The sequence below is a fragment of the Rhinopithecus roxellana genome, chromosome 3, assembly GCF_007565055.1.
Source record: "Rhinopithecus roxellana isolate Shanxi Qingling chromosome 3, ASM756505v1, whole genome shotgun sequence".
NCBI lineage: Eukaryota > Metazoa > Chordata > Mammalia > Primates > Cercopithecidae > Rhinopithecus > Rhinopithecus roxellana.
Genome location: NC_044551.1, coordinates 26,290,352 through 27,443,784, shown reverse-complemented (window position 1 = coordinate 27,443,784; position 1,153,433 = coordinate 26,290,352). Strand labels below are relative to the sequence as shown.

General features: G+C 37.6%; 2 protein-coding genes and 1 pseudogene across 6 annotated transcripts; 1 reads left to right on the top strand and 2 right to left on the bottom strand.

The window, feature by feature from the left end:
- Positions 1 to 99,783: 99,783 nt before the first annotated feature.
- EFNA5 (ephrin A5) lies at positions 99,784 to 394,268 on the bottom strand. 2 transcript variants are annotated; one of them, XM_010353558.2, is made up of 5 exons: positions 393,830 to 394,268; positions 148,210 to 148,502; positions 110,903 to 110,968; positions 110,433 to 110,513; positions 99,784 to 104,270 (listed from the first exon to the last, which is right to left on the bottom strand). In XM_010353558.2, the coding sequence occupies exons 1-5, from the start codon at positions 393,952 to 393,954 to the stop codon at positions 104,149 to 104,151; spliced, it is 687 nt and encodes a 228-aa protein (XP_010351860.1). In that variant the 5' UTR covers positions 393,955 to 394,268; the 3' UTR covers positions 99,784 to 104,148. The 2 variants fall into 2 exon arrangements, with proteins under 2 accessions (XP_010351860.1, XP_030783676.1); XM_030927816.1 differs by lacking the exon at positions 110,433 to 110,513 and having other exon boundaries at positions 393,830 to 394,216.
- Positions 394,269 to 448,797: 54,529 nt separating this feature from the next.
- On the top strand, positions 448,798 to 452,007 carry LOC104654384 (annotated as a pseudogene).
- A 139,952-nt stretch (positions 452,008 to 591,959) lies between these two features.
- On the bottom strand, positions 591,960 to 1,147,312 carry FBXL17 (F-box and leucine rich repeat protein 17). 4 transcript variants are annotated; one of them, XM_030927140.1, is made up of 10 exons: positions 1,145,912 to 1,146,992; positions 1,132,774 to 1,132,896; positions 1,129,662 to 1,129,919; positions 1,112,416 to 1,112,547; positions 967,683 to 967,790; positions 959,930 to 960,055; positions 929,620 to 929,750; positions 755,934 to 756,010; positions 614,688 to 614,830; positions 591,960 to 594,815 (listed from the first exon to the last, which is right to left on the bottom strand). In XM_030927140.1, exons 1-10 carry the CDS (start codon positions 1,146,896 to 1,146,898, stop codon positions 594,675 to 594,677), a joined length of 2,226 nt encoding a protein of 741 aa, XP_030783000.1. In that variant the 5' UTR covers positions 1,146,899 to 1,146,992; the 3' UTR covers positions 591,960 to 594,674. The 4 variants fall into 4 exon arrangements, with proteins under 4 accessions (XP_030783000.1, XP_030783002.1, XP_030783001.1 ...); XM_030927142.1 differs by lacking the exon at positions 959,930 to 960,055 and having other exon boundaries at positions 1,145,912 to 1,147,312; XM_030927141.1 differs by lacking the exons at positions 591,960 to 594,815; positions 959,930 to 960,055 and having other exon boundaries at positions 611,902 to 614,830.
- Between the last annotated feature and the right edge of the window lie 6,121 nt (positions 1,147,313 to 1,153,433).

The window sequence follows — 1,153,433 nt, the reverse complement described above, 5'->3', positions numbered from 1 at the left end:
CAGAATGTGTTTGGAGATCAGGTCTTTAAGAAGCAGTGAACGTTAAAATGAGGACATTTAGTTGGTCCTAACCCAATATAACTGGTGTTCCTACAAGAAGAGGAGATTAGGACACAGATACACACTCACAGAAGGAAGACCATGTAAAAACACTTGAAGAAGATGGCCATTTACAAGCCAAGGAGAGAGATCTTTAGAAGACCTCCAACCCTGCCAATACCTTGATCTTGAACTTCCAGCCTCCACAACTGTAAGGAAATAAATCTCTGTTGTTCAAGCCACCCAGTCTGTGGTACTTTGTCACAACAGCCTTAGCAAATTAATACAATGCCTATAGAGGCAGAAAGATGTAAAGCAGCCTCACTGTCAGGCCCTGAGTCAAACTGCCCCTTAGTCAGTCACTTAAACATGTACTAGTCCTAACATTGCCATGGAACCAGAGCCCCAAGGTGAAAATCTAAGATGAGGTTCTTAGCTGGACTAAAGGTTTTCCTAGGAAGCTCGTTGGATACAACCAGAAAATTACAAAACAGGAATAGGAATGTCCAGGGAGAAAAGGGAGAAGAGGGGAATTACACTCCAGATGAGTCTGCATACCAAAATTGCAAAACACATAACAAAAGCTAATGCCAAAAAAGGAAGCCAATCAAATCACCAAATGGATGAGGAATTCACTCAATATCAAACTAAAATAATAGGGCAATCTGAAAATAATCTTAAGAATATTTTAGAATCTTCAGAGAGATGAAGGAACACTCCTCACAATAAAAGAATAAGAAATTATGAAAAAGGACAAATGGATATTTAAAAAACAAAAGTTCCTGGAAATGAAAATTTATATTTATAAGAAATTCAATAGACTAGGTATATTCTAGAAAGGATATTGCCAAAAACCAAGTGAATTCCAAAAGAGTGCTGAGGAATTCACCCAGAATGTAGCAAAACAAGAAAAAGAGCAGTTAAGAGCTATGGAGAAAAAGTTGAGAATCTAAAAATCATCTGATGCAAGTTCCATAGGGTAAGAAGAAAGAGCATGATGAAAAAGCAGCATTCAAAAATAGAATAACTAAAAATTTTCCTTATTTAAATCAATCTGGAGCCCATTAAAAGCATCAGTTTTTAAAATATGAATTATGAAAATTTCTTTCCAAGGACAAAAAGCAGAACTGCTTGCTTTTTAACTGTGAATCTTAATAAAGAAGTTACACTCTATAGAAAGCGCAGACTTTAGAAAACACACTAACATCAAACAATCATACCTCCGCTGATGGGAGATTTCCCTTAAGCAAATGGAAACACCTACCCTGGCAACCATCCTAAGATAATAATTAATCCTAGGGCAGAATATAGAGCAGGTCATGAGGCTGCGGGAAAAGAGACTTCTTCCTGTCTTGGGATCTAGATGCTAAGTAATACAAGTCTAACAGTACTAGTGATAGCAGTAGCAAAGAGCCATTTTGTGAATTAAGCCTCCAAATAAGTTAAAATACTATTGGTATCCTGAACATAAGTGAATCTGTGTTTCCACCCTAAGAACCAAGGGCATGTCAGGAGCAGACACAACTGATGTCTAGTGCTAAAAGTCCTCTTAAGTACCTTGTAAACTGTATCTACCTGGATGAAGTGAAATGGCTGGCAGTAAAACCATAACACTCAGGGCCTAGTGTTTTCTACCCAAGGACAACATAGTACACCTCTTTATTCCTGCAGGTGCCACCAAAGCCTTGGTGAATTGGCCCACATTGGCATCCAAGCTAATAGAGCATAAAGATACCAGATGTATTCATTTGGTAGGACTGCCATAACAAAGTACCATAGACTGGGGAGCTTAAACACTACAAATGTATTGCCTTACAACTCTCAGGGATAGAAGTCAAAGATCCAGTCTCATAGGGTTGGTTTCATTCTGAGGTCTCTCTTCTCGGCTTGCAGATGGCCGTCTTCTCCCTTTGTCTTTACATGATCTTCCTTTGTGTAAGTCTGTGTCCTAATCCTCCCTTCTCATAAAAACACAAGTCATTTGGGGTTAGAGCCCACCCACGTGATCTCATTTTACTTTATTTACCTCTTTAAAGGCCCTGTCTCCAAATATAGTCGCATTCTCGGGGTTAGAAGAGTAATGGGAGTTAGAGCTTCAACATATGAATTTGGGGAAACACAATTCAGCCCATAAGACCAGGTTTACCTTTCACTGTCAGATCTACCCAAGACCAAGCCCCGGCAATCACAACAGGACTTTCTTCTAGTGACAGCAGCAAGGAGGTTCTGCAGGAGACAGGCAAGAGTGGAGAATGGGCTGTCCTACATTCAGCAGCTGCAGAAAACTGACCCTACTCATGGAGCCCTTATTCATGGACTTATTTAAGCTGCTCCTGAGAAAAATTTTGGAAGAGGATTACAAGAGAAAGTATGGATTTTGGAAGAGGATTACAAGAGAAAGTTAGAACAAATGGAAGCTCAAAGTGAATACCAAAGAAAACCACACTTTTTACCACAAGAGGGGAAAGTGAGGCATGCCAATCATCATCTCCGAATGTGAGTGAAGCCTCTGTTGCTAGAGGAGGAAAAACAGTGAGAATGAGAGGTGGAGAATCTGAAAGGCCAAGAATAATGGGGTTTAAGCAATGTGGGTCTGCTGCTTACTGGACACTGCTTAGCAACTTTGTGCTATAGATTCTACTTACGTCTGAAGGTAACCTACTAAATTCGGTACATGAGAGGAATGTTAAAAACAAGTATTTGTTTTAATGCAGTAGCCATATTATAGTTTTTAAATTCCATATATTTAAGAATTTAAAAATGAATCTAAGCAAAAAGAGCATGGAAAAGTTCTACTTATGACCTTACTTCTGAGATAAATTTAACCACGGGGAGACTGGCATCACTCACAGAGTGGCTCCCCTGATAACTAATCAGTACTCTAAGTCAAGTGTTCAAATGCAGCCAGTGAAGAAGTTTCAAACATGTATTTTTCTGTTCATTCAGCAAATACCAATAAAAATAATAGGGAATGACAGAGATGAGGTCCCTACTCTCATACTATTTCCATTTATACCAAATAAGAATAACCTAAAGATGGTTTAATAAAGGACTACTTAAAAAATCACAGTCCCAGTGAAAATAAGCTACAATATACAGTGCAACACAAGGACTGTTTCCATCATAAGCCTGAAGGAGGAAGAAAAGGGGCAGTTACAGGAACCAGGAAGGAGACTCATGTGGAGAGGACCATCTTAACAGAAGCTACAATTTAGTCAAGAACAGCTAGCCAAAGTGGACTGTTAGGAAGAAAACTAGAAGAATTCGAACCCCAATTCTCTCACCTCCCTCCCTGTGTCTCCTGCGAGGGTATACCATGGACCAAATTCAACCTGAGGCTGGAAGACGAGGGAGCCCTCGACTATAGCCCATGTAGGTCAGCTGCCAGGGCTGAGAGCAAGGTGACCAAGAGTGACAGCCTGTTCCAGATGGGAGAAAGGAAGACGCCTGGCCTGTATCCCTATCACTTCATTCCATCTCCCTGAGTCCAGTGCACAGAAGAGCTTGCACTCTTTCACAAACACCATGTTGGACCCGCCTCAATAAATGGCCTTTCCAAATATTTGATGTTTTATAGTAATGGCAAAGAACTTCACCCTCAAAGAATTTGGACTCTCATAAATGAGATCAACACTTACAAATTTCAAAGCATTTGCTTAAAACATTCCCAAAGGGTTGGTGATGGAGCATGAAAGGCTGGGAGTTCTTTCTGGCAAGGGTTGGTGATAATAGCAGCTTAGTCGGGGTGGCTCCCACAGCCTGTGCCTGGGTAAGAAGATTTCAAAAACCTATATTCTGAGTTGAAATGTGGCTCCCACTAGAAGAGAGAGTCCTTAAAAAGTATCAGAGGCAGTAAAATGAACTAATATAAACTGGTTTTGTGTTGTTTCTCCAAGCATCTATAGAAAACATGTCAACATCATCATCCCCCTGACCACCACCTCCTTTCTTCTTGATTGTCTCAATATTGTCTCACCTTGTTTTTAGCCAACTACTGAAATTTTTTAAAGAATATCCATCCTTTCCCTTCATGTACTTTAAATGTTTTGAATACCCTTTTATCCATAGGTCTCAAATCATTTTATAAATATTAATTTTTCCCAACAAATATCTGAGGTCAAAACATAAATATCCCTTTCTTCCCATTTGTTTAAATACAAGAAACACAGAAATGGTAAGAAATCGTATCCCTGGTCTCAGAACAAGTCCATTGCAGACTAGAATTCAACTCTTTAGTTCCTAGAAATCTTCTCAGCACTTATATCACTAGAAAAAAAAATTCAGTCTTTTAGTTTTTATTATCCTATTCCAATACTTGAGGAGCCTCCTAAGGAAATTAATGATTGTTGAGCACCTAATATGTGTCAGACACTGTGCTTTTTTTCTAACTTCTATTTTAGGCACAGGAGGTACATGTGAAAGTTTGTTTCATGGGTACATTGCGTGTTGTGGGGGATTGGTATACAGATTATTTTGTTACCCAGGTCATAAGTATAGTACCCAATAGATAATCTTTTGATCCTCATCCTCTTCCCACCCTCCACCCTCAAGTAGTCCCCACTGTCTATTGTTCCTTTTTTCAGGTTCATAGGTAGACAATGTTTAGCTCCCACTTATGAATGAAAATATGAGATATTTGGTTTTCTGTTCCTGCATTATTTGCTTAGGATAATGGCCTTCAGCTCCATTCACATTGCTGCAAAGACATGATTTCATTCTTTTATGGCTGTGTAGTATTCCATGGTGTATATGTACCACATTTTCTATATTCTAGTCCACTATCAGTGGGCATTTAAGTTGATTCCCTGTCTTTGCTATTGTGAATAGTACTGTAATGAACATACGGGTGCATGTATCTTTATGGTAGAATGATTTATATTCCTTTGGGAATATACCCAGTAATGAGATTGCTGGGCCAAATGGTAATTCAAAGTTCTTTGAGAAATCTCCAAACTGTTTTCCACAGTTGCTGAAATAATTTACATTCCCACCAGCACCATATAAGCAATCCCTTTTCTCTACAACCTCTCCAGCATGTTATTTTTTGATTTTGTAAGGATAGCTATTCTGGCTGTTGCGAGATGGTATCTTATAGTGGTTTAGATTTGCATTTCTCCAATTATTAGTGATGTTGAGCATTTTTTCATATGCTTGTTAGCTGCGTATATGTCTTCTTTTGAGAGGCGTCTGTCTGTGTCCTTTGCCCATTTTTTAATGGGGTTGGTTGATTTTGCTTGTTTTTTTTTTTTTTTTTGAAGTTCCTTATAGATTCTGGATATTAGACTTTTGTTGGTTCAATGCATAGTTTGCAAACATTTTCTCCCATTCTGTAGGTTGTTTATTTACTCTGTTGATAGTTTCTTTGGCTGAGACACTAGGCTTTAAATGAGTGCTTCTCAAACTTCACAGCACATTCAAAGTATCTGGAAAACTTAAAAAAATCATCATAACCAGGATGTACCCCATACCAATTAAATCAGGAGCCTGGACATGGGGCACAGGAATCAGTATTTTTTTTAAACTCCCCGGGTAATTTCAATGTGTGGTCATATTTTAGAACCATTGTTTGAAATTCTTGCCATTCAAGTGTGATATACAGACCAATAGCATGAACATCATCTGGGATTTTCTGGAACATGCAAAATTTCATACACCACACCAGACCCACTGAGACAATGTTCATTTTAACAAGCTCCCAAGTGATTAATATGAACATTGAAGTTTGAGAAACTGCTTTAAATAATCCAATGATGCCAGTGGCGCTATCCCCACTTTAAAAATGAAGAAACATGTTCAGAAAAGTAATACTCAGAGATTCTAAAATACAGCTGATTGACTTAAAAGTTCATGCTCTTTTGATCACTTCAGTTATAAAATTGAAGGAAGAGATTCACAGATTCTTTTGGAAAGCTGAAGAAGCCTTTAACATCTCATTCAATAATCAGTGCAAATATGCCCCAAATTTTGAATGTACTTTGAAGGATGTATTATCCCAGAAGCCTTCCATACAAACTTCCAGGCCCAAAGACCTCAGGTTGTAGATTCTCCAACCCCCTTTTTCCCCTAACTACTCCACAACCTGTATATGAAGATTTAATCTTTTTATTATAAAATGAGATATATTAAGAAAATAAACAGGCTGGGCACGATGGCTCATGCCTGTAATCCCAACACTTTGGGAGGCCGAGGCGAGCAAATCACATAAGGCCAGGAATTTGAGACCAGCCTGATCAACATGGTGAAACTCTGTCTCTACTAAAAACACAAAAATTGGCCAGGCGTGGTGGCGTGTGCCTGTAATCCCAGCTACTCAGGAGGTTGAGGCAGGAGAATCACTTGAACCCGGGAGGCGGAGGTTGCAGTGAGCCAAGATTGTGCCATTGCACTCCAGCCTAGGCAACACAGTGAGACCCTGTCTCAAAAAAACAAACAAGAAAATAAACTTTACCAAAGATGGATATACTTTGTGTGGATAGACATATGTATAGGTATAGGGGTGCACACGCGCGCGCGCACACACACACACACAGACCATTTCCTCCAAATACTACAAATGCCTTGGGAATTTTACAACCAAAAGTCCTTTCAGAAGGCACTTTGACAAAAGGTAATATTGTATGTGGGCTCTTCTCCACACCTGTTAGCAATTGAACCTAATTGTTCAGCAGCTGGGATTGATTTGGGATTCTTTCACTATACCTCATTATTCCTTTTTCATAATTTTTTTTTCTGGTTTGGTGCTGCTGCTGCTGCTTCTGCACGATGTATATATTTTCAAAACTAAAAAGACATACTTTGAAATGTCTCTGGAGAGAGACATGAAAGTAATTTTTTTATATACCGTTTTGCAGTTGAATTTATTTAAACCGACGGTGGTGATTATTAGGTGTGGAAAATCTAAGGGTAAGAAAAGATTTAACTAGTTGGCCATCCTTCATTGTCTTAGATCTCTTTCTGGTCTTTAGGTAGTTTGGCTAAACCCAAAGGATTGTGATTTGCACATATTTGTGAACTGCAATGCCAAGAAATATTGTCATTTACGGGTAGAGAAAGTTGGAAAACATCTGGAGCAGAAGAACACATTAGCTGAATTGCATCATGGAACCAAGGTGCCCTTGATGGAACATTGGATGGAATAAACCATTTTCAGAAGAAACATGAGGAAGATAATAAAGGCAAGGATTTAAGATATATAGAAAAAAAGAGTAATAGTTGCACACACATACATACATATACACACATGAAAATACAAAAACACATATAAGATTATCACATATCAAGTGAATGTTTTAGAGTGTTTATTTGCAAATCCAGTGTGTCCTTCCCTGAATGTGCTTATCCAGCATCCGGAACAACAGCTACCTAGATAATATAGAACTTCCCCGTTTTTATTCTGATTCGGAAAAAAAAAAATAATTCTTTGAGGTCAGATAGTGCAATAGAATGTGTATTTGAAATCAACACCTCAGGCCAGGATGCTCACACCTGTAATCCCAGGAGTTTGGGAGGCCGAGATGGGTGGATTGCTTGAGCCCAGGAGTTCAAGACCACCTGGGCAACATAATGAGACTGTCTCTACAAATTTTGTTTTTAAATTAGCTGGGCCTGGTGGCATGTACCTGTTGTCCCAGCTACTCAAGAGGCTGAGGCAGGAGGATTGGTTTAGCATGGGATGTTGAGACTGCAGTAAGCCATGATCACGCCACAACCCTCTAGCCTGGGAGGCAGAATGAAACCTTGTCTCTAAAAAAAAATAAAAATATAAAACTAAATAAACACCTCAAAGCCTGATTGTGGCATTGGAATTAAGTAAAAATCAGACGTGTATTCATCTCCATCTAAATTAATTTTGATATTTAAGGACCACAGAGACCTAATAATGAGGCAATCTTATTTATCAAGCAGGGTCTCCAAGGAGAGCTATAAAGTAAAGGCGTTAGTGGAAAAAAAAATACTTTGTAATGATTTAGATTCCTTAAATCATTGAATGGCAAAGTTCACTAAGATCACATACTTTCATTGCATTGACTCATATTCACCTCCACGTACATAGAATTCCTTCTCCCTGCAGACCCATACAGAATGTTAATTAATTATGCTGCCATGATACATTTTTCCAGTTTCTCCAAGCCTGATCTGTTCTCCAGTATTAAGTTTTAATCTCCTTCACTCTTCAGCAAATTACTGGTGTTCCTCGGAACCCACCAGATGGTCTTACAAGTACTACTCAGGCTGATGAAGAAGACTATGGGTCAATGGCATTGAAAGTTGATGGAAAATATTTAAACCCTCTGTCCTTAAATCTCTAGTTGGTAGTACACATTTCTTCTTCAACAATGAGAGCAGATGTGTTGCTAGAGTTTATATGTTTAACTGAAATCAGAATACTCACTCTGTTGATAGTTTGCTTTCTGTCATGATGTCAACGTATACATCATGTTCTTTTGTATTTAGGATGGCAAAGTCTGTATTCATTGTAATAGACAATTTGCATGAATATTTATAACCCTGAGTTGAATAGTTAGAATTACACTAATTTGCATCACTATTGATGGAGTTAGGTTTGGATTTACCTATTAGTGTTCTTATAAATCTCATTAATAGATGTAATAGAGGTCCTCTTACCAATGTGCCCTCAGTAATTCTGCAACCACAGCAATAGAAACCATTAATGTGTCTTGAGACAATTTTCTTTAAAATAGTGTCTCTGTGGCTTGCCAGATATTTATTGCAGCACAGTGTTTTATGTCTTTATCTTTCTTAATGCAGAATTAGCATTGATATTGGCTTGAGAAGGGAGTTATTGTACAGAAAGCGTGCCTAAATAATGAAGAAAGAACATATTTACTCACTCTTATGAAGGTAAGTAGTACATTTGTAATGACTTCACAGAATAAATACATGCTGACTTAAAGATTATGATCTTCAGTGAAATTAGGTAAACACTAACAACAAGTTTACAAAATTGTATTTTTGATGGACTCTTAAGCTGTTGCTAGTTTGGAGGAGCAAGTATTTTCAAAGATTGGATGAAAAGAAAAGATCAATGGCATAAACTGTAAATTCAAATTAATACTTCCTTAATTCATCAGTTACAGCACTTTCTCCTCTCAGATCAAATATTAGAATGATGATGAACTTGACCCCAAAAACAAGTTAGTGAAGTGTAGTGGAAACAGTTTGGCTGGGCATGATGGGTCACACCTGTAATCCCAGCACTTTGGGAGGATGAGGCAGGAGGATTACCTGAGGTCAGGAGTTCGAGACCAGCCTGGTAAACACAGTGAAACCCTGTCTCTACTAAAAATACAAAAACTAGCCAGGCATGGTAGCACATGCCTGTAATCCCAGCTACTCAGGAGACTGAGGCAGGAGAATCACTTGAACCTGGGAGGTGGAGGTTGCAGTGAGCCAAGATTGCGCCATTGCATTCCAGCCTGGGTGACAAAAGTGAAACTCCATCACACACACACACACACACACACACACACACACACAAAGAAAGAAAAGAAACAGCTTGAGTTAGACTAGATTTGGGGGTTCTGGTCCTGTCTCTGCCACAATCTAGTTGGATAACCTTGGATAAGAACCTTAGCATTTGGGGAATTCTGTTTCCTTAGAGGAAATAAGGCTTGCAGGACAAGATGATCTCTTCAGTCCCTTCTAGCTCTATCCTTCAAGACATCAGCAGCTTTGGAAAGTCTTAAGATAAAAGAACCAGGCAATAGCCATTCTGCGCTGCTTCTCACCTCATGGGTTATTGAATAGTTCGTATGAGGCAAGATACGTCAAAATTCTTGGAAATGAAAGAGCATGAAGGAAAACAATGGGAGATGAAGGTAGAGGTGGCATTCCATAGCTAATGATCTCTAACCTATCACAGTTAAGTCTTTGTGCCCTGCTCCTTTTAATTTGCATTTTTTCCTATATCTTACTTATCTTCGCTGCATTGACCCGCACTCAAAGCCTCAACCTCAACCCAAAGGTTTTAACTTCTAGTTGTATAAAAGTTACATCCTTTTTAAATTTACAAAATTTCAAGGGATAGAACATTATATTTGTAATCTCTGAATCTGTTGATTGAGAATACAGACTTAATCAGCATTTAAGAAACCTTCTTCTAGTATCCACTGACCTAATGGAATAAAAACAGATTCGTAGAACCTACACTCTAGTGGGGAAAAATATATAATAAAATAATTACACAGGCCAAAGTAAAATGCGAAATGGTAAAGAGACACAATGAATTTAGTAACTTTCATTAGATTTGTATTTTAGTAATCACAGCAGATCCTATATGCATTAAAACTAATAGCATATCCTTTGTTTGGACTATGCTTCATGTATTCTTGTAGGCCCTTTACAATAAAACTTCCATACTGTAAATCCATACCCAACATGTTAGGAATTTCTACATTGTGTGACCATTGTGCCCTTAGCTAGAATTTATGTTAATTGAAGGCAAAGATCTTGCTTATTAATTAAACAGTCATTAAATAAATATATTAATATAAATAACTGCTAGCTCCTGCCTCAGACAAACCCCAAATTTATTTCTCACTTCTGTTACTTTCACAATGCAGAATGCTGATAAAAGGCAGGATAAAGAAGGAATGAAAATGTGTTCCACAGACATCAAACTAACAGAATCTCTACCATCTTACCATTGCACTTTCTAGAACACATACCTTCTGAGGTTGCCAGATAAGGAGACCACAGATCTGAAGGAAGTATTCCAGCTTTACCTATTTCAACCCAGAACTTACCACCACAGTATGATGTAATTACTCAATGACACAACTCCCAACCACTTAGGCCTGTGTCACTAATGCCTTGTATGGTGTCCACTCAATGAGAGCTTATTGCACGAAATAATGGAATGTAAAATAAAATGTTCTCTACAATCAAGCAAAAGGATTTTTCTTTTTTTTTACTCCTTTCTACCATGACACAACAGAACCTACAGTGCTGGCACAAAAGAAAAAGAAATATTTGGTATCAGCCGTCACCTGGAAACATTGCAAACATGACTCAGAACCTCACATCGGTTGTCTGTGAAGTGTTCCCATGACTGCGGGAATGGGAGATTACTGGGAGTGATCCGGTGACTGCTGCCTCATTGTGTCCATCACACTGAGCCTCTCTAATAAAATTCAGTCCCGTTCTTGCTTCTTTGAAGGGATAAGAGAGGCTAGCTACTTCCCACCAGCCCTGAGCCTATCTCCTGCCAGTTTCAAAGCAAGGGGAACAGAAGTGCTTTCCACAGGGTAAAATATGCACATGGACTCCCAACACCCACCAAAGAAACACTAATCTCTGTAAGGTAAATATTTCTGTTACTGGTCAAAATTCTAGGTTTTAAAAAACAAAAACTGCCTTGTATTCCCAGATGTCTTTGAGTTCTGAAAGCAGCTTTGCATTAGTAATCTCATTTGATCCTCAAAATAACGTCATGCCATAGGTAGGGCAGGAGATTTTACCTCTATTTTAAGGGTGAGGAAAAATTATCCATAGGATTAGGTGGCCTGCCAGGAGGTCACACGAGGGAAGAAAAGCTAGCACTAGGCACAGGCCCAGGCCCTCTGACTCGGCACTCTTTGAACATCACATCACGACTCCTATCTCCAAATGGATGACGATCCTTTTGACCATGGGTTGTGGTTTTGGCAGTCATGCCCACCTTTGTGATTACTGCCAAACTTGGCTGTCTCAGATGCTTGCTATTCAAAATGACCACAGAAGGCTAAATCCAAAGGTAGTAATTGATAAAGAAACTGCTGAGACATCTCTCTCTTTCTAGGTTGCCTCCAGTGAAGTCAAAAGTAATGTCAGACAGTGCCCAGATGTCCAGTCCTTTCAAGATGTAATAATAAGCCACCTGTAAAACAAACAACCTGATCACAGTTTTCAGGGAGAACAATTTCTTTCCACATTATGCTTTGTTTTTGTTTTTGTTTTTTTTGAGACAGACTCTCACTCTGTTGCCCAGGCTGGAGTGCAGTGGCGCCATCTAGGCTCACTGCAACCTCTGCCTGCTGAGTTCAAGGGATTCTCTTGCCTTAGCCTCCCCAGTAGCTGGAATTACAGGCACCTGCCACCACGCCTGGCTAATTTTTGTACTTTTAGTAAAGACAGGGTTTCACCATCTTGGCCAGGCTGGTCTCAAACTCCTGATCTCAAGAGATCTGCCCTCCTCACGCTCCCACAGTGCTGGGATTACAGGCGTGAGCCACCACGCCTGGCCTCTACATTGCATTTTCTAAACTTTTTATCCACCATGTGGCTATTCTGAAGATGGTCTTAATTTCCAGTGTTTATTTTACAAAAACTTAAGCTTGCTTACCCCGCCTCTTTTCATACCAAAACATTTACATAAAACTCAAGAAATCCATAACTCAGCATAATTAGTACATGGCATTCTCCCTGTTCTTCCTAAAATAACTCTCTGTACACGATAGAACCATAATATATTTTGGTTTTATTTTTTCAGTTCCTAGGAAAAGAACTTACAATTATAAATGATTAACAGAAATTAATTGTATTTGGCTTGTATTTAAATCAAGCTGCTTATGTATACTCGTTATGTACCAGCACATCTCTTTGCTTATATAGGTGTTCAATAAATATTTGTTAAATGATTGATGGAATGAATGATGCAATGCCCTGTGAGCACACAATGTCTTTGTCCTGCTGTATGACTTTCGGTAGAAAATTAGAGAATTACAAAGAATAGAAACTTAGGCCTTTGAAGACAAAGATTCTAGTCATTAATACTAAATAACTCAATGACTTAGGACAAACTACTTGATTCACCAGGCCTTTAGGTTTCTTAACAATAGAATAAGAGTATGGATAAGAATCGAGATGGTCTCTAAGGTGACTTTCAGCCGCAACTATTTTGTAATTCTAGATTGTAAAATATCAGCCAGAGAAAAATACCACTCTCACCAGAAAATAAGTATGAATGAAGCGTGATCCCAGACCAAGGTCTAGCTTTTTAAGTTTAAATGTGCCTGGGGGGTTTTAAGAATCTTAAAGAGTCTAATTGAAGACAATGAGGACTTCCCAGAGTCTAATAGAGATTGCTTTTAGCACATTATCATCTATTACAAGCCCTATAAAGGGACTGTAGTAGAGGGAGTTTGAAGTAGGCTCTGAGGAAAAAGGAGCGGCACTGAAGAAAGCTAAAGTTTCTTCTCCTATTATTTTTTCTTTAACAAAGCAGATGAGGGAAAGAAAATACCCGTCATGAACTGTTCCGAAGTCCCCAAACTTGAAGAATGACTATTAAAAGTCTCTTGGAGTACAAAAGGAAAGAAACCTAGAGGAAATAGAATTTATGGAAAGAGAACCCGGAACAAAACTCCTAATTTCTGAAGAAATTGGCAGCTCAGACAAGAGTTTCAACCAGACACCAAAAAGGGATCAATCTGGGATCCAAATAGTAAAGGACTGTGCTCTGCCAATGGCCACAAAGGAGCTGAAGAAAAGTACCTCAGCCTCTGAGGAGAGGAGAGGAACCACGTGAAAAGATTGCTGAAAGGTTAGGAAGGGCTCAGAAGAGTAAGCAGTGACCACCTCAGAGGAACGAAACCTATAGTCGGCACCAGGTGAGGCTTCATCTGCCTCAGTCAATGATCCTGATACTCCAGAAGTTTCTCCTACTGTCATACAACCCTTGAAACAACTAGGCAACTGTGCGTGTGAGAGAATTCTGTCGGCAGCGCTGCAGCAGGAGAATACGAAGCAGGGAAGAGTGTGACTCCAAACTAAGACCTTTAAAGGAGAAATTCCTTTCTTCCCCTTCCTCCCACCACAACCATTCTCCTTCCTTTGTTTCCTCGGGGATAGCAGAGCAAATTTCACCTAATACAACCTAACGTTTAGGCTTAAGACCACTCAGGCCTGCCAGCAAATCCCTCAGTTTTGCCTCTGGATGGGGGTTTCACATCAACCAATAAAGTTGCCCATAAAGAAAAGCATAGACCCAACCAGAACACATGACTATGCACCCTTTATATGTAAAGCCAGGATTTTTAGAAAATAAAAAGGTAGGCAAGACATTGCAGCTGCTGTAAGAGGCTTCCAATCCAGTGGGGGAAATAAAATATTGAATAAGCAAGACAAAGTAAACAATGTGCCAAATGTGAAGCTGAAACAAAAACCTAGTGCAGGAAGAGTCAAGATCACTTCCTGTGTGGCTCACAGGGTTGGTTTGCAAGAAAAAGCATCAGAGACAAACGTGGAAGGACCATCTGTTTCTCTCCATCCTCTTCTACCACCCTCTTCTAAGTATACTCTTCTCTTGCCTAGAATACTAAAAATGCCCCACATTTATTTCTACCTCCTCTTATCTATTCTCTAATCAGAGGCAGAGTGACTTTTAAAAAGCAAACCTCATGCCACTCCACTGTTTTCAAATCCTTTAATTGAACTTAGAATACAGTTTAAGGTTAAAGGTTTCACCTAATTTGGCCTCTCTCTACATCTGTAGCCTCATCTTAAGCCTCCCTTTCCCACTGTGGTCTCTGTCCACCTTGGTGGTCTTCATTCATTTCTTTCCATATACTTGTTTGAAGCATTTACATTGGCTATTTCCTCTGCCCTGAATGCTTCTCTCTCCCCTCCCCTTTGCTTAGTTAATTCTTGCACTATCCCTCATCCCTCCCCATATCCCTCTTGCCTGTTCCCACTAGTTTAGCATCTCTGTTGCCTGTTCCTGTGGCCCCCTGTGCTTCTCTTTCACAGCATTTATAATGGTTGATAAGTGTGTTATTTGTGGAATTCTTCAATGACAGTTGACACTCCCACATATTATAAGCTCCGGGCAGAGACCGTGTCTATATTCTCACCCTTACACAACATCTAGCTCAGAGCCACAAAAAGTAGGCACTCATTAGCTACTTCTTCAATGAATAATGAATATTACAGATCAATCATCAGCTCTTTTTCAAAAGAGGGAACTGAGGCTCAGAAAGCAAACAGACTTACTCAAAACCCCAGGTTGCTGAACCAGAAAAAAAAAAATGCTCTTGTCTCCAGACTTTTAATCCCATAGTTCTCATCCAGTTCTACCACATGGCCTGAAAGCTTGTTCATGGGCCAAGTCACAGGTTCTAACTCTATTGCTGGGACAAAAGGTGATTGAGAGGCGAGACAAAAGGAATTATTCATTGGGTCATATGAGCAGTTGAACATAAGTGAGAAACTGAGAAATGAAAGACTGAAACTCAAATGAAAAGTTGATGAGTGGGTGGTGTGGTTAAAGTATTGACACACAGATGAGAGATTGATCTGGTTGACTGATCTGAGATGTACACACATACAGCATGGGAGATGAGACTCCACAAAGATAGCACATATACCTAGCCAGAACCTAATTAAGAGAAAAGAATTCAGTGGAACAAGTGAGTGTTCTGGAAAGTACAACAGGATCAAGTTTTGTTCAATTGATTTTGGATTATAAATTCCTCCTGGGGGGTGGAGGGGTGGGGATGGGGGTAAAGGTAGAAAATAGGCAATCTATTGATGTTTTTATATTTGAGGAATTATACTTATTAAGCAACATGTATACTATTGAGTCTAAAAATGCCAAGTTCAAAAAAAATAATAATGGAAGTATTGGAAGCCAAATAAATGGTCTGATGAAGTGATAGGGGTTAGACATGAGAGAGGGGCTCCATGCTGGCACCACACCCTTCTGTTCAGCTAGATCACATCTTGGCCATGATCCTTCCTTTCAACCAGTGCCAGTCACAAGGAGGAGGTGTGAATCCAGGCCCAAGGCTGAAGCACAAGGTTGATGAGCCGCAAAGGGTAGGGCCGCCTCAGCCTAGGCAGAGAAGGCAAGGGCTCTTTTATATTTCCTCTGAAAGCAGCATCACGTTTTAACTCAAAAGTGCAGGGCTATTAGTTTTCTGACTCCCCCCCAAAAAAAGGTCTCAAATGTGGGATTCCACATAACAGAGCTGCTTTTGAACTCCCCCGCCCTCAACATCTGCAGCCATTTTCATCCTCCGAGTGTTGCCAATTTCTGCTTTCAGGACTGATATCTCCACACACACACATGGGTTCTGGCAGCCTTTGTTCCGAACAACGGACTGCGGGAAGCTGAGTCAGCAAGGAAAAGGGCAAGGGATTCTCTGCACATGGCTCTAACTTTAGTTTGTCGCTAAATCTCTGCCTATAGAAAAACTTTAGAATATACAAAGTGCGTTGAGGCGCTTGTGTGAAAAGGCCTCCAGGCTTATATAAGGGTAATTAAATATATATACATACACTCTCAGAGTAGTCTGGGTAATATTACTTTCAGACTTTAGAAGAATGATAACACATTTTTAAATTAATTTTTACACAGAGAAGACTCCTCAGTGTGGCATAGTGGAAAGAGTGCAGGCTTTGGACTCACACCAGGTTTTGAATCCTGACTGGGTAAGTATGAAAAAGTTGCTAACCCTCTCTGTGGCTCAGTTTTTCTACTTTTCCTACTATAAAAGAATTGCAGCAACCACTTTGGAGATGTGGGAAAGAATTGGAGATAATATCTGAAAGCACATATGCAAAGCCTAGAATGTAACAGACACTCATTAAATGGCAGCTACATTCACACATAATGATGAGAGAAAACAAGGCAATATTTTTCTTTGTCTGTGTTTTTAACAATCATTAATAAGATTGTAAAACTTGAGTTGGTAAAAATCAACTCAGCCCCAGTACACTGAGTAAGTCACTGACAAGCCATTCTTCATCAGGTTCCTGATTCTAATTATTAACTATTTCCTCAATATGCTTTCATTCACACGGGGCAGTGAGGAGGGGCTTCCTATCCTTAAAAAAAAATGTAGGAGGTTGTCTATGGTACGATCTTAGTCACAGCATAGGTAAGCACTCCTTAAAGTTCTTGCATCATCACTTGACTTCCTTAGCCTACCTGCTTGCATTTACAGTTACTTAAAAATCTAGTTCAGAAAAGGAATGTATTAATAGTTTAAGCCTTCCGATCTAGTCTGAGTACCAACAGTTGCATATCATTAGCTATCATTTCTCTGAAAATGAGTCCCCAAACTGCATCTCCCTTCAAAGTGGTGCCACATAGCTTCAGCTTCCCAAGAGACAACCCTTTCAGCCCACTTGTAGGCTCTTTAAGCCTTATGCAACTAATGGAAAACTACAAAGTACTTAGAAACTATACAATTCCATGAATAGTCTACAGTGCCTGAGCTATTCAATCTTTTGGCTTCCCTGAGTCACATTGGAAGAGGAAGAATTGTCTTGGACCACACATAAAATACACTAACAGTAATGATAGCTGATGAGCTTAAAAAAAAAAAAATTGCAAAAAACAACTCATAATGTTTTTAGAGAGTTTACAAATAGAAAGTCTCAGAATGTTTTAAGAAAGTTTACAAATTTGTGTTGGGCTGCATTCAAAGCCATCCTGGGCTGCGTGAAGCCCATGGGCTGCAGGTTGGACAAGCTTGAGCTATACATTGCAGTGATTTCATTAAAGAGTTGCCAGTCCCCCACTTCAGTCACAGATTTACTCATTTTTTGTGAATACATGGTGATCATCCCTCCTTGTAACTCTCCCCATGGTCTTCCAATTCGAATGCCTTTTTTTATCCTTTCTCTACATCAATCCCTAAACCTGAATTGACTCCCAAGAGTCTGCTCCATTAACAACAGCCTCCAAGACTCTGCTGCCACTCCAACCTTCCTGTGAACTCATTCAAAAGTATTTCTTGAATACCTCCAACATGCCAGGCCAGACCCACAGCATTCACTGTCTGCCACTCTTGCTTGACATTTAATTATCTACTGCTTTGGAACACTTCTTCTGTCATTATTTAACTCCAGTTATCTAAAGGGTCATTGTGTCTCTTGTCAATTTGTTAAATTTTAAATATACGTCCATTTCCCATAATCCCAAAATAGTTCAATATCAAAAAGAAGATCCTATTAAGATTTTGAATTTTAAAAAATGAACTTACCAGCAGATACTACTGCAGTAAATAATTGTTTATTCTTTTGCACAAATAAATTTTGCATACTTTATTCATTATGGTTTTCACCAGGCAGGGTAAAAGATTCAGAACTAGCATGGTTGTGATGGATTGGATAATAAAAATGTGGTACATACACACCATGGACTACTACTCAGCCATAAAAAAGAACAAGATCATATCTTTTGCAGCAACATGGATGCAACTGGAGGCTATAATCCTAAATGAATTAATGCAAAAACAGAAAACCAAATACCACATGTTCTCAGTTATAAGTACGAACTAAACATTGGGTTCTTATAGACATAAAGATGAGAACAGTAGACACTGTGGACTACTAGATGGGTGAGTGAGGTGGGGTGTGGGTTTAAAAACTGTCAAAATTACCTACAGGGTACTATGCTCACTGTCTAGGTGGTGGGATCCATACCCTAAACCTCAGCACCACACAATATAGCCATGTAACAAACCTGCACATGTACCCTTTGTATCTAAAATAAAAGTTAAAATTGTTTTAAAAAGCAAAAATTTAAATTGTGTGTTTTTTTGAGACAGACTCTCTCTCTAACACCCAGGCTGGAGTGCAGTGGCGCCATCTCGGCTCACTGCAACCTACGCCTCCCAGGTTCAAGCGATTCTCCTGCCTCAGCCTCCTAAGTGGCTAGGACTACAGGCACCCGCCACCACACCCGGCTAATTTTTTGTATTTTCAGTAGAGACGGGGTGTCACCATGTTAGCCAGGATGGTCTCAATCTCCTGACCTCCAGGTCCGCCCGCATCAGCTTCCCAAAGTGCTGGGATTACAGGAGTGAGCCACCACTCCAGGCCTTAAAATTTGTTTAAAAGAAAAAAGAATGAGAGTGGTTGGAAGCTGAGTTCTTCTATTTGCCTAGCCTCACTCTGACTCATGTCGATGCTGGCTCCACATCTTCTCATCCCCTCAGCCAGGAGAGCCTCACATTTGTCATGTATGTCAAGTTCCTTTCACTTGAGGAATTTCTACAATCTGTTCTCCACTCTTGCAAATGTTTAAAGTAAAGCATTTTAGAGTAAAGTATTTATGCTCTCCATTTATTCTGACTTAACAGAGGTTTTGTATTAAAATTAGAGATATGATTTGAGACTCTCTATAAATAAAATTGGAAGCTTTCCACATAGACAAAGGGGAAACAAAGAATGTCTATGGAGTGAATAACAAATCTATGAGCAAAGAGGTTGGAGTCTCACAAACAGGAACAGAACTGTGAAGGAGCTTCATATAAACATCTTCACATGCTTACGAAGGTGAACCAAGAGGCAACTTGGCTTCTCTTCTTTTCAAAAAAAAAAAAGTTTATAAAAAATGGAGTTGTTTATAGTCACTCAAAACTCCATATCCATAAAACAGGATAAGGAATGTCTCAACACTGTAGATAAAAGTCATTTGGAGAGAGAACACTCCCTTTAATCCAAGGAATGCATGCTGATTAGATGAGGAGGGTGAACGAGGGTGATACAACACCTATTATTAATAATAATAAAATGACTTTGAACTTCTCCAGCCCCTTTCATCTAGGAATTTCAATTTGTTATTAAACCTCACTTTTACTTTATCACCCCTTGTAAGGAAATAAAACTGTAATACTTAGAATTTCTACATTCTCTTGTAGTTTTAAATACTTTATAATCATTCATTTGTTGTTCAAGGCTATAACTTACTGAGTAAGCTAGGGTAATTACCCCCTTTTATACAGATAGGGAAACTGAGATATAACAACCTCTTGCCAAGACCACACAGTGAGGCCACTGCAGAGCCAGAATCAAGGCTAATACTTGAATTTGTGCAGGGCTTCTTGGTGGGAAACTAAATCAGTTCCCACACTTCCTCCTGAACAGCCATCTTAACGCACAGATAGCCTTAGAAGAAGGAACTTCAGAATTTTTAAAAATCAACTCAGAAGAAGTAGAATAATGTTAAATATTCTGCACACTTCAAACGTAGAAGGACTAGAGAAAGGCTAACTGACAACTCATAATAGAACAGGAAGAGAAGAAGAGGAAGTGGGCAACATTCACTGCTTTTCAAAAGATTCACCCAAACTTTCACAATGGGTAACTGAAGACACTAAATAACAACATATAACTTGTTCTGTATATATACATTGATATTATTTGATTGCAGCTCAAATTGCCTTTTAACCCATTCTTCTCTCCCCACCCACCAGGCACTGGGGAAGAGGCTGGCAATATCTTAAACATAATACATTTCAAATCCTCCCTTAAGTCACAATGACAGCAACATCAGTGGCAACTCTTGGACAATATGAAGCATTTTTAGCCCTTAGAACCTACTCATTTGAAGTTAGTGAACTTCTGAAGAATAATTGCCTTAAATATCATATTTTAAAATTCAAATGTTATATCGAAAAAAAGCAAATACTTTATCAGGCATTTGTGGTCACTTGACCTTTTCCAAACCTAGAATGTTAGCCTTATTAAAATCCACAGCTTTTCTGCCTCTTTCCATTGGGAAAGGGAGGAGGGAAAGACCTAACCCTTAGACAAGTATTTTATTTAACTTCAGAGGCCACCGAAGTATTTTATTTCCTTTGTGAACTTTCCAAGTGACTTCTGCCCTAGGCAACAAGCAAAGGGTGAATGTAAGGAGTGGTGAAACCAAAAGTGGCTTGGCTGCTCCTGTCAAAAAATAAAAATCAACAACATGTTCAACAGTGGAGATAAATACCCTCCAAACTTACATCTTGTACATGAAACAGGGTCAGATCAGTCCAGGCCAAGTCACTGCCACCAGTGGTAGTTATCGATGGATAACAACATCACAGGCAAAGAACCCCGGACCAGAGCGATCCCCCTACCTCTCATATCCCCATACCCTAAAGACAGATCATGCACTTTGGCCATGTACAGAAAAGCAAAAATAAATAAACCACCTCTTGATTACTAATCTCAAACTTCAGGCAATGTGTGAATGAGATGGCCAAGAGTACGTGCCGAACTCCACAGAAACCTAGCACCATGTGTATTTCTATCAATTTAATACGTTAGATTACATTTAATACAGAAGCCAGACTCTGATTTTCTGTAGAGTAGAATTGCTACATTTCTACTCTTCCATTAGCCCACCCTGTAAAACAGCAACAACAATTAAAAAAAAAAAAAAAAAATGCTCCTGTAGACCTTTCATTTTGTTTTCCAGAAATATTGCCAATTTTGCCAAGTTAAAGCCAAGGTTCACCACCGCCCATTCCAACCCCCAACCCTGCCAAAAATCTGAGAAAACAATAGTTTCAGACATGACAAACACATTGCAAAAAGAGTCAGAACAAGCAAGTTATGGAAATAGGAAATTATTTAAAACCTTGAATAAAATATCCTTGAAGCACTTAAAACACACACACATACACACACACACACACACACACACACATTTCCAAGTCAAAGGATACATAGGAAGTCCTCTTAAGGAAATATAATTTGGCAAGTGACTGCCTAGTAGAAATTTATACCGCTGGTAAAAGTTGTTCACTAGATGCAGAACAGCTAAACTGCAAGTTCATGGAAGAAACCACCTCTTCAAATCTCAATAAAAGATTAGAAGGCAGTTGCCTGTAAGCTTGGCTTTAAATCTGCCAAGCTGGCTTGGGGGCAGCTCATTTTTTTTATACAAGTGTTCATTCAAAAACAAAATTAGACCCAACTGTCCCTTACAATTACATTTCAGTGGCTTGAGCTGGGTGTTTGTGTTTTTTCTAGGTGATTAATAGCGCTCACATTTAAATGGTCTCAGTCAGCCTCTGCAGTCATTAACACCCCATTAAGATGGATGAGAAGAACTTCGCACCTTTTGTTTCAGTCTGCTGCACCCTAGACTTAACAAAACAGCAAGGCACTGATTTAGGAAGGGAAGATTATCTGCACAACCAGACAAGCTAAAACTTCCTTTAAAAACAAACGAATTTTCAAAATCCCTTATAAAACCTTATTTTTGGAAACACTCTTCAAATATCATCTTAAGAACATTAAGCCCGAAGTTTTCCCGTACCTGAATTTATGCATATATTTGGCATGGTTCTTCAGTAATGTTTACAGAGCTCTGGGTTTCTTCACTACTGTTGCCTTTGCTCAAAGCCTGTAATTATGATCGGGAGACTTCTGTTTCTAAGGAAAAGCAGTAGTAACATGAATATCTAGTTGCCTTTGAGGAAAAATACATTAGTGAAAGTCTATGTGTGACAATGAAAACACTGGCTCCATTCCCCCAAAATGGTAGTGAAACCTCATGTATTTGGAAATTTCAAGTAAGAATTAATTGGTTCTATTTAACGGAAAAAAAAAAAAAATGAAGAAGCTAAAAGTCTACAGCAGTATGCTGCCCGAGATTTTGTTTAACCACCAGAGTGGTCATTGACACTTGGTATTTTTAATTTTTCCTCAAGCAGCATTCCCCCAAGCACATCCTGTGTGGTGTCAGTGGTGATTTTGTAGCAAAACCACTTGTTCACAAACTTGCAAAACAGAGTACTTCACCTTTTTGTGTTGAAGTACTCACAGAGAAAAGTAGGACATACCCTCCTTTTAGAACAAAAACCTACATTTAATTGATAGGTTTGTTCAGTGTACAGGTGGTTCGTGAATCAACATGGCATTGCCATTGTTACCATTTTGACTTATCAATTAAGAAAGTGAATTTATTGGATGAAAATTATTTATGCTATTGCCTCTTAATTGTTATCTTCCATTGAAGCAGATATCTTTCAAATCATACAGAAAAGTATAAGATTTTTAAAGCAATGACAACATGCATATCTTAGCCCAGTCACATAAAAGTTCAGAATCCATGTGCATCTCACATCCTTTACCTGAGTACCCATACACACACACGCCTGATATTCCTTATTATACTTTTATATATTATATGAAAAGCTTTTCCAAAGCAGCAAATATAGCAATGCACCTTCAACATTTTAACAAGTTATTTACACCCAATTTCTACAGAAGGCAAAAGTTCTTCCTTCTGGCTATTTGATGATCCCAATAGTTTTTTTGTTTTTTGTTTTTTGTTTTTTGTTTTTTTTTGAGACGGAGTCTTGCTCTGTCACCCAGCCTGGAGTGCAGTGGCCAGATCTCAGCTCACTGCAAGCTCCGCCTGCCGGGTTTACGCCATTCTCCTGCCTCAGCCTCTCGAGTAGCTGGGACTACAGGTGCTCCCCACCTCGCCCGGCTAGTTTTTTGTATTTTTTAGTAGAGACGGGGTTTCACCGTGTTAGCCAGGATGGTCTTGATCTCCTGACCTCGTGATCCGCCCGTCTCAGCCTCCCAAAGTGCTGGGATTACAGGCTTGAGCCACCGCGCCCGGCCTCCAATAGTTTTAAAAATTATTAAATTCCAATTCATCTCAACTTCTAAAATTATACAGTTAACCATTTTCTCTCTTCTCTCCTATTACATTTGAAGGACTGTCCTGCTCCTATCAAGGACCAATCCCCCTACTAGTGTTACAAAATTCATCCTCCTCATCCTCTCTAGGATTTCATACCCTCTTTACCCATCATCAATTTCCTTCTCTCTATTGGATCTTTCCCATCAGTACACAAGCATGCTGTAGCAAGAATGGCCTCACCAGACACCAGGTCTGCTGACACCTGGGACTTCCCAGCCTCCAAAACTGTAAGAAATAAATGTATGTTGCCTAAACCAGCTTATGGTATTCTGTTCTGGCATTCTGAACTAAGACAGATCCTATATCTCCTTCCAACTGTCACTCCATTTCTCTGCTCCAATTCACAATACAAATTTTCTAAAGAAATTCTCTCATTCTTATCTCCCATTTTCATTTCTCCCTGCTCCAACCCCATTTGTTTTCTGTCCCCACCACTGCACTGATATTGTTGTTGTCACAACCATGACCAGCAAGCTCCATTTTATTAGTTCTCTGATTTATTCTGTGACCTCATCCTAATTGGGTTCTCAGTAGTGTTTAATATGTTGTCTAATTTTCCTGTTCCTGGAACACACTCCTGACTCTCTACCCCGTGGTGATTTTCCTTCTACCTCCCTGGCCAGTACTTCTCAGACTCCTTTATTGGTTCTTCAGCATCCAGCTAACATCTGATTTTATAAAGTTCCAAGTCTTGGTTCTGTATTTTTATGACCTTTAAGGTTGAATGATAGGTAATAATATTTGAGGTGAACCTGGAAAGTCATCCTTAAGAAAGAAACCATTCTGCTCATTCTCCATCTTCTTTACCTGGGGAACCAACCATGGAGGCCAAGGTGGCTTAGTGTGGCAGGAAGAAAATCTGTAGGGTATGGTATTTAGAAAGTAGACATGACCAGCTGTGCTAAAAGGAACCAGAAATGAAGTCAAACGAGGACTGAGTTGTGTCCACTGGATTTTTTTCAACACGGAGATTATTAATGATCTTAGAGAGAACAATTATTTGGGGCAATGGGGACAGAAGGCACCTGAGAGTGAATAGAGCTGCAAGTGAGAACAGAGCAGAAATAAGGATAAGTGACAATTGTTCAATGACTAAGTAGTCACATGCTTTAAAATTCTTCAGAATAAGCAGTATGATTCATATGTGTATGTAAGTTAACTTTAATCAGACCTCAGTAGGAGGTTAGTTAGCTCTTAGAGGAATGTCATTAGGAATCCAGACTTACAGAGGCACTAAGACAAGTGCTTCAAATACTATCTCAATCTGCCCCAGATAGTTAATTACCTTAATGGATGTTGGAAATAAATTTTCTTTTGTGAAATGAGTGGGGTTCATGATATTTGGAGAACAAAAGAGACTGTGTGGGTTCTATCTTCTCCATCTGAAAGAAATTAAAGAATCTAGCAAACCTAATAGCCTAACACCTCCTAACTAGAGCCTAGGTTTCCAACTTCTGTGTCCTCTACACATAAAGGGCTCTGATGCCCAATCCAACTAGAAATCCCACAGTGTGTCAGGTGTCACTTTAGAGGAATTATTTCATGCAAATGCCAAAAGATAGCAATGGTCTCAGTTGATTTTATAGGAACTGGTTTTATACATTTTGTGCCTATTTTATAACAAATACTGGTATAAATAGCAGATTTCAAACCGAGACTTGCATCCATTATAACACACGACCTGGAAGTAAAATGACAAGGAGGAGTCATAAATCCTTCTCTGCCTCTAAGGATCAGAACCTACTGATGTTTACCAAAATACCTTATTTTTGACCTGCAAATTTAGCTTGAGGCCACTTGGTAGCAACTCTTTAGAGAAGTGTAGCTATAAAAGGAAGAAGAAAGGTAGCCAATAGATGGATGGAGGGAAAGCTAACTAGAATCAAGAAAGTGGTTTTGGAGGACCAGTGGCTCACGACTGTAATCTCAGCACTTTGGTAGGCCGAGGTGGGAGGATCACTTGAGCCCAGGAGTTTGAGGGTTTGAGGCCAGCCTGGGCAACAAAGTGAGACCCTCCTCTACAAAAAAAAAAAAAAAAAAAAAAAGAAGAAGAAGAAGAGAAAGAAAATCATGGTCCCAGCTACCCAGTAGGTGGGAGGATCCCTTGTGCCCAGAAGTTCAAGGCTGCAGTGAGCCACTACACTCCAGCCTGTGCAACAGGGCAAGACTCTGTCTCAAAACAAAACAAAACAAAACAAAAAAACAAGAAGAAAAAATGAGGTTTAAATATTTGTTTTTGTTTATTTGTTGTGTTTCTAAATGGAAGAAAAAGAGAAGATCAGAGACTTAAGACACAGAAATAAAATGAGAAAGAATAGTGAGTGGTAGCCAGGGAGCAGAAGAAGAAGGGACTTAAACATGGGGAATGATAGGCCTTGAAATATCAGGCTCCCTCTCATAATAAACAGAGGGAAGGAAATGAGGACGAGGTAGTGGTGGGTAGTTTTGCAGATTTTATAGCAGAGATTTCAAGATCTTACCTATTTCTCCCTGAGATGAAATCATTCTTCGAGGATAAGTAGAGTGGTAGATAATTCATAGATTTTAAATTCTCCAAATACAGAATTGATCACTGGAACTCAAGTTTAATATCTAGAGTTTATGATTTGGTTATTCTGAAGCTATCAAGATTATGCTTGTATAAAAATACAAAGGCCAGAAAATCTGTGAATTCACAGTGAAAATTTATTTTGCTTTTTCCTACAGTTTCCTTATTTCCAAAGCTCAAAATGGAGAAGGTGATTTAATCAGTTCGTTTGAGAACTGGATCACTGCCTAGTAAAAGGGGGTATGATGTCCATTACCACATAAATACCTCGGTAAAAGGGTATAGTCACTCCTGCAGCCACATCCAAATTTCAAGGGAGTTGGGGGAAAGAAGGTTGATATAAAGAATATTAAATTAAATTTCTTTCTTTTTGCTTTGCTTTCCTTATTTTATTTCTTAAGTAAAGTAATTTGGGAACAGGGACCTGCTTTCATTTACCTGGTTTTGAATTTGTTTCAAACCAGCTTTCGGGTTATTGTTTATTTTGCAGCTGTCATTCTAGCTTCTATTATATTCCATTTCAAAACCAACATTTTAAGTCATTATCTTTTAGATGCCTGTCATATGGGAAAGTACCTGCTATAAATCACCAGAAAGCAAAATTTTGGTTTTCTATATTTACTACTATTTTTTATATTAAATGGAAATAGTGGTTAGGGCACCAAAAAAAATTCTTTTTCTGTTTTCTTATTAACTTTTTGTTATATATGAAGCTCCAGAAAACCAGTGTTTGACAAAGAGTTTATATACAAAATGCAAAGGTTAGAAAGTATGTGAATTATCCATACATATGGTCTGGGGTCTGGGTATTAGTGAGACTTAGAAATCTGGAGTATTTCGTCTTGATCCTAAAGCCCCGTGGAATGCTTCGGGTGTCTCACCACAAGGTGAAAGAGATGGGAGAAAACTGGCAGAGACTCTCCCTTCCCACCCAGTTTAACTGATTGAGACAGGGCAATTTTGCTGGAAGAGTCTGTTGGCAATCTGTAGGTCTCAGCTTGCTCCTCTTTGCCTTGCTGCGAGAAAGAGCTGTTGGAAAAGAATCAAGGCATGAAACTTTTGCTGCTCTCGTTTAAAGCTTATGAAAGCAAATGATCTCCAGGGCACTAATCCTTTCACCTTAGTAAACATGCAACAGATCTACACAAAAGAAAAGCTGAAAGACATCCCATTTCTCCTCCTGCAGCAACTCAGGCTCCACACTGACTAATAGGTGTCTCATGAGTCTCTGCAGGAGAAAAGTCGTAAGAAAACAAAAAAGACAGAAGTTGGAGGGTTAAAAAAAAAAATCATGAATTCCCATAAAGCCTAAAGTTGCTCTGACTAGAAGCCATGTGTTATTCCTCCTTGTCCTTACCATGCGATAAAGATAGTTTGACAGAAATCAACATGGGTTGCTAAGAGTCATTTTGCTTTATTTTTAAACTCACAACAGGATGTCAGGTTTTGTGTTGTTTTACTTTTTAATCAACCCCATTCTTTCCTATTTACTGGCACAAACTCCCTCGGCAACTTGCTGTGTCAGGGAATGACTTTGAGAGGCAATCTATTAAACTCAAGCTGAAGGATTTTTTTTTCCCCTGTAGATCTGTTTATCAGTTTTAATTATTGATTGAAAATTGTTTGCAATAGATAAAAATACACACTGAAGGTAGAGGAAGAAAACAAAAACACACACCCAAACCCAAAGATATTTTTTTCCCCGTAGTCATACATTTCTTTTAAAATATTGGGATGGATTGTCACTGTATTTGAGGACATTTGGCAATCCATACCAGGGCTTTCATCTCCGGAAATTGAATATCAGGTCAAACTAGTGGTTTTATCAGGCCCTTATCAGCAAACAAGAGCATGAAACATAGCATTTGATATATAGTCCCTAGAGAAAGCGGTGAGGCAACCTGGCACCAAATTACAGGAAAACTCCAATTATGAATGTTATACCAAGATTTTAATCAATAAAGCTATGACTTTTTCCCACTAGGGACACATTACTTGGTGAAATATCTGAGATTGCTTTAAAAACCCATTCTCTGGGCAATGTGGGAGGTGAGGGTAGGAAAGAAGGGGATCACACTACATCTAATCCAAATGCCTTTAAAGAGAAGAGAAATCCATGTTGGAATAAAGCTAGGCAACCATCAAATGAAGATGTACTTCCTGAATAATAGAAAGGAAAGTCCCCCTACCCCAGCATGGGGATTTTGCTAAAGAGCAAAGCACGATTTATGTTCCCCTTTCAGTCTCTTCCCTCCAGTATAATGATGGGAAATTCTCTGAAAATTTCAGCTATCACCCATTGTAAACCATTAACAGAGGTCTCATAGTGATTTTGGATTTTCTGCCATCTACAAATATGACAAATGCAGCTGGAGGACTGAAATTTTCCCCAGGCTGCCCCAGAGATAGACTGGGACACTGAGGGCCCCAGATTGAAAACATCAGAAAGTCTTTAGAGGTCATCATTTCAAAGTCATGGGAATGGGTCTTTATATTACAGAAGGGAAGGGAGGGGGGATAGGGAGAAAGATGGAATCTTAGATCAGACCAAACTTTATAGCTACAGGGTGGGATTCCCTGAAGCTGATGGGGAGACCCAGGGTGGATGTATAACGCACCTGACTTCACCAAAAGCCTGAAAGAAAGGTGAGATTACAAACTGAGTGCATCAATATGACAATCTCCATGAGGGACCACGGGAAATATTAAACATTAGCTGCAAATTTTCTCCTACTGTGTCATCACTGCCATAAGTTAACCCAGTCCATGTTACTATCAGTCATATCTACTCCTTGAGTGGCAGTGGTGAAAGAACAAATGGACAGGGTAGTTAAGGGACCTGTAGCCTTCCCATAGCCAGGCTCTGTTGGCAAAGAGTAGAATGCACAGTCGTCTCCCATTAGCCACAGTTTCACTTTCATGGTTTCAGTTACCTGCAATCAACCATGCTCCAAGTACAGTAAGTGAAAAAGCAGACAATCCCCACTTCAGAAGGTCTATTGACCTAATGCTCCGTCACAATGCCTACATCATTCATCTCATCACACAGGAGTTTTCTCATCTCACGTGATCACAAGAAGGGTGCATACGGTACAAAAAAATATTTTAAGAAATGGGCCACACTCACATAACTTTTATGACAATATATTGTTATAATTATTCTAATATCTGCTTTTGTTGCTAATTGTTTACTTGACTCATTTATAAAGAAGACTTTATCATACTATGTAAGTATACAAAAACCAGTATATACTGGTTTAGGGCTGCCAGAGATTTCAGGACTTCACTAGGGTTCTTAGAATGTGTCTTCCATTCATGTCACCTTTGGGCCTAGTTGCAGAAGTTCAAGAGGGCGACTATAGCAAAGGAAGGGTTGGCCCACAGGAAAGAGGAGTGACAAAGAGCTGCCTATGGCGTTGAGGAGAACAGAGAGCTATAAGGCAAAACCATGCTTTTCCCCATTATATGTAAATATGTGATTCTTGAAAGGGAGTGTAGGGAGGCAGGTGCTTGGGTTGCCTGCACTATATTTTTTGTCGTCCGGTTACCTAAAAATCAGAGATGTCTTCGCTACAGACTTTTGATAGAATCTTCCAAGTTATTCAGTTTCTAACCAAAACATTCAGCCCTGAAGATTTTCTAAAACAGTGATTGTCAGCCAGTGCTGTAAGTGCCACCAGTGGAAACCCCCCAAAAAGCCTAGAGCTGAAAATTACTTCCCTTACCAAAACCTGGGCATTCTCTCCCATTCCTTCTCAATGCTCATCCATTTAACAAATATTTATAACAAGACTGGAATGTAGCAAGATCATTATTTTAAATATTTGTGTTTTCCTTTCTGAACTTCCTGTGACATCCCCTCTAGTCAGCCAGAGGCAAGCACATAGCCTTGAGGAGAAGTCAATTTGGAATATTTGTTTTTAATTTCTAAAACAGTCTCTAGAGAATCAAAAGAGAAGGCCTGAGGGGAGCAAATGATCAAGATCAGGTCATGAAAATAGAGCAGGTAAAAAAACAGAGGAACAGAGAAATGTTCAGGGAAAGGCTGCGGGGCGGTCAGGCCTGGGAGCCTCAGAAAGGAGAGGTCACAGTGGACTGTGGAGAGTAGGACCTCAGGGCGAAGCTGGAGACCACCTCTCAGGATCCCAGGAGTACAGCCCAGAGTGGGGAAGAAAAGCCTCAGGAAACATTTTCTGTGATTCTGAGAGTGAGGTCTTCTATTCCAGAGGTGTATACATAGCCCTGAATCCTCTGCAGAAAGACTTCCCATCCCAGCACAGGCCCTGGAACTTTCTAAGCTCATCTGAGATGATTTGAATGAATTACTTTCTTCCCTCTTTACCAAAACCCCTAATAAGCATAAGTCTTCAAAACAGGAAGCAGGGCATCAACACACAGGTGGCACTGGTGGCTTCAAAGTCTTGTCATAAGGACAACCGCAGAGGGACACAGAGATGGAGGCGCTACAACTTCATGAAGCCTATGAGCCAGGCCCTTTGCTACCTAGGACTCAAATAACATAGGACAGAGTCACAGCTCTAGGGCAGAATGCAAGAGGTTTGAAAAAGGAGGAGAGAGAAGAGACAGGAGAGAGGGAGAGAGAAAATAGATATCCATAGTAAAATAGAAGGAATATTGAGTTCACCGTAGGAACATAGAAGAGAATCTCTTAAACCAGAATCGTTGCTTCAGCTGAGTGTTAAATGATTAATAGCATTTAGCCACAGAGAAGGTGTGTTAGTTTCCTATTGCTGCTATACAAAATTACCAAATATTTAGTGGCTTAACACGGGAGACATTCATTATTTTACAGTTCTGGAGGTTAGAAATCTGAAATGGGTTTTACCAGACTAAAATCAAGGTGCCAGCTGAGCTGCATTCCTTCTGGAGGTGCTAAGGGAGAAGCTGTGGCATTGCATTCCTTGGTTTATGGACCACTTCTAGCAGTGACATCACACTGAACATCACTTCTAGCAGTGACATCACTCTGAACATCACTTCTAGCAGTGACATCACACTGAACATCACTTCTAGCAGTGACATCACTCTGAACATCACTTCTAGCAGTGACATCACATCACCTTCTCTGACTCTGACCCTTCCTCCTATAAGGACCCTGTGGTTACACTGGGCCCATCTAGATAATCCAGGATAATCTCTCCATCTCGAGACCCTTAGCTTAATCAAATCTGTAAAGTCACTTTTGCCATTTAAGGTAACATATTCACATGTTTCAGGAATTAGCACACAGACTTCTTGGGAGAAGGGAAGAGCATTGTCCTGCCTACCACAAGAAAGTTTCAAGCAAAGGCCACAACCAACGTATAGACCAAAAGGCAGAGACAGTAGTACATGTGAATGAAACACCGGGTTCATAAGGCTTCAAAAAAAAGGTTGGGGCCCAGGCAGGAGTGATAAGAGAGTGTTCAGTGGGACAGGCAGGGACTGGGTCAGGAAAAGGTCTGTATTCCAGTTTAAGGGACTGGATTTTATGAGGAGAGCAATAAATAGCCATTCGTAAATTCTAAACAGGGGCCTAATGTCATCAGATTTACACTCTAGAAAAATCATTCTGGCTCAAGTTTAGTACAGTGTACAAAAGCCCAAAGAAGCTGTGAGTTGGAAGGGAGGGAAACAAAGTGAGAGGCTGTTTTTATGATGCAGGTAAAAAGTGCGTAGAGCCTGAACTAAGGCAACAGATATGAAGAGGAGTGCAGAATTCAAGAGAAAGCACAGAGTGACCATCTGCAGGATGCGAGGACGGACTCTAACATGAAAACAAGAGAAGAGTCATGGATGATAACCAGGCTTTTATGTCAGGTGACTGCATACATGGTGATGCCTCTTCTTAGTACCTTTCACTGAGTTCACAAATAAGGGGGCATGGATCAGGTTTCAGACAGACATGGATGTGATAATACATTTCATTTCAGTTCCAACACTCTGCTCCTTCATTCCTGCATTCAAATCTCAACAACTACTCATAAGATGCCCAATTATTGAGATTATCAGAATGCTCAATCCCCCAAATTCAAAATGCTACTTGTATGTATATTATATTGGCTTCAACTAATCCAGTTTTGTGTGTGTGGGTGTGTGTCTTATTTTTTCAGATGGTGAATTTTCCTGGGAAAATTTACATGATTTGGAGTTAGTGTAATGGATCTTCGGTGTGCCAGGACCCAGCACTCAAGACTTAGGCACTAGCTCCCCTAGCTACATGGGAGGTTGCCTACCAAACTCACAGCTTAGCTCCACGTAGGAATTGCCCTGAACGTGAGGAAACTGCCTCACCCAAGGTTACCTCCACTCCCCAGAGGCATCCCACACCCAGTGACTGGACTGGTCCAGTCAGGAATACAGAGGCCCAGCCCTCTGACTTCATTTTGAGACATCTCTAAAGATCCATACTAGCTACATAGCTCCCTATGGGGTGTGCCGAAGGCTCTGTTACAACTAAATCACATTTCAAGTGCTCCCTCTACCCAACCCTGTCTTCCCTACCTCCTTAGAGATCATCTACTACTGTTGCACCAGCCCTATGGCTGCATGGAGGATGGAGTGTACCCTTATGACCCACTGATGAAGGAGAAAATCATGGATGGTTTAGACTGATATGAAAATGCAAAACAAAAATGAGCTACTGCCACACTCTTAGGGTAGCTCTGAAAAACATCAGTGACGAAATCCTCCCAAAGGAGCTTCAGGTGGTGCTCCTAGTCATCCACTCAAAGTAGAAAAATAATTGGCCAGCCGGGTGCGGTGGCTCACGCCTGTAATCCCAGCACTTTGGGAGGCCGAGTCGGGTGGATCACAAGGTCAGGAGATCGAGACCATCCTGGCTAACACGGTGAAACCACGTCTCTACTAAAAATACAAAAAATTAGCCGGACGTGGTGGCGGACACCTGTACTCAGGAGGCTGAGACAGGAGAATGGCGTGAACCTGGGAGGTAGAGCTTGCAGTGAGCTGAGATCACACCACTGTACTCCAGCCTGGGTGACAGAGTGAGACTCTATCTCAAAAAAACAAAAAAAAAAAGAAAAATAATTGGCCTGAGCCCTATTATAGGCAGTGAAAAATGACTTAGTTTGTTGGTCAGGAGCTTGGAAGGAGAAAGATTGAAAGATCAGGGATAATAAGGCAAAGAGATGTGTGAATATGGGACTGGGCACAAAGTCTGAAGATCTTTGTATCATCTATTAATGCCCACTAGAGATCATCCACCACCCAAGAATAGGTACTAATTAACAAAGTAGACCAGATGACTCGGACAGAGGACATTACACAGCCTAAGTCATCAGTCACCCCAATGCTGGAATAATATGTGCATGAAAAGAGTAGCCACATTGGCAGGGATGGAGGGAGGATATGTTGGGCCAAACAGGACAGCTCTTCACTCACTGAAGCTTAGATAGCTATTCTGCTCATGAATGGACAATCTGGCAGCAACAATGACCAAAACCAAGTCCCCTGTGGCATATCTCTTATGCACATAAAACATCACAAGGTGACATGTCAATTCCACTGGACCCCTTCCATACTGGAAGAGGTAACATAATAGAGTTGACTCCGGGATATTAGAAGTCCAGTCTAATAGACTTGCCACTAAAGAATATTTTGTCTTCTCAAGGGATGGTGCCATACCAGGAACTCAGTGTTGGTCTCTGTTGCTGGTAGCAATTCATCTTGCCTGCAACTAACTAAAGTAGAATGTGTCCATGAAGGGAGATAGAAAGAGTCAAACTACTGCACAATCACTTTGGGCTCATTGAGCCAAGTGACCAGCTTGTAAGGAAAAGCATCATTTTCCTTAAGTAGACCTTCATTTGAAAATAAATGGACAAGTGTACCAGCTAGGACCTAAGAAGAGCATGGTGATCCCTTAGGGGTAGGCTGTGAGTGACCCTACCAGGTAAGCCTCCTAGACCAACAGAGGTGCCAGTTGAGGTTAAGGGGAATCTAGAAGGGATAGTAGAGGAGGGAAATAATGAGTTACCAGTTGCAGCGCTGAGAACAAGAGCCATAGTGGGGGCCGTAGTTCCTCCTACAAACCTTGCTGTAGTAGTTGGGATCCTGAAGGAATCATCTTCAGATCGAATGAAGCTATTATACAAGGCAGTAGATCTGAGCAACACCCCCTCTCGGGACTAAGGCACTCGCTTACCAGCTGGTAGGTGTGTTTTCTGATGACAGCCTAAGGATGGCCCTCAGCTGCAAGAAACTATTTTGCCCAAAATTATACCCACATTAAATCACTAGTCAGAGATGGCTTACAAAATCCCAGACCCCTTACCTCAATTCAAGACATCTCAAAAAGGCCATCCCAGCTTGAGAGCTCCACAAGGGATTGGCTGAGGGCTCTGTTGCAACTACATTGGAGCTTAACATTTGCTCTATGAAATCTGGCTTCCTTCCCTCTTCCCATTAAAAATGTCATTCTGTAAGTCCACTCCCAATAAACCACCTGAACACAAATCTCAACTGCAAACTCTGCTTTCCATGGAACCCAAATGATTACAACTGGCTCCTTTCGTAATTTTGCACACTTGAATCTATTACACAGCTTGCTTTATCTTGTTTCTATCACTACTGAGATCTCTGTTTAAATGTGTCATAGGATTTTCTCAAAGCTATCACAGTGAAAACAGAAGTCTTGACTTCTCTTGCCCTCTGCCAACAAAGTGATTCTTCCCCAATCTCAGAAAAGTAGCATCACCATTCATTCGCCTTGATGATGAAGTCAAAACTCCGTTCGATAATTTCTCTTTTCCCCACTCCAAAAACAATCCATCAGCAAGTTCTGGCACCTTTTTCTCCAAATAAAAGTGCATAAATAAAAGCCCTATTTGCATAATTTGAATACTTCATACTTTTGGTATTGTTAACAAGATTGGATTACTGAGCCTTGTGATTATTATTTCTAAGTACGTCTAAATCTACTTACATACAAACAAATACAATACACTTACATAAGCTCAAAAGAATATGGTATATTCTTCTGCCTGATATGTTTTAGAAATAACTTATGTGCATCATGTACTCTTGCAAATATTTGCCAATGTAGAATCTATTTAAATTTGTGTCCATCATTCTTCAGCTATCTTGGATTCAGTGCTTGGAATACCCTTTGGTCTGCAGACAGCACAGTAGTTCAAATGCTATTATTACAGAAAGAAATCTTTTTCTCTGTAAGTTCCTACTGGTATGTTATAAAAATTTCTTAAAATCTATCTTTAAAATGTGTCTTACTATATAATGCTCTATCAATGGAGAACGATATTCCTGAATGAACTATTATTAAAGATAAGAATTGAAAGACCTGATATGGCAGTTTTCCAGAATCCACTTGCTAGGTAATTCTGAGTCTCAATAAACCTGTTTCTTCATTTTAAATATCTCATATTCTCAAAAGTGACCTAAAACTAAAATAAATTTTCATGTTATCAGCTTGCCTTATCTTGTTTCTATCACTACTGAGATCTCTGTTTAAATGTGTCATAGGATTTTCTCAAAGCTATCACAGTGAAAACAGAAGTCTTGACTTCTCTTCCCCTCCGCCAACAAAGTGATTCTTCCCCAATCTCAGAAAGTAGCATCACCATTTGCCTTGTTGATGAAGTCAAAACTCTGTTTGATCATTTCTCTTTTCCCCACTCCAAAAACAATCCATCGGCAAGTTCTGGCACCTCTTTCTCCAAAATATAACCTAAATCTCCCCACTGCCCATCATCACTGCTCTCACCATGGCAAGCCACCCTTGGCAAGTCCTTCTATCCTGCAATAACCTCCTAACTGGTCTTCCTACCACCATTCCTGCCGCCTTCAGGACACACACGTAACAATCAGAAAAAAAATTATTCAATGTAAAGCAAAATGCATTATGATCCTGCTTAGCCTCGAATGCTTCCCATTGATCACAGAATAAAATAAAAACTCCTTACCATAACCTAGAAGGCCCTTACAATCTCCCCTTCCTCCCCTATTGAGCTCATGGCATGCCACCTCTTCTTCACTCTCTACCTCCAGACACTTTGGCTTTAGTTGTTATTGCAGTTATTGTGCAAATAAGCCAATTTTGTTTCTACTTAGGGACTCCTGCTCTGTTTGTTCCCTCTTTTTATTATTATTTTTTTTATTTGTTATTTTAGACAGAATCTCGCTGTCACTCAGGCTGGGGTGCAATGCTGCAATCATAGCTCATTGCAGTCTTGACCTCATGGCCTCAGGCTATCCTCCCACATCAGCCTCCTGAGAAGTTGGGAGTTCAGGCATGCACTACCACACTGGAGTTTTTATTTTTCATTTTATTTTATTTTATTTATTTATTTATTTATTTATTTATTTATTTATAGAGATAGGGTCTCACTACATTGCTCATGCTGATTTCAAATTCCTGGGCTCAAGTGATTCTCCTGCCTCAGCCTCCCAAAATGCTGAGATTACAGGCATAAGCCATAGTGCCATGCTTCTCTGTTCCCCTTTCCTGGAACATTCTGCTCCCATGGTTTCATGTTGCTTGCTGCATCTCATCACCAGAGTCTTAGCTCAACTGTAGACTTCTCAGAAGCCTTCCTGACCAACTCGAAGACAGACTACTCATCTTCTGAGGCCTTCATGAACAGATTGCCCTGTTCTATTTTTGTGACCTTTATCACTATCATTTATTTTAATTTTATATTTCCTGTTTCTCCCTTACTGGTACATGAAAATGAGGACCTTATCTGACTTCTTGCTGCTGAATATTTTTACCACACCTAGACAGTACTTGGTGCTCAGTAGATACTTGTTGAATGAATATATAAATGATATAAATAAATAATATAAATATATATCTCATGTAGTAAATATATAAACATATTAGTAAAAATGCAATAAAAATATAAATACATAAATGAATAATATTTCAGTACATGAAGCAATTTAGTCTCATACAAATCTAATAAAATATGTATTAAATTGAAAGTAAAAATATGCTTAATATCACCAATCACCAAGGAAATGCAAATCAAAATCACATTCTAACCTCACACCTGCCAGAATGACTATTATCAAAAAGACAAAAGATAACAAGTGTTGGTGAGGATAGAAATGTGTACAGCCATTATGGAAAACTGTATGAAGCTTCCTCAAAAAATTAAAAATAAACTACTGTATCATTCAGCAAACTCAATTCTGGATTTATATCCAGGGAAAATGAGATCAGTATTCCCAAGAGACATCTGCACTCCCATACTCATTGCAACGTTATTCACAATAGCTGAGATACAAAATCCACCAAAGTGTTTATTGACACATAAAAAAGGTGTGGTGTACACACACTCACACGTGGACATGCATGCATAATGGAATATTATTTAGTCTTTAAAAAAAGGAAGTCCTATCATTTGCCACAGCATGGATGAACCTGGGGGACATTATGCTAAGTGAAAAAAGCCAGGCTGCAAAATACAAATACTGCATGATTTCACTAGCATGTGAAACCTGAAAAATCCACACTCAGGTAGGCAGCACCTGGTCATCGTGGCCAGAGTCGGGGGCATGGGGGAAATAGAAAGATAAGGACAAAGGGTACTACCTTACAGTTACACAGGATAAATTCTGGAGACCTAATGTACAGTGTGCTGACTATAGTTAATAATACTGTATTGTATATTTGAAACTTGCTGAGAGTAGATCTTAATATTCTCACCTTATAAAAATAGGTGTGGTAATGGATATGTTGAATAGTTTGATTTAATCATTTTACAATATGCACATTTATCAAAACATCACTTTGTATATCTTAAATATATACAATTTTCATTTGTCAATGATGTCTCAATAAAGCTTAAAAAGATGTCAACATCAAAGATACAAAATAATGTTTCTGAGTTGTTTATTTATAGTGGTATTATGCTACAAACCATATGTTCCAAATTCTAAGACAAACACATTTTTCACATATTTTTTTCATACATTTTCAAGTTTGTATACATATTATAATCCATGGGTTTCTTAATTCATAATGTTTATTCTATTCCTAATATTGGAGTGATGGTGCCTCCTATCATCAATGATGTCTTAGAGTCAAGAAATAATAGTAATAGAAGTTTAATAAATACTGTTGAATAGAATGCAAGACTCAATCCCCTACCTTGTAAACAAGTGAACATGAGTATGGGACAGAAAACTAGGGCCACAATAGAGTCAGGTATTGCAGGAGAGTCTTCTCTGCATTTATCTGACTGTGACAGTAAGACAAGGGACTGAACCCCTAACTACAATCTCATTAATGCCAAGTTCCAACCAACCAATTTCAATGATACCTGGATCAAAAACAGAAAAATAGAGGTGACTGCAACTTCAACATTAAAAATGAAAAAATCTCACTCAACTGTAAAGAGCATTAAGATTTTCAAATAATTAAAGCTTTCTCCTGTGAATGTTTTTGATAATCCTCTCAGTGTCTCTGAAATTTGCCATATATACATCATTTATTTTGTTATATTTTTAAAAAAATAAAAGAAACCACTAGTGCTTAATTTTCGTATTTACATAATGTTAACACCTCAGGAGTTTAAAGTGAATGCAAGTTCACACCTCTCTGCTGCTATTAGTCAGGTGAAGAATATTTAATTAAAGCAGTAAGATTTAATAATTTCTCATAGTCTTCTTATCTGTGCTCTGAACAAACCTTACCCCCCTAAAAGATAAAACTAAGACCCATGGTATCAGAAGAAATCAGAAAAACATTTCTTGTTTCCGCCATCTTCCTCACTTCTGAGTGGTCAGTAGAAAGTAGGAACAGATAAGTCTCCAGATGAACACAGAAAAGAAAGAAATTTTATACATTCATCTGAGAACCAGTACATTCCCTGGATCTTAGAAGAGTGACGGGTTTTTCCTTGCATGCATACCCTGATTGGTGTTATCATCCTGCAACACTGGTTGAGAAGGATTTCTAAGATCCAGCCAGGTTTAGGAAGAAAGAGCATTGTGATCAATCAACAAATAGAACCAATTGACTTGGACTGTGGTGATCAGAACTGGAAAATTCCAGGCATAATTAAACTCAATATTTAACCATGATGTTATGTGCTTAACAATGTGGGGGGAATAATAAAGTAGAAAAGTCGACTAATTTCTGTCATTCATATAATTTTTTTAAAGAACCTCACTTTCAACATTTTAATCAATATTAGTTTTCACATTCCAAAAATGAGCCCAATACAGTTCCAGGTACTAAGGAATGGTCGGTAAATAAAACAGTGAAATGCTGCCCTCTTGGAGCTTATATTCTAAAGAAAAAATAGAAATCCAAATACCAAATATTTATGTAGTGCTTCTCATGTGCCAGCCTATTCTATGTGAATTTTATACGTGTTAGCTCATTTGCTATTCACAAGACCCCCTACGACATGGACGTTGTGGTTTCCCCAGGTCATGCAGGTGGCAGGACAGAGAAACCAGGTTGTTGAGCTCTGGACGCTGCTCCTCTCCAGTGCCTCTGCTACAATGTGCTGCTTCTCCTGCTTCTCCTTTTAAGCACTGAGCTACAACAGTAATAAGCCAGAAAATGTTCCTTGCTCACCTAACTCACATTTTGGAGGAAAGAGACTGACTATAAACAAATAATAAAATAATTTGGGGTAGTGCCTAGTGCACTATGGATCACCCAGAGTGCCTGCAGGGAGGGCACTATTATATAGAACAATCAGGAAATGTCTCTCTAAGGCAATAAGAACTGAATGACAGAAGAAACCAGGGAGAAGTTATTTGGAACAGTCAGAACAGCAAGTGCAAAAGGCCTTGAGGTAAGGAATCAGCTCAGACTATCTATGGAAGGCCAGTGTGCTGGAAGCAGAGAGAAAGGGGAAGGACAGCATGATATCAGATCAGAGAGGACACTGGCCTGTTCTCTGATGTGACCCGTGGCCAGATTATGGAGAACAATGCAGATCCTAACAAGAGATGCCTATTTCATTCTCAGAGCAATAAGAAGGCACTAGAGAATTTTCTATCACTAGAGACACAACTTTTTCCAAAGATTCTAGGTGAAAAAAAAAAAAAAAAGGAAATTTGTAACCCAGGATATTTAGCATTTTCCTTAATTTGCTCATTAATTGATTTTCATTTTCTCATGTTTACATCTTCTAAAATAAGCTTAAAAGTGGGTGGGTTATCATTGTACCCACACATTTCCTGAATATGCTCATTAGCAGAAATGCTCCACCATGGAACTTTAGAGCAATTACTATAAATCCTATGAAGGAATATAAACAGAACCAGTTCCAAAAGTGGAGGAGGGAAGAAATGAGGAAGGATAAACTGCATCACGTTCGACACCGAAACTGTTCTTAAGGAAGCATGGGGATCTGAAGGCCACCTGGTTTCATGCGGGGAGCGGGGGAGGAGGGACGGAGGTCCCTTTTATCTGTTTTGACTGCTGTCATTGTCCTGAGGATTTGGGGTTTTGGTCTTCAACTAATGTGCTGAAATGACATTTCACTAGCTCTTTGTCAGGGTGATATTCAAAAACCTCCAGAACCAGAAGCACACAGCCACGGGCCAATCAGAACAGATGCTATCTATGGTCCAGGAGCAAAGACTTGAGTCTCTGCCAGGAATGACCCCTTGAGTTGCTGACCTTAGAGAGGGTTAGAGGTCAGGGAAGGAGCCGCAATGGCCAGGGGCTGTTGGTGGGGAAGGTTACTCAGGACTCTGGCTATTTATCAACTGGTACAGAAGTAACTCTGTAATTTAACAACACTTAGAGCCATACTGATATTCCTGTCTGCATTGCCCTTTCTCCCAAACCCTCTATAATTTAGCCAGCAGCATTCTGAACTGGGTGAGTTCAGCAGAAACAGGGAGGAGCTAGTTTCATATAAAGTTATGTCAGTTCTCCCCTTCTAATACTTGGGCCGTTTACACGAGAACAATAAACTGTATTGGCTAGAAAATTCCCCTCACTGTGAGAGAACAGACTGATTCCCATAATATAATTTTGTTGGAGTAGCTGCCTGGGCCAAACCAGCTCTGTTAGGAAAACACCACCCACCTCAGTCTGGTCTGGTCTGGTCAGCCCTGAACCAGACTGTTGTCCTCATGCAGACACCAGGTTATAGTACAATAGAGGGTAGTTTGCCAGTGAATGTTAGTTTGTTGGCCAACAATTTAGTAATAAGGGCATTGTATTAGGCATACTCATGATTATTATTCTTGAACATTGAGCAGCACAGCATCCACCTTGCAAAGCCCATAAAAAAACATTTCTTTCTCTCAAGGAGTTTTTATAAATATCCACACCCCCATTGAAAATAATCAGTAACAAAATTTTTGATAAAAGTCAAAGACAACTCTTGATTTGTGAAATCCTTAAACCTTACAACTTTACAACTGGCCTTCAGTGGTTATCTTATAACTCATATAAACAAACATGTAAAAATACAGGGAAACATTGAGATCCATTGGAACAGAAAGTAAATTGTTGTATTATTAACTCATTCTCATGGTGTATTTGAACACGTTTGCTGGAAGCGTTCCATACGTCAATGCAATATTTAGCTCTGTGGTTTCTTCAAATAATTTTTTTGTTCCCAAATATTGCTGTGGTTTTTTTTTCCTTGCAAAGGAAGAACTGGGAAAAGCCATTTACATTAACCTAATTTTAAGAATTTTTAAGACAGTTTATCTGCTATCTAATACTTTTACATTAAGGATATTTTTATCTCTAAGGAAAAGGAATAGAGTAAAACCCAATTTGTTTTTGAATAGTGTAGAAAATTTGGCACCATATACGCTTTCTTTGCATTCATTATATTTTATGTAAATGTGGTGTACTTTTAAAATTATAATTTAAAAAGTCTATAGTCACTAAAGTCAGTTTCCATAAGGATTGCAGCCATAAAAATATGTCTACAGTTTTTGTTTTTATTTAAATCACAATTATTCCTTTTTCAGCAGTCAAGCCCAGTTTTTAATTCAATTTAAATATCTGCCTCTTATTACCTTAACACTATAGCACAACTTTTAAAATAAAAACATGGTAAAAGATCAAAGCCAATTTTAATGTCTAAATGACTTGAAAAATGATTTTAAATGTTTCAATATATTTAAATGAAAATTACAATTAGCAAACCGGTTGCTTTTTAGACAAGAAGCATTCATAGAAGCTCATCTAAATTAGCCTTTCCATTTTGTGACTAACTTGAATCAAAATTTTGAAACAAAAAAGAATAAAGGTGGCCATATCATAATCATTGCCTCATCCAAACATAAAGCCATCTATCTCAAGCTTAAACACCTGAAAATTAAGAAAGAATATAGTTGTCCTAAGTCAAGGCATATCATTTCCTAGCGCCTGCCAAGAATAAAATTTATCCTTCCATTCCATACAACTTCCTTGTAATTAGCTCAACATAGAATCACGGCAAAGGTTCATTTTAGGCAATTGTACAAGATGCGTTAACTTTGCATAGCTTTTTGGTATTTGTCTTGCCAACATCCAGCCTTCCCTCTTCAAGCAACCATTCTCAAATTTCATTTGGACTTGTACCCCTCCCTCAATCTCTAAACCACTTTAAGCCAATCAGCCCATCATCATTCCCTGGCCACAAGGATTGGTTCAAGGGTGGGATGTAGGCAAAAGTGCTAAATCAGTAAATTTTAGATCTGATGTGGGAGGTACTTGATAGAGCTCACAATTTCTTATTGCCTTTATCCTCAGAGGCTTGAGACCCTGGAGTCAGTGCAGTCCTTTGCCACCACCAGGACTGAAAAAGGAGGCAGCATTGAAGAGGCAGAGCTGGGAGATGGAGAGAAACTGCTGGCACGATTTGAGCTCAAGTCAGTCATTTTTCCCTTCTTAAACTGGTTCCAGTTGGTTCTGTCCCACTTGCAATAAAAAGTGTCCTACTGACGCAGTCTGTTTAAATCACTCTATATTTCTGGCCAATCAGAAACTAATAAGATTCACAAACTAAGTGTAAATCTTCAAAAAATGTCTCTTAAAACCCTAAAATTGTCTTTAAAGCTGAAGGCCTTGGGATCACAATCACCATGTGACCAGCTGGTTATTCCTTCTCCCATTGTACTCTCCAGTTAACCTAAGCCTCAATTTCCTAATTTGTAAAAATGCCAAGAGTAGTGCTTGAAGCCAATTAGTGGGTTTCAGCACAAAATGACTGGTTCTCTAATAAACTAGGGGCTTTCCATCTCAGCCCACAATATTCCTGCAATTTTTAAAGCAATCATTTATTTGTGCTTTAACCCCTTAATCCCTTACCACAGTGATTATATTAAACATTTTTGGGCTTTTCTCAGGCTCCTACTCATCACTATCATGCTCATCCTGATCTAACCCTATATGAACCTCTTCAGGTTCCTTCTTCCATGCCCCTTACCTACAAATCTACAAACTTGTACATCTACCTATATGTACTCTGTGTGCGTGTGTGTGTGTGTGTGTGTGTGTGTGTATAACTATAGTTATGCTGCATATATAAATTCACATCCTGTATGTCTGGAACTAATTTCATCCTTTTCTAAATATTATATATTTCAAACATTCATTGGGGTGACCTAGATGGCAGACTTTATGATAATCATCATAACAACCTCAGTTTACATTTATTGAGTGTTTACTATGTGCCAGGCACTATCCCAATTGCTTCATATTTATTAACTCTTATAATTCTCTTAACAGCATAGGAAGTAAATACTATTATCCTTACTTTACAGGTAAGGAAACAGAAGCATGCAGAGGTCAAGGTCACATCTTAGTAGGTGGTAGAGCTACGATTTCAGCTGAGATTCAAGAATCAGTCTGACTCTGAACCCATGCCAATAACTGCTATGCTGTAGTGTCTCTTAAAGGCTCCAGGAAGATATTGTCCAGAAATAAATTATTATATTTGTGTATATAACATCACAGTGTACAAATGGCTTTCATATTAAAAATGCCCTATTAAATTATGGTTAAGTTACTCTTATTTGTATTTTACAAATGCAGAAAAATTCAAAGATTAATGGGCTTATTTATCCAAGGTCATTAAACTAATGAATGGTGAATCCACATCTCCTTCCACGCAAAGGAAATTTAGATCAGAAAATTGCTTTCCCATGGGCTATTTCTATAGGGATAAATGTTTGAAACTTTGATAAAAATAGCTGGTCAAACTCATCCTCTGTAACTTCATAACACTAAATGGCAGCCTCTGGGCTATCTGGGGGACATCAGTATTAATGATCTATTAATATTATAATTTATTGTATTTTCACTCCTTAAATTGATACCATTGCCTCTGTGGAAATTGTTTCCTTCTTCTTTAAATGTACTTTGACTTTCAATATTATTGCTCCTGAGTCTGACTCTACAATCAAGTGAGAATAGGAGAAGTTTACAGCACAATGAAAAGGTCAAGATGGAAAGTGCATCCCACAATTCCTCAACTAACCTCTACATTTCCTTTTCAAACAACAAGTAATAGAGAAATAAAGCTAGTCTTGACTGTTTTTATCTGGGAAAACAAAAGTCTGGCTTAACTTGACTCTTGATTCTATAAAGATTGATATCCTCTCCCAAAATAAACAAATAAACAAAACAAAATACCTCCCTGTTATGGGTTTCATTGTGTCTCCCCAAAAGATGTATGGAAGTCCTAATCCCCAGTATCTCAGAATGTTACTGTATCTGGAAGACAGAACAGTCGCAGATGCAACTAGTTAGATTAAGATGAGGTCAGACTGGAGTAGCAAGGGTCCTTAATCTAATCTAACTCCTGTCCTTATAAAGAGGAGGAGAGACACAAAGAAAGAAGATGACCATGTGATGACTGAGGCAGAGACTGGATTATGCTGCCACAAACCCAGGAGCACTTGGGGCTTACAAGAAGCTGAAAGACGCAAGGAAGCATCTTCCCCTAAAAGCTTCAAAATGAGCATGGGGCTGAGTGTAGTGACTCACACCTCACATCTGTAATCCTAGCGCTCTGGGAGGCCAAGTTGGGAGGATTGCTTGAGCCCAGGAATTTGAGACCAACCTGAGCAACATAGTGACACCCCATCTCTACAAAAAATAAAAAAAAATAAGAATTAGCCAGGTGTGGTGGTATGTGCTTATGGTCTTAGCTAATCAGGAGGCTGAGGTGGGAGGATCACTTGAGCGCAGGAAGTCAAGGCTACAGTGAGCTGTGATGGCAACACTGCACTCCAGCCTGAGTGATAGAGTGAGACCCTGTAAGAAAGAAAAAGAGAAAAGAAAAGGAAGGCAGAAAGAGAAGGGAAGGGAAGGGAAGGGAAGGGAAGGGAAGGGAAGGGAAGGGAAGGGAAGGGAAGGGGGAGGAAGGAGGGGAGGAAGGGAGGGAGGGGAGGAAGGGAGGAAGGAGCATGGCTCTGCCATTACCTTGATTTCGAACTTCCAGCCTCCAGAACTGTGAAAGAATAAATTTCTACTGTTTAAAGCCATCCACCTTGAAGTACTTTGTTATGGCAGCTCTAAGAAACTAACACATTCCTCTTTTCTTCTCTTTCCTTCTCTCATTTCCACATTCAAAATTTTTTCAGTATATTGTATATCAATATATAAAATAAATATAAATGTTTATATAATACATAAATTTCATGTTTTATAAAAACATATATAATAAGATTTCAGCGAGAATCTTTGAAATCAGGCACAGAGAAAACAATAAAGATAGGGAGACATGGTTATTTATAACTTGACTTTTGACAGAATTAATAGAAGCATAAATCTTTATTTAAATTTAAAGCATAAATCTTTATTTAAATTCACACAACTGTCTCTATATTTTGTACAATTGATGGACCTCCCCAGATGGAAGCCAATGACAGTATCCAAGACAAAGGACTTGATAAATTCCTAAAGGGCTCCACTTCTGTCCCCAAACTATTCTCAGTTCTTTCTTCTCTTTTTTTTTTTTTTTTTTCTTGTTGTTGTTGTTGTTGTTGAGACAGAGTTTTGCTCTGTCACCCAGGCTGGCGTGCAATGGCACGATCCACTGCAACCTCCACCTCCCGGGTTCAAGCAATTCTCCTGCCTCGGCCTCCCAAGTTGCTGGGCACATGCCACCACACCCTAAAAATACAGCTAATTTTTGTATTTTTAGTAGAGATGGGTTTTTGCCATGTTGGCCAGGCTGGCCTCAAACTCCTGACCTCAGGTGATCCACCTGCCTCAGCCTTCCAAATTGCTGGGATTACAGGCGTGAGCCCACCCTCTCGGCCTCTCATTCTATTCTTACTCTGTTCTTATCCTGCCAAGTTGAAAATCGAAGTCCTTCAGAATTACCAACTTTTACAAATGGATGCTTCTTATATTCTGAATTTCAACTTCTTGACTTCTTAGACATGCTTTATAAACTCTAAGCTGCAAGTTGATTTCCAGCACTATTATTCAGTTTTCAACTTGCAATGTCTTAACGCAGCCTCCCTATTGATCACCCATCCCCCTTCAGACTGTAGAACACGTATCAAACCAACCCACAACTACAACATATGGTACAGCTATTCGAGAAACAACCATCCCTCTTGGTATAGCAAACAGATATCCTTCTTTACAGTGGCCAAACTGTTGAATATTCTCTGACAATAAAACAAATAAGGGTCTTAAGCACTGGACTCATCAGTTCGTAAATTCAAAGAGGTCACTTGATCTCATTTCCATCAAAATTGGTAACATCTGGTAGTCTTCCGCTAACATTTAAATGGACTTTTTAAAATAATACTATTCAACAGATTTAGGTATGGCATGTGTATTTTGCAACTAACACTTCCTGGCAGGGTTATCAAAATGCATTTTTATTTTCCACAGGTAGCATAAACATTTCTCTGGCTAATTCAAAACTAGCATGCTCTGTGGTTGCAATAGCTAGACAATAGGAAGATGTGGAGAAAAGACTGGTCCTCTCTCCAAGCATTACAGCTGCCCGTGACTCTGCTAAAAGGTAATACTTTCTGGATGATGAGAATACAAGTTAAGCTTTCATAATAGAACAATTATGCCTCATTCCCATCTATCAGTTTCTAGTTCAGAATAGTATCCCGAAGTTGACAATAATCCAGGCCTGCTTAAAGCATCTAGAATTTGAGAGAGACTGTCCAGGAATATTGAAAGCATTTCCTTCTTCTGGATTCTCCCAGTTCTATCCCTGTATTAAGCCATATCTTCAACAAGTAGAATACTTACACTTTATTATCCAAGCACCCCTAGGGCTGCCTTCACTGAGTTATGGTTTAATATCATATCCTCAACCTTCAAAGAGGACTATTCAAAAAGGGTCCATTTGAACAATCTTTCTATAAAACAAAGCTGGTATTGAAGACACTGTCTACTTTATTATTAAAAGTCCCTTGTTCAAGAATCCACATAAAAAAATTTCTCTTTGAATTTACATCCTGAAATAAGTTTTTCTCCACTAACACATATAATTGCTTTCAGGTTAGACAATGAAGATTGTGTAACCAACATATTTCCCGTTTGCTGTAGATGCCAAAAATTTCAAGTCAATCCAGTTCAGTGGCCAACTAAATAGTTTGCTTATCTACTGTACCCAGTGACATAATATCTTTGTTCCTTTTGATATGTGTTTTATACAGCTGTTTATATTTGCTTTATCACATGTTATGATTCCATTTCACTCATATTATGGGTCCATTTTAGGGACTTCAAACATTTTGGATGTGGAATAGTAATTACTCCTAAAAACTAAAATGCTTCTATATAATTTTTTTTTTTTTTTCCTTAAAAAGGAGTTCAAAAAACCCTTCAAGGGACACAAGTAATAGTCTTCCTTTGAAGTACAATGACAATGGAAGAACAAAAATTGTAACACTATTGTATTATACTAGCAAAGTAACAATGATCAGACCTAGTATTCCACCTTTTTTAAAACATTTACTCTTTTGGTTTTGTTGATTCCCAGAAGTATACAAAAGTCAAAAGAAAAACTGAAGATAAATGCATGCTTTTGCTCTCTTCCACAGAGTATTAATAGCTTTTAGAATTGAAATTGTTTTATTAATTTGATTAGGCTGAAGGAAAAATCCAAGACTCTTATGAATAATTCAGGTTTCTGTCAGATCCTGGAAAGCCTTATGGAAAGTACTGTTATACCTCAAAATGCCCTCACAGTAGATCAGACATTTAATTTCCAATAACAGTGATTTATAGTTTTATAAAGAAAAATAATAAATATAATGAATTACCCCCATATTTCCTGATCTCAGTCACTATAAAATAACTGCTGTAGTTTTACATTTCCAGTGTGAAATATTAAATGCATAAATCAACACAAAATTATTTTTCATCTAGAGAGAGAGAGACAGGTTCCTGAGACTGACAAATTCATTTTATTTTAAAATTAATGTTTTAAGAAAAAAAAATCATTGAATCCCTATCAGCTTTAAAAAGAAAAAAAAAGAACTTGCATTTTAGGATTTTGCCTGTAATGCCTACTAAACAGGTTCTGTGTGTAAAATTATTAAGGTCCCTATGACTCCAAACGTATTGGGAGCCAAATTATAATTCCTGACATGAATCATTTTCCTTTCCCACTTCCTTTCTCATGGCATTTCCTTTTTTCATAATTGTTTTACCTTAAGTTGCCACCCAGAGATAAGCTTCACCCACAGTATATTTCTCTAATGCCACCAGACTGGCATTTTTGTAATTCAAATATTCTCTTACAGCTACAACTAAGTAATCATGTAATGAGAACATTATCAAATAAGAACAATTCAAGAGAGATACAGATTTTCAAATAGGCAGAAACAGATGCATTTACTTTTATATTTTCTCAACTTCATCTCCTAAATTTCATTGAGAACAAGAAATAGTATTCTGCATCCTTGATTAAAAAGAGTAAATCTAATTATAATAAATCATTTTCACATTTAAATACCTCTCAGCTTTTGTGAGTGTTCAACATTCAACCACAAGAAACTTTCCGAAGGAGTGATGAAGGCTGAATGCTAAAAAGTGTCAAACCCTTGAACAAATGGGTTACTCTGAGTTAACAGACGAAGAAAAAAAATTAAATCACCTAACAACCATGATATTGGAAACCTGGAAACGACCATGGGTTCAATATTGTCTCTAAGACTCAGTTACATGCTAAAAACAGATGGATTTAAAGTAGCTTTTTTTTTTAAGTTTAAGGGCTCACATGATTCCTAAAATTATCATATGCATTTTTGTCAATTATAAATACATTAATTCATAAATTATTATGAATCATTAATTATAAAACCAAAGAAGCTTATAGGCAAATCTTTTAATAAAAAAGTTCTGTTTGTTACCTGGCTAAATACAAACTAACTTCTATTAGAAAAGATTTAATGTGAATAAGACAAGGAATCAATACCTTGATTTTAATATTTACAATAACTCGGTATAGTTTTAAGGTGGTGTGTTTTCTGGAGGAGTTTCATAAAGAAAAGGAAGAATCTCTGGAGCCCTGAAATAACCGTCTGGTAAAGATCTGCACAGGCCTCTCTAAAAATAACAATGGACTGTAGACTTCAGAAACATTTTTAGAAATTAAATAGCTGCTAACTTGTTCCATATGGAAGCAAATTCACAGAGTCCAACATGTTGTTCATTGAGATCATCATAACACATATACCAAAGAAGGAGGCAAAGTCATCCACAAAGTCATTCACGAGAACCCAGAGGAAACAGATGATCTTGAAACCTCCTAAAAAAATAAAACATGAAAAGCGAAGAGCTCTGAAAACCACATGATACTCTTGCCCTAATATTCCCTGGGGCTCCTTAGGTCAAGCAACATTTGAAGATCCCCAGATAGTAATAATTACTTATTAAATAAGGGCAATAACAAAATTGCTAAACATTTTGAACAATTGTTATAAAGGTCAAATTATAAATAAATTTAAATTTTTTATTTTGTCCAAAATGACAGTATTTCATAAATCTACCTTTATAATACACTTAAAACATGAAGAAGCACAGAGATTTTCAAATTTTAGAAATGCTGACTTATTGATTGTGCGCTTACAGAGACAGTCAGTTATTCAAAATGGCTCAAGTGCCCTTTCACTCAGAATTCTAAGTAGTCCCAAGTAATCTTCCCAACCTCTGTTTTTTTTGTTGTTGTTGTTGTTTTTGTTTTTGTATTCTCCTCATATAATAAAAGAGAATGAGAAGGCAGACGACTCACAACACACTCTCCCATCTCTTAGTCTGTTTACAAACGTTTCAGTGTCAGCTCATTCACTCCGCAGGGTTATGCAGCCCAACTTTATGTTAGTAAATTGGGGAAATTGGTTTCCTCTGGTAAAAAACACTTCTACTTCAAAGTATTTTCCCTATATTCATACTTCTGATTTTCCCTTTTTGATCTTTACATCTGCTGTTGAATAGATTCAAAAGCCCTGAGATTCGTACCTCCCCTCTGAGAATCCCAAACACATGGTTACTATTTGACATCCAGAACTTCATTTTTTAATACTTATAATTTTGAATGAAACTGTCACAAGAAATGAACTTTAAAGAAAAGATAATATCAAATACATCTCTAAGACTAAATGTATTCAGGGTTTTATAATTCAAATCAAATTGATTTTTCTAAATAAAAGAGGGGGGAGCTAAAATTTTGGGGGCTGTTGCCATAGAGAAAAGTAAGAGCAAAATCTATAGGAAAGAAGCTGAGCAAGTCTGGTGCAGCTGCTTGCATTCACACTGGTGAAACACAGCAGGGCTGTGGTATTATTACCTATGTAATCACGGTTGTGTGTTTGTTCTTATATACCAGCAAAAGGATAGGAAATTTGAGAAGGGCTAAGATAAATGTGTAAACCTTTGTTACAAAGATTTAATCTCTCTGAATTAAAATCTGATATGAGTTAATAGTTACATGTTTCTCTCAGCAACTAAGAGTTTTACAATAACCTATTTTCGTCTGATAGTATGGATATCAAATGATTGCTCTTTGGTTGGGGAGTGCAGGATTGCAATGGTTTCTCAATGTTTATTTCTAAATTTCAGGACCATTTTATAAATAGTTGTTGAAATAGATGGCCATTTATAGTCTGTCACTTGAAGAAAATATTCTCTGTCTTAAAATTTTATTTCCCTATCAGCTGTTGGTGCTTGAAATTTAATCATTAAAGATTACATTTACATAAGATCCTAGTAAAAGTGGTTACATGGAGGAGGTAAAGGAGGTGATACAGAATGTAAACAAATTCTCCTCAGTATGTATTATTTTTATTTGAACCATGTGACTCTATTACCCTGTATTGCTTATTAAAAATAAAAATTTTGAGGCTAAAAAAGATTTTCTTGAAATTTTAGAGATCCTCTGGAAGTTCCCATTGAAATGCAAATGAAATATAAACGCTTCTGGAAAAAGAAGCATATTTTTGCAAGAATTAGCTGTTAGCCAGCTGGGAATGAGAGCAACCCTTGACCCAGAATGATCTTTCCCTATTTGTGAATTCTGCCCTTTTTGCAGAGCTTGCCTAGCCAGCCTAATTCATAAGTGCAACCCTGGCTATCCTTAGAATTATGGATACACAAATAGCTCAACTTTCAATGTGAAACAAGAAAGGATCAGTAGCAGCAGAAAGGAAGGAGAAGAAGGGGTCACTGCAAGGAGAGCTGTACAGTAGGAGGCTGCCTGCTGCACTGCACCATGTAGGGCCGGCACCACCTGTGTCCTCCTCATGTATAGACACTGTGGGTACACCTACATGCACACACATCCTCAGATAGCTTATATAGTACTATAGAATCCAGTTGAGAACCAAGATTCACTTCCAGGCAGAAAAGTATGGCCTCTTTTCAGCACTCTCTGGTTCCTTTCAGAAGCAATGCCACCCCCTTGCTAATGCTCACTGATGCCCATCATGATCTAGCTCCACCCATCAAAAGATGGTCTAAGCAGGCCCTTGATATAATGGAATAATATATTAACACATATGTTTCTATGCATCTTCATGAGTTATGCTAGCTTCTATAACAAGCAATTCCAAAATGTCAGCAGCTTAAAAAATTAAAGGTTTATTTGTTGCTCACACCACAGTACAAAAAGGTAGGGGATCTTCCCCTGGCAGATCTCCTCCAAGTAGTGGCTCAGAAATAATAGTTACTTTCATCTTTGTTATGCCACCCTCTTCCACAGATGGCATCCATTTTCACCAAGGTAAGGGAAGAGAAGACATGGATGATAATACAGGAGATTCTATGGCCAGGGTTAGGAGTTACCGACATCATTCGTGTCCACATTTGACGGCCCCTTAATAACTGCAAGGAAGGTTTCAAATGTATTTTTCTTCTGAGCACAGGAGAATGAAACATGATGAATGACCATACAGTCTTTTATACAATTCCCCCTTCTGATCATCAATTATTCATTTTAATGTTCCTCCCACAGTCTCTTCTGGTCACTGCATCAAGTTCAGAATCCTGTATTTCTGGGAAAAGCACAGTCCTATCCCCCCATGCTGAATATGACTAACCTAGTTCCTCCCATAAATGTACTGAAAAGACAAGTTTTCTGTCCCCACATGCATGTTCCCTATACAGTGGTGTAATAGAGGCAGGATAACTGCAATAAACACTCCCATTTGGAAAGAGGAAGAATATGAGTCACACAATAGGCAATGGTCTGTTTCAATTCTGAAGTTCTGCTAGATACATGGAGGCAATTCTTTGCCTGGCTTTTATTCTACTCTCTGGGAGAAATTCCCTGTCACTTGTTCTCCATGGCCCCTGGCTATACTTCTGTATGGCCTTTTTGCCCATTATCCTCATGAGTCACATCTGATGGGGATGTTTCAGAACATGGCCTCCTTGGAGGCTACAGAGCATTTGAAGCCCTACTTGCTGTTCATGGAAAGTAGTGACCTGTCTTGGTATGTGTTCCCTAAAAATCAGACTCTTGTACAAAGACTCAGGTACAGGAACTTTATCTGGGAATTGATCTCAAGAAGCACTATGAACAGCAGAGAAGTAATACATGTGAAGAAAGAAAGCCAGTAAGGGGAGCCTTCGTGACTAGGTTATCACTTAGATAAGCTAGAGTTCAAAACCTCTGGAGATGCTCCAGAAGACTATATGAAAAATGATTTCCCTGAGAGATGCAGAAGCCAAGGTATTAATATATCCCAAATCTCCTGTCCCTTGCTGGTTTAAAGTTACTCCTGGGACACTAACTCCAAGTAGTCCTGTAGCCAGCAAAGTCTACCAGAGCAGAGACATAGACACATGTCTGTTGTATCCTAGAATAAGCAGCAGGACATAGATGGTGCAATGACAACATCTGCTACAGGCCCAAAAGTTACTTAAGACAAAAAGTCAAAGACTGCTTTAGTCTGGATTTACTGTTTCTTTGGCAATACAATTCCCTCAATGACTTAATAGATTTCCAATATATTTGCTATGAGCTGCTAAATGCTTCCAACTTTCTTTCTGAGATATATTTCTTAAATCAGCTTTATTACTTTGCTTTCTCACCTCATACCTCTCTGGCAATTTAACACAGAGAATGGGGTAATCTTCCATATCAACAAACAATCAGGATAAATTAGGTAACGGTCAGCTAAGGAAAGGTGACACTTAATCTAATCTTTTCCCTGAGCTACTGTACTTCACTCAACTAACAATTTTTTGAACCCAACTTTTCCTCTTTAGGATTATAAAACAGCTTACCAAATAAACATTTCTGTAGTCCATCGATTCCCTTTCATTTATGCTTACAAATCAGCCAATTCTTTCCTGAACCCAACTCTTTGGGTAGTACCTTGAAAAATACAGCCTATAATAGCAAGCCAACACTAATGCTCTGATTCATTTCAACCATCTCTTCTTAGAGCTGCAGGCTGAGGAGGGACCAGTTCTGACTTCCAATTTATTTGCAGGGGGACAGTTTTACTCAATATTTTGCCACTGCATTACATGGACAGCCATCTTTGAAGACTCTAATGTCAGTCTTCTCACTACTTACCTTGCAACAGTTAAGTCAACACCACCCAATTTAGATTTTTAATAGCAGTGCTCCCCTTCTGATATAAATGTCTGCATTAGGACAGATAACCTTAGCTACTCAAACAACTGCAAAATCCCAAATGTTTAACACTAAAAAAGGTATGTTTGTCATTTATACACAGTCTATTTTGAATGGGCAGCTCTCCTTGGAGGCTCTACTTTCAGTGAGGACTCAAAGATTCAGAGCCCTTCCCTTGTGTAATGGTGCCATCTCTAATATAACTTTTTGAATCACTAAGGTTAAAAAAAAAACAGAGCTAGGAAGATCAAGCAGGAGATTTTAAGTCCAGGCCTGGAAGTGGTAGGCATCCTTCCACTGACATTTCCTTAGCCTCACTCTAATGGAACAGAGGTTGCTAATGTAATTTGACACGTACCCAGAAAGAAGAAACAAGGGTTCATCCAGTTTGACTCCAGCATTATGACTGTTGATTCTAATTTGTTACCACTCCCAAGGAGGACCAAATATGAAATAAAGAAATTAATGTCTTGCAATAAAATTCCATATTGAATAAGACTAGATATGGAAGGCGAGGGGTTCCTTCATATTGTCTGAATCACACTACCATCACATGGCTTCTCACTCAATATTTAAGACTGTTCCTATATTAACTATATTCTCCCTGGGAAGTAAACAACCAAGAATGGAGCAGAGATGCTCACTCATTTTGGTGATCTGTCTTGAAGTGATGGCACATACTGCTTTGTTTCACTAATCTCCTAATGTGAAAACCTTGCCAATCCCCTTAGTAATAGACATATATACAAAAATGTCTTTTTTTACTTTCCTATAGACACCTTCGTTACAACTGATACTCAACAGTATATAATATTGAAAACCTTGGAGAACAAAGTATCCACCTCTGATGTCACCTTTTACCAAATACCTTTCTCCTGAAAAAAAAAAAAAAAAAGTTAGTCTTTATGTGTCAATATGCATGAGAAAGTATGTGGGCTAAGGAAAAATGGTAGAACATGCACCCCAGAGAGTAAGAGTTAGCCCAGGACCCAATTAGGATTTTAAGAAAGACATAATAGATGCATTTAACTTAAGTGAATTTAACTATTCACGTTCAAGATTCAGTTTAGATTACAAAATGCTGTAAAATTATACTTTGCATATGTACTATTTTAATATGCTCTTTAATGTTTTTTATATGGTCCTGTATATACAAAACCATCTATATTATACTTCCTGAGGAATAAAAGATTGTTTAAGCATAATTTTGATGATGCAATTTTTGCCAGTGCTGTCTTGTGAATCGAATGCCCTAGGAAGATATTAATAAAACCTTGTAGTAATCTCATTTCTGCACATTACCCACCATCTGACTCAGCCTCCCTGTATTCTCAGCATATTTCCTCTTTGCTGGTTCATCTTCTGTCATGATCCTTGTGCCCCTTGGTAACAAGCATCACTTTTTGGATAATCCTTCTGTTTGATAGCCTGATTTTGACTTTCTGTAAAACAATGTACTAGCAGACACTTGTACTCTGCCAAATGTTTTCTAAGACAGCCATTTCCTATGAAATAAGATCTCATTTATGCAGAGATCTTGATTTGCACATCAGACGCAGTTCCAGAATTCACAAGCAATCATGACAATCAGCTTAGGCGAGTACTGATAGAAGAACAACCACTCCTTTGCTACTGCTGCATAGTTCTCCTCAGCCACTCAATTCTTGTCCATTTTGGTCTCTACCGCAATTGTTTATGTCCCCAATATATCTTAACACAAACTTCTTTTGCTAGAAGCAGCCTGTTTCCTCAGCAAGAATGCATTTGACCAAAGAGTTTCCGCTCCAGTTATAGCTTCACTGGGGAGTATGAAGACTTTGTCCCTTTTGAATCAAGAAAAACTCACAATCGTTATAACAACAATAGCCACCACTAGAGTGTTTACTATGTGCCAGACACTATGCTGAGTTCCTTGTATATTAACTCAATCATCACAACAATCGCATGAGGTAAGTATTATCATCTCTATTTTATGAATGCTGACATCAAAGAAGTTCAATAATTTGCCCAAGGACATGATCCCTATAGTAGTGAAGCTGGGATTTGAACCCAGACAGTGTGGCTCCAGAGTCTGTGCTCTTACACTTTTCCTCTCTTATAGAAGATTCTAGTTTTATCTGTCAGTAAATAATGTCCAGTTTGTAGTAGCCATAGGATTGCTGTCAGCAATGACAAAAATAGAAGGAAATTAGCATTTTACCTGGAAAAAAAAAAAACTTTCTTTCAAGATTGATACTTTCTGGATTTTTAGACCTGAATAAGTCCTAGGATGTTTTCACATTGATTAACTGAGGATGATCACTTAGTCCAGCATTATTATTTCAAAAATTACTTACAGCTATTTACTCTGGCAGAAAATCAGTAGGAGTTGTCATTACTTAAATCTTGTTGCCAGAGCACTACACTCATGGAGCTATTGCCTGAGTGGGTGCTCAATGAGGGAAGACAGCTATTCAATCACCTGGACCCCAGAAAACAGAAGTGAAAAATGCAACGCTGTGTAAGACTAGGTCACAATAGATATGCAATTAACCTTGGACATCTATCCCTTGAATTGAGTTGTGTCTGTACAATGCCAGAAAAAAAATCTGTTAATTTTCTTATTCAAATCAGTCAAAAACTCAAAGTATAAAATTACTGACAAGTAGCTTATTTAGTAGCATATAAATATGTGTATATATATACATATACTCAACAAAAAAGTTTATTAACAAGACTTTGCAACCATTTATTGTGATGTTTAATGAATTAAAGAAACCTGGCATAAATTGCAATAGGCAGCTTCATGTGTCATTGTTACATGTCTGGGTCCCTTCATCACATCATTTGTTGGTAGAGGGAAACACCTCACAAACCAGAAGTTTTATAACAAGAAGTGCCCAATTATGGAGAAAGTAAAGTAAAAACAAAAAAAGACTGTGACCTGACTTTAAGTCCTTACTATTTAGGAGGCAATTATGAGGGTATACTGTATTTAGGCTTCTGGTCTCCTCTTCCTGAAACCTGCCCTTGGGAGAGTACTAGAACTCCCACCAGCAGGGTTCAAAGACAGGGAACAGTAGGCGGTTGACTGTGTAATAGAACCTGAAGGATATGACAGGTGTGTTTGCCCCAAGATATCTGCCCTACTTTTCACCCTTACCCTCCCTCATCATGTAATTTCCACTTCTTGCCTTTTTTCTTTTCTTAGTCAAAGTCATGCCTGCAGATGGACTCTATTAAAATAAATCTGTTACTTATAAGACATTATATTTTAACTCAGTAATGGTCACTTACGCAGTGACCCACTATTTACTTAGCAGACCAGCTAACATGTTTCCTGGCATAACTCAGGGTTCTGAGGGAATGCAACACTAGGCAGGCATATTTTACTAGGGAGAGGAGGGGAGAAAGAACAGAGGAAGTCATAGGGGTCATCCTGAATGTACAGTGCTGAGCATGCGCATTGCTGCGGAAAGAAGGCAGTCAGGATGCAGAAGACAGCTCCAAACAGAGCCACTGGAAGTGACTCAGCTAATTTGGTAGGGGTGAGGGAGGATCCTGCTCCTCTCTGCTAGATCACAGAGGAAGAAAGAAGAAAACATGAACCAATATATAATTTGCGAAACTAATTAAAAAGTTTTATTGGGAAAGAGATCAGAATATGAAAACCAAAAATGGTCAAAATTCATTATCTTCAGATCATCTATTATTTTCATCTTCATGAACGTATTCGTTTCCTAGGGCTGCCATAAAAAATTACCACAAATTGAGTGCCTTAAAACAACAGGAATTTATTCTCACAGTCCTGGAGGACAGAAGTCCAAAATCAAGATGTCAGGAGAGTTATACTTCCTCTGAGGCTCTGGGAAACAATCTGTTCCATGCCTCTCTCTTATCTTTTGGTGTTGCAATCCTTGGCATTCCTCAGCTTGCAGACAAATTAAGTACTCCAATCTCCGTCTCCATCATCAGGTGACATTCTTCTTGTGTGTTCCTCTCTCTGTCTCTTCTCTTCTTATGAAGACACCTGTTGTTAGAATAGGGCCCACTCTAATCCAGTATGACAACATCTTCACTTGATTACATCTTTACAGATGCCATTTTCCTATAAGGTCACATTCACAGGTACTGAGGGTTAGGACATCCACACATCTTTTTGGAAGACACAACTCAACCCACAACAACAGTCTCTTTCCAAAGAGAAACAAGACTTCAAACTTAGTGCTCATTCTTCCCAGGGCCTTCCCACAATTCAGACGGGATCATTCACTGAAGGAATGGTGATCACTCAACTGAAGGAGGCAGTTGAGGAAATTTCTATCACTGTGATTAGGAGACTGAACAGCTCCTAGAAATTTAAGATCATATTCTTATTGTGTTCTTCCACTTGGAGCTTTACTAGCATCAGCATTTCCATAAAGTTTTCAGAGTTTTGTCCTTGGCTATAATCCAATACATAAGCACAACACTAAAGCATTGGCAATAGAGCATAAAGGACCTACTGTTGCAATGAGGAGTGGCAGCTCAGGAATAAGGAGGAAAGAGAGGAGCTAATCTCAGGGGCAAAGTAAATTGCACACTAAATCAGTGATACCCATAATACTAAACAAAGGGAGGCTTAAAAGACAGGTTATTGACTTTTGTTTTTCTTTTAAAAAAGGTAGGTTCTGAACAGGACCACAACCTGGGATAGCAACTAGATATAATTAACATGTAAACTATAGTTTTGATTCTATAATTTTTTCTGTCTCCAGCCTTTCCTATACACACACCCAAATTCCAAGCAAGGCAAGGAAACTAATTAATAGATCCATCACTGAATAAGTGAAACTGAAGCTATCCATGGCATCCATTGAAAATGGGCCAGCATGTATACACCTACATATCCGTGCCAACCATAATCAGCTGAAATGAATCAGAGTCTACCATCCCTCAACATTTAGGATGTCAGCCATTAATAATGGAAGTTTCAGGATAATGCTCTTAAATGAAATTGGGACACTATTAAAATCAAGATTGGCTGTTAACAGTGCAGTTTCATCACACCCAAATTAGAATCCTTGAGAAACTTCAGAGGTCTTAGGAGTAAGAATAATTGCTCAACTCTTTAAAATTGAATAGAAAATGACTTGGGGCTTTAATATCTGAAACTATATTAAATGATAATACTGCATAAATTTGGACTGTCCCCTCACTTTCAATAAAGCTGACCTTGAAACTTTTTATTTACAAACTCATCTAAGCTAAGACCATGGCAATTAAGCCTTGAACTGTTTTTTATGGTTGCATTGTCAAAAAGACAGCAAAAATGTATTGAATACCTACTACAGGCCACACAGTGTTCTAGAAGCTGGTGATTCAAAAGTAAATAAGGCAATGTCCTTACTCCATGAAGATTACAAAGTAGCAGGGTGAGATAGATGAGCATGCCTTGGTTCAGAAACAGGCGTCCTACTGGGTATAAAGAGATTTTTGGGTTTGGGCTTTTTTCCTACTACATAAGTATTTTAATATGACAGCTACTTGTAGTAACTAGACTTTTTTCTGGATCTAAACATCCTTTTTAAAATTATCTTTTATTATACTTTTAAGTTCTGGGATACATGTGCAGAACATGCAGTTTTGTTACATAGGTATACACGAGCCATGGTGGTTTGCTGCACCCATCAACCCATCATCTACATTAGGTATTTCTCCTAATGCTATCCCTCCCCTAGCTCCCCACTCCCTGAGAGGCCCCAGTGTGTGATGTTCCCTTCCCTGTGCCCATGTGTTCTCATTGTTCAACTCCCACTTATGAGTGAGAACATGCGGTGTTTGGTTTTCTGTTCCTGTGTTAGTTTGCTCAGAATGATGGGAATGCTTTTACGCTATTGGTGGGAGTGTAAATCAGTTCAACCATTGTGGAAGACAGTGTGGTGATTCCTCAAGGATCTAGAACCAGAAATATCATTTGACCCAGCAATCCCATTACTGAGTAGATACCCAAAGGATTATAAATCATTCTATTATAAAGACACAAGCACACATATGTTTACTGCAGCACTATTTACAGTGGCAAAGGCTTGGAACCAACCCAAATATCCATCAATGATAGACTGGATAAAGAAAATGTGGCACATATATACCATGGAATACTATGCAGCCATAAAAAAGGATGAGTTCATGTCCTTTGCAGGGACATGGATGAAGCTGGAAACATCCTTTTATAGACACCATAGAAATAAGTATAAAGAGGTTACAATGTATTTTACGAACTATACTGGAAGGCCTGAAAACTTCTGCGTTATAAGGTAAAAAATTCTGAAATGTATTTTCCAAAATTTATTATTTACTTTATTTGATAATAAGAAAAAAATTAGCAGTATGCAAAATGAGGAGAGTCATAAGCTACAATAAAAGCAGACCTGTGGACTAGTCCTTCCCAAGTTCCATCACTTGGCTTTATTTTCATAATCTGCGACATTGGGGGTTAATTTTATCTACCATTTTTAATGCATTATTCAGATATTACTGAATTATTCTGAGTAGCTTTGTATCTTCCAAAAGCTTAGTTGAAATTTTAATTTTTCAAATAATTTTAGAACTATTTTTAAAATATAGTAAAGCAAAAGGCACAGTAAAATGATATAGCCCATTGGAAACTACTAACAGAAAATTTATGCCTGTAGGTTAACATATACTTGCACGAGCCTCTTAATGATCTCTGGGCATATATTTGAAGTTCTCGAAATTGGATTATTGATGAGGAAAGTTGTAGCTCTGACCTGTCCTTTCAATAAATTTGTTCCTGCCTATATGCACTTTGTGAAGAATGATTTGAAGAAGTTAGTTACTTCAACTTTGCAGTTTGAGCAACTACTTTAACACAAACCTGCTGGGCTCTATTAACGGCAGCTTAGACTCAACTAGATCCATTTGGGGTAGATTCTATTCAGAATCAGTATAACAGCTGTGCAGTAACAAGTACGCCTAACATATTTTATAATACCATAATATAGGTAGTTTTAACATTTTCTCTAACTTTTGTAAGTTTATTGTCTTCCTTGTATGTCCATGATGAAGAATGCAGATATGTTAGATATTGATAAGAATTCCAATTTATAAAGAAAATTAACCATTGTTCCACTTTCAAGTTCCAGGTCAGTTTATTTGAAGAAAATCCTGAGGTTTCAAGATGAGCTGTTCAAATCATTTACCATTTGCACTTATTTACTAGTGTGAATTAGAATTTTTTCAATATCATGCAAGCAATGCAAAACACAAAAATAAAATTGAAGATTGAGACTGCATTTATATCATCTACAACCCAGAGTTCACATTTTTGTACTCATTAAAACAGTGTCATTTTTCTCATTAATTCAGCTTTATACAAAATAAATGTTACAAATATGAACTTCTAAAATGTTAGAAATATGAACTTCTAAAACAGTTACACTGTTCTCATCTCTTTTATACATAGAGTTTTTACATGATACAGATTTAGAAAGAAGTTGGTCATTTTATGAAAATGTTTTACAATTCTTCTTGTCAGGGGTTGTTTCTTTTCAAGAAACAGAAACCTACTCAAGCTAGCTCAAAGTAAATTTTCACAATTTTCAGACTAATATTATTGGAAAAAAAAGCAATTCAATTCACTTGCTCAAAATATCCTTAGCATGACCTTCAAGGCCCTACATAATAAACCCACTACATCTCTCTCTGATCTGAAGTTCCACTAAGCTCCTCCTGGCTTCTTGTGCACTAGCCCCAGTGATCTTCTTGCTGTCCCATGGCACCACCCTCGTTTAAGTCTTGGCATTTCCTGTTATCTCTACTTGGAAGTCTCCTTCTCCAGCTATCACAGTAGCCCATCTCCTCACTGCCTTCATCTGACAAGTATCAACTTAGAGACACACTTTGGCCAGCCAATAAGAACACTATCACTCTCACATCCATTCCTTGATCACTCTCTAACTTTTTAGTCTTCTGTAGTTTTCTTCAAAGCACTTCTAATATTCTCTATCTCTTTCTCTCCATATATTACTTTATTTTTTCTTACTTTTTCCTTCTTTTCCTTTCTTCTTTATTTCATTTTCCTCTTCTAAAGTATAAGCTCCATGACAAAGGCAGGAACTTTATCTTATTTACCACAGTATCTGTAGAACCTAGAATAGTATTGACACAGAGTAGTAGCTCAGTGATTATTTGTTGAATGAACAAATAAATGAATGAATGGAGAGCCAGGACACTCAGCCAAGTTACAGAAGGAGTGAAAACAGAAATTCAGAAACTTACATGACTTCTTTCATCTGTTGTAAGGTCTAAGCCTCTCTCCCACTCCCTCTCCTCACTTCTCACCTCTCTCTTTCTCTCTCTTTTAGTTGGTCAATTGAAATTTCTGTTTCCTTCTCCAGGCTTGCCTTTTTTGTTTATTAGTCAATGTGCACACAGCTGAAAATTACCACTAGACTCAACATGACCTGCAGTTCAATTGATCATCTTTCTCTCGCTATAATTTTGTCTTCTAGTTCAAATTCCCAAATGAGATAAAGCATTTGGCTCAGCTCAACCCCGAGATTGACTGAATCTTTGGTCACCAAATGAGGTTGCAGGGACTCAATATCACATGGAACCAACATAGCCTTCTAGGCCCACCACTTCAGCAGGTGCTGTCAAAGATATTGACAACAACTCAAAAGGAATGGAGGAGGTTTCTGCTAGACTCAAACAGTGTCTCCTTAGAAAACCAAAACAAAACACTGAGTAAAGTGAAAAATGATTTCAGATAGTCCTGTCTCACTTTAGTATCTTAATATCATGATAGAGAAGTTAAATATACTTTAACAAGTTTATCATATTGTTTCCTTTTTACTTTTTATTCTTAGGATTCTTTGAATTGCAAGTCACTGAAACCCCAATCCAAATATGCTTTAAGAAAAATAAAATCTACTGACTCACACAAAGAAGACAGAGATATTCTAGATTCAATGAAGGATTGATCTAGAGCTTGAATAATTTTACCCAAGAGTTTCTGGTTTTCTTTTTGATTTTGTCCTTACCATTTCTCAACTTGATGTCCTTAGTGTTTTCACGGTTTCAGACCGGCTGCCAGAATCCAAGTAGTCCTCAAAAGTACTAATGGATTGACTTGGCTCACACTGAATTATCTACAGGTGTTAAAGGAACGTGATATGTTGATTGGTGCAGGCTTTGGTCACATGTTCTACCCCTAGAATTAGGAATACAATCAACTGAATGAGGTCCACATGAGCTTAGACTGGGGCGCGGAGATTCCACCACCAGAAAACCTGGATGCTAAACACCACAGCCAGTTCCTACCATCCTTGATGTGGCATTCAACTTAGTGAGACTGAAAGTAATTTCATACCAGGTGAAAGCTTCTAATCTATAATTTTAATTTAATTTCAATTTTTGCTCTGCCAACTTTATGAAAATATTGACTATTAAAACCAAACTATTTTTTTCAATAGTCTATAGATAAAACATCATTACACTTCATATTTATGCTATATGCTTTACTTTTGGCTGAACGGCCAATTCTACCAATCTACCCTCAGTAAAGTGCCCACAAGACCCTATTCTCTAGACACGTACATCAGGAGGGGAAGTGAACATTTAATCAATTAATATTTGCTGGCTAATGCTTTGACATTTACAAAGTCTGGGGCACATCTGCATGAAACTCTAAAATAAAATTGAGAAAGTGATTAAGAATAAGGCAATGAAAAGAAGCCAACTGGATTTAAGAAACAGATGCATTTCTTAGCCATTATGAGATCTGAAATGATGTTCATTGTCTCCGCAGTTTGTGAAAACCTTTTGTCAGATCATTCTACCCACCATGAACAAAACAGAGAGCTGCACTTCATGGATTCAAGTGACTGGTGAAATAGTTCAACGTTCAATAGATGGTCTAGGCATTTTGTGCAACTATGCCTAAACAAATAGAAAATTCAAACCCCAACTTATTTTATGTTATGCTGATTTTTAAAATTAACTTACTCTTTTCCAAGAGCAGTCAGCAATTGTTATGTAGAAGAGAAATATGCCATAAAAGTTGAAAACTTGCGTTCTGATGTCAGACTGCCCGGGTTCAAGTCTTAAATCTGTACTTAATATTATCCCTCCATTTCTTTCTCAGAAAAAAAATCAAAATACTACTATTAGCTAATAAGAGTTTTCATAAGGATTAATGAGTCAATCCAAGGAAGCTCTTAGAAGTTTCTGGAAAGCAGAGTCCAAGGAGTGTTAGTTACAATTGCTGTTCTCCACTTTTTCCCTCTCTCTCTTCTCTCTCCCTTCACACTTTTATTTCTTCATTACATTAAGAAATGCTATTAAATTGTTTTATGGATACCTCATTTTTCTATAATGCAGATCACAAACTGGCCCAGTCATGACTGAGATATAATCACCAAAGAAATGCCTTTGACAGAGATGGAGTAGCTGACAAGTTGCTAAACACAATGTTAAACTGTTTGTTATTGTTGAGGAGTGGGAAGCTTCTCTTTTAAAAGACTCCCAAGTTTAAAGCCAACATGATTAATATTCAGAGAAGACAGACTAGTTTATATAGCCAGAGACACTGAGGTCAGCCTGGATAATGGAAGAGCATGCTCATTCCTGAGCCTGTAGTGACACATACTTACATCCCTACCGAGTCCAGGCATCTCAGGCTTGTCAAAAAGAGGTGTGTCCACAAAGTTGTAAAGATTTGAACCTTACAAATGAGCATCATGTAGTCATAAGCATTTGGATGAGTCACCGCTTATTTTATGGGTGTAGCTCATCTTCAAAGAAAGATTGAACTGACCATAAACATCAGATCATGGAACATAAGCTTTTCCAAAGACTCCTCATAAAAAATACAATAAAAATAAATACAGCTATTGCCTAAAATTCAAAGTCTCACAGAGATTTATTGTGAATCGAACGCATCATTGCTCATCTTCTTTTTTTTTTTTTTTTTTTTTTTTTTTTGGATGATATCTACGCCACTGAACTGAGTTTCTTTCTAAAATGTTGATAAAGCTATTTTTGTTAATGTACATAATCAGTTATAGAGGACAACCTCAATACAGCATGGAATAGGAGAACATTTTAAAACATCTGCATTTTTACCGTTTTCCAATTTTCATCAGGAATCTTACTGGCCACTCAACATGTAATCTGACATGACCTAAATAATACCCACATTTGGAGTGGCCAAAATGCCAAAAGATTTCAAGATATTACAAAAACAAAAAAAATCCAAAGTTCAAACACATTTTTACATGTGTGGTCCACCACCCTAAATTTTCTGAAACTAAACATGAAGATCATTTTCGTGAAAATAATAAATTATGTTTTTGCTAGCTTCCATTTATGTGAAATCATTTAACACATACTATTTTAGCATACCTATTACTTTTCCAGCACAATCCAGATTCTGCAGGCAATTTAGAACAAACACAAGAGCCAGTTTCTGCACTTTAGGAGCTTATATTTCAGCAGGAAGAGTATATTGTGTGCACACAATATCAAACATCATAAGGCAGGCAACAATTACTGCTGTCTTTTGGTAGAAATTAACCATTGTTGAAGGTTAGAGAAGAGGAAGAGCAAGGGCATAAATCTGGCAAAACTGCATGAAAAAAAGCCTTGAACTGAAACTGAATGTATTAATAAAACCCAGAGGAAAGTTGAACAATGAATGAAGTCAAATAACAATAACATCATCAAAAGATGAGTAAAGAATAACAAGTCAGTTCTTAGACAAAATCCAGGTTTCATCAGTAAAACAGATGTATGAGTCACAGGTAGCTCCAGCATTTCAAACCTGGGTAACCTAGAGAAGATCTTTATCAAATACAGGAAAATTAAAAAGCAGAGCTCAAAGGCAAGAGAAATTTTATTTAAGAGATATTACAGTTGAGGTGACAGTACGATTTCTCATTATTGATGTCTAGTACAAAAGGGGAGGTGATAACGGAGAGTAGAGTTTTAGAGAGAGATCTGGGGTTGTAGCGTAAAAATTATAATATCACTTAAATTCTCCCTAGGCAGTTTATTCAATAGTGTCTAATGTCTTGTTCCCCCAGCACAAAATTAGAGTGCCCCTTTATTATGAGAGTCATCCTACCCTGGAATCATTACCCTATTGTCTACATCAAAAATTATTCAACTCTTATGGGTCATGGTCAGTTGAGCCATATTTTCTAAATGTTCCTTCATCCCAGTACCCATGGAGTTAACCAGTATCATGCAGATATGCCAGATTTTATTTTTTTCAGTAATGTCAGGGATACTGCTAGGTCAGGCTGACCTAGTGTGAGTTTAAAAGCATTAACATTTTACATATACTATTATTACATATAAATGCATTAAGGCATAAGAAAATCCCAATGTTTGTAGATTTTTTGTTTTGCTTTATCTGAGTCTTAGTAGTTATGCTATGCCGTTTTATAACAATCCTGTTATGAAACTCTTGAATGTATTTTGTATTTTCCAATGCTGGCCAAATTATTTTGATCTCTCATTAACTGTCCACAAGAATAAGAGATGGATGCTCTAGGTGAATAAATGCAAGAGTTGGAGATGTAATGGATGAGCAGCAAGGAATGAGAGGAAGAATGTTATATATGTGAACTGTAAGTTAAGCATTTCGGTAAATAGCAGCTCCCCACATGCTTTATGGTGGAATCTCAGACCTCTGGGTTGAAAGGTACCTTAGAGCTCCTCTAGGCTCACATTTCTTTGGAAAGATTAGGGCTGTGGCAGATGCAGAAGGATTTTGAGTGGACTCTCTTTCTTGCACTGTTCTGCTCCCACTTGGGGCAGAAATTTGGGTTTTGTATTTGAGTATTTGTAAAAGATAACATTTAAAAATGACCACAAGACCCTGGTTACTAAGCTTGATCCCTCATTTCCCTAAAGAAACTCTGAGGGATTTTTTTTTAATCACAAAAAGAACAACAGAATTCTAAGATCATTTTTACCTTTTATACTAATGCTGCTAGATGGTCTTTGAAGGTCTCTAGTTACAAATGGATAAATGGAGGCCATCTCCATCTCTAACGACTTACCAGATTAACTTCACTAGGCCTGTCTCCCTTTCTGTTGAGTTAGATGCCCTTAAATTCATTTCCAGCCCTATCATTCTATAATCCCACACATATTCTGAGATAGTCTCATGAAGTCTATCCAAAGGCTCCATGATGGCAGATTCCTAATTCAACTTACAACCAAGATTACAATTTGGTGATTCTACTGGAATGTGAGTTATTGTTAATGGCTTGATGATAACTCTCCTTAAACTTAGAGAAGTTACTATGCAAAGTGTTTATTTAACATTCAGTTAATTTCTGTGGATAACACAACAATCCATGAAGACAATGTGACCACTAATTTTTCAGAGTGAAAAAAATAGATAGCAAAGAGTTAAGTGTACTCATTAACCTACAGATGGCAATTTTGATCAATAATTAGACCTAGAAGAAACTTTTTAAAAATATTTTTTAATTTAACCCCAGATGAAGCAGTTTTGCTTCAATATGCATGACTAGGTTACTTACTATAGCTTCCAGGTTTCCAGGCTATTTGTTTGCATTTACAAAAGAAAGAAAACTGGGAATATATGCAATATACAATTTCTAAGATTTTTTTCAGAGCTAAAATCATGTTGTAATAATTAAATCCCTTTCTCCCTTGATCTATACAATATTTATATATTGTTGGAAAATTATAGACATGATTTTTAATATGTCTTTATACACATTCATATGCCTTTAGACATGTTAAATAATCTTTAGGGGTTTTGCTTACTTTATTACTTAGGAAACCAGGTTGCCAAATTAGAGCATGGAAATGTATTCCTACCTGTGTCAGAACAAATCAAACTTTGAAAATGAGACTGTATTTCCCTCTCATCGATGGTCCCTAATGGCAAAGGTCCCATCTCCAGCTTTTGATCATTTTTCATTTCAACGGAGCATGCTGGGCGGAGGCTAAGCCTGTGGAAATGGCCATGAGTCAGGGGAGTAAGGGAAGCCCTGTGTCAGCACACGCTGAAAGCAGCAGCTGAAGTCCTGTCCACACTGGTAAAAAGACTGTGCTGGAAACGTGTTTTGCCACACCCTGACGGTTGCCCTGCTTCTACCTGATATGGTCAGTTTCTGCCTGTTTATTCTCTAACCCACAAGCTGCATCCAAGTTGCTGTTTCCTTCTTGATGAATCTCCCTTGGATTCTGAAGGAATCCTTGGATTTTGCAGCACATCTTCACCGGATAGTCAAAAAAAAAAAGCTGCAAGTACCATCGTTCCAAATCAGATTTTAGTTAAGTTCAGGGAGTCACTTTCTACATTCCCAGGACTGGTTTCTTTTCACTTAATGAGGTTTTTAAATTATTAAGATTCTTTATCTATCCACATCCAAGTCATGGCAGGGAGGGTTTAAATGATGAGCATTTCCCCAACAAAATCATCATTTAATGTTGAACAAGAACTTAAATAGTAGAGGGCACATTCAGGCTCGGAACCAATGTCTGACAAGGACAAGCTTTCTCCAGCTTGGCCTGAATGATGATAAACTTGGGCTTCAACATTTCAGACTCTAGAATCTGGGAAACAACTCAGTGGAAATTTATATACAGTACGTAATGTGAGGCTTGGCTAAAAGCAAAGCTGCCCTTGGAAAAAGATAGATGGTTTTAAACAAGGCTAATTTAAAAACCTGAATCAAAGATAAATCAGCTTTCTGAACTTAGAGGGGCAGCCTCCACAGCAGAGGTTCCACACAGCCCACCCAGCGGAGGAGTCTCCCTCCTGCCCTGCCAAGAACAGAGGCCTGGGGCTGCTGGAAGAATCCCTCTGTGAGCCCTCTCTGGATGGGGAAAGGCAGGCTGGGGCCCTTGAGAAAGGCATTAATCACATTTGGTTCCTTGTACCTGAGAAAAAATAGCTATCTATGGGATCTGATTTTTTTGTGTTTCAGACTGGAGAAAGCTTTTATGATGTCTCTTGATGAAATATAACCACCCTCTCATTCTAAGCAGCCTTTAAATTCTCAAATGTGTGTAAATGGAAAACATGCTGTGGGTCTTTCTTCCACTGAGCAGCAAGAAATAAATCAGAACTCTCCCTCCGCACCCCCCATTCTGTCTCTCCCCTGATACCTCACAGATGTGCAGCGTTAGAGGGAAGAGCAGAAATGCTTTATAAAATTAATATGTGGAAGCTGCTTTATTTACCATAAATGCCTAGCCCGGGGCTTCCTCTACTGTGCTCCGTCAAGATACTAAGCTGAGTTCTTGCCTTTTGCCTACCAAAAAGTCCTTTTTCATTTCTGTCGGACGGGAGGGTCTCCGTTTTCTGCATAGGAGAGGCAGTTGGTGGTGGTGTGGTATTTACTGTCAAAAGTGAGATGGCTCAAGTTAGTGGTAAACAAAACATTTCATCCATAATGTATAAAATGTGTAAATCACTTTAAGATCCTGCTGGGTTAAAGTCCTATATTAATATCCTTCATTAGTATAATTGATATTAAACTGGATGCTAGAGACCCCAATAGATGAATACAAATGCTAGAACTCGCCTCCGAAGCTCATTCATATCTAAAAATATGTAGAAGATATACCACAGAGCTCATGAAAGACTTTTAACTGATTTTAATAGCAGTCATTTCATTAGAAAATGAGACTTCCTCTTGTAACAGAGATGAACTGGGAAGAAACAAAGGAGGAGAGGTAACTAGTGCAGCGCCCCAGTGCCCTGCCAGAATTACTGCTCATCATTCTTGCTTTCAGCAGTTAGCCGGCTCCTTTTGTCAAAGACTACCACCATCTAATGAAACAATTAGGGCTTGACAGTTTAAATATGCTATTTTGTTCTTTTCAAGCGTAAGTGCCAGCCACGAAGACAAACTATACCCACTACCTTCCTATCAGCAGAGCCATTGTTATCCCAGATAGAATGCCCTAAAAATAAAATCCATTTTGTATGTGAAACTTCATCAAGTCAGGTCATGTCTGCTCCTCAGGGCAGACTGCAGTGTACTAATTTCATTATGCTATTTTTAAATGTGGCCTCCTTGGATCTTTTAGTATGTCCTACATAGCTCAACAAGGCCCTGAGTTAATGTTCAGGGTTCTCTTGCTAATCACCTCTGTCCACCCTGCCCTCCACCCTAACCTCCACAACCTCTCCAGGCCTAGATGGTTAACAGGAAATAGGCACACTAACAATGGATGTGTTCACACGAAGATGGACATCACCTACTGGGCATTGGCCAACACATGAGCTGTTAGAAGACCAAATTGGCATCAGTTTCTTGAATTCATTATTGAAGTTACACCAGTTTTAAAACTAGAAATCCCCAAAAAGAGAGAATGGCTTTTTAAGATATCATCTTGAGTTATTTTTTAGTCTTTGTACCTATTTCTGTTTTGTCTCTTATAGAAAGTTTTTTTTTAATTTTTATTTTATTTTATTTTTAGTCGTAAAATGAACACAGACTCAAGTAATTGAAAAGTGTAGAAGAAAATATCATTATTCATTACTCTTTTACTTGTGATCAATAGTAACCCAACTCAAACTTGATACGCAAAAAAAGACATATTGTTCATTTAATCAAAATTGGAGTGGCATTGGTCACAGAGAGATTATGGGCTCAAATAATGCCACGAGGACAAGGTTTCTGTCTCTTGGTCTCTCCATTCTATTTTTTCCTGTGTTAGCCTACATTTCAGGGGGCCCGCTCCTCCTGGTAGCCCATGACACCCTCAGCATTATATCTTACCGGCTGAGTAACCCTCATGAATGTCATCTCCTGGGGGTAGGGAGAATGAGATGATGGCCAATGGGCAGAAAATCTCAGAGAGGAGAAATAATATTTTTTATTTTGAAGATCTATCACACAGTGTTGTGACTATAGTTAATAATAATGTATTGTACATTTCAAAAATGCTAAGAGAGTAAATTTCACATGTTCTTACCACAAAAAGAGTATTTGAGGTTATGGATAGATTAATTAGCTTGATTTAATTATTTCATATTGTATTTATAAATCATAACATCACTTTGTACCCCATAAACACATATCACTATAAATTTTCCATTTATAATATTTTTTCTTAAAAAAAGAAATGTTTTCTTCTTCAAAATTATTCTAACCACACTCCCCAAATTGAGTCTCATCAGTATGACATGGGTTATGTGTTCATCTCTGAACCTGTAAGTATGGACAGAGTAATGAAAATCTCTGATTGAGTCCATTTCTGTCATATGCTCACATAGAGCCAGAAGTTTAGATCAGTCGCAGATAAGCCACATGGACTGAGAAGACGGAAGGCATGGTTCCCCAAAATGTCACCAAGGTGTACCATCTTAAGAAAAAGGAAGAGATGCAGAGAAAGTAAAAACAGCAGATGTCCAACAGAGACATTTATTCTCTCAAGCTAAAAGCAAGATAATATTCTTTGAAAACTTTTATCTTCTTTATTTAGATAAGAATCAAAGATACATCCTTAATCCTAGAGGAGGTGGAAGGTCCAAAACTATTTTTGAAACTTTGATGAATCTGTTCTGAAGAACAAAATATTTTCTTCTCCAAGATTCAGAAACTGTCAGGAGATACCAATGTGGGGAATAATGAAGAAATTGTACAGAATAAAGAGAGAAAAACAAATAAATGGCATAAAGTAATCGGGGAATCATGTTCACAAAGTCCAGACCCCAGTTGCACACTCACATTTTCAATATACTGTCCTGCTGATTTCTTACCTCCATTGTTTCTGATGAGAAGTTAATTGTTTATCTTACTGGGGTTCCCTTGTGCATGATGAATCTTTTTTTGTTACTGCTTTCAAGCTTTTCTATTTATTTTTGGCTTTCAACCTTTTGATTATGACATGTCTGTAGATTTGTGTGTGTTTGTCCCACTTGGAGTTGGTTGAGCTTGCTGGGTGTATAGATTAGTGGCTCTCATTAAATTTGGAAGTTTTCAGCCATTCCTTCTTTCTTTTTTTTTTTTTTTTTTTTTTTCTTTTTTTGAGTCACAGTCTTGCTCTGTCACCCAGGCTGGAGCAAAGTGGTGCCATCTCGGCTCACTGCAACCTCCTCCTCACAGGTTCAAGTGATTCTCCTGCTTCAGCCTCCCAAGTAACTGAGACTACAGGTGCTCACCACCACACCTGGCTAATTTTTGTATTTTTAGTATTTTTTAGTGGAGATGAGGTTTCACCATTTTTGCCAGGCTGTTCTCAAACGCCTGACCTCAAGTGATCCTTGGCCTCCCGAAGTGCTGGGATTACAGGCATGAGCCACCACACCTGGACAATTTCCTCAAATACTTTTATCACTTCTTTTTTTCTCTATTCCCTTTTGGTACTCCCACTATACACATGTTCCTTGGTTAATGGTGTACCAGGTTTCTCTGAGATACTGGTGTTTGTTTTTTGTTTTTTGTTTTTCCTCCATTCTTTTTTCTCTCTGTTCTTAATTCTAAAGGAGGTGGAAGGTCCTCTCTACTGAACTAAGTTTGCGTTTGCTTATTCTTCTCCCCTCATTTTGAGCACCTCTAGTGAATTTTTCATTTTAGTTATAGTACTTTTCAACTTCAGAATTTCCATTTGGTTTTTCTTTTTAAGCCTTTCTATCTCTTCATTGATAGTCTCTATTTGATAAAACATTGTCATCAGGTTTCCTTTGATCCTTTAGATATGATTTTCTTTAGTTCTTTGAACATAATTTTAATAAATGTTTTGAAGTCTCTGTCTACTAAATCCGACATCTTGGTCCCTTAAAGACAGTTTCTATTGCCTAGTATGTTTCCTGTTTATCTGTCATTCTTTTCTGCTTCTGTGCATGTCTCATAATTTTTTGTTGAAAACTGGACATTTTGGAGAATATCTTGAAGCAAATTTGGATATGAATATCCCCTGGGGTGCTGATGTTTGCTTGATCATTTGTTTGTTTGGTGATTTGGCTGAACTAATTCTGTGAGGCCTGTTTTCCATGTAATGTGTAGCCTCTCATGTTTCAGCTCAGATTATTTTCCCCTTGTTTTTTTACCTTTTAGCCTGGTTTCCTAGGGGTTGCCCCTGAGTCACCATAAGCTACTTATTGGTCAAAAGAAGATACTAATTAGTCAAAATAAAGCTCTGTTAGACTTTTATCCCTTATTATTGGATGTATGTGTGTGTGACTTGGGGGCTGCTATTGCAATTCAAGAGGGTGGTAGTTTTGCCCACAATCAGCCCAGGGACTAGTAGCTTTGAAGTTCTTGTCTCTAATTGCCTCTAAGAGGGCACCACTTTGAGTATGCACACTATCTTCCAAACTGCCAGGGACGCATGTGCTTTTGTTTTTAACCCTGAATTCCTAGGAATTATTTTTGGGTCAGGGTAGCTTATCATTCAGCCAGTGTTCAGGAAGAGGTGTGCTTAAAACCCTTGTGCCAGTGAATCTTCTGCCCGATGTTGATGATAGATATGTTTGCAGTTTTGGGAGTGATTTCAAGTCTGTCCAAGTCCTCTTCTGATTGCTCTTGAGTAGGTCCCTAACACGTACGCACAGCCCTTTCTGATCCACAGAGTCGGCTGTGAATCCAGAGGAGTATTCTTAGCTGTTTCTTTCTGTTGTTCTGTCTATTAGACTTCTGGCTGTTTTGCTTTTTCACTTGTTGCTCTCAGTATCATGGAGCTACCAACACCCTCATAATTGCTTTCCACCAATATTTCCATTGTTTTCAACTCCCTTAGACCTGGAATTCCCATATTCTGTTTCAAACAAACTCAGTTCCCTCCAACTGAGCTGTTTACAGCGTGCCTCTCCCACTGAGCACAATCTCCCAGCATAGGAGCTGCGAGCAGGAATGGTGGCTCACCTCTCCTGGATTCACACCCTTGCTCTACCGGTGGGTGCTGGAATAGGAGGTGGTAGCCCCTGATCTCAGCTTACCCATCTAAGCACAGAACTTCCACATTGCTAGGGCATGAGTGATAGGGGCACATATATTCTCAGTCTGCCATACCTGGGTTAGCACTTCTGCCCTGGGAGTAGGGGCTGGTGGTGGATGGGAGTCTTAGTCCTTTCAGCCACTCCTGTCCTATATAGAGCTTTTGCAACAAAGGGCCCAAAGGGTGGGCAGGGTGAAAAGATAGCGCTGGACTGGGAGCCTAGGGATGAGGGAGCCCTTCTCCTCTCTACTCTCACTTCTTCATCTTCTTGGCTGCACCTGCACAGAGTGGGACACCCAGAAAATAGTTTCCTAAACACAGAGCTGGGCTAGAGGCAAAGGTTATGACTCAAATGTCACAGACTCTTGGTGTTCTTACTGCTCAATGGATTTTCTTGAATGAGTATTTCTCCATTTGCTGTGTGACCTTATGACAATGTCCAGAGACGTTTAAATGACTTTTTATAATTTTTATCAATTAAATAGTTATTTTACTGAGAAGAGAGTCCTCTGGCTCCTCACTCACCATTCTGGAAGTCCCTCTACACTCACATTTAACTTTCATTCTGTAAGTTACAAATCCATCAGTCCTAAGCCATTCAAGAGCTTAAAGAATTATCTACCCGATTCCATCTGCCTTTGGATAGGATAATACCTTACCCAGCCCAGATAGATGAAAATCTATACTGGTTTTGAAAACCTTCGGAGAAAAAAATTTCACAGCCTTTCTTAATAACCTAAATCAATGCTTAACAACTCTCACTGCCAGGAATTCTTCTTTGCTCATAACCTAAAACCCACATGCTACAGTTTAAAGCCTTTCTTCTTCATCTGTCCTGGAGAAGATAAAGAACAGCTGGTCACCATACAACATACTTCCTCTCTGTGAGGAACCATCTCTAACATCTTTTTTAAAAAATCCTCTTTTGACCCTGTCATTAGAATAATCTTAATATTTCCTCATTCTAGTTTTAATTTTAATTTTTGTGGAGGGATACATAACATATTTTGATACAGGCATACAAGGTGTAACAATCACATCAGAGTAAATGCAGTATCCATCACCACAAGCATTTATCCTTTCTTTGTGTTACAAACAGTCCAATTATATTCTTTTAGTTATTTTAAAAGGTGCAGTAAATTATTGTTGACTGTAGAAACCCTGTTGTGCTATCAAATACTAGATCTTATTCATTCTGTCTATATTTTTGTACTTTTTTTTTTTTTTTTTTTTTTTTGAGACGGAGTCTCGCTCTGCCGCCCAGGCTGGAGTGCAGTGGCCGGATCTCAGCTCACTGCAAGCTCCGCCTCCCGGGTTCCCGCCATTCTCCTGCCTCAGCCTCCCGAGTAGCTGGGACTACAGGCGCCCGCCAGGTCGCCCGGCTAGTTTTTTGTATTTTTAGTAGAGATGGGGTTTCACCATGTTAGCCAGGATGGTCTCGATCTCCTGACCTCGTGATCCGCCCGTCTCGGCCTCCCAAAGTGCTGGGATTACAGGCTTGAGCCACCGCGCCCGGCCTATTTTTGTACTTATTAACCAATCCCCCTTCCCCTTAACCCCACTACCTTTCCCAGCCTCTGGTAACTATCATTCTACTCTCTATCTCAACAAATAAGTGAAAAGAGATGAAGTTTATCTCTATGTGCCTAGGTTAGTTTCACTTGACATAATCACCTCCAGTTCTATCCATGTTGCTATAAATGACAGTATCTCATTCATTCTGATGGCTGAATAGTACTCCATTGTGTGTGTGTGTGTGTATATGTATATATATAATCATACTTTTTGTATCCATTCTTCTGTTGATGGACACTTAGGCTGTTTCCAAATCTTGGCTATTGTGAATAGTGCTGGAATAAACATGAAAGTGCAGCTATCTCTTCAACATGCTGAGATTTCCTTGCTTCTGGGCTGTATACCTAGCCATGGAATTGCTGGATCACCTGATTGTTCTTTTTCTGTTTTTTTGAGTAACCTCGAAACTGTTTTCCATGGTGGTTGCGCTAATTTACATTCCTACCAGCAATGTATATGAAGGTTCCCTTTACTCCACATCCTTGCCAGCATTTGTTGTTGCCTCTCTTTTGGATACAAGTCATTTTAAATGGGGTAAGAAGATAGCTCATTGGAGTTTTAATTTGCATTTCTCTGATTATCGGTGATGTTGAGCACATTTTCATATACCTGTTTGCCATTTGTATGTCTTCTTTTAAGAAATGTATACTCAGATCTTTTGCCCATTTTTAAATCGGATTAGTACATGTTTTTCCTATTGAATTGTTTGAGCATGTTTAATATTCAGGTTATGAATTGCTTGGCAAATGGATAGTGTGCAAATATTTTCTCCCATTCTGTGTGTTGTCTTCTCACTTTGTTGGTTGCTTCTATTGCTGTACAAAAGCTTTTTAACTTTATGTGATCCTACTTTTCTATTTTTCCTTTGGTTGCCTGTGCTTATGGGATATTATTCAAGAAATCTTTGCCCAGTCCAATGTCCTAGAAAGTTTCCCCAATGCTTTCTCTTAGTTTCATAGTTTGAAGTCTTAGATTTAAGCCTTTAATCCATTTTTATTTGATTTTTGTATCTAGTGAGAGCTAGAGATCTAGTTTCATTCTTCTGCACATGAATATCCAGTTTTCCCAGTACAATTTATTAAAGACACTATTCTTTCCCAAATATATGTTCCTGGATCTTTGTCAAAAATGAGTTCACTGTGGATATATGGATCTATTTCTGGGTTATCTATTCTGTTTCATTGTTCTATGTGTCTGTTTTTATGGCAGTACATATTGTTTTGGTTACTATTTCTCTGTGGTGTAATTTGAATTCCAATAATGTGATTCCTCCAGTTTTGTTCTTTTTGTTCAGGACAGCTTTGGCTATTCTAGGTCTTTTGTGGTTCCATATAAGTTTTTGGATTTTTTTCTTCTATTGCTATAAAGAATATCATTGATATTTTGAGGGAGATTGCATTGAATCTGTAGGTTGCTCTGGGTAGTATGCACGTTTTAACAATATTGAGTCTTCCAATCCATGAACATGGAATATCTTTCCATTTGTTTTGTGTCCTCTTCAATTTCTTGTATCAAAGTTTTATAGTTCTCATTGTAGAGGTCTTTAACTTCTTTGGTTAAGATTATTCCTAGGTGTTTTATTTTTTTTGTAGCTATTGTAAATAGCGTTGCTTTCTGAATTTCCTTTTAAGGCAATTTTGCAGATGTTGTAAGCATGTTTTACTCTTTTCTATTCTTTTTTCTTTTGTTCCCTCTGACTGGGTATTTTCAAATAGCCTGTCTTCGAGTTCACTAATTCTTTCTTCTGCTTCATCAATTCTGCTGTTAGGAGATTGTGATGCATTCTTCCATATGTCAATTACATTTTTCAGCTCCAAAATTTCTGCTTGATTCTTTTAAATTATTTCAATTTCTTTGTTAAGTGTATCTGATAGGATTCTGAATTCCTGCTCCATGGTACCTTGAATTTCATTGAGCTTCCTCTAAACAACTATTTAGAATTCTCTGTCTGAAAGTTCACAAATCTCTGCTTCTCCAGGATTGGTTACTGGTACATTATTTAGTTTCTTTGGTGAGGTAATGTTTTCCTGGATGGTGTTGATACTTGTGGATGTTCCTCAGTTTCTGGGCATTGAAGAATTAGATATTTATTATAGACTTTGCAGTCTAACCTTGTTTGTACCCAACCTTCTTAGGAGGGCTTTCCAGGTATTCCTGGAATTCTAAGTTTTTGGTCTCTATAGCCCTATCTGCTTTAGAGTGTACCCTATGCCCAGTAATGCTTTGGCTCTTGGAGATTCATAGAGGTATCACCTTGGTGATCTTAGGCAAGTTCCAGGAGAATTTTCTGGATTACCTGGCAGAGACTCTTGTTCTCTTCCCTTACATTCACTGTTGGTGGGATTGTAAACTAGTTCAACCATTATGGAAAACAGTATGGCAATTCCTCAAGGATCTAGAACTAGATGTACCATATGACCCAGCCATCCCACTACTGGGTATATACCCAAAGGATTATAAATTATTCTACTACAAAGACACATGCACACGTATGTTTATTGCGGCACTATTCACAATAGCAAAGACTTGGAATCAACCCAAATGTCCCTCTGTGACAGACTGGATTAAGAAAATGTGGCACATATATACCATGGAATACTATGCAGCCATAAAAAAGGATGAGTTTGCGTCCTTTGTAGGGACATGGATGCAGCTGGAAACCATCATTCTTAGCAAACTATCACAAGAAGAGAAAACCAAACACCGCATGTTCTCACTCATAGGTGGGAACTGAACAATGAGATCACTTGGACTCGGGAAGGGGAACATCACACACTGGGGCCTATCATGGGGAGGGGGGAGGAGGGAGGGATTGCATTGGGGAGTTATACATGATATAAATGATGAATTGATGGGTGCTGACGAGTTGATGGGTGCAGCACACCAACATGGCATAAGTATACATATGTAACAAACCTGCACGTTATGCACATGTACCCGAGAACTTAAAGTATAATAAAAAAAAATAATTAAAAAAAATTAAAAAATTAAAAAATTAAAAAATTAAAAAAAAAGAATTGTGAGCGATCATCTGAGATAAACATTTTTATTTATGATTTATGTATATATTATATAAATGCTATATTATTATATATTATATAATATAATATATAAATATATATTACATAATATATATTTAATAATATAAATATGTACTTATTATTTATATGTGTTTATATTTGTGCATGTATATATATTCTTTTATATATATATTTTAGAAAGAAGAAATGCCTAACAAAACAATTTCAGGATATGCAAAATTTTTTCTCTTTTTTTTCTTATTCGGAAAATTATAATCTTAAAATGTTAGGTAAGAAGGAGTCCCCCACTAGATTAGGCACTTAAATGACTAGGACTGAATCTGTGCAATCGTATCAGCTAGCAAGGTGCTTCCCTTAGTTCACACTTCCTACATGTCTGCCGAGCAAGTAAATAAATAGGTTGAGTGATTATTTTTTGGTTTTTCACCTTCAAGGCCATTCCATTAAGTACCCATGGAAAAGAGTGGAAAGAGTTTGAGTCAGAAGTGTGCACAAAAGCAGCCAGTGATGGCACCAACCTCAATTTACTGTTTCCAAGAGTTTGGGATCCATGTTCCTACTACCATTAGAGAGGATTCTAAGTGCTAGAGAGCCCTGACATGAAATAACTTTGAATTCCATATGAAGAATGTATTTCCTTTCAAACGTCTTTCAAGCTTTAGAAAATCTCAGATGGTGCTTAAATGTCTTCACCAAACTTCTCTCTCTGTCTCTCTCTTTCTCTTTTTATCAAAGAGCAAGGCTAGGGTTCAGAGCATTTGACAAGCCAAACTGCCTAGCTAGAATTTACTAAGATTGGTTTATTTTCATTATGTTTATTTTTATAGTTATTTCAGGGCAAGTGCAGTGACCTGTCCCTTTATAACAGTAACACATTTTCTTTATTTAAAAAAATGTATTTAAGTTATTTTTTGAAAACGAGCTGTTTCAAAAAGGAAAAATATAAGCAAATCATACAGGGAGTATACAAATTTTTTAAATAAAACTGTGAAATTCTAGGACTGAAGTTTGAGAATTATTATCTAGGCTTCCGCAAAGCACATGAGATCTCTTTTTCTCTGGCCTACAAAATTAGTGAATGTAGTCTTTCTTGTTTTGTATGGGTACTTAAAATTTTAATACTGTATAACAGTAATAGAAGAAAAGCCTAGTTTTTTAGCATTCACTGATAAAGTTATATTTTCTCCTGAAATCATTCCTATAGGGCTTTCAGCTAGAGCTGCCTCTTCATGGGGTATTACTGTTAAGAAGAAAAACTACTGATCAATGCTCATTAGAGAAAATTCAGAATAGAAATTCAGCTAGCATTCTAAGCTTAATTGAAGGAGAACCTCAGTGATTTTTTTACATATAATATTGTATTTATAATACATGCACCTAAATTCATATTCTTTGTTCTTTCTGCACAGTATGTTTAGTTGCACTCTGAAGGTTTATATATGGAGGCCTGGAGAGGCTAATATGAAGTAATCTTCAAGAGAAAGTTTTGCAAACTGCAAAGCTGATTACAGAAAAATGTGTCAGAGATAGATTAATTCAAATAAATATATTTTCCAGACCACTAGTGAAATAGCTATGTGCAAGACTCACATATAAAATAAAAATTTATGTTCTAAACCATGTATACATTTTTATTACCTTATCTCCTTTTTTTCTCTGTGACTTGAAATCTATATTAACTACTTATTTGTTATGTGTTTCTATCTGCTCATTTAAATGTGCCAGATGCCTTTAAATAAACCAGAATACATGGAAATAAAGCTTTCACATAGCAAATAATTGTACTAACAGATTCTTATAGAGTGTAGAATTTATCGGGACCAAACAATTTTTTATCGATAAATCCCTTAGACAAATCCATGAATGACGCAGTTTGGTCCATGTTAACTAACCTCACTCAGAGAGGGCAAGATTGAAGGATAGGCTGATTATTTGGAAAACTAAAGTGTACCATTGAAGTACTTATCTAAGAGTTGAGACAAAACAAAATAATAGAAAAACTGCTGATAAAACCAGATGGAAGTGGTGTGGAAATGAGATTCGGGTCCAATTATTGTGATCAGTTGTTCACATTGATCCACCACTTTTCAGGTACAGATATAATCACAAGTTCTCAAAGAAACTGTGAGTAAGAAAGGAGATAGAAATGTACATTGAAACAAGATTGACTTGGATGCTACTACAAATGGTTTCCACAATCCCCTTTACTGTACACATTGTGAGATTAGCATTCTGAGTTAAATGATTCTACTTGATATCCCATAAGGCCTTTATTTGAAATTATGAAACTATGCTGGGGGGGAACCTAGGAAGTAGTCCTTTTGTTTAGCTAAATCACATTTATACCAACCTGGAGAGTCAGAATAAGAACCGCCACGAGCCTATGGATCACCCTTGTGCTAAGTGGAAAAAACACTTCGTCTTTTGGGCTTATGCAGCTCCAGGTTGGCAAGTGAAGGGCAGGCTGAACTTCAGTTCCCATTTCATCCTTCCCTTAGCCAGTAACCTGCACTGCTGTAGGGAGAAGCTCTGAACAGGATGAAGGATTTCTGAAGTACCACCAAGAATATGTCTTTTTATAGTTTTTCTTAACAATTCATGTTTAACAACCAATAATGTCAGAAAGTCTTTTTAATAGTTAACTAACTACCTTGACAAACTAAGTCACTTACCCCTATGTACTAATAACCCTTCTAATATGTTTACAAGTGAACTACTGTTGGTCTCATTTGTGAAGAAGCGATGTCCTGTTATAACAATGATCACTAAAATTTTCCTCAAGGAAAGCATTGATTCAGGACTTGCAATGATTTCATCATTGACCCAGTGGCCCTGAGAGCACAAAGCTCAGATAAGAGTAGAGCTTATGTGGCAATTCAGTTTCTATCAGGTGGAATTATACTATAAATCCAAAAGACAATAATGGTTAGATCCATTGAATTAACATCTGTGACCATACATACAATAAAAATACCTTTTAATGCAATTTGCTCCACCAGCTCAGAATCCAAATGTGATTGATTTTAAACTTGAAATCTGATTTTTAAAATGTTTTGGGGATTAAATTCCATAGTTCCTTGAAAACAAAATGGGGAAAGGTACATTTAAAATACTTTAAGCTGCTTTAGATATCATCAGGTATATAATGGGTATAATTTTCTTTGCTCCAAGTCATTAGGAGTCTCAAAAACTGTTTTCCTTAAACAAGGGGAAAAAGCCAGAATCAGGAAAGGAGGTGACCTTTAATTTAAGAAGGCTAGAATTATCATATCATGTGGTATATTAAACTTGCAAAAAATGCAATGTCTTTATCTGGCTTGCTCTGAGAACCTAGTAATCTATAAATTTGACATTATTTGTATAAGATACATTAAAACAAAAAATGTAAGCTGAATTATTATTAAATTTGTGCAAATGTAGTCACTAAATTATAACAGTAAAGCATTATTATGCAAATTGGAGCTAATTTTATAATATCCCTATCTAATTGTTTACAGTACAGTAGAATTATGGCACTGTTAAGCAGGACAGGATGTTGTGTGAAAGAGAGTGTTTTTAATTTGAACCATTTTTACTTCCTGTGATTTTTTTAGTTATAGTAAGCATGGAAAAGGGATTTAGTATGGAGAAAACAAGGGCAGATGTCTTCTGCATTGTGTACTCAAGGACTTAACTAATTAATAGCTTCCATGTGCTTCAGACGCAGAGATGAAGATGGGCACTCTTTGGAGATACACAGAGCTTCCTCTTTTCAGTCTTTATGAGATGTCACAAATAGAGCAGTCTACAAAGATGCGCTCCAAGGAATATTTTTAAGAGATTTGTTTTGAGATGAAGGGCTGCTTGAGTGTGAGGCTTCCTAAGCGGTCCTGAGCCTGCAGCTGTGTTCTTTAGCGGAGGGGTTAGAGAAAGCAGCTCACAACACCACTGTAGAGAATTATGTTTGAAATGGCACTTACAGAAAGGTTTGGGGAAGAAGACAAGACCATTCTCCATCCAGTGGAGAAATCACATTGAATAAACAGTTTTAGCAAGAGGTCAATGAAGGTTGCTTCAAAAGAAAGGCCCTTCATCTTCTTAGATAAGCAAAATCAGTCTCTGGGATTCATTTAAGGAGGGCATTGCACTTCCTTTTCCCTTTAGAATCCTTATTTGATCCTTCCTATTACTCAGCAATTTCATATAAGCTAAACTGTCAGCATACGAGAAAACTCCCTGCCAGTGAGATGACTTTTTTTCTAGAAAGCCTTGCCAAGTTTATGAGCCAAGAAATAGCTGAATTATAATGGCTGAAACTTCAAAGAGAAAGAAGAGTGAAAGGTATTAAAATATTTTTGGAAAAATCCCTGACTCTTAAAACCAGCAGGGGCTGATCGATAAAAGAATAACATAGTAAAATTTAAGGATGTGACAGGGAGGGGCTGAATATCTGGTGATAAGGAGGTGCCCCCACGTGGAGCCTTCTTGCCTAGTTATTCTCCGTTGCTGGGGGGAAAAATATGACTCTAAAATTCAAGGAAGACACATGTCAGATGAATAGGACCTATTGCTTTCCTCTTGACTTAGCACAGGTTGCCCCTGCCAAGGTGAAACACTTTTTTTTTTTTTCCAGTCGCTTTGGAATTTTCTGAAAATCTCAATGTAAAGTCTCTTTATCACTCCACCGTTTATACTAAAATAAGCTGATATTTAATTATCTTTTTAGTTGCTTATGGGATGCGCCCTCCCTGCCCGCTCTGAAACCTTTTTCTTCACTCTGAAGTGTTCTGTTTCTACCTTTGCACTTTTTTTGCAAAACCTGCTCTACAGAAATGACCTTAAACTCAATATGTTATTTCTCCCAGGGGATTCTGCACTTCACCGAAGATCAAAGCTTAAGACCAACAAGACCCATTGCTTTTTAAATTTAGACAGTGTTGAGTATTTTACTCCAAGTATCCATTAGGAATTTGTGTGTGCTAGTAACAGAGACTTGAAATAAGAATGACTTAAATAAGTGGGTTTCTCACACATTAACGGAAGTCTAGTGATAAGCAATCCAGGGTTTTAGGAACTCTGTGGTCATCAGGGATACAATCTCCTTCCATTTTTCTACCTCTCTATCCTTAAAGCACAACTTTCATCCTCAAGTTTGCTCCATGGTCTAACATGAGTGCTGTCATCATGTCCACAACCAGGTAGGAAAGAAAGTGCGTGTGAAAAGGTCCTAGCTGACTATTACCCTTTTATGGTATTTCCTAAGCTCTGTAAACAATTTTTGTTTACCTCTTATTTAACACAACATCTGGCTTAGGAATTATCTCTGCCCTAGATAAATTCAAGCATTTTGATTTTTTTTTTTTTTTTTTTTTTTTTTTTTTTTTTTTTTGAGACAGAGTCTGGTTCTGTTGCCCAGGCTGGAGTGCAGTGGTGCAGTCTCAGCTCACTACAACCTCTGCCTCCTGGGCTCAAGCGATTCTCCTGCCTCAGCCTCCTGAGTAGCTGGCGTTACAGGTGTGAACCACCACACTTGGCTAATTTTTGTGTTTTTAGTAGAGACAGGGTTTCACCATGTTGACCAGGCTGCTCTCAAACTCCTGACCTCAGATGATCTGCCCACCTTGGCCTCCCAAAGTGTTGCTATTACAGGCGTGAGCCACCATGCCTAGCCAGGGATTTCGATACTATTTTAAAATTGAAAATGTTTATCATATAGGTAACTAAGCATTGTGTTTTTTTTCCCTCATAAACTCAACCAAGTGTTGATGACTAGAAGTTCCTGCTTCACCTCCTAAAATGCAAACTTCCTCGCAGTTACCTACTTACTTCAGTTATGTCCAAGCCCTGTCATCTTTGTTAGCCTATTTTATCACTTTTTAAGAAGATAAATATATGGTCATTTCGAGGGCCTGAATTGTAAATAATATATGGAAAGAAACACATGTCCTATAATCAATAATGTCATTCATTCATTCTTTATTCTCAGCTATATTGAGAATGATCAATTAATCATGTGTATTATTACTCATTAGTCTTTTGTGATGAGGCAACCCTTAATTTTTCATTGTAATGGGACACTAGATTATTAGGGATGATAACAAACAGAGGAAGCTGGCAAGATTCTCAAATTAAACACCAATTTTCAGAGTTTAAAAAAATCCCCACTTAAATTGTCAGTTGAGTCTCACACATGTGAAAGTAAATGAAGAAACCAAGTACTTTTCCAAATAATCTCAAATTCTTTGCTTGTTGACAAACCTACACACAGAAGAACATTATAGTTCGTATAAGTGAAAAAGACAGAAGGAATTCTTCTCATTGTTTAAAGGAAGTTGTCAAGTAAAATGTCGCAATATTTTAGTGTGTTAGTGTGAATTATATAGCATTTGAGAATAAACATTTGAGGTAATATCTTTTTAGGTTTGTTATTTTGCCTTTCCCTGCTTACCCTAATAGAGTAGGTTAATGATGTCAACTCTGAAGAAAGCCGGAGTTAAGGCTGCCCGAAAGCACATGGATAATGCAACCTGCAGGGGCGAGGAAAGGAATTTTGAGTCCACAAAATGCGTCACTAACAGTCACGAAATTTACCAATTGGTTATGTAATACTGAAGCTTCTTCCTCTTGTTCTGTAACCTTTTCAGAGTTCAGTTCACGACTGTTGCTCAACCCAGTTTGAGTTACTAGGGCCTTTTGGTAAAGTCTTGATTTGTATTCACACCCCGCTGACTTTAAGTCCTTGCCCTATTGCTTAGGTGGCAGGAGGCTTTAGGCAAAGGGTTCACACTTTCTGGAGCTCAGTTTCTTCACCTCTAAAGTGTTGTTATAAAGATGTGCGACATCTTATGTGTTTCACATAAGGAACACGCCTACCACATCGTAGTGGCTCAGAAATTGGTTAGGGGATGGGAAAGAAGGGGAGAACTATATGCCAACTGGAGACTTTGAGATAATGTTCTTGGTCCTTTATGGTTGCCTGGTGGGATGGAATGGTTCATGAAACATGTGCCATGATAATAATTTGCTGGACATACTGTGCATGAATCTAACATGAATTAGTGATTTTGAAAGAATATAATTATAATAAAAAATATTCAACCACACAACTTTAAAGAACGTCATTTTGGCCAGGTGTGGTGGTCTATACCTGGAATCCCAACCCTTTGAAAGGCAGAGGTGAGCAGATCACTTGAGGTCAGCAGTTTGAGAGCAGCCTGGCATATGGAGAAATTGGCTTACTAAAAATACAAAAATTAGCCGGGTGTGGTGGTGGGTGCCTGTAATCACAGCTACTCAGGAGACTGAGACAGGGGAATTGCTTGAACTCAAGAAGCAGTGGTTGCAGTGACCTGAGATGGCAACACTGCACTTCAGTCTGGATGACAGAATGAGACTCCGTCTCAAAAAACAAAACAAAACAAAATGAAAACACTTTTTGTTTCTTTTGATGGTTCATAAAGTATTTTACTATCCTGTACAACCTTGTGGTCAATGTAATTGTAGGAGTTTTTCATTGCACTACCAGAAAATTTAGATTAACAGAGGTTTCTCTTAATAGGATACCCAGGAACAGAAGTTTGCTGTACTCAACACCATCTACCTTCACATGTCTTGCAAGCATTGTTAACCAGTTTTATGACCAAAAAGTTTCCATAAGGCCATAAGTACTTTCTCACACAACATATAAAATGCACATCTCGGGCTGATGAAAATAAGAAGTTTGATCCACTCCATAGCAAACATTTATAATTGCTAAATTTTTCACACATTTTTTATTACTTTGTATATTACAGATGTGAGAAATGTCACCATCTCTGGGTCTATTAGGAGTGACATAAAGTGATGAATGCTGACTCTGTGTGTGTATATTTTTTAACCAGACACAAAGGGATTTGAACAGCCAAAATAGATGTCCTTCAGAGGAGTAATTTTAGAAACCAGTATCGACTCTAGAAATACTGAATTTATTTGAAATATCACTGGATTTTCCCTCTGAAATGTTTAAAACCCATGCAAGAAAATCGTATTGATGTTTTACAAATTACATCTCATTTTTGCATAAAAACAGTGCTACCCAAATAGCTCACACTCCATACTGATTAGTTGTGCTTTCATGGACTTTTGGCTACTTCTCAAAATTCAATGCACCTTCACAACACAAAAATGTATCATCATTGGACACTGAAAATATTCTGAAAGCAATTACAAAAGGGGAATGTTTTTAAAAAGTTATAACAAAGGTAACAACATTGGGAATACGTGTACGGCCCTCCCAGAGGACTGTTCTAAAGCAAGACTCTCATTTGGAGGATACGTCGGATGGGTTTCTTTTTATAAAGAGGTCATCTCAAGTATACCATCTGTTGAGCCTTCCTTATTTGTTAGACAAAAACACTTTCATCATTTCATCATTTCCTCCATTTTAGGAAGTATGACAAGCACTAGAGGCTAGGATAGAAGTCTCGAGAACTTGAGAAAGCTACACATTTGTATCTCAAGTTAAGAGAAAAGAAAGGTAAGAAAGAGAAAACAGGAAAAGACAAGCACTAATAGCAAAGTAGGCCAAACGACTTCCTATGTTCAAAATTCCCTAGGTATTGTTTCAAATGTTCTTGTTGGTAACAATTATTATTGGGCATTTACTCTGAGCCAATCACTGTGCTTGTTGCTTGATATGCTGTATGTCATATAATCCTTCTAATGCCAGTGCTCTCTCAAACCATACCAAGAAGCTAACATAAACCAGCACCTCATGCAATTTTTAAGAAGACAGAAAGTTCAGATACAACTCAGACACTTCCACAGGGGATTTGGACAATATGCTTGTCACTCTGAGGCTGTGTTATATGATTTCTGTTGATTCCATCAGGTGACTGTTTTTTTCTTGTAAGCCTTGGCCCATCTCTTGAGATCTCAAAGAATATGCCTGAGAGCAAATGAACCACCAACTCAATTAGGTTGAAAACAGTCAGCCATTGTAGTACTACTTAGTGCTGTCTTATTTAATTGATTAACTTCCCTTTTAAAATGTGTGTGTATTTTCTACATAGGTTTTTGGTTCACATTTGTTTTTCCCATGACCTTAATACTTCCTATGCTATGATGGCCACCATTAGAAATTAATTGCATGCCTGATGGTGGAAATAGTCAACATAGATGACCACTGATGTGTCTCTACACGTCATGTTTGCCTTAGGTTTTCAATTCCTGTATTTTTTCCCCTCTCATCCCATACATCCCTTCCCACACTTCCTTTGTGAATTAAGATAAAAGGAATAAGAAACCAGGAAGTCTTTCTTCCACCTGACTTCTGACTACACATAACCACACAAACAGCCTATTTTGATCAGTTTCCTCCAGTCTCCATCATAGATGTTTGATCTATAGTTTAGACACCAAGTCCTAGATAGTAGAACTCATGTTTAGCTGAGCGTTACACATAGCTCTTGATGCAATGCAAGGATTTCCAACTGACCAAGTCTAACCATGACACACTGGTCAGAAGCAAGTCAGACTCAGGTTCCAACTCTTGGTCCTAACATTGTGATGATTCTTTTCATTCTGTTAGCTATTACTGGATATGCGCATAAATATATTGTTGGAGGAGCTGGGAATATTGGAGTTAGAATGTACCTACATGATCTCAGCTTTGGGTGGTATTAAAGCTTTTTGCTTTTTACTGATAAACAATAGGATGCTGCTTATTTCCTCTAGGAGACTTTTTTGAGGTTTTTCTGACAGTAAGGTGGCACAGGCAGGGAACTTCCTTCCAAAGCCACTTCTCATCCTCTATTCTATGAGTTTTCTTCCTCTTCATTCCTCTCTTCTGCCTCCTTTCCTTCTGGCTCTCCCTCCTCTAGCTCTGTTTCCAATTCCCTGGGGAGGCACTCCAGGGTCTATCCTGTGGGAATCCAATTTGCAATGACTCTTTTTGCTCTATGAAACACCTATTATCGGTTCCTCAGATTTGAACACCTAGACAGATGTATGTGCTCCCTTAAGGGAGAAGTACTGTGGCATGAGGAGTGTGGTGCGCCAAGCCTAGTCTTCTATTCTGTGGATGTTGGTGCTCAGTTGCTAGTCTTGGTTGACTGGGCAGTTCCCATGTAGCTTTTGCTTAATGTCTGAATAATTGGAAGGAGAAGGACTTTGGTCTGTCGTTCTCCTTTTGTAACTTCCTCTTTTTGCACTTTATCTGAGATTACCAGTGAGTGTGATTTCAGATGAGAAACACTTAACAGTGAGTCAGGGAGATGAAATTTCACTGAGACGCGGAACACAGGAAGAGAAAATGTGTGAAAAATCACGTTGACGGGGTTGTCTTGGTAGCTAGTAAAGCAGAGAAAGGAAATTCCCGCACAGCAGGCTTTAATAAAATTGGCAGGCAGGAATGTCACACTGTGTGAGAATATTGGTGAGGAATCTAGGGATGGAGAGCAAGTAAAGGATCATAAGGGCCTTCTTATATTGGACATTCTTTCTCTGCACCTAATTTACTCTAAATGAGTTTGCAGATGAGAATTGTTTTCCCATGAATTTGCATCAATAGATTTAAGAGCATGGATGTGCACATCCCAACACAAGGTGTCAACCAAATATTAGGCAATATTATGGCTTATTAAAGATTTTCAACCCAAGGATGGTTTACGAAGAATGGACATTTATGTCTGTGTATAACAAGCAGTATATGGAAATTCAGATTCCCAGTGGAGATAAAACAAGACATGGTCATTATTTAACAAAAGGATTCACCGTATAATTCTATATAAGACAAACACACTCACACATTCTTTAAGGGCTTTAAAAATATCCTTTGATTTTCATGCAACTTTTCTGGACTTTTTATATCTACCACATAAAGCGAGCCTGTTACCAAGATAAATGTGGAAGTTCTATGTCCTTATTGCCTGGGTCACTTTACCAATGATCCACCACTTACGTATTCATTTTATTATATAAATTCTGTCTTAAATCTATTGATACAAATTCATGGGAAAACAATTCTTATCTGGAAACTCATTTAGGGTAAATTAGGTGCAGAGAAAGCATGTCTAGCAGCAGAAGGCCCTTATGATCCCTTTACTTACTCTCCATCGCTAGATTCCTCACCAACATTCTCACACAGTCCGACATCCCTGCCTGCCAATTTCATTAAAACCTGCTGTGCAGGAAACCTACCAGTGTGTAAGATTCTTGAGAGCAGACCATTGTCTGTTTTGTTCATGTATGTATCACAAACGTTTAGAACACTATGGCACATAGTAGGTGCTTCATAAATATTTATTGAATAAATGAATGAATGATCTTGGGAGGTCAGGGAATGTTCATCTCACTTGATGAGTAAACCACCTAAGCCAAAGGTGGCAGCTAACCCAGAACTCCTCCACTTAACCCCCTTTATGTCAATGGCTCTCTTTGGAGTCACTGCCAGGTTTTGTGTGTAAGGAGGCATAATGCTCCCAGGGCAGGCCGCTGGGGACCAGGCCCTGGGACATACAGAGCATCCTGAAACACCAGAGACTGGCAGGGTCACACTGGGAATCACTTGTCTTCAATACATAAAATATTGGTGGGGATAGCAATTTTAACATTTGCCTTTTAGAAAATTCTGATGAAGGCCCTCCCCAAGTTGACGTTGGTGGCCTGGGAGATAGTCAGCAGCTTCCAGAGAGAGGGTGCAGCAACTTTTTCCTCCACCAAGTGTTTTTTAATTAGTAGTTGGCTCAGAAAAGGCAAAGCAGCAACTTCTGCTGGAGAGCCAAGGCTGAAATAAATACTGCTGTTAGAAGTGGAAGGTCACTTTACAATAGGGTTGTCTATCACTCTGAACTTTCTGCACCTCCAGGGAAGGCCATGAGCTTAGGCACAAAGTGTGGATAAACGCCTACGTTAGCTGATGATGTAGATTAAGAGAGGGGGAGAAAAGAGCCTACACCCTGTGCCCCCTTTTGCACTTGGTTGTGGTGGACAGGACAGGGAGGTGGTCAGCTCCTGCTGTTCTCAGTGGGCTCCCTCCAAGAGCAGTCCTTGTATTACCCACTTCACTGTTTTGTCCCCATCTCATTATCTGTTCTTGTTAAAATCTTTATTATTCATGGATGCAAAAAATCCCATCATTAAACCATCATAAATATTCATAACACTTTGCAATTGTGTGCATTTCATTTAGCCACTTGGCAAAACTTCTCTGAAGTACCAGAGTTTTAAGAAGATCTGGCTAATGAGAACAGAGCCCAGGAAATGCAGGACAGCTTTTCCACTTTATTTTACTTTAACCTGAAAACAAATGCAAAATATAAATAATAATTAAAAGAGAAAAACAGGGAAGGCATTCACTTGCAATGAAGAGCCACACATTCTTTGGCTTTGTCTTGATTGTGCTTTTGTGTCAAGCAGAAGATAAGGGTAAACACTGTGCTACAAGAGGGGGAGTCCTGAGGCTGCAATGCTAATGGATTTATCCAGGAGCCTACAAAGGCCAGATAAACCCCCTGCTTTGGTTAACAGGGACCTCTCTTCTTATGTTCTGTATAATTACTGGCATCAGGTTGGAGTTGAGATAAGCATGGTCCTTTTCTTGGACTTATTATAGCAGGCAGCCATGCCATTTTTAGTGTCTAAGAAAGAATTATATCCATCTCTTTCTCTTCTTCTAATCCAGTTTATCTAAACTGTGCACTCTCCCATCAGTGCTGAGAGCTTTTTCTCGGAGTAAAAGAGAACCCGGCAAACTTCCGCGGCAACCAAGTGGAATTGGAATAATGTGCCTTCCCACTACCACCCCCTCCCATCCAGGGCGCACAGATTTAAACCACCGAGACGTCTTTTGTTTTGCACCACAAATTATTGCATTGAAACATTTTTTTTTTTTTCCTGCCTTAAAGATTATCCATACTGAAAAGGAATTTGTAAACGGTATGAACTTGTGGAAGGAAATATTTATACCAATAGGAGTTGTTGCCTCCGGCCTGCACTCGTTTAGGACTCCTCCCTGCCATTACTGACAGCATTTATGCTTGATAATGAGTTACCTTCCCTGCATAAGAGCTAACAGGTGCTGGAAAATACTGGTAACAGTCAAGACTGCTTAGCAAGTTCTGATTTCCCTGAGGGTTTATGCCAAGTAGAAACAAGTTACCACCAATCCAAGCATTAGACTGGCTGATGTGTATATCACTTCGTTAGGAAATGTCACATGTTAATGGGAGAGCACGCTAGGTTCCCAAGCAGAGGACCAATTAAGGAAAGTTCTCCTTGGTCTGTTCCTGTGGACTTAGGACTTAGAAAGCGTCCTTTTTTTCTTTTCCACTGTTGATCCTTGAGCTCATTTGTGGCAGTGTTTGGCATTCATCTTACCATTTGTTAGCCCTTTTCATTGACTCTCTAATCAGAATCTTACTTTTGTAACTCCTCCCTGTGCCAACTGAAATGAGATATCAGTAGGGATATTTATTTTATTTTGTATTCGATCCCATCAAACTAAAAAAAAAAAAAAAGTCTGAATCTTCAAGAAAATCAGGTGAACCATTTTATATAATTATTTTGTCAATTTAGATGTGACCTTTGAAATATGGCAAATGTCTCCAGTACAGTAATATATTGAAATACAAAATCAGGTTCTGAAATTCTAGTAGTATTAATTACTCCCTCTGTGCTTTCATCACATTTTCTTCCCAGCCCTCTTATCCTGTCATATTTGTTTAATAGACTATTGTGCTTGCAAAGAACTGTGATTCACACGGGGTAGCTCAAATAATGAGGGCTTATTTTAAGGACGCCTTTGCTAATAATGGAGTCAGAATATTATGAAACTCAAAATACAAGTCAAATAATGACCAGGCATTACAGTAACCAGAACTAGGTTGTTCTGGGCTTAAGGACACAGCTCTATGGAACTGCACAATCGAAGTTAGGGCTTTGCTAGAAGAAATGATACTAGATACATTCTGCGTATCTGCTCTCTTTTGTTTCTCTCCCTTTCTTCTGACTTATTCTGTTTCTATTACCTTTCAAGCAGGATATACTAACTGTCCTGGGTAATTACTATGTAACAAGTAATGGCAGAAATATTTCTTTCCTTGACAGAATACATAAAGGACATTGACTAGCCTGAGTACTGGTTGCCTCTGGGTCAGGTGCCCACTCTCTGTCCAATCAGTCATCAGTATGATGACTTGGCATATTACATGGCAGCCCAGTGAATGTTTCCTTTCTTTCTTAGAAGGGACTATGGCCTCACAAGCTTCCTCACTGATATGTGCAGCCCCATAATGACTGGGAGCTTTACCCGGGTGGAGCCAAGTCTCCTTTTAAAAATATCCATAGTTTTGAGCATGAGTTCTGGCATATAGTAGATGCTCCATAAATTGTGACTAAATGAATAAGCAAATGTTTATGTTCTCTTTCCTGGGGCTAGTTTTGGGTGAAGTGAAGTAACCTGCAGTATGCTTGTGATTTGATGTCACTTACTTGTCAACAGCAGGAAATTGAAGAGGGTACTGGATTCTAAGACATGATGTATTTCACTTTCCCTCTGCCCTTTTCAGAAAAAAAATTTTACCTTGATCTATGAGAATCAAGCCATTGTAGTAAAGTCAGCAAGTCAATGTGATATGACATGAAGGCCAAACCATATTTTAAGATGAGAAACTTGCTATAACTCCAGTCATTCTCTCTCATACCCTGGAGTCACTCTTCCCAAGAAACTCGAATAAAACCCTGCTAGTTACTACAGAAACAAGCAGTTCTGAGGACTATAAATTTGTATTCTGGTTTCAAGAGTGGGGTCAGAGTTTATTTCTTTAGAGAGAAGTCTGGAGAACCTCCCTCTGAATGAGAACTTCCTCTAAACTGTGAACTTCTCAAAGCCATGGACAGAATCAGGGATGATGGGGTCTATGGGAAGGCATAGGTCAGCATTGCCTGCCCCCCACCACAGGAATTGTAGGCACACAGTGTCACTATGCTTCAGTCCCTTACATAAATTTCCCAGTGGGATTGTCCCCAAATGAAAACTGCACCAAGACTCTGTGACCACAGTGAGCAGTGTAGACACGCCGCACCAAGAACAGATTTGTGTTGGACAAAGGCCTATCCCTACCAGGACTGGCTCCCATTACATAGTCATCATTTTCACTTGTTGTTCCTGCCTGTCCATTCACAAACTTGATCAGGGCAGAGGATGGGTTTAGAAGCAGGGGAAATGTTGTAGTGATTACAAAATCAATCTTCCTTTTTGCAAATCTCCCACTAAAAATTAAATCTCAATTCCTTCGGTGTAGGGTCTTTCCACATTTCTGGAAAGAAAAACTCTCTTGTGTTTGGGTGGCTGCTTCTGGAAGATTGTGTATACCTGTTGTGTACAATAATGAGGGGTCCTGATGACAATTACTTTGCTTCCTTCTATGCAATCTTTTTGGCTTCTCAGAGCATCCTGGGGAGTCAATATCTGTGGAACCCACTTTTTCTCTCTCCTCTCAATGGAGTTGTGAAAGTTTGGATCAGAGCACTAGGGTGTGTTTTTGTCTGCTGTGAACAGCTTAGCAAAGGAACCTGGCATCCTCAGTAGATAGAGTAGGTAATAAGTCTTGTGGGCAGAATCAATGATAAAAGGAAGGGGGAAAAAGCAGGACTAAGCGATGAGGACAGCCAAACTGATTTCAGCTAAAACTGATTCGGCTTGCTAATGAATCCATCAGCTAGTACTGAATTCTTGATACTCTCCTCACTTCTCAAATCAAGTTAAAAAAAATTGATTCCATGCCAGTTACAAGAGGCAGAGCTGTCACTTACGAGGGAGATTAACTTGCTTTGTTGAATACTGACAGGGACCAGAGACGGACAGGACCCACAGAGAATGCAGAGCACTCTAATTTGTGGTAACCTCAAAACCTGAACTAGTAGTAAATTGAGGGTTTGTAATTTGTGCTAACATCCAGTCCAGACTAAGGTAAGCCTAGAGAGTGAATTTAAGGAAGCCCTAAACCTACAGGATTTTGTGTCATCTTTGTGAATCCAAGTGCCCAGACTGGGGTTAGAGCTTTAAAGGTACAGATCCTAGTCCTTTTTTTTTTTCCTGATACATAATAACAACAATAATTGTATATGTTTATGGGGGTATATCCTAGTTCTCCTGCTCAGAGTCTGCACACTCTCATATTTAACCAGCTAGACCCATTAAGAAAGTTTGGGGCTCAAGTATTGCACAATGATGGCTGCCCTGCCTCCGAATACTGGAGAATCCTGTAGGTGCAAAAGTCAGCTGAGTCAAGGAGAAAACACCGAGGATCCAAAATGCCAAGTGATGTTCCCTGCCAGAGTAGATGGTTTTCTGTTTCCTGCTGGGGCTCTGGGAAATTCTCAGTGTGGTCAGATATGTGAATACCACAGTACCCGGCTGGCCACCCCTGGTGTGATTTCTTTTAACCACCACACTTTTGCCCTATGGCTTCAAGTATTATCACACTGGTGTTTAAATGTGCCTAAAGTGACCCTCAGTGTCCTTTCAAATACCACACTGCTTAGCACAGACAATGCCAAGGGAAAAAGGCTGTGGATTCATCAAATTAGAGAAAATACTAAAAAGTGTGTGACTGTATGTATGTGAAGTAGGGGAAACTGCTCTTAAAAAGTAACAGTGTGGCCGGGTGTGGTGTCTCACGCCTGTAATCCCAGCACTTTGGGAGGCCAAGGTGAGTGGATCGCCTGAGGTCAGGAGTTCGAGGCCAGCCTGGCCAACATGGGGAAACCCCATCTCTACCAAAAATATAAAAACTACCCAGGCGCGGTGGCAGGCGCCTGTAATCCCAGCTACTTGGGAGGCTGAGGCAGGAGAATTGCTTGAACCCAGGAGACGGAGGTTGCAGTGAGCTGACACGGTGCCACTGCACTCCAGACTTGGTGACAGAGTGAGACTCTGTCTCAAAAAAAAAAAAAAAGGTAACAATACGAATTATTGTTCTTTTCAATTCTTCCTAATTTTTACAGATTAAGTTTGACTATGCACAGAAGGAGGAAGATACCTTAGGAAATTATAGAAGACCGTTACATTTGAAAAGTTCACTTTTATGATAAAGCCACAAGACTCACAAGAAACATTTGGAAGTTGCCTAGTGCCCCTCTCCCAATTACATTGCATTTGAAACTTCCTAAAGGGATAACATGTCATTTGTTTTTCCTTCAACTGGAGCTCTTAACTTCTTAGGAAATAAGAGTAACAAACCAGGGGCCTCTGTTCAAATCCTGGATCAACTTGGCTCTCGTTCTTTCCCTGGGCTACCTGAGTTAAGTTGCTTTCTTCTCCCTGTTTCTCCAGGAAAAAATGATGACAATCCTCCTTTCCAGTTAATTCTTCCCAAGCTTGTTGGAAAGAGCCATTAGTTTATGTTTTATTCTTTATGCCTGTAAGATCTTGGGATGAAATACTCTTGATAAACCACAAAGCCTATTACTATTTTAAGTACCTGCATCTTCCAAGAGAAGGAACATGCTGGCTCCCTGCAGGAGAAATAAATGGAGTCAGCTTTCTGGCTGGCACACTGTCTTTAAGAAAAAAATAAAAAAGACACAGATCGTCTTGTTCTGTCTACTGAAGAAAATGTGTTCAGATTTAGTAAAGCCGAGCACACATTTCAGAGGAGTTACTCGTTCCATACGCTCTGCTACACAAATCATGGTGCGGAGCAGGGGTTGTTTTGTTTCAGTTTGGTTATTTTTTGGTCCAGAAGAACAAGCTCTGAACACAAAATGGAGAGGATACCAGGGTGGTGATAAAATGCGCCTTTTAGGATGTATGTGGGAGGAAACATGTTCTTTCTCTTATTTTAGTCTTGTTTCATGGGTATGAAGGAAAGAAAATGGCTTTGGCTACCTGCATTTCAAATCGTATGTGTGGTCTGAGGGAGCACCTGGCTTCCTAATTTTTACAGATTAAGTTTGACTATGCACAGAAGGAGGAAGGCTTGTAAGAAAACAGCATGCAAAAATATTTTGTTCTATTTTCCCATTGTAATCTCTCTTCAAGACTTTTTTTGTCCCTCCTTTTGTTTTCTTGTCAAGATTTACAAGCATCCATGTGTTACCAAGTGACATAAAGTTCTTGCTTGAATAATCATGACTAAAATCCAGGGTATTTTAAAGCGCGTTATTGACTTGGAGAGCCACCCACTAGATTGAATTCTTCTGAATTAACAAAGACTGACAGCCTCAGCGAGGTACGTTTACCCTAAACGGTCAGGGCCTCCCAGGTTCCTACCGTAGCCTTGGTGCTGGCCTCTTCTTCCCAGGGCTGTCATGATGAGGGTTATGGAGCTAGAAAGGGTTTTCTCATTAATATTACAGAAAACTACATGTTTAGGAATTAAACCCTGGATCAGAAAAGCAGATGACAAGAAGAGGAACTGAAACTTATTTTTATTTAAAGTGGGTAGCACTGCCTTGTTGACCTGCCATCAGCATGAACACCAACTAATGCCATCCTGGGAATGAGATGGCAGAACTCATGGGACACTTAGAGAGAAAGACAGGGCCATTTTTAATGAAAAGTAGTGAAATCATGTTTTACTCTCAGCATGTACTGAGGTTCTTGGGAAGGGAGTGTGACAATCTCTGAAGAAAATTGTTGAAAGGGTCATTATGTTGGAATATGCTGAACATGAGGCCTTTACTCCTTTTCCTTTCTCCAGTGCTAGGAGTGGCTCCAGAAACTCTGTATAAAAGGGCTTAGAAACTGCATTCTGTTTGGAAAGGAGGAGGGGGAAAGGGAATTTACCTGGAAGCTGTATTTCTCAGCAAGCCCACTGTTTTTAATTAGATACTATTTGTTTAAAGAGTGGCTTGGCTAATCACCTCCCTCAAACCAAATGAACCCTTGGTGAAGCCCTTGACTAATTCCTTGGGCAATACAATTTCCTTTTTTTTTTTTTTAATCTTGCACATTTATCATCTGTATAAAACAAAGACGTGCAATTGATACAAATGTACTGCTCACAGAGTCCAGCAGTTACAACTCCATTTTAAAAATAGACCCTCATATGTATTTAACCACTGAATGACTTAATATAGCAGAATGTATCAAAATAAAAACTGATGGAGAATATTGGCCAGATTAATTATTTCTAATGATTTTCAGAAATACTTGTTTTCCAAAGGGAATGTGCAAAAATCATAACGCTTTTCATAGCATTTTTTGCCACTGCTTTCCTGAAGGATAGTTATCAGCAGAATACAAAACTAATCTTTGCAAACAATCTCTAAGAAATGGTTTTGCAAACAATTCTCAAGAAACTGTTAGAATGGTCAGTGAGCAATTCATCAGGATTATACTGAACTTTTAAAATGACACCTAGATTATACACATTCCTATAAGACATTCAGGTACATACATGTGTGTTTTAGTCACCACATGCATGGACATCTAGATTCCAACATTTTCCCTGTGATTCTTTTTATGTAACACCTTAGATTACTTGAGCATTCCAAATGCTTTGTTACCAGATTAGGTGTGTTCGTGCAGCCCTGCTCATTGTCCCATCTCTGGTCCAGTCAGCTTTCCATTAGAGTGTGCAACAGTTTGCATCTTCTGGATTTTATCCCATTTCCCTCATCTGTGTGTGGGTGTGTGTCCAGCCTTCCCGCTCGATGAGGTTCTAGACATCTCACAATTAGGTGTAGATACAGTCTCAGTTTCAGGAGCAGCTACCTGATTATTCTATAAAGCAGAATCTGAAATTGTCATCTACTCCTCACTTCCCCTACTTCCTTAGGGGAAGAAATGCGTGATTTCTATGGACCAACACACCCATAATTTGCTTCAGTGACATTCAAATGGTGCTATGGGTTTTCACATTTTTACAGTAGCCTCTGTGGCTAACATGAAAATTTACGCCATGCATTTCTCCACTCTCTTAAAGCCTACAATGCTTTTAACTCAAGTGCTCTATTTTCTAAGAAGTCCCTAACCCCATCTTGACTATTTTAAATGTAATTTCCTTTAACTCAATTTTACTAATCTATAATCCCAAACTTTTTCCCATTCACATATGTTTTTTAAAAAAAGTATTTACCTCTCCTATTATATGTATAATATAAATGCTTGAATTTTATTTCTTCTCTACAAATCACTATCATGTCATGCTTACACGTAATGTCTGCCTTATGTTGTAAGCTTTGGAAGTACAGACTGTAAACATTATTTTGCACAGCACTGAGCACAATGTCATGATCACTTAAATGCTTTTGATGATGATGGTGAAGATGATAATGATAACGTAATGCTGTTCTGGTTTGAAAATGTCATATAAGTAGTCCAGTACATATTTTTTAATGTGAGTTGTTTCTCATTCTATAAAGCTGTCATTCTTCATTAACGAAAAAAGGTTACAGTAAGTTATAATTAGTGTTTAGTGCCCTATCAAATAATTAAGTATAATAAAAAGCTTTCAATGAGTTTAATGTTAACATGGGGTAATTAAAGCCAAGTCTTGAAATGCATTAGGTGTCTATTATGTCAGATATTTGATGCTTTTTTCTTTTACAGATGAAACTGTCAAGTTGTGCTTATAGCAATGTCATCATCAAAGACAAAAACACTCACATCACATAGATGTAAAATGGGCTTTGCAGTGCCCCAAAAGGGTAGAATTGAGAAAATCAAACAAATCTCTTATACAACCTTGTTATTTACAGATAAGGAAACTGAGTCCCAAAGATATTGTGTGACTTGCCTAAGGTCACACGGTAGTAAGTTAATTCTTCCTTGATTGTGAGAATTGAGGCTTTGGGCAGTACTGAAGTGATTATTATTACTCTTATTGTTTCTTTTCTTCTTCCAGTATTTGCTGGGAAAATGCTTATTTGGTCTTTTTCTTGACGGGGTGAAAAAACTACGTGCAAAGTAACAGAATATAATTTGTATTTAGCTCCTGTTGTATTTAACAGTCGTTTTAGGATGCAGGGCTTGTCATAGTGCCTATTTTAAGGCTCAAATACAGAGACTAGGCTGAAATCTCACTATTCTCTCATCAGAATAACTGGAATGCGCCCAGATACTCGGCCATTTCTAACTCTGCATTCTTTGAGCTTCCCAGGCCTTCTCTTGTGCATGTTGTATTATCTTTTCTGTCCACAAAGATTTTGAAAAATCAGCAGAGTACAAGTAGCCCCTGAAATAAAGGCGTCATTCAAGGAACAAAGAAGTAGAAGGAGGGATCCAATTAAAATGATGAAAATCTTTAATTTTTATTTAGGTATACTTGTACGGACACGTGTATATACAAATACAGATCGTATGGGTTTGTTTGTGTGTGAGTATTTTTTTTTTTTTTTTTACATTTTCTTTAACGTTTATATAATGTCAGCATTTCAAAACAGCACTCGATGAGTAAGTGCAAAGGAACTGCAAAGCAGGGCAGTACAAGCACAGGACCACACGGAGCTGGACTTCACACTCAGACGCACACACAATGAGTGGCTTCAATGGGGTGTCAAGAGTAAGCATGGAAAGCGGATTTTGACTCATGGGTAACCTCCGACATGCCAGCATCTATTAAACTGTACAGACAATGGGAGCAAGCCCATTGTAGGGAGATTTGTCTCACATCCTAGCAGCCCTGGGGCCAATGCATGGGAAAAACTCAGTGATGCCAAACCAGACACAGACCTGACCATTCACAGCTCTGAAGGGAAATAAAATGTGGGAGGAAGGCAAGAGACAAAAAAAAAAAAATAAACATATAAAGTAAAAGGGGGGTGGTGTAGGCAAACGGGGGTGTTGGTGGAGGTGGTTTTCAAAAGAAAAGTCAGTGACCACAACTCTGAGAGCAATGAATGGAAAGGAGGAGTTGAAAACTGTTTTTCTAATTATTTGAAACTAATACAAATGGCTGTTGCCGTTGCTAAGGCACCAGAGAAAAACAGAGTCCCTGAAAATCCACAGGTACTGTGTGACTCTTCCTTTCACAACGACACGGAGAGGGAAACAGCCCCATTGAACCTTCCTACACTGATTGGTTTGCAACCATTTCCATGAGCGAGCCGCACATGATATTGATAAAGACTCTTCCTGGGAAAAAATAAAACAGTCCATGAAAACAATCACAAACAGAAAACCAAACCAAACCAAAGTACAGAACCGTTTCTAAATTCCCTATCCTTTTCAAACCAACATGCTGGTGGAGAAGGGAGGGTGGGCCACAGGGCTCCAACATCAGACCTTGACAACACTGAGGACAAAATATTGATCAAAAAAGTCATGTTGTTCCAGGTCCCAAGATGATGGAGTCATAAGATTGGGTGGGCAATGACCACACGCGAGTCCTGTATGGAGCAGTGTCTCAGCCACTTGTGACTCTTGTTTTCAGCCACGGTACACATTGGATGTTTCAAAGCCTCAATGCATGTTTTGTATCCTGAAAGTCTATTGTTCTCACTTACAAAAGACATAAGAATCAAATTAATACTTTATTATCAAACACTATATACAACAGAGGTTGCTAATAATACAGAATTTAAAGAACGCAGTTTTTTTTTTTTTTTTTTTTTTTTAATGTTTTACTTTTCTTTCCTCTGCCACCCAAGAAAGTACAGTACAAAACAATAGTCTAAACTAACACGAACTGTTACCTGGTCTATTAAAGGATACACGGTATCCACTAAACAGACAGATCCTTATTTCCCTGCTTCATGTTGCAAAGCCCTTGGCAACCAGGGGCAAAGGTCACTGGGGTTTGACTAACTGGGGCTGAGTGGCAGCTATGACTGCCCTTCAGACTTTTGAGTTGTTTTTGAAATTAAAAGCATCTACAAAGTTGCATCAACATCCTCCTAAGCCCCCAGAGGATTGTAACAACACCACAAAAGGCCACCAACACTTTTTAAACAAAATGAAAACTGTCTGACACCAATCATCTTGAAAACTCCATGGCAAGTGCATTAGCTATGATTACATCACTTATAAGTAGAGAAGCATACTGTCTACTGGTGTGGATAGTCTTGCTACTCTCTTTATACTTAATTTGCAGTGGCAGAATGGTGAAATAAAGGGGTCGAATTTCACTGTGAAAAAATGAAAGACAATGGCAGAGAGGGCCATGAGTAATTATTTCACCATTTGTTAGAGACAAATGCTAGGAAAACCACAGAAGTCACCATTTCTAAAATGATTTTAGCACTGCTAATGTAGTTATGACTAACTGGAATCATTACAGGATCATTTGATTTCCTTGTGGTTAGAGAACATGCAGTATTATTTTGGTTGTATTGATGCATTTAGAAGGTATCTTTCTCCCCCTACCCAAATCCCACTGGACCAACAAGCCTGTAACTATTAATTTTAAAAAAAAGTATTTCTGGATATTACTGAGAGTACTGAGTATATAAATAAAGGAAAAAGGAATTGAATGTCATGAACTTTTGTTTCGGTGAAATGGTGGCTGCCTTCTGTGATAAGACTCTGCCACTCCAGAGGAGTTCCTGATGTCAGGGGGGAATAGGATTGATTGTATCTGTGAGGCTGGCAACCCCACGCACATGGTTCCATGTGAGAACAGATTCGGCAGTGACATCCACTCCAAATGGATCAGGTAAGCCCAGATTACATTTCAACATGTGTACAACTCTCCAGGGTGCAATACGTTTACAGCTGCCTTTCATTCACATACTTTTCTAATTCAGAACTACTCACAATTCTAAGCAAATTCCCATTCACGAAGTCTGTCCATAACGTGACCTTCTCTTTTTTTTTTTACATATGCATCTTAAAAAACAAAGATATAAAAAATTCTTATTTTGCTGGAATGCTTTCAATTTTTCACATTTAACATGATCATCACATTTCTTACTTTGAAAGGCATGGTTTCTGTTGACATGTCGTGCAATAGCAAAAAAAAAAAAAAAAAAAAAAAAAAAAAAAGGTTGGATTGCTTTTCCATTGGTCTAACACTTTTCCCTGTCTAGGCTTTGGATTTTAAAGTTCATGACAGCCCCACCACCAGTAGAAACCCCAAGGTTTGCATTTCCCGGTAATTGACTAGAAATGTCCCCTGTTGGCCATGCTAAGATTCCTTCAACAGGGTCATCCTGCATTTATTCTCCTTCTGCCCCACCCCGACAATGAAACAAGATAGCCCCCATATTTCTAAATGTATCAAGGGATACCAGTTTTTCTCACAAGTTTAAATAGGACAAGCATATATACTCACTCTCAGCATAAAGTATATCTAAATAATGTATTTTCTATTCTAGTGGATTTTTAAAAAAATATTTTGTTAAAGTCTTTGGGACTCCATCTTGTTTATCTCCCACAGATAAACACATGTTCCCCCTATGCTTTAGGCTGTGCCAGAAAGGGAAAGAATGTAAAATCAACACTTGAATATTTTTACTCCAAACTTTGGAATTTTATTTCCAAATTTCCCTTTAGCCCTCCCAAGTCATGCTGACTGACTCTCCTGGTGACAGGGGTTTGTGTCCGAGCCCCTGCGGTCATGGAGTGTGGAGCAAAACGTGGGTACTAGGGTGGGAGGCGGGGAAAGGCCACAGCACACTGGCGCTCCAGCAAAGCCAAATCATGTCTCCTCTGGCCACTGCGGTCCTCTCCTTGGTATACGTCATCCCCCAGAGGAGCATCCAAAGCTATTCCACTATGCACTCATCAACCCTGGCTTGTCAGCCTTGGGGAAGGTCACTTTATTCATAAAAATGCCTCTTTGAGTTTCTTAAAAAAAAAAAAAAAGTTGTAGCACCATGGTGATCTGTATTCAAAGAAAAAATATCTGGTGTGCACTGCCCAGTCACCAAAATAATTAGAGGCACCCACACATACACACCCCCAGCAAACCTGTAGTTTTCTCTGTTTTCACACCTGCTCTGTATTAGCATTCCACACCCAACCTGCCTCCTAGAAAAAAAAAAAAGGCTTCTTTTAGAGAGCACAAGTTTTGCTGTCAAGAATGCTTTAAGACAGTCATATTAAAAAAAAAAAAAACCCAGTGTCTCAACCTTTTAGAAGCCTGTTCATTTATACACTCCTACAGGAAATGGTGTAATATTATATCTATTCTTAATACCTCCCCTCTGGACCTGACATGGTGACATGATGCCCTGCGCGATCATCTTACAGTTCTGAATGAGAAGGCATAAATATTGTATAGGAGAGCAAAATCCTCCCGGGCCTAGCCAGCGCTGGCTGCATCTGCCACTACTCTTCCTTGTCCATAGACCGCTGACACAGTGCGCTAACGGAGGTGAGTTCTTAGAGGAGAATGCACAGGAGCTGACGAACCACTGGTGTCACTATGACAATTTGGCATTTTCATCTGGAGTCCATTTAATTTGGGAGGGGCGAGAGAAGTCAGGGGCCAGGGCTGGGGGTGGGGTGGGGTGAGGGAGGCAGGAACAAGTTTAGGCCCCCAGCCCCAAGTTGTTGCTTAGAATTCAGGCTGAAAGAAAGAAAACAAAAATCTGACATCTGCCAAAACCCAATAACAAGTCCCTTCTTAGGATGAGCAGTTAGGTGGATCTCTGGTGTTCCAAGACCCTGATGTTTTCTGTGACAAGTGACGGGAGGAGACTGTGCTATAATGTCAAAAGCATCGCCAGGAGGAACAGTAGGATTGCCAAAAGGCGGCTGGGTATCCTTGGTGTCTGTGCCGCGTTCTCGCCGCGGGATGGCTCGGCTGACTCATGTACGGTGTCATCTGTTCAAATAGAAAGCACACATTCCAATGAGATTTCACATCCTTAATAACTCTTTTGCAGCAGCCTGCTGTTAACAGACCTCGCCACCCTCTGCAAAGTAGGGTAATGAACCTTGTGCCACCATTGACTTTCATGTCTGCATAATCACTCATTATTTACAGCAAACAAAGAAGCAGCAAAGAAAATTGGACTTTCTCAGCAATATTAATACTTTCCTTAAAAATTGAAGGGAAAAATTATGCATACACTGTAACCTTTGGCACATGAGCTGCTTTGGTTAGCCAGCAGTCAGATACGCCTTGCACAAATTTCAGATATCTGAATGTACCTTTGAAACCTAAGATGTCACAAGCAGGCAACTGACATGTTGGTGGGGGTGGGGCAGAATGCACTGCCCATTTCCCTTCTTTTAGCTGTTTCATAGGATTAGTGTTGATTGCCTGGTTGTTGGATGCCTAGACGAATTTTCAAACATGAGAAACTAAATGCCAAAACAACAGCTTTTTGGATAAACTATACATCATGCCTAGTAAACTTCAATAAATCTATGCCCACTAGTTTGCCTACAATTAGGTGTCAATTATGGTGCTATTTCTTTTTCTTTTTTCTTTTTTTTTTTTTTTTTTGAGACGGAGTCTCGCTCTGTCGCTCGGACTGGAGTGCAGTGGCCGGATCTCAGCTCACTGCAAGCTCCGCTTCCCGGGTTTACGCCATTCTCCTGCCTCAGCCTCCCGAGTAGCTGGGACCACAGGCGCCCGCCACCTCGCCCGGCTGGTTTTTTTTGTGTTTTTTAGTAGAGACGGGGTTTCACCGTTAGCCAGGATGGTCTCAAACTCCTGACCTCGTGATCCGCCCGTCTCGGCCTCCCAAAGTGCTGGGATTACAGGCTTGAGCCACCGCGCCCGGCCTATGGTGCTATTTCTATTACAAACCCTGTATTTCTAAGATTAAATTACTTGAACTTGACTATTTTTATCGGGTTGAAGCTTGGCACATAAATTATCAGCGTGGATGCAAATTTTCCTCTAAATAAAATGGATTAAGTGAGTTAAGCTTCTTTTATTTAGCTATAAAGTGTTCTACTGAGGCTGCCTCTGACTTTGGATAGCCTTCCTGATCTGCATGATTAACAGGCTTAACTTCAAAATGGGAACTGTGCAGCAATTAGTACCAAAGAGAGGTTGGAGGCTTGCCTAGGAGCCATGCTCTGCTCCAGGGCTGCCTGTCTTCTTCTTTCCACCTGGTCTAACTTATGCTTTTCTTAACTGTTAATTAAATTAAATTAATCAATGTTTTTGAGAGGTAAGGTCTTGCTCTGTTGCTCAGACTGGAGTGCAGTGGCCCAATCACAGCTCACTGTAGTCTTGACCTCCTGGGCTCAAGCAATCCTTCTGCCTCAACCTCCCGAGCAGCTGGGACTCCAGGTGTGAACCACCATGCCTGGCTAATTTAAAAAATTTTTAGAGAGACAGGGTTTTGCTTTGCTTCCCAGGCTGGTCTCAAACTCTTAGCCTCAACCAACCTCCTCCCTTGGCCTCCCAAAGGATTGGGATTTTAGGCAGGAGTCACCATACCTGGCCACTTGTGCTTTTAGACTAAGGATCTCTGAATAACACATTTTGGGGGCCAATAGTGAGTCCCTGTGCAAATTTTATCTCAGCATCAGGGTAACTTCCTGTAGGTGTTCAGCAGTTGCCATCTGGGAATTGCTCAAGGGTCAGAGAGAATGGTAACAAGGCTCTAGTGGTTGTTTACAATTATATTGACCTCAAAGGATAATCCCTAAATACCCTGGATGGGGCCACCTCAAACCCCTTAATGGGTTAACTAACCATTATTTTAAACTCATTTATATTTTCCTACCACATGTGTCACAATAAGGGTGCTTTTAGTTCACTGGGTAGAATCACACTCCTTAACATTTGTGCTAAAGTAACCACTTTTCAGGTTCACAGGCTGACTTCTGCTTCAGATATGCTCGTTTGGGATGTTTCTGTCCATCACATCCATTCCCAATGAGAAAGGTCTTCTCAGTGTTGAGTCTCCTGCCCTGGAGTGCTCTTATCATTTTAGCCTCCCCTCGAATAAAAGCTGTTGCATCCCCTTGTCAAATTTGCTCCCCTTTCCTGGACCTTAGCGAATCTACATGGAGTGATTTTAGCCTAGGAGACTAGAAAAGGTTAGGAAGCAAGATGGGAAGATAAATGGATGCAGAAAAAAAATATATAAAGTCCTCCACAATGTGGCCAAATACCTTCAGACTCTCCTCTATTCTCTGCTCTTTTTCAGCCTTGCAAGTGTATTAATTAAATCTGTAGTTAACAGGAAGTAGAAGTAAAGGCCCTTAATAGCCCTGAAATTAAAATCCAAATCACTTTCTTAAGAGCACCAATATGTTGTCAATCAAAACAATGGAGCACTTCAGGCTTAATTGTGAAATAACCATAAACCCTGAGGATTCCAGAGTTCATTTCACAATATCACATATTTAAATACCTGAAATTGCATCATCTATTGGATTCCTCTCTATCTTATTTTTACTAGAATATTACCCAATCCTTCTCCTTGTATAGTTTACAAGTGTACTGTTAAAGGTACCCAGCTAGCACTTAGATCTTCGGTGTGAACCCCTTCATCACCACCCTAGTCCCTTCTAGGTACACAGTGAGGGCTATCCATTATTCCAGGTCCACTCAGCACAAGACACAGGGAATAGGTCTTACAGGGTAATGGAGAGAAAGGCTTTTGTTTTTCATCTAAGTGAAGTATGAGGCTAAGTGGGCCTTTCAGTCCTTTAATCATACACAATCTTTGGAATTAACCTTTTATAAGCACCCAACGAATATATATCTTCCTGCCCCACAAAAGGAAAATCAGTCCCATTAGGGCATCAGGATTCTTCTCTTCTTCCTGCAACATGCTGTTCCTCATTCGGGATTCCACAAAGCATCCTTTGATTAAAACAGGTTCCCAATGTTGGGAAATTCTACAGCCCCCAAAAGTGAAATGAGAAACTGGCTGTCATTTGGGCAAATCTGAGCAATTTCAGAATTCTAAGAAGGAATTCATAGGCAAAATCTATCCCAATGAAAACTACACCTAAATATGAGAGAATTTCTAACACTTGTAACACGGGCTTGGAAGAAGAAAATGTTCCTCTTCAGAAGCTAAATCAAGTTTTGCCTCCTGGCTACAGGATTCCACAACATGGGGGTTTCAATGGTTAATGGAGAGAACACTAGCGATATTTTGGAGCATGTTATGTGGCATATGTCTGCCCTGAGATCATCCTGCATCCCTGATGATAGGAAACTGGCAGGCAGAGTGTGCAAGCAAACAAAAAAGACAAATACATTCCAAAGACAGGTGAATTAGTACACATCGCTGAGATCATGCAGTGGAATCCTTTCAGACTTGCTGGGTTCATAAAGACTGGGTCTACACCCGGAGCTGGGGGAAGGCAAATACTCTTTCATTCAGTGGTTTGACACAGTGGGGAAGAATTGCAAATCTGACGAGACTTCCTCTCTCTTCTTAGAGACAGAATCTTGCTCTGTCACCCAGGATGGAGTACAGTGGCATGATCATAGCTCACTGTAGCCTCAAACTCCTGGGCTTAAGCAGTCCTCCCACCTCAGTCTCCCAAGTAGCTGAGACTACAGGCACACACACCACTTCTTTTTTTTTTTTTTTTTTGGAAAGACAAGGTCTCACAGTGTTGTCCAGGTTGGCCTCAAATTCTTAGCCTCAAGCAATCCACCCATCTCAGCCTCTCAAATTGCTGGGATTATAGGTGTGAGGCACAGTGTCTCACTCCTTATTGTTTTCTTATTGCCAGGAATTGTGGCTCAACCTTGTCTCACTTTGTTAGTGAAGATGCTCACCAGCAAGCCCTTAAAACATAGCTCTGACTGACTCAAGGAGCTTTTCCTGCATGTACATCTACGCTCTACTCCCCAGCGCACGTATGCACACACTGAACTACATTCTGCCAAACTTTTGCAAACTTCCAGCAGTTATATGTCCATCAATTTGGGGCCATTGTGCATTTTAACTGTTCAGTGAAAAAAAAAAAACGTTGTTTCCCCAAAGACAGTGACATATGTTCATGCACGAAGGCATCTTAATATCTTGCATTGTATCGTTAGTGGAATTCAAAGGTAATTTTCCTAATGGCAGGATGGTCCTCCATGTGCCTTTTCATTACCAGAGAAAAATATGCAATCTGTTAGGTATCTAAGCAGCCTTCTATGCTGTAGACAGGCAGTGGAGATTCTCTGGAAAAAAAAAAAAAAAAAAAAAACCATGGGAAAGATATGCCTACATTATGTACAATGTGTATCAATAGATCATAATCCTGGGTAATTTTTGTTTAGAACACGCTGCTCATTCTTCTTGTGGCTTCTTAACAAAGCCAAGAGACTTAAGTCCTCTTTGTGAACATACCTCTAGCAATGGTAAAAGACTACTACTTTGATACTAATATTGGAATAGGAGTCAGAAGATCTGAGTATTAAAGCTGGATGTATCTAATCAGCAATGTGGCACGGGTGAGTCTCCTCAGTCACAGAAGGAAGAGTGTAGACTCTGGGGTTGTTGAGGGAGATACTGAGTAACTTGTAGATCCTCTGATGGCCCAAGTCCCTAAGCTTGTGAGGACTCTGGTACCTTAAGAAGCCAAAGTCATGGCTCCAGATTTCCAGGACACAATTAAAATGTCTTCATATCAGCATTCATTCCTTAAAACTTTCTAAAGCAGCTAACTGATCCCTGGGGAGCCACTAAGACCTCGGAGAACTCATTGTACACACCTCTCATTTGCGCTCTGGGTGAGATGCCTGCCTTAGAAAAACAAGAATGCTTCAGGGAAAAAGCTCTAACTCTTTCTGTCAGTTATAACGGGAAAGCTATTGTATGTCCTGAGGCACAGCATTTACTCAGGGTAAGTTTCCCTAAGGCTCATTGACTGTGCAGTCCTGGTTACAACATTGGAGGAAAAAGTGGACCTCAATGCCCGTTAGTTTCTAGGACCATAAGGAAGAGAAATTCTACTAAAAAAAGACAAAAAAAAAAAAAAAAAAAAAAAAATCCCCATTTACATAAGGGGGCTCAAATCTCTCCATGAAGAGGAAAAAAATTTATTTCCCTTAAGCTTTGAGATGATCAAGGGAGATGGGTAAGGAAACCAGTGAAGATCTGGAGCAGGTAGGGGAGAAGAGGACACCACAGAGGAAGGGAACACACAGCACCTCCAGGCACACTTCTCCATAAGCAATTGGCAGAGGGCAACCACTCCTCCCAGTTAATCTAGTTTCATTAAATGGCCAGACTGAATTGATAACCAAATGAATAGTTTACATGTTCTCATTATCCATAGTATGCGACAGACTAAATGCCTCAATGAGTGCTTTGGTGGATTTTTTTTTTTTTTCTTTAGTTATGGGAAACGTTAGGAGTGTGGAAGTCAATAGTAGAAAAATTTTATTTATCCTTAAAACTTATTTTGCCTCGGTAATCAAGGATCACATTTGGCTCAACAGGCTACTGGTACATTTGTGGCAGCAAGAGATGTGTGAATTTGTGGTGGCAATGTGATTATACTTCTCTAGACCAATTACTATTGACAATAGCTGAAATAATATTTAAATAAAATAAAGTTCCTTAGGTCAGTTCAATGATGCATGTAAATTTTTAGAGAAAACTAAGTATGTTGAATTAGTTTCTATTTTGTGCAATAGTCTTATTACTTTTATCTATAGATTTGGACATAAAAAATAAAATTTTACGAACATATACAATAGAAATGTTTTGTGTCTCATATGAAAACAGAACCTTTAATATTCACAGTGATTCACTAGCATGCTCTGAGGATATGGTAAAAGGCAGTGAGATTTTAGCATTCTGATGGGGCTTCTATATTAAGATACTGCATTAGCTCAAACCCATTCCAAAAAGAAAAGTTTTATTTTATCTAACATGCATTACACAAAGATACTGGAGGAATGAGGTAGAATATAAGTCATATTAGCATCGCTAGCAATGAGCAAAAGCAGAACAACAACTATACCATGCAAACATGCAGAGAGGAAGAAAGGAAAAAAATACTGAAGCACCAGAGAAATAGATGCATTTGTTAAAAGAGATTCTCTAAGCATACTAACCTGCTGGTTCTAATGAATTTTCTACTTTGTCGTTAACATCGAAAACACGATCATGAACACCTATAGTTTTCATACAGCTATCTATAACAAAAATAGAGATAACAGCCAAATATGTTAGTGAAGACACCCTTAAACTCCCATTTCTTTCTTTTTTCTCTCTCCTTTTTTTCTTTTTTTATGTAAAGATTGTTTTGCAATCAATGGCATGTTCTAAATGCCAATATTGTTCCCATTTGCTCTGCATGTACAACAGTCTAAGAAACAACAAGTTAGCAACTGCTGTGTACTTAAGTAAAAGCATCATGAAGAATGAGAAAAAATATGATGAAAACTAAAATATGAATGTTGATATACAAAACAGATACCACACAAGATTTAACAGTAAAAAAAGTTTCACCGCTGTGAACCAGACCACACAATAAAGCATGCGCAGTGAAGCCACCCTCTGAAGCTCATTCTAGTGAACTTACTTGTCGGTCTCACAAAGACTTTGAGCTTTAGACAGGACCTTCTTCCATTATCTGGGATTGCAGAGGCTGTGGATAACACAGAGAGAGAGCAGGAGAGAAAGAAGAGAACAACAACATATTACTCTTCATTTTCACATACACATGATGGACAATAAATTCTTTCCTGATTTGAACAACAGGAACTTTCTCTAATTCTTCCCCCAAATTAAAACAAACAGTACTTTTCAGGTCTCACTGCTACAGAAAGGCTACTTTCATATCCTGATCTTCTCTTTTCAATACAATAAAAGAATCATGCAAGAATCTGAGTAATCTGTGAAGAAATACTTTGGATTTTTATTTCAAAGGCTCTTCCATTTAACTTGATCTGTTATCAATTTTCTCTAAATCGAGAGGATAATGTGTGAGCCCTCTGGCTTTCACAGAGCTGCTCTTCCTCTGCTGCAGGAAAAGGGGCCCAACAGAGGCACGAGCTGAAAGTGCCGGCAAAAACCAATAACAGAGAGTTACAAGGCAGACTTAAACGTGACCTATTTCTGCTCGGGAAAGCAGAGCTTTGTCCGTCCTGAAAGCTTGTCTGTCAGTGCTTTTGCAGGTAATTCAATTAGAAGTTTTACTCAGAACTTGGCTCTGCATTCTATATGACTAACCCAAGCCCGTAACTTCCATCATGCTATTATAAGTACAATGTGCTATTGAGAAAGTACTGTGTTGCAATGGTACATGTATTTTTTTTTTTTAATTTGCCACAGAGAAGGATGGAATTAATAAAGTGGGCTTACCAAAACATGACAGCATGTTTCAGGTTATAAATCACTTGAGGAAGAAACTTTCTTCTCCTCTTCAAGATAATAAGACTGTAAACTTTCCCCACGGTTGAAAGATTATCTCCCCTCTGTACACACAGCAAAATGTCAAAGGAATTTCCAAGGGCAGTAAGGCCCTTCACAACCACATGTATTTACTAATGCATTCTAGAAATGAAAAAAATTACAGAAACAAGCGTCGCATACTTTCCTCCCTATGTGTTTGCTTCAAGTGGTTTCTTTGTTCAGAAAAAGCAGATGACATCCATCAAATCACACATGGCTTACAATTAGTTTGGCAATACCCAAAGTGACAAAGCGAGGGATTGGCATTTGGTGTGTCTTCTCTCTCCTTTATTTTTAAATTATTCCTCATGGGGAGCCCAGAACACAAAAATGCTTCTTTTGCAGGTGACAGGATTCAATATACAAACTTGCAAACACATTTTATACAATCTCCTTATGTAATTCTAGATCCAAGTAACCCTCCTGGAGGAGAACTAAATTCACCAACTAAATAATGTCAAGTAGTATAGAGCCTCCAGTGTCCCTATTCAACACCTGTTGAAAACTACTTTAATTTTAAAACAAAAGTATAGAGAAAAAGTGTTTTTGGTCCTCCCTATCTCCCCTGATTGCTCTGACAAGCAGTTAAGAAGTGCTAACAGCTGGCTTTGCTGTAGGCTTTCATTAAATCAAAGTCAGAAAAACTCCCTCTACTGACATTTACAGTAACTAGTGTGTTATTTAGGGCACAATATTTGCACTCTGCGGTTTGATCCAGGAAACGGTGTCCTTCCTGTGGACCTCAACTGCAAATGTGCATGTCGCAAATACAGTACACATAGGTGACTCCAATTCATTAGGAAAACCACGGGTTCTTGAGGGAGTATATGTCTTATTCATGAGAGTTAGTGTGAAAAAAGTGACACATGGATGTTCACACTGCTGTTCTATGAATTTCTGAGCTGAGATGAACTCACTTCAAGCCTCGTGAACTTGATTTGCTACATGCAAATAACTGACTTTACAGATGATACTGCTAGATAAACAGGGTGAAGACAAAATCAAATGCTTAATTGGTTTAGGGAGGAGCTTCTTGGATTGAGTACAGGTCTTTCAGATTTGTATTTAGGAGAAATAAATCCAGGACATGAAAATTATTGTAGGGCACATGGGAATAACTAAACAGCAAATGATAAGCCATCCAGGAAAAAACTGGAGAGTTCTCTCATGAGCTCTCAAGGAGGGACATAGTCTTAGCTAGTGGATGTGCTACATACTTCTGTGAATTAAAAATATCGAATGTATTTGTATTTATATGACACATAAAATAAAAACCTCTTCCCTAACAACCTGCCCCATTACTTCCTCATTTTCTATCACCAGAAAATGTGACTGATGCCTTGTGATACTGTTTGACTATTATACTCTAATCCTTAGAAAAATTTATGAACAAGGAATATTAGCATACAATGTGATATGTGAGTACACAACACAGATTGCACGCCATGGATTGACTCTATCATCACTGCATCACTGGCCTGAGCTCAAGGAGTAAACTCCTAACCCTTCAAGACAACCTGAGAAGTGTGCCTTACTAGCTCAGTATAACTTGGGTTTCTTATTTAACACCTTGAAAAACAAACAAAAAATCCAAGAAGATGAAAACTTTTCCCATATACTATCAAAACTCTATTTTTTTAATGTAAGGTTTAATAAAGTGAGAGTATGGTTTTCCTCTATGTTATGCTCAAGGTTCTTTCACCACACACTTCCTGGCTGACAAAGGATGACCTTATACCAACTTAAATATACAGATGATTAATTATTAGTACTATTTGAAGATATAAGTGCATTACGAATCACAATAAGCAAAAGGCAGAGGACTGAGCACTAAAAACAAAACATAACAGAGGAATTGAAACATATAATATTCCCACTACTAAACTTATAAAGAAAATCTCAGGATCAATTTATGAGCAATAGATAGAGCAGAGGATGGAAATGAGGGAGTAAAATCTTAAAACATGCCTTGTTTTTGTCAGGAGGCAGGTAGTATTAATCCTTATGGCTCTAGAGATACATCACTTTGTCTTAGTTAAAAGTCAACTTTATCTTAGTTAAAAGCAAATATGTAAGCATTTCATACATAAATTATATACATAAATATATATAAATTTATACACATAAATTATATTCACTATATATAACTTCTTGTGCTGCTTTCCTTAGAAAATGAATAGTTGATGTTGAAAGTTGATAGTGAATAATTATAAAAATCCATTACATATTACTGCAGCTTCATCTACCATTTCAAATGCTTTTAAAATGCCTGCTATGGGCTGGGTGCAGTGGTTCACGCCTACAATCCTAACACTGTAGGAGGCCAAGGTGGATGGATCACTTAAGGCCAGGAGATTGAGACCAGCCTGGCCAACTTGGCAAAACTCTGTCTCTACTAAAAATGCAAAAATTAGCCGGGCATGGTGGCACACACTTATAATCCCAGCTACTCGGGAGGCTGAGGCATGAGAATTGCTTGAGTCCAGGAGGCGGAGGTTGCAGTGAGCCGAGATTGAGCTACTGTACTCCAGCCCAGCAACAGAGCTAGACTCTGTATCAAAAATAAATAAATAAAATAAAATGCCTACTATGTATCAGCTTCTTTATTAGGTGCTGTGTATGTGAAGAGATATAAGATTTCAAACTGTCCCTGCCCTTGTGTTGTGCTTCTTCAAGCTGGGACATAAATATGAACCACAGTTTAGGGTACCTGGAGGGATCCACGTGACAACTGAGGTTTACATGAAGAGCCAGTGCAGCTCTGGGCAGGGAGCAAGAGTGTGTACCAGACATGTTTATCAGAGGCTTCACAGGTCCTCCAGAAGCTAACCAGCAGCAACTGGGACAGAAGACATTTTATCCCTAAATTTCCAAATTGGAGCTTTGGCAACCAAAAAGAGGCAGTGACTTGCAAACAGGTGAAAAAAATCTAGATCTGAAATCTTCCTCTAAAGATACATGGATTTTCTAATAGGATTTTTCAACTTAAAATGAGAAATGTCTTAAACAGCCGCCACATAATCCAAATTCACATCCATTTACTCAGTTTACTGCTTAAAGTGTATATTGGAGTCAGGAGGTTGGGAGTAGGGATATGGGGACAATTAAAACAAGCATAACCATTCCATTCCATTATCTTAATAGCAACTTTATAAATCAATCCATAGAGTCCCTTCCCCCGAATGAGCTGCAAAGTACCAATCAAAACCTTATAACACATAATGAAATACAAGCTGGAGACTCTCTGGTTCTCTGTGTTTAGAGTACCTCGCTAATAAGGCCGTGAGGGCCCCTTACTTTTACTCTGTTCCATGACCTCAGACAGGGGCTCTAACTTTAGCCTTCCCAAAAATCTTGGTCTCCTGGGGCTCAGGTGAGCGTGACTCAGCACTTAGCCAATTTGGTATAGAAAAGTGACCATATTCAGTGCCCCAAATCAGCATTTCTAAAAGTCATAATTAGCAATGCAAATATAGGTAACATTCACACCACAATTCATCATAGGTCTATCCTTCAGAGAGAGTAGAGAACACATCCCTTCAGGTACTGCCATGATGCTTGTGGCATGCAGCTTCTGACATGGCTCCCAGTGATCCCCAACTTCCTGTAGGCAGGCCTTTGTATAATCCCCTCCCCTTGAGAGGGGGCTGAACCTATTAACTTGCTTCTAATGAGCAGAACACTGCAAAAGTGATGGGTTGTCACTCTGATTATGTTACAAAAGACTGTGCCTTACTTCTAGCGAACACTCTGTCTTTTGCTCATGAAGCAAGGTACCATATTGTGAGATTTCCAATGGAGAGGACCATGTAGCAAGAAACTAAGGGAGACTTCCAGCCAAGAGGTGCAAGGAACTGATGTCATAGTTCAACAATCCACAAGGAACTGAATCGGCTAACAATCGGGTGAGTGAGCTGGAAAGTGAATCCTTCTCGCTGAGCCTTGAGATGACTGTTGCCTTGGGAGAAACCCAAAGGATCCAGCTACGCTGCTCCTGGATTCCTGGTCCACGGAAACTGGAATAATAAATGCTTCAGCCACAAAATGTGGGGGTAATTTTTTAATCAAGAGCTGATACAATGCTGTACACTAACAAATCTGTGTAATTAAAGGCTTAAAGCCAACTTCTGACTGAAGGACTAAGACACTCCGGCATGCTCTGCTAATGGCCAGCATGCCCTTGCTCCCACAGAGCTGCACACTCCTGATTCTGCCGCCATGCCTCAACAACTGTATCTCTTACTAGTTTACATTTCAAGCTACTGTTACGAGTCCACTTAAAATATGCCTTGAAGAAAGGTAATTATAAGCTGCTGTTGAAGAAATACGACAAGAGGTATCAATTTAAATGTTCTCACTCCAGCATTTAAAAAGTGTTTTTCATTTTCCTTCCTATGCAACTTAGTTTGCTTTTGCTAAGGCAGCCAACCTGTGCTGTTCTTTGCAATTACATGATGTCTCATTTTAACTCCAAATTGCTGGGGAAACCGAAATGAGTGGATACAAAATGTGAACACAAATCTTAAGGAGAATGCCTTTCTTCAAATAGGAGAAATAGAGTGCAAAGGCAGTCTTTAAAAATACCTGAAAGGATTTTAAAATAAGTTAAAACTTCTCTTACTATAAAAAAAAACTCCTATTAGTTATCTTCTACACAGGCCATCAAGTTAAATACAAAGATTATGAGACTTCAAACAACTCAAAAGTTCCCTGATCATCAAGGTAACAACCATTCGTCTTTACGAAGTACCAAACTTTTAGCAGAAAAGGAGGGAAATATTGTATTTCTTTCACATTTTCAGGCCCAACACTGGACTCATTAGTCAACCTTAACATCTCTGCCTAACCTTATTCAGCTTCCAATCTTAATTCTGAAAGCCAAAATCCTCCTTTTCTGTGTCCCATGTCAATCTGGGTACTTTGGGAAGTTTTATTTTTAAGAATATTCAGCCGCTTTCTTCTTTTTAAAGAAATGAGTGTGTGTGGGGGCATTAAAAATGCAGTTTTCCATTATGTTTGCCACAGGCAATATTTCTCAATTTGTGCAAGTCAAAAGAAAAGATAGGCTATTAGCTGTTAGCACGGCCCAGTTTTTTCCCCTGTAGGTTTTTCATGCAGTTCAACATACAACACAAATATATGCAAATTAGGCAGGTGAAGGTGGAATTAAGCATTAATATTCCATTCACAATAAATGCTGAAAAAGTAAAGCCCATTTAAATACATGGTACTACTGGAAATATCTCCTAAAATTTGACGAATCAATAAAATCCAGTTTGTGTATATGAGTGGAGCGGGGAAACAGAAGAAGTGGTGGGAACAGAATAGAGATTAACCAAAGCCATATGGGCTTGGAAAATGGTTACCAGATCCACAGAAAACTTCTTAAAACAAAAGTTAGGCCTCTGCTAAGGGAAGAATACTAGAGCAACAATTTGCAAATGGCTATGTGCCCTCTTTAAAAAGCGCCATAGGATACTTAATTTTCATATAAAGAACAAAATCATGTGTTATGATGAAATACTTCTCACCCATTCTAACTTTTGGGATTTAAAAGTCACGTGTTTTAATGACTTGCTCATGGCCCTGGTTTACCAAGCTTGCATCCATGGCGCAACCCCAGGAGCTGCTAAATTTGCCAACACATTTCTTCTCTTGCAGTCCACTGTGTCTCAAGACTTAAATCATGGGCAGGTTAAGGTCAGAGCCCAAAACGTAAAATTTGGAAAGGAGGTCACTAAGTAAAGATAGAGGCCTTGGAGAAATTAAGAATATCATGTAAATATTAGAAACTTTGATATGACTCTGGGGATGTTTCTTTTAAAAATTAGAATAAGAAAAGGAACGTGTTTCCCACCACATAACAAGAGGGATAGAAAAACATATTCTGCAAGTTAAAACTTGGTTTTAACACCAGGGAACTGTAACAGGGAACAAATAATTAGAATAAACTTCGGGACAAGGGAGGTAAAATAAGTTCCAGCTGTGCAGCCACACACAAAAGAGAAATGGGAAGCACCACCCATTCTACCCACTGTTTCCCTCCCCTCCCATCTCTCTGCCCCCTTAAGGCAAAGTTCTCATTGCTAATAACTAACCTGAGTATTATTTAAATTCCAGCAGGTGAGTCTCAGTAGATCAATTACTTTTTCTTAGCGACCTCAAGTAAATGGCTGAGGACAAGTTTCCACTCATTTCTAGGAATACTCAAATAGGACATTAACATGCTTTTTGTATATATTTATCTGAAGTATGAACAAACTTTTACTTGCGTTTAAAAGCTCAGTGACAACAAACTTTGTTTCTGCTGCTTACTCTAGAAGGGGATGATTTGTCTCACACAGTTTGATATCTATTCAGGTATGAGACAAAAACGTGGATTTTGGAGAATGATTTTAAAATGTCCCCTTATATGAAGCATTTCTAGTTCTTTTTTTTTCTTTCTTTTTTTTTTTTTTTTTTGAGACAGAGTCTCATTCCATCGCCCAGGCTGGAGTACAGTGGTGCGATCTCAGCTCACTGCAACTTCCACCTACCACATTCAAGCGATTCTTCTGTCTCAGCCTCCCGAGTAGCTGGGATTACAAGTGTGCCAGCAGGCCCAGCTAATTTCTGTACTTTTAGTAGAAACAGAGTTTCACCGTGTTGACCAGGTTGGTCTCGAACTCCTGACCTCAAGTGATCCCCCTGCCTCAGCCTCTCAAAGTGCTGAGATTACTGGTGTGAGCCACCATGCCCGGCCCATTTCTAGTTCTAAGGAAATTTTAAGACAGCTTTAAATAAATCTCACATTCTGAATGTAAATTTCACCTCCGTCAGTCATGTGAATGGGGAAATCTAGTCCACACAGGCACAGAAAGCAAGATAATATTTAGATATCACTTTAATTGTCTAAGAAACTCCTTCACATGAAGAAATATATTTCAGTTTCTTATATATTTTACTATTTTTAAAAATCACTGAACATCTTTGAACAGTTAAGAAAAAGTAAGTTTTCGATTATCAATGAGTGTTCTAACTATTCTCTGAGACCTGGCCTTGCCTAAGGCCACACAATATTTAAGCGACTTTCTCAAGCTTTAAGGTCAGCCAGTTCTTTCTTTCTTGTTTGAGGTTACTCTGGTGAACCTATTGTACTAGAGAGGTATTATCTGACAAAACAAAACAAGACAAAACAGCAACATACCAGATAGGCAGAATTATTCACTTAGAAAACCTTCTTCAGATGGAAGCCCCATAATAACCATAACAACAACAAAAACAAAAACTCCAACAAAGGCAGAATTCCTAGAATCCCACAAGAGGAACTATTTATATTATTGCTTCTCCACAGGCTCCTTTTGCCCCTCTGTGTGATACCCTATGAGGGTGGCTGTTAGCTGTTAGGCAACGAAAGCAAAGCCACAAATCTCATTCCTCATTCGTACGATATTAACAGAAACAATGTCGTTATCAGACAGCACTAATGTAGCATGACAGTAAATTACTAATAAATCATCAAGTTAATACAATTCAAAGAAGCTCCTAGAAAAAAGTTAATATTTCTGTGAGCCTTTCAAAACCCCTTTCATTATTATTCTCCTTGGTGAGGGTTCTTTTAAGAAACATGGCTTAGCAGTTTGAGTGTATGCATAATGTTTCTCTTTCTCCCTGGTTCATTCTTTTTGACTTATTTTGTGGTTTTGAGCCAGCTACTTAACCTGCCTATGCCTCAGTTTCCTCATTAGCTTCATCTTCTCTAAAACAAATTTTAAGTATGACCTGTTTTAGAGGGGCAGTACAATTTTATAGGGCACTTAGAAACTCAGGTGATCCCTACAGATCTAGAATATTGTTTCACTACTCTACAGATTGATAGCATCAGCTCTGCGCTTACTGGGGCCTCTGCATGGGGATATCCCTAAGCAGGGGGCACCCAGCTGAAGGCTTCTGAGGTTGTGAGTTCTAAGTACAAATGTGGAGGGGGAAGGGCTCAGGTGTGGATAGTGGTGATTAAAAGTTACTTAGGAGTCATAAGAAAAACAAGGGAAATTAACTGTGATCCTTTCTAACCTAAATTTTAAAAACCAGATTCTACCATAGTTTGATTTGCTATTTTGTGTGTGTTGGAGGGTGGTGGTGGTGATGAAGACATTTATGTAAGGATGTGCACTGAGGCTGAGAGAATTTAGAGAATTAGGGTGCTGGAAGATCTTGATCCTTTTGAAAATATGTTAAGATCTCAGGTCTTTTTTCAATCCATGTTAAGAGCATGAGCATGCTATTAAGCTAGAGGGACAGTAGGACAAGGATGTAAATCCTGCAGAGAGGAAGCTAGACTGGGTGTTGAGACTGCTTTTGCAACATGACAGTGATGACACTAAAGAAAACCAGCCCAGAGGTGGCTATAGACCCTGCACCATGGCTATACCAGTCCATGGATATTGTGCTGCTATATATAAACGCTCTCATTACGCTCTTTAATTTTTGTTTTGTATACTATTTGGGTTAGCCTGGTGTCTAACTATAGTCCCAGCTACTAAGGAGGCTGAGGCAGGAGGATCACCTGATATTCCAGGACTGAGACTGCAGTGAGCTATGACTGTGCCAGTGCACTCCAGCCCAGGCGACAGGGTGAGACCCTGTCTCTAATTAAAACAAAACAAAACAAAACAGGCTGGTCGTGGTGGCTCACACCTGTAATCCCAACACTTTGGGAGGCCAAGGCAGGTGGATCATTACGTCAGAGTTCAAGACCAGACTGTCCAAGATGGTGAAACTCCATGTCTACTAAAAATACCAAAATTAGTCGGGCATGGGGGCAGGCCCTGTAATCCCAGCTACTTGGGAGGCTGAAGCAGAGAACTGTTTGAACCTGGGAGGCGGAGGTTGCAGTGAGCCAAGATCACACCACTGCACTCTAGCCTGGATGACAGAGTGAGACTCCACCTAAAAGAAAAGTGGGGGGAGGGGTAATTATCTGTTTACACAAATCAATGATTTCTTTGGTTACATTTCTTAACCAGTAAGCCATGTTCTCCCCAGTGCCTATCATTTCTAGTGGTATTACAATTATCTAGACAGAAATATCCATTCATTTAGCCTGCAGGCTCCACATGGAATCCTAGAGGCCTGAACAAATTAACGTTCTCTCTGTAGAAGACGAAATTTTACCAAGGAGGGAGTCGTTAGGTACCAGGAATGTACATTTTGTTTCACACTCAAAATGCTTTCCTTGATAACGCTTTTACGTAGATAGAGTGGATAAAAGGAAAGCCAATCTCATGGACTAAATTCTAGCTTCCTCTGATTGTCTCTGAGACGGATTATCTCCAGAAAAGTTAATGGCTGTGCATTCCCATTCGTCATAGCACAGAACAGCAGCCAGGGTTTCCTCTTCCATAATCCGGTCCCAACCTTATTCTTCTTCATTTTGTTTGTTGTTTGTTTGTTTTTTGAGACAGGAGTCTCTGTGGCCCAGGCCGGAATGCAGGGGTGCAATCAGGGCTCACTGCGGCCTCCACTTCCCGGGCTCCCTCTTTATCCCTCCCACTGTTTTCCCTTCTTTGGCATACATTCATAGCTGGTTCCAACAATATTCCCTCCTAGAATCTCCTGGAAAGTCCACTTTTTCTCATGTGACTTTTCCTTTGCCTCTCAAAATTCCTGCTCCCTCTGGCCACTTGAGGTATGTCTCCATTTCTCTAACACAATAACCCTCTTCCAGGTTCCCACAGAGATCTGTTTCTGTCTCCTTATTAGCGCTTAACCCATTCTATTTTGTTTTAGAACTGGTTAATACATCTTGTTTCTGCCACTAGAGTTGCAAATTCCCCCAAAGGCAGGAGCCATGCCAAGTTGTTGTGTTCTTGGGTTCTTGGTTCTGGGGAGTCTATCGCTTTGTTCCTAACAGGTATTCAATAAAGATTTGAAGAATTATTGTAGAGATTTTAAAAAAATCTGTCAAGACCAGGCACAGTGGCTCACATCTATAATCCCAGCATTTTGGGAAGCTGAGGCAGGAGGATTGCTTGAGCTCGAGAGTTTGAGAACAGCCTGGGCAATGTGGCGAGACCCTATCTCTATATAAAAAAAAAATTTTTTTTTAATTGTCCAGGTGTGGTGGTGTGTACCTGTGTTCCCAGCAACTCGGGAGGCTGAGGCAGGAGGGTGGCTTCAGCCCAGGAGGTCAAAGCTGCAGTGAGCCGAGCCGTGTCTGTAAAACTGCACTCCAGCCTGGGTGACAGAGTGAGACACTGCCTCGAAAAAAAAAAAAAAAATCTAGCTGCAAGGTGATTTGTTGACCAAATATGAACTAAAATTTAGGATTAGGACACAAAAGTGAAGAGAGGGGTAGCGGTAAATGTCAAAGGAATTAAGAAAACAAAAGAGGGCCTTGTCCTAGAACTAGAAGTCTCCCCTGCCCACACTGCTGGCTCCTTCTTGTAGAATGATCTTGGAAACTGATCTAATAATCAGGCAAAGCCAGGAATATATAAAATTCAAGTAGGTAGCATTTCAATATCTGTAAAAGTGTGGGGTCCCAAGAAGTAAGAAATAAGTGAAAGGAGGCCAGGCGCGGTGGCTCACTCCTGTAATCCCAGCAGTTTAGGAGGCCAAGGCAGGCGGGTCACCTAAGGGTCAGGAGTTTGAGACCAGCCTGGCCAACATGGCAAAACCCCATTTCTGCTCAAAAAAAGAAAGAAAGGAAGAAAGGAAGAAAGAAAGAAAGAGAGAGACAGAGAGAAAGGGAAGGAGGGAGGGAGGGAAGGAGGGAAGGAAGGAAGGAAGGAAGGAGAGAGAGAGAGAGAGAGAGAGAGAGAAAGGAATGTGGGCATCTTTAGATCCAAAGATATGTAGAATGTAATCAAATGATAGTTTGGGTACAGGTTGCAGGCCCCTCCCAGTGAACAGAGAATAAAAGCAAAGTGAGGTTAGAATCCAGGTGACCTTGGGCTTCTTTAAGTAATGATAAAAGGTGGCTCTGGACAATCATGATCACAGGTAACGGTGACATTGTCCTTGCTGAATTCCTCTAATCATGAAGATTAGAGAAACAATCTTAAAGTTAAAACAACTCAGACGTTACATGAGAACATAACCCCCCAAACTGTGCTGAGGGATACAACTACCTTTCAACCACAGCAGAGCTTAAAAGAGGCATTTTTTAGAGTCAAAACCATAGCGAGTATTTCTTGTGCATTAAAAAATGCCATCTGTGAATGTCGTACTTTAATAATTTTAAACTGTGGGATAACTTTGGCCAATTTGAGTAACAGGTCAGACAAGTAATTCTAATTTAAAATATATAATGGAAAAATTGACTTAGATTTGTGACTAAGTGAAATTTTAGCAGTGACTAAACCTATAATTTACGTGTACAGTTTTAGAACATTTAAGAGAACTAAAGGTTCATCATACTTTAAAATTTAATTTGTTATAATAAGAATTACTGAAATAAGAAGTTTTTACAGTCAGACAACTAAAATATTTTTAAACGATAGAGAATAACTAAATCTAAGTTCAGCTTAAAATGTTTTAAAGTCTATTTAATTCACCAAGGTTTTAAATGAAACCAAATATTTACATTTGCTAGTTTTATATATAGAATAAGATGTATAAGCTAATCTGAATAGGCTAAATTTGAAATTTTTAGAAAGATTTAAAAAAATTTATAACTTCAATAAGTCAAATTTTAAATGTAAAATTTAAATGAACTTATTTTACAGATAAAACCCACCCTTCTGTGTATCAAAAATTCATCCTGACACTTCCTTTCAGGTCCTGGATCTCATGCTGCCTCCTCAGAGAAGCTTCCTATGACCACCTAATCGAAAGCTATCTCCATGTTTCTGTAGCACTGCATCTAGCTCCCTACTAGTATAACTGGCAGTTATAGATTTGTTTGTTTCCTGGTTTATTGTCTACTTCCTGATGAAACTGTAAGCTTCAGAAGCAGGAACCATTTTTTAATATATCACAGTGTTTCTAAAATCTAACATGCTGCTTGGCACAAAGGAGGTACCCAAGAAACATTTTGGTAGGAGTGAATAAGTGAATGAACTGAAAACTGAATTAGCCAGAAAATATTCAGGGCCATATATTACAAAAAATAACCAAAGGCAACAAGGTGTTCCAGAAACTTGAGATCTTCACAGACTGATTTGCTATGTTTTCAACTCTCTGTGAATATTACCTTTTATATTTCCTCTTGCTAATGTACAGAGCAATCTCATAGCTAGCTAGATGAAAACTTTGCCTACTTTATTGCTGGTGCAAACTTATTGAGAGATTTGTTTACTATCTGATTGGCCAGAAACCTTAGTTTAGCAATCAGATAATGCACAGATGGATAATAAAAGATTGATAAATTACAATTATAACTTTAACACGAAGTATAGTAAATAAATCAATGATGCATTTTTAGGAGCTTCTAGTATATGAAAAGCCTGAAGAATGGAAAAAAGGATAACTATCCTTTAACATTTTGTTTCTATTTCTTAAGAAATTGCTGCAGCTAACATATAAAAACAAGTATTCTACCCATTAACCGTGACAGTGACACCAATGTGCCCCTTCAGTTTTAAGCAATCATTCCTATTGCTATGCTGACTCCACATGTCATACAAATAGGAAGATTTCTTGTATTACTTGGCATTTTGAGGAGAAATGCATTCGATTTTGCCACTGCTTAGTGGAAGAAAACTCTTGGGTCAACTTATCTTTTTAATCTAAGAGGTCTCAATTGAAATTGGCTTTGAAGTTTGCTAATTACAAAACTCAACAGGGGTTTTCCCTTATTTGGTGTAACTCATATTTCTATTCATTAACCCCAGTTTTAAAAAGATTAAAAAGTCTGAATAGAAACAACTTAAAAGTTTGAAGAACAGCCTCTCCCCTGTGATACCTTTATAGACACTTCAAGTGCAAACTTCCCCCATACTATCAAACTCTATTTAATTACAAATCTTCTGTGGTTGCAGGAGGGGAAGGTAAAACACATGCATTTTGAACTTTCCAACCACACAGGGCTGTAGGAAGATGAGATATCAGTAAATTCTTTTCACTCTATATATTGGGGAAATTTATGTCAACCTGAGTTACAAGGAAATCAAGATTCTGAAGGGCAATCCTGCTAGCTGCTTTTGCAGGGCCAAGCCACTGGGTTCAGATGCTTTCATTCGGGTGAAAAGATCATTACCAGGCGGCTCCGGGGAAGCTGGCCCTCCTGTAAGTGTGCTCCTTTGTTATGAATATGGAACAGATGGAGCCAAATCTATCTGCTCTGTAGGAACAAAAACACTTACAACCCAGCTCTCTCTATTAAAGACTCTACTTAGCTCCTTTATACCATCGGCTTTCTGTGCACTGCTGTGAGGTTTTGACTTTATAGAAAAAGGCACTTCATAAAAGCAACAGTTCTTACTCTTAAACCAAAGTGGCCTAAGAACTAAAGAAGATGAATACATGGTTTCACCCACAGGACTCCTTGGAGATATGTAGATATTCAATTAGGTGTGTGCGTGTGTGTGTGTGTGTGTGTGTGTGTGTGTGTGTAGGAGGAGAAGGAAGACTATATTCAATTCTGGTAAATGTCTGCATTAAAACAACATGAAAATATAGAAGAGAGCGATGAAGATGTCATGTTTCTCATTACAAGGATGGCATCTAATTGCTCTAGCATAATAAAATGGCAAGATTTAATTTTGTATATATGTCTGTAAGGCTAGCAAGGGCTGTCTTGAACAAAAAATATGACTATGCACAACAAAATCATGCGGGTAAATATGATTAGCAATTAGGACCATACCGCAAAACAAAGGCTATATGACACTACTTCACTATGAAAAATAATATTAATTTCTTTCAGCATCATTACGCCAATTTGCTTTTACAGTCTGAATGATGTAAACACTGCAGGTAAAACCAATGCATGCACTTATTTATCATGCCACAAGAAATCTAAGGCCATCCCTACAATGTGCTGTTGCCGAGATATATGTGCTGACAGTTAGCAAGGTAAGTTTCACAGGCCTCCAGGTGTGGATACACTACTGTATATGCACCTTCCATTGATAGTAACAGAGGGAAAGGAGCGTCTGCCTTATTTCATTACATTTATTATACTGATACATTTAAAGTCTGGCTGCCTCTTCGGAGATAATTGAAAAAAGAAATTCTGTGGCAGGATGCTTTGATTCTGACTAAATCAAGTCTTCGGGCAAATTTCCTCCTGCCAGTGGAAGCACAGCTTGCCTGAAGTCGTAACCTTTGTGGGAGGAAAGGAACTGGCCTTGAAGCAGATCATGAAGCAGATGTTTTATGCCAAATCAGAGTCTGGGGATACGTAGGCTACTGCAAATAAAACTCTTCTTCTGTCTGTTCAATCATTTCAATTCCCTGCAGTGTGAAATATGAACTTGCCAACAAATGGCCAGCGTGCTGTGCCTCGCAGCAGGGGGGGAAGTGCCACAGCTGTGCCAGAGACTGGAAAACTCAAGATGCGCATGACAAGTTCATTAGTTCCCCTGTATAGCCAGGGCCTGAACCAGGCCAGTCTCCAGAACCATCCACAGGGAAGCAGAAGGAGTGTTTACTATACCCAAAAGAGTTAAAGACACGATTTCCACCAAAAGGAGTTGCACAACTTGTAGTGATCCCTTTGATGACCCAAGAAGGTTAGTCTTTAAAACAAGAACACATCTCTGGACAGGAATAGGCAGAAAACATTATGTCTGCCAATGATTATAGCTTTTTCTGATTTTATTAGCAGCCTGCTCTGTGAGCAATCAAAAATGAAATAATGAATAATACTTTCAGTCTTGAAGCATCTATGAGACATTGAAAGAATTTAGATGTCTCTTCCCTTTATCAGAAAGAGAGATTTGTGGAAAATGCCTGGCTCACCTGTTGCAGGCAAACATAACACTAGTTCTTCCTGGTGTACTAGCCTTCTACTACATTCTACATTACATTTTCACAATAATAAAACAGTTATTTGACTAAATTAACAAAAAGTAACATTAGACTAACAAATTTCAATTTGATGTCCTTTACGGCATATTGAACATACATATTCACACATAGCTTTATAGCTGTAATCCTAGATTATATATATATCCCATATTCAGTTCTATTGTGAGATTTTTCAAAGGTTATTCACATGCTTTCTAGTGCCACATTCTTTCAAATTTTAATCATGAGCTCCCTAAATAGAAGTCATTTGCATCTGTAAACATTCCCTTGCAGTAGTATTTAGCAGTGTATTCTCTTTGTGCAGAGCTATTTTAAAAGGAAAATAAACCTTAATATGGAACAACAATCAAGCATGAGCATAAAGAGGTAAATTAGAGGCTTGAGAAACCCTGTAAACTCTTTATGTAATTTCTGAAAAATGTCTGAAGTTTCTCAATCTTAAAATAGCCCAGAATCATATAGCTTATTTCAGACAGTGGATTATAGGGATACTATTCATATAATCCAACTTATGACCTAAATCATAAGAATATATTCAAGAAATGAAGTGAGTTTAAGATAATTTATTATTCTGAAATGAGGCCAAATCAGTACACATGGTTCAAACTCGAAATGATAAACCATTATCACAAGTGATGGCGAGTTCTCATTAGTTTGGCATTTCTAAATCAATGTTGTAGTCAATAAATCTGTTGCAGAATGGTTACACATGATTGTTTTTAGGAATTAATAACAAGACATATATTTTTTGTTTTAGGATTCTTTTGGCACCAATTACTCTAGAATATTATTTCTTCATAATGTTTATTTTTCTCTATTTAACTTGACCACATACAAATTAGAAACATGAAATTATTTCTTAATTGACATGGAGCTTGGTGGAAGCGAACATCATCTCAGGATGCACAATACTATTAATATTTTTATAACAGCTATCAATTATCTACTATTTCTATGCACCAGGAACTGTGCCAGGTTTATTAAGTTTAATCCTCAGCACATTTCTTCGAGGCAGGTATTATTATCCTCATTTTAGAGACGAGGAAACCGAGGCTTAGGGAGGATAAGCAGTTAGGCGATGTCATACATAGCTAGTGTAGGGTGGAACGGATATTCAATTCCAAGTCTTCCTGATGCCAGAACTATACAACCTCAGTTTACAGTATAAATCATACTTTTCTTCCTGACTGCCCTACTTCAAATATTAGTTTCATAATTTCCCAGAAGCTCTTAAAAGTCCTTCCAAAAAAGTCTAGGGGAGGTTGAAACTTGGTAGAACTTGACTGTGTAATGTTAAGCATGTGCAATAGATTTCAATTAAAAAGCTGCATGGGGATTTAGCCCGCAGAGACATGCCCTACGCATATTTTCTAATCAGATGCATGTCAAGAAAAAGCCTTTTAATACTATATTACTGTAACTGTTGTGCTCCTTTTTTAAAATTTTCATTGTTCAAGCCATGGTAGGACTTTATGATGTACTCCTAAGTACCCACAGGCGCTATGGCAGGAGGAAACAGGAAACAAACATAGTAACCTAATGTTCCAAAAAGAAAACTGGAAGAACTGACAGTGACCTTAGTATACACTTGCCGTGAAAGAAGAGATTTCCCAGCCTGGCCTTTCCATCTCTGACCTCACAGCATGTCCCTTGAGATTTGGGCAGCCCTTGCCTGCTCCCACTCCTGTGCTGCCTCAGCCCTGGCCGGAAGGAGAAGCAAACTAGCTGATGAGGTTGTGGCACAAGAACTCAAAGTAACATATAAATCAGAAACGTCTCTTATCCAAACCCAACTGAGAAGGCTCTGTCTCGAGAACGGGCCTGCCCATTTACATACAGACATTCCAGGGCCTTTCTGGATGCCTCCGAAAAGTAACAGATGCAGCAGATTCACTCATTTTTACCTTAAAGTCAGTAAGGATATGGTTATTCATAAGGTACACCAAAGTGACTTTGTATCTATTTTTTTCCTTCTGTAATGCAGGTATTTAATCAATCAATATCCTATTTAATGGCATGTGTAACATTTTTCTATACCATCTGTTGGCCAAAAATTATTTACTTTAACAGACCAAATTCACAGAATCTCAGCCTGAGAAGCAAAAAGGATTCTGCTATACTTGGGGCAAATGGGCAACAGTCCAGAGTGATCCTTGTGGAAACTAAGTCAGATCATGTTACTTCTGTGTTCTAAACTCTCCAATGGCTCTGATCTGACTGAAAGTGAAATCCCAGATCCTTACATGGTCTATGATGAATGGCCCCCCATACTCTATAGCACCAATTAATATTTGTATACATTTTCTATGTATATAAATACATAGAATATGTATACAAATACATATAATATTTGCATATATAGAATGTATACAAATATTAAATAGAATGTATACAAATATTAATTTTGGTTTTTGTCATTACTTTTAAATGGCAAAAAAATGCAATTATATTTGCACCAACTTAATACATACTCTGTACATGTCTACAGTCCTTTCTCCCTGTTCAACCTACTTGAGTCATGTGAGCCTTCTTGGTTCTCCTCCAGGCCCATGATCCCTGCAGCCTCTGGATATTTTCCTGTTCTCTCCACCTGGAAAACTCTCTTGCCAGACAGACACACAGATTGCTTCCTCACTTTCTTTAGGTCCCTCCTCCAATGTTAACTATTAGAAAGGCCTTTCCTGACCATTTCATACATGCACACACACACGTATACACATACAATATGTGTGTTTATATATATATATATATATATCATAATTTCCCCACCTTCACATTCTCTATTCTTCTTTACTTTTCCATCATAGTACTTACCACCTACTTGACATATTTTATATTTATTTATTTGTTTATTTAGTCCCTTCTCAGCCTCCTGTCCCCAGTAGAGTGCAGCTTCTATTAAAGCAGGACCATTGCCTATTTTTTTCTCTGTTGTATTCACAAAGTCTAAAATACTCTCTGGCCAGCAGAATGTACTCAATAAATACCTGTTGAATGAAGTAAGGGAGGAAGGAATCAGTGAATGAAAGACAGCATCGCCTCAAGAAAAACACTGTTTTCTCACTGATCTACTCTAACTGCCCATAAAATCACAAGTTTAAAGTAGAAAAAAGTGAAATAAAAAGTCTAATCACTGCGTAGGCATATGAGTTTCATGCAATTTAAGTAGGTTCTTAAGTCGGCTATAAAGATGAATAAGTAGCTTATTTTTCAAGATATAGCAGGTTTTTCTTCACATTTGTACAAAGCAAAATTAGTTTAAAAGTACCTTTGAAAAAACTTCTACTAACAACTTGGTAGTTATTTTCAAAGCATTCCTGCAAAAGGTGGAGGCAGATGATGGCAAACTATCAACCAAGCATTGAGTCTAACACAGGCCCTAGGTTTTTTGCAGTAATGTCGAGTAGCAGCAGCAGCCCTGATTAACCGGAAAACGTCTCAGGAGTGACATAGACCCGAAAGACAATCTCATTACCAACATCATCAATGACGACTTTCGCATCCTCAGACCAAGCAGAAAGCTAAAATCACGGAATCACAAAACTCGTTTGTGGGGGATCATCTAATTTAATCTCTTCGTTTTACAAATTTAAGAAACTGAGCTTCAGCATTTCAAAGAGATCAAGTGGCTCACCGAAGTTCACTTTACTTGGGAGAAGAATATTGAACAAGATGACCTGGGCCAGGGACACTTATCAAAAGAAAGTGTTCACTCAAACTACCTAGGACAGAACTAGAGTAAAGAAATTGTCCCCAAAGCTCCTCTTAAATACTAAGAACCCAATTATTAGGAATTAAATGTTTAATGAATTTACATTATAGCTAGTTCTGCTAAAATTCATGAAATAGTTTAGTTGAACTTTTTATTTGCTGAACATATTCTTTAGAGTGCATGTAAAATCAATGTGTATAATACATTTATGTCCCCTTTATAGAAAAGAGTATAATTTTACTATTTTAAATAACTATGAAAGGTTATGGCTACTGCATCTTTGCCTCTGACATAGCGTTGGTCATAGTTATGATTTATTGTTTCTCGAATATATGGTCAGAGACACAGTCTCAATTAAGATATTACTCCTGAAGGAAAATGGGAGGCATTTTACAACTCTCTGCTTTATGATTCTATTTCCAGAAAGCAAAGGGGTGAAAAGTGGGAGCTGTCTGTGATACTAATTTGAAAAACTAATGAAGTAATAGAACTTATTTCTCCTAAGTGGCTACCAGGCCCTATTCTCTGCACAGTGTAATACTGTATCTACACATGTATGACTTAGGCCACAGCTACTACCACAATGTGCCCTCAGCAAAACAACACACACACACGCACACACAAAACCATCACTTTCACCATCACTGCTGCCACCACATCTTACTAAGGAAGAGGTTTATAAACTTTTTATCTCAATTCCCAGGGGCCAAGAATTTTACCTCAATCTCAAAGAAATGTTCTTTACACTCCTTCACAGCTATCTTTTCAAAATTTTCAACTACTTTTGCTTACAACCAATTTGATCCTGAAAAGTATATGTAAATTGAATTTTTAGAAATCAGACCATTTTTAAAAATGCTCTAGGGCTATTGAAAATAACTCCATTTTTGTAAATGAAATAATCACTCTGCAATTTATCTTTTGTAAAATCCTTATTTTCTTATGTCATACTTGTTTAAAACGATATAGACCTGTTCAGAATTCCTCAAGGGGATAAAACCAACATAATTATTTCTTTCTACTCCATTTCAGTTGAAAACTTTCTCTAGAATAAAAAACAGAATTTTACTAATACTTGGCATCATCTGCCTTGTCATTCTCTTTATATCGGCACAGATCCATTCATTCTAGAAAGCAAGACTTCTCCTGGTAAGGCCTTGGTGAGCTCCGACCCTTACGCAAATGTTCAGTGAGAGAGCCCTGGCCTCCCACGCAGACAGACCCAACCATCTTTTATCAATTCCTCCTTCCCTTCCTTGTGCCCCTATGTCTACAGTAAGAAAGAAGATATGCAGTTCTGCTCTCAGGGCCTTACACTTTAAAGAGTAAAATACAAAATTTGAAAATGTCATTGTTCTGAAGAAAGAAGCAAAAGGTTTGAAGGTTCTGTATGGGATGGAGTGGTAACACCAACTATTGAACCAAGGGGCACAGTCCAAAGTGATAAACTCCACATCAAGCTTGAACACAAAGACATTAGAATCTTCCAAGGGGTCAGGTTCAATTAGAGCCCTTTGGCAATCTGGATACACTTGCTACTCTGAAGGGAGTACTAGATGCAAGACAGTTCAAAAAGCTCTGACTGAATATTTACACCACTCTAGGAAGTGAACTCATAAAGACAGAAGTATGCCTCATCTTTTGTCTTTGGATCACCAGTGCTAGAAGCACCTACATTTCCACGTCCAGAGTAGTTTCAGAAGACATCGAAGTTTGGGGAACCTTTTGGATTCAGCAGTCAGAACCCAACCATTAAAAGCACCAAGGGCATCCCCAAACATCAGGCCTGTGAGAGATTGGAAGGGTGTATGGGATGCAGCGGGAACAATGCCCTGGTGTAACTATGTAGGTAGCATGATGTCTTTTGCAGGACAATGAGATATCAGATGAAAAACCACTGTGTACTGCTAGGGATTCCAAAACTGACTAGCTATTTATTGCAAAAATAGGATTCTCAAATGTTCAGAACCAACTTGGAAGGCATATGTGTTAGTGAGTGCCTATCCTTCTCTAGCCCCTAGCTTAGTCATAATCGAGGTATTACTTAATATTTTCATCAAAGAATGTAAGACGGACTTACAAATAGGTTTATAAGTAAAATTATTTGGGTGTGGTAACTAGTTATTGAAGCCAACTAGTTAAATTGTTCATTAAAGTGGAATGAAGTTCAATAAAGACAGTTAAGGGCATGCTATAAGTCAGAAGCACAGAGCCTATCACATGAACAGAAGAGCCACTTACTAGGTACAAGTATATCTCAGGTAAAACGAAACCTATAGCAGACTGCAAATTGAATGTGAATTATACTGGTCTACTCGTCAAATCTAATCATAAGTTTTGTTCTCACATTTTGGATCTGCATTCAAAATGTGACTCCAGAAAGATGACAAAAGTTACTTAAAAGATTTAAAACTGGTCTTGTAGGAACAGCCAGAGGAATTTAAGTGACATGATGATGATGATGATGATGATGATGATGATGATGATTATTATTATTATTTTGAGATGGAGTCTCACTCTGTCGCTCAGGCTGGAGTGCAGTGGCAGGATCTTGGCTCACTGCAAGCTCCGCCTCCCTGGTTTACACCATTCTCCTGCCTCAGCCTCACAAGTAGCTGGGACTACAGGCGTCCGCCACCACGCCCGGCTGATTTCTTTTTGTATTTTTAGTAGAGACGGGGTTTCATCATGTTAGCCAGGATGCTCTCAATCTCCTGACCTCGTGATCCACCCACCTCAGCCTCTCAGTAAGTGACATGATTCTTAACAAAGGCATGAGTCTTTGAAGGAAGAGAACACTTGTCTGTATCTGTTGCTCATCTGAAAAGAAGACTAGAGACAAGGATGTGTTTTTAAGTATACAGAAAGTCTGGTTGCACTGACCAGATAGAAAGGACTAGATGATGAATGGTATTAAAATGGATTTTTTTGACCAGGAGAACTATATACTTAGTATACTTTAAATGTGAATGGGATTTTGTAAATAATCTAACCTAATCCATGGAAGTCAGTCCCCTCAAAATTCTCCATAAAAAAGGGTTCCTAGGTCTAATAAATTTGGTGATCACTGTATATGGTATCACTCACTTTGAAGAATCAACAATACACAGTATCATATTTAAGGCACCAGAAAGTTTTTCAGGAAAAAAAATAACTTTAATAAAATTTAGCAAACTTAAACAGAAATTATAACATCTTAATAATTTTCTTGTTCCTTGAAATTATCTTTGGATCCTCAATCAGCCTAACCGCCTCTCTTACATTTGAGAAAACAGACTCACTTATATGACTGGCCCTAGATCTGATTACAGTTGGGCAGTGGCAGAAATGAGACTTAACCCAGTCTATTGCATGTCTTATATTCTGTTGATGCCAATGAAATAAAGCTGGAAATTAAGAAACAGGATGTTTTCCATTCTTTGTCTTGGAGTTGTTGATTTTTCGTATTACATCCATTAAAAGAAAGAAAAGTAATTAAATGTGAGAGAAATCTTAACTGAAAAATATAAACCACATTCTTTGATTTGCTGACCACAGTTAAACCTGCAAAAGCACCAGAAAAATATAAGAGTACTAGATAAAGATAAAATAATACTGTACAACACCAGAAATATAAATGGTAAATTGACCTCTGCCCCTGTTGCACTTAAAGGACTGACTGCATAAATTTTCTCTTTGTTTTGAACTATTCCACATATTCTACAGTACTGTTCATCAATGAAATACACCCTGGTTTTGGCCAGTGGTTGCTTCTGCCTATTTTACATCACTACCTAACTTCCTTAGGCTAAAAAACCACCACCACCACCACCAGTAACAACAACAAACTCTGAAGAACTCCTCTTTCCTTATCTCATGCAGTCTTGGAGCTGTTGGTCAAAGTACTCTCTATTCTTTCCAAAGCACAGGCACATAAGCCAATCAAATTCCTTCTCCCAGGAACTTGCATCCTGAGCAGGGTGACACAAGGAATTGAAAAATGTTAGAGCTAAGAAAATCGAATGGCTGAGTCTTGATGAAACTATCTATGTGTTTCTATATTTAAGATCCCCATGGTTCCTGTCCATCCTGAGGTCTTCAGTTAAAATAACCAAACTCTGGGAGGAAAAAGTCCGTCTCTTTTTGTTTGTTGGTATTTGACACAGGGTCTCACTCGTTGCCCAGGCTGGAGTGCAGTGGTGCAATCATGGCTCGCACCAACGTATAGGCATGGCCAACATGCCTGGCTATTTTTAAACTTTTCTCACAGATGGGGTCTTACATTGCTGCCCAGGCTGGGCTCAAGTGACTCTCCTCTCCCGCCTTGGCTTCCTAAAGCACTGGGATTACAAGGTGTGAGCCAACACGATTGGCTCTTTTTGTTTAAGTTAGCTGAAGTTGATAAAAATGTTGTTTATAAATGGAGAACCTTAATGAACATAATACTCATCTGTGGTGTACTTTGCAAATGGATGGGGTATTATCAAATGTTCATAATTATTACAGGGGTCATACATTTGGCAATGAATTATTCCAGAGTGTAGACAGAGAAATGAAAAGTAATATTAATTTAGGTGTGATGGGTTTAAAAAAAAAAAGCTCTTAAAATCATCTACAAACAAGGCTTGCCAAAATTTTAAAAATATAGATGGGGTGATACTAACTTTGGGCAACTTATTGATTAACCTGTTTCTGATGACAGAATTATTCTATCTTGTGTCTCCGTGGTATAATTTTATCAGTGAAGTGACAAACCACGCTTTCCAGTGATGCCTTGAAGTGACTTGGAATGTACAGTAAAATACAGATTTCCTCAAATGAATCGCCAAAACCATTAATCTTTATCTAAGGACCCATAATAGTGTGTTCTCAGTAGCAGGTGGGGGAGAGAGAGAAAATGTCTTCCAGAAAGCACTTTGGCAGTCAATCTGGTTGATAATAAAACTTGATGAAACATCTGTGATTAATATTAATTCTGATTCTCTCTTTAATGGATAATTGTGAAAAAGATAATTTATCCCATTTCATTTAGACTACAGCTAGGTTTTTCAATTTAGAAAAAGAACATTTCTCCATGTTTCTCAGGTATGAGACTACAGGGGAAAAAAACCAGGTGCACAAAACCTGCCAACAGACAGGCAATTTTCTAGTTAACCCTCAAAAATATTTTGTACACATTCAACTGACCACTACAGATTTGGATGTGACTCCAAAATGAGTCTCTGAGTAGACTGATCATTTCTTCATCTTCACCACTGTAGAACACTCTAAATGAACCTCAGTGAACTGAATTAATACTTTTTGAACTCAATTAATATATTTGGCCATATTTGATTCTGCAAAGATAGTAAGAAAAATGCCCTTGTGAGTAAATGACAGTGAGCTATTTCTGACCACCAGTGTATTTCAAACTAGTTGATGATAGAAACTATTTTTGACACATGCAAATGTATAATTCAAAATACCCATAAAAATTTGTCATGGAAGCTACCATTAATTTTGACAGAAACTAGGAAAGTAACTAATTGCCTTTCAAATATCAATATTAAGAAAACCATTTATTAAACTAGCACTTCAACTCATTTACACATGGAAAACTTGAAGCATGGGTTGAAGTCTCCTGCTCAACTCTCCACACCTAATGAATGGTGGAGCCAAAACCCAGGCCTCCTCATTCCCATCTCATCTATCTTTTTAAACTTAATAATACTTTTAAAAGGAACCTATGAAATGACTTATTTTCTAAGAATCAGGGCATATTATACGGGTAAAACAAATGACTGTTGTCTAACCCAATACAGAAGTGGAAAAAAGTGATTAAGTACAGATCACTGTTGACCTTTAACATAACCAAATCATTGCTCCATTTAAATTGATTCCGTTTTCATCAGACTCTAACTGACATCAGGGAGAGCAAAACAAACTGACAAGCACAAAAGGTCACAGACAATAGGCACTGACTTCTTCAGTGTACCTTCCAAAAACCTCATGTTACATAAATAGAGTATTACAGGAACTATTCATTATTCTTTTCTTTCTCTCCAGGTACACATTTTCCTTCTAAACTGTTGGTCCAAAATGAATATTTCTTATCACTTGATACCTTGCCTGTTTTCTATTTTTATGTGGCCTTGTGATTCTTATCCTAACACAGCTTACCACTTTGAAAAAGAAATCTATTTTATGATAAAAAAATTTTAATTGTACAAAAAATACAAAAACTCTAAAGGGTTCTATGGTTTTTGTTTGAATCTGCAAGGTCAAATTGTGTCTAATTTATGGGTAAAGCAATGAGAGACAATTTACTTGGTCAGGCAGAAGGAAGGATTTGTTATGACCACTGTGAATTAGAAGACTCCCAGAATCTTAGTCTATTTTAGTCTTTATCTTAGACTTAGTCTCTCCTTAACCAGAGCTCCCTGGATTATACCAACCTTCACATCACAAAGACTGTCGTTTCTCAAGGCTGATGGTACTGTTGACATGACCCTTCCACTTAATCAAATCCTCTAGTACCCACTTCTTTCAAGTCTTGAATTCAGACCATCCATTCCTACTTTACGCCAGTGTTCCCGAACTGTGGTACAACTTGCAGGAAAAACAGCTGGAGGGCTTATTAAAAATAAATTCCTACATTGCAACCTCGTAAAATTGAATGAATCAAACTTTATGGAAGTAGGTTCCAAGAATTTGCCTTTTTACCTAACCTCTGCAGGCAGATCACTAAATTTGGGATAGCGTCTTAAGCCCTGAGATTTAAATTCCACCTTGTCCCTCAAATCAGCATGATTTTTAACTGATCCCTTCCTCAGTTAAAATCTTTAACTGATCCCTTCCTCCTGAAATAGTCTTCTCTCTCTCTCTTTTATGGAAAGTGCTAATCTGGTAATTCACTTTATTTCTCTTTTTGCTGTTATTTTCATGAATATATTTTTCCCACACTGGATTGTGAGCTCCTAGAGGACAAAAATCATATCAAATACTTTCTCCATAGTGTCCCCTACATTGGCCCTCTAGGTAAACATAACTCAGTAAGCATGATGAACTGCTTAACTAATGAGAAAATAATATGTAATACTGAAGTGTGTCCTTCTATAGCCACTGCAAATTTTCTACAAATATAACGATGCACAAGTACAACAGCCCAAGTAGAGTTTAATAAAGGGCTTTTATAGCATTTTGAATACAAATATTTCACAAAATTGCCACAATAAATCTTCTAAAATGTACTTTAATAATAAACTAACACATTGTATCTAAAGGTCAGAAATTCTGTTATTTGATTAAACTAATAATCTAGCAAATGTTATTGATTTAGGAATTCCACTTAATATAAATATAAAAACTTATGCAAAAATCTCTACACCTATTGCAAAGGAACTAAAGGCAATCAAAAAAAAAAAAAAGAGAAACTCAAGTAAAGGATATTAATCTCTCTGAGATTAGAATCATTTCTGCATAAGTACCAGTACTATTTATAGAATAAGCTTTTGAACATTGCTTTTCACACGTGGATAAGAGCTAAGGGCACGAACTTTGAAGTCAGAATGGCTTTGCTCAAATCTGGACTCAACTGTACATGAACAGTGTGATTCTAAACAAGTGATTTGACCTGTTTGCATTTCAGTTTTTCTCATCTGTAAAATCGGAAAAATAACAGTGCCTAACACATACCTGTGATAAAGTATGGATGAGATAATATATATATAAACATATGGAATGGATAAGTGCTTACTACATGCTAGCTATTAATATATACCCAGCAAGCACCTAGTCATAAAACACATGATTTCAATGTATTTGTATGATAAGCCTCAAATCAGTTTCCTCTTTAAGAATATACTACTTCTCCCTATTGCTTGTTACATATGTTCGAAACTCTTCAGACCAGAATTAATGGCCCTTCATAACCTGACACAATCTATGCAGTTTTTATTTTCCAAATACTCTCCATTCTATTCAGACCTGTCTTTTCATTGATTCCTGAGTTTATGCTGTTCTGATTCCTTATCAGGAGAGGGGAGGCCGGTAAGAGAAGAAATCCATGTAAGCGGTGTGAAGCTTGTTTTTTGGAGGGCTGCTGGGTGGGCTCCCTAACTCTGGTAATCACCCTCATGAACCAGTGCCAAGACCCCTTCTGTGTAAAATCTGGGTGCTGTACATGGCTGCTACAATTCCTGAACTTCATTCAAAAGGATTTCAAATGTTATACATTCTCAAAGTGTCTTTCCCCTTATGGGAGCTTTATTCATCTTTCTTGTGCAAAGATGTATAGTAACTGCAAGTCTGTGAAAAACTGGTGGATTTTAAATAACAATAGCAACAGCAAGTGTAACTAATTACAATAAGTGAAACAATAATTTGCAGCTGCTGTGCTGCTTAAGGCTAGATAAGGTAAGGAATCCCCGGCATGGCGCACCATGTTAACAAGCTGCAATGTTGAGACAGTCGTTCACTAGGCTTTGCAATATATCCACCAATGCCTACACTGTGCTATTGATTCTGTTAATGAAATTTAACCTCTGAAAAATGACTCAGGGTACTGAAGAGACATACACTTTCAATACTCTTGCTAATCATTAAAAGCCTTCATCACAATTGAAACAGGAATGGTGAATGACACATTTCATTATGTCATCATGTCTGACCCCACAAACCATTCAATAGTACTCTGCTTTGTTCTATAAACCCATTTACTTCCTAGTATGTGAATTTCAGGAATAAGTTGACATGAAATTCCCCTATACATTTCACATTAGCTGTCTTGAGAACAGGGTCTACCTAAGTTCCAAGGTGAAGGTAGAACTTAGATAACGACTTGCCACTGATGCTTGAAATCTGTCTCCTTTTAACTTCTTTTAAAATATTTATTATGAAATAAGTGAATAAAGACTCTAGGCTTGGGGTCAAACTGCATGGGTTCAAATCCTGACCCTAGTACTAACTACATGGTCTCAGGCAAGTCACTTAACCTCTCTGAGCCTCAGTTTCCTCATCTACATGATAGATAATGACAGTACCGGCCTCCCAGATGAGGATTCAACAATTTAAAACAGATACAGGGCTAGGTACAGTGCCTGCCACATAGTACCTGCAATACATGCTAAATCACTCTAATTACAACTATCAGAACAAGTGTTATGGGAGGAGTTATTAGTCAAAGCATGAGTAAACTTTTAGCAAAAGGCTGAACTAAACTTCATTTAAATCATTGCAGTATTCATCATATTGCTTCAAAACTGACTGAACTGAACTGCCCCCACTGTACATAGTAAGACCTCTAAGCAATATATTAAAAGTAAAACATTTCCCTGTTCACATTTTTAGCCTCTAATTTATTCTCCTTGCTTACTTAGATTTGCCCGTTAAAAATTCCACCTAAAATGAAGCAAGTATTTCTGAAATCAAGGTTGAGGACCAATAGAAACTGTTAAAGCAAAACATACAGTAAAACTTAATTCAGATTTTAGTCAGAATTTGTAACAATTTACCGTAGGAGAAAATGAACTTTTAAAAATGTCTTTAAAAAAAATTCAGGCAAAGCAAATTTACATTAGAAGCCTGATATTAGAGGTACTAAAAATTGGGCAAGTTAAAAATAATATACATTCTTCTTAAAAATGATTCAGAGCACGTTATTTGTTTTTATGGGTTTACATGCAAAAGGGAATGCTAACTAAAAACTAAAACTTAGTTAACATTAATATGGATAAAGCTAGTTGGAAATACTGTATGTCTCTAAAAATAGTAAAATGAAAAGATATTATCATTCCAATTTCCAACAATAATAGACTGGCTGTTCTCCAATTCATGATATTTTACTTTTGAAGCTCAGAATGAATTAATTTTTTTGTGAAGCTTTAAACTTTAAAACCAAACCCATACATAGCATATATATTAAAGTTCTGTTCCTAATGTGGATTTTATACAATCTGACTTAAAATATTCAATGGAAAAAAAGTCTGTTGCCAAAGTCCACATATTTCCCCTATTAAACAGAGGTAAGCCATATCCCCAGAAACCATATTTCAAGCCCACAGGATACTCATGAACTAAAATAATGAATGATAATGCCTCATTCTCTGCATTAATATTAAAGAAACGAGAAAATAGAAAACTTTATAGCCACTATCAGCTCTCTGGACCATAAATCTCAAGTTTTGAGAATTGCTTCCCAAAAGGGTAGGGAGCAAGGATGAGTTGTGAGGGCTTCGGAGCCTAGAGATATTTTTTAGCAAGCCAGCAAAGCACTGACACAAATTTCTACATATCTCTGGCTGTGAAAAGTCTCATTTGTGGTGATTTATATTTCCTCATAAAGAACTCTGCAGATAATATAAGCCTGCTGTGAGGCTGTATGACAACTTTCAAACCAAGAGTTACACGACCATTCGGTGAAAACAGACCAAGAACAGATGAGTGGGAAAGTCTGTAGAAATAGTATTTCTTCTGATGAAAGGCCCAAATGCTGTTCTTCCAGCATGCACGAGGTTCAGAGTAACCTTTCACTCTGTGTGTATATCTTGCGGATAATATTTTGGTCGTCTATTCTAGAAAGTATTATTTTTTTCCCAAAGATTGACTATGCATTTGGTGTGTGCATGCTTGTGTAATTTACAAGAAATGACACTCAGACATCATCACACTGAAATTCAGTTGCCTTAATAAGTTACTAAGGGAAACACAGAGAATAGCATGCTGACAACCCAAAGTCAATGAAGTATAAACACTGCTATTCCAAGTGTCACTGGTGTGTTATTTCCTTTTTTCCTGGCATCTGCTCTATGTAACACTGTACATACACGTGATACAGCAGTTCATTAAACTGTTTCAGTTAACTCTGAAACCAAATTAGTACATTACATGTTTATAAGGCTGAGAATTACTGCTTCCCTGTGAAATTACACAATTAATCAGGTGCATTATTTCTTTAGGAGATGCAGCCACGTTTGACATTTAGGGATAAAAAGAACAATCCTTTAATTTGTTTCCATTTCACCATTTAGTCTCAGTGGGGTAAAGGAAGCAAAAGGTGACATAATTCCTCACTTTTCCTTAGGAGGTCAGAACTCTACATGCTTCCTCTGTCTTATAATAGCATTCTGAATTCTTAAAAGGAGTACAAATAAAAATTATTTTGGTTTTGAACTTCTTATCTGAGTGTCACAGTCTTTGAAAAATTCAGACAATGGGAAGGGTACTTAGGAGTCTTCAGTTTCTTATGGCTTTATACCATGAATTTCCATCAAGTCCCGATTATTCAGTAAGTTTTAAGACTCCCTTTGCAAACTTTCAAGATGGTCCCAATGTCAAAATCTGTTAAGCAGTGATATGTGCTCCACTTTCCTTTTTCACAGACCTGGCACTAATTTCTCTGATTCTTTTAAAGAGTAGTTAAACTAGACTCAACCTTTAGTCACTTAACAGGGCATGCATTTCCTTTTAAAATCCATGCTACTTCATCAAATAATATTGCCAACAAATTTAAAAATACTTTTCAATACCCTGTGTTCCTATGAATTGCCTCCTCCACCTTTGATTTCACTCAAACTATGTGAAGCGTGCTGGGCGAAGCCATTACCAGAAGGCAGAGGGACAGGTCTAGCTCCAGCAGCACCTGAGCTGATGTTGTGCATGCTTGCTCAGAAGGTTAAGAGGGCACCTGGCAGTAAACAACTGTTTTCGTAAGAGGAAATTACAATTAACAGAATAATTTCCACAAGTCCCTAAATATCCTCTTTCATGTTCTTTATTTAACCTTCATTTAAGGGCCCTTGAAATTCATTCATGCTTTCCTAAATAATGACTAGGGACAACTTGAAACAGACACAATTCCCTAAACTCATTCTTTAAATAAAAAGGTGCATTATTGAAGCTTCACTAAAGACCTGTGGGAGTATATACAAAGCGAATAGAAGGACTATTTTCAAATAGAGACCCGATATAATCCTTAAAAAATATGCTAGCTTTCCAGTGGAGAAAAATTGCTCCATTCTATTTTCAAAATAAAACTTAAAAAGAAAAAATAAATAGTTTTTGGTGACTAAGATGTACTCTGCATCTATATCTGGGTACTTACTATTTGACTTTTGTGCCATCTTTATTCTTCTTTAAATTTTTTAATTATACTTTAAGTTCTAGGTTACATGTGCACAATATGTAGGCTTGTTACATATGTATACATGTGCCATGTTGGTGTGCTGCACCCATTAACTCGTCATTTACATTAGGTATATCTCCTAATGCTATCCCTCCCCCTCCCCACACCCTACTTTTCCACTTTAGAAAACGTTAAAATTTGTCAGTTTCCCAACACTGCCCTTCCACTTTTCTGTATTAATACAAGTGTGTCTTAAAATACCATGTGCTAGTACACATAGTTGAAAAACTAGAGGTGCACTAGTATTTGACCACAGTTCTGCAGAACATTTCAGTTATAAACCTCTTCAATCTTAGCGAAGTTGATGCTACAGTAAATAATGCTAAAATAAGACTTCAGTACTCAAAAACATTTTTCAATAACGAAAGTAACATGCACACACACACTGAAGCAAATATTGAGTTTTTCATTGTAAGAAAGTACATTGTACTTACAAGTCATTTCCCCTGCAAGAATAAAAGACAGTGACTAGTGGAAAAGATTTCCTCCTGCTTTGATAATTGTGCCACTTTGACACTCTTCTATTTCAATAAGAAAAACTATGTAAAAAAGGTGATTGGTGTGAACTGTCCAGAGCAAAACAATTCTTAATGTAGACGACTAAAGAAAGGCACTGAAAAACCAGACATCAAAAGGAATGAAGAATTCCTTAGGCATAATAATCCTAGCATAATGCTCCTTAAGAATATAGGAAATAGTCTTAAAACTTAATCTTTATGCATTTATGAAATTTTTTACTGAACTAAAATATCAATCTGGGATATTTAAGTTGCCTTAACTTTTCAAAAAATGCAAAACTTTTTGGGTTTGGATTACTGAAGTTACTATTTTGGCAGTCAACTGGTTCCTTAAACAATATTTCATCAATTGAGACTCAAAAATCAGAAAAGAGCTGTGATTATTATACCCATTTTACAGAGGAAGGAAGTGAAGCTCAATGAGGTTAAGTACATTGCCCAAGGTCACACAGCTAGTAAGAGCACAGAAAGAGGATTCAGACCCAAAGCTACACTTACCAGAGTCTGTGTTTTCTTTAAAAAAAAAAAACAAAAAACCAAAAACAACAACAACCATGTTCCACTCTCTGCTTTGATGTTATGTATTCCTAGCATATTATTTTTTAAAGTACTAAAATACTAGGGAACTGCTGCAGAGAGTGCAGTAAAACTTGTGCCCTGTAATTTATCTGATTTTCTAAAAAAAAAATTAGAAATTTAAAAAATTGTTTTTTTGACATATGTGGCTTATTATAGCTTTTATCCATGCAATAAATATTTACTGAGTAACTCTTATAGATGCTGTTTTCTACAATTTTTCATTGAAACATACAGCTTTTCATCAAGATTATGGCTAAGCAGATTCTCCATATTATGGAAAACTTGCACTTCTATAAAAAAACTGTATTCTAAATTCTAAACAACTCACATGCAAATAAGGTTTTGAAACACATCGAATTGTTAAATGAGGACTTTATTCAAATTAGTTCTGTTTTACTAGTTTTACTGAAGATACTCTTAAAAGGTTAGTCAATAACTGTATTGTACAATCAAATGATTTCTGAAGCTGATCTTGATGATTTTAATAAGATAGTTCTTAGGAAGTTAGGTTACTTTCTTTTAAAAATTATACAGTACATATTAAAATTGCCTAATGGCTTAAGATAAGACTGCAAACTTTCAATCTAAAGACGTAAAGCTGAGAATTAGCAGTTAACCACATACATTTAAGCATCTACATACTATAGATTTTAAAATGATGCCCATAGTAACACAGAATGTCCCAGTAATAACTCAGATATAACAAATGCTGGAAAAATTATCTGTCTTTTAGTATCATTTTCAGAAAATGACGACTGTCTTCTTTATTATAGATCTCTCATTAAAACATACTAATTCCTGAATCAAACAATCCTCCTACCTCAGCCTCCCCAACAGCTGGGACTACAGGCATGTGCTATCATATCCAGCTAAAATGTGAATTTTTGAATTTTTTTAAAATTACTGTTTCCTTTAGGAAGTCTATATAAACAACTATTACCTTAATCAATTGACTGGCAGTTCTGCAAATCTATCATTGATATAAATACCACCAACTTTCTGTAATTACTTTAGTATGCCAATCTCTTACCAAAATAACTCCTGTAGATTAGAAACAGTATTTATCAGATTCAGAGATGGCCCCAGTCTACCTTAGCAATAATCAGCAATTATAACAACTTAATATACTATCTGTTCCCAAGGAAAGGAGAATATAGCATAGAGTTATTCTTGGGAGTTAAAATAAAGGGACTAGAACTGCAAAGGATGTTTTATTTTTAAAGTAAATTGGAAGCTTCGTTTAGGATATTTTCAACTACCACATTTTCTTAATTTTATAAAACTCAAAGACATTAAGAAAGAAAGAAATCTGGTTGAGGATAAGGCAAATGTTGATAAGAATCCTCTGACTCGTGTTCTCTCTGAGTAACGAGGTGAATAGCTTGTTATGAAATCCTTTTCTCCCCTTCCTCCAAATCTGTGTTTGTATCTGAATTTTGGCACTCCACAGTTTCCACTATACTTAAGTCTTAAGTCTACTCCTAGTACCATAGAGCAGGATGTTAGTTTTCTTTTTTCTTTCCATTTTTTTTTTAAATTTTTATTTTTTGAGACAGAGTCTCACTCTGTTGCCTAGGCTGAAGTGCAGTGGCTCAATCTTGCTCACTGCAACCTCTGCCACCCTGGTTCTAATGATTCTCCTGCCTCAGCCTCCCAAGTAGCTGGGATTACAGGCTCTTGCCACTGTGCCCAGCTAATTTTTTTTTTTTTTTTTTTTTTTTTTTTTTAGTAGAGATAGGATTTCACCATCTTGGCCGGCTGCTCTTGAACTCCTGACCTCGTGATCTACCCATCTGGGCCTCCCAAAGTGCTGGGATTACAGGTGTGAACCACCGTACCCAGCCAGCTTTCTTTTAACTAGGAAAAGTTAGAAGAGATTTTAAGGCTATGAGGAGCTAAGCTGTACTCCTGTCCTAGCAAGAACATTCTGTGAAATTGACTGGTGGGCAGTGAAGCTTGTTTCTGAGATCAGCAATAGAGTTTCTTGTAACGTAGTAAGTGTGAAAATAGCTATTTCCCAATCATCTTGTTCATTCCATGCACATTAGGGAAGAGGAAAATTCAACTGAGGGCCAATTCTCCCCTAAGAATCCTTTAGTTTAATTATGACCACAGTACATTAAACGTCTGTAAGACAACCATGTTAGCTCTGCTGCTCCTGACTGCAGTGGTGGAAGAGAGGAAACCCTTTCATTACTAAAAAGACAGGGAAGGATGCCTCTGCGGGTAGAAAACATGGCTGAAAATTCAATTTAACTGAACACTAGGTCACTGTGCTTCTTGTAAATGAACATCTTTTTGCTGCTAATTTTGTGCTATTTTACCTTTCATTAAAAAAAGTAATTCAAGTTAAACTCAGCTGAACAGCAAAAAGCTCTTCATATTTTGAAGCATTTTGGAACAATTACTTTGACGGAAGCCCTTGACAGTTAAATGACTCCGTTAAATGAATGTTATAGAAGTCACATAATGATTGTTAGTGAAATATTGAATTTAACCACAAATGAGGAAAAACCAGTCATAAGCGCTATGGGTATATTTGAATAATAACATCTTGCTTATGAAGCTGAATTCTATAATTTTTAATAATCAGGCAATCAACGAGTTAGCTGGTGGGTATGTTCCCCATTTTGGTGCTCTCTATTCATTTTTTATTTTTGCTTTTGTTGTTGTTTTTTTAATCTGAGAAGCCATTAAGAAAATTTCAAAACTAGCAAGAATTTTCTCTTAAGTTGGTACAGTATTTTACAGTTAGACAATTAATGAGTTGCTGTCCCACAAGTGAAGTCCTCCTCTTTCTTTTTTTCTCATTTGCTGAATGAGATTCTTTCACAAAGTAAAAAAGCAACAAAAGTCAAGAACATGCTGCCTGAGAAGTGTGAATTCAGTGTATGCCAGTGCTTCCTGCATCTGTGGGACTCAATATTCCTTTTCCTATTTTATGGATCAAATGTGAGATAGTATCAAGGCTTTTTGCATGTTTTCTCATGACTAATAACTGAAATATGTATTGAAATAATAAAACTGGTACTGTTCAATTTCCTTTTTAAATTCAATTCCAATATAAGTGAGAGTTATCATTGTGATGGTGAAATCTGACTTATAAAATTCTGTTTTCTGGAGAAAGAGAGGAGCTAGAAATCCCTGTAGACTCAAACCGTGTGAGTTGTGAGTGGGTAGGCACATTTGGACTGAAAAAATGAGTCAGAAAAAAAGAATGTTCTTGTTTGTCTGGCAAGCTGGGGTGAAAGTCAATGCTAAACATACTGAGTGGTATAACTTGGATCTCTACCCACTGCGTGCGGTTGCATTTCCTGATTCTTCCAAGCAGGTGAGGCACAACTGTCTCCATGTTCTCACTACTCCCTGCATTTATCTTCATCATCAGCAATTGTCGATTTATACTTTAATTGCCTATTTACATGTCTGCTCCCCAGTAAAAGGTCACTCCCTAAGAACAGGGAATATCTTTTCATCTTGCATCCCCCAACATTTCTCAGTTCAGATTAAGCTGTCCAATAAATGTATTTTTTAACTAGTAAACTTTTAACCTCTTTGGTTGACAGTGAAAATACATGGAAAAGGCCAGATAGTTTAAATATAAATACTAAAGTCCAGATACACAACAAGCTGCTTAAAGTAGCTATTACCTATAATCTTGCTACTCAAAGTGTGGTCCACAGTTCAGTAGCAGCAGCAGCATCTGGGAGCTTCATATATCCAGAATTTCAGGCCCTGCCTTAGACCCCCTGAGTCAGAATGCATTACAAGATCCCCAGATAACGCCATGCACAGTGAAGTTTGAGAAGCATTTACCTATAACATATGATAGTAGGATGTCTGAAGAAGTGATGGGTATATAATGTAGAATAAATAAGGCCAGGGATTCTGATTAATACAGAAGCCTACTGAGAAAGTTTTAGAGCTCCCAGGACAGTCACTCAATGCTCACAGGTGGGAAACTCGCTCATACCAGTTCCCTTGGAACCCCTTCCAGACACTTCTTCACAACTCTTTCCTGTTTAAAGACAGAGCTGCTCTTAAAAATTATCTTTTCTCCTTGGTGCAAAGAGAGCATTTATCGTCAGCATGCTGACATTTCCAGGAGTTTTGGCTTCCTCCACTAAAAATGTGGATGATTGAAAGGATATTGCTGACACCTGAATAAGAAATCCAGTGACTCCAAGCTTTGTAAATTTAATTATTTCCTTTAATTTTTTTTTCAGGAATCTTTTTTTCTTTTCCTGAGCCTTGGAGAAGTCCTGGCAATTTTCATTTAAAAGAAATACAAGTCAGCAGTGGTTCACTGAACAGGCTGACACGTAATTTCATAGGGGGAGAGGCGCTCTGTCTTTAATCTAATTTGTGCTCTCAATTCCCAGCTAATGTATCTAGGGATCCTGATGTATGCATTTACAAGGAGACATCTGTAATGCAGAGTCCAGCTCTCTGCAATTCTCTGAAACATGGGTAAAAAATTAGTCTGGGCTCTTGCAGCTGCCCGACAACATGATAAATCTCTATATACTCACAGATGTAGAAATATTCTCGGCCTGGCCTGAATTCAAATCCTAGAGAAAAGGGAGTGAAGAGCTGGAATTTTTCAGAGAACTTCAGCGGTCCATTTGGAGAGTGAGGCCGGTTACATTCCCATCTCTTGAACCCTTTGGAAGTGTGGTCGCAGGCACTGTAGCCATCAAAGTTCACCATGTAGAGGACATAGCGCTCAGTCTTATCTTCTGGGACGGAGTCCTCATAGTGAGGGCAGAAAACATCCAGGTAGTCATTGATACAGACATCAATGTGGTAGTCACCCCTCTGGAATCTGTTAGAAAAAGAAGAAACATGTGATAATTCATAGAGAAGGGGCTTTCTGCTTGGAATCAGTGGTTAAGCTATTCAATAATTCTGGAGCTAAAGCATCTAGTATAGTAAGTTCTTACTGAATGCCATTATGATTTGGGGCATGGTTTGAAATGTTGCAGTTCCCAATCCAAGCCACAAAAAGCCATTTTACAGAGGGATTCCATTATATTTGTTTCAAAATATCCTACAAACTAAGTGCTTTGCTTTCATTTTAAATATTATATTAAATGTCACCCTTTCAAACTGTGGAACTCTATAGAGGTACTAATGTGTTGTTTTCCATGTTTCATTATTAAAAATCATATATTAAAACAAAGTTCTTCTATTTTTATAATAGTGTTTCACTTAATAACTGTTTTTGAATAAATGAATGAGGAAATTAAAGAACAAATAAATGACTGAATTGTTTTTTGTTATAGTTGAGGCCATTTTCCACTTTCTATGCAAATGAGAATTACAGCCATAAAATTGGGAGAATTAGAATCATAACATTTTACAGTTAGAAAGAAAATTCCTAAAACACTTCCATTTTAGAGAAAAATAAAAAGACATAAAGATGAAGCAGTGAGTGATGGAGCGAAACCTAATGTGGAGACTTCGGATCCCAGTTCAGTGCTTTTCTTAGATCTGCTACGTCAGAAACTTATTTTAGTGCATCTCGCTTTCGATGCAGCATCTTTTCCATATTGAGAAAACGACCCATCTAAATCAAATGACTTTTCCCCTCATTTCTTTTAATTCTACAGGTCATGTTCTAGAGCTGAGCTGGTGAGTAATGAAAAGTAACAAGGCCAATGAAAATAGCCAAAGCCATGGCAAATTCATCCTAGTTAAAAATGTACACATGTGAATACACACCCTCCCCACCACAAACACCACACTATCTGCTTCAATTCTCATCTCACAAAAGTTTTGCTTATCTGCTTTAACTAATGTGTCTTTCCCCAGCAGCTGAACAGTATTTCCCAAAACACAACGATGTGTGAAACAGGAACTGTTATGCATACAACTTTCTTAGTCTAAAATCACGGTGGAAAAGCATACAAAACTCCTTTGTTTTTAGCTGATGAGGAAATGCTTCTCTGAGCCCTTAGAAGTTTCATCATAAAACTGTTACTGCTGAAAAACAATGCTCATAAAGTCATATAATCTCTGAGCTGGACAGTCTGAGCGTGAACACTTCCCAGTGGCAGTGAGACAGTCTATTCCATTTTTGGACATCTCTAAATGTTGGAAAGTTTCTTCTTATATTCAGCATAAATCCACTTTTGTGTAATTTCTACCCAATGGTCCTACTTCTGCTGCCTGGAATTACAAAGAACAAATCAAATTCCTCTTCTGCAAGGGAGTCCATAAAACATTTGAAGATGTCAGCTATATCTCTCTGTATCTTCCTTTCTGTAGACATTTGAAAATCTTGATTCCTTTGGTTCTTTCTAGTATAGTTCCCAGGCTCCTCATCATTCTAGATTCTTGCCCCTTCTCATAGTCTCCAGTTTCCCAGTATATTCCCCATAAAATGCTGCACCCGAACACTGACATAAAAACGACCTCTCACAGCTTTGACCAAAGTCTACCCCCGTAGAAATATACCACCTTCTAGCCGGGTATGGTGGCTCACGCCTGTAATCCCAGCACTTTGGGAGGTCGAGGCAGGCAGATCACTTGAGTCCAGGAGTTTGAGACCAGCCTGGCCAACATGGCGAAACCCTGTCTCTACTAAAAATACAAAACATATTACCCAGGCGTGGTGGCACATGCCTGTAATCCCAGCTACTTGGAAGGCTGAGGCACAAGAATCGCACAAACCTGGAAGGCGGAGGTTGCAGTGAGCTGAGATCACACCACTGCACTCTAGCCTGGGTGACAGAGTAAGACTCAATCTCAAAAAAGTAAAAAGAAAGAAATATACCACTTTCACTCTGGATGCTAAATATTCATTGATAAGCCAAGATACTCTTCTGAGAGACAACATTGTGAAAAAGTGGTGACACCATTCGTTTTGACCGAGTAGACCTAGATTTAAGAACTGGATCTGCTGTTGGTTGAGTGGGAGATTCATAAATCACTCTGAGCCTCAGTTTCCTCATATGTAAGTTGGACTAATCATGAGAACCTGCCTTCCTGACCTCCTGTGGCTGCTTCAAGCCTTAGAATAAGGAAATGTATGGAAAGAACTGTGTAGATGTAAACCACTGCTACCATCATCAGGATATACCAAAGCATATGAAAATAAGTAAATAAAATATTGATTTAAAAATAATAGCAGTAAGAACATACAACAGAGATAAAAATAATATCTATATTTCCCCTTTTAAAAATCCAAAAGGAAAATCATATAGAAATGTTAAATTCTGTCCTTAAATGTCAAATGATCCATAGAAACTCCACTTGACTCTTGCTCTTGAAAAGCAACATGCTGATTTACACAAGAGAAATAAGGAAAAATTCTCAGAATATTCACTTTTCAGCTAGAGGATCCCAAAATACATAACCATTTTTTAAAAAAAAAACGAAAACACTCGGATGTATTTATATTTGCAGTGATCACGGGTTTACTTTTTCTTCATTACTAGCAGACAACGATTTGTCAAGATGCAAGGAAAGCCTGTGTTGCTTTTAAAAGAGTTTTGAACATCAAGGTAACATCACTACTGAAGTACAGAGAAAAGACACTGCAAGGTTCAGATAAAAGGGTGCTGGGATATGAAGCATCAGCACTCAGAGTAGCCTGACAGTTTTGGATAACAGCCAGACAAGAACTGCAGCAGAAGGCAATGCCCAGATGCACTTTATATTATTATATTATTATTATAGATTTTAAAGAGATTCAAGGGGGAAGTTTTTTCTTTCCCTAAGTGTCACTCATTTTAGCTTCTACTAGCATTTGGCACTGCTCAAAGTGAAAGTAAAAATTAAAACTGCCATTGTCTGGACCCATTCTGCTACTCCTTTATTCTACAATTCCATTATTCCACAACTGAAAACAAAAAAGGCAGTTTCTTGATGCCTAAAACTTTTCTCTCCTTTCCTAACTTTTATCCCTGTTAATGTGCTAAACTTTTACTGAAGCAAACTGTGAGGTTGAAGACACATTCTACTTTGTGTTGACCAGCTATCCCTTCTGGTGACATTTTACTTCGCATGGAGTGTTAAGTGAATTACTGTGGTACCTATTTTAAACATGCGATTGCCCCAGAAATTACAATTTCTTTTCTTTTTTTTTTTTTTTGAGAGGAGTCTCACTCTGTCACCAGGCTGGAGTGCAGTGGTGCGATCTCGGCTCACTGCAACCTCCACCTCCATAGTTCAAGCAATTCCCCTGCCTCAGCCTCTTGAGTAGGAGGGATATAGGCACGCGCCACCACACCCAGCTAATTTTTGTATTTTTAGTAGAGACGGGGTTTCACCATGTTGGCCAGAACGGCCTCGATCTCCTGACCTCGTGATCCGCCCAGCTCGGGCTCTCAAAGTGCTAGGATTACAGGTGTAAGCCACTGTGCCCGGCCACAATTACTATTTCTATCCTTTTAGCCGTATGACAAAGAAAAGATGATGATTCACTATAGAATCAATTTACACTTTTGTTTCAGATCTTAAATTCGTATAGTTTACTAATGTAAATTTCAAAGGGTGGACAATATAAATATTTTAAAAATACCAAATTGGAACTCATAAAATGTATCTACATAACGTACTCAAGTATAATCCAAAGAAAAGTTTAGGATCAGATATGCTAATGCTATTAGGTTGGTGCAAAAGTAATTGCGGTTTTTGCTTTAATATATCAAATCATGCTCCCTGGGTATAAAGTCGAATGGGAAAGTTCTTTTCTGGCCATACTGTGAAGGAGCACATAAGTTGGCTAATATTAGAGTGCTTATTATGTTACATTCATTATCTCAACTTAATCTCTATTACAATGCCACAGAATAGCCACTATTATTACTACACCCATTTAAAGATGAGGAAATTCAGATTAAGAAGTCAAGTAACATGCCCAATATTACACAAGTAGTAAAGAAAAAGGGGAGGCAGAATTCAAACCCAGTCTGACCTCAGAACCAAAGCTCTTCACTTTTTCATTTTGTGAGAGATGAAATTGCTAGAGCCAAGTCCTTAGGTCAGCTCTGTATTCCTCCAGAGGGACCCATTTTCATTCTTGATGAGGTTTCAGTTCTTTCCTTCATTCACTGATGCAACAAACGTTTGCTGCATCCAGGATCTGCTATGTGTTTTACATATGTTATCGTATGAAATCTTCCAAACCACCCTATTGTGTAGTTTTAATTAGTTTCACTTTACCAATGAGGAGAGGACATTCAGAGAGGGCATTGTCCAACTTTTTATAGCTAATAAATAGCAGAGTTAGGATCTGAACTCAAGTCTTACATGGTTCTGAAGCATATTCTTGTCCTCCTAACCACAATGGTTCCAAAGCTTCACCAGCTACAGTAACGACCCTCTTAAGAGTTTGGGTTACCTTTATATTTACACTGATCTTCTAGCAGAGCATTGCAGCAAGGTGTCCCAGCCCTACTGTCTCCTCCACGAGGTCTGTCCCAAACTCCTAAACTGAAAAGCTAAGGGGTGTGTCAACATTTAGAATAAGCCTCAGATTGCAGGGTTAGCTCCTGACTCATCCTTTCACAGAATAACATGTCAGCAGCCATTCACATAAAGGGATCTTTTTTCCATCAGGAAATAGCTTTCATGAGCTCTAGCTCATATTAAAGAGGAAACTGACATCTACGAAGACTGATTCTGCATGCCAATATTTACAAATGCCATGGGTAACACAGCCATTGCTTTAACACATTTGTAAATTTCTTGGAAATTTTCTTGTAAATGTCTTCTCTTTGTGTCTTATTCTTAATTCCATCCCTTGTATCAGCAGTTCCATACCTCTCTCTGAGATCACCACATAATTTTAACTATAAGAATATCTGGCTCCATACCAAGCCAGCAATAATTACAATACAATCTCTACTAAATTATCACAGTGCTTCACAATGTAAAAGCACGCTCAGTTACCATAGTTAGAAAAGCAATTGTGTTTGAGTAAAACAATTACTGCACTGCCTGTTTTCACAGTGCAAAAGTCTCAAGAGTCAAGAAACATCTCATATGCACAAAAAGATCATCCCTGCTCCCCACCAGACTGCATGGCCACTTAGGTCAATGTTCTGTGAAAATAAATAGTTGACCCTTGAGCAACACGGGTTTGAACTGCATGGATCCACTTACATGTGGACTTGCTTCTACCTGTGCCACCCCTGAGACAGCAAGGCCAATCCCTCTTCATCCTCAGTCTACTCAATGTGAAGACAAGGATGAAGACCTTTAGGATGATCCACTTCCACTTAAAAAGACTAAATATATTTTCTCTTCCTTATGATTTTATTAATAACATTTTCTTTTCTCTAGCTTACTTGATTATAAGAATATAGTATATAATATGTTTAACATACAAAATATGTGTTAATTAACTGTTATATTAATGGCAAGGCTTCCAAGCAAATGTAGGCTATTAGTAGCTAAGGTTTTCAGGAGTCAAAAGTTATACCTGGATTTTCAACTACATGCAGGGTCAGTGACCTTAACCTCCCACATTGTTCAAGGATAAACTTCATATTATATGTACTCTATTATGGCAAGAATACATTGTAAACATTTATCAAAATTTGGCAGTAGACTGGTTCAGAATCAATGTCATATATATTATGAAAGCGTAATTTTAGTTAATTTAGGAAAATAAAATTCAGCATGGCAACTAGTCCTTTGCAATCATCTCAAATACCAAAAATGAATTATGTACTTTACGGTAGTTCTTGCTGAACCAGAGGCCACCTGGAGCATTGGATAAAAAGCACATTTCCAGGGCTATTGACAGCAAAAGTAACAACTGAAGCTGGGATTAGAGCTGAAAAGTGTGCTTCTGGAAAGTGTGTTTGTTTCTCAGTGTTTACCTACGACATTCCATTGTATGCTGAATAAATTTTAATTTTCAATTTAAAGCCACTGTTAATATCTATCCCTTGCTGAGCATGGTGGCTGATACCTGTAATCCTAGGACTTTGGGAAGCTGAAGTGGGAGGATCACTTGAGCCCAGGAGCTTGAGACCAGCCTGGGCAATACAGTGAGACTTCATCTCTATAAAACATTTAAAAAAAAAAAATTAACCAGGCATAGTGGTGTATGCTTATAGTCCCAGCTACTCAGGAGGCTGAGGCAGGAAGATCGCATGAGCCTCAGAGACAGAGGTTGTAGTGAACCGAGATTGTGCCACTGCACTCCAGCCTGGGCAACAGAGCAAGACCCTGTCTCAAAAAAAAAAAAAAAAAAAAATTGCTCCCTGTACTGAACCTGTCTGCAAGAAGTAAGTCATGACTTCAGTCTCAGAATTCGGATGAAATAAAGACAAGAGAAGTGAGGTAACAGTTGATAACTACCTTTTCATTTAGATCTCACCAGTGTGCCCTCACCTTTCTACTGAGTGAGGAAGCAAAGCACTGTTTGATGACATTAGGTAGCCTAAGCCATAAGAGCTTTGTCCTCCAGGGTACTTCATTTTCAAACTTGGGTGACTGCAAAAGGTACATCTACTACTTAAATAGTCTAGGTCCTTTACTAGTCTCAAGTGTAAGTTCTCAATGTACTCTGACCCTGTCTCCTGGTTCCTCTTTACTAAGGTAAGTAGATATCACCTCGCTTTTCCTCCTTATGATTTTCATGGTGCTGACCTGACTTCCTCCTCGACACCACAATCTAGTGTTGTGGATATTGACAGCTGGGGAGGCCACACTGAAAGGACACTCAGGCAGTGCCCTGGGTTTCAGGCTGCAGAGGAGCAGCACCATAATCCTCCTTCTCTGAGTTCATCTTCAGCCACTTTGCCCTGCAGTGTTCCTCCTTTTATTCCATCCTCATTTGCTAAAGCCAAAATGCATTTCATTTTAGTAGCTGGAAAAGGAAGGGTATGGTGCATATTTAAAATGTTCTAAATTGGCCTTTAGCATATGTTGCTGGCACAGCAGAGAGCCTGCTTCCAGGGAAATATGTATGGAGGTATTTTATCAAGTAGCTCCTGAGTGAAGTTTCTTCACTCCATAAATATAGAAACAGCATTACTGAAAGGAGACAGTGTTATTAGAGGTTAGGAAGCTGTGAGATACTTTCATCCCCCTTCACATTATGTTTTAAAGAATTCAATAATGAAAATGTTATTTCTCATGAACTGGATAGTTGATTATTACATTTTAAATGTATTTTCATCTGTCAAAGAGGTGATTGTTTTAATATTCCTACTTGAACAGAAATCCAATGTCACTTCTTTAATTACAAGGCAACCTAATGTATTACATTCTGAAATTGAAATGTAAAAGGAGGATATGATTTATGGTCAAAGATTCAGCAAATTTATCAGCTTAGGGTTCCTCCAAAATTTTAAACTAATTCTAGAGTGAATGTATCTTGGGAGCACTGTCTTCAAATTCTACTATTACTGATTTAAAGACTAATTTCAGAATAAGATGTCTGTTTTTAACTAGTATAATTTTTCATTTGTCCCAAAAGGGGCTAATGGGTCCTGCAACAGATATGGGTTTGGTTTATAAATATGTTTTTGTGAGGAGATGGGCAGGACAGCAGTCTCTGTTGTATAACATGCTGCTTCTTGCCTCCTTCTGTTAGTCCTTTCAGCACAGAATGCAAGCCTTATGGCTTTCCTATTCTAAATCTGAAGATGCTCTTTTTTTTTTTTTTTTTTTTGCTTTTTTTTTTTTTTTTTTTTTGCTTTTCTGCAGAGGTTAAAGCATGGAATACAAACAGCAAATCAAACTCAGGGTAGATAAATAATACCAGTATCACTGAGGGCTGAACAAATATTTGTTTTGTTAATTTTCAATTTCTCTTCTCTCTCATGGACTGAAACATGTCTGTCTTTCAGATGTATTGGTAATCAGCCTCCATGTTCAGCTCTGAGACAATAGGAGTCATGGATAGTTTCACTGTTACCACGCCAGGTGGGAAGGCTGAATGAGATATTATATGATGACCAAAACACATAATTTCAGACCAATCCAGCTCTTCCAGGCTTTAGAACATGCTAAAAACAATGAATATTCCTAGAGAAGTGAAGGTTTACAAGTTAAAAAAAATATTCAAGGATAAATTTCAAAGATGTTTCCTACTCATTTTGCAGCAGAAATGCAGTATGCTACAATATATACTGATGCAGTATGCTACAATATATACTGATGCAGTATGCTACAATATATACTGATGCAGTATGCTACAATATATACTGACAAAATGTTTGGAACCTTGAGTTGGTGCTGTGTTTATCCATTAATGAAAGTTCCAACAGAGTTCTTGTACATGCATGTTTTGATAATTATAAATTCTGCAGCATAAGAGTTTTACCTTGAGTTCAGTAACTGTTGATGATGATAAGAAGACATCATTTTCTTGGCCAAATATTTAGAATTCATCAGCAGTTTATTATACTACCCTGTCACTTTTTTTCTTGTATGTATGTGTGTGCACTTTAAAAGCAAAACATTTAAAAATCCCACAATACTAATTACTTATATCAGATAGATGGATAAAACTCACATAGCTTTTGCCTGTTGCTTTTCTACTACAAGTCATGTCAATCTGAATGACTTTTTACAACTGGTATCTCCCAGGAATTGCACCTGTTTCATATACAGGGACCACAAAATGTTCTCTCTTCCAGTGTTTTAGCTCATTTGGAGTTTGTTTTATTAGCTTGATGGAGGAGCTTCAAAGGAAAGAAAGCATTAAATTGGCAGAGCCTAAATAAGACTTTCCCTCAGGAAGGGGCTGGAAGCTTTGGGTGACAGTCTAATTGCTTCTAAGCCCCCAAAGAGGCCTCAGGCATGGAGTAAGAGTGTGTCAACGTCAACAGGCCAAGGCAGCCAAAGCATTAACCAGGCAGAGTTCTAAAGACCTAACACATCACAGATCACTTCAAATGGTTTTCAAACGGAGATTTTAAAGAAATAGTTAATGTCTGGCAATCAGTATAGTCCTAACAGAGGTCACTCCCACAGTGCAAAACAAGCTCCTCCTCCACTCTTGCTGGCTGGGAGCTTCCTATCAAAGCTGTACTTCAGGTCTTAAGCCAGTAGAGTTTTATATCTCCCACCCCCAACTTCAAGCACATGGAGCAGAACACCTGCCACATACATACAGACCCAGCAAAAGGACACACAGGAAACCATCAAATAGGCTATCTAGCCACTGTCCAAGGAGAACAGAATTAAACAAACTGGTTCTGTTCAGGGGATGTGGGAGTCAATCAAATAAGCTACCTGTCAAAGTGCTTACTTCCATGTAGCCCTTTTGTATCTTCCAGATACAAAAAAAGAGAATTACCCAGCAGAATTTCAGGCTATTCACAGTTTGAAAATAATAATAATAACCAAAGGGTAATAGTAAATCTCCTTTTTATTGACCAACTCAAGGAGAGATTTTTGGAAAACAGTGATTTCATAGTTCTTAAGTTCTTGGTGTGCAAAGAGTGAACTAAATATTTGTATTATGGGTTGATGATAACTTACTGGAATCATTACAATCTAAATCTGAAATTTAGCCCAGACTTTTAAAAAATTGAGATATCTGATAATTAATCTGTTAATTTATTAAGCAAACAAAAAACAATAAATCGAAAGAAAGAAAATACATGTGTTTTATGACTTTCTTTTATGTTTGATCTTCATCAGACAAGGGGAAGCATATATTTAGTAATGCTAGGGCATTATAATAATAATAATGTTTTCCTACAAAACTGTAGACAATAAAGCAGAAATTGTGGCTGTTTCTATGGAAATTGGCATGTGCAAGGTAATTACTTCTATTTGGCCGGTTAGGACCTCATGAGTAGTTGGATACAAATCTGGGACTGGGAATGAGGCTAATACAAAGAAAAGAGCTCCGCAGTCATTAGAAACGAGGTGGTGGTCATAGTCATGAAAAGTACTGAATTCATCCAAAGTCAGTGTATAGATTTAGATGAAAACCAGGACTCTGCTGAATGCAAATTGTTGTAATTATTACTACACTATTTTTATATAGACTTTTTTTTAATGTATAGATGTCCTTGAAGATAGTGATGATGTTTACTTGTCTCTGTATCCCCAACACTTAGCACAATGTTTGCACATAGTAGTGACTCCATAGATGTTCGATGAAGAGGAATTGTAGCTGAAGGGTAGTGATGCTTAGAAACAGAAGAACTGTGTAAAACATCCAATAATCTCTTCCTGTGTTCTGGGTCCCAGTATAAAATTTTGAGAGAAGTTAAATATTATAAACAAAGGTCAAGATCAGGAAACAAAATAATGGCAGGCTGCAAAAAGGAAAATGATAATCAGGACTGTTGTTAAAGCAATGCTAGAAAATTATGCCTAGCGAAGTAGATAACTTAAGCACCTAAGGCAGAATGAAAGTTTCTCTCTTGTCATTAAGTCCTCTATTCAATTACCATTTATCGGGGTAATTAAACACTGGAAAGTGATGCCAGGCTAATTGTTAGATTATGATAATTACACGTCTTTGCTATGCTACAGCTGATCAAAATAAGATGTGGTCCCGTGCACTTAGCCAAAGCTGCTCTGTAATCGTCAGACTTTTGTACAGAGCTAGGACATTTATTACTAATTCATTACAAATCAGGTGGAGAAGCTTATTATTTGTAATGCTTCTACCCACCCCCACCCCCCACAGCCTCCTGAAACAAGACTCGCAAAAGGTTAAGCACAAACTTCTGCCTCTCATTGGCCCATTTCCATCCCAATTACACAGTTGAGCAGCATTAGGTGCCTCTATTTGAGAGGGTTCATCAGGCTGCTTCACAAACATCCTGCAACCGCCTATCACATTGGCAGAAACATCCAAGACTCCTTTTCAGCCCCTGCCAACCACTGTTTCGCTCTCAGTTGTGTCCCAGCAACCATGAGTTGGAAATACAGAGGCTCCTTTGGTTTTGGGGCTCCCTCCTGCTCAGGTCAGGCCTCAGCCAGGCTGAGATACGCCCAGGGGTTTGCTCCAGTTAGCAGGAGTCATGGGGAATACAGACTGTTCTCCACCTACCTGACATCCAGTCTCTGTTTTTCAAGCCAGGGTCAGGAGAGGAAACCAACATTCTCAGGATCCCACCAGAGTCACCTCAAAGCTACCAAATAGACTCGAATCTTTGGAGGAAAAGACTAGAACCAATGCATTGTCCTTGGGCTTTACAAGGCCAGAGTCCCTGGCATATCTGGGAGTTAGAAATCTCTCCTTCCATCCCTGTACTAACTGCTCCAGGTCACTGTTGGAAGGTGGGAAGGCACACAGGTATTTTATATTCTTCATTTGGCTTTATCCTAGGACTTTTGGGGTCCTCCCTGCAACCATCATCAGAATGTGTTACCATGAGCCACTGTGAGGTGGAGAAAGCATAGAGCATAAGGTTGAAAGTTTAGTAACTGCTAAAACATTTATGTCATGGTATGGCTCTCTATTTTAGGACTTTTTTTTTTTTCTCATTATTTTAGCAGTGTTACAGACTGAATGTTTGTCTCCCCCACCCCAATTCATATTTAAGCCCAACCCACAATGTGATTGCATTTGGAGACAGGTCTTTTTTGGAAGTAATTAAGGTTAAATGAGGTCACAAGGGTGGTGCCCTAATCCAACAGGATTAGTGTCCTTATATGAATAGATAGCACAGAGCTCACTCTCCTTCTGGCATGTGAGGACTCAGTGAGAAGATGGCTGCCCCAAGAGAGCCCACACCAGAAACTAACTCCTGCTGGACCTTGGTCTGGGACTTCTAGACTCCAGAACAGTGAGAAAATAAATCTCTGTTGTTTAAGCCACAGAGTCTATGGTAGTTTGTTATGGAAGTCTGAGTAGACTAACATGAGCAGTTTAACATTAAATTAGGGATGCAGTGGGGGATAGGGTGGTTTTGAATTACACTGCTGTCAGTGACTTCAGATGTATATAAACATCAATAAAAAACAGCTAAGTAAAAATGGCCAGAAAGGAAGGGAGCAAGGGGGAAGGAAGATGGCAGAGTTATGCCACTACCAGCACTTCTCATGATATCCTGCACATGGGAGAGACTCAATATCCACCTGCTGCTCTGAGCAAATGCCTGCTCTGAGGTGAGAAGGCATGCTATTTTTCTAAGTAAGCATAGTTTCACCTCTGAAATTAACTCATGGCACTACAAAAACGACTGTATTATCACCTGGCAACTGTGTTATCTCACTGTTTCAGCAAGGCTTTTGCCCAGAGATAGAATGAAGGGTGCTACAGAAAAGTCACATATTCCATTTTACCCTTCCTTGACCCTGGAAATTAAAACAGAATATGCCACCACCCTTCAACAATTGTATTAAGTGCATTCTAGGGGCAAAAGAAACCATGAGGTACTTTGTTAACACCAGAATACATGAAACTGTCATTTCATGTACACATTTATTGGTGGCCTGTGGTTTAGACTGGGGAGCTGGGGAACAAAGGTACTTCAGTTCATCACATAAAAATGGTTTTGCACTACTTAGTATTATTATTTCCTCCCCACACTCATTAAAAGGATATCCATTCATACAGCTGGATCCTCTATTTACTTTTATAGCCTGGACCACAGAAAGATATATGCAAGAATAATGCAATCATAAAAAATAAGAAACTAATTGCTCCATCCCAAGGAAACATAAGGGGGAGAAAGAAATAAACAATTCACCATTTATTTCTCAGAAATAAATCTAAGCACTTTAGAGGATTCTCAAGCACTACAATATTTCTACCTACTTAAATGCTTGTCTATCTCAATGACAGAGAATATAGTTGTTTTTCTTTTTCCACCTTTCATCTTAATAAACTCTTACTTTCAAAATGTCTACCTTGGAAAAGAACTATAGTTCAAAGCAAGTGCACATGATCCTCCAATTGAACTTGCAGAATTTTTGGTATTGCTAGAAGCTCTGAATGAGCCACTTGTGTGGACGGCAAGGTTTCAGAGGGAAGGTTAACGCCAAGACACAAAGAGGATGAAATAAGCAGATGATAATGGGCACTCCATGCCCATGACAACTCAGCACTGTGAGCTTTGAGAAGACAGGGTCGCAACTTACTTTCTTCAGTACTCAGTAGTGCAATCCCAGATCCCAAAGTTTCACGATGTACACATTAACATTTTATTGCTGCTCACATTGTTCAAGGCAGACAGAAAGAGAGGATGTGAGCTATTTTTGGCCACAAACTCAGTGTTGATGAGCTGGGTCAAAAAACAACACAGGATTTACAAAACCTATGGGAGATATTAAATGAGATTGGGACTAAGCACAGAATCTGTATGCAATGTGAAGGTAAATGTTACTCTAATATAGCGCATCAATTGATTTATTTACAGAATAGGGTAATTTTACTTGCTGATGTTTTAATTCAACATCTGGGTATCTACCTTGTATACGTCAAATATTTATCAAAATCATACCCCATTTTGCATGCTAAAAAAAACTTGAATTTTTTTTTTCAGTTCTACAAATATAAAGTATTCCTTTCAACCCTCTCTCTGAGAAGTAAAAGCATAGGGCAAACAGGGATTTCACCTTGGCATATCTCAGATTTCTGGCTCAGGACACTCTGTATCTGAGAGAGATTCACAACAGCCAAAACCCACTCAAAGATGTTTTAAAATCCAGTCATTAGTTAAAAACCCGAAGTCACGGTCTCTAAAAGTACTGGTTACTATGGTTCTATAAACATGACTAGGGAAAATAACATGATATATGCTGGCCAGGTGAGCAGATCAGAAGCACAATCTACCAGGCTAATATAAAGAGTATACCCACTCTTGGTGCTGTTAAACCTGCCCTGAAGCATGCACTAATATTCAGGGCTGGAGCAAGGGAGGATAGCGTCCTCTCTGCAGAAACACCTCTTCTTTCCTTGTATAGGCAGTGAAGCTGTGCTGGAATTGCATTTCCCACCATATGACTGGGACGTGATCTGAAGCTTACATACACTTCAATTTAGGGTTCTGAATCCTAAAAAGTTACAAATTATTTTAAGTCACTAGAGGAAATGAAAATTAGGAGCTGTGGGAGGTGCCTATTGTTTTTTTGTTTTAGTTTAAATATGAATTTCTGGCATAAAAGCTGAATAAATATACTTACATATGCATAGCACTTTCTGGTACAGCATTAAACTTAGTTTATTTTTTAAATAAGGGTGGTGCCTTCTGGATATAATTCATATCTCTAAAGATGTCAGAGATGTTTACAAGTATATGGAAACATGAAATACTGCATTTCTTTGGCAATTGGGACATTTAAAAATTCATATCACATATGGGAAAATTGAGTTGATTCTAATGATGAAAAAAACTTACTGGACAACTCAAAATTAGACATATCACTCCTGATTTTCTTTGAATCTATGAACTCCTCCCACATAAAACTTTTGATAAAGGTTTTGACTCAACAACAGCTACAACCATCTTAGTAGAGTTGAGAGCAACAAAATCCTAACTCGCCACTGCTTGAAAACACCAGGTTATTTGCCTTCGTATTCTAGACCAATAACCTGGCTTTGTATCCTAGACACTACTGATGTTCACTAGTCTTAACCTACAGTAATTATATAAATATAAATAGCATGCATGACATCAGCTTGTAAAAAGATGGCCTTTTTTTTTTCCATTGATACTTGGGTCTTAATAATTTCGTAAGGACCTTACTTCAGAATCAAGACTATAGAGAGATATACTAGTAAAATAAAGTTTGAGCCATCATCTTATCCGGCTGTTTCCTTTTAGAACGCTTAACTATCTAGTTTCTTTTTTGAAAATATCCAGGAGAGAATTTCATTCTAAAATAGTAGCTCTTTTCCAGGACCTATAGATGTCATTCAAAATCCAGTGCATAAAGAAATTCTCTTTTCAAGGGCATACAGCTTTCCAGTGTAGTTCAGAGCAATCCCCTCAACCCTGGCCTATAGGAAGATCTGAGAGAAATGTATAGGAAATTTAGCTTATGTTTTCCTAGGAAAGTTGAGCTGATTGTATTATCGACTGTCTATTGCATTAGCAATTTCCAACTGAATTACAAACTGTTTCCCCGCATTATATTGCTATTGTTCAATATCATTTTCATTGCCCTAATGAAACAAAGCTATATAATATAACCATAAAGTACTGATTACAGTTAACCATAATGGAAGCGAGCTAAGGAAAGCTCCATTTTTAAAATAAGCAAACAAAAAGAAGAAATGCTGATACTCAGAAGATTTTTTTTCCCTCGTTTTGGTTTTCTGGATTGGGGTCAAAACAACACTGACAAATTAATTCTTCTTTCTCTTCCAACAATACAGATGGTATTTCCCCCAAGATAGAATTTCTAGAAAACTTCCCAAGGAGCAAAAGTTCCCCAGGTACCAAAACAAAACAAAACAAAACAAAAACTGTGAATTATATATGTCTTAAAAAGTGCCTACCTCAAACCAGAGTATTTTCTTCATATCATGGAAGAAGATATCCAAATTTTCCCTGGGGTACAGGTTTCTCCCTGTCTGTAGATGAGCTCTTTGGAGAAGTACCATTATGAAACCATTAGGGTCATTGCTTATTGGCCTATATTAAATCGACCAGCAACACAAATGATTAGGATGCTGTGCTGGGCAGGAGGCTGCCCAAATAAGATGGCAAATGCATAGCTGAGGTTTCTGCCTTTTAGTAAAGGCAATGAAGATGACTTGGCAGTTCCTTATATACCCAGCTCCTTTTCCATAGATAGAAGCAGTAAACAAAGAATTGAAAGGAACAGGCAAAAGATAAAATTCTTCGGTGTTGCTAATTATATGATGACTATAAACTGCAGTGCCAGGCACTTGCTGTCCTCTGACTTGCATGCCATACCCATGATACCCCCTCAAGAACAGCATAATTAGAGTAGGGGGAACAGAGTATCATTCCCCAAGCATTTCTTGAGTTGAACTGGAGACAGTTAATGAAACTACTGTACAGTGCTATAGTGGCAGATGATCTGTGACTGCCCTTGTTCTAGGCGCTTAAACATTCAACATCTGAAAAATTCTTACCATTTCTTTGGTAGATATGGTGTAAATGCCACATGTTCTTACTCATAAGTAGGAGTTGAACAATGAGAACACGTGGACACAGGGAGGGGAACACTACACACTGGGGCCTGCCGGGGGTTGGGGGAAAGGGGAGGGACAGCATTAGGACAAACACCTAATGCATGCAGGGCTTAAAATCTAGATGTCGGGTTGATAGGTGCAGCAAACTACCATGGCACATACCTATGTAACAAACCTGCACGTTCAGCACATGTATCCCAGAACTTAAAGTAAAATATAATAAAATAAATTTTAAAAAGATACGGTGTAAATGTAAAGTACACTGGAAATGCCGGCATGTCAAGATCAGAGACTAGCTCTTCCAAGACAAACTCCGGTAATGGAACAATCCTTCCTCTAGAGATCTTTGGTGAGTATTCACGTATCTCTGAGGAACATGGATGATAACATCCATGGATAACATCATCCATGTGGACGCAACATGCTGAGTGCTACATACTATATTTGATGCATTGATCTGATGTCAGTGGCTCAGAACAGTTTCCTCAATGCTCAATTTACTTGCATTTTCTCATGTCTGCACCCCTGAAAAAAACTAAAAGTAAATCAGGGTGGTATCTGTTAGACCTCTTTCAATAGTGTGTATTGCTTGAAAGATGAAAGAGAACATGCATTTATCTTTTCGTATTAGTGTGCTAATTTATGCAAGTTCATTTGCCTTTTGCGTCTATTGATTGGATTCCTGTTGTCTCATCCCCTGCACTCCATTAGAATCCTCGCTGACTTAACAATAATGCAAAGGCAGAGAAAATTTGTACAGATTTTTACATGCTCTTGCATCTATAGCCTATTTAAAAGTTTGCATAAGCAAGATAGTGTAAGTAGAAATTATGGGCAACATGAAAAAGTATTTCACATCGTTGCATCAGAAAGAAAATCTCAGAGAAGATGAGAATACTTAATGGTTGAACTTCTCTTTTCAATTTTAAATAGTCATGGCTGAACATTTGAAAAGAATCTTGTGCTTCAGGCATGCTGAAATTAAAATAGAAGCGCAATTTGAGATTACAGTTTATAAAACCACTAAGCACAGCTGCTACATGCAGGACAGGAATGGTCCTCCTTTTCGAAATCCATTTGTGTAAGTCAAACTTAGAAGTAAAATTTTCTTTACTATGAAAACTGGCAAAAGGACACAGACCTAGGAGAACAATTTTCAGACATGGTTTCCTATTTATTTGCTCCCAGACTCAAAGAATGCTTGATTTCCTGCTTCATTGGGAATATATATGCATATTAATTAGTTTAAATGCTTACTGCTTATGAGGTTAAGCAAACAAATCTGATTTTAGCTTCAGGAATAATGATAAAATAACTTGTTTAAATATTAAGTGACATAAAAGCTGTTAATCATAAGACAGGAGCATAAAGAATGCCATTTAAAAAGAACTTTTTGGAGATAGAGTCTCACTCTGTCAACCAGGCTGCAGTGCAGCGGTGTGATTTCGGCTCACTGCAACCTCCACCTCCTGAGTTCAAGTGATTTTTGTGCCTCAGCCTCCCAAGTAGCTGGGATTACAGGCACCTACCATCACAGTCGGCTAATTTTTGTAATTTTAGTAGACACAGGGTTTTACCATGTTAGCCAGGTTGGTCTCAAACTCCTGACCACAAATGATCTGCCTGGCTGGGCCTTCCAAAGTGCTGGGATTACAGGCATGAGCCACCACACCTAGCCTCAAAGATTGCCATTTGAGATATAACTTTAAACCCCAAAGAGTATTTTAATCCACTTTGTACAGAGCACACATGTGCTCTATTGAAAGGTTGATAACTATTCCTTCTGGTTTTCACTTGACTAACATATCTGTGTCCAAAAAGGAAGAGGGAAAATGTAAAAGTCCACTGAGAATCTATTCTCATCCTCCAGGTGATTACTGGCCTCAGAGATTTGACAATGGAGAAATCTCAAGATGCTCACGAGTCCACGAAAAGGGAGGCTTCTCAGCTTATTGAGAATTCTAGAGTTGTTCAGGCAGGGATGTTCGACAGAGGCAGAGGGATACCTGGCAGGTGCGGAGTTCAGCCACCCAGACCTCTCTAAGGATGGCTGCAAATAGCACAAGATGTCCACGAACACTAATAGGCGTCCTCTGAACCACTTGGGAGATGTCACTAATAAAAAGTGGAAATCAAAATGGAAAGAAAATTTCACCTCTAATCCTTCTTGTGGCACCTGGCTTTTTCAGCACGTATGGTACATAAAGTTTGCTAATGTCTGGTGGTTATCAAGTAAATCAGAGTTGATTAGAGATGTTTCAACTTTATCTTCATTTTTCAGACTTTATAGATATCCATCTGATAACTGAGAATAAACAACTATCTTATTGGTTGTGGCAGGCAGTGCAGGAAAGAGGTTAAGAGAAAGGAATATGCAGTTGTCTGCCTATCTTCGAATCTGGGCTCTGCTGCTACTAACTGTGTAACTTTGGCACATTCCATGACCTCTCCACATCTCAGATTCTTCACCTGTAACATCAGAACATAACACCTCACTCCTAGGACATGTTCGGATTAAATGTATAAACTAAATGAACAAATAAATGAGGACTAAAAGTACAGTGCTTAGTAGAGTGCCTGACAAATGGTAAGTGCTCAGTATGTATTAAAACTAAGTATGTATTAAAACTAAGAGGAACTAAGTAAGAGGAATTCAATTATATTATGTATGGAACTAAAAAGGGTATTTTTTTAATCACTAAAAGAAATTTTAATTATTTGAAAAGCATCTTGAGAATCTCAAAGATTCTGCAAAATAAAAATTTCAACAGTCAATTATAACATATCTTGAGTAGGTAGAGTGTAATTTTTGTTTATGAAGTAAGGAAATGTGATTTCTAAAACTTTAGACAGACAGGACACGGTGGCTTACACCTGTAATCCAAGCACTTTGGGAGGCCGAGGTGGGCAGATTACAAGGTCAGGAGATCGAGACCATCCTGGCTAATATGGTGAAACCCCATCTCTACTAAAAATACAAAAAATTAGCCGGGCATGGTGGCACACGCCCTGTAGTCCCAGCTACTCAGGAGGCTGGGGCAGGAGAATTGCTTGAACCCCGGAGGCAGAGGTTGCAGTGAGCCAAGATCACACCACTGTACTCCAGCCTGGGTGACAAAAAACTTTAGAAATTAAAAACTTGAAAAAAAAAAAAAAAAACCTTCAGAAAATGGGGGAAAAGACACTGACTTTCTCAAGGGGACTGTCTATGCACTCACAAAGAAATCTGTCACCTTCTAGAAGCATGCAGGATATATAAATACACAGAGGAAGGGTGGGCAGTTGCCTCTGTGAGGTAATTCTGGGACACAAAGGCCATCTTTAAACAAAACTGCCTTCCCAAAAGTGAATGTCAATCCTTAAATATGTGTAAAATGTTACTTTGCTTGGGAGGAAAATCTTACTTGCCAGCTAATGCATTAACATATTTTCATCTCTCTGACCCATAATACGTCACCCAGCAGAGTTAAGACCCCTGAGAGACTGGTGAACACAGTGGGTAAGTTTTTATGAGAAAGGGGCCTCAGGAAAGGGGAATCAGACTGAATGACAGAGGTACAGGGTGACAACAGAGGAACACCGAGATTTTGCAATTCTGCTGAGGTCAGCTCAACAGACTAAGTGTCTTCACACTGCATTAGACTAAATAATGTTTCTCTACAGGAAGGCCTGTTTTAACTTAAACTTTAAAATTACACTGCATTTGAGCAATAGGATATTTGATTGACCTTCCATCCTTTCCTAATATGATTGGCTTTTCACATATTTATGTCCTGTCTCCCTTGTTAATTAATTCATTCATTCAAGACAAGTATATTGATTGCCTCCTGTGGCTCAGGCTTTTTACTTAAAGGTGGAGAAACAGAAATGAACCAAGACATAGTCCTGCCCTGGAGAAACTGACAATCTAGTGGGGAAGGCAGTCATCCAAATACATCACTCCAATAAAGTGCTATAAATGTAAGAGTGTACCAAATGCTGTAGAAAACAGTAAACAGCAAAATACTTTAAAAGAGTTCAGAAAGACCATACAGAAGAGCCAGCACTTGCAGGATGGACGAAGGGGAGGGGGGCTTTTCAGGCAAGGCAAAAATGTACAAACCCAAAGAAATGTGAAAGCAAGGGCTGTGTTGAGAGCAAATGAGACCACCAAAGGAGGTTAGAACCCTATTTTGAAAAAGGAGTTTGACAGGCAATTAAGAACAAGGGATTTTTTTTTTTTTTCCTCTGAGATGGAGTCTGGTTCTGTCGCCCAGGCTGGAGTGCAGTGGCACAATCACAGTTCACTGCAACCTCTGCCTCCTAGGTTCAAGCGATTCTCTGCCTCAGCCTCCCGAGTAGCTGGGATTACAGGCGCCCGCCACCTCACCCACCTAATTTTTGACTCCTGACCTCATGATCTACCCACCTCGGCCTCCCAAAGTGTTGGGATTACAGGCATGAGCCACTGCGCCTGGTCAAGAACAAGGAAAAAATTTTAAGAAGGTGCAGAACATGACTGGATTTGTATGTTAAAGTGATCATTATGTTAGTCTGGGAGAAGACTGGATGGAGAGAAAGCTTGGAGTAGTAAGATCATTACGGAGTCTACTGCATTAGACCAGGCAAACAAACACATAGACCTTGCCAGCTTCAGCTGAGAATTCCTTACTCCCTGGCACCTGCCAATAAACTATTCACTTATTCATCCATTAAATGACTATTTGTAGAGGCCCTATTGTATGCCAGATACTGGCACTGTGGAAAGCTACAAAATAATACACATAAGGCTTCACTTCAGCCTCTTATGACTGCATAGACATGATAAGAGCCTGAAGTAGGTCATTTGTGGGCTTAAGGAAAAGGAGATGGACAAGAGAAAGGTTACAGAGAGGGAAGAACATTAGAAGGTTAAAAATAATCCCCAGGGCTGGGAGTGGTGGCTCACGCCTGTAATCCCAGCATTTTGGAAGGCTGAGGCAGGTGGATCATGAGGTTAGGAGTTTGAGACCAGCCTGGCCAACATAATGAAACCCCATTTCTACTAAAAATACAAAAAATTAGCTGGGTGTAGTGGCGCATGCCTGTAATCCCAGCTACTTGGGAAGCTGAGGCAGGAGAATTGCTTGAACCCAGGAAACGGAGGTTGCAGTGAGACAAGATCATGCCAGCCTGAGCGACAGTGTGAAACTCCGTCTCACAATCAATCAATCAATCAATCAATACAAAAATAATCCCCAACATTTGCTCATTATTTTGCAGCTCTTACATATCACCATGAAAGGCAATGTGGGGTGGGTTGGGGTGGGGGTGAAGGTCTGAAAGAGTAGTGCATGTGAGGTTAAAGACCTGGGTTTAAATACTTGCCCTGTATTTCAGTTTTTAAATAAATAAATGAAAAATTAGGTGTCCTAAAGGTTCTATAATACTTTCAGTTTTGCACACAGAACATGCAGAATAGTCAGCATATTTGGTGACTGAATTATTTCAGAAGCCAAATGATACGATTTAGTGGAACACTGAGACTTCAGCTAATTCTGCTCCTGGATTTACATTCATCACATCAATTTCCACAAGTGAAGAGCAGCTATAACCAAATGGCAAAAGCTGTCAGAATGTCTAATGCCTGCAGGCACAAGGAGGTCACAGTGATTGTCTAGTGACTGGTATGGAAGGGTGGAAGCCAAAAATGTGGCTAAAACCATAAAAAAAAAAAAAAAGGATTCTACTCTTTCCTGATGGAAAGTGGCAGAACTAGGGACATTTTAGGTGGTGAATACTAATAGAAATGTCACCATTGATGAAAAGATACAAGAGAAGATGTGGCTTATCACATCATCCCTCCCTGCCCCCCGCACCTACACCTGCTCTGAACCCTTCCAACAGCCAAAGCAGCACAATAAGAAATGACAACTATAATGATGAGAAAAACCAGTGAGGTCACCATTTAATCATTTTCCCCAAGTATTTTCTGCACTGTTTCATGGAATATTGTCACATCCAAAGTCCTTAAGAAGCTCTCTAGGTTCCAACATTCCTGACAGAGGAATATAAATAAATAACGCACACTTAATCAAAATCGTTTTACACCTGCTCCCTCCTACTAAAAATGATAGAAAAGAAAACATCTGCATTACCGTCTCTGGACAAGTAAACTTCTCCTCTTCCAAAGTCTTTTGAAGGGTAATGAGATGCCTTAAGTGCAGGGAAAATGTAAGATTTTGTCCATGTCTGAAATTGTTGACAATATGTTAAGCAGATGGAGGTCATTTCTTTTGTTTCTCCAACTTTCCCTTTTGGCTCTGATGGAGGAGATGCTGACATACATGTTTTCGTTGTTTTGCAGGGCAGATAGACTTGCAGATCTCAAAGGTGAAGCAAATCATCTCCTTGAAAATGATGGGTTATTTTTGCAAAAAAAAAAAAATTGTATTAACGATGGCAGAAAGTCGTGAAATACTTATATGCCTTGACTTCCACATGAGAAGGAAGGAGCGGAGTTGTGAGAGAGGGAATGGGATATGCCACACAAAAATTTTTTGGTCATTTTGATTCATAGAAACAAAATGACTTTTTAAGAACCCTGGGACCTCCATGTGTTTGTTTAGGATTCCAAAGGCAAAGTTCTTCCCTCCTCTAGATGACAGCAAAATCTTCACTTCCTTGAAAACTGGTGCTATCAGCCTCATTGTGAACAAGATTTAAGTAAAGCTGCAGAACTGGAATTGTGAAATGCCTCCTGCCATGCTCCCTCTCTTGTCTTCTTTCTAAACTAGTTTTGTTGACTAATGTTTTCTCCTCCTGGTGTCCTTAAGCATGCGCAAAGCATTAATTCACACATAACATTCAAGAGCGCCTAATGCCTCAAAGTATTGCTCAGTAACTGCAGTGTTTTTTCTGCTTTTGCTCCTAAAATTTTGCCTATAATTGATAAAAGCATGAAACACTGTGCAATTACAGGGCTAAGGGTGAAAGCCAGGGCGCTGGATGTATGTGGTTCATCTACTAAATATGCCAACAAAGTGTCCATTATTTCACATGAACCAGACTCTGTTTTGTAAGAGACACTGGGGTGTTTAGAATTCTAAAATTATATGGTATTGTTGAGGTCAATCAGAAACCACTCAAACCAATGAGGATGTGAGAGTTATGCTTATATGTGGCAATTCAAATGTAATAATAAAAAGTCACAATGCTTTATCATTTATTCCATTTCTTAAGAGAACAAAGGTAATGATTCTGGAGGCTTTCCATTGTCTTTAGACAACTGCAAGAAATTGAGAGCTATGTGGTCTTGGCATTTGATCTTGAAGGTTAATCCCTTGGGAAGTCAGAAAGCTTTCTTTGCAATGTCTAGAGGACTACACTATTCTATAGCATAAAAGCTGGAGGTCTTACCAAGATGGAAAATGTTAAATATAGTTTATTAGACTATTAAAAGTTTATGACATCACTTCCCTATTCTCTGGTATCCATCAGTAAGCCCCCATTGATCTCTACAGGAATCTGAATGTAGCTTCTTGTACAGTAATACCTATGTACTCAAGCTTCAAAGCTTCATTTACTTCACATGTGTAATTTGCCCACTTATTCCTGCTGAGATAATACCCTTGATTTAATTGCCCATAGAGCAACAGGATAAATCAACTATGTTGGTTTGTATTAGCTGTCTATGCATATGTGTAAAACAAAAATAAATAAATAAATAAAAAGCAAGATTGTTCAAGTCATTAACTGCAAAAATTAGAATAAAATTTCTTTTTCCTATGAGCCACAACTGGACTCAACCAGCATTTCTAAATTTTATAAAATGAAAAGTCCTTCAAAAATAAACTTGGAGATACCAACTACTTCATTGTTTCGGAGGCAGAGAATAAATAATCCCAATATACATTTACATAGGTAGACAGATTTATCTATAAAGAGAAAATGATGGTGAATAGATGAATGAATGAATGAATGAATGAATGGATGGATGGATGAACAAATAAGTGAAAACCTAAATGAATGAATGACCAAATGCATAGAAAAAAGCATATAAATTATACAAGCCTGGACCCACTTAAGAAATGTCAGACTTATCAGGAAACAATAGGTACTGGAGTGGCTGTGGAGAAATAGGAATGCTTTTACACTATTGGTGGGAGGGTAACTTAGTTCAACCATTGTGGAAGACAGTATGGCGATTCCTCAGGGACCTGGAACCAGAAGTACCATTTTGCTCAGCAATCTCATTACTGGGTATGTACACAAAGGAATATAAATCATTCTACTATAAAGACACATGCACACATATGTTTATTGTAGTACTATTTACAATAGCAAAGACATGGAACCAATCCAAATGTCCATCAATGATAGATAGGATAAAGAAAATGTGGTACATATATACCATGGAATACTAGGCAGCCATAAAAAGGAATGAGATCATGTCCTTGATGAAGCTGGAAGCCATCATCCTCAGCAAACTAACACAGGAACAGAAAACTAAACACCACATGTTCTCACTCCTAAGTAGGAGTTCAACATTGAGAACACATGGACACAGGGAGGGGAACAACACACACCAGGGCCTTTTGGGGGAGTAGGGGGTGAGGGGAGGGAACTTAGAGGATGGGTTTATAGGTGCAGCAAATTACTATGGCATGTATACCTATGTGACAAACCTGCACGTTCTGCACATGTATCCTGTTTTTTTCTTTTGAAAAAAAAGTCAGACTTATACAGCTGACATTAATTTATAGAAATTCAAGCCTATTTTCACTTAATAGCATTATGATGAAAGAAAAAATCTCTTCATAGACTGGGCACAATGGCTCATGCCTGTAATCTCATCATTTTAGGAGGCTGAGATGGGAGGATCACTTGAGCCCAGAAGTTTGAGACCAACCTGAGCAACATAGTGAAACCCCACCTCTCCAAAAAAAAAAAAAAAAAAAAAAACATTTAAAAGTTAGCCGGGCGTGGTGGTATGCATCTGTAGTCCCTGTAGTCCCAGTTACTTGGGAGGGCTGAGGTGGGAGGACTGCTTGAGTCCAGGAGGTCAAGGCTGCAGTGAATCGTGATCGAGCCTCTGTACTTACTCCAGTCTGGGCTCAGAATGATTTTTGAAAACTCTTGTATACAACAAATTATTATCTCTTATGTTTTAAACCTTTAAAGAGTCATTTTCTAATTGAGCATCTGGTTATTACATTACATTGCTAGGAAAACTGATATATGTACAGACATGTATACACACAAAGGCTTAACTCTAAAACATAAAATATTTCAGTTAAACGCCTTAATCCTTCAAATAAGTGAAAAGAAAAGCTGGCCTGGCCTGATTTCTTCCTTTCTTCTTTTTAAAAAAGCTTATATGAATGTTGTATTCATATAAGAATAAGCCCTGCATTGTTTTAAATAAATCTCTATTTGATCTTCTGGCTTCTTTCTAAAGACACGTTACTTCTCAATAACAATATGCTATTTAACTGGATATTGAAATACATAAATATATATTTGATTACAGAACCCTAGAACATAGTCACATTCTAGATGGAGTTCTAAAACTGACAGAATGTTCAGATAGAAAGATGTGAAGGCTATTTAGACATATTAGATATTAAAAGAATTGATAAAAATCATTGCTTTTTTATTTAAAAACTTTCAATAGCTGGTAAAGTCAGACAATGACCACCAGAATAATATAATAAATAAATCTTATATTCAGAACAAAATGCATTTCATCTGAAAAATATAAAAATGTATTATTACCAACTGGGTCTTTCTTATGTCATTCTGATTTAAGTATAGCTTAAAATATGCTGAGCCTATTACGTATGGGACTCTTTCTTATGCACTGTATGTATATTCATTTTACATGGGAATTAGACTCTATAAATTGAGTTGTATAAGTGCATAAGTACAGAAACAAATAGAAACCTATTTATAGGTAATTGATTTCATGATTTTTGGAGTTGACTAGGTGATTTTTAAGTGGCACTAGCAATGAAGTCTGCCAAGTTTCTACATTCTGAACATTTCTATACCTTGTGGTCTCAATTTAAAATAAATGAGAAATCACAAATTCAAGCAATGCCAGAGATGAAAGGCAGACCTTAGTAGCAGCAGGTGGAGCGGAGGAGGTATTATTGAAATACTTGTTGATATGATTCAAGAGTGCTCAAGGCCATTTGATGCTAAGGGCCACAAGCAAAATCAGCAGAGGCCTAACCTGACTAATTGTCTCCCCTGATTGTGACGGTTTTGATTAGAAGAATAATCAGCTCTCAGCAGCCTGTAGGCAAAAATGCCAACTGAAAGTGTGTGTGTGTGTGTATACGTGAGACGGATGAATAGCAGAATTAATGACAGATCAATACTAACCCACTCTTAAAACATTAAAGGGGTTCCAATATGAACAAAAGCCAATAATTCCCTTCATAACTAACTAGCATGAACATTTTTCCTTCTGTCACTTTATAATTACTTTTATACAATCTAAAGCAAATGCTGATATTCAGGCTTTCCAAAAGTCCAAATGCATTCATATTTTGTCACTGAAAATTGGAGTCATACAAATTCTACAAGTCATTTTTGAGTAGTAACTTTAAAATACTTTATGTTAAATTCAACAAGACATTGTTTTAAGATAAATAAGTAAAATTTTTTCTTAAAGCCTTTTCTACTATTTCATCAATGTTAATGAAAATGTATAAAAATTATACCTTTGTTTTTAAAATTAAGATTAAGAATATATATTTAATCATCCAAAGGACTACATTGAAACCAGCTGTAGTCATCATTGGAAGCTTTACTTTGTGATTGTCTGCTTTTATTTCAGATGACCAGTCTCTCAGTTTTGTGCAAAGAATCTTAAACATAGAATAAATGGTAATTTACTTAAATTACTATTCCTATGTTAGAAAATTTTAAATCTCGATTTAGAAATATTAAACTTCCTAAAGTTATTAAGCTCTTAAAGGTGAAAATTTGGGGAAATCTTATAGAATGCAAATACTAACATTTTTTAGTGCCCATAAAAAAGCTAAGGTCATTTGGTTCGTGTGAGAATGTAAAATGTATACTTTATTTGCTTACAAATTTATCATGTTTAGTATATTTAGATATAGGCAGGGAGGGAATGAGGAAGAATGCATTTCGGAAAAAAATGTATAAATCTTTTGTAAATTTTAGTTTTACTTCTTAAACTTTCTTTCCACTGTGGCTATGAGACAGTGAGCGGGAACAAGAGCAAGAGCAAGTAGACAGGGAGGGAAGCTTTTAGGTCTGAAGAGCTGAAACTGGGCTATTTGAAGCTCCATTCCGTGAACAGAGGTGGTTTTATCTTCGGCTAAGTGTGTAAAGGCATGGGATAACACTAAATGCAGATTTCCATCTACCTGCTGGACTCAACAAAATCTCAAACCCTCAACTGGTGCCTCCAAATGTAGCTGTCAGTCAGCTGATGTCAAAACCTAATGTCTTTTCCATGGCCTTACACATCTGGTCCCTGTCAGTGTCAACGAGGTTTGTTGGATGTGGTGTCATGGCAGGCAAATTATTTATATATACAGACCCAAAGATCTCAGAGCTCCTTCAGAGGATGCATTTCATCTGGTGTACTTGCCATCAACAAATGATTGACTGAAATTAAACAAAACCTTACATCCTGAAACGTGAGCATTCTCTACTCCCCCTCTTCACTCGGATCATGAATATATTTAGTTAGCCAGGGAGTTCACAAAAGATCCATGTCAACAGTCTATTAGTGAGATAGAAAAAAATGCACATGAAACACCTCCATGCTTTAGCCTCTGACCTCCTTAAGCTGGCACATTTTTAAAATTCTTTGTGGGATAAGGAATTACTAACCAGCCACACTGGAAATTTACGAGTAGCTGGTGATCAAGTCCACCCAGCATTTTCCTTTGCAAATCTTCAATTGAGGGAAGAAGACCTTCAAAAATGAGTGTTGCCTTTAACAAATAAATTACCTAAAATACTGTATCAGATTAGAACAACAACAAAAAATTCCTCACTCTTGTCTTTAACCTCTCTTATTTCATCTCCTTAGGACAATATGAGGCACCCAAAATGTCTCTTTCTTTGCTCTTAAAGTTTATTGTTGCAATCTGGTTATGGATAATTCTTTCCACTTTACTCAGTGTGAATTATTCTTTTTCACAAGCCTCATAATGAACTATAAAACTAACACTTCGGTCCAGTTAGCATTAGCGTATGTTGAGAACAACTTTAATGCACAGCTGCCCTGACTGGGTACAGCCAAACTTCTGATTTTGAGTGCTTCCTGCAAGAAAATGCCATCCACTGCCTAGAAATGCTTCATACTCTGCTGTTGTTTGATTAACACAATTTTAGCTTTGACAGACATTAATACAATGTTAAAGACATTAATTGTCTCTTAACTTAGAATTCTTAATTGAAAAAGAATTAGGAACCTGGTGAATGGTTACAGGTCCATATTCCACATGGAGAGGGCTAATTAAGAGCTCTGGGGTGATGGGGTGGTGGTTTAGCTCCTAAAAGGAGGTGTCCATATATATCAATCTAAAGTTAATTTAACCTAAGCTAACTAGGGTGTGATTTATATTTTTATCCCAGAGCTCTAGGCCATTTCCCATAGCTCTCTCTTCTAACATGCTGAAACTTGCTTAAGCACTGAAGGAAGAAAAAAAGTAAGTAATGATTGTTTAGGTAATGTCAGGGTGGTACAGATCAGCTCTTGAAGAAGCCAGCTGTTCATGCACTGTCATCTATCCACATAGGCTTGTTTAAACATGCAAAACAGTGGGTTACAGTGCTTTCCATCTATCTAGGTAAAGGTGTAAAGCTGGCATGTGTAGCAGCCAGCAAACAGGAGCAAAATCTTTTCAGATCTTGCTAAGCCTCTAGAGACCTTAAAAACATTCCATTTTAAGAGAGATGTTTTGAAACCAAGTGCTGTTGCAACTGTGCCAGTGGTTGGAGCCTGTGTCTACATTAGTTGAACAAACCACGCTTGTCCCAGCAAATCAATCTGGCTTTGCTGCTGCATTGGATGGGGTTGATCTATACCCTTCTGCATCTCTCAATGCTCACCTCCTGTCCAGATGAGCTCTCTGGTCTAGCTTGCACTCTTGTTCAATATGGCCATGGAAGAAATTTGGGGGAGGAAATCTGATGTTTGCGGTCTGTAAGACCCTTTCCTTTATAAATGCTATGCTGCTTATCTAGTCAAAAAGCATCCCAAGAATCCACACAACCCTGAATGTTCATTCTGACCCTTAGCACAGTTGTTCCACTAGTGTACACTGCTTCCCTTCATGCTTAGTGTTGTGTTCTTGGTAGGGAGTCTACCTGCAGGTCAAACTTTCTGTACCTCTTTCCTCTTTGCCCGAGATTAGCTGGGCCCACAGGGTCACAGGCTCTCCAGTCAACCTACCAATGAACAGCCTCAGTGGCCCGCTCAACTCTGATTGAAAGGTCCCCTTTGTCATTTTTAACAGATTTAAAGTGTGTGAATTTAAAATTCCAAATGCTGTTAATATACAACTCACACAACGTTTTGTGCTTTAATGTTCATTGCTGACCTGTTACAATCTAACGTTCTCCAAAAGAAAGTTCGTTTTAATACTGTACTCCATAGAGGTGATAGGAATAGTCTCTAACCTGAGGAAGGCACTCTAGATCCTTGACTCAGCGTCTGAAGTTCGAGGACCTCCCACAGATACCAATATCCATGGATGCCTAAGTCCCTGATATAAAAAGGCATCGTGTTTGCATATAACCTATGCACATTCTCCTGTATGCTTTAAATTGTCTCCAGATTTCTTATGATATCTAATACAATGTAAAAAATATGTAAATCATCGTTATACTGTATTGTTTAGAGAATAATGGCAAGAAAAAAAAGTCTGTACGTGCTCAGTACAGACACTTTTTATTTCAAATATTTTCAATCCAAGGTTGGTTGAGTCCATGGATGTGGCAACCATTTAGTATAAGGAGGGCTGACTGTATTTATTTTACCATGTTATTTGAATAAGTTACCTAGTTTAAAAAAAAAACCACAGCTAATAATAAGGCAAAGTTTGAGCAGGAGAGAGAATATGGGAATGTTCCGTACTATCTGCTCAATTTCTATAAATGCACAACTGTTCTACTAATTTAAAACAAAACAACAACAACAATAAAAACATTGTGATCCTCCGCATTGCTTCACATAGGAGCAGCAACTACCTTCATTTCACATAGATTAATTCATTTGCTCCTTAAAACAACTCTAAGAAATGGGTGTTGTTATTCTCATTTTGCAGATGTAGTAACAGATAAAGAGAGATTTTAGAACGTGTTCAAAGTTACTAGTCAGTAGTGGCACCAAGATTCAAGTCCTCTTATCTCCTCTTCCAAACCCCATGCTGTTCCCTCTAAACCACACTATTTTCTACTATATGTTGATCATATATTTATTGTTGGGCTTGGCTAGCAGTCAGAGTTAAATGTAATGCTCAATAAGAGTAAGGTACTACTTTTGATATATTTGTTTTCCCTCACCTCTTTACAGTTTTTACAGTTGTTATAATTATTTGAACAGTTTCATCTGATATGCCTTCAATCAGTCATTCAAACACCTTCCCTGAGCTTTAACTATGTGCTATGCATCACATTGGACTGTGGGGTACAAGGATGAATAGAAAATAATTCCTTTGCTCAAAGAACTCAGCCTAGTCAGGGGACAGACCCATAAACTTGTAATTACATTTTGAGATGTAAAGGTGGGATCCCAAATATAGCCTTGGAGATAAGAAAAGGCTTACCCAAGTCAAAGTTTGAGCAGGAGTTATCTACAGTTAGCAGAGGCACTCTAGATAGGATGGGCAGCATGAGGAAACCAAAAAGTACAAAGGTGAGAAACAAGGTGCCTGGAACCTGGAGTGCTAAAGCCTTTTTGGAGGTGGTGAGACAATAAACCACAGTTACAAAGTAGTACATCATTATAAAAAAATTTGTGATACAGAAAACAGAGTGCTGAAAACATCAGTATGGGAATCTTGAATTATTTGCTAAAATCATGAGGGAAACTAGGCATTGAACTGCCATCTATCTCACAACACCATTTAAAACAATTGTTACAGTGACCAAATCACTTCAGTGGTTTTTAAGAAGTATTTCCTTATCATGTGCAAGAGAAACTTTAATCATCCATTGTACATCAGGGGAAGAGACAGAATAATTTTAGTCTTTTTTTAATTGAAAACTTCAGGATATTGCTGATATTAAATACAGTCTAGATCTTATTTGTTTGATTCTCTATAAAGGATTTCTAGGCACAAATTTTGATTTTTGTACCTTGACACCAAAACATACTTTTTTATAAATATATACCTGACAATTCTTTGTTATTTGACTTAAGGAGCATTTCTTCCTTCAAATTAAATTTAAATTAACAGTGTTTTATTTTAGGACCTCAAAATATCAATTGGAGGCTGGATGCAGTGGCTCACGCCTGGGCTGGATGCAGTGGCTCACGCCTGTAATCCCAACACTTTGAGAGGCTGAGGCAAGTGGATCACCTGAGGTCTGAAGTTTAAGACCAGCCTGGCCAACATGGCAAAACACCATCTCTACCAAAAATACAAAAAAATTAGGCAGGAGGAATTGAGAATCGCTTGAACCTGGGAGGCGAAGGTTGCAGTGAGTTGAGATCACGTCACCACACTCCAGCCTGGGTGACACAGCAAAACTCCATCTAAAAAAAAGAAAATCAATTGGAAAACATTTAAAAAAAAAAAAAAAAAAAGAAACAGAAAAGAAAAAGAAATGTAGAACAACAAAGCAGAACAAAGGCTAGAACTACAGACAAATAGATGGTTAAAGTGAAGTGGGCCTGAGGATCATTTATCCTATGTTCATGTTTTATAGTTGAGTGACACCCAGAGAGGTGAAGTCACTTGGCTAACATTGCCAAGTTCATTAACAGCAAAGCTTAGAGTAGAGTGAATTCCTGAATTCCAGGACAGTGCTGCAAAAATTATCTCCTGGAGTTCTGTAAATGTAGAAAAATTGAAGACCCTGTGAGAGTTGAGATTTTCTTCCTTTGCTCCACAAGAGTGGAAGGAAAGTGGTCAGAATTGAGTTGTCAAGCAATGGCACAGCAGAAGAAAATTCCTAGCTTCAAGCATGATCGGTGAGTTTACACTGTCTCAGTGGGGCAGCACCACCTGGAATCTCATATGAGGAAACATCAGATGATAAGGGCGGCTTGACTGGAGTCAGTTTTAATAGCCTTAACTTTGTCTCCAGTTGCCAACAAACAGCAGGGCCAGCTAGACAGCAGCAGCTACAGGTGGCCATCACCACTTCATATCTCTTGCCCTCTGCACACCTCAAACGCTTAGCCTTAGGAACTGTTTAACCACTGCAGAGGTAACATTTTTAGGGCAATTTTGGCTTTTCTGGTTTTAAATCAGGAAAGGTTACTGTGTTATACGGAAGACTACCGTAGCCAATAAGGAATTCCATGCAGGAATGGCCTACTCTGCTAATCAAGAGGTAGAGACCTTTTCTGTGCCCTCATTTAACAATCTGTATTGGAATAAAAGCAGAACATATGTAAAGGCTTGGAAAGTATCTGCTTTTTGATTTTGCTGATGCCATCCTCATATTGATGAGACGAGAATTTTTTTTTAAGACACTAAAAATGAATTTAAGACATGGATCTAGCACCATGGAGCAAAGGATTATGGGCCCTAACCATTTCTGCTCCATGTCTTCTATTATTGCTTGCTGACTATTTCTGCTCATAAGGGACCGTGAACTATCCATGAGTGCAAAATGGATACAGCACAAATTGATTCAGTAACATCACACAGACATGTATGAATAATGAGGCTCAGTTGCAGTCTGTCACACAGCAAGTATATCAGTGTAGCTGATTTATTGAAAATTTGAGTGAGTAAAGCCTCCTTCTTAAGAGAAGGTATCAGCTGTTACTTTACTCTTTTGGTAAAAAAATAAATTTGAGCAAACTAAGGTATTTTGCAATTTAAAATGTGAAAAAAACAAAAACAAAAAACCCTGAAAGTAGCTTTCAGTGTAACTGACTTACTTCTGATATCTTAATCAAAAAACAGAAAAGAGGGAGAAGATAAATGGCACCAATGTTATCATAAACCTTAAAGGTTCATCAGAGATGCTAATCAATTTCAAATTCCCTAAGGAAAGCTGTGTCTTCGCATGGGCATCTATGACTGCTAGAGGAATATGCCTACGTCATTAAAACAAGCGAAAATAGGCTTGTTATTAGCACCCTTCCCCTTTAGAAAATATCCTAGGGGCCGGGCGCGGTGGCTCAAGCCTGTAATCCCAGCACTTTGGGAGGCCGAGACGGGCGGATCACGAGGTCAGGAGATCGAGACCATCCTGGCTAACATGGTGAAACCCCGTCTCTACTAAAAAAATACAAAAAACTAGCCGGGCGAGGTGGCGGGCGCCTGTAGTCCCAGCTACTTGGGAGGCTGAGGCAGGAGAATGGCGTAAACCCGGGAGGCGGAGCTTGCAGTGAGCTGAGATCCGGCCACTGCACTCCAGCCCGGGCGACAGAGCGAGACTCCGTCTCAAAAAAAAAAAAAAAAAAAAAAAAAAAAGAAAAATATCCTAGAATATTCAATGAGAAAAACAAAAGGACACGGTCTTCATTCCACATCTGTCATGCAAATACAGTGGGTGTAGCTATCAAAACCAAAGAGAACAATCACAATCTCAGGCACAACAGTCCAGCATCTCTGAAACTTGCCCTGTATTTCTTTGTGTTTTCAGAGTAGGGAAATTTCAAATTCTGACCCCCTGCGTATTTAAGTAAAAGAAGTAGGAATCAGACTAGGTGATGACCCCTCCTATCTCTTCTAATTCCCAGGCTCCAGGAGACCTTGAAATTTAAAAACGAAAAAGCAAAAGAACAAAGATTAATATTTTCCTAAAAAAGAGAGACTACAGTAAAAGCATGTGTTAAAATATCTATAATCACAACATCTAAGCAGTTTTCAGATGAAGCAAGGACAGAGAATATACACGTAGAGACAGAACTTGCCAACAGTAGAGAGAAAGCTGTTCAGTAGAATTCTTTAAGGGTAGCAAGGTACCACTTAGTAAGTCACTGAGTTCAAGCCCCAAACAACATCTTTGGGAATCCAGCCGATATACCCCTAAAGAGAGGCACAATATGTCAGACATTAAATATAGAGGTGGAAAAAAAGACCTTTTCTATAGGTTGTAATTGAGGCAAGAAAGGACAGGGGAGAAAGACTGTTTTCTAAGCAAGAGAGAACAGGGGAAAACCAGCACTAGTGAACCTAGATCAGCTTATAGATGCAGCATTGCTTCTGTAGGTCAAAAGTGTTTAATTTTATGTGAGAATAACGAAAGATCCTGTTATTACCTCTTTAAACAAGGCATTATTTTTTTAAAGTGGGGAAAATTAAGCAAATCCAGCAATAACTTGATTAACCTATTTAGTTATGTTGGTTCATAAATAATCAATTATTTAATATAGGCATTGAGTAATTTAAAAAAAAAAAAAAAAGCATCTGTAATTTATTCACTGGCCCTAAGGATATCTTTGGAATCAAAGACAGCTTAACTGAGTTCTGAAGTTCTCACCAAATACTTGTACATGTTTTCAAAGGGCCCTGAAAGCAGCCAGGCACTTTCTGCTTCAGGCTACACATTAACTAAATTCCAGTGTGCCCTGCACAGAGCAACCTCTTCATCAATTATTTCCTGCAACTCTTCAGAATGTTCTTTTTGTGGCATGTGTGGTTAGACCCTGGGATCACTGTAGAAATCCAGAAAATGCCAGGATGCAGATGGACAGATACACATGCACCCCACACAAACATGCTGAGGTCCTAAAACTGCATGAAGTTGTCATCTTCACTGCAAAGAGTAAAGAACTGAGAAAGATCAGAAGAGCTAAGGAGGATAGAGTGTGCTGGGGAGGAGGTTTGCAGAAAAAAAGAATCAGCAAGAAAGAAAGGAAAGAAAGGGGAAGAGATGAGCAAAAAAGAGAAAATCAAAGATCGTCTTTTGTTTATGTAAATAGCTTCTGGATTGTGACTTTTATTTGATGTCGACATCAAATGAACAAACAGGACAAATGCTGTATTGCTGAACTGACAGCCTCATGTTAAATAGAAATGTTGCTCCAGAATAAACACCACAGTGCAGAAAGTTCCATGGTAAACAGCTATGGATCCACACTATGAGTTAGACCTAAAGCATCACACAGGGCATGGCCCTTGTAGAGCTAATATGTTCTTTCATTCCCAGAATTAAGTCACTAGTTCAATGGAAACACTAACCCTACCAATCTCCCAGAGACTTTGCGATGATAAAAACATAAGATTAGAGATGAAAACACCTGGCAAAATGTAACGCTGCACCCTGCTCTGTGGGACAGTGCTACCCAGAATGCCTGCTCCCTAAGATGGAAAAGCATCACATCTGTCTAATAAGCAACTCAGTGGCCTCAGCTAAACCAAGTTTGGTTCTCTTCTTCCTGACACTCCCAAATCCATTATATGAATGGTTCACACCTTCTCTTTGAGCTAAGATTCAAAGGTTCGGGAATCTGAAGTTCATTAATAGGAATAAGGAGAAATATCACACAATGATTTGTACTGGAAAGAAAATACAGCTTGCTAGGAGGCAGGAGACATGGGTTCTAGTCCCTATTCAGTCACTGGCGTCCATCGTGATGCTGAGTATGTCATATACTCTCCAGGGTTCAGTTTCCTCATCTATGAAGCGGGGAGTGGGGTGGCTGAGATTAGATGGAGAGGGAAGGGCAACTCCAGTTCTATAGTCTTTAATTCAAAGTCTTTAATTTTATTTTTGCTCTAAAATCTAACCACAACCATTCTCCAAAGATTTTGAGGCAATTCAGTTTGATCATTTTTCCAGTTAAATAAACATCATATCACTAAATAAAAAAGCAGTATACAATAAAATATATAGAATAATTTTAATCATGTTAACACATTCAAACATATATATCTCAGACTTTATATATAATATATTCTGGATGGTAGCATTATGAATAAAGCTCACTTTCATCAGTGTACTTTAAAATATATGTATTTCTAATTTTCCTCAATAATACATTTATTTTATAATCAGAAAAATAACATTAGAATTAAAGAGCTAAACTACTACACCTAGTATTTTCAGGATTGTCTTCCAATATTTTTCCAATAAAAACTAGAGACATAGGTACATATTTGTGTATGTGTATATATAATTTATAAAACATTCAGATTCAGTAAGGAATTGTGATACTTGGTAAAAACAATTGATCTAAACAATTTAGAGAGTAAATAAAGAGGAATTATAAGAATTCTGATAGTCAATGTAAATTCAGGGCACAAAATAATTAAAACTTGCTTGAATTAACTCAGGGATGCTAGAGCTATAAGAATTTTCTTATAATCAATTTAAAATTCACTAAGAGTGAGTGAGCTTTTCTATATTTTTCCATATGCTTCCATATCCTCTTTTTCCATCAAATACAACATGCACTTTGGTTCCTTGTGAGTGAGGACGATTTGAAGTTTCTAATGTTGACTCCAAAGGCAAGAAGTCACAGTCACCGAGCTGCATAAGCACCTACCTGGGAGAATGTTCATGTGGCATCCAGTACTTCATCTTAGATCACGGTTTACTCTGTATGACAGCAGCATGGGAAGTGGGTTAAAAGCATTAAGAAAATAATTTCAAAGCCCAGGAGAGCTTTTGGGCAGTTTTACTATGAATCTTTAAACCAGAAGCAATGACTACAGTGAGGAGACAATAGGAATTTTATGGGATTCAAAAAGAAGCAGGGAAATAATTGAGGCACAACCTGCCCCTAACCTCCTAACCTCTGGAGTCTGGGCTGGTTAGAATTCAGCCCCGGGGCCAGCAGCACTTCAGCAATTTAGCACCAAAAGGAAGCTTTGGTCCACTCTGCTGTCCTCCAGGGGTATGTGTCTCAGAATATCCCTCCAATCTTCATTACGCCTGTCACAACCCAGGCCCCGGGAAACCTTCTGGTGAAGATGACAAGCATCACACCTGCCCCTGCCCCAGCCCCAGAATAAATGAAAGACAGCAAGACTGTACTTTAGCAAAGGTGGAGCAAGACATGGAGGAGATGCTGCTGCTTCAAAATCGATTGTGTGTACATCCTCGGGGAGCAAAGGGGAGAAATTCTGCATTTAATTTTCCAGAGAAACAAAGCATCACAGAGGATTCTGAGCCCAGACCTTCTCCTTCTCTGCTGCACTGCTCCTTCTCTAAGGTGAACAGTTTCATTGCCTGCCTAAGCTTCCTACAATGAAGTCCAATAACTCAGCTCTCTGCCGTCCTGACAGTTTAGTTAAACCTACAGAGCAAAATGTTACAAATACAATCCCAGGCAAGAGGGGAGTTGCCCACAGGCTCAAATTAACTACCAGTCCCCAAGTAGCTAACCCTCACTTATCACACAGAAAGAATTCTGAAGCAAAACCAAATCCATAAGCAAAATTCATCATGCCAGGAAAGAGGAGAGGGGAAAATAAACACCTCAAGTCCACAACTACTGTTTCCAACTCTCCCTCCTCACTCTGTGTCCTGACAGAGACTGTGTTCACAGCCGTTCCTCTGCCTGGAGAGGTAAATCTGTTTTTAATGCAAAACTCCTTTTTTCTCTCTCTTTTTTGTCCTTGAGACCAGCACTGAGCTCACTGAGGAAGCACGGCCTAAGGGTTTACACCTGTGACCCAAACTTTCCATTCTGTGTGAGGTTTTCTGTTTTTCGTTTTTTTTTTTTTTTTTTTTTTTTAAGAAAAACAATTCAAGGGAAGTTTCTGAACCACTGCTTTTCCTTAGGCCAATGGTTACCAACAGCGACAGCAAAGCTTTTCATTTTCAAGTGTAACCCAAATTATGACTTACATTACACCAGATTTCACCTTCACTTCTTTCCAAGGCCCTGCGAAGGCCATCTTTTCTTGCATACCAGAAAGAGTGAACATCAACATTTTAAGCCTCTAAAGATGATGGTTGACGGTTACCTAACATGACAACCCAAAGTCATTTCTCCCTGTTTCTTAGATCTTGTTCTGTCACAATTTATGTAGAACATTAGAAGAATTAATATGGACAGGTGAGTCCTAAAAATGAGTCTTGCACAGCTCATAATATGGCAGAACACCAAGGTTTTACCACTTTACTCCAAAGACGCCACCTAAATGTGGCTTTGCCTCATAAAGCGTGAGCCAAAATGACAGCAAAGCCGACATGGCGATCATGAAGTGATGACAGTTAGCTTCTGAGAACTTAAGTGCAACATAATTGAAAATCAAATAAATAGCTAGTTTAATAACTACCAGAGGTTTTATTCTCATGCAAATCCATCACAGCAGCATAAGAAATGTAGGGATACAATCATGGTGATAGTCTTTGTTCAATCTCTGCCTAGTCCAGATTGCTTGCAGAGATGTTCCCTCATTTTAAATGTACTGCCATGGTGTCTTAGCATATCACAGGGGAAGAAAAAGGCCCCTTAAAAAGATGCACACACAATCCAAGCAGGATAGAGCCTGAGATCCTCACTGAAAAACAAAGAAAAAGGGAATGAACTCAGGTTCACGAATACTGGTACCAGACATGTGCAGCGTGCTCTGCAACCACCTGCCTTGCGCACTACACCCAGCCACGCTGTGAAATCAAGACTGGGTATTTCATTTTCAGCTTTCACTCATAGGAGAAAGTCGGGAGCAGGAGGAGGCAGACTAACTCACATCAAGTCACCTTGCTCATAAGTACAGAGCTAGGACCCAACCCCAGATATTTGTGACTCCAAAGCACTTTTCATTACACCTTGATTCCAAAGATGGTGCTCGAGTTATTTAGAGATGCAGCCCATTGCTGAAATAGTCTGCCCCTGCACTGCCAAAGCTTCTGTCATGATACCAAAGTTCCACTGTGGATTTAGAGACAATAGACAGCTCATAAGTCGTGTTAAGCCATAATGTGTCAAAGGTACAGGTATTAAATGCTGAGTCACTGCTATGCTTTGCAGAGATAATACTTCATCCTCCCTGTTCAGCCAGCTAGGCTTGGAGAAAGATAGCTCAAGCAGAGCCCCGCACCAGAGCTGAAATGCTGGAAAAGGTTTCTCTCTCCCAGATTCCCTTCTCCACTGCCACACCTCAGCAAGCCCCAATGTCTGCCTGTTTTAATGATTCATGCACAGGAGAACAAGGCTGATGTCCCAGGGCCAAATCTGGGTGAATGGAATGCTACCCTTCCCAGCTGTGTTGCACGAGGAATGTTTTCATGAGATCGGCTTAAAGAAGCTTGCTTTGAGACACCTGCCTTTCTCACTTTCTGTCACAGTTAATGAAGTCAGATCTCCTGTTTGTACACCACTCACTCAGTGTCTACAAGAGATGAGGCAAGCTCACAAATCCCTAGTCTGTAAGTTAGTGTGGTGAGTCTGGTAGGTGAGATGCACAAAGGCTTCAGCGTTTGGGGTGGGCCATCAGGGAAGGGCTCCAGAAGCATTGGCATTTGACTCCAATGTTGTGGAAAGTGTGATAGCTGGAACTGGGGCAAATGGAAGGTGCTATACTAGGCTAAGAGAAATACTGAAGAAGAGACAATCCTAAATTAATTGGGAAGAGTGTTAGGTTTGTCTTAAGTATTTATTTTATTCTTCCACAGCCCAGATTTCAAGCCTATCTTCACTGATGGAGCCTTAGGCTCAATAATAAGGAAAACCAATCTTTAGAAGATTACTAAGAGGTTACAGAGTAATTTACATTTAAATAGGTAATTACTGAACAAAATCGAAATATAAATCTAAAGGAATGATTGTAGTGGTGGAATTTTAGACAACATGACAAGTGGAGGCACCCTCTCAGCCTCTATCAGATCTCATCACTTAGGACAGTACTTCCAAAGTGAATACCTAGACCTTTAGCAGTGTGAGGAGAACTACAGGGGATATGTGGATATGGCATTAACAAACAATGAATGATGTAATGAGAAAAGTATGAATCTTCTCTCAAGCAGTCAAGAAAAAAAAGTCTCAGTATAGTGCTAATAGGTCTTTAACACCTCTCTAGCACTGGCTAATCTTTCCTTTCAATAGAGAGAAAGAGCAGGCTTCTGGATCTGAGGCTTGTTGGCTTATGACAATAATATGTACATTCATAGCAAAAGGACATTTAGAAAAAAGCTATAAAGTTTCCATGAAAAAAATTAGGTAAAAAGATTAGTGTCTAATTGAAAGAAAAATATTAAGTAAATTCTGACATAGGTGATATGTGCACATGGCAAAATTTGTGAAGCTGGCACATGGATAACCAAAGTGTGAGAAATCCGGTCTCAGAGCCTGTTCATCAGGCAGCTTTACCTTTGGGCTTTATTGACCTAGAAGTAAAATATAAGAGTGAGAGTCAGCAGGAAAAGCCAGCTCTGAGTGCTAATGGCAGCAGACTCAGAGGCAGGGCATGGAAATGTTACCATGCTGTCTTTCCCAGGCAGAAGCAGGAAAGAGACCAGTGACCCACTGTCCAAGGTCCTTTCCTTTGCACAGAAAATGAAAAATCATCAGAAAGAGGTAACAAACACAGGCTACATACATGTGGACATCAAAACCAGGCTTAGGGTTGTTCATAGGAAATTCATAATCATATTATAGCTATAGTGGTGAAGCACTTAAAGCCAAACTTTCAACTATAACATAGCATTTTGTTCTATTTTCATGATCACACTTCGCTTAATGCTCAATACCACTGACATCTTTGTAGAACTGACAACATACAAAGCCATATACCATTCTTTTTAAAAGCAGAGTTATGCAAAATGTGCTTTAAAACATGTGTGAAGAAATGCAAAAATCACAATTTTTAAAATGGGAAGAAATCTTGACTCTCCTTTGTTTTGTCAGAAGGAAAGTTTATCACCCAATAAAAAAGAAATTATACTCGTAGCTTTAAATAGGCAAGACTCACATTGTCAAAATGCACATATTTTCTTGAAAATAGTCACCCTTAGGCAGGAAAAACAAAATTGCTTTTAATGACAGAACTTTTTAGATTGTGCTTGGAAGGGAAGGGTGTTTATGAGAAATAAAGCTAATGAGTCACAGAGCGAAATAAAATGAATGGTGCAGTTCCTCACTTGTCAGTGCATAACTTGATAAGAAATCAAGCTCTGCTAGCAGGAATCATTGAAAGGTCCATTCCGAACTGAATGGTACCAGGTGACCGTCCTTAGAAGAAGTCACTCCTAGTCTGGAGGTGCTTTTGAAATCTACCAGCACTAAAGAATCACACCCTCAGAAATTAAGGAATGTGCTCCTGGGTGTGCAAGTGTTAAAACCTCACCAGTGTTGGCACTCTACCAGCTTTCACAGTTCTTTTGGTTGAAAGCACACATTAAAACTCACGAAACTAAACTCATTAATTAATTCTTTGTATTTTCTTAACAAGGAATCATCAGCTACATGTGATGTAGAAATAAAACAATTGAAAAGGAAAAAAAAATAGGCCATACAGGTTATTTGGCATGATGTAAGCATTAAGGAAATATAGCTGCTTCACTAAATGATATTTGTACAAAAGAATAAGTCTGAAATGTTGTTGTCAAACCAGTTTATGTGTTGATAGGAGCACAGAATTTAATTACTTACGGGTGATGGAGGAGAATATAGATTCTAGCACACCTGGTAAAATTTAAACCACATTCTGCTGCAACCACCAATGAATGCTTAGCAGGACCAGCTAAGTGCTTACTTAGCATTCTGAATTTGCAGGATCCAGTGCAAAATAAAAATGTGGGGCCCCTTGTTAAAACATTATTAAGAATTTCAAGACAGTAGCAGCACAACATTAAACCAAACACCAGGCCCTTTCGAACACTGGGTCCCATGTGACTGCCCGGGCCCAGCATCCATGAAGCTAAGCTGTTCTCCGCGTTCCTCAACTGCAATTACACTTTCAGGCCCCTCAGAAAGTTCCAAATCAGTGGTACAGACTTGCCCATCCTACACTCAAAAGAAAATAGATCCTCAAATGCCCTAAACAATATTCCCCTTAACAGATTCAAAGATTGATATAATTTTGGTATTTCCTCTTTCTTTCTTTCTTTCTTTTTTGTAAGCCTGAATAAAGACTTCTCAAAATATTTCAGTTTCCTGCTGCAGAGCTAAGCCAAGGAATGGCTTGGTTGCTAACAGGCAGTTCAGTATATTGTAAAGGAAGAAGTTAACAATCATCTGAAAGTCAAGGCCTGTAGCCCACCACCTTCTGGCTGACCTTGCCACAGTGGTGTCTTTCTTTTCTTGTTAATGTGTCTTTCAACACTCAAACAATATGTCAGCTATGAGAGAAAGTTACTGCCCTTTTTTTTTTCTTTTTTCTACCATGCACCCAAGAGCTGTTTCCACACCACAAGAATCCCTGTTACTTTCCAGTGAAGGACTATGCATTGTGGCTTAACCTCAAAAGGAAGTAGACGTATAATACCTTAAAAGAAAACAAACATGCACACACAAATACCAGAAAGAGAAATCATCCCACAAATTCCGCCTCTGTATTCTAGCATCATTTCTTGTTTCTCCATTTGGAAGCTTCAAATTATTCTCTTTAACAACTCTTTCTAGCAATGAAATATGAAGAGGTGATGATTTCCTCCAAATTAGGAGGACATTAACAATTAAGTGTTAATGCGAACACCGTTAACAGTAATGCAATTATAACTGTATTCCACAAAGGGCAATAGGAAATAATTACTCTGATTCTCAAGTGATAGTTCCAGGAGAATGAGATTTTCAGTCTAAAATTCATTAGGAGGGGCTCTGAAACTCACATGCAAATCTACAGTTGGAGAGCCGCTCCTTTGCTGTAATGATAACCCTGTAAGTGCCAAATCTGGCACTCTCTTGCCGTCTGCTTTGAGTTCTGAAAAATGGCTACAGTGAGGGTCCTGGGAACACTAACTTTCTGTTTCGGGGGCTACCATACAGCACTCAGATCCTGATAGGGCTTATCTGAATAGCCAGAGATGCTACTCTAAGCCTCCAAGCTGGACCCAAAGCAAATGACACCCAATTGTCATTGTACGGCTTCTGAGGATGATGAAGTACATCCAAGGAAATGACTAATCTCCAATTATCATATGCATGTCAGCATTGAGACTTGACCAGAAAGAATGGTATAACAGCAGTGAAACCATTAATGCCTGTGTCAGTCTTATTTGATTAAAATTGGAGGACTAAACAGAGAAGCTGATAGAATCAGTCAATTGCTAAAAGTTTTCTCCTAATGATGCATAGATGGGAGTTTAAAAATGTGCGTCTAAATTCTATATCAATTCTCAATTTCAGCAGTCCTTCAACAATCCATAAATTCTTCCCCCCTTTAATATTTTAAATATTAACATGGCTGATAATGGATAAACTAAACTTTTTGAAATTTCACTTCTCTATTCTGTACTCTGTGGTGGACATGTCCACAAGAATGATGGAATGAAATCAGGACAAGGCAGAGGCGGGAGAATCACTTGAGCCCAGGAGTTCGAGACCAGCCTAGGCAACATAGCAAGACCTTATCTCTAAAAAAAATTAAAAATAAAAATATATGAAATTAGGAGAAAGATTTTTTTAATCTCTTTTCTTCAAGAAAAACCCATCTACTAACATGTTCTGATGATTTCTTTCTTGATATCCTTCTCAGATCTCTCAGAATCCATTTTAATACCACAGGCTCATGCAAGACTATTGTCACTCATGCAATTAGTATAATTACCTTCTAGCTGGTCTCACTTGTCGCCTTTATTGCCTCCCAATTCATCAGGCTTTCCCAGGTTAGGAACCCGAGTGACTCCCTATTCTGTAAAATCAATTCTAATTTGTGCTTGGTCCTTCGCACCCCCCATAGTTTGGTACCATGGAACCTAAGCAGCCTCAATTCCCAGGACTCTTCTGTAACCTGGTCTTCTCACCTGCTGTGCAAACTCCTACCTCAGGGCTCTATTGAACCCCCCCTTTGCCTCCAATTCCCTCATTCCTCCGCTGGGCTTTCTTCAGTGGTTAAGTTCTGTTAAGCTTTCGTTACCTTCATAGCCCACCCAGATCTCTTCCCTTTCTGAGACTGCACAGGACTGAGGATATTATTACACTTGAAGTGTGCAGTTATAGAGATTATCTTTTCTATATCTGAGACATGGTCCCAGTAACATTTTATATTCCTTGGCATTGATAAGGATCATGTCACTATCTTGTCTTAATCCTTCATTTTGGGGCACATGGTCTACAAATTCATGCTAGTCAGTTGATGATAGAAACATTAATCCTCCAACTGAATAATGTAGCCTGGATGACTGATAATGAACTACTTCTACTAAGAGGTGAATCCACTTGCAAATTATGGGTAGGGCAAGGCCATGTTGCTTAGTGATGCTAGACCATGGATTGTGATTATTTACAACAGCTGAAAAGATGTATTTGGTGATCCATACACATGTGAATGGTAACAAACGAAAAAAGAATTTAAACATCAAAAAACACAGTATTCTCCTTCATAGCTTGGTGTTGTAGCTATAGGGGATAATAAAGGCAGTGATATTACATATGTAGTGGTTCTTACATGTAGTTGAAGATTTATCTATTGCTTCTTTTAACATTTAATAAGTTATATCCACGTCCATATGTTTTAGAAATAACTGCTATATTATTTCAAAGAGTGCAAATAAATAGCCTTAAGTCTGCAGTGATATACACAATTTCTGAAAAGCTATAGATATTTATAGAAAACACATGCACAAAACCATACACACAAAATATAAAGTTTGATTGAATAATTTATTATTCCAGAAAAACAAGAGTAAATGTGGATATTAAAGGAAGTAAAAACAAATCCATTCTTTACAATGCTTGGGGGCTAACTTAACCTACATTAATTAGACATCTGGAAGATCTCACAACTAGTCAAACCAGTACTTCCAAACACTTCTTTTATTACATGTTTTGTCACTAGATTACGATGGAGTCATCAAATATTTTTGATCGTAAGCATCTACACTTGCAGTGAGTCAAGACCATGTTTCTCTCAGTTACTGCAAATAATAATAGTATTAGTGATGATAAAAATTGTAACACTTTGAATGTTAAAAACACTAGAAGTTGTTAGTAAAAGTCTCTGGAGATTTCTACTCAGAATTTAAATGAGAACTTGAGATAATTCTTATACTCCTGGCTGCAAATTAGCAACTATCACTCCACAGCTTTCATATTAAAACTATGTGCACTTGAAGACTTTAGTCATTAATAAACTTTGCCCAAAGGACGTTAGCAAAAGGCATGCATCGGGTGATGGGATAGGGCCTCCCAGGACAGTGGGACTTGTCACACTGTGCAACAGGATCCCATGGACCTGTCTCAATCAAGTTAATTAGAGACATCTGCAGCACAGAGATCAAGCCAAGCCAGCTCTGGCAGTTTATTTGCACCAAAAAGGTACAACTCATGTGGGAGGTAAGAGAGCTAGAATGACAAACAGATAGAGATCAGTAACGTGAGCTGGCTCAGTCATCTGAGCGTACTCACTGCTGAAATAAAGCTGGTAGGACCAAGGGATGCAAATGTCGAGCTGATGAAAAGGCTGAAGGATATTTGAACAAACCTTTGATATTCTTAGCCCCTGCAGGAATCTCAACACCGTAAATGGAGCCCCCAGTCTCCCTCCCCCCAGCACCTGCTTGAACTCTTCATTCACCTATACCTTACCTCCGGGGGTTGCTCTCACTCATTCCAGGGACCCCAGCCACCGTTTTTCTGCAAACAATTCTGCCCTCTTCCAAGATGTTGTTACTGATGGAGATCTGATGTTGGAAGTTGTAGCCTTTGTACAGCTGACATTGTTTGAAACTTTGTCTCTGAAACTTACACTCTATTCAACCCAAATCTTGACTCTAAAAAGCACATCATTCCCCATTGCTTCCAGGCCTGATTTTTTTTTTTTTTTTTTTTTTTTTTTTTTTTCCAGTCTGGGTCTACTAATCTTAGTGGAGTTTGGGTCTTTAAATATTTCTTTTATTCATTCTCCTTGTTGATATCATTCTTGAATTCCCTAAACATGATAGTAGCCAGCTTCTAATGAATTCTACTTACTCTACTATACACACACCAAGAAGAGCCAGGTGTCTGCTCACTGCAAAGTCAGAATGTGACTACGACAGATTCAATTCTCAAAGCAGAAGGAATCTGAAAATACAGGTAGCATAACACTCTACAATTTGGTGTGGAACATATACCAAACCATGACACATTCTTCCAGCTCAAGAACGTGTTATGATCTGACATTCTAATTCATTAACAATTGGATTTTCATCTGACTTTAACATCCACATAGCAAATACATGACTATCATGCTTTTGACATAGATCTCCATAAAAGACAGATTGTAAATTGATGGCCTGTGAATCAATTTCAGCCCTGTACACTTGAGTTTTAGTCAGTACAATGTTTCAGAGTCATCTGAACCAACATTTAGAAATCCAGAGATTTCAAATAAAGTACATATTTCTACCTTCTCTTGAAAAATTGGAAGATCAGACGCCACTGGCTCCATATTCTTCTTATACAGAAATATTCTGCTGAAGTGGATGACCAAGCATCCCTTTCAGCAAGGTCATTATTCACCCGGTTTTTACACCAGGCCTGATTTTTTCACTTAGGTTCCTGACTGGCTGCATTGGCCATGGAAGTTTGTGTCCCTTGCCAAAGCACCCATGTCTTTGTCACTTTTCAGTTTACCAAGTAATCAATAATATTTTACAGATTGCTTTCCACTTTAAGAAATAGTCATCAGCACTGAACAGCCACAATGGAGTTTTCAAGGATTTCAGACAGTGTGAATTCAAATCTAGTATGTAAAAATTTCCCAGAGGATCAGAAATCCTTGTTGAGTTTTCCTCCAAGCATGACTAATACAATACAGGGAGGTGTTGTCATGCAACCACACATCTCTGCATTACCAACAAGGAATGGTTTAATTGCAATTCGCCTACCTATAGCATTCTGGGATGGCTTTATCCTGTTGAAGGGTGTATCTTTAGGCCACTAACTTTGTTAAAATATGTCAGGCCTCTTGGTATCAAATATTGACTAATACAGGAAACACCACCTCAATCTTGTTAAATCCTTTTAGGAATAGGCCACCATGTTCCAGAATGATGCTGGCTGACCTGCCAGAGGCAAGAAGAAGCCCTGAAGATCTAAGACAATGTAAATGAATGACTAATTAAGGGCCATTCTAAGGAAAGGGACGAATTATATTGACTCATAACTGTCTAGGTTCCTATCATTTAAGGCCTATACAATTTATATAAAGATCACTGTCATTAGAAAAGTTTCTGTCCCACTGTTAAGATAGTGTTTGTGCAATGTGAGGTTACTTCCTGCTTCCACAATATGATTGTGCCTTACTAAATAAACTTCTGGGCTAAGATGTTTACTTGACTGGGAAATGACTACTAATAAGCTGTTAAAGGATGTATCCTCAAGTTATTACTTGTGGCATTTGTAACACGCTCCCCGTTGAACAAAGGTGTCACAGTAGCACACTGAATAAATAATCCTTTTTTCTCCTTGTAAGTTATACGGTATTAAATGTTAATAATTAATTTGTCTTTGTGGATTAACATACAAGAGCTTTTTAAACAGGTACTGGTGCAACCCCACCCTTGTGAGACGGCTAATCATTTCATATACTTCACACTTACCCAGCTATCAGTATCACTGACCTCAGCTAGCTAAGTGTGAAATGGCAGATGGTTTGTAGTGTTCAGTAATATTCTATGAAAATGTAGTACAGAAAACTGCAAAAGGTTTTGGAAGAGAAAGGTGGTTTATATGAACTTTCCAAGAAACTCAAGAGAAACAAAATGCCACCACGGTCCAGTCAAAGGATCTGGTGAGGATCCTGGGAGAAAAATGTCAAGAGATTTTAAGGCTTTCAGTAGCACAATATTTTCAAAGTCCTTCAGACGTTATTTCAATCTGCTGCATTGCTAAAGGGGAACAGAGCCTGAAAAGCCAGTATAATTTTGAAGGCAGTTCATGGACTATGTCAGCAACATTCTTACCCTGATGCATAAGACTTATATATCTTAAGAGAGAAGATTTGTCTAGGGTATCCACAATCTGATTACATATTTCTCATGAGAACCACCCCAAAGTGCAAGCCCTTTGGGTTGTTCTACCTGAGATGACACAACTTCAGTCTCAAAATACCCAGGCTGAACTGTTTCTGGAGCAATGAGATGTTGTTAATTAATATCAACATTTCCCAGATCCTTTAAAAATGCCTAATGTCAAAATATTTTACAACAGTGAATTTCAAACTGTGTTTATGTTTTTCACAGCATGGCACCTGTTTGAAATGGTACAGTTTGACCATCTATAATACATGAGATGGAAGATACCAAGGTGGCTTGAGAGTTTTTAAAGAAATATATCTATATATATCTATATCTATATATATATAGATATAGATATAGATATATTTTTTTTTGAGACAGAGTCTCGCTCTTGTTGCTCAAGCTAGAGTACAATGGCGTGATCTCAGCGCACTGCAACCTCTGCCTCCCAATTTCAAGCAATTCTCCTGCCTCAGCCTCCTGAGTAGCTGGGATTACAGGCACCTGCCACCACGCCCAGCTAATTTTTTGTATTTTTTTTAGAGATGGGGTTTCACAAGTTGGCCAGGCTGGTCTCGAACTCCTGATCTCAGGTGATCCACCCACCTCAACCTCCCAAAGTGCTGGGATTACAGGAGTGAGCCACCAGGCCCAGTCAATAACTATATTCTTTTTTTTTTTTTTGTCTTTTAATACTTTTTAAAAAATTATTATTATTATACTTTAAGTTCTAGGGTACATGTGCATAACGTGCAGGTTTGTTACATATGTATACTTGTGCCATGTTGGTGTGCTGCACCCATCAACTCGTCAGCACCCATCAACTCGTCATTTACATCAGGTATAACTCCCAGTGCAATCCCTCCCCCCTCCCCCCTCCCCATGATAGGCCCCAGTGTGTGATGTTCCCCTTCCCGAGTCCAAGTGATCTCATTGTTCAGTTCCCACCTATGAGTGAGAACATGCAGTGTTTGGTTTGCTGTTCTTGTGATAGTTTGCTAAGAATGATGGTTTCCAGCTGCATCCATGTCCCTACAAAGGACACAAACTCATCCTTTTTTATGGCTGCATAGTATTCCATGGTGTATATGTGCCACATTTTCTTAATCCAGTCTGTCACTGATGGACATTTGGGTTGATTCCAAGTCTTTGCTATTGTGAATAGTGCCGCAATAAACATACGTGTGCATGTGTCTTTAGAGCAGCATGATTTATAATCCTTTGGGTATATACCCAGTAATGGGATGGCTGGGTCATATGGTACATCCAGTTCTAGATCCTTGAGGAATCACCATACTGTTTTCCATAATGGTTGAACTAGTTTACAATCCCACCAACAGTGTAAAAGTGTTCCTATTTCTCCACATCCTCTCCAGCACCTGTTGTTTCCTGACTTTTTTATGATTGCCATTCTAACTGGTGTGAGATGGTATCTCATTGTGGTTTTGATTTGCATTTCTCTGATGGCCAGTGATGATGAGCATTTTGACAAATGGGATCTAATTAAACTAAAGAGCTTCTGCACAGCAAAAGAAACTACCATCAGAGTGAACAGGCAACCTACAGAATGGGAGAAAATTTTTGCAATCTACTCATCTGACAAAGGGCTAATATCCAGAACCTACAAAGAACTCAAACAAATATACAAGAAAAAAACAAACAACCACATCCAAAAGTGGGCAAAGGATATGAACAGACATTTCTCAAAAGAAGACATTCATACAGCCAACAGACACATGAAGAACTATATTCTCGAGAGCAAAATGAGCACATTATACTTAGAATGGAAATATGTAAACTTTTATGCATCTGTATTTTCAAAACAAGAACCCAGAGCTGTTCAAGTGATAAACAAAGTCATCAGGTGACTTGTTTAGAGTTTCAAAACAGACCCTTCTATTTCTGCTGTTTCTCCCTCTGGTTTCATTAAACATAAAACAAATGAAAATGATCAGTTCAATAGGGATATCTGACAGAACTTGGGGAGAAACATTTCATTAGCTTTCTATGAAGTCCAATTTTGTAATTTTACATTTCAGGACTCTTTGATTTGAAGTTCCTATAGAAATGCTTTATTCTTAGTCCATTTAGCTACCTTTAAAATGTTTTTTTTAAATTTTATTTATTTATTTTTTTTGAGACAGAGTCTCGCTCTGTCACCCAGGTTGGAGTGCAGTGGCGCGATCTCTGCTCACTGCAAGCTCTGCCGCCTCCCGGGTTCATGCCATTCTCCTGCCTCAGCCTCCCTAGAAGCTGGGACTACAGGCACCGGTCACCGCGCCCGGCTAATTTTTTTGTATTTTTAGTAGAGACGGGGTTTCACCGTGTTCGCCAGGATGGTCTCGATCTCCTGACCTCGTGATCCGCCCGCCTCAGCCTCCCAAAGTGCTAGGATTACAGGCGTGAGACACCGCGTCCGGCCCTAAAATGTTTATTTTTTCCCTTTCTCTCTCTCTCACACACAGAAACATCCAAACTGTGTTGTCACAGTATATAAAACAGAGGCATATTCCTTTCAGGTTATACTATACCCTGACTCCTTGATGAAATGATTTGATGTGGTTCACAAATCAGAATCAGACAGAATGAAATCATTACACCTTATACAGCTTAAAAACAAAAAAGCCAGACATGAAGTGGACAGGAAATCAGTTATAATGAAAAACTAGTTCATGTCACACATTTGCTGATTTAGGGTCTATTTGCTGAGCATTTGTATTACTATGTGCTAGGTGCTGCTGGGTCTGTGACAATGAACAGGAAAGGCTGTGTGGCAACTCAACACGAAAGCCAGCTGAGCCTCCTAGTAACCAAAACAAAAAGAGAAACATCACACAGTTTCAAAAGGGAGGTTACTGGCTTATCGAGAGAGAGAAAAAAATTCTTGGTAAGAAGCTACGGAGAAACATAAGGAATAGGTCAATGTATAGATAAGAGATATTAAGCATAATATTAACATATAGATATTTATGTACCTATTTAAGACTTTCTCTTTCACTAAAACAGATGAAGCAATTTATAATCTTTTGAATTAAGCAATCAATAGAGTAGTATCTGCAGAAATTCTTATCTTTCTGCACTGTTTAAAGGTACAAGTCTAGACCTAAAGTCGCATAAGTGATTTAAAATAAGCAGAAAATACATATTGGAAAAGGGCTTTCTTATATGAGGTATTACTGCTTAGAAAATTGTCTACATTGTATTTGTAACTGTAAAAGGATCTCTGGCAATTACATTTATCCTATTCCCTTATTTTTCAAGTGTCTTTTGAGGATACATGTTATAAATCTTTTTTATTTCTCGATATAGCCCTTCTTCCTTTTGGGTAACGATGATAGTAATAACTAAGCCACAGGTGAAAGGTTTCTTAAGGTGTGGCTATTGTGTTCTCTTGACTAATTTCTACCTGCACTGTTTCCTTTTTACAGGGTGGCTCTTATGTGACTAATCTAGGCCACAATATATGATTTTTTTTTAAGTTAGGTAAAAGTAAATGTCTCCAGACCTTTAACTATATAGTACTTTATTTGCTAAATTATGCAAATCAATATACCCTAAATCAAATACATACCTCCTCTAAAGAGAGTTCCCCTTGGTTTTGAAACTCACTTTAACAAGCTATCAATCAGAGGCTGATATTTAAAGGTAGCATAACTGATTGGTAGCAGTGGGATTTCTGGCCATTTTTCAGTGATAACCACTGAAATACATGAGCAGGGTTTATTAAACCCTAGGAAGGAAAAAGCCTGACCAAAAACCCTGACAGATATATAATGCCATGATAGAAATACTACTCATTATGTCATACCTAATAATCCACATGTGCCTCATTACACAGCTGTTTGTGTTACACCCTGTTGCCAAAGGAAGCTCCCTGCTTCTCCTCCTGATCCAGCAATTAATATGCATATCAAGCATAGTGGCCAGACATCTACGGAGAATGAGGAGGCAGGCAAGAGATCCACAGTCATAAAGGCCTAGGCGAGTAATATTCTCAGCATTATTCGGGAATGTTTAGTTGCTTGCTCAAATTTATCATTAACAAAGGGCCTATTTCCCAAAGGTTTCCACTGTGTAATTAGCAGCAACAAACACTGCCCCTACTCTGGTTAACCTATGGGATTAGTTACAAAGGTTTTGTAAATTTCAGAAGCTATCTACGCAGATGTCAGGAGAGCACACACACAAACACACAGTGCAGCATAATGGATGCAGCCATCGCCTTTAAGTAGTTTAGGATTTGTGAGACTCAGACAACGAATACATTTTATGGGGGAAGTCATAAAAGTCAGATAGGAAAAAATATATAGCATGAAAGTTGCAAACTTCTAGACTGCATGTAAAAAATACGGAGAAGTAGCAGGGGCAAAGGAAGAAACATACCAAGCAGAGCTCATCGGTCTTAATAAAGAGGACAAGGTCACCTGAGTTTACTTCTGGAACCAATAGAAACCCTGTACTATCTAATTATTTTTGTAAAATGATTATTTTCATGCTTCTATTTACCATTGTCATTAGATTGGTTCACACTTCATTAGTCTGCTTTCCAAAATGAAACTTTCCGTTTTATTTATGGAAGTTTTTATACTTCTCTAAGCCTGCTCCAAAAACATACAATTAAGCACTGCTAACCCATTGATCAGGAAAGTATACTATACCGAAAGAGATACAAAGACATGTTGACCATTCATACTGATTGAAAGGGCTCAATTTAAGAAAGTAATTTTAATTTAGATTAAAAAATAATTTGTAAATGACAGAGTGTGGAATGACATTATGAATAAAAATTAAGGCTAATGACCTCATCTTAACCGTAAATTACTCTAGTTTGTAGAGATTTGTTCACACTTGGTAAACAGCACTGTTCATTTCTTATGATGGTTATTCGTGTTTAAACACGTTGGCAATTTTCAATTCAGAAGTCAAAATACTGTCTTAGTTGCCAACAAAAATAATTAATAAAACACTTCTAACCCCAGGGTAAATATGTAAGCAAGTGCATGGTAATGGATAATAAAAATAGCACTTCCTTTTACATCTGGTGCTAATTAAAATCTGATCAGAGTAATAATTGAGCAGTGCCCAGGCTACCCTTGATTTTTCTTGTCAGGTTTCAATTGTTCGACACAAATGCACTGACCTCAATAAATGAAAACACATTAAAAAAAAAAAAAAAAAACCCTAAATTATAGCTATCCTTATTCAGGCCAACAAGTGATTTCCTGTCGCTATGGGTTTTGAGGTTACTTGAGACACAGAAGTTTTCCAGGGAGCCACTCACTGCCACTGGTGTTCATGAACAAGAAGGCACCAAAAAGTCCATGAGACTTTCATTCAGAGGCTTCCCCCACCGAATACAGAACTCCCTACCTATACAAATCCCAATTAAAACAAAAGAATAATATATTACCTAAATAGGGGTTGAATGAGTGTGTGACAGGCACTTTGCTAAGAGCTTTTCAGGTATTATCTCAAGTCTTCACAACATCCTGATAAAGAAGAATCATTACTGGCCCTATCATACTGACACAGAAACTGAGTCTCAGACTCTGGCTCCAGAGCTCATGGTCTCAATTTGCTAAACTATCTTAAAGTAATGGAAAAAATGCATACCAGTATATATACACACACACATATATACACATGTATACACATATATACACATACACATATACACAAGTATATATACATATATATACACACACACACATATGTATGTGTATATATATGTGTGTGTGTGTGTGTGTGTATATATATATATATATTTTTTTTTTTTTTTTGAGATGGAGTCTCACTCTGTCACCCAGGCCGGAGTGCAGTGGCGCGATCTCAGCTCACTGCAACCTCCGCCTCCCGGGTTCACGCCATTCTCCTGCCTCAGCCTCCTGAGTAGCTGGGACTACAGGCGCCGCCACCGCGCCCAGCTAATTTTTTTTTTTTTTTTTTTTTTTGTATTTTTAGTAGAGACGGGGTTTCACCATGCTAGCCAGGATGGTCTTGATCTCCTGACCCCATGATCCACCCGCCTTGGCCTCTGAAAGTGCTGGGATTACAGGCGTGAGCCACCGTGCCTGGCCTACCAGTATATTTTTAAAAACAAGAAAAAGGAAAGAAGATTCTGAGTACAATACCTGTACTCTCCGAAATTACCCTTTTTCAAAAAGAAAGATTAAATACCAAACTTCAATTGAAATTGTACTGATTTAATTCTACAATGTGATGTCTAAAACCTCTAAGTACCTGCTTATACAAGTAAAACCAAGTCATGAGAAAATAAGAATAATACATATTTCCACATCCCAAGTGCCCACAGATACGCTTCATATTCACAAAGCTCTAGCTAAAAATGGGAAAAGCCAATATATTACTAGTTTAGAATGAATGCTTAATGAAATATATACTAATACTGAAATTTAATTTTTCCATAAATCAATGTATTGCTAAAATGTCATACATTTTTATCCACTCAACAGTCATTATTTTTATTTAAAGTTAAATTCAACTGTATTTTGTATCTACCTACAACTTCTTGCCCTGTGAAGGGGTACAAAGATGTATCAAAGATGCTCTCTGCTTCTAAGAAATTGTTGATTAACTGGCACAAGAAATAGCATCAACTATAATATCTAGTAGAGTGTAAAAAAGGGTAGAGTTCAAGTTCCTAAAAATGTAATGCACCAGGCTATATGTAAAGTGCTGGCCTAGGCACTATATGGATCAAGACTAAAGACATAGGCACTACCCTCAGGAGCATTCTAGTGGGAGAGGGGAGGTATCCAATACATCAATTACATGAATACCTGGTTCCCATTCTTAAGTGCATAACAAGCAAACAAAGCCTTAAAGGACTGCTTCACAGAGCTCTCCATAAGCAGGGCTGGGGATACACAGAAGTCAGCGAAAGCAGATACAAGAATCTTGGAGTAAGCAGTCCCAGAAACACAAAATGAGGGCTTGTCCAAAGGCCTTGTACTGGGAGTGAAGGCAAGTGAAAGGAATGAGCAATGGGGACAAGCAGGCCTCAAAGGGTGGGCGACTGCTTAGAAGTGAGCAAGAGAAGTTGGAAATCACAGAAGTCTGAACAAAGAGACAGCTTTAAATGACAGAATAAATAAGAAGTAGGTTAGGTAGACAAGAGAAATAGGTGTGGTCACTGACTTGTGGAGCCTCAGGAGCTGGCAGGGGACATTCAGCAAAGATTTACTGAGCTCCTACTACATGGCAGGCACTGTTCTAGGATCCAGAGGTACAAGAATGAACAAAACAAACTAAGAGGCATGCAGTAAGCAACAGGGAGTTAGACTCTCCTGCTGACAGACAAAAGCCAGAAATACAGACTAAGAAGTGTCAACTGCAAATGAGAAAAACCCTCCGTTCTCCTGTGTTCAGGAGAGTTTCAAGAAGAGAGAAGAGAGGCTACAACACTGAATACAGGAGTGGGTTGGGGAAACAATCTGGCTGGATGAGAACTGAACTCAATCGATTTGATATTTCTGTGACTGCTGAGATGGTCTTCTCCATCAGACTAGGCCAGGATCCAGCAGGAGGAGATCATAGCAAGTGTGCCTTTGAGAAGTTTGTTATTAAAATGAAATAAAGGATGACATTTTGATACATAGTTCTCTGAGAATACAGAGAAAGTAGTGATTCATTCTGACCAGGAGATCTGGGAATGCTGATGGTTGGGAGTGAGGATGTCCTCTGTTTTTGAACAATAAATGCAGGAAAAGAAACTGAAAAGAACGTCAGGTACGGTGGCTCATGTCTGTAATCCCAGCACTTTTGGAGGCCAAGGTGGGCGGATCACAAGGTCAGGAGTTCAAGACCAGCCTGGCCAACACGGTGAAACCCCGTCTCTACTAAAAATACAAAAATTAGCTGGGCATTGTGGCAGGCACCTGTAATCCCTGCTACTCAGGAGGCTGAGGTAGGAGAATCACTTGAACCCGGGAGGCAGAGGTTGCAGTGAGGTGAGATCACCCCATTGCACTGCAGTCTGGGCAGCAGAGCGAGACTCCATCTCAAAAAAAAAAAAGAAAAGAAAGAAAAAAATGGAAAAAGGGATGATAGTCAGGGTTACAATAAGGTCTCATTACAGTACAGCTCTAAACATTAGAAAACAAACACTGCCCTGTGTAATCATACACTTCTAAGTTAGACATATTTCTGAACAAGATAAAATGTGCTACATAAAAATAAATGCTGGGTGGGCGCTGTGGCTCGTGCCTATAATCCCAGCACTTTGGGATGCTGAGGCAGGTGGATTGCTTGAGGTCAGGAGTTCAAGACCAGCCTGGGCAACACGGGGAAACCCTATCTCTACTAAAAATACAAAAAATTAGCCAGGTGTGGTAGTGCGCGCCTGTGGTCCCAGTTATTGGAGAGGTTGAGGTGGGAAGATCACTTAAGCCTCGGAGACAGAGGTTGCAGTGAGCCAAGATCGTGCCACTGCACTCCAGCCTGGGTGACAAAATGAGTTGACCCTATTAAAAAAAAAAAAAAAAATCCTATTTTTGTTTAAATTAGGCAAATATACTTATCTGTTATTTTAAGACTAAAAACCTAATTGGTTGGTCCTCCACCTAGAAAATAGTCTGTTTTAAGACAAGGAAACAGTTCTTGTTTAAACTAGAGAATGAGAAGTCTGTCAGGCACATGGCCCCACTCTTGCTCCAAGTCCTTCTTGCCTATTCTCAGATAAGACCCAGATCTTGGGAAACAAATTAAGGGCGCATCTGCTGGATTGGGCCTAGCTGCACTGGGAGTTGCCAGAGTGCTCTGAACAGCATCGGGAATTCCTCTGGGCCTTGTCATGACATCATTTGCACAATGTAGCCTGTGATGGCAGAAAAGGAAGCTGGTATTTATAACGGGTATTAGAGAAGGACCCTCCCCATGCCAGGCTTAAAATGACAAAATGTCAGCCTCAGTCATCCCACAGGCTTTGGTCTTCCTCTGTAACCTCTTTCTTTTTGGCCTCTCTCTCTCTCTCTCTCTATATATATATATATGCACACACATACATATGACACTAACAGAAAAATAAATTGAAAAGAGCACTGAGGCAGAGTGTATTTCACGCACTGGTGCCAATGTTTCATCTCTCATGAACCTCGGGAAAACAATTCATAGAACTAATTAGTTTACAGTGTTTAAGCAGCTTGTTCCTCGTCTTTAATCTTCTTTACGTAATACTGTGAACAAAGCCATATTATCTTCTGATTTTTTTATACAGTTTAACAAATATAATCTCCCTTTTCTTTCCAGAGATTACTTCATTTAGACATCAAACTATGTTGTTGTTGTTTTTTATCCCCTGGGGAGAGGGGATATAAATAAATTGACATCTATTCACATAGGTCTCAATGGTCTACCAGATCCACCCAGGCCCTAATCCTCTTTGTTGTCATGGAATCCACCTGGCTTAATTATATTTACAGTTTTCAATGACACCACATGGCATGCAGGTTTTCCCTGAACCCTGCACATCTTCCTGAATCCTAGCTGTAAGTCACACTCCAGCTGCTGTCTCTGTCTCGGATTCTGGACGATGACAAGGCACTCTTGCCTGAAACTCAGCATCAGGTCGTCAAAGAATAGAGCCTGGATAACTCTCCCCTCCGGTATTTTTATAGCCTACTAAAAGAACATGATTTAAGAGCACTTGGGACCTAAACCCAGGTGATTGGAAATAGATACATAGGTGTACAAATTAGTTGGGCAGTCAGGGGAGCAAAGAAGAATAAGATACTTAACTTACAAAAGTTTTATCTTAAAATACTGCTCACAAGTATGACTTTTAAGAGAAATAGAACTCTTTGTGCTTTCTGATTCTAGATAAATATTTAGTTGCTAAGCTGCTAGGATGCTATGAGATACATTTTGGGTAGAGTCAAAACTGAAATCCAAGAACTGGGTAAGTCTAGTGTTGAAGTAATTATTATTCATCTGGTGGGTGATGCTGCACACACATAACTACTTGCACTAAGGATTTGGAGCAGAGCTACTCCCTGAGAGAGACACTTTTCAGTGGCAGAAACCTACCTCAGACTTTTATTTATACACTTGAATCCACATTATCAAAGAAATTTTATAGTCTTGCTAAAACACAGGACTTGGTGCAAACTTTCATTTTGCTTGCTTGAGAACTGTTTACTGTCCCATGGTACCAATCTGCCTTAAAGTTCACTCTGTCCTTAATTGTCAAACAGATTCATGGTAACTCCTAATTAGTGCAAAACAGGTAACACAGCTACGACTCTGCAACTGCTGAACACCTTTAGCATCTATATCAAGTTGAGCTCAGGAGCCCTCTCTGCTGTCTCCCAAGGTTAATGGTTTCAAGTCTTCTGAGAATTACGGAGTAGGTGTCCACAGTGAGAGAGGGCGCCTGGTTCTCCAAACTGCTGTTCCTACTACTAACGGAGTCAGCATAAGAAGCAGCCAGTTTCCAGCAACGGTAACAATGGAGAAATTTCTTTCTTACTGCACAGCTGCCAGATAACTTTGAGGATCTGATTCAGAACTAACATGGAAGATTTAAATGGATCCATTGCAACAGACGTTTTGCATGTTGGCACATGGGAATTAGAGGAACTAATCAGAGCCAGAGTGGCAGCAGATGGTCTCTTGAGAATTCTTCTGAGTTTAAGATATGTGAGCCAGTAAGACAAACTGTATACTTGCCCAAGATTTTACTTTAAGAGCACTGGCACTGGGAGTAAGACCACTAGGAAACTCAGCTCTGCCACTTTCCAGCTGTAGGACCTCAAGCAAATTAATTAAATAGGATGGTGTTGAATAATTAAATGAGATACTGTATCTAACACCCAAGGTATCTAGGTAGGGCCCAAGGAAGATGAGGAGCTGTTAATTGTGATAGTTATGATTTTGTTTTTTTTTTAGATTTCTGAGTTGAGGAATATTTGCAAGCAGGTACAGTAATGACCCAATTGAGGTGTTTATAGAAAAAGAAATACATCTTAAAAATAAAGGTACCACAAAAAACAAGAAGTGGAAAATTGGAAGATGGGAGAGATGAAAGAAAAATAAAGAAATTTCAGAGAAAAACGAAAAAACAAAGCAGATTTAAAAAAAAGAAAAAGAGCCAGGCGCGGAGGCTCAAGCCTGTAATCCCAGCACTTTGGGAGGCCGAGACGGGCGGATCACGAGGTCAGGAGATCGAGACCATCCTGGCTAACACGGTGAAACCCCGTCTCTACTAAAAAATAAAAAAAACTAGCCGGGCGAGGTGGCGGGCGCCTATACTCCCAGCTACTCGGGAGGCTGAGGCAGGAGAATGGCATAAACCCGGGAGGCGGAGCTCGCGGTGAGCTGAGATCCGCCCACTGCACTCCAGCCCGGGTGACAGAGCAAGACTCCGTCTCAAAAAAAAAAAAAAAAAAAGAAAAGAAAAAGAGAAAAAAAGGCAGGAAATACAAATCTAAGAGGGTTTGAATCCTAATCCTGTTCTTTTTCCTTGCGCTTCTATTCAAATCCCTTTTCTGCATCTCAACTTTTGTCTGTACTATATCGTCCAATTTTAGCAGGACTTCAACTTGCAGCAGTCCCAAGGTAGAAATGACTGGAAAAAAGAAAGTTCCCTCTGAGCTATGAAGAATGAAAAACGTTAAAATACAAATTCAATGTAAAAAAAGAAAGCAAGACTATACACACATTTCAGAATAGCAAATTCTTAGGCAGAAGTGGAAGCCAGCAAGTAACCCCCTGAGGTGTGCTAGTGTAAGTGTTTCAAGTTTGGGGGATGACAGATAAACAGCAAGTCCTGTTACTACTGAATGAATCTCTCAATCTCAATCTCTCTCTCTCTCTCTCTCTCTCTGGAAAGAAAATGTTTGCGGTAGAATTGGTCCTTGAGAAAGACTGAATTGATCTGTTAGCTTTCTGTGCTGGACCAGAAATAATTACTGTCATACCTACTTCCTATGGATTATGTTCAAAAGCTATCGGGAACGCCCTGCTCCTATCGGGAACGCCCTGCTTCGTTTGCAAGAGCAGGACTTATCGGGAACGTCTCGTTTGCGAGCACGTAGTCCTCTACAGATACTCACTTATTCTGTCTTTATACTATGGGGAACTAATCGGAAGTGGGGTTTGCTTCACTGACTCTCACTTATTTTAAAAGTCAAGCTTGGCCGGGCGCGGTGGCTCAAGCCTGTAATCCCAGCACTTTGGGAGGCCGAGACGGGCGGATCACGAGGTCAGGAGATCGAGACCATCCTGGCTAACATGGTGAAACCCCGTCTCTACTAAAAAAATACAAAAAACTAGCCGGGCGAGGTGGCGGGCGCCTGTAGTCCCAGCTACTCGGGAGGCTGAGGCAGGAGAATGGCGTGAACCCGGGAGGCGGAGCTTGCAGTGAGCTGAGATTCGGCCACTGCACTCCAGCCTGGGCGGCAGAGCGAGACTCCGTCTCAAAAAAAAAAAAAAAAAAAAAAAAAAAAAAAAAAAAAAAAAAGTCAAGCTTAGTAAGAAAGAAAAAGTCAAAGAAATTGACCAAGAAGAGATGAAAAGTTCAGTCTAGGTAAACAAACACTGTCTCAGATAAAGTTCTCCACGGGTCTCAACCTCACCTTCTACTGCGTGTGAATTCATTTTGTAATGTTCGTTTTTTAAGCTAGATCTTTGTGTGCTTATTTTCAACAGGGGATGACAATTGATTTGTTTTCTATTGAACCTCGCCAACTGGATACTGAAGCGAGCATGGCATACTTAGATGCCCTTAAACTTTCAGGTTCACCTTTAAAATGTGCCAAGACAATGTCATGTTGAGGGTAAATGTGCAATTTTCACTAGGCTGAGACGAGAAATGAGGGTCTCACAGGTGAAATGACATTAAAGGTGTTACAGTAAAACAGAGACCAATCCTTATTGATTCATTTTAACTCAAATAAAATTCCAATCACTTGATGGACATGAAATAGCAAACAAAAGAAAAAAACAAATCAGATGATTCCTGAGTGTGTGTGAAAGAGCAACCGGGCCCTGCTAGAAAAAAGCCACACTGCCAAATTCAACGCTATGTATATTCACAGGCACTTATTTAGCCTACTGGCTTCTCCTTTGGGATTAGGACTGTTAAGGGACTTTAAAAGCTAAAAGATATGGAAGATACAACCCAATCAGGTTCAGGTAGCTAGAGAAACAAGACACACCCATAAGACAGAACTTATGATGATAATTCTAAAAAAATGCATAACTAAATAGTAGAGAGGGGTTCAGGTAATTTATGGAAATCCTGAGGCTTTAAAACAAAAAAGAAAGACATCAGTTTATGAAATGGTAGGATTTCTAGAGTTCACCCATATCTAACTTTCTTCTCCTTCTGGGCATATGAGAGTATTATGCCTCTCTACTACCTTAGAGTTAGGCAGAGTTGTGGGCAGAAGGAACATGAGTCACCTATGGGGTGAAGCAAGACTCTTCAGTGTTCTCTTATGTGGTGGTTTGTGCTGAGATGACAAAACCACAAGACTAAGAGGCATCTATCATTGAGTCACACACAGATAATAGTTACCTGCCTTAATAAACTCTGTCAAACCCCTGAGATCCTGGGGTTGTTTGCTACTGCAGCACAATATATTCTGTCCTGACAAATATCGATACCAAGGCAGGGAGGAGCTAGAGAAAGTTACTATGAAAAGAATTTTAGGATCTCCTCAATGTATTTATACTTTAGTTTCCTTCTCCCTTTGGCTGAGAATATTCCAACACTCTGACCTGTCTACCTCCAATATCTCTCAATCAAATACTCCGCATTACTGCTAGAGCATTCTAAGACCTACATCTGTTCATATCTCTGTTTGAACTTCAAATGGATTCCCCTGGCACAAAAGATAAAGAACAACCTCCTTAGCACAGGGTCAAGGCCCATGGTATCCGGCTCTGTTTCCCAATGTTATTATTAACCACTAGCTCCCATCCTGTATTCCTGCCGTTGGCACTCTGATTGAGCCACACTCTGCTCTGCCTCCATGAACTGGGACACGCTGCTCTGTCTGTAATGGTCCCCACTCCCTCTTCTCCCGGGTGAAAACCTAATCAACTTCTGGCAGGATTCACTTCCTCTGCGAGGCCTTCAGCTCCTCTCTCCTCCCTCAGCACTTTGTTCATTCTGTTACAAAACACTGTTCCTTAAATCTTTGTTTATCCCCTTCCAATGGACAGTGAGTTGCTCAAGGCAGTAAGTGATTCACTTTTGTTTCCCCCAGAGTACCTAGCACAGTATCTGACAGGCAGTTAGTATTTGCAGAAATAATGAATGAATAAAGGAAAGAAGGAATATGTGGATGAAATGTGTTCATGAGAGTATTAGGCAGATGACAGGAGCAGAGTAGAGGTTTGTCGGACAGAAGTAAAGTAAAATGTAAATGTAAACAGCTAGCAGGTGTCAAATTACAAAGAATGAGAATTTTTCATTTGATCCAAAAGGTAACAGGGAATCATGATAACTTCATGAGCAGCAAAATGATAATTTTGTTCAGCCCTGTAGCACCTTGTGCCTTGAATGTCAGCTATGTTTATGCCAATCTTATTCCCTCTTGGACTATAAAGCTCCTTGAAAACAGGGGATGTGTCCTAATCACATTTGTATCCCCTATAGCAACAAGCCCAGTGTTTGTATAACAGGTGCCAACAAATATTTGCTGAATTTAATTTTACGAAGATTACTCCCTATGTGATGAGGCTGGGTAGACCAGCTAGCAGACTACTGTATTATATCCAACATTACATGGGAAATGGACTTAAAGGGGTATTGCCTATGGAAATGTGGAAATAGAAATCTAAGATGTCTAATAGTCCACTCAGCAGCCTTTAGGGTCTCTAATATCAATTAATGTTTTGAGCCTGGGGACCTAATGGTGGTCTATTTAAAACACAAATGTTGGGAGGAAGATTTGCTTTTCTCAGGGAGTAGATGAGTCCTGTGTGGGAGATAACAAAAGAAAATATACTAGAGCTACAAGCAGCTAGAAAGACTAACTGCTGTATACAAATTTTATCCCCCATCCTGTGGCTTACTTCAATTTTTTATTGATTGATTGATTCATTCACTCACTCATTCATTTTATTTTTGTAAATTTCTTACATTGTACAAAGCAATGTTTGGTCCAAAGTTTATTCAAGTCTATTTAGATTATTGTCTGTTTCACATTAATCCCCAAAGTCAAAGATGGTGAGCGAAGTAATGATGTGCTAGACTCTTCTGCTTTGGGTTTCCCAGATATCTCTAGTAATTCTCTATCAGAAAGGGTTTGCAGGGCTTCCTCTTGTTGAAGTGCCCTTTTTAAAACTCCAGCTGTCAGCATGGAATCCTATACGCATCAAATTATTTTACAAATCCCAAGTTAAAAGAGCACTGCATTCAGAAGCTATACCTGGTTTTATCACGACTCACTTCTTGAGAAGACACACACACACACACTAGTGAGCCCTTAAAAGAAACATTAAGAATGAAAAACAAAAAAACTCTTTTTTTTTTTTTTCAAGACAGTCTTGCTCTGTCACCCAGACTGGAGTGCAAAGGCGCGATCTCAAATCACTGCAACCTCTGCCTCCTGGGTTGAAGCAATTCTCCTGCCTCAACCTCCCGAGTAGCTGGGATTACAGGCGAGTGCCACCACACCTGGTTAATTTTTTGTATTTTTAGTAGAGATGGGGCTTCACCATGTTGGCCAGGCTGGTCTTGAACTCCTGACCTCGTGATCCACCCGCCTCTGTCTCCCAAAGTGCTGGGATTAGAGGCGTGAGCCACTGCTCCCGGCCACAAAAAAAAAATCTCTTTTAAGATACTGTCCAAAGCCTGTACCTGAGGGATTCAGTGTTATACCTCCCAAAATAAAATATGGATTTAAAATTCAAGATAAATATAATAGGTTATCAATAAGTTAACTATTACCATCATTACAATATGTCATTTAATCTATTTCTAACTCATGTATTGGACCAGACAAAATGTATTTGTTTATTTAGACAGAGTCTTGTTCTGTCACCCAGGCTGGCATGCAGTGGGGCAATCTTGGCTCACTGCAACCTCTGCCTTCTGGGTTCAAGCATTTCTCCTGCCTCAGCCTCTCTAGTAGCTGGGATTACAGGCACGTGCCACCACCCTGGCTAATTTTTGTATTTTTAGTAGAGACGGGGTTTCACCAAGGCCAGGTTGGTCTCAAAATCCTGACCTCAGGTGATCCACCCACCCTGGCCTCCCAAAGTTCTGGGATTACAGGAGTGAGCCACCACGCTTGTCCTGGACCAGAAAAAATTTAAACCAAACTTAACAGATTTAAATTTTCTGTGGGTTAATGTTAAAATCATACCTAAAAACGTTTTATTCCAATGTGAACCTAAGTTCACATTCTAAAAGGTACCTAGAACCTCAGGTGCCTTCATTGGACCCTAAAGCTTCTGAGCATTTTATGGTTGATTTGACCCCACCTACCCCCCGCCCCCACCAAGATCTAACACTAATGTTTCATTCCTGTAACTGAATATTATCAGTTTTTCATATCATTTATTTATGGCAAAATGAGAAGAACATATCCATAGTAAGGACTATGTACAGGAAAATTCTCTAGGTGGCCTTGCACTGACTCAGTTATGCTCTTTCTTGCTTGTTGCTCTCAAGAATAACTGTACCGGTGTGTTAGGAATGCAACATCCTGAGATAAGAGGGGATCTGGCTGGAACAGCTGGACTTAGTTCCAGTGTCCCCAGAACAGGATGTTCTTCAACACTTTAGCCCAGCAGATCTCATGACTCAGGGTATAAAACCCAGGGTGGGTGGATCTCCAGGGTCCCTCAGCTGGGGTACAAGTAGGGCATGCAGGGACAAGATTGCATCCTCCCTGGGCAGCTTCCTTGAACCATGGGGACCAGTTAGCTAGCAATTAATTCTAGGATTATGTTATTCCTTGATGCCTATCTACAGATAATAAATCTGCTTTGTGTAGCTTGTGTGCTTGGGTGTTCTGTCTCACTAGATTCAGACAAGTTGGTAACCAGTGCCTAGTGAACTTGCTTCACAGCATGCGATTTATTTGTTTATCTATTTATGCATTTTAGGGACCTGATCTTCCTCTGGTGCCCAGGTTAGACTCCAACTCCCTAGCTCAAGGGATCCTCCTGCCCCTGCCTCCCAAGTAGCCGAGACTACAGGTGCATGTTACCATGCCCAGCTATTGCTTTTAGCCCACCCCACCCATGCTTTCAGTTAAACAATTATTCTATCTCCCTGAATTATGTGACATTTTCCAAAAAATAATCATTAAATGAATCCTTTCAAAAGAAGTCAAGTATCTCTTGCATCCTTACCCTGCAGCACTTAAGAGTCAGGTCTACCAGCGAGGGGGTGAAATCTTCACCCTCACCTTTCAGGGCAGTGCAGGGCAGGCTACCATCTGCACTGCAAAGTTTATCCAAAATGAGAGTTCCTTTGGCAGGGAACACAAACTGCTGACTTATGCTTGCCACTGCATAGGTAAAGGACACTGATATAGGTAAAGAAGTCTGCACATGCAGCGTCATGACCAATGCCTTACAGTGGCTACTCAGATTCCTCTTTACTTGCTGTGTCACCATCCAGTGGGGAAAAGCACCTCAATATTAATCCTAGTTACACAAACTCTAACAGGACATGATCCTAACCATTAGGGCAGTATTAATTAAGGTATCTTGCAGAAATGCTGTTCATTATACATTTAAAAACACGATGAGGTTTCATTAACTCTTAACTTTCAATAATCTTCACACTTAGCTCCCAGACAGCAAACTGGGTTCCATACTTGCTTAAGGCTTAAGAACACATTTTACATTTATTCTCATTCAAGCCACATTGTGACATGAAGTGATTTACAAATTAGAGAGCACATGTATTATCAGAATTCTGTAATAAAATGTTCAGAGACTCTTGGCTTTGTCACCATTAGGGACACAGGCTGGTTTTCCCATGGTCTGTCCAAACGGCCTTTAAGGTAATGGTTAAAGGACAAGTCTCCACCTCCGTGCATATTAAAAATTGTAACATGGTGTATGCTTCAGGCAGAAGAACTCTTAATTCTAGCATTTTCTCAATGGCAATACAGAAGCTTCGCCCCTCCCTCCCTTCCTTCCTTCCTTCCATGGAGTTTTGCTCTTATTGCCCAGGCTAAAGTGCAATGGCACGATCTCGGCTCACCACAACCTCCGTCTCCCGGGTTCAAGTGATTCTCCTGCCTCAGCATCCTGAGTAGCTGGGATTACAGATGCCCGCCACCATGCCCAGCTACTTTTTGTATTTTTAGTAGATGGGTTTCACCATGTTGGTCTCAAACTCCTAACCTCAGGTGATCCACCTGCCTTGGCCTCCCAAAGTGCTGGGATTACAGGCATGAGCCACCACACCTGGACTGTTCTTTCCTTTTTCTTGGTGACTGGAATAAGGGAAGTCTGCTATTTTTACGACTTTATATGTGTACCCACAAAATCTATGTGCAAAGATTACCTCTTGAGAGGAGAACTGAATAGTTGGAAATAGGAGTGGGAAGAAGACATGTTTTTTACTGTATACTCTTTTATAGCTTTTGAGTTTTGTATCATGTACATGTATTATACACTCAAATACTAAAAATTAAATTAATTAATTAATTTTTTGAGACAGAGTCTCACCCTGTCACCCAGGCTAGAGCGCAGTGGCGCAATCTCAGCTCACTGCAACCTCTGCCTCCAGGGATCAAGTGATCCTCATGTCTTAGCCTCCCGAGTAGCTGGGATTACAGGTGCGCACCACTATGCCAGGCTAATTTTTGTATTTTTATTCAAGACAGGGTTTCGCCATATTGGCCAGACTGCTCTCAAACTCCTGGCCTCAAGCAATCTGATTGCCTCCACCTCCCAAAGTGCTGGAATTACAGGCACGAGCCACCACCCCGGCCTAAAAATGTAATTTTAAAAGAACAAATAAAAGCAAAACACCTACAAACTTTTCTAAACCATGTTTAAAAAATTATTCAGTCTTATAAAGTTACAAAAACTTTAAAAAAATCTAACCCTTAAAAAAAATATTTGAAACAAATTTTAGAAAAAATGCTTCAAAGATTTTATACCTAAAACACTGCACCTGGACACTGTTAAGAAACAGTTATATGTCATCGAAAGATCATTACCTACTTTGACATTATAAAAGTTAATGTGTTTAAAAAATAGATAATGTGTTTTTAAAGGAAAGCATGCTATTTTTCCCTCTAAGGTATACTTGACAAATGTTCAGCATTTCAAGTAAATACACATTATTTCATTTATCAGCTGTGATCATCTCATTCTCTTCAGTATGACTTAAGAAGCTTCAGGAATGTGTTTTTTCTCACCTCAAGTCACTCTCACAGGCAAGCCTTCCATTAGAGAAAGAAGCCACCAGACGCCACCAGAAACTTAACAAAATTAAGGATACCTTAGGCCTCTCAATTTCATTCTGAAAGAAAATCATCCTTGGCCGAGCACGGTGGCTCACGCCTGTAATCCCAGCACTTTGGGAGGCCGAGGCGGGCGGATCATCTGAGGTCAGGAGTTTGAGACCAGCTTGGCCAACGTGCTGAAACCTCATCTCTGCTAAAAATACAAAAATTAGCTGAGTGGTGGCAGGCACCTGTAATCCCAACTATTCAGGAGGCTGAGGTAGGAGGATCACTTGAACCTGGGAGGCAGAGGTTGCAGTGAGCAGAGATCAGATTGAGTCACTGCACTCTAGCCTAGGAGACAGAGCAAGACTCGTCTCCAAAAAAATATTAAAAATCATCCTTAAGGTCTATTCTTGTAAGAATTTTTTTTCAACAGGAAAGCCAAAAAATGCTTAAAAACATATATTATTTTAGATTTGAAGCCACCACCTAGGGAAAAGGAAATATATCCCATGGGTTATATAATGCCCCTCTGGAATAATTACTGTTATTTGTTCACTTTCTAAAGCAAACATCATAGTTTTTTTGTTTGTTTGTTTTATCTTTTACAACCAAATACTCCTAGGAAATAGGAGATAAAGACCAATAAAACCTTTGTTCTCTCTCCCTTCAGCCAATCCCTAAGGCATATTTTACCTCCAGAGTTGTTATCTGAAGTGAATGACTGATCAAAAAAAAAAAGTTAAAGGACCCAGACTGCTGAATGTGTGAGGTAATTGCAGTGTTTCCCACACCTTGTTTCTCTTTGGCTAGGCCCTACGAATAGTCACTGTTCCTACCAGCCTGCTTTTGCAGAAAAGAAAAAGTTGCCTAAGTATCATGGCTCCAATGCCTAAATTCCTTTATCAAGAAAAAAAAGAAAGAAAGAAAAAAAAAGTACATGACAAGACTCTGGAAAACCAAAGTCCTACATTTACAATGTACTTATTCAGATTTGTAAACTCCTAAATGGCAGGAGAATATTAACATGTACTTCTAAGGAACTTTCACAGGCAAACAGGTTAACTTCAGTAACTACCTGCACAAGGTTTATAATGAGCTGTAGGCCCTTTTTTCTAACTCTCTTGGCCACAACTGGTATAATTTGCCTTCAGAGTATTATCAGAGGGTATATGCATTGAACATTGGCACAGTCTATCATTTAATATTCATAACAACCCTATAAGGTTTATACAATTATTACCCACATGTCACAGATGAGGAAACAGGCACAGGCACTTACCCAAGTCTACACTGCTTGTTAGTGTTAGTGTGGAGGCTGAAACGGAGGCAGACTGGCTCCAGAGTCTGCATCCTAAACCCTATTTTGCAATGAGTTTAATTCTCCTAAAATGAGCAGAAATGAAATGTAAAACATTTTTTACTCCAACACTTTTTTATGATGTCACTGACTCAGGCAGCAAGCATCCATGAATTCTTAAACTTTTAACATTATTCATTTTCCGTAAATATCTATTGACTCCACAGAATATGCAAAGTCTTGTGTAAGATATTTGAGGGGAACATGAGGAAGTATGACAAATAACGCCATGTTCCCAAGCAGTTTGAAACTCCTTGGCACCTCCTCTCCACCAAAAATGGAGAAGAAAAACAAATTAAACATTTAAAAATACATTTCCAAGCATCCCTGGAAGTCAGGATCTTCTAGTACCCATGGCCTATGATATAAAATGGTTATAGGCCTGGTATTGACTGGGTTGCTGGGTTCAGTTTGCCTGGAAGTGGATTCCAGAACAGCCTGTCAGGAATAGGTAGTTTCTGTAGTCAAAGGCCAGAGGCAAGCTTTAACTACCTCCTGTACTGGCTTGAGATGAAATCAAGAAATCCACCTCCTCACTGCTTGTCCAGGCCTCTTTTTTCTGTCCTTCCTCTAATGTCAATCCAATTTCCCCAAATTACTTAGAGCAGGACAGTGCGGTGGCTCATGCCTGTAATCCCAGCACTTTGGGAGGCCAAAGTGGGTGGATCACCTGAGGTCAGGAGTTCGAGACCAGCTTGGCCAACATGGTTAAACCCCTGTCTCTACTTTAAAAAGTACATTAATTAGCTGGGCGTGGGGGCAGGCACCTGTAATCCTAGCTACTCAGGAGGCTGAGGCAGGAGAATCGTTTGAACCTGGGAAGCAGAGATTGCAGTGAGCCAAAATCACACCATTGTACTCCAGCCTGGGCAACAAAAGCAAAACTCCATCTCAAAACAAAACAAAACAAAAACAACAAAAAAAGCAAAACAAAACAACTACCCAGCATCTCTTTGCTGCAGACAAGATCAGAGAGTCTCATTCATCCCATGTTTCTGAGAGGTAATATCAAGTTATTCCAGTTTAGCTGCTTGTGTTTCCATAGAGGATGAGCATTTGACCTTTAGGAGGGATTGCAAAGTACCTTATCACAACGCTACCTACATGTTTGGTAGGTCTTACCCCTCTCCTCCTTCCTGCTCTCACTGACACAGATTTGTAGCAGAATACACAAAGATGCCTTTTGTGGGAAAATGTTGCCAACTCTACCCCAGACAATAGCTGATGCTGTCTGTTGGGGCTTGCTAAGCAATAAAGTGCACTTAAAGAATAACTGCAACTTCCGTTAGTGGATGACCCATCCCTAGGAAGGAACATGCTGGAGAAGAAACGTGGGTCAGCAAACCTAGGACTAAACCCAGATGCAGCAGGGCTTTTGGCTTCTCCTCCTTCAGACTAGGCCAAAATCTCCCTGAATGAGACAAAGTGGTTTTCAGAAAGTACCAAGTAGACAGTTCATAGGAGCAAGTCATATCCCATTTACAGTCTTGGCTTTATGCTAATGGGGACAATGTCTCCTGGACTCCTTTGGCATGGCTCACCACCTGCCCTCCTCCTGACAAGCATTCTCATTGTCCCAAAGTAGGCACCTGTAGTTTCAGAACCAGCTACCTGAGCTTGCTTCCATTTATTAAGACAATTTGGGCCTAGAAGCTGGTTGGAAAGTTGCCATGGTATCATGAGCAAAGCATTAGTCGGCTTTGCTTTGCTATCTGTAGTAGTAGGTGACCTTTTATTAAAAATTGTTGATGTTCATGAGGACAAATAAATCAACACACTTACATCTCCTAACTCATTTGTAGGAACAGGTTCATATTCTGCTAAAAACAAAAAATCAGGAGATGGTCGGAGGCTGAGGCCTGGGCAGGGAGGCTATTTTATGTAACTGTATTGGTATAAAATTACTCCTTTTGCTAACCACATCTAGAAGGTAAAAGGACCCTTATATGGAGAAATAATACTGGAGAAATAATAGTCATGAAAAGATAGGCTGCCTAAGACATAAAGGCTGGGAAAGGTTTTCTGAACAGGTAGAAACTTTGAAACGTGGGGGGATCTGATTAGATGGGAACCTGTCCAGTTTGCATGAGCTAAAGCTCTAAAGAAGGCATAAGATGCTTATTTGGTGTCTGCATCTCACGGTACCTAGGGAGCACTGGAAAATCTTAGCAACCTCTTCAGTTTGCTCCAGTTAAATCTGAGTCTATAGACCACTTATGTGGGACCCGTTACATAACATGCAGGGCACAGTGCAAAACGAAAATGCAGGACTCCTTGCTCAAAAAGCAAGAGAAAAATAGTGCCATTAAGAACACTGACATATAAAGCTTTTTCCTTGCTTCCACAAACTCTCAATTTCTCATGATGTTTTTGATTTGCTATTTAAAGTCATTCTGAACAAAGAAAAAGAAAAACTAAAACATTTAATTATGAGCATGAAGTTTACCATTTATCTTTATTTTTATCATTGTTGTTATTTTTTGAGATGGAGTCTCAATCTGTCCCCCAGGCTGGAAAGCAGTGGCGTGATCTCGGCTCACTGCACCCTCTGCCTCCCGAGTTCAAGTGATTCTCCTGCCTCAGCCTCCCAAGTAGCTGGGATTATAGGCATGTGCCACCACACTCAGCTAATTTTTGTATTTTTAGTAGAGACAGGGTTTCATCATGTTGGCCAGACTGGTCTTGAACTCCTGACCTCAAGTGATCTGCCTTTCTCAGCCTCCCAAAGTGCTGGGATTACAGGCGTGAGCCAAGAAGCCCAGCCTACAATTTATCTTCATATGGTACAATGACAGTTTAAATGCAATTATAAGAGCATTTAACTTATATGTGGAATAATATGATACAACCTTTTTTCATAGCTCATACATGTATATTTATTTCATTCTTACTAGGGCAGTGGAAACACTGTACACAACTAACTCAACTGAAACTAACTCAACTTACAAATTACTTGATTCATGCATATTATACCAACACACTATAGGAACAGACAGTTTCCCTAATGCACTTACTTTCTACTCCCCTGGAGCCTCCCTGGACCCCCACAAATCATAGTCTGCCAGAATTCTGTATTTGTGAAACATTGCGAATGTGATATGCAGATAGTGCCACAATGGACAGACAAACATATCACGTGTCGCCTCTGCTCATGCAGATGCTCCATTTATGAAACACTAGTTCAAAGATAAAATTCAGAATTTTGAGACATTGACAGCAGAGTCTTAAGCCACATATGGGGCCCTTCTGAACTCAGGGCCCTGTGTGACAGCACAGGTTGAATGCCACAAAGCTAGACCTGCACCTCAGACCTCTGGTCAATATTCTTAGAGGGACTATTCCTGAGTACTAATAATGAGGCCTTCCAAGGAGGTAAGTTTGATGCCAATGTACACACTGTGATAAGGCTGCAGGGGATAGACTACATATGGTGATTACCCTATAAATTACCTGTTCATATAGCTTCCCCAGGTTGTGTTGTTGGGGCTTATGGTTTTATTTATATGTATGTATGTATGTATCTATATCAGCCAAAGGAGTCTTTGATTTCTTTTACTGTGAGATTTCCATTGGAAACGGACACCTGCTTTGCTCTCTTCTCCTTTTTCATTATACCATAACCAAATAGCAAGCACATAGATTTTGGTTAGTTATTCTAAATCAAAAGACACAAATATATATAGGAAGATGTCAAAAAAACAGAAGAAAGATGAAATTTTTTTAAATCAAGGGAAAGTAAAAATACCCTCATTTCTTAAATCTCCCACAATGCACAACAATAAACCTTCCCTGATAAGGGCACTGCCAGGGATATACTCCTCTCCCTTTCTGTCTCTGAATAACAACAGGTTGCAACTAGTTTGAATTAAAGAGCCTGCATCTGCAGCCAACAGCTGGAATTCAGCAACTGCTGTTAATCCACCTTAATTGCTTATTATTCTATGAGTTCTTGTTGGTGCTTTTGTTATTCAAAGTAATTTTCCCCACATGCACATACTACCAAGCATGGTTTTAGCAAGCAGTCGCCAAAGAATTCTTGTGTTTCCATCCTAGGGTTGTTATTGTTTTGTTTTGAAACAAAAACACATCGACACTGGATTTTTTTTAAAGGGTTAGCAAGTTAGCAGTGATGACCACAGATGGACTAGCATTGGCCTATATGTGCAAGAGATACAGGTATTAGCCAACGTCTAAATAAGAACAAGTCTTCTTTTGGTGTTTTAGTTAGAGCCGCAGTTAGCAGGGTTGCTATTTTCCCTAAACAATTCTTCCCCTCCTTGCGTTAGGGAGGGATTTTTACTCCACCACTTTATTACACTAGTGAATAAATGAGATCCCAGGGTTCCAGGGAGAAAAAAAAATTACCAATATAAATGCATCAGGTGCAAATTACCACGGTAAATAGGCCCATGGAGATTGTAAAGCTAGCAACACCAACTGGAATATCTGAGAGGGCCAGCAGGAGAAAGCCCATGGGTCACAGTCTCAGTTCTGCAGTGTACTTTGTGTGTTTCAACCCGGATCATTCATCCTGCAGCCTGCAGAAAGGAATCCACAGCACAAAGCAGTTGTGATTTGGCATTGACAGTGTTCTAACTAATGCTTCAGTTGTAGCTTTTCTTTTCCCCTCTCTCTTTTTATTCACCCAAATGCCACTCTTGGGTAGTGTCTCTCAAAGCAGATCCTCCATCGTGAGAGACCACTGCGATATAATATCTCCAACTATAAGTTGATCATTAGTAATTATTTGTTTTCTGGAACATTTATAATCTGCAATAAGGAAAAACTGCCACAAACATCAATATTAACTGTGGTCTGTAGGGCATGAAGGCTGTTCTTTTGTTTTCCCTACAATGTCTACGTATATCTGCTAAAGAAGGTATTCGTAGCTCTGCATTTCTTCTTTCCATTGCTCTTTATTGCAAAGTCTTTCTTGTTCTGTAATAATTTTGCCAAGGTAAGCCTAGTCCCACTGTAAGCTTCACATAAAGCAAAGACCTGTCATATACTTGTCTCTCCCACAGTGCAGCACTATTTACTGACCTGAGTTCCATTTTTTTTTTTTTTCTAGAAGAGAGTAGGCAAGGCTTACCATTAGCCTGGCCTTGTTTCCACCCAACACTATCCTCATATGGTGTGGCTGTCTCACCTCTTACCTTCTTATAAATGTAGCCTGAATGCACACTTGTTAGTCTTATTAATTACCCTATTTGTGTACGGAAACACATGTCCCTTAAAAATTAGCCTGCTCTGCCCTGACTGGAACATGAAATTCTGCAGGCAACTGAGCATACATTCAAATATAATAAAAGGGCTATATCATAACAAAGGTCTTTAAGGGATATTTGCCTGGCCCTTAAATCACCTTGATTTTGTTTCTTCAAATAGCAAGTACCTAAAAAATATTCCAAAAAAAAAAAAAAAGTTTCCTGTGAACGTTTCAGCCAGGATTGTTCATCCTGAAGCCTGCAGGAAGAAACTTGTGAACCAGTGAGTGGGAGAATTCACAGTGGAGTCAGCTCCAGCTCCTAACTCTTACTATTTATTCATACCTGGTGCCATCTTGGTTTTATGCTTCCTGTTTTAGAGCATGCCATCAGGCTAGATAAGGATATACTGTGTGCATAGTATAAACTAACATGAGGACAACTTCTACAAGCCTTCTACAGCGTATAGATCAAGTGTCATTCTTAATGCCACAGGGCCTCATTAAAACAATTTATTTGCATGGATTAAGCCTCACTTATAGATATTGAATCAACTATATGATTTTTAAAATATTTTTTAAAAACATTCTGTTTCTTACTTAGGATATTTCTTACCTCCTGTACAACACAACATCAACCATACAATCAATAAAATGTAGTCTCTAGCTACAAATTAAGCTTCTTATTCTATCTGTGTAACAATCATTATGTGGTTGAATGATGATCTGCAGTCTTAATACATTATATCCTGTTATATCAGAGATGACATAAAAGTGCAAATATTAGAGCTTATTAAATCAGCCCCTCCTTAATCAGTTTGGTAGCAATAAACCCACCTGCCCTGACTTAGCAAAGAAATTCCCAGAAACTATTTTTCTCGTTCAACATTTGTGATTTTAATTCTTTAAAAAATATTTCAGTGTCTCATTTTGCACAACCATTCACTGTTTCTTTGAAAAACTTAAAATTATAATATCATTTTAATATAGTCATTATAAACTAAAACTTAAGATACATACTACAGGCTACATTTCTATTGTGGTATTTTAAGCCTTACTTTGTTGAAGCAGCAATTATTTTCATAACCTGAATTAATGAATGCTGATTTTGTATGTCAAAGGATAGAGGGAAATGTCATACTTTAATTCATGCCATTAAACAAACAAAAAATGGCCATAAAGTCAAAATAATAGAACTAGATAAAAAAAAGTAGTGGATCGAGAACCTGTGAAATTTTCTCTTATTTAAACTGTTTCTTGCCTTAAAGAAAAGTACTGCAGCTGTGATACAATTATGAGCCCTCCTCCCTTTAAAAGCTGATGTCAATGAGGAATACCCTATCTGATGGGTTTCTAAGATGTACACCGGGCATTTCCTACGGAAGTTAGTTAATTACACCAACCTGCGGCTGTTAGCACTGAGGACTGCTCCTCTTCACCCAACATAAGGCAGAAACCAATCCTCTCAGTTTACTGATCTAATTCCAGTTTTCAGGCACGCTGGCCATCCACTGCCTCCTTCCCTTCCCTCTCCAACTCTTAGAAAACAAGGAGTTAATTTATGTTCATTTTATCCATTTCCTCTCATGCCTCACTGCAACAGGAAACTGCCGTCTCTGTTGGGTTTAGATCAGTCTCGTCTTAGCAACGAGCTAACAATATCATCATTTAGAAAGATCCCTCATCATGCCACAGTCAACATCAAACTGTTCCGCGACATTCCAAATTTATCTGGCACATCTCCCCATCTGATGCAAATGAACCAGCAATCATTCTAGGAAGCAGTGCCTTAAAGAATTGTGATCCTGACACTGGCGGTTTACTCATTACATTACGACGCACAGCTGTATCCTGTTGTTTCATCTGTGGGGCTTTTGACAGCACATAACTATAACTGCTGAAAAGCATGTACATGGGGTTGATATATATACACACACATACATACATACTCAGGACGTGCAGAGGAGAATGTGGCCGTGGTCTAAGTGTATCAAACTATGACTTCTAAATTCCTTTCTATCAAATGCCAGTAGAAGCACTTGATAAATGGGCCCTAGGAGAGCACTTCTCATTGCCTCAGGATGGAACGACTCGCAGGCATACGACACTCCATCAATACAGAGAGCTGGCAGATTGAAAGGCGGGAAGGACTATCTCTGATACGGTGCATCTGCTTACTAATAGCAGCAGCACTCCAGCCCTCTTCCCATTCATCGCCTACAGAAACCACTCCTCAGAGAGGCACGCCAGTCAACAGATGGTCTCTGGCTAAGGTGTAATCAGGAGCAGCTTGCTAAATTTACCCAAAACAAATAGAATTACAGGCTTTTGCCCGAGTCTGAAATTGAATTGAGAACTTGGGTGGTGGATAATGGAAGCTAAAATGGAAGAGCTCAAAATGTATCACAGCATGTTGGCAAAGGGCCGGCACAGGGTGCAGTCTCAGTTGTGAACTCCACTGTTTACTACCAGGTCATCTATTGCCAATAAACTTGTCTACTATGCAGGATCGTTTCCCCTCAAGATCAAAGCTTCCCGAATTGGTAAAATTGTCACCAGTTAATGAAGTCATCTGCCTTCGGTACATAGTGAACAAAATACTACCTGATGTTTTGAATATGTTTTGCCCAGTTGCAATGCCTTCATGTAAAATGTCAACAGTTTTAACCATCCTACTTTCATTAGTAGTTTTTATGTTCACTAAAATCTGTCCTTCAAAAGGTAAGAATCACTAAGGATTCTGAATAATGTCATCTTCTAAGAACAGATGTTCTGATGTCTATCTCCAGAATTCCTCACTGTTTTGAATCATGCATTGCTCAGAATACAGGCAACATAAAGCCTCCAAAACTGCCTGAAAAAGTCAGCATAAAATTAAGAGTAAATCATTTAACCTATGGCTTTGTTTCACTACTTACATAGTAAGAACTGTGCCACCCACACAAACCGCTGTATCAGGAAGCTGTAAAAGTAAATGAGGCAAGATATGTAAAAGCACTTAAGTTATAAACAGATAAGGTCTTAAGGATAAGGCTATTTGTAACCCAAGCTATCAGCAACCACTTTAAAATTATTATCTTCATAACCTTTAATATGCTTTTATTACTAGAGAAAATTGTTTACCCATCAAAAAGGCCACTAAAAATTAAAAATTTCAGTTTCTAATATTTTACTGTTTTCTAATCTTCTTTGGAAATAAAAAGATGTGTATTTTGTGAGTATTTTACATCATTCAGTATTTGCAATGCAGAGCTTTTAAAAAGTATTACAGCATGCATTGAATTAGCTACCTTTAAACTAATAATCAGGCAATTCTCCTCATTCTTCATGACTTAACATCCCATTATAGAAAATTTCATTTTTATACATCAGTCAGTCTAACATTTTCAAATATCGGTTATATGAGAAGTATCTGAAGTACCTTCTATTTTCTTCAAGCATTTTGTTGTAAGGAACTCTGCCATGCAGAGAAAGAATCCCAAAAGAAAGGTCTTTTTTGTTCAGGATGAAAGTATTTAGAGAGAGGATATTTTTTAAATTAACTAAAAAAAGAGCTTCATTCTTAAGGTTTGAATTATAGACAAGGGCTAAAATATCTTTTCACATAATTATTTTTTAAAGTAACTGACTTGAAACTAGCATTTTTCCTAAGTGGATGCTGTTAATTAAGTAAAACAAAATGTGTCCCTACACTCAAAGAGGACACATTTTTAGTGATATGTTATATATACATAAAAGAACTAGATGCTAAAGTTACCTTACTAAAATATGTATCTTCTCTATATGGAGCTTTATCTGCTATTCTCTCTTCTTATATAGAAATAGAAAATTCATTATTAATGTACAAATAATATGCACGCTTATAGGAACAAACATTTTGAGCTGCAGAATAAACTAATGAAAACAGCACAGATAGATACAGATATCTAATTACTACATTACCCTGGGCAAATCATTCAACTGCTCTGTGATTCAGTCTGCCCATCTGTAAAATCAGTGGAACAGCTTCCCTACCTATCCCCAAGATATTTGGTAAGAGTACATGAAAAAGCGTTGTTGAAGCCTATTTAGGCACCAAGCTTAAAAGGTCTGGCACATATTTGTGAAAGTACAATTATAATGATTTTCATTACTATTCTAGTTGACTCTGAATTTTAATCTTTAGGAATAACCCTCATTATTTTATTTTAAAATGCTTTGAAAATACAGCTATAACAGAAAAACCTATCATATAACTAGTAGTAAAATTTTGGCCTTATAATATCGTCATATTTATTATTCAACTATTGCTTCAATAAACCACTGTATGTATAAAAGGTAGACTTTGTTTTTCGATATCTTTAATACAATTTGTTCTGAAAAACTACTGTGACATTAATAATAAAGGACAAGCTCTGTAAAGACAAAGCGCCTAACAAGAACTTGGCAATGATCTCCATTCAAAGCAAAAATGCTATGAATTTTAAGATAAGGGACCTGTTATATGTTAAGTAAAAATATTCATAGTTTATTATTTGTGAAGCAGTAGGCATTGCACAACTCTGAGAAAAAATGCTGCTCATTATATGAATGGCAATTTCAAATAATATCAAATGATTTAAGTTCAAAGGACGTAGGAAAGCTTCATGGCATCCTATGTTATTAATTTCACAAAAATTTCATTAGAAAAAAAACTGAATCCTACATGAAAAATGTTAAACTACAAGGTGCACTGTGTACTGATTCTCCATGCAACAAATCTGCAAACATTGCTTAGGGCATGCTGTATGGGAAATCCGGACAGCTGGAAATCATAGCAGACAAGGAGATTTAGGTCACTGATCTCAGAATTGGAAAATTTCCCCTACTGAGCCAATATGAATCTGGCACATATCATTGATACACACACATACACCACTCCTATATCCTCAAAAAAGTAACATATCACTGAGAGATATCATTAGAAAATGTATGCAGTAATAGCAAAGGGTGTAAATATGTAACTGATTGAGTAGTGAAAATCTTCAATATTCAGTAAATATTCATTGGGTACCTCCTATGTACACAACACTGTGAGAATCAGTAGTAAGAGATGTAATTAACGTTTATTAAGTACTTGCTATTCTAAATTCTTTATCTAACTCATTTAATCCCCCTTTCCTATCTCTCTATTTTTCTCTCCCCTCTTCTCTTGGAGATAAATAATAATTATGATCATCAACAGTCAGCCTCATCCCCATCTTACATTTGAGAAAACTGAAGCCTAACTGAAGTAGCTTGCCCAAGATGATAGAGCTAGTGAGCAACAGAGCCAAGATCTGAACCCTGGCAGTCTCATCCAGTCTACACATTCAACCACTATGCTATATTGCTCTAAAGCAGAACCACAGGGAGCCACAGGAAACACTTCAAGATCCTTAGCTTTTACGCTTTGTGTAGCTCTCACTGCCTGAAATGACTCCTAGTTTAGGACTCACCAGTTCCATGAACCCTTCCCAGATTTCCCTCAGGAACAGTTGTCTACTCCCTTCTCTGGTCCATCAAGATATCCTGTACTTATTCCAAATTCTGTACTTATCGGAACTATAACTATTTGTCTGCATGTTTGCTCTTTTTGTGTTAGGCTTGGCCAAGAATCCAGCACACAGTAAACATCCAATAGAGTAAATGATTAACCTGTCGTTGGAACATTACAATTTAGTTGAAGAAGTAGTCTGAATTCTATTGGTATAAGTATTTGTGTTTGATAATGGCAAATAAGAATAAAGATTACCTTAGCAAAGGTTGCTAAATTATGGACTGGGGTGAAGATAAGACTCAAACCTGACTCTGACGGACCTTAAAGGATGGGAATGAATCAGATGACTGGAGAAGAGGAGAGACAATTTGGGGCCAGATGAGCAGGAGCAGGGGCTTCGAGAAATGAGTGCCTGAGGCAGGTGTGGAGGGTGGGCAGCCCGTTTAACGGCAAGCTAAGGAGCCTCAAATGTATTCTTAGGGCACTGAGAGTCTTGAGCATGGAAACAACATGATCAGAAAAGCAAGGCAAGAAAAATAGTTTTGGCTGCAGCAAAGACAAAGGTGAATAACAAAAAGTATATAATATCTAGATTTTGAGGGTGAAACCTACTCAGAATCCTTTTTTAGTAAGGAAAAGGGCAGCTGAAACATTCACCACCTGCTGAAAAAGCCTTACGTCTCCAACAAGCAAAATATTACTAATAGTTTTTAATGTACATAAAAATTCATTAAACATTTATTGCTGCTTTATCATCCTATGGGCTAAGAATACAGAATTCTTATCTCTTCAGGGATAAGAATCTAAATTTTTGAAAATGAAATACAGAATATGGATTAGAGAAGAAACATAAAATGATCAAAAGTTTGTATGTGAAGGTCAGAATGAGAGAGCTATTATTCTTATATAATACGATCTGTCAAAATAAAAAAAAAACTTTTGCTCAAAAATAAATGATACAGTTTTCTGATTGTATCAGAAAATGAGAAAGGGCATTAGAAATAATCTAATCCCATAGCATTTTAGAGATGAGAAGAATGGGAGGACCAGAGAAGTTAAATGATCAGCGCCAGGTCACACAGAAAGTTGTCAGTAAAATATGGATTACAAATCTCATCTTCTAACTATGGTTGACTGCTTTGCCTCTGCTGCTTTTCATAAAGCTATAAATATGACTACACTAGAAAAATAATTCTGGTATATTTTAGCATAAAACAAATTATAAGTCTTTAATAACATCTATGTAAACTAAAAGATTAAAACAATAGAGCCAATGAAAATGGATCATTCATTCATTTAGCAGCCTATATTAACTAAGAACCTAGCCAGGGAATGCAGGAATAGATGAAGGGTTTGGATATAAATAATGGAAAATGGCAAGGCATGGTGGCTCACACCTGTAATCCCAGCACTTTGGGAGGCTGAGGCAGGAGGATCGCTTGAGCTCAGGAGTTTGAGACCAGCCTGGGCAACATGACAAAAGCTCATCTCTTAAAAAAAAAAAAAAAATAGCTGGGCATGGTAGTGCACCTGTAGTTCCAGCTACTCAGGAAGCTGAGATGGGAGAATCACTTGAACCCAGGAGGTTGTATTTTGGATATGCTGAATTAAATATAAAATTAATGTCACCAGAATTTTTAATTTCTTTGTAAAAATGTAGCATTAGAAAACTGAAAATTACATACATGGCTCACATATTTCTATTGGACAATGCCACTCTGGAGAATGAGCAAAGATTAACCTGCTGTGGGCTAGTGTATGCCTAGGAAGGCCAGGAAAGAGGACAAGGTGGGATCTAACCATTAAAGGATAAGAATCTGAAGTTTTTTTTTTTTTTATTATTAAAGATGAATTTTCAGGGAATCATGAGGAAGAAAGTCTCACAGAAAAAAATATGGGTAGTTACCCATTAAAAACGTTTCTCCCATCATCTTTGGAACTTTGGGCAAATCAGGTGATGCCTTGGGCAAATCAGGTCTCCTTCCTCCTGCCACTGAACTAAACTTGCAGTTCATCATTCTGTTTGTTCTCTGTGGAACTGTGAGCCAAGTGAAGTGCAGATGGATGGCTTCTTAGAATAGAACTGAAAGCATGCCAGTACTTAAGTTAGAATAGCATCCACCTTCAGTGACCACAGTTATTATGTGAACACCGTAGGTCCTCACACGTGAGGTCACTATATTATAGAAGCAGCTCTCTGGATAATTATTCACACACACACAAACAAATACACACAGACGAATGTCATCAGAGTTTTTTAGTGTAAAACACTATTTCCATGCATATCTTCTGCTGCATAGTTTCTTTAATTCCTGTATATGTCTTTTAAATAAAAATGTGGGCCTCATCTATATTACAACAACCTCGAAGACCTGAATTGCAGAAAAATTTTCAGAATAACTTCACGGCTATCAAACTGGCTAGAATTGAAATATCAAGGTCAACCCGCCGGGCGTGGTGGCTCAAGCCTGTAGTCCCAGCACTTTGGGAGGCCGAGACGGGCGGATCACGAGGTCAGGAGATCGAGACCATCCTGGCTAACACGGTGAAACCCCGTCTCTACTAAAAAATACAAAAAACTAGCCGGGCGAGGTGGCAGCGCCTGTAGTCCCAGCTACTCGGGAGACTGAGGCAGGAGAATGGCGTAAACCTGGGAGGCGGAGCTTGCAGTGAGCTGAGATCGGCCACCGCACTCCAGCCCAGGCGACAGAGTGAGACTCCGTCTCAAAAAAAAAAAAAAAAAAAAAAAGGGTCAACTCTGGCATTTTCAAATTATCTTCAGCCATGGTGATATAACAATAATCTTAATTAAATAGACTTCTAAAAACTAAGTAGTAAGTCAAGCTTGAACCATCACTGTTTTCAGAGTATACTAAACAGCTAGTAATAGAAGTATAAGCAATAAATTATCCCTGTTTTTTATAATAATGAGAAAAAAGTTCTAGAAGTTAATTCCACTTAAAGGTGTTTCAATAATTAATAATTTAGTTTTTCTCACGTCCAATGTCATTAAGGAATTAGGTATATTCATTACTTTCTAGGTATATACATTTCAATGTTTCATTACTTGAAACGTTTCATTTAATCATTCACTTATTTACTTATTGCAGTGTTCCTTTATTGTATTGCAGTTATTTGTCCTGACGGTTTATAGTTCCTCAATTAAATGGATATTTTAGGTATTCTTGTTTTAATTACCTAGGAGCAAACTTCAGGTTTTAAAATTGCATTTGGACAGAGTGTTATTCCTATAAATTTATTTATAGGCTGCTTTTGCTTTTGAGTTAATCAGAATTTGTGTCACTTACATAACAATGGCGACTAGTGTGACATTCTCTAATGCAATTTTGCTAAAAATTTTCTTAAAACCCATTAATACATAAGAGCAGATGTCTTTACATACCCCTTTACAGACTCTTTAAGATGACTATTTGTTCTTTTCACCTGAAAGAACCAACACAAAAGAGCAAAAATGAGTGTCAACTCTTTCTTTATCTCTTTCTCTCTTTCCTTTTTTTGAGAAGGAGTCTCACCCTGTCACCCAGGCTGGAGTGCAATGGTGCGATCTCAGCTCACTGCAACCTCCGCCTCCAGGATTCAAGTGAATCTCCTCCCTCAGCCTCCCGAGTAGCTGGGATTACAGGCGTGTGCCACCATGCTCGGCTAATTTTTTTTTTTTTTTTTTTTTTATCTTTAGTAGAGATGGAGTTTCACTACGTTGGCCAAGCTGGTCTTGAACTCCTGACCTCGTGATCTGCCGGCCTCGGCCTCCCAAAGTGCTGGGGTTACAGGCATGAGCCACCACACCCGGCCTGAGTGCCAACTCTTTTTACACCCCTTAAAAATATACTCATATACAGATAAATGGTTATAAATGATTAAAAAACGTAGATGAGGAACACTGGAATCGGCCTTCATGAGGGCAGAAATTTTTGCCTATTACATTCATTAGTATAATCCTAGAACTCAGAAGAGTCCTTGATTCTAGCAGATGCTCAATAAATATCTGTGTATTGAATGGCACATAATGGGCACTCAGAATATAAATGTTTAATGACTGAATAATTCATGGAAATGATTAGGCCATTAGTTAATAACAATATGCTACATAATCATCATTTCACTGTATGCTACTGTCAAAGGCATTTGAATCACAGCAACTCCATCTTGAATAGGGGCTGGGTAAAATGAGCCTGAGAGCTACTAGGCTGCATTCCCAGGAGGGTAAGCGATTCTTAGCCACAGGATGAGATAGGAGGTCAACACAAGGTACAGATCATAAAGACCTTGCTGATAAAGCAGCATGTGGTAAAGAAGCCAACCAAAATCCACCAAAACCAAGATGGTAATGAAAGTAACCTCTGGTCATCCTTGCTGTTCATTATATGCTAATTGCAATGCATTAGCATGCTAAAAGACACTCCCACCAGTGTCATGACACTTACAAATGCCATGGCAATGTCAGGAAGTTACCCTATATGGTCTGAAAAGGGGAGTAACCCGCAGTTCCAGGAATTGTTCACCCCTTTCCCGCAAAACTCATAAATAATCCACTCCCTGTTTAGCCTACGATCAAGAAATAACTATAAGTATCCTTAGTCTAGCACCTCAAGCTGCTGCTCTGCCTATGGAGTAGCCATTCTTTTATTCCTTTACTTTCCTTTCACTTCACTCTAGGGACTTGCACCAAATTCTTTCTTGCAAGATCCAAGAACCCTCTCTTAGGGTCTGGATCTGGACCCCTTTCTGGTAATAGTACAATATGAATACTTTAAATGGTGCTTACCAGGAAGTCTTAAATGTTTATGACAAGTAGGTGCTTAGTAAGTTTTCTTGAATATATGAGTGAAGAAATAAACTAGAAAGACTGAGTCACAATTTAGAAAGTAAGTCATGAGGTGCTGAAGGCCAGAACTGCCCAATCTTCTTCTTTATAAACCTCCCGGATGCAAGTTTTAACACAGTCTCAAAAAAATTGTGATCCGTTTCTCCAAAGTTACATACTGAGACTAGGATACCAATGACCTACCCACTCAGGATTCTGCAAGGACCAGAAATCTTTTCTTACTCTACAATACTTTCAAATACAAAATATTTTAAACTACATGGTTAATTCAACCTTGTGGACTAGATGGTCATCAAAATGAATATATAATTATTCCAACATACTTGCATTTCTTTTTTTTTTTTTTTTTTTTTTTGAGACGGAGAGTTTCGCTCTTGTTGCCCAGGCTGGAGTGCAATGGCACAATCTCAGCTCACTGCAAACTCCACCTCCTGGGTTCAAGTGATTCTCCTGTCTCAGTCTCCCTAGTAGCTGGGATAACAGGCATGCACCACCATGCCTAGCTAATTTTGTATTTTTGGTAGAGACGGGGTTTCACCATGTTGGTCAGCCTGGTCTCGAACTCCTGACCTCAGGTGATCAGCCCACCTTGGCCTCCCAAAGTGCTGGGATTACAGGCATGAGCCACTGCGCCCAGCCCCACAGTTGCATTTCTAAATATAAAATCCACACAAAGTTTGAAAAGATGATGAGATCAGGGACATTTGAACACATTTTTTAAAGTAAATGGATGTATGGAATATTATGATGGAATACAGTAGTAGTGGTAGTCAAGCACGAAACCAGTAGATAAACAAAAATATACATGTAAAATAAACTCAGTATTTTAATAATAAAATAATGGTATCCTAAACAATATACTGATTTTTTAATACTATATTTTGCTGTTGTTGACTTTCTATGCATATCCATTCATAAACTGTTACATTCCAACCTGAGACTTTTTTAAAAGTACAACAATCTTTTTAGTTTCAACTTTAATCTGTAAATTAAGTGCCCTCAATCATCTAATAGCATAGCTCTAAATTCATCCTTACCACCACTGCCTATTTAACACCAAAACTATCCATTAAAAAAAAATAGTTCTTATCTATCAATGCATACATATACTACTTTTCTTAAAAAACAAAACTGACTAATAATGTGGCATCATGAACATGTTATATGCAGACATGGGTTGTTCAAAGGGCTAAGAAACAATTATAGCCCTGCTTACTCACAATGCATTCCCCCAAATTTTCATTAGCTTACATCACAGTAAGACTTCACAAAATTTTCATTTGAAAAGACCTACTTTCCTTATGATCTTGCTCACAAAACACCCAAAAGGTGCATTTTGAGAAAATGAAGAAAATGCCATGATGCTATCTATGGCTCCTGCAACACTTGTTTTACTTCCTTTGGAAAGAAATAGAAAGTCAAAGGAGACTTCAAATGGTGGGCAGATGTAAATGGCATTTGCCTGAAAAGACATAAAGCAGCATTCAACAGGGAAGTCCCACCCCACTGAGTCTGTATAAGCGCTCACTCCATCTCTGTTGTAGTTGAAGACAGTGGCTGTCAATCAATCCTGGCTCAGTGGTTAAAGAACCCCACATAGGCTCCTCAGTAGGGTGTAAATGGCTCCAATCGCCCGGGTATAAGCAACTGATTTGCAAGCTGAGGGGCAAAACAAAACAAAACAAACAAACAAACAAACAAAACACCAAAAAAAAAAACCCCACCTTGTTTCTTCCTCACACAATCTGAAATCAATACTCTAGCCTGTTGTTTTACCTTCTAAGAGGTTTACAGTTCTTGTAGGCCATCATTCCAAAGAGTCACAGAAGGCACAAAACTGAAGCATGTCACCCAGGTTAAGAAGCTGAAGACTTTGTGCTGATTTTCAGTGATTATTGCCATTAAAATAGAGCAATGAGATAAAGTTTTGCCAGAGCCAAACACACACCATGGTGTTTTTGTAAAAGCATATACAAGAACTGAACTCCAAGATGACAGCTCCATCAAGCAGCAGTCACCAAGAATGCTGTTCTGAATTCAAAGGCAACCCTGCTAACCACTCTTTCTGAGTAAATCACTTAACCTCTTTTACACCTCAGGTAGTTCATTGTGCACTACCTCACCATGGGTTGCTTACCAAGAAAATGTAATAAAAATAATTGGGGAGCTCTTTGAAGACATAAAATTGCTGTGGAGAAAATCAACTGTAAATTTAAGTCTGTGCTCTTGGTGAAGAAGTCTCCAAGTGAGCTAGTCTTGATGAGGTCTTCTTTGATGATGTGGACTGTATTGCTCTTACTAGAAAGAGGCTCTGTCCCTTCCTGATGGGTACTTACGTACCCAGTGGCCAGGAGGAATGGACTCAGGGATGGGGCTGGGGGCCTTGCCCACCAGGCATGAGAGGTAATTTGTGCTTCCTTGGCTGCCTTGGCACCATGTCTCTGTAGCTTTGCTTCAGGGATGACATGCTTCAGCTCAGGCTGCCGTGCTTAAGTCTTACTATAGTCAGAGACTTGGGGCTGGGAAAAGAGGGCCAGCTTTACACACTCCTGGGCCAAGAAGAGAGGAGGAAGGGAAGGAGGGAGGGAGAGAGAGAGAGAGAGAGACAGAGAGAGAGAGAGAGAAACTCTATCAAATAAAATGCCTGTGGGGATTTACAAGGAATCATCACTTGGGAGCTCAATTAATAAAAAAATGTGATGAGCATGTTGATTCTGTAGGTTTTGTTTCCAACACGTTTTCATATCATTTGCTACCTGCCCCATTTCAGAGCATGTCAGGAATGGGTACTCTCCCATTGCAAAGATGGGGAAATGAGTCAAAGTGTCTCACTCGTGTAGCAAGTAGAAGCCAGATGTCAGAAGATGTATGCTGGGCAGATGTTAGAATTTTAAAGTGAGAACTACCTGAATGGTCCCAGCTGAAGACATGGTATTCTAAAAATAGGATGCTAACACCCCACTGAAATCAACTGTTCATTTATTTATTCTACATGACGGGTGCTGTGGGGCACCAGCTTCTTGCAAGACTGCAAAACTGCTTGTGATTCATAAGACGTTTCTGAACAGAAAGAGGCTGGTGGTACTCGTCCATTAAAAACAGGCTAATCACTGAGATACTGGGCTCTATGTTGTTTTTTCTTTAATTCCAAGAACTCAGAGGGAGGGACAGAAATGTTCAGTGGATAGCTATGGATGGATGAGCAGAGGGGAGAAGAAATAAGTGTGACATGTAAGCTGATCTGTGTGATATAGTAAGAGAGGAGGATGTTGCCAGGTAGGCCTGGGTCAGCGTCGCACAGGTGTTGGTGCTGTAATCTGTTTCCTGAACATCTGTGCTGAACACAAAAAAAGCCAGGACCATGGGGGGAGAAATAACAAGTCTCACATTGCTTTAACAAAAACAACAAAATAAAGCACTATTCCTGTTTTCTGCTGTTTCTGTCATGCTAAATGACATCCCTGTCCCCAGGTTTAGCTATGTATTTTGGCACCTCATAAAACCCCAATCAATCTTCCCTTCTCTCCTGGCACCAAGTTATGAAGCATCCCTGATCTTCCAGACCTAAAGAAAACAGCAGAGACACGGGGCCCCTCATCAGGTAGAGGTTTTCTTTTTTGTCAGAATTTGAGACTAAATACAGATTGGAGTATTCACTTGGGAATTCAACAGAGATCCATCTTAAGGAACATTCCAAATACACAATCAGAAAGAAAGCATTTGTGTGATTTTCTGCTCCTAGGAAAATGTAGAGAGAAAGAAAAGGTTACTGTTTCACGTGAACTGATTTCTCCTTTCTCTGTGGTAGGCAGAGAACACATTATTCCACCTGGAACGTGAGTCATTTGTGAAATGCTTGTTTTTAATTCAAACTTCTCCACAACCTGACGAGTGTGTGGGAGACCCAAGGAAGCTGACATACAAGGGCAGATTTATTTTTCTATCAGAAGGGAACCATCAACACAAAGGCCAATGGTAACCCTAAAAATGGAAATGTGCTAACCCTTTTTATTGTCAAGCAAATAAAAAAAAAGTATTCCTCAAAGGAGGAGAAACAAATGCTCAGACCCTCCAATGGCTTCCCGCCTCATTTCAGAGTAAAAGCCCAAGTCTACAATGATTCTGTAAGGTCCTACTTGACCTACTTCCTGTCTCCTCTTTCCTTACTTCGCTGACTTAGTCTCTTACCTCTCCTTATGATATAGGAATAAAGAAGAAGTTAGGCAGATAGCAAGGGCATGGGAGTCCTAGGTAAGGCTTTTCTTTTTAATGAAAAACAGAAAAACAGCCCGAAATCATTTTCTAACAAAGAGCAGCCCACAAGCTAGAAGCCTGCATATATGAATACCCGCAGGAACTAAGAACTAGACGTGTTCAAGATGGCGGCTCCATCTTCCTTTCTCTGTCAGCCACGTGTACTGTAAAGGAGCAGACAATATGGTCCCAATCAACTAGAAAGTCCACTTGCACTGCAACGTCCACCTTCTGGGTTCAAGCGATTCTCCTGCCTCAGCCTCCTACGTAGCTGGGATTACAGGCAACTGCGCCACCACACCTGGCTAATTTTTGTATTTTTAGTAGAGATGGGGTTTCACCACGTTGGCCAGGCTGGTCTCAACTCTTGACGTCAAGTGATCCGCCCGCCTGGGCCTCCCAAAGTGCTGGGAATACAGGCGTGAGCCACCATGCCCAGCATCAAGACATGGCTTTTATTTTATGTTATTATTATTATTAATTTTTTTTTTTTTTTGAGGTGGAGTCTCGCTGCGTCACCGGGCCGAAGTGCAGTGGCACAATCTCGGCTCACTGCAACCTCTGCCTGCCGAATTCAAGCAATTCTCCTGCCTCAGCCTCCCAAATAGCTGGAACTACAGGCATGCGCCACCACACCCGGCTAATTTTGTATTTTTCGTAGAGATGGGGTTTCTCCATGTTGGTCAGGCTGGTCTGGAACTCGCGAACTCAAGTTATATGCCCACCTTGGCCTCCGGAAGTGTTGGAATAACAGGAGTGAGCCACCACACCCAGCAGACATGGCTTTTAAAGTGCTCTGTTTTATCTATTTAAGGCCTGGACTCCACAAATCAAATCTATGTGTTATAGAACTCTGGGTATTTCCTAATCTCATAACCTCTTCCTACTCATGCTCACGCCCGGAAGGTTATCTATCTATGAGATATGTTGTACACAGGAGAATTCAAGCCCAAGAAACTGAAAATCATCCGAAAGCATTTTTTTTTTTTTTTTTTTTTTTTTTTTTTTGAGACGGAGTCTCGCTCTGTCGCCCAGGCTGGAGTGCAGTGGCCGGATCTCAGCTCACTGCAAGCTCCACCTCCCGGGTTCCTGCCATTCTCCTGCCTCAGCCTCCCGAGTAGCTGGGACTACAGGCGCCCGCCACCACGCCCAGCTAGTTTTTTTTGTATTTTTAGTAGAGACGGGGTTTCACCATGTTAGCCAGGATGGTCTCGATTTCCTGACCTCGTGATCCGCCCGTCTCGGCCTCCCAAAGTGCTGGGATTACAGGCTTGAGCCACCGCGCCCGGCCCCAAAGCATTTTAAAAATGCATAGAGTTGATTTTACTGTAGAGCTTGTTACATCATCCATTTGCTGAATTACCTTTTATGTTGGGTTACTTATCCTTACAATTCAAATGACCTACAGACGTAGACTAGAATTTTATTTCACTTTTGAGACACAGTCTCATTCTGTCGCCCACACTGAAGCACAGTGGTATAATCATGGCTCACTGCAGCCTCAAGTAACCAGGCTCAAGTGATCCTCCTGCCTCAGCCTCCTAAGTAGCTGGGACCAAAAATGGGCACCACAATGCCTGGCTAGTTGTGTGTGTGTGTATGTGTGTGTGTTAATTTTTGGAAAGATGGGTTTTCGCTATGTTGCCTAAGCTGGTGGCAAAGCCTTGCTTCAAGCAATCCTCCTGCCTCGGCCTCCTAAAGTGCTGGGATTATGGGCCTGAGCCACCATGCCTTGTTGAGTTTTGTTTTGTTTTGTTTTTTGTTTTTCTTTAAGCAGCCAGGATATACAGGAATCAAGATAATTTAGTCCTCAAAAGTAAAAAAGAAAAACCTCTATGAAAGGAAATGACTTGGGCTTGTGTCTATATAGGGCCCCAAACAACCTGTTGGTCTGCTAATCTGTTAATCAAACAACTGTTTTAACTATATTATGAGAAATAACCACTTCAAGTTATTTTTCTTTTTAGAGAACTGACAACTCCTGTTCCTCCCAAACTGCTTCTTTGACACACTACACATATGGCTGTAAAAGAAAGAGTGCTTTAAATACCATGAAGCCCACATCTAAGTACTTAATTATCTGGGAAGCTTATGATGATGGTGATGATGTTTTTTTCCCTCAATGGTAAATCTAAAACGTGTGTGACAGCTGCAAAACACAGCATTTGTTTAGTAAAGCCAGGACTCCCTTGCTTCTCTGTAGGCTTAGGAAACATTTCAGTGATGTCTGAAAAATAATAAAATCTTTTACATAAAAGTCCAATATCTAGAACCTCCAAAATATTATTTTCAGTGAAAGAAGTCAGACATAAAAGAACAAATATTGTATGATTCCATTTGTATGAAATGTCCCAAAAAGGCAAGTATATAGAGACAGAAAGTAGATTACAGACTATCAAAGGCTGGGGTAGGCATAGGGGATGACTGTAAATGGGTATAAACCTTTCTAGAATACACGTCATAAAATTATATTGTGATGATTGGATGGCTCTGTAAATATACTAAAATTCATTGATTATACATTTACACCTCATGAATTTTATAGTATGTAAATTACATCTCAATAACAGTTACTAAAAAAAAAATAAATAAAAGTAAAAGATGGAAAAAAGTCCAGTATCTATAAAAGCTTACAGTTTATAGGGTGCAGAGAGGAGAAGCTAGAAGACAATGATGTATTCATCATGCAAATTATGGTTTCTGTTCTTTTCTCCACTCCTATACAATCATGGTGACTCAGGAGAGGGTTACAGGTGTGTCAAAGCACAGTGATAAAAGTACTGAACTCCAGGTCAGACTGCCTAGGTCGGCCACTTACTGGCTCTGTGACCTCAGGACAAGTCACTTGGTGCTTCTTGTACTTTAGTTTCCTCATCTGTAAACACTAGTAATAGTACCTACCTCATAGGGTTGTTGTGAATATTAAAGTCAGTATATGAGAAATGTTTAAAAGTGTTTGCTATCACTATTATCCCTTTAGCCTCTTGTGTGCCCAATAAAGATCGTGGTTTTTTGTATATGCCAAGATATGAAAATCACTGGGAAACATTGTCAAACAAATTGCACTGCATTATGTCTGAATCGTGTTCTGTGACAAGTCATATTATAAGTGGTACTATTATATTATGCAATGTATGTGATAATGTGTGAGAAAAAACTAAGCAGACTACATAAAAGACTTTTTCAAAAATAAGGTTGTACACCACTTAGAAACACATTCTTAAGGATCTATTAAACTCATATTTTCATTATAATCTGCTAAGTATGAACACTATAAAAGTCTTTTGTCTACTCAATTGTCAGGGTCAAAGTAGAATTGGGTTGGGTTGATTGGTATATCTGTTAAAAATACTGTATTTTTCTTATGCAATGGAGTGTACTCAGCAGCGATCCAAAGTATATATGCAGCAACAAAACACGATTAAAAGCTTTTTAATGAAGGCACTGTAAACAGTGTTTTCCTTCTGCTTTAGAATATTTCAAATACAAAATTAGCAAGCCCCAGAGACTGGAATTTCTGCTACAGGAGAGATGAAAGGTTAACTGTCTAAAAAGGAAAGACTATGTTTGACATATTCTATTTAGAAAATAAAAGGGTTTCCTAATAAAAGCAGAGGCCCACTTGATGCGCCTAATGCTCCTTCAGTGTTTGCATACACAACTGAGTAATTAGAAAGCCCCACTTAGGAAAAAAAAAGAAAGAAAAAAAGTGAATAAAAAGCCATTGCAGACATCAGTCCCTTGTTTACTAGGCTTGCTGGAGGCCCCGGAGGTCACTGTGATTGACAGGATTTTGGTGTTCGTAGGAGAGTTGATAATGCACACACATCTCTGGAGAGGAGAGCTCTGGAGTCCTGATCATGCTTAATAGAAGGGCAGCCACTGTGGAGAACAATGGAACAGGCAAAGCCTGAGGGACTGGTGGGTGGAAGGATGTTCAAGGATTGCAAATGACATCCCAGTCAATTAGTACCCATTGGGAAGCCGAGGTACACCATGTCAAAATAATAATAATAATAACCTAAAAATTCTCAGGGTAAGAATCTTCCTTTGCCAAAGACAAGGTATCCCTGTAGCCATTTCCATTAGGTGTACTTCAGTAACCTCAGCTCCCCCAAAGCACCCTTATGAGCTACTGAAGATCAAGTCATTTTAGAAAAGCAACACTAGTTCCTACAACGTATGGCAGTGTTTTCATTAGGCATAGCTGAAAGGCAAAAACCACAGCTTTGAATCACAAAGCCACCTGTACTTTACCTTTTTTTATACTGAATTCCTAGAAACTCAATAGAAAGTATTTTCTGTATTTCCAGCCATTGAGAGGAACCATGTTAATTATTCCCAAGGTTCCTCCCCTTGAAGATCCGTGTGACCCAAATTAAAAAACAAGATCCAACCTGTTTCATTTGATGTAATATTTGAGATGTGTGGTCACAGAGAATAAATCTATTTCTATAATATGTTATTACATTAGCTTAATGAATATGCCTTCAACCAACAAAGATATTCCTCTTCCAGAAACACAAAGGTAGTTGCCACAGAACTTGAATTACCCTGTCGTTGTTCTTCATTTCCACTTATTAATGAGATCACATATCAGCTGCTGCCCATGCAAAGTTTTAACCATCAAAACATCCTAATCCTAAAAGTCGGAACCTAGTGAGCAGAGTCATGGTCCAGTTGTTGATTCTGCTTATACAACATCAGTTAAAACTGTAGGAGTACATATGCTGAAATGTAGATTTTTACAAAATGGGCTGTTTACCTTTTCATAAGTCCTTTGCTCAAAAACGCAGGACCATTTATTGAGGCAAGGGAATAAAAACAATCTTGTCTTGACAAGGTCACACCAGGTTTTCCCAGTTTAATCCTTTTGGAAAACTTTTTCTCACTTAATCCATTTCATCCTGCAGAAAGCCCTGTTCAGAATTTCTATATGATACTGAAACAATAAACAGACATGTAGAGTGTCAAAGTTCTAAGGGAAAAATATACAGAGGTCTTTAAAAGAGTGTCTTCCAAAATAAAACACTGAGAAAACGATTGTTGTTTCTTTGGGGCACAGAGTGAAGCGATCCCTTTGGAAAGCACACACTGCAGAAAATGTAAAATTAGACAGCTACTTGAACACCATGACTTAGTCTAAAAAAAAAAAAAAGATGCAACTATGCTTAAGTGAATTTATTTGAATATTTTTACTTTAAAAATAAAGTAATTTTAAGAAAAGGAGAGCAGTTAGTGCATTTTCATTCTGAGAGCTTCAAATCACATCAGAATCTTCACAGAAAGTTTCCTTTCCTCTTTGAACTGTAAGCACCATTCTGGCTTGGCCAGGTGGGATGAAGTGGAGCAACAGTGACAAAGCACAATAACTTACTTTCCCATTCCATCCTGATTTCTCATTCATGCTTTGTTTCATTTCTTTAAAGGGGGGAAACAGCCCTCCATTCACTTGCTACAAGGTCCACAGAACCATCTCAGGGCTTATGGGGACAGTGTGTCACCAGGGCAACTGAAATAAACACGAAAGACAGATGTGAAGGCTGGAATTCTTCAAAGGCAAGAGGGTTTGACACTTCATAAATCACTGTGTCACTCTGCTATAACAAAAACTGGTCTCATGTACTGTACCCGAGGCTTTCTCTCGCTGTACTTGCTTGTGGAGTCTGTTTGCATACCACATCTGGTTTGTCACTAAAAGCTTTATAAAGGCAGTGAATCAGTAAGAGTGAGAAAAGGGTGGGGCCCTTCGCTCTCAACACAATAAAGTTCTCTTAAGAAAGAATTCAAGAAACCAGTTACTAAGAAAATAAAAAACTAAAAAGGTCTTAGGTAAGAAATGAAAATGCTTTCAATTTGAACACATAAAAAAGCATGATCTTGGTTATCTGGCTACTTTCATTTTGCTATGTTGTTCTCAAGATCACAGGCACAAAATATTGAGCATCTATTTGTATCTGTGTCTAGGTTAGTCCAAATTAACTATTCTGTCTTTCGTCTGGTAGGCAAGGGGGAACTCCCAGTGGAGTTCAGTTTATTTAAAAACATAATAAATGTTTGTTATGTTGAACCGAGTAAGTCTGCCATCTTATGATTTTCTTCTGAAGAGGCTACAAGAAGAGCTGGCCTTCAAACTATAATAAGCAAGTTTTCCAGGATGTGTGAGAGTGTTTCTGACTGCTTGGTACCAATCAGATCTGCCTTAAACAGAGTGAATGGATAGTAATCACTGTGGATCAAGATGTATTTGCTGTTTCTTTTACTAAATTATCTTAACAGTGATAGCTCAGGGTACGTAGCGGTCATTCATACCCTGGTCATGTAGTCAAACACAATATTTAAATGTATCATATTAAAGAAAACACCATTTGTGTCTATTTTGAAGCTTCCATTCTCTTACATTTAGTCCATTTAATAACCAGATAAATGTAATATGATTTGAAATCTAACTTGAAAATAAGTATGTGTCATTTCACCATTAGACCTATACAGATGCTCCTGACTTATGATTGGCTTATTTCCTGATAAACAAACTCACTGTGAGTTGAAAATTATTGTATGTAGAAAGTGCATTTAATACATGTAACCTAACAAACATCATAGCTAAGCCTAGCCTACCTTAAATGTGCTCAGAATGCTTACATTAGCCTATGGTTGGGCAAAATCATCTGGCAACACAATAAACTTTAGAGTATGTATGCATGTATGCATATATTTACTTATTTATTTATTTGAGACAGGGTTTCATCTCACTCTGTGGCCCAGGCTGGAGTACAGTGGCATGATCATGGCTCACTGCAGCTTTGACCTCCTGGGACTCAAGTGATCCTCCTATGTCTCAGCCTCTTTAGTAGCTGGGACCACAGGCATGTGCCACCACACCTGGCAATTTTTTTTTTTTTTGTAGAGACAGGGTTTCCATACATTGCCCAGGCTGGTCTTAAACTCCTAGGCTCAAACAATCCTCTCACCTCAGCCTCCCAAAATGCTGGGATTCCAGGTATAAGCCACCAAGTACTAATTGTTTACCCTAGTGATTGCATGGCTTACTGCGAGCTGCAACTCACTGTCGCTGCCCAGCTTCATGACAGAGTACTGTACTGCATATCGCCAGCCTGGGAAAAGATCAAAATGCAATATTCAAAGTATAGTTTTGACTGAATGTGTGTCCCTTTCATACCATTGTAAAGTGCATAAATTGTAAGTTGAAGACCATCTGTATATTACTGTATGCCTTTTTTTCTTTCTTAGTCAGGGTCCCGCTATGTTTTCCAGGCTGGAGTGGGCACTGACTATTCACGGGATCAGTGATTATTGCACACTACAGTCTCCAACTCCTGGCCTCAGGCAATCTGCCTCAGCCTCTGGATTAGTTAGGACTACAGGTACACCATCTTGCCAGGCATTTTATGCTTTCTTATTCTGTTACAAGAGTGGACAAATCATCCTCATGCACCTAACAATATTATATAGCAGTAGTCCATAGTATTTTCAAGAATGAAAACCCCTCCATGAAGCAGCTGTATTTCTCTTATCTGAACACTAAAAAGTACAACATGACAAAAAGTACTCTATTGCAGTAACCTTTTATATGAATTTGTACTCACTAGCATGTATATTATTGGGGGGAAAATAATGCTACAGGTATTCTAAGGCACATCTGCACATGTTTTATTAGTTACCCATCAAATTTTGTGATACAAGGAAATGGGAAGACCTCTTTGAAATATCCATGGGGACACCCGGGACTTTATGCCTCACAGAGCCACTAAAATCTATGTCTCCTGGTTCTTTCTTGCTCTCTTTTTTCTTTGTCTTTTTTTAAAGACACAGGGTCTCCTTCTGTTGCTCAGGCTGGAGTGCAGTAGTGTAATTATAGCTCACTGCATCCTGGAACTCCTGAGTTCAAGTGGTCCTCACATTTCAGCCTCTCAAGTAGCTAGGATTATAGGCACATGCCACCACATGCAGCTAATTTTAAAAATAATTTCTTTATTTTTTTTAGATAGGATCTCACTTGAGGTCGACCGACCTCAAGTGATCCACTTTGGCCTCCCAAAGTATTGGGATTATATGCATGAGTTGCTATGCCTGACCTCTTTCTAATTTTTCTGGCTTCAGTCCAAATACTACAGCACGTTGGAGTCAACTTCATTGACTACCCAAGCCACTTGGGTAACTTTCTTCCAGCCACTATGCTCTATCACATTTCTGGCTTTTATGAGCTATATTTTTTATTCAAACTCATCATACTCTCCAATTCTTTTGTTTATTCATTCTTGAATAAAGGCTGTCTATATCCCCCATTCACTAAATCATGGGACCTTGCCTTGTTAACAAATGGATGGGTATTTCCAACACCTAACCAGGCTTCATCAGATTTAAAGACTATTTAATTTCCACTGATACTCAAGATTCCATAAGAGACAAACTGGCTTAATTTACCAAGTTAATATCAATAAGCTCAATTACTTCTTTTGTTTGTTTGTTTGTTTATTTTAACCAACCATGATCAATCCTCACATAGACCAGACCATATTGCTCCTCTTTTAGCGTGTTCTTACCTTTGCTTTTGAAAGATTTTACATATGCCAGACACCTCTGGAAGGGCCGCTATCTTAGTATTATCCAGAGCTGGGGAACAGCTATGATATCATTCAGTTATGAAAATCAGAAATGTGTGCTTTTTTTTTTTTAAGAAATAGTCTCAGATATTCAACTTGTTTGTCTTAGATTTGCTTAAACCCCAAACAATCTGTGTTTAATGTTTTTGCTGTCCCACTGCTTTGCAAGCAGACATACCACTTGCAAATGTGCCAGCCCTTTGTGCAAACACCCAAAAGGCTACATCATATCCAAAAGCTGTGGCTCACAAGGGGGCCAGCAGGTGGAGAGCAGAAGAATCAGCCATGAGTTTGTGCCTTTCTGCCTACTAAGAAGGAACACAGTGGTATAAAGAGAGGATTATGGTTCCAGGCACAACTTCAGTCTGTCCAAGAGGCTCTATCGTTAATGGAGAATACAGAGATTACATTCAGTTACCCAAATTATACAAGCTTTCTGTAATGCTCAAAAGGTTTAAGTGCACTTATCTGTCATCCCTTCACTTTCCTTATTGAAATAAATCCCTTTGTAATAACAAATCAGACTTTCCTTCTTCTCCTTATGCAGATGAGCAATGCATGGGTGCTTTCATATTTGGTTGGTGGGGAAGAATGACAACAGGTAGTAGAAGCAGACTGTAGATTATCATTTGCAATTAACAATAGGAAATATATCTCCCTTCTTACCCTCCAATTCCTTTCTCTCTACTAATAGAAAATAATTAAACTGCATAGCAATTTAAAGTATCAGGTTGGGTTCTGAATATCTTTAAGGTGGTTCACAATAGCAATTAATAGATTCTTTTTTAATGCCAGTTGTTTAGATCTTGATAATCAACATGTTGAGTTCTTCTGTTTTGTAATTCATGTAGTTAGTCAACCAAAATGATACTACTTAACCTCTTTCCACCCATGCCAATCTTTATTGTAGATAAAGTCACTGAGCCATGCACATTCAAACTTGAAATTATCATGAGTGATTCTTTAACTCGAAGTTACTCACCTATGTTCCTGGCAGTCCAGATTTGCGAGCAAAAATTTCACTGGAAGTAACATAAAGCCATTCCTGGCACCAGCTGTCCCAGTAGGAACAATGAGAGAGGGATATTAATAATGGCAAAATGTTGTTGTTTGCCTGGTCACAGAAAATGGCCCAAAGCACAGGTTGAGTGAGTCACAGCTGATCAGAAAGTGCCTCAAAATAGGAAAATGTCTAAGCATGTTAAAAATGCAACAACAGTTTCAGGTAGGTGAAAAACAATAGGCAAGCTATACTATTTATACACCATCCACTATTCACTCCACTAACGCAAACACATTTTTTACTACTGGCAAACAGAGAATAAGAAAGTTAACTACATACAGGTCTAACGATGCTAGCCATACTGAATATAAAGGAAAACTGTGGAGTTATTTGCTTCACTAAAAGCCAAACTGGGTTTTTACACATTAGGTAAAGTTGAGCTTCATGAATAAATCCAAGGAGAGGTAACTTTCCTTGATATCCCCTCAGGCCTAGAGTGAACCAGTAGAAAATCCAAAAGTGCAGAAGGGATGCCCTTTTTACAGCATCTATCCACCTTTGCCTATAGTGACACCACTTTTGCAATTTTAGTAACTTTCTGGATAGTTGCTTCATACTCAGAGTCACCCTATAAATTTCCATAGTAGTAAATATTAAACTTATAAAAATTAGCATGCAAGCTTACAGTTTTAATTAAACTCATACTGTTAATGCAGATTAGGCATATATGTTTGTATCATACACAAACTGTACTTCTGATTTACATGTATTAATCTTAGAGTAATAGCAAAGTATAAGGGAAAAGAACACAAGCTTGATGACCTAAAGGGATTTTACTTTCAGATCCAGCATTGCCTGAGAGACTTCTGACAAAAAAATTAACCTCTCTGGGCCTCTGTTTCTTATGTAAAAATGAAGACAATTATATTACAACTTGCAAGGATTACGAGATTAACAGATTGGAAGATTAGTGAGTTAATGACGGAAGAAAGTACAGTTCTTGGCACATAGTGTCTATGTGCACAGTGAATACACAGTGTGTATAGATATGTGTATGTGTATATATATGTATATATATAAAATGTATATGGCATATATTCAGTATCTGTTGCTGTCTTATCTCTTTTTTCCCTAATTCATATGTTAATGTAAATGGTTCAATTTTAATTTATTTAAAGCCATGAGCACCTTACATTTGACCAACCTCCATGCAGTTGAAAATCCATGTATAACTTCTGACTTCTTTTTTTTTTTTTTTTTTTTTTTTTTGAAACGGAGTCTCACTCTGTGGCCCAGGCTGGAGTGCAGTGGCCGGATCTCAGCTCACTGCAAGCTCCGCCTCCCGGGTTTACGCCATTCTCCTGCCTCAGCCTCCCGAGTAGCTGGGACTACAGGCGCCCGCCACCTCGCCTGGCTAGTTTTTTGTATTTTTTAGTAGAGACGGGGTTTCACCGTGTTAGCCAGGATGGTCTCGATCTCCTGACCTCGTGATCCGCCCGTCTCGGCCTCCCAAAGTGCTGGGATTACAGGCTTGAGCCACCGCGCCCGGCCAACTTCTGACTTCTTAAACCTTAATAGCCTACTGGTGACCAGAAGTTTTACTGAAAACATAAACAGTCAATTAACACATATTTTATATTTTTTATATATTATATACTATATTCTAATAACATATGCCAGAGAAAATAAAATGTTATTAGGAAAATCATAAGGAAGAGAAAATATGTTTACTATTCATTAAGTGGAAGTGGATCATCGTAAGTTTTCATCCTTATCATCTTCATCATGATGAGTAGGCTGAGGAGAAGGAGAAATAGGAGGGGTTTGTCTTGATGTGGCAGGGATGGCAGAGGCAGAAGAGGTGGAAGGGGAGGCAGGAGAGGCAGGTGCACACAGTTTAACTTTTATTGAAAAAAATCCATGTGTAAGTGAATTCACATGGTTCAAACTCATGTTGTTCAAGTGTCAATTTTACTTAAATTTGAAGCAACAGGAAGTCTCTGATTTTCTTAAAACCTAAATCTAAATTTTCTTTCAAAGCTTTTATTTAGTTAGCAATCAAATTTATACTGTACTATAGAAGATATTTATGATGGATATGGAAATGAATCAGAATTGCCCCCAAAGGTCAATCAAAAGAAGGTATGATGCCATTTTGTGTATAGCCAGCAAATATAGAATGATAGAAATCAACAGAAACTTATCTATTATTTTGTTTATCCAAGGAGATAAAGGGATCCAGGAAGTTTTCTACTGGCTCACCATAGGCCTTGTGTTATTCTAGAATGATTCTAGATTCTAGATTCAAGATTCTGGATTTTAGAATGAGAACATTGCTTCTTGCAATAACCAGTAAGTTTCACCTAGAAGACTCAAAGACTGCAATGGGAAGAGAAACCTGATCCCAGTCCTAGCTCTGTAGGTCTACAGTGAAAGTTATATTTCCTCTGTAGCAGTTCATTCAAGGGTAAGGTTTGCCTGAAAACATTCTTCCTGAAACCAGGGCTGGGCTATACATGTGGTTTCTGCTCACTCTGACAGGAGAAAGCAAACAGCCCAGACTTGATTGGATCCGAACATGGCCACCCTCTGTGACTCTGCCGTATTTCACAAAGCAAAAAGTATATGAGTTCTGCCTTTCTAGAAATCATCTTTATATGTGCTTTTCTATTCAGTCATGGATTATAAATAGATTCTCTGATTAGTTTCCCAAGTGAAAAGTATATAGAAAAGAATAGAACAGGATTTACTTCTGAATGTGAAAGTACATTATTTTATTCTAACAACTAAATCAGTAGAGCAGCAAGTTATCCCAAGGAGATCAGAAGGAGAGCAAATTCCTAAATAATAAGGTCATGTAGTAAAAATGGAAGTATGAGGACAAAATGTAAGCACAATGGGAAATTCTACTTTCTTCAATTATAGTAATAAAATAGCTTACGGTGCCAGGAAAATACCGTAAAACCATTACAAAAGTCTACAAGTTATGACAAGATGGCTTAAAGTGGAAAAAAAATAGGGCCTTCACCTATGCTGTTCTTTTAATATAATGACTATTGGTACCACATGTATTTACATTTTTTGGATACAGAATAACTAACCATATTAGCTACAAAATGCCAGATTTTTACTTTATTTTCTCATGGATAAATCAGGAAAAAATACCTTTGTGGTGGGAAAAATTACTTGTGCTTTTCTTCCCCCTAAGTTTCTGGACATAAATATGACCTGGCATTTTGTCTATCAGCCAGAAAACCAAAACATCCCATGTTCTTGTTTTGTTTCATGTACGAAAATTTGCAAAGGGTATAATATAATCATATAAGTAGATGTATGAATGGGTTATTCAGATAAACTTTATTTTCTTTTAAAACAATTTTTTTTTTTTTTTTTTTTTTTTGAGACGGAGCCTCGCACTGTTGCCTGAGCTGGAGTACAGTGGTGTGATCTTGGCTCACTGCAACATCCACCTCCCAGGTTCAAGCAATTCTCCTGCCTCAGCCTCCCAAGTAGCTGGGACTATAGGCATGTGCCACCACGCTTGGCTAATTTTTGTGTTTTTAGTAGAGATGGGGTTTCACTATGTTGGCCAGGCTTATCTTGAAAGCCTGACCTTGTGATCCACCCGCCTCAGCCTCCCAAAGGGCTGAGATTACAGGCATGAGCCACCGCGCCCAGCCTAAAACAACTATTTAAGGTTCATCTAGATTGGGGTGTGTGTTAGGGGAATCGGATAAGAGAAAATAATCACAACAATGCTAAAATCATTCTATTGTTAACATTAATTTTCCTTTTCAGAGTAGTCTCACGCACATTATCTTATTTCAGATGCCCAACATCCAGATGTGGCAGATAGGGAAGTTTCATAATAACCTCACTTAACAGATAGGAAAACCAAGACGGGAACATGTGAAAGGATATGAAGGAGGTCAGGGAATGACTGACAACAACCGCGTCAGGGAGACAGCTCTGACTCCTGGGCCTTCTCCTCCCCCTCAGAACATGAAAAATGTCACAACTTTCACCCCCAGAAATAGAAGTTGTCCTGAACATTCTCCACAAATGTTACTTCAAAAGCCAGCAAATAAAATGACTTTCAGGAACCAAAACTTGGCAAATAGATGGACAGGAAGAAACAGTGTCAAGTCACTGTTAGCACAAAATTGCATCTCTATATTGGCATGGAGCTGGTAATTGACAGACAGTATAGCAGGAGTTACTCTTCAGCTCTGTCATCTGTGAAATGGGAATGGTAGTACTTACGCCGCTCGCCTCACCAGGCTGCTGTGACAACTGACTGTGATAACAAGAAAAAACAACCTTCTTCATCCCCAGAGCTTGATATCGAAACAACTAAGCCAGAAACAAGACCTTTGGTCCTTACCTGATGGGACACTCATTATAACAGGAGAAATAATAATGTCTTTTACAAAGCTACAGACACAGGTTATTTGTGATAATAAAATAGTTTTGTTTTTTAGCTTTTTTATTGACATTAATTTACTCAGAATATCTACTAAGTGCACTAATAACTTCATAATATTAAAAAAGGTAAAATTCAGAATTGAATAAATATGGAAGGGTGAAATGTGCTTGATCACTCAGTTAAGCCATGACCATCTTATATGTGTACTGTGAGTTTAAAGCAATAGTCTCAAAAACATGAAACCACGTAGCTAACTTCCATACACCTCTATTCTTGGCTGTATTGAGTTTATTAATTGTCTCTCTGAATTTTCTCACAGCTAGAATGTTCTTCCTAAACACAACAAAAACTATTTGAAAAATAATGTTTAACATTTATCTCAGTGATATCATTATGGTCAAACTATTGCAAATGAAATTTAACATTTTAATTATCTAATAAGTATTGATTTAGGTATAGGGGGTTATATTACCATAAGCAATACATTATGACTGATAGATATACAGATAACATGTTCTAGGCTTTTCAAACTTTGTATCATGACCCATCAGTGGTTAGAAGCTTTATTTGTATGGAATACAACAGAATAAATACATCAGAGTTACTTACATATTATGAAGAAAGTATTACTTTCATGAAACTTTTGTTTCAACTATGTATATATGTTTGTGTACATGTATTTGCTTGGCCATTTACAAAACTAATTTCTTACTATGGGTCATTGTAAAAAACAAGTGTTTAAGAAACACTATGTAGGGTATACATTTCACAGGTTTTTTTCTTTTAAGTTTGTTCGAGTTTATTTTCATTTTCTCAATAATTAAATTAGCCAGCTAATTATTTCAATATTGGTAGATAAATGGTTGCTATGATTTGAAAAACTAGTTTGAAACACTGGGATGTTAGAACTGATGGTATCTTTCAAATCATTGAGTCCAGTGTATTCTGTTCACAGGTAACAGTGGTCCTGAAAAGTGAAGTTCCCCCCACCCCCACCCAAGGTTTGTTAATGTCTGTACTAGATTCAATTTATGCACCAGACCAGATAAACTCTAGCTGCCAGCACAGCCCCAGAAAACCCACTAGATAAGTATAGCTCGCCGTGCCTGCACACTGCCCAAACTGGATTCTCAGAGGATCTGGCTTTCCCAGAAGCTTGGAAATGCTTCTCCAGGCAGCACAATCTGGAAATGCATGGGATTTTGACCACTGAGAGACAGGAAAAGGCAAGGAGGCAACAGATGAATTGCTTGCCTTCCTTCTCTGCACCAAGGCAGAATGGTCTGAAATACAGCCTTTTTGGTGCCATTCCACATGACCAAGTGACCACTTTTGTTTTGTGCTGAAGCTATGGCTGTTTTAGTAACAACATCACCTTGTATTGCTCTCCTACCTTTCTTGCTTCAATTCATTTTTCTCCTCATTCTTGCTTCCCTGGAACTGCATGGCCAACCCCCTTCCCTCCACAACGAAGTGTTAGTATACAAGCCATTGATTCATGCTGTGCTTTCTAGGGAGCCTAGGCTAAGACAGCGTCCTACATACAAATGCAAATTCCACTGTGTATTAACAACTTAGATAATGAGAAAATAGAGGTTTCAGGTATTATCTATACACGTCATTGCCTTATGTACTTTAATCTCAAGAACATTTTTAGGTTAAGTGCACATTTTCTATCTTTTGGTCTTAAACAAAGGTTAGGATTGATTACAAACATCTTACCCATGCTCCAGCTTTGTTAAGCTAGTTGGAATAGTCAGGATAGGCTAGATTATGAAGCAGTAATGACCAACTTCCAAATTTCAGTGACCTAAAATAATACAGATTTATTTCTCGCTCACACTGTACGTCCACTGTAAGTCAGCAAGGGGCTCTGCTCATTGTAGTAACTCAGGGACTAGGGTTGACAGACAACTGCTATCTTGAAAGTTGTACATGGTCATGCCAGAGAGGGAGAAGGAATGGTGAAGCACATACTGCTTCTTAAAGCCCCTGCCTAGAAGTGACATGGGTCACCTTCACTCACATTTGGTTGACCACAGCTAATCACGTAGTCATGCCAAATTTCAAGTGGGTGGAGGAGTGTAATTCAACTATATGCCTGGCAGGTAAGAGAATCAAAACCTCTGTAAAAAGCTCAAATGGCTACCACAAATAATATTTGGGGTAAGTTATCTCCACTACAGCAACATTTTGCTTCTGATCTCTAATCGATGGATTGGCTGTGATTTCAAATGGCCTGCAGAAAATATTGAAGAATTTGGAAATTTATTTTAAAGGCCAAATGAACATACCAAATTTAACACAGGCATCAAAGCAGAGTGAAAAGAAGGACAGAGTGGGAGATCTGGGCTCAAAGCCTGGTTATACTGCTTACTAGTGTCATGGCCTCAGGTAAGTCACTTAATGACTCCCAGTCTGGTTCCCACACCTATAAAAGGGGAAGCAACAATCCCCACCTAGTAGGTTTTCTGTAAGGATGAGAAATAATGGGTGATACCGTTTCATGCTATGACTGGCATACAGTAGGCACCTGATGAAAGGCAGCTGGTACTGATGGGTATTTACCTGGGACATTGCCTCTCCTGTAAAGAAGTGCCCAAATATATCACTTATTTCTTTTTGCCATATTTGTATACTTTACTAGTGTACATGCACTAATTTGTAAAGAGAATTTTATGAATTAAATTTGCAGTAAATCAAAGCTGTAGAAGATGATTTAGAACTCACTAAAAATGCCCTTTAATGAAGATGTTTTTTAAAGTTCTAGACTCTGGTTCAAAAAATGTCAACTACACAAGAGTCAAAAGAGGGGTAAGTCTCTAACTTACCTAAAGTTCATGTGAATTAATCTGAGAGATTCTGGTTAACTGTAAGCTCGCCCTGGATCAGTGACACACAACTGTCTCTTAAGCCCTAGGTAGACTTAGCTACTTTAATTAACACCTAGAATCCAGATGCAGGGGCGTAACCAGTGCTGTACATTTCAATTTGTATAGCCAGACCACGTACTTATTGTAGTGCTCAGGGTGCCACCTTCTAAACCTCTACTAACGAAAGGGGAAGGCAGGACCATGAGGCTGCAGAAGGCATGACAGATGAGGAATGCCTAAAAGAAACCTGGAGACATTTTAGGCTGGAAGAGACTGTTTTGGGAAACGTGATACCCATCCTCCAATACCTGAAGGGCTGTCATGCAGAATACATGTTTCTCTGTGCCGCTCTAGAGAACAGGAAGAGGACGAAGAGGTAAGAATTAGCCCTTGACTGCTGGTGAGCTCACGGCCAAGCAGAGACCGGCTGCTGACCTCTGGGGATACACCAGTAATTCCAAGTAGACAGGACTGGGGCTTTGGATCTCTTATGTGTTTTTTTTCCCCAACGTTACAAATCTATCAGTGCTTGGGTGCACAGTACTTGTTCTAAATAGGCATTCTCTCTTTGCCTTTTTAATAAAGACATTATAGAAATAATAACGTAATGTGCAGGAATTCATTTACACTGCTTATGCTACAGAAATCTTGATTTAGTAGATATCCCTTCAGGTTACAATTTCTGCTGCTGGCTGCAATATAATAAAGATGCTGACAGTTGTGAATTACTTTACCAAGTTCTACAAATTATCAACTGAAATGGTAAATAGGAGAGAAATAAAAGGTAAAGTAGGTGGCTAGGTCATGATGCCTGCCTTTCTGAATAATTTAAGACCTCCTGAAAATGATGGCAAATAGATGCCCCTTGCTGAGGAAGAAGAGAAAGTATATAGGGCTCTAAGTTTCAGGACATAGAGGTTAATGGAAAATGGGAACGGCTTTGTTTTATGGGCCCCACTGAAGATGGATGACCGGGGAGATGGGCAGGAGGAATTATTTCTTATCTAGAAGAAGCTGAGGTTAAGAGATGAGGCAATGGTGTGTGAACGCTGCATGGGACAATTATTAGTGGAGAGCTCTGACTAAAGGTGAATGGCCTGCTGGGAGATGGGAGACATCTGATAGGTAAAGTCAGTCCGGCCCTGGGGCCATGACCTCATTAATAGTTAAACAACAGCACTGAAAATTAATGACCCACACCTGACTGCCCAGTGAAACTGCACTCCTCTTCACAACTGTCCGGAAATCCTCACACACATTCCAACAGGGAGTCTGGCTGCCAGTGGTTACAGCAATCCCTCTAGGAATTAGCTGGGTTAAATGAGTAGTGGCAAGACAGATGAAGAAATAGACTTTATCCGGCCTCCACGGTCCAACGTGGGACGGAAGAAGCATGGAGTTTCTAAGAAGTACAGACTGGCCATATTGAAGGTATTTACAAAGGAAAGACCATGAACTGGTCCTCTATCACAATTGGACATGTGGACCGAATCCGAGTAAGGAAGGCCAGGCACCGGAGTGACCTCTACCCCACCTGCCATATGGCTGTGTGACAAAAGCGATTCATCAAGCATCCTGGTTGCCAAATATGCTTGCTTTAAATCGCCACGTGGAGCAGAGAGCATTTTAAAAGAACAACCTAATCAACCTCATAATTTTAAGTATGAATGCTTTTTTCTACACCAGACGCAAAATTACCTAAGGTGTTTACACCACTGTTAAGGTCTGAGGAAACAAAGACTATTCCCCCGGGTCTCCAGGTTGTCTGCTTTGTGCACAGATTTTTGAAAACAGAGTACGATAAATTCCTTGCACGACAGCTCACAGCAGCTAAAGACGGAGCTCCTGAGATGTACCTTTTTTATTTATTGGGGTTGGAGAAGGGAGGTGGTAATGTTTCCTGTATTGGATGCCTTATACTTTGCAGACCTTTGGGGACTCATCTCTGCTGAATTCTTTAACAGCTGAGATGACAGGGATGTCCATTACCCAAATGGACAGCACTTTCTATTGATCAGGGCTCCACTTAGCGATCTCATTTGTCATCCTATTGTCTCTCATCTTCACTGTTCTCAGTATGAAGGGGGGATCTTTTTTCAGGTGTTAGAGAGTTAATCTACATTCCAAGCACAACTGAGCAATTAAAACATGTAATGAGCAGAACACTTCAGTGCTTCACCTACAGAGAAGTCTGAATTGGGCTTCTTTCTATCTCCCCCATACAGGCCACAGGAAGCTAAAGAGGTAATCCACTCCTGAAAAAGCCCAGAAGAATAACTATAATACTTTTCAAACCTTAGCTGTGTCAAGTGCTTGCTTTGCTTCCATTTCTGCTTTCAGAAACTCATTTTAAAAGATAAAAAGGAATATTACAGGAAGAAAGCCCAAATCCCAACAAAACAAAGGAAGGTCTACCTAATCTTGCCAGTTAATCATTTGGGGAAAGTCCTGCTCTGCATCTAATTAGATCCATGCAGTTAAACATCCATCAAGAATTCTCCTATAAAAGGTATGTTTTATGTAGTTCCCATATAGGGATTAAATTGGGCATGTGGAAAGCAATGTTGATCCATTTAATGGACTCCCCCAAAATATATATCAGCATCCTTGTCACGGAGCTAGACGGCTTCTTTATCCTTTCACCAAAATGCAGCAACAAAAATAATTAAACATCTCTCAGATCTGAACCGCATAGTCATTAGACAACAGTCAATGACTGGAACTGCCACGAGAGCCTGAACCACACTTTACCTTGGCTTTTCTAGCCATTTCTATTCAGAAAGCTTTCCATATCTGGATTTCCCCTGAGAACTATTTTATGATGCTATAAATACTGTCAACCAGAGGCAGGAGCTCCCCAGCACCTGAGCCACATACAGAACTATCAAATAACATTTAATTGCTGGATGACACTGTGTGTCTGAGCTTGAATTCTGATCTCCAAATATTATCCATGCAACTGTCTGCAGAGATAAGGTTGTTATGATAACAGCAGATAAAACCAATTAAACCTAGGAGCAGCAAACACTTCAAGATCTTGACTTTCACCATAAATAGAGTTTGAGGATGTATAAACTATAAGGGGTCTGATACTATCTTCCTTCTGTAAGGAACATCATTTGAGGCTTTTTTCCTTTTGTGTATGTCGGGGACTGTTTCCATGTAAACACATGAGCTAAGAGAAAGCAACACATGCAAACTACATGAGCTAGTAATTAGTTTTATGTCTAGTCCTGGAGAGCAAATGACGATAAAGAATGTAAATCTAGGTCATCTTTAAATACATAATACTAGTTGTGGTTGCAATAATAGACTCAAACATGCTATCCTAAATACACTCAGCACAATTTTTCCTTTTTCACATTTCAGAGGCTTTTCTGCTTTTGAGCTGACAAGATTCTACTAGTGTCTCTAGCTGTTGGTACACATATTATGTCTGCTTTGTGATATGTTTTGCAGCTCCAAAGCCAAAACGCCAGGCAGAAGTGCCAAACCTTAACCTCAAGTTACTTCTGGTAGACCACAGATAAGGAGAACAGCATGAATTGGGGTGAAATGAACAGTGTATGTGAGCTCCCCAGAAAGCTTATCAAAATCTGACAGCTAAACAGGATACTAGGAAATTTATCAACCAAATGATGTTCTAAAGGAAAACAAAATTGATGGAAAGGAAAATAGTATATCTTCAAAGGGAGCCTGATTCTATAAAGCCTGAATTTCTTTCATGAAAAATAAATAAATAAAAGCATAATGAAAGTTTGCCATGAAGGAAAATATTCCATTTTCTTTATAAAAGTGACTTTCTACACTTTTTTGTGTGAAAAATACGATGTACCTTCTTTCACATATGCCTTTTTTAGGAAAAGTGGAAAAAAGTCTTAGTAGCTATTTCATTTAGTTATCTCTCACACCTGGGGTATAAATAGAGTATAATAACCTGTATTGTAAAGAGAGGAGGGTAATGGCAGAGTGGCATTCAACAGCGGTGGGTACCTAGGTAGGCAGATAGAGGACTGCAGACTTAGAAAGGAAAAATAAATGTCACATACACTAGGTGAACAATGACTATTTGTAGATTTGGGAGAAAAGAGAATGGAGGCCTAATGACCCCCACCTAACAAATAATACAGTATGTGGTTTAAAAAGGAGGCAATTTGCCAGTAGTAGCAGATGATAAATAATACTGAAGAACTTCCAAGTAATCTTCCTACAGTATATGGGCCTGATTACACCTTTACTAAGACTATGAGAATCTAAAAAATGCAGAAAAAAATAGAGTCAAAAATAAAACAAAAATTTTCAAAGAATGGAAAAAACTGATTAATCAAATGATAAAGTTTGAAAAAAATTATTTACTTTTATTATATGACAAATTATTTTTTATAGAAAACAAACTATATATTCTTAAATTTCAAATGGAATATGCAGTCCTCTAATTGCAACATGAATATTTTTTATTAACTATAAGAAGTTTCCAGATTTAGAAAAGTCATAGGCAAATAATGTAGTGTCTAGTTCATTTTTTTTTACTCAATGACAGTTGTTTCTTGAGGTCATTATGGACAAAATTAATTTTAATTAATGTTAGTCATGAAGATCATCACTATCATTACTCCCAGTTAATACTGATGAAACATCAATATTGTGTGCCGGGTTTAGAGGAAATACTAACATGATTTGTTTTACAAATAGCCAGAATTCCTCACTCATTGTCTAGTCTATCTGGGAAGCTCATTCTTCCCTCACCCTTTTAAGGCACAGTGCACCCTCTCTTCCCCGCTGGTTCCCTGGAATCCTCTATATCCCTCTCCCCACAAGCCAAGCACTCATCAGTGGCAGGAACCATTGCTTGAGCTGGTTTGCATACTTTTAGCACTGTGTACCTGACTGATATGAGGGAGGCATTCACTGAACTTCTAATAAGACTCAGATGACACCATACAATTACTCCTTGTTCTATTCCTTTTCAACATTCTCACTGCCAGAGAAGCAGCTAAGTTTAATAATAAGACATTAAATGGTAGCACATGGAAATCTTCAAATAATCTGCTTGTTTCATACTATTCACCTGTAGCAACAGGCAGACCCTCTACACAGAGAAGAAATCCTAATTTAATAGGAACACAGCCCAGGCATCTGATTTTTTTCTTTTTTTCTTTAGTAACTCAGGTGATTAACATGTAACTAGGGCAGAAAATTACTGACATAAAGAATTAAAACTTCTTTCAAATCCTTCATTTCCTACCATAAGTCACTCAACTGTATCTTTATACTACTGGTGGTCATGTACATTGTTATTAGAATTATTCTATACTTTTGTTTCTTAAATTCCATGCCTAGCACACATAGGATACTGTTTATAATCTTATTTCTAAAGGATGGTCAACATACCACCCTTAAAATAAAGATAGACATAGTATGTTCAAATTCTTAAGGCAGAAAGTATTTAAAATATGTTAAACAGAAGCTCAAAGTCTTGCAATCAACCTGCCAACATGGCAATCAAAAAATATGTTTTGGCGCTGACAATAATTCAAAACACAATTTACAGTTTGGAGACACAGGGAACACATGGCACCCTCAGGAAACTTAATCAGATAAAAAGTAGATTTTTCACCGAGCGCAGTGGCTCACGCCTGTAATCCCAGCACTTTGGGAGGCCGAGGTGGGCAGATCACGAGGTCAGGAGTTTGAGACCATCCTGGCTAACATAGTGAAACCCCGTCTCTACTAAAAATACAAAAATTAGCTGGGCGTGGTGAAGGGCGCCTGTAATCCCGGCTACTCGGGAGGCTGTGGCAGGAGAATCGCTTGAACCCAGGAGGCGGAGGTTGCAGAGAGCCGAGATCATACCATTGCACTCCAGCCTGGCAACAGAACAAGACTCCATCTCAAAGAAAAAAAAAAAAAAGAAGTAGATTTCTCAAAATTAGCCAACAATTTCTTTCATTAGTATATTGGTTTAAAAGCTAAAAGCGCTTGTCTAGGCTGGGTGTGGTAGCTCATACCTGTAATCTCAACACTTTGGGAGGCCAAGGTGAGTGGATCACTAGAGGTCAGGAGTTTGTGACCAGCCTGACCAACATGGTGAAACCCCATCTCTACTAAAAATATAAAATTAGCTGGGTGTGGTGGCTCATACCTGTAATCCCAGCTACTTGGGAGGCTGAGGCAGGAAAATCCCTTGAACACAGGAGCCGGGAGTTGCAGTGAGCTGAGATCATGCCACTGCACTCCAGCCTGGACCACAAGAGAGAAACTCCGTCTCAAAAACAAAAACAAAAACACTTGTCCACTCATAATCTTATTTAATCTTCAGGATGATTCCATGAGAGATCATGAACATTTTACTGATGACAAAAGTAAGTTTCAAAAACGTAGAGTGCTTTGTTTAGCTCACACAGTTATTAGGTAACAGAGCCATGCAAACCAAATTTCTGAATGCTTTACCCTACATTCAGGGACAAACATCACGCTAATTACTGTGCAGTATTCCAAAGAATTAAACTATGGTCATGAGACCTCAGAGGAGGCTGTAAACTAGTTATGGAAAGAAGCCAGATACACACAAATGATTAGCACATAATATACTGGAGTATTGGCAAATATTAAATGATGGAGGTGAGTCAGCTGTCCTCCAGGGCTGAACAAAGGGGGTAGATTGAGATTAGAATGGTGGGGAAGGCTATTTTATAGGGTGGACCTTTGGCTGAGTCTTAAAAGATTGGTAAAGCCATTAAGCAGGAAGAAGGGAAGCAGAAGCTCGATAGATAATGTGTCTTGTTATAGTCAGTCTGGAAATGTCAGGCTAAGAATAATTCCACAAAGGGTGCATCTCCAATTTTCATTTAGTACACAGTTTGAGGCCAAGAGGAGTTCACTATAGCTGAGTTTACTCAACATAGGAGAGCACCTGGATTCTTCTTTCAGATTTGTCCATCCAAATTCATTTTCTTAAAGGAAAAATAACAATTTAATTACTGAGGTATTTACTGATGTTTACTGAGTACTTACTGAGCCTCTATTATGTGCAAAGTACTATGTTTGCCATTCTGACAAGTACAAAGCACTGTTTATACTCTCTAATCTCATTGGGCACAGACACAAAAATTTAGATGCCTAAATTGAATATTCCATTACTGAGGAATATAAGAATGGTCTGAGCAGTAAGTACAATGAATGTACAGATGGGAAGTGGGATTTAGATGAGCTGGATACTGACATGGTAGTCTTGGCCACTTAATAGCACAAGCAAAGCTGACAAGGGGGGGATGAGTAAAATGTATTCAGTAAACTCATTTGACAGTTTAGTAGTATCTACTCTGTGGTAGGGTTGTGTAAGCCATTGGAGATACAAATTTCACCAGGAATGTAGAGCAGGCATAGGTTCAAGAAGAGATAAAGTGGTTACTCCATGCTATGTTCGTAATTTTGTATTCCATCTGTAAAGTCCGAATTCAGCTGCAATGATGTCATGAGAACATCTGGGTCCTGGGTGTACGGGTTGGAGGAGAATGTATACCTTTCTAAGCAGTGGTTCCTGTGAGGCATTCAGCTTTATCTCTTTTGTTAAGGCTGCCTTGCTTTGATATGGTTTCTGTATTTCCGGCTTATACAATTAACAACTACACACATGGGAACAAAAGCCACTGTCACAACATTCACAGCTTGTGAGGCATAATACACAGAGTATGCACTGGTACACTAATGAAAAGGCAGACTTTAAAATCCCATTCATACCCCAGAAAGTTCACAGCACACTGACATGTCCTTGGGAGCTGCCTGGAAACACTGGGTTCTTTGAATGTGGTCCTGTTCATTTTCTCAGAAAGATAATCATGCCCTACATGCCTGGACTATTTAAGGCCACATGTGCTAATTTAATTTACGATGCTAAAAAGAGCGCACCATTTGTGAAGGCAGTGGAATGCAAAGGGCTGCTCCCAGCCTTGTACCCACAAGGGATCCCCGATCCTCTGACACTGGGAAAGAGAGAGCAATGGAAAATGCTAGCTGTGGTGTGGCTGTGGGTAATCGTGCTTAATCCATGACCAGTACAGGCATGGAGATATGCTTGGAAGGAAAGTAAGATTTAAGTGGGGGAGGGGGAATCACTGACTTGGAAAACTTTTATTTATTTATTTATTTTTTGAGACAGAATCTTGATCTGTTGCCCAGGCTGGAGTGCAGTGGGGTGATCTCGACTCACTGCAACCTCCGCTTCCCGGGTTCTAGCAACTCTCCTGTCACAGCCTCCCAAGTAGCTGGGACTACAGGCACGTGACACCACGCCCGACTAATTTTTGTAGTTTTAGTCGAGATGGAGTTTCACCATGATGGCCAGGGTGGTCTCAAACTCCTGACCTCGTGATCCACCCTCCTCAGCCTCCCAAAGTGCTGGGATTACAGGCTACAGGCGCGAGCCACAGTGCCCGGCCAGAAAACCCTTAAATGGATTCAAACCAGTCAGCATACCATTGGTGACTCTATGGTTATTTAACTCTATGGTTAAAAGGAGAAAGTAGGGGAGGGAAATCATGGAAAGAATCATTTGTGCCACAGCTAGAGGTCAGACAGGCTTTTGAATGTGGTTTTTGAAGTCACACCTTAGCTGGTGGCTTCCTGCCTCAAACTACATGTAGGGATCCATAAGGTGGAACGTCTGCCTTTCACACAGAAATGCTCATCAGCTTTTCCTTATCCATGGACTATTTGTTCTAAAGGATTCTAAGAGGGTGAAGGAATGCAAATTCCTCAGACAGATGATCTGACAGATGGACTCAAGGGAGGCAAGGCTGTATCCTGGGGCTGAAGTGGGGGAGAGGGTAAGAGTCAAAAAGCAGACAAGGAAAACACAAAGGGCATAACACTCTCAAGCTTTATGAACATACATAATTATGCCCATAACTATAATACATAGTCAAGATAGAGGAAGCACAAAATAGTTATTCTAATATATAATCTAAAACCGGATTGAGAATTCATGACAAAACCTGTTTATGTAAGTTTGCTAAGGCTGTAAAAGAATACAATATAAAAAGAATCCTATTTATTCTTGCACATATTTGAAAAAAGGAAAAAAGTCTCACTGAAATGAAAATTATGTCACTGAACAAAAGCTGATTATCCACTAACTTTTTGCCCTAATTTTATGAAAACAGTATTGCAAAAAATATGAGCAGATTGAAGAAGTAATGCAATTGTATAATACATGTGAAAATGCTCCCCCAATCAATGAGGTAATCAAAGAGAAAATCACTTTTGCTACAAATTATTAAAGCTAATGAAAAGATAACTCAATACTTTCAGATATTTTAGGAGTAAAAATTTGTAAGAACTTACCAAAGCATTACTCAATATATCTGTACTTTAAAGATCTTCAAATTGTTCATAGATTTTGAGTGAGAAAGCCTAATTCTGGGAATCTACCCTAAGGAAATCATTAGACTATGAATAAAGATTTCTGTTTAAAAATTTTAATCAAGAAAAAATTAAGGCCGGGTGCAGTGTCCCATGCCTGTAATCCAGCACTTTGGGAGGCTGAGGCGGGTGGATCATCTGAGTTTAGGAGTTCGAGACCAGCCTGGCCAACTTGGTGAAGCCTCGTCTCTACCTAAAGTACAAAAAGTAGCTGGGCATGGTGGTGTGTGCCTGTAATCCCAATTACTCAGGAGGCTGAGGCAGAAGAATCACTGGAACCCGGGAGGCAGAGGATGCAGTGAGCCGAGATTGTACCACTGCATTCCAGCATTCCAACCTGGGCAACACAGCAAGAAAAAAAGGAAGGAAGGAAGGAAGGAAGGAAGGAAGGAAGGAAGGAAGGAAGGAAGGAAGGGAGGGAGGGAGGGAGGGAGGGAGGGAGGGAGGGAGGGAGGGAGGGAGGGAGGGAGGGAAAAATTAACTTTCTAAAGATTTCAATGGGATGTAAAAGTAATTATAATAATAAGTGATGAAAATTAAGTTACATAATTATATTCACGGTATGATTACAGCAAGGCAGAAAAAACAAACAACAAATGAAAACTTTCATATGATACAGACAAAATATTGAAAGTTAATACATCAGAATGCCAATAGCAATTATCTATGTGTTCTTATTTTACTTTTAACTCATTAGAATTTTACAAATATGTTACACATGATAAATGTTATAATTAGAAAAATGTAATTGAAGTCTAACTCTAGCGATAGCAATAAAAATCACCACAAAGTTACTTCATGAGTGATTTAGGAAGAAATAACATAAAATAAATTAGATTAGCACTGATACGGTCAGTTTTCTCTAGTATAACATTGACCTGAAACTTGTGTTAGTTACAGATTGCACCGAAAAGACCCAGGTGGTTTTGTCTAGCAGGCAACTTCTGTGTATGCACACACACAAATTCCAGATTGGAGCAGACACACCTCAACTTCAAGCTCAGTAAATTGCAATGAGGAAAAATACAATTTTTTTTGAAGTAGCCCAAAGCTTAACTTATAGATTTTATACTTGATAAGAGGATAGGGAAGAAATTAGAGCCTTCCTTTGGGAACTTGACCCAGTCACATGTGGAAAATTTTCCTGGCTGATCTGTAGAAATAGGCCAGCCACCATTTTAATTATTCTCTCTGTTCTACTATCTTCAAACATCTAAATTATTTTTGTATTGTAAATGTTTGGCAAATAGACTACAGTTTTATTTTTCTTTGTTGTTGAAGAATAAAAGTGAACATGCTTCAGTCACAAGTTCTGAAGCAAATGGTATAGAAAAAAATTTTAACACTGAAAATTCTTCAAGAAAAATCAACTTTCCCAAAACACATCATGACATTTTGTTAAGATCTGATTATATTTAACTCTTGTATTCCCCATATGCTCAAAGAGTTCATATGAGACAATGGGGCAACACTTTAAGGGGGAAAATAATATGACTTCTTAAATCTCTCTAATTTTAAAGTTCTTAGGATCATAAGATTGTTTAAAAAAAGTTAAAATCTTGAAAAATAAGAAACAAGAGCCTCCTGCCTCCCAAGCTGTACTGAAAGGAAACTCTAGAATAAAAAGTCAACTCTGCTAAGAGTTCCATTTCTCTGGTCCTATAGGCACAGTGAGAATTTCCTGTGGAAAAGGCAAGTACAGCTGGTGTCAAATTAGTAAAAGATGGTGATGAAAGGATATAGTTATTCAGGGTCTGTTCTTTGAAAATGATAATGACCTCTGATTTCTAAGTTCTGTAAGTAGAGCATGCCGCCTGCATGCAGGCTGCTCGTAAACTTCCCACTTTCCTTTTTCTATCTGTGTTGTTGTGGTATAAGGGGTGGAGCGGGGAGGGGGTAGGTGCTGGAAGTACAGAAGGTCATGCCTTGTCTGCTGGCAAATATGATTAATGTGTGTACAGGGAGGAGAAACACACCACTCACCTGGCTATCAGCCGGCCTGACTCATGCCTCCTGGCATCTTAGAACACCAAATATCCAGCAACTCTGGCTGGGGTCTAGAGAGATGTCTATCAGCTTTCACAATGTCTGGGTTAGGAAGGTGCTTCTAATCTTGTTTGTAATAAATATTAGTTCAATTGTTAGAAGTGTTTTTAATCACCTAAAAGGAAGTAAACAGGCATGCCTCACAACCTCAACAGGCAGTGTATGTGTGACTTGTTCTTTCTCTCCGGAATCACTCAGTTCAAATGCTCAGAGGGAAGAAAGATGGTCATAAGTTAAAATAAAAGTGCTGACCTCACCCAGGCCCACTTACCACACTATTCACACTATTGCCACACAGCCTGGCAGGACCAGGAGCCTGTGTTCCCAAGAAATGGAAGAGGCCAGCAGGGAAGCACCCATGGGTCTGCTCCAAGTCCTTCCTGGGCAGGGCTTCCCGGCAGAGTTACACAACATCTGATACATCTGTGCACACTCCCGGAGCCTCCACTCCGATAGGAGCTAAATTCATCTATCCATGAGAAAACAAAGTAGAAGGGAAAAAAATCTGGAGACTCCAGGTTAAAAAACAACAAAAAAGATTTTCAAAGCAACTTCTTCAAAGGCCCTTTTATATTGATTTTAAGGAGACATTTCAATTTAAGTGACATTGTCAATCATTTTCTTTTTCAAATATGACAATGTTATTTTACCCCCACTTCTTTCTCATGGTTTGATGGAAATGAGGGGGAAAGTTATCTTCCTTACCCAAAAAATCACACAAAGAACATCTTGGCAAAGGCAAATAACTTAAAAACACTGTTTTGTTTTCAGTGTTCTTAATATAGCTATCTTCCATTAACTTACTATTGTCATAAAAAAGTGCTCTGATTAAATAGACTTTATATACAGCATATAAAATACTTTTCTGAAGTTATCGTTTGGGAATACACCAGACTAAAAGAAAGGAAGAACATGGGCTGCTGAGAAAGAAACAAAGTGGTGAACATGCCAAAGCATAATTTTAAAAAAACCTTTTTTCATAGGAATGAAAATCATTTCAGAAACCATTAAGCCAAAATATAGGCTACAACTATAACTTTTATATCCCAAGTTTTAGCCTTAGTGAAATGATCATGTATATATTTTAACATTTAATATGCTGTAAAATAGGATTTCAAATACCAAACCTATAAGCATCTCTTACATTCCATAGATTCCGAAGATTAAAACCAAAATCAAAAGGTGCAGAGTGGCAGTTCTGGCTCCCTAACTCCGTGAGGGGACAGAAAATCAGGGTGTAGTGTGTTCTGGGCAGTCCAGGTATTTGAAAGAAAAGCAGCTTGTCAGGTGGGCCCTGGAGGGAAGCCCATTATATCTGTGGGGGTCCTGACATTTGGGGTAATCTAAACCTTGTTACTTGCGTATCGCCCCTGGTGGGAGGGAGATTTAGAATGGATGCCTCCTTACCCAAGCAATTAGATCATTTAGGAAACAGAGAAAATGGGCAATAAGGATCTCCCTCCTAGAGAGCACTTGCTGGTGTTCAATCAGACAGTTCTGACAACAGAAGATGTGGCATTCGCTGAATAAAACAGTAAATGCTGGGGCTCAGCCCCACAGAGGGCTTTGAAAATCTCTTAACGCGCAGCGCACAGAGCATCACAAAGCTATCACCTAGCATCCATAGTGTCCTTGAACACCTGAGGACCAGGCAGAACAAGGATGCATTTTTTTTTTTTTTTTGTGAGTAACCTCAGGGGGTACCAAATGCAAGGGCTTCTTACAGAGCAGGAGCAAGGTTGTTCTTGGAGAGCGGTTGTGTTCTGTGAACGATACAAAACTCTGAACTTCAAATTACACAAAAGTAGCACTTGGAAAAAGCAAATAATGAATCCTTGTAAGTTCTAGAAATTATCTTCAGAGCCAACATAAACACTTTGAAGGGATAAGAGCAGTTCAGGGGCTGGTCCTGCAGAATTAACCACTCCTTCCTCAGTGTTCCTGGGATATTCCTCAGTGACGGCACTCGTCATCCCATACCAGAATTATTTACTTGCCACTCTCCCTGCATACCTGGAGAACACAGAATGTCTTATTCAAATCACAACCCAAATATTTAGCACAATGCTTGGCATATTTTAATTGCTATTTAAATATAAGCTGAAAAAAATTAAGTAACTTTCTCAGATATGTAATAAACAAACTCCAACAAACCACCATTATCTCTGATCATTCTTTAACTCCCACAATGTCTACACTGTCATTTTAGTTATCACTGTCTGTATCTCCATCCTTAAGGCTGATTTGAAGCCAGGTGACGTAAAAAAAACACTGATGACAAACATAACCGACATCTGAAAGGTGAATGACAAGCAGAAGCATATGATGTCTACCTTCTAAAGCCCCGTCTATATCTCAGCTAACCGAGGAAATCAAAGTCACACATCGAACATTCACTTGCCTTAAAGATGTGTATGAAACCACATCTTTCACAAACATTACCTGCCTGTCACAGTATCAGGGCTTGGCCAAAGGCTTTAGTGTTAGTTCAGTAATATTGGCTGTAAGCCAGATGTTTCCAGAGCTTTGGGCCACATTTTCAAAAACACATGCAGTATTTCTAATGATCTTATATGTTGGGTATATTGAGTATGAAATTGCTTTCCTACCAATCTGATTAAAAAGGAATCACCCGAAGGAAAATATTTACTGAGGACTGCAGGAGTGAAACAGAGGCTAAAGAAGCACAGTGAAAACACTGCAGTTCCACCTGGGTTTTAGCAAGTGAGCCCTAACACTGTTTCATGAGGTAAGCTACCTGTGTTTCTATACTTGCACCCATTCATTAATTAAGGATGAGGATGTATTTATTTTTCCAGATGCCCTTAGAGGATGATGTGGCTCCTAGATGGTTAATTACTCAAGCCAAGGTCAAGAACCTGTGGTGGGAAAGCCACATGGAGCTCCTCGGCAGCTTGTGTTTAGCTCTTCAATCTGCTGGCATCAAAGTGAAATTTTCAACAGCACACAAGTGCAAGGGAGTTTTCTTGGCAAGAAGGGCCTTTGATGGCTCTGTAATCAACTCGGCTTCAACAGGCCTTTTGCACAGACCAAAAGCAAGTCAAACTTTTGGAAAGCCATTCGTTTTTTTCCTAATCGAAGCACTGTCTCTTGTGTCCTAATGTCCTGTTGGAAGTGATTTCTACGATTTCTATGAAGTAAGAGAAAACTTTGTCTGTAGCAGTTTGAAAACAGAGCAAATGACACTTCGGCAAGCCTGACATTAGTGTTTTGTTTTTAATTGAAATCCAACATCAAATAACATGCCTTGCAATCAGAAGAGGGAGAGTGGACCTTTGGAAAAATGGGGTTTCAGTGGATTTCACCGCCCAGAGAAATTGGGCCTGTTTTCTGTTTCCCTTAAGTGATACCAAAAGTAGCATTTTTTTCAAATACAGAAGTGAGAAGCAGAAAAAGGCAGCTTTCCTTCTCTTCCTGAAGTATAGAAAAGAGCTAGTAGACAACAGTCTCAAAAGATAACACAATTTGTAGGGGCCGCCCTCCTAGCACTGGTGCGGCTGTTCTGCTCATCCTCACAGATCAATCTGGTCATCTCCAGCACATCTGCCCGGGCGCTGACAAATGATGAATTCCACCTCAGAATCCATAAGCAGAAAGAGGCTGGCTGATAAACAGCTATGAGCGGAAATGTATGCACCTTTCATAAGCAAGACAAATCACTCATTCTCACCAAATGCTTCCAACAGGAACACTAATTCTGTATTTATTTGCACGGCATATGTACTGCGTCTGAAGCAGTGCATTAAAAAAGATCTCAGGCAGCCAATTGCTTTGATTACTTTATTCATCGTGGTATTACAAGGGCTCAATGGCAGAGCAATGAAATAGGAAGCTAGCAAAGACTGAAACACCTTGTCAATGGCTTGTCAGAGCTGGAGGTTTTTCTGGTACATAAAACATACATACACACACACACACAGACACACACACACTCTCACCCCTGGCGTAGGAAAGAATTTTTTTTAAACAAAATACTGCGGCCATGCATCTTAAATTTGCCATATGCCTTTCCTGTCAAACAGCAGTTATTTTTATTAATAACTCCAAGACCATATCATGGAATTCTTTTTTGTTTTGAGATCCGGTCATATGACTCCTTCAACACCAGGGAACACTGGGTAAATTGTAATGTTCTAACATGCCAATGAATGGTCTCTTTTAGAGCCAAGTTGGTGATGAATTGATATTTGCTAAGGCCTAAGCAAGCACAGGGCACTATATATATTCCTTCTTCTGTGCTCTCTGCAATGACGGATGGAAGTAAGGAGCAGAAAAGAAGTCACACAGACAAGCTCAAGCTGACAACCAAGCAACCACCAGTGGATTGTTTCAATCAAGCTGCAAAAGAAGTAGCTTTTTGTATTACTTACTGTAGCTTCATTCTCCTACTGTACACATGGATCATGGATACACTGTACCACTGGCCTGTCTGAAAATTGGAATGCAATAGAAAAAGCAAAGAAGATACAACTTCCTTCAGGCCCCTAGAGGAAGGTCTTTTAAGAAAGGCATTTTCCCATAGATGCCAGTATGGGAAATTCATACTCCCATCTTCATGAGAGATCTGACTTTTGAGAGGAAAATCAAGATAGGTTTGCTGTTTTCCTTTAATAACACTCGTACCTCCCAACAACAGAAACCTCTGGGACCACAACACAGGTGTGATGGTGTCACACAGTATACTCTAAACTTTGTTCTAACAGCAAAGCTCTCTTGGTCAGGAGTTTTGGGTTTACAGTTTAAAATGTTAGGGCAAGACACTGATGTTCAAAAAAAAACAAGCCTACTTCATGAAACCAATGCCTGCTGCGCAAATAAATACAGAATCAGTGTTTACCCCTGGCAGGACATTTTTCTTTGAGTTGGCTGCAGAGCATTAAAAAAGACATTAAGTAGGTTATACATTTACATGAAGTCCCTTGTTATTTTTAACCATAAAAAAACAAAGCATTTTTCTTTTTGATGATATATATACTAATTGTGAATGATTATAAGGGGTGACTTTGTAAGACAGTGTAATTGTGTTCCCCGCCCCCCCAGAAATTTCATGGTAATGTAACTTTGGTAAAATAGCTTAACTAAGAATCTGTTATTAAAATAAGTGCTTTTGGCTTAAATTGAATCACTATTTTTTGAACAAATAAACAAAAATTATACCCTAAAATAGCATTCAAGTTCACAGAAGGTGGTTTATTCTTTATGTAGTAGGCTCAAGTTCCTAAAAAGGTCTATATAAAATTCTGTAAACCCTGTCTAAGTTAAAAATAATTGTGAAGAATAAACTATCTTTAGGAAGATTCCAGAAGAAGCCACAAAAATCAAATGACTTGAACCTTCATTTTCCAATGATGAAAATGAGGTCCAGAGAGGCAAACTAACCTACTCAAGGAAATACATGTAGTACAACTGAAACTAAACTGAAAATTAAACTTCAGAATCCAATTCATTATTTCAGTTGAGGTGGAGTGAGGAAAGACTACCCACACTTTTTAAAAAATTGTTTGAAGTTTAGAACCAACATAAATGTTATTAAACAATGGACTTTTAAAACAATCGCTGCCCCTTTCACATCAGAACAGTATGGAAAAATTGGATATCGCATATGCAATGCTACCATTAATGGTCAAAATATTTTTTCCTGCAATTTTGCTTCACATTTAATATGATTATTTTTATAAGAGCAATAGCTAAAAATAAAGGAATGTTGTAGATACACCTTCAGATAGTTTTTTTGCAAGGTGAGTAAGTTTCTAAAAAGATTAACAGGTAAAGCTTGAAATTTGGGAAATACTTGCTTGGATTCTTGTTGTACAACGGGCTACAAGGAACTGTCACATAAATAACACAGCACTGAAATGTACAGCTGACGCGAGCTGTTAGTAGGAGCAGTGTCTAGCAGAAGTAAAGAGGCTGATGCTGAGTATCTGTTGAATCAGTCCTTTGTTTTAAAACCAGATGTGCAAAATGTGAAACCACCTGTCAGTTTCCTCATCTGTAGGAAGCAGTCTTTCAAAGGTGTGTTCGCTTTGGTGGATTATGGTGATAGGACTAGTACTCCACCAAGTTCAACAGTATAAAGTGGAAGAAGTCCAGTCAAGTAAGTCTTTGAGAGGATTTGCTCTAGACGAGATTAAGATCCCCCAAACCCTCCAGTGTCTGAATTAAGTAAAATGACACAATTCTCGCACTCAGTAAGAAAACATAAACACTTACACATACACATTTTTTGCAATGACAATTGTATAATTGTTTTACCCAATAATTTTTCCAGAATGCTTTACTTTGCAGGCTGGGTATTTCTTTTCTATGCAATCAAGCTCTAGAGAAGTAAAAATTCATTCAAAGTATGCCAAGAATGTTATTTCCTAAAATAGTGGTCCTGACACATTTCAGAGTAAGAAAAAAAAAAAAAAAGCCCAAATTGTAATTGATTTACATGATAGTTTTTCCAGAATGCTTTATTTTTCTTTTGGATTAACCATTAATAGTGGTCAAAAATACGGAGGCTTTTAAATACACAGGCACCTCACCAATTTGTCTGGTAATTAACCTGGAAAGAATTACATGTAATCCCTGAACTAACACAAAACAGACATTATTTCATTTGATCCCCACAAAGTCTTTAAGACAAGCAAGGCAAGAACTATCCTCATTTTACAGGTAAGGAAATGGATGCTCATAGTTTGCCATACTCATATTGCTAATACGTAGCAGCTTGTTAGTCCCCTCGAGCAGATGGAGACTAAGAGAGAAGTATCCAGTCCCTAAGAGTAAACTGGGGTTTTTTTGAACAGATGGGCCTGGACCATCGCATTGTGTGCTCATCCATACTGAGCACCCACATCTTTCTGTATCTCACAGGCACCAAACTCAGTCTCTTCAGCTCTCATCTCAAGCCTGTTGGGTCCCAGGCTTCCACAGTGGTAAGAGGGAAGGAAGAAGGGCCAGTCCTCTGATGTAGGATGCCTCTGCATAGGGATGTCCCTGTGAGAGTCCTGGCAGTGGCCTGGGCCTTGTCCTGAGATCAGGCATTGCTGCCCTGAGTCCTGGCTCTGGCCATGAGGAATGAGCAGCCACTTTCCCGGGCCTCTTATGCTGTCCAGATCCTTCAGCACTCACGGGGTTGCCTGACCCACACAGAAATAGTACCTCTCAAATGTAAAAAGGGATTGGTTAGTACCTATGGCTCTCTGGAAATGGAAGTCATTCCTTATAAGGTATTTGTCTACCTTTCAACTTTTGGATTTTTGACTGTCGAACACATTTTTAGGACGGCAATCTGTAGTCAAGTAAGGGACTGCTCATTATAGGGTTCTCTTAGAGCAGAAAGACATTAACAAAGAAAACCGTAAAATAGCTCTGATCATGGGCAAAGTGCCCTCACGTGGTTCCACTAAATGCAGAGATGCTTTTAGATGTGCTCAGATTTCTGATGGGTACGCAAAACTGCGGTCCTGAAATACGGGGAACAACTCTTGTCAGCAATATTCTGAGATGTCAAATGTCAATTTAATATGGAAATATTATAACAAGTTAATAATTTAGAAGTTCTATTTTAATATGATTGAATTATATAATACTAATGGTAAATTGTCATTGATATAATCAATAAGCGTTTCCTCATCTTTATATGTATACGAGATAGTGTTAGGACTTCAACACTGAATTTATTCCTCTTTGACAGTATTGTAGAGGAGAATGATTATGCGCTTACCACCTACCTTATAGGCAAATTGTCTAATCTTTCTGAGATTCAACTTCTCCATTTTTCAAATGGGAAGAAAAACACATACTTTGCAGTATTGGTATAATGGCTAAATGATACAATATATGTACTGTACCTTAATAATAAGGCAGTTATAATTTTCATTCCTACTTTCTATATTGAAATAAAATGTATGCACTTTAGTAGACATTTCTACTCACAAAGAATAACAAACTTTATAGTTTCATTTCAATTTGTCCACCATCATAATAGAGACTTGTCTCAGCTGAAGTCTCCTCAAATGCCACTACTTGGTAATCTGCAATGTGACTTCTAGAAGTCCTTAGAATATTTTCAGGCCCTACCAGTATTTTGGTATTCTAGGTAGACTACAGTAGTATTCTAGGTAGTATTCCTGCTAGGTACAATGAAATGAAAAACATCAGTTTCTTTAACTATCAATTTAGTAATTTTAAAAAGCTTTAGTATACAAATATCATGTTATAAAATCAGGATGCTATAAAAATTGTTTAATCCAGCAGTACCCTACACGAATAAGGTGTTTTAATAATATCACATAAACCTTATATAGCACTTAATAAATGCCAGGTGATGCCCTAAGAGATTTTTACAGTATAATTATGCGTCCTAACTCATTTCATAGTCTTGGCCACCCTGTGGCATTGGTACCATCATCATCTTTTTTTCCAGAGATAAAAAGATAGAGATATAGGTTAATTAACCAGCCCCAAGGTCACACAGCAGTAACTGCAGAGCCAGGATTCAAACCAAGGCCAACTGGCATTAGAATCCATGCTCCAAGTCAGGGGTCTGCCAGTGTTTGTTTGAAGGCCAGAGAGTAAATATTTCAGGCTTTGTGGGCTACACAATCTCTGCCATAGACAATCTGTAACATGTAGTTTGCCAACTCCTGCTTGAAACCATTACACTCTTCTGCCTCACAAAAATGCTTCATATTTTTCAAAGTAGTTTTACACGTAACTCATTCAATTCTCACAATAACCTTTCATAGTAATGACATGTTCTGTAATTGCCCTCTGGTCAGCAAGAAAATGGAAGTACAATGACTATCCCCCTTAAATATCCAGCAGCAGAGACTAGAGACCCAAGTGCCTGGAGTCCAGATTGAGGGATCCATACAAGAATTTTTTTCTGATCTACTTTAGCAACTCCCTGCCAATTTCCATATTCTTCCCTATCAAACAGGACACTTAGGAAACAAACGATCAAAGTGGAAGTTATGACACCTATTTTACCCCTCTTCGCAGTATCAATTCATTCCATCTCTTTCCTGTCCCATCAGAAGAAAGGATGTCTCTGAACATTTACTTTAAACTTTCCCTATGAAATTGTAATACAAAAACATGTTCTGAAAAATCTCCTAGGACATGATAATTCTTTTAAGTCTAAGAAGGAACTATAAGTAAAATATATAAGCTTTTTAAAAAAAAAGGCTGTTAAAGATTTTACAAAGCTGAAAAAAATCCCCACTACTGTCTCCATATGACCAACACTTTCAGCTAAAAGTGTACTTTTATAGCAATCTCTTTCCTTCTCTTCTCTTTCTATTGAGACTCAAGTTGTTTTTTTTTTTTTTTGTTTTTGTTTTTGTTTTTGTTTTTGTTTTAATATTGCCAAGTGCATGCACTATAAAAAGTGACTTAAAAACTTTCGGCTTTAGCAGAGTTATGCAAACCTGGCCATTTACTGTGGCCCACAAGACTGCAAAACATGACCAGGGCTCTCTTTGTTTCTGGTAACTTCTGGGAAAAGTGAGAAAATGCCTAAAAGCCTTCCACATACTAGCTTTATGGTAAATGGGAATAGCAAAAGTGTTGTAAAAAATTACAGTGCCAATAACAATACTAAGAATGATAATAATAATAACTGCTAATATTAACTGTGGGCTGATTATATGCTTGGCATCATGCTCGCTATGTGTTAACTCACTTGATCCCCAAGTGACCCATGAGGGAAGTGCTCTTCCCATCCTCATTTAATAGGTGAGGAAACTGAGGCACAGAAAGTGTAGGTAACTCATGGGAGAGAAGAAAGCTGGGAAGTGACAAACAGTGATAACTACAGGCTCCAAAGTCTATGTTAACCATTCTTACCATTCCATTAGTGAACAACATCTGGTGTCTACTTAGAGCAGGGTACTATGAAAAATGTAACTGATATGGCAAGCTAACTGATAACTTTTATAGTACCAGTCTGAAATCTGTTTATATGAATTGGCTTCATCTCATCAGGGAGCTCTGTATATTCATAGAGCTCTCCATTTTACAAAGCCAAAGGAATGAAGATTTTAAAAATTGAAGAATGTTTTGATGTTGTCACGTGCATCAGATATTGTAAACAGCTATCTATGGTACGGTGAAGTGGAAAAGACTAGTCCATGTAATAGAATAGGATTTCTGGGTCCGGTTCCTGGCTCTGACATTTTGAGCAATGATTTTTATAAGCTGTAACATGTGGGCAATAGTAATTTACCTGTGAGGGTTAGTTTTAGGGGTAAGCAAGACAATATGAGGGTACTTTGTAGGCTGTAAAAGAATAAATAAATGCAAGTTGCTATTTTATTATTACAGCCCTCCTCTAAGGGATTAGCTTTAGATATAAATTTCCCCCAGAGGTGTAATCCTAACCACAAGGCAATATAAATACACCAAGAAAGAAAGAGTGACAGGGAGAGAAAAAGAACTGCCCCGATCCTGTTTGACTAAACACCCCGGAACTTAAGATATTTACTTGGGTTTCCCCAGGGACCTTATTAAACTGTGGGCAGGCAGCGGCCATGACTAACAATGGGATGAACACTCACTGCCTGCTCTGCAATCCCCAGTGAGCCTGCCATGGCTGGGCTGTGGAAACGTTAGGGAAGAGAAGTATGGGACACAGGGAGAGGAAAGATGGGAGCTAGGAAGGAAAAGATCTTGGCCCCACTCTACCATGGCCACATCATCTGCTGCTTTCAAAGCTTGGTGAGAGTAATCCACTCCATAGGGTCAAGGCCACAGTCACCCTAGGGAAGGCAAACCCATCCATTAGATTTTATATCCCTAAAGGGGAGAGACCATCTCCATTTTACATCTCCCTAAGGTGCAGTTGTTTAAACCTTCAGAGGAGACCTTGACCTCGAACAGAAGCTCTTATTGGACTAACATAGCCTGCCTTCTCCTACTGGTAGAGCAATTATCTAGCAGGACACTCTACTTTGTGGCCATTGCTATTGACATTAATGTATCTTCTTCCATATCCAATGGGAATTCTAGAGAATTCACTAAATAGATAATAGAGATGAGATGTTGATTCCTTTTATGATTTTCCTTCTACCAAATGAAGCATATTGAATATTGGCATTTTTGGTCTAAATTATATATACATTATAATCATCCTGAGGGATTAGTTCTTCATAGAGACAGTTGAAAAAGCATTTGAATGATTCTTTTTTCTTAAGAAAAAAAGACAACCCCACACCTGGTAACTTCTTCCACACATCATTATATTTTCTTTCTTTGCAGTTATTTTTGGATTATTATTTAGCCTGGGATGTGGAAATATCTGCTGCTTTACAAAAGAAAATTAATACCTAGAGTTGAGAAGTAATTCCTTTGGAAAACAGAATAATTTTATGATACAAATTCTATCATATGCAGAATAAAAAGAGTTTCTTCAAAGAGGCAAGCTGTAACTTATGTCCAGAAAGCTAGCTGATCACCCTATAATTTGTTAGCACTGTTTTAAAAATCATACTGATCATAACAGTTCATTCACTGAGACATTTTATTTTTTTCCAATATTTCAGGGCTAACAAATTACAAAAGGGAGAAATTAATTATACTAGAATATAAACAGGTGTATATTAAAAGCACACATCTCATATGTATCAGAAATAAAATAATTAAAGCTTTGAGCACCTTTTCTAGAATCCTCCCATTCTGATATTCCAGTTGAATCTTATGCCCCAAATAAAAGAACTGTTACTGCTGGTGATTCTTCTGTGTCACTGATATGGGAACAATTAATATTTGCATAATACACGTAAAAGCTGAATGAAACAAAAACATACCAATAATAAGTAATGGTGAGGTTTCTCTATTTATCCTCATAGAAACATTAAGTGAAAGAGAAGGGGAACAATTATAATCGTTTCATAATTAAAAACGAGGTAGGAAGAAACTAATTGATAGGCAAAGAGAAATATCAATGAAGTGTACAGAGCCCTCAATTTATTTGATCTTTTTATTATATCTAACAAATATCATGTACCAAATACTGTGAGATCAACTTCACTATCAGTAACAACCCTATGGATTAGGCACTATTTTCTATACTTTGCAGATAGGAAAACCGAGTCTTAAAAAGGCTATGTACCTTGGCCAAGGTTAAAGTGCCACTAAATGCCCGAGCCAAGATGCAAATGCCTACACCCTGCACATCTTTGGAGGGACATTTACTATTACATTCTGCAACAGCAGCTTCTGCCAACCAGGACGGAGAAAGGTTACCATGCTGTCTGCTTGGCAGCTATGCAGTTCTCTAGCTGAGCTCTGAACAACCGAGAAACACTCAACTCGATCTGGAGCTGTGCCTCAGCAATTCTCGGTAACCTGGGCATTCTCACGGGTTCCCCACCTCTTGCTCTATGCAGGACACTTTGTCTAACATATCCTGCAGAGACAGATGTAGAGAGTTGAGCAACTTTAAAAATAATGAGTCTTGGCAAATTCCTGGCTTATTAGCCCACACACCAGTTCACATATGACTGGAATCCTCAAATCAGATTACCTGACAGGCAATTTCATTATCTTGCTCTGGTACACCTTCAGAATCCTGAGATAGCCAGATATACATCACCCATTAATCTATTTGGTCGGCCGACATGCAGCTTTGTAATCCTGTTTGTGCAGCTACCCATGTTCAACCTTTTCTTAGTGCTTTTGTGTCCATTGCTATATGCCATTTTGTGTATGGGAGAAGGGGAATGGAGATTTTATTTGTGTTACATATTTAATTTCATCATTATTTTATTCTGCAATAATTGAGCCTGAAGTCATCAATGTAAAGAGATTTTTATCCCATTACTTCTCATATAGTCATCTGAAACTGAATGTTAAACATTCTGCCATGTAGCGTAAGCACTGACCAAAACATGGGTTTAATTAACCTGTGACAGAAGAAAGGAATGCAAAGAATGGATAATAGCTTAAAGTCAGATGTAAGATATACACATTCTTCTACAATAGTAGTGTATATAGCTAATCTGATTTTACTACAACTGTTCATTAAATCTCAAGCCAAAAATAATGGAAAGAAACTTCTTTATTAAACACCAACTTGCTACAAACCTCCATTTCAAGAATATAGTAAAAATAGCATTCTTTCTACTTCTTTCTCATCTTTCACCCAGAAGGCTGAAAAAGAAGGGTAAGCTTCCCTTAGGGTGCAGAGTAAAACATCCTGGTCCTTTCAAAGCATCTCTATCTGACTCACCAGCTAATACTTCTCCTATAAAGATCAGGTATTCTATGCAAATTGCACGACTCAGTCTACACTGCTGGAAACATCCATGATTTCCCTTCTTCACACCTTGTGCCCCTCCAAAATATACCCATCCTGAGCCCGTACACTATTTATCATCTATTTGGTCAGTAAGTCAACCCCACTGCCCCTCTTTGGCACATAAGTATACTAAACTGCCTTTGTGGATAAATATCCTATCCCCATCAAGGCTATCCAGACCTGGCACTCACAGTTTCTTATCCACCTTGGTCTCTCCCACATCAACTAAGAACCAGGAGAACTACATTTAATCCACACTTCCTATGTGCCAGGTACCATGTGAGCTGTTATATGTACACATTCTTACTTAATCTTCACAAGAGTCCTATTAGATTTTACAACCACCACCAAAAACTTGCACAAGTTATTTAGCAACATAGTGCAAAGTAAAACTCAAATTTTCTATGCTTCAAGCTGGAACTCTGTTCTCCTACTCATGGTAGTCTTCTTAATAAATACATATCTCAGCCTGGTGTGGTGGCTCACACGTGTAATCCCAGCACTTTGGGAGGTTGAGGCTGGAGGATCACTTGAGGTCAGCAGTTTGAGATCAGCCTGGCCAACATGGTGAAGCCTTGTTTCTACTAAAAATACAAAAATTAGCTGGGCATGGTAACGGGTACCTGTAATCCCAGCTACTCAGAAGACTAAGGCTGAAGAATCACTTGAACCAGGGAGGCAGAGGTTGCAGTGAGTCGAGATCGCACCACTGCACTCCAGCCTGGGTGACAGGAGCAAAACTCCATCTTAAAATAAAAATAAATAAATAAATAAAAATATAAAATAAATAAAATAAATAACTATCTCAAATCCAGTGGTCTGCGGCAAGAGGAAGTCACCTGAACCAATGCCCTCATAAAGCCAATTCATTACTCCATTTCACATTCCACTAATGAAAAGCCACAGGAAGATTTTTTTTTTAATCTAAATTTTGATCTCATTCAGATCCCTCCAGCACATCTTACTTGCCCTAAATTACCCGGTATGTGGGAGACTAGTCATACCAAAGTTGGAATACTTAGGAAGAAATTAAATGGCTGCTTGGATCCAAACCTTAAGGCTCCTGTTCCAAATCCCTCTCCAAAAACCACCTATATCTCCTTCATTTCTCACAGCATGTCTATCATTATATGCCCCTTTTGAACTGTAAGCTACACAGGGCACAGGTCATATCTGTGGCTGTAAACATATTTGCCTTGGTCCCCAGCACAGCGCCTGGTACGTGGGAGGTGCTTAGCAAACATTTGTTAAATGAGAAGGGGCGAGAGAGGGAAGGCTGGAGGTCAGGTGGCAGGCATCCTAGCTTGAGTTTCAACCACACGCTGCCTCAGGAATCATGCAGCCCAGTGGCAGAGTTGAGGGTTGACAGGAATTCTGAGACTGTGGTGCCTGGGGCAATGTGGTAAAAGCTATTTTTGTTTCCTCATGTCTAAACAATGACATTTGTCAACGGACATATACAGAAGTGAATTCAATCCTGGTTAGTGTGGCATTCTTCTACATGCTGCCAGCTCTTGTCTGTGTGTGTACCATAGTTCTCATCTGTACAACGGGGATTTAAAAAGAGGCTCTAATATCAGAGATTTTGCTCAATAACTAAAATTATAAGAGACCTTTTTCAGAGTTCCTTTGGAGACAAAATAGTTTATATATACAAAGTTTTGTTACTATTATATGTGTTTAGAAGTGTTTTTACCTTTGAATAATTAAATAGTTGGTCTCTTATAATAATGATGTAAATAATAAGGCAGTCAAGTGGAGTGGTTTATAGCATAAATTTACAATCAAAGAGACCTGGGTTCAGACAATTTCTCAAAAATGTTATGCAAGATAAAACAAGCACAAAATTGCAATCATATGATAGTATCTACCCCCATGGTATAGGTGAGAGGATTAAGTAATTAAATATAAAAGGTTTAGAATACTGCCTGGAACATGGCATATATAAATGCTTGCTGTTATTATATTGCATTTTTTTTAAAAAGTCTGAGAGGGGGAGGGGCATTAAAATAAACATAAACCAGAAAAAAAAATCTGAGCCCCAAAGATATTACATGACTTGCCCAACCTTACACCGAAATATTCAAAGTTAAGCCTACAACTCAAATTTCAACTCCCACTCCCAGCAACTCTACTATATCATGCCACACAGATTATAATGGCTTTTCTGTTTTGTTTGTTTCTTTTCTTAAAGTAACTGGCTTTTTTCCCTTTGCCTTTTGCATTTTACACTGAACAATAATTTCCTAACTTTCAGGAAATAGTAATTTTTTTTTTTTTTTTTTTTTTTTTTTTTTTGAGACGGAGTCTCGCTCTGTGGCCCAGGCTGGAGTGCAGTGGAGCGATCTCGGCTCACTGCAAGCTCCGCCTCCCCGGTTCACGCCATTCTCCTGCCTCAGCCTCCCAAGTAGCTGGAACCACAGACGCCCACCACCTCGCCCGGCTAGTTTTTTGTGTTTTTTAGTAGAGACGGGGTTTCCCCGTGTTTGCCAGGATGGTCTCGATCTCCTGACCTCGTGATCCGCCCGTCTCGGCCTCCCAAAGTGCTGGGATTACAGGCTTGAGCCACCGCGCCCGGCCGAAATAGTAATTTTTAAATGCTTACCTCCTGATTATACTCATTAAAGATTTCCAAAATAGTCCCTAATCTAGCAAAGTAGAAATCACACCATGATTATACTATGACGGAGCTGAAGAAAGAGAATATATTTCTCTTCCAAAACTTCTCTGAGAGTCAATATAATTCCCATTATACTTTCTCTGCTATTTTATTATCCCTTTCTTTATTAGAGGTTTAAATTTGAAGCCGCTCAAGAAAAAGGATAGGAATGTAAAGAGATTGAAATTGCTCTTTGTCCATATTAAGGCCAAAGCTTTAGCAGATAAGGGCAAAGGGAAGGTTAAGGCACAATGGCCAAACGCTGTGACCTGATTATGTCTGGACTTACTTATTTTCTTGTCCTTTCATTAATGAGAATCATCTAATTTAGACTCAGTTATCACGTAACAATAAAACCCATATATGTTTAAACATATAGCTTTGCCTTGATGTAATTACTTTCTAAATGGGAAATATTTATGGAGCAGAAGAATCCAGGCTGAACCAAAGGAAAGAGAACATAAGAAAATTGGTTTACATGAGGTTTTTGTTGTGTTTTTCTTTTCTAATATATGTCTGGCACTTTTATGTTTAAGCCAAAAACTGGAGGCAGAAACGAAGAGAATTCTACAGCCAGATGGGCACTTAGATGACAGAATGGCAAGAAGGGATGCTAGAGATAATCTTATGTTCCAGGGAACTGACACAGTTTCGTAAATCACTGGGATGGTGAATGGCCAGGACTGAGGCCAGATGCCCTGATTCCCTATGCAACTTTCCTTCCCCCTACCCTGGCCCCTGCCACCACCACTGCCTCTCCCACCACTCAGCACCTTTGCAGCCCTGCTGGTTCCCATTGCCTCCAAAACCCTTCTTCATGGTAACTTCCACTGTGTGGGGCTTTATTTTCTGATCATTCATTGTGACTCTTCTTTTTAAACCATCATTTAACTCTTTCTTATGTATATGTCTAGCAAAAAAATACATACATACATATATGTATGTATTGCAACCCTCTTAGGATATAGTATAGCAACAGGCTCATAATGAGCACCGAATATTTACTGACAGGATGAGGGAATGAATGAATTGCTCTTGATGTTTGCAGAGAGCACTCCCTAAGTGTTCTCTCATAATTTTACTTCTCCAGAATATAATTCAGAATGGAATGCTAACTTTACATTTTATCAAAGACCCAATTTTACATCTGTTTACGTTCATTTCACTACATACATGAAGTTTTAAGTAATATGCACAATCAAAAGAATATTTATATTCTCTCTGAAGGAAAATATGGTCTCAAATAGAACTGTTTAGAAGTCATTCATCACATCTCTGGAAGAAGTCCTCCTATAGCCATCCTGGTGCTAGGAGTGAAATTGCTGAAAGAAAATAGAAATGTACCCTACTGCAAAGATAAACATTAAAATACACATTGATGCCTCTAGAAGACCAATTATCCTTTGGGGAGTTTATTTGCTTTAAAAAATACTTCTGGCTGGATGCTTTCCTCCCCCAAATCTGAACATATGAATACACTTTGAAACAAGGATTGGGCATAGATATTACTTTCTTTAATATGTATTCTGAAATTGAGTAAACGAACAGGCTGGCTGTGGGGATAATACATTCATATTGGAACCTATCTCAAACTTGTTACTGTAAAACACTTGGTATTCTAAGAGTATTAGGATAGTTATATAAAACTAGATTTACTCTATTTTCTCAAATGGTCCAACACTGAAGATTCAAGCTTCTTATGCTGAAAGTTTATTTTTAAACTTTTACATTAAAGAGCTAAAGAATGAATTACTTTCAAATTCAAATTTTACATAATGCTTATCAGCCAATATATGAAGATTTTCAATTTTTACTTAAAATATTGACTATGTTATTAAAAGCAACAGGCCAATTAAGGCCTTTGATATAATATAAAGTACAAAAGGAGAAGAAAAGAAGAAAAATTACCTGATTCCTTAAAGTAACAAGGTAGCTAGTTGACAGATGAAATTTCCTCTTCTAGTTAGGTATTATGAAGTCTCAACCATAAAGAGCAGGTGAATTTGGCTGTGTTAAAATCTAAGTAAAAAATACCCTGTTCTCATGTTTTGATTAAACAAATATTAACCTTTAATATTACCCACTTGTCCTTCTTTCCATTGAACTACTTGAGTCATCTCCCACATGCTGCTGTGAAGTGTGCTCATATTTTAGCTGCCCACAAACGTTAAGTCAAGCTCTTAAATATCCGTTCTAGTTTCACACATGCTACTACCTAGCTGGGTAGCAAGGACAAGTGGCTTAATGTTGTGATTATCAGATTCTTTATCTCTCAAAAAGTGCGTGAATTAGACTGGGTTCCTCTCCTTGCTCCCATCCCCAAATACCCTCCATATCATACTGCAGAGACAGGCCCTCATCCATCATAACAGCAGCTTGCTTAGACAATGCATGGAGTGAGGCTCCCTGACATCAGAATCCCAAAGGTGAGGCAGAGCCAGGAATGGCTGCATGGACCAAGCTCTAAGGATCCAGAACTAAGCCCTACAGTTCTGTAATGTGAGTGCTAACTTTACATTAGGTTCTAAAGACAATGCTCTTTATTCAACCCACAGGCAACTACTGCTTTAAACACCCATGAGACTTTAACCATTAATTATGTTTATTAAGAACAGGTGAAGCCTTAGTAGCAGACAGATGCTGTATAAGGGATATAAAGAGTAACTAGTAAATTTTCACTAGTAAATATTCACTATTCTAGGTTCCCCAAACTCTACCTCTTTACAGGCCTGATGAGCAAATCAATCATACCTGGACAATTTCAGTGCACAAGACAACTGCAACCTACCTTTCCTGAAATGCCTATGAATTAACAATTCAAAACCAAAGAAATAGCCATAAAATGCAATTTATAAAATTCAAAATAAACTCTGCTATGCTACCTGGTACCACTTGTGTTAAGAGCCATGTGACAAACACCTCTTAGTCATTAAATACCAGGAAAAAAAATACACTTTTTTTTCCTTGAGATGGAGTCTTGCTGTCACCCAGGCTGGAGTACAGTGGTGCTACCTTGGCTCAGTGCAACCTCCACCTCCTGGGTTCAAGCAATTCTCCTGCCTCAGCCTCCTGAGCAGCTGGGATTACAGGAGCATGCCACCATGCCTGGCTAATATTTTGTATTTTTGGCAGAGATGGGGTTTCACCATGTTGGCCAGGCTGGTCTCGAACTCCTGACCTCATTACCCGCCCACCTCAACCTCCCAGAGTGCTGGGATTACAGGAGTGAGCCACTGCACCTGGCCTGAAACAATACACTTTCATGAGAAAATTAAAACTATATGAATAATCAGGTTTCTCTTTCCCCATAGCTAACAGGAGACTAAATGCCAAATTTAATGCTTAAACAGGTATTGGACACTAAGTTCTCCATAAAATATTCTCATCTGAAGTATTTCTGATTTCTTTTATCATTTTTATTCCAACTGACTTTTTTTAAATGTAGTTTTTCATTTACCACTTTAAACATACTCGAAGTAAGTGAATATTTAAATATACACAGGCCAGCACAGTGTCACAGGGAAACGTAAAGAACTAAATGCAGTGCTGACTACACAGCCTCCTCCCCACTGGGTGATGGGACGCACCGTGCCACTGTTTGCAGGTGAGGTCAGGCTGATGATGAGGAAAGAAACGGTCATGTGGATTCACTGCTGAATTAATCAACCACACCAGCACCTCAACCCAACTATATTCATTCATCTAGGAGTTTTCTTTGAGCTCAGCAATGTTGTTTCTTGATCCCTTGACAAAATTAATGATGTAGCAATTCATTACTGACAGGGCAAAAAATTTTGCCACAATGTTTACAAGCTCTAATAAATTATGGATAATTTACCAAATTAATACCAGTGAAATGAAGCCCGCCTTTTTAGATTTTCATTTATCATTCTACCTAGCTCTTTCTTCCCCTCCGCCCATCCTCTCTCTCTCTCTGTCTCTCTCTCTCTCTGTCTCTCTCTCTCTCTCTCCATTCCTCTCTCACATACAAGCAGATAGCATCATTTTTAAGCTTATATTTTTTCTAAATCAACATTCTAGGTCACTTTTTGTGAAATGAATTTGAAAGTATTTCTTAGGTTGCTTGCACCCACACCAACAATATTTCTGTAACAGATTTTGACTTAACAATCAAAGTTTGAATATAGTATAATTGGTATGTTCCAGCTTGGTCCCATGGCCCATAAACAAAAACTAGAATTAGACGTAAAGTAATGAAGGATCCTGTAAAAGTAGCTGAGCATCATTTCTTAAAAAAATTCCTAATATGTAGTAAACTCACCATTGTGAATATCAAACTGTGTTGAGTACCTACTGTGCAGAAGACAGACTCTTCCATTAAGAAATTTTTAAATCTAGTGCAAAAAATAAAATAGAAAAGAGAGCTTCCCGTTATATAGTTAATATTTGGGTTTGGAAACAATATATTGGTATATGAGCTTATAAAGCCAAATTATTCTTAGCATCCAGATAATTTCTTGTGGCAATAATGGGAAATTTTATTTATAATGTAATATTTATATTGCAAGGGCCAGTATTAAATTACTGAGCTGTTTGTGTTATAAAATACACAAAAAGGAAAGGCCTCATTTTCAGAGGATTCACAAACCAACATGAAAGTCAGTGGGGTACAAAAGTAATCACCCACCAGCTCTGCAACCCTTATGATGACCATGAGAGGGATGCATGGGTTTTCTTAAAGCCATACCCAATTCTAGGGGAAGAAAACTCATTCAATAACTCCTTTGCAAAGAGCAGGGCTTAGTTAATAGTCCATGCTCTTTAAGGATCAAACCTTTAAAGAGAGATCACTCTTATTTGCTATTTTTGAATAATTCCACACTAACAGCTTATCTCCAGCTGCCTATCTTGGGTAACATCTAACTTTCCACAGATACCCCACTTTCCTGCCCCATCATTAAAACCTGGGAGTCATCTCACCACCTGCTCCTTTTGTGTTCCTGCTCCTTTTGTGTTCCCTCCTGTGGTCAGATGCTTTGTCTTCCAAGTTCTTGGGACACCGACTTTCTTTTTATTTTATTTTTAAAATTTATTATTATTATTGTTATTATTTTAAGACAGGGTCTCATTCTTTTGCCTGGGCTGGAGTGCTGAGGCTCTATCATAGCTCACTGCAGCCTCCACCTCCTGGGCTCAAATGATCCTTCTGCCTCGGCCTCCTAAGTAGCTGGGACAACAGGTGTGAGCCACTATGTCTGGTTAATTTTAATTTTTTATAGAAATGGGGTCTCACTATGCTTTCTAGGCTTAGGCTGGCCTCCAGCTCCTGGCCACAAGTGATGCTCCCACCTTGGCCTCCCAAAGTGCTGGGATAACAGGCATGAGCCACTGCACCCGGCCATGCTTTCTTTTCCTTTCCTTGAGTCTCCTTGTATCTAAACTCACATCCCTCTTGCTTGCACAGTGGCAGCAGCCTCCTAACTGGGCTTTGGGTCTCCAGTCTCACCCGATCTTAAGATTACTCTTTCTAAAGTGCAATTCTCACTTCTTTGCAGTCTTGTTTGCAAGTAATCGGAACCCTCCCTCTACCTTCCTGGGTCAAACAACTTCTCAATTTATCATATGAGAACCTCCTCCTTGGGGCCACTATTTGCCTCCACCAGGCTCCCTCCTTCAGTCAGAGCCGTCTCAACTACTATCTCATATGATACTGTGCTCTACAAGGATTATACCTGCTATTTTCCTCCTCAGCCTGCAGAGGGGATGGGCAGGGACTGGGCAGGGGCTGGGGAGGCTGTGGGGTGGGGGAGGAACACTCTGCAGGCCTGTTGCTTCCCAGCCTCCAGCAGCTGCGTCTATTTACCCAAGTGTCCAGCATAAATCATTTTCTGGAAGATGCTCCAGGCAAAGTGGCTTGACAAATTACTGTTAAAAGGCAGAACTTCTTGTCTCTGTCTTGGCTCCTAGCCTTCCCTCTATTCTGCATTTTCAAAATCCTGCCATTTCACACCCTTCTCTCCTAAGAAATCCTTCCTGACCTTCCCGTCAACATGGGGCTTCCCCTTTCACATATACACAGCTTTTGGCATATACTTGATGGTATTAGTTGTATTTGCCCTGCAATTAGTGGATGACAGCCTAATTGTCCTGTGTCTGTTATTAGGATGTAAGTGGTATTGTAGTCCCCAAAAGCACCTAACTCATAATATAAGTTCCCAACGAATGTTTGTCAAGTACCAAGATACTGAAGAAGAAATGGCTGAAACCACAGTTGGAATACTTTATTTTGTTTTTGTTTGGATTTTTTCTTTCTTTCTTTCTTTTTTTTTTTTTTTTTTTTTTTTTGATCTGATACTCTTCATTAGACAACGATGCAATCTGCGTCTCCTAACAACCCTATCTGTAATGACCTGAGCAGGTCTCTGCAGGGCCTCTCACCTGATCCTTGTCCACTTCTAGTTTTCTCCAGGGTCCTTTTTCAGATTTAAAATTATTAATTTGTTAAGGATACATGGTAATAAAGGTCGAACATTAAATTACTATCACTGTCTGATCTAAGAAGTCTTTAACTAGCTGAATGGGTTCCATAAATTCTGACTCTAAGAACCGAACATGAAGAGTTCCAACTTTTCATTCTTAGTCATCTTACCACATACCCTCAGCGTGTGTGCTTGGTCAGTAAGTAAGTTGTATGTGACCTTTTTGGGGATTTGTGCTAAAAGATGGAAAACTGGAACTATTCTAGCAAACGTGAAGACCAATAATATGATATCATTCCAAAATAAAGCCGCAAAGAAAGTCCACGCTGGAACTAATTGGCACCAACCAGGAAGTGTGATACAATACTCTCCTTTCCATTGAAAAACCTTCTGCGGTTTCAGGGTGAGGATGAAGAGAATGAAGAAAAATAAACACAATATGAAATTCAAACCACACCAGGAACAAAAAAAAAAATATGGGCTGAAAGACCACAGAGTATTTTTATGGGTAACTTTCAATTTTATCAAGATAGAGTTAGGAAAATAGTGCGCACAGCTCTGCTATGTGACCTAAATGCCAAGTTTTCATTTTGTTTTATATTAATATTAGGGCTTCTCATATTTCACCTCTGTTTATGTTTACATAAATTACATTATATTAAATCCAGATTTGAAGCATCTCGGAATAAATACTTGAGTAATTCTTGCTAATGTTTTCATAGTTCAACTTTGATTTTTAATGTTAGTTTGGGAAATAGTATCTGTGTGTGTAAGTTTAGTTTAACCACATTACTATGCTCCTACATTGTGTTTTCATCATTTGCATAACAAAACTTGCTATTTATCTAATATATATACATATGTTTTATGTTCATCCAGAAATATGTATTTTCCTGTTTTATAACAGCCAAATAATGATAGGTATATATATAAAATAAAAAAGCCTGCAAGAAAATTTTTTCCTTTGTAATATTCATATTTATGTGTTAAAGGGGGCATAAATTATTTTTTAACTTATATGGCTAAATGATTAACGTTCTAAAAATCAAAAATAGCTGAGTGAAGACAGAAAAATAAGAACTGGATCAATCAATTTTCCACTGTAAGAAAGAAGATGGAGGAGAAAAGGTTAATTTTACATGATGCTGCATAATTTTAACTTAACTGCTGTTTCATTCAGTGTCTAAACACATTGTTTTGGAATATCCTTTTGTCATATGTACAGAAGGGCTTTGCTATTGTCCCTCAGGAAGGCTGGCAGCTGGCCCTGCACTTTGACCCCCAATGCTGTCTCAGCAAGGGGCTCATTGATATTCCCAGAAGCTTCTCTCAATGGAAGGAGATCATTTAAAAAAGAAAAACTCCACCTCATGGGCTGGTGGTCCCCTCACTCCCACCCACTGCTCCTGCCCTCCTCTAAGTGATGGCACGCAGGTCCGGTCAAGCCCAACAATCCCTGGGCCTTCATAAACTCACTATTTTTCATGTATATTTGATGGGTCCTTTCCCTCTTATTCAAAGCAGCTTTCACAGTCATGTTAGTGGGTGAGAGCCTTCTATTCTGGACTTACATTTGATTAATTTGTGGCATTCATGTGTCTAATTCTCTGCACACAAAGGGAATGAACTAGCTTGGACTCTATCGACAAGCCATTTTTGCCAGGAAAGTTCAAACGTAAAGGAAAAGGCTGTGTCAGTGGAGATGGTTTCCAGCCCGCTTAAAAGGAGCTTAGAATAAAACACAATAAAACAATCTAGCTTAAAAAACACACACACACAAAACACTGCCATCATTTCCAATGCTTTTGTTAATGATCTTTTAAAACACGTAAGCAAATACCTAAATGCTGCATTCCTTGTCGTGCATACATAGATCTTCACAAGAGGGAGCACCCGAAATTATTGCAGCTTCACAAACATCCCACACTTAAAAAAAAGACTCCTGGCTTCCTTTCAAATTCCATCAGTCAACTTTTATCAACCATAGGGGAAGCAGAAGACGATAAACACTGCCTGCAATACCATTTGGGTTTTAGGTTTTGGGTTTCTTCCAGTTATATTTGCAAAAGTGTGAAGGTACTAAAGAACAGAATATTGTTCCTCATTCTTACTATACAATAAATACTTCCAAATATGTCCTGAAATGCAATCCTCTGTGATTCCCTTAATTAATCTTGATTAATCCTTGAAAGAATCATAATAGCAAAAATTTAGTGTCTAGCATAACCTTACTACAGTTTCCCTTTTTAAGTTCTCATTTGAATTTGGTAAGTTAATATTTACTTTAAAAAAAATCCACACCATTTCTATTTAACGGCACTTGAACTTTTACAAAATGTTTCTTTTTTTTTTTTTTTTTGAGACGGAGTCTTGCTCTGTCGCCCCGGGCTGGAGTGCAGTGGCCGGATCTCAGCTCACTGCAAGCTCCGCCTCCCGGGTTTACGCCATTCTCCTGCCTCAGCCTCCCGAGTAGCTGGGACTACAGGCGCCAGCCACCTCGCCCGGCTAGCTTTTTTAGTATTTTTCAGTAGAGACGGGGTTTCACCATGTTAGCCAGGATGGTCTCAAACTCCTGACCTCGTGATCCGCCCGTCTCGGCCTCCCAAAGTGCTGGGATTACAGGCTTGAGCCACCGCGCCCGGCCTACAAAATGTTTCAAAGAAATTAAAGCTAGATATGAATGACTGGAAATAAGCAAAATGAAAAAGAGTTATCCTATGTAAATGTAGCACAACTCTCCCTGTGTCCTTTAATAAAAAGCAGGACTCTGGTCATTCCATGACGTCACTGGCATTCTGCACACACACACAAAAAAAAGTCCCCACAGATCAAATTCCACTTCCTTTCAATAAAGCTAAAGATGAAATAAATCTTTAAAATTCAGGGGAAAGAGAAAAATGTACATAAGTTCTTCCAGAAAATCTTAGAGGGCTTGCAAGGAATAAGGCACAGAATCAACAACCCTGGCTTCCAGTTTTGCTGACTTACTTCAATGACCTTGGACTTACCCTTGTACTAGAGGCAGAATGTGTGTGGGCACATGTACCTGTGCATACTTTTAAGCTCTGGGGCCTGAAAAAGTCATTTATCTACTCTGGAGAGGTGAGATAATACCATGACAGACAAATGAAGTCTGAGACACAGCACCCCATCCACCCACCCCTACCCCAGGTTGGGATGTCTGAAACTAAGACACCCAAGACTTCCAAGAAAGGGAAGACAAAGGACAGACATTCACACACAGGGCTCTAGCAGCAGCATTCTCTCACAGGAGCAGCAGGACCATTAACTTTATTTAAAAAAAAATAGCCAGGTTCCCTGAAGGCTGCAGATAGGGAAATCCTAGGTGGAGGTCTATACACATTTCTAGGATATGCCAAGAAATTAAGGGGTGTGGTATTGGGCACTGGACATGTGAGGTAAAGTAGCAAGTGGGTGGGAATGAAGAATGTGTTTCTAATATTTACATTCAAGTTTTGTTGTTGTTGTTGACTTTATTTTCTTACAGTCAGGGTCTCACTGTCACTCAGGCTGGAGTACAGTGGCTAGCTAGATCATGGTTCACTGCAGCCTCAACCTCCTGGGCTCAAATGATCTTCCCACCTCAGCTTCCCAAGTAGCTGGGACTACAGGTGCATGCCACCATGCCCAACTCATTTTAATTTTTTTTTTTTAGAGATGAGGTCTTGCTGTGTTGCCCAGGCTGATCTCAAACTCCTGGGTTCAAGTGATCCTCCCATCTCAGCCTCCAAAAGTGCTGAGATTACAGACATGAGCCACCATGCCTGGCCTATATTCAAGCTTTATACAAACACACATATACCCCTCTGCATATACACATATATACCCCATAGCTATCAAAATACCTACCCATTTTTCTACAGGGAAGGGGAAGAAAAAGAGGAGAAAAGACAAAGAGGAATACTAAAGAGCATGGGGAGAGAACAACCCATGGGAAAGCCAGAAAGGAGAACTGAGAGACAGGCCAGGCAGAAGCCTGGGAAGTCCTACAGAGGGGCATGCCGAGGCAGGTGGTGAAGGGGAAGGAGTGGTGAAATCAGGCGGCAGCACTGCATTCACACTTGAGTGATCAAACAAAGGGTAAAGCCATCAGGAAAGAAACAGACAGCTGCAGTCCTTAACTGCCTGACTTAGAGACACAAGGACTCCTTCTTCCACTGGTCATCCTCAAACCCGAATCACAAACATGCAGAAGTGCCTCTCAGTGAGGCTAGACATAGACTTTCTAGACGGAGAACACACAAATAATTGTGGGACATAATAGAATCAGAAATGCCAACATAAATAAAACTTCAGAATTTAGCAGTGGTTTGAGTCTTGTGATGAAACCAGCTACTTGAAAATTTGTTTTTTAAAAAATTTGATATAGAATATCTTACACATAAAATATATAAAACCTCAGTTTTATAAAATTATTATAAGCCCTCCATACTTTTACAAATGCTTCTCAATTTTCAGATCTATAATAGGAACTCATTCTGAAGGTACTTAAAAACAACAACGTCAGGACAGCTAAATATATGACTTACAAAAATCACTAGTTCCCCTCACCTTGATTCTGTTGACCTCAGTGGCCAAGTCCTTTTCCTGAGCTTATAATAAACACATGCCTGTAAGCAAACATATGCATAGTTAAATCTATACTTAGCATATTAACCCCCAGAGGAGGATAAAGACACATGCTACCAGAGATCCAGGAAACAATCTGGGTTTTGGGGATTTCTGTATTGGAGGAGAATGTTCACCTTCCCACAAGAGTCTCACAATGGTGGCTTTCCCAGCCCTCTAGGAAGGGGCTTCCTCAAAAAAAGTGGCATCACCAAACAGTCATACATTGCGAAGCAACTCAAATTTCCAAGTAAAAAGATATTAAATGTATTAATAGAAAGGATGGCAGACTACCCTTTAAAATATATATATATACATAAATATATATATATATTCCCAGCACTTTGGGAGGTTGAGGTGGGAGGGTCACCTAAGGTCAGGAGTTCAAGACCAGCCTGGCCAACATGGTGAAACCCCATCTCTACTAAAAATACAAAAAATTTAGCCGGGCACGGTGGTGGGCGCCTGTAGTCCCAGCTACTTGGGAGGCTGAGGCAGGAGAATCACTTGAACCTGGGAGGCAGAGGCTGTAGTCAGCTAAGATCGTGCCACGCCACTCCAGTCCGGGAGAAAAAAAAAAAAAAAAAGCAAACAAACAAAAAACACAAGAGTAATGATCTACAAAAGGACAGTGAAGTATTAAAATTCCACTCCCTAAGCAAGTGTACACCAGTTTTTATTTTGAATTAAAATATCAGAAGATCACTGACAGGGAAAAAAAGTAGGCCAGAATTATCTGGATTACTGCCCTAACTCTAGAAAGCTGACAAAGCATGACCAAGGCCTACTTAAAAGCTGGCTGTATCTGTTTAACACCAAACTCTGAGGAGAGACCTACCTCCTAATGGTGAAAGAAACTGTTTCCACATTTTGAGAGGCAAGACCCATAAAGGAAGGGCCTCTAATTTCCAGTAATTACCCTGGTACCTTAAAGTCCGTAATTACATAGAGAACCATGCCCTGAACTGGCCTTCAGTTTGTTCCAAACCCATTGCATGTAATTAGCCTTGATTAATATCCCACATTTCACATCAACAGACACAGTGAATCCAAATGATCCCCATGTTCTGCTGCCTCGGGAAACCTCACTGTTCAAATTCTGTGCCTTTATCAAGGGAACATGCTGAGCAAATGGGATCAAATGATGCCTTGGCACCCACCTTGGTCTAACTATTCAGAGGGAAGCAGCAATGCCTTTCATGTAATCATCTTAATCCCTTGTATCAACCAATTAATACACAGAGAAAGCTTTTACTTGCATGTGAGCAATTATAGCAACTTCCTGGTCGGTGTCCAAATGGATTCACAATATAATTCATGAACAATGAGGCTCTGGGAAAGACAGTTCCTAGAGATGACTTTCAAAATGAAAAAGGGTGTGTGGGGAGGCAGGCATTAATGATTCTGTTAATAGTAGAAAAAGAGGACAGAAAATAAATCTCAGTTTCTGAAAAAAATAATTTTGGAACCCTATTGTGCACATAACTGGCTTAAACAGACCCATTTATGTGAGCAAAGTAAGAACCAATAAATACCAAAGAGTTTGGATTCTATATCCTTATGCACCTGAAATACCACCAAGTTTCTTCCAAGGGACTTGAAAACGAAGAAACCTGCTGCCATTAAATAATGTGCTTCTGCTAAAAACAAACCAAAGTAAACTCACTCTACACACACTTCTGAAAGCCATCTAAGATTTGAGCTCAGTGATTTCACATTCCTCCCTGGGGGGTACCTGTTGCAGTTGCATGGGTGCACTCTCCTTCTCTCTCTTCTTCTTCTCTAACAGGAGGTAGCACATCAGTATTTTCAGCTGCCTGAGAACTAATCCAAGAATGGGGGCCCAGGGCGGCAGGGGTTGGGAACTGTGGGTGAGCGGGGAAGAGGGCTTAGGGGCCTACAGAAAAAGATATCCTAAGCATCAGCACCTGCTGTGGGGTTTCTGCTCCCATGTCCGCCCCAGCCAGAGTGAGAATTGCTCCAGCATTGGGGCAACTTGTAATCCAAACTGGGGCAGAGAGCACAGGAACCTAGTGGCTCAGGCGTTCAAGAAAAGGCTCTCAGTCATCAAGCACCACATTGTGGTAACAAGCCCCGGGTGTGCACTGTGAACTTTTGCTGCGCAGATGGCTGTCTGGGGAAAACATTACCCAGCAAAGTCCAGTCAACAAGTTCACTGAATCCAAGTTTCAAAAAACAAAACGCTTCCTCAATCACCCCCTCGTGACAGACTATGCTGAAGCTGCTTATAAATTGCCAAGAGTCATCCTCTTTTTTTTTTTTTTTTAAGAATAAAATGCTAATGGCATAGGTTTGGGCTCTCTGAATTAAATACTGTACTGAGCCACCCTGGGAACCAGACACTATCCTCCGGCTAGAAGGCTAAAGAATGAGCAATTGCCAGCCATGGAATTTTCATGATCCAGTTTCCCCACCTTCCTGTCGCATACCCACTGGCAGGAACCAAAGGGCTGTCACCCTGACGAGAGAAACAAAGCTCTGCACTGCGTTATGAAACAGGTTTTTCCTTTCTCGTAGAGACATTCCTTTATGGAGAGGTCATGTAAAACAGCAAAATGCTCAATGAACACACTTGGTCCTGTTCCCTGCAGGTGACTGTACCCTTAACTTGACCTGTGATACAGGGAGAGCAAAAGAAAACCACTCTCCAATTTCTAAGTAAAAGGTGACCAGACGGCAGGGATGGCAAAGCACAGCCTACTGTTAACAACAAAAAGAAACTGAAAACAGCAGCGTGGACAGTCATACAGGTGTGGGCCGAGACCTGAGAGGGCAAAATAAAATGCTTCTGGAGTCTAATCTTGAGCCAAACTGACTAAAAAGGGCAGCCTGGCAGAGAACGTGCGTGATATGAGTTACTCTGGCACCGAGAAACCTGTTCTTATCTGGCAAGTATGCCCCCTGCTGGCCGCGGTGCTGAACTCCGCCTCTTGGTGCTGCGCCAGACAGCCCTCGGAGCTCTCTGGATTAGACCCGGGGAAGGAGAAAGGAGCTCTGGCAGAGCGAGTCCCTTGTAAAGCACACAATGGGAGCAAAGGGTGCCGTCACAGCAGTCACCGCCCCAAACCACAATCTTTGTCCAGTCACCGTTCTCTGCAGTCAGATAAAATCCAAGCAGGCTGAAAAGAATGAATACAAACCTGACTGCTGCTTTGCAAGTGAGAAGTTTAGAAAGTTAGGGAGGAGGGTCCACCAAAGGGAACCTGCCATAAAAAGATTCTTAACTCACATATACAGTGCTTGACTACTGGAGAAAATCTGGACTAACTGCCCTTTTAAAAGTTAGAGTTTACTGTAACATTCTTAATAGCAATTATTTAAATTCTTAGCACATGGACCCTGCAGCATAGGATCAAAATGCATTCAAACAACAGGGTGGAATTTATTGCCAACAAAATACTAAAATCAGTTTTGCACTTCCATTGTTTCTTTTTGGTATATATGTCTTCACAAGGACATTTTCATGTTTCTTCCCAAGCTTTTGCCTTCCTTTTCACCTAATTCTTTGTCATTTCTATTGCTGTTGGGCTCTTGCATAAGCATGCTGATGTTTTGTAATATTAGCCCGCTGCCCCTTATGATGATTCCCTTCAGAATTGTTGCATTCAGTGTCTTTGGCAGAAAATCCTGTGTAATACTGGCTTGTGTGTTAAGCTCATTCCCATCATCATCAATTGGAGACGCTTACTTAAGGAAAACTGCCAAGATGTTCAGCTAGGCACCATCCGTTAAGACAACCAAGAAGAAACCTGTTTGTAAAGGCACAGTGGGTCTTTCCCTTACTGGCACAAATGTCATAAGTGAGTATCTTTAGTTCACGTTACCTGCCCTTAGTCTCAGTGAGTTCACCAGCTCAGGCTGAACTTGGCTTCTCCCTGGGACCTCAATCTCATGTCTGTTCCCAGCTCTCAACTTCAAACACAGAGGACAGAGAAGGCAAGGCATCTAGGCGTGAGGAGAGAAATACAATGGGCAAAACAAACATGCTTCATCTCCTTTGGGTCATTGGGTCTGGTTTTCATTTTCTGGTTTACATATGAAACCAGGGGGTTAGAAGCGCCAGCGGAATATAGGCCCCAAGGACAAATGCTCTCATTTCAGAATTTAGAAGAATTTTCCGAAGCTAGATATCTCAGTGCTTCTTTACTTAATCCTGTTGGTTGTAATTTTTAGGTTTTGTTTCTTCATGCTCCTTATGCAAGCAGAAGACTGTCCAGGTAAAACGAGAGTTTGTAGTCAATCTTTCATTTATTTGTTCAAGAAATATTTATTGAATGTTAGATCCGTTTTTGCCAAAATATCCTATGTGGATAGTACAGAATACAACAGCGGCTTTTATTCACCACTTCTTTTAGCTTGTACTATGGATGTCTATCCCCGGGAATAACATGATTGCTTGGGTTTCCATGCTGTGGTTTAGAGAGTTCAACCTTTACCTATCAAAAGGTCTGGGAATGAGTGTGTGGGTCTATTTTTATTTATAAGAGGGGAAGAGCAGAACAGTTTTAGAATGAACAAAATCAATCTGCACCAGTTTTGAGAACAAGCTTCTGCTGTGAATAGAGCTGTCAAGACATTCGCAATCTGTTTGGCCCTGTGTCCACAAGAGGCTAAAGGTTTCATAATCAAAAAGTAAGGATTTTTATTCTTTATCACTCAGATAGCAGGAGCCTCGTAAGACTTGGGGTGATTTTAGCTATTCTATTACACCCTAAAGCACCAAAATGCACATCTATATTTATACTCACATGCACATATGTGCAAAATAATCTGTAAGGAAAACAGAATCTTAGACTCACTACTATTTTATTTCAAGTATGGGGATAAGTATGATAACTATCAACTGGTTTTCTTATTGAATTTAAGACGTATTCATACTTTCTCCAATAAAGTCAGATGGAAAAGAGTTATTTGGAAGAACTCAGAGAATTTTTAATCATGGCTTTAAACATCACTAAATGGTGGAAAGTGGGAGTACAAGGAAGACTTTTATGAATCAAATGGTTGATTTTTGGGGGTACTCAGTGTCTTTCTCTCATATTGTAACAATACTAGGAGCCCTCCCTTGCAAAAAAAAAAAAAATCAATCAATAAGCTCTGACTGATACCAAACCCCCTCAGATTAAACTCAATATGCCATTAATATGAAAAGAATTTGACAGTTTACATAAGGGATGTGACCTGGTGCCAACAACCTCTGGCTTCTCCATTCTCCAGATGGTAGCAGATTAGTAGGCAGCCTTTATTCTCATAAGAAGATTTTTTTCCCCCCATGGAAAAACTATAAAGGCCAATTCTGTTCCAAACTTCAAGTCTCCTTCACAAATGTCTACTCAATTCTGGGCCTTAACTAATGCCTATTAAAAGAAGCCCTTGGGCTTGAAGCTATGGAAGGGGGTAAAAGGCTAAGGCAAACTTAACTCTAATGCCTGTCTTTAAAAGATCTATTGACAGAAGCAGTGGGGAGAGTTTGAACTAATGTTAACTTAAAGAAAAAGGCTGGTGAGATTCAATTGTGGATGTGAATGCTTGCTTGAGTTTGATCTTGACGGGGCTTAAGATAAGGGAGATAAAAACCTAAGCCTACTTACATATTAAAAAATGCAGTTGCACTAAATTCACTACATACCACTGTTCTCAATTTGATTTATGCCCATCATCAGCGAAGAGGCTGAAGGACATCCCTGTCTAATATGGTAAAAAGCCACAGCAGAGGGCATTTGCTCTGCTTTGCTAATGCTAACATGAAAAATCATTTCCTGACAATGCACGATGTTCGTTCTTTCACATTAGTTATTCAAATGTAACAAAGAATAAAAATGGAATTTTTCTTTGGTCCTGTTCTGAGGTATAAATAATAACAAGCAGTTAATCAAAGAGATCCAAGAGGTGAAAAGCAGCCTTCAGTCTGTAAGAAATTATTCCAACAACAGACAGGAAGTGATCTTTAAGTAATCAGGAAAAATACCATATTTTGTAAACAGACTGATCTTAGTAACACTTTTAAGAATTTTTAGGTGCACTTTAAATCCAGAAAGCTAAGCAGACACCTTTCCAAAATGTTTGACTTGTTTTGTGGTCATCAGGACACATACCATGTATCCCAAAGGAGAAAATTATGTTCTCTGAAGGGAAAAATCTTTTCTAGTAATCCTTTGAACCCATAAAGACTGCTTTTCATACCAATTTGTTCATAATATGTGTTAGAGATACTTTTCATGCAGTTTTAAATGTTTTTATTAACATTTTCTCAAGTTGGTGAAAATGTGGCAAATGTAGCTTGGATTTTTTTTTTCCAGGCAAGTTAGTCATGATGCCTGAGATCCTGAAAACTATAAAATAATCTACTGCAGACCTACGGAGCTCAACGAAAACAAGTAGTACAGCACGTAGTCCTTACCCTCAAGGAGTTTACATTCCACTATGAGAACTGGACCAAAGAGTGAAAAGATTTGGTAAAAATTCAAGGTATCAGGGAGAAAGAGATTGGAAAGAAAAAAGACAGCATCTAGGATTCCACCTATTTAGCATGACCTATTTCTACCAGTTTCCAAAATCATTTAGTTAAGAGAACATCAGCATTTGACAATAGCAAATATACTTAGAGGTCCCAAGAAATAAAAGTTTTCATGGAAATCTCAAAGGCAACAAAAAGGAAAGGCAGGATTTATTTAATTTCTTTTCTGCAAACTGCCTCATTTCCTAAAGGAGGAAATGCCAGGCAAACAGTAACTTAAATGGTTGTATTAAACACTCACCCAAGGATGCCATTAATGATAACTGTCCAGAACTTGTTTAAGCTAAATGTCTAGTTCTCCAAATGCATCGGCAGGGTACAAAATGGGTTGTCGTAAATGGATGTTTTCTAGTCTTCTGCTTTTCCTACAGTGTTCTCACAGAAACAACCATTTCCATCATCATTATCATACTCTTTTTAAGTGAGGAAAGTTACATCCAGTAGAGGAACTATCCCCAATCCAATAACGGGGACCATCACGGCAATCAGATAACAAGTTTAGGAAACGGCTTAAGGAAATGAGCTAATAACATGACTGCGCACAAGCAGATTATCTCTGATTGCTACAAAGAATGCTATTAGGGGGCACCATGTTTCCAAGTGATCATTTTTCCAGCCTGTTACAGAAAGGTTAATCTGCCGTCCTATTCATAAAATCAATTTTGAATCTTGCCAAATGCAAAAGAATTACATGAAAAAAAAATCCGTCATCAGGAACTATGCTGACATTTCTTTCAATTGTCTTAGATGAGACTAATTCAGATATTTTCCTGACCATAAATTTACCCATGAAAATAAAGGCTGTATATATGACTTTATCAATTACCACTGTTTATCCAGCACATTGGAGCAGACTCATATGAGAAGAAAACACAATGGCTGTCTATAAAGGTTCTTATACAGCTGCTAACACCCAAATTCTTTACTACATGAGAATGAGGGAACACATCAGAGAAGCTTGCCATATTGTTATCTAACTGCAAAAATATTAAGCCTCCTCCCTTTACAATCTCGGAACAACTGATGAAGTTGTACAATACTAAGGTGTGATGAAATCCCTTCTCTAATCCACATTCTGACAGTCAAATTGTTGCACACATAAACTCCTCCACCCCATGAAGGTTAGCATGCCAGGGTTATTTCCAGTCCCAAAACATGGAAGTCTATTTCAACTTGCCCACCTATCTCAGCTTTAGTCAGAGAATTTTGCCTGAATCTTTAGTATCTATATTTCACTCGTAGCTTAGAAAGATCTAGTGGCCAACTACACCAGTTTTTCGCCCTTGTCTTGCAGCAGATCAGATTGTGAAACGTAAATCAGAATACCTTTCACCTGCAAAATGACTAACATAATTGCCAACACAAATTTCCTCAGGCCCTGAGGGGGTTTTCAGAGGCACTCTGGCCACCTGGTCACTCTGAAACAAGTCAATTGTGATCATAAAACTCAAATCTTGCTTGGGAACGTAGCCTGGGAAAAGGGGAAATTTGCCATTCCCAGATGAAGTCAGTTTCTCAGCTGGGCTGTTTTGTCTGTGAATAGTATTTCATAGTTTCTGTGAAATCTAAATTTCAGATATTACTGTAGGCTAAAACAAAAAGGAAGAGCTGTATGCCCTTTCAGACACAGAAAACCCAGTGAAGGTTCAGCAATAAGGGTTAGATCCAAAAGGCAAGCCGAAACGGGAAATTTAAGGATACCTCACTCCAGATGGATTACATCCAAGGCCCACTTATCTGAAATGGAATTAGACCAAATGTCAAGAGGAAAGAATGGCCAGGCTTACCCCTTCGTGTTTTGGGAAGAGCTAGTCTTAATGTTTTGCTGACATTTTAAGTATAAAAGGGTCTTATTGTAAACTCTGGACCCCCAGAAGGCCTGCTTCTAGAGAACTGTGAAAGGAGAGATTAGTTGGGGGAGACTCACCATCGGATTCCACCCTTCAATCACGTTAGACACAGAGCTTTAGCCACTTTTTTGCTTAAAGTCATGCATGTGGTCAAAAGTTTAATTATATCACTGGCTGCATCAGCAACCGTATTGTCCGCCATCCACAGGAGGGATAAACCTTTTTTGGAGCACGGGGGTTCAGACGTTGCTGTGGAAGACTTCCTGAAATCTTAGGTTATGCCTGACAGTTGGCATTTTTTTTCTTAACTGATCAAAGAACATAGCCTGGATTCTGATAAGATTATAAAAGGTTTCTCTCGAATTCTAAACTTTTGGCGAGGCCCCTACTCTCTCGCCAAACAGCTGAGTTTTTAATGGATTGTGTCTCAAGGCAATCAAATTGGCACCTGTGACATAACTGACTGGTTCTTTGCCAGCCAGTCATTCCTCCAATCAATCAACAAGAATTTATTAAATGCTTAGGTGTTGAGAAGATGCAAAAGTGTGCCTCTCCTAGAGAAGTCTGCAATCTAAGCAAAGCACCACGTAATTAAACTAGCTATGACTCAATCCAACTGGTTATTCATGTATACCAGGCCAAAATCCATGAAGGCTGAGGTAACTACAAGTTTCATTTTGAAAGTTGAGAAATGTTGATGATAATCAGTTTTGGGTTGTGGATTTCAGAGGTGCTGGGCAAGGAGTAACTGCCCTGGACACCAACCCGAAGGGGCCACATGAGGCCAAAACCAGCTGCCAGTTCTAGTAAGTAGAGAAAAAAAAGTAAGAAATTGTTCTAGACTTTTTAAATATATGATTTTCAGTTTGAATCTGAGTGTTCTAAAAATCATAATATATGTCAAAGAAAACAAAACAAAAAAAAAGATAAATGGCCTACCTCAGACTTACCAGGAAAGAGGCACCCTTATAAGCATCCACTGTTAAGAGCATCTGTCCAGTTAATACTGATGGTGACAGACTTTTGTTCTCCCCAAACATACACACTCATACCCATGTACATTTGCCAAGTAGAATTATTTTTGCAGTAAAAAGGACATAATGGCAACATAATTCACAAAAGAAAATGACACTGCTCTGAATGTAAAAGGGAGCCTGCGATGATATGGGACATAGGAAGCCCAGTGCCGAAGACCCCTGCAATGTTTTAATTTCTTTTAAAATAAAAAAAGAATAAAATCCAGCCTTGATCACATTTGTATTTACACCAACACAGTCATAAGACAGAATTTTAATTTTTTTTTAATGGAGAAAAGGACCCATAAAGACAAAAGTACATAAATGGGGTCCACACGAAGCACACTCGGGCCCTGATCAACTCTGCCACTTCCTGCTTGCCCACTGTGTGCCTTGAACTCTACATACCCTCTCTATTCTTCCCAACAACTCTACAAGTTAAGCATTAACACTGTCCTCATTTTATATAGAAGGACATTATAGTGCAAAAAGCTTTGGTAATCATGATGCAGAAGAAAGACCATAGATTTTGGACACAAACACAGCTGGATAAGAAATCTGGCTCATCCATTAACCAACTGTGTGACATGGAGCCAGGTACAACTTTCCAGGGCTAAGAGAATGAAGTAAAATATATGCAAAGAGCAAGTACAGAATAAGCAAAAAATAGTGGCCATTACTCTAATCGTTACTACTGTCTAAGGTTGAACGGCTAGTGGCTGAACCAGTATTCTAACTCAGGTCTGCTGCTGAAGTCTTCTCTTTAGCCACAGTGTTTCTCTTTAGAACTGCATGACAGACAAGAGGCTCCAAGAAACATACAGTTTGTGATCCAGTCTTAAAAAGAAAAAAAAGAAAAAAAAAAAAGATCACCCTTGAATAAAATCATTCCATTCAGAATAATTAAAATAAGCCAGTCAATAGTACCATAGTCCTTTTCTTTCTCTCTCTCTGAATAATAGAAATGAGCAATGTGACTTGATAATTTCAGTTCAAAAAAAGTACAGAGTGAACTCATCATTTAGTTGAAATGTTTTCATTCACCAAAGAGGCTGCACCCCAAATTCACTTCCAGCAGAACTTCCATATGCCCCACCTTGCTGAATGAGTGGCACTTCTGACCTTTGCATCCTTCAGAGATTTCACTTTTTAGCCAAAAGATCTCTCTCCAGTTCTTTGCAATATTTTAACTATATAACAAAGAGAAGGAAAATTTAATCAACTACAACTCAGAATATTTATAATAAAACTCTTTATCCATGAATCTCTTAACAGTTTACAGTCGTCCATAGCATTTCCTGGACTTTGAAGGCTGATTTTATATGCTTTGGGTGAGAATTTCAACAATAATTCAGCCCCTCAGAAAGGTCTATTAGTGGACTATATAATCACACTTTTAAGGGTGCTTGACAAGTCTATATAGCTGCACACAAATTACATTTTAAAGAGTTCTTTTCAGTCACCAACTGCCAGTACAATTGAAGATACTTAATATTAAAAGTTAAATATCTGACAAGACCTTATGAACACTGAAGAATGTTCCATTTAGAGAACATTTTTATAATATACAGAATTCTACACCTAAATTTAAAAATTAGGAACATTTGCATGAGAACAGGGTCTATATTTTAATCAACTCATTTTCTCCAGCTACTTATTTCCTCTCGCAAGGATCTTCTTCTCTTCATGATCATCTGAAATTATGATAAATTAGGGTGAGCAACTGCACAGCACAATACTCACACCCTTTCACGGGAAAAAAAGAAAAACCTGTAATCCCAGCATTTTGGGAGGTCGAGGCGGGCAGATCACGAGGTCAGGAGATCGAGACCATCCTGGCTAACATGGTGAAACCCCATCTCTACTAAAAATACAAAAATTAGCCGAGCATGGTGGTGGGCGCCTGTAGTCCCAGTTACTCAGGAGGCTGAGGCAGAAGAATGGCGTGAACCCAGAAGGCAGAGCTTGCAGTGAGCCAAGATTGTGCCACTGCACTCCAGCTTGGGTGACAGAGCGAGACTCCATCTCAAAAAAAAAAAAAAAAGACGAAGAAGAAAGAAAAACAACTAAATACCACAGAAAAATAAGCATGCGCCCACATTGTGTTGTACCACTCCATTAGCTGTGTCCACACAAAAGTGTGGCTGTTTTGGTCAATTTGTTGTTCTCCGAACTGTAGAAATCATGGATCTTAAAATCAGCAAGTTCCAAAAAAATGAGCTTTCCTGATCTCAGCACTGAGCCAGTATGTTCGAATATGTTTTTTACCGTAAATTTGTGTTTTAGATGAAACTGGAAGATGACTTTCAACAAGAAGTTTTTAAGATGTGTGTGTATAAAATATATGGTTGTAGCAAGACCTCATTAAAGTTGAGCAATTCGGGCTGTGAACAACATTGCCAGCCGGCTGTTTAATTCAGATCTAGTTCCCTCCTCCCCAGCATGCTCATCTGCCAAAACTGCATTAATAACTTCCAGAAACATCGCATTTTTCACGTTGGAACAAACTAATACAGGTTAAACTGTTTCATAAACACAGTGCTGAAAGAGACCTCAGAAATAATTTAGTCTACCTCTTTCCCCACTTGCTAAACTTTCATTCCCCTTGTGATATGATCCTGAGAGATTATTCATTATCATGGTCCTTTACCCCGGAGACATATGAAGGAATAACAAAGAGCAACAGAGACATGCTGTGCCTTTAGGGATGTTAACAGCCAAAAACAGTGAAAAATTCCACTAGTCTACAGCACACTGAATATCTGATTAAGCTGCAGGCCAGAATTATACTTCGGTTTCAATGAAAAGTGTTTAAAATCAGTTCCAAAGCCATCTACACTGGTGACCAAGTGCTGTTAGAGCCTTCACCGCCAGGCCCAAGGCTGGGATTGAATTTCCCCAGACAGTTCACTACTGAAGACAGTAACAGTTGCCACATTCAAGTTTCATATGTTATAACACCCTGTGATTTAGACTCAAGTTCCACTTGTACAGCTGCCTGCTTAGTGTGTAAATGGGAACGGGGAGTAGAGTCTAGGTACCCAGCACAAGGAAAGCAGATCCTTTTATATCTTAAGAGACACACTCGCTGTCCTGAAGCCTCATGAGAACCCAAAACTCCTATATCATTTTAGCAGCAAAAACATCTCTGCTCAATATTCAGAAGACTTTAGCTACATGCTGCGGTTCTTCTCAGATCACCAACATCAAATGTAAGTAAGTAAAAGAAAATCAGAGACAGAAAGCACCTCACAATTCTCTCTCTGCAAAGAAAGGGAGAAAACGAAGTGTTTTCCATACATACCCAGAAAACAAATCCTGGTGCCTGAAGTCCTATTCTAAGTACACAGGTATCAATCAATCATATATAAGTGAAAGATGAGTGTAACAAAAAGAGACTGAAGGCTTACAAAAATAAATTGTTAGTAACTCTTAACAGAGAGATACAATATTACTTACAAGTCCATTTTCACTTCAACTAGTGTTAAATGTTTTTGATATGCTAAAGCATCTACCAAGTACCAGACTGGAATATAACAGGTACTCAAAAAATATGGGTAGAATGAACAGATATTTTTAAACTACTTGTATTCATGAATCGTTCCACATATCTACATAGGAAATTAAGTTCATTTGGGGCTTAGATGATGCTTTGTTCACTTAAAGCAAATGTAAGACAGGATACTACAAATAGTTAAGTGATTCAATAAATGTTTAGAGAACAGAATATGGGCCTCCTGAAGATGGTAATTTACAGGACCTTCTGTAAATTACCATCTTTAGTCAGTTTAGGAAGCTAAGCAAGAAATGTAGTATTGCTCAATCTAGGTGATCAGAAACCATTTTCCACTGAATTCTGCTACAGGCCCCAGAATGGAATATTTTGGAACATAAGAGTGATTCCTCCATTATTGTCCAAATGATATTCCTTCAAGTTAATGTTTAAATGTTATTTTTATTTTCATCAAGCCCCAAAAGTAAATGATTTAAAGTAAAACTAAACATAATTTCTAAGGAATTTATGAAGATCTTGTACAAAAAAAAAGTAAAAATAAATGACCTCACTCTCTTTTCTCCCTTTTTCTGTTCCTTTCCTCTTCTACTCTCAACAGATTAATGTCAATAATTCCACATTCCATTTCAAACAACAGATGAATAGATAGAAGATTAGCTTTTCAGAGAAACAGCTGTAAATAACTATAATCTAGTTAGCAGGATTCCTTTATGGCTTGAAAGGTTATAACAACAGGAGTCCTAAATTTCCCTGATGAAAAACTTTAATTCCCTCCTATAGGGAAACAACAGGACATCTTCTAAAGTTCAACAACAAGGTCATGTATACAACATTTATATATATGAACTAGTCATAAAGAACCAGGGTAAAGAATTTTAATCCTATAAAATTTAGGTATACAAAGATCCAAGGATCTCATAACTAAATATTTTCTGACAAAAAGTGAGAGGAAAGATAGCTTAACATCAATCAGTTCTCAATATCCTAAGAGTGACTCTCTCTCCCTAAAAAAGAGAGCATCCTAAGAGAATATCCAAATAAGTCTGGCTAAATTTAAAACAACTCAAAGTGAAGTAGGAATAATTTGTTCAACAAAATATTCTGGTTCAGACTGAAATACCCAGAAAAAGAAAATATGAAAATACCAGGTTTAATGACACAGTAATAATGTGGATATAAAAATATTAATTGTGCACTACTATTTACCAAGCATTGGCAAGGCAACAGAAATACAATGGGCGTAATTTCCCTACTCTTTAATGTGAACTTGCTTTTCCAGACATCTTCTCAATGAATGAATTTATATAGAAATGCTTCTTGCTTGGTAAGAAGCAAGAGGGCAGTCTGAAGAACTGGGCCCATCCCTTTGGAGCATCTGTGTGGGTTACACTATGGCTAGGGAGCAAAGGCAGAGTGGACACAAGGGAGAAAAAGGGTCTATATAATGGGACGTCAGCACTGCTGGGGAAAATTGGTTTATACCTCAGTAGACAAGACATGAAAACTGCTTACTTATAACAAGTACTTTATATGGAATTAGACAGCTCTTACCCATTAGAACAATCAATCTTTTATTTGATCATTTCATGAGGCACAGACAAATTGAATATTTTCATTCTCTTGACCACCAACTGTGGAAGACACCCAGAGCCAACCAGACATCATAGATGTAGGCCAAATCCAGGTAGGTTTTCTGGTGACCACTGACCTGCACACTTAATCTACACCTCAGGGCAAAGATAAGAGCCCTACTTCTAGTTCATGGTTCCAGAAGAGTCCATTGTGGATCTACACAGGCTCGGTGTCCACGGGGGATTATACATCTCTAGGGAAAGGTCACATGCAAAGATTCCCAAAGGTTCTCCCAATGAGGTCCAGGCTACTCTGGGAATATCAAGATTTTCCCCACAGGACCAATCAGAATCCCCTTAGGAAATCTACAAAACGGAACTTTGCCCTCAACAGATCGATGAGTTGGGCAATAAATCAAGACCACTGCTTGAGTTATGCTCTGAGGCAACGTCTAACTTTCATGGTGACTGGGATCCAGTATTGGCCATATTTGCCTAAACCAGTGACCTCTAAACACCAAGGAGGCAGACTCACTGAAGACGAACCCCATTTTGATGTCCACACAGCCCCAATTCAGTCCTTTCAGAAAAAGGAGTATAGCCAAGGCACAGTCCAGTTAGCTGGCTGCAGCATTTCCCCTCAGATTTATATATTCCCTAAATTATTATTTAAGCATAAGTAACCTTTAAACTCAATAGTTAGGCATTTCTCTCTCAAATATTGTTTTGGATAGTCATTACCTTCAGAATCTTGCCAGTCTGTCTTCTGTTGTGTAAAACTCAACCATTAAGAAATTTAATGGGCACAATTAATGTCTCTGATTTGTTTTCCTTCCCAGGTGACAGCATTTACTGATAGTTGTTGCTGATGGGCAACTTGCCATCAACTTTCATAGTTGCTCCTGCTTGCCAGTCATGGGACTTTGTGTGAATTTCTAGTATATAGTAGGCACTCATTAGGTGTTTGTGGATCAAATGAACGAATGAACTCAGCTGCTGCTAAAATACTATGAGGCTCCATATAAAAAATGTAAGAGGTCTGATCCATTACAGGCACTCAGTAACTGAGGGAAGGGCAGAAGTGGCGGTGATGGTGGACAAGGTAATCAGAGTGGTCAAAATAGTAGCACGTCTTCTTCTGGTTATTTTAATGTAGGGAAAATAAGCACATCAAATGGAGAATATTCTCTGGTCAGCAGGGAAAGTCAATTGCTGATATTATGGGACCAATGAGGATCATGTTTACAGATGGGCAGTCCCCATGGGCTACAAATGGCATGAAAATCTACCCTGGGAATAAATTCCTTCTATTCCTGCAATGGATGGGGATAAAAGTGGAATAGGATTTGAAGAATACAGTTTCACGCAATATCAACGTTAATAAGTAGGTACAATTTGCTGCTTTTCACTTATAATAAGAGCTACTGGGGGGAAATTCTAAGTTACCTTCTAGAAAATACCAAGCCCAAGGACCCTCTCATAGGCACCCAGCAGCTGATTTATTCCTATTGCACTACATCAAGGGCACAAAGGAGTTTTTCCTCATACCCTAAATTTCTTTCCATTTCTGATGGCAGCAACAGACAATTCAAGGCAAGCAGGAAAACAGTTTGGGGATCTGGAAAGATAAATTATTCTAAAAGAGGGAATGATAGCTTAGTGATAGTACTGATAAATTCTAAACAATATTAGGCCATATAGAGAAATAGAAAAACCTGTGACTAGCATCCATTTCTTACCTAAAAAGTACAAGTAAGGGAAGAATTTTCAGAAGGAATCTGGATGAGCCAAATAATGAGGCCATATACTACACCCGCTATCAAACAGGTGAAGGTAACTATAAGAAAAGGGGGTGGGAGGGTAGGGATTTTATTGAATTAGTAAATCCTTTAAAATCAAGTCAGTCCCCAAATATGGAAAAGGTAATTTTCTTTCCATGAGAGTTGAAATGGTGCCATAACAGAAATTAGCCCTAAATGTTTCAGAACTGTGGTTAGAAGTTAAGTTACATAAGAACATCTGGATGGCAGTAAATCAATGGAAGATACTATATGGTATAAAATAAAATTACATTTTGGGGACAGTTTAGTTCATTGGTATGTTTAATGCTGCTTTGGATAGCACAGTGAGTGAAACTGCTGAAATGAAGACTACTATGCAAAGCAGATCACTCAAAGAGAAAAATCAGACTGACATCAAAATCCCCATCAAACTAATGCTAGAGTGGATGCAATTTTTTTAATGACTTATCTTGCCACTGGTCTGAAAAATATTGTGTTTATCGTGTTTTCCTTTGTTTCTGAATTCTTTGGTCAACTCATGTGATTGCTCGAATTCAGGTATTTTTGTTGTATTCAATCATGCTCAATTAAGAATAAAGCCTGCCTAAGTAAAACTCATGAAGTAAAGACCCACAATTACAATAATTGCAATAATGGTTTTTAAAGATAATACATATCTAGATCTCAGGAAAAGTAAGCTGGTCTTTTCTATAGAAAACTAGACTAAAGAAATAAAAGATGGTAAACAAATCTCCATCCCTAACCAGCCCTAACCAGGGCTATTGAGTACACAACTGAAATAGCCAACCTCATAAATTCACCTTTAGAAAGAACCGCCAAAAGCATGAGATTGAGGGAAGATGTAGAACCATGAACACAGGGTAAAAATGTAGGACAAGTCTCTTCTATGCATCTGGACCCAAGAAAACGGACCCTGTGCTACTGTACTCCAGGCATCCCTAGAGTGCTTTTACTGGGTGACTGTTTTTATTATCCCTCTACCCAAAATAATTATTATCCATTAATGTGTATATTTAAATCCAAGGAGTGGGTTAAATGTGGTTCAATTTTATGGGAAAATAGCTCCAATAGCCTTGTATTTACAGAAATATACCAGTCTTAAAGGAACATAGCCACTCAACAAAGCGAAGTGTTTCTGTTCAGAAGGAAACCAAGAACACTCCTTCAAAATGGGTTATTTTAAGGAAATAATTTAGGTTAAAAACTAGAGATAATTTTGTCTTCAGAAGTTTTCAGCTGTTAAGCATATCAGTGCCTTACCAAAGAATACTTCAGAGTCTCTATTTCTGGAAAAATAATTGTAAGAGTTAACAACTGCCATTCAGATATGACTAGGGGTAATCTTACATGGACACAGAAGGATCAACTAGATTATTTTTTATGGAATCTTCCCAGATCCATGAATCACTGTACACTAAATGGATGTATCAGATCTCTTGTAGATTGCATTTATTTTCACCTATGTCTCAGCAAAATGTAGAAAGCAGGGAATATTAGGGAATGTGGGTTAATCTTCTATCTAAAATCCTAATAGCATCCAAAACCCACTTAAATGATTAACATTCATGACATATAAAAATTCTCGATAACATGCTTAACTGAATCATGCCATTTCTCTTCCCCTTCTCCCCCTCCTGTCCTTGTCTCCTCCTTCTTATCCTAGGGAAGTAGTAAAAGTGGAAGCCTCTTGGCCTCCAAAGAAACCTGAAAGTTATTTCAGGACTCTCAGAAGACTTCTTGACCTAATTGTGTGCTGGGAAAAAAAGGAGAGGAAAAGTGGCAAGAAATGCGTACAGTTTTTAAAGTCATGAAAAATCAAGCATTCACACTTGAAACTGTATATATAACAGTTATCATGCTCTAAGACAATGACATCAGTTTTCTCCTTGTTTTTGCCACCTATAGTTTTTGTTGTTGTTGTTGTTTTTGAGATGGAGTCTTGCTCTGTCGCCCAGGCTGGAGTACAGTGGTGCGATCTTGGCTCACTGCAAGCTCCGCCTCCCGGGTTCATGCCATTCTCCTGCCTCAGCCTTCTGAGTAGCTGGGACTACAGGCGCCCACCACCACGCCCAGCTAATTTTTTGTATTTTTAGTAGAGACGGGGTTTCACCATGTTAGCTAGGATGGTCTCGATCTCCTGACCTCTTGATCCACGCACCTCGGTCTCCCAAAGTGCTGGGATTACAGGCGTGAGCCACCGCGCCCGGCCTGCCACCTATAGTTTTAATATATGATGACTGTTCCTGTCTTCTGGGGTCACGACTCCCTTACATCTAGGAAAGCAATCCAGGTAGCAGGAGATGCGAAGACAACTGGACCCATAGTATGCTAAAGCAACAATTACAGGCCCTATGGTGCCAGGCACCAGGCTGCAAACCAACGTGCACAAAAGAAAGTAACCAAACCCAGAAAAATTGGAAAGAAGGCTACATAATTTAACCTGTGCAGAGATGAAGCTAAAAACTCCCAATGACTCTCTCCCTTGGCTGATATAATAACTCATTCAAAAATATGGGTTGGCAAGAAATTAATGAAACCAACCCATTATCTGGAAAGAGTGTTCAAATTTACTTGTTGCTTATGTTGTCTGAATTAGTCTTGAAAATAACCAGATATTATTTTTGGTTAAAAAAAATAAGCAACAGAGATAGACACCAGGTCCATTGGCCTATTGTTCCACATTTAGAGTACATAACTAGGAGGCCCATTCTAGTCACCCCAATTGTATCCTTCCGTCCTGGAAGAGGATCTTCTCATGATTTTTCTTTTCTTCAAGTGATGTTCATCGCCTATTTATCCTAGTCTCTCTGCACTGACACTAATCTGCCTTGAAATTGGCTGATTCCGCTCGAGCCATGTTTACAGGGAAGTGAGTTTCATCAGGCCGTCTTGTTCATAGACCAGTTTATGCTCCACAGCAGAGAGATTATTAAAAACTATATATTACGTGCATACACTTTAAAATGACTTGGGAAAGATAACTGTATGATATCTGCATTTCATTGCCTGGATTGTAGAAAGGGGGCAGGTAGCCTTACAATCTTGAATGGAAATTGTTTCCTAAATATATTATCCTCTGTAAGAAACATTTAGCAACTGTTAGTGCCCAGGAGACAAAGGCTAAGGGGAAACAATGTGTGTAATAGAATGTAGAGAGGGATGGGAAGAGAGAGGAAAAAGACTCATTTAAATTATCAAGCTGAGCATTAACCACAAGGAGAGAAAAACAAATGTTCTATGTTTTGCACAAACATCAATTACGTCTAGTAATTTAGCTGATTCCTCTCACTGAACAGGTGCTCTGGCTGCAGTGCAAAGTGAAAAGCGTGCACATCACTCTGGCTTCTATAAAAGGTACCAAGGGTTCTCAACTTGCTCTAAAAAAGATTTCCAACATATCCTGGCACTGCCATTATTGACAGTTTAAGCCGAGACCCTACCTGCTATGTGGCAGTGTGAGAGTGAAAACCAGTTTAGAGACTTGCCATTTCAAGAGGCTGCAAATTGGGGGCAAAGAGAATAAACTCAAAAAGAAATTATGCAGATGGACATGGATTTAGTTATGTAAAGCCAACTGAATTATGCTTGATGAGGGAAAGCAGGATGACTGAATTAAGATAACTACAGACGCTAAGCATAAGCAATCTATTTAACTTGCTCATAAGACCAAGCCCAATATTGCTTAAAGAACCAGAATCAATCATTTGAGTTTCATTCGCAGATCCTTTTCTATTCAGATCCTAAGAAAACAAAGTGACTGAAAGACGTAAAGCAAGTAGGGGGAAAAGGTATAATCAAGAGCCCTGCTAATATGCAGGTGAATTAAGCGGCTTCCAGAAAACTAAAAACTGACTACAAACATACCCACACACACACACCAACAAAGGAGTAAGTTACTGTTTGCCATAGTTAGCATTTAAAAACTGTAGAATGAAGTTGAAATACATGGAGTTTCTTCTGCAAAGAGGTACAATGCTAGTGAATGAAGCATCCACCAACTTGTTTCCCTGCAGTTCCCACAACGCAGAGTGAAACAGGCCATTTACCTGTTTCTTTGTTATTTTATCATCATCATAAAAAAGAAAAAGAAGGCCAGAGACAGCATCCTTTAACACTCTTTGTTCACTTTCTACCTTGGTTATTGATGTTGATTCTGGAAGAGGACAGGGGTTTCAGTGAAAACAATGGTCTCAGGTACTAAAGCATCTGTTCCACTGAGTTTTACCCGTGTGCTAAGAAAACTTACATGACTTGGGTTTTTCTTCTTTTGCTTGTAGTTAAAATTCCAAAACATCTCCTTCTAGAAACCCTGCCAGAAAAAGTGCTCCTGCCTTTTCTCAAGAATGAATAGCTATATTCTCTTGTCTTATGTAAACACATGGATCACAGAGTATTTACATAAGACCAGAGATACAGCCATTTGTCTTCCATGACTCTCATGAGAGATGGTGATTTGGATAGAAAAATCATACTTCTATACCTTGGTTTCCTCATCTGTATAAAGAGTAGCACAGTCATATTGAGCCATTTACCAAAGCACCTAAGAGGATGAAAGAAATGGCTAAAGAAGGCTTTCAAGACCTTCAGAAAAATGCTAAAGAAACAACTCATCTCCTCTCCTGGAGTAATTCCTTCATATATTCGAAATTCTACCTTCCAAACAGCAACCTGAGGAAGAACAACATTCTTGGAATGCTTCCAAAGCAGTTCCATTAAGAGAAAGAAGAATTTGTAGTTCTGTGCCAAATGTTGGTGATCTAGGATCTCTAGCCATGGACGTAATTTTTCCTTTTTTTCTTTCAGACATTCTCACTCTATTACCCAGGCTGGAGTGCAGTGGCATGATCACAGCTCACTCAGCCTTGACCTCCTGGGCTCCAGTAATCCTCCTGCCTCAGCCTCCCAAGTAGTTGGGACTAAAGGCATACACCACTATGCCGAACTATTTTTTTTTTTTTTCTATTTATTGTGGAGACAGGGTCCCACTGTGTTGCCCAGGATAGTCCTGAACTCCTGAGCTCAAGTGATCCTCCCACCTCAGCCTCCCAAAGTGCTGAGATTACAGGCATGAGCCACCACACCTGGCCTCATGGACATTATTTTATCTTGAAGGTAAATGGTACACACACATAAAGGAAGAATCTTACTTGTTCCCTAGTCATAAGGCTGGACCAAACTCGCTGCAACCACCACTGCTTTCAGAAATTGTTCTGAGAAATAATGCAAACATAACTCCTTTAGTCATTTGGATAGTTTATGTGCCTGTATTTATGAGCATTTTCCACACCAATAATCATAGATGCTGGTAGCCAGTTTGGTTCTTAATGCAAAAATGTTAACAGTTGTGTGGGTGGGTCAAGAGGGGAGTGTATGTGTGAAGTGAAGCTATCATTGTACATATTTTACTACCATCTGTTGTTTCAATAATTTTTAATTACTTAACATAGAATTCTCAGTGCTGAGATTATATTTTAAAGTAAGCTACCCTGATCAAATGTTTTCCAGGTGTTTGGGAAGGGTGGGCTGAGAGGCAGGGAAGACAGCTACAAAGATCAAAGGTCACAAAGAGTCCTCAGTCAACATAGATATTTTACTCAGTTGGCACATAATGTTTTTAAAAACTTGAGCCAACATTTAAAAGTCAATGTGGAGATGACCTAAAAATTTAGGTAACTAGCTTCTCATAAAAATATGGTAACACCTGGCAGCACTGTCTATATTAACATGCATGCCCAGCCATAGAGATGAACAGCAGGCACCCCTGGAGGTGGGAGCTGTACTCTCCAGCTGACCACAGTTCCCATCTCTCCCTATTCTTTCTACAGCATCCTATTTTCTTCCTTTATTTGTGGTACCTGCTTAGCCTTTATTGGTGTGTATGAGATCCCCTCATACAGATGAAGGAATTTAACCCATGGTAGATGCTTAATAAAAATGTATTGAGGCCGGGTGTGGTGGCTCACGCCTGTAATCCCAGCACTTTGGAAGGCCCAGGTGGGCGGATCACTTGAGGTCAGGAGTTTGAGACCAGCCTGGGCAACATGGTGAAAGCCGGTCTCTACCAAAAATACAAAAATTAGCCGGGTGTGGTGGCAGACCCCTGTAATTCCAGCTACTCAGGAGGCTGAGGCAAGAGAATTGCTTGACCCCGGGAGGTGGAAGTTGCAGTGAGCCGAGATTGCACCACTGTACTCCAGCCTGGGCAGCAAAGGGAGACTCTGTCTCAAAACAAAAACAAAACTAAACTATATATATATACACACACACACACATATATATATAAACAGAATAAGTCAATGAAGAATCAAATATTAAATATCATTAGAGTACGCAAACCCAAAACACATTCCAGTTTATTTCCAAAGCAGTTACTTTTGGTGCTGTAAATCTTATAAATGTATTCAAGTATATTTTCAAATAGATTTCCAACATTTAAAAATAAGTTTGTATAAACTTCAATTATACCAATGATCAATCTCCACTAATTCACAGTACACATTTGGTATATAAATTTGGCCAAGAAGTCAACTGATACATGCAAATACAACCCTTATTCTTCAGTAAAGTGAAGTGAAATATCACAATTATTGGCAACATGGACATGTTTTAAATATTCTATGAATACTCTCATGTTTTTAATCTGAAAAAAAGACCTCTCTCAAACTAGGCTTTTAAAATTACTTAAAAACTGGTCTCGATGTCGAGGAAATGAGATAGACTAATAATGTTATCTCTTAGCTTTAAATTTATTCCATGCAGGTTAGGGGAGCACCAGGCCCCAGTCAGAACATGACTGCCAAAGAGATGCAGGGACAGGCTCTTCAGAAAAGGAGGATCCTGGAGCTGGAATAGGGCCTTTTCAATGTGAGCGAATCGGCATCTGTGAGCAATGCTTGCAGTGGAGCTGTACACAGACAGGGAGGTGAAGTGAAATCTGTGACTGGGAGTAAGCCATCACACTTCCTAATGTCTCCACCCAAATGACAAGCCAGAGAGCCCACTGCCATTCTTTTCTGCAAAGGAATTCAGCTCACAAGCCATAGTGGAGACAGGAAAAGCCAAGCTTCTTTTGACTAATTTTTCTAAATAGCATGAGGAAGCAGTGATGAAGCAAAATCTGTCAAACTTAATGTTTCACAAAAGCAGCAGTGCAATATATTAAAAGACATGTGAGAAACTAACCTCCAGAAGGGATTGTGGCGTGTGATCTCTGCTCATGCTCCTAGTTAGCAGTTCTTATGTAATTCTTTGCTATGTCCATGGCTATACATCAGCACCTGTTTTGAAACAGCTCTGAGAGCAGCTGAGTGAGTCCATGACTGGAAGATACTAATCAGATACAGAGACTCGGCCCTTATGTGCACTCCTCATTGTCAATCATCCATCTGGGACTGTCAAAACAAGGCCAGTCTGTTTCCAGGAGCAGCGTCTTCCCAGCACAGGACTGGACTTCAGTATCCAGGCATTCTGTGGCTTTGCACCAGGAGAACAAATCTGTTCTTTCTGGAAGGAGAGGAGATTTCCAGCCAAACTGTTTGATGACTCTAACGTGGTCGATAATGCCAAGACTACGATAGGAAACAGCACTGCTTCTGACTTAAAGTCCAACCTGTTTATGGTTCCTAAGACATGTCCAGTTTTGTCAGAGATGTTCAAACCTCGAGAGCAGAGGGGCTCCACTCTGGCTGCACATCAGAATCACCTGGGGAACTTTCAAAACCACCAACAGTCTGGACTCACCTGACTCGAATTAAATGAGGCTTTCTAGGGGTAGGTCCTAGCATCACCTTCACCCAAGGAGATTCTAAACATGCAGCCAGCATTGAACTATGGGTCCAGAAGGATTAAAGTGAAAAAGGAAATAGAACCAGAAAGAAAATGTTAAAAGAAAAAGGCAGAGTAAAACACAGAATGTTGCTATAAAAGGATCCAACCACCACTATCAAATAATTACAAACTTACCCTAGATCTCCCACGACAGCTCAGATCTAATTCCTTTCCTGACCTGGCCATCATCTTCTTTCCACCTGAAAATCCTTCTGTTATTTATAATCCTTTTATTTTTAAGCTACTAAACTAGAATTACATTCTGCCTACTGGAGAACTCTTGCTTCTCATACAACAGTTATTTGATTAGTAAAAAAGGTAAGACAAGTCACGGTATGTGCTTGTTCTCTCATTCCTTTTCATGACTGACTCTTCAAATAATTAAATTTGAATGGAAAAAAGGCATCTGGTTTCAAATAATACTCTAACATGGGTATATCTGCCTCATCAATACAACCTGATTCATCTGTGCTAAAAATGCCACATCCGTGATAGTGTTAAAAATTGTGAGGCTCTTTTATCAAGGACCAACTGTGAAGGTAAGATGGATTGTTAAAGATTATATATGTAGACATTCATTCATAATCAGCTTTTTAAAAATGTTGTAATTGAATGAGGCACTAAAGCTACCCCAGGCTCATAATGAGGGTAAAAAGAAGGGCTGGTGGTGGTACTGAGAGGCACAGAGACAGGAAAAGGAAGACAGAAAGGCAGTCTTCCAAGGCCGGGGGCAAGAGGAGAGGAAAATCTGAGCCAGGTCACTGCAGGGTGTGGCAGTGAGGGGTTTGGATACGTGTGCCAGCTGCTGTAATCACCACCATCCACAAGCTGAACCCTTACACATAAGCTCAGAGATTCAACTTTTTTCAAAAGTTAATTTTTTAAAGCAAAACCCAAGTTAATAAAATGTTCCAGTAATCCCCTATCATCAAATTTTACTCAATTTGTGGTGTGGAACTTCATTTATTCATATTTTTAGCTACAAAGTCAGGGCCTGCTTTCTCCCAACTATTTTCTAATCCTTCCCCTTCACACAGCACTCCCCTGATAGGCCCTATAGACCTGGGGAAATGGGAGCCCTTGTTTTACCCCATATGCACTGACCTGCACCGGTGAAATTACAACACCAAGGAATGAAATACAGATCATTATTCCCAAATACAGACGGCATTTAGGCCTTTCCATTGCTCAATTGTTCATTTTCATGACCTGGATACCAAAGTAGACTTCTGGCCAGAACAGCGGCTAAGTGGGTGTGCCACTTCTTTTATTACTGTATCTCATATCAGATAGTTTAATTTTGTGTAATTTGTGGTATATGGCTGGATTACAAGAAAAAACAAAATGGAACCAAAGAAAATATAGAAGAAGGAGGAAGTGGAGTCATTCGTCCCCCCTTTAGTAGCCAAAAAAGTACACTATAAAAACCAAGATTGAACCTTTGGTTTAATTTTTTTTTTAAACTTTGATTACACAGTTGGGTCGGTTTGTGAATATGGTAATAAGTAATAACCTTTAGGTAATAAGTATAACCATTAGAATGGAAGGCAGGATGAGCAGATGGAACCTAATTAATAGTGAAATATTATTAATCTGTCTCCCTAAGAGGAATAAAAGTCAGTCGTATTTTACAAAGGAATTTCTCTGTACAAATTAATAAAATCAGGACTTACTATACAACAAGGGCTCATTATGAAACAAATATGTTTGATATAAACCTGTACCAAACCCCAGTAATTAAAATCACTTCACCCTATCATATAAAGCTTAAATATACCATTAATATGAAGCTCAGTTGTTATATATCACCACATATTTTAGATTCATAATTTAATAAATATTATTTACAGAAAAAGAAGCAATAACTCATTTTTGGGAAGCTGGGAAAGGGAAAGATAAAATTAATTTACTATAAACTCAACTTTATAATTTCCCTGAAATCATAAAACTTATTTAGAGAAGTGTTCACATCTGGGTAGCTTCCCTGCGATGCCAGGGGTAACACCCATTCCCCTCAGCATCCACAAGGGATTAAAAAGCCCAAGATTCAGAATCAGACAGACCCAGATTTCTTTCTCGTTTTGCTACTGCTAGCTGTGTGCCACAGGCAAGTTAATTAAGTCTTTCAGTCCTCAATTTACTGATCTCTAAAATGGGGATAAAATACGTACTTCAAAGTGTCAGGCATCTACATACCCAATAAATGATACCTATTCAGAGAAAAAGATACATAAACCTAAAAAAGTAAAAATGCAAAAGAACACATATTCATAGCTGGCATTAAGTAAAAGGCTTACATTTTTAGTAAGTATAATCCAAAGACTCCAAATATTTATTTTTTTAATTGCCTCAGAAAAAATATTCCCTTCCCCCATTTCTTGTTAAAACAAGATTGAAAAATAAAATTCAATGGTAAGCAGTACAGCTAACATTTTACTCAAAACTACTTTGTTAGAAGAAAATTTAATTTTCTTGTATTATTTTTTATTATGGCAAAAACATAAGATTTATCATTTTAGCTATTTTTAAGTGTACAGTACAGTAGTGTTAATTATATGCACAGTGTTTGCAACACATCTCTGAAACATCTGCATCAGGCAAAACTGAAACTCTATGCCCATTGAACAATAATTCCCCATTCTGCCCTTCCCCTAATCCCTCACAACCATATTTTCAGAGCTTGACTACTTTAGATACCTCATATAAGTAGAATCATTTTACTTTCTGTGCCTGGCTTATTTCACTTAGCATAATTTCCTGAAGGTTCATTTGAGGTGTAGCATATGACAGGATTTCTTTTATTTTTTAAGAGTGAATAATATTCCATGGTACATAAATATATGCCACATTTTCTTTATCCATTCATCCATGAATGGCCACCTAGGTTGCTTCCATCTCTCAGCTGTTGTGAATAATGCTGTCATGAAATGGATGTGCTGTTTCTTTTAGAAAGTGATGTCTTTCCTTTTTTAAAAGTAATTTATTAATAATTTTGATAATTCAATCTTTGGCCTGCAAATATATAAAAGGTATTTAACCTATAAAATTGAAATGTCTCTCTCTCCCAACAAAATGAGGTAGATGGAATTAGCAGGTTTTGACAACACTCCCCCATTCTCCCCTGTCCAAAGTAGATATGAGGAAAAAAAATACTGAAGATTCTATTTTTGTCACCACTGAGACTACATTCTGAGAAAATCAACAATCTGTAACAGTCCTAAAATGAAATCTCACTTGGCACTTCACTAGACAAAACAGAAAGTCAGTTGACAAAAATTGAATTAGGTGGATCAGGACCCCAGGACCCAAGATACAACATTTAGCTCTGGTATCTAATAACTGTGTGGCTTTGAGCAAATTACTTACCTTCTCTGAGCTTACTTCCTCACCTGTAAATTGAGGTTTAAAACACTCACTTCTTTCAGGACCGCTGCACTGATAAGAACCACGCACATAAAAACTGTTTTAAGAAATACGTCGTTTTAAATTCGATTACAATATTTTAAAAAGATCCATCAAAAAATTTAGTAAAGGGAATAAAAACTACTATTTAAATCATCTTAAAGCCTAAAATTAGCTATCAAAGTGAAATTATGTACTATATATCTACATGCCATAAGGTATACATGAGTAGGCAAAGACAGATAACATACACAGTCTCATCTTGGTCAAATTTGGTTTCCATCAGACAACCTAACAAATTCCAATGTAAGCTTCCACCCAGCCAACATTACTTGGAAATGGATTCATTTTCCGCAAAATTATTTCCTTCCACTGGCACTGACCCATCACCACAAACATCATCTAGTTTTTTCAGAGCACTGAATTAGTAGCTGGATGCAAGAGCTGAAGAATGTCTTGAAACATGGCCATATTGTATCACACAGAATATAGCTTGGAAAAATATTACTTTTCACAAACAAAAAACTTGGCTAGAGAAAGGGGGGAGAGAAGATTAAAACAAAATATCTCCCAGAAAAAAGTGTAGAAAAAGGAATTGAAACAAAAACACTGAAAATTAAGTGTACTCAAGCCTTGTGTATTGTTGCTGCTTCCAGGAGATGCATTCTGAATATAACAAGATGAATTTCAACAGACCATGAACCAGAGATTTTCAACATGATAAAGGGGAAACGATATATATTCAATTTTTACAAGCACTGAGTGAGCAGAAAACTGAAAATTCTTCAGCTGCTGATAACGCGCTGATAGAAGTGCATCCCCCGACAGAATTCCTAATGAACTGCCGGAAAAATGGAGAAGTATTAAACAAATGGAGAGAGCTAATAATTATCTGTAAGCACGCGAACATGGATCTCTTACAACTTCTATAGTCATTTTCCTATTTTTGAATAAGATAATCATTAAAGATCATTTGAATAATTTATTCAACCATTTACGATAACTTTAAGAGTCCTCAAAGATAACAGAAAATCATAAAGTAATATATGTAGGAGATAATGTAGAATACCTACTATTTATTGAGGTCCTACCACATGTCAGATACCATGATAGATGCTTCACATTCTTTCCCACTACCCCTCTCTCAGTAACAAAGAGGAAAAGACACAGTGTTATTATTCACATTTTACAGATCAGGAATCAGAGGAGTTAAATAATTTTCCTTACTGCAGTCCTGCCCTGGGTCCTGCATAATTTTTAACATATTATCCATAATCACTGACTCTGACACCAAATTGAGTGGAATAGTAAATACTCCAAAAGTACAGAGGATAAGCAAAAAACTAAATTTATCTATGAACGGAGGCAATTAAATTATAAGAAAAGACTAGTTATGCTTAATATAGAAAAATCAAGGTTCATAGTGGACCACAGACTCTGTGCAAAACCAGATGTGATGAGAAATAAGAAAGAAAAGAAAGACTGGAGAAGGAAACATAATTATTTACTTGAAAAGTTTATAATCTTTCCTTTGGAAGGCTATGTACCCACAAAGCAACTTCTGAACCCATAAATACATACAGATAAACATACAGGTGGTCTTATAAAGGTCAGAATTCAGAATCAGAATTATGAACTCAGACCAGTATGCTATGATAATAATTTGCTGCTCACAGCCAGTTACATTTAAATTCTCTACTCTTAAATCTCAATACAACATTTTTCATGCTTTTTATCTAACATGCCCAATGATCTAAATGAAATTTTAATATTTCACGGTATGGCAAAATTCCACGACGTTTAATTCTTTACATCTGAGTGTGAGCTATTTATTTTGAATTACATTCATTCTTTCTTAGCTTAATTCACTGAGTTAAAGATGCTCAAAAAGGCCAGGACTGAAACACTAGAAGCCAGGATTGGGGGCATCCTACGGTTCAAAGTATGGCTTCCCTAGTCAGGAAGTCACTGTGGATATATTAAGGGAAATAAAAACAAGCATATTTGGTTTTTCTGTGACTTAAGAGGTATACAAGGAAATGGGCAAGGGAATCAGAGGATAAAGATCAGTAAGCACATATTTGAAATGATATGTGTACAAGGTTATTCATTACAGCATTGTTTATACAGCAAAATACTGCAAACAATCCAAGGGTCCATCACTAGGGAGCTCCTAAACAAACTATAGCACATCTATACAATAAAGTGGTAGGAAGTTGTAAAGAATAATGAGGAAGGTCTCTTTATCCAGGTATGGACAGATTTCCAATTTAAAAAGCAAGATACAGAACAGAGTATATAATATGCTCTGAATATGATATGCTTTAAGTAAGAAAGCAGGGATTATAAAACATATTTGCATATTTTTGCACAAAAATAGAATACTCAAAAAACTAATAAAAGTGGCTTCATATATGGGACAGTGGGGAATAGGGTAATGGAGACAGGGACAGAAAGCAAGATTTCTCACTCTGTATCTTTTTCTGTCATGTTGATGTTTGAACCTTCTGAATGTATTAGCTACTAAAAAGTAAAATAAATAGATCTGCAGCCAATTAGAAATTGATAGAAAACTTTTTATAACATGTACTAATCATAAATATCACTGCAGTCTAGAAAGATTTGTTAAATATTTTATGAAAAGTAGCTACCTATAGGGCATAGAACAAAACTTCAGGAATTTGATGAGAAAAGAAGAAGAATTGCCAAAGTATGCTTCTAGGAAAATCCTACTGTAGTGCCATTGCTAGGAAGACTCCAGTGAGTTGCTCTCATTTTCAGAAATGCATCTCTGATGCTGTGCCTTGCAAACACACGATGGCAGCTGCCTACAGGAAGGTAGCTGGAAAAACCTGCAAGTACCTGCTATTGTCCAAAGCAGCAGCTTCCCTTCGGGACTCTCCCCAATCTCATGAATACCTTCCAAACTCAGTAAAAAGGAACGTGAAGTAGACAGATTCAAGAAATGAAAATTACAGCAAAACTCAGAATGACAGAAGAAACTGGATGCTAAAGTTCCTCTGATGTCATCCGGATATTGAATATGATTGATCAGTGTCATTTGGGGTTAATCACAGGCTACTTCCCAGAGGAAGTGAATTTGAGCTAAGGTTTGAAGGTGACAGAAGGGAAATGAATGCCAAGTTAACAAGAGATGAATTGCAGTAAGATTTCACAGAGCTATGTGAATAGATAGAACAGTGGCACAGAAGCTGAAATGTGGGCAACTGTAATGGCATGCATTTAAGGGAAATGAATATAAATTACACTCGGAGGATGATCAAGGATGTTCAATTGGCTACAAGATGTCAATTGCAACCTAAGAAGAGGAACTGTTGGCCACTGATGACTACTCAGTAACAATTACAACCTAATATACTGCGGTAGCCCAGAGGCCAACAATAAACTGAAGGTAATCAGCTAAGTTCATAAAAATGTTACTCTCTCTCTCTCTCTTTTTTTTTTTTTTTTTTGCGACAGAGTCTCACTCTAGCCCCCAGGCTGGAGTGCAGTGGCAGGACCTTGGCTCATTGCAACCTCTGCCTCCCAGGTTCAAGTGATTCTCGCGCCTCAGCCTCCTGAGTAACTGGGATTATAGGCACGCACCATCATGCCCCATTAATTTTTTGTATTTTTAGTAGAGACGGGGTTTCACCATGTTGGGCAGGCTGGTCTCAAACTCCTGACCTCAAGTAATCCACCCGCCTCAGTCTCCCAAAGTGCTGGGATTACAGATGTGAGCCACCGGGCCCAGCCAAAAATCTTTCTCTTTTAATATACAATTCTGAAGTATGTTTACATCTGGTATCCCATCTTAAATCTGGACCTCACCCCGTGAAAAGCCGAGGACAGGTTAGAGGAGAGAAACTACATTGATTAAGATATGGAAAAGCCCAGAAGACCTACAAAGATTGGAAGCTCTTTGTCTAAAATAATGAAAGCTGAGACAAGCAATGATCAAGTTCTTGTTACCTTCAAACCTGGTACATGTGAGAAATTAAAGCTAGCAGTCCCTGTAAAGTATGTGGAAAACTTAGAGAACTCATCATCCCTAGATGAGATACATGCTGAATCTAAAAGTAACTTCGAAAGAGGTTTAGATTGTTTCATAGGAAAAGCATTCATAACATATTATTACTAGAAATCAGGACCATTTGTACTATGTTCCAAGGGAGGAGATCTTTGACTGTCCACAGTGTTTTGGCCACATTGGCAAGCAAAGCACTCATGATGCAGTCTTACCTCTATCTGAGTTCCTATGTCAGCTGGCAGGGCTAACAGTCAGGAGCATTTTAAAGACAGATAATGTAACCCATAAAGCAGAGCATTAGGGAAGCACGCACAACGTAATTCACTACCAGTCTCTGCCCACCACTGTACTGGGCTGCACCATCTTCTCAGGACTCTAGAAATAAGTGTAACTCTGAGAAAAAAACCAAAATGAATCAAGCATACCAAATCAAAGGAGGTTAGGAAATCTATATAATTTAATCTTAAGAAGAGAGCAAAATAACATGAAAAATTTCTCAGTTGATTAGGTAGGAAAGGTAATGACCATCTTTTTAGAGAAAATAAAAGTCCCTAAAAGTTAAAATTAGAAAGAATTGCCTACAACTGACATTAATAACACTTGCTAAGGGTAAGTGCATTAACTGAACACTTATTAGTTGCTAGACATTGTGCAAGGTGTTTCAAATTGTTTAACTCAAGTTTTTTCCTTTTCCTTTTGATTGTAACCTTTACAGAAACAAACAAAAAACAAAAACACCTAGATAATTTATGGAGGTAAGTTGGAGTTCTATGAATGTAACTTCATGATGATGACTCATTGAGACAATAAACTAGGTATGCCAGAATATTCACTAAGCATGTAAGATGTTTTCTCAAAAACCTATGTTTTTGGAGTCTTTCACGGCTTTCTAGGAACCAATTATTTTCCCCTTTCCAGGCTTACGGAATGTATTTAAACTATCCTTAATTGACTGAATACTAACAATGAGCATTACTCTGAATTTAACACTGGTTAATCTTGGGAAAGAGGTGTGAGCTCACAGAGGAGGCAAAGAAGGAATGGTGATTTATGATCACAGAAAATGTGCACATTATTAGTGGGACTCAAAGCCAAAACATGTTTCATGTGAGGAGCTGTTTTCAGTCTCCATTTAATGCAGGAGTTAAATTTGGAAAATCCACAGGCACCTCACTTAACTCTCTATAACCTGGCTTTTCATAAAATGTTTGTAACTCTGAATATTGATGAGGAGTATATTGATGAGGCAGAATCTGGGACTTCATTACCTTGAAACAGGTTTGTTAATGTATGTGGATGTATCATCCCAACAAATAACCATTCCAAGAAAGAAAAAAGTCAAAATAACTATGGGGTAAAGATAAAAATCAAAGCCTACCAAGCCTGCCATTAGAAGGGAAAGTGGAATTGCTTCTCATTTTTTGGTCAACACTTAGGAAACCCAGAAAATCAGGAACAAAACAAAGGAACATTCAAGCTAAATGAAAACAGCAGTTTCAGAGCCCATATACTTTGTTCAGTAGAACAGAAGTAGAGTGAGCTGTGCATTTTTCCCTCCATCCCCCAAACACCTCACAGGCTGGGGACAGGACTAATAATCTGACTTAATTGCATGGTAATACTTATCTGGATTCAACTAGAAATCCTCAAACTGGTCCTAGGTTACAAACTGAGAAAGGCAAGGAAAGCCGATTTGGGATTCTGGAAGTCGGAGCAGGTTCCCAGTGGTTAGACGTGGCAGAGGAGAATAGAAATGATCACAAAGGAGGAAAAAGAAAGAAAGAAAAAAAATACTAATTAGAAGAGCACAGTGACTAGAGACCCTGGGCTTTGGGATAAAAAGCCCTAGATATTGGCAGGAGGCAGGAGACGCAGCCATCTGGGAAAAATCATAAAAAGTCAGGCTAAACCTACAGACCTCGAAGGCTCCCGAGTGCATTCCAGTATTACCAAGGAGTTCAATAAATGGTGTTCTTAATGAGGGTCCTGGTTCATTGAGAAAACTCACCATACTTTGTCAAACCACGTCTTGTAATGACTGTGACATTTTAGAACATTTGCAATGAGAGCAGTTATAACTGTTTCATTGTTTAAAGGATTAAGCAGATTTAAGCAGAACTCCTCCTTCCTGGACACTCTAGATGAATTAGCCCTTGTAAGGAAGGTTGTAGTTCAAGGTGCATCAAAGAGTCACTACTCCTTTTAATGGAATTTTTCCCCATTCCAGTCTTAGCTTAGAAAGAAAATAATATACAGAGTTAAATGTAGTTTCTCAAGGAAATACCATGGCAATTTTTATCCCCCACTTTCATATAAATTTAGAGGCTTTTCTAAGTGACAGGATAAATCACTGTCTCTGATACATGAGGATTTATACTTAACCGAGATTAATAGGCCACACCTCAGGAGAACAGCGTTCTCATTCTGAACAAAACATGGGAACCAACAGAAAGGTTCCATTTTAGTCATTCACTTCCATAAAATGCAAGTTCATTTCAATTACTACTGTGGCTCACCTACTAACGACTGGCCCCAACAACATACAAAATATTAAATCACCAAATTTGTCATCAATGTTTTATGCATGTTTCCTATGCTTGGTAAAGTACATTTACTGAGAGCAAAGAATGTTAGACGTGGAAGCAAGCTACAGACACTACTCTCGTCTGTCCTGACACTCTAACCGTGAGGAGTTGTGACTTATGTTAGCAAGTGAAAACTGGTAGGCATGAAATTTCTTTTACAAGAGCAAGCCAAAATGATAGCAGAAATTTACTTTATATGTATAGTTTTACAGAGCAGCCCTGTGGTTCCTGCTCATAAAACAAAGTGAGTTAATCTGCTTTGCAAGAGACAATGACCTTTCAAAGCAAGCTGTGATAGGTTTATCCCTTACCTTACAAAAAGAGTATCAGTTCTTTAGCAAAACCATAAGGACAAGGTAATTTTGTAAGGACTAATTCAGGTACTCCTTTTTTCAAGATGAAGTACACACATTTCTCAAATCTTTGGGGACACGAACCAATATTATTCTGCAATATGCATTTAAAATTCAGATAATTATTGGACAACTAAGCATCTATAAAAGTATGGCTATTCCCAGTCACTAATATTAATCTTTTATTTATTTATTTATTTAAAGAGACAGGGTCTACCTCTGTCACCTAGACAGGAATGTAGTGGTGCTATCATGGCTCACTGCCACATTGCCCTCCTGGGCTCAAGCAATCGTCCTGCCTCAGCCTCCTGAGTAGCTGGGACTATGGGCTTGCACCTGGTTCTGATTTTTTTTTTTTTTAACCCAACCAATTTCCTATCTTAAAAGTCACAAGAACAGCACATTGGTTATGTGGCTTTCATGTCTTACTTCTCAGCAGCAATAAGAAATAAACAGGAGCTGGAAGAGAGAAACAGAACACTAGTCTCAGTGAAGGAAATAACTTAATTCAGCACACTGCTCTACAAGCATCTGTCTTTGGTCTCACTGTGTTCAAAATATAACATGGAAAAAGGAATGGAGACATGAGTAACACATATAAGAAAAAAATAATTAGAACTTAAAAAAATAAATATCGTAATACAAGTTGCAACCCACTCGCCATGCAGACATGTTGGAACACAGATCTGTACTATCTATATTCATCACTGCCAGGCGTATTAAAATAGAGGCAGAATGTCAGTGGCAGGAGTTGGCATGTGTACGAAATGTTTAAGCACCCTACATGATTCTGATCTGCCCCAGTAGGTCAAAAATCACTCACCTATTCACATCACGGTAGTTCACTCAGTGGTTCATTGTCTCGCTTAGTGCTTAACTGTGGGATGTTTTCATAGGTCCACTGGCACCTAACTAGGTTCAGACTGTGTTCTAAGTCTCTCTCAATCTACAAATGGTTATCTCCTGCCTATTCATACGCACCTGCACACCAGCAGCCTAATGACAGTGGCCTAAACTAGTTAAACTCATAACTGTTTGCTTTTGATCAAAAAGGGCAGCAAGAAAAGGGCCAGTGGTTCCACTGGGAGGAAAGCCATGTGGGACAAATTAGGTGCCGCTGTAAGATTTAAAAGCTCAGGGGTGGGGATGGGGGGGAAGCAGAGCTAACTAGAGGCAGCTGTTAGGATGTGGTTTCTGTGTTTATATTCTTCTCCTTCCCCCCAATGCCTCTTATGGGTATTAGGAAGGAAAGCATATATATGACCCAACAGAGAGGATCAGCTCTCTTGACTGTACATGATGCCGAGACCATAACTCAGCACATTAGAGACAAAAGTTACCTGGCAGGAGAATGAGGTAAACCTTTATTTGAACATTTTTTGCAATCTTCTTTTATCTAAACACACGAATACAGCACAAAATTGCACTGTTAGCAGACGGCTGTCATGATAACAGTGAGAAACCCGAAAGGAGCAATAAACCTGAGCTACCCAGAGATTTAAGGCTGACCTACCAGTCTGCAAATCGTACATCCTGTTGCTGTTAGGACCTTTACTCCCACCCCCTGCCACCCCAACAATTCCACCTTCAAACTCTCAACCCAAAATTTCAATATGGCCCATTGCCAGCACCTTTCTCTTCTTTGGGGTGCAAAAGTGGTTCTGTTGATCCATATGTATTTCAGCAGGCTTTGACTGAGAATTAAAGTCACATACTATTTGAATAACACAGAGAATGCATTGTTCTTACAAGAACCTCCCTTTTCCCTGCCTGCCCCAACCTCTCTTCCCTTCAATGTTGTCCTCAATAACAGGCTTTCTTTCCCCTTGTAAAGCCCATATATGGGGCACTGGGAGGAAGCAGGGGGAAGGCAAGTATTTCTATTTCTCTTGGCACTGAATAAAATGGTTTTCCAGGGGATGGAGTATCACTCTCATTTTAATAAAACTCCTGTTTCCTGTATAATATCATTCAGGTCACTTCAAGGTGAGAAGGTGATCAAAAACAGAGACAAGAGCAGTGGACTACACTTGTGAATAGCACTCCACAGGGTCCACACGCCCCAAATCAATGCAGCATGACCAAGTCCTCTGCCCAATCATCCAGCTATTCAAGTATGGAAAATCTTAAGAATTCCATGTGCTCAGACAAATAGCTGCTGCAAATACTTAATGCAATGGAGCCACTTTTACTTATTTTATTTTAAAAAAAGTCCTTTCCCAAACTGTGGTATTATCACCTGTAACATAATGAACATTAAAACTGATTTTCACCAGCTCATATGATTTGCCTAAACATAAAGCTTTAATGCAGAGTAAAGAACAGATTAGAATAGCATTGGCCTTAACTTTTAAAATAGCTTTTCTCTTCCTACTGGGTGAATGAGTACATGAAGCCACTTGATTCACACAGGGAAACTTAATTCCTTCCTCATTCTCTGCCATCTGTCCATCTACCTGTTTTGTATTATTTGCAACTGCTTTGATGCTGTGCTCCTGCTCCTCTACCCAAATCATAGACACACACTTGCATGTACAACACATACACACACACAGCTAGTAATGCGGTATGGCAGAATTTTTATCTGAACCACATATTAGCTATATGACTTTGGAAGGTTATGTAATATCTCTAAAACTTCAGTTTCCTCTTCCACAAAATCAAGATGATAATTCCTGTCTCATAGGGCTACAAAATATCACAGCTGTAGTAGGCACTCTATAAATATTAGTTCCCATCTTTTCCCCTCTCTCCGTGAACAATGCACTCTGATATCCTTTAAATACAGACTTTACAGATCAATGAATAGAAAAAGGTTTCTCCTGGAGTTTCTGATGCCAGGAATAGTCCTAATTTTTTTCTCTCCATTGTTAATTTCTTAAATACTTCTTACCCCTTCTTTCACAAATCTGTATTCTCCTATCCTAAGTGGATTGATAGTTTCTTTGTTTCTCTATCCAATCTTTCTCAAAGGTGCAGAGATCTAATATAACTATATTAATAATAGGTACCCAATTGAAAGAAAAACATGAATATAGTCACTCTGCCATTAGCCTTGAGTTTCAAAGTTGTGTTTAAAATGCTAAAACTCTGCCACTGCAGTGAAAGCCAATATGAAGTGTATATCCTCAAAGAGATTGCCTGCAAATACAAATGAAAACATTTCTGAACCAGACTGCTATGACTAATAACACACTTCGATACATTAGAATAGAAAATGGTGGAGGTTTATGATCCTTCTCCCACCCCAGGTGGGAAGCACACTCGTACACACTGAAATAAAGCGGTGAGTAGGCTAACTCGCTGCCTTCTGGAGAGGGCACTGCACACATTTCTTTTCCTTCTCCAAACATTTGCAGTAGAGTTTGAACCCAGTTAATCAATACCTTAGAAAAACTGGTTTAAGACAACACTGTCTATTTTGCTTTCTGGCCATTTCAGGTACAAACCTTTAAAACAAAATTTTTTTTTTTCACAGATTTCAGATTTTCTGAACCTATATTACAAGTGATTTTTAAAAATCTGTTGCTACAGTTTACATCAATACTCATCATGACAGAGACTATGATATTTGGTAGCCGAACTTGTATCTTTTCAGCTAAAAATTCAAAGTTGGTCTTCTTTTTTTCCTTTACCTCTCAACAAAGTTTCTCCCAAACTTGCTATGGGAAGTGGAGAGGGAGAGGTAGGAGGGAGTGTATGACCACAGGAGGGAGGAAAGCAAAAAACAAATAAATCTTCAGTGTCACAAAGGACCTCACCTTGCTTACCATGCATGACCCACATCTATAAAAAGACCTGGACCAGACAAACCTATTACATCCTTCAGCATTTCCTCCTCCCCCTAACACTTCTCTCATAACCTTCCAAAGCTGCCACCTTCACAATAAAATGCAGATAAGCTGTCAGAGCCTGGTAGTCCAAGCGATCTACTCTCCATCTGCTCACAAATTTCACGGATTTTTTTAAAATTCAGCACCATATGAGGAAAACAACGTTCAGCAACGTCAAAACGAACACAGACTGAGTTCTTCTCTGAAGAGGGCTGGCAATGTTACATCACTGCTGCTGCAATTAATTCTGAAGCATGAGTTGTACTTATCATATAGAAACGTGTAACTTTCCCTGAAGCAAAGGCTTCAGAAACTAAATGACAGATGCCGGCCTCTAGGTGTCTTGTTTGCTGCTTAGAAGGCTTGCTTCTCAGTTCAGTCCCCAAATGGCTCTGCCATTCTGTGATTCACGTTGCACCTCCTCTTGAGCAACTGTGTTAGGAGACTTGATGCAGCCATCGATGCAACAAAATGAAGACAGATTCCCATGCTGTGGTCCACAGTCTCATACACAACTTAAAATGTTAAGCCTCATTCATAGTAAAACTTCACTGCTCAAACTCTAGTTTTCCTTCTCATTCATGCAGATACTTTCAAATGTTATATCCCATGTAGACAGATCTTTCTGCCTGCTTATCTCAGCTGAATATGTTCTTTGCAAAATATTCTTTTTGTCCCCTGCATGTCATGGTGCCAGGAGGCCACCAGCAGCAAGGTCCTGAGCTCCCAGGAGAGAGGCCCCTTAAAGCAGGAGATGGAGGCACCAAGTCAACTATAACTTCATGGCTGTGCTTTATCTCCCTACTGGGCAAGACACATTCACAACTTCACGGCTGGGCTCACCTTTCACAAAGTATCAGCGGAGCTGCATGTGGCCACAGCCTTCACCCTTTATCCACAATGGCATTAATGATGGCCCCAAGCAGGCTGGTCCCAAGGCTCGGTTTATTCCGGAAGCTGAACGAAGAGATCAGTTTCTGTGAATGTCCAAATACCCAGCCAACAGAACACTTTATAAGAATTGGGAGGGCTCGAGGCTTTTTCATTAAACCCTAAATAGTGGTTTTCTAATTGTGACATATTCAATAAATGGAGCACTACAAAACTTCCTGGTTGCTCTCTTCATCCACTGAATTCTGAGTGTTACACTTCTTCCTGTAAAACATGGGCCTTGCATATTTCATACACATATGTATACAGCTACAATAATTTATAAAAGAAAAAAATCTCAAATAATCAAGTGGCTGTTAAGTAAGAAGGAAATTGGAAGAAGACCAGCTAAAATTACACAATGTAATTAAAAGGGTATCCCCTCTACATTTCTAATAAAATGCACTTGGTTGTTATCATGTATGGTTGGGTACAGTCTCTACCCCAGCATTCAATATCACACAGAGAAACAAAAGCAATGAGAATTTACTATCAATAATTTCCATTTACTTAAGCAACAACCAAAATCTGTCATTACTAAAATTACCTATAAGACTGGTAATTAAAGCTAACTGTCTGCCATGACAGCCCTCCTCCCGTCTTCCCGTGACTTGGCCTCCTTTGATCTTTCTCCCCTGGTTATTAACATTAGTGGCAGAAGTAGTAGATCCACGTCAAAACCAGAAAAATAATTCCTAAGCAGAAGAGGTCTTAAAACACGGCAAGTGTCCCCGGTGCTGATCCATGCAAAAACAGGGAAGAAAAATTACCGCAGAGCCCATGTGAGAGCTGGAGGCTGCACCACCGAAGTCGCCTCGCCCTGCGTCCACCACTCCATCCTCAGTGCTATGCAGAGAAAACGGATTTCTGCTAAAATTGTTTCTTCCTAAATTTACCTGCACCACACTAGCCATGCTTCCCAAGGCCACAGGCCTCCAAACACACAGTCTTTGTGCCTTCCACCTTAGCACTCCTCCAGCCACCGTGCCCCTGCCCGCTGCCGAATAAGATGACTGAATGGTGCCTCTTGAAAGGTCGTGATAACAAATCCAATTTACGATTCTCAAAGGGACAAAACCAAAAGGTGGAAGAGTCTGAATCAGTGAAAAATTGTATTATCATTTAATTGTATTCATCAACAAGATCACCTCTCATTTAAGAATGAGATAGATAGCAATGTTCAATAGAAAGGGAAGGGGGAAAATTGCAGGGTGGGAGTGGGAGGGAATCCCACCTCTCCTTCAAAGTGTAACCCCGAGTTAAATTCTCTTCTATTATTTCTGTCCTTAAAATAGTCAGATAGCAAGATGTTCAAAGGAACACAAAGCAGTATAGTAGCACTGCCTTCTTTCAAAGGGGCCAGAGCGGCCCTTCGAAGAGTTATTCAGGTCACAGAGAAATTACACTTCTTTATGCATCTATAAAGAATTCACAGTTTTCCATTTTTATTAGCATTATTATAATATTGAAGGTTTTCAGGCATATCATGAGAGGAGCATTTACAGAGAAATGCTGAGCAGACCAGCCTCACGGCGCACCGCCCGCTTGAAGAAGTTCCACAGCCTGGCAGACATTTTGAAAAGCCTAATAAACACATAGCATTTCGACTTTAATTTATATATTCATACAGCCAAACACATTACTTGAAAAAGCCAAGATTCAGTTGTTTTTGTCAACTATTAGACTCAACATGATACTCTGTCTTTATGAAAGCAGACTATTTGGGGCCACTCTATTCCTTTGATAAAACTGTCATGCTATCATTGAATCATCACAAAACGTATCTCTTTTTTTAATCCTTTCTTAATCTTTGCAACTGAAAAACTAGAATTACCTTTTGATTATTTTTCAATGCACACAGTGTCAAAGTCCCAAGTTTCTGATATAAATTCCATGAATATTTGAAAAATTAATACAACTGTGTCACCCATTGTTCATTTTATTCACATCTCTTCTTGCCTTCTCCCTGGCACTTTTTCTAGCAGCCCTGAGCCTTCCATAGCGGCACCGAGGCATAGGCACATATTCAAAGGTAGAAGACCAAAAAGGTCATATAGCAAGCGGAGAATTTTCTAGCAACGCAGGTTTCGATCTTTGCTATTTCAGTGTTATTCCCGCTGAGCCTCGCGTGCCAAGAATACCACTGGCGCTGTTCAGAGACACTCATGATGACTCAATGGAGAATCAGGCGACCTGGGCATTTAACTATGCGCCTATTCCCAATGATATTCTGTCTCAAATCATTTCCATCCTCATAGAAACATGAAAGTGGGGCAATGACAGATAGGAAGCCCAGCATGAACTGCCTGGAAGAACTCTGCCTAGCAACACAGCTTTATCACTCCACCACGCATATGAAGCCAGAGCCCACCGACAAAAATAATGACATAAAAACCAAGCTGGAAATGCTATAGTTTAAGAAAAGCTACAAAAATCGTATCATAGAAGAGAGTGTTTAAAATCATTTTACATTCAACCAGTAAGTACAAATGAAACATTAGTCGATATTTTAACCTACAATGAACCACATATTGTGTCAGCATACACCTTTTTCCTATGTAAAATCACACATTTCCAACAAAAACCTGTTTCTAAAATTCCACAGAAAACAAGGTAAAACAGTTCGTTCAAGTCTTGGCTTAGCGTATTCCTCAATATAGTAAAAGAGGCCTGGGATTAGTTTGATGACCCTTCAAGTCCTGTATGTAAATATGTTAGGTTTTCTTTATTCTATTTCAGTGGCACACACATGCATCCAGCAAGTTATTTCCTTTATTTTTCTCTTTGAGGATTGTGGGTTCTAATTGTGAATATGTGAATATGACAGGACACAGAGCATGAGCTTATCATTTTTATTCACAGGAGATCTAAGTTTGTGCTACTGTGGTCACACTCATCTTTCTACTGGTTCCAAAGATAAATATTGGTGAGGGAGCAGGCCAGGACTGGGATGGGCATTTTTAGTATTAAAAAGGAATTAAATTAGCTAGTTGAATGCAACATGAACCCAAGTCCTTGACTTGATTAGTAATGAAAAGCACACTGGTAGCAGTGAAGGAAGGAATGAATACATAAGGAGTAGTTATTTCAAATCATTTTCTCTGCTCGTTTTCCTTTATGGAAACTAAATGGGTAACTACTTCTGTTCCTATCTGCACAATAATTTTGACAACATATTAATATAACATTAACATAGGATGGAAAGTGGGAGTTAGCAATGATTAACAGATATCCTTCAAATGTATCTACTTTCTTCAGAAGTTAACAAAGGATTTGAACATAAATTCTACCATGTCTCAAATAGCATCATTCAATAGAAAGCATCTGCATGAAAATTATCTCGGGTTATTTTACTAGTACTACATTTATTTCTCTTATTCATTTCTGATGTTTCTTGGGAGGCAAATTTTACTGATAAGTATGTAAAGTTGATTATACCTTCTATATCATTTATAATGAGTTGCATTATAACAACATAATAAAATTATATAGAATTAGAAATACATGAATTATTGAGGAATGTCAGGTAAGACCATCTTACATGGCCTCCTCTGAACTCTTAAAAAACTAGACAGGTTACAACCAGGAAAGCCTGTTTGTTGCTAGAAACTGCAATCAACAATAGCCCAAGCAAGCAAAAAACTGGTCCAGTAAAAATTCTTTTTAAAATATAATTTGAAATACAATTTTTTTTAAAAAAAAAAGCATCCAAAATATCTACCTTGATTAGACAGTAAACATAACTGGTAACTGTCAAGGCCCATACAGAATTAGTACTAAAAAGTTATCAATGAGAGCATGCTCTTTGTTTAGTCAGGATATAGAAGCAAACAGAAGCATATCACTGCAATGCACAGTGAAGAACTGGAACAAAGCTGTGAGCAGCTCTCCAACATAAAGATCAGGGTTGTGATATTCCCGTCAGTCACTGTATCAATACAGGGAAAGCCTACTTAATGAACTGCTGAGAATGGAACAGAGTCACAATGAGAATACATTTTGTGTTTACCAGACTGTAAAATCTGCAATAAGATCCCAGAATCCTCTTAGATGAATAAAAGTTAAAGGAAATAACCTTCTAGACATACAAACTCAGTAGCAAAACAGGGAATAAAATAAATAGTTTCCAAATGAAATTTCTAAAAGACTCATTGCTTTGGCAAAAGCCAAAAAAATTGCTTCATCATCTACGAACAGTGACAAAGTAACACAAACTACTAAAGATAATTTCCTGAAAGACTTGAAACTCTATAACTTTAACAATTTTCTTTTGTAATAATAATAATAAAAAAAAAGATGAAGGAAAACCTTGGGAAAGGCTGCGATTTTGTACGTTTTATTAACCAAGCAATATAAACTTGAATTATATCACTAAGTTTATTTGCTAGTTACTCATTTCTAAGTGTCTTACACTAATAAAAATAAAATCTCAAGTGTTTTATAAAAGTAACGGGCCTAGAAAAATTGCTGAGGCTATTTTTTAATATCATCTAAGTTGCTTTTTTCATGCCTATGGGGCTAAAGAAATGATATGTAAGTTATTAACTGTAATATGACCAGTGTAATTACTATCACCAAATTAAAATAATCTTCAAGATATTTTAAATATCCTAAAATGGATGAAAACACCAAAAACTCGTTAAAAACTGATGCTTGGATGGCATAGCATGACCCTTGCTATATGAACTTCTGTTCTCTATTTCCTCCTGACAGATCACGCTTTTAGAGTGAAATGAATTAAAAACAATTTTCAACTGATTGATAGCTTTTTAAACACAGTGCACCTTGAAGGAAATCATTTACATAAAGTATTTCAAGAGTTACACTGCTAAGTTAAAAATCAAAGTAAATGACCCCAATAAGAGATTCCTGAATCACTAAGTAATTTCAAATAAATGAAAAGAGAATGAAAGGCATTTTTCTCACTGGATGATAGACTCCTGATTAAATCTTCTTCTGACACTAAAGCAGGGCTTGCAGTTCTAACAGCTCTTCATTTCCACTAAGGTCATCATGAAAAGAATGATTATCAGATAAACCCAATCAGAAAAGACTCAAAAGTTTTCAGAGGCTCCATTTCCATACGATTTCTAGGCATCCTGATTGACAGTTTTGTAAAACATAAGGATAATTAAACTGACATGAAAATCACTACCCTGCATAAATCCTAAAAGCAGTTTATCTAACCTTTTGATCCTTAGAGAACTCAGTCGTCCTAGCACCTGTTCCTACTCACCATCTAATGAACCTTCAAAAACAGATTAACACCCAACTATCACACCCTGTATAGTTTACACACATAATCCATATCCCCAAATATCATTGCTATGCTCATTACACAGATAATGCTTCTTGCTGGAACTAGTTCACGGCAACTTCAATCTCTTCCCCAGGCATAAGACAAAACTGGATGGATCTTCCAGAAGGAAGCTTTGTGATACTGAGAAAAAAAAATTAAAATTTTACTTTTAAACCATAAACCAACTGAATATTTGACATATTAACATAGTGTTAACAATGTTTAAATTTCAAGTGTTTTCATTACATCAGGTAGTATTTTAAAGAATGTCAAATCATATACAAAGCATTACCTTATGTGAAATGTGCAATTTATTTTTAATTTATCATTGAAATATATTGTTAAAAATAAGTTAGCCATATGAGAAAACACTCAGCTTTAGATGGTTTTCTCCCAGGTGAAGGTGTTCAGACTATTTGTCATGTATCCATTTATCACTCTGTCTATTTTGAAGGCAACACACACATACCATCTTTGAGTACCTGCAGCTGCCTCTGGAGAAGAGTCTTTTCTCCAAGACCAATGGGTTATCTTAGCTTTCAGGATAACCCAAGATCTGGGTTATCTTAGCTTTCAGGATAGTCATGCCAAGACATTCACATGAATTTCCTGTAAGACTCCTGGTTGTGTAACATTTTCTCTCTCAAAAATCCAGAAGGAACTTTTGAATATTTGTGCCATATTAAAGCAAGAAAGGCAAAGATCCAAGTAATATAATAAACAGATCTTATTAAGAAGTTATGATAATATAATGAGCACTATATATAAATGTTTAATTCTTTAACAACTATTTTTTTAAAGTGATACCAAAAAATTTTGCCATATGTTTAGAAAGCTCAGCTTTTATTGCCATTTCCTTTTCAGACATGGGATTTTACTTTATCTTTTTCTATTTCAGATAAATTATTTAGGAGCCACAACTGTTTTGATGTTGGAAAATACCTATGTTAACCGCCAAAAGAAAATTAGGTTATCTACTAGATTTTCATGTAAAAAATATTGAGAGAAAATAGCCAAGTTCTGCTTCTAAAAAGAAATTACCACTAACCTCATTTCTCTTCCACCTTTTAAAGAAATCTTTAAAATGACAAGGTAATCACAAATTGGAGTTTTAAGGGGCACCTGAGGCTTGTCAGACTAAAGTAGCATATTAACTATACTCATTGTGGCACCATGGAAGCCTCAGTTTTTATCATTTTGATATCCCCTCTAGGGTTTCAATCTTCTCTCTTGGAGCTCAATCATGTTCTGTGATGCTCTGTTCCGTCATGAGGATGCAAAAGAATTTCTATTTAAAAAAAAATTCAGGTGGAGGGGGGAGTGGTATCAGGCACTACTGATTGAGAAGGCATTCCGTGACGATCCCTATTTTCTGTTAAAATGCGCACTTACAGTTTTGGATTTAACACCCCTGCCTTTGCAGTCAGACAGTCATTTAGCTGGAGTCAATCAAGCGTATGATTAGAAATAATAACTCACAAGCAATGAATTCAAAAAGATTAGATCTTTGCCGAAATGCACAAGTACAGCATCCCATTATGCATCCTTTCCTCTCTGGTTTCTAGAGAGCAGACCAAAAAACAAACAAAAAAAATTCTTTTGCACTCTAAAAGCTTGCTTCACTTAAAATCTGACTAATCATTCTTTTATCTCACGACAAAAAACCTCAGTCAGTTGGAGATATAATCAACACAAAGGGAGGGGTCGCTCGTCCATCTTTTCTTCCCTCCCGTTATGGCAAAAGCTGTGTTTTACACTGAATGAATGTGTCAGAAGTTAGACACACCTTGTTTACATAAAATAAGAAAGATAAATAGACTATGGTTAAAACTCAAAGATACTTAATATCCAAAACAAGAAAGAATAATTTTGCATATAATTGTAAATTATTCTTCAAATTACATTTCATTTCAAGTTCTGGTATTATATTTAAGCAGGGGTTTAGAGAGAGAGAAAAACTAAGTTTGGATTTATTAAGTATTATATTGAAATCAGTAACCCAAGTTCAATCAAACCTTTCCATATAGCACCTTTGATCAAGTCAATAGGATTTAATTTCAATAAAGAAGTTTGGAGAATTACAGCGAATTATAAGATTTTATTTTACGTGGTCCTTTATCTTTAATCAGAGCACAAATAATTCACGGTCAACTGTGCTAATAATGGGTAGAATGATTCCAAAGGGGAAAAGATTGACAAAAATGATCAATATTTTGCTTTAGAATATAATATAGAGGGGATGGGTTGATTTGCCTTCCCAGCTATGCTTGGTTTAGGCTGCACTACCGCAGCACACACTGATGACACTAACATAATTCATACAAATGATGATAGCAGAGAGCAGCCTGGGACTTGAAAAATTTCTGCAGATAAATCCCAAGGCTGAATAAACCACATGTGGGTAACTGAGAGCTGATGCAGTATAGAAAATACACATGAATAAAGTCCATGCACACTCTTTTAAAAAAATAAGTAAATAAATAAAAATAAAATTCCAGAGTTTCTCATGTATGTATGTCTGTGTGTGTGTGTGTGTGTGTGTGTGTGTATTCTAGACAAAGGAAGAAAGAAAAGAGCCACATTTCAGTTGCCAGTAGAAAGTATCCTGTCAATTATAACAAGTATCTGAACAGTAGCTACATCTGGGCAGTTAGCTTCATCAGTAAATACTCATTACAAGTTGTAATCTTACAAAATTACACTGTGAGAACTTTTAGGAACCAATCCTTTTTATTCAACAAACAAAAATCACATTTTTATAAATCCAAATATTGATTTGAATGAGTTCAGGTCCTTTTGATTACATCTGAAAATAGCCAGACCTAACATTTCATTTTCTTCCAGGGGATCAATTTCTACTCCTTTGCCTGACCGTATGTCTAAGGGCAGAGAGCCCATTAGTAGTTTTGTGGAGGAAACTCTGACCCACCCTTTACTTACCTTTATGGAAGGATCACCAAGAACCAAATCTAAAGGCGTATCTTCAGCTTTAACACAAAAAATATTAACCCTAATTCAGCAGATACCACTACTGTTATCCTACTTTACCATGAAATTTTAATCCATAAAAAAACTAAACATTACACATACATACACGTGCACATGCACAGAGAGAGAGAGAGAGAGAGAGAGAGAGAGAAAACCACAAGGTCTCCAAATACAGGAGAAAATGGAACTGGAACAGTATCTCCTACTCACTCAACCATTAATTCTAGGAACATTCATTCTGTACCAACCAGATGCTGGTCACTGTTCTAGAAACCTGGAGAGATATCAAAATTGATAGAATAGATTTCTGCCTGTTCGGGGGAAGTTTGCTTTCTAATCAGAGAAGCAGGTAAAGGAGATATACCTAATATAAATGACGAGTTAATGGGTGCAGCACACCAACATGGCACATGTATACATATGTAACAAAACTGCACGTTGTGCACATGTACCTTAGAACTTAAAGTATAATAATAATAATAATAATAATAATAATAATAATAATAAAAAGAGTCACCGCCAGCACCACTACCCAATGCTCACAACAGCTTTCCCCGCCGCCATTATCTGCAATTTCAGACATGACAATGAAGCGGGAAAGGAAGTAAAATAGGAAGAAAAGAAAATGCATATTGAGAGGCAAGTTTGCCTGAAAAGTTCGCACTTGTTCAAAAGTAAACAGGAAGAACTGATAACTATTCATGAAATAAATACTATTCTTCTTTTCTACCTTCTAGGGGGAGAACTGTGAGATGGGGAATGCAGGATGTGGACTGAATGCTGTGTTGGGGCTAGAGTGAAATTCAAATAGAAGTGGAAACAAAATATAGTTTAATTTTTTGCCTGACAGGAGGGCATCCACTTAAAGTAAGTGGACCTACAAAAAACTCAGATTCAAAAATCATGCATTTCAAGCTGGGCACAGTGGTGTGTACCTACTATAACAGCTACTCAGGAAGCTGAGGTGGGGAAGACTGCTAGAAGCCCAGGAACAGGAGACCATCCTGGACAACATAGCAAGACCCCGTCTCTGTTTAAAAAAAAAAAAAATCATGAATTTCAAGAAAAAAAAAAAAAAGACCCAGCACACAACCTACAATCTTTCATTCATTCATTACACACAGATTTTCTGAGCTCCTACTATGTACCATGCCCATTCTTGGTACAATATCTTTATGTGCATAGTATATACGTAATCCAAAATATTCGGCCTGATCAGAAATTCTCCTCTGTTTCTTTTGAACAAATAAGGCCAATGAAGAAATATTTGAGGCTTTCAGTGCTAATTTGATAATAAAATCTTGATGTATTTCAGTTACTTGATAATAGTAAAAAAATGTGTGAGCATGAAATTCATTTTAAACAAAATTCATTATATGAACTTGTGACATTCTCATGCACTGGGTTTTTTTCTTCTATTTCCAAACACTAATTGACAGCACTTGAAAACAGTGATTCAGCTTCCGCATGTCATATGATTCCCAGGGACTGTTGTTATATTCCTCAGGCCAGTAGACTGACAAATCAAAAGATAAGAAGTACCTCTCAGCTTGAATCAACTGAAATGTGTCAGAAAATACATTTGGCATAATCTTCAGAAATGTCAGATTTGGCGATGACAGGATAGGCACAGTTTTCCTGACAGTTTTAGCACACCAAAGTTTCAGAGTCCAGGTTAGAATGAGAAGGAAAATAACCACTTTTGTCTGCTATTTTGGAGAAAACTTATACAAAACAAGAGGAAATGTATGACATGCCACTTGAGTCTCTGACTAAGATGTTATAAAATGCCTGACTGCCTAATTAATGGAATACACAGCTTGGGAAAATGTCCACTAAGATTAAAAAGGAACGAGGTATCTTTTCATGTTTTTACTTAGAAAAGCATCCTACCTCCTTCTCAAGGGATATGCCCAGAATTATTCCTCTTCATATTCCCAATGTGCCTATGTCAGTTGTGTACTCGTGTTTTTTTTTTTTTTTTTTTTTTTTTGAGACGAAGTCTTGCACTGTCGCCCAGGCTGGAGTACAGTGGCGAGATCTCGGCTCACTGCAAGCTCTGCCTCCTGACTTCATGACATTCTCCTACCTCAGCCTCCCGAGTAGCTGGGACTACAGGCGCCTGCCACCACGCCCAGCTAATTTTTTTAATATTTTTAGTAGAGATGGGGTTTCACCGTGTTAGCCAGGATGGTCTCGATCTCCTGACCTTGTGATCCGCCTGCCTCGGCCTCCCAAAGTGCTGGGATTACAGGCGTGAGCCACCGTACTCGGCCAGTTGCATACTCTTATAAATGTGTGTCTCATGAGTGAAGTAACCAACAGCACTGAGAGAAACTGTTGAGAAACCAAAATTTAGCTGAATATATTACATAGCATACCTCCACTTGACCTTGCATGTCATCCATGCAAGCCTTGCCAAATAAAATTTTTTAAAAATCAAAGCAAATTAAAGTACAAGAAGGTAAATTCTAATCTAAATCATGCTCCTTTCTGAATTCTACATCAACTGGATTTTCTTTTCTTTTTTTTTTTTTTTAAGACAGAGTCTCGCTGTCACCCAAGTTTGAGTGCAGTGGCCTGATCTCAGCTCACTGCAACCTCCACCTCCCGAGTTCAAGCAATTCTCCTGCCTCAGCCTCCCAAGTAGCTGGGACTACAGGCACGTGCCACCACGCCTGGCTAATTTTTATATTTTTTTAGTAGAGACAGGGTTTCACCATGTTGGTCAGGCTGGTCTCCAACTCCTGGTCTTGTGATCCGCCCACCTCAGCCTCCCAAAAGTGCTGAGATTACAGGCGTGAGCCACCGTGCCTGGCCTATCAGTTACACTTTCTTCTGTCTTTCAGTAGCATCGCCATCCTTAGCACCCCCCAACACAATCATATTCTACTAATCGTGAATTACAGAAAAAACAGCTTACTCGTTTCTCTAAGAGACAGTACACACAGCCAAGACCTATGTTTCTACCTCTGGCTACAAAACTGTGACTCCTCCAATTTCCCATTTGTAAATAGATCTCCAAAAGAAATCAGCCCGAGGGCACTAAAAGGCTACAGATCTCTGCAGAAGCACTGTAGGCTGACAATAGCACACCTCAATGACCTTCTCAGATAGGAGATACAAAGTGCCTTATTCAGACACTTCCTCCCAAGCCCTCCAACAGCTCTAGCTCTGTCAACCTTCATCTGATTTTCATTTATAAATGAAGTTGCACAAATCTGCAACAATAAAGAATATTGACAAAATCTTTGTTAACATTTGGCATTTCTCATTTTCTAAAAAACAAAACAAGATTCCCATTTGGGCAACTCCTAATTGTGCTGGCCACGTTTCATTTACTTTCACCACCAATTCAGCAGCAATCTGTCAATATTTGTACCATAAATTACCAAATACTCTAAATTACTTATTTCAAACTGATTGTGCATTTACATATTTATGAACGTTATACACAGAAAGTTAAAAATCATTTCTCTATTGCCTAAGTCTATACAGTCTCCCAATGAAAGAAGTACCAAGTCAACTAAAAGAGATAGTTAAGAAATACATTTTTTTCTGACTTAATAATGGGTCCTGTATTTTCAGTATTGCTTCCTTTACAAGAGAGCAAAGTCAAATTGTTTTTCACTATATTTGGCAAATGCAACATAATATAAGACAACACTGCAAAAGACCCTTATTTGATGTATCCCAAGAGTTAATTATTTCAGGAAATATACTCTTTAGTGAATATTTCTTAAGTATGAACTAAGTGCCCCCTACCATGCATAATTAAGAAAACAGGGTGGGGTAAAATCGAGTTGAAAAGCCCCTCCTATTAACTTACAGACTAAAGGAAAAAAATACAGGCAAAAAATTACAATATAAAATAATTACTACAACAATGGAGTTTTATGTGCAAAACTTTAGGTGCAAAGCAGCAGGAATAACTAATGTGACCTGAGAATTGAAGAATAAACAGGAACCAATAAGGTGGAGCAGAGGAGTAAGAAAAATCCATATTTGGATCATCACGTGTAAAAGAGTGAGAAAGAATGGAACATTAGGGAAGGGAAAGTAATTTGTTATGTCTAGAAAATAGTGGGCAGGAGGACAATGGTAAATATTAATATTAGAAGATGGGGCTAGAAGGTAAAGAATTGTCCTTTAGGAAATGTGGAACAATCCAAGAATTTTAAGCAAAAGAAAGATGTGATCAGATTCACACTTCTGAAAGGTAACTGTGGCAGACAGGCCGGGCAGAAGATTAACTTTAGCAGAAACATCTAGGAGAAAACAGATTGGGGCTGGAGTAAGGGAAGACAAAGAAGCTATCAGACAGGCCCAGGGTTGGAAAGCCAGCTTCTGCTTCCAGCCCTCAGCACTGGCAAGGATCCTTGGAACAGGAAGCAGCACTGGGCCACTCTCTGCCTAGAAGTGGTCATTCTTCACAGTAGGGATGGGTACCTGATTGAAGGGCAAAAGAAAAATAAATGCTGAGGCTTTCAATTTTAGTCTCTCAACCAAAAGGATCCCCCTAAAACAATGTGGCCTACTTAAGGTCCAGTTAACAAAATTTCATATCTGATTATATAAGGGAAGCCATGGAACACAAAGCTGTAGGAAATGCATTTTGAGACAGGCAAATCCTGAATCTATCTCCTGGCTCCACCTCTCTGAGGCAGCTTATCATGAGAGAGCTACTTTCCAATCTATTCTTATGTGTAAATAGGACTAATACCTAATTCACCAGTTTACTATGAGGATTAAATGAGCATTAAACTAAAAAACATGTAATTATTATCACCATCACTATTAAATAATGATGGATAAAATAATGGGGGATAAAAAAGAGGAAGGAAAAGAGGATGTCACAGGTACTATTTTGGAAGATTTTAGTTGCTATTAACATAGAAGAAACAAGATGTGAGTTTGGTTTTGGATGAGCTGTTTTTTAAGGTGAAAAGAGATGGGTGTTGAAAACAGAGGCATTTAAATAGGAGGTAATATTGTCCTCCTCTACTTGACTTTGCCTTGATTTGATCATTTTCAGAACTGTAATGTAACCCTGTATAATTCTACTACTTTTTAACTGAATGCCATGGCTGCCTTAAAAATAAAGACTCAGTTTTATAGGTTATTCCCCCTGGCAAGTAGGTGATCAGGTATTTACCAATTTGACAAGTCTAAATATGGGACCTACTAGAGGGAGGGAACGTCTTCCTCTTAATTCTTTTTTCTATCCTGCTGCCTAGAAGGTAAGTCTGATGTCTGGAGCCCTAGCAGCCATTGTGAGCCATAAGGACATAAACTACATCCTAAGGAATGGCAGAGTAGTGGGGTTATCAACTGCTTTGTTACCCTAGCTGCACAGAATCACCCAGGAAGCTTTTAATAAAATACCCATGTCTCACCCTCAAATATCCTAATTGAACTGCTGGGTTGGGGTCAACATATGGATATTTGAGTATGAGTATTAAAACCTTTCCAGGTGAACAAAAATATTAAACTACGGTTGAAAAATCATTGATTTAAACACATCATTATCATCTTATATTATTTAGTATCTTATTCTATCAAGACTTCTGCTAGAATGGCATAACTAGCACTAAAACGGTAATAATGGCTACCACTTACTGAATATCTCCATTATGCTACTATGCTAAACTCCTTGCAAATCAGTTTACCTACATTCTCTAAGTCTTGTAACAACATCCTGATGTCAATATTATGATTTTCATTTTACTCCTTAGAAAATTCAGGTGGATTGAGTTTGAGTAATAGACTTGGAGTCTCAGAAGTTGAATACTCACAAGTATTCAAGCCCAGAACGGACTAAATGCAAGGCAGTCCTAACCATCACACAGTATTGCCTCCCCAGATGGGTTTTACTTCCTTTTATTTCATCTAGAGGTACCAGTGAAGACGCTAATGAGCAGGGAGACGGTGGGGCAGGTAGAAGAAAGAGGACACGCAATAGTTGAGATTCATCTCTCTGAATAATCAGTAGTTAATCTGACTTCTTAGTAATACTGAGTTTGCATTTGTTTTCATGTAAATTTATCTCTGATCTAGGTCCAGAAATGTACCAAATACAGATTAAATTCCAATATATGAGTAGAAGCACCAAATCCTTACCTATTTTCAGCTTCCTGGGTTATAAATTTAAATAAATCATGTGAAATACATAGAAAAACTCTTTCTTTCCTAATGTTTAATGATAATTTATAGCCCTAGAACATTTGTAAATTTAACAGCCTATCAAAGTGTCTGAGAACATACCAGTTCTAAGGACTCATTAAGTGACATTAAACATAACTTTCCATGAAGAACTGCACGGCATGAATGGGTGGGCAGGCTGGTGAACAGCCATCACTACAATAATTTATTGTTTGTAATTTTTGCCTTATTACTTCCAAAAACATTTTTTAAAGAGGAGGGGGACAGTTCAAAAAAAAAAAAAAAAAAAACTACCACTTTGCCAATACTATAAATCACAAAGGCAGAAAGAGCTTTTATGATCCTAAGGATGCGCTAATTCTTTTTCCAGTCACCCAAAAAATGACAAGAAAGAAGTTTTGTGGTAAAAGCTTATAGGATTTTAAAAATTCATTTCTTTGAACAGGGCTGTATTGTTTCTAAGTCACCTCCTCCCCAAATTCCAAAGATTATCAGTAAAATGAAACTAAAGAAAGGTAGAATTTTTTTTTCCAATGCATAAGTGGGAGAGTCGCCTACTTCATCCAATTCACATTCTTAAAATAGAATTTCTTTTGCTCTAGAAATATGCAGAGTTAAGACCCAAAATAGGCCTTAATCTAGTATATCTGGATTTTACAATATCACTAAGTGTCACCCTAATTTTGTCAGGGAATTCATCCTACATTAATAAGTAAAATTGGGACACTAACAATCTGTAATTAAAAGGTAATATTAACTCAAAGGCAAAAGTGACCCACAGACTAAGTTATAATGACAAAAGTCAATGACTGAAGTTTAGCCTTCCCACCTGCATTAGAAACATCTTTCACACGTTTTCTTTAAAACATCCCAATCAGACAGTGAGGAACACTACACAACCTTCATGGTTTTCATTCTTTCACTACATGATGGCAGACATAATAGAATTCAAAAGTTTTAACTATCGGTGTATTAAGCATGATGTAATAATTATGCTGATGGCACAATTTTTACTATAAAGCAGATCACTTATTTGGTTTAGGCTTAGCCTAAAAGATTGGTTTTTTCCTCTTTTTCTAGACATGTGGTCCAGCACAGGTGTCTACATTCCTTTGCCAAATCCTGGTTATCACTTTGACTAATTTTGTTGACTAAAAATATTCTCTCCATAAACTTCAACAACTTGATAGTGAATATCTGCAGCAGAAATAGTCTTCCTGTATAAACGTCAAGTCATGGATTAACTCCACCTCAAAAGAGCAGCCATTTTGAAAATGAACCCATCAAAATCACAAATAACCTTAGCTAATTCCCTTTAGTGTTCTTACGCTAAGTAACAACATATATAATAGTCCCAACAAAACTAGTGTCTGCTATATTTGAGGACATTCGTTGTCTACCTTTAAAAACTCCTTTCTGAACAACATTATTTAAGAGAAAAAATACAGTTTTCACAAAGATTATATTTTACATATAAATTTTCATTTACCAACTACTTAATACAATTTCAGCCAAACAAAAATAGCTTCAGTAATTTTTATTGGGTTAATTTTAACATTCCTGTAGTTTTCTGTGTTTTTATCCAGCATGCATGCACAATGCTGGCCCTAATGCAATTCAAAATGTGAACATGTAAATATGTTTGAGAGATTTATTAATTGAAAGTAGAAGACACTCGTCAAAATAATTTCCAAACTTTTGCCGTAGCAACTAATTTTTGAAATACTATGCAGAGCTAATAAAGAAGGAATCTTTTTAAAATTATTATTTCTGAATGGCTATTTGTTTGACTCAACTGAGAAAATTTAGTTGGCTGTTTTGACATTAGGTGGTCAGCTGTTATACACTCTAATTTCACAGGTGAGGTTTTTGAGATTGTCTATGCATTATTATATGTAGCTACCACCATTAAGTTAGAAAGAATGATTACTGAGTTCACAATTACCAGTTTCTCACAACATATATGTACAAAGCTGAACAAAGAAAAATGAAAAAACAAATCGCCATCAGGCAGCACGCCTTGTTGATTCTTTTCCCATCACTAATAACAATTTATATAAACTATAAAACGTATTATAATTTGAAGCAATTTATTCACATCTAAAACTATTACTCTAATTCCTTATAAATTGGTGTCAAGTAAGAATTACCAGATTATTCCAAAGCTAATATTGCATAACAGCAAGCAGAAACAGGTTGAGCAGTCATCTAAAATTAGCTTATTCACTGTAAAATAAAGATTGAATGTTAAGGTATAAAATTATTCTAAATCCCCAAACACACCAGAACCAATTGTGAAATTAAATGTGACACTTTCCATAATTCAAACTACAGTACTTGATTTTCGTCTTTCTCCTCAGCTACCCCTAAATTAAATTAGTCTTATTGATTATAACTCAGAAATCCCTGTCTTGTTACTATGATTTTCAAATTTTAATGAAATGTACAATGTAGTTGAACATAGTTAAGTTGGTTTCCTAAAATTACAATATAGGAGATTAAGTATAGGCTCAACAAATATCCTCAGTACTATAGCTACAGACACAGTAAAAGCCAATTCCTTTGCTTGCTTATGATAGCTTTAGTAAATGCAGAACCACCAAATTGAAATTCACAAGTCATCATCCTTGCAAACAGAATAGTACACAATATTTTTTTTTTTTTTTTTTTTTAAACAAGTTCTCGCTCTGGCTCTGTCACCCAGAGTGGAGTAGCACAGTCATAGCTCACTGTAACCTCAAACTCCTGGGCTCAAAGGATCTTCCCTCCCTTAGCCTCCCAAGTAGCTAGGACTATAGTTACACACCACCACACCTAGCTAATTAATTTTTTTAAAATTCTTTTAGAGATGGGATATCTCTACGTTGCCCAGGATGGTCTCAAACTCCTGGCCTCCAGCGATCCCCCCACCTCACCTCCCGAATCCCTGGGATTGCAAGCATGAGCCACCATGCCCAGCTATATTTTCTGTAAATTGCTAATGAGAATAAAACATCTATGCTGTGGACAGCAGCCTTATTGAACCTAGAGCCCATACTGGGTCCTTTGCCTTAATAAAACATAACTCTGATATTACATATATAATTAGCCTCAAAGAACATGTTTGTTTATTAAACTCAGACTGTTTCAGCATTACTTGCAGTATACTTAGATTTAACTTTGGTTTTGATTTTTTTTAACACGTGAAAAGTATTTCTTTCTTATCAGCATTTCTTTGACATTCACAGTTGGTGGTGCCCTGAGCAAAAATGAATGGATCCCTAGACGACCCCAGACCATTCCTCCTTCCTCCCTAAACCAAAGCTGTGGAACTAACTCTCAAGCTGTCTTATTTGTAAACAGTGGCTGTATTCGTGGCTAATATTGTAAGATTTTCAATATAGTATTATCAAATATAATGATTCCGTAACAGGAACTGTTCATTAAGTGTTGCTTTCTTTCTATTAAAAAATAGGTATGTGCTACCTTTTCAATCTTCTTCTCATAATATTTGAGTGATTTATTTCCATTTTGAATCTTCCTGCTTGTTAACTTTGGTGAAATTAATATACTATTACTAAAGAGGCACACTAGAGTAACTGGATGAATGACTTGAGCTCCCAGCTCTCTTCATCCCAACAAATGGGGATAAAACATTCATTTTCTTCACATAGATGTAATACATGTTATCAGCCACTTTCCCACCTGAGGAATTGTTACTGAGGAAGCACTGAGCATACAAATTCCTATATCAGAACTACCTTCTTTCTCAACACAATGCAAGCCAAGGCTTCATTAACTACTGCCTGGTCATTTATAACACACACCAAAAATAAATGAGGATACTTTTTAAGATGAGAATACAATAATGTTTACAGAGTATTAAGCCACATCAGATGCAGTGGCACATGCCTGTAGTCCCAGGTATTCAGGAGGCTGAGGCTGGAGGATTGCGTGAGCCCAGGTATTTGAGGTTGCAGTGAGCTATGACTGTGCCATTGTACCTGGTTTACAGATCAAGACCCCATCTCAAAAGAAAAAAAAAAAGGAAGAGGAGGGAAGAGGAGTATTAAGCCATTGTCATAAGTCACCAATTCTCAGCTGTAAATATACTTAAATATATTTAAGTGTAATCTTTCATTTGTTGAATCATGTATTTTATATTTGATGAATTTCCATTTCAATTACCACAATGATGTTTACACAAGCTGCAAACATTTGTTTTTACTAGAAGAGACTAAGTCCTATTCATTAGCACTGCTCACTGTCAATTATGAAATACATTTATTATCTCCATCAGAGCTATACGATACTTAGTTTCAAAATACATGTCATTACTCAATGAGAATGAATTAAAATAAAGCATCAAGATCAACTAGGCTAGATCTATAGTAATATATCATTCAAATAATAAAAATTAATGCTTATTAATTTCTTACTGCATGCCATACACAGTACTAAGCACTTCACGTGTAATAACTCAATGGCATCCATAAAATAACACTTTGAGGTAGGTACTGTTATCATATCTATTTTACAGATATGAATAATAATGCACCAAGAAGCTAAAGAACTTGCCTAAGACTACACAGCTAGTGGAACATAATTGCTTCTAGAGCTTATGCTCTAAAACCTAAAATAAGTCAGTTATGTCATGATGCCTCTAAAGAAGTCTCACATGAATCAAATGCTCTATATTACCAGCACCTGGAGAACTTTAATTTTCAAAATAAATAGGCTTATTAAGTTACACATATTGTAATACTTTAGATAGTTCCTGTTAGACATAGCCTAAAAATATATTAGAGCATATAAAATGAAACTCAAAACAAACAGTACCTAGAATAAATATTTTGCTCCACTTTCCCCAATCCATTCATTATGAAAAATTTGTCACTAAGGATATACATTGGAAGTGGGTTTTTTTGTTACTGTTTCCTATTTAGACTATAAGCTAGACATAGTCTAGAAAAGTAGTTAATCTACACATTATCGAAAATACTACAGCATATTGTACCGGAGAACCTTTGATAAATACTAAATATTACATTGACAATGAGTAATGGTGACTGAAAGCAAAACTACAATGTAACTCAAAGATGAAATATGAAGCCAAAATAAAATGGATGTGAGTCCCATGCAAGCTGTCCCTTAGTCTTCTGAAGGCTGTGTAAAGAGAAAGCCTTATTTAGGACAAAGAAAGGTAGTATTTTTGAGGTCTGGGGAAGATGCTGACATCACTTCTGATTATTATTACAATACTAAAAACAAGTCATATAAGGAGACAAAGAAGAAAGGATGGACAAACTATCTCATATAATCATTGTATTTTCTGCAGATACAGAAAATAAATGGTAAGGGGGCTATTTTATCTGAAACAGTAGTTTATTTGGCATCCTAAGTGATTTTCCTAAAGTGTCATTCATTTGTCTCTAGTGAAAGGAAGGAAAGAATGTTCAAAGGTAGGGAATGTTTTTATTCTCTACCTTTGAACTGCCATTATATTGTTTAAAAACTACTACGTGCATGTATCACCTATTATTTTAATAAAACTAACATTTTAAGTGTCAGTCTACACACACAAAAAAATTAAGCAAATCCAATTTCAAGTTAGTTATTTAAAATATTAATAAATGGTTACTAAATGATTCTGAATATTCTACATTTAAAGCAATTACTCAAGGAGAAAAATATGAAACTGTATTGAAAAAATACATTAAGCCCTGTCCTTTCCATATATATGTTAATGGAATACAAACACGCTTACACACATACATTGCATTTTGGGGGCACTCAAACTACTCTGTATGATACTATAACAGTGGAATAAACGTCATCATAGATTTATCCAAACCCATACAATGTACAACACCATGAGTGAAACCTAATGTAAACTGTAGACTTTGGGTGACAATGATATATCAATGTAGGTTCATCAATTGTAACAAACATATCACTCTGGTGGGGGATGTTGATAATGGGAGAAGTTGTGCACCTGTGGCAGCAGGGAGTATATGGGAAATCTCTGTACCTTCCGTTCAATTTTGCTGCAAATCTAAAAATGCTCAAAACCAAGTTTGTTCAACCTGTGGCCCACGATGGCTCTGAATACAGTCCAACACAAATCTGCAAACTTTCTTAAAACATTATGAGATATGGCCAGGAACAGTAGCTCATGCCTGTAATCCCAGCACTTTGAGAGACTGAGGCGGGCAAATCATTTGAGGTGACGAGTTTGAGAACAGCCTGGCCAACATGGTGACACCCCATTCCTACTAAAAATAGAAAAATTAGCCGGGCATGGAGGCACACACCTGTAATCCCAGCTACTAGGGAGGCTGAGGCAGCAGAATCTCTTGAGCCTGGGAGGCGGAGGTTGCAGTGAGCCGAGACCTCACCACTGCACTCCAGCCTGAGCAACAGAGCATGACTCCATCTCAAAAAAAAAGAAAAAAGAAAAAAAATTATGAGATTGTTTTGCAATTTTTTTAAAGCTCATCAGCTATCATTAGTGCTAGTGTATTTTATGTGTGACTCAAGACAATTCTTCCAGTGTGGTCAGGGAAGGCAAAAGACGGAACACCCTGCTCTAAACTATAGTCTGTTTAATATAAAGTCATGTGTCATTTAATGAAGGAGAAATGTTCTGAGAAATCATTAGGTGATTTTACCACTGTGTGAATGTCATAGAGTGTACTTTCACAGATCTAGATGGTATCGCCTACTACACACCCAGGCTATATGGTATAGCCCTTTGCTTCTAAGCTACAAACCTGTATAGCAAGTTCCTATTCTGAACACTGTAGAAAATTGTGACACAATGGTAAATATTTGTATATCTAAATGTATCTAAACATAGAAAAGACAGTAAAATTATGTTATAAAAGATTTTAAAATGGTACACCTATATGGAACATTACCATGAATGGAGCTTGTGGAACTGGAAGTTGCTCTGGGTAAGTCAGTGAGTGAGTGGTGAGTGAATATGAAGACCCAGCACTATACACTTTTGTAGACTTTATGAACACTGGACACTGAAGCTACACTAAATTTACTAAAAATACTTTTTCTTCAATAATAGATTAACCTTAGCTTACTGTAACTTTTTACTTTATGAACTTTTCTTTTAGCCTTTTGACTCTTTTGTAATACCACTTAGTTTGAAACACAAATACACTGAACAACTGTACAAAGTATCTTCTTTATAGCCTTATCAGCTTTTTTACTAAAATTTTTTTTTTTTTACTTTTTAAACTTTGTTAAAAGCTAAGACATAAACTCACATATCAGCCTAGGCCTCCACAGGGTGAGAAATATCAGTATCACTGTCTTCCACCTCCACATTTTGTCCTGCTGAAAAGTCTTCAGGAGCAATAACACACACAGAACTGTCATCTCCTATGATAACAATGTCTTCTTCCGGAATACCTCCTCAAGGACCTGCCCGAGGCTGTTTTGCAGTTAACTTTTTTAATATGAAAGTACAAAGATTATACTCAAAAATGATGATAAAAAGTATAGTATGGTAAGTACTAGGCAATAGGCATTTTTCAGCTCCATTATAATCTTAATGGGGCCACCATTATAAATGTAGTCCATTGTTGACTAAAAACATTGTTATGTAGGGCCTGACTACACACACACACACACACACGCACACACACACACTCTCTCTCATGTGCCCTGTCCTTTTCATATATATGGAATATTTTTACACATATATATGAATGTACATTTGTACACATGTACATATACGTATATATACATGTCTTTCATATATATACATATACAAACAAACATACACAATATATAAATTTTGCCTATGGTAAAACTAAAAGAGTACACTTGTAGACACTCATTGAGCAAATAGTTTTACTGGATACCAAAAAATTACTGTTTTATATGAAAATACAAGAACAACTCTTCCCATAAAGCACTGATGGATATGAAATAATTTCTTTATACAGTTGAAAAATAATTTTGAGATGTAGACATGTTTATTTTCCTACAAAAAAGATAAATATTTACAACTTATTAAATTATCTTTATAGCATAAAATATTCTGATTATTTTCAATTTAAAAAAGCATTGACATAAAGTATTAATTTTCTCCTAGAAAGAAAACGGGAGGGCGGAAATAAAGTTATCAGAATCGTTTATCAAGGCTTTAGTTGAGGTCTGCTTTCTCAAAGTAATACACATATTTGGATGTTTTGTATTTATATGCAGTTTATTAGGTTTCAATTTGATTTTTTTCACTGCTGCATCACAGGATGTTTGCTGCTTTAGAAAGGAAGCAAGTAGGCCAGCCACCCAAAAAGAAACCCTCGCTGTACCTCCCAGGAGATCCCTGCAACAGAGAGATGCTGGCCACACTTCACAGCCTTCCAGCCACCAGCTGCCCAGCACATGGCCGAGAGGCAAGAATGAGCCAGTAATGGAAGGCATAGCATTTTATAAACAGCCAGTTCTCTAATTCCTTCATATCTCTCTCTCTTTTCTCTCTCCTTACCTCTGTCCCATCTCCTTTTCTTTCTCTCTTCTCAACAGCCTTGCCTTTTCCCCCATTTTATCTCACTATTCTTGCTTCATTCCTATTCCTTTCTCCTTTTTCTCCTCACTCGCTCTCTGTCACTCCCTTCTCCAGTGTTTTTCCTCTCCTTCAACATATTTTATTTGTAAATTGCATCCATCCACAAAAACCCTGATATACTTATAAGAACCCATAAAAAATTATAACACTTTAGCAAAATTCCAGCAAGGAAAAGTGTGGATACATTAGGTAAGCAAGACTCACAAATGCTGGAGACCTTTCATCATTCTCTTTTTCTATACCTCCAATCCCCCATTCTTGTCAACTATTTACTTTTTTCCTCTTTAACACACTATTCTCTACCTTCTCGTCTATTCTCCCCTCCAGCATCCTTTCCCCGTCTTCCTTGTTCTTCTCTTCATCTTTATTACTCTAGTTCAAGAATATCCTTTCAATAACCAAGTGCTCCACAACCTGTCTCTTCAAATGTAAACAAAATCTCACTAAATTTTATCCAGAGAAATTTTGTTTTCTCCCATCTCCTCGCCTTTCCTTAGCAAGCCTATAACAGAAAATCCAGAGGCTGTGTCTCAAACGCTCTCCTAGGATGAAAATAATAATGTACATGTCAAACTTTTTAATCCATTATAGGAGATCTCCAATATAATTGTTAAGGATATTCTTTGAAAATATTTTCCTAATCTACTAATGTGCCCCAAAATATTTAAGTTTTAAAATTATCCTTTCAAAATAACTCTACCAAGATTACATTCTAGAATTCACCTTATAATTCAGTATTTTACTTTTCTTTCTATGCCTTTAATCTGCACTAAACTAATTCTGGTTACAAGTGCACTTTTGTGTACAATGCGGATTTTTTTTTTAACTTCTTGCTTTCCAATAAATGACACACAGAGATACAACAAGAGGGAAGTCCTTCAGTAGTCTAAATTGAAGTCATTTTTAAAAGTGCATTCTGCTTTTAAAAAATTTCTTCCTGCTTTCATTATTTGTGAGTCATTTGTTGTCCTTAATACCAATGGGGCCAAGACTCATGGTCCTTTCCCGAAGTGAACTACTCCTCCAAAAACATCATGAACGTGTTTTTCATGATGAATTATAAGTAAGTTCTACTCAAGAGCCAGGATGAGACATGCAATTAGGCTGTTAAAAACCTAATGTGCTCTTTCCACCTTTCCTGCCCCTTTCAGCATGGACAAAGCAAGAAGGGAAAAATCTCCTGACAAGATGCCAAGTAAGCCCGGGCCCTTGTGAGGCATCCTGGCGGTGGCCAGCAGCAGCCCCTCTGCACTGCCCTCACTGCCGGGGCCCCGCGCCTCATGGCACTGCTGCATCACATTACTTCCGCTTTTCTAACTTTTCCACTTCTGAGCACCATCAATTATGCACTAGAATAACAGGGGCTGGCCAGGCAGTGTAACATAAAGGCCGATTATGACGATAAATAATTTAAACACCTGCGTGCCATGTTCCTTTTATCAGTGATAGGAGGCCAGGGGAATGTGATGCACAATGAAGGTCCAAATGTCCCAGAATGGCCAATTTGGGGACAGCAGGGAGCACATTCACCCATGAACCTCCTGTTCACTGCCCACAGGGAGGAAAGGGGCAAACTGAATGAACTGTTCACAAACGTATTCACACTTGAAAAAACTAGCTAAGAATCATAGGCCACAGATCCAAAGAACTTTTCTTTCTTTCTTTTATTTTTGGCCCTAGATCTAGCCTAGGAAGTGCAGGGAACAATATTTTAGCAGTAGGTGGCATCTTATATCTTCCAGAAAAAAAAGGGAAACAATTCCATATAAAAAGATTCTAAGAGAAAAGACATCGTTTCATATAAAGTTATTCAGACTTTAACAAAATTCAGACTTGATGATCTCTTTACCACACAGTATGTTTAATGATAAAGTATAATTGGGAGCTGGCAGGGGAAAACAGATACAGTAGAAGTGACTGGTCTAACCCCCTTTTAAATGACACCTCACCATCTCTCAACTGTGATACAGAACTTTTTCAAGTCTCTTTATTAGTGTCCTATTTTTTTTATTGTGATTTGAAATTTCACAATGGTGTCTCACTCCTGTAATCCCAGCACTTTGGAAGCCCAAGCTGGGAGGTTCGCATGGAGGCTAGGAATTCAAGACCAGCCTGTGCAATCTAGAGAAACCTTGTCTCTACAAAAGATTAGAAAATTAGCTGGGCATGGTGGTATGCACCTGTGGTCCTAGTTACTCAGGAGGCTGAGGTGGGATATCATTTGAGCCCAGGTGTTTGAGGTTGCAGTTAGCTATGATGGCGCCACTGTACTCTAGCCTGGACAACAAATGAGATCCTCTCTCAAAAAAGAAGAAAGAAAGTTCACAACAAAGAGGAGACTTTCATATGTTCAAAACCTTCCAAGAAAACAGGTACCCTCCCACCAATGCCCTGGGGAGTTCAAACTCAGTAACACTGACTGTACCTGATGCCAGGTGTATGTTCTTTATCCACATAGGCAGACTAAGTTTTAACCTGAATCCTTAATGGCGTACACCCACACCAAAAATAATGACAGTATTTCAAATGGGAAAAGTTCAGATAACTGTCTCAAGTCTATTGATCTTCATGGAGATAACTTCCAAGGTATAATGCAACATTTCTAATGTTTAAAAAAGGTAGAACAACCCCAATAGCATATACAAGAGTGAAAGGGAAAGGAATAAAACTAGATACCAGTAGGGAGGTTGACAAAAACTGACCTTAAAATATATAAAATTCAAAAGAAACGCATTTAACTTACATCAAATGATAGGCAACTTCACTTTTGGAATGAGACTTCCATTATCTAGAAATATTCCGAAATTAATCCTTAGTCTACATGAGAGCTAATATTGCATTTCTAAATGCAAATTGATGAAAACTCTAGGGGGAAAAACCATTTTGAACTGTGGTTTCCAGAAGGCTTCAGGTTTAGTCATGTCAAATTAAAGGGGAGCAAAGCTTCTTAAAATAACATTCTTCTTAAATCACATCCATATGATTTAGCAAATTGATATGGCCAAAGTCAATAAATCATGATGCAGGGTTTTTACTTTAATGTATAACTGCTTTTATTTTATTTTTTGCTTTGAGCCAATTCCTTATAATTTTTAGCCCAAAGTTAGATGTATATTCTTGTCTAGGCAAAACAAGCTACTTCTCACATAACGGGTTCCTGGTTTTCAATGTCAAACCACCACAAGTGAAGGAAATCTTCCCTCAGCGGTTCAGCAGGGCACAGAGCTGGCTGCCTCTGGTTGCACCAACATGCAACCCATTAACTGCCTTTCAGTTGGCAGTATTTGAATTTGTAGATTTTTCACCACTTTTCAATGTGTAAGTGCTTCTTTTTTCTTAACCCCAGGGATTTCATTTTGTGCTGACACACACCCAAGAAGCAATCTCCATGAAACTATCCTTTTAAGGCAAGCATTTTGTGCGCTACTTAATGATGGGTGTTTAAGAGAAATGATAATTATGATAGATTTTGAGCCTTAGGTAACAGACAGCCTCACAGTGAGAGGGTTCACTACATTTAAGACCAAACTCCTCATTAAGAAATAGAGATGTATCAATTCAGCTCTGTGCAGACACACTGACAGTGAAGTCCAGGTTAGTAAAAGCATTCATCCTTAGAATGGATGGGCTCAGGAGCGAGCCAACACTCAGCAAGGTCATGCTAGTTCGCCCAGATTGTGAGCAAATGAAACTTCTCAGGGACAGTTAAACTTAACTAAGGGACACAGGTTGAAAATATTATTGAAGCATCAATGCTTAAAATATCATTTTCTTCTTTCTTATCCTTTTTATGACTTTAAAATATTTTTGCTTAAATGAGTCACTTAAGCTACCACATTAGATATTCTTCATGCTATAACTGATGCTGAAATCAGTTTCAGACAAAAGCCATCTAAAGTTCTTAACTAATGCTAATAATAAAACTACCATGAAAACATATTTTATATAGGTGTGTGTACATAAATATGTTTTGCATATATGTGTGTGACTCCTAAGACTCTCCTCAAGATGTATTCCAGATAAACATCACTGTTAAGTGAGAAAAAAAAGTCCTTGAATCAAGATGCCATGACTTCAATCCCCTCCTCACATGCTGCATGTGCGTGCAAAAGTTTTCCTGCCCAGTTTGCCTGCAAGGATGACAAACAGAATTGAGTATTTCATGAAGCCCAAAGCACAAAGCATGTTCACATTCAACACAAGAAAATGCTTTATCACATCCTTTATAGATTAATAATCCAAAATGGTGAGAAGCCATGACAAGTTTTAACCAAATGACATATAAGTTTCCTCTGGACACCCTCAAGCTATTAATGAAACAGAAAATCTGAAAGAAAAGATGTGTTTGATTTATCTGTTTAAGATATGTATTTCCAGAAGAGTTACCATATCCCATCATATTATTTATTATAGCTAACATAACTTGGAATATCTTGTCCAGTTTTTCTTCAAGAAGATCAGATCATGTTCTTGAATATGGATGGCACAAGCCACGTATCTTGCGTAACACTTCCTCTATTAAAGCTAAACCCCATGAAAACTGTTCAAAGGGAAAGAGTGAAACATGGGCAAACACGGTCCCATAATAACCAGCTGTGAGGGTGATAAGGTTCTGGCAGGGCAGTGGTGTGATGACACAGGGCAATAATCTGTAAACCATTAGAAAAGAGCATGAAAAGTATTTAGTGTTTTACAAATATTTCAGAGTAAAGCAAGCATGTCTGGTTTAAATCAACCAGATTTCAGCTTTCTGGTTTTATAAGAATAACCTACTATAAATCTTTCTAAAATTTGCCTGCTTTTTGTTTATTTAATTTTATTCAGGCCAGTAATGACCACAACAAATACCTAAATGCTGCACTAAGCAAGATTTCCAACCCTAAATTTTGTGTGGGAGGCTTAAATTTCTTTTATAAAGCCAATGACAGTAAATGAGTTCATTATTGGTCATTTTCTTTTGATAAACCATAACCAAAAATAAAATCGTAATAGAATTGTAAGAGAAATCAAAAGTCCAGAAGAAACAAGAGTATGGCCATATCTTCTCCAATCTTTATTCCACTCCCAAGAATGATTTTTGGTTAAAATAAGTCATTGCAATCTATAATATTTAGAATGACAAGAGAAGTCCTTTGACTCCAGCCTGCTTCCAGCATCTGTCAAGAAAATCACAAACCTAACTCTCAATTCATGGGAGAATGCTAACAGGAGATGAATAAGGCTTCAGAGAGAGAAAGCATATTATTAGAAAGGTTCAAGACCAAATATTCACAGCAAGGCACTCTGTGTGTATGTGTGTGTGTGTGTTTGCTTTTCAAGTGTGGTACTGAGTTTTTAAAATATATGGATTAGGTTATTTTTAGTTGAAAATTTTTCAAAATAGAAGATACATATATAGTATGTGTGTGTATATATATATATAAACTGATTATATATATAATGTACTATATATAATCAGTTTAAATTTAAAAGCCCCTACAGAGAAAACAAAAAAACTAAGCTAACAGTTTACTTTTTTTTTTTTTTTGACGGAGTCTCGTTCTGTCACCCAGGTGGAGTGCAGTGGCGCAATCTCGGCTCACTGCAAGCTCCGCCTCCCGGGTTCACGCCATTCTCCCGCCTCAGCCTCTCAAGTAGCTGGGACTACAGGCGCCCGCCACCACGCCCGGCTAATTTTTTGTATATTAAGTAGAGACGGGGTTTCACCGTGTTAGCCAGGATGGTCTTGATCTCCTGATCTCATGATCCGCCCACCTTGGCCTCCCAAAGTGCTGGGACTACAGGCGTGAGCCACCGTGCCCGGCCAACAGTTTACTTTTTTAGGCCACTTTTGCATTTCAACTACTTTTAATCGTAGATAACCTAAGGGTTCCTGCTTTCCAATCCACACAAGAAATCTTATCAAAGATACAATACCACATGATCTCACTTATATGCAGAGGCTAAAAAAGCAGAACTCATAGAGAGTAAAATTATGGTTTCCAGAGACTGGGGTGGGTGGGTGAAAAAAGAAGAGAGATGTTAGTCAAAGAACACAAAATTTCAGTTAAGTGAAATAAGTTCAAGTGATCTATTATACAACATAGTGGCTACAGCTAATAACAATGCATTGCATACAGTTGACCTACTGCAACCACAAATTCAAACAGGCAGGGATCAAAAATATTTTTTAAAAAGCACCCAGTTAGATATAATAATACAAAAATACAAAAGTTAAAATACAGCATGACAACTATTTACATAGCATCTACGCTGTATTAGTTATTATAAGTAACCTAGGGATGATCTAGATTATACAGGAGGATGTGCATATATTATATGCAAACACGACACTATTTCCATTTTCTATAAGAGACTTGACCATCCGAGGACTTTGGTATCCATAGAGTTTCTGGAAAAAATCCTCCACGGATACCAAGAGATGAATGTACTTGAAAATTGCTAACAGAATAGATCTTAAGCGTTCTCACCACACACACACACACACACACACACACACACACACACACGAATAAGTATGTGAACTAATGTATATGTTAAATAGCTTGCTTTAGCCATTCTACAATGTATATATACATCAAAACATGTTGTAAACCATAAATATACACAGTTTTTACTTGACAACTAAATGGATTTAATAAAATAGAAAAAAGATACATGTGGTATGTCGCAGAATACTGTAGAAGCATATAGAAAGCACTCAGGTAGTAAGAATTCAGCCTTCAGTTATAAAAGTGTTTCATTTAAAATACAATGTATTACTTTGGTGATTTAACATTTTCCCATTTTTCTCCATCCCATACCCACCACACACAGAATAAGCAACATAAGTTGGAATTTTAAAATGCGGGGTTATCATTTAAATTTTCTAGACTACCACTACTTTGGAAAAAGAGGAGCAGCAGTGAATTGGCAGTATTCATTTGGTAAATTCGATAAGATGACATATACCTGCTTCAACAATAGTACTAGCAGCAGAAGCTCAGTGAAGTGGTTAAGAGCACAGACTCCGGAACCAACTTCCACCGTTCATAATTCCAATTCTGTCACTTACTAAAGGTGTAACTTTCATCCAATAATCTCTCAATGCCTTGGTATCCTTAACTGCAAAATGAAGACGGCAGTGATAGTACCTACCTCATAGGGTCATTAGGCAAATTATATGACTTTACATATGCACAGTGCTTGAAAAGAGACTGGCACATGGGAAGTGCTATGTAATTTTTATTTTTTTATCTTAATGCTATTGTACAGACTATAAATGTATTAAGCGCTCAGTACAGGGCTCAACTCAGCAGGGTGGTAGCTGGTAGTAGTATTTTTTTTTTCTAATGGCATAGGTGAATAAGAGCAAGCGTTACCAATTATTAGTGCCTTTGTAAACAGTAAACAAACAAGCCTCTATTTCATTATCAAAGAAATGCCTATTAAAATACATTTTTTGTTTCTTAAAAAAATACCCAGAGCTAGTAAGAGTGTAATGAAACTATAATCTGACAATATTACTAAGAATTACACCATGTTAATAGTTTGATCCCATTATCCTAATACTGTACCCTAGAGATATACCAAAATATAAGAAAAGCTTTAAGCCAAAAATAAGTTATTTATATGTCACTTATGAAAAACTGAGAACAACACAACATAGGTGTCTAACAGTAAGGAACAGTAAGTCACTATGTGAACACAGTCAGGAGGTTTGGGATATGCCTGATATAACTAGATTTCTCCATCTTGGCCTGTCAGTGGTTATTAATATATTCAAGGCACCAAGAGACTGAGACTTAAAGCCATTTTTTAATCTGCATTTCCCAGACACACTGGGTAACAGAAACTTTGGGGGAAGGTGGTTTCCCATTGAATTAAAGTGCCCAGGAACAGGACGGCTAATCTTGATGATAATATATGCAGTACTTGACAAGGATAGTTTTCAATATTATTCAGCCTGCTTCCAGCAGTATGAGAAAAATACTCATTATATCATGTTAAGAGAAAAAAAAAAAAGGCTAGACTCACTCAATTAATAGCTAAGCATATGAGAAAAGCTTAAATCCCAAAATGAGTTGTAGAAATATGGGTAAACGTTATTTTAATGTGAAGCTACTTCTATAGTGAAAAGTTCATAATCATAACATTATAAATCCAATGTGATTTAGTGATAGCAAGTCTTCTGTCTTCCTGATTTGGAAGTACAGTTTGTTTATCTGGTTACTTTAATAAGGCCTGCGGGGAGAATCCTTACTGAAAGTGACCGGTAACAAGAACATGGAAAACAAACAGAGCGATCATTCAGCTTCACCAGAGGAATACGTGGAGGCAGCCAGCCCTGTCAATTTGGAAGAGGCTAATGAATCATTATCTGCAGGTGAGCGGACTGTCTTGTAGTATTACAGCTCTAAACTACAAACGTTTTCCTAACCACAGAGGTAACTGCTCTACAGATACTTTGAAAGACAAATGAGAATGCTGCCACATGCAAGGTCAATCACAAACAACCTGGGAGTCTCTCTTTCCCCAGGAGACAAGAACCTAGGGAGCCAGTGGGCAGACCGGAGCAGGCTACACCAGGTCACTTCTATTTCTGAGTTTGAATTTTAGCAACCTGGTATGTAGGTAGGTAGGTAGGTAGATAGATAGATAGATATAAAATACATGGATGTGATTAAAAATAGGTTGGGTGTGATGACTTACACCTGTAATCCCAGCAATTTGGGAGGCCAAGGCAGGGGGATTGCTTGAGGTTAGGAGTTCGAGACCAGCCTGGGCAACATGGTGAAACCCCATCTCTACTGAAAATACAAAAAATTAGCCGGGCGTGGTGGTGTGTGCCTGTAGTCCCAGCTACTCGGGAGGCTGAGGAACAGGAATCACTTGAACCCAGGAGGTGAAGGTTACAGTGAGCCAAGACTGTACCACCGCACTCCAGCTTGGACAACAGAGTGAGACTCTGTCTCAAAAAAAAAAAAAAAAAAAAAAAAAAAAAAAAAAAAAAAACTATGTAGATATAAAGCTCACACACATTTTGGACACTGCTTTTCTTTGTGTCAGAGAAAATGAATAATCATCAATTTCCAGTGCTTATAATTTTCTGATTAAGGTTACTACGGTTTTAGGAAATCACTGTATGCACAAGAGCATGGTAGGCTGTGGACTATGTATACAGGAGAAAAATAAAAAACCTAGTCAATAATAGTTCACTTTTATCCGGGAAGTTTATTAATACATCACCTCCCAAGGTATACTGGGACAATGATTTTATTTGATGCAATACATTCTATTTAAGGATTTTTTTCTTTTTATGAACTAATGATGCATTTAATTTTTAATTAAATTTCATTTTAAAGTATAAAGAGTATTATAAAAGCCAAAGCAAGTGTGCAGCATCTGTTCATTGCATCTGCACTCACTACCACAAAAATTAACCTTAATCTAAAGAGGCACAAATGGGTTTTTATGCCATCAGGAGGCCCAAGTATTTAAAAATCAATGACTGTCCACCCAGACAAAGAACAGCTGTTTCCTATATTCCAGCTCCACATCAAGCCCATGCTCAACCCAATGGCTAGCCTAAAACTGCCCATACTCTCCTTTTCCCCAGTCAGAACTGTCAAAAAAGGGCAGTATCTAAAAGCCATGAGCTGGATTAAGTGGAGACAAGGCAGAGAAGGCCTAGCCCAAACAGATGGCATTTTAAGTGGCACCCTCTATCACCATCATTCAATGACTTAGTAAAATCATAATCAATCTTATTTCCTGTGTCCCAAAATCTATCTAATGAGACACTTCACTTTTGTTTAAAAGGCCAAGGAGGGGATTATAGGGACTGGAGAGATTTTGATCAAAGGACACAAACTTTCCCTTAGACAGAAGGACTAAGTTCAAGAGATCTATTGTGCATTATGGTGGCTATAGTTAATAATATATTGTATACTTCAAGATTGCTGAGAGCAGATTTCAAGGGTTCTCACCACAAAAAATATGTGAAGTAATGCATATGTTAAACAGCTTGATTTAGTTATTCCACGATGTATACCTATATCAAAATATCATCTTATAGACCACAGATATATACAATTTTGTCAACAAAAAAAGCCAAGGAATGTCGAGAGTGAATCAATTCTCAACCCTCCAAAACAAGACTTCTTTCCCTGGAATGCACATGAGTTCTAAAATATTTCCTAGACTGGAGAATATCACCACTTAATCACCATTTAATTGGGCAGTTAAAACATTCTCTAAAATATATGTGTTTTTACTTTCCTGAAGGACATGAAGCCAAGATGGTAGAAGATGGTATGAAGAGAGAAGAAAAAGTAAAATGTTTGCAAAATGGAGAGAAAGAAAGGATACGGGGACTGGTCATGGTTTTTAAAGGAGCCTCCTTGGCACTAGAATTTTCTATTAAGTCTTTTAGCGACCACTTTAAACAAAGAGTTCCATGGGGAGAGTGGGAAGAAAAAAATCTTAGAAATTATAGATAAGACAGACTTGAGTTTTCTGTGACATCTAAAATGTCATTTTGTCCATTTTCCTCACCTGAAAGAAAAAAAAACTAAACGATCTTGAAGGCCCCATGTGGTACCATCTTTATATAGTTTTCCTGATTCAGTCTCAGAACTAAATTTTAAAAGGCATATATTGAGACAAATCACCAGGTAATACAAGAAAACTATTAGGAGGGTCAGAAAAAACAACAGGAGGCAATAGCACATTATCTTCTAACATTGATGCCCCTGCACTGGGTGGCTTAGTTCTTTAAATAACACTTCAGTGAATCTAACAAATGAAATCAGAATCTTGCCATGCTAGTGCCCCCACTGTGCAGGGAGGCGGGTCCCATTACAGGGGTTCTGGTAAGCACTGGACTACATGGACTTTAGTGGTAGCAATTCTGGCTGGTCATATATTCAAATGCAACCATTTACAGGAGGATTTGTGGGCGGTGAGTCAAGTGGGTTAAGAAATCATAGGAAGCACCCTCTACTGACTGCACAGAAGCCCATCCCTCTATTGACTGCTTCCTTATCTATCATTCAGGCCCATGGACACCCTGCTTCAGTGATCTGCCATCTGTAGCACATCCTGGGGTGCTCTCCAGACACAACCATCTGGACCCCCAAAAGGGTCCCATGGTCCCAGCCTGAACGGTGATTGTCTCCAGAAGCGCCTTCACTGTGTTTCAAGCATCAGGGCTTATCAAAACCCCAAAGGGAAGTAATCCCTGAATGCCACTAAAAGATCTCCAGCTGCTACCGTTTATGAAGTAAGCTTGACAAGAGGGAAGTGAATGGGGCAGTGGGGACAGGAAGGACCAGAAGAGAGAAGAATTTAGACAAGAGCAAGTTATCCAAACAGAGCCCCCATCAAAAAAGAGTCATGTTTTATTAGCTTAAGCTTTCCTGCCTTCTTTCCCAAAGGTATTTCCCCCCTCAACTCTCATTAATTCTTCTTTATAGCAATTTACTTTAATAATAATAATAGTAATAATAAAGGCAGCACATGGCTAGAGAAAGTCTGTGTGTGAAAATTAGAAAGACTTGCCGGATGAATTACCTGGAAACAGCTGAATATGTCTTCCCTGGAAAATCAGGGAGGAAAATGTTTTTTTCATGGAAAAGAATTAGAGTAGCTCTCAGTATCTGTCTCTCCCTTCTCCATTCTTTTGAAAAGGTCTTTTCATCTCATTAAGTTAAGCTGATTAATAAAAATTCAGCAGTTTGCCCATGGATCCTTTAGAAGTGGTGATACAAGCTGAAAGATGCAGGCGGAAGGTTTTTGTGCTGGAGACAATACAGGGGATGACTTCTTAAATCCGTCGTTGTCATCCTCCATTAGAGATAAATAGTCACCTTGGCTCAGATTTGTCAAATACTGCATTGCTACTTGTTATCTTCTACTAACCTTCAGAAAAACTTTAGTGCTTACTTAAAAATAAAAAATGAGAAAAAATCATTATTTAGAAAAAAATACGACATTTTGCTTCATTTCAAAAATTATTTATTCAAATTAGTGAACAAAACATGGTCTATCAGAATAGGTTCATTAAACAGAAGAAATACTTGCATCCAAAGAAATCTCATATATAAATAGAAACTTGTACTTTTTGCTGTAACAAGCAGACTAATCCAGTTATTTTTTCATGAATAACTATTTTGTCATTTAAAAATCTTTGTTAATTACCTAGTTAGTAACTGACACATAACAGATGCTCAATCAAGAGTTTAAGAAGTGAATTTCCTCAACAAATTTTAAGTGACTACTGTTTACTTTTTGTTTTTTGTTTGTTTTTTGAGACAGTCTCGCCCTATCACCCCGGCTGGAAAGCAATGGTGCGATCTCGGCTCACTGCAACCTCCGTCTCCTGGGTTCAAGCAATTCTGCTGCCTCAGCCTCCCGAGTAGCCTGAGTAGCTGGGATTACAAGCATGCACCATGATACCTGGCTAATTTTGTATTTTTAGTAGAGACAGGGTTTCTCCACGTTGGTCAGGCTGGTCTCAAACTCCCAACCTAAGGTGATCTGCCCACCTCGGCCTCTCAAAGTGCTGGGATTACAGGCGTGAGCCACTGCACCCGGTCTGTTTTGTTTTTTAAATTTTAAGTTTTGGGATACATGTGTAGGACGTGCAGGTTTGTTAGGTAAACGTGCCATGGTGGTTTGCTGCACCTATCAACCCATCACCTAAGTATTAAGCCCCACATGCCTTAGTTATTTATAGTCAATTATATAATGCCATGGCTTACAAACGTCTTCAGCTATTCAGACATGGGTTAAATACACCCAGAAAAAAATATATATCTATTATGTGAAAAGCTCCAAACAAGGGGACACAAAGATCAGTAAATCTGCCTTGGAGAAGTTGAAGTAATTTCCAAGCTACCTTTAAACTTGCATAGCACTAAACTGTCCACCTGTATTTTATCCAAAGTATTTTTCCCAACTGACTGAATTAAATTTGTACTACTCTTCATAATTTGTTTTAAAGTCCTTGTGAGTGGCATTCACTATTCACATGTTAATAACTCTGCCAAATTTATATCTAGCAGATCTTGGTGTGTATAAGAGTGTTTTTAGTGCCATGTAAACCAATTTGTTCACACTATACTGAATCAAGTTCTATAGTCAATCTAGTCATTAAATTTACCCTAAAACACCAGACCAAATAAATATTTTTGTCTGACTCTCACTTCAGAAAGATTGGGCAGGGGTAGTTCTTTTCATTCACATCTTATGGATATTACATATACTTAAAGTCATGAATTCTTTACAGAACAGCCCCCAAATGTTTAAAAGTGTTAGGCATGTTTAAAGATGCAACTCTTGATTTGAAGATTGCTAAAACAAAAACAACCACAATAAAAGGCTCATTCTAAACCTTGATCACATTAGCTACTTAGCTATTATTGTTTTCTCCAGATAAATATGGATTCAGTACCATTAAGAGAGCCAAACTCATTTGACCACATATTCCCTGTGGCCTGAAGCTGTCACCTGTTTTGCCATCATCAATCTATCTTTTCAAATACCTAAGAGGATGAGACCAATGCAGCTAAGAGAAACAATGGATAAGGATCTATTTACACTTCTGCTGTGAAGAATAATCATAGGTTAGCGGTGGCTTCCAATTAACTAACAAAAAATTGGTTAACTAAAGCATAGCTCTTTTTCTACAAAATGATAGGTGAGCAGATTCTAACAGACACTATATGCTTAGTACCTAGTGTCTAAGGTATAGGCAAAGAGTACGCAGTTGCAATCTAGAGATGGAATGTACAGCATGATGACTATAGTTATTAACATTGTATCATATACTGAAAGTATGCTAAAAGGGATAGAATGGATATACTGATTTCCTTGATACAGTAATCATTTCACTCTGTATATCAAAACATGATATACATATATCATGGTGTACATATTGTACATCTTATATACAAAACATTTTTTAAAAATTCTACAACATGCCTACTGTGTGCCAAGCACTATGTTGACTACTGTAAACACAAAGAAACGAAGTAGATTATAAGTATCCGGTATTAATGTCCAGTGAGGTGAGATAAATATTACTGAGGGATAGTAAAGGGTAATACTGATTAAACATGTTGGTGCTAGTTCTTCCTTTTACAAATCTACTTGAGTTCCTGGATCTCCCTGTACACACTGAGACAGAAAGGGTCACACGCATTGACTCATTTTGTGCGTATCTTATTGAAAGGGGCAGCTGTTGAGAGAACATTCAACTGCTTCTCAAAAAAATATTTACATGGTGAGGGAGATACTTCTACTTACTATCAGTGGGTACCATCGCTGCAAGTGGTTCTTGATATAGAATGTCCTTGATTACAAAGAAATTTTTTAAGCTTATTTTAAAGGCTTCATTGTATGGGATTTTCTTCTATGTGTAAAGTACAGACATTTGGGATCAGTTCTCTAAGTTTCTCCAGAAATATTATTTTATTATATATATTCCACTGAAATTGGGACTTTTGAATGATTGTCAGCATGCTGTAGGCAACTATTAAGGATATTTTAAATAACATATCAAAGATAATTATGAGATGCATAAAGCCCCTATAATGCAAATTTTTTTTAAAAAAGTAGCATCTTTGTGATATTATCACCCGGACAACAATATGAAACACAAGAAAATGAAATATAGTTGATAAGATTATGTAAAATGCAGTATATGTATGTATTTAAGTAAGATGATTTATTTTGCATCTTAACAAAATATCGACATATTTCTATCTTATTCAATTCTGGAAATTTAAGAGCCAGACAAGCAAACTTTTTGGTGTAAATATGTAGCTACTACATACACTTTCTTCAGCATCTCACAATGCATCACGGCTCTAACTGTCTACAATAAATTAACAGTAACTCAATATTTATAAAAGAGAAACAATAGTTCAAAATCATAGTCCCATAACTGGCATTGCAATTATAATGAGCTCTTATTTTATGAATGTCTTTCAATGAAAATAACTATATTGGTAACTGGAAATAATTATTAGTAAAACAGACCTACTTTAATGTTCATTCTGATAATCAAAAAATTTAAGATTACAGAATTATAAAATAATGGAGAGGGATAAAATAGATCCCACAAAAGTTCAACTTGGATTAAGTTAAGTTGAACTGCTTTTATTAGATAACAAGGAAACGAAAAACATTAAGTTCATGTCCAACAAATTAATAAATGCAGAAACACCAGCAAACACACATTCTACTGTCGGTAATGGCTGCTGCTCACAATCAACCTACTTAGCCTAACCTCTAAGAGGACACATCACTGTGCTCTGTGACTGATTAGTCCACCGAAAACTCACACTGTCACAGGAAATGGGGTGAATCCAGTCCAATTTACCCATGAAACTGATTAGGAATAATTTGACTAGAAACTGCAGAGATAACAGACCCTGAGTGGGCCAGGCAACTCCAATAAATGAGCTCTATAAGCAAGGCTGTCCAATGCAAGAAGGGCATTAAACAGGTGGATTAGATAATACTTAGGCATTTCTGTTTATATACCCTATTTCTATACTTACCATCATCTTGATGCAAGTGCATTTAATCACCTAAAAGTTTCACTGAAAAAAAAGTTTAACTGATTTTTTTGCTACATCATTCTTGCAAAGAGAACCGGCATCTTGTAACTTACTTTAAAGAGTCAACATGTCTTATTCACTTAGGTTCTCACTGATTATTAAAGCGACTTTTGAAAAGTCTATTTCATATTATGAAGTTTACTATGATATTATTTATATACTTTTAATAATCACATGAAAGATACGTATAAAATTAGTTGAGCTTTGTCAAAACATGGAATAAAAGGGTGTGACAATGGGGTCATATTTATGTAACTATGATAAATACTTATATTGCATAATTGTTTGCTGAATTAAAATACTTATACAATTACCCAATGTTTAAAAATTCTTATTCTACTTCTTACTTCCTTCCAAAGGCAAAGGGAAAACAAATGAAAACCAAATAGTTTCAACTTGTGGTACATTTTATAGCTGTGAATTGAAAACATTTTATTCTACGCCCTTCTTTTTCTTCTTTTGAAGCATTTAGATTTTTTAAAACTATTTTTAATTCTTAGAATTAATCTAAATTAAGAATTTAATCAGATACAATGCAGCTGCAATCTCCCTGCATCAGACTTCAGGATTCAACTCATCAACTCTGATGAGAGATGTTGGGTGGTTTGGGTAGTTGAATATATGTCACACATTATTTTTATTACTGACTAATTGTAACTTCAGTGTGGTTTTCCAGATATAAATACTTAAAGTCATGTCTGAAAACAAAACAGAAAAAAATCCTTTTAATAAAATCTTCAGAGTCATGTTTGAAAGTAAAAAAGAAAATCTCTGTGTCCTCTTCAAAAGTTTACACAATGTAAATATGTATGTATTAGTTCCTCGTAACTGAAAAAACAAAATTGAGGGGTTAGGGAGAAGTACATTATAAGTTTTAAACAAAGAAGTTTTAAAGGCCGATGGATTCATGAAGTCGAAAATGACCTCCCAGAAGACAACAATCCCCTCATTTCACAGATGAGGAAACACGACTCGACCAAGGTTAAGTGACTTGCCCAAGGTCAAACAGTTAAATAGTGTCAAGGCCTTGCCACATCTCAGATCTTCTAAGTGAGATGCTCTCGCCTAAGAGATCGACTAATTCAATCACCTTGTAAAGATGAAAAACAGAGTCCCAGAGCAATCGATGACTTGCTTAAGGTAAACATCTAGTTGGTAGAAAATAAAAAAAACTGACTCCAGGCCTTGGTATTTTTTTAAAAGATATTTTTTTTCATCTTTCAAACTGCTAAAATCAAAAAGAATAATTTTCTCACAAATCAATACATGAATTCAGTTAGGCTGGCAAAACATCTGGCAACAGGCAGCCAAAAAACTGAAATGAAGAGAGGCACACTATGGGCAGACAACTCATAGGCTAATCCTCAAATGATTAATTCTCCATGTTAATGAATCAGAATAATAAAAATGAATAATACCTAGATTTCATGAATCAAGTATTATGCACCAGGCATTTTATATGCATTTACTTTCTCACTTAATCAACACAATTTTACAAATTATACATCCTCCTTATTTTACATAAGTGAAAACTGAGGGTTGGAGAAAAGAGGCAGAATTTGATCCCAGGTCACCCCGACTCTAAAGTTAGACTATGCTCTCTCTTTGACATACCTCTGTATAATTACATGGTATTTTTGTATAATAATACAGAAATTCATTTGAAAGTATTAATAGCTAAAATTTATTGACCACATACTACGTGCCAGGCATTTTTCTATCCTTTATGTTTAATAATATCTCATTTAATCCTCACAGTAACTCTATCAGACAAATATATTAGTATTTCCATATATAAATGAGTAAGATGAAACAGGGAATGATTAAGTAACTTGTCTAGGTCCATGGCAAGTAGTCAGTGGGGGAGCAGAGAAGTGTACTCAGAACCAACCCACCTCAAGTTCTTAATCATCATGGGCCAGCCCCTGGGTGTGGTGTTTTTGCATGACTCAATCTCTGACCTCAAGAATCTTAGAATCTAGTAATGAGAACACACACAAAAATGCAAACATACATAAACTATAGTATAACTCATATACTAATATTACCCATATAAACAACTAAATTAGAAGATGGGGTAACAACTTCCACTGCAGAGGTACAAAGGGCTGTGCTAGGAATGAGTTGCCTAATGTTTCCAGGCACACAATTCAATGAAAAGACTTGGGTGAGTCTGGCAAAGCAGAGAGGTACATAATGGATAAAGTGTCAAACCCTTTCTTCTCCTTGCATGTTGTCTCTCTGGAGATTAGGTGAGAACCTGATCCACTCACTGCCTATCAGGAGACTTTTGTCTTTGAAACTAATCAGGAAGAATTTACTGGCTGTTAAGCTCTGTGGCAAAAACTCCTGTGAAGGAATGAAACAAAAGGAAGGGAAACTAAGATGAGAGTGAGGGATTCAGGACACAAAAGAATGCAGAGTCAATTCAAGCGCATATGTATTGTTCCCTATAGCTTAAAAATGATCATTTCTTGCTCAAAATGTGCTTACAATACAGAAAGCAAAATCTGCATTTAAAATTCTTCAGTAAATGTATATTGTTATTATGTAAACCAAAACTGACTTTAAGTTAAATAATTTAGGTTGAATATAGAGGAAAATTTCTTGACTGTATGATTGCTAAATTCTAAAACTTTTATTCAGGGAATATCCAGAATTTCTTCTGAAAGTCTTCAAAAATAGCTCTATACCTTTGCCAGCCTTCAGGCACCAAGCTTACCTGCATGCAGGCAAGAAGGGCCAGTGGGCATGTGAATCCCTATCAATCTGGTTGTATACACAGCTTGTACATACACATGGCCTCACAATTAGCTCCAAAGCCCCAGTCCACGAAACATTTAACCTCTGGTTATATTAGTTATTTGCAGTGGATGCCAAATTATGGCTTGCTACCTCAGTCAATTAAATGTTCAACAAGGAGGAATAAAAATCTGCATTTTTAATACTCTCTTCATATTAGCATATAGTCCCTATCATTCTCCTCCACTGCATCTCCTCGGAAATTCTGCCCCAAGGTCACCTTTCAACATTTCATTGAATTCTGTTAGACAAAGTATATTATTCCACACAGCCCAGCTGAGCGGTAAGGGCCATTTACTCGCCAAGTGACCTTTGGCTAGCATAAAGTATGTAAAAATCAGTTTTCTCATGAGTAAAACAAGAATCATAATAATACCTCCCTCATAAGAGCTTTCGTCAGGAATTTTTAAAATGATGATGATTTAGTCTGTAAAGGACTATGCTCATATACAGTAAGTGCTCAATAAATGGGAGCTATTCAAGTCAATTCCTAGAGGGTCACATAAGCACTTCTGTGGCCTGTAAAAGCAAAAATGAATCTCTTCCACAGCATTGCTTCTATTTGCCCCTAAGTAAATGCCAAAGCCTGTACTCTAGGAAGGTTTTAAAAACATGATTCAAAGAACCATAGGGGGTCCTCGCAGGCCTCTCAAGAAGCCTGGGAATAGAGCACAGCCTACCCCTCAACCTCTCCAAACTACAACTTGATGTTTGCTTGGCGGTTTGGCGTTTCTTTTTGTTTTACACATTACATTTTTGCGAATTATTTTTGTGAACAATGGTTTTTTGGCAAAAAAAAAAAAAAAAAAAAAAAAAAGTTTGAAAACAACTGTTCAATCCATATGTCAGAGAAACAATTCAGATATAATAGAGCACCCTAAGTTTCATATGGAAATATTAAAATTACTCTGATTTTTATCATCCCACCACCTAACCACTTATAAATTAAGCCTAATTTGAAGATCTTCAACATTTACCAGTATTCAGTTATATTTACAAAGCAATTAAACAGTGGCTAAGATATACAACAGTGCAGAACAATTATAATACATATTAGGACCGTGTTAACCCACCTATTATAAAGAATAATGCAATATAATGGTCCTCCTCCCCCTACTAAAAATGCAGCCTCGTGTATGTGTGGGAGAGTAGGAGGTATACGGGATATCTCTGTACCATCCTCTCAATATTGCTGTGAACCTAAAACTGCTCTAAATAAATAAAGTCTTTTTAAAAAGTCAAAAACAAAAACCAACCTTAAATTCACACTCCACAACTTGGCCAACCTACCTCTTCAGCCCATGCTACAGGTACTTTCAGTAGATCCCCTTCACCCTGAATAAACTACTTTCTGTTTATTCCCCAAATCCATCTACAAGGTTACAGTCAGTAGGCCTTTGCTCCTGTTCCTAAGGATCCCTGCAATATTCTTCAGCTACTTTCCCCACCTCTTTTAAAATCATATCCATCATTCAAGGTCTAGACTAAATTACTCCTCTCCAGAAAGTAGTTTCTGATACCCCTGAACAGATGTGCTTTCTCTCTCTCTCTGTCCATAGCATTTCATGCTATATTGTGACACTATTGTTCTAATATATTAGTGACCTGAAGCACAACAGTTTGATGATTGCCTTGGCAATCAAAGAATTTTCTAATTGTGGCTGGGCGCGGTGGCTCAAGCCTGTAATCCCAGCACTTTGGGAGGCCGAGGCGGGCGGATCACAAGGTCAGGAGATCGAGACCATCCTGGCTAACACGGTGAAACCCCGTCTCTACTAAAGAATACAAAAAAAAAAAAAAAAAAAAACTAGCCGGGCGAGGTGGTGGGCGCCTGTAGTCCCAGCTACTTGGGAGGCTGAGGCAGGAGACTGGCGTGAACCCGGGAGGCGGAGCTTGCAGTGAGCTGAGATCTGGCCAGTGCACTCCAGCTTGGGTGACAGAGCGAGACTCCGTCTCAAAAAAAAAAAAAAAAAAAAAAAAGAATTTTCTAATTGTCCTGGTATTTGCCTGCATGTGGTCTTTAGCACTGATATGTTCACATCAAATATCACAGAAGACTACAAATTTAAAAGTATGCTTACAATATCAGTGGAAATGAATTAACAATCCAAATATGCTATTGGTGTATTTACTGTGTATTTATTAACAATTACTTTGTAGTCAAGACACACAAGAATTTCTTTTTAAGGATGTTTACTTTTCTAGTTAGTAAATGTACGGGATGATTTTCACTAAAACATAAGTCAGCCAGCTGTTTGTTTGGGTTCTTAAACTGAATGGTAAAAATACAAGCAGTTTTTCCTCAAAGTACTCCACTTTAAACAAGGGAATCTGTTCCATATTTAAATGATTTAATTTTCTTTTTCTAAAAAAAAAAAAAAAAAAAAAAGTCTAAATTTTTCATATAATAAGAACATCTTCTCTTCAGAACTTTCATTTCAAATGGCATATGGTTCTCCCTCACCCATCTGATACCCCAGGGATGCCAAAGCACTTAGGAGACCCAAGAGAGTGTGTAATCCAACATGACAGCTGAAGGAGGGAAGGCTGACAGAGGCATCAGAACAGGTACCAGGGAGGGAGAAGCATCATTCTGGAATCTGAGGGTTTACCCTTTTTCTCTCTTCCAAGTTCACCACCAAAACGCTGTAACTCACGTCTCCTTGAGAATACAGCATCACTGACATGAAAGTTGCACTCAGAGACAGGCTGGACCCACCAAGACAAGCAGCTTTGTGTACCTTAAACTTCACCAAAGCAGACAGGCTGGCCAGCGTTTCTACACTTCAATCTCCTAAGTTCTCCATAACCCAGTGTAAGCTCCAGCTGGCTTTGTAGTCAGCTTCCCTTTCCTCTATACGGTGCATTTATGAGTTCAGCTGTGGGCCCTGTTAATTTCCCTCCACAGCCTTTCTTCTCTTCCTAACACATGCATACTTGAGCTCGCTCTGGAGTGCTGACTAAGGAGGAACAATAGGAGGCTTTGAGCAGGGCTCAGTCCCAGACCCAGTCAATATTTACTTCAGTTTGGAGGCACTGTTTTAAAGCTCCTTCCAAGCAGAACTCAACAGGAGGAGTCCCCAGAGGTTTCTAGATTTTAACTAGAGGGAAGAGGGGTATAGAGATAAATAGATTACTGTCCAAACCACTTTCTCAAAGAAAATAAGAGGCTGTTCTACAAAACAGGTTAGACTTTCAATACTAATTAGCAATTTATAACAAGAAAAACCAATCGTCTTCCAACACTGATTACTGCAGTCTTAAAACTCCATATTCAGGTTGCAGTGCAAATCTACTTAATGTGACCCACGTATATCTTGTGAGCAGGGTCCTGATCCTATCACCCACTCAAGAGCTTGCCAGTGTTTGCCTACTCTGCCCAGAATGGCAATGCAAGAACTCTAGGTGAAGTTAACCCAAACTCCATGACTGACTTCCAGACCAGGTCTTATGTATACTACCAATTCAAGTGTGATTACAAAATGAAGTTGTGAATACCAAACCCCATGAATTAAGAGTATGCTATGATAAATACTAGTAAGTATGCCTGCTATCTTTGCAAGAGATTGGAAAGGTTAATCTATGGCTATGAAGAGAGTGACTTAAAAAAAAAAAGTCACAAATATTCTCTTCCTGCCAGTAAAAGAGGCTTACTATGAGACAGCAGGTGGGAGGTGAGATGGATAGTTTGTTCTAATACCATATTAGAGCCAATAAAGCTTTCCTGTGGGTGTATGTTGCATTCTGTTGACATAAATATAGACAGACCCTCTATATTAAATATGAAACTACTTAACTGTAAGGATTTTTGTATTTGCCAGTTGGTTTAAACTTTTTTTAAAAGGTCAATTGCCACAGAACTAACCCAAAGTGACAGTTGGGAAATTTTACTAAAATGATTAAGGCTATATAAAATTACTGAAGATGTGTTAGATACCTGAGGAAGAAATTCATAGTTGTCTGCCATAACCAACTATAATACTCATTATTCCATTCAAATCATTAAATAGACTTTGTTCCTTTTGCTTAAAGACTTAACTGTATATTCCATTCACATTTTGCAACATTTCCATAAGAACAGAGCCAAATGATCTAAAAACTTTAAAAAGAGAAATTGAAGAGAATTTACAACTGTGCAAAGTTACAATTCTAGTTTATGACAATCTTAGTACTAAAGAGCATCTTCTGTATTTTAAACATGTAAAATACATTGACATAACTCAGCCTTTCACTAAGAGAAATAAAGATAATTCAAACCATCCCTCCCTCCAAAAAAATTAGGTAAAAGGTGATGCACTAGGATTAGCCTATTCAACTGTCTAAATTCATCACATGCACTGGAATCCGTTCAGCTCTAGCCTTTAGTACATTATTTACCATATTAATAAAAGCTGAATAATTAAGCTGCAGCTCAATCCAATCATTTCAACATCTTAAGGAATTACTAGATAGCTATACACATGCAATTTGATCAATCAACATGCTCTCATGGAAAAAAAATTACTGAGTAAGCCTGGCTGAGACGTAGTCTTTGGCTGATATTTTTTAACTGATGTACAAGAATATAAGGAATTAGTATTTTAATAATACAAAATGTCAATAAGTAAGTTATCAAAATTTAAACTTCTTGACTACCCTTTTGCCAAGAAAGCAAGCCTGGAGCAAGGGAGGGACTGTAACTAATATCATTCACCAGACATGGAATCCAAGTAACATAAAATTACCAAGCTTTAAACTTGAAATAAATTCACAGCAAGCTCATTCCCTCAACAAATTTTAACTTCCAATTTAGCAGGAAAAAAGAAACTTGCTTTTGTACAAAATGATCTAAGAGCAATGAAGCTAAATCTAACTTTCCTATGAGCACAGTGATTGTAAATATTAAAATGCTGTACTTTTAAGAGAAATCTGTTAAGTAGAGTTCGCAGTGTTCTTTCAAATAATTTTGGTATGGCTTATGTTAGACCCAATATTTTTATTGCTAGTGGCCAAGTTCTGCCCACCGACATCACTAAATTTCTGGGTACAGTACATAAGGATCATTGACAATTTCCCTTATGAATTACCCTTTTCTGGCATAAATGAAGTTTGTACCTTCAGGAGTAAAACAACGTTACAAAATGATTATGTAAGTATATGACGGAAATTTTTTAAAAAGTAACAGGCACATTTGCTATCCACCTAAACAAACTATAAACATAGGAAGTAAAACTGGCTTTGAATAACCACCAGACAATTCTATAGGAAAGCAGCCCCTTGGCAGTAATGTATTGCGCAGGTTTCAATGCATTAAAATGTGTTCCTTGACAAATCCTGTTTCCTTTCTCAGCTACATGTTGTTATGATCTATTTATGCCTCTCACATCAATGTGTGTATAATATGTACTAAGTTTAAGATAGTCAATAGCAAGAGTTCTCAAGCAGAGCGTCAAGAGGCTAAAAACCCTGCTCTTCCAGCAGCAGAATTCAGAAAAATCCAAGGATCCCAGGGACAGCCCAGCTGCCCGTAAGGAGCAGGCCCAGATAGGAATTGATTTGTTTCAACAAGCTCCTCATTGGAAATACAAGCATCTCCAAGAGGATGTCGGTATTCATTAATTTCTCCTTTGAGATGGAGATATCTCATTATAACTATGAAGTCCAAAGTAGAATATCAGGATTTTAGAAGTCAAAGAAGAAACAATATAGCAGAGACAAACTGAGAGGGGAAGAGAGGGCATTAAAAATAAACCTCGTCAATTTTACAAAGGAGATTCAAAATTCCTTTCTGGGGAAGAAGATTCTGGAAGACTTGCCTCTCAAGAGTCACTCTTTACACATTATTACTGTTTTAGAAATCACAAGATAAAACCTAAAATGCAAATTCCTTTAAATAAAACCCAATGTAAATATACAAATCATCTCTCAGGACCAACATATATTACAAAATGATACAATTTGGTCTATCTTTTAAAAAGTCAACTCTTCTGTGATGCTTTTAAAATAAGTTTTATTTGTAAGAATGTATTTTCTACGCAACTTAACAAGAACATATATAAAGTGAGATTCACAAGAAGATATATAAAGTGAGGTAACTCCCCTTAAATCTCTATTTTTCCCCCAATTTATTGAGATATGATTGACTTTATCCTTTTTACAAGTTTTATATCAGTTTTTAAAGTCCAGTCACATATGCACATTCCTTTAAATTTTCACAAGTCTGAGGGAGATATTTTTATTATACCCATTTATCTATTAGGGTAAAGAAACTGAAGCTTAGATTCACCACTATAAATGGCATACTTACAACTCAGATAGAGCTGAAATTTAATTAGCTCTGAAATAAAACCAAAAAATGTTAACAGACAAGTGACAAATATAATCTGATATGGGTTTTTTAATATCTTACTTTCTGAGTCCTTGCCTATCAAACACCCAAACAAATTTGAAGTTTGATCTGTAACAGTTGCTATTGTAAAAATTCAAAACAAAAAAGTACATAAACACAATGTTTTTACTACATGCAGTTAAATAATCTGTATAGGAACATATATTAGTATACAGAAGAACTTGGTTACAACCTATCAATATGATGACAAGTCACTGTTAATAACTCTGAGTTAAATAAAAAACATTTAATGTGCTTATTTTCTTTTTTTAAAAATGGAGGTGAAAAACAGTATTAAGAACTACTGAGCATCTTCTACTTCATCCAAAACACAAATCTTAGGTATATCAACTCTATTTTCAACAAACCCATTCCTTAGAGATATGCAAATTACTTCACTTAATCAGTGACTATATCCTATTCCTAAATTTAACTATCTTTGAAGCATATATCATAGTTCTTTTTTAGGAGCCACTTCAGTTCACAGAGAGTCACAGAAGATGCTCGTATTTCAGGATCAATGAGAATCATAAAACTGGAAACACTAAGTGCCTGTCACCCCCAAATTCACTGTTTGAGAAACCTCATTTACACCACAGTGCACATAAACATAAACTAACAAAACAGTACTATCTTACTATTCTTAGTAACATTCATAGTTATTATGAAATAGTACCCAAAGTTCTCATTAAATCCATTGAGGATTTAAAAAGAAAAATATTTGCTTCTGTTTTAAAATTATCAAAACGTATCGGTAAAAATTTGTTTTTAAAGTAAAGAATACTTAAATTAAGTTGCCACCGTCTTGTTCGTCTATTTCCTTTCACAAAAATACACCTGACTTAAAGTACAAATCGTTTCATCTTTTTTTAAAATAATCATTCCATAGAGGTATATTTCAATTAAGTCAGTCTACTTAACTGATGCTTTCAAAGACTTGACAGTTCATTTAGATGAGTAATATTGTATTTATATACACAGAGTGAAGGTCAGTAAAAACAAAACACACAAAAAAACAGAGTAATCTTCTGAATTTAACTAGTTCCATTTCTTACTTGTTAATACAAAGATTTGCTTTGAAAAAGCAAATAACATATATGCTGTGAGAAAAGTGGAAGCATATTTGCAGGTCTTATATTACCTAGACTCTACAGGAGCAAAGGTTTCTCACTATGAGAATCATAGAACTTTACAGAAAGAAGGCATTTTGTCTCAAGTCTTTTATAACTCCATTGAAATTACAGGCTCCTGAAAGCCACCCACAAGAAACCCAGACATTGAAAGTAGAAAAACTGTTAGTCATCTTTTATGCTGAATGTAAAAAGAACATTTGGGGTTAATTTAACCACATGGATTTAAATTGGAAAGTGTTAAAAATCTGTTTCTGAGGTGTAATTCTGGCATTGCCACATAAAATACATCTTGGGAGGGTTTGCAAATAAATATCCTTAGACATTTATGACAGGATCCTCCTTAAACTTTTTGGACCAGGGTAATATTTTTATTCCAGTGGAATTTGTCTACAGAGACCAAATCTTATAATGAAATCCCCATCCTATTACCTTTGTTAGTGGTGTATTTTCAATGAAGCATAAACCTCAATGTAAAAGTCTGTTCTATTTGTCTGAGTGTTGAAGGAAAGTGGTTAGAAAGGAACACTAGGCATTCTGGGCTTTCTAAACGGCAAATAATTTTCTTTCACGTAAATATGGAGCCATTTTAGAAACTGCAGAACTCTATGAAAAGTTCAGCACAAATACAACCAAGAGTCCTTGAAGAAGAGCCAGAAGTAATCTCTCTCCCACTTAATTGTATCTAGAACCTTGCTGTCCAAACCACGGTTCATGGGCCAGCAGCATCAATGTCATCCAGGAGCCTGTTAGAAATGCAGACTGTCAGAGCCCTATGTAGCCCAGACCTACTAAATTAAAATCTGCATTTCAACGAAATCTCCAGGTCTGTGTTCACCTTACAGTGTGAGAAACAGTGACCTAGAATTTACTAATCGAATGCTTCATGATGACAGGGATGCTGTTTACTGCAGTATCTCCAGTACTGAGTACAGTACCTGGCCCACAGTGGACACCTGACATAAATATCTGTCAAATAAATCTACATGTGCACATTTATAGGACTATTTTATACTCTGTAATTATATGTATAAAATTATTGTATCTGCACAATGCTCTTAAGTTCCTTACAGGCGCAAACGTTCTCCTACCCCTGAATCCTCTGTATGTCTCCCAGTGTTCTGCACATAATATCACTCAATAGTTTATCAATGATAACTTTTAGATATTGAACATAGGAATAGAGAATTTCTTCAGTGTGAAAACTTTGGAAAAATAAGTTCAAATCAACATGTAGTTGCTGAATTCATCTATTTGGCTTTGGTTTTAGATACAGCTAAGAGTGCTCACCCTAGGAATGAAAATAGTAATGGAAAACATTACATAGGGCCAAGTTCTGATTCTATGTGGTACCAGAGAACAGGGATGGCGTGGATGACTGAAATCCAAAATTGAATCCAAACCCTCATGTTATTCAATAGCTTTAAGGTCTTTCCTTAACAAATCTTCTATCCAAGCTGCTAAAAGTTTGAATATTTTTTTTTTTTTTAAGTTTCCTTTTCTTTCTCAACTCTATCCACAGGTCTACAGGCCCGGAGACAATAAAATGGGCAAAAGCCATCAAAAGAGAAAAATAGCCATAGAGAGATTTACATAATAAATGAATTAAGTGATTAGCTCTCAAATAATCAGATGTCAATGAAAAATCTCGAGTTAAGTAAAAAAACAACTTGCAAAAGACGTAATTATAATAGATATGTTAATATATGTATTGATAACAAGACCATGCCAAAATAATATTCAAAATAACGAGATATTCAGACTCATAGATATTGCTGGCTCTCTCAGTTCATATTATAAAGGAAGAATGCTAAAATAGGGAGCCCCTTCCTAACAAAGAACCACATTTTTTCATTTTAATTAACTAAATTAGATAGTCCTGTCTACATTTTTTTTTCCTTCAGAGAACAGAGGATAATGGTAAACCAATAGGTATGTCTGACCTTAGGTGTACATATTCTTATGGAATATCATGTATACATATACCCACCCGCTCCACACACACCACCTCTGTCACGTTGTCTTCCCAAGAATATAGCTGACCATGGTGATAGCAGAGTGTGTAATTAGTTTTCATTGTTCCCTTGACAGCTATAGTTCCATACAAGACCCTTTGCTTTTGATGCTGTAAATGCTATGAAAAAAAATACACTAATAACAGACATTTAATTATGGTTCTAGCAACCATAGTGGGAACACGGCCAGAAAAAGACTGGAACCTCTGGGATGGCAGGAAAAAAAAATATATATATATATATATATATTATATATATATATTTGGTATATATAATATAAAATACATATATATATATGGTGAGGGAGAGGTTCTGTTTTTCAATCATAGTAATTTTCAAAATATTAATGACAAGCATATGATGGGAAAATTTTTAAATTTTTCCTTGAATCTTTGTTGACAATAAAGTATGTATACAATGCTACACCAATACTAAAACCACAAAGAACACTATCATGTCTGTACTAAAATATTAATAAGAATAAAGGCATTATTAAGGAGGGAAATACTCTTTAGAATAGCTTTACATTTTGATACTATTGGTAAAGAGTGCAAAGATTTCATTTCAAATTTTGTTTTCTGCCTGCATTTTCACAGACTTAAAAAAATTATCACTTGTGATACAAAATATCTGGGTGCTACATTCTCTGAGGTTTACTTTAATTTGTTTTATACAGTATTTAAAATAAAGCATCCCAAGTTGCTGCCATGGCAGACACCAGATCTATCACTGAGGTCCCTTCTCTCCTTATTAATTAGTAATTGGGAGACACATTTTGGCAGCTTTCGTTTCCCCATTATTTTCTCTAGTTTGACACAAAACCCTGTCAGAAGCACCACTATTTGAACTGTACCCCTCTTAGTGCTGGGTCACTAAATTTTAATAAATGGAGCTCCCGCCAGAAAACTACTGAAATAGGCGTAAAAGTTTATTGAAGCAGTAACAGTAAACAAATATATGAAGAAAGCACTGAATGCCACAGTATCTAAAACATTAATGGTCTGTCTGAACCCAGGGGTTATTGGCGAGATTGCAGAGCAGAGGCTAAAAGAAAAGGCCTTTAACAAAACCACTGCTTTCATCTGTCTGTTAAAAAAAAGAAAGAAGAAGAAGAAGAAGAAGAAGAAAGAAGAAGAAGAAGAAGAATGAAGAAGGAAAAGGAATAGAAGAAGGAAGAAGGAAGAAGGAAGAAGGAAGAAGGAAGAAAGGAAGAAGGAAAGAAGGAAGAAGAAGAAGGAGAAGGAAAAGGAAAATGAAGAAAGGAAAGAAGGAAGAAGGAAGAAGGAAGAAGGAAGAAGGAAGAAGGAAGAAGGAAGAAGGAAGAAGGAAGAGAAGAGTATTAGCTAAATAAAGCAGGCCAAACACTTTGCTGCAGCAGAACTGTACATCTGAGCTTCCCTTAGCCTCCATTATCCCAACACGTTGACTATAATTATTGGGAAGCAAAGATTTATAGTGACCATATGGATACAGAAGCCATCCAGAAGCCACAAAAGCTCTGTCAGAGCCAAAGAAACATTTTTATAAATGGTAAAGTGAGAAACTTAAAATGAAAACTAAAAAGACTGATACTTTGGAGGGCTGCAAATAACTACACCATCAGTTTCAAGATCTCCATCTCAAAGTGTCAGTCACTTCAAAACGCATCCTGCTACGATGGTGGCTCAGGACACTTGTGTACCAGGGCAGTGGCCATGCTGTGCGAGTCAGAGGTCACCGCTTCCACATTCCGACATCTGTCTGTATTTTCTTGCCCTGAAACAATAGAAGGGGAACTAGGCTCATTTGCTCCCACTTTGTTTAACCTAATTGTTAGACACAAAAGATAATTTCCCATATTTATAGTTATTTTTTCCTTTTCTCCCATTCTCATTTGTCTCCATAAAATTAAAAACTATTAAAAATGTAAGTAGGTGAAGTTGTCTACACATTATTGAGTTTAGTAAATGTAACAAAGTTGTATATCCCACTGACATCTAGGAAATATGAAACATCAAGTATCACGTCTGTCATCATCACAACCTAGGTAACAATTTGCACTATAATTATCCAACTATGCCATAACTTCCTTTAATTCAAACCACAACACTGCGTGTTTCATATAAAAATACTTTAATTTACTTTCATAATTTTCAGAGAAAGAGGCAAGAGTTAATTCTTAATTATAGTTTTTACATATATAAATAATTAATAAATTTTAAAATGGAAACTGACAGCTTGGAAACAGCAAGAAAAAAAAAACAAAAGGTATTTGTTAATTCATTTAAAAACAAAAGGTCACTTTGAAAACTCAGTTATTTTAGTCTTCTCACTAGCCAGTCAAAGAAAAACAGATGCTAGACATCAGAGGAAAGTTTTCTGTGCAAAAATGGTCAACTCATACCTGAACTTTAACCATGATATATGTATCTGTTATTAAAATGTGCTCTTTATTTATTGCCTTTACACTACATCTACAACCACCCAAAACCCTACCTCTAACAAACTGAAGCAGTCTTTCATAAGTGACATTAGTAGTATTTATCTGTGCCCAGCTTAATCAGACTAAGTCAGGTTACTTCTGAAATTAATTTTACAGAAGCTCTGCTTTTGCTGCAGTACATGAGAATAATGTTTCCAGCCATCATCAAACACATGCAGTAGTAAGGAGTATAGTATAAATTTTTAGTAAAGTTTATTAGGTCACCTGGTTTTCCAAATGTACCCAGAAATACAAAACATGACAGAAAATACAGCAGACTCAGTTGATATACTCTCATAATTTTTAGTAACAAATATGAATTTACTTGTAAAATAATCTATGAGAACCCACAAGAAAGATTTGTTCTAATGTGATAGGAAGAGCTTATATTTCAGAGACAAAAAGGCTCTGGCTTAATATAATCTATCTTAAATAACCCCAACTGCTTCATTTTTAGAGGTACCTATACTTTTATCAGTACCTTTTGCTGGAGAAAGATTCCTGGTAGACTTGAGTAATTAAAAAAAAAAAAAAAAGGCAACCAACAAATAAAAAGAACTACTTAGCATAATCAGAAAAAGGAGATCAGGATTTGGGGGTGGAGGTGACAATAGGGGCTTTTAATATGTTCCTTTGAAATTAGCCATAAAGTATAAGCTTCAATAAAAAAAATTTATGGAAACATGGTACAGCCCAACATTTAACATTAATATATAATATGCCTGGGTTTAAGCATATTATTACTAAGTTAAAACATTCTTTTCTGTCAACTAAATATAAGATAGCATTTTAGTGAGTTCGCAAATAAGATAGAACTTTAAATGTAGAGAGCCCTGCCAAAATGATCATAAAGTGGTTTAGTCCTTTTCTATCGTCCATATTCATTTCTGGACCAATTTCACGAAAGAAATAAAATCGGTCTTAAAACAAGATGGCTGCTTCTAGGGGGGAAAAAAAACACGCTGATTTAACTGAAAGCCAAAAAACTAGCTTTTCTAAATCAGGAAATAAGCACTTAATCATATTTTTTCTAATCTCTAAGTAGGTATTCATGTACTTCCACATGGTAATCCATATATTATACTGTGCAGTTATTTTTAATCATTAATAGCAAAGTGATTTTTAAAACAGGTCTAATCGATGTGTACTAGTAACATGATTGTCCAAGGCATATACGTATTTGCTAATATATATGACTGTACAGAGCATATGCCCAAACTTCTACTTTTAGTTCATACCAGAATCATGATCATCAGTCATGAAAATCAGGTCACTTGAAAAGCAATAATAGAAAGAATATTTATATCTTATATCTCCTAAGAATCCAATCATAAAACAGGCAGTAATATCCCATTACAATCAAATCAACTGTACTTGACTTTTTAAAAGTAAAAATCATAGGAACTTTACTGTTAGACGATCTCTCCTTGAGCTATACTTTGCTGACCCTCCCTAAAGCAACTGGAAGATCAATTCTGATATGCATATAAAGATTAAGAGCATTTTATCCATCTTGAAATAATTTTAAAATAAGATTTTTAAAAATCATTCAAACCTATTTTTATTCCTCACTTGAGTGGAAAATAAGACCTGACAGTAACATTTTCTTCAACCTGTCAACTGTCAATTGTATGAAGGATGTTTCTAAAGATGACAAAGGTTTATTTTTCCTTATTGAAAATGATAGAATTCTACCTGAATGAAAGCTGAGCTAACCATCACTGTGGTACACTACTGTCTCTCAGCAACTAGCTAGCTTAAATAAGAGTTTTCAATATTTTAAAATAATGTTTTCATTGAACTATATGGTTTACTGTTTGAAAATTATATTCAGAAGCCTCAAAAACAAGAATTTGCATCCACTCAAATTTTCCAATTAGAAAATAGCACACAGATTTCAGTTTACAATAAATCCTTTAGAGAGTACAATAAGAACTATCAAGAATATGAAGATATTAGGAATGATTTTACTCAAAATCATGCAAAATAGTTGTAGTCAGAAAAAAACTTGATTAATTTTTAATTTTAAGCTAAGTGGTCCTGTGTCATTGTGCTCCTTTATGACTGACTAAATTTTGAAAACATAAATGCAGACAAATTTAAGAGGAAATAGATCTCCTAGTAGTGAGTAATATCCTATTCAGAAGCACTGGAAGTTCACATTAATCACAAGAAACTTTTCTACAAAACAGCTCAGGACATAGGTTGAAAAGCAGACTAAAATATAAATTCGATAATATAAATCAGGCCCTTAAAAGAGACAGTAATTTATTGATGTTTGGCTAAGACCACCATCGCAAGACAAATTATTAAAAGTGAGTATTAATGCCTCATTTCTTATACTCCTCTTTGAGGTTTTTATACCTGAAAATGAAGGTGTTATCCGTCACAAATGATCAAAGGGCAATTTTTTTCCTCAGTTCAGAAGGCTGATCTGACTGAGTTGTCCTGGGTAAGAGGCAAGGACCTTCCTCACTGTGCTTAGGGAAATTGAGGCTTCCTTTGCAACGTGGATATTCTAATTAGGAATGTTATTTTAACAGTTTGTATACTGCTTCTGAAAAGAAAATTGATAATACAGAATCTTCAACATAGAGTCGTTCATTATTTCAAACAAAATATCACAGCTTTTTAAGTCTTTATTACTACAGAAGTTATTCAACACATACACAAAAATGAGGCGGGTTGAGTGGTATCTTATAAAAAATTTTAAATTGATTTATATTGAAAAAACAAATCAATAAGCACTAGACCAAATGCTACCCAACATGTAAAATTCTATTCTTAACATATTCTCATATTTTGTTCATTTTTATTTTAACGCTTTCTCTCTCTCAAAGGTAAATTTTCTGGCATATACTTATCCCAAGCTAGCAAAGGCCAGAACTCCTGAAGGACTAATTGTATTCATTCATTTTCTTGGCCCAGCATGAAGCTGGTAGCTTGCTTGGTTCATAGCAACAGGGGAGAAAAGGAGGCGCTCATCTTTATCTGTCCTTATCCAACAGGAAACCAGGCCAGTGGACAGAATGCAATGAAATGCCTGTTCAGAAGGCATTCTGAAAGATTAAATGGCAAGAAATTCACAAGGTTAATTTGCACCCAAGTAACTAAGTGTTCCCTCCAAACCTGATCCTCAGCCTTCAAAGGTGGAAGCTTCTGAAGCTATTGATTGTTAGCCACAATACACATGACAAGATATTAGTTCAGTGAGGTGACGGTTTAGTTATTACCACTAAAATCACCTAACAGAGAGTAATAAACTAGTGAAGACTGATACTTTCAATCACAAGTAGTTTACTAACCTTGGTCTTACCCTGAAAATGCCAAATTAGACTGTATAGTCAAATCTGCCTCAAATAGCTCTAATGTTCCTGTCATCTAAAAATCAGACAGTTGAGTATTTCTGATAGTTTATTGTGAACATATAAAATAATGAATGAAATAGGTAGAACATATCTCAGTAGCCAACTCTGCTTTTCAAAATTCTATGGAAAACTGGCCAAAAAACAAGCAGCATACTTCTCTTTTACAAATTTCTAGATTAAAAAAAGGCGGGGGGGGAGTCAATTCAGGTCTCTTACAAACATATAAGCATAAAAACATGGGTTATAAATCTCAGTCATACTGCCTTATTTTTATCCTGGTACTTGCATAAATTCTGATATAAATTTCAGAATAATAAAATTACTACCAATACATCTAATAAAGTGATACGTTACATTGAGGCTTAAAGTTAATGCATTTTGCTTGAAGAACATTTATGTTTCTAACATACAAAATATTACATGAAGTATTTAAAATTTCAAGAACAAGGCTAATCCTTTCTAAATTTCATGACAAAACTCATTTGAAACCAAGATAATATTCAATCTTTACTCACAACAATTTCTTAGATTTAAAGCATGCTGATTTCATTTATTTGTCAGTGAAAAGGTCATAGTGCCGGTATACTGGTATATATATATATCAAAATGATGATGGCTCAGAATTTTTTAAATGGAGCAAGTAAATTTTGAAAGAAGAAAAATACTCAAGGGAATATGATTAGGAAAAAAAAATGTCACTACTTCGCTCTTCTTAGCCACATACATTTGACCTGTACTGCCAGAGGATTTGGGAGTGTTGACCTAGAATTCACATTACTTTCACAACTCCAAGATTACATGTTAACAAAACTAAAAGGTGTCAATTACCTGCTACTCTAATATGAAATGTTTAATTTACAAGTCCCTACAAGAATTGAGAAAGTCCAAAGAAAACATGATTAGGTTAAAGTTTAGTAAATCCTTGATGAATTACAGAGATATTTTCCTCTTAAGAATATAACCTTTTAAATTGATGATACTCAAACCTTAACGGAAGCAAAACACCGGGTTGAGGAGGACTGGTATTCCTAAAAGAGTGTTGGTCATATTTGCTGCTGTATTATTTGACTATTGCATCAATAATGCCAACCAGTAGGAGATATGTTTAATTACCCTAATATCATTTCGGCAAATAGTCAAAATAATCCAAGAAGAACTTTCAACATGCACCCGATGTTTACAAGTATATTCTTATTAGAAGCACCAAAAACTGTTTATGGCATACTTCAGATGAACAGGCATGTTCTTAGTATTATGACTCTCTTTATAAGCATAACTACTAAAGAGGAATGTAAATAAAGTTTTATTACTGGAAGCCTTTTTAACATTACTTAAAATCTTTTTACATTCTAAAAGAAATTAAGGACAAATAGTTATATTCTTCTTGACGTGGATTTTCATTACTCAAAGTTACTTAGTGATATTCCAGTTTAGAATTCAGCATAACATTAAAAGGATCATTTGATTATTTACACCTTCAGGTAAAACTTATACAAGTTTTCAAATTTTGGAAATATAGAAGATGCATTTAGGCAAATGTTATCATATATTTCTATTCAAACTGATAGTTCTCAGTTGCTATTTCACAAATTTGTGCCAATTCAACACATAAAATCAGTTTGGTCCCCTATCCAATAAATACTACCAACTAAAAAGTTATCAGCATTTGAAAACTCAGTATCCACTTCTCAGAAGTGAATACCTGGGTACATAGATTCTAACAGTAAAACTATTCTGACAACAAATAAATTTAATATTTTTCCCATGAAACTACATCTGTAGATGCTCATTTCTCAATGGAGATGCAGTAATGAAACTCCATGTAGAAGATAAACTCCTATCAGATACACAAGTTACACATAACTCAAGTTACACAGCAAGATACTGTACTTAATCCCTGTGATCAAGATACATTTAATTCTGATTTTACCTAAACATAATTTCAAACTGAATCTGTTAGTATAAGCTAAAGTAGATTTACTTCATTTAGACACAGTATACATTATCATCAGTTTTATGTGCCCACTGAACTTATACTCTGAGGGAAAAATTAAAAAATTTATTTAAGTTGCAATTAAAGTCCTCTATTCTTTTTTCAAAAGATTGAAGTCTTACTAGTTTAGCAAAATCTTAACAGATAGGTTCTATATAAAGACACAAGGCATGGCTAGCTTACTTTACAAAATAACATATATGAAGAGGAATTGCACAACACTGAATTTATAAAATTTACTAAACCCGTGGAAATTTTCTGAAATATTTTCTTACTATTGTTTGTGAAAAACTGTTAGTTTTTATTTTTAAAATACTTATTCGGCATGTGGCCTCTTTAAAATTATATCCAAGTTGACTTTTCTTAATACATCAAAAAAGCAACATCTTACTCAACACTTCAGAGATAAAACCGCCTACTTTTAAAATATTGTTTTTAAAGTAAGTTTTTAACTGTGATAACATACCAAGATAAATGTGTCCATAAATTCCTAAGAATAATAAGTGTTAGGGCTGTATCTCTTGGGGTTAAGAGGGGTACATCACTCTTTCTTTTGGCCATTATCAAACTGATAATGATCAAATAGAAAGGTATTTCCACAAACCTGAAATCACAATACCGATTTAGAAATATTCTTGGTATTTTAAAATTCTGCAGATCAACTTTGTCTGGGCAGGTTCAAAGCCTCCATGGCATACTGAGCAGAAGAGTTTTCTGCAGGCAGGGCAGATCTATTAAAAAACATGACCTGTGACAAAAATCAATGTGCTAATCTCAAACCAAACAACAGTATCAAAAGCATAAAACAGAGATAACCTAAGATAAAATGTCCTCAAACTAACTCAGTCTAGCTTGACAGGTTAAGAAGGGGGGTTAGAGTAGGGTTGCTGCTGGTTCTTTCCGTTTTAAGCCAGGAAGACTGGAACACCCAAGTATCCAAATAAATGAATGCCATGAGAAAAAGATCACATTGTGGAGTTTGGAATGGGAAAGAAGAGACAACCAAGAGCAAGATATCCCAAATTCAACGAAACTATTTCAGTGTTGCTTTATTTAATAAAGTGCTCAAGTTCAGAGATACACATTTCTGCTTCGTATATGCTGCCTAATAAAGCACAAACGGGGAAAAAAAACTAACCAACATAATGAGACTTGCTTTTAACACCATCACAACTGGAAAGCTTACTCTACATGTCCTGTCAGCTTTAATAAAAGGCATCTCCTCTGGCAGGATGGCTTCTTTTTCTCTTTTCCTGATAGTGGTAAGTGGCATGTCAAAGAAGAAATCGCTTCCCATTCCACCACCCACCTCCAGGAGACTTGTTTTTTGAACCAAACTTTCAGGAATATCTCCACTCCTGTTCGGCGGTTCATTTAGGACTTGGGCAGCTACCTGAGTAAGACTATCCTCGACTAACGGAATAAGGAGAACTCCCTCTCGGTTCTGTAACCGGCGGACTGCTTGTGGGGAAAATCTTCCCATCTTCATCTGCGCTGACATTACTCAAGCGGGGAATCCCACTCTCGCCTGCATGCCGAGGGGAGGCTGGAGGCAGGCGGAGAGGGCCCGCCGGACACAGAAAAAATTGGAGGCGCCCACGGATACCCTCTCTCCTGGAGAAAAAACTGGAGGCGCCCACCCATACCCTCTCTCCTGGAGCCCAGGACGCGCACCAACTCTAGGCTAACCCCCTGGGCCTCCCGCCTCTCTCTTCCCAACTTCCACTGAAGCCCAGTGAAAAAACCTATGATTTTAGATGCAATCGGTACTATTAATAAATAGTACCTAGGAGAGCACTGAGACCGGGACACAGCTGGAAGCTAGCCTCTGTCCCAGAGAAAGCTGTGCGGTATGGGCCCAGCGGGGCCGACTTCTGTGCACAGACCGGGAAGCAGTAAAGGTTCCGAACTGCTCCAAACCCGGAGGACCCCGCCGGACACTCTGGATTACCTCCCCACTCCACTCCCAGGGTCCGAAAACACGGGACGTCTTGCAACTGGCCGGTGTCCAGCACGCGCGCTAGGACGGCCCCAGGCGCCCACCTCTAGTCTCCCGCGTACCCAGCGGGCTTCGGGGACGCCTACAAATCGGTTCCAGGTAACCGCGCGCGTTCCTCCGGCAGCACATCGCCAGGCCACGGGCGAAGGGCTCCCACCTCCTGGCTCGGCCAACTCTGGCAGCTTGTTCCGCACACATGACGTAACCCGGTATTAGATCAAACTTTCTGGCATCTTGAACCCACTAGGGTGGGTGGAGGGATGGAGAAGATGGGAGAATCCTCTCCACTGCAAACCGCGCCGGGCCCAGACTGACTCAGGGGCCGAATGATTTCCTCGTAAAGAGGAAAATAAAAACCTAAAGCTTCCGCTTCCCAGCCCCCCTCACTTCCCCTAGCCCGTGCGCTCTCTCTGCGCGCAGCGGGAAAAGAAAAGGAAAAATTTAAAAAAAAAAAAAAAAAAAAAAAAAAAAAAACTTTGGGGGATGTTTGGTGGGTTCTTTCCGCAGTCCCTGCGGACAGACCCACGGTCCAGGCAGGAGCTCCTGGCGGCGCACACTGGGGGCTCCCCGCGCCGGGATCCGGATACCAGTCAGCCTGCCGGGGCTGGGAAGCGGAGAAGTCCCGACTCCCCGGCTCCCGCCCTTTTCCGAGTCTCCTCGCGCCCCGCAGAAGCAGTTGGTCTGGGCAGCCCCGGGGACTCCCTGGGGCACCTGGCCTTTCCGCGGAGGCTTAACAAAGAGGGGCGCGACGCGAGCGCTTCCCGCCGACGCCTCAAGCCATCAGCGCCGGGGCGACGCAGGCTCCTAGGGTGCGCGCCGCCAGCTGCTGGTGCGCGCCGATCCCCGCCGCCGCTCCTTCCGCAGGGCCCCGAGGCCCGGGTAGCCCCGGCTCTCTGCCCCTTACCGGCTTACCTGGGGTTGCTGCTGTTCCAGTAGACAGCGTAGCGGTCGGCGACGGTCTTGGAGCCCGGATCTTGGCTGAACACACACATCCAGAGCACCAGAAACACCAGCGTCAACATCTCCACGTGCAACATCACGCCTGGCCAGCGGCGGAGCCCCCGACGCGCCACTCCGGGGAGAAAGCAGGGATCCGGAGGGAGGGAGGCAAAGGGACAGAGAGAGAGCGGGCGCCAAATAAATATGAATAAATAAAAATGAAGGGGGGCGAGAAAGGAAAGAGGCGCCCACCAAGCTGGGGAGGGGTAGGAGAGCGAGAAGAAAAGAAGGCGGTGTGGTGGGGGGGGATAAAGACAAACTCGCACCCCCACTGGAGGGTTCAGGAAGAAAAAGGAATCACAAGATGGAGAGAAGCGTGCGTGTGTGTGGTGGCGGCGGCGAGGGCGGGGGAAGAGGTGCCAAGCTGTGTCTCGGGCGGCGGCGGCGGCGGCGGCAGGCCGGTCACCCCGGGAGAGGGAGGTGCGCGCCGGGCCGGGCGGCTGCAGCGCGGGTCGGGGTAGGCGGCGGCGCGCGCTGCACAGTCACCGGGAGTTTCGCGCCGCAGCCGCGGGGAGACATACACCGGCCCTCCGGGCCCGGCTCAGCGTCGGCGCAGCGGACTACGCACGGCTCCGCCGCCGCCCGGGGCCCTAGCACTGCGCCCCGCTTCCCTCCAAGTTACTTTGGCTGCCGGTGGGAAACTGCAGGAGGAAGGCGACGTGCAGATAGGGGGCTGCGCGCTTGTGGTCCCGGGAGTCTGAGAACCCCTTTCCTCAGCCTCCTCTGTGCCTTAGCCGGGCGACCCCCAGAAATCTCAGAGGAGTCGTAGGTGCTGCGGTACCGGGCGGTGCGCGGAGAAGGGTGGGGATCCGGAGCCGCAACCCAGCCCTGTTGGTGTCCTGGAACTGGTTAAGCGGCAGCTGCGCCGGCGAGAAGCGGTCTTGCCTCGAAAACCTCAAAGAAAAGTTTGGCTCTTCGCGTCTTCCGGCAGGTCCCCCAGCACAGTCGGACCGCGGCGGTAGCGGAAGAGGGCACCCCGGGTGCTGGCCGAGCCTCGGGAATTTCTCGCGCGTGCTTTCCTTGGCTGGGTGTGGGTGCACCACAGTAAATGAAGAGCAGAGGTTAAGGCCAGCCGGCCTGGCGGAGCTGGGATGCCTAAACCTGCAAGACGACGCCAACCCAAGTGTTCGGCTGGAGAGCTGGAGGGGAAACAATCACTTTCAAATGGATCCCTCCAACTCCTGGATGGGCTGATGTCAGTCTCCGATCGCCTTCCGAGGGAGACTGAGCCCCCACACGCGGTGCCAAGAGCCCGGGGGTGAGCTCTCAGAAGTGTTCCTGCGACTCCGGCGGGTCCAAGCCTAGCAACTTGTAGAGATGCATCAATCAGTTTGAAATGGGAAAAGAGAAAAAAAAAAAAAAAAAAAAAAAAAAAAAGGGAGCGCACGAGCGAGTGGCACCTCCCCGATGACTACATCAGAAAACCTTCCCGCAGCTGCTCCTCTTTCCCTCCTTAGGCACAGCAGCAGCAACAGAGGTGAAAACCACAAACCGAATCCTAAAACCCCTACCCAGGCGGGAAAATAAATAAACTTGAGTGCAGCAGCAGCAGCAGCACGAGCAGCCCAGGAGGAATTGAAACGACTGGCAAGAAGTGGAAAGGGTTTTGCAAAAGTCAGTTTTGCAAAAGAGGGGGAAAAAAAAGAGAGAGAAAAAAATGCTTTATGGGAAAAAAATCTCCTCGGGCACGCCCCCTCGTTAATGACTTGCGTTTAAAGCCGACAGCGGCGGTGACCCAGCGGCAGCAGCCTCAGCAGCGCGCGAGGTCGCGCGCGTGAACGTGGACGTGGGCGGGGGGATGGGGCTCCGCCCGGGCGTGTTGCGCGGGGCGCGGGGCGCGGGGCTGGCGAGCGGGCGGGCGGCGCGAGCGCGGGTGTGAGCTCCGGACAGAGCAGGGGGAGGTGCCGCCAGTCCGCGCCCAGCCAGCGCTGCTGCCGCGGCGGTCCGGGTCATGTGGACTGCTTTTTTTTTTTTTTTTTTTTCTTTTCCTCCTTCCACGCCGTTTACTTGGGAAGGGTGGGGGCGGGTGGAGGGGAATAGCTGGTGCAGCCAGTCAGGGAACGGCCTGCTGTTTGCCTACAGATTGGGGGTTTTTCCTCTCTCCTTACTCCAACCGGATTGGTTTGCTCCACGAGAAAGAGGCGTTTTCCTAATCTCCTCCCTTCCCCACGCCTCCTGCCCCCTCCCCCCGCCCCACCTTCCAGAAACCTGACTAATTGAATTACTGGGAGTGCCGAGGCGCCCTCTCCTGCGCCCCAGCCCGGCAGCCACGTGTAACCCTTTGGGTGCTGAATTCCGTCTGGGCTAAGGAATGATTTGACATCTTTCTACCTGGGAGTAGGGTCTTTCGGTTTTAAAGGAACCGGTGCCCACCCTTTGGCTGGAGAGCCGGCATCTGTCTCTAGTACCCCTCAGGTGACGGATGGGCTGGGACGGAGCCTCTGGGAGTGCGCGCTCCACGCCGCACCGTGCCTGGCGCTGGGTTATCTGGAAATCTGAGCACCCCTCCTGTGCCTTTCAACCCTCCTCTTCCCACTTGGGATTTAAAGATTATTGGGCAGGAAGCGAGTTTTCTTTAAAGTGATGCTCTGAAAACACGTTTTTAAAAATCAGGCAAATCACAGTTTAAAGTGATTACAATTCAGCGCGAACCTTCCAGAGAGGAAATGAATGCGGCAGACGAGCCCTTCAGAAATAACCTCACACCTCTTCCATTTCAACCTTGAGGGTGATTTGCTGCCCACTCCCCAAAGAATAAACGCCTTTAACGAACCCGGTGCTGAAAGAAATGGGGGCCGGGGGTGGGGGTGTGGGAAAGAAAGCAGTTCCTTTATTGTTGGAAAAGGCACCTCGGTCCTGGACTTCAAGGGCAGGTTGCAAGCCTGGGTCTTCAGCCGCCACCGGAGCGCGATCTCCTGGCAGCGAGACTGTCCCAGTGCCTCGGGACGCGTCCCCACTGTGGTCCAGAGCCCGGGAAGCGAGCCCGACGCCTGCTCTGCGGGGCCAGAGGCCCCCGCGACCCGCCCTTGAGGGGTCCGCGGGCACGGGAGCAGCGGTATTTTTCTCATGGTCTCTAGGGAGTTTGCTGCCTTAGTGGGAAGGGCAGATCCCCAAGAGAAAAAAGGCAGTTTAGTTTTGCTCCCACACCTGCCTGCTCTCCTTTTTACTTATTAGTCCAATAAAATCAAATCTCACGTTCTCCCTCCTGCGCTTTCCAGTCCTCAGAAGGGATTTCTAGGCGCTTCAGAGCTGTTTGGAAGCGTCCAGACGCCCTCCAGTGGTGGGCCTGCAGTCCGCACCCAGCAGGGGCATTGCCTGCAGCTCAGGCCGGATTCAATTTGGGGAAAATCTAGGGCTATGACCAATAAAGACTGAAAGGAAAAGAAGCAGTTCATAGGGGCATGGAGGTACCTGGATGTTATGGGCTCTTGGCTAAACTTTAAGTCGGTTTTCAATTACAGTAATATTTCCTATCTGAAAAGATCCTGAAATCGTCCTAGGAAAGTGACTTATGTTTTGTGACTAGATACAAATTGCAATCTGTACAATAATGGACTTTACCACAAACCAACCGTCTGCCTAATTATTAAAAATTGAAATTCAGAATGTCGACACAAATACTCCTCCATCATCTGTATGTTTCACAAAGTTCCAGCAGTGAGAAAGAAATGGGGAAAGAAGTGAGAGAACCAATGGATAAGCTCTTATTTTTCAAATCAAATTTTCAGTTAAAGGGTTATTCGCTTTTTTCCCTGGTCTCTAATCTTGCTGATTTTCATGTTCTTGGCCCATTTTAGGGTGTTTTTTTTTTTTTTCTGTTGCAGGAAAGATGGATTTCTTTCCTTGGCTTTTCTGATAGTAGCTCTAATAGGTGCTCATATGACAGAGACAGTTTTGCAGGAAATATTCTGGACTCTTTTAAGAGATATGTGTATCTTTAGGAAGAAAATGCACGACTCCTGTCTGGGATAAAATGCTGATCCTCACTGAAGAGTCTTCATTCAAGGAACTATCAGGTAACAGGGAGCTAGCAAGCTGGCTTCCTGTGGGATCAAAGCCAAAAAAAGGTGAAGAAAAAGAAATGGTATCCACTCATTTCCCATGTGAAATACATACGATAGCCAAATGGTAAAATTCAATACATCAGAAAAATGTGGATGTCATCATATTTAAATATCTCTATTATTTAAAGTTTGAATAGCCCCATGTTAAACAGAAAAAATGTATACATTGTCCTCTTCCTTAAAGTGATTCATAAGATTGGAATAAGATGTTGAAATTTGCAGCTGTTCGTAACATAACTCAAATGTCTACGTGAAACAATTCATAAACCTAAATCAAAAGACTCCGGGATTATATGCCTAAGTGATTATTGGTATGGAAGTTACTAGGCAGTGGGATGATAGATACAGTAAGTCCTTAATGTCAGGGATAGGTTCTTGGAAATTGTGACTTTAAGTGAAGTGGCATATATAAGAAAAACAATTTCACCATAGGCTACTTGATATAAACAAGAGTTAAATTCCTGTGCATATCTCAGGTCACAAAAATGTCACCAAACTTCCAAATAAAGACCAAAACACTTCTAATGTTAAACATTGAAATAAATGTGAGCTAGACATACATTTGAGAAAGATTAATAAAAACAAGTAAGATCATTTAACCAATTTTTCCAATTCAGGATTGCAGGTGGTTGGAGTTCAGGGCTCAAGGAGGAAAGTAACCCGGGACAGGACACCCTTCTATCCTGGGGTGCACTCACACTCACACCCACACTCACTCAGACTGAGAATATTTAGATATGTGCACAGCTTAGAGACAACCTAGCGAGCACAGCTGTGGGATGTAGGAGGAAACCAGAGTACCCGGAGAAAACCCACGCAGACATGAGGAGAATGTGCAAACTCCACACAGACAGAACTTTGTGACCATGGCCCGGAATCAATTTTTTTTTTTCCTCATCACCCATTATGACGAAGTGACGTTGAACCAAACAGCGTTGAGGACCTGCTGTACTTGAACAGAGTTTGAAGAGCTATATTATTAACTGTACACTTACCGTTAGATAGTGCGACTTTGTCTCTTCAGGAAAACATTCATGTGATTTAAATTTATACAAGTCAGCATTATATAAAATAATTTTACTATAATTCGCCCAGTGTCACAGAGGCAATGGACTTTTAAATGACTTTAAATGGCCTTTAGAATGTAAGTATTTTGCCAGGTATAGAAGGAGGTGAACGTATAACAAAAAGAAAACAGCAAGAACCTGAAAACATGGAGACAAAAAAAATGCAGAGAATGTTTGAATGCTTCGAGTTTGACAAGACAGTGTCGTAGGGAGCTGAGACCTGAAAACATAGGTTGGTAATGGACTATAAAAGGGCTTACCTGCAATTCTGTTTCCATTTAAAGCTATAGGCTACTGGGTGCACTGGTGGTTTTAAAGCAAGTGCCATTGAAGCAATAATTTATATGCCTCAAAGCACAAATAGGAATTTATGCGTTTATTTAATTTTTTGGCCTTGAACTACCTTGATCAGTGTTCTAACCTTGGCTACAAATTAGAATCACCTAGGGAGCATTAAAAACAAACATGCAAACAAAAAACAGCAACAACAACAACAAAAAACAATACCAGGGTTCCACTTCCTGTTTTAGCTGGTTAGGAAGGGGACTTGGGATCTACAATTCTTAAAAGCTCTCCAGGGAATACTAATGAGCAGAGAGGACTGAGAACCACTGATCTCAATGAATAACCACTGGTAATTTATTTTTTCCTTAACTAATATTTCAGGCAAAAGTAAGTTCTGCAGTTACTTATCTGGAGAAGTAGCCCAACTCACCATTAAGACCAGAATATTGATACCTTAGAGAATTTCATGATCTCTATTAATGGGAAGTGATACTGATACTTTTAAATAATTTTTACATGACACCAAATTATCTGTGAGTGCCATCTCCAAGATGTGGTTGCAGGGCAAAGCTTAAATATGATTAATCTTCTTCTTTAGATTAGTTTTTAATTTGAATTAGCTGCCACGAGATAGAAGTAGAGTTCTATGGGCTCAGGGTAGCTAGACAAATAAATGAAATAAGCTGGCAAATCAAATTCCTCAGTCCTAAGCAACTTTTAATACAGCAGTTAAATTAGAACTAGTATCCAGAAGAAATAATAAAGAAACTCTAGAGCAAAAATTCAATAATAATTAAACACAAAACTAATAGATGACTAACATAATGGTATTTAAGCTAACCCTGCTATTTTCCTAGAACATTTAGAATAAATTCTTAAGCTCCAAGAAGCTCAGATCCTATCTCCAAACTGTGACTCAGCTGTCCTGCCCACAGACTGTTTGAAGTTACCAATAAAGCACTCTCCCCTCCCCATCTTTTTTTATAAAAAGTTCCTAAGAATCTTCAGAAATAACTCTGCTGACTTTTCTCTCCTCAGAGACTTTAAGAAAAGCTCCTATTCTATTCCTGATCTAGTTATCTCTTCTGTGTACAATCAAAAAAAAATCTATAGAGTATTACATCTCTCCTTTCATTCCTGTGACCTTCAACTTCCATCATGAATTTTCTCCCTTTTCCTCATTCTCCCCTTTATTTTCTGGGGTTTGCTAGAGTTTATTTCCTTAAATCTACAGAGAAACAGAAGCAGTCCTGCAAGATGGGCTGCAATATTCTGGAAGAGGCATTTAAAAATGTTTTTATTTATGAACTTAGTCTATTTGTTGTTTTGCTCATTTCAAAGCATGTTTTAAATTAAACGAACATAGTAAACTTCTTAAACACACAAAACTTTCACCAGTCATTTTGGTGAACAACATAAACCATATAATTAGGCACATTTGTAAATACATGTTATATTTGTATGTATTACAAATGTGTATGTGCTCATATGAAATTTTTTTAAAAAGCAAGCAAGGACTGGTTGATGTAACCAATTTCCACATCACTTTTCATTATCTAGATTTCAGGACATATACCATACATACATTTATGTGACCAGTTTTCAACCATAAAGCTTACATTAGTAAGTACTTTTATTCCCATAAGCCATTTTCAGGTTGTCTTTCACTAACAAAATGTGCATATACATTCTACTCCTCTATATTTCCCTCTTCAGATTTTTAAATTAAAATTAACAAAGTTTATCTGTATTTTATAAATCTAATAGATCAATCAGCATAAAGTATATCGTTCTGGCTGGTGTGGTGGCTCAAGCCTGTAATCCCAGGAAATTTGGGAAGCCAAGGCAGGAGGATCACTTGAAGTCAGAAGGTTAAGGCCAGCTGGGGCAACATAGCAAGACCCTGTCTCAGAAAATACTATTAAAATTAGCCAGGTGCAGTAGCACATACTTGCAGTCCCAGCTACTCAGCGGAGGCAGGAAGATCTCTTGAGCCCAGACGTTCAAGGCTGCAGTGAGTTATGATCACACCACTCTCCAGCCTGGATGACAGAGCAAGGCCCTGTCTCTAAAAAAGAAAAAATTTTTTAAAAATATATATATACTCTCCTGAATTGTTCTTTGCGAATATTTCTATTTGCAATGAATATGTTTTACTAAATTCCTTGCTTAAAAGAATACGTATTACCATGAATGTATATTATCAAAGAAAATAAAAGTTTGTATTTATGTTTTACTACAATGGTAATCTTAGATATCTACAGCAAACTTGTTTTTAAAAAAGGAATACAAATAGAATTTTCAGAAACAAACTTAATTTGTACTTTTTTCTGCATTCAAACTAATAATTAGGATATGTTTCTCCCAACAGGTGGAAGAAAAGCATATAAGTATGCATTTTTGTATTCTTTTACTTGCATAGAGCCTTCCAAAAAGCTGATATATTTTTTAAAAATTTTGTTGATACACACATACACATACACACAGAACATCTGTAATGAGCTTATAGACAGAGAGAAAGAGAAATAACTTATTTTTCAATCAATTTTCACCAAATATTTTCATCAACTTCTGTGAGAATTCTACTTAAAGATGAATAGAGGATATGACCCTTAGTAACCATGATTATATAAAACAGGAAATGCTGTTTCTAAGCCCCTGTTTTAGCTTTGGCTTTGCTGTTTTTCCCCCTCTAGATCTAAACTGGCTAAGCAAAGTAAAGTGTAGAATTATGGCAAACTAAGATATTCTTTCCTCATATTATGTGTACTTTTTTTAGATAAAAGACTTCTTTAGAGGGATTTTGGTGTCAGTATTTTTCAAGTCTGGGAAAAATTGTTCTCCTACTGCAGATTTATAACTCTAGTCTGAGACTTCTAAATGCCTTATGCCAACATTGTAAATTTTATTGTGATGCTGTTAAGTTACAGTTTAAAGTATATATTTTTTAAAAGCATTTCATCTTGTAGTTTGGGATAATAGTTATAAAGCTGGTCTCCATAGAAACCATTTTAACTTGTGATCTTAGAACATCAGGTAATAACGCAGAGAATTATTGGCCAAAACTTTTTTTTAATGAGAAATATTTTACTGAATTGACTCTTTCTAAACTCAAGTCTGGGGAGGAACGTGTGCTCTTAAGATGACTACCTTCTAATCAGAGATTATCACTCTCCATTTCCATTAGTCTCTCTTTTTTTGGCATGTGATGTATGCTAAATTAAATAGGATTTATTGGTTCAGCTAGATTCTGAATTACCCTCTTTTCCTGTGGATTAGGAGAGTGCATTTTTAGCCCTTTTCCTTGAAATCCATCAGGATCTTTTATGTGGACTATCTAGTATTCTGCACACTTCCAATGCTTAATAAATATTACATTACAATATTAGCATAATAATAAATCATCTTAAAGTACTACATGGGCTATTGAGATCCCATTCAGTTTGAGCCAAGACATCAAAAAGTTTTATTTTCTCTATATGCATGCAAAATAATTTAAAACTCCCTTTCCATGAAATGTCCTTGCATCCGTAAGTCTACATGTTACAAAGTGAAGTGGTAAAGTGTGTATCTTCCAGTTACACATTTCACTTGTTCAGTATATTCTGGGGACTGAATTTGCCATTTTAATAAGAGAGAGTTTAAAATTGGGCAGACAAAAATGGAAATAGCATCATTTGTCAAGTAAATGTTCTTTTCCCAATGGCAATTCTGAAATTTTTATACAAGATTACCAGGCCAGCAGCTAGATAGTGTTTCTTGCCATTAAGAAGTTCTGCTTTGTCTATGATTGGTTATGTCACACAGACCTAGAGTAACAGCCACTGAAAACATTAAGATTTTCCTTACAGTTACAGAAGCAAAAATGAAATAGAAAATGATTCCATTAACACAATTCCATCCTCACTGGTTGCTTTAAGGAAGGTCCTAGTTTGCAACTACCATCAAGGAAAAGAATAAAAATATTTCCCTTCCAAAGGTAGTGTTCAAATATTGTACATTTTATCCACCTATATGTAAATCAAATGGTATAAAAATGATGCATCATCTGTGGTAGACAGCAAAATGGCCCAAATCACCTCCTTACAGTGTAATTTTGCAATTAGTCCCCCTCCCCATCAATAGATAGAGTTTTGTTTTGTTTTTTTACCCTTTACACCTGAACTGATGTTGTGACTTGCTTTGGCTAACAGAATGTGGCAAAAGCAGTGCTGTACCAATTTTGAGCCATGCCTCATGCAGTCTTCAAGCATTCCTGTAAGAATGCTGTCCAGTTGCCATGCAGACAAGCCTAAGCTAGCATTCTGGTTAATGAGAGGTATGTAGCCCAGTCACTCCCAGTGTCCAATCCAATCCCCAGAAACAGGGCTACCTAGATGACTGGCAGCTGTCTGCAGATGCCTATAGATACATGAAGAAGCCCAGTTGAGACTAGAAAAACTGTGCACCAAAGCCCAGCCTAAACCGCCAATGGTTCTTGTAAGTCCCCGCATTTTGAGGTGGTTTGTTATACAGCAACAAATAACAGATACGTCTTCTTCTTACATTACTGGAAATAAAAATTTGAATATTATTTAGCTCAAATGTTATTCTTTCACAACCTTTTCATTACTGAATTACTTTGTGTTAAATTTGTAATTGGTAATCACAACTTTCCAAATATGTCTAACAAAAATGTTTGTTTCTGCTACTTTATAAATTTCACAGGGAGACTGTCTTCAACACAAGCCTAACATGGAACCCTAAATGAATACAATTAGCATTCAGGCTTTTCTGATCTTCTTGGAGAATGTCATTTGGTTAGAAGAGCAAACCTGAGCAGATGATTTATCCAGAGGTGATTCTTCTTCTAAAGTGGTATCCAGCAAGAAAAATGAAATGGTAAAATCAAAGGAAGCTATGTTTAGCTTCAACTCAAATCTCTGCATCACTCACTACTATTGATTTAACATCATGGCACCTTCATATTTCAGCAGGAGGATCTGCCACAAGACAGAAACTATAGTGACCCTGTAAGGGTCATCTTGATGTCAACTTCAAATTACAACATCTCTGCTCTTGGCTGACAGCCATGGCAGGCCCAGGAAAGTACAGCTGTCTTTCTGTAGATGGAAGAGATGTATTTCAAGGAAGTGAGATTATAAAGGGAAATATTATATGTCAAATCTCATCTTCCTGTAAAGTTCTAAAATGCGAGGAAGGTTTTGTCAGGGTCCCTTATATGCAGGTCTGTCTACTAGCCCAAGTTTACTCATCCGGGTTTCTAGTGAGTGCCATCCAGGGTGGAATCTAATCCACAAACTCAAAGTCATCATTCCATCTTTCACTGCATTTTCTTCCTTGGCAGCAACTGAACCATTAGCTATCCTTCCTTCTTCTCCTTTGGAGTTTGTTACTTCGCACTTGCAGAGTTGGTTTTTTTTTTGTTTGTTTTTTTTTTTTTTTTTAATCTCCAACTGTTTTTTTCCACCACTTCATCTGTCACTCACAGTTCAGGTCCAGGCACATAGTAAACAACTTAATGATTATTTGTGAAATGAATAAATACATAGTACCCATTCCTTAAATATAGGTGTTTTTCTTTAGACTCCTTCTTTACCAACATGATCTTCTTTAACAATTCCAACCACAGTTACAGCTCCAATTATAGTTTCTTTATGGCTGTCTCCCAACTTCAGCTCTAGGACTTATTGTCTGCCACTATCAGAACCACCTCCCCAGGCTTCTGGTTGACTTTTCAACATAACTGTACTCCAATACCTAAAAGACAACAAGTCCAAAAAAAATGCATCTATTCTTTCAACAGACAGAGCTACGCTGCTCTGGGCACTCCTGCTCTCCAGCATGCCAAGATCAGAATAAAATCCCCCACCGGTTCCCAAATGAGAACTTCTAGCTGACAGATCTGATAAAGCAGAGGACTCAGTATTCTGTCAAGGAATGTAAAAATTTGTTTTTCAAATTGTCATTTCTGTATCAAGTTGCCTCCTAACTGGTCTCAGCCATGTAATCTTACATCTGTCCAATGTCTATCCCATTCTACAATCAGATTGATCTATTCCAAAGAGAAATCCTGATGTCATCCTTCACCATTTAAATGCCTTTCCATATCTTTCAAAATAGAGATAAAACCCTTAACATGGATACTAAGCCCTGTCCAAGCTGATCTCTGCCTTCCTATCATCTCTTTTCATAAAATTGTTGCCACATCTATAACTGCAGCCACTCTGGCCTTCTGTCAAGTCTTCAAAGAAGCCATGCATCTCCTTGTCTCCAGGTTTCTGCTTATGCTGTCGCCTCTGTCCAAAATATTTAGGGTCCTACCTGGTTAACTTGTATTCATCCTTCAAACCTCAGCTCAGATGTCACTTCCTCAGTCAAATCTCTTCTGACCCCAGAGAATAGACCAAGACTCCTCTAAATAACCACATGGCACTAAGGTCATTTTCTTTATATCACCTGTGCCCTGATTGAAATTCCGTACTTGTTTGGCTATTTCATCTGTTTCCTATTCTGGTTCGATTGCTTTCCATTATCCCTCCAAAGCTTAGCATTGTGCACAGCATGTAGTAGGCACTCTATAAATATACATTGAATGAATGAATAAATGAGTGAGTGTGTTAGTACCTTACACGGTGTGTTCTCTTGTGGTTGCTATTAGGAACCAGATCTCAGGGTTATACAAAAGGCAGTGGAGATAAGAAGGAGAGACAGTCAAGTGACTCTCAAAGATTTGGAAAAGGATTTCCCTTGGAAGGTTTAAGCAGAGAAGCTCCACACAATAGACCCCAGCAGAGAGATACAAAATCCACCTTAAAGAAATACTTGCAACCTAGATCCAGATCTAACTGAAGGTCTTTCCATTTCTAAAAAGGAATGTGATAACCTCAAAAGAAGCCAGTCAGAAATGGAGTGAAGAAAACAAAATTGCCTGAGGCAAATTCACAGTTTTCATTCCTGAGTACTCGAGGAAAGTGTTGTTTGGGCAGGTTGACAGGTAAATCCACATTATAGACAGCTCCACTTAGCTTTCTCAACATAATACCATTAAACATTTCTGTCACATAACATCTCCCTTATACTGATGCCACCAAAGAACTTGTTAATAATTTGCCTTCATTGTAGTCTGCTATTCACTCATTTATTCATTCGTTCATGTATTCATTCATAAATATATAAAATAATTTATTCATTAATAAATTTATTGAGAACAAGTATATTCTAATGTGTACCATGCTTTTAGGATATAATGGCAAGCAATAACAAGCTGTTCCCTAACTTCATGGAGCTTATGTTACAGTCTAACAGGTAGCAGAGACAATTAATAAAGCAATTTATTATAAAAGTGTTGGATCCTATTGTGAACTAACGCTGCCTGCCTGCTTAACATCCTTCAGTTAGAGAACTTTTTCGCCCATCTTTCTGATCCTAGTGAAGCTATCCATTGCCATGACCTAGCACCCTGCAACACCACTACAGCCCTATCACCACTACAGGGGAGAGTATGCTACTAAATTAGGCGTCTCAGGGTACTTGTTGAGATTTGCAAATGGAGCTGGGATAGTAAGGGCCTGCCCTCTTTTGGGAATTTGAGTTACGTGGATATAGGTTTGAGCAATTTTACTACGCTGGAGAGTAGGGTTGCCAGAGTCGACAAATAAAAGTAGAAGACGTCATCATTCATGCAATCAAAAAACACTTATTAGGCACCTACTATATGCCAGGCACTGTTCCAGGAGCTAGGAATTCATCAGTGAACCAGATTAAAATCTCTGCCCCATGAAGCTTACTTTCTAGTAGATGGAGAAATTAATAAGCCAGATTAATCAGTAAAATATATGATGCATTAAAGAGTGATACAAAGGAAATTATCATGCAGGGAAAGGGAATAGGCAGTTTCTGATGGAGGAGAGGTTTGCAATCTTAGAGCAAGAAGACAGGGAAAGCTCTTGTGAGAAAATGACATTTGAATAAACACCTCAGAGGGGTAAAGGAGCAGCCACTCTAATAAAAGAGACAGCTGGTCCAGGCAAAGGGAACTGTAAGCACAGGGGCTCTGAAAGGAAGGAGTACACAGAGTATTTGGGGAACAGCAAGAGGCCGCAGTGGCTGGGAAGAGCCAGTGAAGGAACAAGCAGAAGGATAATATCTTAGGGGGAGCAGGGGCCAGATCTTTTAGGCACCATAAGCCTTTGTCAAACCAGACTTTTAAAGTCCAGAACAGGCCGTGCATGGTAGCTTATGCCTGTAATCCCAGCACTTTGGGAGGCCGAGTCAGGTGGATCACCTGAGGTCAGGAGTTCGAAACCAGCCTGGCCAACGTGGTGAAACCCCGTCTCTACTAAAAATACAAAAAATTAGCTGGGCATGGTGGTGCATGCCTGTAATCCTAGCTACTTGGGAGGCTGAGGCAGGAGAATTGCTTGAACCTGGGAAGCGGAGGTTGCAGTGAGCTGAGATTACGCCATTGCACTCCAGCCTGGGCAACAAGAGTGAAACTCCATCTCAAAAAAATAAAGTCCCGAATGAGGTGAAAGAGTGAAGAGTTCAGAGCTGAGGATCAGACTTAAGTCTAGTAGGATCATTCCAAATGCTCTTCTGAGATTCCAGGGCAAGGCAGAACCACAGAGCCCATCAGGAGGCCTTATGTTAAAGATTTAGGCTGTTCTTTAATAGTTTTACTACTGTTAAGTACATTAATTATAGGTAAGTTCTACATGTCAGGATTTCAAGATCACTATATACTTTTAATTCATTAATTCTTTTCTTTCCTTGGTACCATTGGACTTTGTTTTGTTTTGTTTTTTGTTTTGAGATAGAATCTTGCTCAGTCGCCCAGGCTGGAGTGCAGTGGCATGATCCTGGCTCACTGCAATCTCTGCCTCCCAGGTTCAAGCAAGTATCCTGCCTCAGCCTCCCTGGTAGCTGGGATTACAGGCACCTGCCATCACACCCGGCTAATTTTTGTATTTTTGGTAGAGATGGGGTTTCACCATGTTGGCTAGGCTGATCTCGAACTCCTGACCTCAGGTGATGCGCCTGTCTTGGCCTGCCAAAGTTCTGGGATTACAGGCGTGAGCCACCGCTCCCAGCCTGGTACCACTTGACTTTGAAGCCCAAAAATGTACAGTTTGGAGCTGAAGAACTGGCACTGGAGATACCTGAATATCAGTAAATGGACCTTTTCCCAGGATTTTAGCTTTAGGAGCAACCATACATCAAGAGGGGAGATTTTAAACATCATCCTTGTCCCTTGATGTCCTAAGCAAAAAGAGCAACTTATCTGCAGCCACAAGGGAACTTAGCAACTGGTTCCTATGCAGGTGAATTATGGCTTAAGAAATAATAAAAAGAAATTGTGAATTACTAAATGACTTACATTGAAAAAAGCAAGAAGGGAGGAAAGATGCATGAGCATAGGGAGAGGATTTTATAATGTACCTGAGTCTACTCAATGATAAATGTACATAATTAATCATACACACCATTTTGGCAAATGATATTTTTAAATGATAGAGGCAATTATCTGTACAATTACATATGCACAGGAATGCATTATTTTCTGACTTTCAACAGGCAGGCTACCTTACAGAATAGGTAAAGAAGAGACTTACCTAATTTAGCATCCTGCTTTGTAACCTCAATCTAATTAGGACATTTTTTAGTGATTAGAAGAGGTTGAGAAAAGGAATGTAATAATAGTAACTTCATGATTCTACTACTAATATCTTTGTGAAACTATTTAATCACTTACTGTTTCCATTTTGCACTGTAAAATATCGGTTACATATTCTCTTCCTTTCTCTCTAATGAAATATAATTTTCTAAATACCCTTTCAGTGAATGTTTTAGAAACAAATTGAAAAATTTGTGGAAACAATGAAAGAATTTTGCTACTCTCTATAAATAACATTAAAGTGAGAAAATTTCAGTGACTGCAGTAAGCAATGGTGTCTTTTCTAACTTGATAGAATGAATTCACACTCTCTGCTATTTCTTCAGCCTCGTGGTCTTATCATATAAGGCAGTATGGTATAGTGAAAAGAGTTCAGTCTGGAATGAGACAAATGTAGTTTCAAATCTGGCTCTGCAACTAACTGTGATCCTAACCTTGAGCAAGTTACTAAACATTGCTAAACCTCAAATTATTTTTAAAAGTGAGGCTGATCCTATCAATCTTGTAAACTATGCAATGAGCAGTATATGACATGATAATGTTCAGGTATCTTGTCTAATGTTAGGGATGCAACACATATTCACTACTGTGTGTATTATTAGTGTTAAGTCCTCCCCTTCACTCGAGTTCTTTAATATCCTTCTAAAATAAATCACAATGCCATTCTATCATTCACTCATTCTACCAATGTGTATTGAGTATCATGCATACATACAAGAGATCAGTACATAAATAAATGAGTCGTTTTGGATATAAGTGAGGAAAAGATGGATTATTCAGAAAACGGCTTGAAATGACAGGCCAGCAATTTTGATCTTTAAGTTTGATGCTCTAAAACTGTGTTGCTCCATACAAAAGTCATTAGCCACATGTGACTACTGAGCATTTGAAATATGGTTATTTTAAATTGAAATGTGCTGAAGATGTAAAATACACATAGGATTTTGAAAACCCAGTATGAAGAAAGGACTGCAAGATCTCTCATTAAAATTTTTTTTAATTGATCACATGTTGAAATGGTACTATTTTGTATATACAGTTGACTCTCAGTATCCACAGGGGATTGGCTCCAGGAACCCAACAAATACCAAAATCTTACAGATATTCAAGTCCCTTGTGTAAAATAGTATAGTGTTTGCATATAACCTATGCATTACTTCCTATATGCATTAGATCATTTCTAGATTACTAATAATACCGACTACAATGTAAATACTATGTAAATAGTTGATATATTGAATTGTTTTTTATTTCTGTTATTTTTAATTGTTGTTTTGTTATTTTTATTTTTAAAATAAAAATAGTTTTAGCTTTAAAAACATATTTTTGATCCATGGCTGTTTGAATTCAAGGATGCTGAACCTCTGGACACAGAGGGCTAACTGTATTGGATTAAATAAAATATATTATTAAAATAAATTTTATCTCCTTTTTGCTTTTTTGATGTGATTACTAGAAAAATTACATGCTTGTTGCCCAATTTGTGGCTTGCATTATGTTTCTATTAGGCAACGCTTGTGTCAATATTAAATACCTTATAACAAGAAAGAAAGGAAGGAAAATAAAAAGAAAAGAAAGAATCTTTATTAACTAGAAGATGGAGAGAGGAGGTAGATCAAGTTGGCCAAGTAAATGCCTCCACTAGTTGATCACCCACACCTCCACCCCTAGGGACACCAAATTGAACAACTATCCACACAAAAAAGCACCTTCATAAGAACTAAAACTCTGGTGAGCAATCACAGTACCTGGTTTTAACATCATATTAAGGAAAGAGGCACTGAAGAAGGGGTAAGAAAGATAATCTTGAATCACTTACACCACTCCTCCACCATCACCCAGCAGTGGCCAATGTGGCACAGGGAATCTTGCAAGAGGGAGAGTGCAGTGACTATATTAGAACTCAGTCCTGCCCTGTTCACAGCAGAAAGGAACATGGGCAGAACTTAGCATCCACAGAGGGAGAATTTAGGCTAGCCCTAGCCAGAGGCAAACTGCCCATCCCAGCAGTCAGAACCTGAGTTCTGGCTAGCCCCGCCACCACAGGCGAAAGGGCTCTGGGGTTCTAAACAATCTTGAAAGGCAGTTAGGGCCACAAATACCACAATTCCTAGGCAAGTCCTGGTGCTGTGTTGGGCTCAGAGCCAGGGACTTGGAGGGCACACAACGTGGCGAGACACCAGCTGGGATGGCAAGGGAGTGCTTGTGTCATTCTTCCCCCAACCCCAGGCAGTGCAGCTTGCAGCTCTGGGAGAGACTTCTTCCTTCTCCTTGAGGCGACGAGAAGGGAGAGTACCAAGAACTTGGTCTTGCAACTTAGATACCAGGTCAGCCACAGTTGAATAGGGTACCAGGCAGAGCCCTGAGGCCCTCATTCCAGGTCCTAGCTCCTGCGTGACAATTCTAGACACACCCTGGGCCAGAAGGGAATCCACTGCCTTGAAAGGAAATACCCTGTCCTGGCAGGATTCATCACCTGCTGACTAAAGACTCCTTCAGCTCTGACTAATAAGCAGTGGTAGCCTGGCAGTATTCACTGCAGGCCTTGGTTGATTCTCAGAACCATGTGGTTTCATGTGTGACCCAGCAAATTCCCAGCTGTGGTGTCTATGAAGAGAGACTCCCTCTGCTTGAGGAAATAAGACGGAAGAGTAGAGGGGACTTTGTCTTGCAACTTCGGTACCAGCTCAGTCACAAGTTTGTGACATACAATGGGGTAGAACACCAAGCAGATTCCTGGGGTCCCTGATTTCAGACCCTGGCTCCTGTATGACATCTCTGCACCCGCTTGCTGTCCTGAAGGAAAAGACACAAGCCTGGCTGGATTCACCACCTGCTGATTAAAGAGCCCTTTGGCTTTGAGTGAACATAGGCAGTAGCAAGGCAGTTGACACTAAGGGTCTTGGATGATACCCAGTTCTATGCTGGTTACATGTCTGAACCAGCATAGTCCCAGTGGTAGTGAATATAAGAGTGCTTGGGACACCTCTCCCCCAGTGTCAAGCAGCTCAGTACAGAGAAAGACTCTGCTTTTGGGGGGGGAAGTAGGGGAAGATAACAAGAATCTGCTTGATAATCCAGGGAGTTCTGGATCTTCCCTAAGACCACCAAGGCAGTACCTCTACAAGTCTGCAAGAGTCACAGCATTCCTGGGCTTGGGGTGGCCACTAATGCAGATGACCAAAGACTTAGATCACAACACCCAAGTTCTTTCAAATACTTGGAAAGCCTTCCACAGGGTGCAAAGACTATGATAAATACCTAATTCTTCAACACCCTGACACCAACAAACATCCACAAGCATATTTACTGATGAACATCTAGGAAAACATGACCTCACCAAAGAAAATAAATAAGGCACCAGTGACCAAACCCAGAGAGATAGAGAGTTGACCTTTTAGAGAGGATTCAGAATACTTGTTTTGAGGAAGCTCAATGAAATTCAAGGTACCACAGAGAAGGAATTCAGAATCCTATCAGATAAAGTTAATAAAGAGGTTGAAATAATTTAAAAGAATCAAGCAGAAATGCTGGAGCTGAAAAATGCAGTTGACATAATGAAGAATGCATCAGAGCCTCTTAACAGCAAAGCAAAAGAAATAATTTGTGAGCTCAAAGACAGGCTATGTGAAAATACATAGAGGCAGAGATGACAAAAGAAAAAAGAAGGAAGCACACCTACAGGATCTAGAAAATAGTCTCAAAAGGACAAATCTAAGAGTTATTGAACTCAAAGAAGAGAGAGAGAGAGATTGGAGTAGAAAGTTTATTCAAAGGGATAATAACAGAGAATTTCCCAAACCTAGAGAAAGATATAAATATTTAAGTACAAGAAGCTTATAGAACACCAAGCAGATTTAACCCAAATAAGACTACGTCAAAGCATTTATTTATTAATCAAACTCCCAAAGGTCAAGGATAAAGAAAGGATCCTAAAATCAGCAAGAAAACAAACAACAATAACAACAACAAAAAATGACATGCAAAGGAGCTCCAAAACATCTGGCAACAGACTTCTCAGGGGGAACCTTACAGGCAAGAGAGAATGGCAATGTGCTAAGGGAAAAAAAATATTCCAGAATGGTATTTCCAGCAAAAATATCCTTCAAACATGAAAGAAGGAGAAATAAAGACTTTTTCAGACAAATGAAAGCTGAGGGATTTCATCAATACCAGAACTGTCCTGCAAGAAAAAATAAAGAGAGTTCTTCAGTCTGAAAGAAAAGTACAGTAATGATCAATAAGAAATCATCTGAAGATACAAAACTCACTGTTAAAGTAAGTATGCAGAAAAATACAGACTGTTTTAACTCCGTAATTGTGGTGTGTAAACTTCATATCTTGAGTAGAAAGACTAAAAGATGAACCTATCAAAAATAATACCTACTACAACTTTTCAAGACATTGTATAAGAAGATATAAATAGAAACAACAAAAACTTAAAAAGCAGCAAGATAAAGTTAAAGCGTATAGTTTTTACTAGTTTTCTCTTTGCTTGTTTATCAGTGTGTTTATACAATCAGTGTTAAGTTGTTCTCCGTTTAAAATAATGGGTTATAAGATAGTCTTTGCAAGCCTCATGTTAACTTCAAATAAAAAGAAATAAAACAAATACGTAAAAAATAAAAAGCAAGAAATGCAAGCATATGACCAAGAAAAAATTACCTTCACTAAAAGGAAGACAAGAAAGAAAGAAAGAAGAAAGTAAAGACCACAAAACAACCAGAAAACAAATAACAAAATGGCAAGAGTAAGTCTTCACTTATCAATAATCACATTGAACGTAAACAGACTAAACTCTCCAATCAAAATACACAGAGTGGTTGAACGAATAAGAAACCAACACCCAATGATCTGTTGCCTACAAGAAACACACTTTATGTATAAAGATAAACATAGACTGAAAATAAAAGGATGGAAAAAGATATTCCATGCCAATGGAAACCAAAAAAGAGCAGCAGTAGCTATACTTGTATCAGACAAAATATATTTAAAAACAAAAACCGTAAGAGACAAAGGAGGGCATTATATAATGATAAAAGAGTCAATTCAGCAAGAGGATATAACAATTATAAATATATATGCATTCAACACTGGAGCACCCAGATCTGTAAAGCAAATATTATTAAAGTAGTTAAAAAGAGAGATAGACTCCAATTCAATAATAGCTGGAGACTTTAACACCCTATTTGTAGCACTGGACAGATTGCCCGGACAGAAAATCATCAAAGAAACATTGGATTTAATCTGTACTACAGATCAAAAGGACCTAATAGATATTTACAGAATATTTCATCCAATGGAACAGAAAACACATTCTTCTTTACAGCACATGGATTATTCTCAAGGATATACCATATGTTAAACCATGTAACAAGTGTTAAAACATTTTAAAAATTAAAGTTATATCAAGTGTCTTCTCTGATCACAATGGAATAAAACTAGAAATCAGTCACAGGTGATATTTTGGAAAATATACAAACACATGGAAATTAAACAATATGCTCCTGAATAACTAGTGAGTCATTAAAAAAATTAAAAAAGAAATTAAGGGCCGGGTGCAGTGACTCACACCTGTAATCCCAGCACTTTGGGAGGCCAACTCGGAAGGATCATGAGGTCAGGAGATCGAGACCATCCAGGCTAACACGGTGAAGCCTCGTCTCTACTAAAAAAAATCCAAAAATTAGATGGGCGTGGTAGTGGGCACCTGTAGTCCCAGCTACTCAGGAGGCTGAGGCAGAAGAATGGCATGAATCTGGGAGGCGGAGCTTGCAGTGAGCTGAGATCACACCATTGCACTCCAGCCTGGGAGACAAGAGTGAGAGTCCATCTCAAAAAAAAAAAAAAAAAAAAAAAAAGAAAGAAAGAAAGAAATTTAAAAATTTCTTGAAACAAATGAAAATGAAAACATACTAAAACCTATGAGATTCAGTGAAAGCAGTATTAAGAGGAAAGTTTATAGCAATAAGTGCCTACATCAACAAAGTAGAAAAACTATGAATAAACAACTTAACAATGCACCTTAAAGAATTAGAGAAGCAAGAGCAAACTAAACCCAAAATTAGTAGAAGAAAAGTAATAATAAACATCAGAGTAGAAATAAAGAAAAAAGAGAGAAGACTCAAATAAATAAAATCAAAGATGAAAAAGGAAACATTATAACTGTTATCACAGAAATTCAAAGGCTCATTAGATGCTTCTGTGAACAATTATATGCTAATAAAATGGAAAACCTAGAAATGGATAAATTCCTAGACAAACACAACCTACCAAGAATGAACCATGAAGAAATCCAAAACCTGAACAGACAAATAACAAGTAACAAGATCAAAGCTGTGATGAACTTTTTTCCAGCAAAGAAAAGCCAGGACCTGGTGGCTTCACTGCTGAATTCTAACAAACATTTAAAGAAGAAGTAATACTAATCCTACTCAACTTTTTGCAAAAAATCAAGGAAAAGGGAATACTTCTAAACTCCTTCTATGAGGTTAGTATTACCCTGATACAAATACCAGACATATATTCCAAAAATAGAAAACTATATGCCAGTATCCCTGATGACCATTGATGCAAAAATCCTCAACAAGATACTAGCAAATCAAATTCAACAACATACTAAAAAGTTCATTCATCATGACCAACTGATTTTTATCCCAGGAATTCAAGGATGGTTCAACATATGTAAATCAATCAATGTGATACATTATATTAATAGAATGGAGGACAAAAACCATATGATAATTTCAACTGATGCCAAAAAAGCATTTGATAAAATTCAACATCCTTCATGATAAATACTCTTAAAAAATTGGGTATAGAAGAAACACAACTGAACAAAATAGAAGGTATATTTAAGAGACCCACAGCTAGTATCAGACTGAATGGGGTAAAACAGAAAGCTTTGTCTCTGAGATCTGGAAGAAGACAAGGATGTGTACTTTCACCACTGTTATTCAACATAGTGCTAAAAGTTCTAGCTAGAGCTATCAGACAAGAGAAGGAAATAAAGAGCATCCAAATTAGAAAGGAAGAAGTCAAATTATCCTTGTTTGAAGATGATAGAATCTTATATTTGGCAAAAAAAAAAAAAAAAAAAAAAAAAAAAAAAGCCTATTAGAGCTGATAAATTCAGTAAAGTTGTAGGATACAAAAATCACCATACAAAAATCAGTAGTATTTCTATTGCCAATAGCAAACAATCTGAAAAAGAAATCAAGAATGTAATCCCATTTACAATAACTACAAAGAAAATAAAATGTTTGGGAATAAACCTAACCAAAGAATTGAAAGATCTCTACAATGAAAACCAGAAAACAGTGATGCAAAAAATTGAAGAGGACATAAAAATATGGAAAGATATTCCATGTTCATGGATTGGAAGAATCAATATTATTTAAAATGTCCATAATTCCCCAAGCAACCTACAGATTCAATGCAATCCCTATCAAAATACCAATGACATTCTTCACAGAAATAGAAAAAAAAAATCCTAAAATTTATATGGGATTATAAAAGACCCAGAAAAGACAAATCTATCCTGAGTAAAAAGAACAAAATGGGAGGAATCACATTACCTGACTTCAAATTGTACTACAGAGTTTTAATAACCAACACAGCATGGCATTGGCATAAAAACAGATGCACAGAACAATGAACAGAATAGACAACACAGAAATAAATCCATATATCCACAGTGAACTCATTTTTAACGAAGAGGCCAGGAACATACATTGGGAAAAGGACAGTCTCTTCAATAAATTGTGCTAGGAAAACCAGCTATCCATGTGCAGAAGAACAAAACTTAGAACCTATCTATAGCTAATATCCAAAAATAAAATAAAACTGGATTAAAGACTTAAATCTAAGACCTCAAACTATAAAACTACTAAACAAAAACATTGGGAAAACTCTTTAGGGCTTTGGTCTGGGCAAAGATTTCTTGAGTAATATACCAATAAGTACAGGCAACCAAAGCAAAAATGGACAAATGCGATCATATCAAGTGACCAAGCTTCTGCACAGCAACAGAAACAATAGAAAAGAAGAAGAGGCAACTCACAGAATGGGAGAAAATATTTGCAAACTACCCATTTGACAAGGGATTAATAACCAAAATATATAAAGAGCTCAAATAATTCAATGGAAAAAATCTAATAGTCTAATTTTAAAATGGGCAAAATATCATTTCTGAAAAAAAAAGAGACATACAAATGGCAAACAGGCATATAAAAAGATGTTCAATATAATTGATCATCAGAGAAATGCAAATTAAAACTACAGTTAGATATCATCTCACCCCATATAAAATGATTTTTATCCAAAAGACAAGCAAGAGCAAATGCTGGAGAGGATATACAGGAAAGGAAACCCTTGTCAACTGTTGGTGGGAATGTAAATTAGTGCAACTACTATGGAAAACAGTTTGAGGCTTCCTCAAAACAACAGAAATAGAACTACCATAAGATCCAGAAATCCCACTGCTTAGTATAAACCCAAAAGAAAGAAAATACGTATATCAAAGAGATATTTGCACATTTATCCCAGTACTATTCACAATAGCAAAGTTTTGGAAGCAACTCAAGTGTCCATCAACAGACAAGTGGATAAAGAAAATGTGTTACCATATTAGTCCGTTGCATGCTGCTAATAAAGACACACCTGAGACTGGGTAATTTATAGAGGAAAGAGGTTTAATTGACTCGCAGTTCTGCATGGCTGGGAAGGCCTCAGAAATTTGCAATCATGGTGGAAGGCACCTCTTCACAGAGTGGCAGGAGAGAGAATGAGTGCAAGCAGGGGAAATGCCAGATGTTTATAAAGCCATCAGATTTCATGAGACTCACTCATTATCACGGAACAGCATGGGGGAAACCACACCCATGATTCAATTACCTCCACCTGGTCCCACCCTTGACTGTGGGGATTATAGGGATTACAATTTAAGGTGAGATTTGAGTGGGGCCACAGAGCCAAACCATATCAGCTACCTATACACAATGGAATACTATTCAGCCATAAAAAGAACGAGATCCTGTCATTTGCAACAACATGAATGGAACTGGAGGTCATCATGTTAAGTGAAATAAGCCAGGCACAGAAAGACAAACTTTGCATGTTCTCATTTATTTGTGGGAAATGAAAATTAAAACAATTGAACTCATAGAGACAGAGAGTAGAATGATGGTTACCAGAGGCTGGGAAGAGTAGTGGAGTTGTGTGGGAGAAGTGGGATGGTTAATGGGTACAAAAATATAGTTAGAATGAATCACATCTAGTATTTGATGGCATAACAGGGTGACTGCAGTCAACAATAATTTATTGTATATTTCAAAATAACTAAAGAGTGTAATTAGTTTGTTTGTAAAACAAAGAAAGGATAAATGCTTGAGGTTATAATTATTAAGCATTGTATGCCTGTATCAAAATATCTTAAGTAACCCTTATATATCGATACCTAGTATGTACTCATAATTTTTTTTTTTCAAAAAAGTAAGACAAAACAAAAAACTAGGAGATGTAAACCTTAAAAGATCTTACAGTGGCATAATCCTTACTACAGACAATATAAATGGCAAAAAATGTCAGGTATTTATCAAATGCTCAGTTAATACCAGCTTGTATTATTTATTTGTTAATGATGATCTCCCACATTTTAGGCACTATACTGGGTGCTCCAATTGCAATTAGTAACAAATAATCCATTCTGTTTAGGAGTTCCCAGTCTAATGAGGAATACAAATAAGAAAAAATATTGCAAACTTTCGTATGTCCTATATTATATTGTTCTTATGGACCTAAAATATATTGTTTTTATTTTCTTTTAAAAAGTGTGTGTATACCTCTCCACATGTGACACTTATTAGAACAATAAACAATAGCTTCCATTTTGTTATTGTGAAAAATGAACAGCAGTGGGATATTGAAAGGCAGTTTAATTTGGCAAAAATGTTATTTACTAATATGCTGCAAAGGTGTTCAGTAATAAAAGTTAGTTTAAAAGCACTCATCTGGCAATTATTTCTATATCATACTATCATTCTCACACAAAACCATCCCTGAATCTTTCCACAATACTTCATGATACTATGGTCCTTTATGTAGTTATGCTTGTATATATGCATGAGTGAGAGAGCAAATACGTTAATTTTTGAGCAGTCATAACATTTTTCCTTCCCCTTCCACCAGGCTTCTAAGAAGCAGCCTTGCTGCTTGGGCAGCTCCAAGCCTGGCCTTTTGTCCTGGTGATTAGAATAAGAGCAGAGCTGCACCATTTACATTTTAAAGGAAATGGAGCCCTGGCCCTGACCAATCCCATAGGGAGGAGGAAGACAGAAGAAAAGGTTTACAGAAGCCAGAGTTAGGAATTAGAGTTAGGGGGAGTGAAGAGAGAAAAAGGAAACAGTGAACTGTTACCATGGCGAGCTGTGCAAGATGCTGAGATCTGAGATGAAATTGAAATACTGAGATATTGATAAGGGCTGAGACAATACTGAGATCTGGAGAGAGAAGAGGAAGGCAGTGTGGGTGGAGGCAGGAAGACTCCTAGAAACCTTGTTGAGGGTTGCATAAGCTCTAGGTGATTTTCAGAGACGCTGCAACAAGGATTTAAAATGCTTTTGTTAATTTATCCTGTGCGACTGGTGTTGCTACTGGCTGTGTAGCCATGTGACACTGTGGGTGAGAGCAGGTCCACGCAGCCCAGGTCTCTCTGGTTCTGTGTGTTACTTCCCCATTGGACTCTGTCTTGAAAGTGAAGACTCTGCTAAACTTCTCTGTAGTGCAGCAGCCACTATGGTGGACCGTAGCACCTGAACCCTAGCAGGTGCTCCATAAATACAGGTTGAATTAAATCATCGGGGTCTGGAAGTGGGTTCAGCGTAGGCATCTCTGAAAACTAAATAGGTACAGCAACCAATTTCATAAATGTGCCTGTGTGGCTCTATGTCGTGATAAAGTACCAAGCCAAGCATAACTTCCTAAATTTTTGTGCTTGTGATGCCGACAGCTGTTTCAGACCTGGTTTACAGGTTTTACTCAGGTTTCTTGCTTGTTTTAAATATTCAGTTGTCCTTCACAATAAATACATATTCTCAGCTCAAATGTACAAGCTCACTTTGCTGCAGCTGCCACCTCCTCTTGCCCCAGAATTGTTGGAGGCCAGGTGAACAGGGAGGAGATTCCCTAGTGGCAGGATTTGTCCACCACTTTGCCAGCACAGGCCAATTCAGGAAAGGGCAAAAGAAGCTATAGTCTCCTGGAAGCCTGGGAGAAGCTGCAGAGTTCTGGGTAGTCTGTGCATTGGAATCACTGGCAACTTAAAAAAATGAAAACACTTGTTTAGGCCCAATCCAGAAATTTCAAGTTGAATTCCTGGGCATCTGTAATTTTTTAAAGTTCCAGGGACTTCAGAGACAGAAACACTCTCCTCGTCCTCCTAAGCAAGGTGGAGTCTTCACTTTCTACATAATACAATTGACTATGCCTCCAGGCCTCTAGGCCTCTACAATTTAGCTAGTAGGCTGGGGCTGTGAATCTAAAGGAAGCTTTGCTACTATTACTTTGACCCTAATTAGGGAGACCTGATGCCCTGGTTTGCCATGGCCAATCCCCAGTCATGCTGTTATCTTGGAAAAATTATTAATAGCTCCCACTTTTACTCTTAGAAGAGTCCAGGTTTGGATGGTAAATTATATGGTCACTTTATGCATGACATTTAAGGAAAGCCAAGCCCAGGATAATGTTTACCTAGGATGTCTTCCAGCAACAATTTTAAAATTCTTTCATTCTTTCTATTCCTCAGTTGTCTTTCTTTCTGGTCTTTCATCTCTTTCTTTCAATAGATAAGGCTTAAATATCCTCCAAAAAGCTCATTTCCTCACCTCACTCCCCATCCCTATCCCCTATAAATTTTTTGTCTCATCTCCATGTTTCTGGAGTCCCTGTTGAGGCTACACTTGAAGATTTTTTATCTTGTTTGTCTTGTTTGGGTGCAAGGAGAGAAGGAAGTGTCCTGAAGCTCTGTGTGGCCAGCCTACCCTGGACTCTTCTCCAGACCCTGGAAGACTAGAGAAATTGTCTATCAAGCACGATGTCCACAGAAAATGTGCTATGGCTGACGAGCGAATCTGGCACTGTCAAACGAAGGCTGAGCCAAGTGTGAGCCTCAGACCACTACTAACAGAGGAATGGGTCTTCAATATTAAGCAAAATCACAGACTTCTCACAAAGGAATCCAGGGGCCAGAAACGGCCATCTTATTGTTCCCACCTGTCCTGTAAGGTTTTCAGCTCAACCTTTCTCCTTTAGTTGGACTCTATTCTTTCAATCCAAAAGCCTGTGTCTGATATTTCTTGTGCTTCGATTCTGGGTTTGCATTTTCTCTACCTTTGCTTCATGTCCTAACTCCCACACATTGTATTAATAATACCACCAGCTTGGACTGATGCCTACCTCATGAAGCTCTTCCTGGATTCCATTTCTATTTGTAGTGATTTCTCAAGAACATAGGCCAGGACTAAGAACTCACCACTTGGGGCAAAGATGATGCACAGTCTAATTCAATGGCAAAGAGCCTCTGACATGGTCATAAATGTAGTCGAGTTTCCTTTGCTTTTACTACCTGGTCTGCCCTCTAATCACCAAAGTTCAGATTTCTCTGCAGGGGTGATACTAGGAAGCAGACTGGAGCCTCTGAATCTGCTTTTACTTTATAGTGTGGCTCTTACCTTGACTCCTTCCCTTCCATTTATTCACAGCTCAATCTCTGCTCTCAGTGCATTTTCTCCCATCCTCCAAAATGGCCTCAGCTCCTTCTCATATGAATTGCATATCAGTTCATACAGCAAGGATTGGGTTATATTTACCAACAAGCATTGCAGTTGCAGAACTCAACTGCAATGGAGCAGGGGTCTATCCCCTTAAATGATTGTAGTGGGCAGACCCACAGGTGTCCAATAAGCTGAGTGGTAACTAGAGCAAGCCAACAGGTGCCAGACCTGCCTAAAACATACATTCTCCTGTGGTAGACTGTTGCCATGGAAGAATGCTGGCCAAAAAAGCCAGATCTTTTCATTTTTCAGAAAAGAAAAAGAATTTAGATTCTTATGAGCAATCTACTAATTTTTAAGAATATTGGCAACTCATTTAAAAAGATGTGAATTCCATCCTAACTAAACAAAACTAATTAGTGAGTAGAATCTTGTTCTCTGGCTGCCAGTTTCCAATGGTTTTTGTAGTGTATTGAAAGATATGCTTTTATGTGATGTGACTTTAAGATTGAAAAATCATCTGAGGCAACCCAACATGAGGTCAAGTGGTGTGAAATTCTAAAGAACATCCTGGAAAACTACAGATGCTGGTATTTATGCATGAAAACAACAGTAGCAACAACGGGGATTCCTATTAAGTGACAAACAGCCACTTAAGAAAATCTTTTAATGAAAGGATATTTTAAACATCCCATAAAAGGTCCACTGTGTATTCTTTTGTGCCTGAACACTTCATTTTTCATAAACATAAAGCCTCTAATTGTCTTCCATTTTAAAACATCTTCGTCAGCAAGGATATCAAGCTGATAGTTACGGGGAAAAATAATGACACTGTAAAGGTTGACAGTAAAATCAGTTAATCTCTTATCCCTTATGACAGTTTACATTTTGAGTGACAACTAAGGTTATCTATTTTGCAAATATTACAGCTTTATTCTTGAGCAAAGTGATAGGAAAACACATCATTTTCCACTGTACACTGGACATTATCTTGAAAAAAGAATCCAGATGTAATGCTTTAAATAAAAATATTTCAACATGGGATGGCAAAAATGGCCAACTGATTAAAACTCCAGAGCAGGGCTTTTCAACCTCAGTACCATTGACATTTTGGGTCAGAGAATCTTTTGATGGGATGGGGAGCATCCTGCAGGCTGCTCAGCAGCATCCCTGGCCTCTACCAACTAGATGCTAGCAGGACTCTCTCCGCAGCCTGTTTGTAACAATCAAAAAAAAATTGTCAGACATTGCCATATGTCTCCTGGGGCCCAAATTTGTCCCCAGTTGAGAACCATTTCTCCAGAGGAATTGTTGGACTTTGCAACTTGGATTATGATTCTCCAAAAGAGTCTTAAAGTGGCAGGTCACACAGTTCACACAAGAGGAGAGAGACTGGAGAAAGCATAAGCACTAGTTTCCTCTGAGTCCTCAGGGGCATCTAGGTGTTGAGAAGGACGGTCTTTGAGGCATGAACAGTGAATGTATACTGACAAGAAAGTTATTGTGGAGGACAGGAGGGGTGGGCCCCAGATGGAAAATCCACTCTTCTCCTTGAAAATAATGCCTGAACAAGCAGGAACCAACAAAGATTAGGCCAGCAAGTGACATCTCCTGGTAGATTCCAAACTACAGATGAGGAACTCCAGCTGTCCTCCAGCCAAGTCTGAGGTGAATTTAACATATTGAAGGATGTGATGATACAGAAAAGTTAGACATTTAATAAGGAGTTCCTTTTCTTTTCATTTTGGAAAGAAAACATTTTTCCAGAAAAACTTGAAAGGTTATAATAGTGGTTTGAAATCAGTAACTCTCAATTTTTTCTTTGTGGTTATGGAAGAAATCATCAATTCCATTTCTCAATAGAACCTCATAAACACAATAGGTCAAATGCCAGAACAGAAATTAAATGGCTGTGTGATCCTCAAGGGAAGACATACTTTAACTATGAAGTATTCACACCAAACCATGAGAGCAGCGCACGAAAGAGAATGAACTAGAGTACGTGGTGTTCGTGTTTTCTGTTTTGACAGCACTGTTTATCAAAATAACTACAATTTTCAAAGAAAAGACTACTTAATTTTTACTATATTGCTTTTCTGTCTGGAAGGAACTATAAAGAATAAGTTCACTAAGTTTTGGGTTGCGTTTTAGTTGATTTAACTTGTTTCAGCACAGTTAAATGTTTCAACATGGCATCTTTTAGTCTTCTTTTTGTGAAATTTTGTTAGCTTACCATCTGTTTTGGTGATACTGTAATGGTGGATACCTTTCATTATACATTTCTCAAAACCCATCGAATGTACAAAAGTCAACTCTAATGTAAACTGCAGACTTTAATTAATAATGTATCAATATTGGTTTATCAATTATAATAAATGTACTGCACTAATGCAAGATGTTAAAAATAGGGGAAACTGTAAGGTGAGGTAGAAGAGGGTGTGGGCGGAATTTTCCATACTTTCCACTTACATTTTCTATAGACCTAAAACTGCTCTAAAAATGAAAGTCTATTAACTTTTTAAAAAATCAATTAATTGTTAAAAAATAGTCTATTATTTTAAAAATCTGTTTTGTAAATTGTATTTTAAAAAAACCCAGCAGCATTAAAATTGTGTTTTATATCAAGCTTTTGGGAACTGAGCCTCATTGCTCATTGCCCTTCCTTGCTGCAAGATAATTGCCCAAGATGAAGTGGAATGAGAACCAAACTTCTTTCCTTGTCCAAGCCTGGCCACTGAGCATTCTCATCCAAGCTCCTGGAAAATAGAATTGGAGTACTGCAAATAGTGGACCTCACACTGCATTATATTTTGTGTTTTCTTCATTTTAGCAATTTTATACGCTTTTATGTTTCACTCTTACAAAATTACTTTTGAAGAACTATTTCCTATAATTTTTGTAATACATTTTGCATGATAGGTAGAATTTAGGTTTCTAATTAATGGTATATAATACTAGCTAAAGAAACAGTAATTTATGATGAGAGAGAGAGAGCTTTTTCTTGGTATTTATGCAACAGCAAACAAGTTATTAGGCTGAAATACAGTAAGCGTGTTTTCTCAGTGGCATTCTGCTCACTCTGTTATTTTATATATATATATATATAAATGTAAATATATATTTACATATATTTTATATATTATATATTTTATATATTATATATATAAAAGTCTCAGTTTTAGTCTCTGACACAATGGGAGATTTTTCAACATAGAAGCTTCTTGGCTGGTTGTCACAGAGGAATCTCTAGGATAATTAAACCCTCATCAGTCAGAGGAGGGCTCATAGCAGGGCTTCATAGTAGATGCCCTGAGGGGAGCTAGACAATCTTAAAAAAGTTTTCAATGATCCTGTATTCAGAGGATATACTGTCCAGCTCCAAGGCTAGAGCCTACATTTATGACAAAGGTTCAGCATATACCCAAAGCAGCTAATAGTAAGTGCAACTGAATTCAAGAGTAATCTAGACTCGAAGAGTGCCAAATACTTACAGAGTTAGGAGGCACAGAATGAAGTAGTGAACTCATGAGCTCTGGAGTTCACAGAAACTCAGGTTCTACACCAAGCTGTGTAAACTTGGGCAGGTAACTTCACTTCTTTGGGTCTCAAATCCCACATCTGTAGACTAAGGAAAGTTGAGGTCATGTCTCTCAAGAGCCAGGTAAAGCACAGTAAGTGAGGGTTGTATTGCAGTTGTTAAGAGTAGTAGTGGCAGTAACAGCAGTAGGTACATCCTGAAAAAGGTGCACATTTCCAAGAAGTTGAGACATAGCTCAGTGGAAAGTAAGGAGGCTGGCTTTCAAGGTGGAAGCTTGTATTTCCAAGGTAGTAGGAAGGAACAAGTCACATTTTGAGGTAAGACTAAGAAACGGAATTTCATTTGAGGAATTTATATGAAGTACAGTTGATCCAGTGTTCTCATGTAGGGAACGCTGTCCGAAGGTTTGGTAAAGCAGTGTGAAAGGTGAAAAGAGAATTGGTTCAAGAATCAGAAGACCTGAAATCTAAACTAGGCTTTACTTTCTGCGTCCTAATTCTTCTCCTGGCTAGCTGTGTGACTCTGGGCAAGGCAAGTCCTCTCTGGGACTCAAGTCATTCATCCATGAGATAGGATGTATGGTCTCTGAGAGTCACTCAAGCCCTATGGCAAATATGAATCTACATGCTTGGGCAGAAAAGTGGCATGATCAAAACTGTAAAGCAATTGCTCTACAAGTTCTGTGTAGAATTGATTGAAGTGAAAAATAGAAGAGGATTGAAAAGAAGTTACAGTTATAAAGTAATCTCATGGTGGCACAGCAGAAAGGACTGGATCTCTAAACTTGGTGCAGAAGGGATAGTAGAGGCCCATGAATTGAGAGAATGGCAATGACATGAAAATAGCTGAAACAGAGAGTAATTATTTGTAGAGGAAAGGGAACATGATAAGCTTATTTTTCAAAGACGTTAATTGTCAGGGCATGGCAGGGTATCTTTAATATTGATGACTGACCAATAAATTACATTTAGTAGTTTGATATAACTAGGATAGATGTTATACATTTTTCTTACCAATTTATTGTATTGAAGATTTTTTTAAAAAACTGATAAAATTCATATAAGAACATAAAGGTCCAAAGATAGCCAAGACGAATTTGAAGAAGTGAAATAAAAAGGATGGATTTGCTCCATTAGATATCATGAAGTCGTGTACTACTTTATCAACTAAAATAATGTGGTGTTAGGAGAGGGTCAACACATCCATGAATGGATTCACAGAACCTGCTCTTACATCAGACCTCAGTGAATGCAGACATGACCTTAAAAGCCAGTGGGTGTTGAAAGTAGCTTTGCTATCCATATGGAAAATAATGTAATTAGAACCCTAACTCATGTCATACTCCAAAATAAATCCCAAATGAATTAAAGATGCAAATGTGAACACACAACAAATATATTTTTATAATTTGGGGATGGAAGAATTTCTTAAACCAAACCCAGAAAGCATAAATCTTAAAGGAAAAGATTGATCAATTTGATTACATCATTGTTGGTGACAGCAATAAATTTAGAGAGCATTTGGTAGTATACAGTGAAGGTGACGATGCATATATTCTAGATCCAGAAACTCTATTTCTTCTTAGAGACATTAAAGAAGTTTGAACATTTATGCATAAAGAGACATGCTGCACAGTACAGCTCTGAAAAATTGGATGCAACCTAAATGCATATCATTAAAATAATGGATAAGTAAACAATAATGGAGTAGGATAAGTCAATAATAATGGAATATTCCATATCTGTTAAATTTTAAAAATCTTAATCCACATGTATTGATATGGATAGATCTTAAAAATAAAATATTGAATGAAAATAAGATGTAGAAAATAAAATTCTCACAAAAAAATGCTATTTACCAATTAGGGATTCATATAAATATAGTAAAAATATAGACAATAAATGGTCAGAATATACTCCTACTTCAGGATAGAAGTTATTTTAGAGAGAGAGAAGGAAAAATAATATCAGGGAAGAGATTAAACATTCTTCAACTCTAAGTACAGGTTTAATTTTTTTAATTAATAAAGAAAATCTGTTCACATATTAAAATTCTGAATGGTACATAATACACATTTGTTATATTATTGTTGATGTTTTTCTATATGTTTGAAATATTTCAAGATAAAAAATTAGCATTAGTAGCATGCTTTTTTCACGCCAGGAATTTAAATATTATCTGTATAATTGTTTGAATTTTAAGGTATCATTATTACTGTTTTGGAAATGTTTGAAAATTTTACCTCAAATTTTCAGAATTTTTTTTGTTTTAGTTCTTCATTTCCTCAAATTGTTGCATAAAAGTTATATATGAAAGAAAACACTATAAAACACTGATGTTACAAAGCATTCTTGACTTATAAAGAAATTCACTGCATGGCTCCACTTCAATTTTGATCATTAATTACTAGATAGATGAGGAAAAATGAAAGCTGGAGTCCAGGGACCATTACCAATGGGAAGTATATATGTTAGTGGGTTAATAAAATTCGATTCACTAAAATTTGCTCCCTAATACCTTTCAAACACGGAAGTGCTCTGTAAAATGAGATATACCAGTAAATTCCACAGTGTAATTCAGGCTCTTGGGACTTTAGACCCCTTTGATCTTGTCACAAATTGGCTCCTGGAAACCAGAAGGCCTCCAGGACTCAAGTCTCCAGGGACCTTACCCCTGAAGCATCTCAAAACAAATAAAGTGGCTGAGACAGACGCTGAACCCAGACAGAATGGCAACCATTTCACAAAATTAACACCAAATGATATGAACAGACAATTCTCCACATGTAATTATGGCTTTTGTTATTTTTCCCCCATGAAAGCATTCTGTTGCTTTGGCTTAAATGCAACAGATAGAGGTATTCAGCCCAGGCTGGCCATATTTCCGATCCATATTTCAATAGATTATCCTGAACTGGCCTCCTGGAAGCAGTTATGCTGACCAGTTTTGAAAACCTCTTTGTCAGCCCTCACCCTTACCTGCTAACACCCGCCGTAATGGATGAAAGCAGGGGGTGATGATAATCACTGTCTGCTGCCCAGCCCAGAGTGAGCTGCCTGAGTCTGCACAACAGTCCGTCTGGAGAAAAAAAAAAAAAGGAAATAAGGGATGTAATTCAATGAATACTTGGAAACCAAGCTCGAGGGTTTCTTTTTCCTTTTAAAGGAGTAGTGATATCAGAAGCAGGATTATGAAAAAGAAAGAGTTAGTAAAAATACAATCTTTGTGAGTTAGAATAGTGAGGCCATTTCAAATTAAATTACACAGGATCATGGCAATTAGAATTGGAAAAGATCTTTCAGTCTTTCTCTGTCAAAGCATGATTACTCCCAATGGAATATTCTTCCAGGCTTAGTCCAGTCCAATTTTGAATGATTCAAGTGATCGAGCCTCCTTGACTTCTCTTGGGATATCATTTCAGAGTCTGAAATAGCTAATTGCTAGGAGATCCCCCCTCCTATTTTTCTTTGCCTTATTTATGTTTTGTATTTCCCCAACTCACCTTAAAACCATTTGAATTTAATTTTAACTGCATATGATCTACATAAAATGACTAAACCCAGCTGAGGCTGGGTCATTATGGCTAGGTTCATGTCTCTCACTCTCTTTCACACACACATACACACACACATATGAATATATGCATATGCATACAACAAACATACATACATTCACACATGTACTCGCATGCATACACACACAATTAGAAAATGTTATGCAGCCACAATGTGACTTTTTTAAGAAAAATTTTTATGAGAAAAATTAATAAAGGCCCCTAACTTTTAGACCATTCATTCATTTTTTAAAAATCACAAAAACATCAGTAACCTGCCTTAAAACTGATAGAAGCAACAGAGAAAACCTAAATGTTATTTTGCCTGTGAATATTTTTTAACATGAATAAAATAATATGATCTTTTAATATAGTATTATATTAACTATAATCTATTTACCATATTTAGCATAAATAATATAGATATAAAATAGGTACTAATACCATAATTGTATTCATAAAAATATTTTAGTTAAACTTTTAAAATCCATTAAAACAACACTGACTCGCATGTATATATAATTTTATGGATGGACTTGTTCTTACACTAAATATAGTTTGAGCTTTGAGTACGTTTGAGAGCCTGTGGGAACAGCTTGAGGTATTCAAGGTTAATGGAGGTTGCTTAAGGGTATTTAAATTTGATCAAAGAATTTATATAGCTTTCCATGTCTTTTCCAAAGAGCTGCCCCAAAGTATTTTTCACACCTGTCAATCAACCAGCCAATATCCAATCAGGTAGGAATGTGAGTACTCTGGAAAACAGAGAAAAATGTAAACAAATGATTTCATGGGCATGATTTTTTATGTCATTCATTCATAAAATTTAATCTGGAACAAACCTTAGAGATCATGTAGCTCAGTGATTTTACGGTCATGGTCTGGAATAATTATAAAAAGAGTCTTTGCAGCAATTTAAACTTTTGAATTTGTCAGTTGTATAAATTTTCATTAAATATGTATATTGAACATGTTTTGACATTAAATTTCTTTATAAATCTTCTCAAAATTATAGGAAAGGAATTTAAAAGAACAAAAGAAATGTGAGAGGAGATGCTAAAGATACACACTTATACATTTTTTGGAAGATAAAAGCAAATGGAACGGTAAATAAATAAGCTGAATGAAAGAGCTGATACTACCTAACAATTTCGGAACATTCATTATGTGCTAAGCATTATTACAAAAGCTTCACATAATTTATTTTAGTTAATCTTACAATAATACTGTGAGGTAAGTAACATTATCTCCATTTAACAGGTGATGAAGCTGAAGCAGAGTGAGTTCACAAGAAAGCTGTTGAGTGGTAGAACTGGTAAATAAATCTGGAGGATCTAACTCTCAGTCTATACGAAGGGGAATATCAATGACAAACAAGCTAAATGGCCCCTCCAAAACTTGAAAAGGCTCAGTAATTGGGGGCACTTTCACTAGAAGGTAGAAGGAGTGATTGACAGGACTAAAACAGAGTGATTAGGTGAAAGACCAGGAAGAAAACACAGGCTACTAGCTCCCCTTTACCCCTTCAAGTGAGGCAGATGATTGGAAGGTTCTTTATGGCAAAAACTGAATCTCCTTAAAACAATACTTACACTAACTGACATCGTGGGTTATAAAGCCAGCAAATAACTGAAGCCCACAAAGTGGTGCCTAACTGTCTACACATCCTATCCATGTACAGAGAACTTCCAGTTAGATTTTACAGCATCACTCTTGATGTCTATTTCTGTGGACCACTTTATCTCTTGATAATAGGTTGCTTTTCCCTTGCTTTTTTGTGTCTTATTATCTTTGATTGAATGCTAGATAGTGTGTGCATAAGACCAATGGAGACTGAGGAAAACATCATTTGAATATGTATGTGAAAAAAGTAAACCTTTACCTCTATCTCATAAGATATACAAAATCAGTTAAAGATGGATCATACACCTAATTATAAAACTGCCCAAGGTTATTTATAGATTCAATGCCATCCCCATCAAGCTACCAATGAGTTTCTTCACAGAATTGGAAAAAACTGCTTTAAAGTTCATATGGAACCAAAAAAGAGCCCGCATTGCCAAGACAATCCTAAGTCAAAAGGGCAAAGCTGGAGGAGTCACGCTACCTGACTTCAAACTATACTACAAGGCTACAGTAACCAAAACAGCATGGTACTGGTACCAAAACAGAGCTATAGACCAATGGAACAGAACAGAGTCCTCAGAAATAATACCACACATCTACAGCCATCTGATCTTTGACAAACCTGAGAGAAACAAGAAATGGGGAAAGGATTCCCTATTTAATAAATGGTGCTGGGAAAATTGGCTAGCCATAAGTAGAAAGCTGAAACTGGATCCTTTCCTTACTCCTTATACGAAGATTAATTCAAGATGGATTAGAGACTTAAATGTTAGACCTAATACCATAAAAACCCTAGAAGAAAATCTAGGTAGTACCATTCAGGACATAGGCATGGGCAAGGACTTCATGTCTAAAACACCAAAAGCAACAGCAGCAAAAGCCAAAATTGACACATGGGATCTCATTAAACTAAAGAGCTTTTGCACAGCAAAAGAAACTACCGTCAGAGTGAACAGGCAACCTACAGAATGGGAGAACATTTTTGCAATCTACTCATCTGACAAAGGGCTAATATCCAGAATCTACAAAGAACTCAAACAAATATACAAGAAAAAAACAAACAACCCCATCAAAAAGTGGGCAAAGGATATGAACAGACATTTCTCAAAAGAAGACATTCATACAGCCAACAGACACATGAAAAAATGCTCATCATCACTCGCCATCAGAGAAATGCAAATCAAAACCACAATGAGATACCATCTCACACCAGTTAGAATGGCAATCATTAAAAAATCAGGAAACAACAGTTGTTGGAGAGGATGTGGAGAAATAGGAACACTTTTACACTGTTGGTGGGATTGTAAACTAGTTCAACCATTATGGAAAACAGTATGGCAATTCCTCAAGGATCTAGAACTAGATGTACCATATGACCCAGCCATCCCACTACTGGGTATATACCCAAAGGATTATGAGTCATGCTGCTATAAAGACACATGCACACGTATGTTTATTGCGGCACTATTCACAATAGCAAAGACTTGGAATCAACCCAAATGTCCATCTGTGACAGACTGGATTAAGAAAATGTGGCACATATACACGATGGAATACTACGCAGCCATAAAAAAGGATGAGTTTGCGTCCTTTGTAGGGACATGGATGCAGCTGGAAACCATCATTCTTAGCAAACTATCACAAGAAGAGAAAACCAAACACTGCATGTTCTCACTCATAGGTGGGAACTGAACAATGAGATCACTTGGACTCGGGAAGGGGAACATCACACACTGGGGCCTATCATGGGGAGGGGGACGGGGGAGGGATTGCACTGGGGAGTTATACCTGATATAAATGATGAATTGATGGGTGCTGACGAGTTGATGGGTGCAGCACACCAACATGGCACAAATATACATATGTAACAAACCTGCACGTTATGCACATGTACCCTAGAACTTAAAGTATAATAAAAAAATAAAAAATGAAAAATAAAAAATAAATAAAAAAAAATTAAGTGTTCAGAAGAATTTATAGGAGAATATATCCATGATCCTATAGTAGAAAAAAATTCCTAAAGGGCATGAAAAGCACTAACCCAAAAAAAAGTAAATGGATATGTTGAACTACATTAAAATTAAGGAACTTGGTTCATCACAAGATATTATTAACACAATAAAAACTAAAAGCACAAATAGGATGGATATATTTGTAGTAAATATCTGATGTCTGACAAAACGCTAATGAGATCATATAAAGGACTCCTTCGAATAAGTAAAAGACAACCTAATTTGTAAAAATGAGTGAGAGACTTGAAAACAAATATCACAAAAGAGTATACGGAAATGTCCAAAACATAGGAAAATGCACTTAACATTAGTCATCAGGGATACAACTAAAATGACAATGGGATGTCACCATAAAACCACCATAATCGCTTAAACTGAAAAAACTGACAACATCAAATGTTGGGGAAGATCTGGAATAATTTGAACTCTTACACATCGTTAACTGGTGTGAGCATAAACTGATGCAACTACTTTGGAAAACTATTCATCAGTGTCTACCGAATCTAACACATACCTACCACACAACTCAGGAATTCTAGTCATAGGTATTTACTCAAGAGAATCTAGTACATATGTCTACCAAAACATGGTAAAAGAATGTTCATAGTATTTTTTTCATAATAGCCTCAGATTGAAAATTATCAAAATATCAATGGGAAAATGGATAAAGTATAATATGTATACACAGTTGAATAATTATACAATAGTTATTAAATTAATAGCAATTATAATAATAATAGTAATTGTAATCATAATTACAATTTTTAAAAAAGAATTAACTATTACTACGTGTAACAATATGGATAAATCGCACAGGTGACATTTTTGGTAAAAACTAGTTATAAAAACATGTATATTTTATGTTTTGTTTATGTGAAGTTTAAGTAGAGCCCAAAATATCTATGGTATTATTAGTTAGGATAGTGATTACCTCTGGAGGTTATTATCTGGGGTGATGGAAATATTCTATATTTTGATTGGATATTGTTATATAAGTTTATACATATGTAAAAATTTATCAAATTGTTCATTTAAGATCATTGCACATTAATGAATATACACTACTTACTCCTTAATGAAAAATGTTAGAAGTTCTTTTAAAAAAAATGGTCAGCTAAGTTCATCACACATTTGAGGAAACCGCTAAAACAGAACACAAACAAAACAAATTAATTTTCTCAGAGAGTCAAGAGGTTATATATACGACATCTATGAAATAGAGAAATTTTTTTTAAAAAGATGGAGAACAAGCAATAGTTCTTTAAAAAAGGATAAATAAAATGTAAACATTTCATAGAAAATGAAGTTTAAAAAGTTATCTAGAAAGCAAAAAAAAATATTAGGAGATAGTCAAGAAAAACTTAGATTTTTAAAAAATTTCGTCTCTCCAGGCAAACATGTTTATCACAGGCCACAGTAGTCCTTGCCCCTGATGATTTCACTCTTTTAACCCTGCAAAGGACTTGAGCATGTTATAACAAAACAAGGCTGCTGGGTGCTGCAATACTATCTATCTGGTTTTTTGTCCATTTTTGTCAACTCAGCCCAGTGTATATTCCTTTTTCTCTCTTTCTCTCTTTTTAAGATACGGTCTTGCTCTGTCGCCCAGGCTGGAGTGCAGTGACATGATAATGGCTCACTGCAGGCTTGACCTCCCAGGCTCAAGAGATCCTCCCATGTCAGCCTCCCAAGTAGCTGGGCCCACAGGCATGTGCTACTATGCCTGGCTAATTTCTTCTATTTTTTGTAGAAACTGGGACTTGTTATGTTGCTAGGTTGGTCTCAAACTCCTGGGCTCAAGCAATCCTGCCTCAGCCTCCCAAAATGCTGGGATTACAGGCATGAGCCACCACACCCGGCTGGTGTACATTTCTCTAGAGTAAAAGAACCACACACACACACGTATATGTGTGTGTATGTGTATACATGCTATACATATATACGTATAGTATCTATGTGTATACATATACATATAGGTGTTTGTACATGTTTATATATATATATACATGTGTGTATATATATGTTTCTATGTATATATGTATACACATACACACACTATATATAGTTATATACACATACACGCACGTATATGTGTGTATGTATATGTGTGTGTATATGTGTGTGTGTATATATATACATATATACACAGAGAGAGAGAGATTATTACAAGGAATTGGCGTACGTGATTATGAAGGCTGAGAAGTCCAGACCCAGGAGAACCTATAGTATAGTTCCATCTGAGTCTGAAGGTCTGAGAAGCAGGAGAGCTGATGGTATAAGTTTGAATCCAAGTCCAAAGATAGAAGAAAAACTATGTCCCAGCTGGAAAACTGTCAGAGAGAAAGAACTTTTCCTTACTCAGTCTTGTATTTTTTTCCAACCTTCAACTGATAGAATGAGGCCCACCCACACTGGGAGAGAGGGGCAAATCTGCCTGATTAGGTCTACTGATTCAATTATTAATCTCATCCAGAAGCACCCCCATAGATACACCCAGAATAATGTTAGACTGTATATCTGGGCACCTTATGGCCCAGTCAAGATGCCACATATAATCATTCGTCACACTTGGTAACAACTATTTCTTCACCTATAATTGGCGAGTATAATTTTTTGAACAAAATTGAGAAAACACATTCATTAACTTTTACTTACTTTTATTTGGTAGATGAAGTTTCAAAAGACAGTCTATTTGAGGAAGAGCATGACAAATATGGTCTCTGGTTGTTAACAAATATAAAATGGTAAGAGAGGTGGGAATAGTTTGACCCAGACCTTTTGATATGTCACAATACTTGCTATTATTTAATCCTCTGTATTGATCCATTTAAAAATATTGCATGTTATCATTTCAAAATCATTTCTGCTTTTCTGTCATCTTAAATAAATCGTGTAAATTATAAAATACTGCATAATATGGTAAGACGCAGAGATAAATATCAACCATAATTCTTCAGCACAGAGATGATTACTATTGATAGTTAAGAATTCTGTGTTCTTTTTCTCCTGTCACCATATACACATTTTGGAGGACAAAATTGATATCATACATAAAAATTAAGTAAATGCTTTTCCTTTAATAATATATTGTGGATCTCTTCTTCTGTAGCTAGTGTAGATTTATAAAAACCACTTTATTTTTTTTTTAGATGGAGTCTCATGCTCTCACCCAGGCTGGAGTGCAGTGGCATGATCTCACCTCACTGCAACCTCTGCCTCCTGGGTTCAAGCAATTCTCCTACCTCAGCCTCCCGAGTAGCTGGAATTACAGGTTCACGCCACCACGCCCAGCTACTTTTGTATTTTTTTAGTAGAGATAGGTTTTGCCATATTGGCCAGGTTGGTCTTGAACTCATGCCCTCAGGTGATCCACCCAGCTCTGCCTCCCAAAGTGCTGGGATTACAGGAGTGAGCCCCCGCGTCTGGCCATAAAATCACCCTTAATGCATAATATTTCATCATATAGGTGCTCCATGATTTACTTGCCATTCTATTATTGTTAATCACTAAATTTGTTTCAATTTAAAAATTATGATGAATGATATAAAACATAATGACGTGAAATATTTGCACATTTTTTAAGTATTTGGCTCTTATTGCCAAATTGCCTTTAGAAATGTTGTCACAAATACATTTACACTAGGTGCTGCACAAAGTAGCTGTTTTACTGATCTGTAGTCAAGCAAGGAAATTATCATTTTTATAAAATCCTCAACAATTAAGAGGAAAAAAATCGTAAATTGTTGGGTTTTAATTTTGAATTTCTGTGTTTCTGATATTGTTGAACATTTCCTCAGATATTTATTGGCCATGTATGTCCTCCTCTTATGAATTGCCCATTCGTGATATTTCCCAAGTTTCAATTGTGGTTTTTTCTCTGTTTCTTATTAATGTGTAAAAACTTAATAAATTAAGCATATCAAGACAAACAATTTTCAAACACTTTTCCTCTTTTGTTGTTGTTTTTGTTTGTTTAATAAATTATACATGTCAACATGAAGGAATATTTGTGAATGGAAAGATAACTGAAAACACCAGGATCAAAAGGCTTAACAGGGAGTGTATACTACTTTAAATATGGCTGTGTTTGGAAAACATAGCCGAAGAGGTCATCTCTAAATCAAAAAGCAGAAGAAGTCTGGAAGAATTGTTCTTATAGTTAAAATGTATTTTTGGGAGTCTCTCCTATGTTTGTATTACATAAGCAAGGTATTAACGGGATAAAGTCTCTCCCAAAAACCTACTAAGAAGTCAATTCTTTGAACGACAATAGAAATTGTTCTTTTCAAGAATGAATATGTCTTTTGGCTAAACATGGATAAAAGCTTTTGCTCAATATAGCATAATAACTCCAGCAGGCTCACAGCAGCAAAACTAAGTCTGTCTCAAAGTGTCTTATTACAATAAAATCAAATTTAACCTCTTAAACCCAAGACATAAATCATTCACTTTTCTCTTCTTTCAAACAATTTGTGAGTATATTACCATAAATACTACCTGTCACAAGACTGATAGCTGTCAGTAGCTCTAAAATATGAATAAAATTGAAAATGCATTTGAATATGGGAACCATAATAGCATTTTGTAGAGAGGTGACAATAATAAGAGGCTATGGCAGACACGGAAAAAAAAAAAAAAGAAACCCTCTGTAATAGTAAAATCTAGAAAACTTTCTTCAAATTAAATAAAATCCCAAATCAGTGTTACCAGAGTTTTATTTCCACCAAATATAACAGTCAATAAAATACTTATTGGCCCTCGGTAGTCTGTAGCAGTGGTAAATTGAGTTCACTTTGTGAATTTTTATATTGAAAGTATGTATCAAGTTGCAGGGCATAATTTCAAAACTGCACAATCTGAGTTTATGTTTCATTTCAAATGATACCTGAAACTCTCATTAATATTTCTCCAACAAGGTAAAAATTAATCTCTCCTGAATTTTAAAATACATTTTTAAATCATTAGCTGAAATGAATAAATCCCAGTTGTTTAAACAAATACAGACTTTTAAATGACCCAAGTCAATGTATTTTAGATAAAAGAAGTTTTTTCCAAATGTTTAAACTCAATTTGTATCTCTTTTGCACTTTCTGATTTTAAAAACATAGTATTACATGCAGCAACTTAGGGGAAGCTCAAGGACATTATGCTAAATAGAAAAGGCCAACCCAAAGTTTATATACTTTATGATTCCATTTGTACAATATCCTTGAAATGACAAAGAGATGGATAAAAGATTAGTGGTTGTCAGGGGTCAGGGGTGGAGGTAGGTGTGACTAATAAAGGGATAGCGTGACAGAGTTTCTTTGTGTTGCTTGAACACTTCTGTATCTTGATTGTGGTAGTAGTTATATAAATCTATACATGAAATAAAATTGCATAGAATAACACACACCACACACACACAAACGCACGGGTGCATTTAAAAACTGGTGAAAATTGAACAAAGTCTGTTGTCTATTGAATGTTTTGTAACCAGGTCAGTTTCCTGGTTTTGATATTGTGCTACAGCTATATAAGATGTCACCACTGGAAGAAACTGGTTGAAGGGTTCATGAGGCTCTGTGTATTAATTTTGCAACTTTCTATGTATCTATGATTATTTTTTAAAAATGTTTTTTAAAGTACAATATCCATTCAGTCAAACTTTCAAAGTCATATAGACAATTGTTAGAAAGAAAGCAAATTAGAGCTCTTAGCAGCCAAATTATATGTCAAAAATTCATGCACTAACAAATTCATTTTATTTATTGGAGAATTCCTCAGGTTCTCATGAAATGCCTACTTGCTCTTCAAATGCATTTCTTTTGTACTTGATAATCTGGTTTCCACAACTATAACAGATACATTCACTCAATGCTCTGCCTCAGGCTACACAAATCAGCAGCTCTGAGGTTAGAGGCAAAGGCACCAATTTAAAAAAAAAAAAAAACTACTATCCCCAGGTGATCCTGATACGCAGCCAGGATTGAAAACCATGGCTATAAATGGTAATCAAACCTACCAGAGTGGATGAGATCATCCAAAGAGATTGTATGGCAGTGGTTCTAAACTTTGGCTGCATAAAGGAATCACCTGGAAACTCTAAAATACACTGATGTCTGGTTCCTCTCCCCAGAGAATCTGATTTACTGGTCTGGGGTGCAGCCTGGGAATCAGGATTTGGAAAAGCTCCCCAGTGACTGTAGTAATCAATCAAGGTTGTCAACCACTGTTACACATATACAGAAAAAACAAAGGTCGAAGTCAGAACCCTGAGGAATATTGACTTTAAATCACGAAAAGAGAAAGTCATAAAGAGAATCACAGAAATGTAGAAATAAGAGGAAAAAAGGACTAGAAAATGGCATTATAGAAGCCAGAAGAAGCAAGAAGCAAGTATTTTAAGAAGTAGAAAATAACAATATCAAATGCAACTAGGAAGTACAATAAAGTAACAACAGTAATCATAGCCATTAATTATAGTACTTGCTACATTCAGGGAGTAGGTAGACACTTGACAAGCATTACCACATTACATTTTTACGACAAACTCATGAATTTCATGAGTAAATAATAAATAACAAACTGATTACTGTTTTCACTGGAGGTGAAAGACGACATGTAATGTCCTATGATGGCACATATGGTTAAGGACATAATCAGATCTACAGCCTACAATCTGGAAAGTGTTGAATTTAACTCCATAGAGCTCTCAGCTTTAGATTTTTATTTTGCTTGTGTGGTATCTTTTGGGATGTGCTTCCAGTGCAACACTCCTCCTCATTATCAGAAACTTTTCTCTTTATTTGCGCCTAATATTTATGTTCTAGTCAATTTGATTTTGATTATTCTTAGTGTATCCTGAAAACTCATGAAGGGAGATTTGTCAAATATCCCTGAAATTCTGGAAGATGTAACCTGACACAGCACGGTGGAATCTTCCCAGGGCTGTGCAGTTTTTTGCATTTACTTACAATTTGAATCCTGTGAGTACTTTCCTCACTTTTGCTGGTTGTTGTCAGACGCTTCCCCCAGGTAGCGTAGTGTCCCCTCTTTTGTGGGGTATGTGTTGATGTTTTTTTTTTATTTCCCTGGCTTGTACAATACATTGGTAGACACCTTTTTTATTTCCCTACCAGCCCTACCACACAATTATTTATCTTGGTGCTTTGTGCATGCTCCCTTCTATTCTGGAATATGTAGGGATTCTTTTCCCCAGTTTTTTGAATACATCATCCATAATTTTCCCCCTACAATCCTAATTAGTCTGCTTTGTTTTCAGGGGGAATTTTTGAGAGACTAAAAGACTCCACTGTCATATCTACTAAAGCTAAACAGTGTATAAGGCCTACATTATGACCTAGCCCTCTCATTCCTAGATATATTCCCGATGAAAGTGCATACATATATTTTTGAAATGTATTGTATGTAAATGGATATCCATAGCAACACTATTTGTGATAGCCCCACACTTGAAACAACCCAAATGTCATTTGTATAATGGACACATAAACCTTGGCATATTTACATAGTGAAATTCTACATAGCAATGAAAATGAATGAACCCTAGAACCATCTTTAACAGCATAAATGTATCTCATAAATGTAACACTGAGAAAAAGAAGCCTGACAAAAGAGTAAATATTGTATGCTTCTATAATAACAAGTCCAAAGCTATTTGGAGACAAAATAGTAGTTACTTTTGTAAATGGAAGGAAAGAGTAGCACAGGAAGGGGCAAGAAAGCACAGGAAGGCTTTTGTGTCTCTGAGAATGTTTTTTTTCTTGATGTGGGGGCTGGTTAAATTGGTTTGTTTACTCTGTAAAAATTTATTCAGCTGTATGTTTGTGATCTGTATACTTTTTCCCATGTATGTCAAATTATGATTAAAATTTTACATAAAATACGTACATACTAGCAAAATGCACTGAAATACTATATAATTTGCATGTTAATGAAATGAATCCAACTGTACATCAGCTAGAAAGAAAAAAGATACATTTAAAAAATTATCCTGTCACAGTGATAAGTCGCTATAAGCATATTACGTCTGCAATCAAAAGGAAGAGTTAGGCCTCTGTGTTATTAGCCGTCGCATTCACCAGAATGTAAAAAAATACACGAAATTTAGCAGCTTTGCAACATGTTTTAGGACTACAAGACTGAAAAATGTTTTTCACTTACTTTTAGTAAATAAAAACATGACCTTCTTCCCTTAAACATTATCTAGAGACAATTCTAGATTTCCCCATAAAAGTAGGTCAGAAACTGGAAGTTTCTGGTCACTTATGTAAGATGCTTAGAAGTTGCCAGTCTGTCCAAAGAAGTAAAAAGCTGAACAAGCTGAAAAATCAATAATTCTTAAATTAATCAAGGAAATGAGGTCACACAGCAAACTGCTACCCCCAGAATTGGAGAGACAGAAAGGTAGACATAGAGAATCACAACTTACCTGAGACAGAGCCTCTGTGGGAAGCAGTGCTGGGGTAGGAAAACCTGAAGTGTAATCGATAAAATGCTGGAGTCTCGGTGTAGACAAGCCTCAGAGTTAAAAACTCCAGGAGGACCCAATCACAGGGAAGCCCCACACTTTCCTGAGTCCTACCACCTGGAGCTCTATTAGGTTCTCGTGGCAAATATGGAAGAAAAATCCCCTGGTGCTTCCAGAGGGAAGGGGAAAAAAACATATACGAAACATGCCAAAGCATTCTGTTCTTCTTAACACAGCCTGCCCTCAGGAGAAAGTATTTTACTAGAGCCCAACCTTCTGGGGTATTCTCAGGGCCTAACCGACCTGGGAGAAGGGAGATACCCAGCTCCAGCTCCCTCTGGCCTTCTATGTGGGAGAAGGGAAATATCCAGCTCTAGCCCCTTCTAGCCATCCTGTCCCACCTAAGGGGTAAAAAACTGAGAAGCACTCAGAAGTTCACAGTCCAAAGGCACAGACTTACCAAAAGATTGAAACATAATCATAGGACTATAGAACACTTCCTCTCCCCCAACACCTTATTACTACATCACTAAAGATTAGCTATCAATAAAAAATCATAAGACATATTAAAAAGGCAACAATAGCTTGAAAATAATGAACAAACATCAGAACTGGAGTCAGATATGGCAGAAATGTTGGAATTATCAGACCAGGAATTAAAGAACAACTATAATTAATATGCTTTAATTAAAAGGGATTTAATGGATTTAAGTAGACAACACACAAGAACAGATAGATAATGTATGCAGAGAGATTTTAAAAATCAAGGAGAAATGCTAGACAAAAAAAGAAAATAACAAAAAGAAATGCTAAAGATTAAAAACACTGTAAAATAAATGAGTAACTCTGAGGGGCTCATTAGTAGACTGGACATGGCTGAGAAAAGATCTCTAAACAACAATAGAAACTTCTAAAAATGAAAAGCAAAGAGAAAAAAGACTGAATAAAGTCAGTACAGAATTCCAAGAATAGCCTGGTCACAGTGGCTCATATCTGTAATACCAGCACTTTGGGAAGTCAAGTCAGGTGGGTCACGAGGTCAGGAATTCGAGACTGGTCAGACTGACCAGTATGGTGAAACCCCGTCTCTACTAAAAATACAAAAATTAGCCAGGTGTGGTGGTACACACCTGTAACCCCAGCTACTCAGGAGGCTGAGGCAGGAGAATCACTTGAACCCAGGAGGCAGAGGTTTCAGTGAGCCTAGATCGTGCCACTGCACTCCAGCCTGGGTGACAGAGTGAGACTCTGTCTTAAAAAAAAAAAAAAGAATTCCAAGAATAGTGGGAAAACTAAAACAGCGTAACATACATGTGATGAGAATACCAGAAGAAGAAGAAAAAGAGGAAGGAAGAGAAACAATATTTGAACCAATAATGACTGAGGATTTCCCTCACATTAATGTCAGACACCAAGCCACAGATCCAGGAAGCTCAGAGAACACCAAGTAGAATAAATGCCAAAAACTCCTACACCTAGTTGTATTATATTCAAATTTCGGGAAATAAAAAAAAAATTTTTTTTTATTTTGAAAGAAAGCAGAAATAGAAAACACTTTACCTGTAGAGGAGAAAGATTAAAATTCTGTCTGACTTCTCAAAAACTATGCAAGCAAGAAGAGAATGGAGTGAAATATTTAAAGTATTGAGAGAAAAAAATCACCAACTTAGAATCCTCTACTCTGTGAAGTAATTTTTCACGAGGGAAGGAGAAATAAAGATTTTCTCAAACAAAAATGGAAGAATGTGTTGCCAGTAGACCTGCCTTGTGAGAAATGTTAAAAGAAGTTCTTCAGAGAGAAGGACAATGATATAGTTCAGAAACTTAGATCTACATTTAAAAAAAGAACAGTGTCAAAGAAAGAATAAGTGAAGGTAAAATAAAAACCTTATTTTTCTTATTCTTAACTGATCTAACTGATAAAAGTTTGTTCAACATAATAAAACAATGTAATCAATTACATATGCCTATATAAAATATATATGTCATATATACATTTGCTTAAGCATACATGAAATGAATGACAGAGTGATTCAAGGGATAGGAGAGACTATTTTGTTACTACAAGGTACTTGTACTAGCCATGAAGTAGCACATTGTTATTTGTTAATGAACTTGAATTAGTTGTAAATGTATAGTGCAAACTCTAGGGCAACCACTAAAACAAGTTTTAAAAATGTATAATTTATATGGCAAGAAAAGAGAGAAAACAAAATAATATAAAGTGCTTAATTAAAACCACAAAAGGCAAGGAAATTGTGGATGACAAAAATAAAAACAAAAAATAAAGGCAAAATAACTTGGAGCAGGGCCAAGATGGCCAATTAGAAACAGCTGTGGGAGACTCCCACAGAGAAGAAGGTAAATGGCAAGTGAATTGTGCACCAGCAACTGAGGTATTCAGGTTCTCTCACTGGGACTGATTAGGCAATTGGTGTGACCCATGGAGAGTAAGGAAAAGTAGGGTAGAGTAACAGCCTACCAGGGAGCTGCACAGGGCTCACCCCTAGCTAGGGGAGGTGGTGAGTGATTTTGCTACCTCACCCGGGAAATCACACTCTTTCCACAGATCTGTGCATCCTGAGGATCATGTGATCCCCTTCATGAGCCACACCACCAGGGCCTTGGGTCCCAAGCACAGAGCTGTGCAGATTCTTGGCAGCCACTCAACTGGAGACTGTCTAAGATGACCGAGTTCGGGTGGTGGGGGGCAGCCACTTTCACTGCAGCTGTCTGCTGCCTAAGATGACTATGCTCCCAGGGGGAGGGGTGGCAGCCATCACTGCAGCTGCCTGCTGCCTAAGATAACCAAGTTCCCAGGGGGAGGGGCAGTCATCATCACTGCAGCTGCCTGCTGCTTAAGAAGACTGAGCACCTGGGGGGAGGGTCAGCAGCTATCACTGCAGCTCCAGTCTGTTAGTTTTCCCTTGCCAGTGCCAGGGAGACTGGGCACTTTGGACCCAGGAGGAATTCCCCACAGTGCAGCACAGTGGCTGTGACAGATCATGGCCAGACAGCCTCTTTAGGCTAGACCCAGACCCATCCCTTCTCACCACGCAGTGCCTCCCTTTGGGAATTTCAGCAATTCCAGCCAGGGTTTACAGACAGAACTCTGATCTCCCTGGGACAGAGTCCCTGGGGAAAGGGGTGGCTGCAGTCACTGCAGATCAGTGGACTTAGTCTTTCCCCCTGCTGACTCTGAAGAATCCGGGCATTCCAGATGAGTGAGATTCCCCCCAGCCAGAGTATTTCATTAAGCAAGTCCCTGATCCCATGCCTCCTCACTGAGTGACACTCTCCCAACAAGGGTCACCAGACACATACAGGAGCATTCCACTGATATCAGGTTGGTGCCCTTCTGGGACAGAGCTCTCAGAGGAAGGAGCAGGCAGCCATATTTGCTGTTCTGCAGCCTCCATTAGTGACAGGAGGGACCCAGGTGAATAGGGTCTGGAGTGCACCCCCAGCAAACTGCAGCAGCCCTACAGAAGAGGGGCCTGACTGTTAAAAGAAAAATAAACAAACAGAAAGCAACAATAACAACAACAGCATCAACAGAAAAGTCCCCACCAAGACCCCATCCAAAGGTCAGCTACTCCAAAGATCAAAGCTAGATAAGCTCACAAAGATGAGAAAGAATCAATGATAAAACACTGAAAACTCAAAAAGCCAGAATGCCTCTTCTCCTCCAAATGATTGCAGTACCTCTCCAGGAAGGGCACAGAACCGGAGAGAGGATGAGATGAATGAATTGATAGAAGTAGGCTTCAGAAGGTGAGTAATAACAAACTTTGCTGAGCTAAAGGAGCATGTTCTAACCCAATGTAAAGAAGCTAAGAACCATGATAAAACATTACCAGAGCTGTTAACCGAATAAGCAGTTCAGAGAGGAGCATAAATGATCTGATGGAGCTGAAAAATACAACACAAGAACTTAACAATGCAACCACAACTATCAATAACGGAATAGACCAAGTGGAGGAAAGAATTTCAGAGCTTGAAGACTCTCTTGCTGAAATAAGACAAACAGACAAGATTAGATTGAAGAAAAAAAAAAGAATAAAAAGGAAAGAACAAAACCTCCAAGAACTATGGGATTATGTAACAAGACCACACTATGAATGATTGGGGCACCTGAAAGAGATGGAGAGAACACAACCAAGTTGGAAAACATACTTCAGGATATCATCCAGGAGAAATGCCCCAACTTAGCAAGACAGGCCAACATTCCAATTCAGGAAATCGAGAGAACCCCAGTAAGATACTTGAGGGGAAGATCAACCCCAAGACACATAATCATCAGATTTTTTAAAGGTTGAAATGAAGGAAAAAAATGTTAAGGCAGCCAGAGAGAAAGGCCAGGTACCTACAAAAGGAAGCTGATCAGACTAACAGCAGACTTCTCAGCAGAAACCCTACATGCCAGAAGAGATTGGGGGCTAATATTCAACATTCTTAAAGAAAAGTATTTCCAACCAAAAATTTCATATCTGGCCAAACTAAGCTTCATAAGTGAGGGAGAAAAAAAATAAAATCCTTTCCAGACAAGCAAATGCTGAGTGAATTTGTCACCACCAAGCTGCCTTGCAAAACTCCTGAAGGAAGCACTAAATATGTAAAGGAAAAAATGTTACCAGCCACTACAAAAACACACTGAAGTACAAAGACCAATGACACTATGAAGCAACTACCTCAACAAGTCTGCAAAATAATCAGCTAGCATCATGATGACAGGATCAAATTCACACATAAAAATACTAACCTCAAATATAAATGGACTGAATGCCTCAATTAAAAGACACAGAATGGCAAGCTGAATAGAGTCAAGACCCACTGGTGTGCTGTATTCAAGAGGCCCCTCTCACATGCAAAGACACATATAGGCTCAAAATGAAGAAATGAAGGAAAATTTACCAAGTAAATGGAAAGCAGAAAAAAGCAGGGGTCGCAATCTTAGTTTCTGACAAAGGAGACTTTAATAAGCCAACAAAGATCAAAAAAGGCAAAGAAGAGCATTACATGATGGCAAAGGGTTCAATTGAACAAAGAAGAGTGAGCTATCCTAAATATATATGCTCCCAATACAGGAGCACCCAGATTCATAAAACAAGTTCTTAGAGACCTACAAAGAGACTTAGACTACCACACATTAATAGTGGGAGAATTTAACACCCCACTGTCAATATTAGACAGATCATTGAGACAATAAATTAACAAGGATATTCAGGACTTGAACTCAGCTCTGGATCAAGTGGGCCTAATAGATATCTACAGAACTCTTCACTCAAAAACAACAGAACATACCTTCTTCTCAGCACCACATGGCACTTACCCAAAATCAATCACATAATTGGAAATAAAATACTCCTCACCAAGTGCAAAATAACTGTAATCATAACAGTCTCTCAGACCACAGTGCAATCAAATTAGAACTCGAGATTAAGAAGCTCACTCAAAACCACACAATTACATGGAAATTGAACAACCTTTTCCTGAATGACTCCTGGGTAAATAATGAAATTAAGGCAGAAACCAAGAAGTTCTTTGAAACCAATGAGAACAGAGACAACATACCAGAATCTCTGGGATGCACTGTTTTAGCTGCACTAAAGCATTGTTAAGAGGGACATTTATAGCACTAAATGCCCATACCAAAAAGCCAGAAAGATCTCAAATCAACACCCTAGCACCACAACTAAGAGAACTAGAGATCTAAGAGCAAACAAACCCCACTAGCAGAAGACAACAAATAACCAAGATCAGAGTGGAACTGAAGGAGATAGAGACATGAAAAACCCTTCAAAAAATCAACAAATCCAGGAGCCATTTTTTTGAAAAATGCATAAAATAGATGGACTGCTAGCTAGAATAATAAAGAAAAGAGAGAAGAATCAAATAGGCACAATAAGAAATGATAAAGGGAGTATCACCACTGACTCTACGGAAAGGCAAACAACCATCAGAGAATGCTATAAACACCTCTATGCAAATAAACTAGGAGATCTAAAAGAAATGGATAAATTCCTGCACACATACACCCTCCCAAGACTGAACTAGGAAGAATTATTGTGTGGGAATCTGAATAGACGAATAACAAGTTCTGAAATTGAGGCAGAAATCAATAGCCTGCCAACTAAAAGACAGCCCAGGACCAGAGGATTTACAACTGAATTCTACCAGAGGTACAAAGAGGAGCTGGTACCATTTCTTCTGAACCTATTCTGAACAACTGAGAAGGAGGGACTCCTCCCTAACTCATTTTATGAGGCTGGCATCATCCTGATACCAAAACCTGGCAGAGATACAACAAAATAGAAACCTCAGGCCAATATCCCTGATGAACATTGATGCAAAAATCCTCAATAAAATACTGGCAAACTGAATCCAGCAGCACATCAAAAAGCTTAACACATGGACACAGGGAGAGAAACAATACACACTGGGGCCTGTCAGGGTGTCAGAGGGAGGGCGACTATCAAGATAAATAGCTCATGCATGCGGGGCTAAACACCTAAGTGTTGGGTTGATGTGTGTGGCAAACCATCGCGGCACACATTTATCTATGTAACAAACCTGTACATCCTGTGAACTTAAAATTAAGTTAAATTAAATTAAAAAAAGAAACAAATGAGGACAACAAATAGATAGTATATCAAATATGATAGATATTAATTTAATATATAAATAATCATTTCTAATATCAATGGCCCAAATACACAATTAAAGAAATTGTCAGAATGGAATTAAAAAAATGACCCAACTATGTGTTGTTCATAAGAAACCCACTTTAAATATAAAAATAAATATAGATTAAAAATAAATGATGGAGGAGAATATATCAGGCTAATAATGATCAAAAGAAAGCAGCATTAATTATATTAATTTCAGACAGCAGAGTTCACAACAAACAATGTTATCAATGATAAAGAGAGGCATTAAAAAAGATAAACAGGTACAGATTTCAAGATGACATAACAATCCTTAATGTATATGGACCTAAAAAGAGTATCAAGCTATGTGAGGCAAAAACTGGTAGAACTGTGGAAGAGAAATAGATGAATTCACTATTATAATTGGAGACTTCAACACCCCCTTACCAGAAATAAACAGATTCAGCAGGCAAAAAATTTACTGAGGACATGCAGTTGAACTCAACACCGCCACCAATCAGCTGGATATAATTGACGTCTATCAACCACTTCAACAGCAGAATACACATTTATCCCAAGAGCACATGGAACATTCACCAAGATAGACCACGTTCTGTGACATAAACACAACTTAAAAAAAAAAAAAAAAATGGAAATCATACAATGTCTGCTCTCAGATCATAAGGAAATTTAGTTAGAAATTAATAACCGAAAGATAACTGAAAAATCTGAAAATACATGAAGATTAAATCACATACTTCTACATAACATATGGATCAAGAAGAAATCTCGAGAAAATTTAGAATATATTAAGCTAAATGAAAACAAAAGCACAGCTTATCAAAATTTGTGGAATGTAGTGGAAGCAGTGTGTAGAGGGAAATTTATAGCATTAAAGGTAGATATTAGAAAAGATGAAAGATTCAAAATGAATAATCTAAGTTTCTACCTTGGAAAACTAGCAAAAGAAGATCAAATAAAATCCAAAGTAAGCAGAAGAGAAGAACTAGTAAGAATTAGAGTCAAAAATCAATGAAATTGAAACAGAAAATCAACAGAGAAAATCAACAAAACCAAAAGCTGCTTCTTCGAAAAGATCAATAAAATTGCCGCTGATGACGCACGGGAGGAGCAGGAGGAGGCCGCCCCGCCCTGGCCGCGGCCAACATGAAACAGCAGCAGCAGCAGCAGCAGCAGCAGCAGCAGAAAGCGGGCAAGCAGCAGCTGAGCGAGCCCGAGGACGTGGAGATGGAAGCTGGAGATACAGACGACCCATCAAGAATTACCCAGAACCCTGTGATCAATGGGAACGCAGCCCTGAGTGATGGACACAGCAACGCTGAGGAGGACAAGGAGGATGAAACCAGTGAGCTCTCCAAGGAGACCTTTCGGTTCACTGTGGAGCGCTTCAGCAAACTGAGTGAGTAAGTCCTTAGTCCTCCGTGTTTTGTGCGAAATCTGCCATGGAAGATTATGGTGTGCCACACTTTTATCCAGAGAGACCACACCAAAAAAGTGTAGCATTCTTTCTCCAGAGCAATGCTGAATCTGACTTCACGTCATGGACTTGTCATACACAAGCAGTACTGAAGATAATAAATTACGGAGATGATGAAAAATCCTTCAGTCATCGTATTAGTCATTTGTTCTTCCGTAAATAAAACGATTGGGGATTTTCCAATTTTATGGCCTGGAGTGAAGTGACTGATCCTGAGAAAGGATTTACAGATGATGACAAAGTTACCACTGAAGTCTTTGTACAGGTGGATGCTCCCCATGAAGTTGCGTGGGATTCAAAGAAGCACACAGGCTATGTCAGCTTAAAGAATCAGGGAGCGACTTGTTACATGAACAGCCTGCTACAGACGTTATTTTTCACAAATCAGCTATGAAAGCCTGTGTACCTGATGCCAACCGAGGGGGATGATTCGTCTAAAAGCATCCCTTTAGCATTACGAAGAGTGTTCTATGAATTACAGCGCAGTGATAAACCTGTAGGAACAAAAAACCTAACAAAGTCTTTTGAGCGGGAAATTTTAGACAGCGTCATGCAACACGATGTTCAGCAGCTTTGTGGAGTGTTGCTTGATAATGTGGAAAACAACATGAAAGGCACCTGTGTAGACGACACCATACCCGGATGATTCCAGCACAAAATGGCGTCCTATATCCAGTGTAAAGAAGTAGACTACCGGTCTGATAGAAGAGAAGATTATTATGATACCCAGCTAAGTATCAAAGGAAAGAAAAATTTATTTGAATCATTTGTGGATTATGTGGCAGTAGAACTGCTCAATAGGGACAATAAATAGGACGCTGGGGAACATGGCTTACAGGAAGCAAAGATGTGAAATTTCTAACATCACCATCAGTGTTACGTCTACAATTGATGAGATTTATGTATGACCCTCAGACGGACCAAAATATCAAGATCAATAATAGGTTTGAATTCCCAGAGCAATTACCATTTGATGAATTTTTGTAAAAAACAGATCCTAAGGACCCTGCAAATTATATTCTTCATGCAGTCCTGGTTCATTGTGGAGATAATCATGGTAGACATTATGTGCTTTATCTAAACCCAAAGGGGACGGCAAATGGTGTAAATTTGATGATGATGTGGTGTCAAGGTGTACTAAAAAGGAAGCAATTGAGCACAGTTATGGGGGTCACAATGACGACCTGTCTGTCCGACACTGCACTAATACTTACATGTTAGTCTGTATCAGGGAATCAAAACTGAGTGAAGTTTTACAGGCAGTCACCGACCATGACATTCCTCAGCAGTTGGTGGAACAATTACAAGAAGAGAAAAGGATTGAGGCTCAGAAGTGGAAGGAATGGCAGAAAGCCCATCTCATATAGGCAAGCACAGATAGCTACAGAGGACAAGTTTTGTGATGGCAATAAAGCAATGATTGAGGTCAGTAACAATGAAAACTCTTGGATAATATTCCTAGAAACAGTTGATCCTGAGCTTGCTGCTATTGGAGCGACCTTACCCAAGTGTGATAAAGATTGTGATGTAATGTTATTTTTGAAGATGTATGATCCCAAAACGCAGAGCTTGAATTGTGGGCATATCTACACACCAATAATCCTGTAAAATACATGCTTTGCTCCCAGTTATGTGTAACAGAGCAGGATTTATTCAAGATACTAGCCTTATCCTCTATGAGAAAGTTAAACCGAATTGAACAGAGAATTCAGGACTAAGACGTGTCTCTTGATAAAACCCTTGATGAACAAATGGATGGTGACATCATAGTATTTCAGAAGGATGACCCCGAAAATGGTAACAGTGAATTACCCACCGAAAAGGAGTATTTCCGAGATCTCTGTGCTGATGTTATTTTCTGTGATAAAACAATCCCTAATGATCTTGGATTTGTGGTTACATTATCAAATAAAATGAATTATCTTCACATTGCAAAGACCGTTGCACAGAGGCCCAACACAGATCCAATGTTGCTCCAGTTTTTCAAGTCTCAAGGTTATAGGGATGGCCCGGATAATCTTCTTAGACATAATTATGAAGGTACTTTAAGAGAGCTTCTACAATTCTTCAAGCCTAGACAACCTAAGAAACTTTACTATCAGCATCTTAAGATGAAAATCACAGACTGTGAGAACAGGTGAAGTTTTAAATGTACATAGTTAAACAGCCAATTTAGGGAAGAAGAAATAACACTATATCCAGACAAGCATGGGTGTGTCTGGGACCTGTCAGAAGAATGTAAAAAGTCCCTGGAGCTTGGGGAGAAAGCAGCAGGGAAACTTAGGCTTCTAGAAATTGTAAGCTACAAAATCATTTGTGTCCATCAAGAAGATGAACTATTAGAATGTTTATCTCTGGCAATGAGCCGGATGTTGTGAATAGAGGAAATCCCTTTGGACCAGATGGACACAGACAAAGAGAATGAGATGCTTGTCACAGTGGCACATTTCCACAAAGAGGTCTTCAGAACGTTCGGAATCCCGTTTTTTCTGAGAATACACCAGGGTGAGCATTTTTGAGAAGTGGCAAAGTGAATCCAGAGCCTGCTGGACATCCAAGAGAAGGAGTACGAGAAGTTTAAGTTTGCAATTGTAATGATGGGCCGACACCAGTACATAAATGAAGACGAATATGAAGTAAATTTGAAAGACTTTGAGCCACCGCCCAGTAACATGTCTCATCCTTGGCCTTGGCTAGGGCTTGACCACGTCAACAAAGCCCCAAAGAGGAGTCACTACAATGATCTTGAAAAGACCATTAAAAATCCCCCAAGCTGGTGTGTTCAAGGCAAGGACAGTGCGTGGGGGCCCCTTAACAGCCTAGAACTTTGGTGCAAGCGCCCCATAGTCAAAGTCTTCAGCAAGAGGATTCGCTGCTAGGTTTTTTTTTTTGTTTTTTTTTTTTTTTTTTTTGGTGGGACGGAGTCTTGCTCGGTCATCCAGACTGGAGTGCGGTGGCGCGATCTCGGCTCACTGCAAGCTCCACCTCCCGGGTTCACGCCATTCTCCTGCCTCAGCCTCCTGAGTAGCTGGGACTACAGGCGCCGGCCACCACGTCCAGCTAATTTTTTATATTTTTAATAGAGACGGGGTTTCACAGTGTTAGCCAGGATAGTCTTGATCTCCTGACCTTGTGATAGGCCCGCCTCGGCCTCCCAAAGTGCTGGAATCACAGGCGTGAGCCACCGCACCCGGCTCGCTGCTGGTTTTAATTTTATTTTGTTGAGGCTGTTCAGTTTGGCTTTTCTGTATCTATTGACTGCCTTTTTGAGCAAAATGAAGGTGTTTTTATAAAGCTTGGATGCCAATGAGAGTTATTTTATGGTAACTACGGTGCAAGGCAACTGTCAACGCAATGGGGGAGAAGAGGTTAGCGGATCGCAAGTCCCTGGCTCAAGGTCTCTGGACTGTCCCTAGTGGGCACGAATGGCCTTGGCTGCCTTCCTGGGGTCCCGTGCACCAGCCCTGCAGCTAGAAAGTCTTGTGTTTAGGCTCGTCTGATCTATTTCCTTCAGTTATACTTTCAATGACCTTTTGTGCATCTGTAAAGGCAAAACAGAGAAACTCACAACCTAATAAATTGAGCTATTCCCTTCAAACAAACAACAACAACAACAACAAATTTATAAGCCTCTAGACAGGCTAAGAAAGAGAGTGGGTACAAATTACTACCATCAGAACTGAAAAAGGGGAAATCACTCTAGGTCCCATGGTTATTAAATGAATAATCAAAAAATACTATGAACAACTCTGTACCCACAAATTTGATAACTTAATGAAATGAACCAATTACTTGAAAGACACAACCAGTTAAACTCACATAAGAAGAAATATACAACTTAAATGGGCCTACAACTATTAAATAAATGAACTGAGATGATATGCCAAATCCTGATTTGATCATTATACAATGATACATAAACCAAAACATAACACTGTATACCATAAATATGTATAATTATTATATGTTAATTAAAACTAAATTAAAAATAAATGAATATAATTACTGATTCATAACCTTCCAAAATAGAAAGCACCAGGCCCAAGTGGACTCACTGGTGAATTTTACCAAAAATTTAAGAAATTGTATTAATTCTCCAATGTCTCTTTCAGAGGACAGAAGCAGAAGGAATATTTCTTAGCTCATTCTATGAGTCCAGCATGACTCTAATACAGAAACCAAACATACTACAAGAAAAGAAAACTACAGACCAATATCTCTCATAAACATAGATGCGGAAATCTTCAACAACTTATCAGCAGCCTGAATCCAACAACGTGTAAAAGGAATTATACACATGACCAAGTGGGGCTTTTGTCAGTTATGCAAAATTGGCTAATATCCAAAAATCAATTAATGTAATTTATCACATAAACAGACTAAAAAAGAAAATGTATATGACCATATCAATAGACACAGAAAAGCATTTGAGGAAATCCACCATTCAGGCATAATGAAAACTTCCAGCAAACCAAGTATAGAGAACTCCCTCAAACTGATAAGATCATATACAAAAAAACCCACAATGAATACACTTGACGGGGAGAAACTAGACATTTTCTCATTAAAATCAGGAACAAGGCAAGAATTTCTTCTCTCATCACTCCTTTTCATCATTGTACTGTATGTCTTAGCTAATACAATGAGAGAAGAAAAGGAAACCGAAGGTATACAGATTGAGAAGGAAGAAATAAAACTGTCTTTGTTCACAGATGACATAATCACATTTGTAAATCTGAAAGAATCTACAAAAACTGAACTAATAAGTGATTATAATGAGGTTACAAGGTCAGCATGCAAAAGTCAATCACCTTGCTGTATACCAACAATAAACAAGTGGAATTTGAAATTAAAAACACATTGCTACTTAAATTAGCACCTCCCAAAAATAAAATACTTAGATATAAATCTAACGAAATTTGTATAAGATCTATATGAATAAAACTGGCTGGGCGCAGTGGCTGACACCTGTAATCCCAGCACTTTGGAAGGCTGAGGTGGGCAGATTACTTGAGGTCAGGAGTTCAAGACCAGCCTGGTCAACATGGTGAAACCCTGTCTCTACTAAAAATATGAAAATTAGCTACGCATGGTGGTGCATGCCTGTAGTCCCAGCTACTTGGGAGGCTGAGGCAGGAGAATCGCTTGAACCTGGGAGATGGAAGTTGCAGTGAGCCGAGATCACGCCACTGCACCACTCCAGCCTGGTGACAGAATGAGGCTCCATCTCAAAAAAAAAAAAAAAATCTATATGAACAAAACTAAAAAATTCTGATAAAATATATCAAAGAAGAACTAAATAAATGGAGAGATATCCCATGTTCACAGATTGGATGACTCAGTATTGTAAAGATGTCAATTCTTCCCCACTTGATCAGTAGATTCAATGCAATCTTAACCCAAATTCCAGCAAGTTACTTTGTGGATATTGATAAACTTGTTTTAAAGTTTATATGGAGATGCAAAAGACCCAGGATAGCCAACACAATATTGAAGGAAAACAAAGTTGGAGGTTTGATACTATTCCAGTTCAAGACTTGCTATAAAGCTACAGTAATTAAGACAGTGTGAAATTGATGAAAGAACAGACAAATAGATCAGTGAAACAGATTAGAGAGTCCAGAAATAGACTCACATAAATGGGTAGTTATTTCAACAAATGGTACTGGAACAACTAGATATCCACATGCAAAAAAATGAATCTAGTTACAGATCTTACACCTTTCACAAAAATTAACTCAAAATTTATCATAGACCTAAATGTAAAATGCAAAACTATAAAACTCCTAGAAGATAACATAAAAGAAACCTAGATGACCTGGGGTGTGGTGATGACTTTTCAGATACAGCATTGAAGGCATGATCCATGAAATAAATTATTGATAAGTTGGGCTTCATTAAAATTAAACCTTTGGCCCTGTGAAAAGCAATGTCAAGATCGTGAGGATGACAAACTATAGACTGGGAGAAAATATATGCAAATCATGCATTGGATAAATAACTGTTACCTAAAATATATAAGGAACTGTTAAAACTCAACAATAGGAAAATGAACAACTTAATTATTAGGTTGGTGCAAAAATAATTGCGACTTTTGCCATTACTCTCAAATGAACAAGTTAAAAGTGCGTAAAAATGACCTAAACAGATGTTTCACCAAAGAAGATATACATATGACAAGTAAGCATGTGAAAATATGTTTAACATCATATGTCATTAGAGAATTGCAAATCATAACAAAAATGCGATACCATTGCACACCTATTAGAATTGTTAAAATCCAAAACATTGACAACAGCAAATGCAGGTGAGGATGTAGAACAACAAGAAATCCATTCATTGCTGATGGGAATGCAAATGATACAGCTACTTTGGAAGACAGATTGGTGGTTTCTTATAAAAGCGAACCTTCTATTACCATATGATCCAGCAATTGTGCTCCTTGGTATTTACCCAAATGAACTGAAGATTTTACGTACACACAAAAACCTGCACATGAATGTTTATAGCAGATTTATTCATAATTGCCAAAATTTGGAAGCAACCAAAATGTCCTTTAGAAGGTGAATGAATAAATAAACTGTGGTACATCCAGACAATGGGACATTATTTCAGTGCCAAAATGGAAAGAACTATCAGGTCATGAAAAGACATGGAGGAAACTAAAACACATACTACACTGAAGAAACTACTCTGAAAAAAAAACTGCGTAGTATAATTCCAACTATATACCATTCTCAGACAGGCAAAAACTATTTAGACAATAAAAAGATCAGCTTGCCACAGGTTGGAGAGGAGGGAGAAATGAAAAGGTAAAGAACAGAGAATTTTTAAGGCCGTGAAGCTATTCTTTATGATACTATAATGATGGGCCTATGTCATTATACATTTGTCAAAACCCATAGAATGTACAACACCAAGAGTTAACCCAAATGTAAACTATGGATTTGGGGTGATAGTGATGTGTCAATGTATGTTCATTAGTTGTTACAAATGTATCACTCTGATGCAGGTTTCATAGTAGGGGAGGTTGTGTGTGTGTAAGGAGAGGGGCTATATGGGAACTCACTATAATTTGCATTCATTTTTCTGTGAACCTGAAACTACTCTAAAAATAATGTTTTTTTTTTAAGCAGGATCAGAAAATATAAGCCAATTTTCACACCCACATTTAGAACTTCCTTAGACATTAAACTATGAAAACTAGAGAAAAATGGTTTTATTCAGTTGCTTTTAGAATCATTAACACCACTTAGGTCTCATTTTTTGAACCTTGGTCAAAGTTTTTTTTCATGGCAGAAATACAGAAAAACTCTCTTTCTCTCATGGTAGTTGAGAGTTAATACACACCATTTCCATTGTAACAGAAAATTTCAATTTCATAGTTTTATATAATCCTCTCTGATTTTTAGATTTCTGGAGAGAAAAATATTTTATTATCTGTGTTAAAATATAGCTTTTGGGTATTTCTATTGAGGCTTTGAAAAGAATATGTCCTAATAGTTATTTCATTAATCTCTTTTATTTAGGCTAGCATGAAAATAAAAGTATATGTAATTTCCCATTAATGCTAATACATAATACATTGTGTTTAGATTGGTTATATAAACCAAACAAATTTTTCAATGTGATTTTTTTTCATTGCAGAAGAAATAATGTGAGTACCGAAAGAGAAATAGAGCATAATGGATGTAATTGGCTATATTTTTCTGATTACCTGCAGGTGGTAATATTTATGAAGTAGGCATTTTTTTCTTTTTAATGTTGATCCCTGAGCAGATCTTTTGCTGTTACACTAGTCTGTGCCTCCTTCTAACTGCACCTGCTCTATTCAGAGATCATGTTGCAAATAATGATATAATTATCTACTTTGGGAGATTATTGCTATGTTTATGAGTGAAAGATAATGGATCAGTCACTTTGCATGATTGTATTTTTTTTTTTAATGTTACCAATAATATTTGAACAACAAACTCCATGAAGAATGTATAGAAATCGATTCTCAAGACTTGGGAAGTCCTGGGAACCAGTGAGGGGGCATATTTAAAAGGACTTGCCAGGGTCTGCAAAGCCGAAAGAGTCTAACAACTCACTGAGATATTTTTCACATATAAGTTAAAAAAGTAACTCTCAGCATATTTCTACAAATAACCATCCAATCTTTCAAGACTTCATTCTCCACTAGAGACAGAGCACTTCCTTCATACCAAATTTGTCAACCTTACCTCCAATTATTTCCAACCCCATTCTTCTCTGATTTTACTTAATTGTCTACTCTCCAAAGAATTCCCACAAATGGCCCTAATAACTTTCTTTTACCTATCTTCCTTGACTGCCAACTATTTTTCTATGCCTCACTCTCTCTTCTGACTCTGTAGGGATAGTGTGCTCCCTGCTTTGACTCACCTGCCCAGGCCTCTTGAGGGATGCCTGAATGTCACCATAGTGATAGGGTACCACAGCAGGGCCCTACTGGGAATGGGTAGTGTTCAAGGGATGAGGCATACCTCTGGCAGAATGAGTTTAAGTCCTCTTAGTTGCAAGAGAATAGGAGACAGAGGTATATAAAGCTATATTCTGATGCTGATAGACCTCGGAAGCCAAATTTAACTCACTATTTCAAAAAAGTAAATCCTGGTTTTGCAGCTTATATCTCTATTCCAATAAAAAGATAGTCAAAATTCAGGCCCCAGAAATATTGCTGTGTCATCTGTGTTAATGAACCTGAAGACATATATGTGTGTGTAGTATATAATGCTCTCAAACAAATTAAGCTTAACATTGGTTTGAGTCATCTATTTGTAGGGGTAGTTTCAGAGTAATTAGTGCTGGGGGGAATAATTACTAGAAATCTAGTTATATCAAAGTGCCTTAGCATAGGACAGATAATCCAGCCATTCCTTCACAGCCTTATTTTAGATCAATATTGTTAAGGGATATCCCCATAGATGCTGAAAATCTAGGAAAACCCATTTTGTTAAGAGTCCATAACTAATGATGCAGTAACTACTTCATAACTGTAAGCTGGCATACAAAAAATCATCTCAAAATCTTCAGAATAGATTTAAATTTAGTCTTTTCACTACAAACATTTAGAAGACAAAATTCTAAAAAATATATTCTCTAAAATGTCATAGATATTCCAATAACATTCTCAAACGGCTGCAGAAAGGGAAAAGAATAATCATTTATTGATCAAAAACCAAGACAGAAACAAAATCACTGGCTCAACAGGATAAGGATAAGGAAAGATTTGAGATTACAAAATGCATTTGGAGTTTGAAAATGCAGGAAGTAAAGAAATAACAGACCACATAGGTAGTATTTTGTAATTATAATTTCAAGGATTTTGAGTGAGAGCTAAAATCAACAGTCTTGTATATAGAAGAAACATATATAACCCAGCATCTTACCTATTTTTCTTTCAAAATTTGTTCCACTTGGGTGGATCTCCAGCTGACTCCTCAGTCTCTATTGTCTAGCATGGTGCTAAATATGAAATTCTTTCCAGGTGTGGAAGAGACCCTGCACACATTCTTAAGGATTAGGGAAATTTAAGAATAACCACTGGGTTGGAAGGTAATTTTCTTATGTGCTAGAGTGATGGTTCTTAAACTGTGGTGTGCATCAGACCCACCTGGAGGGCTTGTTAAGATGGATTGCTGGACCCTACTGATTCAGTAGATCTGAGGTAGGGCTGAGAACATGCATGTCTGACAATTCCTAGGTAACGCTGATGCTGCTTATCTGGGGGCCCCCATTGAGGACCAACATTCTGGACCAATGGTCTCTACCTTGGCTGCACATTCCAGTTGCCTGGGAGGTTTTAAAACTCCTGATGTCCAAATCATAACCCAGACCAATAACATTAGAATCTATGGTGGTCATGACTAAACTTCAATATTTTTAAAAGTTCCTTTATAGTTTCTAATGTACAGCCCTGATTGGGATACTACCTAGTGTTGTAGTGGTTCTTAGCCCAAGCTTTACATTAGAGTTGCCCAGAGAAGTGTTTTGTTTGTTTGTTTGTTTGTTTTTAATTGAGATATAATTAACATACCATAACACTTACCCTGTTAACATGTATACTTTTTAAAAGTCAGTGGTTCTTTTTTATTCACAAAATATACAACCATCACCACTATATAATTCCAGAACATTTTCATCACCATCTAGGAAGTTTTTAAACAAAATTCTGGTATGTGAGTTCTACTCTCAGAGATTCTGACTTAATTGGCTCAGACATCATTGTCTAAGTTCCTCAGGTACTTCTTAAGTCCAGCCAGGGTTGAGAACCACAGTTCATGAGTTTGATTACAGATGTTCCAAGAGAGTTTGAAAAGTTAAGAACTAGTCAGAGGATTTTGTTTACCCTGGGAGGGATGTTGTCTGTACGGAGGAACTAGGACATATCCTCCTTACATCATGCCTGTCTATCAAATTTGGTCAATCATAATACAGAGGAACCATTACCCTGATTTCTAGCTTTTAATACATGGACACGGAGGTGGCATGCTGTTGAGTCTGGCTCCACTGCCGGCAGCATTTCCCTGCAAATCAAAGCTGAGTTTGGAGACTGCAGGAGCCTCTGCAGAGCTCAATGGGACAATACAGCCCTCAGAGCAGAGCCGCTATTGAATTTTCCAGCATTGGCTTACTATTTTTAAGAATTCTACAGGCTCATGCCTGCAATCTCAGCATTTTGGAAGGCTGAGGTGGGCAGATCACCTGAGGCCAGGAGTTTGAGACCAGGCTGGTCACCCCGGTGAAACTCCATCTCTAATAAAAGTACAAAAATTAGCCGGGTGTGGCAGCATGTGCCTGTAATCCCAGCTACTCAGGAGACTGAGGCAGGAGAATTGCTTGAACCTGGGAGGCGGAGGTTGCAGTGAGCCAAGATCACACCATTGCACTCCTGCCTAGGTGACAGAATTTGACTCCATCTCAAAAAAAAAAAAAAAAAGAATTCCACTTCTTAGAAAGCATTGGATAGACATTGTTTCAGTATTGGCCTTTTGCTGATTAAGGCACAGAAGCAGGGTGCACTTGTTATTTGCCCTTTTTTTAAAAATTTTGATTTATTGTCTATTTATTTTATCTTCGTTACAGACAGAGTCTCTCTGTTGCCCAGGCTGGGGTGCAGTGGTGCAATCATAGTTCATTGTAACCTCGAACTCCTGGACTCAAGCAATCCTCCAGCCTCAGCCTCCTGAGGGAGGACTACACTTGTGTGCCACCATGCCTGGCTAAGTTTCATGATTTTTCTGTAGAGACAGGGTCTCACTATGTTGCCCAGGCTGGTCTCAAACTCCTGGCCTAAAGTGATCCTCCCACTTCAGTCTCCCAAATTGCTAGGGTTACAGATACGATTTACCTGATTTCGAGTAAAACTTTCTGAGCTAGAGTTTCTTCATTTTGTAATGGTCCCTTCCTTCCAGAGATGCTCTAATTATTAAGGAAAATAGTGTATTAGACACACTCACCTATGTAGAGTGAATATAGTAAAAATATTGTGAAATTTTGTGTGGAATGATCAGATTCAGTCCCTGGTTCTGGCCCTTTCTGCCAATAAGAGTTTGGTAAATCATTGAGCATTTATAAACTGTTATCCCCTCATTTGTAAAGGAAAACTAATACCTGAGTCATCTACTTTATAATTTTTTGTGAAGATCAAATGTTACAGTTCACATGAAAATGGTTTATATACCATGACACCATGTAAATGGTTAGGCATTCGGTTATAACCGGATAGATAAAAATATGAAAGGACAGAAAGGATGCATATTTTATAAATTATGTTGATTTCTTTTGATGTATAGACAGTTCAAACCTTAGGACCTCAGAGTAAAATGATACTTCCTCTTATGGATCATTTAAAAATAGCTTTTGCCTGAAATCTAGATAATAAAGCCTCATTTAAATTTTTTAGGGAAAAAGAGATCCTGGTTTGATATTCTTCAAGAAGTCACTTTTTTTAACCTTACCTGACCCTCTTCATTTTTTTTTTTTTTTTTTTTTTTGGTCCTTACCTGTACAGCAGTGAGTGAATCATGCTCTTTGGTTCATAGCACTTCATTAGCCCATGCATAGCCACTCCTGTTAATTTACTTTCCTCTTTCATCCACATCTCTGATCCTATTCCCTATTTTCTCACAAGTCTTCGTTCTTACGTTTGCAATGTCAGTTCTTCCAAATTACCTTCTGTGCATTTGCTAATATGTATCTATCTGTACTTGTAAAAATATTCTTTGGTATATGTGAATGAGGGGAGGAATTTACACAATTATTGTGTGCTGTAAGTTTCATTTGTTTTATTTCACTTAGCAGTATGTTTTTGAGATCTAACCATGTTACTATATGGCAATCTAATTAATTTATTTTGACTACTGCATATTATTCCATCCTAGGTAAGTACCCTATTATACTTCCCTATTTCCCCAGTGAAAGACACGCATACCACCTCCAACTCACCGTACCAAAAACAATGCTGCAACGCACCTTCTTGTGTGTCTCCCTGTACATAGTTGTGCCAGGAGTAGAGTCTCTGAATCATTGGATACACGAATACATAGTACCATTAAATTCTGCAAAAGTGGCTGGGCACAGTGGCTCACGCCTGTAATCCCAGCATTCTGGGAGGCCGAAGTGGGAGGATCACATGAGGTCAGGAGTTCGAGACCATCCTGGCCAACGTGGTAAAACCCTGTCTCTGCTAAAAATACAAAAAAAGTAGCCGGGTGTGGTGGCATACACCTGTAGTTCCAGCTACTTGGGAGGCTGAGGCAGGAGAATCGCTTGAACCTGGGAGGCAGAGGTTGCAGTGAGCCGAGATTGCACCATTGCACTCCAGCCTGGGCAACAAGAGAAAAACTCTGTCTCAAAAAAAAAAAAAAAAAAACTGCAACATTGCAATCCAAAATGGATTATGTACCAGATTATGTTGTCCCCTGGTTTGCATGAGGGCTCCTATAGCTCTATATTCTTGCCAGCTGATGATATCTTTAACACTTGAATTTTGCCAATGTGAATAGTATCAAGTGATATATCCTGATAGTCTTAATTGGTATTTCTCTGATTATTAGTGAGACTGAGCATCTCATCAAACAGTTTTTCACCATTGGAGTTTCATGAATTGCCTATTCATACCTTTTGCCCGTTTGTTTTTCTACTGGGTTTCTGTCCTTTCCCTGAAGATTTTTCAGACTTCCTTAGATATTCTAGAAACTAATGTTCTGTCTGTTATTTATGTGAAGATCTCCCAGTCTATGAGTCATTTATTAATGTTGTGTGTAACATTCCTTGTTCAATAGGAAACGAATTATTTTGATGTAGTCAAACTCAATCCTTATCTCTTTATGGATTATTCCTAGGATGTTCTACTTAAAAACATACTTTTCTGCCCTGAGACTTCAAAGGTTGCCCTGAAACTCTGTACAACTCTATGAAACTGTGTTTTGTAACTCTATTATTTTATATTTGTCATTTGTTCTTTCACCAGTAGTATATTGTTTTAACTAGTATAATTTGTCATAATATCTGTAGTGTTTCTTAGTGTCTGCTAGGGCAGTTTTCTTATTTGCCCTTCTTTTTCAAAATTGTCTGAGTTGTTCTATATTAATTAATTAATTTACTGCTCCATATTAGAGTCAGTTTATCCAGTCCCCTGCAAATACTCTGCTGGAATTTTTATTGAAGTGCATTGAATTTGTAGGTCAATTTGCAGAAGTCTACATCTTTACATTGTGAAACAATCACATCCGTTTATATGGTGTAACTTTCCATTCATTCAAATCTATCTTCTTTCAGTTGAATCTTAAAACTTCCCCTGTAAAGATTTTCATTAGGTTATTTCCTAGGTAGTTCATAGCTTTGTGTTATTGTAAATAGTGTTTTATTTTCTATTGTATTTTCTAAGTGGTTAATGCTAATGTAAAAAATGTTATTTCTCTTTGGTTAATGATATTTTATTTCTCTATCTTGCTGACTTGAACTCTCATATTACTTTTAATAGTTTGTTGATTTGCTTGTTTTTTTAAGTAAATTATTATGTAAACTACAAACGATGGCAAATTTTCTCTTCCAAATTTTATTTATTTCAATGTGATTGCATTGACCAAAACTCCAGTACCATGTTCACCCAGTAGCATTTGAAGAAATTAGCTTTGTTTAATTCTAGACCCAATCATATCATGGTATGAAACCACATATCCTCTTGGTTAGGAATGTAGTAGTTTTTCCCATAAGACTTTCATCAGCCTGTGGTGGGAAAATGGGTGGGATTAGAATGCGGCAGGAAATGAAATGCAGGTATATGAAAAGTCTTTGATAACACAAATCCATGGATTCCTTGTAATAAAGCCAGGTAATTATGTTAAAAATGCATTTTGGGTTAACACTTGAGTGATTACTATAATCCAAATTAAATTTCCTCCCTTTCTTTTCTCACCCATTCTTTCCTATTCTAAAACATACTCTAGAGCCTCTCTGCTCCCCCTTTAAAAAAAAAAAAAAAAAAAAAAAAAGACACCGGGTTTTGCTATGTGCTCAGATTGGGATGCAGTGGCTATTTACAAGCACCATCCCCCTATTAATCAACACTGGAGCTTTGGCCTGCTCCATTTCTGACCTGGGCTGGTTTACTGCTCTTTAGGCAACCTGGTGGTCCTCCACCCACAAGAGGTCACCATATTGATGCCATACTGAGTGCAGACACCCAATTGGCATAGCACACAAAAGCTCAGAACTCTTGGGCTCAAGCAATCATCCTACCTCAGCCTGAGCAGCTGATACTACAGGCATGTGCCACCTCACCAGAACCTTCTGTCTTTAAACACACCCAGCTCTTTCTTCACATGTGCTCACTGGCTTTTCTGTGTATTCTTCTACCCCCTCCTTCTTTCTCACACTATCCTTTATTATGTAGCATAATGTAACTTGTCTCTCAGAGAAAACCCTCTCTGGAAAGGGGAACATAGAATATACAAATAGCAGGTGGGAGCAGAGAGAGGGCTGTGAATATTTCCATTGGCACATTGAGGGAAGATCATTACATATTCAGGTAGAAATATTTGAAAACCTTACTTTCTTTGGCTCTATGTCTTTCTACCCTGCAAACCTAACCTCATGATATGTGCAATATGACATCTGCCTCCATCACTACTGTATCCTATTTGTACAGTCCAATCTAACTCTATTTATTTATTTATTTTGGCAGCCATATCATGTTGCTGTCCATTTTAAAATTATATTTGACTAAATTTCCAGTGTTACCCAGTTATTTGTATAATTAGTTTTTGGACCTAATTCAAAGATTTTACGCTTGTTCTTCTTAAAATTCCATTTTTATACTCTAGCTTATGAAGAGTTTTAGAAACTAGTCTCTGTTATTCAACATACTATCTAGTCCTCCAATCATCTTGTCATCTGTAGCATTTGATAGGAATGCCATCAGTATGCTCATCCAAACCTTTGATAAATATGTCAAAAAGGACAGGCCCAGGAAAGAACCCTGAGGCACACAGCTATAAAATTCCCTTCAGTTTGACATGGAATTAGCATTCTTGGACATGACCCTTCAATTATTGATGAAGTCACCTGATTGTACTTGCATCCACTCCAAATTTCTGCATGTTATCCACAAGGATTCCATGAGAAACACTGTCAGATGCTTTGCTAAAAGGCTAATGCACTGTGTATGCAGCATTTCCTTGACTTACCTGAGTAATAAACCCATGTATGGTTCAGTTGCTTCAATTTTAAATGAATTTCAATTTAAACTAGATTAAGCAAAAGAGATGATTTATAAGTTCACCTAACTGTACATTCTATCCTCTAGAGCACTGGCTCTCTCTGCCTCTATGCTCTACCACCCTTTCCATGAGTCCCATTCTTATGCAGCCTCTTCCTCTTAGAGCCAAGATGGCTACACCAGCTACAGAGCTTCTTTCCCCAACAGCTCCTCTAACCTCTTAGAACTGAGTTGCATTGTCCCTGACTAGATCATGAGCCATCTCTAAACCAAACTCAGAGATAATCCAAGTGGCTAGCCCTGGGTCACATACCTGCCCTTGATGACAGAGCTGCACTCTGTTCTACCCAAATTATATAAACTCACAGATAAAAGCCTCACAGATACCAAAAGAAGAAGAACGAACAGATATTTTCCATATTCAAGAAAAATATTTTACCTCTCAGTGTAGGCTCCACAGTATCTTCTCAACATATTGTTTTTCTCAAGGATTATTCATATTATATATTTATATAACCAATTACCTTCTATAGATTTACATATACACAACAACCATATATATGTATAGATATAGAATAATGTCTATATACACACATATATAAAATCTCCAGTTATACAGTTGAAGGCATGCTATGCTTGGATAAACAAGGTATCACCAGAAGTTTATTTCTATAGGGCTGACTAATGAGTATTCTCCATTCTGCAGCTGGCCAACAGACTTCAAACCCACTCACCACAGAAATCTGGGCAAGACAGTCTGTCCACAGATGAGAGGTGGGGTATCATGTATGCATTCTGTGGTGAGCTGTTCTACTATGAAGTGATAATTTCCTGGTCCTGATTCATTTGGATGGCAATGGTAATACACAATCCAGAATATAGTGGTCTTAAAGCAACAGGAAATACCAGAGTTGAGAGATATAAGAACAAAAGTTATACTTTGGCTTCAATATAACTATCAGAATCTGGCGCTGAAAATTGCTTTTTCAGAGATGGATTCTCCAAATGCACTTAATAATGGGCAAATTGGTTCATCACCAAGGCATTTTCCAAGGCCCCAATTCTATCTGTCCCCATCACATTCAAGTCCATGGAGAAAGAAGTTTCACTTTTTACCATGCGAAAATCTGGTAATGGGAAAATGCAGGGATGAAAGAACTCTTAGGGAACACTTTGAAAGGATGCTTTGGAGGAGAAAATCTTGAGAACCTTTATCTCATGGGATTGATCAAGGATCATTTGTAGCCAAACTCAATGGCAAAGTGAGGACACTTCAGGTGTGACTGCCTGATGAGGTCACCATATTGATTCTCACTCTATCCTTAGCTTTCTCATCTCTGTACTGTCAGGTGTCCCAGAAGGAAAGCCAACAGCAACAAAGACAGGACCCCATGCTCCCCTGTGACCACCCCCACCAACAATACAATATGACCTTGGCCTGAGTTATATATACCTCTGCTGGTACATAATACCTCATAGTGGTTTGTGTCTGCCTCTTTCCTGTTCTTATTTTACATGGTGTCCTGTCTTTTGTGTTAGGTGAACTTGATGCTGTATCAGAGTTAACATCTACCTGAGCAGCGACAGAATCACCATATCTGATACTGAAAGGTAGATAGGTAGGCAGCAGAGGAAAAAATAAGAGGATTGTCAGTGTCACAAATAAATTGAGCTTGGCCTGAATGTACTAGATATAAAAATGAATGCAAAAATCTGTTGGGATTTTTGTTAATATGTAATACTTATTAGCACTTGAGGTATTACTCTCAGAGAAAGTAGGGGAAAAGGTGGGTATTTCAGGAACCTAACAAAGAAGTCCAATAAGCCACCTTTTCTTGACAAAGTAGAGCCAAGCCACATAGCCACGGGAGTATTAGGGCATTTTGGTACTTTCCAGACTGATCAATAACATTAAATGCTGCACTTAAGTCTAACAAAATGAAACTAGCAAGAACATATCAATGAACACAAAGAACCTGATCATTATCACTCCTAGAATATATAGAACAACTAAAATGTAATTTATCTAAGGGTCTCACCATTAGAAAATAGAGCAGTGTCTTAATTTTCTTTCCCATTTTCACAGTAAGAAAGTCAATCCAGTGCTCCAGGCACTATTGCATTAAATATTGATATAAAGTCACTGTATAGTAGGTTTTCCTTCTAAGAAACTGATAAATTCTTAATGAAGAGTAGGGAGACACAGCCCAACATGAATGGGTAATTCATTCAAATACAGTTGACTTTTGTCTTTAGAGTTGTTCCTTTTCCATATTACTCAAGGAATGATTTTCCTCTGGATTTAATTTTTCTGACACAAAAACATATATACCTAATAAATATTTCTAGATTCTACATGAACATTCTTGGAAAACTTTCATTTGGCACAAATAAAAATGAACAAAATCGAGTAGGCAGTTAGCTGACTTAAAGCCTGTATTTTATGAGAGGCCAAACAATCAATAGCACCTACTTAGGAAAAGAAAAAATAAAAGCCGGTTGGATATGTGGCTTCTTCTCCTGCTGCTTTCTGAACCTTTGAGGCTGCAAAATTCTCTATGCTGTAGATATGTGGAAGAAATGGAGACTATAGTGCTCTGAAGCTAAAAGGGCTTTGAGATGTACATCTGCATTGGGGCTGCACAGAATCATCTAGATATATAGTTGTCAGTTTAAGGGTTCAGCTCCATTCACTTCAGCTCAACAAGTTTCCATTAAGCACTTAGGTAGACAGGTATAATAAGAAAGCTAGAAATAGAAAAGGCACAGAAGACATGATTCCAGTCCTCAGGATGTCACCTGGAAGACATTCAAAGCACACATACATGAACTAAAGAGCCAAGATTAATGCATGATGACAGTATTTATCAAGCTATATGCAGAGATGCTAAGTGGAGGAAGTTAATTAAGGAAGACTTTTTGGAGTTTTGAGTTGAAATTTAAAGAAAATGACAAAGCTATCTTTTGGCCTCAACTAGCATGCACCCACATGTGATACCACGGAAAGCATGTCTCAATTCAATTATGCAGTAGGAGGGCTCTTTGGATTTAAAAGATCACTAGGGAATGCTCTTCGTAACTTAGAAAAGATGTATTTCCTGGAACTGGGTATGTATTTTTCTAAAGATCCCAGCAGAACTCTGCTCAGGGGATGGCCAGTGAGATGTCCCATACGATTTCCAGATGACCTTTAACCAGGCAATTGGCACCTGGAGGGCAGCCCAGCCTGTCCAACAGAAACATCAATTGAATAAGATAACTCCCTTATATAAAAAAGATCACAGGGAATTAAATATATTGGTGCATTAGACAATCTAATAAAAATGGAAACATATACTGTATTTATTTATTTATTTATTTATTTATTTATTTTTTTTTTTTTTTTTTTTTTTTTTTGAGGCAGAGTCTCGCTCTGTCACCCAGGCTGGAGTGCAGTGGCCGGATCTCAGCTCACTGCAAGCTCTGCCTCCCGGATTTACGCCATTCTCCTGCCTCAGCCTCCCGAGTAGCTGGGACTACAGGCGCCCGCCACCTCGCCCGGCTAGTTTTTGTATTTTTAGTAGAGACGGAGTTTCACTGTGTTAGCCAGGATGGTCTCCATCTCCTGACCTCGTGATCCGCCCGTCTCGGCCTCCCAAAGTGCTGGGATTACAGGCTTGAGCCACCGCGCCCGGCCCATATACTGTATTTAAGAGAAGGAAAGCCAATGTCTTCAGAAATTCCAAACAGTATTCCACAACCCCAGTATTGAGGTTTGAATTAAACTAATCAAAATCAGTCAAGACAAGCAGCTAGATAAAATTATATTTACTAAGATTTACAAGCATTCCTACTGATTAGTACCAGGCCTTCTGGATGTATCTGAATGAGAGATTCAGCCCGTGTTGTGAAAAAAATGAATGAAGAGTCTTTAATTTACTTTTAAGACCATGGTTTTGGTATAATGAATACCTTTGTTTTTCAGCATTTCTTTTCTCCTATGTTCTCTCTTGCCTGATGGAAACAATGGCACTATATTTTAGTTGTATTTATCCATGTAATTTCATAATTACTTATTGTTGCACATGGGTAGATTCAGTACTTAAACCTCCCATTGGTTGACTTCCCAGTCTCCTATCATCACCGGGCCGTAGGGTGTGGCGGTTGAGAGTATGACTAAAGAGTCAGGCTGCTGTCTCCAAATCACCACCTTGTCATGCACTATTTGTGTTACCTTAGACAACTTACATAAAGTCTCTATGTCTGCGGTTCCTTATCTACAAAATGGAAGCAAAAATAGACCACATACCATGCATGGTCTATTATTTGTAAACATTTACAGTGATAATGTAAGAAAAGCTAAGTATAATGTCCATAGTTGGCTCTCAAAAGTATTTGTTAATTATTATCACTGAAATAAAAATAATCCTATTAACTTCAATTAACATGGTTACAAAATGAACATTATCGTGCCACAGCTTGCAATTTCTTAATATTATCATTGAATACTTCCCTGCCTGATTGCCCTGGTTATGGTCAATTAACTCCACGTGGGCTTCCAAATTGTTCCAGCTTCTGTCTGAGTCCTTTAGATGAGGGGTGATTTGATCCTTACCTGATTTATAAGGACCTACTCCAGGTTGACCTTCATTTTTGACATGACAAGAACTAGACCAGATCTGGAGGCAAGAAGTTAACTTTCACCAAACATTCATCCTGTACTCTTCTTTTCTCCTATAGAATTTCCCATCTTCTACTTTTCATACTTTTACTATTTATGGCTTACTATAGGTTTCTCCCACTAAACTATAAGCCCCAGGGAAGGAATGATCTTTGTTTTATTCTTGGAAGTATCCCAGTTGCCTGGAAGAGTTCCTGACACATAGTAGGAACTCGAGAAACGTTTGTTGAAATGAATCAACTTGTGGAAATGAATTGAGTGCAATGAACCTTACAAACATGTTGTCCTGCTTTGGACCATATTCATTCAACAAATATCAATTAATTAGGGCTACCATGCATATTCAACCATCAGAGAAATCTCTTGCAGAAAATGCAATCCCCAAAGCATATGCAAAGTGGTCTCTAGTTGAGTACACACTAAGTGTACCTTATTTTGGGCTATTATAAAATACAGTACTGACAACTGATATGCTTGCTAACCAACTGGAGAGACAGGACAATTACAGAGAAAAGTATAACTGAAATATCAGACTCTATATATCCTGTGCCTCAAGAGTCATAATGAGAGTGAGGGCTGGCATTCAGTTGAAGGAGAATGGTGAAAGAAAGGTTTAAAGGCAAAAAAAAAAAAAAAAAAAAAAAAAAAAAAAAAAAATGCAATGATGTGTTCACAGATCTGTAAGACTATGGCAGAGGTTGTGAAGTATAGTGGAGAAGGTATTAATGTTAGAAAAGGAAGTGTTCACTGCAGCATTGTCCCTTCCAAACATTGACTGCACAAAAACTGACATGGCCCCTACACTCATGGAATTTAGTCTATTGCGGGGGGTGACAGAAGTTAATGAAATAACCTCTCAAGTAAATGTAAATTTACCTCTTCTTGGGAGCATTTAACACAGGAACACGTACTATTAAAAATGCACATAGGGTATTTGACCAAGATCAGGGAAAGGTAGGGAAGGTTTCCCTGAAGAAGAGAAAGGAGAGAATTTGCCTGTTTCTCTCACTATTATAACTTGAGGTCAGAAAATGTCCTATTTTACCTTTGTCTTTCCAGGCAGCATAATAGATATACAGTATCTTAATCCATTTGTGCTACTATAATAAAATATTACAGACTGTGTAATTTATAAAGAGTGTATTTCTTACAGTTCTAGAGGCTGGGAAGTCCAAGATCAAGGCACTGCATTTGCTGTCTGGGGAGGGACTTCTTGCAACATCCTCATATGCCAGAAGACAGAAGGGCAAGCTAGTTGAATGCTGTGTGAAACCTCTTTCATAAGGCTCTTACTCTGTTTCATGAGGGAGGAGCACTGAGGAACAAATCACCTCTTAAAAGCCTTACCTCTTAATACTATCACATTGGCAACATCTGAATTTTGGAGGGCACACATTCAAACCATAACACACAGTGTATTTTCGATGAGTGACTAAATGAAGGGGTGCAGATTTTGGGGGGTTATTGGATTCTGAGTACAGGATATGAATCTTAGTCCAAATTAGATCCCACTCTGAGCATACTTCTGCTAAGCCTGATGGAAAAGTCCATTTTAGTTACTATTTTGCTGTCTGTCATTCCAAAATACACTAGAATCTGGAAAACATGTCTGAATCTCAGAAAAAAAAAGGATCAGATCTCTATTGCCTATTCCAGTGTGAAGATGCTGACCATTCTTATTTACTGTGCTCATTGAAGTCCTTTACAGCCCCTTAAAGTCCTGTGACTCTCTTGCTGGTTTTTTTTTTTTTTTTTTTTTAAACAGTGGCATCTGGGAATCTTTGCTAAGAATGTGAATATGATCCCATCTCTTGGGTAGACCCTAAAGCCATTGCTTCTGAAGTCTTACCTGCTTTTGGGGGCATTTCTGTGGAAGACACACTGTATTCCCTATCTTTTTTCTGAATCTGTAGCAATCACCCTTTCTCACCTCTAACTACCTTCAAAGACATTAGCACTATCTTCAAAAAACTAGGTCACTTTTGAGAAATGGGATAGGAGATATTAATAATAGAGGGGTAGGGGTAGGGGTAGGGTTTGAGTATCCCCTATTAATTAATATCTCAAGAATCTTCCTGCCATACCTAGATGAGAAGCTTAGAATTCTTCTTTTAGACAATGATTTTTTTGAATGTATAAATGATTCTCTAACTTAAGGGGACAAGATGGACTATAGGGGGGCAGGTGGGGAAGGCATTATTGGGAAACCAATGAGGAGCTTATGGCCACAATCTACATATGATGCAAAAAGATTCTGGACCTTATTGGTGGCAGTGGATATGGGAAGCAGAATAGACATTAGAGGCATATAGAAAATACTTTAGTAACTTTGGGATACAGATCATGTGAGAAGGAAGATTTAAAGTCTCAGTGAGTAGAAAAAGTTGACTTGGAGGGAAACAGGGAGCATGACATGAACATGTTAGCAAGACAGTCATTAATGTAGAGATGTTCAACTAGATGATGAGGTTGTGAGGTTGATCCTCTGGGAGAAAGTTAAGTGCTAGAGAACATTTTGGGAATCACTGGTAACAGGTGGTGATTGAAAATGTGAAAATGAATGAGAACTCTGAAGGAGAATGTTAGAGAGAAAACCAAGACAAGGTTGGACCTTGGAGTTTGGTGGAGTTTGGACACAGGCAGCTAAAATCCAGAAGCCTGTCTCATGAAGAAGAAAATCTCCCTAAATCACTGACACTGAAGCCTAGGGTCAAGCCAGGCTGACCTCTGTGAAACTAAAAGCCGTAGAGAGGACAGAAAGAATGAGAATGGCCGACTTCCTAAAATTAATTTAGGAAACAAATATTAAAAAGCTATTAGAGTAGGCTACTAGAACCTTTGTGGGTTCTAGTTTGGTGGGAAGAAAAATCAGGAGTTCGGGAAAAAAATAGGTGGTGCGGAAAAAAAGGAAGGGCTTGAAGACCCATTCTTTTAGAAATCCGGCAGGGAAAAGATAATGAGAAATATGACGATAACTAGAGAGTGTTATAGAATAAAATAAGAAATTGTTTTCTCTTTCCCAGTACCTCAAGAAAATGTCTTTTCCAAGGGAGCAGAAGTATCAGATTTATACTCTTAAAGGAAATAACCAGATTTCTATAACATTTTGCCATTTGTAGGTAGTCATACTGAAAGTTGTTCATCTAAATTACTTGGCCCAGGGTCTACCGTGACTCAGTAAATGATTAAATGTCCATTTCTGTGGCCTTATGAAAAGACATTCACCATCACAGCACAGTCAGCAATGATAACGGATTCTTTATTTCTCTGTTGCCATCATGCTTACTAAAGCTGACCACTCCTGCCCAGTGGCTGTCAGTTCTGCTGCAGAGGATACAAGAAAGAGAGAGAGAAGTTGGAGAAGAAATATATACTCTAGTCCCACACAGAGATCTAAAGGGTTGGATTTAGATGTGTGCTCTTTTCAGAATTTGGATTAGGAATAAGCAGAATGGAGCCTTAAGAACAGTGCCTCTGGCACCATGACTCACTATTGAGGATTTCATTAGGAGGGGAAGTATATATCCTTCAGTCAGTCATCAGGAAATTATGACTGCCTGCTTATTCCACCAAATCCTGCAGAAGTTAGCTGGAGAGGATAAGAGTCTGGGGGTGGAAACTTTGTATTGCAATGATTTCCTTGCCTTAATCCAATCTTTTCTATTTCAAGTCATGAAAATACATATTTTTTAGATGGATTGAGAAACACACATACAGATATATATATATCTTTTCATAAACATTTACCTGTCAATGTAACTTAGGGTGCCTTTAAATAAAAATCTCAACTGAATTAACCTAAAATGAAATGTTCTGTATACAAGTCCCCAAAAGAAGATGAACTCTAAGAAGGACTACTTAAATTCATTCCAGAGAAAATGGGGAATAAATGAGCATACCAGGTAGAGTTAGAGAGTTATTTTGATGAACTGATTTCTATATAATATGAAGGAAGATTACAGCTCATAGGGTTCTATATTTTAAAATAAATCATTGCATAGAAGCAGAGGAAATAGAACCAAGAATTTTGTTCTTATGTCAGGTTAACACTTTCCTCCCTTTACAGAATTCAAAATTGCAGAAGGAAAACACAATTTAGGCAGTCCATCACTCATTCAACCAGAAGGCATTGGTGGCCTCCCACGAGCCAGGCACAGTGTTAGGCTCTAGGACAAGATGGTGAATAGAAAGATCTTTCTCACTTGCATGGAGCTGACAGGTTAGTGGAGGTAGGGGGAGAGAAGTAAACAAATAATGGCACTGATGAATGTATAATTACAAACTGAGATAAGTGCTTTAACAGAAAAGAATGGAGACTTCTGAGAAGCAACAACAAAGGACTCCAAGTTGGGGGCATAGACCTGGGAAGGCTTCCTGGAGAATGGGATATTTGAGCTTAGATCTAAAGAACAAGGTTGAGTAAAAGCTAACCAAGAAGCGGGTGGGTGGCGGGGGGAGCATCCCAGATCCTGAGAAGAGCGTGCACAAGGGTGAACCCCACCCCTACTCCCAATCTCCACAGGGGCCAAGCCGGGCAGCTCCTTGTTAAAGATTTGGTCTTTATTCCAAGATCAGTGGGAAGCCATTCAAGGGTTTTAAGCAGGTTGGTGACATGATCAGATTTGTGTTTTGAAAAGAGCACCCTGGCTGCTATGTTGAAAACAAATTGGAAAGACATTGTTTAAAAGCCAATTGTCGCACTAAGTAAATGCGAAGGCCTGCAGCTGTCACAATCACTATCTTGTGGTCACCTGACCCCAGTCATATTTTTCTCTGCCCCTGAGGACATTTGGAAGCTATTTGCAGTGAAGAATTAAGAATTTCTTGATTCCAGATTATTATATGTCAACCTTTGAGCTAGAGACACAATGTCTTTCTGTCTGCTCAAAATTTTGATTGGCACAACTAATCGCTGTTCCTGTTGGTGACAGTCCATACAAGGCCTAACAAGCACACGTCTGCATTTCAGAGTCAGGGAGAGCAGCAGAGTCCTCCTCTTCTCCTTCCTTCTTTGTGTTGTACTTACTCATCACTCTTCTACCTTCCCTATCTGCACTTTGACTCTCCATGCTTCTCACCCCTGTCTCTAACTTCCCTGGTTTCCCATCAAACCTACACTCCCAGTCAGTTATTTCAACAGAGCTGTTGCTGTAGTGCCAGACTGAGGAGGACAGGGAGAGGAACTGGCAAGAACCAGGCAGGATCCAGCCATCTCTGACTAGCTTGTAACCTTGTCTTGGAAAGGACTGATTGCCAAGGCCTGTGTATCAAATCTCAACTAACCAGGACTAAAACCATGCGTATCGCCCTCATCTCAGAACCCTGAGTCCCATTGTCACGTTAGGAGTAGTCCTGGAGCCCAAGCAGGGATAAGATGGAGTAGAGGGCTGGCCATCTTAGCTGGAGTATGTGGTAGAATATGGGGACAGAGAGTTAGGTAGGTCCTGATGACTCCAGCCTGGGAAACCCACCTCTCGCTATATGTATACCTGCCTCCAAGTTGCAAAACATTTCTGTAGAAACTAATGTGCTCTTAGATGGCAACCAAAATGTACCCTCTGCCATGTTTAAAGCTCTCTTCACCATTCAAGGCAAGTGGCCATCACCAGGTGTTAAAAATATGCCTTTAGCTGTTGTCTTCTTATATTGACTCCAAGCAGACCCCTCCCTTAATTTCCACTAACTTAAGCTAATTGCAGCCTCTGTGGCCACACAGAAGGCTAATCCTTTGTTGACAATAAAACCCTTTAGTACTTTAAGTGTGTCATTATGTCTCCTAGATTTTCTGCAGGCTGGAGCTCCTTATTTATTGGCATAGGTGCTTCTCTGCTGAGACTTTCAGTGTGTTATCATACTGGCTGCACTTCTCTGGACCTGCCAAGAGTCTGAAAAATACCATTCTTAAGATATTTGCAATTGGTTGATTCAATAAGCTGATTAATCAACGTTATCAGTTTATCCATTGTTTTCAAACCAGTTCTGTTTCTACCTTTGTCCAAAGTTTGAAACAGACCCCGTAGCTTTTCTAATGTGGAAGATAAGAGTAGTCCTCTTGGACATTTAACAACTAATAACGCTGTAACTCCAGTTTGGTCCATCCCAGTTTGCTCAAAATTCCAAATATATGTCCCGTTTAGGGCTTATCCTTTCCTGCCAAGATCTGACCCAGTCTCAGAAGCCTGGAGTTAGGGGACAGAATATGATTGCATATTTATTGTTTCATAGCTCTTTTTCTTTTTCTCACTGACTGCTGTTTCCCACCATTTAGTGCTGGGCTGAGGAAGAAGAGACTATGGGAACGTGGCTGACACGGTTAAATGTGCCTTCAAGGTATAATGGATATACAAAGCTGATTCTCTCTTTTACATGACACCATTATATGTTCTTTGAGGTGCTTTTCTGATGACATCTAAACCAGTTCTTCTGAAAGTATGGTCCATAAATTACACAATTATTATCACCTAGGAGCTTGTTAGAAACACACATTTTTGGGTCCTACCTCAGTCCTAAGGAATCAGAATCTCTAGGAAGTGTGGCTCAGGAAACTTATTTAAACAAGTTCCCAGGGTAATTCAAATGTAGACTAAAATTTGAGAAGCACTGATCTAGATAGTGGTTTATCCTCTGGCTGGTCACTTACAAGGCCTGGGTTTGGGGGCACATTGCACCTCTAGGCCTGTGTTTTCCTGTGAGCTGAGCCCACAGGTGAACTGCAGGACATGATAGCTTTTTCCCAGTTTCCTCCCAACATTATCCTTTCCTCTCTGCTGTACTTCTCAGAGGTCCCTGACCCCAGTTGTCCATCTTACACTTCTGGGATGAGGCAGGTGTTAAGTGTCTCTGCTCCAAACTCCAGGAGATAAGAACAAAGTTCTCAGGGAGTTCTAAGCCTCCCTCTCTTGATTTAAGGAGTGGAGAATGTTCCTCTTTTTTTCTCTCCCATTGAAGTGAGTAATAGGCCTACGTAAACAAAACCGGATTTACTGTCCATTAACTGTTCCACAAAAGTTATGTAGCATTTGCATTTGGGATGTGGAAGGACTTGATACCTCTTGTAATATTCATGGCCTTTGGGGTCTGTTGCAAAAATCTGAGAAGCAGAAAAGTCACGTTTAACATCTTCTTAGACATGGCAACCAAACTCAATCCAATAAGATGGCTCTTCTTTGTTGTACACACTCATTTTAGGTATGCAGTCGAAGTTCACATTGACCACATCATATCACTGATATAAGAGATATACTGTCAATTCCCTTAAATTATTTTCCTTTATACTCCTGTTGTCATGCCTGCCCAAATTTATTCTTAGCTGGGTCTTCATGTTACTTTTTACATAGATTTTTGCTTCTCTTTCATATTTACCATGGTTATGGCCCCCCTTGCCTTCTTGTGTGTGTATGTTGTGGAGCTCACAGAACTTTCCAGCACTGACTTTTCTAATATCCAGATTATCTGTGTTACACACATTCAGGTAAAATGATCACAGTTCCCATTATTGGCAACATTTTCCCCTTCTTGTTGATCAGAATTAAGAACAGATTACTAATTCCCTGGCCCATTCCTCTACATCTGAAAGACGAAATTATCATCAAAGCAAATGAAGAATTTATCAGATGTTTTGCTGTCATTACATCAAACATCCTGCAAATGCTTATTACACATCCATGCTATTTATCCTTCCTGGTTGGGCATTCACTGCTGCTTTGCGATTGATTTCTTAACCCTTTATTGCACTGCATGAAGATTATGCCAAATCTTCTTCACTCCTATAAGTTCAGGCACCATTTGTTCCCCTCATCCCCCATAAACGATTCTACATCCACTGGACTAAAAGAATTGTCAGACAATATGATATCCCTGTACTTTCCTCCTCTCTACCTCAAAAATCTCTCTGTAATTTGACTCTGTTACTCTTTCCTCCAAGACCATGCCTCCATCTTTGTCATTTTTTCTCATCCCACTTGGGGTTGCCATTAATTTTTCTCTTTAATCTGTCTCTCTCCATTAGCTATATAAGTCTCATATCCCAAAAACCAACCAACAAGAAAACATGCCATGACCATCATGTCCTTTTCCCATGTCCCACTTCTGTTGATCCACCTCTGCTCACTTTCCTCCATTCTTCTAATAAACTTTCTTCAATGCCAGTCAATGATCTAATCACAGATCCCAAGACCTTTTATTATTTTTTCATCCTTTTGGAACCCTGCGCTTTTTATGTTAAAATATATATTCCTGACTCTCCCCTGGGCATGTGATAAGTACTCAATGTATTTCAATCCCAGTGATTATAGTTTCATGAATTTTAAAACTGACCTCCCTACTGCTAGTTTCGTTGTCTATTGTATACTCTATTGCTGGAATTACTTTCCTAAAGAAAATTCAACCTTTGCTGAAAAATCTTAAATAATCTAACTCCAATATTTATTTCCAGCCTTATTATTTACTGTTTAATGGGTTTTGTTTTTGTTTTTGTTTGTTGACACACCAACCAGTGAGTCACACAAAAAGGAACCATTTCCTCTTCTCCAAGGGGTTTTCATTTCTTCAAGTATTGGATTGTGCTACTTTTTCATTTAGAATTTCCTTCCTTCCAAGTTGTTTATGTCACAATAGTACTTATTCTTTAATATCCCTCACAAATGTTGCCTTTCTTCAAAGCTTTGCCACATTCCTTTAAATGAGTGTGACTTCTTTCTTCTAAATTCCTATAGTCCATTGACATGATCTTATGCTATACATTCAAATACACAAGTGTGAATAATTACTAAATTTAGAGAGTGTAATATTTTTCCAAAATAACTACATTTTCCAACACAAGATAAACAATATAAACTACTCCACTTTTCGTCTTGCATTAGATTAGACAAAATACCATCTGAGAATTGGGAAAACTATAATTTTCTTTAGTTTTTTGCCTATAATTTGTAAAACAACAGAAAATATTCCTGTGGGCCTGTTTAAAATTTTTCCCAGATACCATAATTTCAGTACTCTATGGTGATGCGTTCATGACACCCACTGAATATTCAGATGTTGAAAAATCTGGAGGATGGGAACTAGAATGATTAGCACTTTCAGAAATAGGCCCTTTGTAGAAGTAATTTATATATGAAGAGGGATGAGGAAGAGGAGCTGGAACTGGAATTATTTGACTTAGAAAAGAAAATGCAGGGGCAGAAAATATTAGCAATTAGTTTCTGAGTATCGTTAAAAAACTATTATATGAGTGACAGTGAGCAGCTGTTTCATGTTCCTACCTAGAGCAGGACAAATGCTTTTGGGCTATTCCAACAAAAAATCCAAAAAGGCATTAGGAAAAGTCTGCAGACTCTAAAGTTGGTAAAATTGTGGTGTATGATAACAGGTTGTCAATGAAGGGAAAAAGACATCTTTCTGCACAGGGGGTCAGGGTTGTAGCCTATACGGAAGAAAAGATGCTGTAGATGAGGCTTATTCAAGGTTTTTATCTACTCCAATGAGATCCTACATGTAAGGAAAGAAGTAATTCATTCTATCACATAGTATTGAGAGAGCTTTTTCAGAAAATGTATGTCAGTAATCTAATCTACACCCAAAGAAGAAAGGAAGGTTCTGAGAATATGGCATTGTGAGTGGATAGATGCACAGTTTGAAACCAGACAGTTTGGTTGCTTCTCCAGATCATCACATCCTAGCTTTGTGACCCTGGAAAGATTTTAAACTGCTCTAAGAATCAGTTTCTCCCCTGCAAACTGGCGATAATAGAGATGTGAGTAGTCACAGAGATGATACTCGATAAACATCAACTTTTATTATTTTATTAGACATGTAGCACCTTCCAGGCACTATGTTAGGCATTTTCCCAATCATTATTTCCTTCACAAGCAGTCATCCAAGCCTCCTATAAAATAGGATGATATGATGACTTTTCACCAGAGTTATGTTCTTTAATTAAAAATGAAAGCCCTAGGTATCAAAGACCAGCCTGCTGAGTTCCCTTACCTTTCCCAACCATGAGACATTTCCCTGATGTCTGCAGCATGTCTTTGACGTCTGGGACAGAAGACCAATTTGCCTCCACCCCCACGTGGCTCCACCTGTCACCATTATTATGTGATCTTTATCAAATTAAACTGAGAATGTACTAACTTTTTTTCATTATGCTTCTAACCAAAGCTATCAAGCTCACAAATATGGTGTCTGTTTAGTAAAATGAATTGATACAGGAAAGAAAATCCTGGTATTTAATTTCACATCTTCAAGACAATATTTATATCAACTAATATATTCATGTTCAATTTGAGCTATAATGTATTTCTCACCACCTGATGAACTTGTGATAGAGGGTCTGTTTGTAGCCAGTGGTTAATACAGAGTGTATTTTCCTCTGGGTCATTGCCTCTTTCTTCTACCATTTACCCTCAGAAAAAAAAAAAAGCCATTTTCTCAGGGATCTCAGGGTCTGAATCCTTTACTCTCCTCTGTTTATATCAAGTAAAGAAATCATCATTCTGATCTTGGCAGTAGTTATTGTATATCAACATAGGCACCTGGTAAGGTTTCAATTCCCTTTTTTAGAGTCAGTTTAAAAGTGCAGGATGCTAAAGTTACCTATGTAGTTTTATCAGAGTTTATGCGTGTGTGTGTGTGTATCCTTTATAAAGAAAAGTTTGTATTCCCAGGAGCAAGGATAATGAGGCATATGCTCTACTCCTAGCAAAACAACGAGTTTAGTACCAAGTGTTAGATATAGTTTAATGTAAAATGTATTAATAACTTTCCCTATGCTAATAGTGAGATTTAAAAATCCAAACCATACGGTTGAATTTATATGGCTAAATCAGAAAGAGCCATCATAATTGGAATTTCAGCAACATGTTTGGATGATAGAAATCAGTGGGGCATGACAATCTTTACTTTGAGTTATACATAAAGGTATCTTAGGACTTGAATAAGACATGCATTGTGTATAAAGAAATCCTGAGACACTATGAAAATAGTTAACCACTGTGAAGAGAAAAAGAGGAGCTTAAATTACTTTGGCTATAAAACCACATGTAATGCAAAAACCCAGTGAACCAACTTTGTTTTCCAGATGTGTTCAGAACTGCATAATTGCAGAATTTTGAGAAGTATATGAAGATGATTTCAGGATGTGCAATGATAAAGTTTTAAATGATCCTAGAAAGGACAAAGGAAGTACTATTGCATTAGATTCAGTATAGCATTCTTTTATAGAAGATGTTTAAAACATCAACATTTGGAGGAAGAAAGACTTGGGTTTAAGCCTCAGCACCACCACTTCCTCTCTGTTGGACTGTGGGAAAGTCCTTCAATTCACTAAGTTTAATTTCTTCATCTGCAAAGTGAGGACAATAACAAGGCCAATCACATGGGGATGTGAGGATTTTGATGACATAAAATAAAGTCCTTAGCACAGGATCAGGGGAATAGAATAAGTGCTCAATAAATGTCAGCTACAGTGTTGATAATGCTGAGGGTGGAGGTGATGTAGAGGAGAAGGAAGAGAACAAAGAAGAAAAAACATCAGGTAGACTCTGCATCTATATTATTTGTAAAAAGCAACGCAATAGAGGAAACAATTGTCTGATGATAAAATGAGAAAATCTTCTCACTCCTTCCGAGGACAAAATATTTTATAGTGAAGCATTTAGGTGCATTTTCTACTTGTCTTTGCAGAAAATTATTCATTTCAAAATTAAAAGGTTGTATACCTTTTGTCAGAGTAAAAAAATGATCGTTTTAGCCAAGAATTAAAACATATTTCAAATGTGCCATTTAAAAATAAATTCTGCCCTTGGCTAAAACCCTATATGGCTAAGAGTCTATTAAAAAGAACAGTTTCTTCACTCTCTCTATTTTGCAGAGACAGTGGAGATGGAATGTGAAACACCAAAAACTGAGGCTGGATGAGGAGGATTTTTGTTTGAAACTGGTGAGCTGACTCTAACATTCATATGAAAGGGCAAAAGACCTGAACATTCAAACAATCTTGAAAAAGAAAATCAAGGTTAGAAGACTTACACTACCTGATTTCAATATTCTATGATATTACAGTAATCAAGACAGTGTGGCACTGGCGTAGATGACAGAACAATGGAACAGAACTAAGAGCAGCAGAATAGACCCAAACTTACCTGGTCATCTGACTTTTGACAAGGGTGCCAAAGCAATCCAATAGGAAAAGAAAATTCTTATTGCATACATTAAATATTAATGAATTGAATATTCACATAAAAAAGTGACCTGTGACCCCTACTGATGTGGTTTGACTGTGTCCCCATCCAAATATCATCTTGAATTGTAGTTCCCATAATCCCCCCATGTCATGGGAGGAACCTGGTGGGAGGTGATTGAATCATAAGGGTGGTTACCCCCATGCTGCTGTCCTTGTGACAGTGAGTGAGTTCTCATGAGATCTAGTGGTTTTATAAAGGGCTTTCCCCCCTTTTGCTCAGCATTTCTCCTTCCTGACATCTCCTTCCTGCCATCACGTGAAAAAGGAATTTTGAGAAGTATATGAAGATGATTGCGTTTTATTATTTTTAAATGGCACATTTGAAATGTGTTCTTAATTCTTGGCTAAAAGGATCATTTTTTTACTCTGACAAAAGGTATACAACCTTTTAATTTTGCAATGAATAATTTTCTGCAAAGACAAGTAAAAAATTTGCTTCCCCTTCCACCGTGATTACAAGTTTCTTGAGGCCTCGTCAGCCACGTGGAACTGTGAGTCAATTAAACCTCTTTCCTTTATAAATTACCAAACTCAGGCAATCCTTTATAGTAGTTTGAGAATGAACTAAAACAGTGAATTGGTACTGAGGGTAGGGTGATGCTATAAAGATACCCAAAAAGGTAACAGGCAGAGGTTGGAACAGTGTGAAAGGATCAGAAGAAGACAGAAAAAGTGGTAAAGTTTGGAACTTCCTAGAGTTGGAGCGCTCAGAGGACAGGAATACACAGGACAATTTGGAACTTCCTAGAGACTTGTTGAATGGCTTTGACCAAAATGCTGATAGTGATTTGGACAATGAAGTCCAGGCTGACGTGGTCTCAGATAGAGATGAAGAACCTGTTGGGAACTAGAATAAAGTGATTCTTGCTATGTTTTAGAAAAGAGACTGGCAGCATTTTGCCCCTGCTCTAGAGATCTGTGGAACTTTGAACTTGAGAGAGATGATTTAGGGTATCTGATAGAAGAAATTTCTAAGCAGCAAAGCATTCAAGAGGAAGCAGAGCAAAAATGTTTGGAAAATTTGCAGCCCAGCAATGAAATAGAAAAGAAAAATCCACTTTCCAGGGAGAAATTCAAGCCTGCTGCAGAAATTTGCACGAGTAAATGAGGAGTTAAATGTTAATCACCAACACAATGGGGAAAATGTTTCCAGAGTGTGTCAGAGAACTTCACAGCAGCCCCTCCCATCACAGGCCTGGAGGCCTAGGAGAAAAAAAGTGGTTTCCTGGACTGGGCCCAGAGCCCTACTACTGTGTGCAGTCTAGGGACTTGGTGCCCTGTATGCTAGCCACTCCAACCATGGCTAAAAGGGGCCAAGATACAGCTCAGGCTGAGACTTCAGAGGGAACAAGCCCCAAGCTTTGGCAGCTTCCATGTGGCATTGAGCCTGTGGGTGCACAGAAGTCAAGAATTGAAGTTTGGGAACCTCCACCTAGATTGCAGAGGATGTATGCAAATGCCTGGATGTCTAGGCAGAAGTTTGCTGCAGAGGCAGAGCCCTCATGCAGAACCTCTGCTAGGGCAGTGCAGAAGGGAAATGTGGGATTGGAGCTCCTAGACAGAGTCCCCACAGGGCCACTGCCTGGTAGAGTTGAGCTGTGAGAAGACAGCCACTGTTCTCCAGACCTCAGAATGGTAAATCCATTGAGAGCTTGCACCATGCACCTGGAAAAGTCTCAGACACTCCACACTCAATGCTAGCCTGTGAAGGAAGCTCGGAGGGGGGCTGTACCATGCAAAACTAGGGGTAGAGCTGCCCAAGGCCATGGAAGCCCACCTCTTTCATCAGTGTGACCTGAATGTGAGAAATGCACTCAAAGGAGATAATTTCAGAGCTTTGAGGTTTGACTGCCCTGCTAGATTTCAGACTTGCATGGGGCCCCTTTCTTTTGGCCAATTTCTACCATTTGGAACAGGTCTATTTACCCAATGACTGTGGCCCCATAGTCTCTAGGAAGTAACTAACTTGCTTTTGATTTTACAGGTTCATAGAAGAAACTTGCCTTGTCTCAGAGGAAACTTTTGATTTGGACTTTTGAGTTAATGTTGGAATGAGTTAAGACTTTGGGGGATTGTTAGAAGGGCATGCTTGTGTTTTAAAATGTGAGGACATGATATTTGGGAGGAGTCAGGAACAAAATGATATGGTTAGGCTTTGTGTCCCCGCCCAAATCTTATCTTGATTTGTAGTTCCCATAATCCCCACATGTCATAGAAGGGACCTGGTGAGAGGTAATTGAATCATGGGGGTGGTTACCACCATGCTGCTGTTATTACAGTGAGTAAGTGAGTTTTCATGAGATCTGATGGTTTCATAAGGGATTTTTCACCTTTTTTGCTCAGCACTTCCCCTTCCTGCCATCTCCTTCCTGCTATCATGTGAAGAAGGGTGTATTTGCTTCCCCTTCTGCCATGATTGTAAGTTTCCCAAGGCCTCCCAAGCCATGTGGAACTGTAAGTCAACTAAACCTCTTTCCTTTATAAATTACCCCATCTTGGGCAGTCCTTTATAGCAGCATGAGAGCAGACTAACATACCTACCTTACATTATACACATAAATTAATTTGGTATGAATAATAGACCAAAACAAAAAGCTAAAACCATAGGCTTTCAGAAAAAAAAAAAAACACACAAGAGAATATCTTTATGATTTGGGGATAAGCTAAGTTTCTTTAGGTACAACAAAGAAGCACTAACCATCAAAGAAAAACATTGATAAATTAGACTTCATCAAATGAATGCTTCTCTCATCAAAAGACAGTGCTGACAAGATAAATAGGCAAACTGCAGACTGGGAGAAACTATTTGCAAAGCATACACCTGACAAAAGACTCGTATCCAGAATATAAAGAACTTCTACAACTCAGTAATATAAAGTCAAATAATTCCATCAATAAAGGAGGCAAAAATTTAAACAGACACTTTACAAAAGTAGATGTATGTACGGCCAATAACTACATGAAAAGATGCTTAACATCATTAGTCATCTGGGAAATAAAAATTAAAACCATAATGAAATAGCAATATGTATCCACAGGAAGGCTAAAATGAAAAAGACTCAGCAGCACCCAAAATTGGCAAGAATATGGAGTGATTAGAAGTCACCAACATTATTGGTAGAGGCAAAAGAAACGGTACAACCTGGAGGATGTGCAAGCTACTTTATGACCCAAAAACGCTACTCTCCGGTATTTACCCAAGGAGAAATTGCTGTATGTATGTGTTCACAAAACCTTGTACAATCATGTTCATAACAGCTTTATTCATAATACCTAAAAACCAGAAAGAGTCTATTAATAACATAAAAATAAACTGTGCTCTATTCATATAATGGAATATTACTCAGCAATAAAAGGGAAAAAACCTGCCCATTACAGGAGCACTGATGAAACACGAAAACATAATGTTGAGTGAAAGAATCCTTACACACAGATTCCACTTAGAGTGGTTCTAAGACAGGCCAAACTAATTTATGGTGAAAATGTCAGAATAGTGGCTGGCTAAAGGGGACAGCAGTTGACTGGAAAGGGGTATAAGGAAACTTCTTTGGAGTGTTAGTGATGATCTGTATCCGGATAGGGGTTTGAGTCACACAAATGTATATATTTGTCAAAGCTCAGCCAATGTTTACTTAAGATTTCTGCATTTCATTATAAGTAACTTTTACCTCAAATAAAAACAACTCTGTAAACAAATATTGAACCCTGGTAAATAATATGCATGCTGACATGTTTGGGGAGAAGTGTACTGATGTTTAAAAGTGGTTTTGAAATACATCAAAAGATAAACTAGATCGATGGATGGATAAAGGGATGGATAGCTGGATTGTTGCGTGATAAAGCACATATAGGAAATTTTTAATTGCATTATCTAAATAAAGTGTAAGTGTTCGCTGTAAAATTCTTTCAACTTTTCTGTGTGTTTGAGCATTTTACAACAAAATGCTAGAAAAAGAAATTAAGGTTAAATGGATAGCCAAAACCCTGATGAGTGAGTTTGGTCCTATCATTGAGTATAGAATGGAGACTATGAAGGTTTTCAGCAGGGTATACTATCATCAGATTTACACTCCAGAATGCCTGAAGTATACAGGGTGAATTGTAGGCATGGGTACAGGAACTAACTTTAGGCTTGAAAACCAATAAGAAAAGATTTCAGTCGTCTGCGTGAGAGACTTAACAGGTTAAGATCTATAGAATTGTCATTGGTTGGTGATGGTTAGATACTGGGGAAGATGGTGAGGAAGGAGTCCAGGATGGCTTCCAGGTTTCCAGCCATGTTCACTGAGTAAATGGCAGTGACCACTTCTGAGAGGGAATAGAGGAGAAGAAGCAAATGAGAGACTGGGAGAGGGAAGGGTGAGATAAGATGTTTCATTCTGTATTAGACATGTTGAATATGAAGTTCATTGTAATTGACTGAGGTGAAGATGCACAGGTGGCATTAGCAATATGGGTCTAGAACTCAGAGAGGAGGTCTAGGTTGGTGTCATAGTCCATTTTGTGCTGCTATAATGGACTACCTAAGACTAGGCAATTTATGAAGAAGGAAATGTATTCTCTCACAGTTCTGGAAGTGGAGAAGCCCAAGACCAAGGTGCTGACAGGATAGGGTCCAGTTTCTCTGCTTTCAAAATGGTGCCTTGAGTGCTGTGTCCTCCAGAAGACAGGAATGCCATGTCCTCACATATCAGAAGAGCAGAAGAGAGACAAATAACTCCTGCAAGCTCTTTTACAGAATTATTACAGGGAATTAGCAGAGCTCTCATGACCTAAACACCTCCCAAAAGGCCCTGCCTCCCGACACTGTTGCACTGGGGATTAAGTTTCAACACATGAATTTTGAAGGGGGAAAATACATTCAAACCATACCAGTTAGATATATGGATTTTAGAAGTATCAGCTAAAAGCTGGTAGTTGAAACCATGCTAATGGATGAGATCATCCAGAAAGAGAACACAAGTGAGACAGCCCTGAGGTTACCAACAAATTGGGGGTTGACTGAGAAAGAAGAGAAACCCAAAGAGGCCTTTGATAAACAACTTAGAGCAATGTCTATAGTTCTGAAAAATACAAAGAATAAAATTTGTACAGCGGGTGTAGATAACTTTGTCAGGGATGTTGGTGTCAGGAAAGTTTTCACAAGGAAAATGGTACTTGAACAGGACTATATAGGGCAAGCAGGAGTTGTCCAGGCAAACAAGGGAGACAGAAGTAAGGGAGACAAAAGAAAGACAGAAAGAACAACATAAGAGGCTAGAAGCTCTAGGAGTGTTCAGGCAGGTTCAGGCTATGCCTTTTTGACACTAGGTTGGGGAATGTTGTATAGCATTTTCACTCAATATGCAACCGTTGAAATATAGTCATGGGGTTGTGGAAGGGCAGCCTCTATAATTCTCCCTGATGTAAACCACTAGTTCTGCACCAGAATCACCTGCAAGGCTTGTTAAACCACAGATTGCTGGGTCCCACCTCCAGAGTTTCTGGCATAATAGGTGGACAGATGAGAGACTGAACTGGGTAAATCTGGGTAGGGCCTGAAAATTAGAATTTCTAATGAGATCCCAGATGATGTCTGTGCTGTGGGTCTGGGGCCCACACTTTGAGAACCACTGAGGATGCTAGGAAGAAGGGGTGCTGTGCAATGCCCAAAATCAGTTTCTCAGGGCAGGCCATTCTTTCCAGAAGGTGCTAGTTATACTGTGGATAAGGCACAGTTCCCACCATATAATTTACATCCCCTCACTTCCTTGGTACACGGAACCTTCTTAATTAAACTTCAACTTACAGAAATCTTGGAGAATTTTTGAGGCTAAGGTCTCTTCAATAAAATAGGCTTATACTCATGCTGCATCTCAAGGACTCCTCTGTTCACACACCCTGGTGACATATAGGAAACAACTGCTGTGCAATTCTCTGCATCCTTGGCTGCCTCATAGGGACTGGTAGCTGGATGAGATGTACCTAATATAATAGTTGTTGAATGTTTTGTACATTTTTGTACATTTGTACAATGTAATTTTAAAGTACATTTACATCAATTCAGCATTTTAATTTCCTTATAAGCCAGCACTACTATTACTGATCAATAAAATAAGCAAAAGGAGAGGATGACGTATTATTTTCCACACAGTTCCTGGTCTGTGGTGACCCCAGTGACACCCTGACATCTCCTAGAAAATGGGTAACAGGTTTCTATCACTTTATAAGAAGGAGTTGCTTTTTATTCTCCTCCTTTTCCCCAAATCTTGGGATTGTGAGGGGTCTTGTGGATGTTTTTCATATCACATGGCATGGGAATAGTATAATTAACATGTCTGCAAGGTGAATGCCAAATGAGTGCCCTGAGTCTCTCTCAGTTTGGTGCAGGGAGGAGCTGGGCTTTCCCTGTGTGCACAAGAGGAACACAGAAGGGATGAGTGAGGGTCAAACTAGTCCACAGCGAGGAGGACATAGTATGAACTGTGGGGCCTCACGACAAAGGCCATGTAAGAAGGTTACTTCGTTTGCTGATGGCAGATCATAATGCAAAGAGGTGTTTACACCAGCTAAGAAAGTTTAAATAGGGAGACTTACAAGCAACAGTAGAGACAGGACCAAACTAAAATTTACTTGCAAGATACTTCAGAACTGTGGAAGGCATTCATTCAACTCAAACTGAGCCAACAGAGAGTTGAAGTTATCTAGTTTCAGGATATACAAAGAGAAACATCATCACTAAAATATGAGACTCCTATAGTCCATCCCATTCCTCTGTCAAACTAGGTTCAGTTTATGATAAAGACATTTACAAAGTAGGGTAGAGTAACTCAGAGGATCAAAAGACCCAATCTCATGCCATCTGTGATACTGAACCGTGGGAAGAGGCAATTCAGGGAGATGTGATATTCATCATTGAATATTTAAGAGTCTGTCATATGAAAAGGAATTACACTTCTGTGGATACACAGTAGGCTCTATGGGTGGATGTTACAAAAAGTAGATTTCAGAGCAAGCAATATAAGAAGGAATTTTCCAGAAAGTAAAACAGCATGAGGAATAAGAGCATAAGGTTTAAAATAAGGCTGCTTGGTTTTGAATCCCAGTCCTGTTTGATCTTAAACAAATTATTTACCTTCTTGGTTCTTCAGTTTTCTAATCAGAAAAATAGCATTAAGAGTAGTATCTTCTAATTGTATCATAAGATTAAATGAACTAGACATTTTAAAATGGTTAGAACATCATCTGGCATGTGCTAAGCACACAATAAATCCCAGCAGCTGTAGTTGTTATTATTATTGTTATTGATAGAGCTGGTGATGGAAGGACAGCCTTGATTGATGGTCTGTACCCTCTGAGGAGCTGTCCCAGCAGATGCCTGGAGACACCCGGCAGGAAGTCCTGGTGAGAGGAAGCAGGGCTAGCTCGCTGATGGCACCGGACTGATGGTTTTCAGCTGGTAGGCTGCATGCCACCCATGGGCTGGAGGAGCAGTACAGGTAGACACAGGATGTCAGAACAATTATATATTTATTCTCTGCCATCTTTATTTATAATGGCAACAGTATCATGACTACTTTTATGTTCAGAGACACTTTTGTTTTAGCAAAAACACCAAAACTCACTCCCAAAAGTACTTCTGCAATTTCAATATCTTTAAACCTGTCCATAGATGATACATATTTTATGTAAACTAATAAAAGTCAGAGTCAGCCTTGAAAAAAGTAAGCGTTCTAAATCATGGTGAGGTCCAGGAATGCTCAATCTTCTTTGATCCAATACTTACTGAGTACTTCATATATGTCAGACACTGTGCTAGACACTGGGGATGTTTAGATTAATATTAATAAGCCATATCCCCTGCCTTCAATAAATTTACAATTTAGTCATGTTGGTTGGACATAAAATACAAAAGGTTAAGCAGTACTAAGTTAGATGAATCTTAGCAAAGCCGTTCAACACTGAGTGAGAGTCTACAATTTTATCATTCTCGACATGGTGAGCAGCAGCAGCAACCCAGTGGACAAATTTCATACAGAGGGGAGAGACAAACAAACACACACAAAAAGCCCCAGCAGGCTAGAATCAGCCTTGAGGTTGTATAAGCCTGTGAGTTAAAGGCACTGAAGGTCACTACACTTTTGAAAAGTAAAGCACAAGGGCAAGAAAGAGCAATCCCTGTGTGATAAAGCAGAGAAATGACTTCTTCAGAGAGAAAACAGAAATTCTTTAAAATAAAACAGCTTGTAGCAAATGAAAATCTACCTGGATATAATTATAGCCACTGAACTACCAAAGTAAATTCAGATGGGATGGGGTAGATAAACAGAGGGTACACAAAATAAATTGTTGAAAACTACATATGGTAGTTCAGAAGCTGGATGAAAAACTCTGTTGCCAAAGATAGATTTCACAAAGAATTTGACACTAGTCCACAGCGAGGAGGACATAGTATGAACTGTGGGGCCTCACGACAAAGGCCATGTAAGAAGGTTACTTAGTTTGATCCTCACTCATCCCTTCTGTGTTCCTCTTGTGCACACAGGGAAAGCCCAGCTCCTCCCTGCACCAAACTGAGAGAAACTCAGGGCACTCATTTGGCATTCACCTTGCAGACATGTTAATTATACTATTCCCATGCCATGTGATATGAAAAACATCCACAAGACCCCCCACAATCCCAAGATTTGGGGAAAAGGAGGAGAACAAAAAGCAACTCCTTCTTATAAAGTGATAGAAACCTGTTACCCATTTTCTAGGAGATGTCAGGGTGTCACTGGGGTCACCACAGAGATGCAGTTTCAACAAAAGAAGTTTAAAGTAAAACAAACATTTCTCCTGCAATCATTTTTAGTACAATGTTGATGGAGAATAAAGTCTTCCAGGAAGTCGTTACATAGCACTGAAGACATGTAAGTGTTTCAAACCTCCAAAGCCGGATGGTATGCACCGAAAGATCCCAGAAGGACTCACATGTGAATGGCCATCAGACTGGTCAGGACACGAAATACAGACTGACTGCCACGTTCCTAAGATCTGGCTCCACTGGCAATTTTTCCTTAAATAAAGGTTGGAGAATTGGGTCCCATCATCTATTAGTTCAGACAAATTATTTTGGGAAATTAGAAAGGTGTTCTGTTCTCAGGAGATGCAAGAAATTAAAAACCTCTGCGCCTCTTGAATTCTAAAACACTTGCTTCAAAGACTGATTGAATCAATATGCAGTTATAATCTTGATATATTCTTAATTGAGAAATAAAATCAATATTCAATTTAAATTGTTTTGGGGGAAGGACAATAAAATGTGGAGAAAATAACTAACATTACGTTCCGAAAGTAATTTATATTTTTCTGTTTTTTTCTAAATTTCCTATCATGCATATGCATTGTGTCTATAGTCAGGAAAGTTGGTTGAAATAAATAACTGTAAGATACCAATATTAAAATGTTTCCTGAAGTATTTACCTAAAAGAGTATAATTAATTGTGGTGACTTTACTCAAAAAGATCTAGGACAACTATGCATAGTAAGAGTTAAGGCAACCACTCTTGGCTGGGACTCCAAACAGACACTGTAAGATGGAAGGTCCAGGCTGGGCGCAGTGGCTCACGCCTGTAATCCCAACACTTTGGGAGGCCGAGGAGGGTGGACCTCAAGGTCAGGAGCTCAAGACTAGCCTGGCCAATATGGTGAAACCCCTTCTCTATTAAAAATACAAAAATTAGCCAGGCATGGTGCGGGCACCTGTACTCCCAGCTATTCAAGAGGCTGAAGAATCGCTTGAATCCAGGAGGCAGAGGTGGCGGTGAGCCAAGATCAAGCTGCCGCACTCCAGCCTGGGCAATAGAACAAGATTCTGTCTGAAAAAAAAAAAAAAAAAAAAAAAAGGAAGGTCCAATACATGGTATGAAATTGAACAGTCTTGCATTATGCTATTCTGCAACAGAGAAAAATTATTAGAGCCTTTATTGAGCTATTCAAACCCTCGATGAAATCTGAGTAACTAGACATTTTTACCTAATTGTCCTAAGGAGAAAAAAGGGACACTGTATGAAATTAATTAGGAAAATGAGCAAAAGATATGAATTAATATTTTTATCCTGTATAGAGCTAATGTATGGAATAGAGGGCCAAATATTATAATAGAAAAATAACAGAAGTATATATTTTATGATCATTAATTATATTTTTCCCATCAGCATAAAACGTTATTCTATAAATCTCTCTTATAGGTAATCTGAAGCTATCAAAAGCAATAGCATATTAATTATCTACAAAAGACTATTTCCCTTACTCAATAATGTCACCTTGGAATGCATACCCATTGGTTATTGCATTATATGGAGCCCATGGCCAATTTATTTTGGAATTATCAGCTATTGGCAACTAATTAAACAAGACACCTGGTGAGGGAGACCAAATATTTGACCATTCATGGGAGATCTTTGTCTTGTAATATTTTTCTTTAAGAGACGCTTCTGGCCCTCAGTCAGGAAGACCAGTATATTTCCCAGGAACTGAAAGCTGTGTGTAAAATAACCTCCACTCAGCACGAGATAACATCTGTCTCCAGGTCAAAGAGAGGATATACTGTGTTGCAGGACACTGGTTCCTTTTTGTTCCCATTGGATTAAGATAAGGTCAGGCACTCGGCTTCAAGCAACTGCTGCACAAGTCACATACCCCAAAGTTTATCCATGGCCTAGTGTCAATCAGCAGTCTGGAGGGCAAAACTCTTTCCACATAACAATGATGCTTCATTTTCAACTCATAGCTGACATCCTCCTTAAAGGCTATTATCACATCAAAAACTCTCAACATTTAACCATAGGGGATGTGGTAAACATAATCATCGCCTTTACCAGGGGAAGGACTACTAGGACTACCATTTTATTGTGCTCATACCCTTAGTATGTTGATTTTCTATTAATTTGCTGATGATGTATGGACTTTAGGCTCAGTGTATATATTTAAAATTTGTAGAAATTGATTCTATAAAGACACAATATCCTGTGACTGCTTTAACAGAATTAAAATGCCTAAGCAGCCCTCCCCATACAATCTTCCTTTGTGTATCTGACTTCTGAAAAACACACTTTGTCTTTGTAGTGTTCAAGCAGTATCCTTGAGCTGGAAGCAAGAGTGAAGGTTAAATGAGAGAGGAAATCTTAAATAAATCAGATATGTTTCATTTTGCACCAAGAATTTTTCTATCATACCTACCTCTATCAAAAATCTGCCTATCTTTACAGTTTACTTTTTACTTGGAGTAAAAATTAGAGTTTGCACATTATAAATAGAGGGGGGAAGATAATTTAGCACACTGTTTTATCACTGTCAACCCAGTGGTTTTCATAACCGAATTCCACATATTTCGAGAATGTCATTATTGCCTGGCAGTGTTTATGAAGCAGAGTGGAGCAAGCCTGCCTCCACCAGAGGTCAGAGAAAGAAACAGAATGACCCAGGGAAGGACTCTCACAAACAGAGAGTGACCTGTTTGTGATTAAACCCCGAGAAAGATAAATTGAGTTAGGATAGTGGCCAGAGTGGAGGAAATAAGGTGCACACTTCGAGTTCAGTCATATTTCCTGAACATTTTAATGCCCCCCCACCTACCCAGAGGACACCACGATTAATAGCTGCTCTTTTACATCAAGGCATAAATGCTGTTTCTTCAATGCAGTCATTAAAGCTGTAAGAAGGTGAGGATCCTGTTTAGTGATGCCAGGATGTACTTCTGTTTATTTCTTTGTACTTGGGGACAGAAAAAGGCAAGGGGGGTTTACTCTGGATTTCAACATATGTCAAAATCGAGGCAAAAATTTTCAGCAGCTGAAGTCAATCAGTTTCTGGAAAGTGCTAAGCAACCATACCAAGTGCTCCCAACTAACATTACCTCTGAATGTGCATGACCAGGCATATTTCAATATGCTCTGCCAGGTGGTGTTAGTAATGCGAGCAATATGCAGCTCACTTTACTTGCTGACTGGCTTAAAAAGAGAAAATTAAATACATTTCTCATAAGGATATTTTATGGAAATTTTCCACATCATTAAATAAAATGTAGCCCTGGTTTAAAGGCATTTCCTGAGAGAAAACATTTCTTAACCTAAACTAACTGAACTATGTGAAACAGTCTGCCTGTATACACCATAATATTTTTTTCCTGATTACATGTAATGGGTCTCCTATCATCCTGCAAGCTTACCCATATCACTGAATTGTTTCACAGCCATCCGAAAAAATTGACTGCAAACTTTTTAAAGCGGTTCTTGGGAAATGGGTGGTTATTCAATTTTCTCCTCACAGTTACAAAAGACTGGATGGTATTGCAGGTGACATTTCTGAAATAATTAAGAAAAATAATGACATGCTTTCTTCAGCTAGGTACATACTTCCTTCACAACTTCAACATAACAAGCTATAACATTGCTTCCTTATTGCTAGAGAAAGGAAGATAAACTCAAATATGACAGACAGAAAGTAGCAAATGTCATAAAGAAGTACAGAATCAAATTGAAAGCTTTCTTGTTTGCCATCGTAATGCATATTTTCACCTTCTTCCCAAGGAAGGGATGGTACATCCCCAGCGACAGCTTAAATCCATTCAGAGTTAGGTTTTCCAATGCCCATTTAATTACTTTAGAACCCCAGTGAGGTGAATTACCACTCCTGACTTCGTGAGTTCATGTTTCCTGCCTAGGGACTGAGGTGCTGTACAAGGCTTATGTTTCTTTTTGGTTTTCCATTGGAACAACCACATGAGGTGTTCTGATTTTTCAACACACTCTCTTGGCCTCTTTGTCTCAGTCAGAAATTTTCTATTAAAAAGAAGGGAAAAAATGCTCCTTACAAGAAGATACCAAATATCTTCTGTTCAATCCCAGGAGCCCTCTAGCCAATTTGAAAGTCAACATCAGACAGAGAGGTAATGCTTTTTGTTTTGTTTCAATCTGAACTCTCACAGTTTTTCAAATTGAATCAAGAAGCGAGAGTTTCAAACTAAGTGGTGAGCTAAAATAAAACTGAGAGACAACCGTTTTACAAGGTTGTATGGGAGAACGGCTGAGTACACCCTGACAGAAAAATAAAGGAGGGGTAACATTTCTACAAGAGGTTATGGCTACACAACGATCCACAAAGCAACGTGTAGGAAGAGAATGTACGCACCTCCTATACTCCTACACAGCATAATCCACATTGTTGTAATATGGCTTGGTGAAATATTTTAGCTCTGGGGTTTTTGAAAGAACTCTGTGAGTGAGATGCCCTCTGAAATAAAAACAAAGTCAGGTTCCAAGAATCTTAGTGATTCTTGTTCCCATCTGGCTACACTGACACACGTGCATGAGTGCGCACGTGCACACACATACACAGTAGATGTGCCATTGAGACAAGGGTGCTGTGTCTAACGAGAAACATAGGACAATTTTCTCTTTGGGATACTGGATCAAATTCCCATTCTCCTAACTAGGTTAGGACTTTGTCCCTGCTCTGGGCATTGCCTTGTGGCAGAGAATAACCTCCTGCTCCATTCCTATTCCCTGAAAAAATAAAACTTTCAAGAAGAAAGAATGTCCTATTGTTGGAGCAGAATTATTCCCCCAGCTTCTCAAAGAGGAGGTATTTTTTGCATCTGGGAAGAGATTGTGTCCAGAGGGGCTTCTTAGTTTTACAGCTGGGTCCACTCAAACCAGTCCAACAAGCCAGCATTACATAGAGGAGCCCAGCCAAACACAGGCACTTCAATCATGCTCAATTCACTTGGGTTCTGGTAAATGAAATGAAACCCCAAAGCTTGGCTTTTTATTTTTCTTAGGGCAAAGTCCATTTAGAATTGATATAATCACTTGCTATGGTTACATAGGCCACATTTATTTTTAAATAGCTCTACATCCCAAGGGCTCCTGATTTCCATCCACACGACAGGTAGGAAGACCGCGGAAAAATAATTTTCAACACAGTTTACATGTTACTAGGCTCAAAAAAAAAGCACATCTGGAGATGCATGCCTTCGTTGGGAAGGAGCTGGGCAGCTTGGTAAATATGCCCAGCATTTTGTGTGCTGCAAAAGGGGGCCCAGCTGAGGGCATAGCTGGGGGATGAAATCCATGCCACCGTCTTCTGGCCAAGCCATGCATCCTGTCATGGGGTTTGCAAGTGCCTAGAGGAAGAGGTTTCTTTCCCTATTCTGTGTGAATATGTCATCCATTTGCAACCACTGTGCATGTGGGGCTGTATCTACAAGTCTTCTGATGTAACAGTGACTCTAATTAAGAGGTCTTCCATCTGTTCTTGAATCCCAGGTGGAGGTGGATCTGTTGAAGAACGCTTATCTGCTGAGACACAGCTCAGGTGCCAGACTTTCCCAAAGCCCAGCTAAGTTGCCGAGAAATGTTAAGATACGAGCTCCCAAGTCTGTTTGTTCCTCTTCCTAGCTAAATAGTATTTTTTGCTTCTCCAAAGGCAGTTTTTTTTTTTTTTTTTTTTTTTTTTTGCCTACTCTTACCTAACTTTCGGGCTTTCCTTTTCCCCCTTATCAGTCCCTCGCAGCCAGGGACTGGGTCCCACTCATCTTTGAATGCTAAACCTCATCCAACTGAGTCTTGCTAGTTAATGTTTTATCTAATTCACAGATTGCAAACTGTGGTCTGCAGACTGATCTGGCTGGTCATGTACCATCGTCCCAAAGACAGTTTAACAAATTGTGAATTGGGTTCTTTGTTTTGCGTACATACTCATGTTTACAAATGAAGAGCTTCCATGTGAAAAATCTGCATTTCTACTTTCTTTGGAAAAATTGGATGTGCTGGCAATACTAGGCTTTCTTTCTCTCATGATAGCAATCAGTCAGAGGAGGATAGCTGCTGCCTCTTTTTACCTGGTGTGTTCTTCTGGTCACAGAATCAACATCACACTCTATTCCTTCTTGTGATCATCTACCTTGCTCCTCTAGGCATTTGGTTTAATTGAACAGGAGTCCATTAGCATATAGGATGCAATAATTTCCCTAATATTCAATTACTAGATCCCTTGCTGTAGCAGAGTTTGTCAACATTTTTTCTGCCTTATCATCCATGGTAGATGGCTTTCACATATGCAGCCACTCCCAAGGGTACTGTCAGGGTTATTCTAGCTGTAACGAGACTGTGAGATGGTTGCTATAGCCAGGAAACCTCTTCTTAGAAAAAGGAAAGCAAATACTTTGCAGGCTTCAGAGAAAGTATTACTGGTAACAAATTTCTTGTGACATCTCACAACTGATCATGACACATATGCGGAGGGAATGCAGTTGAGAGCGGCTGTTGTAGCTGAAAAAGGAAAAGCATACATAAGTTTAGAGAATTGTGTTTATAAAGTATGACAGGAAAAAAGCATCAATAAGACCTCCAAGTGAATAATTTTAGGTCAGGGTAAATACTAGGTTTACTAACTTCAATTCGATTTTCTACGCCGATACAGGCATACCTCAGAGATATCGCGAGTTCAGTCCCAGACCACCAAAATAAAATGAATATTGCAATAAAGTGAGTCACACAAATTTTTTGGTTTCCCAGTGCAAATGAAAGTTACATTTACACTGCACTATAGTCTGTTAAGTGTGCAATAGCATTACATCTTTTAAAAATGTACATACCTTAATTTAAAAAATACTGCTAAAAAATACTAGTAATTATCTGAGCCTTCGGCAATTTGTAATATTTTTGTTACTGGAGAATCTTGCCTCAATATTGATGGCCGCTGATAGATCAGGGAGGTGGTTCCTGAAGGTTGGGGGTGACTGCGGCAATTTCTTAAAATAAGACAGCAATGAAGTTTGCCACATTGATTGACTCTTCTGTTCATTAAAGATTTCTCTGCAGCATGTGATGCCAACTGATAGCATTTTACCCACAGTAAAACTTCTTTCAAAATTGGAGTCAATTCTCTCAAACACTACCACTGCTTTATCAACTGTTTGTGTAATATTCTAAGTCCTTAGTTGTCCTTTCAACAATGTTTACAGCATTGTCACCAGGAGTAGATTCCATCTCAAGAAAGCACTTTCTTTACTCATCTATAAGAAGCAACTCCTCATTTGTTGATATTTTATAATGAAATTGCAGCAATTCAGTCCCATCTTCAGGCTCCACTTCTAATTGTAGTTCTCTTGCTATTTCCACCACATCTGCAGTTACTTCCTTCACTGAAGTATTCAACCGCTCGAAGTTATTCATGAGGGTTGGAATCAACTTCTAAATATTAATGTTACTATTTAGACTTTTCCCCTTGAATCACAAATATGCTTAATGGCATCTAGAACGGTTAATCTTTTCCAGAGGTTTTCAATTTACTTTGCCCAGATCAAAGAAATCACCATCTATGGCAGCTATAGCCTTACCAAATGTATTTTTTAAACAATAAGACTCAAAAGTTGAAACTACTCCTTGATCCATGGGTACAGAATGAATGTTGTGTTAGCAGGCATGAAAATAACATTAATCTCTTTATATATCTTCATCAAAACTCTTGGGCTACTAGGTACATTTTCGATGAGCCGTAATATTTTGAAAGGAATCTTTTTTCCGAGCAGTAGGTCTTACCAGTGGGCTTAAAATATTCAGTAAATTGCTATAAACAGGTATGCTGTCATCAAGGCTTTGTTATTCCATTTATAGAAAACAGGCAGAGTAGATTTAGCATTATTCTTAAGGGCCCTAGGATTTTTGTCTCTAAGAGACTTTTAAAGACCAATAGGTTCTCTCAGACATTCTTCTTGAATTTGCACTAGGATTAGCATCTTAGATTAATAATCTGTACCAAGAAACTCACCTGGAGTTTCTCGGGACTCTTGGGCATGTTTCAAGAGAGGTGGGGGAGGTTGAGAGTTCAGCAACAATAGAGGGGGAGAAGCAGTAGGTCTGGAGCAGGGGATTACAAAACCAGACGAAGAATTGCCAGGGAGCCTGGGGGTGCTGGGTCCTGGGTGCTTGGTGCTGTTTTAGGGAAAAAGACCCAGGAGATGAGCTTTTGAAAAAGAGAAATGGAGTAGGGGTGAAATCTACAGGGGTTGATTACTTCATAGGTTCTCCCCAAAGTTGGCTTTGTTACTGATTTTGAAATTCACTAGTGTTATACCAGTTCACTTAAAGCATAGTTGATAGATTGCACTAGAAACCAGCCTTCACCTGTGGGGCAAGTGCAACATCAGATGCTTGTCCGTGTTGCGGAGCGTGGTTTTTGTCTTGATCACCAATCTGTTTTTCAGGATTTTCAATACAATGACTGGCATTTTGCTTAAGAGTAATAGAGTCATCTTAGGGAAAATATTGAACATCTAATGTTTTTAAGAATTACATTTTTAACAGGCAATGTAAGTGGATCAAGTGCTTCATCTTTTTTGTAGGCTAGATTATTTACAGGTTATGCTGAGAAAATTAAGGTATCAAGAATTAGGTATTTATTACTTTGGTTTCTTCAGAGTCAAAGTCGAATTTTGAAAGAAAAAAAGGATTTCAGGGGCTTCTAAAAAATATGGTATAGGTTAATGGTTTTAGTCATAGCTCTTTAAAATGTCTTTACCACCTCTCAGAGGGACTTAAATTTCAGCTGTCTGAGCTTGACTAATTATTGAGGTAGAGTTAAAAGTTGTTCGGTGCTCAGAGAGGACAGGGGAAATAAAAGCAGTGAACCACAAAACTGTGTCAGGAAAGTTTACTTTTCCTGGTCATTGAATTAACGAAGGAACAAGCCAGCTCCAGTCCATCTCTGTCTGTCTTCGCATCACCCTGGGCCTCTCTGCTACAAAGGGGAAATATTTGTCAGACTCAGACACTTTTGAACAACAGAATGCTCCTTTATTAGAATAAAAGGTTGGAAATTTCTAATTCTCACTTTCTATCCACTTGCTTGAAATGTGACAATTATGTTTCTGGGGTGTCCTTCAATAGATATAAGGATGAGAAGCCATGGGGCAGAGAACACAATGCCTGTCTTTTTTTCCTCTGTGGAAATGGAGGGTGAGCAGAGTGACTTGCAGGTGGCCCTCTCTGCAGCTGAAAGGAATGCAAGAATTTTGAAAAAAGAGTACTTTTTTTTTAATTGCAAAAAAGAATGAGAAACAAATGCTAATAGTTGCAGCTAGAAAATATGCCTGGGAGAATGGTCTTCATCATCTGCTTTTGAAGTACGGGCTGAGAAAAAGATGAAGTCAGGGAGAGAACCGAAAGGGCCAATCAGGCTCTATGGGCACCAAGACACAAGTGACGCCTGAGGGAGAAACTTTTCTATAAAGCCATTTCAAACTTGCTCAATGATTTGGTAAGAGTAATTTACATGGTATTCTAAATGGTATATCCCTGTTTCATCTCCAGACAAGAATTCAAGTGATGTTTATAAAGATCCCAACCTCTGTTTAGTGATGTCTAAATACATTCAGTAATTAGCTTAACTTTGATCCAATGCAGTTCTTTCTCTTAGTAACATAAATAAATCAGTGAAAAGTTCTGGAACACTCTCTCTTTTGAGATCTCTGCCTATTAATATAAAACTCTGTTATTTCTAGGAATGTGGTTAGCATTTGATGTTCACTTTTTAAAAATTTTGATGTCTGGTTGTCCTGTTAATAAATAATATTCAACATCTATTAATAAGAGTTCCAAGTGAAAAACTGTGTAATTAATGCAATGCCTATTTTTACTCATAAAACAAAACATGAAAAATGTTCCATATGAGAATATCCACACTTTGGCAGTATTCTCATTATAATCTGCATCCAAGTTTCTCGCTTTGTCAGAAATACTTGACCACATGGCAAAAGCAATAGAAGGGACAGTGTTCACCTTCCATACCAGTGAATGACTTATATTCAACATTTTGTGTGTGTCATTTTTATGCATTCCTCTACTCTAGAATCCAGAAAGAAAAGAGTTAGGTAGAATTACCGTTTAGCTGAAAAGTATCACAGGCTAGTAAATATCAGACATACTGTCTACCTGCTCTGGTCCCCGTTTCCTGGCATTTCCTCAGTTGTGTTGTCTGAGAAATTGGCTGGCCTCAGATCAGACTCAAAGATATAAAAATAAGTATGATTCCTTTTATTATGAAGAGAGAAATAAATGGACATTTAATTATTTGATCTGAACATATATTATTAATGTACAACATAGTCTTGTAACAATAACTGATAGCTTTTTGTAAAAAGATTTTGGAATGCTATTTCAATCTGTATAATCATGAGTAAGAGGTTCCAGAACAGCATTCTCACATAAAACAGCACTAACCCAAAGATGATAAACATAATGTACTTTAACGGGGCTGGACATTTTAAAGCAGTCAATGAAAGGAAGGCTCAAACAAGCCAATCTATTCTCATTCTGAAATTAGACATTTTAACCTAATTTAAAAATATAACTCTTTCTGAATTTAATAACCCATAAATATATAAAGAAAAAAATTTATTTGTATCTCACCACTTAGAGATCATCACTAACAACATTTTGAATGATTCCTTTTCAGACTTTTAGTATGCACATAAAATACCACTTTTTGCAAAATTGAGATCCTGCTGTATACGTAATATTGTACCCTAACTTTTTATTGAAAGTTAAGTTTCTTCTCCCATGTCATCTCATGTTATTTAAAAACAAACTTAGCTTTTTGTAAATGAAAATTACATGTTGATATGTTGAAAAAAAATCAATACACTGATTGATTGTGTATTGTGATGTATAGTGAAATGTGATGTGATGGAAAGGAATTCTCTCTTCTCTCATTGCAGACTTCAGTTTTATTTCCCAGGATCGAATAACCATGGCCAACAGTTTCTTATAGACACCAGTTTTCATTAAAGTCATATCATACTACTGCAGTGAGCGAAGCATCCCACAGAATTTTTGTGAATGAAAAAGGGAAAGTTCCCACGCTGTTTGTTTAAGAAAATGTGAAAGTTCATCGTTAATATGAACAATATTGTTTATGTGATTGTGCAGGTGGACAACCAAAGATCTGTACAGGTAAACACAAACAGCTCTTCAGAGTGTCACTACAGTCAAAGGAGTTAGAATAGACAGTGACACTGGCCCCAATAAACACTGTAGCATCCATGAGAAAGGCAAGGTATTGTCATGTTTAATAGAGGATATTGCACTCCACAATTTTTCCCAGGTATGCTCTTGCATCTTGAAGGTTGCAAATTCAGGTGCCTACCTGGCCAGGAGAAGCAAGTGACTGAAGTGAGAAGCTGTGAGAAATGAATAGGGAATGGTGGGAACCATGGTAAACAGGAAAGAATGTGTGACAGGGTAAGGGGAAGTTGCTACTCAGACTGGTACATTATGGAAATGCAGTCCCGTATTATCCTTCTGACTTGTTAAAAAGAGAAATAAAAGACCTAAATTTTTCTATGAGTTTTGCCAATTTTTAGAGATTAGCTATTTATTTAAAAATGTAACAACCCTGAACTGAAAAAACTTGTCTAGAGGCTGCCTTAGAGTATGACCTTATTTTCCTACCAAAAGGCCCCCTTGTCAAGGACAACAGTTTCCTTAACTTTTCCTGCAAGCCCCAGTCTCACTGAGCTCTGGAACATACCTCCCTCTACTTATCTCCTTCCCCGCAGGAAGCCTGTGTGACAGAGCTGGCTGGCACAGATGCTGACATTACATCACATCACAAGTTTCAGCATATCCGGAGCAAAGATGAGCAGGGGTTTGGAGCAGGGGTAGAATGAGGACAATCTCGCTCTTGCCACAGACAGAAAGTGGTGCTTTGACCTCCTCGTCCTGTTGCTGTGATAACGTGGTGGGTCTCCCAGGACTGCAGGGATGGACAGGACCCATTGCTGCAGCCCCTACCCAGGAACTTTTCAGGGCAATGCTTGTGTCTGTAACAGGAGAGCACTTAGGGTAGAAGTTATGGGTAAGAGATCTGAATATGGTACCATTGTCGTTTCTTTTTTTTTTTTTTTTTTTTTTTTTTTTTTTTTTTTTTGAGACGGAGTCTTGCTCTGCCACCCAGGCTGGAGTGCAGTGGCCGGATCTCAGCTCACTGCAAGCTCCGCCTCCCGGGTTCACGCCATTCTCCTGTCTCAGCCTCCCGAGTAGCTGGGACTACAGGCGCCCGCCTCATCGGCTAGTTTTTTGTATTTTTTAGTAGAGACGGGGTTTCACCGTATTAGCCAGGATGGTCTCGATCTCCTGACCTCATGATCCGCCCGTCTCGGCCTCCCAAAGTGCTGGGATTACAGGCTTGAGCCACCGCGACCGGCCTGTCGTTTCTTAAAAATCCACTTAATGCGGCCTAAAACATTTTTCCCCACTCTAAGATATTCTTTCTGTAATTCAGTCCAACTCCCTTTATTTGTGTTAGCAGATTTGCCCTTGAGTGTCCCTGGGTGAGTTTACTTAGTTTCTTAAGAGGCAGAAAGAAAGCAGATTCAATTTTACATGAGTAGTGAAAGGCAAATACCATCAAGAAGCTCCAGGGGGCAATTGTAGATGTTTTTCACAAGGGGAATTTGAGACTGTGCTATGTAAAAATGACAAAAGCTTGCTAGAAAGAGTCAACAAACCAGCTTAGAAGCTGATGTGCCACAAAAATAATGGCCACTTGGCATGGTACGGGTGGGACTAAAGAGGGCTGGACCCCAGCGAGAACTGCAGGTCCTGTCTTTATGATGGAGCAGGCATCAGTTTACTCAAAAGGCTTACGACGCATGTCTTTGCTATCCTCCTACATAAAGGGGTGCCCTATTATTTGAATAGTAAAATATGGACTCAAACAAAGCTATAGATCTATTTTTCCTAGTTATTTACATTTCAAATTAGTGAGATCTTTTTAAATATTAATATTCTTCGACTGGGTAACACCACTTACAGGAATTTATTCCAAGAAAACAATTCTAAACAATAGCAAAAAATGGAAAACAAGTTAAATATTCAATAATGGTGAAATGGTTAAGTAAAGCACAGTTTATGATCTCAGTGAAATGTTACAGAACCATTGCAATGACTATAAAGATTGTACAATAACAGAGAAAATGCTTATGCTAAAATGTTGTCAGAAAAGCAAGACACAAATTTCCAAATAAGCGTGATTATATATTATGCAAGCCAGCCAGCCAGCAAGTAAAAACTCTTTTGTATGGGAAATATAAGATTAGGGGAAAATTCACTGAAAAGTTAATAGTAGCTCTGTGTCTGGGTGATACCAGCTTTTTCCTTCTTTCCTTAATTTTCTGCATTTTCTTAAATGAGCATGTTTTACTTATATAATGAAAAAAGTATAAATCCTTAAAATGAAACTTAAACATGTTTTAGAAAATGACAGCTAACACTAAAATGAAGCAGTCTCTTCAACAAAGTGCATTTCAGGTTGTCATGAACAAGCTTTTCTAAAGCAAAAAGGTTCATTTAGCTCCATAATGATCCAAAAGCACAGCTTCTGAGGAAGAAAAATAAATTCAACTCTTCCCTTGAATAGCTTTGCCCACACTCTGCACAGAATCAAGTTAATCATTCCAGGGATGGTTTACAACCCAAAGATGAGATTTTATTATTTTTATCATAATCTCAGCTAAACCTTGTAAAAGTGGTCCAATCAGTCAGAAAATTAACTTTATTAAAATCTGATACATTATTAAGTCAGGGATTTCCATGGAAGCAGATTGAGAAGGTTGAATGAATGTAATGCGAAGTGGAATTTCCTTTCATTTTGTACCCCCTCCCCTCATAAATCTTTGTCCTTCAATTCCATCAAGCAATCCTTTGTTCTAACTTTCTGGGCAGGAAGTATGGTGAGAACTGATCAACTTTCCTAACACCTCTCATGATTTTTGAATACGCACATGTTTGAATACATCAAACACATCTGCTTCAAGATAGTCCATGCTAAATATTCTCAACATGTGTAATTCATATACAACACGAACTCTCTTCCTCTCTTCTCCTCTTTATGTAATAGCAGCTCACGATATACACACACTGTAGCTTTCCCAGCCTGATTTTTTAAATGAAGGAAAACAAATTTGCAACAAGAATGTGCAAAGCAGTATGCTGCTATGTCCAAATAACCATCAAAAGTAAATTAAACTGAGGGAAGAGGAAAGAAATTTAAGCCTGAGACTTCATTGTGTGATTTTCAAAGGCTTTTCTGAGCTTTCTTTTCTCTATTATCACCTTACAAATAGCCTAACATGTGCCCATTGAGAAGAAGTGGATACAAATGTTTGTTTTTGTGGCTTTACTACCTTCTTCTGGACTTAATGGAGGAAGTTTTTAAAGAAGATATTTTGTTATTCTCAAACAGCTTTTGCTTATGTTTCTTTGTAGTAACAAAAAGACATAAAGTGAACACACAAAAATAATCATTACTATTGATGGCACCTTGACTTACTTTTTCACATTGTTTTCTTGGTGTCTGTGGTTCATGTTGCTAGAAAAAGATATTGATGGGTTGACAACTATTTCCAAGACCCTTCCACAGGGATGTGTATGAATTAAATTTGTGTGTATATGTAACAAGTTTGACATTGGCCAACTTCATATTGCCTTTCCCCAGTCATTAGCATCTTTCCTTTCATTTGTCCAAATTAAATACTATGTGCTTTTTGTCTGCCCTCTTTCCCAATTTGCTTGGTTGCATCTAAAATGTCTTCAAATCTGCCATTGCTTATCCTTGAAGGAAAAGAATTACTGGCATTGAACATCCATAACTAGGCTTCAAATTTGGTTCAGAAAGTAATCTGGTAGACATTATTATCTGTATTTGGGCTTCAAGTTACTTATATGAGGATGTTCAAAAAATAAGGATACTCATGTAGAGTTTAATTGAATAGAATTCCTAGGAAGTTAAACGTCATTTACGGAAAAGCATATTCAGTTCCTACTCCCATAAGCAGCACTCAACAAGGGCGGGGTGGATGTTCTGCTGCTAAATGCTGCCTGGCAAGTCCACAAGTCCTTTCCTTTCCTAGCTGGTTTTCAGCTTATGAAGAGATCTGACCTTTACCCTATGGTTACATATTTCCTTTAAAAGTCAGGAAAAATGAAATACTTTATTTAAAATATCTTATAAAAGATGGCATATTCCTCAAAAGCTGGCTCCTGCCTCGCAGCTTCTCCCTTCCCCCATTTTCACTGGGATTTTAAACATGACTCTTGTTACCCAAGTCATGGCAGAATTTTATCTTCATTTCTCACAGATTCCTCTGACCAGACCGAAATTTTATTTTATCTTATTTTTGAGACAGGGTCTCTATCTGTCACCCAGGCTGGAGTGCAGTGGCTGGATCATGACTCACCACAGCCTCGACCTCCCTGGGTTCAGGTGATCCTCCCACCTCAGCCTCCTGAGTAGCTGGGACCACAGGTGTGTGCCACCATGCCCAACTAATTTTTTGTATTTTTTGTAGAAACAGGGTTTTGCCATGTTGCCCAGGCTGGTGTTGAATATCTGGGCTCAAGTGATCCTACCATCTTGGCCTCCCAAAGTGCTGGGATTACAGGTGTGAACCACTGCACCCGGCATCCAAAAATTGTAAAATAGCAAGAGCTTGCAAATTGGAATAAACGATTCTATAGGTGTTCCAAGTACCCATTAAGACCTGGGGTTATTGGCCGGGCGCGGTGGCTCAAGCCTGTAATCCCAGCACTTTGGGAGGCCGAGACGGGCGGATCACAAGGTCAGGAGATCAAGACCATCCTGGCTAACATGGTGAAACCCCGTCTCTACTAAAAAAATACAAAAAAAAAAACTAGCCGGGCGAGGTGGTGGGCGCCTGTAGTCCCAGCTACTCGGGAGGCTGAGGCAGGAGAATGGCATAAACCCGGGAGGCGGAGCTTGCAGTGGGCTGAGAACCAGCCACTGCACTCCAGCCTGGGCGACAGAGCAAGACTCCGTCTCAAAAAAAAAAAAAAAAAAAAAAAAAAAGACCTGGGGTTATTAAGAGAGATAGAGAAATGTATGTGAAAATGGCCTACCATGGCTAGTAGACTGGTATACGGGTCTTAAAATTCACCCAGTGTAAGTATTTTTCAATGAGTTATTTATTTAAAAAAATTAAAACAGGGTCCCATAGTTATATATGCTCTATTAAGAACATCACACATTACCTATTCCTACCTGAAAGATTTCCCAGCCTCTACAAACCCTTAGTTTTCCTCCCAGACCTCTGCTCTACAAGAGGGATCTTGCTATGTGTGGCCCTAGCAGCTACCCCCAAACTTGGTCTTAGCTCTTCAAAAACCATGACAATTTTTTTATAGTGACACTGAACAGACCATCTCTTTGTGACTACCTTCATGAAAATGGACCTCAGCTAGAACATACAAATGCACATACCCTTTCTCCACCCACCGCACACAAATTCTCTTGCTTCCAAACCAAAATGCCTTTACTTTCCTTTGATGTTTCACTTGCCTTTTTGAGAGTAAAGAGCTCCATGGTTTTAGACCAGTTTCAGTGAATGGGTCATTTCTCCGCCTTCCTTCTGCATTATGAACACACTAGTGATAACAATTAATGAGAGGAAGGGTTTTTATGATAGTGCCCAGCATCCTGTTTTCAGCTCTTAAATTCTCCCTACATGTGCACGGATCCTATTACCCCTGGGCAAGCTCTTATTAATCTCAGTGTCGGAGCCGTTTCAACAAATCTACTGTAATAATGAAAAGTCATCTTATCACACTTTGCTCTCAGTAAATTTACCATTCTTTGATAAGGTTGCAAACAACTGGGAAGTAATTGATCTGTAATTAGTGTGGCAACTGCTGAAGAGAGACTGTACTGGGGTTTCATCATTTATCTGCCCAGCACAGTGCATCCTGCTCGTGCACACTAAATTATTTAGCATTCCTTTCAAATACAAATGGTCTCAATGGGTCCTCCATTATTTTAAGAACTTTCTGAAGAGGAGGCTAACATTTAAATTTCTGATTATCTGTCACCAGTGCAGTGCTTAAAGGAGCTGGGAGTGGAAAGGGATCATTTTTCACACATGACTTGCCCGCTGAAGCCGGCCTGTGCTATGAATGGAGAAGGACAGGGGCTCTTTGATCTGAACCAAACTTGCACAATTTATCTTTTAAATGCACTACAGCTTTTGATAAATGTCAATTTGACAATTAAATTCTTCAAGGGCCACAATATATCACCATCACAGTGTCTATTTTTGAGGGTCGGTCAGCCATAACATCTTTCAGCAGACTGAAGCAAGCAGAAGTCAGAAGGGAAATGACAACTCTCAGGCCTAGCTCTTCTACACATGGTAGTTTTATCTCTTGGTACGTAAAATAGCTGTGATCTTTTCCTTCAAGACATTCACAACTCCAATGGCGGAGTTCATGGTTGGCCTGGCAACCTAAAGAGATTATGTTCAAGATCTGTTCTCTATCATTTCTCTGATAGTTCAAGGGAGAAAGGAATAAACCCCTTTCTGTTATATGGCCTTTTGAAACTATTTCTCTCTCTCTCTCTCCACACACACACGTATATATACATATATATGTATATACACACACACATACACACACACACATATATTTCCCCCTTCTCAAAGATATTTTCCTTTGTATTTTGCAAGAGATGAGCTAAGGCAAGTCTTTCATTCACAGAGGTATCAGAGTCAGGAAGAGAAATGGAAGTAGAACCACTGAGTTGTGACTTTGGTTTCATGGAAGACCCCATTTATCCTTTGATTATAAAGGTCACTGATTAAGTCGGAGACTGTGGATGCAGTTGCAGGTTGAAGGGAATGGGGAAAATAAATAACAGGCATGATGATTTGGGGTGAAATTTCATCTTGGAGGCCATTCCAAATTTTTAGGCTATGGGAACTTCAAAGTTATGTCTTGCCTAAACTCAGATCTTTCTATGCATCTTTGAGAATGAAAATAGCTATCAGATCATGAAGAAGGGTTGCTCCCTGCCTTCTCAGGGTTTACATTCAAAAGCACTTCTTCTCTTTGCTCTTTTTGCACCATGAAAACTCAATGCTAGCTGGAAGAATAACAATTGTAATGTGACATTTTGAAGTGTTTCACATGAAAGATTATTTTGAACTCCATGGTTACGAAGGAGTTTCTGAAGAGCTGACAAGGGAGGACCTTTTGGACGTAACAACAATGCCTCTCTGATCACCTTTCAAGCTCTTCCATCATCGTAGATAGTGTTGCCATGGCCCAATGCGGCCCCACCACTCAGATATTTGGCATTGATGTGATACTATCTTCTGACAAACTGACATTTCAGTATGATTGTGAAGAAGACTAAAGCTCCCAGATTAGATGGCTGACCTGCTGAAAATACACACGTTAAGATGCTGTGCGGATGTCTGCATGTTACCTTTCCTCAAGGTCAGAAGAATCGCTATAATCCTTACTATCTCTAAGAAAAAGTGAAAAAGACTCAACTGACTGTCTTTAGGGTGTTTCACTGCTTTCTACACAGATTAATTTTTTGGTTGGGCTATCATGCAGCATTGTCAATCAAACCCTCCTAGAATTGTCGTGTGACATCAGCTCTCAGAACTGCTGGAGTCAGGAGTGCTGAAGGTTAGCTACAAAAGAAATGTGGATCTCTTTCCTGACCTTCATAATATCTGAAGTCTTTAACTTTTTGTGAAGGACTGAGAATAAAAATTATTTTGCAGATGGGGCTACCAGAGGATGTTTGTCATGTGCTTAAGATTATTTCATGAAGGTAAGACTGGGTATAATGACTACACAAGAAAAAAATGTAATTTTGGCCAAGGCCATTTCTAGATGAAGTTCTATATAACATCAACCCCTCTAGATGAAATTTACTCAGTGATCATTTAGCTTTTCCCTGGCAGCTGTATAGTGTGTAGGTCTTTGTTGTGACATATATATATTAATTTAAGGTACATACTTGCCTTGTAAGTAAACTCCTATTTTTTGTTTTCCTCATATTTTCTCCAACTATATCTTATTGGATATATCTAAGAAGTCAGTGGGTAGGTAAACCTTTACAAACCTTCGATGGATAAACAATCATCTATTTTAAGTACTGATATTCAGATAAATGCTTTTCATAATATATATGTAATGTATATTTTTAAGAGATTAGCAAAGTCCTTTGGAATGATATCGCTAATGTAATAAACTTCTAAAGCCTCCTTTTCTCTGTAAACTTTCAAGTATCACTAAATGAATCATACAGATTAAACATATGGAAATCAGATTGAACACTTAATTCCTAATTGAGAATTTCATCATTTACCCTGAAATAGCACTTAGTAAGTATCTCCTGTTATTTAACATTCTCCATGCATTACTGGATGAACGGCTGCAAGAACTATCCAGAGCTTTATCTTTTTCACTGTCTTTTGCTGCATCACACACTGTAGGACAGGCCTATCCTTAACACTGGTGGGGCCTAAGGCAGGAGCACAGATGTAGGTTAATATATTATGTCTTAATATGTAAAAGGTAGACATTATATCTCCAAGTATAAAAGTTATACATTGAAGCTAGCTCTCAATAAAATATACTTTCTTCATCTACCTTAATAAATATAGGTTCATAACAACAAAATGGAATCATGTGTATAAAGGATACATATAAAGAATAATATGTACATTATAAAATAATGTGTTTTTATATGACTGAGTGTCAGCAAAATACAAAAGATGACAGAATTTAATTATTTTTTGATTTTTGTTGATGTGCTGCTGATGTTTGGATAAATAACAAAGACACATATAATTCATAAATCATTATATATTTATCCCTCAAAATTGTGTCTTAACTTCCTTTCCTTTGTCCCTTAAAATTTTGTCTTGCCTTGCCTTTTTATTTAGGTGAAATTCACATAACATAAAATTGATCATTTTAAAGTGAACAATTCAGCAGCATTTGGGATATTCACAGTGTTGTGCAATTACTATCCCTATCTACTTACAAAACACTTTCATACCCCGACCTGTTGAGCACTTACTTTCCATTTCTCCCTCTCCCAAAGCCTTCATAATCACATGCAAAATTCTATGTAATAATTAAGAGTTTCACATAATTTTTGTTCTATTTCCAAGAATAAAGTGTTAAATGTAAAGGGTAATAGCAAAGTATATGACATTTGAATATAATTTTAAATCAAAATTTAAATCAAACAAAAAATTAATATTAGTTTTTGTATATTTTTCAAAGGTTATTTTTATTCTAAAATGTCAAAAGTTATACATTAAAATGAAAAGGCAAATTATAATAAGTGACAATTACTGGAATATCAAAATTTCAAGAAAACTTAAAAAGACAAACTTGACTTTAAAATTTACTTTTAAAAAATAAAAAGTTAAATTACTTTTATAAAAATAAAAATAGACACAGTATTAACATTCAGTGTCTGAATAGGAAATTAAAAGCAAGTTAGAGGGAACTCCTGCTTGACTGCCTTTAAGTTGGAACATTGATTTTTTTCCTGTCTTCAGATTCACACTGAAACACAGCTCTTCCTGGATCACGAGCCTGCTGGTCTTCAGGTGGGAACTACACTATCAGCTTTCCTGGGTCTCCAGCTAGCTGACTGTGAATCTTTGGACTCGGGACTCATCAGCCTCCATAATTTATTGAGCCAATTTGGTATAATAAGTCTCTCTCTCCCTCTCTCTCTGTATATATGTATATATACACACACATATATATATATGTTAGTTGTTCTGTTTCTCTGTAGAACTCTATTACATCCCTTTCCCAGGGTTTGTTGTTGTGGCTATTTGTTTGTTTAATGACTTTCTTGAAGTAATTCTTATAGTTGTATTCTTTGTTGTGTGCTGCCCATGTAGTCTCTACTTGGTTAGTTTAGTGGTCAGCTAATGATTGAACACACATTTCCTTAAATTCCAGAACCAATAAATCTCCCTCCCACACTTTGCTGAGAGGTTGTGTGTGTGTGTGTGTGTGTGTGTGTGTGTGTGTGTGTGTGTATGTGTTGGGACACACCTTCAATTCTAGGGAAGTTCACAACTCTGCATTAGTCTTCATTTCTTGCTTATACAGAACTAACTGTCAGCTAGAGTTGAGAGATTAGGGCCTCTTCTGTTCTTTCCTGATCATACACACAGTCCTGCACATGCACATGGCTATCTAGATTCTCAGGAGTATGTCAAAACTTTTCCAAATCTCCTACAGACCTCTCATTACCCACACTTACCTTTTAATGATTTCGGCTAGCCTCTTGTTTGCCCCCGCTTGGAGTACTACATCATGCAGCTGCAATAGTAAACAATTGCCATTGACTGTTTTCAACAAATGGTTTGGGGATTGAGCTTTTCTCATTGAGTGAACTCTGAGTCAGGTCAAATAAAGAAAATGTTTCTAATTTTTTTAAGGGAGCTGACAGATCAAACAGTGGTAATTCTCTCAGTGTAAGGCTTCTGGGGGAGATCCAAACCCAGCCCTGTTCAGTGGCTGCCAGGATTTTGGTTTTCACAACTACCATGACTGTGAGGCTCCCAGATTTCAAAGCTACCACATAGCTGGAGAGAGGGAAACAAGAATGCAGCAAGTTAAAACACCACAAAATGTACTATTCTTATCAAAGTTCAGCCAATTTTTTTGAATAAATGCTTCTCTAATTTTTGCATGTCTTCTGTTAATTTCCAAAGTTCTGAAAAGGTTAATTTTGGCCATTTTGGGCCAGTTTTTAAATTGCTTTTATATAGAACAGATTTTGTCAGGTTCTTACTCTGCCAGTTTAGAAGTGCTTCCTCTATTCTGCAAGTTTTACATGTTCAAAACTTTTGTCTGTCATCTTTACACTTGCTGGAAATAAAAGTTTGGCTGAATATAAAATGATTGGCTTACACTTTTTTTCCTTAAGCATGTTAAATTGTTGAGGTGCTGAAAACTTCTTTGGAGAGATTTGAAGCTAGCCTTATTTTTGCCTTTCTAGGAGACTTGACCTGTTAGCCTTGCTGTGCTCCTCGGGATGACAAGACTTCATGTGTATTGTCACACATTGACATTGAGAGGGTAATGTGTCCTGAGTGCAATGGAAGCTTCATGTTGGGGACTCAATCAGATTCTGCCCTGAGTGTGTCTTCTTCTGACTGTTTTTTTTTTTTTTTCTTTGTATTCTTTCTCTATAATTAACCATATTATGAGGATAATAGTTTTAAGTGAGTTCTGTGAGTACTTCCAATCAATTATCTAAACTGATGGTGATTTTAGGCTTCCTCAAACTTGAAGCTGGTATCAGAAGTGAAGGTGGTTATGTGGAAGACTATGCCCTCAGACCTTGCAATTCGGCTAATTCTGGGAATGCCCATTTTAAAAGGAATTTTTGTCTTTTTAAATTTAAATAACTGATTTTTTTTTACACATTCTGAATACAGGCACTTTGCCAGATATATATAAGACAAACATTTTCTCCCTGTGTGGTTTGCCTATTTATTTTTTAAGTGTCTTCTGATAAGCAGAAGTTTCAACTCTGAAGACATCTAATTCATTTTTTTTTTCTATTGTGGATAGTGCTTTCTGTGTCCTGCCTAAAAAATCTTTTCTTGCTCTGGTGTCATAAAAATATTTTGACGTGTTTTCCCTAGAAGCTTTATGGCGCTTGTATGTACTTTAGAATTTGTTGATTATATCTGTCTCCTATCTTCTCACTGAAAATAATGTTTACAGAAGTTTTCTTTATTTACTTTGTGCTTTTATATAGAGGAAAGGAAAGAAAATGCTGACATATGATATCCTGTTCTTACAGGAATCTATGGCAATATAATTTTAATTTAGAAAATCAATCCCAATATCCCATCAACTTCATATATTTGGAATCTGTTCTATTACTAAGAAGCATTAGCTTTTTTCTCCTTTATAGCTCATTTGAAAGTAAATTTTACTCAAGGAGATTGTAGTATCAACCCCAGATAAGATGAGTGTATAATACTGAAAGAAACACCTCACTTCTTCCTCTGACAAGGAGAATAATGACATGTGCATTTGACAAGGGAAATGTGGAAATAGGGACCCAATGGCCCATGCTCAAATACTGACAGATGGCATTTGGGTAAGGAGGAACAAGGGAAGAAACAGGACAAAAAAGGCCATAATAAGATTTTCAATCTAGGTGCTTCCTTTTTTTCTTAAAAATAATTAGAAAACTTGTAGTTTCCATGTCTATAATAATCTCACAACTTCCTATCATGGACCTGGTGACATACAAATGTTGGTCTGGTCCAATTGGAGGAAGGAGAACTGAAAGCGTTTTGTATAGAAAAGAGACATTTGGTAAAAATGATCTAGAAAAAGACTGGTAAATTGAAGTCATAAATATAATTATGCTGCAGCCTAGCCCAACTTACCACTAATAGAAATGTGAGTGGGTTCAGAATTTGTCTTGAAAGAGATTAGGCAGTAAGTTACTAAGAATGACAGAAGGATTGCGTGTTACAGGGGATTTAACTATTACTGAGTCTTCCAAACAGAGTTGAGATCATAACTAAGCATTTACTGCTGTGAGAAGGAATAGGAAAGCATTACTGGGAAAAAGCTTTTGCACAGAACCTTTTGCTGAGGTATCAACCAAACCAGTGCATATATGCATGTATATAAATATGAATCTGTTATTTGTAAAACATGCACATAGTTTTCCTGTTCATTATTTCCTGTCTAACAATCTAAGACAAGTACACTATACAAGTTAAGACTAAGCAGTTCTCCAGAATCTCTGGGACACATTTAAAGCAGTGTGTAGAGGGAAATTTATAGCACTAAATGCCCACAAGAGAAAGCAGGAAAGATCTAAAATTGACACTCTAACATCACAATTAAAAGAACTAGAGAGGCAAGAGCAAACACATTCAAAAGCTAGCAGAAGGCAAGAAATAACTAAGATCAGAGCAGAACTGAAGGAGATAGAGACACAAAAAACCCTCCAAAAAATCAATGAATCCAGGAGTTGGTTTTTTGAAAAGATCAACAAAATTGACAGACCGCTAGCAAGACTAATAAAGAAGAAAAGAGAGAGGAATCAAATAGATGCAATAAAAAATGATAAAGGGGATATCACCACCGACCCCACAGAAATACAAACTACCATCAGAGAACACTATAAACACCTCTACACAAATCAACTAGAAAATCTAGAAGAAATGGATAATTTCCTGGACACTTACACTCTTCTAAGACTAAACCAGGAAGAAGTTGAATCCCTGAATAGACCAATAGCAGGCTCTGAAATTGAGGCAATAATTAATAGCCTACCAACCAAAAAAAGTCCAGGACCAGATGGATTCACAGCTGAATTCTACCAGAGGTACAAGGAGGAGCTGGTACCATTCCTTCTGAAACTATTCCAATCAATAGAAAAAGAGGGAATCCTCCCTAACTCATTTTATGAGGCCAACATCATCCTGATACCAAAGCCTGGCAGAGACACAACAAAAAAAGAGAATTTTAGACCAATATCCCCGATGAACATCGATGCAAAAATCCTCAATAAAATACTGGCAAACCGGATTCAGCAGCACATCAAAAAGCTTATCCACCATGATCAAGTGGGCTTCATCCCTGGGATGCAAGGCTGGTTCAACATTTGCAAATCAATAAACGTAATCCAGCATATAAACAGAACCAAAGACAAGAACCACATGATTATCTCACTAGATGCAGAAAAGGCTTTTGACAAAATTCAACAGCCCTTCATGTTAAAAACGCTCAATAAATTCGGTATTGATGGAACGTACCTCAAAATAATAAGAGCTATTTATGACAAACCCACAGCTAATGTCATACTGAATGGGCAAAAACTGGAAAAGTTCCCTTTGAAAACTGGCACAAGACAGGGATGCCCTCTCTCACCACTCCTATTCAACATAGTGTTGGAAGTTCTGGCTAGGGCAATCAGGCAAGAGAAAGAAATCAAGGGTATTCAGTTAGGAAAAGAAGAAGTCAAATTGCCCCTGTTTGCAGATGACATGATTGTATATTTAGAAAACCCCATTGTCTCAGCCCAAAATCTCCTTAAGCTGATAAGCAACTTCAGCAAAGTCTCAGGATACAAAATTAATGTGCAAAAATCACAAGCATTCTTATACACCAGTAACAGACAAACAGAGAGAGCCAAATCATGAATGAACTTCCATTCACAATTGCTTCAAAGAGAATAAAATACCTAGGAATCCAACTTACAAGGGATGTAAAGGACCTCTTCAAGGAGAACCACAAACCACTGCTCAGTGAAATAAAAGAGGACACAAACAAATGGAAGAACATACCATGCTCATGGATAGGAAGAATCAATATCGTGAAAATGGCCATACTGCCCAAGGTTATTTATAGATTCAATGCCATCCCCATCAAGCTACCAATGAGTTTCTTCACAGAATTGGAAAAAAACTGCTTTAAAGTTCATATGGAACCAAAAAAGAGCCTGCATTGCCAAGACAATCCTAAGTCAAAAGGACAAAGCTGGAGGAGTCACGCTACCTGACTTCAAACTATACTACAAGGCTACAGTAACCAAAACAGCATGGTACTGGTAGCAAAACAGAGATATAGATCAATGGAACAGAACAGAGTCCTCAGAAATAATACCACACATCTACAGCCATCTGATCTTTGACAAACCTGAGAGAAACAAGAAATGGGGAAAGGATTCCCTATTTAATAAATGGTGCTGGGAAAATTGGCTAGCCATAAGTAGAAAGCTGAAACTGGATCCTTTCCTTACTCCTTATAGGAAGATTAATTCAAGATGGATTAGAGACTTAAATGTTAGACCTAATACCATAAAAACCCTAGAAGAAAACCTAGGTAGTACCATTCAGGACATAGGCATGGGCAAGGACTTCATGTCTAAAACACCAAAAGCAATGGCAGCAAAAGCCAAAATTTGGCGGGATCTAATTAAACTAAAGAGCTTCTGCACAGCAAAAGAAACTACCATCAGAGTGAACAGGCAACCTACAGAATGGGAGAAAATTTTTGCAATCTACTCATCTGACAAAGGGCTATTATCCAGAATCTACAAATAACTCAAACAAATATACAAGAAAAAACAAACGACCCCATCAAAAAGTGGGCAAAGGATATGAACAGACATTTCTCAAAAGAAGACATTCATACAGCCAACAGACACATGAAAAAATGCTCATCATCATTCGCCATCAGAGAAATGCAAATCAAAACCACAATGAGATACCATCTCACACCAGTTAGAATGGCAATCATTCAAAAGTCAGGAAACAACAGGTGTTTTAGAGGATATGGAGAAATAGGAACACTTTATACTGTTGGTGGGAATGTAAACTAGTTCAACCATTATGGAAAACAGTATGGCAATTCCTCAAGGATCTAGAACTAGATGTACCATATGACCCAGCCATCCCACTACTGGGTATATACCCAAAGGATTATGAGTCATGCTGCTATAAAGACACACGCACACGTATGTTTATTGCAGCACTATTCACAATAGCAAAGACTTGGAATCAACCCAAATGTCCATCTGTGACAGACTGGATTAAGAAAATGTGGCACATATACACCATGGAATACTATGCAGCCATAAAAAAGGATGAGTTTGCGTCCTTTGTAGGGACATGGATGCAGCTGGAAACCATCATTCTTAGCAAACTATCACAAGAACAGAAAACCAAACACCGCGTGTTCTCACTCATAGGTGGGAACTAAACAATGAGATGACTTGGACTCGGGAAGGGGAACATCACACACCGGGGCCTATCATGGGGAGGGGGGAGGGGGGAGGGATTGCATTGGGAGTTATACCTGATATAAATGATGAATTGATGGGTGCTGACGAGTTGATGGGTGCAGCACACCAACATGGCAGGCACTAGTATACATATGTAACAAACCTGCACGTTATGCACATGTACCCTAGAACTTAAAGTATAAAAAAAAAAAAAAAGACTAAGCAGTTCTCTAATTTTATTCATTTTTCTTTTTTTTATAAGGATGACTAGTTTTGAAAATAGAAATATTTTATGAGCTTTTTGACCCCACTTATAAGGCTGATGATACTTAATTCAGACTGTATAAAGCCTCCCTCATTCTAGTATGACAGTCTGAAAGTTGTTTAAATAGGATATAGTCTGGAGTTAAGGTATTTTACATGGCCTTCACGTATTTAGGCATGCAAACTTAATTTTTGTCCTTGGCTATGAAACAGTTATTTCCTTCACAGACAGCTACTGACATCACTGTACCCAACAAAAGAATATTCAACTGATTTTTGCTAATGTAAGTTCATGGAAAAAAAAAAGAAGCAGAACTCTTTGAAAAATAGAAAATGTTCATTTCCTTTTCTTTGTTTTCACAAAGTGACAAGAATATCAGTGAACTGACAAATGCACAGACTGCCAATTTCATCTGAGGACTCCACTATTTCAGAAATGCAGGTACAGATTAATATATCTTTAGATTTATATTTCAAGATGAAATTTTAACACTGCAATACTCTTGATATATAATAAAATATAAATAATATTCAGCAGTTATATTCCATTCTGAAATTATCCTACCTATTCTCATCATTTATCATTCCTTTCTAACTATGGAAATCTATAACTCTTAACCCAATGAGTTCTAACTCTTTCATCTTCTTTGAGACTGCAATTGTAGCAGGATTAATAAATTAGTTTCTTGCCTCAGTTCAGTGGTCATCTACAATCTTTATTTGACATATTCTTGATCCCCTCCCTAATTGCAATTAAAAGATTCTTTATAAATAATAAAAACAACGAGGTTTTTTATAAATATTATAAATATTATATTTACAGTCATTGATTATATTACTGAAGGCTTTCCCATTATAGCCACCAAGTTACTTGTACTTCTAACAGAACTATATTCTCCTGACACTGCTTTGCTTCTAAGATTCAAATTGCAGTGGGAAAACCCAATAGTAGCCTTTTTCCAACTGGGTTCCTTGAAGTATTAGAATGCTGCAGACAGAATACAATAGGTCTTTAGCCAAAATAAAGAGAAGAGGTAGAATTTCATGAGAAAGTGTATTTGGAAAATGTTCTGTTAAAACAAGGCCTTTATTCTTTACTACAGAATTCGCATGACTTTTGATATGCTAATAGGTTTTGTGACTTTCTGAAAAGGCCATGATTTTTTCTAGGTTGAGGAATTTTGGTCAATTTTTTTCTTCTTTGCATTTTGTTCCTACAAATTTCACTTCTTAACAAATAACATATAATGCTTTTAAAATATGAAGAAAGTTAAAAGTTTCTCTTTATTCATTTTCCGTTACAATCAGTCAGCCCATCATTATTTCTCGTCTCAACTATTTTAGTTGCCGCTTTACTTTCCCTTTACCTGGAATCAATCCTTTCTATAAGTGGTCAGCAAACTGTAGCCGCAGGCCCTATTGGGGCACTGTCTGTCTTCATAAATAAAGTTTTGTTGAAATACAAAATGTCCACTTATTTATGTATTTTCTAATATTGCTTCTGCTTCACAATGACAGAGTTGAGTAGTTTGATTGTGACAGAGACCAAATAGCCCACAAAGCCAGAAATGCTTACTACGTCACAAGGCTGGGATTAGGAATACAAGTGAGGCTCCCAGGGTGCAAAATTTAAGGAGGAATTCCCTTTCAGGGTAATTGTGCTCAAACATCTGAAGCACTGAACTGTGCAGGAGACGCTGGTGTCCGTTTGGGCCTCTGAGGAGCAGATACAATGAAAAAATTAGTTGTGCTAGAGATTTATTGGAGGAAATGCCTGTGAAGATAAGGCAGAGAAGGAGCAGGAGGAGTTGTGTATGGGAGGTGTCAAGGGCCATCAGACCAATAGACAGGTTCAACTCTTGTGAATGGAATGAGTGACAAAGATTGGTTAGAAGCCGCTTCAGAGCGTAGTGTTTTCTGGGGAAGTCTCAGCCAAGCCAATGGGAAGCCCAAGAACAAGACTGGAAGGAGAGGAATCCTGCAGTAAGCTGGAATAGTCTGGATCTAATAACCCTGCCTTGAACACCATGGTGGGTCCACGGATGTCACTGCTGGAGGCTGTCAGCTGAATACGCACACAACAGAAAGCTCTTTTAAAGAGACATCCACGCAGTACACCTCCACGGCCACCACAATGCTTGTTAATATTTGCCCATGTGATTTAAGGTGCGTAGTGGACATTGTGGTTATTTCCTCCCGAACCATCTGCAATGGATTGAATGTTTGCATGTTTGCATCTCTCCAAAATGTATATATTGAAATCCAAAACCCTAAAGTGATAGTATAAGGAAATGGGGCCTTTGGGAGGTGATTGGGTCGTAAGGGTAGAGCCCTCATCAATTAGTGCCCTTATAAAAGGACGCAGGGAGCTCTCTTGCCCTCCTTCTGCCATGTAAGCATACAATAAGAAGAAAGCAGTCTGCAACTGGAAGTGAGCCCTCATCAGGACCCAACCATAGTGGCAACTGATCTCTGACTTCCAGCCTCCAGAACGGTGAGAAATTAATTTCTGTTGTTTATGTGCTGCCCAGTCTATGGTGCTTTGTAACAGCAGCCCAAAATGACTAAGACACCATCCTGCATTCCCTTTCTGGTTTGAAAGAGATTGGCCCTGTTTTGGACTAAGGCAATCAGAGTTAGGTCATCCCTAGTGCCATAGTGATTGTTGCAGGGATGGTTGAAGCAGAGTGAAGTTTAGGACTTTTAGTGAGTGGTTACTGTTAATGGTAGCTTCTCTCTCCTTGGGTGTAAATGAGGAAGCATGTAACCCTGGCTGCTGCTGGTATTCTGTATTAGTCAAGAATGCTTTTAGCCAAAAGAAACAAAAGGACCCCTCCTTAATGTGGTTTGTTATTGTGAAAGAACAAGAGGGTGGAGAATAAGAGTTTACTTACATTGATTCAGTGGTTTTGAGGCAACATCTCCATGATTTGCTAGGTCTTTTTGTTGCAGCAGCTCCATCCTCACCACATGTGTATTCAGTGGCAACAGGCAGCGGTGACAAAAGTCACAGGGCACCATTTCTCCTCACATACCTTCCTCTCATTAGCAATGGAAACATGTCATTCATAGAATCTCCCAAAGCCATTTGCTTATGCAGAACTGATTTGCATACCCCTCTTTAAACCAGACTGAGAGCCCGCCTTCTCTGAGATCGGGGCATCTCTGTTAAACACTACTATGAACTGAATATTTGTGTCTGCATTTCTCCAGATTCCTATGTTGAAATCCTAACCTGCTAGATGATGGTACTAGAAGGTGGAGTCTTTGGGAGGTGAGTATGTCATAAGGATGGAGCCCTCATGGATTGAATTAATGCCCTTATAAAAAATGTCTCAGAGAGACTCCTTACCCCTTTCGCCATGTAAGGATGCAACCAGAAGACACTGTCTACGAATCAGGAAGTGAGCCCTCACCAGACACCAAATTTGCTACCGCCTTGATCTTAGACTTTTCAGCCTTTATAACTGAGAGAAATAAATTTCTATTGTTTATAAGCTACTTTGCCTGTGGTATTTTGTTGAAGCAGCCCAAATAAACTAAGACAGAAAACTTGTCTGAGAAGGGGGTGCTCCTGTGATAAATACCTGAAAATGTGGAAGTGGTTTGGGAACTGGGTAATGGATAGAGGCTGAAAGAGTTTTGAGGTGCATACTAGGAAAGGCCCCATTGTTATGCACTGGTCTTTAAGGGTAACTTTAAGGGTAACTGGTCTTTGAGGGCCCAGAAAGAAAAGAGCACTAAGAAGAGGCCTCAGTCTCCCAAGAGAATACCTAAGGAATCTTGAACAGAATGTTGGTAGGAATCTGGGTGGTAAAGGCCATTCTGATGAGGTCTCAGGCTGAAATGAGGAACACATTACTGAAAACTGAAGAAAAGATGATCCTTGTTATAAAGTAGTGAAGCACTTGGCTGAATTTTGCTCATGTTCTAGGCTTTTGTGGAAAGTAGAACTTGTGAGTGGCAAAATTGACTGAGAAAATTTCTAAGCAAAGGGTTGAAGGTGCCCCTTGGCTTCTTTGATTGCTTGTAATAAAATGAAAGAAGAGAAAGATGACTTAAAGATGCAGCTGTTCATCAAAAGAGAAGCAGACTTTATCAATTTGGAACATTCTCAGCCTATCCATATTGAAAAGAAAGCCAGTTCAGGTGAGTATTCTAAGGATGTGGTAAAAAAAAAAAAAAAAAAAAAAAAAAGAAGAAAAAGAAAAAGAAAAAAGAAAAAAGAAAAAAAACGACTGATAAGGAGATTAGTCAACCATCTCAACAAAAAGCAGAAGCTATTGTCTAAGAGCGGCCACCTGCAAATGAGAGGCCCCCTGAATCCACAAGACCTCTGTGAGTGCTGTCCACGCTGTCTCACATCACAGGCTCTGTTCTCCACACTCCAGAACCGTGCTCCTCGGCTGTCGCAGGTGCAGAACCAGTGGCCTTAGTGCAGCATGGTAAGCACCCAGCATAGCCTTGGGGACAGAGCTGCCTGGAGCTGTGAGGGCCCAATTACTGCCAGCAAAGCTTTAGGGGGTTAGAACTATCATCCCAGTGGGTTCAAAAAGTGGGACCTCTGCCACAGTGGGCCTGGAGGGCGGCACAGCATTGAGCCAAAGAGGATTATTCTTGAGCTTTAAGATCTAAAGGATTTGCCCTTTTGGGTTTCAGACTTGCTCAAGACTTTATTTCTCCCTTTTGTAATACGAATGTTAATTCTATACCTGTCTCACCTTCATATTTTGGAGGCATATTACATGTTTGATGTCACAAGTTCACAGCTGGAGAACAATTGCCCTCAGAATGAATCAAACCTTAAGTCTCACTCTTACCTGATGTAGATGATATTTAGATGAGACATTGGACTTTAGACTTTGAGTTGATACTGGAATGAGTTAAGACTTTTGGGGCTATTGGGATGGAATGAATGTGTTCTGCATTTGAGAATGACAGTTTTAGGGGCCAAGGGCAGAATGCTCTGGACTGAAAATTTGTGTCCACCCCCTCTAAATTCATATGTTGAAATCCTAACACCCAAGGTGATACTAGGAGGTGGGATCTTTGGGAGTTGATTATGTCACAAGAGTAGAGTCCTCATGAATGGGATTAGTACCTTTATGAAAGAGTTGCTAGAGACCTCCCTTGTCCCTTCCACCATGTGAGGATGCAGCAAGAAAGAGGTTGCTGTCTATGAACAGGCAGCAGACCCTCACTAGACATTGATCTTGAACTTCCCAGCCTCGAAAACAGTGAGAAACAAATTTCTGTTGTTTATAAGCCACCCCATCATGGTATTTTGTTATAGCAGCACAAGCAGACTAAGACACAACTAAACAAAGTAGGCCTCCACCTAGAGTGGAGGTACCAGGAGGTAGGAAATGGTTTCTGGAAGGGAAACAGACAGAATATGCCTCTTAGTTGTCTTAAAAGGACAACCTAAGGATGAAGCTGGCACAGACAGAAAGATAGAGCTCTAAAAACATAGAGACATGGAGCTAGAGCCCCAATCAAACCACACCTGAAGCTCACTTGAAGGTCAGGAATTGCCTGTTATGTGAATAAATATAACCCCTTTTCTGATCAAGTCAGTTCGAGTTGGTTTTCTCTTTCCTGTAACTGAAGGACTTCAACTGATAGAAAGGAAGAAGAGTTTCCTTGCCATTAGACTTTCCAAGACAGAGTAGCAAAGTGAAAAATCAACCAAGTATCACTGTGTATCAGTTAAAAGACATTTGGTTTCAAGTTACAAAGCATCCCGTAACTCAAAGTGACTTAAACAGTAATCAAACGTATTATATCTTATAACTAGAAGTGCAAAAGAAAAGCAGACTCCCAGATTTGAACAGCTGAAGAATATCATCAAGCACTGAAGTTCTTTCTTTCTCTCTACTCTATCATCAGCATCAGGATACCTAAAACAAAGATGGATGCCATTGACAATGGAGGTACATCCAACAAAACAGAGAAGGAGCATAGAATCCAGGCCTTTCTCTTCAGTATGATATGGTCCATCTGAGCCAACAGCACAAGAAGTAAATGGCTGTGTGGAGGGGAAGCAGGGATGAGATTTGGGAATAGCTGATATGTGTATGTATGTGTATGTAATATAGCTAGTCTCCTGTTTCTTCATGTTTAGAATAAATCTAGTCTTAAGTACTGCTTTCATCATTGTAATTACACAAACTAATAATTGCTAAGTGTTTACCGTACACCAGGCATTCTTCTAAGTATCTTTACATGCACTATCTCATTAAATCCTCATAACTGCAATAGCCCTCTGAGGCTGTTTTTATCATCTCTGCTTTACACAGGAAGTAACCATTTTATCATCCCTGCTTTACAGAGGAAGCAACTAAAGACACAGAAATGTTAAATAATTTGGACAAGGTCACACAGCTAGTAAGTGAAAGAGCTGATAGTTGATTTCAGAAAAGCTGAGTACAAGTTTTAGTATCCAGCAGTCCTGGTTTGAATGCTTGGCTCTGTTGTTTTCCAGCTCTGCAGTCTTGGGCACGTCACTTCACCTCTCTGAGCTTCATGTTCCATGCAATAGGATCATCTGATAGGGTCTGATTTACATCACAGATATACTCATCACTGTGCTGGAGTTCCCTAAGACTACCCTCAGGTTCAATGATTCACTAAAAGGACTCAGTACTCAGAAAAACTGTTTTCCTTGTGGTATGATTTAATACCATGAATGGATACACATTAAAATCAGTGAAGGGAAAAGGAGCATACAGTGAAGTCCGGGGAAGACCAGGCACAAGCTTCTAGTAATCCTGTCTCAGTGGAATTTATGAACAGTGCTTCATTTTCCCAGCAAAAACATGTGACAATATGTACAGAATATTGCCAACTGGGGAAGCTCACCTGAATCTTGGTGACCCCTGACCCCTTGGTGGTAAGGGGTTTTATTGGGGATTCTTTTTGGGGATTTGTCATGTAGACATAGAGTACCCACATGGCTGACTGTAGTTATTTGGTCTCTAATCCCTCTGAGAATCAAACTAATACAGTCAGGCCCTAGATCCCAGGTATACAAAGATACTCTTATCGGGCAGGATCTTTCAAGAACTTAGATGTCATCTTCTGGGAGACAGACAAGGACCAATCTTTTCTTTGGAATATAAATGGTTTGAATGACCCAGGCATGCTGGTTAACCCTTTACTGTACAATCAGATTTGATGAAATTGGTACCATCTCTTGAATCCATCCATTGGGCCTGTCTCATCTAGACACTTACTTTTCTCTTCTTTACCCCTACCTTCACAGACACAAAGCTACACTTAGCAATTAAGGACTTGAGAGGATCCATGCAGCTTCAACTTATTGAGTACCTTTACCTAGCATCTAATTCTCACTATCCCTGGTCCCACAATTAGTAAATATCAATAAACTGCTCGTTTTTATTTTGGAATCTCAGAACCAAACACTTTTAAAGGGAAGATTCCTCAAAAGTTATAGGATTTACCCATAGCAAAAAAATGTCAGTGGTTTGGGGTTATACTCTTTATGATAAACATTACCAACTATTTCCTCTAAAAATCAGATGATCACTTTTCATTTTATTCATACACACGTAGACAGATCAAGATGTTTACTTTCTGTTTGGAAGTCTATTCCAATAATCTCAAAGCTTTTTAAATTGCCTACTCCATCTCTGAAATAATTTTGACTTAGCCTCTCCAATATAGTCATGTGTCATCTAAAACATTTCTGAGAAATGCATCATTAAGCAATTTCATCATCGTGTGAACATCATAGAGTGTACTTACACAGACCTATATGATATAGCCTACTATACAGCAAGGTTATATGGTAGAGCCTGTTATTCCTAGGCTACAAACCTGTACAGCATGTGACTGTACTGAATACTGTAGGCAATCATAACACAATGGTATTTGTGCATCTAAACATAGAAAAGGTATAGTAAAAATACAACATGAAAGATAAAAAGCAGTACACTTATAGAGTGTACTTACCATGAATGGAGCTTCCAGGACTAGAAGCTGCTCTGGATGAGTCAGGGAGTGAGTAGTGAGTGAATGTGGCATTACTGTACACTACTGTACATTGTGTAAACACTGTACACTTAGGCTACATTTTTAAAAATAAAGTAATTGCACTATGATGCTATAATGGCTGACATCACTAGGTGATAGGAATTTTTCAGCTCCATTATAATCTTATAGGAATGCTGTCATATATGTTGTCTGTTGTTGAACAAAACATGGTTATGCAATGCATGACTGTATGTATATACACATATATATAAATTTATAAAATGTGTACATGTATGCTGTTGTACTAATATAATGTATATGTAACAAATCACATTCTCAGTAGAAATCTTCAGAGAGTAAAATTTAAAAGTAAATCTAAATAGGAATTCTAACACTATCTTCTCTTAATTGAGGGGATCATCTTGTGAACCCCTTGGGGTACATACCTCCAGTGTGGATATCATTGTTCTTCACATTGAAACCACATGTCAATCCCTTAATGTCATACTATCCTGCTGACCTAGAATTCATGCCATCTCCCCTGAGGCCCTTGCTGTTATAACCTTATTATAACAGCACTGTGGTCCAGAGGATGTGATTTGATAAAGTAGTAGGATAAAAGAATCAATATGTCTGAAATAACTCAAAGCAATGGAATGTAAGCTGTGTGGTAAGGGAATTGGGGATTCAAGGCCCTCTCCAGATGCTGGATTTATTGGATGAGGGTCATTAGGAAGGGTCCATAAAAGAGGGAGCTATATGGTTAGCCTTTAAGATGGATGGGATTGGGTTGGGAGGTAAAAGTATAAGATAAGCCAAGGCCTGAAGGAAGGATTAAATGTTACCCAAACTGGGGAGAGTGTAGACCAGCCCAACGAAAACACCCAACCCAGGCCAAACTCAAAGCTCTTGACTTCTTCTCCCAGTGGGCCACTAAAGTAAATCTGGTTCCTTTCCTAAGTCTCAGGAGCTCCAGAGGCTGACAGCTGTCCTCTCAGGCCTCATCTGTCAAGGTAACTAAGAAATGTCCATAGTTCTCACAGGACAGCTCTCTGCAGACTCCTTTCCCTGGATTTTTAGCCTCTAGCTGGCTTTCAGGCTCTTCCCCAGGTAGTCATAATAACTAAGCTTCCTCTAGGCGGGACAAGGTTGGGCAGATGATGGGTGGGGAGTTTTAGTCAGAATTAAAGCCTTTTTGCTATGGTAAGCAATTCATGCACTCAACCTCAAAGTTTTGCCCATATAGTGATGTACTAGGTGCAGTTTTCCTTTAAACATTGTACAATGCAGAAAAAGATAGTTCTATTGAACTATCAACAAAGTAAACAGACAACCTACAGAATGGGAGAACATTTTTGCAAACTATGGGTCTGACAAAGGTGTAATATCTTACATCTTTAAGGAACTTAAACCAACAAGAAAAAATGAACAACCCCATTAAAAAGTGGGTAAAGGGCATGAACAGATACTTTTCAAAGAAAATATACATGTGGCTGAAAAGCGTATGAAAAAGAGTTCAGCATCACTAATCATCAAAGAAATGCAAATCAAAACCACAATGTGATATCATCTCGTACCAATAACAGGTGCTGGTGAAGTTGTAGAGAAAAAAGGAACAGTTATACACTGTTGGTGGGAATGTAAATTCGTTCAGTCATTGTGGAAAGTAGTTTGGTGATTCCTCAAAGACCTAAAAACAGAACTACCATTCGACTCAGCAATCCCATTACTGGGTATATACCTGTAGGAATATAAATTATTCTATCATAAAGACACATGCATACATATGTTCATTTTGGCACTATGTACAATAGCAAAGACATGGAATAAACCTAAATGCCCATCAATGGTAGACTGGATAAAGAAAATATGGTACATATATACCATGGAATACTATGCAGCCATAAAAAAGAATAAAATCATGTCCTTTACAGAAACATGGATGGAACTGGAGGCCATCATCCTTAGCAAACTAATGCAGGAACAGAAAACCAAATACCACATGTTCTCACTTAAAAGTGGGAGCTAAATGTCGAGAACACATGAACACAAAGAGGGGAACAACAGACACTGAGAACTATCAGAGGATGGAGCACAGGAGGAGAGAGAGGATTAGAAAAAATAACTAATGGGTACTAGGCTTAATACCTGGGTGATAAAATAATCTGTACAACAAACCCCCATGAAACAAGTTCACCTATGTAACAAATCTGCACATGTACTAGTGAATTTAAAATAAAAGTTTAAAAAAAAAAAAACTTGAACTTCAGTTTCTGTTTTTCCGTAATGGTAGGCTAGGTTACCTTAACCAACCCTCCTACTGAAAATATGTAATGTTGTTAAATAAAATACTTAAAAATATATTTGTAAAGCATTGAAGAGAAAAAAAGTGTGCAATGGGCCAAGGTTGAAATAAGATTGCACTGATACATCAACTCCCTCAGTAAAGTTCACTTAGGATCACACCCTGGGAATGTCTCCTCTGCTGAGAGTGGGCCTGCAGAAAGCTCGCTGAGAAGGGGTGAAGATGGTGGGTGCCGTGGTAGGAAGTCTGCATTAATGGAGTTGAAAATTACTTGGCGTGTGTGTGGTAACAGGAAAAATGAAGGAACAGATGTTGAGCCAAGGCCAGTTGCTAGCACACGGAGATGGATTGCCTGTCTTTCTGCCAGGGCTCATTCGAGCTCCTAGGAGAAACTGTTTTGCTACCTCAAGGTCTTAATGGAACATTAGTCAGGGCTCTGGGGACTAAGTTTTTGCCAAAGAGATGTCATTCCAGACCAGATTTCGAAAAGGCAGTGGAAGCCAGGGGCTCTGCGCCTTGTGCGCTGTATCAGACCCACCCCTTCCAGGCTCATGAGCTCCTGTAGCACCTTCAGAGGCAAAACCGAATGAGCCCATTGTTTTCTATCACACACACTGTGTGCAGTGCCTGAGACATTAAGTCGCCACTCCATCTCCAGACTCAATCCAGCCACACCACAGGCCACAAGCGGCAGGCCTTGTCCTCCACAGCATTAGGAACTGTTAGGGCATGGGTCTTCTGCAGAGATGGGTTTCCATGCATGATGCCATTCATTCGTTCATTCACCGCAAAGACCTGGTGAGCACTCCCATTGTGCTTTGTGCAAGCACCAGCATAAGCATTGAGATAGGTCAGTAAACAAGACAGAAAAATGTTTTCATCCTCACAGAGCATACATTCCAATGGGAGGAGAAATCCATAAACAATAACTATAATGAATACATTAACTTTTTGGTTGAAGGGGATATGTTGTACTATGGATGACAGGAAAAAGTAAAGCAAGGTAAAGGGAATAGGATAGTGCCGGGGCAAACACCAATGACAATGTTGAATAGAATGCTAGGTGTATTAGGCCATTCTTGCATTGTTATAAAGAGATACCTGAGACTGGGTAATTTATAAAGAAAAGAGGTTTAATTGGCTCATGGTTCTGCAGGCTGTGCAAGCATGGCACCAGTATCTATCAGGCTTCTGAGGAGGTCTCAGGGAGCTTTCACTCACGTCAGAAGGCAGAGCAGGAGCAGGCACTTCACACGGTGAGTGCAGGAGTGAGAGAGGGAGTGGGGTAGCGGGAGATGCTATACATTTTTAAATGACCAGGTCTCATGAACTCAGAGTGAGAGCCTACCACCAAGGAGATGACCCAAGCCATTCATGAGGGATCTGCCGCCATGATTCAAACATCTCCCACCAGGCTCCACCTCCAACAGTGGGGATTATATCTCAACATGAGATTTGGAGAGGACATCCAAACTATATCGCTAGAGTGGCTTCTTCATTCAAGTGAGTCAAGCCCATATTGATATCTGGGGGAAGGGTAGTCCAGGCCATGGGAACAGCCAGTGCAGAAGCCCAAAGCTGGGAGGGCATGAGCAGAGTGAGCAGGGGAGAAACGGGTAGACAATGAGGTCAAAGGGGAACAGGGCTGCAGCATGGAGGGCCTTAAAGGCCATTGTAAGGCCCTGGGCTTTCGCTCTGAGTGAAATGGGAGCCATTGCGGGATTTTGAGCAGAGGAGAGCCATGATGTGACATGTTTCAAAAGGATCCCTCCAGCTGCAATGTTGAGAATGAACTGTAGGGGACAATTATAGACACAGGAAGATGATTTAGGAGTTCATTGCAGTAATCCAAGCAAGAGATGATGGTGACTTGGATCAGGGCATAAGCAATGAAAGTGGGAAGAAGCAGTTGAAGTCTGGATATATTCTTTCGAGACTCTTCTTTATTTATATTTGAGTTTCCCAAAGGGAATACTGCATTCCCTTTGCTGTGTATTAGATACTAACTCTATCTTGAATTTCCCAAACATACATGAAGATAAACCTCCCAAACATATGTGAAGATAAACATACTCATGAAGATAAACCTCGGAGGCCAGGCGCAGTGGCTCACATCTGTAATCCCAGCACTTTGGGAGGCCGAGGCAGGTGGATCACCTGAGGTCAGGAGTTTGAGACCAGCATGGCAAACATGGTGAAACCCTGTCTCTACTAAAAACACAAAAATTAGCCAGGTGTGGTGGTGCATGCCTGTAATCCCAGCTACATGGGAGGCTGAGGAAGGAGAATCACTTGAACCCGGGAGGCAGAGGTTGTAGTGAGCCGAGATAGCACCACTGCACTCCAGCCTGAGTGACAGAGTAAGACTCTATCTCAAAAAAATAAATAAATAAAATAAAAAATAAACCTTGGAAAATGTTTTAATGTCTAAGCCTTAAGGCAAAAACTGCTAACTGGCCATCCACCGGCTATATCTGGTATAAAGTGGGGTTTTGTTTTGTTTTGTTTTAACTGAGCCAGCATTCTAAGAACAAGTGATTCACATAAAATCTGAATTCCTAGCTTCACTTGAAAAAAAAATGGAATATCTGATAGTGCATTTTCTCATGGCAATCAGCTGGATTTGAGTAGCTGTCCTCATTGTGCTCTCCAACTCCCCACTGTCCCTACTTGGCTCCCTTCACACATTGAGGTTACTGTCGTGGAGCACATAGGCATTAGGGTTTATAAAACTGCCCAAGTCCAGGAGGAGCTTTCAGGAGGAAGAAGACAAATAGCGATGCTGATTGAGACCACAGGTACTGATAGTCCCTTAGGTCCCAAGTACCACTGGGACATAAGCAGACAACGAAATTCAAAGCTCATCTGTCTACACAAATAGTCTCTTTGGATTTTCTCTGTAGAACCTGTCTCTCTCCCTCAGTTCCTCTTGTCCTCTCTCACAAAACTGGTGTGATGAGAGGAGCCAGACCTCTTCCAGGGTATGAAGACAGTTGCTTCTCTCCCATTCTCCCTGTAGAGAACCCAGTGGGTCCAACACGGGGTCCAGGTATCAGGACACAGGGAGTAGGTGGCAGACCTCTCATGCTCTAAACTTTAGGGAGAATTTCATTCTCTGTTGTTCTTGTGTTTATTATTTTCTGCCCTTTATTGCCTTCTGACTGGTACAGCTCGTACACTAGTACGAGCTTGCGAGTAACAGACTTAAGCGATAGATCTTGAGCCTAAGGGACAAAAGCCACTTGAGATCCAGTCCAGTTCTCCAAAACCAGGGACCCTAAGGCGGTCTCTCGGCCCAAATTTCTCTAGTCAGGAAACGTGCATTTGTTTAGAATTTCTTTTGTGAACCTGTAGTATCTATAAACAAAGAGTCAAAGAGACGGTGACTGAGGGTCGTCTCTCTACATAAGAGCCTCATGGACCTCAACTAAGAGTGCTTAGTAGATGAGACATATTTTGAAAGGCATAATTCCTGAACTCCTTAGGAAAAGACAAGGGAAGACTCACCATGCCTTCCTCCTCTCTTGCTATGAATCTTGAGGATGCAACAACAAGGTCTACCTCACTCACGTGTATAGTTCAACCTCAAATGTATGCTCTCTTCCTTGGCCCTTAACAAAATCATCCCACACGTGATGAGATTTGAAATTCCAACTCTTCCATTCCAAAATGAGAAAGAAGACTTCAAATGCCAACTGTACAAGAAGAAATCCTCTGGCAGCACTGGTCCTATGAAGGTCCCAGGAGAGCAGAGAAGGTAGAGATCATGAGACAAATTATCCAGGTGAGTTTCTAACTATCTTTCCTTACACAATGAGAAGCAAGCAATATCTTTGTCCAGGCTGGATTCATAGGAGAAAATGTTCACAAAAGTTTTATAACATGTCCTCATCTCTTCCTACTTCACATTCTTCTATCACCATGGCAACCCACATTTTATAAAGGCAGGAGATGAGATTTGTAAATCTTATCTTAGCTCCTTGACTTTCAGGCCTCTTTAACATTAATTTTTTCTCAGTGCTTTTCAAGAACATAAGTTACCTAACGTGTATATTGCAGGGGAGAGGATTCCTAGGGAGGAACATGGGAAATAACAGAGAACTTCTAAATGGTTATCCAGATTAGCAGGAGAATCATCATGCTAATGGCTGATCATTTAAATCTGTTTCACCAAGGGAAGAAGATGTCAGGCTCCCAACTAAGACTGCAGGGGGAAAAGTTTACGACACATCTGAGGTCACTCCCACCCTGTTTGAATGTTAGAACTTCTTATCATTAAAATTTTTCTCAGAGTGCTTATTGTTACAGATAAACAGATTCATCTGGGAGAAATGACATATGTACTCTAATTCTCACTAAGGTAGAAATGACTGACTCCAGATCACTCCCAAGGACAGTTTTATATAAAGGAAGAGGGGACACCAAATCTAAGAGCACAGATAAACACTATGGAGAAAAGGAAATCAACTGACTAGAAAAGTTAGTAAGCAATAGGTACAGAAAATGCCAGAGAATGGCATTTAAATAGTTTGCTTTTGGACATATGAATTAAACTTGAAGTGGAGATTTTAAAGATGGTCTTTGCATTCACAAAGGCTCTTACACAGTGAGTTGATAGAGATTTATTTATTTATTTATTTTATATTTTATTTATTTATTTTAGCTTTTATTCATTTGTTTATTTATTTTAGAGACAGGGTCTTTCTGTGTTGCCCAGGCTGGTCTTGAACTTCTGGCCTTAAGTGATTCTCCCATCTTGGCCTCTCAAAGAGCTGGGATTACAGGCATGACCCACCACGCTAGCCTATGAGTTTTGAAATCTAATGCATATCCCGATTCTGGGTGAAATAATGAGCTCAAAGTCTCTCAGCATTAAATCATCTCTGGCATGAGGTGAGTCCAGTCAATATGGCTCCCAGATGCCCCTTAAGAAGCTCTAATTTGAGCCAGGTGCTTGGGTGTGATCAACTCACTGTCCTTGACTTAGTCTGAACTGTTGCCACAGTGACATGTCCACTGTTTTAAGCCCAAAGAGGAAGCAGTCAATGCATTACTGTCAATGACATTAGCAGCCCTGCAGAGGTCTGGCCGTGAATAGCTCTAGTGCTCTCTCTTCACTCTTGCATGGAGTCACATTTGTGGCAGCCCACAGCCAAAAAAAAACTGATCTTTTCCTTGATTTTTTGGAAATTTGAGGAAGGTTAAGAACCTCGGGGTGCAAATGATAAAATGCACTCTTTACCCATGTAAATGTCTTGAGGCTCCGACTTCTGAGTGATATAATTCATTGACACAAAGCCACAATATCTCAACAAGGAGGGATATTCTTCTATCAGAGAGCGATTTATCTGAACCTCCTACTGTTCTCAGACAATAACAGTCAAAACAGAGAAACAGGAAGACAAGATCAGTCATTTTAGAAATCCCAAAGATATTGAGTGGGGGGTGGGGAGGGGTAAGACAGCAAACATATGGAAGAGTTTTCAGTTATGCAGGAAGGAAGCCAAACACAGGGGCCATTATTTCAATTTTCTTTAGTTTTCAGCCTTAAGAGATGCCCAGGAAATACTTTATGCTAATTCTCATTTTTTAAAAAGCTGGAAAATCTTTCAAAACTAGAGGAAAATAAATGTGGCTTAGAACTGTGTTTTTCCCCTGTTCTTCAAAGTAAGCTGCATTTTTATTCTATACAGAATTTAACTAGTTCAAATCAGTTACATGAGTAACAATTTCACTAAAATAATGAGAATATATTTGCTGTGTAGAAATCTTCATGAAGTGAAATAGTGAATGAGAGCATTTTATAGAACACTAGGTATATTCACTAGTAAACATTCTGGAAACACAGAAGACAATGTGTATTCACAAGGGCATTCTGGGCTTTTGTTAATTTTCATGGTGATTCTTGGCCTATTTTCACCCCTTTTTTCAGTGGCATTCTCTGTAGAGAAAGTTTCGCTGACAAAAATAAACAGACCAGAATTTAAAGCAACTCTTATTTTCATAAGCCTTACATAGTTTTTGACTGATATTTCAATAAACATAACCTAAAATTGTATAGGGATAAACATCCTCATGTAACATTGCTTAAACAAAAGTTTTTGTACTCCTTTGCAAACATATTAATTCATATTCACAGCTACCAATGTGAAAATTGTACTATTTCTTTTACGAGGTCATTTTAATCACTTAAGATACATGAGGTATTGAGTGCTTTCTTTGATCTCAAGGAAAGCCAATCAGAGTAGCAGAGAGCAGAAAATAATCTCAGGCAAACAGAACTCACGATCTCTTCATGCACAAGTGCCAGTTTATGAGTGTGTGTATATTTGTGCACAGATATCTGGTGAGAGCACAGTACATTTCAGAGCAAGTTTTAATCGTCTCAAAGTGTCACTTTAAAAACAAAATGTGATCAAAGGTGAAAATTTGAGTAATTTTATCTTAGTAATACCTCTACCTTTAAGTTTAGTAATAGCACCACTTTTTCATACAGTGTTTCTTGGTACAACATGATTCTAACATTCTTCTTAAAATGTATGTTATCAAAATTAAGTTACCTACTACTTAACACATTTATCAGGAACACACAAAAAATCATATAATTAGTCACAATCAAGAAAAAAGTACATCATTATCATCAGTGGTAAGGAGAATTAGACCGCTCACAGCCTCTTGGCTCTAAAATCTGTTGTACTTTCCCAAATCCTTGTGGTATCAGAGTAAACCCTCTTGAGGCTCAGTAAATAACCACATCAATTCCTATAAAGAGCCTCAGTGGAGTGGGTGCTGGAGCAATGGGAGCCTGAGTGCTGGTGGTGAAGGATTAAGCACTGGCCTGAAAAGACCAATGGGAAGTTAAGGGACAGCTCATCAATGGAGCCCATATTTGGGATCTGCAATTATTTTAAAAGGTAAATATGGGATAAACATTTAAAAATCAGTAGATATTTAACTAAAAGTCAGAAGTTCTGGCTCCTCTTACAAAATTGAACAATCTGATCACACAGGGCATGCATTCTTGCCCAGAAATGCTAGGCTGCAACAGAGGAGCCCTGTCCCCTTTAGAAGGGAGCAGTGCAAGATCTTCAGTCTATTGTGTGGGTCCCTCATATCTTTCCTGTCTCACTCACTTGTGTTACCTTCCTGACAACGGTAGACATTTGAGCTGTCTCCATCCTCAAAGGATGCATGGCCCAAACCACTAATTTGGGCATGAACAGATGAAATAGCGCAACGAACTACCTAATGATAGAAACTAGGGCGTACCCCAATGTCCTTCAGCTGGAAAAACTCTACCCAGCCTTAAGTGTCCTCATCTCCCAGAAGGTTTCCCTGCCCCTCTGAAGACGAGTCTGGTGTCCTTATATCCCTAGGGCACTGTATGCTTCTTTATCATCCTGCTTGTCACGTCACAATATAATCTCTGAACGTGCTTGCCACCCACAGGTTTGTATGTATATCTTACCCTGCGCCAGGTTCTCCAAGGATGCTAGGATACATATAATATATTTCCAAAAGACATTAAAATATAATAGATGAAAAATGAAAAGAGCCATTTTCAAGTTTAAGAAGATTAAGAAGGACTTCTTGGAGAAATTGACATCTGAAATATTTTGTGAAGGTGTTTACAGGAAAGATGAGCATGGGATATATTCCAGGAGGAAGAGACAGACATTGGAAGAGCGTTTGGGATCAGTGAGTTTATAGGGTGTGTCTAGAGCACAGGGGAAGACCATCAATAGAAGGCCGAGGAGTGGACACTTGGTTGAATAAATGGCGAGAGCCCTGTGACGGTCTTTGAACTGCAGAGTGACTTGATCGGTGCTGGTTATGGTGGCATATGTGGCAGGAGGAATTGGAGAGGTGAGACATAATGTGAAAAGGAACCAGCATTTCTTGGGTGTGTCAGGCCTGTGGTAAGGCTTTTAATCTGATTTCATCTTATCCTCACAGCTCTATGAACAGGTTGCTAGGATTCTCATTTAAATTACAGAGGGGAAAGATCAGACACAGTTGGTTACGTAAATTGCTACACTTTCTATATCTGTATCTGTCACATTTTGCCTAATAAGGGTTTACTGTAGGATACAGACAAAGATGAACAAATAGATGAATGAATGAATGGATTGGTGGATGGATGGATGGAAGCAGTGTTGAATCAGCTCTGCCTGATGCTAAACTCATGTTCCCAGCCTTCTGCAGGTTGGAAGATGTTTCAATAGGCCAGAACAGGCTCAGTAAAGGCCTAAACTGGGGCTGTGGTGCTGAGAGTGGATAGAGGGGCCAGCAAGAAAGATGCTAGAGAGAGAGAGATACCATAGACTAAAGATCTTGCACTGCTTATCTCTATAGGAGGAAGGGCTCTTGTGTTCCAGCCTAGCATTTCCATATGGGAATGTGTGCCCTATGTGACCAACATGCCCAATTTTGTAAGAGGAGCCAGCACTTCTGATTTTTAGGTAAAATCTACTGATTTTTAAATGCTGATCCTTTACCTTTTTAAAAATTGCAGATCGCAAATATAGGCTCATCTGGACCCATGGGCATTAGTTTATGAGCTCTTTCTAAATGAGTGAAATACTACCTGGAGTGGCCAACTATCTAAATTTGCCTCAGACTAAGGAGTTTCTGGGCTCACAGCCTCTTAGTGGTAATACTGAGATTGTTTGTCCCCTTAACTAGAAGCCCAGAGGAAAGTGTCATACATCCCAAGGTAGGGAAGGAGAAATACCGGGAAACCTTTCAGGAAAGGAATAATGCTATAACTGGATAGCAGTGGTCCTAACACTGTAGCAGCCACCAGAATCCCCTGGAGGGCTTATTGAAGCAGAGTGCTGGGACCACAACCTGAGTTTCTGACTCAGTAGGTATGGGGTGAGAGCCAATAATTTCCATTTCTAACAGGTGCTACTGGCACTGCCAAGTCCAGAATCAAACTTTGAGAGCCACTGCTTTCCAGTTTGCAAAGAACTTCTGCAGGCCTCAACCCATTTGCAGCTTATAGAGTGGGCTGAGACTGGGAAGGTCTGAGAGTAACTACCGGCCCATGGAGCTGTATGGTCTCAGACCAGGGAAAAAGTAGAAATGGCTGACAGACAAGACGCTGCTTTGGGATCCAGTCCCTGGGAATTTATCTGTACTTCTTTGTCAATACCACCCTAAGGCTCTAATCCTCCACATATCCTTGTACCCCCAGAGAGCTTTTATGCAGAGTGAATCCTAACCTGATGCTCCAACATTTGAAATTAATCCCTTCTATCTAGACAGAATCATGAAAGAATTATGAAAGACCTGCCATTTCCTGCCACCTTGCTTATCCTATGATCCTAAGCAAAAGTTTCTACTTCCTAGAATTGGTTTTCTAAAAGCTGCTCTGTTCCGGTGTTTATAGAGATGCCTGTCTATACAAAAAGAGTTGTCTGCTTGTAATTAACAATTTCCCAAAAGCATCCCTGGTTTTTATCTGGCAGTCTCTGGATTAAGCCAGAGGTTGCTTGCATCAGCTTTTATGCTTAAGTATTGAGGATGCCAGTTGGATATAGACTATCAACTTTTACAAAAGAGATTAGGGAAGAAAAGCTTATTTTTATGTATTCTTTATAGTCTACAAAGTACTTTCATAGGTCATGTCTCACTTAATCCTTATAAAAATCCTCTGAGTCCTTTCTACATTTTACTGATGAAGAAGTTATAGTGGTATGTCCTAGGGTTGCCATCTAAGAAGCAATTGAGTTAGGACACATCCTCACTTCTGCACTATTGTCTATCTTTACCAATCACAAAGGCAGAAAGCCTGACTGGCTGCATCCTTTCATACATACACGATGAAACATACGTAATTTCATATGAGTGCCAAACCTGTGAATATCCAGATCCTAGCCATCCCTTCAAACTCACAGCCCCACAATGAATGCCCCCTTATTAAACTACTTTGTGTCATGGATTTCGTATGTACATGTCTATTTTCTCCAATTCAATGGTAAGTCCTCACAGACAGTTTTACATTCCTTCCACTCTCCCTAAAACCTTAGAACAATACTTTATAAACAGCAGGAACACAGTGAGCGTGTGCTCAACGTTAAATGACTATTAAATAAGAACTTTGCCTTCCTGCAGATCTGTACAAACCAAATAGAGTGAGATATATTTTAGTTTCCTATTGCTGTAACGAGTGACCACAAAATTACTGGCTTAAAACAACACAGATTTATTCTACAGTTTTGGAGGTCAGAGTCTGAAAGGGTTTCATGGGAATAAAATCAAGGCATTGGCAGGATTACATTCCTTATGGAGGCTCTAGGGAATAATCCCTTTCCTTTCCTTTTCTAGCTTCTAGAGGCTGCCCACACCCCCTGCTTTGTAGCTCCTTCCTCCATCTTTAAAGCCAGCAACAGAGGGTGAGACTTGACATTGCATCACTCTGACCTTCTCTTCTGCCTCTTTCTTTTGCTTTTAATGACCCTGTGATTACACTGCACCTACCTGGATAATTCATGATAAATTCAGCCGATTAGCAATCTCCTTTTTTTTTTTTTTTTTTTTTGAGATGGAGTCTCACTCTGTCTCCAAGGCTGTAGTGCAGTGGCGCAATCTCAGCTCACTGCAACCTCCGCCTCCTGCAATCTTAATTTCGTCTGCAACCTTCACTCCCCTTTGCTATGTAACATAACAGATCTCCAGGTGTCAGTCCACTTGCATTGCTACAAAGGAATGCCTGAGACTAGGTCATTTATAAAGAAAAGAGGTTCATTTGGCTCACAGTTCTGCGGGCTGTACAAGAAGCATGGTGTCAACATTTGCTCCTAGTGAGGACCTTAGGATCCTTACAATTACACAGAACGGGAAGGAGGAGTTGGCATATCCCATGGCAAGAGAGGGAGCAACAGAAAGGGGGAGGTGCCGGCTCTTTTTAACAATCAGTTCTTGTGTAAACTAATAGAGCAAGAACTCACTGATTACCTCAGGGAGGGCACCATGCCATTCATGAGGTATCCTCCCCCATGACCCAAATGCATCCCACTAGGCCCACCTCCAACACTGGGGGGGGGGGGTCACATTTCAACATGAGAATTGAAGGGAACAAATATCCAAATTATATGAACAGGTTTCAGGGATTAGTATGTGGACACCTTGTGAGGAGGGGCTTATTTTGTCTTCCACAGTGAAGCAGAGGTAAAAGTGAAAAAAGGGGCACAGAAATTTGTAAAATTCACATTAACATTACTCACCAAAAGCACCTGCCACCACTGCCTACTATTTGAGCACTACGAGGTATCTGAGTCTGTGCTCAGGGCCTTATATAGCTTTTGGGTATATAATCCTTACATCAATCTAGTAGCATTGGTATTAGCCCGATTTTCAGATTAGGAAAGAGAGGCGAAGAGAAATTATGTAACTTGCTTACAAGTCGTCGAAGTTCTGAGTAACAGATCCAGGACGGTGCAGTCCTCCTCACACTGCCCGGCCCGCCTCCTGGAGCCCATCTCAACTCCACTCTGCTGGCTGCATGGTGCTGCATTTTCATAGGCCCTCTTTTCTGTAACTCCCAGTCCAGATCCTGCTTAACTAGACAAAGAGAGTTAGGGTAAAATGAGACCTGGCAAAACCCTCCAGCAGGTAACTCTTAGGGGATTTGTTTTTCCTCTTATTCTTGTTGTTCAAGGAGACAGATGATAATTAAAATGTCAGGGCCCTTCATGCTTCCCTGATCAAGATAACTACGTTGCCACAGGTGATAGAAAGAAAAGGAGGAAAATGTGTGCTCTCAGGGGTGGGGGTAGGTAATGATTCTGATAAGGGGCAAAGCTGGGGAAACTGAGCCCCCTCAGCTCAAGAGAGAGCTCATTGCAGCTCCAGCTGCACTAGGGCGAGTGCTCACCCACAGGGTCTTCAGGGAGCTTCCCACCTCATCCCTCCTCCCCAAACCTCCATCCCTACCAGCTCTCTGGGAACCTATTCCCAGAGGATCCATCCAACAGCTTGCTAATTCTATCCAATCTCTCCAATTCAGTTAATTCCCAGTTTCAGTAACAGAAGCAGCAGCTGTCATGATCAGCAGCTGTGTTCTTTGTCTCTATAGTTCTACCTCTCCCCCTTCCCTCACCAAGTTAACGGAGTGGATCACACACAACTTTCTAGGAGACAAAGAGCATAAAGATCCTCAATAAATTGAGAGAAAAAAGAGGGGAATGAATTTGTATGAGCATGAAAGTGTCAGGTGGACTGGAGACAATGGAGAAAATTCTTCCCCAATCTCCAAGTCCCAGTTTAACATGGAACAGCCTCCTCAACAGCCATGTGCTCTCTAGAAATTAATTCTTCTCAAACTCATGATGGCAGGGAACTAGTTTTTAAAATTCCGATCTGTTGTGGACTTAGTTTACAGTTCTATTCTGGATGACTAGCATGTAAACTCACACCGCATATGACTCACCCCCAAGTGCAGCAATACCTGGATTGACCTACCCCTTGCTCCAGAGCCACATGCAAGGATGTCAGGGCAATGTCAAGTTGCTGGAAAAGTTCCACGCATTTTTATTTTTTGTATTTATCTCAGTTAACTAAGTAGCACTGTCCCAGAGGCTCATTGAGAAAGTGTGATTAGCACAAAGATGTAAGGTATGTGAGTCTTGTGAATTGTTGGAGGAAAAGTATTTTAGGCAGAGGGAACAGCTAGAACAAAGGCAAGAGCCAGGATCTCAGGGAGTGAGGGGATAATTAAAGATGAAATCTCACCTATAAGAGAGGGCAGTAGGTCATGTTGGGCCCTGTAGACTGTTAAAGATTTTGCCGTTTTTTTCCCTCTGAGTAAAATGGGGTGCATTGTAGGGTTTTGAGCAGAGTGGTGGGATCTAGTTGCAGCATGAGGGGACCAAGGATAGAGGCAGGGAGACCCATCAGCTGCTGCGGTCATTTGGGCAGGAGATAAGAGAGGCTCAGGCCAGGATATCAATGCTGGAGGATGTACAAGAGGTCCCAAACTGGGTGTATTTTGAAGATAGAGGATGGATAGGGTTTAAGAGAAAGAGAGCAGTCAGGGATAGTGCCATGGTTTTGGCCTGAGCAACAAAAAGGGTGGAGTTGTCATTGCTGAGCTAGGGAACGCAGCACGTGAGGGAATATAAGGAGTTTAATTTTTGACACAGTGAGATTGAAATATCCAATAGGCCTCCAAACAGAGATGATAGATGCAGAGCGGCAGTTGGATGTACAAGTCTGGAGTGTGGGAGAGACGTCTGGGCTGGAAATATAAATGAGAGAGTTGTCAGTATTTAAAGCCATAAGATTCAGTGAGATCACCAAGGGAGTAAATTTAGAGAATAGGGCACGCTAAAATGAAGAGATCAGGGAGAAAAGGAAGAACCAGCGAGGGGAAGGTAGGATGGAAACAAAGAGAATGTGGTGCCCTGATAGCCACGAGAAGAATATGTGTGAAGCAGGGATTCGGGTGAATTGCCTAGCCTTTCTGCATCAGCTAAATGGGAATATTAATTCTTCATGTGAGGTTACTGGGAGGATTATAAATGAGTTAACCCATTTAATAAATACATGCTAAGTGCAGTGATTGTACTAGGTACTTGAATTTGAGTAGCATATAATTCTCTACCTTAAGTAGGAGGTTACAAATTTGCAAAACATCTAAGCCCAGTGCCTGCCCCCAGAAGGGGTTCAATAGATAGTTTTTTGCTAGAATAATAATTGCCTCTGTGTGGCCTATGTGGATCCACACTCTTCTCTGCTTTTTGAGACCAATTAAAATATTTAGTGTTCATTAGTTGGAATGGATAAGCAAGGGAATCTTTCCTTTCCCCACCACTCCAACCATTTCACGCTAATGCTCTGTTGCTCCATGTGTGTGAATTTCTTCCTTGGTTAGGGAATATGAAGGGTCCACTTGGGAACTCAGTAACGAGGCTTACCTGGCCTAATCTGAAAGCCTTCAGTGCCTAAGGCCACCCTGGGGAAGCCAGCAGCCCGATCACACCACATACACAACTCAGTCCCAACTCTCCCAGAGTTGAGGTGAAATAAGGCAAAGAGCAGTTTCCAGAAGGGGAAAGAGATCAAGGAAGGGCAGCCTCAAGTGTGCAGCCTGGAGGCCAGGCCCACTGCTTTCCCTGTGGCCCATGGACGGGATTTAGTGTTCGTTGCATATGTGTTCCCAGAGTGTGCACATGGGTTTATATAAGTAAGTAAGACTTACTGTTTTATTTTCCCACAAGCCAAGCAGACACCTCCTTCACCTGGTTCACTCTGAGTCTTCCAGCAGCCCAGGGCTTGGAGCAGTGCCTCCTCATCCCTTCCCCCATTTTTCTCCAATCCTCCTGTCTACAGGCTAGGTCTGACACCAGGGCTACAGAGCCAGGTAACCAAGGTAACCAAAAGACCCTGGAGTCCAGGGGGCCTCCCTAAGGACTGCCCAAACACCACAGGCTCCATGCAGTCAGGTGCAGCAGCTCTCCCTGCTGTGTCCTCTCTCCCCCAACACTGCCCTGCCCATCTGGGCCGCTGCTGAGGGAGACTCCTTGGGGCCTGCTGTTTTGTTCATGACTATGGGTGACATTGCACAGGCGGTCCAGTTTCTCTCACAGTGCCATTGCTTTGATCTACAAAAATCTGCTGAGTTTCTTTTGGGCCCTGTCATGTTAACAAAAACAAATGTAATAATATGCACTTGAAAAAGCTCGCATGTCTTGATATTTTAATAAGCTTTTGATTCTACAGGGACCTCTGAGGCTTTAAAAGTTTAAAGTTAATAAAGAGAGTAAAAGAAAAAAATATGAATTGTTTTTAATTATTACTATGCAGGATTAACCAAGCCAGTTGTGTATAATTAGACAGTAGCTACCTTGCAACGTAGAGGCAGTAAATAGGCCCACAGGGGGGCTGCCAGAAGGCTGAGATGTTTACAAGGCACTGGAGATGTTTTCACCAAGCACATAATCCCTGTTGCAGTTACTATTGCTTTTGTAATGGATGTGTTCATTACAACCAGAGACTAATATGTGTATCCATCATCTTTCTAGCACAGATGACTCCAAAGTGGGGGATGGCAGTGAAGATTGTAGGATATACTTTGGTGGTAAAATTATTAAGAGAGCCCATTTGTATGCAGCTTTTTTTTGTGGTTTTATTTTTGTTGCCATTGCTTGGAGGAATCTTAAGAAGTTAAATAAACAATTGCCAAAGGAGTGATGATTAAGATATTGCTAAGAAAGTTTTGTTTCTTGTAACACCTCCAGCAGTGAAAGCAATGAGCCAGGAGTTCTAGGGCTTTGTTACGAACCAGCCTGTGATCTTAGGGAATTCATTCATTAATTCAACATTTATTGAGTGCTGCCATATGCCAGGCATTGTCCTAGGTACTGGGGACAAAATGATGTGCAAGAAGGACTGGGCCCTTCTTCCCAGATGTTCTCAAACCGGGACATTCCTCATGATCACCTGGGAAGCTTTTCAATATGCTCTCACTGAGATCCCAGTCCAGTCTTAGTAGAGCTGCATAGCATCTTCAGGGTACCATTTGAGCATGAGAATTTTTGAGAAAGTGTTTCAGTGATTCTGGTGGTTTCTCATTGTAGTGGGAGGGAGTTATAAATAAACAATAAAATATGATAAGTGCTATGAAAGGGAAGATGTGATTGCTCTGAGCTTTCATTTCTCTATTTTTGTAAAGGAGGTAATAATTCCTGTCCTGTATATCTATCTTAGGTCACAGATTCTGAAAAGGAGAGTATAGGAAATTTACTAGGGAGTACTCTCAGATAAGCTATTGTTGGGGTGAAATGGGCAGGTCATTGGCTGCCCCCAGGAGAAGATGTGTCTTGGGGCAAGTAGTAGTGACCAACCTTAGGCCAATTCCTGGAGAGTGGGTCAGCTGATAGCTGCCAGTCACCACATTCACTCAACTCCCAGAAGCTGGGGAACGAGGATGGGAATGAGAGCCTCTGTCCTGAAGGAGGAAGGTGCAGGTGGCATGTCACAGCTCCACCAGAGCATCCTGCAGAAATAGACAAAAGAATTCACATTGGGAAGTACTGAAAAAGATAAGAAGTCACTTGTTTTCTATTATTAACCCATAAATAAATTTGCTCATGACCATGGTTTTCTTTATTCATATTTGATGTAAGAAAAATCTGGCTGCAACATCTGTCACTCCATGCTTACCAGCATTGATTGGGCTCAGCTTGCTGGCTGGGCTAGAATCCTATTTTTGCCCCAAAGCTCCTTGTATGTTACCTCCCAAGCCTGCACACTTGAGCTGAGACGGCACATTTCCAGGGAGAGAATGTCTGATTTTTGATAGGAGACATAAGTGACGCTAGCTCTCCTACTATACATTTTAAACAAGTTGACAGGTTCCACTTGTCACTGAACTGCAACTACTAAGAATGTGGTAGTTCTTTTATTTACATTTGTTCAATATTTTTTTGACTGTCCTACTCAAGGGTGAGTTGCTGGAGCTATGTCATCTCCTCCTCCTTTAAACTCACTGGAGTAGGGAAGAAATACGTGGTTTTTACACAACGGCAAAAGGAGTGGAAGTGAGAAGATACTACCAAGGGGAAGAAAAACATTGTTGAAAATTGGGTAAAACATTGGGGTCCTCCTCCATTGTCTTGGCTGTATACAAATTACACTTCATCCTCAAATCATGTTCATCTCCTTTCCTGATTTTGTTAAACAATCCAGAAGAAGCGCCAGTTAAGTTTTTCATTTTACATTTATGTAAAGAGACATCTCTCATCAAGCTGCTCCATCTCTCGGCATGTTCAAGAATATTTTAAACAACAAGAAATGTTCCATACAGCTTCACTGGAGTCTGTAACTCCCTGTTGTGGAAATTGAAAGCAGCAAACCAGTTTGCTGGGGGATAGTAGGCTGAAACATAAATAGTTAGAGCCAGGGGTCGATACTTGGAACTCAAGAATGCTGGTAATGAGCCCAGATGGCAAGTTGGAAATGGGTTTTCAATACAATCACTTGACAAACATGATTTTTAGAACTTTGAGTTTCAACTACAGGCCATGTTATTGGACAGACATGTGAATAGGTAAATTCTAACTATTTGTATATTTCTATAATGTTCTTCCCTTTGGGGCTATCAGGACAACCTACCAGGCCTAGGAATCAGACTACTTTCAGAACCTGAAAGGGGGCTGATGGCAGCTACCAGGATTTGGGAACTAGGAAGAATGAATAATGACAAAACAGTTTAAGAAAAGATGAAAGAACTACTTTGGAGAAGAATTGGCTAGAAGAAATGTTAATGGCCTGCCTTCACGGTGTTGTATAGAAAATTAAATACTGAGAAGCCACAAAGAGAGCTCATCCCTGTGGTATAACTGTGAGGCGTAATAGGAGGGATTTAAAAAGAAAAACTTGAGACAGGCATTAGGGAACAGACAGAACTTCCATATTCCCAGAAGAAGGTGAGCACATTGAAGGCATTTAAAAACTGAGGTTGAATTAAACTCTAGGAAATATTTTCTCTTGTCGGCAACAATTCTCTGCTGGCCCAGTGGGACAGAGTACATCATCTAACAAGACATTTTCATTTCTAATTTCTTTAACTCCATGGAAAATCCTTCCTGAATTCTCCGCAATTCTCTGTGGTGTTTACTAAGTGAAATAACTTAGTGCCCTCCACAGCCTTCACTAACTTAGTATCCATTCGCTCTTCCAAATCAATAATAAACACATTAAATAACATTGGTCCCCAAACAGACCCCAAATGCACCACACTATTAACCTCTCTCCACTCCAGGAGACCAACAGTCACTCTGTCTCCCGCGGCTTAGCTGGTTTTGTAGAAATCTCCAGCCTTTGACTGCTCCTGCCCAGCTGAAAGAAGGGTCTGACTCCACTTCTGCTCTTTCCTGGTTAACACTGCAGGGCTCTCTGGTGGAAGCCTGCATGCCTGGGGCAGTGGCTGCAGGTAACACTAGTCTGTTTCATGGGAGGCCTAAGAGTTTCAACAAGGAAGGAAAGCAAGGTGGAAAAAAGTTTATTGTTCTTGCTGAAAACCCAATTGCACTGCCATTTTTCAATTCCATTGAGAAATGTCAATGTTCTTTCCTACCGTCTGGCGGAGGCAGATTTGACCAGGTGTCTCCACACAGAGTGGGTTCTCACAGTTGGGCTGCGTGTGTGTCATAAAGCTAAATAAGGAGCCAGTTCAGTCCGCCACCCCCCTTCGCTTCTGCCGGCCAGACACACTTCCCCATATGACAGTCTTATAAATAGCTGCTAAGCAGCTGGTCCTCCTCTCACCTCCTGACTCTGTCAGAATCCCCCACCAGAAGCCCCTGACAGTCATGCAGCTGGGAGCTTCCCCTTTCTCTTCTTCTCTCCTCTCCACTCTCTACCTCTGACATATGGCCGCCATCTCAACAATGTCCACTGAAACCAGCCAGGGACTGACTTACATGGGAGAAGGGGTCAAGCAGGCTGAAGGCTGGATCTGACCACTGAAGCAAGCTGTCACCCAAGTAAACAGGGGGATGGAAGGTTGGGAGACACCACAGTGAGACACCAGGCAGCCCACAGTACAGCAGCCAGATGGCTGACCCAGCAAAAATTCCCAGGAATCTTTCTGGAGTGAGTCAAACATTATAAATATCTGTGGGACTCCGCAATGCTTCTATGTATATATGCACATATTCGAAAATAGTTTTGGACAAATAAATATAGGATAAAATGTATTATTATTAACTTTTACAAAGTTCCAACAATGTCTTCAGAGTTCAAATGAGGGTAGGATTTAGGATAAAGAAAATACATGAAAGAATTAAAGATTTAGAAGCCAAGACGTGATAAGAAGGTAATAAAACAGAAATGGTGCTTTCTTTCTAAATATTGTTGGTTTTCATGAAAGAGGAGGCTCTAGCTGATAGGGCATTAGAGCTGCAGGATGGTCAGAGTCAAGTCAATTTCACAGGAACTTACTGAGTGCCCACTATGTGCTAGGTACAGGGAATGCAGAGTTATCCCCAGCGTTGATCAGCCCAGACAAGTAGAAGGCCAGTAGATGTTGTAGAAGGTGGAAAGGTCAATTTTGCTTTTGGGGTAGAGAGTTGTGGAAGTCTACAGAGAGGACACAGGACAATCTAGACTGTAGGAATCGCAGGAGGTCAGCCAAGAAGATGCCCACTTTCCCACAGATCTAAGAAATAGTGAACAGGTCCTCCTGGCATAGCAGGCATAGTGTGGGAGGGGGGGACCTGCTGGAGCATGCTGGAGTGGGCATGCGGCTGGGCGAAGGGGACTTAGACATGAGAAAATGAAGCCATTGAACAAAGTGTGCGATAACCGCAAGCTAATGCTGAAATTTCAGATCTCGATTGTCACCTAAATACCTCGCTCCTTTTCATGTAGGCTATTCTGAAAGTTTATATTTATTTATTTATTGAGACAGAGTCTCACCAGGCTGGAGTGCAGTGGCACTATCTCGGCTCACTACAACCTCTGCCTCCCAGGTTCAAGCGATTCTTGTGCCTTAGCCTCCCAAGTAGCTGGGATGACAGGCGTCTGCCGTCAGGCCTGGCTAATTTTTGTATTTTTAGTGGAGAAGGGTTTTCTCCATGTTGACCAGGCTGGTTTCGAACTCGTGCCCTCAAGTGATCCACCCGCCTCGGCCTCTCAAAGTGTTAGAATTACAGGCATGAGCCACCGCACCTGGCCTAATCTGAATGTTCAAACAGATCATAGTTTAAATCTCCTATCAGAGTCATCCTTGAACCATAGACCCCTCATGCATTTTTCCCAACATGCCCACACATTTCACAGGAAGTGCATAGTTGTGGCTGCCCTGAGGGACCATTCACAAAGTGTTCTGAAGTTCTGCCCTGGCAGTGCTGGGCCAGGACCCCTCCGGGGTTAACACCACCATCTGGATATTTCACTGGCAGGGCTGAAGCCAGAGGGCAGGGAGGACACAGACCACCAGAGAGAGTTAGTGGCTTCCTTTGGGAAAGATCAGGGCCGGAGTCCTGAGGCTGGGGAGGGGTAGCCTCGGTACTGGAGGATTTAGTGGGGCCCAGCAAGGATTTGGTAGACGGGGCTGGGCAGAAGCTGAGTATGCTTTCTTCTGAGGTCAGCCAAATCATCTCACTCTCAGGGACACCTTCCCCAGCCCTTTGTTACATATTCTCATAGCACTGTGGACCTTTTCTGCATACCACCGTTGTCATTGTATGGTTATTAATTGACATCTGTTCTCTTCTCCTACAGCACAATCCGCAGATTGGCGTTGCTCTCTGTTGAATCCCGTTTCCAGCACCCTCCTGGGCACGCACTAGACACTCAGGAAATAACTGTTTCTTGAAGGATTAGAAGAGCTAATGTTTATTGAGAATTTTGTATTCTACCATTTAATCCTCAACAACTACTTGTGAAATAAGTAATATTAATTAATCTCATTTTACAGATGAGTAAATGGAGACTCAAAGGATTAAGTGACTTGCCAAATGCTAATGAGTGGTGGAGTGGGCCTTGAACTCTGGTAGTCTGGGAGAGGCCATGTAGCAGGTCTGGTGGCAGAAGAGGAACCAGAGTGGCCAAGAACAAGGGAGGCAGAGAAAGTGGTTGCTCTGGGGGCAGGGATGTGGGGAGATCCTTTCTCCCATTTAGGCTTACGGGACCCAGATTTCTGGCAGCACTGCTAGATCGCCTCCACTTCAGCTGTTCAGGGAGTATTTTAGCGAGTGAATGAGGCTGGACATCCTCAACAGATGCTGCCCGCCCACATGGACTGGTCTTCCAGCCGCTCACTACTGAGCTGAAGCTGTTGAACGTCTCCTCAGGCATCCCCTCCACAGCAGGGCCTTCCAGCAAACCTGCAGGCTTCCTGGCTGCTGCCTTGACCTAGGCCCTGTTCTCAGGAGCTTCTCCACAACAGGCAAGAGGCCAGGTGCTGGGAGTTCAAAGTAACCTAATTCCTAGGAAACTGAGGTGATGACATTAAGGCTGTCTCCACAAGCTTGAGTTGGAAGTGTCCCAAAACCTGGGGGCCTGGGAATTCAAATGGTCTCCAGCAAGTCGGATTCTTTCTCCGTCTCAAAGCTATTGTGTTACCCTTAAGTCTTAATATGACACCACATGGACAGTAATTTATAATGTTCTGAAAGTCAGGATGGCTTCCTTGGTGTAGCTTTCTAAAATGAACTGAACTTTCAACTTGTGCTAAGCACTCTACATGCATTCATTTCATCCTCATGATTTTACAGACAAATCAACCAAGGCTCAGGGGGGTGAAGGTGCTTATTCAATGTCACTCAGGGAATGAATGGTGAAGGTGGAGTGAGAGCCTAGATCTTTCTTAACGTAGAGTCAAAGATCCTGGCAACCAGCATATCCTGGGGTAATAGCCCATTATGGCTGCCAGGATACTATATGTATAATTTTTTATATTTTTGGCATTGAGAATAAGATTTTTAAACAGTCAAATCTATCACCTGTAATATCTTGAGGAGTTAATGTGAAGATTTCTTTCTTAATCAACAATTTGATTGTTTAATGGCCTTATTTTATTTTAGAAAGTGAGACTCAGATTACAAATCCCATCTTGATCTGCAATATTAATTCTAGAAGGCCTCATCTTTAGCTCTTAGAGCAAAATGCAAGGGCAAAAATGAGAAGTAACACTGTCTGAATGGTATCATCTGGGGATTTTTTTTTTGGTGATGCTCATAACTAAACAACAGCTTTTGTCTAAAAAATTAAATGTGACAAGAAATTAATCCACATTGTGATCTAATTATTTTTAGAATTATGAGAAAAATGTAAGGTGTCTCAACTACTTAATTTTGAAAAGTGTCTGAGGAAATTAACTTTAACTATCTTTCATAAGGATTTTAGTTTTCTTGCCATCCTTAAATGGCATTTTCAGCAATCACTAATATTGTTATTGCTGTCGCATAAGGTCACTGGCATGTGAGGTAGGGTTTCTTGCAAAGCCTGACTTTAAAGAACATGTGGCGTATCATGATCTAGACTACTCTAAAGTGTAATTTATCAAATTCATGAATTAGAATACAGGGGCTAATCAAAGAACCAACCAGTTTCTTAATTTCCTTTACGTCTCTGAAGAATCAGCTGTTAAGCAAGAATGAACACCAAACACAGGGAGATTTCTTGTGGTATATTAAAAGCAAATATCACTCTGTCCCTTGAAAATGAGATTAGAATAAGACCAAAAATAATGGAAAAGTGGTTACTGAATGAAAAATATTTGAATGGGGAAAAATGAGTTCACAAGTGTGACATTTTTATAATAAAGGTTTTGGCGATGCTAAGGTCCACCCACCAGTCCCCTATGTTCAGGCTCTAGTGACCTGAATTCTGAGTACTGAAGTTGATCTTCTGGGAAAAGGCATTGCGATCCAGAAGGCACCGATCAAACTCAAGAATACAATCTGGAAAGGAACCTGCTTAAGTGGTCTACTCTTAGGAAAGGGATATTTACTAAAGAGAGAGCAAGTTGTAGGTGAACTCCAAACTTGGCGCCAAAAGTACTAGAAATTCTGCTGTGGGGTAAGAATGAGGGGAAAGTAAAGGGAAAGGAAGAAGGCATGAGGCACGTGGCCTTAACAAGAGGGGTGCCACAGTGAGCTGTCAGTGGAAAGTTTTGGATTCCCAGTGCTGTGAAAGGAAAAGAAGGAGCTCCAGAGATGGAGGTGGGGAAGCCCAGGAGATGCTCAGTTTTATTTACCTGGCAATTCTGTGGACCCCTCAATCACTCTAGATCCTAAATTCAATGCGAGCACATGGCTATCTGTAATTCTAAACATCCTTTCTCCTGAATACCACCCTCAAGCCCCAGGGAAACACTCGTTCACATCTCTTGCCCTAGGTCCTCAAAACAAATGGTGACCACATCCAAATGCCATGAAGCTGTGTGGGGTGTCATCTGCTAAGGTGGGAGATGGAGGGGCTGGACTCCGCCTCAGAATACAGGGAGGATTTCATCAGCAGAAGTGCTTAGGTAAGAGCAATGACAAATTAATTAACTTGTCATAGTCTTCCTCTCACAAAGCATGAATGTTGTGGATTCTTGCATAACAAAGCACCGTTTCCCTGTGGTGCCAAATGTCCATTTGCTTGTTTCTCTTCTTTCTCCAACTGGGGATCCCAAAGGTACACAACATATTAACATGACAGTCCCAACAGTTACACATAGCTGCTAATGGAAATCACTCTGAAGTGTGTATCTATACATAGGTCTATAAGCAATGTGAGTGAAGCATGATGCTGATTCTTTACAGACAGCTAGATAGACATTTAATGCTAGAGCTGTAGGGCTTTTTAAAATAAAAATGTACATGTTTACAAAACTAAATATCTGGCCTTTATTAGAATATTCTTTTTTTTTTTAATGTGGCATTTATTAATTGTAACATATTTTGCCTTTTAATTTTAAGAGATCATTTTGAGTGTTTCAAAAGAAAATTGTTCTTATTGTGGTAAAAAACACATAGCATAACATTTACCATCGTAATCAGTTTTAAGCATATAGTACTTTTTAAGGTATGGGGGTAACCATATGCACCTTGCTATACAACAGATCTCTAGAACTTTTTCGTCTTGAAAAACTGAAACTCTATACCCCGAACAACAACTCCTCTCCCTCCCCCATGCTCCTGGCAACCACATTCTACTTTCTGTTAAAAGAAAATTGGTTTAGAAAACATAAGACACTTTTAATTTATTTTTAAGCATTAATTTACATTTTGATGAAAATAAATTCAAATTTTGTATATATGTATTTGAATATAATTGTATCTTAATATTTTAACTCTTTGGACATTAGTCTCAATAGAACACAAATTGTATGAAAAATGTTGAATATAATATCTTAACTAGTGATTTTGTTGAAAGGAAGGAAAAAATAAATTTTATGGAATGAATCTATAGTAGTTCATGAATTATGTATGTCTTTATTTTATTACTCATTTAAACATCTCCATCTCTTCAACAAAACACCCAGACATATGCAATAACAATTAATTTAGTCATTTTTGACATTTTGCTAACTTTAACTCATACAAAGGCCATACTTTCACTCATACTTTTCAATTTATCTCAATGACATATAATTGTCAAGGAAGGAAAATAGAATATATTTTGTTTAACAGTTTATTAGCTTTAAACATTTAGGCATATGGTATGTGGGCTTCTGTTTGTACTCTTGTCCTGGCCTGCAAAATATAAGTATGGCTGACTGCAGTTGCATGTTAATTGTCTGTCTTTACCGTGTTACCTACCATAAATTTTGAAGGGACAATATTTGTTTTGTTTATCATTGTATCTCTATTGTTTGGTATAATTGATCCTCAAAGAAATGTTTCAATGTCATTGAAGTCACCTTCATTGATGACAACTAACTGAGCTGTGAAGTGTCGGCCACTATTCTATCTATGCTCTGAAGAAGCAAAGGTGAATAAGACTGGGTTCCCACTCATAAAAAGCTTGTCATTTAATTGAGGAAGGAGATCAGGCTTATAGAAGGGGCTTTAAGTAGGAGTTTTCTTCATATAGGGACAAACTAAGAGCAACAGGCAGTAAGTCTTGCTAAATTCTAGACCCCATTTGTAATATGGTGATAACAGTAGGACCTACCTCGGTAGGTTGTTTTGAAGATTATAAAAGATAATTCATGTGAAGCACTTAGCACTGGGCTAGCACAGAGTATTCACTCAATAGTGGTAGATGGTGGTGATAATACAAGTAGTAGTAATTGTAATAATAGTAGTGGCCATGGAAGTGGTATTAGTGGTAGTCATAATAGTAGTGATGGTAACTGGTGTAAAGTTTTATGGGTTCAGATGGTCAGGGAACACATCATGAAGGAAAATATAGAGGCATTAGAGAGTTGAAGGTACTTCGATGAAAGTATTTTTGAAAAGATGTTTCAAGGAGTCTATACTGGATACAAAAACAATGAACGAAGGTAGAGCAGAGGAACCCATAGGTCAGTGGATGGATCAGTTGGAAATGGGACAGGGTCACATAGCCGAATGGTCTAGTTCATGATGGAACTGACTCAGAGAGAAAGGAGGTGGGGCTGTTATGGTCAAGTAGAAGCAGAAGCAAAGAGGACTTGACCCCTCCTGCTGGCCTTGAAGAATACTGGATGGGATAGAGTAAGAGCCAGACATGCAAGGGCTGCAGCCTTGGGGAAGACCCAGGTGTCAATTCAAAAAAAAGAGCTAACAAGAGCCCCCAAGAAAAGAGTATAGACCTGGTTTGCTAGAACATGGCGAGTTTAATCTGCCAGGTAAAAGCATTGATGGTGATGAGTTGGCGTCAGGAAGCTGGATCAGGAGCAAGGAAGGAGACAACCTCACCAGGGATGGTAGAGCATTCAAGGAGGATGTAAAAGTCTAAGTCTGTTGAGAATCCATGCACAAAGGGTCTTATGCTTACTGTACCAACTGATGTAAACAAGGAAGAGAGGTATTATGATTTTATTTTCACCAGTTTCCTTGGAAAGGATAACATATCATCCCAATCCTGTCACCAAACATGTGTGAACTTAGATAAGTGACTCAACTTTCTGTATTCGTTTCTTCATTGAAAATATAAACTCAGAAGTGCTTGCCTCGTGTGTCAGTAAAAATAAAATTCTAAAGATTTGGAGACTTAGAAAGGTACAAAATGCTTTGCAAATATAAGGGATGATTATAATATTCATATTTCAAGTCAGGGTGGGTTCCCAGTTCAAATATTGCAAATATACTAGTGTGGAAAATACATAGAGGTGCATAGGGCAGCTTCAACTGCTTGCTGGGTTTTTGTGAGACACAAAGCATTGGTCCTAACAATAACCTCAACCATGGGCATGTTGCAAATCAAGCTGGAGAAGGATGGACATGAAGAAAGAAGAGAATGGAAGAGGAGAAAGAAGCAAGGCCAGACACTTGGAATGTTGTGTGAAGTCAAAGAGCCAGTATGGTGACAGGTGCTCCATAGAGAGGGGACTCTCCCTTCCCTAGTGAAGTCACGGCTCCATTACATGCCACACGACTCAGCAGTCTTGAGTGGAAAAACAAAGAATAACTCAACAGGATAGAAATTAAATTAGCAGCATGGAAGAACTTGAGTCATGTTTGAGTAGAACAGTGATATTATTTCCCTGGCTCTGGTGATATTTTTTCCCCAATCTTGGCTGTGGACAGCTTTAGTCATATATCTCTCCTGAAAGTTGTAATTCACTGTAGTTTCTCACGTGTTCATGTATCACATTGAGTGTTGACAGGCTGGGCATTTAATTATCTGAGAACTGCTGTACTTTCTTTGCTTCTTGAATAATGAACTGGATTCTGTACCAAAGTGTGAGGTACTTACAGCTTCTTTTAGACACCTAGGACTCTGCCTTGGGTTGCACAGGGGTTCACTTATTCACATATACCCCAAGAGGGCAAGTGAAGCAATTATCTGGAGATTTCAAGAAAACCACTGACTCATCTTAATTATCTGGATGTAGGTACAATCCCATTTCAACAAACTTTAACACACTGTCCTAATTACTTTAAATATTGAATATTGTTTGTAAGAAGTGAGTCATCATTTGGGTATTAGATCGCATAGGCTGCTATCATTGTAATGGTGTCTGTGATAATCAGATTTAACCTGCTTAAATTACCTAAAAAAAAGGTCTGAAATGATGACTTCTTTTTTTTTAAAGTATATAATCCACCTTGAGTAGAGATAAGCAGAAAATGCCCCTATCAATAATGTATTTGAGTTTGCAGAACATGAACTCTGCTACAGTCAAATTATGGTTCTAGCAAAAAAATTTTTTCCAAATTTGCCTGAATGAAGGCAGCAGTGGGCTTGGGCTCTTGTGCTAGTCAGTTTTGCATTCTGGGCGGCTTGTTTAGATCAGCTTGCACACAGTGTAGTTCAACAGTATCTGAGCACTGCCTTTCCTCAGCCTGGCCTTTCATGCGGGGTGATTATCTAGAGCTGCTTCATTTGCCAAGGTTATCACTCCAAGGGCCTAGCCTTTCCTCTGGTCATGTTAGGCACTACCACAAGGATGTGAGGGCTTGTGACTTTACATTTTGACACAATTATAATGGCTTTAATTACTACAAGGCCACAAGAGGTGGAGCCTCCATTAAGAAACAGAAGAGCAACATCCAAAGTACTACCTGAAGGCCTAACATCCTGTCTCATGCACAGAGGGTGCTTGGATATTTACTAAGTAAACGAGAATGTATCTAGAGCATGCCCCATTCTCAGACACAGCTGCTATAGAGCTTTCTGGAAAAAAAAAATTGCTTCACACAGAATTGTAGTTTGACTCAACTTTCCTTTTCACTTCAAATCTTTGTTTTAAATGACCCAATTGCCATCAGCATCTTGAGGCCACATAGGCAGCTCAAACAGCATTGCAAAAGACCAGTGTAGTAGGTGTTCCCTACAATGGCTGCCAATGACCCTGCCTCCTGGTATTCATGCCCTTGAGAAGGCTGAACCTAGAGACTTGCTTCTAACAAATGGAGTATGACAAAAACTTACGGGATATGAATTCTGAGGCTAGATGCCCAAAGACTCTAGCATCTGTCTTGCTTGTCCTCTCTCTTTTTTTTTTTTTTTTTTTTTTTTTGAGACGGAGTCTTGCTCTGCCACCCAGGCTGGAGTGCAGTGGCCGGATCTCAGCTCACTGCAAGCTCCGCCTCCCGGGTTTACGCCATTCTCCTGCCTCAGCCTCCCGAGTAGCTGGGACTACAGGCGCCCGTCTCGTCGCCCGGCTAGTTTTTTGTATTTTTAAGTAGAGACAGGGTTTCACCGTATTAGCCAGGATGGTCTCGATCTCCTGACCTCGTGATCCGCCCGTCTCAGCCTCCCAAAGTGCTGGGATTACAGGCTTGAGCCACCGCGCCCGGCCGCTTGTCCTCTCTTGCTCTTTAACCCTCTCTATTTCTTCCTAGTTTTCTTTCTCCCTCATTCTTTCTCTCTCTTTCTATCAGAGCCCTTGCTCCAGGGGAAGCCAGCTGCCATGTTGTGAGTAGTTCTATGGAGGGGCCCATGTGACAAGGAACTCATGTCTTGGCCAACAACCAATGAGAACCTGAGGCCTACCAGGAGCCACACAGCTGAGCTTGGAGGTGGGTCTTCTGAGGGCTCCCAACAGCCATATGAGTCAGCTTAGGAGTGAACCCTCCCCCAGTCAAGCCTGGAGATGACTGCAGCCCTGACTGATACCTTGATTGCAGCCTTGTGAGAGACTCTGAGTCAGATATACCCAGCTAGGCCATGCCTGGACTCCTGATCCACAAAAAGGGAGATAAGAATGTTTGTTGTTTTAAGTTACTAAGTTCAGGGGTGATTTGTTACACAGCATAGATAGCTAATACAGCCAGTCCTATGTTTTCTAGGGTATTATAACAATCTGATGAATGGTATCCTTGTTTCCTTTAACTTCCTTGTTATTTTTCCTTGCCAAAAATTCAGTCATACTCACCTCACTGAAAAATATTTTATGATCCCTTGTTACTCCAAAAGAAAAATTCTGAAATCGAGCACAGAACATTCTAGGTCTTCGGTCATCTGGTAATTACCTGAAGCTTTTCAACCTATTTTCTTTCTGTGCTCCCACTTCTTCTTTTTTTTTTTTTTTTTAATAGGGTCTCACTCTGGCACCCAAGCTACAGTACGGTGGCACTATCATGGCCTACTGTAGCCTCAACCTTCTGGACTCAAGCAATCCTCCCACCTCAGCCTCCCTAGTAGCTGGATTGCAGGCATGCATGAATATGCCTGGTTAATTCTTCTTTTAGAATTGTTTGTGGAGACGGGGTTTTGCCGTGATGCCCAGGCTGGTCTCAAACTCCTGGACTGAAGCCATCTGTCTGCCTCAGTCTCCCAAAGTGCTAGGATTACAGGTAAGAGCCACCACAACTGGTGAGTGCTCAGACTTCTAAATGTCCTTATTCCAACCACACCAAATTACTTCCAATTGCCCAGCACACCACAATTTTTGTGTTCCTCTGTCTTGTCCTGGCTGTTTCCTCTCACTGGAATGCCCTTTCCACCTCATCTGTGCTGGTAACATCCTGCAGAACTGCTACCCATCCTTCTAGATTTAGGTTCCAACGTCCTTTCTGTAAAGCCTTCTCTGCTATAGATAAAGTGGGACACTCCCTCCTCTGTGTTCCCGTGGTTTTCTTCTCCCACTCTACCATTCTCTCCTTGACTAAACCGTGGATTTCTCACAGGTAGAAAAAAATAATTCCTAGAGCATGATTATTAAAAGCAAAGGGTTAGAACCCAACCCGACTAGGTTCAAAATCCTTTCCCTATCTCTTTACGTAGCTACGAGCTAGACAAGTTATTTAACCACTGATATAGTTTAGCTCTGTGTCCCCACCCAAATCTCGTCTGGAATTGTAATCTCCACAAGTCAAGGCAGGGCTCTAGTGGGAGGTGACTGGATGTTGGGGGTGGTTTTTCCTCTGCTGTTGTAATGGTACTGAGGGAGTTCTCACAAGAGCTGATGGTTTTAAAGTGTGGCACTTCCTTGTTCTCTCTCTCCTGCTGCCACGTAAGACATGCTTTGCTTCCCCTTCTCCTTCTGCCGTGATAGTAAGTTTACTGAGGCCTCCCCAGCCATATGGAGCTGTGAGTCAATTAAAACTCTTTTCTTTATAAATTACCCAGTTTCAGGTAGCATCTTTATAGCAGTGTGAGAACAGACTAACGCAACCACTGAAGACTTAATTTTCTAATCTGTAAAAGGAGAAGAATAATCGGACCTATGTATAGGGTTGTTTTATAGTTAAATGAGATAATATGTGAAAAGTGCTCAGCACAGGGCCTGGCAATAAGAGTTAAATATATATTAATTATTATTATTTATAATTATAATCATAGAGATAAGCACGCAGTAAAATTTCAAACACCGTTTCGTGATTCTCTGAGAATTATTTGCATTTTCACTGAGGACAAAGACATGTAAAGAAAAGGGTGTGACAATGGTAGAATTTCAGACATCACGGACACCTGTTTTGCCTTCTTCTAAGCTTGGCCCTGGGTATTAATATTAAAATGGATAATAAATTAGCAGGTAGGAAAGAGAGCAGGGTTCATTTATTCACTGGACTCTTTGTCAAGAGTCTGGAAATGAGAAATTTTCCCCAAATGAAAGATTAATATTAATGCGATGAAGTGATTGTAGTCTTGAGGATGAGAAACCGATTTCCTTTTTTTTTTTGAAAGAAAAATTGCCAGAGAATCTATTCAAGGGGTTCACAGTCTTTGACAAGTCCTTTTAAGCAGCAGGATGCAGTGGAAGGGGCAGAGACTGAAGAGTCCAGTGACCTGGGTTCTAGATCCAACGCTGCCTCTACTGGTGTGTGCCTTAAGGCAGGACATGCTCATGCCATCTGTAAATGAGGGATGGTAATATCCATTCTCCCCAATTCACAGCACCATAGCAGGGAGAAACTGAGATCACGAATGTGAAGACAATGTTTGAAAGTTTAAGAAAACAGAAATTCACGATGTATATATTTTCATGGTTTCGTATTTAAATAAGAAATAGCCAAGCATGTGTAAGGACAGCAATGGAAGATATAATTGATTCTGCTTATGTAAATGTGGTGTTTTTCTTGTAAGCTTTCCAAAAAACTCAAAAGGAAGTCATAAGACTAAAAGTCATTTTAAGGAACTTTTTTTTTTTTTTTTTGGAGTAAAAGCAATTTTTCTTTTTTGGAACTAACAGAACACAATTAAAAGAAAAACAACCTGAGGGATCCAATATTTAACATGAAGAAACTAAGGATTATAAGCCAGGAGTTGGCTCCTTTACATAGTATTTGAGTCCTTGAAGATGTCCTTGGGCCAGGTAGACCAACTCCTAAACATTAGCAAGTATATGTGTTTCCCAGGAGTCTATTTAGAATCTGCTCATAGTTACACTTAACAACTTGTCTTGGAAGGAGCAACCCATCTGATCTTCAGAAACCTCTGTTATAAGGAGATATTTTTTAAACAATCAAATGCAAAAGAGAACTCTAGGTAAACTAGGTAAAGATGATTATCCTTAAAGGGTACTTCATTTCAAAAGAGAAGAATAATGAAAGAAAACGATAGATGACCAACATAGTCTACATATTAAACAAGGTCTTCCAACTCCAGCGGTTTCTTCTTTGGTAATCTCTCAGAGATAAAACTCACTCTTCACAATTTGAAACAAAAATAAATGGATGTTTGCAATGCTAAGAACCCCTGTGGAAATGAGGCGAAATAAGACAAGGCCTTCAGACCTGTGAGAAAAATCAATCTGATGGAAAATTGACAAACTTGTTTAACGTGGGGCACAAGAGCCAAGGGCTGACCCCAGAGGCCTCCTCTGAGACACCCAGTGAAGTTGCCATCAGTTCCCTTAATCTGTTCAATTACACAACAGCATCGCGAAGGGAACCTTTTTCTTTTCTAGCCAAACATCACTTTAAATTAACTTTTTTGCCATTGTGTTTTAAATTCCAATTTCCTTCTCTTCATTCTTTCTCTACACTAAATTATTAAAATCACCAACTGCTCTACAATCAAAAATATTTCAGAAAGCAGTGATGCCAAATTTGGATTGACTAAAGTGAAATCAGACAGAAGGAAAGATATTTTGAACATTTCTACGCTTGGTGCATTGTTTAAAGATATGGCAACAAGTAATTAAAATGGACTACTTGGCTTTTTTCCCCACAAAACCAACCTGGTGTTTGGCCCCATTACAGCCTAATTCAGACCAGAGAGACATCTGAGTGAAGTGAAACACACCAATATATTTACAAATAGACTGATTTTTTTTCTTCATCTATAACTTGTTCCTTTTTTATATAAAAAAAGTTAAGCTACACTAAAATGAAAAAATAAGTAAAATAAGCCTTTTATTTGGAAAGTCAGAATGAAAAGGCAAAGTGGACTAACTTTTAGAACTAGAGAAAGGAAGGACTTGATTTTTTTTTTAAAGAGCAAATTTTACTCAAAATGTCGCATCAACGGACTTGCACATGGAAATGGCCATCTAAATTCCAACTATTTTCTTTTCACTGACCATCATCTAGCTACACATGACACAATTAAAAGTGTATGCACGGCCTCACAGAGGAAACCGAATTACACTTCGCCTTTACACACAAACACACCTCAGCCACGGGCCTTGTTTTCTGATGGGTGATGGGCCCTGAGCAGGCTATCGCCAGGCCAGCATTAATACTCAACACCTGTCAGCTCATGGCTTCTCCTTATTACACTGCATTCAGTTCAACGGCTGAATTCAAACAATTGTCACAGCACCTGGTGCTAAAGATGCAAATATAGTCCCTGCTCTTTAAAAGGTGGTGGAATAGTGAGTCCCTTAACATTCCTTCACAGCAGGACCCTGAATTCCAGGTAGCACTCAGCAGAATATTTGTTAAATAGGTGCATCCTCAACCAACAAATTGGCTTTATTTTAAAAAGAAATAAAGAGGTGGGTCAGGTGCTAATTATTTGATTGGAAACAATTCACTCTTTTCCCTGTGAAAGAAAATGTGCCAGGCACGGTGGCTCATGCCTGTAATTCCAACACTTCGGGAGGCAGAGGCAGGAGGGTTGCTTGAAGCCAGGAGTTTGAGACCAGTCTGGGCAACAGAGCAAGACCCCATCTCTACAAAACCAGGTTTGGTGGGGGTTGTGGGTGGGGGGCAGGCAGTCAACTACCTAGGGATCAGCTGGTTAAGAAGTAGTGGTTCAGGGACTGGAACCAGGGCTTCTGGCACAAGAGCCCATGTTATTCATTCTACTTGAGACTGTCTCAGAATATTTCTGAGGTAATTCAAGTGATGTACCAAAGCATTGAACTTTATTTAAAATTAGAAAAACAAATGTTCACCTTGAATTTTCCAATGTTCCCGGGATATTTGATTTCTTCCTTGGGACTTTGAGAGCAAATCTACCTCAGAAAAGAATGAATTTATCCTGAAGCAGTTTTTCTGGCAGTGGATGAGAAGTTCAGTAACCATACATTATTACTAAGTTTATTAATTCTTGGTTCTATTTATTTGTAATAACCATTTTAAAAAAATTTCCCCTTTAAGTGGCCAGTTTGGAAACCAATATAATAATTAATCAGAAAAGAAAGAAGTGAACTGCTGCTAAAATACAAAGATAAGCTTGTAAAGACTGGCCCTGCTTAGTTTGGACATAGGTCACCTAAGGGGTTTTTTGTTTGGTTGCCTGGATGGTCTAAATGAAAGAGTTCTAACATCTCAGGGCGCTTATTAAGGCGTTAGTTGTACAAAGTTTACATAATTTTACCAAGAATTTTATTGAAAAGATTAGGCCTTCCAGAAAATTAGACTGAAGTCAATTGTATTTTTTCCTAAGGGACCAAGGAGTGTAAAGGACCAAAAGCATCCCCAAAAACATGGCACTTGCAAGAACCGATTTTAAAATCAAAACACCTGAATTTTAGTCCCATGCTGAAGGTAAAGAAACAAAGGCATTTATACTGCAAGTTGTTAGACTGAGTGTCAGAAGTGAATGCGTTTGTGTCTGGTTGCATAAATGCATTATCTCCAGCTATTTCTAAATTCACAATACACCCTCTGTATGAAGTCTCACCCTTGTCCCCTCTGCCCGACTCCACATCACTTATAACACACACATAATTTATTACTGTACCATGCAATAATGACATATTACTTTTACTCTGTGAGTCGAATACAGCACTTTGCCACATGTTACCAAGCTGTAAGCTTTTGTTAGCTCTCGTGGGAAATTTGTGATGGTGTGAAGTGAACTCCTGTCACCATTCAATGGATTGCAAAACTGGTATAGCTCTTGCCAAAGACCTGGATCATATCTTGAAAGATTGCCTGATCAAATCAATATCTTCAACAAGGTTGGTTGTAGCCAACTTTTTTCAATGTGTGAAATCGATACAGTTTGTTTAAGAATGTATGGTTGGCCATCTTCTTCCACTGTATTCCTTCTAGCTAATCTTTTGGTATGGATTTTTGCAAGTATAAAAAAACACAAGGTAAGTATACCTTTCTTGGCACCCTGTGAACACTGAACTGACCACAATTAAGTATTATTGCAAAAAAGAAGATGCTTTGGTGTCCTGCTGACCTAAATTCAAGGCCAAGCTCTGTTGCTAAATAGACATGTAACTTTGGGCAAGTTACCCAGCCCTCCTGAGTCTTAGTTTCCTTATATGCAAAATAGAGGTTATAATGTTTGCATGACAGGTTTAAGAAATTCCAGGCATGTAGCAGAAACCTTCTAAATATTAATTTACTTTATTGTATTCCTTCCTAGGTACAATTCTCTTTTCTGCTCCATAGTCTACCAACTTTTTATCTTTATGTTATCCCCTTATTAAATATATCTTTACATTTATATAGGTGTTTGTGTGGATTTATGTCTTTATTTGCACATGTTGACTATTGAGCTCTACACTGATATTTGCTGTCATTACCTTTAAGAATTTCAAAATAAACTTCCTTTTCATATAGCTATTTTTATTTCCAGTTGGTATAGTTAATAAAAAGAAATATTCCTTTTCGAGTGGGATTTTTGACTCTAAAATGTGTAAAAGGAACTTATAATTAAAAAGAAAGTTTAAATGAGTAACAACATGCTGAAAAATTAACCATATGAAAAATAGTGTTTTTCAGGCACTCATTTACATGTTAAGGAAAATTGAATTCTAAATGGAAAAATTAAAAAGAAAATACCTTTAGAGGGTGTGTTAGAGAAAAGAAAGATAACAAAATCATACTGAATGTTACACTCCATTTTTATATAAAATTTGCCTTCAGAATATACCAAGAAGGACAAGAGCAGCAGAGAACAAGGAGAACAGTTAGGAAGAGACCTGGTATTCACCACCATATTGGCAATATGGTCTGAGAGACCGGGTATTCACCAGTGTATTGGTAACATGGTCTTAGAGAGTGCTCAAAGTCCTTTGCTTAAGCTAAGACATTAGAACACAACCATTTCAGAAAGAAGAGACAAACATCAGTGTGCTTAAAAGCAGCCATATTTGGAAAACTAGCACCAAATTTCAGAGAGTTTGCTGGAGTTCTTCATTGGGATATATTGCTTCGCTTCACCCTGAGCAAGCAAGTATTAGGAGCTGCAACTGGGGGGACTTTTCAAGGAGAGATTTTTGCTTACTATGTTATTTTATTTTTGTTGCAGAATAATATATTTTAAATATTAATGTGTTTTATACTCATTCAAGCAGCTGGGCCACTTTAGGGTCATTTTACAGGGGAAGAATGCCACATAGGGTGGAAAGCAAAATTGCATTCCTGGATTTTATCTTCCAAAAGCCTTGGCTCTTGAATCTCCCTAGAAAATAAAGTGACAAAAATTTTGAGAGCTGGCGATTGAATGGGAAAATGTAGAAATTCATTCGTCTCTACCCTTAACTCATCAGACTAGAAAAAAATTCCTGGGCTGGGAAAGATGAAAGAGAGACAAGAAGAATCCATGAGTGCATAGATGGTTAGAAGTGTCTTCTGAATAGAAGTATCTCTAACCCTGCCTTCTGTGCCGAGCCCCGTGGAAGCAGGAAAACCCAAAGTGCTTTCTAAAATCCAAGACTAGAGGGCCCCTGAGCCTTTCCCAAAGGGATGAAATGGCTGTGCAGTGAATCTGGGTAGACGGGGCAAGACTCGTGACCATCTTCCGGAGGTTTTCATGGTTCAGCAGGACACATGGCATGAAAGGATCAAAATGATGACTCATCAAGCACGGCCCTGGTAAGCTGAGAGAGACGTTTGGCCTGGGGGGTTCAGGTGAACAGGAGCAAAGGACTGAGGACAGACACAGAAGGACTGGTAGACTACTAAGCAGAAACCTAAGTGGCAGATACTCCATGATCAAAAGTATCTCCTCCTACACCTGCTTCCACACTCCTCTTCTCCCCTCTGTAAGTGCCTGCACAGCGGATGCCATCCCAGAGAGAAAGGTGAGGTGGAACCCTGGATCAACAGAGGGTACACTTCCTCTACCTCAGCAGAGTCAGGGCTGAATATACATTAACCAGAGTTGGAGAAAAATAAACTATTATAGTTATTGCCCAGCTGATTTGTGATGTGCATTCTTATGAAAGCCTAATGAAAAGTCCAGAGATAAAAACCAGACAGCCTGCCTGAGAGAGAATGGCCGGAACAAGGACAGGGCAACACGGTCTCCTATAGTCGGAATTGCATCCTCCTCTCTGTCATCCCAAGTCTCACTTCCAGTTCTGTTTAAGTTTTGAAGCTGAGAGAAAAGAAGCAATGTCAGAGGGAGTTGGGTCCTTTAAAATTGTGCACCGCAGTTAGCTCTTGAAGCAGAGCCACGCTGCTGCGGTGTTTCAAAACCAAGTGCAGTTCTTAACTCTCAGCACCTCACATTCGGGAACTTCAGTAACAAATTCCTTTCACATTTGTTCCAAAGACTCTCCTTATACCTGAGGGTGAAGCTCTGGGTTTTTTAAGTGTTCAAATGCAGTGTTTAGAGACAGGACAAAGTTTTCATTCCAAAGCAGTAGCGATGGAGAATGATGCCTGAGGCACATCAAGGTTTTCTTGCCAGATCCCAAGCAGCGTCAGTGGGGGGCCCCTAGAAGGTAGCCTCGGAAGAGTGGGGGACTCAGACTCTCCGACTGGAGCCAGGAAGAACCTGACTCCAAAGCAGAAACTCTCTGCTCTTTAAAACTTTGAATTGTTGAGCCAAAAAGCTCCATGATACTGAATCACAGCCGAGTGGGCCTTATTTTACAATATGGCATGGGTGTAGGTCACTAATGCCGAAAGAAGCTGACAGATCAGCCATCTATATCCCAGGAAGGAAATAGGACTGGCTGGATTTTAAGCAAAAACCTTGTGATGACAAAAACAAATACGTTAAGGGCTGGTCAAGGGCAAGTCAATAAATAAAGAGGGAAAGACAGCCTCCCTGGTGTGGCTGCCAGAGGTTAAGATTGATTGCTTTGCGTGTATTGTAAGAGAAGTTGCATGTGATGCATTTCATATTTGTGCCTCTAATCACACCACTTCTGGTTTACAGAGGGAGGACTCTGATCCTGGATGCGTACTGCCAAGCCTGGGCATGGAAGGGAAATATCTTCCTTCTGGTTGGCCTCCTTTTGATTTGTGGTCACAATGAAATCACTTGTCTTCTTTTGTGATTCCTCTCAGAGTGTGGGGAGAAAGATGATAAGAGCATCTCCTGGGGTCTGCAGGATCCTCTTCAGCCTGTAAATAGCATAGAAGGTGTAGATCCACCTGGTAATATTTCAGGGACACCTGGAAGGTTCCTTGCCTGCCTCCTCCAATTGCTCCCAGGTGCTCAAAACTCTTTTAAATAAATGCAATCTTTCTTTCCACTGTCAGACAGAAAGAATCTCTTAGGTGTAAATGACTGATATCAGATTCTTTCCCAGGGATGGGTTTTGATAAGAGGAAAAGAGGAGACAGCATGGAGTTATTATTGACAGCTTTAGAGAAGGGAGGGGGATGCTGTGTTGGGGGAATAATTAAAAAATTGGAAGGGTGAGGTTCCCAAAATTAGTCACTTTACAATTTTTGCATAGGGCAAGACTTATCGAAAGCTAATGAAATGGCTTTGCTAAGCTATGTGGAGGTGTCATTCAGAATAACCTGCTGGTTGAGAATTCTTATATATTCCACATTATTAACAGTGATGTAAGCAGAACTCCCACCAAAACACTTAAAAACATTTGACCTTTTTCAGCTCTGGCTTTCTGGGTGATTCGGCCCTCTAGTAAAACACAATCCTAATATTGGTCCAGCAGAACCCGCTGCTGAGCGTGGAGGTCAGTGGGCAAACACCATCAGAATCTCCTTGAAGCTTTTACAAACAAAGGGTCCCAAAATGTTTAGTCAACAGGTCTTTTCATCATTAACATCAATTGTCTCTGAATTACGGATTTAACATGATTCCAACAAAAGCATGAATATTCCTAGTCTGGACCTAAACGAGCTGATTTTCCAGTTCATATGGAAAAATAAACAAGCAAAATAACCTGGAAATTCCTAAAGAACAATTGGCAAGTGCAGGGGTATTAGGATCAGCCCTAGTAGATATTAGAACATACTAATAAAAACTAAGTATTTAAAGACTCTGGTGTGCCATATCAGTACACCGTTGAAACGGAAAAGAAAAATAAAATACACATAGAATTCAGCATGTGATAGAGAGGGACTTTTTTACACAGGGCATTGAGACAACTCAGTATCATGTGATAAAGGATAACATTGAATCCATACTTTTCACTCTACAACAAGATCCATGTTTTAAATGTGAAAAGTAAAATCATAAAAGTACAAAGGAAACACATGAGAATTCACTCATAATCTTGGTTTCAGGAAGGCTTTTCTAGCTATGACTAAAACTTCAGGATCCATAGAAAAAGAAATTAATAAATTCAATTGCATTTAAAAAAAACTCCTCAATGCAGAAAGTAAGTCATAAGAGAAAAATAACTGCAGCTCACATACAAGCAAAGCACTAATTTCTCTGTGAAAGTACTCTTAGAAAAGAAAAAAGACTAACAACTAACAACCCAAATATAAAAATGAACCAATGACATAAGAAAACAGTAGAAAAAGAAACACAAATGCCAAACATACATCAAGATTAGCAGTGTCACTCATTACAAGAAAAAAGCAAACTAAAACTATACAAAATGCCATTTCTCCCTAGGAGACTGACAAAATCCAAAAGTTGGACAACAGTTCCATTGGCAGGGCAGGAAAAGAGGTGCTGGCAGAGTGCAAAATGGCAGACTCCTGAGATAGGTATTGACAGTGACCTTCAAAATAACAACACACTTACCAGATCTCCACTTTCAGCTGTGACGGAGGAAGAGACACCAAATTTACTATCTCTCGAGTCTTCACCTAAAGACTCTCCTGATCCATGAGCTCGTCTCAGTTCTGGGTGCCTCTCCTGGTAGAAGCAACTTTACAGATTGTGGTTCTTTCAAGACTCATTTTTCACACAGCAGGCCCCCAAAACCCCAACCCACTACTTCATTTGATGTGCAACTTAAGAAGTAATGATTGCATTGACTCTGAAAGCAAACTTGGCAGCGTTGGACTCAATGACAGATATGTTCATCTCCAGCATGGTGACTTCCTAAGAGATTTTCAGAGGCTATTCTGACCCTCTGCTATTTTCACCTGGTGTAGACTTCAGCTCTGTGCAAAATACAAATCAAATGAAATGGCAAGAGTACTCAATGTTGAGTCAGGTGACTTACTGTAGGCTTTGGTCTGTCATATAATCTCTCTGGGTTTGTTTTCATCTTTATAAAATGAAGTCCCCTGACTATGCGATCTCTAAAACTCCCTTAGTTCTAGAATTCTATAAAAATTTCTGATAAGAATACATCACAGTCACAAAGAATTTACAGTGCTCCAAGATAAGGCATAATTACACTGGCTCTAAAATATATAGTTATGCTACTTGATTTTATGATGAGATTTAATTAACTCTCCTTTCCCACTGTCAGAAGCTGCAGTGGAACAATTGTCTTTGCAAGTCATACAGAGCATCGGTGCCTTGGCTGGACACTCTGGATCCCAATGTGCTCTCATAGCAGCAGGCAAGAACCTTGGAAAGCAGCAATGCTTGCTTCACTGGTGAAGGGGGCAGGACAGTTGCGCAGGAAATCTGCTTCCATTCTCCCCTAGCAGCCCCAGAAGACCTTCCAGTAGAGCTATGGCACCAGGTGCCAGCCAACGACCACAAGAAGGATTTAGCCCAGTGGATAAAGTTTGTTCCTTCGGCTGCCTCAGACAGGTGGGTCCATCTGAAGCAAATGTTACGAATTGGACTTTTTCATATAGCCTTGTTGAAATAACCAGTGCCCCTAGGACCCAGTAGCCAACAGGGACCTGTCTGACTTATCCACGGTTTTACTCATCTTTCAGCTGGAGCAGACCTTCAAACATAAACCCAAGTCGTCCAGGGCACGGAGTGGATTTGTGATCCTCCCTGGAGGCTGTTGGCTCCAAATCCCAGGAATGTGTTATATGAAAAAATAAATGCCTTTTTTTGCCATCTGTGAATGAAAAAGTTCTTCATATGTTTAACTGTTTCAAGTTGCCATATGTGACATACACGCTCAACACACACACACACACACACACACACACACACGCCTGTTTGGGGGCTGGGATCAAGTTGGTAATACAGACTGGGTTCCCTCTTTCACCCTTCATTTTTTCTTTCAAAGGGGCTAGAGGCAAAAAGCTTCCAGGTTTGTACCCACCCAGAAATAGAGCAGTTTTAATCTTCACGGGGTGGGAGGTGTGCTGAGGCTGACTTAGCCAGGGCATTTTTCTGGAATTTCAACCATCTGCTGCAATCCTCCCTTCCTATGCCAATTGTTAGCCTAGACTGCCCCTACACTGCCTCAAAATCATAAACATCTGATGACCAACACTATGGCAGAACAGGGCACAGTCCCCTTATGTTGTTTTATGAGAGGCTAGAGGGTGGAAAGAGAGGGGAGAAGGAATAAACTGAAAGGATTTGCTGCTTTCAACTCTCCCACATTAACTCTCAATAAGAGAATGAATGGACTTCTTTCAAAGACTTTTTATTTGGTCATTTGCTGAATTTATTTTGGTCGGGGGGAAAGCCTAACAAACCAGAGCTTTGCTTATTGCTTACGTTTCATTATTCATCCCACAAAGCTGTTCTGGAATGAAGGTGAAATCCTTAATAGTACCCACTGCAGGATCTGTTTTGATCTGACTCTCCCGTGGCAACTGTCACTGAGTAAGATCCTAACCCATCAAAGCCATTATCTTTTAAATCTAAAGGAAACCCTCTTATGAAGGACCTTTTCAACGAACTCACAGGTATTGCTAAATACGTCTTCTTGTAGCAGGCAGTGAAGACTGTTGTCTGCCTACCAAGATCAATCTACAAATGTTTCTTTGGCCCACAAGGTTGATATTGATTCCATTCCCCCTGGATAAGGTTTTTATTTAGTTATGATCATATGACTCAATTTTGGCCACAGAGATATGAGGGGCTTGGGATTTCTATAAAAGGCTGTTTTGGAAGTCTTTGTTCATGTTCACTGGTAATCTGGTTCTGGTCTATTTGTATGTACCTAGCGAATTGTACCTGCCCATCCCATTGAAATTAGGCACAGCCATGATAGAATTCTAGTCAACAAAATCTAAGATGCAGTTACATGTATCACTTCAGGCCAAAGGATTTAACAGCAGGAGCTAAACCATCCAGCCTTCTCTTCCCTTGCCACCACAAAATCTGAAGTTCTTTTTAATATAAGAGCCTCAATTAGCCTGGGTCCATTATGGTGAGTGTGCAAGTCTTTAAGATATGGAGCAAGAACAAGCAATGCACTTGTATTGTTTTAAGACACTAAGATTTGGAGGCTATTTGTCACTATGGCATAAATTTATCCTTGTGATTGATACAGCTTTTCTTGCTCTTAAAAATAGACATGAGATGCAAGAAGGAACAGCCTCTTTTCCTACCCTAAATATGACTTGGGGGCTGATGCTGCCATCTTGCAACCAGGAGAGGACAGACTCTGGATCAATTCAAGTCAGGGGAGGACACCACCGCACCAAAACGCGAGGAAACAGAGCTCTTAATAATGTTATTGAACCAGGGAATTAAACCTAGACAACTCTGTCACCAAACTTCTGTGAGATAATAATCATTTCATTGTTATGCTGCTTTTAGTCAGATTTTCTGTTACTGTCAGTCAAAAGCACTCTAACTGATACACTCCAGAAGAAGTGACTCTCTCCTACTCTATCTCCATCCATTCATCCATCCATCCATATATTCATGTGACAAACAAGTATAACGCATGTTTTCTAGGCCATGCCAGCCATGAGAAACAACACATAACGAGAAACTCCCAGCATTTTAGTTAGAGCCATATGCAGATTTCCTGGAACTGTGGCTCCACCAAATCCCCCCAGAGGTCATCAGTGCTGTTCTTACTACTGATCACCTCCAGGAGTCCACACCGACACTTCTAAGGCAGTGCTGGAAAACTGGAGGTCTTCTGGGGTATGAGGCCTCCTTTCTTGAGTACTTTCAGTCCTTCTACAAATATGTTTCCTGTGAATGGGCTCTATGCTTGACACTGCAGTGACCACAGGAAACACTACAGTCACTGCCATCAACACAGACAAGGGGGCATTAGGCAGGGAAGCAAGACAGACAAATCAACAGGCCACCTGAACACGGGGATGCCACTGTGACCAGCAGACACCCTACAGCTTCTCCCTACCTTCTCTCTGGACACTGTTCCACCCACCGCATCTTTGGCGGATGGGAGCTGTCATGTCATGTCAAGTCAGCAGGCCATGCCAGTCCTGCATGCTCCAAACCTTCATAACCAAGGATCCTTTAGCCCTGGAAGTGACTTTTCTTTTTTAGGTCTAGACTGATGCCCTGAGATGCCTTAGAAGCTTTTCTTTAAAGCTCTACTTTGCCACATGATAGTACTGCTTTAATCATCTCTAACCAATGATTGCTTCAGGACAGACCCTGGCCTGCAAGGTGACTTCCTAAGCATCCATCACAAGGATGGGGAGGCAATCTTTATCTCCTGCCCTTGATGCCTAGCTCCGGGGCCAAAGATTCTTTCAGAGATAGCAATGGAACACATTCTCCAGAAGCAGAAGCTTAGATGGCATTTGGGGTGCAAAATGCTTTTTAAGGAATCATAGCTGTGAGTGGAAGGCAGATAGTGCAGAATTAGGCAGAGGGAGAGGGATCTGAGGCAGGAATGACCGACCTCAGCCAAGACAGTGGGTGCTTTGGAGAGAGTACTGCCCATCGGAGTGCACTGAGTTTGGCTGAAATGGCCAGCTTCACACTACTCTGCCTTACTCAGTCATCAATGAGAGCTGTCCTGGGAGCACGTGACCTCAAGCAAGCAGTGCTCTGCATCTTGGCTAGATGGTAACAAAAGTGACGGGGGAGTCATCTGTCCACTGTGCTGCCCACAGCTGGGTGGCAAGTCCTTCCTTGAAAGAGGATCTGGGAGGTGTATCTCTGTCCCTCCACTCAGAGGGATCTGGGACGCATACCTCTGTCTACCGCAGCCCACCCTTTGGACCACCTGCATTCATTTCTCCATCTATGTTTAGGAAACAACTCTTCCAGGATTTCCATGGACTTCTCTTCCTGAGGGGAAACTTAGAAAAGGGAAATTCATGGTCTGGTACACTGACTCCCACTGGGGTTTGCTATACACTTGATCTTAGCCAAAAGACAGAGAAGCGATACTGGGGTTTGCCATAAATTCTTTGGAGTCATCCACTCAGATGTCCTTATTCCATGGGTCAAGGTCCCAGGTTTCCCAACCAGAGCCCTGAACTTGGGTTAACAGACCTGCCTTGGTTGCGTCAGCCACTCTGACTTAAAGTCCTGGGCGTGGTCCTTGGCTTTCTGCATCCTCCAGCTGGAGGTGATGAGAGCTTCACTGCGTGTGACCAAAGTGTCCCTATGGCTTGCAGTCCTGGCTTTCAGTTGCCTGTTGCTCATCTTCAGCTGTGCATTATCTTTTTGGAGAGGATCAATGACACTTAGCAATAGCCAACCAATCCCACTCTCTTTATGTCTGCACCTTCTTAAGTGTCAGGTGCCCTGTAGATTGCTCTCACTAGTTCGTTCCCTTCTATCAATACACCAGCCCAATTGGCAACTGATGAAAGTGTTAACAACAGGACCACCACCTGGTGCAGGGGCTGTCAGAACTCCACCTATCACCAGAAAAACAGGCCCTAATTGCCAGGCAGGTGGTGAGGAATTCAGCTTCAAACTCTGTCTTATCTCCACCAGCTTTCTCAGCCCTCCTTTTCTTTTCTTTTCTTTCTTTTTTTTTTTTTTTTTTTTTTTTTTTTTTTTTTTTTTTTTTGAGGCGGAGTCTCGCTCTGTCGCCCGGACTGGAGTGCAGTGGCTGGATCTCAGCTCACTGCAAGCTCCGCCTCCTGGGTTTGCGCCATTCTCCCGCCTCAGCCTCCCGAGTAGCTGGGACTACAGGCGCCCGCCACCTCGCCCGGCTAGTTTTTGTATTTTTAGTAGAGACGGGGTTTCACTGTGTTAGCCAGGATGGTCTCGATCTCCTGACCTCGTGATCCGCCCGTCTCGGCCTCCCAAAGTGCTGGGATTACAGGCTTGAGCCACCGCGCCCGGCCAGCCCTCCTTTTCTCAGGGCCAACTGTTGCAAGGCTGGCTCTCTAGAAGCAGTCACCAATACAGTTTGGGGAGCACAATATTTATTAGAGATTAATACCTGTAAAAGGAAGACGGAAGAGACAGGATTGGTCAGAGGAAGAAGGTGATCAGCAACGCAGACCCACAAAGCTTTGGCTAACCTGGCAGGGCGTTCTGGAATGAATATTCCCTTTCAGAGTCTCTTGCAGGGTGCCCTGGAAGAGCAAGACGAGCGAAGTGTCTTCTGCAGCTGAGGCGTATGCTGGAGCTGATATTGGCTGCTAACTTCACTCACTCTCTGCAGCTGGCCCTACATCCCTCTGGGAAGGAGGGTCTGCACAGCACATTTCCATGCTGACCACCTTCTCTCTCCTCAGACAACCCAGGAGACCTCATGAAACAGGGCAATGGAGGACAAATTGAGCCCTGTGTGTTCCCACTATGAGCTGAGGGGGAGGATGGCGGGGAAGACCCAAAGAATAATTGTGTGTAAATTGGAGGGTAAAAGATAAAAGCACCACTACAATCTAAGAAGAAAAATGACAGCTTGCCCCTTTCCAGATATCTCTTCCATTGTCTTTTCTTCCCATCTTTTCCAGTCCCAACTCCACAATAAGAACACCAGGACTCAGTTCTCCTAAATTTCTTGGAAAAGATCCAGATCTATCTGTATAAGTCTTTCTTCCAGATTTCTGCCAGAAATGTTCAGTCAAATCATGATTGATCTTCTCTGTATTTGAAATCAAAGCTGGAAAACAGAAATCTATTACTTGTCTATAAATGCCAGTCCTGGGAATCCCATCCCAGGCTACATTTCCCACCTACTCCCCCTGACCATCTGGTACCTGTCCACAGACCATCCTGCAGGGAACTGACCCACCGTGTCATCCTTTTAGTGTGATCAGCCACAGAAATACACCAATACCACTTTCTACAGGTCTACAACGTTGCATGCTTAAAAAGTTAAGAGCATTTAAAGTGCAAGTATTACTCTGAAAATGTTCCCTAATTAATAAATGTTCTACATTTTTATGTGAGAATGTTTAATATTTAATTTTTCAATAATTTTATCATTTATAATTTATTAAATTTATTTTGTGGCTTGTATTTATTAAAAATTGATATACTTCCTATTTCTCTTACTCCAGTGTTAGATTATTTTTATGCAAAATGAAAAAAAAAATTGGTTCTTTTAAGTCACAGGAATTTTTTTCTTAAAGCCTCAGTTATGGCACATTAAGACTCCAATATTCCAGGCCTCCCTTATATATCTCTCCCAACGTTTTCTCAATGGTTATTGCATTTTTGTAGGTCAGGGGATCAGTGACCTTTCAGAAGCAGGGTAAAATGTTTAGGTTTTTTCCAGTAAGCTGGGAGTAGAGATTATTGCAGTGCTAAGTTTCATGTCATGGGAGTGGTGTGGACTTAGAGCAGTCATGGTCCACATGCCACTGAAAATTCAGAGTCTGCATGAAGATGCATTGAGTCAAGGATTGCTGGCCCTCAGAGCTCACAGCACAAATGTCTTCAGTTTCCAATCAGGTAATATAAAAGAAGGAGATGCTAGAAGTGGAGTTGGTGGTAAATGCCTCAACCTTTTGAAACTAAATGTTTTCAAAGAAACAAAACATGATTGATGTCTGTGATCTGGATTCTGCCAGTTTGTGTCCTCTGCAAGGGAAGCCTTGAGACTTTAAATGAAGTCTGAATATAAGGCAATTTGCCCTCATAGGTGGAGGGGATGCTATTATTAAACTTCTTTCCATAGTGTGGGTTATAGGCAGTTCAAGTTGTTATTAAGGTCAGGGGGCCACAACGTGTGCTAATGGAGGGGCATACCAGCATAAAATTCAGCAAGCACACAGCAGGTCCAGTTCATTCCATGCACGAATGTTTATTGAGCATTTACTATGAAAGGTGCCCATGAGGTCAGCTGAAGAGAGAGGTTCAAGGGGTGAGAAGGGCTTGTCAATGGAGTTGGCAGCATGAGCAACAGAAGGGAAGTATGACTTTTGACACTCTGTAAGTCACCAAAACTCTATGAATAAAAGCCTGTCAAACAGGGCTTTGAAGAGCTATGAAATACTGTGTTCAAAATATGATATAAAATCATTAATATCAAAATCTACCATTCATATTTAACATTATCTTAGGATGACCCATGAACACGCCTTCTCACCACTACTGAACTAAGGGTACGGTTCACATATGTTTTATGTTTGTTTCTTGACATCCTGCACAGTCCCTTGCTCATAGTAACTCTCATAAAGATAGGCCAAATGAATTAATGTTTATACCCAGATCATCTCTAGCTTGTAGGCCACTGGAAGATAGGTTGGATGTCTTTTTAATTAATGTGTCTTCCAAGGAACCTAGAGCAATTATTTGCATTGAAGGTGCTGACCAAATGCTGGTTTCATTGAAGGGAACCCTTTGATACTCAATCCTATTTCTGATCCTCACTCCCTCAGTGCCCTTCTCCCAACCTGGCAGTGCTGAGTGGGGTCTCCTTTGGTGCCAAACAGATCTGTCTCCTGTAATCTAACTGCTGAGAGTCTGTAGCATTTTTATATAATGCATTAAAACATTTCCTCAGCCAAGTGTTTTACACAACATAAAATATTTTTCTATGCTAATGTTTCTTTTATTGAGTTTTTTTTTTACAAAAAATTATCGCACATTCTACAGATATTCAGCAACACTTACTCAACTGAAACACAAAATAAGATTACAGAAACACCAAATACAGACATTCTCTCAAATTAACCAGAAAAAAACATTGTTAACGAGGAACAAACTTCACAACATCAATGGCAGCACAGCCCTGCCTAGGGTCCCTCCTGTCATATGTCATGTCAGTGGACACTCTTCAGGTGACAGCACTGCCATGACTTTACCTGCTGACCCAGCAGTTGTGACAGAGACTGAGCATTCCATGTCTCTGTTCTTAGAAGAGGGTGTATTCTATAGCTCTAGGAGTCTACAAAGGAGACAGAAACACCAACACATTGTACAGCCCAAACCAAATGAGAGCAAGGAGGATATGAATCTCTTATGGAAATTCTGCAAGAGCTACTGCGTTGAGAAGAACACTCTCCAACAGAAGAAACTGGAGAGGGCCTTCATCCTGGGGAAGGACAAGAATCTGAGCAAAAGGTGGTGAAGAGCTGTCAAAGGAGAGGGGATATCAAAGGCCTGGTCACAGGGAGGAGAGTGTGAGAAGAAGGAGGAGTGAGGGAGGATGTCCAGGTAGGACATCAGTGAGGGAAGGTCCACGGTGGAGGCAGTTGGAGGGGGACGCGGGTTGTATACTAGAAAGTGAGGCCACGAGTTGCATATGATGCTCAAGGAAGGCTTAGATTAAGTACACAAAGCTCAACTCTTTATACTTCATTTTGCAACTTCACATTACACCAATTTCGTTCCCCTGTGAGTTAGAGGCAAAGGGCCAAGAAACCTATAGCCTTGCAGACAAGGTTAACAGCACTCGTGCATATATACATCCTGTTTGAACCTCACAAATCAGCCATGAATTAGCCATCATGGGTGTTTTTATTCCTAGTGGACCACTAAGGAGACCCAAGGTCAGGAAGTTTTAGCTTGCAAAATGTTGCAATACACAGGGAGAAGGAGATCTGGGGGCTGGAATTCAGGTCTTCTGACCACTCACTCACTGGGTTGCTCTCTATTTCCTTTATTTCTCTGTTCACATTTTACCCTCTTGGTGAAGGTTTCTCTGATTATCATGTACAAGTAGTAACCCTCACTCGACATCCAGGCTTCCTTCCCCACTTTCCCTGACTTAACACTACGACCGTCAGAAACACAAATACCTGTCTGCTTGTTTATTGCCTTTTCTCCCTTTTCCCATTAAAACGTAAATGCAACACAAGCAGAACTTGTCTGTTGTATTCCCTACTGTATCCCCCAAACCTAGAACTGTGCCTGGCTGATCCTCTTTGGACTGAGGATCAGTCCTTCTGAATCGTCTGCAGATTTTGTTCCAGTGCAGATTCTGATGCCTGGGATAGGGCATGTGAGGCTGCAGTTGCTGGTCTGCAGACCATTCACCATCACATTGGCCTGTTTGGTCTTCTTTGAGCTCTGGGGTGGGTGAAAATGGCCATTGAGGAGGGCAAGCAGGGCCAGAGTGGAGGGCAATGGCTAAAGCAAATCTTCCATAGGTCCATTCTCTCTATCTTCAGTAATTCCTCTATGACCTCATGTGCATCTTGCATGTGTGATGTTCCTAAACTCCAAATAGGAACTAGCATTTATCTCGCTTCTATCCCACAGCACTTTGACAAAACAGCAAGTCTCAGATTCACCAAGCCTCCTTCATGAACATTTAGGGAGCTGCTCTGTAGTTGAAAACCTGGTTTAATTCCGAAGCATACCTTAAAAACAGAAAAGCCTCAAAGGTTGCCGATAAAGGAACCAAATCTCTCAAACAGGGATTTTCTTTAGGGTCTGTTTGGCAAACACGTATGCTTCTTACTTTGAGGCAGGCCATGTCAGCAGTTTAATTTAAGACATCAAATGAGAAACAATCTGTCTGGTATAACCTTTTGCCGGTGAAATGAACAGCTTCTGAGCCATCTCCCAGAGAACACTCTCATTATCCTGGTCTCCGTGACATGGGACATATTGTCTCTTTTCTTGACTTGACCTTAACACATCACTGATGCAAAACATATTTCTAGTTTGAAAAATAGTCATCTAGAAAATAAAACCATTTTATCATCTCAACCACAGTTCTGAGCCTCAGCACTATTGAAAATGTGTTTTATTTGTACCATTGACTGCTTCCAGCCTCTTAAAAAATTAGGGAAATCTTTGTGAGCAGAGAGGTACCTTGAAAAAATTGATGTCTTTCCATTCGAAACATAAGGTCAACAAACGAAGATGAGTAGGAACATAGACTCTGACTTGGGTCACAAAATGTTCCTTTAAAATGAGGGGTAAAGGGGGTTTTGTTTGTAACAGAGATTCCGTGATCAAAATTAAAAAAATTACAAGCTCTGTAACTCCTTAAAATAGTGCAAATATTATCTACATCATGGAGAGTTCAGTGGAATGAGGAGAGGAAAATGAGAGACCATTTAATTTAACGCAATATTTTCACAGATGAGGGTCTAGACAGTGGCCCCAGAGAGGGGGACTTGCCCAAAATATGTAGCCTAGTTGGAAGAAGCAGGACTAGAATGCAGGTTCTCTGGTTTTCAGGCTAATGACTTCTCTACTTCACCACTTTCTTCCCTGAAAAAAGTCTGACATGATGGCTATACCTGTATTTATTGCTACATTACTTATATGAGAGTCTCTTTGCACTTAAATTAGTTAGGATTAGCTTCAACTACTATTAATAGTGGCTATAACAAGACAAAAATCTATCGGTTGCCGAAAGAGATGTACATTGTGATGCTACATCAAATATGGGTGTTTTCACTGAAGAAGAAAAAGAATAAGGGTATTGGGAGGCAAGGAGCTACCTATCTCTGCTAGTGTAGACAGTGTGTATGTAGTACTAAAAACACCAGTGTTTGGCATCTTTAAAACCAATACATTAGGGATATGGTTCTGGCAGCTTGTATTAGACTAACCTTCCATAGATAGCAATTCAACACTTTGGTGTCAGGGGGTGGTGCAGGGGTGGGGGATGGCCTTCTTGAAGTCACTGGAGAACAACAAAAAGTGAGCAGCTGTTGAAGGGGATTTGATCATTTAAAGAACAGAGTCACACTCATTGGGTGAGATCCACTTTTATATAGCTTTTCCCTTGAGGGTACTCCCTAGTCTACAAGGTACAGGGAAGGTTAGAATCTGAGCAGAATGTTGCTATCTTACAGAATTGAAGGTCAGGGAATGGATTTGGGGTTGCCCATGAGACTGGAAATTGGGTGGGGAAAATCCTAGAAATTAAGAGACAAATCAGAATCTGCATATAAGCTTCCCACAAATCTTTTGCTGCCTCCTGTTCTGTGCATTCATGGGGGAGGTTATAGAGAGCCTAGTGGAAGCAGCAATTGGAAGGCTGAAAAAATTAAAAATTTAGTTCAGCTCTGCAGATTCTGGCAAGCAAGAGCTGGGGGTTTAGGTTCCTCCAGGTAACAGGGGCTTGGCTACTATTTTTTCAAATGTTTTTCTCCCCTATTCTTTTCTTCCTCTTTGTCTGGGATTCCAACTGCACATATATTAGACTGCTTGATATGGTATCGCAGACTACTGAGGCTTTGTTCTTTTCCGCACCCCCAGCTTTTTAAGAAAAATCTTCATTCTTCAGATTGGATCATTTCTATTGCTATATATTCACATTCACTGACACTTTTTTCTGCCAACTTGCATTTGCTCTTAAGCCCATATTCAATGAATTTTCTATTTCAGATATTGTACTTTTCAGTTCTAGAATTTCCTTTTTTTAAAAAAAAATATAGTTTCAATTTCTCTGCTGAGATTCCCCATCTGTTCACTTGTTATGACCATTTTTTCCCCTCAAAGTACTTGTACATATTTATAATAGTTTCTTTAAAGTACTTGTCTATTAATTCCAACATCTAGATCATATCAGGTCTATTTCAATTGACTCTTCTTTTCTTGAAAATGGGTCCGATTTTTCTTTTCCTTCACATATCAAGTAGTTTTTTTTTTTTTTTTTTTTTAATTGTACAAAGGATTTGGAAGAGATTCTGGTTTCTGTTATCTTCCTTTGTATACTGTTGATTTTTTTCCATCAGGCAATTGAATTATTGGCCAACGGTCTTAAACTTTTGAAGACTTGGTTCTCTGTGTTGTTAGAGAGAAACCACAGATAGCCAAAGAAGGATGTTTTATTCACAGTAGAGGGTCTTACACTGCTTTCATTAAATGTATTCCTATGTATTATATGCTCTTTGATGCTGCTATAAATGTAATTTTTAATTTTTTTATTATGAAGTTGTTCATTACTAATATAGAGATATGCAACTTGTTTTTGCACATTGTCTTTGTATCCAGTGACCTTGCTAAATTCATTTATTAGTTCTAAGTAGTTATTTGAAAATGTCTAGAATTCTTTAACCTAAAAACTTATGTCACATCTGAAGACAGTGCTATACAAGTGCCATATAAGTGACATTACTATAGATTCTACAAATATTAAAAAGATAATAAGGGATTATGTACAACTTTATGCCAATAAATTCTACAACTCAGATGCAATGAAAAACTGACACAACAGAAAACAAACAATAGAAAATTTGCCTCCAGATAAACTCCAGGCCCGTGTAGTTTCACTGGGGAATTCTTTCAAATGTCTAAGAGGTAAATTACCAATTTTACATAAACTTTTTTCAGAAAATACAGAAATATTATGAGGCCATATTCTTTTTTTTTTATTTTTATTTTTATTATACTTTAAGTTCTAGGGTACATGTGCATAACGTGCAGGTTTGTTACATATGTATATTTGTGCCATGTTGGTGTGCTGCACCCATCAACTCGTCAGCACCCATCAATTCATCATTTATATCATGTATAACTCCCCAATGCAATCCCTCCCCCCTCCCCCCCTCCCCATGATAGGCTCCAGTGTGTGATGTTCCCCTTCCCGAGTCCAAGTGATCTCATTGTTCAGTTCCCACCTATGAGTGAGAACATGCAGTGTTTGGTTTTCTCTTCTTGTGATAGTTTGCTAAGAATGATGGTTTCCAGCTGCATCCATGTCCCTACAAAGGACGCAAACTCATCCTTTTTTATGGCTGCATAGTATTCCATGGTGTATATGTGCCACATTTTCTTAATCCAGTCTGTCACAGATGGACATTTGGGTGGATTCCAAGTCTTTGCTATTGTGAATAGTGCCGCAATAAACATACGTGTGCATGTGTCTTTGTAGTAGAATAATTTATAATCCTTTGGGTATATACCCAGTAGTGGGATGGCTGGGTCATATGGTACATCTAGTTCTAGATCCTTGAGGAATTGCCATACTGTTTTCCATAATGGTTGAACTAGTTTACAATCCCACCAACAGTGTAAAAGTGTTCCTATTTCTCCACTACAAGGCTACAGTAACCAAAACATGTTTGGTACTGGTACCAAAACAGAGATATAGACCAATGGAACAGAACAGAGTCCTCAGAAATAATACCACACATCTACAGCCATCTGATCTTTGACAAACCTGAGAGAAACAAGAAATGGGGAAAGGACTCCCTATTTAATAAATGGTGCTGGGAAAATTGGCTAGCCATAAGTAGAAAGCTGAAACTGGATCCTTTCCTTACTCCTTATACGAAAATTAATTCAAGATGGATTAGAGACTTAAATGTTAGACCTAATACCATAAAAACCCTAGAAGAAAATCTAGGTAGTACCATTCAGGACATAGGCATGGGCAAGGACTTCATGTCTAAAACACCAAAAGCAACGGCAACAAAAGCCAAAATTGACACATGGGATCTCATTAAACTAAAGAGCTTCTGCACAGCAAAAGAAACTACCATCAGAGTGAACAGGCAACCTACAGAATGGGAGAAAATTTTTGCAATCTACTCATCTGACAAAGGGCTAATATCCAGAATCTACAAAGAACTCAAACAAATATACAAGAAAAAAACAAACAACCCCATCAAAAAGTGGGCAAAGGATATGAACAGACATTTCTCAAAAGAAGACATTCATACAGCCAACAGACACATGAAAAAATGCTCATCATCACTCGCCATCAGAGAGAGGCCATATTCTAACAAAAGAAGATAAGTGAAAGAATCTCTATGATCATGTCAATCCAATTTCAAGAAATACTAAGAAGAAAATTTTCGGGACTTAAAAAATATTAGAAGAGACTTATACAAACATGAAGTAACAAAGAATACCAGAAGTAGTAGATATGAGGATAGATATCAAAGGACTAAGAAAACATTTGACAAAATCCAACACCCATTGATAATAAAAACCATAGACAAACTAAAAATAAAAGTGAACCTTTTTAGTTTTATGAAGGTAATCTACAAGACCCCACAGCTACGATTGTACTTAACTATGAAAGATTAAATACTTTCCTCCTAAGATCAGGAATAAGCAGGTCAGCTCTCACCATTTCTATTCAATATTTTACTGGAGGTCATAGCCAGTGCAATAAAGCAAGTAAAAAAAAAAGGTATAGATATTAGAAAAAATAAGCACTGTCTTCATATATGACATAAGTTTTTAGATTAAAGAATTCTAGACATTTTCAAATAACTGCTTAGAACTAATAAGTGAATTTAGCAAGGTCACTGGATACAAAGACAACATGCAAAAGCAAGTTTCCCTTCTCTATATTAGTAATAAACAACTTCAAAATAAAAAATTTGTAAATTACATTTATAGCAGCATCAAAGAGCATAAAATACATAGGTATACATTTAATGAAACCAGTGCAAGACCTCTACTGTGAATAAAACATTGCTGAGAGTAATCAAAGAAGATTTTAATAATAAAGAAATAGGTTTTGTTCATGGACTAGAAGACTTAATATTGTTAAGATGTCAATTATCTCTAAATTAATCTAGGTATTGAAGCTCATCTCAATCAGAATTTTAATGGGTCTTTTATTTTTAAAAAAGAGGTTGTTCCTAAAATGTATATCGAAATTCAGAGGACCTAGATTAGTAAAAAACACTTGAAAATGAATAATGTTGGAAGACTCATGCTACTGATTTAAAAGTTTGCTAGAAAGCCTTAGTAATCAGGACAGTGTGGTATTGGCATAGAATAGACAAATAAATGACTAGAACATGATGGAAAGTCCAGAAATATATCCACACAACTGATTTACCAAAAAGATTGCCAACATGATTGATTTTGGAAATATTAAACCACATTTGGGTTGTTACAAATTTTTTACTATTATAAATAATGTACCTATACATATTTTTACATAACTCTTTTTGTAGGATATGTTTTCTTTTCTCTTGGGTAGATACCTAGGACTGGAATTCCTGCATCATAGATATGCATATAAACTTACTTTCATTGAAAGTAATGGCAAAAACTGCAATTATTTTTGCACAAACCTAATACATGGTGCTAAAATGCAAACTTCACTTTAAGATAGATCAAAGACACAAACATACACTTCACAGAAGATGTAGGGATGGGTAATAAGCATATGAAAAAGGGCTTAGTATCATCAGTCATCAGGGAAAGGCAATTAAAACTACACTGAGATATAATCATGTATTTTTTAAATGGCTAAATTTAAAAGACCAACAACACCAAATGTTGGTGAAGATGTAGAGTAATTGGAACTCTCTCACTCATGGTACTAGTAGTAGTGGAAAATGGAACAACCACTTTAAAAACAAGTTTGCTAATTTTTATAAAGGTCTATATTTATGTGCACATCTATGACTCAGGAATTCCACTCCTAGGTATTTACCCAACAGAAAAGAAAACTTATATCCTACAAAAATAGTCATGCAAAAATACACATAGCTGCTTTATTTGTAACCACTAAAAAAAAATTGTAACAACCCAAATGTCTATGAAGAAGAGAATGATAAATTATGATACATTTAGATAATGGCATACTTCTCAGCATCAATTGATACAACAAAAATCACACGAGAGAAAGAAGTCTCACAGAAATAATATATACTGTTTGATTTCATTTATAAGATGTTCAATAATAAGCAAAAGAAATGTGTGATAGAAATCAGAACAATGATTACCTGTGGTGGCACGAGGAAATTAGAGAGGTTTCTGGGGTGGTGTACACACACACACATACACACATACATTGTATTCTTTGTTTTATATATGTTGCACATCTTGTTTTGGGTGTTTATCACATAAGCCTGTAGATTCATCAAAATGCAGAGAACTGTAGTATATGTGTATTTAATATAGGTAAATTATACCTCAATTGAAAAAAGATGTTACTTTTTAAGACATTTTTTCTATGATGTTTGTATATGTTTTGGCCTAAGTAGATGCAGTAAAAATCCTCTTAGCATGGTCAGAACAGCGAGTTGGTTATTTAATTTTAAAAGCTAATTAAAAATCATTAAAAAGGTATATATGTACACACATATTTTAATATTTTATCTTTCATACAATAGCATATGTGTGTGTGTGTGTGTGTGTATATATATATATATATGCATTCACTGCTAATCTTTTGATACATGGCCAAGGCCTTTGCTCTTTGATTTGCGTTCCACATTGTCATTCTTGTATAAACCATCTCTGTAACATATTATCTATGATTTCCAGTCTGAATTTCTTTAAAAAGGAGTAAGAAATTAAAGCATTTTTGAAGCAATATAAATGGAAAATATTTCTAGGTTTTTATATATTTTTTCACATTCTATGTCTTATGTGCCCTACAATTAATTTGACAGATTTTTTTGTGGCTCGCCTTTCATCTAGATTTCCAAAGCATTCAACTTTGTTTTCATAGCAGAGGAATGACAACTCTCTTTTTTTTTCATTCTTACTTCATTGGGTTACATGATATTCAATTAAATTACATTATCACAATAACCATACAATCTCACATTGAGGCATGGCTCAGATCCCTGTAGCTTCTCATTTAAACTCAAGGTAATGACCTCCTTCCATACATCAAGATGTAATAAAGTCAGAAGAAGGTAAAGGGGGGAGAAAGCTTTGTCTTTTAAACTTATAAACCTTCTAAAGAGTCTCTTGCTTTCCTTGCCCTCTTTGCATAGTTTTGGCTCCAATAGCTATAATCCACAGTGAAATTATGGCAATTCTTTTAAGTCTTTCTTCTCTATATTATTTCTTTCTCTGCAACATAAAGGAAATTATTGGTTTAAAGGAATTTATAAACATTATAACCTAAGTGGCTGATTAACATACAAAATAATACCCAGTATTCAAATATTCAGGAGAACACAGACTAAAATCATAAGACACCACTACATGGCAATCAGAAGCAAACTGGCTATCAATGGGATCTTCCATATACTGAAGGTTAAAATGTGAATTGGTTCAACCTCTTTGAAATTTTATTAGGTGATGGTATGACATCACCTAATAAAATTGAAAATGTGGAAATACTAGCAATCCATTTTTTAGGCATGTACCCTGGAGATATGTTCAAGAATCTTCTTCACAGTTGAGTTTATAATTGTCCCACCATGGAAACAAACCAAATGCTTTTCAGTAGTATAATGAATAAATAGTGGCATATCCACACAATGGAATATTATTGCCGTGGTCTGAATGTTTGTGTCCCCCAAAACTCATATGTTGAAACCCTAACCCACAAGGTGATGGTATTAGGAGGTGGGGTCTTTGAAAGGTGATTAGGTGGAACTAGTGCTTCATTAAAGAAGCCCCAGAGAGCTGCCTTGCCTCTTCCACCATGTGAGGACACAGTGAGAAGGCTCTATGAGGAGGTGAGCCCTCCCTCCCCAGACAACCCATCTGCTGAAGACTTGAGCTTGAACTTTCCAGCATCCAGAACTATGAGAAATAAATTTCTGTTGTTTTTCAACTATCCAGTTTATGGCATTTTTTAAATAGCAGCCTGAATGGACTAAGACAATTACATAGCAATGAAACTATATGGACTAGAGTTACACACAACAAAATAGATGGAGCCTATAAATACTATTGAGTAAAAAAATAAAGCCACAAAACAATACACACAGCATGATTTTTTCCTATAAAGTTCAAAACCAGGGAAAACAAAACTACATTTTAAAGGATGCATGCTATATTGATATGACAAAGATAAAAACAACAAAATTATTTCCACAGAGGCCAGGAAAGTGGTTACACAGGGAGGAAGGAAGATGCCTGGGTTTGGGAGGGGCGTATGAGGAAAGAATTTCCAGAGAGGGCCAGTGATGTTCCCTTTCTGACCTGAGTGGTGCTTGCATGGTGTTTGCTTCTTAATCATTTTACAACTGTGGTGCGCATATGTGTCAACTATTTTCTCTGTGTCACATTTCACGATATGTTTTACGACATCACTGAGCATTCTACATAATTCATTTAATACTCCCTGCCAGCACCAGCTCTTTCTCTCCCCAGTTCTTTGTTTGAAGATCACGCCCAGGTGCATCATTCACTCTAAGAGACATGAAGATTCTAATCACTCATTTTCTTAGTCTCTTTGGTTAATTTCAAGAATGAAGTAGGACTGAGAAGAAATGGGAACAGTAACATTCAACAGCAGCTACAGAGTAGGGAAGTGGACTAAACATCCGTTAGTACAAATTTATTCTAAGACAAGTATGTTTCCTATTTTACAGTTTACTTTAGAGCAAATTAACTCATCTAAATTATCTAATAATCAGAGTGCCAGTAGCTTAATTTTCACATTAAGCATAATTATTTAAGTTATCTACAAGTGTTTTTCTCAGTATTTGCCTCTCTACATCCATGAATTCTGTATTGTAATCCAATTTTGATTTGAAATTGAAAAAACACTTCAATAAAAGCTTTATTTAAAATCAATTATCAAGATTTCTTTTTTCACTTAGTAAATGATTCAGTTGCAAGATGTTGCTTAAGAATCCAGTAGAATCATGTCTGTCAACAAAATCAAGCTTGCTAAGCTTTCTCCATTCATTTCAGCATTATTTATAAAGCTTGCCATTGTCAGTAGCTACTAGGCCCATCAAGGCAGCATCTATTTATGAGACTGTTCTTTTAAAAAATCTTTTATTTAATGACTCATTTTTTATTTTCCATTATGTTAACCACAGAGGGCTGAATAGACTGCATTCGGTAGGCAGTGTTCATGGTGGGATGGAGCATGGACACGTGAGCATGTGTGCACACACACCCCAAGCCACATCATTGGAAGATTTCAGTCTACAGAAATGAACTCAGTGAGTGCCCACTGGCCCAGTTTAGCCAAATATCCTCAGGCCACTTGACATTGACGCCTCTTATCTCTAGATCTTTCAAGTAATGCCAAACTGTAGGGAAAAAATTCGAGAAATGCATGACTGTCTCTTCCATCATGTGGTGAATAAAAGAGCCGAATCAAATAATGCCTGCTCTTTCAAATATTTCTGTTTTCTGTTGGTCTGTTGGCATCCACACATAGTTTTATTAGTCAAGGAAAATCATAGGAAAGGGGATGCTTTGAAGGACTAGTTCTTAGACGATTTTAGTTTTCTAAAGTTTATTTCCTGGAGATGGTTGCATTTCAGGGATTGAGGAAGCCTCTCTAACTGCATTTGTACCTACTAAATAGCTCATGAAACTAGAATGAATTTTTATAAGTGTTATGCCCCAATAATATCCACCAACAGTAGTATGGGCAAATAAATTGTGATATACTAATATAATAAAAGGAATAAGCTTGACCTTAACTAAATTTCCATTTCAACTCTAGATTATCACATTATCAGATGAGTCTCTGTATTCTTCGAAGATGTTTTGATACCAGAGTTATTGGCATAATTAAAAATGAAGTGATAATGAAAGGGCCCCTCCCTGCTTTACAAAACCTGTATAGTGGTCCTTTGATTTCTATGGTAATAACATGACAGATATGCCACACGAATTCTCACAGCTGTCTCGGCACAACATGAACAGCTGATCCACTTAGAATTGCAATGAGGGTCAGCTAAAAACCAGGAACTTACACAGTGCTATGCTCCCAGCACAGGAGAAGAAGGGTGAGGCTACTGGGTTCTCCCATCTCTGCCACCTGCTTAAATATGGAATTCTGTAAGCTCTGCCTCATGCAGAGATAACCTCCATAACCAAATAGGTGGGCAAACTTGTGTCTTGGTTTATCAACTCTTGATGGTCAATCGATTTAAATAAGATATAAAACATTTTTAATTTAAAGTTTTAATAATGGATACAAAATAATTTGTTACATATTTTAAATGTTCTGTATAATGTAATGTTACATATGTTTAACTTAAAATATGTTTTATATTAATAAAACAAATACTGGTAAAGCCACCGTTCAATTTACGAAATAGAACCTACGAATTTGGTCGAAGGCATTTTTGTGCTCCTAGAATCCCAGCCCACTCCCTGTCCTCCCATAGATAACAAGTACTCTGAAATTTTGCAATTGTTCTTTCTTTTTCCTTTTTTCTAAATTCGCTTGCATCCCTAAATAGCACATTATTTAATTGTGTTGGTTTTGAACTTTGTGCAATGATGTACAGCTTTCTGCATTCTTCTAGGACTCGCCCTCTTTATTCAACTGTTTCTGAGATTCACACATATTGAGATATGTTGTTGTAATTCATTCATTTTTACTACTTTGCTTAATTGAATTAAATATGTAAAAGTTCCTGGTTTTACTATGATAAACAATGCTGCTATGTATATTTTGGTACATGTCTCTTGGTTCACGTGTTAATGTTTCTCTGGGGTATACACCTATGAAGGGAATGGCTGTATGTGCATGTTTACCTTTTTAAGATAATGCCAAACTCTTTTCCAATTTCCACAGCAATGTGTAAGTGTTCTCATTGTTCTACATCTTTGCCAAAACTTAATCATGCAAGACTCACTTTTTGCCAGTTTTTTGGGCATAAACTTTGTATCTTTTAATTTGCATTTATCTAAATACAAATGAGTTTGGGTTTGTTCTTCTATATCAATTTAAGAAAAAGCTTGTTGAGTTTGATTTTAAAAAACCTTAATAGGATTTTGTTTGGAATTGCATGATATTAATAGATTAATTAGTGGAGAATTATCATGTTAAGAACTGTGAAAGGTTTGAGATTTTACTCTACTTGCAAATTCACGTCAGTCCGTTAGTTTCAGGGATGCTGGCAGAAGACGCGAGACTCTTGAATCAGAGACAAAGGACTTTATTACCCACAGCAGTGGCAGTAGCCAGAGTATCAGCATTTTCCTGAAATGCTGATTCTGAAGGTTCTGAAGCTGCAATTCCCACAGGAAATGTGAAGAGGGTGGGTGACCCCTGTGTCTATACTGGGTTGTGGTACAGGAGGGGAACACTGAGCATAGGAAACAAGCATTTTATATGTAACAGCAGGTATGTTTACCCTCTGCTCTAGAGGGAGGCACTATCCCTGTCTTCGAAGGCCATTCACCATAAGAACATCTTTGAAAAGATAATCCAGAGCAAAGGCAACACGTAAGTAAGCAACCTCTGCTTGAAAGATGTGCAGAAATGCAAGATGCCTATGGAGACTTGTCTCTCAACATGACATCCGTAGAATATTAAGACTTCCTTTCCGTGAAGATGTTTGCTGTCTACATTTTTTTCTGTCTTTAATATAGTTTTGTAATTGACTCATAAAAGGAATGCTACTTTGTGTATTTGTTGCTTTTGTAAAAAGTATTTTTTGAAATTACATTTTTCTACTTCATGATTGGTATATAGAAATGTAAATAGGTATTATATTTGAACATTACATCAACTAACTTTTAAATCCTCTTAATTCTATATTCTAGATTCTTTTGGGGTTTTGCTTGTCTATGTCTGTTATGTCTATATTCTTGTCAGCGGTATATAATTCAGTTTGTCCTTTCCGTTATAGCTCCTACCCTTTTATCTTGATATTTCTGTGCTGGCTTAGCTTTCTGACTACCATGTTAAATAGAAGTTATAATAGTAGTAAACATTCTTTTTTCTTTTTTTGTTACAAGGTCTTGCTCTACTGCCCAGGCTGGAGTGCAATGGTGTGATCATAGCTCAGTGTAGCCATGAATTCCTGGATCCAAGCAATCCTCTTGCTTCAGCCTCCTAAATAGCTAGGACAGGAGGTACCATGCCCAGCTACTTTAAAAATTTTCAGAGACAGGTCTCACTATGCTGCTCAGGCTGGTCTTAAACTCCTGGCCTCAAGTGGTCCTCCCACCTCGGCCTCTCAAAGTGTTGGGATTACATGTGTGAACCACTGTGTCTGGCCTTTTAAGATTTTTATACTATTTATTTAGTTTTTTCTTTACGTATCTGTTCATTTTGGTAGTTTCATTTTTCTTATACATGTTAAACATCTTTTTAATACAATACATTTATTTTGTAGTATGTATCTGAAAATGTAATATTGAAGTCTTTGAGGATGTGGATCTATTTGTTATTTCTACTGAGTTGCCCTGCTAATCCTGCGTTACGTCCTTTTTTTTTCTCTGTGATTTTAGATTGTGGGTTTATATTTGCTGGCATGCTATCTCTGGGGTTTCTTTTGAGGCCTGGGTTGAGGGTACCTTTCTCCAGGGATGGTTTTTGTCTGCTTTTGTCAGACACTGAGAACTACTGATATGAATCCTCTTAAAAATACAATGATCAGCAACATAAACTAAGTAAACAGTGTAGATTCAGTTACTAACTCCATCTGTTTGTGTGTGTGTGTGTGTGTGTGTGTGTGTGTGTGTGAGAGAGAGACAGGGTCTTGCTCTGTCCCCCACATTGGAGTGCAGTGGTGTAATTATGGCTTACTGGAGCCTCGCCTTCCCAGGCTCAAGTGATCCTCCCACTTCAGCCTCTCGAGTAGCTGGGATTACAGGCATGTACCACTATGCCCGTTAATTTTTTTTTTTACAGTTTTTTTTTGAGTTTTTATAGAGATGGAGTCTTGCCATGTTGGCCAGGCTGTTCTCGAACTCCTGGGCTCAAGCAATCCTCCTGCCTCAGCTTCCCAAAGTGCTGGGATTACAGGCATGGGCCACCACACTTGGCTTAAACCCATTTGGATGATGTTAGCCAGTAGCTGTTAATTTGCAGGGAGCCCTTAAAAAAATCCATGAATAGCCCAGGCTGAGAATGGTTACTTTCCTCACTATCTGCCTCTTCAATTTTTTGATTTATTGTAGTTCACTGTTTTTAAAAGGGTAGAGCCTTTCAGGGATCCAGGCTTTCTGTGAGGTAGACTCTGATATGACTCTCAATTATTCACTGGCCCTAATGTTTCCACAAGTTCTCTAGGCTATCATGATCAATATAATCCCATATTCTGATTGTCTCCAGACTTGTCTCGATAGAGATAAAAGTTTAGCTCATGCATCAGAGTCACCTGGAGGATTTGCACACAGATTTTGGGACCTTACTCTCTGAGTTTCTGATTTAGTAGGTCTCACGTAGGGCCCAATAATTTGTATGTCTAAGTTCCCAGGCGATGCTAATGTGATTGATCTGGGGGCTGTACTTGAGAACCACCTCTCTGGACTAGGTTGGTTGGCAAATTTTCTTTTTTTCCTTTTTCTTTTTCTTTTTTTTTTTTGAGATGGAGTCTCGCTCTGTCTCCCAGGCGGGAGTGCAGTGGCACCATCTCGGCTCACTGCAAGCTCCGCCTCCCGGGTTCACGCCATTCTCCTGCCTCAGCCTCCCGAGTAGCTGGGACTCCAGGCGCCCGCCACCACGCCCGGCTAATTTTTTGTATTTTTAGTAGAGACGGGGTTTCACCGTGTTAGCCAGGATGGTGTGGATCTCCTGACCTCGTGATCCGCCCGCCTCGGCCTCCCAAAGTGCTGGGATTACAGGCACGAGCCACCGCGCCCGGCCAAGAAGGTTTTTAAAAAATATGTTAATGAACATTTTTAGATGTTACACAGCAGAAAATCTTTCAGGATCTCCTTTCCACTATATTATTATAAGTGGAAGTCCTGCATTTTAAATTTCTAGGGAGAACCCCTCTTGTTTGAATAACTTAGGGCAAGGCTTTTCTAGCAGATCTGATTTTCCCTACAAGTCCAATCTCTTTAGTAGGCCAAAAAACGTTTATGATTTGCCCTTCTTTTCTTCCCGGAACCTTCTCCACCTGCTGCCTCTATATAACATACCTTCCTATTAAACTCAGTCACCTCAAGGGCCCTGCTCTTTCTGTGCTATCTCATTTCCTTATGCCTTTGCACATACTTTTCCATTTTCCAGGTTGTCTTCCATTCCTTCCCCCAAGCAAGGCTGGTAAATTCCCGCTATTTCTCTAGCCTTCATGAAAAGCTCCTCCTCTGTGAAGCTCTCCCTTCCCAAAGCTGCTGCATGGCCCTAGATGTGCTCCCCATAATTATTCCAGTCATTATATCTATTGTTCTCCACTGTTATTGCTACTGCCCCAGAATGTCCCCTTGTTAGGCTGTGAGTAACTTGAGAGTGGGTGTTTCATTTATCTTTAAATTTCCAGTGCCTGTATTTGTCACTCAATAAATGTCTTACGCATTTATTTACTTTGGAAAAATAGAATACATGGCTATATAAATGATGACTGTTTAGGAAATGCGATTTTAAACAACTCACTTGATATGGTTTGGCTGTGTCCGCATCCAAATCTCATCTTGAACTGTAGTTCCCATAAGCCCCAGCTGTCGTGGGAGGGACCAGTGGGAGGCAATAGAATCGCGGGCATGGTTTCCCCCGTGCCATTCTTGTGTATTGAGCAAGTTCTCATGAGATCTGATGGTTTTATAAGGGGCTTCTCCCTTTGCTCGGTTCTCATTCTTCGCTCTCCTGCCACCTTGTGAAAAAGGACTTGTTTGCTTCCCCTTCTGCCACGATTTTAAGTTTTCTGTGAGTCAATTAAACCTCTTTCCTTTATAAATTACTCAGGTATGTCCTTATAGCAGTGTGAGAACAGACTAATACACACTTATTTAAATGCTTGAGGTTTTAATCTTATCTCTATACTCACTCGCCCAATTAGAACCTCCTAAACTCAGTCTCGTTTATTATTCTGGGTTAGTCAAACCTACATAAGTCTGTAGTGAAACACACAAAAGCACAGACCACTGCATGCATCACACCCAACCAGCATCAGGGCAGTCATGTATTGTCTCTAAAATAAAACAAAAGACACAGTGTTTTGTTTCTCTTTTATTGCAACCCATTGCAAGGTCAAAGATTCACGGAAATATAGAAACTACAAACCGGGTGAATTTTCTTTATCCACTCAAAAAGACATTAAAGACAAAGGACCAGAATTTTCCACTACAGCAATATATTTCATAGTCTTTATTCTGAAAATACTGTTGACATTTTGGAGAGAATAAAAAGCCCTGCATTAAACGTATTCACATGTATTTATGACATTCTAAGCAAAAAAAAAAAAAAAAAAAGAAACTCTATATTGCCCAGAAAAATTATTTTAAGCCTCATTTCAAAGCATCTAATGAGAACACATTCAATAACCATCACAGGATCACTCAAGGTGATGCCTTTTTCTGGCTGTTTTTTTTTTTTTTTTTTTTTTTTTTTTTGAGATTAATGCTTTGAGGCTGGATATGGTATTTCTATGGAGTTCTACAAATGTACCAAAGCAGTTTTCCAGATTATATTGCATCAGGCTTTCTGGATGAGTCAACATTTTAGAGAATAAGTGCAAATCCCCACCCCACCCCATCCCGCAAGCTAAAGCATGTTATAGTGCTGTACTTTAGATGCAAACAATGCAACGTTTAAAAAATCAATCATACACTCTGAAACCATTTGACAACCAAACTGTAACACTCCAAAGGTTATTACAACTTTGAACTGAAATGGTACCATCTATATCATAGATGGCTCTCCCTTCTTTTGTCTTTTTTAACTATTTAAAATATAGTATGACATATATAAAAATTAAACTTCTGCATATTCCCTCAAGCTACTATTACTATACATACTGTCTTATAAATTAGTTTTGGATTAAAAATCAGTTAAAATATTGTGAAATAAGCTATTTCAGTGGTGGGGAAGTGGATATGAAAATGATGTAGTTCAATGTGTAAGAAGAAATACAGTTTATTAAAGTTAAACAGCTTTTTTCTTACACAAATTTTATTCCCTTCAAATTAAATTAGAAACTCATTTAGTGACGGGAAGAATACTCCTGGTGCTTACTGACTAGATTTCCTAACTGATTGGGATTAAAACAAAAATGCCACATCAGAAAACATGTTGACATAATCAAAGGAAACAGTTGTTTACAAAAAAAGAGAATCATTAGAAATCAGTAAATGGCATTCAAATGTAAAGCTATCTTTTGCTTCTTACAGCTAATGTCATGTTAGCAATATGAGACTTAAAGAAAGTGAAACTCAAACCTCAGTATATCTGTTAAAGACCAAATAACAGTTATATTCACTCAGGGAAAAATAAATAGCAAATTCACAAGTTAGGTTTTTGTTTCTAGTTCTACTGTGAAAGATAATCACTCTTTAGCTTAAAAAGGCTCCCTGATGTCCTCATTATAAATCTAGACACAGGAACAGTTATTTGAGCCTGAGTCCCTATTATGAATTAATTGTAAAGATGTGTTAAATCAAAACATATATTCATTTACTGATAGGTCTTGTCTTAACTGAAGCTGGCAATCTTTAATTAAACAAAGAAATGCTTATTTCTGACAAGTGTAAACAGAATTTCAATGAACAGATTTTCTAATTTTCCTTCTTAACTCATATATTAGCTAGCAATAGATCTTTGCAGTAGCATGAGAACTAGTCCAAAATGACAACATGCACATATCCAAAAAACCTGTTCAAAAACCCAAAGCAAAGCAAAAAAAGCAACAACAGTAGAAAGATTGTCTACTTATATCTCACTCATGAATCTTCTATTAATGTGACTACCCTCTCGTATCTCAGAAATACACTTTAATAATTACCAAAATTAAGAAAATAATGAAATGATCTGTACTTTTAAAAATAATTGCACACCATTAATTACATTGGTGGCTTCAATGCTAAGATTAGTTTCAAATATCATTAAAATATATCCTGACCAGTTACTATCCAGGAAATAAAAGCTAACACAATGTTAACGTAAAACCAACTAAAATATTTAGTGCTCAACAGAATGCATTTGTAGAATAATGTATAATTAATTTTGGTGAGCTGGCCAGGGGAGTTCAGATTGTTGCCTCTATATAGCAAATTTAGAAAAGGCTTTATTCTTTCTAGTCCCCAAGTCACCTACCAGATAGCAAGTTGGCCACCTGAGGATACATGGAGTGGCAGTGCCACAGTGGATAACATGCTACCTCGGTGGCCTGGAAGAAGGCTTCTCTGTCAGGAAATGATCTGGAGTAGATCAGAGCCCTGGTGTAGATGTGCACACATGTGTGAGTATGTGACAGTGTAAGTGCCTGTACGTGTAACATCACTTCTATTGTAGTCGTCATCAGCAGAAGTGCATAATTCATCCCATGTGAAAAGAAGGCCTTCTTATTTGGACATCTCCAAGTGGCAGCAATTAGAAGCTCAAAATAATACATCCAATTTTTTGACTCTACATTAAAAAAAAAGTTTTGTTTTGTTTTGTTTTGTTTTTTTAAAGAGAAAGAAGCCTTTGAAGTTAAAAACTAAAAAGTTTGTAGCTTTCATAATCTTGAATTTCTAAGAAAAAAAGCCAGCTCACTTGGGAACAAATGACAACTGCACTTTTGGTATGCAGTATGCAAACAAGACACAAATACACATACTTGAACACATACAGACAGGTGACAGTTAAAACTCTTCGGAGAGATCAGCCCCCCAAATGTACAATTCTCCTCTGCTCTGCTGAATGATCCCAGTGGACTAGGCGGGGCAGGAGCATTAGGAGGAGGTGGCAGACATGTTGGGGGTCCAGCCCATCTGATAGGCTCTCTCCAAGGTCCTCTTGCAGTCCTGCAGGACGGTGCTGAAGGTGATGTGGGGGTACTGCTGCACCAGCTGTTCCACCGTCACTTCGTTGACCTGCAAACAAAGAAGAGCCATCATCACGCACAGAGACCACCAACACCATGCCGCTTCCCACGCTCACTGATGTGCTGCGGCTGACTCACGGCGGCACAAGGAGCCCTCGCTTTGTTCCTCCTAGCGATGTGAGGAAGGGTTTTGTGAGAAGATATGTGTCCCCTTTCATCTGACCTTTCTGATCTCCCAGTAACGCACCTGCCCTTAGGGATTTTTAAAAGACATAATATCAAGAAATCAAAAGTGTTTTCTAGAAGCATAGATGACTGTGATTTGTCAAGATCTTAACCATGTCCATTGAAAATGCAGTGCTTGGGAGGCGAAGAAACAGTAAGATAGCTAATGTGCACTTGATTTCATCATCAACCCGACAGCCTTCTTAGGACAAAAATTGTGGAATGCCGGAGAGGATACACAGGATTCCAGACAGAAGTGTTGGGGAAGATGTTTATTTTTCTTCCCTTTAAATGTTAAGTTATGGCAAACTTCAAGTTCCTTTGTGAAAAGGGCTGAAATGTGAGGAATCAATAATTAAAACATACATGGCTGGCAGGTCAGAGATGGCCCCAATAGACCTTAACCATCAAAGATACCACCTTGATTCTTGATTAGACAGGGCAATCAGACAGGCCTAATTAAAACTAACACCTTTACAATTGCTGTGCTGTGAAGGGATTAATTTGTCAATTATTTTTAAGCTGATTGCAGTTCATATCACAGAATTAGACAGTTTTCTTCATCCTTTAGATAAATAAATGATTAACCTAAGAACCACAACTTTTAGGTAGCTTTATTTAAAATCTTTATTGAACACTTGAGCATTTTCAAATACATCAATATTTCATTTATACCGAGTAAGCTAGTCTGAAAGAAGGTACTTGTGATACACATTTTTGAGCATACCTCTTGATGTCCATTATTGGAAAAGATCAGGATCACTAGGAAAAACCTAAAACAACATCAAACCCTTGCTGTTTGCTTTGAAAGCCTGCTTAGAAGTATGATGATCATGAAATTCAGTTATCTGCACTTTTCTGAAATAGCATGATGTTTTCTAAGTGATCTAGAAAGCTATGTTATCTGTTAATCTTTTTACATTATTGACACAGTTGATATTTCAACATTGTGTTGATGATACTAAATCTTTGCCAGAGCATTTCTCTATTTAAGACCTGCTTGTGTTTAAGTCAAATTTAACCAAGCCATATAAATAATTCTTTTTGTGATAAAGCTATGATTTATAACATTTTATTTTCAAAAGCTAATAAAATAATTTTGAATAAAAAAAGGAAAACTGATACACATATTGGAGTTGAAATATGAACTGATTAATTTAATATAATTTAAATGTGTGCTCTAAGTCTAGAGTTCAGACAGCTTGTAACAGTACATTTAGGAGTCATCTATCATCTGGCCTTGCCTATTCCTCTAGCATATGTTTGATACTATCCAGCCACTTGGCCTAGTTTCAGTTTATTAAGTTGTTCAAGTTCCTTCTGGTCTTGGGATCTTTACACATCCCTGGAATACTTTTTGCCCCATTTATCCATTATGACCCCTTTCTCATGCCTACTTCCTACTCATCTTTGAGTTCTTAGCTTCCATGTCATTTTCCCAGCAAATTTGGATCACTGCCTTATCTCCGCTCCCCTCACTAAGTTACGTAAGTATTCCAGATCATTCACTCTTTCAATACTGCCTACTTCTCCCTCGTAGTACTTATTATTGTACTAAGTGAATTTATGATTGCTTACTTTAATGTCTATTTCTCTTGCTCCAATCTAAGATCTATAAGAACTATGATGAGCCAGGAATAGTTATGAGTGAGTGAATGCTAAAACAAATACAAACTACAAATAAAAAATAGAAATCCAAGAATAAGGCAAAGCCAGACACTGACACTAACATACTAAGCAAGAAGGCCAACAATTTCTTGAGGAACTCATATTCAGCTCAAGAATCTCCTCCTTCAGGGAAGCCCTCCCTAAGCAACCCAACCCAGAAGGTTGAGTTAGGCACCCTGTCCCGGTGCACCGTGGCAGGCACCCTGCAAGGTCTGTCCTCTCTTTGAGCATTCTCACACTGTATTACAATTATCTGTCCACTTGCCTATCTCTTCCACTTGAATAAAAGTCTCTGGAGATTAAAGATTGGCCTTTTATCTTTAAATCTACTGGGCAGTTCAAAATAGAGAAGAACTATGGCAACTATTGTTCGTATCATGGACTTTGGAAGCCACCAGAAACAAGTTTGAATCCTGCTTTCATGTTACTTCTTTTCTTTTTTAATCTACCAGGTTTTATTTTGATAAGATGTGATTAAGGAATCTAATTTTAGTTTTTTAAAAAATTATACTTTAAGTTCTGGGATACATATGCAGAACGTGCAGGTTTGTTACATAGGTATATATGTGCCATGGTGGTTTGCTGCACCCATCAACCCATCATCTACCTTAGGTATTTCTCCTAATGCTCTCTCTCCCCTAGCCCCTCACCTCCTGACAGGCCCCAGTGTGTGATGTTCCCCTCCCTGTGTCCATGTGTTTTCATTGTTCAACTCCCACTTACGAGTGAAAACATACGGTGTTTGGTTTTCTGTTCCTGTGTTAGTTTGCTGAGAATTATGGTTTCCAGCTTCATCCATGTCCCTGCAAAGGACATGAACTCAGTCTTTTTTATAGCTGTATAGTATTCCATGGTGTATATGTGCCACATTTTCTTTATCCAGTCTATCACTGATGGGCATTTGGGTTGGTTCCAAGTCTTTGCTATTGTGAATAGTGCTGCAATAAACATACGTGTGTATGTGTTTTTATAGTAGAATGATTTATAATCCTTTGGGTTTATACCCAGTAATGGGATTGCTGGGTCACATGGTATTTCTGGCTCTAGATCCTTGAGGAATCGCCACAGTGTCTCATGTTACTTCTTTAAGATTTGGTTTTTTTCAACTGTAAAGAGAGGATAAAAGTATTTATCATAGGACTGTTATAGGGATTAAATGTAATAATATGCCTAGCGCTGTGACTCATATAAAAAGCCCACCATACAGGAGCTCTCACTATTGGAGGAGGCACTCAGTAAATGGTCACTGAATGAAAGAGTTAATTCATGATCTCTCAGGGCCACCAGTTCTCTATAGCGTTAATCAATATTGTTCCACCTCTAAGTTATCTCATAAGATAAACTTTGTTAACACTAGTTGTAATGTTAAAAATAAATTAATCACCAAGCAAAGAATAACTTTTAGAATGTTCTCCATGTACAAGAAAAATTTATTTTATCTTAATGTTTTATTGAGCAGATTCCAGAACGCTCCTTAATAACATAGTCTAGGTTTTAAGTAACTACTTTGGCATGGTTTGGATATTTGTCCCCTTCCCATCTCATGTTGAAATGTGATCCCCAATGTTGGAGGAAAGGCCTGGTGGGAGGTGTTTGGTTAATGGGGGTCTGCCCATCATGGCTTGGTGCTGTCTTCAAGATAGTGGGTGAGTTCTCTCGAGATCTGGTTGTTTAAAAGTGCGTGTGGCACCTCCCCCAACTCTCTCTCTTGCTCCCAGCCTCGCCATGTGACATATGTGACATGCTTGCTCCCCTCGCCTTCCACCATGACTGTGTTTCCTGAGGCCCTCACCAGAAGCAGATGCCAGCGTCGCATTCCTGTACACCTCAGAACCATGAGCCAATTAAATCCCCTTTCTTTATAAATTACCCAGTTTCAGCTATTCCTTTATGGTAATACAAACAGACTAATACATCACTGTCAGGAAATTCTTCCTTTTTTTAAACGGATGTTCCCCATGCTGCAGTTAGATGAGTTGCCTCTCTCCTGCCATAGACAAACAAAAGGATGTAGTTTTCACTAAGAGATGAAGTCATTTGGTCAGAGAGGAACCTTGGAAAATCTGCGTCACATTGCAAAGAAGTAAATGTAGTCCAAGCCATTTGGCATTCAAGGAAGTACTAACTAAAAATAAATGAGAAAAGAATGGAGCAGAGAAAACATTCAAACCCACTGTTAACGATATGAACTCTTTTCTGTGGTACATCTTTTCCAATTTATACACAGGTTTGTACAGAGTTTTGTACCTAGGGTTGACAGGCAATTTGTTTTGGAGGGCCAATTAATTTAAAAATAGAAAATATCTCTATGTGATAACTTTTTTCCAGGAAAAGGCACATAATTCACCTTAAGCAAACTTGATACATGAAGATAAGGATTTATGAAGTATACAAATTAGAGACTAATTGTTCACTTTAGTAAATAATTTCATGGTAGGGTTAATTTATTTTGCCAGCTTCCCCAGCATATTTTATATATCCTTTGATTTCCCAAAATGCAATTTACCTATTTCGGCTGCACAAAGTAAAATACATCTGTAGTTGAGAATATAGATGACGATGTGTTTGTTCTCTGGCTTTCATAGGTTTGGGGTAAGAACTGACAATAATTTGACTTTGTGTAACTGTATGAAAAATGGCACCAGTAATCCTCTGTGGATATAATGTATCTTCTAAGCAATCCTTTTGCTAACTGTACTCTGTAAATTCTAGGAAACAAAGCAGTGAGGAAAATGCAAATATTTCATTTTAGAGCCCTGTTGGGTAGAAGTTATTCAGGGGAAATACACGGGCTCCTACTTAGGGAGGGTTCTATCTATTACTTAACAATTTCTCCTGGCAATAGTGTGACAAATATTATACTACAGTTATGCTCATTTACTCCTCAGAAGCACAAATTATGCTCACCTTTTCTTTGTATGGACTCCATAAGTGCTTTGGTGCCATAGAGGATTCAGGTAAGACACCAGCAGAGCCCAAATCCTTTTACATCGTTATGTCTACATGCACATTTCTGCAGACATTTTGTCATGCACAACTCCACTTGCTAGAATAAAAAGAACCTCTCTCTGTTCCAACTCATAAAATATATGTAATACAAAAAGGGAACATTAAAGATGAAGTTTATTTTTAAAAATTTCTCCATGATCCCTGGTTTTCTGTATTCAATTTCTTTTCCTCTTGCTGAAAACTATCAATGGCAACTCCTATATGACACATGAGATTTAAAAAATGCAATGTATCTTCCTAAAAAAATATGCTGCACTGTCATTTGAAGAAATTACTGTGATTAAAGGGGAAAAAAACCATGTGCCACAAGTTTTTTTTAAATATAAGAAAGACTGGATTTTATACTTCTCTCCAAATGCTGCATAACCATAATTTACATTTTCAAAATTGTTATAACTCTTTTTAAGGTAGTAGCAATTTGTCTAGTATTTTAATCTATTTTGAGTTAACATCTATTAGCACTTTGTGAAAATGTGAGGCAAATTGCTATGCTAATGAAGGTAAATCACACCACAGTTTCATGATATGGCTGCTGCTCTTACTGGAAGGGTGAGGAGAGAAACTTCAGAGCAACAGAGAGTCAGTGTAACCAATTTATCTAGGCCATTACAGTCTCTTTATTAATTTCCCCAGAAAGTTCCAGATAAGTGTAAACCCAGGCCTGACTTATCTCCTCAATGACACGTACTGTTCAATAAATGTAATTTCTGATAAAATTTGCAGAAGAAGCCATTTACATTAAGTGATTGTTACTTCCTTTTTAACTCAGGTTTTAAAAGAAGACATATTTATGATGGGGGAAAATATTTGACATCTGATTATATTAAAATCACAATTAAGACAAAACCACTTAAAGTTCTTGACAACAAGGAGAATTTCAGTCATCTCTTTGTTTTTAGTCCTACAAGCACTGTCTGGTATATTCTTGCCCATTAGAATACAGGCTCTATGAGACAGATGTTCTTGCTGGTTTTGTTCACTGTCAAATCCCTAGCACATAGTATATACTCAATAAATATGTGTTGGCTAAATTCACATAGGAGTTGTTCAATGAATACTTACTGAGTACATTAAAAAAGCACTAAATAGTACTGCACCAGAAATTGTAGAGATAAGCTCATCTTGTTCCCAGACTGTTCAGCTAGAGTGGTAGCAGTCTCTAAAGTCCTGATATTATGGCAGCCCCAAACTCCTTTAATCCTCTGAAGTTCATACCCATGGTGATCCTTTGGGCTATTGTCTTTTCCATCTGACATCACCAGATACCTCTTTCCAGATACATCTTCCCTAGAGTTTCCAATAATGTTGCACAGGAGACCAAAGCAGCTCCTGATGGTGGTTTAACAAGTTTTTCTGGGTCATGTGGCTGTCAGGGCGTACTCAGAAAATAACTAAGCTACACTTTGGATTACCTGATGTCAACCCTCCACACTGGAGATCGTTCTTAAACCAGGTGTGTAGACTAAGAGGCATGCTACTGATCCTGGACACGAGTCAGTTTCCAAAACTTGGCAAAACCCTACACAGTTCAGAGGATTTGACACTGGTGTTTACAGCATCAGCAGCCTGCTCAAGACGGCAGGCCCAGGAAGGCAGATGATTTGGAAATTTTGTGACATTTAAGCTCCCTTTTAATGTCATAGTTATCTGATGGCAAAGAGTAAATTGTGGACAGGTCTCCTGACTCAAAACAATGCCATTTCTATCTTCTGATTTCTTGGGCTTTGGGAGTTGGTATGCCTTTACCCCTATGTGGAGGCAAGTGAAAATGTGAAGGGCTCTTTTTTCAGTTGGTTCTGTTGTCATGATAGTGTTTAGTATCTGATGCCTCAGAAGCGTGCAATGAATGGCAATCTCAGATAAGGAGAAATTCTTCCACCAAAACCGCCCCATGCCCCCACTGCTAAACACATAGTATTAGGCTTTTGTGTGTTAAGAGACAATCAAACGCTTCTCTTCAGCATGGTTTATTTTGGCAAAATACTTGAAAACAGTTTGTTAATGTTTTACTCAAATAACCAATAAAGCAAAATAAAAGTATGTCTCTGTTCAGGCAAGGACGGGGAAGACAGGAAAGGAATAATATTCAGTGAACATCTATTATTTCTCAGACATCTAAGCATGAATACCCCTAATCAGATGGAATTCCTATTTCACAGAGCTAATAAATGGTAGTTAGATTTTGAATTCAGGACCCTAACACACAGTGCTCTCTGCACTGTACCACATTGCCTGGCCCCTTAGGTAAGATGGTGTGGTATGCAAAGTGTCAGACTGGGGTCTAGCTGATTTCCTGTCCTGTAAAATATTTACTGACATTCGTTTTTTTATTGAACATAAAAGAGATTGCAGTTTGCATATACATACATTTCAAAGTCCTTGACAGTGTTTTCAAAATGGCTGCTCTAAATGTAAATTATAATGGATCTCACTTGGCCTGCAGAGCGGTCTATTGTGGAGCTGTGGGTTACCTGAGACTTTGAAGCATGATGGAAATGCGAAGAAGCTGCAGGACTGACAACAGGCCTTTGGATAGGCCATCCGTGACTACGCCAGAAATGGGCACTGCTTCCTTTCCCGTCTCTCACCCATAAAAACACTTTCCCTTGTTACAAGGGTAGGATGGCCTGCAAGCCAGATATGGCCCCTGCCCTCTTGTAGCTTATAACCCAGCAGGGGAGGAAAATGACACCAGCAACAGCAAAGCCCGGGAAGTGCTTTCTAGGGAAGTGCAGGTTGCTGCAGAAGGAAGCCTGCAGTAGGCACCTGACCTGCTCCTTGAGGGCTGGAAAGGGCTTTCCAAATGAAGTGATATTTGGACTTCTGAAGGACAAGAAGGTGTCAGCCTGTGTACCATATCCACAAAAATACGCACATATTATTCAGAGAAGAAAGGAAACCAGCTCATGAGCTAGAATAAAACAACTCATCAGTCGTTACTTTGTAAGCTATGCAATGTTTCTCCCGCCCCATCCAACGAACTCAAGTGTATACCTGCAGTAAGTTCTTGTATCAAATAGCTCTGCTGTGAGGAAGGGAGGGGCGAAGAAGGTGGACCCCTTTATTTGCAGGTGGGAAAAGTAAAGGGCCCACAATATATCTGTGAAGGCATCACAAATAGCACACTCAGCTCCTACCTCCTAATTCAGGGCTTGGGCCTTCACACTGGTCTGTCATTCTTCACAGACTCCCTGGGTAATGTCACTCACTGCTAACAGCCCCAGAGGCTGACTCCTGGCGGCCCAGAGGCAGAGTGTTGTCTCTGGGGCAATACGCCTCCGGAGCCTGCTTCTCTCCGTGTTTCTTGGCTCTCTGGCAAACTAGTGGATATCCGTGGAACCTGGTATTCACCAGGTGCCAGCAAAAGTCATCGTGAACAATGCATATTCAAACAGACCTTAATGTGCTTTCAGCTGGTGCCCACAGGCTCTAAGATGGGCACATATTAAAAAGGATGAAATCAGGGTAATGTGAATTTTAGTAACACCCCAAATTTGCATGTAAATGAGGTGAGTCATCTAAGTGCAGTTTAAAATATTTTAAATAGGACACCAAGAAAAGAGAAAAAGAGCAGACGATATATTGATTTTTCCAGGATCCTGCACAGCTGACAACATGTGCCCGCTCTCTGCTGGCCTGTGTAGATTTTTATAATTCTATCTCTCTCCCTTTGCAGCAGGACTTCGCACATCCCTGTTCGGGTGACATGCCACATTCTGCTGAGGTTTGCTATGGTGAGAGCAGGGAACTAGGAAACTGGTGCCTCATTTCAATCTCTCACCTCTTTCTCTTCAGTGGCGAGGCTAAACTTCCTACCTTAGCACTTGGCTCTTTATTCTCTCCTGTAATCAGCTTCACATTCCCTTCCTTCCCTCTTCCTTTCTCAGACAAACCAAGGCCTTCTGCCATAAACCCTACAGTGACTCATATATAGCAAACTTATGATAAATGTTTACTGACATGGGATGAATTAAACTGTGTCTACAAGGGCAAGAAAGATACAAACAAGAATAAAGTGGTTGTCGACCCAACTGCTCATTAGAATTACCTGAAGATCTTTTAGAAATCCCAGTGCCCAGGCCATATCCTAGACCAGTTATATCAGAGTCTTGGTGGAGAGGGAGTCAGGCATCAGTAGTTGTAAATGCTTCCAGGAGATTCCAAAATGCAGATGGGGGAGACCTACTGGTTTAAAGCCACTCACTGAAAAAAAGCTCCTAGAATGCACAGGTGATTCCTGTTCTTGGGGATCTGAAGGCAAGGTTGAACCAAGCACCTGCCCACTTCCCACGATATGACACCTCTGAGCTAGAGGTTCTGGGGAAAAGGAACTGTTGCTACTATAGCTTATTAGCCCTTCTTTTTTCAAATATTCATCACTGTCTGAAACAAAATATGCATTCGTTGAATGTGGTAAAAATGGACTGGCTTCCTCTCCTTCAGCATCAAGTCTTAGATCTCTAATTAGGCAAAGCCAAAGGTGGCCTCCATCTGATCTTCCCAAAAGCTAAGGGGAAGGAAAAAAAATTCTCCTATCCCCAATTCTCACATGGACCTAGTGCTTCCTCAGTGGAAAATCCATGATATGGAAGGAGAGGGTATTCATGATTAGGTATTTATTACAATTTTTTTTTTTTTTTTTTTTTTTTTGAGATGGAGTCTCGCTGTCACCCAGGCTGGAGTGTAGTGGCGCGATCTCAAGCGATTCTCCTGCCTCAGCCTCCTGAGTAGCTGGGACTACAGGCACGTGTCACCATATCCAGCTGTTTTTTTGTGTTTTTAGTAGGGACGGGGTTTCACTGTATTAACCAGGATGGTCTCAATCTCCTGACCTCATGATCTACCCGCCTTAGCCTCCCAAAATGCTGGGTTAATACAATTTTAAGAAAAGAAATTTTAAGAGGAAAAGTTGACTATCTCATTGGAGCCTAAAAGCAACTTGCTAAATATGGGAGTCAGCTGACCACAGAGCATCCATAATGTACGATGCTTCATGCGTGAACCTCATACTGGTAGCCTGGGGTCTTTAAGGATGTGTTTTCATACAGAGGTAAGAAATAGTACTCTTGGGTGGCAAAAAAAAAATTCATCTAAAAATCCCAAAGTATACAATAAGACAGATACTGAGAATGCAATGAACCTGACAGAGGCCGGCTCATAAATTCACTCAACTTTGTCAAATGCAGTCATTCCATTTCGGAATCTGCAATGATTGGAAAGGCTATGCTCTGTCAATATCACAACAGGCCTGGCTTCATGCTGTCTCTTTTTCATGAAATGTGTGTTGCCTGTTAACACTAGTGCTGCTTCTATTCACTTGAATTAGCACAGTGAGAAAGCCGCAAAGAACTTGGGAGGATGGGGATCACAGAAACGCCTGCAGTGTTAAGTGAGAATTGGGGCTTGCTAACCTGAAGCCTCTAATTAGAGATTAGTGTGACAGGAAGTCCAACAACCAGACTGTCAGAGAGAAAAATTAGTGACATTTTCATTCCCTGTATCACCAAGCTATCCTGCACCGAGAAAGATGTTTCCAAGCTATCCTCCACTGAGAAAGCAAGCTCCAGGTACACAACCATGCATTGGCCACTCTAAGGCCACAAACCACTGGCCAGGGACTTGGCCATGCTCAAATCCATGCATATGTGTGTGTGGTGCAGATGAGAACCAGAACACAACGTATGTGGAACACCAGGATGGAGAAAGTTGCTTGGGGGAGTCATCTGTATTGCTATAAATGGTTCAGCAAATGATCAACAATTTGAAAAAAGAAAAACTAGGCCCCAATAAGATAATTAATGTAGTCACTAAGTGAGTAGTAAGTGCAATGTACTTATGGAACACATCTAGGTATTTCTAAATTAAACTCACGAAGTTAAGCTGAAAAACATAATCGAGGGGGAAAGCTCTCTGAACTAAAAGTGTGTTTTCTTTTGTGTATAATGGCTTTCTCGATTTCAGTTTTTATTTTCTTACATAAAGGATAAGGTAGTGGTAATCAGCAAGTGCACACTTGATGAAAAAAAACTTTCTAAAATTGCCATTTCCATTATGTAGAATTTACGAATTTGACCTGTTTCCTAAGACAAATTCATGATTAGCAAAAATTTATTCTGCATTAATGTGACCGGTAAATCTGTAGATTCAAAAACCTGAAAATAAGTGGTATTCTTGGTTTTCAGAAGATGAACTGTACATAAATCAGAGCATTGCAGGGTTGGGCTCTGAAGGATGCCAAGTTCAACCATGCAGCAGATGCTGAGCTCATGTGAATGTCCTGATCCCCCGGGGCTTGCAGCTGCCCTCACAACTCCCCAGCTATACGGATTTCATATGAAATCCAAGGGGGGAACTTTCTTACTTGTTTATTTATTTTCCTCTGTCTAGGTACTTTTTACAATCCATTAAATTATTAAGAGGCAGTGGAATCTAATGATTTTCAAATTTACTTTTAGCTGTATAATAGTTTCACAAACCAAAACTGTAGATTTCAAGTACATAAAGCAATAATAACGGGGCTGCTCTGGTTGAAGAGAATGCAGATGAGAAACACAGTCCAATCTATCCATGCATCCAGCATGCAATACATATTTGTTTAGCAACTAGTGTGTACCAGCCACTGTGGTAGGTCCTGGTAATATAACATAGGAGAAACCCACAGATCTTATATTCTAGTAAGGAGAAGGAAAGAGATGAAGGTAGGAAGGGTAAAAATCAACCACTACAACAAGTAAGAGCTAATGTTTATTGCTTGCTTCATAGGAGGAACACCACACAGATTAATTCACTCCACTCTCTCGATGTGAGACAGATGCTATTATTTTCATTTTACAGATGAGGGAATGGCGGCACTGGGAGGCGGTGGGGAACGCAGAGATAGCAGCAAAGCCACAGTCTGGTGAAGTGGAAGACAAGAGACAAGCATTCTCTGGCAGGACGGAGTGGTTACCATATGGATGCTGCTGCCAAGACATGGGGGAAGTGAGAACAGAAAAACGGCCACTGCATTTGGTGACACAGAGGCCACTGCTGACCTTGAAAAGAGCAGCATCAGTGGCATGGTGCGGATGGAAATAGTTCATAACAGGTGGCGAGAAAGCAAGGAAAACTCTTCCTAGACAATCCTCTTCAGAAATTAAATAGAATGGCAAGAAAAGAGGCTAGAGGACCACGGCTGAAAGCTGATGTAGGATCAAAGTGAGGCTCTTTATTCAGAAGAAGCATAACCTTGGGTGTCACTTAAAAATAAATAATCAGCAATTTTACAGTACTGTAGCTGCCCATTTGCTTGTCCTCTCCCAAGAGGCTGCAGGCCCCATGGCATAGGGAGTATATCTTGTTCGCTGTTTTTTTCTGACCTATCACCTATCACAGTGACTTGAATATACTAAGTCACTCAATAGATATTTCTTGAAAAAAATCAACCATTAATAAAATATATGATAAAAATTGGAGGCAGGAGAGGCTTAGTTTTTCTCTGAAAAATTGCTTGCAAATAAGAACAGGATTTTCTCTAGGCACAGCATAGTAGGCCCTGAAGACCTGCTGCTGCTGGGTGGCCAGGCCTGGCATGTGGGCTGAGCCATCGCTTCCCTACCTGCAGTAGTCCCTCAGTCACCTGGTCACTGCAGGCTGGTCTTGTTGCTCCTTGGTGAAGTCAGGTGATTAAGAGTTCTGGGATCTCATCTGAGCTCTGTTGAGGAATTGCTGCTACCTATTCTATTTTTAAATTCGAAAAATAATATGATCCTACAATCTAATTCTTTCATATAATTACCGAAACCAAATCAAAGCTCCAAGGAGATTATTTACTGCAAAGCAATGACGCTCCAGGGTGCCTTCAGGCAAACTCCAACACAGCAATCTATTCACCCTACAGTATTTGGGGAACAGGAGGCTCTCTCATTCCCCCTTTTAAAAGCAAATGAACAATTTCACTATCCATCAATCCCATAACAGAGGCCAGCAAAACATAAGTAGCTACTTGCAGCACATTCCCTTAAAAGGTTCTACACAGATGTTGATTTTCCTGAAAAAACAAACCAAACAAATCTCAGCCTGGACATTGACTGGCTATTTGACTTGGCAGGTCTTCACTCTCTGCTCACAAGAAAGGACTGACTCCTACCGGTTCCAGGTTTCTTCTTTCTCTGTAAGTTTGGCTGTAATTTAGTGAGTCCTAATGATTAGAAACAATTCTATTATTTTCAAGAATTGCTGCGTCTCAGGAGGCCAGTTCTTCTATGAAGATCTAAGCTTGTGAATTTATATTCATGGCTAGAATATTATGAACCTGTTGGACAGGTGATTAATATACCAGACAGAAGATTCCAGAGCAGGTATGTATATGTGAATAAATATAATGATAATGCTAATAGTAGTTAACATTTATTGAGTGCTTATAGTGTGCCTGACTTTGAGCTAAGGTCTTTATCATAATATTTCATTTAATTTTGTAACAACCCTATGGGATAAATGTCATTATCATCCCCATTTTTCAGTTGGTGAATTTGAGGCTTTTAGAGATAAAGTCATCCAAGGTCCCGGAGAGAGTAAAATGATGGAGGTAGAATTTGAAAACCTAACAGTTTGACACTAGTGCTCAACCTCTTTTATAAAATTCCACATCAGTGTTTATTGGTTTCATATTTAAATACTGGAAAGGACTTTTAGTTACCACTTCTTAGAAGTTCAGGTGAACAGGGGTGGAAGAGGAGGAGATGGGAACACTTAACTAAAATGAGGTTGAAAGGTAACCTCTGAATTTCAGCTGATGTGTTTTTCCCTGTTTCAATTACCAGGAATAATCAGGAGAGGGTTGTAAAATGCGTTTTAAAGTGCTCCTATGTGAAAATCACCTGGAGAAACTGTTTCATCAGCAAAAGGAACAAGATGCTGATGCTTCAAGTGAAGGACTTAAGTTCAGATTTTAGAGCCCCAGCTGCACTCTCACCATTTCTCATCCCCTCTTTCTTTTGGGGCCACATGTCATGTGGGCTGTCTGAATAAGGGTTATGTCACCCACAACAGAGGACTGCACAGTCTGATACAGTTAGACCACTCCTGCCTTATTCGAATAGAATGTTTTCTTTTCTTTTTGTTTTTTTACTTTATTTTCTTTGATATGGCATCAATTTTAAATCTTACATTTTGGCTATGGGCAACCTGGAAACAGCTGCACAGACAAGGCAGGGAAGAGGAGAGTCCCTGCAGGTACACGCTTTGTTTCATGGCTGAATTGCTACCAAAACAGTCCTGGACACAGTGCCCTCAAATTATTTTTCTCTGAAACTGATTTTTCCAGTTAGTTCTGTACGTTAGTTACAGAGTCCTATATTCTTTTCCCCATAGGGCTTTCCTGCTCATGATTCCTAAACAAACTGATAAAAACTCCATTTTCTCCACAGGAGTAGTTAAGTTGTTGAGGCTTTCTCTTACCATAATTACTTCCTGAAATATGCAGTGGTCTATTTTTCCTGAATATTTTTACATTAAATTGGGCACCCAAAACTTGGCCTTAGTATTTTCAGGTGGTAAAGCAGACTCCTGGTTCGAAAGAGCTGATTGGTTTCTATTACTTGCTTTCTGTATTGGCTTCTTATTGTTTCGATTTTAAAAAATCTCTCTCCCATTTAAAAATGTAGAACTCCATGTGAACACCAGGATTTCTTAGGTCCTGGAGAATATAGCAACATTTACTAAAAGAAATCACTATTTCACTCAACTAACAACTTCAGGAATTGGGGCAGGTAAGGAGAAACGTCTTGGCAATGTCAGTTTGATGAGAAATGAATTAATTCAATTATTTTCGTGGTGTGGATCAATAGTAGTCGGCCTCCACAGAGGCCCCTGGCCTGAAGGCAGCTGGATAATCAATAGGCTCACACAGAGGCGGCTCTCCTCTCCAGCAGCCTCTCTCATCTTTTCTGGGCGGGCTCTTCACGCCTGTGTAATTCTAATTTATGTCAACTAGAAATCAAAGAAATTCCAAGAGGCTTTGGTCATAGGACATTAGGGTGGACCTTTCACAATCTATTTATGTCTGTTCCTTAAGTAATGTGGCCCCCACAGCCCTCCAGGCACCTCTACTGGCCAAGGAGGAAAAAAAACCTCCCAGCAGAAGGGTAGCCATCTGCTCCGGGCCATGGCAGAGGCGTGGGGTTAGGTAAACCGAGGCACACTTTCTCCTTCCCATCTATAACTATGCAGGGACATAAGAACCAAGCATTTTAAGCAAAATGCTTTGCCAAGAGTGGCTCCCTCAATAACGCTCTTTAATGATACCCCAGACGCTGGCATTTTCAAATCAAATGAACAGTGTATAAAATTAGTTCTGCATGAAGTTAAAAAAAAAAAAAGAAAGTGAAAGGGAGCTTTTAAAAGCTCCAGCATTTCTCCATCCAACTGCTTTTCACAAGGGTTTGGCATTTGAGAATTGCGACGTTTATGATGTTATTCACTGCTCATAATTCAGGCCTGCGTCTCCAAACTTCTGTATTAACACACACTGCAGAGGTTTCCACCACGACACTTTACCACCGAGGCCTCGCAAACTAGCCAGGCTGCTTCTGGTGAGGGCTGTTTTTTTCTGCCAGTGCCAGGCCATGGTGCCTCCTCCCTTCTCATCAACCTTGTCACCCCAAACATTTTTCATTAACCTTGAACACTGCATTTCCATTTGCCCTACAGCTTTCTCATGATTTTTTTTTGGTCCTTTATAGTTTTGTTCTCCACCCAAACTGCCTTATAAGAAATGAAGAAAATATAATACAATTACAAGAAACAGATCTATAGAGAATCTAGAATTCACTGAAGTCACAAAAAACATTTCTATGACCAAAGCTTCTGTTTATGATTGCGGTAAACAGAGTGAACATACTGCTCTTATTAGAGGGTTCCGTTGATTACACAAGTATTTTTAACTAAATCACCAAATAAATGTGAGTTAAGTTGATAGGTGATTTCGGGTCAACTCTAATTCCCAAGGTCAAGTAAGCCTTTGAACAGTCTTTAAGAATATAAGCTCACCCCAATTCATCAAAGCCGTCTCACACAGCGTTTTCTTCTCTTGGTTCTTACAATGCACTAAACTTTAGGAGATTAAGTGGCGTCAGCTTCAAAACCCTCTAACATGCTTATCCATCCAGCAATCAGAAAAGCTACTCAAACAGGGGCTTCTTAATGCACTTCCTGACTTTACAACTGCATGGGGAATGCTGCATTGTTGAATGACTGGAGAACCCCTCCCCAGGAATCACCAATGTTGCAGCCAAACGTATTTACTGCAGTTTCGCTTAGCCCTTGTTTGACAATCCAAGTAAATGTTGCTTTCATCTGCAACGAATATGTTTAACTTTTCTCATTTGTTCTCTGCTAACTTACCAAGAGAGATGGGGGGTGGGGGTCGTGGGGGGAAACACTGTTTTCCTACAACAAATACAATGTATTTTGTTATTCCTGCAATTCCTCAAAAGCTGAAATGAGGAAAAAAGCATCAGTTTGGTAAAGTATAGCCTCCAAATTAAATATAAGTGGCCCTCAATAAAACTGACTGTGAAAGAACATGCAACTAGAATGTTCTTTCTCAGAACCACAGGATCACAGAATACCAGTGCAAGGGCTTCACAAACCACATCTCTCTCCAGTGTAGGGATCCCACTGACGCCATTCCTGACCGAGGAGTTTATTGAGTAGATGTGGAGGTTCCCTGCCTCCTCCATTGACGCCATGGGTGTGCAGAAACACAGAGGAGAACTCTAATGGGTTTTATTACTGGTTAGCAGATTTGGTTAAGGTAGGGAGAAAAGTGACAGGGCCAAATTAATTTTGTTCTTTAATGCTTTGCTGGCACAGATGATTATAGACTGCCAAGAGATGGTGTATCTTCTTCTCCATTCCCTAATCACAGTTTTTCTGTTTCCTGTTTCTATTCTTATTTTTCACCTTTATTTTTCTTGTTACTTTGTTTCCCTGAGTACTTGAACAGTCTTATCTTCAACTCACCCTTTTCTCCCACTGCAAATCTTTCTGCATCCCTGTGCTGGAGTAGATGGTTAATAAATTCATTCCAAATACTGAGTGTCCTACGGAGGCATTAGTTTTCCATTGCAGAGGTGTGTAGAAAGTGTAATTACTGACATCTTTATATAAAAAATAATCTTAATTTTAAATTTAGTTGAGGAAAAATTACAAAGGCAAAGCATTCCCTAATTTGAGTTTATTTTTTTCCTTTCTTTTTAATTTTCTTTCAAAATTGAATAGCAGGCAATATAAATTTTTTTTTCTCATTGGGAAATTCCACTATCACAGCACAGGTTAATATAATGATATTGATGATAAGAATAATCAGTAACAGATCATTTTATATATAATAGACATTATTCTAAGTGCTTTACATATGTTAACTCATTTACATGCTCATAATTCTACAAGATAGGTACTAGTACCCTCATTTTGCAAATGAGGAAACAAGCACTGAGAGGTTAGTAACTGCCCATGGTGACACAACTAGTAAGTGCAAAACCCAGATCTGAACCTGAACTCTGGCTCTGCAGACTATACCCTTGCTACTAATTTCTTTTCTTTGCTACTCAAATCTTCCTTTGAATCTTGATGGTAACTTAAAATCTGGAGATGGATGGCATGATACAAAATCTGAAAACTGAATAGCTACTTTACATTTCCATCCAACTAAACCAACAAGCAGGCTTTTCTGTGCAAGCCTTTACTTGTGCTTTGTGTGTGGTTTGGAACTGTCTTCCATCCTCACAGAGCCTCTCGTATTTGGCTCTGAGCTGCTTTAAGTCTGAGGAAGCCAGACAGCAAGGCTAGGTCCAGCATCTCCCTGGGCTGTGCTGCAGCAGGCTCTGACCAGCCGGCATCGTGCTGGAGCCAATGGGTTCTCAGAGTGGCTCTCTGGTTAGAGAAAGGATTCAGAGACAGCCCAGGGAAAGGGCTAAAACCCTCAGGGATATAGCTAATCTGAACAGTGTCTCTATTTAATTTTGGAGTAATTTGCATTTGGGTAGAAAATAACCCATTTCTTATCTAAAAATCAGCAAAATGCTGGTCAGCAAAAATGTCGGGAATAATATTCTCCTGTAGTAACTGTAACATACAACTTCTACAGTGTATCTCTGAAGATGGAGCCGATCTTAACCATCTAAAGATTACAGATTAGAAATACGGCAATTTCTGAGAATCGTTGTGGACACATATGCATGAATGCTTACATTTCGGTAGCTTTAGTTAGACAGCATTCACGTGGCAGCTTCTGCTGGAAGCTGAGGAGTTTTGCTGTCATTGATTCCTGTTTCTAGAGCACTCTGCCTATGGTAGATCCTTTAACTTGTCTTAAAAGAAGTCATTTTAAAGTGGCAGGGTTAGCAGCAGCATTAGGTTGGTTAGTAGAAAGATTTCTGGGAGACTTGCAAGCCCTGGGTCTCAGTGCTGTTGCTTAGTTACAAAGTAAGTCGCTTCTGGGCTGGGCTGAGAATATATAACAACACTTCTCTAAACATAACTAACTGGCAAAGGTCTAGTATAAGCTGGGATTCTAAAGTGTTTGGAGAAAAAGTCAATTCACAAAAAATGACAAAGGACACAAGGGCTTTGGGCCATACTTCATTTGCCCCCAGATTTGCTACATTTAGAAAATGCATGCCCTTTGAATGGCAAGTCTATTTAGTTTCACATTATTTTGCTAGATTTGTTCCTAATCACCATTTACAAAAGTAGCACACATGTGTAAATTAGTACAAGATGGCGGCACTTTCTGAGCAAGTATCTGAACTGGACCTTTTCTAAGGAAGCAGTCCCCGTGGCCAGAGAATGCCCCCTGGGTTGTGCCAGTAGCGCTGGATACAGACTCCAAAGACCCGGCATGAAGTCTTGCCAGAGTATCCCTGGGCCACTGACTGGTCTTTCTGAGCCTCCATTTTCTCCACTTCACAATGCAAATAACTATTTCTTAGACTTGTTATAGGAAAAACAGGGGATAAATAAAGAAGAAAACATCTGTGGAGTGCCTGGTGTCTAGTATAGGTTTTTTTTTGGTTTTTTGTTTGTTTGTTTGGGACACGGTCTTGCTCTGTCACCCAGGCTGGGGTGGTGTGGTGCAATCACGGCTCACTGCAACCTCGGCCTCTTGAGCTCAGGGATCCTCCCACCTTAGCTTCCCTAGTAGCTGGGACTACAGGTGTGTGGAACAATGCCTGGCTAATTTTTTTTTTTTTTTTTTTTTTTGGTAGAGACAGGGTGTTTTGCCATGTTGCCCAGGCTGGTCTCAAACTCCTGGGCTCGAGTGATCCTTCTGCCTTGGCCTCCCAATATGCTGGGATTACAGGTGTCAGTATAGATTTTTATTATCTGTTTTCTCAGTCTTCAAAGGGTCCCACATTAAATGCTGCACCATTTCCTAAACTCATGCTCACATCGCTGGTCAGCTCCCCAGGCCTTCCGCCAGGACCTCTGGAATCACTTCTTATCACGTGCTAGGAGTGGCATCTGATGTATGGGGAGATGCAAATTCCCACATACCCCCTCACTGGCCCTTTCTTGGTCCCGAATGGCCAGAATACATAGATGTTCAGTACCAAAATTACACACTTGTGAAAAACCAATTTGGCACTGTTCTTTCCACCTTTACTGTTGTTGGAAACTTGAAACACAGAATATAATTTTACGGTTAGACCCTGAAAATTGCAGTTTGTCATGTAACCTTTTACATTTTGGTCCATGGACTTATAAACAGGATGCCAAACTCTAAGTTGACTATAAATATATGATTACTTTTTCTTTCTGCTTAAGCACAGAATTCATTATTAAGTGGGGAAATGCAAAGATAATCCCAGATTAGTTTACAAAAGCAGGCAAACAATGCATAGCTTAATTGTATATATATAAAATGTATATATAATATAGAATATATGGGGTGGGGATAGAGAAGGAGAGGATACGACATCAAGCTATTAACTATACTGATATGTAGAAAGCAAACAACTTGATAGTCAACTCTTACTTTATCACATCTCATCAGCCCCAAATATCTCAGAGACTTGCTGCTCTGTGCAATCAGGGTGGCTCCTTGGTCTGTAATTTCTTTACACCATCCAACATCCACAGTCTCTATTGTCATGCTGTACCGCCCAATGGCTATCAGTGCTGCAAGAAGGGACAGAGAGAAAGCATTAACGTTAGCAGTGTAAGGGAGCTCTATCTTGTTATGACTATTCATCTCATTTCCTCACTAAATTTGTTCCTGAAATTTTGTGTGTAAATGAATGTTTTATAAACTAAATTAAATTTGAAATGCTTTAGGAAAGCTTCCCTATGACAAACCCTTTTGCAAAGTGAATAATCATTCCATAATTTCCCTTTCATTGGACACAACCTTTTATCAGTTTTATTCATTACAAGGTTACCTGTGCTTTCAAACATTCAGCTCTGCAGAAGGAATACATTAAAATGAATTACAGATACAATGTTTAAGAAAACCCAAGTAATAATTTTACCCAAGATAACTTTAATTTTTTTTCAAGAAAAACCCATGTAAACACCGTTTTGAGGAGTGTTATACTGCATGTGAATGTCTTTACCAATTGGCATAATTTTTTCCATCTGCTTATGACCTATAAAATGTAAAAGTATAAAATATTTTTCACATTAGTGCTTCTTTGGACTGTTAGGAATTAAGAGTACATCATATATACAGCTGATTTTAACTGGTGCCAGGCTAGAGTTCAGTAAAGGGAATGCATTTGTTATGGTGAATTTCCTCATCCTATCAGACGTCTTCCTTCTATTAACATATAAAATAAAGCCTGTCATCTGTAACATGAGAGTATCTGTAGTCTTCTCAGCTGTTTAGCATTGTACCACCACTAAAGTGTAGACTCTTATCCCACAATCTATGACGTGCACTACTAATCACTGCAAAGCCCCACAGCCCATTACCACATCAGTGTGACCAGTTGGTGAATGTGGCTCTTTTCTACCGACTTTGATAGATGTGCCCACCTCTATATTTATGGAGCAGAAAAACAAATTTCAATACTCCAGCACCAGTTTATGGTGCATTGGTTTGTGAATGAAAACCCTGAAAACAGTGCCACAAATATCAAAAAGAAAAGAGAAATGGTTTTCTGATAATTTCCTCATTCTAAGACAGCATAAGTTGATTTCTGTGACAATAAAGGTGAATGATAGCTCCCAAAATGTGTTGACTAGATGGATAGAGTTAAGTACTCATGTTAACAAATGTTTACTCCTACAGCTCACAGAAGAGAATATCTGGAAAAGTCTTTCTTTGCTAATTACCTCAGTATTTTTTTTTTTTTTTTTACTAGAAAACTCATCTCTGTGCATTCCAACAGGAAAGCACTCCCAAGGAGCCAGATATTTAATGTTTATACAAACAGCAATCATGATCCCAGTATTTTCCAGTGAAAATACAATAGAGAGAATTTAAAAAAAAATTTATTTATGTACCAGTTTGTTAATGTTTTCATGCTGTTTTGATATTTAAAGTTTTCCAAGGGATTTGGGGATTTGCCAACTACTAAAAGTTTGCAGAAATGGTCTGAATACTATTTTTGTGTGGAAGGAGCAACATCTCAGGTTAATTTTGGTATCTCTGACCTAAGAAAATTGTTCTCCCTGGTACCATCATAACTTTCATTGGTTATGATATCCTGAAGATCTGCTAAGAAAAATGAAGTAGGGGATACATAAAATAAATCCCTTTTAATACAAAGCGCTCAAACTATAATTTCCAAAGATGACAAAGCACCACTTGCAGGATGGCTTGAGGTTGGTAGATTTTGTGAAGTTGTTTCATTGAGGTCTGAGGCTAGAACATGAAAGCCTGGTACTATCCAGAAAAGCCCTGACTATCACAGCCTGCTTTATAAGCAGATAAAGTGACAATAGCTATTGATTCTGGGTGGTAAAATTACTGATGTTTGGAGGCTTTTCTTCTGGCTTAGCACTATTTACTGAAGTTAGAATGAAACTTTATTATTTCTTAACGCATTCATTTATTTAATAACCACCTCATGAGCTCTAGAGCATTTTTGCCAATATTTATTGACTATACTCCATGTGCCAGGCCCTTGACTAAGAATTTCAGGTGCATTATCTGATTTATTACTAACTGCAACCCTGTTAAGTCTTACTGTTATTTCCACTTTAATAATCAGGAAACGGAGTCACAGAGAGATTGAATAACTTTCCTAGTGTCACAAGATAGTAAGTTGGGGAGTGGATTTTAAGTTGGGAGCCAGCTCCCAGCAGAACCATGGGGCAAGGCACCTGGAAGTTCTCACAGGCCATGCCACCAGTGGTGGAACTGTAGTGTGACATGCTGGGCCTATGCTGGTTACTAGGAATATAAGATTCATGGAGCTTAGAGGCCGGTTGAGTGGAGGTGGGGGGTGGGTGTGAGGTGGGGTAGAAATGAAGAACAGCTCAGTAAACCGTCACAATCCAAGGCTCACCCCCTATCTCTTCCCTTTTCCAACTCCTTACCTTTCAGATCTGAGGTCAAAGGTCAACTTCTCAGAACTGATCACCCTAGCATTTTATTGCTATTGGGAATGTTATTATTTGTTTACTTCTTTGTGGCCCACTCCCTCAGTAGAATGACAGCTCCTATTCACTGCTGTGTGCCCAGCACCCAACACATGCCTCATACAGAGGAGGTTCTTAAAAATATCCATTGAATACAGCAACAACTATAACAGAGGCATGCTAAGGGGGCATAAGAGCCCCCTCATGCTTCAGGGAAATGGAGATATGTCAGAAGCCCTCACAGAACAGTTGAGTTAGGTCTTGAAGGATGAGTAAGGGTTTTCCAGGTAAACAAAGGAACAAGGATAGGTATGTTGGGCAAAGGAAACAGCATGTGTGAAAGTAGAGAGATGAGAAAGGACAAGTGAGCTGCAGGTATTCTACGTGGCTGAAGTAAAAACAAGTACAAGAAAGTGGGAAGACTCATTTCACAGAGACTTATTCAGTGATTAATGAGGGTGGTATAAGAGACACAGAGTAATAAAACCAAGCCAAGTCCTTAATGTCATGAAGTTTATAGTCTAGCAGAAGAGACAGATGTGAAACAAATAAGCATAAAAGTAAACATAACTCTAAATTGTTAAAAGTGCTCTGAAGGAAATGGACTGACCACTGTAGGATAGAATAACATTTAGCTGGGGGCTTCAGGGAGGGTCTCTCTGATAAAGTTACTCTTAATTCTTCCAACAGCTCTGCAGAACAATAACCATTTCAGAGGTAAGAAAACAGAGGTTCAATAGCTCATCAAGGCCCAAAATCTAATAAAGTGGCAGAACTGGCGTGCAAACTAAGGCTGTTTGGTCATTTGGCCAGTGCTTATTCTGTTACAGCAGCAGCACCTAGGGTGGGAGTAGAGCCCTGCACATGGTCAGAATGGATCTGGCCTGAGGGAATCTTCTGATTCCAAAATATACAGCACGTAATTTGCCTCTCTCTGACTATATCATGTCCTTGGACAGTTTTTCATTGTTGTTTCACAGCTAGCTATAAAACCTGTAGTGTGGTCTAGTCTCAAGTTCGGTTCTAGCCCTACTACCTAGCAGATATTTGACACTGGGATCATATTTAACTTTTCTGAGTCTCAGCGTCCTTACCTGGACAATGGGGAGGTTGGCTGTATGCCCTGTCTACTTCATGAGGTTGGTTTGTGGCTCAAGTGAGATAATAGATGTAAGGGACTTTGCACTACATAAATGTCGTAATTTATTTGATATTTCCCCAATCCATCCTACAGTTGAGTAGTTGCTATAAAATGAAAAGACTTGAAAGAATTTTGAAAAATAAAAAACTCTGGGCAAATGATAGCATTATATAAATACTTAGTCATTATGTCACTGCTAGAGTTCTTGAACTGCCTACTCTCTATCAGTGATCATAAAATTCTAGTCTGCACCTGGGCTGATAGGGCTGTAAATGTAATGTATCATTACTACCTTCATTAGAGGCTGTTGACACATTACAATGATATTTATTGAACCTTGAAAAGGGATAAATTATGCAAGACTAATTCCTAACTCCAATGCAATTTTAATATACTTTTTAATGTGCTAAGTGCAACTAATGAAGAAAGTTAAATTTTAAAAAAGGTACACAAATTAAAAGCTGTAGTTCAGTAACTTGTGTGTTGATGAAGGATATACATTAACCCCCTAATAGTCATCCCCATAGGCATACAAATGACAGACAGAGTGATTAAAAGACTTAAGCACACATGCACTTAATTTTGACCAAGAAATTCCATTTCTAGGATTCTACTCAGACAATATACCTCTAATAGTACAAAATTACTTCAATATATACAAGTTTATTTAGTGGAGCACTGATTGTAATTGCAAAATAATAGTAACAGCCTAAATATCCATAAATAGGAGAGTGGTCGAATAACTATGCTATATCCACACAACTGTATAATACTATGCCACTCTAAAAATATGAATAAGGAAAATCCCTAGGAATTAATTTGGAATGATTTTCAAATCATTAAGTAAAACAAAAGCAAAAAGAGTTTATATGATGTGCTACCACCCTTCATAAAAAGCATAAGGGAATATAATAAAATACGTATTAATCTGCTCATCTGTGCACAAGTAACAGGAGAAGCATAAACCAGAAACCACAAAATACTGTGTGACTATGAAGGTTGGTAAAAAATAAAGAAGCAGGCATGAGTGTGGGGGTGCAGGTTGTGAGGAAGAAGAGATAGAAGAGATACTTCTTGTAATAGCTCTTTTTTATATAACTTTGACTCTCTGAACCATAGTAATGCTTTACACACTTCTCAAAGTAAAAAAAAAAAAAAATGTGTAAGAATCCAAAGAGGAATACAAAGAGTAACAAATGAACTCAAATAAACAGCATAACCCAGATGAATAATACAACTATGGCAAGGGGATGGGAATTAAAAATGAATTTAAGTCACTTTGGAAACATGATCTTGACTGTATATTACAAGAGGAAAACCAAAAAGAATTGTGAGCAAACAAATACTATACTATAGTAAGTAAATTTATTTGTCACAAGAGTATGAGTTAGGAATTTAGTAACTACTCTGTGTAATCTAGGATTGCAAATAATGACAGCTAGGGTTTTCACTCTTAGAGAAAGAAGTTACAAATAAGAAAATAGGAGAGGCACACACATACACAGATACATAGGTAGCTATAGAAATAAGTGATAAGTACTGTGTATGTGTATTCCTGGTTTAGTGTACATATATATATTTCCTAGCTCTTTCTGCTGGGAGGGACTGGGGGCAATGGCACCCTAGCAGCACTCAGATCTTTATTTCCAAATATCATTCTCCAATGAAAGGAATCAGAGCTTTGTAGAGAAATGGCTGATTTCAGGACTGGAGCAGGGAAGGTACAAGATGAGTCTGGAACATCTAGTGATGTCAGAAAAAGAAGAGCTTTTAAAAGAATGGGGGCATTTCAAAAGGACACAGGATCCAATCAGAAGAAGCTGCCAGTGACCAAAGCTGGAACAATCTGAACATCAAAATAAATAATGATAGTATGGATTATAGTTCATAAAATAAGTATCCACAAGTCCATACTGATACAAATAGTCAGATAAACATATTAACATCATATGTACTCCCTGATGACTTCTACAATATTATTGCCAAGATGAATAATTTCAATGTACTTATAAGAAAACACCACACAAATCCAAAATGAAAAACATTCTATGAATTAATTAACTAGTACTCATCAAAAGGGTCAAAGTAATGAAATAAAAAAAAAAAGGACAAGGAACTGTTGCAAATTGGAAGAAACTAGGATGACATGACAATTAAACATGATGTGGGGTTCTGGGTTGGATCCTGGAAGAGACAAATCAGGGAAAACTAGTTAAATTTAAATAAGACTTGTAGTTCACTTAATTGTTTCATGTTAATTTCATGGCTTTGATAACTGTATTGTGGTTACAGAGGTTGTTAAAGTTAGAGGTAGCTGGGTGAAGAGTTATATGTAAACTCTACTATTTTTGCAACTTTTCTGTAATTTGAAAATGATTTCAAAACAAGGAGTAAAAAAAGTATGGACAAGCTAACAATAGATAACAAGTGAATGAATTAAGTAGAGGACTAAAATTTTCTAAGTGTGACAACATTTTCACAATGGAACATCGGATATATAAATGTGAGGACTAAAAATACATTTCCTCCTCATAGAAGGAAGATTAGTCATACAAGTGCATTAACAAGCGACCTGCATGTGCCACTTTGTCCTTTCCAGTTCTATCTTCTGCTATGGATCTATGTACCTGTAATAAAATCAGAAGAAAAGTCCTAGTGCTTGAAAGAATTAGGGTTAAAATTTAACAGTAGGATTAACATCTTTCATGTAATACTTCGATAAAAGCCATTTGCAAAGAAATTTCTTGGCACGGTTACAAAGAGATAAATATGAAACGTGCTCTTCTTTGTAGAAGCCACAGAAGCTCCAAAAACAAAGAAATGACACTTTCAGAATCATTTGTTGCATTGATGGTCCCTGTGAAGGCTCCCTCCACCCCGCAGGGACTACAGGGATGATTCCTAACTCAGGCTGCTCAGGAGAATCACAGGTGCCTATTCAAAGTACAGATACCTGAGTCCCACCCCTGGAGAATCTGATTCAGGAGAAGCTATAAAAGTTTTTGTGATCCTGATATGCAGCTAGGGCTGAGAACCACTGGAAGACAATAACCTACAGCTTGGGCAAAGTCAGTCAAGTGAAAACAAAAGAGCTTCCTTTTAAGGATATAAATAGCCAATGTGTTCTGACACTTTAAAACAATTTGGTCTCTCAAACGGTAGTTACTTTTGTATATAATCCAATGCTTTTAAATCTCTTTACTTCTAATTTATGTCCTTTCCATCCACTTTTGTACATTATTATATTCTCCCTATTTTCTATAGTAAACTGCACACTGACCACACTCTAAAACATTTTTCCAGATCGTTCTTTTTTTGCAACATTTTGTAAACATTTTCCTTTTCTTCATTGTACTTATTTTATATTTCTAATGTAGCACTTACCAGAGTTTGTTTCATGTTAAAATTATTTATCAACATGTCTGTCTGCCCCATTAGATTGTAAAATCCTTGAAGCAGTGAATAAGGAGTGTGTTTTATCTAGGACCTCTGAATGTCTGAAAATCAAGTGTCACTCATTTTTCATAGTTTTAATTAATTAACTTTCTGAAAGCATAACTAACTGTAGAAAGTTGCACATGTCTGAAGGGTACACCTTGATGAATTTTAGCAAAGTTCACACAGCTGTGTGACAGTTTCTAGGCTGAGAAACAGAGCAAGTCCAGCACGCCTGCGGTCTTTCACCCCCACTTTAGTCACTTCTATTCTCCCAACAAGGATAATCATGATCTTGACTTCCAATCACACACATTACCATTCCTGTTTTGAACTTGATATAGAGTCAAACATCAAACATTCTTCTGGGTTTTTAGCTGCCCATTACGCATGTGAGATCCATCCACGTTGCTATGTATACTGGTAGTGTTATTCATTTCTCAATGCTGTATAATATTTCATTCTGCTGATGGACATCTGGGTGGATTCCGCCTTGTGGCTATTACAGATAATGCTGCTGTGAACATTCACATACATGTCTTTGTGTGGACATATGTTTTCATTTCACTTGGGTAATTACCTATGAGTGGAATTTGTGGGTCACATGGTAAGTGTATGTTTAACTTTATAAAAAACTGCTAAAGTGTTTTCCCAAAGTGGCTGTACCATTTCACATTGCCACCAGTATGTATGCAAGGTTCCAGTTTCCCTTGCATTCTTGGTACTTGATAATGTGTCTCTCTTGGATTACAGCTGTTCCAGTGAGTAGGTAGTAGTACCTTCTCATGGGTTTTAATTTCCATTTCCCTAAAGATTAATGGTATTGTATTACCTTTATCATGGTGTCATACTTTAAAATAATTCTAGCAGAGTGCCTCTACCCTTGTAATACTTAGTAGATACCTATTAAATTAAATTAATGATGGGAAGGCACATAATTTTTCTGTTATTAGACTATAGCAAAGAATACCTTTCTAAACACCAGATAATTTCCATGTAATCTGAAGACATGAAGCTTAAGTAAATTCAGGGAAAAATAAGGTTATAGAAAATGTTGCAAATGCTCAATTGTTTGTGAAAATTTTAAAGATGGTGGAGTATTTTTTATTTAGAAACTTTGAATCTCTGAAAATCAAGTGGAAAAATACAAATAATAAAAATGATTGCCCATCAATGGTGGATAACATTAGAGACTAAAAATTTGAATTGTGCTAGCATTTTCAAGCAGCTGCATGCAGGGGCATTCGTTTTATATAACTCTGCTTATTGAATTCAGAATAGCAACACTCAGGTATTGTCTGACTCACAAAGGGAGCAAGCTGGCTGTGGCCCTTGACCTTTCTGGGTAGAGGCTCTCCTGCCCTGTAACTCCTGAAACAGTAATGCAAGACTTATTTATAGGTTGCATCTGCTTTCCTTCCTATGAGATGAACAAGTTGGTGAAAAAGTCAGTTCAAGTGAAGAATTTTTTAAACAAATGTGTTTTCAGCATCAGCAGCAAGGGTAAGCATTTACCCATTGTCCCTTATTTATTTTTATTTTGAAAACAGAAAGACACAAATTTGATTGAGTATGTAGAAATGATTCCTATTATGTGACTTCCAAAAATGTCATAAACAAGGGGCATATTTAGAACCTATATTTAACAGGAACCTGATCCACTGCTCTGGTTTTCAGTGGTGCAGTATTTGGTGGGAACCAACCCTTTTAGTAGAATGTTAGGTTCCCCTGACAATTCCCTATTAAATTTTAAAATTAAAGATGAGGAAGAAAAAGAACCTTACAACTCTAACATTAGCTGAGAACCTAAAGTCCCTGGTTCAATGATTCTTTCTTATTCCAGCCTGCATAAATACATATATTACTCATCAAAGAATTATGCATCCTTTTCAAAATCCTGACATTACATTAGATTTCCTCACTTTATGAGAAATGAATTCTGAGTTTAAATATGTTAGTTTGCAGAGATGGAAAAGTACATTAGTGTCTCTGTCATATATCCGCCTTGTACAGCTCTCTAAACTGAGTTTTTCAGACCACTGTAAAGACAGAGTATCAGTTTTAAGCAGGTCTCAGATTAAAAAAAAATTGAAGCTGGGCATGGTGGTTCATGCCTACAATCCCTGTACTTTGGGGGGCCAAGGCAGGCAGATTGCTTAAGGCCCGTAGTTCGAGACCAGCCTGGGCAACATGGCAAAACTTCGTCTCTACAAAAAATAAAAAAGAAATCAGCTGGGTATGGTGATGTACACCTGTGGTCCCAACTATTGGGGAGGCTGAGGCGGGAGGATTGCTTGGGCCTGGGAGGTGGAGGTTGCATTGAGCCAAGATCACGCCACTATACTCCATCCTGGGAGACAGAGCGAAACCTTGTCTTAAGAAAAAAAAAAAATTGTCTGACCTAGTATGCATCAGAGTAGGATGCGATTTCAGTGAACACCACTTAAAAGACATGAAGGTTGGTGAAAACACACATGTTGTCAGACTGACCAATAAACATTGTAAAAGTATTCTGACAGTGAAGCAAAGGAAACTGGAGGAAAAGGGAAGAACATGGGGGATAATGGCAGAGTGAATAGATTATCCTTTCTTTTATTCGACAAATACAAATTGAGTACCCACTATGTGTCAGGTAAATGTTTCAGTGGTTGGGGATAAAAAGGTCAAATTCTTGGTCTTGTGGAGCTTGTATTTGGGATACAAATAAGTAAGTAGAATATATAATTTGTCAGATGGCAATAATTCTTTGGAGAAAAATAAAGCAGGGACCAGGATGAGAGTGTTGAGGTTTTAATGAAGTCTGCTAGGGAAGGCCTCACAAAGAGAGTGACATTTGACCAAAACCTGAAGTGCTGGGGTAGTAAGCCATAAAGATATCTACGGGAAAGGCTTTCCATGCAGAGAAAACCCAGTGCCAAGGCCATGAGGTAGGAAGACTGCTGGCTTGTTCCAAAACGATGGAGTGCCATTAAGATGAGATCAGGGAGTTAATGGAAAAGAGGATGGAAAAATAACCTCGTAGGCCATTTTTAACAATATTGGCTTTCACTCTAAATAAAACGGGAATTGACCGAAATATTTGGGGCACAGAAGTGATATAATTTAAGTTAAATTTTCAACGAATTGCTCCAGCTTCTGGGTTGAGAACAGACTGTAAGGAGGTAAGAACAGAAGCAGGAAGACCAATAAGGAGGCCATTGCAATTATCCAAGCAAGAAGTGATAATGGATTGGCCTAGGGCTGCATAATAGAGATGGAGAGAAGGGGTTGAATTTTGAATCGATTTTAAAGATAGGACCAACAGCATATGCTCATAGATTGAATGTGGAGTGAGAAAAAGAGGACTCAAGGATGTAAAAAGAAAAAAAAAATTTCTTGGCTCTTAGATTTTGAAGGAAATTTCTTACATGGAATTTTACATAGTTGCTCTTTGTGTCCTTGTATGTCTAAGTGTCCTTGGATTGGTAGGAATATACTGATTTCTTCTACTGGATATAAACTCCACTGAGGGGGCAAAGACCACTCTTATTAATCTTTGCATCATCATTGTCTAGATGAGTCTTTCTTATTATGCAATATCTATTTGTTTAAATAGAGATACTGTTTAACTTACAATGGGGTTATGTCCCAATAAACCCATCATAAGTTTAAAATATCGTAAGTTGAAAGTGTATTTAATATACCCAACCTACAGAACATCATAACTTAGCCTGGCCCATCTTAAATGTGCTCAGTCACTTACATCAGCCTACAGTTGGGCAAAATCATCTAACACAAAGCCCATTTTATAATAAAGTTATTGAATATCTCATATAATTTATTGAATACTATACTGAAAGGAAAAAACAAAATGGTTGTATGAGAACTCTAAGTACCATCTCTACTGAATGTGTATTGCTTTGACACCATCATAAAATTGAACAATCATAACTCAAACCAACGTAATCTAGGGACTGTGTATGTGTACATATTAGTTATTACAATTATAAGCACTTGGGGAAAAATCAGAAAGGGGTCTTGTTCATTGGTCTAGAGTTCACACTTATTCTTTTATTCTAAAAGTATTTATTGGGTAGCTACAAATATGTCAATCACTGTGATGACTGTGTCACTGAGATGTCTTTGCTAGGGGGAGATTATAGGTAATACATATTTTTCCTTACATGTTTGTGTATTTAAAATTTTTCAACATTATGCATGCTTTATTTTTACAAAGTAAAAAGAAAAACATTTTTAAAAGGCTTCTACTGAATAGATCACTTAATTTTTCCAGAGTAAAACTGAGAACTTGACATTTCCTACAGTGAGTTTTCTCTCTAATCCAGTGCTCCCCAAGGCAAACAAACCTACTTACTGGTGCCAAAATCCAACACCTAAAATCATGTAAAATTATGTGGGGAAAAAAAGTATAAAGCTATTTACAAACTAAAACTAAACACGGAAAATGTAGCACAATTGTTTCTCCCTAACTGCAACCAGTACAGTTGGAACTCAGAGGCGGTTGTCTGGAATGTGGATTAGCGTAGATATTTGCAATGATTTTTGCTATGGGCATTTCTTCCATAAGAAAGGCAAAGGAAATAAAAATATTAAATTCAAAACATTTCCAGTTTTGATAGTTTAGTAGAGAACTACATTAGAATACAGCAAATAATAATTTTTCTATATTGTTTTTGATTTTCTCTATTATCTTCCTATCAATGGCCCCTTCCATTCCCAGTTTGCTGTCTAATATACCTGTCTATCTCTCAAGTCCAGCAATTATTTCAATCCAAAACTCCAGCAATGGGACTTGCGGGTATCATTGTCAGGGTTAGGAACTAATGAAAAAGTAGGGGACACAATCAAAGGAATGGAAAGTAGAAAAAGAAAGCACAAGAGGGAGTAACAAAACAGGGAGGGAAAGGAAACATTGAGAGAAAAAAGTTGAGGTGCATAGAATAAGCAGGATGGATGATACAGAAGGGAGAGGCCCGGTTCTGGATCTGCTCATCTGGGAGCTTAAACCATGCACACAAGCACACTGCTCACATGTGCACACACACACATATATATACACCAATATCACACACATTTATCCCTAGGCCTTAACCCACAGGCAGATTTAGCATGAAGCTAATGAAGGTTGAGCTTCAGGGTTTATCACTTACATGGACCTATACATTAGAAGGTCCTAGAAGTGTATTCACATGGTAATATGTTTTGGAAAGTCTGTAAAAACAAGATAGTGTTGTATTCTTTTTCTTACAGAGCGCTTTCATATTGTATATAATCCTCAGGCACTACAAAATCCTGAATCTGTCCCTGACCCAACCAACAATATTCTGATTCCAGTGGGTTTGAGGATAAAGGCTGTCTTTTTTTTTTTTTTTTTTTTCTTTTTCCTTAAATGTCACCAAGTGATTTTGATACATAGCTAGCTTTGGAAATCACTGACGAAGGACTACAGACTGATCAGTTTAATAAGTCTCTGACACCTAGGTGGTATTTCTTTCTGGAGTTTTGCCACCATTGATTGCGACATAAACCATATAACACTATGCAGTTTGGAAAAAGCTGACAATTGGCAACATTCACTTGCACATTGCAGTGATGAATCACATAACCCTCTGTGCCGAGTAATTAACTATCCATTTGTATGTACTGGCTGTAGCGATATAGTTCTTTCCAACTAGGAAGGAAGGGAATTTGGACGTAACATTAACAGTTGTTAATACCAAGCAAATAGAGTAAATTGGATTTATTAAAAAGAGTATGTGTGTGGATTTTTCCCTAGGAGTTGATATAATTTGTCTAGCTTTCTAATTATAGCTGGGACAGAAAATGGCTGAACCCAAAGACCTCTCACGGTATCTAATAAACTTTTACTTACAGGGAGAACATTTCTTGGGTAGGAGAATGACAAATAATTTACTAAGCTTTTCCTGAAAGATAGCTAAAGGTGTTTCACCTATATCCAGCTGATGAATTAGCTTTAGCTAATAATCAGTGTCATGAGACAGGGAAGAAGCAGCCTGTAATTACTTTGAAAGGAATGAAGGAACAGATCTGATAAAGAAACTAAATCAGCTAATTCCTCTAGTGGCATACTGAGTGGGAGAGAAGCTTACTTTACTGCAAGTTTTAAAGTGAGGCAAAGATGGGGGACATCAGTGGTTTTTACCTGCCTGGCATCAATTCTCATTTTCTCACAAGAAACTCTCAATTTTCCTTTCCATAGGATGCCATTTAGGGCATATGATCCAAGATTCCCTGCCTTCTTTAGGCCAGGGGTAGGCATGTGTCCCAAACCTGACTAACCATTCTCAGTTGCAAATAATCTGAATCCTGCCTGCAATGACTTAAGAAGAAAACCATCTGGAGCTGATCCACCCTGGGGGACATTATATATAAATCTTACTCTTACAGATAATTATACATGTGTGGAGATTTATACATAAATCTCATTCATATATATAATTACACATGCTTTTAAAAATGTATTTGTTTTTACATAAATTTAATCAAAATAGAATTGCAACTATAAGAATCACAGATTTTCAGCTATTTCTTTACCATAAAATACAATAATTTTAAAAATAATTTACATCAATTGATACAAAATTTTATGGAACCTTTAATAATTTGGAGTCATTTAAAAAATTATGCACTTTAAATTCAGATAGAATCTATTAGGAATCAGTTCTAGGAAAGATGAGAAAACTGGCAAGCACTTGTCCCTTTTCCCTCTTCCTCCTTCTATTTTTGTTCGCTATATTATTATTTTTACATTGTCAGGTTTTCATGTTTCTGTCTTCTCTCGTAACCACAATTCTCATGGTTGTTTTCCTCTGGTTCTATACTTAGCATATGATTATCCACAATTTTTTAAAGTTCTTGAGATCTTTATTGTGGTTAATCTCTGGTGGCTAGATACCACCTTTAAGCATTTGTTTTTAAAAGAAAGATTCATCATATATTCCCTAAGTTCTCGTATGCTTGAGGAAGACTGGTAACCTCATGCTTGGGAAAGAACAACATGGCTAAATACTGAATTTTGGAATCATCCTTAATTTTACCTTCGAGGCTTTATAGATAGGTGCATCAGTTTGCTGTGAAGAAGCCTAAGTCTAACATGGTTTCTTACCCTTCTTATGTATCTAGCTTTTAATGTCTGAAGCTATATTCTTCCTTTGTATCTTAGGTCAATACCTTTATCAGGACATGTTTTCATTGTTCTGTAGCAATTTATTTAACTGGAACTTCACAGGCTCTTTTAATTTTTATAGATTCAAAACCCTTTAGACACAAGATCCACAAACGTCACTCCTGTTCTGTTGGTCTCACTTCACTCCCCATCCCCACTTTTCTGTAAATGGTGCTCTCAAATAAAATGCAAGTTAATAGGACTGTAAGTGATCCTATGTGTGTTCCTTTCAGATTGTTTCTTCTTTGATTGACAGGGGTTGGTTATCTGTCGGGAATACGGGAAAGTGATTAATGAGCTAGAGCTGTCTGTGTGTCCAGTGTTGTTACCAACACACTTGTCCTCTCAGGTTTCTATGTTCAAAAGGTTACATGGTATTAGTAACAATGATTTAGGTCATTTTTGTGTTGAATTCTGGCACTTTCTCTCTGTCATCCTCTTGCCCCTTTCACTTCTGGCAATCTCCTCCATTTGGAGGCAGGGTGACAGACAATGTAGATGGCTCATCAACATGGTCTGTCCATTGGAACCCTCTTCCCTGACATTTTTGGAATGTGAAACTGGGACTCTTCAAAGACATTCCCACCTCTTCAGGGACTGGTATACTACTGGAGATTCATGACTGTAACAAAAGAATTGCTGGATGTGCCTTTCTGGATGGGGATACTCACTTTCATGTTAACCAGAAGTATTCTGCATCATTATTTTGTTTAAGAATTATGTAGTTAAAGAGGGTCAATAATGTTGAGAAATACATTATGCAAAGAACTATTAAACTTTAGGTTAATTTGACTAATATATGTTGTATGATTACTTCATGCAAAATAACAAAGGAGATTAAAAAAAAAGATGAGTAAAAGAAAGTCCTTGTCTTCACTTTCAGTGTGGCAGGATAATAAATAAAATAGAAGATATTTATATTATTATGACTGTGCAAGTACTGTTCACTGCAGAGCCAATTAGAAGGTGAGTATTGTGAGCATTCACTTAAAACACTGTGACACTAATCATCTCCACGTGAGCAGTACATCTCTCCAGTAAATTGCATATCAGAGTAAAAAGTGATCTCTTGCAGTTCTTGTATATTTTAATGCAATACTGTAAACCTGGAATAACATTATGGGACACATACAACATGCAACTAGTGATGCTGGAAATGCTCCCAAGAAGCAGAGAAAAGCCATGACATTACAAGAAAAAGTTGAATTGCTTGATATATACTATAGACTGAGGTTTGCAGCTGCAGTTGCCTGCCATATCAGAATAAATGAATTCAAGGTAAAGATCATTGAAAATAAGAAAAGAGAATTTGTGAAGCTGCTATTGCAGCAAGGCCAGCAGGCATGAAAATTTGGCATTTTTTTTGTGAAATTCTATACCTTTTTAATCTCGTATTGAAAATATAGCTTTTATGTGGGTATAGGATTACTATAAGAGAGGCATACCTATAGACTTTAGTATAATTTAAGAAAAAAATGAAGTCATTACAATAAATGACAAATTAAAGCAAAAGGAAGATGAAGGATCTAAACGTGGTGAATTTAATGCCAGCAAAGGATGGTTTGATAATTTTAGAAAGTGGTTTGGCTTAAAAAATACCAAGATAATAACAGAAGCAGCTTCTGTCAACCAAGAGATAGCAGAGTTCCCAGATGTCATTAAGAAAATCATAGCAGAGAAAGGATATCTGTCTGAACAGATTTTTAATGTAGATGAAAGTGCCCTATTCTGGAAAAAAATGCCACAAAAAACATTTATTAGTAAGGAAAAGAAGCAAGCACTAAGATTTAAGGCAGGAAGGGATAGGCTAACTATGTTTTGTGCAAATGTAGTTGAATTCATGATCAAGATTGCCCTTATCTATAAAGCTGCTAACCCATGAGCCTTGAAAGGAAAAGATGAATACCAGCTGCCAATCTTTTGGTTGTACAGCAAGAAAGTCTGGATAATGACAACCTTTTTCTGGACTGGATCCTTGGATGCTTTGTCCCTGAAGTCAAGAAGCACCCTGCCAGGAAGAAACTGCCTTTTAAAGTTCTTTCGATATTGGACAATGCCTCTGGCCACCCAGAACTCCATGAGTTTAACACCAAAGGCATCAAAATGTCTACTTGCCTCCAAATGCAATGTGTCTAATTCAACCTCCAGATCAGGAAATTGCAAGGACCTTTAAGGCTCATTACACATGGTACTTTTTGAAAAGAATGATCAATGCTGTGAAAGAGAACCCAGACAGAACATATAAGTCTGGAAGCATGACATCATTGAATATGCCATTCTTATTATTTATATATATATATATATCTGTGAAAACAATCAGTGCTGGAGAAAAGTGTCCAGATGTGCATGACTTCACAGGATTTATGACAGAGCCAATCAAGAAAATCACAAATGAGATTGTGGATATGATTAAAAAAAAAAAAAGAAAGAAAGAAAGAAAAGAAAAGAAAAAGAAGGTGAGGGGTAGAGGATTTCAAGATGAGGATCTGATCTCCAGGAAATTCAAGAACTAATAGACACTACACCAGAGCGATTAACAGAAGATGACATGATGAAGATAAGTACTTCTGAACTAGTTCCAGAAGATGAGGATGAAGATGTAGAAGAAGCTGTGAAAGAAAGCAAATTGACATCAGACAATCTGGCAGAAGGGTTCCTATTACTCAAGACAGTTTTGGACTTTTTTTTTTTCTTATGACTTGAAGTGGACACTGAAACTAAAGCAAATGGTGGAAGAAGAATTGGTACCACAGAGATACACTTTTAGTGAAAAAGGAAAATAGACGAAAATTATGCTGTATTTCTGTAAAGTTACACTGAGTGTAGCTGTGTCTCCTGCCTCCTCTTCCTCCTTTGCCACCCCTAAGACAGAAAGACCAGCCCCTCCTCCTAAGCCTACTGAATGTGAAGATGATGAGAATGATGACCTTTATGATGATCCACTTCCACTTAATGAATAATAAATACATTTGCTCTTCCTTATGATTTTCTTATTAATTTTTTATTATTATATTTTACAGGTTTGTTACATGTTACACCATGTGCCATGGTGGTTTGCTGCACCCATTAACCTGTCATCTACATCAGGTATTTCTCCTAATGCTATCCCTCCCCTAGCCCTCCACCCCCCAATAGGCCCCAGTGTGTGATGTTCCCCTCCCTGTGTCCATGTGTTCTCATTTTTCAACTCCCACTTATGAGTGAGAACATAAGGCGTTTGGTTTTCTGTTGCTGTGATAGTTTGCTGAGAATGATGGTCTCCAGATTCATCCATGTCCCTGCAAAGGCCATGAACTCATCCTTTTTTTATGGCTGCATAGTATTCCATGGTGTATATGTGCCACATTTTCTTTATCCAGTCTATCATTGATGGGCATTTGAGTTCCAAGTCTTTGCTATTGTGAACAGTGCTGCAATAAACATACATCTGTATGTGTCTTTATAGCAAAATGATTTATATTCCTTTGGGTATATACTCAATCATGGGATTGCTGGGTCAAATGGTATTTCTGGTTCTAGATATTTGAGGATTGCCGCACTGTCTTCCACAATGATTGAACTAATTTACATGCCCACCAACAGTGTAAAATCATTCCTATTTCTCCACATCCTGTCCAGCATCTGTTGTTTCCTGACTTTTTAATGATCGCCATTCTAACTGGTGTGAGATGGTATCTCATTCTGGTTTTGATTTGCATTTCTCTAATGACTTTTCTCTATTTACTTCATTGTAAGAACACAGTGTATAACACATATAACATAGAAAATATGTGTTAACTGTCTGTTTATGTTATCAGTAAGCATTCTGATCAACAGTTGGCCATCAGTAGTTAATTTGGGGGCAATCAAAAAGTTATAAGGGCTGGGCTCACACCTGTAATCCCAGCATTCTGGGAGGCCGAGGTGAGAGCAATAGCCTGACGTCAGGAGTTGGAGGCCAGCCTGTGCAAATAGTGAGACCCTCCCTGTCTCTACAAAACTTTAAAAATTAGCCAGGTGTGGTGGCAGGCACCTGTAGTCCCAGCTACTTGGAAGGCTGGTGTGGGAGGATCACCTGAGGCCAGGAGTTTAAGGCTGCAGTGAGTTATGATTGCGGCACTGCACTCCATTCCTCTTAAAAGAGGATTTTTGACTACATGGGAGGTTGGTGCCCCTACACATTGTTCAAAGGTCACTGTACTTAAATTTAGATTATTCCATACAAATGAATGAACGATTTTCTAAATGTAAGTTGTATACATCTAGATGTACTTTATCAACTGGAGAACTATATTTACCATTGAGTAAAATAATATTTAAAATTAAATCCTGAGGAGGGGGAGTGAGGGTTGAAAAATTACCTGTTGGGTCTAATGTTCACTATTCAGGTGATGGCTATACTAAAAGCCCATACTTCACCACTCAAAACATGCATTTCAACAAATCTGTACTTGTACCCCTAAATATTTAAAAAAAAATTTTTGGACACTTGAAACTTTTCCAAATAGCCTCAAGAAATAGTTTTGATAATTTGAATCTTTACTTTGTAAAATATTTGAAACATTTTTTCTGATGTAACCAGCACCTTACATATGCTAAATATTTTTACTTCAAGATATATGAAAACAAACAAATAAACACCTGATATTTTTTGTAAAAGAGTATATTCAGTAAGGATTGTCTTTGCTAAAATCAGTCTATTAACAAGACTTGACTGAGTTGGTCTTTTAGTAAGGTTAATTCCACTTGGTTTAATTGAAGCAAATCTTGATGAAATAGTATTATGCTTCCATTTACTTCTTTCTATCATCTACCCACAATATATGTAATAGTCATTACATTCAGCCAACTATTTTTCAGGTCAAGAGATGTCTTCAAGAAAACAGACTATGACTGACAGTTCTCCCAAATCAGTAATATCATAAATATTTATATATACAGTTATAAACAAACTATTATTAGTTTAAGAAATGCAATTTATCCTTGGTGATAGTAGCTTTGAAGGTTAAAAGGCAGAATTTAACATTTTAGTTCTCTAAAATTTTATGCTTTCAACAAAAACAAACTGTTCTAACTAAAGAATACCAGATAATGTAATTCTCTCTCTACTGATGATTACATTTCAGTTTCTTAGATATGCTTACAGCATGTAGTAACTGCTATGTGCTTAAAAATTATTTGTGTGCATTAAATACGTTACTTGGTAGAATTCTTCAGACATCAAGTAATGAAAGATTTCGAATAAAATTCCATTCCCAAAAGCTTCTACTTAAGTACTTTGAATTTATTGAAGCTTCTTATATAGTAAAATCTACTGAATTTTAGGTGACAATCTGTTTCTAAAGTGAACCCTATAAAAGCAGCAAGTTGCATCCACAAAGGAGAACTAACGAAGTGCAATGCACTTAATTTCTTGAACAGATTTTATTAGATGCTAAATAAAGTAAGCCTCTCCAGAGACAGTATTACATTTCAGGGGATTAGAGGATTTGTAAAGCCACTATCTGATCATAATGGAGGGCTTATCAACTGAAAAATATTTTTAATGATTTTACTGAGTATATTATCATATCCATGAACATAAGCTGCATTTAAGACTGTAATGAAGCATGATCTAGTGTTTTAATTGCTTTTAAAAGAGTTACATAATATTTGTAACCATTCTTCAGTATATTATAGATGTTCTTAACCTGGATAAAGCACTGTCTCATTTGTTTGGTATTGTGGAAAAGAAAGAGTTCCATAGAAGTGAAATAAACATGTAGCACAATCTTACTTTACAGTGGGTTATTTCATGTGAAATTGCCACTTTTGTGGGTCAAAATTGTTAAATACGGACAATTTCAAATGGCTCAGCTCATACACCAAAGGTTTTTCATTTTATTTTATTTTATTTTATTTTATTTATTTTTTTTTTTTGAGGCGGAGTCTCGCTCTGTCGCCCGGACTGGAGTGCAGTGGCCAGATCTCAGCTCACTGCAAGCTCTGCCTCCCGGGTTTACGCCATTCTCCTGCCTCAGCCTCCTGAGTAGCTGGGACTACAGGCGCCCGCCACCTCGCCCGGCTAGTTTTTGTATTTTTAGTAGAGACGGGGTTTCACCGTGTTAGCCAGGATGGTCTCGATCTCCTGACCTCGTGATCCGCCCGTCTCGGCCTCCCAAAGTGCTGGGATTACAGGCTTGAGCCACCGCGCCCGGCGTTTTTCATTTTATTAATAACTATTTTGGGTAGAAATAGTTCTGGAAATTTTTACTTTCTTGATTATCTTTTTCAATAGCCTTTATTAGAGCTAGGCAAACTTTTGCTTAATGATAATGATTTCACTCTGCTGTAGTAAGAAGCTGTACTCAGAACTACTGAAGAGATCTTTACTAAACCCCAATGCCTCAAGGGCCCAGGTAGGTAAAGGGAACAGGTTCAGGTGCTTTAATACATTATTTTGACAGGGACACACTTTGTTTGCACGTAACACACAGAAATATCCTTCTCCTCCATAAAGACATGCATTTGCTCCCTTTCTGTATCCGCCACTCATTCCTCTAGGCCTGCCTTCCTATTGCTCACTTTTGATGGTGACTCAGATGTAACAAGTATATTGTTCAGTTTCTTTTCAGCCAGACTATTTTTAAAAACACACAAAGATAAATGGCAACCAACACTGGGCCTCTGTGTTGGGGAGATAATGGGGAAGGGTAGGGACTAGGGATACTGAAATGCCCTTCATAAAAGTGGGGGCTGTGGTAAACTGGAACCACATACACTGCAGTCAGTTTAAACTCCCAAGAATGAATACCTTTTAGGAATGTAGATGCAGTGTTGCTAGATCTTCAATTCTTCAAGAAAAGACTTGAAGTAGACTTTTTAAAATGTGAATTACCTGATATTTAACTGCTAGCAACCAAAACAAGACAAAAGAAAAACACCATGTAGATGAACATCGTGAGAGTTACACAAAACTAGTTTGTGAGCTGAATACGGCCCATGGAGTTTGGAATCTCTGTTCTAATTGTTTCCATACTATGCTGTGGTTTTTTAGTTTTTCTATGTATTTCTCTCTCTTCCTTTGTTTTCATAGCTGTTTGTCAGTGGTTCCTAAGTTAGCTGGATACTTTGAGAAATCAGATCATCACACTTGTCACAACAGTATATAAAGTTGGAATTAACAGGTTTATATGGGAGGAAAGGACAAGAGGTTTCTCTGAAATGGTTTAATTTATTGATACATTAAATCGATAAATTAATTTATCCAAGACATCATCACAGCAGGTTTTTAAAGAAATATTTATTAATGGCAATCTACTAATGCAGCTTAGAGTATCAGAGACACAGGTAAGAAAGAGCAGTTGCCATGCGTTATTATCTCACCACAGCATTTCTTTCTTAGGGTAGAAGTTGCGGCGGTCAAAATTGTTAACACTGCAAGATTTCAAACAGCTAAATTGGGATTATCCCTCAGACCCAAGCAAAGCAGGGGTATCTGAGAGGCTGTTCTCCTCCTTTCATTAAGTAAAGCAGCTACCTGAAGATGATGTGCTCTTGGAGACCATCTAAAAATACCTTTTAGTACTTTCTTCCCATCTGCCTTTATTTATTTTTTAAAAGTTCTTATTATGGAAATATAAAAACAAAAGTACGAGAGATTTTACGCATGCACTTTGTGGTATCTATTTTAATTGCACAAAGTGTTTTTTTAAATAACTTGCAGGCTTTTGGTTTGTGTTCTAGTTGAAGTTGGTTGATAATTGATCTCCAGACAATTGAAATTTTACTGTGTAGTTTGTATAATAAAAATCATCATTCACTACACTGACTGAATAAAAAGTGAAGAGAATAGAAATTTTGTGTTTTGTCTCAGTTAGTCATTTATAAGACTGAAGAACTTTCCTTGTGCATTTCATCGACCTCTATATGATCAAAATGAAAACTAATAAATCATTTAGATTTTGCCTTTGTAACTGTAACTTGATTTGTAATCTAAGGTTACACAAAGAACAAAAAGACTTGGGCAACATAGCTCTGGAAAATATTTCATATTTTACAGACCTTACAACAGTGAGACATGTCATTCTACATTATTTTTTGCTTTTGATTTTTCAATTTAAATATTAGCTTTACTTGATATACCTTTAAAATAAACTACCACTGAAAAAGAATTAATGAGGTATATTTATAGAGTTAGTAGTAGTCAAACATACAATAATTAATGAAAAATGTATGTACTGAGCATTTTCAAGGTACTTGAAACAGTATCTCATCCTCAATATAACAAGGCAATGTATTAAGGTAAGCCACATGAAATTGCTGTTTTTGTAGTCCAAACATCAGCAATTTCAAGTGGTTCAAGTTAATAAGTAATGTTAGCATAGATCTTATTTTACAGAAGAGGTAACTGAGTAAAGAGAGGTGGAATGATTTGTTTATAGTCATGTACTTAGTCAGCAACAAAGCTAGGATTCACATTGAGGTCTGCCTGGTCCCAAAGCCTGTATTCTTATATCAAAGAACTGTGGTGGGACATCTGCTGATAGGTAAAGACAGAATAAAAGGAAAAAGGTAAAGATAGGTCTTTAACTACAGGAGATTTATAGCTTGCTTAGGGAGAAAATAATAATGCCAAAATTACCACAAAAATACAAACCATCCTAACACAAAGTACAAAATGATGGGACATTTGTTTTTACACCATGATTTGAGCTTTACTGGTGCAACTTCAGGATCAATTTTCCTCTGATGCTCTTCATTTCTCAAGTGCTTTTTCTTGAGACCATTAGAGCACCATGTCACTGGTTGGCAAGAGAGAAGTATTGATCATGTGATCCAGGTACTACAAGGGCAGCTTTCTCTAAAATATCTATAGTTACATATTTATAAGAATTACATTTTCACTTTGGTATCTGCATAATTCATTACAAAACAAATGGACTTCTAAAATATTAATGACTCCAAGCCTAGATCCCCTTTCCAGAGCTCTCCACTGCATTTCTGCCTCCAGGGCTTCACCTGGATGCTCCAAAGGTACTCAAAAGCAACATGTCCCTTTATAAACTCACTCTTTTGTCTCAAACCTATTCTTCCTCCTATTTCCTATCTCACGATGGCACCATAGAGTCGTCCTCTGCTCCATTTGGATCCTCATCATCTCTCCTCAGTCAACGACCCAGTCTAACTGGTTTCTTGACTCCAGTCTTGCCCCACTCCAATCTAGCTTTCCTAGAAAGGAAACTTTCTGGTAAATCATCTGATATATAACTATATCTAGTTTCTAGTCATACCAAGCATATTTAAAAGATGAAAAACCACCTTCTCTCCTTAAATAGCCTGCTTTGGGGCTTGGAGCAAAAGCACAGACGTCATAAACACTAGATAACTCAGGTTTTGGCAGGTAAGTAACATCCACTGACAGGTTGGGCCTATACACTGGGCTACTTAATGGAATATTTATTTATGCTAATAATAAAATATAATAACAAAACCCAAAAGTATATCTTGCTTAAATAAATTTGCTAAAGGACCAAATGTATAAAATAATATCAATGCTTATATATTATCATTCTAAGAAAATCTAACATATGCTTAATTGCTATTAGATTTTTGAACTCCAGGACTGACATTCCGACACAAAGCTGAAGAACCCCCAATTTTGCTGCAGGACCTCTAGGTCCTTCATTTCCAGGGGTGAGGCAGAAGGAGGAGGGTGAAGGTGGGAAGCAGAGGGAAGAGGAGGGAAGAGGAAAGGAAGATTCCAAGTAAGTGAGATTCTTAGCTTTCTGCTTCCAACTCAAACAGGGCAGCTGAACTTTTTTGCTATATATGTATGGATTATGGATCTTCATAAAACTTAATAATAAAAGAATAATAATGCTTAAAATAGTACTTTAAAAATTATTGCTCTATAGTCTAAGAGATGAGAAAATTTTGAGTGATGAGAAAAATTTCAATTCAGTGTGTAGCAACTATTTGTACATATACATAAAAATAGTTTTTAAGTAGATAATCATTAACACAAAAGCAATTCCCCTTTCATAAATATAGAACTATTCTGTGCCTTCTTAAACATTTTCCATTTATCAAGTATCTGATGTATTTCTAAAAAGAGCTTATCCCAAACTCAAGATTTTATCCAACATTGTTCTGATTAATTCCTTTTGCTTTGATTTCTCATATAATCTACTTTTTTGTTGTTGTTGTTAAGCAAAATAACTTTAAAACAAGGTGTATGGAATACCTCCTCAGACATCCATGTTGATATTGTTTGCTATTTGTGAAATAACATATACTGAGTATATATTGTGAAAATGACACTTTCGAATACACCAAATACACTCAATTACAGACATGTATAGTTAAATACAGCCAACAACAGGTCAACCTGAGTATACATATGATCACAATGTATGTGCTATGTGCCTGTATGTATGTATATATCTTCTCTCTCTGGATATATAGATGAAGCTATAACTCACCCACACTAAAAGATTATTTTCAAGACTCTGTCCATCTGGAATTATTTCCATAATGGAATTTCATATCACACTTTTGGGGTGGAGATTCCCTTTTAATAAATTCTATATGTTTCACATTTTCTCTGGGCCTCACCTGCCTCAGGCAGCTGCAGCCTCCTATGGTAATTTGCGTGTCTACCTTTGTGCATATGTACCTCTGGGCAACATTTCTTGAGAATGAAGTATGGGACTGTAGTCATACTCAGCATGAATAGAAGGGCATGACCACATTGGGAACAAATCTAATATTATGCCCAAAGAAACTGAAAAGGAAAAGAGGCAGACGACATGACTAGAGTGAAGTTTTTTTTTTTTTTTTTCCTCAAGAAGTTTAGCAAATCTGGTTAAATTCCCTGGATCCACATGTATATTTTGACCTTTTCTTGGAAACTAGATGACAGGCCAGCCAAGTAGTCAAGTAGTCAGAATAATTTCTACTAATACATATTTTTAGAAGGCATGTTCCTTAAACTTCATAGAGATTCAAGATGTTATATTTATATGTATATGCTAAATGTGAACAAAATATATCCAGTATTTATTACTTTAAGCTTCATATACTAATGCATAATTGATAAAAACTATTTTAAGTATATGTAAAATAAGAGGGAAAACAATATAGCACCCACTGTTACGAAAAGCACTTTGAACCTAACAACAACAAAAGGAACTACAGTTTTTGAATATTTACTTTGTGGTAACATCACGCTAAGTGCTTTCAGGTACATTGACTAACTAATCCTCAGCCCATTCTTGTGATGTAGATGCTATTTGTATCATCTGAATGAGGAGGCTACATTTCAGATGATTGGGCATCTTAAGGACCCAGTTAATAAGAAGTAGGGACAGGACTGGAGCCCAGGTCTGTCTGACCATACCAGACCCCAACATCTCACCTCATACCATTAGGTAATTGGATAAAACTCAGAAAGGAAAGAAGGGAAAAAGATTTGAGTGGGGAGGACATGTCTAGGAAGAGGGCTAATAACTGCAAATTGTTACGAAGAGTAAACTAAAGTAACCAAAGAGATTTAAAAGCAACTAAGGAGGGCAATAACCTTTCATTTAAACAGTCTGAACAAAACAAAGAAACTACACATTCATTAACATTATGCAATATTTAGGTAGCTTATAATACTACTGTTACATTAAACTTAATTTTCTTTCAATTAGGCAGTATCTCTAGAGCAGTTTCCATTCTGCATGGGAAGTAATGTGATACTGAAATGCAAGAGCAGACATTTTCTAATCAGAGTTAGAAATATAGTCAAACTTTCAAATCATAATTAATATCTTTGTAAAATAGATAAAACTCCCATGACATGTACAGTAATTCATTGATGAATGGAGCAAAATATTAATAGCTAATTTGCACCTTCCTACCCTGTTGTCCTCTACCTCTCCTTGACCATATCATCCATTTACACTTCATACATTGACCTTGTAAAGACCTCTGAAGTGTGACTACAGTGTAATGAATAAGGAGTAGTCTCAAAAGACAATGAATTTGAAGGCAGTAACAATGATCTAAATGGGGAAGCTCTAGTTATGTTGGTTAGAGATCAGTCACACTACTTTATAAGCATCCTTTGTGCTTTCAGAATGAAATAAACACATACATACAAGCTCAGTACTAAGCACCTGTGAACTCTCAACACAGTGCCTGGCTCAGCACAGCTGCAAAGTAGTATCTCTCCAAAATGAAACAAAACGAGGTAAAGCAAACAAACAAAAAACATGGAGCCAACCAAGCAAATAACCAATGTGATTCTACCTGGCAGTAGGCTAAGAACTAATTATGATGTATTTTGGTTATTTAGTCAAGTTAGGTTATTTGCGAATTTCTCCAATATTCAAATACTGTCTCTCACATGCAGAGAATCCACTTTTTTATTCAACAAATGATAATAGGGATCTACTAGGTTAAGTTTCAGGCACAATTCTTAGGCACTGGAATATGAAAGAATGGGTTGAGTGGGAGATATTAAAATATATCATTTAAAGCCAAAAATATCCTTATATTCAAATTTAAAGGAACTTTGAGCTCATCTGAGAAAACGACATATTTAAAGACTGAGACATGTGGCCAAAAACCTATATACAATTAATTCTTCATAAAGAGCTATGGGTTTATAGGTAGGGATAATCTCATATGTGCTGGAGTAGTCAGAATACTTAGGAGAAGTGGGCTATGAGAAGGGCCACTGAAGCACAAGAGGGTTGAAAAGTGACAGGAGGACTGCGGGGCAAAGGCCCTTGGGTGGGAATGCTCATGGTAGAATGGAGTTCAATGAGCATATCAGGGAGCATTTAAATCTCTGGAGAGAAACCACTAGCACCAGGGTGGGAAATGTAGTTTGAGATCTTCTGAGGACAGTGTTAAATGTTAAATGCCAGTTTGGGAGGTTGAACTGTATTAACGGCCCCCAAAGCCTCAGGCTTGTGGATCTGGGACAGTGAGCTCCTTCTAAAATGGTACTATCTGCCGTGCCAGTGCACACCTTTGCTGGCTGCAGCACAGCAAATGGCCGTCATGATAGACTGTGCCCCATCTTAACTATGATTAACTGAACCCATGATAGTCTCATTTGTACACTTAAATGAACATAAATAGATGTTTAGAGCAACCTATATTGAGATTCTGGGTAAAAAATGAACAAAATTAAATAGAGTTCTATACTGTGAATCAATGTAGATTGAGTAAAAACACAGTGAAGGGAGTATTTCCAGTCAGACCATTTTGAAGACTCATTACTAACTCCTTTAAGTGGATTCTGAGTACTTCAGAAAGAACAATTGAGCCAAGTTTCCATGGAAAGAGCCACAATTTGTGCACAGTGCTTCAAGACTGTCAAATTAGCTTCAAATAATGATATCTACTGTATGTGAACAATGTTTATTGCTCAGTGGCTACACATAACTTGCATATTCTTTAGACTAACAGAGCTTCAAACCGTAATTAGCTGCCTTGCCTAATGAGCACATGGAACTTTAGGAAGGTGGTTGAATGAAATTGTCTTTAAGATCCTTGAACAACAATGAGAATGATGGAAATACAAAGAATAGCTATTAGTTCTGGAGGCCTTTGAAACATTTTCCCTCTAAACTAAAATATTTCTTCAGCCTATCCTGCATCATAAGCTTAAGTAGCAAAATCTTACTTTTCTCACTAATTGAGGCCTTTTTGCCTGAGGGATTTTTCAAGAAAACATAATGGCAGCATCTCCTTCACATCCTCACCCAGTGAATTCTGAGACTCTAAATAAAACATAAAGCTCTAGTACAGAGACAAGAGAGGTGAGCAGAAGGGCTGAGCACAAAGATTGAGCAAGGCCGTCAGAATGGATCAAGCCTCACTCTTGAAGCACTGGGACGAGACTAGAGCAGTCCTCTACTTCGAAGGAGGTTTAGACATTTCAGGAATAAAAGTCAGTCCTGAGGAAGGCAAACAAATACATTTATATTTACCTTACTATTATTGTTGCTGAATGTATATGATACACTTTGGTTATGTTTTACAAACCTGGCTTCTTTAGAAAAGTAAAGTCACTAAATTATTCTTGGAGCGTAACATACACTGAACTAAAGTGACCTCACCACAAGCCACTCAAATAAAGGCAACTCAGAATCTCCAGTGTCATTTGCTTGCAGTATGGGATGGGGGTTTGGGGAGGGAGGTTATCTGGGCTGGGTAAAGGCCTGGCCATGGGGGATCAGGGGACAAACTATTCAAGCAATTCAAGAAAAGAACTTGTTATAGGAAGAAAAGAAATAATACAATTGGGCCTGACTCTTTTGAAAACTAAGTACAAAGCAAATGAAGTAAATTAAAAATCTTATACTCTTAAAAACTTAATCAGTGATAAATACATCTACTAGGACTTCTAGAAGGCTGACATACACTTTTAAGGCTAATTGTTTTGGTCTTCAGAACAACAAAATGAGAAACAGCATGGTGTAGCAGAGATTCTCACTAAAAAGTGTCCATCTGAAACTGACAGCAAGCATCAGATTTGATGGTCCAGTAGTGTAAGTGTCCATTAAAGCCATAAACAAGTTAAGAGATACGTCAAACATTCCCGGTATCCAGTATATTCATGGTCCTAGATGATTACAATAAAAAAGAAGAAATATGAGGCCTAAAAATTGGAAAGAGACAAAATGATCAGGATTTCCAAAGGATATAATTGCTTACCTAAAAAAGTATAAGAAACTCAAACTGACATACTATTAAAAATATTTTTAAAAATTTAGTACATTAGCTAGTTACAAGATCCACAAAACCAGTTGTATTCCAATACAGTAGCAGGAACCAGTTAGAATTTATAAAAGAGAAAAGATTCCACTGACATTAGAAAAAACATAGAAAAAAGTTATATAGGAATAAACCTAACAAAATATGAAATAGCTTTGTTGCAAAAAGTATAAAACTTTATTAAAGTGCATTAAGGAAGACCTGAAATAGAGAGCTATACCAAATTTAAAAATGGGAAAACCTAATGCTATAAGTATGTCCTTTGTCTTCAGAAAAATCATTCTGTGCAAAACTATATTCAGTGTAATCCCCTAAAAATACCAACATGATTCTTAAGAAAAGCTTAAGAAATTGATCACAAAATTAATATGAAATATTATGTAAGAATTAGTAAGATAATTCTAAAAGGTAGTTAAGAGTGGGATGAATCTGCTAGATATATAGTCATTATGTAAGTTGCAGTAATAATAGTATAATGTTGGTGTCAAAACAGACAACTAGCTGAAGATATTCCAGGAACAGACTTGTGGATATATGAAATTTTTATCTATAAGAGAAGTGTTATATCTAATCAGAGGAAAATGGATATTGATAAATGATGTAGAGAAAATTCATGTTTCCTGTATTAAAATACACAGATGCCACTATCACATATAAAAAGCAAATTCCAGGTGGATTAAAGACTTAAACCTTAAAAGAAAACTGAAACAATTATGATACTAGAGGAGAATATCTGTTTGACTTTGTGTTGCAGAGTGCTTACTTAATAATAGAAAACACTTATGTGGTGTTTACTCTGTGCCAGGTACTTTATACATATTAACCCACACACTTTACAGCAATCTATAAGGTAGATACTATTATTATTCTCATTTTATGGCTGAGGAAATGAAGGCATCCAGAGATTATGAAGTTGTTCTAGACCTCACAGTCAGTAAGTGATAGAGTTGGAATTCAAATCTCAACTGTTAAGGCCTAAAGCACATAAAGGAATAGATTGAAAAATGTGGCTTCATAAAATTAAATTCTTCTAAAAGACAAATACATCTTAAGCCAAGATAAATTTAAGTGGCAGAATAAGAGAAAATACTTGTAGCATGTAACAAAATAGGGTCAAGAATATATATTTTTAAATTTTACAAAGGTCTACAAAAATAGAAACATGGGCAATGGCTACAAATAATTTGCAGAAGAAATAAAACTGGCCAGTAAATACATTAAAATGTTATACTTCATTAGTAATAAGGGAAATGCAAATTAAAATGTCACTGAGAGGACCTTTATCATTGGACAGAACAGCAAATAAAAAGGTTTGATAATACAAGGTGTAGGCAAGAATTAGGAAAATGGACACTTTCTCCTACTGCTGATGAGAGTATAAATCGATGTAGCCAATCTGGAGGACAATTTGGAAGTAGCAATTAAACTGAAAATGAATACAGCTCAGGACCCAAACATTTACAATACTAACAGCTCTCTTTATCTGGAGTGCTTACCTTGTGCCAAGCCTGTAACTCCACACCTTAAATACATTATTCATCTAATCCTCATCACAACTCCATGAAGAAAATGGAACTCAGATTGTTAAGGCAACTTGTCTAAGGTCCCATAGCTAGTAAGTCCAGAGCTGGGATTTAACCAGCAAAATATATTGCTCACTGCACCCAAAGAGGTTCACTGAAGTATTTATAATAGTGGAAAATGAAGAAGAGCTTAACGTTTACCAACATGGGGATATATAAATAAAACATAGTATATTCATTTCATGGTATACACAAAGTGGCTAAAAGAACAAAGTACATCTATATGTATCAATATAGATGAATCTCAGGGAATACTGTTGAATGAAGAAAGCATATTATTGACAGATATTTATACTCTGATACTATTTACATAATAAAAACAAAATACCATATATTTTGGATGGCTACATACATATAAATATGTATAAAATTATTTGGAACTATGACCACTATGAAAATGTTTTCCACTAAGGAACAGAAGAGAGGATTAGGAAGGAGACTGGTAGCTAAAAGGAACTTCAGTTTTATCTGTAGCATCATACAGGTTTTTATGGGACAACGTGTTCATATATTATCAGTGCAATTACAAATGTAATAATAAGGAAAGTGCACAATTTGGTGCCCCAAGAACTTGGGTTCAAATTTTAGCTCTGCCACTTATTTCCATATTTGGCCAACGAATCAAATGTTCTGGAAAAGTATAGTATAAGGCTTAGGGAAGAGCTAAGATCTGATGTGCAGGTGGGCACTGGGGACCCTTTGAAGGTTATCAGTGGCTTAACTAGGGTGGGAAATAGCCAATATAAGATTATAAGTGCTTTAAAAGTAGAGATCGTATTTTTTTTTTATCTTAACAATGATTAGCTTTTTACACAGTAGGCTCACAATATATATGGAGAGTTGCTAGAGAGACTTTAGGAGAATATATGAGCTGATGGGGAGGGTAGGAGCTGAAGAAGCTGGTATGGACTACTTTATTTACCACCTAGACAGTAGCCATGAAGGGCAATGAGAAGGTGGCATTTTTGTGGAACTGACAGATTGAAGGAAGAGAGGTCTGTTTTGTTGCCTTAGTTACATTCCAAGTAGGCAGAATGTAGAAATGGCATGTCAAGTCTTGGAGTAGGGCAGAGGAGATGGGATGAGAGAAGTGTATGTGCAGATGGTCGGGTTAAGAGAAGTAACATTTTCTTCCGATACGGAAGTGTAGGAAGAGAGGAACCATGAAGAGATAGTGGTGATGTGGATGACAGTGATGATCATGACAATGATGATGGTGTCACTTTTTATGTTCCCTTGATCCTCAGGGAGTGCTACTTAGGTTCAAAAGGTTTAGAACTCCCCTGAGAATCTTTGAACTTTAAGTGAAGCAGGTCCGCCAACTCTTGACTGTACTGCATCCTGGAGATTAGGGGTGGAGGGTGGGAGCGAGGAAGGAGCACACTCTAATGCTTAGACTCCTCCCCTGCAACATCTAAGAACAGCATTTGGGGCTTAGCTTCGTAAACAACATGAAAGAGATGCTATTTGCTCAGGGCAATAGTGTCACTGCTTATTCTGCAAAAACTAACAGCTGTGGGTGAAAAGTTAAATCCAAATAAGGGCCAAACCAGGGCAATTTTAGAGCTGTAAAAAACAGTACAAGAGCATGTGCCACACAGGATTGAAATGGGCATATTTGGATGATATTATGTAGACAGGCAGGAAAAATAAAGGGGAAAGACTTTAGGTTTCATTTTATGAGTTTTGTTTTTTTGTTTTTTTTGTTTTTTTTTTTAAACAAGTGGCACTTCACACAATGATATAAGTATAAAATGCAACCATGAGTTTATGGTATGAAAATTTAGTTCTATAGGAATACTTCATTATAGATTTGGTTTAAAAACCTACAGTGAAACTGGTGAAATGATTCCTATCAAATTTAACTTTTCTCTAAACCCTACAAGTAGTTCACTGAAATGAGAACAGTGTTTCAAATCAGACAGTATAGTCAATTTAAGTGGATTGATGGGTTACTAGAGTCATGGGGGAAAACTCTCCTTTATCTACTGATTACACTACTCCTTCAAAAAGTGAATTTCCTTCCAAAAGATAAGGCTGCAATATCCCTACCTAGAAATACCCAAATAAAGGTATTGGATGAGTTCTCTCTGCTGAAAGGTAAAGGAGATGATGGACCAGATAAACTTTCCCCAACTGGTTTCAGCTTAAGCATCTAGTCTGTATCCTTTTTTAGATCCACAGGTGCAGGGAATATTTGCTCCTGCCCCCAAATTATTCAATTTTCCTTTAAGAATGAGGCCATCCCAGCTGGGCATGGTGGCTCACGCCTGTAATCCCAGCAATTTGGGAGGCTGAGGCGGGCAGATCATGAGGTCAGGAGATCAAGACCATCCTGGCTAACAAGACGTCTCTACTAAAAATACAAAAAAATTAGCTGGGTGTGGTGGCAGGCGCCTGTGGTCCCAGCTACTCGGGAGGCTGAGGCTGGAGAATGGCGTGAACCTGGGAGGTGGAACTTGCAGTGAGCCGAGATCGCGCCACTGCACTCCAGCCTGGGTGACAAAGCGAGACTCCGTCTCAAAAAAAAAAAAAAAAAAAAAGAAAAAAAGAATCAGGCCATCCCCATTCTTAACTATACTTAGGTGATTGAAGCCATCCTCAACTCTGGGGTTAGGCCTTGATTGGCTTAAGCACACTTGTGTACTCCATCCACCTGGCCACGATGGGTGGGCATTTGACATAAGTCAATCCCACCCAAGTGACCATGGGACTTTTGCTGGGAATGCTCAGAGGATTCTTTCTTCAGGATGGCACTTATGAGGTATAAGGTCTAGAACTGTTGTAGCCCTTTCTGCTACCAAAAGGAAAGTCTGCCTAAGAATAACACCAGTATATTGAGTAAGACAAAGTGGAAGGAATTGGAGAAAAACAGAGCTGAAGCCTGAGAACTGTGAACTGTTGCTCCAAACCTTACATATAACTAGAACTACCTCTTCATTTCCATGAGCTAATAACCTTCCCTTCTTTGTTTAAATCAGTTGAGTTGGTGTTTTTACTAATTGCAACGAAAAGATTCCTGACAATACTCCATTTAGTTGATTAATGGTTTTAAAAATAAACATGGATAGAACACTGAACTACATTTTAGTCTTTGATGAAGAAGATAATAAACTATCTTCTGTATAAAGAACATCTACTTTCTTACTATAATTGAAATTTTAAATTATATTATTTGCTTAGACCAAGCATCTCTTCATTACTTTTGGCACCCCCTAAAATTTATTCCATATGGAATCTGGAGAGGGATGTTTGAATTCTAAATGAAGAGTCTCAACCATTACAAGCTGCATAAAACATAAGTAAAACATTTTTGCCAATTTTTTAAATTTGTATACCCTATTTTAGATCTGGGAATCTGACACTAAAAATGGTCTCAGATTTAATGTTGATTTGTATTCAATGCCAACAATAAAAAAAAGAACCCTAGTTAATATGTCTTTGGTGTTTTTATTTTAGAGAACTGCTATTTCATAAGAGCTTTTTCCCAGACTGGGTAAGGGCTGGGATACGGGACTGGTTTATTCTTTATATGTGAAGAAAAATTTCCACCAATAGTCTGGAAAAAATACATAACAGTCTTCTTTTCTGCAGGAACTTATGAAAGTAATGAGATGTTTTCTCCTTAGCTTCTAAGAAATTTACAGTGAGCCACAATGTTATTGCATAATCTAGTCCTGGGACATACAATTTTAGAAGCTGAATGTACCTTTTTGCATGTAGAAGTAAAAGTAATTTTGGTACTTATAATAAATCAACAGCTAAACAGGAGGATTGTGTTTACTCTAGCCTCGTCTGCTGCCTTGTTCAACTGCTCGAACCAAATACCTTAATCCAAACTTGACTTCCCAAACATTTCATCATTATTGCTAGTTCCCGCTGTTGCTGCTGTCTGTGTTCAATCACCTGACATCTATTGGTTCAAAGAACTTTACACATCTGCCAGCAGACAAAGGACATGTGGTGCCACATCTGCATGTTACCATTAGGCACCTTGGACTTCTCATCTTTTTGCAGATATTTTCTCTCACCGTATAAAGATTCATTTAATACTTTCTTTGCTCCAGACAATAGATTTTTCTTCTTCTGATGGGGCAGTCTAATAAGAACATAACCTGGTTGCTTAAAGATCTTCTGTGTAGCACAGACCTTACCTAAGCCACTGCTAGGTAGTGTACATGGTGCAGTAAACATAAAGTCCAGATCCCTGGTGTTATGTCCATATTTATTCAATAAAGACTAGGTGGTTTGGGACTACAATAATCAATCCTTTGTTTTCACAAGGTTTTATGAAATGTAAGGCCATCTAAACATGGTTAAGGTCATGCTTTTAAAGTCTAAAACAAAATTTACAACAGAGGTTCGGAATGCTCTTTGTTGAGACTAAAATCACTGTAAGAACCTAACCTTATATACATTCTACTTGAGCATGGGGGGTAGGGGAGGAGGGCTACCCTGTGTAATCTAATGTCTTCTCTGACATTATAGTTTTCCTCAAAGCTGCATCACCTCCTGCTTAACTTTGTAAATACAGTTTCATGAGATAAAAAAAATCAAATAAAGATATTTGGAATACACAATTTCAGAAAAGGCTGTTCTTTCCTCAAAGATGTTCAACAATAAATAGGCATTATGTTTAATCATTTTAAATGAAGTCAAGTCTAAAATTTGCTATTTTTATTCCAGAGCACAGGCTATACAAACATATTTCTTCTTTCTTATATAAGAAAATAAACTTCTTAAATAAGCTGTCCTACTTCCCATGGCTCCTGGGCATAAAATGTGCTATTTAACTAAAGAATATTTTACTTCTTCCCTTTATCTTGTTCATCTTTCACAAAATAATGTACACAGTTCACCTTCAGAACAGACTGAATGAGAAAATGCCTTAAACATGTGGTTAAAAATTTTTGTTTTCGGAATTAAGAATACTCAGAAGCAGAAACCCTTTTCTTAGTAACATGCTAAAAATTCAGTCTCTGAGTGTGATCAAAGGTGTATCACTAAGACATAGTAACTTTTGGTTTAAGAATCCTATTTAGGATTCCTATTTCATACCCTGTCAGTATATTTCTATCCCTTCATAAAGACTTTTCAAAGAAACTAGTAAAAGTTCACTTTGTAAACCCTGAATATCTTTTACCCTGTTAACTTGCAAATATTAATAATTACTACCACCACCACTACTATTACCATCACAGCTACTATTACTGGTTGCTGACTGCAACTGTTAACTTGCTAGAAGACAGCAAACGGGGTGGCAGAAGCCTTCTTTATTTTCCTGTTCTAATTTCTAAGATTACCGAGGGTTTAAAATGATCTTTTGAGGATGCCGGTAAAACCACAGTTGAAAATCCAGAGAATGAGCATTCTATAAAACCTAAGAATGAAATAATATCAAAAGCCTTACAAAGCTGTGTGGTTTTTTTTTTTAAAGAAGGTGAAAGATGAAAGAAAAACCTGCACAAGTAGCATACCAAGAAACAGATGGTCTTTTTAAAAAATGAACCAAGAGTGTGCCTTCCACAAGTCTGCTTCTTAATTGTAGCATGCTGAGCACTTTCATGCAGATGATTTCAATTGCTAAGCACAGCGCCGAATAAACAGGGTTAGCTCATTGACATTAAATGACATAGTGTACTTGGAGCTCATCTACTATTTAGTCTGTAAACACCTGATATGCAAAATTGTATGAAGAAACTAGTGCCAAGACGGTTTAAGATTAACCAATGTTCAGTGAAGATTTAAAAGCTTGGCTTTCATTTTGCTAAAGATGCTCCCTTTCATATTTAATCAATGAACTTCAGTTCCGTTTTAAGTGCTCGATTTAGAATTTATGATTTTGTTTCTTTTTGGCTTATTCCAAAATGTGAATTAAAGAAAGCTTAAAACTAGGAGGAGAAAAAGGAAAAAACAAACTCACTAACTTATATGAGTTAAGCAGCAATAAAAGTTCACAAGAAAATTTCAGAAAGAAGTAGATTATTGAATTTACCTTCCACTGGGCAGACTGAGAAATAATGGTTTAAATGTTTATTACAGAATCAGGACAGAATAATTGAAACGTTAATAACAATCCTCAGTGAAGGTCTCCTTCTACCTTCCTCACTTCTGGCTTGCCATTCCATGTCCCCTCATTCCTTGCTGAGGAAGACTTTCAGTGAGTGTCCAGGCAGATCTACTCACCCTCAGGAATGCAGGCAGCTCCCTCAGCTCCCATGTGGGAGAAGACCCAGAGCAATGGGGGCCTGTTGTGAAGGGAGGCTGAGCTCCCTAGGGGGCTGTGGGGCTGGGGCGGCCCTTATGGTGGCAACACCAGAAGTGATTCAGAGTTTGCGCACAACTGCTCTCCAACTTCCTTGGACAGTCATAACCCAGTCAAGGGTACCTTTAAGGGCTGTCTGGGAACTGGCAAATCTAGGAAGGTTGCTGAGATTACATTACTCAAATGTACAGAGAGTTTTAAAAAGAATCTTGATCAATATCTTCTGATTGATTTGGGTACTATCCAAACAGCTTTTTCATAGACAGAAAACTTGAGTAGCTTGTATAAATTCTTAGTTTACTATTGTTTTACTAATCAGGGTAGCCAAACAATTTCTGAATACTAAAATATGGGACAAGAATACGGATAAGTTTGCATTCACATACCTATATTGCTGGTTTCTATATACATAAAAACATGTTGAAATATTTATATATATCAATATTAGTATCTGTATTTGAAATAGTTACCTTACTGATAAATCTCTGTAAATGACATAAATAAAATCCTAGTGTTCCACTGAATTATGATAGACAAAGTGCTTTCATGAAACTTTAAGCTCCTCAAAGACAAGAAATGTGTCATATTCTGTTGTTGATTCCCAATGCTTAGCCTTGCTGCTTTGCTGAGTAACCACACCACCAGCTTTTGCTCAGCCCTCTTCTGGATTTTGTAGATCCAGGGAAGCCATGCATGAGCTCTTGCTTTTGTTATATTTTAAACTTAGCCCTCTCTTGGCTTGCATTGCTAGTGGACTATACTTTGTGGGAGGGGCTGTGTGATGAACCTGGGTGTTTGGCAACTAAATTCTCAAGCAGTATCTCTATTTTGTTCCACCAGAGTAAAACTTTGTTTACTTTACAAAAAATACTACCAGTATCATGTTCTTTTTAAAGACAGATAAACAGATTTTGCACTGAGTCAAAAAAAGAAAAAAAAAATGCAGGGTCCTGACTAAATAAAGATTGGATTCCTTATTTTGGCTACATAATAAATAATTGAGATGACAACACTGGCATCATCTTGACTCTCATCTGCTCTTACACCCATATTTGATCCATTAGCATGTCCTGTTGGCTCCGCTTTCCATCGATCCAGGATCCAACAGCTTCTCCCCAACTCCTTTGCTCCCACTCGGGTCCAAGTCTGGATTACTGATGGATCACAACAGCCTCCTGACAGGTCCCTCTCCTTTGTCTCCGGAAGATCTACTCTCATGAACAGCCAAAGTGATCCTCTTAAAGTGTATCAGCTCAAGTCCCTCCTCTGCTCACAATGGGTTCTCACCTCACTGAGGGGAAGGCCATAAAGGCTTTACATGCTCCAGTGTCCTTTACCTCCAGATCTCATCTCTTACTGCTCTCGCTCTTGCTCACTCCACTCCAGTTACACTGCTCTCATCCCTGTTCCACCATCAAATGAATCATCCTCCTGTCTCATCCCCCAGATATGCTCTATCCTCCCATCCCCAAATCTTCATGGCTCATACTCTCATCTTTCAGATCTTTCTCATAGAGTTCTCTTCTCCATGAGGCCTTCCCTGACTACCCTTGTTAAGATGGCACTTGCACCCATTCTCCATTATCCTCCCTGCCCTCCATCATTTTTCTCTAGATCACTTACTGACTGATTGTATTTACAGCATTTACTGACACTAGAATGCAAGTCCCAAAAGGGCAAGAATTTTTGCCTCTTCAGTGCTTTATGTCCAGCAACTAGGACAATTCCTTGGGTAGAGTACTCACTAAATACAGAATAAATGAATTGAATGATGACTATATAGTGCAACCAAGCAACCTTCTAAGATCTAGTTTTATGCCACAGTTGCAAAATGCATACTTAAAACTTAGGCAAAACAGCAAAGTTATTCAGTGTTGTGACTCCTCTTCAGCAATTAGACATTTCAAAAGCCATATTAGTTCATTTTTGAGAAATCTGCAAACTGAGAACCAAAGTGACGGGGCCAATCACATTCACATTGAAACTGTGGATGTGAATCTTTATTTTTCTTTTTGAGATGGAGTCTCGCTGTTGTTGCCTGGGCTGGAGTGCAATGGCATGATCTTGGCTCACTGCAACCTCCGCCTTCTGGGTTCCAGCAATTCTCCTACCTCAGCCTCCTGAGTCGCTGAGATTAAAGGTGCCTGCCACCACGCCGACTAATTTTTGTATTTTTAGTAGTGATGGAGTTTCACCATGTTGGCCAAGATGTGAATCTTAATATAGGTATTCCGAATCTTAGTAGCACTGCCTTTGTCACTTAATCAGCAAAACGATGGTGGCCAGAAAGAGTTAATATAATTTCTAGGTAGACATGAATTATCAGAAGGGACTGGAACAACCTAATCCAATATGAATCTGAGAATATTTCTTAGGTGGTCAACTTCAAGGGATAATGAAGAGATGTCTGTAATATGAATAAATCCATACCCCAAATTCGTGAGTGAACTTTTGAGAAAATTGAATGACTTCTGTATAGCACCTTTTATACATCTAGCAGAAGCCAAATTTACATCAATGTCAAAGGCAGAGTGAATCCTTCTCCAGGAAGTACCTAATCCTGCAATAAACCTGTTGAACAGATAGGTTTAATGTTCACCAAGGCTAAATGTTTAAGAGGTCTCCACGGTATAATTTGTCACCACTACAAGTTTCTGCTTTGCCTTAAAAGCCGTGAAAATTGCTCCACAATCTTACTAGGAACTAAGTTGCTCATGTAAGGGCTATGGTTTACAATGCATTTCTGTTTTCATAGAACTTCCTTGTTTATGGCTTGTTGAAAAAAAATACATGCTATTATATTTTAAAAGCCACAGAACATAGATAGTTGCATGAAAATTCAAAGGGTAAATGATTTAAAAACTAACATTATTTGACTACAATAAATTGAGTAAAAAATAACATTGTATTGTTCATGTAACAAGGCACAATAGTTTGAATAGAAGGTTTCAGATTTAAATGGGAATGGGGGAGCTGGTCATTGAATTTTTATTTCCAACCAGTGGAAAAGTTAATTATTTACACACTGTAGCCCAATAACTACAGTGTAGTCCCTGAGGCTTCTTCAGAAATTCTGTAAACAGCCGCCACCTTCATTTAGTGTGCGAAATATGATGCAAAGGCAGTAGCTGTGTGCATATATCCCATACACTCCATATATTTGCATGTGAAGTATTAAGAAATTAGTAATGCAAAACTTAGTATCAATGAGCCGCTTTAGTAGATTTTTCATAGCTGAAGGCAATAACATTGAGAAGCAGGAAACAGTATGGCAAAGCACAGGGCATAGATGGTGGCATGGCATAGAGGAAGGGGCTGTTCGTTAAAAGGAATGTAGAAAATGGAGACAACAAAGCAATATTTTCTCCCTTATTGTTAAACCAACTCCACACACAACTTGAAGAGTTGAATCCAAGCCAGCTGTCATGATGGCTGCTGGAAACCAGGAAGGGGCAGCAAGAGCCGCCCAAGGTGAACAGTTCAACACTTGTGCTTCCACTTGGGAAGCTCTTGCTCTGAGCACTGCTGGCTGCTCCTCCCCCTGTCTAGAAAGCCAGGGAAGGTACAGTCACATAACCCAAAACTGGTTTGACCCAGGTTTACTGAATCCTGATTCAATTTCAATGACTATTCAGCACTTGCTGAATATAAAGCTCACATTTTCTCTGCACACATGGGTGGGGCAGTATTGCTCCAATACTTTTGGAAACATGGATTCGAAAGCTAATGGCAGAGAACTGGGTATCACCAGACAGATTCTGAACAATGATGCCTGCTGCTGGCTTCCCTACACAAGTACTCAGGGATGTTGGGAAAGAGAGAGAGGCCAATAAGACCTGCTTTTTCCCTTAGTGTATGGAACGTTTCATTTCCAAAATGGATTGAGCTCAGACAGAAATACCACAAGGCATGCTGAATCTCTGAAAGCGGATGGTTTGCAATGTGTGCTCTAATGCTGTGGGCCCTAGAGTCACTAATATGTATGAAAGTCTACAGGACTATTTCTTCATGTCATACATTACAATGTCTGAAAAATCAATGTCCTAGGGCACAGAAAGATGAATGCAGAGCTTTTCAATGATCTCTTTTACTTTTTCCTAAAAATACTGCTCCCTTCAAACAGATTCAAAAGACAGTATGAGATTGTTTTCATTTTGGTTAAGAAGATGTTGAGTCTATGCAAGGATCTTAACTGGCTCAATCCCAGTGGTAATGGCCCACTGGGCAGAAGACTATATAGACCTTGAAAACACAATAGGTTTTAAAAAAAACCATTCATGGAAGCTCCATGAATAAGAATGAGATCTCTCCAGCAATTGACTATCAGTGTAGCTGCACCCAGTTTCTTAAGATTGACACTGTCTTTGTTTTTTAAACCAACATCTTCTGTCAGTGAGTGCATAGATCATAATATTGTTTTAAAATAAAATTTCCTGTCACACTCACATCTTGGGAAACATAACAGAAGGAATCCTAAAGCCCGGCTACTTCATATTCAGTCAAATCAGAAACCAGAGTGAGGTTAATATAACAGGCAGAAACCTAACTTTCAATCTCAATTACCCAAAAGGCACAGGGTCATCTGCCACCTTTGAAGAAACAGGCCTGCACATAAATGATATGGTATAAAGAATAAGCTCTGAGACTTCTCAACTTCTTGGGGGACAGGAATGAATACTGTAGTGGGTCATAAAGCATTACAATTTTTTCTTTCATTCTGTGTTTTGGAACAGGTGTTTCTGTCTAGTGCCTAAAGCACTTCTTACTAGTGTTAATAAGGTGTGCAGAGAAGGCTTGTCAGACTTGTTATAGTGGCAAAGCCCTTTTTGAAAATCAAATTTTTCATGAAACGCTAATAAATAATAGAGTCAAAAGTAGAATGACTGTAGCAATGGGTATGCAAGTATGTTGTGGGGAGGAGGAGAAGGAAAAAACAAGGCAGGAATTGAAATATTGAAATCGTACTGGGCCACAGAGGGTGCTCAATAAATATTTGTTAAAAGAATAAATTACCTGTCATTTCAGGAAAGCACAGACTGGATTGCTCTGAAGACCCCTGGTGTGCTTGCCTCCAATACACCCTGCCTGTTCTTTCCTCTGGTGGCCTGTTATGGCATTTTCATCCTTTCCTAGTCTTGGTAAGTAGGCCTGGGTAACTAGGGAATGGCTGCGATATAGGCCCTCTAAAATAGGGTTTCTTTCAGCCTCCTGGGTCTTGGCCAATTCATGTAGTCTTAACTCCTGAATACTTCCCAAATACAGTTCCACAGCTGCCTGGCACAATGGCCAAGAGCATGTTCTCCTGGCCATCTTCTCAAGCCCTGCACTTAGTGCTCCCTTTCAGAAAACGCATGGTCAATGGCTCAGTGTTCTACTCATGAAAAGCTGCCTCTTTTTAAAGCTTATGTTATTGCTGTAGTAAAATGAAATGCACTTTTAAGCTAGAAAGTGTTAATATTGTTCCCTAAAACACTAGGGTACTTGATATGTTACATTTATTTTCAAGGGCACAGGATTCTTAATACCCACTCTTTCATTGATTCATTCAACACAAATTTATGGAGTGCCCACACTGTGGGATGCACTGTCTTTGACACTGGATTATTACAATGAACAAGCCAGACAATTCTCTTCCTCCAAAGTGGTAACATGCTAGTGGAGACTGTCAGACAAACATACAAACAGATGAAGGAAGAAGAACTTGAGGGAGTGATGAGTGTGCTGAAGACAACTAAACTAGATGAAGTGATGGCAATGAGGGGCCAGGAGAGGGGGATGCTATTTTAGATCCAGTAACCAGAGAAGTTCTGCCTAAAAAAGTGGCATATGAGCTTAGTGGGTTTATTTTTGTTTTTTGTTTTTTAAGATATGGGGTCTTACTTTGTTGCCCAGGCTAGACTTGAACTCCTGGGCTCAGCCTTCTAAATACCTGGGACTACAGGGGTGAGCCACTACGCCCAACTTTGCAAGACTTGTCTTCTGAGAGAGTGTTCCTTTCAGACCTTAGTTTGCAGCCTTCACCAGGAAATACCAAAAATATGAAGGAAGTACATAAAAGATCACTTTATTTGTCTGCATTAATGTGGTTTGGGTTCCACTAAAAATTAAACTTCATGGCGCAGAGCCACATACATTTCTAACTGGGTAAAAGGAGTCTTATTAGAGAAATATTTATTACATGTAACTGGGTAGAATACTCCAGATGGTATCTAGCCATTTGCATAGAACTTCATGTCAAATTAATAATCATTAATGAAGGTTTAGATTATTCAGAGTAAGATGGGTTAAAAATGGTAAATAAGTGGTCAGGCCAGTACTAATCCTCTACAAAACTTTAAAGAAGACAAGGTTTGGCTTTGAGGCTGCCCTAGTCTCCATCTAGAATTCTCTTCTTATTATATTCACTATCAATGTACCCAGCATCTTTATACTCTTCAGTTTAGCAATTCTGGACTTAACCAGGTAATTGTGAGGATCTGCCCTAAGAGGAATCTTAGGTACCCTCCTTTTAACCTGAAAGCAATTTCACCAGATGATCTGTTTCAAATTGAGTAAACCATCCATCACGAAATTCTCCAGACCAGTTTAAGAATTCAACACAATTTCTTGTGCCTAGTAACACTTGTTCAGCTGCAGAGGCAAACTAAGAAGATAATATGTGAAATACAGCAATTCTGAAATCTTTGCATTTTCTGATTTGTGTTATGGTATAATACAAAGAAAGAATTGCTTTTGACCCTGTCAAGTGGAACCTCAAGGACAAAGATTTTTATCATTTTCTTTTCCTGGAAAATTGATGTAAAGATTTGATTTACGTTGGAGTCTCCAAGTGCTTCAGCAACTAAGAAAAAAACAGATTGATTTTTCATATAGATGTGATGTAATTAAGTTCTAATTTGATAAAAGAGCTGATCAAATAGTGGTGACTATTCTGAAATGTTCCTCAGTGCCAACCAATTATCTGTAATGGTTCTCAAAAGAAAAACTCCCAAGTATATGTATTTTCTGTAACTCAGGTATTGTGTTTCCACACTGTTTTCATCTTTATTCTAAAAAAAGAATTACAAAACCAATGTTTGCACAGTTATACTTCTCTTATGTTTCTATGTATTTTGATCTTGGCACATCCTGCCTTATGTTGTAGTTTTTGGGTGAAGATCTATGTAGCAGATGCTATCACTGCCCTCCCATATTCCTTCAATGATCACTGGTTGTGAAAAGGCCAATGGCTTCCTGTTGCAAGTACCTGTCTTTGACTTTGTTGAACGCACTCTCTGGCCCCAGAGCATGCCTGGATTGCATATAGTGCTGGCTAGAAATGCCATAGAATTATCTGCCCAAAAGCAGCCCCTGGCCAATGACAGAAAGGCAATGGCTAATAAATCTCCCAGTTTCTTTTCCCTTTGGGGAGACAACTCTGAGGTGTGCTTTGTCATCTGCAGAAACCCCCAAGTGGGACTGAGCCCCAGTTGTCCACAGTAGTAATGTATTCATTAATGCACTCTCTAATGACTATTATTTTTCTGACTCCTCCTTCATCCCATTCCCCTACCAGTATGTCCTGAGATAACCTCTTAAATAAACGACATACATTCAAATCATTGCCTCAGAGTCTACTTTAGGGAATTGCCACCTAAAGTAATCAATATCTTAATATGCAAACATATTATTAATACTAAAAGATGAGTTTCATGCTTTCACAGACTTTTTTGCATTTCTTGTAACACCTAATGCAATGCTTTTGCACATAAATTGTGGCACTGATAAACAAAGCATCTAACATCAACTGAGCACATTACGCAATGCACTGTGCCAAACTTTTTATCCTATTGACTCCACCAACAGCCTTATAAAGTAGATAGTGTTGAAGGCACAGACTTTATTTAGTTCACTGCTAAGCCCTAGCTCCTAGAAAAATACCTACACATATCAGGCACTCACTAAATATGTTGCATAAATCCAATTTTACAGATGATGTAATAGTGACTTAAAAACGTAAGTAACTTGCTGATGGTTCTGCAGCTATAACTGGGAGAGCTGACTCCAGAGCTGAAGCTCTTAACTCCATGCTATTCTTGATGACCTAGATGAGGAAGAGGAGGGAGGAGTGCCTTGACAGAAATTACAGAGAGATTAAGTAATAGGTAGCGTTGCTAACACATTTGTCCTCCCCACCAAACCTGTATTACTTGCATCTTCGTTTTCTGATTATAGTAGTTATAATCCTTCTGGCTACTTGCATCCTTTCCTACTCTTTTTCCTTGCATCTCCTGAGTAGGTAAATTCACGTTTCTGCCCTTGTGTATGGTGAGAATATTCTGATGTTTAATTTGGTGATTAATGTGTGTCATGATCTCTGGCAAACCTCCTACTCGTCTAATAGCTTGTTCTCAGGTCAAAAGTTAGGAAGGCAGAATAATTAGCTAGTATATGATAGGGAAAGAAGTAAATGCTTCCTTTTTTCCCATTAAAAAAGATAATATGGAAGAAGACAGTTGAGAAGGTGGTAGTGACAACATTTATTTTCTACTTCAAAACAAATCAGGAATACTTAGTACTTCAAACATACATTCTTTTCAGTTACTAAAGTTTTGGAGCTATCTACAACTGATTTCTCCAATAAGTTATGATTTTCCTAGCCCATTTAGTTGGAAACATTTGTTTTTACTGGACTATTGACTTGAATTTTGTTTAAAGACAAAGCACAATAAAATTACCGGTTAAACATTTAAATGAAATTAAGCAATAAAGGATGTATCTAAAAATAATAATTGAAAATTGTATAAGTGAATGAGCAAGTTTTTAGAAAAAAAGTTAAACTTAAAGCTATATACAGAATAGGTCTCAGTGGTTATTAAAATGAAGCCCCTAAAGTCCTATGATTTATACTAAATAGAAAATAAATGCTAAATCAATTTCTCTTAAATATTTAAAATGTTAAAGGTTAATCTATTTTGGGGAACTAGCCATGACAAAGTGACATGTTATAAATAATAAATGGCTTCTAATAATAAGAACTGTAACTACATTATATAATAGCAATATTTAAATAATGGCTCAGGGCCGTGTTGCTTGCAGTGGTGTAGGCAATTAACTGTATGAGGGAAAAATGCAATGGCTACTCTGACTCCAGAGTTACTTTCCTAAAGAAGTGGATATTGTAGAGGACCAAGCAAATGCTTAAGACTCTTTGGTAGAAGGCTTATTTAAAGACTTTGATTCTTGAGCAGCCTATATGCTCAATAGCTAGGAACAATCACTTTCTTTTACATAAAGGAGTATGAGCCAACTGTAAAAACCAAAACAAATAGAAAATAAAATTTCCTATTAATAAGCTCTCATAAGGCTACTATGAACACATAATGATTCTCTAGTAAATAAACTTGATATAAAAGAACTATTATCTATCACAAGATTATATTTGCCACTAGCACAGTAATTTTCTTCCATAGAAAATGTTCTTTAATTTCCAAGCAGTATTCTTTACAATGGGGGAAAAATCTTAATTTTTTGATGATTTATAATGATAAGTCGACACTCAACCAACTCTTTTTCTTGCCATATGCTGACGGGTATTCTACATGTGTTCCAAGAAGTTAAGAAGAAACAGTGATCGAGGTTGCACATGGCTTTTTTCATATCATGTTGGCAATTACTCTTCTAAATTCACCTGCTCCTATAACTGACCTCCTCTGGCATTTAGATATCAAATATCCAAATATTTAAGAATGGCAAATGATATTTAAAAATGACTGCATTTCTCACCATCTGCAAACTTTTTAAAAATATTTAGGCTTCCCTGGGAAACAAGGTTCTTGGATAATGCCTGCCATAACAAAGAAAATTATAAATAATAATTAATATGAGAAAATACAATTTCTCTTTGAACATGGGTGTAGGAAACAAGTATATCTTAAAATCTGGTAAACAGAAGCAGCATGTAGAAACACATAAAGAAAAAATAGGACTCCTATGGGACCTGCTCAAGCTCTAAGGAAAGGTTTTTCACTAAGATTAAAGAGGCAGTGAGAAAAAAGACTGACTAGCTTTGCAGGGAAATACATATACAGTGGCAATCCATCACATCATTAGTTGTGAAACATTTATTCTTTTAAACCTTTATTTACTTAAGAGAGTTTGGCTCTAGGATTCTTTCCAAGAAACAAAAAGCTACATACTTTGGTTTTTTTTTTAAGTCAGCAAAGATGACCCCCACCCCCAAATACTCCCTAGTTACTCTTTTTGAAGAGGCTGTACTGTATTTTGAAATAATACTACATTTAATTGTACATACAGAAACTCAACTTGGTAATATTACTTCTAAGTAATCTTATATGCTCAGATTTGAGGAAGACAAGTAATTGGCACATTTAGTTCACTGATCAATAGCTTCAAAAATTTACTTTTTGGGGGAAGGAGAGAGCTTGATGAGAAAGGTAGTGGTTTTAACAGGATTATCTACTATATTATCACTGTAAGCAGAGCAAAAGGCACATATCCCTAATATTCCAAGTCCTAGTCTTTCATTTGCTGTTTAGCTGTGGGCTCGCCTACAATTACACAATTACCAGTGTCTCTAAGTGTAGGCAGCCATTTGTAGAAAACATGCCCTTAAAACAGAAGTTACATATTTCCTAATTACCTCTCTGGAAAAATAATTCTTTGCTAAAGCAGATTTTTTTCCCCCAAATATAAACTGACAACATAAAAAAGAAAACAATCTTCTTGTACAGGAGTGAATAGTCCAAAGCTCTCCATTTCATGCACTGCCATTTTACCATTTACCTTTCTTTACATAGTTCAGTAGAGGGGAAATAACACAAGGCAATGAAAGGTGAAATCTCTCTTTATCTCAAAGAAACTTGCCATACTGGTGGTGAAAAGAAACTCACTGTCAATATTGAAAACTGTGAAGACTAAACAGACACAATAGGGAAAGTCTTCAGAGAATAATTCATTTTTAAATGGCTTGTCCTTTTATTTCCTTGTGGGTGGGATGGAGGATATGGAGCCAAGTGCTTTTGAAAGCCTAAATCTAATTATTCTGTGGTTTCAGATTTGTCCTGATGCTTCTTTCCTACTCTAGTCTCATTACTTAAAAGAGCCACATTTGTTTGGCATTATTAAATCTGATAAATTAACCTAAATGCTCTAAAATTACTTTTACTACTACTTAGTGGGAACACATAGTAAATGATTATAAAACAGTGTTTAGCCAGGATAGGATATATATGTGTGCAATAGTAAAATAAAAATATTTAAACACACACATATATATGTAATTTATTTTGGTACTGAGAGTTTCTAAAAGCTTCAGGTTTACTCTAAATCTAAAATGCTGATTTATTGACAATATTAATGTGATATAAAAGGCAAAAATTGGAGTTGGAATCAGATATCCACGAAAGAATGATTCCAAGAAATATTTGCTGATGTATCCAGAGGACCCCATAATGTGTTAGATCTCTGTGGGAGGAATCAGAGAGAGAAAGCCTGTAGGAGTGTCACCTGTTCCATCTCCTCCCCCATCTGTTATACAAAGGCAAATGGTTCTGTGATGACCACTCCAAAGAGGACGGAGTCCAGGATGGGAGAAGAGATGGGAGGTAGCAATTGCAAAATTTTTATACCCTATTTCCCTACACTTCTACATCCACAAAGTCTGGATATAGTCTTCCTAAAAATGATGCTCCTAGCAACTTCAAGTAAATTCCAGAAGAAAATCTAATGAACCATGAATCCATTCATTTTTGTCCATCTCCATGGCCATTGTCATCTTTCTTTGGGCCACAGCACAGTCCCCTACCTGTTTTTTTTTCCTATCTCCAACCATTCTGTACACAGCAGCCAAAGTAAATTTTTCAAACAGTAATTCTGATCTTATTTCTCTGTACAACACCCTTCAACAGCTTCCTGTTGCATTTAGAATAGAAGCCAAGCCCAGCACCACGGCCTATATGAGTTATGTCCCAGTCCACCAATCCAACTTCTTGTCCATTGCCCATTTCTGGGGCTGTGTTCATCTTTCATCAGTTCCTTCAACTCACCAAACTCTCTCCCCTCTGCCAGGCCTTTGTGGCCATTGTTCTCTCAGTTTCTTTACCCAGCTCTTCTTGTGGCCAACTCCTCCTCATCTTCAGGCCTGTACTTGGACTATTTCCTTCAAGAAAAGCCTTCTCTGACAATCCTGTGTAAAGTTAGGCCCCCTACCCTGTTCTTTTCTGTCACAAAGTCTTCTAAATTCCCTGAAGCACTATTTTATTACTTGATTTGTTCAAGTTTTCATGAACTGCCTCTCCAACTATTACATAAACCCCAAGTGGAAAGAATGATTATGTGTGCTTATTTTACATGGCAGCCCCAGTGCCCAGGCCAGTGCCTGGCAACATCACTTAGTAAGCATTTATCAAATGGAAGAACACAAAAGAAAGAAGTGAAATGAATAGAGGATCTAGCAGGTTCCTGAAGTTCTTTTATATTTCACTTTGTTGTGTTACCTATTTATATATAATTATGACCTACAGGACAAACTATTATGCATGCATTATGAAGGTGACTAATTTATTGGAATTAGTACTTTTTAAATAAATACTGGAAAGCTACATCAATTTTTTGAGAAGTTTTATTTATACTAGTTTGTCAATATTTCCTACTTTGACATTTTCTATTGATTGTTCAGCATCTTGTGGAAGTTAGTTCTATTTACCATTTTGAAGTACTAGATAAAAAGTAAATAAAGACATTTTTTCCTTGGGGCTATGTACGCAGCCTTTGTGACCAGTGTGAACTATCACTTTTGGTTGTGCTGAGCAGTCGGTTGAATTGAGCAGAACAATAAAACTCAAGTGATGGTTATTTCTGAGATGCTGCCAGTTGCACATCTGAACCGACCAGGTTGTATGTACTGTTGGCGTCAAGTAGATTGACTTGATGTTGCTTTTGCTAAGAAACATGTAAGAAGTCAAAACCTCTTTAGCATTTTTATTGCTGTTCATGTTAAAGAGAATTTTTAAATTTTTTTGTATTTTTCTTCTCATTGCCCAGGCTGGAGTGCAGCGGTGCAATCTCAGCTCACAGCAGCCTTGACTTCCCAAGCTCAGGTGATCCTCCCACCTCAGCCTCCCAAGTAGCTGGGACTACAGGCATGTGCCACCATGCCTGGCTAATTTTTTTGTATTTTTATAGAGACGGGGTTTTCCCATGTTGCCCAGGCTGGTCTTGAACTCCTGCGCTGAAGCGATTTGCCCATCTCAGCCTCCCAAAGTGTTGGGAATACAGGCATGAGCCATCATACCCGGGTGAGAATATTTTTAATTGAGTGATTTATACAGGTATATTTCTACTTCATTGCATAGCAGATTTATTCCTGAGTCTTGCAAACATGACCTCATTCTGACATATCTAGCTCAAAACAGAATCTCTAGAATATGTTTAATTTCTATTAAAACTTAAAGACACCTAAGGCATAGAAATACAGGTAAATATTTATCCAGGTGTTCGCTCCATACATTAGGTCACATATTCACATTTTACATTCATTAGAAACATAAAGTTAAGTATTTATCAATGCCATTTCTATTAAAATAACTATCACTTGGTATTGTACTTCTGTATCTTTTCATGTCTGTCTTCTTGACATACAGGTGCCTCTCCAATTAATAAGCCTCAGAATCACTAGCTTATTAATCATTGGTTTATATAATAAGATGGCTTTTATTAAAAGTACAGATTCCTGGCCGGGCGCGGTGGCTCACGCCTGTAATCCCAGCACTTTGGGAGGCCGAGACGGGCGGATCACAAGGTCAGGAGATCGAGACCATGGTGAAACCCCGTCTCTACTAAAAATACAAAAAATTAGCCGGCCGCGGTGGCGGGCGCCTGTAGTCCCAGCTACTCAGGAGGCTGAGGCAGGAGAATGGCGTGAACCCGGGAGGCGGAGCTTGCAGTGAGCCGAGATCGCGCCACTGCACTCCAGCCTGTGCGACAGAGCGAGACTCTGTCTCAAAAAAAAAAAAAAAAGTACAGATTCCTGAATCCCACTTGCAGATTATAATTCAGTAGATCTGGAGTGGGGCTCGTGAATCTGCATTTTTAACAAGTTCTGCAGACAATTTGGATGTTGGTAGAAAGAGGCATACCCTTGGAAAGACACTGGTCTAGACTTTCCTTCTTAGAAGAAAGATTTTTGTCTAGCTCATTTTAATGTCTCATTTAGTACTTTGCACATTACCTGGCATTGCATAGGCATCAATAAATTTCACTGAATGAAATGTTCATGTGAACAGAAAGTTTATTTTATAATTTTATGAGACATATAATAGAATGTTCTCATTGGTATAATTTATCTTCTGAGTAGTACTCTTAATTAATACTAGGTTTTTAGGAAAAGACTACATTTACAGAATATGTTGGTGTTTAAAATTTTCTAGGAATAGGATGAGGTTGGATATTTTAATTACCTCCATGTGGCTAGAAGCAGGTAGAACTACTGTGAAGAAGAGGAAAGTGCTCTTTACTACTTGATCTATTTGTGCAATTCGATTAAATAGTTTGAAATAAAGTGCTGACCATTGTCCACTGAACTTTCTAGCCCAAACAGATATAATAAAACAAATGTCATTTGTTTTAAAAGCACAATTGAATCTAAAAATCACTGAACTAAACAGTCTTTTTTCTCCTTAGCATATGGTGAAAAAATTTCAAGAATCAAAGACAATCTTAAAAAATTCAAAATGAACATGATTTATTTCTAAATAAGAGTTATTACCTGTTAAAATATGTTTAAAGAGAAACTGGAAAGAATAGCAAAGGAGAAAAATCCATAAACTATCCTCTAAAACAGATTTTAGAATCCAAATTACTTCTAAGCTTAAAAAATCCATCACTGCCAAAAGCAACGAGCCAGCTAAGAAATACATAAGATGTCTTGTTCAGTGTTGACTGTGGATATAAACTAGGAAATTTAGGAATTGGATATAAGGTCATGGTTATTATGAAAGAGGAAAAAGGAGATATAAGTGGTTTGGAAACAGAAAATGGAATTGTATAGGAAGATGGGTGAAGGCAGCAGGAAGGAAAGGAAGTTTGAGGTCCAGCAGTGGAAGCTTGGCCATGTCACTTTTAAAAAGTTCCAGGTTTCTTATTTGAGGTGTGGAATGGTATTGAATTTACAGATTTATTCTGAGGATATGCTATAATCTATGTTAAAGTGCCTTGTAAATGGTTGATTGATATCATTGAGTTACCATTACTGCAGCACAGAATTAGGATCTATAGGTAAAGAATGAGATGGAACTTGGGAGACATCTGCATTTGCCATTCTATCCAGTTTCACAGGTCTGCTCAAAATTCACCTCCTCACTGATTACTGCATACATTCAGTCTGGATATGTGCATCACAAATATTTTCTATTTACTTATCTTTGTTTTGGTCCAGTAGGCAAATTTTTACTTACGACTTACAAACAATAAGTAGTCACTTACGCTGGACTTAAGACAATATGAGTTAACAGGCTTCTCAAGTATTCTTTACATCAAGGTAGCTGGAACGCAAAGAAATGGAAAATCTAAATCTCTTCTTGTCTTCCTAATTATTTCAAACATTCAAGGAATTTATGGTAAGTGTACAGACTTAAACAATACCCTGTTCCCTGAATAGACTTAAAATGTAGTCACTGAAATGTATGCAATTCTATTTCCTTGCTTTTTACCAATTTGTCTCTGATTCTGCTTATGAGTTTTCATCTTGGCTTGCTCTTCCTCCTTTTGCAAAGCGTGAGGTAGTGTTAGGAATTTTAAAAAATCTGTGATTTATTGTAGGATATATCTCCCTAACTGTTTAGACTTTGACCATTATATTTCTTTTCATTTGACAATTTCGAAACAAAAAAATAGATAGGGATTGGGGAAGGGAAGGAAAGGATGTGAACTCATACCCCACATGATCAGCTTCAACATGAATTATATAGCAGAAGCTGTCTGAATTCCTACAGTGAGATGACCACTGTGGCTCCTCTTGAGTATAAGGCATTACTACTGTGCTGCCATATAACATGGACTCAGGAGCCTTTAAGCCCTATCTGTCTTTTGACATCACAGGTGCTACACTGCGAGATCTGAAAAACTCTATTTTTTTTATAGTATCTGAAATATTTCTCTCATAATTGACTCTAATTTTATTTACCTTTTTTTACTTTCCATTACAAATCTAGGCTTTGGGAAAGAAATTATCTCATTGTGGATAATAATAATCTAAAAGTAAAGTTTGACCAAAATTCTATCTAAAAAATGGCATATTTAACTACATATATTGCACTGCGAACTTTGACAACAATTCTAGTTAAAAATCATTTTTGATTGTCAACCAATAACATAAATGACCACTTTCCATCAATAAAACTCATCTTTTTCTTGGTTTCAAAATAGTCAATATGACAGAATAAGCAGACATGATATTATGATATTTTAAAATTATTTCCCAAAAAGTAAATTTATTGAAAAGTTCATTTAAATGTTGAACTTTTCTTGGAAGCACTATAATGTCACCAAAGGTGTTTTTTCTTTTTAAAACTAGAAGTACACTCCCAACTTTAAAGGTTACTTTTTTTACTTTCTTTCCTATTGTGTTTTCTTAATTTCATTTTCTTCTCATTCTCTCACTAGGCACTTTATTTTGCAGACTAGCTCTAGTTACCAGATCTAATAAGTTACCGGACCCAGTAGTTCCTTGGGTCCTTATTAGGGGATGGTAGAGAGGGAGAATCCCAGTGATTGCTATGACTGCATTTCAGACAGGCCGTTTCAGGAGGTCACAAGAGCTGGGATCTCTCACTATGTATTATATTTTCTAGTAAAAGTATGGTAATGCAGTTTGAACTACTGCCCTAATGACACAAATTTTATCACATACTTTAACGTACTTGGAAAGAATATAAAGTCATATTAAACACGTAGGTGCAAAATGTTGGCCTAAAACACAGTATTCTTTCGACTGGAAATAAAATCAGTGTTCTGAAAATGTAGACTTCAAGTCAGGTGGTCTGTGAAATGAGTTGTTCTAAGAAGGTTATCATTGCCATTAGTCTACAGAAAAGAATGGTCTGTAGATCAAAAAGATGGTATCTTTTTGTCTTTTTGCACTTTACACACATAAGATACTGTTTAAATAAGAAGTCATATTTTATGTATTAAATGTCTATTTCCTTACTGAAGATGCAAAGTTTGTCTATATTAGATTCTGGTTGTTATGTGTAAATAGCAGCCTTCAAGAATCAAGGACTCTTAAGAATTGATTTGAAAGTGACTGCTGTCCTTTTTACATTGGCAGGAGAATACAGCAAAAGTATGTAAGTGTTACTGCTATGCCTACGCTTTTCTGTAAAAACACACCAAAGAAAACAAATGAAACAATGTTCTTGATTTTCAAAATAACTTTAAATAAAAGAGGCATCTCTCTCTCTCTCTGTGTGTGTGTGTGTGTGTGTGTGTGTGCGTGCGCGCGTGCATTTCAAAATATTATGTTTAACATCTTTTAAAAAAAAGTGTTGTCAGTGGTAATGGAACACTTTTCACAGTGATAGTTAAGAATCTTTAAGAAAGAAGGCGAATGTGCTTTCAAGGTTTGCCTCAAAAACATTTTACATTCTTGTACTTTAGGAGTAACAATAGAGAGGTAGTAATAAATAGAATTACGTCATTTTTTTTCTTTGACAATTTTGCAAGATGTAAGCACGTAAGTTGGTATAAAAGGCCATTTTCCAATTACTAAGCTAAACAGAAGTGTTCGGTAACAAGTCTGAATAGAAACGCCAGCACCAGTTTGTCCAATAGGTTCACAAGATCTCATTCCATAGATCAGTTGGAACATGGAAGCAATGGAGGGGAAGCTAAGATTGTATCACCATAGCAACCTGAAAGGGTGGGGGAAGGCAGCAAACTGCATGCCACCTGCTAATCAATTAGAACTGTTTGCAAGCTCAAGAAATCCTGGAGAATCTGAGTGGGGCTGTAGGGTCAAGTACACAGAAAAACTTAATTGGGATTTCTCTTTTAAACTTATAACACTCAGTCAAATCGTCAACACCCATATATTAATAATACTGTAGTTCAAATCAGCCACTTTGCAGTACGCCATCTGCTTCGAAGAAATCTTACTTCCTTGTGTTATTACTAGGAGTATGGTATCCATTTTTTAAAGTTGTATTGATAGTTTCTTTTTAGTTTGCATTCAATTGCAATATGGGATGAGTCTGAAAAATCAGCTTGATTTTTCAAATTCAGTATTTTATAATCTCTCATTAAGGCATCATGTAGCTTCAAAGTTTATATAACTGTTTTACACTCAAATCTTTTCAAATTCTTAATAGCTGAAAAAGGCAAGGTATCATCAATTCTCTCATTTATTTGTTTTGGGTGGCAAGATTACTCAATTGACCGTTAAATGGGGTCAAAAATGCTTTTAAGTTACTTAATTTACTATTTACTAAAATATATATATATATATTCCCAGGGGCTGAGAATCCTGTTATGTTTGCTGCTTTTCTTTTACCTTCTAGCTAATTATTCTTCCTCCCCTTGCACCACCTTCTACCTTGACAGATCTAACAACTATTCTTTTGTCCTACTTTTCTTGAATTTGAAAGTATTGATGATGCTACATTAGAAGAATGACTGATGCGTTACACAAAGGCCCCTATGTAGGTGAACTGTGGAGATCTGCTAAGCAGACCATTATTTTCACAGTACAGTGATCTGCTTGTGGAATTTTCTGAAAACACTTCCGAAGGACAAGACATCAGAGCCTCCAATCCTGTTTCATGTTGACTTTTGACCTAACATTGGACCAGTAAATCCCATGTGTAAATATGAGGCTGGGTGGCAAGACGACTTTTTAAAATATTTACAATGGTAAACTCTCTGGATTATAAATTACAACAGAAACAAGATGAACAGCTTTACCCACCATGAACTCGTCTTTAACACTTTTTTCTATTATATTAAGCAGTCTAGCAGGAGTTTCACTAGCAGTATAAATAAACTCAAAAAAGAACAAAAATTAGATTAAACAATTCATCACTGAAAGTAACCATGGATTAAAAAAAATGAATGGGAAAACACACAATGGCTAATGTCAGCCTTGAAAAATGTTTTTTAAATTAAAAAAAAAGTCAAGATAAAACCTGGGTAATAAATAAGTCCTATTATTAAACAAAAAAAATCCATATTCTCATTTGTAAACACAAAAGGATGTGAATTAGTGACAAAAACATATTACACAACCTATGTGAAACATCCAATAATCATCTGAGCATGAATAGGCTGAGATGCTCAGTCACCAATGGGCGAAGCAGGGATGCAAATCAGCCTGATCTTATTCAATCTATTGTGTGCAGCATTCTCTGAGGGTGGAATAAAGGACTCTGAAGCCAGTGTTAGACTGTGATTTTTGTCCTCTGGGAAACTCCACTTAACAGCTCTGAATATCATTAAAAGCCCATGAGGCAGTCATTCAAGGGCTGCTGTTGTAGGTTGTCATGGGAGCTTTCAAAATGTACACACAGAAAGACAGGCCATGATTACAATCTTACTGCAGAGTAAATTCAGTGGCCAAAATGTTGATATGCTTACTCTGACCTCCAATTGTCTGTCCCTTCTAATCATGAGATAAACTTTCATCATCATACAATAATGCTGTAAGCTCCTTGAAGGTAGAAACTCTACCTTTATTTCTCTCTTGTGGCATCTTGTGTATTTCTGGGCAAATGGTAGGTGTGCAGTGAATACACGTTGAATTGAATTACAGCATGAGATCATGTACTTGCCCCCGTCGGCAGAATCCTACACACCTCTCACTGGCAATATTGAGATTACAGGGGTCACTGGCAGCACTCTGCCTAATGGCATACTGACTGACAGAGTAGAAAATCAAATCAAGAAGGCCAGTATGACCTTTGAGTCGGCAGACAGGGTGTGCACTCACTGTAGCAACAAGGTCAAGATCAAAGTGATGAATGTCCAACCTTCTCGTACATGGCTAGAGACCCGAACTGACCACATCTGATTATCTGCACAATTTCATCAGCATCACATGTGAGTAATACTTTAAATAATAGTAAACACTGAGAGAGGAGCACAAACAACACAATCCCAGAGTGCAGGAAATTTACCAGCTTGAAGACGTGCACTTGACGACAGGCTTCTTGTGGATTATGCAAGCCTGCTGATTAGACATGAAAACAACTGCTTTATGGTGACCTGAAATGGGATTAACGTAAGCCGGATGAGTGTTAGAAATGCTTTAAAGAACCCAGTGAAGTACCATTCAAAATGATACAGCCAAGCTGTTTAAGAAAAAAAAAAAAATCCTGGGAAAACAGAAAAGCTGAGATCAACTTGCTTATCAGTAATCAAAAAACGGGGCAGCTCATACTGAGAAAGACTATGTGGGAAAACACGGTTCTAGGCATCAAAGTCACTAGTTTCTATGAACATAGGGTGAAAGGGGTTATTAGTCACTTATCTGTCTTTTAGTGACATTGGCCTTCACAAACTGTAGTCGGAAGAAGTAGCATGAATTTTAAATACTAAGGATAAAAATAAATACATTGTATGTAAATAGGTGTCTAAATGAGTTTTAATTTTAAAAATAACTTCACTTTCAGCTATTGAAGAGCTCCTTTAATTGCTAAGAGAGAAAGTCAGTAGGTGACTAAGGCACTGCAATTTACATCTGCTTAGTGGTGATATATTAGTATACTCTCCAGAGAGCTTCCAACCTGATTTTCTCCATATGTTGCCCATATGTTATATTTCCATAAACATATTTTCTAGAAAACAGCCAGATGCTTCACTTTTATACCTGAATAATAGTGGCCCTTCTTTATCCTTTGGTCTTAACTCTTCTGTAGATTTTGAAATATTTATAGTAATTAAATATGGAAAAGAATTATTTTAAAATGCATTGAATATAATCCCAGTTATTCATAATATTGTATTTCTAGGACCTACAAACTTCTTTTCTATAATACAAAAACTCTCAAGCTTGAATATCGAGATAGAATATTATTGCCATTCAGATGAAATAGAATTTAGCGTGAATTTTAGTGCATCGTCCGAACCAACATTCCTGACTATGTTCTGGAAGTGGATGATTTCCTGAATGAGTCGTGAATGATCATCATCATCCTCATAATATCAACAACAGTTTATAGTTACTGAGCACATATGATGTGCCAGGTATTATGCTATTGGACATAATGTATCATTTATCATTTTACCTACAAGTAATATGTAGGCAAAAATGTCGTAATAATGTTTACAGCTCTATTATTTTCAGGTTGAATTCATATAATTCTCAGTTATCACAGTCATGATTTTGCACATCTGAGACTTGACAATCCTGGTGCTTCTAGGGCATGCAACGTGAGAAAGAGTAAATAAGTGACCTCTTTATTTCCTCTCTGTCCTCTTTCTCAATCTTCTTTCTTTTCCTTTTAACTACTAGAACCTTCACAGATTTGAGCCACGGGTCAGGGAGGAGTATGCAGATCTGCTTTCAACAAATGCCTCTGGGTAGGTGACTCTAGCCATGAAGTATTAGTGTGTACCCAACTTTTAATGTCAGGCTCCTGTATAGTGGGGAATTCAGAGGCAGTCTCTACCCTCAGTTGATTCTCATTATTTCATGTCAGAGTATGGAGGATCACCCTGTTTCCAGTATTTCCTATTTTCAATCACTGTACAGAATAATTCTGTGTGTATATTATACCATCTGAATTATTTCACTCTCTTGCTATAGCATATCCTTTCAAAATACAGAATCCTCTCTCTGTCTTCCAAAGTCTACTAGCTGATTCCTGTGTACTCCTTTCTCAAGACTAGTCAATGAAGGTCCTGGAAGAGAAGAGCAGGAGGGCTCAGCCAACCCAGACCAGGCTAATGCAAATTTCATTGACTATATTTCACCTGTTTCATGCTATTCCTGTCACAAATAATTCTTACAGTTCCATCCAGATGAAAATCAATTAAGGGGTAATAAGAATAATAACAGTGAGCATTTAGTGCTTAATGTGTTAAATTGTATACTAGCCACTCTGACTAGCATCCCATTTCAGTCTCAAAAGCCTCTGAAGTAGGCAACAGTATTATTTCTACTTAACAGACAATGAAATTGACACTTAGAAACATGAAATAACTTATTCAAGGTCACAAAACCAGTAAATGGCAGAGTTGTCATTTGAACCCAGGAAGTCCAACTCCAGAACCTACCTACTGCTACATATAATGCATTTTTAGAATAAATTTCATTCATTCATTCATTCATTCATTCATTCATTCATTCATGTAGTTCCTGTGTCTTAGGCACTGTGAATAATACAAAGAATAGTAAGGCATGAATCCAACCATCACATAAACTCTGGTTTTTGGAGGAGGGGGACACATAGACAAACAACAGTGAGATGGCGTATATATGCAAGGTGGTCAGCATGCAAGGTACAGAGAGGAGTGAATGCTGCCTGGAAGAACCAGGGAAGGCTTGTTAAATAAGGTGGTGATCTTCAGGGGCATGTTTAAAAATGGAAATACTTTAGTGGGGAAGGATATGGTCTCTTCTCCAAAGTATTTGCTAACACGTAGAGATGGAAGATAGGACTGCCTATTAGAAAAAAAGAAGTAGTTGGAGGGTGGGCGTGTACAGGAGAGTAGCATGAGCTTATCTGGGAGGGTAGTGGGTTCGTTCTAGGAAGGACCTAAATGCCTTGCTCCTTAGCAAGGAGGCTAAGGCTTAGGCTGTTGAGGAAAGGTTTTAAACTAAGATACATAATTGGATCTGCATTTTAAAAGGCAGGTGTTCTCAAACCTGGCTACACACCAGAATCACCTGGGGAACTTTGAAAGAAATACTGGGGGCCTGACCCCATCCCCAGAGAATCAAATGCAATTAATCTGTGGGAGGCCTGGGCATCAGTATTTTAAAGAGGTTCCTATGTAATTCAAATAGGCAGCCTAGGCTGAGAACCACAGCTTCTTGGCTTCTAATATCTAATTTATGGGGAAAAAAAGTACTTTATTAAGCATCTGCCATACAAACAGAAAAGGTTAACCAGTAATTCAGGACATTTCACCTAAGATATGATTCTAAAAGATGTCTCAAATAAAATTATTGCTAAATCAAATGAAAAAAAAAAAACCCCACATACACTTTTGTCTGCGATTACATTTCAAAGTTACAGGTTTGCTGGCAAGGTGTGTGCCAGGGTGCTGAGGGGTTAAATTACAGAACTAGATGATGATGCAACATTGAAAAGCCATGGCATTTAATGGAGTAAAAAGGACATCAATCACTCAACTTAAAAACTCTTTCCCTAAAATTCCATGATTCTCTATCACTGCATCTTGGGCGACAATAGTTAAAAATCACTTGAATCATTGCGCTACTCTACAGAATCATGGCTGTGACAAGTGCAGAATACCCTCGGCTGAGTTACATAATGGAAGTATCTGCAACAGTGAGTTATTCCAACCCTTGGGTAGAATGACGGAGGCTCCACAGTTTCCTCGGATGTGAAGCCGCTAGGGACCTGGCTGCAAGCATATATTTTTATAGACACCTTAGCTCATGTAAAAGTTCTAATGCAAACTTTAGTGCTTGGGAACATTAAATAGGTTTAGGATGCTTCCCCAGAGAGTTTTAGTTCCATTAACACAAGACTTGGTGACTAAGGACGGATATAATCCTGATCCCACATTAGAGATATAGAGAGAGAAACTCTTCACTGTCTTCAACTTAGCACTCACATTTCAAAAGATAAGAAGAACCTTTCAGCATCAAGAGGACTAAATAATTCAATCTGAACCTAATTCAGCATCTTATGCATCCCCCTTCCTCCAACAGAGCTCATGTGGCACAATATAGCTAAATTATTTCAGCTGTTAGAAAAGAAAGCGACAGAATTCATAGGCTTCCTTCTGTGACCGTTGTGGCTGAAAGTTCTATTACTGAACTACTGGTGCTTGGCCTGTGGAGATCTTGACTGTTCACTCTCAAATGGTTAAGGGCTGAGCTGCATGTAATAATGTCTGCCACCAACTCAAAGGTGCCATGTTGGTCCCTGACCAGGGAACACAGATGTTCCAGGAGCACAGATACCAGGGGCACAGATGTTCCCCTGCAGAGCTTCTACCTCTCCGCACAGGGCTGAGGGTGTACACAGCTGGGTGCAGGCAATACCAGCACATCTACTGAGGCCCCATGACCGTCTTCAGAGTGCCTAACATGCCCGCACTGAATCCTTCCCTACCACCATGGTTCCTCAGGTCATGCAAGGCTCTAAAGGAAAAATAAAACTTTATCCTTTTGGAAAGTTCAGAGCAGAGGTGGAGGGGATGGACCCTGACATTTCAAGGCTTCCCAATGGTAGGCTCCACAGCCATTTTTTCAAACGTCTGTGTCCCTCATCTCTTTGTATAACCTCTGCTGCAATTAAATGGGCCTTCTCAGCAGTTACCCAACTTGATCTGCAAATTCTTACCAACAAATAACTACTGATGCCACATCTGTCTCCTCCTCACTATCTAATCACAAACGGCTCACTCGAACCATGAAGATTTGCCTATTACATTAGCTTTGAATGACTTCCAAGGGAGAGAACCAGGACATTTGGTTGGAGCTTTTTCCACCTAACTCAATCCCTTTATCTATCTTCCCCTTATATGCAGCCAACCTCTCCACCTGCGCCTCCAGTGCACTCATGACTACTACTCTGGGATTTTGTCCCATTGACAATGCCTCTCCCTAGTATCTCTTATTATAACCAGCTCCCATTCTCTGTGTACAAACATGTACAATTTTCTCCCTTGTTGAAAAGAAAAAAAAAAGAAAACCCATCTGATTTCTTCAACCATACTTCACCTAAGTAGAATCCTCCTTTACCCATTTCCTCACCTTCCACTTGCTTCTCTAAGTATTTTGGCAACTGTTTCATGATGCTGACTGCTCTGACAAAAGTCACCAATGTATTTCCCTTTCCAAATACAATGGACACTCTTCAGGTCCTCGTTTCACTGAATTGACCTTTTGGTAGCGCCTGGCGTAGTTGTTCATCCCTCTTTTGTGGAATGCTCCTCGCCCTGCCTCTCTGGGTATTTGCTCACTCTTGCTGGCTCTTCTTTGCCTTGGTATCACGTAAATGTAGGTGAGCCCAGGCTTTGTCATTGCTTGTCTCCCACTATACAACACTTCCTGTATCCTGCGGACTTCAATCAACTCTATGCTTTGAGTCCCAGACTCTCCTAAGCTTCAGAGATGTAAGTGCAGTAACCCAAATCTCCCTGTGAGCCCTTTCCATTCGGTATGCCAAAACTGAAATACATTCTGTTCTCTTAGCTCCCTCACTAAGCCTCCTTCCCTCACACCATCCTCCCCTGCAAACAGAAAATACCATTCATCTATTCCTAGGTTTACTACCTTAGTTGAAGCCATCACCATCCACCTTTTGGTTAACTCCAGTCTTCCCTTTCCCTTACCACTAGCCCCACACATTCCAGAGCAGTGTTGCCAAATTTCTTTTGCAACATTTTTCTCATTCATCCCTTTCTCTCTATCCCAACTTTCATAGTCTTGGTTCAGAACCTCATCCTTTTTTTTTTTTTTTTTTTTTTTTAATTACCCAATCTACTGCAGTCATTGTAGTTAAGTCTTCCCTTCTTCAATGCATCTTCACTCCAAGTTATCCTCTACTCCACTGGTCAAATAATTATGGCGCAGGGTCAAATCTGGCCTGCTGCTTTTGGTATATAAAACATCTGCCCACTCCTTTATGTATTATCAATGACCGCTTTTGTGCTTCAATGGTAAAAGAGACTGTATGGTCCATAAAACCTGAAATATTTACTACCTGGTCCTTTAGAGAAAGTTTGTCCAACCCATTACTGCCAGGATGATTCTGATCAAAAATACAAATCTGGCCGGGCGCGGTGGCTCAAGCCTGTAATCCCAGCACTTTGGGAGGCCGAGACGGGTGGATCGTGAGGTCAGGAGATCGAGACCAACCTAGCTAACACGGCGAAACCCCGTCTCTACTAAAAAAATACAAAAAACTAGCCGGGCGAGTTGGCGGGCGCCTGTAGTCCCAGCTACTTGGGAGGCTGAGGCAGGAGAATGGCGTAAACCCGAGAGGCGGAGCTTGCAGTGAGCTGAGATCCGGCCACTGCACTCCAGCCTGGGCGACAGAGCGAGACTCCGTCTCAAAAAAAAAACAAAACAAAAAAAAAAAAACAAAACAAAAAAAAAAAAAAACAAATCTGATCATGTTGCTTCCATGCTTAAAATACTTTGGTAGTTACATCATTAGGTGGTGAGGTACCAATCTGTAACTGTCAAATGCAGCACTTCTGGCCACACTAAATAAACCTCTGATCTTGAAGGTGCCTTGTATATTGATGCCAACTTTGTCCTTCTGTGCTGTTGCATATGCTGTGCATTTTGTATATCATGCCTTTGATGTGAATAATTTATTTTCATCCTCCCAGATTCAGTTCAAATGTCATCACCATGTAGCCTTCCTTGACTCCTCTCAATAGTGAGATCCTCTCTACATGCCTTATTTCCATACACTTTATACATTCGTCTATTTTGCATTTATCACTCAGTATTTCATTCATTCATTCTTCTATTTACACATCTGATTGTCTTGCTAAGTCATGAGGACTTGACTTAAATATACCAAGAGTAAACTTCCAAATGAATGTAATGGAGGTTTTATGCCCTTATTTATATTAAGGTCAATTTTATTTCAAAATAGTTTTGAGAATTTCTTCTACATGTCTGCTCACAGAATCACTTTATGTTCATTCAAGAAAGCCCATCTTAACATTTCAAAGTTAACATTTCATTTTAAATTAAACCAAAACGTTACCCTCCAGCTTCATCAGCAAGCATGTTCTTTACTAAAGGAGTTTGAATCTTTCCAAAAATCAAATCTGCCCTTAAAGGAAGAAGTTTACCAATGTTGGTAGTTGTTAAGTAAGGAACAGCAGACATTGGATGTAATTTTGAAAAGATAATTTTAGAAATATTTTGAGCAATGACAACCATCTTGAAATACAGAAATACTTTTGTTAACTTATTAACTTTGATGAGACTGCTACATGTTCTGGAATGTCTTTTTTGTTCGTTCAATTAAATCACATTGAAAAACCAGAACGGACTACTCAATAAATGTATATCCACATTTTTAAAAAGACTATTGGATTCAAGTAGATAAAAGATCTAAATATAAAAAGCAAATTCAAACTTTTAGGAGAAAATTATCTTTATAAAGTTGGAATAAAGAAGGCCTTAAAAATGTAAAATAGAAGAAACAGAACAAAGCAAAAGATAACTTTAACTACATTAAAATGAAAAATTTGTTCATTAAGATAACATAATAAAAGTCAAGCCATGAATTTGGAGAATTCATACCAGTAAAAAATATAACTGACTAAAGATTAGCATCCAGACTGTCTAAGAATAACTACAAATCAATAGAAAAAAAATTCAATCTTCTAAATAAAAAAAGATATGAATGGACAATCTAAAATATGAGGAAACTTGAAGATTCAATACACATACCTAAAAAGGCTCTACCTCATCAGAAATCAAGTAAATATAAATTTAAACCTTAAGGAGATTCAGTTTCACAGCAATCGGATTGGCAAACATTAAAAAGTCTGGCAACATCAATCATTGGCAAGGATATTGAGCAATGAGAAATGTTATACCTGATGGTGAGAGTATAAATTAGCACAACTTACTTTGGAGAGCAAATTGGCAATATCTAGTAAAGCTGAAGATGTACTCCTATATTTATTCTTAGACACAAGGAGACACACAAGGATATTCATTGCAGCACTGTAATATGAAAGTGGAAAATAACCTAAATGCCCATCAATGTGAGAATGGAAAATTAAGTTGGGGGTGTTATATATAATGGCATAATATATAAGAGCAAATGTGAAATAATTAGGACCACATATAACAATGTGGATAAATCTCAAAAACATAATGCTGAAAAACAAACAAAAAAAAAAGCAAGATGCAGAAGAACATACCCATACAATTTACATAAAATTTCAAAATCTGCAAAGGAATGATATATATTGTGTATAGATGCATACAAATGAAGCAAAGGTATCAAGATGTGCCTGGGAATGATAATACTAAAATCACAAAGGTGGTTACTTTTAGAGGGGAGAGACAGGGATGTAATTAGGGACTTCAATTTTCTTTGTAAACAGTTATTTTTTAAGCTAAGGTATAAAGGTATGTTTGTACACTATTCTCTATGTTTTGCTGAATATCTGGAATTTTCAAAATTTGAAAACTTACTTTTAAGACAACTATTTTTGGAGGAAGTTGTGTAGAGCATGTACCACTATAATGTAATCTAACAGCCAGATATATTCCAGTGCATTGAAATAGAGATTTTAAAGTACACAGTATTAGCAGTTTTAGAATTAGAATTTACCTTAAAGTCTGACCAGTCTACCCCTTTCCTATTTGCAAATAAGGAAGTGGAAGAATTACTTTAATCATTCAGTATTATTAGATTGGCTAGTAACAGGGTTAAGACCCCATCTGCTACAACCCCAGACACATGAGTGTACTTAAACTAAGGCATTCTAAGCACAATGCTCAAAGTTGTTCTAGTATTATTACTTTTATCAATCTCATTTTATATGTATGTGTGTGCGTGTGTGTGTGTGTGTGTGTGTGTATATATATATATATATATATATATATACACAGTGACAGAGTCTTGCTCTGTTGCCCAGGTTGAAGTGCAGTGACATGATCATGGCTCACTGCAGCTTCAAACTCCTCGGCTCAAGTGATCTGCCTGTTTCAGCCACCGGAGTAGCTAGGACTACAGGTGTGTGCCACCACACCTGCCAATTATTATTATTATTTTGTAGAGATGAGGTGTCATACTGTTGACCAGGCTGGCCTCCAACTCCTGGCCCCAAGTGATCCTCTGGCCTTGGCCTCCCAAAGTGTTGGGATTACAGGCATAGGTCACAGCTCCCAGCTAATCTCATTTAATCTTGAATCACATTCTTGTATCTTGAAACTTCTGTCAGGGACAAAAGCCCCTGCATAATTTTTGGGTTGGAGATGACTCTGTATTGAGAAAATAATCATAATTATCAAGTGAAAACAGTAATATGCAGAATAGTGTGTATATTATAGTATCACTTTGTAAAAAATGAAAAGAAACAAGAATACTATATTTGTGTGGCTTGCATATGGAGAAAAATACCCATGAATGGATAATAAATAAGAACCATGATTAGCAATTAGCAGGAATGGGTACTGGGTAGAGCACAGTGACATCTGGAGGGTGATTTTTTTTCTCATACCTTTTTATTTTTTATTTTTGCAGTTCGAACCATGTAAAGGTATTACCTATTCAAAAGTTAATTGAAGAATTAAAAAAGAAAGCCCCTATAAGATGCATGATATAGCTCCTCTGTTGTGAAAGATGTATTATTTTTCTCACATACTTCTCTCAATGAACTCCAGTTCCAGCTTCTAATCACACCAACATGACTTTTTTCATGGGCTGATCAGAAAATGATAGCTGACAGATCCTGACAGGTAAAGTACAATGGCCTTTACTATGGCATTGCTATGGGCAATGGAGACAATTTCAAGGTCTCAGCTTCTTGTGTATTAAGACTTTAGTTTTAGCTTCTGAGTTGAAATGTCTCATGCCTCTTCCTTCCTATAGGCTTTAAGCTCTGGCAGGTAACATGGTGCAGGCCTTGCCTGGGCTGTGAGGTGCCTGAGTTTCTTTGGAGTATCTAAAATATGCCCACCAGCCACCTTGGCTCACCTTGACTCCTAGGTTTGTGGGTGCTTACTGGCTCATTATCTTTGCTTAGGCTTGGCTGACCTTGACCATGTGCTGCTAATTGTCATTGGAATATCCACGGTAAGCTCTTTTCCCCCTTTTCTCACCTGCCAAAACTACTAATTCCTAAGATGTGAAGTTATCACTAATATATTCTTCTGTTCTGATCATTTCTACCAATCAGATGGATGCTACTTCTTCCTTAACTTGTAATTTTGTTTCTTTATCTATTGGTCCTTTCTAAAGAGCAGGGTTCTAGCAGATAGCTTCCAGGAAAATCATGACAGTGGACAGAACCCTAGACTGAGGATCTAGGGCTCCCGGCTGAATAAAGAATAACTTCTATGGTCAACTCTAAAATGAGTGGCTTAGTAGACATTATCTGTAAAGTTCCTTTATAGAGCTAAAATTCTATGACTCTCTTATTTTTTAAAAAATTCTCTTTTACCTCCTTCCACTCTATTCCTTTTCTACCTAAACATTTAAAACATATTCTGAACAGAAGATGTGTTCAGACACATGTACCCATAATTTAATCTCATAGAAATATATCAGAGAAGACTATAAAGCCTCAGAAACCTAAAGGAACAAATGGGACTTGCTGCCTGCCAACTTTCCTCATGGGAAAAAGGCATTTTCTTTTAGAGAGAAAAATCTCTTAAGGTACTATGGTTAAAAAAAAATAGGCTCCACTTTCTCATAAGGATATTATCATATATAATTTTCCCTAAGAATAAGAGGCAATAGAGAAATAAACTTTTTGAAAGTAGTCTCTTATTTTAACTTTAACATATATAATCTATACATTTAGTCACTCACTTTTTTCTGCGTATTTACCTATCATAACCATGTAATTAATTCTTCTTAACTAATTTGTATTTTTAATAACAATTGTCATCGTGTGACTGACACTGGACACCTAGGAGTCACACTGGACTCCTTCCTTTCCTTGACCACACATTCATTCCATCACCAAATCCTGGACATTCAAACTCCGTAACAGACCTTGAACCATGTACTTCTCTGTTGCTCTTCTCCAGGGCCTAACCATCTCTTGCTTATACTCTTTAATACCCTTGTGGTGGCCTCCTTGCACTTTGGCCATTCTCCAATCTCCTCTCCAGAGAGTAACCAGAGCCGTCTTTTTAAATCCATAAACCTGTGTGTCACTCCCCAGGGAACCCTTCAATGTCGTATCAACGGCTTTTGAATTAAACCCAAATTTCTTCCTTGGCCTTCAAGGCATACATGATTTAATTCCTGCCTTCCTTTCCATCATTAACTAGTTATGTGAGTTTGAGAAAGTTATAAGGCCTCTCTTTACAGTATAAATTTCATGCTATAAAATGCCACTAAGAAGCAGATCCTGCCTATAAAGTGTTTAAGATAGCTCTTGGTACATAGCAAGTACTCAATGAGTGTTAACTATTTGAAAATTTAATAGTCAGTAAAGACTTACAGAACATTCGCTGTGTGTATAACACTAAGCTTGGCACTTCAAAAAACTAATGAAGCCTTTCTAAAACTTCTCTCAAAACCTGTATCTTTTTCTCATCACTATATCAACAAGGAGATTCCTAGTAACTATATAAAGTCTTGCACTTGGGGTCAAAGATCAATAGTACCAAAAATGGCTTAGGGCATTTTCACAGTTAGTGTGAAAACACCTTAAGGATTTTAGGTGAATGGCAAGTAGCTAAGAGCACAGTGGTTTTCACACCACATCTGTCAATGCACTTCACATACAAAAAAAATTAAAGAAATCTTAGACCATGATATTACTTATATACAAAACAAGAGAAGTAACATGTTGCACTGTTCAGATAATATTTGGTTTTATTCTGGGTACCATATCTTATTAGGGACATTAATGACCAATTTAAAGCAAGTAGGGAGGTAAGGGGCCTGCAAAGAATGTTATGTATGAAAGTTAAGGGACCTGGGTAATTACCCTTGAGAAGAAAATATCTGAAAGAGTAGACAGACAAGATATTTCAAATATCTGAAAAATCTTTTTATAGACAACACATTCTACATGTTTTAATGAGCAGGGCTGGACCCAAAGCAGATAAGTCACAAGAAGGAAGACTTCCATTCTCATTATTAGAACTATCCAAAAACGAGGGAAAAATACTTGGGAGAGGAGCAAATGGCTCTTCATAGGGAAAGTTTTAAGAACAGGCTGAATGATCACCCTCTTAGAAGCATGTGAAAAGAATTTCCTTTTGGATAGAAGCACAGACTAGATAACAGCAGCTAACATATACTAAGCACTTAATAATATGCTAGGAGCTTTACAAAATTATTCATTTAATCCTCACGACAACTCCCAGAAATAGATACTGCCATTTTACTGATGAGGAAATTGATATAGGTTAAGTGACTTGCCCACTGTCCAACAGGAAGTAGCTGAAACAGGAGCGAAATCCAAGCTTCTTGGTTCCTGAGTTTGACTGTTAGTTGATGTTCTACGCAACTTCTAAACCAGATGATTTGTGAATGTCCTCCACCTCCAACTTCCATGTTTCCATCTCACATAACTTTCTGCAGCACTTTGTTGACTGCTGTCCCATACGCCTTTAATTCCCTGTTACTAAGATTTGTTAGAAAAGAAAGTTTTTCTGAATAGATGAAAGTGTACAATTTCCTGGAGATGTACAGCAATTCACACGCAAGGGGGAAGGTTGTTGAAGAAGGGGAACATTAGTCTACGCAAACCCTCCAGGAAAAAAACAGAAGTCCCTGCAACCAGAAAGGGACACCTCTCTGCTCATTCAGAAAGCACATTTCTGGGATCACTTTAGATATACAATTATTTTAAATATGCAACATTTAATCCCTATTTAACAAAGGGATTTCAGAGAAAATAAAAATATATAGTAATGTTTACAAATATCTTCTTGCATTAGTCTAAAAAAGTTTAATTGGAAGTTATTAACACTGGGAATATTCTGAAAATAGAATAATCATTATACAATGTTCCCCATAAAGAGAGAGTTTAGAAAATTAAATGTTTCAGAATAATTTGAGATACATACAAATATGGGGTAGATAAACGAGGTAATGGCAAAAAGCAGAACGCCCCAGTGAATGCACAAATATGCCACTCTGGTAGAAACTTTTGGGTGTATTACTACACTCAGATGTCTCATTTGGTCTCATCTGGCACAATTTTGCAGTGATAGTAAAAAATACAATTTGCTCACTTAGAACATGTTTTAGAGCTGGGTGAGAAATAATTTCCCTAAATTGAATATTTGGGAACCAATTTACAACCCCAAATCTGCTATTAACCTCAAAATAGGTAATTGCAAGTTTCTGTCTAAATCCATTTGTCATAATAGAGCAAATTAAGAATCACATGATGGATGTGATTAATGTGTGACAGTTATCATGAACACCATGAGCACAAACTAATAACAACATCAAAGAGATTCCAAATGTGATGCAGCCATGAAGGCAAAACTAATTTTCAAATTATAATAGCAACATCCAAGAAAGCTAATATTTTCTTTGTGTGACAGTCATGGCTGGGCATCTGGACAATGGCTGGCCACTAATGTCCTAATAAATGGCAGGCACACACTAGAAAGGCTGTCACCATGTGGTGGGCTGAGCATAGTTGCTGCTGCCATCATCATAATGGACTGGCTAGGCAGAAGGTCACAGGGTGCTGGAAAAAAGGAAGCCTCATTACTGGTTCAGTCTCAGGGTTCGATGTGCCTGAGAGTTCTGATGCACACGGCATAAACACATTTTCAATGCATATGGGTAATATGTCTGCTTAATTTTGGTCTTATGCAGTATTTCTTCATTTCACATTTTCAATGCATATGGGTAATATATCTGCTTAATTTTGGTCTTATGCAATATTTCTTCCCTATTTTCTGCTGAGAGAATATCAGAAGACTCAAAAAGTACTTGTAATTTAGTAATTTAGTGTCACAACAATTAAAACGTTTTATTTATGTGTAGCGCTTACTTTCAGCAACCATCACATAGGCATTCAGAAAAAAAACTGCCAGTGCATTCTGGCAAAACAGGTACTTAGCTGATGGTGCTTGAAATCTGGGGGAAGCACATACTCTGGCAGGGCCTAGTGGGCCTGGTGCTACAATGCACCTACCTTGCTAGACTGAATGCCATGAGGGGAGGGAGAAAGTATTTTTTATCTTGACATACCTGGCACTGAGCATGGTGCCCTGAGCAGATGGCCAATAAATCAAGGGCAATATATGAGAGAACTAAGCAAATGGATGTAACTCTGGCTTTGCCATCTACTAGCCTATGTAATCCCAGGCAACAATGTCAGCTCTCTGTCTCAAGTTCTCTCTCCAAGAATGCAAACAAGTTGTTGTGAGGATTAAATAGTGTATTAAAGCATTTAGTACATAATTGTGCTAAAAATGGCAGTTTATTGCGTCAAATACATTTTCATATATTAACCGTAGCAACAAAAATTCTCTGCACAAATCTACCCATCTGACAAAGGGCTAATATCCAGAATCTACAAAGAACTTAAACAAATTTATAAGAAAAAATCAACCCCATCAAAAAGTGGGTGAAGGATATGAACAGACACTTCTCAAAAGAAGACATTTACGCAGCCAACAGACACATGAAAAAATGCTCAGCATCACTGGCCATCAGAGAAATGCAAATCAAAACCACAATGAGATACCATCTCACACCAGTTAGAATGGCAATCATTAAAAAGTCAGGAAACAACAGGTGCTGGAGAGGATGTGGAGAAACAGGAACACTTTTACCCTGTTGGTCGGACTGTAAACTAGTTCAACCATTGTGGAAGACAGTGTGGCGATTCCTCAAGGATCTAGAACTAGAAATACCATATGACCCAGCCATCCCATTACTGGGTATATACCCAAAGGATTATAAATCATGCTGCTATAAAGACACATGCACACGTATGTTTATTGTGGCACTATTCAAAATAGCAAAGACTTGGAACCAACCCAAATGTCCATCAATGATAGACTGGATTAAGAAAATGTGGTACATATACACCATGGAATACCATGCAGCCATAAAAAAGGATGAGTTCATGTCCTTTGTAGGGACATGGATGAACCTGGAAACCATCATTCTGAGCAAATTATCTCGAGAGAAAACCAAACACCGCATATTCTCACTCATAGGTGGGAATTGAACAATGAGAACACTTGGACATAGGAAGGGGAACACCACACACCGGGGCCTGTTGTGGGGTGGGGGGAAGGGGGAGGGATAGCATTAGAAGATATACCTAATGTAAATGATGAATTAATGGGTGCAGCACACCAACATGGCTCATGTATACATATATAACAAACCTGCACATTGTGCACATGTACCCTAGAACTTAAAGTATAATAAAAAAATTCTCATTAAAAAATGATCTGCACAGCACCTGTGAGATGGGCACAAACAACCTTTAATTGTACAAAACTAGTTTTAATAAAGGAAAAATCTAATTTGCTTTTCAAAGCTTTTTCTCACAACTGTCTAAAAGAAAGTAGTCCCCAAACAGTAAATAATGATAAGAATAAATGATAATCTGAATATTTATTGCCATATATAAGTTCAATTAATTTTGGAAAATTTTTACTATTTTAACACTTGCAAAATATCAACAATAGGAAAACACAAGCATTAAAAAAAAACTCCTTTAGTCATTTGTGCAAGTATGCACATATATGCCAATTTATGTGCAGAAACATAAAATAAATAATTGATGGATCCTCTCTTTCAAATATTTTTACATTTACTCTTTGTATTCTTCTATAACGGTCTTTCTCTGGTTTATCTCCTTTGACAGAATAGAAATTGAATTTTTTTTGTATTGCTAATAGTCTTGAAATTAAAGTGGATGTATTAGGTGCTGGCAATTTTCTACATCTGCCTCCACTATAACTGAAATTATTTCGGCATCATCTTTAGGGATAAACGTTACTTGTTATTTGTAGACTTCAGTCACAGAGTTGGTTAGAAATGATGAGTATTTTAATATAATTGTTTCTTATTAAAGGGTCAAATCTTAAAGAAAGTATTGCTAGGTCTTTGTGGAACTGTTTGAATTACAGGTTCTCTGATGTATATTACATTTTGAATGCACAAATGTGATTGTCTTATTTTAATATACCATCAAAAAGCTCAGATAACCAAATGATGTTTTCAGTGGTTCAATTTCAAATATTGGCATGGTTCCAAAATGGAGACCTGGAGTAAGTAATCAGAGATTAAAGCAAGGCTATTTGAACTATTCAAATGGTATAAACGGCAAGTTGAAATAATCACACATTCTGATTAAACTATGTAGTGTACATGAATATGGTTTGGACTAAGGAAGTCCAGCTTCTCTTAGAACAGGTAATAAGTTAATTTGACTTTCCTGATGCATAATATATAAATATTCAGTGCATATAACTAGGGGGAAATCTATATCTATATAATTTAAATTTAAAACTACAGTGTTCCTCAAGGCTCAGTCCTCCTCCATTACTCCCACCAAATATTCCTCCCCTCTCACAGGTCAGATGTGCTTTTGTAGATTCAGCTATTGCTTTTGAGTGGAGAACTCTGAAATGTTTATTTCCGGTATGTTAAAGGTACAAGGAAATTTGGAGACTCTTGTTTCATACATAAAAACAAAAGGAAGATGGAATCCATGAAGTCGCTTGACTACATTTACACATCTAGTTGGTGTAAGGAAAGGAACACAATTCTCAAAAACTCCAGTTATGTGCTGCTCTCTATCATACACTACTGCTTCCCTTTCTAGCTTGGGTATCTCATTTGTTCTCTTGTATATCTGCCTTCTTACTAGACCTCACACTTCTAATGTCCAAAAGCAAAGTCTTCACCTTCTCTTGCAAGCCAGTTCCCATGACATCTTTCTTCACCAGTGACGTCTCAGTCTCTAGGTAATACCTGCATGAAATCGTAAGATCGTCTTTGACTCCTTCCTTTTTACCTTCTAAATATAATCAGTAAGTCTTTGGTATAGTGAGTACATTGAAATTATATCCACCTTTCGAGAACAAGTGCAAATATCAGCTCTTCAATCAAACCCTCCAAAGTAATTAATTCATGTTAATTTCTCTTTCCTTTAAAATCATAGAGCATTGATTGAATCCACCAATTATTTCGATACTTAATCATATATCTTACTGTGTCGCTAATGACTAAACTCTAACTTGTTTTGTATTTCTCATAAGACCTAGAAAAGTTTATGATTAGTAGGTACTCAATAAATTCTCACTGCGTTGAATCACATTTCTTTATAACTTGTTATTGGCTGACATATATCTAAAACATGAATAAAATGCTTGCAAATATTTTTGATAGTTTTGAATATTAAAACCACAGAAAGTGAGTTCTGAATAAATATTCCTCTTAAAAGAACATTTTATTTAATATAATAATTCCAAGTGAGAAGAAAGTGTGAGAAAAGTTATGAACAAAATAAAATGGATATAAAATAACCATCAAGTATTATGTACATTACCAAAATGGGGCCATTTAAATAAATACTTTTCCTGACACTTACCTATTTGAATCACATAAAAATAATTTAAAATAGCAATGACTTTAAAAGACCAGTGATATCTCATTAGGAAAGAGCAGTTCAGAAAGTAGGCTGAATCGTGCAGTGAACCACCGTCAGTGGGCCTGTAGGCCATGGAAGGAGCACTGTTACAGAGTGCAAGGGTCCTCAAAAGGAAACACTCCTTTAAGAAATCATTACTAGGCAAAGACAGCTGATTTTAATTGTTCAGACTGGTACACAGGGAGAATGACAATCTCCAAAGTAGAGAATTCTTTTTACCCTCCTAATTAGTCCAAGAAGTTGACATACCATGGCATATTCATGAGTCTACGGGAGAGGAAAACAGATTTTAAAAGGAGAGATGAATGAAAAGACAGCAGATGGAAAGAAAGTGGTTCTGATCACAGATGACTATAAATGAAGGACAATTGAGGTAAATTAATATTAGAGAAGTCAGAACAAAATTAATAAATATAAAAAGCAGAAGAGAAATGGAAGAAGGTTATAGGAAATTCTTATCTATAAAATTAGGTTTAAGAACTATAGATTGCACGATTTCTGCTTTGACATTAAACATGCTCATCAAGCCAGAGAGTTACTTCCAAAGCCACCCAGGAAATTCAATCTTGTTAATTTACTGACACCCCATAGATGTTAAGTATGGAATATGTAAAGCACTTTGAAAATTGACTATCTTAAGTTTTACTCAACTTCAAGGAAATAAAATGATCAGTTTTAATTATAAAACAATTTCTTAGAAAAAGAAAATGCTAAAAACTAGTAAACTAGAAAGGATGTCACCTTTTATTTCTTGATATTTAAAAAAACTACAAGAAATAACAGAATAATTTTTATAAATAAATTAACATTAACTAGGAGTAAGCACTAGGCCAAAAGACCATGAATTCAATACATATCACAAAATGGTTCTTCCTCTCACCTAAACAGCCCTTAGTCTTAACAAAAAAAAAAAATTAGAGTGTCCAACATGAGTAGCATAAGTTTGAGATTTTTTAGAAACAAAAAAAGTAAGATTAATTTTTAAAAAACCAATAACTAAGAAACATCACAAAGATGCTTCACTTTACCACAAAGTGATCTGAAACCCTCTTTCATGTTGATTTTGCAATCACAGTAGAGGCAGCTTAGAGCTATTGCGGTGCGCTGTGACAAGAGTCTCCAAAGGAGATGAATGAGATCATCCTATTGATAAGGTCGCAATCGATCTGAAGCAGACCTTTTTTAAATTAGCAAAATGTTACAGCACTTTAGTAAGTGTCACCAACAGCCCTTCTCCATGAAAAATGCACTGGCTTATGGAAAAACTAATTTTGTAAATTAAAAATCTGTCTCATAACAAAAAAGTGTGGCTATACCTATTTTTCCTCCAAACGCTCAGAGACAGAGATTCTCAAGGTAGCCTGCTTTTATATCTGGTTTCAGAAGAGCTCACCTCTCAAAGATCTCTTAAAATAAGTTGTTTCTACTAATTAATATCAATGTCTATGGCTAAAAGAGTCAAAAGAAAGGTTCCTCAAAATACTAATAGATATCAATCTCAAATAAATTCTGATCCCATGAACATAAAAACATCTTTAGCATTACTTGCTAAAAAGTCAATTACCTCAAAATCAATTACCTTTAATTCATCTGAAGAAAGCAAAACTAATCCTTCAGCTTTCTTGGGAGGAAGAAAGTGGACACAGAAGGAATCTTAGATGGTAAAGGGGCTGTCATAAAACCATCAAAAACATAATCATTGTGTAGTAAAAGTCAATTTCTTTTCCTTTCAAGTAAAAATATGGAAACTTCTAGATTTATACACACATAATGGATGAATGTACAGATAATAGAAATAATTTTATTACTATCTTTAGAAATTGATTCTCAAAATGGAAATCTGCCTCAGAATTACCTTGCACTTGTTAAAACTTCAGATTCCTGAGATATCTGCATGTATGGTAAGGAACCTGCAATTTTACTATCTTCCAAGGTGTTTATTTTGCATGAGGTTTCAGAACCACTGCTATAGCAAAACTTGGTTGGCCACTTCACTTGTATCCAAGATGGTGCTGGTAACATGGAGCTTTCTTTCTAAAGGTATAAGGGGGAGTGATCAGAGGTCAGATAAGCCAAAGGCACCAACTCTAGTTTTTCCCTTTATAATCTAACTTTGGGCAAGTTACTTAAACTCTTGAGTTTAGTTTCTCATCTGAAAGTAAAAATTTTAATATCTCATAGAGATGTTTTAGAGATTAAAGAAAATTTATGTTAAGAGTCTGACACACAGGAGACTTTCAAAGATAGTATAATTAATTCAATCCCCACAGTGACAATTAACTTGTTCTGCAGCTGGTCCACAGAATGTACCTCCAAACAGCAGCCAATCAAAGAAACTGACTACTCTGGGGTGGTGTGATCCTAACTCCCCAAGACAAGCTGATTTCAAGAAATCTTGAAAATTTTTACTACGATTTCATAAAATTAATTTTCAGGGGTGGGTAGAAAAGAGAACACTTACTGGGCAGCTTAGGAAAAAATTAAGAGAAGCACCAAAAAGAACTGGCTACAAAATAAAGACAAATTTTTGGGTTTTCTCAGTGCTCAACCCTAGGCACTGATAGTACTGAGATGGTAGCAAGTGAATTAGCATCGATTTCACATTTAAAATTAGGATGTAATTTGCTACCTTCAGTACTGTGAGGTTGACTCCTTTAGTTTTAAATTTGCATGGCTTCACTGCTTTGATTAATATAGTCACTTCCTGATTATTCCTTTCTTTCTTTTGTGGTTTCTCAACCTTTTGGTGTCACTGATTAAGATTCCTTATACCCAAAGTATATAGCTAACAGGACAAAGGGCCCCAGCTTTGTAAGTAACCCAGGTGAGGATAATAGGGACAGAGACCCAGGAAGAGTGGGTGTAAACAACATCTGGTTCCACCGACTGTTCACTATACTCAGCCAATTAGTGTGATCAGGAAGTAACATGCTAATAAACAGTTCTAACACTGGAATGGAGAGAAAGGAAACAAGATTTTTTCCCATTGGTTAGAAAAAACTGGCTCCAGGTCTAATTATTAAAAAAAAAAATCACTCAATAAGAAGAGAAGCTTTAAGTCTTATTTAGAATACACAGTTAGAAATATATTATTTAAAAAGGACTACACTCAAAAATGATGTTAGCGAACAGAAAGTTGACATCATCTTTCGGATCTCCATACAAATTTTAACTCATTGGTGACATATGCTTTCTAAATTTGCGGCACATACTATTTTTCCAAATAAAATAACTGTACAGTTCTGTGCTCACATCACCTCAGATTTAACCTAAATTGATTTGCATGCTTACACACTGCATAAACACACACTGATGTACACATATAGAGAAAGTAAGCACTTTCAACTGTACTTTGCCTAGGCCATAATTTGTACATATTTAAAATATAACTGTGGTAGAAACTTCCTAGTGATTCAGTTGGATTGAGGAAGAAAACAAAAAAGTAGAAAAATGAATCTCTATTTTCCATGTTCACAGAGCAGTTTTAAGATGACCTGGTGGATTCTGCGGGGAGCAGACACCAACACAGGCAACGTATCCTTAAATAGCAGTCTGTGGCCCAAGCATTCTGTGCAGGCAGTGAGGTCCAGTGTCCAAGTAATACACTGCTAATTGTTGACATGGCAGAGAAAAGGTCTAAGTTGAAATAGTTCAATGGCCATGTGATAACAGGTGAACAGCATGATTATTTCCCTTACGATTTATGAATCAACTTTGGTACACAGAAATGGAGTAGCTTGAAAAAAAAAATTATCATGAGTAAAAATAAAAGGAGAAAAGATAGCCCAGGTTCTGTTTTTTTTTTTTTTTTTGGTGGCTGTTTAGAGCACATAAAGATATAAAACTGCTTGTTTATTTTTTCATAGGTTTAAATATCTCTTTTCCCTTTATGGTCATCACTATTCCCCCTTTTCAGTTCTAATACTCTTACGGACTAATATAAAATCTCTAATCTCAGAACCAAACAGGTACTATATGGACCTCAGAGTAATTTGCACTGCAGCCAGCTAGAAAATTTGAGAATCAACATCTCATATAGTTTTTCCGACTTACTTTTGAAAAGAAAGAAAAGCTTAAATTATCTTTCCTTGTATAGTTTGCCAGCCAGAGGGTAACTTGTCCTTAAAAAGCACTGAAACACAGATGACTTAGCTGTTTAATCTATAGATAGCTCTTATGTGCTCCTCTGTCCTGCGGCCTCACTTCTTCAAGGAATGGTGCAAGAGCTGTCAAAATGAACATGCCTATGGGTGCTCCTGGCATGCCCCTAAACAACAGTTTCTGCTTCCAGTCCCTGTCTTTTCCCAGATAATGTGGCTGCCAGCTAATACCTGTGACCCATTTTTTATATATTAGGCAGGCCTGTGCTTTCTCAGAAATATCTAAGTTAAAAGAATTACATTTGAAATTAAATGGAAAATAATCCTGTCATAATGCTAAGAAGAAAATAATGGAAAAATTACATCATGTTCTAAATCGTATACAGATCACTCATTTTCTTAAAATAAATTCTGGCATATTAGAGTTTAAAATGTCAAGTATGGTCAAGGTTCTGTGGAAATTAGTGAAGAATTGAAAATCAGGTGCGTTAGCATCAGGAAGTGACTTGAATCATGTGGTCTCCATGGTAACAGCCTTGGTGCTTACATCAAAGGGCCTTCTCTTACACACACCACACGCCATGATATTTCTGATGAGTGCTTGGGCCATGGAATTGTTCTCCTCATAGGTGGGGGCCCTCTGCATTCAAGGCTGGCCATTAACTTTAATTTAGGAATGCTGATGGGTGAAATTATCAGTCACAGAGCCCTGGGTCTAGCAGGGTACAAGGAGCACTTTGTAAAAAGAGGGGTAGTCGAGAATAATTTAGAAGTACCTTATATATTTTCAACTTACTTTTAGTAATACAGAAAACTAAAGTGTTTTGAGTCATGATCATTATTTAACATACAGGGCTGCTATATAAACACACACACACACACACACACACACACACACACAGAGGCAACACTTTATCATTGAAATATATTTTATTTCTGTATATATGTTGTGAAGTGCTCCACCTGCCTTCACCTGGTTCTAATCAACCTCATGCCCCCTTACATCACTCATCAAACTCACTGGTTTATTTGCTTCATACACTTCAATGGTCACACTGTGAAAAGCATGTTAACCACCCCATCTTGTTTATAGTTTAATAGGAGTGGCTTTTATTACATTCCCAATGTATAAGTTTTGTTATAATGGTTCTTATAACATGGGGACTAAGTGTGACATTTGTTACTAAAAACATTACAGTTTTCAGGTCTTTTCCAACCTGGCCTTGATTGACACAGAATAGAGCTTAAAGAAGTTTGCTGAAGTTGTGGTCAGAAACAACCTCTGAGCTCCCTGCTTCTTTGAAACTGTTTTCTCATCTGTTGAACTAACATAGTCTCACAAAGGCAAGAAAAGCTCCGGGAGGTTTATTCAGCACTTTGTAATAAAATCCACACTTACTTCAGGGGGTGTTTCAGTAGATCTGTTCTCAGTGACTAAAATTAATCTATGTACTTTCCTTCCCACGTGACACACAAGTCCCAGGGCCTTACTCTGTTGTGGAAACTGATATGCAGAATAATGAAGAACAGGAATGACAGGGACAGAAATCTGGAGAACTCAGTGATTCCTATTGATTCTCACTTCCTTTTTATTTTTGCTCCTTTAGTTACCTTGCTTTTCATGTGGACTAAAGCTTACTCATTTATCCATGGTTCTGGGACACAGTTTGTCCTCACTAAGTCTCTCAATAGTTACACATTCATCTACTCTTTCTCTTTTTTTAAGGTGTACAATGTGATATTTTAAGATATGTATACATTATGGAATAATAACTTCATATATCATTTTTGTGGTGAGAACAGTGGGGAAATTTACTCTCTTAGCAATTCTTTTTTATTATACTTTAAGTTCTAGGGTACATGTGCACAACGTGCAGGTTTGTTACATATATATATTTGTGCCATGTTGGTGTGCTGCACCCATCAACTTGTCAGCACCCATCAACTCGTCATTTACATCAGGTATAACTCCCAATGCCATCCCTCCCCCTTCCCCCCCATAATAGGCCCCGGTGTGTGATGTTCCCCTTCCCGAGTCCAAGTGATCTTATTGTTCAATTCCCACCTATGAGTGAGAACATGCGGTGTTTGGTTTCCTGTTCTTGAGATAGTTTGCTGAGAATGATGGTTTCCAGCTGCATCCATGTCCCTACAAAGGAAACAAATTCATCCTTTTTTATGGTTGCATAGTATTCCATGGTGTGTATGTGCCACACTTTCTTAATCCAGTCTGTCACTGATGGACATTTGGGTTAATTCCAAGTCTTTGCAATTGTGAATAGTGCCGCAATAAACATACGTGTGCATGTGTCTTTATTGCAGCATGATTTATAATCCTTTGGGTATATACCCAATAATGGGATGGCTGGGTCATATGGTATTTCTAGTTCTAGATCCTTGAGGAATTGCCATACTGTTTTCCACAGTGGTTGAACTAGTTTACAATCCCACCAACAGGGTAAAAGTGTTCCTATTTCTCCACATCCTCTCTAGCACCTGTTGTTTTCTGACTTTTTAATGATTGCCATTCTAAAACATACATTATTACTAACCATATTCACCACGCTGTGCAACACACCTCAAAAACATATTCCTTCTGTCTAACTGGAACTTGTATCTTTGACCCACAACTCTCTGCTCCCTCCCACTCCCAGCCTCTGGGAATCACCAGTCTACCCTCTGCTTCCAGGAGTTCAACTTTTTTAGATTCTACATATAAATGAGATCACGCAGTATTTGTCTTCCTGTACCTGGTTTATTTCACTTAATATAATGTCCCATAGGTTAATCCATGTTGTCCCAAAGTAATTCAAAAAGGTTTCTGAATGAATAAAAAATACAAATCCAGGAATCCATTGTTCTTGGGTCTGAGTACAACTACTACTACTACAGCTGAAAAAAACGCTAATACTGTAACATTTATTTAATCACTATTTACTGACTGCCTCTTCCTTCATGCCAGGTACTGTGCTGGGAAATCAAGATACAGGTAAGTCACAATCCAAACTGTAGGGAGTTCCAAATCTATAGACAAAGGACAAGTAAGTATATATTCTCAGTACAGTGTGACTCAGGTTACCAGAGGGTATACACAGGAAGTTACTGGGGAACTGAGGAGAGGCAGGTAGGATGGGTGCCAGGGAAGTTTTCCTTGATAAAATGAAGTCTAAGCTGAGTAAAAAGTGATAGGAAGAACAGGCTGGCTGGAAAGAAGTGGGGGTCCAGGTTGGAGAGGGACACTTCAGGTAGAATAAGCAACACATGCAAGAAGCACAGACATGGGAACTTCAGGTGCTGTCAGCTGCTGTTTTTTTTTCTCCTTTTCCTTTTTTTTTGAGACAGGGTCTTGCTGTGTTGCCTAGGCTAGAGTGCACTGGTGCAATCTTGGCTCACTGCAGCCTTGACCTCCCAGGCTCAAGCAATTCTCCCACCTCAGCCTCCCAAGTAGGTGGGACTACAGGCACATACCACCACGGCCAGCTAATTTTTGTAAATTTTTTTGGTAGAGACAGGGTTTCGCCATGTTGCTCAGGCTGGTCTCTAACTCCTAGGCTCAAGCCATCTGCCTGCCTTGGCTGCCAAAGTGCTGGGATTACAGGTGTGAGCCACCAAGTCTGGCCAGGCAATGTCTGATTAACCAATGTGATCGGGGTGGAGAGTGGGAGCAGGCAGTAAGAGTGGGGCAAGGGGCAGGAACAGGGGAAGTAGTAACAAATTATTCAAAGTCCTGATTGAAACAAAATGAGTCAAAACCTGGTATGATTTGGATAAAATGGAACATAAAATCATGAAATGTATTTCCTGATATATATTGTGTTTGTTAAAAGATACCTGATTCAAGAATGTTTGCATTTCAATGTGAGACAGCCTATCTCAAGGTTGCACGGGTTTCTCAGCTAAACTTCTTTATTTCAAATGATCATGGGATAGGGTCTATGTCTGTGCAGATAGGTGGGAGGGAACACAGGCTAGGAGACAGGCCCTTGGGGTTTGAAGAAGAAAAGATCAACATTTTTAAAATGATACTTTTATTTACATTTACAATAAGAAACTAATTGTAAATGTGACCCATCAGACAGTGAAATGCCTTTGGAAGAACAAATGTGAGCATGAAATTATGTTCACTATAGATCTGTTAAATATACTTCTATTGTATAATTCTTTGAAAGGAAGAATCATTTTAAGATTAAAAATAAAATATCTACACAATTTCTCTTTCAGATGATGAAAAAGTTCTGGAGATAGTGGTGATGGTTGTACAACACTGTGAATGTACTCGATGCCACTGAACTGTACACTTAAAAATGGTTAAAGTGGTAAATTTTATGCTATGTATATCTCACCAGTTAAAAATTATTTAAACCTATAATAGTTATAATTTGTAGTATAAGAATTTTTATGTAGAGTAAAACAGCATTAACAACATTTAGCAATCTATGCTTTCACCGTGATCATAACATTCTAGTATATAAATTGCTACCGATCATTAACCATCTATTCTGTGTCAGACCAGCTACACATATATTGTGTAACTTGGATATTGGTATTTTTCTCATTTTAAAGATGACAAATACATATTACTGGGATAGAAAATACCATTCACATACAAAATCAGAAAAACATACATGGATGTTATTGCTACTATCCTGCATGCCAAGGGAAATTTTTACATTGATAGTTTATTACATTATTAAATGCATTTTAAAAGTTATCTATGAGCTAGTTTCTCTGGAATTAAATAGCAGGGCAAGGGTTAAAAGTTTTTTTTAATGAACAAATTTGATTTTATTTTGAAGGAGACATGTTTATCTATAAGCTAATTATTTTTTCATAAATTAGAATGGAGAAGTAGGTATCAATAAATTTATATTGCTCGATACATTTATTTTAATGACTTCAGTTATTTCATGATCTATATAGAAGTCTTTGTAGATGTGCCCAAATTTGGCAAAAGTATAAGGTTTGATAGAGAAGACAATTATTTTATACAATGCACACCACCCGAATCTAATTTTTAAAAGTTAGACGAGTAATTTCATGGTACAAAACCCATCCTCCATTAGGAAACATTTTCATTTGAAACTGAAAGTTTTATGTTCCCAGTGAAAGGAAAAAAACAACACTTAAAATATTTGGAAGTGCTAATCTCATACTATCAAAGATCAATGATATTTTCTTTTCATTATTTCTAAGATTCTGGTGTCCTGATCTTTTACTAAAGTACACATATTTTAAAACTGAAGAACTTTACCAGAGAGAATATTTAAGGGATTAGCCTAGGCATTAAAAGCCCATGGCTCTGATACTGGCATGCCCATCCACCCATACATTGACGGCCTATTGTGTGCCAGGTACTGTTGTTAGCACTGATGAATAAGACAGACATAGTCCCCTGCTCCCAAAATGGGAAATGAGAAATTAAACAAAACTCATGTGTGTGTGTATGTGTATACTATACATAATTATAGTAAGTCCTATAAAAGAAATGTACAGGAAAGTGCTAAGACTAAACATGAGGGGAGGGATCTAATTTGCCACCAATTTTAATAAGCCAAAAGCAAAAGCTTTGAAGTCAGAAAAAATGGGTTTTAATGGTGGATTCTCTAGTTAGAAGCTGTGTTTCTTAACAGCTGTGCTATTGAACTTTCCTAAACTTGTTTTATTTCCTTTAAAATGAGGATCGCACTACTCTTTTAGGGTTATTGTAAGAGTTAGTGATAAAGTATGTAAAACACTTAATAGTATAAATTGCATGCAAAGGATATTACTATTATCATAATACCTCCATTTACTGTAAAATACAATAACTGAGCAGAAAGCACATTTAGCCCTGGGAGCATGGAAAATCTTGTTGCTTCTCTATGTCAGACTCATATTTCGGAGAAACAAACCAACAGTTTTATTATTTGAAAACTCATTCTAGGCTTTATAAAACAGAAACTAAAAATTGTGGGAAATAGATTCTTTTCTAATTAATGAGGTTAATCATCAGATAATTCAGGACATCTAAAAATCCTTTAACTATTTCTTAAGTTCGTCTTGCTTTACCAGTACAATGGAGACCTAACACATTTATCACTTACGCAAATGTCCAAACAAAGTTTGAGAAATGTGAATAAAGTAGCATAGTTTTTATGTCAGTGGGAGCTTTATAAGATTTATTACGGTTCCACTCTAGTACAGACAGGTGAATTCACTGCACAGCTGGCAACTTTTTACTTCACTTTGTGTAGTGAAGATCTGGCATCAACCAAAGGTTCCCATTTTCTTTATCCAAATGGATAATTTCGCCCAAAGAGATCACTTTGTCATATGAGCTTTCATGTGGTGAGCTGGCAGAATTGCCGCTGCTTTATATGATCAAACAACAACAATAAAAATCACAGGGGATGCAGCGTATAGGCAAAGTACAATTACAGCCATCAATTATTCTCAGGGATAAAACTTATTATTTAGAGAATAAACATTACGAAATTACTGATTATCTGTTCCTTTCAAAAAATCACCCAAAACGAAGAGTAATAACATGTAATACAAATATCAAATGTAACACAAATATCCAAACTGGATCATAACTACACAAGATAAAAATCCTGAGCCAAGACGCTGTACCCAATTCTCTTACTTTAAATTAAGAATCTTAATAGAACTGATAGTCCCCATTAAATTTTGTCCCATTATCATTAGTACACAGTTAAGACATTATATACAATGGATAGCTTTACCTTCAAGGCTGTTTATAACAAGCTAATAACTGAGACCCCAAAGACCTCAATTTACATAAAAAGAAGGCAAGGCTACATTCACTCAGGTATACAAATCACAACCACATACACAAAAGCTCTAAGAACTCATAATCTCTTCTTTTTGGATTTTGTCAGGGATGGCTGGCTAATTGGGGAAACTCATGAAAGTACCTTACAATCCAATTAGCACTTCAGTGCAATTAAGTGGTAGAGGCTTCCCTATTCTGCAGAGACTGGCTTTGATCTTGCAGTGAAAAGTGTCCTTCCTTAAAGCTGAGGTTTTGATTTTTTTCTCAGTAATTAGTGCTAATTGTAAACCCAAGCCTGACCTGCTATAAACAGAGTGTTTTACTGCATTTGACACTAGGACCCTAAATCAGTGTTCTCTTTTGTCTATATTGTACTTGCTTATTAGAAATCTGGCTATTCTGCTCATCATTTGATGCACAATGGATAAGTACATACTAAAGTCAGCTGAAACAAATGCCTTGATCTTAAGAGCTTGTGTGGGTATTTTCATTGATGTCTTTTAAGCCCAGTTACCATAAAAGTAGTTGATTGAATTTCACTTAAGGAATATACTGTAGTTTTTCTACACAAAGAATGACTATTCAAAAGCAGTTTCTAAAGAGGTTTAACAACGCTTGTATGTTTGGAAAATAAAAACAAAAGACGAAAATGGTCTTTTCATGGGATCAAACATAAAGAACTGCATAAATCAATTGCAGAATTCTCCTGAAAAATATCTATTATAACAATGTCTGTTAAATCAACTCATTGTTTAGATTTATAAAAATGAATTAAAATAGAGGTCAATGAGTGAGTAGGCTGATGAGATATCTCTATATGGAAATAAGATGCTGTAAAATAGAAAATCCCAGACCTTCTCCAAGGTATAGATAAGATCCTTTGAAATTAGCACACAGTTTCTATGCAAATGCAAAGCAGCTGGATGTTAGATAGACTGTTTCTCCCTCAAATATGTTTTTAAACATACCCTGTTCCATTATTTAGCAAATGCTTTCTTCATAGGAAAAATTATACATAGAGCCATAGCCAGTCGAGGTTATAATGTTAGACACTCTGAATTAGGACCAATTTAGTGATCTTGAAATAGACATAGTCTAGTGTACAGATATATAATTACTGGAGGGAAAAATATGTTCCCAATACAAATATGCATTACACATAAAATATGATGACACCAATTAGCACTTCTTAGAAATAGCTATTTTGGTGATATTTTTCCCCTTAGGGAAAAAAAAATCAAGAGTCTAATAACAGTTTTTTTCTACAAAAGACAATATGATTGAATCTGACTAAAACAAACAAAAGGCAGAATGAGTTCTTAGAAATTTTCCCTGATTTTATGCCTTGTAAATTTATTTTAATCATTTTAAAACCAAAGTATTACAGGCATAAAAATCAAACAATAATAAAAAGCCTGTTGAAAACTTTGGGGTATTTGCCCTCTCCCTTCCCCTCGTCCTCTCCAGACACAACTACTTTCAACTCTTGCGAGCCACTGCTTGGACTCTTCATCTCCGTATTTTTAAATCAGAAATGGCTCAAAGGGATAAGTCCTGACTATCTGTATTTTAGAGTTACTCAGGGGAAGGGGCTGAGATATTACATTTAGTACCAGACTGTCACCCTTGTTTTCAGTCTGATCTCACCCTCTTCAGTCCCTGAGGTCTCCAAGCCCTGAGGCTCTCTAATTCAATCTTCCAAGAGCATCATTTCCTGACAGGATGGAAGTGGTGTGGTCATTTGTCCAGTGACAGAGAATGTTTCGAGGAAGGCGAGATCAGGAGATCTGGTTGGAACTTATACACACTTTCAAGCAATTCCTGTTTCCACTACCCATAACTTCACTACCTGGCTCCCAATTTCTCAGACCTTTCTGGGAGGTAAACTGGGTAGCTGCTTTTTGGTACTCTCAACCTGGAAGCATTTTTGTTTGACCTCACGTCTCTCTACTAAATCCTTATCATTCCTTTACAAAATTTTCACGGTAACATATATATAACAAAATTGGGCACGTTAACTCTTTTTAAGTGCACAATTCAGTGGTATCAGTTACACTTATCTTATTGTACAACTATCACCACATCTAGTTCCAAAACTCTCCCATCATTCTGAACATTTTTTATTCTTCCATCTGCTTTCCTGCTTCACAGGTTGTGTTTTAGGACTTCAATGATCTACTTTACTAACAATTGAACTGTGTGTTTCTTTTTTCCTTGTTTTGGGTAATTTTTCCAGAGACGAATGCAGAAGTATCTTTATTCCGTCATCCTAAAACTAAAGTACCATCTTCTCTTTTAAAGATGGGACAACTCTTGCTTGGAATGATTAAGTAACTTGATCTGGCTATCAATGTGAATCAGTGGCATGACAAGTTTAAAACCCAATTTGCTTAATTATCTACCCAGGGTACCTGCCATCAACTATATTATTCATATCATTATTGGAGTTCTTGTGAGTTAGGATCTCCATTTTTTTCTTTTTCTTGTACACTGTTTTAAATTGTGTGTACCAAAGAGATTGACAATGATGTTTCTGTAAATATTATTATAACACTAACTGTTGGACAGTTGCTCAGTAGGAAGCTAAATCTACCTAATTCTTGTGGGGACAGTAAGTAGGAAATCGAAGATCAGAATCAAATCTCTAGAACTTCTTAGATGTGCAGGCATGGAAGAACTTGACTAATGCTGACAACTAAGTTTATGGGTCCTTCTCCTAGAGCTGGCAGTCTGTATTTTAGGACCCGTTTAAAACAACATTTTCAATATTTTACCTAGCATGCATCCCAAATTAGATGTAAATTATAGATTAAATATTTAATGATGTAATGGCAAAAAGGATAAAAAAATTATCTGTAATTGGATGCAGCTTTTTATGTTATAAATACTAACTTCCTATATTCCACGTATCATGTGGCCACCTATTTTAAGGTGGGACAAATAATTTTACCTAATATTAGGTATTATCTGCTTCAATGATAAACTGGCTTTAATATGGTGGTATTACAAATAGCACATTTTTATTTTTTGAGCTTAAAAAAGCTGCTCCAGTTATACTAAGGTATAATTGACAAAACAGTACATATTTAAAGGTATAAATGTGATGTTCTGATTATGTGTTAAGTTTTAAAACTAGACTTGATGTGAGTGTCACTGACAGAAAGGAGGACGAAAAAAGTAACAAGGACAACAGCATCAAAGAAACAGAAAACAATGCTCTCAAGCGGGTATCCTTAGAGTCTCTATTTTATAGATGGAAGAGCTTTTTTTTTTTTTTTTTTCCCAGAAAAGTTACGTAACTTGTCTAATATGACACAGCTATAAGTGATAGAGCTAGGATTTGAACACAGATCTAGTGCTCTCAACAACTAAGCTATGTGTGCAGACTAAAGAGTTCCTGAAAATTCAAAAAACAAAGTTTACTTATGCATATAAAGTAAACCTAGATGTAAGCATAAAATATACTAGTGCAGTGATCATGGTGAGGGCAGGGCAATTTCTTCTCATTTGTAAAAGGCAATTTAGTCTCTTCTCTTAGAGTAGACACATCTGTTACTCTTGCTAAACCATTCATAAATATGGAAAACATGGGATGAGAAACACTAAACTATGTCCATGAAAATGTAGTTGAAAATTTTGTTCTTACTTTTAAGTGAATGTGATGAATCATTACAAAAACCTAATGAATCATAACAAAATTCTTTTAATATAAAACTTAGTTTACATGCCAACAATTAGGTGAAGAATCCAAAAATAAATAAAAATTGCCTCTGAATAAGCACTGAGAAGGAATGCCATATCAAATGCACTCTGTACTTTCTTTATAGGAAAGCCTTATGAACCTTGCTTGGAGTCTAGTGGCTCTTATTTTAGAAACAATTCTGATAAGCTAGCTTTTTTCCTTGTAGTCTAAAGCATATCAAAGTAAGTAAACAGAAAGGAGTGATATATTGCTAAAAGTAGGAATACAAGAACACTAAAACATCAAAAATAGCCATGATGACCCCCCCCAAAAAAAAACCCAAGAAAGAAAGAACTCCCTAAAATTACCCAAGCATAACTTAGAGGTTGTCAAACCACAGCCTACAGGCCAAATTCAACCTACTGCCTGTTTGATGACAAAGTTTTACTGGAAATCAGCCATGTTCATCATTCATACATTGTTTATGGATGCCTTCCCAGTGCAATGACACAGTGGAGTGGCAGCAACAGAGACTAGGTGGCCCAGAAAACTTAAAACATTTACTATCCGACCTTTTGCAGAAAAGGCTGTCAACACCGTGGTCTAGGTCATTGAAAGCATGGATAAATAGCTTTCCACACTGCACGGGGTACTGTGGACATGGCACATTTGACTCACACAGAAATTGTTGGTTTATGATTAGCACACTTTAGTATACACTCTTTAACAAATCACTGAAAAATGTAAGGCATTTTAGAAAAGTTTCCAGAAAAAATGACTCATTATTGTTTAATAGACACAGCCTAAACATTTCAATTAACCAGAAACCCATTTATATAGAACACCCAAATAAAGATATCTTTCTCCATATTACAGAAAAAAAATAGAAGTTGAAATCCCAAAATTATTCCCTGGCACAAGCAGGTGAACAAAGTTAAGTCAATTCAGATGCTCTTGCTAAAATATTTTTTCCCCTTAAGTTCAAAGTTTGTGTTCTTCTAATTTCCTTCAGGTGACTCACAGTCTCAGGACTGTAGAAGCTTCATGTTCCCTCAACTGAACACACTGGAAACACTGATATTAGGCAAGCGAATTGGCATTTTTGAAGAACTACGGCTGTAATTTAAACTACTCCTTGATCTTCCCCTAAAGCATGCTAGAGAATCTAATTTCCATAAAACTTTCTAACCCAATTTGAACAGTATAATGTGGACAGTGGGGAATAAATGGGTTTGATCAATTATGAATTTATATGATATGTTAGTAAGTTATTCAGGCATCGTCTTACAATTCAGTATTTTGAACACTAATGCCATGCTACATAATTTTAAAATGGTGCATTTCAGAAAAACCTCACTAGGGCATATTTGCATATTTGGAAATCTAATTAACCCAAGCATATCTTAAGGCTTTCAAAAGAGAACATACAATAACATTTTTGTCAGCTGAATGTTTGCTTCAGGCTATGTAAGGATTGTATCATCTGGTGTGTGTTAACCCTTCAGCTCCCCATTTTTTATGTAGTGGCTGTTTAATCTGGGAGTTGGGCAGATACAACTTTCCACTCCCTTTCTGGGCTGGAGACTCTAGGGCTCAGCATGAACAAGAGGACCTGTGATGGTTCTCTTTGTTACCCAACCCAAGTTTAAAACTCTCTTCTCTCCTACCTTAGATGATATAACTGAGAACTGCACTACTTGCAGAAACAATTAAATTAGAGGGAAAAATGACCACCACATTGTATATATAGCGAAACATCCCTTTTATATTTTCTGTGGGAAAAATATTTCAGAAAAAGGACAGGTGCCCAGTGAGGGACACTACCCAACCCCACAGCTGCTACCTCTTCCCTCTTCTGCCGTTAACTTTAATTCCCTCTAGTGGGGTTTTCTTCTATCCCTTAGGCCAGAATCTATGACCAAAGCCAAAAATAAGAGCAGAAAGAAAAGGCCTGTTCTTTAGACCTATCAACTCTACCAGAAGGCAACACTTTGCTCCTGCATGCATGCCTCTCTCTCTGCATGCCTGGTAGTAGACGCTGATCCATGGCCCAAGTCCCACTCTCCTGTGATTTTGCCTTTGAAACTTTGGCCATGTATCTTGCCAGAGTGGAAAAAGGCCTGCTGCCCTTGTTACCACACCTCCCCAATGATTGCTGCAGGCCTGGAGGCTCCGACTGCAAGAAAAACTACCTGCGCTTCCACAGCCTTCACCTGTTTTGCCAAGTTCCCTGCAGGTGCTCCCCGTGTTAGAAAAGCCCAGAGAAAAATGTTTTTCTGGAAGAAATGGAAGTTACTTATGTGAGCGTTAGTTAAGTAGAAAACTGGATTTATGTAAAATTATGATATGCCTGACAGAATCTAGACACAGTATGCTAGAAATTTCAGAAGTGAGGTAAAAAATTATAAACTTAATTTGCAGCAATGTACAGTCAGTTCTTCTACAAAACGTGTTTTGAAGTCACAAACTTATTCCAAAAGGATTGATACATGAGGGAACAATTTGAGCATAATGCAAATTACATTTGCTTACCATTTCTTTGTGGAAAACACCAGTTCAACACGGAAGACTTCACCAGGCTGAACTGGGCTAGAAAGGTGGAATTCACAAAGCACACACAAGCACACATCTTAAACTTCTACCAGCTATCTCATTCCACCTCCTGTTATCTATGAGCCGCACCCCTCCACATCTGCTGGTACATCTTTACATGGGATTTCAGATAGCTCTACTTCCACCATGTCACCATAACCTTCTGAGGCCAACTTCCACATGTAAACTTAAGGTATTTTTCAAGGTGCACTGCCACATTGACTGTAGTATATACGGGGTTCTATAGTATCAGTATGTATTTCTTAACCACTTAATACATGTAAAACTATGCTATTTTTTATGAGGTCCCCATCCTTTAAAAATTTTGTGTGTTCCTGATAAAGTTCTTGAGTGTTTGCCCCTGATTCTGTTTTCTCATAAGCTACAATTTGGTGCATGGTGTGATGATTTTGTCACTTTATAACGGAACTGACCGTAAATCAGGTTTCATTGTTTTATTAAAAAGCAAACAAAGGGCAGAGGACAGAATCACTAACATTTTAGTTGATAAAGTGAAACAAATGTGTTCATGTCTACTGCTAGTATATATCCTATTAGGTAGGAACAAAAAATTCACATGATTATTGGCATTTTAGAGTATACTGGGCTCCCTTCCCACCCCACCCCAATTCAGCGCACATGTCATCTCCAGCAAACCTTTAACTCCTCACCCCAATTCTGTATTAGATGTCTCCACTGTATCCCATGTGTTTCTAAGTTCCTGCTCATACCTTTGGCAAAGGCCTCATCACACTGCATTGCAATTCTGTGTACTTATTATACTCATTCACTAGATTGTGAGCTCTTTAGAGCCCTCTCTGCACATGTATTTGAATTCTGAGCATGTAGCACAGTGTTCACAGAGTGGAGGTGCCCAGCAAATGTGTGTGAAGGAAGAATAAAGGAATGTCCAGTTCTTTGTATGACTCACAGCCCTGTGCACAGTGCTTTGCACAGAGCAGGCACTCAACAGATACTTGCTGAATAAATGAAAGAAAAGAAAAGAGAAAACAAAAAGTGTACTTATTTAGAGAGAGGCAAACAGTAAGCAAACTTGTATCTTGAAATTGTCAAATAAAGTCTTAATATAAATGGTGTAAATGTATCTTTTTAGGTAGACAAGAAAGGAAGATGACTCATATTTTATAACAAGGATAGAACTGTAAGATTCCTCAAGAGGTTGTCTGGCTTGTTTTTACCATCCAGTCAACTCTTAAGGTAGGTGTTCATTCCATTTTAAACATCTTCAAAGACTATAATATGTTCCTTGGTAGCCTTAGACAGGCTTAATAATATTTTACAATCAGGAAGTTTCTTCCAATGTAAGATCAAGCTTCCCCTTGCTACTTTAACTTTTTCTTGTTCTTTCTTCTATGGGATGGAGAACTGGTCAGCATTCTTATTTTTATATGTTATTCTTATTCTTATAAGCATTCTTATGACAAGTATACTATAAGACAGTTATTAAGTCACCTCTTAGCTTTCTATTTTCCTGGCTAAGCAAAAAAACTCCTTTAATCTTTTCCCATATAATCTATTTTACATCCCATAAGCATTTGTCACTTTTTTTTTTTACACACCTTCCCCAATTTTTCCACTTAATTTTAAAATATGGAAACTCAAAGTTGTCAAAATAGTTTAATAAAAGCTTATACAATGCCAAACATAACAAAGAATTATTTCCTAATTCCCTAAATCCCAGTATCATATGAGTTTTATAGCATGCTTTGCTAATAGCCAACAACCTCTCATCCCATCTCCATCCCTGTTAGTCCTCACGCACTCCCTGAATGGGTGGTGTTTGAAGAGGGCCTGGCACCCACACTTTCTCTATGGACAATGTTCAAATGTGCCCTCAATGCATGCAACACTCTCTGGGTCTGCCCTCACCAGCTCACTGAACTAGGGCTTCAGGAAATGGAGCCTCTTCAGGGTGTACTTCATTTTAATTTTCTGCAGTTCTGGCCACAGAGGAGCTAAACGTGCCTTATGCAGAGCAAAGTTAGCCTTTTCAGTCTTGTTTTAGAGTAAGCTTGTCCAATCTGTGGCCTGTGGACCACATGCAGTCTACGATAGCTTTGAATGTGGCCTAATACAAATTCATAAGCTCTCTTAATTAAACGTGATTTTTTTTTCGTAGTTTTTTTTTTAGCTCATCAGTTATCAATCAGGGTTAGTGTATTTTATGTGTGGCCCAAGAAAATTCTTCTTCTTCCACTGTGGTTCGGGGAAGCCAAAAGATTGGACACCCTTTTTTTAGAGTGTACACCACTGTGCTAACTGTCATATCTGTGCTCAGAAAATCTTCCTCCCTCTGCTGACAGTATAGTTTGCTGTCTCTCTCAGAATATAACCTTGAATTTGTTCCACAATTTTGAAATGTGATTTATATAATTTATTAAGATCATTTTGAATTCTAGTTCTAGCGTTCCAAGCGTTTGTAACTCCTGTTAGCTTAGTGTAATCTCCAAACTTAATCAGTATGCCTTTAATTCTGTCACCCAGGAAATAATGAAAAATGCAGAATGGAATCTAACACGGGCACCAGGACTGAATCCTGAATATCTCCAATCAACAGGCCCATATTGGCTTATGGTAAAGACTTTTGGGGGCAATCTAAAAAAAAAAGTACACTTAACTAATTGTGATAGACTCTAGTTAGACAAAATCTTATTTATTGATAAAGAGTAGCAACTTATGGGGCTGAATTAATGTGATACTAAATTGATAACAATTCCATTCATTGCTTTCCTTTAGCCTGTGTAAGTTAATATTTTATCACAGAAAAATATTATACCACTTTGGGTAGATTTGCTATTGCAAAACAGAAAGTAAAATAATAACCAAGGTTTTGCAAAGGGTGATTTTTACTACATTGTTTATTGTCACTGTGGGATTTCTAAAACATCAATAATCTAATACTTTTAAAAATGTAAAATTATATTACACTAAAATGTAAAAGGATATTTAAGTCAATATAAGAAGTTAAAGATAGAGACCTCATCAATCTAGGTGACTGTGATGGTCAACAACATATGTACTGAGTAACTGCATAGAGAGGAAAACACCGGCAAAAAATAACTTTATTGTGAAATGCATTCTTCTAAAAAATTCCTTTACCTTCTAGACTTCAAACTAGATACTCTATTATACAGTTAAACAAAAAAGAGTAAAGCAATTATGTCTTAATACTTATAAATACTTTTTTCACTGGCAATTTTTAAGTAGGTAAGTAAATTTAATTTCCACTCAAAAATGTGATCCAGAGCAATTTCCATCAGAAAACATTTCTTTCACCATTGCTGCAGTCTCCAAAGGATCTAAATAACACATCTAGAGACAATTAACAGCAATGCTCTTAAGGAACAGTGTTCGGTTAATCAATAATATTTATTGACTGAAAATTCAATTGCCATATAGTCTCTTAGTTGATTATTTTCTAATTTTTTTTAGTTTTAGGTTCAGTGTTTTCTGATTACTAGGTTATTTCATGCAACTGCTTATTAGATATTTACAAAACTGCACAGAAATAGGTAAAGGGAGAGTTAATAAAAAATTATCTCACTAGACTCAGATTTATGGAATATTTGCTGAAGGGATATCTACTAACAGAAAAAGGAACATGTATCAAAGGAAGAAAAAAAAATCTGAGCTGTGATGTTCAGCAAGGAGTTAGTGAACTGACCTCGGAGTTGTATTGTATAAACATATAATTCTCCCCATTTAGTTTTCTGCTGGCACATACACTTCTGTCTTTATATAATGTTAATGCATCATTTATTTATATCAAAAGCCTGCCCTAGACGAGAGTCCTAAAAATATAGTAAGATTATAGTCTTTGTTCTGGGAGTAAAATAACTTGAGAAAGTTCTCATTCTTAAAATACGTTATTTTATAAAATCAATTCTTAGATACTCAGAGTCTAGTCACTGAGCTATGAATTGCCTATAAATATGCTCGGATATTTCTCCTCTTCCTTCCTTTTCTTCATGTATTGGCTTTGACTGCTCATTAGCACATCCAGGATAAGACAGGCTGGGTGACACAAATCTACCAATTTAGAAAACTTGCCAAAAACTTCTGGAAGTTGACTTCTCTACAGTTATCTTATTTTTCATTGTATACTGTTCTTAATATATGTTTAATTATTAGGATTAAGTCCAAGGACAAGTAAACAGATTACATAGAGAAATATCATATTTATTTTCACAGCTCGTATACCATCAGCTTATAATGTATTTCCATTAAAACCTATCTGATATTTGTTTTTTATTCTACACAGTATTCAAGATTAAAGATGTAGGTGAAATCTTAAAATGAATGTGTTTTTAAAAATTTGTTTTGGCACAATCTATTATATTAAAAAGTACCTGAAATAAATGTATTGTTGTCTGGGATTTAGATAATAAAAATAGTGTGATTTTCATTGTAATGACATTAGGATTAGTAGAATTTGACTTATGAATTGAAATGAGTAGGATGAATTTACTGTTTTCTTCAATAAGACACAAAGAATTCCAGAAAGCAAAAGGAAAAGAGGATGCATCTACATGCATATTTGACACTTTGCTTTTATTATGATAATTAGAGGTGTTTTTTTTTTTTTTTTTTTTTGAGACGGGTTTCACTCTGTCACCAGGCTGGAGTGCAGTGGTGCGATCTTGCCTCACTGCAACCTCCACCTCCCGGGTTCAAGCGATTCTCCTGACTCAGCCTCTTGAGTAGCTGGGACTACAGGCGTGTGACACCACACCTGGCTAATTTTTTATATTTTAGTAGAGACAGAGTTTCATCATGTTGGTCAGGATGGTCCTGACCTCGTGATCTGCCCGCCTCTGCCTCCCAAAGTGCTGGGATTACAGGCGTGAGCCACCGCACCTGGCCTAAAAGTCTGTCTTATCTCTACTAGTTATAAGAAGTATAAAGAACAATTTAAGTACTACAAAAAGAGAACAATCTAGGATTCTCTATCTGCTGTTTTTCATCTCATCCCTGGATTTCCCTCAAACTAACAATTACTGAAGTATGTATAACAACGTCTGAAATAGGGAGGAAATACATTATTTGAATTGTTATGATTATTTGAAGCTAATAGATAATAATATTCAGTCAACAAAGAGTTACTGGGTAGGTTTGTTAATTTTATACAGACTTAGATAATGGACAAAAAGGAAGAAAAAAGGATCCTACCCTTTCTCACTTAGAGATAAGGAGTCATAAACACAAAGACTGAGTGATGGTGATACTGGCAGCAGAAACCTGAACGCAGGAATTGTCTGCCCTTGACTTCCCATGCTTGTCTAGTTTGGGCTTGCAGTTGGACTATTTGGGAATGCCTGTTCTAAACAACAATGAAGAATCAAACATGTGAGATATGAGTAGAAAAAGGGACAATATTTCATTGTTTAAAAATGCTTTAATGACATTATTTTTTTCTCCTGCTTTTTGGGACATTTCATGTTATAGAATCAATTGGATAAAAAAAGGGTAAGACAAAACATATATAACAGACTTCAATATATTAATAAATAGTGTTTAAGGTCTCAAGCCATATAAGCTAGAGATAAAAGATGGCTGATTCTAGTCTCACAGGATTGAGGGGGAATTATAAATGTTAGAATATACTAAGACAATGAGATACATTTTAAATCCCATTCACTTTCACTCCCTTCTCTCCTTCCAAGCTCATATATGATTGGGTTGGTTTGGGACTGAAGAACAGGAGTGGAAATATCTGTACCAATTAAAACTAAAAATATGCTTATCTCTTGCCACTATTATGGGGCAAAAAATATCTAGTTGGGTATAGGCAAGCAGGAGCTAAATCTTATTCATGTATTATACTAAATTGTTCATTGGAGATAGTTTCTTTCTGAGAAGGTTAACAAAGAACTGTTTAGTTTAGGGTCTAGCAAACTGCACATGTTCCAATTTTTTTTTTTTTTTTAATGAGAAGCAATTGTGGTTATCTCTGAGTTATCATTTATTTTATTTATGGGTTATCATTTATTTTCTGTCTTTTCCAAATGATACAGAACACACACACACACAGTTTAATGAGTGCTGTACTATAATGTTAGGAACTTTACATTTATTATTGCTAAACTTTCAACAATCTTGCAAGGTTGGTATTATTACTCCTACTTTACAGAGAAAAAAATGGGGCTCAGAAAAGGGTAGTCTTGCTTAAATTCACACATAGATAATTGTCAGAGACAAGACTGTTTTCAAGAAAAATGCTAATGAACAGAGATGGGCTGCTTATTATTGTGTGACGGGCATTTATGGGTCTTGGGTATAATCTTGGCATTCTTTGCAGTCACTGCTTGAGAGTCTTCACCTGGCCATCTACGGACTTTCAATGGATTGGCTCCAGGCAAACGTGATGAACACAGTCTACATGGACATACATAATGTGCACTTCTCTGGGCAGGAAGTTCATAACTTTCATCAGATAATGACTAGATAAAGTGCTTGTTCAAGAAACCCAGCACATAGTTTGTTCTTTGAATAAACATAAATAACATTTCTTGTATGGCTGGATTCTTTAAAGACAGGAACATGGTTAAAGGAGGGGCTGGGGGGGGTGGATGGGAAGTGAAAGCCAGAAATCAGCTGCGGCTGTCTGGGCAGATGTAGGTTAGAAAAGCTAGCTGGACACCCATGCCTGAGAAGGGAACAGTGGAAGGCCATGATCTCTAACTTTATGTAGCATGATCAGAATCACCTATAGGGCTTGTTAAAACAGATTGCTCAGCCCTATTCCCAGCGTTTCTTATTCAGTCAGCCTGTAGTGGGGCCCAGGAATTTGCATTTCTCAGTGTCCACGTAATGCTGACACTGCCGGTGAGGGGACTGACACTACCTTTGCAAAGATTATGACAGTGAGAGAAATCTAACATGGCTGACCCCATCTTGCTTCTAGCCTCACAGGCTGGCTGCCTTCACTCATTCCTGGGTATAGGCCAAGCTAACAATGGGAGGAAATTTAGTTTATAGTTTAACTTTGAAGCAAGGATGATAACAGTCCCTCCCTAAACTGCTCCCACTCCTTGTTCGGGGGCTGAAACTGCCTTTGTAAAACTAATGAAAGGCCACAAGGTTAGGATTATGAGAGGGGCCCAAATTTTTCTAAGATATATTTGCAGTTACATGATACCCAGCCATTGTTCCAGAGCTCATGAGATTTGTAACTTCCCCACTACTCCTGCAGATAACATCACCATTGCAGAGCCTAAAATTGACCTTTCAAGATGTTTTTTTCAGACTTTTACATATCTGGCGACTGACTGATTCTACCTGGACCTACAACTTGTGATTCAATCTGTCTATGGCCCTGACCCAGAGGCTGGTGCAGTGTATGAGGACCATTTTCCACATCCCTATGATTTCATTCCCAACCAATCAACATTCCCCATTCCCTACCCCACTGCCCACCAAACTATCCTTGAAAAACCCTAACCTCCAAGCCTTCGGAGAGACTAGCTGAATATCTGAGATTTCAATAATAACTCTGTTGTCTTGCATGTGGCTAGCCTCACATTAATTAAACTCTTTCTTTACTGCAATACCACAGTCTCAGTGAACTGTTTTATTTGTGCAGGGGGCAGGAAGAACTTGTCAGGACATTACAGAACCACATATAAGGGCTGAAACATAGGCTCTGGTGCCAAATGGAGTTTAAATTCTGGGTCTTACCAGATGTGGAATCATTGTCAAGTTAACTTCTATCTCAGTTTTTTAACTGTAAAATGGGGATAAATATGTCTCGTGAAGATTAAATGAGATAATGCATGTGAAATGGTTATTCCAGTTCCTGACATACATTAAGAGCTCTATAAACTTTATGTATAAGTCAAAATTAATAGCTCAATGAGCTTTATACATAAAATATATACATGTCTCCTTGGATTAAATGGAATTATGTAATATTGAAACAATTCCCACAGAATAGGATAATATATTAAATCAAAGCAAGTTGAGTATAATATAGTTTTAATCATCTTTTGGGTAAATAAATCCTGTTCAAATTATTGAGTCAAGCTAATCATATCATTACTATTTCCTTAAATTTCCAGCATTTCAATCACAGCAGACCCATCAATGTTAAGGGAATCCATGGTAACAACATAAAGTAAACATCCACCTACCCATTAGTGCCAGCAATTATTTGGTATTTGTTATGTTAGTTAAATTGCGTAATGGTGTGTGAGAAATCAGTTTCTGCTTCCTTGACCCTTTGGAAAGCTGGTTCTCCAAGCCAGCATCCCTTGCTGAGACTCCAGAGTCTGACAGCTATAACTTTAGGCACTGGTTCTCTCACAAGCCCCCTCTGGAAATGAGGCAGCAAATGTGGTCTTATCTAAAAGAGTATGAATCTATCATAGGGGCTTGATTATTGGTAAGGATCATTTCTATTCTGGGGCTAACATCTAACTAGGACTTTTACTATTTATTTGAACAAGTATTCATCATGAACCTTGAGTGCTCCTTCAAAGAACATCAATTTTAGATGCATGCGATATAACAAAACAAACTGAAAGGATTATTTTCATGCCTTTAGATTTCAAGCAATATATCCTGTTCACTTAGAGTATATGAAGAAAAAGAAAAGAGATTTAAGAAATAAATAAATTATCCTTAACAATAATGGTTTTAAATATAAATGCATCTGGTATGCTCTGACAAATCTTTAAATTTGATCTTTTTCTTGTTGGTGGAAGAAATAGTCATTTTTGTGAAATAGACCAGGAGGTGTCATTTGACCACATGCTCAGTGTGAACCTATGTAGGATGTGGCTGTCAAATGAACTAAAAAGACTTTAAACTGCATTATTAGAAATTTTTTAAGGGAGAGAGCTTCCAGTTTCATTTTGCAGAAGGTAGACAGAGAAAACTACTGCTAAAGAAAAGTGGTAAGGCACCTAGAATGGTGAAAATCTTATTATGAACAAAATGATAAAAGGACTTGATGAAGCTTGGCCTATAAGAGAAAAGACAGAGAGGGGATAAAATAATCCTCTTTCTATTTAAAGAGTTGTCATGACTACCCTTCAATTAACTCTACAGGTATTATAGATCTAAAACCACCCACAAATTTTACTTAACAATTTTTTTGTTGTTGTTGTTGCGACAGGGTCTCCTAGGCTCAAGCAATCTTCCCACCACAGCCCAGCTGGGACTCCAGGCTCATGCCACCATGCCCACCTAATTTTTGTATTTTTTGTAGAGACAGGGTTTCACCATGTTGCCCAGGTTGGTCTTCAACTCCTGGGCTCAAGTAATCCACCGACTTCAGCTTCCCAAAGTGCTGAGATTACAGGCGTGAGCCACCACGACTGGCTTATAAAATAGTATTTTTTCCTTAGTATGATATCTTGTATGAAATTCTGGGAGGTATACAAAAGTAAGTAAGTGCTTCTCAGTCATTACGGAGCTTATAATTCAGAGAGAAGATGAGACACAATTGTGAGGGAAAGTGGGAGGGCATCTAAGACACAGGTAAGGTCACAGAAACTGGGCTGAGGATAGACACTGAAGGGAGAGTGAAGAGGAGCCCAGCATGGCTTGAGCAGGAGTCTATGCTAGAGAGAAGTTGGAGATAACACTAAGTACGTGGAAAACCAGGGCTGAAAATGAATCCTATGGAATGGATCCTCTTCAAAGCTAAAGGCCTCGTAAGTCAGAATTCTGGTATCAGCCTAACATTTTCTTCTTTACTGTTTCTGCACATCTGTGCTGGTCATGGATATGCCTAGGAGGATGTTTACATGGAGTGACCACAACTGTGGGTCAGTGCTCCTCTCCATTTCCACAGCATAGAGATTTTGCTAGGGGAGTAACCCCTTATTGGAGCAGAACAGAAAGGGTAGAGGTGGGAAGCTGCTCAGTCAGGACAGGCAATGGTGTAGGAAGAAGGACCGACGAGGTCATCACCACCCACCCACTCCATTCCGCTTTGAGTGTCCCACTGGTCTAACAGAACACTTCTCCGTTCTGCCCAGAAGAAAGCACTTTCTCTTTAAAGAAATCTCAGTTTGCTTTCGCAGTTTATGTTTTAAAATCTAACAAATTATGGCACCAGGGCAGGGAACATTATACAAGAAAAACATTCTCCTTGATATTCTTGCCAGCATGCGGAGGGGAGAAAAACCAATGAACAAACACAGTAAGTAAAAACAGCATTGATTCTAGAGCCATATCTACCTGAATTTTTTACCCCACCATGCTGATTTACCTTTTCTACCACTTCCCCTCATTATGGCTGAAAACACAATGCCTCCCTATGGATAAAACCATGAATGTAACTTTATTACAGAAAAATGTACAAAGAGGTCTAAACTAAGGCTGATTGTGAAAAATATTATACATGATTGCTAGTTCACTGTGCAGCATTTCTAATATAATATGGAGTCTCAAAGAGTAGGGACCTAACTATGAATATAATGATAGCTTAATGAAGGTAATTTCATATAATATCTTAAGGTTAAAAAAGAGGCAAAGATGAATCTTAAGCACAAAGGTAAAAGATATTTGAATATACAGTACTCTCCACTTAAAGTAAAAAAGAGTCTTGTCTTTACTACATAAATAAATTTTCTTTCACTTGTAAACTGAAAGCTTAAAAGGATAATTGTACTTTGAGGTACATCAGGCATACTTTACAGGATTACAGTACTGGGTCATCAATATTGACCTTATCTACACAAAAGGCTTTTATATTAGGATGTCAAGGAAATGTACCAGGTTCATCTAAAAACAAATCCTTCAATATTCAGTAATAGAACTATGAAGTGAGTACTCTTTGCTTTATTATGCCTTTGCTTAATGCTTTTAAAAAAATAACACGTAGCAATGAATTTGCTATAAAAACAACGATATTTCAAAATGAAACTTTCCTCTACTGAGAACCAGAGGAAAAACATGCATCCATTTGCTAAAGGTGCTGCTTAGCTACACTTCATTTATGCAGATTTTAGGTTAATTGATAGGACACACAGACAAGAGTTCTATAAACCATTTTACTGAGCATACATCCTGATTATAATGTCATGTTAAGAAATGGAGTGCAATCTGTCTTCATGTCATATTTAATAGATTTCTAGTAAATAGCCCACAAGTGCTCTTTCTAACAGGTGATGAATTATATTAATGCCCTGTTGTACTTTCATAATTAAGGGTCTGGCAGCACTTCCATTATAATCAAGACTTGAGATTGGAAACAAAAGGAGTGGTTTCCAAGTTTCCTGGCTCTGACTACAGTGCTCCTCCCATGCCCCACTGCTACGTTTGGCCATGGGGAACACACCTCAAAGGTTGTTCTCAGAAATAAAAGATGGGGAGTTAGCTAAGATTTTCTTAGCAATCCATTATCATGTCATTCCTTTTTTTCCCCTGGTTTTCTAGCCCCTTCAGTCAGCCTCTGCTTCTCCCCTTTCTAATTAATTCATAGAAGTCCTATTCTCTTCATCTGGCCTGCACCTGATGACTTTTCTTTGATGCTATTTCCTTATCCAGATGGGATGTTGCCCTGCTGTTTCCTCCAAATGAAACCTAGCTGCCCAGTGTCTGAGTTGCATGCTGTCAGTTTTTGTTTTGTTTGAGATAAGACTATCACTCTGTCACAGGATCATAGCTCACTGCAGCCTCAATCTCCCAAGCTCAAGTGATCTTCCTGCCTTGGCGTCCTGAGTAGCTGGGACTACAGGCACGCATCACTATGCCCAGCTTTTTTTTTTTTCTTAGTAGAGACAGGGTCTTGCTATGTTGCCCAGGCTAGTCCCAAACTCCTGAGCTCAAGTGATCCTCCCATCTCAGCCTCCCAAAGTGCTGAGATTACAGGCGTGAGCCACTGCACCCACCCAGCATTCTTTGTCTTTTGCATAACAAGGAACGAACTTCATTAAAAAAAGTACTGAGATAGCAAAGAGAGAGCGGGATATGGTTGATGGGGAACTTCTCTCCACAAAACAGACACAAATTTACCAGAGAATTCAGAGAATAAAACCATATCTTCTCGGGTCCATCCCAAAGAAGTGTTTCTAATGGTAAGAATGTCAGAACACCTAAGCCAGGAGAGGGGGGCAAAGTCTGGAGAGGGACTGGAAACTGGCATCTTTGCTGTATTCCCCAAATTATTTTGGGTAGATCCATCATACTCCACCTGCATTAACACACATCAGAAATAGAAATGGAAGAGACTGGGCATGGCAGGGAATAATAGAGGGAGGGAGACAGGAAGAAGAGGAGGACCCAGTGAGAACAAAGGTGGGGAGGGTGTCCTGGATTGGATTTACATGTTTTGCAGTGAAGAAAAAGAATTGACATCCAGAAAAAAAAAGAAAAGAAAAGAAAAGAAAAAAAAAAAAAGAAAATGGGGTCACCAACTCTGCCCCTCAAACATAAGTGATTTTTATAAGTCTTCTTATATTTGCATATTCTTTATATTCTTATAATTTCTATCACAGGCAGACTATCTAGTGAGCAAGTTCGGCCTTGGGGATTTGTACTGGTAGGGTTTTTTATTCTCAGCTTTTTTCCTTATGAGTTGGTGGCATCAAAATGGACAATTTATATAGAGGTAATATTAGTAACTTCCCATAGCTGTTATAAAGGTATGCTCAGGTATTTAAAAAACTTCAAAGAGTCACAGTCCCATTTCCATCTCCCTAAACTTTTGTGCTATTAAATTATGTTAATTCGTAACACAAATTGTACTTCATTTTTACAAAATTCATACAGAGTATATTACTATTAACAAGTGAGCACATATTATTGGAATGACAATATTAACCAAAGTCTAGTCTCTCATGCTGATGCTGATGAGGTCCTCAAGGTTACTCAGGATCTAGTTCCAGGGTGTAGCAAGCCAGCCACACAACTTCAGTTCCCAGATGCCTATGAGTTCCTGGTACCTACTTGCTATAGTATACACTGCATCCTTCAAATGTCCTCTCTACTTGCTCAAACCCACGCGCGGCTTTGTTTCTTGAAACCAAAATAGACTGAAACCAAATAAAAATTAAAAGTGGCTATCATACCATCTAAATTCCTACTTGTTTTGCACTGGCATTATATGACCACAGAGGAAAAATAATTTGTTACCCTTTTAAGATAGATCAGATATATTAAAATATTGAGAAATACCATTAAATATTGAGAATACTAGGAAATATTCAGAAATCTATCATTCATTTTAGCACACAATAAGGATATTGTGCATAGAATCCTTACATGTGCATTTTGGGGCAAAAAGGACGAGTATTTTTGTTGCTGAATTGCATACACTTTTCTAAAGTAAAAACTTTATACCTACCTTTTGTAGAAAATCACAATGAATTAGTATGGTGTATACAATAACCTACTATGTCATTGTGCCAGAAGTTTGACCAATTCCTTTTCATGGAAGTTTGAAAATGTCAAGTTCATTTTTAAACCCATGGCTAGTTTCATCTAGTTTAAACCAAAAGTGACAAAATAGGAACTGACTGGGGGGAAAATTCTGCAATCCACTGTTCTTAATATTTGATAATCCATGTGAAGCAGGTTTACCACAAACTGCTGTGACAGAACAAAGATGACAGATAAACTCCTGTGACCAAATTAATTGGAAATAGATGCCTCAGTCTTGTGATCCTATTTCAGTTTTTGAAAGAATTATATGCACCTTCAGAGCATGCCACATCTAAGGATGATTAGTCCTTGTACTGTTGGCATTGGGCTGATATGGCATGTGGCCAAGTGTCTCAAGAGAAAGCTAAAAGTTCAGTGGAGGTGGTGCAGACTGTGTAGCTATTCCAGAATTACCTTGGAGAACATTCTGTCTTTTCTGTTGAAAGCTTGTCAGAGTTTGATATCTATTCTCTCTATGCCTATGATGTGTGTTTTCAGATTGCCCTAAGTGGACCTTCTTAAATTAGTCTCTTGTTCACTTCATTTTTTTCTATACTGCTGAGAAACAATAAAATTACTTTGATCATTTTATCAGGTCATCTATATCCACATAACTTTTCTCACCTTTGTTATGATTTATATACATCTGAATGATCTCATATTAAACTATGGCAACTACTTCCAAAGGGAACTCTTAATGTTTTCTATTTGTCAAAAAACAATAGCACCATGCAAGAGGCAAATGGTCAACTATTTATAAATACAAATTGCTAATTTTAAACAAGTCATAATCTCTCTTGGATTTGCTTCAAAATAATCCAGCGTGTGGGTAGAGAGTAGGGAAGGTGAGAGTGCAGATGAAACAAGTTTAGCTGTCTATTGGTCACTGTTAAAGCTGGGTTGTGTGTACAGGGTTTCATTATAGTCTTCTGTAGACTATGTCAATGTTTGAAAAACTACATTATAAAAACAGTTTAAAGACACAAAACAACTCAGAATAGCTTTAATAATATTATACATGGTTAAAATAAGTCTACTCTTTTGACTACAGATATAATCTATTAGATTATCAGTAATTGAATCTACTCTACACAGCCAACCATAATAAATTTAAGAGATAACCCATATCTGTAGCTGAGGTAGGTATTTTAATGTCTGATATAGGTATAAGTTTTTTGTACTGGTAAACATACTTCTTGCCTTGTTATGCCAACCATAACAACGATAATATAAGAAAACCTGAAATAAACAATTACTCTAATAGAGACTTCTTTTTTAGCATGTTTAACTTATAATCACAAATGATGTTAACCCTCGCAAATTAATCTTTTCAAGGCTAAAAAAATTATGAGATTAAATATAAAGAAAAAAGCAATTTAATCAAATGTTAGAACAACATAACACAAACCTAACAGCAATTTATATTAATATATATTTATCATTTTGTTTGCAATGTGAGTAAAATTGCAAGTATCTTACTTTACACTATAGAATTCAAATCACAATGTGACATATTTTCCTTATATCTTGAATATGACAGGGATACCTACTAAAATCAAGTAAACTGTTTAAAAAGACCCAAATCACATCACTTAAAATTGTAAGGTTAAAGTACAATATTCTTTTAAGTTATATTTTATTCAAGTTATTTTAACAAGAATTTGATATTCTCATTTGAAAAATAAAGCAGATTTTACAATGGCGCACTATAACTTTCCAGGTAGTAGAATGACATACAAATGTGCAGCCCTATTTATAATGACAATTTTGAAAACCATTAGTCACTGAAAATTTAAAATATATTCTAAGAATCAGTTTTGAGGGTGGAAACATCTAACAAAAAATGCAATTTTAACCTGGAAGATAAATTGTGGGAAAACTATGCTTATATGGTTGATCATTTTTTTTTCTAATTTTAATGATACTGTAGTTTCCAAAACTTTATACAAATTTATTGACATGCTAAACTGAAAATACTAATAAACTCAGGACAAAAATGTCACATAACTGAAACCTTCATACATTTTTGAGCAATGGCATTTATGAAAGAATGGCTGGGCCGGGCGCGGTGGCTCAAGCCTGTAATCCCAGCACTTTGGGAGGCCGAGACGGGCGGATCATGAGGTCAGGAGATCGAGACCATCCTGGCTAACACGGTGAAACCCCGTCTCTACTAAAAATACAAAAACTAGCCGGGCGAGGTGGCGGGCGCCTGTAGTCCCAGCTACTCGGGAGGCTGAGGCAGGAGAATGGCGTAAACCCGGGAGGCAGAGCTTGCAGTGAGCTGAGATCTGGCCACTGCACTCCAGTCCGGGCGACAGAGCACTCCAGTCCGGGCGACAGAGCGAGACTCCGCCTCAAAAAAAAAAAAAAAAAAAAAAAAAGAAAGAATGGCTGAAAATGAATTAGCTCCTTTGAAAAGAGATAGGAAAACACAAGAGAGGGAATTTAAAGTATAATATAGCACATGCAATTGAGTTATCTTTTCTGTACATTCCTTTGATTATTTTTAAAAAGTAGCATTAAAATATTTTCTAATTGATATGTAATAACCAAAACCACATAAGTAGTATGGATTTTCAGCTTCTCACATCTGCTATTGTTTGTTTTTTTAACCAACAATCACCTTTTCATGAAAAGAAATTTCAAATTTATAATGGTCAGGCAAGTGAATAAATTTTACCTCCCTGGTGCTAAAACCTACCTTGAAAATAATATTTTTATTTTAAGATAATAACAACTATCACTTGCAGAATGAAACTTGTTGAGCTGGGTGCTTTTTATAAGTTCATGCGTGCACTCCTTCCTAAATATTTCAGTTTTTTTCAGTTGAAGGAAAAGGCTCGAGTAGCTCAAGACACACAACTAGTAAGATAGTTGCAGTGGCCTGGCATGAGCCCAGCTCATGCTCTTTGCATATTGTGTGTCCAGAAGATAAAACCTCTTCATGAAAATCTTGTCTACTATTTTTAATCGATGTTTATAATAAAAATATTCAAAACCAAGAAATCTAGTGTAATTTAGCACATGCTGAATAGATGCTATGAAACCCTGGTTGGGTATGACAAAATTGGAAAAGAGCTTTTGAATACCCTTAGAATGGAGTGAGAAGCTCTGCTCAGGCCAAACAATGAATACATCTATACCATTTTAATAATAAAATATAATTCTTTGGCCATGTTGAATTCATCACAGGATGCATTAGATGAAATTGAATTGATGCTGATAGCTGAGAGGATTATTTTGTAAATCAGTTAGATATTACTGTCTAAATATTGGTTAAAAGAGTACTGTTGGATTTATTTTTATACAGATATGTTTGAAAATGAACACACAAAATCTACCAATGATAATTTTAAATCACCAATTAAAAAAAGGAATATCATCAGGTTTTCTCAATTTTAATGTATTTCTTATTTTAAAAAAAATAATTAAAATAATAAAAATCAAATGACAAGATATTCAGAAGTCTTCTTCAAATATATCCTGTGTATAATACAGTTACAATATCCTGAGTTCTGTGATTAGTCTGAAACCAAGTAATTCTATATCTAAGAGTCTAGCAAGATATCGCCTTTCAGTTCATTACCACTTTTTTTCTACTGCAGAAACAGATTAATCTGGGAACTTACTGGTCAACACTTTCCCTCCACTTTGGCAATTAAAATTTTTTTTTTCAATCATTTCTCTTGAAGATGTCATGCAGAGTGCTAACACTTTCATAAGCAAAATCAACACCTTTAGAGCACTGAAAATTTGATACGAGTTGAATATATAGGCTGCTACAAATAGTCCTTTTCTACGTTTAGTTTTAGGAGTAGTATTTTTGCAAACGACCAAATAAATCACTCTATTAAAATGCAGGCAATGCATTTAAAATAAATATTATTTACTACATATAAGTGAAACATCAAAGATTCAAATAATGGGTTCTATTGATAATAGATCAAATTTGGATGATTAGTTTTTAAATGTAAAAATCTTGCTTAAGTGAATTAAAAGGATGAAATTCTTTTATGATAGATATAGTGCTATCTTTAAATCTGTTGGTCCATTAATTAAAAGTGAGTAAGAAGAGCATGATGATCTGATGTTTTGTTTAGCTTAATGCAAGTAACTGCCCACCCTGGAATTTAACTCTAAGGCAAAATTTTCTCATAGACATTACCGAAATTTGGCCAAGAAAGAATCTTATACAAAGAAGCCAACTCTTAATTGTACCTGATAATGAAGAGCATAATCCCAAATGACTACTTTAACTCATATCATGACTATTTGCCCATGGGGATGTCTTCGTTTTATTTTTTCTCTTTTCAGTAATACATAATAATTGTATACATTTATGGGGTACAGGTGACATTTTGACACATACATAGAATGTGTAATGATTAAGTCATGGTAATTGAGATATTCGTCACCTCAAACATTTACCATTTCTTTGTGTTAGGAATACTCTCTTCTAACTATTTATATACAATAAATTGTTGTTAACTATAGTTGTCCTACTATGCTATCAAACAATACCACTTATTCCTTCTATTTTAATGTATCTTTGTACCTATTAACCAACCTCTCTTCATCTCCCCCTACCCCCTTCCCAAACTCTGGTGACCACCATTCTACTCTACATCTATGAGATCAATTTATTTTAGTCCCCACATATGAGTAAGATAATGTGGTATCTGTCTTTATGTGCCCAGTTTATTTCACTTAACATAAAGTCCTCTAGTTCCTAGTTCCAACCATATTTCTGCAAATAATGGGATTTCATTCTTTTTTTATGGCTGAATCATATTCCATTGGAATATGCACCATGCCTTCAGCCATTCATCTATTGATGGACACAGGTTAATTCCATATCTTGGTTATTGTAAATAGTACTGCAATGGTAACAGAAGTGCAGATATATCTTCGATAAACAGTTATTTCCTTTCTCTTGGATATATACCCAGCCGTGGTATTGCTGGATCATATGGTAGTTCTACCTTTAGTTTTTTTGGGAACCTCCATACTATTTTCCATAGTTGCTGTGCTAATTTACATTCCCCAAGAAGGTGTTTTCATCAGAATATCTAAATAAGGGTGTGTATTTGCAGCTTGTAATATTTCTAGATAAATAATGAAAACATACTGTGACTTCCTGAATTAAGACAAATACAAAATTGGTTAATTTCTCCACCAGGTTTACTGATTGAAACTGTTCCTGGATTTCTCCATGAAAAGGACCACCACTGCTGGGCTCCAGAAGAAAGCCGTGAAGTTCTTTTCTTCTCTTCCCCTAACCCCTTTTCATTTCTCTCAAAGGAGGAGGAGTGCAGATCTGAAAGTGGATTCTGGGATAGTAACTGAGCAACATATTCTAGGGATGAAACTTTCGAAAGAGGTTAGAGCTTTTCTTTATCTACCGTGGTTGTTGCTTTCTTCTGGCATCCTCCTATGACAGGAAACTAGTAAGGTAAATTCAAGTTCCCTAACATCCCTTTTTCTTTCAGCTGGGGCATACAGAACTGGAGCTATCGCCCTAGGGAGACAAGGTCTGGGATAGTAGGGATGGGTATGGCTTTTTATTTCAACAGGGTTACTAATTATAAGATTGACGTTTGGGAGCAGAAACTCATTTGGTCCTTAAACAAGGCAAAAGGACCATGTGTTTTTAAAATTAGAGTTCTGCATTAGCTTTGGGGTAAAAGACGTTTAACATCATTTATTCATTCATCAATTGATTATTAAGTGAATAATGATTAGAGCAAGCTCTGGAGTTGGTCTCTGTCAATTTGAATTCTGGCTCCATCACTTAAAAGCTGCATTAATTTGGGCAGGTTATGTAATTTATCTATACCTTAGTTTTCTTATCTGCAAAATGGAAATAATAACAGTAACAACTAATAATAAATCCCTAGCAGAAGAGCTGTGATAACTGATTAAGTTAATAAATGTGAAATCCTTAAAACAGGGCTGGCATATAGGAAGTGCTCAATAAATATCAGTTACTATTATGAATAATTATTTAATATAAGAAATAATGTTAGTCTTATTTGGCAAACTGCTAAGCAACAGAAGATGCAAATGGAAACATGAAAGACAAAGTCCCTGTCTCCAGGGAACCTATCTCATGGTATCTTGTGTATGCATCTTCTCAGAGACTGACATCTTCTCCGAGACTGGTAGGATTTGTCTCAGTCTCAGACTTCCAGAGGCAAAGGACCATCTTAATAACCATCTAATTTTATCCTCATAACAAACATCGACTCTCAGAATGATGCCAGGACAAAGTCTGAGGCCCACTAGCTAAAATCTTTTGTTTTTATTTGAAAAGGGCTAGTTACAGACATAAACGCAGAGGCTCTGAGCTAACACTGATGTGTGGCATCATCAAAAAGGAAACAGAAAAGTGTAGGGGTAATGTCAAACTGACCTACTTGATCATTGTTACTGTACCTCCAGAAAGATGAAGGATATGGGCAGTCTTAAAGATGGACAACTAAAGGGACTGAAGGGATGGAAATTTTCAGTGGTTACAGGGGCAGAGGACTAGCTTGCTTAGAGGCTGAGAAGTCTGGAGGAAACTGAGGAGATACTGAATGCAGCAGCACCATCATAAGAAGAAACCCACAAGAGAGCTGCTTTAGTTCCCTACAGCTCTTCAGTTTCACACCTAGGTTATTCGTCTTTAAATATATCCTCTTTTGTGGGATGAGGTTGAGGTGGGAAGAGGTGGCTGAATGAGTCCCTATTTCTTAGTTCCTATAATTAAAAGAACTCATACCATGCCCACAGATAGGATTTCTCTACTGCTTCACTCCATTCCCTTTCTCAACTGAGACTGTTTCCCTTCTACTCAATTTAGAGCCTATATTGGTTCTGGAGTGTCAGGAAGAAAGATTGTGTTGGCCTTGCAAGTTACTGTGTTCTTGCCCAGGCAGGGCTACAACAGAGAGAGAAGGTGGCCACTACAGTTGGCAGACTGGCTATATTCATCCCTCCTATTCCCCAGAAATAACCTGGTCTTTCAGATCTAAGTTTCTCTTGCTATTTTATCTCTTTCTATCTTTGGTATTTAAATATTGCTTATGCTGGGAGAAGAACAATCCTGCATGGTTTATCTGCTATTTTATAATATCCTTTCATTAGCTTGGAAAATGAGGAGTCAACATAATTAATTTTCGGGGATACACCATATAAAACCCATTAAAAAATATCTAAGCATATCATTTCATTGCTTAAGGTAGAGAGATTTAATCACAGTATTTAGTAAAATAAAAACTAATTGCTTAAATCAGAGTATCAGCATTTTTTCAAATGAAGTCAGAGGACAAATGAATTATGACTTTTGCCTGTTCACATCTAAAACATTGAGATAAAAATTATACACGCACACACATATCATATTAATTATGTGTGTGCATGTGTGTGTAAAATGACTTAAAAATATAAATTTGGGGCAGGTAGATGATCATTTAATGTCAGAATTTTCTTTATGATAAATAAGAATCAGGTACAAATTGCCTTTCTTTACAGAGTTTAGTGATCAATAGATTTAGTCAAATTAGGATGGAACTAACTTTCTATTATGGAAAGAAAACATATCACTAACCAAATACCCTGATTTAACATGAAAAGTATAGTATTAAACACAGAACAAAGGGAAATTTTTCTAATTTGGTGTATCAGAAAAAAAAAAAAATCGTCTCCTTGAAACTGGAACTACAATCAAAAGAATGTTGGCCTTGAGAAAGTCATATAAAAAAAGGCTATAACTCTTCCAATTTCTGTCATTATTTATTTAACGTGAAAAACACTGCCATTACTAAGTAGATTTTCCCCTTTGTCCTTCTACATGATGAAAAAGGCAACTGATGCCACTTGTGTCACTGAAACAGGAATAATTATTTAGGTAAGTTCTATGCGTGCTTTGGGGTACACATTTTAAAAACTTTTTTTAAAACATAAATAAAAGTACATAAATAGTATAATAACTTTCACGTATCCAACTCCTAGCTGCAACAATTAACCCATAAACAAAAGCACTTTTTATATATCCCTATCTACTTCCCCTATTCTATGGATACATTGACTGATTGGTTTTTTTTTTTGAGACGGAGTCTCGCGCTGTCGCCCAGGCTGGAGTGCGGTGGTGCGATTTCGGCTCACTGCAAGCTCTGCCTCCGGGGTTCATGCCACTCTCCTGTCTCAGCCTCCCGAGTAGCTGGGACTACAGGCGCTCGCCACAACACCCGGCTAATTTTTTGTATTTTTAGTAGAGACGGGGTTTCACTGTGTTAGCCAGGATGGTCTCGATCTCCTGACCTCATGATCTGCCCGTCTCGTCCTCCCAAAGTGCTGGGATTACAGGTGTGAGCCACCGTGCCCGGCCGACTGATTGTTTTATAGCAAATACCAAACAGCATGTCCTATCATTTTGGTGGTTCATTTAATTAAGCCATTACCCAGCATAACAATAATTACACTTTTGTTTTTCCTTTTTCTTTTTTTTTTTTTGAGACGGAGTCTTGCTCTGTTGCCCAGGCTCGAGTGCAGTGGTGCGATCTCGGCTCACTGCAAGCTCCACCTCCCGGGTTCACGCCATTCTCCTGCCTCAGCCTCCCGAGTAGCTGGGACTACAGGTGCCTGCCACCACGTCCGGATAATTTTTTTTGTATTTTTAGTAGAGACAGGGTTTCACCAGGATGGTCTCGATCTCCAGACCTTATGATCCGCCCGCCTAGGCCTCCCAAAGTGCTGGGATTACAGGCCTGAGCCACTGGGCCCGGCCTGTTTTTCCTTTCTGAGTCCTATCACTTGTACTTTTCTTATTCCTAAATTTTTTTCCCTCATGTCTTAATGCGTTTATAAGCCTGCAAGGGGCAAAAGAAAGATTCTCATACTGTCATGGTAAGAAGATGAGTGATTATTCTTTATCCATGTGTATTTCTGATATATAATATGTGAATCTACTAAACAAATAATTAGATAAGGAATTAGAGATACAGGGATTTATTAAACCCCCACGTGCAAATATGTTCTAAGCAAAGCTACTAAATACGTATGATTTTCTGACATTTCTAATAAATTACGGAAGTTGAATGTCAGTGAAGCTTCCATTTTTACATTCAGCTAGCAATAAATAGCCTAGGCAGTTGCTTTTTCACATATCTAAAAGCCAAGACCTGCACAAATAGGAACATTTCTTATATTTTCTCAAAATATTTAATATACATTTTCCTACTGTTTTCCATTTTCACATCCGATGTCTACTTTAAACATAATGTTTATGTTTAAAAGGAAGGTATACATTTTATCATTTTTCAGGAATTTTCCTGTCAAATCACACTCCTTGGTATCATGGTGCCAGTCCCAATAAAACAAAATATGTGGCAAACCAAAATTTACATCTGATAATGCCACAGCTAACCAATTTTGGGATACAGCCTATGCTACCAGATTAAGCTCATTTCAGATTAACATCCTTTTATGAAGAATATACATTCCCCTCAGAGTGTCCCTCTCAGGGCTGTGGTATAAAAGTTAAAAAGTTAGAATTAGCTGATAGAGATTTTCAAAATAATGTTAAATCATAGTAAAATCATAATTATCATTAGTTTTGCATGTTTTAAAACAAAATTTTAAGGTGAAAATTGTTTCATTAATTAAGAAGGCTTGGAAAAGGCATAATATATATTGATTCATAAAGCCATATTGTTTCCTCTACCATTCTAGGAAGTTACTAATTTATCTCCATTAAAGCCTAGTGACATGATATCACAAATACTGATTTTAAAAATAAAATCCTCTGTTTTAATGCCAAATAATTCCAAATATTGAAAAAATTAAATGAAATAATATGTTTTCCTTCTTACCATTGATAATATGTTTTCTTGCTAATCCACTGCTTTAAATCAGAAGAATTTGTGGTAGGGCAAAATCTTTTTAGTGTGTTGTGTGTGTGTATGCATGTATATGCACACGTGTATCAGTCTCCCTCCTTCTCTCTGAGGCCACAGGTAATTCATTAAAAATTAGTTTATCTTCAGGCTGAAAACAGCATTAAAATTGCATATTTAAACAAATAAACATAAAGGGCAATAAGCATACTATAAAACCTATACAGGCCAGGCACGGTGGCTCATGCCTGTAATCCTAGAACTTTGGGAGGTCGAGGTGGATGGAGCATGAAGTCAGGAGTTCAAGACCAGCCTGGTCAAGATGGTGAAACCCCATCTCTACTAAAAATACACAAATTAGCCAGGCGGGGTAGCAGGTGCCTGTAATCCCAGCTACTTGGGAGGCTGAGGCAGGATAATCGCTTGAACCCAGGGGGCGGAGGTTGCAGTGAGCCAAGATCGTGCCCCACTGCACTCCAGTCAGTGAGACTCCATCTCAAAAAACAAAAACAATAAAAAACCTATACAGGTATTTCTGTAATGTCATATATGTTTAAACAATGTTTTCTAAGTATAAAAGAAGTTATTATTAATCAACGTGGTTAGAAGTAATGATACTGGTTACCCTCAGGGTAGGGCAGTGACTGGAAAGTGTCATGGAGGCATCATGGCAATAATAGAAATGGTGTTTTTCTTGATCTGAATTCTGGTTACAGAGTGTATTCAGTTTGTGAAGATTCAATGAACTGCGTACTTCCGATAGGTGTGCAATTTTCTCTATATTTACATCAATAAAAAGATTTTTAAAGCAGAAAAAGAACTAAAATGGTATTAGAGCATTTTAACACTATCACCTACACCATTCTGCTATTTCTTAATTATGATATATTAGAAAAACATTTTCACATTTATAAATACATATAAAATACAGAAGTGATTCTTCTAATTTCAATGTTTTACAAGCCAACTATTTCCTATTTAACCTGATTTATTTAAAATACATGCTGTTTGAAAAATCTGGAATCTTGCATATGACTTAGCTCCCATTAAGAGAGGCAAGCATGGCTAAATGAACTCTTTCCTATAGGATATTTAAACTCTATCAGGTGAACCAAAAGAACTAAAAAGCCAGGATGCAGTCTTCATTAATTGTAGTAGGACTTATATGAGATAAGACAAACTTTCCCCTACCTTTTATTTTTTTGGAGATGGAGTCTCGCTCTGTCGCCCAGGCTGGAGTGCAGTGGTGCGATCTTGGCTCACTGCAAGCTCCGCCTCCCAGGGTTCACGCCATTCTCCTGCCTCAGCCTCCCGAGTAGCTGGGATTACAGGCGTCCGTAAATTTTTTTGTATTTTTAGTAGAGATGGGGTTTCACTGTGTTAGCCAGCATGGTCTTGATCTCCTGACCTTGTGATCCGCCCGCCTCGGCCTCCCAAAGTGCTGGGATTACAGGCGTGAGCCACCGCGCCCAGTCCTCAAAGAGGCTAACACGGTGAAACCCCGTCTCCACTAAAAAATACAAAAAAATTTGGCCCAGGAGTGATGGGGGGCGCCTGTAGTCCCAGTTACTCTGGAGGCTGAGGCAGGAGAATGGCGTGAACCTGGGAGGCGGAGCTTGCAGTGAGCTGAGATCGCGCCAGTGCACTCCAGCCTGGGTGAAAGAGTGAGATTCCTTCTCAAAAAAAAAAAAAAAAAAAAAAAAAAAAAATCAAATGTTTTAAGAGTTTGTGTGTGTGTGTATGTATATCAATGTAACCAAAGCCAAGTCAACTCAAATTTCTGAAGAATTTTATAAATTATTCAGTATCTTTAAAATACTTATTTTGGAAAATTACATGAGATTTATACTTAGAAATTCAAGTAATCTGGCCTCATTTAATAATGTTATGAAATAAAAATAAATAACATTAAATAAATTAAATAAATAGTATTAAATCAATAAGCATTTAAATTAGTTCTGTGAAACCTAATAAAAAGCACAACGCTGTTATTCTGAAAGAAGGTGAAAGTTCAGGACATTAAATATGTAAAATGGAAAAATACAGACATGGAAAAATGAGACAATGAAGCGGCCCCAAAAAATCAGAATCTGCAGTTGATGAAACAGTGCAGTAGCTGAGTCTATAAAAGACAATCCACCTCAAAAGATTTATTCTTTTTCTTTTCTTAAAGCTACAGTTACGTTAAGGCAGAAGCAGCTACGTAGTTTTATGGTTAGCTTATGACCAAAACCTCAACAACTTGGACCATGTCTAAATGCTCAAAAAACATGATGAATGTCAAATTTCCTAATATACGCCATACCTGATTTTTCCCTTTGTTTCATACAGTATCTCTCTGCCTTGCTGAGTTCTCCTGTCCAAATCCTCCCTTCCTTTCTCTACCAGCCTAAAATTTCATTTTTTCTTAAATGTTCCCTGATAACACTCCAGTTCTTAAACTATCTTTGTCTTTCTCTGAATTCCTATGACACTATTTTTTTTTTTTTTTTTTTTTTTTTTTTTTTTTTTTTGAGACAGAGTCTCCCTGTGTTACCCAGGCTGGAGTACAGTGGCAAGATCTCTACTCACTGCAACCTCTGCCTCCTGGGTTCAAGTGATTCTCATGTCTCATTCTCCCGAGTAGCTGGGACCACAGGTGTGTGCCACAATGCCTAACTAATTTTTGTATTTTTAGTAGAGACAAGGTTTTGCCATGTTGGCCAGGCTAGTCTAGAACTCCTGATCTCAGGTGATCTGCCCACTTGGGCTCCCAAAGTGTTGGGAATACAGGCATGTCACAATGCCCGGCCCAACACTAATAATTTAACATTTATATAAGAAATGCCTTAGAAGTAAAACTCTCAAAGAATAAAATATATCTACTACTTTTTATCATTGATTCTTTACCATAGTTCAATTTACAGTGAAGAAACTGAGATCCAGAGAGACTAAATAATATGCCTGTCTTCACACAGATATTAAGACACAAGTTTGGGTTTTGAACTTAGGCCTGCTTGCCTCCAAAGCACTGAAGCTTCTACCTTTAAGCAGATGGTAATTTTGGAGGACAGAGAGAATTTGATTTCATCATGGTACCTCTCCTGGAAAAATAGGTTCAATTTTTAACATCACTACTCTTAGCATATTGCCTGTGACAGATACAGATGTAAAATATTAGAGGGAAGATGACAAATATCCACATGTTCTTATAACCAGTTAATATCAGGGCTGAGACTGGAAACTGTCTCCTGGTCCCTTTGCACTGATATTTCTTTATCAGTATAATACTAGTAATACAGATATTGAAGGTTGATAACTGTGAAGACTAACAAAATACTTAGAGCTGGTCTCTCTGCTCCATCCTAACTTACATGTAAAATTGAAATGCTGAACTCTGATATTCTAGTAACATGTCATCATTTGCAGGGGTTTGTCATACAGCAAAGTCCACAATTCAGATGTACGGTCTCTACAGTGGCTCTTCTCCATGTCGGTGTCCAAGACCCCTCCAGGCATCTTAATGAGGGAACAGTGCTTCTCACTATTCATTACCCGAGAGTATTAGGGAGATGGCATCTTGAAAATAATTTCAAGAATTCATTATCATATCAAATACTACAGGTTTCATTACAAGAGGGCAAGCAGTTATGAAGGAGATGGTTTCCTTTTTCTTTCTCTGTCTGATGTTCTTGTCTGTCTTCCAAGATGTCAGATGAACAGTCTGCTTTATTTATAAATGCGACTGAGGCTGAGAACAAAAGGATGTGATTATAAAAAGAAAGGAAAAGCCTCAGAAAGATGAGGTAGGAGGTGAACTTAAGGTCTGTTAACTAGATGGATAAATCAATACCCTGAGTCACTAAGACAATAAACAAAATAAAATCCATGTTCAGTGACTGCCTGCATATTTGCCATAAAGAAAGAAACTAAAGTCCACACTGACAGCCATTTTCTCATGTTTCAATAAATTTAGAATGAATCCTGAAGTGGAGTTTTAACACTACAGAAGGTTATTCTAGAGCTACATTGTCCAAAGACACACATGGCTACTGAGCATGGGAAACATAGATAGTCCAAATCGAGATGTGCTGTAAATGTAAAATACACACCTGATTTCAAAGACTTACCATAAACAAAGAATGTAAAACATTTCATTAGTATTTCTTAATTGATTACATGGTGGAATAATACTACTTTGATTACGCTGTATTACATAAAGTATATTATTAAAATAAATTTCACCAGTTTCTTTTTACTGTTTTCAATGTGGCTACTAGAACATTTTAAATTGTATATGTAGCTCATATTTGTGGCTTCCATTAAGTTTCCATTGGACTGTGTTTGCTAACAGCAAGAATGAAAGACATTTTAGGCAAGTGACAATACAAAGCAATTACTTTCTTCAACTCAAACATAAAGGGTTAAACTTCATTAAGAATTCCATTTGCTGCCGGGCGCGGCGGCTCACGCCTGTAATCCCAGCACTTTGGAAGGCTGAGGCGGGCGGATCACGAGGTCAGGAGATCGAGACCATCCTGGCTAACACGGTGAAACCCCATCTCTACTAAAAATACAAAAAAATATTAGCCGGGCGTGGTGGCGGGCGCCTGTAGTCCCAGCTACTCCGAGGCTGAGGCAGGAGAATGGCGTGAACCCGGGAGGCGGAACTTGCAGTGAGCGGAGATCGCGCCACTGCACTCCAGCCTGGGCGACAAAACGAGACACCGTCTCAAAAAAAAAAAAAAAAAATTTGAGTCACAGATGTTCATGTGATATTAAACAGTAGGTATTTAGTACGTTACAGTGCTACCTGATATATTTTGGTCATTAAATTTATAATCTACAGAGATAAGATTTAAATTGCTTACTTCTAAATATATATATTCTGAATATAAGTTCTAATATATAAATATAAATTCTAAGTATATACAGTGATACTGATAAGGTGTCACTAGAATACCAGATTTCAACATATACATATATAAAATTTTTGAGGTCAGAAAGTCAAAAGCAAAAACCCGAGAAACCTGAAATTTGTCATCCTCAAGTACTCTAATATCTTCCTGATTGTTGGTTTCTTCATGAAGCTCTTCTCAGTGCCAGCCATCCTCCATTGCTAAAGTTCTATCATTGCAAGATAAATCTGACTTGACACTTGCCTCTTCAAACATCTCCAATAACTCCTAACATTTATAGCATAGAGTCTAAACTCAGGGTTAAAGCTTGGCAACACCTTACTCCAAACCCCCTTTCCACTTTCACCTCAGCTAATTCTCCACAACATAGTCTAAATACTGAAGGGGAATACCCTGCCCTTCCCAATCAGTCCAAGCTTCAGCAATGCTCCTGCCCCTGTCTCCCTCCATGTCTGCTAGTGATCTCTCCTCACCCTGGCATGACTTTGGGAGGACCTTGTCTATATTTTCCAGGTATCTGGTAGATGAATATCATCATATATCCCATCTGTCATATTATGTTATATAGGTCTATTGTCCCCAAGGTTAGTTTGAGATAGAGTGAGTATGATGAAGATAAGAATAGTGATATTTTATCTTTGTGTCCACAGTATCTAGCACAGGGATAGGCGTACAGTAGGTCTTCGACAAATATTTGTTGATTGAGAGCATTATGCCTTTTACCCTCCATATCTTAGGCACTAGCCATGCAAGACTCTTATGTTTCTGAAATATCTAAAATTGTCCCTATATCCCTGCCATTCTACTAAAGTGCAGGATACTTTTTGGAAATTTGTTTACTTTTGTTTTTACTTTGTTAAAAACACACACACACACACACACCACACATATATTTTTAAAGTCAAATACTACAACTAGCAGTCTCACGCTGTATGCCTCCACATTCCCAAACCCCAACCACTTTCAACTCATTTAGCTGCTTCTTGCAATTCTTCCCTTCATTCTCATATTTCTAAATAACATATGCACACACACACACACACACACACATACACACACAAACGCAGACACACCTCAGGCCTTGCTTTCAAAGAAGATATAAGCAAAAGGAGGCAGGTCTATCTTTATCTTTATGCTCCTCCAAATGCAGGACTTTACACATGATAAATACTCAACAAACACAGTTGATTGGATTAGTGAATACACATGTTCTTTGGTGCTTAAGTGTGATCCATTCAACAGTCTGAAGTGGAGATGCATTTATATACCATAGTCAAGGCAAACAAACAAATGGGCATACCAATTAAGAACAAGTAGAAAGGAGATAATGAAAGGCAAGAAAGACAAGGAGAGTAGAAACTAGAAAATCCTCCTGAACCAAAAAGTCAGGATAGCCTGGGAATAGAGGTTATGTGAATGAGTTTTACTTCTAGATGCATAATCTTGGCCAATTTACTTAACTTCCCTGGATTCCTGTTTTCTTATCTGTAAAATGAGGATAATGCCTCCTTCCTTCTAGATTTGCTGTGTCTAGTAAGCTGTATAAATGAAAGATGCACTGTTTTTATTGTTGTGTGTATGTATATGTGAATAATAATATCAATAACAACATCACCCTGGCAACTCTGAAGATGAGCTGACTTCCGGTCTAACCAGCAGCTTCTTATAGACATACTGCTAAGGCTTCACCAGGCGAGGGTGAAAATAGAAAGATGTGGGTACACTTGGTAATGAAAAGTGTGCAGGAAGAAGATGAAGACAGGTTCCTTGCAGCAGTACTATAAAAAACAGAATTATATTTAGGGCTGCATGTTAATCACCTTTTCTGTTTGTTGGTTTCAGACTCCACCAAGGAAAAGCAAGTCTCTTCTTTAGATGGCACACACAGAAGCAATAACAATATTTTACAAATGACAATGGATATCTGATTACTGCTAAAATTTAATACATATACTTGATGGAAAAATAAATTTCATAACATCCTATACTAATGTAATCCATACACTGCATAAAAACTCTGTCTTCAACTTTCTATTAAGATAGATATGCCAGAATCTCAAGACAATAAAATCTCACTAGAGAGTATCATATACCAGAACCTCAAATTGCTTTCAGCATCTCCACAATGATTCAGTGCATTAATGTTAAGTGAGTAGTTAAAAGCATTTAAATCAACCTTCTGTTCTTGAAATTTTCCATGAATGAAAACAACATCCATTTAAAAAGATCTTGCAAAAATGATTTTGTTGAAAAGAAAAACAGGAACATAGCACAATAAATTATTTTAATGCATTTGGCTAGTGAAGTAGAATACAGCACAAGCCCTTGAATCCTAAGTGCTCATAGATGATAAACATTTAAACACACCTGTGCTCCCTTTAATTTCAGCATACACAGGAAATTATAAAATATCTGTGCACTTATTCATTAAAATGATCTGCAAATATAAAACTTTAAAGCAACTAATAATACTAAAATTTTGACTTCAAAGCCCTAAATAACCTAAAGGTAAAAAGAAGAAAAATTTTCTTCACATGTGGTATTAGACTTTGCTAGCTGTGTAATTTACACACACACATATATATGTGTGTGTGTGTATAAATCTATATATATAAAACACCTTCAACTACTCAATAGTTTTGATCCAATTTAGAGAAAGGGAAACCCCAAACAGAGAAATAAGAATGATATGTGTGAATGTTTTTATGCTTTTAGTGAAAGCACAAGTCAAAACCATGTCTGCAAAATGGAATTTATTCCTAATTAAATTGCTTCATCATTTAAAATGTTTTAAATTAATTATCACAATAATAAAGGTAGAATTTAAGTACTCTGTATTTAAATATTTGAGCAAATTACAAATATATTTATTTGGCTGAAAATGCAGAAGGAAAATTAGTTTCTTAAGGTTAGTTTCCTATGTCCCAGAATTAAAAAAAAAAATTCCTGGGCTAATACTTTAAACATCCTATTGAAATTTTTCCTCTTGTGCTATTAAAGAACCTTGATGATTCTAATAACTAAAAACAAAAAAAGAGATGCAAAACTATGATCATTACCTTGCAAGTGAATATTTTCAAATGACATAAATTTCAAATTGCAAATTTCTCTTGTAGATTTTTTTTTTTTTTTTGAGATGGAGTTTCGCTTGTCACCTAGGCTAGAGTGCAATGGCGCAATCTCGGCTCACCACAACCTCAGCCTCCCAGGTTCAAGGGATTCTCCTGCCTCAGTCTCCTGAGTAGTTGGGATTACTGGCACACACCACCACACCCAGCTAATTTTTTTTTTTTTGTATTTTTAGTAGAGATGGGGTTTCACCTTGTTGGTCAGGCTGGTCTTTAACTCCTGACCTCAGGTGTTCCACCCGCCTTGGCCTCCCAAAATGCTTGGATTACAAGCATAAGACACCGTGCCCAGCCATCTCTTATAGATTTGAAACAAACAAAGAAACCACTTATCTTTAAAAAACTCTTGTGCTCCAGGCTTGCCAAAATTTTTTCCCACTTCAACAGAGCTAGAAATTCTGGATGAAATAAAATAAGCATTCTTTAAAATACATAACTGACTTAGTAAGAAAGTAAGAAAAAAATTATGATGCAACTCAGTAACATTTTTCCTAGGTAACTACCTAAGATAAAAGAGAACACGTGTTCAAATGAAAGACTGGCATGAGAATGTTCATAGCAGCATACTTGTAATAGTGAAAAAGTAGAAATAACCCAAATGTCCATCAACTGGTGAAAGGATTAAAAAAATGTGGTTTAGCCATAAAATGGAATACTATTTAGCAATAAAAAAGGATAAAATAGTAATACATTCCACAACACAGACAAATCTCAAAATACTAATACATGCCACAACATAGATGAATCTCAAGAAACTTACTAAGAGAAAGAAGGCAGATGCAGAAGACCACATCTTGTTTGATTCCCTGTATACAAAGTTCAGAAAAGACTAATCTATATAGACAATGAATTATTAGTTGCCTGAGATTGAACAGGAACAGTGATCAACTGTAAACAGAGAAGAGGATCTTAATGGAGTGAAAGAAAGTTTTAAAACTGAATTGTGATGATTTCACAACTCTGCAAACTTACTAAAATAATTGAAATGTACACTTAAAATGCATGAATTTTATAATATATAAAGTTGTTTAAACAAAGAAAGTAAATGTAAAAAGTTAAGGACCCAAAAATTAAGTATGAATGCCACAGTTACCTTGAGGAAGCTTGCTAATATTTGTGGCCTTTTGAGTTTAATGGCCATGTGGGATAAGTGGAAAAAATATCTCCTCTGAGAATTAAAGTCACAGGCCAACCACATGAACATGGAGTGTGAATTACCCTTTTATCTGCTCTTAGAAACACCTGCCCAAGAAATAAACTGAAAGTAGTCCAAACTGGGAGTGTCCCAGAGTTCCGGGTGGAGCAAACACAGATCTTTGAAGGCACATCCATTAACATAGGTCACAGTGGGTTCCCATAGATCAAGATCAAATACAAGCTCACAATTAAAAACAAAACAAAAAACACAATTCACTATGAATGAGAGCCAGCAAAAAGAAGAAAAAAAAGAATAAAACCCTGAAGGACTTCAGATTTTAGATTATCAGACACAAATGTAGTAAAAGTATATTCAAACTGTGAAATAGAAAGAGAATTGAAAACATGAGCAAATAACATGTTACTATAAAAAAGGCAAAGCAGATTTATGAAAAAGAATCATTATTTCTAGAAAGTTCAAAGGTGATCACTGAAATTAAAAATGCAACAGATAGCTTACAGAGTAAATTGAACAGGGCCGATGGAAAAATCAGCAAATCATAAGGAGATGTGAAAATAACACACATTATAGCATAGGGATGGATAAAATAAAAGAGATTAATAGATTAAAAACACAGCATGAGAAGGTCTAATATATGACTAAATGTCCAGAATAGAGATAATGGGAAAAAGGCAATGTTTGAGAAAATAAGGATTGAAACTTTCCCCAAACTAATTAAAGAACTGAGTCCTCGAGTTGAGGAAGATCTATAAATTCTGAACATGATAAATAAAAAGAAACACATAAGAAGAGATATAACAGAAAAGCTGCGGAACACTAAAAGTGAAAATAAGATATTGCAAGCAAAGAAAAAAGACAATTACTAACAAAGGAATAATGATTCCCAGCTCTTTCAACATAATGCAAGCCAGAAGACAGTGGGATAACATCTTCAAAATACACAAAAAACATTTTAATTCCTAAAATTGTATATCCAATTAAATATTATTCAAGAACCTGGGTAAACTAAAATATAGTTTGATATTTTAACAGATATTTGTGTGTGAAAGCCTCATACATTTCAGTTAATGAACACTATTTTCCCCATTTTTTAATATACCAAAAAGTAATAATGTAATCCTACTTATTCTAAATAATTAGGTAAGAAATTGTACTTATTTTGAAAAAGTTTATGCAAGAAATTAATAAAAAATATTTCTAAAATCATTACATCATAGAAATAAAATAATATTCCATTATCATATAACATGATTTAATTGGAAAATACTCATATTTTCTACCCCCTTTGCAATACTACTGAGTAAAAGTATGTCTGGTTGTCTCACAGAAAAGTTTCCGGGCAAAGAGGAGAAAGCGGTGCCATCGTTAAGCAATGGGAGGAAAAGTACTACAGCCTGGGATAGAGGACAGTTTAGTTCTGGTTCTAGAGCTGGGAGAAACTGGGTCTCAGTTTTCTTCTGAATGAAAATTGTGGCTTCAGAGGAATCAGCATTTTCTCACAGCTCTTACAGCTCTGAAGCTTGAAAAATTTTTAGCCAAATTCTATAGGATGCCACTGAAATGTCTGTCCTTCATAATCTCAGAACCAATAATCAAACTAGTGGGAAATACTTCTAGACAGAATTCATAGCATATTATATAATACATTCTTGCAATATTTTCCCACAAATATTTATTTTAACTAGGAAGTTTCCATTCTGATTCCTCATTTCCCCAATCCTAAGAAATCAGATAACAGAAATACTTGTTTTAAAAGATGTTTGCAAAAGTGACAACTTTTTGCCAAGAACACTCTACGCTGGTTAGGGGATACTAGATGCCTGTCTGCCAGTGTTCCCAACAGTAGCAAAGCAAATTGCTAGAGTGTCAAATTTTCAATGAGTTTTTTTGTTTTGTTTTGTTTTGCTCTGTCATTTGGAGACCAGACTGAATAGGCACAAGCAAGATTCTGGGTGATTTTGCTGCCTTGTATTAGCTACGTTTTTCTTCCTCATGCAAAAATAAAATAGGAATCTAATGGTACTTATTCCTGTGGCTATGTCTGGACTATACAAAAGGTATCAGAGTCCCAGGTGAGGCCAGGACTGGCTGGTCCAGAGGCTGAAGGGAAGGATTTCAGAAACAGCACTGTCATCCTTTCATATGCCTACCTCCTCTGTCTCAATTTTAGGTGTATAATAAATGTTCTCTTAAAAAGCATGCTGGGCAGAGGAAATAAAATATGTGGTATGGATGGTGGTTAAATATCTGCCCTCTAATACATATAGAATTGTTTTTACATTTAAAGTCAAATCTGAAGCTGATTTAAAAATCCCTACAGTAGGTAAGAGCTAAGAAACCTTTTTCATGAAAATATGACCTTTGGTTAACTTTCCAGACCTGTTCCTCTGGCAAGTCTAAGATGGTATTTTAACCATGTTACTACAAGCAACTATTATTGCTTATTGTAACAATGACCCCTGATTGATAAATAGCTCTGTCTGGTTTGAGAGAACTATAAATACCTGATGGGGACACCATTGCTTTCGATGACCTGAATGCAATCATTGTTATAACTGGACCTATAATGTGTGGCAATTCTAGAAGCTATGCCTGTTGACTGTTCCAAGATACATTAGGTGGTGGGGGCTTGAAGCTTACAAGCCAGGGTAATGCCCGTATCCACGCTATGTGGATCTTACTTCCTTATACTTGAGCCTTCATCTGATGCGTGAAAGAAGAGCCTCCTGACAGCTGGGTGAACCGTGATGTGGGACTACCACAAGGTCTCCTACAGAAGCTGACCGCCTGACACTGTCCTCTGGCAAGCTAAGGCTCTTGTCTTGCTGAGTACACTGTGCCAAGGGTGGCCTATGGTGGCTAAATGTCTAAATATTTAGTTGAATCTAAACTAAATGGGAGGCAAGGCACCGGAATGTTTAAATTTTAATGTTTCTTTTGGTTTCAGGTCTATATGTAACCCAGGATAAACACCATATTGCTAAAGTCATAAAAAAATTAATTTAAATAACATTTTAATTCATTCAAAAAACTGTAAAATGTTCATTGAAGCCACTCTGTGATAAATAGATTATAAGATAGGAAGAAGACAAATAGGGGATACAGTTAAGTGGTTAGCACAGTTATCAGTGGATCTGGCTCTACTGAAATGTATTTTGAGGACAGAGTTGACCAGGCTTGCAAATGGATGTGATGAAAGGCAGAAAGAAACTGAAGCATCCGGGAGATCAAAGTTTTGGCCAAGTAAAAAGGTAAATAGTGATGCCATTTACACAGGGAAGAACAGTAGTGGTTATGATGAAGTGATAGAAATGATTGTGAGAATAAACAGCCTTCTACTCTGCATTTAGATTAACCAAATGAAAAGTACTTACATTAGCCAGTGCAGGGATATGATGCTTTGAAAACAGTGATAATGTGGAACCAGTTTTATAATCAGTATTATATACTTAGCTCTTCTTACGGGAAGCAGGGATGAATAAAGAAGAAAAAGTAGGAAAGTCAAAACACAGTTTTAAGTGTGCAGCACATCATGTGTTAAATTGAAACACCCCCAAAGTTCAACTTTCTTCACTGTTCAAGGAGAAAATCCTTTACTATATACTTCAGGATAAAGGATTTGCAACTATATGGTGCTTGAGAAATATGCTATTGCTGTAATTTAACTCACTGTATGTGGGCTTCAAGATGCACAGTGGCATTCCAAACCAACTTTTAAAGAAAATTGCATGGAATTTTGAAGACATCAGGAGCGTTCTTAAAAGTTATGCAGAGAAAACGGATTTTTGATAGTTATGAATTATATTTAGTGCTGCCAGATTGCAGGGAACGCTCTTTTTGCCTCAGTATGGTTAAAATTACTGTTGACAAAGTTTTAATTTAAAATTTTAAGGATTTAAATGGAAGAATATAGGTCACAGAATTTTCATTCACTGTGTAAGTATGACTACTGGCAGAAAGCAAGCTTTGTTAGTGAGGGTCCAATTTTGGCCCTGGAGTCCATCTTTTCTGTAGTAGTTGGGAATTGAGTATGTGTTAGTGAGAATAATTTGGCTCTCAGTCAGTCAATCAGTGGACTGAACACGCACAGTTAGAAACCTGCCTGGCACACAACAGAAGCTCAGTTCAGAAAATACTAAATGCATTTGTGAGACAGACTAGAGTCCACACAAATCAGATATTACAATCAAAAGCTGGAAGGGATCCGATCTTTCCTACCAGGTTGTAGATTTAGATAGATTTGTAATAGTACAAAAATACACTACACAGCTTCAAAGTCTAATTCTACAATTTTCAACCTGTTTCTTAAAGGTGAAAAAAAAAAGTAAATATTTGTAGAGCCCACTGCATGTAAAAAATATTTTAAAGGTCCTTCCCATTACCAGAAAAACTTGAGAAATTACAGTAGACTTTTAAGTTAAATGCTGTATCTTAAAACAACTAAAAGTGTATGGTATGTAGGCTACTAAATATCAAGACCACACTTTTGAACAATATTTAAAAAGTATATATTTTTTTTCATAAATTTGAGTTGAATAGATTTCAAATCAAGTCTAGGAATGAAGATGAAGCATGAGCTTCGTGCAAAAGACAGCATAATGATAGAAAGGCTGTACCTTTCCCCATAGAGTGTGTGGGAGCGTCATCAGGTTTGTGCTGTTTGGTGTCCTCTTTGTCCTCAAGGACTTCCTCCAGCTCTAGAATCAGCATGTTCCTCCACCAAATGATGAATGTAATGGATAATGTTTACATGTGCGGCACATATTCATGTGCATTCCTTGAATTTTCTGTAGCCCCAAAATATTGTGGAAATAAAAGAATGTGACAGAAATGTGGGGGGAATATGCATTAGGGGAATAAGGGACTAGACTTTATAATAATAATAATACACTTCACAGGCATGTAAATAACTAATAAATCGTACACTGGTAAGTACAAGCATCAAAAGCTGTGACAACAAAGAAACCAGAAATCATGTGCAAATATCAACATGCTTGACACCCTCATCCCTGTTTCTAGCACTTACAATTTTGTCAGGTCCAAGAGAGTGAAAAGAAGATATCACTGAATCTGTTCCAATGTATAATCTTTTTGAAAGTTAATCATTTGCAAACCTTGAATGCAGGTGTGTTATAATGGCAAAGTTGAAAATGAATGCTTTAGAGGATTTCACCCAATTTCTTATGTAAACCAGAGCAGAAGGGATGATTCTCAAAAAAGAGCCCAAGTACATTTGCCTCAACATAAAATAGGACTGATTAAATTTCAAACTCTTCATTTATTTTGTAGAGCAGAAATTTTAAATTCCTTATTGCTGTTCAAAATTAGCAGCTTAAATTTTATTTATTATTGATGCACATATATAGGTATGCTACAATAATATATATGTGTGTAATAATATGTATTCATTAACAGTTAATTGGTTACTATAAGATAGAAATAATTTAAAATTTCAAATATACCATCTTCTAGCATATTCAGAAAGTATCATTCTGGATGCACGCAGCTTGGTCGTGAGTTGCTCCCTGTACAAGTGCCTGCTCCTCAGAACACCAGAGACACATCTCTGGACTTCAAACCTCCAAATCTTACTTCATAAAGCTGACTTCAGAGAGATTTCCAAACATACAAAGGGCAAGGAAGGGACTGGATCCTATTAGGATTTCATTGTGATTTTATTTCTAATAGTTGTACAGAAGAATCCTTTATGAGCGGAAATAAAATATCTTCAAAGCAAACTGCTTTCTTGGAGAGGCTCCTAGAGCCATATGTGAGGAAAGAGATAGTAAGTAGGAAGAAAAAAAAAGGGAAATTTTAACCTAAGAAAGAAATAGATATGATTAAAAATACACAAGTATCAATCATCAAACAGTACTTAGCTAGTTTTCCACACAATTTTTTTCTTCTGCTTCTAAGAATTATTTACCATATGAAAGTATTTTGGCAGGCAAAATGAATATCAATATGAACATAGTTCATTTGAAAAGCATATATATATATATAAGGTGAATAGAAAAGTACCATAACTTTCTGAAGATGGAGTGAATTTTCTTTGTTTATTCCTAATTTTTAGTTTTTTAAAATCTTTCCTCTGCCTGCACTCAGTCATTTTCAGTGAAAGCCAAGTCACTTTCAGGCACCTGGCATACACTGCACACAGAGGCACGGAGGCAGGATCAGCCATGTCAACTCAACACAATTGTTTGAAAAGTTGAAAAGTTCAAAGTATTTATTTAATGTCATGCAGATAAACCCAAGGAAAGAAACACATTTGACAGATAATTCTAGGTGACTGAGTCTATACAAGCCCAAGGGGATGTTTTAGGATAAGGGTGAAAATTAACAGCTTAATATTTAAGTTAAAAGTAAGTTTGATTTACTTAATTAGGAAATTAGATGAACAAAATGGTCTTTTTGCCTAAGGAGAAAGTTCCATTTAATATCTATCCTACAGTGAAATCATCAATCTGTCTGGTTCTTTGCCTCCCAAAAATACGAGATGGAAGGAATGTTAACCCTTGATTTTATAGCTAATAAGATCTGATGTGGAATCTGACGAGGATGGGAAGGTTGGCACCTTCTACCTCGAGAATAATGTCCATTTTGTACCAAGGAAATCTACCGGTTTTCTACTCTCTAGCAGGTCATTCACTGACAGATCCAGTTCTTACATATATATTGAGAGAGAAGTTGAACTAGACCAGGATTTTTCAAACTTCTGGTCATTGTGTTAAGTGACAAAATTAATCTACTGAGAGTCCAACAAGCATTTAAATGCAAAATGGATTTCTCACTGTAGGACAGAGAAGTTTGAAAGCCCATAAATGTAATACCATACAGTTTTCAACACTTTTCTACTTATTTCCAAATGGCTGGGTCCAAGGGGTCCATTTTCAATACTTACTTAAAACAAATGCAGAAAATTTCAGACACACAAAATCAGAAGGTAATCCCCAGCAAGTTGATGGACTAGCTAAAATATAAAATTACTTCTTCCCAAGTGCCACCTCTAACTTCTCCAAAACTAGAAAATGTGTCTGGGGATTAAGTGAGTGTTGGATACAAGAAACTACAAGCTTTTAGTATACTGGGGATCCTTGAATGAGGATGCTTTAAAACCTGTGGGGGAGGGGCTGACTTTGCTGAGCTGTAATGAGAAGGCTGGACCTGTGATGAGGAATATAATAGGTTTTAAGCTGGAGGAATAAAAGGCACAAAATACAGTGACGTAAGATTCGGGATGTAGCACAGACTTAGAAAAATTCAATCAAAGGAAGCAAGGTTATTTAGAAAAATGGATTATCCCACGTCTCTACCATAATGTGCATAAGAAGAGCCTGGTGTACCTTGACATAATGAGTCCATGTCAAAAGAAAACAGGAATCAAATGAAGAAGCTTCTACTATCAAAAATAGGGCAATTTGAGCATCAATAAAAAAATTGCAATGGATCATTGAGTTTAAAATGATAATTAAACAACAACAGTTCTTCATTGATCACCTTTATGAGATGATGCAAAACCACTGAATATTTTAAAAACTGGAAAATAAAGGTAAACAATTATGTACTACTCCTGCCTTTCCTAAATAAATTGAACTTAGGTAAACTGTAAAGTCAACATTTATCTAAGGAAGTCCAGCTAAGAGATGAAAAGGGAAAGACCTTCTGGAGAGGCTTAAGTATGCCAATATTAGTGGATACAAGAATGTGACTCTAATCAGTGAAAAATGTACATATAATGAATTATTTTAATGTAAAATTTATATTGTGTTTTCAGTGTTACTCTCATTTTCTAAACAGGAAAGTTGGGAAGTGTTTGTTTTGTTTTTATTTTTTTCTTCAAAATAAATCATGTGTTACATGTGTAACACTAGTAGGCTAATTAGTAAGTAGTGAAGTAGGTTTAGTCCAACATCAGCTGGTGAGGACAAAATTATCTTTAAGAGCAGGTAAAACCGTACGAGAGCACTAGGGAGTAGAAGTGATATGGTTTGATACTTTAGAAGAAAGGGATGCAGCTCTTGGGCTTTTTCTCCCTTTTTGCTCCTACTTTTCATTATATCTCAGAAAATGAGGAACACTACAGCTAAAGAGAATGAAGTAGGTAGAACACAAAGCCACACTGAAGAAGGATTTGATTTTTATTTTTCAGAGAACATTCTTGGATAGGCTCTCTCAGGAGAAGAAAGTTAATGGGGCTGGGTGCAGTGGCTCATGCCTGTAATCCCAGCACTTTGGGAGGCTAAGGCATGCAGGTCACTTGAGGTCAGGAGTTTGAGACCAGCCTGGCCAACATGGTGAAGCCCTGTCTCTAGTAAAAACACACACGCACACACACAAATTAGCTGGTCATGGTGGTACGTGCCTCTAATCCCAGTTACTGGGGAGGCTGAGGCAGGAGAATCACTGGAACCTGGGAGGTGGAGGTTGCAGTGAGTTGAGATCTCGCCACTGCACTCCAGCCTGGGCAACAGAGTGAGACTCCATCTCAAAAAAAAAAAAAAAAAGTTAATGGGCAACTGAGGGTAAATGATGACACTGAGGCCTGAGAACTTCAGAGTGTAGGGTTAAGAAAGGAATTCAAGAAAGCAGTTGCTTACATTTCTAGGAATAATAGTTATGTATCCCTAGAAATATTTGCACTTTAAAGCTACTATGAAAGTATCTCATTGAATGTTGTCTTAAATTGCTTTAAAATTACTACTTAAATAAAGAAATAATTCTTATATGAAAAGCAGAGAAATCTGAGAAGTCATCTGCAAGGGGGAAATTTTAATTTTTGTTTTGCAAATTAATTAAAACCTGTCAGGCCTCAACTTCCTTATCATTGAAAATAGGTAATACTACTTCTTTCATAAGTTAGTTGTAATAATTTTAAAAGAAGATTAAAAAATTTTAACTCATGAAGAATTATATACATTTTTGAAATCATTTTAAGAAAATATTTGTTGAATACATCAATATATACTGAATATCAATGACAGTCTCCCCCTTTCAGCTACAGAACACTTAATCATGACATGCAACTTACATTTGGTATCAGCATGGCAAAGTTATAGTGAATAAGTAAATTAAACCTATTAAGTTCTAGAAGAACATAATTAGATCTCATGTGGTAGCTGCTTTATGACATTGTTTTTTCATATGCAGATTAACAAATATGGCTGTCTGGATTTAGTAATATTTTTAAGGCTCTGACATCTGGAAACATCATACTGGAAAAAAAGTGTTGCTAATAATAAATACATCACATCACTGACCTCTGAGTGATTATGCAAGACACTGACTTAATATTGAATGCATACTATAGTGTTACTCACAAATTATGTAAACCTGAAGCTCTCCAGGTCTCAGTTTCCATGTCTACAAGCTTGAATATTAATAGTACCTACCTAAAGTGGAATATTAATACAATTAAATGAATAATGCCCACAGAAAACATCCAATAAATTTTAGCTATTTTATCTTTATTATTATTGTTATGAAAGCTTGTTATTTAACTTATTTCTAATTTAACTGGATACTTAATTAGTGATAACCCAAAGTAATATTTCCTTTTACATAATACGTGTTAATGGAAATTGTTACCATGGAAATGCTGAATAAGACAGGAAAAGTCACAACAAAAACTGGAACTTACACTGAATTTTCAACTAGAATATTTTCATAAGGTTTCTTCAAAAATTTGTCCGTGTTTGCATGTAATCACTTTGGATGATTTCTGTTCTTTCTTTAGAATAACCAACATGTACAAAAGCTTCCATTCAGACACCTGTTCTTGCTGTGAGCCTTTCCAAGGTTGTTCTACCTCAAATGCCCTTCCTTCTCCTCTCTGTTCTCCCATGTCTCCTCTTCTACAAATCCTTCCCCAAATATTGCAGTCTATGATGATTCTGCCTTCTCTTGAGCCCCAACATGTCATAGGTAGAAAACTTTACGTGGCTTACATCTTCCTTCTCAACACAAGAGTACTTCCCATCTATCTCTGTATTTTCCAGAGCACCTTGCCAGTACCATGCACACACAGAGTAAACATTTGCTGAATGAAACAAAAATAATAAAACCAGTCCAGAATGAATTCCAGAATTAGAAAGGAATTTAAAGATCACATAGGCTGATTTCCTACCCAACGCTTCCATCTTTCCACATCCTCCCTCAGATATTATCTCTGCTTGAATAGTTCTCGTAATAGAGAACTCACTACCACTCAAGATATCTATTTTCAGGAAGTTTTAAACATTAGGAAGCCATTTCTTGTTTGGGATACTGGAAGTCTAGCATTGTTGCAATTATCTTGGTATTAATTCCAGCTCCATTTAGAACTATCCATCAGTGATATAATACTGATAATGGCCAATAATAATTCTATATATATACCTTTAGATAGTACTTGGAAAACAATGCTTGGTCTGCATATCCTAGGGTACTGTACAATGAGGATTAAAGATAGGAACTTTGTGAAAAATTATGCTTTATATGATTTGGGCCTAATTTCCTATACCTATAGAAGACTGTTTCAAATACTAATATTAAAAATAGCTAGTTAAAATTAGACACTATACTTCAGAGATGCTAACAGGAATTGAGAAAATAAAAGATGGAAAGTTAGTATTTCAGTTAATAGTTAAATATGTAAATTTATAATTTAGCTACAAAAACTAATTTGGAACAACAACATATATGTACTTTGAGGGGTAAGAAAGTTAAGGGGTAAGCACACAAAAACAGGTTTATTTCTTTTAAATGAAGGCCAGAATGTTTCTTAATTAAAAAAAAAAAAAACGATTAAATGTGAAACTAGAGTTAATCTTTGAATTGGTTGTGGTGGTATTTCCTTGAACAAATGTTTTAAGAAGCAAACACAGTCTAGCAAGACACAGTGATAAGAGTTGTCACTGCTCAGTCTTTTATTTCAAGGTTACTTAGCTACGGTCTTGGGATGACCTTGGAAATAGGAAAGAATGTCAACCATTTATTTGCTGTTGAGCAAAGGAGAAAGGAGAAAAGCTTAATAATTAAATACCAAATTTTGGGTGAAAAATCATTTCCATTATGTATTAGTCTGCTTTCATGCTGAGGATAAAGACATACCCCAGACTAGGTAATTTATAAAGAAAAAGAGGTTTAATGGACTCACAGTTCCATGTGGCTGGGGAGGCCTCACAATCATGGTGGAGGACAAAAGGCACATCTTACATGGCAGCAGGCAAGACAGAATGAGAGCCAAACGAACAGGGGAAACCTCATAAAATCATCAGATCTCGTGAGACTTACTCACTACGATGAGAACAGTATGGGGGAAATGGTCATTATGATTCAACTATCTCCCGTTGGGTCTCTTCCACAACACGTGAAAATTATGGGAGCTACAATTCAAGATGAGATTTAGGTGGGGACACAGTCAAACCATACCACATTACTAAGAAAAAGAACATAACACCTGCTAAATGTAACTGTAGGAATATAAATCTAGTAATGGGGTACTCTAGGAATAAAACAAAATTTAGAAATGGAGAGAAATAACTTTTAAGATGAACACATAAACAAGGGAAATTTGCAAGAATAGATTTAGCAAGTTAGAACTATTTTGTTAGAAACAATAAAGGTTACCTATATCTAAATAATAGCATGGAAAAAAGTGAGAACAATCAACAGTAAATATTAGGACATTCTTTTTGACTTACAAATGTCTTTTCTAAAGTTCTTCTCTATCACCTTACAACTATTAGAGTTATTCCTGCTGATAAAAGGAGTGTAATCTTACCTAGCAATCTTGGAGCAGTTTAAAATACTATTTAAAAATGAAACAAAATATAAAATTTAAAAAAAAAACAGGAATTTCATTTAAAATGGGAGATCATTACACGCAATGCATACCTAATAATATAAAACATAAAATGATATAATAAAGAACAAAATTATTTTGGGTGTAGAATTTTTTTTTCTTGAATAATTTATCAATGTTAGTCTGGCAACAAAAGGGATACCGGGGTAACCCAGAATGCTTGTTGGGGTTTCTTTCGTTTCTTTCGTATTTACTTTGATGATGTATTCCAGATCCTAATTTGGGTTAACTACAGCTTAAAAGAGTTGGTATCCCAAGGAGAGGTAGGTAAGGAACAACCTTTTAATCTTTCAATAGTATTAGAAGGTCAACAAGGCTGGGGTGAGGCGTGGGTTACACGAAAACAATGAATAATGTCACCAGGCCACTCCCTGCCATTCTTCTTGTCCGGAAAAGAAGACGTATTACTTTTTTTTTTTTTTTTTTTTTTTTTTAATAAGCAGGCTAGCCTGTCCTCTGGATCCTACCAGCATTATCCCTTTAGGAATGCAGAAACTAAACATCTGCATCTAGCACATGGTCTAGCACACACAGTGGGTGCTGAATCAATATTTTTTGACAGAATATTATGTTTGACAGAATGAAATTTTTTTTATCATGTCTGACATATGGCAGCCCAACTAAAATGACATCTCCAATCATAATCATGGACAAAGTGATCTCCTTGACTTGGAAGACTTTTTGCCCAGAGCAATTCAAAAGTTTTGTCAAGCCACATGGTTATGTTAAAAAGTCCCAGATCAGTACTGCGATCAAGAATAAGGGCAGCCAAAGACAGCCCCAGGACAGCAGTCCACTGTGGGTCTGTAGAAACCACACAGAAGGATGTGGAATGGTACTGAGTGAGCCTGTGGGTTGTCAGTGACCTTGTATGCCCCCAAACAACAATGTCAGTATGTATTTACAGTCCTCTTTAATTAAAGATTATTTCACTACTTAAAAATGGAAACAAAAAGATATCTCTAGAGTGTATTTCTAGGGCCCACAGGAGTGCTAAAGTGAAAAAAAAAAGTGATAACTCTGAAAGAAACCTGGGTCATTTTACAACTGCCCCCTGGCACAAGGGTCACAATGGTAATATTCACTGTGGAGACACTAATGGAGATAAGCACTTCATTCATCCATCCCATTTATTATACCATATAAAGTGCTGTGCGGCCCAACAGAAAGACCGCTTCCTGCATAGGCCTGAGTGATACAGGTTGATTTCTCCTTCTTGTCTTCCTCTTAATCCCAAGGATACACTTTCCTGAAGGAAGTAAATTTTCCTTTCTTTTCTTTTTTGAGACAGAGTTTCACTTTTGTCGCCCAGGCTGGAGTACAATAGCATGATCTCGGCTCACTGCTACCTCTGCCTCTCAGGTTCAAGTGATTTTCCTGCCTCTGCCTCCCAAGTAGCTGGTATTACAGGCATGCGCCAGCACGCCCAGCTAATTTTGCATTTTTAGTAGAGACAGGGTTTCACTATGTTGGTCAGGCTGGTCTCAAACTCCTGACCTCAGGTGATCCGCCTGCCTCAGCCTCCCAAAGTGCTGGGATTGCAGGCATGAGCCACTATGCCCAGCCTTGAAGGAAGTAAATTTTCAAAAGAAATTTGAGCAAATAAGTAGGTTGGGAAGTACTCACTGACAAATAGTTCCAGGAACAAAGAAAAGCATAAGGGGAGCAATGAGAAACTTATCCACATAAAATGAAAGTAGCACAAAGGAGAGATAGGTGAGAAATCTAAGACAGGAAGGCAAATGAAAGGTTTTAGATTTTTTGCTGTATCTTTTTCTATTCCTTACTAATAATCTTGTTTAGCTAGCTTAGCTCTGGAGATCAAGTAGGCAGGTATAGACTAATGTAGGTCAAATTTCTAAATAATTATTTCCACAAACAGAAAAGCCACACTTGGAAGAGGAGAAGGGCTAATTCCTCTTCAGAGGGAGAGAGAAAGAAGATTCTGTATGATAAGAACTGCCAATTAGTGAGTGTCAACTATGCCACCAGTCACTACACGAGTGTTTTATACTGATTTTCGCTAACGTATGTGGCATGTATCATCATGTGGATTAACAGATGGCAAAACTAGGAAGTTAAGTAACTTGCTTTAGGTTACAAAGAAAAGAAGTGGCAAAGCTGGAATTTTAACCGAACTCTGTAACACCTAAGTTTGAGTTTTTTTCCACAACACTGCCAATGACATACATTTGTGCAGTGATACAGGAATGACAATATTATATTTCTCTTCAGGGAGCAATTTCCCCAGACTGTATTTTCTATTTAGCTGTGTCTGAATTATTGATTTGTTTATAATTGCTACCCTTTACCATAAAGATATATGTTCAATTTGGGGAGTAAGAAGCCTATCAGCATGATCGTTTTCTTTATGACAACTGTATCATATATCAATTAAAATAAACATAACTCCGTAACAGCCTGGGCAGGTGTTACTAAGTACTATAATACTACATTTAACACCTGTGAGAATCTTGACAAAAATTACAAATTATATGCCAGGTGAGAAGCTGTTTCTGAATCAATGAAGCCTGTAAAAAAAATCAAAAATCTTAGTATACCATACCAAAATAATGTACATATCCACCACCACAGAAAGAGGAGGCCAAAAACAGACTCACCAGTTTGAATAAGAGTAAAGCAATAGGAAGTAGAACCATGGGGTAGTCTCTTAAAGGATGAATTGCCCACCTATCAGATGTACATCAAACTTTACAATTTCTAAGTAGCTTCAATAATCAAAAAGTTCTATAGAATATGTTTCTACTTGTCCAGTCAAAGAAGGAAAAGGGCATCTGTTTTTCCTTCTTAGAATTTAATAGGGTAGGGGGAACACAGTCTCTCCAGCAGAGCAGTTACCTTCAATAACATGCTGTTTCTCTGGTTACAATGAATAAGCTTTTTGCTGCCTCTCTGACAAAAATTACCCATATAGCATTGGCATTGTAGTGGGTGAAAAGATGAGATGAGCTGAGCTTTCAGTAATTTGTTTAATTTTATAATCAAATAGCAATTGTAGTACAATCTCATAACCTATCAACCTTTCCCTCTCTTCCTCAATTGTGCCGCAACATTTCGGAGAACAGAATCAACAGATGCAAAGACTTTCACCATGAACCTTTTGAATACTTGAAATTCTAGTGAAGAAGGAAGGTAAGATGGGGCAGAGAGCTTGAGAGCTGGAGGGACTGAGGTGCAAGAAAAATCATAATCAATTTCTTATCACCATGGAGAGGAAAGTCCACAAAATTTTCACTTCTGATTCTGCTCAAACGGACAAGATCAGTTGTCAACTTTGCCTGACATTATCTTCATTTAGGCAAGTTTTACAAAATGACTGGTTGGGCCCCACTTCATAGAAATTCTAATTTGAATAGTTTTAGGTGAGGCTTACATGTCAATGTTTTAGAAACTCTTCAGATAGTCTAATGTGCAGACAAGGTTGAGAAACACTGAAATAAAATAATTCAGAGACACAAATAAATGCAAACCATATTAGTAAGGTTTTAACATAAACCTCTTCCAAGACTTAGGAAAGGAAAGGTGGCAGAAAAATTCTAAGTGAATCTTGTTTTTATCCCACTCCTGTAGAAAAACAACACTTACTAGCAGTGTACACTGTGCTACTCACAAGGTTAGGTACCAGATACATACAGAAGCATGAAGTCAGACATTAATTCCTCATTTTACATCTGAGGAAACGGAGTGTCCTATATGTGAAGGAACTTCCCTAAGGTCAAAGAACAAAGACAGAACTTGATCCCAGATCTGTCGCAACTCCAGAGCTTTTTACCTTCTCAATATCTTCTGGAACATTCCTTTTTGTACTTGATAACTTAATAGTAGATACTGGGCACTGCCTTTGTTAGGACACAAAGTATCTCTACGCCTTCAGAATAAAGTGTGCCTTTAGCAACATTTTACACTGCAGAACCTCAGAGGAGTTCATTATAAGGGATTTAATCCATAACTCCTGGCTATTAGCTACCTGACAATTGGCAGTGAAAAAGGGGGAAATACACAAAAAGACTGGAAGAGCAGGTTGTGACAAGTTTCAAATGAATGAATGAAAGTATTAGTTGATTAACAAATCTACATGGGTATATATACAACATACATATATAATACACACACACACACACTTTCTCTCTCGCTCAATATGCCCTGTGTTGGTCAGGGAGAACTCTTCAGGGCCTAGACAATGCTAGACATAAGAAGTTTTAGAGAGTTAACCATGTCTAAGTAGCAATCTAATTGCCAATCCAGAAAACAAACAATGTAAGTAAAGAAAAATATATCAAAACATTACTTTTACAAGGCAAAATTAGGAAAAAAACTCACAACCCAGAAACATTATGAATAAGACATATTCTCTAAAATAAACTGAAATTAGGTGTGTTTTTAAATTAAAAACATTAGAGTATTTTTTAAATTATAAGTTCAGTAGAGTTTTTCAAAAAGATGAATTTAGTAGCTAATAAAAGACAACTCTCCCATCCATGGCAGATGGTCACTGTGACATCCTAGGACTGGAGTCATTTATTATTACATGTCAGAGCTAACAATACAAACTTAATGGATTATTAACTTCCCTTGAGATAGAAAGCATATTCTCAAATTTCAATGAAGAAATCAAAAAGTCAGAAAAAATAAAAGAAAACCATTTCATTCTCTTATAAAGTCTAATGTATTTTCAGGTTAAAACTCTGTAATTAGATTAAATATACAAATGGTTAAGAAAAAATTTATAAAATTAAACAAAAAAAGGAAGGGCTAGGTTATTTTTATTACTCCAACAATATGACTTCATATCTTTCATAATTGTAGAAAAAGCTTGCTTTTTGCCGCTTTAAAAGAATATTGAAAATTAAGATAATTTAAAATGTTGCATATAAATGTATGCCCTTTACTTCCTATATCCACAAATGGACATTTCCAATGTTTTTCAGAATTTAAAGCATTAAGAAGTTTGGTATTTAGAATGTCAGCAGATATGCTTTTGACATGATATTACATTAAGCAAATAAGCTCAATGTAATAATTTTCTTAGTTATATTTATTATGCCCATTTTATTGTTCAACTTATTTACTGTTAAACTTATTTTCATTGTATACCTCTTTTAGCCATACTTTTTAATTTTGTGCATGTGTGTGTATGCAAATGTACATGTGTGCATGTGTGTGTGATTGCATGTGGCAATGAAGTAATATGCATATTCATTTTACTCTGGTTCTCAGCTCATAACTTTTTTATTTTTAATTTTTGGTACGGTCAGAATGAGCATAAATGACGATAAACAGTCTCTAAGATATAGTTCTTGATTTCTTTTAAAAAATCTTTCAATGATTTTGTAACTTTTTATTCTTAGAAAGGATTAGGACAATGGTTCATTACCTACCATAATCTGTGATTTTACAGGACACCAAATACAGCTCTTTCAGGTTTTGTCCTTCCTTTGCAATGACCTCCACACACCTGAAACATACAAAAAGTGGTGAGTTATACTAATGCGTTTCAAGTTAAATTGGCAAGGGTTTGAATATAACAGGAAGAGATCAGCATTTGGTGAATGCCACAGCTTCTTTCAAGGTTTTGCAGGAAAGGTATTATATTCTCTGCTTTAAAGTCAAGTGCTGTCATACCTAACTGACTTTATTTAAATACATTTATGACTAGTGCATCTTTTAAAACCAAAGAGCTTAGAAAGAAATATTCTCATAAGGGTAATGTTACATTTGGTAATAAAACACTAGTAAACATATGCTGCTCAATGAATATATACTATTTATATAATTAAATAATAAAATAATTATAATAGAACTGTAGAATATAGATAGATCAATATTATAGGTAGATGGTTATACACTCATGGTTAATGAGCTCATGGTTAATATGCTCAATTATTAATGATGGAATTAGGTAACACTGAAATAATATTTTTTGCAAAATTTTATTCAATTTGATATCAAATATGTTCTGAAAAGCTATAATTTTACAGATTAAAGATGAAAGAAAATATTTACACATAACTTTAAAATATCTTATTCTTAATATTGTAAATAAGTTGTTGTAAAGGTTTAGGCCATTTTAACAATATAGATACAGATACGTAAGACTGTCTTTTCTGGTTTCATTTAAGTTAAAAAAATTTTTTTAATGGTGCACTCTGATCTAATAGGCCTAGTGGAAGTTGCATTACAGAATTGAATGAACTTTAAAAGTAATGATTAACAATATTATCCATTTTGTGGCTCAGTTTCCTATAATATCAGAAAAATTTGTGCAGTCATACAGACACACAGGCAAATGCACCCTTCGATGCAGTCCCTCCTTTAATCTTTATAAATAACAGTTAAGTAAAAGGGTAAAAGCAAAAAGAGTCATTAACCTTTTCTAGGAAGTAAGGATCAAGTAATTTGATACCTGTGCGCATAATCTATCAAAAAATTACTCAGTATCCATCTCTGTCTTTCCTATATTTTATTTGCTCTCTGGCTTATTTGTAGGAATCTTCATAAAATGTCAGGAAATTTTATACAATTTTACTTCACATAATTCATTATTGAAGGTTAAATTAGTTATAGAGAAGACATATATTTCTTTTAAAAAATTTTTATGGAATTTTGTTTTAATGGAATGATAAACATTTCAAATTTCCTCAGAATAACCAAATAAACATTCTTTTTCTTCCACTATTAAAAAAAACTATAAAAAAATGGATAAATTTTTCCATGTCTAAAACAAGAAACTTAAAACAGCAAGACAATGCAATTATGATTGACACAGGTTGTGAGGAAAATTTTAAAGCTAATTCCATGTCATTTGGTTTTTACATAATATTTTAAAAAATCATTATAAAAAGAATAAAAACAGAAATGAAACATTACCAACAATAACAACCTTTTATATGGTAAAAACTATTTTTACATGCTAAGAGTACACAAAAAGGCCCTAGATGACTGTAATATCCTAAATCATTAAAAAACAATCTGACAACTTTCAGTCAAATCAAATATACATATCTCACTGTCCTCTTCCATTACCTACCAGAAAAACAAACAGGTCCAATATTTCGCATGGCCACCAAAAATCATTAATTATAGTTTGTTCTCATGCTCTATTTGAATAGTTCAAAATGCCTGATTTATATTTGATTATGCTCTAAACAAGTGCAATATCCTATTTATCTTCCTTGTACTTGATTTTACATCAGATATGCACATAAGACATACAGATGACTAAAAATAGCAAATGACACAATTGACTTCACTGTACAAGCCAAGTCAAATGTTAGTACATAGGCAACAAGAACCAACACTTATATAAAATAAGATGATCAATCACTGGATAAAGACTTCCTAAAAACTGATAAAAGGTCATGAGCATCAGGTTTCCCCGCTATTGAACACAGAAAAGTTCAAGAGGTGTAAACAATTATGAATACCTATTATAAAATCATTTAGCACACTCAGGAGGCAATACAGTGGCCAAGAGATAACACATGATTTAGAGTAAGCAGTGTCTTTCAGATAAAAAAGGGAGAAATATAAGAGAAAAGCAATTTGCTTTCTATAAAGAATCACCTAGGATTTTTGCTGTTCTTGAAAGTTCAGGTAAACAGGGTTTTCCAAATACTTTTAATTACCCTGATCACAGCCAGTGTGCTAAAAGTCATGTACAACATACAATTAATTTCTGAAATAAAAATTCATGGTGATAAAACCATACCCTTGGAAAACCTGTAGCAAAATATTAATTTTATATCTGTTATGGATTTTACATTTGAAAAGAGAAACCCCAAATTTTGTGATTTTGGACAGAAACGTCATATATATTGAGACACAAAATTGAGTGGTTGCAGTAGGTAGATAAAGTAGTTGTTGTTTTAAGAATTGAAAATGGAAGTGGTTTGTATTATCCCATTACTACAAATTGGTGGAAATGGAACACCACCTCATGTTCCTGGCTAGTGTCTGAAGTCTCATAATCCATCTATGTCATGTTTCCCGGGTAGCATGTGGTGATAGCAGTTCACGACGAGAGATTGTGGATGCTGACTATCCTTTTCTCCTGAAGCTTTCAGAGTCCATTCTATAACATGTGTACAAGTAGTACATAACACAAGTCTGTGAACATATTTACTTTAAATAATTCCACTGTTTTACAAAGAATCTTGGCTCTAGTCATAACCTTTAGTGTATTAAAATCAGAGCAATTTCTAGTTCGCTGTATAGTATGTATGCAAAAAACAAAGTCATAAATCTTAGTATGGACTACAGGTATAGCAAGTTAAGAGGTATTTATAAACTGATACCAATAAAAGAGAGAAATGTGGGCAAAGCAATAATCTTGAAGTGAGAAGGAGAGTGACAGAACCAAAGACCACATGTAAAATGTTTACTTCTTCATCACCTTTCTTACTCACAGATTACATAGAGGAATATTCATTAATCATAGTGATGAATTAGTTTGGTCCATAGGAGCAAGCCATGAGTCTCTAAACTCACAATACAGAATTCAAATTTTTCCTATTCTTCCCCAACCCCTTGTCCCCATCATTCCTATACGCAAAGCTCAGAATATCACATGGCCATTCTCTATGAATCAGTAGGTTCAAAGATTTCCCACTTCATGTATGAAAACATAAGGAGTTACAAAATTTAGGAAAAGAACTGTGTCCTTACAGAAAGTAAGGATGTATAAGATAATTAAGAAAAATTTGTAACATGGGAAAATGGCATAGTGGATAAATGCTGAAGAATATCAAATACTTTTAAAGTAGCTCATGAATGTCAAGCACAATTAAGATTACTAAACCCTAAGGAGAGATCTGTCTTAACAAGAGAGAATAAAGGAATCAAAAGACATGCTAGTCTCCCCTTCAGGGAATCACAGAACAATCACGTACATTTTTTGGAGCCCTACATCATCATTCTCTACAAGATAAGTCCATATGAAAAAGTTCTCCAAAAAAAGTCTTAGGTTCATTTAAATATACTTTAATTTATTCTGAATTGCCTACCCTCAGTTTATTTTCCTGCTTTTATGTTTTGGCAGGGGTCTGAAGAGAATTTTTTTTTTTTTTTAAACCAACATTGCTACCATTGTAAATTCTTGAGTAACAGCTGTTGAATACATATATATAAACTCTTTTGGAATACAGAAAAAGGGCCAGAAAACCTGCTCCAAAGTATCCTAAGCATCCAGAGTTATTTTTGATAATAATGTAACTTTATGCTCACTTGCTTTTGATAATGTTCTAAAATGCACCTGAAACATCTGATGAAATATGAAAAGCAACAGAAAGGTTACTTTGGTAAGCTAGACAGGATTTTTTTTCAAAGATGAGAAGGCATTACTTATTTTCAGTGGAGGGAAAATCTGTCTGCTTAGCAATAGATTCCTAATCATATGATTTATGTGAAGGGTAAAGGTTAATGAATTAAGCTGTGTAAGCTTCAAAACTATCAAAGGAATTCAAAAGAGCCTTGAATTATGGAAAACAATGGCCCATTCTACATACATACCAAATTTTTATGTTTTTTTGTCTCCTACTCAAAAGCTAGAACATGGCATTAGTGACAATTGAAAAGAACTAATGAGGAAATATGACTACATCGCTTGCAATAGGAGTGTCCTAGGAGACCTTGTTACTGTTTGTGATGTGCTTTAAACCCAAAAGAAGCTAATTGGAGCTGCCAGACACTGGTTTGCAAATCCTCACTTTAAAGGACAGCCTCAATCACCTCAGAGGTGTGAAAAGAAATGTCCCTATTAGAGATGCATTAGTATGTGGCTTGGTGAATTTCTAAATAAACTTTAGGATGTTTTTTCCTAAGTCACTTTTATATTTGAATAATAGATATATCTTTAAGTGAAACACAAATGCAACAAGACAAAAACAACCCCACAGATCTAAAACAAAGAACTATGAAGAGGGCCAGAAAGTAATTGGCAAATAAGTGCATCTGGGAGCTAGGTATATTTAGGTTGAATAAACATGTGGATCAAAACTCAGAACTTCTGAAACAAATCATAAAAGTGATCTATTTGGGGTTTCAGAAACAGAATCTCATTTTCATCATTTCTTGAAAGTAAGCAAGCCAAGAATCCAACCTATGTTACATAGATTGTAAGTGGGTAGGGGCTTAAGTAGCTACAACACACACACATACACATACACACCCAACACATGAAAGGAGTAAAAAGTGTTTACGAGATCTAAAGAGAGTAACAAGAGAGCAAACAGTCCAATTCCACGCTGCAGAAGCTCATCCTGACTAATTCATACATGGGTCATTTAAATGATAGCAGAGGTCACCAAAACACAATTGGGTATCTTACAGAAAGAATAATGATATCTGATTGATTTTTCTAAAGCTCTAAATGAAGTTTTACTGAAGAATAATCCAATCCCAGTGCAGTAAATGAATGGGTATAATTTATAGGTTTACTCTGTCTTCAGAAAATGCACAATATAAAAGATTTCTATGCACAAAAGAGATAAATTTACAAGTAAACTTTTACAAGATGAGTCAATTCGAGAATCTATTAATACACTCCATCTTAGTCAAAAGGCCAAGAAGCAATCAAGAATCTACTAATAGTATGTTTCCCCTTAATACATTTGAATACAATTTCATTTATGAGTCTTATATTTATATACTTTTTCTAAGTAATAGGACACCTTAACCTTGCAGAAATGGCATGAAATAGTTTTTTTTTAATCTTCAAGTTAAACAGCTGTACATAAATGACAAACACAAGATTATTTCCGGAACATGGCAGATGGTATCAAGGTGATACGTTAAATCCACTTTGTATTCTGCAGTATACTTTTTTTGTAAACGCTCTTGTATTCAATCCTATTGACAACACAATACCAAATATACACCTAAGTCAATTTTTCATGTAAACTTCTAAAGACGTGCTCATAGAAAAGATGTTTACTACAAGAAAAATTCTTTTTTAAAGGTTGACTTGCAATTAAAATGTGAGAGCATTTGCTCAAAGCACATTCTTAATATACTACAGGGGCAAAGACTAGGAGTGACATGCAAAATGTCACCAGCTCCACCAGTTAACAACAATTATCTTGGGACACTCATTAAGTTCTCACTACCAAATGTTATTCTCTAGAAAGCCAGTATCTGATTAGTGTGGCTGAGATTAATTTAAGCTCTTGCTGCTTAAACAATAGCAAGCCGATGCCCATTTTGTCACACTGAGAGGTAATGGAAGACTACAAAATTAGAATAGTAGTGTTTTGTTATTTATGTTTTAATGAGGCACACCACAAGAGGTGGCCTACAAACTGAAATGTTACTGTAACTTCAGTTCTATGGGTTTGCATCTTTGCCAACAGAGGGTGTTACACCTTTAAGGAAAATGAGGCAGAGCAGATGTCATTTGCTGATTCTTTCTGGACCACTCTCTCCTTGAGTGTCTATGACATTAAATAGGTTTTCTCATTGGAGAACAGGATTTAGCACTGAAAAAGTAATATACCAACAAAATAATATTTTTCATATATTTAGGAATGGCCATCACAAACCTGCTGTTATGAAAATACGTTTTTCTTCATTTATATAGTAAAATATGTTTAAATTTAATTTGAGTGTTTCTTAGAATACTTTAAACATGTATTTTAGATAAAATAATGCCTGCAATATTTTAAAATGCACATTTTCTTTAAGATACTAAGAAACAAGATGATTAAAGGTTTTTCAGAGGGGTGGGTACAGAAATTGAACTAACAAACTTGCAAGAAACTTGGCTCTAGGTTTAATATTTCAGATTTATTTAACCAAAAGTCTTGTTTTTTAATTTTAGCCATTGTTCCATCCTTTACCATAACTAACTAAACCTTATGTAACAGGTTAACATTTTCTAAGTATTCCTCAGAATATGCAAGAAGCAGAAAAAACATGCTAAGTTTTATTAATTCATTTAATTAAAAAATGTTTCATTGAGTGTAAACTATGTTTTAGAAATACTAAAAGATATAATCAAAAGCCACATTATTATAAAATGAGGAACATAATACTTACAACCTTGATGGATCAAATACTGTTTATTGTTTGTGGCTGTAGTTGATATTGATGTTCATACCCAGGAGCAGCAAAGTCCTATTACTATCTCTATAACTACTAAAATCAACTGAAGGTAAGCATTTCCTTTAGTCCTATAAAGAAAATATTTCAGGACTAAAGGAAACAATAGAAAAAAAAGGAAGAAAAAAATTAAAGGCAAGCTTTCCTAATTCACCAGTTTATTCATTCTTCAGTAGAAACACATGTCGTTAGTTACTTTGAATAGGTAAATGCTAAGACACCTCCTTCATCTTTTAAGGTGTTTCAGTTTCCATCAATTTATAATCTGTAACTCTAAGGGAATCCAGATACTGTACAATTTTGATATAGCTAAGACTGGTGCTATCTTTATGGTGTTCTGGCATATTTTAATACAGATAGCAGAGAGAAGATTTTGTCACCCTACATGTAACAAAGATTTACCATGTGGAAACAAAAGCTCAGGACCCTAGAAAAGCAGAAATACTAAACATTTAAAACTACAATCTAGGTTAATGAACTGTAATTCTTTAGAGACCACACTTGTCCTGAAATAAAAGTCAGGCAAAATTCTGCAAGCTCCAAACTGATGCCCACCACAAAAACATTAATAGTGAAACTAGAAATATTGTAAAGAGATTTGACAGGCCTCCAAATAGCTAAAAAGGATACTGTGAAACTTAGGTGAAATATTAAACATATAATTGATTATAATCTCTCTGCCCAGCCTGTTCCCTTTATCTTAACTGCTGCAAGTATTGATATGAAAGTTTCAATTCAACAGACCATGTATTTTAAGCTCACTTTTAATTTAAAATGGCTAAGACTAAATTATTTTAGTGGAATATAAAAGCACTCAGAAGATGAGATTTCAGGCATCATTCATGAAAGAGTTAAGCACTTCCTCACCAGAAGACAGTCACAACTCTGCTTTGTAGTGACTAATTGCCTCTTTAACCCCTGTGCTCTGGGAGTTGGCCTGTGCTTCAATACTAGTTTTGTGATATAGCCAAAGACTGATGTTCAACATAGACCTCCCATGACCTGTGTAGCCAAGGAGGCAGCTCAGACAAGATGCTGACAAAAGGTTTCCTTCTCATTCGGGAAGGCACAGAATCTTTTTTTGGATAAGCCAAATTCTCAGAAGACTATAAAACACAGGAGGTAAAGATAATTTATAAAAGTTAAAAGAATGGTTTCTCACTTGAGCTAAGAATGATTCTAAGCATCCCAATGTATCACTCGAAATTTTGTTCAAAAATGGTTTCAGTAATATGAAAAAAAAAGTTTAGTTCTCTTAAATGCAATGAAGAGGGTCCCTAATTTGATGTCTTTGAAAGCTTATAATTAGATAGCTATAATCAAATACAGAGGAAAGCAGGTCAACATCTTCATTCCAAATGTTTCCCGTATGCTTTAAACATTTGTAACCAGGAAGCCTGCACACTGTCATTAATTTTTAAGCCTGGCAACTTCCGGTCTGATCAAAAACTAACAAAAAAATTTACAGGAGATTTTATGTAGAGATTATATAAAACTAATTAATCCTGCAATTGGGATGGCAGAACAGGATAGTCATGCTTTCTTGTTGTTTTCTAAAAGGGAAGGGATGAGGAAGGAGTTGTAGATTAGGGAGCAGGAAAAGTATAGGCAGTGGGAACAACTAACCCACATACTCATTCAGAAATAAGATAGGAGAAGAATCACATAAGCTTGAGGAAGGCAGGGACCTACATAAATTTGACATTATTGATGCTTAGCCAGATTGTACTCTGAATCCTTTGAGTCTCAAGGATCATCATATAAAACATGCTTCCAAAGCTCTGGGACTGCCATTGCTTTACTCTCATTTTTCCCATATAATTTGCACATTAATGTTCACTTCAGAGGCAAATCATCTTTGCTGTAACATTTATAAGAAAGAGGCAGCAGGTCATGTTAAGTTGTTTTGGTGGACTGTGTTTACGCAGAGAGATAACTTTTTACTTAAAAAATAATTGTTTTTATTTATAGAAATATGTGGACTATATTTAAAAAAGAATGTGACAATAAAGGGCATCAACCAATAATTCTCTACAAAAAATATGTAGTTTATTTTTTTAATCCAAAAAAAAGGATGATAGTTGATTTCAATTTTTTTTTTTAACCTGAAGGACAGAGAAACAAAGTCTTCCACATTTCCTTTTTAATGTTCAAGTAAATGCTATAGGATTAGATTTCAAGATTCCAGAAGAGGCTATTGAATCTTACTTAGTTTCTCTGGCTATCAGGCCATTTCAGTGGTTCCTAACATTAAGAAGTCCATTTGTCTGTAAAATAAATATACTTCTAGAGGTTTCTTTCTAAACTGTTTATCTAATAATGCAAAGACTTGGTTGTAAATAAGTTATAACCAAAGGACTATGTAGTATATATGTACATGTATGTACATACATTTATGAAGAGAACTCTTAACAAATATATTTTTTCCTTATCCATATTGTCACTAAATCAGCAAATACACAGTTGTTGTGTATACACTAAAAAAAATAATTTAGCAGCCTAACCTCTGAAATACCATAATCACAAAAATCCAGGTTGCTTTGCATGGACTAGTCACCAGTCTATTCCCTCTGAAGAGAAACACATCTCTTTGTTCATAGGGAGAGTGGTGGAAAGCTAATGAAACCAGTGTGTAAGACTGATAGAGACCACAGGGAGGAAGTTACCCATGTTCTCCTTGAAGAAAGTTGCAAAAGCAAGACAGTATGTAAACACAGAGAAAGGAGAAGGCACATTTCACTATTTGTTTCAGACAGTGGATACCTCTGTGGGAACATCATGTCTGATAGACAGCAGAAACAACCAACATTCCCAATCCAGTACTCAGATTTACATTATTTTAAAGGATAAACCAAAATGAACAGTGCATCTCTCTGGCATATTTTGAAATGATCTACCATTAATTAATACAGTTACTGTTCTGTCTGCATAATCAACAAACCATTTAGCAAAATAGAGTAACAGTATTAAAATTTCTGCTCTACACAAAAAGCACTCCCTTTAAGTACCCAACTAAATAAAGGAATAATATTCTGGCATTCTGCGAAAGAAAGATTGAGAGTTCGGGAGAAATAGTTTATTATTTTCAAAAGTCATTAGTGGAATAAGGAAGGAGAGCAATGGCAGGTGTTTGAAAGAGATGGCAGGTAGATGTGCCTGGAGTCAGTTGGCCAGTTTTGTGTTTCTATAGGCCATGAGGGTATCATGAATTCTGTCCTGGTAATGATAGAATTTTATACAAAAAAAATAAAGTTAGAGCATAAATTCATTTTTTGGAGATCTTTTATTGAAAGGTAAGCACAGACAGGGTCATTAGATTCACAATACTATTAGGCCATTTGGCAACATTTGGGGAATGTGAAAAGTAAGAGCAATTCAATGACACATCACACTCTGAAAAAGGTGACAAATTATAAAAGGTAACAGCATAAGTAAGTTAGTGAATGTGGATACATACTCAAGGAAGCATTAGTTGAGTTAGTGATTTAAGTTTGTGGAGAGAACATTGTAATGGGGAAAAAGAAGAGAAATAATACATTAATATATTGCACAATTACCAAGGAGCCCAAATTTATTTTAGCTGTTTACTTATATTTAGCTGTATTCCATTAGAAATTCATATAAAACTATAAAAGAAATATTTGAGAAAGGCAAGGAGGATAAAAAATAGGTAGAAAAATATTAAAGTCTGGGATATATCCATCCTGAAGGCATTCATATAATTCAGGCCTGGAAAGCCTCCAACAAGTGGGATAAAATTTCAAGCGTTCAAAGAACCAAAGAAAGAGGGAAGAATGGTAATTTATGCATAATATCATAGGACTTTAAAAAATCAGATGTTCAAAAGAAGCTACAGAAAGGCTAGATATGCTTGAGGCATTTCTGGTGGAAGGCTGAAGTTTTAAGAAAGTTTAAAATATTTTGTATCCATTGAGAAAATTTCCTCCCACTTCTTAATAGCATTGTAAACTTAATCCATGAGAAATTGGTCTCTCAAAAAAAAAAGTTTAAAAAATCAAAATGTATTATTGTACATGGTTAGTAACATAATACAGTAATAAAACAGAGATGATATTTCACTATACCTGTATTTTACTAAATTTTAACACTTCAGGTAGAAAATCAATTGGTTATAGATGATGGAAATGCATCTGCAATGCTGACTGCCAAAATTCTGTGTGTGTGTGTGTTTAGGACATGGTACTGAAGTTGGGAACTAAATTCAACTTCTCTAAGTCTCTTCTATAAAATGGAAATTATAATATTTACCTCCAAGGATTTTGTGAAGGTTACATTTCGTAACATTTGCAAAGACACTTTTAGTCGTTTAACAAACATTTGCTAACATCTACTTTGTCATTAATTATTTGGATACAAAGACAGATAAAACAAATCTCTTCCCAAAGGGAATTCGCAATCTTGTCAACTTTAAATATCCTCCACATAAATAAGGCAGGGTTATTTAGAACAAAATAGTATTTCCTAAAGTACATTTCTCAGAAAACTAGCACTCTGTGGTGCTTTAATATTTGACATATGCAAGAAACAGTAAGTTTATGTTAAATCAATCCATTTTTTTAATTTAGTAAAAATACAAATGCAAAGTACATAGAGCAGCACCTAGCATATAGTAAGCAATTAAATGTTATTTATCATTATTTAAGCCCTAGCATGGAACCTAGCTCACTTAAAAACTACCTGTAGTAGGCTGAACGGTGGCTCCCAAAGACATCGGGTCCTAATTCACAGAGCCAATAAATGTTACCTTCCATGGAAAAAGTGTCTGCAGGTATGATTTTGAGATGGGGAGATTTTATCTTGGATTATCTGGGTGGGCTGTAAATGCAATCACTAGTATACTTACAAGAGAGAGGCAAATGAAGATTTGACACTGACAGAATAGAGAAGGCAATATTACTACAGAAACAGAGATGAGGGTGATGTGGCCACAAGCCAAGGAATTCCTGTAGCTATCAGAAGCTGGAAAGACAAGGAATGGATTCTTCCATAAAACCTCCAGACAGAGGATGACACCCTGATATTGGCCCAGAGAAACTAGTTTTGGACTTCTGTCCGCCACAATTGTGGGAGAATACATATTAATTGTTTTTAAACTACAAGGTTGAGGTAATTTTTTTTACAGTCACAGGAAACTAATACAGTGTTTAAGAATGATATTAAATTAATCACTGGATTACACATGTAACACCAAGGAATTTGATTTATAAATGTAACATGCTAATGGCAATTAAGATGATGTGATTGGATGGAACAAATTTTAAGTTGTGACAAAGACAAAAAAAGAAAACCTATACTTAAAGAATGCTACCATATCTTCAGTCTAATTAGAATAAATTCCAAAAGGTATGTATTTGAAACTTGAAACTTTTTTAGAATAAAGACCCCTTTTCCTCTGATATTATGGAAAATTTCAAGCAAAAATGTTGACAGAATTGTGCAGTTAAAAAACCATTATCCATCACTTAGATTCTATTAACATTTTGCTACATCTGCTTTATCTCAGATGTATCCATCTATCTCTTTATTTATCCCTGTATTCATCCATCAATTTATCTTATTTTTTATGCATTTCAAAGTGCAGACATTGATACATTTCACTCTTAAACACTTTAGCATACACATCATAAACGACAGATGAATGTTTGTTAATGGTTATTTTTTAAGTACATTTTACTCACTGTCAAATTTGTGATTTGGGCACAAATCTTAAAAGCAATTGGTTTTGACAAATGCTTATACATGTCTACCTTGAACCCCTAACAAGATCTAGAGTATTCCTAATACCTCCCGGTGCCTTCACATCCAAAGCTCATTCCCACTCACAAATGCAACTACTGTTGTAGATGTTTTTGTTACTTTGTTTCATTTTACAATAGCCTAGTTTTATCCATTTTCTTTTGTGAGTAAAAACCTAAAAGTGAAATTGCAGAGTCACAGAGTATTAGTAGTACCCACGTAGTAGGTGCGCAGTTAGTTTTATAAGAAACTGCCAAATCTTCTTCCAAAGTTGTTATATCATTTTACACTCCTACCAACACTTATGAAACTTTTAGTTGCTCCACACCCTCAACAACATAGATGTTATCAGGCTTTCAAATGGAGATGGAGTCTTGCTCTGTCGCCCGGGCTGGAGTGCAGTGGCCAGACCTCAGCTCACTGCAAGCTCCGTCTCCTGGGTTTACGCCATTCTCCTGCCTCAGCCTCCGAAGTAGCTGGGACTACAGGCGCCCGCCACCTCGCCCGGCTAGTTTTTTGTATTTTTAGTAGAGACAGGGGTTTCACCATGTTAGCCAGGATGGTCTCGATCTCCTGACCTCGTGATCCACCCGTCTGGGCCTCCCAAAGTGCTGGGATTACAGGCTTGAGCCACCGCGCCCGGCCCAGGCTTTCAAATTTTAGACATTCTGGTGAGTTCATAAAGACCAGTTCAACATTAAAAAATTTAAAGATCCTGTAATAACAATTCTACTTTTTAAATATTTTCATTAAGGAAATACACAATGACAAAAAGTAACTAGAAATCGGGTAATATTTTTAAAGTCATTCATATACTTCCAGAATTTTGAAAAAGTGTACAGGACATAAAAACACACATATGTCATATAATTTATGCATTTTACAGGCAATACTTGTTGTAAACCCTATGCAATAGCTTTCTGGTCCCAGATAACATTTCACATGCTAGTTCTTTGGGATATTTTCATGGTTAATTCTACATGTTTCACCACCTTTATTCCAAGCAACCTACATATCTAACAATGACCAGATAACTTCAGGACAGAAACCTTAAGTCATTGCATGTAGCCCTCAATATTATATTACATGCAGTTCTCCACTTTATCTCTCATGAGTTGAATTGGAAGTTGGGAACCAATTTTAAAATCAGCCCCAAACTCTCATGCTCTGTTAGCATCGGGCTTTTCATTTAAGGTTTCTACTCTAACTGAATATTTGATGGAAGACCTTACATAATGTTGTAACTTAAAAGGTACACTGCTTATCCTATCACCAAAAGAATTCTTAAAATTGTGTTGCCAGAAACTGGATTAGGACTCTGGCATTAGCCAGCAAATAGTAAAGCTAGATACCATGTACCTCCCAGCAGTTTTCTTCAAATCACTGAAAATAAAAAAGGAATTTCTTTTCTTTTACTATTTCTAATTAATACTTAAGTAAATTGCTCAATTTTAAGAAACATGCAGTTATTGATTTTCATAGCTACGTATACTGAATATGAAATAAAATTCTTCACTGAAACATGCTAAAACCTTAGAAGTTTTTAAATGAACATAAAGATGCTTTGTACTACTAGAGAGACAAACTGCATTATTTTTCATAAGATTAACGTTTTAAAAATGGAAACCACTGAGAAATAACTGTAAAGTTAAAAACTGTATCAAAGCTTTTAAAAGTCATTGTACACTGTTACACTATTCAATTATGCCATATAACTTTCAGAACATTCAACCTAATTCTTTTTAAAGTAAACTTACTATCAACCTCAAGGTTTTCATTTATTGACATGAAGGGTAATTTATCTTCTTTCATTGTTCTTTACAACGTTTGACATTTCTAAGCAATGAAAGACCATTCATAGGAACCCTTCCCCTAATAAACATTATATAATTTTTTTCTACTAATGATCTAATACAGAAAGCCATGGAAAGTGACTCCAAATTACTCAATTGTTTTCAAATTCAAAGTAATTGATCTCTCAGTGTGTAGTTATGTACCTTTATAGTTACATATCTTTATAAATAGTTATGTTTATGCCTTTCCTCTAAGAACAATGATTAGAATCACTATCTACAAATAATTTGCAAAGGAGAATAAATGCATACCTATTGCAAAAATTAATACAGGACCCAAATCTGAGTTAAAAAATCTCTCATAATAGCTAGCATAACAAATGCGAAACATTAATTACAAAGAGACATTCAGAACTATGTGGGAGAGGAAGAATTTTTTTGTTTGTTTTTTTCTTTTTTGAGACGGAGTTTCACTCTTGTCGCCCAGACTGGAGTGCAATGGGGCGATCTTGGCTCACTGCAACTTCTGCCTCCCGGGTTCAAGCGATTCTCCTGCCTCAGCCTCCTGAGTAGCTGGGCTTACAAGCATGCGCCACCACGCCCGGCTGTTGCATTTTTAGTAGAGATGGAGTTTCTCCATGTTGGTCAGGCTGGTCTCGAACTCTTGACCTCAGGTGATCTGCCTGCCTCAGCCTCCCAAAGTGCTAGGATTACAGGCGTGAGCCACCGGCGCCCAGCAAGGAGAGGAAGAATTTTTACATGGCCAGCCAGCTTTTTATTCACACAAATGCAGTACCACCATATTTACCTTTGAGCCTTGCTTCCAACGCTCATGCCCAGCCACCTCAAGTTTAGAGTTCAGCCAAACACCTAAAGCACTCTTCCCTTGAAATCTGAGATATTACTGCCTGATCCAAGCCAGATAAAGGTGTGGAGAGGCCATGAAGACCTGGGAAAAAAAATATGGCTCCTTTTCCTTCTGTAGTTTTGTGAAAAATAACAATGAAAATACTAAATTGTAAAATTAATGAAAGGAAAACCAAAGTCTAAATTTTTCAGATTGTTTATGCACTCTTGTCATACTGATACACTAAGGCTGTGTCTGGTATGCCTAACAATAATCCAGGAGAAAGAATGAGTTTGTAGAAACTGACTGCTGACCGTACTGGCACCAGTCTACTTTCCTGTTTTATGGATTGAGGTGACTGTGCCAGTTTTTTGTTGCTGTTCAAATGTTGGCCCCCATCTATTATTTTCAATGTAACTTGAAACTCTGGATATTGACTTCTGGTTCATATATTCTTCATAACTATAACTATGTCTGTGGATCTACTGGACATATTTACTACAAAGATGGTTTCTCAAAACAATAAACCTTTCATACACTTAGATTCCATGAGAGTCACGAGGAAGCATCTCAGGCATATTTTGCGTGGCTGAGTTAGGGTGTTAAATAAACATCTGAATATGGATACCTTTAGATCAGATGTGCACTCTCCAGCTGGCACAGTCCTGAGCATTCCCTAATGTTACATTTGATGTACTTTCTACATTTACATTCTGTATCTGGCCCTTACAGAAATTTAAGTTTGCAACCCCTACGAATACCATATACATTGTCTCCACATGAATCTGAAACCCATAATTCAGACCGAAGCACTTGTCTTTTCTCAGAGCCACCATTGCTCCTAACCCCTAGTTTCCCTTCGTTCTGTTGTGACCACTGTATGAAGTATGTCATCATTGCTGACCCAACTTCCTCCAGTTCTGGCCTGACCTGTCCAGCAACCATTCATCACATACCCACTGGCAGCAGGGCTCATGCTTATCTTGGATGAGATACTCAAAACAGGTTTGTTGAATGAATGAGGGAAGTATTGGTGCATAGTAATAAGGCAAGTCATGCTGTTATATACTTAGCATTTGAGTAATTTTTGTTATTCAGAATACCACTTTTGTTAAGAATATTTCAACAAAGTAGTGCATTATTTTTAGGCATGAAGACTGGTTTACTTATAGTGAGGAAGAGAAACACCTAGGCAAAATTTATCTAATAAAAGGGATAAAAAGCATGTAGTAACAAAACAAAGGGACTTAAAAGGAGAAAAAGTTGCATATGTAGATCCCTAGGATTTAAAATATAAATAATAAGGTAAGAATATGTAATGAAACATAAAGTAGCTTCTGCTGAATTTCTCTCAGTAAACATATCTCCTATGCTAGATAAAACAAAACGATCGAGAAGACACCATGATATTTATTTTATAGTAAGCAAAAGAGCAACAAAAGTTATAATAATTTTTGACAATATTATGTGTATTGAAAATTATAAAATGCCATTAATTTCAAGAAACTCACTTTACACTTCTTGATACTGGAAAAGAAACATTTACCTAAGGGAGGCAAATTTACTTTCCATGAAAATTTCCACTGTAAGACAAGGAAAATATCACAATTTGTCAATGTGAGAGTAAACACCATAGTAAGACACTATGGGTTTTACCAGCTATTATTTTCAACGAAGGTAGATGAGGTAAACAATAGAGTTTAAAAGTACATTTTATTAAACATATATACTCTTTAACATTTATTTACTTACAGAATTAAGACAACATGTTTACTTGAAGTACCTGGAACACACCTAACTCTTTTTAGTTTAATTCAGAAGTGGCAGTAGCTTTAACAGGCAGAATGACAGGGTGCTCTGGCCATAGACTCAGCAGTCTGAGTTCCCAGGACCAAATCCAGACTTGAAGACCTCAGCAAGCTAGTGTCTCATGTTCCTTATTTTTACAGTGGGGGCAATATGATCTACCTCAAAGGGTTTTTGTAAGAACTAAAATAAATGCTATATGTAAAGAGTTTAGAAGAGTGCCTTGGATACATTGGTGCATGTCTTAGTTATTATTACTTGAATTAAATTTTCCCTTATCTCTAGACATTATGTGCCTCCTGATTTCATAAAACAAGACATATCCCCACACTGTCTATGCAGTATCTTGCCCCAAAATAAAAAACCGGAATTGAAGCAAGCCTCTACTTTACCTATCAATTCACAAGAAATGTAAGGGAAGCAGGCAAGCAGCAAAACATGGAATGGCACCATAAGAAGACGATTAGCTAAATACAGAATGAGATAAATTTTGAAGGACAAATGATTCATGTTCTTCAACAAATAAATGACATGCAAAAGAAGGTAAGGGGATGTTAGTTATTTAAAAAACCTAAGAGATGTATCAACCAAATGAAACACTTGACCTAACTTGGATCCTAATTTGAATAAATAAGCTGAAAAGGGCATTTTTGAGACAGAAAAAATTTAACATAGGTTCCATATTACATAATATTAAGAAATTATTATTACATTGGCTAGTTGTAATAATAGTACTGTATATGTATATTTTTTAAAAAAACTCATCTGATAGAGATAACTGAAGCATTTATACATGATAATTTTTCTGAGATTTATGCTAAAATACTCAAAAAACCCCCCAAAGTTTAGGGGATCAGAAGATGAAATATCAATGGCAAAATGTTAGCAACTGTGTTTGGGTGATGGGTACACAAAGTTTCATTATATGATTCTATATTTATGTGTTTGAAACTTTCCACAATGAATGTGAAATTTCACAAATTCATTATCTTGTGGATTTAACATTTGTTTGCCCTTAAATTTGTTTATATGCCTATCATATTTGTTACTTTACTTGAGCAATTTAATTAAATGATATATTATAATGAATAAATAAATATGAACATAAAAGAGAGATAATTATTTCTATAAAACTACATTGAATGCATATATGGGATAAAGGCAATTCACAAAAACTATGCTTTTGAATTAGGTGTGAGATAATTGTAAAAATTTAGAGAATGTGGAAGTTGATAAAATTTAAAAGGTTTCTACACTTAAATTGCTTCACAAGTATCTTAGTGATAACCTCACCGTGATATACTGAAAACTGGAAATCCTTGATGATGCACTCAGGGTGTGGTTTATATTAGAAAGAAAACATGGAATTCCCAACAGTACACTTAGATGCAGATAAAATGTCTCAGGTCTAAGTAGAAGACTAGTGAATAAATGGACATTTAAATAATTTTTAAAGATACAAATGTTTAAAAATATTTTATTTTACAATCTTCCTCTTGCTTTACCTCTTTAAATGAACAAATACTAATTTCCACCAGGGCAGAAAAGAGGGCCTTCTACTGCATTACAGGTTTTTGTTCTTTATTTATTTATTTATTGTTTTATTATTATACTTTAAGTTCTAGGGTACATGTGCATAACGTGCAGGTTTGTTACATATGTATACTTGTGCCATGTTGGTGTGCTGCACCCATCAACTCGTCAGCACCCATCAATTCATCATTTATATCAGGTATAACTCCCAATGCAATCCCTCCCCCCTACCCCCTCCCCACGATAGGCCCCAGTGTGTGATGTTCCCCTTCCTGAGTCCAAGTCATCTCATTGTTCAGTTCCCACCAATGAGTGAGAACATGCGGTGTTTGGTTTGCTGTTCTTGTGATAGTTTGCTAAGAATGATGGTTTCCAGCTGCATCCATGTCCCTACAAAGGATGCAAACTCATCCTTTATTATGGCTGCATAGTATTCCACGGTGTACATGTGCCACATTTTCTTAATCCAGTCTGTCACTGATGGACATTTGGGTTGATTCCAAGTCTTTGCTATTGTGAATAGTGCCGCAATAAACATACCTGTGCATGTGTCTTTATAGCAGCATGATTTATAATCCTTTGGGTATATACCCAGTAATGGGTTGGCTGGGTCATATGGTACATCTAGTTCTAGATCCTTGAGGAATTGCCATACTCTTTTCCATAATGGTTGAACTAGTTTACAATCCCACCAACTGTGTAAAAGTGTTCCTATTTCTCCACATCGTCTCCAGCACCTGTTGTTTTCTGACTTTTTAATGATTGCCATTCTAAATGGTGTGAGATGGTATCTCATTGTGGTTTTGATTTGCATTTTTCTCATGGCCAGTGATGATGAGCATTTTTTCATGTGTCTGTTGGCTGTATGAATGTCCTCTTTTGAGAAACGTCTGTTCATATCCTTTGCCCACTTTTTGATGGGGTTGTTTTTTTCTTGTAAATTTGTTTGAGTTCTTTGTAGGTTCTGGATATCAGCCCTTTGTCAGATAGGTAGATTGCAAAAATTTTCTCCCATTCTGTAGGTTGCTTGTTCACTCTGATGGTAGTTTCTTTTGCGGTGCAGAAGCTCTTTAGTTTAATGAGATCCCATTTGTCAATTTTGGCTTTTGTTGCCGTTGCTTGTGGTGTTTTAGACATGAAGTCCTTGCCCATGCCTATGTCCTGAATGGTACTACCTAGGTTTTCTTCTAGGGTTTTTATGGTATTAGGTCTAACATTTAAGTCTCTAATCCATCTTGAATTAATTTTCATATAAGGAGTAAGGAAAGGATCCAGTTTCAGCTTTCTACTTACGGCTAGCCAATTTTCCCAGCACCATTTCTTAAATAGGGAATCCTTTCCCCATTTCTTGTTTCTCTCAGGTTTGTCAAAGATCAGATGGCTGTAGTTGTGTGGTATTATTTCCGAGGACTCTGTTCTGTTCCATTGGTCTATATCTCTGTTTTGGAACCAGTACCATGCTGTTTTGGTTACTGTAGCCTTGTAGTATAGTTTGAAGTCAGGTAGCGTGATGCCTCCAGCTTTGTTCTTTTGACTTAGGATTGTCTTGGCAATGCGGGCTCTTTTTTGGTTCCATATGAACTTTAAAGCAGTTTTTTCCAATTCTGTGAAGAAACTCATTGGTAGCTTGATGGAGATGGCATTGAATCTATAAATAACCTTGGGCAGTATGGCCATTTTCACGATATTGATTCTTCCTATCCATGAGCATGGTATGTTCTTCCATTTGTTAGTGTCCTCTTTGATTTCACTGAGCAGTGGTTTGTAGTTCTCCTTGAAGAGGTCCTTTACATCCCTTGTAAGTTGGATTCCTAGGTATTTTATTCTCTTTGAAGCAATTGTGAATGGAAGTTCATTCATGATTTGGCTCTCTCTGTTTGTCTGTTACTGGTGTATAAGAATGCTTGTGATTTTTGCACATAAATTTTGTATCCTGAGACTTTGCTGAAGTTGCTTATCAGCTTAAGGAGATTCTGGGCTGAGACAATGGGGTTTTCTAAATATACAATCATGTCATCTGCAAACAGGGACAATTCGACTTCTTCTTTTCCTAACTGAATACCCTTGATTTCTTTCTCTTGCCTGATTGCCCTAGACAGAACTTCCAACACTATGTTGAATAGGAGTGGTGAGAGAGGGAATCCCTGTCTTGTGCCAGTTTTCAAAGGGAATTTTTCCAGTTTTTGCCCATTCAATATGATATTGGCTGTGGGTTTGTCATAAATAGCTCTCATTATTTTGAGGTACGTTCCATCAATACCGAATTTATTGAGTAGTTTTAGCATGAAGGGCTGCTGAATTTTGTAAAAAGCCTTTTCTGCATCTATTGAGATAATCATGTGGTTCTTGTCTTTGGTTCTGTTTATATGCTGGATTACGTTTATTGATTTGCGAATGTTGAACCAGCCTTGCATCCCAGGGATGAAGCCCACTTGATCATGGTGGATAAGCTTTTTGATGTGCTGTTGAATCCAGTTGGTCAGTATTTTATTGAGGATTTTTGCATCGATGTTCATCAGGGATATTGGTCTAAAATTCTCCTTTTTTGTTGTGTCTCTGCCAGGCTTTGGTATCAGGATGATGTTGGCCTCATAAAATGAGTTAGGGAGGATTCCCTCTTTTTCTATTGATTGGAATAGTTTCAGAAGGAATGGTACCAGCTCCTCCTTGTACCTCTGGTAGAATTCAGCTGTGAATCCATCTGGTCCTGGACTTTTTTTGGTTGGTAGGCTATTAATTATTGCCCCAATTTCAGAGCCTGCTATTGGTCTATTTAGGGAATCAACTTCTTCCTGGTTTAGTCTTGGAAGAGTGTAAGTGTCCAGGAAATTATCCATTTCTTCTAGATTTTCTAGTTGATTTGCGTAGAGGTGTTAATAGTATTCTCTGATGGTAGCTTGTATTTCTGTGGGGTCGATGGTGATATCCCCTTTATCATTTTTTATTGCGTCTATTTGATTCTTCTCTCTTTTCTTCTTTATTAGTCTTGCTAGCGGTCTGTCAATTTTGTTGATCTTTTCAAAAAACCAACTCCTGGATTCATTGATTTTTTGGAGAGTTTTTTGTGTCTCTATCTCCTTCAGTTCTGCTCTGATCTTAGTTATTTCTTGCCTTCTGCTAACTTTTGAATGTGTTTGCTCTTGCCTCTCTAGTTCTTTTAATTGTGATGTTAGAGTGTCAATTTTAGATCTTTCCAGCTTCTCTTGTGGGCACTTAGTGCTATAAATTTCCCTCTATACACTGCTTTAAATGTGTCCCAGAGATTCTGATATGTTGTATCTTTGTTCTCATTGGTTTCAAAGAACATCTTTATTTCTGCCTTCATTTCGTTATGTACCCAGTAGTCATCCAGGAGCAGGTTGTCCAGTTTCCATGTAGTTGAGCGGTTTTGATTGAGTTTCTTAGTCCTGAGTTCTAGTTTGATTGCACTGTGGTCTGAGAGACAGTTTGTTATAATTTCTGTTCTTTTACATTTGCTGAGGAGTGCTTTACTTCGAATTATGTGGTCAATTTTGGAATAAGTGCGATGTGGTGCTGAGAAGAATGTATATTCTGTTGATTTGGGGTGGAGAGTTCTATAGATGTGTATTAGGTCCGCTTGGTGCAGAGATGGTTCAATTCCTGGATATCCTTGTTAACTTTCTGTCTCGTTGATCTGCCTAATGTTGACAGCGGAGTGTTGAAGTCTCCCATTATTATTGTAAGGGAGTCTAAGTCTCTTTGTAAGTCTCTAAGGACTTGCTTTATGAATTTGGGTGCTCCTGTATTGGGTGCATATATATTTAGGATAGTTAGCTCTTCCTGTTGAATTGATCCATTTACCATTATGTAATGGCCTTCTTTTTCTCTTTTGATCTTTGATGGTTTAAAGTCTGTTTTATCAGAGACTAGGATTGCAACCCCTGCTTTTTTTTGTTCTCCATTTGCTTGGTAGATCTTCGTCCATCCCTTTATTTTGAGCCTATGTGAGATGGGTCTCCTGAATACAGCAGACTGATGGGTCTTGACTGTTTATCCAATTTGCCAGTCTGTGTCTTTTAATTGGACCATTTAGTCCATTTACATTTAAGGTTAATATTGTTATGTGTGAACTTGTTCCTGCCATTATGATATTAACTGGTTATTTTGCTCATTAGTTGATGCAGTTTCTTCCTAGCCTCGATGGTCTTTACATTTTGGCATGTTTTTGCAATGGCTGGTACCGGTTGTTCCTTTCCATGTTTAGGGCTTCCTTCAGGGTCTCTTGTAAGGCAGGCCTGGTGGTGACAAAATCTCTAAGCATTTGCTTATCTGTAAAGGATTTTATTTCTCCTTCACCGATGAAACTTAGTTTGGCTGGATATGAAATTCTGGGTTTAAAATTCTTTTCTTTAAGAATGTTGAATATTGGTCCCCACTCTCTTCTGGCTTGTAGAGTTTCTGCCGAGAGATCTGCTGTTAGTCTGATGGGCTTCCCTTTGTGGGTAACTCGACCTTTCTCTCTGGCTGCCCTTAAGATTTTTTCCTTCATTTCAACTTTGGTGAATCTGACAATTATGTGTCTTGGAGTTGCTCTTCTGGAGGAGTATCTTTGTGGCGTTCTCTGTATTTCCTGAATTTGAATGTTGGCCTGCCCTACTAGTTTGGGGAAGTTCTCCTGGATGATATCCTGAAGAGTGTTTTCCAACCTGGTTCCATTTTCCCCCTCACTTTCAGGCACCCCAATCAGACGTAGATTTGGTCTTTTTACATAATCCCATACTTCTTGCAGGCTTTGTTCATTTCTTTTTCTTCTTTTTTCTTTTGGTTTCTCTTCTCGCTTTGTTTCATTCATTTGATCCTCAATCGCTGATACTCTTTCTTCCAGTTGATCGAGTCGGTTACTGAAGCTTGTGCATTTGTCACGTATTTCTCGTGTCATGGTTTTTATCTCTGTCATTTCGTTTATGACCTTCTCTGCATTAATTAGTCTAGCTATCAATTCTTCCACTCTTTTTTCAAGATTTTTAGTTTCTTTGGGCTGGGTACGTAATCCCTCCTTCAGCTCTGAGAAGTTTGATGGACTGAAGCCTTCTTCTCTCATCTCGTCAAAGTCATTCTCTGTCCAGCTTTGATCCGTTGCTGGCGATGAGCTGCGTTCCTTTGGAGGGGGAGATGCGCTCTTATTTTTTGAATTTCCAGCTTTTCTTCCCTGCTTTTTCCCCATCTTTGTGGTTTTATCTGCCTCTGGTCTTTGATGATGGTGACATACTGATGGGGTTTTGGTATAGGTGTCCTTCCTGTTTGATAGTTTTCCTTCTAACAGTCAGGACCCTCAGCTGTAGGTCTGTTGGAGATTGCTTGAGGTCCACTCCAGACCCTGTTTGCCTGGGTATCAGCAGCAGAGGTTGCAGAAGACAGAATATTGCTGAACAGCGAGTGTACCTGTCTGATTCTTGCTTTGGAAGCTTCCTCTCGGGGGTGTACTCCACCCTGTGAGGTGTGGGGTGTCAGACTTCCCCTAGTGGGGGATGTCTCGCAGTTAGGCTACTCAGGGGTCAGGGACCCACTTGAGCAGGCAGTCTGTCTCTTCTCAGATCTCAACCTCCGTGTTGGGAGATCCACTGCTCTCTTCAAAGCTGTCATACAGATTCATTTGCGTCTGCAGAGGTTCCTGCTGCTTTTTTTGTTGTTGTTGATTAGCTGTGCCCTGTCCCCATAGGTGGAGTCTACCGAGACAGGCAGGCTTCCTTGAGCTGCTGTGGGCTCCACCCAGTTGGAGCTTCCCAGCAGCTTTGTTTACCTACTTAAGCCTCAGCAATGGTGGGCACCCCTCCCCCAGCCTCGCTGCTGCCTTGCTGTTAGATCGCAGACTGCTGTGCTAGCAATGAGGGAGGCTCCGTGGCCAGTGAGACCCTCCCGGCCAGGTGTGGGATACAATGTCCTGGTGTGCCCGTTTGCTCAAAGCGCAGTATTGGGGTGGGAGTCACCCAATTTTCCAGGTGTTGTGTGTCTCAGTTTCCCTGGCTAGGAAAAGGGACTCCCTTCCCCCTTGCGCTTCCCAGGTGAGGCGATGCCTCGCCCTGCTTCAGCTCTCGCTGGTCGGGCTGCAGCAGCTGACCAGCACTGATTGTCCGGCACTCCCTAGTGAGATGACCCCAGTACCTCAGTTGAAAATGCAGAAATCACTGGTCTTCTGTGTCGCTCGTGCTGGGAGTTGGAGACTGGAGCTGTTCCTATTCGGCCATCTTGCTCCGCCCCCTCTCCAAGTTTTTTTTCTTTAATGAAAGTTTTTGGATCCCTTGTTGAGTCCAAAGATTACTTCTGTTTTAAAACACTGCTGAAAATATTGTTTCAACTATGTAAATTAAGTATTTAATTAATAATATAAAATTAAGCAGTATAAATTGAGGAAATGATATGACATTTTACAGTTTTAATAATAAAGACTATGTGATACAACTGTAGCTTCAATAAATATAACCTAGAAGCTAGAGGCTTTTCCAAAAGCTGTGTTTTGCATTTGATCAAAGACAAAATATATCAACTAAACTTAGTAAATACTATAACTGTGACAAGTTATTTATTTATATTCTGCCTACTTAACAAAAGAATTGATAATAGCTAAAAATAGTGTTTATATTAGCTAGTTATAAGAAAATAGGATGCCTTTGAACTTTGCTGTAAAAAATAAATGCCTAAAATAAGATTTTTCCCAAAGCAAAGTTATGTAAAATATTCACAGTCAATAATATACAGTACCAGAATTTAAATATCACTTCCTGTTAAAATTATCAGTCTTCATAATATATAACTTGATATCAGCTCTAGCATAATTCTGAGTTTTATTCACATTCTTGGTGTACCACAGCAAATGCACAGAAGGCTACCCAAATCCTGACCATTAAAGTAGAAAAAAATTAATCTTAATGAGATATATTTTGCTATAGGTTTAATTTAATATAGTCCCCATCTCAAAGATGTTAGAAAATGTAACAAAGCAAATCAGAATAAAATTAATATATAATTAGTGCCTAAAGTTCCATGCCAGAATTCCTCATCATCATACATTTTAAAATGATATTGTTTGGCGATTTATTTAAAAATGGTAAAAATGTTGAAGCATATTACTTTATATCTGGAGAAACAAAATAGAAAAGTTTATAATTTCTCTAAACCAAACTTTTCAAATTATAAAAACTAAATATTTGGGTATAATAAGAAGATCTTGGCTTGCCAATAAGAATTTAGAAATCAGAAAGTGCCTTTTCAAAAATGCTGTGGGCATTTTTGCTGTTTGGGAGTCACCCTAAACATAGTCAGTAACACGAGCCTCTAATCATTTGGAGTTTCTACCTTCACTCTACAAACAGCTTACTTGTGAAAAAGAGACTGTGGACTTAGTTGCCAACTTTCATGCCTTGCTTTGGGAAGGATTTGGGGGGAAAGACACACACACAGCATAAATTAGCAAAACCATTCTAGAGTGTGGTCTAGCATTACTTATTCCTTAATGTATATACTTCTAGACTACCATACATGACCTAAGGTTATACCAGATTCTAGTGATATAGGAGTTAAAAAACACTAAGAATACTTTTAATAACTATGTCCTGTGACCCAGAAATTCTATTTCTGCACATACAAATAGAAAAGGCTAAATAAATTATGGTATCCAGATGCAGGCATGTAATAAGATATATATTTTCCTTGACATGCAAAGATTTCAAGAAATAGTGCTGGATTTTAAAAGAAAGTCAAAAGCAGCATGAATAATATAATCCTTTCCACACAATTATTTTATATTTCTTACATATTCTTAAAATGGCTTGAATTTATTATCTTTGTCCTTTTCAAAACAGTAAGTTAATTGCCAAATGATATGCAGGAATAAAGGGAGAATTTCTGAGGCTTTGTGGACATGAGGGTTTTACTGTGGAAGCTGACTAAGAGACATTAAATATGTAGGAATATAAAAGTGGAGTGCAGCTTTGGCATTGTAAGAGTGATTTGGTTTAGATCAGGCAATGAAACAGGTATAAAAAATCATAATAATGTATCATAATGGGAAGCATTATTGCACAGGATTTGGAATCAGAGACCTTGGTTCGAGTGTGGTTTCTGTCTTGTAATATATGAACACAGACCAGGTTATATAATCTCTGTGATCCTAACATCTTAATAATAAAATAGAGATAATGACTACATGGGATTGTTGGGAATATTAAATGATGTAATATACATACAGTGCTTCATATTCTTGAGTTCAACTATTTTAATTGGTAGCTATCATTATTAAATACTTCTAAATCAGAAAATATATATTTGTAAAATGGTTAAGGGCTTTTTTTCTGTAGTACTTTATATTAAATCTCACAACATGAGAATGTTCCCCCTTCCAACAAAGGAGTCTCATGTTTAATAAACCTTCACAACTGGGTGTTAAGTAGAAAGGATTTCTCATGTCACAAGGTATTTGTCAAGCCAAAATCATGCTAAGAACCTTGAATTGCTTACCTTTGACACTAAGAAAATTGCCTTTTTTTTTTTTTGAGACAAGGTCTCACTCTGTCACCCAGGCTGGAGTGCAGTGGTGCAATCTTAACTCACTGCAGCCTCGAACTCCCGGGCTCAAGTGATCCTCTCACTTTAGCCTCCCAGGCAGCTCAGACTACAGGCGCATGCCACCATATCTGGCTAATTTTTAAAATTTTTAGTGGAGATGAGGTCTCACTATGTTGGCCAGGGTGATCTCGAACTCCTGAGCTCAAGTGATCTTCCCACCTGAGCCTCACAAAGTGCTGGGAGTTACTGTATTCTGCCTCTTTTGTTTAAATAACCCCAAATTCTCAAATTCCATTTTCTTCCTAATATTTTATTGTGAAAATTTCGAGAAATACAAAAAAAGTTGAAAGAATTTTATAGTAAACACCATTATACCTACCACGTAGAGTCTACCACTAATGTTTTACTATACTTCTTCTATCATACTCATATTCATCTATCCATTCTATAATTCAGGGTTTTTTTTTGAGACGGAGTTTTGCTCGTTTCCCAAGCTAGAGTGCAAAGGCGCAATCTCGGCTCACTGCAAGCTCAACCTCCCAAGTAGCTGGGATTACAGGCATGTGCCACCATGCCCAGCTAATTTTGTATTTTTAGTAGAGAGGGGGTTTCTCCATGTTGGTCAGGTTGGTCTCGAACTCCTGACCTCAGGTGATCTGCCCCCTTGGCCTCCCAAAGTGCTGGGATTACAGGTGTGAGCCACCGTGTCTGGCCTTCAGTTTTTTTATGAAACTTTTTATTTTGTGAGAACTGTAGATTCACATGCAGTTGCAAGACACAGAGAGAGCCCATGTGCCCCTTCCCAGTTTCCACCATCTTGCAAAATTATAGTAGAATATCACAAGCAGGATCTTGATATTGATGCGGTTACACACAGAACATTTCCATCACTACAAGGATTCTTCATGGTGTCCTTCTATATCCCACCCATTTCCCTCCCACCCCTACACCATATTTAACCCCTGGTAACCTCTAATCGTTCTCCATTCCTACAATTTTGTCATTTCAAGAATGCCACAGAAATAGAATCATACAGTATACAATTTGGGGAGACTGACTTTTTTACTCAGTGTAATTCTCTGGAGATTCATCAAGGTTGCTGCATGTATCAACAGTCTGTTCCTTTTTATTGAGTAGTATTCCATGATACGCACATACTACATTCTGTTAACCCATTCACTTATTAAAGGACTGAGTTATTTCCAGGTTTTGGCTATTTTGAATAAAGCTTCTATAAATATTTGTGTATAGACTTTTGTGTTCATTTCCCCAAGATAAATGACCAGGAGTGCAATTGTTGGGTCATATGGTAGTTGCATGTTTAGTTTTTAAAGAAATTGCCTATTTTCCAGTGACTACCCTCTTTATCACTTTAACAATATATGAGTGATCCAGTTCCTTCACATCCTCAACAGCATCTGGTTTTGTGACAATCTTTTTTTACCATTCTGATTGTAGTAAAAATCTCAATTGTGGTTTTAATTTACATTTCCCTAATGGCTAAAGATAGTGAACATCTTTTCAAGTACTTAATTTTTGTTCATCTGTATATCATCAGCGAAATGTCTATTTATGTCATTTACTCATTTTCTAACTGGCTTGTTTTTATTATAAAATTTCAAAGTACTTTCTATATGCGATATGTTTGTCATTTATCAGATACATAGTTTGCAAATATTTTCTCCCACTTTGTAGCTTGTCTTTTCCATCCTATTAAAAGGGTCTTTCACATAGCAAAAGTTTTTAATTTTGATGAAATCCAGCTTGTCAATTTTCCTTTTATGGATTGTGTTTCTGGTGTCAAGTCTAGGAATTATATGCCTAGCCCTAGACCCTGAAGGTTTTTCCCCTCTAGGTTTCTTTCTACAAGTTTTATAGTTTCATGTTTTACATTTAAGTCTGTGATCCTTTGTGAGTTCATTTTTATATAAGGTATGTGACAGGTTGAAGTTCACTTTTTTTGCCTATGATGTCCAATTTTTCCAGCGCCATTTATTGAAAAGGCCATCTTTTCTCCATTGAATTGCATTTGTATCTTTTGCAAAATCACATAAGCATATTTATGTGAGTCCATTCTGAGTTTCCTGTTCTGTTCCATTAATCTGTATGTCTAGTGCTCCACAAATGCCACAGTCTTCATTGCTGTAGCTATATAAAAACTCTTGAAATTCAGTAAACTTATTCCTCCAACTTTATTATTTTTTAAAATTGTTTAGTTCTTTTGACTTTCCATGTAAGTCTTAGAATAGTCTTGTCTATATCTACAAAAAAATCTGTCTGAGATGTTGATAGAAATTGCATTAAACCCATGCATCAATTTGGGGAGAAATTACATGTCTCCTATGTGGCTTCCAATCCATCAACAAGGTATATCTTTCCATTTATTTAGATCTTTGATTTTCAAGGATTGTATAATTTCTGGCATACAATCCCTATATATGTTTTCATCGGTTTATACTTAAGTACTTCTTTATTTTTTAAATTGAACGTAAATTGTATTGTGTTCTTAATTTTAGTGTCCACATATTCATTGCTAGTATACAGAAATACAATTGATTTTTGTATATTTATCTTTTATCCTAAAGTCTTGCTTACTAGTTCTAGAAATGTTTTTATACATTCCTTAGGATATTTCACATAAACAATCAGGTCATGTGCAAATAGGGGCAGTTTTAATTATTCCTTTCCAATCTGTATGCCTTTATTACCTTATCTGGCCAATTGCACTGGCTAGAACTTCCAATACTGTATTAAGAGTGGTGAGAGCAGACATCCTTACCTTGTTCCTGGTCTTAATGAAAAAACATTCAATCTATCATTATTAAGTATAATGTCAGTGGCAGGATTTTTTTTGCAGATACTCTTCATCAAGTTGAGAAAGTTCCTGTCTATTTCTGTTTTTCTGCAAGTAATTTTTATTATTAATGGATGTTAAATTTTGTCAAATGCTTTTTTGACAACTGATATCATCATATGATCTTTTGATTTTTGAATACTAAACCAGCCTTGAATCCCTGGAATAAATTCCAGTTGACCATAGTGCATGATTCTTTTTATATGGTCCTGAATTCTATTTGCTCATATTTGTAAAGGATTCATGGGAAACAGTGTTCTATAGTTTTACTTCTTTGAAGTGTATTTTTTTTCTGATTTTGCTCAGCAGGGTAATATTAGCTTTACAAAATGAATTGAGAAATGTTTCCTTCTGTTCTAATTTCTGGAAAATATTGTCCAGACTTGGCATTAATTCATCTTAAAATGTTTGGGAGAACACTACAGTGAAACCATGTGGACCTGGAGATTTATTTGGGGGGATTTTTTTAAATTATCGATGCAATTTCCTTAATAAGTATAGTGCTGCTCAACTTAGCTGTTTTATATTGGATAAGTCGTGGTAGCTTGTGTTTTTCAAGGAAATGGTCTCCTTCATCTAAATTGTCAAATATATGTATGTAGAATTGTTTGTTGTATTTCTTTATTATCTTTCCATGTGTGCAAGGTCTGTAGCAATATCTCGTTTCATTCCTGACATTGGCAATTTGTATCTTATCTCTTTCTTTGCCAGTATTGCTAGAGGTCTATCAATTTTATTGCTCTTTTCAAGGAATCAGCTCTTGGCTTCATTGACTTTATTGTTTACTGCTTTCAATTCCATTGATTTCTGATCTTATCTTTATAACTTCTTTCCACCCAGGTGTGGTGGCTCACGCCTATAATCCCAGCACTGCAGGAGACCGAGGCGGGTGGATCATGAGGTCAGGAGTTCGAGACCAGCTGGCCAGCATGGTGAAACCCTGTCTCTATGAAAAAAATACATAAAAATTAACCGGGCATGGTGGTGCACACCTGTAATCCCAGCTACTTGGGAGGTTGGGTCAGGAGAATCACTTGAACCCAGGAGGCAGAGATTTCAGTGAGCTGAGATTGCACCACTGCACTCCAGCCTGGGCAATAGAGCAAGACCTTGTCTCAAAAAAAAAAAAATAATAACAATAATAATAATTTATTTCCTTCTGCTGGTGTTGGCTTTACCTTGTTCTTCTTTTTCTAGTGTCTTGATATAGAAGCTTAGAGTTTTGATTTAAAAATTTCCCTCTAAAAAAAAAAATTCCCTCTTTTCTTTTTTTTTTTTTTTTTTTGAGAAGGAGTCTCACTCTGTCACCCAGGCTGGAGTGCAGTGGCCAGATCTCAGCTCACTGCAAACTCCGCCTCCCGGGTTTACGCCATTCTCCTGCCTCAGCCTCCCGAGTAGCTGGGACTACAGGCGCCCGCCACCTCGCCCGGCTAGTTTTTTGTATTTTTTTAGTAGAGACGGGGTTTCACCGTGTTAGCCAGGATAGTCTCGATCTCCTGACCTCGTGATCCGCCCGCCTCGGCCTCCCAAAGTGCTGGGATTACAGGCTTGAGCCACCGCGCCCGGCCGCCCTCTTTTCTAATATGTGCATTTAGCAATATAAATTTCCTCTTAGCACTATTTTAGCAGTTTTCTAATACCAAATTTAGACAATTGTATTTTCATGTCAATTCAATTCAATATATTTTTTCAAATTATTTCTCTTGTGACTTCCTCTTTCACCTATGAATTATTTAGAAGTCTTTTTTGTTTCCAAGTGTTTGGAGAATTTTCTGATATCTTTCTGTTTTTGATTTCCAATTTGATTCCACTGTCATCAGACAATACAATCCATATGATTTTAATTCCTCTAAATTTTGAAGTTTGTTTTATGGTTCGGGATATAGTGTGTTTTGGCATATGTGACATGGTTACTTGAAAAGAATGTGAAATATTGTTCTTGGATGGAGTGTTCTATAAAAATCAATTAAATCCTGTTGGTTGATAGTGTTATGGAGATCACTTGTATCCTTGCTGATATTTTCTAATTGTTCTACCAATTGTTGAGAGAGGAGTGTTGACGTCTCCAACTACAACTGTGGATTTATATTTCTCCTTTCAATTTTATCAGTTTTTGCTTCACATATTTTCCTGCTCTGTTTGCTGTACAAACATTTAGGATGGCTATGTCTAATAGGTGGATTGATCCTTTTATCATTATATAATGTCCTTATCTATCTCTTGAAATTTTCTAAAATATACTTTATCTGATGTTAATGTAGCCATTCCTGCTTTTCTATGTTTGCATGATATATCTTAATGAAAAAACATTCAATATCTTCCTATCCTTTAACTTCCAACCTGCTTATATTGTTATAGTTCAAGTGAGTTTATTAAACACAGCATATACTTGGGTCATGTTTTAAAATCAACTCTGTAAATCTATATCTTTTAATTGGAATAGTTAGAGCTTTATACTTAATATAATTATTGATATGTAAGGCTTATGTTTGCAGTTTTATTATTTTTGTTTTCTATTTGTTCTCTCTGTTTTGCATTTATCTGTTTTCTCTTTCCTGCCTTCCTGGGGTTAGAGGAACATTTTTTAGAATTGTATCTTGTTTTTAAGAGTATCTCTTTATATAACTTTTTAAATGGTTGCTCTAGGTATACATTATATATATACACACATATATATGTATATGTATATGCATATAATTTATCACAGTTTACTGGTGGTATCATTTTATTGGTTTGAGTGAAGTATATAAACCTTACTTCTTTTTGCATCCCTTTACTCCCCACATTTGTAATCAAATATTTCCTCTGCATATATTTAGAACTACATCAGGCAGCATAATAATTTTTGCTTCAACCATCAAATACAATTTGGAGAACTCAAGAGGAAAATATGTATTTACCCACATGTTTGCTTACCATGTTCTTTTTGATATTGCAAAGTCCCTTCCTTTATTATTTCCTTTCTGTTTAGAAAATTTCCTTTTGCCATTCTTTTAGGGTAGGTCTCCTGGTCCAAATGATTCTCTTACTTGTCCTTCATTTGAAAAACGTGTTGGATTGGGTGGGGCCAAGATGGCTGACAACAAGCAGGGGCGATCAGAGGCTCCCATGGGAAAGAACCGTAATTAGTGTATGAATCCTGCACTGACAACCAAGGTATCAAGGTTCTTTCAACAGAACTAACTAGCCAGCTGGCATGATCCATGGAGGGGAAGGAAGAGCAGTGGTGTGGTGGCACACCTGAGAGCCACACGGGGCAGGGGAGCCACCCCTCATCCAAAAGAGGTGTTTAGTGAGCGTGCTACCCAGCTAGGGAAACTGTGCTTTCCCCATGGAACTGTGCAACCCACAGATCAGAAGGTCCCACTCGTGAACCCACACCATGGGGGCCTAGGGTCCCAACCCTGAGTGACACAGATTCTCAACAGCCTCTCAACTAGAATCTGCTTAAGCCTGCCAGGTCCCCAGGGGGAGGGGTGACCAGCACCACAGCTGCAGCTGCCTGCTGTCTAAGCCCTTTGAGCTCCTTGGAGGAGGGCCAGCAACCAGCACTAGGACTCATAACTGCTTAACATGCTAAGCTCCCTGGGTAGGGGAACGGTGGCATCCATCTCTGTAGCTCTAGGCAGTGCTTTTCCCTTGCTAGAGCCAGGGAGGCTGGACAACTTGGTTGTTAAGAGGTGTCCCCCACAGCCCAACACACTGGGTGTGGCATACTGTGGCCAGAGTGCCTCTTCAGCCCTCATTCTAACACATCCCTCCTCACTGGGTATGGCCTCCCTGCACGAACTCCAACAACTCCAGCCAGAGGCTCAGGGACAGAACCTGTATCTCCCTGGGCCTGAGCCCCTAGTGGGAGGAGTGGCCGCTGTCTCTGCAGACCAGCAGACTTAACCTTTCCTTCTCATAGTTCTGAGGAATCCAAGCAGCCCAGACAAATGGGGTTCCCCGCAGCGAAGCACACCCCTCTACCAAGGAACAGTCAAAGTGCTTCATTAAACAGATCCTGTTCCCCATGCCACCCAACTGGGTGAAACCCTCCAACAGGCGTTGTCAGACACCCTAGAAAAAAGCTATCCTACTGGCATCAGGTTGGTACCCCTCAAGGTCAGAGATCCCAGAACAAGGAGCAGGCAGCCATCTTTGCTGTTCTCCAGCCTCCTTGAGTGACATCTCCAGGCGTGGGAGCAAACCAGATGAAGAGGGCTTGAAGTGAACCCCTAACAAACTGAAGCTGCCCTGCAGGAGAGGGACCTCCAGGAGAGGGCAGGCATTGAAAGAAAAACGAACAGAAAGCAACAACAAGAGCATCAACAACAACAAAAAGTTCCTACACAAACCCCATCCAAGGGTCAGCAGTCTCAAAGATTGAAACTAGACAAACTCATCAAGATGAGAATCATCAAAAAAAAACACTGAAAAACCAAGAGGCCAGAGTGCCTCTTCTCCTCCAAATGATTGCAATGCCTCTCCAGTAAGGGCGCAGAACTGGACGGAGGATGAGATGGAAAAATTGACAGAAGTAGGCTTCAGAAGATGGGTAATAAAAGACTCCACTGACCTAAAGGAGCATGTTCTAACCCAGTGCAAAGAAGCTAAGAACCTTGATAGAAGGTTAGAGGAGTTGCTAACTAGAATACCCAGTTTAAAGAGAAACATAAATGACCTGATGGGGCTGAAAAACACGGCATGAGAACTTCATGAAGCAGACACAAGTATCAATAGCTGAATCAACCAAGCGGAAGAAAGAATATAAGTGTTTGAAGGCCACCTTGTTGAAGTAAGGCGTGCAGACAAGATTAGAGAAAAAAGAATGAGAAGGACCAAACAGAGCCTCTGAGAAATAAGGGACTATGTAAAAAAGATGGAATCTAGGATTGACTGGAGTACCTGAAGGAGAAGAGGACAATGAAAACAAGCTGGAAAACACACTTCAGGACATTATGCGGGAGAAGTTCCCTAACCTAGCAAGGCAGGCCAACAAATTCAGGAAACATCACTAAGATACTCCAAGAAAAGATCAACCCCGAGATATAAAATCATCAGATTCTCCAAGGTCAAAATGAAGGAAAAAATGTTAAGGGCAGCCAGTGAGAAAGCCCAGGTCACCTACAAAGGGAAGCCCATCAGACTAACAGCAGACCTCTCAGGAGAAACCCTACAAGCCAGAAGACATGGGGGCCAATATTCAATTTTCTTTTTCTTTGAGACTGGACCCCTTCCTTACACGTTACACAAAAATTAACTCAAGATGGATTAAAGACTTAAATGTAAAACCCCAAACCATAAAAACTCTAGAAGAAAACCTAGGCAATACCATTCAGGACATAGGCAGTGGCAAAGACTTCAGGACAAAATGCCAAAAGCAATTGCAACAAAAGCCAAAATTGAGAGATGGGATCTAATTAAACTAAACAATGTCTGCACAGCAAAAGAAATTATCATCAGAGTGAACAGGCAACCTAAAGAATGAGAGAAAATTTTTGCGATACACCCATCTGACAAAGATATAATATCCAGAATCCACAAGAAACTTAAAGAAATTTACAAGAAAAAAAAAAAAAAACAAAACAACCCTATCAAAAAGTGGGAAAAGGATATGAATAGACATATGTCTCAAAAGAAGACATTTACATGACCAACAAACATATGAAAAAAAGCTCAACATCACTGATCATTAGAGACATGTAAACCAAAACCACAATGAGATACCATCTCATGCCGGTCAGAATGGCAACTATGAAAGTCAAGAAACAATAGATGGTGGCGAGGCTGTAGAGAAATAGGAACACTTTTACACTGTTGGTGGGAGTGAAATTAGTTCAACCACTGGGGAAGACAGAATGGCGATTCCTCAAGGATCTAGAACCAGAAATACCATTTGACCCAGCAATCCCATTTTGGGTATATACCCAAAGGAATATACATCATTCTACTAAAAAGACACATGCACATATATGTTTACTACAGCACTATTTACAATAGCAAAGTCACGGAACCAACCAAATGCCCATCAATGATAGACCTGATAAAGAAAACGTGGTACATATACACCATGGAATACTATGCAGCCATAAAAATGAATGAGATCACGCCCTTTGCAGGGAAGCTAGAAGCCATCATCCTCAGCAAACTAACACAGGAACAGAAAACCAAATACCACATGTTCTCATTCACAAGTGGGTGTTGAACAATGAGAACACATGGACACAGGGAGAAGAACAACACACACCAGGGTCTGTTGCGGGGTTGGGGGAGAGTTGAGGGAACTTATGGAGGATGGGACAATAGTTGCAGCAAACCATCATGGCACGCGTGTACCTGTGTAACAAACCAGCACATTCTGCACATGCATCCCGGAACTTAAAGTAAAATAATAATTTTTTAAAAGAATGTATTTATCTCTTCTGCATCCCTGGAGGGTATTCTCATTGGGTACAAAATTCTGAGTTGACAGTTGCTTTTTTTAGCATTAGGCCTCCTCCAGTAAGACTCCAGGAAGAAAAGGAGGGTCACCTCATTACTGCTGGGCAGTGGTGGAAGTCAGGCTCCTTATAGAGCCTGACTCCTCTACAGAGTTTCCACTGACACCTCTGCATGTGGGGTATGTATGGCAGATAGTTGCAAGCTGGCAGAAGTGGAAGATCCAGCTCCCTGCTTGGCCTTCTCTGCTAAAACCACAGTGGGGTGGCCAGGCGCGATGGTTCACACCTGCAATCCCAGCACTTCGGGAGGCCAAGACAGGCGGATCACGAGGTCAGGAGATCGAGACCATCCTGGCTAACACGGTGAAATCCCGTCTCTACTAAAAATACAAAAAAATTAGCCGGGCGTGGTGGCGGGCGCCTGTAGTCCAAGCTACTCAGGAGGCTGAGGCAGGAGAATGGCGTGAACCCGGGAGGCAGAGCTTGCAGTGAGCCAAGATCGCACCACTGCACTTCAGCCTGGGAGACAGAGTGATACTCCGTCTCAAAAAAAAAAAAAAACAAAAAAAACCCACAGTGGGGTTAACTGAGGTTTCCCATTGCAGCTTTGCAAGGGTAAAAGTCTAGTCTTCCTACTCAGCCTTTGCTGAATGGGTTAAGAGTAGGGCCACCGTGGTGCTTGCCTGGAATACAGTGGTTATTATCTAAAATATTTTTCTCTTATAGGGTGGTTATTATCTAAATGGACCTTTCCTGGTCCTTTGGCTACAGAAAGCAGGCTTTTGTTGGAGCATTTCTTTCTGTGCCCATTGCTGTCTCTAGATTGCCAGCTTATTCACCTCCAAGTTTGGGATATATGAAACAAAAAGAAAATCCAGGGAGCTCACCACCATGTTGTTCATCAGGTCCCAATTTCCCTAGTCAGTCAGACTCTTCTCTTCACCATTTAGAATCTTCTTACGTTCGTTTGATACATAATGTCTGGGATTTTAGTTGTACTTAGTGGAGGTAGTAGGAAAAAGTATGCCTATTCTATCTTCCTCAAAGTGGAAGTCTGTCACAGAGTTTTAAAGACACTGAAAACTCTCAAATGCCAAGCATGTAATAATATCATTTGAATTCCAAGGGGTTTTAAAGATTTTTCATCTTCAATAAAATAACAAAGAATGATATGAATTTTTTAATTCAACATTGTTCCTCTTGTTTTTTAAATAATAAAAAAACCTTATTATTTATAATATGCTACTGTATTATTACCAGATGAGTGTCCTCCAAGATGACTTTTAAATGCTGGTGACAGATTTTTAAATGACAGAATTTTTAGAAAAAAACGCTTCAGGCCAAGCACAGTGGCTCACGCCTGTAATCCTAGCACTTTGGGAGGCCAAGGCAGGCGGATCACAAGGTCAGGAGATCAAGACCATACTGGCTAACACAGTGAAACCCCATCTCTACCAAAAAATACAAAAAATGAGTCGGGCTTGGTGGCAGGCGCCTGTAGTCCCAGCTACTCGGGAGGCTGAGGCAGGAGAATGGCGTGAACCCGGGAGGCGGAGCTTGCCGTGAGCTGAGATTGTGCCACCGCTCTACAGCCTGGGTGACAGAGCGAGACTCCATCTCAAAAAAAAAAGAAAAAGAAAGAAAAAAAAAACCCTTCAAAATAAAAGTGGTTCCGCATGTATGTAAAATAAAAGGTATATGAACTATAATGAAAATAATGAATTTTTAAAATTTAGAACTGGACATTCAGCCTTAAAAATTATCTTTTGTTATTCTTCACCTGGAGAAATAAATCTTTTAAAAGTTTCCTCCCTTGTTACAAGATTTTCAAATGCACTTCCTAATCTCTTCTGTAAAAGAAAAAAAGTCTAGTCCTCATGTCATTTTTAGCTTACTTTGAAAGTAAATACTTATAATAATAAAATAATATAAAGTAAATGATGATCAAGGTTATAGAGAGACTAAGACCTTCATGGAATCACACACTTTCCCACCACTGGCTTTGATGTAATACATGGAAAATAACCAGAGGTAGCTTTCTAAAACTATTTATATATATCATAGCATTTTTCAACATGACTGATTATCCAACATAAAGTTATCTATCTAGTCAAAATATTTCTATTAATTCTTTTATACTTTACACACATTCCTTTGGGGTAAAGGCCATGGTAGCTTGACTCATAGGTGGGTGTCTGTGATGGTCCTTTAGTTGCCTTGTGGATGTAAATACTCATAATTTCCCTGGCAACTGCCCATCAGAGAGAAGCCAAAGCCTCTGGTCAGAGACTTGCCTCTCAAGTATTACAAAGAGTTTGCAGAACAGCACACACCTGCAGTGAAAGTAAGTCTATTGAACTACGAAAGCTTGTGTTTCTTACAACAGGTAGTGGGGAATAGTTTGTCTGTAATTACTTTTCTAGTTTTGTTCACTCCCTTTCTGTGATTGGTTATGTGCAAAACAGAAAACCCTAATATGATCCGAGACATGATTAGTGCATATGCTGGGTCTATCACCCCAGCCAGATGGTGATGAGTTTTACAAATACACAAAGTAGTCGACCCTAATATATTGATGCAGGTAAGAAATGATGACCTCTCAGTGACATGTAGGCAGCCACAGTGTTGAGACAGGGCTGTGACTACAAATGAAACTTAATATAGAAGTTCATATACTCTATTATGACCTCCTAGAAAACTAGCTAAGGAGCTCTCTGCCATCATTAATGAAATAAAAATAGACATCTAGTCTATGAACTTTTGAAATGTCACCAATTTAAGCACATCTTAGATGGGATAATAATTTACATGTTTGGACAGCTTTTCTCAAAAATACAATTTTAAGATCATTTCTGTATACAAACTTAACTCCTACAGGACATTATAAAATGCCTACCTAACTATTCTCACTTGGAAAGTGAACTATGAATAGATAGTTGCAATGGACAGAATAAGCAGCCAGGTTGTTAGAGACATAGCCCAGTAATCTGGATGTTTCTCCTAAATGTTCAAGAGAATAGAGATTTAACAAAAAGGCAAGCTATCTGCCATCCAGAAGCATTTTGCAAATATCTTCAAAAACATTATTCTATTCAAAGAGGTTAAGTATTCAAATGAAAAATTTAAGTAAAAAGTGTTTGACATAATGTAAGATAAATATAATACATGTCTCAGAATAAATAATCTAGTTTACAAAAATAAAATGCCTTAAATTTCTGGACCAAACTACTAAAAGTTCACATCAGAAATTAATTTGAAAATGCATTAAAATAGCTATAGCAAAATTATAATACCAATAATATATTTATGTTGTGAAATTAATAGATTTAATAACATACCTTAAACATGACAGAAGAAATAAACAGTATGGTTTTCATGTAGGAATTTAAAGACAGTTTCCCAGAGTTGTAAACTGTAGTTTGTGAGCCTCTCTCGAAAACACATTTTCCACATCTTTCCCATTTCAGGGTCCCAAAGACTTATAACTTGTTAACTCCATCTCCCCAAGCTCTATAAATTTTCATTTTGGAGCATTCCTGATGCATGGATTTGATCTATACACAATTCAGCTAAAAATTAAATGTACGATCTTCAAAAACTCTAAATCTCTTACAGTTGTGCAGCTGAGGATGAAAGCACTTGTATACAAATGTTTAAAACTATATAAACCTTCCCATGTAAGATGGAAAACAAGAGGCTCAGTACTTTTTCTTAAATCCGTCCTAAGGGATTTTGTTCAAACAGTGTGCTCTTTCAGCAATCTCATTACAATAGCTATTTTACCAGAAACAAAAAATCCCTCTGTCAGACTAATAGTCAATAATAATTTTACCGGTACTAAGAATAAGTGTGATTAACTGGCACATTTTTTGAATCTTTCAAAATTAATTACACATCTGTTATTTCATTTTATCCATAAAAAACACCATGTGAGGTGGTTTTATGTTCATTTGACAAATGAAGGAATGAGTTAGAGAGAACTTAAGTCCCAAGGCCAACAATAATCTATGTTGTGCAAAGTAGCAATGAATTAGTAAAGGAATGAGACTAGGTTACTAGATTACTAATTCCAGGACTACCTGCTAGACAATGAAAGAATAAAGTTACCTAACATCAGTGTACACTCAGTAGTAATGGTAATCTGCTAAGTATTTACTTAGCTAATTCTTCAAAATATTAGTCTGTTTTACTATTTGACCATCTCTGTTTTACAATTGCAGAAACAGAGGTTCAGTTTGATAGTGGTCTGATTTATTGTATCTAAGTGGCAGATTTAAACAGAGGTAAGTGTGACTGCAAAGTTCCTCTTTCTGTAAGAGGAACATCTTACATTTAGAAAGAATTTCAAAGCCAAGATATGCACTCCTACTATTGTCTACATGGATTCTTTCCTTTTTTTTTTTTATTTTTTTTTTGAGACAGAGTCTTGCTCTGTCACCCAGGCTGGAGTGCAGTGGCCCAATCTCAGCTCACTGCAACCTCAGCCTCCTGGATTCAAGCGATTCTCCTGCCTCAGCCTCCCAGGTAGTTGGGATTACAGGCGCATGCCATCACACCCGGCTAATTTTTTGTATTTTAGTAAAGACAGAGTTTCAGAAAGAAAAGGAGAATGAAACTGAAATGCAGGTGAATTTGGGCCAGGTCTGTATTGTAATTCTTTATTCTGATATTCCTACACTTCTTCCTAACATTGAATTCATAGCCCAATGCCTTGAGGTACTGCTACAGAAGTTGCCCCTCAAAGCTAAAGCAAGCTAGTAGAAGGACAGATTTTAGCAAAAGGAACACTCAGTATATTTGATGATTGTTTAGCTGAATATGTCTGCGGGTTGAGAAGAGCCCAAGTCATCATTTCCCAGAATGTAGAGACTTTCTGCACAAAAAAGGGAGACTTCATTCAAATCATTCTGGAACCTTCAGATCCTTGGGTCACAATGCACATATGAGCATTGAAAAAGCTCTGAGCAGTATTGCGGAACGAAGGCTCGTTTCACTTGGTTTGACTGAGCGTTTCCCAACTGTAAGACCTATTAATATTCCATGGAACATCTTCTGATGTTTCAGACTTGACTCTGAAAATAATCTGAATGTGGACTGCACTGTGCTATTCCTGTGCAACAGTTGCCACAGAGTGAAACCTTTAGTGCTTTTTCTCAACGTTCAGACCTGTGGTACATTAGTCTAAAGGTATAGACAAGAAACAGTTCCAAGGCGGATGAGACTAAATCTCTGAATATTAGACCTGGCAGAGGCCTTAGGGGTTATCATCTCTTTCCATTAACATATGAAGAAGCTAGAGTCTACAGGGATTGAGAACTGGCTCCAAGATCATAGGATCTTAGAAAGTGGCTGTCCTGCTACCCTCTCATTACCAGACTTGGCAATGGTGCCTCAGCAGGATGGCCTGTCAGAGGCACCCCATCTTGCACAACCTGGAATTCTCTGGAGGTCTAGTCCAGGGCCGCCAGGTGGAGGGCTAAGGAGGAACAGCTATGAGCACTGCAGGAGACCGCCTCAGGATACTCTTGTTCTATCCTCTTGCTTCGCTGTTTTTGTTCTCCAAACGACCATCATGGTCGGAAGACAATTTTGACCATAAAATGTCTGTAGTGAGAATATCAGGCAGGTGTCTGATATTCCATGGTTTATGGTTTATTCCAGGCAGGTTTATGTTTCCATGCTAACATACCTACAATTTTCCCCCAACTACTGTATTGATAGGCATTTACAATACTCAGGAGTATTTCTAAATTTTACATGAATAATTTTGGGGAAAAAATTAAGTGTTTTTCATCATACCTACATAGAGAATGATTTTAAAGTGGTTTTTCTAGTGGAAGTGTATATAAATATATATATATTCAGCATATGAATATATAAATATACACTGAATACGTTTTTATATACTGAATGTATATAAAAACATACATATACTGAATATATATTTATATATTCATTTACTGAATATTTATAAAAACATATGAATATATATATTCAGCAGGACATTTGAAGTTTCTATATTTGTAGTAATATTATACTAAGTACAAATCTACATGTTATCTAAACACCTCTATTCCACATATGTGTGTGTCTATATATAGATATATCACCACTAAAAATATATTGATTGGTATTAGTGATTCTGCTTCACACTATTTTTCAGCTAAATGGAGAAGAAAGATTAATATTTTAGAGTTGATTAAGTAATTGTATTATTTAAGAAATTACTCTCGTTGGATTACACATGGTGAAGAGGTAGAGTGAGATTGTGTCACCATCCCTCTGCTGTTCAGCCAATCTGTTTATTATTTTACGTCATTTGTTCTCAACCAGCCATCTCAAATTAGTATATGGGACGTATAGCACTTTTTGATATATTTTTTTCACCAGGAAAAAGTGTCACATGCCAGTGAGTTCAGTAATCTTTTATCAAGTAGTACTTTATGTAGCCACTAGTCTCTTACTGTCTAGTTATACTTCTGAAAAAAACTTTTTCAGAAAGTGATCTTCCTAAAGTCCCACTCATCACAGAAAATCAAACTTCTAACCAGTATATTTAAATTTCTCAGTTCCCACAGAACTCTCTCTCAGACCTTGCCTTCCCTGGTTTTAACTTCTCTCATTCTATCCCCACGACCCACACACAATCCTATGGCCTCCCTTCTCAGTGTAAACCAAACTTCCCAGAGTCCTTTCACCCCCACTTCCACATGCATGCATTAAATCAATTCGCACACCACCACCAAAAGGCAAAGTGGAAAAAAGATGTTCTTAGTCCCCATTCCTTTGATCTTCTACATCCCTGGGGCCCCTCCCCACAGATGCAGTGCAATGCAGGGGTAGAACCACAGGCCAATAACCAGACATCTTGCCAGCAAGATGATCTGGGTTTTTTAATTTTAAAATATTTTCCTGGTCAGGTGTGGTGGCTCATGCCTGTAATCCCAACACTTTGGGAGGCCAAAGTGGGCAGATCACTTGAGGTCAGGAGTTCAAGACCAGCCTGACCAACATGGAGAAGCCCCCGTCTCTACCAAAAATACAAAAATTAGCTGGGCGTGGTGGTGCATGCCTGTAATCCCAGTTACTCAGGAGGCTGAGGCAGGAGAATAGTTTGAACCCAGGAGGCTGAAGATGCAGTGAGCTGAGATCATACCATTGCACTCTAGCCTGGGTAACAAGAACAAAACCTCATTGCAAAAAAAAAAAAAAAAAAAAAAAAAAAAAAAAAAAAATCCTTATTTCCTATTAATCTCTTACTCAAGCTTTTACAAATAATTATCCACATTTCTCTTAGTACCAATGAGATGATTTATGCCTTTGGCAAAAGAGAAGAGGAAGAGAAGAGAGAAAAATGAGCACAAGGCTCATTTCCAGAACCAGCCTTTCCTGCAGCCCTGGCCAGACCCCAGCCACAGGCTGCCCTTTCTCTGGCTCTCTCAACCACAGTCACAAATTGTTCAAAAGTTGACCCTGACCACACTTTTTCCCACTCGTTATTTTTATAATTTTGATATTTAAAAGTATTAAATGAATAGTCAGGTCTGTCAAATTAGGCTTTGTTAGAGCTCATTTTTGTTATGCCACCATTACTCCTAACTGGATTATGACAAGAATGTACTAGTACCTATTTCTACTCTCCACAATTTTGTTACTCTTCAAGAGGAGTATATAAACTGATATTCAAGTCCAAGAATCCTGAGTATTTTCACAGGTATATATATTTAATTAAAATCATGACTTTTGTTGTTGCAGGTGTAGGTTTCTTTTAGTCATTTAAACTCTCTAGGCTTCATTTTTTGTACTTAAAAAAAAAAAAAAAAGCCAAGGGAAGTGCTACTTATGCATAAAACGCTTTGAGCTCCCCAGATGAAAGCTGGCATATATAAGTGTGATACGTATTTATTGCCTCTCCTCTGATGAAAAGTGGCAGCCTTCTGCTTAAAATGGGATTAGAAATTCTGACTATAACAGAGAAGAGAGAAGCACAAATGAGTAACAAGCAGTCAGAATAAATAAAATTGAAAAGATGGAGAGGACTCCTTTTACAAAAGGAACATCAGTTGGGAAACTTGTGGTTCAATTTCGTATGCTTTCCACTTTTAAAAAGTTGGGCTCAACTGCATGTATAATGAGCTACAAGCAGAAGGTACATTCAGTAGTACATGAATAAAAAATGACCTTTTCATTTGCTCTTCCGTAGCTTGGCATTCCTATATTATTAAAATATAATGTATTAAAGATTAAGTAAGCATATTAGCATAGAGACATCATGCTTCTGTGGTCATGGATATGAGGACTATCTAACATGAGGTTAGAAATCCATCCATATAAAATTCACATTTTTAATAGTATAGATATCAATTAAAAAGAACACAAAACTTTTCTAACAACTATTATAGTTGGCTATTCTATTAAGTATGGAAAAAAAAGGAATGAAGAGAGAATCTCTAAAGGGAGCCATAAATAATAATCAACAATTGTAGCTGGGAGTGAACTGAATTACACATTATAGGAAACATATTAAATATATAAACTTCCTACTCTAATAAAACTTAACATTTTTTAAACCTAGGAATTCAAGCTGAAGCAATTTTCATGCCCTTTTGGGAGAATAAACTACTCATTAAAATTTTTTGTTGAATTTATTTCATTTCTATGGCTTATTTTTCTTTCTGTCTTTTCAACATATAATCCATAAATATACAGAGTATCAGAAGAATGCACAAAGAAGTAACTGCAAAAATATAAACAAGATAAAATTATCAGATTTCCAAAGCAGAGAGCTTTCCTTTCACCTCATTAATATGTAAACAATATGGGTTCATAAAAGAAAATTTGAAGTTCAGCAAAGTGAAAAGAGAGAACAAATAATACTATGAGTATTAGTGCAATCACTGGTCACTTCTTATGTATTTACCTTTACTGTTTTCTTTTTGTATTTTTTTCTCACTTTTATCTCATACACTATTATAGTAGAGATACAATATTGTATCATGCTCTTTTCACTTATGTCAAGAAGTATTTTATACCCAAGCATGTGTTTTTCTTTTTTGAGTTCATTTTTTTTTCCTCTTCTAAAAACTGTTTTAACCTCTCACAATGGAAAGCTGACATTCCTAAATGTACAAAGAGGAGGCACTGTTGAACTCAGAGCTTCAGCATATGTCCTACAGACTGTTCCCAATAGTGAGAAATGGTAGTGGCAGTCTTATTTGTAGTGCTCCAAGAAAAGGAGACACCATAGTGTCTTGGTATCTAAACTTAGAGAGAAGCCAATAACTAATCTTGTCAACTATTCAAGAATTTAGTCACATATTAGTTACAGGAAAGTCTTGGGTATGTCCAAATATAGTATAAGATCATAACTATCCAGTAACCTAACCTTAACGTGGCTTTCAAAAACCAGAACTGTCAATCTCTGTCTGTTGCAGCTCTCTCACCCTCAGCCTGCTGTACTACCTTCACCATGTAGGGAAACAAGAAACCCAATCTATGAACTACCATTCTGAATTTGTCAGATTCACAAGGGAAGTAACATATAAGTGTATATTGGAAAGGAAGAAAGTCCTTCATATATACATTCATTAAAATGAGTAAAAATCTTCCTTAAGTTTAAAAAATTAGGTAAGACAGGCTGGGCATGATGGCTCACGCCTGTAATCCCAGCACTTTGGGAGGCTGAAGCAGGAGGATACGAGGTCAGGAGTTCGAGACCAGCCTGGTCAACATGGTGAAACCCCATCTGTAGCAAAAATACAGAAAATTAGCCAGGCATGGTAATGAGTGCCTGTAGTCCCAGCTACTCAGGAGGCTGAGGCAGAAGAATCACTTGAACCTGGGAGGCAGAGGTTGCAGTGAGCCAAGCTTGAGTCACTGCACTCCAACCTCGGCAACAGAGCTAGACTTCGTCTCAAAAAAAAAATATTAAATAAATAAATAAATGATTAAAAATTAGGTAAGATAGAAATCACATAAAAAGTTAAGCTAATCTGAAAATCTGGGGGGGAAATGCAAGCTTTTATTTTTAAAACGATATCAATACAAAACAGATATTTATAATAGATGTACCTTTCTTGTTTTCTCTGTTGTTTTCTTGGATGAAAAACAACAGTGATTTTAAAAAAAATTGCTTTGAATAAAATTTATCATCTGCTGATGCATTATTTCTCAATTTCTTTTTCATATTATCTCTTGGAGATAAATGGCAATAACAAAGACACATTAACATGACACTAAGAACAGCTTTTTATAGTTTTAATTATTTTTTTCCTTTTTGGTAATAAAAATGATGTGGTATGTTTGCATGTGTTATATATTAAGAAGCAATAATACTGTTTAAATATTCATAATTATGAAGATAACTTTCACTTGATATTTTAAAAATGAAATAGCTTCTAGCCCCTTAACATTATGGCCTGTTTACTAATATATATTGCAGGCACACCTATATTTATGTCAGTCAATCACTTACTGTGCTTTTTATGCTATTCTGAGTTATTCTGCATAAAGATAATTTTCTTTTATGAGTCCATCAAGTTTCACTTTCTGAGAAATAATTTCACAATTTGTAATGTAGATAATGAGCAGTCATTTTCCCACTTCTCTTGGGATTTGAGCTCATTTCAGTCTGTGAAATAAAAACTGAAGAAAAGAAACTAAAATCTAAAGTAGGGGAGACCATGGATGAGTGGTGAATATGTATTTCAGCCCTGCTACAAGCAGGGATGGAGATGCCAATGGAGGGTGCCAGCCAGCAGCTTGGCAGGGCCTCTCAACGGCAGCACTTATCCAGGTTACTACAGTCAGGGCCTAGTCTTACCTCTGCACTCCAGAAATGATTATACTCTTACAGAGAAATTGAGAAGCCTCTCTGGGATAAACTCATGAAAACCAAACTCCTTTATAATGCGATTTTATTATTTTAGAATAAGACATTATTGTAATGCAAGCTGAATTGCTAGTCTTGTCAGATTAGTTATTCTCACCTGCTCAGAAATTTATAGTACAGAATTTGCCTGATGGGCAGTGTTAGAACTAAAGGGCTTGGTGATTTTATCTCACAGTTCCTAGGCTAAACACTTAGGACAGCCTTCCTGCAGCTTCCTTCTAGCAGAGGATCTCATCCGGGCCACTGCTTTTTAATTTTAGCTTTTTAAACTTAATTTTAATAGTATATATTTTATTTTTTTATTAAGATAGGCATTACACATAAAAGCTACAACAGTTAAGAGAGTGAAAGTGAAGTCTACCTCTCTCCTATTCTATCCCTAGAAGCTCAGTTTCTTTCCCTGGAGGCTACCCTATTAGCAATTTCTTAAATGACTTTCCAGAGGTAACGAGTGAATTTACAAATATATGCCGTGTGTGTATGTATGTGGGTATGATATACATATATATGTATGTATATATACAATTTGTCTCCCCTTCAATAAGAACATAGCATACATGCTGTTTTCACATTTTGCTTCTTAACTTTCCATATATAGAACTTTTAAGTTTTAACATGTACATAGGACATAAAAATAGCACATACAGGAAGTGTGCTTAAATATTATTTTATACATGTAGGAGTTTAAACACCTACAATGGAATTTCTGTGCCAAAAAGTATACACTTTTTACTTGAAAAGATATTACCAAATTGTTTCTTACATTTTATCAATGGTAAAAACTTGGAATTCACAATCACAATGTGGCAATTAATCCCTTCTATGTTGTGACTATAGAATGATTTACCATGAATTTTTACAGAAGGGAAGACAATTCAAAATTAATAAATTCTGTTTCTAGTTACCTTCTTATTCTCAAGGCTAATAATTCAAGGTGTATGATTGATTACAGATCCCTAGAAAATAAGACCATCAATCACATGGAGTATACTGTTTGATAGATGAGAAAACAAGAAATGAATTAGGTCCAACATGAAAGAAAAAGTTTTGGACTTGGGTTTTAAAAGAGTCTCCTTTCCTAAGTAACCTTGGATTTTCAGGGCAAAATTTCTGTCCACCTACCTCTGAAGCAAGAGTTGATGAGACAAAAAGAAACTCTGGGAAGAGTAAAATAAAACAACCAAGACTGTCTGAATTGGAAATCCTAAAATTTCCAACAGAGTCTCACACGGGAAAGGGATGGCTGTCAACGAAGCAAAACAAAACCCCCAAAACTAATGGTACATGGGTACCTGGGGAAGGAAATGGCTTCATAAGGGAACAGGGGACTACGGAAGGTTAGGTTTATGGCAGGGATTTTCATGGACTCCCCTCCTGATAAGAAATTATCCAAAAGCTAAGAAGAGTAAGGTGGGAAGAGTAAGTGGGTAGACCTAGGCTTTCAAACATCAGACTCCTAATCCAAAATACCTTTACTGGGGACAAAACAGGTATCACAACATTGATTGTAAAGAAGGTCATGAAATCTAAGAGATTATTCATACTCAGCTAACTTGTACTGTTATTAACCACAGCACTATGTTGGGTTAAAGAAAAGGACATTTAAAATATCCAGGATACAACAACTATTAATATTCATTTCTATAACATAGAAACTAAACATACACATTACCATTGTATCTTTTTTGACATAAAAAGTTTGGGATATGCACTTGTTATGAACTAATACATGTATATAACCTTACTGTCTTTATTGTAAGACTTAAAATAAAAGAATTTATAAAAATTATTATAATTTCAATATTAAATGACTTCAAACAACTTACATAATTCTTGAGAACTATAATACCAGCTCTTTTATTAACTATTTGTGAATTTTTCTAACTAATGCAGGACATGTAAAATAGGTTTCAGGTGTATAATTTGTATCTAAAATTTGAGGGCAGAGCCAAAATATTAAAACATTCTTTTCATAATGTATCATCTTAGAAGGAAAACAATGATAATTTTCCTCCATTTTATTTTATCCTTTCTATAAACTTACATATTTTCACAAGTTTTTTAAATCACTTGCTTTTATAATTATAATGTTTACCTGAAATGGGATATATTAATTATTCACTTTTATTCTCAATTCTTCAAAATACAGCAGATGTGCCTTTACAGTATGAATTCTGATTAGTCTATAAAAATATATGAGAAAATTCTATCTGAAATTAAAGTTTTTGAATATTGAAAATGAGCACTAAGCATTTAGATGTAAAAGCTAAATAAAAATTTAAAGCAAAAATATATTCTACAAATAAAATTTTTTGAAAATTAACTATTAATTTTCTTCTTTTATAATAAAGCAAGGTCACAGTACTGTATAAACCTGAACCTACAGTGGTTTTAAATACATGTACTGAAAGACATACTCTAGAATGTAGTTTGTTTGTTGAATGAATATTCTAAAGGAAATGTGATGAATGTCATTAATAATTTACACAACATAGAAGAAAACTTGTTATCGTAACAATATGGGCTTTGTTAATGCCCCTAACAGTATATGGTATTATTTGAGACATGTAAAACAGACTTAATATCTACTTCTTTTTTTGTTGTTGTTGTTATATGTATACTTCTTTTATCTTCCTTCTGGGCACTATATCATTTTGTTCCGATTAGTAAGCATAGAACCTCATAAATTGGAGGAGTTCAATAAATACTGAGTAAATAAACAAACAGGCAAAAACACTCCTAAAGTTAAAAGGAGACAAATTACTACTATAAATAACTAGAAAACAAGAACTTAACAGAATAAATATATTTACTAGAAAGTCAGTTTCTTTTTTTTTTTTTTTTTTTTTTTGAGACGGAGTCTCGCTCTGTCTCCCGGGCTGGAGTGCAGTGGCCGGATCTCAGCTCACTGCAAGCTCCGCCTCCCGGGTTTACGCCATTCTCCTGCCCCAGCCTCCCGAGTAGCTGGGACTACAGGTGCCTGCCACCTCGCCCGGCTATCACTCATACTTTCAAATAGCCTACAGTATTTGAAAAAATCCAGCTGCTTTAATACAATGTGACTTTTTATAGATTCTCTACTTTAAAAAATGTTTGCCTTGTATTGCATATATGAAATTATCACAAAGTTGTTAATTTTTGCTTATGGATCTAAGATGTTTCATAAAAGTGTAGATTAATTAAAATACACAAATAACACTGGTTTTCAGTTAAATATTTTGACATACTTATTCTACTGAATATCAAAAGTCACTTCTCAGAAAACCATCAAAAACTTAGAGTCAAAGATGACTTTGTTAAAACTAGCCCCCCGAAAAGTTCTCCTTATACCCCTAAAATCTAAATACTCCTAACTGCTTTTTCTTTTTTTTGGTGGGAGGTGGGGGACGGAGTCTCACTCTGTTGTCCAGGCTGCAGTGCAGTGGCGCAATCTCGGCTCACTGCAACCTCCACCTCCCGGGTTCAAGCGATCCTCCCGCCTCAGCCTCCTGAGTAGCTGGGATTACAGGTGCGTGCCACCATGCCTGGCTATTTTTTTGTATCTTTTTTAGTAGAGACGGGGTTTCACCCTGTTAGCCAGGATGGTCTCGATCTCCTGACCTCGTGATCTGCCCGCCTCAGACTCCCAAAGTGTTGGGATTACAAGTGTGAGCCACCGCGCCTGGCCAATACTCCTGATTTCTAACCGACTTTTTCTGACCAATGTTAGCCCAAAACCAATGTTTACAACCTATAGTGGGTAATGGATGCCTGGAAAATAGCATTCACAATGGAAACAGACACAGTTTAAAACAAAAATGAAGGAAAAAACATCAAACTTATACAGCAGTGCTAGCTAATGGGGTGATTAGAACACTCTTGGCCTTGGAGTTGATGCAAGAAAACATTTAGAGAACATCTTATTTGGCTGGAAACGAGATCACAAGATAATTCTGTTAAAACAAGTGCTTGAAGTTGTGAGTGTAACACTTTCACACACATACACACACAAACACACACACACCCCTCACAGGCTACAGGAAGAAATATTTTGACCCTAAGACATGTTATTTTGGGGGCAGAGCTAAGAGAAATAAGAAAAACTACCCAGAGAACATGCCCTAAAATTTACAACTGAATCTTGTCAACTGAAACCATAATATCATTTGTTTTCCCCTCTAAATAAGTGGCATTGTATCGAAAAGGTAGATATCAAAGATTTAGAAGACTAGCATTTGATTCAACAATTTGGCTTATGGCAAGGCTACTCTAGAATACATATTTGATTTTAAAAATAGGAACATTAAGGATATACCATTCTTAAGTCAAAGAACATATGGAATATGAGTGCTATCTATGTGCAATGAAACAATAAGTAAAATTCATTTTTAAAGGATAATTTTGTGTTATCTCTGTTAATGTGTTTTTGTGTATATGCATCAGGCCAACAGTAGGCGTAAATAAAAAGTAAGAACTCACAGGAAGAAGTCACAAAGGAAATTATACTCATTAAGAAGCACGATTCTATACCTGCAAGTCAGGAAATCACAGAGGTAAACTTCCTGCTGATCCAAGGAAGAAAGGAAATTTTTCCTTCCCCATAGCCTGGTTACAGTTGGTGAAGAAAACTGTCTTAACTTTTCTTGGTTTCAAAGGGTGTCATGCCCCACACAGCTGGAGGAAGAAATAAGAGCTGACAACTCCTTACATATATCTTTCTAATTTCAAAACCTTCTTCATGCAGATGCCTGAAACAAAGTTCTATAGTGCTGATAACGGATTTTTTTTTTCACTTTATATTCCAGACTACTAGCTATAATTATTTTGAAGCTAGACAGCACTCCAGTGGTCAAATAACAAAACTAATCTGCAGAAACAGTCTTACAAAGAGAATTACCTATCTAAGTTCGTTGGTTGATTCTTTCTCTATTGCTGTCCTAAGTTGTTTCTCTGGACACATGGCATATATTTCAAATTAAAATAACATGCATTAAAACATCAAATTAAGTAGAAGTATTTCTTCATGTAGCATATTTGTAAATGAGCCTGTGAATGTTAGAAATCTCATCAAAAATTAATATGTTCACTCTATCACTCCATTATAACCAATAAAGTCCTGCAAAGCCTAATTCTACAAAAGATCCACTAACATATGTAATCTTAAGGCTCTGATCAGGTTAATGATGGTTTCCTTCAGGACTGCATTAATCTACACAAAGTATGGTAGTCTTTAAAAACCACTGTTAGGTTCAGAGGCATTAACTCTTAAATATAATTTCAACAGTTCTTCACTATTACTAAAAATCTTATATTTCATGCTGGTAAATGCAAAGACCTTTTGATAATACCATGAAGAAATAAATTGCTATACAATTATACTATTTTTAAGTCCCCAACAGGGTTTACTTAATAAGGGTATACCTTATCACTACCAATGCTTCAAACCCATCTCACAAGATACATCTGCTTTTCTTACTGTCATTTCCATTGCATAAATCAAAATGGTACTCATTAGTGTAAACTCATTAGGGTAAACCAAACCTCAATTGCAAGGATCTCAGCATTTCTGAAAACATAAAGATATCCAAGTGGATGTCACTTAATTAAAAATATATAGTTTGCTTTGGACAGTTTTTACTAACCCTAGTCCTTATTATCTGGACTAGTGAGATTAAGATAATTTAAGGCTGAATAGTTCGAGAGTGCAGCAGAGCATAAAGGCCCTCTAAAATAAAGAGGCCCAAATCCAGAATACCCATTACCATGTAACTACCACGGGGAACTGCAATTTTAATCTGCAGCAGGATTTTAAAGAAACTCTTTGGTGTAAAAGAGTTTTAGTTCTACAAATCTTTTACATTCAGGAATTTTGCAGATAAAGCAGATAAGACATTGGCATAACACTTTTATTTTTAAAACCAAATAAACACAGTTTCTTGATGGACAAAAAGCTATCTCAACTAATTGCAATCCAAAGCACCTTGAGATAAAATTAAAGAACAATTTGTGACAACAGCATAAGTTTACTGAGATACAAATGGTACCATCAGGTATAGGTTGCATTGCTGCGATGAACTCAGTTGTCACACCGCAATTCTCAAAGTGTAACTCTTGGCTTGGTTGCTAAAATGTGCACTTTAATATTGTGTTTCAGCAGCAGAAATGTGAGTACTAAGATTTTCATGATCCTACTACACTTGACCTTCCAGGTTTAAGACAATGGAGCATAATCTGTACACAGCAACTATCTGTTTCAGGCCTCAACAACAGTTGAAAAGTCAAGGGTTCTATTTGGGTCACATCTCATGTGTAGACTTGAAATTAGAAAGAAAAATTCATGTCATGATTGTGATCTCCAGTTGTGAGAATGACTTCACTGAAGTGCATGGATTCCTCTTTGGGCCAATCTCAATCCAGATCTAAATTGACAACTAACTTAATTCCAAGTCACTTCCCTCCCCTGCTCACCTTTCCCACCTCCTTCTCCTCCTGTTCCTCCTCCTTGTCTTCTTCATTCTCCTTCTCTCTTTCTCTTCCTTTTCCCTTCTCTTAGTCTCTTCGTCTGTTTCCTCATGTTCAAGTTTTTCAAATCCTAAAACAAACTTCTCTTATTCTACTTTATCCTGAAGTGATTGTTGCATATTTCACTTATTGATATGTTATAATCTAGTTTCTATCTCCTACATTTTAGAGTACGACTCCAACAAAATTACCTAAATCACAGAATTTCTTAAAGGCCTAGCTCAGGATCTCATTTGCACAACTTCTGTGGAATCTAATATGCCAAATATTTCCTTCATGAAACTGTCTTCTCTGCAGCATCAGATTGGTTCTTCCTCCATCTTCCGGATTGTTTCTTAGTTTCCTAACATAAAGCTAGTGATGTCTCCTCAGCACTCTTGAATTGGGTAACCTCGTTTATTCAAAGTGATGGGTACTTCACTTTGCCTGAATGATTCCCAAATGCATTCTGAGTACTGGTCTTTGCTCTTACGTTTATGGCAGCAACACTTATCTACATGGATTTCAATTGAGATTCCATGTGTCTATCGTCCTCACACTTTACCTAGCTAAAGTTTTGCATAGTTCATGTAACAGAGTGTAAAGAAGTAAGAAAGAATATCCAAAAAACACTCCTTATTAACATCTCAAGCCTTTACAAAATATTGTAAAAATGAAATAGCTATTATCAGAAATTAAGGTATGAGCAAAAGCAAGTCAATTAACAGTTACAGGGCACAATTGGCAGAAACGTTCCTTAGAAAGTACAGCAAGGAAATCCTCAACCAAAACTTGACTTCAACCAACCACAACATTTACTATGTCATTCCTCATTAACGCTTTTTCATTAGAACCATTTCAGATGTCTAAAGCAAGGCTAATATACATTTACCTTCTCAGATATGAAATATGTTGCTTTTAGCAGAAAGATGTCCTATAGCTATACAAATAAAAGGACTAAATCTGAGGTGAAAAAGATAAAAGTATATGAGATCATGACTATAAAACTAGTGAAATATATATGCTTATTTTTTGACAGCCTTTTAAAATTTACACATATTTTTACCTCAGGATGAAAACTCTTTAGTCCTATGTCTAGTTACAGAAGTTAGAAAGGCTATGTTTTAACAGTATTCCACAGCAATAGTTGGTTAAAAGACACAGTAAAGAGGACAAAATAAAAAATGAAAAACTCTGGCTATACTTCTAAACTGAGTAACACCAAATCTACTGGGAAACAACTCTTAATGGATGAAAATATGAACCACATTGGTTTTGAAACTTAGCGCTAAAGTGGAGACAAGGGGTGAAGAGAATACATATTTTAAATATTTATTAACACCCTGCTTAGTTTCTGAAAAGAAACATGACTTGATTCATGTTTCATTTTATTTGTTACTTAAGACACAAGTAAAAGGAAAGAAAATGCTACTCATGAATTTAATTACTGCCACGTATAAGGTATTATCTACAAGGACCCAAACTGAAGTAAAAAACACCATAAAAAATATTGCACATGAAGAAATGAAAAATAACCAAAACTAAAAAAACTACAGCAAGTAATATAGAAATAAAAATATACAGCAAGTAATTAACCTGCTCTATCTGGAAGGCTCTTCGGATGAAATAAGAAGACAAATATAATGAGGCTTTACAGTATACTATAAACAAGTTTCCCTGAAAATCCAACATGTTAAGGTCATTGTCATGGAAAGCACTCAGCGCTATATTTATAAATAAATAAACAAGAGTTCACACAAGATCTGGTTGTTTAAAAGAGCCTGGCGCCTCCTCCCTCTCTCTCTTGCTCCCTCTCTCACCATGTGATACACTGGCTCCCTTTCCACCTTCTGCCATGATTACAAGCTTCATGAGGCCTCACCAGAAGCCAAGCAGATGCTGGTGCCATGCTTCTACTGCCTGCAGAACTGTTAGCCAAATAAACCTCTTTTCTTTATATATTACCCAGTCTCAGGTATTCCTATACAGCAATGCAAACAGACTAACACACTGGCCAAGCCTCCACTCTCCCCCATTGCCTCTTGCCTCTATAACCTGATTTAGCACCATTAAATGTTTTGGACTATGTTCTAAGGCCCCATTCTTTCTGTAACCTCAAGAATGTATAAAAGCTGTACCCCACTGGCGGACCATGATTCTCCCAGTGTACACATTAATATGAGCAGTCCATTTTGGCTTGATATTTGTGTGACTTTTGATATTCTGGTGTACCCATTTAACTTCAGAAAGTACCTTTCATAAAAAGGAATTTAAAAGCCAGAGATACTGACAGTTTGTCCTAAGCTAAAATCTGATAAGAGATTTGAAAAAAAAAAATACACACACACACACACACACACACACATACATGTATATATGTGTGTGTGTATATATATGTATGTATACATATATATGTATTTTTTTTAAGGAGCTCTATGGTCAGAAGTCAGCTTAATTAAAAGCTAGTTTTCAATGTATGTATTTAATGGACTTTCTGCTTCTGCTCTTTTTGGATCCTGTTTTGGGGATTTTTTTATTTTATTTTTTTTAGGTGACTAAAAACATTTTTTAAATTATGTATTTGGTCCCTCTGTTTGCTTCCAAATTTTTTATGAATTGTTTTCCCATTAATTCTATTTCTCTCTACTCTTTCTTCCTCTTTGCCTTTTTTTTTTTTTTTTTTTTTTTGAGACGGAGTCTCGCTCTGCCGCCCAGGCTGGAGTGCTGTGGCCGGATCTCAGCTCACTGCAAGCTGTGCCTCCCGGGTTCACACCATTCTCCTGCCTCAGCCTCCCGAGTAGCTGGGACTACAGGCGCCCGCCACCTCGCCCGGCTAATTTTCTTGTATTTTTTAGTAGAGACGGGGTTTCACCGTGTTAGCCAGGATGGTCTCGATCTCCTGACCTCGTGATCCGCCCGTCTCGGCCTCCCAAAGTGCTGGGATTACAGGCTTGAGCCACCGCGCCCGGCCTCCTCTTTGCCTTTTAAGGTACACATGAAAGGATCTACAGGGGATGTCTAATGACTCAAACCCCTTAAGGAACACACAAAAAAGGCACCACTCACCTCTCTTCTGCCTTTTCTGTCTTCCTGAGGAGTCTAAAGTCATGGACAGATTCATCTAAGGTCTAAAACTCTGCTCTCTTTTGTATTACATTACCTGATCGCTTTGGCTTTTGTGGATACCAGATATTACTTTGTACTGTGAGAGAACACTTGACCTTTGTATCTGTGATGGCTGACAAGTCACTGGTGAGAGCTGCAGTTTTGGAGGTAGCTGACAGCAGTTATTTACAGTAAATCGTTGTTACTACAGGAGGCTACTCATTTCTCTGTGCATTTAGATAAGAAAGGCATGATTTAAACACTCAGAGAAATGTCTTTGTAACAAATTTCATTGTGAAAGGATTGCTCTGTCCAGTCCCATGGTGGTTCCCTTTTGTGGGGAACCCAGGATTCCATGTAAAAGTGAAATTCTTTATTTTTTAAAGATCTAGAGATGGTCTGCCTTCCAGCTGTGCATGTTTTTCACATATTTACATTATTAGACCCTAAAAACTGCAAATACTTTGTTGGCTCTGTTTCGTTATGGGCTCCTCCCTGAGCTCAGTTGTCCAGTTGGGAAAGAGATCAAATTAAAAGCTACCTATCTAAATGAAACTGGTCTTCTTATAAGATTCTATGGTAAATTCCTGTGATTTTGTGCTACCTTAGCATCATTCTTATTCTTCCTCTAACTAACACAAAATCATCTTTAAGCTTAAACTTTCCATCATTCTCTGTGCTTTGAGATGTAAATTTGCCACTGTTTTCTCTAAAATTCCATAAGGGCTTCAACCATGTGAAACAGATAAGCTTTACTTTTTCCAGTTACACAAAGGCACAGTTTGAATCCTATGCTGTTTTGTTTTGTTTTGAGATGGAGTTTCCCTCTTGTTGCCCAGGCTGGAGTGCAATGGCTTCATCTTGGCTCACTGCAACCTCTGCCTCCTGGGTTCAAGCAATTCTCCTGTCTCAGCCTCCCGAGTAGCTGGAATTACAGGTGCCTGCCATTATGCCTGGCTAATTTTTGGTATTTTTAGTAGAGACAGGGTTTCACCATGTTGGCCAGGCTGGTCTTGAACTCCTGATCTCAAGTGATCTGCCTACCTCAGCCTCCTAAAGTGCTGGGATTACAGGCTTGAGCCACCACATCTGGCTGCAACCGTCCTTTTAAACTAGTGAGTTTTACCTTTCCCACAGCTAAACTTTTAAAGTCAAAGTTATAATGTCATTATTTGTGTTTGTCTGTATTTCTATGCATATATGTGTATACATCTATGTTTACATATTGTCTTTATGATGCCAAATTGACTTATAAAACAAATGAGTATTCATAAATTAAGGAAATTAGTCCAAATGTTTTTCAAATCCAATAATTGTAGTAATCTTTGCTAAATAAAGGTAGTTTTAAAAGTGTTGGTAAAATAAAATAGAAATGTCTTTAGAATTTCAACATTTTGGCCTGGGTTATTCAGTGAGACAGGTTTATACTATCTCTGCTAGATGTTTTAAGGTCACAATATTGTTGTGTCTGTGATATTTCTCATACCTGCTTAATTTGTCTTTGATCTTATATATTTGGATGTGAGCTTTTCAACTCTGAGGTTTAGACAAGTGACCATAGTAAGGCCTGAGGACAACATCCAGGCCCTATCTTCCTGATCCACCTTCCCTGGCTGGGGTGTGGATCTTGGCCATGCTGGGAGGAATCAGATTGTGCAGGCATTGCCTTCTTAACTCTATCCTTTATCCTATAGTTTGCATCTGTTACATAATTAAAATGGCTTACTTCTATGTTTTTCACTGAAAATAAGTGTTATTAAGAGTTAACATTATAATAAGTATATAAATTAAAACTCCAATACATAAGAAAAACAATTCTATACATAAAGTACAGGAAATTTGGTTTTGTTAAGAAAGGTTATTAAAAAGCATAAAATGTGATTTTTTTTAAAGAAAATTAAAATATTTTACCCTGAAATATATTTATTTGACATATTTTTAAATGGCTGCTGCTTGGGCATAAGGCAGAAGTAGCCTTGCAAAGCTACCTTAAGTAGGAAAAATTTGCAGCCATAGAGAATCTACCTTAATATAGCCATGTCCCCTCACCTTTCTATATCTTTCCCCAGATCCAGGAGAGACTGAGAGTCTGACACCTTTCAAAGTCTGAAAAGAAACATTTACCACCTATTCCCTCTGAGGGAGGCTTCATCTACATAACAAAGCCATTTTTGCTAGCCAGACTTCTTATTTTACTCAGGCTTTGACTGGAATGGCACATATTCAAATATAAATGAACTACTTCAAGGAACTGAGGTTGACTTTATGGAGCCAATAAAAAACCCCTTGGAAAGACTGGTCTGGTGCCTTGCCTATATGGTTCTTTTAAAAGGTTCCAGATCTAAAGTAAGTACAGAATATCACTTTCTGACAGGTCCAGGAACCTCAAGTTATTTTGGGACCTCAAAAAAAGAGGAATTCACCCAATTCATACAGGTATTGCAAGCAAAGTCTGATGGTAAATACTTGGCTTGACTTCCTAGCCTCATGGATATCAAAAGCCTAATCTGAGATTCCTTATGAACATTTTCCTTGTGAAAATGTTTCAGTAAAGCCAATATAAAAGAGCCCACATGATCAATCAATACTCTTGATGCAAACAGGCCAAGTATAATAAGACTAAAATTTATTTTGCAAATAAGTTAATCCTACTATGATTTTCTCAAGTAGAAATGGGGGGCTGGAGAGAAAAAAATAGTGTTTCAAAAGAAAATTACAGGCTGGGTATGATGGCTCATGCCTATAATCTCAGCACACTGGGAGGCTGAGGCAGGAGGATCACTTGAGCCCAGGAGTTTGAGATCAGCCTGGGTAACAAATGAAATCCCATCTCTACAAAAAATCAAAAAATTGACCAGATGTGGTAGCATGTGCCTGTGGTCCCAGCTACATATGAAGCTGAGGCAGGAGGATCCCTTGAGTCCAGGAGGATGAGTATGCAGTGAGCCATGTTCATACCACTGCACTCCAGCCTGCATAACAAAGCAAGACCCTATTTCAAAAAAAAAAAAAAAAAGGAAAAAAAATGAAAATGATAGTATACCCATTTTTGGATTGTCCATTGTTTTTGAGTTATTATTTGTCTACAATTTGGACTGAATCCTGAATTCTTTCCTGGGCACAAGTCTCCAAATTAACATTTTCAAATTTTTCTTCCATTTCTTCTAACTTAGAATCACTAAGAATCACTAAGAAATTAAAACTGTGTTTTTCTTAAAGCCCTGAAAATGGAAGCTAAACAACTTAAATGAACTTCAGGAGAACGCACACCAACTTACAGCCTTCATGTCTGTTGCTGTATAGGCTACTCAGAAAGTTCACTTCAATACCTGATTCAAACTATAATCCAGAAAAATCTGTCAGATTGTCACTGCAATCTGAAGATACTTCAGAGGCGCTAAAAAAACTAGTCTATAGACTACTCCAGACATTAACCTTTGTTTTTCTTACGATTCCACAGAAATGCCTCTTTTTAAAAATCTGTTTGCCTACATCATATACAGAGGCCTCACCCATCTGCAATGCCACCACCTGGACTGGGACACAGCTGTTCAACTGAACTAATCTATTCTCAGGAGTAAGAGACTGATTCAAGAAGATATGAGATGATATACTTAAATTTTCTCTTTTTTGCTTATCTCAAGTTGTTTTCTCATTCCTTTGTCCATCTCTAACAACCTCTAACCCAAATCTCTCCAAAGCTATCAGCTTGGTTGTCATATGTGAAACTTTTTAAAGTTTCAAAGTGGGAACTGAAGGAAATCAAAATATTTTACTCCAAAATACATTTCTTTGACATATTTTGAGATGACTGTCAGAAAGCCAGCAAACAGAAGTGGCCTGCAAAGCTGTCTTTTGTGAGGAAAATTTGCAACTGTAGAGAATCTACATTGATGCCAGCAGGCCTTCTCTTGCTGGGATCTCGGAAAGATTAACTGAGAGTCGGACACCTTAAAGATCTGAAAGAAGCATTTACTCTCTGTTTTCTCTGAGGGCTGCTGTATGTGAGGTTTCATCTACCTAAAAAGACTACCTTTGCTAGCTAAGGCTTCCTCTTTTCTCCCTCCCATAACCTGCCTTGCCACTATGACCTGATTTATCACCATTACTTGTTTTTGGCTATGCTCTGAGCCTCCATTCTTTCTGTAACCTCAAGATATTAACAGTATATAAGCTTCTGTACTCCACTGGGGGGTTAGGAATCACTGTGTGATGCTCCCTGTGTACAGATTAATAAAATGTATGCCCTTTCTCTTATTTGTTCATTTACTTATTACTAGAGATGGATCACACTCCGTTGCTCACGCTGCAGTGCAGTGGCACAATCGACTCACTGCAGCCTTAATCCTCCAACCTTGAACGATCTAATTGTTTTTTTTTTCTGTAGAGACAGGGTCTCACGATGTGGTCCAGGCTGGTCCCAAACTCCTGGGCTCAAGTGATCCTCCTGCCTCAGCCTCCCAAAGTGGTGGAAATAAGGGCATGAGTCAACAGGTCTAATTCCTCTTTTTTTTTTTTTTTAATTAATCTGCCTTTTGTGAGTTGATTTTTTAGCCAGCCTTCAGAGGAAGAAGGGGAAGGCCCCTACATATGCTTATTAGAAAGCTAGGTGATTCTTAATGAGACCATTGGGAAACGTTTATTTAGTATCTAGACTATGTGCTGAAAAATAGTTGTGTAATAATGGAGCAAAGTGATCCTGAAACTCTCTCCACAAATTTCTGACATATTTCTGAAATAGGAAGTCTGAAGATACAATTCCTGACTACTGATTAAAATAAAATTAGAAATAATAATGTATCTGAGGTTGTTCGATATGATGAAAGACACTGGGTAGAGTTTCAATACTGTTAAAGACAAAACAGTCTTTACATATGTTTTAATCTTCTGTATTATACAAGCACCAGAGAAAGTAATGGAGAAAAATAAAATACCTTCAAACTAAAAAAAAAAAAAAATTCCCATTATTAACCTCTGCTTAAAAAGTTAAATGTGTAATTATAGGCTCACTAGGAAAACATAACCAATGTAGTTATAAAAAAAATTGCATGGTTATTTTGTGGGTGCCAGCAATGAGGTTTTAAGGATTATCTCACAAGGGGTTTAGAAGTAGCAATTGTGAAGTATTTTAGGTTGCATAAAACAGGCTTGTTTCATGTTAACTACCCAGCAATTGCAATGGGCCTAATTTACACAACAATTTCTTAGAAGTTACTCTTTTGAAATGCACTGTGTGATTAACTGACTTGGCTTCAGAAATGGAATGTTGTTTCTACATTTTTGTTCACTTCAACCTAATGCCCCCTAGAGCACAGATCCAATTAAGAATTAAGGCAGGGAGGCAGGCAGATATTAAGCACAGTGTTTCTGTATTACACAGCACTTTTGTGTAGGATTGAACACCACCTACTGTCTGCAGGCACTAGATTTATTCAGTGTATCCCCTGACACTGTGAATATGGGTGACGGAAACCCATGAATATGAGTTAAAGCAAATATCTTAGCAAAGAACTACAACCAGATAAATTTACCTTACAGTAAAATTTTTGGTGCTTTTTAAAATAAAAGCCTATCTACAGCTAAAACTTAATTTTCACATAGAAATACAAAGGATAATAATCTGTTCTATTATATTATTTATATCTGCAGTAAGAATAGAATTTTCCTCTGAAATTAATGTGTTCAACCAAATTGCCATCAGGGAAGCAATTCTTATGTTTCAACAGCATTTACATTTCCCATCTTGTTCAGAAGTCATGCACTTTGTTAGTAGAGGCAAGATCTGTATAGAGTCATATACCAAAATTCATGTTATTGATGAAAAAGAGTCAAACTCTGTAAAATATTTGAAGGAATATATTTTGGGCCAAGTATGAGTGACCAAGGTCTAAGGCACAGTCTCAAGAGGTCCTGAAAACATGGGCCCAAGGTGGCTGGGTTACAACTTGAGTGTATACAGAAGTTACAGGCAGACATCAATCAATATATGTAAGGTACACATACATTGGTTCAGGCTGAAAAGGCACGACAACTTGAAGTGGGGGTTTCCAGGTCTTGGTAGATTCAAATATTTTCTGATTGGCAATTGGTTGAAGGAGTTAAATTATTATCTAAAGACATGGAATCAGTAGAAAAGAGCATCTGAGTTAAGATAAGGGGCCCTGGGGACCAAGGTTCTTATTATGTAGATGAAGCCTCCAAGTAGCAGGTTTCAGAGAGAATAGATGTTAAATGTCTCTTATCAGACCTAAAAAGGTGCCAGACTCTTAGTTAATCTCTCCTGGATTAAAAGGAAACCTGGAAAGGGAAAGGGATTCTCTACAGAATGCAGATTTTCTTCATAAGAGAAAGCTTTGTAAGGGCATTTCAAAATACGTCCAAGAAATATATTTTGGAGTAAAATTTTGACCAAGCCCTGCTATCTGTCATGTGATGCTACACTAGAGTCAGGTTGGAATTTGGTATCTTATTGCAACAAAGAGTTTTTTCAGTCTTAAGATCTCTTTTTTAATGTTAATGCTGGTCAGTTGTGCCTGAATTCCAAAAGGAAGAGAGTATAATGAGGCATGTCCGACTCCTCCTTCCCATCACAGCCTGAATTAGATTTTCAGGTTTACTTTGGAATCTCCTTGGCTGAGAGGAAGGATCAATTCAGTTCGCTGGGGAGCTTGGAATTTTATTTTTCATTTTACAATGTGAACACAGGATTTATATTTTGAGAAGTTAGGATTCCTTACCATTAAGACTGCTTCTTCTAAGATAAGAGCCAGGAGGCCAGGCGCGGTGGCTCAAGCCTGTAATCCCAGCACTTTGGGAGGCCGAGGAGGGCGGATCACGAGGTCAGTAAATCCAGACCATCCTGGCTAACATGGTGAAACCCCATCTCTACTAAAAATACAAAAAAAAATTAGCCATGCGTGGTGGTGGGTGCCTGTAGTCCCAGCTACTTGGGAGGCTGAGACAGGAGAATGGCGTGAACCCAGGAGGCAGAGTTTACAGTGAGCTGAGATCACACCACTGCACTCCAGCCTGGGCGACAGAGCGAGACTCCATCTCAAAAAAAAAAAAAAAAAAAAAAAAAAAAAAAAAAAAAAAAAAGATAATAGCCAGTAACAGGATCTCCTTAGAACCACATGTTCAAATATTATTCAAGCTTTGCTTCACAAATAAATGTCCAAGTCATTCCTCCAGCCCCATTCCACCTGCTCTCATCCAGCTTCCCTCCCGCTTCTACCCTCTCCGAGTAAATTTCTAGTCTGCTGACTTAGCTGAACATCACGTAAGCCCATCTCTCTGGGCTGCAAGTTCATCAAGAAAGAAAGAGTTAAGCCTAACTCTAAATTCTTCATAGAGCATAGATAAGGCCTCCGATATTGTTACAAGGGCAGAATCCTAGTAGATGAGAAAACATGGAACCAAGAAGTGCACAGGCTCACCTAAAATCCTACCTCTATCCTGACAATCTGACCTTTGGAAAGTTACTGAGTGTCTCTGAGCCAGTTATATATTTACATAGGAGGATACATGAAAAGTAAGGAGGATTATTACAGAGGATTTATTAAATCCCCTCTGGTAAAAAAATGCTAATGCTGTAATGTGGAAAGAGCAGCAGTTGAACCAAGGACAGTGGGCTCAGATCTCCTGGGTTTAAATCTCAGTTAGATCACTTCCTAGCAATATGACTGTGGGTCTCTGATTTCTTATCTCTAGCATGGTGATATACCTCACAGCATTGTTATAAAAATTAAATGAGTCAGTATTATCAATAAGTGCTTACAATAACAGCTGACACATATAAAGTGCTCAATATATGTTTGTTATTGTCATTGTCATTCTAAAAATTTCCAGTGACATATAGGGGTAAGCAGCCACCTGACATGCCGCCTCTATTTCCCGGTAGAAAACATTTTACAAAGTAGCAAGCTCTTCTGCTTTTTCAACTTTTCTTCTTTTCAGTCCTGGAAATATTCCTTTATAACTGCAAAGTGTGGTGGAACATGAATCCCAATGATAGTCCAAAGTGATCATCTACAAATCCCTTTTTAAAAGCATCAAAATAATAATAATAGTAATAATCAAAAAATTATAACATTATTGTTTTGTTTCCAGTCCCTTTTGTAGAATTTATTTCCTCATATTTGAACAGACTGAACTTTGCTGTGATCATATGTTTGGCCAAAAGAAATATAAAAAGATTGGAGAACTAAAGTGAAAATAGTTGAATTCTTCCAATAACTGGAGGTAAGTGGAGCCTTTCAGTAGAAGTTGGATAATAAAATTTGTAATTTAATGAAATGTACTTTTCAATCAGCTATTTACATTTGTTTAAGAAGGCAATGTTGTGTAGCAGTATTGCTGAAATGTTATAGAATTAATGCATTATTTTGCCCTTGTCCACGACTGAAGAGGGGAAGATATAAGAAAACTGAAAAATTATAACCTGCAAATAATCAATATTTAAGAAGGTGTAAAATAGTAAAAATATTTAATGTGAAAAACATCTACCTAATACAAGGACAATAAAGCAAGAAACAATCCATCTCCACGGCTTCTCCCTCACTCTCACCTCAGAACACACACACACAGATATATTCAGATAGCAGCTTCTTTTATCATGCACATAGGAATAAAATATTTTCCATTCCTTCCCTAGCTCCATGTAAACTCACAAAACACTGCTCTCTAGGGTTTTCCAACTTGTGAAACAAAGCATCCGTCCCAGAGTTTATTTGTTTGTTTGTTCTGAGACAAGGTCTTGCTTTGTCACCCAGGCTGGAGTGCAGCAGTGTGATCTCAGTTCAGCGCAACCTCCGCCACCTGGGCTCAAGCCATTCTCGCACCTCAGCCTCCTGAATAGCTGGGACTACAGGTGCATCCCACCATATTTTTTTGTGGCTTTTTTTTTTTTTTTTTTTTTTTGGTAGAGACAGGGTTTTTACCATGTTGCTCAGGTTAGTCTTGAACTTCTGGCCTTAAACAATCCACCTGCCTTGGCCTCCCAAAGTGCTGAGATTACAGGCATGAGCCACCATAACTGGCAGTCTCAGAGTTTATGAAACCATTAAACTATAGATGGCTTAAAGCATACTGGAAATGTAAATGTTCTCATAAAATACGATTAAACATGACCCAAAAAAACCATATGGCATAACAGCAACAAAACAGAGTAGACAGCTGTATACAGGGACCTGGGCCTGGAATCCTTACTATGTCTCCACAGCTTGGAGACTGGTGCTCAGCATCATCAATGTGAACGATCTGACTGACACCTAAGCTAGGAGGGAAAACAAAAGCAACTTTGAAAATGTAAAATAGTTTCAGACTGATTTTCATAAGAAAGCTGGGAAGCTCAGTGTGTTTAATCGTTCTTACTTAGCAAATAATTTATCTTTCGTATTCTTAAAAAGTGGCTTTCTTCTGTGTTATCAATAAAAACTAACACTGACCTTCCTCTTGGAAGGTTAAACTTCTAGTTTGTGTTTGAAACACTAGAGTGCCTTTTCTCAGAAGAAATGCTACATATACGTGCCGCAAGCAATGAAGAAGAATACACCATCTCTCCGACCCTTCATCAGTCAGAGGATCTTGGCAACAGCAATGCTACTTGTATACGATCTCTGCATGAAAAACTGTTTTCAAAGGTAACCTTGCCAAGGGCTATGTTCTGTCTTGGCAAAAGGAACCAAACTTTACTTTTCCACCAATCAGTTTGCTCTGCATGAGAAACAGGTGTAAGGTATGAAACAGGGCTTGGAGCAGTAGCAAAATAAAACTCACCCAAAATAAGTTTCATCTGGAAAAAAACACAACTCAGAGATAATAAGCCTGCAGGTCCAACATGTTTCTGCAAAATGCAAATCATGAAAACTGGTTAAGGGATTAAATGCTCTTTTGCAAAAATGACCATGGAGATTATAATCATTAATTAAATTCATGTAAATAATTTTCTGAAAGAACTCTCCCTTTTTATCTCATAGGTTTCAAGCAGTCTAATGGTAAAAAGGTTTAGTCTCAGAAGAGATTCTCTAATTAGAACCAGAAATCTGGTATAATTAATAAGTGTCAGCCTGCAATCTCAACCACTTAATAAAGGCAGAGAAATCAAATGCTGATGTTTTGTAAAAAAACCTAATAAAATCTCCAAGAAAATGAAATTTTTATAGGGTCTACTTCCCATCAATACAATAGGTGTCCCAGATGGGACAAGAAATTTCTTAAAGTAGATAAATATTTTAACACTTACAATTCCTATATGCCAGTTTTAGTCGTTTTTCTTTTCTCTTTGGAGCTGCAACTCGACCCAAAAGAAAGCTTTTGGCGATTTAATTTGGGTTTACATTTTTGAATTATCTAAGCTCCTTGATTCTTTCACTTTTTTTCTTCATTATCTTCACCCAGAGGTGAACCAGAGCAAAAAAGACAAGACGAAAGTCAAACATATCAATTTCAAATTTTGATTACATAGTCTTGCATAGTTCCTCCTTCCCTTCACTAGATATCCAACTCTATGACAGCTTTAGTGTTTATAAGTTTAATTTTACCCACAAGTAACAGTTTGAAGAACAAAGATAATTGGTTTTTAGTAACTAAGTTTTTGGTTTGTAGCTTGGTCTAGAGTTCTGCCCACACAGGTAAGGTAAACTGATTATCATCTGACAACAACACAGTCAGAGGCATTTTCCAAAAATCCATTTCACATTGTTTGTTGGTGGCCTCCCCTCCCTATGCAACAGCCCCTGACTTCTACTGGGAAACCAAGGGATTCCAGGAAAAGTTGACTCCACTGGTGGCTTCAAGAATAGATGGCTGAGACTACGCTAAGCTAATTATTGCCTTCTTTACCTCTGCCACTATTCCAATCCCATGTGGTCCAGGTTGAGCTTATCTCCGGACTGTGCCTGAACACTGTGTGCTGCTGGGGCTCAGAACGTGACACCCCAGTGTATGGTACCTTGGCATACTGAATACCTTGAAAAACAGAACACTGGGGCTGGTGTGGTGGCTCATGCCTGTAATCCTAGCACACTGGGAGGCAGAGACAGGCAGATGGTTTGAGTCCAGGAACTTGAGACCACCTGGGCAACATGGCAAAACCCTGTCTCAACAAAAAATACCAAAAAAAAAAAAAAAAAATTAGCTGGGCGTAGTGGCATGTGCTGTAGTCCCAGCTACTTGGGAGGCTGAGATAGAAGGATCACTTGAGACTGGGAGGCAATGGCTGCAGTGATCTGAGATTATGTCACTGCACTCCAGCCTGGGTGACACAGTGAGACCCTGTCTCAGTAATAATAATAATAATAATAATAATAATAATAATAATAAAGAACACTGGAAAAGCCTTAGAAGCAAGGTCTTTCTGACTTTCTTCCCTTCTCATATCCCCTGCCCCTTTTTTCTGCCCCTACCAAAGTCATTCATAGAAATCAGAATTTCTTTCCACCATGGAAGATCATAGAAACTGGAATTCCTCAATCGCAGACTGAGCCATAAAAACCTAGAAAGGTCACACTCTCCTTTCTCCCTTGAAGATCCTCATTCCAGAGAAGTCCTGCCCCACAATCGGAAGGAAGAAATGGCACACAAAGAGGCCAGGAAAAATCTAGACAGACGGGCCTTGGTGGGTCCACCCACCCTCCCATGTATTACCATTAGATCACAGCCTTTTGTCCAATCACATTTCTACATAGCTGTCTATTCTTCATCAGACCTAAGCATAAAAATAGACAGTTGCCCCTGGGTCTATGGGTCTTGATTTCTGAAGGCTCCATGTCACATAAAACACTGATTAAATAAATTTGTTTTTTCTCTTGTTAACCTGACTTTTTGTATAGGAATGTTGGCTGTGACTGTTTTTTTTTTTTTTTTTTTTTTTTGAGACGGAGTCTTGCTCTGCCACCCAGGCTGGAGTGCAGTGGCCGGATCTCAGCTCACTGCAAGCTCCGCCTCCCGGGTTTACGCCATTCTCCTGTCTCAGCCTCCCGAGTAGCTGGGACTACAGGCGCCTGCCTCGTCGCCCGGCTAGTTTTTTGTATTTTTAAGTAGAGACAGGGTTTCACCCTATTAGCCAGGATGGTCTCGATCTCCTGACCTCGTGATCCGCCCGTCTCGGCCTCCCAAAGTGCTGGGATTACAGGCTTGAGCCACCGCGCCCGGCCAATTTTTTGTTTTTTGAGATAGAGTTTCACTCTGTGCCCAGGCTGGAGTGCAGTGGCACAATCTTGGCTCACTGCGACCTCTGCCTCCTGGGTTCAAGTGATTCTCCTGCCTTAGCCTTCCAAGAAGCTGTGATTACAGGTGCATGTGCCACCACACCTGGCTCATTTTTGTATTTTTAGTAGAGTAGGGGTTTCACCATGTTTGCCAGGCTGGTCTCGAGCCCCTGACCTCAAGTGATTCACCTGCCTCAGCCTCCCAAAGTGCTGGAATTACAGGTGTGAGCCACTGTCCCCGGTCAGCGGTGACTCTTATAATGTGTGAGGAAAGGAATCACACCCTTTCACCACTACTGTGGCATACCACCAGATGGTCTTTCCTTTCCGGACTGGCTGGTATGCAGCTGTGGGGCCTCAGTCACCTTGCTACCACCAGAGAGGCCAGCCTGCAGCAAGAGCAAACTGAATAGGACATACACTTTCCATACACTGTCCACGCACTGAATAGGACAAGGTCCAGAACACTCCAGCAAATGGAGCTGGAGCTGATGGATTAAGGAAATTCTGAAGCCTATCCAACCTCTGGGCCTCTGTTTACATGAACCTATCAAGGCCTTGACTGGGTAAGTCCGAGTTGTTGCTTTTGTTATTTGTAACATAAAAGATTCAAACCAATTTAAATGTATACAAGGTATTCAACTCAATTACTTGGAAGATTACAGTATACTGCGGTAGACACAGCTGCACTGCTCAGATCCCTCTTCAAGTAAGGACTTGCAGCCAACTACAGGGTGGGGCAGCAGTCAGCCTATTCCAAGCAGCAGCCTGCAACAGCCACTGAGTGAGGTGGGGCATAAACGTCCATCCATGTCAACCCAAAGCAGGACACTCCAACAGGGAATACTTGCTTGAGAGCTCCTGTTGGGCTGGCCAACACATCTTTGTGACTGCATCGAAGTTTGAATTTTACCTCTGTTCAATCCTCCTTCCTTCATACTTTCTTTTATGGAGGTTGATGCCTAGTAAACATCTTATTCCCCAGTCTCGATCTCAGTGTTTGCTTCCAAAGAATCCAACACACACAAAACATCTCTGTCCTTTTTCACAGTATAACACACTTTCACATTATAAAAACATAACAAAGCAGAACAAAAATCAATTAAATACATATGAGAAACCACATGTAAACAAACAAAATGCCTCATCTCTCCCCTTTTCAACCTTCCTTTGATAACACTATAGCCACATATAGAACAAATGTTGGTGAGGCAGAAAGGCATGATTTAATAAATTGACGTAATACAAGTAAGTCTGCCGGAAAGCTGCTTATAATCGAAAAGGCCTTTCAGCAGCGTATTTCTTATGAGTCACCAGTTTTGCTTTTTTTAAAAAACAAACATTGTAACTGTTGGAACAAGAACCTTTTTCTCATTATTGCCTGTTTTTATTAAAGGGGATTTGATGTATAATCTGGGTAAGATTTAAGTATTTAGGTGATGGGAAATAGATGTTTTCAATCAAAATTTGCTGTGAAGCAAATTTCTTTTAAGTGAATCCATTTTTAATTAACTGCCATTATAAACTTGGAGATCAATTGAACAATGAAAGGATCACATCTGGGATTGTAGGTTTTCTTTACAACTAATATATTTAAAGGTATAAATAACTTTGATAATAATTTAGGCATTCTAGTCTCACTGCCTCATCGAAACATTTCTTGCTCTGGTCACCAAAGACATTCATTTCACAAAATCCATGGACATTCATCAATCTCTTTTTGTTGACTTTTCTAAAGCATTATTGTTCCCTTGACACTTCCCTTTCTTTGACTTCTACTACACTACACTTTTCTAGTTTTATTCCCATTTTTCTGCTTCTCCTCTGTATACTTTCCAGGCTCACGCCTGTAATCCCAGCACTCTGGGAGGCTTGAGTTGGGGGGATCACGAGGTGAGGAGATTGAGACCATCCTGGCTAACACAGTGAAACCCGGTCTCTACTAAAAATGCAAAAAATTAGCTGGGCATGGTGGCACGTGCCTGTAGTCCCAGCTACTCAGGAGGCTGAGGCAGGAGAATTGCTTGAACTTGGGAGGTGGAGGTTGCAGTGAGCCGATATCGTGCCACTGCACTCCAGCCTGGGTGACAGAGCCAGACTCCATCTTAAAAAAAACAAAAACAAAAACAAACAAACAAAAAACCTGTATATCTTGGTTCAAGGCCTCTCCTTCTCACTCTATTAGCAATCTCTGGGGTTCTCAGACATACTTATGGCTCTAAAGTAGCACTTACCAACAGATCACTAATACACAGATATGCATAATCCACTTATACACAGATAATTCACATAACATTTCAAATGGATGCCTCAAAGGCACCCCTAATTCCACCTGCCAAAGAATGAACTTTTAACAGCCCTCCTCCCAAATTGCCTGTCTCAGAGAATGGTGCTCCTATTCATCCTGTAAAGAAAAACCAAAACCAAATAGTTTTATGTAAAATCCCTCTTTCCTTCACTGTCTCTCCATATTCAAATCCATCAGGTTCTGTTGGCGCAGCCTCCAAAATGTATTCTGAATTTATCTATTTTCCCTATCCCTATTGGTACTATCATAAAACAAAATGCTCTCATCTCTCACTTGGACTGCAATGACCTTCAAACTGGTCTAGCGGGCCAGTTAGAATTCATGCCCCTTGTTTAAAACATTTCACTGTTGCTGCTTTTGGGGTAAAGACCAAAAATCTTAATATGGCTACAAGGCCGGGCATCTCCTGGCTTTTGCCTTAATTTCCATCCACACAAAACTCTTCCTTTTTCCTATACCTGGCCACAGGAGCTGATTTTCACTCTTAATCCTACCATGGACCCTTAGCACCTATATTTCCTTCTAACCCAGATGCTTACCACTCTCCCATGCCCATCCTCAGAATAACCACTGCTTCTTCCTTAAATCTCTGCTTAATCTCTACCTCCTCAGAGAAGATTCTCACGGTCCTCTGATTCTGGACCTGCTTATTATATACTCATATCCTTGATGTCAATGACAGGCTTTCCTAGGAAAATGCTGTATTTGTTTTTGATTATTTGAGAAACCTCCTTCTTCCCCATAGACAGTAAGCTCCTAAAAGGGCTGGGACCCATAGCTTTTCTCCCCTTGTTTAGTTTTTGTTTTGTTCACCATTACAACTGAGGTTCCTGAGAAACTGCCTCATACACAATAGGCACTCAACAGATATTTGTTAAAAGAGTGACCAAACAAAGAGTTAATAAATATAAGTAAAATGCTTTTATTGTTGTTGTTTTGTACTGAGACAGGGTCTCACTTTGTCACCCAGGCTGGGGTACAGTGGCGCAAACACAGCTTACTGTAGCTTCGATGTCCCGGGCTCGAGCGATCTTCCCATCTCAGCCTTCCAAGGAGCTGGGACTGCAGGTGCGTGCCACTATATCTAGCTAATTTTAATTTTTTTGTAGAGATGGGGTTTAGCCATGTTGGCCAAAGCTGGTCTCAAACTCCCAAGCTCAAGCAATCTACCTGCTTTGGCCTCCCAAAGTGCTGGGATTACAGGTGTGAGCCACCATGCCCAGCCAAAGTAGAATGTTTTAATAAGCTTAATCATAACATAAAGAAACTATTAGTAACATGTATCATCACTAAATAATCTGAGTAGATAAAATCTCCTGTTTTGACAAATTATAGACATCTTAAAAATGCTTCACATGTATGAATTTGATTACGGCATACCACATGAGAGCCATTCACTCTCAGTCTTCTACATTTTCTCCCTTGTATTTCCCCCCTTCATTGTGTGGACCTTCCTTAGCCTACCCAAATAACCTGAATCAAGACCACTCTTTCACAATGCCTTCCCTGGTTTCAGCATTTAATGGTCCCCCCTCTTTTTCCACCATAATATTTCTTATGCAAGGGATTCGTAAACTTTTTCTGTAAAGGGCTTGATAGTAAGTAATTTAGGTTTTGCAGGCTATATGTTCTCTATCACAACTACTGTGCTCAGCCACTGTAGCAGAAAAGCATTCGTAGACAATATGTAAGTGAATGAACATGGCTGTGTTCCAATAAAATTTAATTTATAGGTAATTAACTAGAATTCCATATAATTTTCACATCATGATAAATTCTCTTTTAAAAAAATTTATTTCAATCTTTGAAAATATAAAAGTCAGGCCGGGCGCGGTGGCTCAAGCCTGTAATCCCAGCACTTTGGGAGGCCGAGACGGGCGGATCACAAGGTCAGGAGATCGAGACCATCCTGGCTAACACGGTGAAACCCCGTCTCTACTAAAAAATACAAAAAACTAGCCGGGCGAGGTGGCGGGCGCCTGTAGTCCCAGCTACTCGGGAGGCTGAGGCAGGAGAATGGCGTGAACCCGGGAGACGGAGCTTGCAGTGAGCTGAGATCTGGCCACTGCACTCCAGCCCGGGCGACAGAGCGAGACTCTGTCTCAAAAAAAAAAAAAAAAAAAAAAGAAAATATAAAAGTCAGTTTTAGCATGCGGGCCATACAAAAACAGGTGTTGGCCAGATTTGGCCAATGGACTACATGGTTTGTTGACCTCCTATCTCACAAGCCTTACTGGGGTTTCTCAGAGCACATACCTTGGAAAGTTAGTTTTACTTGAGGATATTTTAAGGGGTTTTCAAATGCTTGGTTGTATTTTATAGGTTAAACATGAATACAAAACACAGAGTCATTACCACCTCTTTTTTGTGTACTAAAATCACCAATTATTTAACTTGTGCCACTCAGTTTTGTTTGTTGTTGTTGTTATTGTTTCCTCTGTTGGGTGTGCATGGGGGTGCTGCTTAAAAGAAACTCTTTGTGACCTCTTATTTAACTGAAGACTATCGCAGTGTGACATTAGCAGAGCAAGCTGTTAAAACGACACAAAACCTTACAATGTACAACTACTTATCCATGTGAATCAAAATTCTTCTCTACAATATGCAGCCTGAACAATGTGCAGCCTGAACAAAATACAGAAACAAACTGAAAGCTGAGGCTAATACCGTATTGCCACAGCTATCCAAAGCACATAATATATAAGTAATACCAACAGCAGTATTTAACATTTATTGAGTCCTTCCCACAGACCAATCCCTTTGCTACTTATTTAAACGGCCTCATTTCTTGAATAATTTCTTGAGTAAATGTTATATACATTTGAACTTGTATGACAAAATTACAGTAATAAAAGATCACATTTCTCTGTTTTCTATGTTGGTGTTGTGCATGCACTTTGATTTGGAAAAGGAGGTCTGCTTTTACTTTTTCCTTTAATACACCACCCATTTGGGCACTTCATTGCATGTTTCTTATTATTATTTCTTTATTGCATATTTATTATTATTATTTGCTTCTCTGCTGTTTGTTTTATATGAACCTTGCTTTTTCTCTAAGTAGGTTGTTAAATAATGTTTCTTGAGAACGGGAATCAGGCCTTATACTTTCCCCCTACTTCTTATACACAAAACACATACCCTCTACACTCCACTAAAACAATGTTTAGCACAGCAGGACCCTAGGGAATGAACTGCTGCTTACAGAAGGGAATTTTTCACTTAATTTGTGAATTCCTTAAATCTGCATTTTGCTTAAATGAATTTCACTGAAATTGAGGTACATGTAAGAATTCTTGTAAATTTTTAATATGCTCTAATCTTTACATTATGTTATAGATGAGAATAATATATGGATAGCAAAATAAAATATTTATTTTAGTAACAGTAAAATAATCTATAACAACATGTTTTCTTTGTTAACTTATGTGTCATACACCTTTGCCTGGTAAACACAATATCCTTCCTCTGTATATTTTCTGGCATTAGCTTTGGCACTGTCCTGTAATCTGCCAGGCTGAGGAAAATATTACTTTACATACTAAAACTTACTGGAATGCACCACCAAAAATTAACTAGTGTCATAGTTGTAATTAAAGATCAGAGAAGCTCTTCAAAGCCTCCTCCTAGTATGCTGGACCAGTGAAGGTCTGGGCTTTTTCAAATGACACTTAGCAATTCAGAGAAAGGTGGATACAATGAGAGTAGATAACACTTGGCCTTCAGAAAGGAAAAAGTGAAAGTGAGGCTGGAGCTGAATGGGTCTTTTCTTTTTTCTTTTTTTATTTTTTTTTAAGACAGGTTCTCACTCCTGTTGTCCAGGCTGGAGTGCAATAGGCAACAGCGTGATCTCATCTCACTGCAACCTTCGCCTCCCTGGTTCAAGCGATTCTACTGCCTCAGCTTCCAAGTAGATGGGATTACAGGTGCCTGCCACCATGCCCAGCTAATTTTCGTATTTTTAGTAGAGACAGGGTTTCACCATGTTGGACAGGCTGGTCTTGAACTCCTGACCTCAGGTGATCACCCACCTCGGCCTCCCAAAGTGCTGGGATTACAGCCGTGAGCCACCGCGCCCGGTCCTTAGGTCTGGACTTTTTCAAATGACCCTTAACATTCCAGAGAAAGGTGGATACAATGAGAGTAGATAACACTTGGCCTTCAGAAATTAGAGAGTGAGGCTGGAGCTGAATGGGTCTCTTTATTTGTTTTTTTTGTTTTTTAGACAGGGTCTCACTCCTGTCGCACAGGCTGGAGTGCAGTGGCGTGATCATGGCTCACAGCCTCGACTTTCTGGGCTCAGATGATTGTCAGCCTCCCATGTAGTTGGGATCACAGGTACGTGCCACCACACCCAGCTAAATTTTGTAGTTTTAGTAGTCATGTTGTCCAGGCTGATCTTAAACTCCTGGGCTCAAGCAATCTGCCCACCTGTCTCCCAAACTGCTGGGATTACTGACGTTGAGCCACTGTGCCTGGCAAGTAGGTGTATCTTTATGTAAATATGGAACTTACAAAATTTGGAGTTGTTTTCTTTCTATTGCCAAGAATCATTTATAGGTCTCATTAAATGCTTTCCCCGAAATGAGAATACAAGCAGGCCTTTTCAATTACACACCTGAGGGATGAATGTTTCCCAAAGGGAACAGAATGAAAATAAAGCAGTAACTACTGAATTTGTGCATACTGTTAAGATCTATGACATATTTTGAGAATTTGGTTGCTTTTGCTTTGTTTTGAGGAAAGAAAGGACTATGAATGGAGAGAGTGACTACGGTATAATCTCTTCGATTCCCATATTATATAAACATATAATCAATGTGTGAAATAATTACACAGAAAATTGGCAATAGAGAGGGGGAATAAAACATTTCTAAACCATTCACTTAGACCAATAACAAAATTTATCAATTAATATTTTAACTTTATACATGCGCAGACCTCTTTTTTCACCACCCTATCCCTCTCCCCATACGTGCATCATGCATACTTCCAAGCACCCTTCCAGAGAGTAAATTAAAATTCAATGTTTATAATTCATTAACAAAACTGGTAATTAGTTTACTATTGAAAAATGCCGTTTTCTGTATTTTGTGTGCCATAACCAACTGTTATGATAATGTTCCCACTAAAAATTTTAATCTACTTAAAAAAAAAAAGAGTAGTTTAGTGCAGATGGTTATCTTCCCCTGGAATTACTGCCCCCTTGAGTTCTATAAGAAAACTCAGTCCTGCACCACCCCTCACTGCATTCTGTCAGTAAATTACCAATGAAAAACAAAACTTTATAAGGAACCAAAGTTGACTTTACTAATGTGGAGCATTAAAATGATTACTAAAGAAAATTTCCTTTGAATTTCTAATAAGAAACTCCTCTTGAAAAGTTGAAAAGGTAATTTACACTACTACTTATTCCCTAAGGGTCACCAATGAAAAAGTATTTTATTATACAGTGTTTACTGTCTTAGAAGAATTTCCTTTTCTACCTATTCAAGTTCACAATTCTACACTGACAGTTTTTAACATCTTTTGATTTAGTCATTTTATTGCATTTATATTGGCAAAGATTATACGCAGACCTCAGAATTAAGTGGGTGGATCTGTCTAAGGGTAAGTACAATAGAATAAGATTTAAAATCTTTAACTCAGTGGGGTGTCTATGTTTTATTCTAATGCTTAAATTTATTTCAAGATGTAATGTAAATGTATGATAATGTACAAAGAAACAGTGTGATTTTTAAAAATCAAAGTCATTAAATACTTAGAAAACCACAGATTCAGGATGTTGGAGCTTGAACACATGGCATGTACTATTAAAAGCCTTAATTTTAGACGTTTGTATTCACCTTTGTAGTTTCTTGATCACTTGATGTTCTAAAATAATAGCATAAAGTCTATGAACTAAAAAATCAAAATCTGTACCTCCACATAGTATGCTCTCTGAAGGCTACACAGTTAAAAAGCCTTGGGCTCTTAAACTTTAAATGGTTACTTTACTGGAACACAGGCACAAAACGCAATCTATAGGTCACAGTAACCTGTGCTCCTTTCAGTCATTGTTTTGTGCAAATTAAGCTCCTTTGCCCATTTAGTTAATCAAAAAGCAAAGGTAGAACATGAGGGAAAAGCTCTTCTGCACAAATTATGAAATCATCATTCTGATAAAAAAAGACAAAATTAATTATGTATCTCTGTATACCTTATATCCAGAAACTTGTTCAAACTCTGGTATACAAAGGAGGGATAACTATTAGGTGATCAGGTTTCCTTCATACAAATGCCAGCAGGACAAGTGTCGAACACTGGGTAACCATTTTGCATTATCCGGAGAAGAAATCCAGAAAACTTTTCCATATTCACATTCATTCTATCTCTCTCCAATATATTTAAAGAATAATGACACTATTTTTAAACTTCATTCTGCTCATTCACATGAACAACATTTACAATTTCCCCATTCATGTATAAAAGCAGGTCTGTGGACAAATAACATAAAATTGCAAATGTGTTCCTACTATTTTATGAAAGAAAGGTCTTTTGTAATTGAAAATAGATTCCTTTCAAAATCTGCAAAGGGCCCTCACAGTCTGCTCTAAAAATGTTATTGTCTAAACCATTTCTGGGACTAATTATTACATTATTTACTATGATTAGGAATCTCATGGAGGCTGAAGCAAAAATAAAAATGACTTTAAAAGCCTACATTTTGAAAGGTTATATCAAAATTGACAGGAACAAGGATGCAAAAATATAAATGAGTGACCTTCTATGAAAACTCAACTGTTTATATTGGCAAGCCTATTTCTTATGCATTTTATCAGAGCATTTCAAAATTGGTAGGGAAGCAATCATCACACTGAGGAAAAAACTTGCTTCTCTGGCCAAATATGATAAGTGATATATTTAGCTCTTCTACTTTGTATATAAGTGAGTCCCTTTAAAAAGCAAATAAGCAACTTATAACATTCATTTAAAAATCATAACATGTAATATATTTATTTGGGGGGGGCTCATGAACTTTTCTTCCTATTAATGGTAAGCATTTTCCATGTGTCCATCAGAATTCTACTTTTAAAGGTCCCAAATCAACTTTTATAAATACCATCAAATGGTTAAAAAAAAAAAAAGTGTTTACCTACAATATGAAAATAAAGAACTGAGAACAGATATCAGTGGGAACCTCAGATGCTTTCTCACTTAATATGTGGTATTTATTTAACCTTTACCACACTTAGGAAGAAAGAGAGGGTATACTATGTCCACTGTGTGGAGAAACTTAATCTAAATAAAATTTAAATACAGTATTTTAGTAAGCTATTAACAAAGAAATTGTTGAAGAAGTCTCTTCTAGTCCTAACCTCATATACTCTATAGGACAGATTACTTGAGTAGCTAATCAAATAAATTAACAAAATATTATCTAGCATCTGTTTTGATAATTTATTGACAATTTAGATAATTTTTTGATTCTTCAAAAAATCTTAACAATATTTGGTGTATTAGGAACATATAATGTGTTAGGAACCCATTATGTACAATTTAACAGTTTTAATATTAGATTAGAGCCAATAAATGGCAAATTTACTTACATTTTATTCATAATAAGAACTAAAATGATAAATAACATCATTCATAGAGCTTTCACCAGAACAAAATGACACAAATCTGATGGTTTGAAAAGAAGTAGGAAATTTTATGAAGAGAACTGTCTTCTCAGAAATAAGAAAAACTGATGAATCAATTTCCTAGACAGGTAAAATCAGTGCAAGACATGGACATACTCTCTATGCCAAAACACAACTTCTAAAAACATAGATAAATTTTTTTTTAAAGTTTAAAATTCTAAGGAGCTAAAACTGCTCCAAATCTGTTTAAACAGCATGATTACCATATCAATCTAGTTATCTTCCTAGATATAGATTCAGTGTTTTAAAACTGTTACACTTGTTTGCAATTCCATAAAGCTAAGGAGTCCAAAAAAACATGAATGATTACTGCAACACAAAATACTCTGATTTTGTTCATAAATGTTAGTTATCCTTTTCATATGTGCTGAAGTGGCAATTTATTTAGGCATGAAGAGTCCATACATGGAGCATTAGCAAAATGATTTTTCAGCTCAGTAATAAGCCATTAATTCGTTATCAATAACACTGATCCTGTGCAAATAGAAAATACAGTGTTTTTCAGACATAAGCAGACCAGCTCTTAATTTAGGCAGTTAACCACATAGGACGATCTTAGTGTTACAAGGCCCATTTTCTCCAGAATGTTTTTGGTGGCAGTTCAAAATCAATACCAAATGTATGGGAGATGCCCCAAAAGACCACTGGAAAATGTGCTTATGTTACCCTGGAGTGAGACAACATGATTGACAAGCAAGGGGAAGTGTGACAGGACACAGAGAAGGAGAACATAGTCAAGCTTTCTTGCACTCATTGGCTTGGCTTGGGATAAATCAAATTATCCAGAAGTAAACTCCAGAAGAACAAGAATTTGGCATTAAGCAGACAAAAACAACAAGATCAATTTTTCTTATTTGTGGGGTGTGGGATGCATGCAACAAATGTGCCTGGATGGCCAGTGAGTATGGAAGGAAAAGGATCAAGAAATGAGCTGTCTGAGCAATGGGAGGACAGTGTGAAGCCCTGGGTTAAGGAAGGCAGGCCTCACAAGAATGGATGAAAGGCAAGAGAAGTATATCAAACATAAGCATCCGGCTTTGGGCTTTGCACTGGAAGTTAAAAGGCCCCTATGGTGTGTTGATGAGTGAAAGAGTGGTACAGATTTAAAGGCACATGCAGGAGACATTTAGCTAGTTTACTGATGGGCCTAGTAGAACTAAGGTGATACATATATTTATACGGTTTGGCTCTGTGTTCCCACCCAAATCTCATCTCAAATTGTAATCCCAAGGTGTCAAGGGAGGGGCCTGGTGGGAGGTGACTGGATCATGGGGGCAGTTGGTCTCATGCTGTTTTCATGATAGCGAGTGGGTTCTCAGGAGATCTGCTGGTTTTATAAATGGCAGTTTCACTTGTGTGTTCACACTCTATCTCTCCTGTCGCCTTATGAAGAACGTGCCTGCTTGTTGTGGGAAGTCAGGGACCCCGAACGGAGGGACTGGCTGAAGCCACGGCAGAAGAACATAAATTGTGAAGGTTTCATGAACATTTATTAGTTCCCCAAATTAATACTTTTATAATTTCTTACAACTGTCTTTACTGCAATCTCTGAACATAAATTGTGAAGATTTCATGGACACTTATCACTTTCCCAATCAATAACCTTGTGATTTCCTATGCCTGTCTTTTTACTTTAATCTCTTAATCCCATCATCTTCTTCATAAGCTGAGGAGGATATATGTCACCTCAGGACCCTGTGATGATTGCGTTAACTGCACAAATTGTTTGTAGAGCATGTGTGTTTGACCAATATGAAATCTGGGCATCTTGAAAAAGAACAGGATAACAGTGATGTTCAGGGAACAAGGGAGGTAACCTTGAACTGGCTGCCGGTGAGCCGGACGGAACAGAGCCATATTTCTCTTCTTTCAAAAGCAAATAGGAGAATTATCGCTGAATTCTTTTTCTCAGCAAGGAACATCCCTGAGAAAGAGAATGCGCCCTGAGGGTAGGTCTATGAATGACCCCCTTGGAGGCATCCATTTTTTATGGTCAAAGCCTAAGGGATGAAATAAGCCCCGGTCTCCTGTAGCGCTCCCAGGCTTATTAGGACGAGGAAATTCCTGCCTCATAAATTTTGGTCGGACAGGTTGTCTGCTCTCAAACACTGTCTCCTGATAAGATGTTATCAGTGACAATGGGCGCCCAAAACTTCATTAGCAATTTTAATTTTGCCCCATCCTGTGGTCCTGTGATCTCACCCTGCCTCCATTTGTTTTGTGATATTTTATTACCTTGTGAAGTATGTGATCTCTGTGACCCATACCCTATTTGTGCACTCCCTCCCCTTTTGAAAATCGCTAATAAAAACTTGCTGGTTTTACGGCTCGGGGAACATCACGGATCCTGCCGACACGTGACGTCTCCCCCGGACACCCAGCTTTAAATTTCCCTCTCTTGTACTCTTTCCCTTTATTTCTCAAACCAGCTGAGATGCCTAATAAATAGAAAAGAACCCACGTTAACCATCGGGAGCAGGTTGTCCCGATACCTGCTTCACCTTCCACCATGATTATAAGTTTCCTGAGACCTCCCCAGCTGTGTGGAACTGTGAGTCAAACCTCCTTTGTTTATAAATTAACCAGTCTCAGGTAGTATCTTTATGGCATTGTGAAAATGTACTAATACATATATATTATTTGGACAAAAGCCTGACTCTATGAAAGTTGGACATAGCTCTAACATTCTAGTTTTTAACAAGAGAACTAAGCAATTCATTTTTGCATGACTGACTCTTTGTTGATATTCTGATCTCAACTTAAAGATTATATCTTCAGGCCGGGCGCGGTGGCTCAAGCCTGTAATCCCAGCACTTTGGGAGGCCGAGACGGGCGGATCACGAGGTCAGGAGATCGAGACCATCCTGGCTAACACGGTGAAACCCCGTCTCTACTAAAAATACAAAAAAATTAGCCGGGCGAGGTGGCGGGCGCCTGTAGTCCCAGCTACTCCGGAGGCTGAGACAGGAGAATGGCGTAAACCCGGGAGGCGGAGCTTGCAGTGAGCTGAGATCTGGCCACTGCACTCCAGTCTGGGCCACAGAGCAAGACTCTGCCTCAAAAAAAAAAAAAAAAAAAAAAAAAAAAAAAAAAAAAAAAAAGATTATATCTTCAGAGGTGTCTTTCCTGACCACCTAGTGTCTCTCTTTCCATAACATCATGCTACCATAATTCTCTGAATAACATTTTATACTAACAGGTTTCTTATTTATCTATCCACAACCTCTATAATGTAAGCTCCATGATAGCAGAAAACTTGTCTATTTTTCACCACTAGATCTCCCAGAAGAAGCTCATAGTACACACTTCTCAAATGAATAATGAATGAACAAATGGACAAGTGTATGGTCACATGGATGGAAACATAGTGACTTCAGTAAAACTTCAATAAATATCTGATGATCATATTCTGAAATAAACAGAAATCTAATCTGGGCCATCACATACTGCAAAGATGATTTTCATGTCTATCTGCAACAGTCTATGAATCATAGGGTAGTTTTTTTCTTAATAAAGGTTTTGATTTTTTTTTTTTTTTTTTTTTTTTTTTTTGAGACAGAGTCTCGCTCTGTCGCCCAGGCTGGAGTGCAGTGGCCAGATCTCAGCTCACTGCAAGCTCCGCCTCCCGGGTTTACGCCATTCTCCTGCCTCAGCCTCCCCAGTAGCTGGGACTACAGGCGCCCGCCACCTCGCCCGGCTAGTTTTTTGTATTTTTTAGTAGAGACGGGGTTTCACCGTGTTAGCCAGGATGGTCTCGATCTCCTGACCTCGTGATCCGCCCGTCTCGGCCTCCCAAAGTGCTGGGATTACAGGCTTGAGCCACCGCGCCTGGCCAAAGGTTTTGATTTTTTAAAGAAGGGTAGCTTGAACTCAGGAGGTCAAGGCTGCAGTGAGCCATGATCATGCCACTGTACTCCAGCCTGGGACACAGAGTGAGACCCCGTTTGAAAATAAATAAATAAAAATAAAAGCTTTGATTTAACCTCCTTTCAACTTTTTGGGTCAACTTGCCACAAAAACCAATATTTTAAAAAATACTTCTCAAATGGAATGCCATCAAACTTTCCAAGCTGAAAAAAACAATATACTTTAAATGTTTTCATATGGCAGAAGTAAATGATTGTAAACATGAATATATCATGTTTATATGTTTATATCATGTTTATCATCACTAATAACTTCTTAGCTAGGATGTAGCATTCTTCAGAGAATATAAGATCAGTTATTTAGGGTCTGAATTGCTATATTCAAGAGAATACTAAGAGTAGCAATAGATAACAGCAGAGTCATTAAAGACTCATCCTGTTTACTCAATAGTTATCAGCAACTACTTGATATTCCCATTGCCTGGAATACTAACATTAATGGCCTCATTAGAGTAAAGCTTTCCCAGTGGGAATCCACCAAGATATGCCCATCCCCCAACTAAGCAATACTATAACTACATTTTTTTAAAAACCTGAACTTTAATATAGTTGATTAATGGTTGAACTGAGCCAAAGAAAAATAAAGTAGAAAACAGCTTATAATGTGATATAAATAGATATGAACATATTTATCTGTTACTTTGGGCTCACAGAACATTGTAGAGGGGCAGTATTTTGCCTCTATCCTCTTAGTTTTCTCAGGCTAGGCCTGAGAATTAAACTAACCAAAGACAGATCAACAAGAGAAGAGCAAACAAGTTAATTTAATGTAAGTTTTACACTCCACAGGAGACTTCATAGGAAAATGGAGACCCAAAGATGCAGTTAGAGTTGAACACTCAGATATTGATTTATAGACAAAAGATTACAAAAAATTAGACAAAAAGCAGTAAACTGTGAAAATGTGATAAGGCAAAGAGGCTTGGGCTAGAGTGTTTTGGGTAGAGAAGGGACAAGGAAGATGAAGGTTTGCGTCTGTACAGATTTTCCTCGGCCTCAACTTACCATCCTAGAAATGAATGATACTTTCCTTCTGGTATAGGGAGGGAGGACATATTTCAAATGGAAATTTCATCTGCTGCTTTTACAAAACAGAAGGAAGGTGAGAGTGATCTTCTTGCCCCTGCTGTTTATCAAGTGCCTTTACCTCAAAATAGTTAATATGCCAAAAAGGCATTTTTGAGGATGGCATATTCTTTTTTTTTTTTTTTTTTTTTGAGACGGAGTCTCGCTCTGCCACCCAGGCTGGAGTGCAGTGGCCAGATCTCAGCTCACTGCAAGCTCCACCTCCCAGGTTTACACCATTCTCCTGCCTCAGCCTCCCGAGTAGCTGGGACTACAGGCGCCCGCCTCGTCGCCCGGCTAGTTTTTTTTTTGTATTTTTAAGTAGAGACAGGGTTTCACCGTGTTAGCCAGGATGGTCTCGATCTCCTGACCTCGTGATCCGCCCGTCTCGGCCTCCCAAAGTGCTGGGATTACAGGCTTGAGCCACCGTGCCCGGCCGAGGATGGCATATTCTTAACTCCTTCTTCATCTTTCATTCTCTTAACTGACACTTTATTAATCAAAATGTTTCCAACACCACAATGATATGATAAATCATAACCATAAGAATCCAACCATTTTCTTGATCATTTCATAGATATTAGGTTGTCTGGTGTGGGTTTACTGCTATGTATTCCAACATAGTAATGTTTTTGGCATTGTTTACCTGTGAATAACCTATATTAGAAATTAAACTATCCCAATTATCTCAATGACCTAAGCATTTCAGGTACCAAACTATTTATAGTATGATTTTTATATCCATATTCACAGCTAGCATTCTAAATGCAATCACTGAAGTAAAAATAGATTATTCACAATTGTATTATTTGCATAGCGTACAAATTTTTAGAGATTCTAAAGTGGCGTAGATCTTTGGACTCTTTTTCTTTAGCAAGAAAACATTTCATCCTATGAAACCATCATTCTGAACCATCAGAAAAAAGTTTTTAACTTTTAATTATAAAAAATTTCCAACATCTAAAAAGTAGAGGGAATAGTATAAGAATGTGCATGTATGCGTCACCCCGGTCAACAATGAATTCATGGCTAATCATATTTCCTTTACATGCTGATCTATTTATCCTTACATCAAACTGTTTTTAAGCAAATCCCAGAAATTATGTTGTTATTATGCAAGTATTTCAACATGTATTTCTAAAAGATCTTCAGATTTTAAATACTTGCATAATGTAGGTTCTTTATCGTTTTATTTAGCTATTTATACCCTACCAGGAGGCTGTTTTTATAACAGTAAATTAAAATATGCTTTAGAAGAACTCCTAGGAGACTCTTCTTGATAATGTACAATATCAACAGCATACGTTTCTATTACCCAAATATTCCTGGTTTCTTCAGGTACTGTCTGGCAGACTCGGACTATAAAATTTTTGTTCTGTTTTTAAGAGTAAAAATTAGAAAGAAAAGGCAAGTTACAATGTCATATATTTAATAATCTCTAGAGCTTAGTTTTCCTCTTTTTCTTTGCTTTCAAGGGGGAACTGCTCATAAGCAGATCAATTCATTCTTGGAATTGAGATGTACTGAGACAAATTTAGACATTTCACTACAAATACAGATGGAGCTGTAAACAAAAAAGATCAGAACATCAGAAATTCTGCAGCAAAAAATCTGTGATTACCACAGCTTTCAGAGGGAAAACCTTTTGAGGGGTGAAACAGTGAAATGTCTACAATGCTGTCCAGCTTAAAGAGTTTGTTCTTCAAGTCTTTGGACTTAAATTTCAGAGAGCTCCCAAATAAAAGAGTAGAGCTATGCCATTTTTACATCAGCCACTTGTTTCTGGGCATACTCAGAGGAGAGGCATTGAAGAACCTCTTCAGAGCTTTGCTTTCAAAGTTTAATTATGAATGGAGTAGCATAGCAGGAAGACAGAGAAATTCAATGTGTGTACATAGACCTCTGTCCACAAGCCAAGATTTTATTTCCAAAGGAACACAGGGCCTTCTCATTGAACAATGCCATGGTTAGCTCATCATACTGACACAGGGCCTGTGCCAGGACATTTAAGCCTTTCGATGTTCCACTATTCATTACTCCCTGATGCTTGCCAAAGACCAGACTGAGGCCATTCAGTATAAACTTAGTGCTGGGTCCAATCAAAGGAGGTCAAGGAAAACATGAACAAGTGTTTTGTATGCAGAATATAGCCACTGGCAGTGTCTATTAATGTAACAGTTCTCAGTTAATTCCTCTCATTTAGAAAATGGCTTTTGAACTAAATTGAGTTACCTCTCTGCCTTATTTCAACACTAAGTGATACAAAAAGAGGAGAAAATGTTTATAATTAGCCATTTTAAAATATACTTTGTGATAGTAATTTCCCAAGCAATCTTCTCCCACGCTTCTCAATAGTGCATGGGCAGGGAAAAGTATTGGACAAAAAGCACCAACTTTTAATTACCACCTACACTAATCTGTAGCTTTTATTTTAACTAACAAAAATGTTTCAAAGCTACTAAAAATACAGAATTGACTGTACAGTGCATGCCACTTCAGTTTGGGAGAATTGCTAAGGATATACTTTGCAAAAAGTTCAAAATAGACATCACAGAAGTGAAAAACTCCTTGAGAAAGTGGCGCATTTGACAGAGACCTGTGTGAATGGGTTCCCAGGTTCCCAGGGCAGCTGCACTCCAGGACTGGGGCAATTGGTAAGGCAGGGAATCTAAGTGGCTGGGGCACAAGTGAGATGAGTTGAATTCATTTTGGCAGCTTGTACTCTGCCCCAAGGAAGGATAAAATACAGCCTTGAGAGAGAGATAGTAATTAAAGTGTTTCTGTCTCCAAAGAGGGAGATTCATGGAGTCAGAATCTGGAGAAATACAGAGGGCATAGGAGAGCCTGGTCCCAAAACAAAAACTCAGAAGTGACTTAGCACTATTTTTAAATGCTAAAATCTTCAGTTCCGTATCAGTTTTCAGTCTCAAATTAAGAATATACATTATTACAAATTTTAATTTTCTTTTATTAAAAATGACTTTATGTCTATCAAATTTTTAGAACTGAGGTAGCCAAACCATGAGTTTGGAAGGTAGTCAAACTCGTGGTTCCAATCAGACAGACCTGAATTTTAATTCTGATTTCACCACTAACTGAGATCTTGGCAAACTGCTGAAACCTTTGTGAGATACTGATTCCTTCTCTATAAAATGAAAACAGTGCCTACATTATTGCATTTAAAGTGTGTGTAGTGGTGGGGTGGGGTATCTCCATTTTAGCTTAGGCTACTCTGTTGGTCAGAAGGGCTCCAGACCACAGCAACTGTGTTACTTTTGGCTTTTCTTTTGTTTTGCTTTCATTTAAGTTCACCATTGCACAATGGTGGGTGTAGATATACAGTACAAAAAAAAAAAGCAAGACAAAAAACTTCATGAAAAGATACTTCTGCAAACACACACTCAGGAATAATGCCTCCCTGTGTGTCATTAATGTTTAACCATCTAAAGAATTCCTGGCAGAATAAATATATAAATAATAAATTTTATAAGATAGAGAAATCTTAAGACAAAGCAATTTTCTCATGGCATTTTTTTTCTGCCAATAACATTTATTATTCTAAACACTGTAAAGCATAGTTGAGAAACTAAAAGACATAACATCAACTAATAGCACAAGGTAAAATCGGTTATAAACACCACGGTGAAGCTAATCAGAGTGGGGGATGATATTTGCCATAAGAATTACTGGGTACTTTAAAAATATGTATAACATCTTGTGAAGCTGTAGGACTATTTCATTTTTCTGTCACTAAAGGTTTTATTTTATGTGAGCCAGTTAATCTGTCTTTGCTCTGCTTAAAACCATCAGCTGTGAATTCACTTGGGTAGAATTTGGAAAGCAATCACAGCAAAAGAGACCCATTTCATCAGCTTTATACAATTATGCAAAAGGTAACCTGTATTCAGTAATTCAATTTCTAAAAGTTCAGGAAACTTCCTGCAGCTTATGGTTTTAAGCTGCAGCCATTCTGCTTTCCAGTGGCATAAAGAACTTTAAAATTCAAATAGCATTCATTAGAAAAGTCACAAAATCAGGCCATTGTCTGTTTCAAAAACAACACATTTATTTGCTACTGTTAAAAATGATCTTTTGGTCAGTGGATCCTATCACTGCTATCGTCAATGTGAACCTTTAGTATAAAATACTATTAATCTAATTTAGGAAAAAATAAAATATAACAATCTTTGTGAGAATCAAAAGTAAACAAATAAATGTCAGAAGATTAATTTTGAGCTTTTATGTCATATATTTATCAAGCAATCTCATACTCTTGTAGTAAAACTTTTTATTTTTCAACTGTTTCAGGACAAAGAAGAGATGTTCTCTTTCATTTACACACAAAGCTTATCTTTTTCCTTGATGGAACAGGTATTTTGGGAAGCCAGTAGGGCTTTTATTATAGTTAAAAGGATAAAAGGTCTCTTCCGTAGTTTTTGTACTGACTACATGTATTTGACTTCTCAAAAAGTTTCCCTTCATTTACCCTTTCTCTCAGTCCCCAACCAAGTCACTGTTATACTTTTTGTTGATTTACCCTTTTTATTCCCCTCTACCTGCTTTCCTTTTCCCTCATTTCACAAAGCAAATTGTGCCAGACAGTATGCCTTATCCCGGGTCTTCTCAAATTTCTGACATCAATTGTATTCTTTCTGCAAACCAATTTTTTTTTTTTTTTTTTTTGAGACGGAGTCTCGCTCTGTCGCCCAGGCTGGAGTGCAGTGGCCGGATCTCAGCTCACTGCAAGCTCCGCCTCCCGGGTTTACGCCATTCTCCTGCCTCAACCTCCCGAGTAGCTGGGACTACAGGCGCCCGCCACTTCGCCCGGCTAGTTTTTGTATTTTTAGTAGAGACGGGGTTTCACTGTGTTAGCCAGGATGGTCTCGATCTCCTGACCTCGTGATCCGCCCGTCTCGGCCTCCCAAAGTGCTGGGATTACAGGCTTGAGCCACCGCGCCCGGCCCTTTTTTTTTTTTTTTTGAGATGGAGCTTCGCTCTTATTGCCCAAGCTAGAGTGCAATAGAGCACAATGGTGCAATCTTGGCTCATTGCAACCTCCGCCTCCTGGGTTTAAGCAATTCTCCTGCCTCAGCCTCCCGAGTAGCAGGGATTACAGGCATGCGCCACCACGCCTGTCTAATTTTTTGTATTTTTAGTAGAAACAGAGTTTCACCATGTTCGCCAGGCTGGTCTCGAACTCCTGACCTCAGGTGATCTGCCTGCCTTTGCCTCCCAAAGTGCTGGGATTGATAGGCATGAGCCACTGTGCCCAGCTCTGCAAACAAATATTAATTTTACATGCAATTATACTTCTAAATGTATTTTCATTAGAAAGATTACCTATAGTGAAAATAAGTCAGTCCTCTAAGACTTCTCTTGAATTTATAGACTTCTTTTGAATTTACAGAAGATCACAATAAGTATAGGCTCAAAATGTCCAAATTAACCAACAACACTTACCGAGTACCTCCTACAGAGCAGAACTCTGTGCATTCCTGATGGAGAAGAACAAAAGTTTAAGAGTTAAGATATAGTCTCTGTCCTCTAAGATGTGTCTTATTTTAATTGGAGGAGCAAGACTAATCCACATAAAAACATTAAATAAAAACAGAAATAAAAAGTAAGCGAGGGCCGGGCGCGGTGGCTCAAGCCTGTAATCCCAGCACTTTGGGAGGCCGAGACGGGCGGATCACGAGGTCAGGAGATCAAGACCATCCTGGCTAACCTGGTGAAACCCCGTCTCTACTAAAAATACAAAAAACTAGCCGGGCGAGGTGGCGGGCGCCTGTAGTCCCAGCTACTCCGGAGGCTGAGGCAGGAGAATGGCGTGAACCCGGGAGGTGGAGCTTGCAGTGAGCTGAGATCCGGCCACTGCACTCCAGCCTGGGTACAGAGCAAGACTCCGTCTCAAAAAAAAAAAAAAAAAAAAAAAAAAAAAAAAAAAAAAAGTAAGCGAGTCATTCACTGAGTGCAATAGATGACACATAATTTTGTGACAAAGCAAGTGCACGACAACATATATGGGATATTCTCATTTGTGTCAAAAATGTACTTGGATATATATTTAAAACGACTGGAAGGTTACACATAGAGTACTTTGGGGAGTACACAATTCTGATTTTTTTTTTTTTTTTTTTTTGAGACGGAGTCTCGCTCTGTCGCCCAGGCTGGAGTGCAGTGGCGGGATCTCGGCTCATGGCAAGCTCCACCTCCTGGGTTCACGCCATTCTCCTGCCTCAGCCTCCCAAGTAGCTGGGACTACAGGTGCCCACCACCATGCCTGGCTAATTTTTTACATTTTTAGTAGAGATGGGGTTTCACCGTGTGAGCCAGGATGATCTTGATCTCCTGACCTTGTGATCCACCCGCCTTGGCCTCCCAAAGTACTGGGATTACAGGCATGAGCCACTGTGCCTGGCCCTGACTTTTTCAATGTATGAATTGCTTTTTGTATCAAAAAATAGCTAGCAGTAAATAAAAAGGATTCTAATAAATGAAGAAAGAGAAGAGAAGGCTTCTTGGAGAAGGCACAACTGAAGTGGACCTTGTGGGCTGGACAAGAATAATGGGCCACGCTGGTGGCACAGAGAGGACAAAACACAATGGAAAGAAGGTTGATGGCACTTGTGAAAGATTGTAATTGTGTCAGTTTGGCTTCAGAATGTGATTCAGGCAAAACTGTAGTAGAAAAGTCTGGCTGTTGTAAACCAGTGAAAGCTTTGGCCACATGCTGTTTTTAAGCCATTAGACCTTGCATATGTTCTCAAAGTTGCCTTCACCTGACAAGAAGGTAAAGGAGAAAACACAGCTTTCTTTGGATACATACTCAAGTTATAAGAATAAATAGTAAAAATGTGGAAAAACAATTTAAACACTAGAAAAGAAAAAGAGCCACATTCATCTCTTAATTATCCATGTATGTAGATTATCAACTTCATTTATTATCCTAGATAAATTATAAAATTCTTCCCAAATGGAACAGACCAGGAGACAAACTTTGCTTTCAACTTTTCTGCTGATACAACTAACACTAACATAAACTACCCATTACAAAGACAGAAATTTAAAACTTGTTTAGGGTTTATATCTTATTAGGGAAAGGCCATTAAGGCAAAATTATTTAATATCTTTTCTTATTTATTTACTTAAGAAATATGCATCAAAGAGAGAGTAAAATGGAGGGAGACGGAAAAGGAATATATTTACATATTGCTTTACTGGATCATCGCCGGAAAGCAAGGGTTAATCCTATTTTAAATAGGGGGAAACTGAAGCTCACAGAAGTGAAGCGAATGATTTATTCAAGGTCATTCAAGCAGCAAGTGCTAAACCGGGACTCATACCAATTCTTCTAAGTTTAGGGCTCTTTCTACTATACCATAGGTACCATCTCCACCGTAGTCTATAGCAGGGAAAAACTGAGCATGTAGAACAAGCAAGCAGGACAGGCTTCCAGTTCCTCTAAATGTGAAAATTAATGAAAATAAAATTGAAAAAACAGACATTGGCCGGGCGCGGTGGCTCAAGACTGTAATCCCAGCACTTTGGGAGGACGAGATGGGCGGATCACGAGGTCAGGAGATCGAGACCATCCTGGCTAACATGGTGAAACCCTAGTCTCTACTAAAAAATACAAAAAACTAGCCGGGCGAGGTGGCGGGTGCCTGTAGTCCCAGCTACTCTGGAGGCTGAGGCAAGAGAATGGCGTAAACCCGGGAGGCGGAGCTTGCAGTGAGCTGAGATCCGGCCACTGTACTCCAGCCTGGGTGACAGAGCAAGACTCCGTCTCCAAAAAAAAAAAGAAAAAACAGACAATAACAACTGTTTGCAAGATCGTGTAGAAATTAGAACTCTTAAACTCTGCTAGCAGGATGATAAAATGGTGCAACCACTCTGGAAGGGAGTCTGGTAGTTCCTCAAAATATTAAATGTAAAGTTACCATATGTCCCAGCCATTCTACTCCTAGGTATAGATCCAAGAGAAATGGAAACATACGTCCACACCAAAATGTATATACAAATAGTCACAATAGCAAAAAAGGAGAAACAACCTAAATGTCTATCAACTAATGAATAGACATGTCGTATATCAGTACAATGGAATATTATTTGGTAATAAAAAGAAATAAACTTTGAAAGTGAATACATTACAACCTGAAGAACATTGAAAACATTGTATTATGTGAAAAAAGCCAGACATAAAAGGGTACATATAACATTACAGTATTCCATTTATATGAAATGTCCAGAATAGGCAAATCCATAGAGACAAAACATAGACTGGTAGTTGCCAAGGGCTGAGGAAAAGGAATAAATCAGGACTGATGCTATGGGTTACAGAATTTCTTTTGGGACTGATGAAAATTTACTGAAATTAGATAGTAGCAATAGTGAATATACAAAACTGTGAATATACTAAATATGAATACACTAAACCACTGTGAATATACTAAAACCACTGAATAGTATACCTTAAATAGGTGAATTTTGTGGTATGTAAGTTACATCTTAATAAAGTTACTTTTTAAAGAGGTGAAAAAATGTACAGGAAATGCTCAGAAAATTGGAAAAATGGAAAATATTATAAAAATCAGTTATGTAAAATTTCCTCCTTAAAAATCTCTGAATTTTATTTATTTATTTATTTTTTTGAGACAGAGTCTCACTCTGTTACCCAGGCTGGAGTGCAGTGGTGCGATCTCAGCTCACCACAACCTCCAGCTCCTGAGTTCAAGCAATTCTCCTGCCTCAGCCTCCCGAGGAGCTGGGATTACAGGCATGGACCACCATGCCTGGCTAACTGTTGTATTTTTAGTAGAGATGGAGTTTCTCCATGTTGGTCAGGCTGGTCTTGAACTCCCGACCTCAGGTGTTCTGCCAACCTTGGCCTCTCAAAGTGAAAACGTCTGAATTTTAAATACAACTATGAAAAGTATATTATTTTGGTGTTTTCTGTTAATTAGATGAAATAAAGACAGAAATGCTTTTTAACTGTTAAGCAAAGTATCTACATGATCAGTCATTGATTTATAATTCACCTTCCTTTGAGGCTTAACAATTTCATTTTGTTAGATTCCTTTAAAAGAAATCTCGGCCGGGTGTGGTGGCTCAAGCCTGTAATCCCTGCACTTTGGGAGGCCGAGGTGGGCGGATCACAAGGTCAGGAGACCGAGACCATCCTGGCTACCACAGTGAAACCCCGTCTCCACTAAAAATGTAAAAACTTAGCTTGGCATGGTGGTGGGCACCTGTAGTCCCAGCTACTCAGGAGGCTGAGGCAGGAGAATGGTGTGAACCCGGGAGGCGGAGCTTGCAGTGAGCTGAGATGGCGCCACTGCACTCCAGCCTGAGCAACAGAGCAAGAATGTCTCAAAAAAAAAAAAAAAAAAAAAAGAGAAATCTCATTCTCAATCTGTTCAAAATCTTCCAATGGCTTTCCATTGCACTTAGAATAAAATCCAGACCCCTTTGCATGACCTAGTAGGCCCAACATAATCTGCCTGTTGGCTAGCACCCCAACCTTATTTGCTACCTTTCCTTCTTTCTCTGATTTGGTCTGACTATACTGCCCTCCGTTTTGTTTCTCAAACACACCAATGTGTTTCTGCTTCAAGGACTTTGTACTTACTGTTTACTCATTTATCCATGTGGCTTACTCCTTGATTTTACTCAAGTTTCTGCTTCAGTGCTAGCTCCTCCACGAGCTGTATTTCAAACTGCAAACACATACCCCACCTTCTACATCCATTTAATCTCTTATACTTTTGTTACCACTATGTGATGTAGAGAATATTTATACTTGTCCATTATCCATTCTTCCTGCTGGAATATAACTCCACAAAGGCAGTGGAGTTTTATTTTATTCACTGCTGTAACTCCAGTGCTAACAATAGGGAGATCAACAGGATTTGTTAAATAAGTAGATAAACAATCAGATGAAACTTAATGAAAGTTTAGAAACCTATAAAGTATCATGAGCTCTTTAGATACAGGAGTCAATTTGGGGCACTTAGGGTTGCATATCTAGTACATTTAAAGGTTTGATAGATTCATGAATGAATGAAGTTATTACGTCTAAGAATAATCATGTTAGGATAGATCTACATATTTAAATAAAGACATGGGTAACAATTACTAAAGATTTCTTAATTTTTCCTTTAGTTTTCTACTATAAAAAAATACTTTGCTATCCTTTCCATTTTTTCAGCACTAAGTAGGACACTTCTTAGAAAACCTGGATCTGTGTCCTTACTTAAAACAAGGCAAGTTAGGAAAAGCACCCCCATTATATCTGGTTGCCCAGTGGGCCAAAAGACTCATACTTTCTTTTTTTTGAGACAGAGTTTTGCTCTTGTTGCTCAGGCTGGAGTGCAAAGGCGCGATCTCAGCTCACCACAACCTCCGCCTCCCGGGTTCAAGCGATTCTCCTGCCTCAGCCTCCCAAGTAGGTGGGCTTATAGGCATGCGCCATCACACCTGGCTAATCTCGTATTTTTTAGTAGAGACGGGGTTCTCCACGTTAGTCAGGCTGGTCTCGAACTCCTGACCTCAGGTGATCCTCCCACCTCTGCCTCCCAAAGTGCTGGAATTACAGGCGTGAGCCACTGTGCCCGGCCAAGACTCACACTTTCTTTTTTTTTTTTTTTTTTTTGAGATGGAGTCTCGCCCTGTCGCCCAGGCTGGAGTGCAGTGGCATGATCTGGCTGGCTCAATGCAGGCTCCGCCTCCCAGGTTCACACCATTCTCCTGCCTCAGCCTCCCTAGTAGCTGGGACTACAGGCGCCTATCAAGCCCAGCTAACTTTTTGTATTTTTAGTAGAGACGGGGTTTCACCGTGTTAGCCAGGATGGTCTCGATCTCCTGACCTCATGATCCACCCGCCTTGGCCTCCCAAAATGCTGGGATTACAGGCATGAGCCACCGCGCCTGGCCAAGACTCACACTTTCAAAGACCTACTGGAAAAGTAAAAAGGGAGAATAGCAAGGGAAATATCTGAGGTTTACAAAAGGAAGGACAAAGAGTAATGGAGAGAACTGATGAGGGTCAGGACACACTTCCCCAAAATATGGTACCTTGGCATTTGAGAAATAGCAGAAGGAGGAAGGTCACTCTCACCTTCCCCACATCCTCTTTCTGACCTTCCCCTGAAGCCGGTCATAAGACCTTCATGTGAGAGGTGCCCATTCTATATCCACAAGAAAGGAACATCCTCATGTCTGATGATACAGGGACACAGAGAAGAATCTCAACAAACAAGACTTGCTAAGTTCTTCCCAGTTTATTACCATTAGATCATAACCCTTTTGTCCAATCACATTGCTCTGTATTGATTGACTTTTTCATCAAACCTAGCATAAAAAACATACAGGTTTATCTGTTTCTTTAGGTTTTAATTTCCTTATGAAGGCCCCTATGTCACATAAAACTTGTATTTAAATACATTTGTATGGTTTTTTCTTGATAATCTGTCTTGTTATAGGGGTCTTAGCCATGAACCTGATAAGGGATAAGAAGAGAAATTTATTTCTCCCACAGAATGGAATACCGGTTAGTGCCCCACTGCCGATTCCCATACAGTCCTATGGGAATCTTTAATTACATTATGGCATTAGCTCAATGTAAACAATGTATATCAATGCAAGAGCAATACATGATTAAGATGTTCTGAGACATCTTTAATCACAATACTACATTTTATCTGAATCACTTTTCAAACATCAAATTCATTCAGTTCACAGAAGGCGGGGTCATGGGGTTGAGGGAGAGAACACTCCCATTCTATTAAAATCAGAGAAAGAATTCCTTTCCTTTATAATGAATATTTCCATTAAAAAGTCTGCCATATGACTGAGTCAGATACCTTCATTCTCTTCTAGGTTACAGGTAAATAAGTGATTAAGATCATAGCCTATTGGTACCACACAGTTCCTAAGCGGGAAGTGTGGGCCGGTAGCTCACACCTGCTCCTTGGCCAGCCAAGCAAAACTCTCACTGTTCTGTCAGTACTCATTCTCATTCACTTACTTTAAAATCCAGTGGTTGGCCAGGCGCGGTGGCTCAAGCCTATAATCCCAGCACTTTGGGAGGCCGAGATGGGCGGATCACAAGGTCAGGAGATCGAGACCATCCTGGCTAACACAGTGAAACCCCGTCTCTACTAAAAAATACAAAAAAACTAGCCGGGCGAGATGGCGGGCGCCTGTAGTCCCAGCTACTCAGGAGGCTGAGGCAGGAGAATGGCGTGAACCCGGGAGGCGGAGCTTGCAGTGAGCTGAGATCCGGCCACTGCACTCCAGCCTGGGCAACAGAGCAAGACTCCGTCTCAAAAAAAAAAAAATAAATAAATAAATAAATAAATAAAATCCAATGGTTTACCGGATTCAAGAACACCCAGGCAGAACCTGAGCATAATTTTGAATTAATCTCTTATAAGATCCTCTCTTCAAGTTTAATTTGAAATAAATTCTTCAGTAATACAGCCTACTTATTTATATTAACAACTGAAATAGACTAAAGTACATATTTCTAAATTTGGAATTTCTGAAATTTCTTAACTAGATATTAATGGAAGTAATTGCGGTATATTACAGCTATGTCATACAAAAAAGAAAAACCTATGAATTAATGCATGTATTCATAAACAAAATTGCCACCTGAATGTGGGAATTAAATTTTAATTAGTGGGCTGTTTTTATCATGTTTGTAAACAGTTTACCATTTGAAAGTGGTTTCCTGCCAGGCACGGTGGCTCGCGCTTGTAATCCCAGCACTTTGGGAGGCTGAGGCGGGTGGATCACAAGGTCAGGAGATCAAGACCATCCTGGCTAACACGATGAAACCCCGTCTCTACTAAATATACAAAAAATTAGCCAGGCGTGGTAGCAGGCGCCTGTAGTCCCAGCTACTCGGGAGGCTGAGGCAGGAGAATGGTGTGAACCTGGGAGGCGGAGCCTGCAGTGAGCCAAGATCTCACTACTGCACTTCAGCCTGGGTGACAGAGCAAGACTCTGTCTCAAAAAAAAAAAAAAAAAGAAAGTAGTTTCCTATTTAGAACCCTAATTTTCACACAGAGGAAAAGAAGGCACAAGATTAAATGATTTCCATTTTTCAATGCTGAGTAATGTACAATTTTTTCAAAATATTCTTTATTTTCTTGTTTAAAAATGTTATTTTTTTATGAGAATCATAACTTGCCAATCCTACTGCAGCTTTCTTTCTTTTTCAGTATATTAGCATGCAAAAAAAAAAGGGCAAATTTGTGCCTCAAAATTTTCACAGTGCCATTATTTGCTATACCTAGTTTTTTTAAGGAGAAAAAAAAGCCCTGCACATCTTTATTAGGATGATATTTGATTTTTTTGTATTAACCATCTAAAGAGTAGTTAAACTAAAATATCATAATAAATATTAAACTAGGTACTAAGCCTCCCTCTACTCCTCCCTAATACATTGAACAGTTCACATTCACCAGCATCAAGTCTCTTTTACTAGGACAATGGCAACAAGAAATCTTCAACAAGTGCTGGCCTGACCCCTTTCCTTTTTCTACAGATCCAGCTGAGCAGCAAAAACTGCTTGAAATTCAGCAATCACATTTCTCACTGTTCCAGAATGACCTATTTCGCACTAGAATGAACCAGTGAATTCATACATATAAATAACTATCTGCAGACCCTGCTTTTCAAAACATGAACAGAAATAAGTAAAAAGAAGAAAAGAAAAAAAGGAAAGAAAAGAAAAAGAACAAAGGGGGAGCAGCAGTTACAAATGAAGGTTTGATTGGATTGGTATTTTTCAATTGTTTGATATGATAATTAGAAACAAAACAAGACTATATAACTTAGATATCAATGTTACATTTAAAGGTTTTTGGAATTATCAATAAATAATATTCATGATAGTTCAAATTAAAATAAGTCAGATTACTTTTCTCTAAAACACACATCATCATATTCTTATTTATTTAAGCTATCTTTTCTTGGGAACTAAGAAAAAATGCTGTAAGCATTTCTTAGCAGAATATGCCTATAAATCAGCTACACTATCCTTCATTCTTAAGTATTTATTGAATGCTGTATACAAGATCTAGTTTAATGTTACATCCTGCAAACACAAAGTTTCTAAGACTTTCGGATCTCTCAGGATAATCTCCAATTATAACAATCTTTTAATCTCAAGTCAGTATAAAAAACTGTCTGTACATGCTAGTTTTTTCAACTAGGCTATGGGACCACACTTTATTCATCTCTGTATTTCCAATAATTAATAAAATCCTATTACATAATTAACTCTCAATGAATGTTTGCAAATGGATTGATTACTTAGTCACTGCCCTTGAGCTTACAGAAGTTCAAGCAGTGTTCAGAGAACCCAGTATATAGATCATGTTAGCACTCTGTCATAAATCTGTTGACACACATCAAACAAGGGATAATGCTACACAATAATATCTGAGAGAAGGGAGACAAATGAGGACAGCCATATACATAAGTAAAACGTTCAGTGCCTGGAGACAGTTTCCAGATGTGGCAAGGGGAAGCAGATTCCAAACAGAGCCCAACAGTCTTGCTTGGAGACACAGTTTAGGGCTCTAGGACACCAAGGTGGCCAGAATCTGCTCGGAAGAGTGCCAGAAAGGAGGGAGATGCACAGAAAGGGCAAGTGAGCAAACTCTGGAGATAGGCACAGTCCAATTAAGTCTTTGGTTGAATACTGGTCTGGTCATATAAAAAAGAAAGCTACTGAGGCCAAAGAAAGAACCATCATTAAGGAATACGTGGGAAATATCTGGAGTTTATAAAGGCCTGGGAGTACCTGATACTTCCATGAGCTTGGATAGAAATGACCTGCTAATTCACAGGGCATTAAGTCAAGGGCTCAGAAGGGCAATGCCTCACTATTGTGGCTGAATTAGCCCTGGACTAAACACTGTTCAGGATTTACCGATCAAACTATGCCCAAGTAACTTTAATTCTTCCCAGAACAAGACCCACATACATTTAAAGAATTTTTTAAAAAATCAATACCAAACAACATCATATTCAGAATGTTGGTCACCTGGTCAAAATTACCAGGCATGAAAAGAAACAGGAAAACATATCCCATAATGAGGAGAAAAAAACAATCAATATAAATAGACATATAAATGACATAGGTGATAGAATTAGTGAACAAGGCATTGAATCGCGTATTAAAATATATTACTGCTCAAGAAGGAGAAAGAATGCATGAACATGATCAAGAGTGAAATGAAAGTTGTAAAAAGATCCAAATCAAACTTCTACAGATGAAATGGTATGCTAATACGCTTCAAGGTCAAAATATTCTAAATTTAACAGATATTGTATTTTCATAAAACTTTACTTCCTCTGATATCTTCTGATATTTTAACTCTAAAACAGGGGTAAAGTGGGAGTAGATATTATGTCACATCTCACTGGTCCCAAACTTCTTCTTAATTCACCATTTATATTCTTAATTAATCTTTCTAATATTCTTCATCTATTCTACCTCCATTTACAGACAGAAAGTCATATTCTTAAAATTGCCTAGCACATAGTGATCAAGTTGACTAAAATCTAGAATTTTCTAATAATTCACCCAGTCTTTCTCATACTTCTTACTTACACCCAGACCACTTTCATCCAGACTTGGCAGTATTGCAGGGAAGGTATGGGCAGGTCATCAGAGACATGTGTTCTCATCTGAGTTCTGCTTCTGTCTGAAGACCACATGGGCATTGTGGCTAACCTGACTAGATCTCAGTCTCTTTATTTTCTAAATTAAAAGATGGGATGCAATCTGCAATTTTAAAACACATTTTAACTACTGAGCCTTTAAATCTAATATACGAGAGAGACAGATGCTATGCTAAGCTTGCATTGTGTGTACATATTTAAGAAAACAATTTTTCCAACACATGCACATGTGTATATATGCTATACACATATATATACATATAAATAAATTTTTCTTCCAGTGTATCGAGAATGGAAGGAAATATGAATGGGGGTAATAAATGTGAGCAAATCCAGTAAAGTAAATGAAAAATATGGGCAAGTGGACAGAAAAAAAGTAATTCTGAGATGTTCTCCAATGGAGGACAGCTACTGAGGGACTCTCATAAAATAACAGAGGCACCATTAAAAAGTAATAAATCTCTCTGAGAAACATCCCCATTGAACTAAACACTCTTCACATTAAAAATGTCCAATTTTAGGTATACCTATTTTAAAATTCTCTTTTCTTGTTAATCTGGAAAGTCTGTCCCCAGAATCATTCTATACTATATATCCGTCTGCTTTGACATAATCCCTGAACACGACACCTGAAACAGTCATGCCAGGAAGGAAGCTGTGTATAACCATTCTTCAAAAAATTGGGTTTTCAAAAGAAAATGTGCATCAGAATTAAGGCATAATTAATTAAGAAATATCCATTTCAGTTTCTTCTATATTTTAGAACTTTTATATGCAGAAGAAATGTATAATTATTAATTTTGAGTCTGCCAGGCGCGGTGGCTCAAGCCTGTAATCCCAGCACTTTGGGAGGCCGAGACGGGCGGATCACGAGGTCAGGAGTTCGAGACCATCCTGGCTAACACGGTGAAACCCCGTCTCTACTAAAAAATACAAAAAAAGCTAGCCGGGCGAGGTGGCGGGCGCCTGTAGTCCCAGCTACTCGGGAGGCTGAGGCAGGAGAATGGCCTAAACCTGGGAGGCGGAGCTTGCCGTGAGCTGAGATCCGGCCACTGCACTCCAGCCTGGGCGACAGAGCGAGACTCCGTCTCAAAAAAAAAAAAAAAAAAAAAAAAATTTTTGAGTCATTTAAACAGAATAATCCTTTGTATGTCTCTTTCAGTTCTAGAAATAGACTTGTGGCAGTCAACTATTTGTCTTACACATCAGTGCTGTATATGAAGGTCATGAAGCTAATCTTCATTATCATTCTGTAATAAATAAAAAAGAAAGTACCCCTCCCAAAGAGTTTATACTCCATTGTACGAACATAACATGTACATATTTTACATAATCCAATTCCCAGAGCTTTACAATTGTTTATTTATTGTGCATAGTAACAATTTGCTTACTCTTAAAGTACTTCTGATTTGTTTTGTATCTTAGTGAGTTTATTCCATTCAATTCCCTATAAGTTGTCTCTTGTTTCCAAATTATTATAAATTCAGTATGACATCAAGCATAAATCATCATTTATATTGAGTGTTATTGTTTTTTTTTTTTTTTTTTTTTTTTTTTTTTTTTTTGTTGAGACGGAGTCTCGCTCTGTCGCCCGGGTTGGAGTGCAGTGGCCGGATCTCAACTCACTGCAAGCTCCGCCTCCTTGGTTTACGCCATTCTCCTGCCTCAGCCTCCCGAGTAGCTGGGACTACAGGCGCCCGCCACCTCGCCCGGCTAGTTTTTTGTATTTTTAGTAGAGACGGGGTTTCACCGTGTTAGCCAGGATGGTCTCGATCTCCTGACCTTGTGATCCGCCCGTCTCGGCCTCCCAAAGTGCTGGGATTACAGGCTTGAGCGAGTGTTATTGTTAATGAAAGACAATTAGGTACACATCAATAAATGTCTGATTGAAACAAATTAGGCAAGAAAATAATTTTATAGTCAATAATGAGAAATAAAGTAGTGTGTTCAGTAGCCCCACAGTCTTTGTTTGTGATGGTGTAGGATACTAAGTGACTTTTATATTCTTATTTGTGGACATTTGTTTTTCAAACTATGTACATCAGAAAGACACTCAAATGGGCAAAATTTACCCTGATACTGAGAGGAGCACACAAATGCTTGGCACACTGAAAATGTTTCAAGCTTGGTTGGCTTTTCAATGCCTGCAAAGAGAATTAGAGATAGGCCACTGAATGCTAATCATACTACTGCATCTATTCACCACATTTAAATTCTTAGGATGAACATATTTATCATTGGCTTGTGATGCTACATCATTTTTTAATATTGCTCTCAAGCTGCTGGATAGAATTTCATGTTCTAAGTCCAGAGAAACAAGGTAAATGACAAACATGTTGCAGATTTCTTGTCTGGAAAATTAACAGAGTGTCTCTAATCCTATACAGAAATGTAGTTGAAAACATGTAGTGATTTCAATATGGTGTGCACTCTTTTAAGTGTATACAAGATCATAATCCCCAAGCAGTTTTTTAAATGACTGCATCAATTACCTGACAATTGGGCAAATTCAAGACATATTTAAAACAAACCTGAGGAATAATTAGTAGGAAATATAGGAAGGTGTCTATTGTCCAAGTGCAATAACCTGCTAGAACAGTAAGTACTCAAGTAAGGCAAACAAAAGTATTCACCTCTTCCTAGTACCCAGAGGAAAATCAGAATGTTCACACTAGGAGAAAAAAAACAGAAACAGGAGAAGCACGGGCTTTATTCACTGGTTTTTCAAGCCGAATTTACTTTTTTTTTTTTTTTTTTTTGAGACGGAGTCTCGCTCTGTCACCCAGGCTGGAGTGCTGTGGCCGGATCTCAGCTCACGGCAAGCTCCGCCTCCCAGGTTTAGGCCATTCTCCTGTCTCAGCCTCCCGGGTAGCTGGGACTACAGGCGCCGCCACGTCGCCCGGCTAGTTTTTTGTAGTTTTTAGTAGAGACGGGGTTTCACCGTGTTAGCCAGGATGGTCTCGATCTCCTGACCTCGTGATCCGCCCGTCTCGGCCTCCCAAAGTGCTGGGATTACAGGCTTGAGCCACCGCGCCCGGCCGAATTTACTTTTTAAAATATGAGAATTGAATATGCATATAGGTTGAAGCTGATACAAAAAAAATTATAGTATTTTAAAATTTTTTTCTTTGAAAAGCTCATGCTCTCATATACATAAACTTAGTCCTTAAATTCTAGAACTGACCTTATTTTTTACACTGTTTCTATGTAAACCTTATTGGCTTCATTCATTACAAAATTGGTGAGGTAGGCACTGAGGCACATTGAAAAGGACAGGACACTAGACAGAAGTGGTTGTCAACACTCAGCTCAAGCTGCTGGGGGAAGGAGAAATGCGGACACAGTATTTTCACATCTTTCCATTTTTAAGAAAAAGAAAGAAGAGTAAATTCTCCCAGTTTTTAAATATTTACAACTAATTAAAGGTTGAAAAAGCGATTTCTCTGAGTAGTTCTACAAAGTGACCCACATATACACACCATGTCAGTAAAGAGCAACTGAGCAAGATGAAAAGCAGTAAGAATTAGAGCTATCAGAGATGAAAGAGAAGGCCCCAAGATAACTTCTCATTGGGCCCCTATCTGCAGACAGGTAAGATATTCATCTAGTTTAAAAGCTCAGGCAGTCAAGGCTCAAAGAGATTAAAATGAGCTTGTCCAAAATCACACCAAAAGTAAATAACAAAACAGGCTGACCACCTTCCATGACTCTTTTTGTTTGTTTTTAAGCTAAATAACCATTGGCTTGGAAATGTCACGGCCTGAATAAGTCATGGCCTGAAAAAAGATGAAAAGATCTAAAAAAAATTTTGAAATAAAGGTGACAGTGAACAAAATTCCCATAGAAAGAATGTAGTAAACAAAAAAGAAAACAGAAACAAGAAAAACACTTAAGTTAAGAAAGCATATAATAAGGAGCACAGTAAGGATTTCTCTGCCTTCTATCAGTAAAACTACTAAAGAATAGTGGTCTAGGAGAAAGAACAACAAAATATAAAGCAGGTGGAGAATCAAGTTAGGTAGTTAAGAGATTAACTGCAATTCATGGCAGGGTAGTGAATGTCATTAATTCGAATCGGGCAATTAAAAATAATAAAACAGGGCCATGTGCGGTGGCTCACGCCTATAATCCCAGCAGTTTGGGAGGCTGAGGAAGGCGGATCACAAGGTCAAGAGATCGAGATCGTCCTGGCCAACATGGTGAAACCCGTCTCTACTAAAAATACAAAAAAGAAAAAAAATTAGCTGGGCGTGGTGGCAGGCATCTGTAGTCCCAGCTACCCGGAAGACTGAGGCAGGAGAATCGCTTGAACCCAGGAGACAGAGGTTGTAGTGAGCTGAGATCACACCACTGCACTCCGGCCTGGCAACAGAGTGAGACTCTCTCAAAAAAATAAATAAAATAATAATAATAAAACAGGCTAATAAGATATAGAATAATGGGATGACAGATGAATAATACAGTTTTCAAAAAAATTATGTGCACAAAAAATTCTTATCACTCAAAAAAACAGCTCAGATAGATCCATCCTGGGATTAATACCCAGGTATTTAATTCCCAGTCTGGCCAGCAGCCTTGTATCCTCAGCTTTAGCAGGACTGAGAGGGTAATTCTCTGCCCTACAGGTAGGTGACCCTACAATCAGAAAAGAGGAGAGAATACATTTTAAAAAAATGGGTGAAAACAATAATTTTCATAATTTTGTTAGGGTTGCAGATATTTCATTTGTTATTTCAAGTGTGTGAAATGTTTAAGAGAATGAGTGTTTAAGTGCTAGGAAGACTTGCATTAGGTTTGTAAGGCTGCCTTCCCAGAGATTCAGAGTGCTTGGGAAAATTAAGCATATTGGGGGTTACAGTTTGAAAACTCTAAAGGAATGCAATTTAATCAAGTTTGAAAATGATCTGAAATGTTTAATAGAATTTAGTCTGTCAAATGTGTAAGCTAATTGATCACTAATTATGGAACAAATGAAAATGAGTGTATTAAATATAACCCCAAATTACTAGATTTATGAATAAAATAAGATTTATAAATTGAGCTTAAAGGCTTATGAAAACTTGGCTTTATAATTTACAATTTTTTTTTTTTTTTTTTTTGAGATGGAGTCTCGCTCTGTCGCCCAGGCTGGAGTGCAGTGGCCGATCTCAGCTCACTGCAAGCTCCGCCTCCCAGGTTTAGGCCATTCTCCTGCCTCAGCCTCCCAAGTAGCTGGGACTACAGGTGCCCGCCTCGTCGCCCGGCTAGTTTTTTGTATTCTTTAGTAGAGACGGGGTTTCACCGTGTTAGCCAGGATGGTCTCGATCTCCTGACCTTGTGATCCGCCCGTCTCGGCCTCCCAAAGTGCTGGGATTACAGGCTTGAGCCACCGCACCCGGCCGCCTACAATTTTTTAAAATGTTAATTACTACACGGTAACTATGAGTATGCCTTTCACATACAAAAGACCCTCAAAGATTAAAAGCCCAAATGACTATGAAGATGACATTAATTTCTTCAATCAAAAGATGAGCATTTTAAAAAATACATTGAGATATTAATAGGTAATCCATGAGGAAAGGGGGTCTGTGGTTCGGGGAAAAAAAGAAAAAAAGCTCAGGAAAGAGCTACTAACTACACTTCCTCTTGGAAATCCTTGGTGTGTATTATAAAGGTTTTGAGAAGGCCTGCAATTAAGAAATGTTTCATATTTTGGTTTTTGACACAGGAATTCATGGATGCTTATTAACATCTTGCAGAATTGCCAGAGATGCTCTAGAAAGCACAGTTTGCGAAGCCCTACATTAGATAGCTGGGAAAAAACTCCTTCAAGGATTCTTCTTTGTCGGCATACTAGAAACCGTAAGGAATGAAAAAGCAGGAGATGGAGGGAGGCTGAAGTTTCCATTATTTGGTATTACCACGTAACACCTGGCAGGTAGGCTAACTTCACGGCATGGTATAGTTCTACCTCAGGATTTTTTTTCATGTGTCCAAAGTCACTGTTTGTGCTTTCCTGAGTATTAACAAGTATTAACAAGTGTTAACAAGTGTTAACTTGAGCCTGTTTTCTTTCTCCATCCATATATAAGATTTTTACTACAACCTATATCCTGGATGGTTCCAAAATTCTTATCTCCAGTCCTGACTTCCATCTTCAGATTCAGACCCAACTGCGTAAGGGACATCCCTGCCTGGTGGACCTACAATAACTTCAAATTCAACATGTTCAAAACTGAGTCCATTCTTTCCCATCCAAAAGGTGTTTGTACTGCAACTTTCCACAGTTCTGTTACAGTATCCCACCTACCCAGGTGCTCAAGCTAAAAACTTGAGAAAATTCTAGAGTCCCTCATTCCCCTCAGCCTCCACATGGGTAAGACCTTTTGCAACACATCCTTGATCACACTTAAGTTCATCCTTTCCTTTCCATTTTGGTTTTCACTACTGACATTTAGGATGTCATTATTTGTTTCTCTGGACCTTTGCAATCTTCTCTAGTAGGCTGTCCTTCTTACGATCTCCCTCTGTATGCAAGTGTTTTTAATTTTGTTTTATAGTATAAGTCATTCAGTGCTTCCCCATCATCTGTATATAATATTCTAAATTCTTGGCATAATATCCATAGTCCTTCGTGCTCTGGTTCCTACTTATCTCTCTAGACCCCTCTCTCACTATCACCTCCAGGCTTCTGCTGCATTCTGGACACATGTAACTTCTCGCACTTTCAAGTATATGCAGTGATCCTTCAGATCTCTCTATCTTTACACATGTGATTTTCCCTAGAATACCCTCACTATATTCCCTTCTCCCAAAAAACTCCTAACTCATCCATGAAGATTCAAATGAGATGCCACCTCCTCTGGGAAGCCTCTCCTGCCCTTTACATATTTCCTTTTCTTTCTGGCTTAGTTCACCACATTTTATTCATATATGCAAACGGCACTCATTTCAAATTGCTGCAATTATTTGCTTTACATAGCTGCCATACCTGCTAAGACTAGAACAACATGGAGTATTTTCCAGATATTTTAAAATCTTTGAAAAATACCTGGCATAGTACCTAAATTAAGTCAATACTCTAATTTTTTAATTAATAGACTTTTTAAAAGTCTAAGTTATAATTTGACCATTTCCTTCTTTGTCTAATTCTCCCTTAGAAACTCCATCAGAAATGTCCATCTCACTATCTTACTTCCTCAATTTCTTTTTTGTTTTTTAAATTGGACAGTAGTAAGTGAAAAATGTCTCCTCCTATCTTTTCCTACTCATTTCTATAATTAAAGCACAAAATACAGTCAAGTTTCAAATATCTTAATTTTAATATATGTCCCTTCTCTTCTGGTCACAAATCCATGTGTCTGAAGGACATTAGGACCTGAGGTGCTTGGGATGATTCTTCTGACAGTGTCAGAGACCTTAGTCTTTCTTCCTCTAAGGGGAAAATTAATTCAATTCAAAAAATATTTACTGAGAAACCACAAAGTAGTCACCCCAGGTATAAAGATACCAGTTTTCCCTATCTGGCAAAAACTAGTCATGACAGTGAGCCTTTCATTCCTTTGAGCCCTATTTAAACATACCAAGATTTAGTACAATTTGCTACCTTCAAGAAGCCTTTCCTAACCACCATCTCTCTGTTATTTGTCCTTTGTATTTAAACAAAACACAAATGTTTGGTTATACCACTGTGCTCATCATTTTATTCATTAATATGTGTGCTTCTCCTTGTTGTTGAATTTCTCCATGTCTCTCGTTTTTGTCTTGCCTCAGGAGCAGGACCATGATTTCCTGTTTCATTTCTGTGTCACTGATAGAACCTAATGCAGTGCTCTGAATACATGAACTCAAAAACACATGTGTTCTAAAAGGAAATATTCTAGGACTATGATTTTCCTGATTCATGTATTAATATATTTCATCTAACAACTCATTGAGTTAATAGACTTTCTATAATAAAGTTTCTAGAAAGTCAGGCTTAGATAAAGGCAAAAGAAGATGCCAGTACCTTATTAAAAATATAAATAAATTCAAGAGAATGTGACATTCCAATAGCCTCTTATTACTCTTGTTAAGTGCTCAGGGTGAGGACTGCACAGGGTCAGATGGGAAGCTCCTGCCTGACCCTGGCGTGGATAATCATGTCCTGAGGTTGTGCAAGGGGAATGCCACTAGTCCCAAATCAACAAGCTCATTCTATTCATAGCCTGGAATAAATTAGGCACTTTAGGGAATGGAAACTGCTGTTCTCCCCAGGAGGAACCAGGGCTATATGAGCAGGTCAGAGTACCTGCCTTGGGCATGTCAGGTGCCCAGCCAGCTGTGAAGTTCTTCCTAGCCTTGCTCAGTTGGAAGCAGCATAATAGGGCCCATGGTTAACACTGAGAAAATCAGGACCCTCAACTTCAGAAAGAATATATTTCTCTTTCTCTAAAACTCAATGAAGGAAGTTCTGGAATATAGGCCTTAAGCAGGCACTGAAATTGCAGCATTCATATTTTTGTCAGAAAATTAAATAAGAGCATCTAATACTCTAATGAGGAGGAATTAGCTGTATAGTAACTTTTTACTTTAGTTAGACATTTTGCACAAGGTTCTATGTAATGAGAATACACACTCTACTCATTTTGAACCTATTTAATCCCCCTACATTATAACAATAGCAATTCCTGATCATTTCCCCATGTTTTTAAATAATTCTGGAGAACAAAATTTAGTAAAGATTAACCTGTGACTGAATTTCCATGTTATAGAACTTCAGGAAATAAAGAAGGTGGCCCACAACCAGCGTTAGCTGATGGGTCACCCATTGGCTCCAGGGCACTGCTTGATCAGGCCCTGGCATTAGATTGCTTCAAAGCGTGCATTCATCATTATTGCAAACACATGCTGCACTTGTCCTCTTTGTGTTGGTCTACAATTAACTTTTGCCTACCTTCATTCCCACTCCAAAAACTGGGCACTAGGTGAAATAAACTGGCTTGAGAACAGCATCTTTTTTTTTTTTTTTTTTTTTTGAGACGGAGTCTCGCTCTGCCGCCCAGGCTGGAGTGCAGTGGCCGGATCTCAGCTCACTGCAAGCTCCGCCTCCTGGGTTTACGCCATTCTCCTGCCTCAGCCTCCCGAGTAGCTGGGACTACAGGCGCCCGCCACGTCGCCCGGCTAGTTTTTTGTATTTTTTAGTAGAGACGGGGTTTCACCGTGTTAGCCAGGATGGTCTCGATCTCCTGACCCCGTGATCCGCCCGTCTCGGCCTCCCAAAGTGCTGGGATTACAGGCTTGGGCCACCGCGCCCGGCCGAGAACAGCATCTTAATGAGACTTAGAGGAAAACAAACTCTCTGTGGGCACGGGGAAAGGCAAAAAATTCCCTGTTCCAGTGTTTTGGAACAAAGAGGTTGATCCATAGCCTAAATAAAACTAGTTTAAATCCGGTAGCAAAGCACCACTTATTATCCAAATTTAATGAAAAAGGTGGCTTATAATAAGATGGAAGTTCTATAAATAATTCTATTGTGTGTAATCTCACCTTTGTAAGAGATGATGTTTCGGTTTGACCATTACATATGATAACTAAGATATTTTATAGAAGACAATAAAAAACCATTTTAACTGCATGATCAGATAACTGTGTACTGAATGTGTACTTGGATGCTATCAACAATTAAGACCATGAAGGTCCTATATCATTGAGAAAAATCTAATTGATACAATTATCAGTTTACAGTCTGATCTAAAAGTTTCACTGGGGTTGGATACAGTGGCTCACATGAATAATCTCAATGCTTTGGGAGGTAGAGGCAGGAGGATCACTTGAGGCTAGGAGTTTGAGACCAGCCTGGGCAACATAGCAAGACTCTATCTCTACAAAAAAAAAAAAAAAACATAAAAATCAGCCAGACCTGGTGGCATGTGCCTGTAGTTGTAGCTACTCAGAAGGCTGAGGCAAGAGGATCCTTTGAGCCCAGGAGTTTGAGGTTGTAGAGAGCTAGGAGACAGAGCAAGACCCTGTCTCTAAATAAATAAATAAATGTTTCACGGATGTGTCCTTAGTGCCTAGAATAGTGCCTGGAAGCACTCAAATACTAATTGAATGAAGGAATGAATGCCTATCCTTAATCACCATATGTATGTTATTTTTTTAAAAAAGAATCAAAAACAAAACAAACTTTAAAAGCTCAGAAGAATACAGGAATTTCAGATTCAGTCCTTCACTGTTAAATAATTTCTAAGTAAATAGGCTATACCATTAAGAAAATCTTTTTGGCCGAGTGCGGTGGCTCATGCCTGTAATCCCAACACTTTGGGAGGCTGAGGTGGGCAGATTACGAGGTCAAGAGATGGAGACCATCCTGGCCAACATGGTGAAATCCCATCTCCATCAAAAATACAAAAATTAGCTGGGCATGGTGGCGAGTGCCCATAGTCCCAGCTATTTGGTAGGCTGAGGCAGGAGAATCACTTGAACCCAGGAGGTGGAGGTTGCAGTGAGCAGAGATCACGCTACTGCACTCCAGTCTGGAGACAGAGCAAGACTCCGTCTCAAAAAAAAAAGGCCGGGCGCGGTGGCTCAAGCCTGTAATCCCAGCACTTTGGGAGGCCGAGACGGGCGGATCACGAGGTCAGGAGATCGAGACCATCCTGGCTAACACGGTGAAACCCCGTCTCTACTAAAAAAAATACAAAAAAACTAGCCGGGCGAGGTGGCGGACGCCTGTAGTCCCAGCTACTTGGGAGGCTGAGGCAGGAGAATGGCGTAAACCCGGGGGGCGGAGCTTGCAGTGAGCTGAGATCCGGCCACTGCACTCCAGCCCGGGCGACAGAGCGAGACTCCGTCTCAGGAAAAAAAAAAAAAAAAAAAAAAAAAAAAAAAAAAAAAATCTTGTTAATGTTGTTTGGCAATGGAATACATAAAATGATGACAAATAGAAGCACACATTTATATGCTCTAACACCAAGTCTTGACAAAAATGTAATTAAGGAAGAAAATCTAAGTTATACAGACGAGTCCATGCATATTTTAATATAACTGTTTATTATATGAAAGGAAAATGCTATATAAATCTAATTGATACAAAAATATATTTACAATTAGAAGTTTTCTTTACTTTATTTTTAAAGATGATGACAAGAGATACTTTGTTACTCTGTATTTTTCACACCTATTCCAACCCCAAAATTTTGCTTTTATTTGAAAGACTAATACTCTAATTCTAGGCACTAGAAAACAGATGGAATCAAATTAATAAATATTAAAAACATCTTTGAAAGGCAATGAAATATTATTCTCTAAATTATAAATCACATTTTGAAAAGGGCTTATTATGTATCAGTTACTATACTAGGTACTATATATATATAATATTAAAATATGTACTTTTTATTTAATTTATAAAGTACTAAGTACAATACACATATATTTGATTCTCACAAGAATCCTACGAAGTAGATGGGATAGTCTCCACTTTAAACATGAAGAAGCGGAGGCATACAGATATTAAATCACTTGCTGATAGGTCACATAGCTAATACATAACAAAGCCGGGATTCAAATTCAGGGTCTGGCTCCTAGTTTCATGTTCTTAACCACAGTGCTATACTTCATAAAGAAATACATTTTAATTTTTTGTGAAAATATCACAAATTAAGTATATTATTAGAAAAATATAAAGATAATTTACACTATTTTAATAAACCCACTTATGAATTTCCCTTAAAATATGGACTTATGTTTTATGGTAACTTATTTTACCATGAATGGGAGGTGCATGCATACAGCAGGAAAGAAACAGAAATAATCTCTAGAGAGAAATGACTATAATTAGAAAATCAACATTATAGAAATGTAAAACGAATGCCAATTGTGTATTCACACAAAAGCAAGACCTTGAGTAACATATACTCAAAGTCAAGGAGGCAAATGCAAATAACTCTTAACATTGTCTACTGCATTATTTATCTGCAAAAAGCTTTACAGAAAATGCCCATGAAGAACTGCCCAGACAGCACTGCCTCTGCCTCTTCCTATAGTACGCTATCATTCCTAGAGCATTTCAGAAAAGCATGTGCAAGAAAACATGTTCCTCACAGTCACCTCTGCTTACTGGAAGTGCTATCGCACTCATTAGCCTAACATTTAGTTTATAAGAGCATCTGCTTCTGATACCGCCAACATATGACCTTAATCTGTGGCCAAAGGCTAGGGCTGAGTGATACAAGCATTATTTCTCAGGTTCTAGGGTGAGTTTTACTCTTTATTCTTTGGCTGCACATAAAATCTCCTACTTCTCCATACTGGATCTTTTAGGAAAAGGCTTTCTTTTTTTATTGTGTGATGGTGGTTGTGTATGTGCTTGGTAAGTTTTTTGTCTTTTGCTTTTTTTAATTGCCACTATACAGTTTTGGCAAAACCATTTACAGGAAAGTTAAGATTCCCCAAGAATTGTGCAAATATCTCTATTTTCAATACAGTTTTTTCCTGAAAGAAGTACGTTAGCCTGTCAATTTCCCTCTCCCCACCTTTTCTTTGCCCTCAACACAGGCAAAGCTCTTAAAAGTAACATCGAGCAACTCTTAAAATAATTGAGAGAAACTACCTAAAGATCAGTAATCATGTGTGCAAGCCAATTCCTAAACACAAATCTTAAAATAAATGTCACTGTGGGCACTGAAATATATTCAGCTACTATGTTTATATTTCCATTTGAAAACTTTAATACAAACAAATTATTTACTAGTGTTTTCATGTTACTAAATCTTTAGGAAAGATATCACCGAGTCTTTTCCTTAGAGCTTACTTTCTAGGATGAAAGAAAAAAAACAGCAGTCTTAATGAAAGCACACCCTAGTTTCATCCTATTTCAGCGCACTTCAAACTGTCATCTCATTGTCACCTTTCATTAGCTGATACTCCCTATTTCTGTTTTCTTGTCTGTATACCAATGGAGCACACACAAACACAAAAATCACTGCAAAATATGAGATCTCCCAGATTCTGCTATTGAGTAATGGGAAAGTAAAACAAAAACTTACATTTCTAAATGGTCAGTCAAAATCAGTACTTTCATATGCAAAACGTACCATAAGACACCACTAATAAAATGAAGAATTTAAATTTCCACAGAACCTAGGGCTAAGAGTTCTTCTGATCCCAACTATAGACCACCTACTAACCAGCATTCTTTTTGAAAATATATTAAAGAATACAATACATTTGAGTCAGTGACTGGCAGTTTATTTAGGGTAAAGGATCACATCACACTCCTGTTGTTGACATGAGTCAACTGTCTTCACAAAATAAGAGAAGCATATTTGCTAATGTCTAATTTAGTCTATGTTTTTAAAGTTTTGGCCAACTTCACCAAATGAGTCCTACAAATTCATCTTAAACACTGCAAATTTCAGGTCATCTGGAGGTTAAATGTAAACTGGAAGAAGAAAAGGCATTTATATTCCTGAAATGAATACATATTAAGCATGGCAATTTCATAAGATATGAGATATGTTTAAAAAAAGAACCAGAGTGATGCAGGAAAACTTATTTTAATTCCATTCATGCAAATTTCTAGGTCTTTGACCTTGGCATATTTTTTAACACTTCTGGGCCTCAGTTTCTTCATATGTAAAATAAGAAGGCCAGGCTGTTATAAACACTATGGTTCCTTAAAATTCTAAAACTCTAAACTTAAGCAAATTCAAGAATTTTAAAGAACAAACATAATTACAGGCATTTAAGCCCAGGAATGACTAAACCAGACTACTACAATATGCAACAGTGCTGAAAACATTTCATTTTGGCTCAAAATGTTTTCTACTTTAATAAGAGTGCTACCCAGATAGTAAGCAAATACCTGTACATTGAAAATATTTTTACAGCAAGCATAAACAGTTTGACAGTAATTTGTATCATTCTCATGGGAAAATAACTTCTCCAATCTCATCTTTCTAGTCTATGTAGCAGTGCCAATTTATAGGCATATAAAATTTGAAATCTCTTCTGTGCATCAATTATAACTTACGCAGCTCCCTGAGCAGCATTTAAAAAGCAAAGAAGTGCAAACAATATTCTGCTTGCTGACATAGTAAAAAATTTAGCTAACATAGCTTTACAACTTCACAATTTAACCGCAATCAAATATCCCCTTTTCAAGAAAGGAAAACGACTAGGGCAATATCCTAAATATAAAAATCCATGTTCAACTAAACCATCCCTGAAATTATCTAACTAGTTGTTCAAGGAAAAGGGCTATAGTTTGAAAACCTGGCTAACACTATTTCTCCTTGTTATCTAGGCACTAGAAACTATAAAATTCTATATTTTATTTAAAAAACGATTGCTTGAAACCAAAGACATACATATTTAAGCAACATACTAGAAAAATAAAATGTAATGCAACATAAATGAGCAATCTTACCCCATGTATCTTGATGTGATTATTATACATTATATGCCTATATCAAAATATTTCATGTACCCCATAAATATGTACACCTACTATATACCTGTCAAAATTAAATAAATAAATAAGGGATATTAAACATTAGGGCTTTCTCTGCTTGTACTATATAGAAAGATGAGATAAAGTTACATAAAAATAAACTTGGAAGGACTGAAAGTTTTTTAAGAGTTCCAGAAGAATCAATAAAAGTAGGTCACGATCAAAACTGAACAAAATGGATAACACTTATATCAGCCAGAATTTAAGTTACCCTGAAATAAGAACTTCCTAAATGAGATATTTAGAATTTATATTTATATGTGTTAGTAACTATAGGAGTATTCTAGGGAGGGTGGCAAGGAAGGGGTAGGTAATGAAATGTTTTAGACCTTTGAAAAATGGCAGATAGTTTTGATGGAAGGTAGTAGCTTTGGTGGGCTATGTTAATAGAAATTTGGGTTGATACATATACTCTTCATTAGTGTTGCCAGAACTATGTTATAGTTTTGTGTTGGAGGAGAGGGTCTTTTTAAGCTGGATGTGTTTATAGGTATTCAGTTATCTTTCAAAAAATATCTAAACCCCAAAAAGAACCAGAAAATCTATTTTTAGTCATATATAGCCTTCTATTTTCCTGATAAAGTAACCAAGTGAAACATAACACCTGTATATTCTTACAGTCCAAAGGGCCCAAAGAGTCAACATAAATTCTGAAAGCCCACAAGTGGAAAAATCCTATTTCTCAACTCCTTAATTTTAGATTGCTCTGATGGAATGGGGCTTTTGAGAATTTCCTCTAGAGCAATCATGTGCAGCTATAAGACGTGCAGAGGCAAGTAGTTTCTGGTCAGCTGCAGACTAGAGATAGTCCTAAGGTGCCCTGCTAATAGCACATGGCTTAACTAAAATACAGAGCATAATTTAGCCTCTAATTTGATCAGTTTAAAAATCAGACCAAAAAAAAAAAAAAAATTGGGCCTCCAGGCTAGAACCTGGCATATGAGATATTTGGCCCAAAGGCATATTTTCTTAGAAACTATTTTGGAGGTCTTATAGGTGGAACCAGATTGGGTTCATTCACTTCCCTCTATTTTCATTTAAGATTGTTTCTTTTGTTAAACCACTAAGCATTTTTTAAAAAATTGCCTGCAGAAGTAATAAACCTAAAAATTTCATCTAATTCAAGTCAGACTATATTTACTTCAGATTAAACATGATTTTATTAACATTCTAGACAGCTAAGACCCTAGAAGAAGAAACTGACAGTTTATATTTTTACCATCAGTCATAGCTTATTTTATATATGTGTGTATATATCATTAATTCTTGGAGCAACTCACACTATATAAGATTCTCTCTCTCTCTCTCTCTCTCTATATATATATATATACACACACACACACACACACACATATATATGTGTATATATATATATATAGCATGAGTCAGCTAAAGGCCTATTTTCTAAAACAAGGGTCAGATGACAAAGCTCATTGACTTTAAAAAGCTTTCACAGCACAATATTTTTGATAAAAAGGTTTGGTCTATTCTTTAATTCACCTAAAGATACATTTAGCAAAAAAGAAAAAAAAAAAAAGGTCATTGAGAGTCAAAAGAAAATATCATGTCAAATAAAAGTAAAAGGAAAAATATAAGAAAAAAATCACAGTGGTCACTGAATACTACTATAAACATCATAAAATTTCCATCTGAAGTCACCAGAAACCCTTGAGTTCCTAATACAATTTCAATCTTGTCTTTGCTTCTGTATATTATACTTGATACTGTTGTTGTTTATGTGTATGTGTTTTGTTTTGTAGTTTGCTTGTGCCAACAAGAATAAGGAGAAAGATAGGCACACATATGAAATTTTTAAAGCCAGTTTTGTCTAAGAAAGTAATTATAAATTTGGAAGACACAAACACTTATGTATTTGTAGAAGTAGCTTGCAAATTGCCTATCACCCTCACTATAGTACAAAATGAGGCCCACAGTGATAAATTCTAATACTCAAGAACTACAACGATGACTAACAACAAACCACTGTCATTGTCCTGTTCAAAACATAATTAAAAAAAAAAACAGTGTAGAGGGTATGCATGTTTTTATTCCCTTTTTGAAATTACCATTAGGGTACTTCTCTTACTCATATAAATAAAATGCACAGTCAAATGGCATAACTAACAGGACTTTGGGTTTCAAAGATTATCAACACATAATGCTTGTTCCCTTGGGGAAAAGGAGATGCTTAGAATTAAGAAGATGATGAGAAAAGAGAGTGCTTAGGACATGGAAGGAGTTAAGAAGGGGGAAATTCTGAAGCATGGTATTGTTTCCAATTGAAAAAATCTTTCTTTAATAGATTTTTTAAAATTCTGCTTCAAAAAATCTATAGGTAATATGAAGTAAACTTGAAAGCATAATTTTTAACATTTAAAAAAACTTCCCAAATGCCAATGGCTTTCAATGAAATTAATCTAATAAAAAAATCACGAATTAAAAATTAATTTTTTAATATGCTATGTATAAATCCATCCAAACAGTGACAAATCTTTGAATAATAATCCCCTGGTAGGATTTTCAAATCAGAGTTGTACATTTTCATAAAACAATATTTTTTTTTGTTTTCTCTACATATCAGTTAATTATTAAGAATTTCTTGCTGGGTGCAGTGCCTCATGTCTATAATCCTAGCACTTTGGGAGGCCAAGGCGGGTGGATAACTTGAGTTCAGGAGTTTGAGACCAGGCTGGCCAAAAAGGTGAAACCACGTCTCTACTAAAAATACAGAAATTAGCTGGGTGTGGTGGCGCACGCCTATAATCCTAGCTACTGAGGAGGCTGAGGCACAAGAATAGTTTGAACTTGGGAGGCGGAGGTTGCAGTAAGCCGAGATCATGCCACTGCACTCCAGCCTGGGCAACAGAGCAAAGCAAGAGTCCGTCTCAAAAAAAAAAAAAAAAGGAATTTCTCTTTAATCCTGAATTTATCAGAAAATGTAACCATATTTCAGTAATTATTTTTTGTTTTCACTGGATTTCCATCTGTGATAGAGGCCAGTGTTTCTCATTTGAGGTATAATTTTCTCTAATATGAGCAGTCAGTTGTGCTACTAGGGATTTTTTAGTCAACTAGCCCAGTTCAGTTTCAGTACCAAAAATGCTATTACATTACAAAAGAAGGTTACAAAACAGATGAAAAGCACAAGGGTTAATGTACCAACAATAATTTGTCACCTTATTATAACTTGCCCTGTGTGTGGCACATAGAAACTCTATGATAAAAACAGCAACCAAAAGAGCTTCTCCTAAACACAACACACCTCTGATGATTTGTCATGATAGCTGATTAAAATACCAAATTCAACAAGAGTCTACAAAGCACAGTTAAAAATTATGTGAAGATCTATAGCACAATTTTATTTCAAGCAGTTTAAAATTGTAATGAGATATAGATCACTCAACACTCGCTAAAGAAAGCAACTGGGAAACACCAGCGAGTATCAACTGTAAGGAAAACAAACGTTTCAAAAGTATATGTAACTTCAACAGGAACAACTAGATATTTGAATATCTGCAACAAAATAACGAGTCCAACCAAGCTCAATTACTACATTTGTGTTTATGGTATGTAGGAATTCACTTCCCAAACTATTTAAATGGGATTTTTTGGTTGACATGATTTTTAGGTAGATTTGATACCAATTATGACTGAGAATTACATACTCAGAGAATTGTATCAAATAGGTGAACTTAAAAACTCATTCAACGGTCTTGACTATTGTTAGTGGAAAATCTGAATTTAAGTATTTTGATGGTAAGCAATCAATCTACTGTTATTGCATCCTTACGGAGCATGTGAATTAAAAATGTGAAAACCAAAAGAAAAGAAAGGCTCTTTCAGCGCTGCCTTTTCAAGAACTGGGATTTTACCAATTTGTTCTGCAGTTGTATAGGCTGTCAAGTATTATGAAATCAATGCAATGTATTCACTAGTTGTCAGTCACAGGAGGACAGTATTGTAAATTAAGGGAATGCATCTTCAAGCAGGGTTGCATACACATATTTCTAAGGAATCCATCTGTAGTCTGATTTACACTCTTAAAATAGACAACCTACCACTATCTGTTGAAAAGTCTCACAGGTATGAAATTGTCTAATTGAATATCATTTTCCTTTAGAATCAAAGTAGGCTCCCATTTAGCTTCAATCACTTTGCAGTTTTAACCTTAATATTTTCTATACAGTGAAAACGAGTCAAAAGACTTCAAGAATCATTTTGAATAACATTACTTATTTAAATATGTCTCTACTGAGATGAAAATTACTGAGTAAAAATATGTCATGGTAGTTACATAACTCCTGAGAATACATCAAATTGCATTTCTTAAAGCAGTAATTCATTACCATAATAGATTGCTAAAATCTATTCTAAAACAAACCTGAATAGAACAAAGATTTTCAAAATAAATAAAAAAAAATTGGCAGGTAAACTAAGATCTTTTACATCTAAAATAATGTTAAATTACCATTTTTCAAATAAGCTTTTTCAAGAGGCTATTGTAGTTTTTTTTTTTAAATCTAAATAAGCTATTTTTTAACCACATTTACTTAACAATCTAATAAAAAGTGACCAATGTGAGAATCAATACAAGTTCTGATAAGTTTCTATAAACAATTACATTTTTTATGATTGTTTTATTAAAATAGTATTTTAAAAGAAAAAATTGTTTCAAAGGAAGAATAATCATACATAAACTGCTTTTATTTTTAATGTTTCCTTTAAGACTTTGTCATATACTTTTATATGACCATGAACATAATAATAAATATAATTTACTTTTAAAAATATAATTTTTATCATGGGAGAGAAAGAAAACATTTAAAAAGTTTTGTGAAGTCAAAACTGAGACTTGGATTAGGAAAGAAACGACAGGAAGAAAAAAAAAATCTCGCTTTCATATGCACATGTGAACTCTAAATTCTAACCCAAGAATCACAAACCTTAAAATTAGCAGAAAATCTCAAATCTTCGAAATCAAGAAGCTCTGAGTGGGAGTGAAAAATAATAATGATATTCAAAAGTATCTGGATATAGTAATATAATTTTAGGACATGCCTCTAAATAGAATGATTACAAGGCCTTTGGATAAGATGTCAGGGGCTGTTGTTATATGCAATTCAATTTAAATGAATAAAGAAAATGAAAAGTATCTTTTCAAGATTTTAACTCAGGTAGTAAAATGTAAAACCCAGAACAAGCTCATTTGTAAAGACAGCTTTTCTGTATGCTGAAAATATCTCAAACCAATTCTTTTCTAATGCTACCTTAAAGGAACATTTATTAACTTCTAGGTTGATAAATGTTAAAGAATGTCTGCTTTAACATCATACTTTATTTTTTTAAACTTTATATAGACTGGCAATTGTGTTCTAACTGCATCAGATTTATGGGCTCAAAGATGGCACAACCACATTAGCCAGGTGTGCTGAGATTAGGATAGCTCTTATAAGTTCAATTAATAACACCATATTATTGTGTCCTAATCTAAAAAACTGACTTTGAAGTTCTGGTCCTCATTTTAATGTATTTCTCATTTAGATTTTGTTTCTGAAAAAGAAGACAGAATAAGTAATTTTTTTCATTGCTCTGAATTTTTCAAGTCTTTCTAGACCTTCAATTTTTAGAAAAATAGCAAAACTCAAGAAACATAGTTTTCATATAAATCTCTAAGTAATTATCAACTCTGCTACTGAAATAAATAACATATTATAAACAGGAATAGGAACAATTTTGCAGGTTTAGGTCTATGCCTGTTTTATGTCTATTCTGACACAAACTTTTTGGTTCAAGCTATTTCTAACCCCAGTAAATTATTACTTCCTGGTTACATTAAAAGGCTCCTTAAGCATCTAATGAATCTTAAATAATAAATGTGTTTCCTTGACTATTCACCAGTGGAAGTTCTGAATTCTCTTATAAATAAATCTGTGACTGCTTGGTAATAATATTTTGCTATAAGAGTGATTTGTGAAAGATTTGCAACCAGACCAAGAATTCAGTTACCAAAATCACAAATGAAGAGACCTCCAGAGTCCTCATTAATAGGATGACTATAAATGATTTAAAATTGCAGTGGTGGTGCTTCTATGAAAAGATAACTTACATAGGCATTATTGGTTTTAATAATGAGAACCTACATCTTTGAAGGAAAATTCTAACAAAACATTCCATTAAAGGGATAAAAAATGGGGTGGGATTTACTTCTTACCAACTAATCACTACTGTGAATTCCCTTATATTCTCAGAGCAGCAAGATACCACATTTTCATCAAAATATAAATCTTTACTACAAAGGAAATTTCAAACATTGATTGATTAGTAAGAAAAAAATAATTTGTTATAATGATGAATGCTAATTATGATATGGCTATAGTAATTATGGTTCCATTATAACTTATAGCTTTCTCTTATAATTTCTAAAAATTATCTCAATAAATTTAAAGGCTAAATTTTAGGGTTTTATTTGTATAAAATCTTTTTAATTATTTAAGAGTAATTGACACATAAATTTGCATGTACAATCATACTCAATTTAGTATTCTACTAGGAGGATAACCATGAGTCCTTCCAAAATGAATTATTTTATATTAACCTTGACTGAAGAAAGTCCTTTTTAAGAAATGCAAAAGTGTAAACAATTCACACAGCTCTGTTAAATCAAAATTATCTCTTACAGATAGCAATGACCACAATAGACCAAAATCTGTGTTTGTTATTAGTATTACGTACAAAAGAACAGGAACCCCTAATTACTTAATACACTAATGCTCACTTTTTGTTAATAGATATTAACCAAAATGACCACTATTTAGGAAAATGTGTTCTTTTTAAGAGAATAAATAATATTTTGCTCTATATAATATGTTATATGTATAACAAACATTGAAAAAGTATGTAAATATTTTCTCTTTAAAAATTATTTTAGAGAAATTTTATTTTCTAATGGATTTGATTAGCAAGTACAAAAATGTCTGCATTTCAGTAGGCTTTCAGTAAACAATGATTTACAAAATATCTTTGCCTTCATTATTACTTCCTTTTGACAGACATTTTATTCAACTATGTAATAATGATGGTCTTCCCATACAAAGAAGTATCTGATTTCCCAGGTCAGGCTGTGAAAACATCACTACGACCACTGAAGTTTACATTGCCAGCCCTCACCCACACTCCATATTGCCAAATATGCATAAGAACATCTCCATTTGGATGTTCTGCCATCAGCTTACCTCTAAACTGGCATAGAAATATGGAACCAAAAGAAAGGAATGTCGTATTAGCAGTGAGAAAAGTAATTTTAAGGGTCTTCAAAAAGAGAAACGGAAATGGTTAAGTAAAGTGTGATAAATACCCACTCCAGTGCATTTTGGGAAACAATACTCATCATCAATATGATCACTGAAGATTCTAGAGAACGCAAAGGCAAACAGTAAAACTGTACAAGCACCATGATGATAGTTTTAAAAGCATTATTCATAAAGAGGTGGAGGAAAAGCATCAGAAATAGTAAAATTTTGAAATAAATTTTAAACTTCTCCCATAAACCACCTCCTCTTTATCTTTTTCTACTTGTATATCTAAAATTTTTTATATCAAGTTTGGCTCTTTTTTTCTTTCAAGGTTCTCCAACTAGTACCATGCCTGGGGTGAGTGGCCACGAATGAGATATTAGTATACTGTATTTAAATATTAATAGTTTATGCATTTGAATTCTATGTGCCACATTAGCCTTATTTATAAGCAGCAATAATAAACCATTTGAAATTATGAGAGAAATCTGAAGTATTTATTTTATTTACTCCATTCATTCATTCATTCAGAGTACAAATGAACAGTGCATTTTGGAGACTGAATTTTAAGCTCCCTGAGAGCAACACTGAATTCTCAATGCCTACCATGACTACAGGAATCAAGACAGCATGCAGAGATCTGCTGGAAGAGAGAAAGAAAGAAATGGAGGGCTGAGAAGAAAGGAAGGAAAAAACATTGGTCTATATGAAAGCAAAGAAAAGGCAGAGAAAAACACACAAAAAAAGAAGAAAAGACAAAAAAATGCAGGCTTTGGAGTCAAATATCTCAACTAGAATTCTGTCTATTCTTACTGACTGTACAATTTCAAATGTATTTTAATTTTTATACTCCCATTTCCTCATCTGTAAAAATGAGTCAAATGAGCTGGCACTCGTAAAATGTTTAGCAGAAGTCCAATACACAGCAGGTATTCAGTAAATACCAGCTGCTCTATTAATGCCTCAGTAAACTTGGAAGAATATACATTTTTAAATAACTTGTAATGTTCTAATACTATAAATTTTAAGTACTGGCAGTAAGGTAAGGTTAAACATTGGCTGTCCTTATTAGCTGTTTTGAAGATATATTACCATTACTTAGAAAAGCCCAACAATCCAGCTTCATTTTTTTCCAAAAATGGCAAAAAACAATAAATAGTGATTCTCAAGATAATGCCAATGGCAAACAACTCTAGTATTTGCTAAAAGACCACAATATTCCACCAAAGGGAAATTATGTGAACAAAAAACCCCCAAACTCTTATATTTCATCTCAGAATTGGAGCTGGAAGCAAACATATGAACATATATGGAGTTGTAAATAGAGAAAATCTATCAGGAGAGCCAGAGTGAATCCTCCATTTTGTTTTAAGAAATTATTTCATAATGCAAATAACTCCCTATTCACTTTGGCTGGTTTTTACTTTTATAATTTAATACATGAGGTTTTCTTAAACTGGGGACATAGTTGTATTTCTAACCGTAAGTTTTTAAATAAGAGATAGATGTAATTTCAGAAAAAGACACATAAAAATCCAACTAATTTTCCCCCCAAAACCACGTATCTGAACTGCAGCCACTCTTTCTGGGATAATAACAGAGTTCTCTTTCCAAAATGGGCCCAGCTCAGTGTACTGAAGGAAAGAAAAGCACAGTTGTATCAGGAGACAAACCCCACACAGGACTAACAGTGTGACAAGAGTAAATTTTGAAAGAAATTCTCCATGAAGTAGAACATTTGAAAACCATACGTATGTGTAGTATGTGTAATACACTGATGTATCTGCTGGTTTCCAATCCTAACTTCAACATCCTCCAGGCTCCTGAGTTCCCCACAGGTTGGCCACTTCTTCTGTAGAAATTCTCAGATGATGATGCTTTGTCCCCCACTTCTGCTACAATTCAGTCTTTCCTGCATTGGCTTTTCTTTCTCTTCCTTATTCACAAAAACAGCTGCTATGGAATTTGTAGTGTTTAATAAATTTGTATTTTAATAATGACATCATCTAAATATATTTTTGTCATTATATGTTTAAATAAAAAGTATTGCTGTTATCCCTTATGTTCCAAAGTAATCTGATCAGAAACTCACAGCCTCAAAAAGGGTAGCAATATATGTAGTGGTAGCTTCAGAATTTCATTGAAGAAGATATCTGGGGACATCAATCAGGTGGAAGGAAGAGTACCAATGGATATCATCTTACTGAGGTGCTGACATAGATGACCCACAGCTTTTACAAGTCATCTGTTTACTTAGCACGGATTTGGAGAAAAAAAGCTGGTGGTAGTTCTGAGAGGCGCTAAGACCCACAAAACACTCCTTATAACAGTTCTTGCATATTTAAAGGGGAAAGTTTCAATAAGGACTAGGAGTGAAGGTGGGAACAAGCAGAATATTTACTCCCAAGTGTTGTTTATGTTCCTGGTAATTTCGCCCTTACATGTAAAAGGGTAAGAAGTATGCAAGCATCTGGATCCTGATGAGAAACCACCTTAACTAATATCCTTGGGAATGAAACCATGTTTATAACAGATTCAGTACTCCACTAACATCTTAAAGCAGACTTATCAGTAGTACAGTGAAAAAATCAAGATTTCTGTGTCTATCTTCCTTCATAATTTCTCACACTCCTAAAAATTTCTTACTGAGTAAACAACAAGGAACTTAGGCTACACATGGAATTTTGGAAAATCCAGAGAAAAGGCAGAGGAAAAAAGGTCTTTGTTATAAAAGGTGACATCTGCATTTGGCATTCCTTTTCTTCTTAATTTTCGATTTAGGGCTTATAGAGTTCAGAAGCAGAAGAATAAGATGGTTATTTCCTCTTCAATCAATCACCCTAAACTTTATAATAAGTTGGACATATCTGATTTCCCATAAAATGAAATTTAGGTGAATTATTTTGGGAATCATCAGAATGGGGGCAAAGAAGTAAGTTCTAAAATATTCATCTCTTCCTCACACTATCCAGATGTCAATGCCTCCAACATAGTTTTTCATAGGCCATGGCAAGTATAAGGGGTATTTCAATCATCAGTGAGCAACAACGATTGCTGTTTCAAAACAGGAGGAAAAAAGTCGAATTATATTGGGGGAGAAAAAACATAAGATGACTTTTGAAGAAAACATTTTTGTCATCTGAAAATATGAATATATGTATATGTACACTGTTTATATGTAAAAGAAAAATATGCAGATAGGTCAAATCTTTTAGATTTAGAGATGGAAAGACCTTAGACCTTATTCTTTGTATTTATGAGCTTAACTCTTCAACTAATTCAAATTGCTACTGGTTAATTTTTCTTGAATCACTCATTTATCCTGAACAACTTTCCTTTATTCTCACAAAAAAGGAAAATGGCAAACACATTTTAAGTTTGGTAAATGTGAAAAAATTAGCTATTCAAATAAAAGATCCAAAACCTACAAGTCACAATGATAGCAAGTTTCTGTAACACATTTCTGGGCATGCTACAACACCAACTTTAAACAATGATTTTTCTTGCTCCAAAGCGGGTTGTGGATGTAAGAACTAGTTTTTCTTTCTCAGTCAAGGAATATGAAGCAAAGGACTACAGCCAAAGAATAGCTATGAATAGCTTCTGCAGCCAATCCATACAAACACACAATGTGGTACTTAGTGGTACCTTCCTTACACCAAAAAAGATACATACTAATACATAAAACTGATTTCTCAGAAAAAAGTTCATAATTATATTAAATTTGCACTGTGGATAAAGCCCAACTGCAAAAACTTAGTGGGCTTGGTAATCCCAGAAATTTCTGTGAGTGACTATGATTAGGAATGTGGTCTAAACTCAACAGGAAACCTTGTATTTCTGTCAGTATGAAAAACAGATTTGATCATTCTATGTTTTCTTAACATAGCAAAAAAGGAAGATTTGATGAATCCAGAATATTACTGATGTTATTTTGAAACCAGATTTTAACTTATTAATTACTTCAAAACTATAACTTAAAATTGTATATTTAAAGAAAAGGTAATATTCATTCCAAATTCCAAGAAATTCATTTTGATGATCAGACAACATCATCCAATCTTTTAAACAAAGGGTAATAACATTTAAAAATTAGAGTTATCAGAAATGCTATATTAACTTATAGTATTATCAAAGTTGCCATAACATAATTCTCTATGAACTAAATATATCTCTTTTAAGATGATAATCATAATGTTAATCACGAAACATGGAAAAATCTTGAAATGTCTTTGGCATTTTTAAGAAGGATAATTACATTCAGTGTAATCTCTTATAAACATACATTATTTCCTTCTGACTCTGGAAATGGGTTATCTGCTCATAATACATAGCAGATGCTGGCAAGCCAAGGCCATTTTTTTGTAGGAGGAGGTAAGAGGATCAGCCACTGCTTTCTCTCATGCATTACTTGGAAAAGCCTCCTCCCTGATATCTGCCCCTACGTCACGGCATGTTGCTCCTTATCTCCCCACCACCCACCTTTACAGAATCAGATACATCACCCATAACCTCTGTGTTTTTGAATATTGGCATGATCACCTACTATAATCATGCAAGAGAATAAAGTGGCATGCCACTTTTGAAAAAGTTGCCATAGACGATAAATGCACACTGATGAGATTATTTAATTATTCTGGAACTTATCATTGTCCAGCAATTACTTGCTTCAGAAAATGTACTGTACTTGTGAATTATACATTTCAAGAGCAAGTCATGAAATCAATTTGATAAGATACTCCTGGACAGGTATCTTAGTAGCACCCTTCTTCCTCAAAATAAATGATCTAACAGGACCACCTACACATTTATTTCATACAATGTCTCTTGAACAAAATGAAACCTCACATATTGGGATAAAGAGAAGCATTACATGTAATTTTAGGTCCAGTAAGAACTGAATGAGTTGCTAAGAAACACATTATCTATGCCTAGACTATCGATAATCCGGGCACAACACTTCCAAGATAAATACCCAAGAGCTATTAAAACTATTTGTAACTGTATACTACTTGGATTTTAAGTTACCTTGTTTTATTTTTCTAGAATTTTTTGTGCCTATTTTTGTAACTTCCTAAGAAAGTTCTCAGGACCAGGACTTTATAAATGCAAAGATAACTTAAAGATCCTAAATCAAAAGGACAAGATTGTTGGTAGGATAATATGTTATTCAGTAATTTGTCTAAAGTTATTTTTAAAATATACCCTAGCTAATTGGAGATGTCTTACAAACAAAACTAACACAAGGTCAAGCAAAGAAAATATGTTTCAGACTACAAATGTCAAGATTACTGACATTTATAGAAACTCTTTACTTCTCCCCTTTTTCTCCTTCTCTCTCACACATCTGGCTAATTTTTCATTGGCTTCACTCTAAATTTGCATTATCCATAGAACCTAAGCATGGAGAATTTAAAACTTTCTTTCTCTCTCTTTTTGCTTATCAATAACATTGGTAAAATATTTTGTGTGGGCTTTTGGATTGTGTGTAGATATCATACCTTTTTTTTTTTTTCCTATTCCAATGCCTAGTATAATTGGGCCTGATATTATACAAGAGATAACCATCTCCTCTTTAATTGGTCAAAGGTTAAAAAGGTAAACCAGAAAATACTACAGGTGGGAAGAGGGGACAAAGATAAATTATAGGTAGTCAAAAAGAATGTTTAATTTTTCCTCTCACTTACACATTGCCTTTATTTTGCAGAAGTAATGTATCATTCATGAAGTTTATATTTACTTACTACTGATTTAGTGTGCAATTTGCACTAGGCAACAGGGAGACATTGGAAATACGAAGATGAGTAAGACTCAGTCCCCACTCCCATGGAATCCAAAATTGTATAGAAAGAACCATGAAATTCTGTGGCAAGCGCAATATGGACAAAATATGAAAAAGAGGCAGGAAGAGGAGATCAAGTTGCCTATCTAAGAGGGAAAATAAAATCTTGTAACAAATTTTACAGAGAGAGCCACATAAGAATTAGACTTGGGTAAGAATTGACTGAGATTTACTAACTCAATGAGAATGAGCATTCATCTCTCTGCAAGAGAATCATTTATCAGGAGTAATCTTGTATTCATATGTGGCCAATTGAGAAATAATTAATACTCGGATGAAATGATCTAACTGAAATAAGAATATTTTAGGCAAAAAATGAAGCAATATGCACTGGAAGAATTAAGATCATGCCATATTTAGTATGTGTGTGTGTGCACACTCATGATAGGGGAAAGGGGGAAGCATGGGTGTAGTGATTACAGTGTTTAACGGAGGATATTCCTGGATAGGAAACATTGCATAGAAAACAAATTGTGTCCATTTAGCACCTGAGGTACAGCATTTGCTAATTTTAGAAATCACAGAATAATTCAGTCTATTGTCATCTACAAATCTAAATTTATGAAATTTGATAGGTGTCTTATACCATCTTGGATTCACAGCACCTCCTGTTTCAGTTTCAATCAGCATTTTTTGAGTTCTTATAACTGGACTGCTGACTTCTGCTGGAGAAAATACAACAATCATGTGGACTGATGCCACTACAAATTGATAGTTTCCAAGCTCTCAAAACCACTCAGCAATTCTACATTCTGCTCGTCAGCTCCCTTTGCCACTTCTCATAGCAGCTCTTCCAAATTTTAGCTCCTGTCCCAAGGGCTTTACCCAATTCCTTCCTTGGTTCAGGCTTTTATCTCACAACTAGATTGGCTTCAAAGAACAATCAGAAGACCTTATGCTTGCATTCTCTCAGCTTCTAACACTCCTCAAACTCTTAGAAATGTTTAATCATCATCCATCCTCTTTCTTAGAGATAGAAAGCATCTACTCTCTGCCTCCTTCAGGTTAATTCCTTCTGATATTCCTTATTCTTGATTACTTACTTCTTAGTGATTCAGTGTGCAATTTGCATGCCTTCTGAATTCCTCCTGAACTGGTTCCATGAATTTCGCCTTCCTCTCACTTATATCTCTCTCTTATCTCCTTTGGCTCAGCCTCTAAACATGTGTAAGTTTCTCCCACTTTGAAAGACTAAACAAAGTGAAACTCCTCAGTATATTATAATCTGGGTTTAGTCCCCCACCCCATCATTTTTTGTTTGCTTGTTGGTTTGAGACAGGGTCTTACTCTGTCACCCAGGCTGGAGTGCAGGAGCGTGATCTCAGCTCACTTCAACCTCTGCCTCCTGGGCTCAAGCAGAACTCCTGCCTCATCCTCCCAAGCAGTTGGGACTATCAGCACATGTCACCACACCCAGCTAATTTTTCTATTTCCTGTACAGATGGGGTCTATGCTGCCCAGGCTGGCCTCCAACTCCTGGGGTCAAGTGATCCACATCTGCCTTGGCCTCTCAAAATATGGGATTGCAGGTGTGAGCCACTGTACCTGGCAACCCACCATGTTTTTGCTAAGACAAAGAGTTCTTTTGCAAGATCCTCCTAATGCTAAATCCAAACTGCTTCCCATAGTCCTTAACCTTCATAACTCTCTGAGGCACCTGGCAACCTCTTGCTTGAAATTTTCTCTTCCTTTCACTTCAGGTGACAACTTCACCTATTTTTCAAATGGCTGTCTTCTTCATTTTCTCCAGAGTTTCTGCTTCCTCTGGCTACCCCTTACAAATGATGTTTATTGGGGTTACATCTGGGCCCTCATGCCATAGCAATCCTGAGAATGTATCCACACCCAAGGCTGTAACAGTCACCTATAGATTGACATATCCTGAATGACTGGCTCAGATTTCTCTCCCAGGTTCTACTCTGTATATTCAATAGCCAAGTAGATATAAACGCAAGGGTATCCCCCAAAATTCAAGATGACTGCTTATTCATTGAATGGTACCACCCAATTACACAAACAAGAAACTTCAGCTATTCTTTTTTTTTCTTTTTGACTCTCCACATCAAATCATCAATTCTATCTCCTTCTAATTTTGAATTCTTTTCCCTTAATACTTTCTCCCTATCCCTGCCTTCAAACTAGGTATTGTCATCCCTTGCCTGGACCACCTGAATTGTCTCCCTCCATTGATTTTTTTACATCTTGATATTAAACTTCTCCTATTTGTCCTAACATGGAAATGTGATGATATCACTCCCCAATTCAGAGTTTCCTTCACAGTGGCCCCTGTCTACCTTGCCTGCTTCTTGTACGCATTATACTCCAGTAACAATGAGCTATTTCTATTGCTCCACACAGGGTGTTCCTCCTACAGCCTGGTTTTGTCTGCCCAGGATGGGTTATCTACCTGGAAGAACAGATCATCTGCCTGGCAAAATTCTACTTGCATTCAAGTCTTAGGTCCAATGTTTTCCCTTCTTAGTGAAACCATCTTTGGATCCCCTCCCTTGACCCACCAACCCCAACACACAGATCAGGAAGTTTCACTCATTCCTTATCCAATTGTCAAAATGACTGCTATCGACCACAGACCTTTCCACACTATATTCTTATTTGCTAATATGGTGTATCCCTGCTATTCTCTGAGCAGGGCAGAGGCCAGGTTTGCTTTGCTTTGTAACCCCAGAGTCTCAAACCATATCTATGCCATTGTAAGACCTAATCAATATTTTTTTCAATGAAAAGAAGACATCAATCCTTTCTCTTTCCCATCACTCTTCTACACATCTACAGGAGTTCTAGTTCTAAAAACAGATCTGATCAGGTTACTTGCCTAATTAATCTGAAGGCAATGCGGAGCCTCTGGAGAAATTTCCAAACACCTCAAAATGGCATCCTAATCTGTACAAGACCCACCTGAACCTGTTTGCTTCAGTCACTTTCTAACACTCATCCTCCTGTCAGATTCCAGCAATCAGACTATACGTTGTTCTATACCCCAGGCCTGCACTGCTCTCCTCCAATGTTCAAATGGGCAAGTCCCCCTTATCATTCAAGCTTCAGAGTAAAACTCACACCTCTATGAATCATTTCTGACCTCATCACTCCCATCCCAAGTTGAGTTGATTGACTTGCCCTCTGATAGACTTCCAGCAGAGCTCAGTACGTTTGACTCAATTTCTGTGTTTTAATTATTGGTTTAAAAAATGTGTCTTTCCTACTAGAATGTCAGCTCCTTCAGAATGGAGGTTGTTACATTTATCTTTAAATCCCTGGTACTTAAAAGCATATGTTTCACATACTAGTAGAATAAGAAGATAAGCATGTATAAACAAAAAATACAAACACATTCTAACTCACTTTGATTGGCATTAATTTGTCTACACTTAAAATATTATCTCTCTATTCCTATCATTTTTGCACTGGTACTTCAGAAACTATAAGAGGTTCCACTCTAATTATAATTATTTTGAATTCAGTGTTTTACTTCCTCTATAATCTTTTTTGCAAATAGTAATTTTTTTCAAAGATTGTTTCGGTATTTTTTTGCCCATCTACTTTTAGCAAAAAGAGATTCTTAGAAGGTATTTAATGAGCTAAATCTGTATAGACCCAAAATGATAGAGTAAATGGTAAATCAGTTGGACTTGAATTTCTAGATGCTCCTTACTATTTATTTTCTTAAATCAACTCAAAGCAGCAGTGCTCTGGCATTCACAAGAACACCTCTGCCCAAAAATGTTGTTTATAAATAAATATCAATTTGTGAACTGATTCTTTCGCCTAGAGCCTACATAAATAATATTAATTGGTTATCATCGCATTTGAAAACCAATTGGGAACAAGGAAAACCGTAGGGGAAAAAATGTCGATGAGAGGTTAGACTGGATTTCTTTTAAACTGTAAAAACTCCTTACACCAGGAGTCCCCAACATATTAGGAACCAGGCTATTCAGCAGGAGGTAAGCAGTGGGCAACCAAGTATTATGACCTGAGCTCTGCCTCCTGTCAGTTCAGCAGTAGCAGCAGGAGGGGTATAAGATTATCACAGGGGAGGGATAGCATTAGGAGAAATACCTAATGTAGATGACGGGTTAATGGGTGCAGTAAACCACCATGGCACGTGTATACCTATGTAACAAACCTGCACGTTCTGCACATGTATCCCAGAACTTAAAGTATAATAATATTAATAAGAAAAGATTCTCACAGGAGCATGAACCCTGTTATGAACTGCGCAAGTGAGGGATCTAGGTTGCATGCCCCTTATAAGAACCTAATGCCTGATTATCTGAGGTGAAATGGTTCCATTCTGAAACCAACCGCTCCCTGACCCTGAGTCTATGGAAGAATTGTCTTCCACAAAACCAGTCCCTGGTGCCAAAAAGGTTGGGGACCACTGCCTTACATACTGAATTTCAATGCTTAAAGGAGAAAATATAACATTACAGATCCCACCATGCAAAGTTATTCAGACACTAAACACATTCTTCAATGAATGAACATAGACAATTAACATGTTTTACAAGCAGAACAGCATACACACACACACACACACACGCACACACACATATATATATATAGACATACACAAATAACATCCTATTAATGTATTTATTCATCTGCTATAGTATTTTATAAAGAACATGAAGTGTAACCCCAGGTATCTCCTCATGACCAGATTTTCTACAACAGATGTTTGGTCACAATGGAACACTCAGTCTTCTGATTCTAACTTGTTCTCTTCTCTCTTCTTTTACCAACATCTGCAGCTAAAATTCCCCCCATCTTCTTTTATGTATATGAATATTAAGTATATTCTGAAGCCCAGATAGCTCCAAGAAAGTCACATCCAATAAACCTTCCTTGAGCCCCTTAGCTGAGGTAAAGTTACTTCTATAGTCTTCATACTTGTGAACTTGCTTTCTTTCATGAAAAAAAAAAAAAAGACCCAAGACTGCTTTCTTAGACTGATAATCATCCTGTCTGTGGATGTGTCTGCAATTTGGCTCCATGTGAATTTGAGAAAATTTGGCAAGGAAAGCACAACTCACATTCTTTAATTTCTTAATCTATGTCCCAGGAAGCTGGTAGAGATTTTGATTTAAAAAACAAAACAAAACCCAAAAAACTTAATCTACTGGAAAAAACTTATAACTGAAAAATGATAGAGAGATATCATAGCATCTCCTTATCTGCAGCTTTTAAAAAATAGAATAGCAACTCACATTTATATGATGATGGCAGAACCAAGGAAGGGTGATACCCCTGGAAACCTTACTTTGGTTCCATAATTCTTTGGTATTTCTAACACACTTAGACCAAACTAAAAAGAATCTTAACTTAAAAAGAGGTTTTCTATTTGAATTGTTTCTCAAACCAAGGAGAAGACTGTTTCCTTCCAGGTCATACTCTAATGCCCTCAAGGAGTTAATGCACATGCTATTAGGGAAAGTGATTCTTAAAAGGTGCTTAGAAAACTAATTCTATATGAACCCAAAATGATATGATAAATGGTAAATTATTTGGGGCGAATTTAGGTATTTTCATGGACCAATATAAATACACTGGAATTATTTCTAACATGAAAAAGCCCTCATTTAATCATGTGTCAACTGGAGAAAGCAATTTCCCACAGCTAAAAATATTTAAAAATCTGATATAAAAACAAAATTATATTAAAATGCCATAATACATGGATTTGGCTACTCGCCAAGGGTAGATACCGACTTCTGCAGATTTTTCTTTCAAAGATATACCAAGTGTTCCAACATTTCTAATCATTTGATAGTCAACTGCTGTAGGCAAAAAACCGTACCTAGTAATTCTGTACTGTCGATATTTTAAACTATTTCATAAACATCCTCATACAGTATGTCTAATAGATTTTGCATACTTTTTCTTATCAGAAATTTCTTTAACACATATAATCTACTGAAATTCTCCAACTAAATTAAATCGTAATAGGAATGAAACTGACAAAATCTTTTAGTTGGCCTATTTTACCTGGAGGAACCAATAAAATAGAGCTCATGACTCTGAATCTCCATATAAATTGAAAATAAACATGTTTAATATTCAAGTAATTTAGTTGGACTTACAGACTGATAATTTTGCTAACTTTTCTATATTTAAAAATGCAAATGTGATAGAGCAGCATAATAACATTTTAAACACATTGTTTTAGGATTATGCATTTTCAATCCAAACCTGCTAGAACCAAGAAAAAATGGCATTAAGTAGAGAAAACAGTTGCTTCACTACCAGAGTTTCACAAAAATTTTTAAGAAAATAGTAAATTAGGACTGAATTTTCCATATACTTTGATATATTCTAGTTTATAACACTTGCCAATGATGGATTGAGGAATACAATTTAGATTTAAAAAAGGCATGAAGTTTACTGGTCAGATAATTTTCTACTTCTGTCATTACAAGTAAGGAAGTACTTGTAGGAAAAATGCATCAAAAACAAAACAATGAACTTAATAAAAGTAAATGAGTAGAGATCACATGGTAACAAGCAGAACTGTATTCCTCAAAGACAAGAGCAACACAGATTTCTTCTCTCTCAGAACTGCTAGAATCAGACAGAACTCTAAAGTTCGTAAAATCCAATGCCAGATAGGTAGACATGTTACATTTTATCTCCCCACCAAACCAACTTACTTAATAATTTCCCTCATTAAACAGTATTAACTGGCCAATTTCCTTCCTTCTCCCACTTACTTTCATTTACTAACACATAAATGTTAAGAAGTGTCTTACAATGTTTACTATGGGGAAGTCAAGGATATGAAACAGGTTACATTTTTAGTCTCAGTTCTACAAATAAAGAAAATGACTTATCAGACAGTGGGAATTATTCTAAACAGTGAGGTCAGTTTTGAAGAGTTATTTGAAATCAGAACATTAAGTGGCTAGGTCAGTTCCCAAAGGACATTTTTAAAGGGCAGCAAAGGAACCACTTTACTTACAAAATATAGCACTAAATTTTTGGTTACCTAAATAATAATAATTCATTACAATATAGAGACAATCACTATCAACAATGAGAGAGAAATGCACAAGACAGCAGTGGTAATCAGAAGATACTAAGACTCATCACCAAAGCTGCACCAGGATCTTAGAATATGTATTAATTTTCACCACTCTGGTACAAAATAAAAGTACAAATCCCCAAATTCGAATCAATTTGATTCATGGGCTCCATGGTAATTCTAGTGGTACTTTCTTTTTCACTATCACTATAGTAGGATATACTAACAGGGGTTCACACTCTCAGCTCAGTTCTTGGAATGCCATATCCTCTTCCCCCAAAATGTCCACGAAAGTCTACCTCACAACCTCAGAGAAGTGATCCTGAAAAAATAAGAATCAAATCCTTCTTTGAGTTTTATAAATCCTACCCAGGCTTTTGAGTTACAATAAATGGGTTTTTAAACATTAAGGACTAAAGCTACATAACTTATGCCATCACTCAAAGATCTAGAAGACTCCTGTACAGTCAGTCATTTCTCTCATGTCAAAAACTATCTAAAGTTTCCACACAGAGGAGGAGAGAAACATTCAGAGAAGCTGTATCCTGGGGGTGGGGACACTAGAATCGTAGGCGAGGGCCCCCCCCAAGACAGGTTTCAGAAAAAAGGGATCTGTGAAACCTTATATAGCACAGGCCAGAAGAGCAGTGTTTTAGTCTGTTCCTGCTGTTATAGCAAAATACCTTAGACTGGGTAATTCATAAGAAATAGAAACTTATTTCTCACAGTTCTGGAGGCTGAGAAGTCCAAGATCAAGGAACTAGCATCTGATAAAGGTGCTCTCTCTGCTTCATAGAAGGTGCCTTGCTGTTGCATCCTCACTTGGCGGAAGGGGACAGGCACATTCACTTCAACTTCTTTTAAAAGGGCACTCTGCCCTCATCACTTTAATCACTTTCCAAAAATCTCTACCTCTTAATACTATCACAGTGGGTATTCAATTTCAACTTGTGACTTTTGGCAAGACAACAACATTCAGACCATAGCAAGCAGCAAGAACTCAGTCTTCCAACATCCAGCATAAAGTAGAAGCAGAAAAAATAAAAGCTGAGGCAACAACATCTTTCTCCGTCTCTCCTTTGCTATCTCCTCTCTCCCAACTCTTACAGTCAGTGGAAACTACTGTGTTTAGATGAAATTGGCAAAACACAATTTTGATGACCTTTCATCAAAAATGTAAAACATGGGCCAGGCACGGTAGCTCATGCCTATAGTCCCAGTACTTTGGGAGGCAGAGGTGGTGAGAGGATCACTTGAGGTTAAGAGTTCTAGACCAGCTGGGCAACACAATGAGATCCTGTCTGAAATAATAAAATAAAATGAAAGACAGGTTACAAGATATTAAGTAGAATATATGTAGAGGGAAATGACACATATGTAATCAGAATTCCACAAGAACACATCAGCATATGAGAAAGTAAAAATTTACAGAGATACTGGCTAAGAATGTTGAGAAATGAACACCAATCCTCAAATTTAAGAAGCTCAATTAAAAGCATAATAAATAAAAAACACCTCAATGTCTCATTATAAATCTACATGATACCAAAGACAGAGAGGAGATATTAAAACCTGGCAAAAAATAAAGGCTGATCACCTATGAAAGAATGTTAATTAGATTTATAATGGCCTCTTAACAGCAAGAAAGAGTACCAGGAAACAGCAAAAGCATATCTTCAATGAGCTGAAAAAAAAAAAACCCATAATGTAGAATTTAATATTCAGCCAAACTATCTTCCCAAAGAATAAAAGAAAAATATGCAAAGGAAAAAAAAACTGAAAAGGGCCTCTCATTAAAGAAAATTCTAAACAACACAACGGAGAAGGAAAAAAAATTATCCCAGATGGAAGGACAGAGATGCAAGCAAAAACACTTGTATATATATGGGTAGTCGTAAACATCAATTGTATGAAACTATTATGTCCACTAGGGAAGGGAGAAGTCTGACAAAAGAGTACATATTGATTACCTATATACTTTGTTAAATATGTATATTAAAATAGTGAGTGTAATCATTAAAATACCAGATAATAAGAGTATATATAACTGCTAAACAAAGGAAAAATAAGTGCCAGCGAATCCTGATATTCCACTGACACTTTCCACTGAGATGATCCAAATAAGGCTAGAGCTCCACTTTAACCAATCAAATATTTCGTTTGCCTTGCTTCCGCATTTGCCCTATAAAAATCTTCCCCTTGGGTCCCTTTAGCCGAGCCCCAAACCATCTATTGTCTGGAACTGGTTGGTTCATGAATCACTGTCTGTCCAAATAAATCCTCTAAAATTTTAATGTGCCTCAGTTTATCTTTTATCAAACAAAAGAAGGAAGTCATGGAGGAATACACGCAGTATGATGTCATCTACATAAAGAAACAAAAATAGGCAAATGTAATTATACAGAATTACACAGGTGACAAAATCTATGCTAAAATGTGCCAGGCTAAGAGTATGGTGAGGAAGACTCTAAAAAATTGAATATCCACATCCAAAGATTACAGATTAATATCTTAGGGTGGTCTCACAGGACACATCAGGCCAAGTGATTTCATCCTCTACAGTAGCATATGTAATTCTGATGGCTGCCACTAAGTGGCAGTTCACGCTACAGGTTCTGGAAAAAATACAGAATGCTGAACTATATAAAAGTATGTCACAACAATATCATTAATATTATCATGTTTATAATCTCTTAGATGTTAACTACACATCAGGCCTGTGTTATGTAAGACATTATGACTCCTCATGACTCAAGCAAAACAGAGGCTCCTTGCTTCGCTAACAATAAATGCAAGACAAGTTATTTTGTCAAGGTTACAAAGCACATGGCAAATGACACGTTCTAATTACATGACTCCAAAGCCTGTTCTCTTTCCACCAGTTTTGTGGAATGTACACAGTGTCTCTTGTAGGATGATAATGATTTATAGACATATATAATTCAACAATATAAATTCCTTAAGGGTGGGCTCTTTGTCAGATTTATCTTTTGTGTATCGTTCAAAGTAAACATTCAATTTTTAAAAAGCCTTAATTGTGCAAGGAGAAAAATCTTTTAATTTAATTTTTAAAACTAAAATTTATCATTACATACATTTAGAGAAATTATCTGTCATTTGAAGAATATCTTAGCTACAAATTCTTTCCTTCAAAGATAGTTTCTGACTGCTCAGTTTCTCATTACTCTCATTTCTCATCACCCCCTAAGTAGATCTCACATTTAAGCTTCCACAGTCTCACTTTGAAGTGTGTTACACATGTATTAAGCATGAAAGAGCTAGGCTCTAGTTCTGGCTTCTTTTATTTTAACTACCCTTGACACATGAGTCTCTTTGGACAGTCTGTACAGTGGCTTCAGTTGGGCATTATGAAGCCTCTTCTGCTATCTCAACCACCTTACATTACATACCAATCTCGGTACTTTCAGTAAGTCATATTCAAATCTTCTCATTATTAAGTCCAAGTTAATTATCCATTAATTTACTATGAATGGAAAAAAATACCCCTAACTTTAAGATAGTCCATGTTCTCTCTGTGTGTTTTCTTACATACCATATGGCTTAAGTTTTTAAAATATTCCTCTTTACCTTGATTATTTTTCTGCTCTTAAGTCCAACACATAAGAGAACAAAAGCTGACAGCAGAGAATTCTTGAGAGACTTTTCCAGTTTCTAGGCCCCTTAACTTCCCATCTTATATATGGTTAAAAACCCGATGTTTATTTGTTGGAAAATTTTCAAACACACTAAAAGAAGAAAGAGTAGAATGTACACCTATGAATGTTTAACTCAGATTTATCAATTGCTAACATTTCACCACACTTGCTTCACTGCTTTCTCTCAACATACATTTTGCTTTGCAAATTCATTTGAAAGTAAATTTCAAACATCGTAACATGTTACCCCTAAGTATTCAGCACGCATCTCCTAAGTACTAGGAGAGTCTCCTATTAAATCACATTATCATTATCATACCCAAGAAATTTAACTTTGATATAATCTTTTTTTTCTCAGATACAATCTATCTCTACTTGTCCCAATCATACTGCAGCTTCAACCTCTCAGGCCCAAGTGATCCTCCCACCTCAGCCACCCCAGGAGTTAGGACCACAGGCACACGCCACCACACCTGGCTAACTTTTTTAGTTTTTGTAGAGATAGGGTCTCCTTATGGTGCCCAGGCTGATCTCAAACTCCTGAGCTCAAGTAATCCTCTGGCTTCGGCCTCCCAAAGTGTTGGGATTATAGGCATGAGCCACCATGCCTGGCCCCTAATCACGTTCTTAATGGATTTCTTTCAATCTAAGATCCAACAAGGGATCATGCAACACATTTAATTGTCATTTTCCTTTAACTTTCGCTCTTGTGCTTCATCACAATGACAGTTTTGAAGAGTCTATATCAGTTGTCTTATGAGACATCCATAATCTTGATTTGTCCAATTGCTTCCTTGTGATTAAATTCAGTTAAACATTTTTTTGGCAAGAATACTGTAAGAGGTGCTGTACTTCCCACAGGATCACAGGATCACAAATGAAGGCACGTAATAACCATTTCCCACATTATTGGTGGTGATATTTGATCACCTGATTAAGGTACTGTCTGCTGGATTTCTCTATTGTAAAGGTACCTTTGCCCTACATAACTAATAATATTAGTGTGCTAATATTTTGAGACTACAAAATTATCTTTTCCACAGTTTTCCACACAGTCATTTTATTAAGATGAATCTGATAACCTTAGTTTTGTGTGGGTCTCTTATTCCTTTTGGTTGTTACATTAACGAGTCTTTCTTTCTCAGAATGCTTACTTAAGTAATAGTACCTTAGGTTCTTTTGTGAGGCCTATAGTTTTAGAATAACAGTCTGCTTAAGTACTCAATGCAAAGAGTCTCTTTTTTTCCCTAAATCTTCTGGACTTTTTCTGAATTAGAGTTTCAAATATAGTATTTTCCATAATACTTGCTTCACGGGTTCTATAGGACAAACTCTGGTATATCTGCTTGCCTTACATTCTATAAAAAGAAATAAAGAAAAAAGTCATCCAAATACAAGCAGAACTAAACTAAACCCATCACATTTGAGCCTATCAGACTTATTGGTTAATAAGAAAATTATTTTTGCTTCACAAAATTACAGGACAATCTGTCAGTCAAACTCCTAACCTGCCTCATAAAAGAGTTTTACCAGGTTGCCTGTCACATCTCCAGTGTTCTGTATTTGCTGTGGATCTTACTTTATCAGCTCTAATGAAGCAAACCACATAGGAAGGTGAGATAAGGTTTCTATCAAAATCTTAATTCCCAAATCAGAAGTCAAGTGGGCAATTCAAGGCAGAGCATAGCTATCTGTAGACACCCACAAGAAACTTTATTAAGACAGATAATTACAATAGTGGAACTTTTTGAGAAAGTAACTGACCAAGGTCAAACGTTACCCATAAAAATAAAAAATAATCTTTCTATCATGCAAAATGGAAAGGCAATTTATATAAGGACACCTGTGTTACCATTTACATTTTTACCTCTGTGAAAAATCTGGCAGACAATCAAAGGAAGTGATCTTGGGATGATCAACATGCATTAATGGTTTCAATAAAATGAACACAATATGCTCCAATGACATTCTTTATTCTTAAGAACTCTGATATCAAAGGCAAAAAGAATCCTTGAGTTAAATGATTCATTCTTCCACAGGAAAGTCTGAATGGCCAGCAGAAATCACAGCGAGTAAGAAATTGTGGTCTCAACTTTGCCATTGTGGTCAGTTTCTTTATTTATAAAAAAAAGAACTCAATGAGTCCTCAAGATTTTGAATCGCCTGTGAACCTGAATACATAGGTGACTTAGATATAAAAACATTAGGTAGACACTAAAATGAAATAACTCCATGCATTCTCCCAAAAGACTTAACTAGAAGCACAAAATTTAAGGGGGTACCAAAACACTCAAAAGTCAAGACAGTAATTTAGTGCAATATTTTTAAAGATAAAAATTAATGTAATATGATGGACAAAATATCAACATTTTAAACTAACGCTGCTCTTGTTTGATAATCCTCCACCATTATGCAATGGGAATAGTCATTTCTACTCAACTGGTGGAGTCCCCCACTTGGAAGCACACAACGGTGTCCAACAGGTTGGGCATTGTGGATCTTTCCATAGAGTCACTTTTTTTATTGTAGAGCTTTTATTAACTTTTTCATTTGGTACAAAATATGAGGGGATATTCTGATAAGTGTACATAGAGGCACACTTTCATTTATATTTTTGCCTTGGCCTCCAGTATGATTCAGTCTGTCAGCTGATACAGCATCAAGATGCTTAAAACTAAATGCCTCTACTACAGGAGCTTTCAGCCTCATAAAAATGAAGAGTCAGTTTTGCAAAAAGTAAAGTGAAATACAGAGTACCATAGAGAGAAAAAATACCCTGGAATTCAGGGAGTATCATGTATTCTTCTGTTGAGAGGCATGAAAATTAGAAAAGGACCCCTGGAAGTGATACAGGATTACCATATTTAGTAAATAAAAATGCAAACATTGCATAAGATATACTAAAAAGTATTCTTTTTTGAGACAAAGTCTCACCCTATTGCCCAAGCTGGAGTGCAGTGGCGCAATCTCTGCTCACTGCAACCTCCACCTCCTGGGTTCAAGCGATTCTCCTGCCTCAGCCTCCCGAGTAGCTGGGACTACAGGAATGTGCCACCATGCCCAAATAATATTTTTATTTTTAGTGAAGATGGGGTTTCACTATGTTGGCCAGGTTGGTCTTGAACTCCTGGCCTCAAGCGATCCACCTGCCTCAGCCTCCCAAAGTACTGGGATTACAAGTGTGAGCCACTGCACCTGGCCTAGAAAGTAATTCTTGTTTATGTAAAATTCAGATTTAACTGGACATCTTATATGGTTTGGCTGTGTCGCCACCCACATCTAGAATTGTAGCTCCCCTAATTCCCATGTGTTGTGGGAAGGACCTGGTGGGAGGTAACTGAATCATGAGGTCAAGTCTTTCCCATGCTGTTCTCATGACAGTGAGTAAGTCTCATGAGATCTGATGGTTTTATAAAGGGGAGTTCCCCAGCACGTGCTCTCTCTCTCTTGCCTGCTGCCATGTAAGGTGTGAATTTGCTCCTCCTTTGCCTTCCACCATGATTGTGAGGCCTCCCCAGCCATGTGGAACTGTGAGTCCATTAAACCTCTTTCTTTATAAATTACCCAGTCTTAGGTATGTCTTTATTAGCAGTGTGAGAACACACTAATACAGTAGCCTATATTTTATCTGGCAATCCTGATATGGTAGCATATAAACTGAATCTTGAAATACGGATCTAAATTAAAAATTCCTATTTCACTATTTGGAAACTACTACTCAACTAGGAAGCATTATGACACATGGCACTGAAGTGAATTCACCAACTAGCAGGATAACACTGGATAAGCTACTTCTTTGAATTTAGTTTTTCCACTTAATTTAATGATATAATTTGTTCCATATACTTTGCAGGGCTGGTAGGTGCAATAAACCTGATATTAAATATTTGTGAAAAAGACTTACAAGGTATAAGTAATGAGAAAATAAGAATTTAAGATAAAGTTTTATTGTAGAGACCAGACTACATGTTGTTGATCTACTTGGTGGTAACCCCACAGTTCCGCGACCAGCACTTGGTCCATGGACAATTACGTCTGTGACTGAGAGTTAGGAAATTTCATTTAAAAAATATCAAGGTTGGGCCAGCTTGCCTTCTTGAACATGGAGCTTCATTTAAAGTCAGAACCATCCTCTGAATCAGGGTTCAATCCATGAGAACACTCGCTACACTGTTGTCAGGACTGTTTACAGGTGATTAATTATTGTGTAAATCTGTGTTTAAAAACTGTTTTTTAAAACATCCAAAATGCTCAAACACCCTTTATACCTGTATCTATGAACCAACTAGGTATCCAGGGCCCAATTAACCTGTACAATTTCCTTCTTGTAGGCAGTGTTTCTTTCTTGTGGCTACATAGGAACTCCCACATAGCCCAAACGAGAATTCCCCAAATCTGTCAACAAATAGCCCAAATGAGCCCGATCCTCAAATCTGCTAACTGGGACATCAGGTAAATGGTGGGTTACTTTACTCAACTGTGCTCCACCTTCCACCAAACAGCAAACATTGAATTTGGATGGTGGAGAACAAGATTATCTTCAAAATGGGAAAATCAAAGAGAGAGAGAGAGGAGAGAAAGGGATATTACAGAAAATAGAGATACGTAAATTCAGAGGAAGAAAAAGAGAAAACTGTGTGGAAAGGATCACAGCTGAAAAAAATAAGATATGAAAAAAGGGGACAAAAAATATTTTTAAAAAGATGAATGAAAAGGGTGAAAAGAGGAAGCATGAAGGAGACCCAGCCAACCATTACTCCTGAACAGACCAATGAACACCAGAGAAATCAGGAAGGGCCTAATTCTTACAGACTGCTCTGAAAGCAGGAAGCAAAAAACGAAGTCAAGAAACTGTGGATTTCCATAAGAAGCAACAGATTAGAGATTAACAAGAAATCAGGCCACCCTTCAGACTTAATAAGAAAAAACAACCTAACTTGCCACTTTCCTCTAACTAGGTACCAGTAAAATTAATTTAATAAAACTAATATTCATGATAAGCTGATTAAATCTTTTGTAACCAAGTAGGGAAACAAACTAAACCTATATAAACTCAAATACAGTATACACACATAATTTAAATCTCAGGTGAAGTGTCTCAGACAGAAAAAAACTGAGATATTATAATACATAAAGTAGGTTCTTACAGCTGTTTGTGGTTTCCAATGAGAGATTAATATAAATTTTGGACTGGGCGCAGTGGCTCATGTCTGTAATTCCAGCACTTTGGGAGGCTGAGGCGGGCAGATCACGAGGTCTGGAGTTTGAGACCAGCCTGACCAACGTGGCGAAACTCCATCTTTACTAAAAATACAAGAATTAGCCAGGCATGGTGGCACACGCCTGTAATCCCAGCTACTCAGGAGGCTGAGGCAGGAGAATCAATGGAACCCAGGAGGTGGAGGTTGTAGTGAGCCGAGATCACACCACTGCACTCCAGCCTGGGGGACAGAGCAAGACTTGTCTCAAAAATTTTTTCTTTAGTTCTGGTCTCTACAATTAATCCCCAAGTAGGTAGGAGGGGAAAAACTCTGTGACTTTGAACAATGAATAACATTTTGACTAGCAGATCCTTGAAATGCTTACTAAGAATTTATTTTGATTTCTGATGAACTTACAAAGTGTGCCTTCCTAATTTCTCTAGCTCCTAGTCCATAAACTAATTTTCTGTAAACACCTAAAATGCCATCAGAGTTCAGATATAAATTAGTCCTAGAATAAATTATGATTTAGAACAAAAAATAAAAAGAAAAATTTTTCTGTAAACACCTAAAATGTCATCAAAGTTCAGATATAAATTAGTCCTAGAATAAATTATGATTTAGAACAAAAAATAAAAAGAAAAATTCCTTAAGGAATTCATCTTGCAATAAACACTTTATGTCCTTGAGTTATTTTCAATTTTAATTATTATTTTTCTCTGCATTTTGCTTTTAAAATTTAATTTATAGCATACCAAAATTATGTAATTCTCATACGCTGCCTGGAAAATTAGAGTACTATAAATAAAAAGGCTACCTTTTGCTGGAAAAAAAGACACCAAAATGTAACTTTAATTTTAATTTTACAGAAGCAATCTATAAACAGTTCAGATTAGTTGAGGACAGCCTTATCCACCATAAACTATTAAAACTTGGGAAGAATATTTGCTATAACCCTAACAAGGAATTATTCTTATTTTTAATTTTGCTTCTCATGATTTCTATTACAATATACATCAGATCATGCTTTAGTTATTGGTTCATACTTAAGATAAGAGATCACATTATTTATTTACTTTTTTGTGTCCAGCACCTAGCACAGTGTCAGAATATATTAGGTGTTCAATATATATATACCTGAGTTCATAAAATTAATTGAGATGACAAAATCCTCTATGAAATGTAAATTGTATATTCTCAATGAAGGAAAAAAATCAATATATTTGATATCAGTAAATAATTTCTGGAGACGTACAGTAATATGGATTGTAACTACATAATCCTATTTATATATCTTAGACATATTATACTGAAGTTTTTTTTTTAAGTTGTCTTTTTTACAATGTTGAGAATTAAAATTTCCTAGAGTAGAGAAAGGATCAAAGCTTGTTGAAATTTTAGCATCCTATTAGGAATCAATCCCTAATTGTTTTTGCTCTTTCCTTAAAGAAATTATAAATGTGTTGTTACAAAAATATTTGGTATAAATGAGTTTTCATCTTCTTTCATAAAAGCAAGTTTTAGGAATTATTTTATGACTCTATCTAAAATTGCTTTTTCTTGAAATATATTTTTAGTTTTATATATCAAATAAAAAACAAAACAAAAAATTAATAGGAGCAATTAAACTCCTGCTCTAATCTGAAGTTCCAAAAATAATAATTTGCTTCTAATGCAAATATGTTAGCACATTTGCATGGCAAACAGACACCAGAAAAATTAAAACAATTAAATTAGTGACGGCCAAGACAATTAGTTATATGAAGGACTAAACTAACAATCTTTCAAAATTACATTATATAACTTTATTTCTAATCATTCTTTAAATAATCTATATTTGCCGTGTTTAAAAGTAAGAATTTCAATAAATCTCTTTTACACAATGAAACAAAACACAAGAGTTAGATCTAGCTCTTAGATATGCAAATACCTACCATCTGATATTATGCATCATCTAGTATTCGATTTTCCAGTTCATGCACTCCTATCTATGGCACTGAACAAACTGGGGGAAAAAAAAAAAAAAAAAAACTAGGCTAGGGACAACATACAAATGTGACATAATTAGAGAAAAAAATTAAATAAATAAATGAAAGGGGAAAGGTTTCTTTCCAAAAGACTTTTCCATTGCAAATAATTCATTTCCTTTGACAACTCAGGAGTATTAATACACATTCTGTGAACAAATGTTCTAAAATTCTAAATCACTACTAAGTTACATTATTTCATATAGATCTAGTCATGAAAACACGTCACGGTATCTCTTACAGGAAGGTTCACTTTTTAAAGAGAAAATATAGGAAAACTCACAAATAAAATTTTTTATTTCAAAGATCAAGTTTGCTGTATTCTATGAACAGTTTTATGAACAGTCTATGAAGACTCAATAACCAGTTAATTCATCTTTGATTTTTCTTTAAAAAAAGAACTAAAACTAAAATCTGTAGGTAAATTATTACATTTAGCATATTATATGCAAAATAAATTAATATAATGGTATTATTAGAGAAGAGCCATATTTTAAGAAATATAAACATTTTAAAAAAGAAAATATTTTAAAAATCTGAGAACCGCTAATTTTTACTTGGTAGAAATTAAAACCAAAAATGTAACCCAGTTTAGCTTTTTAAAAGTTCAGTGTTAAGCAGAATGAATGCATCAATTATATCTACATACCACCTTTCAACTCTAATTTCCCAGACAATGGTAACCTTCCATTAATACTTGCTGCCATTTTATTTCATTTAATGCATCTGCTTAAAAAATAGAGAAGAAAAAGCAAAGATGGAAAGTTCACAGAAAAAGCAAGAAGTAGATGTAAATAACTAAACTTTACTTACAAAACTTGCCTCTTGAATATCTAGAACATACAATCAGGTATATAAAGGAAATAAAAGATAAAACTCCTAGGAAGACTGGGCAAATTTATCCTTATTTTCAGATGATGTAACTGTCTACTTTCAAATTCAAGATACTCATCTATAAAACTATTAAAACTCATCTATAAAACTATTAAAATTATTAAGTCCAAAAAGATGATCAATTATAAAATTAGCATCTATAAGTATATTAAAATGTACAAAAAGTATATTCTCATTTACCAACAACAACCAGTTAGAAAACACTGAACCAATATAATTCACAATAGCCAAAAAATTATTAGATACATAAAACTAAATTTAGCAGGAAGTATATAGAAATTTTAATAAGAAAAATAAAACCTCAAAAAAGGGGCTTAAGCAAATAGGAAGTACTATGTCTTAAAATACTTTAAAGATATCAAATTTCCACAAATAAAACTATAACTGTAAAGCAGTGACAGTGGGGTGTGTGTGTATGTGTGTGTGTGTCTGTGTGTGTATGCATGTGCCCACGTTTGCACATGTGCATCCATGTGCCCAGGGTGAAGGGAGGTAGAGGCTGGCATTATTTAAAGATTTAAAAAAAAGAGAGTCTGGTGCAGAAAGAGCAGGGCCAGGCACTATTCTGGTGACATACAGACCAAGGATTAAAGATCCTAAAATCAATTCAATCCAAAATTTGATTTCTAGAGAGTCAGGATAATAGTCTCTGATTATGCAGATAAGTGGAATGTCTCAACTCCAGTTTTAATTACAGCAAACTAGGCTCAGTAGGAAGTTTAAGGTAATCAACCATGAAATATTCAGGTTAGGGAATTTAAGATAACAGCATCTGGAAGCTAAAACAATAAAAGAAAGCCTTGATGAGTCTTTTTGGTTTTACATATTCTCTGGGGTGTAGAAGATACCAAAAGAGATAAATACAGCTATGGAGAGCTTCAAAAAGTAGAAGATACACTTGGAATCTCATTGGAACAAGGAAAAGGGAACCAGTTTAATATACATGTTTCTGACAAGTGAGTGGTAGTATTTCAATTAGTAATGCAACCTTTTAGATTTATAAGGGTATCAGAGAATAAACATCAGAATGTCCTTGACCTTATCACCACAGACAGTTACTCTGAACAGAGAAATCTACAATTCAATATCAAGATGTAGGTATTTTCTCATATCCCTCAAAAATCTAAGCCAAACAACTTTCCTTTCGCTTTTTCTTACTTCAAAACACAATGAAATTTGATCCATAAAAATCCTACAGCAAAGGACAATTTAGGAAGACAACCTTTCAGATCTGTAATAATATGCTGATATGTGATACATCCTGCATAGTATATACTATGCTGTGAATGTCTGTGTTCCCTGAAAACTCATATTTTGAAACATTAACCACCAAGGTGATGGTATTGGGTGATGGGGCCTTTGGGAAGTGATTGGTCAGAGGCAGCGTCCTTCTGAATGGAATTCACTCCCGTATCAAAGAGGCCCCAAAGAGGTAGCTCCTTCCTCTACTATGTGAGGACTTAGTGAGAAGGTGCCATCTATGAATCAGGAAGTGGGTCCTCACTAGACCCCAACAATGCTGGCACTCTGATCTTAACTTCCAAGCCTCCAGAAATGTAAGATACAAATTTTTGTCATTTATAAGACAGTTTATGGCATTTTGTTATAGCAGCCTGAATAGACTAAAACATCGTGTAAAGATACATTCAAAAGTGTTCAGATAGACTTTAAATACTAGGTGAAACTAATGAAAATATTTCATTTGTATCATACTTTCTTAACTTGTACTAAATCCACGATGTCTTTTATGAGCTAAAATCCCTTAAATACTACATGAAGATATAAAAGCAGAAATAGCAATGATAAATCAACTTAGATCCCAGGATTATTTTCTCATTAGGCGAGTAAAAATGTATAAACTTTCCCTATATATAAAAAGAAACATGATTGCAATAGTATACAATGCATGATTACATAGTATATCCCTGTCAAAAAAAAAAAAAAAATCAGAAAAACCTTAATCTCAACAGGTTACTTTGCTTTGTCAAATACCTAAAAATAAAAGGGCTAATCAGTAATTTGAAGGACCTATTTGTACTCATGGTGGCCAGGTTTTACAAAACCCAGATCTTAAAATTTATGATAAGTCAAATGAAAAGATATACAGTTAATACAGGTTGCTTGTAATAATCTCTTCTCTGCAGTACAAAAGCCTTTAATAGGGTGAGTGTACTATAATACCACGATAGATTTATATGTCTTAGAAAACGGGTTACACACTGATGAACAGCATTAAATTGACATAATGGCTCTTAGTGGTTATAAATGTAGCTTTTTCCTACTTTAATTGGCAATGACTAGAGTGACCTTTTCTCTGTAATTGTAACTACAGTATAGTAATTAGACAAACCACTACTTTCTTGTGAAACAAAGAGAAGAAGAAGAAAGTTCTCAGTAGTTTTGAGAATATCGTGTGAAACTGGGTTGCCATTCTACTGGGGCAAAATGAACAACCAATAAGAAAAATAGTTTTTCATAAATTACGTCCTATGTTTAGTTGAATATCTGAACTACAGACAAAAATTCTATAGGAAAGACCTTTTCATATACTAGAGGCAGCCATCCCGAGGACAAAAACTAGACCTAAAAACAGGGTTGAAAGTCAAAAAGTGAATTCAGCTATTATTTAGGACAGTTAGAGAAAGGACTAGAGAAGACAGAAGTTTAACTCTTAAAGATCTAAAAATAATAATGATTTAAAACACCAAACTGTGGTCCATGTACATGCACCTTTTTTGGGCCCACATAATTCTGTGGGGAGGTAAGAGTCTTGACAAGGGCCTTGTTGGAAAGTTAGCTGCCATCAACCCAGAGGATTTATAGCTGAGGCTATCAAGGGAGCCATTTTCCTTGCTGAGAATAAGAACACTTTTCTTCACCCTGTTTTTGGGCCTCTGAGAAGGTCATCTAGTCTCCAAGCCTTTAAGCCTCCACATTGGGAAACACTAGGTTCCTGGAGGAGAGGTAGGGGAAGAGAATTTATTTTTCAACATCTAAGATTATGCATAAATGGTAGCCTGTTAAGACAGTCCCTGGAGAAAAAACTGTGGCATGTTGGGAATAATTAATACATACATACATACACACATACATACCCCGGCCAGGCACAGTGGCTCACACCTGTAATCCTAGCACTTTGCGAGGCCAGGCGAGCAGATTGCCTGAGCTCAGGAGTTTGATACCAGCCTGAGCAACACAGTGAAACCCCGTCTCTACTAAAATACAAAAAAAAAAAAAAATTAGCCAAGCGTAGCAGTGTGTACCTGTAGTCCCAGCTACTCAGGAGGCTAAGGCAGGAGAATTTCTTGAACTGGGAGGTGGAGGTTGCAGCGAGCCGAGATCGTGCCACTGCACTCCAGCCTGGGTGACAGAGGGAGACTCCGTCTCAAAACAAACAAACAAACAAACAAAAAAAACCAACACAAACTCAACCAGTAAGTTGATTCTTTTCACAAATTGCTACCAATTTGCATCCCAAGATCTCCACAGAGGTTAGACCTTCCTCATCAGCTGCAGTAACCAGCAGGCATTCACACCACTGGGCAATAATGAATCAACTCGGGGTCCAGGATTACTTTCTCATTAGGATAATAAAAGCATATTCATTTTCTCCACATATATAAAGAAATTTGATTGCAATAGAAATTTTTAGTTAAATACTATATCCCTGTTAGTAGTTCCTAAAAGTAAGTTAGAAAACCTAAGTGAGAACCAGGGACCATCTTTCATCAGCAAGAGGAATGAAGTTAGACATATAAAAGACAGGTTAAGGAATTTATTGTGCAACGTGTGAAAAATCTAGGTTACAGAAAAGTACAATATACAGTAATTAAAAACTGTCCACATATGCAAATTGGAGACCATTAATTATAGGAACAGCAAATAAGGTTTCAGAGCATGCTCAGCAGAGTTAAAAGGGGTAAACAAATTATGAAAATGTAAAGTGGCAAAAGCATTACACAATTATTGATAAGTTATAAACTCTGTGAGGCAAATATTGCTAAATTATAAATTCTGTGGCAAATTCATGTCAAATTTTAAACTATATGAAGGTAGGAAACCCGAATGTTCTACTCACTGCTTTATTCCAAATGCTGGATCAAGGCAGGAGCTCAATAAACACCTGGGGCTGGGTCCAGTGACTCATGCCTGTAATCCTAGCACTTTGGGAGCAGAGGCAGGAGGACAGCTTGAGGCCAGGTATTCGAGACCAGCCTGAGTAAGACTCCATCTCCATTAAAAAATGTAAAAATTAGCTAGGTGTGGTGGTGGTGTGCACCTGTAGTCCCAGCTACTCGGGAGACGGAAGCAGGAGGACTGCTTGAGCCCACAAGTTCAAGGTTACAGTGAGCTTTGTCACTGCACTCCAACCTGGGTGACAGAGCAAGACTCTGTCTCTAAAAAACAAACAAACAAACAAACAAACAAACAAACAAACATATAAAAATCTGGTAAATGAATGAATGAAATTACATTCAGTAATTTCCACATGTTCATTATTGGATAGCACAAGCAACTACTTCTCATAATGTATATAAGATACAAAACAGTGACATTTGAATAATGCTTCTCAAAATACCTCACTTGGGATAGAAAATTGTTTTCTACCTATACAACATTGGGCAAGTTATTTAATCTCTTGTGCCTTGGTTCTCTCATTTGAAAACTGGGCACAATAACAGTATTACTTCACAGGGCAATTGGAAATTTTATATATATATATAACATTTGGAATAGTAACTGTCAGAGTCAGTGTTACAGAACTGTTAGTGGTTATCGGTATTATTCTGTATTGATGTGCAGAGGTTTCTGAAATCCTAGGTAGCCATCCATAGGTCTTATTAATTTCTCAGAGTAGAGCCCACTTCTGATTCAACTATGTATCACCAGTACAAAGCACAGTGCCTAACATATTAAAAATGATGTAAAAAATACAAACTGTACTGGATCAAACTCTTATATTACAATATTCTTAACTACATCAGAAAAAAGTCATCTAGTACCATTATGATTCAGAGCATATTTCCTACATAATAAATTCAAATGTGACAAGCATTTTTCTCTACATTTGATAATATCTAATTAGACAGTTACAATGAAAGAGGTTAAAATGTTTCATTTTTGCCAGGGCCCATCAGAGAATCAACCTCTATTCCTTTATATTCTCCTTACCATTTATTCATAATTCAAAGACTAAACTCTCAATCCTTTAAATGTACTATTGTGATACCAAAGGCAAGGAAATAAGATAAGAAGGTTCAACTGACAATCAAATACAGGAAAATGGGCTCAGATGTCAACAATGCAGGACATTAAAACATTTTTTAAAATCTGTACTGAAGATATGGAGAACTACATATTGGTCAAAATATGTTTAGTATTATATGCAAACTTGTCTGCAAAATTATATGTTAGAGGTCTAAGAAACACTGGATTTGTTTTACTTATAGTTTTAAAACTTTCCAACTAATTGTCTGAAATATTGCTCTCTTTAATTTCAGAAAAATAAAGTCGTTATTGGTTATCTTAATGCAACATGCTAGATCATCTAAAACCTGGCAATAAACTATTTTTCCAGATTTTATCTCCTGGTATTTATAAGCAGTACATGATAGGCAAGTATGAGCTTTTCCCTGAGCACCTGAAAATAAGATTGTCCTCTAAACCAAACTATAAAATCACTCCAAAATAGAACAAATGAACAAAGATGCCTTAGTAATCAAAATAGTTCTCAAGCCAAAGCAAGAATTGACATCACAATGACACTGACAGAAAGAAAATATCAACAGGATATAGGATAAGCATATGCTTAGTGTATTATCCAACCATGACATGAAGCCATACATGAACCAGGACTGTGGTGCACCAAGTGAGAAACATGATCACTCTAAAGCAGAAAGTTTGTTCCTGTTAGAATAAAAAACAAGTAAAACAAACTTCATTATTGCCTTTCCAAGTATTAAAAGAGGACCCTATTTCATGAATATATCACTCATTTGGTAATTAACAATGTCTTAGTACAAGCCTCTTCTTAGGCTGTAGTTCTGCTTTATTTAACCTAATTATGCAACTTTCATTTACTGCACATCTTATTTCCTCCAGTATATTGTAGGTATTTTTTTGAACACTGTGGTGGTAATGTCTCATATTTCTTTTCAAATTCCACATTCCAACATCATTGTAGGTAGAAATCAAATGCTCACTGACTGATAATAATCATCATCATCATTATTATAACTGATATGTATTATAAGTAGTTAACTATGTGCCAGGAACTATTCTAAATACTTCACATGTATAATGACATTTAAATCACACAATAAGTTTATGAAGTAAGTACTACTGCTGTCTCCATTTTACAGATGAGAAACAGGGAGGTTAAATAACTTGCCCAATGACAAGCAGGTAGAAAGTGGCAGAGCCAGGATTCAAATCCAGATGGTCTGGTTCCAGAGCTGATGCTTGTATCTACTACAGTATTCTGCCCCTTAGTGAAAATTATGCTTGTGCCTAAATAACTTATTCCAAGTGTCAGTTCTTAAACCTTAAAGCCATTTTTAAATGCTCCAAAATAGTTGATGACAGCATCCACAATTGGCATAGGTATGGAGAAAGAGACAGAGACACAGAAATTCCATTTCATGAAATTATTCCTAAGGAGACAACAAAAAGTATATAAAAAGATATAGGTATAAAAATGTTTATCATACAGTTATTTATAGGAGTAAAAATTGGAACTAGTCAGAATGTCTATTAATAAGAGATTTGTTAAATACACTGTGCTAAAATCTTACCATTAACCTATTAGAAATGGTGACATAGGTCTGTATTTATTAAAACAAAAAGAAGTGACAGACACCAACTGCAAAATATTACAGACAGTGTAATTACAGAAGGAAGTGGCTAAGTTACACATGGATATGCACATAACTGAAAAGATGATCACCAAAATGTCAACAGTGGAAATCTCTGAATAGTGGGATTTTAGGTAGTCTTGATTTTCTTTTAAAAAATATTTACTAAAAATCTACTGTGTGTATGCTATTTTCCATTCAAAGGAACATAAAAGAAATACAAGGGCCTACAATCTAGAGACTACAGTCAATTCCAGACCATGGAAGAAAACAAACGTTGGTGACAAATAAATCACTAATAAAGAAAGGCAAGGGAGTAGCTGAGCATAGTGGGATGTAACAGCCTCAAAATTAATGGAAAGCAGCATTCAGGCTTCACCTTCATCACTAACTAGCTGCATGAATCTGGACAGGTCACAGATTATCCTTGAGCCTCAGTTTCAAAAAAGCAAATATAGGTGTTAGATGGGTTGTCTTGCTTGAGAGTTCTTTACAATTCTGAGTGTCTGTGGTTAAAATTTTCAAAAAGAGCATGCAGGAACATGAAAACTCTTCCATCCACTACCAGTCACAAATTGGATTACTCTGCAGTTTATTAATCTACATTTTAGTCAGTTTGTACAAGATACGAAATACCAAAGCACAGAAAATGGGAACAACAAAGGAAATCCACAAACACACTTAAGTGCTTGTAATTGAAAATGTGATTATTCTTCAGATAGTGAAACAATACACTAACCTAAGGAGGAAGCGCACGTGAGACACCTCACTATCCCATCAAAAGCTCATTTTCAAGCAGTTGACAGTTCCCTTATAACATTTCACTTTCATACAGATTAAAAAGTACATATGATCTATCTGACATTGAGGTATATATATTTCTACTGGCAAATATCTAAGGAAAGAGTCAAGTGAGACTGATGTTGCATTCCACTGTAATTCAGATATATCAATAATCAAATCTGGAGAGCTGCCAATAAATATGGAATAAACAGCATTAGCACTTTAATAAACCTGCATGCACGGGCCTGGAAAAACAGAGCAAGACCCGAGCAAAGAAAAATCAGCACCTGCCAGTATCTTACCTCTAGCAGTTTGCCCTTTGGCAGTCCACAGTGCCCTACCTGTTCTACTCTTGCAAAACACATGCTCCATGGAGACACTTCTGTTTTTTAAAATTTCTCACAGACGTTTCTAAGTTCCAAAGTTAAGATGATGTGTTATAGCCTTTTTTAAAAAAACTAATAATAAATAACCTGATTTAAAAAATACTCTAAGAAAGTCCTGATCTTGTAGTTGTAAGAAGCATTTAGAGCATCAGATAGAGTGTGATTTGATATGTTAACAAAGTGGACCCAGATGATATATGAAGAAAACATGGTAAAAAGATGAAAAACAAAAAACAACAAGCTATATGCAATAGATAAAGAGCCAAGAGCTTGTTGGCAGAAGGCTAAATTAGCCGACCTTTGACACTATTTCCAATCAGATCCTTTGATTCCCGGAATACATCAAGCTCAAAATTAAATATAAACACTCAAAGTAAATAGTTAATTTTCAGTCACTAGATCATTTTCTCAACTGAGCTAGAAATTAGAAATTAAAAGGTATGCTTCCTGGAATATTTTGAACTTCATTTAATCTCCTATTAATCCATTTGACTGTATGTGTATGTGTATGTACAGATAATGTTAAAATATATATTTTAAAATTTAACTCATTAAAATATGTTTGGATAAAAAATCCAAATGAAAAGCATTTCACAAAAATATAAAATAGCTATATACTAAGGGATCTTATTTTATGGCAGCATAAAATATAAGTAGAGATCACTGGTTTTTTTTTAAATCTCTATTATGAATTTGAATACACTTTGTCCATTTAATCTGAAAACAGATAGTATGTGTACACTATAATTGTCCTATTTTCTTCAGATAATCGTGAACACTTCAGTGCTACCATACCATAAGCAAAAAGTAACCTTCAAGAATCTGCTAGTGTCTTTACAAAGTTTGATTTAAGACCTTCACTGTCAATTTGCAGAAAACCATGAGGCTAAGATGGTGATAAAGCATCGATGATTGATGGTACCACCCAAGCCACCATTCTAATAATGAACTAATGATTCATGCTCAAGGTGCTTTTGAAACATGATTAAGCCTCCAAACATTTCACTAAGGTGGGTTCCCATTACCCCAAGCATAAAAGAGAACTTAAATAAGTTTAGCAAGGTTATATAGCAAATGACCCAATGATAAAAGTTTGGAACAAAAACAAAAACATAAAGGACCTCAGTCTCCTAGCTCCCACTGCAAGCTCTATTCATAGGTATTTGAAGAAGGCTTTCAGTGTAATTTATGTCATTGCTCTGAGTCTAACTGACCTTCTCTGGTGGCCACTGGCAAGTGTTTGCCAAAATGTCAGTGACCAAAAAACTCCTTACAAAGCCATGTTTTATAAAAGGAATATGTCAAGAACCAGATGAAAATGTCATCCGTGACACTGACAACAATAAAAGAAAATATTCTACAGATTTAAGAAAGTGAAGAAGATCCATATTAAAGGGGAAATAAATTACCTGAGAAAATGTCATCAGAGACTACAGTGACAAAAAAGTAAACAGATCACAGCTTTAAGAAAGGGAAGAAGACACAACTTAAAGGGGGGGAAAATTACCCAAGAAACAAATGTTCTTTAAATGGTCAGAAAAAGAAAGACTGATTTTATAAAAGCTGGTGGAAACACTACATCTCTTTTAGAGATCATATTGTTGTTCCTAGGGAAAGGAGGAATGAGGAGATGGGAAGCAACGTGTCTAATCACCTGTGAGGAGCTCATCACATCTGAATTCCAAAGTTATTCATTTTCCTAACTGCATGTCAAAGTGAATGACATAATTTGTGAATGTCAAAAGTAGTCACAACAAATTAGATAAAAATTGAACAAAATTTACTCCAGCTGCCCTTGAAATAGAAAGTCAAAAGTTGTTGATTTTCCCACTTTGCAGTCTTTGGAAGTTAAGTTTCACTTAAAATCAAACAACCCAGTTGAATACACCTACTCTCTTGAAATTTAAAAAAGAGAGGGAAAGTGGAAGGGTGATTTCATGGAGAAAATTACTTTTACACTAAGACTGGATATCTTTCTTTCAAATGGGTCTAGCTTACAAATGTGATTATCAAAAGAATGACTGCAGCTCATTACTGATGAACAGAATTTTTTTTTTGTATATTCTGAAATTTTCATACATATATGATTGGCACATTTCAAATGACTGCTTTAATAGAATGTTTGAAATAACCCATATGTAGACTTTCCATTAACGGCCTAAGGATTGACTGTTTTGAAGATTAATCTACCTAGATGGAATCCCAGGCAGTTTGCTCCATCTAAATGCTTGCAGGCCATCATCCTCCCAACACCCAGCTAAAGTGAAATCAATGTTAATACAAGCATTAATAAAACACAGAGAGCTGTGATTTAGGATCTCCTACCACTTTGCATTACTATTCTGTGTTCTCTCCCACGCATACCCCCAAGACAACTGGTGTGGATCATCACAAATTCTAAATGCTTTACCAAGTGCAACATGTACATAGAGAATCCATTTAGAGGACTGAAATATAGTGTACAACTAAGAGTGGCAAGTTAGTAAAGAAAAATAAAACCATTGAAATTAAACATAAGAAAAATACTGTCACTGGAGAATCAGGTGTAAAATACGTGTGCGTACCATAAACATCAGGAATGTAGCATTGTAAAGTTATTGTGACCTTTTCTCTTTTTAAACAACTACATTTTTCACAATGGAAGATGGCCATCAAGCAGCAGCAATGTCTGTGTGGATGTCTAAATGTCTGTCAGGGCCTACTTGGTAATACTTTACACTTCTCCCCCTCTAACAAGCTTCACTTCACTGTTATGTCCTACTTAGAGATGGATGGCTGCCAAGAGCTTTCACACAAAAAAGCTCCTCTATAACATAATGATGTCTCCGTACTGGGAATAAACTTGTGAGAAAAATCTTGGAAATAAAAAGAAGATATAAATCTATTTAAGGATATAAATTACTGAAAGTTTCTAATTCCAACAAGGACATAATATCCAAAATATTAACTCTATGTAAGTAATATATATTTCCTCAAAGATAGTCATCCCATAAATGTCTATACATCTGCAGAAAGAAATGTTATAGAAAACAACTGTTGTTTTGGTTTCCTTCAAATTCATTTACTAAATTTAATAAAGAAAGCCAGGGCATTGTCTTGACATATTTTGTCATCTCTTTTCCAAATAAATTGTTGCCACAAGAAGATTATGTTTCTCCAGCATTTTTATCCCCCTGTATTTTGTTTTTTTATATCTAGTAAGGTTAACACGTTGTCAGTTAGATTAAAACTGAATCCACATATCCCACACATAAGCCACCATTCCATGTTAGAGAATTCAGTGAGTGCTGCTTTAACTCTTCCATTACATTTACAGAGTATTTTTAAGGGTCATGTCTACCCCCAATAAATGAACTTGAAGATTTTTACTGACTTATTCTGATGTATTCTATCTTGTTCAACTTGAGTAGGTCAATTTTCTTCTATCTCACCTTGAACATAAGCTTATATTCAGTAGGTTTGATTGCCATCCAATCAATCAATCAAAATGCATTTACTGAGCTTCCGGTTAGGAGCAAAAGACTGTGGAAAAGTCACAATTCCTGGCTATAGTTTTAACTCCCATGCTGTTATCAATGTAACATTCTAAAAAAATTATAATCCATCTGAACGTAAATTAAAAGTAAAAGAAAAAAATGTAACTTACTCTCTCCCTTCTTTCCCCAAACGTAAAATAAGATTCTTCAAATATATACTCATACATAGCAAAATATTCATGTGCATGTGTGCACAATACAATATTAAAATCACTGGTAATTTATTAATGAAAAAAGACTATATCAATACCAAAAATAGGAATTCAGTTTAAATTCAAGTTAAAAGGAAAACAAATGGAAATCATATTTCCCAAATGAAAACAGTTCTCAAAATACCATAATAAATCATGGAGAAAATGCTCCCAGACATTAATATTTAACAAGCAATAAAATCTGAGGCAGGTCTGATTAGTGTGTCGCTATGGTAAATAGGCATGATGAGATATTATATACATGTCAGAATCACCTACTAATATTAACTATTTATGGATGTAATGTCATTAAGGTATTAGTTAAAATAATTTTAAAAATAAGATTCCTATTTCTATATGTGGAGTTTTTTGGTAGATATTAGTACCATTACTATATACATGCCATAGAAGTTATGCTATTATAAGACTTTTTTTTTTTTCCTTTTCTTGAGACTAGAGTCTCGCACTGTCATCCAGGCTGGAGTGCAATGGTGCCATCTCAGATCACTGCAACTTCCACATCCCAGGTTCAAGCAATCCTCCTGCCTCTGCCTCCCAAGTAGCTGGGACTGTAGGCGTCTGCCACCAAGCCTGCCTAATTTTTGTATTTTCAGTAGAGACAGGGTTCCACCATGTTGGCCAGGCTGGTTTCACATTCCTGACCCCCAAGTGATCCACCCGCCTTGGCCACCCAAAGTGTTGGGATTACAGGCATGAGCCACTGTGCCCAGCATTATAAGACTTTTTATTAGAAGACGCAGATGTTGAAGGCATAAATATAGTGGTGATTATGCCACAGTCACAATCATTCTAAGGAAGGGTCTTCTTTCCCCTCTCAATTTATCCGTAACTTGACAACAGAGAAGAAAAGAATACAGATATTTAATACCATGAAATACCAAAACTATCTTTAATGTACATAAAGTCAAGGGCTTATATTTATATATTTTAAAATTTGTTTTCACATTCTCCCTTTCAGACTCAGGCCCTTATGAGACCAAAAGAAGTGCCTTTTTCTCCATGCATTCACTAAATGAATACTCAAGATTAAATAGCAGTACCAGAAACTGCAAATGGATGTTATTTTATTATAATATTTATTTTATTTAATATTTATTTTATCATAATGTTATTAGCTAGCACTTGTATTTCAGGGAATCCGAGGTAAGTTTAACTGCTTGTTGCAACCAGCTATATTTGTAAATTCAGAATAAGGTATTGGAGGTAGTTTGACAGCTAGGAAATTGTGGGGGCTTTGAGGTCAGACAGATCTGCATTCAATCCTGGCTCTGCACTTGTTATCTGTGATCTTCAGCAAGACACTCTACCTATTTGTGCTCCATTTTACTTTCTTTATACAACAGGGCATAATGATACCTATGTCATGGAGCTAATGTGATAATTAAATAAGTTAATGAATGAAAAACTCTTAGCCTGACTTAATATAAAATTCCCCACATAGGGCAGCTACAACGTCAGTATTTTAGTCATTTATTGCTGTAAAACAAACCACACCAAAATTTAGTAGCTTTAGAAAAACAACTCTTACTTGCTCACAACTCTGTGGACCAGCTATCTGAACTAGGCTTTGCTAAGCAATTCTGCTAGTTTTACTACAAAGGACTGCAGGAATCTGAAGGCTTGACTAAGATTGGATAGGGTTTGGCTGTGTCTCCACCCAAATCTCATCTTGAATTCCCACGTGTTGTGGGAGGGACTTGGTGGGAGGTAATTGAATCACGGGGGCAGGTCTTTCCCATGCTGTTCTCACAACAGTAAGCAAGTCTCACAAGATCTGATGGTTTTAAAAAGAGGAGATCCCCTGCGCAAGCTCTCTCTCTCTCTTTTTGCCTGCTGCCATCCATGTAAGACGTGACTTGCTCCTCCTTGCCTTCTGCCATGATTTTGAGGGCCCCAGCCACATGGAACTGTGAGTCCAATTAAGCCTCTTTCTTTTGTAAATTGCCCAGTCTCAGGTATGTCTTTAACAGCAGCATGAAAACGGACTTATACAGATGGTCTAAGATGGCCTTACTCACATGTCTGACTGCTGGTTAGGCTTCCATCTTCATGTGATTTCTTATTCTCAGAGAGACCAGTCTGAGCTTATTCACATGTTGGTGGCAGTATTCCAAAAATGCAAGAACAGAAGTTGCAAGGCCTCTTGAAGCCAAAGCTTGGAAGTCCCACAACAAAATTTCCACCATATTCTATCAGTCACAGCCAAGTCACAAAGCCAGCTCAGATGTAAGGGGATAGAAGGATAGAGAAAAAGACTCCACCTTTTGATGGGAGGACAGGCAATGTCATATTTCACAAAAGAGTGCATATATAAAAATACAGCCACAAATTGTATCTATATTTTGACATCTTCTATCATCTACAAAATAGAGAAATTTTTATAGTACCTATATTTTCAACTATACATAATCACAGAAGTCAAGTTTTGAAGGACAAAAGTAGGTACTAGCTTGCATTTTCCCCAACATGAAGTAATATTACTCTGCTGCTTCAGTCACAGATTTCAACAGAAGACCAAGATCCAGACTCAACATCTGATATTATCATTTAAGTTGTGTCATTGGTTGATTTTTTCTGTGTTTTAAGAGCCTTCAACACTTTTCTATTTGATCTAATCAATGAATTTCCATCTAATTTGATATTTTTACCTACAAGAGCAGCTTTATTTTATTTATTTATTATTTTTTGAGATGGAGTTTAGCTCTTGTTGCCCAGGCTGGAGTGCAATGGTGCGATCTTGGCTCACTGCAACCTCCGCCTCCTGGGTTCAAGTGATTCTCCTCCCCAGCTTCCCAAGAAGCTGGGATTACAGGTGTGTGCCACTACACCTGGCTAATTTTGTATTTTTTTTTTTAGTAGAGACGGGGTTTCACCATGTTGGTCAGGCTGCTCTCGAACTCCTGAACTCAAGTGATCTCCCTGCCTCGGCCTCCCAAAGTGCTGGGATTACAGGTGTGAGCCACTGTGCCCAGCCAACAGCAGCTTTCTAATTGAACATTCCACAACAAATAGCATCACCAAGAAATCTAGATTGAGTATGTAGCACTACTAGAAACTATGAAGTTGGCCGGGCGCGGTGGCTCAAGCCTGTAATCCCAGCACTTTGGGAGGCCGAGAGGAGTGGATCACAAGGTCAGGAGATCGAGACCATCCTGGCTAACACGGTGAAACCCCGTCTCTACTAAAAAATAAAAAAAAACTAGCCGGGCGAGGTGGTGGGCGCCTATAGTCCCAGCTACTCGGGAGGCTGAGGCAGGAGAGGCAGAGCTTGCAGTGAGCTGAGATCCGGCCACTGCACTCCAGTTTGGGCGACAGAGCGAGACTCCGTCTCAAAAAAAAAAAAAAAAAAAGAAACTATGAAGTTTATAAAAGAAGAAAAATACATCCTTATAAAAAGCACATATACTTTTTTCCTATGAAAATAATCCCTAGAGAAAATTTTAATTTTGTGATGTAGCTAATTAGCTATGTCCAAAGATCTGTTCATACTGAATTATGAGGAGATCAAATTTATTACAGTAAAGAAATGATAATTGCTACCAGGACTTCCTTTAACATGTGTTTCTCTAGAAGATTCATTTGCAGAGCCACAGTCTTTAATACAATACAACCTATTTTCTTTGAACAATTTAATGGGGCAGGATATGTCACTAAACATACCACATAAGAATTGCTTCTATGGAAAGAGAGAGGTAAAGGAAAGAGCTATTTGTTTGTTTGACAATATGGTAAACAGAGAAACAGTTTGGGGAATGAAAGGTTATTCCTCCAATAATGGTATTTCTACATTCCCTAACAAGAAATTGATTCCTAAAATTGTCATTCTTTTCAGCTGAGGACCTGCTACAACACTGCTTCATAGAGAAACAGCTGGAAACTTAAGTAGTTTACAATTTTTGACAAATTGGTGCTGCCAAAATTATAATTGTTAATAACAAGGAAAACCTCAATAATGTGAATTGTGTCAAATCTGGTGGTTAATACATTGTAAAATCCTGATTATGTTAGGAAAAGCCATATAAGAAGCCAAACATACATTCATCTGGAGAAAATGCCAGTAGCCAATGTCACCTTTGGAGGCTATTTCTCACCACATTCAGCAAGCTGTCATAGCGTGAATTGTTGAAATTAGATAATTCTAACTGATAATTAGGATTAAAGATAACCCTATGCTATAGTTCAGGAATAGGTAATCTACTCCTCAATTTATTTTTTATGGAAATCTTATGAATATATAAAATAATCTTATTTTGTTTAATTATTTCAAAGTACTACATGGATGAGAGATATACTGTACAGGTTTATATGGAATAGTTACCCCTTTTAAAAATAGTGACTATTCTAACATTTTTAAATTATATTGCTCACTAATCTAAATTGCCACGATTTCAAAAGACAGTTCCAAAGTGCATCTTGAACAAACAGAAAAGCAATTAGCCTAAATTAATTGCTTTGCTGATGTGATTTGCAGTAGGTATGCTTGGTGGTTTTGAAACTCCTGCCAGTGCTTTCACAACTTGATGTTCTGATGATTTTTTTGCCTCTTTTTGCACCAGAGCAATTAACCAGATAATTGTTCTAATGTGAACCTGGCCTTAATAAGTGTGTTTAGGTTCATAGTAGCAATTAACCAAACACTTATAGATTTGAAAGGTAGCACTTAAAAGTACTACAAGAAGAGCTAAAGAAAAACTCATAAGATTTTTTTTCTCATATAGCCATACTTTTTTCACAAAGAAGCAAAAAAAAAAAAAAAAAAAAAAAAAAAAGCTGCAACTGTCTGCAGGCAAAGTTTCTGGTTCTTCACTTCTTCAATCAAAGTATTCCAAAGTCCCTACTAAAAGGGCAAAATACATTGATTGAACATTGGAATTCTATTCCTTGTTCAAAAATGAGGCTATGGCTTTCAGACAAATAGCATGTAATACATAAAGCAAGCTTTATCTGAATCCGAACAATGACAGTAAGTTTTCACTTTCTGAAGCACCAACTTTATTCAGAAATAAATAAATCTGTTAGAAAGGGAGAATCTGAACCAATTGCCTGGATTTCAGCCAGAGTTTGAGCCAAATTTAAAAGAAAATTTATTCATCATACAAAAGCATGATCTATTATTCTCTCAACATGAATGTATTAAATTAATTCTCTGAGCAGGGTCCTGTGTGAGGTGCTGACTGGAAGTAGAGGTGGAGGGGGGCTGTGAGGTGAGGGCAGAGGGCGCAAGATGAAGACCCAGCTCCTCCTTACAAGGAGAAAGACTCATAAACAAAACGTCACACAGTCGCACAATAATATATGCCACCAACAGAGCCATGTGCTATAGATTCAGCTAGACAGTAACATGATAGAGCACTTCATTACAATCATCATTATTATTTCATCTTTTCTTTAAATAAATGGAATTCACATTCATTTTAAGGGAAATTATTAGTAGCAGTGCAACTATAATTATTAAGTAACAACTTTGATATTTTTCACACTTCAGTGAGTAGTAATTTTACACTGTCTTAAATTAAATGTTTTATCAGTTGAAGAATGATATACATAAAACCTTTCCATTTTCATGAGGCGTAAAGGTTCAAGCTGAAAGTATTCTGCCATTCTTCATGTCTTCAGGAAACACCTTCCTTTGTTAATCTCTGAAAGGACTGTCATACAGAAAATAGCCCAGACACTTGCATGTCATGTCTGCCATTTTTAATTACTACCAATCAAGTTCCAGCAATTTCTCCTATGGTTAAACATGTGTGTACCTATCTTCTAAAATATTTCTTTATGCCACTGTTCATAAAATATTTTAGGCTGAAGCAAAATCCCTTGTACTAAATTAATAACTAATCACAGGAGATATTTATCATCTCAAGTCTTTTACAAGAAAATTGTCAGGTTTAATCACCTTTCTCATATTTTCACTATTTACTGGGCTTCATTTATCATACATTTAAAAATTTTGACAACAGTGAGTTATTTTAATTGCCACTTTTGGTTTGGTGAATTAGGAATAAGACAACTCCTGGGAGAAGTGGGAGATGGTACAAATTTGTCGAGGCAGTCAATAAAGTATCATCATTGTCATCAATAAATGAAGATTTTCTTCATTGTTGGCAGTTTTAAAACAGATGAGAGACTAGGATGTCCCTAAATCCATGGGCTTATAACAGTGTATTCACCATCACACAAAATGTATCACATTCTTTCCTGTAATTTAATCATAAATTATGATTTCATAAAATGGAAAATATGTTTAAATACTGCAAGCTAAATGCCTACCTCTGTTTACTCATCTTTTTTATGGCCTGAAAAACACAAAAGCAGTTGCAGCATTTAGAGGAGCACATCCAGAAATATCCATAATGTGATTCTATGGAACCTCTTAGTCACTACTATTTGTATTTGTAGAAATGTTCACTTATGCACTATTACTCACTAGGAACCAAAGACAACACTGAAATTAAAAATGACCATTATATGTTAGGACGATAATAAATATTCACATTATTCTATTAGACAAAATAATGTCAACATGGAAAATCAATAAGCCATAATCACCCACATCAAATTCAGTCCCATCTCATCTCTTGGAGTTAAAAGTCAAAGCAGGTTGAAATATACACATAACATACAGACTTTTCCTTTAAAGTGATTTTACTAGGTTAAATACTCTGGTGTCACATAGCAACCAGTATTTCCTTAAAAATGATATTAAATAACTAGAAGTACTAAAAGAACCAATATCAGAACTGATATTTAATACCACTACCTGCCAAACAACTGAAAAACTTTCTTTAAATTTGAATTCACTAAGAATCTCATCTGGGGATAAATGCACAAATAATTTTACCAGAAAAACTTTGCCTTTTGTAGTAAAATATCATCAATTATTTGGAAAAAAAAAAAAAAAACCACATACTTAAAAAAGTATAGAGATTAATTTTGCCAATTATTTCCTGCCAAAGGTACTGAACCATACTTAAAAAAGTATAGAGATTAATTTTGCCAGTTATTTCCTGCCAAAGGTACTGAACCCTTCAATGAAGATAACTTCCTTCTTTTTAACTGAAAGACAACTTATTCAAAGTATTATAACCAGTAGTCTCCTTTAATCTGCAATGATTATTTGCCACAACCTACAAGGAAGCATTTACAGATAATGAAATATGTGTAAAAATAATTGTGCATCATTATAAGTTACATAAATACCTATTCAAAATTCATTAGTGAAATTCTTTTTCAGACCAACTATGAGTCATGTGTAATGCAAAACACAAAAAAAAATGGGCAAAATTTTCTACTTTTCCTCAAGAAATATCATAAGAAATGAAAACTATTTACAAATGGAGTTGACTGGAAAAATTACTTTTTACAGAAAATAAGCTGTTTTTTAAAATATCCACAATTCGATATTTGCAATAAAATATTCAAACATGTCACCCTTCAGATATCCCATAGGGAAAAGCAAAGGTACCATTCTAACCATGTTCAGAATGATCAACTGTGTCTGATGTCTGAGGTCGGACGACCATTTAATTTATCATTTAAAGCAAGATATTTTGGAACTTAGGAACAGCAGCAGCACAAATACTAAACCTGACAGAATGCCAAAACAACAGGCATGGGTTGGAACTATCCTGGGCAAATCAGGATATATGGTCACTCTAGGTCTGAAGCAGAATAAGGACATGGAACATAGTATGCCCTTCATGGTAGGAGCTTCAACTCAAGACCACAAAAATGGGTTCCAGTCTTGGTTCCCCTAGTTGTGAACTATTCAACGTGTCTGAGCCTTAATTCCTTTGTTTGAAAATGGGGATAATTCCTTCCTCAAGGTTGTTGTAGAGATTACATAAAACAATGTGTATAAACAGAACAGTGCCTGGAACAGACAGTAATTAAGTAGTAACTATTTTTAGCTATTGCTATTATCCTTGCTCCAGGAAAAAAAAAAAACAAAAAAACAAAAAAACAGAGAGATAAGAAAATGTTTATATACACTCTTAACTCAGTAGCAGTACATGGCCAATCATGATTTTAGAAAGAAGATCTAATGGACAGAACAGAGAAGGCATGATTTTTTTTTTTTTTTTTTTTTTTGAGATGGGTCTTCCTCTGTCACCCAGACTGGAGAGCAGTGGCACGATCACAGCTCACCTCAACCTCTGCCTCCCAGTCTCAAGCAATCCTCCCAGTCTGCAGCTATCCTCTCAGCTCAGCCTCCTCAGTAGCTGGGTCTACAGGCATGTGCCATTATGCCTGGCTAATTTTTATTTTTATTTTTTACAGAGATGGGGTTTCACCATGTTGCCCAGGCTAGTCTCGAACCCCTGAGCTCAAGTAATCCACCCTCCTTGGCCTCCTAAAGTGCTGAGATGACAAGAGGTGAGCCATCAAGCCTGGCCTCATGATTTTTTAAAGTTAGTTTGGAAGCCCGGAATAATAGTTACTCCAATACCTTCTAGGGATGGTCTTACACATAATTGTGAGTATGTGAATAAAAAAGATAGTGTCAAAAATATGCTAACCTCAAACTAACGTCACTAGTTTAGAAAGACTCCATGCTGTTTCTATAATTCTCTCAGAACTCAGTAAAATATATTTCATTATTCTTTTTGCAAAACTACAAACAATGTCATAGAACATACACAAAATTATTCAGTAGATTACAAAAAATAAGCTAAAATTCAGTTTTACTAAAGCTTCACCTAACCAGCCCAGACACATTATTAGGCACCAAAAGTTTGCAGACAGATTGCTCTGCATTCTATAGAGGCAGGGCAGTGCTGCTATAAATACCACCACCAAGCAGCTTCAACAGTCAGCATTATTTTTGCCACCTCTTTATTTTCAAGTTTTCAGGCTTTTATGATAGAAAATGGCTCAAACTTCACACTCAATACTCCAAGGTGAAAAGTATTTCTCTCCTCCATACCACTTAACTTTAATAGAAAACAAAATATTCTCAAACTCAAATTCAACTCTGCCTGCTGGATTTAATGGATAGGTTTGTTCCCCTTGGGCAATCTTTAAACCTCAGTCTCTAGGAGAATTAAGTAATATTAGGGGATTGAAATGAAATAAAATTCTAAGTCCACTGTGACATGACATTCACAGGAAGATGGTAGATTATCTACCCAGTCCTTGAACACTTATAAATACAATATATAGCATATGTTCACAAAACAATTCTTGGAAATAAAACACAATGGGCACTCAGCAAATATTTTATATCACCAACACCTGCTCAAATCCTCTTTGAACTTTATTTCTAAATATCACCGCTTTTTATTGAATCAACGGAAATTTGAAAGAAGAAACAGAATAAACACCCAGAGAAGATCAGGGGAGTTAGAAAAATCTTTATATAAAGCCTCATTGAGTTTTACATGAGCCAAGGTGCTGTCAGTCTCACTGAAAGGGGTGGTGGAGTAATCTGTCACTCTACAACTTTCACCTCAGTACACCTAAAAAAACAAAAGAGGACTTTTTCTATACAAAAATTAAAAAAGAGACAAGAGAGAATAGTATTAAGATTTTTCTTAATATTGAAAACAAAGAAATCACAAATCAAACACTAAACATTGCCAATGAATCATTTTAAAATAAGCAACTTCACATCATAGGTTTGGAGTTTGAGGGACTTTTTAATAAACTAGTCCAACCCTCCTTATAATTCAGGAAACTCCTTTACAGCACTCTGAACACTAACAAAGAGTGCACTCTCTATTTTGGAAGGCAGTCGATGAAAATCAAAGTTTTAACTTATTTTAAACTGCATTCTGTCTCTGTCTATAACTTCCACCTGTTGACTAACATTCCGGTGCCTGTAACAGTAAATAACCAATTTAGTAGACTAATGAGCTACCATTTTTTTAATATATTTTACCAGACTCAATTTAAAAAGAACAATATGATTTAAATATGAAATATCTAAAATTCTCTACATCTCAATTTTAAGGAAGGATAATTCAGTTTGGTGGGAAGAGTGGATAAATGGAAAGGGGGCCAAAGAGAACAGTCTGTTCCTCATCCTGAAAAGAATGTTGACATGAGAAAATGTGGGCATAGTATTACTGGGTCCACAACTTTTCCAAAAGAAAGCCTGAATTCAGAATATTTATGTGAACTATCCCAATTTTTAAAGTGTTGGCAACTAATTCAAAATTTTTAAATACTGTATATGCCAAACAAAACAGCTTTGTGGACTAGACTCAGCTGTGGACCAGAAGTTTGCAACTTCAAGTGGCCTTATTAAAAAGTTATATTTAAAGAGAAATATCTAGCTGGGGGCAGTGGTTCACACCTGTGACCCCAGCACTTTGGGGGCCAACCAAGGTGGGCAGATAACTTGAGGTCAGGAGTTCTAGACCAGCCTGCCCAACATGGTGAAACTCCGTCTCTACTAACAACACAAAAATTAGCCCCCCATGCTGGTGAATGCTTGTAAACCCAGTTATTTGGGAGGGTGAGGCAGGAGAAGCACTTGAACCCAGGAGGCAGAAGTTGCAGTGGGCTGAGATTGTGCCACTGCAGCCTGGGCAACAGAGCGTGACTGTCTTTAAAAAAAAAAAAAAGAGAGAGAGAGAGAGAGAGATAAATAGCTATAGGTACTATTTTAACCCCTAGCATATACAAAATAAAATAGCAATATTTTGTTTTATTTTTTACTTGAAAGAAACTGGGTAACAGTCTAAGATTTAAAATTCTCTAAATTTTAGAGTGTGCACTGATGCAATAGCTTCCCTTACATAAATACAAGATTCACACAGCAAATCATGGCAATTTAACTGATATTAACAACAACTCTGGCCTTTGTTATGCTTTGTGACTTTAGCTACTATATGTTAGATAATCTTATTTGTCTTGTATTATTTTTCTATATTGTTCACCTAATTCATGAGCAAGCATGGTCAACTGTCAAAGAAAGGCTCATATGTTTGAGAATAGGGATATAAAACATAAGATTAAACTAAGTTCATTTTCCCAACCAATGTTAAAAATTGAAAATGGGGAGATAACATCTTTGATAGTTTAAAAACTGAAAACAGCTTTTGTACAGATCTATTAAAATCAGTTAGATTTTATTTAATTCTTATTAACAAAAAAGAATAAAAGAACCATTGTAAGTATATTGCTATAACAATGCTCAGACCAGTTTTTTACACATCAGCTGTTACACCCCAAACATGCTGCTTTTGGACTCTGTGTCAAACATATAAAAATATTGTAGACCAAACTGGATGTGAAATTAAGACTGATATAAATACAAAAAAAATTCAATAAACTTAGAATCAGGGAGTGGAGGAGACATAATAACCAGATGTTTAATTTAAATCACTGATAGAAATAGTCAGTGTCCTCTTTTCATAAAACACTTGGAAGTTATTTGTATTCAAAAGCAATGGTAAATGTCAAATGACTACTAGACCATCCTTCTGAATACAAGAAAATATCATGCTGTTTAACTCTCTAAACACAAAAAGTGCTTTTAGAAAAACAAAGATAAAGAGCAGCATGTCTTAGTCACAGAGATCAATTCGAGGACCAGAAAATGCTAACAGACACCGTAAGCATAACAGTAAAGTCTTTCAATTACTACACATTTTAAAATTTTGAACTTAAAAAAAGTTCACAGATAAGAACTATTAAAACCTAGGATAAATGTTATACATAAAGGACTGTGACAAGTATTGAAATTTATCTTAATGTGAGAAATCCTGTATTAAAACTAGCAACATTCAGGATAAATTCTTATAACAGGTATTGTATGTAAATTAATATCTAAAAGTTCCATTATACTTTCAATATGAAAGAAAATAATGAACTTAGTTAAAAAATTAAGAATTTTATATATAAATGTCAATTGCATGTGAATCCCAGCTATGACACAGAAAATTGACTGATTAGCCATTCACTTTTCTTGTTTGTCCTCACTTAGTTTTTACTGCAATGATGATGGAAAAATACATCCACTGAAAAGCCAAAGAAAGTCAAAGAAATAATCTAAATTTAATAGAAATAGTATGACCTTCCCCTGAACAAAAGACGTTGAAGAGATTAAATGAGAACATGTGTAAAGTGCCTATCAATTACCTGGGTAATAAAGGTTACTTTCGTCCCCTCAATCCTTACAAGGCTCACTATTATCATTATGTCTTATGTCACCTAAAGAGAGTGACCTTTGAGAACAGCAGGAACTCAGTGCCCCACAGTCTGAGACACAGTACCATGTATTTAGTAGGGGGCTAATAAATGCTTTCTGATTTACTGGAGGATAACAATAATGAACGAATGTAAAACAGAATTAATTGATAGGCTAAACGCATTAGTGCATTCCAGTGCCCTCTATATGGAAGGTTACTAACCCATCTCAGCTAAGTGCTGAAATTATAATTAAGTCTGATGGGAAGTTCTAGATTTATACCAATATAATTACAAATATTACTTAGCTTAGTAATATAGTATGGCAAGAACAATGAGATGAGTAATTTAGATGATACTGTAAAGTGGGTTTTAATGTTTGAAACTTCTATTACAGTATACAGGATAAGTGCAAGTAGTGTAATTAAAACCTAAAAGAGCCTGATCTTTGAAACTCTCCTGCTCAACCTCATTAAAATGCATGTTTTCTCAATTAATCCAAACTTTTCCATTAAAAACATAAAAATACACTTTCATTCCTTGCAAATAAATCTCTACAATACATATATTCAGGATCAAACACCAAATAACCATTACAGCTAAGTAGGAAAAAAATGACTGAAATAGCACAAGGTTTGAGTACATGAAGCCTAACAAAGGGAAGGAAGGGCAAAGTGAGAGCTCTCGACATTTTCATTTGTAAATTAGCCAGCTACAACAAAATAAGCATTTAAAGAACTAGAAGATTAGAAATCCACTCTCCCATCTTTATTTAAATGATACAAACCTAAGCAAAATATTTACTTACATAACTCATAAAACCATGTATATACTGTATCTTATTTATCAATTATAGTAGTCTCCCATTAAATGACTCTTCTACACATGTCCTGTACACAAAAAAATTGTTGTGGGATATAGTCACCTTATTGCAGAAACAGTTTTCTACTTTTTTTTTTTTTGAGACAGAGTTTCGCTCTTGTGGCCCAGGCTGGAGTACAACGGCGTGATCTTGGCTCACTGCAACCTCCGCCTTCTGGATTCAAGTGATTCTCCTACCTTAAGTCTCCGGAGTAGCTGGGATTACAGGCACGCGGCACCATACCCAGCTAATTTTTGTATTTTTAGTAGAGACGGGGTTTCACCATGTTAACCAGGATGGTCTCAATCTCCTGACCTCATGATCCGCCTGCCTCGGCCTCCCAAAGTGCTGGGATTACAGGCGTGAGCCACCACGCCTGACTCAGTTTTCTACCTTTAATTCAATGCATTACCAAGAAATTTATGGTAATACATTGAACTAATGTTAGATATTTAAAACCACAAGATAATATTTATGTACTTTATTATGTGTTATGAATAACTTTTTAAAAATTACTTTAAATTGTCTATATAGGATGTCGATTATAGAGAAGAATTTCACTTTGTACACTTTCTTTTCAGGAAAGTTAATTTATTTGAATTTTCTTTTTCTTAAATGTTTTAATTTCAGTAACTTTAGGGGCACAAGTAGTTTTAGTTACATGGATGAATTCTGTAGTGGTGAGGTATAGGATTTTAGTGTGCCCATCACCTGAATAGTGTACATTGTACCCAATAGGCTGTTTTTATCCCTCACCCCCTCTGAGCCTCCTCACTTGGAGCTCCCATGTCTATTGTAACACTCTACATGCCTTTGTGTACCCACAGTTCAACGCCCACTTGTAAGTGAGAACACATAGTATTTGGTTTTTGATTCCTGAGTTACTTTACTTAGAATAATGACCTTCATTCAGTTCCATTTTCTTTAGAAGATGATATATTTCATATGGTGAGTATTATTCAAAAACAAGAGAGAAGTTTTATAAATGGTGATCACATACCCATTCTAGAGGAGTACATTTTTCAAGAAAAATTTTACTAAGAAAGAGTGAAGTCAAGGCTATCACATAAAGAGTAATTCAGGGTAATTTAAGAAAATGTTACTAGAATTTACCAAAATTGGGGAAAATGTAGTCTACATGGTTTTATTTTAAGGTATAAAAGGAAATTAAAAGAGGAGAGGCCAGACATGGTAGCTTATAGCTCGTGCCTATAATCCCAGCACTTTGGGAGGTTGAGGTGAGGGGGGATCAATTAAGGCCAGTAGTTTGACACCAGCCAGGCCAACAGAAACCCCATCTTTACTAAAAATACAAAACATAGTTGGACGTGGTGGTGCACACTTATAATCCCAGCTACTCGGGTGGCTGAGGCAAGAGAATCCCTCAAACCCGGGAGGTGGGGGTCACAGTGAGTGGAGAACATGCCACTGACTGCACTCCAGCCTGGGTAACAGAGCAAGATTCGGTTTCAACAACAACAAAACAAAACAAAACAAAACAAAAAAAAAAAAAGGGGGGGGGGAATTTCTTAAATTTAAAGCATTATCTGACACAAACAAATTATTTATCCTATTTTTAAAAGAATATTTAAGTCTAAATAGGCTCTAATTTTAGCTGAAATAATGCTTTCTATTTTGAAAGGAAAATATTTTCGGAAACTTATCTTTTAAAAACAAATCTTGGAAACTTACTGGGCAAGATTCCTCTCATGCTCATATTTACAAATCTACCTAATCAGTAGTGCTAGCACTACTCTGCAGTTGTTTTCATTATAATAGTCTACTTCTAAGGGTTTTCCTGTATCTCTCTCTTCCTTCCTGCATTATTTCAAAGAAAAATGGGTTAATCATTATTCATAAGAAAAAAACTTCTGATTCTATACTGTATATTAAGCTATTCATCACATGACTTCAATTTCTGAAACAAATTACATATACATACTGAGAACAAAATGTCATCCTTAGCTGCTGATATGGTTTGGATTTGTGTTCCCACCCAAATCTCCTGTCAAATTGTAACCCCAATGTTGGAGGAAGGGCCTGTTGGGAGGTGACTGGATCATGGGGGCAGATTTACCCCTTGCTGTTCTCCTGATAGTGAGTGAGTTCTCACAAGAACTGGATGTCTAAAAATGTGTAGTACCTCCCACGTCACTCTCTTCCTTCCTTTTCCAGCCATGTAAGATGTGCCTGCTTTTTACCATGCTTGTAAGTTTCCTGAGGTTTTTCCAGCCATACTTCCTGTACAGCCTGCAGAACTGAATTATACCTCTTATCTTTATAAATTACCCAGTCTAAGGTAGTTCTTTATGGCAACACTAGAATGGGCTAATAAAGGCATAGTGGTGTATGCCTGTAGTCCTAGCTACTTGGGAGGCTGAGGCAGAAGGATTGCTTGAGCCCAGGAATTGCACCTGGGAAACACAGTGAGACTCCATCTCTGAAAAAACGATGTCACCTTTAAGAAAGGGTTTAAATGTTAATGCTTCAGATGGTTTCTCCAAATCATAACATCAACCACAAATGTTGCAAAAATGTTAAAGTGACAAATAACATATCATTACAAACTTACAAGTGTGGCAAAAAGCAGGCACTTCTTAGATGGATAACAAAGAAAAAATTCAACAACCTACTATTGTTACAATTGTTGAGGCAAATATTTGTATTAAAGCACCTAAAAACTTTGCTGCACTTACAAGCAATAGATGCATTAAAAGTATAGATCTAGATGGTTTTCAAAACTGAAACATAACAATTTGGAAAGACACAGTTGCATTCAATTTCAGTTAAAGACATGCCTTGTTATAACAATAATTAGTATTTGCTAAATGTTTTCCTCTAGAAAAGTATTTTTAACATGTTACAAAGGTTACCTGTCATTTATGATCCAGTTCAGACAGAGATTGAGAGAGCTAAGATTTTTGCACCTCTTGACAATTTCCATCACGGTTTCATTATCCAGTTCGGTGATATGACGTAGGTCCAAGCTGGAAAGGTTTCTTAGCTAATGAGATAAATAAAATGAAAGATGAAAAAGGTAAATGCTACATTCACTCTCAAAACTTACAAATGTAGTTTATTACAAGGTAGAGTATCATTGTAAAATATTTAAAATAGATGATAGCCTAGAATCTTTTAATTAAAGATATTGTATATGTAATATTTTACACAGTAAATTAAGCATGAGTGTATAGAAATCTATGGTGAGTATCTGAATGACAACAAACATTAACAGAAAGTAGATTTGGCCAGGTGCAGTAGCTCACATCTGTTATTCCAGCACTTTGGGAAGCTGAGGCTGGTGGATCACGAGGTCAGGAGATTAAGACCATCTTGACCAATACGGTGAAACCCTATCTCTACTAAAATACAAAAAAATTAGCTGGGCATGTTGGTGCATTCCTGTAATCCCAGCTACTTGGAAGGCTGAGGCAGTGGAATTGCTTGAACCTGGGAGGCAGAGGTTGCAGTAAGCTGAAATCGCGCCACCTGCGCTCCAGCCTGGTAACAGAGCAAGACTCCGTCTCAAAAAAAGAAAAAAAGAAAGAAAGAAAGAAAGATTTTACTCAAGTATCCTAAAAATCAAGTTACCAATCTATTGTCTAATAGGCAGGCAAGGTATTGAATATATTACATTAAGTACCTACAATCTGATAAGATTATTCTAACATTGTTCAATTTCAGATATTACCTTCATAATTATAATGCCATTTCTGTATATATATATTTTTATTTTTTAAAGATGAAATATGACTAAATGGTTAATTGGGAGATCGCCTGGTTTTGTATTATCAGTGTACTCCAAACTGTACTATTATGGGTATGTGTTTCATCAGAAAACCATAGAAAATGTGGCTTAAGAAGCAAACATTTCTCCAGGTTCCACCTTCTCCATGTCTTCATTTTCTATTTCTTTAAGTTTCTTGTCTTCCCCTGATGTTTGGCCTCTAAAGCAAATTAATGACAATATTTACATAAAGGTGGTAGGATCTTAATTATCCTCTTCAAATAACTACCTTTTCAAATATTAAGCTATTTTTGCTTAATACTATGCAAAACTTAATCTGGAGACATATGATAGACCAAGTAACACAAATATCCCTCCCACCAAAGATATCTATGCTCTAATATGTTACCTTATAAGGCAAACGGGATTTTGCAGATGTGATTAAAGGTATGGATCTTGAGATGGGGAGACTATCCCAGGTTATCTGAGTAGGCCCAATATAATCACTGCAGACCCTTATAAGCACAGGCTTACTCAGAGAAAGCCAGAGAGATGTAATGGAAGATACAGGAGATGTTTCACTCATGAAAGGGATTCAAGATACCTTTACTAACTTCAAATATTGAGGAAAGGGCCAGAAGCTAAGGAATATGGGCAGCTTTAGAGTTGGAAACAGCCCTCAGCTGACAGCCAGAAAGAAATAAGGATCTCAGACTTAGAACCTTAAGGAATTTAATTCTGCCAAAAAACCTGTAAGAGTGAGCAAGAAAATAGATGCTCCCTTCAGAAACACAGCTGACATCCTGAATTTACCCTGGTGAGACCTGTGTCAGACAGGCTTCTAACTTACAGAATCGTGAAATAATAAACTGGTGCTGTTTTAAGTTGCTAAGTGTGTGAGAATTTAAGTCAGTTCAGCTTAAACCCCAAGAGAAGAGCAGACACTTGAATCTCCACTGAAAATGTTCTATATTTCTGCTGTCTGATATAGTAATCACTAATCACTTGTACCTATTGAGCACCTAAAATGTGACCAGTGTGACAGGGGACCTGAACTTTTAATTTTATTTAATTTTAAATAATTTGCATTGAATTTTTATATCTGCATGTGGCTAATGGCTACAGTGTTGGACAGGACGGCTCAAAAGAATGGTCGTTGGAAGGGTAGGAGGTAAACCTGCCAGGCAGTACTCACACTCTCTTTCCACCTCAGCTCCCAATCGGAGAAGCTACACAGAGAGAGTTCACAGAGTCACTACTCAATGCTGTCTGAAGCATGCTGCCCAACTATGGAGATAGAGATAGCTGCAACACGTAAAACACAAAAAGGTCCACAACAGCAGGTAAATTCTTTCTAATTGAGACAGCAAGTGTATGTACCAGCTTCTTCTAAGGGCTACGTTGTAGGCATTAGTAAAGGCAGAGCTTCAGGAAAAGCTCTCTGCAATTGGCTCATCAGGTAAGACGTCCAAGGAAGTCACGTCCAGTCCAGTATGGGACTTAGCAAAATGATGCTCCAGAACAGAGGCAGGACAAGCAAAGAAGAAATGGGCTCTCCAAAGTTCCTATTCAATAATAACACATTAAGGGTTTCAGCAACATCAGAACATAATTGGTACTTGGCAACCAAAGCACACAGGAATGGACTCGTTAAAACAGACCTTTCTGGCTGTCTCAGTAGCTTCAGGCAACTGATCAGTCAGAATGTTGGTCAACTCCCTCAGTTTCCCCTTCCTCAGGGTTCGCCTTACTAAAATAATTATAATCAAAATTAAGCCCAGGGCTCAAAGGTGAGCTGTTTGGGCTGCAAACATAGCCCCTGATTCCTATGTCTTATCTCTCATTGTAGCTAACTTTTTTTTAAGTATCTAAAAGTACAAGAAGAAGAGAGACAAATAAAATACAAAATAAATAGCAAAATAAGTTTCTATAACTTTTCTGACCTCACTAGAATTCACCTAAGGGAATAAAGGGCTGATATGAATGCTCTTTGCTATGCGTTCCTCCTTCCCAACACGTGATCTGCATGTGGTGGGCACAGAAATTGAAATCACCCACAGTCATGGCTGTGCTTGGAGCAAAATGGAAGGCCAACATCTTTTATGAACAGGAGACACCAGAAGGATAGATGGCAATGTACATTTATCAACTCACTAGTTCTGTGTGTCAGGAGACCAGACATGGCTTAGCTGTGTCCTCTGCCTAGGGTTTCTCAAGGCAATCAAGATCTCAACTGGGGCTGTATTTCTTTCTAGAGCTCAAGTCCTCTTACAAGCTCATGTAGTTGCTGGAAGAATTCATGGGATGGGATGGGATGGGATGGGATGGGATGGCAATAAAATGAAAGAAACAATGGTAATGCCAAAAAGCACAAATCTCAGACTCAGTGTTTTTTTGTTGTTATTTTTCATGAGAGGAAGGAAAATAATAGCCTGAAAGCAGCTATGGAAAGCAAAGAGGATCCAGCCCTCACCTCCTGACCCTAGAGAAATACACTGAGAAAATGTGGTAGGCAAAATTCTAAGATGATCCCAATGGCCTATGCTCTATAGTAACCCCTGCCCCCTTGAGTGTGGACAGGACCCACGATTAGGATGGAAATTCTCCTTGTAAAGCAAAGAGATTTTGTAGCTGTAATTATGGTTCCTGATTAGTTGACACTGAATGAATCAAAAGGGAAAGTATCCTAGGTGGGCCTAACATAATCAGTTAAGTCCTTACAAAGGGTCTAGAGGTCAGAGAAATTATCCTGCTTGGCCTTGAAGAACTAAGCAACTGTGTTGTGAAAAGGACTGTGAGAGGCTTCTGAGGATTGGCCACTGGCTGAGGGCCAGCAAGAAAATGAGGATGTTAGTTCTACAACCATGAGGAACTGAATTATTCCAGCAACTACATGAGCTTATAAGAACACTTGAGCTCTAGAAAGAAATACAGCCCCAGTTGACATCTTGATTGCCTTGTTAAACCATAGGCAGAGGACATAGCTAAGCTATGTCTGTCTGGTCTCCTGACCCACAGAACTAGTGAAATGATAAATGCACATTGTTTTAAGCTGCTAAACTTGTAGTAATTTGTTGCGTATCAGTAGAAAACAAATACAGGAGGGCTGTGGGGAGGTTGTATTGCTGAAGAAAAGTCAGGCTTCACTCAAGACAAGGGGAATATCCTTGCCCACTTTAAATGCTGAGGCTCTCTGTCCTTCTTCAGACACTTAATGCTCACAAAAGCACAGAGTGAGAGGCTTAATCCATTCAGCCTTCTCCTCTAGGTTCGTCTTCAGCTTCCAAGAAAATACTTCCTAGAAAACAGTCAGTTATGATGTGGACACTCTTGTCAGAAGAAAGAGAAATAGAGAGAGACAGAGAGGCCGAGACAGAGACAGAGACAGAGAAAGATACCTAGAAAGTGGGGAGGTCTTCCTAAATTTCTTAAACCGACCCTTACTCATGGGAAGATGGGTTTGATGGCAACACTTTACGGAAATATTTGCACAGCTTCTGGCCTTTACTCAATTCATAATTGTCAATAGTTATGTACTTCCATATATATCTTAACACAGGTTAACTGTCTTTTCATGTTCCCTAAAGTTTTATTTTTCACAAGATTTTGCATTAGGGCTAGAAAAGTGGATAAAATGGTTTCACTAGTCAAGTTTTCTTGTTTTTGATTGAGCAAAGATGAATTTGTATGTGTCAAGGATCTGAGTCACTGTTAAATTTGATAATCCTCATATTACTGTTCCCCACACTTCTATTTTCTACCTAAAAATCACCATTTTTTAAAATCACATTGTCTTTACAGCTAACTTTCTTTATAGGGCATTTTTGATCCCCACACCCAAAAAGTTTTTATAACTGTTGGAAATACACTGTTCCAGTAACATGTAAAAAGAACCAGACAGCCCTTGAGAACTGCAGATGCTAGGCAGCTTTCTGGGCTCATGTGCTGATAGCAGCCCCATGTTGGTATCACTGGAAAATAAGAAATAAACTACATTAAATGGACCTATAGGACTGCCTGAAAATACTTTGACATATGACTCTTAAACCTATAAACATTAAGGATTAATTTTGCTATTTGTAACTATATGCATATGTGAACTACTGAATAGAACCATACTAAACACACATATAGCATGACTTTATTTTCCCAATTTATCTTTTACCATAGTTTCTAGGAAGATTCAAAGTCACAAAAATTTTATCCAGCTACATAAATATCTCCTACACATGCATATTTGGGGTTCTAGCACAGCTTCTGATATGGAGTTTCTATGTGAATTCTTACCTATCTCTTGGCTTCCTTCATTGTAATGCATCTCTCCATCACAACAGTTTGAATGTACTTAATGCCACTAAACTGTACATTTTAAATGGTTAAAATAGTATATTTTACGTTACATACATTTTACCACAATAAAAAAAATTCACATATCAACAAGAAGATGGTGACAGCATACAATAAAAATTGTATAGAGAAGAAAATATAAAGCTGCTTGTACCAGTTCAGCCGAATAACTTATCAAATTGCAGATACTGGATAGAGAGATGCTGGCAAATCTAACCTATTTTATAGACTTGTGAAAATCCAAAAATTTCTAAACTTTGAGTTCTATTTGACTCTCGAACTTTTAGAAAGCTTGCATCCAGGCCTACTCCTCACAGTAAGGTAGACCAGATGATGGATGACACTGGGCTACTTGTGACTCTTACTGCCCTGCATGTACTGTCCATAAATAAAACATTTCTCACTCTTCCAGTGGAGCACAAATGTATCCATGAAGAAACAGGTTTACTTGAGCTCTTACGCTCCAGGCTTCTACAGGGATCTTAAAGACTATTTTACTCTTGTTTTCTCATGAGCTGACAGTCACTACATTCACGTGGCCTTCCCCATAACCACTTTGGCCAACTCAACTTGAAATACGACAGTATCCAAAGGCAGTTCCAAGAGACTAATCCCCAGTAACCAGCATCATTACAAGACACAAAACTAGCACTTCTATGAGATGTGGTATTTGTATTCAAAACTCCACAAACAGTTCTGTCAAATTCATCACATTTCTTTCTTCACTATGGGAATTTCATAACGGTGCCCTCCAGTGTTTCATGAAAAGCTACCTAAAATAATCCTTCATAGCCTCAAACAGATAATTACATTTAGGAAACTGACATTTTAATTAAACTTACTTTCCTTATAATTCACTGGTAGTTGTGAGTTATACAAATCACAGAGGATTTGAATAAGCAAAGCCTTACAATCAAGATCTAAATGTTTCACTCCAATTTTTAAATATTTAGCAAGGTATTTTAACAGAAACACAAGTCAGAATGTAGAATATGGGAAATCATCTTTCAGTTTAATACTGCTTTTTTTAGAAAACAACATGACATCTAATTAATTCATGTTAAAGACTAAAATTAGTCAATGATTGGTATGGCCATGTATGTATTTAAATATAAAATGAGACACTAAAATGTTACCTAGGAAACATAGGCTTGGTGGATTATAGAAAGACCTCAAATGGGTCAGGAGTTCAAGACCAGCCTGACCAACGTGGTGAAACCCCGCCTCTACTAAAAATACAAAAATTAGCTGGGCATGGTGGCATGTGCCTGTAGTGTCACATACTCAGGAGGCAGAGGCAGGTGAATCGCTTGAACCCGGGAGGCAGAGGTTACACTGAGCCGAGATCAGACCATTGCACTCCGGCCTGGGTGACAGAGAGAGACTCTGTCAAGAAGGGAAGGGAAGGGAAGGGAGGGGAGGGGAGGGGAGGGGAGGGGAAGAGAGGGGGGAAGGGGAGGGGAAGAGAGGAGGGGAGGGGAGGGGGAAGGGGAGGGGAGGGGGAAGGGGAGGGGAGGGGAGGGGGAAGGTGAGGGGAGGCGAGGGGGGAAAGGAGGGGAGGGGAGGGGAGGGGAGGGAAGGGACGGGAAAAGAAAAGACCTCAAATGGCTTCCAAATTTTCTTAAGGCCCTACAAAAGTTAAAAATGAAACAAAACCCTCGATTGTAAAGATTGACTGAAGTGGATGAACTAACAAAAGAGGACTCACAGTACCTTAGCAAAGGCAGCATGGATGTTCTATCACTTCAGGACTCAGACCTTGAGAAGGTCTGATATCTACACTTAGAGAAGGACTTGGTTGGACAAGGGAGGGAACAAGGCATATACCTTCTACTCATTAACTAGGCTGGAACCTCAGCTAGTGTATTAAAATGTAATAAAAATCTAAATAAGCCACATTTAGGACATTAGGTAAATCCTTCCCAGCGTCTGAGCATAGAACTGAAAGGCTCTAGATAGCCTTAAAGCTTCACAGAGACAACAACAATTTCTAGTACTAACTATGAAAACTGGACTTCCAGGGTCTTGGAATTAATAGTAGCTACGATCTTAATTCTCAGGCAACTTCTGTATGTATTCTCTTTCACCCACTGCCTTCTTAATCACACTGGGCTTTTGTTTCTTTGCATTATTTTCAAGTCCAAGGTCTGTTTGGTTTTGCCATTCTTCTACTAGATCTGACATTATTCTCCATTTTATTCATTCTGTTTTGTTTTCTGGGACATTTTACGGCCCCGCTTCTCATCAAAGCTGTCCCTTCTAACTCCTTTTTGTCATATCACTGGCCAGATTAATCTTCTTGAAATAATTTCGATCAAATCTCCCACCTTCTCCAAAGCCTTTAGGAAACAAAAATATTTCTGCTGCAAGGAGGAATCCCAGAGCTTCCCTATCAAGGACCTTCACTGTCCATCCCTACCATTCCCTGAAATCCGTTAAGCCAACTCGAACCTCTTTCCCCAGATTTTGAGAAGTTGTTCTCACTATGCTAGGTGAACTGTGCTTATTATTTTAAAACTGCTCTCACTTCACTTATTTTACTCTGATAACTTAGACATATCTGTTCTCCTCTCCCTTCTTCTTATTCCACTACCTGGTTCAAATCTCATCTTCTTCACAAAGCCTTTTTGATTAATATAGAGAGGAAAAAATAAAGTCTTGGAAACATAATATACTTGCCTTAATGCAAATTATTAACTAGGCAGTTCCCAACATATCTATGCTTTTTAAATGGGGAGTCATTAATTGGCAACAGCTACCAAGGAACCAGGCAACAATCTTTCCTTCCTGCTACAACTACTTAGGAATGCCCTCTTTGACTTCTCTTCACCCTCCCTTATCTGATTCCTTCCTTCTCCCCCTCCAGCCCTTCCTAGGCTGTGCTGCTCAGGATCAATCTCTCGTCACAAACATTTGAAATCTAATCTTAATGCTTAAGCTGGGCCTAATCTGAGTCTCTGAGGTAGTAGTTGTGGTGACTCTTTATTCATTCATTCACATTCATTTAAATGTTTCCTGAGCACCTGGCTCTAACCTTGGCTCCCAGTTAGGATAACCAGGGAACATAAAAAAGAAGACTGACGGCCAGGCCCCATACTTAGAGATTTTGATTTAATTGTCTCGGAACAGGGTGAGCCATGAGTATTTCTGAAAAAGACAGCCAGTTGATCTCAGCCTGGACTGGTAACCACTTCTCTGGTGCAGCGCAATTGATATGTAAAAATCCAGTTACTGGGCCAGGCGTGGTGGCTCACACCTGTAATCCCAGCACTTTGGGAGACCGAAGTGGGCAGATCACAAGGTCAGGAGATCGAGACCATCCTGGTTAACATGGTGAAACCCCGTCTCTACTAAAAATACAAAATAATTAGCCATGCTGGTGGGCACCCGTAGTCCCAGCTACTCAGGAGGCTGAGGCAGAAGAATGGCGTGAACCTGGGAGGCAGAGCTTGCAGTGAGCCGAGATAGCACCACTGCACTCCAGCCTGGGCAACAGAGTGAGACTCTGTCTCAAAAAAAAAAAAAAAAAATCCAGTTACTGAAAGTACAAAAATAATTTGTAAAGCTTAGTCTCTTTAATCACTCAAAAAATGCAAAAGGTATTATTCATGTAGTCAGTAACTATTGATTAAGCAGCTATTGTGTACCAGGAACTTTCTCTAGCTGATAAAAATACAGCAGCAAACAAAAAAGCAAAAATCTCAGTCCATAGAATGGTTATATTCCTAGTTGGGGGGTTGCAGGGGGCAATAAATAAAATAAACAAATATGTTAAAAGGTATTAAGTACTATAGAGAAAAATAAAGCAAGACAAGCTGGATAGAGAAGAGAGAGAGGGAAGATGGGTATAATTTTAAACAGGCAGTCAAGGATGATCTTACTGAAAAGATGATATTTGCACAAAGATTTAAAGGAAGTGAAAGAGCAAACAAAACCAGGCTGATATCTGGGGCAAGAATTAGGACAGTGCAAAGGCCCTGAGATAGAAACTGGCCCAGGGCTTTGGAAGATGAATAAGGAGCCAGTGGTGCTGCAGCAGAGTGAATGGAATGAAAACTAACAGGAGACATGGTCAAAGAGGAGAGCTAAGAAGGACAGCTAGCACAGGGTCTTGTGGGTCCTGTAAGGATTTTAGCTTTTGCTCTGAGAAATTTGGGGAACCTCTGGAGGGTTTTGAACAGCAGTGGACCATGTTCCAATTTAGTTTTGAAATGATCACCCTAGCTTCTGTGTTGAATTCAGAACATAGATGCAAGGGTGGAAGCAGAGAGAAGCTATATTGAATTAATCCAGTCAAGAGTTATCAGTGACTTGGACCACTGCGACAGCAGTTGGAGATGGTATGAAGTGATTTTGGCCATACAGTATTTGAAAGTAGAATCAACAGAAATTTTTTGACAAATATCTTATGGGGCATGAGAGAAAAAGAGGAGTCAAGGACGATTCCAAGAGTTTTGGTTTGAGCAATCAGAAAATACCATTGCAACTAACAAAGACAGTTTGGGGGCAGGCAGAAAAGATAGTTTTCTTTTGCATATGCTATGTTTGAGATGCCTAGATAATCAAGTAGAGATGTCAAATAAATTTAGGAGCCAGTAGCACATAAATGACATTTGCGTCTCTACATTTAATATATAATTGTATTAATTATATATAAATGTGTTAAATTCATTAACTAGGTACAAACAGTAGTCTTACAATTTATAGTGAATACATTTTGAATTAATTGATTGAATTAATGTGCAGGCATACATTGTCACAGTAACAAAATAGAACACAAAGAGCCTAGCCCAATCCTTTAAAAAAAAAATACATTTATAACAATAGTGTCCCCCAGGCCATCTGAGGCAGTTACAAGGCAGAATTCATTTCCTTAGTCTACAACAGCATAATTCAGCCTTCACAGCCCTCTGTAAAGCTACCTGGGATGCCAGCATTCAGAGCAGGAGACTGCCCTCTGTATACCCACTGATGTTGCTTATTCTTTCACCATGTTGTTAACCAGACTGCTTTATAATCTGGTCTAATTTAAGTGTATGTTCCTTCCACTAGAGTCAAAAGGAAGCTATTGCAGGTCAGGACCATGTCTTACTCACTTTTGTGTCGCCAGTGCTTAACACAGTATTAGGTGCATTAGACACATTTATTAAATGCTTAGAACTGAATGAGTAAATTTGAAATCAGGATCAAAACTTTAGGTATGACTTTATTTATTTAAGTTTCCAGAAATCAGTTCTCCATTCTCTTAACTCCATCAAATGCAGGATCTGCAGCTCTGAGGCTACATGCTTTTAAAGTTCTTTTATTTGAACATAAAGTTAAGTAATATGTAAACATTAAATAATAAAACACAACCTTCTCATAGCATACAATTAAAGGTCATTTCAGAACAAGAAGCATAATGAGTTCTCTATTTACATATTTGTTCTTAAAATCCATAACTTTTTTTTTAAGAGCCTCTGTAAGTTATCAGTTTGAAGTATGTGGCAGGAATTTTTAGTAGTTCACCAAAATTTTAATCACTGTCTGCTGCTGCAGAAATGTGAGTTTGTTAATTGGATTTCTGCTTCTCAATATACCAATTCAGAATGGATGCTCTGCTCCTCCTCTTTCACTCTGGCAGTCACACAGTCTCTAATTGACTTTTTTTTCTAGGACTTTTCTTTCCACCAAATCTCTTTCTTTCCTCCATATAAGATTTCTAGAGCTCATAACAAACTACAAACAGCACTTAAAGTTAGCAACGCTAAGCAGCCTTGTCACTTTTTTACCCAGCAGGAGCTAAGAATGAAAATTTCCCTTCAATTAAAAAATAAAATATTCACACTGCTTCACTCAAAGAAGAAAAGAAATAAAAGCTTAAGTAAATTAAGGGTAAATTAAGTCAAATGTTAATGCAAGCAAGAAGAGACTGCTTCAACTAATTGAACTGGTTGTGTACTTCATTTCCTCATATCAAGTTCAGAGATCTACAAAAAAGGAGACAATTCACAAAATTTTGAAGCAATTTCAGTCACTTGCACTCATGGATCACACTTCAAAGGGTCAAAAGTTTTCAAAATATATTCCAAATGAAAGTTTTACAATCTTATTTTTTAAAGTAGTGAAATAACTAAAATGCCATTAGCCCAAGACGAAAGCTTACCATATCCAAGCCAAGTGACCTGTACACTGGCCTCTTGATCTTATACTGTCTATTAAAGCAATACAGTCAAATCATTTCACTCGTTATTTCTAAATGTGTTAAGCTGAAAAACAAAGGAATGACAGTAATGATTTTTAACTTAATGCATGTTCTGTCATATATTTTTATTTTCTGGCATTCCAAAAATGTTACAGAAATGTTGTGTCTACACTCTCAAATAAAATACCTTTTTTTCCTGGTTTACAGTATGCAACTGAGACTTACCTTCACATGGAAAATCTCATGGCCTTACATTCTCATTTATTGGTCTCAACTCTAAGTTATTGAAAAATGCCTAAACCTTAATCTCAGAAATCAGTTTTTCCATTCTGTGACCAGCTACTGTTTCAAAGACTGGATGAGAAACTTTCGTCTTTTGAGTCAAAAAGCTGTAGTGCACAGGATGATAACCATCAGCTGAGCCACCTGCAATCTTTGAGTCTTTTACACTATCACAAAAAGATTCTCTAATACGTGGAGAAACACCATGAGGCCCCCGTCAACAGGTCCCTATGGCTTCTCTCTGTAGAAGGTTTACTGCATAGACCTAGAACACTCTAAGTCACCCAGGAAGAAACCAAATAATCTAGGCATTCAGCAGCAGCTTTCTCTCCTTCTAATCTTAAGCCATTTTTATGATAAAAAAAAAAATTACAAAATGTATACATAATTCTCCCCCAACCCGTGCTCCAAAGTCTACAAAGAAAGTCACAAGTCTAATATTAATAATCTAAAAATAAATCAATCGGGCCATCCATTGTAATGAAACAGGAGTCACGGACTATGGTCCTAAAATAAATAATGATGCACGTTTGAAAAAAATAGTATTTCTTCCACAATCTTCAGCATTGTACTTGATTTCACCTTTTATGGTTATTACCAAAGTGCTCCCAGTCACCTGTGATGGATAGTGAAGGAACGAACACTTTCCAGGTGAGAAAAATCTTAGAAGAGTCAAACATTTTAAAGGGCAGGTACGGATTCATATTCAAAATCCAGGTCAAGAACTCCCCAAACACTGAATCAGATCCCATTTGTTTCACTTAGTTTTACACTGTTCTATAAACAGTTCCAAGAAGCAACAGCATTTGGTCCACCAAGTATTTCAATTTGGAATTAGTAAGTTTTACTTCTTGACTTCTGTAATTACACTCAATTTTATAAGCTGGAAGTGAATGAGCTAAAATTCTAGGCTAATGACTGTGCTACAGGGAGTATATCAGTTATCAGTAAGAAATGGTAATCAGAAAGATCTCTATAAAGTTTTCCTTGATATTAAATAACATGGAATATGAAATTATTAAAGATGATAAAAGTATTTTTTAAATGAGGTGCAAAAATTTATAACTTTGATTTATATATTAAAGCCCTACTTTCTGAAACAAAGAAATGTCCATTTGCAAAACTGCTCTCTCAACCAATTTTAACCACCTATGAATTCAAAAGCTTCAGCCAATTGAAATAAAATTAAAAATAACAACATCTAGTGTACATCTAAGGTAGGACTTTAAATATCAACTTATCATTTACCTTAATATTGCATACTTTGGGTCACTTATACCTTCTCACACCAATACAAAAACATTACCAAGATTTTTAAAAATAAATAAACAAGTACAGACAGGATAATATGAATTGTCTTTAAATTGTCAATCAAAACTATCCAAGATACAGTTTCAAATAACTAGTAACCAATAACTCAAATAACTAGTTCACAACAGTTAACTTCTTTAGTCAAATATTTTTCTTTACATTTGCTTCTATAGATTGACATTATAGATTACAGCACTGAGAAAACATTTCAACTCTGTTGTTGCTAGGAGCATGTGTGAAAATGATCTTTCTATAATTAAGCAGCTAGCACTCCCCCTATTCTTGGAATTCATCATGAACTTGTAGCTTTATTATTCTTAACTGTCATGTAACTGCCTGAGCTTACGTTTCTAGCTACGGCTTTTCTGGATTCAGGACGGTAGTATAGAGTTAGTGGTAGTCTAAGAAAGAGTCAGGTCTAATTTACATCTAATATTATGTTCAATTCTCTGCTTGCGCTTTGATGCCAATTGTTCCAACATTCTCTTAAAGAAAATAAACATCAGTTCTATTGTCTTAAATGTGATTTCATGTAAGAAACCCAGAATGACACAGAAAGGAAGATGTGTTAGTCAAGGTATAATTAGGAAAACAGAAACTACTGTAAATATGAAATTACACAAAGGAAATTTCATTAAGGGAATTAGTTATTTTGGTGAAGGAGAAGCTAAGAAGACAAACTGGATATGGTAGTGTAAGCCAGAAACTTAGCAACAGCAGGCTGAAGACACTGAAGTTGATCCCTTAGCATCTCAAAGCTGAAGACACAAAAGGAAGAGTCAGTGTTACTGGGACCCACAAGCCACAGTCAGCCAACACAAGTTGGAACTGCAGATCAGTCCAGGGCTGGAACCATGGAGGAGATAGAGGTGTTGCCAGAAATGCTACCTGAGTTAGGGAGGGAGAGAGAGAAACATTTATTGTAGCTTCTGCCTCCCTGCGGCATTCCTGTCTCCCAATAAATGCAGCCTGCAAAGTGAAACCCCCACAGAATATAGATACAGAAGAGCTTGCTTAGAGAGAAAAAAGATTCTGAGGGCAAGGAGGCCTGGTTCTGAGGGCAAGCAGCATGAAGCAAAAGAAAAGAAGGAGAAGGCGGGCACAGGTTTCCAGCAATGAAAAGAAGCACAGTCACTATAACGGGAGTTCTTTATAACAATCCAGAGGCCGAGACGGGTGGATCATGAGGTCAGGAGATCGAGACCATCCTGGCTAACACGGTAAAACCCCGTCTCTACTAAAAATACAAAAAACTAGCCGGGCGAGGTGGCGGGCGCCTGTAGTCCCAGCTACTCGGGAGGCTGAGGCAGGAGAATGGCGTGAACCCGGGAGGCAGAGCTTGCAGTGAGCTGAGATCCGGCCACTGCACTCCAGCCTGGGCAACAGAGCGAGACTCCGTCTCAAAAAAAAAAAAAAAAATCCAGAAACATGAATAATTGCCAGAGTATTCTGTACTTTGCCTGAGAAAACCACAGTGTTGACCATGTTTGTTTTCTTCTTTGAGCCAGATGAAAGCTGCTTTCTCAGGCACAGGAATATTGTTTCACTGTTAAAGATTCAAGATTGATAGTCAATTGCATGTTCAAAAGGGCCTCTGATAAAACACAATAACCAAGTATTTCCTCTAGTGAATATAACAGAGAAAGTTCTACTGGGAAGCTTTTTCTTGGGGAAAAAAAAAAATAAATTGATGGCCAATCATCCCACTGGGATACAATCAATTGAACAGAAGTCCACAGTGGGGGAAGCAGCTATGCTCCTGAAGGTTTTGTAAATACACTGTGATCAACAGCTTTTGTGTAAATGCCTGTAATACCTCTGGGCTAGAGAGCAAACATGTGAAGAGCTCAATTGCCTTTAGTCAATGTACTCTATTGGACTCTATTATTGGGCAAGTATGTCGACAGAAGCGGGAGCTCAAAACCAAACTCTAATCCCAAAATTATTAGAGAAAATAATAAGTAATAACATGTAGGCCCAAATTCTGCTAAAATATTGAGGCTCCAATCTAAAATTTCACAACACTCTACTGTCTCATAAACAACTAACTTCTAACAATTAGTAACAGGGATTTACTATGAAAATGAATTCCCTATTTTTAAAGAATGAAACTACAATAAAGACACAACATAATTTATCTTGCTTTCAATATCCAGGAGCCCCTTTAGAATCATGGAGAATATTTTCAATCACCACTATAGACTTCACACAACATTAAACAAAATTGCAAATAAAAAGATAATACATAGATTCTTTGGATTAGCTGTGATTAAAAATTGGTGCAGTGTGAATGTATGTATTGTGTTGAAGCATGCATGTAAATGAACAAACAATATGTACACACACAGGTACTTCCCTGTGGCTGATTGTGGCAGATAAGATCTGCCCAGGTGCAGTAAAAATGGTTCTGAAATAAGATAGTTTAATTATTAAAAACAAAATATAGTTAAGTATTTTATACATGTACAAAGCAATGGCCTATAACTATCAATGTTTCTAATCAATTATGCTTTTTAATTTATTGGATTCTATTTAACCCTGTAATTCTCAATACCTGCTTACTTCAAGTTAATAAATGAAATCTGCTTTTTTTCTCAGTAGTATATTTTCTCATTAAATTAAATTATTAATTTATTCTCATTAAGCTCCAAACTGGTTTCTCTAATTCAGGCAGTCAGTTCTGCTGATTTAGAAATGGGACCCCTTTCATATTCAGTATCACTCTTTATGTATAAACCACAAGACTAGGGGAAATAGAGTGACACCAATCCTGAAATAAAATTTCTGCCACAAAACACTGTGAATGAATTTGAAAGTTAAAAAAAAAAAAAAAAAAAAAAAAAAAGAACAAAAAGAATGAAAGCAACAGCTCATAATCTCTTTCTTGGATAAAGACTGACCTCATGTGTTAGAGACCAGATAAAATAGAGCTGAAATCCTTTTTACAAGAGTATTTTCAACAAAAACCACAATTTACAAACAAGTATGTGATAAACATTCAAAGAGTGGACTGAGGATAATATAAGCAAAGCAAAATAATATTTAAAATATAAACCCAGATCCAAGAAAGGCCTTTTCAAAAACAATTGCCAATTCTCTTCATTTTATATGTATATGTTTATGTTAAAGCATGAAGCCACCATTTTATAAAAAGATAGATGCCAAAAAGAAACTTATCAACTTACTTTATTTGTTAGGACTTTTACAAACTGAGTCATTTGAAAGATGAATTCATTTATTTTACTAGTGTGATACTGACACATATTGCCATTGAAGTTGCTGAAATGAAAACGTAGCACAAACAAATACACATTACAACTACAGTGTAAGTAATAGAGTTATAAAATATAAAAGGTTACCCTCACTGATCAGGTATTACTGACTAAACAGCATGAAAAAATAAACGTGGTAAGTTTCTATTGCTTATGTAGATGTTGTTTATACTAATTTATAAAAACATTGAAGTCACTAATTTGGGCAATAATAACAAGGTAGAAGAGTATATCCCAGTTTCCCCTTAGCCAAGGGAGATGCAATCCAAGACTACCAGGGAATGCCTGAAACTGAGAATAATACTGAACTCTATCTGTACTATATTCTTTCCTATACAGTAACAGGAAGGTAGCATATATAGTAGGGATATGCTGGACAAAGATGATTCACAGCCTTGGCAGGAGGGAGTAGGACAGTGCAAGATTTCAACACACTACTTAGAACAGCTGCAAGTTTATATCTGAAATTTATCATCTAACAGTTTCAGGCTGTGGTTGACTGCAGGTAACTGACGCCTGGGAAAGTGAAACAGCAGATGGTGGGATCTACTGGATCCCCTTATTCAGTTTATTGCTACAGTATGAGTTCTTTAAAATGATTTTTAAAAAATACTATTTTAGTTACACAGTGCATTTAACTTAAACCAATAATTAAGCAACCTTTAATGGGTCAGCAGGAAAAGAAAAAAAATTATACAACAAACAGTAAACAAACATAGTTATTAATCTTAGCATTCAGCACTGGCACTCAGGTGGAAAAAAGGTCACAAAGTTTTTAAGATTTATTTTCATAAAATTATTGTATCTTATGTTAATGAAAGAATATACGTACATCAGGACTAAAGTTATGAAGAACTTTTGTACATCATGATGAATATTTTTTAATTAGCATTTTTTTTTCATTTTTCAACCACTTCTTTAGCTATATGCCAAGCACTCTCCCTCACACAACCCTAGAGGTAGGTAGATGCTATTACTATCCTTGTTTTACAGATGAGGAAACCGAGGCAGAGAGATTAGGTGACTGGTCCTAGGTCATACAATCAGCAGTCATGCAGTTAGCTTTGTTGACAGCAATAAATGCTTTGCTGGCCTTGGCAAACTTATAAGAAAAAAAGAACAAGTAGTGGATCACATCAGGCCTAGATAATCAATGCTTATATTCTCAACACTCGATTTTTGACACAACTCTTAACTGTTAAAAAGCCAAAAAGAACCAAAAGCATGGTCATCCAACAAAACCCTTTCATAATACCGTACTCACTAGGTCATATTCATTAGGGAATATTTCAGAGCTGAATGAATTTAAGAACATATTTTTTCCATCTCAGAATACCACTCAAGCACCTATAATTCAATCAGAAACAAATACAATGATAACCTATGACAAAGCAGCAATATTACCATTTAAGTAGTAAAACAGTATGTTGTTTCTGTAGAGTAAGGCAATGCAATCGGTTGTTTGAAAATTTAAAAGGCAAGAAAGTTAATTTTTCATTTCTAGTCCCTGAATAAACAAAAAAAGGAAGATGAAAATTGAGTTAGCTGCATGAATCAACATTCTTTCAGTTATGTTAAATCAATTGAAAAAAATCAATTTTGTTTTCCTTAAAAACATTTCATATTTCCAACCATAAGCACTTTTAAAATATGTGCTTTTCTTGAAGTTCTTTAGATGTGATTATGATACAAGAAAATATCACAAGTTTTATTCAGCTGTCTGTTACCTCCTAAGGAACTCTGTTTTTAAAAAACAATATAAAACAAAACTCAACCAAACCCATACGCAACATACCCCAAATATTCAGTTAATGTTTATAAGCTGTTGATAAATATTATAAATATAAATAAAAATTCTCTACCATCTCAATAGTTATTTAATATAAGGTCTTTTCTTTTTTGTTGTTGTTGTTGTTGTTGTTGTTTTTGGTTTTTTTGTTTTTTTCCTTTCAGAGACAGGATCTCACTGATTGCAGTGGCAGGATCACGGCTCACAGCAGCCTCAAATTCCTGGGCTCAAGCAATCCACCCACCTCAAGCCTCCAGAGTAGCTCAGAATACAAGCATATACCACCAAACCCGGCTAATTTTTTGTAGAGATGGGTCTTACTATATTAATAGCCCAGGCTGGTCTTGAACTCCTGGCCTCAAGGGATCCTCTCATCTCGGCATCCCAAAGTACTGGGATTACAGGCATGAGCCAACAAACCCACCCTAAAAAAAGGTCTTCTTGATTACTGATTGAAATCATTTGTACTGATTTGATATCAATAAATACACAAGAGATTTGTGACATTATATTGATGAATCTACAGCATTTTAAGGCTTACCTTTGAACTACATGTAAAAATAACTTGCCATTTTTGGCATTTCAGACTACAGGTAGCATATTCAACTGAATTTTAAAATAATATATGTTAATACATATTTTCCTAAGCATTTTCCATGTCATTACGTATTCTTGAAAAGTATAATATTGAATAGTACAATTTTATCATGTTAGACTAACATGAACATTTTTAATTTTTTGACTCCTTAAAAGTTTTTTAAATCATTATGGAAATTTTCAAATATAAACAAAAGTATTGAGAAGGTATAATAAATCTTCATGTCTTAAAACCTAGCTCGATTATCAATATTTTGCAATTTTTTTTCTTTCAGAAACAGGGTCACACTCTAGTTGCCCAAGCTGGAGTGCAGTGGTGTGACTGAAACTTACTGCAACCTCTAACTCTTTGGGCTCAAAAGATCCCCCAGTTTCAGCCTTCCAAGCAGCTGGGACCATAGCATGTCAGCTAATTTCTAAATTTTTTTTTAGAAATAGGGTCTGTTACCCATCTCCAAAAGGCACATCCTTTATTATACAAGCCATCCTCCCACTTCAGCATGCCAAGCATCTGAGATTACAGGCAAAAACCACCATGCTGGCCCAGTATTTTCACGATTTTTGTTTCCTTTATTGGTCTATGCACTTTTGTCTTTTTCTTGTCTTTAGTCCCTTTGTAATACTTTAAACCAAATCCCTAGTACTGTGTCATTTTTACCAGTAAATAAAGTATGTGCCTCTTACTGATAAAAATTTAACAAGCATAACACTATCATTCTTGACAAAACTAACAATAATACCTTATTATCATTCAATGACCACTTCACATTCAAGTTTTCTCAATAATCTCAAGGATATATATTTTAATGTTTTGTTACTGTCAGGATTCAAGCAAAATCTCCACATCACATTTAGTTATTTTGTCTTGAGTGTTTTCTATAAAAAGATCTCTCTTTCTTTTCTACAATATTTTTTCCTTGGAGAAACTGGGTCATTTGTCTTAGACAAATCTGGATTTAGCTGATTTTTTTTTGTGTGTGTGTGGTATTATTTAACATGATGCTTTAATTCTACTATTTCCTGTAAATGGGTAAATATAGAGGCAGATTAGATTCAGGCTTTTTTTTCTGAAGACAGAGTCTCACTCTGTCACCCAGGCTAGAGTGCAGGGGCACAATCTCGGCTCACTGGAACCTCTGCCTCCCAGGTTTCAAGCAATTTTTGTGCCTCAGCATCCCGAGTAGATGGGATTACAGTCAGCCCCAACCTGCCTGGCTAATTTTTGTATATTTAATAGCAGAATACTACATAAGTGATGCTGTGTACTCTCTACTGCATCACCTCAAGAGTACTTAAGGTCTGCTGTCTCACTTTTCTTCATGCTAAAATTGATCAGTGAGTTAAATGGTATCAAATTCTTCCCTCCATTATGATATTCCTACATGGGAATATCAATCCACATATAATCGCTTTTGCTTTCTTTGATGATGATCACTGCCTCTGTCCATTATTTCAAGATAACTGCAAAATTATAATTTTCTATTTCTATCATTCTTCTTTCATTTGTCACTAGAATCCTATTCAGAAAAAACTTTCCCTTATGAATTATGTGGTTACTTTTTTGTAATTCCTATAAGAAAAAAGGATAAATATGAGATTCTCATTTTGTTTACTCGTTTTTAGAGTAATAAACTGCTGCCTTGTTAAGTTCCAAAAATGACCGATGAGCTTTTCTTTAAAAACAGCTTTACTGAGGAAAAACTAAAATACCAAAGACTGCATATACATATTTAAAATGTATAATTTGGTAAGTTTTCCCACATGCACCACGAAATATTTACCACAACCAACATAATATATGGCATCCCCCAGTCATCACATGCTCCTTTGTACTCCTTCCTTTTTGTTCCTCTCTCCTCCCTCTCCTCCCTTACTGGTGAGCTCTTTGTAACTAGAATCATTTGAATTTCTTAGAATTTCACAAATGAAACAGAACTCTTTTTTTTCCATCTGGCTCGTTACACTCAGCAAAATTATTTTGAGATTAATTGATGTGATAGCATGTATCAGTAATTCATTCCTTTCACACCCTATGTGGTATCCCATTGCATAAATATACCAGATTGTTTATACGTACAGCAACTGACAGAAATTTGGGTGGTTTTAAGTTTGGGACTGTTTCTAATAAAGCTGCTATATGGATCCACGTCTTTGCATGTACATGTGCTTTCACTGATCTTGGGTAAACACCGAGTTGTGAAATGACCATATCATATAGCAGGTACACATTTAACATTTTCAGAAATTACTAAAGTGTTTACCAAAGTGGTTGGACCATTTTACATTCTCACAATATATAAAATTGGACCACAGGTATGTGTAATCGGACCACATACCTATGATATAGCTTAATCCATCAGTTAGGCATGAGATTAATAGCTAATAATAAAATAGAACAATTATAACAATACACTGTAATAAAAGTGATGTGAATGTGGTCTCCCCGACCCCCTCAAAATATCTTCTTGTTTTGTACATTGGGTAACTGATACCACCCACAGGAAGTGAAGCTGCAAACAAGGGAAAAGGGACTCTCCCCTAAATTTGCATGAAATTTCCATTCATCTATATTGCTGAATTAATAGAGAGTTCTGGTTTTTCTAAATTCTCACCAACAATTGATATGCAAGTTTATATTTTATTATTATTATACTTTAAGTTCTGGGTACATATGGCAGAACGTGCAGTTTTGTTACATAGGTATACATGTACCATAGTGGTTTGCTGCACCCATCAACCTGTCACCTACATTAGGTATTTCTCCTAATGTTATCCCTCCCCTAACACCCCAGCCCCCAACAGGCCCTGGAGTGTGATGTTCCCCTCCCCATGTCCATATGTTCTCATTGTTCAACTCCCACTTACAAGTGAGAACACACGGTGATTGGTTTTCTTGTGATAGTTTGCCAAGAATGATGGTTTCCAGCTTCCTTCATGACCCTGCAAAGGACATGAACTCATTTTTTTTTATGGCTGCATAGTACTCCATGGTGTATACGTGCCACATTTTCTTTATCTAGTATATTATTGATGGATTTGAGTTGGTTCCAAGTCTTTGCTATTGTGAATAGTGCCGCAATAAACACACATATGCATGTGTCTTTATAGTAGAATGATTTATAATCCTTTGGATATATAACCAGTAATGGGATTGCTGGGTCAAATGGGATTTCTAGCTCTAGACCTTTGAGGAATCACCACATTGTCTTCCACAACAGTTGAACTACACTCCCACCGACAGTATAAAAGTGTCCCTATTTCTCCACATCCTCTCCAGCATCTGTTGTTTCCTGACTTTTTAATGATTGACTTTAATGATCTCGTGTGAGGTGGTATCTCATTGTGGTTTTGCTTTGCATTTCTCTAACGACCAGTGATGATAAGCATTTTTTTCATATGTCTGCATAAATGTCTTCTTTTGAGAAGTGTCTTCTCATATTCTTGGCCCACTTTTTGATGGGGTTGTTCTTTTCTTGTAAATTTGTTTAAGTTCTTTGTAGATTCTGGATATTAACCCTTTGTCAGATGGATATATTGCAAAAATTTTCTCCCATTCTGTAGGTTGCCTATTTACTCTGATGATAGTTTCTTTCACTGTGCAGAAGCTCTTTAGTTTAATTAGATCCCATTTATCTATTTTGGCTTTTGTTGCCATTGCTTTTGGTGTTTTAGAGATGAAGATTTTGTCCATGCCTATGTCCTGAATGGTATTGCCCAGGTTTTCCTTTGGGATTTTTACGGGCCTACATCTTACGTTTAAGTCTTTGATCCATCTGGAGTTGATTTTTGTATAAGGTGTAAGGAAAGGGTCCAGTTTCAGTTTTCTGCATATGGCTAGCCAATTCTCCCAACACCATTTATTAAATAGGGAATCTTTTCCTCATTGCTTGTTTGTGTCAAGTTTGTCAAAGATCAGACGACTGTAGATATGTGGTGTTATTTCTCAGGTCTCTGTTCTGTTCCACTGGTCTATATATATGTTTTGGTACCAGTACCATGCTGTTTTGGTTACTGTAGCCTTATAGCATAGTTTGCAGTCAGGTAGCAGGACGCCTCCAGCTTTGTTCTTCTTGCTCAGGACTATCATGGCTATGCGGGCTCTTTTTGGGTTCCATGTAAATTTTAAAGTAGTTTTTTTCAATCATGTGAAGAAAGTCAGTGGTAGCTTGATGGGGATAGCTTTGAGTCTATAAATTACTTTGGGCAGTATGGCCATTTTCACAATATTGATTCTTCCTATCCATGAGCATGGAATGCTTTTCCATTTGTTTGTGTCCTCTGTTATTTCCTTGAGCAGTGGTTTGTAGTTCTCCTTGAAGAGGTCCTTCATATCCCTTGTAAGTTGGATTCCTAGGTATTTTATTCTCTCTGTGGCAATTATGAATGGGAGTTCACTCATGATTTGGCTGTCTGTCTGTTATTGATGTATAGGAATGCTTGTGATTTTTGCACACTGATTTTTTATCCTGAGACTTTGCTGAACTTGCTTATCAGCTTAAGAAGATTCTGGGCTGAGATGATGGGGTTTTCTAAACATATAATCACGTCTTCTTCAAAAAGAGACAATTTGACTTCCTCTCTTCCTATCTGAATACGCTTTATTTCTTTCTCTTGCCTGATTGCCCTGGCCAGAACTATGTTGAATAGGAGTCTGGAGAGAGAGGCATCCTTGTCTTGTGCCGGTTTACAAAGGGAATGCTTCCAGTTTTTGCCCATTCAGTATGATACTTGCTGTGGGTTTGTCATAAATAACTCTTATTATTTTGAGATATGTTCCATCGATACCTAGTTTATTGAGAGTTTTTAACATGAAGGGGTGTTGAATTTTGTCAAAGGCCTTTTCTGCATCTACTGAGATAATCATGTATTTTTTGTCATTGGTTCTGTTTATGTGATGAATTACATTTATTGATTTTCGTATGTTGAACCAGGCTTGCATCCAAGGAATGAAGCTGACTTGATCATGCTGGATAAGCTTTTTGATGTGCTTCTGGATTTGGTTTGCCAGTATTTTATTGAGGATTTTCTCATCGATGTTAATCAGGGATATTGGCCTAAAATTTTCTTTTTTTGTTGTTGTTGTCTCTCTGCCAGGTTTTGGTATCAGGATGATGCTGGCCTCATAAAATGAGTTAAGGAAGATTCCCTCTTTTTCTATTGTTTGGAATAGTTTCAGAGGAAATGGTACTAGCTCCTCTTTGTACTGCTGGTGTAATTCTGCTGTGAATCCATCTGCTCCTGGACTTTTTTTTTTGGTTGGCAGATTATTAATTACTGCCTCAATTTCAGAACTTGTTATTGGTTTATTTAGGAATTTGATTTCTTCCTCCTTTAGACTTGAGAGGGTGTATGTGTACAAGAATTTATCCAGTTCTTCTAGATTTTCTAGCTTATTTGTATAGAGGTGTTTATAGTATTCTCTGATGGTTGTTTATATTCCTGTGATCAGTGCTGATATTCCCTACATCATTTTTTATTGCATCTATCTGATCCTTCTTTCTTTTCTTCTTTATTAGTCTGGTTAGTGGTCTATCTATTTTGTTAATCTTTTCAAAAAACCAGCTCCTGGATTCATTGATTTTTTGAAGGTTTTTTTTTCATGTCTCTATCTCCTTCAGTTCTGCTCTGATCTTAGTTATTCCTTGTTTTCTGCTAGACTTTGAATTTGTTTGCTGTTGCTTTTCTGGTTCTATTAATTTTGATGTTAGGGTGTCAATTTTAGATCTTTCCTGCTTTCTCTTGTGGGTATTTAGTGCTATAAATTTCCCTCTACACACTGCTTTAAAGGTGTGCCAGAGATTCTGGTATGTTGTGTCTTCGTTCTCATTGGTTTTAAAGAACATCTTTATTTCTGCCTTCATTTTGTTATTTACCTAGTAGTCATTCAGGAGCAGGTTGTTCAGTTTCCACGTAGTTGTGCAGTTTTGAGTGAGTTTCTTAATCCTGAGTTCTAATTTGATTGCACTGTGGTGTAAGAGACTCTTTGTTATGATTTCTGTTCTTTTGCATTTGCTGAAGAGTGTTTTACTTCCAATTATGTGGTCGATTTTAGAATAAGTGCAATGAGGTGCTGAGAAGAATGTATATTCTCTTGATTTGGGGTGGAGAGCTCTGTAGATGTCTATTAGGTCCTCTTCGTCCACAGTACTCAAGTCCTGAGTATCCTTGTAAATTTTCTGTCTCGTTGATCTGTCTAATATTGACAGTGGGGTGTTAAAGTTTCCCACTATTATTGTGTGGGAGTCTAAGTCTCCTTGTGGGCCTCTAAGATGTGCTTTATGAATCTAGGTGCTCCTGTATTGGGTGCATAGCATATATATTTAGGATAGTTAGCTCTTCTTGCGGCATTGGTCCCTTTACCATTATTTAATGCCCTTCTTTGTCTCTTTTGATCTTTGTTGGTCTTAAGTCTGTCTTTTTTTTTTTTTGAGACGGAGTCTTGCTCTGTCGCCCAGGCTGGAGTGCAGTGGCCGGATCTCAGCTCACTGCAAGTTCCGCCTCCCGGGTTTACGCCATTCTCCTGTCTCAGCCTCCTGAGTAGCTGGGACTACAGGCACCCGCCACCTTGCCCAGCTAGTTTTTTGTATTTTTTAGTAGAGACGGGGTTTCACCGTGTTAGCCAGGATGGTCTCGATCTCCTGACCTCGTGATCCGCCCGTCTCGGCCTCCCAAAGTCTGTCTTAACAGAGATTAGGATTGCAACTCCTGCTTTTTGTTTTGTTTCGTTTTTTCCTTCCCATTTGTTTGGTAAATATTCCTCCCTTTATTTTGAGCCTATGTGTGTCTTTGCACGTGAGATGGGTCTCCTGAATACAGCACACTGATGAGTCTTGACTCTTTATCCAACTTGCCAGTCTGTGTCTTTTAATTGGGGTATTTAGCCCATTTATATTTAAGGTTAATATTGTTATGTGTGAATTTGATCCTGTCATTATGATGCTAGCTGGTTCTTTTGCCCATTAGTTGATGGAGTTTCTTCATAGTGTCAATGTTCTTTACAATTTGGTAAAGAATTTCTGCAGTGGCTGGTACCAGTTTCTCTTTTCCATGTTTAGTGCTTCTTTCAGGAGCTCTTGTAAGGCAGGCCTGGTGGTGACAGAATCTCCCAGTATTTGCTTGTCTGTAAAGGATTTTATTTCTAGTTCGCTTATGAAGGTTAGTTTGGCAGATATGAAATTCTGGGTTGTAAATTATTTTCTTTAAGAATGTTGAATATTGGCCCCCACTCTCTTCTGGCTTGTAGGGTTTCTGCAGAAAGATCTGCGGTTAGTCTGATGGGCTTCCTTTGTGGGTAACCTGACCTTTCTCTCTGGCTGCCCTTAACATTTTTTCCTTCATTTCAACCTTGGTGAATCTGATGATTATGTGTCTTGGGGTTGCCGTTCTCGAGGAGTATCTTTGTATGTGTTCTCTGCATTTCCTGAATTTGAATGTTGGCCTGTCTTGCTAGGTTGGGGAAGTTCTCCTGGATAATATCCCGAAGGGTGTTTTCCAACTTGGTTTCATTCTCCCTGTCACCTTCAGGTACATCAATCAAACATAGATTTGGTCTTTTCACACAGTTCCATATTTCTTGGAGGCTTTGTTCATTCCTTTTTATTCTTTTCTCTGATCTTGTCTTCTCTCTTTCTTTCATTAAGTTGATATTCAATCACTGATATCCTTTCTTCTACTTGATCAATTCAGCTACTGAAACTAGTGTATGCTTCACGAAGTTCTCGTGCTGTGTTTTTCAGCTCCATCAGGTCATTTACATTTTTCTCTACACTGGTTATTCCAGTTAGCAATTTGTCTAACCTTTTTTCAAGGTTCTTAGCTTCCATGCATTGGTTTAGAACCTGCTCCTTTAGCTTGGAGGAGTTTGTTACTACCAACCTTCTGAAGCCTACTTCTGTCAATTCGTCAAACACGTTCTCCGTCCAGTTTTGTTCTCTTGCTGGCAAGGAGTTGTGATCCTTTGGAGGAGAAGAGGCATTCTGCTTTTTGGAATTTTCAGCCTTTTTGTGCTGGTTTCTCCCCATCTTTGTGGATTTATCTACCTTTGGTCTTTGATTTTCATGACCTTCAGATGGGGTCTTTGAGTGGACGTGCTATTCCTTTCTGTTTGTTAGTTAGTTTTCCTTCTGACAGTCAGGCCCCTCTGCTGCTGGTCTGCTGGAGTTTGCTGGTGGTCCACTCCTGACCCTGTTTGCCTGAATATCACCAGCAGAGGCTGCAGAAACAGCAAACATTGCTGTATGATCTTTCCTCTGGAAGCTTCGCCCCAGAGGGGCACCTGCCAGATGCCTGCCAGAGCTTTCCTGTGTGAGGTGTTTGTCAGCCCCTAGTGGGAGGTGTCTCCCAGTCAGGATACACAGGAGTCAGGGACCCACTTGAAGAGGCAGTCTGATCCTTAGCAGAGGTTGAATGCTGTGCTGGGAGGTACACTGCTCTTTTCAGAGCCGTCAGGCAGGAATGTTTAAGTCTGATGAATCTTCACCCACAGTCGCTCCTTTCTCCAGGTGCTCTGTCCCAGGGAGATAGGGGTTTTATCTATAAGTCCCTGACAGGAGTTGCTGCCTTTTCATTTCAGAGATGCCCTGCCATCTAGAGAGGCAGTCTGGCTGCAGTGGTCCTGCTGAGCTGCAGTGGGCTCTGCCCAGTTTGAACTTCTCAGTGGCTTTGTTTACACTGTGAGCTTAAAATCACCTACTCAAGCCAGAGCAATGGCATGAGCCCCTCCCCTGACCAAGCTCAAGCCACAGCAGACTGCTGCTGTGCTGACAGTGAGAATTTCAAGCCAGGGGATCTTAGTTTCCTGGGCTCCATGGGGGTGAGACCCGCCAAGCCAGACCACTTGAACCCCTGGCTTCAGCACCCCTTTCCAGGGGAGTGAATGGTTCTGTCTCACTGGTGTTCCAGGCCCCACTGGGGTATGGAAAAAAGAACTCCTGCAGCTAGTTCGGTGTCTGCCCAAATGGCCGCCTAGTTTTGTGATTGAAACCCAGAGCCTGGGTGGCATACGCACTACAGGGAATCTCCTGGTTTGCTGACTGCAAAGACTGTGGGACAAGTGCAGTATCTGTGCTGGAGTTCCTCAGGCTCAGACCTTCAAGGCTTCCCTTGGGTAGGGGAGAAAATTCCCCTACCCTTTGTGCTTCCCGGGTGAGGCAACACCCCACCCCACTTCAGCTTGCCCTCTGTGGGCTGCAGCCACTGTCCAACCAGTCCCAATGAGATGAACCGGGTACCTCAGTTGGAAATGCAGAAATCACCTGCCTTCTGTGTCAGTTTCGCTGGGAGCTGCAGACCAGAGCTGTTCCTTTTTGGCCATCTTGCCAGCAATCTATGGCAAGTATTTTTTAATATTAGCCAATCTAATAGGTGTGTGGTGGTATTTTCTATAGTTTTAATGTGCATGTCCCTAATCCCTAATGCTACTGAACATCTTTTCATGTGCTTATTTTCTTATTGAGTTTTGACAGTTCTTAATATATTCTAGACATAGTTTATCAGATATACAGCTTTCAATTATTTTTCCCAATCTGGGGCTTCTCTGCTTAATAGCACAGGAGTCCCTCTCCCCTATCTGCAGTTTCACTTTCCATGAGTGGTATCGGTTACCCAATGTACAGTTCCAGAAGACATTTTGAAGGGGTGGGGGAGACCACACTCACTTCACTTTTATCACAGCATATTGTTATAATTGTTCTATTTTATTATTAGTCATTGTTATTAATCTCATATTGTGCCTAACTGATGAATTAAACTTTATCATAGGTATGTACTGTAAGAAAAATCATAGCATACGAAAGGCTTAGTACTATCCATGGTTTAAGGCATCCACTGGGGGTGGATAAGGGGGAAACTACTGTATATGTCAAAGAGCAGAATATTTTAATTTTCATAAAGTGTAATTTATTAATTTGTAAACTTATTAATTGACTTTTTTTTTTTGAGACAGAGTCTCACTCTGTCACCCATGCTGGAATGCAGTGGCTCAATCTTGGCTCACTGCAACCTCCGCCTCCTGGATTCAAGAGATTCTCCTGCCTCAGCCTCCCAAGTAACTGGGACAACAGACACGTGCCACCATGCCCAGATAATTTTTTAAAAAATATTTTTAGTAGAGACGGGGTTTCAGCATATTGGCCATGTTGGTCTCAAACTCCTACTTCGTGATCCACCCACCTCGACCTCCCAAAGTGCTGGGATTACAGGTGTGAGCCACTGCGTCTGGCCCAATTTATTAATTTTGATCATGCTTTTGGTATCCTATTTTAGAAATCTTTGTCTAACCCAATATCACAAAAGTTTTCTATCTGTTCTTCTAGAACTTTTTAATTAATATAAAATTTATTTCCTATAAAAATCATGTTCATAAATTATATAGTTCAATAGTTTTTAGTACATTGAGTGACTTGTGCAACCATCACCAATATCTAATTTCAGAGCATTTTCATTAGACTGAAAAGAAACCCAGTATACATGGGCAGATTCTGGACATTTCATATAAACAAATCATACAGAAAAATAGCCTTTGTAGCTATCTTCTTTATCATAATGCTTCCAAGGCCATGCTACAGCCATATTATAGCATATTCCAGAACATCATTCTTTTTCAAGGCTGAATAATATTTCACTGTATGAACATACCACATTCTGGTTATACATACACAAGGTGATAGGCATTTACATTGTTTCCACATTTTAGCTGTTGTGTATATTGCTGATATGGGCATTCATGTACAAGTTTGTCTTTGAATTCTGTTTTTAATTATTTTGATTCTATACTTAGGATTGAAATTTCTGGATCATATGGTAATTTTATATTTAAACTTTTGAGGAACTGCCAACTGTTTTCCATAGCAACTGCATAATTTTATATCCCCACCATTAATATACAAGGGTTCTAATTTCTCCACTTCTTTGTCAGCACTTGCTATTGCCCTTTTTTTTTTTATTACAACCATCCTAATAGGTGTGAAGCTGTACCTCACTGCGGTTTCTTATTTGCATTTCCCAGTCATTTGCATAACTAATAATGTTGAGCAGCTTTTCATGTGCTTGCCAGCCAAGTATATCTTCTTTGGAGAAATATCTATTCAAGTCTTTTGCACATTTTAAAAAATTAGGCTGTCTTTTTGTTACTAAGATATGAGTTATTTATATATTCAAGACACTTACCAGATATGTGATTTGCAAATATTTTCTCCTATTCTGTCGATTGCCTCTTCAATTTCTTGACAGTATCCTTTGAATTTTTAATTGTGACAAAGTACAATTTATCTTTTTTTCTTCTGTTGCTCATGCTTTTAGTGTCATATCTAAGAATTCATTACTGAATTCAAGGTCATGAAGATTTCTCCCATATTTTCTCCTACGTGTTTCATAGTTTTAACTCCTACATTTAGGTATTTGAACCATGTTTTAGTTAATTTTTATATATGGTCTGAGGTAGGGGTCTAATTTCACTCTTTTCCATATGGATATCCAGATATCCTAGCATCATCTTCTTAAGAGACTCTTCCCATTGAATGGTTTTAGCCCTTTCAAATATTAATAGGACATAGATGTGTGAGTTTATTTCTGGACTCTCAATCCTTTTCCATTGACCTACATGTCTATCCTTACGTGTCTGATATAAGTATACACTGTGGAATGGCCAGATCAAGATAATTAATATATGCCTTACCTCACATACTGAACAGTACCTTACTGTTTTGATTCTTATAGCTCTGTAGTAAGTTTTAAAATTTGAACATATGAGTCCTCCAACATTGTTTTTCTTTTTTGAGATAGTTATGGCTCTTGAGTTGTCCTGCAATTCAATAACAATTTCAATATCAGATTTTCCATTAAAAAAAGCTGCTGAGATTTTCAATTTACTCCATAAAGTGCTTTGAGTAATACTGCCATCTTAACAATATTAAGTATTTTAAGATGAATAGTGGATGCCTTTTCATTATGTAGGTCTTCTTTAATTCCTTTCGGTAATGTTTTGTGGGTTTCAGTGTACAAGTCTTGATATCCTTGGTTAAATATATTTGTAAATGTTTTATTATTTTTGATAATAATGTAAATGAAAGGTTTTTCTTTATTTCATCTGCAGATTATTCATTGCCAGCATATAAAAATAAAACTTTTTAATGCTTCTTTTAAAACAAATCTTTTTAATTTTTTTAACTGACAAAATTTGTAAATATTTATGGTGTACAGCATGATGTTTTGATATAAGTATACATTGTGGAATGGCCAGATCAAGATAATTAATATATGCCTTACCTCACATACTGAAAGGAGTTAGTTAGCTTTCCTTAGGTAGATAACAAGGGAAGGGTCCCAGAGAGCCCCCAGCCTATGGGTCAGTGCCTCATCCCCACATAACATAAAAAGCAGCCCGAGAAAAAATTCAAGCGGCAAGCACCGATAAAGGAATAGCAAGGGGTGTTGTACTTAGAGACATGCCCACGGCTGTACAGAGAGAAAAACCTCCAGTCCGTTTGGATAAAAACTTGCACAAACCTCCAGCTCACTCAGATAAGGGAACAAGGCCTGGCACAAAAATGCCTTTGTCCTTTGTATAGTCAGTGGGCTCCCAGAAAAAGTTTCTTCTCCTTTTGTGGGCACGGGCACAGTGGGCTCCAGTGGGTTCCAGTGGGCGCTCTACTTTCCTTTATTTGAACTGTAAGTCCAGCCTCTATGAATCATCACCTCAGCCCCTGCTTGGTCCCAGGCCAAGCTGAGTCACACATTCACCAAGACAGCCTGCAGACAAAGCACATTCCTTCCCCTTCCTAGTCCATAGAAACCCTGGACCCCAGTCCCACAGTGGATAACTCCCGTTCCGGACCCCCTCTCTGCTGGCAAAGAGCTTTCTTTTTTTGCTTATTAAACTTCTGCTCCAACCTAACCTTTGTGTCCATGCTCCTTAATCATCTTGGAGGTAGGACAAGAACTCTGGGCATTATCTCAGACAACAAAAGTCTGTTTCAATATCATACTATTTGTGGTCGACCACTTAAAATTTATTCTCTCAGCAATTTTCAAGTATACAATATAGTTACTAACTACAGTCGCTATGATGTACTGTAGATCTCTTGAGCTTATTCTTCCTGCCTAACTGAAATTTTGTATTATTTGTCCACCACCTCCTCAATCCCTTCCCTCCCTTCAGCATCTGGTAACCACCATTCTAATCTGATTCTATGAGTCTGACTTTGTTAGATTCCATATGTAAGATCATTCAGTACTTGTCTTTCTGTGCCTGGCTTATTTTACTTAACATAATCTCCCGCAGGTTCATCCATGTTGTTGCAAATGACAGAAATTTCCTTCTTTTTAAGGCTGAATAGTATTCCATTGTGTGTATATACCACGTTTTCTTTTCTTTTCTTTCTTTTTTTTGTTTTTTTTGAGACAGAGTCTCACTCTGTCACCCAGGCTGGAGTGTTGCAAGCTCCACCTCCCAGGTTCACGCCATTCTCCTGCCTCAGCCTCCCTAGTAGCTGGGACTACAGGTGACTGCCACCACGCCCAGCTAATTTTTTTGTATTTTTCTAGTAGAGACAGGGTTTCACCATGTTAGCCAGGATGGTCTCGATCTCCTGACCTCGTGATCTGCTCGCCTCAGCCTCCCAAAGTGCTGAGATTACAGGCGCAAGCCACCGCGCCTGGCCTATATTTTCTTTATCCATTTATCCTTTGATGGACATTCCATATCAACTTTGGCTATTGTGAATAGTGCTGCAATGAAAGCAAGACTGCAGACATCTCTTCAACATACTGATTTTATATCCTTTGGATATATACCCAGCAGTACTATTGCTGGTACATACGGTAGTTCTATTTTTAATTTTTTTGAGTCACTTCCACACTGTGCTCTACAATGGCTATGCTAATTTACATTTCTACCAACAATGTTCAAGAGCTCCCCTTTTCCTACATCCTCACCAAAACTTGTTATCTTTTCTCTTTTTAATAATAGTCATTCTGATAAGTGTAAGGTGATATCTCATTGTGGTTTTAATTTGCATTTCCCTAATGATTAATGACACTGAGCATTTTTTTTCATATACTTGCTGGCGACATGTATGTCTCTTTTTGAAAAATGTCTATTTGGGTACTTTGTCCAGTTTTTAATCAGGTTATTTGTTTTCTTACTATTGAGTCAAGTCCCTTATATATTTTGGATAGTAACTCCTTATCAGATATATGGTTTGGAAATATTTTCTTCCACTATATAGGTTGTCTTTTCACTCTGCTGTTTCCTCTGCTATACAGATACAATGGATTTTTGTGTATTGATTTCCTAGCTTTGATTTATTTTGAGTTCCTAACCAACTTTGCTTTTCTGGGATAAACTCTATTAGGTCATGACATAATTATCCTTTTAAAATACTGTTAGACATGATTTTCCAAACTTTTGTTTAGAATTTTTGAATCTACGTTCATGAAAGATAGTGCTGTTCAATTTTCTTCACTTAGTGTCTTTATCAAGTTTTTTTAACGTGGGTAATAATAGTCTCTTTTCTAGAAGACTTGTGTTGAATTGGTATTCTTTCTTTCTTAAATATTTGGCAAAATTCAACAGTGAAGTCATCTGGGATGGGAGTATTGGTGGAAAATTTTTAACTACAGATGCAATTTCTTTAGGAAATACAGGGGTATTCAAGTTATCTGTTTCTTCTTAAGTGAGCTTTGGTAGTTTGTGTTTTTCAAATAAATTTTCCATTTCATCTAAGGTGTTGAATTGATAGGCCTAAAGATGTTCACTGGCTGGGTGTGGTGGCTCACACCTGTAATCTCAGCACTTTGAGAGGCTGATGTGGGTGGATCACCTGAGGTCAGGAGTTTGAAACCAGCCTGGCTAACATGGTGAAACCCCATCTCTGTTAAAAATACAAAAAATTAGCTGGGCATGGTGGCGGGTGCCTGTAGTCCCAGATATTTGGGAGGTTGAGGTGGGAGCATTGCTTGAACCCGAGAGGTAGAGGTTGCATTGAGCCAAGATCCCATTGCACTCCAGCCTGGGCAACAAGAGCAAAACTCTATCTCCAAAAAAAAAAAAAAAGATTTTAATAATATGCCCTTGTTATCCTTTTAATAGCTGTAGTATCTGTAGTTTTGTCAATGCTCTGAGCTACAACATTGGCAATTTTTTTTTTGATCACTGTGACTAGAGATTTATCAATTTTATCTATTTTATCAAATTGCTAGCTTTTGGTTTCATTAATTTCCTGTCTTCTTTTTGCTTTCCATTTCATTGATTTCCTCTTTAATCTTTACCATTTCTTTTTTTTTTTTTTTTTTTTCCCGCTTACTTTGGATTTAATTTGCTCTTCTTTCTCAAATTTTATAAAATGGAAGTTGAAGTCATGATTGAAATCTTTCTTTTTTCTCGTATTGGTATTTGTTTCATTATTTTTATCTAAGTAGTACATTAGTAGCATCACACTAAATCTGATACATTGTGTTTTCATTTTCATTCATTTCAAAATACTTTCTAATTTCTCTTTTGATTTTGGCTTTACTCACAGGTTATTTACGATTGAATGCATAAGGCGGGTCATCCACCGATCCCTGGGGTTCTCTATGCAGTACCCTCCACTCCAGTATTCAGTCCTCCAAAATCTGGCTGTTTTGGTCTCCCTGACCTTTCTGTTCTGTTTTGTCAACTCAGACAGTCTGTTGTGTGTTACCTGATTTACCCCCTCCCTGTGCTGAAGTCTGGAAACTCAATGCAGTAAACGGAGACAATTACAGAGCTCCTCTTGCCTGTTTCCCATATCATAGGGATCATTGTCCTTGGTTGCCTGATATCCAGTGTCTTAAAAACCATTGTTTCCTATATTTTGTCTGTTTTTTTAAAGTTGTTTCAGGAAAGAGTAAATTTGGCCCCTGTTACGCCACCTAAGCCGGAAGAAGTCCAGTTTCGTTTTGCTCATATCATTATAAACCCATTTTTATATATTTTATTTCTTTTAATTCATTGCAGAATCTTCCTTTTCAATGCTCAAAATATCCCAGCCTAAGTCAGTAGGAGCCATTTCACGTTGGCTTTTGGGTCCTTTGACATGTTCCTTCTAGTCTCTTTAGTGGCAAATGACATGCAGATCCCACAGTCTAAACACTGAAGGTAACTATATATTTGCATTTGCCGAACTTGTTTTTAAAAGTGGGAGAGAGAGCAAGATATACAGATTTATATTTATATAATAGGTACAGTACAATGAAAAGAACACACTTGTGTTAGAGTAGACCCAATTCTGCCACATACAAGTCACTAATACTCTTAACTGTTAAATGTAGACCTCAAAAATTCTCATCTTTGCTTCCTAAATATAGACCTCTAAGTTTCCAAACAGTCCCATAAATCTGACTTTATCTTATCAACCTGTGTACATTCAGTCTGGTTATTCTGGACTCTCATTTACACAGTCACAGCAACTCAGAAAGGCTTCTTATCCCAATATTGCTTGATATTAGCAGAATCTAAGTAATAATAGTGTGTTATCAGTAAATATTACAAAGTAAACAGGAATCCAGTCAAGCCTGAGGAAATCAAAATAAAATTAAATGCAAGGAACCACAAGAGGATATCAATGTCCTTCCACCTATTCCCAATCCTCTGTTTTCTTGCCCTTGATTTAAAAATCTAAGATGTCACAAATCCCCAATCTTCCCTTCTAACCTACTAAATTAGACTTGATATTTCTTAGTTTCCATGAGAGCCCCTCACAGTCCCTTCTAGGCCAATGATTCCTAAATTCATAGATTATTCAAGGTGCAAGAAACTCCAGATCTGAAGACAGATCATCTAATACAGGCACATAATTTCAAAGACAGGAAACTAAGGTACAGAGATTTTATGATCCTTGCCTCTCTTGCCAGAGATTTAGTGACATCATGTGTTAGAGAGATTTTCTAAATCATGTAAAAACATATTTAGGCTGATAACTCTCAATATTCTATATCTCACATCTTCTTGCTTATTTCTTATGTACTATGATGACAAGGAAAATACAACTTTTTAAGTGGTGTTTATATGATTACAAACATTTGTGTGAATGTCTTAGTAGCTGGTATGAAAACACTGCCAGAACACAAATCTCATAAAATAAAAAGCATTAATTTTATTAAAAACTGAGTCTACCCTTGGTTTTCAAGAGATAAACCAATTAAAATAGCTTTGCAGAACCGATGCATGTATAAAATGTCCTCTTTTGCCTTTACTTGAATCCAAAAAACTAAGCAACGTTCATTGCTTAGTTGTACACATCAGTTTTCTCATCAAAGAAAGGTTCTGTTGAAGAACAAAGATGTTCCTTAAAACTTTGAGTACTAACTCTAATATGAGTCCAATAGTTTCTGATTGCTGATAGACCAAACCAGCAATCCTTGCCTACAATCTTCAGAAGAACCATCTCAGCAAACTGAGTTTTCCACTGCAGACATTTGCTATAGCTGTATTTTATCACAGAGAATAATTGTGATCTTTTAAGTACCAGTGTACCATAATTTTTGGCCATCTCAAAATATTCTGGGAAGCACTTCCTGATCTAATAAGTCTTGTTTTGTCTTTAATGAGTACAATTTCAAGTGATCATAAAAAGCCCACATATGGCCATCACAACACTTGTGCACAATCTGTTCAACCAAAGGCATTTTTACTCTACACCATAAACAGCATTAGATGTGACTAGAAAAACATTCATCTACCAAGATATTCAGGCCAAGGTTATAGGAAATGAATTAAAAATTATGGTTACATATGATCTTGTACGGTCTTGGTTACACTAAGATGTTCTGATAGAGCAATAATTGAGAATAACAGGCCTATCCTCTCCTCTAGCTTTAGGCTCTGATCCTCACAATAAAATTAAAGTTAATCAGTCCTTTAAGACATAGTATAACCACAGGCTCTCTTTCAGATACACTAGACTAGAATAGTGATTTGATTTCTTAAAATCAAACTTTGTACTAATTTTCTAGCAATTTAGATACTATGGCATCTGTTTTTTGTTTGTTTTTTGTTTTTGAGACGGAGCTGCACTCTGTCGCCCAGGCTGGAGTGCAGTGGCGCAATCTCGGCTCACTGCAACCTCTGCCTCCCAGGTTTAAGTAATTCTCCCATCTCAACCTCCCAAGTGGCTGAAATTACAGCCACCATGCCACTACGCCCAGATAATTTTTGTCTTTTAGTAGAGATGGAGTTTCATCACGTTGGCCAGGCTGATCTTGAACCTCTGCCCTCAAGCGATCCACCTGTCTTGGCCTCCCAAAGTGCTAGGATTACAGGGGTGATCCACTGCGCCTGGCCCACATCTGTTTTAATATTAATAGCTAACATTTACTTAGCATTTACTGTGGTCTCTATTCTGAATCAAGTACCTTATATACATTACCTTATTTAATACCCTAAAAAATAATTTTCCCACTTAGCTAACTGATAGACCCAATAATCCAACCTGAGGTTATAATGGTACCCAGGGTCCTATTCACTGTATGACGCTACCATAGTCCTAGGTAACTCATATACATTTACTCTTTTCCTAGGGAGTAAAGAAAGACATTATTTCCCATTAAACTGTAAGCTCAAAGAGATCTGAAGACATCAAACCAAAAGAGACCTGGGATCTTACCTAGTTTTATTCATCATTGTGTTGCCAATACAGCAACTTTCTAATAGTTGTGAAATGAAGGAAGGTTGAAGGAAAAGATTGCTCAGCTATAAGTTGGAAAAGGCAAGACTCACATTCATTTTCCTAAGTACTATATGATAGAATTGAAATTCATATAGTAACAAATTTCAGATAACACATAGGTAAATTTTATAGTAGCCAGTTTTTCCATTACACAGATGTAAGAATTGGTTTCTAATTATTTTAAAGCTCTGGAAAGCAGCAGAGATGACACATCAGTGAGAGATTACTAAAGAACTGGCAGTTTGATCATTTCTAAAAATATGAAATTTCATATAATTGTTATATTAGTGAACTCTCTGAGCCACAATGTAAATTTTTGTCATATATTGACCTCTCTTTTCACCTTACATATTCAGCTTGATCATATGCACTGACCATATTCACTTTTTAAAGTCAAATACTCATAGGATCTAGTGATATATGAGCACTTAAAATTCAATCAAAATATCTTCTAAGCACAATACATTAACATTTAAATGATTCTGGTCATATATATTTCTTTGATATATATTTCATAGCCATTAGCAATGAAAAAGCAAAAAGCTTCTTGTTTAAATGAGTATTCCATTTCAGAAAGGATAAGTTTGGTATTGCTTTCTTCAACTCATTTTAACTTTTATCAAACACTAGTAGACTTCCATAATGGTCTGACTATCCCTTATTCAAGTAAATTAAACAATTTAGGGCTCATCACCTGTATGATACTCAAAAATACCAAGGAAAAGCAGCCATAGTACCTACCTTGGTTAGGTGAATGACTCCTTTAGAAGTGACTGAACAACCCATGAAGCCTACATATTGAAGCTCAGGACAGTGTTCAGCAAATGCTTTCACCGACTGATCTGTCACCTAGGGAAAAGACATTGATGAAGTTATTCAAGGTGATAGTCCAGTGAACTCAAGGATTTGGCTCCTGAAAATCCCTCGGCCCCACCTTTCATCATTACTATTTCCTGCCCTGTTAGATTGTTTGAATCAGCATACAAACATGCTATAATATTCCTGTATTTTAAAAGTCGTCTCTTGACCCTATATCCACTTCTCATCATCCCGTGTTTTTATACTTCTTCAGAGATGTTGACACTGGCTACCTCCACTTCTTTACCTTCTCTTCTCTCTCTGTGTGTATACACACACACATACACACCCATTTGTTTGTTTGGTTTTTGGGTTTTTTGCTTTGTTTTGTTTTGTTTTGACAGAGACTCACTGTGTTGCCCAGGATGGAGTGCAGTGGCACAATCTCAACTCACTGCAACCTTCGCTTCCCAGGTTCAACTGATTCTCCTACCTCAGCTTCCCCAGTAGCTGGGACTACAGGCATGCATCACCACACCCAGGTAGTTTTTTGTTTGTTTGTTTGTTTGTGGGGTTTTTTTGTATTTTTAGTGGAGACGGCATTTCACCATATTGGCCAGGCTGGTCTCAAACTCCTGATCTTAAGTGGTCCAGCCTCCTTGGCCTCCCAAAGTGCTGGAATTACAGGGGTAAGCAATCACACCCAACCAATATATATATTTTTATTGACATTTAATTCACATACCATAAAATTCACCCTTTCAAAGAGTACAGTTCAGTATATTTGCAAGGTTATGCACCATTACCGATATCTAATTCCAAAACATGTTCACCACCCCGCAAAGACCCCATGCCCATTAACTGTCATTCCCCTATTTCCCACTGCCTCCAAGCCTGGCAATCTAAATTTTCCTATTCTGAACACTTCATATAAAAAGAACTACACAATTTGTGACCATTTGTGACTGGCTTCTTTCACTAAGCATAATGTTTTCAAGGTTCATCCATGTCATAATATGTGTCGGAATTTCCTTACTTTTCAAGGCTGAAAAATATTCCATTGTATGGATATACTACATTTTTATGGGTTGAATTATGTCTCCTTAAGATTCATATTTTGAAATCTTAAACCTCAGTACCTCAGAATATGATCTTATTTGGAAATAGGGCAGCTATAGTTGTAAATAGTTAAGTTAGGATGAAGTTGTACTGGAGTGGAGTGGGCTCCCAATTCAACATAACTGGTGGAGCAGACATGCACACACAGGGAGAATGCCATGTGATGACTAGAGTTACGCTGCACAAGCCAAGGCACACCTGATTGCCAAAAAGACTGCCAGAAGTTAGGCAAGAGGCCTGGAACAGATCCTTTCCCAGCACTTTAGAAGAAACATGGCCCTGCCAACACTTTGATCTTGGACTTCTAGGCTCTAGAACTGTGACACCATAAATTTCTATTGTTTAAGCCACTCAGTGTGTGGTACTTTGTTCTAACAGCCCTAGCAAGCTAATATACACATTTTCCACTCTCTCTTGATTTCACAGTAATCAAGTTTTTGTCCCTCTCATTCACTGTCACCATCCTATCAATTAAACGGTCAATCTGAATTGTCCCAGCATTTCAGCAGCATCTGACACAACTGATGATTCTTCTGGAAACAATTCATTCATTTGCTTCTTGTATCAACTATCATGGCTTTCCTCCTTCCTTACTGTTGGCTGTTGGTCACTTGGTTGAGTCTACCTCTCATCTTAGTCCTCAGCTCATTACTTCTCTTTTCCGTCTTACTTCATTCCCTAGGTGATCAGATCTAATTGCAGAGCTCCTAAATAACTCTCCTAGTCCCTCTCTGTATCTCACCACACTTTGATTTTCTTTGTAACACTTATCACTACTGATCACATTACACACTTACTCACATATTGGTTTGTCAGTCTTGCCCTCTCAAAATAACTCTTCCCTCCCTCTCCCTTAGATAACCAACCATTCTGATTTGCCTCGGACAGTTTCAGTCTTAGCACTGAAAAGTCTTATGACCCAGAAAACCACTTAGTTCCCCATTGGCACCTAGAATAATCCCTGGCACTTAGTAGAAAATATTGAAATAAATAAATGCATTTTCTCCTTCTTTTCATGCACTCCATCATACCTTTTACTTCTACTTTATTTTAATTTTAGACAAAGAGTATATTTGTATCATTTTAATATACTGATTTTTTAAATGTCATTGTACTAGTGGCTTTATTTTCTGATATAGTTCATGTGTCTTATGAAGTCTTTTTTTAAAGAAGTGGGAGGAGGCACATTTTTACACCAGTGACTCAGCTTTGATCTGTACCATGGTTAATTTTCTATATCAACTTGACTATGCCATGGGGTGCCCAAATACTTGCTTAAACATTCTAGGTATTCCTGTGAGAGAGTTTCTGAATGATATTAACAGCTGAATCAGTAGACTGAGTGAAGCAGATTGCCTTCTTCAATGGAGAGAAACTTTATCTAGTCTGTCAAAGGCCTGAATAAAACAAAAAGTCAGTGTAAGGGAGAATTGGTGCTCTCTCTGCCTGACTGTCTTCCAAGCAGGAGATCAGTCTTCTCCTGCCTTTGATTCAGACATGCACTGGAACTTTCACCATTGGCTCTCCCGGTTCTCAGGTCTTCAAACTTGGACTGAAATTTACACCATCAGTTTTGGTACTCTCAGGCCTTCAGACTTGGACTGAGACTATACCACTGGCTCTCCTGGGACTCTAGACTGCCAAATGGAAATCTTGGAACTTCTCAGTCTCCATAATCATGTAAGCCAATTCCTTACAATAATATCTAGAAAGATATATAGACAGACATACAGACAATCTCCTAATGGTTCTGTTTCTGTGGAGAATCATGACTAATAACTTGAATATTACAATCCCAAGTTTTATTATATGAAAAACTTAGAGCTGAAAGGAGTGGGGCCCAAGGAACTGTATTTTCAACAAGCCTCCAAGTGACTCTTAAGCATGTGAAAACTTGAGGCCCCAGTGCTTCAAAGAAGTTAACACTGACAGTGTTTTGTATTTCTAAGTAGCCCTGCTTTAAATGAATGGCAGAATAAAATTCCTCTTTTATCTCCCCCACCTCCAAAAAATTTCCATTTATAAAATTATCTTCCTGTAATTGTGCTTAAATTTTATTCATGGTTTCCCAAAGATGCAGCTTATAAAAGAAAGTCCAAATATTCTCCATCATATGCTTAATTTCAGATTCACTTTCTTCACAGTCAAGAGGAAATTGATAAATTTAACATCTTTGTTAGTTTTTCAAACAATAGCAACCTACATCTCTTTGGCATTAGCTTTTAGTATGGGTGGCTCTTTTTGTATCTTCCTTATCTATGCTGAACAGATATTGGAAAAAAGAGGTATGTGAGTAGCATTAATGCTAAAACAATCATAAGAACGTTTTCCTAAAATAATGAAACCAACAGCATCTATGGTACATGTGATAAAAGATTAATTCTCCCCTCAAAAGTAAAGTGTGCTTAAGCATATTAAGACTAAGGGTGCCATTGATAAATTAAAAATAGGCTTTCCTGACACTTAGCATTCAAAAGGCATTATGTTAACAAAGAATTTTTAAGGCACTCAAATCGCTGGAAGCTTCAATGAAACTCAATCACTATCAAAAACAAAAAGGGGTAACAGAGGTTAAGTACATGGTCAGTTGGTTAAACATCCTGCTCAATTTCAGTCTAACATTCAGTTTTTCCTATATCCATCTTCGAGGAGAAGAGAGGAACTCAGATGAGGATTAAGGACACTAGAAAACTCAGGTCCAAAAGGCCAGAGCATTCAGAGAGAAAAAGTGGGGTTTTAAAATGTGCTTCTTGGGTCTTTTTCTTTCAGCTCAAGCAATCAGAATAAGACAGCTCAGAGGAGCCTCTAACATCAACAGATCCCTGGAAAGCAAGACAAGAGTGTGTCAAGAGGATACAGAAACACTCTTAGTAGGCTTGGGTATGTTTTACGAGACTAACAAAAGGGCCTTGAAGATTTGGGTGGCATCCAGCTCCACTCCCCAAGGATAGAAGATCAGTTAGGGACTTATGGCAGAAGGTCTGGCAGAAACAGACTATAGACTACAGGAAGCAGGTACTAGTGGGTGTCAGCTTCTCTGGGACCCTGGAGCCTCACTGTCTGGCTTCAAATCCCAACTGGACTACTTACTAGCTATATGATTTTGAACAAGTCATTTCTCCTCTCTATACACTTTGATCATTCTATAATATGGAGAAAATTACAGTACCTACCTCACAAGGTAAAATGTAAGGGTAAAATAAGATAATGCATGTGAAATATTTTGAACAATGCATGGCGCATTTAATTGTTCAATAGATTTTAGCTATTACCATAATCACTCCAGGTTTCCCTTTCTTCTCTATTCCAATTCTTAGCCAGGACTAAAGGGTTGAAATGTGTAAGAGAATATTCAAAAAGATCGTATTTAAAGCATTCTAGTTTCTTCTCCTGGTTATCACAAGAGATCCTGATCATAATTTGGGGGTTTTCAATTATAACCTAAACTATGGGATGGCTGTAAGGGAGACATAGGTCAAAGTCTGTTACTGATTCCCTATGGTAGAAAGAATCCCATTTTGTCAAGGCTCTTAACTGAGTTACACATAAGAATCACCAAAGAAGATTTCTAATTTTATTTGTTGGGTACAACTCTGCATCAACTTTATTTTAAAAGCTCCCCAGGAGATTCTAATGAACAAATTCTAATGCCTTCCATTCAAAGTGTGGTTCTCATATCAGCAGCATTGACATCTCTTTGGAGCTTGTTAAAAACACAAAATCTGTAGATTGCTTTTAGCAGTATCATCATTTTCACAATATTAATTCTACTCATCTATGAGCATGGGATGTGCTTCCATTTAATACCCATTAAAATACCACCATCATTCTTCACAAAACTAGAAAAAACAATCCTAAAATTCATATGCCATCAAAAAAAGAGCACACATAGCCAAAGCAAGACTAACCAAAAAACAAAAACAAAAACAAAAAACAAATCCGGGGGCATCACATCACAAGTTCAAACTATACTGTAAGACCACAGTCACCAAAACAGCATAGTACTGGTATAAAAATAGGCACATAGACCAATGGAACAGAATAGAGAACACAGAAATACACTCAAACACTTACAGCCAACTGATCTTAGACAAAGCCAACAAAAACATAAAGTGAGAAAAGGACACCCTGTTCAATAAATGGTGCTGGGATAATTGGCAAGCCACTTGTAGGAGAATGAAACTGGATCCTCATCTCTCACCTTATACAAAAATCAACTTAAGATGGATCAAGGATTTAAACCTAAGACCTGAAACTATAAAAATTCTAGAAGACAACATCAGAAAAACCTTTACACTGGCTTAGGCAAAGACTTCATGACCAAGAACCCAAAAGCAAATGCAACAAAAACAAAGATAAATATGTGGGGCTTAATTAAACTAAAGAGCTTCTGCACAGCAAAAGGAAGAGTCAGCAGAATAAACAGACAACCCAAACAGTGGGAGAAAATCTTCACAATCTATGCATCTGACAAAGGACTAATATCCAGAATCTAGAAGCAACTCAAACAAATCAACAAGAAAAAAACAAACAATCCCATAAAAAAGTGGGCTAAGGTCATGAATAGAAGATTCTCAAAAGAAGATATTCAAATGGCCAATAAATATATGAAAAAAATGTTTAACATCACTAATGATCAGGGAAATGTAAATCAAAACCACAATGCAATACCACCTTAGTCCTTCAAGAATGGCCATAATAAAAAAATCAAAAAGTAATAGATGTTGGCGTAGATGTGCTTAAAAGGGAACACTTCTACACTGCTGGTAGGAATGTAAACTAATAAAACCACTATGGAAAACAGTGTGGAGATTCCTTTAAAAGCAGAATTACCATTTGATCCAGCAATCCCACTACTTGGTATCTACCCAGAGGAAAAGAAGTCATTATATGAAAAAGATACTTGCACACGCATGTTTATGGCAACACAATTCACAATTGCAAAAATATGAAACCAGCCCAAATGCCTATCAATCAACAAGAGGATAAAGACATTGTGGTATATATACACAACAGAATATTACTCAGCCATAAAAATGAATGAATGAATGGTATTCACAGCAACCTGGATGGGACTGGAGACTATTATTCTAAGTGAAGTAACTCAGGAATGGAAAACCAAACATCATATGTTCTCACTCATAAGTGGGAGCTAAGCTATGAGGATGCAAAGGCATAAGAATGATGCAATGGACTTTGGGGACTCAGAGGAAAAGGTAGCAGCTGGGTAAGGGATAAAATACTACAAATTGGGTTCAGTGTATACTGCTCAGGTGATGGGTGCACCACAATCTCACAAATCATCACTAAAGAACCCATTCATATAACTAAATACCACCAGTTCCCCAGAAACCTAAGGCAATAATTTAAAAAAAATAATAACAAAAAAAGCTAAATCTAAAGGCATAAGAACTTTACAGTGGACTTTGGGGGAAGGGTGGGAGGGGGCGAAGGATAAAAGATTACAAATAGGGTACAGTGTATACTGCTCAGGTTATAGGTGCACCAAAATCTCACAAATCACTGTTAAAGAACTTACAAATGTAACCAAATACCACCTGTACCCCAATAACTTCATGGAAATTTTTTTTTAAAAAAAAGCAAAATAGTAGGCACTGACACAGACCTATTGAATCTTAATCAGCATTTTAGCAAAATCCTAGGGTGATTCTTATATACCTTAAAGTTTGATAAATACTGTTCAAGTACCAGAACCATGCTATTTTGGTTACTGTAGCCTTGCAGTATAGTTTGAAGTCAGGTAGCGTGATGCCTCCAGCTTTGTTCTTTTGGCCTAGGATTATCTTGTCAATGCAGGCTCTTTTTTTGGTTCCATATGATCTTTAAAGTAGTTTTTTCCAACTCTGTGAAGAAAGTCATTGGTAGCTTAATAGGGATGACATTGAATCTATAAATTACCTTGGGCAGTATGGCCATTTTCATGATATTGATACTTCCTATCCATGAGTATGAAATGTTTTTCCATTTGTTTGTGTCCTGTTATTTCCTTGAACAGTGGTTTGTAGTCCTCCTTGAACAGGTCCTTCACATCCCTTGTAAGTTGGATTCCTAGGTATTTAACTCTCTTTGAAGCAATTGTGAATGGGAGTTCACTCATGATTTGGCTCTCTGTTTGTCTGTTATTGGTGTATAAGAATGCTTGTGATTTTTGCACATTGATTTTGTATGCTGAGACTTTGATGAAGTTGCTTATCAGCTGAAGGACATTTTGGGCTGAGATAATTGGGTTTTCTAAATATACAATCATGTCATCTGCAAACAGGGACAATTTGACTTCCTCTTTTCCTAATTGAATACCCTTTATTTCTTTCTCCTGCCTGATTGCCCTGGACAGAACTTCCAACACTATGTTGAATAGGAGTGGAGAGAGAGGGCATCCCTGTCTTGTGCCAGTTTTCAAAGGGCATGCTTCCAGTTTTTGCCCATTCAGTATGATATTGGCTGTGGATTTGTCATAAATAGCTCTTACTATTTTGAGATACATTCCATCAGTACCGAATTTATTGAGAGTTTTTAGCATGAAGGGCTGCTGAATTTTGTCAAAGCCTTTTCTGCATCCATTGAGATAATCATGTGGTTTTGTCTTTTGTTTTGTTGATATGCTGGATTACGTTTATTCCCTCAGAAATAATACCACACATCTCCAGCCATCTGATCTTTGACAAACCTGAGAAAAACAAGAAATGGGGAAAGGATTCCCTATTTAATAAATGGTGCTGGGAAAACTGGCTAGCCATATGTAGAAAGCTGAAACTGGATCCCTTCCTTACACCTTATACAAAAATTAATTCAAGATGGATTAGAGACTTAAATATTAGACCTAAAACCATAAAAACCCTAGAAGAAAACCTAGGTAATACCATTCAGGACATAGGCATGGGCAAGGACTTCATGTCTAAAACACCAAAAGCAACGGCAGCAAAAGCCAAAATTGACAAATGGGATCTAATTAAACTAAAGAGCTTCTGCACAGCAAAAGAAACTACCATCAGAGTGAACAGGCAACCTACAGAATGGGAGAACATTTTTGCAATCTACTCATCTGACAAAGGGCTAATATCCAGAACCTACAAAGAACTCAAACAAATTTACAAGAAAAAAACAACCCCATCAAAAAGTGGGTGAAGGATATTTACAGACACTTCTCAAAAGAAGACATTTATGCAGCCAACAGACACATGAAAAAATGCTCATCACTCGCCATCAGGAAATGCAAATCAAAACCACAATGAGATACCATCTCACACCAGTTAGAATGGCGATCATTAAAAAGTCAGGAAATAACAGGTGCTGGAGAGGATGTGGAGAAACAGGAACAGTTTTACACTGTTGCTGGGAGTGTAAACTAATTCAACCATTGTAGAAGACAGTATGGCGATTCCTCAAGGATCTAGAACTAGAAATACCATTTGATCCAGCCATCCCATGACTGGGTATATACCCAAAGGATTATAAATCAGCTGCTATAAAGACACATGCACACGTATGTTTACTGTGGCACTATTCACAATAGCAAAGACTTGGAACCAACCCAAATGTCCATCAATGACAGACTAGATTAAGAAAATATGGCACATGTACACCATGGAATATTATGTAGCCATAAAAAAGGGTAAGTTCATGTCCTTTGTAGGGCCATGGATGCAGCTGGAAACCATCATTCTCAGCAAACTATCACAAGAACAGAAAACCAAACACTGCATGTTCTCACTCATAGGTGGGAATTGATCAATAAGAACACTTGGACACAGGAAGGGGAACATCACACACCGGGGCCGGTTGTGGGGTGTGGGGAGGGGGGAGGGATAGCATTAGGAAATATACCTAATGTAAATGACGAGTTAATGGGTGCAGCACACCAACATGGCACATGTATACATATGTAACAAACCTGCACGTTGTGCACATATACCCTAGAACTTAAAGTATAATAATAATTTAAAAAATACTATTCAAGTGATAAAGAACTACATCATCTTCTTGGGGTGAGATGAAGCAAAAACTAAATGGCTGTGTCATAATCCAAGCACTACGCATAATTTTTTAAACAGCTTTACTGAGGTACAATTTATATACCATAAAATCCATCCATTTTGAGTATAATTCATCAAGTTTTAATAAGTTTATACAGTTATATAATCATCACCACAATCCAGTTTTGAACACTTTCATCACACCACCCGAAAAATTCCCTCTATATTCTATGTTCATATACAGTTAATCACAGCTCTCACCCACAGGCAACCACTGATCTGCTTCCTATCTCTATACTTTTACCTTTTCTGGAAACTACATATAAACAGAATTGTGTCATAAGTAGTCTTTTGTCTCTAGCTTCTTTCATTAATGTAATGTTTTTGAGGTTTATCCATGTTAGTCCATGTATCAGTAGTTGTGGAAGTGGCACCACTCACCATTAGTGATGATGAGGCACCACCGTAGTGATCCACTAGCAAAATTTGTGCTTCCTGTTCCCATGACCTTACATTCTGCTGGCCTAGAGATCTTAGTTCCAGAGGGAACGCTGCCACCAGGAGACACAACAACGATTCCATTAAACAGAAAGTTAAAATTGCCACCTGTTCACTTTGGGCTCCTCCTACCTTTAAGACAACAGGCTAAGAAAGGAGTTACAGTGTTGGTTGGGGTGACTGACAGGACTATCAAGATGAAATCAGTTTACTACTCCATTAAGGAGATAGGAACACAGGAGATCCATACAGGATACAGGAATGCATGGAATACAGGAGATTCATTAGGGCTTCTCTTAGTATCACCGTGCCCTGTGATTAAGGTCAATGGGAAACTACAACAGCCCAATCCAGGTAGAACTACAAATGGTCCAGACTCCACAGCGATGAAGGTTTGGTTCACTCTACCAGGAAAAAAAACTACAGCGTGCTGAGGTGCTTGTTGAAGGCAAAGGGAATATAGAATAGGTAGTAGAAGAAGGTAGTCATCAATGCCAGCTGCGACCACGTGACCAGCGACAGAAACAAGGACTGTAACTGTCATGGGTATTTCCTCCTTCTTTTGTTAAAAACATGTTTGTGAATGTATACACTTGTACTAAGAAAATATCTTCATTTTATTTCCTTTTCCTTCATCATGTGACATAAGATTTATTGACTTCACATCAGCATTTAAGTATTGTTAACTTTATGTGATAGCATTTGGGTTGGGGATTGTTGCATTTTCGGTTGTACAAAGGGTAGTTGCATTACGTTAGACATAATTATGACCTTATTATTGTCTTTATTTGAAGATTATGTATGATCTCAGGAGACGTGTATGGGTTCAAGTTGGCAAGGGGTGGAATTGTGATGATTAATACTGAGTGTCAACTTGATTGAATTGATGGATACAAAGTATTGATCCTGGGTGTGTTTGGGAGGGTGTTGGCAAAGGAGATTAACATTTGAGTCAGTGGGCTGGGGAAGGCAGACCCACCCTTACTCTGATGGGCACCATCTAATCAGTGGCCAGCGAATATAAAGCAGGCAGAAAAACGTGAAGAGGCAAAACAGGACTACCGTCCCAGAGTACATCTTTCTCCCATACTGGATGCTACCTACCCTCAAACATCAGACTCCAAGTTCTTCAGTTTTGAGTCTCAGACTGGCTCTCCTTGCTCCTCAGCTTGCAGACAGCCCATTGTGGGACCTTGTGATTGTGTAAGTTAATACTTAATAAACCCCTATATATATAAAATTATAAAATATATTTTAATTAATATATTTTAATATATATTTATATGTTTATTCTAAATATAAAATAAATAATACATATACTATTAGTTCTGTCCCTCTAGGGATCGCTGACTAATACAGTTTATTCATTTTATTACTGAGTAGAATTCCACTGTATGGATACACTATATCTTGTGTATCTATTTACCAGTTGAAAAATATTTGAACTGTATCCAATTTGGGGCTTTGACAAATAATGCTGCTGTGATCATTCACACATAAGTACTGTATGGATATGTATTTTCATTTCTCTTGAGTAAATATCTAGGAGTAGAACTGGTGAGTCACACAAATATATGTTTAATTTTTCAGCCATTTTAAAAATTAGGTCATTTGTCTTATTAAGTTGCAGGAGTGCTTTACATATTCTGAATAAACACCCTTATCAGATATTTGTTTCACAATTGTTTTCTTGCACTCTATGCCTTGTCTTTAATTTTCTTAATGGTGTTCTTAGCTCTGACATTTAGGTCTATGATGTTCTCAGAGTTCATCTTTGTCTATGGTGTGAAATAAAGGTAAATGTTCATCTTTTGCATATGTATATCCAATTTTGCCAGCACCATTTGTTGAAAAGACTATACACTATAGAGGAATTTTAAAGCTCCTGCCTGGAAGACCTTGAAGAATCATATATACTCACAGGCTATGGGAAAACCAGGTCATAGGTGAGAATTAGTATGCAGACAGAAATGTGACTCAGGATTTGGAAAAAAGCATCAGAAAATTAGGGAAGAATGAGATCAGTTTGCAAAGCAGATTTTGATCTTTCAGTCAGTCAATGCTGTGACAGAGACAAAGAGAAAGATAACCCTCAGATTCAACATGATTCACACGGCAGAGGTAAAGAATGATCTTCTCCTTAAGTTGGCATTCTAAAAGCCAAGCTACACTTTCATAACTGCATGAAACGGAAGTAGGCATGTTTAGTGTTACACCATGAAAAGCACTGGTGATAAGGAATGTCTGTTGTACTAGAGTCAAAAGGACCATTAAAGGCCTGCATAATATCAACACACATCAAGAGCCTAGTAAAGCTTCAGTTTAGAAATCTTAAGCTTCTAAACCTAAAGCAAATGAAAACCAGAGACCCAGGGTGCAAAAGGGAAAAGGACAATGTTGGTTCTCATAAGCCCTTGAGGGTTGCACTCAATCAGAAATCTTTTGAGGGTGGATTCCTGTGAGATCAAATGTAGGGACAAAAGAGAAGCCCCTGCGGGAGGCTGAAATAATAGGCTTAGAAAAATGCAGAGTGGGGGGACAACAGCGACTGTGGCAGAAATGGCCATCTATAACTAAGAAACTCTTGGCTAGCAGAAGGATAAAGAGATGACAGGCAGCACAGGGTCACCAATTTTGCTTGGAGAGTTATTGTTTATAAATGTGATTTGGGACTGTGGATTACTCTACTTCTAAACCTAGAGATTGAGTCTCTAGATGGCTCACACTCAGCAAAGGTTTAGGGTACTAGTTGCCACAGGGTTGAAGAGAGAATAGACAATAAAAATAGCTACATTTACTAAGGCCTTAACGTATGCCCAGCTAAGTCCTCTCTATCCATCATCTGAGAGCCTCATAATAGTATTGAGAGGCATAATTATCCCCACTTCATAGACTGACTTCCTCCTCCAAATCAAACCACTAGCAGGTGGCAAAACTGGGTTTTAAACATTGGCCTTTTAGGCTTTAAAACCTATGCTTTGTATGTTATACCAATTAGGATATGATTCCTTTCATGGAACTAATCTCACTCAAATACAAGAGCAAATCCAACGCCTTCCTTTAACCTCCAGAGAAGTAGAGTGGCAGATATCAAGGCACAATGGGTCTACTTTCTAGGGAATTTTCTGAGAGAATTGTTACCACTTGATTGCTGTTTTCATCTCCTGCAGGTAGAATCGGTATGGTACTGATGTTATGAGTCTTGTATATCCTGAGAAATGCTCCAAAAGATGGAAGCATAGTAGAGGGTTAGGGGAATCTAATTCAGAGGTATGGAAGAAGCTGCATTAGTGGTAGTAAATTATAAAACCATAAAAGTAGTAACTGGAATCCAAGGAAGCAATTTTATCTAGAAAGGATTAAAATTAACAAAGAAAAAAAAGGACAGGGAAAGCTTTTCTATAAATTTCAAGATTCTAAATAAAGAGATGCAATGTTGCCTTATTTTAAGAATTGAAGTTTTCTTGGACTATAGGAAGACAGATCTATCTTTATCAGAATAAGATTGATTGAATGAGAGAATTTTGTAATGTGTGCTGAAAGATACTTTGGGAATAATTGCTAGCATATCTGGGATGAAAAGGAATTTGGTGTACTAATTCTAAAAAGGTGGAACAATCTTTGGACATTTTCATACTGCCAGCATTATAGTTATTCTGTGTAATCCTACATGCATGTACCAAACAATATAACAGTATTTCTTGACCTTAATTAGAAACTAAAAAATTTTCCTAGATTTCACCCCAGACTACCAATTCGGATCCTGAAAACATACACTTCTAATCCTTCTCTTAATGATTCTTATGGAATCAATCCAGAAAGTCTCATGACTAAATCTAGTAACGATGGCTAACTGGACCCATCATTATACTAGTACTGTAGATGGCCTGGAATATACACTGTGGTTATCTCTTTGCCCATTTCTACTGCCCCCACCATGGCCAAAAATATGTCATTCTTTTCCCAGATATTTGGAATAACCTACACAATGGACCTCTTTCTGCCATTCTTGATGCCACCAATCTATTTTCCACTCATCAAGCCAGAGTGATCTTTTAAGAAGCACAAATCATCAGATCATGTCAGTCTGCTATTCAAAATCCTTCGGTGGTACTCTGAAAATAAAATCCAAACTCCTTTTATAACCTATAAGGCCCTGCATGATATGATCCTATCTCATCTAACTCATTTCATCCCACTATCCCCTCTCCTTGATCACTTTGTGATGATTTCTCCATTTATCCTGTTCACTACTCTATCCCTAGAGGTTGGTACAGTGTCCCATGTAGCTCCAGAAATTAAAATGAATGAATGAAGCACCGTTCTGATGCATGCCAATGGCTTGCTGGTTCAATACTAGAGGTTGGTACAGTGTCCCATGTAGCTCCAGAAATTAAAATGAATGAATGAAGCACTGTTCTGATGCATGCCAATGGCTTGCTGGTTCAATACTAAAGAAAATATATTTTTTGATGCCAAGAAAAACAGAACTACTGATTTTATTGGTTCCATGTGGCACACAGAAGTAGTGGCTAAGAATTAGATAAATGGCTTCACAAAGCTAAGGAGAGAATTTTCAAAAAAATCAATAGTAATACTTTGCTTCTTCAATATGTCTGAAGTGAACTGAAAAACCAATGTGGGATTAGCTGGGAATAGCGGCACATGCCTGTAGTCCCAGCTACTTGGGATGCTGAGGCAGGAGAATCACTTGATCCTGGGAAGTAGAGGTTGCAGTGAGCAGAGATCATGCCATTGCACCCCAGCCTGGGTGACAGAGCGACACTCTGTCTCAAACAAACAAATAAAAACAAAAAGCAAACAAACAAATTCAATGACAATGTGGAAGAATTTACCAGGGGTGAACAACTAATCTTACTTGAGACCTCAGGACCAATTCAAGACCTTCTTTCCACCCTCAATGGAAAACAGCAAAACAGAGACCCACAGCATAGCAAGGCTAATTTCTGGGTCATTTTCCAGGAGAAATACCAATAGTTGATTAATTTTTTCATCTCTTGCAGGCCGAGTGGTCAGTAGGCTCATAAGGTACCCTCATCTTCTGAAGGCAAAATAAAGCCAGCATAAAGTAATCTCCTCAAACTAGGCTCTGCTTTGACTAAGCTTATGGAGGAAGAGGAAATTATTTCCACATGTTCCAGCTCAGTGAGATTTACCAGTCTAGAAGAGTCATATAGATTCTGGGTAGGAGCCTTGGGATACTTTGGTTATCTGACTATCCCCTCTGCCACGTAGTGGGTGGTAAGAAAAGACCCAGCAATGGTGGGCATCGGGACAGGTTACTGGTTTAGGGAAGCATAAGAGAATTTACTCCAATCCTGGACAGCTATCCCAGTCCACTGAGTCAAAACTATCTTTGAAATAATAAAGTCACATTTATAGTGTGTCTAATGAAGACTTTATTTCACTTAGGTATACTCAGTCTCCTAAATCCCTTTAATTCAACAAATATACAAGTACCTACTATATGCACAACACTTCATGTTAAGTGCTGATGCTGTATGAAGATGAGGTACAGTCTCTGCCTTCAAGAACAGAGGTAATAGGCTGGGATGTGAACAGGCCTAGCTCCTACAACTACCAGTGAGATCTCTGGGAATATTTTAATCTGTAGATTGCATCCCAGTTCAGTTTCCCAAGGACTTCTGAAAGCAAGTTTGAAGAGAGAACAAGATTATGGGAGACCGAATGCCAGCAGAATGGTTGCGACTTTATACGGAAGGAGTCTATTTTATTAGTAATACAGAAACACATGAGCTTAATGGACTTTAATATCCCCTTGAGTTTCAACAGACTGCAGGTCCATGACGGATGAAGTCATTCATTAAGGGCTTTAAGGGCAGGATAATAAAGAGAAAGCTGCACTTCAAAGTCCAGCAGGTATACGCAAGACCAACTAAAGGGATATTTTGGCCTCAAGCAGGCTGGCCAGGAGGCTATGGATGCAACAAGCCCCATGTACCCAGAAGATGATAGCATATCACACCCCAGGGCACCTTAGTTAGACCTAGCCACATGCCAATATCAGTAAACATCCATACCTGATGCTCTACAGAGTACATGAAGTACTGTGATGACAGAAATACCAAATGAAAGAAATTTATTTAAATTCCCAATAAATATAAATTATACTTATTAGAAGCCTTAAAAATGGAATGCAAGAAAATTTTTCCCTTTGTTTACTCAACTCTTCAAAACCCATGTGAAAATTATTTTTTATCTTTAACTTCCTTTGCTTTCATGTATTTATATCTTTTACAGGGTAGAGTATATACACCTACTATTAATGCACCAGGAAGCCTTCTTATTTGAAACAGTAATACAAAAACAGAGAACACATTGGCACTTGTCACATAAAAGGAAACAGCTAAATATGGTGACAGAATACTTGGTATGGATTCACTTTATAAATCATTTCAGTAAGACTCATCACTGTGCTCTTCATTTAATAAAAACTTCATATCTAGTAAATTTTTAAAAGACACCTAAAAGCAGATGATTGAAAGTACTTTTCTTTTAAACCACAGTCAGACAACAATATTTACTGAGTATGTGTTATGTACTAAGTACTTTGTTATATAGAATGATTAAGAAAGGCAGACTGCCTTCTTGGAGCTTACAATCTAGTAAGAAGGGCACATGTTAAACATCTATTTCAAGTGTGATCACTATATATTAATATGGTCATTTGCATTAGTCAATGAATTGTGACTTTTTAATTTTTATTTACTTATTTTGGGGGAACAGGGCCTCACTCTGTCACCCAGGCTGAAATGCAGTGGTGCGATCATGGCTCACTACAGCCTTCACTTCCCAGGCTCCAGTAATACTCCCACCTCAGCCTTTCCAGTAGCTTGGACCATAGGCATGCACCACCATGCCAGGCTAATATTCTTTTTTTGTATTTTTTGTAGCGATAGGGCTTCACCACGTTGCCCAGGCTGGTTTTGAACTCCTAAGCTCAAGCAATCCACCTGCCTCAGCCTCCCAAAGTTTTGGGATTACATGTGTGAGCCACTGCACCCAGCCGAACTGTTACTTTTTATATATGCCATAATTCCATGTGTGGTTAATGTGGAAAGGAGACAAACACATGACTAAAAATTACAGTAAATTAGTACAAAATATTTTTCTCAAATATTTTATGTTGTAATTATATGACTGATATTTCAGTAGAGAGCTATAACAAATATTACTTTTTAAATATTGCTTTTAGAAATCATGAGAAAAGAAAATTTAAGAACTTATATGTACTAACATAACTTTGACATTGTTTTTCTTAGAGACAGTGTCACACTGTGTCACCCAGGCTGCAGTACAGTAATGCGATCATACCTCACTATAGGAGGCAGAGCAAGATGGCTGAGTAGAACCTGCCTCCCATTATCCTCCCTGCGGAAACACCAAACTGAACAACTATCCACATAAAAAAGCACTTTTGTCAGAACCAAAACTCAGGTGAGCGATCACAATAACTGGTTTTAACTTCGTATCATTGAAAGAGGCACTAAAGACAGTTGAAAAGACCTTCTTGAATTGCCAACACCACCCCTCTCTGCCATCCCCTGGCAGCAGCCACATGGCACAGGGAATCTGTGTGCTCTGGGAAGGGACAGTGCAGCGACTCTGTGACCTTGCATCGGAACTCAGTGCTTCCCTGTCAGAGCGGAAAGCAACAACAGGCAGAATTATGCTGGCACCTATAGAGGAAGCATTTATACCAGCCCTAGCCAGAGGGGAATTCCCATCCCAGCAGTCAAAACCTGAGTTTTGGCAAGTCTCCCACTGTGGGCTGAAGTGCTCTGGGGTTCTAAATAAACCTGAAAGGCATTCTATGCCACAAAGACTGCAATTCCTAAGCAAGTCCTGTGCTGGGCTCACAGCCAGTGAACCTGAAGGGCACATGACTCAGGGAGACACCAGCTGTGTGGGATCAGGGGCAGGGGCGGGGGGCAAGGGAGTGCTTATACCACCCCTTCCTCAACCCTAGGCAGCACAGCTTGTAGCTCCAGGACAGACTCCTTCCTTCTGCTTAAACAGAGGGAAGAGTAAAGAGGACTCTGTCTTGCAATTTGAGTACCAGCTCAACCACAGTGAGGTAGAGCAGCAGGCAGAGTCCTGAGGTCTGCATTCCAGGACCTAGCTCCTGGATCACATTTCTAGATACACCCTCAACCAGAAAAGAACCTGCCATCTTGAAGGGAAGGACCTCAGCCTGGAAGGACTAATCATCTGCTGACTAAAAAGAGCCCTTGGGGCCTGAATAATCAGAAGCAGTACCCAGGCACTACTTGCCATGGGCCTTGGGTGCGACTTAAGTGCTGGTTTCATGTGTGTCTCAGAGCATTCCTAGCTGTGTGGCTATAGGTAAAAAGCTCCTTCTGCTGGAGAAAAGAAGACATTAAAGAGGATTTTATCTTGCAGCTTAGGTACCAGTTAGGCCACAGTTGGGTTGAGCAACAAGTGGTCTATTAGCATCCCTGATTCCAGGCGTTAGCTCTTGGATGGCATTTCTATAACTACCCTGAGCCAGAGAGAAGCCAACTGCCCTGAAGGTGAGTCCCAGGCCTGGCAGCACCCATCACAAACTGACTAAAGAGCCCTTGGTCCTTGAATGAACATCAATGGTAGCCAGGCAGTACTCCCTGTGGGCCTGTGGTAGTGGAGGCCATGAGAAGAGACTCCTCTCCTTATGGAAAGGGGTGGGAAGAGTGGGAAAAACTATCTTGTGGCTTGGGTACCAGCTCAACCACAGTAGAAAAGAACACCAAGTAGATTCCTAAGGTTTCTGATTCCAGGCCCTAGACATCAGATGTAATCTCTGGACATGCCCAGGACCATGGGGAACTTGCCACCCTGAAGGGAAGGATACAAGCCTGGATGGCTTGACCATCTACTGACTATAGAGTACTAGCGCCTTGAGTGAACACAGGCAGTAGCCAGACAGTGATTATACTGCAGCCCCTGGGCAAGACCCAGTGCTATTCTGGTTCAGGTCTGACCCAGTACAGTCCCAATGGTGGTGGTCACAGTGTGCTTGTGTCACCCCTCCCCCAGCTCCAGGTAGCTCAGTGCAGAGAGAGAGAGAGATAGAGAGACTCCATTTGTTTAGGAGAAAGTTAAGAGTCTCTGCCTGGTAATTCACAGAATTCTTCCAGATCTTATCCAAGACCACCAAGACGGTACACCTCTATGCAAGAGCCACAGCATTACTGGAAAGCCTTCCCAAGAAGGATCGGTATGAACAAGCCCAAACTGCAAAGACTATAACAAATACCTCTTTAATTCCCAGACACCAATGAACATTCACAAGCATCCAAAAGTCCATCCCGGAAAACATGACATTACCAAACAAACTAAACAAGGCACCAGTGATCAATCCTTGAGAGACAGACATATGTGACCTTTCAAAGATAATTCAAAATAGCTGTTTTGAGGAAACTCAATGAAATTCAAGATTGTAACACAGAGAAGGAATTCAGAATTTTATCAGATAAGTTTAACAAAGAGACTAAAATATATGTTTTTTAATCGAGCAGAAATTTTGGAGCTGAAAAATGCAATTGGCATACTGAAGAATGCATCTGAGTCTCTTAACAGAATTGATCAAGCAGAAGAATCAGTGTGCATGAAGACAGGCTATTTGAAAATACATAGAGGAGACAAAGGAACAAAGAATAAAAAGAATAAAGAATGCCTACAAGATCTAGAAAATAGCCTCAAAATGACAAATCTAAGAGTTATTGCCTTTAAAAAGAAGTAGAGACAGAGAGTGGTAGAAAGTTTATTCAAAGGATAATAACAGAATTTCTCAAACCTAGAGAAAGATAACAATATTCAAGCACAAAAAGGTTATAGAACACCAAGCAGATTTGACCCAAAGAAGACTACTTTAATAAACAAGGCATTTAATAGTCAAATTCACAATGGTCAAAGATAAAGAAAGGCTCCTAAAAGCTGCAAGAGAAAACAAAAACAAAAACAAAAACAAACAAACAAAAACCCAATAACATACAACAGAGCTCCAACACGTCCGCAGCAGACTTCTCAGTGGAAATCTTACAGGCCAGGAGAGAGCGGCATGACAATTTAAAGTACTGAAGGAAAAAAATTTTTATCCTAGAAGAGTATATCTAGCAAAAAATATCCTTTGAACATGAAGAAGGAACAAAGACTTTCCCAGACCAACAAAAGCTGAGGGATTTCATCAATACTAGATCTGTCCCACAAAAAATGCTAAAGGGAGTTTATCAATCTGAAAGAGAAGGATGTTAATGAGCAAGAAGACATCATCTGAAGGTACAAAACTCACTGGTAATGGTAAGTACATACAAAAACACAGAATATTATAATACTGTAATTGTGGTGTGTGAATTACTAGCATCTTGAGTAGAAAGACTAAAAGATGAACTGATCAAAAATAATAACTACAACTTTTCAAGATATCGATAGTACAATAAGATATAAATAGCTCATTGTAACCAGGAATTCCTGGACTCCAGCAATCCTCCTGCCTCAGTATCCCAAGCAGCTAGGACTAAAGGCAGGTGCCACCATGCCTGGCCAGTTTGTTGTTGTTGTTGTTGTTGTTGTTGTTGTTGTTGCTGCTGCTGCTGCTGCAGAGATGAGTTTTTGCTCTGTTGCCCAGGTTGGTGTCAAAGTCCTGGTCTCAAGCAACCCTCCCACCTCAGCCTCCAAAAGTACTGGGATTATAGGTGCGAGCCACCGTGCCTGGCCTATAACTCTGACTTTAAATTAGCCCTATGTAATTATTTCATCAAGCAAATTAGAAGCACAAAGCAGTGAAATATTTTAGCTTTTAATTATGAAAAATTTCAAAAACAAAAAATGAAAGTTAACAAAAATAGTAAAATAAACCTCCATTTAACAATCTTCTAGTTTCAACAATTACTAATTCATGGCTCACCTTGTTTCACGGTCAGCTTCATCTACTTCCAAAACATATTTAAGTATTTCAATATATCTATAAAAGACAAGTCTCTTTGAAAATCATAACCATATTATCATTATTATATCTAAAAAAAATTCAGCAAAAATGTTCATGTGAAACTTATTATGAAAAATGAACTAAGAATAGTTTTATGTAGCTAATAATACACTGAATGATTTTTAAATCTCATTTAAATTTTACCACAACTTTATAAAATTGACCCTTTGTCAACAAGGCCATTGGAATTCATAGATATCATTTTCTAACTATTTAAAACTCTACTAGCATCCAATGAGAATCTGATAATTTGATTATTTGAACTTCCCTGATTTTTGTTCATTCTATCTTGCTTAGCATTAGGCTGGATTTGGAAAAGTCAGATTGGCTGATAAAAAGAGATTGATAAGTTATGTGTTAAAGTACATGAAAGAGAAAGAAATTGGTCTACAACTAATGTCACAGAAATCTGTCCCTATTAAAAAGACCTATGATAAGTTCAATATGACTTAGTCACTTTCCTTCAATCTGCTGACCACATTTCTTTGACTAATACTGCTTTTATTTATTGGTATTTATATACCATTTTTATTAAATGGTATTTATATACCATTTGAATTCTGAATCCTCTAATCATAAAGGATGAGATGAACTTAAGTCTCAGAAGGGTAACATACAAAGAACAGTGGAAGAGCTCTGAGCAGTGGCCGAGCTAGTTAGTATTTCAAAAGGCATGCTAAAATTCACAAAACCAGGGAAATGCCAACTATGATAAAGGCAATGTATTTAGACTTTCAAACTGTCTATGGCTCTTTTCTTACCTATGTAACTTTGCTTTCCGTGTTTTTATTCTTCAACCTCTTCCTGAATACCTTTTCCTCTCCATGTCATTTGTTGTCCTTGCACCTTTTCTCCATTTCCATCTGTCACTTTACCTCCATTTACTAGTTCTCTTTTCCTCATATTTCTTCTGAATCCTTTTGCCCATTCTCATATCCTTTCTTAACTGGCTGGTCATAACATGGAATGAAAGCATTTTAAGTATAATTCTTATATTAATTTAAAATCAGTGATATTAAACTTTTATTTATCTCAAAAGGAAATTTAAGTTTATATAACCTTATGAAATTACTGAAATGTGTGTCTAGGAGTGTGTCCAGCTCCACTTCTTAATAGCTACATGACATTAAGGAAGTTATTATCTGAAAAGTATGAAAATGAGATACCAACCTAAGGGGGTCTTGTGACAATTCCTTCAGAAGACCTGCACGCCATGCATATACTATACAATGTGCTTAACCAGAGCTACCTACTATTCAACGTACAAACACTTCCTTTCTTCACCTACATGGAGCTGACATTTTGAACATTATTGGAAACTAACTTATTTCTATCATTGTACTTGATAGAATGTAAATCATTTAATGAAAATCTTCATTATGACATCTTGTACTAACCTCTCCAAACCATTAGAAATAGAAATGACAATACATAAACTGTTCTATTCTATACTTATTCACGAGGCTGAAGTTATATATCAGGGGAAAAAACGCAAGTTATACAAAACTTTCAGTTAGTAAAATATCAGTAACAAGTTTAACTGTATATAACAGGTTTACCTGTACTTTGCAACATATTTAAAATTATAGGTAATTTTTTAAAGTATCCAAATAACTGATACTTGAATATGGCAGCATATTCTACTGTTGTTAAAGTCTTTGGAAAGCACAACAATGTGTATATACTCAAAATTAGGCTTTGTAATGGTCTTAAAGATATAAAATATTGAGTAATAAGTAAAATAGTGAAGTTTCTTATTTGTAAAGGAAATATATCAGGAAGGTTTCCACTAAGGTATTTAACTCATATAGATACGAACAGACTTGATTTAAATGTATAATATTCCATAACAACAAAGAACATACCCATCCCTGGAAGTCTGATGTATAATATGCAAAAAGAAAATGCACAGAAGCAAGAGCACGACCTTCAAAAAGTCACCTGTGTTTGTGAAAATATTTCAGACTAGACTTTAATATTTTAACAGGAGAAAATGCTTCCCAAGATGAATAAAATCTAACCAAGGTATAAAGCCCTAATAATCTGTGTTTTAATCATAAATGAAAGACAATAATTACTTGTTAAAAAAGAAAACAAACACCCTGATGTATGAATATAGAACATTTCTTACATATTCATGTTAATATTCTTTAAACAAGAAAACCTATCATCAAAAAAACAAAATCTATAATTAGGTTATACATTTTTCATCATGTCAGACAAATAAATTCACAGCTCACTAAATGTTCTTTCTTACATTTCAAACAGCTTATAAAATCCCACCTCCTTTAAATAAGGTTCTCCAATAACGGGAAGTAAGATAGAGAATTGACCATCTATCCTAACTTAGTCCTCTTGGCAAAACACTTAAACTCTACAAAGAAAGCTATGCTAGTAACAGGAAAGCACAGAAGACATTTTCTTTGTCACTTCTGGCAGAGAGGAAAAAAAGAAATCTTTTATACAACTCTTTAACTTTTTTCAAATTAGAAGGTCAGAAAGGGCAGAGCTCACTTTGTACAACACCATGACATAGACTCATCTCTCTAACTGGAGGGGTCAAAGGAAGTTTTAGGGTATTTTCATAACTCTTCTACCCAAGTCCAAGTTAACATCTATCAGTAGCACAGGGCCTGATAGATAGTAAGTACTCAATATAAACATTTACTGAATACATGAATGAGTTAAAATCAATCCAGTGATTTGATTCAGACCTCAGTGCTTCACAATGTCTGTCTCTCCCACACAGTTTCTTCAGTTTCTGGCCCTTTTCCCTCTAACTACAGGAATTAAAATCAAGTACAAGAGGTTGGATGAGGAAGAGGTGCCATACACCTCGAGTCTTTCTTTACTCTCTCAGCACAAATCTCTCCCTCCTCCTCATATTTTCAAAAGATACACACTAGAAACTGTCAAGCACTAGAGGCTGGGCATGGTGACTCACACCTGTAATCCCAACACTATGGGAGGCCAAGGTGGGAGGATCACTTAAGCCCTGAAGCTCAAGACCAGCCTGGGCAAAATGGTGAGACCCTATCTCAAAAATAAATAAGTAAACAAGCAGGCAAGCAAGCAAGCTGGGCATGGTTGTGCACACCTGTATTTCCAGGTGCTCGGGAGTCTGAGGTGGAAGGATCACTTGAGCCCAGGAGGTTGAGGCTGCAGTAAGCCATGATCATGCCACTGCACTCCAGCCTAGCTGATCCTGTCTCAAAAAAAAAAAAAAAAAAAAGAAAGAAAAGGGCAGACAACAGTTTTTACAAGTTCAGATGGTTAAGACTTGCATCCAGAGTCAAAAGGACTGGATTTGAATCACTCATTTAACAACCCAACAGTCACATACTTAACCTCTCCTAACTCTAATAATCTCGCTGTAAACAGAATTGCCATAGTGCATCCCCCACTGAGTTGTAAGGATTAACAGGAATATTGCCAGTAAAGAATTCACATAATATAAATTCGGCAAAATTGCTTTAAATTAGTTAATTTGGCAAAAGGTAGAAAAGATTATATGTTAATCTGGAGGAAATACCTAAATTTTCAAAATTTCATTTAAGAAACAAAAGCATCAAGAAAAGCATATCTTTGCTCGATGATGTATTTAGATTAGTTTTGTTGAGGAGACTCAGTGTCTTTAAATATTAGGTAATTTGTACTTACCTAATATTGTAGAATTCACTATATTCAGAGTATGCATGAGTGAAGTGAGGGCCTGACTGGGAGTAGATTTTAAATATAATTCAATTCACAAATGTTCACCACCAACTACATAATAATGCAGACTTTCAAAAAAATAAAGGCCTTGTCTACTGTATCTGTGTTTGCAATAGTGGTGATGGTGGGATAATGTGCACAAGTATCCATAATAACATGAGATAAATGCTGAAACAATTATGCAAAAATTGCCCTGGCTTCAAAGAAGAGAAAGCAATTGGTTTTATATATTTGGAATACCATTTGGTTCTACATAAAACGAAGATAGAAGGTACAAAAGGAGAGCCTTTCCAAAGATAATTCCAGGGGTGGAGATGAGGTAGGGACCATTGTAAAGAAAAAAAAAAAAAAAAAAATAGGAACAAGGGCCCAGAGATGTGAATGTATAAAGTATATGAGAGGATAAAAAAGTGCAGGTATCAAATTGCAGCTTTGCCCTAGATAGCACTATGACAGTTGGTCACATTATTTAACCTTCTGTACCTTAGTTTTATTACCTGTAAAATGGAAATTAGATTGTTACGCTAAGGCTTTCTCATAAATAAGGGCATTCTCCTAAAAATGTAAGGTAGTATTGTTAAGATATAACTTTTGTCAGATTCATTTTAACCTCAGGTTTTAATATTTTAAATATAAATATGCCTTTAAAATTAATAAATCTAAACTTCTGATATTTAAAGTTTCTTTTTAAAAGTTTTGAGGATATTTTAATTTTCACTCATAGTATTTAAATTCTGCTGACTTTTAAACTTATTTCAGAGTACCCATGGCTTTTAGTGGTCTACATCATTCATCTACATGATACTTGTGAGTGACATGATTCATAACAGCCAAATACCAGGGATTAACATTCAAGTCAACACTTCCAGTTTCAGGGCAAGATGGTATATTCTATTCCTCCTGCTAAGAACAGCTAAAAACTCTGGACATTATCTGCAAAACAAAAACATGAAGACTCTGACTCTTTGGCTAGAAAGAGCAGTATTTCCTTGGGGCTTTTTTATCTGCATGCATTGGTGTTTCCAGGTTACCTGCTAATGTAGCACCTAGTCACCAACACAGGAAGCAGAAAGAAAATCCAGAGAATTCATTGCTCTGTTGCTCCTCTGGTTCCTAGGAAAATCTCAACTTAAATAAGAAAAGACAATCAAGAGATAACACAGATTTTAGAATTATTTGACAAAAATTGTAAATGAACCATCATAAAAATACTTTAACAATTACAGACATAGTTGAAGCAAATGAACAAACAGAAAGTCTCATCTAAATAAGTAGATGATATAAAGAAGAACCAAATGGAAGTTTTCAAACTAAAAAATATAATACATAACCAAAATGAAAAAGTCATTGGATGGTCTCAATAGCAGAATGAAGGCAAGAGAGAGGAGTCAATGAACCTGAAGATAGAATACAAAGTACCCAATCTGAAAAACAGAGAAAATGAATTGAAATAAAAGAACATAACCTTACACACCTATGTGACTATGACAGAAAATTTAACGTTCACGTTATCAGAATTCCAGAAACATAGGAGAAATATAGGACTAAAACAGTATTTAAAGAAATAACAGCAGAAATGTCCCCAAATTTGGTAAAAGACATAAACCTACAAATTCAAGATGAGCGAATGTCAAACATGAAAAACCCAAAGAAATACATGTAAGGACGTATCATAACCAAATTCCTAAAAACTAAAGACAGAAATAATCTTAAAAGCAGTAAGATCTCTCTGCAACTCAATTTCAAAACACAATTTGAATGACATCAGATTTCTCATCAGAAACTACGGAAGCCAGATGGAAGTAGGGCAATATTTTTCAAGTGCTAAAAGAAAAGAACTGTCAGCAAAATGGCCAAATAGGAACAGCTCCATCTCCAGCTCCCAGCGTGAGCCACACAAAAGACAGGTGATTTCTGCATTTTCAACTAGGGTACTGGGTTCATCTCACTAGGGAGTGCCGGACAATCGGTGCTGGTCAGCTGCTGCAGCCCGACCTGCGAGAGGTGAAGCAGGGTGAGGCATCAACTCACCTGGGAAGCGCAAGGGGAAAGGGAATCCCTTTTCCTAGCCAGGGGAACTGAGACACACAACACCTGGAAAATCGGGTAACTCCCACCCCAATACTGCGCTTACCAAGGGTCTTAGCAAACGGGCACACCAGGAGATTATATCCCACACCTGGCCGGGAGGGTCCCACGCCCACGGAGCCTCCTTCATTGCTAGCACAGCAGTCTGCGATCTAACCACAAGGCAGCAGTGAGGCTGGGGGAGGGGTGCCGGCCATTGCTGAGGCTTAAGTAGTAACAAAGCCGCTGGGAAGCTCAAACTGGGTGGAGCTCACAGCAGCTCAAGGAGGCCTGCCTGTCTCTGTAGACTCCACCTATGGGGACAGGGCACAGCTAAACAACAACAACAACAAAAACAAAGCAGCAGAAACCTCTGCAGACTCAAACGACTCTGTCTGACAGCTTTGAAGAGAGCAGTGGATCTCCCAACACGGAGGCTGAGATCTGAGAACGGACAGACTGCCTGCTCAAGTGGGTCCCTGACCCCTGAGTAGCCTAACTGGGAGACATCTCCCACTAGGGGCAGACCGACACCCCACACCTCACACGGTGGGGTACATCCCTGAGACGAAGCTTCCAAAGCAAGAATCAGACAGGTACACTCCCTGTTCAGCAATACTCTATCTTCTGCAGCTTCTGCTGCTGATACCCAGGCAAACAGGGTCTGGAGTGGACCTCAAGCAATCTCCAACAGACCTACAGCTGAGGGTCCTGACTGTTAGAAGGAAAACTAACCAACAGGAAGGACACCCACACCAAAATCCCATCAGTACGTCACCATCATCAAAGACCAGAGACAGATAAAACCACAAAGATGGGGAAAAAGCAGGGAAGAAAAGCTGGAAATTCAAAAAATAAGAGCGCATCTCCCCCTCCAAAGGAACGCAGCTCATCGCCAGCAACAGATCAAAGCTCGTCAGAGAATGACTTTGACGAGATGAGAGAAGAAGGCTTCAGTCCATCAGACTTCTCAGAGCTAAAGGAGGAATTACGTACCCAGCGCAAAGAAACTAAATATCTTGAAAAAAGAGTAGAATTCATAACTAGAATAATTAATGCAGAGAAGGCCATAAACGAACTGACAGAGATGAAAACCATGACACGACAAATACGTGACAAATGCACAAGCTTCAGTAACCGACTCGATCAACTGGAAGAAAGAGTATCAGCGATTGAGGATCAAATGAATGAAATGAAGCGAGAAGAGAAATCTAAAGAAAAAAGAAGAAAAAGAAATGAACAAAGCCTGCAAGAAGTATGGGATTATATAAAAAGACTAAATCTATGTCTGATTGGGGTGCCTGAAAGTGAGGGAGAAAATGGAACCAAGTGGGAAAACTCTCTTCAGGATATCATCCAGGAGAACTTCCCCAACCTAGTAGGGCAGGCCAACATTCAAATTCAGGAAATACAGAGAACGCCACAAAGATACTCCTCCAGAAGAGCAACTCCAAGACACATAATTATCAGATTCACCAAAGTTGAAATGAAGGAAAAAATCTTAAGGGCAGCCAGAGAGAAAGGCCGGGTTACCCACAAAGGGAAGCCCATCAGATTAACAGCAGATCTCTCGGCACAAACTCTACAAGCCAGAAGAGAGTGGGGGCCAATATTCAACATTCTTAAAGAAAAGAATTTTCAACCCAGAATTTCATATCCAGCCAAACTAAGTTTCATAGTGAAGGAGAAATAAAATCCTTTACAGATAAGCAAATGCTTAGAGATTTTGTCACCACCAGGCCTGCCTTACAAGAGACCCTGAAGGAAGCCCTAAACATGGAAAGGAACAACCAGTACCAGCCATTGAAAAACATGTGAAAATGTAAAGACCATCGAGGCTAGGAAGAAACTGCATCAACTAATGAACAAAATAACCAGTTAATATCATAATGGCAGGATCACGTTCACACATAACAATATTAACCTTAAATGTAAATAGACCAAATGCTCCAATTAAAAGACACAGACTGGCTAACTGGATAAAGAGTCAAGACCCATCAGTTGCTGTATTCAGGAGATCCATCTCACATGCAGAGACACTACATAGGCTCAAAATAAAGGGATGGAGGAAGATCTACCAAGCAAATGGAGAACAAAAAAAAGCAGGGGTTGCAATCCTAGTCTCTGATAAAACAGACTTTAAACCATCAAAGATCAAAAGAGACAAAGAAGGACATTATATAATGGTAAAGGGATCAATTCAACAGGAAGAGCTAACTATACTAAATATATATGCACCCAATACAGGAGCACCCAGATTCATAAAGCAAGTCCTTAGAGACTTACAAAGAGACTTAGACTCCCATACAATAATAACGGGAGACTTCAACACCCCACTGTCAACATTAGACAGATCAAACAGATAGAAAGTTAACAAGGATATCCAGGAATTGAACTCATCTCTGCAGCAAGCAGACCTAATAGACATCTACAGAACTCTCCACCCCAAATCAACAGAATATACATTCTTCTCAGCAACACATCGCACTTATTCCAAAATTGACCACATAATTGGAAGTAAAGCACTCCTCAGCAAACGTACAAGAACAGAAATTATAACAAACTGTCTCTCAGACCACAGTGCAATCAAACTAGAACTCAGGACTAAGAAACTCAATCAAAACCACTCAACTACATGGAAACGGAATAACCTGCTCCTGAATGACTACTGGGTACATAACGAAACGAAGGCAGAAATAAAGATGTTCTTTGAAACCAATGAGAACAAAGATACAACATACCAGAATCTCTGGACACATTTAAAGCAGTGTGTAGAGGGAAATTTACAGCACTAAATGCCCACAAGAGAAAGCTGGAAAGATCTAAAATTGACACCACAATTAAAAGAACTAGAGAAGCAAGAGCAAACACATTCAAAAGCTAACAGAAGGCAAGAAATACCTAAGATCAGAGCAGAACTGAAGGAGATAGAGACACAAAAAACCCTCCAAAAAATCAATGAATCCAGGAGTTGGTTTTTTGAAAAGATCAACAAAATTGATAGACTGCTAGCAAGACTAATAAAGAAGAAAAGAGAATAATCAAATAGATGCAATAAAAAATGATAAAGGGGATATCACCACAGACCCCACAGAAATACAAACTACCATCAGAGAATACTATAAACACCTCTACGCAAATAAACTAGAAAATCTAGAAGAAATGGATAATTTCCTGGACACTTACACTCTTCCAAGACTAAACCAGGAAGAAGCTGAATCCCTGAATAGACCAATAGCAGGCTCTGAAATTGAGGCAATAATTAATAGCCTTCCAACCAAAAAAAGTCCAGGACCAGATGGATTCACAGCTGAATTCTACCAGAGGTACAAGGAGAAGCTGGTACCATTCCTTCTGAAACTATTCCAATCAATAGAAAAAGAGGGAATCCTCCCTAACTCGTTTTATGAGGCCAACATCATCCTGATACCAAAGCCTGGCAGAGACACAACAAAAAAAGAGAATTTTAGACCAATATCCCTGATGAACATCGATGCAAAAATCCTCAATAAAATACTGGCAAACCGGATCCAGCAGCACATCAAAAAGCTTATCCACCATGATCAAGTGGGCTTCATCCCTGGGATGCAAGGCTGGTTCAACATTCGCAAATCAATCAACGTAATCCACCATATAAACAGAACCAAAAACAAAAACCACATGATTATCTCAATAGATGCAGAAAAGGCTTCTGACAAAATTCAACAGCCCTTCATGCTAAAAACACTCAATAAATTCGATATTGATGGAACGTATCTCAAAATAATAAGAGCTATTTATGACAAACCCACAGCCAATATCATACTGAATGGGCAAAAACTGGAAAAATTCCCTTTGAAAACTGGCACAAGACAGGGATGCCCTCTCTCACCACTCCTATTCAACATAGTGTTGGAAGTTCTAGCTAGGGCAATCAGGCAAGAGAAAGAAATAAAGGGTATTCAGTTAGGAAAAGAAGAACTCAAATTGTCCCTGTTTGCAGATGACATGATTGTATATCTAGAAAACCCCATTGTCTCAGCCCAAAATCTCCTTAAGCTGATAAGCAACTTCAGCAAAGTCTCAGGATACAAAATTAATGTGCAAAAATCACAAGCATTCTTATATACCAGTAACAGACAAACAGCCAAATCATGAATGAACTTCCATTCACAATTGCTTCAAAGAGAATGAAATACCTAGGAATCCAACTTACAAGGGATGTAAAGGAACTCTTCAAGGAGAACTACAAACCACTGCTCAGTGAAATCAAAGAGGACACAAACAAATGGAAGAACATACCATGCTCACGGATAGGAAGAATCAATATCGTGAAAATGGCCATACTGCCCAAGGTAATTTATAGATTCAATGCCATCCCCATCGAGCTACCAATGAGTTTCTTCACAGAATTGGAACAAATCGCTTTAAAGTTCATATGGAACGAAAAAAGAGCCTGCATTGCCAAGACAATCCTAAGTCAAAAGAACAAAGCTGGAGGCATCATGCTACCTGACTTCAAACTATACTACAAGGCTACGGTAACCAAAACAGCATGGTACTGGTACCAAAACAGAGATACAGACCAATGCAACAGAACAGAGTCCTCGGAAATAATACCACACATCTACAGCCATCTGATCTTTGACAAACCTGAGAAAAACAAGAAATGGGGAAAGGATTCCCTATTTAATAAATGGTGCTGGGAAAATTGGCTAGCCATAAGTAGAAAGCTGAAACTGGATCCTTTCCTTTCCTTACTTTCCTTACTCCTTATATGGAAATTAATTCAAGATGGATTAGAGACTTAAATATTAGACCTAATACCATAAAAACCCTAGAAGAAAACCTAGGTAATACCATTCAGGAAATAGGCATGGGCAAGGACTTCATGTCTAAAACCCCAAAAGCAATGGCAGCAAAAGCCAAAATTGACAAATGGGACCTAATTAAACTAAAGAGCTTCTGCACAGCCAAAGAAACTACCATCAGAGTGAACAGGCAACCTACAGAATGGGAGAATATTTTTGCAATCTACTCATCTGACAAAGGGCTAATATCCAGAACCTACAAAGAACTCAAACAAATTTACAAGAAAAAAACAAACAATCCCAGCAAAAAGTGGGCAAAGGATATGAACAGACATTTCTCAAAAGAAGACATTCATACAGCCAACAGACACATGAAAAAATGCTCATCATCACTGGCCATGAGAGAAATGCAAATCAAAACCACAATGAGATACCATCTCACACCAGTTAGAATGGCAATCATTCAAAAGTCAGGAAATAACAGGTGCTGGAGAGGATGTGGAGAAATAGGAACACTTTCACACTGTTGGTGGGATTATAAACTAGTTCAACCATTATGGAAAACAGTATGGCGATTCCTCAAGGATCTAGAACTAGAAATACTATATGACCCAGCCATCCCATTACTGGGTATATACCCAAAGGATTATGAATCATGCTGCTATAAAGACACATGCACACGTATGTTTATTGTGGCACTATTCACAATAGCAAAGACTTGGAATCAACCCAAATGTCCATCTGTGACAGACTGGATTAAGAAAATGTGGCACATATACACCATGGAATGCTATGCAGCCATAAAAAAGGATGAGTTTGTGTCCTTTGTAGGGACATGGATGCAGCTGGAAACCATCATTCTCAGCAAACTATCACAAGAACAGAAAACCAAACACTGCATGTTCTCACTCATAGGTGGGAAATGAACAATGAGATCACCTGGACTCAGGAAGGGGAACATCACACACCGGGGCCTATTATGGGGAGGGGGGGAGGGGGGAGGGATGGCACTGGGAGTTATACCTGATGTAAATAACGAGTTGATGGGTGCTGACAAGTTGATGGGTGCAGCACACCAACATGGCGCAAGTATACATATGTAACAAACCTGCATGTTATGCACATGTACCCTAGAACTTAAAGTATAATAATAATTTTAAAAAAAAAGAAAAAAAGAAAAGAACTGTCAAGCCAGAGTTCTATATACAGAAAAAAAAAATCCTTCAGGAATGAACAGGAAATTAAAACATTCATAGATAAGAAAAACTTACAGAATTTTTCCCAGCAGACCTACCTTAAAATTATAAGAGAAAGGTCGTGAAATGAAATCCAAATGATTAAAGAAGGAATCTTGAAACATCAGGAAGAAGGAGCAACAGAAGTAAAAATATGGATTAATACAATAGACTTTCCCTCTTCTCTTTTTTTCTAAATTATGTTTGACATCAAGACAGTCAAGTCAGTCCAGGATGAGAAAAGTTCAAAGCCAGATTCAATCCATAGTTAATGCTCCTTTTCCCATTTTTTCCCTTTTTCACCAGAAAATGGGTACACTAATCATTCCTTGGCCTAGAGACCTGTCTAACCCTCTGACCCTGCACCACCATGACTAGACATGCCTTACCCTGTTACAGCTTTAAGAAAGGGAGATTTCAGTCTTTTCTCCTGCTAGGGAGGGTATGAGAGAAGTCAGGAATATATCTGATATAAGAGCTCTGCACATGATTTTTAAACATGAGAGGAACAAAATATTAAAAGTGAAGGTTCATTCTATTTATTATCTGCTCAAACAAATACACTGCCTTATTCTGTACCAACATACTAATTTATAGAAACATATCTAATCAGCATTACAAACAGTATCATGCACACTGATGATAAATTAAGACAATTCTACATTTATTCAACTAGTGAAGTTTGTTGCTCTGCAACCTTTGAAAGGCCATACACTCGTATACGAGTACAGTCTACACTGTAACAAAAAGAAAAAGGAGTTTTGCACCCTGGCCTTCAGGAATGTTATCTACAGTGTTTGGCCTCAGTTCATATTCCACTGCCCTAAGCAAGATGTCGTAAGCAGCAGTACAGAGCTGAGAACTACAAAACATGAGCAATATATATTTTCTGGAACATGCTAGTAGAGGTCATCTGACTACAATTAGATATATTCTTGTACTAACAAAATATGCACACTAGGGAAGTCCTGCTGGGGGCTACCACATTAGGGCAGAGAAAGTAACTCCTCTTCCCTTTATCCAAAAGTAAACAGCAATGAATGAAGAGACTGTAAAAATAGTTAGAAGGAGCTGACAGCTCTCCTACATCTAGGAAACACATTTTTGGCATGCAAGAAAAAAGTGACCTTATGATTTTTTAAGAACTGTTTCATATCCAAGAGCCCATATAAATCTCTTCAAAGGTTTTTAAAAGGTTTAAAAGCCAGGAAATTTAGATGTTTCAGTACCATTAATGCTAACCTTGGCACCGCAACTGCTACCAATCAATTTTTTCCTTTTTGAAAGAACGCATAATTTTGATGAATGCTACAGTAAATTACACATTAAAAACATAATTTTTCATATGAATGGGGCCAATGTCTTTTGGCATGCTTGTCATCACAATATAGCTGCTAATCTTCAAATACAGTTATTAACAACTTCAGAAAATCATTCAGAAGACCAATTCTCCTTTATAAGGTCAATGATTACCACAGTTAATGACCAGTTGGCTTTAGCCACTAATGTTCTGACCTTTACATCATTTTTTAAACTAACAAGGCAATAAATAATTATTATTAATGACCTATTTTGAAGGGTGTTTTTTAGTGACCATCTATGCTCACTGAAAAGATAATTGTATTGTGTTTTATGTAATCACTTGCTGGTTTTTGCTTGTTTTCTTGTTGCAGCTGGTAGTGTTTTATAATCAATACAGGAATAAGAGTAGAGGATGAAGAGATGCAAATTCTGACATAAACTCTAGTGGCATTTAAAAACACAGTAAAACATATATTAGGTTAGAAAATATAAAGAGTACTGAAAGATACAAAATGAAAAGTAAAAGCCATCTTTCTCTTATATTCTCCAAAGGCAAGCACTGTTACGTTTCTTGTAATTGCTTATAAATTGTTTAATACAAATGCTCATGTATGGTATATGTATTTATTTTTCCTTTTGATTTTACATAACAGTGTCATACTTGATACATTCTTTGCAGCTTATTTACTTAAAATATCTTGGAGAACCTTCCACATCAGCACGCATAGATCTCATTTAATAGCTATACAGTATTCTATCACATGAAAATACAAAATTATATAATCAATTCTATATCGATAGATATCTAAGTTATTGTCTGTTTTTGTTATTTGTTTTGTCATTGCAAAAAAATACTTCAACAAATATCTTTGTAGATATATTTTGAAAAACGTATGCCAATTATCTGCAATAATTTCTTGCAGTCCAACTCTCAGGTTAAAAAACATGGGCCTTTTTAATTATGAGAAATTTACTTATACTCTCTTCCAGAAAAACTGCACTGATTGATACCAGCCATTGAAGAGTGTCCCTTGCTTCATGCTCTTGCCATCACCAGAAATTATCAAACTTACTCTTGATAATTGCAGGGTAATTATCAAAACCAACCTGCAGGGTAAAAAATATCTCGATGATATTTCGCTTGGAGTTCTTTCATTATTAATAAGGGTGTAAACCTTCTCATACGTTTATTCCAAGATGGTGTTTTTAGTTATTATTATTCTCTTAATGGAAATACTATTATTTTCTTATAGGAAAATTAAGTCTGTTCCCTTTTATTTTGGGCCTTAAAGATAACAGCCACTTAAATGCTTGTCCTCTTATCAGATGAATCAAGTAACAGTTTACAGAAATCTTCCTACAGCCATACTTCATTATTCTGACACAATCTAATGTCTGGTTTTCAAAATTCGTAAGATTTCCTGAAACTGAGCCAAGAGAAGTTGAAAACACTACAGGACAAGCAGGTTACAAACAGAAGAACACATACTGCAAAAACAACATGTAGTAGCTTTCCTTTAGCTATAATCATAGACAATTTGCTACCCTGTTATACATAACAAACATTTCTTCACATTATATAAACTCTTCGCAAAGCTCAATAATATTCCATCAATTCTATATAAATTGTGTTTTATAGGTTTTTATTCTTTATATAAATAACATATTATATAGTTCCACAATTTGCTTTTATCTTTTCATTCAGTATTATGTGGCTGAGATACAGACATATTCACTGATACATGTAGATACATTCCATTAATTTTAACCACTTCTCATTATTTAATATACAGTGATTTATTAATTCTCTTATTTTTATTACAATGATACAATGAACATTCTTGACATGTCTCTTTGAACACATGGACAATAACTACGATAAGATCTGTATATGTAGATAATATGTGTGTGGAATTGCTGAGTCTTAAGGAAGCTCTTGCACAGGTGTTGGAGAGAACATAAAGAAAAGAGAACTTTTCCAACATTGGTGAGAATATAAATTTTCATAAGCACTTTGGAGAACAATTTGCCAATATCTTGTAAAGTTTCTTCATCTGTAACTATAAACTAGTTTATCACTAAGATTCCTTCCAGTCTTGTAATTTTATAACTGGGAGGGTTTCTTGTTATCAGGTATAAAACTGGCTGAAGTGTATTCAGAGCAATTAAGCAGCAATGGAAAACATACCAATGCATGATTGAAGAAAAGTGTTTTACAAGGTTAAAAAACATCATTCATACAAAATTAAATCAGCAGCCTCTTTGTTAAGACAAAATGCAATGTTGTTTAAAAAAAAAAAAAAAAAAAAAAAACTAATTCTGAAAAAACAGAATTCTGCAAGAGTATTATTTTCAAATTGCTTCTAAAATTTCTGGAACAAACAAAATGACTAAAACTCAGGTAAAAACATAGTAAGATAGTTGGTGTGAACTCCAGTAGTCATTTGTTATCTGAAAGTTGGCAATGCACATATGCCTAGGAACCTAACACCATTTAAATATGTTCTACTACACATAGAAAGATACATGAACACATATAAGACTATCCTTGGCTTTCGTTTGAGGGCAAAAAGTCACAGAAATAACTATAGGCCACAAGAGAGCTGTATAGATATCAAATTTCTCTGACAGCAGAGAGGCAAACATTATTTCACCCACAAAGCTGGGTAAAAGGTACTGCTGCTATTCCTTATGCTCTAATTGAAAAATTCTCAAATTCTCATTATGCACAGCATATCTGGACCATCATCCACATGAGTCAGTTACACCTACCTATACTCTTAGAAAAGGCTGATATGAAGATATTCTGAGGCCCCCAAGTAGAATCTGTGGATCCTCTAAAGGATTTAGGATTCTATATCAATGATCTGAGAGATTCCAAAGAACTGCAATAATAAAGCACCTCAGCAAGTTAAAGCAGATTAACATATCAATAAAGCATTCTCAAAACAAACATTCAAAATTGTAACTGCATGATCAAAGTAACTGTAAAGCTGATGAAGAGAAGAAAAGCTTTCCCAACCTATACTATGTGAAATTTTCCTTGTAAGACAGGTTCCATGAATCACAGAAAAGGTACTTTATTCTAGGAAAAAAAGGTGATTTTTAAAAAAATTTTTATTTCTGTCCTCAGCAGGTTTTCTATAATGGTAATTCTGGTATTTATGCATGTAGAATGGTTATTTGAATACTGTCTCCAAATGATTCATACCTGCTAAAAGTGTTATTTTTAAATCTTTACTCATGTTTGTTAAAGCATGAAATACCATCTCTCCACTCAAAGTTCTTCAGATTACAGGAATACTATTCATCATTTAATGGTTCTTTCAATGTCATATGTCTTACCAATATATCTCATAAAATTTTATTCCTCTCTCTTCTTTGTTCTCTTTACAAGAGGAAAATGAATAAATTAGCTTATATCCTGCCACCAGCTAACTCTCCTACTCAGCCCATTCTCCTTGGTTCTAACGTTCCGCTTTAACCATGAGGGATATTAGGGGATATTAGAACTAACAATAATTTGAGAAGTAAGTAGGCAAATAAAGCAAATAATAAAAAATTTGTAAAGAGGGCTGAGTGCAGTACCCTATACCTATAATCACAGCACTTTGGGAGGCCAAGGTGGATGGATCGCTTGAGCCCAGGAGTTTGAGACCAGCCTGGGCAACAAGGTGAAACCCCATCTCTACTAAAAATACAAAAATTAGCCAAGTGTGATGGTGGGTGCCTGCAAACCCAGCTACTCAGAAGACTGGGCTGAGAAGATCGCTTGAGCCTGGGAGGTGGAGGTTGCAGTGAGTGGAGCGAGAGGCCACAGAGTGAGACCCTGTCTCAAAAAAAGAAAAGAAATTGTAAAGAGGTATCCACGTACAAGTAATACTGTAATAGACATGAAATCACCTTTTCACACAGTATAGATAGTCTTATGTAAGCTCGTATTTTGAATCATAGAAACAACTGATGAAGGCATGAATAAGTTTTACAAAATCTTAAACTTCAAATTGAAAGAATTTTCAACTTGTATTATATATTAAAGAAACTTACTGGTAAATGAGATAATTATGCTTTTTGACAAATGTAAACTGTGCTTCTAGAAAAGAAAGAACAAAGATTTTCCCCCAAATCACAACATATTCAAGGTAATTTCCCTATTTAAGCTTGAACTGGATAAATTATATATTCTCTGGTATTTTAGAGGAGACAAGAGAACAACTGCAAATTTCCAAAATTCTCTGCCTATGGTCTCTTCCCTATCAATTCTCAACTATACAGAAACTCTGTCCCGAATGCTTCCTTCTCTCCACTGTTTAAGTCATTGCTGTGATTAAGTGTGCTGATCTGGTAAGGATCAGAAATCATCATCAGGACATTCTATAGGCATCATTTATTCTCAAGAGATGAAATGAACACTGGCAGAAAATGAAAATCATAAATGCCTCTAATTTCCCAACATGCTCATTTAACTCTAATATTAAAGAGTAATAGATTCCTATTTAATTGTATTGCAAGGATGCTACAATATGTTCATTTGTAGAATATTTAATAATTTAAGTCATAATTTCACACAAATATATATTTTCCCCCACAAAGGTGAGCCAAATAATCATGGTTAAACAAAAGACAGCCCTACCCTCCTGCCTTCTTTAATAGGGCTGTTAGAAGCACTGCATTAAGAACTTCAGAAAAATCATCGAGTGTCAATGTTTAAGTTAATCCCAATGTCTTAAACTGGCTATATACATACATGCCACTCAATCACAATTTATTGTAATATGACACTGTGCAATCTGCACAATGAAGTTATTGCCTTACATATGTATCTATGATGCTGAAAATCATTTAGTATGGCTTTAGTGAGTGTACAAAGGGCTCATACAACTTGATGGAAAAGAGCGTTAAGTATTACCTCCATCAAAGAGATTAATCAATCTGGAGGAAAAGTATACATACACAGACCTACATACACATACATACATACATACATACACACATAATCTGTCGTTTACTTTTCAACATACTAAAATACATTTTTTGCAAGTCCTGAGAAACATTAGGATAGAACATAATCATAGCTGAATATAATTATTCTAAAAATAGAAGTATGTTACTGTGCACTGAAAGCTTAGCATGCAGCATATTTTAATACATACACATACTGTAACATGGATTTTCACTTTTTCATTTCGTTGTTCCTATCTTTGTAGCTGTTTGGATGAACGGAGGCAAGATGGCGCACTTCCGGGTTCTTCATCCCCCCAACTTTTCCCGCGCGCGCGAAAATCCAGCCGGCGACCCGGGAAGGTGCAGACCAACTAGGCATGCGCCAGGTGATGTCAATCTGAAGAGACCAAGATTTACCTGGTCGCACCTGCGGAACGCCCCCGGACACGCCCGTGCCCCGCCTATCGCCCTCCCACTCCTAGAAAAGCCGCTCCAGAGGATCGCCACGCGCGGACTTCCCAGCTTCCCCACTGCGGTCGGTTCCCCACTGTGGTCGGGACTGTTGGAACTCCGTCCGAGAGCTGTACGGGCGACTCTGGGGGCCCCTTTTGTCGGGGGGCCAACAGACCTCTCCCTACCCACCTTCTTCCCTTGAAGCTAGGTGACCAAAATAAACTTACAGTTTTGCTCCTACCCTTGCCTAGTCGCTGGTTCTTTTGTACCCGCTCTGGTGGTCTTAGAAAAACAAATCAGTTGGTGCCGAAACCCGGGAGGAGACCCCTCCTCGGGGCCCCCAGGGTCTGGGGAGCCTCCTCCTCCTCCTCGCTCCACGCCACAGACGGACCAGGACCTGAGACCCGCTTCCCTCACTCCCATGGCCTCTCTGGGGTAAGTGCCCTTGTCTCCTCTTTACCTCCCTCGGCCAGAAATCCTGCGCAGGTCCGGGGTCCATTTGGAGCCACCAAGTGGCTCGGGAGACCCGTTCAGGACGGAGACGTCCGCCTGAAGGTAATCTCCACTTAGGCTTCAAGAGCCTCTCGTCTGTCTCTGCTGGTTCCAAAGGACGCTTTGAAGCCAGGCAGGGATCCATTCCCATGTCCATTGGGTCCATTGTGTCGGTAAAGAGGAAACAAATGGGAAACCCCCAGTCCAAATTTCCAAAGAGCACCCCCTTAGGGTGCCTCCTAGCCAATTTAAAAACCTTACAGCTTGAACAAGACCTTAGGAGGAAGCGATTAATTTTCCTTTCCACTGTGGCGTGGCCCCGATACAAACTAGACAATCAGTCTCAGTGGCCACCAGAGGGCACCCTAGATCGCAATGTTCTGACCGACCTCAGCAATTTCTGCCAGCGGTTAGGCAAGTGGTCTGAAATTACGTACATACAAGGCTTTTGGGCCTTAAGCTCTCGTCCCGACCTGTGTAGCCGATGCTCTTTGGCCCAAGTTATGCTAGCCAAGGACGCCGGCCCACAGGAACCCGAAAAAGAGGAGTCTTCATTCCTTTCTGTTCAGCCGGAGGATCTAGGCTTTCCCTCACTTCCGCCCTATACTTCTCCTCCCTCCGCCCGGGCTCCTCCTTCCTCTTCCTTACCTACTAGTAATCCACTCAGTCCCGTGCTTCCTTCGGGGCCCCCAACTGGCTGTCTTGAGTCTCCTGTCTCTGCACACACAGGCTCTAAGTGCCCTGCTGATGCCTCCACTCCTGCCCCACACCCTCCTACAGTGTTAGCGCCTTTGCGAGAGGTGGCTGGGGCGGAGGGGGTAGTCAGAGTGCCTGTCCCTTTTTCATTGGCCGATCTTTCCAAAATTGAAAAGCGTTTAGGGGATTTCTCAGCTAATCCCACCGTCTACATAAAGGAATTTAGATACCTTTGTCAGGCCTATGACTTAACTTGGCATGACCTCCAGGTTATCCTAACCTCCACCCTAAACCCTGAGGAGCAAGAGCGCATCCTAGCGGCCGCCAGGCAGCACGCCAACCAACTACATTTAACTGACGCCACCATCCCACTAGGGGAGCAAGCAGTCCCCTCGGCAGACCCGGACTGGAACTATCAAGCAAACCAGCCTGGGCGCCGTAGGCGAGACATAATGGTTCAGTGTTTGTTGGCTGGTATGCAAACAGCCTCAAACAAAACTGTAAATTTTAACAAATTAAAAGAAATTATTCAAAATCCAGAAGAAAATCCAGCCGCATTCTTAAATAGGCTGACTGAGGTTCTAACCCAATATACCCAGTTAGATCCGGCCTCCCCTACAGGGGCCACCATTTTGGCGTCTTATTTCATTTCTCAATCAGCTCCTGACATTCGTAAGAAACTTCAGAAGGTAGAGGATGGTCCTCAGGCACCAATACAAGACCTGGTTAAATTAGCCTTTAAGGTCTATAACTCCAGAGAGGAGACGGCTGAGGCAGTGCGACAGGCACGCCTCAAACAGAAGGCCCAGCTCCTAGCAGCGGCTTTACGGCCCAGTTGTAACCCCAGACCAGAGAGCACATACTCCGCAGACTCCAAGGCTACAAAAGGAGCCTGCTATAAGTGCAGCAAGGCGGGACACTATGCCAACAGGTGTCCACAAGGTCCCCGAGCCCCAACGCAGCCTTGCCATAAGTGCAAGGCGTCAGGACATTGGGCCAATGAATGTCCTAAGCCTCGTCCACCAGCAACCCCCTGCCCTGCTTGCCAGCAGGGAGGACACTGGAAGTCTGATTGCCCCACCCTGAGAACAGGTGCTGCGTCTCCACGTGACCCCCTTTCCCAGGATCCTGGGAGCTCCTTCCAGCTCCTACATCTGGACGACAACGACAACTGAAGGTGCCGAGACTCGGGGACCCCCATCACCCTCGCCGAGCCGCGGGTAACTCTCCTGGTAGCGGGTAAGACAATTAATTTTTTAATAGATAGCGGGGCTACCTATTCTGTTTTGCCGTCCTTCTCTGGACCTAGCCTTCCATCCGATATCTCTGTAGTAGGAGTAGACGGAAAGCCATCCACCCCACGAAAAACTCCACTCCTTAATTGCTGCCTGGCCAACAACTACTTTGCGCACTCGTTCCTCATTATACCCTCATGCCCTACCCCCTTACTAGGCCGAGACATCCTGAGCACCTTAAAGGCCTCCATATACATTCCCACCAACTCATCCACTCCCCTTCAACCCCCTCATGACCTGTTGCTCATGCTTTGTGCAAGTGCACAGGTTCCTCCTATGTCGCCCCCACCCCCCATCTTCCCTATTTCTGTACACCCTCAAGTGTGGGACACTTCCACCCCGGTCATAGCTGCTCACCACCCACCAGTTCTCGTCAAGCTCAAAGATCCCACTCGTTTCCCAAACCGCCCCCAATTCTCTCTCTCTCCGACACATCTACAAGGTTTAAAGCCAATTATCACGCGACTACTTAGCCAACATATTCTTGTCCGCACACATTCCCCCTGTAACACTCCAATACTTCCAGTTAAAAAGGCAGATGGAACGTATAGGTTAGTACAGGATCTTCAGCTAGTCAATGAAACCACCCGTCCCACGCACCCTGTAGTTCCCAACCCTTACACCCTTCTGTCCCATATCCCCACCAATTCTACTTATTTTACTGTGCTAGACCTTAAGGATGCTTTCTTTACCATACCCCTACACAGAGACTGCCAGTTCCTTTTTGCTTTCACATGGGAGGACCCAGACACACATACCTCCACTCAACTGACGTGGACAGTCCTCCCACAAGGGTTCCGGGACAGCCCCCATTTCTTTGGTCAGGCCTTAGCAAAAGACCTTGCCTCCTGCCCTCTCACTAATAGCAAAGTTCTGCAGTATGTAGATGATCTCCTAATCTGTAGCTCTACCAAACAAGACTCTCTTCTAGACACTGCAACCCTCCTCAACCATTTAGGCTCATTAGGTTATAGAGTATCTAAACACAAGGCCCAAATTTCTTGCCAAACCGTCATATACTTAGGAATTGAAATCACCCCAACAACCCGGTCACTAACTACCGACCGCATGGCCCTAATATGTAACCTTCTTCCCCCTCAAGATGCAAAAGAAATTCAATCCTTCCTAGGTCTAATAGGTTTCTTCAGACATTGGATCCCCAATTTTGGAATCCTAGCCAAACCTTTATATGCCGCAGTTAAAGAAACCCCACATGGGCCTTTGTCCAACCCCAAGTTAATCTCGACTCATTTCACCCGCTTAAAAGCTTGCCTTCTCTCACAACCCACTCTCTCACTGCCTGATTTCCAGCGTCCCTTCCAACTCTTTACAGATGAAAGGCAGAAAGTGGCAGTTGGTCTCTTAGCCCAGCCTGTCGGTGACACCCACCGTCCTGTGGCCTATCTATCCAAACAGCTGGACCCAACTGTACAAGGCTGGCAACCCTGTCTGCGTGCGCTAGCAGCAGCAGCCTGCCTGACCCAGGAAGCAAAAAAGCTCATTAGAGACAGTAATCTAACAGTCCTCTCCACACACCGTCTTCAGGATCTCATCTCTCATAAAAGTATTAGCCACTTAACTCCATCCCGGCTCCAACTTTTCCATCTCTTATTCATAGAAGACCCCACTGTTACTTTAGAAGTTTGCTCCTCTCTAAATCCAGCCACTTTACTACCAGACTCTCTTAAACCACCCCATACTAAACATTCTTGTCCTGAGGTTCTGGAGGCTCAACCCCCCAGCCACCTACACTTGCATGACCAGCCCCTTCAGAATGCACAACTAACCCTATTTGTGGACGGCAGCTCCTTTATCAACCCTCAAGGAAACAGACAGGCAGGATATGCAGTAGTTACCTCTTCCACAGTTTTAGAGGCAAAACCCCTACCACAAGGGACCACATCACAGCAGGCAGAACTCACTGCACTAACCAAGGCACTCCTACTATCAAAAGGAAAAACAGTAAACATATACACAGATTCTAAATATGCTTTTCTAATCGCACACACTCATTCAGTCATCTGGAAAGAGAGAGGGTTTTTAACCACCAGCGGTACCCCATTATTAACAAAAACCAAATACTCAAACTACTAGATGCACTGTCGGCACCTTCCAAGGTAGCCATTATACATTGTAAAGGGCACCAAACTTCATCTAACCCGGTAGCAGCTGGTAACAATTTCGCTGATGTCACTGCCAAGTCAGCCACTGGATTTTCCACTCCTAAGCCTCCTTCTGCCTGTTTTCTCTCCCCCCAGTATGCCCCTAATTACACTCAGGAAGAAAAGGCTAAGCTATTACAAAATCCAACAGCCAAACTAGCTACAGGTGACTGGATCTATATTGATAACAAACTAGTTATTCCTGAAACACAACTCCATACCATTCTAACAGACATACATAATTCTTTACATATAGGACCCAAAGCCTTATATGATTTCCTAAATCCCCTCCTCCACTGTCCAACACTACAAAAACACTTACTTACAATCAACCAGCAGTGCTCTACCTGTCTAAAGGCAAATCCTCAAGGCGCATTGCGTAATCCCCATCCCAGCCATCAACTCAGAGGACACCAACCAGGTGAAGATTGGCAAACTGATTTTACACATATGCCAGGACATAAAAAATTCAAATACCTCTTAACCCTTGTGGACACCTTTTCCGGGTGGATCGAGGCCTATCCTACCACAGGAGAAACCGCTAACATTGTTGCCTCTATACTCACTGAACATATTATTCCGAGGTTTGGCCTCCCGGTCACTCTTCAATCTGACAATGGTCCAGCATTCATCTCTAAGGTAGTCCAACAGGTGGCAGCCCTCCTACACATCACCTGGAAACTCCACATCCCTTATAGGCCTCAGTCTTCTGGTAAGGTAGAAAAGGCTAACGGACTCATCAAACAGCAGCTCACCAAACTCTCAATCGAAACCCGGCAGTCGTGGGTAACTCTCCTTCCCTTAGCCCTGACCCGGCTGCGGGCAGCACCTCGAAGCCCAACAGGCCTCAGTCCGTTCGAATTAGTCTACGGACGGCCCCTAACCCTCCAACAAATACCTTCCCTGCCAGCCCCTTTGGCGAACTACCTCCCATATCTCACTCTTCTCAGACAACTCCTAAGACAACACGCTGAGTTAGCACACCCTCCTCCAACAGATGCCTACAACCCACATCTCTCCCTCAGTCCTGGGGACCAAGTATACATAAAAGATATCCAAGCCAAAGACTTACAGCCCAGGTGGAAAGGCCCATACATTGTCCTCCTGTCTACACATACAGCAGCAAAACTCCTAGGACACACGCATTGGATTCATATTTCCCAGCTAAAAAGGGCCCCCACTGGGAACAATCAGTGGACATCAGTTCAACTTTCCCCCACTCGCCTCAAACTTACAAAACTTTCTTAACTAGTTCATGCTCCCTGACCCCTGGCGCTTAGCTCACTTTCTCACCCTCCTCTACATAAACCTATCAGACTTTCAATACATAACCCCAGACCCATATCTACCTCCAGACAATAGTCCAGAGCAGTGGTTCTCCCGTCTCCTAACCTTCATCGAACATCTCCACTGCCCAATCCTTCCTTTCCGTTATTCAACTCCAAATTCATCCTGAGGTAATCATACTCAGGCACCCAATGGAGGCCAAAACGGCCCCCATTGAAGGCTATTTCTCGTGCAACTGCCCAATCCTTCCTTTCCGTTATTCAACTCCAAATTCATCCTGAGGTAATCATACTCAGGCACCCAATGGAGGCCAAAACAGCCCCCATTGAAGGCTGTTTCTCGTGCAACTGATCTCTCTCTAAAACTCTTAACCATACAGCCACTAACTGATCCCTCTATGTCCCCGTGTCCTTGGTCCCCAGTCTAACTCTATACAGCCAGGCAGAAGTAGCAGAGCTTTTCCAGCAACTTTCCATACCACTACGCCACTCCCGTCAAAACGGGCTGTTTTTCCTCCCTCTAGTTATTGGAATCAGCTGAAAGCCTGGCCTCCCTGCAGCGCCGAACTACCTCAATAGCCTAAGTAGCTGCCCAAAACAGGCAAGCCCTAGGCTTGTTTACAGCTGAAAAAGGAGGCACTTGTCTCTTCCTTAGAGAAGAGTGCTGCTATTATGTTAGCAAGTCAGGCCTAGCAGACACTAACATTCAAACCCTCAAATGCTTCCATACCTCGTTCCTATACTAATACTGTGCTTTATTTTATTCTTCATCCGTACGTCCAAATGCCAACCATGGGCCCTGACCTTAACAGCGCCCCTTAACAGCAGGAAGTAGCCAGACAGACCACGGCGCCCCTTTATCACTATTATCAATAAAAGGTTGGACTGTTTGGATGAACGGAGGCAAGATGGCGCACTTCCGGGTTCTCCATCCCCCCCAACTTTTCCCGCGCGCGCGAAAATCCAGCCGGCGACCCGGGAAGGTGCAGACCAACTAGGCATGCGCCAGGTGATGTCAATCTGAAGAGACCAAGATTTACCTGGTCGCACCTGCGGAACGCCCCCGGACACGCCCGTGCCCCGCCTATCGCCCTCCCACTCCTAGAAAAGCCGCTCCGGAGGATCGCCACGCGCGGACTTCCCAGCTTCCCCACTGCGGTCGGTTCCCCACTGCGGTCGGGACTGTTGGAACTCCGTCCGAGAGCTGTACGGGCGACTCTGGGGGCCCCTTTTGTCGGGGGGCCAACAGACCTCTCCCTACCCACCTTCTTCCCTTGAAGCTAGGTGACCAAAATAAACTTGCAGTTTTGCTCCTACCCTTGCCTAGTCGCTGGTTCTTTTGTACCCGCTCTGGTGGTCTTAGAAAAACAAATCAGTAGCATTTTATAAAATCATAAATCTAAAAACTGACATCATTTTTGATGTTTGTTCAATGATCCCTACATTTTGACCAATTCAAAGCTAAATTCATAAAAGAAGAACAGATAGTAGGGTTTCTTTTCACTTTTTTAAAAAAGTAGTAACTGATTTTTAATTCATCATCAATAGGCTTTCCTGGTTTATGGGAATTTAACAGAATTCTGTTGAGTTCATATTTAGGCTTAATCTCAGGAGTCCTCTGGGCTTGTGTCCAAGGAAAAACTGACCAGATCCATGACATGATCTAGTTTCACTGCATGCAACAAAGGCAGACGTCATTTCTAACACGTGGGGCATGTTAGTTTATTTCCACACATTGCATTTCTGTAAACTGGTTGAAAATCAGATAACGGGAGTCTCACTATCCAAAACAGATAACACATACTTTTTTTTTTTTTTCCTAAGACCTCTTTCTAGGAAGGAACCTTTAGATAAATCACTTAGGAAAACTGAGATCTAAATATATTACTGCACATTAATTCCAAAGTTATTCTTTGATTGTTGGGGAGAGGTAGGAAGTAATACCTAAAATACAGAGTTATTATAGTGATAAAGTAAGAATCTATGTAAAGATGATTAGCAAAAAGGCAGGCTATCGGGAGGCTGAGGCAGGAGAATGGCGTAAACCCGGGAGGCGTAGCTTGCAGTGAGCTGAGATCCGGCCACTGCACTCCAGCCTGGGCGACAGAGCGAAACTCCGTCTCAAAAAAAAAAAAAAAAAAGCCAGGCTCATGAAAAGCATGCACAAATTTTAGCAAAAACTTTGAATTCTGGCTTCTATGTTGACCTGGAAAATAGCCTAGCGTTTTGCCCTGAGAGAAACCACTTAGCCTTTCTAGGCTTGTTATCTCCCTTCCAGGCTTGTTTTCTCATCTGTAAAATCATACTCCTAGGTTCTAACCTTTCCAACTAAAAGAGACTCAGATTCAAAGGACTGGTCAGGAAGAAAAACTGAGAGGTGATCTGGTTCCTATTTCATATAAATATTATATATAGCCTTTCAGTAGTTTCACCTCTGCCCCATCACAGGTACTCAAAAACACATTTGTTGACAAATGAAGAAATATTTGCTCTGACATAAGAGGAAAATTAGAACTAAAAATACAATGTCAATGAAAAGGTTTTGTTCCCGCCAATTGAATTTCTCTACCTGGGATTCGACTTAGGTGAAATCCACCAAAGAAAATGCTGAACAAAGCAAGGCGTAAGGCAAGGGCCAAGATCACCAAGACTAGAAAGAGATAAAGATCTAGAATAAAGCCAATTCTGCAAATCATAAGCAAGACCAAGATCACTGGAAATATGAGCTGTACTATCAACCCAAGGCTTGAGGCAACGCTCGGAGTCAAGAAGACTAAGAAAAGCCTGCTTGCCTGGCAGGTATTACATACAATCCTCCATTTCGGTTATTTGCATATATCTCATCTCCTGACAAGATCACAACTTCCTTGGAAGGATTACCGTCTAATTTACATTTACATCCCCTGCTATGCCTAGCACATTGCAGACATTCAATTAATATTAGGCAAATTAATTAAGTACTATGCCTTCTAAAGAAAATCAATGCTTATCTTGACATTCAAACAAAACATCAGCTAAAGTAAAGTCAAAATATTTATCATTGGGCAAAAGTTAACTTTTTCTTTATTTCATTTTATTAAAATTATATAGGCACCTGGCTTGAATTATCAAATAACTCCAAAAGGTTTGTTTAAAAAATAGCAGACTTGTCTTTCCACACCACCTCTACCCTATTTCCCCCTTCCCAGAGGTAAACATTTTCAGTTCTTTCATGATTATTTAGGAATTTACTTCCATATGTCCAAATACCATATCTCCAAATGTTTGTATTGCTACTTCTTGATTTCAAGTTTTATGCATTTGACTTTTTCAAATATGAAAATAAGGATGAAGTTATATTTCCTCCACCTAGATGCAACATATACACGATCTTTCCTATGTAGCTGTATAATTTTAGATTCACATTTAGTATTTAGTTATGACTATACAAAAATATATTTTTATATTTATCATTCCTATTATTCCTATTATATTTATTACTCCTATTATTCCTTCTTCTTCCCTGTACAAGTTTTTGTTTACCTGAGGTAAATAAGTGTATTTTTTTTCTTTCTGTTCTGTGTTTTCCTTACTTAGTTGTTTAAGCATGTAACAAGAATTCAATACAAAATTCTTCACTAAAGGATATTTTTAAAGTGGTATCCCTTTAGCATTTTCAGGAGCAATATAAATATTTAAATTGTTTTTACCTGTGTTTCAGTTACCAGCCTCTGGCTGAATAGGAGTCCATTAGGCTTGGATCACAAACTACCTGGGCTTTATATGGGTTACAGATATTTCAGATGTTACAGAAGTTAGAACACTGAGTAGCTATCACTTAAAAGTATTAAATTGTTTTAATGTGACGTAATGAAAACAGCACAACAAATGAAGACAGACAGATCCAATAGAGAATTCTGGCTTCACCCTAGCTGAACAACTTATTAACTTCTTTGACCCTCAGTTTCCTTATCTATAAAATAGGGATTATTGGGAACATCATAAGTTGATTTCTGATTACTCACTTGGATAATTTAATAAAAACAAAGGACTTGGATAAAATATTCTATAAGCATACACCCACCAATATGAAACACAGAATTGATTAAATCTTACCAAGGCCGTAAATGACAAAGGGAGGAATCTTTAGGGTAAATACTGAGAACAAATGAGCGAGAGTCATTTGAGCTCCAAAGTTCAGGAAGAGTAGCAAAGGAGGATAATAATTATCATTATTATTAACTGAATAATTTCTATTTATCAGCTGCTATCTCATGTAATCCTCACTGTCAGTAGCTGTGATGTAATCTTGTCCACTTTACAGATGAGAAACAGAGGCAGTGACTAAATCCTATCCAGGTTCACAGATACTGAAGTGGCAGAGCCAAGAAACCAGGAATTCTGATGCCAAAATATGTGCCCATGTGGACTCAATCATGACCTGATAATGTCTTCCATGAAGATTTAAAAGGGCAAAATGATCTTAAATTGCTCACATATATAATGTATTATGATTTTTTGAAAGAAAGACCTGTTGGTACCGGGACCGAGGAACTGAGAGTAATCCTATAAGGTTGTGTATGCTTTGTTAAAGGTAGCAGAAAAAATTATGTTTGCATCAACCTGCATCTCCCTAGAACACTCATACCTTGATCTCAAAGACTGATCACATTAAGGATGCTGAGGCAGGGATGCCAGCAACTGTGGGGAATGCAAATTACATTACAAGGTTATGATACATAGAGCATACTATAAACTGAATCGTGCCGCTTAAAAATTCTTATATTAAAGCCCTAACTCCCTAACTCCAGACTGTATCTGGACATAGGGTCTTTGGAATGTAATTAAGATTAAATAAGGTCATAATGGTGGAGCCATAATCCAACAGGGCTGTGGCTTTAGATGCTCTCTCTGCTATGTGATGACACAGCAAGACAGCAGTCATCTGAAAGCCAGAAGAGTGCCCTCACCGGAAATTAAACCCTGCCAGACCTTGATCTTTGACTTTTTATCCTCCAGAGTTGTGAGAAAATTAATTTCTGTTGTTTAAGCCACCCAGTCTATGGTATTTTGTTATGGCAGCCTTAGCAGACAAATATAAAACATCAACTTAAAAGGAACAAGGTTAGTTTTCTTCTTCTTTCTACCCTTTCATATGTTGGGGTAAAAAAATAGGTAGCTAAGAAGCACTCAGTTGTTGAAAAGAAAAGTAATGTGAGATTCCTCGAAGTAGAATAGGTTCAAAGAAAAAAATACAAAATTTCTGTTTGTCATTCATTAAGAAGATTAAGTGGCATATAAAGATCAGGGCTCTAAGGAGGCTCAGTCTCTTATTAGCTAGATGCCCATTGGCCAAGTCATTTAACGTTTCCATTTTCTCAGATTAATCAAGGAAATCAGGATAAATGGCCTTTAACATCTTTTCTTTGATAAAACACTCTAGGATCCCACAAGCTAGCTGGTGGAAAGCTAGTCAACAGAAGAATATACCCAGGATATATTCCTGAAGTGGTAACACACAGAATTTAAAAGAAATTCCAAATTAGATTTCAGAAACCAGTAGAAAAACTAAACATAATAAAAATAATACCTAAAGTTAGACATAATAAAAGCTGTGACATGCTTTATCTAAGGCCCTCATATTTCCAAGGCAGTCTATAGATCATAATGAAAGCAATTATACAATTTCCATTTAAATAACAAGTTTCTGTGCATTAAAAGTGTCAGGTTTTTTCTCCCTCGAACAGTAAGTCTTTGACGACTATCAGCTATTTTCAAAGCATAATTTGAATTGAAGAAAAGACAGCACAAACAATACTGTTTTCCAAGCTATGAGAATCAGGAATTGAAGAGATCTGATGTAAGAGGAAGTCAGGTACAAAGAAACTATGTTGGTTAAAAATATATATATGACAATCCATCAAAAATGTCTATCAATACGGGATATGATGGTTTCGTGGAAATCTTTGACTTAAAGGTTTCTAAAAAGCGAAAACTATGAAATTCATTTTATTACGAAAACTGAAATTAAGAATTGCTTTCAAAGCATTTGGAAAATTCTAATGTTTAAAAAAAAATTGTATCCCTCAATGTAGCTGTAGTGAGGCAGACAGAGAGCCCTGGAAGTAAAGTTGTTTACATTCCCGGCCTGCCAGCTGCTGGCTGTATCATCAGGTCTAACACAGTTAACCTCTCTTAGCCTTATAGTTTCACCCATACAGACGCAGTTAGAAATGAATATGACTAATGTATGTGAAAGGGCTTTGCAAAAATGTTGCTTGAAAAAAATGTGAGAACTTCTAAAGAAGTCCAAGACAATTTCTCAGTGTCAAAGATGTGACAATATGAGATGTAAAACATATAAAGCAAAACAAAAAGCAAAAGGAAGTCCCAAGGCAAAAGAATCACATAAGGAATTTTTTTCAATAGCCAGCAAAATAAAAATTTAAATACCTGAAAGCAAGCAATAAATTGTTATTTTTAAATTTACCTACTTGGCACTAACAGTTTTTAACACTTAGGCTAAGTTGAAATGTGCAGTTATCTATAAGGTAATATATTTTATTGTTCCTATCAGGATGGTAAACTCTGTCCACTACTGGCTTCCTCCACAAAAATCAATACTGGAGAAACTAGCTTAGTGAGATAAATAGTTATAAGAAACTTAAAAACAAAAAACAAAACAAAACAAAATAAAACCTATGTACGTTGAAGTCAGGATGCTGCAGCCTAATTTGGGAGGAAACTGGTTGTTGGAAAACTTTTCCATGCTACTCTTGCCTCTCTTATAAAGATAGGTAAAGCATACACCTTCATCACAGCATAGCCATTGGACAGGAGAGGACTAATTGTTAATGTCAGCATTAACGATTAGTAATACGGGGCAGCTTAAGGACTCTTGTGAAATGAAGGTGAAAACCATAGGTAGTGAAGAGGCAAGGGGCGATCAGCAGAGATTGGGTGGTTCCTATAGTTTTTCTGCCAGCTTAACAATAACCAGAGGCTGGTCTTCTGCCCTTCCCAATTCACATTACCACACACGGTAGCTATATCCAGGAAATAAGAACTGATCTAAAAATCAACTAACAAAAATATCTACCTATTAAAGAGATACAGCTATCTAAACATATAACATAATGGGCTTCCCCTTTCGGTAGGCATAAGGAAAGGGGGATACAGGAAAAGGAGGAAACAGCAAAACCATGCCAGGCAACATCATATTACAAGTAGGGAAGAGGAGAACGGATTCCTTTATCCCTACATTTCTCCCAGACCAATCATTCCAATCAGGCCCACAAAATGAGAGACAGCTAACCAAGAGATTCTTGGAATTGCTGCCACTGTCTTGGAGCTCACAAAAGGAAACCGTATTGTGGAACTTTAAGCCAAGGAGCAGAGGAGGCAATGGCCACTAGGTGGCACCAAACTACAGCCAGGACCAAGAAAGATTCCGCACTGTGCCCAACTCCCAGGACTTCCGGCTGTCATCTGCACGAGTTTGCTATAGTCATTTCACCAATATCAGTATCACACAGTCTCACACTTTACATAACTGAAAAATCTGGGATCCCCTTATTGTGTAGAGGTTTTATGTGCTGAAGCAGAATTATTGAGAGATGTGCCAATAATTCAAAATAAACATGATACAGCTAAGGCAGTAAGGAAAGATATCAGCAATGTGAAGTGTGAATAAGAAAGCATTAAAAAATAATGTTAAGTATTAGTAAAAAAAGATATAATTTTAAAATACAATAGAGATAAACAGTAGGATAAATACAATTATAGGTTAAATTGTTGATTTAGAAAATCACACTGCGGTCCTTCCTAAAAGAGATTAGAAAAGAATATAAAACAACATGAAAGAAAAGCCAAGGAACAGAAGCAGTTATGTGAACATCCAGATAACAGGAGGCTCAGAAAAAAAAAATGGTGAGGAGAGGGAGGTTGACAGAGAGACAAAAAAAAGTTTGAAAGGATAATTAAAATAAATTTTACAGAACTGAAAAAGATCAAAGATCTCAGAATAGAAAAATTAATAGGACAAATAAACCCGTACCATGACATATTATGGTTAAATTTTACAACAAAAAAGATAAAATTTCTAAATCTTCCAGAGAGAAAGAAGATAAACTTTGGAAAATGAGTACAAGAGTATATTTTTTAAGTACTGAAGAAAGCAATTTTGACTTTAGAATTTTTTACATCAAGCCAAACTAACACACAAAGATGAGCGCACAATAGAAATGCTTTAGGCATACAAGGCCACAGAAGGTTTGCCCATAAAGACCCAAACTAAAAACATTCTAAAGAAAGTACTCGAATAAAAAACAAAATCAGGAAGATGATGCAAATATACAGGATAGAAGGGTCACCCAACATTTTACCTGCTATTGTCTTAAAAACTAGGATAAACTAAACACAAACCAAAAAAAAAAGGGGGGGGGGGGCGCTGTGGCTCAAGCCTGTAATCCCAGCACTTTGGGAGGCCGAGACGGGCGGATCACGAGGTCAGGAGTTCAAGACCATCCTGGCTAACACAGTGAAACCCCGTCTCTACTAAAAAATACAAAAAAAAAAAAGCTAGCCGGGCGAGGTGGCGGGCGCCTGTAGTCCCAGCTACTCGGGAGGCTGAGGCAGGAGAATGGCGTAAACCCGGGAGGTGGAGCTTGCAGTGAGCTGAGATCCGGCCACTGCACTCCAGCCCGGGCGACAGAGCGAGACTCCGTCTCAAAAAAAAAAAAAAAAAAAAAAAGGAAAAAACGAAGAACACCCACAACTGAGAACTAAAATGTTAAACAATAGTAAGAACAAGAAGCACAGAAATAATAAAGTAAATAAATCAACAAAATTCCAAACAAAACTGTAATAGGGAAGATTTTTAAAAGGTTACTTTCCTGAAGACTAAACATATTAATAAATATTTATAAACTTTTCTCAAGATTCATCAAACATAGGGATGAGATGTGGAGATGGGGGAATGGGACAAAGCAGCCAGACACAGAATGAAAACGGAGAATACAAAATGATAAATATGTATGTTTAAAGTGCTGTAAGCATAGGCTAATAATTTGGAAATCTACATAAAATGAAAAAAATTCCCAGAAAAAAATATACATGAAAATTGTCGAAAGAAATAGAGACCTTGAATATACCAAAAATTATGAAATAATTTGGAAGGTACTCAAAGCATCCCTCTCAAAAAGCCAAAGGTCTACATGGTTTTTTACAAGTGGGATTAATAAACTTTTAAGAAACATTAATGACTTTCTAATGCAAGCAGTTATAGCAAATAGGAAGAGTGTTAAACTACCTAGCTCATTATACAAGGCTACTGAAATCTTGATTCCAAAATTAGACATTATAAAGGAAGAAAATATGGGTCCACTTCACTTAGGAATTACACGGGGGAAAAAAAGCAACAACAACAAAAACCACCATCAAAAAAAGAGCTAAATAAATCCAATACTTTATTAAAATACAATTGTCATGAAGTGTTCTGGAATGTAAACTTAGTTCAACAGTATCTATGATTAGCTCAATTAATAGAGGAAAAGCATGTGATAACCATTACTACCTATTTATAATTTTTGAAAGTGTTAAATTATAAAGTGAAGGGAACTTCCTTAAGTTGGTAAAAGTTATACAAGGATACTGTTCAATCTGAACTTAGCTGAAAACCTGCTAGTGGAACTCAGTGACAAAATTAATTCAAATATTTTCAGTTTTTAATTTTCCTCACTGTCTCAGTTTTCACTACTATCCAAAATTCATGAACCATATATAACCAATTAATTGAGAATCTTGCTACACCAACTCCCCATCTGATTTCAGGCCCAAAGCACCTTAGCAAAGAATACCTGTATATCAAAAACCTGCCTGAACACTACACTTAATGGAGGGTCTGCATCTCCTTTAAGATCAAGAACAAAAGAGACTACTATCAACATGACTCAAACACAGTTATAGAGGTCTTGGACAAAATTAAGTTGAAAATAAAATAAAATTTGTAACGATTGGATAGAAAGCAAAAAAAAACTATCATTATTTTTAGATGATATAAATATCCACCTAAGAAAAAAACAACAAAATTTTTTAAATTGCAGTATAAGGGAATTCAGTGAAGTTGCCAAATAAAGAGTTCTTATCCTGGAGTCCATAAACTCTAATGGGTCCATAAATTTAGATGGAAAAATAATTACATGTTTACATTCAATTTCTATTTGAAATATTTCTATTTACTTTCCCTAAACTTTAATACATTTTTACTTTCACTAACCTCTATTCAGCATTTCTATTATAAATATAGTCAAGAAACCACAGTTGTCAGCAATAAAAATCAAAGGTGTTTCCACATCACATTTGTTGCAGACATCTTAAAAAAGTATTCATGTTCATTATTTCAAAATTATAACGATTAATCAATACTATTTAATACATAAAAAACACATCTATGTATTTTCACATTATCCTGAAAAAGTTCCCATAGAATTCCCCGCATTGCAAAGTGTCCAGAAAACTTAACTCCAAAAAACCATGAGATGGGAGAAAGAGAAAATTATCCTTATTAGAACAAACTACCCAATATGATAAGCAAATTTCATACTTAATGTGAAGTACTTGTTTCTTTTAAAGAATCTCTACTTTATGCCGGGCACAGTGGGCTGTAATCCCAGCACTTTGGGAGGCCGAGGTGGGTAGACTACGAGGTCAGGAGTTTGAGACTAGCCTGCCCAGCATGGTGAAACTCCATCTCTACTAAAAATACAAAAATTAGCTGGGCATGGTGGCAGACACCTGTAGTCCCAGCTACTCGGGAAGCTGAGACAGGAGAATTGCTTGAACCCAGGAGGCGGAGGTGGCAGTGAGCTGAGATTGCGCCACTGTATTCCAGCCTGGGTAACAGAGCGAGACTCTGTCTCCAAAAAAAAAAAAAAAAAAAAAAAAAAATCTCTACTTTAAACGTCTCTTTTCAATGAAATCATTTGGTCCCAACTGATTCAGAAACACAACAGGCACTGTTGTACCAGTGTAGCATCTATAAGTTAAGAGGACCCAAAACACTGAAAGAGCCAGGTGCTCTGTCCCAAGTGGTCAAAAGATAAAGAGAGAACCAATAAAGGAACTAAATTATTTAAACTGGCCAAAAAAGAGAGAGGAGATAAAAACAGTCAACTTTGTAAATCTTTATATAAAGTAGGATAACAAGATGGTCCCTGTCTCTATACTAGCTCTTTATACTATTTCAGTTTTTCAAATGTACAGGTATAAGTAGGCTTAAAATGAAAATAAAGAGATTTCAATTAAAAATAAATTAAAATTTTCTGACACTGAAATAAATGAGTTAGAAAGTATTCAGAATTTTCATCTAGAAACTTTTCTGAATACATCTCCAGTTATTGAAAAAGGTCAGAGTGCAAAGATGAGATCAGCTCTCTTAAGCCTTGCAGTTTTATTGACCCATGACAGCAACTTCAGTTGAACAAACTTAGTATGAAAGTACCAATTATAATTCTTCTAATTTCAGTGAAAGAATAAACTAGTCAATTATTTTCTACTTCCTTACTTTACATTTCCTAATGCTATCTAGTATCAGTAAACATGAAAAAATGTTTTTTAAATTATATCATTATAGTAACAGTTGATAGTTTTTAAATTTTTATTTGCATTGTCATAGGTCAAAAGCCCTATTTCTTTTATCCGTGATCCATCCTCTGCATTAAAAGATTATTATATGAATTAATATTGTCAAGAACACAAAAATCTTTAAAAAGAGGCAACAGAATAATTCATAAGTTCTGTTTTAATCAATGATTAATCCACATTTAAAAGTTTTCTCTTGTTTTCATAGACACTTATTATTTCATTGCCCTTTTAGCTGCTTTGATTATATGACTAACCTGAGGCAGCTGTTACTTCATTTTTTGAAATACTTTATCAGTAATTCTATCTAATCAGATAGAACTATCTGCATGGATCCTATGCACTAATCTTCAGGAAAAAAAAATTCAATTTGACATTTAAAGATATTAATACAATTCTTAAATCTAGACAACTGACCCAATTAACCATATACATTTTCAAATGACAAGAAACCAAAAGCCACAATTGCAAATACTACTTACTGTTCTCAACAATTCCCATAATATTATATCTATATTAAACCCAGCACTACTTCATAATGATTTAATAAATAAAATCAACATACACTAAAAAGGTCACATCTGTGATTTCCAATGTTCAACTGTATTTTGTTAATCTCTATATCATTCATTAAGAGATAACAAAACCAACCATTGTTTTTAGGGCTCACATACACAGTAACATCCTTACTTTCACCAAGACTTAAGGAATTTTCACTATTATTAAATATCTTTAAAATCTCTGGAAAACAATATATAATCATCTTAAGATCAGGATCTGTTTTCTTTTTTGTTTGAGAAGTTTATTCTAAACCAGAGCATCTCAAAAATTAATGTGCAAGCAAACCACATCTTGTTAAAAAGGAGATCCTGTTTCATTTGGTGGGTCTGGGGTAGAACCTGAGTTTCCGAGTTTCTAACAAAGTTTTAGCTGGTATACTGCCCATCCTCAGATCACACTTTAAATAGTAAGGTTCAAGATTACAGTTAAGTTTAACTTTTACAGAAATGCAATATGGTTCGTCATATATCGAAACACTTAGCTGCCCTTCAGTTTTTTCTTACTCAGGTGAACGAATTCCAAATCCTCCATATTTCTAAACTTTAAAATGTCTATAATATATGAGTAAGTGTGGTACAGTTGGGGCACAGATTAAAAATATACAATTTTTTTTCAAGTTTTAAAAATAGCCAGAATTTGCTTGAAATCTCATACTACAACTTTAAGTAAGGAGCAACTATGAGCAGAAACTACAATTGTAACTTTAAAGTTGAATACAGTAATCCCCCTTATCCATAGTTTCACATTCTACAGTTTCAGTTACTTGTGATCAACCACAGCTCAAAAATATTAAACAGAAAATTCCAGAAATAAACAATTCATAAATGTTTCACTTTCACATCACTCTGAATACCAAGTATCCTGATGAAATCTTGTGCCATCCTGCTGTATTCCACCCAGGTCATAAATCATTCCTTTGTCCAGCATATCCACAACTGTCGATACTCTTAGTCACTCAGTGGCTGGCTCAGTAATCAACTGTCAGGGTATTGCAGCGCTTATGTTCAAGTAATTCTTTTTTTAGTTAATAACACCCCCAATGTGATGCTGGCAATTCACATATGCCACAATTAAGCCATAACATGCTTCCTTTAAGTAAAAAGGCAGCAGTTTTGGACTTAAGAAGAAAAAAAAAAAACAGTATACTGAGGTTGCTAAAATCAGTGGTAAGAACAAATCTTCTATCTGTGTAATTGTGAAGAAGCAAAAAGAAATTCATGCTAGTTTTCCCATCACACCTCAAAACAGTAAAATTTGTGGCTACAGTGCATAATAAAGTGCTTAGATAAGATGGAAAAGGCATTATATTTGTAGGTGAAAGACAACAGAAACGTGTTTTGATTGAGGGCAGCTGGGTTTCGCACTATCTGTGGTTTCAGATATCCATTGGGATCCCTCATGGATAAGGGGAACTATTAGAATGAAAACTAATTTTTAATTATTTAGATTTAGATTTTAGATTTATTCTATAGCATAATTTTAGATTTATTCTACAGCATAAGTTGTATTTAAGGTTCCTACAAAAAAGTATTCAAAAAAGCAGCTTTTTACTATTAAAAGTATTTAACATTTAGGTATTAGTAAAAGTTTGAAGAGGTTAGCATAATATATTCAGGATTTTCCAATAATGGATATCATTAAAAATTATTTAGGACATTATTTAAAAATCTAGTTGACAATAAAGAACCAGTTTCCCTAAATAACAATAAAAAGTAAAATTAAGAAAAACTGATGCTGTTATTAAATCTTTGTATATTTGAAATTGTTATATAATCTAAATATCAAACATCTAGTAGTGTTTACATCTAGCTATTCAATTATTTCTAGCAAATTCTGCATAATACATACACCTAATCTTACTTTTCAGGGCTGGCAGGATTGTAAGTTTACTAAACAACACTTGCAAATGTTAGCTTGAAAATAATTTTAAGTTTGGAAAATGTTTACCCTTACTGTTATTTCAAAGTTTCTAAATCTGTACAAGCAAATCTAAATGTTTTTCCCATACACTGCTGAGTTAAATATTTACATGTACAGAAAACGTAACATTTTTGAAACATCTATGCACCGAAGTCTCCAAACATAACAAAGGCAACATTTCAAAGACATGCTATAGAACACATTTAGAAAACAGACCAAATTTTTACTACTGAACTAGAAATCTAAGAACTACAATAAGAAATTTCACATAACCACAAAATACTCAACTTTTAGTTTATATAAGAGATTAACAAATTTAGGTGGTTTGAAATTCTTAATTATGTAAATCATCAATGTTCAAAATATTCAGTATAAGATGCAGGTGCTACTTAATCCTACTCCTACTAGTCATAAGTAGTGTAACGTTGGTAAAGGTATCATCATTAAGTATTAATTTCCCATTTCTATAAAAACAAAGCAAATTACTTCCCTCGTCTATGGTTTATTAAACAAATATTTTGTGCCTACTCCGGGGCAGGCACTACGCTGAAGTAAAGAAGACCAAATATTCACCACAGCACTTACAATCTAAACCAGAAGAAAGACAATATACAGGTGGCTGGATAAGCAGATGAATAAATAAAATAAGTGCTATGAAGTCAGATAAAGTCAGATACGAGGGTTAAAAATGACTAGAGCTGCTGTATTTGGTAGGGACAGATTAAAGAAGGACTCCTTGGGGAAGCGACATTTGAGCTGAGATCTGTCTCTAAGACATTATGAAAAATCAATGTTCACGCCTGTTTTAAATGTATTTTCTAAATTTTATTATTTATCAACTCTGTTTATGTATAATGATAAACAGGGATGACATAAAGTGCAAAAGATAATTTCCAAGTAATTTTAGTTTTTTGTTGATTGCTAACAAAGTACAAAGTTGAATAATTTAAAGTGTGTGTCCTGGACATGTCCCATCCTCTAGTATAGCAATAAGAAAAAATAGAAAACATTAGGCAGCTGATGGGGAGAAACTGGGGAGAGGGGAAGAATAAAGGGAAATTAAAGATCTACATGATCCATAAAGTGGATATTCGACTCATGAATAAATCATGAGCGATACTTCTGTTTTCATTTTATTCCTAAGAGGCAACAAGAGGTAGGTGGGCATGTGTGTGTGTGTGTGTCTGCAGGCAAAAATGCATGCATGTGTGCTGTTGCTTTTATACTTAACTTCACCTAACACTCCTCTTTTTACTTTCGAAGCATGTAATCTCAAAGTATAAGATTTAAAGGCAAATCTGCAACTATGAAATGACTCTGGTTCAGCGTTATCAGAAAAGGACCAGAACTTTAGGTTATATAAATTCTCCTGTTTTTCTTCTGAGATACATCAGTCACTTGGCACAATACTTCAGTCATTGCAGAATGCCTGATTCCTCACTCCTTCCCTGATAAACTGTTCAATCAGAACTATGTTGAACGTATTTTTAAGTATCAAACTAAAAAGCTAGAATTCAAACTGAAAAAAAATGGCAAGGAAAGAAATGCATTTTCTTTAAAGATATATAAATACTACTCAAAAGAGGTTGATATCAGTTATTACATACCTCTTTTATAGGTTTTTAACTAAAGGACTTTAAAATGGACTATATGAATTATCTTGGAATGTATTCTTTAGGGGAGGTAGAATTTTACCACTATCATCTTAGGGTTTTTAAGCTGGTCCTGAGAATTAAACTGACGTAAGACAGATCCACAGGAGAAAAGCTTACACATTTATTTAATACAAATTTTATGTGGTACAGGAGCCTTCATAAAGAAATGAAGACCCAATGACTCAATTAGAGTTGAATACTCATATAATGAGGTGGACAAAGAATAATATATTATGAAAATATAACAAAGAAAAGGGACTTCAGTTAGGATAGTTATTTTAGGCAGAGAAGTGACTAGGAAGATAAGGGTTGGTTTCATAAGGTTGTTTGTACAGATTTCCCTCAGCTTCAATTTCCCATCCTTGGTAAGAATGTTACTTTCCTTCGTATTGGGAGGACCTCTTTCACGTAGGAATTCCATCTTGTGCTTTTAAGGAGTAGGAGGAAGGTAAGAGTGATCTTCTTCAACCTACTGTTTTTCAAGTGCCTTCACCTCAAAATAGTCAATATGCCACTCAAAGTGGCGTATTTTGAGGTGGCATGCTCTTAAGTTCTTTAATTATTTCCTTACGCTGTTACGCAAGCGTTTAATCTTTAGTTTTAGATGACATCCACGATCACAGCAACAGTACTGTTACCATTATCTCTAAGGATAACCCAAGAAAGGTATAACCTCAAGAACTTAGTGGGAAGAATATACACAATAACTAATGCCATCAAATTTGGTTATATTGGATACAGATGAAAAAATCTATAAATTCCTCAATTTTTATTCTTTTTCCACATGATCATAAAACTGGTACACAAAAGAAGAATCTTCATTCTCTAGACCTGGAGAAATCTGAAGTAAGGCAAGAAGATTAAAATATGGGTACCAGATCTCCTCCCTCACCCTCCGTGCCCCTCTTCCACCACCTTCCTTCCACCAATATGTCACCTAGACAGACTGTAAAGTCTTCCAAAGAAGAGAACCATGTATTATTTGTCTTGGAATCCATAGTACCTAAGACAGTGCCGCCACAAAAAAGCTATTCAATAATAAAGAATATTTGCTGAAATCTTTTAGACGAGGGTTTGTTTTCTCTCTTTTTTAATCAAGTTACTTTACTACTTGAAACACTGAATAAAACCCAGGTACTGCCCTAAAATGCATTTCCCCCTACTACTGTTGCTACAAATATTAAGGTACAGGAGTTTGGCTATATCCCCCTCAATGGAGATTAGGTAGGTCACGGCAGAACCAGAAAACAAAACAAAACAAAACAAAAGCAGCCAAACCAAGTATCAAAGCTAAAAGGTCTTCCCAACAATTTTGAAACTAAGACTTCAAACATGTACATTAAAAGACACTAAAAAAGTAAGCGATCTCCATCATCTAAAAGCACCCAGGAGAGGTAAAAAGTACAGATGCCAGGTATGTTGCCATATAAAAAATTAGATTATAAGACAACCATAGAAACTCTTAATGGAAACGGAGTCTAAAATACTGAGAAACTCTCAGTGTCTGTGGATACCCTACAAAAAAGTGACGGCGATCTCCCCTACAATCCATTCCAGTCATAGGTTGAGAGAGGCTGTTTCCCCCATACATGTATCTAAATGAAATGCAGCTAAATCATATATTTATGATGCAGTTAAATCACATATTTATTTATAACTATATGAATCATTTTAATTATATTAAATTATAACTTTGAGCATAACTGACACTTAAGATTTTCTTTCTCAGAATGATGTTTATTTAAAGTATGTTAACAGTTATGCTAACAGTTTTAAATTATTATGTTGAAATAATTGAACAGTTGACAGTTTTAAATTATTTCTCCTTTTTACTATTATGAGAAGGGGACAGTTATGTTAACAGTTTTAAATTATTATGTTGAAATAATTGAAGAGTTGTCAGTTTTAAATTATTTCTTCTGTAACTTTTTTACTATTATGAGAAGGGGGGAACCACATAAACATAAAGACTAAAGACTGCTGAAATTCTCCCCCAAAAGTCCATTTATTCATGGTAAACATTCATCTCTCCTTCTTTCCCCCTCTCCCTCTCCACATTCCCTACCTCCCTGTGTAAGCAAGCAATTCACCTCCTTTCCCAATAATTACATCCAAGAGAGCAGTGGAAACGATGAAGACAAATGATTTGGTAAATAAAGACAATGCAAAAAAAAAAAAAAAAAGAAATAGCAACAGAAGAGAATATGATTAATGAAAATTAGGTACCTATATCTAATCAAATCACAGTAGAAATCATAACACATGATGGTCTGAATTCCTCCAGTGAAATAAACCACTAAAACTGGAGCTCCCTTCCTCTTCCAGTCTATTAAAGAAGGCCTGTCTCCTCTATTAATCAAACAGATGTCCAAATCATATTTACGTGTGGCAGCTTCTCATCCTTCCCCCACTCTCAGCCCAACATCTGTTTGATTGTGATAAGGAAAAGAACGCTACAAGCTAAAGAGAACATTCATTTTATATATTCATTTACATTTACTCACACACATTTATTAAGCCCATTCTAAGTTCCCGGCCCTATGCTTGGCTAGAAGGACTACTGCTAAGATAAGAATTGAAACAAAGAAGAGAGGTTGCTCCAAATTCAAGATGTGCTCTGTGAAAAGTATCACTGAGCTCTCATGCTTTTCCTGTTCTTCCTCTACCCATTCAGTAATCTGGGAGGAGGCACCAGAATATACACACACAGAACAAAGCAGGTTAAGATAGCTGGTGAATTCCTGACACCCGGCAAAACCATAAGCAATCACTTTATTCATTACAACACAGACTCAAACTCTGGAGAAAAAAGTAGCAAGGTCCTACAACCACACATTATCAAGGATGGGCAGCTACCATGAAGAAAACTACCAATATGGCCAACTTCCTGAGAACATATTGGTGGATTAATACATGTTTATGAGTTGGGAAATACCTGCCAACAGATAATAAACTATAAAACAACAACTGAAGCAACATGCTTAGAAAGACAGATATAAATGCAAGATTTCTCTGTGTATCTATTTGTAACATCTTAACGTTCATTCATTGCTTTCATCGGGTTGGAAAAAACCTTCCAAGTATTTAGTGAGAGAACAAAGGAGGAAGCCTTAAGAATTCTTTAAAGATCTCCGAAACAGGAATTTCTGGCTCCCTTATGTGACCTTCAGCAAATTAACCTCTCTGTGCTTCAGTTTCTTCATCTATAAAATGAGGCTATTACCAGGGCAAAAGGCTCTAAAATGGGCCTTATAGGGTGGTAACGAAGACTAAATGAGCTAATACACTGGCACAACGTGTGGCACATAAAAAGCAACCAATGGCCGGGCACGATGGCTCACGCCTGTAATACCAGCACTTTGGGAGGCCAAGACGGTGGATCACGAAGTCAGGAGATCGAGACCATCCTGACTAACACTGTGAAACCCCATCTCTACTAAATAATACTAAAAAATTAGTAGTGGCGGGCGCCTATAGTCAGTCCCAGCTGCTCGGGAGGCTGAGGCAGGAGAATGGCGCGAACCCAGGAGGCAGAGCTTGCAGTGAGCCGAGCTCGCGCCACCACCACCGCACTCCAACCTGAGCGACAGAGCAAGACTCTGTCTCCAAAAACTAAAAATAAAAAATAAAAATAAATAAAAAAGCAACCAACAAATGTTAGCTATAATTTTTTTTTTTTTTTTTTTTTTTTTTTTTTTTTTGAGACAAGGTCTCACTCTGTTGCCCAGGCTGGACTACAGTGGCACAATTGGCTCACTGTAGCCTCCACCTCCCAGGTTCAAGCGCTTCTTGTGCCTCAGCCTCCCAAGTAGCTGGGACTATAGGCATGTGCCAGCATTTCCGGCTAAAATTTTATATTTTTAGTAGAGACAGGGTTTCACCATGTTGGCCAAGCTGATCTCAAACTCCTGGCCTCAAGTGATCAATCCGCCTGGGTCTCCCAAAGTGCTGGGATTACAGGCATGAGCTACCACACCCGGCCATTAGCTACAATTTCTATAACAAATGATCCTGTATTTTCCCAATAAAAGGGTTTCTCATTTAACTTAGGATAGAACCAATATTATTGTCATCGGAAACCTATTATGTATATGACTAGTGTCCTAATTGTAAAACGTCACATCATGAACACAGCTATAGCAAAATGAATTATTTATATGTGTATGTATATGAAAATACTCTATGCAGAGTATGGTATGAAAAACATAATCACAGTTAATAACATTAAGGATTTTATATGTTACAACTTTAACATTTGTTATAATATTTATTTAAAAACAGAACCCCAAGTGTAAGTACTATTATTAATATTATTATCCTAATTACACATATAAGGATATTGAAGAGCAGAGAGGTTAACTACTCAAGTCCACAAAAAGGAAGTGACCAAGACAGAATTAAATCCCAAGTCTTTGTAATCCTCCAAAACAGAGTTCCTTACCAGCATGAATGCTACATCCACAAATAACTCACTCAGAATTCAATTTATACACACATATTTAATCTCATTTAATGACCTATATTACTTATAATAATTGCTGAATAAAATGCAAATGTGCAACTTATAAAGTAGAATATAAGGATGCTTCTTTCACCCTAGGACTACAATGAGAGTCTGGTTGACTAAGGCACTGCCTATGACACAAGACTCCAACAAACAAGTTGGTCAAAGAGTTAGTTCAGGTTTTTTGTTCTGGAGGGTTTTTTTTTTTTTTTTTACAAAATTTTAGAAGTCAAACCAGTGTGTGAAATTACTAAAGCAATTTTAAAAAATGCCACAATTGTCACCTTCTAAGTGGTCTGGCCTATGCTAAGCATGCTATGACTTACCCTGAATATATTTCCACAGAATGTAAAATAGTAACCATGACTCCCTTCTGCCTACTTCTATTGCCATTAAATAGATCAAATGTTTTACTATCTTAGATATCAGACAGGAGTGATGGTAAACAGGAACCAATATCAATGAAGTGCTACTTGTGTCAAGAACTATAGACCCCTACAAAGGTTGTGAAATAAATCTTCCCAACATCACATGAGCAAGGTATTCTTCAAATTTTACAGATAGGGAAATGCAGACCAAGAGAGACTTAAGTCTCTTGACTAATCATCCACTAAGCAATGGACAGAGCCTGAATTTGAACTCCAACTCTAGAGCTTGCTCAAGCCTGGATTCCAGAAGCAGCCTCAGCTATGATTAATGAACAACATGCACCCTAACTTTCTTTGCTGGCTCTAATCTCCTAATTCCAACCCATTTACTATCCCAGAATCAGTGTGGATGAGGAATGTTGATAGGAGAGAATTTGTACATTGCATATAGATTTACTCTTTAACATAATCAGGAGAAAACAATTGGAAGAGACATTAAGCATAAAATTTTTAACACGGTATTAAAAGTTGAAAACAATAAGAAGAAAGTAAATGTAATCCAATATTAAATTATCACTGGAGGAAAAATAACATGTCTAACTTCAAGTATGAAACAAAATGCTTAATTAATTAGTTGGATTTATTTTAATGTTTCTTAACTTTTTAATCCTTCATATTTCACTCCTTCATTGTACTACAGAACTTTAAGAAATGGACACAGCAGTTTATTTTAAATACTTGAATTGCTTTGTTAGAATATGAAACATTACTTTCAGAGAAACTATCAAATGACCTTGATGATCTACACAACATTCATTATAGACTGGTAAACATTTGTGAAAATCCTTGCTGTGATGATTGATTGCATTTTTCCTTGCTTCAGTTACTGTAAACTAAATTGCCTGTCATTAAAGTGATGACTTCTGTCAACATAGTTTCTTAATCCTTATTCAGTCCTTTCTAGCAATGACAACCTTAGAATAATATATTGTAAGTATTTATGGATCAATAATGCTCAGTATAAAACACTGCAATCTACCACCAGGATTTTTATCCCTCTATTTATAACGATCTCTGACAAGCTAACTAGCAGTAAAATTTCTTACTAAGGAGAAAAAAAGACATCTAACAAACAAGTCAAATACAACACCATAAACAGCATATGCCAATGAGAACAAGTTAAGAATTTTGAGTGAAGCTCACTATTAGCAAAATGCTTTTATCCTAAAGTAGTTAATGACTGAGATGTCATTTGCAGACTACTCAAGAACAAAATTATTATTCAAGCTCTTAGACATTTTGAAATGATGTATGGGAGGTTATTTATGTAAAAAGCCTTCTCTACAATGTCAGAAACAGAAAACTTCCACTTAAAAACCAGAAAACATAAGCCAATGCATACCCTAGCTAATTTTTTCTCCACAGGCAATTAGAGGACTTTTTTTTTTTCATTTAGTCTATATTTAGATTGTACCTCAGACATTTTTATGTGAGAAGTAGATTATAATTGCCTTTAAACACTACCATTTAGATGTTTCCATTTAAACCAAAAATTACTTAAAATAAATGCCATTCTATCAATGAAAACAGAATCATGACACTGCTTTACAATTGACATTGCCTCTTCTATACAAAGAGTTAACTATGTCTTCTCTAAATCTGCATTTTTATCGCTTATTAAACTCAACTAACCTGATATCTTTGATAGCACTGAACTGGAGGGGAAATTTTTCAACAAGCTAGCAGTTCACCATATTTCTCCTCCCAAACTCGTTAACTGAGAGGAAATAATCTGATTTTATTGTTATTATTTTTTAATGAGAGTTTATTGGATTTATGAAAGAATTAACTTCTTATCAACTTATTAAACTTTCTGGGGGAAAAAAATGTAACCTCCATGCATTCCTTCTCAAGAAACTACTGAAAAAATTAAAACTGAAGATGTAAAACAAGTAAAAGGAAAATACAGAACCAAGAAAAACACAAATCTAATACAGAAAAAACCTTCAGCAGGAGGGCTGAAGGTTTCAGGAGGAATGTCTCTAAAAACAAATAAACAAACAAAAAGCCAAACACTAATTTATTTGGTCATTCTGAAAAGAGCTTATTAGAGTTCTCTCAGTCTGAAACAAGAAGCAGTAGTTGGTACAAAGAAAATTAAGCAAATGGGGGTTTAAAAGTTATTAACTTCCCCTAAAAAACAAAGGAATACCTCAGAGATATTGCTGGTTCGGTTCCAGACCACCACAATAAACTGAATATCATAAAAAAGCAAGTCACATGAATTTCTGGTTTCCAGTGCATATAAAAAATATGTTTACACTATACTGTATTCTATTAAGTGTGAAATACCATCATGTCTTAAAAAATGCATATATCTTAACTAAAAATACTTTTCTTTCAAGATAGTTGACTAGAAGCATTTCAAGCATGCCTCATTCGTTTAGAAGAACCCAAATCATGTGTAGACAATCACACTTTGAATACATGCCTAAGAGGGAACACAGGAGTTCAACAGAAAAGCAAAAGGAAACACTGTAAACTAGGAAGGAAAAGCAGAAAAGGCAGCCTGCTTGGCTGGCACCAGCCAGGAATTGGGAGTTATTCCCAGTATGGGAGAGGATAAGTGAGGGTCCTATTAAGGTCCACTTTCCCACAAGGGAATTACATAATCCAGGTCATGAGAGAACACCCTGACCCTCCAACCCCCAAATCTAACTTACAGAGTGACTAGAAGACTGTGAAAAGGAACTACTTCAGGGAAGGACTGGGTCCCACATACTTTCTGAAACCTAAGAAACAGTAAGATCCCACTCTCAATTTTAGCTCTTAAAAGGCTGTGTGCAGTCCTAGGAACTCACTGTGCCAGTCCTAGGTGTTAGGGAAACTCGGGCTGCTGCATGCAGAACAGAGGCACAAGTTGGGGGTGGACTCATGCAAGCAGGACTGAGAAGAAAAGTGTAACATGGGCTGCAGCCCCCAGTGCTAGAAGCAGGCACTGTCTCTGGGACTTAGGCAGGAGGAGAGTTGCCACAGAGGCTTGATCTTGAGCTTGGCAGGGGCTCCAATGGCCCAGGACTGAGTTGCAGGCCAGGCACAAACTGCCAGGTCTGACAGAACAGCCAGGTCAGCTGCAACAGCTGGGACAGGGGAATGAACCTCACCAGAACTGGGGTATGAGTGGGACCCAAGGTCTTGGCCACTAGATTTGACCCCACCCTCCCTGTGGCTGGACCTCAATGCTGCAGCAGCCACCACCCACCCAAGTATTCTGCCAGGGGCCTGAGAACTACATCGCCTCCCCATCACAGCTGGTGCAAGCACTCACCACTGGGGTGCCTGAGTGCAAGCTTGACCAGCCCAGATGTGCCTGGCTTTGCCCAACCTCCTTTGACAAGACAGGGTGAGAAATGCAGGGTCCTAAAGGTTTACAAACCCAATCCACCACCTGGTACACTGAAGCACTCCTCTTGAGAAACTGAGGTTGAGCATAAACACCCTGCTGCTTCTGGCTCTTACCTGTAAGCACCACCTGCTGGCCTGGAAGCCAGCCTGCACATTGCAACCACTGCCAACACAAGCACAAAGTATCTGGAACCCAGAAAAGCATCTCAACACTGTTACTGCCATCAACAATGCCATGTCAGCCAACTCAGAGACTCATGAGCCGCTTCACCTGTCCAGTAAACTGCTATTACAACCAACATTCAAGAAAGACACCTAGAGGCCCAAGAATCAGCATGCGTGGAATCACTAACACAGTTGCCAGTGTTCAAAGCCCTGGGAACCAAAGGCATGCTTAGTCCACCACCATTACCACTACAACTTGAAGACCAGGCCATCCAGCATCCCAGACCCCAGCACAACTTCATCACAGCCTCCACAAACAACAGCACCCTAATAAACAGAGGAAACCACGGATATCAGTAATGCTATTTAGCTAAAATAATAATATTCATAATCATACACAGAATTCAGTGCTGCATGCACCCAGAAACAAAACCAAAGGGCCCTACTCAACCAACATTGTAGTCACAACTTCGGGAAAAAAAAAAAAAAGTAATATGACACCCAAAAAGAAGCACAATAATTCTCTCTACCAATAGATCTTAACCAAAAAGAAATTCTCAAAACTCCAGATAAAGAATTTTAAGTACTTATTTTAAAGAACCTCAACAAGATGCAAGAGGAATCTGAAAACAAATACAAAGAACACAGAAAAACAATTAAGAATATTAATGAAAAATTTACCAATGAGGTAGATATCTTTGGGGGAAAAAAACAAATTCTAAACTAAGGAATTCAAAATACATTCAAGGAAATACAAAATACATTCAAAAAAATTTATAAAAGACTAGTCCAAACAGAAGAAAGAATTTTAGAACTTGAAGACAACTCTTTTGAAATAATCCAGTCAAATAAAAACAAAGAAAAAAATTAAAAAAGAATAAGCAAAGCCTTCAAGACATTTGGGACAATGTGAAGCAACTGAATTTATGAATTATTGGTATCCCTAAGGAAAAAGAGAGATCAAAAAGTTTAGAAAACCTATTTAATGAAATAATAATTGAAAACTTCCCAAGTTTAGCATGAGATCTAGACAACCAGATACAGGAGGCTCAGAGATCCCCAGGTAAATACAATGCAAAAACGACTTTGCCATAGAACATTATAATCAGGCTATCTAAAGTCACAGTAAAAAGAGCAAATTCTGAAAACAGAAAGAAAAAAAAGCACCTATTCACCTATCAAGGAAATTACATCAGATTAACAGCTGACTTCTCAGCAGAAACCTTACAGACCAGAAGAAACTGAGATGATATGTTGAATGTTGAATGTGCTGAAGTAAAAACATTGCCAGCAAGATTAATCTTCATAAAAGAAGGCAAAATAAAGTCTTTCCCAAACAAGCAAATATTGAGGGAAGTCATTGCTATTAGATTGGCTTTACAAGAAATGATCAAGGGAGTCCTAAACTTGGAAGCGAAAGGACAACATTAACCATCATAAAAACACATGAGAGTATAAAACCCACTGGCAAAGTAATCACACAAAGGAGAAAGGGAAAGAAATGTCACTACAACAGAATACCACCAAACTACAATAATAAACACAGAAGAAAAAAAAACAGAGAATTTAGAAAACAATTACAATATGACAGGACTAAAACCTCACATATTAGTGTTTACCTTGAATGTAAATGGATTAAATGCTCCAATTAAAAGCTATACATTGGCTGAATGAATTAAAAAGAAAACATGATCCAACTATATGCTGATCACAAGAAACTGACCTTACCTATAAAGACACAAAGAACTGAAAATAAAGGGGTAAAAAGAGATATTCCACACAAACATAAATCAAAAGCAAGCAGTAGTAGCTATACTCTTATTAGATAAAACAGACATTAAGTTAAAAACAGTAAAAAGAGAGAAGGGGGATAAAATAACAAAGGAATCAATCAATTCAGTGCAAGGATGTAACAATTCTAAATATATATATGCTCCCAAAGTGGGCCACCCAGAGTCATAAAGCAAATATTACTAGACCTAAAGACAGAGACAGATAGCAATACAATAATAGTGGAGGACTTCAACACCTACTCACAGTGTTAAACAGATAATCAATACAAAAAATTGGTAAACACTGGACTTAAACTGGACTTTAGACCAAATGGACCTAACAGAATTTACAGAACATTCTGCCCAACTACAGAATATACATTCTTTTTGTCAACACACTGAACATTCTCCAAGATAGACCATATATGTTAAGCCACAAAACAAGTCTCGACACATTTTTTTTTTTTTTTTTTTTTTGAGAAGGAGTCTCACTCTGTCACCCAGGCTGGAGTGCAGTGGCCAGATCTCAGCTCACTGCAAACTCCGCCTCCCGGGTTTACGCCATTCTCCTGCCTCAGCCTCCCGAGTAGCTGGGACTACAGGCGCCCGCCACCTCGCCCGGCTAGTTTTTTGTATTTTTTTTAGTAGAGACGGGGTTTCACCGTGTTAGCCAGGATGGTCTCGATCTCCTGACCTCGTGATCCGCCCGCCTCGGCCTCCCAAAGTGCTGGGATTACAGGCTTGAGCCACCGCGCCCGGCCTTGACACATTTTTTAAAATCAAAATAATATCAAGTATCTCGCAGTGGAATAAAACTAGAAAATCAATACCGAAGTGGAAATCAATACCAAGAGGGACTGGAAATTTTACAAATACATGGAAATTAGACAACATGCTCCTGAATGAACACTGGGTCAATGAAGAAATTAAGATGGAAATTAAAATTTTTTGAAATAAATGAAAACAGAAATACAACATAACAAAACCTGTGGGATACAGGAAAAGTAGCACTAAAAGGGAAGTTTATTGCATTAAATGCCTACATCAAAAAAGAAGAAAGAGTACAAATTGCCAGTATAACAATACATCTCCAGAAACCATAAAAGCAAGAATAAACTAAACCCCAAATGAGCAGAAGACACAAAATAACAAAGATCAGAGTGGAACTAAATTTAAGAGAGACTTTAAAAAATACAAAGGATCAACAAAACAAAAAGTTGGTTTTTCAAAAAGACAAACAAAACTGATAAATAGCTACACAGACTATTCAAAGAGAGAAAACACAAAATCAGAAAAGAAAAAGGAGAAATTACATCTGATAACTACAGAAATACAAAAGATCATCATACACTTACATACTCACAAACTAGAAAACCTAGAAGAAATGGATAAATGTTTGGAAACATATAGCCTCCCAAGGTTCCATCAGGAAAAAATAGAAAACCTGAACAAATCAATAATGAGTCAGTAATAAAAAGACTGAGTCAGCAATAATAATAAAAAAAAAGACTCCCCCAAAAAGAAAGACTCAGGACCAAATGGATTCACAGCCAAATTATCACAAAGGTACAAAGAACTAACTACAATCCTCCCAAATATGTTTCAAAAAATCGAGGAGGATGGAATTCTCCCAAACTCATTGTTATGAGTTCAGTATCATCCCGACACCAAAATGAAAGACACAACAAAACAAAGAAACTACTGACTAATACCTTTGTTGAACACAGACACAAAAATCCTCAACATACTAGCAAACCAAATCCAACTGAACATCCAAAAAATATACCATGTTCAAGTGGGTTGTATATCAGGTATGCAAGGATGGTTCAACATTTGCAAATCAATAAATGTGATGTATCATATAAACAGGATCAAGGACAAAAAACCATATGATCATCTCATTAGATACAGAAAAAGCATTTGATAAAATTAAGCATCCCTTCATGATAAAAACCCTAACAAAACAGGCAGAGAGGAAACATACTTTAAAGTAATAAAGGCTATATGTGACAAAACCATGGCTAACATAATACTAAATGATGAATATTTAAAGCATTTCCTCTAATAACTGGAACAAAGCAAGGATACCCACTTTACTATTCCTATTTAACACAGTACTGAAAGTCTTAGCTAGAGCAATCCGGCAAAAGAAATAAGTAAAAGGCTCCAAACTGGAAAAGAAGAAGTCAAATTATCCCTATCTAAAAAAAATTTAAAGACCCTATTAAAAAACTCTTAGATCAGATAACTAAATTAAGTGAAGCTGCAGGATACAAAATCAACATACAAAAATCAGTAGCGCTTCTATATATCAACGATGATCTAACTGAAAAAGAAATTGAGTTGGCAATCCCTTTTATAATAGCTACAAAAAAAAAAAAAAAAAAACCTAGGAATGTTTAACCAAGGAAGTGAAAAATCTCTGCAAGGAAAACCACAAAACTCTAATGAAAGAAAATGTATCATAGATGACAAAAATGAGAAAACAGTCCATGATCACGGATCAAATGAATTAATATCATTAAATGGCTCACACTACCTAAAACAATCTATAGTTCAATGCAATCCCTATCAAATGACCAATGTCATTTTTTACACAATTACAAAAGAAAAAAAAATCCTAAAAATTGTATGGAACCAAAAAAGAACCCAAATAGCCAAAGCAATCTTGAACAAAAAGAACAAAGCTAGAGTCATCACATTAGCTGATTTCAAATTATATTATAATTTTATTATAAAAGAACAAAGCTCATATCACATAAGCTGATAACAAATTACAGTAACAAAAACAGCATGGTACTGGTATAAAAACAGATACAGAGATCAATGGAACAGAATATAGAACTCAGAAATAAAGCCATATATTTATAGTCAACTGATCTTTGACACAGTTGACAAGAACAAACACTGGCGAAAAGACAAACAGTGCTGGAAAAACTGGACTGCCATATGAAGGATAAAACTGGGCCCCCATCTCTCACCATATACAAAAATGCACTCAAGATGGATAAAGACTTAAATGTAAGAAACAAAGTTATAAAACTACTAGAAGAAAACCTAAGGACAACACTTCTGAACATTGATCTAGGCAAAGAGTTTAGATTAAGACCTCAAAAGCAGAGGCAACAAAAACAAAAATAGACGAATGTGACTTAATTAAACCAAAAGGGTTCTGCATGGCAAAAGAGATTAATAAACAGAGTGAAGAAACAACCTGCAGAATGGGAGAAAATATTTGCAAACTATTCATCCAACAGGGGACTAATATACAGAATATACAAAGAACTCAAACAGCTCACCAACAACCAAAGACTATAAATAACCCCATTTAAAAGATAGTAAAAGAAATGGATAAATATTTTTCATAAGAAGACAAAAATGGCCAACAGGTATATGAAACAATACTCCACATCACTAATCATCAGAGAAACGCAAATCAAAACTACAATGTGATGTCATCTTACTCCAGGCACAATAGCTATTATTAAAAAGACAAAAAATAATAGATGTTGGCAAGGATGTAGAGAAAAGGGAACACTTATACACTGTGGTGGGCATGTAAATTAGTACAACCTCCAGGGAAACAGTATGGAGATTTCGCAAAGAATTAAAGATAGATTTACCATTTGATCCAGCAATTCTGCTACTGGGCATCTACCCAAAGGAAAAGAAATCAAAAAAGATACCTGCATTCATATGCTCACTGCATCAAAAAGATATCTGCATTCATATGTTTACTGCATTATTCACAATAGCAAAAAATATTCAATCAACCTAAGTGTCCATCAACAGATAAAGGAAATGTGGTATATACACATAACAAACTACTACTCAGCCATAAAAAAGAATAAAATGTCTTTTGCAGCAACATGGATGGAACCAGAGATCATTATCATAAGTAAAACAAGCCAGGCACAGAAAGACAAATATCACATATTCGTATTCCTAAGTGTATGCTAAAAAATGTGCTGGAATTATAGATAAGGAAGACTTGGAAAAGGAAGGAGTGGGAGGGGGGAAGATGATGAGAAATTGTCAAATAATGTAGGTTATTTGGGTGATGGATACCCTTAAAGCCCTGACTTTACTACTCTCCAACCTATCCGTGTAACAAAATTGCAAATGTACCCCGTAAATTTACACAAACATTATCTGATCCTTCAGTAAGTTGTAATCTTTTTGTTGGTAGAAAGTTTTGACTCATTGTTGATGGCTACTGATCAGGGTCCTAGGTAGTGGCTGAAGATTGGGGTGGCTGTGGTAATTTCTTAAAATAAGACAACAATGGTGTTTGATGTATCAATGAACTCTTTAGGAAAGATTTCTCTGTAGCATGTGATGCTGTTTGATCATATTTTACCTACAGCAAAACTTCTTTCTACTATGGAGTAAAAATTGGAGTAAATCCTCTCAAATCCTGCCACTGCTTTATGAACTCAATTTACACAATATTCTAAATCCTTTGTTGTCATTTCAACAATATTCACAGCATCTTCACCAGGAGTAGATTCCATCTCAAGAAACCACTTTCTTTGCATATCCATAAGAAGTTTGATCATGCAACTGCAGCAATTCAGTCACATCTTCAGACTTCACTTCTAATTTTAGTTCTCTTGCTATTTCTACCACATCTGCAGTTACTTTCTCCACTGAAGTTCTGAATCCTCAAAGTCATTCAAGAGAGTTGGAATAAACTTCCTCCAAATTTCTGTTAATGTTTATATTTTGGCCTCCTCCCATGAATGATGAACGTTCTTAATGGCATCTAGAATGGTGAATCCTTTCCAGAAGGTTTTCAATTTACTTTGCCAAGCTCCATTAGAGGAATCACTATCTATGGCAGCTATAGCCTTACAAAATGCATTTCTTAAATAATAAGAGTTGAAAGTCTAAATTACTCCTTAATCCATAGGCTACAGAATAGATGTGTCAGCAGGCATAAAAATGACATTAATGTCCTTGTAAATGCCATCAGAGATCTTGGGTAACCACGTACATTGTCAATGAGTGGTATTATTTTGAAAGAAATCTTTTCTTTCTGAGCAGGAGGTCTCAAAAGTGGGCTAACAATATTCAGTAAACGATGCTTTAAACAGATGTGGTATCATGTGGGCTTGAAAACAGTGGGCTTTGTAAACAGTAGGCTTACAATATTCAGTAAACCATACTATAAGTGGGCTTACAAACAGTGGGCTTTACAACATTGTAAACAGTGGGCTTACAATATTCAGTTAATCATGCTATAAACAGATGTGGTATCATTTGTTGTTCCATTTATACAGCACAGACAAAATAGATTTAACATAATTCTTAAGGGTCCTAGGATTTTTGAAATGGTAAATGAGCACTGGCTTCAACTTAAAGTCACCAGCTGTATCAACTCCTAGCAAGAGAGTTAGCCTGTCCTCTGAAGCCAGGTGTTAACTTCCCTCTATCAGTGAAATCCCTGAATGTCATTTGCTTCCAATATAAGGCTGCCTCATCTCCATTGAAAATGCACTGTTTACTGTAGCCACTTTCATCAATGATCTTAGCTAGATCTTCTGGATAACTTGCTTCAGCTTCTACACCAGCGTTTGCTGCTTCACACCTTGCACATTCATGTTATAAAGACAGTTTCTGACCTTGAGCCTCATGAATCCATCTCTGCTAGCTTCAAACTTTTCTTCTGCAGCTTTCTTACCTGTCTCCATCTTCATAAAATTGAGGACAGTTAGGTCCTTGATCTGACTTAGGCTTTGGCTTCACAGCTGGTGTGATCTTCTATCCAGACCACTAAACCTTTCTCCATATCAGCAATAAGGCTGTTTAGCTTCCTCATTTATGTGTTCACTAGAGTAGCAATTTGAATTTCCTTCAAGAACTTTTCCTTTGTATTCACAACATGGCTGTTTAGCACAAGAAGCCTAGCTTTAAGCCTATCTCAGCTTTTGATATGCTTTCCTCACTAATCTTAGTCATGTCTAGCTTTTGATTTAAAGTGAGAGATGCATGATTCTTCTTCTTACCTGAACACTTGGAGGCTACTTTAGGGTTATAATTGGCCGAATTTCATTATTGTTGTGTCTCAAGGAATAGAGAGGCCCAGGAGAGGGAGAAAGACAGTGGAACAGCCAGTCAGTGGAACAGTCAAAATACACGCAACATTTACCAGTTAAGCTCAGCAATTTATATGGGCACAGTTCATGTACCCTAAAACAACTAAAACATGAATATCACCAATAACCATAACATATATAATAATAATGGAAAGGTTTAAAAAGTTGTGACACAACAAAATAAAAAAAAAATTTCAGGCCAATATCGTTGATGAACATAGATACAAAAATGCCCAAAAAAACACTAGTAAACCATATCGAGTAGCGCATCAAAAAGCTAATTTGTCACATTCAAGCAGACTTCATTTATCCTTGGGATGCAAGATTGGTTCAACACACACGTCAATAAATGTGATTTGCCTTATAAATGAAACTGAAAACAAAAAACACATGATTATCTCCATAGATGTAGAAAAGGCTTTCAATATAATTCAACATCCCTTCATGTTAAAAACCCTCAACAAACTAGACATTGAAGAAACATACTTGAAAATAGGGGTGGGCAAAGCAAGATGGCCGAATAGGAACAGCTCCAGTCTCCAGATCCCAGCACAAGCGACAGAGAAGACGGATGATTTCTGCATTTTCAACTGAGGTACCGGGTTCATCTTACTAGGGAGTGCCGGACAACTGGTGCTGGTCAGCTGCTGCAGCCCGACCAGTGAGAGCTGAAGCAGGGCAAGGCATCGCCTCACCTGGGAAGCACAAGGGGGTAAGGAATCCCTTTTCCTAGCCAGGGGAACTGAGACACACAACACCAGGAAAATCGGGTAACTCCCACCCCAATACTGCGCTTTACCAAGGGTCTTAGCAAATGGCACACCAGGAGATTATATCCCACACCTGGCCGGGAGGGTCCCACGCCCATGGAGCCTCCCTCATTGCTAGCACAGAGTCTGCAATCTAACTGCAAGGCAGCAGCCAGGCTGGGGGAGGGGCCTCCACCACTGCTGAGGCTTAAGTAGGTAAACAAGGCCGCTGGGAAGCTCAAACTGGGTGGAGCCCACAGCAGCTCAAGGAGGCCTGCCTGTCTCTGTAGATTCCACCTCTGGGGACAGGGCACAGCTAAACAAAAAGCAGCAGAAACTTCTGCAGATGCAAACGACTCTGACCGCTTTGAAGAGAGCAGTGGATCTCCCAACACGGAGGCTGAGATCTGAGAACGGACAGACTGCCTGCTCAAGTGGGTCCCAGACCCCTGAGTAGCCTAACTGGGAGACATCCCCCACTAGGTGCAGACCGACACCCCACAACTCACACGGTGGGGTACATCCCTGAGACGAAGCTTCCAAAGCAAGAATCAGACAGGTACACTCGCTGTTCAGCAATATTCTATCTTCTGCAGCCTCTGCTGTTGATACCCAGGCAAACAGGGTCTGGAGTGGACCTCAAGCAATCTCCAACAGACCTACAGCTGAGGGTCCTGACTGTTAGAAGGAAAACTAACCAACAGGAAGGACACCCACACCAAAACCCCATCAGTACGTCACCATTATCAAAGACCAGAGGCAGATAAAACCACAAAGATGGGGAAAAAGCAGGGAAGAAAAGCCGGAAATTCAAAAAATAAGAGCGCATCTCCCCCTCCAAAGGAACGCAGCTCATCGCCAGCAACGGATCAAAGCTGGACAGAGAATGACGTTGACGAGTTGAGAGAAGAAGGCTTCAGTCCATCAAACTTCTCAGAGCTAAAGGAGGAATTACGTACCCAGCACAAAGAAACTAAAAAAAAAAACTAAACTAAAACTAAAAAAAAAAAACTAAAAGAAACTAAAAAAAAAAAAAAACTAAAAAAAAGAAACTAAAAAAAAAAGAATGGAAGAATGGATAACTAGAATAATCAATGCAGAGAAGGCCATAAACGAACTGACAAGAGATACAAACCATGACATAAGAAATATGTGACAAACGCACAAGCTTCAGTAACCGACTTGATCAACTGGAAGAAAGAGTATCAGCGATTGAGGATCAAATGAATGAAATGAAGCGACAAGAGAAGTCTAAAGAAAAAAGAGGAAAAAGAAATGAACAAAGTCTTCAAGAAGTATGGGATTAGGTGAAAAGACCAAATCTACGTCTGATTGGGGTGCCTGAAAATGAGGGAGAAAATGGAACCAAGTGGGAAAACACTCTTCAGGATATCATCCAGGAGAACTTCCCCAACCTAGTAGGGCAGGCCAACATTCAAATTCAGGAAATACAGAGAATGCCACAAAGATACTGCACGAGAAGAGCAACTCCAAGACACCTAATTGCCAGATTCACCAAAGTTGAAATGAAGGAAAAACTGTTAAGGGCAGCCAGAGAGAAAGGTCGGGTTACCCACAAAGGGAAGCCCATCAGACTAACAGCAGATCTCTCGGCAGAAACTCTACAAGCCAGAAGAGAGTGGGGGCCAATGTTCAACATTCTTAAAGAATTTTCAACCCAGAATTTCATATCCAGCCAAACTAAGTTTCATAAGTGAAGAAGAAATAAAATCCTTTACAGATAAGCAAATGCTGAGAGATTTTGTCACTCCCCAGTCTGCCCTACAAGAGACCCTGAAGGAAGCACTGAACATGGAAAGGAACAACCGGTACCAGCCATTGCAAAAACATGCCAAAATGGAAAGACCATCGATGCTAGGAAGAAACTGCATCAACGAATGAGCAAAATAACCAGTTAATATCATAATGACAGGATTAAGTTCACACATAACAATATTAACCTTAAATGTAAATGGACTAAATGGTGCAATTAAAAAACACAGACTAGCAAATTGGATAAAGAGTCAAGACCCATCAGTCTGCTGTATTCAGGAGACCCATCTCACATGCAGAGACACACATAGGCTCAAAATAAAGGGATGTAGGAAGATCTACCAAGCAAATGGAGAACAAAAAAAAGCAGGGGTTGCAATCCTAGTCTCTGATAAAACAGACTTTAAACCATCAAAGATCAAAAGAGACAAAGAAGGCCATTACATAATGGTAAAGGGATCAATTCAACAGGAAGAGCTAACTATCCTAAATATATATGCACCCAATACAGGAGCACCCAGATTCATAAAGCAAGTCCTTAGAGACGTACAAAGAGACTCAGACTCCCATACAATAATAATGGGAGACTTCAACATCCCACTGTCAACATTAGACAGGTCAACGAGACAGAAAGTTAACAAGGATATCCAGGAATTGAACTCAATTCTGCACCAAGTGGACCTAATAGACATCTACAGAACTCTCCACCCCAAATCAACAGAATATACATTCTTCTCAGCACCACATCGCACTTATTCCAAAATTGACCACATAATCAGAAGTAAAGCACTCCTCAGCAAATGTAAAAGAACAGAAATTATAACAAATTGTCTCTCAGACCACAGTGCAATCAAACTAGAACTCAGGACTAAGAAACTCAATCAAAAGCACTCAACTACATGGAAACTTAACAACCTGTTCCTGAATGACTACTGGGTACATAACGAAATGAAGGCAGAAATAAAGATGTTCTTTGAAACCAATGAGAACAAAGATATAACATACCAGAATCTCTGGGAAACATTTAAAGCAGTGTGTAGAGGGAAATTTATAGCACTAAATGCCCACAAGAGAAAGCTGGAAAGATCTAAAATTGACACTCTAACACCACAATTAAAAGAACTAGAGAAGCAAGAGCAAACACATTCAAAAGCTAGCAGAAGGCAAGAAATAACTAAGATCAGAGCAGAACTGAAGGAGATAGAGACAGAAAAAACTCTCCAAAAAAATCAATGAATCCAGGAGTTGGTGTTTTGAAAAGATCAACAAAACTAATAGACCGCTAACAAGACGAATAAAGAAGAAAAAAGAGAAGAATCAAATAGACACAATAAAAAATGATAAAGGGGATATCACCACTGACCCCACAGAAATACAAACTACCATCAGAGAATACTATAAACACCTCTACGCAAATAAACTAGAAAATCTAGAAGAAATGGATAATTTCCTGGACACTTAAACTCTCCCAAGACTAAACCAGGAAGAGGTTGAATCCCTGAATAGACCAATAGCAGGCTCTGAAATTGAGGCAATAATTAATAGCCTACCAACCAAAAAAGTCCAGGACCAGATGGATTCACAGCTGAATTCTACCAGAGGCACAAGGAGAAGCTGGTACCATTCCTTCTGAAACTACTCCAATCAATAGAGAAAGAGGGAATCCTCCCTAACTCATTTTAAGAGGCCAACATCATCCTGATACCAAAGCCTGGCAGAGACACAACAAAAAAAGAGAATTTTAGACCAATATCCCTGATGAACATCGATGCAAAAATCCTCAATAAAATACTGGCAAACCGGATCCAGCAGCACATAAAAAAGCTTATCCACCATGAGCAAGTGGGCTTCATCCCTGGGATGCAAGGCTGGTTCAACATTCGCAAATCAATAAACGTAATCCACCATATAAACAGAACCAAAAACAAAAACCACATGATTATCTCAATAGATGCAGAAAAGGCCTTTGACAAAATTCAACAGCCCTTCATGCTAAAAACACTCAATAAATTCGATATTGATGGAACGTATCTCAAAATAATAAGAGCTATTTATGACAAACCCACAGCCAATATCATACTGAATGGGCAAAAACCGGAAAAATTCCCTTTGAAAACTGGCACAAGACAGGGATGCCCTCTCTCACCACTCCTATTCAACATAGTGTTGGAAGTTCTAGCTAGGGCAATCAGGCAAGAGAAAGAAATAAAGGGTATTCAGTTAGGAAAAGAAGAAGTCATATTGTCCCTGTTTGCAGATGACATGATTGTATATCTAGAAAACCCCATTGTCTCAGCCCAAAATCTCCTTAAGCTGATAAGCAACTTCAGCAAAGTCTCAGGATACAAAATTAATGTGCAAAAATCGCAAGCATTCTTATACACCAGTAACAGACAAACAGCCAAATCATGAATGAACTTCCATTCACAATTGCTTCAAAGAGAATAGAATACCTAGGAATCCAACTTACAAGGGATGTAAAGGACCTCTTCAAGGAGAACTACAAACCACTGCTCAGTGAAATCAAAGAGGACACAAACAAATGGAAGTACATACCATGCTCATGGATAGGAAGAATCAATATCGTGAAAATGGCCATACTGCCCAAGGTTATTTATAGATTCAATGCCATCCCCATCGAGCTACCAATGAGTTTCTTCACAGAATTGGAAAAAACTGCTTTAAAGTTCATATGGAACCAAAAAAGAGCCCGCATTGCCAAGACAATCCTAAGTCAAAAGAACAAAGCTGGAGGCATCACGCTACCTGACTTCAAACTATACTACAAGGCTGCAGTAACCACAACAGCATGGTACTGGTACCAAAACAGAGATATAGGCCAATGGAACAGAACAGAGTCCTCAGAAATAATACCACACATCTACAGCCATCTGATCTTTGACAAATCTGAGAAAAACAAAAAATGGGGAAAGGATTCCCTATTTAATAAATGGTGCTGGGAAAATTGGCTAGCCATAAGTTGAAAGCTGAAACTGGATCCTTTCCTTATTCCTTATACGAAAATTAATTCAAGATGGATTAGAGACTTAAATGTTAGACCTAATACCATAAAAATCCTAGAAGAAAACCTAGGTAATACCTTTCAGGACATAGGCACCGGCAAGGACTTCATGTCTAAAACAACAAAAGCAACGGCAACAAAAGCAATGGCAACAAAAGCCAAAATTGACAAATGGGATCTTATTAAACTAAAGAGCTTCTACACAGCAAAAGAAACTATCATCAGAGTGAACAGGCAAGCTACACAATGGGAGAAAATTTTTGTAATCTACTCATCTGACAAAGGGCTAATATCCAGAACCTACAAAGAACTCAAACAAATTTACAAGAAAAAAACAAACAACCCCATCAAAAAGTGGGCAAAGGATATGAACAGACATTTCTCAAAAGAAGACATTCATACAGCCAACAGGCACATGAAAAAATGCTCGTCATCCTGGCCATGAGAGAAATGCAAATCAAAACCACAATGAGATACCATCTCACACCAGTTAGAACATTCAAAAGTCAGGAAACAACAGGTGCTGGAGACGATGTGGAGAAATAGGAACACTTTCACATTGTTGGTGGGATTGTAAACTAGTTCAACCATTATGGAAAACAGTATGGCGATTCCTCAAGGATCTAGAACTAGATGTACCATATGACCCAGCCATCCCATTACTGGGTATATACCCAAAGGATTATAAATCATGCTGCTATAAAGACACATGCACACATATGTTCACTGCGGCACTATTCACAATAGCAAAGACTTGGAATCAACCCAAATGTCCATCTGTGACAGACTGGATTAAGAAAATGTGGCACATATACACCATGGAATACCATGCAGCCATAAAAAAGGATGAGTTTGTCCCCTTTGTAGGGACATGGATGTAGCTGGAAACCATCATTCTCAGCAAACTATCGCAAGAACAGAAAACCAAACACTGCATGTTCTCACTCATAGGTGGTAACTGAACAATGAGATCACTTGGACTCGGGAAGGGGAACATCACACACCAGGGCCTATTGTGGGGAGGGGTGAGGGGGAGGGATTGCATTGGGAGTTATACCTGATGTAAATGACGAGTTGATGGGTGCTGACGAGTTGATGGGTGCTGACGAGTTGATGGGTGCAGCACACCAACATGGCACAAGTATACATATGTAACAAACCTGCACGTTATGCACATGTACCCTAGAACTTAAAGTATAATAATAATAATAAAAAAATAATAATAAGAGCCATCTATGACAAACCCACAGCCAACATCATACTGAATGGGCAAAAGCTGGAAGCATTCTCCTGGAAAACCAGAAGAATAGGATGTCCTCTCTCACTATTTATATTCAACATAGTACTGCACGTCCTAGATGAGCAATTAGGCAAGAACAAGCAATGGAAGTCAACCAAACAGAAAAAGATGAAGTCAAAACCATCCCTGTTGCAGACTATATGATTCTATACCTAGAAAACCCTATAGCATCTGCCCAAAAGCTCCTTGAACTAACAACTTTAGCAAAGTTTCAGGACACAAAATCAATGTACAAAAATCAGTATCATTCCTATATACAAACAACATCCAAGCTGAGAGCCAAATCAAGAATGCAATCCAATTCACAGTTGCCACACAAAAGAATAAAATACCTAGGAATACAGCTAACAAGAGAGGTGAAGGATTTCTACAGTAAGAATTACAAAACACTGCTCAAGGAAATCAGAGATGACACAGAAAAACATTCCATGCTCATAGTTAGGAAGAATCAATATTGTTAAAATGGCCATACTGCCCAGAGCAATTTAGAGGTTCAATGCTATTCCTATCAAACTACCAATGACATTATTCAAAGAATTAGAAAAAAAACTATTTTAAAATTGATATGGAACCAAAAAAGAGCCTGAATAGCCACAGCAATCCTAAGCAAAAAGAACAAGTCTGGAGACACCATGTTCCCTGATTTTATACTACAAGGCTATGGTAACCAAAACAGCATTATACCGGTAGAAAAACAAAACACATAGACAAATGGAACAGCATAGAGAGACCAGAAATAATGACACACACCTACAACAAACTAATCTTCAACAGAGTCAACAAAAACAAGCAATGGGAAAAAAGACTCCCTATTCAATAAATGGTGCTGGGATAACTGGTTAGCCACATGCAGAAGATTGAAACTGGATCCCTTCCTTATACCATCTATAAAAATCAACTCAAGATCAATTAAAGACTTAAATATAAAACCTAAAACTATAAAAATACTGAAAGATAACGTAGGAAATACTATTTTGGACACAGGACCTGGCAAAGATTTCATGACAAAGTAAAAGCAATTGCAACAAAAACAAAAACTGACAAATAGGACCTCATTAAAGAGCTTCTACACAGCAAAAGAAACTACTGACAGAGTAAACAATCTACAAAAAGGGAGAAAATATTTGCAAACTATGCATCTGACAACGGTCCAATACCTAGAATTTATAAGGAACTTAAACAAATCAACAAGCAAAAAGCAAACAATCCCATTAAAAAGTGGGCAAAGGATATGAACAGACACTTCTCAAAAGAAGACATATACATGGCCAATAAGTATATGAAAAATGCTCAACATCACTAATCATTAGAGAAATGCAAAGAAAAACCACAATGAGATATCATCTCACCCTAGTCATTTAAAAAATAATAATAACATGTTGGTGAGGCAACAAAGGGGAATGCTTCTACACCACTGGTGGGAATGTAAATTAGTTCAGCCATTGGGAAAAGCAGTGTGGTGATTTCTCAAAGGACCCAAAGCAGAATTATCATTCAACCCAGCAATCCCATTATTGGGTATATACCCTAAGAAATATAAGTCATCCTACCCTACAGACAAATGGACATGTAAGTTCATCACAGCACTATTCACAATAGCAGAGACATGGAATAAACCTAAATATCCACTGATGGTAAACTAAATAAAGAAAATGTGGTATATATACACCATGGAATACCACAGTCATAAAAAGAGTGAGATCCTCTCCTTTGCAGCAACATGAATGGAGCTAGAAGCCATTATCCCAAGTGAACTAACAAAGGAACAGAAAACCAAATACCACATGTTCTCACAAGTGGGAGATAACCACTGAGTACCTATGAACACTAAGAAGAGAACAACAGACACCAGGGCCTACTTGAGGGTGGAGGGGAGGAGGAGGGTGAGGATCGAAAAACTACCTTATATCAGGCGCTATGCTTGTTACTTGGGTGGCAAAATATTCTGTATAGCAAACCCCCACAACATGCAATTTACCTATGTAAGAAACCTGCACATGTACCCCTGAACCTAAAAGTTCAACAACAAAATAAGCCTAAGATCACATTTAGAAAAAAAAAGTTGTGAGTTACTAAAATATGACACAGAGACATGAAATTAGCACACGCTATTGAAAAAATGGGACCAACAGACTTGCCTGATGTAAGGTTGCCACAAATCTTCAATTTGCAAAACACACAATATCTCAGAAGCACAATAAAACAAAGCACAATAAAATGAGGTATGTGGCTGGGCGCGGTGGCTCACGCCTATAATCCTAGCATTTTGGGAGGCTGAGGCAGGCAGATCATGAGATCAGAAGATCGAGACCATCCTGGCTAACATGGTGAAACCCCGTCTCTACTAAAAATACAAAAAATTAGCTGGGCATGGTGGTGGGCGCCTGTAGTCCCAGCTACTCAGGAGGCTGAAGCAGGAGAATGGTGTGAACCCGGCAGGCCGAGTTTACAGTGAACTGAGATCCGGGCCACTGCACTCCAGCCTGGGCGACAGAGCGACACTCCATCTCAAAAACAAAAAACAAAATGAGGTATGCTTGCAAACAACCACAAGTTACAAAAACGGGGGAAAACTGAACATAGTACATTATGTAGCTCTGTTGCAAATGTTCACATAGTAACGATAGTGTTGTATAAATATATTGGAAGAATGGGAAGAGAAAAAACAGAAAATGATGGAAGGGAGGAAAAGTACTAAATTATTTTCTTTCATGGTAGAAAGGCATTACATAATTAAAATTTTAAAGTCAGGAAATGGCAGTGAGAAATTTGTGTAAATAAAAGAGGAAATACAATAACAAAAAGTTGAAAGCAGCTGTCTCTGTGGAGAAGACTAAAAAATGGAGAGGTACCTACTCTTCACTTTAACATAACTTTGACTTTTTAAACTATGTACAGTTACTACTTTTAGAAACATTTTTAATTACTTGAATGAAGTAAAACTACATGAAGCAATGCTGATGACATCTCAAAAAATGTTGGGCAGAAAATGAAAACTGCAGAAAGTTCACTATTGATCCTATTTATACCAAGTTTAAATACAGAAAACCAACAAAAAGAGGGAAGTGTGAACTCTGAAGTTAAGCAAACTGGAACACTTCTACTTACTAGTAATGACATCATGGGTAAATGAATGACAGCTCTTAGCTACAGTTTTCTCATGTGCAAAATAGAGATAACAATACCTGTATGACTATGTTGCTTTGTAAATTAAATGATATAACACACACAAAGTACCTGGTTCATAGTACATGCTTGATAATGTATTATTAATTTTCTTTTTCTCCACTTTTAATCTTTTCTATAATGAATACGTAAATTTAATTCAAAAATGTTTTAGAAAATGTTAAGATGATCCTTGAATTAGGAAGTTACATCTATTCTTTATTCTAATATTTGGTGTTAAAGGAATAGCTCAGCCTCAATTACTTACACCTCCTTTGTGCTGATCTCACACACAAATAAACATTGGACCAGTATGTAAAGAGGTATCAGTTTGAAGAAGTGCCCTGATCTCCTCCTCTACTTTTATTTATTCTACAGATTATTGACCATTCATTAGGTTTCAAGGGATGGTATAAGAAGGTATGGGGACTATAAAGATGCAAAATGCATGGTGTCTATGCTCAAAGAGCTTACTGTAATCAGGAGAGGGAAGCAGAGAGGAAACAGGCAGATGCTGCCATGACATGACATGGCTTTGAAGTTAGGCAGTCTGGGGTTCCAACCCTATAACTGTGTTTTGGGGAAAATTTCTTAAACTCTAAGTTCTAGTTTCCTATGTCAAAATCTGAAGAACAGAAATTGCCTTGGAAGGTTGCCTAACAGCCACGATAACATCCTTAAAGCAACTATCATACGACTTACAGTACGTGCTCAATATTTGGTAACTCTTGGTCCTATTAAAATTACTGTAGGAGATACCTTCTAAAATGAAAAATTCAGAGGAAAGTCTTTGTGCAAGTGTATTTTACTCTGTAAAACACTCACAAAAATGCACAAATACGTTCTATGCAGATTCACAGGGAGAGAATCTACTTTCAGATAAGAGAAACCAAGGGATATTTTTAGTGGAAACACTGGCATTTTAAATACCATCTTCCATAAATCTTAAGACACATTTTCATGTTTTAACATCTCTGAAGCTGGGTGTATCTGGCAATGACGGTGTGTCAGTTTAATTGGCAACATTTTTTCTTAGTAGTACATAAATTAATAACACATCTTAGATTCAGTGGAGTCCATAGGGATGAAGAGAATTCTGTAGAATGGCAATAGTAAAGGCACACAGTACTGGGCGTGAATGTTAGCACATATAGCTCAGGTTGGCTGGCGTGTCGTTGTACACAAAGAGGAGTTAGGAAGCAAGACTGAGAAGGCAGACTGTTTCATTAGTTGTTTTTTTTACCCCATGTCTCATGATCACACTTTTAATTTACCATTCCTGTATGGTAAATCTTGGTATTTGGTAAGATGAATGACCCTTACTATTCTTCAAAATTATTTGGCTCTTCTTGCTCTTACTTTCCCATGTCAATTTTAAATCAAATTGTCAAATATTGTAAAAAGAAAATGCTAGTTGGGATTTTGATTAGGATTGTATTGAACTTAACGGATTAATTTTGGGGGAGTTTCTATTCAATCACAGAAATTACAGAATAGAAACTATAGAACAGAAATTCCTGTTTTCCTATCCAAACGCGTAACACTGATCTCCATTTATTTAGATCCTACATCTTTCAACAAAGTTGTATAATTTTTTTCCATAAAAGTCTTACATATCTTTTGTTGGATTTATTCCTTGGTATTTTGGGGGTTGTTATTGCAAATAATGTTTGAATTATATCCTGTAAATTGATGGCATATTAAGCAACTTCAAGTATATACGGTGATTCAATTAACGCTAATGTTCAATCCTGTTTTCTGTATGTTATATAGATCACAATTTAAAAATTAACAAAAATATTTCCATGACATACAGAATATTAAAACTGCAGAAGTGGAAACAAAAAAGTTCATACCACATATACAATGCCATTTAAAATAGTTAAAGAACAGATTTAAATTGTCCTGGAAAGAACACTGCATCCAAAACCTATACTCATGTATATTATACAATACATATAAAATGTTGAGGTATTAAATATTGGACTAGTTCCATTTCTGCAACTGTGAAATAAATGATATGAGTGGCAATGATATCAAAACAATTATTGTCACCACCTTACTGATTATATTCTGTCAACTCTCAACTGCTCACACCAACACAGAGAAACAATGATACATGCAACAAAAAACTACAAATAGTTCACCTAGGTGAGTTGGAGGCATGCTAAAAAGTTAGGCATCCTCTAAGTTTGTAAGTATTCAGAAGAGCCAGGTCATCATGTGCTCTACTTTTCCTTAAAACAACTTCACTGATCCTACAAGACAGCTGGTAGCAGAGAATTGAAATTACTGGCAGGAGGAATAAATCCCAGGCAGTTTCCTTAAGTGTGAAATAGGCTCTACACAGACATTTACTTTTCCAAAAGTTCTTTAACCTAAGTTCTAAATTCTCCTTATTCTCATTACTTTACCCGTTCTTAGAGGAACATTAACAAACTAAAAAAATGAAAATAATGAAGTGAGTTTGGGACCAGTATGCTAACTTCCAAATTGCCATGTCTTGAGTTCCAGATCTCAAGATATCCAACTGCATACTTAGACATTCCTAAGTGTTCTCTGACATCTCAAATGAGACATGTTTACTACTGAAGTCCACCCATTCACAAAACTATGTCCTCTTTCCATTAATACCTATGTCAAGGACTAGCAGTTCAAGTCAGAAACCCAGCAGTCAGTCTTAAGTACTGCAAAAAACATTCTGAACCCAATGTACAATTAATAATCAAGACTTGCTGGCTGACTCTACTTCCTTAATACCTCCCTCCTCTCACTATCACTGCCCTCAGTTCAGGCGGTCATAATTTCTTTCCTGTACTATTGTAGTAATTCCTTTAATTGGTCTTTCTATCTCCATCCTCTACAGAACGATCAGAATAATAATTCAAAAATGTAAATAGATGTGTGTTACTATTCTTTTCAAAATTATTTAATATCTCCCCAATGCTTAAAGGATAAAAGTCAAAATTGTTAACATAGCATCCAAAAAGCTTTGGGTTTTTTTTTTTTTTTTTTTTTTTGGAGACGGAGGTTCGCTTTTGTTGCCCAGGCTGGAGTGCAATGGATGGCATGATCTTGGCTCACCGCAACCTTCACCTCCCAGGTTCAATCAATTCTCCTGCTTCACCCTTCCAAGTAGCTGGGATTACAGGCATGTACCACCACACCCAGCTAATTTTGTATTTTTAGTAGAGATGGGTTTTCTCCATGTTAGTCAGTCTGGTTTCAAACTTCTGACCTCAAGTGATTCGCCTGCCTCGGCCTCCCAAAGTGCTAGGATTACAGCCGTGAGCCACCATGCCCGGCCCCCCCAAAAGCTTTTATAGTCTGTATCTCTAGTTAGCTTCATGATCCACAGTCTGTTCTTCCTGAACTTTCTAAATGCCCACCAGAACTTTACATATACTGCTCCCTCAACCTAAACTCCCTTCTTTATTTTCTACTATCCACCTGGAAATATTCTTCAAATCTTTATAAACTAGCTGAGGTATCATGACCTTGCAAAAAACCTCTGAACTCCCAAGAAGACTTAATCAATGCTCTAGGTTTCTTTTCAATCATGCCTTATTACATAGCACTTAGAACATCACATTTTAATTCTCTATTAATGTCTTTCTCCTCCTAAATATTTAATTGGGAAATACCAAGACAGCATAATGTCAGTATTTATTAGACACTGTAAAAATACTTGTTGAATAAAAACAGTATACCTATATTAGTTTCTTATTAGTCTGAAAATATGGTTATTGCTGATACTTTAAATATTTCTTGTTAGGAATCATTACATCTTACAATAAAGATTTCTCATTATAAAGTGAAATATTGTAATATTAATAAGTTATTTTAGAAAACTGAAATATTTTACACTAATTTTAGTGGCGTATTCACAAGAAACTATTGAAAGCTCTCACATCTAAAACAAAGTGTGAAAATTGTGAATTCCACTATGTGAAAGACATTTTCAAATATGGGGACATGCATAATTTTATTCCTAGAAAATAATATTGGAATACTTCTGTTTCCTCTATAATTTCCCTAAGTTTTAAGTCTCTACCTGATTCTGACCACACAACTTTTAGGGACTCATATACAGTTTCCAAAACAAAAATACAGCTTCAAAATTATAAGTCTAAAATGAAGATGATATGTTTAAGTAACTTCTCCAAATAAACCAGACTTGCTTGCTAAATCATGGTATATTTTATAATCAAATGATGAAACACCATAAAAAACAAACAGGTATTTTCTGTTAAGTCATAAATTTTACCACTGCACAAATTATTTAAGAACATTATCAATAACGAGTATCTCACTCAGAAGTAATGTATTTTGGCCAGGCGTGGTGGTTCATGCCTGTAATGCCAGTACTTTGGGAGGCTGAGTGGGCGGATCACTTGAGGTCAGGAATTCAAGACCAGCCTGGTCAACATGGTGAAACCCCACCTCTACTAAAAATACAAAAATCAGCCGGGCATGGTGGTGCATGCCTGTAATTCCAGCTACTTGGGAAGCTGAAGCACAAGAACCACTGAACCCAGGAAGCGGAGGTTGCAGTGAGACGAGATCATACCACTGCACTCCAGCACTCCAGCCTGGGAGACAAAGCAAGACTCTGTCTCAGAAAAAAAAAAAAGGAGGAGTAATGTATTTCAATCATTAAGATAAAAAATTCAAAGCAGACATGATATTAAACAAATACTGATTGTGTGGCCGGGCGCGGTGGCTCAAGCCTGTAATCCCAGCACTTTGGGAGGACGAGACGGGCGGATCACGAGGTCAGGAGATCGAGACCATCCTGGCTAACACGGTGAAACCCCGTCTCTACTAAAAATACAAAAATTAGCCGGGCGAGGTGGTGGGCGCCTGTAGTCCCAGCTACTCGGGAGACTGAGGCAGGAGAATGGCGTAAACCCGGGAGGCGGAGCTTGCAGTGAGCTGAGATCTGGCCACTGCACTCCAGTCCGGGCGACAGAGCGAGACTCCGCCTCAAAAAAAAAAAAAAAAAAAAAAAAAAACAAATACTGATTGTCAAATCTATATTTATTTCTAACATAAGCATTCAAAGAAAGAAAATAATACATATCAACAGTATTTTGAAAATATATACTATATATATATATATTCTTACTGACACTAGTGTTCAAAATATAGGCTCTAACCCAAAAAAGGATGAACTCTTCTTACCTTATTGTCTGAAGTATATACTTTTTGTAATTCCTAATAGCTGTAGGCTTCTAAAAAATACTTAGTGTTTTATCATCTAAGCTAACATTAACATTACTCAGTGATTCTCATTCATTATAAATATTTTTATGAATTTTTGAGGAGAACTGTCTAGGTTCAGAAGTTTATATCCCAACAGAGGCTTTTATCCTTCATCTTACAATGCCAAACGATGAATAAAAATCTCAAGCTGAAGAAATCAAACTTAACTCTCTCTCTCTTCTCTTGACATTTGTATCCATCCGTATTATTCCTCCAAAAACCACTGAAAGCAAATTGCATAAAGGTAAATCTTTACTCTGAACTTGGCTAGAAGTGATAAGAAAACTCATCAAGACAACAAATATAAAAACAAGTTATAAAAACAAAAAAAATCCATATCTAAGACATTATTAGTCATAAGCAAGTCTATTTCTGCAATAAGCCTTGTTATAGAACGACTTACTTCATATCCACAGTTGTTCTTTAAAGTCATCTACTAATGTTACTATATTCAGCCTATATCTAAAACAAAAACACCTATGTTAGGTCTTCATTTTTAAATTTAAAAGTCTACTTTTACAGAAAAGGTGCCAATTTACTTTTGTTCTTAACAGTATTTGTGTTTCTAAAAAAGACACATTTTGGTTAATAGTTATTTAGAGTGACATTACTTTAACACAATGCAGCGACAACAGAAAATATTTATATAAAAGTGCACTTTTTTAATTCTGAAGGACATATTATTTACTGAAACTTTACAAAATTTGATTCTTAGTAAAATTTTAAACAAAATATTTTTAGTCAAGAAAAGATTTAATTAACATTAATTTCTGATATTTTACAAGAAAAAATATTTAAGAACTTTCTCCCAAATTCATGTACTTTTCCAAATTTTGAAATATAGCAAATTATTTTCAGTACTTTTAAATATTAAAAATAACATTGCGCATTTAATTCTCATATGCACCTATATACAGAGTACATAATACCATGTAATGTTCTAAGCACATTACATATATTAAAACATTTAATCCTCATAGTAATCTTATAACATAAATACTGTTATAATACCCATTTTACTGAAGGGCTAGGGAATTAAGTAAATTGTTCAAGGAGACAAAGCAGAGGAGCTAAGAATTGAACCCAGACAGTCTGCTCCAGAGTCCATACTCTTTACTATATTATTATACAGTAAATAATAATAATACAGATATTATTATTATCCTGCATGCCAAGCACTATCCGTAAGACTTGAAATTAACAGATCAAACAAATAAAACAAATCATGGTTACTGTTTTTAAAGAGTTCACCAACTATCAACACACACACAACCAACAAACCTTCTAGGATTAAGAGATCTTCCAGTAATACAATCCAATTGCTAGTAGAGCTCAAACCAGTATGATTAATTCTTAAAGTAACACTTTACAAATTTGGCCTGTGCCTCAGGTCTCAAAAGGTAGGAAGGGGAAGGAGAAAGGAAAAAAGTAAGGCTAAAAAGGTCAACTGGAACAAGACAATAAAGTTCTAGTGAGTGACATCCTAAGGAATTTAGATTCAATTGTGTAGCACACAGTCAACAGCCATTAAAGAATCTTTAAAATGACCAGTCAAGTGTTTTAGTAGGAAAATTAAACAAAACAAAAAACAAAAAACAACAACAACAAAAAAAAACCTTTCAGTGTTAGTAAGAATATGGTGGAACAGGAAAGAGATTGGAGACAATAACATGAGTAATTCAATTAGTCAACATTACACAACAAGCTCTCTGGAACAGAGAAATGAGTAAGACTGAAATAGGAGAGTTGTGAGGAGAAAAGAAAGAATAAAGTTATTTCCAAAGCTTAGACACTAAATTTTTAGGAGAAAGATAAGACATAGGGAAGAATCAAGGCTGAGTCTCAAGTTTCTAGATTAGAACACTAGTAAGAAGTGATGACATTAAGTGGATGAGGAAAAAGCAACAGGAGTCAAGGGGAATCAGTATATGATTCATGATTTGAAACAGTGTAATACTGCGGATACTACAAGTCTTTATTTTCATATAAAAAGTCAGTGACTTTCTGTTATGAAACATAAAATACCAATTTAGTTTCTTAAACTTGTTTCTTTTGCCCTTATTTATAACTATTTTCTTGCTAAGAATACATCTAATACTAACTAATGAATGATTTATGTTTAGAAAGTACAACCTAAAATAAAGAAAAATCACCCTCCCTAAAACCCAAAAGCATTGATTTATTTACTGTACATTATTAATGTATGAGGGTTAAGACTTTGATACAGCTGTAGCCTCACTTTGATGCCAGGAATGGAGAGAAGTACCAGAGTTGCCTTCTATATCTAGTCTTAAAGAATACACATTTTTAATATCTTTGAGACCATGAAATGTCATTTCACATTTATTTTTTTTGCTTTGCTCTGAGAAAATAAGCTTTATTAATATCTGTATTAAATCATTAAAATATCTTTTAAAATTAAAACTTCATTTACTAATACACACTTCAGCTGTATCCATTTCAAACAAAATAACACATTCAATATGATAAAAATCAAAATTCTAAAAATTATATATTAATAACAAAAATGGCTATTTTTGTTATTAATATACCTAATTCCATTGTTGCTCAATTAGATAATAAAGATTTTTTGTTCAAATTGATATTAAAGGAAAACAAAAAGTATTTTATTATCTTAAATATTAAATTTAGCATCATTTTCTGAAATAATAAACCTAGCATTCATAGGTAACAATATATACATCACTTAACTATTCTGCTTCAATTGGATAATCTCCACATAAAACAAATAATCACCTTGAATAACTCCATAAATAAACAGGGTATATTCTTAACACAGGGTTAAGACCATTCACCTATTTTAGAGGATAGCTTATAATTCAGTAGTATATAGCAGAGTTAGAAACTTAAATAGTAAAGGTGAGTCATTTTATAATCTACAACAGTAAAGGCATTCTGGTGAATTTTATAAGAGGTACACTCTTTAGACGAAGATCTTATTGTGACAAAATCATGTAATATATAGAACCTCAGTAAGGAATGTAATTAAGTAACAATTTTTGCTGAATTCGCAAATTAATATACTTCAGGTTGACCAATAGATGGTGCTCAACCTCCATATATAAAAAATAATAAATATCCCAAAAGCATTACTAGTAAAATAAAATTATTTTCAGACTACGTGGCAATTTAAAGACTCAAACATCAAAAACCCAATGCATAAACATCACATTAACGGTTTGTTCCGTGCAGAGGGAAATAATTTTGGATACCTTCAAAAAAGAATTTTAAGAATGATACTGACTGACCATTCATCTATAGAAGACTGCTAAAATTGTTTTTTAAATGTTTCTGAAACATTGTTTTCAAAATTAGCATTCAGTACTACAAAAACATTAAACAACTCAGAAATAAACTTCAAAAAAAGTTTATTCACAACAAATTAAGAAATAATTTTAAGTCATTTATCCCAACTTAACTCATGCTTTAGAATTCTTTCTGAGTAAGCATTTAACATTCTATTCCTTTGGTAGAAATACAGTTTTTACAACAAACAAAAAACCTAAAAAATTCAGCAAAATCAGAATCCACGTATCTTCAAAAATTCACATTTTATGGCATTATATTCTCAATTTATAAAAATGGCATATGACCCAACTGACTGAATTCTAAATGTAAGCTACAGTCACCAAAAGCAATGCAATTACTTCCGAACAGAATGGTGATAAAGCAATTACTCCTGAATTGCCACAAATACCCAAGTAGGGCTTATATTATACAATTTTAATTTACTATTATATAACTAATTTATTTTTCTTTTTAGGGATAAAGATATATAAAGTACCACAGAAATTCTACAAAGTACAGCCCCGTATGATAGACAATGTCCCAACAATAATTTTTTGTCTATTTTAGTTATAGTCTTCTTGCTACTTCTCACTACTATGTGAATAAGACATATAAAATTTGGCTTCCAAACATCTAAATAAAGAACAGAAGGCACTGAGAAAAATCGTTTTTGTATAAAATCTGTGCATAGAAAAGGTTGTTTCTTTCTACTCCACCAGTCAAAGAAGATCAATACCAATCATAGATTTAAACTAAAATCTTAACAAAACAACTTCAATAGGCTTTAAATTTTACTGAAAGCATCTAAAGCCCTAAGTTTTTCTTTATAAAAATTAAATTCCACTAACTTACCTAACGGTGCTAAGAAGAAATCAACAAAAATTCAGTCTGAGAGATGGGAAACAATGTTGTAATTGTAGAAAATATAAATCTTGGCCAGGCGCGGTGGCTCAAGCCTGTAATCCCAGCACTTTGGGAGGCCGAGACGGGCGGATCACGAGGTCAGGAGATCGAGACCATCCTGGCTAACACGGTGAAACCCCGTCTCTACTAAAAAATACAAAAAACTAGCCGGGCGAGGTGGCGGGCGCCTGTAGTCCCAGCTACTCGGGAGGCTGAGGCAGGAGAATGGCGTCAACCCGGGAGGCGGAGCTTGCAGTGAGCTGAGATCCGGCCACTGCACTCCAGCCTGGGCTACAGAGCGAGACTCTGTCTCAAAAAAAAAAAAAGAAAAAGAAAATATAAATCTTTTTTTAATAGCAAAGTTCTTGATCAACACAAAACATAGTTCATCCTTTGATATAGTAATATACTATCTCATACAGAATATTAAATAAAAGTATCAAAGTCTTATAATTCCTAATTCAATGTATTTAATTTTTAAATTCATGTTTGTTTATTCACTATTCTTAACTATTAATCAAAACCCTAATTTAGTTTATAAATATTTTCAAAATAAAACAAAAAATAAAAACCTAACATATCAGCATTTAAAATACATTTATTCTTGCAGTTTCTAAAATGAGTCTTTTTTCCATATCTACATTAAAAGTATAGCCCAATGATTTAAATATTATTTACTTTCAGTTTCACATATAGTGCCAGCATTTAATTTATTAGGAGAGTGTAACACATTTTCCTCTATTACCTAACTGCGAATATGGACACCTAATTTTAACATGAGTAAATATCTGAAAAAAAAAAAAAAAAGCCCCAAATTTTTACTGCTATTTTAAAACAGTCTGATTTATAACTGTTTTTTTAAATTATTTAAAATTGTTAAAAATCTGTCAGGATTCTACCAAGCTCATTTTTCTTTTAAACAAATGGCAGAGTTGGACCTTTATACCTTTATGACATACATAAAGGATAAATTCACAATCTGAACCTAGTTTAAAGCTCATCAGGGCAAATCCCTCTCTTCTATTTCCAAACTAAACCTGAGGTTCTCACTCACCTATCTCCCCATCCCAAGATACCATTAACGTATATTTTGTACATACACAGTACAGTTTTCAAACTACTTTTTCACAGTGACACAAGCAAGTTTACATTACACAAACATGTACTAAAAAACAGACACACTAGTTTATAGAAATAGAAAAGTGCTTAAATCACAATCTAAAAGTTATTAAATAAGGAAAGAAAAGAAAACAGGTGGGCTAATTTCCATATAATCCTTCAATTTTAGATAAAGACATGTTTTTCCAGAAAAGCTCCCTGGCGTTTTACTTTCCAATAAATTGCTGTAATGAATACCTATACTTCAAAATGCAAAAAATTATAAAAATCAAAATTAAAAAAAAAAGGCCAGCCTGCCCCTGTTCATGATTGGCTGCTTGTCCAGTAAGGCCTGGGTCCCTAGGTAAGTTATCCACTCTGCAGGAGCTGATTGAAGCAGTGCATGTGAAATTCGGAAGGCTCCAGGAGGAACTAAATAGCGTGGACACAATAACACGATAAAATGTCAGTCGAGAATCTGCAAAAAAGGGTAGATGCCATGGAAAAATCATTAGATATTTCTTCCCAGAACATCTAAAATGATGGGTAAATAAAGCTAAATGTCCAAATCTAGATCCTACATTTAAAAGTTTCAGAAAATTAATTTCTCCAAGTTTAAAAGGAGTATGTCCATTCTTACGGACAATTCTTGTTAAAATTTTCAGTTTATAAAGTTTTCAAAACCAGAAATAGATGATCATGTATCAGCAGTTCACTTGAGATGTTTGTTAACCTTTTAGAATAATCACTGCTTATACAAATGAATTAGTATTTATATCTCTGACTCAAAAACTTTTAGCAACTTAAAAAGTAAAATAATTTTCAAAAGTTTTACTCTTTGATACTAAAGAACTCCATTTACTTGATTAAAAAAATACAGCATCAAGGAAAAAAACATATATATATATATATATATATCTTTCAATATTCAACTATGTCAAAGATCTAAAATGGAAGATTCATTTTACAGAGACACTCAAACTTTTTCTACTTCTATATTTAGTTCAAAGTGTCCCAATTTAGAAACAAATAACATTTATTATTTTTTTCTCATATTCAATTTTTGGAATTGTTGAACAAATGCTTCCAGAAAGAAATATAATAGTTCTAATTAAATGGGTGAATCAAATTATCTATGGTATTGTTTGGATAACTGTTTAAAACTAACTGACTATAAAAGATCTTCTATTTTATATTACTTATCTCCACATGAAGATTTTCTACTGGAAAGTTTAACCATGTTTTATATACAGAAGAAATAGTTTTATTTCACTATTGCAGCAATTTAAGAAAACTTGGAGGGCAGCTCCTGGACCTAAAAATTATTCATTAGTATGAAATAACTCACTTAGCTTTTTTCATTCACCCACAAATAAAAAGGTAACAAAGAAAAAGGAAAAAATAAAGATACATAATTTTATTACCTTGCATTTATATAATGAAGGTCTATATGGAATTGTGTTATATATGTAAGAGTAAAGTTCTGCTAGTTCCAAAAAACTGATGACTCAAAATGATTTAGAATTAAAGATCACAGTAAAACACAATGAATATTAAAGAATATGTCTATATATACATATTTAAAGTCTATAATTAGTCCATAATTCGATCACAGAGAGTAAAATATAGTATACATATACATGTACACAACAAAAAGGAACAGACCTACTAAAGTTTCATTTCGTAAAATCAAATTGATTCATGATATGATTACCATAGCATTTTAATTATGGTTTCTTACTGCATTTTTGTGTCTCTTAGCATATGAAAATGTATAAAAATATTCAGAGATCTCTGAATTCTATTATTCCTCCCACTTATTAATTCAGTGGACTTTGGTGCTCAGTTTTCTATTACCCAGTCTTAAAATAGAGGGGACACATATTAATACAGATGAATTAAGTGATAAAAACCTAAGATGAATTCGAGAGCTTTAAAAACGCATAATAAAAAGAAGCTTTAAAAACAATGCAGGTCATTTTTTCACAGATAACTGTTGGCATCATTTGAATTCCAAAACGATTTGAGGTCAGTAATTTGAATACATTTATTTTTACACACATTTACAACAGCTTATCTATGCTGCAAGATTCTTACACCTTTCTCATACAGCACTTGCAGCTACATTTCTAATGGGAAAAAAATTAAGTATTATGCTAATTGCCATAGAGTTGAATGCAACAAAAATGAACTGTGGTTAAGTTCTAGGGAAGTTGTTTGTTTTAAATTACAGTACTATAGGTCTAATCTCAAGAAAAAAGACAAATACTGGAGAAATAACACTTATTCTTGGATGGAATGTGAGTGATAAAATTTTAACATTCCTGGAAAATGTATATCAGTCATTGGTATAAATGGTGTGTATTAATAACTATTCACTAAGAGACAGGATTTTTCCATTTAGGACAACCATCAAAAATTTAGAATGCAAAAAAGTTCAGCACATTAATCCCAAGAATGATAATTTCTATAACTTTTATAGATGCCTATCATACCTATAAATGCCTATTACGATTTTTAACTCTGATAATAATGAAATCCAGATAGGTGTCATTCTTAATGGGAGATATACGTATTGATACACTATAACAGGATAACTAATTTTAAGAATACCTCCTAGTAGGACAGGCAATCCAACCATTTCTCATGTCGTGATTGGAATATGACATTTCTGTGCGCCAACCCATCATATGTCTTTCTGAAAAACATGCCACAAATGTGGACCAATCAATAAAGTAATTGGTCAAGTCTACTTTTTCTGAAAATACATATGTCATCCAATGCAACTAAACTGATACATCCAAGATAAACAAATTTTACACTAAAATCAAGACAAAGATAGTGTAATGACTATCCCAAGTAAATATAGTCATCACTAGTCAGTAATACTTCCATGAATACACCAACATATTGTAACTGAAGAACAATTTCTTTCCAAAAAAAAGGGTGGGAGGGTTCACCTCCAGTTTATGGAATGAGTGCTTCAAACAAAATCCCAAAATAAAAGAAATACATACTGCTTCCCAATCCTACAGAGTTAAGTCTTTACCTAGAAGCCTCTCTAAATGAGTCTTTAGCTTAAGGAAATAGTCACTTTTAAATTAACCCTTTTAAAAAAGAGAATTAGCCTATCATTGCCTAGGGTTGAGAGAAATCTTGAAAATTAAGAGATACAAAATATAATTCTACAAACAAAGCCTGAAAAATTTCTTCTAATCAAACAACTGTAATTAAGATAATTTTCCTCATCAAACCCTTAACCAACCATTAATTTTACTATATTTAAATAATACTTTAAGGAATATAATATTTCATATTTTCTTGAACATTTTATTATAAAACATTTGTTCAACCACTGACATTTATCCTTTATGTATACACTAATAGTTTTTCAATAATGTAATCTATGGAATTTACATATAGATATGCCTCATTTTCTAAAGAAAAACCTATGTTGAAACAAATCAGTGATAATTCATAGTTGAAAATCCTTTTTTATTTATAAAAAAGAAAAGCCTTATCATTTAAACCAAAAATGTCACAAATAATGAACATGTAACTCAATACAGAAACGCGATTTACATTCACTTCCTAAGTAGAGTACCTAACACATAAACCTGCAAACACTAACATTTTAAGAAAACTGGACATGAAATTATACAGCTTCACCATTACATTTAAGCCCTTGGTCTAAATCTAGTTTGTGTTCATAACAAACATTACGAAGTGCTTAAGTTTTAATATACTCTTCCTAAAGCTCAAAAAGATCATAAGATTTGTATATACATAAAAATGTTTCAAAATATAGTCCCTCTACTAACTCTTAATTAGTGAGTATAGGACACAAGTAACAGTCGTATAGTAAACCACAATGTATGACTAAAAACAGGCTGCAAAATGCATATATTGCCATCACAAATGTTAACTTAATGAGCCACCAGAACAAATTTCTAGTCTCAGTTCAATTCCCCTTGACCAGATCATTTCCTCCAAAACATGTGGGCATACACACACACACACAGACACATACACACACACACACACACTCTCAACATACTCATTCCCCTTTTTCATATGTTGGTCTTCCAATTTAAGACTACATGCAAATAAAGACAAGTCAAACTGCTTTCTTTCACTGTGGAAATAATTCTGAATTTAAAAAGGATGAGTTTGCTGAACGACCATATACAACATATGTATTCTGAAGACTTTATTTTTACTTCAACTAGAGGCTTCTCCCATTTAAAACAGAGTTTTAAAGTGAAAGTATTTTAACTACAAGCAAAATTTTCAGAGTTTCATCCAGAGATTCTTACCTGGGGTCTGTACAGGTATCTGCAAGGTCAAAAATATTTTAATAATAACATAATACTAACACATTATTTGCCTTTTCCACTCTTACTCTCTCAGTTAACAGTGGAATTTTTCAGAGACTACACGACCTGAGATAACATCATCACTCTGATGACTAATAGAATGTATGCCTGTATATTCAAACTTTCTCATTTTGAATTTCAAGTGAAAAAAAATTCAATAGATATAACAACGTAACAAAATCTCTTTGGCATCTCAAATAACTTTTAAGAGTATAATGGGTCCACAGACCAGAGTTTGAGAATCAGTGAACTAGTAGAAATCAAATACAGGTTTTTATTGGGAGTGGGATAATCTTATACCATGTTCCTTCCTACTAATTTACCTTTCACAGCCCAAAGACATGTGTCTCTATCCATTTTAATTTTATTACACTTTTAAATTCAAAACAAATAACCTATGATGGGTATTAAACACTTTGATAGTTGTTTTAAATAAATTTGCAACAGCCAAAATTTCTATGAAAATATGTCTCTAGTACCTTACACTTCTTTAAATCTGCTTTTCTTCAAGTAACAGCATTCTAGAAAAATTATTTTAAACTTAATTTGAATTATTGATATGCTTCAGAAGTCATATGCCAATATTACTTCATTTTAACATTCAGTAATTCAACCCAACAGGTTTATTCAACATTTATGAGTTAACCAAATAATGTAATTATCATTTATAATTATCATGAAAAATTTCCTGAATTCCAAAATTCCTGAATAAACTTGAATGATATAATCACTTTCAGTGAAGATTTCCCCTACTTAAATGAAACTAAGATTAGTCAAAAAATATATACCTATCTGCTTTAATTTGGTATTTAAAAATAAATACACCTATCTGCAAGCCCTTTAGATTGCCAAGAACAAAAATAAACTGAAATGAAATTCAGAAAAAGAGAATCTCTTACAATTGTCAATACAAGAAAGAATATGCCTAGGCACCAAGAAAAACCTCTATTTGGTATTTCTAACTCTCATAATCAATCAATATTCCTTTTCTGTTACCTCATATCTCAGTCTTGTACATACTGGATTAAAAACTAAAAACTATTTCCCTCCCTGCGGGAAGGGAGATCTCTTCTTTGTCCTTCTCTATAATAAAATAAGAATAAAACTTTTCCATAAGGGACCAATAGTCTACTGTATGTATACAATAAAACTTTTGTATTAGAAACTGATTATGTTTCTCAATTTCTAATTTTTAAAAGAAGAATTCAGGGAAAGGTAAACTTTTTGAGTTTTCATATCTCCATATAAAAAATGAGAATATAAGACCTACCTCATAAAGCTGTCATAAATCAAGTCTGACCCTAATAGAAAAGAGGGGAAAGAGAACTTGTGAGCAGGAAGAAGTGAGTGTATATGGCATGTTCAGAAAACCACATATGGATTTGGCTAACACAGAGTGAGTTAGTAAGGACATAGAAGTCAGATTTATTACCACATGTTCTCACATATAACTGGGAGCTGAATGATGAGAACACACAGACACATGGAGGGGACCAACACACACTGGGGCCCATTGGAGGTGGGTGGTAGGGAAAGCATCAGGGAAGATAGCTAATGGATGCTGGACTTAATAACTAGGTAACGAGATGATCTGTGCAGCAAACCACCATGACACAGGTTTACCTATGTAACAAACCTGCACATCCTGCACATGTACCCTGGAACTGAAAAGTTGAAGGGGGGAAAAAAAGTGAGAATTGCATAGCAGAAGTGAGGCCAAGAGAGGCACTGTCAACTATGCCAAGCAGTGTGGCATCTCCATCCTGTATAAGAGGAAAAAATCACTGAAAGGCTTTAACCAAGAACGGGAACACAGAAGAAGAATATAGTGACAGAAGAGGATAGCTAAGACTACAAGTTCAGTCCAATTGAGTTTTGGGCTTGCTCAGTTTGAACTGAAAACAAAGAGAAGACTAAAACAACTGCTCAACAATCTCAGCAAAAAGGGAGTAAAACCAGAACACTGTAAGGTAGTCCTTTGAAACTGTTTCAAACAATCTGCACACAAATAAACATCCATCCGTTTTATCTCTCCACCGTTGAAAATAACAGTTCCATAAAACAATGTTTACCCTTATTGTATGATACATCCTGATAGCTTCTTTTCTTTTTTTAAAAATGCCAGTTTGGATCTCATAAATTTATATCAAAACCCATTAGTAGAGTCGGATTACAAAGCTAGTTAGGGTGGAATGGAAATTCAAACCAGTACTATCATCTTAACACTAGTAAGAACTCTGACTCCTACAAGTATATTCTGTGGTCAAAACAGATTTTGCTTAATGGAAATTGTGATAGAAATATTAACTCTAATTTGGGAAGAAAACCTTCATCATAGATTTTGAATTAGCAATTATTCCACAAAATAACTTAGTTACTAAGAGAATCTGAATGAGCACTGTGATACATCAGGTTGCTGCTCAGAACAGAATTAACTTTGGCCTTCACTTCCTCCATCCTTTACCTGTCGTTGGTAAGACAACTATTTTCACTTGAAATAAATTTTTTAAAGCACAATTGTAAATTTGCTGATTTTAAATAATTTTAAAATGGCTAACATATGGTTTAGAATAGACACAAGGAAAAGAGCACTCATATACACTGTAGGTAAGAGTATAAATTGACACAACTATTCTTCCTGAAAGGTATCTGCCAATAGGTAGCAAATTTTAAAAGCAAATACCGTCCGGATCCCAAAATTTCACTTTCAGAATACATTCTCAGGAAATAATTCCAAGAGTAAAAGAAAAAACAAATACCTGGCATGGCAACAGAGAATTATTACAGGGATGCTTATAATACTGAAACATCAGAGACAACCTAAATATGAAACATAATTAATTGGTCATATAGACTATGATACATCAATACAATGGAAGACCAAAATCGTTTTTTAAAATGATGGTATAATCGGTATTTCTTCACACAGAAAAATGAAAAAGAGATAGTGTAAATAAGCATAAACCGAAGTAACACAGCATAGCCATTTTTAATATTAAAATAAATACACTTATATCTGTACATATATGTATTAATGTCTGAAATGAAATTGACCAAATTAACAGATTATGTGTTTGAAAGAACTCCGTAAATGTACACTTTTAAAAACACATTACTGTACTGTTTAAATACCAATCAACATGTATTACCTTTATAATCAGAAAAAAAGGCCATTTTCATCTTTTTAAAAACAAAGGAAACAATCAAGATGCCTACCAACATGTAACTACAATATTCACTACAGCAGAACATAGAAAGCAAGAAAGAGAAAATTTTAAATACCAAATAAATTAATAAATACACTATTTCCCAGCCATAAATAACTAATGTTCTATTTGATTATGTATCTTGGAATAAAGTTCAAAGAGTACTAATAAGTGAAGTCACATATAAAGAATAACATTATTTATTATTTATTATTTATTTATTTTTATTATTTATTAAAAATACAACTTATATTTACACAGAAAATAACAAAATATTCACTCAGGTACAAACAGTGACTGATTTTTGTATTTGGGTGGTGCATTATGGGTAATCTGTGATTTCTGCCATTTGAACTTTACTGTGTTTTCCAAGGTTTCTTTAGTGAGAATGTACTGATTTTTTTTTTTTTTTTTTTTTTTTTTTTTTTTTTTTTGAGGCGGAGTCTCGCTCTGTCGCCCAGACTGGAGTGCAGTGGCCAGATCTCAGCTCACTGCAAGCTCCGCCTCCCGGGTTTACGCCATTCTCCTGCCTCAGCCTCCCGAGTAGCTGGGACTACAGGCGCCCGCCACTTCGCCCAGCTAGTTTTTGTATTTTTAGTAGAGACGGGGTTTCACCGTGTTAGCCAGGATGGTCTCGATCTCCTGACCTCGTGATCCGCCCGTCTCGGCCTCCCAAAGTGCTGGGATTACAGGCTTGAGCCACCGCGCCCGGCCGAGAATGTACTGATTTTTAATTCAAAAAAGTAAAACAAAGAAATAAAAGGATTCTCTACCCCCATCTACTTATATTTGCCACAACAAATATTCTATATTCAATACTTCAAATAAAAACATTTACGTTTAAATCATGTTAGGCGGCTTAAAATCACAAAGGTTCTTCTGAAATTGAATATTTATCAAAATGCAAAACATTCTATAAGTTAAATATTTAAGGTTTTTTAAAGGCAGGTGAATTTCTGTGCATTAAACAATTAAATTGTTAAACAATTAAACAATCTTTAAACAATTCTATTTGAGGGTAATTCAGGTCTTCCTAAGCATCACTAGGATTTTCTGGCATAATGTTTTCCATACAAGATCACAGTTCTACAATTTTGAGGTCTCACAAAACATTTAAGACCTCTGGGTGGACTACCACCTTCAATATATGCAAAAGGAGTGCAATGTTAAGAGAAAAGCACTATCATACTATCCACATATCCTTACCTATAAAATATTACATAACCAATGGACAGTTCCTTTTCTACCCAAATATTTTGCCCTCAATTACTAAATGTTTTTACTCTAAGAGCTGCTTTACTCTAAAAAATTTTTTAAATCTTTTGTCCCAAATTTGGCCACACTATTTCTACTTAATGATCCTGTCAAGTTATCTGTGTCCCAAAAAGTTTAATTGTATCAGAAATTGCTCATTTAAACTGTGTAGCTAAATGAGCTCAATTAATTGTATCAGAAATTGCTCATTTAAACTGTGTAGCTAAATGAGCTGTGGTTACAACATATATAATTTGAAATATTCTAGTATATTACTTATATAACAATTATTTTCAATCAGAACTTTGAGATATTTTTTAAACTGTTTCAAGAAATAATTTAGAGCTAGCTACTTAAAATTAATAGATTATGTATGTTAGGAAATCTGTTCAAAAACTGCAGGGCCCTTCTCTTATTGCTGTACTAGACAATCATTATACCACTACTTAAGCAACATAACACGGAACGTAAGTTTATTTTAAATCAGAGGCAATATGTGACTTGTCAGGGTTCCTTCTTCACACATGTCCTACATATGAATTGCCTCCAGACCAACACTGAAAGTCCACAGACAATTTTACTTCACTACCTGCTGTTGCCAGTTGAGATTTAATCTCCTCTCAGCATTCCCTTTGCCAAAATGCCAGTAAACTTCTTCAGAAAACTACAGCCACTGCCATTCTCACTTCTAATAGACAATAATTCACAACCAATTCAACACAAATAAAATTTGGGGCTGAAGAAGAAAAGGGAATGAGGGAAAAGGTAAGCATCACTGAAATCACTGCATTCTACCTTCAGTTCCCCAGGACAAAAAAGTCAACCTACCCAGCCTTTTTTTACATACTTTTTAAAATTTTATTTTATTTTATTTTATTTATTTATTTTTTTCCTGAGATGGGAGTCTCACTGTTGTTACCCCAGCTGGACTGCAATGGCGCAATCTCGGCTCACTGCAACATCTGCCTCCTGGGTTCCAGCAATTCTCCCGCCTCAGCCTCCCAAGTAGCTGAGATTACAGGCATCTGCCACCATGCCCGGCTAATTTTTGCATTTTTAGTAGATACAGGGTTCCACCATGTTGGCCTGGCTGGTTTCGAACTCCTGACCTCAGGTGATCCACCTGCCTTGGCCTCCCAACGTGTTGGGATTACAGATGTGAGCTGCCACGCCCGGCCTTCTTACATACTTTTTATCACTAATTCTCTTCATGTTCTTTACTCTTAATATGCTCCAAGAAAGTCTGATATTCTTCCAAATGTACAATAAATTATTTTGGGTCTCTGAATTCCCAAAGATCCACTACTGGTATCTTTCCTTGGACTGAGTCTTCTCTAAGAGTCTTTTTATTTCATTTCCAAATCCCCATTTGTCATTCTGCATAAGCTCATGGAGAATCTAAAAAAAAAAAGATTTGCTCTGATGACAGGAAAAGAGAAAAAAACATTAACACTGTTTTTTGTCTTGTTAGTTGAAGAAGAAAGAGCTCTTAGAAAGAGAATGCATAACAACAAAGGGCTAATAATGAACCAATGAAAGAAGAGAGATAATGGCCCAGTGCCAGGAAATGCTGCATGCATTCTAGGTACTTACATAGGAAGAGTTCTAGTTAGTCCCTTTACTTTCAAACTATAATAGAGAACCTGTTCTCCAGACCCTGACCCCATCTCCTGTAGCTTCAGCTAGCATAGGGCTTGATGCTCTGTCCAGGTCATTGAAGTTACCATCAGAAGACAGAAATGTGTCTTTGGGATACATTTCTAGGACTGAAAAACATACTTTTTTTTTTTTCTATAAAAACATTCTTATAAAAGGTGGCAAGGTCTCATAATACATACCACCAGTATCATAGTTTATGTAAAAGGCTATTGCAGAATAGATTAGGGACCCATTACATAAAACATTCCTAGAAAGAATAAGCATCCCTAGTCTCTCTCAACTCCTATAAAAAACACAGCTTTAAAAAAATCAACTCTTAGAACGTTGCTCATTTGTATTTCATGAACTACCTATACTTCTAATCTCCATGTAGAAAGCAATTTCCTTTCTCTGTTAAAACAAAAATGAATCTCTTTTTTCTAAACTTACATATCCTGAGTAGCAGATTGCTTGACTGTAGCAGTCCAAGCCATTGCTGGAAGGCAGCCCCAATAGTAGGATGAGAGTAATTTCACACATATCTTCTATTTAAGCAGCCACACATGTTATGACACTGCCCAAATGCCAAAGTATGAGTAAAAAACTTTTGTAAACCTAAGTTACACTTGAAAAGCACCTTAAAACTAAAGGAAAAAAAAAAACCCTGTTATTCTAATTTTAAATGTTACTTCCAAGACAAGGTAATGCTGTAGTAAAAACAAAATTTCTACCCTTAAAAACACAACTACGTAAATTTTTCATTACTTTAAGGACATACAAAGAAATGAGTCTCACTCTATTATTGTCCATAGGGCCAACTCAGTTATTCTACGTAATATATTCCACAAATGTATGTATTTCTTCCAGGCCCTCTAATTAAACTACTCCAACACCGGTAATTTCTAAGTTATCAGCATAGTCATTTCAGCAGTTAAAATATAATAAGCTAATAACAGAGACTCTGACTTCCTATTTTTAGGTTAGATTGAAGTCATTCATATGAAATAAAATGAATTTAATCAATTACAAATTCCAACTGATAATTACCACCATGTTTTTAAATAAAGGGAAATATTTCACACATAATCAAATCTTAGTTACTAAAAATCTGACTATCCAATGTTCAAGCAGCTTTTATTTCTCCTTCCAACTTCTGCTCTTGGGTCATCTTCACTGCTTACCCATCGAAGAAATAATGTAAGAAGAGATGATAAAGTAGAGATTCACCTAATCCAGCTTTCTACCTGATAAATGATGCTTCCAACCATATTAAAGTACAGATAATCCATTCTATTCAGAGAAGTACCAAGCATCACAACTTCTCTGGAAGAAGCTTATCTACCACTTATATTTACATGCAGACTTGGACCCCTGGATTGGATAAACATCTACTCGGAGCAGACTTTTCAATTTGAAAACAACAGTCCAGACGGTGTTCAAAAAGCAGACACATAAGGACATTTAATTTCAACTCTACCTTCTGCCACATAAGAAGTCCACAACTGTGTTGGTGAGGGAAGAAGTAAAATAGACAGACCTCGTTCTGTCATTCATTTACAGCAAGCCAACAACTGCAAAATATGCGCTTAGTAGCTATATTAAACTATTCTCATTAACATTTCAGTAAGAGTTGGATAGTGGAAAAGATGAATTATCACAGGCTGGTATCAGGTTTAAAGATTTTTCTTTCAATTATTTACATTTATATACTATCAGATTCTATTGTCTATTATTCTTCAACCCATTATTAAGATAAGGATTATTGTTTCATTCATCAATCTGAGTGACAAGGAGTACCACATATACGAAAGGAGGTAAATATCTGTACGTTGTAGTCCCAAAGCATATCTAAAAAATATTTTTGAACAACTAATACACAGTATTCTATTTATTTTACTATATAAGGTTTACATGGCAAAAAGAAAGAACCTGACAGAACAAGTCTAAAAATAAAATTCTTACTAATACGAATATTTAGTTACCATAAAGAAAAATGTAGGCTTTCATGATAAAAATCGAAGATGATGGGAGATATGATATTTGGTGGCAAACGTTAAAAATTATTAAATCTGGGTAAGAGGTAAATAGGAGTTCTTTGTGCTATTTTTGCAACATTTCTATTTTCTATTACTTTAAAATAAAACAAAATTTAAACTCAAATCTGCAACAAAGATCGTATTTAAAACATTGCAATACTACCAATATTTAATAAGTAATCATGGAGCCTTAAATGCATGTTTCCACATTCTTCTGAATATATTTTCTCCTGAACTGTGATAAAAGAAAAAAAGGCATATAGCAACTGAAATACACTCTTAAAAATAATCATGGTCTTCACATTGTCGGCCAATATTGAAATGGCATAATCAAAAAGTCTTTAAATTATATTTACAAAGACTAGATGTATAAGAAAAAAGTAATTCTGTGAAAACATAAAATTCCTAAGACTATCCCATAAGTGAGTTTAGAAAACAAGTACAATAAGAGAAATAATTTATAATTCAACATTTCATTCATATGGTTTGTCATATGCTGTGTTCCAAATGCCATTATTCACTTTAACTCTAAATTTTGTATTTAGCCTGAATATTTCTTCTTCCATATTACAAATTTAATTCAGATTAATACTGTGTTCAAAAGTTAGTCAGTCTGTACTACCTAGAAATTAGGCCAAAAAATAGGAACCAGAAAAAAAAATCAAAGTGTCTGAAATTACTACTTCTAAGAGTGATGATGAATTTATTTAATTTCATTATTTTAAAATCAGGCAAGAAAGCTATTAATAAGTCCCAAGATTTATAATACTACTATCCTATGTTTATATAACATTTTATAATTTATAAAGTACTTCAAAACCTATGGTCTTATTTTAGTCCCACAAAACACTGCAGACTAGGTCAAGACAGGTATTATAACACTAATTTAGTAAGTAAGTTTCATGCCTATTGTAATACTAAAGATCATTTATTGTCTTATTTTCAAATTTAAATATTTTTTCCATTTTTATTTACAATTTTATGTAAAGTCTAAACAACAAACACCAGGTAATACATCATTATTTTCACTATAAGAACTGTCCTCTAAAAATCAATCAAGAATGATAGATTAATCATTTTTAGAATAAATTATCAGAGTTTTAACAAAGTACAAGCTCATCAGAAAATAAAGAAAAGACAATCAAAACTCAGGAAATAACATAAATTTGGTCACTTTATTACTGAAGTAAAAAGGTAATTTAAAAAATCAAAAAAGAAATTCTCATTTATCTTTTTAGAATCTATTAGATCTGTGAAATCCAGAGAAGATGGAAAGAAAACCAACTTTAGTAACATATTCTGTTTTACTTTTTCTGAGTTATTTAACAAATAAATAAATAGTAACATCATCAAGATTCTTCTACAATTTAATATTCTGTGCTTTTAAATGACAAGGTGAAAATATGTAATTTATGGATAAACGTATTAAAAGTACAATCAATACACTTATTTATTAAAGTGTAAATAATTACATTATATTTCAAAATATTTGTGTGTCAACAAAGTAACACACTAAAAATTACCCCAAGCTTGTATAATTTTAACCAACCTGGTAATATATTTCTTTCACTGTGTTATTTCTAATTATAATACAACCAAGAGAATTTATTCTCTTCCAAACAAACGAAACTTGCTTAAAAAAAGAGAGAAAAGAAATCCTTTAAGCAACAAAGCATCAACCATATGCTTATTTAACTTTAGCACCATAGTCTCTCATAAAAACACAAAGAATTCCCAAACAAAATAATTGAAATTAGGCTTGCTAATCAACATCATTTAATAATTCAATTAGGATATAAATCTGTTTTTCAATCATTTAAAATACATACTATTTGAAGACCAATTAACATGTCATAAGTCTATAAAATACTTCAGAATTGATAATGTTAAGAAACATCATCTTTGATGTATAAAATAAGCCCTCTATGTAAATAGCTATCATTTTTAGACATTCCAAAATGGCCACAAAACATAATTGGAGTCTGACTGCAATGTTGCCCTGCAAATGCACATACCTTGATGATGAGGCTATCTCATGACATCTATTAAAGAAGGGTCTTCGGTAACAAAATCTCTTTGAATGAGGCCCACACAGATTTATCCTGAACAGTATGTCTTATGATACATGAACAATTGTATATTATGAAATCTAATAAAACTCTACCCTTAAGAAAGATTAAGACTTTTAGTAGAATCCATGCTTGCTTGCATGACCCTCTAAAACTTCAAAGGAGAAAAAAAAACAGTGACAAACCGTTATTAAAACACTTTGCTAGACAAATATATTTTTAAAAGATCAACCACGGAAGAATTCAATGTGAACTATAAATCATTTTTATATGGCAATATCAATTTTAAATTCTAAGTTCCTATGAAATTACTCCTACAATAAATTACTTCTGTTCTAGATTAAATATTAAACCTAAAAGAAATTTAATTTATGATTAATAAAATCCTCTTTTAAAACACAGGTGCTAGCCAACATTGTACAGAACCTTAACACAGCAGGCACTCAAAAGTAAATCATATAAATAATAGCCATCTTCAAATATGAAATCTAAAATGTTTAACATTAAAATATCAAAACAAAACACTGAGGAGCATTTTTAAATTCAGAAAACGAAAGTTACTTCCTTTGTTTAATGATGTCTATTCATTATTACACTAACTAGATTCAATATAGTTTCAGCCTTATCAAATAGTCATTTTTAAACAGTATAATAATATTCTAAAAACAATAAGCAAGTCATGAATCAGGTAACAGCATACCAAAATAAACCTTAAAATAAATAGTATATATGGGAAAGTATAGTGTTGATATTTTAGAGATCAGTAATCACTAAATCACATCAAAGTATTAAACAACTGGAAACTTCAGTTATTACACATCCAGTTAATTACATGAAATGTAAGTTTTAACGCTGAACCAATAAAATATTCTCCACCTTTTTATACAATTAACTGTGTATTTATCAATCTGTATATTTATCACATTTAAAGTTATTTATAATAATTTCAAAGTATATTCATGTAAAAATTATACATAATGGTCTCAATTTCTAGTTCTGAGTTATACCACTATCAAATCCCAATAGGTACTAAATTAAGGAGAACAGATGCAATGCTAAATCCTAGCTTCCTTCTGTATTATGTTTTCCTCTATAAGGTCTTATAAAACATGTTAACAAATTAGTTCCCCCAAAATCAAACCCATATATATTCATCTGTTAATGTCATGTACATAAAACCTTGGTCATAACTTTTAAAATTCTAACATAAAGAACATTTTTTTTTAAAGTTACAATAAATTACCGAGTTGTTTTTTGTTTTCTTAACTAGAAAAGATTTGTAATGGTCCCAACACAAAGAAAAGACAAAAGTTTGAGGGGATGCACATCCCAATTACCCTGATTTGATCATTACACATTGTATGCAGGTATCAAAAAATCACATGTACCTGAAAAATATGTACAACTACTATACATCGATTGAAAAACTTCTGGAGATTTTTAAAAATAGTATTTTTAATTATCACTATTTTTTTATAAATTAATAACCTGCTAAAAATACTCTGTGTTATGGTATAAAAATGAGGATAGAATATGCTAAAGGTTAACTACCTAAGTACAATAAAAACATTTTCAAACATCTTAGTATGCCAAATTCATGAAAAAGTTATACCAATAAGTGCATTCCAAGTATAGTCATATTAAAAATATTATCTTAAAACAATATGATTAAATATCTATCCCAAGACCTACATAGAATTTCTGCAATCAAATGGAACAGTATTCTTTAGTGTAAAAGTATTACAACTCAAGTGATATAAATGCAAAAGGATTTAAAATCAGAATGAATCAATCATTCACTACGTATCTGCAAATAAATAATCAAATGAGGCTACTGTTTTTATTAGAATTCATATTTGCTAACATAAAAGCTTTACAGATAATAAATAATTATAAAATTATATATGGTTCTGGCCCAAAATGACTTTTATGAAACAGATCACAAAAATATTCCAATGCCTGTATATAATGTAAAATACACTGATAGCTAAAAAAACTATAAACATTTTTCCTTCCAAACAAATCAACATTATGTTTCCTAATATAAAAGGAGAAAAAACCCATGGGCACAACAAAAATGCCTTGTATTCTTACTCATCAACAGCCAGCTTATCAACAAACTAGTAACGAGCTATACCCAGCATACTATACTCAATAGAACAATAACACACCCAGTAACTTAGTGCCTTATGCATTTGTTTTTCACCCTTGCTGCGTCTTTAGCAAAACAATCAGTAAGATACACAGATATCAATCAAATAGTACTTACTGACCTCCTATTACATACTTTACACTGTGCTATATGTTAATATATTTATAATTACCTCTATTTTGATTTCCAAATAAATCCCAAATAATCCAATAGTGTTTAAAAAACATGATTACAGAAAAAAATGTTCCTCAATAACCAATATACATAAAATTTCTGAAATTTTGAGGCAGGAAGTGAAAACTAGTTTTAAAGGCTAATAATAGTAATTAATATCTCTTACTATTCGTATATAATTTCAAATATGGGATACATTTTGATTCTCTCTCATCAAAACTGTATTTCATTAAGCATTTCTGGCACTCTGTGCAATCATAAATAGGAAACAGAAAACTAGCCTAATTTTACAGGATTAAGAGCCAGAATTTGAGTACCTAGAATTAACAGCATATAATGGCCTAATATGGTGCTCTCAGATAGTGAAATGTTTAATATTTCCATCCCTGGTATCAAAAATTATGAGTCAAACAAGTGATGTTTATGAAAACAACTGCCTAGCCTCCATTATATTTATAATGGGATAACTGCAATTAATATTTTAAAAGCTCTGCTAACTTTACAGTTTTAAAATCATAGTGAAAAAGAAATATTGATTTTTAAAAAGTCGTAACACATCCCAAATCAAGGCCAAACCCAACCATGACTGACTATGACTGAGTTCACACATGGAGCATTCTGCTTTGTCTACTCCCCTGAAAGACACAAGGTGGGGACACACGGCACTGCCTTCCAATGGTTTTATTCTACGCAAACAGGCAACGACAACAAAAATATTTTAAATAAGTCATTTCACTTAAACTTGTCTATCTTCTGTGTAATAGTGTTAAAATTATAGAAGAAATCTAGTTCTTGAAACTGATCATTCCAGTGCAGAATGGGCAAATTAACATTAGAAAAAAGCAAAATACCAAGTCATTCCCACTAAAACAGCATTAATTATGTACCATCTCTGAAATTTTTCTGGATGTGAAAATTATCAGTGTGGCATTACAACTACAGCACACCAAAAATTAAACATCTTATTTCTTGAATTAAAGCATTTGTAATTTGGTTGGGACAAGTAACTATCATTAGGGAGAGGTTATACCTAATGAATTTTATGCACTGTAATGCAAAAGGATTAGCAAAAAAAGTATTTAATATTCTTCAACAGAATTTACTTTATAAAACATCTGAAACAATAAGATTTTAACGTTTTCCTATCAGAGTTCAAATATTTTCAAGATAATTTAAAATTTTTATTTTTCAATAAACACAAACTAATTTTGAAAATATATAAAACCCTAAGAATCATATATTTTAAATGGACAAAATCTAAAAGTTATTATTTTAACTGGAGAAAATTATCTCTCAGAAAAAAATATAACTTGACATTTTTGATAACTTTCACTGTTTCAATTTAACAATTTATTTTTAAATATATAACTTCTATTAATATTACTATAATAACTAGGATAATTACTTCTAGAATCCAGGTTAGATACCACCAAAAAGCAGCAATCTTTTTTCTCAAATATGTATATTTGAGAAGTGCGCAGTGAAAAATAAATTTATCAAAATACGAGGTGAATCTGTTTACTAGGGTCCCAAAATGACTTACTTGCCTTGAATATTACTTACACATCATGAAAAATTACTCAATTTTGAAATTAAAAAAAAAAATCTATTCTCTTACCTCAAAAAACATTTTCTAAGATGATGAGGTCCTCCTTTAGAACATTTAGCATTACAAACTTCTCTCTCCTTACTACCTAGAAATTAATTCACCACTCTGAAATTATCATGTTTTCCTTTTCTTTTACCTTTGGCTTTGTTCCTTTCCTTACCTTTTCTTTTATGCCCTTCTTTGTTTTTGTCTTTTCATATTTCATTCTTTCTTTAAGCCAGCAGCATACAGACCCAAAGTGGCCTATGTCACTAGGTCTGGTATAGCTATAAAAAATAAATTCTTAATATTTTTAAGAGAAGAAAAACAAGCCAGTAATCATCTGGGAGAGCATGAGGGGATTTTAACCCACCAGACAAGCCTGTCCAATAAAACTCAGACTTGAATCAAGTGATTGTAACTTCTCAAGCAAACACATAGAGCTCTTGGAAAGCATCCAAAAAAAAATTTTTTTTTTTGATCTCTTCTCTCTTGTCTAGAAAAGAGAACTAAAAAAAATTGGATTATAATAATTCAATCTCTTTTACAAGTCTATTTAACACGAAAATGTTTTAAATGAAATCTTTATAAGTTAGGACTTCAAATGTTGGCAGAATTTTAAATTTTGTTTTAACATTTAAATCTGAGGGAAGGTTCAACTCTGTTTTCTACTTCCCACAATGTTTGCTCCAATTAGATATCAGTTACTAAATATGTAATTGCTAGATTCGTTAAGAAGAAAAACCCTCATTTTTACAATTAAGAAAATAACCAAAGTAATTCTGTAAGCCTCTAAAACTTCATTTTCAACATATTATCATATTTAGGTAGGTTATCTTCTAACAGGGTTTTCTTAAAACAAATTAGCTTTGTAACAATGTATAGATAATGTTGATTTTAATTAGAAAATCATGCAAATTTGTTTAAAGAAAAAGCACGTTTAATGCCTGTGAACCAAACTTTACGCCAAATACGTAAAGTTAAATAAATAATTACCAACTAGTACACCTAAGAGAGGTGCTCTAAGAGTATGTATTCCACAATGTATCTAGTAACAGTTATCTTCATGTTGCCTAACCATTGATGCGTATAAGAAATTATTTTTCTGATAATAATTTTCACATCCAATATAACTGTTGATGCTTATAAGAAATTATTACTATTATTACCTATTATATGTCACACACACACTTATTGTTGTAGTATTTTCAAATCCAAGCAATGTTCACATTTAACATCCTTAATTACTGAGTATATAATAATATTAAAATATTGAATTGGAAGAAACTGAATATCAAAGTGTTTATTGGTAGAGGTAAATTTACAACTCTAAAATATTTATTCTGCTGCTTCTTTGAGGACAGAAGAGTAGAGAAAACGACTTCTTTCCAAGTACTGAGCAAATTAAGTACATATCTTTTATTTGTGCAGATTTGAAAAAATGGCCAGAAGCTCTTTCCATACTGTTTCACATAAAAAAAAAAAAAAGGCCACTGATTTACAGAACAGTAGACTGGCATAGTATGCTATTCTTTAAGAGTACATCTGCATACTATTGTCCTGAACATGTTCCAATGTCCCTGGACACATGCCATATTGTGAAATCTACATTGCTACTGCTCCTATTACCTGTGGATATTGCAGTCCATTCAAAAAGTGCTGTTTTGACTTTCTAACTATAACTCAAAACTCAGAAGCCAAAAAACAAAAAAGTGGTAAATGTAAATAAATTTTTAAAAAAAGAAAAACTTTTGCATGTCAAAAATGCTACATAGGCAAAGGCTAAAACTAAATGACAAACAAGAAAAAAATTATAACTCCAATCACATATGAGGAACTAATACCTTTAATTTATAAAAAGTGCCTAGGAATGTAGAAGAAAAAGATTAGCAACTCAGTAGAAAAATGAGCCAAGGATACAGCTACAGAAAAAGAAACCCAAATGGTTTTTAAACACATCATTCCCAACCAGATTCATAATAAGAGAAACACAAATTAAAACCAACTCAGATACCATTTCTTGCCTGTCAAAATGGCAAAAATTGACTAGCTTAACAACACACCACTGGCAAGAGTGTGGAAAACAAGCACTCTCAATCCACTGCATATAGGAATGCAAAATGGTATAATCTCTAAGGAAGGAAATCTGGCAATATCTACGAAAATCACAGGGGCCTGTACCCTGATTCAGCAATCCCATCCTGAGAATGTCTCCTATAAATACACCTAAATTTGTACAGTATATTTATAAATGATATAATTTATATAATTGCAAAACAGTGGCATATCCTAAGTGTCTAGCAATCAACTGGCTACTGATTGAAAGAATTAAGCTACCTCCTAATACTATGCCACACTTTTAGAGGAGAAAAAAAGGGAACAATCTTATGAACCAATTATGAAAGACCTGTTAAGTGCGGGGAAAAAAGTGTGATGTATATACTAATTTAACTTTTATGTAAATATCATCCTGTTCTTTGTGTAAATACTAGCTACTCTTTGTATAAGAAAAGTATAAAAATAGATTTTTTTTCACATTTTCATAAACACTAATTATACATAGAGAGCAGTGGAGAAGATGGTGATTGGTGGGAGCAAGACTTCCTCATTTGTATTTTTGAAAATAATTACATTTTTGAACCACAACCCTTTCTAAAAATAGTAACAATAAATATTGACTTTGCCAGATGTTAGAGGTAAACTATTACTTTAGATCTCTCAAATCATCTATTAAATTTCCATCAACAATTTAATAGCTGTTTCCAAACAGGGTGCTGAGGTAGTATCAAGGTCTCTCTATACTGTACATCAATGTCTGTACAGTCACTGAAAATGCTATTTGAGAACTTACTGTATGCAAGACTCCTGGAAAAAAAGATCAAGCTCCAAAATCTTATTAAATGTCAATATAACATGGTCAGTTTATAGCTAGAAAATGTATAATGTGTACATTGGATGTGACTAACAGTGCTCAATAAAAACTGACAGAAAGGTCCCACAGCTAACAACATATTCAATGGTGAAAGACTAAAAGCTTTTCCTCTAATAACAGAAACAAGACATGATGCCCATTTATGCCACTTCTACTTAATATAGTACTGAAAGTTATAACCAGAGAAATTAGAGGGAAAAAAAGAAAGGAAAGACGTCTAAATTAGAAAGGAAGAAACAAAATTATCTCTGTTCACAGATGACATGATATTGTAAATAGAAGACCCTAAAGAAGAACTATTATAATAAATGACTTCAGCAAAGTTACAGAATAAAAAAAAAACATAAAAATTCAGGTGCATTTCTAAACACTTATAAGGAACAATCTGAAAAAGAAATTAAGAGAACAATTCCATTTACAGTAGCATCAAAAGAGGTAAAATTCTTAGGAATAAACTTAAAGGAGGCAAAAGACTTATACACTGAAAATTATAAAACATCACTGAAAGAAATTAAAGACACAAATAAACGGAAAGAAATCCTGTTTTAATGGATTGGAATACTTAATATTGTGCAAATATCTATATTACTCAATGCAATATACAGGTTCAATACAATCCCTATCAAAATCTGAAGGTCATTTTTTGCAGAAAAAGAAAAACTCATCCTAAAACTCATACGGAATCTAAGGACCACAAACAGCCAAAACAATGTTGAAAAAGAAGAATCCACTGGGAGTCCCACACTTCTGATTCCAAAACTTACTACAAAGCTACAGTAATAAAAAACAGTATAGTGCTGGCAAAAAGACAGACATAGACCAAATGAAACAGTCTAGGAACAAATTCTTGCACAAAAGGTCAAATGATTTCCTTCAAGGGTGCCAGCACTATTCAGTGGGGAAAGGGCAGTCTTTTCAACAAATGGTGCTGGGAAAACTGGATATCTACATGCAAATGAATGAAGTTGGACCTGATCCATATGTTAAAAATTACCTAAAAATGAATTGAAGACCCAACACATATGAATTAAAACTGTAAAACTCTTAGAAGGAAATGTAGGGCAAAAGCTTTACAACATTGGATTTGGCAATATTTCTAAGTTTTGACATCAAAAGCACAGGCAACAAAAGTTAAAATACATAAAACTTTTAATAATTTCTGTGCAGTATAGGACACAATTAACAGAATGACAAAGAAACCTACAGAAGGGATAAAACATTTGTAAATCATTATTTGATAAGGAGTTAATATCTGAAACATACACAAAGAACTCCTACAACTCAACAACGAAATAACCCAACTTTAAAATGAGTAAAGCACTGGAAAAGACATTTATCCAAAGATATGTAAATGGCCAAGAAAAGCACATGAAAACATGCTTAGCATCATGACTCATTAGGGAGATGCAAATCAAAACAAAGAAATTCAACCTCACATAAAGATGTCTACTGTAAAAATAAATAAATAAGCAAACAAACAGAAAATAACAAGTGTCAGCAAGGATGTGAAGAAATTAGAATCCTTGTGCACTGTTGGGTGAAATGTAAAATGGTGTGACCACTATGTAAAACAGTATGGCAGCTCCTAAAAATATTAAAAATAGAATTATATTAAGATCGAGTAATTTCACTTCTGGATATATACCCCAAAGAACTGAAAGCAGGGTCTCAAAAGAGATACTTGTATACCCATGTTGACAGCATTACTTATAATACCAAAAAGTGGAAGCAACCCAAGTGTCCATCAATAGATGAATGGATAAACAAAAGGTGGTGTGTATATGTATATAATGTGTGTATGTGTGCACGCACGTGTACACACATACACAATATAATATTACTCAGCCTTTAGAAGGAGGAAAATTCTAACACATGCTACAACATAGATCAATCTTGAGGGATTATGCTAAATGAAATAAGCCAGTCATGAAAAGGCAATGCTGTGTGATTATAATGAACAATCTGAAAAAGAAATTCAGACACCTAGAAGAGGTACCTACAGGAATCAAAGTCAGAGAGGCAGAAGGTAGGTACCTAGAGGAGTCAAAGTCACAAAGACACAAAGTAGAATGGTGGTTTTCAGGAGCTGGAGGAAAAGCAGTATATTGTTGTTTAATGGGTATAAAGCTCAGTTTTGCAAGACAACAAGAGTTTTGGAGACCTGGTTACACAACAATGTGAATGTAGTTACCATCACTGAACTGAATACTTAAAAATGGATAAGATGGTAAATTTTATGTTATATGTATTTTACCACAGTTTTTTTTAATTTAAGAGGTAAAAAACTGATAGGCACAAACTTGCCACGTACCGCCATCAAATTCAGTCAAGGAAGAAAAGAGTAATCAACCAAGAAGCATTATCTTTGTATTCAAAACTTTACCAAAGAAGTAGAACGCATGAATTCTTATCTCAAGGAGGAAACAATTCTAAGGGCACAAAAATATAGTATCTGTGAAATATTCAGCTAGGTGAGTTAGGCAAAAATTTGATCTTAAGAATAAACGGAAAACTTGAAAAATAAGTGAGATTTATATTAGCAAGAGAAAAAGGGACACGTTTTCCAGCAGAAAGTATAAACAAAGGTAGAAACTGTGAAAAATAAGAACAAAGGGAAAAAGAAATATTACCATGGCAGGTTCCACCTCACCATCTATAATAGAGCTTAAATCAGTTCTTAAGCAGGAAAGCAATATTATTAAAAAACAGTAAATACCCAATTTGCCTGGAATTGGATTACAGGTACACCTAGGAGAAGTGGTGGCATCTGACAAGCCTAAGGAGATGCTACTGCAGTTCAGAAAAACATAAAAGGGTTAGGATTAAAGAGTCAGAAGTAGGCCGGGCGCGGTGGCTCAAGCCTGTAATCCCAGCACTTTGGGAGGCCGAGACAGGCGGATCACGAGGTCAGGAGATCGAGACCATCCTGGCTAACACGGTGAAACCCCGTCTCTACTAAAAATACAAAAACTAGCCGGGCGAGGTGGCGGGCGCCTGTAGTTCCAGCTACTCGGGAGGCTGAGGCAGGAGAATGGTGTAAACCCGGGAGGCAGAGCTTGCAGTGAGCTGAGATCTGGCCACTGCACTCCAGTCCGGGCGACAGAGCGAGACTCTGCCTCAAAAAAAAAAAAAGAGTCAGAAGTAGAAATAGAAAAGCAAAGAATCAACCTAAGGAAACAATACAGTAGTAATGACAGGTGAAATACAGGGGATAGAAGTGAACAGTACATAAGCAACAGCTAACATTTTCTAGCCTATGAAACCAAAAGAATCTACTCATTCAAGAATTACTTTTGAGCAACTACCATGTGCCCAACACTCTTCTAGACAGAGGACATAGCAAGGAACAAGGAAGATAATCTCCCCATTTCCACTGAGTTTACACTTTAGGGGTGGAACATGATAAACAATAACACAGAAAAACAACTGATACTATCAGAAGATTTTAGACAAGACCTAAAAGTCCTTACCATTAATAAATTGAGCATCAAAATTAAAATCTTGCACTCTTCAAAAGACACTATTAAAATGAAAAGATACACACACAGAAAAAGTAATCACAATGCATACATCTGACACAAGAACTTACATCAAAAATATAGAACTCTTATAACCTGATAAGAAGACAACCAATTAAAAAAATAGGCAGAAAATCTGGCTGGGCGCAATGGCTCACATCTGTAATCCCAGCACTTTGTGGGGCCAAGGCCGGCAGATTACTTGAGGCAAGAAGTTCAAGACCAGCCTGGCCAGTAAGGTGAAACCCGTCTCTACTAAAAATAAAAATTAAAAAAAAAAAAAAAATGAGCTGGGCATAGTGGTGCATGCCTGTAATCCTAGCTACTCAGGAAGCTGAGGTAAGAGAATCACTTAAACTCGGGAGGTGGAGGTTGCAGTAAGCCAAGATCATGGCATTGCACTCCAGCCTGGGTGAGAGAGCAAGACTCTGTCTCAAAAAAAAAAAAAAAAAAAAAAAAAAAAAGGCAAAAGATTTGAACAGACACTTTACAAAAGAAGAGATAGGAAAGGCTAATACACTAATACATATGTTAAAAGGTACTCAACATCATTAGACACAGGGATGACAAAATAAGGTACCACTCTACACTCACTGAGAGTCAAAACCACAATAAGATACCACTACACACCCACTCAGAATGGCTAAAATTTAAAAATCTAAAAATAATACCACCTGTTGGTGGGGACATAGTAGTGCAAATGGAGTTCTCAAACACTGCTGGCAGGAGTGAAAAACGGCACAACCTCTCTGCAAAACTCATCGTTTTTCACAAAGTTCAAGTTAACCATACACTTCCCAAACAACTCAGCCAAATCATTCCTTAAAATTTACTCAAGAGAAACAAAAGCTTTCGTCCATTCAAAGACTGGTTCATGTGTGTTCACAGCAGCTTTATATGAAATAGTTAAAAACTGGAAACAACTGAAATGTCCATTAACAGGTAAATGGATGAGCAAATTGTTGTATGTCCTTACAGTGGAATGCTATTCAGCAATAAAAAAGCAATAAACTATGATATACATACGACAATCACTTAGGAATTGTTGTCAACAATCTTTGATCCAGAAGTAAATCCAGACTTAGACTAAGGTTGACATAAGAGAAAGCTAAGCCAAAAAAAGTCAAAAAGAACTAGCTCCCTAAATGCACTGTGGAGACACTGAATTAACTCAACCCTAAAGCCTGAACTACACCTCATCACAATTCAGTTATAAACCAATAACCTTTTTATTGTTTAAGCAAACTGACTAGAATTTTCCACCATCAGGTAAATTACAGATTATATGATGTAGCTCATATTTAATGATTTCAATATTTGCCATTTAATAGTAAGATGATTTAACTGCAAAGAATGATTCGTGGCAAAGAAAATGACAGACACCAAAGGAAAAAAAATGAATGAACTGGAACACCTACTGTGGACATGTTACTAGGAGTAAAAAATATAAAAGATATAACAAGTGTAGGCAGAGTTTTGAAAACAACAAGCAAACACTAAGGTTAAACATGACTCTCCAGAAATTCCCAAGATGAAAGGCTCACTGAACCTCAAAAACATAAAGCAACCATTGGTTACTTTTCCCTCTTGCTAAGTACTCAGTAAGAAGACCATTCACTACCAACAAAGCTCTGGCAATAATTCCAGGTTTCCTTTGGTCATGAAGAAGAAAGAAGAAAAATGGCAGTTGGGAAGTTAACAAGAGGGAAGCTAACATTTGTGAACAACTATTTCCCAAGATGCTTTGTTGGACAGTTTACATACACTAAGTTCATTTGATCTTCTCAACAACAAAATAGATTATATTGTCTCCAATCTATACATTTAAAAAATCAAGATCCAAGGAGCTTAAATGCTTAAGAAGGAACCTACAATCTGTAAAATGGTAATACTGGTATTGGAATCTACATCTGTCTGACACAAAAACTATCTTCCCATAAACCACTTGATGAGGATAAGCCCCAAGAAGTTTGCCACTGTGTGTCCCTTTGTCTGGCCTGGCCTTAAGGAAAGCATTAGTTACTTCCCAAAAGAAAAATATGCTCACTAATGATATAACCGAGTATATAGTATCAAACATTTTTTAAAGCATCTTAACATCTTAAGTCTGTTTATTCTTATCTCTGAATCCAGGTATTAAACTATTTGGTGGTCTCAGAGAATGACAGCAGCAGACATGGACGTTATTTAAAAGAAAAAACAAAAACACTAGGAATGGAGATGAAGAGAAGTATGTAGAAAGACATGCCTCTTGGTTTCATCAAAATTATCAACAAGATAACATAAAAGGGCAGGAGAATATGAAAATATATTCTTCTGATAGAAAACCATCGAAATTTAGGGCTATCGTTTGTGATAGGAAAAAATGAAAAGAGCCACAGTACCCATCAATGATGAAATGTTGTAGAAGAGAAAATGCAATATAATTTTTGAAAATAGGGACAGATACATGCATGTTGGTATGTGTATTAAAAGTTTTCTGAAAATAATCACCAGAGGAATTAGCAGAAGGCTTTCAGTTATTTTCTACTTTTCTATACTATTAGAATTTTAAAATATGCACATTTTTTATGAGAACAGGAATTATTTGGGCCTCTTTCTTATATATCTCAATACATTATAAAACTGCCCCAAGTATACATTTTTAAATTATGAATAGCATTCAATATTTATCAAGAGTTTTGACAGGTAACTGACTGAAGGGAAAATCTAATCATTTAACATGTGACTAACACTTTTACGTATATCTGACTTAATCCTAAAGTAATAATGTTATTCTTATGCCATAAATGAGAAAACCACCTCAGAGTCACTTGCTAAGGGTCACTCAACTAAGAGACAGAGGTAATTATCCCTCCTTTGATATTCCCAATTCAAGCTCCAAGGTGCTTTTCATTATACCACAATTGCCCATGCAAACAAGAAGGCATTTTAAAGTTAAAATATACTTATGTAAGAACTTCTGTTTATATTTAGGTATATCTTGTCTCTTTCCAAAAAGAAATTGAGGCACTTCTTTCTGGAAATAAACCCTATAGGAGAAACACAAGTAGAAATAAAAATTAAGGAGAAAGTAAAAAGAAGCATTTTCCAAAAAGTTGTTCTATAATAAAGAATATAAGAAAGAAGTCCTGAATACTTTGCCTTAGATGGATTACTATGTGTTTCTTGGTTTCTTAGATGTCAAAGCAAAGAGGAAAATGACAACTATACATTTTAATAAAATTCACAGCATTATCATAATAAAAGAAAACAACTGCTTAGAAGTCTAGCTTTCCCGAGTACTAAGACCAGGGGGTATACTTAACCGCAGGTTCTCATAAGGGAGGACTCACAGGATACAGTGGAAAATGTCCCTAACAATAAATAAACATCAACTCAATAGAATAATGCCAAAACTCAGTTGACTTCAATTCTTCAAGTATCGCTACCTATACATTACCCAAGTACTACCGTAACTCAGTGAAATAAGTCATTAACAGCAAAATGTCTTTATAAAAAATTATCAGAACAAGTCATTGTAATGAGCACACCACCACATAAAATAAATATTATGTAAGTGCCATCACTTTCAAATTCTTACTCTTAAAACACAGTATTCAATATATGAGAGGTGAACAGTCCAGGCTCAGGAAGAGTGGTTTTGATAGTAGGTGTTACTGTCCTCCCTAGCAAGCACTTAGATAGGTAAATACAACATAATAGGAAATTACTCCTATGAGTTAAAAGTTACTATAAAATCAGTAGACTGGCATGGCCTATGGAAAAAGGGTCTGGAATCGTACTGTTTCATATGTGGTTAGTATTCAATAAATACTTAATGCATGAGAGAACAGTAGGATATGGGGTTACAAAAAATTGACTGAACCACACAGCTAATAACCATGAAGTAGCCAAAGACTATGGATCCAGGATCATACTATCTATAACAACAGAACCATATATGCCCTAGCTTTCAATATAGTTTTCTAGGGTATAAAATAACATCACACCACTCTCAAATCTCTGTCTCTTCTCCCAAATGTCATAAGGAAATAACTGCTATGAATCATGTGATAACTTTTTTCCATTAAATTATTTAAATGACTGATCTACACTGAGAAAAACCAATAAGCTATACCATTTTATCTTTATAAAATTATTTGACATTGTTTTAAAAAGCATGCAAGGGATTACTGTTTAGCTTCTTCATATGTTTAAAACAATACTGAATAAACTTCAATGCAATCAATTATGTGAAACTTCTCAAACTACAACCCAAAACCTTCTATGCCAACTGTTTTATTAATAATTCATAAGCAATCTCACCAAGATATATTTTAAAGAACACATACAAATCGACAAATACAGATTTCCTAGAACACTTCGTAAAGCAAAGAAGTATAGTCTCAATATAAAGTAACAAGGGGACAAAAAAACACTCCCCTTCTAAACACACATTACCACCTTATATTATTTTATACATACACACACATCATCATCGCACATGCACACACATACATATGCCCATATGAGCTTTCCACTTAGATGAAAATCTCCTAAAAATTGAGACTGGTACAAAAATTATTCTATATCCTGGTGAAACCCCGTCTCTAATAAAAATACAAAAACAATTAGCTATGTGTGGTGGCGGGCACCTGTAGTCCCAGCTACTCAGGAGGCCAAGGTAGGAGAATCGCTTGAACCCAGGAGGCGGAGGCTGCAATGAGCCGAGATCGTGCCACTGCACTCCAGCATGGGCGACAGAGCGAGACTCCATCTCAAAAAAAAAAAAAAAATGTATTTTATACTCCACATCCTCGTAAATACAATCAATCATAACTTGTTCAAAAGGAAAAAACATCTATTGTTGTCAATGTTAAGAAGTGTTAATTTCATCTCCAGTAAAATTTTATTAATTAGCTCACTCAATATCAAGAAATCATTAACCATTCTGAGTACTGAGTATTCTTAGTTATAACCAACCACATTTCCAAAGGACTAGCAAAAGTATGAAGGCAGATATGAGCACGTATTTTTTTATTTTACGTATACTACATGTTAAAAATGGAAACTGGAGAAAACCCCATCTGTAGTGAAAGCAAATATTTTGTTTGGTTTGATTTTACCAAAACTGTGTATGAGATAAATACTAAGCTACTGACCAATTAACTAAGCTGTTACAGAAAAAAAAAAGACTAATGTTTTTTGCAAATTGGTAGTTTTGAAATCCAAGTCTTAAAGTCAACATGAATATTTAATGTGGTTTTTCCATTTTTCTCCTTTAAAGTTGTTATTAAATCAATAGCACTTCCAGCAATCAAAGAAAATTAGCACATTTTATCCTTATGAAAAATTACAATGGTTGAACTTACTAATGACACTACACACTGCTAAGTAAAACATAAAAGTCATTTGGTAAGCATGAAATTCACAAACTGGGAAATGACTAGACATTCCTGACCAACTACACCTGTCACCTAACACAGTAACTCTTCTAACCCGTACATCATGTCACAGGAATTGCTAAAATTGCAACAAATCAAAACCGGAAAAAAAGACCTTGTTATCCATATTTATGAACATAACTTATAAATTGAAAATGCAAAATGCAAGAGATCAACATATAGATATCACATATTCAATCTAAAGATCTGAAATAACTTGACATGAAAATATCGTAAAGAATATCTTAAAAGTTAGAACTGAATAGTATCAACCAGTTCACCAGTGACCTCCTTGGAAACTTATTTGATTAAAAACTAGTAAAAACTAAATAATGTGTTGATCAGACATATATACAAATGTAACAAAATGAAAAGAATGATAAATATAAAATTCAGGATAGCAGTTAATTCTGATTACCTCTGAAGGGGAGTCAAGATGAGAGAAGGAAGGAATGCATAGGTAGATGAAAGTTATTGATAACATTCTAATTAATAGTATGGATGGGGCATTCCTGAGTAAATGTTTAAAAGCTTTTCGATAAATTAACTTTTATAATGAAATAAGATTATGCCTGGACCAATTACCAGAGTATATCATGAACCAAAGATTGTAACTAGTAAAATTCTATGTTGCCAAGGTCCATTTTGAAAACAATAATTTATATTTACTTACAGAAATTCACCTTTTATAAATGTTTCTTCCTAACATTAATATTAAAACATCAACAAACTCCAATCTTTTTAAACAAATATTCAGATTAAAAGAAGGATTGTGGGAATTACCTCAGAAAACCAAAACCAAAATCATTCTTCTCCCTAAATCAGAGTAATACTCTCATATTGGTTTCAGTTACTATCCCTCAGAGGTAGTTCAGGACAAACTGTTTGTTTGTTTGTTGTCGTTGTTGGGTTTTTCTGACAGAGTCTCGCTCTGTCACCCAGGTTGGAGTGCAGTGGTACGATTTCAGCTCACTGCACCTCCACTTCCAGTGTTCAAGCAATCCTCCTGCTTCAACCTCCCGAGTAGCTGGGATTATGGTTGTGCACCATCATGTCCAGCTAATTCTTGTATTTATAGTAGAGATAGATTTTCACCATGTTTGACCAGGTTAGTTTTGAACTCCTGACCTCAAGTGATCCACTGCCTCAGTCTCCCAAAGTGCTGGGATTACAGGTGAGAGCTATGTGGCCAGGGCAAACATATTAAACAACAATCAAAAGCAAAACCGAAAAAAAAAAGAAAAAAAGAGTCTATAGTTAAAGAGTATGAAATGAATCCGTATTAAGATCTTGTAAATTTCAAAAAGTTTCAAAAATAGATTTAAAATCTTGTATAAGAAGTTCTAAATCAAACCACCTTAAAATGAGAGCTGAAGCAAAACATACAATAATTTATAAGCAAATTTTGCTTAAGTCAAACCAGAAATATCAGTATATATATTCAACATATTATTCTGAAATTTCCCAAGCATAAAATATATTTATAGCTAACAGTAGTCTATAAGACAAATATTAATGTGAAGACAATGCAACATAATATATATTGTTTTGTATTTACATTTCTAAATACATAAAGGAAGAAGATTTAAGGTTACCTAAAGTATCAAAACCAAACATGAGACTTTATGCAAAGATGGACAAATTACTAGATTAAAAAATCACTTTTAAAATGCTTAAGTACTAAGATTCTTTATTTCAAATAAACTCTTACATCCAGAATTTTGAGGACAAAATGACTGTTAACTATTTACAAACTTGAATAAAATGTGGCAGTATTTAAAATATCAAAGGTTGAGACACTGAACTCTAGTAGTGGTCAAATATTTGCTCTTAATGTAAAGGAAAACAATATAACTGAAATTTTTAGAAATTGTCAGTTGTCGATTTATCCACACAGGAAGCTAACAAAAGACAAAAATATCATCCTTCTGGACTTCAGTCACATACTCTAAAGATGAAAGGGCAGGGGAAAAGAACCATACATACAAAAACCCCAGTGAGATTGTCTCTTTAAATTTTCTTCAATTAAATTGATTAGAAAGGGTTACCTTAAAAGAAAACATAGTAATAAGTACTTATGTGCAAAGAGTTAATTCAGATTTATTCAAAATTACTTAGTGAGGTAACTTCCCAAATTTTACAATGAAGAGACCTACAATGTGCCAAGCTCAGTACTATGTACTTTATATCTACCATTATATTTTACAAATGAACTAATTGAAGTTACAATTAGAAGTGTGAGAAATGTAGCCTGATGACTTGTAAAGCCTGACCCACAGTGCTATTGGAAATTGCTTATTAGTAGCATTTCCAAATATATAGTGATAACAAAGTCAGAATGAGTACATTTTAATACTCAACAGAATGACTTCTAAGTAATTAAGGTAAAAAAAAAAAAAAAAACACCTAAATTGCCCAAGAACTAGGAAATAAAAATCTCTGTGTTCCAGTTAAGCTTCCACTCTGACTTCTAATTCACTGTACATCAAAGAAAATCAACTGGCCCTGACACATAAGGACTATTCCCTTCAGTGATCAGGCAGGTGTTGAGGCCAGAAAGAGAGCCTATTTTCCACAGCCCTTTACCTTGTTTGATCACTGGTTACTTTTGATCTGACACTGCCCTCTCTCTAGTAATGACTTCCCCCTCATAGACCCTACCTCACATCTGTCAGAAAGAATAAAGGGCATCAAACTGAGACCTGACAACGCCTATGGGCCATGCGATGTGTTGCCAACAGAATGTTCCCCAGCTCCCACAATTTTCAATTCAGTTTCTTTTGTTCTGGTAGGTAGAGGGTTAGGGTACCAACGACAGCAGAAAGGATTATGCACCAACTGTGAAACCAAGCCTTCTTGAATGTGTATCTTTTATCTTTGCTTCTTCATCTTCTTAAATGCTGCAGACTTCATGGTGGTTACTATAAAATACATATTCAACAAGTGCAATAGAAAGTTGTTTAAAATCCTTGTCCAGGAGAAAACAAAGGACACAATATATTGTAATTCAACTATAAAGCTTAAAGGAAAAAGTTTCAAACCCATGGTGTGAGATTAGTAAAGGCCGGCTGTCAAAGTGCATGTTAATAGTAAATGAAACCACCGAAGTTTTACGAGGACCACTACTTAGTGGGTACTGCCATTCACTGTCTAAAAATGGAAAAGTTCCCTAAAACAATGTAAGTATTCACAAGAAGCAACCATTTCAATTGTTAAATTACAAATTCTACATATTGGTGGGAGAATAAGGTAAAATCGAAAATAAATTCCACTAGTCTTGTTTAAATAATGTGGTGAATATATACAACCTTTTTCTTAAGGCACTGATAGTACTAGTTTTTAAATGTTATAAATGAGAAAAATCAGATCAAATATCATTTTGATATCATTTTACTCATAATTTTTCAACTATCATTAAAAACATTGTGAGTTCTTGAATATAAATATTTGCACTCTCCCACCTCCCACACACACACACACACAATGCTATATGGCTCATTATCAGGCATGCAATGAAGAGATTTGTCAAAAAGCAGGCTTAGAGGATAGTATGACTTTCAAGGTTAAGGCACTATCTTTAAAAAAAAAATAGGGCTTTTTTTAAATTTTGAAAAGTAGGACAACAGGAAACTGCATGATTATAAGTTACAAGCAAATTTAATGTAAATATAGCATTATAATGCATAAACACAAATAACCTTAGACATGTACTAATACAGAAGTTCAGAGATGGAGGGTAAGCACTAAGGTGATTACAAGTTGATTCCAGTATCTGGAAGTTCATTTTTACAATAACTGAGAAAGGTATGCCTTAACAGAAAGGGAGAAGCTACCCATGTCTAAAGAACTAACCTGTGACACTAGGCAAATGCACACACTAGACTGACAATGATTTACCACTATTGAAAACCAGATGTGAAATACCTCCTATTATTATACTGATCAGCAATTAGCATAATTATATACTTCTTAAAAAAACCGTTTTTGACTGTAATCTAAAAACATGATAATATAAAGTATATTAGAAAAATGTGATTGTTTTAAATAGATTTTAATGTATGAAAATAGATTATTCTTATATACTTGGACTAACTTTACAGCAGAAAGCCATATGGGTATACTAGAAAAAGATATTACTTCTAGAGGGGAAAAAAAACACAATTTAATCCAAGGATAAACAATAGTTTGGCAGAACCAACACTTGTCCACTTTTTTACCTTCTCAAGTTGTCCAAATGTCACTTAATCCTCCAAGAAAATGAATAAACAAACTACATTATTGTAACAAAATATCTATCCCTATTCTTGGGCATTCTTTTCCCATTTTTGATTCTAAAAATTGTTAGAACATATTAAACAAAAAATATATATGGGAAGAATTTATGAAATTAAAAACTAAAAATTTTATATCAAGTATTTTTTTAAAAAACACTTGCCAGTGTAACTTCTGCATGATATATTACTCTCAAGGCATGCAATGCCAGTGTTCTGAACTAAATTTAATGCCAGATTTGGTGACGCATTTGATTGGTACCAAGCAGCAAATATCTATCAAATATTATATTTAATATCTACCTCTAATTACAACAATAAGTCAAGCTCTTCTGAACAAACTCAACCACAGAAGCAACTAGTTAACTTTCATCTTTTCAAGAATCAGGTAATTAAAGTATGACAAAATAAAAGAGACCACACTTATTAGCAGTCTTGAGAGATTTTTGTTCGGGTTGCCTGAAACAGAAGGATGAAATACTGAAACAAACCAAATATCTTCAATGAGATGTACAACCATGTAAATGAAAATATATAATAGGTAATTTGTGATAAAAATGTTTAAAGACATTAAGTTTCAAAATCCACTTTTAAGAAATCATTTCCTAAAATCTACCTAATTCTTAAAAAGAACACACTTATTTGGGATTTTACTTCTTCAAACTATCATTGCCATTCTTCTTGTATGAATGCTAAGGAAGAATCACTTGATATTGGTATAGAATAAAGTATATTTCACCAATTCAATTAATAAAAATTAAATTTTATGTCCTAAGCGCTATACTTTTACGTACATATTAAAGTATGAATGGTTATGTTTAAAGTTACTGACATGTGTCTCATTTAAAATGTGATTTTAAAAGAAACTCTTCCTTCCTTATCTCAAGAATTTTTGGCCAGGCATGATGGCTCACGTCTGTAATCCCAGCACTTTGAGAGGCTGAGGCGGGCAGATCACAAGGTCAAGAGATCAAGACCATCCTGGCCAACATGGTGAAACCTCGTCTCTACTAAAAACACAAAAATTAGCTGGGCATGGTGGTGCATGCCTGCAGTCCCAGCCACTCAGGAGGCTGAGGCAGGAGACTCACTTGAACCTGGGAGGCAAAGGTTGCCATGAGCCGAGATCGTGCCACTGCACTCCAGCCCGGGCAACAGAGTGAGACTCCATCTCAAAAATAATAATAATAATAATAATTTTCCCAGAACTAAACCTAAAGGACTTAAGTATATAAATGGTTCATCTTCATTGGCAGTCCTTTTCAGAAAATTTACAATTCATACATAGAAAAAAATTTTATTTTTAAGAAGTTCTAACAACTATCTATTTAATCAAAACCCTGAAGAACATACAGGTTTCTTTAACCTGTATGCAAACAAACTCATTCTTATTCTAAGGAGTTACACTAGGAGACATTACTGAACTAAAACTCTCAAACCTACAACAAATTATTAACGGATTAATAAGAAGTAACTAAATACAGGAAGCTGACAGAATACAGGAAAGTAAAAAATGTGAGGTAATTCTCAAAGAGTATTTGCAAAAAAAAAAAAAATATTCACCTGAGCTTGAAGGTAGTAATGAACACATTCTGGAAGAAAGATAAGAAGAATGATAAATGAAGTATAGAAAGTAAAAAAAAAAAAAAAAAAAAAAGTAATGAGACAGAGACTAGTAACTGAAGAAATCTTTGAAATGAGCCACTACACATTTCTGAAATGATAAAAACAGTATTTTGGAAAGAGCACTCCTGGATTGTAGATATGATCAATAAGAGTCAACCCTTAGAAACATCTCAGTTTGTGAGTGAATTCAGAGGAATATATACAATGTATATTTAACCTTTCATACTTTTTTCCATTAAATTCTTCACACAAAAAAACTTCAAACAATGAAAAACTATAGAATGTATACTAGATTACATGATGAAACTGCCTACAATTATATATGATAAACAGAGATTCATCAGTATACTAATAGAATAAGAGTATATGTGTGTATATTAAATTGTGTCCTGCAACAATTTAAAATGTATGAAAGAGCAAACTACAAAATTATCTTCAAATACTTACAGTAAATATTAACCTAGTAAAAAGATATGGAAATGTTATCATGTTCTCAGAGGAGTTAAAATGAAAAGCTAGCAGAACATGATGCAAATAATTTTATAACCTCTAGGCATTCATTTGGACATTTAAGCAGTAATGAATATAAACATATGCCTTCTTCTTTATATTCTCAAAGACATTCGGCAAAAAGGAAAATAAAAGAAAATTACCCAACTATAGTTCAATAAGAAGGACTCTGATTTACAACTACTTTTCTTTGTATTACAATCTCAATATATTTATTCATATGTCTTATTAAGTGAACGATAACCATCTAGATTTTATGCTCCAATCAAAAATAGCCAATGAAGATCTGGTAACAGACACTACAAATTTTTTACCCCCAAACTCTCCTGATGTAACTTGAGTACTTCTACCATCATACATTAGAAATCCAAAATAATGAAATATGGCAGCCACTAAATAAAAATACTATACTGATATAGTCTGCAACCTAGATGTGGCTACACAAACTAAGATGCAACAGAAGAAGGGTTGGAAAAAAAAGTATCAAAACAGTATGGACTTACCTGGCTTTTAAACTTCTTGGCTATTAAAATCTAGATGATATAGCCAACAACAACAACCAAAAGAATCCACCCCAAAACTCACATGACTATTCATCCTTCTACTGTCTATTAGGTAACTTTATGTTCAAACCTTTGAAAATAATTTCAAGAAAGACAGTAAGAAAACCAACCTAATATGAGTAAGTAAAATCTGCAACACTAATAGGAACAGTACTTAACACAGGTTTAGATAGAAATATCGCCTGTATATCTTTGCCTGAAGACAGGGTTGTCTGACAAAGGCCCAAGTGCCATAGGACATTCACAATAATGTATCTTTGTGATAAGGACTACAATAAAATGATGGAAAAAGTGCATCCTATTACCTGGAAGTCAGATTCAACTGAAGTTTGTAGACTATATTTAGAAAGGCAAATCTTTATTTAAAAAAGAAAGAAAGAAAAAAGGCTGATTCTCCAATTCTCCTTCCTTTAAGCCTAGTCACTGAAATAACTGGGATTATTAAGTATTGGATATCCTAAAACCCTAGAACCTTATTATTGTGGATAAAAACATAAGTCAAAACTTCTTCCTAGATCCAAATAATACATTTCACTTGTTGACTGACAGGCTAGAAAGGTAGTTCAGGAACATACCCTCATAAATGATAGGCTTAATGTACTACTAGCATGCCACTACCATCTAACTCTTATAAAATTTCTATTTGCTAAGCCTAATGAATCAAGTCTTTATCTCAACCCACTATCTCCTGTGGCCAACACTTGAGCACAAAGCCCAACACTGCACTTCCGCACTTGTATCTTAGAGATAATTTGTTTTGCTTTAAATCTCTGATTTTAACAGGTAGTCAAAAAAGAAAGCAAATAAAAATCAGATTTTTATTTTTAAAAAACACGACTTAAACTACAGACTACATATGTGGGGAAAAAAGCACTAATAAAAGAATTACACTAAAAATAATCTACCAATTATGAATTTTAAACCCAAAAGAAGCACTCTAGAATTTGATACATAAAAAAATATATTTTTAAAGAATACTTAAATACTATTTGGAATTTCCTATTTTCAACCATAACAAATTCTGCATTATCCACACTGGGATATCTTTATCTGAGTTTTTAATACTAAGCTAGCTTCCTCCTGAGATCCTATTTGCATTTGGTCATCTCCTATTATCAGCTGATGAGTCCCCAGAGTTTGTGAACTCATTTTAATATTACTAAACTAATATAATTAAGCAGGTAAATCTGCTGGGTAAAAAATAATGCATTCCAAAGAAAAATTGTTTGGATATCATCCAAGTCACTGCCTGTCTTCTATACGACACTGGCACACAGGGAAAGAAAAAATACACCTTCATTCTTTATTGCTCTTTATGCCTTCAAATAATAGAATATAACTCACTTATGTTCCTGCCAACATATCTGATTTTAAAACAAACAAACAACCAAAACACCCTTAAGAGAAAGATACCAATAGACTAAAAAGGGAGTAAGAGGATAAGATCTAGCAAAGAATTTAAAATGAGCAAAAATGTATTGAATGAAATTATACTGTCAAAAAACTTGTTTTAGGTCAGGCATGGTGGCTGATCGCTACAATCCCAGCACTTTGGGAGGCCAAGAGAGGAGAATCACTTGAGCCCAGGAGTTCGAGACCAGCCTGGGCAATATAGTGAGACCCTGTCTCTACTTTAAAAAAAAAAAAAAAAACTTGTTTTAATTGAAACTATATCTTTCAAATACCACTTTAACAAAATAAAACTGATTTCATTAACAGTAAGAATGTACAAGTCAACATAATTCTGACAACAATTATATTCTAGTTGATCAGAAGTGCATGTTGTTAAAGACAATTATCCCCCCCCCCCAAAAAAAAAAAACCCTTGAGTACATTAGTGACTTTGGCTGGATAAATTTGATACACAAAGAATGCCATCATTAATGTGCTAACTAGGTCAAAACAATTTACTTACTTGAAAAGTGAAAAAATGTTTGACTCTTTAAACTATTTTAAGCTTTTATTTAATAAAATATGTCATCAAAATATTTGAAGTGATACATTTTTTAAAGCATGCTCAATGCAGTAGTAACCCATCTGTCCCTAAATCAACATTTATTGAATGTCTATTATATTCCAACACTAGGAGGGATGAATAAAAAGATGAGTACATACTCCTGGCCCTCAAAAGAGTTGACACTCCATCAGCAAGATACATCTCTAAATCATGATTTCAATTACCAGTAGAGAGTGATTTGACATGATCTAGAAAAATTTGAAAATGTACATATCTTAGCACCATATTATATATACTTCTAGCATATGCCCTAGAGAAACTCTTGAAGATGAGCACAAGAGATTTATACAATAATTTTATTGCAATACTGCCTCTGATAGTAAAACAGTAGAAGCAATGTAAGTGACCTTCAACAGGGAATGAATAACCAGGAGATTTATACATATAATAGACTACTAACAATGAAAAAGAATGAATTATATTCATTATGGCTAGATCTCAAAAATAAAAGTAAACATGCAAATTGTAGACTCATATATACTTTGTGAGACCAGATATTTAACAATACGACACTAGATATAAATTACATGTGACCACAAACTAAATAATACCACATGTCATGGTTATCCACATACATATTAAAATATTTTTTAAAGCACTTTACATCATCATAGCAGCTGCTCTGGAAGGGAACAATGGGACAACAGTATGAATGTAAGACAACAGAGACTTGAAGTTTATTTGTTTTATTAATTCAAGCAGCAGCAGCAGCAAATTTAATAAAATATTAACAACTGTCAATTTACATGTGATGGGCATACAGCTGTTATTACTCCTTTTTGTATTCTATATTTTTCTTAATTTTTCAAAATAGGAAAATAAAACAAGAATTAAAATCTGATCACATTTCACACTTGCTAAAATCTCATGCTATCATTCTTATTACTTTCAAATTTCACAGCATGACACTGAAAAAAATTTAACAACCCGGTCCCTTCTTTCTTTTCCAAACCAAATATGAATACTTCCCTACTATCCAGCCTATCAACCTAGTGGCACTGTAACACTCACCACTTATTAAGCATTTCCCATATTTTTCTGATGTTTTATCTTTGTTAATGCTCTTTCCCATTACTGCAATTACCTTACCCTAAAATATGTCTGCTTGCATATTCATCACATCACTACATGTAATTCAAAACTCAGTTCAAATATCACTTACTATTTATAAGATTTTCAGATTCCTTCCTTATCCCTCACATAAGAATAACTATTTTTGCAATTGGTGTTTCTATAGCACTATCATGAGACTAGGATCTTCTCTCTTTGGCAGTGTAACTCTTGTTTAATTCTTCAACACCTCTCACAGTGCCTGGAACATAGTAACTGTTCAAATGCTAATGGAACTGAATGAACATCTGAAACAAATGTTAAGGAATAGAGTACAGAGTTACCAGTTCATGAATTCATTAAAATTGCCACTAAATCTTCTGGACAAAAATCAAATGGTACTAGCTTCTGAATCGAAATATCACAAAAATATAAAACACCATGTTTGCAATACAGAGAAGCTTTGTATAAAATACTGCAATTCTATTATTAATTATATTCATATTCATATAAGATTAAGATCAACACTAAATACTAGCTTTCCTCTTTGATAATTTCAGTAATTTTCCTAGAAAAAGTTTTAAATACACTTCTGCTGGTACTTGCAGCTTCTCCTGCAATCAATTACCACCCTAAAAAATGATTTTCTACTCATGCTAATAATTAACTTCTTCCTTTGATGTCTCACATCACTGGTCAACAAGTGTTTTAAAGGGAGATAATGTCTTTTGGAAGTTGCTACTTGGTTCAAAGGTGTGTGGATTAGCATTACAGGCAATATATCCATGCAATCCAAAGGGCTAGTGAAGAAAAGTTTGGGAATCTTAACAGTTTGGGTTAGAATTTTGGCTTTGACAGCTACCTGTTGTTAACTTCTTTATGCCTCAATTACCTCACTGGTAAAATTGGATAAAAATAGCTACCTCATATGATAGTTATGAGGATTAATTATACAAAACAGCATAGTACCTGGTAAATTAACAATACTCAATAAAAGATAAATTGTATTAAATATTTTCTATTACCAACAAATAACAGCAAAATCCTGAAATGTAGTTGCTATAGTCTAAAGGTTTGTGTACCCCCAAAACCCATATGTTGAAATCCTAACCTCCAAGATGATAGTATTAGGAAGTGGGATCTTTGGGGAGTGATTAAGTCATAAGGGCAGAGCCCTAATAAATGGGACTAGTACCTTTACAAAATAGGCCACAGGGAGCTTGTTTGCCTTTCTACCATGTGAGAAGGTGTCTATGAACTAGAAAGTTAGCCCTCACCAGATACCAAACCTGCCAGTGCCTTAATCTTGGACTTGTCAGCCTCCAGATCTGTGACTAACACATTTCTGTTGTTTGTAAGTTATCCAGTTTATAGTATTTTGGTACAGCAACCCAAATGGACAGAGACAACAATAAGATAAGGTTCAATATCTCTAGGTCACCTCCTTTAGAATGCCACATTCAAGTATCACTGTTCACTGGAAACTACCATTCTGGGTTTAAGTAAATGCCCCATCCATTAAGAGAGGAAAGAACACTGAAGGCAAGTATATACTCTGGATGATTTTGGAGGCTAAAGTGAGTACTTGTTCCTTTTGTATAAAATCCCTCAAAAATAGAAATTATTTATGTCTGGTATTACAATTAAACTCACTTCACAAGGAATATTTGAGAAATAAGACATAAAGACTATAGTAGGGGGGCTAGGGTTGTGGACAACCAATCTCCTTAATATATTAACTCTTATATATAAACCCATTAATATATTAACTCTATGGTGAACAGTAAGAGTCAGGAAATGGAAGCTGTCACATAATGCTGAATTAACTACTGCTATTTAAACTCTTGATACAAATGTTTATCTTATATACTACTCTAGTTTATTATCAAAATGGCTACCAATTTTTTCACCTAACTGCTACAACAGCCTCAAATCACAGCAAAGAGAAAAAAAAAACTTAAACTGTCAGTGGCCAACAGGTAAAATCAGACTAGGTGACACTAGGCATTGATACAGCCCAATTCAAATTAGTAAACTGCAGAAAGCAAATAATAGGCTTCAATATCCTCTCTCCTGATAGAAGAGGATAAAAACCTTTATTGAAGACTTCTTGTGTTTTGTGGCAATGAAACCCATTTGGTGCTTTACCTCTTAATCTCATTTAGTCTGATCCTCATAAGAACATATATGAAGTAGTATTGTATCCTTTCTGCAAGGAAGCAAAACAAAGTGCAAAAATTAAGATAACTAAAGCAAGCCACGTGAGTATGCATCAAGGTTTTAACTGAGTTCAGTGCAACTCAAAAATGGTGTTTGCCTCCATCTCCCCTTAAAATGCTTTCAGCCTGGGGGGTGGGTGGGGGTAAAGCCTGGAGAGGTGAATTTGATCCTGTATCATTCATGTAAGCCTCCAAAGGATAAAATTTAAAACAAGATTGTTACAGCAGCAGCCAAAGGACTCTAAGAGAAGTCACAGAATTATAAAACTAGTAAAATATCAACTAAGAGATTGAAAAGTAAACATTCACATTTAACTTTCAAGAAATCAACTTTCAATTAGGAAACTTTAATCATTTCCCTATAACTTTCTGAAATCTATTCATAGTACATTACTATTTTCTTGACAACTGAGTAATCTATAATAGTTTACAGCCCAATTATTCAGAGTACAAAATGTAAAAAATAGACCAAATACACACGTAACACATACAGATCTACATCAAAAATGCTTTGACATAGGACATAGCACAGAAGCTATTTTTGGAATAACTCATAAAATTCCAGTACTTTAAAACATCGGCCTATATAACAAATGACACGTAATCTATCTGACCTCATCATTTTACAACGGAATAAAAAGCCACCCAAAGAGCTTCTCTGTCCAAAAAGTAGAGAAGCAGAATCTGGTACAGGGAAATTAAAGAAGCAGAGGAAATATACTTAACTGAGGTTTCTAGATCATTAATAACTATATGCTTAAACTAAATATGACTTAAAAATAGCTTTGTGGTATGCACTATTCAGAAGTGATATAAAACCTATCACTAGAAGAGAGAGACACATACAATATGCTAGACCCTCACTGCAGTTGTACTCCTCAAATCTATTTGTATAGTCAACGTAAGAGTTTTACAGCAAATGCAAACTATACCTATGTAGGTACATGACACTTGTCTCACTATTCTGCATCTAAGGCCAGGTGCGGTGGCTCACACCTGTAATCCCAGCACTTTGGGAGGCCGAGGTGGGCGAATCATGAGGTCAGGAGTTCAAGACCAGCCTGACCAACATGGTGGAACCCCATCTCTACTAAAAATACAAAAAAATTTAGCTGGGCATGGTGGCTTACACCTGTAATCCCAGCTACTCAGGAGGCTGAGGCAGGAGAATCTCTTGAACCCAGGAAGTGGAGGTTGCAGTGAGCTGAGATCGCGCCATTGCACTCCAGCCTGGGCTATAGAGCGAAACTCCGTCTCAAAAAGAAAAAAAAAGAAAAAAAATTCTACATCTAAGTCCTCAGTCCTCTGCTTCACTATAACTCATTTAAGGCATACCACTGTCCTCACTTTCCACATGAATAAAATTTCTCCCTCATAAACACAAGAATCCTTCCTCTATTCTCAAGTTTATCTTACTTAAACCAGTGCCACAAATAAAAATGTTCTACTATCTTACTACTTTGTGTAAAATGGTAAGATCATCCTGTAGCATTGTAAACACAATTTTTTAAAATAACTTAAGAAGAAATTTTCCCATTAAGGTTACATAAAGAACAAAAATATAAAATAAACCATAACATCAGCAGAAACCATCAGCAGAAACTTATAGAGGCATTATATCCTTATAGTTACATCAAGGACACAAAAGCTATGCCACAGAAATACACAAAGACAATGCTGCCATCTAAAGGCCAAGATATAATATGAAAAGATGCATGTATACTCAAATACTACCAAAACAGCTTGATAGTTTAAGTTAGCAAAGTTTATACGAAAACTATGCCACCATTATTTTTAGACTATGCAATTAAACTATAATACTCTTTTTGAGAAGATTCAGTTTATTAAGAGAATTAGCAAAATAATTTGACTGATTATCAGTATTTGTCAAAGCATAGGTGAAATTCTTTTGGTATTCTTTCTGACAGTGTTCTCTGTACGTACCTGTATTAGTTGCTAATTTAAAATATTTGCTGTTACATTACTAAGAATACGTGTCAAAGTAAAAACATTCTAATTACTTAAAATTGTGGCTTTGCAAGTATTTAAATATTTCTCCTTATTTCATCAATTTTAAAAATACAAACTTCCTATGAGAGGTTAGGTATCAATATCTCAATAATCCAATAAAGAGTTCAAATTATTCTAAATTTCCTTTTCTAAGAAACTTAAATGGGAAGAACTGTAGTGAATGAGCCTTTAAGACTTAGCAAAATTACCTGAAATTTCCAATGAAATGAAAATGTTTAATAAAAAAACTAAATACAAAACTGATTCCCTTAGCATTTAAGTATATAACATCTTTTTAATGTACCAAAATATTAGGAAAAATCTAATGTGAACATAACAAGAACCTTCAAAACAGAAACAGTCGCTTTTTTGGGAAACCATTGGCTAAAAATTGTTTGATGTGCCAATAAAACTATTTCTCTACGTTTACTCAACAAGAAAAATATGAGTCAACAAATATCCTATTGCTTGAGAAATAGAAAACTTCTAAATTGAGAACACCATCCTTTAATTTACCTTGGATGTAAAGTGAAAACCAAAAGTTAGATAACAAATACAGTTGTGATGCCATAAAAACTACTATGTTTTACATGTCTCCTATAAGTCAGAGTTTGTACTAGACAATTTAAAGATACAGTGTCATTTAATCCTCGAAACTATAACTAGCAAATAGAGATCAATAACCTCATTTACAAATGAGGTGTAAAGAACTCAAGTAACTTTCCCAGGGTCACAATGCAAGTGAGTGAACACCAGTATTCAAAAATTCAGTGTCTCTAACACAGACCTAACTTATCTTTACAAAATCCTACTCTCTCGAGAATGACTATTACATAATAATTATTAAATGTTATGAACTCCAAGGGGCAATAAAAAGATCTCTTCATTTTTGAAATACAACTAAAAAAGCAAGTCTTCTTTGTGGTATACTACACATTCAAGACTACCCTGACAACATTTTCAAATACAGACATGCATTGCTTAATGACAGGAAAATGTTATGAGAATTGTGTCACTAGGTAATTTTGTTGTGTGAACATCACAGAATGTACTTAAACATTCTACGAGCTAACAGAAAGCCCTGGACTATATGTTATAGCTTTTATTGTTCCTAAGCTGTCAAGCTGAACAGCATGTCACTTTACTGAATACTGTAAGCAACAATACAATGGTATTTCTGTATCTAAACATAGAAAAGGCAAATATACAGTATAATAATCTTACACGACCACTATTATATATGCTGTCCACTGTTAACTCAAAAATTGTTACATGGCCCATGACTGTATGTATGCTATTTTTCAATTTGAAGAACTCCTACTGGTGCCCCCTAGTGACAACTTTTTCTTTTAACTGATATGATGTACCTATCATATAAAAATGTAAATGCTTTGGAATATTATTCAGCCATAAAACATAATAAAGCTCTGATACATGGTAAACGTGAATGAGCCTTGAAAACATCATGCTAAGTGAGACACCAGAAACAAAAGACCATGTATCATGTGATTCCATTTATACAAAATATCTAGAATAGGAAAACCCATAGAGAAAGAAAGTAAATTAGCAGTTGACAGGGACTAGAAGAAGGGTAAAATGGGGAGTGATAGCTAATGGGCACAGGATTTTTTTTAGGGGTAATGAAAATATTAAAAAATTTGACATTGGTAATGACTGCACAACATGGTAAATATACTAAAAGCCGATAAGTTGTACACTTTAAAGAGTTTTGAAATGTATTTTATGTTAATTACCTCTCAATAAAACAATTGTAAGATTTTTTAAGCATAATACATTAAATGCATCTGAGTTATCCATGCACATGCTTAAAATATAAAATCTATGTAATTCCCATATTATATACTCTAAATTACTGAATCCCATTTTTTATGATACTAAGTAAAAGGCTCTATTTTACAAGAGTACATTTTTCTGGACAATAAAAAAATTCTAACTGTCTAGAATTATTATAATCCCTAGAGATACCAGAAAGAACTAAAACCATAGACTTATGTTTGACAAACAAATTTGATTTTTCCAATTTACCAGTGTTAGTTCACGGTCCACATTTAGAAAAGATGCATCAGCACATGCTAATGAGGGATTTTTAACATGCAGGTACCACACACAAACACCATCTATTCAGTTAAAAGATCAATTTATAAAATCATCACTTTAAAATAATTTTTGCTTTTGATTAAGTAGTATTTGAACCATCACAAGACAATAAGCAGAAAAAAATTATAAATATACTTGAAAGAATTCAAAGGTTAGGAACAAAATGAACAACACAAGGATGATAACAAGTACTTACTAATTTGTTTTCCTGCATGTATATCCTTTGTAATTTCAGACAGCCCTTAGCTATGACGATCATGCCTTCATCTGAGATCTTGTAACACTGGCCGAAATGAATATCTTTGAGTTCTCTGCATTTTGAGCCCAGCTGTAAACAAACATATTTAGCTGAATGCTCAAAAAATAACAGAGGCAACATATTTCAAGTGAGATTTTCATATAATTTTTTGAAAATAACCATGTCAGAGTTAAATATTTATGTTACTTGTAAAATAAGATAGAATGTAAGCAATCCATAATTTAAAACAGTAATGTATAAACATTTTTAACCTTCTAATGTACCTCCCTGTTTCAACCAACTCATATTACAAGCCCGCCAAGGTATCTGTATTCCTTAACAGTTCAAAATTACATATTTATTACTCCAGTATTTCTTTTTTAAAGACAGGGTCTCACTGTGTTGCCCAGGCTAGAGTGCAGTGGCTCAATCACAGCTCACTACAGCCTCAACCTCCTGGGCTAAAGAGATCCTCTTACCTCAGCCTCCTGAGTAGCTGGGAGTACAGGTGTGTGCCACTACATCTGGCTACTTTTTAAATTTTGTTGTAGAGCTAGGGTCTCACTATGTTGTCCAGACTAGTCTCAAACTCCTGGCCTCAAGCAATCCTCCCACCTCAGCCTCCCATAAAGTGCTGGGATTACAGGTGTAAGCCACTACACCCAGCCTCTCTAGTGTCTTAATAGTGAGGAAAAAAATATAATACTTAAAGGAATAAATTATAGCATATTCATAAGACTGAGTATTATACAACCACTTAAATTGGAACAAAAGTGACAAAAATGTATGTAAGCTGTTATAGTATAATCCAATTTTATAAAGAAATTATGCATAAATGCATACATATGTATTTGCGCACACAAACGGGACTGAAATACATACCAAGGTGTTCACAGTGGTTAATTCTGATTAGTGCATGAGTTTTTATTCCCTTCTGCCTATGAATCTTCTCTAATTTTTTTAACAAACATTGCTTTTGTGAGAAAAAAAAAACTTACAAGTTCTGTCTCAAGTAAAGTAATGACATCAGAAATACATGTGAGTTCAGTTACTTTTCCAGGGGTGGTGATAGATATAAACTATATTATTATAATCTAGGCTGCACTACTACCAATAACATATTCCTACAGAAATGTAAACTCCATGAAGTCAGCAGATTATCTATTTTATTAAATAAGGTATCTCTGGTGCCCGGTATCTTATACTTAGTTGACACTTAATAAATATTTGTTAAATGAATGAAAAGGCTGATCAGGATTATGTACTATAAAGAAGCTCATTTTAAGCGGGCAAATACAAGAAACCATGATTGTGGCCTCATACACTACTAAATTCCACAGTTAATTCATGGGTTCTAACTGGCCCATGGAGAGAATTCAGGGGTTTCAGGAAAGCAGATTTTTTTAAAGTACATGTTCATTTTTTATGTTATCCTTCAACTGAACTTTAGCCCTTCCTTATTATATGAAAAACACTGCAGTAGCTTAGCAATACCTGAGACTTTGTAAGCAATCGAAATCAAAGATTACTTCATATATCACTGTTGCAGATACCTTGAAATATTTTTCATTAGTATTCATCATGCTCATTAGATATCAGATTTTTATTGAATTCATTAAAAAAGGTATATATATTTCTACGACAAATGTACAATGGCATGTCACTATACCTAAGCAAACGAAATCCAAAGCCAACAGTGGGAAAAGCAAAGAAGTCTACTAAAGAACTCTCAACAGACTCACATATGTCTGGCAGTGAGGCTGCAGTTGGGGCTAAAAATACTAGAATTCTTGAAAGTCTGTTGAAAAAGTAGTTAAATCCTCAGATCACCTCCCCATTACTGCACAGTCTGACCTTGCCTTTTTTCCCACAATGCCAAAACAATGTAATCTCTGGAGAGAGGAAACCATAGGGTTTTTGGACTGGGGTATACCACACATAGCTGAGAACCAAAGCACAATGGGGAAAATATGGGGATTTGTGAAAGTTTATTCAGTGAAAACAGAGGAATTCAAAGAAATATTTCTATCCAATTTTCCAGAATGAAAGGGTATCAACTTCCAGACTGGAAAGGGCTTATCCATGTGTCCAGCACAAATAATAAAAACAGACACATTGCAATGCAAATCATCATACAGTTTCAGAAACATGAGTTTAAACAGATTCTACAGACTTAGAGAGATAAACTTCATAGAAAGGATTAGGATGAAAATGCATCAAACTTCTTAACAAAACTAAAAGAAAGCAACAGTCCAATGCCATCAAATTCTGAAGATAAATTATTTCTAACCTAGAATTCTGTGCTCGGGATTCAGACTATGAATTAAGTGTGAAAGTAGAATTAGAGATGTTTTCAGACATACAAGTTATCAAAAGATTTACCTCCCATATACAATATATCAGGAAGGTATTGGAATCTGTGCTCTATAAAACACGAGAATACACCAAAGGAAAGAAAACATGACATCTGGGTAACAGAAGATCTAACCCAACAGCAAGAGAATGGAAATCTTAAGGATAATGGTAGTAAGATACTAAGATGACCACTAATGCAATCACACTTGTATACGAGAAGTCCAGACTAGACTATCCCAGGCAAATCTGCTTTAAGGCAGTAAATGTAATGAAGTATTCACATATAGACATACTAATGCAACTGGAGGAAAGCTTTGGTCTTCATTAGTGTTAAGAGTATAAAAACTAGGTAAAGAAATAAAAAGACATTTATTAATTGCAACGAAAACAAAATGCTTTAGAGAAAAAAAGGTAGGTACATAATTATAGAATGTAAATACTGAATACTTATTTAACAATAATTATAATAGAATTATATTGGAAGGATGAGAGGATAACACACAGGGAAGGAAGTATAAGTGAGCTAAATCCTTACCTTTGATAGCAAGGAATCAGCAATAAACAGTCAAAAGTGAGTAAGTTTTTTAAAAAATACAAACAGACATGGCAGGGGAAAATGTTTTCTCATTCTGTAGGAAGCCAAACTGGTCTGATTCCCAGTCTCTTCACTGATTATTCTGTATTTAATAAACTGGATATTTTCAGCTCGTATGTATACTTCTTCCCCTCGTGAATAAACTGCACACAGGGAGCAAGCAATCTTTGCTTCTCTATTTGGGGCCACTCTGCTGGTTAGCCTAGTCAATGACTAGTCAGTTAGCCAAACTCCAGAGTCAGGTTAACAATCCTATTTAGCACTGTTTGTAAGCAATATTCTCCACCTTAGATTTTCTGAGTGCTAAAGCTGCTATCTTGCTCCTCCATCACTATTTCTTTGCCATACTTATCAATCTCACAACATCCTGTGCAGTGAATAGGAGGCCTCATGAGACCTCAACAGTTAGTACACCAGCTAGAAACATGGAGAAATAAAGGAACAGAATCTATATATTAACAGAAAGAATAAGTGTGGTTTTTGGTGAAGTCTCAGACATCAATGTGTGTGGACAAGTTGGTAGAGCCTCAAGTTAAGACACGTAAATCACAGCGCCGCAGACTGGTAAAATAATTTAAACTGACTACATGGTGTTTTGACATTGAAAAGTAGCTTTGGTGGCTTTATCTATAAGGAAATGACTTTTCATAGAGGCCACATGGCTAACCAAAGACAAGAACCACGTGGATGGCATATGTAGAAATTACCAGCATGTGAGGTAAAGTTAGATATGGGGAACAGTGCCTCACAGGAGAAGCTATTATGATTTACTACTACTGAGTAAAACCATCATTTATTCTCACTACAGAAACTGACACTCTCTTTTAGACATCACTGGATATAACCAGCAAGACCGGACCTAAATCAGTGCCTATCTGCACTAAACACCATTACGCCATCCATAAATGTCCTAAGTTCCAGACTATCCCAGCATTGTAAAGTCAGTCATTATAACTGATATATTTACAATTTGGCTGACAGTCTTTAAATTTCTCAATGTTGTCTTCATCTATGACCCACAGAAAAACATTCAGAGGGCATCAACCAAACCCTACAAAAGCATAACCATTAGGATGCCTTAAATCTAGCACAATTAGTACTCTATCTAAAAACCATAGAAATAGAATACAATTCTTTTTCTTATTTTTTTTTTTTTTGTCTTTTTTTTTTTTTTTTTTTTCCTTTTTGTGGAGAATGGGGTCTCGCTGTATTACCCAGGCAGGTCTCGAACTCCTGGGCTCAAGCTATCCTCCCGCCTCTGCCTCCCTAAGAGCTGGGATTACAGGCGTGAGCCACCGCGCCCGGCCTACAATTCTTTTTCTTTTGGAGATGGAGTTTTGCTCTTTCGCCCAGGCTGGAGTGCAGTGGCACAATCTCAGCTCACTGCAACCTCTGCCTTCCAGTTTCAAGCGATTCTCCTGCCTCAGCCTCCCGAGTAGCTGAGACTACAAGCGCCTGCCACCACGCCCAGCTAATTTTTGTATTTTTAGTAGAGACAGGGTTTCACTATGTTGGCCAGGCTGATCTCAAACTCCTGACCTCATGGTCCACCTGCCTCAGGCTCCTAAAGTGATGGGATTACAGGTGTGAGCCACTGCGCCTGGCCGAATACAACTCTTTTAAACAAAAAATTATCTATCCAGGAAGACAGTGCTAGAGACACTGGAACTCTACCCTGTCAAAAGGGAGAAATCCTCATAAGTGCCCTGGCGTCCAGCTGAGACACCAAAAAGATAGTACCTTGGGAGCAAGAACTATGCCTACAGTAAGGCCTATTCTAGACCATCCAAGTTAGAGGGATTTGGGAAATATCTTGGGCTTTCCACATAATAAAGCATAAAACTGAACATAAACAAGATAAGGATGATCATTCAGTAACTGTAACACTTGCTTTAAAAGAAAAGATTTCTGGTTTTCAATCTGGCATGTAAGGAGTTTAGAAGTTGCCACTCTGCTCTAAAAAATAAAAAGCTGAACACATTGAAAAATTAACAATTCTTTTTAGATCCATCAGAGAAATGAAGACACAGACCAAACCACTGCCACAAAACTGCAGAGATAGGCAGATACAGAGAAGAACAACTCACCAGAAGAGAAACTACTACCAGAAACCTCAGCAGGAACCAGGACTAGAGTAGGAAAATCTGAACTCTGCATTTGCCAAAATACTGGAGGCACAGCATGGATAAGTCTGATAATTAAAAATTCCAGGGGGACCTAGTTATAAGACAATACTCATGCTTTTGTGAGTTTTATCTACAGGAGCTCTACCAGGTCTTCACGGAGAATACTGGAGAGAAACCACCTCATGCATACAGCAGTGAGAGGACAAAAGTAACCATTTTGAAATATGCCAGAGGATTCTATTATTCTTAACAAGATCTGTCCTCAGGAGGAACTATTTTACCAGAGCCTAACCTGTGGGAGTTTTGTCAAAGCCTAACCTTCCTAGGGGAAGGGAAATATTGAACTCCAGCCAGCTATAGCCTTCCATGTAAGGAAAGGGATATACCAAACCCGAGCCTTGTCTAGCCATCCTAGCCCACCTAAGCATAAGGGGAAAAAAAGAAACACTAGTAAAGGTGGCCCAGTGGCACAGACTTGCCAAAATATTAAAACCTAATCCTAAAACTATAGATCATTTCCCGTCTCCCCACACCTAATCACTATATTACTAAAGGCCCATTTATGAAAGTTGCATTTCCCAGTATAGGTTGAGTATCCCTTATCCAAAATGTTTGGGACTAGAGGCATTTTAATTTTGGGATTTTTTTCAGATTTTTGAATATTTGCATTACATTTATCAGTTGAGCAAGCTTAATCTGAAAATCCAAAATCTGAAATGTTCCAATGCGTATTTCCTTTGAGTGCCATGTCAGCTCTCAAAAAGTTTCCAATTTGGAACATACTGGATTTTGGAGTTTTGAACTAGGGACACGCAACGTGTGCATCGTGTCCACATTTCAATGAAAAATTAAAAGGCATACTAACAAGGAAAAGACAATTTCAAGAGACTGGAAAAAGCATCAGAACCAGAGTCAGATATGGCAGGAATGTTGAAATTACCAGACCAGAAATTTTTTAAAACTATGATTAATATGCTAAGAGCTTTAATGGGAAAAGTAGACAACATGCAAGCACCAATAGGCACTATAAAAATATACATTAGTAGACTGGACATGGTTAAGGAAAAACTCTGAGTTTGAGAATATAACAGAAAGTTCCAAAACTGAAAATCAGGAGAAAAAAGACTGAATAAAAATGAACACAGTATCTAAGAATCAGAGAACAACTACAAAAAGTGTAACATAAGTGAAAAGTGAATACCAAGACAAGAGACACAGGAACAGAGAAATGTCTGAAGCACCCATGACTGATTTACCCAAATTAATATCAGATACCAAACTGCAGACCCAAGAAGTTCAGAGAATACCATGAAGGAAAACTGCAAACAAACAAACAAAAAACTACACCTAGGCATATCATTTTCAAACTACAAGAAATCAAAGGTTAAAAAAAAAAAAAAGAAAGAAAGAAAAAGTAAGAAATCTAGAAAGAAGCCAGAGGATAAAAACACCTTACCTACAGAGGGGCAAAAATAAAATTATATCTAACTTTTCCTTAGAAATCATGCAATCAAGAAGAAAGTAGAGTTAAATATTTCAAGTTTTGAGTGGAAAAAAAACCCACCAACGTAGAATTCTATAGCCTGTGAAATTATCTTTCAAAAGTGAAGGAGAAATAAAGACTTTCTCAAACAAAAAATGAGGGAATTTATTGCCACTAGACCAGCCTCACAAGAAACAATAAAAGAAGTTTTTCAGAAACAAGGAAAATGAGACAGGTCAGAAACTTGAATCTATACAAAGAAACAATGCATCAGAGAAAGACTAATGAAGGTAAAATAAAAACATTTATTTTCCTTATTCTTAATTAAGCTAGCAGATAACAATTTGCTCAAAATAATAATGATGTATTTCATCATATACATACATATATATGCATATATATAAGGGAAATAAATAGTATCAATAATATAAGGGATGAAAAACTTTATTTATTTATTTATTTTTGAGACAGTCTCATTCTATCCCTAGTCTGGAGTACAGTGGCTTGATCTTGGCTCACTGCAACCTCCGCCTCTCAGGTTCAAGCAATTCTTGTGCCTCAGCCTCCTGAATAGTTGGAATTACAGCCGTGCACCACCACACCTGGCTAATTTTTGTATTTTTAGTAGAGATGGGGTTTTGCCGTGTTGGCCAGGCTGGTCTCGAACTCCTGACCTCAAGTAATCCACCTGCCTCAGCCTCCCAAAGTGCTGGAATTTCAGGCATGAGCCACTGCACCCAGCCAGAAAATTTTAAAATATATTGTTATTATAAGATATTTTCGGCCGGGCGCGGTGGCTCAAGCCTGTAATCCCAGCACTTTGGGAGGCCGAGACGGGCGGATCACGAGGTCAGGAGATCGAGACCATCCTGGCTAATACGGTGAAACCCCGTCTCTACTAAAAAATACAAAAAACTAGCCGGGCGACGAGGCGGGCGCCTGTAGTCCCAGCTACTCGGGAGGCTGAGACAGGAGAATGGCGTGAACCCGGGAGGCGGAGCTTGCAGTGAGCTGAGATCCGGCCACTGCACTCCAGCCTGGGTGGCAGAGCAAGACTCCGTCTCAAAAAAAAAAAAAAAAAAAAAAAAAAAAAAAAAAAAAAAAAAAAAAAAAAAAAAAAAAAAAAAAAAAAAAAAAAAAAAAAAAAAAAAAGATATTTTCACTACCTGTGATGCAGTACAAAGTTATCTGAAAGTGGATTTGAATTGGTTGTAAATGTATATTGTGAATTCTAGGATAACCACTTTAAAAAGTAAAAGAATAAAACCAACTATGATTGATTGCTAAGAAACAGAGAAAAATGAATCATTAAAATGCTCAATTAAAACCACAAAAGGCAGAAAAATCATGGAAGACAAAAATATTAGCAAAGGACTAGGGGAGCAAATAGTAAACATTAACAGATATGGTAGATATTAATTCAACTACAGAAATAATCTCTTTAAACATCAGTGGTCTAAAATTACCAATTAAAAGACAGATTGTCAAAATGGATCAAAAAACAAGACTCGACTCCACATTGTCTACAAGAAATCTACTTTAAATAGACAGAAATATATAAATTAAAAGTAAATGAATGAAGAAAGATATGCCATATTAATACTAATCAAAAGAAAGCAGAAGTAGCTATATTAATTTCAGACAGAGCAGGCTTCAAAGCAAAGAATGTTATCAGCGATAAAGGGGGACATGATATAATGATAAAGGAGTCAACACTCCAAAAAAAACTTAGAAATCTTTAAAGCATATGTACCTAACAACAGAGCATCAGACTATGTGAAGTAAAAAATGACAGATCCTAGAAGGAGAAATAAATGAATTCATTATTATAGCTGAAGACTCTTACCACATGATCCAGCAATCATGCACTTTGGTTTTTACCTAAAAAAGTTGAAAAATTATGCCCATGCAAAAACCTACACACAGAAGTTTATAGTAGTTTTATTTATAATTACCAGAACTTGGACATGCCCAAAATGTCCTTCAGTATTTGAATGGACAAACTTGTGGTACATAACAGGCAATAGGATATTATTCATTGCTAAAAATAAATGAGCTATGAAAAGACATGCAAGAACCTTAACTGCATACTACTAAGTGAATGAATCCAATCTAAAGGGGTTACATACTACATGGTTCCAATTAGAATCATAAACATTTTGCAAGAGTTTACAAAGACAATAAAAACATTAGGGGCTGCCAGGAGTTAGAGGGGAGGAGTGAATAAATAGGCAGAACACAGAGGATTTTTAGAGCAGCGAAAATACTCTATACTGTATCTATAATGGTAGATACATGTCATTATATATTATCCAAACTCATAGAATGTACAATACCAAGAGTGAACCCTAACATAAATTATGGGCTTTGGAAATAATGATATATATATCAATGAAGATTTATCAATTATAATAAATGTATCACTCCGGTGGGGGATACTGATAATGAGAGGGGCTATGCATGTGAGCAATAGGAGTATGTAGGAAATATGCAAAATTTCTCAATTTTGAAATGAACCCAAAACTCCTCTTTTAAAAGGCTTTTGAAAGTCAAAAGAGTATTCACAAAAATTAGGCAGCAAACAAAATTTCAAAATTTCAATGAATTCAAAAGTGATCTGGACAGTGAATAAAACTGCAAATTAAGAGAGCTGTAAACTGAGAGAAAAAGTACTTAAAAGCAATCCTTCAGAAATGCTTAAAGAAGAATTACAATTATTAACTAAAATAAAACTGAGAATAGCTATAATAACTTCAGACAGAGCAGACTTCAGAAGAAGAAAAGTTATCAGGGATAAAGAGGGACATACATAATGATAAAAGGGACAATACTCCAGGAAGACATAATAATCCTTAACATGTATTCATCTCACAAAAGAGTGTCAAAATACGTGAAGCAAAAACTGTTAGAACTACAAGGTAAAATGGATAAATTCACTGTTAGAGACCTCAATATCCTTCTATCTGAAATGGAAAGATTCAACAGGCAGAAAATTAGTAAAGACATAGTTCAACTCAATAAAACCATTAATTGACTGGATATAATGGACATCTAGAGACCACTTCATCCAGTAGTAGAATACACATTCTTCTCTAACTCACATGGAATATTCACCAAGATAGACCGCATTCCAGGCCACAAGACACACATTCGCAAATTTAAAAGAATAAAAATTATACAATGTCTGCTCTCAGACTACAATAGAAATAAAATAAAAATCAATTACAGGAAAATGACAAAAATACTCCCAAAACACTTAGAGATTTAAATAACACTTTTTTAAAAATAATACTTTAAGTTCTAGGGTACATGTGCACAACGTGCAGGTTTGTTACACAGGTATACATGAACAACACGTTTCTTAATAACACATGGGTCAAAGAAGAAACTTCAGAAGAAATTTTAAAATATTTTGAACTAAATGAAAATAAAAATAAAAATATCAAAATTTATGAGATACAGCAAAAGCAGTGTTTAAAGGGAAATTTATAGTTTTGGATGCTGTTGTAAATGAAATCGTTTGGATTCTATTTCTTTTGGGTGTGCAGAAATACAACTGATTTATGGTATCTTGATTGTGTATCCTGGCACTCTGCTGAAATCATTTATTAGTTCAAACGAGTTTTTTGTGGTTTCCTTAGGGTTTTCCATTCATAAAATAATGTCATCTTCAAATAGAAATAGTTTTACTTCTTCCTTTCCAATTTGGAAGCATTTTATTTCTTTTTCTTGCCAAATTGCTCCTTAGAACTTCCAGCACAATGTAAAACAGGATTGCCAAAAGCAGGCATACTTGTCTTATTCTTGATCTTAAGGGAAAAGTTGTCCATCTTTTATCACTGAATATGTCAGCTGTGGGTTTGTCACATATGGTCTTTATTGTGTTGAGGAAGCATCACTCTATTCCTAGTTTGATAGGTTGTTTTGTTTTGTTTTTTCAAGAAAGGCTGCTTATTTCACCAAATGCTTTTGCACACCAATTAAGATGATTTTTTTTTCCTTTCATTCTCTTTATGTGATATATTACATCGATCGATATTTGTATGTTGAGCCACCCTTGTACTACTCGGATAGATCATAGTAGGTCATGATGTCAAATCCATTTAATCTGGGGCTGAATTCAGTGTGCTAGCATTTTGAAGATTTTTACATACTCATTAGAGATACTTGTCTGTAGTTGTTTTCTGTTTGTTCTGTAGTTTCATTTTTGTAGGGTCTTGCGCTGGCTTCAGAATCAAGATAATGCTGACCCCACAGAATAAGTTAGGAAGTTTTGCCTCCTCTTCAATTTTTTTTGAAACAGTTTGAGAAGGACTGGTGCTAATTCTTCTTTAAATATTTGAAAACATTCATCACTAAAGCTATGGTCCTTAGTCTTTCTTGATAGGAAATTTTTTTTAACTAATTCAATTTCCTTATTTTTTTATAAATATATTCTGATTTTCTACCTTTTTCTTTTTTTGTTAAGAGACAGAATCTTGCTATATTGCCCTAGCTGGAGTGCAGTGAATATAGCCTCAACCTCCTGGGCTCAAGAATCCTCCTGCCTCAGGCTCCTAAGTAGCTGGAACTCAGAATTTCTACTTCTTGGGTCAGTTTTTCTGGTTTCTGTATCTCTAGAAATTTTTCCATTTCATCTAGGCTATCCAATTTGTTGGTATACAGTTATTCATAGTTTTCTCACACAATCCTTTTATTTCTATAAAGTCAGTGGTAATGTCTACTCTTTCATTTATGATTTACCAATTTGAGTAGTTTTTTCTTAGTCAATCTAGTTAAAAGTTTTGTCAGGGTTTTTTCAAATCTTTTCAAAGAACCTAGTTTGGTTTTCAATAATTTTTTTTCCATAGCTTTTCTGTCCTCTATCATGTTTATCTCTGCTGTGATCATTATTTCCTTCCCTCCACGAACTTTGGGTTTAGTCTGCTCTTCTTTCTCAAGGTGTACGCTTTGATTACTGCTTTCAGATCTTCTTTTTTAATGTAAGCTTTTACAGCTATAAACTGCCCTCTGAGCACTGCTTTTGCTACATCCCTTGAGTTTTGGAATGTTGTGCTTTCATTTTCACTCATCTCAAGATATTTTCTAATTTCCTTTGTAATTTCTTCTATAATCCATTGGTTTTGCAAGGCTCTGTTATTTAATTTCTGCATATCTGAGTATTTTCCAATTTTCTTTCTATTATTGATTTCCAGATTCATTCCATTATGGTTAGGGAAGACACACTGAATGATTTCAATCTTTTTTAAATGTATAAAACTTGTTTTGTGATCAAACATACGGTCTATTTGTGAGACTGTTCCATGTGCACTTGAGAAGAATGTGTATTCTTCTGTTCTTGAGTGTACTGTACATATCTGCTGGGTGCAATGGGTTCATGGTACTGTTCATCCTCTATTTCTTTGTTAATCTCCTTCCTAGTTGTGCTATTCACTATCGAAAGTCAATTACTTAAGTCTCAAATGATTAATGTACAACTGTCTATTCTTCTCTCCAAGTCTTTCAATTTTTGCTATATATATTTTAGGGATTCTGTTGTTAGGTACATACGTGGTTATAATTGCTCTATCTTCCTGACAGATTAATATTATATATTTATCAATATATAATAATTCTCTTTGTCTCTTGGATCCCTTTGGACTTAAAATCTGATTTTTTTTTTTTTTTTTTTTTTTGATAATAAAACAGCTATTCTAGCTCTCTTCTGGTGTGGAATATCTTTTTCCATCCTTTCAACCTCTATGTAGTTACTTTTATCAGTTTTCTTTATTCTTCATGTGGCTTTCATTTACCATGTAGTATCTTATTTCAGCCTGGAGGACTCCCAGGAGCATTTCTTGTAGGGCAGATCTATTAGTAACAAACTCCTGTAGCTTTTGCTTATCTGAAAATATCTTAATGTCCCCCTGAGTGGCCCCCTATTCTTTAATAGTTTTGACAGATATAGAATTTTTGCTTGACTTTTTTTTCTTTTGACACTTTAAATATTGTTAGCCCACAGCTTTCTGGCTTCCATAGTTTCTGATGATAAAACAGTTGTAAATCTTATTGAGAAGTGCTTGTATGTGATGAGTCACTTATCTTTTGCTGCTTTCAAGATTCTGTCTTTGACTACTGACATTAGACTATAATGTGTCTCAGTTTGTATCTTTTTGACATTATCCTACCCCAGTTTGTTGAGTTTCTTGAATGTATAGATGCATACCTTCCACCAAATTTTGGAATTTTGGGTCATTATTTCTGCAAATATTCTTCTTGCCCCTTTTATTTCTCCTTTCCTTCTGGAATTACTAAAATGTGAATGCTCTTCTGCTTGATGGATGTCCCACCCATCTCTTAGGCTCTACTAACTTTTCTTCACTCTTTTTACTGTTTCTTAGACTCAATAAATTCAATTGTCCTATCTTCAGGTTCATTTATTCTTTCTTCTACCTGCTCACATCAGCTCTTGAATCCCTCTGGTAAATTTTTTATTTCAGTTATGGTACTTCTCAGCTCCAAAATTTCTATTTGTTTTTTTTCCATAATTTCTAGCTCTTCATTGATATTCTCAATTTGTTCATACACTATTTTCCTAATTTCCTTCAGTTCTTTGGCCATGGTTTCCTTTATGTCTTTGAGCATATTTCAGATAATGGATTTAAAATCTTTATCTAGTAAATCCAATGTCCACGCTTCCTCAAGAATGGGTTCTATTTATTCTTTTTTGTTTTAATGGGCAATACTTTTTTCTTCACATGCCTTGTAATTTCTTGTTGAAAACTAAATATTAAAACATTAGATTATAATGTGGTAACTTGGGAAATTAGATTCTCCCCACCTCCCCACGCTTCACTGCTTTTGATTAATCAAGGCTTAGCTTGCATTCAGCCAGTATTTTGAAAGAGATTTCCTTGGATGCCAAAGCTTAAAAACAAAACTAAAACAAAAAACAAAAGCACTTATCCTAGTCTTTGCAGACTGGCTCTGTGCTGGGATATTCCTTTAAGACTTAGCCATACCATTCACAACTCTGCCGTGGCCTTTACTTCCTGCTTGTACTGGGTCTAGCAAGCACACAGTGATAAACTTTATGGTCTTCTTAGGTCTTTCCTGAACATGTGTCCTGCCCTGGGCATGCATGCAGCTTTCTCAATTCCCTTCTGTACACTGAGGCTGATTGTCATAATTTCAAAACAAAAATAAAAACAAACTCTCTCCCAGGCTCTTTTTCCTAGGTCAATTGTATGTCTCACCATAATCTATTGCCCAAAGAAGCTTGCCCAAAAGCAAGTTTTTTTTCATTTGCTTTATAATGTGCTCAACCAATGTCCACAATTTTCTTCCCTGACTGTGTTCTAAATTAGGTAAAACAGATATATAAGCACCTGCATCAGCCCTTCAAATAGCTCTCAGGTAGGCTGATCAGACAAACAAATAATCTGCAAATAAGGTCTGCTCTGCTCCCTCTGGAACCAGGGATCTGAGCCCCACACTGGGAATGTGGACTGTCATATTCAAGACTGTTGCCAAGCTGGGGAAGGGGTGAGGCACAGGCAAGTAAAAAAGCCACAAAGTATTCCTTCCACCTTTCCACCTGAGACATAGTAACATTGTCTCAGCATTTCTTTGGTTACTATAAACCTTTGACGTTTCCAGAGTTCTAACAAAGTTGGATCTGATAGTTTAGGCTTGTTTTTCAATGCTTTTATGGAGAGGTAGGGTTTTGAAGCTGCTTGCTCCAACATTTTCCTGATACTACTCTACATAGTTATTTTTAAAGACCTAAAAATTGATAGTATAGCCAGATTTCAAAATTTACTAATGTAACATTTATTATTTTTGTACCATTTTTTCTGAAAAAAGCCTACAGTGACTTATTTCCAGAAATTTCTACTGCTCACCATGAGTTGGAATGTTAAATTGCTAAAACTGCATATAATTAAGTCACATAAAATAGTAACTTAATGTATACAATTTCTATTTCTTTTTCTTTTCTTTTTTTTTTTTTTTTTTTTGAGACGGAGTCTCACTCTGCAGCCCAGGCTGGAGTGCTGTGGCCAGATCTCAGCTCACTGCAAGCTCCGCCTCCCGGGTTCACGCCATTCTCCTGCCTCAGCCTCCCAAGTAGCTGGGACTACAGGCGCCCGCCACCTCGCCCAGCTAATTTTTTTGTATTTTTTAGTAGAGACGGGGTTTCACCGTGTTAGCCAGGAAGGTCTCGATCTCCTGACCTCGTGATCCACCCGTCTCGGCCTCCCAAAGTGCTGGGATTACAGGCTTGAGCCACTGCGCCCGGCCTATTTCTTAGATACATTTTAATACTTTGACTACAATTATCATTTGTTTGCTGGCAAGTGCTAGATGATAACAAAACTTCAGAAAATTGAAACAGCCTCTTATTCCTAAATAGATTTTTCCCCTAGATACATGATTGTAGTTTTAAAAGATACATATATATAATAGAAACACATTCCACTGGTTAAATTATTTTGAGTAACTATTACGAAAATAAAAATATAAATATTTCAGGGTGGTATTTCACAAAAAGGATAGTATTTAGCCAAAACCAGCCTGACTTTTTTAGGTGCTTCACCATGTTTAAGAAATATAGTTAAGTAGAATCCGATATTTAAAACATTAGAGTCTACATCTATTAGAGCTCCTAATTGAAATGCTTTAAGCAACTCTTTTTGTAAACAAACTGACAGAATTCAAAAGGCACACATATTTGGTATCTGCTAAAGTCAATCAAAATTATAGCAGTTATAAAGAAAATATATTTTAAAGAAATTATCAATAAAATTTACATATATCATTCTAAAACATTTGTCAATTTTTACTGACAGAAGAGGAAAAAAACAGAATCCTGCAACAACTGAATCTGTAAAATCAACAATTCAGTCAATTGCTAAATTAATGAGTTCAAGAAAAAATAAAAAAGTCATCAATTATGGCCAGTTCCCTCTTTGGCTTTTGTAACTCTATCATACATTTTAACATAACATTGTTAGTTTATTAAAACCATAATACAAATCCATAGTTGGATTTATGAAATATCACTAGGTCATAACATTAATTTAGTAAGTGGGTCAAGGCCAACATTTAACATAATAGAACAGAATAGATAATAGCAATGTGCATTGCACATAAGGATATGTATTGTTTCATAAAACTTAATTTCTATTTCATGTATATATGAAAGCCATTCTCTTTCTACTATACCTATAACACTATTGCATCAGAGGAAAGAGTCTATTATGAAATCAAACATACCCTGCTACAGCAGTCTTAAGTATAGGAAAATATTCTCTACACTGCAATGAGATCCTACATGATTACTTACGAAGAAAACTACCTAAGGGGAAAAAAATTTCATTGTTTTGCTACTTTCATCAGAATATTACCTCACATGTAACTAATTCATAATTCAGAAACCATAAATATCTGAAGGAAACATCTAAGTAACAGGCTCCAAAACACCTCACATTCTAGGGAAGATTTACATGATTACTCTCAAAGTTGTAAATATAAGATAAATTCATAATACTTGATTGGCATATTAAATTTTGCTCCTTCTCTACTTCAACCATGACTACAATCTTATTCTTTTTCACAAAAATTATTAGGTATACCCTAAGAAGTCTGCTAAACTATTACCTATTTGTGTTATATCAGAATTAAATATGAAATAGATTTATTCCAGTTCTTAATAAATACATACACCTTTTTGAAATGTTTCATGGTGAAAGATAAATTGCTGAGAAATTTCCATCAAAGTAAATAAAATCTTGCTATATACACAAAATATATATTTCTTCATAAAAAATTTAATATGTTTAAGAACTTCATGAAATGCTTTGCTAGTAAATAATCCTGTACATAGCAGAAATGAATCAAGAAAAATATTAAAACAAGTAAGTCTTTTTACACAATATGCCTTTGCAAACAAAATAGGCTCCCTTATAAGTTGGTAACATTCTTAATATATAAGTTGTACTGACACACTCAGTACTCACTATTTAGGATAGAGTCTTCCCAAATTTCTTCTCATACCAAGCTTTCAGTTAATTAATATATAAGGTTTAAATTTAAGGATATTCATCTGTTGAATAAATAATCCACTCTGAGCCAAGAAACCTTAAATGCCATTTCCAAAGGAAGTGTAATTAACAGAAAGTATGCATAATACTATTTTTAACCCCTTATTGTACCAAATACAGGTAATTAGCCCTTTGTTCTAACTTTCATAATCTTCAATTTGGACTTCCATTTATCCCTTCAACATTTAGATATTTAAGCATGTATGTCATCTAGTATAATAAAAGGGGAATTAAAAGTTAATTTCTAAAACCTCATGCTGACCCAAACTACGCAGTTGCCCAAAGCAAAATGTGGTAAAACAATTTAAGTAACAAAAGCATACATTTATAAAATGGCTGGTCACAGAAGTTCAGGCTCTCACTATAAAACATAGCAGTTAATTTACTGATTATAACCATGGCACTCTAGTTAACTAATCTAAACAAATATTCATTAATAGGTAAAAAAGACGACTCACTTGAGTCTCTGGGAATTATTTTTAACATAACCATTTAAAATGTTGTTGCTAGAAAACATTTTGAATCAATTCAAGTAAAATCGCTTTATAAATGCTAAAATTTACCTGCTTGAGTCCTTCATCAGTAAGTTTGTCCTGGTTGCCTACATGCACTTTCTGAAGTAAAGGACAGTGAGAGGCAACCGCAATAATAGAGGTGTCAGAAAGTTGTTTACACCTGTAGGCTGTATACCTAAGAAGTCCAGGACATTTAAATGCTAGAACACATACGCCAGTATCAGACATACTGCGACAATCAGAAATGTTGATTTCAATTATATTCTGACTTCTTGATGCAATTTTTTCCAATAATTCATCAGTGACCTGGAAGAGAAAAAGCAATAAATTTAAACTTTTGCTACAAATAAAAACTTATTTTCCATTCTTTAAATGTTCCACAATAAACAATATACTAATTAGATTACAGCATGAACAATACAATCAAAAGAGAAGCCACCTTAATATTGAAGCATAACAAGAATTTGCTATAACAAAAATATTGTATTTGGTCTTTGTTCCAAATTCTTGCCACAGATTTCCCAAAACTCTTGGAATTTCCTAAGCAATAGAATTTCTTTAGTTATTCATAACAAGTCCTTTAGACCATACCTGAGTTCATACTAATGAAGTGACTTAGAGTAGGAGGCCTAGATGGCTTCAGGATGGGGACTGAAGGGTTTAGTTTTTACCAGAAAAACTAAACCCTTGATTAAAGGGTGATAACTTTCAGCACTACTTACAGGAGAGGAGGGAAGCTGGAAATTGGGTTATAGAAACTCAAATGACAGAGATTCAGATGGTAAACACATCACAGTGCTGAGAGGGAGATATATTCCATACCCTGCCTTCTGCATCTCTTCCAGTTGGCTGGCCCTGAGCTACATGCTATATCTTTTAAAATAAACCAGTAAATATAATAAGTATTTTCCACAATTCTGTGAATAGTTGTGGCTAATTAAAAAACCGAGAAAGAAATTAAGGGAACTCACAAGTTTATAATTTGTCACTGAGAAGTTCAGGTGGCTTCTGGGACTTGCAACTGACATCTGAAGTGTAGATAGTCTTGTGGGACTGAGCCCTTAAACTCAATGATACCTCTGGGAATTAGCTGAATTAAATTGTTGTACAACCAGTTAGTGTCAGAAAATTATTTGTTAGTGTGGAAAAACTCCACATACTTGATGTCAGAAGTGGTATCAGAAAACACCAACAAAGGATATGTATTCATTTCGTTAAAAGCCTAAAAACCTATCCTTAGTGGGAAAATTCAAATTCAGCAAAAACTCACCACAAACAAAACTATATTGAGATTTTCAATATTTCACTTTCCATTTGTAACCCATGAAATAGTATACATCACTAATAATGTTATATGAATCTTTACTTTTATACTTGATATCAGATACCACAGCACATAAGTTTTTTAATCTTTTACTGTTTCTATGAGAAACAGTACCTCACATATAATTCATAGGTTAGAAAATATACTATTTTGCATATCAAAACACCAAAGACTATATAGAAATGTCCACATCAAAAAGCTTTTCACAGAAGACTCAATTCATCTAGTGAAAAACTCAGATGGTCATCTGAATTTTTGTTTTAAAACTAGCCTGTATATATTCTGTGACCAATCACCACATTTCCAAAATACAAAACAAAGTTAACGTTATTAAGTCCTTTCAGTAAAAATAATGGAGACAGAAAATGGAAATGAAATTTAGAATAGAAGGAAAGAACTACACTGTTAAGCAGCACTTGGAGTAAAAGCCAAAGATAAAACTATCTTTGTTTACACTTGTTGGAAACAACATAAACACAGTTCTCAGAAAAGTTAAAACTCTGACATACCTCTCCTTTCATTTTTTACTTTTTCATCTCCACACCTTACTACCAGCAGCGGGCTGGGTGGGGAGGGGGTTGGGGGTGGGAGAGGAAGCTATTCTTAGTCTGAGTTCATAATAAATAACTCAAACATTCAAGAGCAATGATGTAGCAAGCCAATAGATTGCTTTACACATATCTGCTCTCCATTCTACTGCCCACAACTAACTCCCTCACCATTCTCCTTGGACATAAATATCATGAACCCAAGCAGGTAAATAACAATTATCTTAATTGTTTTAATCTCTTACCAATGAAGCAGAAAAACAAAAAGGGAACAACTTATACACAAATCCTCGTGAGCTTGCTTAACTGGGTTAAAGTGTGTGTTACACACACACAAACACATACACTACCAGTGTGCTGGAGCTGGCTTGTAGCAACTCACAAGAGTTTATAGTGTGCCCCTCTTTCCAAATCTGTATTCAATGGCATAACGTGTAGCTTGACATTGGTCATGGTGGGAGTATTTATGTAATAGAAATTGGCAAATATTACAAATCAGGGCTTTTTTTAAAGCCAGTTGCTAAACATTTATCAGCACACCAGTAGTAATATACCATGGCAGAACTTAGACCAGGTTTAGTACTTCAATAAAATGCTATTCTTATTGATATTTTTACAAACTTCTAATGCCAAATGTCATCAAGTTTTAAAAATGGAATCTAACAAGTCCAAAAAACTGTTTGCAATAAACACTACAAACTCTTTTTTCCTAATTTATGCCCCTATATAATAAACATATTAAGCAGCTAAGCAACAGGAAGCCTAGAAAGTCCACCAAAAGGAAAGTTAAGGAAAAAAAAGGTTATTTTAGCCCATTTTACTTCCATTTCTTCATCTGTAAAACAGAAAAAATAATAGTATATACTCACAGAGTTGTTGGGTGTATCAAATGAATTAATATGTATAAAGTCCTCAGAATAGTACACAGCACAGAGGCAGTGCTACAGAAATGTTCGCCATCATTTTCTACTATTAAACTATTTGTAATATGATCTCCCACAGAAAGAAGTTTAATAACTTTTTGAAAAGGTAATGAAAAGAGACAAAGACAAAAAGAATTAAAAAGCAACCCTAAATTACCGATCTACATGAAAAACCATCTTGTTTACTATGAGAATCTAGCTTTAACTTGAAATCACATACACAAAAAACTACAAAAACACGAAACTGTAGATGACAGTCATTTGAACTATCTTAAAAAACAAGAAGAAAGTAAAGATTTCTGAAGAGGAATAAAGATATTTTTTGAGTAGGTCATATGAGTGTTACTTAGAATTCAATTCCATACCTGCTGACGACTACTAAGATCCAGCTGCTTCCAAAACTGGAAGTCTAAACAAAGGTCACGCCAGTACTTGCAAACCAATGATGCAGAAAGGCAACGCTCGTCCAGGGACAAATTGGAAAATATCTGTGAATAAAAAATGGTACCATGTAATATGTGCTAAATATTTTCAAGGCACAGGAAAAGGTTTCTATTATAGTTAGAAAAAGTTAACTTTTTAAAAAGAAAACCTTCTTGAATAAAAGTGGCCATTACTGTAAGTCACTGAAAGAGACCACCTTAAAGAGAAACTATGATACAGGAGCAAAAAACGAACTGATGTTATCTCTTCTGTAAGAAGAGGAGGGGAAGAGAACAGGCATGTACTGACATGTGTGTCCATGTACATCTTTGTGTTTGCTTATATTTAAAAAAAAAAAAAAAACAACAAAGAATTGAAAGCATAAACCAAAAACTAATTAAAAAAAAAAAAAACTATTTACCTTTCTGGGAAGGGAAAAAAGACTAGGGAAGAAAGAATGATAAACTTGAGATTACTCTGAAGTTTTACAGTTTGACCTCGGAGCCACGAGAACTTTTCATATGTGATTTAAGAAAAAAAAAAAAAAAAGTAAATCATAAGAAAGGTACTTAACCTTTATGGTATCTTTTCCAAAATATTCATAACCCCAATCTAATAATAAAGAAAATATATATACCAAATGTGGGACATTCTACAAAATACTGAATCAAAACTCCTCAAAAAATTCAAGGTCATGAAAAACAACAAAAAAAGACAGAAAGTATCACAATCCAGAGGAGACTAAGAAAGAATGACAACTAATGTTACCCAGTTAGATCCTTGGCACAGAAAAAGACATTAATGGAAAAACTGGTGAAACCACCTAAAGACTGGAGTTTAACTAATAGTAATGTACCAATGCTGATTTCATAGTTTTGGCAAATGTACTACAGTGTCAGAAGAAAATAAAATCAGGGAAAGCAAACAGGTATGAAAGGAAAATAAGTCTCGGGACCCCAAAATCGCTAAGCCAAAGACAAAAGTCAAGGTGGGAACTGCATCAGGCAAGCCTGCCTCCCATTTTATTCCTAAATGAGATAGCTACAAGGATTAAAAAAAAAAAAAAAAAAGCTACGTACTTCCCTCACAATTTGACCACAAGGAAATTCTCTGTGGACCTCAAGATCTTGATCCTAAAGCAATTCTGTTGAATTTCACCCTGACCATGTAAATTGATAGCTTCTCTTCACAGATGTGGGACAAATGATGACAGAACACCCTCATCCCTCTGCTCACCTGAGACAAATGCATATGTGATTGCTTCCTCTGCCAGACTGTTTATATAAAAATGCACGTTCTCTGAGTCAGACTAAGGCATAAGTGATTATGCCTCTATACCCCCTCAGGTGTAAATTATGTATTCAGTGAAAGGCTGATAAAAGACCCAAAAGAATGCAACCTTTTATCTTTTAACTACCTATAACCTGGAAGCCCTGACTTCGAGTCTGTCCCTCCTTTCTGGACCGAACCAATGTATGTCTTATGTCTCGTGTCTCCCTAAAATGTACAAAACTAGGTTGTGCCCAACCACCTGGGGCATATGTTCTCCAGATCTCCTGAGGACTGTGTCACAGGCCACTGATCACTCACATGTGGCTCAGAGTAAATCTCTTCCAATATTTTACAGAGTTTGACTGCTTTCATCAACACTGGATAAGGAGTACAGAGGAAATCTCTGTACTATCACTGCAATTTTTCTATAAATCTAAAAGTATTCCATGTCAAAACACCACATATTTTAAATATATACAATAAAAATAAAATTATTCCAAAATAACATCTACTCTAAAAAATAATTTTTAAAAGTTACATCATAAAAAGATGATTAGGGTCAGGATGAGAGCCAAAACAAATCTTGGAAAATTAAAAGCTATATCAACAAATACCATGTATGGGCCATACTGGGATCCAGAATTGAACCAACTCTAAGAAGATACTTTTGAGGCAATCAAATAAAACTGAATATAAAAGATAATAATTTAAAGGAATCATTACACAAGATTAAACACTGAAATAAATGTGAGCTATACATTTAAAAAAGATTAATAAAAACAAGTAAGATAATTATTTACCCAATTATCCCAGTTCAGGGTTGCAGGTGACCAGCGGTTAGGGCACAAGGTAGGAACTAACAATGGACAGGGCACCAATGCACCACAGGGCACACCTACACTCACTCATACCGGGACCATCTAGACATATGCACACACCTTATACACAACCTAACGTACACAGCTTTGCGATGTGGGAAGAAACCAAACCAGAGTACACAGAGAAAACATGTGCAGGCATGGGGAGAACATGCAAACTCTACACACACAGTGGGCCCGGCTAAGAATTGTTTTTTTTTTTTTTTCTCTCATCAACATTATAACAAAATGATGTTGAACTAAAGGCTATTAGTCAAGGATTTGTTGTAATACATAAACGATTTCAATTATAATTATGACCGAAACAACTTACCTCTATATGGACAAAAGTTGTAGACATATAAGCTAGAATCTCTACTATGTTTAAATCTTGTGCCTTGGGAAAACAACTGCCTGTTCCCTTCACAACCAGCTTTTCCTCCAACATGTCTAGTGAGAAGTATAGAATATCATAAAAGTGGCCGGGCATGGTGGCTCACGCCTGTAATCCCATTGGGAGGCCGAGGCAGGTGGACCATGAAGTCATAGGTTCAAGACCAGCCTGGCCAAAATGGCGAAACTCCATCTCTACTAAAAATACAAAAATTAGCCAGACATGGTGGCACATGCCTGTAGTCCCAGCTATTCAGGAGGCTAAGGCAGGAGTATCATTTGAACCTGGAACGTGGAGGTTGCAGTGAGCCAAGATCGTACCATTACATTCCAGCCTGTGCAACAGAGCAAGACTCCATCTCAAAAAAAAAAAAACCAAAAATAAAAAAACCATAAAAGTCACTAGCAAATTTGTCTCCCATGCCAGCAAACATGTATTAAGCCCACTACAGCCTTTCACTTGCAGGCATTACAACTGAAATATCTGGACAATATACTAAAAGCAATTACTTCAAAACTCTAAAAAATTAGTAATGAATTGTGGAAGGATACCAAAATTTGAAGAATGGCCAATAACAAAGATGAGTTTCCTGGGGTTTTTTTCCCCCCCTTAATCCCCTAGCATGGAACTCAGGGTGGCCCTGTACAGAAATGCACGGGAGGTAAATATCAACAAAAATTCAAAGAAAAAGCTATCTTTCTGGACAAAGGACCAGGAAAATGGGCCTCTGCAAGACATTGTGAGAAGAATCTTCATTTTTGGTTTTCCTTTCTTCCCCTTTTCTCTTTTCTCCCTATTGGCTATGTCTCAAATGCTATGTCAGTAGCAGAGCTGCAATACAGACCCCAAAAGTAAACCCACCATTCTAGCCAAAAGAATTGGTGAAGAGAACTCTGTGGTCCAATAAGTAAGCAAGGAATCTCCACTACTGTTTCTTAATTTTATCATAAAAGCAGCTCCAGTCATGCAAAACCACACAGCAGCACAGGTGGCTGTATCTCTGAGAAACACTCCATCTTTCTAGCCAGATAACCAAATAAACTCTTATTGGCACACAAAACATAAATGAACGTGTACAACTATGTGCCAATAAAACACGATTTACAAAAACTGACAGTGGATTTGGCCTGTGAAGGGCCACAGTTTGCTGGTCCATTCACAAGAAAAAAGGAAATGAAAAGAAACTGCCCATGAGGAAACCCAGACATTGGATTTACTAGACAAAGACAACAATTTAAGACATGCTTACAGACTTAAAGAAAATTGTGGACAAAGAACTAAAGGAAATTATGAGAACCAAGTAGAAATGTCTCACCAAATAGAGAATATTAATAAAAAGTAGAAATTATGAAAATAAATCAAATAAAAATTCTAGAACTAAATTATACAATTACTGACATTTAAAAATTCACCACAGAGATTCAACAGATTAGAGCAAGCAGAAGTGTTATATAAATGAGCCAAAGATGACCTCTGTGTATTGGTCCTTAGGTTATTTCTTCACTGAAGGATGAGACTCATTAGCTCAAGAGCCCGCTAGTATCACACTCAATTTTTTACACATCCCACCATGCTGCTGAGTGAAATCACCCAGATAGGTAAGCCTGCTCTCCAATTCTCCTGTACCCCAGAAGGGTTGCCTTGCCCTTCTCCCCTTCTGAGTGGTGGTCTACCTCACTGTAAGTCTCTGCACAGCTTCATGCTGTAAAGGAATTTTCCTCTCATATAATCCTGTCCAACTGCCACCAAATGAAGCTTGCTGTGTGTTACCACCTCTTATAATCATATCTCTCTCTTGAGAAGCATCAACCTCTAAAGAAGAAAGAATCAGCAAACCTAAAGATAGGTCAATTAAAATTAAAATTAAAATTAAAATTACCGAGTCTGTGGACTGAAGGAAAATGAACATACCTGTGGAACACCACCAAACATACATATAATTGGAGTCACAAAAGAAGAAAGAGTGAAAGAGGCTTAAATATTTGAAGAAATAATGGCTAAAACTATCCAAATCTGATGAAAGACATTAATCTAGCTCATAAACTCAATGAATTCCAAGCAGGATAAATGCAAAAAGATCCACATCAAAGATGCATCATAATCAAATTGTTGAAAGACAAAAACCGAGAGAACCCTGAAAGCAGCAAGAAAAATGCAACTCATGAAAAGGACACTCAATACGTTAACAACTGATATTTCACTGGAAACATTGGAGACCAGAAGGCAGTGGGACAACATATTCAAAATGCTGAAAGGAAACTGTCAACCAAGAATCCTCTATCTGGTAAAACCACCCTTTAAAAATAAAGGCAAAATTAAGATCTTTCCAGATAAACAAAAACTGAGGAAGTCTGTGACTGGTGGACTTCCCCTAAAAGAAATGCTATAGAGTCCATCAGGCTGAATTGTAAAGGCATCAGACAGTGGCTTAAAATCACAAAAGAAATAAAGGACACCAGTAATTGTTGGTATTTACATAGGTAGATATAAAAGTGCATATTAATGTGTCTTTGGTTTGTAATGCCTCCTCTTTGCTATATGATCTAAAAGACTACATTAAACAGTAATGATGAATCTATATTGATTGGCACAAAATACACAAAGCTGTAACTTGTGTCAGTAACAACAAATACAGGAGCAGAGTTTTTATATACCACTGAAACTAAACTGGTATTAATTCAAACTAAATTATTATAATATATAGTGTTAATTATAACCCCCAGGGCAAATACTACGAAATACACATATAATTATTTACTGTATTTTATTTATATATATAATTCTCATATATACATATAATTCTCACATTATATAAAGATAACATATTTAAATATATTAATATATTTATACTTTAGTTATATTATTTAGATTTATATAACATATTTAAATATATTAATGTATTTATACTTTTGATTTATATTACTATATTTAGATATGTTATATTTATTCATACAATGTGAGAATTATATGTACATATGAGAAGGGGATCAAAATGGTACACTAGAAAATACCCGACATAAAGAACAGCATCAGAGGAATTGACAAAAAAATATATAAGACATAGAGAAAACAAATAATAAAATAGTAAATGCATTTCCTTATCACTAATTACACTAAATGTAAATGGGCTAAACTTTCCAGTTAAGACACATAGGGCCAAGGCCAGGCACAGTGGCTCACACCTGCAATCCCAGCAGTTTTGGGAGGCTGTGTTGAGTGGATCACTTGAGCCCAGGAGTTCAAGACCAGCCTGGGCAACATGGCAAGACTCTGTCTCCACAAAAAAAAAAAAAAAGACAAAATTAGCCAGGCATAGTGGTATGCACCTATGGTCTCAGCTACATGGGAGGCTGAGGTTGGAGAATAGCTTGAGCCCAGGAGGTCGAGGCTGCAGTGAGTTGTGATCATGCCACTGCATTCCAGCCAGGACAACAGACTGAGACCCTGTCTCAAAAAGAAAGGCACAATGAATGACAGGATGAAACTTAAAAACACAATCCAATTATAAACTGCTTACAAGAGACTCACTTTAGATTCAAAAATATACACAGATTGAGAGTAAAAGCATGGAACAATACATATAGCAAAAACTGACAGAATTGAAAGGAAAAAAATAAAAAGAGTTCTACATTAATGCTTGGAGACTACAACACACAACTTTTAATAATGGACAGAACAACCAGACAAGAGATGAAGAAGTAAAATGAATACCTGAACAAAACTTAAACTGGGCCTATCAGATATCTCTAGAACACTACACAAAACAGAATACACATTCTTCTGAAGTGCGTAAAAACATTCTCAAAGACCGAAGTCTAAAATACTATACTACAAGTCAAGTCTCAAGAAATTTTAAAATATTAAGCTCATACAAAGTATCTTTTCCAATGACAATGAAAGGAAATTGGACATCAGTGACAGAGGCCAGGAATGGCAGCTCAAGCCTCTAATTCCAGCATTTTGGGAGGCCAAGGGAGACAGATCACTTGAGCCCAGGAGTTTAAGACCAGCCTGGGCAATGTGGCAAAACTCTTATTTCTACCAAAAAAAGAAATACAAAAATTAGGTGGGCGTGGTGGCACGCACACCTGTAATCCAAGGTACTAAAGAGGTTGAGGTGGGAGGACTGCTTGAGCCCAGAAGGCAGAGGTTGCAGTGAGCCATGATCACACCACTGTACTCCAGCCTGGGTGATACGGATACTCTGTTTCAAAAAATGAAAGAAAAGAGAAGAAGCGAGGGGAGGGAAGAGGAGGGGAAATCACTAACAGGAGGAAATCTGGAAATTTCACAAATACATGAAAATTTAACAATCAACAAGTAAGAAGAACTAATAAAGAAAATTGAAAATAATTTGAAATTAATGAAAACAAAAACATATAGCAAAATATATGGGATACAGATACAAGTAACCAAATTTAAAAAGAAGAAAGATCTTGAATTGGCAACCTAAACTTCTACCTTAAGAAACTATTTAAAAAACTCAACACAAACCAAGCAGAAACAAGGGGAAAAAATAGAGCTAATACAAATGAAATATAGACTAGAAAAATAACAGATGATCAACAAAACCAAAAGTTTATTCTTTAACATGATCAGGCTGAGCACAATGGTTCACACCTATAATCCCAGCACTTTGGGAAGCCAAAGTGGGAGGACTGCTTGAAGCCAGGAGTTTGAGATCAGTCTGGAAAACACAGCAAGACCCTGTCTCTACAAAAATTATTTAAGAAATTAACCAGGCATGCGCCAGCATGCCTGTGGACCCAGCTACTCAGGAGGCTGAGAAGAGGGAAAGCCACTTGAGCCCAGGAGTTTAAGGCTGCACTTCCATTTACATAGCTATAAGCTATGATCACATCACTGCACTCAAGCCTGGGTGAGAGACCCTGCACACACACACACACACACACACACACGCACACACACACACACACAATTTTGCCTAGACTAAGAATAGAGATTCAAATTTTAAAATCATGTATAAAAATGGGAACATTAATATCAACCTTACAAAAAGTACACAATTATAAGAGAATACTATAATTGTGTGCTGCCAAATTGATGAAATAGATGACGAATTCCTAGAATATAAACTATAAAAACTGACTCAAAAGAAATATAAAATCTGAATGGATGTACAACAAGTAAAAAGATGGAATATGTAATAAAAAACAAAAAAACTTACAAGAAAGAAAAGACAAGGACCAGATGGCCTCACTAGTAATATGCTTAAATCAGAATGAAAACCAATCTATCTTAAATTCTTCCAAAAAATGAGAGGATGGGATAACACTTCCTAACTCCTGCTATAAGGCCAGCATATTCTGATACCAAAGCCAGGCAAAGAAATCTCAAAAAACTACAGACCAATGTCCCTTATGAATACAGATGTGAAAATCTTCAATAAAATATAAGGAAACTAAATCCATAGTATAGTAAAAGGGTTATACACCATGACCAAGTAGGATTTATCCCTTGGAATGCAAGGATGGTTCAACATATGAAAAAAACCCATGTAACACACCATATTAATAGAATAAAGGTTTAAAAAAAAAAAGATCATCTCAACTGACTCAAGAAAAAGCACTGGACAAAATCCAACACCCTTTCTTGATTAAAACATTCAGAAATATAGGAATAAAAGAACACTTCCTAAACCTGAGAAACAGCATCTACCAAAAACCCCTCGTTATCATTATACTTAATGGTAAAAGACTAAAAGTTTTTCCCCAAAATTGGAAACAAAAGAAGGATATCTGCATCATGACTTCTATGCAACACTGTACTGGAGATTCTGGCCAAGGCAATTAGACATGGAATATAAATAAAAAGCATCCAGATTGGGGAACTGGAATTAAAACATCCTATATTCACAGATTTCATGATCTTATATAGAGAAAATCCCAGAGAACAAACACAAAAATTAATGTTAGAGCTAATAAGCAATTTTTTTTTTTTTTTTTTTTGAGACAGAGTCTCACTCTGTCACCCAGGCTGGAGTGCAGTGGCACAATCTTGGCTCACTGCAATCTCCACTTCCCGGGTTCACGCCATTCTCCTGCCTCAGTCTCCCAAGTAGCTGGGACTACAGGCGCCCGCCACCACGCCGGGCTAATTTCTTTGTATTTTTTTTAGTAGAGATGGGGTTTCACCATGTTAGCCAGGATGGTCTCGCTCTCCTGACCTCGTGATCCGCCCGCCTTGGCCTCCCAAAGTGCTGGGATTACAGGCGTGAGCCACCGCACCCAGCCACAAATATTTTTATATACTAGCAATGAATCATCTGAAGATGAAATTAAGAAAGCACTTCCATTTATAATAGCATCAAAAAGAATAAAACTTTTTTTAAAGCTCTCTTTATTGAGATTTCCAATTTGTTGGGTCAATGTCATCATATTCTCCTCTAATTATTTAAATGTTTCCTTTCTTTCACCATGTTTATAATAGCAGTTTGAAGTCTGCTAAGTCTAATATCTAGGCTCCCTCAGAGTCAGTTTCTATTAACTGCTTTCTTTTTCCCTCAGTACGGGTCTCTTTTTCCCTCAGTATGGGTCTCTTTACGTGTCTTAAAATTTTTTGTTAGAAACTGGACATTTTGGATGACACAGCCAGCGTATAATTTTTTTTTCTTCTTTTTTTTTTGGAGACGGAGTCTCACCCTGTTGCCAGGCTGGAGTGCAGCGGCATGATCTTGGCTCACTGAAATCTCTACCTCCCAGGTTCAAGCTGGGATTATAGGCGTGAGCCACCACGCCTGGTCGCCAGTGCAGAATTGTTTATTTCCAACCCTTTTAGCATGTCTGGCCCTAAACTGTGGAATCTGTGTTCTGGGCAGTGTGACTACTTCTGTTCAGATTTTAATTCACATATATATATATATTAGCCTAGATTTCTAGGGAAGTCATCCTGTGTCTGAATAGCTTAGTTTTCAGCTATGTATATGCCAAAGATATGCTCAAACAGCTTGAGCCTGCTCTTCAATCTGTGTGTGGGTTAAGAAGGGCACATTCAAAGCTTAGAGAATTCTCATCTGCCTTGGCCCTTGCTCTCAAGTTAGAAAACCTCAGGTCTCCCCTACACATGTGCATAGTTTCACAATATGCCAGGATATGTGGAGTGGTCATCCCTTTATGGTTCCCTCATTTCCAGGGTCTGCCTTTTAATTTATAGCTAGTCTTCCACTCACCCCAACTGGCACTACAACCTTAAAGGAGCAAATACATGGTTTTTCCTTCTGTTTCCCTACCAAGTTCAGTACATTTTATCGACAAAGATTTTTATTCATTGCCCCAAACTGAATCAACTCTCTGGCAGCAAAGCTGCTGGTTTTCCAAACTACAGTTCTTGCCAAAAGTGCTGGGACAGGAGGTCACATTAGAAGCCCAAGCAAGAATGCTGTAGACTTGCACTATTCTTACCTGAAGCTCTAACAGTTTTCCTAAGAATAACTGTTTCTCGGTGTTTTTCTTTGCTTTTGGTTGATTTCCAGAGTTCAAATAGTTTTGGGCAATTTTGCCAGTTTTATACTTTTTTGTGTGTGGAAAGGATTCACCAAACTCTTCATGCAGCCATAGGTGAAAGTACATTTCTTATGGATATTTTTATGCTCGTCCTCCTCATTTTATAAATGAGAAAGTAAAAATTTAGGAGGCCTAGATCATTTTTTTAAGGTTAAAGGACTATGTGGTCTTAAAGGGCTAATTTATCAGTTAACAATCAACATGTAGGGCATGGTCACTGGAACCAAGTAGCATCTTGTCTGAAACATGCCTGACTTTAGCTGTTATCTTTTTTGTAAAAGTGATATGGCTGTTATAAACCACAGGCCACTGACTAAATCCAGATTTGGTTTATCCAAGTGAAGAAATTTAAGATGTAGGTAATAAGCATAAAACAGGATATTTTGCCAAAGCTAAACAACTTTTTAAAGAAACTATTATATTAAAATGCATTTTTGACTGCTTTAAAGCAGGTAATATTTATTAACCTATACAAAAGAAAAACATCCTTACTGATATTGAGCCAAAAATCAGCCTATGATGCAACACATTGTTTAGTTTTCTCTTCTGCCATTAAAAAAAAAAAAAAAAAGGCAAGTATGGTAGCTTTCTCAAAAAAAATCCTTTAAATTCTTAAACATCCTCACATTTCTCTCCCAAATTCTACCTGCCTTGTTTGATTTTTTTTGTTTGTTTTTACAGCTATAGTAACTTCATAGCATACAAGATGAAGCAAAAGCAATACAATTATAATAGCTATTGACTCACTACCAGGAGAAAAGGGTGTAATTTCTAAGAATGTTTTCCAATAGTGATGATGGACTTGTGCCTCCCCATGCAACAACCCTTCTATTAGAAAAAAAAAATGGTCATAGCTCCTTAAGTCTTCTCTGCTCCAAGTCAAACAACTCCAGTCCTTACCAGCAGAGCTAGAACCCTTTCACCACCACATGGCTCTACCGTGGCTCAAACAGTAACTCCAGTCAGAATATGGACATTGCTTAGAAATATCTCTTCGTGGTGTGGCATATTCACCGAGTCTCAGCCCAGACTCCAAACACCTGATCATACATTCGTTCATAAGTATTTACTGAGTGCTACTATATGCCAGGCACTGCACTTAGAGGAGGAGAGAGAGCATTCAACAAGACTATGAATACAGAGTCTCTGCACCCAAAAACTGGGGTTAGCAGACACTGAACAGTCACTAATTCAATTCATCCCAGATAGTACAACTCACTTCGTGCTGAATACCACTAGGACCATCAGACTCAGACAGAGAATCTTTATTAGAGTTTTCTAATACAAGGAATGGAAATCTACATAACATGTCCAAATACACACAATAGGGCAAGTCCATGGTAATTCCCGTATGTCCTTTAGACAAAGTTTTCAACAATCCTCAGGAAAAAATATGAAAAAGAACAATGCAGTGTTAATAGAATAAGTTTATTTTATTCTATTAGAGTTTCTCTTTATTATGAGACCATGTCCTCTTTTTTTTTTTTCTTGGCATTAAAATGTTTTTTACCTCATGAAATAATGGTTTAAGTAGAAAAGTAGAAGGTACCTGGCTTTGTTTTGGTTCATTTTGAAACAGTCTTATTTGCCAAATAAGAAGACAGCAATCAAATTTCTATACCAAATATTTGTAGATATTTTATTTATCCATATCATCCAGTGATTTAAAGGACTCAAGAAAGTTCCCTTTGTCCTAAAATGCACCTCTGCACACAAAGAGTAGGGAATTACTCTCCCAACAAGTAGACCTCCATAAGAATTAGATCATTACATTTTGACACAAGGAAATGTAAGTTTTCCCACCCTCTTGCTGTATCATTCACAAGAACATTAATATCACGGTAAAAGAGAACCAGACAGTACTGTAAATATGCAAAAAGTCTAGTCACAGAAACTATATTGGTGACAATAACAATTGTAATTACTGACAGTTACTTCAGTAACGGTAAAAGTAGCCAAATTCTTATCAAGATTATTTAGGGATAGTCTCTAGTATCATCCACAATGAAAATGGTTTATATTTATTAAGCTCCAGATAGGGTAGGGTGGGAGAAGACAGAAAAAGAGGAAAAAAGTTAATAATAACTTAAGAAAAACTCTATTATGTAACTAAAGTTTGTCACTAGCATTGACAAAACTGCAAAATATCCTTGGTAGTTGAAAATGACACAAAGTTCATACAGAACACCTACCTCTACTCACCCATTTCCCAACAAAAAATACATCTGCGCTTACCTCTGGTAATCTGTATGCTTTTATGCAAAGGTTAAACTGTAGAAGGGCATTACAACATAGCATAAACAAAGGGGTTTTTAAGTCAGGTGGTCTTTAATTCCATCATTCAAGACCTAGATCTGCCCTTTACTTTCTGTATGTGACCTTGCACAAGTCATTCGACCACTTCAAGCCCCACTAGACTGTCAGCTCCACAGGAGCAAAGGCCACTTCTGCCTGACTCACTACTGTAAACAGTGGCCCACAGCTCGGAGAAATCAGTTTCTTCTAGTATAAAATAAAGTATTTATCTCGCAGCTTGGAATAAATGGGATATTATATATATAAAGTTCTGGTCCAATGCCTGATTATGGTAAATGCTCAATAATAAGTTAACTGTTTGACATTAACTACCAGTCATCAAACATGAAAGTAATGTTTGAAGACCTTCAAATACTAATACGCAAAGCCTTTACCCACTAAGTATAAATTTCCCGATTAAATCCCCCCCCCCCCCCCCCACAGAATACCTGCGAAGTTTCTAAACCACTGGGTTGGGATTCTAATAATAGCTGAACCCTGAATGGTGGGTTACAGAGTCAAGCTATTAAAAGATATTCAGTAGACTCCAAGTGCTCCTACTTCAAAAAATAGGTCATACGCAGAGGCCCCACTGACTTCCCAGTCTCCCCTTCGGATGTCCCTAGGCTGTCAGGGAACCCCCCTCCTCCACGCTTAGGGGGAGGAGAGAGAAAGCCTCAGAGGCGGGGGCCGAGGGTGGGGGAAAGCGAGCATCCCTGCGCCTCTCGCCCAGACCCACCTTGAGCAGGATGGACGGCGGCAGCTGGTTGATGTCTGGGGTTTCGGGGGACGGCTCCCTGTGACAGTCGCAGGGGTTTTCGGGGGGCTCCCGACAGTCCGCGTCGCCACATTCATGCTGCTGCTGGGCGGACAAGGGGGCGGTGCCCCCGGCTCGGACAGCGTCCCCGCCAGCTTCGGTAGGGGCACCTTCGGAGGTGGGAGAAGAGGGCGGGGGGCAGAGCGGCTGCGGGTGCTGCTCCGGGCCCTGGCAGCAGCCGGCGTCGGGGGGTCGGGGCGGCGAAGCGCCTCCCCCGGCAGGCCCTCCCCCACCACCGCCGCCGCCGCAGCCCCCGCCGCCGCAGCGGGGCTGCTTGCAGGGGGTGCAGGCTGGGACCCCGGCCCCCTTCCGCTTGCACACCATTTCGGGGGGCGTAGGGGGCTCGGCCGGCGGCGGTGTCGGCCCCCGGAAGAGCTGCACGGCGGCGGGCGGCCCCAGGAAGCGCACTGGCCCCAAGCTGGCCAGGAAGAGACTTCGGCCCTGCTGCTCCCAGGCGGCGGCCGCAGCCAGCCCCAACTCTTTGCAGCAGGAGGCGGGCGACGAAGCCGAGGCGGCAGCGGCGGCGGCGGCGGCGGCAGAGGATAGCAGGAAGCGGCGGGCGGCAGCGGCGCAGTCCTCGGCGGCCAGGGCCGCGTAGCGCCGCGCCAGGTGCTGGGAGGAGGAGGCGGCAGCGTAGGCCCCGTCCCGCGGCGGCGGCGGCGAGAGCGGCGGCTCCTCCTCTGGGCCGGCGGGGGCGGGCGCGCCGGGACTGTGCACGATGAAGCAGAGCATGCAGGGCCCGCGGAAGAAGCAGTCCCGGCTCCGGGGTGCCGCCGGTTGAGGGGGCACCTTGGCTGGGGTCCGGCGGGGCAGCCTGAGGAGAGGGCGTCGGCGGCGGCACCAACTGCAACAGCGAGGCCTCTTCTGGCTCGGGCGGTTACGCGGCTCCTTCGAGAGAAGGTGGCCCATATAGAAGACCCCGAGGAGGGGGACCGGGACCGGAGGGAGGGAGACCCAGAGAGGCGGGCTCCTGGCAGCGGGGCAGGCCGCTCGCTGGCTCGGCCCCCGGCCCGCGGCGGGGTCGCCCTCCCTGCGCACACACACGCACACACGGGCACACACGCGACGGTGGGGGGTGGGCGTAAGCTACGGGCCGCCGGAGTGCCCGACGGGGGCTACATGCTTTGCCCAGGGAAGCCGGGAGAACGATGGGCGCGAGCTTTGGGGACGCGAGGGAGTGAGCGAGCGAGCCTGCCGGCTAGGTGACCAGTCCGGGCCCGGCCAGCCGGCTCAGTCAGTCAGCGCGGCAGCGGGGGCAAGGCCGGGTCCCGCTTGGACCATTTTAACTGCGGATTCGCCGCCGGCGCGCGCGCCCGCGACTCTGCTCGGAGCCGCAGGAACGCGCGGCCCGTTCCGGCAGGGGGCGGAGCCAGTTGCGGTGGCGCGCTCGTGGCGGGGACGCCGGCTCCCGGCTGCTCACCCGGAACGGCAGCCACACGGCACTACGGGAAGAAGCCGGCCGTCTAGGGCATGGAGCTCTGGGCTCGGGGGGTGCGGTGCGCGCCCCTCCCTCCAGCCGCCTAAGGTTTTTCCGAAGCTGCTGGGCGTGCGCCGCTTTTCTGAGGCGGGAGGAGACACTTCCGAGCCAGCTGTGTGACATCCGTTTACACAGCCGCGCTGACGTCTCGAGGTGTAAGTTCAAGAGCTGCCATTGGCCGGTAGCCGCTCGGCTCTTCCCCTCATCTTCCACCCCCATCACCACCCCTGACTCGGAAACCGAGGCCACTTCGAAGCCGCGAGGCGGGTTCCGCCGGAAGGGCCGGTGTGGACGCTGACCGCGCCTCGGGCGGAGTGGCAGATGCGGCCCGTGGGTGCTACGCACCCAAGTCATTTGAGGGGTTGATTGGTTGTGCGGCACCACTGTTTACTCACTTGTGTTTTATTAATTGTTGCGTACTACTGCCTTTCCACAACTTTATTTCAGAATGAAAGCATATATCAAATTATCTGTGCACAGCGGAAAGATAACAGCTTCCCCACCCAATGAGCCATGCAACACCCAGGCTACAAGCTGTAGATCACTTTATTGTCTGCACCCTCGGAATGCTGTCTAGCCGTCTGTTGTATATTTTAAACATGACGGTGCAGTGCCGGCTGTATGACAAACCTTGGTGATTCGGATGAGAAAGAGGAAATAGCTATGCGGGCAGTCCGTTAGAAGGTTTGACTATATCGAGGCTAGAGAGCTAGGACAGCTGCTAGAGCGGTACCCGGTCTGGAGAGGTTAGCTTTCACAAGCGAAGAATTGGAGGAAGCAAATACCGATGGAATGAGCGACGCCAATGAGAGAAATAAGAGGAGAAGGTGGAATGGAGAGTGCTTTAGGAAGGACACTTTCTTCATTGTGATTACAGAGAATGACGAAAGGTAGATGTTTCTAGCCGGAAGGTGAGAGTTCCTTTCTGTTGGTTTCTGTTTTCCTTCAGATAGAGCTTGGTTACCTGCTGAAGGGTGGAAGTGAAGTGGCAGGTGTTTAAAAAAAAATCTGCTAAGGATAACTTGAGAGAGCTGACTGAGGGAGCAGCATTGCAATATTCAAGGCCCAGTGACTTAGAGACCTCTGTTGGAACCTACATTGCTATTACCACTGTAGTGGCCAGCCCCACCCAGTCTGCACTCAAACATGCTATCAAACATTTGTTAATTCTGGCCTCTTTGTCAGAAATGACTAATCTTAAGTCTGTCACATTCAGGGATCCTTCTTTCAGAGCCTAATGACAGTGATGTGGAATTCTAGAAGCAAATATTTGTCAAAAGGTTTCACAGACATACACGCTATTCACTATCAAATGCATTGACTGAACTACGTTTACCTACACATATAAACCACATAACTTTCATCCATCTGCCTGTAGGGGAATCTTCCAGGACCCCAGAGCAGTGCTTGAGGACTTATTACAGATCCTTTGACATCTCTACTCGGCTGCACTTTCACAAAAGGCAGGAGTATTATAAAATGTTTTGTAACTTTATGTCAAAAATGTTAACCTGTCAGGGCCAGTTGTGGTAGTACCTATCTTTCAAACTACAGCAGGGCTGGTGAGGCGTGAGGATCGCTTGAGCCCAGTTTGTTATGATTACGCATGTGAATAGCCGCTATATTCCATCTTGAGTAGGGTAGTGAAACACAGTCTCATAAAAAAAAAAAGTGACCTGTGCATTTAATATAAATATACATCTGCCCTGTGAGCCAGCAATCCCAAATCTAGGTATTTATCCGGAAAATAAAAGCATATATCGATAAAAAGACATACAAAAAATGTCCGTAACAACTTTATTCATGGTCGCCAAAAACTGTAAACTCCCCAGATGTCCATCAGTGGGAGAATGGATTAATAAACTGATATATTCATCTAATTAAATACTACTCAGCAACACAAGAAAAAAAGCATGGATGAATCTCAAAAACTTAGGATGATTTATGTTTTCTGGATACCGGGCTCTTGAATCTCTACCTGATAACAAGCTCCCTATGTGATTCCTGTACAGACAGCTTGGTACCATGCAAATGTATGAGAACTACACATGCCATCCAACTTCAACATCTTGTTTTTAGAGATGAAGCAACTGACTCTGGGAGTTCTGAAGTCATTCCTAAAATTTACAATATTTGTTTTCTTACTCCCAGTTCCTAAACCATTCAACCACAAGCAGATTGTCTTTGGTCTATCTATTGTACTCTGTGCTGACAAAAGATAACCTGTTTTTTATAGGTGAGATCTTTTGCATGTCTGTTCTCATCACTCACCATCATCACACCACTAGTTCTCCCCAGAAAAAACTTCACATTCCTTGAGGCTTAGGATTATCTCTAACCCTTCTGTTTATTTATTTACCACAGCAAATAGCAGAGAGTCACAGTCTTGTATATTTCATCAATGATTAAATAAGCTACTACTATTATCAGGAGAGCTGTAATGAGTTTTGGAACTCAGTACCCTAAATAATAATACCAATGTTTTAAATGTTAAAGATTCAGAATTATGAATAAGAGTCATAATTGGAATTATAGAGACAATTGTAGCAGCTGATGGCTTTGCTAGTTGTGGGGGCAGAGGGGGCGGAGTTGCAGTGGGAACCAACCCCAGACAGCCAAGAGCTGGACAGGCACTATTAGCTAGGCATTTGTGGTACTGGCATTGGTCCTGGCATCCTCAGTTCTCAGTGTTTTGTCAAATATAAACAGTCTCACAAAACATCAACATCAGTTATAGTTACTTGATGACTACAATAGACAAGACGAATATAAGACCCCTCCATAATCATGTCTGAACACAGCAAATAGAAGAACAGTCTCTAAACCACAAAAATGACCAAACATTCTGGTTAATATAAGTGACCACTGTTTCTTGGCCAATTACAACCTTAACCTTGATCCATTCTTCCTGCCTTCTAGATCGCAAATATTAAAATACTCAGTTGTAGGATCACCTGTTTCCTGCCAGCATCCAATCCAAAGCAAAACGTTGACACTTCCCCAAAATCACCTAACAGAAGCTCATTCCTGCAATGTTTTTCACAATACCAATACCCTCTTAGTGAGAGTGCCCAACTTCATTCCTCATTGCTCTTTTCCTCCCTGCAACAAATCATTGAACCCACCTTGGTTTGAATCTAGTTGTTTTCCTGCTGCTCTTTAGCTGGAGGGCATTAGCATTTGTTATTATGTCACCACCTTATCTAAAGTTAATCCCTCCTTTGCCGTTTCACCTTACTATTTTTATTTTCTTTATAGCTTATTACCACGTTTTACAAATGTTTTGGTTTGTTCAATCAGAACATAGGCTCCATGAGGACAGGGATTTTGTTCAGTTTTTGGGAAGATAATCAGGCTACTGTGTAGAAGACAGACTAGAGGAGAAGCAAGCTCTTAGAAGGAAGGCCAGTTAAAGTTGTTCAAAGGGTCTGTGGAGAAGCCTTAAAAGTATGAATTTAGGGCCGGGTGTGGTGGCTCATGCCTTTAATCCCAGCGCTTTGGGAGGTCAAAGTGGGCAGTTCACCTGAGGTCAGGAGTTCAAGACCAGCCTGACCAACATGGTGAAACATCGCACTACTGGCACAGTGGCGCCTGCCTGTAACGTCAGCTACTCAGGAGACTGAGGCAGGAGAATCACTTGAACCTGGGAGACAGGGGTTGCAGTGAGCTGAGATTGCACCGTTGCACCCCAGTCCAGCCTGGGCAACAAGTGCAAAACTCCATCTCAAAAAACAAAATAAAAGAATGTAGGCATTCTGAGAATAATTAAGTAAGGTTGTTATTGAGAAATATGTCTGATCATGGAGTTGTCAGGATTTAATGAATTCTTTCTGAATTGGATAGAAGGAAGGGAATGATGAATATAGGGAGAAAACCCCCAAATTGTTTGTTCTTATGATTTATTTCAGTGAATAACTTACTGTGGTAAAATAATGGATTCTATAATATAAAATAGTTACATATTTGAATAATATTCCAACCTGAGGTAGATTCGAGTTATGGCCTACTGAGATTCACACTGAAAACCAGTATATAAATTTAAAATGTGGCAAAACAAGGTAAAAAGAAAAGTTTTTCTTTCTTCTTTGTTAACATAGATTATACTTAATTTGAAATTCACATTTGCCTATAAAAAAGACAGCCTTGTGTGAAAGGTTTTCATGCTTAAAGTTGGATAATAGTGGTTGTGGTAAATATCTAAAACATCCTATAGCACCAGTGACGCACAAGGAGAACAAAGATCACATGCCATTGATCCCAATAATTGTGGTAAATGTGATGGATTGCCTAGAAAGACATTGTTTTATGCATCTTGAAATCATGGAACACCCAGGTGTTCAGTAAATTTAATTCCGTGTTATATTATGTTTTCGCTAAAATACTCAAGGCGAAAGATGATAGTGAAAAACAAGTTTCCAGAGAATTCCCTTCAGGAGGACAATCTATATTTCTGAATAATTTGTTTCAGATGTGATGTGAAAGTTCAGCTGCTGCCTGGCCTGTTCTTCCCTAAGCTCTTCTCTTGACTGATTCATTCTGAGATTCCAGATGATGTCAGCCCTGATACCACCTCCTGTCATGAGAGTTCTTCCCCAGTCACTCTGTCACACTGCCCTGTTCATTTCCTTCACGGCAGTTACCACAGTCTGCAGTTGTGGTATTTCTGTGTTAGTTGACTATCATTCCCATCAGAATTAGTTCCTACTTTGTTTAGTCTCAAATTGCCGGCACCTAAATTTGTTAATCAACTGATTTTTAAAGGCAGATTTTCGGAGGCTGAGACAGGAGGAAATCTTAAGTCCAGGAGTTCGTCGAGACCAGCTTGGGCAACATAAGGAGACCTTATCTTTACAAAAAATTTAAAAATTAGCCAGACGTGGTAGCTCACACCTGTAGTCCCAGCTAATCTGGAGGCTGAGGTAGAAGGGTTGCTTGAGCCCGGGAGGTCAAGGCCACAGTGAGCCATGATCTTGCACCACTGCACTCCAGAGCCTGGGCAACAGTGTGAGAGACACCCTGTCTCAAAAAGAAACAAATAAGTAAAGGCAGATTATCCTAGGTGGACCCGACATTATCAAGTGAACTCTTAAAAAGAGGGTCAAGGAGCAGATGGGCACGGTGGCTCACGCTTGTAATCCTAGCACTTTGTGAGGCCGAGGCAGGTGGATTGCCTGAGCTCAGGAGTTCGAGACCAGCGTGAGCAACATGGTGAAACCCCGTCTTTACTAAAATACAAAAAAAAAAAAAAAAAAATTGGCCATGTGTGACGGCATATGCCGGTAGTCCCAGCTACTCAGGAGGCTGAGGCGGGAGAATTGCTTGAACCCAGGAGGCGGAGGTTGCAGTGAGCCGAGATCTTGCCACTGCACTCCAGCCTGGTGACAGACCGAGACTCCGTCTCAAAAAAAAATAAAAAATAAAAAAAAAGGGGTCAAGGAGAAGTCAGAGAGATTGAAAGCAACAGCAGATGCTTTTCTTTTGGCTGTGAAGAAGTAAAGTTTCATGTTGTAGAGAGAACTATATGGCAGAAAATGGCAGGTGGCCTCTAAGAACTGAGAGTAGCCCCTAGCTGATGGTCATCAAGAAAGCACGCCTTCCTACAGAATTCTTAATTCTGCCAACAACCACATGAGTTTGGAAGAATACCCAGAACTACAGAAGGGAGCACAGCTTGGCTGACACCTTGATTTCAGCCTGGTGAGAACCTGAGCAGAGAACCCAGCTGAGCCGGTGCCAGGACTTCTGACTTACAGAACTACGAGATAATAAATGTGTTATTTTGGCCGGGCGCGGTGGCTCAAGCCTGTAATCCCAGCACTTTGGGAGGCCGAGACGGGTGGATCGCGAGGTCAGGAGATCGAGACCAACCTAGCTAACACGGTGAAACCCCGTCTCTACTAAAAAATACAAAAAAAAAAACTAGCCGGGCGAGTTGGCGGGCGCCTGTAGTCCCAGCTACTCGGGAGG

Bases quoted from the DNA above. Each gene is read 5' to 3' on its own strand.
- FBXL17 (XM_030927140.1), bottom strand. From the start codon at position 1,146,898: ATGGGCCACCTTCTCTCGAAGGAGCCGCGTAACCGCCCGAGCCAGAAG. The intron at 1,132,897-1,145,911 runs GTGGGTCTGGGC...TTTTATTCACAG, and splicing joins CGCCGTCCATCCTGCTCAAG to ATATTTTCCAATTTGTCCCT. The intron at 960,056-967,682 runs GTAGGTACTATG...ATTGAATTGCAG, and splicing joins GAGTCATTCACCTAACCAAG to GACAACTCAAGAGCCATAAC.
- EFNA5 (XM_010353558.2), bottom strand. From the start codon at position 393,954: ATGTTGCACGTGGAGATGTTGACGCTGGTGTTTCTGGTGCTCTGGATG. The intron at 148,503-393,829 runs GTAAGCCGGTAA...TTTTTCTAACAG, and splicing joins TGGAACAGCAGCAACCCCAG to ATTCCAGAGGGGTGACTACC. The intron at 104,271-110,432 runs GTTAGTATGCTT...CTATTTGAACAG, and splicing joins AAATTCATTAGAACCAGCAG to ATGACACCGTACATGAGTCA.